Source organism: Phascolarctos cinereus, unplaced genomic scaffold (genome assembly GCF_003287225.1).
Source record: "Phascolarctos cinereus isolate Bilbo 61053 unplaced genomic scaffold, phaCin_HiC Scaffold_726;HRSCAF=1367, whole genome shotgun sequence".
Classification (NCBI taxonomy): Eukaryota; Metazoa; Chordata; class Mammalia; order Diprotodontia; family Phascolarctidae; genus Phascolarctos; species Phascolarctos cinereus.
In genome coordinates this window covers 34,853,576-36,007,008 of record NW_027556098.1, presented here as the reverse complement: position 1 = coordinate 36,007,008, position 1,153,433 = coordinate 34,853,576, and the positions used below count along the sequence as shown (strand labels likewise).

The following is a 1,153,433-nucleotide window of genomic DNA, read 5'->3' as shown; positions in this document are numbered from 1 at the left end:
GAGGAACGTCTAAGTATGAATGCCTGAGTGCAACGTGGTTGATTCCAGTGATAGATCTTAGGATGTGGCAGCAAAGGAGGCCCTTGTTCTTATCACTTCCTCCTCTTAAAGGCACCCAACGAGCCCCCTCCGTTCCATGTCTTAGAATCCGAAGCTGCCTTTGGAGCACAGTGAAGCTGCTGGCCCCTTTGTTATGGTGGCTGTTTAGTTGTTTCAGTAGTGTCTGACTCTTTGTGACCCCATTTGGGGTTTTCTTGGCAAAGATACTGGAGAGGTTTGCCTTTTCATTCTCCAGCTCATTTTACAGATGAGGAAATTGAGGTAAGCAGGGTTAAGGGACTTGCTCAGGGTCACACAGTTAGTGTCAGAGGCTGGATTTGAATTCAGGTTTTCCTGACTCCAGGCCCAGTGCTGTATCCACTGAGCCACCTAGCTGCCCACCAAAGGGATCCATGATACAGAAATTAGCTTTTAAAAACTTCTGCTTTAGAGATCTGATTCTATTATCCTATTGTTCCTAGGTAAGCTGGGTAGTGCAGTGCATAGAGTGCTGGGCCTCAAGTCAGGAAGACATAAGTTCTGATTTGAACTTAGACCCTTACAAGCTATGTGACCCTTGGCAAGTCACTTAACCTTGTTTGCCTTAGTTTCCTCAACTGTAAAATGGGGATAATAATAGTGTCTGTCTTCCAAGGTCATTATGAGGATCAGAGGAGATGATATTTGTAAAGGCTTAGCACAGTATCTGGCACACGATAGGGGCTTAATAAATGCTTGTTCCTTTACTGAGATGGTAGTTCCTGCTTCTTCTTGAAATTGCTCTTCTACCATGCTCTGTATCGGGCTCCTGTGTGGGGTACCTTCATCTCTTCCTCCCCTCCCTTTCCAGATCCCTTTCATGTATTGTCTTCAGGGATTATCTTTCTTCTTGCATCGGTATCCCCAGCACTTAACACAATGCTTGGCACATAGTAAGAGCTTTGTACCTAATTATTATTTGTATTTAATTATCTGTATGTGTGTTGTAGTCTTCTTAGTAGAAAATACGACAAGAATTTCTTCATTTTTTCAAACTGATTTTCTTTCTTTTCTTCCTTCCTTCCTACCTTCCTTTCTTTTCTTCCTTCCTTTCTTCCTTTCTCTTTCTTCGTTCTTGCTCTCTTTCTTTCTCTTTCTCTCTCTCTCTCTTTCTTTCTGTCTTTCTTTCTTTCTCTCTCTCTCTTTCTTTCTTTCTTTCTTTCTTGCTCTCTTTCTCTCTCTCTCTTTCTTTCTTTCTTTCTTTCTTTCTTTCTTTCTTTCTTTCTTTCTTTCTTTCTTTCTTTCTTTCTTTCTTTCTTTCCCTTCTCCTCCTTTCTCCCCTACAAGTTCCTCAAGTCTTTCCCCATTCCAATCCTTATCCTTGACTCAGCAGTCAAATTGATCTTCCTTAAACGTAGGCCACAACATGTCTTGTCCCTAGTCAAGAAACTGCAGTGGCTCCCTATTACCTCCAGGATCAAATATGAAATCCTGTTCGACTTTTCACAACCTGGCCTTCTCCTACCTTTCTAATCTTACACCTCACTCCTCCTCATGTACGCTGTGACCCAGGGACACTGACCTCTTTTCTGTTCCCCAGATACGATGCACCATCTCTTGGCTCTGTATTTTCACCAGCTGTCCCTCGTGCCTGAAACCCTCTTCCTCCTCATCTCTGGCTCTCTTCAAGTCTCAGCTAAAATCTCACCTTCTGCATGAAACCTTTTCCAGTCCTCCTCAATCTTAGTGCCTTCCCAATTCATTCTGTATATATCTTGTTTGTATAGAATCAATTTGCATATTTTCTCCCCATTAAAGTGAAGTTCATAAAACCAGGGACAGTTTGGCTTTTGCATGGCATCAAACATAGTGCATGGCACATAGTAGGCACTTAAAAAATGCCAATACTTATTGAACAAGTGACTGAGTTGGAATGGACATTAGCAGCAAGTCATCGCCGATTGGATGTGGCAGGGGAATGATAGGGAGAAGTTAATAATAATTCCAAAGTGGTAATCCTTGGAGGACTCAGAGGATAGGGGTACCTGTAGTGAGAATGGGAAAGCTGTGTTAATTTGTTTTATTTTTATTGAGGCAATCAGAGTTAAGTGACTTGTCCAGGGTCATACAGGTAGTAAACGTGAAGTATCGGAGGTCAGATTTGAACTCAGGTCCTCCTGACTCCAGGGCTGGTGCTCTATCCACTGCACCACCTAGCTGCCCACTAGTTTGTTTTATAAGGGAAGGTGGATGAATTTTATCTTTGACTGTAAATCTTCAATTTGTAAATCTACTACCCCTGGGAGGACAGGTAACTCCCCACTTAGAAATTTCTAGGTAATACACTTTGTAATCAAATTTATATTTCCCTAGCAACAACTTTAATGATAGAGGTTTTAGTATTGTAGTTCCTTTAACTCTTCTCCTGACTCAAACAACTTCAGAATGTCCAGTTCTCTTCTCTTTATATAGTCAATGCCCACCCACACAAGACCAAGCTCAAATTTGACTTCCTCATCAAGTTTCCTTTTAATAATATTTCAGGTGACAGTCAGAAAATATATTGTGGATGCCAAGCAGCTTCAAACTTGTAGCTGGTCACAGATATGTGATCAAGGCAGCAACTTGGAACAAAGAATTGAGGTTGAAGACAATGCCTCCAAAGAGCTTCCCTTGGAATTTTCTTTTCCTTTTCTTTTCCCCTTCCCCAAGGAGATCAAAAAGAATCTCAGGGTTAAGAAAATGTGGGAGAAAGGGCTCAGATCCTGAAGCCCTTAGTGGTTTGTTAACAGAGTAGCCCCCTGAAATGATTCTGAAAGGATGCAGTTTGGTAATCAGAAATTAAACAAGAGTTGCAGGGACTCTCTAACCCTAAGTTAGATAAAGTCTTGGGACAGAGACCTTTACCCTGGTTAGTAGAAAGAACCTTTAAAGACAGACTAAATATCTAGTTCACTGGTTGTTTTGTATCTAAAAAGCTTGGTCCTTGGAGGTGAAGTTGCTCTTCTTAGAGAAAAAAAGGCCTATCACATTCAAGCCTCTGAGAATGGACACCTTCTTAAAGGGAGAAGAACAATGAATGGCTTTTCCCTAGTCTGGTACTGGATTTTGATGACTGCCTCACCAAACAATCCGAAGTTTAAACCTCTGGGACATAAGCTAAAAGACATGTTGCCATAAGAAATGACAAAATGGATACTTTCATAGAATACTGAGAAGACCTCTATAAACTGATACAGAGTGAGGGATGAGAACAGAAGAACATTTTTTACAATGACAATAACATTATAAAGAAAAACAGCTTTGAAAGACTGCATTGATCAATACCCCAATAAACCATGGGTCCCAAAGATCAAAGATGAAACATGGCACTCTACTCCTGCCAGGGTTTATGGACTTAAAATGCAAAAGGAGACATACATTTCTGTATATGACTAAGGTGGGAATTTGTTTTACTTGACTATGAGTTTTTATAAGGAGAGTTTTCACTTTCATTATTTTTTTTTATTTGCTCAGTAGGGGAAAGGTAGAGGCACAGATTATAAAATGCTCACAAAAAAATGTATTTTTTTAATAAAAGATATATGGTAAAGCCTATTCTTCCTCTCATGGTAAAGGGTTGGCACTTCAGCTAAATACCTTACCTGAGACTGGAAGGATATAGAAACTCATAATCATTTACCCAGCAGAAAAGAACATAAACAACTGTAGGGCCAGCACTATCTGGCAGAGGCTATATAATCCATTCACCCCCAGAAGGCACCACATTCTTAATAAATCCTTGTTGACTGACTGACATGCCTCAGGAGACCAGTGGGAAACAGGTGGTTTGTCATCACGGGCAAATTAATGCGCCATTCTGGGCTTCGTTTTGCTCAATTTCAAAATGAAGGAGCTGAACTAACTGGTTTCTAAGGTCCCTCCCAACTTAAGTTTCTAGGAATCTGTGTAGTCCTCCTTCTAGGAATTTCTAGAAGGTCAGAATAAAATGTTTCGTTTCCTAAAAAGTTCTTGTAGGAACTTCTAGGGGCCATGTGACACAATTTAGTATGTAAATACACATTGTCTTGTTCTCTGTTTCACTGGGTAGACATTGGTTAGTTACTTGAGGACAAAGGCCATGTTTTCTGTTTCTATGCCAGCCATCAACAAGGTTCTCAAGGAACTAATGTTAGAGGATTTCATAGGGTCTTGCCAAGTATGAATTCTGTGATTTAGTAAATAGTTGATAAGTGATTGGTTTCCCATATTTTCACTTAAGGAAGTTGTGGCAATGAAATTCAGTGGCTTCAGTCAAGGGTACATGTAATTCAGTGGGAGAAGTGGGCTTTAAATGCAGAATCCCAATATCTCTGCTTTGTGATTTATTAAGTTTTTAGCAGGTCTCCAACTTTTTCCGTTGAGTTGAGGTTTAGGAAAAGGAGATTTAGGAAAGTTAATATTTATTTCTACCTGAGTCTTGCATCACAGTTGCCTCACAGGTCCAACATTTCCTGTTCTTTCCTTTTCTCAAATAAAATAAGTAAATGAATCATTGAGTACTTACTATGTGCAGAGAGTGTAAACAATATCCTCCATAGTGGATACAAATAATTCACATTTATATAACGTGTAAGATACGTGTGTGTGCACCCATTTGTATGTATGTTCATTTGGTTGTTGATATGTGTGGGAAGAATTAATAAACGACTCTGGAATCTGGCCCAACCCTCTCCAGGGGAAACTGCAGTTCCTGCCTTGAAGAAAGTAGGAGAAGTTTGGTTGTTGTGTTCTCCAATCTCTGAGAGGGTTTCTGGACTAGAATATAGAATATATAGCTGCTTCTCTAAATATTACTGGCCCAGGGGTACAACAGATTCAAAACAGAAAATATTGCTTCCCTGATCACTCTTCTCTAAAGGAAGGGGAATTATTTCAAATTTACCCCCACAGGCTTAACTTGTTCCCACCAAACACTAGATACACAAAAGATCATCACAAATAGTGAAGGTTAATAAAGCCATTTATTCAAGCAAATAGCAAACAGAAATCAAAGGTATATGGAGTAGAATACATCGGAAAATAAAAGTGAATAAGTTCTTCAGATGGGAGTGACATAAGATCTTAGCTCTACCAAGAGAGAGAGGCTCTGATATCATCCAAGGGGACATTTCAGAAGTCTCTGGGGAGACTAACTGGAAATCAGGGGCGTATTGAGGACCTGGCTTCCCTTATATGTTTGCAGTTTTCTAAGTCTGTCACTTTCCACATCTAGAGTTGATCTCCAAGAGATTCTGACACCAAGCATGTCCTCTCTTAAAGAAAGGATGTCTCTCCTTTCTGGTTCTCTTATGTTTGTTCCACCCCTCACACAGGTACAAGGCTCTGTGTAAGCATTCGCTCTACCAACTAGGACAGTCTCATGCAAAATGCTCCAAGCTTGGCTAGATACCCAGATTTCAAGAGTATCTCATACATTACTTAATTTTGTCTTCACAAATGATCCAACCATTTTGGAGAACAATTTGGAACTATGCCCAAAGGGCTACAAAAATGTGCATACCCTTTGATCCAGCAGTAGCACTTCTAGGACTATATCCCAAAGAGATCAAACAAATGGGAAAAGGACCCACATGTACAAAAATATGCATAGCAGCTCTTTTTGTGGGGGCAAAGAATTGGAAATTGAGAGGATGCCCATCAATTGGGCAATGGCTGAGCAAGTTGTGGTGTATGAATGTAATGGAATACTATTGCGCTATAAGAAATGATGAACAGGCTGACTTCAGAAAAACCTGGAAAGACTTATATGGTCTGATGCTGAGTGAAGTGAGCAGAACCAAGAGAATGTTGTACACAATAACAGCCACATTATGCAATGACTAATATTGTTAAACTGAACCTTTCTCAGCATTATGAGGATCTAAGACATCTCCAGAGGCCTCGGGATGGAAAATGCTGTCCACATCCAAAGAGAGAACTATGGAAGTGGAATTGCCATCACTTATTTTTACCTTCTGTTAAGTTTTGTTTCATCTTTCTGATGGTTCCTCCTATTGGTTTTAATTTTTACTTACAACTTCACTAATGTGAAAATATGTTTAATGGGTATGTAAATGTAAAGCCTATATCAGATTGTGTGCTGTCTTAGGAAGGGTGGGGGAGAGGAAGGGGGAGAAAAATTTTCAACTCAAAAGCATATGGAAGTGATTGTTGATAAATCAAAATAAGTTAATAAAATTTAAAAAAAAATTTGTCTTCACAGCAACCCTCTGAAGGAAGTGGTACCATCATTGTCACTTGGACTTGACCCAAGGCCTCCCCATTCCAAGTTATATATCTTTTTCTAATAATATATCATCTCTTAAAGAGGTATAAGACATATTTCCTGACCTCAAGGAATTTGCAATGTAGTCCCAGGCAAATAATTGATCACCCTTTTTCATTTTCCCTTAGGCATCATCTTCCATTCCTCCACATACTTCCTTTCCCTGTTATCTTTATAACTCCTCATTTTCTCACCATCAGTAGCATCCACATATATGGAAAAAGTGAAAAATGATTACCCCCTTGAGAAGTCATCAGTCATTTGGTACTTCCAACACAAAGTCAGGATTTGAGGCAGGTAACTACTCAGCATTAAAAAATACATGGAAGGAAGCAGTTTTTAATATTACTTTTTATAAATGTACATATTTTAATGTTTGAAAATTCTATTCTCCATAGCATATTAAGACATGTATTTTTTTTTTGAGTTTCTGCTGTTCCTCTAGCTAATCTTGCCCTATCTTGCCTCCATACATTTGATTAGGACATTCTCCATGCCTGGATATGTGACCATCTCATTCTTCCTTGTTGAAAGTTTTCCCTTTAAGACTAAGGTCAGGTACTACCTCCTCCCTGAAGCTTTCCCTGGTACCCCCAGGTCAATGCAATCTCCCTCTCTTCAAGTTCTCCTAGGGTATCTCTCCTTGGCCCCATCACATTCTAGGTTGTATCATTCTGCTTTGTTAGCATGTCATGCCTACTTCTTCCAACAGATTTGGAAACTCCTTGGGGTCAAGAAGCATCATTTTATATCACACAAAATAGTGCTTAATCAACATTATGGTCAGAACTCTTGGTGGGCAGTAACATAGGGAATATAATTTTCAGACTTTTCCAAAGGCTGACAAATGCCTTGCCTCTCGTGTTCCGGTGTGGATAGAAGCTTTTTCAGGTAAACTATTTCACTGCCTATCACAATAGCTTTACAGATGCATTTCTCAAGATTTACTCTTGGATGAACAGGCACTGAAAATACTTAAGCTATGGCCTAGTCATCCATCATAAGGCTAAATATACAGCAGCTGTAATTTATAACTTCTGACTGCACTGAACCCCCAAACTTGGAAGTCAACCAACTGAGCAGTCAGAGAAAGTAGGTGAAGAAGAAGTGAAGAGGATATGTATCCTAGAAGCCGCAGTGTGGTAGATATTTTTTTTTTTGGTAACTGTGATGGTTGTCATTGTTTTCATTCATTTGTGTGTTTTTGGAGAGAGGAATGGAGAATTAAGGCAGAATCAGGGACCAATAATACAAGTCAGCTCCAATCAGGTTTACCCATCAAGTATACAACAAATGGAGGAAACTGATAAAGGGAAGATTCACGGAAAGGTCCACAAAAATCCACATGCCTATTCCTCTGAGGAAGGGGAGGGAACAACATGGCAAATGGCAATTCTTGATAATGAGGCTATGCTGTTTTTTTGTTGTTTGTTTCAGTTGTGTCTGACTCTTTGTGACCCCATTTGGGGCAAAGAGACTTGAGGAAGATTTGAATTTCCTTCTCCAGCTCATTTTAAAGATGAGGAAATGGAGGCAAACAGAGTTAAGTGACTTGCCCAGGGCCACACAGCTAGTAAGTGTCTGAGGCTAGATTTGAACTCAGAAAGATGAGTCTTCCTGACTCCAGGCCTGGTGCTCTATCCACTGCACCACCTAGCTGCCCTATGTAGTTAAAACACCTTTGGTCAAAGAATTAATGAAATTTGGAGATACCTGCCCTAAGGATACAGTGTTTCAAGGTCCTAAAATTAAGACAATCAGCACTAAAGTGTATTCTAATCCCATTCCTGATCTGCTACCAACTAATCATTAAAGTGTGGCCCCTTTCTAGGCGTATTTTTCAAAAATGGACTTTCCAAGATAGGAAAGACTTTAGGATCCAGAGGAAGGAAGCCATACTGGTAGAATGACAGGCTGGGCAGTTGGCATTTTAGGGCATTCTGCCTGGTGTCACAGAATTAGAGAGTTTCAGATTTGGAGAAGATCCCAGCCGATATCAGAAAAAGGACTCCTCTCTACAACATATCAGAAGACTAGTCATCCAATCTTTTCCTGAAGACCTCTAACAAGGAGGAACCCACTTCCTTCCAATGCAGCTCGTTCCCCTTTTGCAAAGCTGCACTTGTTAGAACATTTAGCCTTACCTAAAATCAACATTTGTCTCTTTTCAATGTAATAACAATAATACCGGTAATAGCAAGCATTCACATAGCAGCTATAAATGCCAGGTATTGTACTAAGTGTTTTATAAATATTATCTCATTCGATCCTGATAGCAACCCTGTGAGGTAAGTACTATTATTATTCTCATTTTACAGTTGGGGAAACTGAGGCAGAGGCTAAGTGACTTTACCAAGGTCGCCTTCAACAAATCCTCCAATTTCATGACCTGGGGACCTTTGTCCATTTTGATTGTCTTCCTTTGTTTGCTGGCCAGTTGTTCCTTCAAAATATCCATGTAGGCACAGCCTCCTCATAATGCTATCTCTGACTTCTGAAAGCATTGGCAGCCCATCATAGACTACTAGACCCAGAAGACACCTTAGGGACTGACTAGCTCTACCCCCTTCATTTTACAAATGAGAAAATGAAGCTGGGGGGGGAAGGTGGGGGGAACTTGCCCAAGGTAACATAGCTAGTTAGTGGTGAAGCCTGGCCTTCTCATTTTCAGCCCAGAAACTGCTCGATTTTCAGGCTCTGTGGCAGATGGTGAAGATAATTTTTTTCAGGGGGAGGGGAGGGAAGGCCTCTGCTCATTGGTATGTCAAACCCTGACAACAGCAGTTAGAAAAGATCCTCTGCTTTGGCTGTGCGGCCCATCAGGCCCTGTTCTCGTCTGCCGTGGAGAGGTATAAAGCACTCTGCTGTATCTGATGGCCCCGGTTCTGTCAGAAATAACAGAGAAATATCCCCTGATTTGTGCCAAAAGCAGGAGGCAAGAGGCCTGTGCTGAAGGGGCTGTCTCTCTAAATGCAAAACCATTCTTCTTGTAGTTAACTCTCCACTCTCTGCAGTCATAGAAGAGAGCAGAGCCTCAATAATTCTTTACCACAGATTACCCTAAATAATTTATGTTGGGATTTAGAATACACTCCCTGACTTCTCTCCTCCTCCACTCCCTCCTCCCTTAGCATTACCTTCCTAATTATGTTTTGCTAAAATTGTTAGGAAAATTAGTTCAGATCCTTGAGCACACACCAAAAGGCATAGGAACGGGAGGTGGGGGGGAGGAGATAGGAGAACTGGGGAGAAGAGACTGGAAAATGGACTTGGGGGCAGAGGGAAATCCAGCTTGGCATTGCACATTGGCTCCTGGCGTGAATAAACCCATGTGATAATCTACCTCAAGATAATGACATCGCAGAAGCTCGCCTACCTCCTCCCAGGGCTGCAGAGAGTAGCAGGAGATAGTAAATTTACTGTGAAGTTCAAAGTCAGGATCACCTACCCATGAGGCATTGGTTCTAGAAATAACTGGCAGACGGTTATTCTCTCTGACTACCCACTTCTGCCACCCCCTCATTCCCATGCGTGGGAACTTCAGGTGGTGAGTGGCAGCAAACCCATGATGTGTGTGCAACGGCCCTTCCCTTGTAACACTTGGTGACTTGTCTTGCGTCCTTTTCATGAGGGAATGCTGCATGTTTCCAGTTAGGGCTTGTGGCTCTTCCATTGGCCCGTGTTGGCAAGGCAAGTAGGATTTCTCGGTGGTCTACACAAAGAAGTCTGCTGCTAGTACTATAAGGTCAGGGAAATCAGCCTTTGGGGCAGCTAAGTGGTTCGGTGGATACAGTGCCAGGCCTGAAGTCAGGAAGACTCATTTTCCTGGGTTCAAATCCAGCCTCAGACACTTATTAGCTGTGTAACCCTGGGCAAGTCACATAACCCTGTTTACCTCAGTTTTCCCATCTGTAAGATGAGCTGGAGAAGGAAATGGCAAACCGCTCCAGTATCTTGCCAAGAAAACTCCAAATGGGGTTATGAAGAGTTAGACATGACTGAAACAACTGAACAACAATTAGCCTTCATACTACAAATTGAGCTAACTCGATCTTAGCAAAACATGAACAGACTTGCATGAAATAATGAAGAGCAAAATGAGCAGAACCAAGAGAATATTGTATACAGTGACAGCAATGTTATTTTAAGAACAACCTTGAGCAAATAAGTCATTCTGGCTGTTATAAATACCCAAATTAACTACAAAGGAACATGTGAAGGAAAATGCTATCTGCATCCAGTGAGGGGAAAAAAACCCTGATAAATAGAAGTATGTATAGAATGATTTTATATAAATATACATATTTCTGTCTAATGTTAACCATCTCTAGGGTGGGAGGTGGGAAGGGAAGAAAAAAAGGAAAAAAGAAATTTACGTGATAACTTTATTATGTATTTAAAAGGAATAGTTGTAGATTTGCAGTTTGATGTGCAATCATCTTTCTTTATTATACCATGTTATGGAAATGCTTGTTTTATTCCATAAATTAAAAATAAAATAAATTAATTCATTAAAAACAAATTGAGCTAACTAGCACAGGTGGTATGGGGTAAAATTCATTGTTACTCTACTTGGATCCTATATTGGCGAGACTCTTCCTCCCCAACTTCCAACTAATTGTCACCAATGGGATAGACATACTGGCCTAACTGAGGCAGCAAGGCAACTCGAGGTAGAAATGGAAGGAAGCATATACCACAAAAGTCAAACCTCCCCCATCACCTTAACTACCACTGCCTGATATAACCCCGTAGAGATAGCCCAGGACCATAAACCCAAGACCCTTGGGAACAGCAGTGTTCTCCATACCACTGGCTCTGCTTTTAGCTGGGGCCCTGCAGCCATTGCATAGGGGAGAAATCACTGAGGAGAAAGGGTTACCTTCTTTGCCACCACCAACACTAACTGCTCAATTGCACTTTACCTTGAGCAGGGAACCCCAAGAACCTCTGGCCTCTTTTCCTCTATATGGGCAGCATTCCCTATATCAGAGCCACTAGGTCACAATTTATACCACCAGCAAAATTCCAAAGTTTGGCCCAGATTAAAATGTAATTGGGAACTATTCAATGAAAAACAAAATACAACACAAATAATGTTCATTCGTGGTTTTCTAAATCAATATGCAGTCCTCAGGGATCCATTTCTATTGGAGCTTAACACCACTGCCCTAGACCACCCATACTGTTTCCAGGCCAGCTTCTGGATCCAGAGACAAGCCCTGTGGAATTGTCCCCCTCTCTCCACCACTGTTTCTGTGGGTACTTCATCCATAGCTTATAAAGACCCAGAAGAAGACATTTTTGCCACCATAGTCCTTGGCATTGTCAGATGGTTCAACGTCAGATATGGATATGATTTTATCACTGGAAATGACATTAAAGAAGAGTCATTATCATCTGCTTTGCTATTGTACCCTAAAGACCAAGGGACCTTTCCATTTGACTTGTAGTTAAAATCTTTGTATGTATTCTTTCCTTCATTAGAATGGGAGTCCCTTGAGAGAAGGAACTGTCTTTTCTTTCTGTTTGTACCCCCAGTGCTTAGTACATAGCAAATGCTTAATAGATTATTCATTCATTCATTCATTCATTCATTCATTCATTCATTCATTCATTCATTCTTCCTGCCTCAGAGTGAGAAATGCCCTAGCAGTGGATCTAGGGGGAGGGAAGTAAAGAGATGGAAAGCTGACCAGCAACCCACATACACAAAATGACCACATTTTGACCAATCATTGGAGCCCACCAGGGTCTAGCTGAGAAGGATAAGATCATGGGATCACAGAACTAGAGCTGAGAGTGACTTTACAAGCCATCTAGTTCAATCCTCTCATTTGACATTTTGTGACAAGGTAGGCAGCTAAGTGGCACAGTGGATAGAGCACTGGCCTGGAAACCAGGAAGACTCAATTTCCTGAATTTAAATCTGGCCTCCTACTAGCTGTGTGACCCTGGGCAAGTCACTTAACCCTGTTTGCCTTAGTTTCCTCATCTGTAAAATGGGCTGGAGAAGGAAATGGCAAAACCACTTTAGTATCTTCAACAAGAAAACCTCAAATAGGGTCACTAAATGACTAAATGACTAAAAAACCAGAATACTCAAGTTTCAGTGATAGTGATTCTCATTTTTCACCTACCTTTGAAAGAACTGTAATTGGCCACACTTTCCCTCATATTCTGGACTCATTGGTCATGGTAAGGGAGTCAGAATCCTCCTTGCTCTCCATTGCCGTTTCTATATTCTCACTTTAGCCACCACCACCACTCAAACTCTCCTCTTTTGAGGTTCATGCTATCCAGATATATGGCCCAATAAAGATCATTATAGTCATAATCTACCTCCAGGACATTCTCCTTTCCTCAGTGAATTCAGTGTCTGGATAACAGTCTCTTCCACCCCAACTCTTGCCCTCACATTAGGGGACTTCAGCTTATATATTGATTTTTCCCTCATATACCCCAACTTTCCAATTTATCAGGCTACTTAGTTCACATGACCTCCTCCATCCCATCTCAGCTATACACAGAGATGGTCTTACCTTTGATCTTACCATCATCCTCAAGGATTCCACATCCATATTCATTAATTCCAAAGTTCTTCTCTCTGATCATAATCCTTTATCATTGAATTTTTCATTATGCTTTACAACCCCTAACCATATTCTTTGTCCTCATCTTGACATCCATTTGCCCCTCACCTCAATACTTTCCTCGGACATCACCCCTACTCTGGCTTTCCTCTCCTACTTTCCCTATCTCAAGCCCTTAGTTATCTAATTTAGTTCTACATAATTCTCTACTCTTAAAACCCTTACTCCCTTGTCATTTACCAATCATGTCTTGTTAAACCCCAACCCTTGATCATTCTTACTATCTGTCTCCTTCACTCTTATTCACATGCTGCTGAATAGAGCTGGAGGAAATCACAAAATAGTGCTGACTATATCCACTACAAATTTATATTATGTTATGTTAACTGAGCCCTTAATGCAGCAAGGAAATCATTTTACTCCTCCCTAATCAATTCATATTCCTACTTTCCATAGGAATTGTTCCAAACCTTCTCATTTCTCCACAAGCCTTGCATGGTTTTCTTCCCCCCCCCCACCACCCCCATCCCTTTCTGATGAGGACCTTGCCTCATATTTCCTTGAAAAAAACTGAAGCCAGTCAAGTGAGAGCTTCCTTTTTTCTCTTCCCCATCTCATATCCTTCAGACATTTTCCTCTACTCACATCTTTTCTTTTATTCTTGGCTTAGATGAGAGGTGGCCCTCTTCTTGCCAAAACCAACCTCTCTACATGTACCCTCGATCGCATACCTTTCTGTATTCTCTCTCTGTCTCTCTTTTTTGCCAGGCAATAGAGTTAAGTGACTTGCCCAGGGTCACACAGCTAGTTAAGTGTCAAGTGTCTGAGGCCAGATTTGAACTCAGGTCCTCCTGACTTCAGGGCTGGTGCTCTATCCACTCTGCCACCTAGCGGCCTCAACCTTTCTGTATTCTCCAGCAGATTGACCCCTCTGTCTTTCTAGTCTCTTTTCTTATTAGTTTTTTTTTCTGCCTAACTACTGACTACTTCCCTGATACCTACACACAAATCCAGGTCTCTTCCATATTTAAAAATACACTCACTTGATCCTACCATTTCTACTAGTTATTACCCCATATCTCTTCTCAACTAAACTCTTGGAGAAATCTATCTAAACCAGGTGCCTCCATCAACTCTCCTCGCTCTCTTCTAAACCCTCTGCATGTTGGCTTCTGACATCATCACTCAACTGAAACAACATGTTACCTCTCCAAAGTTACCAATGACCTCTTAATTGTCGAATCTAATGGCCTTTTTTCAATCCTCATCCTTCTTGACCAAAGGCTATGAACAGAGGCATGTTGAACATCCTATTTCCTTTTGGATTCCTCTTGAATTTGGAATTCCTCTTGAAGTTTCGGTGACTCTCCCAATTCTTCTTCTACTTGCCCAACTGCTTCTTCTCAGTCGCCTTTGCCAGTTCCTCTTTCATGTCTCACCCACTAACCATGCTCTTTCCTGGGCCCTCTCTTTTCCCTTTACACTATCTTGCCTGGTGATCTTGCTAGCTTTCAAGAGTTCAATTATCTTTATCTAGATAATTTCCAGATCTATGAATTTAGCTCTGATCTCCTGAACTAGAGTGCTGTACCACCAACAGCTCAGACTTGGTCCTGTTTGAGAACGAAGGATGAACAACAGACATCTCAAACCCAAGAGGTCCCAAACAGAACTCATTATCTTCCCCCACCCTAAACCCTCCCCTTTTCTGGACTTCCTTATTATTGGGGTGGGGGTAGGGGATGGAGAGAAACCACCATCCTCCCAGCTATCCGGTTTTACAACCTCAGCATCATTTTTCCTCTTCCCTCTTACTCACCCCACATATCTAATCCATTGCCACATCTTGTTATTTTTATGTTCACAACATTTCTCATATACATCCCCTTTTCTCCACTCAGGCAACCACTACCCTTGTTCAGGTCTCCATCACCTCTCACCTAGATTATTGCAATATTCTCCTAATTGGTTTCCTTGCCTCACATCTCACTGAATCCAATCCATCCCCCAATCAGCTGTCAAAGTCATTTTCCTGATGTATAGGTCTGACCATCTAGGTCACATAGGTCCTCCCTCTATCCAATAAACTCCAGTGACTCATGTTACTTTCAGGATCAAATATAAAGACCTTTGTCAGTTAAAGGTCTTTGTAACCAAACCCCTACCTTTCTAGTTTTCTTACATTTACTGCCTTCCACATACTCTGTGCTTGCTTTTCCTTTATATTATATACCATCTCCTATCTCTATAACTTTACACTGGCTGACTTCCATGCCTAGAAATCTCCCCTCCCCACTCCCCACCTCTACCCCTTCATTTCTCAGGTTTTCTTAGAGTTGAAGCTGAAACCCTACTATCTTTTGGATGCTTCTCCCAGTCCTCCCAGCTACTAATGTCTTTCCCTCTGAGATCACCTCTCATCTCCTTTGTATGTATATACACAATTTTATGTTGTATCATTTTTCAGTTGTGTCTAACTCATTGTAACCCCATTTGGAGTTTCCTTGGCAAAGATGCTGAAGTGGTTTGCCATTTCCTTTGCCAGATCCTTTTACAGTTGAGGAAACTGAGGCAATTTCCCCCAGTTTAGTTATTTTCCCGAGTAGATTGTGATCTCTTTGAGGACAAGGGCTGTGTTTTTGCCTTTGTATCTCCTGGTACTTAGCACAGGGCCTGACCTATAGGAAGTTCTTCATAAATGCTTTTTGTTTGATTGAGCCAAGAGAGAAAAGAGAACAGACCAGAATAACAGAAAACCCTAAAGGAAAAAGAGAAGGGGAGTTGGTATGACAAATTCATGAAATAATGTAATGGTGATATAGGGGGAAAAAAACGTCCAAATTCTCTTCAGCTCTCGTTTACTAGCTCCTGACATAAGTTTCAATCTTAGTCCCCAAATAGTAACTTCATGAAATAATCCCTTTGTTTATAAAATAAACTGATCATCAGCAGAAGGGGTCCTAGACTGGGGGTTGCTTGTGTGATTTGTAATGCCCATACCCTCCACAGGAGCACTGGGGATCATTACAAGGCTGATTGGGGGTTAAGGCAGGCTGAGGCAATGTTCCCTGCCCTTCACACCTGCTGCCAATTGTCATGCCCTACCTTTTACTTTGCACTCTTACTTCCTGCTATCTCATGCAAACTAGTTAAGAGAAGGGACAGGTTTTTGGCTTTGTCTTTCTTAATTGCAGTTTCTAGCATAGTGCCCATCACACAGTAGGCACTTAAGAAATTGTGGTGTTGGTTTTTTTGTTTTTGTTTTTTGAATTGGCATCCCCTAAGAATTGGGCTTTCCTGTATGGGCTAAAAATTAAGTCGGGGTCCCTAGAGAAAGGCAGAAATGATTTGCATAATTCAGGCCTTAGGGATCCTGTAGGCAATGTTTGTCCTTGCATATGCATCCCTGAGTTTGGAAGAACTATTCTTAAAATAATAAGTGAAATTATTCCCTTGTGTTTGCCAAAGCACCTATGACAATAAAATTGACTCAGCAGGGCTTTACGCACTAGGGTAGAGTTCAAGATGACCTCAGCCAAAACACAGAATGGCTCGGAGGGAAGCTAGAGTGTTCTCAAGCCACATCATTCAGGGCCTAAAGATTGTACCTCCCCTGCAACCTCATGCAATGGAGAATGATGAACTTGAAGTCATTAAGAACTGACTGTGCTACCATGGGTAAGTTGCTTAACCTCTCTGGGTCTCAGTTTATCCGTGTGTAAAGTAAGGGGTTTGAACTAGATGTCTTTTCCAGGTCTAAATCTATGAGCCTATTTGATTCTGCGATTTCTATGACATACTATGTATGTGTACATAGATGTGTAAAAGGAGGGAAATGGAGAACAGTCCACTTCTCATTGACTTAGAAACCATAATCACTGCAAGTGACAGATAGGAAGGAAGGAAGGAAGGAAGGAAGGAAGGAAGGAAGGAAGGAAGGAAGGAAGGAAGGAAGGAAGGCAGGAAGGAAGGATGGATTTATTGAGTGCCTACCATGTGCCAGGCACTGTGTTAAGTAATTTACAAACATTATCTCACTTGTTCATCACAACAACCCTGAGAGGTAGTTATCCCTATTTTATAGTTGAGGATAATGAGGCAGACAGTGGCTAAGGGACTTGTCCAGCTAGTAAGCATCTGAGATCAGATTTGAACTCCTGCTAGGCCAGGGGTACGGAACCTGTGACCTCGGGGCCACATGTGGCCTAGAGGAACAAATATGTAATTTGAGATGGGGGGAGGGGAACTCTTGCAGACTGACTAATCATCATGGAAACAACTGATCTGGATTAGCTGATCCTACCTTGTAAGCAATACCTTCCTCTAATGAGAACATAAAGGGTGGGACCTAAAAGGGATTTAACCACTCAGCTATGACCTTTATCCCAAATGGTTCGTTCTTCCCAACTGAGTAAGCATGTGAGCTTGAGGAATCCTAGGTACTCAGAATCTGATGGAACTCCAGCACCTCTGTTTTCAATTTTGGTAAGTACATTAAATAGTGCTTTTCCCTGAACCCAAAAAGAATCTGGTCACCATCACCTTCCATTATTTGTGCCCTTTCCCCGTCCCCGCATTATTATGTATTTATTCTACTTCTTTTGTATTTACCAATTGGTGTATAAGTTGTTTCTCTCTGTTAGAATGTAAGCACCTTGAGGTCAAGGACTGTTTCATTTTTCTCTTTCTGTCCCAGGCAGGGGACAGGGCCTGGCACATAATAGCCACTTTATTACTTGTTGTATGAATGAATGGATGAAGGGTAATTGTCCTGAACTGGTTCTGTCACTAATTTGCTTTGTGACTGGGCAAGTCACTTTGGGTTTTTGATGACTCATGACTTCTGCTCTCTGGACCTAATCGTCTATGGTCGTATTCATACAAAACAGAAGAGAATCTATATCACAGTTGAGGAAGAATCTGTTTAATATGTAAAGTATGCCACAAAACAAAATTTTATTTCCTTTCTGCATTACTCATTGCTGCCCTCACAGCTAAATAGGGCTAGTCAGAGTAAAAGGCCTAATATGATGTGGTTGGAATGACCCAACCTTTTTTATAATATCTCTGCCCATCTTCCTACTTTTTCTCGCTATACTGCCCCTACTCCTCCCACCCCAGGCTTCCTAAATGCCTAAAGTGTTCGTGTTAATTTAATCACTCCTCTGGATTAAGACATTGCCTTAGGTGACAGTTTAATCTCAATTTATTGTCAAAATATCAATATGTTACCTAGAAGAATGGACCATTAATACTTTATTTAGTATGTTTGTCATTTTAGCTGGATGACAACTTTTGAAGGCAGAAAGCAGGGTCTCAAGGGAATGGGAGGACCCAAAGGTGGATTAATTGTGTTGTGGCAGACCTTGAGAAGGGGAAGGGCAGTGGAAACAAATTAGCATTGCTCATTAGCAAGTGGTATAGTTCGATTTTGCCATGCAGAATCTGAGGAAGGAAAGATTTATTAAGGGTTCATCATTTGATCCTTAGAGGGCCTCAGTTTCTCTATCTGTAAAAAAAGAAAGTTGCACCATACACTCTCTAAGGTCATCTTCCAACCCTAACAGTTACTAACCCCTACAATCCAGGGGTTAGTAACCTTCTATGTGTGTGTGTGTGTGTGTGTGTGTGTGTGTGTGTGTGTGTGTGTGTGTCATAGCACCCTTTGGAGGTCTGGTGAAGCCTGTGGACCCCTTCTCAGAATGTTTTCAAATATAAAAAACCAAATTAATAGGATTACAAAGGAAATCAATTACATAAAAGTAGTTATCAAATAAAAAAACATATGTATATATACACATATATATGTGCACATCTATATTCACAGACAAATGTGTATACATACATCTGTGTATATACATACATGTGTATATATCTATATATCTATCTATATATATATAGATAGATATATACACACACATATGTATTCAGTTCATAAGCCTGAGGTTAACCCCTGTACCATATCTACATCTGGCGTAGGTGAAGTCCTATATTCTTCTAGGTATTTTGGACATTAATAGAGCCAGTAGTAAGCGTAGTAGACATCAAGATGGGGAAAGCTAGTATTGGTTGGGGAACCTGCAGCCTCAAAGCCACATGTGGCTGTCTAGGTTCTCAAGTGTAGCTCTTTGACTGAATCCAAACTTCTTGTTTGCCTGGAGGCCTCAGGTTCCCTTCCCTTGCATTAGGAGGTTTTGAGACAGCAGAGGTTTAGGGAGGCAGAGGTCAGCTTAGTGGCATCTTCTGATACAGCCACATCTTTGCCAGTGGCCCAACCTTCCATGCTGTTATTCCCCTGAAAGCACTACCTTAGGGTTGAGCCCCTCCTCACAGAGGGTTTCATAAAGCTACTATGCAGTGTGATTAATGACACAATAACTATTTATGCTTCTCTCAAGAGAAGAATTTATTGATTTACCAGCTGCATCCCATGAATTTTCTTTGTCTCCTAGGGAATAATTAACTGATGCTAGTATGATATCAGAAAATTGCTAATTACTGTGATGAGTTAACACACCCTGATTTGGAAAACTTGTGGAACTATAGTTAGTGATGGCAGAACAGGAAAGCATTTGACTTTGCTTTGCTACATTTGGGCTCCTAAGAGGAGTCAGGGGACACAGCTTGGCATCCTGCCTTGCCTGGGGCCACCATTTCAGACACTCATTTTTCACAGGGGACAAGATGAAGCTAGGCAGGAATGGATTAAAGAGGGTGTTGGAGCTAGTATAACTGGGTGTGCTTAAGTCAGCAGGAGCTAATGTAATTTAAGCCCTCTCTTGCTCCCTTCCCTTCTTCCTACCTCCCCAATTGCTTGGTTGGTTGATTGGAGAGCTAAGAAGGCTGTTTCAGGAAGGGCAAGGGAGATGAAGTAAAGAAGAAAAAGACAACAACAAAACTAGCGTGCCCCTATCTTCCCTCTCCTCCTTAAAATAGTCTTCCTGAATCTCAGGAGAAAAGGTATAGGTCCCCATGGCCTAAACCCTAATTCTCATCTCACCCTGGCACCTTCAGGTGGAATATCTTTTGTTTTCAAGTTTCTTTGGCCTTTGAGAGCCTATTGGAACTGCTAGAGGTGACTGACAGAGAAGGATTCAGTAGTACCTGCATTTAAATACATTTAAAATACAATTATTGGCCATTATTTAGAAATTGTCCTAATATGTAATTAAAAATATTAAATTTACACGTGACTCATATGTATGTGTGTGTGTGTGTGTGTGTGTGTGTGTGTGTATATATATATACACATATAATGCATTTAATTGTACAACATACATCATTTTTTATTCTTTTAGCTCTCTTTGAGGGAGCTTCCTCATTTGGGAATTTCTATACCAATGACATCATAGGCTCAGACCCTATCCTCTATCACTTCTAGCTTTATACTAATTCTGATCTTTGCTTTAACAAGTTGTTGGTCTTTCAATTTATAGATAATTGATTCAGGAAAGACTCCCACAAGTCATTTTCCATCTGTTAAAATGTAATCAATTTAATACTTTTTGTGATATACATTTTGGGTGCTTACCATGTAGAATACCCTCTGATTCTTTTCTCAAAAAAAAGGGAGAGAGAAAAATTTGGAACTCAAAATTTTATTAAAAAATGGTGTTGAAAACTATCTTCACATATAATTGGAAAAAATAAAATACTATTTACTAAAAAAAGTATTTATATTATATAGGCATGAGGTTTCTGTCTAGTCTACAGGGCTTTGACCTCTGTCATTCTATGTCTCTAAACCATATTTTCCAAATTATTTTTCAACATCCTTGCTTATCCCCACCTTTGCATTGAAGCCATTGAGTATCTAAGTATCATTTAAGTAAGTTATTTATGCCAAGAAAATGGAATATGGATAAAAGAAAGGACATATAATATATGCATTACATGTGTGTACACACATATATTATATGTCCTTTCTTTTATCCATATTCTGTACACACAAATGTGCAGAGAGATATTGCATTAAGTCCATACAGAAGTTAAACCAATATAAGAAAATGCTATGATGGGGAGATTAATAGAACCCAGAATGCACCTCATCACAGCAAACGCTTGATTTAGTTGCCAAATGGAAACAGAACAATCAACAACACAGATTTAAAATATTAACTCATCAGTAAAATTTTACCAATCATTTACTGCTGTTTTTTAAGTATGGCTGTGAGTCATAGAACACTGCTGTGTTCAAAAATTAAAAATCAATAAAACTCAGAGGGCGCATTGGAAACGTGTATGGTGGGTGGGAGAAGATTGCGACACATAAGAAAGGAAAACTGGAATAAAGGATGTCATCAGGAAAATGTTAAGAAAAAGTGCAAAATAAAAGAAGATGGGCTGGTCACATAGCAGGAGGGAGGGATAATCAGTGGTCGGTCCATGGGCCCCGCTGTTAACATTAGCTGTCTTCCCAAGAGAAAGCAAAGAAGACTGAAAAGATGAGTTGGGATGGATGGGTTTTGGTCTATGTCATTGTTAAAAACATGGTAGCAGAGACAAATGACATAGATCATTGTATTTGGAGTCAGAGTCTCTGGGGTCAGATCCTACCTCTTACTACACATTTGACCCTGGGCAAATGATTTAACTGCCTGGACCTCAGTTTTTTCATCTGGGAAATAATGGAATTGGACAAGATGGTCACTAAGCTTACTTCTAGCTCTTAACCAATGATCCACAGGTCTATTTGAGTATATCCAATTTAACAAGTGCCTATTATGTGTAAAGCAATATGTCAGGCACTGGGGATATAAAGACAAAATGAAAAATAATTTCTGTCTTCCAAAAGCTTATATTCTACTCCGGGGAGAGGACACAAAATGTATATTGATTAGTAAATAGAGATTGGGGAGAGAGAGAGAGAGAGAGAGAGAGAGAGAGAGAGAGAGAGAGAGAGAGAGAGAGAGAGAGAGAGAGAGAGAGAGAGACGAGAGAGAACGAGAGAGAGAACGAGAACAAACCAGAGGGACCAGGAAAGATTTCCCCTAAGAGGTGATGACTGAGCTGAGCCTCGAAGGAAGCTATTGAATCTAAGAGGTGGAGTTAAAGTTTAGATTTACCAGGATTAATCAATCAAGCATTTATTAAGCCCCTATCATGTACAAGGCGGGCAACTAGGTAGCACAATAGATAGAGCACAGTGCTTGGAATCAAAATATTAATCTTCATGAGTTCAAATTCAGCCTCAGACACTATGTGACCCTGGGCAAGCCATTTAACCCTGTTTACCTCAGTTTCCTCATTTGTAATATGAGCTGATTCTTTGCCAAGAAAGGCCGAAATGGGGTCATGAAAAGTTGGACACAACTGAATAATGACAGCAAATGTACCAGCCACTGTGTTAAGCTCTAGGTATGTAAGTGCAATCCCTACTCCCTAGGAGCTTAGAGGAGACAGGAATATACAAAGACTAAATAGAATAAATAAAGTAGTTAAATACAATAAATAGTTAGGGAGGATGCTAGGAGTGGAGAGGTTTAGAAAAGGTTTCATATAGAAGATGGCATTTGAGCTACATATGAAAGAAAGAGAAGAGTTCTATGAGGGAGGAGTTAGAGGAACAGAGAAGGCTAGTTTGGAGCTATTGGAGAGTATAGGAAGAGAAATGCCAAACAAGTATGGAAGGATAGGTTGGGGCAAGATTGTGAAGTGGTTTAAAAGGTAAATGGGAATATAGATTTGATTCTAGAACCAATAAAGAACATTGGAGTTTACTGTGTAGGAGAGTCGTGGGATCAAATCTGAGCTTAAGGAAAATCACTTTAGCAACAGTGTGGAAGTTCAACTGATGTGAAGGGATATTCATAGCAGGGAGACTAATTAGGATGCACCTAACTCTGTTGTTGGGTCATTTCAGTCGTTTCTGACTCTTCATGATACCATTTGTGGTCTTCTTCACAAAGGTACCAGAGTGGTTTGCCATTTCCTTCTCCAGCTCATTTTACAGATGAGGAAACTGAGGCAAACAGGGTTGAGTGACTTACCCAGGGTCACACAGCTAATAAGCGTCCAAGGCCAGATTTGAATTCATGAAGATGTCTTCCTAATTGTAGGCATGGTGTTCCACTAACTGCCTCTTGCAATAATCTAGTTGAAAGGAAATGAGGGCTCAAGCTAAAGTGGTAGCTTCGTGAATTGAGAGATGAGGTCAGATGCAATGAAATGTTGTGGAGGTAGAAATGGCAAATTTGTCAACTGATTGATTGTGGGTTGAGGCATTAAAGATAATGCCAAGTTTGTAAACCTGAGAAATGAGAAGAATGATGGTGCCTTCAACAGACTTAGGGAACTTTGGGAAGAGGGAAGAATACAGGGTAATCTTCTAGGAATCCTTTATAAAAACAATAGGTAAAATATTATTACTATTATTATTTATATATTGTGTATGATATAGCACATATATTTTATATAGTTTGGGGTCATTACTACCCTGTTAGTCTTTTTTTGTCTCTTCCCCTAGGAATATTTGAATTTACCTCATTTCTGGCTTTCCTCTAGGGCAGGTCTCTTTTAACTGGGTAACTGTGACCTTGTTTAAAATATTTTGATAATTTATTTCAATATAGTTTCCTTTGTAACCCCATGTAATTTATTTTTTGCATTTAAGAACAGCATTCTGAGAAAGGATCCATTGATTTCACCAGGCTGTCCATGACACCAGAGAGGTCTATGACATAAAAACATCAAGAACCCCTGCCCTAAGGGAACTCAAGTTAGCTCACCTGCAAACAAGTAAAACTACAAAATAAGCATTTTGGACATACAACATATTTAATACAACCACACAAGAACTTAAATGGGGTTTGTCTCTGAGGCTAGTATTGAATCAATAAGAATACTAGTCTTCTTTCTTTCCTGAGGGGCCAGTCCTTCCATCTCCAAATAGTAAGACTCCCAATACCATTAAGGAAAATCTTCGTTTCCCAGGTAGAATTGGAGAATTTTGGTGAATGAAGGCAGTGTCTGCATCTTGTTTCCTGGCCAGCTTCCATTGCAGTCTTGACTCCCGCTGCTCTGGCTTCCATTTGCCTCATATCCCTTTGTAACTCTGGTTTTGTCTTCTTCTGCCATTGCCACGCCAGCTACCATTTCCACTCATTTCTTCTCTCATGTGCTCATGCCTCTTTCTTGCTCCCAGAAATCCCAGCTCTCGTCCAATAACCGTCTGAACCTGTGACAGGAGAAAGGGAATTTTTTTTTCTCTCAGTACTATTCCTTGGCCCCATGGCATTATGGGAAGGGTGGTCTTCTGTCCTGTGTGCATATCTACTATATCAACTCGGACTGTATTTATCCTAAGTTCCTAGGACCTCAGTTTGTTTCGTAAATTCACAAAACCAAATCAGGCAGACAGTAACTCTTGCCATGTCCATCACCACCACAAATGAACTTGATGAACAGATTTTTAAATATTTGCCAGGTATATTGTCCTATGTGCAGTGAGTGGGTTTGTTGAACCAAACTGAATTGAGGGAAGGAGAAGAAGCCAAGAATATGAAAGTAATAGAAAGCTTACTTCTTTAAAACATCTGTTCCTTAGAGCCAGCTTTCTGGGCCTTCTGGTTTAGAGAAGTTGGGATGCTTAAAAAAAAGTATTTGCTGAGAAAGAATAAAGCACTTTGGTTACATTTCTAGCTAGCAAGGAGGCTTACAGGGCAAAGAGAGAATTAAGGAATTAATTATTAGTGTGATCTGTCACTTATTCAAAGTACACAGATGAAGTTGATGAAAAATGAATATTTTTTTGTCCATTTACTGCTAGAAGTCTGCAAAGCTGGGACATAGTTGTCTATTAAGACAGAATCTCTCTACCCCCACCTGGCACTGGCAAGGAGAATTTGAAACAATAGAACATTGTGACTTAATGCACTCGTGCCAAGATGCAGGCTCCGCAAACCTCTCCCCTGTGTCTGGCTTGGGTTAGGTGCCTTCTTGTCTGAAGAGCCCCTGGAAGTACAGAGATACCCTAGGGGTTAGAGTGTGAGGTGGGGATCTTGCCGGGTGGCAGACCTCCCTAAAGTGAACAAAACAAGATGGGAAAAGGGAACAGTGTCTTACTAATAGGCACATTTTGTCCATTCTGCTCAAAGGCCTGGGCGACTCTAAGAATTTGGGCTGCTTCCCCTCCTCTGACCCTGCTCACTCTTCAAGCCCTGGCAGTCCCTTTTACTTTCTCCTTCCTCTTTAGCCCTAGCTGGTGGCCTGCTCTGAGATGGATAACACATCGGTCCCTTGCTGCTCCATTTCTCAAAATGCTAAAGTCATTCATTGAGATGAGGTTGCGCTGAGAGGTCAGGAGAAGTGATGCTCCCAGCAGCTGGCTGAGGGCATTCTGCCCCATACCACGAATCAGGTAACTTCTCTGGATCTTTTATAGCTCTGACAATACAAAAGCCTATAAGAGACCATAGGTTTATAGTATTTAAAAGTAGAAAGAATTAGTCCAGGCCCCCTTTGTAACAAATGAGAAAATGAAGCCACACAGAACTGAAGCAATTTGTCCAAGGTCACAGGTGGATAGTTCAACCAGATCCCCATTAGAGTAAATAATGAATCCCTTGAAGTGGTCACATTATTCAATTTACATATTTCTATTAGGCTGGAACCAGTGACTATATTTTATATAATTATAAATTCAAATAGTGCAAATTCAAATAGATGCCACTACGTCAGGGGATTCATTATTGGCACTAATTGGGATGTAGCTGTGGAGTGAAGATTCAACTCTGACTCCAAATCCAATGTTCTCTCCATGAGACGATGGTCCTTTTTTTTTTTTTTTTTTTTTTTTTTTGGCTAAGCAGTGGGGTTAAGTGACTTGCCCAGGGTCACACAGCTAGTAACTGTGAAATGTCAAGGCCAGATTTGAACTCGGGTTCTCCTGATTGCAGGGCCAGTGCTCTATCCACTGCACCACCTCACTGCCCCCAACAGTGGTTTTTATTTCACCATATTGTTGTTCTTCAGTTGTTTCAGTCGTGTCTGACTCTTCATAACCCTATCTGGAGTTTTCTTAGCAAAGATAGTGGAGTAGTTTGCCATTTCCTTCTCCACCTCATTTTACAGATGAGGAAACTGAAGCAAAAAGGGGCAAATGACTTGTCCAGGGTCACACATTAAGTGACTGAAACCAGATTCAAATTTGCAAAGATGAGTCTTCCTAGCTTCAGCACTGGAACTCTATGCACTGTTTCACCTAACTTTTTTATTTAACACTGATATTCTACTTGATTTCCTTCCATTCCACAAATATTTATTAAATGTATGATATATACAATACATTGTGTTAGGTCTTGAGGGAAATATGAAGATTAAATAAGACATGGTCTCTGTCTTCATGATGGATCCTACAATCCAGCAATGGGTAGGATTCCGCACATCAATTAAAAAAAAATTTATTAAGAACCTACTATGTGCCAGGCTAAGGGGCAGCTAGATGGCAAGGTAGATTGAGAGCCAGGCCTGGAGTTAGGAAAACCTGAGTTCAAATCTGGCCTCAGACACTTACCAGCTATGTGACTCTTCATCTGTAAAATGATCTGGAGAAGGAAATGGTAAATCTACTGCAGTATCTTTGCCAAAAATACTTCTAATGAAGTCACAGAGTAGGATACTACTAATCAACTAAACAACAGCAAATTCCAGGCCTGGAGAACAGTACAAACAGATATACAAAAGTAATAGAGGTGGCTATGAGGCATGGTAAGCATATCAGTATGTCCAGAGTGTCAGATACATAGTGAATGATATAAGGCTGGGAAGATAACCACCTTGTAGAGCAATGGTGTCAAACTCACATTGAAATGCAAGCCACCAAACTGTACACTGCGCTGCATATTGACTTAGAAAACCACATATTAAAATTATGTATATCTAACGTATTTTTATTTCTTTTGTTAAATATTTCCTGATGATTTTAAAAATCTAATTCCATTACACTCTGCAGGCTAGGTCATGTGCTTGACAACTCCATTTTAGAGGACCTTGACTTGGTACAGTTCATAGAGAAGTGGACTTAGTCAGAAGACCTGAGTTCAAATTTTGCCTCAGACTTCAGACCTGTGTGACTTAGGACAAGTCATGTGGTGTTTCTGAGCCTCAGTTTCCTTATTTGTAATGTGATGATATTGGACTTGATGATTTCTAGGGCAGCTAGATGGCTCAGTGGATAGATTGCACCAGACCAGGAGTCAGGAAGACTCATTTCGCTGAGTTCAAATCCAGCTTCAGACACTTAATAGCTGTGTGACCCTGGGCAAGTCACTCCACCCTGTTTGCCTCAGTTTCCTCATCTATGAGCTGCAGAAGGAAATGGCAAATCAGTCCAATCTTTGCCAAAAAAAAAACCAAATAGGGTCACAAAGAGTCAGATGTGACTGAAATGACGGAACGACATCAATGATCCTCTAAATGTTGGGGTAAAGAATTTGTGGTTCATCTGGTTGGTGCGGGGTGGTTTTGTAGGGGTTTGAGCAGAGGAGTTATGTGATCAGATCTCTGTATATCTAGGAGTGGCACGAATAAGGATAAACTTGAGGAAGGTGTGGATAGGGGCAAGTATGAAGCTACGTTTATATTGAAGAGATAGTGAATTCCTCCCTCAGGAGGTTGAGTCCATGAAAGAGGTGCAAGGACCACCCTCGTACGTTGATGAGACACATGCTTGTTTGTGTGAGGTTATACGCCCTACTTTAGGGTGAGGAGAGAGAAGAGGAAAGGGAAGAAAAACCCCCAAACCAACTTCTCCCTTATGTAGAGCAGTGGGTAAAACATTGAAGCACTGGGTTTCAGTTTTCTATTCTTCAAGTGAAATAATCCAAATTTCTTTATCATCAAATTACATGCTTTTCAAAATCCCTCATTCCAACACTTTAATAATTTGCTTTTCTTCTCTGTAGCTTTCCATGGCCCCATTATGTTGTGGATCTGTAAAATGGGCTTAATACTTTTAGGTGGAGTGACTAGTCCGAGTAAGGTCTTTCCCTACTATATTGTTTTTACCTTTCTCAAATCCATCTTCTAAGAAACAGCATCATATCTCTCCTGGGACCTTACAAGGTGTCTCAAAAGTTTCAGTCCAGTTTTAAGCTTAGAACTGCACTAAAACTTTTGGGACATCCTACATACTGTCTAAGCATAGAAGATTGGAGACATCTACCCAATGTACTACATATATGTGTGTGTGTGTGTGTATACATATACACATACATGTGTGTGCATATATGCATATTTATCTATATATACTTATATACACACATGTATACATACATGTATGTGTGTGTGTGTATATATCTATCTATATCTATATAGATAGATAGATATGAGAATGATTTTTATTTTTGGAGGCTCACTGCATTTAGAGTTAAGGCCCCTAGATTTGAATCTTGGCTCTGCTATTTCTATGACATTATTAAAATCATGTGTTATCTCTGAGTTTTATTTCCCTCATTTGTAGGATTAAAGGAAGCTTAGGTGGAGTGGTGGATAGAGTACCTAGCCTGGAATCAGGAAGACCTGAGTTCAAACCTAGCTTTACACACTTACTCATTGAGTGACCCTGAGCAAGTCACTTAACTCTGGTTGTCTCAGTTTCCTGATCTGGGGGAGGAAATGGCAAACCACTCCAGTATCTTTGCCAAGAAAATTCCAAATGAGGTCACAAAGAATCAGACAGGACTGAACAACAACAACAACAAAGGATGAGGAGACTTATGCTGTGTAAGGATACCCTTCTGATGTCACATCCTATGATAGTAGGATAGGTTGGGACTGGGACTGGGATTGTGATTTTGTCGGTATAGGAAACTCCCCAATGAGGAGATGCCCTCTACCAATATAGATGAGCACCTTCCCTGAAACTCATAGTCCTAAAGATTAAGTGACTGTTGAGGGTAACAGAGCCAGTATGTGTCAAAGAACCCAAGTCTTCTTGGCTTTGAGGACAGCCATCCAGCTACTAGATCATGATAACTATAATTTTATATGTATTTATTCTTCCCCTTGTATAAGAAAGTTCCCAGCTTACAAACTGGTTGTGTTGCAAAAATTCGTTTATTAAGTTGGTTATTTGGAACTTGGAATGTGAGAACATTTTCCCACAAAATGAATGTTATAAATAGTGGTTACATTTCCAGGCTAGCCCCCTCCCCAAAACTTATTAATCCATAATGTAAGTGAAATATTGTACATTTGAAACAAAAGTAATAGAAAACTATTGTTGCAATACCAGCAACTAAACAAAAAAGAAAGACAATAAAATTAAATAAGGATAAGGATGATTTTTTCTCAATTTATTTTGAAAGCTTAGGAAAAATGGGTTTGATTAAAGGGGCATGAATAGGCAGTTGTAGACATATGTGGGGAATCTGAAGGGGATTTCTGGGTACTTTCAAGGGCTTTAGAAGTTTGTGACATTGTTTATTAGGTCTAATTTCACTTAAACTTACGGCTTTTATTTCCTTTGATACATGTCATCACTACCACAATCCTTTGCTCATTAGCCAGGACTAAAGTCATTTTGGGGTGTCCAAAAATGGAACGGAGAAAGAATAAGAAAGTGACATTTTTGAGGGTACTTAGTAAGAGTTGAAAGAGAACAGAAAGAAGAAAGGGGTTAAATTGTCTTTCTAAGGAAGTGATTGTCCAAGTTAGAATTAACTGAGATGTGAACAGTGAAAGACAGAAGAGAATGAGGAAGCATAGCTTGTATGCCATCCTCCCAAGGGGAAAGAAAAGAGACGATGAGAGAAGAAAGAGCTTTACAAACCAGTCATCCGGTGTTGTGTCCAACCCAGGATGTCTTGGATGCTGTCTGAAATGATCCAGATGTAAGGTTAAATTCAGGTGGGAAAGAGAGAGAAGTGTATCTAACTTCCATTTGTCTGTCTGGGATACTCATCAGTCAGGTGCTGAAAACTTTGTGATTATTTGTGTGTCCACCCTGCCCCCTCCCCAATAATGTGGTTATTCACTTGTCTGTAATCTCTTTTGTCTCTGTCAATGTTATTCCTTAGATTGTCAGCTTCCAGAGAGCAGAGCCCATATCAGTTAAATTGCTTTGAATGTCCTCTAATAGAGAGCAATGTGCAAATAGGCATTTAATAAATGCTTTATGATGATGTATCGCTGTCCCAGAGGGAAAATGCCAGGTATTCTGTACAATCCAGATTCTGTCCCTGAAACATTCTTTTATAGTCATGAGCCTCACAGGTAAAGAAGATTTATACGAAATGCACAGATGAATATAATAGATTTTGATTCATATTTCATAATATTTTCTACTACACTACTTGATCTCCCAGGCAGATTTATGAAAATACAGTATTTATTACATAATATCCATATTTTATTAAATCTGATTATATTAAGAATACAAGAGTCTTAAAGCAGCAGCATCTCAAGTCTCCATGGATTCTACTCTTGCCTGGGCTCCCAAGGCAGACGTGAACTTCCCCTGCCCTCCCCACCCTTGGTTTTGTCAACAACTTATTCTATGACCTTGGGAAAGTCATTTGCATCTGTCTAACTCTGTGATTGCCCTGAAAAGATGGTACTTGTCAATAGATAGAAGATTAATGATAGTGTTCATACAACTTTAGAGATACTATGCCACTGCTAGTTATCTGAAATCAAGTCGAGTCTTATTTGTTGTGCAGTCAGCCCTGCTCTTTTTTTTTTCCTTTTTAGGCAATTGGGGTTAAGTGACTTGCCCAGCTAGTAAATGTCAAGTGTTTGGTCTGAGATTGGATTTGAACTCAGGTCCTCCTGACTTCAGGGCCAGTGCTCTATCCACTGCACCATCTAGTTGCCCCTTGCCCTGTTCTTTTCTTAGGAATATCACAGAAGGAAACTTCTCTTCCAATGGAGGTTTCCTGCCATGTTCTGTTCCCCAGTGAACTCATATTTAGTTGGATACTTTAATATAGCTATGGTTTCCTCCAAAACTTAGTTGAGGAGTCATCGCTATGAGAAGTCATTACTGGTCTCCATAGCATGCTGTCCCTCCTCAAATGATCAACTTTCTTTTTGTGTGGCATCCCGGGGAGAATCTAAGCACCCCAAAAAGAGAAATTTAAAAAAAAAACCTATTATCTGCCTAGCCTCAGTGCCTAACACACAGTAGGCATTTGATAATGTTTGCTTGAATTAAATGGAACTGAATCTCATCCTGGTGGACACTCAATTCTACCTCTACCTGAGCACTTACTCATAACATAGCTCTTCTGACCAGAAACGAAATAGAATAGAGCATGTTCAACTTGTAGGCAGCTGGGGGTGGGGGGAACCTGTGGCCTTGAGGCCACATGTGACCCTCTAGGTCCTTAAGTGTGGCCCTTTGACTCAATCCAAACTCCACAGAACAGATGCCCTTAATAAAAAAATTTGTTCTATAAAACTTGGACTCAGTCAAAAGGCCACACTCAAGGACCTAGAAGGCCACATGTGGCCTTGAGGCTACAGGTTCCCCACCCTTGGTATAGTGGAAAGAACACTGGACTTTTAGTCAGAGGACTTGGGTTCAAATTCTACCTTTTCTCCTTACTAAGTGTGACTTTGAGCAAATCATGTAAACTTCTCTTTTGGCACCTCAGTTTCCTCATCTCTAAAACGAGAAGGGTCAGAAGTCCTGGGGCTCAAATTATATCTCTCTTATTTATGACCTTGGGAAGTCATTTAACCTGTCTAGGCCTCTGTTTCTTCACCTTCCGATTGAAGGGCTAGAGTTTGACTACCTTTAAGGCCTTTCCATCTCTAAATCTGTGAACTTCCAAGTCTGTGAAGTTTCTGCAGCATCCCTCCCCACCCCCCTACACACACCACACACACACACACACACACACACACACACACACACCACACACACACACATGCTGTACCCTTGGATAACAAGGATATCTTTCCTAACTAAAAGATATAAATGTAATGGCCACCAGTAGGATTAGGGACCAGCCAATTAGCACTTGATCTCTCTGTTGACATTTATTGGTTTGTTTGTTTAATGGAGAGGGGTTGGGTACACATTTATTTAACCTCTACATTTTTTTCTCATTAGGAGAGAAGTCCATCAAAATGATGCTTGAATCTAATTAAATTACGCATCTCTTCAGACTTTAGCTGGCTGCTTTGGGTTGGTGGGAGGCATGGGAACAGAGCAGGCTCAATTTTTGCGAAGGTGAGCCCGGGTAATCAGTCTCTTCTGCCTCTGGAGTTTGACCGCAGTAGGAAGGCTTTACTCCCTTCAGCCCCAAAATAGAAGCAGTGCCTGAACACTTAGATGTCATTGGTTCTATTTTTATTCAGCAATCTAGCAAAGATACACACCCACAGTGGCTGATTCTGACAGGGATGAGATATGGCTGCTTTTGACCCTCCATTCATGCTTATTTCTGGTTTCCCTGGAGGTGAAACATTCAACCCTATGCCATCATACCAAATGTCACCCAAACCAAACATTTCTGGGTAGAAAAGTATGAATAATGACCCAATCTTTGTGACTTTACAGTGTTAGGGCCTCTTACTCCTAGGGTGCAATCTCTGCTCTCCTGCTTTTTTGATCACTACTTTGGCTTTCTGGGATTTTAATGGGTGAAGAAACAAAGGGTTATCATTGGCTTCTACTTCTGAATCTTCACATCGAGGCTCTTGGATATTTTGATTGTCGGGGGGAGAAGCTAAAAGGGTACTGGACCAGCTTATGCTTCCCCTTGAAAATTATCATGAACAGCCTGCAGATGAGACTTGAGCTGCATGGCCTTGCAGATGTCTGCTATCACTTATGTACAAATAAGTCTATAGTGTCAGAGGCCTGGTACACTGAGGTTCCTTTCAGAATTCAAGAAAGGAAGAAAGAATAAATTAAAATAAATTAAGTGCTTTCTTAGTGTTGTCCTATACTGGGTTCTGGAGATATGAATAGAAAAACAAAACATTCCCTGCTCCCAAGGAGCTCACATCCTAATGGCTGGGTGGGTCAAGCAAAAGTGTGATAGTATACACGTAGGAATAACTATTATTTAACAAGAAAACATACAAACATTTAACCACCAAGCAACAAAGTGTCAAGTCTAATGCAAATATCTCTGCCTTTACTGAGGCAGGTTAGTAGTTCAGTGAATAGAGTGCTGGACTTGGAGTTAGGAAGACCTGAGTTCAAATCCTGTCTCAGACATTTATGTATGCCCAGTTGTATGATGCCAGGCAAAATTTTTGTTTGTCTCGGTTTCCCCAACTGTAAAATGGGAACAATAATAGCATCTACTTTCAGGGTTGTTGTGAGGAAAGTGCTTAGCACAGTGCCTGTCACATAGTAGGCCTTTTAGAGTGATTGTTGATTGTCTTCCATTCTTGTGCCTCATTTCCTTCTGTCTTCTAAATGAATTAGGCTTTATCCCCAAGTGGGGCAGAAAGCTTAGCATATATCCAAAGAAGTATTATCTTGAGATCAGTTGCAAGGATAAATGAGGTAGGTGGATCCTGTTAGCTTCATGGTTTGCCTTCTACATCCTGAAGATAAGCAGTCTGATACAGTATCTTATTTCTTTTCCATCTGAAATTTCATTTAAGAAACTGAACTCTCCAAATTAAAAAGCCCAAGTGAGAAAACTAAATAATGTGGGGATGAGAGAAAGACAGTGATTCTTGGGTTAGGATGGAATTTGGGATATGGGGTAAGAAGAAGCAGGAAAAAGGAACATGCATTCACCAGCTCTGGGAACTTTACAGAACAAAATTTTAAAACTGCAGTTTAAAACAAAATAAGCCCACAGAATATTAAAAAACAGAGATGTCCACAATCAAACTCACCAAGAAGAATTCAAAAGTTGGGCCTAATCATCCCATAGCTCATTCCCTGCTCTCAAGGAGCCCACATCCTAATGGCTGGGTGGGTCAAGCAAAAGTGTGATACACGTAGGAATAACTATTATTTAACAAGAAAACATACTATAGCTTTTTATTTCCTTTTAAAATAAATGTTTCAAAATAGCCCAAAGCAAAAAAAAATTCCCATTATGGTACATCACAATGTTCTTTCTCTTACTCAAAGATGAGTTTGGTTGCTTTCTGTCTCCTTGGAATAGGAGAAGAGTCTTTTGCCGTTATGAAATAGGTTTTCTTTGTGAAGTAGGTGATAGAGGCCAGATCTGTAGTCTTACTGGTATAAGGAACTCTGAAGTGAGGAAATCTCCTTTTGCCAATGCAGATTGGCACCTTCGATGTCATTTATGGTCTTTGAGTGGGATCTAGAGCATTGAAGGTTAAGTGACTTGCTCAGAGAAACACAGTTTATGTCAGAGTCTGAACCCGAATTCAAGTCTTCTTGGCTTTAAGGCCAGTTCTCTATCCACTTTAACCACTGTCTTGATTTTTTTCATAACAAAAGGGAATAATGTCTGACCTCCCCCAGTGTGTGACAAAGGAAAGCTGTGCATTCATAAAAAGAATGGGAGAAAAAAGTGGTGACTTCCCAGGTTCTAGTGATACTTGATGCAGGAATGAGCTACATCATTAGAGTACCCTGTTCCCTGACTCTGCAGGACACTGTTTTTCTCAACTAAAACAATGGTAGAAGGCCTAGGAATGAATGGAAGGCTAGCACATGTATGCCATGATAGTAAGGAAAAGATAGCACATCTCTGGGTGAAGGGTCTCATCAGAGGAACAGGCTGTGATAGAAGTGGTATGTATGGTCCAGCTCTGAGGTTAATACTGTGCCTACAGGCTGTGTAAGGTGTGATTGGTGGTGCATCCCAAACTTGATTCAATTCAATACAACTCAGTAAATACATATGTGGCACCTGCTATGTGTCAGATTGATTTTGTTCAGCTGGTCACCTCCACTACCCCAAATGCTACTGCTAATATTGCTGCTCTCAGTAGATGGTGTCATCTGCTGAGTGACTAACCCATACACGAGGTTCTTGTTGCTGTTATTTTTGTCAAAATCACACTCTGTGACCTGGAAGGTACAGAGAGGGGAGGGAGGAGGGAGGGAGGGAGGGAGAGGGAGAGGAGAGAGAGAGAGAGAGAGAGAGAGAGAGAGAGGGAGAGGGAGAGGGAGGAGGAGAGGGAGAGGGAGAGGAGAGGGAGAGGGAGAGGAGAGGGAGAGGGAGAGGGAGAGGAGAGGGAGAGAGGGAGAGAACCAACACAAACACAGTAACAGAGTATTTAGCCATCAAAGTTAGCCAATAAAGCTACCAAAAACTTCATACATATGTGATCTTGGGCAAGTCGCTCTCTGGGCCCCAGTTTATATATTCTGTTCTCTGGGCTATCATCTTCCCTCCCAACCTGCACTTAACAGATTGAGTTATTTAGAGGACAACTATAATAGGTCTGAGGTATTCAAATGGAGTCAGCATTCCTAAAATCTCATGAGCCCCTACCAGGGTGCTTACCTTTGATAATCAGGCACAATTAGCTCAAAGGAAAGGTTCTTGCTAAGATAGCATTGCATGAACATATGGCAATGTATGGCTTCAAAACTATCTATAAACTTAGAGTATGCTTGTCCATACCTACATACAGTTAGTGCCAGTGGGAAGAATGGGCATACACATAGAGTAAAACAGTAGAGGGTCACATAGTTAGCATCATGTCAAGATGACTTACTCCTTTGATGTTTCAGGGCCCTGATGTCCTTTATTTCTTTTTAAAATGTTTCAAAAGTATTTTTTCCTCAATTACAGGTAAAACAAATTTTAACTTTTTTAAAAAAAAATTTATTAATTTATTTTGATTTATCAACAATCCCTTCCATATGCTTTTGAGATGAAAATTTTTCTCCTCCCTCCTTCCCCCCACCTTCCCCAAGACGGCACACAATCTGATATAGGCTTTACATTTACATACCCATTAAACATATTTTCACATTAGTGAAGTTGTAAGTAAAAATTAAAACCAATAGGAGGAACCCTCAGAAAGAGGAAACAAAACTCAACAGAAGGTAAAAGTAAGTGATAGCAATTCAATTTCCACAGTTCTTTCTTTGGATGTGGACAGCATTTTCCATCCCGAGGCCTCTGGAGATGTCTTAGATCCTCATAATGCTGAGAAGGGTTCAGTTTAACAATCTTAGTCATTGCATAACGTGGCTGTTATTGTGTACAAAGTCCTCTTGGTTCTGCTCACTTCACTCAGCATCAGGCCATATAAGTCTTTCCAGGTTTTTATGAAGTCAGCCTGTTCATCATTTCTTATAGCACAATAGTATTCCATTACATTCATATACCACAACTTGCTCAGCCATTCCCCAATTGATGGGCATCCTCTCAATTTCCAATTCTTTGCCACCACAAAAAGAGCTGCTATGAATATTTTTGTACATGTGGGTCCTTTTCCCATTTGTTTGATCTCTTTGGGATATAGCCCTAGAAGTGCTATTGCTGGATCAAAGGGTATGCACATTTTTGTAGCCCTTTGGGCATAGTTCCAAATTGTTCTCCAAAATGGTTGGATCATTTCACAACTCCACCAACAATGTATTAGTGTTCCAATTTTCCCACATCTTCTCCAACATTTATCATTTTCCTGTTTTGTCATGTTGGCCAATCTGATAGGTGTGATGTGGTACCTCAGAGTTGTTTTGATTTGCATTTCTCTAATCAATAACGATTTAGAGCATTTTTTCATATGACTATAGATGGCTTTAATTTCTTCATCTGAGAACTGTCTGTTCATATCCTTTGACCATTTATCAATTGGGGAATGGCTTGTGTTCTTATAAATTTGTCTTAATTCTCTATATATTTTAGAAATGAGGCCTTTATCAGAGAGACTGGTTGTAAAAATTCTTTCCCAATTTTCTACCTTCCTTCTAATCTTAGTTGCATTGGCTTTGTTTGTGCAAAAACTTTTCAATTTAATGTAATCAAAATTATCCATTTTGCTTTTCATAATGTTCTCTATCTCCTGTTTGGTCATGAATTCTTCTGTTCTCCATAGATCTGATAGGTAAACTATTCCTTGTTCTCCCAGTTTACTTATGGTATCAGCCTTTTTATCTAAGTCATGAACCCATTTTGACTTTATTTTGGTATATGGTGTGAGATTTGGGTCTATGCCTAGTTTCTGCCATACTCTTTTCCAGTTTTCCCAGCAGTTTTTTTCAAAGAGTGGGTTCTTATCCCAGAAGGGGTCTTTGGGTTTATCAAATAATAGATTACTATAGTCATTGACTACTGTGTCTTGCATATTTAACCTATTCCACTGATCCACCTCCCTATTTCTTAGCCAGTACCAAGCAGTTTTGATGATTGCTGCTTTATAATACAATTTAAGATCTGGAATTGCTAGGCCACCTTCCCCTGCATTTCTTTTCATTAGTTCCTTTGATATTCTGGACCTTTTGTTTTTCCAAATGAATCTTGTTATTATTTTTTCTAACTCTATAAAATAATTTTTGGTAGTTTGATTGGTATGGCACTGAATAAGTAAATTAGCTTAGGTAGGATTGTCATTTTTATTATATTAGCTCGGCCTACCCATGAGCAACTGATGTTTTTCCAATTATTTAGATCTGATTTTATTTGTGTGAAAAGTGTTTTGTAATTGTGTTCATAGAGTTCCTGGGTTTGTTTCGGAGGTAGACTCCTAAATATTTTATAATGTCTACAGTAAGTTTAAATGGGATTTCTCTTTCTATCTCTTGCTGTTGGGCTTTGTTGGTAATATATAGAAATGCTGATGATTTATGTGGGTTTATTTTATAGCCTGCAACTTTGCTAAAGTTGTTTATTATTTCAAGTAGTTTTTTACTTGATTCTCTAGGATTCTCTAAGTATATCATCATGTCATCTGCAAAGAGTGATAGCTTTGTTTCTTCTTTGCCTATTCTAATGCCTTCAATTTCTTTTTCTTCTCTTATTGCTAAAGCTAAGGTTTCCAGTACAATATTGAATAACAGTGGTGATAATGGACATCCTTGTTTCACCCCGATCTTATTGGAAATGCTTCTAGCCTGTCCCCATTACATATAATGCTTGCTGAAGGTTTTAGATAATGCTATTTATTATTTTAAGGAAGACTCCATTTATACCTATGCTTTCTAGTGTTTTTAATAGGAATGGGTGTTGTATTTTATCAAAAGCTTTTTCTGCATCTATTGAGATGATCATGTGGTTTGTTGTTTTTGTTGATATGCTCAATGATGCTGATAGTTTTCCTAATATTGAACCAACCCTGCATTCCTGGTATAAATCCTACCTGGTCATAGTGTATTATTCTTGTGATAAGTTGCTGCAATCTACTTGCTAGTATTTTGTTTAAAATTTTTGCATCTATATTCATTAGAGAAATTGGTCTATAATTTTCTTTCTCTATTTTGACTCTTCCTGGTTTAGGTATCAACACCATATTTGTATCATAAAAAGAATTTGGTAAGACTCCTTCTTCACCTATTTTCCCAAATAGTCTATATAGTATTGGAATTAATTGTTCTTTAAATGTTTGATAGAATTGCATGTAAATCCATCTGGCCCTGGAGATTTTTTCCTAGGGAGTTCATCAATGGCTTGTTCAATTTCTTTTTCTGAGATGGGGTTATTTAAGTATTTTACTTCCTCTTGTTAATCTGGGCAATTTATATTTTTGTAAATATGTATCCATTTCACTAAGATTGTCAAATTTGTTGGCATATAGTTGGGCAAAATAATTCCTAATTATTGTTTTAATTTCCTCTTCCTTGGTGGTAGCTTCCCTTTTCATTCTTGATACTAGTAATTTGGTTTTCTTCTTCTTTTTTTTTTAATTAAATTAACCAAAGGTTTATCTATTTTATTGTTTTTTCATAAAACCAGCTCTTAGTTTTATTTATTAGTTCAATAGTTTTCTTAATTTCAATTTTATTAATTTTTCCTTTGGTTTTCAATATTTCTAATTTGGTGTTTAGTTGAGGATTTTTAATTTGTTCTTTTTCTAGTTTTTTTAGTTGTATGCCCAATTCATTAATCTCCTCTTTTCTATTTTATTTATGTAAGCATTTAGAGATATAAAACTTCCCCTAAGAACTGCTTTCGCTGCATCCCATAGGTTTTGGTATGTTGTCTCATTATTGTCATTCTCTTGAATGAAATTATTGATTGTTTCTATGATTTGTTGTTTGACCCAATCATTTTTTAGGATTAGATTATTTAGTTTCCAATTATTTTTTAGTCTATCTTTCCATGGCCCTTTATTACATATAATTTTTATTGCATCATGATCTGAAAAGGATGCATTTAATATTTCTGCCTTTCTGCATTGGATTGTGAGGTTTTTATGCCCTAGTACATGGTCAATTTTTGTGTATGTGCCATGTACTGCGAGAAAAAAGTATATTCCTTTCTATCCCCATTCAGTTTTCTCCAGAGGTCTATCATACCTAACTTTTCTAATGTTCTATTCACCTCCTTAACTTCTTTCTTGTTTATTTTGTGGTTAGACTTATCTAGTGAGAGGGGAGGTTCAGGTCCCCCACTAGTATAGTTTTGCTGTCTATTTCTTCCTGTAACTCCCTGAACTTCTCCTGTAAGAATTTGGATGCTATACCATTTGGTGCATATATGTTTAGTAATGATATTACTTCATTGTCTATGGTGCCTTTTAGCAGGATGTAGTTTCCTTCCTTATCTCTTTTGATTAGATCTATTTTTGCTTTTGCTTTGTCTGAGATCAGGATTGCTACCCCTGCTTTTTTTACTTCAGCTGAAGCATAATATATTCTGCTCCAGCCTTTTACCTTTACCCTGTATGTGTCACTCTTTTTCAAATGTGTTTCCTGTAAACAACATATTGTAGGATTATGGTTTTTAATCCATTCTGCAATCCATTTCCTTTTATGGGAGAGTTCATCCCATTCACATTCACAGTTATGATTACTATCTGTGTCTTTTTCTCCATCCTTTTCCCCCATTTATGCTTTTCTTTCTCCTTTTTCCTTTCCCCCTTCACTAGTGTTTTGCTTTTGACCACCGCCTCCTTCAGTCCCTTCCCTTTTATTATCCCTTTCCCTTTTCTTCCCCTTTAGTCTTACTGCTTCTTCCCCCCTTCTTTCCCTTTTCTTTCTCCTTCCCTTATAGGGCAAGTTAGATTTCTATACCTAACTGATTATATTATGCCCTTCTTGAGCCAAATCTGATGAGAGTAAGGTTCAAACAATGCTCCCCCCCTTCTTTCCCTCTGCTGTAATAGGATTTTGTGTCTTTTCCTGTAATGTAATTTACCCTTGTCTGCCTCCTCCTTTCTCAGTACATTTTCTAAGATCAGATTGATCCACTTATTTGGATCCATTTAACCCACTTGATTAGATTTTTTTTTATCATTACATCAAAGTCAACTAATATCCACCCTCTTTATGTATACTCCTTTAACAAGGTGTAATAACAATACAGTTCTCAAGGGTTGCAAGTCTCATATTCCCTTGTAGGGGTTTAAACAGCCCCCCCCTTATTAACAACATATTGTATCCTTCTGTCCCATTTACCTTTTTAAGTCCTTCTTGAGTCCTGTACTTGAAGATCAAATTTTTTGTTGAGCTCTGGTCTTTTTATCAGGAAAGTTTGGAAGTCTCCTATTTGTTGAATATCCACCTCCTCCCTTGAAAAATGATGCTCATTTTTGCTGGGTAATTGATCCTTGGCTGCATTCCAAGCTCCTTTGCCTTATGGAATATCATGTTCCACACCCTGTGGTCTTTTAATGTAGAAGCTGCAAGGTCCTGTGTAATCCTGACTGTGGTTCCATGATATTTAAATTGTTTCTTTCTGGCTGCTTGCAGCACCTTCTCTTTCATCTGGTAATTTTGGAATTTTGCTATTATATTCCTTGGCATTGTCAATTTGGGATCTCTTTCAGGTGGTGATGTGGATTCTTTCTATGGTTATTTTCCCTTCTGGTTCTAGGACTTCTGGGCAGTTTTCCTTTATGATTTCCTGAAAGATACTGTCTCTTTTTTTCATCATGATTTTCAGGTAGTCCAATAATTTTTAAATTGTCTCTCCTGAGTCGATTTTCCAGGTCGGTTGTTTTACTGATGAGGTATTTTACATTTTCATCTATTTTTTCATTTTTTTGTTTCTGTTTGACTGATTCTTGCTCTCTCATAGAGACATTAGTTTCCATTTGTCCAATTCTAGTTTTTAACAGATTGTTTTCTTCTGTTAGTTTTTGTACTTCCTTCTTCAACTGGCCAATTGTGTTTTTTAGGGACTTGTTTCTTCAGTATACTCTTCTGTTAGTTTTTGTCCTTCCTTCTTCAATTGGCCAATTGTGTTTTTTAGGGACTTGTTTTCTTCAGTGTTTTTTTTCCAATTGGCCAATTGTATTTTTGAAGGACTCTTCTACCTCTCTCATTTGACTATTAAAATCCTTCTTGAGCTCTTCTAAGAAGGCTTTTTGGGCTTCAGACCAGTTCATATTCCCTTTTGTTGTTGCAGATGTGGGTTTGTTGACAATGTTGTCCTCTTCAGAATTTCTGTCTTGATCTTCACTCTTCTCATAATATGAATCTATGGTACGTTTCTTTTTACTCATGGTGTTTCTTTATTCCCTGGCCTTTAAAGAGATTGAGCTCTCCTGCTGGGGAACAGAGGGTACTGACCCAAGCTTCTTGTGTTGGGAGCCTAGGTCTTGGTCACTGGCTTTGTGTGCTGGGGCCTCTTATGCTGGCAATTGGAGGCTGTAGGTTTCTGGCAGCTTACCTTGTGTTGGGCTGGAATCAGCAAGGCTGGAACTTTCAGGCAATTCTAGGTTGCCTGCTTTTCCTTTCCTTTAGCTTTCTTCAGCTCCTTTTAGATGGGTGCTGCAGGGTGTTTATCTGCCTGGGGCCCCTGCAGTGTTGTCTCCCTCTTTCTGCTAATGCACTGGGAGATTCCTTTGGGTAGAGTGCGAGGCACCTGGTGGTTTTCTGAGCTGGTTTCCGGTTCCCCCCCCTCACTGAGGCACTGGAGGTCCAGGTGTTGGTGTTTGCCTGCTGTATCACCTGGGCTTCAGTATTTCTTCACAATTGGAGGCTGCAGGGCTCTGACAGCTCACCTGGTGTTGGGTGGGAATCAGCAAGGCCGGGGCTTTAGGAAGCCTTTAGGCTGTTTTCTTCACCTCCTTTCAGATGAATGCAGCAGGGTACTTATCTGCCTGGGGCCCCTTGTAGTTCTGCTTCCCTTATTTTTGCTGAGGCACTGGGAGACCGGTTTGCTGGGCTGCTGCACTGCTGCTTCCCGTCTTTCTTCTAGTTCAGTGTTCCAGGGTTTTCTTCTGGGGTGATATTTTCTGGGTTTTCAGAGGTTGATAGGGTAGAGTGAGAACGACTACCTTTTCACTCCGCCATCTTGGCTTCTGGAAGCAGCTCCGAATTTTAACATTTATTTAAAAAAAATTTTAATTCTAAATTCCTTCCCTCTCTTCCTCCTCCCTGAGAAGTCAAACAATTTGATATAGATTATATATGTGTAGTCATGCAAAACATATTTCCATATTATCCATACTGCAAAAAAAAAACACACAGACCCAAAACCCCCCAGAAAAATAAAGTAAGAAAAGTATTGGTCAATCTGTATTTAAACTCTTTCAGTTCTGTCTCTAGAGGTGGTTAGCATTTTTCATCATAAATCCTTTGGGGTTGTCTTGGATCATTGTATTGCTGAGAATAGCTAAGTCATTCACAGTTGACTATCATGCCCCTGATGTTCTTTCTCTTCACACAATGGCCTCATCCTACTCCCTCTGGAGGAAGCATCTCTGCTATGCTTGGGCTTTCTGGTTCTGCTTCCAACTCGGCAAAGTATCTCATACTAGGTGATACAATGAGATAGCACAACCAACAGGATGGGGAGAGTAGAGAGAAATCCTCCTACTCCACCCCTCAATTAGTGAAGAACTATTTTCTTATAAGAGCCAAGTTCTTCCATAGCTGGCTCTCTTCTTGACTAACAGAGGTCACATTCCTCAGAAATGTCTCCTTCCTTGACTGATTCCCTAGGGAATATCTTTTGCTTTTTAACGGTCACTGGAGGAATGACTGACCCTTTGGTCAACCAATTGCTAGCAGCCTTATAATTGTATCAACTTAGATTGAATTCTTCATTCCTCATAAAGAAGTAACAAAGTGTGAACATTTTTTACACTTAATTTAATACTACATTGTCTCTGTCTTCTGTCCTTTAAATTCTATAATTTCATCAATGCCGTATTGTTTCTGTTACCCTAAGTTTTATAATTTTATCAAGTGAGTTCTGGGGAAATCAATTGATAAGGGGTTCCATGATCATCCCCTCCCTTCCCCATTATAGCAAAGTGAAGGATTGGGACTAAATGGTCTCTGGGTCCTTACATGTATGATCCAATGAAGATGAAGAACTAATAACTTTTTTAAACCAAGCATGGAGGGTAAGGAGAATTCTTTTGTACTTTGAAATGAGTATTCCATTTGTATTATAGCCTCATAGGTTAACTACATAACCATGTAATAAGTCTCTGTCCTACAGGAGAAAGTAAAAAGGTATAGGAAAATGTATCAAGTGATTAGAGACAGTGGAAAAACTTCTTCAAACAGTGAAAGAAGTGATTCAAGGAGGAAAGAAAGAAGATATAAAAAAGCAAAGGAGAATTCTTACCTATGTCAGAGGTTGGGAGATGGAAGGCTAGAATACAAAGAAAGGAAGAAGAAGAACCATAGAACACTTACAATAATAACAATAAACATCCAGCTCTTCCTCTTGAAAGGAGAGCTGGAACATCTCTCGAGGAAACAGATTCTTGTGCTCCAAAGAAGAATAATGCAGATCCACAGTTCCCATCAGGTCATCCATTAATGCCAAAGGTCATATAATGATGATCAGAAGAAGAAGTCATGCTGGGTTACTGAAGCAGCCATCTATCAACTTGACATAAAAAACAAAGAGGTCTGTTGTCTTCCTGGTGCGTGTATTTTGGATGTGATGGAGAGCTTCCTGAGGACTGCATAAGTTTGGGAAATGAACATCTGGGACTCAACATAGTTCAGTAGAAAAGGCACTGAACTTCAAAGTTGGAGGGCTTGGGCTCAGATCCTAGATTTGCCATTTGCTAGCTAACTCATTTTGAACTTTTTACCATTGGATACCATTCCCTTTCCCTCTGCTTTTCTTCTCTCTTTTGTGTGTTGTCTTCTCTCATTAGACTGTAAGCTGCTTGAGGGTAGAGAGGTTTTTTTCATATTTGTATCCTCAGCATTTAATACAGTGCTTGGCACACAGTAGGTGCTTAATAAATGTTTATTGACTATTGACTTCTAACTATTCAGCAGAATAGTTGAGCAGAATTTATTGTTTTGTTGTTTTTTTCCATTTATATTGTTATAGGCATTGCACATACATTATTTTCCTGGTTCTGCTTTTTTTCACTTTGCATCCATTGATGTAAGTCTTCCTTCTCTTCTCTGCATTCCTCAAATTAATCTTTTCTTACAATGGAAAATTAATATTCCATTCCATTCATGTACCATAACTTATTTAATCATTTTCCATTCAAATGGCTCTCTACTTCATTTCCACTTCTTTGGGGGCAACAAAAGTGCTGCTATACATATTTTGGTGTACTTCAAGCTTTTTTTTTTTTGATCACTGACTTCCTTTAGATATATACCTAGCTATGGAATCTCTGGGCCAAAGAGTATGGGGAAGGGAATAATATATAGTGCCTACCACATGCCAAGCACTTTACAAATATTAACTTATTTAATCCTCACAACAGCTCTGTAAGGTAGATACTTTATCATCTCCATTTTACTTTTGAAGAAAGTGAGGCAAACTGAGGTTAAGTGACTTGCCCAGGGTCAAATAGCTAGTTAGTGTCTTAAGCCAGATTTAAACTGAAAGTCTTCCTGATTCCAAGCCTGGTGTTCTAGCCACTGTACCACAAGCTATCTTCAAATAAATCATTGTCAGGAAAAATTTATTAAGCATCTACTATGTGCCAGGCATTGTGCTAAGCTCTGGGGATACAAATAAAAAAAGAAAAAGAAAAAAAAAAGAAAGTTCCTTCCTTCTGGGAGCTTACAATCTAAAAGGGGAAGACAAAACACCCAAAAAAATACCTTAAAAGGCAGGGGGAGGAGATACCCCACAGTGGTGGATGGTGGAAAAGTCAATCGAAGAAGTCCCAAGATAGTCAAACCAGGTGATAAATGAGAAGATGTCTGAGCCAAGGTCTTTCCTTAAATGGAGGTTTTGAGCTCATGGCCCCATCCTCCATTCAGATATATTAAATATGGGATATTTTTTGTCACTCTTTTACCCAATTCCAAATTAGCACATATTGGTAAGGGTATAGCTTACGAGTAATTAGAAGGGAAAGTAGTGATCACTAAAACTCACATGGCTTCACCAAGAATAGATTATACTAAACCAGTGATGTCAAACTCAAATAAAATGGATCCCAGTGACTGCCACGTTGACCTAGAAAACCACAAATCAAAGTTATATATGTTGTATTATATTTTTACTTTTTTGTTTTAACATTTCTCAATGACATTTTAATCTGGTCAAATGATATTCAAGTTTGATACCTGATTCCTAACCTGATTCCTTTTTTGACTGGGAAATACTACAAACTTAGACTTTAGCAAAACACTTGATGAAGTCTCTCATGAATAAGATGGAGAATTATGAGTCAGATGTTAGTACAATTAGGTGGATTTAGAGCTGGTTGAATGAATGACCAGATCCAAAGAGTAATAATTAATGGGTCTATGTTGACTTGAAGGAAAGTCTTTAGAGTAATCCACCAGGGACCTCTCCTTGGCCCAGTACTTTTGTTAGCATTTTTACAACGATTTTGAAGAAGATGTAGGTGCCATTTGATAATTTCACAAGGCTGGGTGATATCACTAAATCACTGGACGACAAAAGTCCAGATTCAAGATCACAGCAATCTAAAATATATGGGCTGAATGGAATAAGATGAACGGGCACATAATAAGCACTTTACAAGTATTACCTTATTCAGTCCTCACAATGACTCTGTAAGATTGGTGCTGTTATGATCCCCATTTTAGCTGGAGAAAGTGAGGCGGAGAGAAGTTAAGTGACTTGTCTAGGGTCACACAGTTAGGTATCTAAGGTCAGACTTGAACGTGGGTTTTCTTGACTTGTGGCCCAGCACCTATTCACTGTACTACCTAGGCATCTGCTAACATTATTTATAATTTTCATAAGTTATATTTATCAAATTTTATTCAATCCAACCCATCATTGTAGACTGTTGAGATCTTCTTGGATCTGGACTCTGTCATCCAGTGAGTTAGTGATATCGCCCAGCTTCGTGGAATGATCAACTTTGCACCGACTTTATTCCCCTTCTTCTTCATCTCTTTCTTCTCATTCTATACTTGGCTTAAAAACATAAGCTTCATAAATATAGAATGGAGAAGGCTTGGCTAGACAATAGTTTGCAGTAAAAAAAAAGTTCTAGGATTTTGTTGGATAGCAAAGAAGATGTGTCAATGGTGCAACAGAGCAACTAAAAAAGCTCTAGGGCTATCCTAGGCTTTCTTAAGAGAGATGTGTCCATGATAAGAAAGATAAAATCCCCTTATTCTTTGGGAGTGTTTGGACCACATTTGGATTACTGTATTCAATTCTGGGCACAAAATATTAGGAAAGACCTATACAGGGTGGAGCATATCCAGAGGAGAGCAACCAGGATAATGAGAATACTAAAGAATGCACCAAAAAGGGAGTGATGGCAGGTGCTGCAACCTAGGTAAGAGTCAAAGGAGATATATTTATCTTAAGAGTCTGAAGAGCTTTCATTTTAAAAAGGGGAAAGGATTGTGTTTGATGCCAAAGGCAGAATAGGAGCCACAGATGGCAGTTGTAGAGACGTTTTATTTTGCTATTTTGATAAATTTGTTAATCTTATCAATGTGAGTACTCCAATCAAAGATGCAAATGGCAACCCATATATGCCTACCTGTCCTATGCAATTTTTGTCCATGTCTTCCCATCAATCCTTTACTAGGCATCCATTCAATATTATGGTGACATTCTTCTACATCTCTCAATATTGAATGAAGAACAATGAAACATTTGAACAACCCAGTGGTTCTGCTTCATTCTCTCTATGTGACTAGCCCATCTCTTTTTCTGGTCATACATTTTTTTGATGACACTTGCTACTCTGCTTTTCCTGAGTAAGTCACCACTTGTAATGTGTTGTGGCTCTGTGGGTAACCCTCAGCTTGAAATCTTCAGACTATAGTATTGCATGAACTTCAGCTATGAAACTGGAAAAAGCATTAGGATTAAAAAGATTGGCTTTCATTTCAGGGAACAACTTGGGAGTTATAAAAAATTGTAGCTTCCCAAAGATAACCCAACTCAACTGTCTTCTTCTTGTTTAGCTCTGGGCCCAACTCATCATCCTTATTCAATGTCTGTCCAAGCTATATGACTATAGGACAAGCTCTAGGGGTTACCCATCCAAATGCACAGCATTGTTTGGATAGTAGACATTCTTCATTGACTTGATTTTATGTGGATGGATAGGTGAGCTAGCTATTGTGTGATTGCCAATCTCATTCATTAGGCTCTGTAATGTCTCCATACTTAACACAATCTACAGAAAGTCATTTGCAATGATTCACATCTGAAGGACTTCATCATCTCTAAGGAATCTCTCTTGCTTTCAGACTTCCTTTAGGACCGTCTCCACTGACACTGGTAAATACCTCTGGTGAATATGTGTCTTCAAGCTTTATGCTTCTCACAATGTTAATGGTTAGAGGGTTGCAAAAATAAAATAATCTCTGTTGTTACAACTTCAAGGAATCTTGCCTGATTCTGACATATGTTGGAGGAGACTTTTTACAATAAATGCTTTTTAAAATTCTCCCAGACGACAAGAGCAATATAATCTGGTAGGATTTGCAATTTTCAATTAATTATGTGACTAAAGAGGTGGTCAGCTGTAGACTCTTTGGCTAAAGCCTGCTTTTCCCCTTAACAAGGATGTTCTCAATTTGCATGTAGGGTGAAGTTGCTTAACATTTTTTGGATCATGGGCCCTTTGGCAGCCTGTGTACTCTTCAGAATAATGTTTTTAAATGCATAAAAATACAATACATAGGATTGCCCCCAAAAATCCATTTATATTGAAATGGTCATCAAAATATTTTTTAAAAAAAGTTTATGGACCCCAAATTAAGAACCCTTGGTATAGTACCTTCTTATAACAATTGTGTAGAGTTTAGAAAGTAGGCATGTGAATAGGTAGTTATTGACTTAATTGCATTTTTCCTCCTTTGGCAGTAATAAAGTTTGACCTTATTTTCTCCCCATACCTTTGATATCCTCCCCTCTTCCTAAATGATGAGTTAGCTTAGTTGGGAGTCTGACTAAGCTTTTTAAAAACAGTTTTTTCTCTTTACTGTTTCTTATTATATAGTTTGTAATCTTCCATCATATTTTCCTAATGAGTTTATATTTTGAACGGCTATGTCTCTCCAGTTGGCAAGGAGATGAAGGGTGTTGGCAGAAGCACTTTAGGGTTAACCATTAGAACTATCCCGAAGTGGAAGGACCTGCCTCAGGGGGAAGTAGCTGCCTCTTTTAAAGGTTTTGAAGCAGAGCCTGGATGGTGACTTCTCAGGCATGCTGTGGGAGAGATTCTCAGCCAGGGATAGACTGGATTAGCTGATCTGTGAGGTTCCTTCTAGCTCTCAGATTCCATGACTGTATTTCATGTTAACATATTTTTACATCATACCATTGTGGAATTGATCAATTCTAGGCACCAATTCAAAGTACTTTTTCTCATTTTCCCAAGCTCTTAAGTCAAAATCATTATTGTTTTAGATGTACTCTCAGACTTTGGCCTCTGCTAATAATCACAGTGACTTGAATTCCTTTTAGAGATAACTTTTGATGAATTTTTAGACAAACAGGTTGTTTCTAAGAAAAGTTAAATTTGTAGTCTCAGCATTTAGATTACTTAGATTGTTAATTATTATTATTAACAAATAATATGTTAATTATTAATAATTATTACAACAATTATTAATTGTTAATTATTAACAATTTTACACAATGCTTTGTAGTATCAGATGTTTTATACATCCTCACAACAACTCAATGAAGCAGGTAGTGTAAATATTATTATTCCCATTTTGCGTAAGAGGAAACTGTCTCAGAGGAGTTAAGTGACTTGTCCATACAGCTAGTAACCAATTCATGTGAGGATAGACACTGATGACAGGTAAAGGAACCAAGAGATTGATCTAGGGTTCCAAAATTTAGCATACTTTTTCTTGTTGTTAGTATTGTGCAGTTGTGTCCTATTCCATGTGACCCCATGGACATGTCCAAAGAAACTGGAGGGGTGTGCCATTTCCTTCTCCAGTTGTCCCCATTTTACAGATGAGGAACTGAGGCAAATAGGGGTTAAGTGACTTGCTCAGGGTCACAAAGCTCTTAAGTGTCTGAGGCCAGATTTGAACTCAGATCTTTCTGACTCCAGGTCTGGTATTCTATCCACTGTACCACCCATTCCATACTTTTTTAAAATCACTTTTCTCTTAATGCTAGAGAAGGAAAGTTTGTAGTTATGGTCTTTTAAAAACGAACACTAGTCCTTATTGACAAAGAAATATGGATGTCCAGTGACTAGGCACAGAGAGAGTCAGTGATTAACTAAAGTCACAGAGTAAGCGAGCAGCAGAAATGGGAAGTGCTGTCTATGACATTGATTGATTCCTATCTGGACTAGGACCAACAGGCCACAGTATTTCCTCTCTAAGGGCAGGGAGGTTTGCTACATGATATGAAGTAATAAATGATGTTACAGAGAAAGCACATCTCTTGCTTTTCAGAAACTGGAAACAATTTCCCCAACATGGCCACGATGCTGCAATCTATTTCCACATACACACAATGGGAGTTGTAAGAATTTGTTCAATCGACAGTAAAAGCTCTTTTCTTTACCTGGTGATGTCAGTTCCCAGACAGCCTGGTCCCTGTTGCTGATCTGAATAGTAATCAGATTCACATGTCTGCCATCTCTTTACAAGAACCCCGGACACTAATCATGTCCCTCGGGAGTGGCTGGAGCTTTGCAGAGGGTATCTATCTGCTAGGGCTGCAGAGCTCTCTCCATCCATTCTAATAGGCAGCAGGGTGTGATGAAAAGAATTTTTTAACTTGGCTGACAGTTTTATTTTAAAAAAAAAAAGCATTGGTTTCTGTTATCCGTGGTGGAGCTTTGGTCTTTTCTTTTTTTAAAAAGATTACTCAAGATTGTTTCTATAAAACCTTGGTTTAAAAAAAAATAGTCACCCTGGAAAATGGCTTAAAGGCTATTGATGTATAACTATGTACCACAGAAGATACCTGTCACAAACAACCTAACGTGGGGCTCTCGTACAAAAAGGAGAAACTGAATGAAGAAAAAGCCTCAGAAGCCTTACCTGTATCCTCAGACACTCAATTAAAGGAGTTTGATGACAATTTTTGGTCATGGGAGAGTGGGTCTAAAGCTGTGGAAAGTCCCTCCATTGATACCAATTGAAAAATCTCAATAATTCGTAGTCTTAGAGTGGTGGCTGAAGTCTTAGAGCAAATCTTTATGACAATATTAGAAAGTATGGTAGGGCACTAAAAGGTCAAGATCAGCCCGTAGTCCTATATCTGGTATGTGGAAGAGACAGGATCTCAACTCGGGCCTTCCTTGTGTGAAGTGGAACATTTTAATCCAGTATACCTCAGTACCTGGCTTGGAAATTATTAGAATTTATCACAAAAAAATGAAATAAAACTCTACCAATCAATGAAAAAGTATCTACTAAGAACTTATTGTATGCATATTCTAACACAGCACTAAGTTTTGTAAAGGATACTAGAGACGTATTCCTGAAAGAGGAGTTGATCAAGGGATTGATTCCCTTATCAATTTAATGAGTCCTACCATTAGCTTGATGAGATCACAGGGTATAGACTTTTGTCTAAAGGAAACCTTTCATCCAGGGTTCTTAATCTGGGATCCATGAATAGCTTCCAGAGGAGTTACAATTGTATGGGGGGAAAATATATTTTTATTTTCACTATATCTCTAATGAAAATTTAGTATTTCCTTCAATTATTTAAAAACCTAATTCTGAGTAGGAAACCATGGGCTTCACCAGAGGGCCAGAAGAGTCCATTATATAAAATAGGTTAAGAACCCCTGCCTTACATGAGGCAAGGCCTTGGCACCTTGCTGAAAGGACCCAGGAAACTCGTATGAGTGTTTTTCAATTAGTACCATTGCCTCCAAAATGACTAGTAACAGAGTCAGAGTTGGGGGTGGATTCTTGGTGGAAACCCCCCCTCCATCTCAATTCTTCAGTGGTGTATAAAAGTGACCCGAGACACAAGCTCAGTTCTTTCCATACTATTTATCTCTTTGGACTGGAGTAGAACGGAATGGACCTTTATTCTGGCAAGAGGGAGAGATGGGATTTTGCCCTAGTCTACCTAGGACAGTAATCACAACTTATAGCATGGAAGGATACAGTGATGATAGAATGTATAGCTTGAGAGGAGACTTCAGGGATGGTTTCCTAATGCCAACCTCTTTATGTAGAAAACAGGGGAAGCTGGAATTCCCTAGCAAATGAGATGCCACAATTTAAACTTCTAGCCACAAAAGGGAAGGAAGTTGTATTGAAGGCCTAATTTTATGAGTCCCTGACTTCAAGAGTCTGGGTTACCAGACCTTCAAGAGCGGGGGATGGCCAGCTACAGCCACAGGGCCAAATCTGGCCACAACCTGTTTTTTGTTCAACCCAGCTCTCGGGCCTTACAAAAACAGAGTGTGGACTGGATCTGGCCTTTGGGTACTGTTTACTGACCCCTCTTCTAGAAAAAAGATAGCATGATGCATGGAAAAAGAAGAGGATACTTCACAAAGTTCTTGATAAAGCATCCTATTTGGAGAGCAAAGGCAGAGACTTACTAGAATGGTATAGGTTGGATGGAAAAGGGATTGTTTGTTCAGTAGTTTTCAAAGTATGTACATTCTTGGGCAGGGGCACCTAAAGATATTACAAGTCTTGATGAAAAAGGAAGGTATTATAAATCTTGATGAAACTGTATAGGACTCTGTAGAAAAGAGGCTCACCAAAATAACCAAGGATTGCCCTGATAGCAACCTTAAGATCATTTGCCTTCCAAGGGAAACTGATGGCTACTTGATCGCTTTTTATTTTTGAGTTTGTTCGTAGATTCCTGTGAGTTTATAGAAAATCATGAATTTCTTATAGGATAAAATAAAGGTTGTCCCATTTCCAGTACCCTTATTGTATGCTGAGTGACTACATGGAATTTAAGATAATGGTACCCCCACATTTTTGTTCAGTTGTGTCTGGCTCTTTGTGACCCCATTTGGAGTTTTCTTGGCAGAGATGCTGGAGTGGTTTGCCTTTCCCTTTTGCAGCCCATTTTGCAGATGAGGAAACTGAGGCAAAAAGAGTTGAACAACTTGCCTAGGGTCACACAGCTAATAAGTGTCTGAGGCCAGATTTGAACTCGGGAAGATGAGTCTTTCTGACTCCAGGCCTAGTGCTTTGTCCACTGTGCCCCCTAGCTTCCCCTACTAACCTCACAGGACCCTGCTAAGTTTCTTAGAGAAACTTAAACCTGAGCTCTTCCTTTATCTTTGAGATTTCCTTGGAAATAAAACTTGGACTAAAACTCAGGGTGAGGGCAGCAAGTCAGAGAGAGAAAAAGATCCTTTTGGTGGTCAGTGTCCAAGATCTTATACAGGCTATGTAATCATGGAGTCCAACAGTGGAGGGAGTAGGCCATAGGCTATGCTCCTGCCCTGTCTAGTTGGAGAATGGAGGATAACCAAACACATGAGACAACTAACAAGAAAGTAAAGGGAACACTATAATTGAGGGTTCAACTGTGAAGTCAAAAAAGAGCTCACAAAAGGAGTAGATCATTGATGTCTGTTTGTTTTTGGTGAGGCAGTCAGGGTTAAGTGACTTGCCTAGGGTCACACAGCTAGTAAATGTCAAGTGTCTGAGGTCAGATTTGAACTTGGGTCCTCCTGACTTTTTAGGCCAGGGCTCTATCCACTGTGCACATAGCTGCCCCTTAGATCATTGATGTCTAAAGAGCTTGGGGAAGGCTTCAAGGACGAAGCAGGACAATCAAGAGAGGATATAAGAGTGAATAGGGTAAAAGTGGAAAAGAGCATTGGCTCTGGAATCAGAGGACCAGGGTCAGGGATGGGGAACCTTCAGCCTCAAGGCGTCACATGGGATTTGTTGTGTGAAATTTGGATTCAGTCAAAGCGACACACTTGAGACCCTAGAAGGCCATGTGACCTCAAGGCCGCAGGTTCGCCACCCCCACACCTGGCTTAGAGGCCTGCCTCTGAAGATTACTGCCTGTAAGCTTGAGCAAGTCACCAGTGTCCTCATCCGTAAAATGGTGACCTTGTACTAAATGGTCTTTGAGGTCACTTCTTCTAGCTGTAGTTCTATGATTCTACAAATTAGAAAGCAGTAACTCTGGCTGAAATACAGTATAATTCCCCAAATTTTCAATTTAGTTTAAGGGCCCTCAAAATCCTAGAGAAAGTAAAATCATATAAAAGTATATAAAAAACACAGAAATAATCCACTTCATTCTGTTTGTGGGTCATTGGCGCTTTTTCTTTTGCTGCCCGCATACCCTTTAGCTGCTGGTTAGTGAAATATTCACATCAATGTAAAAAAGGGCAGAGAATGGAGGTCAGATTCAAGCCAGTCAAATTGGGCAGCTGTTAGTAGCCTTGGTAAAAGGGATGGTATGAAAAGGTCCTATGGGGATAGTAGGGGAAACTAGGTGGTACAGTGAATAGAGCACTAGGCCTGGAGTCAGGAAGACTCGTCTTCCTGAGTTCACATCTGGCCTCAGACACTTACTAGCTGTGTGACCCTTGGAAATATCCTAACCCCTTTCCCCATGACTAGTTTTTTCCCCAGAAAGGCAGCAAAGCTGTCTCTAGGACTTGATTGGCTAGAAGGCCAGGCTCAAGCTAATTAATTCTTTGGACAAAGCTTCCACCATAGTGATGTAGCTTCCTGGACATCTAAGGCCATAAAAAGTCTCACCCATGTGGTGTCAAAGCCATTCAAACTTGGCAGATGTCTCAAGACTGTCCTGTTGACCAGGCACATTCCCCTATAGATAAACAGAAGGCTTGGTCTTCCCAAACTAAGTGATGCAGTATCCTTATTAAATATCCTTTTGAGATTATGACTAAGTAAACCTTATTTTGTTAACTGATAGATGACATAGGAGTGTCTCATTTTGGAAAGCTGAACTAACAGGGCACTAGCCTGAGTCAGGCCTACCCCTAACAGATGGGCTGTCAATTTTGTCTGCTATCCCTGTCACCCTTCGACAGAGTTAATTAAGATGAACAGTGCAGGCTGATGGCAGAGTAGTTTCCATTTCCAATCCTAAATCACAGCACCATAAAAATGCTGAGTGGGAAGGGACCTCAGAGGTCATCTAGTCGAAACCATAGCCAAACAATAACCCTGTGCCTTTACAATATCCCTGAAAGATGGTCTTCCTGCCTCTGTGTTGAAAAACAAAAACAAAAAAACATCTTCTGAAATGGAAAACCCACTGCCTCCTTTTTCAGAAAGCTATAATTGTTAGGAAATTTAAATGCAAATTATATTCAAATCAAGGTAGTTTTTCCATGACTTAGTTTCGTTGGTGAAATCAGAATGCTATTTTCTACCCCAAAGATGCTATTTTAGAGCATAGCAAAGAAAGGTTATGCTCTTTCAGTGTGTCCAGGGGCTAAGAGATTGATGAAGAGCTTGACGAGACTTGATCCCACTATATCATGGCAGACTGGAGTCCTGCAGTTTCTGTAGCGAACGTCAGACAATACGTGATGTCAGATTCAGTCCAAAGCAGACTAAAATTAGTGCATAGATAGCCTGGTAACTAACTGGTATTCTGTTTTGGTGTTTATATTATATAGTTATTATATGAGGAAAGTTAAGCATACAGGCTCAGCTCTTTGAAAGCTTGTAACCTAATTCTCTATTGAGTAGTATGTTTTTTTTTTTATAAATTAAGAATTGCTTTTTTTTCTGGTGAAGCTTTCAAGAAGGTAGCTTCCAAAAAAAAAATCCTCATCAATTGAAAAAAAAAAGGAATTCCATTGTATCATTTTATATAGCCATGTACACACCACTTTTAAGGAGTAAGGAATGGGAAAGGCCAGAGACCTATAGTCTATGGATAATCTTCAGGATGTCTATAGATTATGAATACTGTCTTCAAGCAAAGAATAAGAAGGCACTGGATATGCTGAGCACTTTCTAACAGTAAAAATCAAACTGATTATGTTTTAATGGACCAAAAAGAAAAGACTCACTATTGATGTGAATTAGTTGTCTGTACAGAGTCTGTATTACAGACTTGTTACAGTAAAGATCAAAATTAGTACAAAGTTAGAAGAAAGAATAGAAATAAGAAAAAAGATTGTGCAATTAAAGTAACTTTTTTTTTTGCTGTTTGGTGAGGCAATTTGGGTTAAGTGACTTGCTCAGGGTCACACAGCTAGTAAGTGTTAAGTGTCTGAGGCTGGATTTGAACTCAGATTCCCACCTAGCTGCCCCTAATTAAAGTAACTCTTACCAGTTAGTTAAATGTTATTGGTGCAAAAAAACAGACAACGATGGAGAAAGTCTGCTACAACATGAGGATGCTTGTTATAACAATTTCATACCAGAATTTAACCAATATAAATACATTACTATAACAAGGAGAGCAAAAGAATCTAAAAACTGCCAGAATTAGCAAACACGAATTACTTGCCAAGGGAGAGAGATGGAAACCAAGAACAACACAGGTTTAGCATATAAACTTGCTTGTAAAATCTTACAAAGGATTGATTGTAAGTAGCCCTGCCCTGCTAAAACAAGAGAAAAGTGGAGGTGAAACCCAGTGCAATGGGGAAAAATAGATAAATGCCCTCCGTACTTTCCTTGGTCTGTGTGACCTTCTGGTGGGCTATCAATGATCTGGCTCAGTGCCAAAGGACTTGGTACTTTGAGGTGACTCATCAGTCCCTTGATAGTTCTTTGGTCCCCCAGCTGACATAATAGCCAAAAGGTAGGAGGTGGGTGTGGAGAGTTGCCACAGCCAAGCTATGTGGGAGAGGTTTGGCCACTGAGGCAGGAAGAGTGGCCCACTCAATGGACATTAAAAGGAGAGACTCCCCTGTTTAGCACCAACCCCATCTTCTCTGTTTCTGGAATGGATGGCGTGTAACTCAACCCAGCCCATTATTTGGACCTCCCAAGGTAAAACCCAGGGAATATATGGACAAGAGTTACTCACATGATGGGTGGGTATGAATGAGTTGCTTCTTGCATAATTGGAAAGAATGTCCCCAAAGATGAGATCACAGCTCCATTTAAATGTGTCATGTGCTCACAGCTGTTCAGTTTGGGGGGGGGGCGTGGAAGAATCTGGAAGTCCTGGAGAGTATTAAAATATTGTAAAACTCTGGTTGGGTAAACCAGTGGTATCAAACTCAAACAGAAATGGATTAGTCACATATTGACATAGAAAACCACAAGTTTACATGATCTGTGTTGTATTTTTATTTATTTTGTTAACATTTCCCAGCTGCATTGTAATCTGGTTCAGCTTCCACTTGGGAATTCTGTGGGTCACATGTGGCCTCCCAGGTAACAAATCTAACACCTCTAGTGTAAACCAGAGGTTAATGTGGTAGTGCTGTAATGGTAAGTAGTAAATTAATTATGAATAAATAATTATTACTACCCCAATTTAATGTAATAATGATCATAATAACTAGCATTTATATAGTGCTTTAGGGTTTGCAAAACATTTTACAAATATTATCGCATTTGATCCTCACGGCAACCCTGGGGAGATAGGTACTATTAATTATCCTCATTTTATAGCTGAAAAAATTAAGGCAGATGGAAGTTAAATGACTTGTCCAGAATTCGAACTCAAATTTGAACTCAAATGTTCTTGACTACAGGTCCAATGCCCTATCCACTGTATGACAAATATGTCTAGAAGGAATTAGGAGGCATAAATTCTGGTCTCAAATCCACCACAAGCTAGCTTGAACCTTGGACAAGTTAGTTTTTTTTTTAAAGAGATTTTTTACTGATATCATTTGTTTTACATCACCTGGATTTTTCCCTGCATTTCTCTCTCTTCACTGCTAGAGGACCCATCCTCTATCATAATGAATTCTTAAAAAGAAAAAGAGGAAAAAGAGAAAGAAATTCATAAAACTTGATCAATACATAGAAAATATCTGATATTTTATGTAATATTCCTTATTCATAGATATCCCCCCCCACACACACATATATGCCCAGCTCTGCAAAGGAGGTGGGGGGAAGTGACTTATCTTTCTCTTTTGGACCAAGCGTGTTCTTAATAAATTCACAAAAACACAGTCTCAATTATTTTGTGGTTATTCTTTCCATTGACCTTGTTATAGTAATTATATAGATTGTTTTCCTGGTGGCCCTGCTTAGTTCACCTTGTATCAGTTCCCAAAAGTCTTTCCATGCTGCTCTGTATTATCCTGTTTGTAACTTCATTTACTTTTAAGTTTTTATTGCAATCTTTTTCTTTACATCATCACAGTTTTACCCAGTATTCTCCTTTTCCCAGAGAGCCACCCTAAATAGCAAACAGTATTTTTTAAGTCAAAGAAAAAAAAGCCAAAAACAAAAAAGAGGAAAATGTCAGCAAATCAATCAACACATTGAAAAAGACTGAAAACCTGTACAACATGTAACCTGTGGACCTCCCCACTCCTCAGAGGTGTTGAAGGGTCCCTCTCATATCTCTTTTTGAAATTTTTAAAAAATTTTATTTTGTGTGTGGTTGTTCTTTCTATCTACATTTTTGTAGCCATTGTATATTCAATTTTCTTGGCTCAGCTTACCCCATTTTCCATCCTTTCATGTAGCTCTTTCCATGCTTCTCTGTATTTGTCACGTTCATAATTTCTTATAACATAGTAACATTTCATCGCTTTGTGTAACACAATTTTTTTTGCTTTTCCATAATTGTTGGACATCTACTTTGTTTCTGTTTCTTTGCTGTCACATACACACACACACACACACACACACACACACACACACACGTTGCTAAAATGTTTTGGTCTGTATTAAGCCTTTCTTTTATTTATTGACCTCCTTGAGATAGATGCTTAGCAATGGAATCTTGGGGAGAAAGGGTGCAGATACTAACTGCAGTATTGCCTAATTTCAAGTCGATTTCCAGAATAGTTGTACCAATCCACAGTTCCACTGCTGCCTTGGTGTTCCTCTATTCCATAACCCCTCCAACATTGACTATTCCCATCTTTTGTCATCTCTAACAATTCGCTAGATGTAAGATGAAACCTCAGGGTTGTTTTGATTTGTATTTCTCTTACATTATTATTTGGAGCAGAGGTGTCAAACACAGGCCCAGTGCAGTTAACACTCCCCAGTGTAGCTGAGCCAAATTAAAATGTAATTGGAAAATATTTAACAAAATAACTAAAAATACAATGAGGTACAGATGGTATTACATTTTAAAACTAAGTGGCAAATGTGGAAATATGTTTTGTGTGACGTGATCTGTAGGGATCTTCGTATATGAATTTGTGGTTTCCACTTCTATTTGTGTTTAACATCACTGATTTGGAGCATTCTTGCATATAGTTGTTAATGGTTTGCAATTCTTATTTTGAGAACTGTTTTTTTTTCCCCATGCCTCTTGACCATTTACATATTAGGAAATAGCTTTTACTTTTTATATTTTTCTGTTAGCTTCTACATATTCTTGTATACTAAACTCTTATCAGAAATATGATACAAACATTTTTCCCATTCAGTTGCTACCTTGTGTGTCTTAGATGCATTAATTTTGTTTATGCAATTTTTATCAATTTCATATAATCAAAATTGCTTATTTTACCTTTTGTACTTTCCTTTAATCTTTGTTTGGTTAAAAATTAATCTCCTATTCATAACTGTTAAAGCTATATTAACTGCTTCTCCTCTAATTTTTTTTAATGGTATCATCTTTAATATTCAGGTCACCTATCTGCTTTGAATTTATTGTGGAACATGAAGTAAGAGTTTGTTTAAGACTGATTTCTGCCAGACTGCTTTCCACTTTTCCCAGTAGTTCTTACTAAATAGAAAGTTCCTTCTTAAGAAATTTATGTTTTAGGACTTACCAAACATTATTGAGCTACCTTATTTCTAATTCTCCCTTGTCTATTGATGTACTTTTTTATTTTTAACCAGTACCAAATTATAACCACTGCTTTTTTGTGTAACTATATATAGTTTTAGATATATATAGTATATAGTTTGACATATACATATACATATATCAAACTATATATAAAATATAATATACATATAAACTATATACAATTATATATACATATATGTTTGACATATACATATCAAATTATATATAGTTTCATAACTGCTGCTTATTGATATAGTTTATATGTATATATAGTTTGATATCAAACTATATATATAATTTGATAACTGCTGCTTTATTTATATAATTATACATAATTTGAGATATGGAAGTGCTATTCCCCTTTCATTACTGCCTTTTAATTTAGTCCCTTGATATCCTAGATCTTTTGTCTTATGAATGTCATTGTTATTTCTAGCTCTGTAATGTATTCTTTTGATAGTTTGGTTGGTATAGCATTAAAAATGTAAATTAACTTAGAGAGTATTGTCATTTTTATATATTGGCACTGCCTAGCCAGGAACACTGTTTATTCCTACAGCTATTTAAGCCCTTCACTATTTCTTTAAGGAGTTTTTGTAATTTGATCTAGCCAAGTATTGAGTATGCTTTGATAAACTGACTCCCAAAAATTGTATTCCTTTTGTAACTACTTTAAACAGAATTTCCTGGACAAATTGCTTCTAACTTCTCACAGATTTAACATCCTCATCTGTAAAATTAAGAAATATGATAGTACAAGGAAAATAAAACATCTTTCTGCATTGGAACCTTGAATCTCTTCTGAAAGTCTGCATCTATTATGGGCCTTTGCCTTTCTTCTGCCTAAGACTCCCTCTTTCTACCCTTTTCTGGAGCCTTTTGGAAATTTCTATATTGTCTTTTTGTATGACAGGGGCTCCCCCAGCAGTCTCTAACATTTCCATGCCTGTGATAACAGACATGAGAAAACAGTCATATATGCCTAAGTAAGATCCCATGAACCCTCAACCCCACCCCCCCATCACTAGATTGCCCTGATGAAGGACCCACATATCCATTTCATCAACTAGGAGTGATGTAAACTTGTCAGAAAACTGTATGTGCCAGATCTGAGGGTGGTCTCTTACAGGATGATCCCTCAGCCCCTTTTTTCCTCTTGCTGTGGCCTCAAGACCATTGCACTTATGTTCTGATGACTTCTCCCACCTCTTTAAGTGACTTGATATCTTGTCTGTTGATGTAATTTTCTAATTTTTAACCAGTACCAAATTATAACTGCTGCTTTATCTGTGTAATTATATATAGTTTGAGATATATATACATATATACACATATATACATACATATACACACACATATACATATTACACACACACACACACACACACACACACACACACACACATACAGATGTTAAATCTATAAGAACTTGCCCTTGGTATCCTTTGCCCTGAACCCTTTTCTCCTTGTTGTCATATCTACGCCCCCCCTCAACCTCCATCTTTGCTCCTAGGTTTTCATGCTAATCTCTATGTTTTCCATTGTGTGAGTTAAAACCTATTATAACATGGCTAATATGGAAATGTTTTGCATGACTGGACATGTATAATCTGTATCAAATTGCTTGTCTTCTCGAGGAAGAAGGAGAGGGAGGGAGAGAATTCAGAATTCAAAATTTTAAAAAATGAATGTTAATTTTTGTTTTCATGTAATTGAGAAAAATAAAAATGAAATGCAGGAAGAAAACCCTACTATAATAAAACATTTATTTACCTTTAAGCATTTCTGGCCTGTCTGACTTTTGTGAAAGAAAACCCAAATGGAGTTATATAAGGTTATATAAGAATGAAGGTCAGACTAGGTATTGTTGAAAATCCTTTCCAGTAGTATAATTTTATAATTTTTTAAATCCCAGCTCTGTCACCAAGTCACAAAACCTCTTTGGGTCTCAGCTTGGGGTACATTTTCCCACTATTTCATGAATCTAATAGTATCTTTCCTTTAGAACTTCAGGAAGTAGTGAGTTGAAATGGTAAGTCCATTGGCCTAGGAATCAGAAGACCAGGGTTTTAGTCCTAGCTTTGCCTCTAGTTAGCTGCATGCCCTTGGCCAAATCACTCCAGCCTGATGGACCTCAGTTTTTTCATCTGTGAAATGAGAGAACCAAGATAGCTTTAATTGTCAGCCTCTTCTAACCTTAGTTCTTGGGTCAATTTCAACTGAGAAGGGAGTTCCTTGGGGAGACAGTGTCAAACCTATATCTCAGAAATACTTTTTTATAGTGTAGGAAGCAATCAATCACTCCCTTAGTCTGATAACACCATTCTAGGAACAGGGAGACAGGATGCTGAGGTGGCATCTGATTAAGTGAAAAACTTGCTAAACTGGGAGTCTGAAGATGTGGATTAAAATCTTGATTCTTTCTCTTAACTATTTGTGTGACTTTGGGTAAGCCATTTAGTCTCTGGGCTTCCTTTTCTTTATCTATAAATTGAGAGGTTGTACTAGATGACCTCTAACATCCCTTCTAGCTGTCCATCTATGACCTTGCCTTATTTGAATATGGTGATTTGAATTTAAGTACTCTCATAAAATGAATTCCATTTGCTGACCCTGCATCTTTTCAAGCACAGTATTGAGCTTCTCACTCTAATACATTGTCATTGAGACCACTGGAGAACAATAGGGCAATAGGCAATGAAAAGTCACGAAATCAGACCTTTTGACAGAGCAATTCTGTTGCTATGACTTTCACCTAAAAGCATTATAAAAATGAAAAAGATGGGTATTTTTGGTATGATGATATTCCTAGCTGTTCTATTTGTAATAGCAAAAACAAAAACATCCATACACCACAATGGAAACAGCCTATAGATCCAATGATTAGATAATGTCTGGATAAATTACAGTATATAATTTATAAGGAAATATTAATTTCAGGCAGCTAGGCAGCACAGTGGATAGAGTACCAGGCCTGAAGTCAGGAAGATTCATTTTCCTGAGTTCAGATCTGGCCTCAGATACGAGCTGTGTGATCCTGGGCAAGTCACTTAACCCTGTTTGCCTCTGTTTCTTCATCTATAAAATGAGCTGGAGAAGGAAATGGCAAACCACTCCAGTATCTTTGCCAAGAAAACCTCAAATAGGGTCATGAAGAGTAACAATAAAGTTAGATAATTTACAATTTTTATAACTAATACTTTAATATTTATTATATAATTTATAAGGAAATATTGTAGTAGGAAGAAAAAATGGAGAGCAAGACGAAAGGAGGGAAAAAAGAATAGGAGATAGTGAAACTTGGTAGACCTAGACAGAACAGCGGTGTTTTCTTTGCTCATGGGTTATTTTAATTAATTTGTTTCTACTTTGTTAAATAGTAAGTTTTATAGAAGAGGTGACCCCTTATTTTGTTTATTGGCCTATTCATTTTTATTTATGGCATTTAAGTTTATAATGAACAATCAATAGAAAGAAATTGTCAGATTTTGAATAGGAAATGCTCAATATACACCATGTAATTCTATTCCCATAGTTCCATGAGTAGGAATGGCTTTACAAGTAAATGGAAGAGGTGACTGTTCATAAGGTACAATTTGAGGACTGTCAATCATGAAGCAGATTGTGTCAGACACTGTGCTAGGTACTGGGGATAAAAAGACAGAAATGAAACAATGCCTACCCTCAAGAAACTTACATTCTATCAGGCATGACAACATGTACATAAGTTTACAGTAATATATATTTACAAAACAAATATTTTGGATAGGGAATAAATTTTGGATACAGAATCAGGTAAAGTTTCATGCAGAAAGTGTTCCTTGAGCAGAGTTTTGAAGGAAACAAAGGATTTAAAAAATAAAGATGAGTTGGGAGTGAATTCTAGACATGGGAAACAGCCAGTACGAGAGTGAAGAAAATGGAAGAAACTGTGTTGTGTGTGAATAACAGAGAGAAGGTAAGTTTGGCTGGACTATGAAGTACACAAAGGGAGTAACGTATAACAAGGTTGGAAAAGGAAAGTTGGTGCTGAGTTGTGAAGAGTTTTAAAAACTAAACAGAGTAGTGGATATTTGACGTTAGATGCCAAAGGCAACCATTGGACTTTATGTAGTAGGAGAATGACATAGTCTGACCTGAACTTTTAAAAAATCATTTTGTGCAAAAGAAGTCATCCTATCAATGCCAGATTTCAAACAATATTACACAGTGGTAATCATCAATACAGTATGGTACTGGTTAAGAAATAGAGTGATAGATCAGTAGACTAGATTAGGTACACAATACATAGTAGTCAATGACTATAATAATATTATGTTTGATAAACCCAAAGATCCAAGTTTTGGGGGCAAGAACTCACTATTTGAAAAAAATCACTGGGAAAACTGGAAAGCAGGTTGGCAAAAGTTAAGCATAGACCATCTATCAAGATAAGGTCAAAATGGATACATGATTTAGACATAAAGGGTGATACCATAAGCAAATAAGTTTCTTGAGGGTAGGCATTGTTTCATTTTTGTATTTTTACCCCCTGTACATAGCATAGTACCTGACACAATCTGCTTGATGATTGACAGTCCTCAAATTGTACCTCATGAGTCAATTTACTTGTAAAGCCAGTCCCACTCACATTGGGGGAAAATGGAAAATTTTACTTGACAGATCTATGGATAAGGGAAGAATTGATGACCAAACAAGACATAGAGAGGATCACAGGAAGTGTAATGGATAATTTTGATTACACAAAATTAAAAAGAGTTGGCACAAACAAAACCATTATAGCCAAAATTAGAAGGGAAGCAGGAAACTGGGAAAGAATTTTATAGAAGTTTCTCTGATAAAAGGCCTCATTTCTCAAATATGTAGGCTATTGAGTCAAATTTATATAAATGAGAGCTATTCTCCAATTGATAATCAAAGGATATGAACAGGCAATTTGCAGAAGAAGAAGTCAAAGCTGTCAAAATGCTTTAAATTTCTGTTGATTAGAGAAATGCAAATTAAAACAACTTTGAGGTATCACCTCACATCTTCTAGATTGGCTAACATGACAGAAAAGGAAAATGAAAAATATTGGAGGGGATGTGGACAAATATAGACAATAAAACACTGTTGGTATAGTTGTGGACTGGTCCAACCATTCTGGAGAACATTTGGAACTATGCCCATAGGGCTATCAAACTGTGCATGGCTTTTGACTTAGCAATATCACTATGATAGTCTGCATCCCAAAGAGATCAGAGAAAAGAGAAAAAGGACCTGTATGTACAAATATATTTATAGTAACTCTTTTTGTGATGTCAAAGAGTTGGAGGGGATGTTCATAAATTGGGGAATGCCTGGGCAAGTTGTAGTATATGATTGTGATGGAATACTATTGTGCTATGAGAAATGACAAAGGGATATTTGCAGAATAACCTGGGAATATTTATATAATTGATGCAGAGGGAAATGAGCAGAAATAGGATATCATTGTGCACAGTAACAGCAATATTATGATGATCAACAATGAAAGATTTAGCTACTCTGATCAATTCAATGATCTAAGACAATTCAAAAAGACTCATGATGAAAAATGCTATATCTACTTCCAGGCATAGAACTGATGAACTCTAATTCAAATTAAAGCATTTTTTCATTTTATTTTTCTTGCTTTTTTCAACATGGCTAATATGCTTTTTTTAAATAATTTCACATGTGTAATTGATATCATATTTCTTGCCTTCCCAATGGATAGGGGAGGGACTGGAAGGAAAGAGAGAATTTGGGACTCAAAATTTTTTTAAAGAACATTTAAAATAAATAAATAACAACACCCCCCCCAAAAAAAAATTACTTTGGTATTTCTGTGGAGAGAAGAAAAATTTGAGACAGGGAGACCAATTAGGAGGTTATTATAGTGGTTCAGAGGAGAACTTGAGGGCTTGAACTGGGGTGATATCTAGGTGAGAAGAGAGAGGTGAGAGATCTCGTGGAGGTAGAAATGGCAAGATCTGGCAACTTATTGGACACGTAGGGTAAGGAAGTGATAGGATGATGCCAAAGATGATGCCAAAGTTGTGAACCTTGGTGAATGGAAAGATGATGGCGGTACCATTGATAGCAATAGGCACTTTCTAAAGTCAGGGGGAAGATGAAAGTTCTGTTTTAGACATGTTGAGTTTCAGATACTTACAGAATATCTAGTTTGACATGTCTAAAAGGTAGTTAGATATATATTTCACTGTAGAGCTGGATATGCAGATCTGGGAGTTATCTGCACAGAGATGATAATTAAACCCATGGGAGCTGAAGAGATCACTAAGAGAGCGCATAGCAAGACAATAGAAGGCCATGAAGAAGAAGCAACCCCCCCAAACCCCATATGATAGTTTTTCCCCCAGTAGAAAACCAACTGGAGGCCCCAAAGCCCAGAAATAGCATAGATTCAGAGACTGTCCTTTCCTTCACCCCAGCCTCCATCCCCTTGATCTCACCACACTCTTGACCCCTCTTTTCCACCTGGTTTCTGACTCCTGTTCCCATCACCTCCCTGCAACTCTGTTTTGTTCCAACCCTTACCCCCTTTCCAACCGTTACTTCCCTTCCATTGCTTCCCGAGGCCTAGTAGGCATTATTATCTAATGCTGCCAATTTTTCTCTCCTGGGCCTTTCTGTTGGTCCTAAAGCTGAACCTTCTTATGTATGCTGTTCCCCCTAATTAGAAGGCAAACCCTTATGAAATCAGGGGTGGTCTCTCTCTCTCTCTCTCTCTCTCTCTCTCTCTCTCTCTCTCATATTTGTATCCCCAGAGCTTGAAAAATAATAAACAATTAATAAATGCTTTCCCATTCTTTTTCAGTCCACAGGGCTACAAAATACCAACATTAGAGCTAAGGTTTTTCAGTCTCCAGGAGCATCTGCACAGACCCACTTAGGGAGGGAGAGCAGAGATTGCTTTTAAGACTCCTGTAAATTCTTCAGGGCCTTGCCCTCCCTACAATTGAAGTATTCCTAATAGGAACAGCAAGAATAGAATTTGAAGGTTTCCAAAATCCTTTCTCACAACCTACCTATGTGGTGGGTGTATTGCTGTCCCCATTTTGTGGAAGAGAAAAGTGAGGCTCATGTAGATCACATCAGATTGTAGGATGACAGATTTAATTCTGGAAGGGACCTCAGAGGTCACCTAGTCCAGCTCTCTTCATTTTACAGCTCAGGAAGGAGAAATCTAAAGAGAACAAGTGATTTATTTAAGGTCACACAGATAGAAAGCATCAGAGGTGGGATGTGAACCTATGTCCTTTGACTTTAAACCCAGTCCTCTTTCTACTGGTGAAATGATTTGCTCAGGATCAGGCAGGAGAAGACAGGAAGATGGAGCTTGCAGAGGGGGAAAAAAGGGGGCACGAAAACAATAGGAAAGTGAAGAGAATCCTTGGCTACTTCAAAATTTTGCTCAAGCTGTGGGTGAAACTATATCCTCTGAGAGATTAACCAGAAGAGTTTGTTAGAGTGTATTGTTATAAGATCTGCTTTTAGGGGTAAGATGAGGGGAAAGTCCTCCCGCCTCTCTGTAACTCCCCCATACTTCTGCACTGTTCTGTGCTCTCCCCAAACTACAGCAGTTTCCTGAACTAGCATCCCCTTGGGATTGAAGCAGGAGGGAGGCTGAAAGCAGGCGCAGGAAGGGGAAATGAAAATGACCTTGTACTGCCTACACCTGGGCTCAATCAATGGGCAGCATTGTGAAGGAAGAGGTCTCTTGGGGTGTTGGTTTGAAGCCAAGTTTTATTAGCTATTTGTTGTCAGTCATCCACTTGCCAGGCCTTACCCCTAAATGTTTATTTTTTTTTTAAATTTTGTTTGTATGACTTGCCCCTCTAGTAACTCATCTTTAAGCATGAGTACAAAATGACCCTTTGCCCATCCCCACACCTCATTCTGTTCTGTCAAGGGGCCTCCTCTTATTCACTAGACTATTGTCAAATGAAGGGTTTAGATCAAATGAGCTCCTCCAAGTGTTCTTAGAACTGGAAATCTTATGACCCCATGACAATTTCTTCTTTCAAATCTATTTGGTCCTTTCTCTGCTACTGCTAAGGTACAGAGAAATTCCCACCAAGTTCACCACAGTTTTGGTGGCGAGGAGGCTACAGAAGACATCGTAAGAATGCCTCCACATTCAGACAAGTCGCTGGCACTTTCCAAAAGAGCTTGTCAATCTCCTGTCGTTGTTAGGTTATGTCTGCTAGGCACATCCAGAGATCTAGGGGCTGTTTGTGGGACCCTTAGATTAGAGATCATAGAAAATCAGAGCTGGAAGGGATCTCAGGGATCATTTGGTCTAGCCCCTACCTCCTCCTTTTTAAATAGAAACTGGGGTCCAGAAACACAAACTACCCAAAGTCATACAGCTAATTAGTTGAAATGTTTGTTATAACCTTTTATCTTAGGTACATGATACAGCTTGGCATGTATCTTTTTGCAGATAAGTCAAGTGGTGCAGAGGCTAGAGTGATGGGCCTGGAGTCAGGAAGACTTCTCTTCCTGATTTCATATCTGGCCTCAGACACTTACTAGCTGTGTGACCCTGGGCAAGTCACTTAACCCTGTTTGCCTCAGTTTTCTCATTTGTAAAATGAGCTGGAGAAGGAAATGGTGTCTCTGCTCAGAAAACCACAAATAGGGTCACAAAGAGTTGGACACGACTGAAAAATGACCAGACAACAGCTTAGTATTTAGAAGTCACCTTCTGGTGCTGCTTACACTCTGCTCTATCACCCTCTTATCTCTTCCACTGCAGCCTTGGACTCTACCCCTGAGTGCATCAGATAAGTGAACTTCAGCTGTATCTTACCAAGAAAGGAGAAGGAAAGGGAATAAGCATTTATAGAGCACCTACCATGTGTCAGGTACTATGCTAAGCTCTTTTTACAATTATCTCATTTGAAACCCACAACAACCCTGATTAGTAGGCGCTATCATTAGCTCCATTTTATAGTAAAGGAAACTGAGGCAAAGAGCTATTAAGTGACTTCCCTAGGGTTACAGAGCTAGTAAGTCAGAAGCTGAATCTGAACTACTTCCATGGCATGTACCTTGACCACCTAAGGATGACTTGCAGATTGGTGAGTCACAGCTTCAGATAACTATATCTTGAGGATCCCTAGTCAGCCTGCTTTTTAGCTTTCTGCTTACTCTCCAGGCTACTTCCCCTCCACACTGGTACCCTGAGGTACCCTCTCTCCCTCCCCACCTCCAGCTTTGTAACTCCCTTTTATGAGTTGTCTTCTCTCATTAGACTGTAAGTTCCTTGTGGACAGGGACTATCTTGTTTTCATATCCACAATATTTATCATAGTTCCTGACACATAGCAAGCACTTAGTAAATCATTTCCACATGCCACTCTACAAATGCCTTGCTCCCCTTTTCAGCTCCCCTCTATGGGTTGTCTTTGTCCATTAAACTATAAGCTCTTTGAGGGTAGGGACTGTCTTGCTTACTTGCACTTGTATCCTCAGTGCTTAGCACTGGAATTTACTAAGCATGTAATAAATGCCATATCCATCCATCCATCCATCCATCTCCCTCTCCATCTGTGAAATTTATCCCCTAGGGTTACTTGTTGCTCAGTTACTTCAGTCATGTCCAACTCTTCATGACCCCATCTGGGGTTTTCTTGGCAGAGATACTGAAGTGGTGTGCCATTTCCTTCTCCAGCTCATTTTGCAGATAAAGAAGCTGAGGCAAACAGGGTTAATTGATTTGCCCAGAATCAATCACCCAGCTAGTGTCTGAGGTTGAATTTGAACTCAGATCTTCCTGACTCCAGGTCCAGTGCTTTATCTACTGTGCCGCCTAACTGCCCTTCTAGGGCTACTGCATCATTCTAGAGGGCACATGATTTGTAAGCCTATCTATTTGAGTAGCCTATCTGTTAAATATATTTGGGTGTTGCTAAGATTTAATGTCAATAATACAAATGCAATTCACTCAAGCGTATAGTCAACTCTCAATTATCCACACTTGGGATTATCCATTGGCATATTTTTTTTAAAATCCCAGATGCTTTTCCCTCCCATTCTCCAAGATGGAGATGGGCTCTCCTACTGCGTCAAGATGGCCTCTTTGACTATTAATGGATGTGATCATAGGCAATGCAAACTCAATTAACCCGAGCAAAGCATAATGAGGAAAGGAAACCTGAGGCAAATGCGTACTTGCTGCATTTCAGAGTGCAGTTTACCTACTTGTAAAAATGCTCATACTTGGCTTCTTAGAGGGTTGTTATGAGCATCCAAAAGCAACAAGATATGTAAAGTGCTTTGTAAACTATGCCGCACTATAGAAATGTCAGCTATCAGCTGTAGAATTGGAAAAAGAGGTGGACCATTCATTTAGCAAGAACAGGGGAAAATTGATGAATATACTGGGTGCTCTGTGCTTATCCATGTAATGCCAAAGATCCAGGCAAGGAATTTTTAACCTTTTCTGTGCCCTGGGGCAGTCTAGTAGAGTTTAAGAAACCCTTCTCAAAATCTTGTCTTTAAAAGCATAAAATAAAACCCATGGGAAGGAATGAAACCAATTGCATTGAAATACATATATATCCAAATAGTGTAAAAGCAAGTTCAAAGACCCCAGCTTAAGAACCCCTCATCTAGATGATGCCCCAAAGAAGACACAAAGAGTCTTACAGCATGAAAAGGGTGGGACTTGCAGTGTTCGAGGGAATACCCACATTGAAGAAATCATAGATGCATGCAAGTGTTGAAGTGTATATGTTCTCATGTCAATTTTTCTATAGAGATAGAGATATTTTCCCATTTATTTACAGAGAGACTGTTAAGTCTAACAATGGGATATTTAATTTCATTGGTATAGCAAATTCCCAGATGAATTCTCCACCAGTGGAAATTGCCATCTTCTCTAAAATGTAGTCTTTGAGAGCTGCTTAGAACACTGAAATGTTAAGTGGCTTGCCTGTGGTCACCTGGCTAGTATTATGTAACAGGCCAGGCTTGAACCTAGCTATTCCTGGCTCCAAGCCCAGATCTCTAAGCCATTATTCCACATGGTCTCCATTGTGTGTATGCATGCATGTATGCATGTTTAAATAAGTACGTACATACACGTCTATACACACAGATGTACATGTATATGTAGATACATCCCCAGGTATATGTGTATATAAGGGTGTGTATATATGCACATGTGTACATATGCATTATGCATGTGTACCACATATAGGCAGTGCACGTACATATTAATACATGCTATACATGCATATGTGCATCTTGTGTACTGTATATAGTCATGAATCATGTTTGTTTTATAGCATGTACCTGAATGTACACAGCATGTGTAACGCACATGTACGTGCACGCATATAGGCAGCATGCATGTGTGTATTTAATATGCATTTGTTGTGCATGTAGTCTATGTGCATGTGTGCACGTGCAAACACACATGCACCCCTATATGGCTTCTCTAATATAAAAAACTCATCTATAAAACGAACTGGAGAAAGACATAGTGAACCACCGCGGTACTTTTGTCAAGAAAGCCCCAAATGAGGTCACAAAGAGTCAGATGTGACTGAAAAATGACAGAACAGCAAAAGGTTAGAAAAGCACACCAGAGATTTAAACAAAGTCTTTTGCCTCTAACCCCCAACATGCTTTCCAATAGCCCCGTGTCCTCTTAAGGCACTTTGTTTCACAACTCGAACGGACTGATCGTGTAATACTGCATGTTATAGTCGTCTGTATTTGGATCTCCTTCCTCTGCTGGATTAAAGGCTCTGTTAGGGCCGGGGTAATATCTTAGCTAAATCATGTATATCCAACAACACCTGGCACAGTGCTCTGCACGGAAGGTGATGAACATGTTTGCTGAATGAATTCTGTGGAGTAGATTAGTAAGACTGATCTGATCCTGGCAAAGGGCACTCCTTTTAATATGGACATATCCCTTTATCATTTGCTGCGTGTTAAAATTCATCCCTTTGATTAAAAGCTACAGGATATATTATCAAGAAAAATGATTGCTTTGTAAGCACTTTCCTGCCACTGCATTTTTAGAGGGGTTGGCTTTTCAGTTATATTTTGAAACAAGGATCTGTTGTCTTATTTTCTTTTGAAGAACTAAATGCATACTGTATCCTGAAAACTTTGCTTTCTTTTGTATCCTCAACACTTGAACGCAGTCACAGAGCAGTAACTAGCAATTCTAGTGCCTGGGGCAAGCACCACTAAGCTCAACTAGGACCTATAGATGAGGAGGACAAGCAGAGAAACCTCTGGGAAAGATCTTTGACCTTGGGTGGGCCACAAGGACAAATGGTAGAAGAGACCCTGGCATACAATCTCATGGAATCAGGGGTAACAGAAACCTTGGGATATTAACCTCTATGGGTGTAATACCTCAAAGTTGTGAGGAGGTTGATGCCACAGGAACAGGGCAGGGGTGGGCAAGGCTGGGCAAGTCAGGAGTTCATCTGGAGTCTGGGGAAGAAAGCAGGCCATCTAGTAGCTGTCTGTTTAACTAATTATTTTATTAACTACATGGTAAATTCAGTTGTTGAGGAAGTAGAAGGATTGCCTTGCACCCTCTACATCACTGCACCCTTGAGCCCTACCCTAGTTAAGGGAATGCTCAGCAGGCAATCAAATAAATCTCTTAATAGAGGATTTAGAAATGGAATAGCCCTTTGAAGCTTATCTGCTCCCACCCTCTTCCTTTTACAGGTGAAGAAACAGAGGTTCAGAAATGTGTGATGAAATGATCTACCCAAGGTCACACAGGTTGTATCAAAACTGGGATTTGGATTCAGAGCTTCTGACTCCAGGATTCATTGCTCAGATTAAGTTGTTTTTGATGATGATGATTATAATGAAAGGCATTCATTCAACAATTAATTTCCCATTGTAATGCCTTATTAGACATTCTGGTAAACATGTTATGTGTAGCCTATAAGGTATTAATCAGATCTAGAATTTCTGAAAGATCTAAGGGCACTCGAGTGTGACATCTAAGAGAGCCCCAAACAGTTGACTTGGACCTTTGCTTCCCTGAATGAACTTCATGCTAATTAATGCATTTTTAAAAATTAATTTTTTAAATTATCAAGCATCTATACTTTTCTTTCTTCTATCCCCCTCCAAAAAAATAAAAATAAAAATCTTGTAACAAAGAAACATACTCAAGCAAAATAAACTCCTACATTGGCCATATCTAAAAATGTGTGCCTCCTGCATTTTAGTCCATCATCTCTTTGTCAAGACATAGGCAGCATGATTCATTATTGATCCTCTGGAAACATAGCTAATCCATTGCATTGATCAGAGTTCTTAAGTTTTTTATGATAATGCATTTTCTGCATTTCCCTTCACAAGCATGGGTGCCTCCATTTAAAATGCCATAACCTGACCAGCATGGTCAGGTGTAGTAACTAGCGTCAGAAATCAAGGAGACTTGGGCTCAAGTCCCACTTCTGATACTTTCTGGCAGTATGATCTGCACAATGATTCTCCATGCCTCAGATAACTCTAAAACTTTACATTGCAAAGCAGAGGATATTTTCCGTTGGTGCAATTCCCTATCAATGAAATCACAGATCCAGTAAAAAACAAACCTGGCTGGAGTTACTACTTAATTGCAGAATAAATTTCTCATCAAATCAGAAACAATATTTGACTTTTTTAAGAATAGGAAAAGCTTAATTTTGTAGTACTATATTTAAAATAAATTTCGGAAGTCACCATGTTGCTTTCACAAGGCTTTGCCTAAACATAATTAAGCTACTTTAGCTAAGATTCACACTTGAAAAGTGTGAATAACATAACTCATTCAACTCCACTTATAAAAAGAGGAAACATGAAAAGCTCATTACAGTTTCTCAGGCATTCATTCAACAATTAATCTCCAATTTTAACACCCCATTAGAACCTTTCCAGCTCTCTTCAGGAGCCATTCGTAAAATCAAGAGTTTATTATTACATTTGAGTAGGTTTGCTCTGACACCTTTTATGAAAGAAAAATTTCTCTCACTTAACTTCCAGACTTTTCTTCTCGCTCCTGGAATTTTGAGTGAATGAAAAGTGGTTTGAATGTAGTAATCTATAAAGACAGATATGGATGATTCAGACAGTTAAGCAAGGAGCCATAAGGGTAAGTCAAGGATGAGAAAATACAAAGACCTAGAAAGAAAAGTTAAAGGCGTCAGGATTTTTTAGGCTAAGCCAGAAAAGACTGAGGAATGATTTCTTTTTTTTTTTTTTGGTGAGGGCAATTGGGGTTAAGTGACTTGCCCAGAATCACACAGCTAGTGAGTGTTCTGTGTCTGAGATCAGAATTGAACTCAGGTCCTCCTGACTCCATGGTCGGTGCTCTATCCACTGCGCCACCTAGCTGCCCCATGATTTTTTAAAAAATAATTAATTCAGTAAACATTTCTAGTGTCAACTCTTCCAGTAACTGTATGAGTTATGTGAAGAGAGACAAGACAATCTCTGCCCTCCAGAAGTTTACAGTCTAGTAGGAGTGAGAAGGTAATTATACTAGAAAGCAGTATGTGATAAATACCATAAAACAGGTAGAATACAAACTTCAAGGGACATAGAGGTGGTTAGTTTGAAATTTGCTATACTATTTGAAAGGAGAGAGAATTACTTCTATGGTTGTGGTTGTTAAGCCCTTGTTCTTGAAGAGAACCAATGACATCAGGAGGGTGATGTCTTGCCTTTCAAGTGAATTGGATTCAAGTGAAACAAAGCTTCAAAAAGTTGTCTATGGAGATGCCTCCCAAATCTACCAATCAAGTCATGATCTCTCTCCTTAACTCCAATCCCTCATTATTTGTTAACTGCCTACAGGACATAACCATGAAATCTCCTGTCAGGATTTTAAATTCAACATGTAGGAAATTGAATTCACCATCTTCTCCCCACCCAAAAACAAAAACAAAAACAAAACCTATCTCTCCTCCATTCTTTCTTGGTTGAAGTCACCATGCTCCCACCTGAGCGCAAAAAGGATTCATCCTTGACTTTTCTTTATCCCTTATGCAATTATTATCTTTTGATCAAGGAAAAATATACATGTATATATGTATATGTGTATATATGTACTCATATACATACATACATGCATATATATGAAAAAGCTACAATGCTTTAAAGAGGCTGTATTTCAAAAGTCACAATAGCATCTATATATATATATTATATATATACATATATATATATATATTTGAAAAATAGTAATACATACAAGTAAAGATATTCTATAGAAGCTCTTTTTGCTTATTTATAGATTCAAAGACGCCTTACACCAGAAGTCTACAACCCACAGAATGAAAACCTCTATAGTACACAAAAAAGCACTGGTTGCCAGGAGTACATGCCTATAATCTCTGCTACTTAACAGGGAGGCTATTTGGGGAATCACTCAGGCCTGGGAGTTCTGAGCTGCGGTGTGCTAAGCAGCTAAGTCCTTCACCAATATAGTGAGACCTAGAGGGGTAAGACCCACTAGGCTGCTTAAGGAGGGGCAAACCAGCCCATGTTAGAAATGGAGGAGGTACCAATTAGCAGTGGTGAAGGACCCATGAGTGGTCACAGTACTTCCAATCTGTGTAGAGACTCAACGGGAAAATAAAAAGGATAAATGGTAGCTCTAGAGTAGGAAAATGTGGGTTCAAATCCCATCTAGGACATAATAGCTGTGTGACCTCTCTGGACCTCAGTTTGCTCATCTGTAAAATAAGGGTGTTGGGCTAGCTGAGCTCTGAGATCCTATCTGGCCCAAGTTCTATAATCACTGTGCTATGCCTTGCTTCTTTCTCTTATGATCCTGAATTGGTCATTGGGTGGGTGATTTTTTTTTCTTTTTCTTTGGGGAAGGGGACAATCATACTTTCAGATGCCTCTGAATTAATATGACATAGGGAGTGTCTGTCTCTGCCTGGTGCTAGGCTCACCTAAGTAACACAGGTGAGATAAGGTGAGTATACCTTGAATAGAGGCTAGGTAGAAAGTACCATGTTAGAGGTGAAGAATCATGAACACCACCTGGAAAATGAATAGAAGCCTTAGGTGAGACATAAAGTCTGGCAGTGCTTCCTCAGTGTCTGGCATCGTTTCTGGATTCTCCCTCTCTGATTAAGGGGGAAAAAAAAAGGACTTAAGTGTGAGAATTCTTCCCACTGCCTTCCCCTTCACCCCACCTCCTCCATTCTCCATTCATTCAAGGAAACTCTCCCTGAAGCACTATCGTTAATTTCCCTTGTTGCCAAAAGATAAATACAACCTTAAGACCTACAAGATGAAATTCAAATCACTTCAACAAGTATATATTGTGCACCCACTAATTCAAATGCCAATGACTTCAACAGTGGTGTGGGAAACTTTTCTCCCAGGCACTGCCCCTGAAGAAAGTGGTGAAAGCAATCTAATGGCAACAACCCAGTAGAAGTTAACTCTATCATTACATGTGCTCAGGTAAAAGCAGTCTCTTGAAAAGCATTTTCCCTGAGACTGTGCTCTGGGGAGAATGGGAATGGCCAGGGTTCTAGTGTGTGTATGTTTCTGTTCCACTGCATGGTAAGCTCCTGAGGAGAAAGGAACCAGGTCTTGGCTGTGTTTTTGTTTCTCCCACTGACCCTAGCACTATGCATTGTCCCTAATAGGAATCTAATGAGCAGATGTTCAATAGATGGATGGATGGGTGGGTGGATGGATGGATGAGGGCAGGGACAAGGGAAAAAAATCCTCTGCAGGTCTGCCTTCCAACTCTCTCCTACCTCCATTTGGACAAATAAATGAAATCAGAGAGAGTTAGCTCAGGGAGAGAGAATTTTTCAGCTCTCTAATCTGAAAACCCATCCTGACCTTAAGAGAGTAATTGCAGCTGCCTAAACAGGATTTCAGGGAGCTCCTCTGCCACCACAAAGCTCTCACCACCTTCCTGTTAAATTAAGAACAAAGCCTTTCATTACAAGTTAGAGGAGGCAGCATGTCATATGGAACCAACCCTAGCTGTAGATCAGAAGACCTGTTTCAGGTCCTGCTTCTGAAACTACCTGTGTGACCTTGAGCATAAGACTTAACTTCCCTGGGTCTCACTGGCTTCATTTGTAAAAGGAGAGGACTGAATTAAATGGCCTGAGAGTAGATCTGTGATCCTAGGCGATCCCTCAATGATAACAATTGAGATGTCTTTTCTAGGATTATAGATTCAGGGCTGGAATGGAACTTAGTGTCCATCTAGTCCAATTCCATCATTTCACAAAAAAATAAATTAAGCCCTAGGAAGATTAAGCAATATACCCAAGGTCAAATGGGCAATTAAGTATCAAAGTCAAGACTTGAACCTGGTAGTCTGAATCCAGAGCTAGAGCCCATTCCCTGTACTACTTTACCTCCTCTAATTCATCATTAGACCTGAAAACAGTGATCTAGATATAGTCTGACTAGGGCAGAGTACAGAGGAACTCTCACCTCCCTAGCCCCAGACACCATGGTTATCTTAATGTGGCTTAAAATCCCATTAGCTTTTTGGACTGCTAACCTATTGGTATCACACTGTTGGCCCATGTCGAGTTTTCAGTCAACCAATTCCCAGATCTTTTTCCATCTAGCAAGCCACTTTCTCTATATTGGACTAGTGAAGATGATATTTTTCAACCCAAGGAGAATTTTTTTTTCTCATAAAAGCTAGAGTTATGAAATGGATAAAGTGTTGGGAAATTAAGGTCAAGCCATTTTTCAGTCTGCTTCACAAATAAGCATGGTGCATGTTTAATAGGCCAGGGGAGAGGTTGTTTCTGCTCAGTTAGAAAAAGCAGAATTGCGTCATAAAGTTCAAATGTGGCGACCTTCCCAAGAAAAACCACAAAGTTGATTTTCCATTCAACCAGGTTTTCTTTTTCTGTGCCCCTTACCCTCCCCCTTCAGTAGGATTTCAGGGGGCTCCTCTATTCCCCCAAATAGCTCCTTTGTTCCATATCTCTTAAACTAAGGGGAATTTTATCCTTTTATTTTAAGGTTTGATTCCTATTGAAAGGTAAGCCTTGCTGTGGACTCTAAAAGAATTTTTGATCTTTTTCTTTACAACAGATTTTGCTAGAGAGAGAGTGAGTGTATTGGGCCCCAGGGAAAGAGCACAGAACAGAGGGTCCCAGGGCAATGAAGAAAGACTTTTCCTACTTTGTCTTTTTTCCAAGAGCGTGGATACTCTGTAGCCCATCAAAGAGAGCTGTTATTTCAGTTCAAATCAATAACTATATTGCCTATAAATGAATTTATGATAAATGCAGGATGAAGTTCCTACATATACTTGGAAATCATCAAGGAAATGGGGAAAGATCTAAGAAATAAGGAGATCTTTGTTGGCCCCTGAAATCACATGAAATAACAGTTGTCTAAGAGTATTCTTAGGTTAGATCCTGCAAAAGATACAAATTTAGATAAGATAGAACCCCTGTACTCATGTACCTTAGAGTTCAGTAGAGTTATAAGACAGCAAATACAGATAATAATAAAATTTTGTAATACATAATATAATAAGTATAATCATGGGGATGTGATACAATATTATGATATCTAGATTTGTAAACTCAGAGGGGAAAAAGATCTTTATCACCAGGGATCAGAGCAAGCTTCGTGGAGGAGGTATCATTTAGTTGGGACTTTAAAGGGACAATAAAATTTCAACAGAAAAACAAGGGAGAGGAGAACCTTCCAGGCAAAGGATATGGTAGAAAGAATTACAGAGAAAAGGGTATATTGAGGGGTCAGAGTGCAAGGTTGACTGGAGAATAGATGATATGGAAGGAAAAAATGTAGGATGAGGCTAGAAAGAGAGTACCAGATTTTGGACAATTTTGTCAGGCAATGGTGTTTGAACATAACCCAGTAGGGAGTAGGAAGCAGCTGAAGATTTCTATGCAGAGGACTGAGTCATGGAACTGGAAGGAAGATCAGTGATATGTAGGACAGATTGGGGGGAAGAGGGAGTTGGCCCTTCTCTCTTTCTTCAAACAAGATTCTCTTATTTAGTTTTGTCAAGGTGCTACTGCTACTCACCTATGAGACTATTAAGAAATAAATTTGTCTATTTTTTCTCAAATAGAGAAAAAAGTTAAATTGTATATATCTCAGATCCTTCAAAAGACAGTGGGGATACAATTTTTCTGCTCCACATTTCCAAGAAAAAAATAATTCTAAGCTTTATTTTTTTAGGTCAACTGGAGAATTTGGGGAAAGGGGAGATAAAAAAAAATCCCTTTGAAAAGCTTCATCAGAATGCCTGTGCACACTCATTGCTGGTCCTTCAGCTAGTATATTGGGTAAGAATTTGCTGTTCTAATTCAGACCCTAGATAACTCAGCCATGTTCTGACAAATGAATTACAGCCTGGCATAGCACTGGCCTTTGCTGGGGCTGGTTTTGACTGAATTAAGTTACAAATCCTGGGAGAGAAGCTAATGTCATTAGCAGTTTGTGCTGTTAGGGCAGAGTCAACGGAAATGCCGACTTACCTAATCGTACCTGTTGTTATGGTCTGAAAGTGGGTCAGAATGGGTTTTTTTCTTTCTCCTAGAATAAATACCGACTATATTTCCATATTAAACACTATATAGGTCATTGCTTCCCTAAGAGCTCAGTAGCTGAAAGAATCCATTCTGGGCACAAAGAGACAGCTGCCTTAGTCTCTCCTGAGTGAAAGGGTTGGAGATACACAGGAGGAAGGGAGAGAAGGAGCACGACTACTCTAAGGATATTCTCTGGTCAGATGCCTGCTAAGTAACACAGGAAATTAATCACATGGTCTTCACCTCCAGGAGGCCCCCATAACATGATGATTTTGACAACAGTGGAGAGAAGGGAAGGGCAAAAGAAGCTAACTCTGAGCCTGCTAACATCTTATTAATTAGTCTATTATTTGTGCGTGTCTGCTTCTTAGTTAAAACATTCAAATTGGGGAAAATCCTTTTTGAGAAGCAAACGGATAATGTCTTAAAAATATTCTATTGATATTCTTTTTATATTATCTTTATTTCCCAATATATTCCTCTCCCTTCTCCCTGAACCAGGCACAGTGATAGCAAAGAATAAAAAGAAAAAAAAGATAGTAGAGTCAAACTAATAAACAAATCAGTGAAGTCCAATGGGATATGCTCTATTATTTTCCCACAGTTTCCCACTTCTACAAAGAAGGGAGGGAAATACAGAGAGTGGTACTCAGGTGTAGTATCGTCTATCTTGGCGAAATATTTCTGAGAATTTTTGACTTATGCCTTTAAGAAAAAAGATGCCTCTCAGCACAAGGGAAAAAAATCCTCTTCCATTTAGAAGAGTCTGTGAATTCATAGTCAGGATTGCATAGTCAACAGAGAGCTGGCCTACTAGCCAGGAAGATCTGAATTTGTCTTGCCTCCATGGACAAGCTATTAACTTTTCAGTGTCCCTAGAAACTCTGCAAAGACTTCAGAGAAAATATGTTGATGGGCATTGGAAGAGAAAGTTTCTTATGGGGAACTCCCTATGCTAATGAAATTACAAATTTAGTTAAAAAAAAAGAATTCAGAGACTTACAGAATATCATCTGTAGATACAACCATCTAATCCAACTGTCTCATTTTACAGATGAAGAAACTGCATCCCAGGCAGGGGAAGTGATCTACCCCAGGTCACACAGTGAGTTAGAGGCAGAATCAAATATCCATCCACATTTCCTGACTCTTGACAAATGTTTACCGTGTGCAAGGAACTCTGCTAATTTGGGGGGATTTAAAGAAGAAATCATAGCAGCTGGTGGGGACCACATTGCACAGAGCTCTGGACCTGGAAGAAAGAAGATGAGTTCAAATCAGCCTCAGGCACTTATTACTGTGTGACTGGCAATCTTTGTCTGCCTCAGTTTCCTCAACTGTAAAATGGGGATAATAACAGCATCTACCACACAGGGTTGTTGTGAGGATTAAATCAGATAATATTTGTAAAGTGCTCAGCACAGGGCCTGACACATAATAGGCACTTTATTAATGCTTATTCCCATCTCTTTTCCTAATGCACGTTTCCTTGGGTAATTTACAGCCTAAGAGGGAAGAGATACGTGAATACAAATAAATATGGAACAAAGTAGGATGTGAAAAAGGCAAAGGAGGGTTCTAAATAAAGTGAATGCATATGAATGAGGTGGAAGAGATCACTACAAATGGGAGAAAGTGAGAGGGAAGGATCATTTGTTGTTCCTGAAGCCAACTTTATAATTCTCTACATCCAAAAATCCAGTCAATTTCACTTACTATAAATCTTGGGTGTCTCTAATGCCAAGACTGAAATGAATGCTATATTTACTGATCCTTTTGAAAATTGGGACCAAAATCTAGTTTTAAAAATGAGAGAGAGAGAGGAGGGATGAGAGGGAGGAAATAAGTATTTATATAGCACCTATATGTGTAGGTGCCAGACCTGTGCTAGGTACTTTTTACAAATATTATCCCATTTCATTCTCACAACAGCCCTGTGAGGTTAGGGGTTGTTATTATCTCCATTTACAGTTGAGGAAACTGAGGCTGACTTGCCCGAAGTCATGCAGCGAGTAAAAGTGAGGAAGTATCTGAGGTGGATTTGAACTTGGATCTTCTTGACTCCAGATCCAGATCTCTATTCATAGTGCCACCCATAGGATATAAACCTGAAACGAACTCTAGAAATCATTTAGTGCAACCCTTTCATTTATTAGTTGAAGAGACCAAGACCAGTAGAGGTTAAATGACTTGCTCAAGGTCACAGAGTTAGGACTGCCTTAGGCACTAATAGGTGTATCCTCTCTTTCTGGATGCCTTCAAACAAAAACTATGAATGACAACTTAGTGGAGATGTTGGGGGAATTACTGTTGGGTCTAGATTGAATTAAATTTCTTCAGAAGTCTTTTCCAACTCAGAGATTCTGTTATTCTCATTCTAAGTATTTATACTATGAAGTTTATGTCTTGGGAAGGTAAAGTCTTAAGAGCAGTTCCAGTTCATTCAATCATTCAAATGAAATCTCTTACAACTGTCTTCTGGAAGACGTCTTTGAATGGATCTCCCTTTGCAGAGCCCTGTTTCCTTTCTTTTGGATTTGGTTTTCACTTCAGTTCAATAAGCATTCATTAGGTTGTGACCCCAGTGTCAGAGACTCGTTCCTAGGCAGCTTTCTGATATTTCTTACCTCTGCATATTCACTGTGTGCAGGGATACAATATTTTTCGTTGCCTCCACCCCAAGAAGCTCAGAGGCCAACTACACGACATCATGGAAGTATTGTCATGCACTCCTCTGACAGACATACAGTTCACAAAATGCAAAGAAGAAAAGCTGTTTTTGCAGGTTGATGAACACAATGCAACTCATATTTGTTGTTGTTCAGTCATTTCTGTCATGTCTGGCTCTTTGTGACCCCATTTGGGGTTTTCTTGGCAATGATATAGGAATGGTTTGCCACTTCCTTCTCCAGCTCATTTTACAGATGAGGAGACTGAGGCAAACAGGGTTAAGTGACTTGCCCAAAATCACACAGCTAGTAAGTATCTGAAACCAGATTGGAACTCAAAAAGGTGAGTTTTCCTGACTCCAGGTCTCTATCCACTGTACTGCCTAGCCACCCACGACTCAGAATACATGAAAATATAAGAAAAATAATAATACCCACCAATGATCAAGTCCTCCCCAGAATCTGGTAGAACCTCAGTAAAGAGTCCATTACTCAAGTAGGATTCCCAGCAGTCATTGCCTCTAGTAATTTTTCAGCATATGTCTTCTCCTGAAGCCTCAGCTGCTCCCAGAACATGATACTGGTGCCCCTACCCATCGCCTTTCCTCCTGTAGATCTCTGAAGCTCCCAACCTTTGGCAAAAGCCCCTTTTCCCTTGTCATTACTCTGTTCAGAGTTGTCTGCAGCTCCTAGTAAAGAGCATAGATAGAGTCTGCCCCCTCTCGCCACTCTCCTTTTCCTGTTCTCCATATCTCCCAACAGGTCCGCAGGCATCGCTCTACCTTTGCCTGACAAAACACTTGGTTGCCACGGGCCCCATGCCAGTATGAAAGAGAAGACAATCCAGGGTTTCTCTGTCTGGGCAAGAGACATAGTTATTCCTGCATAAATCTCAATACAGTTCCAGATAAGGGAGATTTTGTTTTGGAGTCTCTCTCATTGCATCACAATTCCTGCCAACCTCTGGTTGCCAATGAGTCAAGAACACACCTTACTCTATTCATCTCCAAACCTACTCATATCTTTTAATACCAAATTGGAACAAGGTGACCCCAAAGCCTGTTTTCCCCAGGTACTTTGCCAGTGTATCTTATTCCTGAGTGAGCTCTTCCCACAGGTATAGAAACTTGAAAACAAAACAAAACAACACAAAAAAACTTTTCTATTTCAAAATCTTTATGAATCTTCCTAAGGAGCATCTGGGTAAGGTTATTCTAATTACCTGGGGCTGCATACTTACAGCAGAGGGGAGAGGCAAAGGAAGCAGTGCACTCCTAATGAATTACTACATGCCAGGGAAGTGGAGGAAAAAAGGAGAAAAAACCCAGTCCCCACTACATATACACTCAGCATGGCAGAGTGGAGGGTGAGCTAACCTCAGAGCCAGAAAGACCTGAGTTCAAGTCTTTTCTCTGACACCCAGATTGTGTGTCCCTGAGCTAATTGCTTAACCTCTAAGGGCTCTAGACAACTCTATTAGGCTGCAAGTTACAGAAAAGGGTAGAGGACTGGGTTAGTAGAGGGAGTTTGCTCATCTGGTAATTCCCAATACTATGTCCCATCCTCCCCTATCCTCCACTACATAATGTTTGTTTAACATATGTGTGTGTGTGTGTATGTATATATATATATACACACACACACATATATGCACATAATTTACTTATGTACATACGTATGTAGACATAAACATACATGTAAATATATACATACACACATATATTTGTTGTTGCTATTCAGTCATTTCAGTTGTGTCTGACTTTTTGTGACCCTATGTATCTGGACAGCTAGGTGGTGAAATGGATAGAGTACTGGGCCTGGAGTCGGGAAGATTCATCTTCCTGAGTTCAAATCTGGCCTCAAACACTAGCTGTGTGACCCTGGGCAGATCACTTCACCCTGTTCGCCTCAGTTTCCTCATCTGTAATAATAGGCAGAATTAGGGGAGGAATACTGCCAAATCTTGGGGAATGGCATGATCAAAGTTACAAAGATGGGAGAAGGTAAGGCAGAAATAGGAAAAGGTGAGTAGATTGGCTTAAACACACCATAAATGAAAGGGAGTGGTGTGAGATCAGGCTGGTAAGGTAGATTAGAGGCAGTCTGTGAAAGGCTTTGAATGCCAAGGGAAAACATTTGGTAGGCAATGGTAATCCAATGAAGCTTCTTGAGCAAGGGAATGACATGATCTGTATCTTTGCCGAAAAAAACCCAAAATGGAGTCATGGAGAGTCAGACACCACTGAAACAACAACAACAAATTATATATCTAAAATTTACTATTTAATAGGATATTTATCTACATAACCTAATTGAGGTAGGTATTCCTCATGGAACGTCTAAATGTAGAGATATGGCCCAAGGGTGGGATGGATAGATACCTCTGGAATCTGGACCCCCCTTCTTCCAAAGATGACTACAATTTCCACCTTGAGGGAAGTAGGAGGAGGGTCATGAATGTGTGCTTGCACCTTTACTCATCTATTTCCAAGAGGGATATAGAACTATAATTATATCTATATGCCTCTTCAAGTATCACCAGGTACAAGTCTAAATTCAGAAGGAAAGCCATTTTTCTGATTACTCTTAAGGGAGAAGAGTAGTCCTTAGCTTATATTCACCAGCATAGCTCTTTTCTTCCAGATGCTGGTTTTACTTCAAAAAAAAAAAAAAGCTTATCACAAAGAGCAAATAGCAAGTGAACTCATTTATCCAAGCAAACAGAAGCTGGAGAAGTTGTACAGCTCACAATGTACCAGAGAACATATGAGAAAGAATGAGCTCTGTAGCTGGGAATGAGATGAAATCTCACTTCAAACAAGGGAAGAAAGGACAGTCTCTCCCAGAGGGAGTGCCTTCAAACAGTCTTTAGAATTTCAAGCAAATTCAGGCACTTGATGGGGACCAACTTTCCATGCATGTCTGCTGTTTCCAGTATCTGCTGTTACCTTTTCCCCTGCTTCCACCCAATGACCTTTGTCTAGCTGTCTCCCTAAAGAAACTCTGGTACCAATCCAATAAATCTCTTAACAGGTCCAGAGTGTCAGGCTGAGCCTTCACTGCACCGATCAGGAGCCATATCTCGGAAATGTTTCCCAAACAGCACTTAGCTGACCCTCCCCTCCACTTGAGCGGGAACTGGGTTACATAGACACCAGACAAGGTATTAGGAATACAAAAATGAAATAAGGCACAGGCCCTGTCCATGAGGACCTTACACTCTACTAAGACAAATATACAAATAACTACCATGCAAATTATAATATGAGTGTAAAGAAAAGGTCCAAATGAGATGCCATGAGAAATTTAAAGAAGGGAAGATCACTTAACTGGGGAGGAAAGACTTGCTAGAGGAGGCAAAATCTGGGTAGTGCCTTAAAATGGGGGAACAATTTTAATAGGCAGAATTAGGGGAGGAATACTGCCAAATCTTGGGGAATGGCATGATCAAAGTTACAAAGATGGGAGAAGATAAGGCAGAAATAGGAAAAGGTGAGTAGATTGGCTTAAACACACCATAAATGAAGGGGAATGGTGTGAGATCAGGCTGGTAAGGCAGATTAGAGGCAGTCTGTGAAAGGCTTTGAATGCCAAGGGAAAACATTTGGTAGGCAATGGTAATCCAATGAAGCTTCTTGAGCAAGGGAATGACATGATCAAAGCAGCACCTTAGAAAAATGATGAAGGCAATGGTGTAAAGGATGGATTAGTGTAGGCAAGATCAGATTATCATGAAGGCATAGTAAAAATACTTATTTTTACCTTAATAGGAAACCTTTGGTCATAACTCTTGGTATGGTCAGAATTTAATATTACCACAATTACTTAAAAGTTCTTTTGAGTCCTTTATAACTGTTAATGCCTATTAAAAAAAGGAAGATTAGTTACTATCTTGTTCAAAGTGTCATAATCTCTTTTCCAATAAGAAATGATACTGGTGATTTCTACAATAAGGTTATAGCTCCAGTTAGGGAACTATTATAATTGTCTAGTTTTTACATGATAAAGGACTGCACCATGGTGTTTTGCAATAGGAATGAAAGTGTGAGACTGGACTCAAAAAATATTGAGACAATAAAATTGAGAGGACTTAGTAACTGATTGCTTCAAGAGATAAGAAGGAATTAAAGAAAACTCCAAGGTTTATAACTGGATAACTGGAAGTATTGTAGTGACAGAATCATAATCATGATTATAATGATAACTACTAGGATTTGTATAGACTATTTACAATAAATGTAAGTAAATTGGGAATAATGACGTATTATTTGAGTTTAGTAAAGGACCTATTGAGTATGAGTTATTGGTAGGGCAAACAGGCACAGATTAACTGGACAGAGGTCAGGGCTGAAGATAAAGATTTGGAAATCGTCAACGTAGAGGCGATGATTGGAACTCTGGGAGTAGGTAAGATCATCAGCAATATATAGAATGTAGAGGAGATGGGTGTTTTTAGGGATACCCATATTTAGCAGACAGGAAGAAGAGCTAGCAGTGGAGACAAAAAGAGGTAGATAGAAGAGGAGACACTCAGTAGGAGGAAAAGCATAAGAGATGTCTAGACTTGTAAACTCAGAGAGAACGGGAATGCTGCCTGAGACTTCTTTTTGTATAGTACAATGTAAAAAATGGCATGTAGACCTCATCAATGGTCTTGGGTCAGAGTGTGGCATTTGGGTTGAAATTCTTACTCCGTGCATGAAGGATGAGGACTTGGGTCCTCAAGTCTGCATCCTTTGAGCATAAATGATAAGAGAATTTGGAAGAGAAAGCTCATCAACAGCTACATTATTGCTTCAGCATGCCTCTTACCACATGGTTACGATACTCTTTATTTTCCACACTGTCATACTTTGCTGTTCTTGCTTCCCATAAGGACCAAAGCACTAAAGTCAACCCTTTTGTTTTTTTGAGAGATAAAGGGAATGCTAAGAAAGTTTGCATTGATTGTACACAAGCATTTCCATTCAAAATTGAAAATACTAGGGTCAGAGATTATTTGCAACTTCCAGATGCAATTATAAAAGGGGGTTGATTCTAATCCAAAAGGAGAAAAACCCTTTAGTAGAATATTAAACATTAATGTTACTTTATTATTAATGTATTTTAGCAGGAACTCAGGAAAGAACCGAAATTTTTTAACTGATCTGGTCGTGTATTTCTGATTCTGGCCACACAAAACAAGTAGGAATGAAATAAAGAACTCGAACATGGAAAAAGTCAATTTCAGTTTTATAATTTTTAAAATTATAACTATAATAAGAATATCTGACATTCATATGAGTTTGCAAAGTAGTTTATTATACATCACCTCATTTGATTTTTATACCAATCCTGTGAGAGAGTTGCAAATATTATTATCCCCATTTTACAGGGAAAACTGAGGCTTGGGAAAGATAAATGGCTTGTCCACGGTCACAACTGCTGATAAGTATCTGGGGTGGCATTTTAACTCAACTCTTTCTGACACCAAGCCTTACACTCTATCTATTACATCCTGCTGCCTGTGTATGTCTATTTCTACTTTTCAGGCCAAAGATATATACGCATCGCTGCCACCCTCTCTTAAAGAGACCAGTGCTCCGGAAAGGAGCCATATTTTCTAGCAGAACTAAAATGATGAATCTGCAGAGTAGGCGACCATCCCAGGATCATAGCAACAGAGGTTTTAGAGTTTGAGCAGAAGGAACCTCAGAGATTATGCAGCCTCAACTCTCTCATTTTATAGATTAAAAAAATGAGAATCAGGATGGGAAAGCAACTTATCTAAAGGCACAAAGCTAGGAAGTGGGAGAGCACAGATTTCAGTCCAGTTTTCTTGACTGAAGTTCCATTGTTCTTTATACAATGTTATTTTTAACCTTCATCATCATTCTCATTCTCATCTTCATTAAATAATAGACATTGAAGGTAAAGGCCCTGTGGGGTATACACAGGTGTAAGACATTGTCCTTTTGCCTCAAAGAATTTACAAAATAGTTGTAAAGACAAGATAGAAAAACATGAAAAAGATATTGGACAACACAAGGGCAGTACCAAAATATGGATACCAGTGCCATCTGAGGGCATGGGGAGACCTCCCTCCCTAGCAACAGTTCACTAAAATTTTACAATTAGAGTCTACTTCTTTAGGTTGTGGAATTGGACCCTATGAAAATGCAATTACTTATAATAGAGGCATACTTCAAGTTCTGTGTTTTCATCATGGTGTAGGTGCTATCCCTGACCCCCCAAAATTGGGGTCCCCCTGCAATGAATATCTCAACCTCTTCATGCCGTAACAGACATTTAATTTTTTTAAATTTAAATTTTTTTGGAAGCATCAAGGTTAAGTGACTTGTCCAGGGTCACAAACTTAGGAAATGTCTAAGGCCAGATTTGAACTCAGATCCTCCTGATTCCAGGCTTAGCGCTCTACCCGCTGCACCACATAGCTGCCCCTATAATAGGCATTTTAATGAGTTGCTGTGGACAAAAAAAAATCATGATCTAGTATCCTTCTCCCTCTTGGTAAGCTTCTTAAAACATAAGCTGGTGCCCAGTAGCAAACATACAGTTATGACTGGCCCATACTTGAAACCTTCCCAACTTGCCAAAAATGTAGTTCTCCCGATATGGCCTTTGACAATGTAGGGTTACCTCTTCACCACAACGAAGCATCAAGTAGGACTTTAGCTGAGGAGTAATATGTTAGTTATTTATATCTTACAGTGAATATGTCTATCGGATCCTTTTCCAATTTGGCAGCAAGCTGACAGCAGAGCTTAAAGTGATGAAAGAAAAAAGACATGAGAATCCTGGGATATAGGTGATGTGGGAGAATGGGGGGCTAAATGGGTAAGAAAGATCTCAGATTGGCTTCCAGGCTCTTGTTTGAGATGAGATGCTCATTCTAGAACAGGTGTTCTTAACTTTGATTGTGATATGGACTCCTTTGGCAGTCTGGTGAAACATATGGACCCCTTCTAAGAATAATGTTTTTAAACAGTTGAAGGAAAATGCTAAATTTCAGTTAGAGGTTAGTGAAAATAAAGATTCCATTTTTTCCCATCTAAATTTGTAGACACCTTAAAATTTATCAATTTAGGTTTTTGTTTGTTCAGTTATGTCTGACTCTTCATGACCTTATTTGGGGTTTTCTTGGCAAAGATACTGGAGTGGTTTGTCATTTCCTTCTCCAGCTCATTTCACAGATGAGGAAACCAAGGCAAAGAGAGTTAAGTGACTTGTCCAAGATTGCACAGCTAGTGAGTATCTGAGGCTAGATTTGAACTCAGGAAGGAGGAGTCTTCCTGAATTCAGGCACAGCACTCTATCCACTACACCACCTAGCTGCTCCTAATCCCCAGTAGTTTACTCATTTAAAAACTTTATTCTGAGAAAGAATCCATAGACTTCACCAGTGTGCCTAAAAGGTTTATGATACAAACACAGTCAAGAAACCCCTCTTCTAGGTAATCTTATGAGGGTACCATGGTCCATGAACTAATCTAGCTCATCCTAGGAGGATGCCATTAGCTCCCACGTGATCCCGAGGAGATGAAAAGACAAAGGCTGTCTTCATAGTTTTTTCAGTAGAAGTGTCGGAGTAGACATATGACTACTACATCATACTACTATTTATTCCCATTTTGGAGATAAACTTCCCATTGACCATTCAGTTATTTCAGGTCACCCAACTGAGCCACCAAAAAGTGAGAGCTCTTTTCTTTTTTTTTTCTTTTTCCAAGTAGATACCATCAGTCTTTCCCAAGAATTAACGTAACGTGTCAATAGCTATAGAGTAAGGGATAGCAACTAGCCCCTGTGATTTCATTCAAATTTCCATCTGAGGAAACTCCCTCTGTAAATGTATCTTGACACCTTCTCTGCAATTTATAGTCTTAAGAGAGTTGCCAAAGGTATTGAGAGAGTAAGTAGTTTGTCCAAGTTCAAAGAGACAGGACATTTCAGAAATGGGACTTGATCCCAAGTATTCCTGGCTTCTTGGCCAGCTCTCCCAAGGCTCCACAAGCTATGGAGGCAAACTACTCCAAGACAAAAGACTGAAAGCTTATAAAGAAGCTACCCAAGGAGAAGGAGCAAAGCTAGGCACAGGGTGAGGTTGGGGAGAACCTCAGTTGTGCTGTCCTCTCCTCCCAACCCAGAATCTCTGCTTCTGAAATCCACCCTGGCAACAAAGGGGCACAGTGGGTAGCACATTGGATCTGAACTCAGGAAGTCCTGGGTTTAAGTCATACCTCTGACACCTACATCTCTCTGACCTTGGGCCAGTCAAGTGGTTTTGTTCCCCCCAAGCCAAACTGTATCCAGCTTTGTTAAAGATAATTTTCATAACCAATCATGATAATTCAGGCAGAATATGGGCTACAATCAGCAACAGTACACAACCCCTTTCAAACTCCCCTTCTCCGTGGACTACCAAAAGCAAAGTCACTATGAACCCAATGAAGAATCTTTATTTTATACTTTAAACAGGGAAAGTTTAGAGGGAGGGTAAACACTTTCATGTTGAACCTATATTATTGAATAGCCCACCCTGACTTTGAGGAAACAAAATAAAAATTGCAGAATTATTAATTGGAAAAAATAAGAGGAACTGAGGCTTTTGGGGGGAGGCCATCTCAGGGCCATAATTGAAGTCCATATTGCCTGAAAGACTGGTCTCCAACACCATTGATTTGGGGATAGGGGAGAAGGGGAAATGGGGGGCAGGTCCTTATAGGCCCTTGGGTTTGGAGGAGTCAAATTATGGCAGACAAATCTCTGTTTGCTTCTGTTTCCTCATCTGCAAAATGGGAATAATAATAGCAAATATTATTGGATCAATGACATCATATTTGCAAAGCTCTTTGGACACCCTAAAATGCTATATAAATGCTAGTTGTTGTTATTGTTCTACTATGCTGCCCTAGCCAGAAATATACTGTGGATTAAAAACTATGAGCTGAAACAGAGGGTTTTCAGGAGGGCAGCAATCCAGTGCAGCTGCTGCTGCTGGCTGGCTGGGGAGTGCCTTGTCACCTCCTGATTAGACAGATCTACAAGTCATTAAGACAGATCTGGAGGCTGGCAGCAGGCAGAAAGCATGGGAGGTAAAGAGAATGTGAGAGCAAGGGAAAAGAAAGGTATTAGAAAAAGATCACTGTTTTTGGAAAGCAGGCTTATCTGGCAAGGAAAAAAGTAATGTCCAGATAAGAAGGATGGGAGGTGACAAAGCTCCCTTCCTTAGCAATGATGGGTGGGAAAGCAGTGTTTATTGATTTTCCCAGCGCCATGGACAATGCCTTGGGCTTAGTAGGTGCCTAGTACCTGGCACAGAGTAAGTATTCAATAAATGCTTATATATGACTGATATAACCATTAAAATTATCTTTTTTTCACTCCATTTTTGGGGGAGTTGCTTTTATGAGTAAATAGTAATCTACACATACAACCAAGTCATTTACATCTCCAGCTACTTGGATTCTAAAGTCCTCAAGGTCAGAGGCTATGTCCTAGGCCTTCATAACCCTCCCCTTCTCCCATCCTCACAGTGCCCAGGTGGGTGTTCTTCATACTCAGAGTGTTCCCTATATATTTGCTAATATGATTTGATTCGATGTGGTGGCCCTGTGCCTGCTCACTATCCCAAATAGCCAATTCACCTTGGAATGGATCTCACCCTGGGGTGTAACTCCATCAATGATGGAACATGCATCTAGCAAGGTGTCGCTGATTACTTTTAATGAAAGTCTTCATTCAATTTTAATGATAGTGTTTGCCAATGTAGCAGTATATTATAATAAGAGGCTCCTCCTACAAGACCACACTCAGGAAGTTATAGATCGGAGCTTTATAAAGCCTGTTCTGTTGAAAGAAAAGAATTTTCTTTAGCATGGTAGTACTGTTGGGAGGCAGCAAGTGTAATGGAAGAGACCTGGAAAGGAAGAAAGGAAACTTGGATTCTAAATCTAAGAATCCTTGAATTCCAAATCTGTTACTTAATAGCTATATGATCTTGGAATGATCTCTCAGGATGAGTTTTGTTATATGGTAGACAATGGGATTGAAGTAGAATGTTCTCTTAACTTACTGGCTAGATAGACTATTAGCTTGGCATTAGGAGACCTGGATTTGAGGTTGAGTTCTTCCACTTGCTTGCCAAATGAGTTGGGCAAATCACCCTCTTTGAGATTTAGTTCAAAGGGGATAATACATGAGCTATTTACCTCCCAAGGTGACTGTGGGGAAAGAGCTCTGTAAACTAGAAAACCCTATGCAATATCTTTATATCTTTTTTTATCGTAGAAAACTTTTACCAGTGGTTTTATTTACAGTGCCAACAATCCTTAAAGGGCAAGTCAGATAGCAAGAAAGTGAAAGTTTAAAGCTGGACAATAACGGGACAAACTGCTTTACAAATTAAAAAAAAGGAAAGCCAAAAGTGCCACTTTCCATATTGAACTCACACAGTTTTAGTTTTATTCAGACCAAAGTAAAAAAGACTTTTGATTATACTGATTAAAACAATCATAGGATTAGACTCTGGACTCAAAAAAAAACACTGCACATGCAATAGGAATGATCAGTACCCTGACACATGATATCTTTACTATCTAATCATGAGTTGAACCTTCTGACCAACTGTTATTCAAATCTAATTTAACACATTCAATCAAAAAATTCATTAAACAACTATTATGTACAAGATATCACCCTAGGACCTGGAGATAAAAAGATAAAAAATGAAACAGTATTTGCCTCAAGGAGCTTACATTCTATTGGGAGGGGAAGGGGATTTTTCCCATAATATTTGATAAATTCTACATCCATATGCTGATACAAGAATTCATATAGATATGTCCTTGAAACCAAGTTACTTGTTTCTCATGATTTTGTTGCATCACTCTCATTTCTCTTCCCAGTTTTTCCTCTACTTCCCTTACTTGCTTCTCAAAATCCCTTTTGAGCTCTTCCAAGGCCTGGGACTGATTCATATTTTTCTTGGAGGCTTTGGATATAGGAGCTTTGGCTTTGTTGTCTTCTTCTGGTTGTACGTTTTGATCTTTGTCACCAAAGAAAGATTCTATGGTCTGACTTTTTTGCACAGATTGCTCATGTTCCCAGCCAATTACTTGAGTTTTAAACTCTTTGTTAAGGTAAGAGTCTGCTTCCAATGTGGAGAACGTACTGTCGCAAGCTTCAAGGGTTTTGTGCAGCTGTTTTCAGAGATACTTCTAGGGACCTAAAATTTTCCATTCTTCCAAGGTGGTATGATCAAGGGCAAGGTGTTTACTCCTTTCCTGGCCTGTGCTCTGGTCTATAAGTGACCACAAGCACTCTTTTTCTGCCTTGGAACTGTGAGGAGGATTCTCTCTGCATCCACCGCCACAAGCTCCATCACCCAGTACTCCTCCTCACTCCAGGACCACCACCCAGAACTGCAACCCAGATCCAAGCACAGGCAAAGCAAGAGAATCCTGCTTCATCACCAGCAGAGATCCCTGCAATCCCCCACTTGATTCCCCCTGTGCCTGTGTACTGAGAGCTCTGGAAGCAACCACTGCCCTAGGGCTGCACTGGGACTGGGGCTGGGACCAAGCTTCTCTCTCACCAGGGTCACAGACTTTCTACTGACCCTCTCAGTTATCTTTGGTGTTTGTGGGTTGAGAAGTCTGGAAAATGCCACAAGCATGCCCATGATTCAGTCCCTGGAGGCCTGCTCCAGGTTTGCTGAGGCCTGGTCTTTGCCTATGTGGCCCACGCCGAATTGCGTTTCTCTCCCAACCTGGCATGATAGACCTTTCCAGTCAACCATCCAGGTCGTCTTGGGCTGGAAATTTGTTTCACCCTGTCTTTTTTGGGTTCTGCTATTCTAGAATTTGTTTAGAGCCAATTTTCACAGGTATTTGGAGGGGTTTGGGGGAGAGCTCAAGCAAGTCACTGCTTTTACTCCACCATTTTGACTCCACCCCTAAAACCAAGTTACTTGGATCATTCTCTTGGCCTCAATTTTATCATCTGTCAAATGGCAGGAATGACCCCTGGCCTGAGTCACTACAGCAGGTTTGCACAGTGGCTAGAGCATTTGGACTTGAGGTCTAGCAGAAATTAATTTAATTCCATATTTGACATTACGTATGTGACCCTGGGCAAAATCATTTACCCTCTCTGTGCTTCAGGTGAGTAACTAGTAGGCACTGAAAATGTAAACACAATGAACAAAATTTCAAGGAATTTACTTTACTATAGATACTGTCTACCCTCAAGCCTTTCTAGTTTCCTTTGAAGAGTTGTCTTTCTCCATTGGAATATAAGTTCCTTGAGAGTAAGGACTATTTTATTTGCTTGTATTTGTTTTCATTGCTTTTAGTTTATTGTCTGGGCAGTGCTTAATGTGTGCTTTATGAGCCTTAAGACCATAGTGAGTTAGGAGGATGTCTACCCCAAGCATAAGAAGACTTTCTCAGAGGAATAGGAGGATGAGAACAATTTGTTCCAATGTCCATGAAGGCAGCTGAAGCAGATGATTAGTCAGGCACAGAAGAGCCAAGATCATTACTTGTATCTGGGGCCATCAGGAATCATCTTGACTTTTGTCTTGCCACTGGACTTTTGATGAAGAGAGGAGTGAGAAGAGAGGAAGAGAGAGTGACTTTGTACAATTCTGCTTTACTTAAATCCAATTCATACTACATCACTCATGATGTCATTGGTCCTCAAAAACAATGATTAACAATAACAACAATCATCATGGAAGGAAGGAAGGAAGGAAGGAAGGAAGGAAGGTAGGAAGGAAGGAAGGAAGGAAGGAAAGAAGCATTTATTAAGCACCTACTAGGCACTAGGCAAATATTCTCTCATTTAATCCTCCTTGTCCTCATGCTCAGGACAGCTAAATGGCACAGTGGATAGAGGGCTGAGCCTGGAGTCAGGAAGACTTGAGTAACAATTACACAATAGTCTATAAGCAAGGGCATTTATTTACAGACTAGGGAATGTAGCATCTGGAAGGTACCAGAAGATCAGTACTGGGTTGAAGTAGAGCTAAAAAAAAAAAAAGCATGATGAGAATCTTAGGGTTAAAAGAGATTTCAGAGGTCAACTTATCCAGAATAGAAATCCCCATAACACATTCAAGCTTCTGCTTGAAGACCTCAAGTAATAGAGACTCTACCACCTCCTGGAAGAGCCCATTCATTTTTAGAAATCTCTAATTTTTAGAGCTTTCCTTAGAGGGACCCTCATTTTGTATCTCTGCAATTTTGCATTGAATTGGAACTATATAACTCCAAATCTTAAATTTGGAAGAATTGGCCTATTTGATTGAATAAAGATGTGATTGGCCTTGAGCTTTGGAGGGTGGCAGTGGTTTGGACCACATACTGTTTTCAGGCCCTCAAGGGGAATAATCAGGCAGCCATAATCTGGATGGCCCACAAGTCTTAATCACAGAGGAGTGTTGTTTATGATACATTTATGCAAATCTTGCTCTTGAAGGCTTTGTAAAATCTTTATAAAATTAAAAGTATAATTCAAAAGAGAATGGTAATATTGGCAGAGTAGGTTTAGAATGGAAAGATAATAGGCGAAAAATGAGAGACTGATCAATGGTGAAAAGTTTGATACAGCTGAGCCAAACGCTGCTTGGAACTTTCTTGTAGGGAAGCAGAGGTAGATATTGAATTCTTTCTAGGAGCTGGGCATTCAAAACAGATCAAAAGAATGTAAATATAGAGTTAAAAAGGTCTTTAGAAGTCAGTTCATTTAACCCTCTTACAGACAGGAAACTGAGACTCAGAGGCCAAGTAACTTATCCAAGGTCACACAGTGAGCAGTGGCATTTGAACCCAGATCATTAGACCCTTTTAACTTTTGTATATGTATTTTAAATATTTTACTGATACCTTTTATGCTTGTTTTTAAACATCACTTTGAAACTTTTCTTGAAACCGAGAAAAACTGTTACACAAATCCAATAAATAAAGTGACAACTTCTGACAGTACATACAAAAATCTGCCCCTGTAGCCCTATAGCTACCTACTAATCTAACAGGAGGAGGCAAGTATAGTTTATTATTCACTCTCCAGGACCAGGATGAGTGATCGCAATTAACCTGAGTTGCCTTCTAGTGTTATTTTCATTTACATGACTACAACCATTAGGTACATTGTTTTCCTGCTTCTGCAATCCAGGTTTCTTTCCACTACAGGGTGCGTATGTGTTTCTACTGCTCAATTGGAACTGAGCAAAATAGGTTCAGTGAGGGGAAATAACCAAGGATACATAGAGATTAGTACCTAGGGAATGAATGTTGGGAAGCTCATGAATGTAATTGTGGTTTGCCAGGAAGCTGAGAGGATCTCTTTGCCTTGGTGTACCCACCTGTGAAATGAGCATCTCATTGACCTTATTTCTAGGTAGGGAATGAAGATTGTTTAATCAATGTTTCTGTATGGTCCCTAGGTGATGTATGCTAAAGGGAGCCTAAAAGAGGCAAAACTCCTATCTGCCTGTTCTTCCTTTTTTCATTCTGTCTTATCCCCACTCACACAGTCCTTGAAGTAGCTTTGCCTATGGAGCATTATATTGCCAGAATCCACAGAACCTAGTCTGGGAATCCTAGGATAAAAGTGGGTTGCGGATATTTAGGCACAAAATAGAGAAAATTAAATTTATTTTCTTTTAAAATTATTTATTATGAATTTAATATTAAACACCTATACAACTAGTTAAATAGTCTTTACATTTACTTGCATGTAAATAACAACTTCAATGCATGAAATTTCATAACAACTTTTCAGTCACTCCCTTAAAGTTTTAATCAGTATTCTTTGCTCATTCATTCTTCTCTTTTGACACAGTCTTGTACATGTTCTCCATACTTCTGGCTCTGTTCTTTTCCCTTTAATTATATTAAATTTATTTTCATGCCCAAAATTGTGGCAAATAACATTGTTGATTCACCTATAATTTCATATTTCCAAGTGTAGAGGGGTGAAAGTCGATGGCATCAGTATTTCCTAATGAAATTCTCATTTATTTGCTTTGTGCAGAACACCAGGGTTTCATGGAACACAGTTTGGGAAATGCTATTCTAGAAACAGCCTTTTGATTGCAGCCATGTCATCTAAAATTCAGGGTCATTAGCATCGAAGCACTGTATATCACCAAGGAGGAGTCATTAGCCCTTAATCATGGCTTAGGATGCTCAGCCAATGTCTACAGTAGCTCTTCTTATGAAAGTATTCACTCATTACCAAAGCCCATCCTTTCGGTTAACTATTAGCAGACTGACAGGTTTCCCATTCTTTTCCTGGACAGATGATGGCATTGTAGCACTGCCATACAAAACAAAGAGTCATGGAGCACCTCGGCATGTCTGATTGGATTGTGCCATCCATGCTTCTGGGGCATGAGGTTTTGCATTTTGCTTTTCACGTCCTGAGTGAAACAGATGAGTGCTGTAATCATTGTATTTCCTAAAAGGGAGACATGAAATTCTTATATTTATAATAAAAAGTGTTAGCAATCTCATTGTAATTCAGGCTTGAACTGTTCACCCTGTGCACGTCCAGGAACTCATTCTCCAATACTAGATGCAATGATCTCTGGAGGGAAGTTTTCCATCTGTTCCCTTATGATGTTAAGCTGTTAGTGCTGTTCATTATTTATTACAGCTACTGGTTTATGTTAAGCTATGATTTTCTTTTTGTCTGGCATTAAGGATTCAATCGGGTTAGTGTAAAAATAGGGTTGGCACCAGCTTCTACAGGCTGATTTTTTTTTGAACAGGATGTTTTGGGAAGGTTTATAATCATTCCCAAACTGCTTTGATTCATAGCCAATAATTAATATTTACTTTGGCTGTTCACATTAATGTAACCTACTATCAGAGATGCCTTTGTGATGTGTGTGGCCAAAGACAGTAATAAGAAATACCACTACATGGATTTCACACACATGCATATTGATCCTGAATGTTTGCCCCCAGAGGTTTTCATGCAAAGTACATACATGACTACATAGTTATATCAATGTTCTCTCATTCATAGGGAAGCCTCACAGAGATTCAGTTTGGGGAGTGGGTTGTGTGTGTGTGGTGTGTATCTAAAAAAATTGCCAATGTATACTATTTCTTCCAGTCATTCCAGCATTCACTGGAATCTTCATGATGCTAGTGCTGTCAGTCTGAAGTAGCCTTGGAGCAGGGAGGTGAGTGGTGTGGCTAATCAGCAAATTAACTTTCCTTTTTCCCTGGCTAGGACTGGGCTGTTTTCAAAGAGGGTACATGGACTGAATAGCAATGGACATTCCCAAATGGATATGTTTTCATCTTTGGAAGGGTTCAGCCCTGCACCAGAAGGTGTATGGCACCATTCTGCTCTCTGTACTCATTGGAAATGACTGCCTCTCTTTGCAGAAGACAGACTACTTTGTGAGATTTCTCCTTTTGCTTACATGATGACTCTTGGTTCAAAAATCTAGCTGCCTTCATGCAGTGCCCCTTGGGGCTAATGGCATCTGCAGAGTAGGTATCGTGAAATAACCAGAAAGCCTCAGTCACTCAGTCAAACAGCAAACATCTTCTCAGTGCCCACTATACACCAGGCATTTTGCTAGCCACTAGGATGGTTTGAGGATGGTCATTTTATTGCTCGACAAACAACTTAGTCAATACAGCATCTTGTCTGTAGAATCATCCTAGGAGCTGGATTGGAGAGATTAGTATCTTTTGCATTACAATTAAAGTATCAATTTTCTCCATGAAACATTATCTAGATTATTCAGAGAAAGTGCAGTTAACAAGAAAGGCTATAAACTATATGCTACCAGATGAGATAGAAGAGAAAATTTTCTCAAGGTTATCAAACTCATTTTTGGTCTTTTGATATGATAGTTGTGGATAAACAGAGTTATCTTTCTTGTCCAACTGTTCTGCCTGTATCTAAATGGAGGTGTTCTTAAGATAGCATCTTGGTCCCATTCCACGTACACCATACTGACACACAATTAGTAATGCTTTATCAGTAATGGGAAATGATAACAACTGCTGCTGATGACTACTTTTAAGCTAAATTAAGGAAAATACCTTTAATCATAGTCACTCATGAAAGAAACTACAAATATTTGCCCAAAAACTCATCCAGTTTTGATGTTATTTATTTTCAAGTCAATTAACCAATTAAATTAATAAAAGGAATATTAATGATAGACAGGTGCTTCCAATATATCCTCCTCATCTGTTTTTTATTTGGATCATTTTGGGATTTCCTTTTCAATTTTATTTTTAATATAGAGGAACACATGGAAAATTGAACATTTGAGATTAATTTGAAGACCTGAAAGTAAAGGTCTTTAAATCTGCTTCCATCCCATGATTGGTCTATGTCCCTGAATGGCATGAAATGAGCCTATTAATTAGTACATGCTCCCACACAAAAAAGAGGCTTATTACAAATACAGTTTGGTAGTGTTGTAATTACAGATTGGTATAATGGAAAAGAGAACTGGATTTGGAGTTGAGAGTACCTGTCCCTTAACTACCTGTGTGACCTTAGATCACTTAAATCACTTAACCTCTCTGTGCCTCAGATTCCTTATCAGTAAAATGGGGATGATAGATTGTACACTAAGTAGCCTCTGAAATCCTTTTCAGCTCTAACCCTATGATCCCTTGAACAGTTTATCAATAACCACTTATGGCCATATTTCCAAAGACTATGTGCTACAAGGCAGAATCTGACATAAGGGATTTTTGCCCTAGTCCGTTCAAAGACATTGTCAGTTGCCTTTCCTTATAAGAAGAGCTGAAAGTTATGGGGGGGGGGAATCTTCAAATTCAAGGTACTAGCCAGAGCAATGATCTCTAAGCCTTCCTTTACTATATTTTTGGAATTTTCAGGGTTCCCGGACTAGGTCACATGGGATTCAAAGTATTAAATGTATCTATAAATGGCAGAGTTAGAACTCCAGGGGAGCTGTCTGTCATTCACAATAAAAAAAAATGACTCTTCTTTCACATGAGTATCTAGAGAGGCAACAATTGGGCATGATGTGATTTAATACGCAGTGGGGCTATGTACAATGAAGCTCAGGAGCCCTTATCTAAGGACACATTAGGATTTGAATTATTTGCATTATTTGAAAGCTCTTTAAAACCTTTGGGGAGAGAGAACTCAAGCCCTCCTTTAATTACTTTTAAAAAGGAATAATGGAGCAACTTTACTCCAAGAAGGAGACTCTTCAGTTCAAAGGGTATTGATCCAGCAGGCCTCAGAGCCATCTATGGTATTATTAGCCTAGTGACTTATGGTGTTCCTTCAATTGCTACAAGTGACCTTCACCACCACTCTTTCAGGCTTCAGAGAAGTGCCTCTGAAAACTTTCGGTTTCTTTTTTGTCTTAATGATGATCCTTTTTCAATGTGTGTGACCCTGGGCAAGTCACTTGGCCTTTTTGGGCCTTAGTTGCTTCATTTGGAAAATTAGGGGAATTACCTGCCTTACTTTGAAAACAGGAATAATAAGTAGTTTCTCAACCTACTTCACAGGCATGTTTTGAAAATAAAAAGAAGATAATATCTGTGAAAGTGCTTTGAAAAAGTTAAAAGCAATACACAAATACAAGGTATCATCATCATCATTATTCTTACTAACACTCAGGTCATTTTTCATTCCACCCTGGCCATAAACATTGGAGTAATTACTGAGTAAAGGGTTAGAAAATTTCTGTTGATGAAAGGAAATAATTTTTAGTTTCAGAAATAGCCAAGAAAAAAAAAAGGCATCCCTAACAACCAAGAACTGACTGGGAGGCAGAGGACATTTATAATCTCATAAACTTAAAACCAGCCAGAGGGTCTTTTATCAAATCTGAAACAAATGATTTGATTCGGGTCTATATATGCCAAGTTTCAACTAGCAGCCTGATTTAAAAAAAATTCCACAGAGTTATTGTAGCCCCCTGAAAGCTAGGGCTTATAATGGATATACTGACAAAACTTTATAGCCTCACTAAGTGACAATATAATGCGTCCTAGGTTCTATATCCTTTACTTAAAGCATTTCACAGCTATGGAGACTCATAAAATTCAGACCCTGGCAAATTATACTTAATTCTTAAGAAGACAATGCGCTTAGCACAGATCATCAATCTGTGAGATCAGACACAAGTGTCAGATTTTCCAGGCACATGGAACCACTGATCAGTAGTAAACAGGCTAATTTGACCCCAGGGGAGTAAAGGTGAATTAAATCCAAAGGGGAAAATGCCTTCTAGATTCTCAATCTCCTTTCATCCATTTTCCTCTTAGAGAATTTTGACTTCCTTTCTATCATCAGGCATTTACTCGATTTAAAAATCTTTTCTTTCCTTTTTTTTTTTTTTGTTCTGCTGCATCCTTCTCTTTTCACTTTGATAAGCCTCGATTTCAGGAATTAGAAATGTTTCAAAATTCCATTTTAAGCAGGGCGGGGGCAGGAATCAGACTCCATATAATCAGTGAAACCGTTCCGATTATTTGCAATCAACTTTCAACTTAATGCCTTACCACCCTAATGGAGGTTATTGTAAGTGATGATAAAATTGGCAGAGGGGAATTATTCTTAAGTGATGATAAAATTGGCATTACTAGGTGATGGAAACCTTTCACCCTTGGCTTCCTTTCTATCTCTGATCTAGTTGAATTTACCCTAATGAGAATACCTGAGGGGCCAAATCTCTGGGTGCTATAAGCCAGTAAGTGGAGATACTGTAACTTCTACCTGAGCAAGAGGAGGCATGTTGGCCCCATAACTCAGAGCTCAGAGAAAAGCAGGTAGGAGCAGGTGAGGTAAATATTGAAAAGACCTTTCATCCTGTTATTATTAGTCATCTGAGCAGGACTGCGGTCACTTCTGAGGGTTCTCTTTGTTTCTCTTCTACAGCTTTTCTCTTGTTGCCAAGATGCCAAGGCTTTTGTATCAGGCAGGGATCCTTAAATGGAATGATGATTCCTCAAGCAGGAGGAAAATGAAACGAGTCGTGTACACCATATAAATGAGGTGATGTCCTAGTAGCTGGGGGAGAGGGTACTTCTCTGAGCTGGTGACAAAGGCTGGTAACAACTGAGAAATTGCTGTCCTTATGCCAGCCAACTCTCTGACCCACGTCTTGTCCTAGTGCAACTCCTTTGTCTCCTTTTATTAACGCTTATTTGATAAACTGAAAGGGAAAATAAATAAATATGGATTTCTAAGTTGGTTATAACTGTCTCCAGCTTGTCTGCTAAAAGCATTGATGAAATCTCCATGTCAGCGTGAATGAGTGAAATGAGGCAGATGCGAAAGTGTTTCAAGGGTGAAATGAATAGAGAGCCACTCGAGATGTGTCCATCGGTTAGGTTTGGGTCTGCAACTTGTCTGCCACTTGGAATATAATAACCTTTGAAGGGAAAGTAAAAAAGGCCTATGTCTTTAGATATTTGAAGGGCTGTCATGTGAAAGAAGGAGTTGATTTAGTCTGTCCTCCGAGGGAGTACTAGGACCGTGGGTGGAAACAACAAAGAGAATTTTGATTTAGGGTAAGGCACATGTTAGCACTGTAAGGAAGGCAGGGCAGCTGGGATATAGTGGGGGAGCAGGGGTGGAAAGACCATAGATGGAGGTGTTAGCCCTGAGGAGCACACCAGTTTTGTCATACCTAGGCCACCTGTATCCAACACAGAAAGAAAGGAGAAGCAGGCAGCCACTGCTTTTGTTCGAGTCAGGTCCTTGTGATACTGCCTGTGTAGAACTTCATAGTTTCGGAGGCAGAAAAGAGAAAACAGATTAGACCAATGCAGCTTCCAAGTCGGGGTATTTCCTAGGTTGGCTTATAGTATTTTAGTGGGTGTTAACTGGCATGATGGAACTTGCTACCAAGCTGCCTGAGATCTGAGGCACAAAATACATCAAAAAGATTTTTTTTGGTGATGAATCTCTAAGACCCGTGTGAACTCTATTTTCTACACCTTCATTTCTTCCCTAGAGCCTGTCAGTGGGCCAGAGGTCAGGGGACTCTGACAGACAAGTCCAAAGGAAAGTGTGACCCTGTGAAGTAGTGATCTCTCCATCACCATAAGTATTCAAGGATAGGTTAGATAATCATTCATCAGGTTTGGGGATAAATCCTCCTAATCTTCTCCTCCCCACCCAACCTATTCAGTCTCCTATTTCCTCTAGTTCTGTTAAGAGCATCACCATTCTATTTGTGTCAATCAACTAGGTTTGAAAGATTAGTGTCATCCTCTTCCTCTTCCTCATTCCACCACATTCAGTCAATCGTCAGATCTTGTCAGCTCCGCCTTTGTATATTTCTCCAATGAATCCTTTTCATTTTCATTCCTACTGCTACCATCTTAGTCTGAGACCTCACTGTCTCTTGCTTGGAGTATTACAAAAGTGTTCTACCTGGACTCTCTGACTTTATTTTCTTTCCTACATCCTGTTGTCAGATCCATCTTCCTAATGCATGGCTCATTCATGTCACGGGACAGTTAGATAGTGCAGTGGAGAGAGCACCAGGCTTGGAATCAGAAAGATTTGTCTTCATGAGTTCAAATATGGGCTCAGAAACTTACTAGCTTCATGACACTTAATCCCATTTTCCTCAGTTTCCTTATCTGTAAAATGAGCTGGAGAAGGAAATGGCAAGCCACTCCAGTGTCTCTACCAAGAAAACTCCAAATAGGGGTCACAAAAAGTCAACTGAACAACAACGATCATGTCACTCCCTTGCTGAAGTATATTCAAAGGCTCCCCATTGCCTTCTGAACAATCCAAACTCTCTAGCTTGGAAATTCATAGAACCTTTTGGATCTGGCCCCAATTAATCTTCCTAGTCAGCTTTCACACTAACTTTGTTTATGCTCTCTATGTTCCACCCAAATCAATCTATTTGCCATTCCCTGAAAGTACCCAATAACTCACACATTTTCTCCAGTTCTTTCCATGTAGAATACTTTCCTCCATCTCCGCCTGTCAAAATCATTTTTCAAGACCAAGCTCCTTTCTCCAGATGGCCTTTTCTTGTCCTCCTCCCACCCTCTCAAAGCTGGAAGTGATCTCTTCCTCCTTTGAATTCCCATAGCAATTGGTTTGCATTATGGCATCAAGAAGGCCAGTGTGGCATACTAGACAGAGTTGTCCCTAAGCTAGGAAGACATAAATTCCAGCTAGGGCTTATAATAGGTACATTGACACATACTGGCTGTATCGCTCTGGGTAAGTCACTTTACCTGTCAGTGCTGTAGGTAACCCACTAAGACTATAAGTTACAAAGAAGGTGGTGCCTTGATAGAAAGTGTTTCCTACTCCTTAGGGATTCCCTATGCCAGTGAAATCTCAGGCCTAACCCTACCCCTCCTTCTTATGGTATCAACAAGATCTCATATTGTAGAGATTTGTGTGCGTGTCATATCTCAGATCTCAGTTCAAAATTAAACAAATATTTGTCAAGTGTCTATCGGATTGAGGGTACAGACTATGTCTTATCCATCTTTATTCTTATTCTTATACTCATTACTGTACCTTCTGGGTAGCAGACAGTCTACCCATTTTATTAATTTCTAACTAACTCCTTATAACCTACTCTAGTTCCAAACTACACCCCCATGCTGTGCCCCTGACCCACATGTTCTTTTGTTAAGATTTTTTAAAGTGTAATTTAATGGTAGCCAAAGGGCATCATCCTCTTTAATTTCAATCAATAAAGTGATATAATTTCAGTTATTTCTAACTTTAGTTTTTCTTAGACAATTTTATAGCCCTTGTTACGTTCTACAAATAAACTGTTGTTGTTGTTGAACCACTTCAGTCATGTCTGACTGGGGTGTTCTTGGCAAAGATGCTGGAGTGGTTTGCCTTTTCCTTCTCCAGCTCATTTAACAGATGAGGAATCTGAGGCAAACAGGGTTCAGTGACTTGGCCAGGGTCACACAGCTAGTAAGTGTCTGAGGCCAGATTTGAACTCAGGAAGATTAGTCTTCCTGATTCCAGGCCTGGCACTCTATCCACTGTGCCACTTAGCTGCCAAAAATAAACTAGAGCCGCATTAACAGCTTATTTTTACATTTTAATCTTAAAATAGGAATTAAAAAGCTGAAACAGCTTATAAATAAAATAATAGGATGATAAACCTGTTTTTCATTTTTAAGGTATAATAACTTTTAAAATCCTATGATAGCATAGAATTTAAAAATTTATGAACTACAAGGAAAGGTTCCTAAAGTTATGGCATCCAGGAATCCCGGAGGATTCCTGCTAATCTGTAACTGGGTAGGAGTATAGCTATCTCATGTCAAACAGATGTCTGTCTACTCTCTTCTAAAAAAATTTTAGTAAGGAAAGGAAAAAACTAGGGAAAAAACTCAGTGCAACATCTGGAATTCCTTTCCTTGGAGTTCTTTGAGATTTTGGAGAAGGGGATGGATTAGATGGCCTTTTGAGGTTTTTCCAAGTCCTATAATTCATTAGCATCAAGGAATGAAGTACTCCCTTGATCTTACACAGAGTCGACAGGCAAGATATATATTTCCTCCAGTAGTCTGAATTCATTTTTTTTCCTAGAAAAGCTATAGTAATTTAAGAATCTATGGAAAAAATGTCAAAGGCCACTTTGATAAGCATGGCAAATACAACTTGCTATGTAGTCCAGGGCAGTGATTTCCAATTTTAAGAGTTTATGGAGCTGTTTTGAATTTTTTTATTCCCAAGAGTCTTAAGTGTGGCACAATGGCCATGAACTAGGTGTAAGTTATGCTATATATATAGTTATAGATAGATATGTACACATACGTATGTGGGGGCATGTATAGATGCATATACACAGAATGGGGGCCATACATATTGTATGTCTATATACACACAGAATATGCATATTAAAATAATATGTACACAGGGTATGCATATTAAATCTGTATATATACACATGTGGGGTATGTGTATATATGTATATATGTAGACACACTGCAGTATGTGTATATGCATACATGCATGTATATACATATGCATATACATATGTTTGTATACTCACAATGATGACTTTTTATTTGTCAAAATACCTTTGGGATATCCTTGAGAACCATAGGGTTCTATGAGATATAGTTCAAAAAGCCCCTGGTCTGGTAAATGAAGATGTTGAAGAGAGTCAGAGATTTCTTTCCTCGTTCTGTCTGCTACTGGTTAAAAGAGAGGCTGAATGGCAAGAAAAAAGCCATAGTGTATAGTGGTAAAAACACTTAGGAAATTAGATAGCCCAGTGAATAGAGCTTTGGGCCCAGAGGGAGGAAGAGGAGGAGTTCAAATGAGTCCTCAGATACTTACTAGATGTGTGACCCTGGGCCAGTCACTTGAGCTCTGCCTCAGTTTCCTCCACTGTCATGTATTCTAATAATAGCACCTACCTCCTAGGGTCATTCTAAGGATCAAATGAGATATTTGTAACGTGCTTAGCACTGACACATAGTAGACATTTAATTGTTATTATTTAATTTAATTATATATTATTGTTATTTCTAGTAGACATTTAATAAATGCTTGTCCTCTTCCCCTTAGAAGCCTTGCCTCTGACATTTACTAATTTTCTAGCCCTAAGCAACTCATTCAACCTCTTTCAAGCTTAGTTAGCTCAACTTTAAAATAGGCATAATAATACCGGCTCCATGTATCTCACAGGATTGGTAACTATTTCAAAGTACCACGTAAACTATTATTAACTGCTGTTCTTCTCCCACCTCCTTTGGTGAGGCAATCAGGGTTAAGTGACTTGCCCAAGGTCACACAGCTAGTAAGTGTCAAGCGTCTGAGGTCAGATTTGAACTCAGGTCCTCCTGACTCCAGGTCCAGTGCTCAATCCACTGCGCCACCCAGCTGCCCCACTGCCCTCCTTTTAAGAAAGGTTTCAAGACTGCTAGTATTAATATACTTTTACATATGGTACCTGTATGACTAGAGAAGAACATGGGCTAGTAATATAGTGAGCTTGATATCAAGATCCTCTAAATAAGGTAACTGAAAGAATCAAAAGAAGTTGGTGTGGTAGGGAAGAAAGGTTTCTAGATCTAGAGTCAATGCAAACTTTAGTTCTGGTATTTACTATTACTTACAATTCCTCAGGCAAGACACTTCAGCCCTGTTCAGCCTCTGTTTCCTCATCTGTAAAATGGGTGGATTGGGCTAGATGACTTCTAGCTTTAAAATCTAGGTTACTATAACACCTTTTATGCAGAAGGTGGAATTACCTACAGAGGATTCGCAGAAGAAATGTAAGAATCAAAGGATGGGGAGATGAGAAGGAAACATTGTAATCTTACCAACTGAATGCTAAAGACAACAATTTCAAGTGTGTGAAACTTAAAACCAAATTCACTGCTAAAACTTTCTTCAATTGTATTTGAATCCATTTGCCTCAGTGTGCCTCATACGAGAAATTGCGGGGGGGGGGGGGGTTGTCTAAAATCCAGTTGATTTAATTGCATAGAAGGAGAGAAACACTTTCATGTTTTTAATGTGAGTTTCAGTTGTGTGTTGTTTTTTTAACCACATTTTAGGATAAATGCCATAACATAAAGATTTTTGGTATTAAGGAAGTGAAACTTCCCACCCTCCATCCACTCAGTGTTCTTTCTCTATTGGGCTTCAAAGAGTACTGAACCCTTATGTCCTAACTCTATTGCAAGTGCTTGATTGTTGGCTGTTAAGGTCAATTGCTTCACTCGGCCATTATTGCTTCACGTGTTTCTTAACGTGGCCTGTTGAGATGTGTTTTCATCAGCCTCTTTCTAGCTCTTTGTTTGACAGATGGTTTGGATGTGATAAATGAAAACTCAAGATGAAGAATTGTGCTGGTGAATAAAGATAAAAGATCATAAATTATTATTTCCACGACCAGCACAACTCTCTTAGCTGCACTAAAATCTGAGTATAGCCCCAAAGTATTTGTGTATTTAGGAACAGCATATGTTCTGATGCCACTTAATACATGTCACTTCCCTTTGGTTGATGATGGGGAAGTAAAAAAGGATTTTTTTAAAAATTGGAGGCAGTGAGGTCTTATGGAGTGAGAAACTGGGAGAAGGGGAATTGAGCTTCATGTCTCTTCTGACACATAATTATGCCTTTTAGCAAGGCAAGGCACAAGCATTTATTAAAAGCTTACTTTATACTGGCACCATGCTGTTTAGCCTTATTATTGATATAACTTTAGGCAAGAGATTTCATCCCTTTCGAGCCTGTTTCTTGAGCCTCTGAGCATCTGTAAAATGGATGGGTTGGACTAGCTCATTTCTAAGGTCGCTTTCCACTCTAAAGCCTTTTGCCTTTTTCATTTTCTTCAGTTGTAAATTAAGATGATAATACCTGTTCCTACTTTAATAGCAAGAATATGATGTGTGGATATCACCACAAAAATATTTAAATTAAGAAATTAGTGAGAATATATGGTATAATCTTTAAGAGCTCCTAAACCTTTTGGTTGAATATAGGTATGTGATAGAGGACCGTTATTGTATTTCGAGGATTCATATATTTATTCATTCAATGCATTTTTAAATTAATTGATTCCATATGCATAAAGCATGCATTTTGTAACATTAGCAAAGACATTTGATTTTATGCATATGTACATACATTACCCTACAAACTTAACACAATGAAATTAATAAGAAACATAAGATATATGTTAAATTTGATTATGGAAGAAAGCATTTCTTCTTAGTGATGGAGGGATAGGGATTTTATTTTTGAATCCATTTTTTTGGTCTCTAAAGCCTCTTTCATAGATTTTATGTTCATAGAGTAACCCTTAGTTGAGGAATAAAACTCCTGAAGGTGGTTTCAGTTGGAATAAAATTATGTTAAATTTTACCTCAAGTCATAACTGATGCAGAAAACTTCTGATTTTAACTTATACATCCATCCCTTCTACTTTGATCTTTTCATTTTGCATTTCTCTGAAGGTCTGAGACATTGTGCAGAACGATCTTGGTGTATTAGACTGGAAACAACACACCAATCATACATTTTGTTTTTGAAGAGAGTAAGGATTAGCTATCTACCATTAATATAGATTTTCTAACCTAATTCGAAGATCTATGCTGTTGCTAATGAGCAATGTTTTACTTTATACTCCATAATTTGGAATCTACCTTTCCTTCAACTGGCAAGAACTCAACAACTGATGGGAAACTGTCCTATGACTCTTCATATTTTTCTCCTCTTGAATCTGTTTCTTAAATTTAGCCATAACCTGTGTCTCTCTCTCAAAGCTGACTGCCACTTCTATGTCTGAAAGCTCGTCTTGATCCATTTCCCTTACAATTGGCTATTAAGAATTAAGACTAGTCATCTCTTTGGCTAGGTATTCTCCATTTTCTGATTCATAATGCTTAAAATAGTAATCTCAGACTATTTTGTTAATTTTTAATAGACTCTGTCTGAGCAACTTGATACTAATTCCTGATTGTAGCTGAACTGTTCAGACTACTTATCATTTAAAACCCTCAGTAAGGTCCTGAAGGCTTCCTGCCCCCCTACCCCATCTCATGGACTTTAGTTTTCTGATAATATAAATTCCACCTGATTGCTCACAATTGTATTTGGTTCACACTTGACCAATAATTGATTTTATTAAGAAGTGTCACTGACCCAACTTGTCATTAAATTAGAAAGCGTTTTCACCTATGCTATTTGTTTTTAGGAACATCTAGTTTTAAAGAATACTTAGTTTTTAATTAAAGAGTTTATTTCATGTGCAGATACTGAGCAAAAAAATAAAAAAAAGGATCTGGAGATTATACCAGTCCCTTCTTGTAGCTAAGCAGCTACAAGTAGCTAAGTAGATAGGGTACTGGGCTTGGAGTCAAGAAAGCCTGAGTTCACATCTGGCCTCAGAGACTTACTAGCTAGGCTATCCTGGATAAGTCAATTAACCTCTATCTGCCTCAGCTTCCTCAACTGTAAAATGGGGATAATAATATCACCTACCTTTCAGGGTTATTTTAAGGATCAACTGAGATATTTGTAAGCACTTAGCATGGCGCCTAGCACATAGTAAACACAATAAATACTTGTTTCCCCACCTTCCTTTGTACTTTGTACTTCTCATCTCTCATTCTATTAGCTGTACTGTAACTGGGTATGGACATATGGACTAAGCCAGGTTGAAGGTAACCAGTAAGCCTCAAACCCGTTGCTGAGTTAGGAGGATGTGTAGCCCGAACTGTGAAGACTTCCCCTAGCAGAATGGATGGATGAGATCAATTCATGTCAACAGCGATAAAGGCAGCTGAAGCAGGCACCATGGAGTGCTTAGAGATTGGTCAGAAATCAAAGTCTCCAAGGTCATTTGCTGCACCCCCAACCATTGCTAGTCAACTTGAATTTTGTCCTGCCACTGGTCTTTGATAACTGGAAGAGAGAGGGAGGCTGAGAACTTTGTGTAACTCTGCCTCATTTTAATCCAGTTCACATACAAGTCAAGACATCTCTCCATGGTGTCATAGCTCTTCTTGGAAAACAAAGGACTAACAACAATTTATAGTTTGCCTCTCCTTAACCTCCTCTTTTTCTTAATCCATATATTTAGGGAAAAAAGAGGTGAAACTTGCTTATTAAGTCAGGCTTCTCGCAATCTGACTTTTTTAAAAATAAAATTTTATGGATGTCTTTTTCTTTTACATAGCTTAAATTTCCTCTTGAATCCTGATCTTTTTTTCCCTTCCAGAGAATCCATCCAACAAAGACTTTTTTTTTTTGTCTAGGCAATGAGGTTAAGTGACTTGCCCAGGTCACACAGCTAGTAAGATTTGAACTCAGGTCCTCCTGACTCCAGGACTGGTGCTCTATCCATTACACCACCTAGGTGCCCCTAACAAAGATTTTTTTAAGTAAAAACAAAGAAAAAGAGAAAAAAATCACTCAAACCAATCAATACATTAAAGAAAATTTTTGACACAATATGCTATGTCCCTTCTTTGCAAGGTGTGGCTGGAGAGAAGGTGTCTTTTCATAGTGCTTCTTTGGCGCGAAGCTTGTTCTTTATAATTTTAATCATTCATTTCTTCATTATTTTCTGGCTATTCTTCCATTTATAATTTTGTAATCACGGTGTATATTGCTCTCTTGGCTCTGCTAACTTCATTTTGTATTAGTTCATGTAAGATTTCCCACACTTCTCTATGGTCATCCTTACCGCAAAATATTCCATTATGTTAACATACCAAAATCTGCTTATCCACTCTCAAGTTTGCAGACACCTATTCTATTTTCAGTTCCTTGCTACAAGAAATACTGCTATAAATATTTTGGTGTGTATGTAGTCTTTCTTTTTATCATTGACTTCCTCCCTAATATGCTTTTTAAATAGATAGTACATAGCCCCAAAGTCTATTTAAATATAGTTTCTTTCAGGGAAAATAAAAAGGTCTCCTGTACCTGAGGATTGAAAACATTTTCCAAATATCACAATTTTTGCTATCCTTCATAGTAAGCTCTAATTTAGCATTGATCTAGGCATAGTTGATACAGCAAGAAAACAATTAAATGAGCTCAGTTTGAATAGCTGATGGCAGTCTGTATGTGACAGTTCTCCCCCTGAGAGCAAGGTGGTTGTCCAAAAGAATGTAGGTCCAGAGATGTAAGTCAGGTTGGCCTGTGATAGAAGGCAGCAAATGCTTAACAGAGTTTGACCATTAGTGGGCTATTTTGGTCTTTCTGCTTCCTACTGGCATATTCGCATGAGAATACCATTCCTAATGTCACATATTCCCTGAATAAACCATTCAGTGAGATCTCTACCAGGGATATTTTATGAAAATGCCACATTTAAGGACTCTCAGCTCCATAAACTTTTATGGTGGAGCCAAAAAAAGCTTTGAATTGGGAAAGAGACTTATATTCAAGTCTAACCTCTAGATGTATGACTTTGAGCACATCACTTAACCTTTCTTGGCTTCAGCTTACTCATCTATAAAATGACAGAACTGGAAAGGATGACCTCTCTACCTCATCAGTTACAGATCTATGCAGCTTTGTGGTTTTCTCATCCATGCTGATATCTATAATGGGGGCAGGAGGTAGAAGGGTAGAAACACAAAACTATGGCACCCGAGATGGCCTTAACTGGCCTAAATTTAAAGCTCTTGAGGAGCAAAGACTATACTCTACATCAATGATGTCAAACTCAAATAGAAAGGGGCCATTGATGTGGACATACATAAGGATCCCATCAGACTGCATGTTTACTTTCTTTTAGAATGTAATATTGTCTATGCTTTATTGTATTCTTATTTATTTTGTTAAATATTTCCCAATTGCATTTTAATCTGGGTCAGGAGTGTTTGTGGGCCACAAGCTGATGGTGGTGGGTGTTTCTGACTAGTCTCTACTTCTTTTGTATCCAACCCAGCCTTAGCTCAGGGCAGCTCAGTGGTACAGTGGATAGAGTGCTGGGCCTGGAGTCAGGAAGACTAATCTTTCTGAGTTCAAATCTGGTCTCACACACCTAGTAGCTGTGTGACCCTGGGCAAAAACTCAATTCGGTTTGCCTCAGTTTCCTCAACTGCAAAGGAAATGGCAAACTGCTCCAATATCTTTGCCAAAGAAACCCCAAAATCAGGCGACAAAGAGTCGGGCGTGAATGAATGACTCAACGACAATAAGATGCACGATATGTTCTAGGAGAATAGAATTTGTATTTATATTTAAATGAATTTATTTATATTTAACTGAAATTAAACCCCTTCTGGTGGTCAGGATTCCCCAAATGCTCTTTCATTCCCTCTTGAGACAATATTGGGAGACCCATCTCCTAGTCTCATGTATCATGTACTTTTTTTTTTTTGGTGAGGTAATTGGAGTTAAGTGACTTGCCCAGAGTCACACAGCTAGTGAGTGTTATGTCTCTGAGGCTGGATTTGAACTCAGGTCCTCTTGACTCCAGGGTCAGTGCTCTATCCTCTGTGCCACCTAGCTGCCCCAATAGCATGCCCTCTTAATAATCTTCCTATGATCCTGGAGGCCACTTTTAAAGACCATGAAGAATACCTATAAGATCCCCATGACTCCTGGATAGCATGCTGTAGGGTTCAGGTTGAAGGTATACTTTAATAAAGTCATAGAATATTAATGTTGTAAAGAACTTTAATGCTCGATACTGTGGGTAAGTAGTCAAATCTTCTAAATACTATTGATCTAAATCAGGGTTGGGGAGCCTGCAGCGGGGCCACATGTGGCCTCAAGGCTGCAGTTTCTCCCTACTGTGCCACTATGTACCTAGTGAAGAAACCAGCAATATTAAATAACAATACCTATCACTTCATCCTTTTCAAAGCACTTTCACATTTCTCCCCAATGATCATCCATGACATAAATAATACCAGAATTATTACCTTCATTTTATGCATTAAGAAACTGAGTAACAAACTAGCCAAGTCTCCAGCACATTAGAAGCAGAAACAGGACTAGAATTTAGGTCTGGCATTTGTTTGGCGACTTGCAAACCTAATGAAAAGGGCTTTAAATTGAAAAGAAAGAGGGGGGGAAAAACTCACTAGGAATCTCCTCCAAAGTAAATACTATAAAGCATGGGTTCCTAACCTGGGGTCCATGAATTTTGTTGTTGTTGTTGTCCTTCTGGTAGGATTTTGGTAATCATTTCAATATAATTTGTTTCCTTTTTTAAAATCCTAGGAGGCTATTTTATTAATTTAAAAATATCATTACATGAAGGGGTCCATAGGCTGAAGCACACTGCCAAAGGAGACTCTGACCCAGAAAAGGTTAAGAATTCCTGCTACAGACAGTAGCTACAATGTAGAAAGAATAGCAGGTGAGACACCCAGAAGTTCATAGGAGACAAAATCCATGAAACCACCCATTAATAAAAACCCACTGCTTTAGACATCTATAAACAAATAGATATAATGTGGGTACTTTCACCTTACTTGCTAGTAAAGGGGAAAAGAGCTTCTAATGCAAGGAGATAAATTTAATCTCACAGGAATCACTGAAACTTGAGGGCATGAGATTTATGCCTGTAATGTGGCTCTGGAAGGGTATATTTTATTGAAAAGAAAAAAAAAGAATAGGTAAAAGTGTGTGGATGGGGGAAGGGGAAGGAGGAGTAGCATTGTATGTGAAGATAATAAGGGGAAATCCAGGATGGGGGGAGTGAAATGAAAAGTTTTGGGGATAAAGATCAATGGAGGTGAAAACAGAATTATTATTGACTTCAGAGTATAATATAGATTGCCTGGATAGAAAGTGGGAAGATATGAGGAGTTTGGAAACATTATAAACCAGGCACAGAGGTATAACTTATTACTGATAGGAGCTTCAATTATCCAGACATTTTCTGTTGGAGTGTTTGTTCTCTTCTCTCTCTCTCTCTCTCTCTCTCTCTCTCTCTCTCTCTCTCTCTCTCTCTCTCTCTCTCTCTCTGTCCCCCCCTCTCTCCTTCCCCCCTCTCTTTCTCCTCCCTCTCCTCCCCCCTCTCCCTCTTTCTCCTCCCTCTCTCCCTCTCCCTCTATCCCTCTCCTCTCCTCTTCCCCTCTTCTAAAAAAGCAAAAAATGTAATGCTTTCTTAACTTAACCTAATGATAATTTCTCCCTTCAAAAAATGGAAGAACCAGCCCAGGGAAATTGTGGACTTGATTCTCTCAAATAAAGGAAGAATTGATCACTAGGGGTGGAAATGATCAGAACCTTAGAACTAAATGACTATTTTAGAATTTGTGATAGAGGAGAGGAAAGCCAGGAATATAGTCTGAAGTGCATTGTAGATGTTGAGAGTTTTCAAAGACTTCAGAGGAAAGATAGGTAGGATGCCATGGAGTAAAAATTTACTGGGGAAGTCATTAGAGGTGGCATGGGACATTTTATAAGTGCAAAATGCTGAAGGTACAAGAGAAATAATACCAGTAAGGAGGAATAAGGGGAGCTGTCCAAAGGGATCAATGTGGTTGCATAGGGAACTTACCAACCAACTTTTTGGTTAAAAAATAATGAACTGAAGATAAGAGGAAGGGCAGGTAAATTGATACAAAACCATGGCACAATGTGGAAAGAATAGGGTCCAGAACGCTAACATTCATAGTAAACTGAAGCTGAGGAAGAAAGAAAAGGACCAAATATAGTTGTTATTTTTAGCTTTATTGTGGAAAAGAGGAAGATGAAATAAGGATTGGATGGGATGATGATGATGATGACTGAAGACCTAGAGAATGCTGACCTACTGAATTTATTTTGGACTAGATGACCTCTGAGGTGTCTTCCACCTCTCATATTCTATGAGGTGATAGTCAAGATAAGCAAGGAGACAATAAAAGGTCACTTCACTGTCCTGGCGAAGTTGTAGTTACCTGACCCAGAACTACCTCATTGGGTGCTGAAAACATCAGCAGATGTGATGGCTGAGCCATTTGCAGTGATTATTGAAAGACTGCAGAGACCTGGGAATATACCACAGGATCAGAAAAGGGTAAATGTCCCAGTTTTCATGAAAGGAAGGGAAGGGAGTTGGCACACTCCAGGCCAGTGGGTTTGACTTTGATTTGGAAGTTGCAAAGAGGAAAATGTAGGTTTGATATAAGGGGAAAAATATAGAACTGTCCAAAAGTAATTTAGACCGCCTCAGGAGGTAGTAGATTCCCTTCCCTTGGAGGTCTTTAAGCAAAGATTGGATAACTTTACTTGTTAGTTATGATGTGGGTGGCATTCTTTTTCATGTATGGACTGTACTAGATGGCCAATGGAGTTCTTTCCAATTATGAAATCCTGTGATTTCTCCAGAAGGAAGCTGGATTCTGAGGACTAGAAAAACCAGTGATGGTCCCAGAGAACAGAGAGTGAAACATGCCTCTTTCCTCTCAGCAGAGAGACAGGGACAACTAGGAAAGACTGTTGTACACATTGTCAGAAACAGTAACTGAATCAGTTATCTTTTGCTGAATAGTTTTTCTTTATTACAAAGGTGAGTTCAATTTGGGGAAGACAGAGAGAAATATCTTCAGAACTGGAAATACTGTTCTATAACAATAAAAGATACTGACAGACCTTATTTTTTCAATCTAAAAACAGGTCTTGCCAAGCTGACCTTATTTCCCTTTTGACAGAATTACTAAGCTGGTAGGTCAGGAGCATGCTATAGTTATAGTTTAACTAGATTTTAACAAAACATTTGATAAAGTCTCTCATGCTGTTCCTGCAGAAAAAGATGGAGAGACAGATGTCAAGTCTTACACTTGGGCTGGAAAAATCAACTTCACAAGTACAAGATGGGGGAGGTATGACTAGAGAGCATTTTTTTTAAAAAGATCTCAGAGTAGAAAATCAACTTCACAAGTACAAGATGGGGAAGTATGACTAGAGACCTTTTTTTTCTGAAAAAGATCTTAGGGTACCAGTGGACTCATGAGTAAGTTGTACAATATGGCATGAGAAAGGATCTTAAGCTGGTTAAGAAATGTATAATATCTGGGAATATGGAGATGATAGTCCCATTGTACTCTGCTCTTGTCAAATCACATCAGGCATTTTGCATTCAACTTCAAGTACCATATTTTAGGAAGGGCATCCTAACACAGGAGAGTATCCAGAAAAGGACAGCCAGGGTAATGAAGAGCTTCATGCAACATGAGTATTGGCTGAAAGAATTAAGGATATTTGTCCTGGAAAGAGATCTAGGGTAGACATGGTATCTGTGTTTAGTCAGTCATCAATGAATCGGTCAATAAGCATTTCTTTTTTTTTTAGTAGTAGTAATAATAATATTTAACCTTTATATAGTGATTTACCTAAATTGCAATGTAAGTGTTGGCTATTATTATACCATTTAAGTTTGCAATCTTAAATTGCTATACAAATGTTAGCTATTTTTATTTTAATAATATTTTTCAATAAGCATTTCAATATTGTTCTGCGACTCTTTAATTTTTTCTTAGTGTACTTTATTTTTTCCAATTACATGTAAAGATAGTGTTCAACATACATTTTTATAAAATTTTGAGTTCCAAATTTTCATCCCTGCCCCCCTCTCCCCTCTCTAAGACAGCAAGCAATCTGATATTGGTTATATTTGTACAATCATGTTAGACATATTTCCACTTTATTCATGTTGTGAAAGAAGAATCAGAACAAAAGGGAAAAACCATGAGAAAGAAAAAAAAAAAAAAAGTGAAAATAGTATGCTTTGATCTGCATTCAGACGCCATAGTTCTTTCTCTGGATGTGGTTAGCATTTTTCCATCATGAGTCTTTTGGAATTGTCTTGGATCTCAATAAGCATTTCTTTTTTTTTTTCTTTGGTGAGGCAATTGGGGTTAAGTGACTTGCCTAGGGTCACACAGCTAGTAAGTATCATGTGTCTGAGGCTGGATTTGAACTCAGGTCCTCCTGACTCTAAGGCCTGTGCTCTATCCACTGCACCACCTAGCTGCCCATTCAATAAGCATTTCTTAAGAATGTTCTTTGTGTCAGACACTTTGAAAAGTTCAGAGCTACAAAGACAATAATGAAACCATTCCTGTCCTCAAACAGCAAGCACCAGAAAGGCTGACGTGTGGCACAGGAAAGAGATGTATTCTAACTGGCTTACAAGACAGAACTGAAAGCAATGGGTACAAGTCACAAAGGAATAGATTTATACTTGAGATAAGGACAAACTAGCCTACAATTAGAGCTGTCCAAAAGCGAGATCTGTTGCCTCAGGAAACAGTGTATTTATCCTCACCAGAAGTCCTCAAGAAGTAGCTGAATGAGCACCAGCAGCCACATAAGAAGGAAGCATGGGGAAGCTATCCCTTCCCTTGCACCAAACCTTATTATCGAATACCCACCATGAGTTGGACACCAACACTTTGTTTAATGCTGGACCCTTCATCCCTACCTTTGCTTAAGGTAACCCATATCCCTACTCCACTCCAACCCTTGGGTCTACTATCCTCTTCCCAATAATCATTGGGGAGGGACCATCTGCCCTACCATTGCTCCCCAAGCTCCTGTTGTTTTACCTGCCAAATCCTAAGTCCTGACCTTTCCATCCACTGTGGAACTGTACCCCTTTTAATGTAGTCTCCTCAAATTACAGGGGGCTGTCTTACTTTTCTGTTTCTAGTCCCAAACTAGCAGATAGAGCTTAAAAATGCTTACCGAATCCATTATGTTCCATTCCACTTGACAAATACGTTGAAGAGAGTATTTTTTGCAGCTTATCACAGTACTAGATGGCCTCTGAGGTCCCATCCAACTCTGACATTTGGTGATGCTGTGACTCTTACTCTGACAGTCTTTCCATTGTATGACACTATTGTGTAGGGATATACATATTTTATCAGAGTTAATTTAATAAAGTCTTTTAAAATGTGCTTGACATTTACATGCATAACTGGTCAATTGCAGTCAATTTGAACATTTTTTTCACCTTCATAAAACTTAAAAAATTAGAAGGAGAAAAGAAGACTCCATGAAACTGTACCTAACTGACTGTGTAAAGTAATTGGGAAATTGAAATCAATCCATTTGTCTCCTCAAAACACTTTTCTATTACAATCCCTCAAAACCCATTTAAAGAAGTTTTGTTCTTTTTAAGACTAGGGTTCTTAACATGAACTTAAAAACAAATTTTAATATAGTTGCTTTCCCTTGTAATCCTATGTATTCCATCTAATGCATTTAAAAACGTTATTCCAAGAAAGTGTTGATAGGTTTCACAAAACTGCCAAAGTGTTCCATGATGCTAAAAGGTTAAGAACTCCTATTTTAAGGTTTTAAAAATATTTTTGCCTCCCTCAGCATGCTAAACCTGAGTCCCTTCAAAGCACATACATCTTGAATTGAAGCTGTGTCCAACTTAAGTGGTGATGTCTACACAGTGGTAAATATCTGAGTTTGGTCCAAAATCTGAATGTTTGTTGTGTAAATAAAGCATAGGATTATATATTTAGCATTGCAATATGGCTGGAAGAGGACTTGGGTTCAAATCCCACCTCTCCCACTTACTACGTTTAACACCTTGACAAGTCTCTTAATCTCTCTTGCCTTCTACTCTTCATCTGCAAAATAAGGGGAGTGGACTTCCTGGCCTCTATGGTCCCTTCAAATGATTTCAAATGAAATCCTATGATTTCAAGCTGGCAGGGATCTCAGAGATAATGTAGTTCAAATGAGATGACATATGAACAGAATTTTGAAAATCTTAAAGCACTATATAAATTTCAGCTATTATTATTGTTATTCAGTATTATTACTAAAAATAATAAAGATGAGGATATTGAGGTCCAAAATCAAATGAAAAGACCTGCTTGAAATCACACAGGTAATAAATAATGGAACTACAGAATCACAGAATTGGAGAGATGGAAAGGACCTCAATGGCCATCTAGCCACACACACACACACACACACACACACACACACACACACACACAGAAATCCCGGCTGTAACATACACCATCCAGCTCTTGCTTGAAGACCTCCAAAGAGGGCGACCCATTATGACTTGAGGGAAGTCATTCCACTTTTGGACAGCTCTAATTATTTGTCTTGGTTTGGCCTTCTGGGGACATACAAAACAAATCTGATCCTCCTACCACTATGATAGTTCTTCAAATACTTGAAGTTGGCTATTCCCAGAGTCTTCTTTTCTCTAGGCTAAATATGCTTAACTCCTTCCATTAAACCTCATATGTCCTGGACTCAAGGCACTTCACCTTTCTGGCTGCTCTCTGATTTGTCAATGTTCCTATTAAATCATGGTGCCCAGAATTGAGCACAGTACTCTAAATGAAGCTTGAGTAGGGTAGAGTATAGTGGAACCATCACCTCCTTCTTCCTAGAACTTATAACTCTCATAATGTAGCCCAAGACTGCATAACATTTTTAGCTTCCATATCACACTAATAACTCATATTGAGCTTGCAACCTGCTAAAACTCCTAGATCTTTTTCCAAATAACTCCTGTCCAACCATACTTTTTCTATGTTATAAAATGGTTTTTTGGTTTTTTGGTTTTGTTTTTGTGTTTTGTTTTTACCAAAGTATAAAACTTTAGGGGCAACTAGGTGATGTAGTGGAAAGAGCTCTGTGCGTGGAATCAGGGAGACTCATCTTTATGAGTTCAAATCCAGCCTCGGACACTTACTAGTTGTGTGACCCTGGGCAAGTCACTTAACAGTGTTTGCCTCCATTTCTTCATCTGTAAAATGAGCTAGAGAAGGAAATAGGAAACCACTCCAGCATCTTTCTCAAGAAAACCTCAAATGAGGTCATAAAGAGTTGGATCTAACTGAAATGATCGAATGACAATGATACTTTACATTTATCCCTGTTGAATTTCCTCTTATTAGTTTTAAGGTCAATGTTCTAGCCCAAAGGTTCCCAAATTGGGCAATAATGCCCTCTAGGGGGCACTGGAACAGTCCAGGAGGGAGTGATAGTAGCCTTGGGTGCAAATGGGGGACACTGAATAAAATTAGGGAGTAATGGAAGCATAAGAAAGAAGAAAAGAGAAGAAATTTTTAAAAAACTGTTTGCACATTTCATTTGTTGTGTAACAGAGGTAAAATCATAGTGATTATATTATTTTCCAAATAAACACACAAAATGTAAGTTATAATCAATCAGTGGTCAAGTCAGCAGACAGGTCTTAACAAGCAAGGTGTTGGCAGGCAAGCATGTCTCACATTGTGGGGAAGTCTAGCGTGCATCAGCAGGAATATGTATGTGTAATGACTTGTTTACAGTATGATACTATACAGTTACATAATGTAATATTACATCATCAAAATTTCAATGCAGGAAAAAACCCCACAAATTTACAATAAATTATTAAATTTAAAATGCTTGTTTTTTAAAACAAAGTTTATATTTTTTGAAATGATGCAAATTAAAAAAAAAAAACTGCCAAAGGGTTAAATAAAGTAGATTTCCAGGGGGGCATTGACTATTTTTTTGAAAGGGAGCATAGGCCAAATAAGTTTGGGAGCTCTGCTCTACCCTATCAGGATCCATTCCCTCATTCACTGTTAGCTATCCTTCCCAGTTTTATGACATCTATGCATTTAGTGTGCATACCATCTATACCTTTATCCAGACCACCAATAACACAGAGATCCCTGGGGTACTTCATTGAAGATCTCCTTCCATGTTGACATTGATTTATTAATAACTGACTACTCTTTGATTCTGGCTATTCAACCAGCTCTGAATCTATCTGATTATATTATTACCTAATGAGTCACTCTTCAACTTTTTTGCAAGAATAATATGACCTCTTCAGAACTTTGATTTGAATCCAGGTCTTTTGACTCCACTCTTTAAACTACCCAACTGCCATGAATTTGACACTAATTTTTAAAAACTTTTTCATGCAGATATTTTTGTATTTGTTGACAATTCATTTTTTTTTACTTTCCTAACAAAACTTCTCCAAAAAAAAAAATATATATATATATACATATATATAGTAGGAACTCCTGTATCTACTACTGCTTATTCTTATACAGTTTCACAGTTTTAACAATAATGTCCATATAGTTTTCTTTTAACCTGTCTTTACCTTCTCAAGGAATATTACAGTCATTCTACTTCCATTCAATTTCTTACATAGTATGAGTAGGAACTAAGTTATTCATGTCATCCCACCTACATATAAGCAAAGGAAAGGGTAAGACTACCTCCAGTTTAACTTTCTCTGTTCTAGCCCATAGGTTGTTTTTGTTTTGAACTGAGAACAGTAGAATTTTTTTTAAAGTTTGAGTTATAACTACATCTGAATTAGTCACACCTAAAATGGAATATACCATTCTTAAGAACTAAACACGGTTAATATCCTTAGCATGGCAAGAACATTTAGCAAGTTGTGAATTATATTCTTATTTAGATTTCTCTTCCCAAGGTCAATTGTTTAAATGGTCTTCTGACTTAATGACAATCGTTAGTAAATGAAATATTTGTGTCATGGTCCTTTTGACCTGTTATAACAAGGGTGGTACTACCTTTGTTTGGCACAGACTTGTGTACCTGAGAATAAAGAAGGGGCCAGAAAACTTTGCCAAGGCTGTAGCTTGAACTGACTGTATGACACATAGTCACTACTGCCCCATATTGAAATGCCTTAAGACCCTCAGCAGCTTGCAATAAGATCTACAGTATGAGATACTACTAAGGGACATAGAGGAACACAAATGCACATATGAATGAAAAGCACCCACATAAGGAGACTCACTTCTCTCTGATACAGGTCTCACCTTATTCTTTTCAAGTATAGACTAGCTAGAGTTGGAAAGATAGGTGGAAAGAAGTGCATGAATTTGCTAACGGTTCTTTTTTTATAGTGAGTGTTAGCTAGAATTCAAGCTTTAGAGACACAATATAAATTATCCATATTTTTCTGATTACTGTGTCAGCTTTCTTCTTCTGGTAAAGCCACAAAACAATAATGCCCATGACCCCAAGCCATAATTCTCTTGATGGTGTGTGGAGAGTAGGAAGGTGATAGGAAGTTCCAAGGTGGGTGGGCGCAAGCTAGAGAGGACTCGAATAAGAAGGAAAAAAAAAAGAGAATGGTGGATTTGTTTTATGTCTTAGTTCTAATACGTTTGACAAATTCACAATTCTCAAGTCTCTTTTCCTTTATTTCAATTGATATCCTGGCTCTTGCTTTGCTCTCGTTCTCTTCTGACAGCAGACTAACGTCCCTGCGGCTGTATGTAACTCATAAGCCCCAGGTTGGTCACTTCTTTATAACACTGCCACACGGTAGGAAAAAACACAGTAAATAAGTCCAGAACTGGGTCTGAATTAAAATGTTAACATTTGCCAAAAGCATTGACAGAGCAGGGGAAAGAATCTAATCCCGAATCAGAGAGCATAACCAAAGCTACTCAAACAGTAAGTAGTATCAATTCAACCACCTCTGCAGCAGACAGATTCACTCAATTTTTGTCTTCCATGGGCTTTTTTTTAGAATAAAGACCAGAATTGTTTCCTTCATCAAGAATGGGATTCCTATTTAACTACTAAATAGAACTGAAGTTACTCTCCCTAATAAATGAAATTTTATGTGCTACCGTTGCATTCTGTTTCTTTGTCTCAGCCATGGGCGGGGAAACTGTGACCTCAAAAGAGGCTACATGTGGCCCTCTAGGTCCTCAAGTGTGGCCCTTTAACTGAGTCCAAACTTTGCAGAACAAATCCCCTTAAAAGGATTTGTTTAGTCAAAAGGCCATACCCAAAGACCTAGAAGGTCTCATGTGGCCTCGAAGCCACAGGTTCCCCACCCCCGGCTTAATCAAAGAAACAGAAAGCAAGGGTAGCACATAAAATTTTATTTATTAGGGAGAGTAACTTTAGTTCTGTTTAGTAGCTAAGACTTAGACCCTCAGATGGAGAATCTAATTTCAGTGTTATAGCAGTTTACGTTCACGTGGAATGAGGTTGGTTGCATCCTTTTTCCATCTTTTCCCTTTTTGCCTAAATGTTCTTTATTCATTCCGTGGATGGATGTGGATGGATGGATGGATGGATGGATGGATGGATGGATGGATGGATGGATGGATGAATGGATGGATGGATGGACAAGACTGCACAAGATAGATAAGACTCCTTCCTAATGCTGCTGAGAGCAATATTTTCAACATTTATCTGGACTTTGGTCATAAGAGTCAATTTAACCATAAGTAGTCCTTTAGGATTAGAAGGAATGTAGAATAGGTAGACACAGTGGCAGGTTTGGTATTGGAAAGGCCTAGGGCCAAAGATGCTAACTACTGTGCCACCTAGCTGCCTTTCAGTGGAGAGAGTGTTAGGCTTAATGGTGGGAAGGCCTGTGATCAAACATTGCCTCAAGTTTATTAGCTCTGGGCATGTTGCTTAACCTCTCAGGGTCTCAGGCAATCCCCTAAGACTATAAATTATTGATAGGTTGGTGTGAAGGAAATTTCCATACCTTCAAAATCATCAGTCCTTAATTTAGATGGCTGGTATTCTCTGCCCATATTAAGTGGACTAGAAAACAATTAGAAGATGAATGGGGTAGAATGTAGGCAATTCCATGATTCTAAGTGCTATAGGTTCTAGAAAGACAGCTGTCTTCTCTTTGTGAAAAATGATTTCTCTTGGTGATTTGTATCTTGGAGACTCAGAGTTCCCAGCACCCCCACCCTTCTGTCCAAAGTTCTTCAGAAGGACATTTTTGATAGTGAGATTGCATTAAATCTTCTTATCTTGGACAACCTCCAACACAGGCCTAAATCCGTTTGATCCTATTCAGGTTTGGGTGGAGACAGATTCCCAAGACTGGGGGCCAGTGTATTTCCTCTGTTCCTATAGCGAAGCCCCTGTTGACTAGGATAGTGACCTAAGTCACTTACTCAAGACCTCATTTTAATATAACCCACCTCCCAGTGTTTTGACCAATCAGAGTTGATTGGCATCCCTTGGGAACACCTTCTCTTCGAAGGGTGCATAACCTGTACTCTCAAATCCCAAATCAAGCCAGTTCTGAACTGGCTCCCTTTGGGGGGGGTAGTTTTGGACTGAACTCCCATGCAATGCATGTCAAGCTAGTGTGAGAGAAATTAAACAATGGACACATGCACCCTATTTTCTTTTGTCTCTTTCTTAGAACAGATTCTGTAATTAATTGGAGTTCAACATCTTTCATCATCCGTACCTTCAAATGAAGCTCATTTGTGAGGATTAGCATTAGGAAAGAAAAGTTGTGTCCAGAATGCTCAGTACCAAGAGAGTATCAGTTTAGTGGGCATACTGTGTTTCCAGCACTGTATCATGTGCTGTGGGCAGCACAAAACACATATGAGTGAAGTAAAGTCTTCAAGTAGCTTATGTTCTAGTTGGAGATATGACTAACACACAAATACCAAGATAACATGATAGTATCAGTGTGTAATTAAGGGCAATCAGTGAGATATAAACAGAAGTATATACAGGTAAATGTTTAACTGACTCTCTGAAAAAACAATTATGGCAGGATATACTTTTGAATTCAATCTGTATTATTAACATTGTCTTCCTCACTTTCATAAATCTAAACAATCAACAAAACAACAAATCAAGTTCTAATCTGTAGCCTTTGTGGATTTCAGAGGTGCAAATTCTCATACTGAAAATTCTACACTTGGCTCTGGTTCAGCTGACTCTAGCACAGTCCTGGAGTATAAAACCGTAAATGAAATAGAATTTGAGAGAAGGGAAAGATCAGTGTGGTTTGGACATTCATGCAGGTGGAAGTGGTTTGGGGCCTTGAAGCACTGGTAGGATTTGTACAGATTTAGGGAATAGTCATTCCAGGGCATAAGAATGGTATGAGTCAGAAATTGTATTCAGTAATTTGGTTTGAGCTGGGAGCTGAGAATCAGAACTTGAGAGTTTCAGCCTTAGCATACCTTGCCTCTGACCAAATCAATTAATAAACAAGCACTTATTAAGCACCTATTATGTGCCAAGCATTGTGCTACCTACTGGGACTACAAAGACAAAATTGAAATAATCCTAGCCCTCAAAGAGCTTAGATTTTAATGGGAGGGATATGCAATATTTTGTACATATCATATACAAATTACATATATAATTATGTTGTACAAATATTTGTACATATTGTGTATACATATACATGCACACACACACACACACACACACACACACACACACACACACACACACAAGATATTGGAAGCAAGCCTGATCTCCAAGGTGGAAGGATGGGTAGAGAGTACTGGGAAGGCAATGGAGTCAAGTCTTCCTGCCTGCCTGCCTGTTTGCCTGCCTGATGGGGAAGGAAATACAAATTAGAGGTACCAAAGAGGGAATCTGACTGGGGCTAAGCCAGGGTCTTTTTCTGAGATTTGATCCATAGAGCAAGGGGGGGATTATTACAAAGGCCACCTGCCCAAAAGACCAGGTAAGGATCATTTCCCATTTCCCAGGTTAAGGTTGAGAAACCATATAACATACTACAAAATAAGAGGAATATCTGCAAAAGAGAAGACACTGATTTATTTCCCCTGAGGCTCCCTGAATGGCAACTGTCTTTTAAGCCTATTTCAGCCACCCAGAACTATGGAACTCAGAACTCAGTTGGTACTGATACTCCCTGGCATCTCTGCCCTTGACTGTGGTAGTATTGCTGGCTACCTTGTCCTATCTATGGGTATGTCACAGAAGAGTTAAGGAGAAAAGAGTACATGGAGAATAAATAAACTCTTAGGCTAATGCGTAATTAGGCTATATACTTTAAATCCTCCTTAAATTTGGACCTGCTGCACAATTTCTCTCAGTCCATTAAGCAGTACTTAATGGAATGGAAACCTCCTTCTCTTTCAGATTGAAGATTCCACCAGAGTTTGCCCAGCCAGTATATTTTTTTTAATTGTAAGTTAATCTTGGACTCTTAAGCAATTGTCTTCAGTGCAGTGCCAGGGTACGACATAATGGTATTCACTCATCAAAAATCAATGTGAACATTTATCTATGTGATCCTCCATAATCACCACATCTAAGTATCTAGGGTTATACAGCTACAAAGAACAGGGAGGTGGCTTTCAAATGCTTTTATTTAGTAATAAATGGTCCTAGTTGCTATAAACAAAGCATACTAAAAATTGCCAAACTGTCCCAAACCCAACCACACACATGCTTTTTCCTTTTCTCCATCTCCTGCTCTTTCTTTCAGTATATTCAAGCCAACAAGTGAGCATCAGTAAGCATCTTGTGTATGCACTTCCCAATTTTTGTTATATGACACAACTGATAGGCACATCTTTATTTCTCCTTACAATATGTATTCTTGTGTAATAATCTTCTTTTCATTTCCTAGAGTCTCTTCCAGCCAAATGATGATAAACACAATACAAACAGCACTTGCAGAGGAGATGGTCTTTTATTAGTGCTTAAAAAGGCCTTAATTTCCTTCCACACTGATCCTTGTAACTGGAAACCAGCTGATGGTTACAAGGGAGGCAAACAGATCAGAACAATGCGCCCTGGGTTTTAGAAAAAGGCTATGATTATAACAGGAAAATAATTATTCTGAGTGGTGATTCACTAGGGTTTAATTCCTCCCTATTTGTACTTTTGTTATAGTTTTAAGATAGGTTATGTTTAGGATTGAGTATTGCCTCTTTGAAAGGATTCAACTTTATTTCTAGAGACAGAGAGAAAAATAACTTAGTTTTGCCTTTATAACCTTCCTTTTGAGGAGCTGCAAGAATTTCAGATAAAAAATGTCTCACGGAGAGAAGGTATGGAAATGTTAGAAAATTATGCAGTTAAAATTTTCGTGATCATCACTTAGGATGATTTATTCAGCTATAACGACCAGGGTTCCTTGTTCTGGTACATTGGGCCTTTTATGCAAATAGAATTTTTGTGCAAATTATTCCAAATCCCAAGTTATTCATTTTTCAATCTTTTTTTTTTTAAAGCTCACTTTTAAGCAAGAATTGTATTCAAAAACATCCTGCTTCTATGCAAAACAGCCCACTCTGGTACATACAATTAGAGCTGCTTGCCTACCCCCATTCTGACTGACTTACTTTGTTGGTGCCACTGGAAATTAGCAACCATTAGGGCTTATTTCTGCAAATCTCTATGCCTGCCTCATCCCAGATGTTGCAGATCATTAACGGGTGCAAATTGAGGCTTCTTAGGAAATTAGCATACTTCAGCACTTGTCAGTTCACTCTGACTGTTGCCCAGTTTGATAGAATGAAAAGCAAGCAAGTGGTCTTTTCTCTGGCTCAGATGATTGAACTGTTGAATAAAATGAGACAGTGCACTGGGCTGAAACAGTAAGATCTTACCAAAGAGACTGGCATAAATATTCCACAGTCTCCAAAATCATTCAGGCTCAGGAAAAAGATTCTAGCAGGATGGCAAGAGTCCAACCGACGATGAAAGCAGAGGCAGAATGGAAAAGACCCTTGGAGGCCTTGCAATGGTGAGGTGAGAAAGACACTAACAATGCACCAATTATCATGAAAAAAATCAAAGGCTCTGGCTGGCAGAAATGGCATGGAATTTTTGAGTGACTGGGAAAATGAAAGGAAAAACCCAATGTGCATTGTCTAAAAGATGCATCCTTCGTAGTCACATTTGAGGGTGGCTCCCTGAGCAAGTTACCAATCAGTCCTTATGGGTAGTGCCCCCCTCCAAGCTTTTGCCCTGCTTCACTCCTAAGGCTATTTTGATCATAAGGCCAGTAACAGTCTTAAAATGTCACAAGACCTGGACAGCCTGACGTGAACAGTCACGGGCAGATGGTCAGGGTGTGGGAAATTCTGAAACTCTGGGAAGACAGAATCGTCCTGAAGGTCAATGTCTCTTAAACTCCTTGGTTGGGCTGGGGAAGCAAAGGATCCCATGGTCTCTACTTATTATTTGCTCCCGAGAACAAAGAGCATTGATATGAAAAACCCTTAACAGAATTGTTGGAAAGAATAAATAAGATTATGTTAAAAGAAAACTTGTTTGGGCTTTTGCCCCTTGGCAAAACTTAGGAAAAAGAGAATTAAAAGGAGTTTATTTAAAAAAAATGTCAAAGTAGCAGCACTTTGATGAGTTTATCACTAGAGATCAACAAGAGATTTAAGATGGAGCCAGCTTTGATTGATAACTTTCATGAGATAAAGGCAATCTAGACAGGTCCACATCAGCAAAAGGGGATGGGCCATTGCATCGCAGCTCCTCCCTAATTGCCAGTATGTGCTAGCTAGCAGGTAGGAAGTGACCTGGTACATGCTGGACAACAGGTAAAACAAAAGCTGCCGGCTGGGTGGCGCCTCCCCAGCACTGATTGTCAGGCAGAACTAAGTAAAACGGGGTCACTGAGGCAGCATAACTTTCAATAATTGTAAGGCCATAATTCTAAGGATTCAGCAGACCTCAGAGGTCATTTCTTCTATGTGGGACAGAGACCACTTACTCAAAAATATAAACAAAGACTTAGATACCTTGAAAGTAGAAAGGAGTTTATTGCTTTCTCATGAGGAAGGGTACCCCCTTAGTCGCCATTGTGGGCCAGGGGGGTACGAGTTCCTTACAGAAGTAAAGGCTTATTTGTACCCTAACTCGAGCTCCTCCTCCCTTACCCCCTTCCCCTTATCCCATTGGCTGGGCTTTGGTGGGGGGAGGGGCACAATCTTTTCACGGAAATCTAGAACAAAGGTAGTTACACAAGTTTGCCCAGAGACAAGAAATGACTGGAAGTTTTTGCAAGGGCAAACAGTTCAGGTTGGGGGCAGGGCTTATTCTTTCTGCTAAGCATTTAAAAAAAAAAACAGGGTCTGAGCAGGGGAGGGTTTTGAAAGCATTAAGAAATATTAACAAGAACCATTGATTCCCTGAGGAGGCTTCGCTTCTGAGAGATTCTCTCTCACAATTCCAACCCCTCTCCCCTCCCCCTCCCCGTTTTATAGATGACTTACTTGGAATCTAGGCAGATGAAATTAATTGCCCAAAGTCACACAGGTAGGAAGCATTAGAGATAGGATCTGACCTATAAGTCCTTTCATTTCAGCATCAGTGCTTTTTCCATTGGTCATCCAATGGATTTGCCTCCATAAAACTTTTCATGGGCAATAATTGTTATCATAAATAAACTATTAATTCATATGAAAAACAAAAATGTGGGTCCCATCCATCCCTAAAATAGTTAAAAGCTAGTGGTTAGCTAGGCAATACTCGTGTAGAAGTAAATTACGTTTTCCTACCAGGGGTGGGAACCTGCAGCCTCGAGACCACATGTGGCCCTCTAGGTCCTCAAGTGCAGCCCTTTGAATCCAAACTTCACAGAACGAATCCCCTTAATAAAAGTATTTGTTCTGTAAAACTTAGACTCAGTCAAAAGGCTGCACTTGAGGACCTAGAGGGCCACATGTAGCCCCGAGGCTGCAGGTTCCCCATCCCTGTAAGTATCATGATCGTATTCACTGTTTGAATGCATGAGTGGTTATGCTTTATCTCATTATGAATGTTATTGATAAAAGCTGACTCCATCTTGAATCCCTTGCTGATCTCTAATGATCAGCCTGTCATCAATGTATTTTTATTTTTATTTGCTTTTTTGTTTGTTTTTTTACCTCAACGTATTTTAATAAACTCTTTTAATTCTCCTTTTCCTGAGTTTTGCCTCATTAGTCAGGGCAAAAACCCGAACAAAGAATTTTCCTTTTAACACATTTATTACTGAGAATAGTTAAGATTTAGTGGTTGAGCCACACCTTTGTGTTTTTTCTTAAATATGTATACGTGTTTATAAAATATATTTTCTAAAATATATACATATGCATATGTACACACATGTTTTAAACACATATTCTTAAATACACACATAAATATAATATTACGTATGTATAATATACATGCAATGTTTGGTGTATATAATATGTATATATAAAGTATGATATGTAAATATCAATATACTAGAACCATTAACTGCTTTATTTTTATAAGCAACATAAAATACCCTAGTTAAGTAAAAAGGTAAAAGACTGAAAAATTTCTTAACAAATCCTTTCCACCCAGTTGCTATATGCCATTACCCACCAGTAGAGTAAATTTTGGACAGGAAAAGACTATTTATTGATGTTGGGTTATCCCCGAGGCAGCTGTATGTGTACAGTCAGACCACTGATTCATCAGCACTACCATCAGAATTAATTTTTAAAATTAATAATGAGAAAAAGATATGGTGTACACTTGAAACACCTGATTGCTGAACTATTTAAACAAGTAAATGTAAATTGTAAAATTGGGAAATGGACAACAGAAATGACATCAAAATAATTTTATCCTGAAGCTTAACCAACATAAATTAATTTCCATAACAAGGAGACCAAATGACCCCCGAAAGTACCTCAGTCAGCAAACATCTGACTTATTTGCCAAATGGAGAGAGATGGCTGCCAAAGTCAACACCAGATTAGAATATAAACTTGTTTATAAAATCTTGAGAAGGATGATGGATGATTATGAGCAGTATCATCTCATAAAGCAGAGAGAAGAAATGGAGCATAAAACTAGTTTAAGGAAAACTTGGCAAGATATCCAACTAGCAAAGTCATTCAAGAGCATTTAAGGATGAAAATGGAAGTCAGTCAATCAAAAAAGCATTTATTTAGCACCACTGTGCTAAGCACTGGAGATAACAAGAAAGGGCAAAAGACAGTCCCTGATCTCGTAGTGGCACATAGTCTAATAGGGGAGAAGACATGCAAACTACTATGTACAGACAGATTTATACTGGAGAAATTCTAGATAAGCAGCAGAGGGAAGGCATTAAGAAAGATCAGCAAAGGCTTTTTGTAGAAGTCAGATTTTAGCTGCGACTTCAAGGAAGCCAGGAAAGTGAGGAGGTAGAGATGAGGAAGCAGAAAATTCCAAGAATAAGGGAGAGCCAGTGAAAATGCCCAGAACAGCAAGGACAACAACAAAGAACTCAGGAAGGAGTAAGGTTTAAAAATACTGTAAAGGTAAAAGGGCATCCGATTATGAGGAGCTTTGAATGCCGGAGGATTTTATATTTGGTTCCGGATACAATAGAGAGCCTAGAGTTGATTGAATAAGAGGGGGGATATGGTCAGAAGATCAATAGGACTGTTTAGTGGAGGTTAGACTGAAGTAGGGGAAAGATTTGAGGAAAGCAGAACAACCATAATAATACAAGAATAATGCAATAGTCCAGGCATGAGATAATGAAGGGATGACAACGTCAAGAGAGAAGGGATATGTACAAGAGATGTTATAAAGATACACACTCTGTAGGCTTTGGCAATAAATTTGATATGAGAATTGAGAGTAAAGAGTTGAGGATGATGTCTAATTAATGAGGTGAGGGGGATGGTGGTATCCTAGATAGTTACAGGAAAGATAGGAAGAGGGGATGGTTGGGGGAAGGGGAATAACAAATTCAGTTTTACATTGTTGAATTTAAAATGTCTATAGAGTGTCCAATTTGAGATGCCTAATAAGCAACTGGAGATTTGAGACAAGAGGTCAACAAAGAAGTTAGGGCTGGAATTATCACCATTGAGATGATAATGTAGATACCTGGAACTGATAAGATCACCAAGTGACATAAAATAGAGGGTCCAGGACAGATCCTGAGGGATATCCATTAATGATGACAGGGATAAAGATTCAATAAAGGAGACTGAGAAGGAGTGGTTATATAGGTAGGAGAAGAACTAGGCTAGAAAAGAGTCACAAAAACTTGGAAAGTAGAGAGCATCAAAGTGATCGATCATATCAAATAGTGTTGAGATTCAATCAACATGAGAATTATTTGTCAATTGAGAGATTATTGGTAACTTTGGAGAGGGCAATTCTGATTGAATGATGAGGTCAGAAACCAGTTTTTAAAGAGTTGAGGAGAGTAAGAGAAAAGGAAGTGAAAGCTCTTATTACAAACGGCCTTCTCAAGGGGTTTAGCCACAAAGCGGAGGAGCTAGCTATAAGATGATAGCTGGAGGAAGGGGGACTGATTGGATCAAGAGAGCATTTTTTAAGGATGGGTAAAATATGAGCATGTTTGTAGGTAGCAGAGAAGCAGCCAGTAGATAGGGAAAGCTTGAAGATAAGTGAGAGAATGAGGACGCTAGAGGGGAAAACTGAGATCACTTGTAGAAAGATTGCATCAACAAGGAGAAGGGATCACCTCCTCATTTGAGACAAGATTGAAGGAAGAGGTAGTGGCAGAAAGCACCTGAGTCATGTGAGATGAGAAGGGTAGAAGAGGGAGATTTCAGTTTAAAAAAAAAAGGCCTCCATTTTCCTAGTGAAATATGAAACAAGGTTCTTAGCTGAGAGAGTAGGGGTAGGGGGAACCTCCCATAGGAGGTTTGAGGGATGAAAAGATTTGGAAAAGTCCCTGTGGTGAGTGGGACAGTGAGTCATTTAAGGAGGTGAGAAAAGATCAGAGATATGGAACTACTGCACTTGAACACTAACATCTTTTAGCGGAAGTAATAATAACACTTAAGAGAACAAAAATGAAAAAACAAAGATGAAGTACCCCTCCTATAGATATGAATTGAGGGCATCCTCACTGAGAGTACTGGTAGGAAACAAGTAGGCTTTCACAAACTATAATCAACAAAATGCCACCTTATAGGCTCTTTATAACAGAGGATCTTTATCCATATATCTAAATTGTTCAAAATTTCTTGGAAGATAAAAATAACATAAATACTCCTGCTCAGTAACCCTCTGAAAATAATCAGAGGCATAAAAGAGGAAGAAATATTCTTGCTGAAATTATCTACAATAGCAATAAAGGATATTCAGTCTGAGAAGGGATTCTTTATGGATAGTAAGGTCCCTTAGATGCTCCTGTTTTTTGGACTGCATTAAGCCCCAGAACATTTCAGATCCTCCTGGAAAAGATTTATAATAAAGGAGTTTAGCCTGTCCATCCACACCAAAAGGACAAAGTGGATGAAAAATATTTATTATCCAGATTTCAGCATGTATTTGGAGTGACAGTCTATACAGCTTTCCATCAGTATTTGTGTCTGGGACAAGCAGTACAACTGAACAATGAATTTGGCTCGGAGTTGAACAGGAGAAAAGTGTGCTACATAGAGTTTGAGAAATGTAAAAACTCTTTTATTGACCCCAAGCTTCCCATGAAAGCAGAGGCCCAGCTTTTTTAGTACCAACATTCTATTGATGTTACTATATGGCAGCGGTGAATGGTATATAATTGCCTCTGAAGAATTCAAAATGAATATCACAGAGGACAGTATAGAGGTACATGGTGGGCATGAAAAGATTGCAATATATAAGCAATGAAGAACAGGAATAAAAGATACCATATGAAAGGAATACAAGATGGATGTGACATATGGCAAGGTAGACATCCAGAATGCTCTACTGGTATCCCCTCAATGTCAAGGAAAATCAAGAAAGGTCTCCAATCCACTTTCCGAGACAAACTTATGGGAAGAAGTAGGAAAGAATCACTTAGGAGGGGCAGGTATTGATGAATTGCACTCTGTACTGTTAGAGGGAACAGATAAATCAAGATTACAGATGCATTTGAGAATAAGCCACTACACACACCAACAAACATTCAATATACACACTTACCCAAAATATATCTGCAGGTAAGTGTGTTTTGACTTGGAGGCTAAAACTGAGTACACAATCAGAATGGTTACATGTATCAACAAAAAGACGTGTAGTCTATTTTTCTTAACCTCATTACAAAATGTCTCTCTTGCAGTTGTCCATGACACCAATTCCTTGCATCAGTGAGCAACTGCAAATCAATCATTTAAATTAAGGAAATAACCATGAGTTATTCATCACATATTTAGAATTGACCTTGGTCTGGGGTTTTATGCAGTATTGCATAGTTTCCCATTATGACTCATAAAATAATACACTAAAATAAGAATTACCTCATCTTTTTCATCTAGCAAAGTAATTATAAATCAATTTTTTAAATTTTCAAAACTGCTAATTTTTTCATTTTCTAAAGTTATAGTACTTGACAAAAGCCTTTGAATAGGAACAGGTGGGATGTGCTGCTTTTAATTACAAATTAAATAGCCTCTTCCTATTTAAGCGTTTTAGTCCAACTTAAGGAAATATTTGCTATCCTTTATATTGAAAAATGCTGATATTTTCCTCTTACTTCCAACCTTCCCCAGAATCTTTTCACAATTCCTGGACCCATCTCTCTCAGTCTGCTGCCATGTTTTCCTAAAGAAAAGCTGTTTTCTAAAGAAAAGTCTCCTTAATGACTTCCTGATACTCCATAAGCAATAACTATTCTTTATTTGTTTCTACCAAAATTGTCCAGTAAGACCTTGTGCTCTCTCTCCTCCTTTTAACTCTGCACTGGTATGTGGCACCCAACCTGCTGATGAACCACTTTCTCCAGACTGCTCCAGACTAAGCCACTCACCCCTCCCACCTTGTAGATGATGTCTTCCTTTCATGACCTGACTTCTTAAAGGGACCAGTGTCTTTTCTTCTTTTGAACCACTTAAAATCGTCAAATGAAACAGAACATATTTTCAATGAAGTTATGTAGATTTCTTTGTAATCATTTTATGAATATTTGTCCATCAAAGAGGCTGTATGGCAATAGTAGATAGAACAAGTAGCTTGGAGTCAGGGAGATCTAGATTTGTCTTTTCTCTCACATATACTAGTTGCATGACTGTGGGCAAATCATTTAGCCTCTCAGTGCCCAGGGCAACTTCCTAACAACAACACTTTAACAATGCCAAGTCAGGCCGACAAGTATTTAATAGGCATCTACTATGTGCTAGGCAGGATAAAGTGGAAATGATCTTAGAGGGAAGGCACTAGAATTAAAAGGTAGAAATGTGGAAGGCCGGATTTTGGCTGCAATCCAAAGGAGGTAAGAAGATGGAGATGAGGAAGGAGAAGATACCAGAGATGAGGGGCAGCCAGCAAAAGTTCACAGAGTTGAGAGATAGAGTGTCTTCTGTGAGAAATGATAAGGAGACCAATATCGTTACCCACCTTGACATACACTTTTGAAACGGTAAGATAGACAACCTTGGATTTAGTATACAAAGTACCCATCCAATATTAAAATAATAAATGAATAATAAAACATAGAGTCTATCACCCAAGGACAGGTATAAAAAGACTGATACTTTGTCTCAAAAAAAAAGTAGAAGAGGACTGATAAATATTCTCTATGTACAGAAATGTTTCTGGACCAAATAGACACTGTTTCCCAAAGCAATAGTAAATCTGGCAATAAATAGGGACTACTGGGACTTAAACTTGGTTTACCTCTGGATGAAGCCTATGGAATGGCTGAGGTCCAGAATGGAACCAAAAGGTCCTCCGGGGGGTCCATACCTACATGAACCCAAACAAAAATGTGTGAACAAAGAAGTATTTAGCAAATGGTTATCATGCAGATTCGTGTACAAAAATGGAAGGATTTCTGATAAGAATAAAAGAAAGGATCACTTCTACCGGAAATTATGGAAAGGTCATCCTTAAGGAACCTGGGCTTATTGATTGATTGATGCCAATTTTGCAAGGAAATGTTACTATACAACCCAACACTGGCAAAAAAAAAATTTAGCACCTTCTCAGTACCTAGAAATATATGATCAAGTAGCCAGAAGTACACCAGAAGTTCATTTTCCTTCATAAACTACAAATGACATATCCCTGTATGACAAATACAAACCCCCAACATCCTTCAAGTTCAACAAATAAAGTGTACTAGATCTAGAGTATAATCACAGGCAAACATGTTTCTCACCATCACCTAGACACAACAATGCATATAATAGATGCCACCATACTGGATATTCATAATCTCCAAACTATGTGAAATGAAAAGCTTTCAAAATTAGAGATAGAGGAGAAGAAATCAAAACCATGTGAGGAGAGGGTAGAGCACCTATCATTCCTGCCATCTTCTGCACTTTCAAGGTGCTTACAGAAGATGAATTTCAGATACCAACCCTTTTTTCATTTACAAAAAGGCAATCATCTTTATCTATTCATGCATCAGTCTGATGAACATTAAACATTAAAGAATAGCCGGATATGACTTGACCCAGCACTGTTTTCATCTGAACTCCACTGAATATAAAATGATAATAAGAACAAAAATAATAATAGCCTATATATGTATATATATATATATATATGTGGTGTGTGTGTGTGTATACACATACACACACATATAGTGCTTTAGGATTTGTTAACACTTCCAATAAATTATTTCATTTGATCAATGTACAGTGGAGTGGAATGAGCACTCAACAGAGGGGAGACTGAGGTCACAGTCCAAGCTCTTCCTCCAATTACCTACATGACCCTGGACAAATCATTTAACATGTTTGGGTCTGATTCCTCATCTTTGAATTAAGGAGATTAGAATGGTTTTCTAAGGGTCACTTCCATAAATCTAAAATATTTCACTTTTATGCTAGGAATTTGGCCACATACCCTACTTTTCTCGCTATCTCCAACAAGTAACTGAATCTCCATGTTATCTTTAAATTCAGTGCCTTCCTACCTACCTGGGATAGTCCATTCTCTCCAATGGCTTCATTCATTGAACAAACATTTACTGAGCACTTGTATATAAACTGTCATATTTGTAGCTGTGTAAAATGCAGATATAAGTTCTTTAAAGACCCTAGGCCTTCATGAGATAGGTTTGAGCCTAGAGGCTGACCTGAGAGCATCATATTCTCTTGTTAGCTCACTTTGTCCCCTTTGCAGAGTTTGCTCTGGACAAATATCTGAAATAAATGTCTAGGTACCTCAAAATATAATACATGTAGGTAAAAAGAATCCCTAGCTCCTATACAAGCATTCAAGGTAATAATGATTATGCATGGAGAAGAATCGTGTTTATTTTAACCCATATAAAATGCAAGAGACTCAAAATGCTCCTAGAATCCCATTAACAGATATGGAATCATATAAAACACCCATATAGACCTTAAGCTCCCTTAGAAGAAATTTAATTTGGAGTTGCTGCTAAAGCAATATTTGGACCTTCTGGTTAGTCCCATTTTCTACTATGTTCTCCATAGTACCTCTAAGATTCACAACAGTCTGGGGGCTGCTTCAGCAACCACCTTCTCTTTGGATCTGTACTGTCTCAATAACTCACTATAATGGATGGGGGATATCAAGGTACAGATTTCTTTACCTCCTTTCGTATTATGACTTTGTTTTCTAAGCAGGATGCTACTCAGAAACTATGTGGATGACCTCTTCTTTCTCAAAGGCTAAAGACTGTTCAAGAGCGATACGACTTGTGTCTTCTCTCTAAAGAGTCAGAAGATCTCATTTAGAAAGTTTGGTCCCAAAAGGAATTCTCAGAATTGAGGTTACTCATGAGGCAATCCTCTGCATCAGTGCTGCTCAACAAAGCTCCCTTTTTTGAGTAGACAATTATGTTCTAGCATGACACTGCTTCAGAGCTCAAAAACTTCCCCTTACCTCACCCCCCAACTCTGGGGCTTAGGAACGTTGTGTTCTTCTCTCTATGGCCTAGTGGGCAGGAACATAGTTACTTCTGCCACATGCTTCTACAATCTATCACTGCCTTGGTTTCTGCCATTGCTTGGGTTGGGGAGATCTACTGTCAGGCACATTTTTTTCATGTAGCATGTAAACTCATGTCTGATTCAGTCATGCGCTTTTACCAGGACTCATCAGCAACTATTCATGGGGATAGGGTTAGGGGTAGTAGAAATGGTGTTTTGAGAAAACCAATATAAAAGGTAAATTCTTATTATAGTTAAATTTCCTGTTGAAAATGTGTTGAGTTTCTTAAGAGGGCCAGACTCATTTTTCCCACAGAATGTTTAAAATATAATTTGAAAATAACACAACTATTTATACACCATTACCCAATGGAGTATTTGGGAGGGAGTGACATTTGCAATAAACTAGATATGTGAACAATTACAAATTTTCAAGTATTATTGTCATAAAATCATTTGTACCAGAATTTTCCTTCTGACTCATACATATGGTCATCATAGTCCATACTCCCCAGATTCATACTTCTCAACTCAAGATTTACCATTAAAAAATACACCTCCCAGAAAGAGCAACTCAAAACAACTAAAAAATTCCACCTTGATTTGTTAAGACTTAGAGACCAAAGTGTCCTTGGGAAGTGATTATGAAATCTCTATTCCTGGAATATGAATCAAATAGACATGCTTGGATAAGCAGCTCAATCTTTAAAAAATGGTTAGGCTAAGCAGGCATGAGAGAAGTGCTTGGCTTTTCATTTGGATACCTACCTTGTTTATACATGTTTCCAGAAAAACTACGTAGCTGTTTGTTTTCTGCTGAAATAAACCAACTGCATGTTTCAAAAATGTGGAACACAGGCCCAAATATTAGAGCCTACTTAGAATGTCTTTTCCCTAACATCTCTGTCTCTCTCTGTCTTTGTATCTCCCTTTATCTCTGTCTTTGTTTCTCTGTCTCTGTTTTCTCTGTCTCTCTTTTTCTTTCTCTCTCTTTCCCCTCCCATCTCTCTTCCTTTTCTCTGTTTCTTCCTCTATACTTCCCCTCTCCCCCCATCCCTGCCTACTGACCAATCTTAGCAAAGGAAACCCATGTCCTGAGAATTATATCATTAAATAAACACTGTTGAAATCCATACAATACCATTGACACTTTAAGACTTGGGTTCAATGGCAAATTTTCCCTCTTGATGTGGAAATTTTGGTGGGATAACAGTGAAGACTGTCAGTATGATTGAAAAGAAGCCTAGCTGAAGCTAATGAGAATTGTGACTTGGCATCATTTTACAAGGTTACTTGACTACTTGTAGCCCAAATGAAATGTACTGTATTTACTAGTATGGAGAGAGAGTGAAAAGACCTTCTGAAATAATTCAAGTGTTTATATAGTTTCAACTGAAGCCTCAGGGAAAAAAAACTTACTTGCTAATATGATTTAGCTACTACATTTCCCAGAAAATAGAATTCTGCTTAGACCAAATTACCAGAAAAAGGTATTTGGCCTAATATTGTCCCAATTTGCTTTTATAATTCCAGATAGACTCAGTCTTTAGAAGACTGAATTATTATTATTATTTAGAAGATTGAATTATTCAAACTTAAAAACAAACAGATTGTAATTGCTATTTGAAAGGAAGTATATCTCAGCTACTCTGTTGTACATAGGAAAAGGGACCAGAAAGTATTGCTTTAGATAACACCAGAAGAGAAAGGAGCTGATGCTTTTTAAAAAAAAAATTAGAATTATGCTAAGTGAGATACATTGGGCAGTGAACATTCCTTTGGATATCTCCATCTTTTATTTATAAAAATGCCTTATTAGTATGGGGAGACCATGGAACCTTTAATGTCTTTGGTTCATGCTGTTCTAAACATCTGCATGTTGGAGGCACACAAGCCTTATAAGGCATACACATCTGCATGATTGCTTGTATGAGCTGATCCTCAAAATGCCAGAGTGTTTTCCAGCAACAAAATTGTTCTCCCTTTCCTAGATGATTCCATAAGTGATCTCAGAGATGATATCATTTCTATAATGTGAACCAGTGAAGTGATATATAGCCCAGTTTATACCCTACTCTATTCCCTCTCTTTTCATTGCAAATCTTCTGGTCAAAGAGAAGTACATGCTTTGGAGATCCACCAAAGGTTAAGACTTAACCTTAGTTAAGGTTAAGACTGAAGAAATAGGCCTCTGGTCTCAAAGAAACTTATGAGGTCTTCAGTGCCCATTGTTTGGACATTGTAGTATGCAACCCCTTAATGGTTTCTTTCAATTAAAACGCGAACACACATGCACACATAAAGGATATAGAGCCAGCCTTAGTCAGAAAGTCTTGGGTTGAATTCTCTCTCTCTCTCTCTCTCTCTCTCTCTCTCTCTCTCTCTCTCTCTCACACACACACACACACACACACACACACACACACACGCACACACACATTGCCTATGTGATTCTGGGCAAATCACATAGGTTCTCAGTACCATGAGCAACACTTTTAGACTGTAAGTTACAATGGAGGTGTCAATTTGCATTGGTAGAGGGAGTCTGCACAGTTGGAGCTTATCTTTAACAATACAATCACAGGTCTAGCCTTTCCTTGGGCAGCTAGGTGGTATAGAGAACAGAAGACTCATCTTCATGAGCTCTTATCTGGCCTCAGACACGTACTATCTGTGTGACCCTGGGCAAGTCTCTTACAATTGTTTACCTCAGTTTCCTCATATGAAAAATGAGACGGAGAAGGAAATGGCAAACCACATCAGCATCTTTCCCAAGAAGCACCAAATGGGGTCACAAAGAATCAGACACAACCGAAATAATTCAACAACAACAAAAAGCCGTTCCTTATCTTCTGTATGTGTCTGTCTCTCTCACTCTCACATTCTCTCTCTTCTCTTCCTTTTCTCCCTCCCTCCTTTTTTCTTTCCTTCCTCCCTCTTCCCTCTCCTTTCCCTTTTCCTCCCCTCTTTCCCTCTACCTATTGTCTTTATGACTCCACAGTTCTCTATTCAATAAGCTATGCTGCTTCTAATACATACCCGTGGCATATACAGTAAGGTGTGTATATGTATATTGTTGTAACTCACACATATAATTATAATGTGTATATGTGTATAAATACACACATTTCAATTTTCAAACTTACATGTAAAACCTCCCAGAACTGAGTCCTAATACATTATTTTTTAAGAAAACATGCTTAACATTCTGAATTACAAAGCTTTTACAATTGCAAATTTAAACAGAACCCTATTTAAAATTTGGATTAGTGATGATCAGCATTTACATTTACACGATGCTAATTTTTTTTTCGTGACAGAAGTGTACGAGGTCTTATCACTGTCCAGTTATTGTTCTGTCAGCAACTCATTTGTATGCAAATTCACTTGTATGCAACTTACTCCTTGGTAAATGGTACTAGCATGCAAGTGAGTTTCTCTGTAATTATGTTCATGTCTCTTTCTTCTCTATTTGCTACTGCCCATAAACATTATATTGCTGCGGCAGTGACTGCTGTATGTCATGTTCATGCATCGCAGCGAGGATCACGCGGCAATTTTTCTTGTGGATGATGGGCATGCTCTATAACATCATGTCACCTACCAAGAGTGTAAAAGCATCTTTTAAAACTGCATTTTCAAGGGCTCCCTTTTGGTGAATGCTTTCTGAATGGAGGCAGAAGCCTCCTTTTTGTATTGTCCCCCTTCTCTCATCTACTGCCAGCCACAGATATACATACACACACAAAGGTACACACACATAACACACATCTACTAACTAACTCCCTCACCCCGTGCTCTCCCAACAAATGCTACAAGGGAATCAGAGTGTTTCTTATCCTAGCAGACACAACAATGGGTGAGGCCTGAGATAATATTCAGATGGAAGGGCATTGTGCAGTCAAAGGCAAGACGGTCCTGGCCTTCACCTCAAGGAAATGGCATACACGTCTCTGAATTATAATCATATTTGCTATGTGAAAGCCTTCTCCTCCTATGCAGTCCTGGTCAGGGACAGCTCCAGAGAGTGAGTGAGGAAATACAAGCCGGCTCATCTCAAAGTTATCCGGATGATTCTTCCTGGAGAAATAGAAGCTTTCTATTAAAGCATTCTCCTTCCCCCTCAAATCTTCTGAGAACACTTTCTTTGGATCTTTCCTTAGCCCAGCTGTCCCCAATTAGCAACACTTGTTTAGACCCCAGGGCCAAGGCTGGAGTAAGTGATATTGATGGAAGGTCTATACCAGTTCTGAAGGCGCACGTCGTGTGCTGGTTCACTTGGATTTTTCTGAGGCCCATACCCCTGCCAGGCCATTTAATACTAAAAATATCCCTGCCGCCTCCATGAGTTGAAGATATCCTGAAAAGAATAGCATATTCCTTTTGCCCATTTGCAGTTACACTGATAATTGTAAATGGGTGCCAAACTCAGAATGGAAGACTCAGAGGGGACAGTTCAAGGAAGGCAAGTGTGTTGTAGCAAAGGCTTGTGGGGTATGGAGTAGAAGTACCATGATGACCGCCCCAGCTGGGAGGCCATTGCAGTAAGTCCTTGATTCATGGGGAAGGATATCTTGGCCCTTTATGCTAGTATTCTGGAAGGTCTGCTGGTGTGTGGTTTATAGGAAAATAGGAAGTTTCCTACACTCTAGGGTTCTTTGAGAGTATAGTGATGGTCAGTCTACTCTCTGTATGATTTGGGCTACCATTAGGACACACTGCAACTCAGCCTGAGGGCCTGAAGCTTTCCCATATCATAGTTACTGACTCTGGGAATTGTATTGGGAAAGGGGAAAAAAAACCCTGTGGGGGAAATCACAGTTAATATAAAAGAGAGTTGTCTTGGTGGACAATAGGACCAAATAATTTTTTTTTCTTTTTAGTGAGGCAATTGGGGTTAAGTGACTTGCTCAGGGTCACATAGTATGTATCAAGTGTCTGAGGCCAAATTTGAACTCAAGTCCTCCTGACTCCAATGCCAGAGCTCTATCCACTGCGCCACCCAGCTGCCCCAGGACCAATTATTTTTAACAGAATTCTGGATTAGGTGATTGGGCATCTTAGTCATTTGGATAGTAGGATGTACAACAAAAAATAGTACTTTAGGTTTCTGTTAATTTGTTACATCTTCCCATTAGATTATATCACTGTTCTATGATATACCACTGAAAGGCAGGTCTTTACCTGAAGGACTTTCAGTAAAGCAGTCCAAAGATATGTGGTAACCTAATGGGCCCTAATAGAAAGTTTGGGAAATGGAAATATTTGCTTGCAATGTTATCTTCTCCATTAGATTGTAAACTCCTGGAGGCCAGGGACTGTCTTTCCTCTCCTTTTGCACCCCCAGCACTTAGTAAACGGTTGTCATGGTAGAGCTAAGATGCTGCCCATAGATCTTAATTAGGAAAATGTACGCATGGGCAGATTTAAGAGTATAACCAAAAAAAAATTTTTTTAATTAAACAATTAAAAAAATAAGAGTATATCCAAATATAACTTGTCTTTGAGTATGGATGTTAGCCTTGCTTAAAAAGTGAATAATTAGTTCCACGTATTTGCATATCTGGGCAGCCAGGTGCCAAGCCTGGAGTCAAAAATACATACCTTCCTGAGTTCAAATCTGGCCTCAGACACATACTAGTTTAGTGACCTTGGACAAGTCATTTTACCCTGTTTGTTTTTTAGTTTCCTCATCTGTAAAATAATCTGGAGAAGAAAATGGCAAACTACTCCAGTATCTTTGCCAAGAAAACCCCAAATGGGGTCGTGAAGAGTTGAACATGACTGAATAACAACAAAATGTGCACAGCATACCTGCTATTGGTGGATGAACTCTAATAGTTGTAGTTGAGATCTAGTGGCAGCAGTGTTTATAGTACGTAGACTGGCTTATTGGAGTGACAATGACACCAGGTGACCCAATTCAGGTTTTGTGCAATGGAGCATCTTACGTAGTTTAGAGTATCCAGGAACATAGATGATAACTAAATTGAACTTACTGAAAAGTAAGACATAGTGGATTGGGCATGGATTGGGCTGCCATGGAGTCCAATGGCTTTGGTGGCAGGAAATTTCTTCCAGAAACTTCTATATTAGTGAACTTGTAGAAGAAGTACATACAAAGCTAGGACATGGAGGGGCATGATGGTGTAAGAGAGGACAGACCTCACTGCAATACTGAATTCGCAGTCTCTATGATGAATGTTTATGCAAATCTAGATGTGTTAAAATAGGAGTTAAGTTGAATACATTCTTTAGACCATTAAAGCCTCAGACACTAGCTGTGTGACCTTGGGCAAGTCACTTAATCTCTGCCTCAGCTTCCTCAACTATAAAATTGAGATAATAATAACATCTACCTCACAGAGTTATTGTGAGAATCAAATGAGCACTTAGCACAATGCCTGCACATCGTAGTCACTTAATAAATGCTTATTTATTTCCCTTCTTGTATCTATCAAAAAGCCTTGGAGACACTTAAAATCAATGAGGGGCAGTGCCAATCCTCTTATACTTATTCCTTTCTGCATACTCCAGAACCAAAGAACACTGGACTTCTTATTGTTCTGCACACACAATATTGATCTCTTGGCTTTGTACTTCTTTACTGGCTATTCCCCCCTGCCTAAAATGCTATCTTTCTAACCTCTGCCTCATGGCTTCCCAGGTTCTCTTCAAGACCCAGCTCAAACCCTACTCACTGCAAGAGTTCTTTCCTGGTTCCCCAACTCTCTACAAAGAAGGTGGTGATGATTTCAAGGCATGAAACCAAATGATAATGTGGCAATAGTGTCCAGTGAAGTCCTGGAATGGTTACAGATTTCTCACTGAGTCGACAGTCCCCTAGTACTGTACAGCCTCCTTCCTGTCTGGATCTACATAGAATCCCTGACAACCTGTTATGTCCTCAGTAATTCCATCCCCTCTTTCTTAAATTGATATTTTCAAAACTTGACAAATAGTTTAAGCTGTTGTAGGTATTATAGGATGATTTAACCAATTCGCATACTAGACAAGATCTCAGGTACAGATGAGATTGTCACTGAGATAAACCACCATCCTCTGGTCCAATAGCTTTTGAAATATCAAATTAATGAGACAGAAAATTCAGGGGTGTGCGAATAGTTTTTTTTTTCCTCAAGGAGCTTGTATTCTATCAAAGTAGTCTATATATACATGTGTATATGTACATTTCCATCAGGGGAGGCATAGGATATATAAATAATAAGTATATATGAGCTACACACAAAATTAATGCAAAGCAATTTTTTGAAAATGCTAGCTCCTAGGGAGGATTGAGAAATGGCTCGTGTAGAAAGCATCACTTGACCTGGGCTTTGGAGGAAATGAAGAAATGTATTCTAGGAAAGCTCCACCTGAGAAATGGAGTGTGTCGTCCCAGCCAACTGATCCTCCGTACTACTGTGGAAAGGAAAGAATTTATTATATTTGGGCTAAGTACATCGTAATCTTTCCCTACTAGGACCATCAAGAATTTTGTCTCCTAGTTAACTGGTCTGGATTGAAGTGGGTGTTGATCAGTTGTTTTGACTACCACCAGGTGGGAATGAGATCTCCAGGATATGAACCAACACTGAGTTCATAAAGTTCAGAGAAGGCCCCGAGTCCACCATCACCGGAACTTGAGATACTCAAGGACAAATCATTTTGATCTCAAAAGTCATAAAAATGTGGACTCTGGGATAAATGAGACATGATCAGCTTGGGAATGAGTGACAGGGAGAGAGGATTGGCTAACTTTGCAAGAATTGTGTTTTACCTTTGTATCCTTAGTGCTTAGGAAAGTGCCAGGCATATAGTAAGCCCTTAATAAAGTTGGTTGAATGACTGACTCAAGGTTGCCACGAGGTGGACTTGATATACCTGCGTTGCCAAATGCGCATATATTTGTACATCGGTCTGAAGCCATGTCTAGCCAAGCTATTTCAGCCCAGATGGGTATGGATTAAACTATCCACCATTTCAGGAATAGGTCACGTTATTTCCTAGAAGAGAAGACTCCAGCAGCTATCTGGGGCTAGGACTGCTGCCTGCTGCTGCTGCTGTTTGTGGGGTCAGATGATATTGTCACACACCATCAACAGATAAACACACACACAAAACAATCTTATACATGTATGATGTTGCATTGAAACGATCCCGTTTGTTCTTTCTTTCAGCACAATAGTATACCATTACATATGTATAATATACCATATACCATAATTTGTTCAATCATTCCCCAATTTATAGGCACCCCCTTAATTTTCCATTCTTTGCCACCAAGTGGGGAGGGAAGACACAGAGAGAAAATAAATGCTTGTTAAATTTTAAAAAATGTGTGGTGTTGGGCACAAGAAATATTTGATAAAAGAATATATACACAGCTCACTACAAACCATCACGCTATTGCAAAACCCTGTCTCTTCTCCCACACCTCTAAATTGCAGGAGGCATCATGACTTCAGGCCAGCACACCTAGGCATAGTTGGTGTCATCTCCAGTGAATATGAATATATTGGATCAGTAACCTCATCTTTATAGAGGGCATCTCCAAAGTGTCTGTGGGGTTTTAAGTTATTAAAGCTTAAAATAGCACTAAGACTTTGGGGGCACCCCATATTCTTAGTGCAGCGGTTTTTCGTGTATGTTAAAGCTAACGACCAAGTCTTCGCCAATCTCCAGAGCAAGGACAGACAGTTAGCAAAGTCATTCATTGTAATCCTGTTTATGCTTTTAGAATCAACAATTAAGTTGTTGAAGAAATACAGCATGGTGTAGCGGGAGTGTGGAGAACAAATAAACACTGGATTTGTTATCAAGAGACCTGGGTTTGAGTCCTAGTTCTGATCCTTGCTTAGCTGTATAATGGTCAGCAAGTTAAGGAATGTTTAAGCCTTGACTTCCCTAGCCGCAAGCTAGAGATAGGAGTGCCTCCAGAGTTGTTGTAGGGGAAAGTGCTTTGAAAAAACCAGGCCATTATATATAAATATGAGGTATTTTAAGGCAATTTTGCTTGAACAGAAGTAGTTGCTGACCTTGGCTGTATGATATAATGGTTACAGGTTATGCAAACACAAGTTGCTAAAGGCTGTAATCAAGGCTGAGACTAGTAGTTTAAAGGAAGCTATAGATATTAGCCCACAATCAGCCCACAATATGCAATGCTGCATAGCCATACAAATGGAAAACAGCCCTTCCTCAATGGACCATCTTTCACTCCCAGACTACCAAACTCAAAGGGAAATATATGTAAGTTGGAGAGGGGGATGCATGTGTGTGAATATACATGTGCACCTTAGGACTTATTTCTAGATGAGGAAATTGAGGCTCAGAGGGTCAAATTAATTTGCCCCTGACCACAGCCAACAAGTACCTGAGGCAGGATTTGAATCCAAGTCTTCTGACTCTAAGTGCACCACCCTATACATTGTACCCTACTGTCCTGAGAGTTGATTGTTCACAGGAACTCAAGGACAGGTACAAAGGAACTGAACATAGTGCTTGGCACATAGTAGGCACTTAGCAAATGTTCATCTAATGAACGTGCAAAATTCAAGGAGAAAAATGTATAGGAACAACATCATTGTCGCTCTTTACAGAATTGTAAAGGTAGAGAGGAGAATCAGAAGCGCCTATTATTGAAGGACATCTATCAGAGTTCAGAGTCCTTGTAATTTATTTTTTAAAATAAATTTGTTTTGCTATCTTTTGTTTTTATATCTCCTAAATTACTCCTATCCGTTTTCTTCCTCTTTTCAGTCATCCTATATAACAAAGAATTGTTTTAAAAAAAAAAAAAAAACCAAAACTGATCAATATATCAAAGAACTGAAAATATATGCAATGTTCTAACATTTGTGAATATTCCATGTCCTAGCTCTGGAAATGAGTGAAAAGATGTATCTGCTTGTCTCTTCTTTGGAAGCATGCTTGTTCTTTGTAATTTTGCAATATTCATTTTGATTATTTTATTAATGTTGTTCTTTTACATTATTGTAGTCATTGAATGTATTATTTTCTTTCCTCTACTTACTTCACTCTCCATCAGTTCACATAGATCTTTCCATGCTTCTCTGTATTTCATCATATCAGCACTTACAAATGCATGAGCATTGATTTTTACATTAGTTCATCAAAATCTTTATGGTTGATTACACATTGCTCATACACATTAGAATAAAATATATAGTATAATATTGTGTTCCATAACATAATATTGTGTTTAGTTATATATATTTGTATATAGACACAAATATCAATTGGCAAGTCAAAATATTTTTAATAAATACCTCCAGTGTTCAGAACTATGCATGTGTTAGGTGCCAGGGACAATATAAAGTTCAGGTAAGTTTTTTTTGCTGTTGTTCAATAGTGTCTGATTCTTCATGACCACATTTGGGGTTTTGTTGGCAAAGATACTGGAGTGGTTTGCCATTTTTTTCTCCAGCTCATTTTACAGAAGAGGAAACTGAGGCAAATAGTGTTAAGTGACTTGCCCAGGGTCACACAGCTAGTACATGTCTAAGGCCAGATTTGAACTCAGGAAGATGAGTCTTCCTGACTCTAAGCCCATCTGCTGTACTACCTAATTACTTCATCCATTCATACAGTTCAACCAATCAATTTAAATCTCTAAATTTCTAATTAATTTAAATATTTGTGACCTTCATGGATAATTGAGTGATCTCTCTTGGGTTTCTATCATTTATTTTATTTTACAATCATCTTGAACACACTCTACCCACTATGCCACCTAGTTATCCCAAAAAAGTTTAGAAAGAGGGTAAGACACCAACACAGGTGGGATTATCTAATAAGTGCATTGGAGAGTCACAAGATAAAACTCTAGGTGGTGTCTGGGAGTGGTCAGTTGGGTTTCATGGAGAAAGATTTAAAGGATATTGAGACCATGCTTAAAGGATATGTAAGAATTCAATAACCAAAAACAGGAAGAGAGGGGCAGCTAGGTGGCACAGTGGAAAGAGCTCTGGCCTTGGAGTCAGGAGGACCTGAGTTTAATCCTACCTCAGACCCTTGACATTTAGTAGCTGTGTGACCCTGGGCAGGTCACTTAACCCCAATTGCCTAAGTGGGTGGAAAAAAAAAACCAGGAAAAAAGGATATTCTTGGCAAAGAGAAGAGACTGATCAAAGGCACAGAAGAGAGTGCAGATCAGGTTCTAGGGGCAGAGAGTCTTGTAGTCTGGCTAGAGCATAAAGCAACTGGAAATGAGCTATAGACCAATCTCCAAAGGTAGAGAGGTACCAGATTGTAAAAGACCTTGAATACCTAAAATCTTATTTACTACGCTAGAAAAGCTCTAAATGTGTTTTACCGCTTTCTTTACATGATGAAAACAGAAAGAAGTGTGACATTACACTTAATAGAGATATGACTCTGAAAAACACTGAAATCCCTTTTTAGTTTAAAAAAAAAAACAAGTGGAATGAGGGAAAAATCACAAATGTCAAAGGTTCTCAATATTTTAAAATGTAGTTTTGCAAAAACATTTTTTTCATCATTTAGGAAAACAATAAAAGTGCAGACTTTCTTGCTATAAAATGCCACCATTTTCACATGATTAAAATACAAGCAGGTGTCTGTATACAAATATAAACCTATTAAAAAGCACCTAGCGCAAATATTCCTCTTTATAGCTTTTATAGGTACTAAAAAAGGGACTATAATGAATACAAGACAACTAGATTCCTGCAATAACTAATAAACATGACAATTTGATTTATAGCTGTTTCTCTGCTGTAGTCTGTTGACAGATTTTTCTTTATGGAAAAATTACCATGGTTTAAATCTGTATCATATGGCACTTAATTCAATCGACAATATGTTACCAATTAAATCCCGCTTAAACTATCATCAGCCAGCAGACCACGGAACATGTTAAATAGGATGACAATCAGATAACTAGTAAAATGCTTTGTGGCAGCATTCTAAGGGCCAGAGAGGAAAGGCAGAGACAATGAATAATGAACAGGAAAAGGCCAGACAGATCATGGCTTTCCCCACCTACTCTATCAGTGAAATGGTTTCAAGTTTATGCCTCACAATGTAAATGGATATGTACCATTATTTCTCCATATTCAGGCCTTTAACCCTCATTTCTCTCACCGTGGAATAGTCTAAAGTTTTACCTTTTCTGTGAAGGATATTGCTGTCTATGGCCATTAACAGGGTTGCTCTGCCCCTAGGAGAATTCTCTGGGGTCAGTAAGCTAGATGAATCAAGAAATTTGCTATGGTCCACAACATGGCCTTTTCTTTCATTGCTTCATAGAGATGTGTCCTCCATTGCATAGGGAAAAACTCGGCCTTGAAATCAGAAAATTTTTGTTCAGTTGTTTTTCCATAGTGTCCAATTCTTTGTGACCCCATTTGGGGTTTTGTTGGCAAACATGCTGGAGTGCTTTGCCATTTCCTTCTCTAGCTCATTTTGTAGATGAGGACACTGAGGCAAACAGGGTTAAGTGACTTGCCCAGGGTCACATAGCTAGTAAATGTCTGTGTCCAGATTTGAACTGAGGAAGATAAGTCTTCCTACCACCTAGCTGCCCAAGTGAAATCAGGAAGAGCAAGTTTCAGATTTTGCCTCAAACTAGTTCTAGGATCATAAACGAGCTTATCAACTTCTCAGTGTCCCAAGTAAATCCTTGAAATTATGACTTCCAAAGGAATTGCTACCCCACATTAGTTGAGGGAATTTTCGAAATGGATATTCCCTTCACCAGTGAAATCATAGGTATGAAGCAAAAATCAAATTAATACTGAGAGCATTAGAATATTGAAGTTAGAAGGTGCATTAGAGATCATTTCATCCACCTCCTTCATTTTACAGATAAGGAAGTCCTGTGTAGGCTTAGGAAGGTGAAGTGACTTTCCTGAGACTACATATCTAGTAAATGTCAGATCTGAAACTCAAACCTAGATCTTCTAACTCTCAAGTAGCAATTAGCTCTCTATCTTTTGCACTAATTCATTTTGGCAGCCACAGCACACTATTGGTCTGATTCTTTGACCTTTCAGGGGCAGAAGTTAGTTTGTCATAAACCAGGGTGTGTGTGTGTGTGTGTGTGTGTGTGTGTGTGTGTGTGTGTGTGTGTGTGTGTGTGTGTGTGTCTCCCAGGGAATTCTGCTAGGGAGGTCCTGAGCAACAACTCTCTGCCCCGTATAGCTCTAATAAGGGCCAGCCGGCTTCATACAATAAGCAAAGTGGACATTTACTTAAATGGTATGATTTTAGACAACTTAATCTATAATAATCCATTCCTTGCCCTCTCAATATATCTTCATACTCAAATTCTCCTCAGTCAGTCAACACTAGAGCATTTCTTTCCTTCTGTGATTAGTTTATCCAATTCCTTTCCTTAATTGCTAGGTGAAGCTAGAGAATACCATGTTGAGAATGCTGGGAGAGGCAAGAAAGGAAAAGGAGGAAAATAGCACAGAGAAGAAAGTTTGGAGTATGGAATAGAAATTTCATTTATTTCACGTGTAACACCTGGAGGGGGAACCTGCTAGCTTATTGCCTCTTCCAGTCTAACTGCTCCAGGTTCAAGGTCTCCTCTGGGTCCACATCTACATCTACTTAAAATCATATCGAATAATTCTTCATCAAGATGTTTATTTTTATTGGTTAAATGACATAATTAATTCCAAATGAAGACATTTAAAGAAATAGCATAGTAAGGAAAATGGCAATGATGAGCCTGGGGTATACTCTCCCACAGGTACATATACCCTCAGTGGGAAGAGTAGGCACTCTTGAAAACATGTCTAAAGGCCTACGTTTAGGGACCCCACGTGGCCAAGGCACACATAAAGAGTGGTACACAAATTTGAAACATATTTGGCCACAGCACACCTGTAGAGGGGCAATTCATACTTCTGACACTGAAGAACCATCACTTTCTTTTAGTGATGTCATCTGTTTTTTCCCCCAAATGTATTATTTATTTATTTTTTACATTCTTTTTTATTTTGTACAATTTTGAGTTCCAAATTCTCTTCCTCCTTCTAGGCCCTCCTCTATCCATTGAGAAAGCAAGCAGTGTAATATCAGTTATTCATATGAAATCATGAAAACATCTTTACATTTCAGCCATCTTGCAAAACAAAATCGAGAAAAGTAAAGGTAGTGAAAAAATGTACTTCAGTTTGCACTCAGACATCATCAATTCTTTCTCTGGAGATGGATAGCATTTTTAATTTTTTTAAAATGAATTTATGTAATAAAACAAGCATTTTCATAACACAATATAATGAAAAAGATGATTTCACATGAAACTACAAATTTACTATGGCCAACTTGCTATTCCTTTCAAATATACAACAAAATTATTATGTAAAATTCTTTTTTTTCTTTTTCCCCCCAGAGATGGCTTCCATTAGACAAAATGGACATATATATTTAAAATTGTTCTGTACATACTTTTATTAATCAGTTCTTTCTCTGGATGCATATAGTGTCTTTTTCATAGATTCTTTATGTGGATAGCATTTTTCATCATGAATTATTTGGAGGTATGGGCAGCTAGATGGTGCAGTGAATAGAGTACAGGGCCTGGAGTCAGGAATGTTCACCTTCCTGAGTTCAAATCTGGCCTCAGATATTTACTAGCTGTGTGACCCCGGGCAAATCACTTAAACCTGTTTGCCTTAGCTCCTCATCTATAAAATGAACTGGAAAAGAAAATGACAAACCACTCCAGTATCTTTGCCGAGTAAACACCAAAAGGAGTTACAGAGAGTCAGCATGACTTAAATGACCACACAGCAACCACTTTTAGAATTGACTTGGATTATTGTATTGATCAGATCTGATCACAGTTGATCATCTTTACAATGTTGCTGTAACTATGTACAATAACCTCCAGGCTCTGCTCACCTCATTCATGTAAGTCTTCCCAGGTTTTTCTGAAACCATACCCCTTGTCATTTCTTATACTGCAATAATATTCCATCACAATTAGGCATCACGACTTGTTCAGCCATTTCCCAATCAATGGGCATCTTGCAGTTTCCAATTTTTTCCCACCCCAAAAAGAGCTGGTATAAATATTTCTTTACATAAAGATCCTTTTCCTTTTTCCTTTATCTCCTTAGGATGAAGACCCAAAAGTGGTACTACTGGGTCAAAGGGTGTACAGTTTGATAGCCTTTTGGGCATAATTGCAAATTGCTCTCTAGAATGGTTGGATCAGTTCACAACTCCATCAACAGTACATTAGTGTCCCTATTTCTTCCACATCCCCTCCAACATTTGTCATTTTCCTTTTCTATTATATTAGCCAATAGCGATGCCATCTTGGTACTACTTTTTTTGCTCCTATTGCCCAGAGTTCAATCTCTGCCAAATGAGTAGCCTCTGTCAGGTGTGTGAGCATAGCTTCTCATCTCCTCATATTTACTGTCTACTGGTATCACATGGCCCTGATGAATGGTACTTCACCGGTTCCATGGTCACTGATGATGCCAGGTCTGGCTCCACTGCATGAGGTTGTGGAGTCTCTCTCTGCTTCAAGTTTCTGATTATAGCTGGCATCTTCAGTTAAAGTGCTATTTCTTCTCCCACAGGAAAAAGATAGGAAGAACACTGTCATATTTCTTTTAGTTTAAAACTCAAAAGATTAATTAAAAATTATTTTAGATAGGCCCTCTTTGAGCCTGTTTACCTGGCTAGTAAAAAGCTCTTAGATGCTTTTTTTTCCCCAAGTAAGGATGATCTGTCTCCTCAGAGCCTTGACTATAACAGGTGCTTCCTGTCCAAAAGGAGAGATCTTGTCCAGGAGCGTAGAACAACCAATAAGCTAAGTAGTACCTATAGGCATTCAGCCTCAATTTTCAGATCATCAGGGGCAATGTTTCTGCCTACACTCTGTCTGATTTAGGTTTAGAAAGTCATTTTAAGTTCCTACTTAATGGGAAGTGTTTTTTACTAATTCATGACCTCTTTTCATCCAAATGTCCCAAGCCATCACATAGAGCTATCATGATGAGGAACACCAACTGTATCCTGGTACCGCAAGGGGCCTCAGTTACAGTCTGGTACAGGATACTATTTTATAACTTCGGCTTCTGCCAACAACAATATACTTTCCGTGGAATGAAGCTTGAGTCCACAAAGCTCACTCCCTTACTCCTTGGTTTACATTATTTCTTTTAAAGCTTCATCACTCAAATGCTCCCACTGCCAGTCATCCAAGAATACTTGAGACAAAGAAGATTGGTTCAATGAAGCAAAGTCCACAAAATGATTTTTAAAATCCATCTCTTTGCATGCCATATGTAATTTTTTTTTACTGTGGTTGGTACCAGAACCAGGGTGCTAGCCAACAAAAGGGAGTGATGAATATTCCATTTTCCTGACTTTTCACCATGTTTTTTTTTCCTTGCCTGTTGCATAGGAGAAGATCATGCTTTAGGTGGAATATGAGATCAGAAGATATACTTGGGATAATAGTTCCTAACATTTGGTGTTGTTGTTGTTATCATCATCATCATCACCATCATCATCATCATCATCATCGTCATCATCATTATTATTATTTTACTGGACCTGTGGTTTCATTGGTATGAGGAACTCTCGGTGAGGAACCTCCCTCTGCCAATGTAAATTTACACAACCTAAATCTTAGGAAGTTGTCTGGGGGCACTAAGAAGTTGCATACCTTGTCCATAGTACCCAGACATTATGTGCCTGGGTTGGGACTTGAACCCATGTCTTCCTGATTCTCATAAGCTACACCATGCAGCCTCTCATTTGACTTAAAAGTGTAGAAAGTGGTACATCCAGCATGATCTCTTTAATTCCTGTGGTTTTCCCCTCTCTTTCATAAAAGGCCTCCTCTCTGAGGAAAAACTGCATTTAAATTTTGTCAATAATATTGGGTCGAAAAATCACAATCATTCAAGTGATTTGAGAGCTGAAAATGCACCTTGTAGCTTGCTGAGATTACCATTAGCTCAGTTTGGCTCAAAAAAAAATGAAGTACATCATTAGGGCCTGAATTGCACAGCATTAAGTAGGTTGCACTGTTTCAAAGAGTGGCCCTCTCCTTGATTCCATCTCTTTGTTTAAATACAGTATTGAAGCATTTAGTAACCCAGTGTCGGGAAATGTGTATCTATAAATGTTACATTGTGTGTTAACTTCCAGCTGTGAATCTTATCAGTCTTCATTACCCAACCTTTAATATTGTCTGTTCCAGATTATATGGTTGCATTTTAGGAGATGTTCAACAACCTTTGTTTAGAAATACAATGTGAGTAGTTAACCTGTGACTAGAAAATACCCTTCTGTCATCATCTCTGTCATTATTGGCTTAGGAGAGTTTTGCTGTATTATCTATCTATGCCATGGTTGCTCTATGAGACTATTTACGGTACACATATCAGTGTTGTGGCTGCTGTACAATAACCCTACCGTTTACCACCTGAAGCATTCACACCTAGACAAGGCACGTGCAGGTCACTTCACAAAACCAGGGGTCTCCTAACAGGGTTGTTGTCCCAGCATGTGTAACAGATAGAATACAGCAAGATTAATCTTCACCATCTGGCTCCAGCTTACTTTTCCAAGGTTACTTCCCATTCTTCTCACATTCCACCCTACAGATAAACTGTTCTACCTTCTATTCTTCATATATGACATTCCACCTTCCATTCCCGTGCCTTTGAACAGACTATCCCTTCTTCCTGAAATAGATTCCTCTTGCTGGAAATTTTCATCAAAGACAGAATATAGTTTCTTTTTGTTTCTGTCTCTTAGAATCCTTAGCTTGCTTTAGAAAAAAACCCAGATTTAAGTGCCTCTTCCTACAGAACGCCTTTTCTGATGCATCCCTTCCCCCCCAAATTGCTAGTGACCTCCCTTCTAAAGTGATTTTGCTTTACTTTGCATTTATTTGTTATTTATTATATAGGCAAATTTGTAGACTAGGATTTCATTCAGTATAGGAGCTCTTTCATTTGTATATTTTTAAAATCTCTCTTTTTAATAATATTTTATGTTCCCCCCAATTACATGTTAAAACAATTTTTTTTAATTTGGGTTTTTTAATGTTTTGAGTTTCAAACTAATCTCTATCTTTTTAATTAACATGCCAGGCACATTTAAGATTTGCAAACCTGTTTGAAATATTATCTCATTTTGTCCTCAAAACAAACCTGGGAGGGAGGTGCTTTTGTTATTCCCATTTTACAAATGAGGAAATTAAAGTAGACAGAGGTTAAGTGAGATACAAGGACAAAAATCAAACAATTATTTTAAATTTAAAAAAAGCTAAATAGTCCTTGTTCTGAAAAAGCTTGTGTTTTCATTGGAGAGCCACCATGCACATCCCTGGGCACATGGTAGGTGTTTAATAGATGCTTTCTGAATGAGTGAATGAGTCCAATACAGTTTTTAATGGGACTGGGACTATACCTCACAGAATTCATTGTGAACTAGTCTACCTCTTCATGGACAGCTATAAGTAAATTCAAGCTATAAACACTAGTTGTACAATGATTTTAGTGTGCAAGTTACTCCCTGGTATCAAGTTAGATCCTCTGGAAAGAGTGTTAATTCTCTTAGACTAGTGTACCATTTAGTGAATCACAATAGTAATTTCCTAAATGGCTTCAAGGAGCCTGAAAAAGTTAGCATTTTTCCCAAAGTGCTTGATTTCTATTCCCAGGGTAGTCAACTGCTTCCTGGAATGATCTGGTCAAATACTCAGGAACTATTTGCCTGTAATGTAGGCAGTTAACTATACAATTTGTTGTAGCACATTTGCCAGGAAAACTGCTAGGTAGGTGGTTTTGTGGCTTTGCCTAAATATCAAGTCTTTGAAGCATGAATAAAATGTTGAATTTGTGATGAAGAACCTGACATCAAACTTCTTGTTTATAGCAGGAAACAATCATGCAGTGTAATTGTGTTAGTTCCCAAAACATATGATGATATTTCTGGCATATTGGTTCGCAAGTCTGTACAAAACGCATGCACATACGTACACATACAGACACACAAAACGTTAGGGATTTTTATTTCAGAATCTGATCAGAATAGATGTTTTAGTGTATTAAATTTGATACTACTGCTATTTGTCAACGGTGATGAAATCGAGATATCTGAGAGTCAGAGATTACTGCCACAGCTTTGTTAACTGTGAACAAATTAAGAGTGCTGGTCTGAAGTCAGGAAGACCTGAATTCAAATTCAACCTTAAACACTTAACTAGCTGTGTGATCCTGAGCAAGTCACTTAATCTCTTTCTACTACAGTTTCCTCATCTATAAAATGGGAATGGTAATAGCACCTACCTCCCAGGGTTATTTTGAGGATAAAATGAGATATTTCAAAAGTTTTTGCAGACCTTAAAGCACTATATAAATGCTAGCAGCATTACCTAGCTATACCTTCCTCCTACAGAATGCCGTGTGGTACAATGTGGATAGAGTAGTGGCCCTACAGTCAGGAAGATCTGAGTTCAAATCCAGCCTCAGACACGTATTAGCCGTGTGAGCCTGGACAAGTCATTTAACCCCAATTGCCTAAACAGCAACAAAAAAGAATACCATGCATTTTGCTCTTGATGGAAGTTAATAAGCATAACATGACAAACTTCCTCTTGCTAGCAAAGAGATAGCAAACAACTAGATATTATTTATTCATTTCAGTCATATCCAACTCTTTGTGACCATAATTGGAGTTTCCTTGGAAAAGATACTGGAGTGGTTTGACATTTCTTTCTCCTGCTTATTTTATGGAACTGAGGTAAATAGGGTTAAGTGATTCACCCAGGGTCACACAGCTAGTAAGTATCTGAGGCTGGATTTGAACTCAGGTCTTCCTGACTCCAGGCCTGGCTCTCTATCCACTGTACCACTTACTGTTCCTCATAACCATTTACACCATTATCTCCATACATAAAATCTTTCTCTTTATTGTGTTTCAATTACAAATGTCCCAAGTAAGCTAGAATCACCACTGAGAAAAGAGAGAGAAAAATTCTTCATTTAGCTCCTTTCAATGGTCTCTTTATGATCTAACCAAGATCTAAACCAGTTGTAATTGCCAACTGGATACAGCACTTCCTTCAGGTTTCTCCTTTTCCTCTTCATTTAATTGATCCATTCAGTGTCATGTCAAGAGATTTCTCTTGAGAAAGGTTAAATAAAAGTAGATATGAGGTGACAAAATGCAGGCCTAGAAGCTGGCTTTGGAGTCAAAGTTCTGGGTTCAAGTTTTTCCTCTGATTCTTACAGTTGCACTGCCTATATGGCTTTGGGTAAGTCACTTAAACTTCCTACGCCTCAGCATCCTCATCCATAAAATAAGGTGGTTGGACTGAATGGAATTTGAGGTCCCTTGGATCTAGGATCCTATGAAACACGGTCACTGGTTCCAGATCCATTGCTAACATGCTATGTAATTCTTTTCATCCAATTTTCTTTTATTTTTTCATTTTTAATGTTTTATTTTTTCCCAATTACATGTAAAAAACAATTTTTGACAGTCATATTCTAAAATTTTGAATTCAAAATTCTCTCCCTCCCCCTTTCCTGAGAGACTAAATAATTTGATATAGATTATACATGTGCAATCATGCAAAACATATTTCCATATTAGTCATTTTGTGAGAGAAAACACAGACCAAACAAAAACAAAACAAAACAAGAAAAATAAAGTTTTTAAAAAGTATGTTTCAATTTGCACTCAGATTCCATTGGTTCTTTCTCTGGAAATGGATAGCACTTTTCATCATATGTCCTTCAGAATTATCTTGGATCACTGAATAGCTAAGTCATTCACAGCTGGTCATCATGCAGTAGGTACAATGTTCTCCTGGTTCTGCTCACTTTACTTTGTATCAGTTCACAGAAGTCTTTCTAGGTTTTTTTCTGAAAACATCCTGTTCATCATTTTTTTATGGCACAGTAATATCTCATTACAATCATATACCACAACTTGTTCAGTTATTCCCTAATTGATGGGCACCTCCTCAATTTCCAATTCTTTACCGCCACAAAAAGAGTTGCTTTAAATATTTCTACAAATAGATATTTTCCCTTATTTTTCTTGGATCTCTTGAGGATGAAGACCTAGTAGCTACCACCTAGTAATGGTATTCTAGGTCAAAGGGCATACACAGTTCTATAGCCCCTTAGCCATAGTTCCAAATTGCTCTCCCAAATGCTTAGAATGGTTTACAACACCACCAACAGTTCATTCGTGTCCCAATTTTCCCACAGCCCCTCTAACATTTATTATTTTCCTTTTCTGTCCCATTAGCCAGTCTTATAGGTATGAAATGGTACCTCAGTGTTGTTTTCATTTGCATTTCTCTAATCAATAGTGATTTAGATGCTCCATAATTTTTGAAAACTAAAGTAACCCCCTCAGAATTTCAGTTTCCTTATCTATAAAATAGAGATAATAACACCAGCTACTCTACAGAGTTGGGGATTTCATTTTGAAGGATTAGATCTATGATTTAATCGGTATAGTCAACTTCCTTTACCAACACAGCACCAGCTCTGCAACCTATATTCCTAGAAAGTTGAATGGTGCACTGAGTGACTTCCCTATGATGATCAAGCCAATGTGTCACAGGTAAGACTTGAACCCAGTTCTTCCTGACTCCCAAGTAGGGTCTCTATCCATTATACCGTAGTATCTCTGCAGGCACTATGAATACCAAATGAAATAATGTGTGTGAAAGCATTTTGAAAGCTATATAGTTCTATACCACATAAGAACTTGTATAATCCCTTCTTTACCTATTATTCCAAATAATTTATTTAATATTAGAATTAAATATTTGATAGAATTCACTTGTAAATCTATCTGGTCCTGGTGCTTTTCTCTTGGGAAGCTCATTTATGGCCTGCTCAATTTATTTTTCTAAAATCAGTCTATTTAGATATTCTATTTCCTTTTCTGCTCATTTAGGCAATTTTTTGGTAAATATTCTTCTATTTCACTTAAATTTTTAAATTTGTTAGCACATAACTGGGCAAAATAACTCCTTATAAATACTTTAATTCCATCTTTGTTGGTGAAGGGTGAAATGAGCAGAACCAAGAGAGCATTGTATACAGTAACAGTAATATTGTTTTAAGAATGACTTTGAGGAAATAAGTTATTTTGTCTATTATAAATAACCAAACCAACCATAAAGGACACATGAAGAAAGACATTATCTGCATCCAGGGAAAGAACTGATAAAAATAAATATGTATAGAATAATTTTACATATGTGTGTGTATATCACACACTCGTATACCTATTTGTGTCTAGTGGTAGCCATCTCTAAGGTGGGGAAGGGGAAGAAAAAAAGAAATGTACATGATAATTTTGTTATATATTTGAAAAGAATAGCAAGTTTTGTATAGTAGATTTGCAGTTTCAAGTATGATCATTTTTTGTAATTATAATTATATAATTTATACATAATATATAAAATATATAACATAATTATATTTTATAATAATAATTTATTATTATTGTTACTATGTTATGGAAATGCTCATTTTATTCCATAAATTAAAATTAAAAAAATTTTTTTTGAAGAACTCATATAATTCAGGAGAGCGTAAAAGGACTTCTTGAGCTTCAGGGAAATTCATTAGGTATTAAGTGGGGATGGCACAGTCTGAGGATAGGTATAATTATTATAGGATTAGTAGTTGTCCATCTTGTGGGAAATATTTCTAGTATATCCTGTAGGTGTTGGGAGAAAAAGTATTGTTTGAAAAGAGATGTTACAGCAATGGGACACTATAGGTGGTAGCCGAGGAATAATCAAGCCATATGGTGAAGTAGGCTGGTGGAAGATCACAGGCCAAATTGTGTGGTCAACAGTTGCCATAAAGAAAGGAAGGGTGTCCCCACCCAGACTAGATGTCAGTGCTCTAGAGAGAAGCCTACTTGGCAAGTGTTGTTTTCATCTCTCTAACTTTTATATTGGAACTTAAATTTTACAAAGTGCTTTACGTATGTTAGCTCATTTGAGCTTTTCGTCATTTTTGTTTTTATAGACTAATATGAAAATGGCCCATAAAATATGATAAAAACTTATGTCCTCAAATGCAGCATTTATTAAGATTGAAATCATCTTAGGAGTACAGATTGACAGCTGGAATGGACCTAAGAGGTCATTTAAGCCAACCCTTTTATTTTATAGATGAGGAAACAGATCCAAAAGAGGTTAAGTCACTCATCCAAGATCACACAGGTAGCAAGTGTTAGAGCTGTTTCCAAGGTTTGCTGAATAATGGTGACTATATGAGCAGCTATGAAGACAAAGTGACAAAGATGAGTTATTATTTTCACTAACTTTGGCTGTGGGAAGCTCAGATATGTGTAATGAGTATGAGTACTTTGGCTATACTTCCTATAGTTCGTACACCCTGTTAGAAAATAGGGGAGTGGTATGTAGACCTTCCTCTTGGAGCAATATAGGCTGTGTGGTATCAAAAGAAATGAGTGAGCCCTGGCAGTGTGGGAAATAGCCATGGCATCAGAGCTCAAGGGGACCTTAGAGACTGTCTAGGATCATTTCATTTCTTTAAGATTCTAGATCTAGAGCTGGAAGAGAGCTCAGAGACCACCTTGTCCAACCCATTCTCTTAACAAATAAGGCAGCGATTCTGGGATAAAAAATCACTATTTAACAAAAACTGCTGGGAAAACTGGAGAATAGTATGGCAGAAACTGGGCATAGACCAACATCTTACACCCCATACCAAGATAAAGTCAAAACGGGTATGTGATTTAGATATAAAGACTGATATGGAGATGGGAAGAATTTATGACCAAACAAGAGATAGAGAACATTATGAAATACAAAATGGATAATTTTGATTACATTAAATTGAAAAGTTTGGGCACAAACAAAGCCAATGTAACCAAGATTAGAAGGGAAGCAGAAAACTGGGAAAGAATTTTTACAACCAGTATCTCTGATAAAGGCCTCGTTTCTAAAACATATAGAGAACTGAGTTAAATTTATAAGAATACACGTCATTTCCCCAATTGATAAATGGTCAAAGCAGTTTTCAGAGGAAGAAATTAAAGCTATCTATAGTCATATGAAAAAAATGCTCTAAATCACTACTGATTAGAGAAATGCAAATCAAAATGATCACAGCTATCAGATTGGCTAACATGACAAAACAGGATCATGATAAATGTTGAGAAGATGTGGGAAAATTGGAACACTAATGCATTGTTGGTGGAGTTGTGAAATGATCCAACCATTCTGCAGAGCAATTTGGAACTATGCCCAAAGGGTTATAAAATTGTGCATATACAATTTCTAGGTCTGTATCCCAAAGAGATCATAAAAATGGGAAAAGGACCCACATGTACAAAAATATTTATAGCAGCTCATTTCATAGTGGCAAAGAATTGGAAATTGAGGGGATGCTCATCAATTGGGGAATGGCTGAACAAGTTGTGGTATATTAATATAATGGAATACTATTGTGCTATAAGAAATGATAAGCAGATTTCAGAAAAACCTGGAAAGGCTTATATGAACTGATGCTGAGTAAAAGGGGCAGAACCAGGAGAACATTATACACAGTAACAGCCATATTGCACAATGACTGACTTTGATGGACTTGGCTCTTCTCAGCAATGAAAGGATCTAAGACAATTCCAAAAGACTCCTGATGGAAAATGCTACCCATATCCAGAAAAAGAACCATGGAGTCTGAATGCAGATGGAAGCATACTATTTGCTCTCCTTTTCTTCTGTTGTTTTGCTTTATTGCTTCATTCTTGTAGTTCTTCCCATCAGTTCTAATTCTTCTTTATATCATGACTAATGGGAAATATGTTTAATATGAATGTATAAGTAGAGCCTATATCAGAAATGCATGACATCTTGGAGAGCGGGAAGGAGGGGGAAGGGAAGAAAATTTAAAACTCAAAATCTTATGGAAATGAATGTAGAAAATGAAAAATAAATAAGCTAATTTTTTTTGAAAGAAAAAAATAAGGCAGCTAAGGCCCAAAGAGATAATAGGTTACAGACCTAGGATTCGAATACAAGTCCCCTAACTCCAAATCCAGTGCTCCTTCCTACTTTTGTTGTCGTTCACTCATTTCAGTCATATCCAACTCTTCCTGACCCCATTTGGAGTTTTCTTGACAAAGATACTGGAGTAGTTTGCCATTTCCTTCTCTAGTTCATTTTACAGATGACTAAGACAAACAAAGTTAAGTGACTTGCCCAGGGTCACATAGCTAGTAAGTGTCTGAGCTGGATTTGAACTCAGGAAAATGAGTCTTCTTGACTCCAGACCTGGCACTGTATTCACTGCACCACCTAGTTTCCTGCTCTTTCCTATGTACCGTAATAAATCTGTGTCTGTAGCAATGACACCAAGTATCCTTGATTGGACTAAAACATATGTACATCAATAATCTAGATATTTAGAAAAGCTAATATGAATGTACTAATTTATAGATTATTTTGCTTTTCATGTTGATATATCAGTTACACTTATAAATCCTCCTTTGGTGCTTCCCTCATCATGTGCAGATGGCCCTGGGTTCTGAAAGACTATGCCCTAAGTTTGTAATCTCTGGAAGGTCTTAGCAAGATGGCAAGGTTTTGAGCAATACAAATGGACTGTGCATTGATTGCCTGGGGAACAGACCATGTGTGTTTAGAAAGGCTTATCTCCAGAAGTCTGGCCAACTGATGCTGTATCTTTTCCACAAAGGCTGTAAAGGTATAGAGAGGCTGAATTCTGTCTTTTTGGAGGTAGCACCCACACCAACAGAACTGCACATTACAGTAAGCACAGAAAGCCTCTAGAGACTCCTAGGGGTGACAAAATGATCTATACGATGGCAACATTTCTCATTCCTTTTTGGATGTATGAAATCATTTAACCTTAGCTGCTACCCTAGCAGCTCATTGAAGCAAATTTAAATGCATCAGCACTATTTTAATCTTACACGTTAAATAAGTTTAATTAATAAGTCCCTTCTTTCCCAGTAAGTCAACATGGTACCACCTTTTAAAGAACTTAAATAAATATGGAAGTGAAAATATTCAATTATTAGAACCAGAAATGAGAAAATGTAATTGTTTTGAAAAAAGCTTTTGTTCCCAAAAAATTCCCCAAGGACAACTACTGCTTCTTATCAAGAAAGATCACATATTTATATTTCTTTATTTCTTATGTTATAATTTTGAGTTTCTCAAGGGGGAAATAGTGTTACTAAAAGAAAAATAATTATGACAAGTGTTAAAGATTAGTGAGCCAGATTCCTCTAGTGTGTAAGCAACTCCCTGGGAGTAAGTTAAGTACTTTAGAAAGCTACATTAACTCTTATCATTGAGTAAATTACAGCTTCAGTTCACTAACGAGGACCCTAGTGGATTGGAAGAGTTAATACAGTTTCCCAAAACACCAGATTGACTCCCATGGTAGCTTTTATGCTCTCTGAGTATCTGGTTCATGCTTTGATCCACATCTATTTCTGTCTTCTCCAGAATGGGCCCTTCTCGAAGGCAGAAACCATGTCATTCAACTTATCACAGGGCATCTGGTTCAGCATCATACTCCTAAATGCCAAGCAAATACCAGTCCAGATTCTCAAATAAAATGGGCTTTGTCTCTGATTGGTACCCAAATGTCCTATACTTGTCTGCTGAACAGCGGTAGGACATTGCAGCAAACATGAAACCCTTGATTTCACTGGAAAGATCAACATGGGTGAGAGAATTCAGATCAGCGGACAATTAATTATCTTAGATTCTTACCTTGTCTCATTGTCTGTAGTTACACAAATAGGTAGGGGACATTTTTCTCTCTCCTTCCCATTGTTCTAAATGTTAGTGTTACCAGTTACAGAAAACCTGATTAGGAAGCCCAAAATGTCCGTGAGAAGACTTGTAGCCACAGGGTGATGTCAAAACCCAGGCCACACTGAAAATCTGTACCATCCCACCTTCTGTGTGGTTGTGGGACTCAGAAACCTTCTTGGCTTAAGAATGTTATCAATTTCAGAAATAGATATGGTTGTTATTAATGGAAATGACATTAAAGAAGATACCTTACCAGCTACTTTGCTGCTGCAACTTAAAGACCACTGGGCCTTTGGAGCAGAGATTGTCTTCTTTTTGTCTTCCTTTCTCCTAGCACTTACCACACTGCTCCATATATTGTAAGCACTTGTTGTTAAATTGTTTTTCAACTTGTCTTATTCTTCATAATCCCATTTAGAGTTCTTGGCAAAGATCCTGGAATGGTTTGTCATTTCCTCCTCCAGCTCATTTTACAAATGAGGAAATTTAGACAAACCTGGTTAAGTGACTTGCCCAGGGTCACACAGCTAATAAGTGTTTGAGGCTGGATTTGAACCCAGGAAGATGAGTCTTCCTGACTACAGGCCCAGTTCTCTATGCACTATGGTACCACCTAGCTGCTGGGACTGTCTTCTTTTTCTCTTTGTATCCTCAGCACTTACCACAATTCTTCACACATTGTAAATGCTTTTTCATTTCTTCATTCTTCATTGTAAACCAGTAAGTCAAATCTCACCTGAAAGTGATTCACATGGTATGACCAGCAATGATGCCCTGCAATGAAGCTAGCCTACCAACACTGAAAGAATGTTTGTAGAGGTGCTGTATAATGTTACCTGTCTGAACAGCATGGGGGGTGGACAGCAGGTACTTAAGCTAACACACATGAAAGGAAGTGGACAGCTCTGTGGATAGACAAAAGATGTGCTTTAACTAAAGACACCCAACACGACTTTAGATACTATTCTCTAACTAGGAACTCTGGGGAAATAATACACACATTACTTTGCAGCAAACAGACATGAAACTGTTCATATGGAAGAAAGGTTTTGGGTAGTTAAAGAATTGAGATTCAGAATTATAAACAAGGAAAGGCCTTGTAAAACCATAAGGCAAAAAAAGGCCTTATCTACATCGTTTGGAAAAGTATTGCTAATCATGTAATCTATATTTGCAGGAGCTTTCAATTATGAGAAGAACATGGTAGGATATAATGGCTAGAGTATTAAAATTAGGGACAGCAAGACCCGGGGTCAGATACCACCTCTGATGATTACTGGCTACACCAATATAGGCAAATCAGTTAATCAGTAAGCATTTACTAAACACTAAAGACGATTTCCTAAACATTAAAGAAAAAGCAAAACCAGACTCCTGTCCTCAAGAGGCTTACATTCTAATGGGGGAGAAAATATATACAGAGGTAGCCATAGAGGGGGAAGACTTGAGCACCTGAGAGGGAGGACCAGGAAAGGCTTTTTGTAGGATATAGTTGTGTTGCATCTCAAAGTAAGCCAGGGAGTCTACTTGGGGAAGATTAGGAGGGAAAGGAGTATTCTGGGCATTGGGAACAGCCAGTATAAAGGTATGGAGATGGGGATGGTGTGTGTGTGAGGAATAGCAAATAAGATGGTGTGGGCAGACTACAGAGTTTATGGAGGGGAGTAATCTATTTTTTTTCTTTTTTTAAAAATATAAATTTATTTATTTTTAGTTTTCAACATTCACTTCCACAAGTTTTTGAGTTCCAAATTTTCTCCCCATCTCCCCCCTCCCCCCACACCAAGATGGCATACATTCTGAATATCCCTTCCCCTAGTCTGTCTACTCTTCTATCTCTCCCTACTTCTCTTATCCCCTTCCCCTTCTATTTTCCTGTAGGTCAGGATAGACTTCTGTACCCCATTTCCTGTATTTCTTATTTCCCAGTAGCACGTGAAAACATTTTTTTAAACATATATTTTTAAAACTTTAGATTTCAAATTTTCTCTCTTCCTCCCTCCCCACCCACCCTCATTGAAAAGGCAAGCAACTCAATATAGGTTGTACATGTGCCGTTATGCAAAACACTTCCTTAGTAGACATGTTGTGAAAAACTAACTCTATTTCCCTTAATCCTATCCTGCCCTCCCATTTATTCTATTCTTTCTTTTGACCCTGTCCCTCCTCAGAAGTATTTACTTCTGATTACCCCCTTTCCCAATCTTCCCTCCTCTCTACCATGCCCCTGTTCTCTTGTCCCCTTCTCCCCCTATTTTCCTGTAGGGTAAGACAGATTTCCATACCCAATTGAATGTGTATGTTATTCCCTCCTTAAGCCAAATCCTATGAGAATAAGATTCACTCATTCCCTCTCACCTTCCCCATTTCCCCTCCACTGTAAGAGACTTTTCTTTTCTGTTTTTTTTGTGAGATAATTTACCCCATTCTACCTCTCCCTTTCTTCTTCTCTGAGTATAATCCTCTCTCATCCCTAATTTATTCTCCAGATATGACCCCTTAATCTTCAACTCACCCTGTGCCTCTATCTATCTATCTATCTATCTATCTATCTATCTACTATACATACTATATTAATTTTTTTCCTCCAACTACCCTAATACTGACAAAGGTCTCATGAGTTATAAATATCATCTTTCCATGCAGGAATGTAAACAGTTCAACTTAATAAGTCTCTTATGATTTCTCTTTCCTGTTTACCTCTTCATGTTCCACTTGAGTCCTGTATTTGAAAGTCAAATTTTCTATTCAGCTCTGGTCTTTTCATCAGAATGCTTGAAAGTCCTCTATTTCACTGAATGACCATTTTTTCCCCTGAAGGATTATACTCAGTTTTGCTGGGTAGGTGATTCTTGGTTGTAATCCTATCTCCTTTGGAATATTATATTCCATGCCCTGCGTCCTTTAATGTAGAAGCTGCTAAATCTTGTGTTATCCTGATTGTGTTTCCACAGTACTTGAATTGTTTCCTTCTGGCAGCTTGTAATATTTTCTCCTTGACCTGGGAACTCTGGAATTTGGCTATATATTCCTAGGAGTTTTCCTTTGGGGATCTCTTTCAGGAGGAGATCTGTGGATTCTTTCAATTTCTATTTTGCCCTCTGGTTCTAGGGCAGTTTTCCTTGATAATTTCTTGAAAGATGATGTCTAGGCTCTTTTTTTGATCATGGCTTTCAGATAGTCCAATAATTTTTAAATTCTCTCTCCTGGATCTATTTTCCAGGTCAGTTGTTTTTCCAATGAGATATTTCACATTGTTTTCTAATTTTTCATTCTTTTGGATTTGTTTTACAGTGTCTTGATTAAGTCACTAGCTTCCAATTGCTCTATTCTAATTTTTAAGGAAGTATTTTCTTCAGTAATCTTTTGGACTTCCTTTTCCATTTGGCCAATTTTTCTTTTTAGGGCATTTCTCCTCATTGGCTTTTTGGACCTCTTTTGCCATTTGGGTTAGGCTATTTTTTAAGGTGTTATTTTCTTCAGTATTTTTTTGGGTCTCCTTTAGCAAGCTGTTGACTTGTTTTTCATGATTTTCTTGCATCACTCTCATTTCTCTTCCCAGTTTTTCCTCTACTTCCCTTACTTGCTTCTCAAAATCCCTTTTGAGCTCTTCCAAGGCCTGGGACTGATTCATATTTTTCTTGGAGGCTTTGGATGTAGGAGCTTTGACTTTGTTGTCTTCTTCTGGTTGTATATTTTGATCTTCTTTTCACCAAAGTAAGATAATATGTCTGACTCTTTTTGCGCTGCTTGCTCATGATCCCAGCCAATTACTTGAGTTTTAAACTCTTTGTTAAGGTAAGAGTCTGCTTCCAATGTGGAGAATGTACTGTCCCAAGCTTCAGGGGTTTGTGCAGCTGTTTTCAGCTTGTAGGGACCTGTAAATTTTCAGTTCTTCCAAGGTGGTATGATAAGGGGAGGTGTTTACTCCTTTCCTGGCCTGTGACACAAGTATTCCTTTCTGTCCTGTAACTGTGAGGAGGGGTTCCTCTCCACAGCCACTACAAGCTCCACCACACCAGTGCTCCTCCTCACCCCAGCACCACCCCAGAACTGTGACCCAGATCCAACACGGGCAAAGCAAGAGATTCCTGCCTCAGCACTGGCAAAGAGATCCCTGCAATCCCTCTCTGATCAGCCACTGGATTCCCCCTCAGTCTGTGGGCGGGAAGCTCAGGAGGCAGCTGTGCCCCCCCCCCCAGGGCCATGCTCTTGGGGAATGGAGCTGAGACCCCCTTCCTCTCTCAGCACCGCAGAAACAGACTTTTCCCACTGACCTTCTAAGTTGTCTTTGGCATTGTGGATTGAGGAGTCTGGAAACCACAGCTGCCGAGATTCAGTCCTGTGAGGCCTGCTCCAGATTCACTGGCCTGAGCGTGCCATCGCATTGTGCTGGCTCCCAGCCCAGTGAGGTATACCTTTCTAATCAATCATCCAGGTTGTCTTGGGCTGGAAATTTGTTTCACTTTGTCTTTTTGTGGGTTCTGCTGCTTTAGAATTTGTTTAGAGCCATTTTTATGAGTATTTGGAGGGGTTTGGGGGAGAGCTCAAGCAAGTCACTGCTTTCACTCTGCCATCTTGGCTCCGCCCCCGGGAGTAATCTATTAAGAGACTAGAAACAATGGAAGGGCCTAGGTGGTATGGAGTTTTAAATGCCAAGCAGAAGAATTTATATTTGATCCTAGAAGTAATACAGAGACATTGGAGTTTGTTGAATAGGGGAATAAAATGATCAGACCTATGCTTTAGGAAAATACCTTGGGCAGCTGTGTAGAAGATGGATTGTAGTGAGGATAAACTTGAGGCAGGGAGTCCAGTTAGAAGAAGACTATTTGAAATAGTTGAGGCAAGAGGTAAAGAGGTCTAGATAATAGGTTGATGGCCAGATGAATGAAGTAAAGGGGCTGTATGCAAGAGATGTTGTGGAGAAAGAAATTTTAAGATTTGGCAATTGAATGGATATGTTGTGCATATAATCATCAGATAGAATGACTGGCAGAATCACCTTTAATCACATTTAAATTATTCTTCTCTCTCTGTCTCTCATTTTCTCTCTGCTACTCTCTCTCTCTCTCTCTCTCTCTCTCTCTCTCTCTCTCTCTCTCTCTCTCTCTCTCTCTCTCCCTCCTACTCTCCCTCGATCCCTCCTTCCCTCCTCCCCCCTTTGCCCCTCCCTCCCTTAATCCTCTGTCTCTGTTCCCTACCCCCCTTTCCAAATTGAATCCTCTAAGTTAAATGCTTGTATAATACAACTCCATTGTACTCCCTAACACATCTCTTCTTTAAGCTAATGAGCCTGAGTCACCAAGAAAAGGTTGAATTAAAATAAGTATTCTTTATTTACTATGATAGGAAAGTATATAGTTAAAGAGTTCTGTCAAAATAATTATAATTTAGAAAGTTTTTATTTTTAAGGAGTAAGTTTCAGGTAGCTGTGGAGTTCACTTTCTGTAGAACTCCTTATACCTAATTCATACAGCATCACTGTAACTTTGTTCTTTGGTGTTAGCACATAACTAATGGGCTTATTTGTCCACATATGATAGAACTAACTGATGTTTTAAAGTTTGCAGAATATTTTATGCAGATTATGTCATTTGAACCTCACAACAGCTCCATGAGGCAGATAATATGGGTATTTTTATGCCCATTTTACAGATGAGAAATTGCTGTCACCAAAGTTACCAATGTTCTTTTAATTGCCAAATCTAACGGCCAAATTCTCATTCTTCCTCACCTCTCTTCAGCATTTATTGCCATTGATAGTTTTCTTCTCCTAGATACCCTCTGCTATTTGGAATTCCATGGGTTTTCTCTCTTGATTCTCCTCCTATTTGTTTAACTGCTCCTTCTCAGTGTTTGCTGCCTCCTAACTGTAAGTAGTCCCCATAGCTTATGGTCTTTGTGAATGCATCACCTTCCATGAATTTAATTATCCTCTCCCCAGTATTGTGTAATATCAGAAATTCCTTTTTATCATACCCATGATCTTTTCCTCCTGCTTAGGCCAATATAAGTAATAAGAGGGACAGACTTATTCGGCCTTCCTAGCATACCTGATTAGGTAATTCTGTATTCCCTTTGACTTCCTCACCTACCGTTTTGATCCAAGGTAAACCAGAGAGAAATAGTTTTGTGGCTGAGATCACCTTCTAATATAATCACACATGATTCTGATGAATAGCTTAGCTAGGGGTTTTGAAAGAAATTTACATTCAATTGTTTCCATAGCAGTCAATCAATAAAAATATTTATTGTGCCTACTATCAACCGGGCACTGTGCTAAGCACTGGGGATACAAAATAATAATATTATAATAACAATCGGCAAAAGACAGTCCCTGTTTTCAAGGAGCTCACAGTCTAATTCCCAGATCTGGGAGATGGAATGTGTTGTTCAAAGAACAGCAAGGAAATCAGTATCACTGAACTTCAGTGTAAGTGTGTGGGTCAGGGTTGGGGGGTGGGTGGGCTGGCAGTAAGGTATAATAAGATTAAAAGGGGGAAGGCTTTTGAATACCAAATGGAGGATTTTATATTTGATCTAGAGGCAATAGGGATAAATATAGCAATTGTCTCAGATCTATCTGCTCTCTGTTACACACTGCCTTCCTTTATAGAGACACTAGTCTCTTTCCAGATACAACTGTTTAAATCTATTGTACTATATTCTGTACATGATTAAAAGGATTTTCAAGGACAGTTTTGACTATATACTGATTTAGAACCTAACTTTCCCTTGACCCAAGATGTATCATATGTATATACATATATACACACACATACATATGTACACGTATAGACACATACAAGCATACATATACATACATACATATGTATTTGGAGGGCTATCATAATGGCAGAAATTAAATTTGTTCTGTTTGGCCTCAAAGGCAGATATCTGGATGGCAGACATTAATAATAATAATAATAAATTACATAGCACCTTAAAGTTTTCAAAGCACTTTAGATAAATTATTTCATTTGACTCAAATGCTGTTGCTATTATTCTCTTCATTTTTACAAATGAGGAAAGTAAGACTGAGAAAAGCTAAGTGATTTGTCCAGGTTGACATAGCCAGTAAGTATATAAGGAAAGATTCTAACCCAGTTCTTCATGACTCTAAGGCTGTTATTCTATCCATTATGCCATGCTGATGATTTTAGCTCAGTGCGAAGAAAAATTTCTTAACCCACACTAGGAAGTAATGAATCCTTAATCAGAGAATATCTCTAAGCATAGGATGGATGGCCTCTTGTCAGAGATGTTGTAAAATTGATTCCTGATTCAGGTATGGGTTGGATTAGATGACTTCTGAGGTCATTTCCAATGTTGAGAATTTATTCTATTATGAATTCATTCATTTATTTATTTGTTTGTTTGTTTGTTTATTCTGTTACAAATTCTTAGAGGACACCAAATACAGTGATAGTCTCAGAGGCTATTTGGTGCATAAAATTATATGCCCCTACACCAATGGCCCACAGTATTGTGTATTTATTTCTTGTGTCTAATTTTTAAGGTTTTTCTCCTGTTTCTTCAACATCATTCAAATGGCTCTTTTTGCTACCAGTTGTTGTCACCTTCAATTTGTAGTTTTCAATATCTGTTTTCTAAGTTGGGAAACTATACAAACAAATTCTTTAGAATCATATGTCAAAAGTTAATAGATTTTAAGTGAGAGTCAGAGGACTCGTCTCTGGAGTAAAGCATATGTACTTCAATGTATGAGCTTTGTGAGAACTATTTTAGTTGCTAAGTGGACTTTTTTTCAAACTTAGTGTGATGGTTGAAGTTGGCAGAAATCTGGCTTCTAGAGAAGTAGGGTATTAATGTCCATATAGGTATTTCCCTATGGTAAACTTGCTTTTAAATTTTATGAAACCTAAGAAGACTTACATGGCAAGGTATTAGCATATCTCATTTCACACCATTGCTACTCACAGCATAAATGGTAAAAAGACCATAAGCTTAAAATAGTTTCAACTATGACCAAATAATGTTGATCAATGAGGAAGTCCCTATGAGGATCAGCCAGAAATTTGAATGCCCATAGAATGTTGACCCATAGCAATATCTAAAGATCAGAAGCAGTGGTCACACTGCATGCAGTAGAAAAAAACAATGTGAGAAATCTCTCAGTGGAATTGTATGGCAAATGAAGAGCATAGCAGAAGGGAAATAATGGCCAGATGAAAGCAGTAAATAGATTCTGGGTGGTTTGTATAGTAAGGATGATGGATAATAAACAATCCACCTCACTAACTCATTGAATCTTGAAAGATCAGTAACCATTGACCAGGAATCTAAGAACTTTGTAGTGTGAGCTGATGATCCAATTGTTTGAACACATCTGGAAATGATAAGCACAAATTTTTTTTTTCATTCTGGTTTTTGGAAGCTCTGTGCCCCACTGCAGCACTGATAGATCTGATTGTGAATTATGAATATGATTACTCCTATTGAATGGTTCTTCAAAAATTGCTTGCCATTTAAAGGGGTCCTGTGGTGAATCCTCTTATAAAAAATCTTTTTAATAATGCTAACAATTTCTTCCTTCCTTCCTCATTTCCTCTTCCTCCCTCCATCTCTTCCTCCTTCCTTCTCCCTCTCCTTCCCACTTTCTTCTCTTCCTCCTCCTTGTCCTCATCCTTCTTCTGATGCCACTGCTACTACTATTACTACTACTACTTCTATTAGTACTACTATACTATAGTATAGTACTATATTATAGTACTATACTATAGTATAGTACTATATTATAGTACTACAGCTATTACTATACTACTACTACTACTACTACTATTACTACTACTACTACTACTACTACTACTACTACTACTACTATATATTTTCTTCTACTTGATTTACTCAAAGTAGGACATACTTGCAGTTCAAACTTCCACATGGTTAATGGTTCATAGAATTTCAGAAATGGAAGGGACTTCTATGACAACGCAACATGGACTATTTGTTCCTGTCTACTTATGTAAGAAGTTATTCTCTCACACACCCACACCACTCCATTTTAAACAATCCACTCTCTGCTCTTAAAAACTGATATAATTACTTCATTCACACTCAGATGGTATTAATCAGAGGAGAATTAATCGTTCCAATGGAGCTACATGCTGGATAACCAAAGGGAATAATTTATCCCTGGATATGGTGGGAACATAGAATGGTAGGTGACTTCTTGAATTCTTTTCAGGATATTCTGAGAAAGCCATATTCTTTCTAAATCTTAGGACTCACTTTAGTTCTAAAGGTCTTAAAATTCTTACTGGTCCTTGTATTGATTGTTGTAATCTATGTTTTCACTGGCTGTTCTCATCATGAAAACAAATTTTGAGCACCTCAAAGTACCTCCAACATAGCTCAGAGTCATGCTGTTCTCCTTCCAAAGTCGTACTGGCCGCTGACCCTAAAACAGGCAGCCTAAACCTAGTAAGGTTTTTAATTTACTGCTTTTCTGCTCTGGGCCCCTCCTCTATGAGGTAAAAGGCCTTTTCATTCTCTACGCTTTAATTTTCTCATCTACAGAGTGGAAATACCCTATTTTATAAGAGTGTTGTGAGGAATAATAAAGAAAATGAATAAATGATTGGCTCAGACTGATGTGAAGTATCTAGCTGCTATGGTGACAGATGTTACATAAACATTAAATCGATTTTTAAAAATCTGATATTGTCAAAGCACTTTACCACTATTGTTTCAACCTTTTAAAACAACTTCCTATTGGGGTAGGCAGCAAATTTTATTAGCTTTATTAAACATATCCAAAGACTCAGGAAGTGACAGAGGCCAACAAACTTACCCAGATTCAGAAACACTACTACTGTTAAAGAAAGTGATAAAAAACACAAAACAACTGAAGTTTTAGTCATAGAGATAGAGAATCTCAGATCTGCAAGGGGAACTGAGGGGCAGGGACCATGTGGTCCAACTCCATTTTGTAGATCGATCAATTAATTAATTAATTAGTTAGATTAATTAATTAATAAACTGAGGCCTAGAAAATTGAAATGACTTGTCTAAGTCAGGACCTCAGACCCAGACCTTCTGATTCCCAATGTACTGCTCCTTTTATAATTGCATGCATTAAGTTCTTACCATGTTCAGAATATTGGGTTAAGTGCTGCAAAGTGAAGATGAGAGGAGGCTCTTACCCTCTTGGAGTTTGTGGTCGAGTAGAAAGATATGACACTAACACAGGTAATTATAGCACATGGATAATTTTAAGAGCTCCTTGATAAGCACATTTGAGTGTTGCAAAACAAAATTTTATGTGGGGTCAGATGGGGAAGGTCATCTCTGAGTGGGAGGTTCAGGGGAGGCACCTAGTCTACTAAAATGAACATGGAGGCCACTAGAAAAGTGTTCCTATTTAAGATTATAAGATCACTGTATTCTCTGACATTAATTTCCCTGAATTATGACAAAAGCTTATCATGTAAATCTCTACTTTTGCCATTAATTGGGCATCTGAAGTGATTTATATCACAATTGTGTGAATTCTCTCGTGGCATGGCCCTGATGAACAGGCCTAGAAAAGTGCTCTCTCTGACTTTCCTCCTGACTTTGGTGGTGGAGTTGGTCAGTAGAAGGATGATAGCACCAGATTCTGGGATGGGCCTAATGTATGCTCGATGGGATAAATTTTCCTTTATGTTGTAATAAACTCTATATTGTTGCCTAGAGAGTGACAGAAAGTGATGTAAAATTCATAAAAATATAACTGTCTGCACCAAGTATATAGAATTATGATAAGCATGGGTAAGAAGGTTACAGCTCAGGAATCACACTGAAATACCATTCTTTTTAACAGCTATTTTATTGATTTGTCACAAGGCTGTCTTTTTAATTAGGGAATAGAGGTACCACACTCCTGCATCTGTGCTTTCTCTTTCCCTTTGTGTCTCTTCCACCATGTGATAGGACTGGGGTTCCCTTGTTTCCTCTTAACAAGTATTGGCTTCCCTTAAAAAGAAGCAAAGCAGGGGAAGCTACGTGGTGCAGTGGACAGAGTACTGTCTGTGGAGTCAGGAGGACCTGAGTTCAAATCCGACCTCAGACATATAACACTCACTAGCTGTGCAACTCTGGGCAAGTCACTTAATCCCAATTGCCTTATATGAAAAAAAAAAAAAGGAAGCAAAATTGTTCCTGGGCTGTGGTTGATCCTGCCCCCAAAGCTTCCTGGTCGCCTAAGGGCATAAAAAGGACCCATGTGGATTCAATGCCCCTCTGACTTGGTGGTTATGTGAAGACCATTCCAGCTAACTATACACTGTCTTGCTGGCCAGACAAATTTTGATATGGAGACAAGGGGGTACATATTTAGAGAAGTGCCCCTACATCCTTTTTGTATGTGCTTGCTGGGTTAGGGAAACAGAAACCTCCTCTTGTTAACTATTCAATGACTGTTAAATGCCTCATTTCATCTTAACATTGAACCTGAACTAACAGGACGAAAGTGTTAAGCCTGCCCCTAACATCCCACTTTTTCTTTTCCACTGCAAGAAAAGTATCTTCCACTTTAAGGAGCTTCCTTGCCCCTGCCTGGCCGCTATATTTTCTTCTAAGTCAGAGGGGAAAAAAACCCACAAGCAGCAAGAAAGAATTCAAGTATCAAGGAGCCACCATCAGGATCACACATGATTTAGCAACTCACTACAAAGGAGCACAGAACTTGGAAGGCCTAGCATCAAGTCAACTTAACCAGCAAAACTGAGCATAAGCCTATTAGTGGGGGAAATGGGTCTTTAATGAAATGGAGGACTTCCAAGCATTCTAAGGCTGTGTGGAACTTTGGAGTTCAAATACAGGAGTTAGGAGAAACAAAAATATAAATACAAACAATCAGAGGGAACTAAAGGAATAGACAAGGATAAACTACTTATACTCTCACATGAAGAGATGATATAAATACACACACACATATATAAATATATGTATACATGTATATGTGTATGTATGTATGTATGTCACCTTTAAACCTCATCATCAGGAGTCACAGAGCAATTAGAGAAGGCCTAGGAGTGTTTCTGTTATATCTTGATTATCTTAAGAGAAGAACGGAAAGAGAAGGGAAGAATAATAAACTGGGGTGAGGGAGGAAGTTTGGGAAAATTACCTCACATAATCAGAGGGTACGAGTAGACATTCATACAAATATGGAGGAGCAGCTGACACTTGAAGTAACTCAGAATTAAGTGAAATATATTTTTTGCACCCAACCTATATGTGTGTGTTCATGCAATAGGGAAACAAGAGGGAAAGGGGGAAATGGGGAAGGGTGAATGGGAGAGGGATAGATTAAGGGAGGCATTAGTTTAAGCAAAATAAACTCTAACAAAGGATGTACAAAAATATTTGTAGCTCTTATTGAGGTGGCAAAGAATAGGAATATGATGGAGTACCCATAAATTGAAGACGGTTGAACAAGTTATTGTATATAAATGCAAAGGAATGCTATTGTGCTGTAAGAAGTAATGAAGGAGATGTTTTCAGAGAAATCCAGGGAAAATTGTGTGACTGATGCAGAGTGAGTGAACAGAACCAGAAGAATGATTTACACAATGACAACAATGTAGTAAATAAAAACAACTTTAAAAAAACTAGAAAATCTGATCAGAGTAAAAACTAAGTAAGATTCCAGAGGATAAATAATAAAATGTGCTACCTACTTCCTGATAAAGAAGTAAAGAATTCATACTGCAGAATGAGACATATTTTTTGGACTTGACTAATACAGAAATTTATTTTGCTTCATAATACATGTTTGTAACAGAGATTTTATTTTTCTTTTATTCTGTAGTGGGAGGGAGGCAGAGGTTGAGGTAGGAAAGAGATATGAATGTCTTTTGCTGACTGAAAAAAATCAAAATAAAATAAAAGAGGCCTAGTGCCAGAACACAGGAGAAAAATTCCACCCCAAAACAAACAAAACAGTGGATATTTCTGTGTTGTTATTTGTCCTGCTTTCAAAGACAGCCAAATCACAGGTGCTGCCTTGATTCATGAGTGAGTTGGATTTAAGTGAGGTAGAGTTACACAAAGTCATCAGACTCACTCTTTCTTCTAGACTCATCAAAGGCCAGTGATAAGACAAAAATCAAGATGACCACAGATGGCCTAGGATATACTGGATGACCTTGGCATCTTCAGCGTCTGACCATTCAGCCACTTTCATGGCCGTTGGAACAAATTGTTCTCATCCACCCAGAGAAAATCTTCCAATGCTTGGGTTTTGAGGCCCATCAGTTACCCTCCTCCTGGTTTAGCCTGTCTGCTGAAATGGTCTACTAGGGTGTGGCTACTGAGCATACTAGAGTTTCTTGGAGTCACAGGTGAGAGTTGAGTATCAGGTAGATACCAAAGGTGGGGGAGCAGCCCTGAAAAGGTTTCAGCAAGCCCTCACACCAGAGGGGCTAGTCCTCTTTGAATATGCCATCTCCTTGAGGAAGTGCCCGTTAGATGTCTCTAAACAAAATAATCCCGTAAAATTATTTTGGGACCTAACCAAATAAAAGAAGGACTCCTCTCATCAATTCTTTTTTTTTAAATAAATGTTTATATCCTTTTTAAATATCTTCTAAATTTCCCCCTGTATCCCTTTCCTTTTACTCCCCTCCCCGACAGAGTCATCCCTTATAATAATTTTTAAAAGAAAAAAAGAGAGAGAAATCAACAAGTCCAATCAATAAATTAACACAATCTGACCCTATTTACAATATAGTATTAGATACAAGGACTCCCTACCAACCAACCCCTCATCTTTGCGAAGGAGTGGAGGGCAAGGAGGGAAGTATCTTCTTTTATCTCTTCTTTAAGACCAAGCTTTTTCTTTGTAATTTTGCAACATTCATTTTCAGTTGTCATACCACTGTTGTTCCTTTCATTTAAATTGTATCTACATCTATACCTATATCCTTCTATATCTCTAAATCTATAACCATACAGTTATCTCTCTATAGGTTCTCTTCATTTTGCATCAGTTCATGTATGTCTTTCAAGGTTTTTCTTTCTCTTATAATTTCTTATAGTACAGTAATATTCTATTACATCCATGTACCATAATTTGTTTAGCCATCACCCAATCAATGGACATCTACTTTGTTTCTAGGTCTTTGCTGTTACAGAAAAATCTTGCTATAAATATTTTTGTGTATATGGAACTTTTTTGTCAGTAACCTTCTTGGGGTAAAATCCTAGAGTAGAATCTCTGGACCAAGCGGTATGGATATTTTAGATTCTTGATTTTCATAATTAAAGAGAGCTTTTTTAAATGGTTATACTAATTCATAGCTCTACCAATAACGCATTAAGTGACTTTCCACAATCACTCCAACATTGATCATTCTCCTCTTTTATCTTCTTTGCTGATTTTCTGGGTGTGGCGTAAAATGTTTGCATTGTGTTAATGTGCATTTCTCTTATTATTAGTGATTTCAAACATTTTCTCATATTGTCAGTGTTTTGCCATTCTTTTGAGAATTTTTTGTTTATATTCTTTGACTATCTATTGGGGAATGGCTTTTGGTCATATATTTCTTTTAGTTGTCTATACTGGATGCCAAAACCTTATCCAAGAAATTTGATATAAAAATTTTTCTCATTTTACTACTTTACATTGTATCCTAGATGCATTAATTTGTTTGCACAAAAGTTTTTAAAAATCAAATATTATTATCTTTTTTATTTTTATCTTCTTCAACTGCCTCTATCTTTTATTTAGTTAAGAATTGGTCTTCAAAGCATAGTTGTGGAAGGTATGTGATCTATTTCTCCTAATGTTTTTGTGGTATGATTATATAATATTCAGATTATGTATACATTTAGAATTTATTGTGGAATGTGGTACAAAATGTTGGTCTAAGCCTAATTTCTGCCAGACTGATGTCTAATTTAAGAGGGGCTTCCAAATAGCTTCTCTTAAGTTTCTAACATCTCTAAGAGGTAGGTAATGAAAGTATTTAGAAGCAGCATTTTAGAGATGAGAAACAGAGTTATAAAAGTTGAATGACTTGTCTGAGGCCACATAATTAGTAATTGGCAGAGCACAAAATTCAGGTTTTCTGCTGCCAAGTGCCCAGGAATCCTTCTATCTCCCCATGACAGGAAAACAGTCTAACAGAGTTGTTAAAAAATTGTAATGGGCTACTTTGTCAGATAGTAAGCTCCCTATTACTGAACTTGTTCAAGCAGAGGCTTAATAACAGTGTCAGGGAATTTATAACAAAGAATTTCTGTATTTCTAGGTTAGGCTACATGATCACTAAGGTTCCTATCATCTCTAAGATTTCATGATTCTGTCATACAGTTCAATACTGTTTTGGTTTTAGGCATTTTACATTTTCAAAACACTGAACTTAAGTACATTAATTAGTTGTTTTTCTTAACTCCCCATGGGGTAAGTCAGCTCTATACAGCTGTAATTAGTTTGTTGTTGGGGAAAGAATCAAGAATAAAGATCTGCACATTTTCTGTCTGGTGAGGGAAAGGGAGTCCCAAATCTTATTTCTTACCATTGTGATTTCTATTCTTAATACAAATTATTCTCAAGAAATGAAACCTTTCAATAGCCCTGTTAGGATGTAACATTAATTAACCATTCTAATAATGATCAGTGGAAAGTGGATAACCTAAAAGTTGACTATCAAAAAATAACCCTAACTAAATTAATTGCTCTTAAAGCAACAGGCATGAGATGCCTGTGTGTCAACAAGTAATGTGAGTGGGTGTGTGTGTGTGACATAAATTTTATGAGCCCTTCCCCAATCAAGTTCATAAGATTATAGAACATGGGCCTTCATCTAAGGGATACCTCCCATCAAGGTAAGCTTTGTGGAAAGGACATAGCAACAACTCTTGTTGGTTCCCAGTGACAAAGGCTGCCTCTAGGCTGATTGACAACTGAGAATCAAATGGTAGGGAATGTGGTTTGAAGAGTTGCCCCTCCCCACCATGGTCTATAAAGATAAGCTATGAAATGGCACTTGGCTGTGTCCTACACTTGTAGACTAGAGTGCAGTGAGGTCGTACCCTTACTTGAAGAAGACCATTACAGCTTGCACATGTTGAGCCTGGAAGAGAGTTCCTGGATTTCTAGTTCTTGGCCACCTTCTTCTGCCATTTTCTTTCCTTTTCTGAGTACAAGTTAAAAACTAGAGTTCATAGAAATTGAGTTTCCTAGACTTTAGGGTTACCTCCAAAGTTGGAGATTTCCTGAATTCTAGTGTTCAGATACTAGACTGCCCACAGGAAAAAAAAAATAACATTTCTTTAACAGTGTTCTCCTTAGATCAGGAAAAGGTGACCAACATGGCTCCTGCAGCTAGAGGACATATTATGGAGAAGAGTATCCTGCCAGCCCTTCATAATGAGTTTCTCAGACAGTGTATGTATATGAATAGAGTAGCCCCTTAATAAATCTAATAGTCTATTTAAGTGCTTTATGCTTCCATAGTTTTTCATGAGTCCTTTGTATCATATGCTTTTTCTTAAGTGAGTACAATAAAGACTGTCCCATAACTGATACCTATGTTGTACATTGAGTGTCTTTGAAGCAGCTAGGTGATGTAGTGGATAGATTGTTGGACTTAAGAGTCAGAAAAGCCCAAGTCCAAAACCTACCTCAGACACAGCTTCAGTTTCCTCATCTGTAAACTGGGGCTAATAATAACACCTACCTCACCAAGTTGTTCTGAGGGTCAAATGAGATAACATGTAAAGAAAGTGCTTTGCACTTAAAGTGCCATAAAAATACTAGTTATTGCTGTTGTTGTTGTTGTTGTTGTTGTTCTTCTTCTTCTTGTTATTATTATTATTATTATTATATTATTATTATTATTATTATTATTATTATTATAAGGTGAGGATCTTTTTACCAGTCTTTGGTGAAAAAAAGACAAGAACTACACCTAGCTTTATTTTGGAGATTTTCCTGGATCAACTCCAGGTGGTGGGGTGGACAATAAACCACAGAGAGGAGATGAACCTTTGTTCTGAGTTCCCAGCATCAGACCTGGTCTTTGTGGTTCAGAATCCTGGGTGGGTAAGTGGCAGTGGCAGGTGGCAGGTGGATGGAAGGGAGACTGGGCTATGCATCACACTTACTGTTCGATTTATTTGGGATTAGGATGGACTAAAAATGTAAGCTTACGTTCAGAGAACCATAAACACGGTTTTGAGCCATTTTTGTTACATTTTCTGTTTTTAGTATTATCACAGCAACAGCATAAAGATACTAAGTGCCATTTATGAGGACTCGTGAATGTGCCGTGTCTATGGCTGTAAAGAAAACAATTTAGCCATTAACACAGCCATCCTGTAACTCAACTTCCTAAATTTTCTCCTAAACCATTCTCCCCTCCCTTCTTTCCACTCTCACTATAGGTTTTGTTCTTGCTGAACTACTTTGTTTAGAACAATAATAAAAATGAATGAAACACAGGACTTTAAGGTTTGCAAAGCAATTTATATAAGCATCACCTTGTAAGATAGACACTTCAGAATTTTATTATCTCCATATTACAGATGAGGAAGTTGAGTCTTAGAGAAGTGACTTATCCTCCAGAACTCCCCATTCTAGAGTTAATGAACTTGCTTTCATCTTGGACTTTTTTCGCTTCTTAAATTCATGGAACCCTGGCTCCCCCAAGAAAACAGCATCTCTAGCTATCCTCTTTACTGGGTGTACCCTCTCTCATAACTAACTGCCCTTCCCTGCCATACATATCATGTTGGCTCAAGATGAGTGGGCAAACTGCTAGCTCTTTGCTACTACTTCCAGACTCAATTTCTACCACTAAACAACATTTCCTCCTTTAAAGTTCATTCCACCCAGATGTATTACCCTATGCACATCCACTGATCTGAGGATCAAATGAAATAATATAGAAAGTGCTTTGCAAAGCTTAAAGTGCTATCTATTAAGCGCAAAATCATTCTTTCTCCTTACCTAAAAAGTTCAGAACCTGACTTATAGTCTTCCTTACCTTCCTAACACCTATCCTTACACATGCATTGATGTCTTATCATATACCTTGGCTTTTCAATTAATCAGCCTCAATTCCTGTTAACTATATCCTCATTCACTCCTATCAGCTGCACATAAGCTGAGCTCCTACCTTTGCTCCCATTATTCCAAATTCCTCCATCTGATAATAGTCTCTTGTTATCTTATTGCTTCCTTGCCTCATCCCTTCCAAACCTACTCACTATAATCTCTCATCACTCTACCCTCTCCTTGCCTACACCCTAGCTCTAGACATATTTCCCTTCCTTCAAAATCTTGCTAATGTGTGTGTGTGTGTGTGTGTGTGTTGCACATGTAGGTTATGTGTGGCCACCTGGGTCTGTCTAGATGTGGCTTAGAGAGAGGCATGAATAGATATCTCTAAATTCTCCTCCATCTACCCTTCTCCCAGAAGGAGTGGAAGGGTGAGGCCAGAAGCTGGTCCCTCTGTTCTCCTCAGAGAAAAGGTGTCAGGCTAGAATTATATCTATCTTCCACAGCATTAGTCTAGAAGGCCAAGATCTCTCTTCTTGCAAGTTCTTGCTGACTCTGCCCCTCCTGTAGGTGTGGAGCATGAAGTAATCAATCTCTACCAATGAAGAGAATCATACACAAATGAACTTTGAACCTCAAATCACACTAAATTTAGCCAGTGCAACTTTCTGCTGTCCTGTCCCTTGCCCTTAAATCCCTTGCCCCTTCGTCCTATTTCCAGTCAAGACACATTCCTATATTATTCCCACAGTCTGTCCTTTCTGGTTCTGGAGGAAGTTATAGAACAATGCTAACTGGGTCCACCATGAACTTGTGTTATGAATATCAACTGGGCCCTAACTGCTAGGACTATGCCTCATATTCAAGTGAGAAAATTTGAAAATATCATGAACTCCTTCTTCTTCCTAATTCTACACCTCACATCATCACCCATTATCACATCTTCGAGAATGACCCCTAGTACTATTTTGCTTTGGGTCAGGAGGCCAAGCCCCACTCATTACTAGGGCTAGAGGATATTAGTGTTAGATTAGCCCGGTGCTTAGCATATAGTAGGCATTTAATAAATTCTAGTTGACAGATTGATTGACTGTTATGAACTCCTCTTATACTGCAGCCCAGCAGTAGGCCAGGAAATCCTTGATTAAGAATGAACCAAAGAAATAACCTGTAATAGGAAACTTTTCCTAGTCTAGTTTTATGAATGGCTCATTTTCTTCTCCTTGAATTTTCACATTCACCATGCATGTCTGTTTTCTGTTGTGACACTAGTCGAAAAATGTACCTGCCTTACATAAGTGTTTAATATACATAAGGAGAGGGGTAATGTCGTGCCATGAAAAGCATAACTGGGCATGCTATCAGAAGATCTGGATTTAAGTTTTGCCTTTTCCACATACTAGGCTCATTGAGGTAATAGGTTAGTGAGTTAACCCCTCTGAACTTGAGTTTCCTTGCTGAAAAATGGAGGTAACAATACCTATACTATCAGCCTTGGATAATATATCTATAAAACACTGTGTAACCATAAAGCAGTTAACAGGTTTTAACTGATTTATTGTTATATCACCAAAGGAGTCTATGGATGGAATTTTTATTATAACAAGCTCAAAATGTCACATCTGCTAAATCAGCCCTTTTTTTAAGGACTCCATAATTGGACAAATGCTTATTTCATTATATAAACAAGTCTGAGAGATCTTCTAATCATGTTTTAAAAATTAACTTTGGCCTATCTGACATTTGAATGACATGAAAAATCTGCACTCCCTTCATTAGAGATATAAGGTGTAACAGCTGGAAGGGACCTTAGAGACCATTTTATAAAATCCCCTATTTTGACAGATGAAGAAACTTAGGCCCAGAGAGCTGGAGGACACATAGTAAACATTAGGGGTAGAGCCAGTACTAGAACCTAGGGCTTCAAATCCCAGTCTAGTGAATAATCTTTCCTCTACGCTACACTGCCCCTTACCAAAAATCCCCTCAGTTGATAGAGGGTGTGTGTGTGTGTATGTGTGTGTGTGTGTGTGTGTGTGTGTGTGTGTGTGTGTATCTTTCCCCCTACCCTCATGAATCCCTTCACATGCATACAGTGGCTTTTGTAATGTTACTAAATGATAGAGAAAGGAAGAGGTTTGAAATAATTAAGAAGGCACCTGGGCTTTGTGAAACCCCCTAGCCATGCCATCCACTGGGAGTGAGGTGTAAGAAGCTGGTATTCCAGAAATAGGGAAAATGTTACCTGTCAAAGCAGTCAGTGACTCGCATGTTGAAGGTGCTCCATAAATATGAATTGATTGAAAAAAAAATCCTTTTTTTTGATACCTAAGACTTACGGAGGCATTAGTGAAGCTGGTTGGCTAGAGAAGCTGTCTGAGTATGCCACTGAAATGACTATGCCTGAACCATACCAAGATGATTCCCACAGCAGGAGCTGCCCCATTTTGTCTCTCCATTAGTAAGTCCTATAGACATTTGAGGGGTATATAACACCCAAACTTGGCCTTGGAACTGGCCTAACTTCCTAGGAAGCCACAGCACCACCCACCTAAACTGTCTGGGTAGGAGTGCAGGCAAGGGGAAGGCGGATACACAAGTTCTCCACCACAGGATACTATAAGAGAGCCCAAGGCAGAGATGGTCCCTATGCCCCATGTTTCCATGGAAACTTAGGAGGAGTGATGACAGCCAGCACAGCCACACCATCTGTTCTGGGCCTGGTGAATGATACAAAAAAAAGGCACACAGGGACACAGGATGTAACCATCCAGAGATACCTGTAGAGAGGAAAAGTCACGACAGCAGCCTTTTATGAGGGGATGTCTAGATGGGGTGGTACTGTCCTAGAGTCCCAGCCAAGATAGGCACATTTAAAATGTGAGTTTCAAACAGAGGATGGGGGAGTGAGGAGGTGGGGAGGAAGGACAGACTATCCTGCTTCCTTTAGATGCAGGAACAGCGCAGAAGAAACAGCCACTGGATGAAGAAGCAGCATGGAGTGAGGGGGTTAGACCAATACGGTTACAATAGTGGCAGAGGAAGGATGGGGAAGCAATATCTGGAGACACCCTAGCAAGAATGAGAGCCCAGGGCTTGCTTTTAGTGTTGGGCAAAATATTAGAATAGTCTTCCAGGGCCAGCTATTAAGCAATGTTTCCCAACCAGGATTAAAATGCACCCTTCCTCCCTCCCTTCCTTCCTTCCCTCCTTCCTTCCTTCCTTCCCTCCTTCCTTCCTTCCTTCCCTCCTTCCTTCCTTCCTTCCCTCCTTCCTTCCTTCCTTCTTTCCTTCCTTCCTTCCTTCCCTCCCTCCCTCCTTCCCTCCCTCCCTCTCCATTAGTAAGTCCTATAGACATTTGAACAGAAAGCTTCCTTCCTTCCTTCCTTCTTCCTTCCTTCCTTCCTTCCTTCCTCTTCCTTCCTTCCTTCCTCCCTCCTCCTTCCCTCCCTCCTTCCTTCCTTCCTTCTCCTTCCTTCCTTCCCTCCCTCCTTCCTTCCTTCCTTCCCTCCTTCCTCCTTTCCTCCCTCCCTCCTCCTTCCTTCCTTCCTTCCTTCCTTCCTTCCTTCCTTCCTTCCTTCCTTCCTTCCTTCCTTCCTTCCTTCCTTCCTTCCTTCCTTCCTTCCTTCCTTCCTCCCTCCCTCCCTTCCTTCCTCCATCCCTTCTCTCTCCCTCTCAGAGGAAAAAGCCCTTTAATAAGGGTCAGCAAACAGAGATGAAGGTAGCAGGGAGAGGTAGAGGTATAGTTAGGCAGAGAACCCCAGGGTCCTGCTTCATGGGCTCTTTCCTCAGGGATTATGTCCCTAAAGACAGACAGGGAATAGGCATTAGAGAGTACTTCCTCCATGCTGTAGTGAGAACAGTATTCTAGGAATCAGAAGTCATATACAGTCAGCTTTGTGGCTTGTCTGGGGGGCATGTTTTTCTTGCACCCCAAGGGGGTGAATTCATTGTAGAATTCCCTAATGATTTTCTCATAGCCCTAGATTTGGAGCCCAAGGGGTTACGTTGGGAGTGGATTTGAATATGTTATACAAAAATAAAAATAAACTGGGAAAGGTGCAAGTCAAAGGGCAACTCATTTTAACAGTAACTCATTTGTCAGCCCTGCCCTCCTATGTGCTATTAGTATACTTTGATTACTATCATGATGACTAAAAGCTACTATAAATTCAGCAACAATTTTAAATAATTTGTATTTTGTTAATCTCAACATCTACATAATTTGGAAAACAGCAAAATACATGTGTGAGACATTATTCAGCCTACAGAAGGTACGTCTGCTTATTTATTATGAGTCACACTGCATATTTTGTTGGAGCTAAATAAAGATTAAAACGACTATGGTGTGTGTGTTGTGTGTGTGTGTGTGTGTGTGTGTGTGTGTGTGTGTGTGTGTGTGTACACAGACATACAAGGAAGATAAGGAAACCTTGCAATAACTCTGCAGTCCTCTAGGGGTCCTTAGCCCACAGGTTGGGAATTAGTGCTACTGAGAAAGAATGACAGGCAGAGATCTTAGTTGGTCTTGAACAGGAAAGCATGATATAGTGACACTAAGTACTAGGACTTAGATCTGGGTTCAAAACCAGATTCTGCCACTTAATGGCCGTATGATCTTGAGGAAGTATTTCCTCATCTCCAACACAAGGATAATACCTACCTATCACACAGGATTATTGAGGAAAGTGTCACATACATATGTAGTATTATTATTAGATAACCTTATAATAAAGAATGATCTCCTATGGGGTTCACTCCTGCCATCATTATAAAATGCTAACTAGTTAAGCAGCATTTGGTTTTCTTTGATTTCCCTTTTTTTTTTTTTAGGCCCTAATCCAAAGAGCCAGACTTCTTTAGGACTGCTGAAATTCTGGATACTGTCTTTTTGTTCTTGATATATTTATTAGAAGACTTTTAGGGATCCAAGTTTGGGTTTTGGCAGGACATGCACAGTAGCAAAAAGAAAAGAAAAGGGAACGCTTTCCTCTAGATTAGTTGAGTTTATGTATCCTAATGCTTTCATATATACATATATATGTATATATGTGTATATGTATAGGTGTATATGTATATATATGTGTGTATAATATGTACATATATATGTATATACATATGATCTTTTAAGAAGTCCCTCCTTTCATCTCTTCTCCCTCCCAAAAAATACCAGAACTAGTAATTTAATTGAATCTAGTTCTGGTAGTTTGGTATAGTCAACTGAACCATATTATCTTTTCTGGGCCTGATGAAGGATGTTTAAAAAAAAAAGTACCAGTTCCAAAATCCAGAAAAATTCCTCCCACCAATTCCACTCTCTCCCTCTTACATACACTCTCACACAGACTCCTGAGTATTGGGATTATAGTGATGTTGTTTGGATCACTCCCAAGAGAGAAGTTTCCCAGGTCCCAAGATCTTCATTAGTCTGCACAAAGGCCAATATAGCACATCTATTTGGTGGAATTCACCAAAAAGATACAGTCACTAGCTGAAGGAATATTTGTGTAATAATTTGGGGAAAATTTACTCTTTTAGGTTGTGTTTTTTAACCTGTAGGAAGTCCTGACTTCCATTTTGCCTTTTATGAAGGATTTACATTTTTGGTCACTTAGATTCACCTCTCAATTTGTTGTATGTGCCCAGGGGCTTAAGGATAATGGGAATAGCTTAATAAGCCAGATAAATAAGAATAAGTAATAATAAAGATTATTCTGTAACTCTTCCTATTAACTTTTTTATATTTGATCTATAAAACTATTCAGTTAGACCTGTTCCATGGTATAGTAGTAAAAATGTATTCTATAACTGTGATCTTAGTTTCTTCAAAATTCCTCCACTTTCTCCAATAGATGATGTATATTCATACTTCAATGGATGAACATGTATTCATAGAATTAAAATGTTAATAGTAATTTATATGTCACATTGTAGTCTCAATCTGAAAATATTTGTCATTCTGGAAGAAATGTTTTTAAACATCCGTATCTAAATTGCTGGAGGCTCAAGTACACTCATATATTAAAATGAGAGACTATTTAAATTAAAATACATATCTACTTATTAGTCCATATTCTAATTTCAGAGAACTGATTCCAGAATATACTGTAATACCCATAAGCTGCTGAGACATCCCTTATAAAAAAAAAGGGGGGAGGGGTTTTTGGTTCATTTTTTTCCTCTGGGACCACTTATTTACTCTTCAGCCTGCATTAGAGGAGCAGATACCTATCTCCAGCATCAAGACATAGTATCAGAACTTGCAATAAACATGGTTCTGTTTGTTCTCATGCAGTCCTTTGTATAAACATATTTGGTGAGAAAGGAAAGGAATGTCAGATTTGTAAATGGGTTGAGACATTACTTACATTTGAGGCTTCCCAAATAGTCCTGATGGCTGTGCATTGGACAGTTTTAAAGTACTGAGAATATTCCCCCCGCCCTTTTTTAAGGCAGCAGAATTTAAGAGTTCTTTCATAGTTCTCTCTCTCTCTCTCTCTCTCTCTCTCTCTCTCTCTCTCTCTCTCTCTCTCTCTCTCTCTCTCTCTCTCTCTCCCCCCCCCTTTCCTGTCTTTCTCCTTTGTTCTCTGAGAGTACTGACTTGATGTCTCATGCATCTCACTTTTGCCTGTGTAAACATTTCAAAGGTTTATGCTAAAGAGATATTATGAAGACAGATTTATCTAAATGTATTATAGAGTAGACTGTGGTTTGGGACTGCTGCTTCTCACACCTGTATTTTCTCCTATATTAACATTCTCTGTTCTTTTTTAGCCTTGTTATTCTTTCAAACTAAGGGTGGAGATTTTAAAAGGTGTCTAGATTTTTAAGTTTTATAGTAACAGTTGAGCTTTCCTAAACATACTTTTTCCATATTTTGTAAATCTTACTTGTCTGAGGTTCAGTTAGTCCTCTCTCAACAGATTCCATCTTAATTTATCTTTTTTTCCCCCTTTGACTCATAGGAAGGTAGTTTGGTCTAGAGACCCAAGTTTTAGTCCAGCCTGTAACACTAACTAGTTCTATGATTTTTGTCTCATATTTCTCATCTGTAAAATGAGGGAGTTAAACTAGAAGATCCTTTCAGGTCTAAATCCTATATCTATCAGTTCTGGGAAAGAAATAATCACTTCAAAATTAAATGTGTGTGTATGTGGGGGAGGGAATGATAAAAAAAAAAAGATGAGAATCAACGTCTTTATAGAACTGTAATAATTGAGTCACTTTCTAAGCCAACCAAATCCAACCAAACTGGAAAAGATTTGTGTTATCAGGTAATGTCAAATAACATTCAGCATTTTATTGATCTTTTCATCTTCCAAATCTGTTATAGACATTAGCTCATTAATCTTTAAACCACCTTTCCTGAGGCTAGTGAGGTGTTAAGGATTACTTCCCAAGCTTGACCAATGGGAGGGACTATGGCAGAGAGGGATTATATAATTTTCATAAGGGTCTCCAGTTTATAAGGGTCCCATTTATTCTTGTTCAAGATAGAACAAGAGTACTCTATACCATTTAGGACATTTAGGAAAGGAGTTTTTGGAGTTTGATTGGTCAGGAAGATAAGACCTTCATTTGATGTCCACTCTTGATACTCATTTTAGATATCTGTTGTACCCACCACCCATATTAGGCAGTGTGGTACATTGATAAGAGCCTAGAACTTAAGTCACAGAACCTCATATGTGTGTCCGATACGTGTGACTCTACGGACCTCTGTTTCCTTATCTGTAAAATACAAGGATGTATAGATGTACTATCAGGTCCCTTTCAGCTCCAAATCTATGATTCTGTGACCCTCTCCTGTAAGGTATACGCATGGACCATCTGCAACCAAGAAGTGAACAGAGAACTCAGAAACAATCTTAATTTCTATATTCTACAGGAAAAGGTATTGTAACTGTGCCCTAGAAATGCATTCCTTAATATATTTCTGACTAAACAAACTCAAGGGGGTAAATGCCCTTTAATTTAGGCATGTAATAATGATCTGTCATTAAACTACTACTCCTTTCTATACTTGGCCACGTCATAGAAATGATTCTTGGTCCTCCAAAGCTATTCCAATAGAACAAAAGCTGTAGTAAGTACAACTAAGCTGGAAAGGTGTTGGCCTGCTGTGCCTTATTAGAGTACTTAGAGCCCAGACAAGTTTGGAGAGGTTTATCAAAAGAAGGTTGGCTACCAAGTGGTGGATAGTTTTGTTGTTTTTATTTATTTTTTATTTATTTATTTTTGTTTCTTTGCTTGCTATTGCAAATCATGAAGGTACAGGAGAAAGGAGGAGAGGGAAGATGGTTTCTAGGATCTTCCCAAAGAAGTTTATCTGCAACAATGAATCCATAAATCTATTGAAGTGCTAAAGAAGAATTATATTAATAGCAAACATGACTTTTAAACAAAAAGGCTGTCCTTTCATTCTTGCAAGAAACTGAATTTCTTATCATTAAACTTAATTATAATAATGTACTATTTCTTAAAGGAGTGTCGAATAAATCAGATAGAAATTAGGTGGTGCGAGCTTTACATCTGAAGGCAGATTTTTTTTTTTTTTTAGTTCTAACGAAAAAGGAAGAAAAAAAGACCTGGGAAAGGATGGTTCAAAGTATTGTACAATTCAGATGCCAGGCCTTCTACTAAAAAATAAATCACAGCTTTTGATCAAGTCCCCTTGGAAGTGATTTCCTTCCTCTCCTCATTTATTCACTTAACTTTATTAACTTGAGAAATTTTAAATGAGCTGTTTACATCGCTGCTGGAAAGCTTCACAAGTTAACCCTGATCTTTCCTTCAGGGTCAAGGGAATTTCCCCATCACTTCCTCCAGGTATGCAGAAGCGGTCAACCCTGCCTAAAAGGGGCTTCTCCCGAGGGTCAGATGAATTCTAAGAAAGGAAAAAAAGTGAGTAAAGACCAAGTCCGAGCTGGGAAAGGATGGGGGTGGGGATGGGCGGAAGAGGAAGAAATGGTGATGGAAGAGACTGGTTGGAAGGCATTCAAGGGCCCCCAGGAGTCCTTCGATGCCCTTTTTATTTTTCGCCCACTCACAAAAACACTCTGGCTACTCAATGGCAGAGAAAGAGTCAAGTGCAAAGAAAAATACAAGAAAGACGCCACAAATATGAAGTGTGGCCTGCTAGTACAGCCAGATACCTAAGAGCCTGACGGCGAGGGGGGGGGGGGGGAGGAAGAGAGCATGAGAGGGGGCGAGAGAGACAGAGGAGCAGCTGTTGGGTTTTTTTGCAGCGTGCACAGGGAGGGCGCCCGTCTCGAGTGAGTCACACACACATGCGCGCGCGCATACACACACACACACACACACAGACACACACACACACCTCTCAGAGGAGAAAAGGAAGGCTGGAGAGAGGCAGAGGACGGCAGCAGCAGCAGAGAGGAGAGCCGCCAGTGGGCGAGTGGCTGCGCTGGAGGGGGAGGGAGCTTGGGAGGAAGGGAGGAGGATAAAGCAGAGAAGGAGAGTGGGGGAGGAGGGCTCTCAAGAGTGAGTCTGGCGTGTGTGTGTGTGTGTGTGTGTGTGTGTGTGTGTGTGTGTGTCCGTCCGTGTCCGCCGCTGCTCTCTGGCTGCCTGCGTGCAGAGAAGGCAAGGGGGAGGTGAGGGGGAGACTGAGAGCCTGAGAAAGCCCCACAGCCACCCTCCTGGGAGGGGAAGCAGGGAGAGGAGAGGGGCGGGGAGGAGGGGAGCAAAGGGGGAGGAGGGAAGGAGGGAGGGAAGCAGCCAGGCAGAGGGGGCTTTTCTCTCCTCGGCGCAGTTAAGATGCACCTTGAACACACTGTTCTCATTGCAGCGCCCCAGCAGCTACAGAAGCAGCAGCCACAGCAGCAGAAGCAGCCTGGGTTGCAGCGGCGGCGGCAGCAGCAGCGGCAGCGCTGACACATCCCACCATGGACAGCTTCGACTTAGCCCTGCTTCAGGAATGGGACTTGGAGTCTCTGTGGTGAGTCCTGACACTCTCTGCCTTTGACAGGCAGCGGGAGGAGGGGAGGGGAGAACTGAAGGCTGCTCAGCTCCCTTCTGCAACTGCTCCTGCTGCACCTGAGGCACCGGGAAAGGGGCATGTCCGTGTCGATCACCGTGGGGTGGGGGAGATGTGAAGAGGTAGGGATTCGTCTGAGGGGCTGCTCTGCCCCCTTTCTTTTTGCTCCTCTGTTGTACCTCCCCCATCCTATGAATGCACCCTCTCAGCCACCTCCCCAGCTTCTCGTCTTCCTCCCCACTTCCCACTCTGGCCTCTTCAGCCCAAGGGGCCAATGGTCTGAGGAGCGAGGGGCGAAGCTCAGCCCGGAAGGGAAACGGAGGGGAAGAGAAGAGGGGAACCAGTTTCTAGAGCATGTCTTTGGTGCCTAGGGAAGCAACCCCTCGTCTTTCTTCCAACCCTTCTCCTCACCCCCTCCTCCCTCCTCTCACCTCTCACCCTCCCTCCCCCAACTAGTTCAGACCAGCCGCGTCCTGGAGTTGGTGCTGCGGAGCACTGTGCCCGTAGGATGCTTGGTTGCCCCCACCCCCTCCTCGCCTCTCATCATCCCTTCCGGACCTTGCTGGCTTCCTTCTTTCTCCTCCAGTACCCACCCACCTGAGAAGGAAAAGTGTGCAACCAAGAGAAGAGATGAGTGTCTTCAATGGGGGAATTCCAGAGACGTTGGTTTAGAGATGATTCCTTGAGGTTTATAATTCCTCTGGGCCCCCTCTCTTCATCCTTATGCCACCCATCAACTTCTGTTGTTCTGCTCCTCCTACTTCCCAATCCCAACCTAGTCCCCCCCCCATTTATCCCTTTATTCGATGCTTGCTGTTTGCAGTATGAAGATGGGGAGCCAGGGACAAATCTCCCCGTTCTGTTACATTGACTTCCCATAACGAGTAGCTGCTGTACGTAAAAAAGGCTGCTTAAAGCAGTTTAATTCTAGTTGCGGTTGTCTTAAAAATCCTATTGGCTGCTTCATCATCCCCCTCTATCCCCCCTCTCCGTCCCTTCACTATCTGTTAAATGTTTGGAACCATTCTCTTCAGGTAGTGAAATTACAGCCTGCACATTCCTGGAGGAACTTGTGTTATATTTAATATTTACGGGGACGAACATCTGCTGGAACAAGCATATTAACTACATTTTGTTGTTGTTGTTGTTGTTGTTGTTGTTGTTGTCATGCCTCTGGTAATTGCTTATTTGTGGAGCTGGACAGTTTCTTTTCTTTTTTCTTTTTCTGCTTCAGATCAGATAAGTGTTCACATGTCTTTAAAACTCAAGCGCTTTGCCTTTAGCACCCATTGTTTAAAAAATGTGAAACATGCTATTTTGGGTCCACTGGTATATAAATGCCACATATCATATTAGGATTGGATTCCTTGTCTACTCCTTTGGTATTTAGTGTTTCAGTGACTGTATTTTATATTTTCAATGACAGGTGTAGCCAAAAACCTGGACACAAAAGCCAATGTGCTACTGAACAGCTTCTATTAAAAGATTTCACGATTAGGGCAGCTTCCTGCTCATACTGTTGCCTCTTAAAAAACACACAAAGATGGGGCCTTAATGAAATAAAACTTTTATGCATTAAGTTGGGAACTTCAAAGAGTCAATAGACTATGACTATGAAACATGCTATTACTGTAGAACAGATACTAATTACCACGGGACTGCTCCTGGCTTCTCTACTTGAGGTTATTTCAGCTTTTCAGTTATATCACCTATTACTGCAGGAATTTATATCTTTGTCATGTTGGGTCTTGGAACAAATGCAGTATCTTTCCAGGTACAAATGTATTCTTAAAATGAGTTTAGTTCATTTTAAAGGGCAGTTTTCCAAGCAAGGACAATTATTTATTATTTCAGGGTATTTGGGATGCTGCTGTCCATTTGCTGACTGAAAATGAAACAGAAACAACTCTTTGGCTTCTATAAGGTAGTTAATCATTATTATGGATTAACGCCAAGACATTTATTATTTTTAAACAATGTAAAGAAGTGAAAAGAAAAACATTTTTTTAAAGTCCAGCCATATATGATCTGATTTTTTTTTAACCTTAAAAATAGATCAAGAGAAGCAACATGGCATAATGGAAAGAAAGATGGCCTTAAGGCTAGCTAGACCTGAGTTCAAGTCCCACTCCTTGACACACACTGACTAGTTGATCTTGTCCAAGTTATTTATTTAACTTCACGGTGCTTTGGGCAACATTCTAAGACTGTAAGTTGTAAAAAAAGTTATGACCTACACTGTTAGAGGGAATTTCATCATCTGGGAGATCCCTATACAGCTCTAGTCACTATTCCATGTGTTTGATATGATTGGAGCAGTATTTCTAGTTTTTCAAACCAGATACTGAATTCACATTTCACAAAAGTTAATAAGTTTGTGAATCAAGGTGTTTTTTTTAAAGGACCCTGCACTTGGAGAAGGGATTTCTACATTTTTCAGAAGTTAAACTAGAAGACTTCTCAGGTTTCTTCTGATATTGAGATTCTGTGAACTAGTATTAGAATAAATATTTCATGAAGTCTAGCTGTAATTCAGTTAAAATTATTCTGAGCTTTTGAATATTGTCTTCCATTAAAAAAACCCCCTAAACTCTCCAAACCATATATATACATATATGTACACATATACATATGTACACATATAATATATATGTGATATATGTAATATATATATACATACAAAAGCAAGTTTATGGCATTTATGGGGTTTAAAAATTTACAGACAGCCAAAGCAATTCTAGAATCATATTGGCAAATTTTAGTGTGATTAATAAAGTTATAATTTAGAAAACAAAAAGTTATACACTTGAAGGAAAATATTTCAGGTATAATTTTTCTTTGTCAGACAACATAAATCTAAAACCAGCATAGCGTGAGTTAAATAAAGGAAAAAAACTTTTTTCTTGATTACTTGGAAGAGGAAATCCCAATTTTTACATTTTTTTCCTAATAGAAAAATAGAATTAAAGTCAATCAAAATCCTTTTCTTAATTGGCAAGCATTTCTTTTTTTCCTCTTCCCACAAAACAAGTTGTGGTCTGTCAGGGATGCCTTGACATTGCATCTGATGTAGCATAGTGGAAGTTTGGTGGTCAAAGAACTATTTATACATGGATATCCCCGAATGGTTATGCTTAAAGCTGTGTTTAATGCAGGCAAAATGAAGAGTTTATTCCATTTGTTACTAGAAAAATTTGATAATTTAAGTAGACAGTCTGGACTAACTAAGCAAAACCTCTTTTGGATGCTAAATAGTAGTTTTTAAGCCTGAATTATTCAGATCACTGCCTCAACTTTTCACTTAAAATATATCATAAAAGTTGCATTGTGATCCCTAGTTTCATCTGTGACTCCACTTCTCATTTCTTAGCCCCTGTTTAAGAAAAGTAGATGGGGCAGATATCTGAGAATGGGCATCTTTCCATTTTCTGCCCCTGGTTCTGCTTTGATTATTTTTTCTGCACTATTGGGGGTAAAGGACCTCTCAGTCTTCCTATTCCACTCTAGTCTGATCTTGGTCCTAATCCTAACTTTCTAAAGCCTTTGCTACAATATTAGCTTTCACTTCTCTTCCCTTTGTAGAACATGCAGATGACAATATATACTCCCCACCAGGTTGGCAATATTCTCATTGTCTCTCTGAATGTGTAGCTCTATTAAATCAGCAGGTATTAAGGGCTTACTTTGAGCAGAGTGTTAGTGGTAGATATATGGCAGACACAAAAGCAAGACAGTCCTTGACTGCCCTCAAACAGCTCACATTCTAGAAATGGTAAAATCACAATTACCAATTAATTCGTGACAGAAATAATGTTATTGACACAGTATTTTCTATAATACATAAAGTATCTTTCAGTTAATAGCATGGTTTCAGCTTTTCCTTTCCAAAACAACATATTAAAAACTCTAATTTGGCCTCTGTTAATAAATTAGGCATATACACCTTAGTCATTAGGTAGAAAGTCATTATTGAAATGCAAAATAATAAATACATAAATAAAGATACTACAACTACCACTACCATCACCACCCCTACCACTATTGCCACTGCTGCTGCTGCTGCTGCTGCTACTGCTACTACTACTACTACTACTACTACTACTACTACTACTACTACTATTACTGCTACTTCATCTAGACCCTAAAGATATAAAACCTTCTTGTTGTCCAGAATTTAAAATTTTGCTATCGTTTATACCTTAGTCATTTATTATCTTGTTCTATCTGCCCTATTAGATCAGAAGCTCCTTGAGGGTAGTTTTGGTGTCCTATCTATCTTTGTGTCTCCAGAGCTTAGAACAGTGTCTTGTATACAGCAGATGTTGAATAGATGTTTATATGATCTGAATTTAATTGAACACAAGGCAATACTGATTCCATTTTACTCAAATACTTTCTGTGTTAACTTTTTTTTCCAAGATGAAAGCTTTCATAATTACAGTAAATGAAGTATTTAATATCCATCCTTTCTCTACTGTATCTACAGTCAGCACATATTGTGTGTGTAGGTGGGTGCTTACTAAAATGAAGATGATGGATATATTATTCGTGGTGAAGTGTTTCCTTCTGATGCTCCTGATTCTCTTGTGAAATGTAGAATATTGAGAATAAAGTTCTATTTGTATACCTCACTATAGAATAGAGATGATCTTGGATATGCTAAGGCTATCATTCTGAAAAAAGATTTAAAGGATGATCTCAGGAACAGTCTATAGTTCTGTCTTCTGAGGACCGGCTTAGCTAAGTATAGAGAGGCTAATCACTGGGTTGGCAGTGGAGTGATAAATTTCTCAGCCATGGCACTTCTCAAAAACCAGCTCCTACGTTATAAAGGGGTTGTACTCAATGTCAGTGGAAGCTGTACCTACAATGATGATATTATTTTTCTCTTAAATATTGAAGAAAAGTATTGTTAAAAGATAAAAATGTAATTTTGGGAAAGTTCATCTATAAACAAAAATAGATCAACAATTATATTTTAGATTTCTTGGCCTCAATAAAGTTCTTTGGGAAGAACATAGTTAAAATTACATTGAAATGAAAACTCTACCAAAAAAACCCCTAAGTAACCCTTCAAACTAGGTAGCAAGAATTTTCATATTTAATGGAATGATTCTTTGATAAAAATAATATTCACCCCCCAAAATTTTAAAATATTATGATGGTATCAAGGTCCTTGGTGACAAAAACAAAAAAAACATGAACTATGATTTAATAGCATTTTATGATAACATAATATTTCCTTGTCTTTAAAAATAAAAACTAAAAATCTATTTTGAGGATTGTCCATTCTCTTAAGCCTAGGAATTTAGAATTTGATTGCCTCTAGTCCTGACTCTGCTTTGTCTTAGGCACTTATTCACCATCGTGAATCACTTATGAAATGGGAGCAGTCATAATGATATTCCTCACAAAGTTGTGATGTTAAATAATATTATCAATTGCTCCATGAATGCTAAGCATAATACTTCTTCCCCTCAAAATCTTAATCCTTTAAAAACAAATATGAACACATAAAAAAGCCTTATTGGTAGACACATGGCCCATCCAATTCAGTGTTCCATCTCTGAGGATAGCCCAGTGACATTTTCTTTCAAATGGTGGTTTCCCTCTTCCAATGCAGGCCAGCACGTTCTCTGCAACTTGGAGTCTGAGAACATTACCTGCAACACTGACAGGTCATGTGAAATGGTATATGAACAGGCTATGAAAACATAGCCAGTATGGCTAAGAGGCAGGATTTGAACTCAGGTCTTCCTGCCTCCAAAGTGACTCTCAATAGATTAGGCTATACTGCCTCTTGTGTATATGCACATATATGCAGACTAATGCACCGCTATTTATGGTTGCACTACTAATACATGTAGGTATTTAATTATTAAATCATTTCTAACATTTTCCTGAAAATAAATAAACAATCATATTGAGTTATTTCATTTAGCGTCATGGATGTCATTAAATTACATCAAGCCAATCACTGTTTTGTTTCTATAGAAATTAATATATAGCCGATTGTGCCAGGATGGCATGAGAGGTCTGAAATCATGTCATCTGGAAGAGGGAATAGATTTGATTTGTGAATTTCTAGAAGGCAGAGCTAAGATAAGTAAGTGGAAGTTACAAGGACAGATTTCATCTCAATATAAGGAAGAACTTTCTAAGATTTAGAACTGTCCAAATATGGAATGAGCTGCTTGAGAATATAATGAACTCTATATCTCTAGAGGTATTCAAATAGAAGGTGGATAGCTATCTGAGTAATACTGTAGAAGTGGTTTCTGCAGTGTATTTGACAAAGTCAACACTAAGATCCCTTCTAACTCTAAATCCTTTGACTGTGTGTACTAATGGAGGATGACAGATTTTGGATAAAGCAAAATTCATTTATCTCATTCATTTTTATATTTTATGTCTTTCATATCTCAATGGTAAGGGGTAAATACATGTTTTTAATTCCTCCCCAATGGGTCTCATCATCATTAGCATTGGACAAGTAGTTGATTTGAAGAGACTCTGTTTCTCTGAGAGCAGTTCCCTATAATACCTCAGTTTTGTCTTCTTGTATGCCTGAAAGTAATTTGGAGTTATCTTTTATGTAGACATGATAATAATTTTCAAAAGTTCTACAGGAGACTCCTATGGGGGTATGAGAGTCTTAGGTAAATTGCTCTTGTCACACCTCAGCTGTTTTCCTATCTGTAGAGCATCAGAGAAGATTTGGCATCATCTCTCATTGAAATGCTAATTAGCTCTCCAGTAGTTTACTTAAAAAGTAGTCTTCTCTGCACAGGTTAATAAGCATCAACCTTGGGAAATCACAGATCTGCTTTTACTTTTTTAGATTTCACAGCTTATTTTTGAAATAAGGGTTTATTATCCTATGGAATTCTGAGGGTTTTTGCATGTTTGTGAAGGAATGACTTAGGTTTAAGATATTTATTTTGGAACCTTAGGTGTCATGTGTCAGTTTAAATAGCTGTCACCTGGGAGTGAAGGTACCTTTGACATTCAAAAGCTATTTGGAAATACTGGATTGTCTTCTCTGGGGATGCAGCCTAAGAATGAATTGTGGAAGAGTTGGGGGAGAGGGCAGGCGTGAAGGCTGGATTTTTATAGGAATAACATTAGCATTTCACAATGCCTGAAGGTTACATTTGGGTCCAGCATTTATTTTTATTATTCTGAGCCTTTCTGGCAAGTAAAATCCTGGTGTGAGTTTTACTTTGTTTTGTTTCTTGCTCTAATTGGGCCCAAGTGGGGACAATGTATGGTAGGAAATTAAAAACAATATAAAACAAAGACATCCCTGGGAAAAAATAAATTCAGGAATAAATGGGTTAACCATTATTCATACTATTTCAGTTGTTCCTATCTGCTCTTCACAGTTGTGATCCTCCAGCTACCACAGCAGCTTATCAGGGGATAAAATTGTGCTGTGGGCTACAGTTAGACTTTTCAACACTTTGGGGTTTGTCAGGGATCTCTTGGAATCTCTAACAGACACCCAAGTCCCAGGATAAGTTATTTTTCTCCCAGGGACTCTGGGGAACAATTCTTTACAGAATCACTGTACTACTGTCTTGGGACCAAGACTGGAAACTGGTTTTTCCCTAGTGTCCTGTTAGAAAGACAACCCTGCCCTCTCCCTGGAGCGTAGAACAAATGCCATCAGCCTTAGATGCCCCCATTATAGGTGCCAGATGCCACCTTCCACAATGATTACTCTGAATGGAGGTACACTAGGTTGGCAGACCTAGCTATAGAACTATTGGACAGATTCATTGAAAATTCCCTGTATCCTATTGTATCAGGAAAATATGGACAAAGGGGTATATTGTGTCAAGGAGGTGACACAGGAGGGAGTGATGGTGGTCTCTATTTTGCTTTGATATATGCTTTGGGATTTGGGTAAGGAGAGTTATGCGTTCACCATCCTAACTGGGTTTTGTTTAGACATGTTAAAAATCAGTTTTCAATTGTGAAGCATACCAAAGGACAGGAGGGCCATGAGTCTTAGAAACATACTGTGAAGTAATGGGGGGGTGGGGGTTTGGGGGGGAAGGGAATTCATTGGTGACTTGGATAAAGGCATAGATGGTATGCTTATCACATTTGCAGGTCACAGGAAGCTATGAGGGATAGATAACACAGTAAATGATAAAGTTGGGATTTCAAAAGATCTTGACAGGCTAGAACATTAAATTGTAGCTAATAACATTGAAATTTAATAGGGATAAATGTAAAATCTTATAGTTTAGTTCAGAAAAATCAACTTTACATGTTCAAAATTGTGGAAGTGTGCCTAGACAGTGGCTTGTCTGGGAAAAATAAAAGATCCAAGGCTTTTGGTTGACTGTAAGTTCACTACAAGGCAAAGTGAGATAAAGCATCTAAGAAAAATAATGCAATCATGAGCTGTTTTCATGGGAGCATATTGTCCAGGACTAGGGAGATGATAGAAATACTGTTCTCTTCCATGGTCAGTCAACATTCCAGTATCGTCGCCTTTTAGTGAGGACATTATAAACTGGGGAGCTTCCAGGGCAGGACAACCAAGCAGATGAAGGACTTTAAGTTTGTGGAATATCGGAACTCGTTGAAGGAGCTGAGAATATTTAGCATGGAGACAAAAATATTTAGGGGACCCATCTTAACTGTTCTCAAGCATTTGAAGCACTGTAACATGGAAGAAGGAATGGATTTGTTTTTGCTTGTCCCCAGAAGGCAAAACTGGTATCACCAGGGGAGGGGGGGAGTTTCTAAGAAGCAAATTTACTTTTGAGGTAAAGTTTTTGTTGTTGTTCAGTCATTTCAGTCACGTCCAAATCTTCGTGACCCCATTTGGGGTTTTCTTGGCAAAGATACTGGAGTGGTTTACCATTTCCTTCTCCAGCTCATTAAGTAAAATTCCTTTAAAATGAGAGCTATCCACAAGTGCCTTGGGAAGAAGTTTACCATTAGCAGTATGCTGATAAATGTTTAACAACTGGATCTCCAAAGGGGGAAAAATTATACTGCATGACATTTTAAAGTTTAATTGACATTATTAAATTTTCCTATTACTTTCTTAAGTCTAGACAATCAACAAAACAATAAATCAAGCCCTGATTGGTAGCATTTGCTGATTTCTGAGATATATATATATATATATATGCTCACACTGAAAATTTTATAATCTGCTTGGCATACGCCTAGAATTTAACCCTCATTAGACATTTTTGAGCAAAAGCTGGATGTTGATTTCTGTTTAGGTACAGGATAGGCTAGATGGGTCTGAGACCCCTTGTAACTCAGAGATTCTTTGAGTCTATGTTAGTTTGGGACTAATAATTTGCTTTGGATAATAAACATTTGAAAATTTAGAGCCAAGTGTGCTTCAAGTGGGAAGCAGAAGAAATAGGGAAGGACATAAGAGTAATAATGCTTGAGACAGAATTTAACCATCTTTCTTTAGGCAGTTGAGTATTTCTTCTGTATGGTTTGGCTCCCTCGCGAGTACTACTGTCATCAGAGCCCAATGGCAGTGATATTATCATGTACGATGATGCTGCAACATGTAGGTTGCCTGATTGATTGTATTTAACCATTTCTAATGCAATATTAACTTCCACTAATTTAGTCTACCCTTTGAATGTCAGGCTCTCATGGTCCTCAGTTGGAGCTCGGTTCTTAAAAAGGTTATAGGCCAGGCCTGTGGTGGAGGAGGCATTTATTTATTTATTGCCTCAATTTATAAAAGCACTGTTGATGCCCCTCCATGCACATTCAAGAAAATTCCATTTAGTGGGTTTTGAGAAATAATATGAATAATGACATAGTCAAATAATTTAGACAAAAACCTTATTAAAGACATAGGCTATCTGTCATCCTCTAAGGTCAACAGGTTTGTACTCTGATGGACCCTCAGGAGAAAAAAAAAACATAAGATAGGAAGGAGTCTTCTATGAAACTAAATAAATAATGTGAAAATTGTTATTACAGATCTGCATAAAAAGTCAGCTTTCAGAAGTCTAAGGTACTACTGAATGGCCATAAGAAAACAAAAACATTTATTAAACACTATGTGCTAGGCTTGGTGCTAAGCACTGGGAAGATAAATACAAGAAAAAAACATACTTATCCTCAAGAGGCTTACATTTTAATGAAAGAAGACCACACACAAAAGGGAGCAGAAAAGGGAGGTGCTGAAGGTACCTTCTTGTGGGTATGATATTGAAGTCCAGAAGGTAAGAAGCATAGATGGGAGGAGAATGAAAGTTGGCCAGGCTAGGCCCCTTTGCAAAACTGGCGCTGGAAATGGGAAGAACTCACCAATGTGAGAAAGGGGCTGGCATGATGGAAAGGTTTTCCATGGTGAGAATTCTGACTATAGGGATAGGTGGATGGATGCTGCAGGGTGAAGAAACCCTCGTTGCTAAGGGAGGTTCCAGGGGGACACTACAGTTGGAACGTAATATTAAACTCTGGAAACTCAGAAACACAGGGGGGAGAGCTTCAAGTAAGACTTATAATTAATTATCAATTTAGTAATTCTGAATTTTGGAATTAGGTACTTTCTGTTGTTGAGAAGAGAGACTTATAGTGATGCCCTGCTCTCTTCTTGCTTCATGTGACAGGTGAGAGCTACCTTGTCACTTCTTTGAAAGGTTGTGAGTGGTGAGTACTGCTAGCATGTCAACTCTCTTATAAAGGTCAATGCCTTTCCTAGTCCTTGATTCTGCATCAAAGAAGCAAGCCAAACTAGAGGCCCGGATCAGTGTAATGGCTCTATGGAGAGTGCTGGTGAGTAGCTAATGGATCCTTCCAATTCTGCCTTCACAGGTTCCTCACAGTGGCTAAAGCCTCTGTGGTGTGTAGTGGAACGAGACCCAGATTTTCAGTTTGATGAGAGAGGTTTAAATCTTCGTTCAGTCACATTCTACCTATGTGAACTTAGTCACTTAACCTCAGCTATAAAATGAAGGAGCATAATTAGATGACCTCTAAGGTTTCTTTTAGCTCTAAATGTTGTGACCTATAATCTCTTCCCATGAGTGCTGAACAGTCTTCTTGATTCACCATTTTGTGGTAGATAGGGAAGTTACCTATCTGATTCGGTGACTGGGTTAAGAGGCCCCAGGGTAAGCTGTCTTCCTGAGGAAATACACTGTAGCATCAAAACGAATGGGGAAAAAATCATCCTAATCTAATTTACATCCATACCAATGCCCTTTCCTTGTATTTTTATAGATCTGATATATGAAATCAAATTGTATAATCTGTTAGCTCATTTCCGTACCATGGTACAGCACATGAATATATGCATGTATAAGTGTATAAGGATGAAACATTTACCCTTAACTGCACTGACTGTGCTTAGGGAAGAATGAATAAAGTGCATGGACTACCTGGATAGTGCTGATCTGCTGTGGCTGGACTGCCGTTGAATTTTTTTTTTTTTGAGACCTCAGTGCAGCTATCATGAGCAGTGTCTACAGTGTCTCATATCAAAATTACATTTATGCTCCTGAAAATGCATTTTATGTTGCACAATGCTGACCTACCTATTAATGTCCAATTTCATTTTGAAGGGGGAACAAAAAGAGCTATTTTAATATAACACGTATTGCTTTTTTCCCCCCTTTTTAAGAACTAACCCTTTCAGATGATTTTTCTCCTAGGGTTTTTTTTTTAAACAAAGCAGATTCAAAATCTTGCAGTATGCACAGGGTAAATGGATTGGAGCTTTTGACTGGCAGGGGAGTTACCAGAACGCTAGCTTCCTTCCCAGCCCCCCTATTTATATTAAAGCCCCAAGGATGAGTTAAGATATTCAGAGTTTGAGGGAGTTAAAATTTACAATCTGGAAGAAAATGTATTACTCTTCCTTCTCATATCTGGATAGGAAATTAGGAGTGCAAACGAAGCTCCAAGTAAACTGGGGAGGTGGCACGATTATGGTTTTTTTTAAAACTCTCAACCACCTAGATGAACAAGTTGACACCCTAGAGCCCCAAAGTTTTATGTGTAATGATAAAACTCAGTATTGATGGTTCCAGACATTCTTAGTGACCCACAGTCCTCCAGATTTATAGGTCTGTGTATATATATATATATTCTTTTCCTGGGGAGATTTAGGAATGATTGGAAGAAAGATTGCTGGAATGGAGGGGTTGTAAACTGTACGCTGAGTTGGCATGCTTGCAATTGGAATAATGATTCTTATGAGGAATATATCAGACTTTGGAAACAGAGAAGTGGTAAACATCAGATATTAGGAAAGGAAATATAAACAAAAAGGACTAAGTAAATATTTGTTGAATGGATTAGTGAAGGGCCTAAACAGGGCCAACTCAGGATGAGCTTCTTTCTCACTGTCAGGAAATCAGTATCTAATGAAGATAAGTAAAATGACATTAATTCAGAACTAATCAGGACAAGGGAGGTTATTCTATTCAAATTAGTGAAAAATCTTAATGCTAGAATAATTTTTCTTTATTTAATTACTTTAAAGTGATGTGTGTGTGTGTGTGTGTGTGTGTGTGTGTGTGTATGTGTGTAGTATATATACAACTAACTATAAATTCTAGCCCTGACCTGGCCACTCAGTAGGTGTGTGACCTTGGGCAAGTCATTTGACCTTGGTCCTAGTTTGTCCAACTATAAAATGAGAGGTTGCCCGATATGATCCTAAACTTCCAGTGCTAAGATTTTGGTTTGTTTATCTATTTATCATCTATAGATCAATCATCTATCATTTATCTCTATTCTTTCTCTCAGTGGATGTCCATATCTCTCTCTACAGAGATATGTACATATATGTATCTATATGTACACTCATGCATAAATACATATATATTGTTCAGTTATTTCAGTCGTGCCCAACTCTTTGTGAACTCACACATACATATACACACATATATTTAAAAAAACTACATATAACTAATAAACAACTTTGCACCAACATATAAATGAGATGTTATTGGACCAAAAAATGTAACTTATAATAGGACCTTTATATGTATATATATATATATATATATATGTGTGTGTGTGTGTGTGTGTGTGTGTGTGTATATATATATATATATATATATATACATATATATATATAATTAAAATAAAAGCACTAGCCTTACAGTAAAAAAAAAAACCAACATTGATCTATAACCAATGGACGTGATGCCTTCAAACCTTTGTTCTCTCACTTACTACATGCAAGACTTTGGACAAAGCATTTAAATTCTATGGTCTCAGGCTCCTCATTTTTAAATGAAGGTTTTACCATATGGCCTCTGAGGTCCCTTCAAGCGCTGTACCTATGAGTCTATATTTATACTACTTAAAATAAAAAAAAACTTCTGAAGTCATTTAAAATTCCATACTCTGTCTCACTCATTGAAAATTTTGAATTATTAGAGTTCTAATTAATGAGACATCACTATGGCTGAAGTGAGTATGGCTTCCTGTCACATTTCAGTAGTGCTCGGTTTGTCAGTATTTAAAATCTAGAAAAAGCACACTATCTACATATTATTTTCTTTTAATTATTTGCATGGTTATAAAACCACATCATTGACAAGTTTTATGGATGAAGAAAATGGTAACAACTGTTCACCACAGCTGCTGAAATCTACCTCAACACCTGATTATAACTTTATTAATAACGATAATGACAGTATGGCAGTAAAAGAGTGGAAATAACATAGAGATAGAATCTGGATTTTTGTATAAGGTATTCCTCATACAGACTCCCTTAAGGTTTCTTTTCAGGGTTGTGCCTATAATAGGTATGGACCAGATGACCTCTGACATCTCTTCCAGGCCTATGATTTTATGATTCCATAAAGAGGGTTATTAATATAAAAGTTAACCATCTTTGAAGAAACGGTAAGAGGCAATGAACTTAATTTGTATCAGGAGGGAATTTAGGCAAAACAAAATGAAGAGCTTCTTGATTTAAGGGGTTGTGAGACATTGAAACAGGTAATGGAGAGAACTTACAGATTTTCTTCCTTTAGATATTACTAAGAATAAGATCAGCTTGGGGGGTAGTAAGTGCGTAGGGTTTGGATTCCAAAGACCTAGAATCATATCCTAGATCTGCCATGACCTTTGGATCTCAGTTTCCTTATCACCAAAAGGAGATTGGATCAGATGGCTAGCTCTAAAACTTGTAATTTTATAAAAACATAAGCTTTGCAGGGTGGATTAAAAAGTCTATCAACTTGATAAAATTATAACAATGATCATTCTCTGACTTAGAGAAGAATAAAACCACTGCCAGGGGTTGAATTTTCAACTTCGATTAAATTTCTTTTGACCTAATTTCTCTTAGGATTAGCCTAATTTTTTCTAGGCATTAGGCCTGTGCTAGTTTAATGAATGAAATAAGCATTTATTAACTTAGAGGGAGATAAACTGAGTAAGAGCTTCCTCCTGTTGAGAACATGGGCTATAGCATATTCTTCTTTGTATCTCCCATTGCAACTACCACCATATTTTGCACATACATGGTAGTCAATATCTTTTTGTTGATTCATTATTATTAGTGTATGAACACATATACTATACATCACTTCTATTTAGAATTAAATGGAGTATGGGAGGGCATTATATCCAAATTAGTAAGAAGTTTCAATAGTAGATTTAAAAAATCATATTCTGCTTATCGCACACACTAAGCTTTGCTGTTTGTGACTGTTAACAAGTCATGTGATATCTCTTAGATTTAGTTTCTTAAACTAAAAAAATGAGGTTGTTGGAATAAAGCATCTCAAGAATCCCTTATCTCTCTAAGACTCTATGATGTTATATAATTGTAAAATACATTTACACACATAACTAATGGAGAGAACCCTAGTAACCATGAGGGCAACTAATGATATTCTGCCAGGTGAATAGACCTTTTTACTACCCAGCAAAGCTAGTCTATCTTCTTCATACCACTGAAGAAAAAAGTCTCCACTTTTCAACTCTGTTTCAATGTCCCACCTAACCTCTTTAATGATGATAGTATTTATTTTGTTCTTCTGAATTTCTCATGATACAGATTTTCTCCCTGATTCCCCCTTTTGCCTCTCCTACCCACCCCCAAAGCACACAACCACAACCTCTCCCAACTCCCCCCACCAACCCAGTTTCCAACTCAGGCGAACTAAAGAACCAAGTCTTAAATGTCCTGGAGCTTTAGTTGACCCTAAGAAGTTTCTAAATTAATGCTTTATCTCTATGATAGCATTGCTAGTATTCATTGCCCTTGGTACTAAGGGGTCAGGTCTAGTCCTGCCTCATTGCTTCAGATGAATAAATGCTCTTTATTTCATTATGATCACGGCTTTGTTCAGTACCAGCATGTTTCCTCTTCAATTTCTTGACCTATGGTGACCCAGGCTTCTTATGAAGTCTGATGGATTATAGCATATGTTGTAAAAGCATGAGTTAAATGATTTTGACCTCCAGGCAAGTGGAGTGATGTACTCAGTTTTTATATAGACCAGATTTGGGTACTTCTTTTTCTGCTTCCCCCTCCTCTCATCTCTGCATTAATTACTAATATAGCTCATAAGATGACATGGTATCAAACTGCTCTCCTACGGGAAACCTGAAGCTAAGTAATTCTACTCATCTCAAATTAAATTGCCAAATCAACAAGCTCTAAAGGTTGTTTATGACATCTATCTGGTTTGCCTAATTGCAAAGAAATAAAAAATTACTAAGTGGACCAAATTTTAGGGGCACTGTTAATCAGTAACATTGCTTTAAATTAAAATGTAAATAATTTGCACAGTTATTTGCCCACTCTTCAATCCCAATTCTCTTAGTGGAAAGGCGTTACATTGGGAAGTGCCATATTATGAGTATATATATATATATATATATATATATTATATATATATATATATATATATATATAATATATATATATATATATATATATTATACTATAAAAGAAGTGTTCTTTCCTTTTGCTAATTTTTCTTTTTACTGCCTTCAATGGCCACTTTCTGACTCTGTATGACAGAGAGTCAATAAAAAGAAACTAGTGGAATGTTAACAGTGTAAATGACCAAACATCCATATAATAGGTGAAAATAAACAAAAGGGGAAAAAAAAAGAAAATCACTATAAATCAGCCTATGTGTTTAACTACCATTTTATTTCTGAGAAATTTCTTTTTATATTTAGGAAAAGAATATTGTACCTACTGTTCTCCATAATGAATGTTATGAAATGTTATTAGATGAAAGTCTTAGAAAACATTTAGCAAAATGGAATATGAATTTTTAAATATTGGCAGTCATGTAACACGAAAAGGAAATGCATATTTAACTATTAAGAAGCTATTCATTAAATAGTTTTTCATTGTGAACTTTTGTATTAGAAGTTATTTAACACATTTATTGGGTACCTACTCTGTACAAATTATCGTGGGGAACGCAAAACTGAATAAGACTTTATCAATCTTATATTCATGATCTAATAATTCATTACTATTCCTGCTCTCCCAATGAATTATGAATTAATTAAAAGTGTTTCTTGAGAAATATTGAGACAGAGTTGTGTGATTAAAAAAAGAACTAGTTAAAGTTTTATGGACTTTAACAAAAGCTTTATGTTCTCAAAGGCCAGTTTCAAACACTTTAATAAAAAATATAGGTGGGATCAAGACTGAGATTCCGGTAAGTATAAGTGATGATAAAACAAGCAAGAACGAGTAAAGGGCTTTTAGTGAAACCTCATATTTCAACAAAGCTGAAGCTAGAAATTCCTGTACCTTGGGGAAAAAGTACAAAATAGATTCTCAAATCAGTTAATTCTAGGTGGAGACCGAGCAGAGAACAGGATAGAGCCAGACCAGGAAAAAGAGTGTATCTGGGATATGGTTATGTTTGTGGAGAGGAAGCCATCTTGTCTTTTCCAGTTTTAGCTAACTATTTTTGTGAGCTCCACATGAAGCTCAGTTATTTCCATAATGCTGAAAGACAAGTGTTTTCAGACACTCTTTAAATTTTGGTGTCCTGAGACAAAGTCCTACCATCCCACCACCATGTAGGTTCTGCATTTCAGAGTCACTACTGTGCAGCATCACAAAAGCAGACCAGAACAAACTCACAGCCTGCCCTTGCCTTTGGTCCAACTTATTCCTCCTGAATTTTAAAATATGAGAAACCAGTGCATGTTTCCTTCTTCTTTTAAAATCTACAATCATTACACGTGGACATGTGCATCTTTGAAACTCACCATACAAGTTGAATGTTCAGGTATGTTTGGAGGAAGAAATACTAAGAGATATTTTTCCCTCTTAGTTAATTCTAATGAAATTGAGTAGGGTGACTAACTAACATTATGAAACACTTAATGGGATTTAAGACCTGTAGGAGACTGGGACAAAGTAAAAATATAAACCAGATAAATGGAAATGCAATCATGCTTTCTAGTTTGCATGAGGACATAAGCGGCAATATTTTGAACTAATTGCTACTGAGTAAAGTACTTTGAAGAAAACCCATTAGAAGAGAATTAAAACTTCAACAGATTAGCTCTTCTTTAATGGGCCTGTCTGAAGATCTTCTGATGCCTAGAAAATCTTTTCTAATTCCTATCACTCAACTTACTTGCCTAAAGAACCAACAGGATCTTTTCCTTACTTTTTTTCAGGGTGGCAGGTATGCCAGGAAACGTTTTTTCTCAAGTGAATAAAAAAAAAGATATTTTTAAAATCTGGGGGGGGGGGAAGATGCTCTGTTTTGCATTTCAACATCTCTAGGTGAGATTAAAATCACTTTCAGTGCTCTTAGTGATTCTGAATAGGAAGAGCAAGGTCTAATATGCTTCCTTAGGCCTATTAATTATTTACTTTATTGAAATACTGATCATGGACATTTTGACTTCATTTCTTTCCTACAGACTTTCTATTTCTCCTTTGTTTAGTTGTGATATGTAGTGATGAGGAAAATCATGAACAGTCAAAAGAGGAATAAAGGAATGAGTATTTCCTAGTTTAGCTTTAAGATTTCGTTTCTACAAACATCATGATCAAAGAGCTTCTAGAATCTCACAGATCATAATGAACAAAATTCAGTGTGCACTTCTGAAAGAAACCCAAGTTCAGAATCTCATACCTAGTGATTGGCTAAATATATTTAATTTGACATATACTCAAGAAATTTCCACTTGTAAAATTTTCTGTTGTGATATAGTCTTACTTTAGGTTTTATCTCTAGGTTCATGCCTTCCATTTTCCCTTCCAAAGAATGGTTTCCTATTAAGTAGTTTCAGAATCTAAGCATTAAATACATATCCTAAATATGAGTTTTAAAATCTCCTTTTAATAGATTATAATGGGGTAATACTTCTAATAGCTTTGAGCCTGTTACCTGGTTTATCATATAGTGATTCCAATAAATGGAATCCACTGTTTTATTCTGTTTAGCACTTACTACAGTAAAACTCTGTTAAGATTTTAAACTCACAATCCCTCTAAAACCTGCTGCTCTCTCCATCTCTTTCACTTCCATTAATCTTTCCTACCCTTAGTCACAAAGGCTTTATACTTTGGTGTTATCACTGACATTTTGCTTTCCCTCACCTTAGACGATCAATCAATTGCTATGCCTTATCATTTCTGCTCCTACATCATTTTTCATATTTCTTTCTTCACATATCACATATTCCTTCTCTTCAGTTCCCACTGCTAGCAATTATATCCCTCTTTGTCTTGTACGGTTCAGAAATTTAGTCCATTAACTCTTGCCTGGACAATTGTCTCCTCAATCAATCAATAAACATTTATTAAGAGCCTACTACATGCCAGGCACTGTGCTAAGCACTGGGATTATAAAAAGAGGCAAAAGGTAGTCCCTGCCTTCAGGAAGTTTATAATCTAATGGGAGGACAACATGCAAACATGTAAAAAACAAGCTATATACAGGGTAAATAGGAAATAATTAACAGGGAGAAGGCCCTGGAATTAAGAGGAGTTGCGGAAGGCTTCCTGTAGAAGGTATGATGTTTAGTTGGGACTTAAAGGAAGCTAGGAGGAGCATCTAGATGGTGCAGTGGATAGAGCTCCAACCTTGGAGTCAGGAGGACCTAGGTTCAAATCTGGCCTCAGACACTTGACTTGATGCTTACTAGCTGTGTGACCCTGGGCAAGTCACTTAACCCCTATTGCCTCATCAAAAAAGAAAAGTAAAAGGAAGCCAGGAAGGTCAGTAGTCAGGAGTGGAAAAGGCATAGGGGAGACCAGAGGGATAGAGTGGTTTATAGAACAGGCAGGAGGCCAGTGTCTCTAGATCAAAAAGTTCATGTTAAAGGTTAAAGCGTGAGAAGAGGGGCTAGGTTATGAAGGACTTTGAATGCCAAACAGAACATTTTATATTTATTCCTGGAGACAACAGGAAGCCACTGGAGTTTATTGAATGTGTGAGGGGGGAAGGATGACATGATTGGACCTGTGCTTTAGGAAAATCACGTTGGGGCTAAATGGAGAATGGATTGGAGTGGGGCGGGACATAAGGGTGGCAGACCCACCAACAGGCTATTGCAATAATCTAGGAGTGAGGGGATGATGGCTTGCACTAGAGTAGGAGTGAAGGAGAGAACAGGGACATATTTGAGAGATGTGGCAAAGGTGAAATTAGCAGGCTTTGGCAACACTTGGACATGGAGGGTGAGAGATAGTGAGGAAACCAGGACGACTCCTAGTTTGCAAGCCTGAGAGACTGGGAGGATGGTGTTACCCTCTATAGTAGGTTGGAGACTGACTCTAGAGGTCTTTTAGTGCCAGGCTAAGGACTTTGCTTTTTTTAATTTTCGTGGCAAGAGGGAACCAATGAGGATGTTTTTTAAGCAGAGGATGGTTAGATCTGTATGCCTGGAAAATTATTTTAGCACCTATTTAAAGGATGAACTAGAGAGCAGAAAGAATGAATGTTGACTCTTTGAACAGAGAGAGGGGGAAGGATTGAGTTATGTTGAGAGTAAATTTAATAAGATATCTAAACTGATTGGATAGAGAAGTGAGAGATGAACAGAAGAATGAAAGGTGACTTCGGGATTGCAGACCTGGGCACTGGGAGGATAGTTGTGCTCTCAACAAAAATATGCAAGGATGGAGGAGGAATGAGGTTTAGGGGAGGGGATGGCAGCCAGGGGAAAGGGTGAGAGTGAGTTCTGCTTTGGACATGTTAAGTTTGAGCTATGGTACCTCCATTTGAAGATATGTAGCAGGTAGTTGTTAGTGCAGGATTGGAGTTCAGCAGAGATATTAGGGTTGGGTATGTAGATTTGGGAGTTATCTTCATCAAGATGATAATTGAACCCCTAGGAGCAGATGAGATCACCAAGAAAGAGAGTGTGGGAGAGAAGGGGGCCCAGTATAAAGCCTTAGGGAACATATGCACTCTCAGTGGGAATTTAGTAAGTGTTTGTTGATTTCAATTAAGAAAGTTTTATCTACTTCATAATTCTTATGGAAGCACATTTTAAAAAATAAATTTTATTGATATCTTTTGTATTTACATAGTTTCATTTCCCAGGGTAGCCTTTCTTTTCCTAGCAGAAAACCTTACCTTTACGATGCAGAATAAAAAATAGGGGAAAAAACATTTTGCAAAACTCACCAATGTGTTGAAAAAGGCTGACATCATATGCACACTCAGAGTCTCCCATCTCTGCAAAGCAGAATGGGGAGGGTCCTTCTCATAGAGCTTCTATGGGGCCAACTTAGCCATTATAATTACAGCATTCACTTCAGATGGTTTTGATATGGATGCTCTTTCATTTACCTCATTGTCATTCATTGTGTACCCTGGTTTCCTTTTTCTACTTACTTTACTTTGCATCTATTCAGATAAGTCTTCCCATGCTTCTCTGTAAGTCATCATGTTCATATTTCCTACAGCATTGTAATATTCCATTGCATTAACATGCCTCAATTCGTTTACCTATCCTCTAATGCATGCATATCCAATTTGCTTCCAGTTCTTTGCTAATAAAGTAGACTTTGTGTAAAGGTTTTTGGAAACTTTTGAAGCTTTCTTAATGAATAAGCATCACAATAGCCCTCAATTCATAGCACTCCCCAGTCTTCCTATACACCCCTTAAAGTTGGGCTATACACCTTGAAGAAGTTTCTTGGTTCTTGCAAGCAAAGGATTATGATTTATGTAGCTATTTAAGAGAACTCTGAATCACAGAATTGTCATTATCCAACATCCTAGTTACAGACCGGGAATTCATAGCAGCTATAGTTCTTGGTATGTAGCACAACTCACTACCACTTCCTTCAATTTAATAAATATTTGTGGAGCACCTACTGTGTGCAGGGTAATATGTCAGCTGCTGTGAGGAACACAGAGAAATACAAAGATATGGCAAGTGGTCATACTGAACTGAAAATCTCATTGGAAAGCTAAGATCAACACTGATGGAATGAGTGTCTATAGCATAGGTTCTTAACTTGGGGCCCATAGACTCCCATTGGGTCTGTGGATGATTTCAGAGGGTCTGTGAACTTGGATGATTAGGGGGGAAATATCTTTATTTTCTTTAACTTTTGGCTTTCTTTGTGATACTATGTATTTTAAAACATTATTCTGAGAAGGGGTCCACCATTTTGAGGTGACTCAAAATAAGTTAAGAACCCTTGGTATATAGAACCTCAAAATGTTGGAGCTTCATGTCCTTGGGAAAGTCTCAATCTCAATCTTGTCGTTTGTAAAGTAAGAATGATCGTATTGGCACTATCCCAATTTACAGTGTTTTGAGGATCAAATGAAAGAATGTATATCCATTCTATCTATCTATCTATCTATCTATCTATCTATCTATCTATCTGTCTGTCTCTGTCTATCTATCTGTCTATCTACCTATCCATCTGTCTGTCCATCTATCCATCCAGCTATCTCTCTATCTACTTACCTACCTACCTGACTGTTGATCTGTCTGTCCATGTATCCATCCAGCTATCTATCCATCTACCTATCTATCTATCTGTCATTACATATATAATGATATCGTGACATATGATATCATTACATATATAATGATATCGTTACATATGATATCATTACATATGCCATAATGTTATGGCATAATTATATACCACTATTGGGAAAAATGATCAAATTCACAGACTATAGAATTTCTCCTTTCTCTTTTACTTAGTGTATTATAATGGGCAAGTTTTTTAGGCTTGCCTTGTTTTGGGTAGCTTCCTCTCTGTAAAATGGGCTTACTGGTGTTTATCTTTTTTCCTTGAGGCAGTAGTAAAACATAACTGCCAAAAGAAAAATTGGTGTGGAGTACTTTGTGAAACACAAAATGCCACGATGATGAAACATGTCATTTTTAAGGCAGGATTTTAGTACTAAATTGAACCACCTTTGTGTTTTAATGGCTTAAGAAATCAAGTACTTCTATTAAAATTACTATCATATAAAATGCATATCATACTGTACTCAAAGGAGATTTATAGATATTAATTGTAGCTTGAGTTCCACTGAAGGTCAACTACTAAATAATAAAATCATGACACAACAGCTCCTTATATTCTTTTTATAGCTTTAATGCAGCCCTTGCTATGGTGCTTTTGTTTTTTTTTCCCTCTCTTCTCTGCAATATTCAGATTATTAACAACAACAGCCTTAACATAACTGATGGCAATACAGTTTTTGCTGCTGTGGCAGGATCAAGGGATTTTTATATAGTCTTTTTGGCTAGATACCAAGAGCACAGTGATCAATCTCTCCTACTGCTGTTAAGCAGAGCACAATATTTTAGGGTAAACAGTTAAGCATTAGAAGGGCTCAGCCAGGCAGTAGAATTTTATCAGAAAGATATAGGTATATGTATATATATGTATGTATGCACACCTATACACACATGTGTATATGGATATGTGAACATATATATAATGTGTGTGCATGTACCATATATACACATTCACATATAAAGTATATGTGAAATTGTGAGAGTGCTATGCATTGGAAGTTTAGGGATCATTCGTTATAGAACTTCTCAAAAATGAAACACTTCCAGAAAAGGTTTCCTTTTCTTACTTCTGCTAAGATAAATTATACCTTTGGGATGCTGGCCTCAGGGACCCCAATTTTGAAAATCTGGAAGATATTCCTTCACCCTCTAGAGCAGATATCAAAGAATCCATGAGGTTAGTTATGCTCCTCCTTCAGTCCTTTTTCCTACAGAGAATATACTAAATCTCAATGCCCTCCGCCTGTTTTATTATCATTTTTTAAAAAAATTCTAGTGAGCATCTATATATCACTTCAAGGTTTGTTAAGCATGCAAAAAACTGCTATCTCATTTGATCCTCATAATAATCCTGGGAGGTGTTACTGCTATCTCCATTTTACATTTTACAGATAAAGAAACCAAAGCAGACGTTAAATGAATTACCCAGGACTGAGAAGTGTCTGAGGTTGGATTTGAACTCAGGTCTTCCCAACACCAGCTCCAGCTCTCTAACCACTGTGCCAAATAACTGCCTCTGTTCATTTGGAAGATGTCATAGGATTCTGTCATTTACTACCTAAATGACCTTGGGAAAATCACTTCGTTTCTCTAGTAATTAGTTGCCTCATCTGTAAAATAAGGGAGTTGGTCTCAGTGACCTCTAAGGTTTCTTCTAGCTCTAAATCTGTAATCCTAATTCTCCGAATTCTAGAGACTCCAATTTACGGGACAGAGAGATGTCGTAGTGGGATAATCAAAGCTTAAAAAAAAAATTGGACATTGTGTAACCCAGAGCAAGTCACTTAACCCCAACAGCCGTGTGTGTGTGTGTGTGTGTGTGTGTGTGTGTGTGTGTGAGAGAGAGAGAGAGAGAGAGAGAGAGAGAGAGAGAGAGAGAGAGAGAGAGAGAAGTTTTCATATACTCATAGAATAAAATCTCTTAAAGAAGCTTTTCAAGAGACCAGGTACTAAAAATTTCTTCCTGAGGAAAACTTACGAAGGAAAAAGACAATTAGGTAGTATTTAATGTACTGTTCTGGGAAATATTGCTAAGTGAGACTTCTTGAGGGAGTTTTACTGTATTTCAGTTTTCTTTGTTTTTCTTAAATATTTTCCTTATATCTCTAAGGTCTTTCTAGTTCTCAAATTCTATGGTTTAATGCCTTTATGTCTGTTCATCATTATCAGAGTACTCTCAGTCAACAGGAAATAAAAGGGATTAACTGTGCACAAGGATGTGCAAAGATTAATTTGAAGGGTACTGAATATCACATTACAAGTTGACCCAATTGCTTTCCTTTTTATGATAGTGGGACTATATTTCCATTTGTAGAATAGCTTTCCTAGAAAAGGGGACAACGATGGGATTGTAGCTGCAGAATGTTAAGAGACTGAGGAAGTCAGAATATAGTTATATCACCTAGGTGTCATAGTAGATAGAATGGAATTCAGGAATGTCAGGAAGACATGTTCAAATCTGGCCTCAGACACTAATTAGCTGTATGACACTGAGCAAGTCACTTAACTGTTATCTGCCTTATTTTCCTTATCTGTAAAATGAGGATAACAATGCTCCTTAAGGATTGTTGTGAGGATAAGAAAATTATTGAATTACACTAGCCTTTATAAACTATATCAGAACAAAGTAACATAAACTAAGCCCTGTGTACATTTAAGTAAAATTACTTCTCAGGCAGACCTATCACTTAAAATACTGAACTGAAAAACATATTGTTAAATTCTTTTTACATAACTGCAATTGGTTTTTTTAATCCCATGAGATCTCAGTATGTCCTTTGACTAAGATGCAGTCAACCTCTGCCTCTGGAGGTGATTGTTGAGAACCCTTGTTTTCCAGGGTTGTTTTGTATCCCTTGAGCAAATTATCAATAAATAATTCTGACTGAGTGAAAAAAAAATTGCTTTACAGGACTTAAAACACTACATACATATTCATTGCTCTGATGATGATGACAAGGAGGAGAAGGAGGAGGAGGAGGAGGAGGAAGAACTCCATCAAAGGAGAAAGGCAGTGATCACATTTCTTCTTTGTTCCAATAGTCTCCACTCAAGTCCCAGATAGAAAAACCTGCTGCAGTTGGTACCCAAACTCCTACGCTATAGTTGGAGAATAAGATTGAGCATCTCTATCAAAATTTGTCCTTATCTTTTACCCTCCCCTTATCACTTCCCGCTCTAGTCAAGTTAACCTATTTTTCTTTGATGATTCACCAGCTACAGCTTGTTGATGAAGCTGTAACTGGAATGATCAAGCCACTGGACTTCAATGATTCTGGAAGGGAGAATGAGGCTTATGCCTTTACATAGCTCTGCCTCACCTAAATCCAATTCCTGCACAAGTCAAGACATCAACAGTGATGTCATCGGTTCTCTTCAAAAATGAAGGATCGACAACAACATCAACAACAAGTGGGATAAAATCACTCGGTATTTCTCCCAGCATACCAGTTAAAGGGGCCTTCAACTGTATAGGAACAATAGCATTTTGCACTTAGATAGGAAGAAAAATGAGTGAAAATAGGAAAGTTCAAGATGGTAGGCTAGAAGGGAGCTTCTTCTCCATCCTCCTTTGCTCCCAACCCTCCTCTTCCAGTTGAGGTCTCTGGCATGTGATCTTGCATAATTAGTAGTTATATCTCTGCCTGCAGACCCTGTGTTTGCCAGATACTGAAATTGGTTCTTTCTCCTGCAGGAAACCAGCAAGAATCTGTGTTTTAAAGTCTTATTTCTAGTGCCTTGTTCCTGTTGTCTTTCTTCCTTACTTAGATTCTTATTTGAATGCCAGCTTCTGGCTACTTCTCTGATTTCAGTCTTTTCCTATGCCTGACTCTTTCAGAATGGTCTCAGCCTTCCCTTGACTTATAGCGGGTCCTGGCTTCCATTTTGTCTGTGTTTTGCTGCATCTGTGTGACTATGAAAAGTGGTCCTTTTTTAAGCATCAGAGAGCACTGCTTGGCCCTGTGATCTCTTAGGAGCACTGTGAGTAACACATCAAGTTTGTCGGATATGAGAATAATAACGTTAATAGCTAACATTCCTATACTGCTTGCTATATGCCAGGGACTGTGCTAAGCACTTTATAGTTATTGTCTGACTTCATCTTCACAACAACTCTGGAAGCTAGGAACAACTCCAGGTCCAACGGTCTATCCACTGCACCACCTAGCTGAAAAAAGAGCAGAATGATAGAGAAGGGAAAGTGAGCAGAGGGTTATTTGTTTACCACAAGGATTTGTAACCTGAGCTTTCTTAAAGAAAATTGATAATTGTATTTCAATATAATTGTTTTCCTTTGTAATCCTATGTAATTTATTGTATGGATTTGGAAACATCTTTCTGACCACTACTAGGTCTGTATCCCAAAGAGATCAAAGAAAAAGCAAAAAGGACCTATATGTACAAAATGTTTATAGCAGCTTTTTGTGTTGGCAAAGAATTAGAAATTGAGGGGATACCCATCAATTGGAGAATGGTTGAACAAGTTGTATTATGATGTGCTATAAGAAATGATGAGTAGGATGGTTTTAGAAAAACCTGGGAAGACTTATGAGAACTGATGAGCAGAACCAGGAGAACATTGTACACAGTAGCAGCAATTTTGTACCATGATCAACTGTGAGTGACTTGGCTATTCTGATCAATGCAATTATCTAACACACTTCTGAAGGACTTAAGATGTTATTGTTATTCACCTCCAGAGAGAGCTGTTGGAGTCCGAATGTAGATTGAAACATAATTTTTTCACTTATTTTTCTTGCTTTTTTTGCATCATGGCTAATATGGAAATATGTTTTGCTTGATTGCACACGGTCTCTTTAATGCTCTCCTGCCTACAAATGGAAAATGTAGCATGGAAACTTCTAGCATACTAAATGTGTCTATAGTTGCTATGGCAGCTAAATGAGTTAAAAACCAGAATGAATGCCTGATCCTCATCACCCATACATTTTTATTCCCCATGTTCTGTGTTCCTGAATTCCTAGTTTCTCTATATTCCTAGTCCCAAATCCAGAAGAATGTAAGTTGTGAGGACAGGCAAGTTTTCATTTTTATCTTTGTATGCCCAGAACCCAGCAGATTGCCTTGCATGTAAGTCCTTAATAAATGTTTATTGAATTAAATTGGATTGACCTCACTGTCAAATTCTTGAGTATTGACTTCTATAGCGTCCATTTCCCGCTTTACACATTGTTGTTAAACGGTTCTTGGACTGATTTGTCTTTGCTTTACCTTCTAGATAACTTGGTTGTCATCTACCTGTGATAATTAGCAATGCAGGTGACCAGATTCTCTGATTCAAATCCAAAGAGTTGTTATAGATCTCCACTACTGAATTAAATATCTTGAGTCTTCCCTTTTCCCTAAATCCAGCTTGTAGAAAACCTTAGCACAGTTTCTCATTGTTGTTATTTTTCAAAATTTACCCAGAGATGAGATGTTTTGTTGGTTTTTTTTTTTAACTTTAAAGAGATCTCATTTTACAGGTGCATCCTACATTCTATGGATAAGGAAAGAAGCAGACCCTTAATATTTACCTATTAAATGAGAGTATAGCTGAAAACTACAGTAAACTGCTCCTTTGATGGAGAATCTTAGAGTCAATCTTTTAAATATTTATACCTTGAAGTGTGTTTGTGATTATTTCTTGCCATTGTCCCTAAGGTGTTATATGTCTTTTCCCATTTTCCACTGGATAATGAGCTTCATAGATTTTCTTGTGTCTAGGTTATATATTTTAAGGTTGAATATGAGTCATCAGCTTAGGTTTCAGGAGAATCATTTTGAGCAAAAGTGGACTAAAAGCTTCATATGTGTCCCATGAAGCAAGCATGTAGAAAAATCAACAGTATTGATAATACAGTTAGAAATAATATTAAGTCCTTGTAAGGCCTAAAATGATATTAAAATGTAGAGACATAGGACAATTGGTCTAACAAATTAGCAATAGAAAAAAAAGTTTTCATGACAACAAATTAATTGGGGGTGAGGTTTGAGGGGGACGTTATGTTCTTTTGCCAATGACAGCGAATTCTGACTAGTATCTTTGTTTGAGTTGGCTGTCCTTAATTTAGGATATTACTTAAATTGTTCATGACATGATATAATGAATTAAAATGAATTGTGTAGCTGCAAAGGCAGGGGGGAGGAAGGATGAATAGCCTTCATTCCTTAATAGGGCCTGAATAATGTTAAGTATAGTAAAAACTCATGTCGTTGACATACGGACATCCAAGTTATATGGCACTTGGGCATCTAGCATTCTCACTTCTTCAGAATAGTCATAAACCCAGGGGGGAAATGAAGAAACAAGCATGGGGGCAGAAAGAAATGGAAGGGGTACCAAGGAGGTAGGAAGCAGATTCGGCGGCAAGGGAAAGGAGAAGAGATGGTCATAAGAGGAAATAGAAACACTCATGGTGGCATTTGGAGGCAATCTAAAGCACAGTACATTTTAGTATGGGGAATTTTCCACTATAGATTCACTAAAACGTCTTACTCTTCGTACATCTACAATAGAAGTATGGAATAGTAGAAGAAGAAAAAAAGGGCCAGATTTGATGTCAGATGACCTAGCTTTGAAACTCGACTCTGTTACTTACTACGTGCAACCTTGAAAAAATGTACTTCCCTAACGTGAACATCAATTTCACATCTGTACAATGAGAGAGTTGGGCTGCAAGGAATACTTAAGAGGTTTTTTTCCCAGCTCTGAATTCTATTAATGTTTATAAAAGCAATGCTGAAGCGTCATACTGTATTTACTAGGGCAGGGAAGTATGTGATACATTCAGAAAGATAGTCATCAAATGAGGGTTTAAATAAATTTCATATACAACTTTTTAATTTTGGTTGCCTGGAAAATCTATTTATTCATAACACTTCACTATTCTAGATAACTAATCTATTTCTCTGCTGTCTCAATCACTTCTAATATTCTGTATGTCTGTGATTCATATTCAGCCTGGGCTCTACTACAATCTTTGGTGATCTTTTTCTTTTCTACTCATGCTTGCCCAGTTACCTCCCCTCTTTTATTGGTATAGCTTATCTTGTTTCTTTTTCTCCCACTCATACTGAATTTGATGTTACAAGAATTAGATTCACATCTCAGCTTTGTTACATACTACCTGTCTGCTCTTGCTAAAATCATTGGCCCTCTGAGGGCCTCAGTTTGTATATCTATAAAATGAGGAAGGTGCCTTAGATGACCTCTAAAATCACAGAATAGGGTCAGATAGTGGTATAATGGATGGAGTGCTGAGCCTGGAGTCAGGAAGACTCATTTTTGTGATTTCAAATCTGGTCTTAGACACTTAATAGCTGGGTGACCCTGGACAAGTCACTTAACCTTGTTTGCCTCAGTTTCCTCATCTGTAAAATAAACTAGAGAAGGACATGGCAAATCACTCTGATACCTTTGCCAAGAAAACCCCAAATGGAGTCATGAAGAGTCAGGCATTATTGAACAACAACACCACCATAGAATAATCAGATCATAGGTTCAAGTTTCTAAGGAACCCAAGTCTTCTCATTTTGCAAATGAACTTGAGGCCCAGGGAGGTTCAATGACTTGCCCAAGGTCACAAAAGCAACAAGTGTCAAGGATGGGATTTGAACAGTTCCATTGACTCCAGAGCCAATTCGTTTGGGGTCATAAAAATTCTAAATCTAGGAGTTTATGGACAATTATTTTGTGAGCACTCACTATGATTAAAGTATTGTATTAGATTGCCTGGGGAATGTAGTATAAACTACAAGGAGATTACAATCCAGTTGGCTTTATAATATAGGTCAATCTTCCTCTTTAAATATACTACCTTTTACCTATGTAAAATTTCATTCTATGTGATGAGCCATTTCTCTAATTTATACTTTTTCTTGCCTTCTGATGTCTTCATCACCATCTAACATTTTATCCATAGATTTAAGTAGCAGACTATTGTATCATGGATATCAATGATAAAAATAGTAAATAATAATAAATAATGCCTTAGCCAGGAGAAACCTCTTTGGAATGATTCTAGATTTACTCTAACACATCACTGAGCCACAGTAACTATGATGATTCTTCACTAGGTCTAGATTTTTTTAATATAGGTTTCTATATAAGAGTTCTATATTTTAACAGTAGAAATTGGCTATTTGCTTCTCATGGATCATTGTAGGACTTATAACTGGATAAACCTGAAATTATTAATTTCCAGTATCTTCTACAAGTTTCACTGTTAGCATTGGCTTTACATTCAGTGCCTGTGGCAGGTACACTGTCTGAGACACGAACAGAGGCCAGCTCTTCCTGGGGCAGAGATAGGCTGGGCTAGAGACTTGGGCCAACTGAGACAAACAGACTTGAGCTAAATTCTCAGACCAATGGTTAGAGCCAGAGGTGCTCTATTCCAGTTAGAACAGACAAAAAATGCCTTCATTGTTGGTCCGTCAACTGAAGTTTTTCTCTTATGGGGACGATTGCTGAGATAGTAACAGATCATAGAGGAAATCAGAATGTATGTATGAGAAGAGAGGCTGTCAGCAAGGGCACAAACCTCGGTGCTGATTCAACTTTGAACTAGTTCTATGACTGTCAGCAGGTCAATTCACTTCTCTGGGATTTTTTCTCAATGTTGACAAAGAGGGCTAAATGATCATTAAAGTCTCTTCTAATCCTGGAATTCTTTTGGGCTATGTATTTGTTAAATACATATATGTATGTATGTATATGTATGTATGTATGTATGTATGTATATAAATATATATATGCACATCTTTTGTGTGTGTATATATACATGTATGTGTTCATTGTATGCACAAGGCATCCCAACAGTCTTAGTGCAGTTTTAAGTTTATTAGGATATATGTGTGTGAACATGCATACATACATATATACTTATACACACACAAACACACATATATGTATATATGTATATAGGGTGTCCCAAAAATTTTAGTGTAATTTAAAGCTTATGTGTGTACACATATGTGTATAAATGTACATGTGTACATATATGTCTATATATGACTCGTAAACACATCTCCACATATATTATATGTATACCACTTATGTATTTTTAATTATAGACCTTTGGGATACTCTCTCCATATATATGCATATATATGAGATCTCTCCTCACATCTATCTGCATATATTGATTATTACATCTCTCATATATATCTGTACTCTATGTTTCTTATATTATACATTTATAAGGTGCATGTATACCTACACATATATGTGCATGTACACATATATTTATTAAAAGAGGGGTTTTTTTTACAAGTCATTGCCTACCTTGTAGTAGTTTTCCATTAAAGACTCTTAGTCTTACAGGCTCAGATATTATCTCTACACAGGAGACTCTCAGCTCCAATTTCTCTCCTGAATTCCAATTCTACAATTTTCCTATTAGACATCACAAATCCAACATTCACAAAGCAGAACTCATTATCTTCCCCCCTGTTCTCTCTTTCTGTTGAGGGCACTACTGTCTTCCCATTCATTTTTGTTCTTCACCTCCAGCTATCCTTGAGTTTTCTCTCTTTCCTTCAACCCCCAAATCTACTTAGTTAGTAAGTGTTGTGGATCATATTTACATGACATCTCTTGTCCCCTTCTATTCACTTACCAAATTATTCTACGCCTTTGTTATTCCCTGCCTTAATTTGCTATAATAGCCCATTCAGTGCTCCTGTTTATAATCTCTCCTCTTCAAACCTCTCCTCTACATGGCTGACAAAAATAATGTCCCTGACCCACAGGTCTGATCATGTCACTGACGTGCTCAAAATCCTTGAGTGGTTGCCCCTTGCCTCTAGGTTAAATATATATACTCCTTAGCCAGGTTTCTAATTCACTCCATAATCTGGCTCCTACCTACCTTTCCAGCCTATTCCCTAGTACTCTGGTTCATGAACTCTGTTCCAGTCAAACTAAGCTAATAGCTATTCCTGGAATTCAGTGTTACAACTCCTTCCTCTGTGCATTTGCTATCTCTCATGTCTGGAATGCATTCCCTTCTCCCTGCTTGGAATACTTTTCTTCTTCAATGCTTACCTCATGTGAATCTCCCTTGTTCTGCTTCAACCAGTAAAGTGTAATTTCATTGAGTACAGGTACTGTTTTGTTTTCATCTTTGTATACCTTGCATGTAGCAGTTTTAATAAATACTTGTCAAATCATTTTTATATTGAGATGAAGTAGTGGGAGAAAAATCATAAGATATCAGTGTTGGAAGGGACTCCAGAGGTCATTGAATCCAACCTACAGATGAACAGAAATCCATTGTATAACATCTCTGCAAAGTCATCATATAGCTTTCAGTCAAGTCAATCAACATTTATTAAGCACCAGGTACTGTTCATTATTTATTCTTCAGTTGAAGAATTCTAGTGATGGAGAAATTCTTAATTTTTGAGGCAGCTCATTTCACTTTGTCTTAGCTCTATCTACTGGGGAAGTTTTCTTTATACCAAGCTAAAAGTTTCCTTTTTGCAACTTCTACTTACTATTCCTAGTTGGACCCACTGGGGCTAAATAGAAAAAGACTAATCCTTTCATATGGCAGCACTCTGAATACTTGGAAACAATTATTATGTCCTCCCTAAATCTTCATTCTCCAACTTAAAATCCCCAGTTGGCTTCAATCATCCTCTTTTGGCGTGATTTCATATCCTTTGACTGCCCTAGTCACATTCTTCCAGTTGGTTTTAGCTTTATCTTTTTTGCTTGTCAATACTCTTCATAAGATGTGGCACCTAGAATTGAGCACCATTTTTCATAAGTGCTCTGTTCCAGGGCATAGGACAACAGGACCTTCATGTCTCTCTTTTTTTGGATGCTAAACTTTTATTCAAGCAGTCTGATCAATCAATCAATCAAAATCATTTATTAAACCCAAGCTAGGCACTATAGATGCAAAGACAAAAACAGAAACAGTTTCTGTCTTCAAGAAACTTATATTATCTGGGGGTGGGGTAAGGATGGGGATTAGGACAGACAACATGTACTGTGTAAGTATATACAAAATATATGGGGGAGGGGATTAGGAAAGAGATGGCTATTGAGCTGTGCTTTGAAGGAAACGTACATATGTCAGTCTATACAAGAAGAATGCTAGATAATTTTATGGGGAAGATACTACTAGCAGATAAGGGAGATCAGGAAAGACCTTAATCTAAAATCATAGGCTCATAGGATCCAGAGCTGGAAGGAACCTAGAATCAGAGATTTTTGAGTTAGAAAGTACCTAAGGGACTGAGCCCAACCTCCCCTCTACCAACCCATTTTTACAGATGAAAAATCTGAGAAACAGAGAGATTAAGTTACTTACCTAAGATCCCACAGCAGGTAAATATCTCAGGTGGGATCTGTACCCAAGACTTCCTGACTCCAATTCTAGCACTCTATCCCTTGTTTCACGCTGCCAACTAGTCTAATACACCCATTTCACAGATGAAGAAGCTGAGGTCCAGGGTGATTATGTGACCTACCCAAAGTCACACAGGTTATAAATGACAGAGGCAGGATTTGATCTCAAGTCTTTTGACTTTACAGATACTCTTTTCATTATCTCTTTTTGGTTGATGCTATCTTGCTGATATTTATTGAGTTGCAGTCTTCTAAAACTTGTATTTTTTTGTGGGGCAATTGGGATTAAGTGACTTGCCCAAGGTCACACAGCAAGTAAGTATCAGGTTCTCCTGACTCCAGGACTAGTGCTTTATCCACTGAGCCACACTTCTACAATTTCTACAATACACTGCCCTACACTTCTACAATTTTTCACATGAAATGTTGCTGTATATCCATGCCTCTCATAGCATCTACTTATATGGTTGCTCTTTTTAAACCTAAATGTAGGATTTTACATTTATCTCTGTTATCCTTTATCTTCTTGGGCCTGACCCATGGTCCTAAGTGGTCAGAATTATGTTTCATCTCATTTCTGTCATTTAATGTATTAGCTATCCCTCCAAGCTATGGAGTATTTGCAAATTTAACACATTTGCTTTCTCTGGCTCCATCCAAGTTATTGATTAAAAAATGTTGAATTAAATAGGGCAAGAGACAAGTCCCCAGGCCCCAGTACTGAAAACATTCTTTCAAATTATATTCAATGAAACTAAATTTTACATTGGACTAAGCACCTGTTGTGGGCAAAGCAGCTTAAAGTCTAGTAGGCAGATAAATTGTAACACAGGTAATTATAAAAACACATCAATATGTGATGCATCAGAGAGGTGAAAAACAAAGTGTTAATATGAGATCTGAGGCCACTATGGACAGGAGGACAAAGTAAATGGTAGTAGCATTTCTTTTTATAGTCTTCCTTTCTCTGCTAGCCAAGACCCTAGATTAGATTAGATCAGGAGGGAGAAATAGCATATATAATGTTGATAGCATTGTATTGGCCCAGGAGACCACAGCTTCCTACCTTGAAAGAAATATTGCTAGCAGATTAAATCATTTTACCATTCATGAGGGACCTTCTGTTTCAGTGTTATAGGCAGCATCCAGACTCAGCTTCTCAGCCCTTAACAGGAGGCTTATTGAAAGGAAGAACAGAAGAAAATAGTGGGGGGAAAAGCTACTTAGTTAAGAGACCATTTTATCAACCAGAGTGAAGTCAACATCAAGGTCTTTTCAAGGAGAAGAGTAACATAGTGTATGTGCCCTGTTTCAGCTGAGCAGAGGCAAAGGCAAACAGCTTTTAAAGGCCAAAGTCACAGGTATTTTAAGCCCTGTTCCGTGGGGAATTTGGTGGGATATAGGTTTTAAATTCTCTAAAAGTATAGTGGCAAAGGGCAGCATTTGAGGCTTTGAAAACAGGTAACATTTATCTCTCCTCATGTGATGATTTTTTTAAGCACTGGGAAGTTATCAAATCCTCTTAAAGGAAAGAAATTCCCTAGGATAGAGACCTGTTCTGACATCGAGAGTGTTAATAGCTGCCTAGACAAAACCATGAAGCAGAGTATACATCTTATCTGTGAGGGTGGTATTTATAATTGTTGTGACATCAGAAAGGAGACTATCTGGGTTGAGCACTTTGTCAGACAGAGTTAACTTTTGTTTTCAACAAGGGACACATGAAGTCCGGGGCAGTTGATATATATTAATATAAAAATCAGAACCAACTTCCCACAGAACCTAGGAACTTCTCTTGCTCTTCTTCTGCCCAATTCATCATAACATGATCAGGATATCCCATGGCTTCAGAACATAACGTCTTTCTGGCCCATTTTGACTTTTTAGTTTTCTTTGCAAGATAGGTATTAGCGTTTATCTCCAAACTATTGGTAGTACATATGGGAGAGAAGATGTATGAGATGAAGAAGTATCTACTCAAAATAAAAGGAATGTAACAGGGGTTCTGTGCCCTCTGCAAGGAAGTGTGTTAGAGCCAACTATCTGATTGTTAAATTTCAGTGTGAACATTTGTACCTTGGAAATTGGAAAACGCTAAAATCAGGGCTTGGTTTTTTTTGTTAATCGCCTAGACTTAAGAAAGTGTTAACAATGCAGATAAAACCTAAAAAGTATGTAAAAACATTTTTTCTATAAACATTTACCAACACACCTCTGCCTCTTAGAATTAATTCAGAAGTCATTTTAAGCACAAACATGAGACCTTTCCTGAGCCTCCCAGATAGTAATTCCTTCCCCACCAAATTACCTTATATTTCTGTTTTATATACATATATATGTTGTTATTGTTTAGTTATTTCAGTCATATCTGATTCTTCATGACCTCATTTGGGATTTTCTTGGCAAAGATACTAGAGTGGTTTTTCATTTCCTTCTCCAGCTCATTTTACAGATGAGGAAACTGAGGCAAACAGTGTTAAGTGACTTAGCCCAGGGTCACACAGCTTGTAATATGTGTCTATATATTGTCTTCTTCAATAGAATATAAACTCCTTGAATACAGAGACAGCTTAATTTTTGTATTTACGTCTCTAGTGCCTAGCTTGGCATACAGTAGGTGATTAATAAGTGCTTTTCTTTGAATGTGTGTTCCAAGTCTTCAGGTCATCTCCTGACACTTAGAGGTTAATAATGTGAGAGGCCATGTGTTACAGTGGAAAGAGAAATTGTAGGATCACATCTCTAGAGCTATAATGGATCTTTGAGTCTATCAAGTATAACCCTCTTACTTTGCAAATGAGGAAAATGAAGCTTGCCCTTGTTAAGATTTGAACTTAGTCCTTTGACTCAAAGTTTAACGCTTTCGAGTATGCCATCTTGCTTCCCCAATGAACTTGACATCAATAGAGACTTGGCTTTGAATTTCACTTCTGACACTCACTAACTTCATTATCCTGGACAAGTCACAATCTCTTTGAGTGTCAGTTTCATTAAAGCCTTCATAGATGTCAACTGCCTTATTTGTATAGGACAGGAGTCTACTACTTCCCTCATAGCTCTAAAGGGGAAGATAGAGGACAAAGCTCTGTGGCTCCTGAGTTGTGCAAGTATTGATGATGATGAGAAAAAAAGGTACTATATTTGTTATCAATTTAGTCAGCATCAGATAAGAGTGTGTTTGGATGTTTGGCCAGAACCTGTATGGAGTAATTATTAATTATTTCACAAAGCTGTTCTAAGGAAAGCACTATGTAAGCATGAATTATTAGCCATATTTTTATTCTAAATAATTAGAATTATTGTAACTATTCTTTTTAAATTAATATGAAAAATGGAAACATATAAGGGCCATTGTATTTGCACAATATGCTGAAATTTCACTATTGGAAGGTTCCCCCAACACACATATACAATCATAGTAATTGCTGGGTGGTAGCTATATCTTTGGACTAGTATCTTTTGACTTTTTTCCAAGGAAAAAAAATAAATGATTCTTTAAGGGAAATTATTGAATGTTTTGTTTTAGCTTCCCACAACACATACAAGTATTCAAAATATGACCATGAAGAAAAGGAAATCAAACCTAAAAGCAAGGTCAGGTTCCAGAATACCCCCTCTAAAATAAACAAAAAACCCAAACAAAACAACATCCTCAGGGAGGGTAAAGTAAAACAATCCCCAATACTGATCGCAAGGTATTGGGGAAGGAATAAATATTTATTTAGCACCTACTATGTGTCCAATACTGTTTTATAGTTATCTTATTTGATGCTCACAACACTCCCTGTGAGGCAGGTGCTATTAGGGTCTCCAATTTACAGTTGAAGAAATAGAGGTGGATAGAGGTTGGGTGAATTACCCATGGTCATACAGTTATGAAGTGTCTAAGGCTGGATTTGAGCTCAAGTCTTCCTGAGTCCAGGGTCAATGCTTTATCCACTGAGCCACCTACCTACCCTTCCTGCAGAACAAAGAAACCAACAATCTCCAAGCAAATTAAAATCCTCAAAAGCATTAAGCAAAAGAATCTCCCAAAGTAATTGCTAAGTAGAATAGCAGAGAGAACAATGGATGTGGAGTCAAGAGTATTGGGGTCGGAGTATTGTAGCCATTTACTAGCAGTGTGATCTCCCACAAGTCTGGGAATCCCTCAGAACCTCAGATTCCTCCTATGTAAAGTGAGCTGGAAGTAGGTTTCCTCTAGCTCTGAAGCTATGATCCTTAGAACTATACCTGCCGCTTCTTTACGGGTTTTAAAGGAAAGAAAAATTGTGCTTTTTATTTGAATGAGGCAATGTTAATATCATCCATTGTATTTAACATGAGTTTTGTTGTTGATTAAAATTGTCTTCCTCCACATAGTTGTGGGTCATATGGGTCTTTCACTTGGCATAACTTCAAACAGTTATTGCCATATTTCTTGGTGCTCTTCATATTCATTATTCTTTAGTGCTCCATAATATTCTATTACATTCACATATAGCGATTTATTCAGCCATTCCTCAATCATGGCTCACATAGTTTGTTTGACTGCTTATTTCTAAAGATTCTACCCTCAGGGAAGGTCATAGGAAAGGATATTTTAATAAAGATTCTTTCAAATACTTTTGAGAAGGGAAACAAATAGCTTGGGCAAACTATCTTGTTCCTTTCTTGCCCTTAAAATGTTTTCTACTTGATTCTGAGGGTTTTATTAATAAAGAAAAATACCATATTCCATATAGGCATAATTGCTGTCCAAGCAGTTACTATGGTGTCTGGGAGGACACAAAAGGTGGGAGCCCTCTAGGGCTCATTGTGTGGTTATTTCTGGAAGCAGTGAGATGGAGTCAAAAGGTTTGCAAGATTTTGCTAAGGGTCCAGAATTTAAACTAATACCACTGCATAAGCATAATTCCCAATTTTCTGTACCCAGCTGTACCCACCAAAGGAAACTAAAATAAGCATGAATTATTAGCCATATTTTTATTCTAAATAATTAGAATTATTGTAACTATTCTTTTTAAATTAATATGAAAAATGGAAACATATAAGGGCCATTGTATTTGCACAATATGCTGAAATTTCACTATTGGAAGGTTCCCCCAACACACATATACAATCATAGTAATTGCTGGGTGGTAGCTATATCTTTGGACTAGTGTCTTTTGACACATTTATATAGCACTTTATAGTTAGTTCTCTAATACTTTACATAATACTTTATTTGATTTTGGGAATGACTCTGTGAGATAGGTAGTACAAGCATTATGACCTCTGTTTTAAAGAAGAAACTCTGGTGCTGAAAGGTTGGTTTGCCTAAAGTCCCAGAGCAAGTGATGGAGCTAGAACCCCAAACCAGATCTTCTGACTTCATGTTCAGTGTTCTTCCCACTACAATATACTGCTTATTCTAAAAAGTGGCAATAGATATCCCCTGGAATATGAAATTCTTGTCTATGTTCCAGTTAAAGAAGAAGTTGTATTCATAACTGCTCCTTGGATGATTACACAGTCTATTTATTGGATGGAATGAAGACCTTTATAAGGTCTTATTTTAAACATTTAATTAGCCCTGTTTCACCTGTCTGGGCTTCCAGCCACCTCTCCCTCCCCTTCTCCCTTCTAGCACACAAAGGTGGGCTTTCATTTGCTTCTTTACTAGTAGCAGTGGCTTTGTACATCTTAATTCTCAGTTCCTCAAGGTCATAGATCAAGTTATTAGACAGGCTAAATACAGGGCACACTCCTCAGTGTTAGATATCTAAAGGGTTCCTTGGCTTCTTATATTGCCCATCCTGAGGCAGGGTACCATATATCTAGTTGTAGTTCTGCTTTATACCATATTTTAGTGTGCAAAAAAACTCATTAATTTAGATCCTTGTAATTTAGAATCCAGAGAGGAGATGGATCTAAAGGTTAACTTTGCAGTCCATTTTTTAAAAGAGTTAAAGCAAGATAATAATGGAAACAAGATATTGGGGGTGTGCTGAAGCCTTTTTATAGAGAAAATTTCAAACGATTTAGAATAATAATAGCTGATATTTATACCAATTAGTTTGTATATGGTATCTCAGTGTGATAGCAACCATTTACAAAAGAACAATTGGTAGGCTAATTACAAATTGTTATTATCCCTGTTATAAGAATTTTAAAAAGTTCTTTGATAGTATAAATATTCTAATACTTCAGCGCATCTATAGTCTCACCAATGTGGGCATTCACTTCAGTGTTACAGATTACAAAGCATCCATGCCTACTGTTGGACTCTTAAATCCTTTATAAATGCAATGGAAGCAGCTTTGCATCATTGAAGGGAATACCCACATTGATGAGATCACATCACATCTGCCTCGGACACATATTGGGTTTGTGACCTTGGCAAGTCACTTAACTTCTTAATGCCCTTGGCAACTCCTTAAGACTATAATTTGCAAAGCATGGGTCAATTTATGCTGTTAGAGAGTTTCCTCACTCAGAATTTGTTTATACCAATGAATTCACAGGTCTGGTAATAAAATAAATGCAAGTCATTATGTTGTAATACAATTGGGGAAAGTTGATCAGGACACCCTAGTTAAGTCCAGTTTTATGGAATTGGAGGACTGATGAAGGATCCACCATGACTCTTGTGGTTCTTTAAAAAGCAAGCTGCACTCTCCAAGAAGAGAGGTGAAGCCACAAGTAGGTCTGAGAAGTATGAGCTTTGTGAGTGGCTATGGGGAGTTAAGTTGTGGAGAGGAATAGACTTAAAGATCCCAGATGCTCAAGAGGAGCTGTATGCAGATATCATGAAAAAGGAAAGGATATCAAGGCCCTGAAGTGCCAGAGGTATGAGTTTCCTGGACCACATGTTTACACTATTTGTGTGTTTCACTAATATACCTACTACTTCCACTGACATGTGCATTTTTGGAAGAATATGCTATAGTTTTTCAGGTGAATTGTTTCTTTATAATTGATCACACTAAGACATATCAGTAAATACCTTTGATTTGAGCTACCTGTCTCAACACTGACTGTTAAAGGTAAACACATCAGCAGGGCTCATGAGTTATAGTTTTAGTGTCACAGAGCTATACCCTGGGGAACCCAACCTGTATGTGGGGGGAGGGATAAGCTTGAGGGGACACTACAACAATATTATCAACCATAATAACTAAGCAGATTCTCTAGGGATTTCTGCTTCCTGGTGCTTTATTAAACCAGTCCAAGTTACTATATGTAGTAACCAGTAAGAGTGTAAAGTAATAAACAGGAAGGAACAATATAGCATTTCTTTGGAAAATATCTTTTTAATAATTACTATTTATGCATTTATTATAATTAGTCTAATTTTATTGTAGCACTATTTTTACATAGTGAAATATCAGTTATTACAGTTTCTGATGAGTCAGTACCTAGTTATTCAGTCCAGGTCTTTTTGCTGCTTCCCCTTGACCTTGCTGTAGGCCTTTTGGTGAGTTCACAACTCATTAGCTTCTCTGATAGAGAGGGAGAGAAGGTGAAATTCAAAGTAAAAAAAAAACCAAAAAACATTATCGCATGTAGCTTTGTCATAGGATTTAGAACTGGAAGGGGGTTTATAAATCACCTGGTCTATCTCCTTCATTTTGTAGGTGAGAAAACTGATCCCTACAGAGGGTAAAGTAAGTTTCCAAAGTTACACAGGTAGTAAATAGCAGACCTGGGATTCAGAACAACTTCTTATAACTCAAAATCCAGTGGTCTTTTGTACTGCACCATTCTTTTCAGCCAAGACAGGAGTTCAAACCTAACAGTTACATGGCATGTTTTGGATTATTGGACATATTACCCATATATTTACTGCTTTCCATTAAAAAGGACAGTTGAGATTTGACAGTATCATTCCTTCCTTTTGAGAAACAGTGTGGAATAGTAGATAAAGCATTGGACCTGGTTCAATTGGACCTGGTTCAAATGCCATCTCTGATACTTCTAACCTTGAGGGGGTACTAGAAAAATATTATTAGCCATAATAACTAAGCATATTCTCTAAGGATTTCTGCTTCTTAATGCTTTATTAAACTAGTTCAAGTTACTACATGTAGTAACTAGTAAGATTATGAAGTAATAAATAGGAAGAAGAATATCACACTTCTTTAAAATATTCTTTAATATATACTATTTATGCATTTACTCTAATTAGTCATTATGGAGTTAGAGTGGTGGTATAGTCTATTTTTCAAATATTAGGACCAATATCTTTACCTCTTTATGTTTCTTTATCTGCCCCTTGGTAGGGAAAAATGGAAGTTACACAGTGACTAAGTAGAGACCCAAATTCCCACTAGCAATCAGGAGCTACAAGGACAGCAGCAAGAAATTATTAAGTGCCTGTTGAGTGAAAAGCCCTGTGTACTGGGTCTATTTGCTGTTCCTCCCAAATGACACTCATCTCCCAATTCCTTGCCTTTTCATGGACTGTCTCCCATGCCTGGTAAACTACCCTTCCTCCCCTCTGACTCAGTTTCCCCAGCTTCTTTCAAGACTCAGCTCAAATTCTCCCTTCTGCAGAATGGCATGTGTGCGTGCGTGCGTGCGTGCGTGTGTGGGTGTGTGTGTGTGTATTAGCCTACCTTTGTATCTCTAGCATTTAATCCAGCTCCTGGCACCAGTTAAACCTTTAGTCAATGCCCTCTGAATGCTAAGGAAACAGAAACAAACAAACAAACAAAAAACAGCAGCACCCTACAGGGACCTTGCAATGGCTAATTCTGAAATGAATGTTGGACAGGGCACACTGGTAGGTCAGTTTCAACAGTCATGGGTAGTGTTCCATGGTATGAAATTTGATATTCTCTTTGGGGAGCTGTGTGGGGTCCAAGTTTACCAAAGTTTAGGGAAGATTATGGACCATCATAGGCCAGGTGAATTGCATGTAGATCTTAGAACATTTAAGAGTCATCCAGTTTGGAACTAGAGAGTTTTCTCTCATACACACCTGAGAGATCATTTAGTCTAACCCAATCATTCTACCTCTCTCCTTTCCCTTTTCTCCCTTCTCTCCCTTAGATAAGTAACAATCTCAAGATCATATAAGAATGTGTGTCAGAAGCAAGATTTAAACCTTGATCTTCTGGCCCTTAGTCCAGAACTTTTTTCCTCTTATGCCCTCATGTCAACCCTCACATAGCCTTCTGAAAAAAATATATTCTTTCCTCCTTATGTGTAGAACCAAGAAATGGTCTGGAGTATGTGGCATTGGAGTGAGATGAGAAAAAGGTTACAATTGTTGGAGCTAGGGATTAAGCTTTGGTAGCTTTGATAGAAGAAAAAGGGACAGAGTACAGCAGATTTCAGAATCCAGAAATAATAATATTAAAAGCAATAATAATTATCATAATAACTAGAATGTATGTAACACTTTAAGATACGCAAAGTGTTTTACAAATATTGATTCAATTATTGTCACAACAATCTTAGGAAGTAGGTGCTATTATTATTCCCACTTTAAAGATGAGGAAGCTGAGATAGATGGAGGTTAAGTGACTTGTCTGGAATCACACAGCTGTATCTGAGACCATATTTAAATCTACGTTTTCCTGACTCCAGGTCCAACAAGGACTCAAAGGTGATCAGGAGTCACCCTGCCTTGAGTTCAGGTTTAGAAATCAGGGATTTCTGGGGTCCAGAGGGTGCTAACCTCACCAGAAAGTTCACCAAGATGAGCAAGTTGCATGGCCCAAGGTCAAACATTTCACAACCTTAGTTTCCTCATTGGTAAAATGAGGAGTTTGGGTTAGATAACCTCTAATGTCCCTTCTAGTTCTAAATCTGTGGTCCTGTGATCCAATGAAAACTCTTCACGGTCCTTCTGTTGGGCCACACTTGGAAGCATCTTCATTTGTGATAGAATGTTTCCCAAGATGTCCTGCCGACAGTGTCTCTTATATCTGCGTGATTTTCTACTGTTTATCATTTAAAAATTAGCATTTTAACAATATTTAACTTTTCTTATCATATCAGTCTCATGTGTAAAGTAGAAATATTGAATCATCAGTAAATAAAACAAGTATTTATTAGGTACCTATTGTGTGTCAAACACTGTGCTGGGCACTGGATATACAAAAATAAGTCATTGTTTGCCCTCAAGAATCATGGAATTTTAGTGCTAAAAGGAATCTATAGATTATACTTGTTGGCTTAATAGGCAGACAAAAATCATTTATTAAGCCCTTCCTATATGCCAGGCACTGTGTTAAGCACTGGGATATAAATATGAGCAAAAAGAGAAAGTCCCTGCCTTCGAGGAGTTTACATTCTAACAGAGAAAGACAACGTATAAAAGGAGGTGAAAAGGAGGAGGAGGAGAAAATATACATATAGGTTCATGGTAGCAAAGTGGAGAATCAGAATGTGGGAGGAGAATGAAGCATGGCTGCCATAGAGCTATCCCCAAAATGGAGGCCCATTGAAGGAGCTCAAAAATGGGAGAAGGGCATGGTGGAAGGTAATTCCAGGTTGAGAAGGGCCTAGGTACTAAAGGACATCCCTGAATGAAGGCAGCTGTGGCATGATGGAAAAGTCCAGAGAAGCACAACCAGGAGGGGAAAATAGCTGGGTGAGGAAACAGCCCAGAGAGCACAGTATTCTGCATGTAGAATACAGTTAAGAAATGTTGAATTGAGTTGAATCTTGTGACTTGCTTAAGTCAAGCTCTTTAAGAGCTGAGTGAGAATTAGAACCCAGGACTTTGGTATCCCTCTGCTATCCCGCTTTCTATTATGCTGGGTAGCCTTCAGTTTTACTAGACTACCTTCTTGCTTTATTAATATTAAGCTATTTATGGAAAAATTTCATACTTAGGTATGACACTTATAGTTTGATTGGATAAAATAAATCTAATTTCCATGAAATGGAAATCAGAAAGCTTTTGACAATAGTCTTTGAATAATGACAGTAAGTACCCGTCTTTTAACTTCTAACCTGTGATATGTGAACTTGTCTTCATTTGAAAAAGAGGCGACTCTGTTCTTGATTTAGCTCTGCATTGTATTTTATTATAACAAAATGAGATACATTATTATACCTCTGGATGAATATGTTATAAGTGTGACATGTTTTATTATAAACAGTAGAAAAATGAGACTGGAGAAAAAAAGCCTCCATCCCCAAACCAAGATCAGGTTTAGTAAACAATTTTCCCAAAATTTTGATTTTAAAGCAGTACACTTTACTGGCAATGCCTTTTAAATATTGTTCCATTGACAGCTTCTTTCCTACTTAGAGACTGGAAATTAATTAGACAAATGGTTTTGTCGGTATCAGCGTAGGGAGAACTCAGTCACAAGCTAGAAGCCTGGCATTTTGTGTGGGATTGAGGTTAAAATGACAAAGAAGAAGAGATGGAAGGATAAGACAAGGGCAAGGCAAAGGCACTTTTGTTTGCCTCTCAGTCAGAATTTCCTGGTCATGAAGAAACTATCTGGCAGTCCCGTGTAGAAAATTTTAACATAACGAAATGGAGCAGGTCAATATTTGCACTGCCTATAGAGAATTCTTAGCATCCATGGGATTAACCCTGTCGTTACGAAGAAGAAACACAAAACTGAAGCTTGAGTATTGCTTTGGAAGCTTTCCTGTTTGTTATTAATGCCTCCTTCTCCTATTTCCCTGAAGATTGAATTTTTCCTGTAGGTTTTTTTCTCCCCCAGAACCCCAGCTTTATCAACAGAAAAAGAAAGAATGCCTATTTCAGAGAGTTCTTACTAATTCTGGTTCCCAAGGGTGACTTAATGGATATGGTATGGATAAATCCACATGACAATCCACTTTACACTATGGCACAGCTGGCATCCCACGCTCAGGGAGAGCTCGGGAACAAACCATCACAGAGATTGCATTGCTGCAGAGCTTAGGTCAGTCCACACTTCCATACGCTGTCCTGGAAATGACCCCCTCCTCTCTCTTTGCACTATTACTGGTAGTGGTGCCATACTTACTTGTGCCTCCTTTTGTAGTAGCTAAAGGTGATGGGGTTATTTAGAGGTCAGCTTGAGAGCACGCGCATTGGAGTTGGCAGAAAAGCATTCTCTTATAGTTAAAATTCAGGAGCTTTAGTCAGCCATCAAACTTCAAAACAAAAACCTCCGGTTTTCAGTGATCCTTGCTTGTTTGTGTTTAGTAACAGACATCTGAAGGCATAAAAATACATGATGAATGCTGTTTACTTGAGCAAGGCAGGATTCAAAATATCCGGTACCTGCAGATAACCACATCTGTTGTGCAGTATGTGCATAGAATAAATGCACATTGGGGATCTGGAACTTTCAATGAATACCTATAGGATAGAAGAAGAGGGCTCCCTGCAGAAAGAAAAGGAGAAAAAAAAAAAGAAAACAGTAACTATCCAACTTCTGAAAGAAGGTGCCTGCCCATTTACTTAATTGTTTAACACTGATCAGGCATCAGCCACATTTAGTATGTGTTCCTTCCTGGTCCCCGTTGAAAGGCCAGTTCTTTTGTCCAGATTTTACAAATGATGACATTAAGATATGATATATGAGGTCCCCTTGGTTTTATCACCTTTGGGTAAATATACAGACTGCAGTATCCCTATAAGTCACGGAAATATTGACCTACCCCATTTTTTTTATGCTAAAAAATTCTACACATGACTGCCAGATAGTTTTTTCATGCCCAGAAAATTGAAGAATTATATATGTATGTGTACATATGCATACATATGCGTACACATATAACCATATATATGTGTGTGTATATATATATATATATATATACACTTACAGTTTAGTTGGAGAAAATGAATCTAATTTCCATGAAATTCCATGTATGTATTTTATGTACAGAAGCATATTGCCTACCACAATATAACGTAAGCCTCTTGAGGGCAAGGACTGTCTTATTTCTGCATCATATCCCCAGTGTGAACCATAGTGCCTAGCTCTAGCTCAAAGTAAGTAGTTATTAAATTCTGTTGATTGATTTGTTAATTGAATTAAAAATGAGTATCACCCATAAGGTAATGGAGAGGCACATGATATAACCAGACTACAATACATAGTGAGTAAGGAACCGTAAAGAGGAATAGACTCAGAATAAGAATGGCACCAAAAAATGTATATTAGGAAAAGATGGGTCTGTCATGGAATTGAGGGATAATTGATGAACAGCTGGGATACTCCACTATTTTTCTTGTGATGTCAAGAGAAAGGAAAGCAAGTCCCCAATGTGTTGGGTGAACCACTTGTGCTAAACTCATGGGAAGACATGGATAAAATTTTTGCAGGATGGACTAGCATGTTTAATCTTGTAAGCTATATAAGTTTTAATCTGTATCACTAAAGGAATGATCTCGTATCAACGAGGTCACAGATCTATATGAATGGAAGTATTCCATTCCCAGAACATTTTGCCATGTTTGATATTTAGGCTATTGTTCTATCCTGCTTAGTCCATTTGGCTTTAAATCCTCTCGTCTCATCTCCACAGTTTCCATTCAAGGATAAACTGAGATGTTCTAAAAAATATATTTAAGTATTTTAACTTAAACTCAAAAACACATTTTCCATAGTAATTAATCAAAAGCACTCTGCTCATATATTATTATACCAGTGTTTGCTTTTAGAACAGAACAGCATTTTCAATCTCTTGCTTAGTCATTTGCATTTAAAAATTTTTTTTTTCCTAGTAGTAACCTTGCAGCTACTGAAAAACAGTAAAGGTAGGTTCCATTACAAGAAAAAAAATGAAGCTTACGAAACAGATAAGGGGAGATTTGTAATTATTTGTATTACAAAGGGATCCTTACTTTAGGTGTGGGGGAGGATTCCCATTGAGCTCTCAAAGTGTACTTGAGTGTTTGATTACGTGACTGAAGAAGGGAGAGAGATGAGGAAGACTGGCATAGAAACATAGAATCTTAGGATTGGTGGGGACCTTAGAGGTCATTTAATCCAGCTTCCTACCTAATGCAGGAATCCTCTCCTCAACATCCCTGACAGGGCCAATCCAGCTTCTGTTCGAACATTTCCAGTTATGGGGAATTCACTGTCTAATAGGGCAACCTTTTCTATTTCTAGAGAGCTGTAATTGCTAGAAAGGTCTTCTTTATGTTGAGGCAAAATCTATCTTCCTTTAATTTCTATCTGCTGGTCCTAATTCTGGCCTCAGGAGCTATAAAGAATAAGTTCCAGAGAGTTAGGAGCCCCTGCCAATTGAGATTAATCAGAAAGAGAGAAAATGAATCTCTAAAGGGATAATGTAGGTCAATGGGAAAATGTGATTTGGCTACCAATGTCCATTTACACAAAACTTTTCAGGAATGCATCTATGGTGCAAGTGAGATACAGCTGTATAATTGTTATATGAGTCCGGAATATAACTTTAAATGAGAGGCAGTGATTTTATCAGTCTTGGACATGCATAACCTGAAGCATAAAATTACTGCTCAAAAATGATATATCTCCTTGAAATGCTCAAATTTCTACTTAAAACAATTACAGCAATGGTGATTTCAAATCTGTTAGTCAGACATTTTTAATCTACAAAAGGTTAAGTATTTGACAGTTACTTGTTCTTACATACAGATTAGCTGCTTGAGGTTTAACCTTTTGATGTGCTTAAGCAACCACTCTTTAAAATTTATTGTATAAAATCACCCAAATAGAAACAGTCTAATCACTTGCAACTAAGAATATAGGAATCTCAGAGACAGTTTTTCACTTGATATAAATTGCTCCAATTACCTCTTTTCTTCCTTCCTGACTAGGGGTATTTTATACTCATGTTGCTTTAGTGGCTAGAGACGCCAGTTTGCAATTAGAGAATAGAAAAAGATTCTGAGGGATATGTGTAGAGCTTTCCATTTGCAAGGATATGAATATCAGAATATGATGATACTTCTACACAGAACACCTTACAGGATTTTAAGTGGTAGATGTGTGTGTGTGTGTGTGTGTGTGTGTGTGTGTGTGTGTGTGTGTGTTGAAGAGAGAGAAGTAGAAGAAAGAGGGTACTAGAATTTCCTTATGGCCTCTACCTTAGTAGGTAGAAACAGAACTGGGATGTTTCTAGAGAAAAGCTTATTTTTATTAGTTTTAAATTAAATAAAAGAACAATATTTTGATTCTTATTTACAGGTTTTCAAAAGAAATGTGCTAGATCTGTGATTTAATTGGTATAGGAATATACCAATGAGGGAACACCCTATACCACCTTTAGATCACCTTCTGTGTGATTTATTGTCTTTCAAGGTCTCCTGGAGGTACTGAGAGACTAAATGAATTGTCCAAGATCACTAAGTCAGTATGTGTCAGAAATGGGTTTTCAATTGAACCCACTTCTTCCTGATTCTGCTACCACAGCTCTTTCCACTATGTGACATTGCCTCATAGATAATACTGTCTTTAATTTTTAAAAGCTACTTTATGATGTCTAAATGCAAATTGAAGCATTTTTTTAACTTTATTTTTCTTGAGTTTTTTTTTCTTGTCTATTTTCTATCACAACATGATTATTATGGATATGCTTTGTGTGACTATACATATATAACCTATTGCTTGCCTTCTCATTGAGGGGGAAAGGGGAGGGAGGAAGGGAGAGAATTTGGAACTCAAAATTATAAAAAGGAATATTAAAATTGTTTTCATCTGTAACTGGGGAAAAATAAAACACTACATTAAGAAAAGGAAAAAGCTACTTTACATTCAATTAGGAATTTTAAAATAATGTTTGCATAGATAATATCACATTTTGATCTAACTAGCGCTGGATTAGAAATCATAAAATGTGGATTCTCACATGCTTACTGTGTGACCCTGGAAACGTCATTTAACCCTTATGAGCCTCAGTATTTTCATCCATAAAATGGATGAAGACAATTACTCCATTGCCTGCCTCGCTGGGCTTCTATTCACCTCATACTGATTCGGCCACATAGTGTGGTGGAAAGAATTGTCTGTGTAGAATCAGGATACTTTTGTCTGAATCCTTATATGACCACGGGCATTCACAGCCTGTGAGCCTTACAGGGATAATAATACTTAACTGATTTACAGCAAAGGTTGTGAGGAAAGCTCTTTGAAAACCTTAAAGTGTTTCATAGATATGAACTATTATTATGAGAGGTTGGACTCAATGATCCCTGTGATTTCTTTCAGCTCTCAACATTATGGTCCTTTGGTTATTTAGACACTGTAAACATTAAAGTTAGTATGACTGGTAACAGTAACAACAAACTGAATCTCAGCAAATTATGCTGTGTATTGAATAAAGAATGGAGGAAAAGTAAATGGTCGTGAAATGAAAATGTTTGCGATGCAGCAAAATATTTCTCCATAAGAAATGATGGATCCAGTATTAACCAGTAGTAGCTCATGTAGAGTAGAATGTAATTGTTTAATTTTAGAAGCCCAAAGTTTGAATTGAAGAGTCTCAGATAGAAAATTTTAGAGAAGGCACTATGGTATGGTGGATTGAGGTCTAGCCATAGGTCAGGAAGATCCAGATACAAGTTCTACCTTTTACATATACTAGCTGTGTGACTGTGGGGAAGTCATGTAACTTCCAAGAGCCCTCAGTGAACTCTCTAAAATCTTAAGCTTCAGATTAGTTGATGTTGTGCATTGGTGGGTAGAATTTCCACATGAAGAATCCTCTACTCTGATGAAATCACAGGTCAAGAAAAAAGGGACCCATCTCACTAAGCTCTCAGTTGACTTGGGTTTCTTTTCTATGACATCTTTAGCAGATGGTTATCTGGGCTCTATTTGAAAGCTTTCCTTGTCAGGAGAACCCTCTGCTTAACAAGGAAGCTCCTTCCTTTGTTGAAAAACTTTAAATTTTTGGAAGTTTATATATGAAATAAGGAAGAATCTAAGTAATAGTGTAGAATGCTCCTCATTAGGCAACTTAAAATCCTTCTAGGACTTAGTAGAAAAATCACATGAGGCACTTGGAGTTTAACTAATATGTCTAAGGTCACACAGTAAGTGTCAGAGCTTAGATTTGAACTCATCTTCCTTGGGTAGCTGGGTGGCTCAGTGGATAGAGCACTGCCCCTGGTCAAGAGGTCAAGTCAAGAGGACCCAAGTTCAAATCTGGCCTAAGACACTTACTAGCTGTGTGACCTTGGGCAAATCACTTAACCTCTATTTGCCTCAGTTTTCTCATCTCTAAAATGAGCTGGAGAAGGAAATGTCAAATCACTCTGGGTGTCTTTGCCAAGAAAACCCCAAATGGGGTCAGGAAGAGTCAGACATAACTGAAACAACTAGACAACAACACAGCTTCCAGATACCACACCCCAAATTCCATATACTTGCTGTTCTGCCTGCTTCTGGAAGCTTCTATCAAGTTGAAAGCTGTGTGTCACTGCCTTGAGGGGAGGAGCTGTCTTTCTTTTTGCTTGTATTTGTATCCCTGCCATAGTGCCTAGGATGTGCTAAGCATTTAATAAATACGTATTGACTTAACTTGACAATAATTTTACTTCTTCTTCCACAGGGCAAACCTTCAGAGAGTTTAAGATGGCTATCTTAGGATAACCCTACTTCAATATTTTCTTTTCCAGTTAACATACAAATTTTATTGTCTAATAGACTGTAACATACTAGTAAAATATTTAACAACTGGCTTTCCAAAATAAAAGGTACCCATGGAACACTTTTAAGTTAAATCTGCATTATTAACATTTCCCCCATAACTTTCATAAGTTTAAACAATCAGCAAAACAATAAATCACACCCTGATTTGTAGCATTTGCTGACATCTGAGATATAAACTCATATTGAAAATATAACAATGGGCTCTTACAAGCTGTTGAAGATGGCTCTAGCATACCTCTGCTTATAGGATACTAAAAGGGAAAGAATAAAAGGATAATTTACTATGTGCCTTAGTTGTTTTTTTTCCCCTCCATAGCATACTTTAATCCTTTACTCTACCCTACTCTCCCTGTCAAGTTCACCCCCTACACATTTTTTAAAGATTGGTTTTCTGTCTCTCACCCAGGCTTGATATGCATGGACCATTGATCCCACTACTGATCAGCACAGAAGCTCTGACCTGGCCCATTTCTGACCTGGGCCAGTTGGCCCCTCCTTAGGCAGCATGCCATATTGGTGTGTGACTTAGTATGGACACCCCATGAATTTAACCCTAGTGAAGTTCAGTACTCTCAAATTCAATTAATTCACTAGCCTCAATCTTCCCAGAAGCAAGGATTACAACGTATGAATCAACTACCTCAGCAATTCCCCTTTTTCTTGACTATTGATTTGCCTTCAAATCAGAGTTCCAGTATAAGATCTGTTGTGGACTAGAGATGTAGAGTCAGAAGACCAGGGTTCCAGTCCTGCCAAGTACCATGTTGACCTTGGACTTCCTTAAATATCCTTTGATGAGTAACTTTCAAGACTGATATAAGTATAAACCAGGCCACAGGTCAGGAGAATTCCTCTTAAATGCAAATGAGGAACTTCCCAAAAAAATGTGGTAGGTAGATCTGAGCAACCATCTTTAGTTCAGTGGATAACAGTTCATGATCTTGCTGACCTTGGCTGTACATCAAGGACAATCTTTACAAAAGAACAAACTGTTCCTGAACAGTCCCTCCACTGTATTATTAAAAACAAACATATTATTTTTTCTCCTGTATTGGACCCTTCAGTCTTTTGTGTTTAAACTTTTTCCTATCATGTTTGAACTATTTCTTCTGGAACAAACATTTATTATAGGCAGTGTAAATAACATCTGACATTCTGTTTGTGTTGACTTTTCTATGTCTCCTTTGGGCCATTATTTAGGGCAGAGCGAATGGGACTGGGAAATCAGAAGACAGTCTCAGACTCTATTCCCTACAGTGCCACTAACTGGATATCTGAGCTTAGGCGTCTTAAAGCTTTTCTTTGCCTCATTTTCCCTACATGGGCAATAGGGAAAAATCCATATCTTTGTGCTACAGAGACTGTCAAGGCAGCCTGGTATAGGGAAAAAGCACAAGGCTGAGAGGGAGGGGAGACATGGGGTCTGATCCTAGTTGCTTCTACTTAGTTGTATGACTTTGACTAAGACTCTTTAAACTCTCAGATTCTCAGCCCTCTCATCTATAAACATCATGGGGTCAAAGAAGATAATTTTGAATATTCATAGGATTATACATCTAGAGCTCATAGGAAGCAAACAAGTATTTATTAATTGCCTACTCTATGCTAGGCACTGTACTCAGTGGGTTACAAATATTATCTCATTTGATTCTCACGTAAGTGATATTGTTATCCCCATTTTACAGTTCAGGAAATGGAGGCAGACAGAAGTCGAGTGCCCAGGTTAGCACAGCTAATAAATGTTTTAGCTGGATTTGATCTTCCATCTTCCTGACTTCAGGGCCATTGCTCTATCTGCTGCACCATCCAACTGCTTCATATCAATCAATCAGCATTTATTAAAGCGCATACTATGTATCAGCCAAGTAAAGAAAGATATGTAAAAATACTAAACTACGTTTTTAAAGCTTCTCCAGGAAAATGTGTTATATGAAATGAATAGTATTGTTTTGAATTACTAATGACAATTATTATAAGTTCAATACCAACTGGTCATTGAAACATAGTGATTTCTTGCAGATCGACCCCATCTGTGTTTTTGTTTAGTTTTGTTTTGTTGAGGGCAGAATACTTTCAACAGGGTGGAATGAGGAGACCAAATCACAAGAAAATCTGAGCATGTTAGGGGGAAAATCTAAGTTGCAATAACATTCTCACTTTTTATCTTCACATAAGCTTGGAAGAGATGCTTTTTTGTTTGTTCTTTTTTTCTGCTCCATTTCTTTTTAGGAGTCAATTATAAGTGAAGAGCTCTCCCCAGTAGGACTGTCCAGCTGCTTCCTTGGAGGTAGATTGAACTGAAAGAAATAAACATTTTAGGTCTCACCGGGGAGGGCATAGGATTGTCTGTCTTGTCTTATGGAACAACAAGCCTTTTTCCGTTAAGAAAAAGTAGGAATAGATCTTACTTAAGCATGCTAGGTGAGTGGTGGAAAGTGAGTTCTGGTCATATCCAGAGGTAAATCAGTGGTCTGAATGGAAAGGAAAGTCAGTAAATTGTTACTGCTTGTGACCATAGATAGTACTCCCTGGAGGACAAAATGCTCTACTAGAGAAATAGCTTGGATTATTTTCATGGATTTACCAACCCTAATTCCTCTGTCCTTAATCTAACTACTTTGCTCCATTGTTTCTCAGTGTCTCCATCTTTAAAGTTAAAGGACCATGTTAGCATTTTTATCTCACATAGCATGCGGAGGTACTCTGGGGATTAGATGATTAGTATCTGTGAACTGCTTTAAAAATGAAATGGCAATTTAGAAGTAAAAAGTATTATTATTTTGTCTTCTTTTGGGATAGCTGCAAAAGACCTCCATATTTTCTCCTAAGTCATTTAAAGATGGAAGACAGAAAGTTTTAGTTTGCAGTGATATGAACCACGATATTCTTATGACCTACTTAACTTGTATCATCATGCAGTCATTTTAAATGAAGAAATAAATGGGACCTCAGTAGGCCTGCCAGCACTGTAATACTGTAGACCATTACAAACACATTAAAGTATAATAGATAATCTAGTAGCTGTAAGTCTACTATATGCCAATTAGAATATTTAACTCTGCAATAAAAGAAGAGTTAATAAAATACATCTAAGAAATTAAAAATAAAATTAGGAGTGGCATTTTGGCTTTTTTTTTCAGCTGTAGGAAACAGACTAGACTATGGAAACTAATTTAAATTTCCTTTCTGTATACTCACTCTCCACTGACATATTTTTTTCTTTTAGATATCTAAAGGCCTTTGGAGTATGTTTTTCTCCTTTTCTATCTCTCAGTTTGACTCAATTCCATTTTACTAGCTAATTTTGCTTGCAGATGAAATGTTGAAAATAAACAATAGTTTCTACACTGGAAAGATTGAACCACCATTCAAAGATTCTATGCTGTCTTTTTTGCACTTATGCTAATGGATTTATTTATTTATTTATTTTTGGTCATTTTCTCCCAAAAAATCACCATCCCCAAAAGATAGATTGTGGCCTTTTTCGATCCTGAATGAATTGTTAAGCAACATTGGGTACAAATCTGAGTCTTTATTGAATAAGATGTTATATAGGTATATAAAATTAACATGGTTGCTTCTTCTGGAATTTTACAACTTTGCACATGTCTTTATTTCTTTGACCTCTTAACTAGCATATTTTATCACTGATTTATAACTAAAGTCTAAGCTGTAATTCTATCTTAAAGTAAATTTTAAGATGAATTTCAGCTGTTTGCAGAATAATATGAAGTGAACATAATATGAAGTAAAGTTAATTTGTATCTTTTGACGTCCTTAATAATTCTCATATTCTAATTTTAGGCAGATATTTAAAATAGAGCAAACTTAGTTGGACAATAATGTATTTAGAAATTACTAATTGATGACTTTTTAAAAAAAATTAAAGATTCATAGACCTTTCGGAGACAGCAATTTTGAGTAGAAGAATAATGATACGATTATATAAGACCATAGATTCTGAATAAATTTTTTCTCCTTCATTTTCTTTCCAAAAATTATTTCAGCATGAATTCTAGAATTCATGTTTTAGCTATGGTTGTCAGTTGTGGAAAATATTATTTGGCTTAATAGTTTTAATTAAAATAAATATTTGCGTTTAAAGTAAAACAGTTTATGTTGCAACAAGATAACAGCTACATTTTATGCATCCTTTCTTTGCTGGATTTTCTTTTTACAGATAATGATCTTTCAGGCTGTATTCCATAAATATGCATGTCATGTTCAAGTTTCTATTTAAATGCATGCATGAGTAAGAAGCACTGAATTTGATTAACTTTATTAACAATAAATAATGAAGTGTACTGTTTTATGTTAACCCCTATTTTATTGTGTATCAGCCTTTAGACTTTTTACTATCTGGACAAGCAATCATTTATATCCTTTTAAAAAATATTTATGGCTTCCATGACTAATTGCTTCTTACATGACTTAGAGCCTTCTGCGTTGGTACCATTTGTTAAAACACAGCTAGAAGCAGGCAGAGCCGACTCATTTTTCAAAAATTTAGTGTCATTTTTATAGACAAATAACACTTGTAAATGATGGATAATAGCTAGCAGAATGCTGCATGGTATAAAATGTGCATGAATTATATTTTCTGGGAGGGAGAAGGTTAACTTCTCTATGAACTAATTGTAGAGCTTTATAGTAAATGCAAGGTGGTGTGTGCACATTATCAGCATGACTTAAACCAGCTGAAAAAGGGGTTTTCCTTCCCCTGAGTATTATTCATTATCTCATCCCCATTTCTGGCTGGCTGATGTAAAAAGGAGAGCAGCTAATGATAATGAATCTATGGGAATTGCGGCAGTGAGCACAGAGCAGATGTGCTGCACAACTCTGTTTGTTAATGCTTTGCACACTCGGAAGGGTGCACATAGAGGGTGGAAAACAAGCGGGTTAGGGGCATGCAGGGTTGTGCCCCCAAACAGATGCTCTCATAATTACAGCATGATGTTTTAGTTACTCTTAGCATTTCTGTTAGTGCAGGAGCAAGACGTGGGATTTTCTGAAGTCAACTGTGGCTCATGACCCTAAGGAAAAAAAAATAGAGGGAGACATTTTTAGCTTTGTGGCCTACAGGAAGGAGTGTGGTGGGGCCAGCTTGTACCAGCTCAAGCCAATTGTTAAATTTTCAGTGTGAGCATTTACACCTCAGACAGAAATCAGCAAAGTCTACAAATCAGGGCTTGATTTATTAGAGTATTTATTGTCTAGCTTTAAGAGAATAATGAAGATTAAACTTAACATGTGTTGTGAATACTGGCACACTTCAGTGCTATAGGATATCATTATCAAATACCAATCTTCATGTCATTGCAGAGAAGAACAAACTCACTCCCATCTTTCCCTAACTAAACCTAAATAGCTTTCGAGGTCATCCAGGAATTGGCCTAGTTTGGAGAATGAATTAACGAAAGACTCATGATTGCACAGTATCAAACCAACAGGTTCCTTGCACATAGTAGGCATTTAATTAATGTCTACAAGATTCAGTTCATTCTGTGCTAATTACCTCTCCCTATTCTGTCTCCCTCCACTACATGTGTTTAATTGAACGTCTTCCAGGATGGACATCCCATTTTGTCATTGTGTAACTGTGCTACCATCTCCCTGATGCCATCCCAGGCACAGAATATCATCAGGTATTCATTGGTCATCCAATAAATTTCAACTGAATGAATTAGTAATGTTTAGTTGCACAGTTCTTAACTTATTTATTGAATAAAGCAACATGTCAGAAATTTGGTGGGAAAGCCCAAGTTTTTGTTCTTTGGGGACTGGCTGGGTATTCATTACAGCCAAGCTTTCTTTGTCCTTTCTCAAAGGCACTTACAGGGCATAGATCCCAAACACTGAGTAGTATTCTTCCAGTAATGGCATCTGACTCCTTGGCTGACTCTTCAGACTCTTGGCAGCCTTGGGTTGGCCTCTGAATCCAAAACTAGCAAACTAGACCCCTGATGAGTTGTCTAAGTTGCCTTATCCGTCTGGTTTCCATTTTGCTGTGATTTGCCTTGGATCCAAAAGGAATAAGTACTTACCTTCTTGATTAGCAGGAGTTTCCTCTGTTTTGAATTGTAGATAAAGTAGAATTTGGAATCCACTCTTGGGAGAGTTGTCTCTTCACTTATATATTAATGCAGGGGTCCCAAATACATAAAAGGCATATTTGTTTAAAATTTATAATATTGGTCTTTTTTTTAACTGTTGCTATCTAAATCTTTATTTCTCTTAACAAGAGCTTATTAATCTAATTTTATATTTGTTTGAACCAAGAAACAAAGGGCTGCATAATATGTGGGCAGGCTGAGGCCTTAAGATCATGATTGTAACACACATATCTCTCATTAACACCACCTGGCTGTCCATTTGTTAAATGTGGCAGTCTGTGATGTATGAATCAAAATTATAGCTTCTCTGAGGTTCACAAAAAGCATGTTTCATATATAGGCAAATTAATTTCTTATAATGTCCTTCATGTAGATTATATATTTATTGTGTATGGGGTAGCCATGTTCATCTGACTTTCCATTAACCAAGATCCCTATTTAAGTATAGATAATCTGTTCTCTCAACTTATAATATGCACCATATATTTTTCTTCCACTTATGCAAATCTTTTTTTTCCTATAGAGACTTTGTGATTGTTTTAGATACTTTTTGGACAACTTGGTTTAGATTTTATGTATGAAAAGTACAAAATGTATCCCATGGAGAGAAGTATTATGGTATAGTAGATTGAGGACTATAGACATGGTGACACCTTCTTTCAACATTTAATAGCAGTGTGGCCATGGGCAAGTTGCTTGACCTGTGTTAACCTCAGTTTCTTTGTCTATAAAATGCAAATAGTAATATCTACCTGACCAGGTTATTGGGAGTTTCAGATAATAAAATATGTGTTAAAGCTTTGACAATCTTTAAGGTCTATATCAAAGTCAGCTATCATTGCTCGTGGACCCATCTATTAATTTGCTTTCCTGTCCTTATTTGAGTAATCCTTATGGCATTTTCTTCCTTGGAAGATAAACTTTTGTACTTTATTATATGGCTCAGATGAATGACTAGAGATAATCCTGAGAGAGAATGTTACTGTAGAAATTAATAGAGGGATGGTTCACCAGCAGGAGACACAGAGATCTCTCCTTCCCAGGAAAGAGAGAAATGCAGAGCCTGTGCTATATTTGAATTCCTTTCTGAAAACTCTAACCAATTATGTGTGCTAGGCCAGTGCAAGCTGGTCTCTGTAATAGAAGAGAAGGGATTGATGAATGGCTTCCTATACCACAGTTTATTAGCAAAAATGAAGGTTTGTTAGGCATCAGAAAGGGCAGGAAGGAATTAAAAGTGGAGGGAAGGAGAAAGGAAAGAGGATTTATTAATCACCTACTATATACCAGGCACTGCTCTAAAAATTTTATAAATGTTACCTCATTTGATCCTCACCACAGCCCTAGGAGGTAGGTCCTAGTAATATCCCAATTTTATAGTTGAGAAACAGAGGCAAAGTGGTTAAGTGACTTACCCAGAGTCACTCTGGAATTAAGTGTCTGAGACCATATCTGAACTCGGGTCTTCCTGACTGCAGGCTCAGTGCTCTATCTTTTGGCCCATCCAGCGAAAGAATGGAAATCAGAGAGAAAATTCCGTACTACTGAAGCTATAATATTTTTCCCCACAGAAAGTGAATTAGGACTTTTTGAAGATGAAGTACTGTCTTAGAACAGAATAACAGAGAGAATTCACCAGAGAAAGTAGATTTAAAAATACCATTACCAGCCCAAGGAAGACGAGTTGTGTCATGTTGGTTGGTGACTCTGTGCTAAGTAAAGGTTATGGAGGCAGTGGGGTGTAAAGTTGAATTAGTTAATCAAGAGAATCAAGATACATGCTGTCTTCCTTGAGTGTGTATTACAAAGAGCCTGCTAAGATTCATCAAATGTGACTGCCAGCTACTTCTGCATATGAAAAAGAAATATAGGATGATATAATCATGCCATAAGAAACTTGGGGGCACATGATCTATTGCTTTCATCACCGAGATATGATATTGTTGTGGGAGTGGCTTGTAAACCACTTAGATAGATGAAGAATATGGATACTGCTTTTGCAATATTGGTTCTAAAAGTGGCATGGGGTAAGGTATTGTGGTGATGGAGAATTTATCATTCTGCTAAGAGCAGAGCATCATCACTTATGAGAATTTCTCTCTCAGTAGATAGAGGGAGAAATGAAGAAAATTCCTACTTTGGACATAATTCTAACTGACAAGTAAGAAGTGATAAATAAAACTCACCCAAGAATCATTGAGTCATCAAATGTTAGAGCTGGAAGGTACCTTAAGATTATCTAGCCCAATTTTCTCAACTGACAGCTAGCAAACAGCCTGAGAGTAAGAAGATGAAACTTAATAGGGGTAAATATAAAGTCTTCCATTTAGGTTTAAAAAATCATCTGCACAAGTAAGGGGGAGAGGAAACTGTGCTGTCATTTATGTCCAGGGTGTCCTCTTTCCCCTTCTTTTCCGTGAAGCTATTTTTGATCTTCCTAGTTGGTAATGACATTTCAAGGGATCGTAGATATCAACTGGAAGGCTCTTCAGAAATTATAGTCCAACTCTAATTTTATAGATGAAAAAACTGAGCCCTAGAAACATTAAACGACTTGACCAATGTTATACAATTAGGAGTAGAGCCAGAATTCAATCCAAAGTCTTCTGATTCCAAACCTGTTGTTGCTGTTGTTGTCGTTTTCTTCCAGTCAACCAAACTGTCTTTCTCCCCCTTCACAGTTCATGTACCAATTTGTTTTATAGCTCCCTGATCTATTACTTTTGTTATTGTTTTCTGTGTGTGTCGTGTTGAATATTTTTAGTTGTTTCACAGTTGTGTCCAACTCTTCGTGACTCCATTTGGGGTTTTCAAAGATACAGGAGTGGTTTGAGAAAATGAGGCAAACAGGGTTAAGTGACTTGCGCAGGATCACACAGCTAGTGAGTGTCTGAGGCCAGATTTGAACTCAGGAAGAGGAGTCTTCCTAATTCTAGGCCTGGCACTCCTTTTACTGTGCCACCTAGCTGCTGTGCGTGTCATACCTTTCTTACCCCTTTACCAAATTGTAAGTTCCACAATGGCAGCAATCTTTTAAATTTAAATTTGTATACATTAGCTACATAATAAATGTTCAATTAAATTGCTGAACAGTAGATTGTGGGGAAAAAAATCTAACACCTGAAAATTTTAGTTGATTGCAAGCTCAAAACAAATACTATGAGGATCCAATTGTCAAAAAAGCTAATATAGTTTTAGGTTCTATTTACAGAAGCATAACATCTGTAGCAAAGGAAGTAACAGTTCCCCTCGACCCTGCATTACAGATGGGTTTACTTTTGGGTGCTACATTTTCAGAGAAATGTTGACAAACTGAAGGATGCCCAGTAGAAGGTAATTAGAATGGTGAAAAGTCAGAACAACAAAAATGATATAACTTTTCATATATTTGAAGTGTCATGTGGAAGAGAAATTGACTAATTCTGCTGTAAAATCGGTCTCAAGTTATTCTGCGTAGCTCTAGAGCATAGAACTAGTACAAAGAGACAGTTGTAGGAAGACAGAGCAAGATACAGAACTTTTAATGTTAAAGCTATGTATCATAAGCTGCCCTGTATTCTAGTGAGCTCCCCATCACTGGAGGTCACAGAATTCAGAGTTACAAGGGACCTTAGAGGTCATCGACTTCAATGCCTGAACAAAAATCCTCCCTATGACATCTCCAACAAATGATATCCAACTTCCCCTTAAAGATTTCTAGTGACTAAGGGGCGATTAGGTGGCGCAGTGGATAGAGCACCAGTCCTGAAGTCAGGAGGACCTGAGTTCAAATTTGGCCTCTGACCAAACACTTGACACTTACTAGCTGTGTGACCCTGGGCAAGTCACTTAACCCCAATTGCCTAAAAAAAAAAGATTTCTAGTGACTAGGAACCCAGTACCCCTTGTGGCTGCCCATTCCATTTTTGGTTGGCTCTTGTTGTTAGGGTATTCTTCACATCAAGCGTCTTAAACTATACCTACCACTCATTGATCCTAGTTATATCCTCTGGAGCTAAGTAGAAAAAATTGAATGCCTTTTCTGATGATAACCCTTCAAAGACAACTATCATTATCACCTCAAGCCTTCTCTAAGCCAAACATGACCAAATTATGCCAATGTAGCATAATCTCCAGTATACTTCTGGAATGCCCCAACTTTTCAATGTCCTTCATAAAATATGGTGCCCAGAATTGAACAAAATACTTCAGTTGAGGTCCTACCAAGGTAGAATAGAGCGAAACTATTATCTCCCTTGTTCAGGGATATTTTGTCTCTAAACATTCTAGAGCATCTTAGCTTTAAGGATACCATCTCGCTGTTGATCTATATTGAGCTTACAGCCCACTAAAACCCCATGTCTTGCCATCACTTATGCTGCACTTTTACATTGATCTTTTGAACCCAGGTATAGTAATTTATACTTGTCCTGATTAAATTATATCTTCTTCCATTTTTAAACCTTTCTGTGATACTTCACTTATTATAGAGGTGGCCTTTGACTCTCAAAAGCTATGCCAGTGGAGTATTAGCTAAAGTAGGTCCTAACAAAATTGATTGAGTTATCTATTTATCTATCTATCTACCTATCTATCTGTTTATATTTATTTATGTATTTATTCTAGTGCTGTGGATTATAGCCCCTTTCCTGAAAACTAAATGGTGTTCAAGAGTTGTTGTAGTTGAAAATTCATCACTTTGCAGCTAATTTGGTGATCAGCCTCTCTGAAATTAGAGAAGACTGGTCCTTGTATACCAGATGCACAATCTGCTAGCAGGCCAGTACTATATACATGTGTGTAAACATATTTATGATGAAATTTTTCATATTAATCTCATTGTTCATAGGACCATAAGATCTAGAGTTGGGAGGAGTCTGTGTCTGTCTTTAACAGCAGTTATGGCACTGGGGATGGGAGTGAGGGCCTGTGTGTCGGACTGACCAGTGATTCATAATGTAATTAGCCTTTTGTCATGGTACTAGGCTCAGGGCTAAAAAAATAAAGTGAAATGAAATACCCAGGGGCAGGAAAGTGGGATGATAGGCATAATGAGGGAGACATATACGCTGGTTAGTTGTGGTACGCTGGGCTTTCAGCAATTGCAAGAGGAGGAATAGATAAATGATGAATCTCCATAGAGGACTTCCGACTTGGCACATCCATTTTCCCAGAGGTTTGCACACTTTTACATTCACCTCTACACCAGGGTCACTTCTCGAGGCAGCAGAAAGTCTTGGGTTTGGAGAGTGAGGCAGAGGTGATTCTGACTCAGATGAACAAAGTTGGTTTTCCATCATTGTAACAGTCAAGGACACCCTATATCTTGGCTGCTGCTAGTGGTACTGTGAGGAGACCCAGACTCAATATCTATCTATCTGTCTGTTTGTCTGTCTGTCTGTCTATCTATCTATCTACCTGTCTATCTATCTATCTATTTATCTATCTATCTATCTATCTATCTATCTATCTATCTATCTATCTATCTATCTATCTACTACCTACCTGTCTATCTATCTATCTATCTATCTATCTATCTATCTATCTATCTATCTATCTATCTACCTACCTACCTGTCTATCTATCTATCTATCTATCTATCTATCTATCTACCCATCTATCTATGCATGGGGCATGAAAGTTTCTAGTTAATAGCAAGGCAGAAATCTTAGAGAAGAAAACAAGCAACACTGATTTATCTTGGATAGATGTAGATTGCTATATAAGTGAGACTTACGGCCTCTAGGTTCTGCGTCTTTTGGACTATCACAGAAGATTAGCACTCATCTAATCTAATCCTATGAATTTATAGATAAGGAAACTGAGGTTCAATGATATTAACTAACTTGTTCAAAGTCCCATGGGTAGTTAGTGGTAGAACTAGCCTGTTGAGATGTCTTTGAATCCTGATTTTAGCATCTAACATATTCCTCCCAGTTTCCTGTCATCTTCAGATATGATGAGTGTGCAGTCTATGTCCTCATCCACGTCACTGATAAATGTTTTGAAAAGCAAAGGCCAAAGACAAATCCGTAGGGTGCTCTAAATTGACATCAACCTGTTAATAGCAATTATTTGTGACTAATCATTTATTAATTTCTGAATCTCCCTAACTCTACTATTATCTAGCCTCATCTTTCCCTCTTGTTAGGTAATTTGTCAGTGAGGCAATCATTGGGATTCTTGCTTTGGGTGGAAAGTTAGACTAAGTGATTAAAGGCCTTTCTAACATTGAGATGCTATGATCAAATGAAATTTTAATTATAAATATTGTAATAGTATTAGAAATGTTCTTGGAAAGACAGTAAGTGGACAAGGAAAAATAGGAAGTAGTGTCATATAGTGAAAAGAGTACTGCCTCTCGAATCAGAGAACTTGGGTTCAAATCTCACCTATGATGCTTATTACTTATGTGACCTCAGGCAAATCTCTTAAGCTCCTTGGGCCTCAGTTTCATCATCTGTAAAATGAAAGAATAAATTAGATGACTTCTAAAGTTCATTCTTGTTCTGTGAACTATTAAGGGTAATGGTCGGGGATGCTTAGATTTCTGCTCTCAGTACATACAGAGCCATTAGAAGCTCATGGGTCATCAAATTCAATTCAGTTTATTCCTCTAATGAATATAGAATTAAAAGGTAGACCATTGCGCTGGAGGTGATGCGTATGAGAAGGCATATGAAACTATGTTCATCAAAGTGGAAAAGAGCCAAATAGCTGTTGCAATCCCTGAATCTTAATAAACCTTTTTGTGAAGAAGGGGGGAAGTGCATAACTTTAAGAAATGATGCTTCAGAAGTTTTTCAGATATTAAAGAATCTGAAGTATGTCAGTTTCTAGCAATTTTAGAAATTAGAGGATCCTTTTTTTAAAAAGCTTATGTGAATAGTAGAACTATATTGGCAAGGGGAATGGAATTAACTGAGGTCCAGAGAGGCTGCAGTATCAGATGAACCAAAGCAAGTGGCTATAACTTAAAAGCCCTAGAAACCCTATTCCTGAATTTTGGGCTTTTAATTTTATTCATAAACTCACCTTCCATTGTTCCAGATTCTTCCCAATTCTCACAGAATGCTTCCTTGCTATTAATCCTATAATGGGGTCAAGCAGATGAGAAAGAGGGGCCCATAAGGCAGGGTTTCGTGGTGGAATATTTAATTGGTTCATCTACACCAGAGGTGTCTGGTATTGGCAGCCCATTTGGCTAGAGGAACTGTAAGCTGGATACACAAAGGAGAGCACCAATTAGCATCCCTGTGGGGTGTTGCTCTTGAAGCATTTACACAATTGAAGAAGAAAATAATTTCAAGTCACTGTTACACTCAAATTTCTGATGTACCTTAAAATAGCATGCCTCTCCTAATGCCAAGAAGAGACTGACACTTAGAATAGTCAGATGTTTGTTGTTACAGTTAATTCTCAATTAACTGCAAATGACAAAATTCGAAGTACCATGCCAATAAGTACGTTTATACCCAGCAGGAATTCAGGTGCTGTGAACTTAAGGAATAATCCATCAAAAAGCATTTTTTAAGTCTCACTATGAGCCAGGTACTGTGTAGAGCACTGTGGATAGAAAGAGGAAGCAAAAATAATCCCCGCCCTCTAGGATCTTGCATTCTAATGGGAGAGTCAACATATAGAAATTAGTACATGTATGATAAATATGGAGTGTGTGTTAAGTCATTTTTCAGTCGTGTTCTACTCTCCGTGACCCTATTTGGGGTTTTCTTGGCAGAGATAGTGGAATGGTTTGCCATTTCTTTCTCCAGCTCAAATATGGAGTTGGTGGAAGGTAACTTTAGAGGGGAGGGCAGTAGCAATTGGAAGGACCAGGTAAGGCCTCCTGGAGGAGGTAGTTCATAAACAGCCTTGAAGGAAATCAGAGATTTGGGAGATTGAGAAGGAATGCATTTCAGGCATGGGCAGCAGTCAGTGCAAAGATATAGAGACAGGAGGAGTGTCGTGTGTGAGGGACCAGTAGACCAAGATGGCAGAACACAGGCTATGTATGTAAGAAGACTTGAAAAATATAAAGGGGCCAGCTTGGGAAGAGTTTCAAATGCTCAAGGGCTTTATTTTGATATTGGTGTTAAGAGAAAGCAAATTAGCTTTAAAATAAAACATAATTTAGCAAATGGAACAAATATGTGTATGTGCATATAAAATTCATAATAGTATTGAAAGTTATGTTGACTCAGTTCATTGTTCCCAGCCCTGTTTGTCAATCAGTGTTGGGGGAGGCATCACCCAATTCCCTCATATTGGTCACTAGCCAAGTCATACCTACCTGTGACCTCTGTACCCCTACCAGAAAATTATCACATTCTTGCTGCCTTGGGGAGGAACTGAGATACAAGGGCCCAACTTCTTTTGCTGAGATGGACCTCTCTGGATTGTCTTAAAGTTACTTGTAAAAGCTGGCCCCACCTTGAAACTATTGCTGCTCTTCAGCGATCAGCCCGTCAGCATGTTGTGACCTTGATGTACTTAGAACCAACTCCTTTTAATTCACTCTGTCATGAGTTTTACCTTGTTAATCAGGGTGAAAAGTCCAAATGAAGAATTTTCCTTTCAACAATAGAAATATATAATATAAAATTTACATATAATATATAGCAATCTATTATAAATTATAGATATAGAAATATATGTGTATGATCTTTTAATTATCCATTGTTTGAAATTATCTGAGCTACTGCTCCCTATTATTGTGGCAGAGAGATATAAAGTCCATTTTGTCCTAAGTATAATATTACAACGATGTTCAGTGGGTAGAGTGTTGGACCTGGAATCAGGAAAACTGAGGTTCAAATCCTGCCTTAGACTCTTGCTGGCTCTGTGACCCTTTGGGCAAGCCACTTAACTTCTCTCAGACTCAGTTTCTTCATCTGTCACACTGGGGTAATAGCACCAGCTCCACTGGGTTGTTGTGAGCATCAAATGAGATAAAAATGTAAAGTGTTTTGTAAGTCTTAAAGGGGCTATATAAATATAATATAAATGCTAGCTATGTTATCATCATTATTCTACACTTTATCTCATGCTACATAGGATCACAGATTTAGGGCAGGAAGGGATTTTAGGATCTTCTAATCCAAGCCTCTTATTTTGCAGATGAGTCATCTCAAACTCAGAGAGATTAAGTGATCACTCAGGTTGCCATTCAGTGTCAGTCAGACTCTGAACTCAGGTCCCCTTGTTCTAAATTCAGCACCATATGTCCTGGATCGTTTTCTAAAATATTTCAGCAACTTTTTAAAAAAAAGAATTTAAAAGTGAATTTCCATAGCTTCATAATTATAGCTAGTATACTAAAAATACATACTTTAAAAATCATATTACATTTGACGTACCATGGCATGTGGACAAATATTATACATGCTATGGAAGCAATAAAGGGTAGGTCTGGCAAAGAATCCTTCCTTTTTCCAACCTATATGTCATTACTTTTCCTGTCCCTTTGAGAAACATTTTGGTCATCAGGAATAGTTTTAGAAACTCCTTTTGTTTTTTTAAATAATATTTTATTTTTCCCCATTTCAGGTAAAAACAATTTTTAACAATTTTTTGAGTACTTTTACCCCTCTCCTCTCCCTGAGACAGTAAGCAATTTGATATAGGTTATACATTTGCAATCATAGTTGTGTTGTGAAAGAAAACATGGATCCCCCTCAAAAAAAAACATGAAAAAATAAAGGAAAGGAAAAATAATATGCTTCAATTTACATTCAGACTTCATCAGTTCTTTCTCTGTTATCGTGAGCCCTTTGGAATTGTCTTGGATCATTGCATTGCTGAGAATAGCTATGTCATTTGCAGTTAATCATTGTACAGTATTGCTGTTACTGTGTACAGTGTTCTCCTGGTTCTGGTCACTTCACTTTGCATCAGTTCATGTAAGTCTTTCCAGGTTTTAGAAACTCCTTTTAGTAGTACACTTTGATTTCAAGAGATACGTATTGATAAACTGATCCACTTAGGTCTCCTATGACCACTCAGCCTCGGTCCTGCTATTAGATGACCCCTGGAAGCCCAGTGTATTCGAGAACAATTCTTATGAATCTATTCTAGACTAGGATGGGCCTGGATGGGAGCAATTTAGTCAGATGTAGGAAGTGTGAAAGGCAGAAAAAGCCAGGTGTGGTGATAGGACAGGCCTATAATCCCTGTGGAAGGGAAGACTGAGGCTGGAGATCCAGAGTTCTGAGCTGCAGTGGGGCTAAGCCAATTGGTTTCTGTACTAAGTTTGGCTTTAACATAATGAGCCCTCAGGAACAGGATCACTAGGTTGTCAAAGAAGGGGCCAATCAGCCCTGGTAGAAGTAGAGCATTTCAAAACTCTCATGCTAATCACTATGGGGTCCAGATGGTAAATAGCCACTGCCCTTTTGGCCAGGATGAGATAAGGAGATCCAATCTGTCTGTCTGTCTGTCATATGTATGCATACACATACATATACATATATGTGTATATATACATGTGCATGCATACATTTTATATATGTATGCATGTGTGTCACACACACACACACACACACACACACACATAAATATTGCTTCTGGAGTCAGAGGACCTGGGCATAAAGGCTGCCTCTAACGTTTACTCTGATGTTACCTTGGGTAAGTCATCAATCTTCTGGGTCTCAGTTTCTTCTCCTGCAAAAAGAAGGGGGTGGACTGCTTGGCCTCTGAAATCATTTCAGGCTCTACATCTATGGTCCTATCTGTGCCCTGGCCCTTCTTCCTGTATTCATGGTGGGGGAAGAGACCTTAATGTTGGAGCTAGTGAGATTTCTCCCATTCTTCATCACCAATAACTAACCTCATTCATTTTTTAAGGACCCATAGGTTTTATTCAACAATAACACTGATCAATGCCTTCCCCTTCCACTAAAGCCCAAACAGTATGCAGTAAGAGGAAGAGAGTGTTAATCTTTCCCACATAAAATGGGCTACAGAACCAATATTTTAGGTTAAAAATGATAAAGACACCTTTATGACCTTGTGTTAGGGCATGACAAAACAGTTTAATTTACACGGAAACTGCACTGAATGTCATATGCACATGATGAAAAAAATGATTGAGTAAATATTTACAATACAGTAAAGCAAACTTAAAAAAAACCTTCCCCTACCCTCCAGGTTCAGGACTAATCATTTGATTTAAAATTCTTGGGATCATTTGAAAAATCTATTTAACTGCTTTGTTGAATACATCCAGGGTCTTGAGGATTCAGGGCCATGAGACGTATTGATTGCATTTAAGGGTCCATTACTTAGGTAAACCAAATAATGTAACTGATCTTGGCTTTAATTGATCATACCTCTCCCACAGTGTTGGAAAGATTGTAATCTAATTACCGTGGTTCCTTAGTAACTGGAGCTGGAATAGTTACTTTTGCTGAAACTTAACCAGGTTCGATAACCATGCCACATCTTGGCCTACCCCTTCTTTAAGAAACAGCCCCTCCCACTCCCAAACATTTGCATTATCATTGTTAATAGTTTCCTCACAATTCGGAAAGCAATTAGCTTCCACCCCAAGACTCCCTGGAAAGAGGAGGTAAGCACTCTTAACAGTGGGTTGAACCATGTAGGTTGCCTCATTTTAACTTTTGACAGCTTTGCATAAGGATGTGGGTAATTCTGGCTAATCTGCCTCACTTACAGCCTCTCTTGTTTCTCATAACACATATCTCCTCCCGCATTCTTTCATTTTCTAAAGGAAAGTTAGCTTTCCAAAATAGCAAGTGTATTGCCATGTCTTTGGGGGCCTGTAATTGAAAGAGGCTGTTCTAATACTTTGATGGACTTAGGTTAGGCCTTCTATAATGTTCTCCATTCACGGTAGTGTGTACTATACAAAGAGTGCATTAAAAATGTTTTTGTTCTGGTCTCTCCAGCAAGCTTGATGTCCTATTGATTGATTTCATCTGCTCTATTTAGATTTCCAGGTTTCTTTTCTATCATCCACTTAATTTCTTAGACTCTCATCCACACTACAGGAGGGAAAAAAAATGTACAAACAACAATGTGCATTACCACCTATTGACTAAAAATGGTACAATTTAGCTTATATAAAATGTGACTGTAATGCCATTTTCTCAGAGAGTAAAAGGTAGGCACCCCTATAAAGCAAAGTCAAACTTAATGTTAAAAAAAATTTTCACTATCTTTGTTTTCCCTGTATTTGAATTGTTTTCCTGTTGGCATCCCTAAATATGAGCCAGGTTACCTGAAAGCTGGGCCCATTCACTAGGGAGTGAAAACCGCAGCTTTTCTTTCTTGAATGAGGAATGGAGAAAAAGAAACCTGCATCTCACACAACCTTGCTTTCAAGGCTTCCTTCTGAGGAAATGTAGGCTTGCTGTTAATTCACATTAGTCAAACCACAACTGCGCAGCCACCTTGAACAGGCTGTCAGCATTGACTGCTGTATTTAAATTAGTGGAGGCTGTCAAACTGATCTGCATATGGCAGAATGGAGTGGTAATGTAAACTTGCTAATAGCTTGGGGGAATGAGGTGGGGTTTTGTATTTCAGGATTCCTGGGGATTTCTACTAGTTCTGGTAAAAAAAAATGCTACACTTATTGATGTGTGCTGAGTAAAACAAAATGTGTTTTCACTAGTAAAAATAACGTCACAGAATATACAGTAATCATCTTTTTTTTTTAAACACATAAAACGGATAAACATATACCACAAAGCAAGCAAGGCGACCATAATCAGGGTTAGTAGTATTTTATTTGTCGGTCCCTGAGCAAGTTTCTTGAGTGTTCTATGCCAAGAGTTTCCTTCTGGGGCCTACAAGCTGTGGGCAAGCAGGCGGCTGAAATCTATTTCACAGGAATATTTTGAGTAATGAGTTTGTGAGATGACTAAAAAGCCTTCTGCACTCAATGGTGCTGGTACTTAACAATACTAAAACACAGGCACCTTGCATTCAGACTCGCACACTAATTTGTTATTTACAAATCTGTATGGAAAGAATTGTATTTAGGCTATTTTTAATTGTTCAAGAGTCATGTGCCAATAACAGTATTTTTTTTTAATTCAATTGTATTATGTTCAATACAGGCAAAATTGCACAGGATGTATAAATGAGCTTTTTATTGAAAAATCACAAATATAACTTGATTTGTATATTTAAAAGATGGGTTTCTAATATAGAATTCAGGTTTGATCCTGAATGTCAATGTATAAAAAAATCTACACTAGCTTGGACCCAGATGAATAGGTTAAACACTTGTGTTGAATTTGTGTTTTTTCATTCTGAAGAATTTGTACACAGTGATTTAAATCTTATCTTTAAATCATTTTAATTAAAAATAAAATATAATTTTGATAATTTCTAATTATATTTTATAATTTTATTTTATATGTTATATTACACTTATATATTTATATGTTATATATAATTTTGATAATTTCAAATCATTATAAATTCCAAAACTAAAATTAAAAAAATACCAAGGTCATTGATGAAATGGTCTACATATATACAGCATTCTCCATGTAAAATATCACCTAAACAATTTATGGAAAATGGAAAGAATTCGACATCTTTTTAAAAGCAATATTCATTTGAGAAATTGCCCAAGATAAATGTGTCTTATTAATTAAATCATACACTTTTATAGTGCCATTACATATAAAACTAGACTAGGAGATAAATATAATTAAAGTAAACATGCCCTTCTAATTAGTAATTGTTTCTGCCATTTTAAGCAAATTTCAGAGTCACAGAGAGCTGCTCTAGTATAAGCCTAATAATGAAGATAGAGATAACAGGTGTAAATTAACACAATGGAAAACATTTACAGTGTAACATTCTAAATTAAAAATGACATTAACAAGTCTCATTTTCAAATTCTCTGTAATTAACATTTGTTCATCCCTGTGATGAACGGCACAGTACAATAGTCAATGTCTTTATTTATAGCCTATGATATTTGTCATGGTTTTATCTTTATTAAATTGTAAACAACAGAAACATGTTCATTCTTGAAATATATGTCATATGTCTGGAGCCTTAGACAGTTCTGACGAGAGGTAAAACAGAATATTTACTGTTGTGATTCCTGTAGGTAATATGCAGGTGTACCATCATTGTGGCTTTTGTAGACAGCGTATGGTTTGAAAAGAAATATTGAGAATGGCTTAAATGTGGCGATAGACAGGTACAATGGTAATAATATCCACTATGCAATAAAATATTTGCATTCCCTTGAGTCTGTCTCTTCAGTACATGTACTACATTATTAGTAAGTGCTTTGCAGTGATGTTTGTTTCTGAAAATAAATATCATTCAGAGGGCTTTATTTTATGATGTCAACTAGCAGAAGTCAAAAGGCCCGGGCAGTGCTAACAGAAAGACTTGGGCACACAAGGAAGAGCTTTGTGATTTAATTTGTCACAAAGGATATGATGTTTTGCACATTATGGGGATGGTGACAAGTACAGTGATGATTCAAAGCAGAGTTAGAGCTTTAGTACTCTTGTAAACTTGGACACGGATCTTTCCTTTGGTATTTAAACTGAAGATTTAAATCAGATGCGATGGATTTTTTTTAACTGTGAAAGGTGTACATCATGGATTAAAAGTTTTAATAACCTTTCCTCTTCAAAATTTTTTTATCTGTAATGACAGACTTGCTTACATGCTCCAGGGTTTATCTATGAGGCTGAAGATAGAGTAGGAAATATGGAATCCAATCAAAACACCAGAATTGTCTTGAGGTCATTTACCCAGTAAAACTTCATTAATATTTGTGTAATACCAAAATCTTCAGTTTGCTAACTGGAGAAGAAAAGCATAAAACATAGAGTATAAGACTTTTTTTATTTTTTCTTTTAAATATTAGACACATATTTGGGTAGTACAATTGAAAAGCTTGAGATTACCAAGTGTGATATATTTTGGAAATTTACAGAAGTGATATGGTAGTCACAAAATATTACAAGAAGCCTACTATGTGCAGAAAATTGAGTGGGATACCAGAACACTCTGTAATTCATACTAAAAATGTTCTACACACACATATACACACATACATACACCCTACTCCTCCAAGGTCTTTTTAGCCATAAATCATATCTTATGATCCAAGACCCTAACGTCTCATTATAGTGTCAGGTTGGTCTTGGATTCTTGAGAGCTATATTTTGAGAACACCAACTCTAGTCTCACCAGGCTAAAAAGATTTCACTTACAAGGCTAGAAACAGACCATATATGTTGGAGGTCATTGTGTGAAGTAGGTGTAGAAGAAGGAATTTGGAAGAAGAATCAGAACATGTGGATTCACATCCCTAGATGTTCCACTTCCATGACTTTCTTTGTTTGGGCCTTTTGTTTCCAGAAGAAGCTAGCACTCATTTTCATCTTTAAATCTGGTTCCATCTCCTTGTCTACTTGTACTTGTACGAAATAAGCATATTTATAGCCAGGTTCTATGGGTTGACTACTCAATGTAATCTGAACAGACACTCATTCCTCCTGATCTTTTTCATGTGGATGGATGAATTAATGGATATTTGGGTATATTGGTAGGTAAATAGGTAAGTAGGCAGGTAGATAGCCTGGAAGATTTGAATTTAAATTTTACCTCTGGCAAATACTATCTGTATGAAGTGGGTTAAGTTACTTGAACCTTTCAATGCCCTAGGCAACTTTCTAAGACCATAAATTACAAATGATTTGCCAATCTGCATCAGGAGAGGGAGTTTTCATACTGGGACACACACACACACACACACACACACACACTCTCTCTCTCTCTCTCTCTCTCTCTCTCTCTCTCTCTCTCTCTCTCTCTCTCTCTCTCTCTCTCTCCCTCTCTCTCTCTCTCTCTCAAATAAGAAAAAGATACTTCTGGCCCTCATGATACTTACAATCAAATGCCAGAAGAAAGTTCACAAAAGGAAGCTGAAAAGGGGAGGGCACCCAAGGGGTACCAGGTAGAGCCGTTGATGGAAAGCTGAGTTACCTGGAAAGCTCTGAATGTCCTGAGCCCTCCATAAAGAAGGCTTTGGGAGGAGTTTCATGGTAGAGCCAGAGCCCTCTAATTAAAGGGGAGAAGCAACCAGGGGAATTGAGAAGGTGTTGAGCATCAAAAACTGAGTCAATCAGCACAGTGATGAGATTTCAGGTAAAGTGAAATGAATCTTATAGTCTTAGAAAGTTACTTTCATTACAGAGAAGTTAAGTGACTTATCTGTAGTCCCTCCTTCCCCTAGGTATATACACATATTCCATAACTCTTTTATGTTTTACTAAAATACTCATAAAAGAGTTACTGTTTCATACTAAGAGAAATTCTGTTGTGAAATAATTCCCTGAAACACACTTAAGACCTAAAATAGTATGTTTGCTTTTGTCAAGATCTAATTAGTTAGAAATAATTTCTGAGCCTCCCCCTTGCTAAGGGAGGTGCTGTGCTGAGCACTTTACAATATTATCTCACTTGATCTTCACAATAAGTCTAGGTGCTATTATTATAATATCTCTTTTACAGATGGAGTAATTAAGGCAGATAGAAATTTAAGTGACTTGCCCAAGGTCATACAACTAGTGAGGCTAAATTTGAACTTGGGTCTTTCTGCCTCTAGGCCCAGCACTCAATTCACTGCCCCACATAGATACATACCTCTGGGGCTGGACACATTTTTCACCCACATTCCTTCAAAGGGTACTGACGCTTAATAAAAAGATCCTGGGCATAAGATTCTGTGAGACTTTGGTATAGCCTTTTCTGTTGTGGTCTTGAGCCATTCATGAATTTTTATTTAATTCAGGACAGGATAACATAGCGACCTAATGATTGGTCATATTTAAAGCTCCCTGAGGGACTTCTCTAATTTTTTTTTCTTAAATCCTGCTTTAAGAAATCCAGTTGTGACTGATCTTTGTCAGTCCCTTATTACTCAAATTGCATGTGACTGCAACCTGATGGCCACTTGTTCTGCCCCTGAAAAGCAGAGTAAGTTCATTGATTTGGGTGAAGTACTCACTCTTGAAGCATGACTCATGGTTTTGGAAAGTGGATGCCTCGGGTCAAATGCTCTGTAGCTCCTCACTGCTGAGCCTGTTGGTGTTATTTCATAGCCTGTCTGGTCACCTGGCTGAAATTCAAAGGATGATTGCATAAAGAGAATGGCCAGGGTCTCCCCATCAACAACCCCAACCCCTTAGCTGCCCTTACTTTTTTCTCTTAGACCTGTATTTCTCAGGGTTGTTGTTCCACTGGTTTATAGCTCTTCCTCTGAAAAGAAGTTGCTTTCTTAACATTTATCTTCCTTACCTCCATTTTGAATCAGCCTTTTCCCATTCATTCCCTTCTTCGTAGCATTGCACATTGGGCAGTGACAATAAAAGGTAACCACTGTATAAGGTAGACACGGCCTCTGAATTGCCTATTTATTTTTCAAACATTTCTAAAATATTATCGTTCAGTAGCTGAAAACATAAAAAACTACTCCATGAGCTCAGTCTCAGAGGGCAAGAAAAATCAAACAAAGAGCCAAATATCTAGAGCACTAGAGCCAGTGAACCAGCAAAGACAGGGCAATCTACTGGAAGAAAAAAAGATGAGAAATCAAATCTTTTCTTCTGTCACTTTGTCCTGACTGTTCCTGTTGTTGCTTCAACATAAGAAGCTGAGATCCTAATTGGTGCCATGGAACAACTGCGAAAAAATGTTTAGAAAAGTGAAGGTCTCAAAGGACTCTGAATGTCTTTACTTCTTGATGTTAGTGTATACATGCAAATAATACTGTCATCAGTCAACAGTTATTAGCTATCCTCTGAATTGAGAAGGGCTTTTTGGAGCACATAGTATAGTGAAAAGAATGTTGGAATAGCAATCAAAGGAGCTGAGTTTGAATCTAGTCTCTGACATTTACCATCTCTGTTTCTGTGGGTAACTCATGTAACTTCCCTGTGCCTCAGTTAACCTCATCTATAAAATGCAAATACTGTTTACCTCTATAGGGCAGGTAGGTGGTACCATGCGTAGAGGGCTGGGCCTGAAGACAGGAAGGCTAATCTTCCTGTGTTCAAATCTGGCTTCAGACACTTTATTAGCTGGGTGACTCCGGGCAATTCACTTAATCCTGTTTGCCTCAGTTTCCTGATCTGTAAAATAAGCCGGAGAAGGAAATGGTAAACCACTCCAATATCTTTGCCAAGAAAACCCGAAATGGAGTCGTGGAGAGTCGAACACCATTGAACAACAACAACAATTTACCTCTATGACTTAGTGCTATTGTAAATACCTTATAAATGCTACATCTTATCACTTGAGGGACTGACAGTTAATTGAGATGCTTCCCACCTAGTTTTAATGCTGGGTGCTAGAAGGCTGCATGCAGCCTTTTGAAAGTGTAAGGCAAAGATAATATCTGACTGCCAACCTGGTTCCTGAATAGATTGAATCCTAGCCCAGTAGCATATAAGAAGGAAACTGCTGAAGTTATATCTAATTATAAGAGACAGATATGCCCAGGTGTTGGCTGTCTAATTATGAAAGCACAGGGTACACTACTTTCTCACAATGCCTACCAGTGTTAAGAATGTTAAAAAAAAATCATTTTGGCAGTGGAATTTGACCTCAGAGGAATTCCAAGGCAGAGTTTTAACAGCTTTAGATCTGAAGTCTAGATTTTCTAAGGCAAAAAGAACACACTTTGAATCTGTTAAGTTTTAAGCCAAGTTATTGTTTGTATTCTTGCAAGATGTTTGTGAGAATGAATGCAAATATCAGGACTTTTTTTTAAACCTCATGATTAAGGAGGAAAAAAATCACAAACCTTATTGTTCTATAGAGGGGTACTATATTGTAACTACCATTCTTGAATGAAGTTAGGAGAAGAAAAGTATAGAATTATATTTCATTATGGAGATATATTGATAGAAAAAAATCTCCATTTTCTTTTTTCAGCATTCTGCTTTGTGAAGGTTCCCCCTCCCCAGCTATTTTTTCCCTCAAGTATGTTACATTTCTGTCAAAATAAAAATTTCAAGTATAGTGGAGCCGTTTCACATATTCCTCAATACCACATTTCCCTCATAATATTGTTCAGAGCTCAGCTTGCATGGCCCCAGCCCAAACCTTTCCAATTACTTTCCCTTCCCCATACCCCTCACCGTGTGGTAGTGACTATATATTTTCCTTGTACCTTCAAAAACCATTGTAACAAAGTTTTATTATCCACAGAATCAGCAGTTGCTGAGGAGATTGGTTAACAACATGAATCAGACATTACATTGGTCCACCTGCCTTCCCAGTTTTGGATGGAGACCACAGATTTTTTTTTTCCCCAAAGCCAAACTGATATTCTTTTGTAAGAAGCATCTGGCTCTTTGGCAAGCTCTGCAGGCAGTTAGTTATCTTGGTAGCTTGAGAGTTTCTTCTTCTATCACATGGTTCAGATATTGAAAGAGTTCCTGTCATTTTAATGTCACAGCTTCAGAGCATGAGGAATTCGAAGGAATTTAAATCTGTTTCTGCTTGCAGAGCAATTTCAAAACATTTATAATCTATGGGTCTTTGAGCCTTTACTTGTAGGGTTAAAAAAAGACATCTTCCTTAAATAAATTCACAAGTGATTTCTTTTTTAAAGATTTATTTTTGACACATTGTGGACATATTTAGGGATGGGAAAACAAATAAATGAGTCATACCAAAAAGGAAATTGCCATTGTAAAATATTGGCTATGAAGAAATGAGCACTCACCCCTTCAAACTGTTTTGGTTTAATAATTAAGGTGCTTTATTATGAAGAATTTAGCCTACCCTCCTCCAGCCATAATTTCTTGAACTCTGCCCCAATGCATTGTAGTTAGCATTCGGTTTCTCCATACTTGTTCAGTTCTGCTCACGACTGCCAAATCTCTGTTATATCATTCTGTTTGCTTTTTTGTCAGGTTGTCTATGCAGATGTTTCTCATTTCACAATAGGCTTCAGGAAGGCCTGGATGGGCTCTATAACTTGCTTTAGTCTGCTTCCAGCACAGTACTACATGCAGGTGTACTCAATAAATGTCACTTGATGATAGTGGTAATGGTAAAAATGGATTACATGCAAGCACATGTAGCATATGTATTACCTATGATGCAAATACCACAACTATATGCTCATGTAATAGCATGAAAAAAGCCTTTGTGTAAGATGTGTAAATGAGTTACACCTGTCTATGTTGCCAACAGTTTAATATTCATCCTTTGGAGGAGATAGGTACATTTTTTATTCATGTATGGGCATAAATTGTTCATTGGAGTAGGGAATGCCAATTTTAACTAAGGCTTCCTCCTAATTTTGATTGTGTATCCCTTGTGGCTACATGTCAAAATATGACAGATCAGCATAGGCCAACCTGGGTTTAATGAATAGGAAACCATGGAATTTATATGATTTGGGGGCATGTGGAGCTTTTTCTCATGCAGGCTCCAAGGATAAGTGGCACACAGGTTATTTGATTAATTGGGCAAGCATAAACTCTAACTTCAGCTGCCCTACCTGCCATCTAAAGCACAAAACATTGAAGATTAGTTGACTTGGAAGTCTGAAATTTAAATGATAGTATTTATTTTTACTGTAGCAGAATGTTTTCTTCAGCAATATACTAGAACTTAGATAAGTATTGATCATTCATGTTACATATACACACATGTATGTATATGTGTGTATATATTTACTCACTAGCTATGTGACTGTGGGCAAGCTACTTAACCTCTTCCTCAGTTTTCCCAACTGTAATATGGGAACAACAGCACTCACCTCCTACGGCTACTATAAGAATCAAATGAGATATTTGCTAAGTGTTTAGCACAGTGCCTTGCACATAGTAGGTGCTTAATTAAGTTCTTGTTTCCTTCCTCTGATTTAATTTAAAGTAATACTCAAAAAATAGTCATTTTTTACTTAAATGGAAAAAGTAACCTGAATATCAAATTTGCTTACTGCTTCCTGGTGAATGGTAAACCAACTTTACAACAAATGTTCTCTTTTGCTTTGGTGTCAGGAATTTGTATACTCTTCAAGCTTCACATCGGCACTACTGTGGACCTCCTAGAAATGTATTTCCCTTTAGCTCTGATATAGGTTGTAAATGAAAGGGAGGCATTAAAGAAGAAAGTCAGTTTGGAAAGACCCGCATAATAGAATTAAAGAATCTAAAAAAACTTGGAATATCCCCTCTCCCCTCATACCAAGAGTCATCATTTCCTGGTGTCCGTATCAAAGATGTCACTGAAAATCATTCTAATCTGCCCCCAAAACAAGGATTTGGACCCAACTTTAGAAATTATCTGTTACAATTATCTGTTATCTTTTCATCTTTATAGATGAGGAGTCTGAGGTTTCAACAATAAAGTGACTTGTCCAAAGTCACATGGGTAAATACCTGAGTCAGAATTTGAACAGAGGTCTTCTGAGTCCAAATCCAGTTATCCTTTTCACCTGCATCATTTTGCTGAGAGGACATTCATTTCTCTACAGGAAGGAGGAGAGCCTGATAATAAGTGCTCACTCCAGGGCTCCTGAGCTCTTGGATTTTACTCCCTCTATGATCACAAACCTATATCTCAAGGTATATTCTTCCTCTAGGGAATCCCTAACTCTGCCTTGAATGACAGGCTCTACCAGACTAGGTGAGCATAATCCCTACCTGTACAGGCAAATCCAAATGCTCAGTTATTCGGTGGGGTACTTTGCCTCTTGGTGAAAGATCCTTATGACTATCCTATCCACCACTCCTAGAAGCTTGGAATAAAAGGGGTGAATTATGTTATGAATAAATACATATATCACTTCTGCCATCCTGCTCCATTGAGAACCAATGAAGATTTGGTACACCACTTCTGAAAAAATCCCTAAACCTCCTTAAGATCATCCCATGTTCAGGAAAAATTGACATTTAAACCATGCCACAAACATGAGAACTAATTTGAGCCTTTGTGGTGTGTGTGTGTGCGTTTGTGAGAGAGAGATGATAGAGATATAGAAGTAGTTATTTCCTCAGATGGGGCTTAGTTTATTTTTGTCTTTCTTTTTATATTTCTACTCAGAAAAAATAAAATCTCCAAATGGAATGACTTAGCTGTAAGTATCTCATTAAAAATATTTTGTAGTAGTTTATCCAAATACCCATAGCCCAACAGCAGAGCCTATATTTTGCATTTTTAGAGTTTTATGGTTAACTGATGAACATTTTTCTTCCATGCCACGTATGAAAGCCTGCATAGTGAAATACCTGGTAGCAAAAGTCAACAGTGTTTTCTATTTTAGAGCATTGGCCTGGGTTAGCAAGTGTCAGTCAGGTGTGGATCACAGTTGCAGCTTTATTGTCTGCGAGTCAGAGGTGCTCAAGAAAGACTTAACCAATTTTCTTTTTATTAAATGGAAAACTTTCATTGGTCTTGAGGTATCTGTGTTTCAGGAACCACATACTATAAGGCAGCTGGCTAGGTGGTATAGTGAGTGGATAGATCAATGGACTTGTAGTCAAGAAGATATGAATCCAAATCCTTACTAGCTATGTGACACTGAGCAAGTTATTCAACCTCTCTCTGACTTAATTTTTTCACCTATAAAATGAGGACAATAATAGCACCTACCCTGCAGAATTGTTGTAAGGATAAAATGAGATAATGTTTGAAAAGCACTTTGCAAATCTTAAATTGCTATATAAATGATAGTTGTTTATTATTATTATTAAAAAATAAGTTTTGGCTCCTAGAAAGTACCATTAGACAAAGTGCATATGGAAGAAGGTTGAATCCTAAGGCATCAGGGAAATAACACTAATCCATTTTTTAAATCATAATTCTTAGAGCCATAGCTCTTTACTGATTCAGTGGGCACCTTAGTTAACAACTCACCTCTTGGAGAGAAAGAAATTGTTAATACGTTAGTTCAATTAGTGGAGGGCTCCATTTGAACAAAATGAAATGGCCACACTTCTGTGTTAGGAAATAGTTTAATTATACATGCTGACCCATAGGTAAAAGCCACCTTTTAGAAGAGTGTAACTCAAAGAAAAGTGAGGGCTTAACTATTGACCCAAGCACCCTCATGACACTTGCCTCTGTGTGCACTGTTTAGTCATCTTAGTAAATGACACCACAGGTGCATTCAAATTAAAGTTTGAGTTAATGATCTTAAAGATATCAATGGTCAGCACACAGGTGTATTGTTTATGCCTCAATGGAGTGGAACAATGCTGTATTGGCATTGATTGAGGATAAAAGGGAAGGAAATATCCCCATTTTTTGTGCCATGGTGATCCATAGTGTCTGCAGCTGGAGTGGACTCCTGGGAGCTAGAAAGGATCTGATTCCCTTTCCTGCTTATATGAGTGGATTCTTTACCTTTCAAAGGAAAAAAAGAGTGAGTACAGAGCTGGATTCTGGGACATGATGATACCTGTGGGTCTTAGTTCCTTCAGCAAAACAAAAGAGCACCTACATGCTGCAATTAATTTTGGAGACACTTAATATGTTGTACATAGTGAGCTAGTTTGGCCTCGCAGGAATGTTGGAATCTGGTTGGTAATTGGATCAATTTATTATGTTGCTTTGGGTTTATGATTTCTCCTGTTTGGGTTCTTTGTATGTATGGACCTCAGGTCAGTGACTACATGCTTAATTCCTTGGATGCTTGGTATATGAAACAAAATACACACTCACCTAAAAGCTTTGTTTTAAAGTAAACATTTGATACTGACTTTCTAATAAGTATGTTGAAATTATTAACTCACTAGAAAAGTTTACTGTTTCTTTCCATAAGAGAAAAGAAAAATAGATTTCATTTACATTGAAAGATAATAGTCCATCATCATCATTAGCTTTTTATGTTCTAAATTGATTAGGGAATTGATAGATTTGTTTTTAAATGATTATTCTAGGATTTGTGATAGGTCTGACCAATAACTCTGGGGACTTATTTTTAATTTTTATATCCAGTGTCTTTGTATGTACATAGTTACACCAATCTTTTAACACATTTATGCAGATGCGCTTTATGCACTATAGGAAAAATATTTTTTTAATACTTACTTTTTGCACTAAAGAAAATATATTTCTTTAGTTGCCTTGTTGATGAGAAAGTGCATGCCTTTTGAAAATAACAAGCAGCAAACTCCTGCTTAGTCAATGTTAGCATGTCAAGTTTCCTAGCTACTGGAATGACTTAAGTGATAACCGATTTTTGAATAAGTATTTGATATTGATTTTCTAGTCTGATTTAGAAAGTTACTATGTGCTTCCTAAATGAAATTGAATCTCAGTGATTGTATATTCTATGTAAGGGAGGTCATGAGTATTCCCTGAATAGCTAATCTGCTGTGGTGTAGTAGAGGATAAATGTTTAAGAGTCAGATGACCTCAGAGGAGTATTTGCCATATGCTGTGCTCTAAGGCTAAGCTACTGCAACACACTCTATTTGTTGTGTCAGTTCCATGATATGAAAATAATAGGTGACATATATGTACATATAGCTCTTTCAGGTTTGCAAAAAAACTTTACTATGTTATCACATTTGAGACTCACAACACCTCTGTGAAGTAGGTACTTAAGGCATTATCCTTTTTTTAATGGGAGGAAAAGAGGCTCAGAGTGTCTTATCATTGGTTATACAATTAATAAGTGTCAGAGCCAGGATATGAACCTGACTCCAGGACCAGGATATCATCTACTCCTTTACATTGCTTCTATAGTAAAAACAAAACAAAACAAAAAACCTTAGTATAAACAAAAGACTCTCACAGAATGTCTTTCTAAGCTTAGTGAAACATAATGTAATATAGCATTTACATTATTTTCTTGATTATCTCTATTAAACCTTGAGTCATTAGCCATAATTATAGTCAACAGGAAATGTTGATTTGTTTATAAAATATAGCCATTTTCATAAATTCATTTGATGGACTCAGCTAACACTGATAACGTCACACTATACTTTTCTTTCTCTTTTGAGCTGATATTTTTAACGACGTTGATAATGGCACACTATATTTTTGTCTCTTGAGCAGCTAGGTGGCACAGTGGATAGAGTGCTGGGTCTGGAGTCAGGAAAACCTGAGTTCAAATCTAGCTTCAGACACTAGTACTGTGTGACTTTAGGCAAGTCATTTAATCTCCGGTGCCTTAGTTCTCTCAACTATAAAATTAGGATAACAATAGCCTCTAGCTCTCAGGGTTGTTGTGAAGATTAAATGAGATAATATTGATAAAGTGCTTAGTATAGTGCCTGGCACACAGTAGGCACTATATAAATTTCGTATTCCTTCTTTCCACACAACCCCAAAGTAAAATATTACATAATGATAATGTTATGTGCTCTGTGTTTTATGAGTCAGTACTTTTAAGTATGAGCATTTCATTCTAGAATTAAATGCATTAATTTTCTTATTCATATTCATGTTTACGATCTGGAAATAAATCTTATATTAATATGTTGTGTGTGTATTTCCCCTCCTATCAACTCTTAGTTCACTAGAAATTTTTATAAACTTTTGGAAACCTACAGAAGATACAGCTCTGATTATGGATTATTGCAGCAGTAATTTAACATGTCAAATTTCATTTTAACTTCTAAGATACCATTAGATTCTTTTTGTTGAGCCAGTGACAAGTTTGCATGCATTCATTCTTATGATAAGCCTAGACTTCATCAGCTAGTAGACTAAGATTTAAAGAGTTTAATATAAATTGTCAAAAGACAATTTCTCATGGAGGGCCTTGTCATAATGTAATTTCAAAGACTTTCTAAGTTCTCTTCATTAAACATGTGGATGATATTTGCAGGGTTAGGGCTAGCCTATGAAGTAAAAGAGGCTGGGAAATATAATTCTCCTGCCATTATTTAAGATGATGACAGATTCACATCTTCTTTAATGGAATATTCTTGGGTCCTGCCCAAGAATAGGGCAGTGGACTAAATGGACACGCAGAGCCTTTCCTACTTCTGTAGTCATTCACCAAGCAAAACTTAAACTTCGAATTTGCCATATACTGTGCTCTAAGGCTGAGCTACTGTAACACACTCTATTTCAATTAAATAAATTGGAGAGTTTAATTGGAAAAATTTTCTCCTTTGGGTAGAATAGCTGTTTTGTCCATTTTTCTAATGTAATTATTCAAAGTGAAAGCTCCCTTTCTTCAGAATATTTCTCTAAGATACCTTCATAAATATTTCTTGGTTTTTTAGATTCCTTTAAAAAAGACAAAAAAGTCATTATTTCCAACAGAATGAAAAGAGTAGCTTTTAGGATATAAGCTTAGTGAGACTATTTTTTTAAATATTTTATAAACTCAGTGAGACTATTTTTTAATATTTTATAAAACTTAGCATCCTGAAGGTACTCTCTCAACTACCTACAGTCTAGTTAATTTTTGCTCCAGGTCTACGTGTCCTCTCTTTTAAGTTGTAAATTGGTCAAAGTTGGAGCATGTGATTGCTTAACTTGCCTTTTATGATATTCAGAACAGGGCATGGGAGAGTTTATCGTGTATGTTTTATGATAGAATAATCATAACAATCTTATTTTGATATGAAAAGAACAAAAGATGCTTTTAGAAGTGTTTCTGAATAAAAATAGCATAAAAATTTACCTGGCTATTTCTTAAAAGCTATATGTGAACAGCTTTACATGAGCGTCTGTATAAAATAATAAAGCTCTGAGTAAGAAAAAGACAGCACTATGGTTACCAAAGTACAGCTAAGTGCTCGTATTAATTGATTTTGAAAATATTGTAGTATAACTGTTGAAAAAGAGAAATAATCTGGGTTATCACAGATGTAGGTTATGCCAAGCAAAGAAGTATAATTCAAGGAAGCATTTAATATCAACATAGCACTGTATGAAGGCATTACAAAAGTTGAGGAACATTGGCTACTGGGAATGAAATCTACTAGATAGAAAACCTATATGACATTAGAAGGCTGATCAACAATAAGTAAATGTTAAATAAGATGTAGTCATTTCAAATGAGTGTTTCATGAACTGTATAAATAGTAACAATTAGATTTTAGTGTTTTAAGAAAATGTAATTATACTTAACATTAATGATAGGAAATGGTATTAATATTGCTCACAATCATTTCCCGAAGAATGTAAAATTCGGTCTTTCTCATGGAAAATCAGTCATTAGAAACATCTGCTTAAAATATCATGTGTTAGAACAAAGGAAAAAGAAGTCATATCCTGAAAAACAATTCGTTTTGATCCTCAAATATGTGCTTCATTGCCTACTAACTCAAAACTAAGCACCAAATGGTCTTTATCAGACAGCAGACAAGTTTGAATAGATGAATGATGTAAACCTAAGAAATCAATACCCCAAAGGGTTCCAGATGTCAACATGGAACTGGTTCATCTCATTAATATCTTGTGACTTGTGAAAGGGAATAAATACTATTGTTAGAAAAAAGTTGGAGCCTTTGGAATGTCCAAGAGTGCTGCTGGCTACTGTATGCTTAAGTAGTTTGGGGCTGGAATAACTCCCTGTGGTCATGGGATTCATGGCAGTTGTTAGCATTGTCCTTGGTCTAAATGCCTAAAAGCTATGCAGTTCCACCATAGGAAAGTGGTTTAGAAACAAGGCAAGCCCAGGTGATTTATTCTGGGTTGGTTACACATAGGAATAAACTGTCATGAAATACCTGGGAAGTCCAGGAACCAATCTAGTCATTTGAAGGTTCTCTAAACCAGGAACCACTTGTGTCCAAATTAAGATAGAATATTCTAAATACTCTTAATGATGCCATGAGGTATGTAGACCTAAAGTGCTTAAAGAGAATAATAACAATTTCCACATAGCTAATGCCAAGAGAAAAAATACCAAGCCAGTAAGGGATGTCCCTAAGAGAACACAGTTTCAATGTTATATAGTGAATCCCTGTATATGACTCTTCTTTTTAATTGCATCCTTGTGCCAAGACTGTGTCATGTATGAAAGCAAATGAATTGAGAGGTAGTTATCTAGAATATCCAATAGAAAAATATCACCTTTTCATGAAATGCCTAAATGACTGAAGTAAAGTGAGTTTCCTTGCTGAAATGATTGGGATGGCTGTCTTATATCTCCATTTTTCATCAGAGATAGCCTAAAGGAGAAGAACAGAAAGATAATTATGAAAGGGTTTTTTTTTATTCCACAAAGCATGGAGATTATGAGTATTTGATATGGTGATATAACAAATATTAAGTGTACATTAAAATTTCATTCATTGAGTTTTGTGGAACAGTATTATATCCAGGTGATTGTGGGCCATAGTTCAGCGTGTGATGATGCTACAGATGAATTACAGTTAATAATAAGCACTTATGATGTGCCGAGTACAAAATGTCCTATGGTGCCCTCGGTGGAAACAGTGTAATTACACAACTGTTCCATAGCTTGGGAATACAGACTTCAGCAGATCAAGCTTCTTGTACAGAAGTAAAATTATTTTGGACTAGTTATTTCCAGGTCTGACTAGGTGAGCAAAACTAGACTGGAATGGTGAGTATTTTAGTCACATTTAATGCATGTAATGATGGTAATAATAACAATAATACCTTACATTTTCATAGCACCTCAATGCTTTTCAATCCTTTTCACATTTGTTATCTCATTTGAGTCTCACAATAATCATGGGAGGTAGATAGGACTGGTATTTTTATGTCCATTTATAGTTGTGGAAACTGAGGCATGATAAAATTAACTGGTCCCTTGGTCACATAGTTAGTGATGGAGTCAGAACTAGAACTCTAACCTAGTTAAAAGTCTAATGCTTGTGCAATATGGAAGCAAGGAGTACTTAGAAGACCTAAGGTCATTGTGGAAGGAGATGCTACTGCCTATATTTAGTAGGAGACCTTTTGAGTTTGTGATTTATTCCTAGATCATCATGATGATCTTATTCTTATCACAGCAATTCATTATTTATACAGCCATCTAATACAAAGGTGTCAAACGCTCTGTGTGCAAAATGCTGGCCTGAACCAGATTGAAATGTAATTGAGAAGTGGTTAACAAAATAAATGTAAAAAACAATACAATATAACATTAATTTGTGGTTTTCAGAGTCAATATATTGCCTGAGTTTGACCCCACTGATCTAATGCCTTTCCCCTACAATGATTCTATGGGTCATTACAGTAACTTATATTAGGAAATTTGGATTTCTTATCTCTGTTTTTCTCTGTACCAGATTAAATATATGTGTACGTGTCTGTGTGTGTGTGTGTATGTGTGTGTGTGTGTGTGTGTGTGTGTGTGTGTGTATGTGCGTGTATGTGTGTATACGTACAGTAAGGCAAAGCTATTTCAATTTCTTTAGGCTGAATATTTCCAAATGAACCTGTCAGCTGTTTCTCCATCTTCTGGCTGGCAGCACATGACACTGCCATATTGAGAGAATCAAAGAATTCTCCCACTTAGGTCAGTGGTATCTTTAGTTGCTGTGTAGTGAAGGGAAAGGCGAGAGGTTAAATGAGAGAGGAAGCATCAGTGGTAAACTTAGCTGTTTCTGAGACTGGTATATATTTTCTGTAAGGTCCAGCAGGGAAGCACTTCCATCCAGGTGTATCAGAAATATAAGGCTGTGGTTCAAAAATCCAGAGGCTGAAATTAGAATCCCACAGAATGTGAATTCTCCTGTCAGACCGGCTGGCAAAAAGCAATGCAGATCACCATTCATTCATTTATTCATTTTGCAAATATTTATTCATTTTTTAAAAATCACTAGATTTATGATTTCAGCAGCATAAAAAACTCTCAGGGAGGAACTTCCTCTACCAATAGAGATTGTTTACAACTTATAATTTTAGAAGATGGCCTAAGGCACTGAGAGCTTGTGATTTGTCCAGGGTTATATGTATGTGCCAGAAGCAGATCCTGAACCCAGAATTTCTTATCTCCAAGGCCAGCTCTATAAACACCACAATATGCTGCCTCTTATTTGCTGAATATTTTATAAAATTCAGTATTTGTTACATGCATAATAACACTGTCTGCCCTAGGCACTCTCAAGTGCTAGTGTTTAGCATTCTGAACAGAAATGGGAGGTTTAGGCCATTTTTGGATATTTTTCAACTTGAAATCAAGAAGGCATCTGTTACACATGATTTGGTACCTGCAAGTATGCATGTGTGAGACAGAGAGAAATTGAAAATAAAAACATTTAGAAAACAAGAGGTGCTAGAATATATTCATAGCATCCTAGTTGTACTTTTATTGTACTTTTGATTAATTACCATCATGGGGGGTGTGTCCATATGTAATAATTATCAAATATCTGATGATATATGTCAGATTTCCCCATTTGAGTGAGGGCTGTGGATCTAGTATTGGGAGAGACCTGGGTTTGAACTGTACCTCTAGCTGTGTGACTATGAACAAATCACTTCTCTTCTCTGAGTTTCAGTCTTCTTACCTGTAAAATGAGGATCATAGTACTGATAGTATCTATTTCACAGGGTTGTGGTGAAGATCAAATAAGATAATATATGTAAATAAAGCTTTAATAAATTAAAACTTCATGAGCCTTTTGGCAAACCCTGTACATAGCATTTAATAACCCTAGTAGAAACACATTACACACATATGTCTTACAACACATATTATACACATTATTATTACTATTTACTATTATTGAAATTGGAAAGTAACAGGTATTATATTATCTGTAGAAATACTCACAGTTACCATTGTTATCCATCATCATTACTACTACAGAAAGAATTATAGAGGGATGCAATTTAATTACCTTTATTTTGTTTCTTCTGTTATCAAATTTAATTTACTGACAAGTTTTTAAAATATAAAATAAAAAAATGCCCTAAAAGCATACCCAGAATGAAGTAATTCATAGCTTTTGCAGAATGTAACACATTAAAAATACTTTTCCTTTCCTATTGTTAATTTTTTTAAAAAAAGTATCTGACTCAGTAGAAAAAAAATAAGCCTTTTAAGATTCTCCTCAAACAAGGTGTCTCCCACACATATGTGAAGAATGTCCAAAAATTTTATAATGGAGGCAACCATAGGGATAACTTTGTTCCTTGGCTATTTGGTATGTTAGGAGTATGAGATAGGGAGGGAGGGAAAAAGAGAGAAAAAGAGAGAGGTTTTGTGTGTGTGTGTGTGTGTGTGTGTGTGTATGTATGTTCTTGCGTGTATAATCTCTTCTTCAGTGAGTTTCAATTTCAAGTGAGGTATCAAATAGGGAGTCATATGATCACTAAATGGTTTGGCCTGTATCAGTAAGGAAGATGCCCTGCACAAAATCTAAATAGGAAAGGCATTGCCTCTCAATGATCAAATGCTTCTCTATAACATTGTGCTGATTGCATTGAGCCACCAAATGCTGCAGGATCTCCTTTTTGAGATCCATGATCCCTTGAAGATCAACTTAGTCACCAATTCTGGTAAAATAAAGTAGATGATGAATCCACATTGACCAGATATTGACATGTTAAGTTGGACAGGTAGCTCATGAGTTGTTTGAACAGGTCATGTGGGTGGGTGGTGAGGTGGATCCAAAATTGAATAGGAAAAACAGCTCAGTTCAGATCACATTTTTGATACTGTACAACTCTTTCAAGAATCTGGAACTGCGTCCTGCTACCAACACTTGCCTTTTTTAAAATGCTATTCATTATTTTGATGTTATATGACTATGGATCACGAAACACCATAAGCTTGACATAATCAAAATTGCAGGCCACCCAAATGGTGATGGGAAGGTGCCTAATGACTATAAGAAGGCCATAGCAGCTTATCAGTGATAACTTGTGCAAATGAAGTGATGTAAAAATATATCGTCAAGGACATATATAACTAGAAAATATGTTGTGCAGTGGTGGCAATAGTGAGAAGTAACAAATATTTTCATGGTATCCATGAAATATCAAAAGAATTAGAGGAAGTCTTCCAGTGCATGAAGTGGAAGATTTACAGAAAGGCATGGATAAAAATTACTGAGAATGGAAAACAATGGAGAGATTACTATCTGTATTGGTGGAGTATCCTCGCAGATGAGATCATGGATCATCTGAGAAGCTAAATAACTCTTCCATCCCTTCTGCAAGAAATCTTTCCCAGTCCTCTTAATTTCAGTGTCTTCCTTCTGAGATTCCCTTTAGTTTATTCTGTATATATCTTGCTTGTACATACCTGTTTGATGTTGACTCCCCATTAGGCTGTGACTTCCTTGAGGGTAGGAGATAAATTTTGCCTTCATTTGTATCCCCAGTGAGCACAGTGCCTGACCTCATTGTGTGTGTATGATAAGTATTATTTGACTGATTAATGCATCCTGATTTATCTTTTGCTTCCCAGTTCAAATGAAACTGCTAGTGATCATATATAACCCTTAGCTGCTCTTCTGGCTTTCACTGATTGGTCAATGATAAGTCCCAGGCCAAGCCTGGGTTTTGATGGCTCATAGTGAATGTAAATAGCAATTGTTTCTGTACTGGCCAGAAACTCTGAGGGTCTTCTCCCAGACTGAATCTTTAATGAAGGCAAACTAGGCCATCCTTTGCCTCAATTCTTACCTAGTCTTTGAGTCGCTGAATGGGTGTTGCCTCAGACTAACTGAGACCTGGGAAAGACTTTGGTTTGAGAAGGCCAAGGTTTCCCAGTGCATCTGGAGCCATCACCAGTCATCCTGACCTGTCTTGCCACTGGACTCAGATGACTCTGTAGGAGAGAGTGAGGCTGATGACTTTGCACAGCTCTGCCTTAAATCCAATTCACTTGCAAGTCAAAACATCACCCTCCTGATGTCATTGTTCTTCTTTGAGAACAAAGGATGAACAATACTGTCTTCTGTGCAGTATGGGGTTCAGATTACTGCTTCAGTTGAAAGTTTATGAGGCAGAGCCTCATCACTGACTGATAAAAGGCTTTACCAAGACTATTGCTTCATGGCCTCCCACCATTAAGAGAATGCTTAGGTCAACAGGGGCCCCACAGTAGGACCTCAATCATCAGAGAACATAGTTTTGACATCTATATCCTGAGTCAGGTTAAGCCCCTAGCTCTAGGAAAGACACATCGAACTCATGCTGAGGTAGGTGGAAGGACAGTTAATCTACATCTGTAAGAATGGATTTAAACTAGTTCCAAAGGTTTGCCATTCATTCAGTCAATAAACATTTAGGAACTACCTACTATGGACAGGTCACTGTGATAGATCCTGGGGCAGATACAAAGTTTGGATGTAAGACATGATCTCCTTGCCCTTTGAGAGAAAATGTGATACAAACACTGGATTTGTAGTCAAAAATATCTGACTTTAAATTTTATCTCTTGTCATTTATTAACTGTGTAACCTTGGGCAGGACAGCTAGGTTGTGAGGTGTATAGAGAGTCAGGCCTGGAGTCAGGAGGACCTGAGTTCAAATCCAGACTCATATACTAACTAACTGGGTAACCCTGGGCAGATCACTTAACTCTGTTTGCCTCAGTTTCCTCATCTGTAAAATGAGCTGGAGAAGGAAATGGTAAACTTCTCTAGTATCTTTGCCAAGAAAACCCCCAAAATGATGTCATGAAGAGTCAGACACAACTGAAAAATGACTAAACAACCACAACAACAACAACAACAACAACAAAATTGAAAAAATCCACTCAACCTCTCTGGGCTTCAGTTTCCTTATCTGTTAAATGAAAGTTGCCTTTCAGTTCTAAATCTATGATCTACTAGGAGTTAGGACACACACACACACACACTCACACACACACACACACACACACATATATATATAGGTAGATATAGATATAGATAGATAATATATTGCATATTATGTATTATTGCATTATATGTGTGCATATCATGTCATCTATTAGAAAAGGGCAAAGAAAAAGTGTGTGAAGCCCAAGACAAGGATATTCTATAGAAGAAATCTACCCCTTCATGCTAACCATGCATTTGCTCTTTTACAGCTGTATGGGTGGGTAGGCCAGAACTGCTATCTTGGGCCCTGCTGAAAGGTGGAGCAAACCAGTCGGAAGGCAGGTGCCTCTCAGAGCAGCTGCAACATTAAAATGGTCCACAATTCCCAGGGTGACCTGCTGTTCACTGGTACTGCAAGAGTTGGCCAAATTGCGAATGTTATCCATTGGCAGTGGCTACCCTGTGTCAGTGTTCTGAGTTATAAGTAAACACAAGTACAGTCGATGCAGGTTAACCAGGTACCGCTAAACTAGCATGGGACCTAATCTAGTACACAGAGGAGGATGGACCAAGGATATCCATGGTCTGCAGTAGTAAGTAGGTCATCACTATGGAGATGACAGTTGATGATAGAAGTTGCTGGATATTATACTTCTCAGAAATAATTATAGACTATATTTAAAGTGGGGGAATAAGATGCCCAGCCAACTTATTTTTCAACTCTTTGCTTGATCCATCCCCACATATTTCATGTAGGATTTTCTCTTCTTCAAATATTGAACACAGCTGACAAAACTCTTTGATTTATTTAATATAAATTCGGACCTGGAAGGGACCTCAGAGGTCATTTTCCTTTACAAATCCTAAGTATTTCATTTTATGCATTTAACAACATTATTCTGAGAATGGGTCCATAGGCTTCAGCAAAAACTTGTCAGAGGGGTTCTATTATGCAAAAAAGGTTAAGAACTCTAGATCTAATCCAAAAATTGCCCATTAGTCCTCACAAAAATCATGTGAGATAAATAGAGCAAGTTTCTTCACATTTTACAGATGGGGTAACTCAGGCCAGAGATGTTAAGATTTGCAATTGAAGGTTAACCTAAGACAAAATAGTGAAGTCAATAAGTTTGTTTTATTTGTAAACAATCCCTCACCTTTGCAGCTGCCTTCCCTTGCAGAGCTCAAAGTATTTTTGGGTTTAAATGCCAAAAGTCCAGGGGGATTAGGCCAGAATCAAAGGATACTAATCATTCCAAAGGATGAGGGTGCCAACCTTACAAGCTGGAGTAAAGACATATTCTCCACTCAGGTGCCATAAAGAACCATCACTATCAGTCTGAGAGGTAACAAAAAGATGTTGAAATGAAATACTGATTCTGAGTCAGTTTATCGAGGAATGTTCCAGAGGAAATAGCAGTGAGGTTTTATACATTGAAATCAACAGTATTCATTCACTTAGTAGTTTCATTTGTGATACTGGCTTTTAGCTGCATTTGTACACGTGATATGACCTTCTGTCTCATAGGGGGCATAAACCTTTCATTTTTCTTGACCTTCTTTCATGCAGCTATTCTTATTGCTATCCCTCTGGGTTCCCCATCATTCTGGGGCTTCACTTCCTGGCCTGGGACCTTAATGCTGCCTTCTTAGGTGTCCTACATGAGCTTGTACCTCTCCAATGGTTGATTTCCCTTCACCCCCTTAGTTACCAAGAACTTGCTATGCCCTTCACTGAAAATTACCGCTCTCCTAAATCTTATCCTTTCAGGAAAATATTTTTCAAGATGACAGCTTATTAATCTGATAAAAGAAAGTTCACAGAAGATGAGTGTATCAAGTTGGATTTATTTACTTAGAAGAGTGAAAAGGGAAGAACCCGGTTGAGAAAGTAGGGAGTAACCTTCCTTCTTCTCTCATCCAGCTACAATCCTTGTAGAAGTCCAGCATAGTCAAGCAAAACATTATGCACAGTCAAAAATGTATGTCTCATTCTGCACCTTGATTTCATCACCCCTCTGTCATGAAGAATGTAGAATGTTTCATCACCAACCCTTTGGATTCATGCTGATAATTGCACTGATTAGAATTCTTAAGTTATTCAAAGTTGTTTTTCTTTACAGTGGTATTAACTATATAAATTGCTCTTCTGGTTCTGCTCCCTTCACTTTGCCTCAGCCTTTTTTCTTATATATTTGAATCAGTTCCTTATATATTTTGAATATTGAATCTTTATCAGGAAACTTACTGCAATGTTAACTGTTTCTCTTCTAATTTTAGCTGCAGTGATTTTGTTTAACACTTAGTATTCTTGAAAGTAATGACTTTATAATAAAACCTGAATTCACAGGTGCAAATTCCAATTTTAAGCCTATATTCTTTAGCTTTCTTATTAGTCATCCAAAGTATCATATTGCTTTTGATTTGTCTTAGGTTGAAAAAAAAGTTTGCTCTTCAGGGTTAGGGCTAGGCTAGGGCTCTGTGACTCTGCCTCTTCCTCTGACACAAACTGATATTTATTCTTTTTGCTAGCTACAAACAGGGAGCCAGCATCACTGTTATGAACCTAGCAGCAGGACCACTCACTGCTGTAATATATGATAGACTTCAGTTCTTGGATGAGATGAACAGATGCACTTTGAGGTTTTTAAGGGGAGCTGAAGGATTCCTTTCAATGGGGCATCCTCTCCCCACTAGGCTATAGCTAATTCTAGAAATAGTTGTCTTATTAGATGAACAGATTGTGGGAACAAATGGGGCCAGTGAGGTGGCAGAGAGAGGTACAAAGCTTAACAGAGGCTTGAAGATAAGATAGAGGAGATGCCTAGTAGCCCATTGTGAAAAGGAAGGTTTGGATCAGGAATAACCAGCAGATGACATAGATCGGAAGCCACTGTTTCTACCTGTAGGGTATTTAGGTCTTCTCAGGTAAAGAGAGCCAGAGGACTGAAGGTAATTATAAGGCAGAGTAGTGGTGCTAGGGACCTCATTGCTAGGAAGAAATACTTTGGTTAAACTTGATGCCCAATGTATTATTTATTATCTGGGTCTTTGGTCGATTGAAAAAAAAAAGCCCTGATCTGGGAGTGTTCCTGGCAGCCACAATGAAACTTGGATGTCGGTAATAATGTATGTGGCTGCGACCACTGCCAACTAAAAGCTCCCTGGGAATGCTCAGGGCTGTGGGAGCTGCTACCAGTTCTAATACCTGGCATCAGATCAGGCTGGGATTTGTTATGGAACTTCCACCAGTCAGATGATGTGCCACCATAGGCAGCAAGATGGTCTATTCTAATGGATAGAGTGCTAGCTTAAGGTCACGTTGACACAAGTTAAAATTCAGCCTTCAAATCTTAACCCCTGTCTGCCTCAATTTATTCAACTGCAAATAGCACCTTCCTCCCAGGGTTATTATGAAGATCAAATGGCCAGGGAGAACTGGGAATACATGCAAATCAAGATGTGCCTGCGCATACATACATACGCATATGCGTAGATGGTAGTAGGACTGGATACTTTACTTGCTTGTAAAACAATTTGCCAAAAAATAATACTCAACATTCCTATTGGAGTGGTACAGCCTCTCAGAGCCAAAATGCTGTCACCTTTGACACAGGCACACCTGAAAAAATAGAGACTAGCTCAGAAGCTGTTATCAAGCACACGGCTTGTCTTTGACCCCATGACACAGATTCATCTCTGCCAGGAGCCCCTTAGTACTCTCTCTATATCTAAGACCTTGAGTAATTCATAGCATAGCTCAGTATATAGGGATTTATGCAACAAAGAGTTACTCAAAGGCATATGAGAATAGCCATTCAAGAATGACAACTCTTCCTCATGCCCTCTTCCACCTTCTAGTATTGGTTCACCATATAGAATTCTACCTTAGTTGACTGCTCCCTTTCCTTCCAAAACAAACAGCTTTGGAATAACAGTATAATGAGCTAGCCAGCCAAACATCAGTCCAGCTCTGCTTTTCCATGACTTTAGGAGTCAGTTGCAGCTAACCCTAGTGTTGGAGAGAACCTTATCCTGTACACAGAGCCATTGGCAGCAAACAGTTGCTGTCCTGCCACACCCACGGCTCTGTTATCTTGCCTTACTTTGTACATGACATCATCCCTCCCTACTCCCCCTAGAGGCCCATCCTCCTCCTTTGTTCCACTCCCTTCTGAAGGGTTAACCTGAAGTACTCTTCGGGAACCAAATTCATCAGGGAAAGAGTGGCGACATTCTTAGAGATTCTAAACCCAGTGTTGTGGGTTATACCCACCTTACAGAACATTATGGTTAGATGGTGGTAGATATGACCCAGTTTTTATTCATAACAAGGCAAGGGGCATCTTTTCTGTATGTATAATTTAATCCATCAGACTATTCCTGAATTCTATGATAATTGCTTTCTATTCTCTCTCTCTGTCTCACTCTCTGTCTCTGTCTCTGTCTCTGTCTCTCTCTCTCTCTGTATCTCTCTGTCTCACTCTGTCTTTGTCTGCCTCTGTCTCTGTCTCTCTCTCTCTCTCTCTCTCTCTCTCTGTCTGTCTCTCTCTCTCTCTCTCTCTCTCTCTCTCTCTCTCTCTCTCTCTCTCTCTCTCTCTCTCATCATTTTTACTGAAGCCCAGGTGACATTAGTGGTTCTAAGGAAGAAAAAGATTTTAGGAAAAATTCACAGTAAGAGCTAGCTAGCATTTTTATCGCATTTAATGATCTGCAAAGCATTTTACTTAGATAATTTAATATCCACATCAAACTTATGAGGTCAGTGCTATTATTATCCCAGTTTTATAGATGAGAAAATTGAGGCTAAGAGAGGTTTGGTGACTTATTCAAGGTCACACAGCAAGTATCTGAATTTCTGAGGCAGGATTTGGTCTCAGATCTTCCTGACTCCAAGTGTAGCATTCAACATGCTATGCTGGCTAGCTAGAAGAATATTAGACATCCTTTCAGGTAGACTTATAGTGCTCCAGGGCTTATGTAGGGTTCTATGCCTTGAGATTGTTGGTGCTATTCAGTTATTTTAGTCATATTCGACTCTTTGTGATCCCATGTGGAGTTTTCTTGGCAAAGATACTGGAGTGGTTTGCCATTTCCTTCTTTAGTTCATTTTACAGATAAGGAAACTGAAGCAACCAGGGTTAAATGACTTGCCCAGGGTATCTTGAGATACTTTTGCTAAAGCTTACATGCTTAGTCTGACCTTATTTGGGTGTCCATCATGGAATTCATGGGAAGTCAACTGATTTGGAATTTGAAACTTTCATGATACATGACATGATGCTTCATTACTGACCCTCCTTGTCACAATCATGCTTGTATGGTGGTTCTTAGTGGTTAAAACAAAGCTGAAGCAAGCTATATGAAAGATAAAGCATCTCAGTGTATCAGGAGTTTAAAACTGCTGGGAGCTCAAATTTAAAAACGGATACTGCAAAGTGAAAAATGAAATTTAACCAGGCATTTGGTGGAGAAAAAGCAATTTATTGGCTGTGAGATGAAAAGCTGCAATAAAGTAAACATCAATCTTGTCTTAGACATGTGTCATTGATTGATGTCTATTCTGTGCTGCTGCCTGAAGGTAACCCCTTTGAAAAAGCATAGTAGGTATTTTGTCCATGGATAGAGGCACAGATTTTTATACTACTGCTTTTTGAGACTCTGTTATCTCTTTATGTTCAATCAAAGAGAAAAATGGTAAATGAAAGTAATTGCTTCACCCCGTGGCACTGCTAGTTTGTAAAGAAAAAGATACTGTAAAAATCCTCAAATTAACTTCCGCTGCTTAAACTATAGGAAAAGTCTCCTTTGAAAAAAAGTGACTTGAAACACAGACTTGAATTTTAGTGAGTATGTTACCAGTTCATCAAAGCTCAACACTTTTTTTTTCTAAATGCACCAAAGGTTCAATTTTCCTTAAGAAAGTCATTTACCCTTGGAAATGCTGTTGTCTCTGTAACAGCTCACTAGAGTCCATTAACGTGAGAGATTTGAAACAGTCATAATTTACAAGTTGAAAAGGAACCCGGGACCAAGCTAGTGACCAGTAAAGAACCAATCTGTAACCTTTGAAATTAAAGCATTTTGTCAACAATTCTGTGACCTCTCATTGCTAGGGTCCTGCCATCTTTGACACTTGAACCTCTGAGAGAATAAAGCAGGAATCAGAAATTGCTATCAAGGACCTAGATGTTACTGAAGGCCAAATCATTATCTTGGAATTTTTTGGTGTATTCTCTACCTAAGACCTCAGGCAACTTGTAGCACAAACCAAATTCCTCATACCTTTACTGCTATTCCTTTGAAGAGGTCTCATAGGGCTCCCTTATTTACAATAAAATAAGCACAATACAATAAAATCAGATCTTACTGTGACCCCGGGCAAGTCACTCCACGCTGTTTGCCTCAGTTTTTTCATCTATGAAATGAGCTGGAGAAGGAAATGGCAAACCACTCCAGTATCTTTGCCAAGAAAATTCCCATATGGGGTCACAAAGAGTTAGACATGACTGATTGACAAAACAACGACACTACAAAAATAGCATGAGGATCTGCTTGGGAATGTCAGCTCAGAAGCTCTGGGTCTCCCTATCTTCCCTGTCCTCTTTAGATTGTCTTAGAATGGGAGAAAGGACGATGGCCTCATTAGGCTTTTGGCACCAGCTTCTATTTTGCTGGCTCCACGATGTAGCTGTCCTTCCTTTTAGATTTTGGTAACACAATGGCACTGGTGTATGCATTCTAGTTAAGAAACAGGACACTTTGCACTAGCTGTTATCTCTTATTCTAAGGAAACCTGTTACATAAGAATTGGTTTTACAGAATCAATAAAACTGGGAAATTAATTAATTTTATGAAGCCTCAGATTTGAAATTTTTATGCTGTGGTACATCATGCATTAGTTAGCTGTCACCTGCTGACAAAATTTAAGAGTGCTGCCCAGCTCTGTTTTACATAAATAATAAATAAATAAACTTAATAGTCTTGCTACACAGCTCTATTTTACATAAATGAGAAGCCCAACTCAAATACATGCCTTCACCACTGGGCAAGCAGAGATGTCTGGCAAATGTTAGATATATATTTGTGCAACATTGATATTGCTAATTAATGCCACTAAATCTGATGACTACTAACATTTAAAGTGTTTATTAACTATAGCCAAGTGTAGGGGTTGACAGGATAAATAGCTGCCTCTGGTGCAACTCAGAGAGGGGAAGAAAGAGGTACGACTTTCAAAATGCTTTTTTTTTAACCAATGCATTTTTTTTTATTGCCAGAAAATTTAATTCTCTCTGGGACATGGGTAATTATGTTGCAGTAACCCAAACATTAGCTCTGGAGTCAAAAGACCTAGGTTCAAATTTCACCTCATCTTCTATATATAATCATGGATAAGTCATTTAATTTCCCTAGGTCTTAGTTTCTTCCTATGCAAAATGAGGGAGTGGGCATGGATAGCCTCTGAGGTCCCTTCTGCGGTCCCTTAGCTCTGTGATATGTTAAGTGAACTGTACAAAAGTCCTATTCTATGCATCATTGTGGTATTGATTCTCAAAGACTATGCCAGCAAATTACAAACTCTAGCAGTTTCTCCCAATCTGGAAAGGCTCTGAGTGTGATATTCAGGACAGATTTTGTCTTTCTGAAACTGTAGCTAGGTAAATCAGAAATGGTCATTACCAGACCCTGTAGGGTATTTTAGGGTGCTGGGAGTGTGGCTATGGTGACCTGTGAAACAGAAAAAAATTACAAAATGGCCCTCACTTCCATGTGGTTACATTTTGCTTTTGTAGTAGTAATATTGAAATAGTCGAAAAGAAATCGGGATGGAAGAGTGGGAAGCATGCTGAATTTGGGGTGAGAGGGTCTTGTATTCTAATCTCAGCTTTGAGTGACCTTGGGTCACTTTTTGGCTTTAGTTTTTTATCTGTAAAATTAATGTCCCTTCTATTCTAAATATCCAGTGATACTAAGAGGCTGAGTGGAAGAGGATGTACAGTTGTGTGACTGTTTTCAAGTGTTAATTTAACTCTTCATACTCACAATGTGTTTTTCTTGTCGCTAATTAAAGAGTTCACACACCTGCACTCATATGAACTACATTCAAAATGATATTTTCATCATAAATAAAGCTAGAAAATGCAGAGACGTTACAATGGAGGGGAGAATGGCTCACAGATTTTCTCTGGAGGTGCAAATTAGGGAATTGGTGGAATTGATTTAATAAGCACTTAAGAAGACAATATGAAACATAGTATCCCTAGGTCATCTAATCTCCTAGTGCTTATGATAAGCAGGAGATAAGTGTGCCTTCTGTACCAGCCTTTGTTTCAATGGATGGAAATGTTTATTATTTGATAATTTTAATTAAATTAACTAATTTAATTAAACATTGATAAATATGTATTGATTGATTAGAGATGTAAAGAAAGTCGCTGAAGAACTTGGCAACTAAGTCAATGGATACTTTGAAAGTAATTTCCATGAAAAGATAGGCACAAGTGATGACAGTAATGTGTGTGTATATACATACATATATTGGCACACATAGACATATACACACACAATAATGTGTGTGTGTGTGTATATACATGTATATATATATGTGTGTATATATATGTGTGTGTGTATACATATATATACATACATATATATACATATATATGTATGTATATACATATATATACATACATATATATATACATATATATGTATATATACATATACATATATATGTATATATATATGAAAATGTAATTCAGGATCAAAAAAATGAAGGAATCTGAAGATTGATCACTCACTAGGCTGTATAGCAAGAACATTTTCTTCAAAAGGAAAATTAGGAGGCTTTAGAAATGCCAAGCACTGAAAATGGTGAAATTTACTGGCTTTGGAGAAAACTGGATACTGACACAAGTAAATTCAGAATAAGCTTTCTGTGTAGAGTCAAATCATTAACTCCATAGAGCAAAGTTCTAAATAAATGTAAAATTAGAAGAAAGGATAAAAAATGAGAAAAACACTATATGAAATTTTAGCTCCCTGTTTAAAAAAAAAGCTTTTTGCTTCAGAAATGTGAGGGGCGAAAAGCAGAAGTGAAAGAATTGGCTCTATTATGATTCCTTAGAGAAATTTTATGCAGAACAGCCCCCACAATAAGAAGGCTAACTCATGATTTCGTTGCCAAGAAAAAAAGATTGTAAGACCATAAATGTAGAGCTGGAAGGGAGATTTGAGGTCACCTTTATCTCCCTGTTTTACAGCTGAGAAAACTGGGGTGAGTGGCACTTTGACCAGGGTCACTCAGGTGGATCAGCATCAGGTTATTATTGATCAGTCTTTTATTAGTTGTGACCTCATTTGGGTTTTCTTGGGAAAGATACTGTTGTGGTTTGCCATTTCCTTCCACAGCTCATTTTATAAATGAGGAAACTGAGGCAAATAGGATGAAGTGACTTGCCTAGGCTCACACAGCTAATAAGTGTCTCAGGCTGGATTCAAAGTCAAAAATATGAGTCTTCCTGACTCCGGGCTTGGAGCTTTATCTGCTGCTCCACCTAGCTCAAATGTCAGGCCTCAAATTCTAAGTCCAAATCTCCTTCCACTTTAATAATACTACAATAATCAACAGTTATATAGAACTTTCAGGTTTTTAAAGCACTTTTACCTCACAATAACCTTATAATTTAGCTGCTGTTATTGTCCCCTTTTTACAAACGATTAAATAGGTCCAAAGACATGTCTATGGTAACAGGGCTACATCGAGTGTCTTGGCAGGATCTGAATTCAGGTCTGGATTACAAGTCCAACACTCTATTCACTTTATCACATAGCTGCAATTACGCCTCTGTAGAACCAGTCAACCAACAAACATTTATGAAGTGTAGACAAAGATACAAGTAAAATAGTTTATTCTCTCCAAGAGCTTACATTCTACCAGGGGAGACAACATTGAAATATCAGTCAGGTCAGAGTTTTCAGTGAAAATTCAAAGCCTCTGATGCATAGTTACCCACAGAGGGTATGAATTTCAATCCTATCAGAAAAATCCCAGGATCACAGAAAGTCAGAATTGGAAAAAAGCCTAGACTATTTTTCCCTTTTGTCATTATATCCTTAGAGCCTAATATAGTTGTTTAATAAATGTTGAACTAAACAGTAACAGATCTAACGTCTTTATTATTGCGCAAAGCACATGTTTTTCTGTCTTGGTGGACAAATTAGGACATCCTAGGATGTAAAGATCCTTAAATGCTCTTATAAATTACCTTAGAGAAAAGTAGAATTAGTACCCACTTTATTATTAAGAAAAGTGGCCAGAAATTAACAGCAATTCAGTAAAGCTGAGATTAGTAAATATAGTTTCCTTAGAGAAAGAAAAAAACAATTTTTTAAAAATATTGGGAACAACTTGAGCGGTATGGGTATATTAGAAAAAAAAAGTCTAGGGGTGATAATAGATAAAAAGCTGAGTTTCCATTAACTATTTAGTACTGTTATGTTTTAAACAAAGAGCTCAAATATTAATGTTAAAATGCATGAATAGAAGTTTCACCTAATTCTCCCAAAACACTCAATGAAATTTACATTCTTATAGGAATATGTCTCGTTATGAGCTGCATTTGAGGGAGTAAATTTGGAAAGGATTAAGAGGAATGGATGGATGGATGGATGAATGGATGGATGGATAGATGGATAGATGAAGATGTATATATTAAACATTTACTGTGTACCAAGCACTGTGCTAACTGTTGAGGATTCAAATAGAAAAGAGGATATAGTCCCTGCCCTCAAGGCATTTATACTCTAAAAGGAAGAGACAAAACAAATAGTAGAGGGGTGGCCAGCTAGGAAAATTTTGATTTTGAAAGTTACAGACATTGCACATAGAGCTGTAGGGGAGTAGATTGACATACATTTATTATTAACAACAATAACTAGCATTTATATAGCACTTTAAGGTCAGAAAAGCACTTTAGAAATATTGTCTCATTTTATCCTCACAACAACTCTGGGAGATACGTGTTATTACTAGCCTCAGGAGAAACTGAGGCAGACAGAGGTTAAGTGACTTGCCCAAGGTCACATAGGTAGTATCTGAGGTAGAATTTGAACTCGTCTTTCCAACTCCAAGTCCAGACTCTATCCCTTGTGCCACCTAGTTATATGTATGTATTTATAATTTCATGAATAAGTGAATGTATAAATACTTGTGTATATGCATATGTGGATATACATATATATATATGTATATATATATATATATTGAGATCACATATGATTGAATAAATTAGGATAGTGCACAAAAAAGGAAGGAATTGTTATTTTATGGAGTATAGTTAATAAAAGGTAAGGGAATTCAGAATCTATTCTGAGCTGAAATCCAAGCTTTGCTACTTGCAACCTGTGACCTTGGGCAAGTAATTTAATCTCTCTGGGACTTAGTTTTCTTGTTTGTAAAATTGGGAGGAAGTTGGAGTAGGTGATCTCTAAGTTTCCTTTCAGCTTTAAATTATTTTTAATCGAAAAACAGCATACAAATACACATACAAAAGAAGGCTAGGGTCATTTCATGTGCGGTAGAAGAACAAAGAAATGTCCTTCAATATATGAGGAATTGTTTTTAGGTTGCTATCCAGCTGTTTATCTCCACAAAATGTAGGGCAAAAGGAAATGGGCTTTGAGGAATTTAGGTTAGATACAAGGAAATGATTGTTGTCAGGAAACATCCCATCTCTGATTCACTTCTCCTTCTTGTCCTCATGGCTCAGCTTTCTACCTTCCTTTTTCCCAGCTCTCATTGCATGCTAAAGGGAGAATTTTCAAGTGCTCTTAGCTCCTCTTTTCACTAACTTAACAAAAAGATTACCAATCTAACATCATCCTCTTTAACAGTAATGAGATATTTTAATTAGTTTGACTTATTAAATTAAAAACAATTGTTACAGATTGAGAGCATTTGATTAAGTTTCTTTAATTACCCTGAATTGCTGATATTTCTCCTCCAGAAAGGAAGGGATGATGGGGAGTTTCTACTGCACAGTGTCTTGTCTCTTTCCACCCTTTACTTTCTCCCATGTCTGTGTGCCCTGTCATCACTTAATCTATTTATGCCTTGGAGAAGGAATTTTAAACCTTTTTTGTGTGTATTATGGGCCTGTTTGGCAGTTAGGTGGAGTTTATAGACTCCTTCTGAGAATATTTTTTTAAAAATAATCATTGAAGGAAACACTAAATTTTAGTTGGAGGTAAGTTAAAATAAAGATGTAATTTTTCCCCTACCCAAGTTTGTAGACCCTGGGAAAGAGGAGTCCATGAAGGCCATTTAAGAACCCCTAGCTAGGAGACACGTAAGTGATGTCCAAGGCTCCAAAAATATCCATATACCAAATTCTTATATTGCATCCAATAGCTTAGGCCAGCTCTAAGCCAAAATGTAAAGCAGGCAAAGTTGTAGTTCGGGTTTCCTTTTTTTACACCCTTTCCCCACTTGTGCTTGAACCTAGGCAAAGATGCCAGTTCACAGGTTATTTTTTTCTTTTAAGAATATTTATTTACCAATTATTAAGCATTTCCTTTTCTCCCTCCTATCTCATCTATCCTTCTATTAAGAAAAAAAAATCCTTTGTAAGAAATAAACATACTCAAGCAAAATAAACTCCCATAGTGTCCATGATCAAAAGTGTTTCTTATTCTTCATATCAGCCCATCATGTAGCACTCTTTATCGTTTAGAATCACAGTTGAGCATTGCTTTGATCATAGTTCTTCTTGTCTTTCAAAATTCTCTGTTTCTGCATTATTGAAATTATAGTACACATTGTTCTCCTGGTTCTTATCGCTTCCCTCTATACCAGTTCATACAAATCTAGATGAAACTAGCTCTTCATTTCTTATGGCACAATAATATACTATTATATTTATATACTATAATTTCAACTATTCCCAATTAATGAGCACCTCATAAATTACCAATTTTTTTTCTGCTTCAGGAAGAATTACTTAAATATTTTTATCCATGTAGGATCTTTTCCTCTTTCTTTTTTCTTTGGGTTGTAGTGCTATCTCTGGGTCAAAGGGTATGTACAACTTTTAGAGCATAGTCCCAAATTGCTTTTCCAAGTGGCTGAACCAGTTCACAGTTTTACCAACAGTGCATCAATGTGCCTGCAAGATTTGTTACTTTTCATTTTTGTCAGTTTTGCCAATCTGATGGATGTAAGCTTAGAGTTGCTTTAATTTGAATTTCTCTGATTATTAATATCTTGGAATATTTTTATATGGCTATCAGTAACTTGGACTTCTTCCTTCAGAACTGGTTAATTTTTTTAAAAAAGTTTTATTGATTGTGTTTTTAAAATCACTGTCTTTGTCCAATACTAACCCTTTCCCACAGTGGAATGCTCACTTGTAACATAGAAATAAATTTAATAAAAATTAACACATTGGCAATGTCTGAAAGCACATGCCTCATTTGACTCCTATAGCCTACCTATACCAAGAGAAAGGAAACTGTGTTTCATCATTAGTCCTTGGGAGTCAAGATTGGTTATTTAATTGATCGGATTTCTGATGTTGTTTACTTTTTTTTCCTTTTACATTGCTATGGTTACATTGTGTATTGTTTTCCAGATTCTGCTTACTCCACCTTGCATCAGCTCACACGACTCTTGCCAAGGCCTTCTGAAATTCTCTTATTCATCTTTTTCTTACATGTAATAATAGTCCCTTATGTTTATATGTTGCATTTTGTTCAGTGGTTCCCCAATTGATAGGCACCCCCTTTGTTTCTAACTTTTGGCTATCACAGTAGTATCTGATAGATCTTTCCCTCTATGACTTTCATGGAAATATATGTCCGGTAGGGAGGTTGCTGGATCAAAATATATGAAAAATTTGGTCCCTTGCAACTCCTCCAGTGTTGACTACTTCCATGGTTTTTTCACATTGGCTAATTTTCTACATACCTATCGATATATCAAGGTTGTTTTAATTTTCCTTCATCTTACTATTAGTGGTTCAGAGCATTATTTCATATGTTGTTGTTAATTTGAATTTCTTCTCTTGAAAACTGTTCATATCTTTTGAATCTTGGTTGGAATAGGTTGCTTTTCCTTAGCCAAGATAATCTAGATATTCTGGCAGAGAAGTTCAGCCATATACTATATACATGATATGCTATAGTCACTGAAGTATTCTATTTCTTCTTTTGGGAAAACCATCTCTTTTGATAGAGCATACAGCTTCAGAAGGAATGCACGTGGCTCAGTGAGAGAGAAGGAAAGAAAATTCCATCCCAGCAACCCCAGCAAATCAGTGGGGTGATATCTCACAGCCAGATCACTCTCTAATAGTCTGAGAAACAAAGAAGATGCCACTAAAAACGTTTGAGTCCTTTAGTGATGATACGACCATTATACTAGCCCTCTCGGTTTATATTTTGTACTAAATCCCTATTTATTTACTCATCTTTCTGTTGTGCTCCCCTCCTGCTACCATTTCTAAATTTACAAAAGAATGTCTTTTCTTAGGTTCTGAGGAATGAGACTGATTCTTGTCCTTTAGTGCCCCTGAAGTATAAGATAATAAAAGAAAATCAGAACAGCCAAGTCTTTATTCCCCCGAATCTCCTTGTAGTTCTCTCAGAGCTGGGAAACAACCTCTCTTTGTTTTTACCGTTTTCCTTCTGCTGAGGCACATGTTCCCTATTTATAAATAATGGCCTCTACAGATGTAGCATTAATGTTACAGCAACTAGGCTGGTAACTCATGTGCCAATTTAGAGATGAGCACAGTACCTTGAACAGTAGTATCCTCTCCATGCTACCTATTTAATAGCATATTTTTGGTGTTTAACCTCTTAGCCCAAGTTTCTTAATCTTTAAAATTAGCCCAGTCATACCTCCTATCTTCTCTCCCCCTTGCCTTTCTCCAAGGGATGTTGCGAGAATAATTAAGGAACATATGTGTGAAGTGCTTTGCACTCAGTGGAAGGAAGAAGCTATAAGATTCATAGATATTATTATTATTTAGTCTCATGCTGTCACCATATGATCAAGAATAAATTAATTTTGAAAGTGATAATTTCATGTTTAGATATCTTCTACTACTTACCTATTTGAATTATTTTGGCCTGCCTTCTGAAAGCCATTTTAATTTATAGATTCAATTAAAAAAATACAAAGAGAAATTATCTGAAATCTGTTTATGTCTTATGTTATGGCACATCTTAGATGTATTCTTTTGGGGACTTTAAGAAAATTATGAAGTTTTAAAAAGCTGATTTAAAAGGCTATTTTTTGCATGAGCTCTAAGCATCTGCAATAAATAAAAATGTAACAGTTGGCTGCCTCTCCCTTCCAAGCAAAATAAATAAATACATTTGGTGACATACGTTTGGGGAAATGTGATTCTTGTGATTTTCATGCAAATAGGGAGCAGCTTTACAACTGATAGAGATTGTGCCATCTGCTAGTAACACAGATACACAACTCTCAACTTGCAACACTTATGAAATTAATGTATATGAATGATGACATACCAGGAATCATGATTGTCTTCTGACTTGAGAAAATTATTATAAAGGATGCTGACCTAATTTATCAGCATGGAGGGAAGGGATTCCTTCCTGACAGAATTAAATATCATGTACTTTGAACAGTTTCGAAACAGGGTGGGAGAAGTGTACTCACCTTTAATAACGTATCTTGCAGGAGCAAAAATTATGATTATTTGAGTCAATAGTACCTGTCCTTCCTTTAAACTGAATGTGGGAAGAGCTCATGTACTCTTTGCAGATTAGATGCTACCTTCCTGGAAGTTACCTCTGAGAGGACAGATTTCCTCACAGAGGGGGGTCTGGGTATGGGTTAGGAGGCAAGAGTAGATGCTCTGAACAGATGAAATATATTCCACTTAGTTAAGTTATGAGAGGTAGCATGACAGAGTAGAGAGAGAGCTGGCTTCATAGTTGGGAAGGCATGAGTTCAAGTTCTGTTTGATACGTATAGGCTATGACCCTGGGAAGTCACTTAAACTGTCAGCACTCCCAGACATCTCTCCAAGACTATAAATTTCAAATCAGGTACAGATCCCAAGTGGTAAAATGGGTTTCATCAGACATTCCCTACACTAATAAAATCATAAGCTAGTTAAATGTGTTCATATATGTATATATATATATATATATATATATATATATATAAACATATGTACTTTTATATATAAAATATCTTCATATAATACATAGCATAATTTGATATATGTGCTCATATATAATATGTAAAATATGCATGTATATATGTGTGAATAGTTCTTGTGGGGTGAGAACATTAAAAAAGGAGATGTGAAATTATTTTAATTCATTTATTCTTCTATGAAAATGTGTACATCTGTCCTTTTTTTTTTAGACCATAACCTATAAGGAGGAAGGGGCTGGTTTCACCTCTGTGTTGTGAAGAGTTCTATATAGTGCTGATGACATAGTAGCGACATCATAAACACTAACTGATTTTACTTGAGTGATGGTAGGTGGTATATAATGGTCAATCTAATGTTGTTAACATTCCATTTATTTAACCAATAGGGGTAGATGCATTAAATTTCAGTCTAGGGTATTAGGAAGGGGCTTTGAGTGAAATTTTAATGCTTACCTTTGTCTTGTCAGATCACCACACATAAACTTTATAGAAATCAAATTTTAGGAAACATGATCCCCACCTAGAAATATAAACAGGCTAGGGAATAGGGTAGGATTGATCAAACAGTGCTTTCCCTTCCCTACTTGTAATTACTCGCGCCCCCTAAAATATACCCACCCCTGACCTATAAATTTCATTGTACTTTCTCCTCTATGTTCACTGTTTTCATTCTACTCTTTTTAGATGTCTGACTACTAGTGCTGACTCTAGACAAAACTGACCATGGAGTGACTGTGCTTTAAGTGTCTATTCTAAAGTCTCACTTTCCCTTTTTTTCTCTTTTGTCTCTCCTCAAGTCTCAGCTACAACCTCACCTTATGTAAGAATCCTTCCCCCATTCTCTTTAGTGTTAGTGTCTTCTTTCTGAGATGATCTCCAGTTTATCCTGCATATATTTTTTGTGTACATAGATTTTTACATGATGTCTCTTCCATTATATTGAGAGTTCTTTGAGGGCTGAGATTTTTTGTTGCCCTTTTTTTTTTTTTTTGGTTGGCCAGGGCTTAGCTTAGTGCCTAGCTCATAGTAGGTGCTTACTGACTTAATAGATGCTTGCTGATTTAATGGATTGGTCACCTCAGCCTCATCATAAAACGTATGAAGTCTATGGTACTGTGCTAGGTAATATGTTGAAATTGTTACATGATCCCAACTCCCTGCCCTCAGGAAGCTTATAGCCTTAAAGAGATAATATTGACAAGATTTCAAGGTCTTAACTCGTGCATAGACAAGATAACCACAGACATGATACAGCTTTGGAGATGCTACAAAGATATTTGACTTCATTCTAAAAAATAACTGCTACCTCCCCTTACTCCAGTCTCAAATTCACTAATTAGAAATTCATTCCTAGAGCTTATGATTTCTTATTCACTCTAATTCATTACTCTTCATTACCATACGTATAAACAAATATGTAAATATGTTAGCATGTACATGTATGTGTATATGCATATTTTATACATGTATACATACACATATGTATGTGTATAAATAATTCGTGTATGTATTCTCACTCTGTGAATTAGTTTGTCAGACTTCTTTTTATAGATAAAAGAATGGGTATGAAAACCTGAAGGAAGTTTAATTTGTATAACCAAGAGCTGTGTGTCTAGCTAATCTATTTAGTCACTAACATTAAGAAGGACCAAGAAGGGCTTCTTGAAGGAGATTGGATTTTAACTAAGACTTGAAGGAAACCAGGAGGTAGATTTGATGGAGCAGAGAAATACCAAGAATGGGAAAGAGCCAGTAAAAATGTACAGAGACTAGAGTTGCAAGGTCTTGAGCGAGGGTCATTAAGGAGGCCAGAGACACAGAATCACAGTATTTTGAAGGGAGGAAGATGTAGGAAAACTGCTAAGATAGGAAGGGGCCATATCATGAAGAACTTTAAAAGAGAGAGGATTTTACATTTGATCCTGGAGGCTAAAGGAACATTGGAGTTATTGAATAGAGAAACAAGAAGATCAGACCTGTGCTTTAGGAAGATCACTTTGATAAGCTGGGTGGAGGATGGACTGGAATGGCAAGAGACTTGAGGCCGGGAGACCAACCAGGAAGCTATGGCAATGATCCAGGTGTGAGGTGATGAGGACCTGCATCAGAACATTGGTAGTGTCAGAAGATAGAAAAGAGCATATATGGGAAATGTTTCAAAGATAGAATTTACAATTTTTGACAACAGATGGACTATGGGAGCTGAGAGTGAGGATTTGAAGATGGTGCCTAGGTTGTGAGCCTAGGGGACAAAGAGGATGGTGGCGCTCTTCATAGCAATAGGGAAGTCGGGAAGATGGACATTAACCTAATACTGCCAGGGATTGTAGGGCATGCTGTGAATTAAAAGATAAAATGAAATAGTTCCTTCCCTCGATGAATTTACATTCTACCAGGTAGTGATGGGGAACTTAATGTAGAACGTGAAATGCAAACTAGTTCCCTTCTTGAAGTGCTTAGGATCTCCTTGAAGTTAGCCCCTAAGAGGTTGTGGGACACATTAAGGATTTCTCTCTTATTAATACCCCTAAATCATACATATTCTTCCACAATTTGTGTTGGTCGTTGTTGTTGAGTTCTTTCAGTCGTGTCCAACTCTTAGTGACCCCATTTGGGGTTTTCTTGGCAAAGATAGTGAAATGGTTTACCATTTCCTTCTTCAGTTCATTTTATAGATGAGGAAACTGAGGTAAACAGGGTTAAGTGACTTGCCCAGGGTCACATAGTTAGTAAGTGTTTGAGGTTGGATTTGAATTCAGGTTTTCCTGACTCCAGATCTTGCCACCAAGCTGCACTCCGTAACATGTACCTACTTACTAAATACTATTTCAAGAAAATTATGTGCTGAGGAAAAGTGTAGGTTGTAGAAAATACAAATATCCCAAGTACAACTTGCTTTTCTTCTGTGACCCTGCAGTTGAATTTCTGAGGGGGGTGATTTAGACCCCATGCCTCATGCTGATCATTTTCCTGAGGGGTTATTCAGAGCATTTTTTGTAGGTGTGCTATTGGTTTTGGGGCTTATTTCACAGGAAGGTCACCGTCTGGACTCCCAAATCTAATGACTTTTAATAAATTACCAAAGACGTATTAAAATGCTAATAGTCTACCTCTTCAGGGCATTTTAACATTCCATAATCTTAAATTCAAATAAAATGGCCTCAGGCTTTCTAAGAGCTTTGCCTAAAGCATGTTGAAGGATTTGAACAGCTGATTTGAATTTTAGGTAACCAGACTAAGCTAAGGGTGTTTATTTATGACCCCTATTATTACATGAAAACACTTTTTATTTTACTAAAGAATAGAGTGTTAGGGAGCAGCTAGCTGGTGCAGTGGATAGAGCACCAGCCCTGGAGTCAGGAGGACCTGAGTTCAAATCCGACCTCAGGCACGTAACACTCACTAGCTGTGTGACTGTGGGCAAGTCACTTAACCCCAATTGCCTCACCAAAAAAAAAAAAAGGATACACTTTAGCTGAATAAAATAAAGTATGAACCATATTTTTCATCAGATAATTTCAATCAATAGCACTTGACAATACTGTTATTATTACATAACATGTATCACCAAAATGGTGAGATATTGCATTACATAGCATTATATATAACTTTTTTAAAGTATTTTAAATTCTATTATTTCAGTTGCTTAGTTGACCTCCATGGCCTGCTGTACTCAATAATTCAATTCCCAACTTCCAAGGCTAATTCCCCTTGACTACATGGTTGGAGTTCTCTGATGCCTAGGTCATAATCCTTGAAGGTGATTCCAGCCCTGACTCTACTTTTTCTCTCTGGTATGTGCAGTATCTCCTATTGAGATATATTGTGGTTCTACTGTAAAAACATCTTTGACAAATACACTGTTCTTTGGTAGAGTCCTGAGCCTGGAATCAGGAAGACCTGAGTTTGAAACCAACATGAGACAAGAGCTGTGTGACCTAGGGCAAGTCATTTAATCCTATTTGCCTCAGTTTCTTCATCTGTAAAATGAGCTAGAGAAGGAAATGGCAAACCACTCTAGTATCTCTGCCAAGAAAACCCCAGGTGGAGTCATGAAGAATTGGACATGACTAAAAATTACTGAACAAAAACCCCTTTATTTTGTAACTTAGGTAGTATCTTAAAGTGATGAAAAAGCTTCAAGTGGCTGCTCAGAATTCAATAAACCATTCATTTTCTAGGAGTCCATTGCTTATTTGGTATTACTTTGGTTGGCTCAATTGAGTATATTGAGGACTATTATTATTATTATTATTATTACTTCTGCTGCTGCTGCTGCTATTTCTTTCTTTATTTTTACTAAACTTGAAAGAAGTAGTGAGCCTACATCAACAAAACAATGTATTTCCTTCTTATGGATAGAACTGGGTCTTTTGTTTCCTCTATAACAAAGAAATGGAGAACTTCTTTAATTCTTTCTCTTGCCTAGAGTCTGGTTGCCTCGTATTTGTATTTTGGGAGAATAGTCATTAAATTTTCTTCTGCAAAAAAAGATCTAATTCTTTTTGTCTGATGGAATGACATAATTCAATTTCCTATCTCCCTCTTCATTGCCTGCACCCCCTCCCTCCCAACACATTTTTCATAGTTAGAGGAAGTGATGGTGTCAAATATATCACAAGGAAGAATTGATTCAGTAGTAGTTTGACGACTTGGCTGATTAACAGAGATCAGAAGAAGGAGCATAACTGTGGAAACCACTCCAGCATGTAGTTTTAACAGCTCTTTAGGGAGCTAGTTAATGAAAGAATCACTACAGAAACACAGCCATGGAAAAAAAAAAGGAGCATTCCCATATAACACTCTGAGGATATGTCATAAGTGGAAATATGCTCATAATTTCTATTTACACATAGCTGTAATTACCGTCTGCTTTAAGATTACTTTCAGTCTTCTCCTGTCAAAGTTGCTTAGACATTTCCTCTTTCACATTTCAGGCAGAGAAGTTCAGTACAGGCTACAGCTTGTCCCAAGTTTCTTTTTTCCTCCTCCCCCACTCCCCCTTGAAGAAATTTAATTATCTGTTCTCTGTGTGAAGAAAGCCCTAGTGTATCCAGGGACCTTGACTTCTACCGCCTGATTGGACTGGCGTTAATCTGATTCATGTTCTTGTTATCATTGCCATTTGTCTGGGAAGCAGACTTCTGCACTTGTATTAATGTTGGATTGTGCTTTGCCCTTTAAATTTGTGTGAGTTTGGTTTTTCTCTTTTCTCTCTTTGGATGCAGTGTCTATGAACCAGACAGAAATGTGTTACGGAGGAAAGAACGGGAAAGGAGGAATCAGGAAACTCAGCAGGATGATGGTGCATTTAGTACAAGTTACTCCCTCTTCAGTGAACCTTACAAGGTAGATATGTTTCAGCTGCTTCCTCTCTAGCTCCTTTTCCCACTGTCCCCACCCCCACTATGCCATACTCTAGTTATGGGAGAGAATGCTAAAATTTGAATATACTGCTCCCTGTGCAGTCCAAGGGAGACAACCCAGTCACCAGATGTTGATTTCAACCTCACCAGATGCTGACTTCTCCTTCACATATCTTCAGTGGCTATGCATACTTGGTAAAATATCAAATGTTTTTATATTAGAGCTTTGGTTGCTAAGGATTTTGGCAATGAGATAAATTGTTAGATGTCTAATTAGCTCCCCAGGTGAAGGTTGTGTTGCCCTAATCACTAAGCACTTAGCAAAAGTAGTTACATTTTTTTTTTAAAAGAGGTCGGGTTTATATTTTTTAAACATGCTCGGCTCATGCTTCCAGTCTGGGTACCTCTTTGGGCTAATAATGAAGAAACAATAGATGGATTATTTCTTATTTATACTAAATACCAGAAATCTAATCTGTCTTCCAAAACTAATTTTCTTCAGGAAATTTCACTGATATCAAGGGCTTCATGGAGCTTATAGAAAGCTCACGATGATAGGTTTCCTGTAACCTTAGCTCCAAATGCCTATTCAAACTATTATTTGGTTTCTCTTGCCTGTCACTCTGTTTCTGAAAAGAATAATTACACAGGGGGGAAAAAATAGAGATTGGAGAAGTTAAGAGGTCAACCTGAATTTTTGAGAAAGACTTCCAGTGGACTACAAAGAAACCAAAATTTGATCATGGAGATATTTAATCTGAATCACTTTGTGCAGTTGCAATAGTAAATTTTCTGGTTTCCAGGTAATATATTTTAACTGCAACATGATACCAGTGATAGATTTCTTCTTTATGTACTCCAAGGCTGTTTATAGCTTTTCCAGTGCAGGGTGGATTTAGAATGTTGACAAGTATCTTCAGAGACAATGAGGATCCTATCTTGATACCAGCCCTTAGCTCTCTTTTTTTAAAGGAGGAAGCTCTGCTTATTATAAAGTCTTCAATAAAGGCACACTATAATTCTTGTTTTGTTTTGTTTTCTTCTCTCTATTGTATTTATAGCATATTTGCTTTTTTCCCCTCCAGACTAACAAGGGGGATGAGCTCTCAAATCGAATCCAGAATACTTTAGGCAGTTATGATGAAATGAAAGACTTCTTGACTGACCGATCTAATCAGAGTCACCTTGTTGGAGTTCCCAAACCTGGGGTTCCACAGACCCCTATGAACAAAATAGATGAGCATTTCATTGCTGACTCAAGACCGCAACCCCAGCCTCCTATCTGCAGCACATCATCTTCCACACCAGCAGCTGTACCTGTGCAGCAGAGCAAGAGGGTCACCATGGGCTGGCAGAAAGTTGGGCATCCTACATCTGATGGCCAGCAGAGGGCAAGCAAACATGGGCATAGATTGCTTGATTCACACAATAGTGACTTCAAATCTGCTAACCAAAAAACCAGTAATGAGAAACCTAAACACTGTGTCTCAAGCCCCACATCCTCTTCCTCCTCCTCCTCTTCTTCCTCTTCTTCCTCCTCCAACTCAGCACAACCAGGACCTCCAAGGACCATGCTTGGAGACAGTGTCAGCAGGCAGCAGTCACGGTCCAAACAAAGCTGCAGTGTGGAAATGGGTCTCCAACCTCAAGAAAGGACATCTACCATGTCTGCCAAGCACAGCAGTGGTGGGCACTGTGTTCAGAACTTCCCTCCTTCTCTTGCTTCAAAACCAAGTCTAATCCAGCAGAAACCAACTGCTTACGTTCGGCCAATGGATGGCCAAGACCAGGCCCCTGATGAATCTCCTAAACTCAAGTCTTCAACAGACACTAGCGTACATTGTGCATCCTACCGAGGAGTACCCGTCAATAAAGCTGAATCATCCAGGACCAAGTCCAAGCTAGCAAAATTTAGCATTCCCAAACAGGGAGAGGTAAGTCACTTTTAAACATTATTTTCATGGAATTACTGAGTAAGTTCAAGATTCATGTGTGACCATTTGTCAGGCCCAAGGTTTCATTTCTAGTCCTCCTTTTTCTCTAATTCATGAATATGGATATTAATTCCATAGTGTGTGTGTGTGTGTGTGTGTTTAATATACTGACTCTCCTACTTATGTTATTTATAAAATATTCCCCTCTCTCTGTATATATGTATAGATATATACATATACAGGGAATCATTATATATGTGTGTATATGTGTATAATATACTGATTCTCCTATTTAAGTTATATGTAAAATAATCCCCTCTCTGTATATATGTGTACACACACACACACACACACACACACACACACATACACACACACATAGGGAATAATTTGTGATCTTTAAAAAAAAACTCAATTATGATCAGGACTTTTACTGTTTAAAGTGTGAGCCAAGGTGTCATGTCTGTGAGTTTTTATTGCTGTGGTGGTGACATGACTCCATTGTATCCAGGTGATATTTTGAAGAAAAAATTCTGTATTGTCTGACATACAATTAAGTATATTACATAGTGGAAATAAAAGCACTTGAACACAAATGATTGATGATTACTTTTGAATGTGTGAAAAGGTTATTTTTTAATGGATTAAATGTTTTTATCAGTTTAGGAAAAGTTCCTTAATGTCTGTCACAAAATGAAGCACATAATGATTTTGGAAAGGGGTTGTTTTAATAAGAATATCTTATAAATCATGAATATATAAATGCATCATATTTTCATTCAGTGTTTGGAATATTTAAGGCCTGGGTTCTTTGCTGTTAATCAGAATTTCTACTTGAACCCTCTGGTTCTCTCAGAAATAAACTTAGTGGTACAAAAGATAGTGGAGTCTTTAAGCTCAAGTACTCTTGGTTTGTACTTTTATTTCTGTGATAATTGTTTAATAATTTTATTACAAAGTGAAAGGGGCAAATAAATCTATTGACAAATTGAAGTGATATTTTATTTTAATACTTCATGTTTAAAGATAAATTAACAAGGGATTTGGATCTAAAGTGGGCTTTTTACAGTAGAGAAGCATTTTAAATGCATGTTTTAGAGAAGGTTACTATCACTTCTGTGTATTTTCTATATATAGTAGTAAGAACTGTGTATTATCTCAATTTTGTTTCCTCTTCAGTGCCTAGCATATTGTTTTATACACAGTAGAGTTGAATTTCTCAAATGAGTGACTGAAGAAGCATGAACACACACCCATATATGTATTTATATAAATCTATGTATATGTACATGTATTTATGTTTATATGTATGGGTGTGTATATGCACATACATACATATATATACACACATATTGGAGAAAGTGAGTGAGAAAGAGAGAGAGATATCTTGTACAGGGTATCCAAATCTCAGTACAGTTTTAAATAATCAAATATATGTTTAATATAATTAAATAGACATATTTGAATCCCAGGTCTTCACTTACTAGCTATTTGACCCTAGGCAAATCATTTAACCTCTCTGGGCCTCAGTTTCCTTACTTTGGAAGGTTATGTCTTCCAGCTCTAACAGTCTATGAGTCTGAGATAGACAAGGCATATAGCTTCTGGTTTTATTGATGCTCGTCTCTAAAATAAAAGCTCAGAATAGACAATTCAGCAGGGTCATTGAGAAACGTAATTCCCCAAATGCTAAATACAAAATTGACTCAAAAAGACTTTTAAGAAATCAATTTAACAATCAGATGAAATGAAATAAATGTCTTATGATTGAGCTGTCCTAGTTGAATATATGAAAATAATGACTCAAATTTTTAAAAAATCAAACATTTTTAGAAATTCCATAGATTAACCGAAGATAAAGCTAATATTCTCAGAGAAGCCTTCAAAAAAAGAACTTCATGTTTCTCAAATTTCTATAAAAGACACAATTTTTAAAAAGCAATAACTGAAAAAGTTTGTGAATTTTGGGGTTAGTAGTTGGCAATGCTGTCATCTGTATCTTTACTTCTTTATATGAGGATAACTTTTTTTCAAAAGAGATCTCCAATCTCTTTGATTTAAGAAACCACACAGGAAATACCCTACAAAATTATAGTCAAACTAATTCACATATATTTATATCGGCCCTGCATGGTTTAAGTATTTATTTATAGCATTTTAGCAAGGGGCTAAAACAGATGGGTTTTTATCTCATTAGGCTCTTTGATTTCATGGTCATCACCATCAGTTACCATTAAAGATAAAGCATTTTTACTGGCTAATTGGAATAGAATGTACCTTTGAATGTCTGGCAATGCTACACTAGGACTAACTTTAGTCATCAAGAGGGGAAAATATCCTGAAATGGAGAGATCCACACAGGGAAAAACATCCTATTCAGAGCCACTTCTTCTTCTCCCTCCTTCTCCCTCCTTCTTTTCAAGTTAGTAGAGTAGGGGACAGTTAGGTGGCACAGTGGGTAGAGCACCAGCCCTGCAGTTAGGAGGACCTGAGTTCCAATTTGACCTCAGACACTTGACACTTACTAGCTGTGTGACCCTGGGCAAGTCACATAATCCCACTGCCTAGCCAAAACAAACAAACAAAAAAAAAACAGAAAAGTTAGTAGAGTGGAATAGGACAGCAATATCACTTAGTCTAAACAAGTGAAAGAGTATAACAATAAGGGAATACTTCCTTCTCTACCTTCTCATTCCCACCTTTACCAAATATTTGATCATGTTATCTAAAGCTTGAAATTACTTTAGACATCATCTAGTCTACACTTCTCATTTTATAAAGCAATTAACCAATCCATCAATATTCATTACAAATGAGGAAAATGAGGCCCATAGAGCGAAGGGACTTGCTCACGTTCGTATAGGTAGTAATCAACTAATCTGGGATTCAAACAACACAGGTTTTTGAACTCTAAACCAATCACTCATAAACATTTATTAAATGGCAACTGTACCAGGCACTGTACTAAGCACTGGGGATTAAAAAAAAAGTTAAAAGTCAGTCCCTGTTGTCAAGGAGTTCACCTTCTAATGGGAGAGACACCATGTAGACAACCATGTACAGTCAAGCTACATATGGCATATAGTTGAAATAATCAGCAGAGGCAGGGCACTAGAATTAAGGGAGATTAGGAATGGCTTCCTATAGAAGGTAGGATTTTAGCTGGAATTTTAGGGAAGCCAAGGGGCAGAGAGAAGAGAAGGGAGAGAATCTCTGGCAGATCAGACAGTGAAAATATCTGGAGTGAGGAGATGGAGTTTTGAAGAAATTTGAAGAAAAACAAGGCCAATGTCACTATCATGGAGTAGATGGAAGAGTATAAGGTATTAGAAGATTGGAAGGGCATGGGGGGGGCAGGTTATAAGACACTTTGAATGTCAAGCAGAGGATTTTATATTTGATCTTGGAGGTGATGGAGCGGTCCTGGAGTTTGTTGAGTGGTAGGAAAGGGATGACATGATCAGACTTGCGTGTTAAGAAGATCTCTTTGACACCTGAATTGAGGATAGACTGAAGTGGGGAGTGACTTCTGTCACCCGAACTCATTCTTCCATACCACTTTGTTTTATTGAATTCAATCTATGAGTGAAGTGAGTGGATTGAAAAATAGTGAAATGGAAAGTTGTTCATAGTCAACACTGATGTGGAAGTTGGGGCCTATTTATGATAAAATTTTGTCTTTGTTTTAAACAAATTGTGAGATTAGCCAAAGACCTTAAAAGCACAGTTCTATGAGGCATGTAAGAGAGAGATAGAATTAGGATCTTGTCCTCGTGATGGAAAATGCTATCCACAAAAAAGAAAAGAACTATGGAGTTTGAATGCAGATTGAAGCATACTATTGGCTATTTTTTTTCCTCTGTTGTGTTTTGTTTCCTCTTTCTGGTGGTTCCTCTTATTGGTTCTAATTCTTACTTACAACATCACTAATGTGAAAATATGTTTAATAGGAATGTATATGTATAGCCTATATCAGATTGTACACCATGTAGGGGAGGGAGGTGGGGAAGGAGGGAGAGAAAAATTTAAAACTCAAAAACTTATGGAAGTGATTGTTGATAATTCAAAATAAATTAATAAGAAAAGAATTAGATGTTATAAAAATTGTCTGTTTTAATTGAAGATCTATTCATAATGAGAAAATAACCTTTCTTAAGTATTAGTACAATGCTATGAATGTGATCTGTAACATTACTTCTACTTTCCCCATCTCACAAAGTGTAGTTTTTTGTTTTTGTTTTTGTTTTTTACAAACCTTTAAGAGGAGCTCAAGATTATCAGTTGCAGGTGCATTATTAAATATTTCCAATTCTTTCCATGAAATCCCAGACTATGACACAGAAGATAATTAAGGTCATCAGTGAATAAGTATAGCTCAGAGCATATATTTACTTTTAAAGCAAGTATAATGGTTTCATGTGGCAAAAAAGTAATTTTCAGGATACGAACACTTCCTTAGGTTGCAACTTTGTTAAAATATGTGTGTATGCGTGTGTGTGTCTGTGTATGTGTGTGTGTGTGTATGTGTGTGTGTGTGTGTGTGTGTGTGTGTGATCATTAGTTCTGACATCAATTACTTCTGAATTGTATGGTAAGGGTTATTGTTGCCTGACCTTACAGAGGAAATTAATTTTGAGGGAACTGCTATGATTTGAATACCCTTATCCAAGAGGTCAGTAGTTCAACTTGAAATAGACATGAGGCTTCCTATGATGCTGCTACTATGCATCTTCATAGTGTAATGCTTTTGAAAGTGTTCTTTAAAATTATTCACCAAGACTATATTTACATGATGCCAAAACAACTGGTCAATTCAGTGGAAAAAAATCAGGTGACTTGACCATGATGTGGTACAGACACAAATGAAACTAACAAATATTTGCTGAATATTTGCTATGTGCAAGGTACTGTGCTAGTGCTTTGGGAGATACAAACAGATATAAAACATAGCCTTGCCCTCAAGATGCTTATACTTGAATTGAAGAAATTAAATACTAAAGCAGAATTAGAAAGTTTTAAATTTTGTTTCCTGTAAATTAATTTTAAGGTTAAATTAATTTAAAAACAAACCTAAATGTCTTCTATATCTAAGTACCTACCCTTTTGTGATAGTCTCTAGTAGAATATATTCTATAAATATGTGTATTAAAATTTGAAAATTTGTTAACACTTTTTGTCTGGCCTGGCACTTCCTGAATCCATTCTTTGCAGTATATTCCACATCTGTTACTATGGTGAATTATTTGTTATTATTCATTCTTCAATAATAGCGTAATTAGTATAGAAAAATTCCCTGAAATTTTATTTGGAATTTAAAATCATCTAGGGACTTCCTTAACTTATGCACCTGCCTATTTGCTAGTTTTTTCCCAAGCTCTTTTTCTCTCTTTTTTTCATTTAATGAAAGACATATTTTCTGTATCGTAGTAAAGGTCTTTTTTTTTTCTTGAGCCCTACCCTTCATTAAAATAAATTTTCCCTGGAGTTTCATTTGGAAAGGGGGCCACTTTTAGATTTGAGGCAAGGATCTTAATGAATGGCAGAAGTATATCAAACTTTATTTCCAAATGGAATAATTTTTTTTTAGTTTATGTATTAGTCCCTTTGAGCTCATAAGGTAATTCAGCATCCAGTGTTCCAATTATTAATAGAATCCAGACATTAAGGACTGCTGCATAGTAAAGTTATAGCATTGTTAATAAAATGATATTTTTAGTCCTGGAAAACCACTTTGGATTAGACTAGTATTTTGGTAGAATATTTCTATTATGTGTATTTTATTCTAGGTGTGGGAAAGCCAAAAAAGTATAAAAGGACCATGAATAAGTCAAATAATGCAAAACAATTTGGAATAAAATATGTGTCTTATCCCTCTACTCATATGAATCATATCCCTGAAAAGGCATCTGTACACTTGAATTTTTTATTTTTTTTAACTTAGGCTAGTTGTGGTGAAACAAATTTGCATGGGAAATATTACAGTCTCATCAAGGTTATTCCAGAACATCTGAATTACACCACAATAACCCAGAGTTTCTGTTTCATGTTATTTTAATTAATTGAAATGACTTAAAAACTGCCACAACTGAAAGCTTCTGGTAACTAGAGATTGGATGTTTTTTGAAGCCAGTTAATATAACCTTGATCGTATTAGCAACTTCTACGAAAGTGACAACCCACATTTTAGTTTAAGTATGGTTATAAATTCAGATTTTTAATTCGATAATTCATCCAAGAGACCAAAACACTGTGGGGTTGGGGGAGGGGGCAGTCAAAATTAATTAGCTAAAGTCAATCATTCTAAAATATGTATTCTCTGACATAGGTGTAAATATCTTTAGGAGGCATGAGTTTGAGGCATCTTAAAATTGTCATTTATTCTGTGAAAGTACAGAAGACGCAGGTAGCATTGTGGTTCTACCAAATAGCTTCTTAGAAAAGCAATTAACTGAAGGTTTTTGGTGTGTGTGTGTGTGTGTGTGTGTGTGTGTGTGTGTGTGTGTGTGTGTGTAAAGAAAAGTTCACAAAAGATAAATAATGTAGGCGTCTGATTTCCTGTCACTCTTGGTTACCTTTGTATGAAAATGGATCGTTTCCAAATTAAAGCAGGCACCAGCCTGTCGAGGGAAAAAAGGCATCTGTAGAGCAATGTGTACGTTACATATTCATGCAATTCTAAATTTCTTAATTATATTTGAGATGTGTTACGTTTTCATATACTGAAATATGGTGGCACCTTATTGTTTAGTGATGAAATGACAGTGTGAAGCATGCTCTTGGGCTCAGGTTACCCATCTGGCACAACAGTCTTTTCCCCACTAATCTCCCCTCCCCCAAAACTGCCTAAGTATTACATAGATACAGTTCTGTGTAGCTGTTCAGTAATGCTAATCATTGAAAATAATATAGGACAGAAGTTGTCTGGTGCAGTAGGGAAAACAAACATTGGATTTGGAAGCAAGGTACCTGGCTTCAAATTCACACTGTTGCCACTACCTGTGTTATCTTGGCCAAGTCAGTCAGCTTCTCTTAGCCTCAGTTTCTTCATCAGTAAAATGAAGGGTTTGTAATAGTTGATTTATAAGGGCCTTTCTAGCTTTAAATTTAATCCCCTGACATGTTACTTAGGATTATCAGGAAAATATTGGCATTTCAGAGACATGATACTGGAGAGAGACAGACAGACACAGACAGACAGAAAGAGACAGAGACTTAGAGAGAGACACACACACATAACAGACAGGGTAATGTTCAGATAAAGCGAAGACTAACAAAAATGGGAAAATTCAGCCTCAGGTTCTCTTCTACATTGCTGACCCCTGGTCTTTCCTGTTGTTGGAAACTGTTGTTTCCTTTATTTGTAACAGGTGGGTCATAATGAAGCTTGTCAAAGGGGGAAAGTTTTCATTTTTATTTGTTCTTTTATGTTCAGCCAGCATTTGTTTAAAAGATAATGTGCTTTCAAAGAACTTAAAATAACCTTAGGTTTCCATAACCCTTCTTTGAAGGTGTCAGGAAAGTACATTATAATGTGCCCTGTTGTGTCATGTTGTTATTTCTACGCCTCCTTTCCCCCTCCAGACTCTTTAAAATTCATACCATAAAACCAAGTTTTTCAGCAGAGTAGGTGGGAAACTACTAATTAAGATAGAGGTACTTGGGGGAGGAGCAGTGGGGGAAGTTATATGAAATTTTTACTTTATCCCTGAATGTTTTCTTATTTCTCATAAAACTTGCTCCCCTGGTTCTATTGTAACAGGTTATACATTTTATTTGTACTTATACTACAACTATATGTGCTTATAGTGTCCTCTATGTCCAATCCAAGCACTAATAACCTTATTACATCTATGTTCAAATTTAACTGTATGATCCAGAGTCTTCCCAGGCTGTTTGTTACCCCTTCATAGTTTCATGCTGCTGGTTAATGTGGTAAAAACATGTGAAGATTTCCAGACACAAAATTAGAACCACCTCTAACAAAAACAAGTATACAGGGGATAATAAAGAATTAATGGAATTCTGAAAGAAAATGTGTATAGAAGAACCACTGTACCTGTGTGTTTAAAAAGAGTGAAACCTTTGAGAAGACTGATTGGACCTGAATGCAGAACAGAGTAATCACTCTTGTATATTTATTGCTTAGTTGCCTTAAGGGATTGGGATTACCACCTCTTGCATCAAAGTTGCTCCTTGTAAAGCATTATAAAATTGTGTGTGTGTGTGTGTGTGTGTGTGTGCGCACGCGCACGTGTATAAATACGTATGTACACATAAATGATTTTCCTAGCGAAGGCATATAGTAGAACATATGTGCCCTCAATTTCCAATTACATAAGATATCAGAATAGAGGCTTAGGGAAAAAAATTATAAAATTTTAAGTAATAAGTCTTTGGAATGGCTCATTCAAGCATACCTCACTGAAGCCACAGGGTATTAAATAGCTTTAAAAAGAAATATTTTCAGTCTAATTGAGTCACTTTGCAGCATGTTTTCGTCCTACTCTTCATAATACTTTTAACATTAGATTTTAAGTGGAATCCACCTGGTAGTGCTTATTAAGATTATATTCAATTGGACATGTGAAAAATACTCAGGTTAGGCACTAGAATGGAATATGTAATTAATATTAGGAGCCAACCTCTCACTCATGTACCCACCTTCCAAATGACTTACCATTGATCCTTGACAGGGTCCCAAGTACATAATCATCTTTTAGTCTTCTTGTTAACTGTGATCAGATAGTTCACAATTATCTCTTGGGGCAACTTCAACTAATTCTCTACCCTATCTGACGTAAATAGCCCTTACAGGACATGGACCTTGAGGTGTAGTGAAGGAGTCTGAGAAAGTGGAGGAATGCTGGAAATGGATCAGGAAGAAAAGGCGACCTAATGTCGTGGTGGAAAGATCACTATTGATTTGGAGTCAGAAAACCTATTTTTGAAGCCCCCTGGTTCTACCACTTATTACTGACAGCTAGGCAAACCAAAAGATCTTCAGACTTCCACTTCCTCATCTATAAAATAAGGGAGTTGTACTAAATGCCTGATAAAGTCCTTCTAGGGATAAAAGAATAGTTATGATCCTAAAAAAGAACTAGAACTTATAATCCTAAAGTCCTACTGCTCTTTTAATTTCTGTGCTACCCACCCAGCAATCCATTCCTCCTGTCTTGTGTGAACAGAGAAGCAAATACATTTCACGAATAATTTACAATTAGTTTTTTCTTTTTTTTTAATTCATTATATACTTTATTTTATTCTGAACTTAAGAAATAAAACAAGCATTTCCACAACATATTAGAATAGAAAAAAAATGATTGTGTATGAAACTACCAATCTATTATGTACAACTTGCTATTCCTTTTAAATATATAATAAAGTTATTACGTAGCATTCCTTTTTCCTTACTTTTGTAGGAAGAAAAAGAAATTATATTCAATGATGTATACAAATGCAACATGTATAATATCAAACACGTATGCTTTGCCCTAGGGGGGAAAAAAACAGATGAAAGTCAGTGGGTTGAAAAGGAATTCTAGGCAATTCACTTCTTCCCTCCTTCATTTTGTTTGGAATACATCTCTCTTTTCTAAGCTTAGTGACAAAGATTATAGTAGAATGGGGAGTGGGGGAAGAACCATTGATAAATGTAGGTGAAATCAATGCAAATTTTAGAGACTGAATAGATTTTTGCAGGCCTGATGATTTTCAAAATCTTTTTGCAATGTTTAAATCATTTAAAATATTACAGTGTCATAGATTTTCTGAAAGACAATTCGATTATAATTGTTATTTTCTCGGTCTCCAGGGGCAGCTTGGTATAGTAGCTACAGAACCAGTGTCAAAGGCAAGAAAACCTGAATTCAAAAACTGCCTCTAATGCATTCTAGCTTATGCAACCCTGGACAAGTCATGTAATTTGTTAGTTCTCTAGGCCAGAGGTGTCAAACACATGGCTGCCGCAACTCCCCAGTGGGGCCCGAATCAGATTAAAATGTAACTGTGAAACTTACAGCAAAATAAACAAAAATACGATAGAACACAAATAATGTTAATAAACAGTTAGTTGGTGCAATGGACAGAGTGCCAGAAATGAAGTCAGTAAGACTCATCTTCCTGAGTATAAATCTGCCCTCAGATACTTACTAGCTGTGTGACCCTGGGCAAGTCACTTACCCTATTTGCCTCAGTTTCCTCATGTGTAAAATGAGCTGGAGAAGGAAATGGCGAACCACTTCATTATCTTTGCCAAGATCAAATTGGGTCACATGCATGCATGAAAAATGACTTAACAACAACAAATATATTGCAAAGAAAGTGCTGGCCTACATCAGTATAGGGAGTTTCCTCACTAGAAGTTCCTTATAGCAATCAAATCACAGATCTAATCTTATCCCTGTTGAATCTATTATGCTAACTGTCTCAGCATCCCGAATGAACAATACTTTCAGTGGAAAGTACTCTGTGTGCTTTTGGTGATTGTGTTTTGTCATGTTTCCTATTCCAGTTATCCATGGTTATTAATAATTTCACAGCCTAATCAAAAATTATCTTTAGAAGCTGTTGTACTTTTACAAACCGTGTGCTTACACAATACTGTGTTATTCTAAATACGTATCCTTCAAAAATGTCTGATATACTATACTGGGGCTCACTTATCTCTTCCTATTTATTACAGTAAGTATGTGGGCTTTGTTAACACCGCAACCACCTGGTAAAGTCGTTATTTTAGTCAACAACTATTTGTCTACACAAATCGAGCCACCACATACTTCCCTGAAGTAAGCACATATTTTTTTTCCACTTATTACATAAATTTTGTCAGCTTATCTAAAGTTTAGTGCCTGTACTTAATACCTTTTGTCAATTAGATCTTCATTGATAAGAACCTTTAAGTCTTTAAATACTTCACCATTTTGTACAGTACTGCATAGAGTGTCAGGATACTTCCAGGTAGACACAAAAGTGAGGAAAACACTTCTTTAGAGTTTTGAGTTTGTAAAATTCTTGTATGAGATTTATGGTCTCTCTAAAATCAGAGAATCTGCATGTTGTTAAGTGGAAGATGCTTCTTATCTTAGCCAATAGTGTGGATTTACTCATAGAACTCTGATATAAAATTTGGGTTACCTCAATGGAAATGAACAAGAGATGATCTTTTGACCCAGAAGATTACATTTTTTTGTGTTGGTATTCACGATTGCAGAAAGATGTGCTGTTCAACAGACAGACTTTTTTCTTTCTTTCTTTTGCTTCATGCTTGAATTTTTGAAAACATGAAACATTCATGAATCTGAAACTGGTGTTGAGAAAAATCACTATTCTTGTCAATTAATAATTATACTATGTGCTATGTCCTGGGAGTCCCTAGTCAAAAATGAAAATGCCTCTGCCCTCAAGGAGCTTATGTTTTGTCAGAGAGTCATGTAAACTTATGAATATGCCTGTTTTGTATGAGAGATGGAATTGTGAATATCTGGGGGGTTTTTTTTAGTTTGTTTGTTTTTTGGCTAGGCAATGGGGTTAAGTGACTTGCCCAGGGTCACACAGCTGGTGGTATGTTATGTGTCTGAGGCTGGATTTGAACTCAGGGTCCTCCTGAATCTAGAGCTGGTACTCTATCCACTGCACCACCTAGTTGCCCTGCAATTGTGAATATCTGGACATAGAATCATAAGTTCATAGATTAAGAACTGGAAGTGACGTTAGATAGTAATGAGTCCAACCCCCTTATTTTTTACACAAGGAAACGAAGGCAAATTGATTTATTCCAGGTCAGGGTTTGAATATAAGGTTCCCTGATTCCAAATCCATCATTCTTTCCACTACCTTAGACAAAAGACAGATTTGTATGTCTTTATTTTCAAGTGATTGTTTTAAAGTCATCATTGTATTACTTTTACAGTGATTTACCCATGTCTCAACTTCTCTTTTGGCCTTTTAAAAAAAATTAGGCACATCACATTTATTTTTCTGTCTATTCACCAACTTATTAATTTAGAGCATAAGTTACTATTTTCGTGATCCTGAAGTGTTTCTTAACAAGGAGGCCAATGCAAATTTGGTAAAGAATTAGATAAACATACTTTATAATAAGATAAGGGTAAGTCAACAATTCCCTAATTTTTTGAACCAATAGCATCTTATTATCTGAGTTCATGATGTCATTCTCCCCCCAATAAGAAGTATATCCATTCAGCAAATATTTATTGAGCTCCTATTAGATATGAGTCACTGAGGTAGGGATGTGTGAGGAACAGGGAGTGGAGCAGTTTAGATGGAGTATAAATAGAGAATTAATGTTCTGAACAGAACATGGTTATTGTAGTAACCTGGTTTTCTGATCTCTTGAGATTTGAAGGTACAATTGGATGAATAATTAATTAGGGAGATCAAAAATCTGAGGGAAAATGAAAAAAGGAAGTATCTTCTTCCCAAGGGCATATAAAATTATTCTAATCAGGAGAAAAATCCAATATGAATTTAGAAAAAAGACTGTAAAATCTGACAAATGATTAAATTATGCTGTAACCAAAAAAAAAAGGTTATGAAAGTTTAGCATAAAATAAATGCCTTGTTGGTAGAATTGTTTTCAAACTCAGACCTGTGGGAGCGTGTGTGTGTGTGTGTGTGTGTGTGTGTGTGTGTGTGTGCGCGCGCGCGAGTGTGTTTGCACATGCGCTCACTTGCATCTATATCTATATCTAAATATAGATCTATGTATCTTTATGTAAATATAGATATATCTATCTACATAAATATAAATAAACATACATATATGAGTAGGGTCTAAGTGCAACATATAAAAATCTGAGATTCTAAACTTAAATGGAATAAATTTCAGAGGACTAGATTTTTTTAAAAATTTAAATAATAAGCTTTGATACCTTTTGTTTTCACGTCATAGCTGTTTTAGGATATAGTCTCCTCCCCTCTAATACCTTTGATCCATCAAAAAAAGAAAAACAGCTGAGCAAAACCAACCAACGTAGGAATCACATCTGATAATATAAACATTTCATATCCCTATTATCCCATACCAAAAGGAGGAAGATATGATTTCTCATCTCTTCTCTGACATCGACACTAGTCTTTATAATTCAGGGTAATGAATTATAATGATTGTTATCTTTAGTCCAAACTAGCTTCTGCTCCTCCAGTACTGCCTAATTCCATTAATAATTCCATCATTCTACTAGTCTCTTACAATCGCAACTTTGGAGCCATTCTTGATTCTCATCTGTCCCTTCTTGCTACCATCTCTTACACTGCTTCCACCCTGGTAGAAGCCCTCTTACACCATCCACAAAACATTTAATAAGCTCCCTCTGTGGCAGCTCTGGCACAAAGATTAGAGATCTGACTTCAGAGCCAAGAAGACCTAGATTCTGATCTGCTTCTGCTACATACTGGCTATGTGGACCTAAATTTCCAGTCTCCCTTTTCTCCTCTAGTTAGATCTATTGTTCTGGTAAAAATAATATATCTACTTATTGTTCCTCAAATAAGCAATGCTCATTTGTTCACTCTTTGATCACACCATTTTTCATACCCAGAATGCCTTGGCCCTTCCTTTCCACTTGTCTAAACTCTTCCTTCAACTCCCAGCTTAAGTCTTGCCTCTTCCTCAAAGCCTTCTCCAATCACCAATGGTCTTTCTCTTCTCTAAATTCTCATAGCATTCACTGGCAATGTTACCCATGGGAACTTAGCACATGCTCCTTTGTTATGTTCATACTCTGTCTCCCCAACCTGCTCCTTGAAGACATGGGCTCATGTCTTATATCTTTTAGATTCCCAGTATCTAGCATCAGAGTTGTTACTAGGGTCAGGTGAGTGAGGCTTTTTCCCAGCTTACTGAAATTTGGAAGATGATAATAGGCGTTGTAGTTTTTTCAACATGTGGAAATGATCGGAATTGGCATCTAGTTAGCAACAAAAATAAGTTAAAATAGGACACTACCAGATGATTACACTCCAAGTGAGTGCCTCTCTGGCCCAGTCCTGTACTACCCTACCAAAGTAGCCATCATAGCAGAAGTTGCCATATTGTATCATGGGGTCTCTGCTTCCACACCTCTCGCACTTCCCCCTGAACCAAATTGAGAGTACATTTGGCTACCATAAGTTTAAAAAAAATTCTACTTATGATATAGTAGATTTTTTTTTCTTTTATGAAGATGTAAAAATGCTTGACTTCCTTTAAATTTTATATAGCTTTAAACTATTAAAATAAGACTAATGAGCCTAGCAGATGCCTTGGTTGTTTCGCCAAGCTATAGGATAGGTGACAAGATTACTCAGTTGCATTGTGTGAACTTAGTTATATACTCTATTAATTTCTCAAAATTTGTAATAATGACAATATAGAGGGCTGGACTTAAATTTTACATTTTTATCATTGTGTTACTAAAGCTGTAAGTAGGGTTTTACATAAAGTAGCAGGAAAAAATACTGGTTGAATTGAGTTGAATGGTATTGTGATTTACAAGGTGCTTTTATGTTGATCATTAATTTGATTCTCACAACATCCCAGGCAAGAAAATTGAGGCCCTGAGAAGTTAAATTACTTATCTAAGGTCATACATAGCACTACTATGAGGCAATCAGGACCTGAACCCCAACCTTTAGACTTCGTATCCAAGGTTCTTTTCCCTATAACATTTTTTTCTCTTTGGAAGAGGCTTTTAGAGTCTATAGTTATACTCCTGAGGTGCCCAAGTATGTAGCAAGCTTAGATTGTGCCTTCTGGGATATACACAGTGGCTACATAAAGTGGGGATAGCTCACAAAACTTGGAGGCAAAAAGGCAAAGTGTGGGAATAAAAGGAAGGAACTATTGCCATTGTTGGGTCAGATTGGATGTTTCTATGGTTTAGGAATATAAGGGCAGAGTTATTTAGGGTCTCCTTATACAACTGTATGGTTGGATAATTAATGTGGAGGACCTTCTGAATAAGCTATGCTGATAACCTCCAAATGACACTTCCGTTCACAAAAAACCAGGGCTAAGTAGAGGAAGGATCCATGAATTGGTGATCGTGGGTCCTAGTTTTTAGGTCTTGAGTTTACTACTCATTTGTTATGTGGCAGTTCTGTTATGCCCTTCAGTTTAACCTTGGGTGTCTGAGAAATGGGTGGCTTTATACTTTTCTTCCCTGGCTCTCAGCAATATTATAAGGATAAATGACATCTGCATGCAATAATTTGAATTCTTAGAAGAATGGATCTCAGTGTATTTTTTATGCATTTTCAGCAGTTGTTCAAGGATCAAAAAAGACCTTCTGATGTACTCTAGTTCATCATCATAGTTTGGTAATTGCCCCCCAAATCAATGACAGATACAAAGCACAGGAATTTGATTGAACTAAGTATAAATATAGCCAGTAATGTAGGCCATTCTTACTCAGTATGAAAATGTCTTTGGATAATAAGTGGATTCCTATCTAAATTCATGAGTTCTTTTATGACATTTTGGGTTAAGTCTGAAATAGATTAATCTTTTTCTGATAAAGTTTCATAAGCTGTGATTTCTCTGGTGACCACATTTAATTGGATATTAAATAAAGTGCTTATCTTTACACCAACAGGTTTTATAGCTGGATTTTCCCTCTGAACTGTATTTTACAGATTAAATAACCAGGAGGAGTCAAAAAATAAAATAAGTTGTTGATTAGACCATGATCTGGTAAGATTAGAAATTAGAATACACCCAGTTGTGCGTGTTTTTCAAATGTAAAAAAATCAAAATTTAGGCTTAAGCCTAAAGAATATGGGGAAGTCAAGTTATCTTAAATATGCTTGTTCCAGTCAAAAATAAATTTGCATGGCTTTTCCTTAAGTGTATCCCCTCCTTCCCCAAGCTACAGAAATTGGAACAGCTTCTACTAAGTGGAAAAGTTCCATTTACAACCACAAAAGCTGAAACATTTTGTGATAAAGTCCTGGCGGTTTTAGTTAAAAAGTGAGACTTTTTTTTTTTAATACTTTGAATCATAATAAGAAACAACACAAAATATCACTTTCTAACTTGGCCATTTTTCCTTCAGTACAGGAAATCAGATGACATACTCTTCACAGTCTAATAGCAAATATTAATATAATCTGTTATTTCAGCACGTAGAGTAATACAGAAATGATACCCTTACTTCCTAGTGAAAACAAAGAAACAGAAAAAATCCCTCTGAAATAACTGATTCTGAAAGTGGGTACAATGAAAAGAGTAATGGATTTGGGGTCAGAGATCCTTGATTCAAAAACAGCTCTGCCATTTACCACTTGTTTGACCTTGGGCAAATCACTTTGGGGCAGCTAGGTGGTGCAGTGAATAGTGCACCAAGCCTAGAGTCAAATCTGGCCTCAGACACTTAATAGCTGTGTGACCCTGGGCAAGTCACTTAACTCTGTCTCAGTTTCCTCATCTATGAGCTGAAAGTTTCCCTTGATTACTTCAGCCTGCATGATAGTCATGCCACTGGCATAGCCCATTTTGGTTCTTAATTATATACTGTCTTAAACCGTTATGTAAATGTAGATCTAACCTTCTTAACCAAAACACAAATTTCTAGAGATCAGAGACTAGGAGAGGGGAGGAGAGGTGGGGCACTAATTGCATTGACATGGAGAACTCAGAGATGAGATAACTCTCATTACCAGTTGTAGGTCACCATCTTCCTTGTAACCTTTAGTCTTAAAGAATTGCACAGAACACTGAGAAATTAAGTGACTTGACCATGGGCACATAGCCTATATGAGTCAGAGGTAGATTTTGAACCCAAGCTTCCTGGCTTCAAGGCCACAGAGAGCTGGAATTGAAACATAGGCCTTCTGATCTCAGATTTAGCCTGCTTGTTGTATAGGATCCTTATTTCTTTTCTATTACTCTAATACTACCACTGCAGAAGCAAAATGGAGCCACACAGGACCATGGGCCATTTGGTAATTTTTTCTGTTTCACATTAATCCCACTTCCTTCTCCCACCTCCCCCCTAAGGAAAAAAAAATCACCTACAGTATCTGGAAATGAGCCTCTTTGTATTTAACTAGCCTAAGCCACAGACAGAAAACAAAATCTGTCACCAGAAACATACTTAAAGCCATTCCAGATTGGGAGAAACTGCCTGAGCCTGTACTCTGCTGGTGCAGTATTTGAGAACTGATACCACAACAAGGCTTCTGTGCAAATGAAATGAGAAGACAATAGTTTCCTTCAAATATTTTAGATGATGCCATGTGGGAGAGGAAGTAAGCTCACATTTTGTGTTGTTCTAGAAAACTAAAGCAAGGGATGAAAGTTAGAGGGAGAAAGAATTTGACTTAATAGAATGATGAATTTTCTAATATTTGAGGTTGTGCAACAATGGAAAAGTATCTCTTGCAAAGGTGTGAAGTTCCTATTGTTAGAAGTATCCGGACCATGGCTGGAGAACCACCTTTCAGCAATACTGTAGAAGGGATTTTTAAATCGGACTAGATGATCACTTGGGTTCAAATTCTAAGATTTTTTTGTGAATATGAGATTTATTTAATGAGAGGCAGCATGGTGCAAGAGAGAGTGCGGTTGCCCTGCAGTCACAAGACATATGGTTTTAAAGGGAAAAAATGTATCTATTTAGGAATAATGAGACCTTTTGTGAGCTAATACCTCCTAGATATTGGTCTTATTGACCACTTTGCTATAGGACATAGGCCAGTTCAGTAAGTATGCCATTAAGTAGGAGGAATAAATTATTTTCCAATGAGACTCTAGAGCTTAAATAGCTCATATGGCTGTACGGTTAAGAAGAGCAACATCCAGCAGATAGAAATGGTATCTCATCTTTCTAATTTAAATTTTTTGTAAGCTTGTAAATGCAGTAAACTACTCTCTTGATATCAGTGAACAATCTTATTATTAGAATAAATAATTTGTTTTCGTTTGGCCCTTATATGCATTTGTAATGAGAAAAAGAAAATGAAACACTGAATTTTAAACATGCCCAGATCTTTATTCTATAGAATAGACTGGTCTAGATCATGTATAAATATGACTCTGATGGATTATAAATGGTAGATGGACTTCTTAAGTTCTTTTACACTCCTGTGATCCTGTGATTCTTTTCATTTTATTTCTCATTAGACTAAGTTAATGATATCTTAACCAGCTGTGTGACCTTGAAAAAGACATGAGCTTTCTCTGAGCCTCAGTCTCCTCATTTGTTACAATGAGGAGATTGGGCTAAGTGAACTTTAAAGTCCTTTCCAGAATGAACATTTTGAGAGATGGTAACACTAAATACCAATGTCTGATGTTTCAAGATTACGTAAAACTTTGTATGAGTTCACAGAGCTGTAGCTAGGGCAACATGACTGGCACTTTGCTCTGGAGCAAAGAGAATATAAAAAATTTATACCATTTGAGCTCTTCGTCTGCCTTGCTTCTATCTCCAGGCTGTGACCTCACAGTTTTCCATAATTCTCATCCTACCTACCCATCCCCCACCCCCAGGTTTATTTGCAGGCATGTTTAGTATTGCTTGTGGTAGGCATGGTTTAATGATGTTTCCCCTACAGTATGAAAATAGCTAATTATGACTCTTGGTTTTAGTACCTTGATCTATTCAGTTTATGTTTTTAAGAATCAGGGCTTATTTTTAAAATGGTGAAGAACTGTTTTTCCAAAATTTATTTATTTTTAACATTATCTTTTTAAAATTTCAAGTTCTGGGGGCGCAATGGATAGAGCACTGGCCCTGGATTCAGGAGGACCTGAGTTCAAATGCAGCCTCAGATGCATAACACTTACTAGCTGTGTGACCCTGGGCAAGTCACTTAACCCCATTGCCTAGCCAAAAAAAACCCAAAACAAACAAAAATCCCCTAAAATTTCAAGTTCTAAATTCTTTCCCTCTCTCTCCCATTGAGAAGGCAAGAAATGTGATATTAATTATACATGTGAAATCATGCAAAATATATTTCCATATTAGCCATTTTGAAAAAAAAGCAAGAAAAGGAAAATAAAAATTATTCTTCAATCTGCACTCAAATTCCATCAGTTTTCTCCTACGAGACACCATTTTTAATCATAAATCCTTCAGAATTGTCTTGGATCATTTTGACCAGAAAAGCTAAATCATTCACAGTTGATCATCATACAATATTGCTGTTACAGTGTGCAATGTTCTCCTGCTCACTTCTTCTGCTCATTTCTTTTGCATCAATTTATGTAAGTCTTTCCAAGTTTTTTCCGAAACTATCCTGGTTGTCATTTTTTATAGCACGATAGTATTCCATCATAATCATATACCACAACTTGTTCAGCTGTTCTCCAATTGATGGGCATCCTCTCAATTTCTAATTCTTTTTCACCACAAAAAAAGGCTTGTAAACATTTTTGTACATATAGGTTCTTTTCCTTTTTCTTTAATTTCTTTGGGATACAGACATACTAGTGCTATTACTGGGTCAAAGTATGCACAGTTTTATAGCCCTTTGAGTATAGTTACAAATTGTTCTCCAGAATGGTTGAATCAGTTTGTGACTCCACCAACAGTGCCTTAGTGTTCCAATTTTTCTACAGCTCTTCCATTATTTATCATTTTCCTTTTCTGTCATGGCTGTGAGGTGGTACCTCAGAGTTGTTTTAATTTGCTTTTCTCTAATCAGTAATGATTTAGAGCATTTTCTCATACAATATAGCTTTGATATTCTTGAAACTGCCTGTTCATATCCTTTGACCATTTATCAATTGAGGAATGACTCACATTTTTATAAATTTGACTCAGTACCCTACATATTTGAGAAATGAGGTCTTTATCAGGGAAACTTTTTGCAAAATTTTTTCCCAGTTTCCTGTTTTCCTTTTAACCTTGGCTGCATTGATTTTGTGTGCAGAACTATTAACAGTGCTGTATACTGACTTTAAGGCAGCTTGGTAGTAGAGTGGATAGAGCTCCAGACCTAAAGTCAGGAAGACTCCTCTTTCTGAGTTAAAATCTGGCCTCAGTTCTTTATTAACTGTGTGACCCTGGGCAAGTCACTTAACCCTGTTTGCCTCAGTCCCTCATATGTAAAATGAGCTGGAGAAGGAAATGGCAAACCATTCGAGTATCTTTGCCAAAAAAAAAAAAACCCAAATGGGGTCACAAAGAGTCAGACAGAACTGAAGAAAAAATTACTTAACATACTGATTTTTATATCCTATTCATTTGTCTAATAGCATAGGAATATATTTTCATATGAGGAACTTTACACTCTTCAAAAGTAAGCATAATTGTCCTCACTTTGCTTTTGAGAAGACAGACTCAAGTTATAATTCTCACTTTAGGTCATACAACTACTGAATAACTTAAGCTCCAGCTCCTACTTCATTTTTTTTCACCTCCAGATAACCAATCTGAATTAATTTTTAGATGTCAAATCAACATGCTTTTATTGAGCATCACCATGTGCATAGTCCTTCACTGAGTACTGGGGACATAAAGAAAGGGGAAGAAAAAATTAACAGTCCCTTTTCTCAAAGTGAGAACATCTAATGTGAGAGGTAACATGCAAATAACTAGGTGTAAAAAAGATATGTACAGGATTATTGGAGATAATCACTAGTCTTAAGTGCAATGAGGAAAGGATACTTGCAGAAGGTAAGACTTTAGCCAAGACTTGAAGGAAGTCAGTAGACAAAGATGAAGAGGGAAAACATTCCATGCATGGGGGACAGTCAATGTAAATTCCCAGAGTCAGGAGAAGGAGTATTTTGTGGGACGAACAGCTGGTGTCCCTGTATTGTAGAATACATAGAGAGGTATGTAATAGGGGAAAGCCTGCAGAGTTTTGTTTTGTTTTTTTAATAAGAAGGATGACATGGCCAGACCTGCACTTCAAAAAGATCACTTTGGCTGCTGAGTGGAGGATAAGCTCTAGTAGGAAGGGATTTGATTCAGGGAAATCAACTAGAAGGCTATTGTAAATAGTCCAGGCATGATGTGATTAGAGCCGATATTAGGGTGGTGGCAAGTCAGGGTGAAAAGAGGGCATGTACAAGAGATGTGGTGAAGGTAGAAATGACAGAACTTGGTAAGAGATTGGCAGTAAAAGAGACTGAGGAGTTGAAGATGACACCTAGGTTGCAAAATGGGGTGACTGGGAGAAAAGTGTTATTCTGGGAGGATGGTAGAGTGATGTCTATGGGATATCTAATTCAAGATGCCCAGTTGGCAGATGAAGATGTAAGGCTGGAAGTCAAGAGAAAGGTTAGAACTAAATAAATATATCTGAATATGGGGGAATCACAAGCATAAGACTATGTGGAGAATCTGTGTTGCCAGGTATGGAAATAATCTACAGAAGAATTTTGAAATATTAGAAAAGAAAAAATCCCCTGAAATCCCTAAATAAACAAAAGACATAAAGAATGCATACAACCAGGCACTATAATTTCAAAGGTCTGTGTACGTTGTTAATTCCAGTAGAAGTCTAAAGTAAATTAAGTAAGCCTCATCCCTACCCTAAATCTCTATAGCATGTGTTTACATGATTGGGAATTCTGGGGAAGCATCTAAAATAACACTGACAGTCGTTTCAGGTGTCAACCCTGGCAATTAATTGAATATGATATCCACAATCCTCCCTTATTTTGAATTGTGGTGGGGGTGGTAAGGGATTTCCCTCATAAATGTGGACCCTACACAGTTTAATACAAAGGGTGTAGTTAAGTGGTTGTTCCTTTTTCTTTTTTAACACATAAATTACATGGAGAAGTCAAGATCTTAGAAGAAAATTTCAGTCTGTGCATCTATACTCAAGTCAATGAACAGGCATAAAGGAAGAGGTCAAAGAGGCAGCCCTCTAAGGGCAAAGAAAGCCCCTTTATGCCTCTGACCCCAGGTTCATGGGTTTACGGTCTCCATTTGAGGAGGGCAGCTGTGAAACCACTTAAGATAAAGTGGTGGTCTAGGTGATTATGCTTGTACCCATTACCTTATTAGTACACCCAAGATCTTACAAGGGTGTAAGAGTACAGGAAACTCTTAGGGGGACACTGAGTTTAACATCATCATCCACTAATTTATGAAGTTTACCTCTCCCCTTAGTCTATTCAAGCTGTTTATAGAATAACTTTAGGTTCTGAAAGTGCAGCTCTTATTTAAAAACTGCACTATTTGGCTTCCTGGTAAAACATTACAGTACTATCTTGTATAATTATATAACAGGAGAGGGTATGGGTTTTTGTCTCTCCAGTAACAAATGGGAAACGCTGCTTACAATCGAAAATAAATACTTCGTTAGCTTTAGGAGATAGAATATTTTTCATCTGCTACATTTGTGTTCAAGTACTTCTAATCTTTGAGTCTTTATTAGAGGTAGACTGCTTTCTCCTTAGAGAGAGAGAAAAGTGCCAGTAATGGTAGAACAACTTGGAAATAAACTTTACTTGAAATTACTGATTTAAAATTAGTTCTTTGCTTCAGATGATATTAGGGGAAAATGTAGCACACAATAAATATTCATTTAGCATTCATGGCCTTATTGTGGTAATTGGTACAATTTCAAAAGACGAAATGGTCCTTCTTAGAATATTATAATTTGAATTTACATTAAAATAATTAGCTTGTTTTGCCACTAAGTAAGACCTTGTGAATGGGTGAAGCTTATTGATGAGTAAAATTCTCTTATTAGGTGACATAAAGCTTTCTAATTGGGAGATGGGGTAACTCATATAAAATGTGGCAAAATAATGAGACTAATTTTTGGTTTGAATTATTCAGTCACCCTTGTAGATGTCTTAGCTGTCTTAACCTATTTTTTAATATTTTATAATTTCATTTGTTTTATTTCTCTGTTTAACATAAGAAAGATTTACCTTTTTAAGAGTCACATGATATCCCTCTTATTTGTATATACCATGTGATATTTTTAAAATCTGGATAAAACAAATAGTGAAAAATTTGGCAAATTTTATGAGGAAAAAGGAATTGATACTACATTTTTATTATTTGAAGAAGGACATATACATATCCCTGCATTCCTATTCTAAATATTTAAAGGGAAAAGGTATTCAGTGGGATGCTGGAGTCAATTCCATTGTAAAACTTCATGATAGAAATATAGTTTCTTGGGAATTGATATTTCATCCTATTTTAGATAGTCAATGATCTTGACGAAGTGAAGGGCACCCTTTACTACACACGTACACGAAAGGGGGGAAAACAACCCTGCAATTGTTTCATATTAAAATGAGAATATTTTAAAACAAAAATGCAAATTTGCTTTGGTTACTCACTGCAAAATTTTAAGTATGTAAATGTAGCACATCTGTGTATTTGTTTTGTTGCAGACATAACCAGCAAGAGTTTAGTGATGAAATCTGTTCTTAATTATGATAGCAGCTGTTGGAGTAGTAGCCATTTTTTTTTTTTCCTGATGTGAAGTTGCCTGATTTACTCATTTTTGTCTGCATTTGTCAGGGCTGCCAGTGCAGAGAGGGAACTCTTTGTGAGTGGTTGCAATTTGTTTTCTGTATGAGAGCCAGTGCAAATTGACTAAATCTGCACAGCAGGGTAGTTTTATCTTTCCTCCTTGTGCATTGCAAGCTGCTATACCTCTGCTCTAGCACGAGAGACCTATAAAACCACCAAACAAATGAGGGAGTTGTTAAGTGTTCTGGCAAGTACCTTCGGTAGCAGTTCATGTAAATTAACTATGTCCTTCTGATCAGAAAAAAATAAAACACCAAAAAACGAGTGAGTTGGACCTTATAGAACTGGAACAGATGGTATTAGCAGACTATTTTGTTTTAAAGTTTATAGATTTATTAATGCTCCTCATTTTCAGTTCTAGCTATTTTTCCATCCATCTGAAAAGTTACTAAAGCTGAGAGTCACTATGTATTGCAAAGCTGACCTTTCTTTTCACTTCATCTTCCATCCTTATGAGTCAACTTAGAAATGTTTGGTTTTTTTTTTTACATCAAAATAGGATACTCTATATTATTTTTCTAAGGAGATTTCATATTGTAGTGAAGAGTGATGGGCTTTGAATTGATTTGGAAATGGAAGTTTAAAAACTAGGAAAGACTTATATTCCATATTTAATTTATAAATTCCTTGGGCACCTTTTAAAAATATTTAAAATGTAATGAATTTTTCATATAAAGTGATCTATGCTTAGTTTTATTTAAATTTGAGTTCTTCAGCTCCCAAATCATGTAGTATGTGGCCATGTCCACCTTTTTCCTTTTGTGATTTTTGGCTAAAAAACAATGAGTTTGGTGTTCTTACTCATGTTCTTAAAGGCAATTGACATTGTATCATGAAAGAAAAATAACCAAAGGAAAAATAAAAAGCCGGAATCTTCAACATATTGAATTTTTTATGCTTCAAACAAATCTGGAAACAAAAGCACTATTTATTCTTTGTCTTATTTTATTATTTATAAGTTAAAAATCAGAATAGATTTTATCCATGACTTTCTGTCTTTTGAGGATTATGCCACTGTTAAATTTTACAATAGCCTCTGTCCAAAAAGTAGTATATGATAGGTATGTGTTGGGGGAACTGATATACATGTAATATTATGTATGTATGTATATATGTGTGTGTGTATATATATATATATATATATATATATATATATGTGTGTGTGTGTGTGTGTTTGTGTGTATAGTATTATCTACATGTGTATTGTGTACTTCAAAACTTCAAGGACTTATAGTGTCTGTGGTTTGCATATGCTCTTCACCCATGAAGATTATTGTGGCTAGAAAAAAAAAATTCCTTGAAGGCCACATTCTGATGATGATCCATTTCTCATTTTAACTAGTTTAATCATTGAGTGACAAACAGGGAATCCCATGCTGCATATGCAAGTGAAGCTTTTCCTCCAGAAATTGTGCTGTGCAAGTATAGTCTTTGAGAACCCAGGGTCACTTCCAAGTCACAATAAGGCACACGGTAGGATTTTAGTTAGCTGTATGTGTGTGTATAATATGTATGTATGTATATACATATCTGTATTTTAAGTTAGCCAAAGGCACATGCTTGTGCATGTGCACACATATACGTATATGTAACCAAAACACATGTGTATATATGTATATGTTTATAAACAAATATAGCTAACAGAAATATACACACATGTAGGTACACTTATAGTACATACATATGTACATATGTACATGAATGTGAAGTCACTTGAACTATATCTATTTATATAAAAAGAGCAATTAAAATTAATTTGATTTTTAAAATTTATGATATTTCTTAAAGACCTATATACTGTTGTGAAACCTGAGATGAAAATAATTGCTCTAAATTCTTGGAAACAAACTGCTTCCCTGATAGTAGTATGTACTACTTTTATGTATTAAATAAGTTTAGATCTAGGTAGTACAAATATCTAAATAATTTAATCTCCAGAATTTCTGTTTTCTAAGGAATTCAATGAAAACTAATTCTCTCCCTCCCCCAATCTGAGTTATTAGTTCTGCTCTTTAGACCTAATGGATGCATTGAAATAAAAAAACAAACCAAAACAAACCTGAAATTTTTCCCAACTATAAAAAGAGATGTTAGACTAGATGACCTTTAAGACCTTTTCCAACTTTAAATTATGACCCTATGATCTTCCCTTTCATACAAACAAAAAGATCCCAAATTCTTGAATATAGAATGAAATACTTTTGTGTCTGAAAAGATCTGATTCACTATGACACATATATTAAGATTTTAAGTGATGATAATCACAGCAAATAACTGTGAGAATTGAACAAAAATACGATTACACAATGGTGTGTTTAATTCAGAAAAAAAATAGCAGCAGTGTGATGCTTTTGTACTCACATATATCTATATATATATGCAATATGCTCTTACAGATTCCAAGAAATTAGAGACAGAATAAACCTGTTGGTAATATAGTGCCTTTATTCAAGTCTGGCTTAAAATAATTCGGGTATTAAACTGGGAAACAGCATACACACACACACACACACACACGCACACACATTTTCAAACAATCTATTTCTAGGTCTGTCTATAGTATGTGAACTTGGCCTGTGAAATATCATTGTGTGTATATGTATGCATGCAGATGATGGCTAGACAGACAGAGAGATGGATGAATGGGTGGATGGATGGATGGATGGATATCTCACTCCCGACAATGAGATGACAAAGAAGTCATGGAATCATTCTTCAAAGAAATCACTGTTTCTTAATATCTGTATTCTTATAGACCAAATTTAAGTAAATGGACTAAATTACCACTGTTGTACCTTTAATTTCTTAGAACTTGTGACACTGTTTTCCCCTTTACTACTGATGTTCGTTTTTTCTTATCAATAAAGTGATGATTCAGTGAGTGTTTTTGTTGTTTTAATACTTCTGTGTCAGGGTTTGGTGATTAAGCTTAAGTCTGGTTTAAGCTTAGAAATCATGTCATGCATTTCTAACCTGTCATAGGCTCTATGTGGGCCTAATGACATCAGTAATTCTATAAAACAGAACTGTAACTAGGAATTTTTATACCTAGGACAAGCACCACACACTGTGGCTGGGTCAAGAGGTGTCCCAAGGGAGGTAAGGCCCTCTAACAGGGACTCAGGCACTGCCCCACTTGCCCTACCTTGTCTCCCACCTCAAGGACCCTTTATTTTCTGCAGGCCAGACCTGAGGAGAGTAGATAGGAAAGGTCTGTGAATAACAGGGTTTGAGTAATCATTATCATCTTTACTGGACATATATATATTATTGTCCTATGCCTAGCAAAGTGTGAACCTAATATTCTAAGGCAAAGACTGTTGCTGCTCTAAAGAAGTTTATAGTCATCCTTGACCTGTTTGGGTAAGTGAATTTGGTCGATGAAACATGCCATTGTTTTCCTCTACTATGAAACTCTCTCTGTTGGTTCAAAGTTGTTATTATTTGCTCTTTCTAGTTAACCTCTCTGACCCTCAGTTTCCTCATCTATAAAATGGGGAAGCAGCTTGGCAGTGTGGTGGACAGAATATTGAAACTAGAGTCAAGAAGACACGAGTTCAAACTTTATCCCAGGCACTTACTAGCTATGTAACACTGGGGAGTCACTTAGCCTGTTCTAGCCTCAATTTCCTCATCTTTAAAATGGGGAAAATAGTAACACTACCATCCAAGATTGTTATGAGAATCAAATATATTTTTGTCAAGTGTTCTGCAAACCTTAAGGTACTATATAAATGCTAGTTATGTGGTGTTGTTATTATTATGATTAATCATTAGGGTCATATAGGGTAAAGCTCTTTGCAAACATTAAAACTTACACAAATGTGAGTTAATGTCTTTTCCTTTGATTTTTTCCCCATTTTCTTCTACTTGTTTCCTTGTTTTTTTTTTCTTAATGCCATTTTATGAGATATTCAGTGTTTGAGTTTTCTATATTTGTATGTGTCTGTGTAAGTGTAAACTAACCATCATGTTGCAAACCAGTGAAACAAGGTAGGCTAATGAAGACATGTCATCAGGAGCTCTCACACCAGAGTAAAATTCAAAAATTCAAGTAACTTGATGAGTGTTTGTGGTTATAGAGACTTGACCGCATTTAGCTGTTGTGTTTATGCTCTTCTAGTCTATTTAGTATGGGTACAGTGTCTGTTGCCTTAGCACTCTGTACCGAATTTCCTGAACAACAAACTTGTGGTCCGATGTGATCCTTGATTGCCTATGTATGACTCTCACTAGTTTCAGAGGGAGATCTGTGCTTGTACAACATCTTCATTGTAACTCTTTGGGGCACTGAGCGACTTGTTAGCTAAAGGTTAATCACCAGAGCCCGGGACTGTAGCCAAGCAGAAAGGCACCTGAAATCGCTTGCATTTATGGCCTTCCTTTGGCTCACAGTGAAAAAGAGTTATTTTTAATAATAAGTTGGCACCATTTTTTCCCTAAGTTAGTTCAGAGAGAAGGTAACTATTTACCATTTCCCTGAACTAACATAGCCAATTGTACTTTATTTATGGTACCTTTAGGTTTTATCTTGATTTGTAATTAATTGTGTACACGCCATACTTGTTCCTACTAGATTGTCAATTTCATAATGAATTTTTTATTCGTCTTTGCGTGCTTCATAGTACCAACCTAGTCCAGTGCCTTGCACTTAGTAATCATTCAGTAAAGTCTTTTTTGGATGAATGAAGGAAATTGTGACATGATTAGGCAGATTATATGAGAATTAGGGTAGGCAAGAAATTACATTTACTGAGGTTTATTTCAAGGGAGAGAGGCAATGTGGTATAGTTCATAGAGGGCTGGAGTCAGGAAGACCTGGGTTAAGTTCTGTCTCTGACACATAGAAATGTTATTTACTTCTCAGTACCCAAAATACCGTAGATTACAGATGAATGAAGGATTGTGTCAATGGAGAAAATGTCCATGCCATGAATTTCCCATGTCAATGAAATCACAGGTCTGCTACCTTCCAGTGAAAATATGTAAATATATAAAATGACCCATGCATTCCCCGTATAATATCCAAGGCTACAATCTGCTTAAAACCAAAGACTAAACATCACAGTTCTCTACAAAGAGATAGGGATAGATTTTTTTTAAGTTGACTGCAAAACGAGGTTCGGATCAGAAGAGAACATTTGTAATCTGTCCTTAAGATGAATTAGCATAGTCATTGTGGAGCCAGGGAAAGGAATTTCCAGAAATCTGACCCTTCCTAAGAAAACAACCGTCTGTTCCTTAGAGGACTGAAAATACATTGCATATTAGAAAATAGGTTTCCTTATATTTCTCTGGGTTATTCAGGTATAATTGCTTCCAATGATGATCTCCTAACAGCACCCACTTCTAATTTCCAACCTAATGCACAGCCAGTGTTATGTGAGTACATGGCAAAAGTAGAGGAGAGGAAAATATTGACATCGTGTCTTTGATGGCTCATCATGTGTCTTCTGTCCTGGCACTAAAGCCAAGCATGCCAGACAGCCCTGGAGGCTGAAATAAGGTTGCTGAGCAGCCGGGGAAAAGCAAACAGCAAAATATTTATTTCCTGAATGGATGTTACAATTATGAATAGAGCAAAAACTCTATTAGCTTAAGTCAAGCAATAGCTAAGGCTGAATAGCATGATATAACAGTAATGATGCTATAAACCCGAGGACATTGTCATGTATTTTTGCATTTTAAAAAAAATTAGCTAGCAACTTATACTTAATTAAGGGCACATAATTATGGTGAGTAGCACTCTTTAAAACCACAGATGGTAAGACATATAGACAATAAGGTACTCAAAAGTGTTTGCTTATCTACATTGCACATACTTTATATAAAATGTAAGTTCTTGGGTGATCATTTGCTTCTGAACTGTGCTAGGAGAAAGAAAATATTAAATGCTGAAAGTGGACAAGACCATGTAGTGGTTTCAGAAGAAGAATGTAGACAATAGAATGTAGGAAAAAAAGTGACCCCTCCCTCATGCCTTCCCTAAAGGACCTCAGAAGTCTTTTTTGCCTCTAGAGCATACATATAAACATACCTAAATCCTTTTTTATAATAATAACAATAATAATAGCATTTACATAGCACTTTAGGGTTTGCAGAGTGCTTTACAATTATCTTCTCATTTTATCCTCTTAACAACCCTGTGAGGTAGGAGCTATTATTATTCCCATTTTACAGATGAGGAAACTGAGGTAAACAAAAGTTAAGTGACTTGCTCAGGGTCACACAGCTAAATAGATATCAGAGATAGGATTTGAACTCAAGTCTTCTTGACTCTAAATCCAATACTCTTTGCACCACACCATCTTGCACCTTCCCCTATGCTTAGAATGTGAATATCCTTACTCTACATTCAATAGGTGTAATGTCTCATAATCTAAGTAATATTATGATCTGCAAACCATCTATTCAGTTAGGAAGGAAAGAAAGCATTTATTAAGTATTTATACTACCTACTAGATGCTACACTAAGCGTTTTAGAAATATTATCTCAATCAATCCTCCCAACAACCTTGGGAAGTAGCTGTTACTGTTATTCATATTTTACAGATGAGTAAATTGAGGCAGAGAGGAGATTGAGGTTAAGTGACTTGCCCAGAGTCACATAACTTAGAAGTGTCTGAGGCTAGATTTGAACTCTAGTGTTCCTGACTCCAGGCCCTTTGTTCAATCCACTGTATCAACCAGTAGTCTTATCGGGGAGGCAGATTCAGGGAAGCAGATGCTTCCTCTGATCCCTCTCTACCTTATGCCCCAGGAATATTTTTGTTAGGGATCCCCCTTTAAACAGAAATTTTCTCTTTTCCCTGAGTCTTATCCCAATATGGACCTACATTCAAATGTATTTGTCAGACTTCCCTCTAGAAAAGGCCCAACTTGGGGACCATTCTTCATCATATTCTACCTCTACTTAGCGGTTTGTAACCTGGGGTCCATGAACTTTTAACAACATATTTTGACAATTGTATTTAAGTAGAATTGGTTTCTTTTCTAATCCTATGTATTTTATTTTGTGCTTTTAAAAACATTATTCTGAAAAGGGGTCCATAGACTTTACCAGATGCCCAAAGGGTCCATGACACAAATGAAAAGGTTAAGAAATGCTATTCTAGAAATATTTCATCCAATGCCACTCCCTTGACATCTAGAGCACCTGCCCCAGGGGACTTCATGGTATTTCCAGTAACTTAGTTTATACCTGATACACATTTTAGGGCAGGTATGTCTTTATTTTATAGATCATCCTTTAAAAAGAGGTATGTGCACATCTAAAACCCTTTTTCTTGCATTCCAGAGAGTGTCACCTTCTTAATACTAGCAATTTGAGTACATTTTTGCTTGCTGCTTATCTTAAGCTAATGTGGTTATAGTCTGAAACAAGTTAATAGCAGTTAAGAAATTGACTATGTTTTGTTTCCACATCTATTCCTAAGGGTAATTATTTGTTTGTATAGAGGTTCTGACTTAATATCAGGCATTAATAATGGAAACTGCCTTTGAATTTTACAGCTATGTCTGAGTTTCACAAATCCTGCATTTTTTAAGAGATAGTCAGGCATAGGAAACATAAGAATTACCAGAATAATTTTAAGCTCATCACCTGTACAACTCAATATTCAGTTTCTGGTAGTAAGAGAGAAGGATATAGTATGGACAGGTAGAGTATAGACAGGTAGAGTTTAGAGGATCATAGATCTAGAATTGGAAGGGGTATTATAGGTCATCTAAGTCAGCCTGGTGGCGCAGAAGGATTAAATGACTCACTTGTTCAAGGTCACACAGATTTTGTAATACGCAGCAGAGCTGGGATTTCAACTCACATCTCATGACTCCAAATTCAGTGGGCCAACTCAATATTCTTTCCACTGTACCATACTGCCTCTCTTTGATTTCAGCCATAGAGATTAATTTTATACCCCAAGCATCCCAATTTCCTGTAATAACCCTTTTTGGATCTGTTATTCTTAATAAATTAAAATATATAGGATTATAAAAGTTAACCATAATTGGTTCACACACACACACACACACACACACATAAAGTGTAATTACTGAAAAACAACTATCAAAATAGTTTTCAAAATAAATTAACTTGAGGCAGCTAGGTGGCACAGTGGATAGAGCACCAGCCCTGGAGTCAAGAGGATCTGAGTTCAAATCTGGCTTCAGACACTTGACACTTACTAGCTGTGTGATCCAGGGCAAGTCATTAACCCCAATCCCTAGCCAAGAAATAAAATAAAATAAAATAAAATCATTTACCTCAGGTTAAGAAATTCTTGCAAAGGATGCTTCCATATTTTAATATGCCAAAATTTGGTAAAGTCATCTGGGTTCATTATTTTACCTATCATTATTTAAATCACATTTATACCTTCTCCATCCTCATTCCTTCTTCAGTCTTTCCATCTTTGATTTGTATTTCTTTGTATATATTGTGCATGTACATATATATGTATGTGTTGTCTCCCCTCAATGGAGAGGAGCTCATTAAGGGGAGCAAGCTCATTAAGGACAAGAACTATTTGGTTCTTCATTGCCCCAGAACCTAGGACAGTTCCTAGAACATAATAGGAGTTTGACAAATGCTTATTGATTGTTTGATAGATCCTTAGGATAAAAGCTTCTTACTTTTTAATCTGTCCTCATACTGTAGCTTCTTGATCTCCTTGATCATTGTATTGCTTTGCTCTGGATTTTTTGCAGTCCATTCTTGTCTTTCTGTGTTGTGATAGCTGAAGTGGTACGCAGTATTGCAGGCATGGGCAAACTAGCATTTCAGACATGAGCAGAGTAATGTTCAGTGTTTCTGTTTCCAGAACATTTCCTGATGATGCCCAGAATCTTGCTGGCCTTTGTGGCTGAAGCAGCACATCAAGCTAATGTTTTCAGGGAATAGTCTGTAATGATGCCTGCTTTCATATGCTGACACCTCTAAAATAAACATAAAGTCTTTGTTTAGTGAATAATTAATCTTGATGTTACCAGAATTTGTAGAATCATATTCATTAATTTACTAAATGTTTTTTCCTTTCAGAGGATATTAGCCTATGTTGGCACTTTAGCCATTAAACAAGTGTATTGTATATGTTTGTGTATGGGTATGCATACACACACAATGTCAGGATGGTCACTCTATTTTGGCAGAATTCAACTTGGTGTTTTCCTAAACTTAGGATTTAAGCATCTGTCACATTATCCTAGTGCATAATTTTGTAATGATTTTTCAAATTTTACCCCCAATGGGAAAATAACATACTTACGAAGAATCAGTGTAGTAAAGGGAAAAGAACAGTGATCCTAGCAACAGGGGATGTGTGTTCAAATTGTATCTCAGGTTCTTCCTACTCGTGTGACCTTGGAGAAGTTACTCAGCCTTTCTCTGTCTCCCATTGACAAGTGGAGAGTATTAGAATAGAATCTCTGATATCTCTTTTAATTCTATATCTATGTGCCTATGAACATTTGTCCGCATATCCCAGAATCCTTTCTTTCCACATCAAGCCTCTCTGTTTGTACCAGTTTTTCCTAACCTTTAAACATTTCAATGAGAGTGTCACTGAATTTGTAAGATGTGAACATAAACAAGAGAGAGGAAGGCAGAAGCAAAGTAGTTGAAGAAGAGCAGGAGAGTTTCGCTTCCAACCTTGTAAGATTATCCCCTCAAGGACCCTATTAGGGTTTCATGTAGAACTTTGAAGTAGTTGGGGGTCAGAAATGAGAACCAAAGATACAGACAAATATTTCGGTCCTGAGCTTGGAAGGGGAATGAGCCACTGCCACAGAGGACTGGGAGGAGAGAAAAGCACAGACTGGCAATGATCTGCAGACTGTTGGTTTAGAAACATAATACAAGACTACTTCTACAAAGAGAAAAAAGAACATTTGGAAAAAGTTAAGTAACACTAAACGTAATTGACATTCACATAGTTCCTTTTACAACTTTAATTAACCTATCTCACCTGGAAGTATGCAAATTATTTTTTCGTTTTTATTGATGGAGTTAAGTGGACAAAGTTGTTCAATGTGACTATGGTAGTTACTGCTTAGCTCAAGGTAGGCATCAAAGAGTACCAGACTATTATTTTGGTGCTCCCATCAGTCATAAGTAGTAGAGTGAGGAATTAAATGAACTATTTTACTTCAAGGTACCCAACTTTTCCAAAAAGTGGGCATTACTATTCATTTCCCTTTATGACATCTCCCTGCATTACTCCCCCACCCCAAAAATAGTGGGGCAAGGATAACAGGGGTGTGAAAGTTTCTGATAGTGAAGCTATTGAATAAGACTCCCAGCATAGAAAGGGATCTGACAGCAAAAGATGCTTGTGAGATTGATTTTGTAAGATTTTAAGATCTGCTGGCTGATTATAATCAAACTACTGGAGAAGCCTACTCTACAGACTTCCTAGTCTGATGTTCCTGCTACTACTAAGTTACTCACACCCTTAGATTATAGCTGGAAAGTGAACATCGGATGTAAAATAATCTGCCTGATCTACAAGGAGAGGGGTATTTCAAGAAGAATCCTAGATCTGGAATCAGAAGACCATGGTTCATTTCCAGCCTCTGATGGTTATTACCTATGTTACCTCACCCAAGGTCAAGTAACTCGATCCTCAGTTTCTTCCTCTATAAAATGAGAGGGTTGTACTCAATGACCTTCCAGGCTTTTCCCCCTGTTAAAAAATCTGTGGCTGGATAAATGGTCTTGATAATTCTTTCTGGTGTTTAAAACCCATTTTATAAGGTTGTTTGTTTATATCTAACCTAGTTTCTATAAATTTCAGTTCTGAGACCTAGATTCAAATTGCACCTATAACAGTTGGGACCATTTTTTACAGATAAAATTTTTAGCTGTAGAATTTAGATAATAATATGTAATACATTATAACAAAAATAATATAACTTTACAGAGTTGTGAAGGGCAAAGGAAATAATGTAAAGTGTTCTCTAAACTTTAAAGTTCTAGATAAATGTCATTGCTACTATTATTATTATTACTGTTATCTTCATCATCATCAGCATCATCATCATCGTCATCATCATCATTTCCTAAGTATAGGTTTGCCAGATTTTTATTGAGAATACTGCATATACTTGATCCCCATGAAGCTGACCCTGAGACGTTTCCCCAGGATGACTCATTCCAGTTCCATTTACTTTTCCTCCTGGACTTTTGAAGAAAAAGCTAGCAATAGAAAATTCAAATCAACTTAATATATGTCTTTTCCTTTTTTGAAAAAGAAAAATGAAATCCTTTTAGTGACAATAGCCAGCCATTACTTCTCCCAGACTGGGAGCTTCGTATCAGTGAAACTCAAATTCCCTGAAATGAAGAAGGAAGTTACTTATTCAGTTTTCAATGCTATATCATCATATTCTTTCCCTCCTCACTGAGAATCAGTTTCTATTTTTTTTTAAAGTTGGTCATGGAGAATTGCTGTAGGTACTTAAAGGCAGTTTTCTAAGCTAAAGAGAGTTTTGAAATGCTTTTTAAAAGTCCAAGAATTTAAGCTAAGAATTTTGTGTTTTTAGTGAAATACCAACTGCAGCTATGTAGAATTCCCTTGGCTCATAACATATGATAACAGGAAAAAATAACATAAAATCAGTGTTTGCATCACCATGGATTCTATCACAAAAAATATTTAGTGTTTTATTAAAAGGAGGAGAAAAGTTAATTTTGGTAGGGGCTGTAATCTTGCAGGAGTATAACTATCTGATGATGATGATGATGATGATGACGATGACGAGGACAACGACTATCCCTAATTCTAAGATGACCCCTGGAATCATGAGGGAGGGAGTAGTCATATCCTCACTGGGAATTACTCTGCCAGTTTAAGTGTCAGTTAAAGGTTGGATGCTACATGGAGAATCATCGAATCTAAGAATTGATAAGAACCCTAATTTGATCACTATTATATGTATCAATTCTTCTACAATTTCCTTCATAAGTTATCTTTTAGTTGTTGTTTGGTCTTCTCCACTGATACACTGTCAACCTTATAAGGAAGATCATTTCATTTTTATTTTACTGATACATTTTCTTCTCTATTAGGAACTTACCAGCAATAAACATGAACTGTTCACTATTATAAGAACAGAAAAGGTTGCACATGAAACTATAAACTTCTGTTACAGTCTATTTTTCAAGTGTATATTAAATTTGACATGGTAGTAATAAATTGCTTGCTTATGTCCCCTTCTGAATTTTCTTTTGACCTCTTCTGTGCATTTAAAAAATATTTCATTCATGTTCTTTTCTTTGTATTCTTCATTTTTGTAATATTATTATGACCCATCAACTCACTGCTCCCCAAATAGAATCATATCTTTGTAATGAATAAGTATTATTGAGGAAAACAAATCAACATATTAGGTATATATGCAAATTTATTTCTCATTCTCCACTCCTAGCCCATTGCTTCTATCAAGAGGTGAGAAACAGGCTTAATCATCACACTTTTATTGTACTATTACATTTTAATGTAATTATTGCTAGGGTTGTCTCACTTATTTTGAGTGAAAATCTGTTCCCCTACAATTTGTATCTGTTTGTATTAATAATAATCTTATGTAACAATATTAACTCATATTTATATAGTGTTTTGATTTATAAAGTACTTTCCAAAAATCTTATGAGGTAGATAATTCTTCCCTCTTAGGAGAAGCAAAACAAGTATAATCCTTCCAACACAAGACAGCCCTTAAAATACTCATGTTTCCTATACATCTTCTCTTTTCCAAGCTAAACTTCACCAGGCACTTGTTTGATTTCTCTCTTAAAGTGGTTTCATGTTCCCTTACCATAATAGTAGCTGTCCTCAACATCTGTTCCAGCTTGCTAATATCCCTCCAAAATGCCTCCCTTATAACTAAACACAGTATTCTATAGATCATTTGCCCATTCTGTCACCTCTTTTAATTAACAATAGTAATAATAATAATAGTTAGGATTTATATGATGCTTTAATGTTTGCAAAGTCATTTGATTCTATTTGATCCTCACAATATCTCTATAAGATACTATTATTATTCCCATTTTATAGATGAGAAAACTAAGACTAAGAAATATTAAGTGACTTGTCCAGGGTCAAACAGCTAGTAAATATCCAAAGCCAGATTTGAACTCTGATCTTTCTGACTCTGCCTTCTACTCTACACACTGCACCATCTTCATCCGTTATGAAGTTTAAGATCACTTTAGTTTTGTTTAGTTTAGTTTGTTGACTCATATTGAACATTAATTAAAACCTTCAAGACTTTTTCACATGAATTTCATTTAGATTCATCTGCTATGCCAAGCTGACTCTTATAAAGGCATTGCTAAGCCCACAGTAATTCATTAGTTTAAAAAAATCACACATTCAAATGGTAATGTCATTTTCCTTCATGATAAGAAACAATGATGTGTGAAAAACCAAATTTGGTCATTATGGTTTATATTTATACTATGATTTAACATTTACAGTGTGCTTTCTAACAATCCAGTGAGATAGGTAGTATGTGCATTATCCCCTCTATTTTTTAGATAGGAAAATGAGATTCAATGACTTGTCATATCACAAAGCTAAGAAGTTTTGGACATGTGACTTGAACTCAAGTCTTTGTATTCTGAATATCCTGTGCTCTTTCCATTGTGCCACTTTAAGGATTAATTCACTGCTGGCTTCTTTTAAATGACACGCTTTCATCACATGCTACTTTATTTGATTTTTAAGCTGTTTATTGATAGCTTTTGTTTTTATGTCACTTTAATTTCCAGATATATTTTTCCCTCTCCAATACAGCAAGGCATCCCTTATAACAACCAAAAGAAAAAAGAGAGAGAGAGAGGGGAAAAACTTTGCTCAGCAACCAAGTCTGATAGTATTTTCAATATTCCTTGCTCACAATAGTCCTACACTTCTGCAAAGAAGGCAGGTACATTTTCTCATCTTTTCTTTAGGACCCAACTTGATTATTAAAATTACATAGTATTCAGTTTCATTTTCTGTTGTTGCTCTTTGCATTTACACTGTAGTAGTTATTGTATGTAATGTTTTCCTGGTTCTACTTACCTTACTTGGCATCAATTCATATATCTTCTCATTCTTTGTATTTTTCATATTCATGATTTCTGCCATTGTAGGTATTTTCCACTATATCCATGTGCCACAATTTATTTAGCCATTCCTCAATCAACAGACATCTACTTTGTTTCTGGTTCTTTGCTACTATAAAAAGAGCTGCGATAAATATTTTGATACCTATGGATATATGCCCATTAGTGGAGTTCTCTGGGTCAAAGGACAGGATTCAATTTTTTAAAAGTTAATTCATGATTACCTTTTCAGGAACACACATTTCACAAAGTAAGATGCACTTACAAATATTTCAATGAGGAAACTTTCCTGTATTTAACTTCAATTTTTCTCAAGCTTCTATAGTTTCCTCTTCATGTGAAGTCATCTATAACAATATATCAGCAGATGTCTCTTTTGTCCAGTCATTTTGTTTTCCCATTTTGTCTGATTTTTTTTTGTTCTTCCTTCTGCTACCATGTTAAGATCTGAAGTGAAAGGTCAACAATTCAGTAAATATAGGACACTAATACACTGTTAGTGTAACTGTGAACTGAGCCAACCATTTTGGAGAGCAATCTGGAATTATACCCAAAGAGTTACAGAACTGTGTATGTCTTTTGATCCAGCAATATCACTATTAAGTCTGTTTCCCGGGTGATCAGGGAAAAGGAAAAGAACCTATATGTTCTAAAATATTTATAGCAGTTCTCTTTGTGGTGGCAAAGAACTGGAAATCAAGGGGATGCCCATCAATTGGGGAATGGCTAAACAAGTAGTGGTATATGGTTGTGATGGAATACTACTGGGCTATAAGAAATAATGAGCAAGTTGACTTTAGAAAAACAGAAAAGCTTGCCTGAAACAATGAAGAATGAAATGAGCAGAACCAAGAGAACATTGTATACAATAATAGTAATACTGTTTGAAGAATAACTGTGAACAGCTAAATTGTTCTGAGTATTATAAATATTCAAATCAACTACAAAGGACCTATGAAGGAAGATACTATCCACCTCCAGAGAAAGAAGTGATATATGGAAATATGCATAATATGATACATATATAATACATACGTATATATGTATATGCATATGTGTTTCTATATGTGTATATGTGTACATATGTAATATATACACATGTATATGCATGTGTGTGTGTCAAATTGTGGATTCTCTAGTGCAAGGTGGGGAGGGAGGGAGAGAGACAGTTTGCAATTTAAAATGTAACAAAAAAATTAAATTTTAAAAAACTGTTCAGTAAGTATGCTTAGGTTTACTGCATGCATGCATACACAAAAGCATATTCTCCTGCAAGTACAGCAGTGCCTTTCACCGTCCCATGCCTGTCTGTAGATGTAAGAGAAGAGCTAAACCTGGAATGAAGATGCCTTAACCACAGACTCATCAATATGATTCCCAGGGTCAAGGACTACATATGCTTTTTCAAGATTCTTATTATAACTATTGATCCTATTACTTTAATCACAGGTGATTTCCTGCAAGTAAGTGAAAAGGCTTACTGTTCTCTCCACGCTAAGTACTAGGGATCAGGGCACAAATTTCCGATTCATTCTTCAGTCACTACCTTGGATTGCAACCTGATGGTGCTTCTCTCCGGTGTCACCCTGCCACCCTGCCACATGGTGATGAGTTTCTCACATTGTTATTTGACTTGGCAACATGATGAATATTTTACATGTGTCACAACACTGCCATGCAAATATATTGGTATTCACTGTGGGTACTCAAAGGGAGGGTTGGGTGAGGAGACTGGATTCAAATGAGATCTCATTAATTAGTCTTTTAATTCTACAATACAATGACAAATGTCAGCTTTTAATTTGTTTCCTACAAAATCAAACCTTATCCTCAGAAAGAAACTGATCACTAGTTACTAAATACATAATAATCAACCTTCTTTATCTCTATTCGTTGGTCAGAGGGACAAAAGCTTGGCAGGCTGGGTTGAGTACATGTTTTGTACATTTAACAACAGCTGGTAGGTTGTTTTTGATCTACAGCTCAGAAATGACAGCATGGACATGTGGAAGTGTGCCTTTTATTATGATGTTTAGCTTCCTTTCTGAGATTATTTGGTCATAGATTCTGTGGTTGTACTGTCAAAATTGTTGAACAATGTGCTTACTTTTGTGCTTAAGTACACTTATTGATAAGCATACAGCTGTTAAAATAGATTGGTTTCAATCTGTTTCAACTGAGTCACCAGGGACCAACTAATTGACTGTTTCCTGAAGTCTAGGATACAGTAAAATGAAAGTAATCAGACAGTTTTAATCAGATGGCAGTTCAAAGGAATTACTTAATTTTTTTAATTCCCCAAAACATTTTAATTAATGGTTTTTAAAAATCAAGGGGTAAGAAAAAGTATAGATGAGAAAGATAACTTTTATGGAGAAGTTAACTTTAGCTGTTTATATTAACATTATTTTAATGTGTACAACATGTAACCTTTCCAGCATGCTCCTCTTCTTCCTTCACTCGTAACTCTGAAAATTATAGTCAAAGTTAAATTTCTTCAAGAGTGATGTTTAAATGTAGATCAGAAATAGGGCTTTATATATGAATGAATATTTCTGCTGGCTTAGATATCTCTGATGCTCTGATTACATTCTTAATGCAATTTTTTAAATGCCTCATTATTTCCCTGTCTCTAGAAGAAGAGTTCTCAACAGACATGTTCTGTCCCTATCCCTCAATAAGTCCCAATGCAAGAGTTATGTCATAACCACTTTAAAATGAAATGGAGCCAAGCAGATGAATATAACAAGAGATATGGAAGCTTAGTATGCTATGCTAGCCTCATAGCTGCAGCAATAATTTCTCCAAAAGGCTCCCAAATAGATTAATCTACTTGGAAAAAAACAAACAAATAAGAATCATACATAGGCAATTAAGAAAGTACAAAATGTTTTTTGGGTTTGGTTATTTTTTACATTCTGTACCTTCTCTCACCATCCTCCTACCAGTGACCTGGGTAGAGTCCAGTTGGTAGAGTGCAATAATAAATCTTAACATATTATTCCACTTCCTTCTTTGGTTTCTAGTGGATGCAGAATAGTCTTTTGTTATTTGAATTTCTTTTCCTCCATATATGAAAGTCTTTCTCTTGGTTACTTGCAGAATTTTTTGTTTGTTAGTAGAATTGTTTACTTTAATCACAGCCTTGGAGTTTGCGATACAGTTTTTTTCTTAGAAGCAATCTATGGATTTTTATGACTGGTACTTTGTTTTCTGTATTCAGACATTCTGGGCAGTTTCCTTTTATTATTTCTTACATGTAGTGTCCAGGTTTTTTGATTCATTGTGTTCTTCATTCTTAAGTTGTCCCTACTTATCCTGTCTTCAAGATCAACATATTTTGCTTTTATGGCAATCATGTTTTCTTTAAACATTATTACTTTTTGGTTCTCTCCTGTTCTTCTAGATTGTCCTCCACTTCTGTGTCTTTGCATTCCTAATCACTTATTCTCTCTTTTGTTTCTTTAGTGACTTATATTTGTGGTTTTAAGTTTTTCTGTTTTGCCAAATATTTCTGTTGTGTAGGCCATACATTTTGCTTTCACAGTTCTTATTTTTATTTTAAACCATTCAGGAATAGTCTACTATGGTTCCATGTTCATCTGGCTCATTAGATATTGATTCATTTTCCTTTGTTTTACAATATTTGTTCATAGATATCTGGAATCTTCTAGCTGATCTGAAGGCCAAATTCCCTTCTATTGTATTTTCCCTGTTGGTTTATCTACTTATACTCAAGGTCTTTAACTGAATTTTCTTTCTCCAGAGATCTTTAGTAATTAGTCTTTTTTTCCCCCTTCTGTGTCCCAATTGCTCACTTTCCCACTCCTCCGTCTTTGATTCTGGTTTCTATGGGTATCTGGATCCTAAAGCTTTCTTTACTTCTTTCCACACTGGGCAATTCATGTTTCACTCAGTCTCTGTCCCAAGTGAATTCAAGGAGTGTGAGGAGAAACAGAACTGGCCCCAGCTAGATGCTGGGCTTCTTACTTCAGGTTTGATGGAGCACCACCCAGCCATATACACTAATGTCCTGCCGCAGTTCCCATTTTTCCCTCAGTTTGGGGGCTGAGCTCTGATGTAGTACAGAGTGCTGCCACTCTCTTTTACTAACCAGAGCAAGTTTCTGCCTTTTAGTTTTCCATATTCCTTAAGAGTTTTGTTGCAAGCCTGTGGGTAGGCTTGGATAGTCCAGCCTGAGCATGATAAGCAGTGGGTGAGGGCTACTGAGTGAACACATTACATCTTAGGGATTAGCCTTCTCTCTTATTCATTGGGGTTTTACATCTTCAGTGTTCTTCTTGACGTCCTGGATCGTAGAGGCAGATGAAATTACTTTATCTCTTGTTCATCACTCTTATTTTGGAAAGGTTTGGGTGATTGTGAGAAAGTGTCCAGAATTACTAGAGAAAGTGACTAAATGACCATCATATTAGTTATATGACTCAACCTTCAGTAATATTTCAGTGGTACTTCTTGTATTTAGGATGGCAGGATTTCCTCCACACAGATTTAGAAGTATTAAATTCAGGAAAATTGAGATGTGTTTAAAACGGTTTTTTTTTCAACCACCATGTACTTAAAACAAAACCATAATTAATAAATAATGTAATAATTGCTGCTCTCAGGCTGGGAAAGAAAATTATTTTCAAGGTATAGTTTATTTAAATGAATGTAGGAGAGAAAAAAGAAGCCTCTCTTCATCTTGAAAAAAACAAAACAAAATGAGTAATGAGGAACTACCTCTCAACCCTACTACTACTACAGAAATATGCTTTTAGAGTGGTAAGATCACAGTGTGGATGAACTTTCAAGCTATATTTTGTTCTGCTAACAATAAGATTTGATATATCAGTGAGGGTTAAGGGCCACTAGAGAATGGTATAAAAAACTAAGCTTACAGCAGCAAATAATCAATATATGGCAGTTAAAGGCCATGAGAATACAAATATTTTAAAGGTGCACAAGGTAAATTGAAAATGGCTTCAAAAATTATGTTATAAAGTAAGGTTTTATATCAATCACTATCCAGATAATAAGAATTGAAATGTACTTTCATGATATGTCAGCTTATGGACCATACTGTTGTGATAGAAAGACAGGTCAAGGAAGAGGTCCAATCAATCAACAGTATTTATTAAGCACCTTTTATAATCAGACACAGGGGATATATGCACATAGAATGAAATAATCTCTACTTGCAATTAATGGGGGAGCCAAGAAGTACATATAAAAGTACATACATCATAAATATAAAGTTAATAGATACAAAGTAGTTAAATAAAATACAGTTTGGTAATGAAGTGCTCTGGCACTTGGGGAAAAGGCTTTATGTAGAAAATGGTCCTCAAGCTGCATCTTAAAGGGAAGAGAGGAAATCTGAGGTGAAGTTGAAGAAGGAAAACATTACACATGTGGGGGGGCAGTAAAAAGCACAGAAATGGGAGCTGAAGTGCTGTGAGTCAGGAACAGAAAGATCAGTTTAGCTAGATTGCAGAGTATGCAAGGGGGAGTAATGTCCAATGAAGCTATAAAGATAGAGGCCAGGTTGTGTAGGGTTTTAAAAGTTAAATAGAGTAGTTTATATTTATTTGTAAAGACAAATAGGAAGCCACTGGAATTGATTGACTAGGAAAGTTATGTGGGATCATCAGCTGTTTGTAGGATGAACTGGAGTGAGGAGAGACTTAAGGAAAGTAGATCAATTAGGAGGCAGTTGCAGTAATATAGGTGGGAGATGACAAGAGTTCAAATTAAGCTAGTGCCTGTCTGAATAGAGAAGGGGTCAGATGGTAGAGATGTGAAGTAGACATAGCAAAAGTTGGCAAGTGTTTCGATGTATGGGATACGGGAGGGTGAGGAGTCTAGGATAATGCCCATGAAATTCTGGAAGGATGGTGGCCTCTTAGAAAGAAATAAGGAAGTGTAGAAGAAGGGCATGTTTAGAGAGAAAGATAGATGGGTTCAGTTTCAGAAACCTTGAGTTTAAGATATCCAATAGACAATTAGTGATACAGGGTTGAAGCTGTGGGAAAAGACTGAGGCTGGATATTTTGATCTGAAAGTCATATGCATAGAAATGATAGTTAAACCTATGGAATGAAAGAGTTTGCTGAAAGATAGTAGATTGAGCAGATGAGATGGCCCGGGACAGAACCTTGTGGAACACCCACAGTTAGGTGGTATGATATGAATAATGAGCAAATGCGATTAAGAATGAGTAGTCAGACAGGAAGAAGGCAACCTAAGGGAGCAATGTCATAAAATATCAGAGAAGAAAGAGTACACAGGAATAGTCTTTGAATATGAGCAGATATTCTCTGCCTGGCTCTAAGTCAACACTTGTAGGGAGGAGACCATTTCCAGCCTTATGTGTATGAGTAGTTGGCACGGTACACTGACATCTATCCAGTTGGCTGAAGTGGGGGCTGGTCCCCCAAACCTCCACATGTTAGTGTGGAAAAAGACAAGGAATATCTATGTATGCTACATTGTTAAATAAAATTGTAAGTGAAAATATCACATATATACACATGGCAGTTGTCATAGATAGATATGTCTATATAAATAGTCATTGGTATGCTAACTCCCACACTACATCCCTTGAAGTAAAGGACTAATACCTAGAATGTTGCTATGCTATGATACAGAAAATATATAGAAATTTTATAGTTAATTTATAATTTCTATTCTCCAGTACCAAAAATGTATAGGAATATCACAGGAGATTGTTTGTTGGACTTCCAAACATATCTGAATGACTATTTGAGGTCATGGGGTTATTCAGGTCCAAACTGGTGTGGGTGACTGAGGGTGGGTAGAGTATTGGGAATGGACAATCTCTGGAGAGATCAGCAATGACTACGCATAGTTCTCAGTCCAAACTGAGATTCCCAGAATTCAGAGTTGTTCTAGAGTAGTGTGGTTAGGCAGAGTTGGCTCAACCAGTATTGTTCCATCAGTCCTCTGGCTTCTTCTGAGTCAAGGTTTCCCTTCTAATAAGCTATAGCTTTACATAGGTTTCACTATCTCCAATTCAAACCTGCATGCTGAGACTGTCTGGCAGGCTCTGGGTCTACACAATAGAATAATCTTCGTTTAAAAAAAAATAGGATAACCTTTTATGTAGCTTGGGTCCTGAAAAATTGAAACTGGGTGTATTGTATAAATAATGTGTTTACATGTTGTCTCTCCCATCAGAATGGCACGCTCCAGAGCAGAAACTGTTTTGTAACTGTTGTTGCTGCTGCTGCTGTTGTTTTATCTTTTGTGGCATTCCCAATGCTTAGTCTGGCATATAGTAAGCTCTTAATAAATTCTTGATGCCTTAATTGATTTAACATTCTCTTCTATCCTATGCATACCTAACATACAACCATTGACTCTTAAGCTAGGATTTGAGGTGCTCTCTGAGTCACACCCAATCATTGCTATATTAAATTAGGAATGCCTAGTGGATTGATTATGACCTGAAAAAAATCACCATCTGGCCCTTTGCTGAGAGGGTCTAGTGACCATTGAGGGGGTGGCTCTAGGCTGTGTTAATGGATTTAGGTTTTTTCTCACCATTACAAAATCACAGATACATCAGAATTTTGAAGTTTAGTGTAAGTGAATTGGACAGTAGAAATCAATCCAAATCTTTTTTCTTCTGCCATGAATTTGACTTCACAAAACAATTCCAAATGAATCCTGCTGAGTTGTAGTCTCCAACCATTCCAACTGTTATATTGACTTATAATATTTATTTGTTGGTTGAGCTTTGTATCTTCCTCCTGACTACCTAATGCAAATCCTTTAACCTAGAATAGTCCCTAATGTCCATCTTGGGTATAAATTATGCACTGTTGAGAATTAGATTCAATTCATCATTGATTAGCATATGTATATTTAACATTTAGTTATGCAATATGGAAGGTGGGAAAGAAACATAACATATAGTCCCTGATCTCATAGAGTCTAGAATTATGTGGGATCTCATCAACCTATGTCAAACTCCTCATTTTACAGCAAAGGAAACTTAGACCCAAGGAGGTTAAGTGATTTTGCCTCAATTCACACAAGAAGTAAATCTGAGAGGCAAAATTTGAACTAGTATTTTCTAACTTCAGAACCAGTGTCTTTCCCATTGTACCGCATTACCTCTGAGACCACATGCCTTTAATGACCTTAAGCTATAGTTGGACAGAAAAGAATTGTATATATTTGGAGTAGTCCAGAGCTTAGCATAGTGCCTGGCAAATAACAGGCACTTAATAAATGCTTGTTGACTTGACTAGTGGGTTCACATTGCAGCATGGTAGGATAGGTTAACTATAAAGGTAAGAGGACTTTGGTCCTTAACTTATAGGCAATAGGGAACCATTGAGTATTTATGCACAGATGAAAGACATAAAGTGTTTTTAGGAAGATTAATCCTGTAGCAATAGGGCAAATAAGAAGAGGAAAACACTGGGAAAAGTTAGATCAGTTAAGGAGCTATTACAATAATCTAACCATTAGTAGGGAGGGCCCTAGTGGGGAAAGAAAAGAATGCATATTTATGAATAATTTCTTAGGAAGAAACAGGACTTCCTTGTTGATAAGATTTGGGAGTAAAGTCAAAGATGACTTCAAGGTTTTGAGCCTGAATGACTGACACCATGTACTTTTACTGGTTGTACCACTAACAAAATTATGGACTACAGGAAGGATGCCTGTTTATAAGATGAATAAAAATAATAATACCTTACATTTCACATGTACTTTATTAAATGTTCTCTAGAATTCTATAAAATAACAGTGGGAGATATTAATTATAAAGAAAATTAGTTTTGGAGAGGTTGACATCCAAATTCACATAGTAAATGGAACTGAGGCAAAAGCTCAGACTTTTTAAAAATGAATTTATTTTTAGTTTTTGACATTCTCTTCCACAAGACTTTGAGTTTCAAATTTTCTCCCCATCTCTCCCCTCCACCCGCCCCAAGACAGTGTATACCCCTTCCGCCAATCTGCTCTCCCTTCTGTCACCCCCCTTTCTCTTAAAAGCTCAGATCTTCTGACATCTAATCATGAAGCAACAGGAGATATAAAACTACAGAGTTAGTCCATCAACATTTTTAACTGCCTACTACATGCTAATCATTCAGGATGCAAAGAAAAGTAAAGTCCCTGAACTCAAGGAATTTACAGTCTAATGTGGGAGAAACATGCAAACAACTATGTACAAATACGTTTTATACAGGATAAATTGGAAAAAATCAACATAGGAAGGCACTAAAAGTAAAGGGGATTGAGAAAGACATGAGTGAGAGGTCAAGACTAGAGATATACATTTGGAATTCATCTGTATAAAAGTGACAAGTTGAGGTTATGAAAATGGATCACACAGAAAATAGAGATTCAATAACTGAGTCTTGGGTAAAATCAATAGATTGGGAAGAATGGGATTCGGTGAAAGAAACAGAAGGAGATATTAGAAAGATAAGAGATAAAATCAGGATCCTGATAATGTCAGAGCTAAGGGAGAAGAGTGTTCATTTTTTCAATTATTTTTTAGTTTTCAACATTTACTTCCATAAGATTTTGAGTTTTAAATTTTCTCCCCCTCCTATTCCTCTCCCCTGCCTAAAACACAGTGTGCAATCTGATATAGGCTCTACTTTTATATTCATATTAAGCATATTTTCCCATTCATCATGATGTAAAGAACAATTAGAACTAATGGGAGGAACTACAAGAATGAAGCAATAAAAAAAAAAAGGAAAAGGAGAGCAAATAGTATGCTTCCATTTGCATTCAGACTCCATAGTTCTTTCTCTGGATGTGGATAGCAAGTGTTTATAGAAGGAATTTGTGATCAGTGTCAACAAGAGGTTATAGAGAATGAAGATCAAGAAAAGATCTTTGGATTTAGCAGCAAGGAAGTATTTGTGACTTTTGTGACAACAGTATGAAGAGATTGGTAAGAACAGAGGTTGTTTATAAGGGAAATGGAGGCAATAGGTATAGACCTATTTTACCACTGAAAGAAAAGGAAAAAATAGAATAATATTTCAAGGAGACAACAAGGTCAAACAGAAGCTCTTTAAAAGCAGAGGACTCTATATATATTTAATGGAAAAGGGAAATGGTTCGATGGAAAAGAAGAGACTAAAGGTTCTGGAGAAGGAGGTTATAAGTACAGGAGCTTAGATACTGAAAGAGTGGGGAAGTGATTGTACCTATGTGTGGGTAGAGGCCTTAGCCTTGGAAAGGAAAAAGTACATTTCCTTTTGTTTGATATGGTATGAAATATTATACTAGAATTATAATTCATTCTCATTTATGGATTTTAAAAGGACCATGAGTTCTATTTTTTGATAACACTTGCCCTTTTCTCCCATCCTAACCCCTATCAGAAAATTATATTCCCTCTCACATAGCAGATCCACAGTTTGCATCCTGTTATGCCATATTTTGTTTTTCTTCATGTGGTGTTTGGAAATGAGTACAAAGAGAATTGTTAGAAAGCTGAAATGGATAACATCTGTAAAATGTTTTGCGCTTCTTAGAGAAAACATACAAATGCATGACACTATTGTGCAAATTCCATGTGAATATTGCCAAAGATTATAATAAATGGATCTTCATGTTTAGAAATCTTGAGTTTATTTCTTTCCATCTCTAGTTTTTCAGTATCTCTCTCATTCTCTAGGATTTTTCTAAAGCACAGCCCTGATCATGTCATCCTTGTCCCTCCACCTCTAAATTCAGTAAACTCTAATGGCTCCCTATCCCTATCTCTAGGATCAAATATAAAATCCTCTGTTTGATATTCAAAGCTTTTCATAACCTGACCCTCCATTACCTTTCCAGTCTTCCTATACCCTCCATGTACTGACACTGGCCTCCTTACTATTATGAGATTCCATTTCCCAACTCTGATCATTTTCACTGGCTCTTCCCCATGCCTAGAATTCTCTCCCTTCTCATCTCCACATCCTGACTTTCCTTTATACCTTCAATCCTAGCTGTAACTGTGCCTTCTGAAAGAAATCTTTCCCCATCTCCCTTAATGCTAGAGTCATTCCTCTTTTGCTCACCTCCAATTTTATCCTGAATCTATCTTGTTTGTATATAATTATTTGCATGTTGTGAACTGTAAGACTGCAAACTCTTTGAGAGTAAAGACTACCTTTTACCTTTCTTTGTATCTCCAGTGCTTAGCATAGTGACTAGCAGATAGTAGCATGTGCTTAATCAATACTTATTGACCAACTGACTGACTGATTTGTTGTGAGAAGTATCTGTCAACTTTTAAAATTAAGTCTTCTGGCTCCGAGAAAAATGGGCCATACTTCCTAGATGCTGCTGCTGCTTCTACTAAAATCCATCTTCCATACACAAAGATGATGCTACTAATGATTCATGTTCAGGCTGAGTTGAATGGGCATAGTTTTTCAACCAATTAGTAAATATAATCCAAGGTGAATTCAAGGTCATGGTTTACAGCAAAGGAAATTAAATTTGGTGTCAATTCACAAAGGCATGGTAGTGAGTCAGGATGTGTTACAAGCTTGTGATCAAACACTAATGAAAAGTCATGGATGGAAGGGAGGTCTTGCAAAAGATTCCAGCTTCTCACATACTGCAAGGACTTTCACCCAAACAAAAAGGGGAGGAACAAAAATCATGCAGGTGACCCTTGTGTCTCCTTCTATTCAGCACACGTTGTGCATATGTGGGTGATTCTGGTCATTTAAGTTTGATTTTTGTAGATCACACTGTTACTGCCATTGGGACAGTGAGGTGGTGCTTGGAAACATGAAGACTCATCTTACTGAGTTCAAAACCTACCCCTAACACTTACTGGCTATGTGACCCTCAGCAGGTTACTTAACTCTGTTTGCCTCAGTTCCTCATCTGTAAAAATGAGCTGGAGAAGGAAATGGCAAAACCAGTCTAGTATCTTTGCCAAGAAAACCCCAAATGGGGTCATGAAGAGCAGCACACAACTGAAAAATGGCTAAACAATAACAATCTGATGCTTACTTACCTGAATGACCTTGGTCAAAGTGTCACTTGCTCAAGTTTTCTCAGCCGTAAAACAGGAAGATAAAGAGTAACCACAACAATTATTTTTACTCCATTCTTTTCCATTTGATTCTGTTCTTAAATCTATAGTCTCACCCCCTTGCCTTACTAAGTTCAAGTACATATTTGCCTACATAGGGTATTATTAGTGCCGGATGCAATACCGCTAAGTTCCCATTTTCTTATACCTCTTGTTAGTATAAGGACAACAATGATAGAATTTATAAGGTGCTTTAAGGTTTGTAACAAATTTTACAAATATCATCTCACTTGATCCTCCAAACAACCCTGAGTGGTAGTTTATTAGTTTTGTCCTTGTATCCCCAGAATGTAGCATAGCACTTAAATCCATGCTGATTGAGCAATCTGTGGTAAACTACATTTTATCCAGCCATTTTTAATTGTTTTCAATTTTCTTCTGCAACAAAAACAGTGTTGTTAGGAGTACTTTGGCAGATGAGAAAACCGTGCAGAAAGGTTAAATGAGTTGCACTCTTTCCCTTTGAAAAGGAAAGACAGGCGGCAACACATGCCAAACAAGTCAAGCCCCCGCCACCACCTTGACCGTCATGTCCCTTCATACTGTGACAGAGATGGGGTCCAAGACTCTGACCCAAGAGTTTTAGGAATAGCAATGCTTCCAGCCCAGTGCCCTCAGCTATCATCCAGTGATGCCACCCCTGCCCACATGCTGCCTGGCAACTGTTCCTGCAGGTGCTATAGCCACTGTTATTGAAGGCACAGAAACGAAAGGTTCTGACACTATTAGATGGTTCAACATCAGAAATGGATATGATTTTATCAGTGGAAATAACATTAAGGGAGAGGCATTGCCATCTGTTTTGCTACAGCACCCCAAGGACCATGAGACCTTTGCAAATAACTTGCTCTGAAAGCTTCCATATGGGAAGTCTCCTTCCTTAGAACGTGAGCTTCTTGAGGGTAGGGACCATCTTATTTTCTGTTTGTATCCCCAGCACATAGCACTATGCTTTGCACATAGGAAGTAACTAATTGACGTGTTTTTCATTCATTCATTCAAATGGTTAAAGCATATTATATAACTAAGAAACTTTCTTTTTATTGAATAAGTTTTATTGATGCCACTTGTTTTTATATCACAGTTATTACCTGAGTAAATTGCACCCCACCTGGGGAGGGAGATATTAACATGTTCTTTTCAGATAGGAAAACAGTTAAGCAAAAATAACCAATATGCTATTTCTGACCAGGGATACAACATACTGTCTCTATTATTTCCTGCCTCTCTGTTGATAAGTGGGGGGTATATTTCGTAGTATGTTGCCTGGGACCAGTATTGGTTTTTATAGTTACTCAGAGTTTGCCTCCCTTTTAATGATATTTTCATTAAATGATTTTCACTATCCTGTAGATTATACTTTAAGTCCCCATTTTATTCTGCATCAATTACATATATATATTTATATACATACACACATTTATCTGTGCTTGCTTCAATGAAGTTCTCATAGTTATGATTATATTTGGCATAATAATATTCTATTATATTAACATATTTTGAATATATATATATACATATATATATACACACACACACATATGTATGTATACACACAAGAATATACTTATGCACATGTTGTTTTTCCTTATAGAATGTAAACTGCTTGAGGTCAGGGACTGTTTCAGTTTTGTCCTTGTATCCTCAGAATGTAGCCTAGCACCTAACACATAGTAGACACTTAACAAAGTCATGCTAATTGAGCAATCTTTGATAAACTACGTTTTATTCAGCCATTTTAAGTTGTTTTTAATTCTCTTCTACAACAAAAACAGTACTGTTAGGAATACTTTGACACCTACTGACTTTTTGGTTCTATCGTTGACTTTCTTGGTGGTATATGCCCATTCAAGTGGGATCACTAAGTCAGATAACATGAATAGAGAGCTACATTAATTATCACAAAGGCATATGGGGATGAGGGGGAAACGCCAATGGAGAACAGATAAGGTAACGGAAGAGTGGTGGGAAAACACCATCAGAAAAAGACCTCCTAACTAAAAGCTGTCATGGATTACTTACTAAAAATATGTTCTAACAAACAAATCCCCTCTAGGGTATTTATCACTTTGTTGCTCACTTCAAGTCTTATCCATTACTGGAATATGATGAGGACATTCATCCTACCTTGTTTCTAGAGATAACTACATGCCAAATTGTTGGATTCCAAGTTATGCCAGAGCAGAAATGTCAACTAAATTTTCTTTAGAGAAATTATTTTTTAAATGATAAGTCAACTAAATGGGTGGGGATGAAGGATGGCTCCTTTTAATTGCACACATTTGAAACACCCTGCCTGGGGCTGAACATTCAAGGTAGGCATTTCTGATTCTGAAAGTGTTTATGGTTTAAGAATAGCAAGAAATTGTGAGAAATCTCTTGGAATAGGAATGGAATGAAGAAAACATGTAGTCGCAGAGGAGTTTTCAGAAGAGGAGACTAGAAAAGCCCCATGAGTAAAAAATTTAATTGTGGATGTATGAGAAAAGTCAGTTCCCTTTTCACAGAAGCCTGGGGTTAGAAAGGGCATCGAGTTCTGCCTTGCCTCCACAGTTGATAAACAGTCAGAGGATATGAACAGGCAGTTTCCAGATGAAGAAATCAAAGATATATATAGGCATATGAAGAAGTGCTCTAAATCATTTTTGGTCAAATAAATGCAAATTAAAACAACTCTGAAGGACCACCTCTCACCTATCAGATTGGCTAATATGACAAAAAAGGAAAATGATAACTGTTGAAGAGGTTGTGGGAAAACTGGGACACTGATGTATTGTTGATGGAGTTGTGAACTAATCTAACCATTCTGGGGAGCAATTTGGAACTGTGTCCAAAGGGCAATTGATCCACCAGTACCACTACTAGGTCAAAGAGATCATAAAAAAGTGAAATGGAGCTACATGTGCAAAAATATTTATAGCAGCCTTTTTCATAGTGGCAAAAAAATTGGAAATTTAGGGGATGCCCATTAACTGCAGAATGTCTGAACAAGCTGTAGAATATAAATGTAATGTAATACTGTTGTGCAATAAGAAATGGTGAAAAGGCAGACTTCAGAAAAACCTGGAAAGACTGGTACAAACTGATGCAAAGTGAAATGAGCAGAACCAGGAAAGCATTGTACACAGTATCATCAGCATTATGTGATCAACTCTGAATGATTCAGCTCTTCTCAGCAACACAATGATCCAAGACAAGTACAGAGGACTCATGAAGGAAAATGCTATCTATATCCAGATAAAAAACTGATGGACTCTGAATGCAGATTGAAGCATATTTTTTCACTTACTTTATTCTTTCTCGGTTTTTTTCTTTTGATCTATTTATTCTTTCATAACTGTGACTAATATGGAAATATTTTTACATGATAGAAATCTATAAACTATATCAAACTGCCTATCATTTTCAGAAGAGGGGACAGGAGGGGAGGGAGAAAAATTTGAACTCAAAATCTTGTAAAAAGGAATGCTAAAAATTTTCTTGATATGTAACTGGGGAAAAATCAAATACTATTAAATGGTTTTTTTTAAAGTTCCAACTCTTTCCCTGTATCATGACTGTGATCAAACTGTATTTTTTAAAAAAGCATCTAATCTTTTGTTTAAAAAAAAAAGAGGCTAGACAGCATTCCTTTGGGAAAGCATTTCCATTGAATATCTGATAATTTTTATAGTTAAGTATAGGTGTGTTTTAAGGCCTTCTAAAGTGATCTGATCTACAGACTTAGTTATCAAGTCACATTACTGACATACATAGTAATGGATAACATCTCTGCCCACAGGCAATGAAGTGGTATAGTGGATAGAACACTGAACCTAGAGTCAGGAAGACCTAAGTTCAAATCCAGCTTCAGACACTTAGCAGTTGGATGACAGTGGGCAAATCATTTAACTGCAGACAGCCTCACTTTCCTCAGTTGTAAAATGGGGATAATAATAACACCTACTTCCCAGGATTGTGATGAAGATCAAATGAAATAATATCGTAAAGGGCTGAGCACAGTGCCTGGCACATAGTAGGTACTTAATAAATACTTGTTGCCTCCCTTTAGGGCCAGCCTGCACAACCTGCAGCCTGCCAAAGGATTTCCTCCCCATTTTCCTCTATATTACTTCTGTATTTTTTGCAGGCCACCTGAAATCCTTTGGTGGGCTGCAGGTTGTACAGACCTGCTCCAGGGTTATTCTTGTACATTTCCACTCTACCTCTATAAACATAACCATTACCTGGAGCCTTTCCCAAATGTTTAATCATTTCACTTGCTTTTCACTTGAGTGGCTTTTAAATTCTCTATATCATGTCCTTATTTCAACTCAAGGAAGCAAAAATCTAGGTTAGAGCTCAGTGTGGAGAATTACCATAGATTATCTCATGACTGCTACATGCTAAACTCTTATTTATACATTCCATTATAAAGTGGGCATTTTAAAGTTCAAGGTTCAGTGCTGGTTCACATTTATCTTGCAACTCGCTACCACTACCAAATATTTTAAATACTGATCTGACCCTCTCTTTCATCACTGTAGATTTTTTTTCTTGCCCTAGTCAATTACATTATTTTTATTTTCATTGACTTAATTATTATAGATTTATATTGATATCTTTTGTTTTCGCATTACCTAAATTTCTCCCTGTATCCTTCTCCTTCCCAGATGATACAATTTATTATAACAAATACTTTTTTAAAAAATAAAAGACAAAAAATGAAGAGAAAAATCTAGCAAAATCAATCAATACATTTGCACATGCAAAGTTCCATGTCTTTGGATCTCCCACTTCTGCAAAGCAGAGTTGCATATATTGTGTATGCTGTTTTCTGTTTACTTTTCATTAGTTCACACAAGTCTTTCATGCTTTTCTGTATCCACTATCTTCATGTTTTCTTACAGTACAGTAATATTCTGTTGTATTAATGTACCACAATTTGCTTAGCTATTTCACAATGGTTGGGCATCCCATTGATGAAATTCAGATTCTAGTTTTCTAATGTATGAACATTTTATTTCTATTATACTTGCCCAGGGGAATTCAACATCCTTACCTACCCACAATCTCTACTACCAGAACAGAGAAGTCCCTTATCTCACTGCAAAGGCACAAGGAAATATGTTCTAATGTACCAGTTCATAACATGGAACATATTTTTCCAAGCAAATAATATTAGCTTCATTTTTGTTGTTTTTGTTTCAATCATGTTCAACTCTTTGTGACCCCATTTGGGGTTTACTTGGCAAAGATACTGGAGTAGTTTGCTATATCCTTCTCCAGCTCATTTTATAGATGAGGAAACTGAGGCAAAGAGGGGTTAGATGACTTGCACACGGTCATAACTCTGGGAAGTATCTGAGGCCAGATTTGAACCCAGGAAGATGAATATTCTTGACTCCAGGCCTGGCATTCTATCCACTGCACCACTACCGCACTTCAAATACTAGCTTCTATAAGACTTCTACTATTATTAGTTTAATTATATAATAAAGAAGCTTTTATGGCCTAGCCTGAAAACCCAGCCACCATTTGTCACATTGATTCATTGAAAAAATTCTTTCCTAAGTGCTGAGCAGCCAATTCACAAATAAACTTTTAAAATACTTCATATTTGTGGTTCATGATTCAGAGTGTTCCAGAATCTCTGAGTCAGAAAGGACCTCAGAGATCACCTATACAATTAGGTGACATAGTGGGTAGACATAGTGGGTAGACATGGAGTTACACTACCTACTAGCTGTGTGACCCTAGACAAGTCATTTGACCTCTGTCTACTTCAGCTTCCTCATCTGTAAAATGGAGATCCTAATAAAAATACCTGCCTCCCAGGTTTGTTGTGAGGACGAGATAACATTTGTAAAGTGCTTTGCATGTTTTAAAGTGATATGTAAGTGCTAGTGATTATTATTATTATTAGTCCAACATGTAGCTGAATATGAAACCTCTAGAATGTCCCTGATAGGTAGTCTTCCTAGGTACAATCTACTCCAAGTAATTCAGTAATGTTTTCATTTTTGATAAAATGCTGCATTAAAGAGCCATGAGTTAAGAGGAATTGCACACATCAAGATGCCAATTATGGGGAAAGTTCTATGCTAAGTACTCTGATGGATATAGTGATATAAGGCCTATTTCTCACCCGTAAATAGTTTAATATCTAATCGGAGAGGCAAAGCATAAATACATAAAAATATAAATAACCATTGGATATGTAAGTGAGTCTGTGATTCTGTTGATGTGGGGAATTTATTCCAATGGTGCAGGTCACAACCCATCTACACCTTCCAATGGTCACATCTTGTAAGTCCTCCACAGAGGTTCTGCTCAATACATTAGAGGCCATCCCTTTAGTTCTTTGAGGATTCTGTGGGAAATAGTACAGCCCCCAGGCCAGCAGAGATCATTTCCCATTGTCATTATGTGAAAGGCCCATCTCCTTTTCCAATTATAACTTTCCTGGATGTTACCTTTTACAACACAATTAAACATACCACAGCCTGACAATACGTGAATATACAAAACCGTAATTAATATGAGCTAAACGATAGCACAACAGAACAAAACAAGATGTCATGAGGCAGTCCCTAATTAATTGCTAAATGAATGTTTTAGATAATAAGTGTTATGAGTGTCAGGAAGGCGAGATCAATATGTTTCCCAGTCTGACACTGAACTATTAATAACGACTTTTTGGAAAGGAGCCTCCAGCTACTTTTGCTGCTGATAATAGTGTGGACCATGATGGGCCATAATTTCCTAGCTTCTTCTAAAAGAAAACCAAATCTATCCTGCAGGTTCCAACTTTATCAGAGGTTTTCTGTCAGCATTAACAGTTTCTCAGATTCATAGGTTCATTGGCTTATAGATTTACAGCTAGAATGGACCTTAGAGTTTATTAAATTCAACTATTTTATTTTCCAGTTATGGAAACTGAGGCCCAGAGAAGTTAAGCCTCGAGTCACTTAATTACTGTCTAACATAGGATTCCAACCCAGGTTTTTCTGATTCCAAATCCAACACTCCGTTATTTCTTGATGTCTCTTATATTCACTCAGTCCTCTTGAAAATACTGATTGCAGAAATAGAAAGCAACATAGAAAAACAGCTGATTCCTTGTAAGACTGTCTTCAAAATCTTCCATTACCTGCTTCAACTTGGGCTCCTTATTCATAAGGGTGTCACTAAGGGAGGTGGAAAGAAGGGTTGTGATATGTCAAAAGAAGGTTGTAGGGAAAGCTTTTATGGAAAGGCTTTTTAAAATGCCTATGATATCTGAAGCAAAGTCCTACCACCAGAGGAGAAGGTGACAGGCTCAGTATGATTTCCAGTTTAGCAAGCAGGTGGAACACCATGTGGAAAGGCATGTGACTGCAGTTCAAGCCAGAACTCCAAAGCTCTGTGTAAATGGGTCACAGATTTGGCAGAGAAGCAAGAAAGCTCACAGGAAAATAGCACAGCAGTAGAAGAAAAGCAAGTAGAAGAAGCTGGAGAACAGGGCCTGGCATGATACTATTAGAGAGCTCAAAAGGAAGCCACGAACAGAGCCAAGCAAAGGTTATATGACACACTGTTTGTGTCCCTAAACAATCCATTGATTCTGGTTCTTTGGGGCCAGAACCTCACCTTCTCCAACATCTCGTTCCTATTCTGCACATTGCTTTGGGGAATGATGATGAGACAGGGAGCAGGAGAATCTAGAAAAGGGTATATTTAAAAATCTTTATAGGGTGATGTGCAGGACAAACTAAACTCCAGTAGGGGAAGAAATGTTTGGGGTGAAAGGGAGAAAGAATAGCATTTTGCTAATAAAATGCAGCATCCTAGCAGGCTATTTGTGTGCCAACCCATCTGGTGCTGGTGGTTTTCTCTGTAAATATAAAGCATAATTGTAAACAGAAATATCAAATGAAGTCTCAGAGAAACCATTTTCCTTATAATAACCCAAAAAAAGTGTAAAATTATATATGACCTTGTACTTCCTTGAGGTATTTTCTTCTATCTTGTATCTAAAATGGTAGTTAACAGCCTTTAAAAATTGTAAGAAAAGAATATGTTTAAGAATGAAGGGAAGGTTGGCAGTGTGAATATGGGTTGCTTAAATATGAGAAAATGAGTACTACTGTGAGTTGGAAAAACAGAAAACTGTGACACATAGAATTTCAGAATCTATTTACAGTCTCAACTTGTGATTATCTGTACTAACGGAGGAGAATTACCTATAGTAAGTGTCATGAGTAATCCCAAAGAATAGATAATCCAAAAATCAAACTTATTTGATTTGAATGTGTATTTATGTTTTTTTAAAAGTCAGTTTACCTTCTAAATGTTTTGCTATGGATAATATAAAATCATTTTATTCTGCTGTCTGAACACACAGCTCTGATGGTAAAGAGAGTCCAGAAGTATGGTAGACAATAGGAAAAAACCAACTTTTATTAAAAAATATTTTGCAGACCACTCCCAAGCAGATAAGCAAGGGCTTTTGCAAAATGTAACATTTATAAAATAAAAATGTAAGGACAACTGAATTAAGAAAAATTTTATGGCAGCTTTTAGAAGAAAATTAGTTTCAAAAATGCTCACAGATTTGTTCATTTGAACACCAGATATTGGAGGAGCTTGCCTGTTTCTTTTGGCATTACTACAAAACAGACTTGAAACCCAGGACCCTGGGTGGAGTTTATGTGCTTCAATTTCCCCATGTAAAAAATGGAGCATGATACTAACATGAGGACTATCATGGCAAAGTAGTGAGAGAGCTGACCTCAAAGCCAGAAATACCTGAGTTTAAGTCCTGACTCTGACAAGTACTGGCCAAGAGCCCTTGGACAAGTCACTTAAACTTCTTGCATACAGGGACAGGTACCATACCATTTTGTGTTTATCTCTCCATCTTTCTGTGCTCTACACAGCTGTCTATGTCTATCAGTTGCAGATAAAATGCAGGTTTGAATTGTTAAAGGAAGTTCCTTATTGGGAGCTCCCTGAATCAATGAAATCACAGGTCTAGGACTTACCCTGATCCCTGATATTAGCATAATAAAGGTTATAGAAAATGATCAAAACTTTTCTTTGCTTGGCATGGATTCAGGCAATTGTTCTGTGTCTTTCCTCACCTTCACTGCTAAACAATTAGTTTATACTTCTTGCCTCTGCTTTCTTTCTGTCTCCTAACTCCTTGATCTTTTGCAGTTTGGTGTCCAGACCCTTGGTTTATGTATGTATATGTTTTGCTTAATACACTATACATTATAGTTTATAAGCTTCTTGCATACAGGGACAAGTACCATTCCATTTTGTGTTTATCTCTCTGTCTCTGTCTCCCTCTCTCTCTTTTTCTGATGTGTGTGTGTGTCTCTACACACACACACACACACACACACACACACACACACACACACACACACGCACACATGCATACACGTGCGTGCACTTTAAAAGACAAATCAAAACCCTAAAGGCTATGAAATTATACTGACCCAGCTTGGCCTGGGAGAAGAAATGAGAAAAGATATCCTGCCAGATGTGGTGGTAAATATTAGTAATCACAGCTATTGATGAGACTTAGCCTAGTGGATCTTTTCAGCTCAGGAGAGCTGAACACTCAGGAGTGTAGATGGATTGGTTGTCCATACTAAGTGCAACATTAATATGGCAAACCTTGGGACAAGAGCGTTACTGGATTGCTTAAAGGAGGGGAAAATTGTCCCATGTCAGATTTGTAGCAGATCAAAACACCTGGGCTGATCAGAATAGGATCAGAAATGTGAGTGGTAGTTCCAGTAATTCCAGTCTGAGTGAGATAAGAAAGGAAGAAGGGAGAGAGAGAAGGAAGGGAGGGAGGGAGGAGGAAGGAAGGGAAAGGAAGGAAAGGAAAAAAGAAAGGAAGGAGGAAAGGAAAGGAGAAGGAGGGAGAGAAAAGAAAGATGAGGGACTATGGGTATGGAATGAGGCAGTATAATCTGACGGAAAGAACACTGGCTCTAGAGTCTGGATTCAAATCCTGTCTTCAGAAGGAATACTTGGGCAAGTCACTATACATATCTGGGCCTCAGTTTCCTCATCTGTAAAATGAAGCAGCTAGATTAGATAGCCTCTAAAGTCCCTTCCAACTCTAGATCTATGATGTTATGAGCATAATGAGATAATTTATTTTTTGGGCTTTGCTGATCTGCTACTTTTTTCTCTTTCTTTTTTTTTCTTTATTACAAGGAATGGCTTGCTGAGGAGGGAGAGAATACATTAGGAAATCAATGTCATATAAAAATAAAAGATATCAATAAAAAGTTTTAAAATGTTTGTTGAATTGCAAAATCATCGAAGTTTGTTGACAAATATGTGACAGAATACTGTTAAAAGTATTTTACCAGCAGTGCTTGATGAAATGAACATTATGGATATGGATTTTTAAAATGAAAAAATACATCTGCTCATTATAATCATAAAATCTAAGTGGTATGAATTTTAGGTGTCATGTAGGATAAACTCCAATCCAATGTAAGATCTCTTTTATAATAGCCCTGATAGATATTGTAGGTGCTTATCTTTATTCTAATTGAATAATTCTACTAGAAGGGACCTCACAGACTTACAAGGTAGTTCATTCCATCTTTGGAACCACTCTAGTTATTAAAATCTTTCCTCCTTATAACTTTCATCTATTGGTCTTATTCCAGTACTTCCAGAGCTAAAAGAATGCCTATTTTCTTTTCCTTATAATGTCCATTCCCATTTTTGGGTTTTTTTTTTAATTTTTTTTTAGCCATTCCCATTTTTGAAAGAGCTCCCCAGGACTTCTTTTTTCCAGGTTTAACATTCCCAGTTCTCTAAGTCTAAACCATTCCTAATATAACAGGGCAATAGATCTCAGCAGTGTGAATACTGAGGTACAGAGTACCCCTTAACCAGTGCAGACCCCCAGGCATCCACTCCACCTCATTCAGTGCAGTTCTCTAAGTCTTCGCATAAATCCTCTATAGGAGAATATACCCAACAATGTGAAGGCTGTTGGTGTGTGGTTCTTTTAAGATTTTGTGGATCTTAATGCAATGCAACCCCTGACTGATCTAATATCTCATAGTTTTGCTATGTTAATCAATAAACATTTATTAAGTGCCTGCATGTGCCAGGTACTGTGCTAAGCTCTGGGGATATATATGTGTGTGTGTGTGTGTGTGTGTGTGTGTATGAATGAAAAAATAAATTCTCTGCCCTCAAGGAACTTGATCAGATGGGGAAAGACGGCACTCAAAAGGAAGCAGGAAAGTCAGAAGCAGAGTACTGATGCGGGGGCGTGGTAGAAAATTCAGGCAAGTCCCAAAGTTCAGCCAGGTGAGAATTAAGATGTTCTGAGCTGAGTTCCCTCCTTAAATGGAGCTTTTAGAGTTCATAGCTCCACCTTCCAACTGAAGGGACAGAAAGTGGGTGCTGAGGTAGAGTACCAAAGCTGATGGGTTCTTGCAGGATAATGAGATTTTCCCAATAATGAGCTTCTGAGGATGTGGTAGGTGACTGACTCATCTCCTTTTCTGGTCATATATTTCCTTTGATAATATTTTTGTGACACTTCAGACCTGGCAATCACTATTAGTCATAGGCTACAATGCACTTACACCCAACATGAATCTTTCTGTTACTCTTTATATTCTCTGCTATGGTGATTCTTATGAGATTGTATATTTCTAGTGTCTCACTCTGGCATTCAGGTGACCCTAGATTCTTAAAGGCTGTGGGGTACAAGCTTTATCTGGCTGGTTCTCTCCTGCTGAAAAGGTTTCTGATATATACCTGGTGAAAGACTGTGCCTGTGTCTAAAGACCAGCCCAGCTGAGTACAAAGAAGCTCTTCACTAGAAGGTTGGATCCTGGGTGAGGCTTTTTTTTTTTTGCTGTAGCAACCTAGTTGTCACTATTCCAATTAAAATGTGATGCCCAGGACTAGGCATAATAGTCTAGCTGTGGGCAGATTAGTGCAGAGTACAATGGAATTATCACCACCCTATCTGGGCATAATATTTTTATTTATTTAGATGAGTCCCATTTATTTGGAGGTTGGTCAAATTAAGTCAAATCACCAAACATTTAGTTAGCACCTACTACATGCCAATCCTTAGGCTGGGTACTGTTAATCAAGAAGCCCCTACCAGCCACAGCTGCCATCTATAATTTGTATTGTCTTTTGACAGGGCTGTTACTATGCCTCCTGGCTTGTCGTCTTCTCCTGTGAATGTATGTACAGCTGTATCTTTGAAAGACTGACTTGCCTCTCTCACTTCAGATGCAGAAAATACATCAAACAATAACAGGAACTTCCTTTTCTTCCCAGATCCTAAGTGGATTTCCCTCTGAAAATGATTTAATGTGCAGACTTTATCTCCCACAAATCTTGGCAGCCTGACAGTTTGTTTCTTTATTGCCAGTAATGTGCTATTTTATCTGAAAGATCTTTATAACCTGAAATGGCCCAGTTGGTCCTTTTAAAACTTCAAACCATCTTCGGAAGGAACACTGCTTTTTGAACACTCCGTGGAGGCTGACAGATTGGGGGGGGGGGTTTCTATGAGTTGATGCTATTGCTTTTTCACTGTTAAAAAAAAAAGAAATAAAACAAGTTATTCTATCCTTTGCATCTCTTTCCCTTTCCCACCTCCTTCCCCACTCAATGTGCACATATGGCTACATTTTCTCATTTGGCATCCTATTGAGGTAATTTTAAGTAGCGTGGCAAACCAATTAGTGTCTTTTGATTTTAATCGGTTTCTGAACAAAACCCCAAGGTTTGAAGAGTCACTCCCCTACAAGGGTCTGATGAATTATTTTCAAACATTTATAGACTTTTCCTAAAAGTGATCTTTCTTAAATATGCCACACTTAATGAAATAGAAGAGTGATTACTTCTTAAAGATGATACAGGAACCCAGATATCTATAAAGATTTCTTGATGAAATAGTTTCTTCCCCCCACCTTAGATACAATAAATCATAACTTTACAGGTAGGAGTAATGATTACAGGAAGTAACTTATTTTATACTTAGCCTCAGTTTTAGATTCTGGTTCCCATGCTTGTAGGGCTTACATTTCAAACTGAGCCAAAGTTGGTAGTGGACCATTATAATGTTTCTTTCATAATTACCAATTTCCTGTTCTGTTTCCTGCTCATCTCACAAAACCTCACTACCATAACTTCTCTGGGGAACTCCTCTATGGTAACACTATGGAGCAATATACGAATAAACATGCACATGGAACATTTCAGCAATTTCCTTAAGTAGTAATATTGAATTGTTCAAAATGGGGAGATTTAAGGAAATTTGCCTAATAAATCTTGTGTTAAAGTAAAATAAAGACATTTCTAATTTGGGATGATTGTAATGTCTTATTGCTAGGTAAAGAAGCAATATGGTGTAGTGGATAGAGACCTAGCTTCAGAGTTAGGAAGAGCTGGGTTCAGGATGGCCAAAAAGACTGTTAAGAAACAGTGTGTTCAACTGTCTCTTAGCACATGCTGTCTTTGTAACCCTGAGCAAGTCAATTAACTTCTAAGTGTCCCAAGAAACTCTCTAAGATTATAAATAACATAGAAGATACCAATATTCGTTGGTAAAGAAATTTTCCTCTTTGGAGTCCCTAAATCGAATGGGATCATAGATCTACTCTCTAACTTATCCTCTGTTCCCCTCATTATCAATTAACCTGTTTAAGTTATTACAAGGAACTGTGATTCCATCTGAGTAGACACTCCATTCACCAATATAGATCACAATTCTTCTAATGATGTGACTGTAGGGAAAATTAGAAATAGCTATAGAAATATTATTTTAATGCAGATATATAAAGAGCCTTCATTATCAATAGAACTCTCTTTCAAATTTGGATTGAGATACCCTGTAGATCATATCAGATTCTGCATAGCACGATTATGATTCCTCTCAGAACCTTGGTAGATAAAACACAAGGCAGTAGAAAGAATATTGGACTAGGAAGAAGGTGTTGTTCAGTCATGTCTGACTTTTTGTAACCCCATTTAGGGTTGGGGTTTTTTTTTTGGCAGTGGTTTACCATTTCCTTTTTCAGCTCATTTTACTGATGAAGAAACTGAGGCAGACAGGGTTAAGTGACTTGCCCAGGGTCACACAACTAGGAAGTGTCTGAGGCCAGATTTGAACTCAGGTATTCCTGACTCCAGGCCCAGCTCTCTATCAACTGTGCCACCTAGCTGCCCAGGAAAGAGGTAGGTGACCTGGTTTCTAGTCTTGCCTCTGCCTCCTAATTAGCTATGTAACCTGAGGCATGTTTCTTTTCCTTTTTGTAAAATGATCTCTAAGGTTCTTTCAGGTCTGCATTTCTTTGATAATTCAGTGGTATGTTATAGTTTGCCATTAAAGTAGAGGTTAATCTTCTTTCCCCTCTTAGTTCAGATGTATGTTGGGACTAACCTTAACTGGCTGAGAACCCACCGTTAAATTTTCAGTGGTAGCATTTACACCTCAGAAATCAGCAATTGTTACAAATCAAGGCTTGATGTATTGTTTTGCTATTTGTCTCTAGACTTTTAAAAGTGTTAGTAATGGAGAATAAGCTTAAAAGTATTTGTGCATACATCACCTTCCTTCATTCCCGGGCCATCCCAGTTGTTAAACATTTATCTGCATACCCCTTTTCTGGCTCTATAAATATTGCTTGATACTAGCTGTGTGACCCTGGGCAAGTCACTTAACCATATTGCCTGGCCATTAAATAAATAAATGAATAAATAAATAAATGAATGAATGAGTGAATGAATGAATATTGCTTGAGCTCAGCAGGAATGTAGCAGAAGGTTCAGACAACAAAGTCATCACCAGACTGGAGGCCAGGTAACTATGATAATAATGACAGTAACTGGAATTTATATGGTGCCTTCAGATTTGCAAAGTGCTTTATATACATGATCTCATTTGAGCCTCACAACACCCCTAACACCGTTGGGATAAAGAAGTTCCATGTAAAGAGTGGATGCTTTGTTGCTATTCCTATCCTTTTCTGAGTCTCCCTGTCTCCAATATGGATTTATTACTTAATGATTTCAATAAATGTAGTTTCATATTTCCTTTTATTAAATGCTTCCACAATAAATTAAAAAATAAAATTGTAAAGTGCTACAGTGGAAAGAATATGAAATTTAGAGTACAGAGACAGAGGACCTGAATACAAATTCTGGCTCTTGTTAGTTACTGCCAAGTAATAACTTGGACAAGTCACCTGATATCTCTGGGTCTTAGTTTCCTCACCTGTAAAATGAAGGAGTTGAACCAGATGACTTCTAAGGTCCCTTCTCGTTCTAAATCTATGATCTTAAGATTTGAAGAAGCTCAGTTTCTACATGAGGGTTCCTTCCCTATGACATTCATTTATCTTTATATGACTTTAAGAAATAAGTTCATAAGGGAAAAAAATCAAATATTTTATAAACATTTGATTTTATTTTTAAAAAACAGTGTGATCCCACTGACTTAACAATAGAAGATACTAGATGCTGACCAATGGTTAATTTCATTAAAGTGCCGTATCATATTATTCACCAATGTAATTATGTGGCTTGGTTTATCATGGTTTTTTTTTCCCCTACCTTTTCTCCTAGCCAAGGTGTATAAATGGTATGAGAGTCAGTTTGATTTACTCTTCCCACATGTCATTGACTTTATGGTAGTATTTACTGGGAAGGTGCTGAATAGTACTAAGGACTTATTTGGAGACAATTCTCTATCAGACTGTTTTGAATTCACAATACTAAAGAGTCACAGAAGAACCTTAACAGTTGTCTATAAATTTAATAGCTGCATAGCAATTATTATGTCTACAGGAAAGAATACTATGTGTGTGTGTGTATGTGTGTATGTATATATGTGTGTGTGTGTGTGTGTATGTGTGTGTGTGTGTGTGTGTATGTATATATATATATTTTTTTTATCACCCTTAGGCTTCTTTTTTTAATAGGAGTACTATGTTTTGTACAAGTCAATTATTTTTGATAGTTGCTGTAATTAATGTTTAATTATATTTTATTAGTCTCATTTTTGTTCAACTACCTTGGAACTAATCCAAGCATTTCCAAATACTGTGCTTACAATGTTTTCTACACATGGATCCTTATCTTGTGAAAATTTGTATACAGATTCAGTATTTTATTTGTTTTTTGATCAATGCATATGAAAAAAATCACATAAAATCATCTTCTTTATGCTCCAGTGGAAAAAATAGGCTTTGCTGTTTTTGAATTAAATTCTGAAGATGGGAAAACATCTAAATCATGCACTAAATTTTAGTTATTAGATTATCAAGTTGGTCTTAAGGTGATTTCTAACTCTCCCATATTTCAATTTTATATATTATTGTCTTTCACATATAAAGGTATTGCTAATGATGTACGATATTATCCATAGACCATATTCTTTGGGGTGTTTTCCAGGAGCGTTATTGGATTTGTGCCAAATGTAGATTTGTGCTGGATATAGATATTTCTGTGGCTGCAAAACACAGCAAAGCTAATTGGCCCATTAGGGATCAAAGCCACAACCTTGGTCACATCACTCTAGTGTCTTAACCAACTGAGCTAACTAGCAATAGACTTGCTCTGTTTGCTGATCACATCTTATGGTTCCCCATTGATGCATTACAACCATTTTTTAGTGAGATGACCTTCTTACCATCTGCACATTCGCTTAATAGATGTGTAATCCAGAGGAATGTTTCTTGGATGAAGGATTGTTATCTGAATAAAGTTTAAAAAATAATTTGGAAGTGGTTGATCATGTAAGCTAAAGCTATGGAACTCTCAATAGCCTTTTAGTGACAATGGAAGCCTAGTTTCGTACTCTACATATTTACCATTATCCCACTTTCCTCTTTTTTCCCTAGTCACTTTTTTTTCTAGCCTCACTAATCCTATTTTCCAACATTATCAATCAATATCTACTTGATATTTATCCTCTCCTGGGGCTACTTCATTACTTCAAGAACCTGTAATTTCTTCACCGTGGGCACACCCCTCTACTGATAATATCCCACTGTCCTCAAAATTCATCACCATAAGACCAACCTAGTGATTGTTATTGTTGTTCAGTCCATTTTTCACTTGTATTGGACTCTTTGCAACCCAATTTGGGGTTTTCTTGGCAAAGAAACTGGAGTGGTTTGCCACTTCCTTCTCCAGCCTATTAACTGAGCAAACAGGGGTAAGTGACTTGCCCAGGATCACACAGCTAATAAGTTCTAAAGTCAGCTTTGAACTCAGGAAGATGAGTCTTCTTGATTCCAGTCCTGGCACTCTATCCAGTATGCCACTCTTTTCCAAACCTAACAGTCTGGTCCTTTGTACATAGACATATTCATCACTGGGCCCATACTTGAAGTCTAGAGTTAGTAGTTTCCCTACCACAGCTGCCGTTCTATTGGTCTAGATTCCAAGAAATCAACATGACCTCCAGGGCACAATGAGTCATTGTTGTAGGATAAATATGTAAATAAAGGGAGTTGTGTTTACAGCATGAGGTAATGAAATCAATGGTGGGGATCTGGAATCAAAAGGCCTAGATTTGAAACCCAGATCTGTTACTTCAATTCAGTTCATTTCTCTGGGTCTCAGGTCATCACCTGTAGATTTGAAGGGATCCCTAATGTCCCTTCTAACTCTAAATTAGATGAAATGGAATGGAATAAGCATTTATTAAGTGACTACTATGTACCAGGCAATGTGCTAAGTAGTTACGAATATTATCACATTTGATTCTCATAATAACCCAGGAAAGGTAGGTGCTATTATTATCCTCAATTTACAATTGAGGAAACAAAGAGCTTAAGTGACTTAGCCAGGGTCACAGAGCTAGTAAGTTTCTGAGGTTGGATTTGAATTCAGATGTTCCTGACTCCAAGATCATTGATCTTTTCACTGGGCCTCTTAGTTACCTCTAAATCCTCTGGTTTCTCTCAATGCCTTCAATCTCTCTAACTGTTCATTTAAGTTTGCCTCAATATTTCCAAGGCCTTCTTTCTTATGATTACTTATGAAAGACTTAGTTTAATTCAGTGGTCAGTGACTGATTTTGGGCACCACCAAAGGCCCACCAAGGTCAGTAGGTTCTGTCTTCTTAACCTGAATCTATAAGGTTTGTGAGCATAGATTAAATTAATTGGGCAAGAATTGTCTTTAGGCTCAGAATCTTGGAGCTGCCAGGAACCATAGAGATGACCTATTCTAGTCCCCTTTAGTTTATGGAAGAAGGACACTGAAGATTAGAAAGGAGGCTTCAATTGATAGAAGTCACCCATATTTAGTGGACAAAGCCTAGGTCTCTGGATTCTCATGCTAGTAAGAATTAGTTATAAAACTCCTCCTTGACCCTCTATTTAAGAAGAGGGCCTAGATCAGATACCTTATAATGTCCCTCCTGGCTGCAAGACATCTTTTCCCTTCTCTCCCACTTACGACTTCTTTTTTAGGTCTTGTCTTCCTCTACATTGTGAACTGTGTTAGATAAAGGGCAGGGTCTGTCTTTTACCTTTCTTTATACCCCCCAGTGCTTAACACATCGTCTGGAACATAGCAGGTGCTTAATAAACGTTTGCTGACTTTTGACTATAAAGGAGCACTTGTTAATATCTTCATTTGTTTTCTAGGTGTAATTATACGCACATATTTGTCACATGCAATATCAAAGTAGTTATTTTGTTTACCAGAACAATAATTGTAAAAGAAGAATAGCAGAAGAGGAATTTATCTCAGGATCATTTCTATCTGAACTTCATGGAAAAAAGATGAGAAAGATGTAATAACAATAGCAACTCACATTCATGAAGTGTCTTAAAGTTTGCGGATTTATATACATTATCTCATTTGATCCCAGGAGAACACAGAAGTTGAGCTTTTATGACCTAGAGTCATTCCTTTTTTCATTTCTGAAGCAAATATACTAAATTAACCTTATTTTCACTCTTCAGGTAGCTCCTCTGTGAAGGCTAACCTTGCTCACAGATAGAATGGTATGAACACCAATGAAGCATCATTTCATGACTCCAAAATAGCATCCCTGAGAGTTTGTCACAGTATGCAGAATTCCTGCCCTCATTTCTCTTTCCTAAATCTCAAAAGACTTCCTTTAGAAAGGAAATATACTTTTTAGGCAAAGATACATACAATGAATAACATAGTAAATCATCAGCAGCGTCGCAGAAATAAGTTTATCATATAAGCTAGCCTAGTCGCCTAGCTAGGTTCTGCAAAAAGTAGAAACAAACAGAGAAGTGTTGATTGGTGCTAACTAAAACGTCAGGCAGTGAATGCGAGGGCAGGGTGGGCTGCCTCTTGGATATGGACTCTGGACTGCACAGTGAACACAGTGGGCTCCTAGGAGGTGGGGAGGGAACTACTGAAAATAAGGGACAGTATAAAATTATTTTTTCCATATTTAATTAGACAATTGTATGCTGGATTGCACTGTGCTTTTGTTGTTTGTTATGATTACTCTTGTACCTTCAGTCAGTCAGCAAGCATCTATAAAACATCTAATATGTCCTAGGCACTGTGCTAAGCATTGGGAATGTGAAGGCAAGTAGAACACAAGATAGTTTCTACCCATCATGTTAGAGAAAGTTCAGAATTCAGCGTGGAAAAGAATGAAGATATGGCTGGCCTAGGCAACCTTCTACAATCAGAAGGAGAAGCCATAGGGAGAGAAGGTACTTCCAGTGTGTGAATTCCAGGAATGGAGTGAACTTCCAGCATCAAAAGAGTTTTCCGAGGCATGGTGGAGGAAGTCTGGAATGCAGGCTGGGAAGGATGCCTGCCAACCTCCAGATAGAGAGTAAATTCCTTGATGGGGGAAGACTTTGACTTATATTTCTCTTACCAAGGGACCTACCACCCTGTAGGTTCTCAAAAAATATGTTAATTGATGGATGAATGTAGTGAAAACCCTGATTCTCCTGTAAAGTTAAACATCTGTAGCCTGTAGAATTACCTACGTGGCTCAGAGGATACTATATGGGTTTGGGGTCAGGAAGACCTCATTTTAAATACTGCCGCAAACACTTAGTGACTGTGTGACATTAGATAAGTGGACAAGGTACTTGTCTCTTTGCCTCCATTTCTTCAATTGTAGAATAGGGATAATAATAGTCCAGGGCTGTTGTGAAAATCAAATGAGATAATATTTGTCAAGTGCTTAGCACATTGCATGGTACATGTTAGGTGCTATATAAATGTTGGCTATTGTTACTTTGTGTTATTACTGAGTTGAAAGTATATACTGTCAGGATGTTGGCATTGTATTATATATGCGTAAAATTAAGATAATGATACCTTCCCAGCATCCTAGGTGATAGGTGGTATTAATATTGTTACAAATGGAACATAGTGATTTTGGAATGTTGTGAAACCTTTTCCCATATGACCACACAGCTAAATTTACACCTCATTTTCAGAAGAGAAGAATTAGACTCAGCATGTATATTCTTTCTCTTTCTCTCACTGTTCTTCCACATTTACAATGTACTCATTTCTATTTGTTTGTTTTATATTTGACAGGTAGTAACATATTAACAACACAACGACAATCTGGTATCCTGACCTCAAAGAGTAGAAATACCTGACTAAGAAAGGAATGGAAAAATAATCTGTTTAATTGTGCTGTTATACTTTCTTCATGATTAATCATGTAATTGTTTGACCAATTTGAATTGATGCCTTTGCACATATAATTACAAGTTAGCTAAAGTCACTTCATCAGTAATGCTTTGTTGTCCATTTCATGCAAATCAAATTACTTGGAGAGATTTGATCTTTAAATTTCTTTGCTCTATCTAGAAAAATAATGACAGGGGAAGAGTTTTTTGAAGTACTCAGGAACTCAAAGAGTCTCATTACATTGTACTGTGTGGTAATTTGGAGAAAAATGAATGAGGCATTCTGTGCCTTTTATTGATTTTTTAAAATATAAACTGTCAGGTTAAAATGATGTAGAAATGAAAGTTAGGTACTTCATACTTCATATTTTCACTCATCTACCAGAAAAAAAGTTAAATTTCAGCCTCAATATAGTCTTTCCCCTACTTCTAGATCAATTTATTCAATTGACAAATATTAAGCATCTATTATGCACAAGGCAATGGGTAAGATGCTGGTCATGCAAAGATTAAGTGAGACAAAGTCTGTTAAGGAAGATACAGAATATATACACAGAGAAAAGACTATAATAGGAGACAAAAATATTATTTAAGGTAGTACAAAGGATGGGGCAGCTAGGTGGCATTGTGGATAGAGTACCAGGCCTGAAGTCAGGAAGACTTAAGTTCAAATCAGGCCTCCGACTTACTAAATATGTGACCCTGGGCAAATTTGCCCCTGTTTCCTCATCTGTAAAATGAGCTGGAGAAAGAAACGGCCAATCATTCCAGCATCTTTGCCAAGAAAACCCCAAGAGGGCTCATGGAAAGTTAGACATGACTGAAAAATGACTCAGTGACAGTGCAAAGGATAGATCCATAGGCTGTATCCAATACATAAAATCTCATAAAAGACATGTATGACCAGAGACAAAAATAGGCCATTCTTCACACAGCAAGAAAGGAAACCATAGATGAACAAGTCAAGAGATGCACTGGTTTCCATGACACTTTAAAAAGAAGGCTTCCAATGTATTGGGTAGATATTCTATTGAGGATTTATGGATGCATATGGCAGTTACACAGAAAGAGAAGGTATGAGTTGTATTTTTGTACTGGTAGAAGGACTGACCACATAAATGAGATCATAGTTCCATAAAGTATTAAACTGTGCCCAACGAGAGAAAGAGAGAGTAAGTGAGTGTATTCTTCTCTTAAAATAGAGATGACTGGAAATTTTCCAAAGGATTTCCAAAGAAGTGTCAAATAAAATGAAAATAGCTCTGTTTAGGTGATTGTAGAATTTTGATGTACCCGAATGTTTCTGATTATGGAACATTCCAGTTTGTAATAAAATAAAAATATTTAAGCAGTTGACTTTTGTTAATTTACTGAAACAGGAGCTAGAAATAACATAAAAGAAAATTCTGGCAGTCCTGTAATTATAAACACTTACTGTTATTACACAAGGTAGAGGAGGATAGGCTTAGGAAATCTAAGGTCAAATCTTGCTTCAGACACTTAATAACGCTGTGATAATTCAGTTAACCTCTTCAAGCCTCAGTTTCCCCATTTGTAAAATGAAGGTGACAATATAGGCAGTACCTACTCCAAAGTTAATAGTGCCAAGTAAATGCATTACTTTATTTGTAATGAAATTCTTCAATACTTTCATATGTTAAGAATATCATAGGGGTTAGACTCTAAGTCTTTAGTGTTGTATGATACTTTAGGGATCATCTAAACTAACCTTACCATTCTGTAGATTAGAAAACTGAAATTGAGAAAGGTTGAGCAACTTTTTCAAGGTTACACGTTTACTACATATTTCATTAGTAGCAGTAGGCATTGTAGCACCATCTCTTGTATGCAACTCCAGCTGTTAGTGCCTTTTTTGCTAAAATTATCTTGTATCCATTTATATCTCACAAATGCACATATATTACCTCTCTGACTAGACTACAAGGTCCTTAGAAGCAGGGACTGTTTTATTTTTGGTTTTGTGTCTCAATCACCTCTCACAGTCTCTGGAACATAGTTAGCACTTAGTGAATGGTTGATTGATTGAAGGAAGGGAGCTAGACGTTCTCAAAGACAGAGGTGAGGAGGAAGTACGTTCCAGACATGGGAGACAATCCATGCAAAGGCATGGGAATGGGAGATAGAATGGCACGTGTGACTTGGGACAGCAAATATACCAGTCTGCAGGGCCATAGAGTGCATAAAACTGGGAGAAGGGTTATACTTAATGAGTCTGGAAAGGTAGATTGGAGATGCATTGCAAAAGATTTTGAAAGCATAACTGAGGAGTTTTGTGTTTGATACTAGAGACAATATACAGCCACTGCAGCTTCCTGAGCAGAGGAATAACCTGGAATGGGTCTTCTTCATACGGTCTCTTTTGCTGTCCTCACCCGAAGGGGCTGTGCTACATTATTTTCTTATTCAGTAACCAATTTCAGATTTGAGCTCTGCTCCTGGGGTCATCTACAGTTTCACTATTCTGCCCTTTGACTGTGAGCAATATAGGGGTCCAATGGGGCTAGGACATTTTATAATTTAATTTTAATCCCTCCCCTAACTTCTTATATATTCACTGAGCCAGGGGACTTTCATCAACCCTTTTTTATTCTGCCTTGTACTTTGTTCAGAAAGAGAGACATTGATCAGGCAAAAAAAGAATTAAGGAATTCCTACTTGTTTTCTGACCTAGTACCTCTTTTAAAGGAATACCTAAGCCAGTGGGTCATCCTAATCTATATCTTGACGCTGGACCCGGATGGCTCCAGAGGAGAGAGTGAGGCTGGTGACTTTGCAGAGCCCTCCCTCACTTCAATCCAATTCACTTGCAAGTCCTGACATCACCTTCCTGATGTCATGGTCCTCGTCAAGAACGAAGGACAAACAACAACCTACCCCAATAATCCTGCTCCTTTTTGCATCTTACACAGGCAGAAAAGAGATTGATGAAACAAGTGACTTCAGATAAAGGACTGACTGTGTGGGAATGAATGAATAGTTCAAAAAATTATTAAGCTTTTACTGTGTTCTATTCAGTGTGCTAAGTGCTGAGGATGCAAATAGAAAGAAAGATCTTCCTGTCTGTAAGAACTTCATACTCCAACTGGAGGAGATAACACATATAGAAAAGTACAGCTTCAGGGCAGATGGAAAGCCTCAAAGCTCCTACTGTGTGTAGATCCAATTACCCTTCTAGATAAAGTCAAGATTCTATGATTTCAAATAAAATTAAAATTGTGGAAGACGGGCATGCCATGATTCTTCTGGCATATTTTCAGATTATGCTTTTTGAAAAACTTGAATGATGTTAAGACTTTTTGTAAATTGAATACCTCTGATTTTTATTCTCAGCTGTCTTCCTATGAAGACTAAATAATTCACTGTGAGATAGTTATGTTGTTTCCAAAAGCTTCTTCCAGCTATTTGATGGACTAAACATTTTCTTTATCACAAGAAGTATAACCACTATGCTTTATTCTCCAAAATTGTATCTTTTAAGTATGAATTTGTCAGTCTTACATAGAGGGCAATTCTTCAGGCTGTTTGAGTTGAAAGTGGGAGGTCTATTTGAGGTTAACAAAATAGCCTTCAAGGATCTAATAAAGGCATCTAGCCTCCCTTGTTCTGGACAAGACCCATCTGTTGGTCTACCTCCTTATCCTAATGCATTGTTCCCCCATAAAACAAGAAGAAATTAAAAAGGAGGTAAGACATAAAAATCTTACGTAGTAAAAAGTGGCAGCACCAACAGAAGTCTAACATTCAGGAAAAAAGAATGGTGTCCTAGGCCAATTTATGAAGTAGAACTTCATGTAGATTCAAAAGCTCATTACCTCCAGACAAATATTCTTTACCTCGGATTAGAGGTAACCCTAGATTAAATAAATATTCTTTACCTCAGATTGGAGGTAACACTAGATTAGATAAATATTCTTTACCTCAGATTAGAGTTCAGCCCTAGAACAGAGGGCTCTGAATTTGATGCCTGGCATAGGATGAGAAATCAGTTCAAGTCATTCTGCAACCCCACCTTTCAGAAATAATGAATAAAAAAAAACCCATGGGCCTTCATTAATTCAAATTAATGTGGAAAGGAAGATCAGTCTGAATGAGTGAAAAGTTTAAATTATCAAATATTGTTAAAGAAATTCAGTGTTATTGCTTTTAAGCACATAGAACAACTTGAATTAAATTAGCAGAATATTACCATGTTAGAAGTCCTTCAGTAATCTGCTTTAATGAATAGATAAAATCATATTTAATTCAAGGACTCTCCAGAGCCAGATGGGGTCATAGAGTCAGAACTGTAGGAGAACTCAGAGGTTATTTGGTCTGATTTGCTCATTTTCCAGATGAGGAAAATAAGTGCAAGAAAGGTTAAATAACTTGCCCACAGATAATCACATAGATAATATGAAGCAGAGCTGGGATTTGAATCCAGGTCTTCTGACTCCAAAATACAGTTGATTTTAACACTGCATCAGCATGTCTTCCTAATTAACTTACAATTCTTTATATATAAGGATTTTGCTAAGGTGCTTGGAAATACTTTGTTCTCTTAAGTGGGTCAGATGTGCCTACTCTACTATCTTGTTTCTGCCATTATTTTACTATTTTTTTTTTGGTCTGTACTTGTTAAATCTATTTGTCTGTGATGTTCATAGTGAGGAAACTCCTTCCATTGATGTACATTTCCAATTGCTTTGCAATTTATGCTTGTGGAATTGTCTGGGTATTCTGAGAGGTTAAGTGATTTGCCTAGGGCCATATAGCCAATATGTAACAGAGGTGGAATTTAGGGCCATATCTTTCTAACTGGGATGGACACCTCTATTCATTACCTCCCCCTATGTGGCTTCTTAGTGGTTAGTCTACTTTAAAACCTCATTATAGAGAATAATCTAAAGGCAAACATTACCCTACCTCTCTCTTATCCAAAGATTCACATGCCACCAAATGCTGGATTTGAATTCACATGGCCTGGCTTCAAATCCCAACTCTGCTCTTTAGCATCTATATGACTTGGGCACATCATTTAACTTTTCTGGGTCTCAGTATTTTTGTTCATAAAGTGAAAGGGTTGAACTAAGATGACTTTTGAAGTTCCCCTCTAGCTCTACATCTATGAATTCCTTAGCTGCTAGTGTTTTCTCTGTCCTCAGTGAATCAACAATCATTTGTGAAGTCAGCTCTGAGGTAGGATTTAAACTCAGACCTGACACTCTACTGTACCACCTGGCTAGTCTTGGATTGTTTCCAAGAAAGACAACTTTAATCTACTCTCTTCTTTATATTTATCTAAAAGCACTAGCTTGTTTGTATTCAAAACCAAGATCTTAACCACTCCCGAATCAAGACCTAAACCTGGTACAAAGATAAGATATGTTCTAATATACAGTCAAACCTTTCAAACAGCCAAAAGCAAGTAACAATTTTACATGTGTAAGACTGCTAACAATTCACTTTCTTCCTGCCTTGACTCCATGAGGGAAGGAAGGTACGCTAACAAAAAGTATGTGTGGAGTGATAAATTTTTGATACTTATTAACAAGGCTGTCATTACATTCTTTGCACATTAGTGAGTGATGAACAGAGTGGAAATTAGGCTCAGAAGCCTCCCTCAGTCGTTTGTTATTCTCTGGGGTTAAGATTAACTGCTCTTTCCATCTCATTAAAGACTCTTCTGAAGATTGCTTCAGTTGGTTTATACTTTATTAAGTATAAATTCATGTGTGAATCCATTGTTCTTCCTGGGGGAGGTTTGTGTAAGGTCCTAAAGGCAGGGAAATAGACAAGTTGACCTTTTAAGGTCTCTTCTAACCGTGTGCTTCTGTAGTTTTGTATATGGAAACTCTATGTTTCTCATTCACCTTCAGGTACACATGGGTAATTGTTGAGATCTCATTAGCAACTTTGCTACATTGGGTCAAGAATGACTTGTATTGACTTGATTTCATTTGATGTTAATGTTACTCCAAACATCTCAGTTGAAAGATATATGGAGATACCTGTTGGGAATATAAAATATATGAGTTTGTGTGGAGGTATGCATAGTCATTATCATAATTTAATTCATTTATCATGACCTCAAGGAGGGGGTCGATAAAGGAGAAATACCACTTTAGGCAGTATTTCCTCTTTTTTTTTTCCAGAGTCAGTTATGGGCAAGCTTGGGGTAGGTGAATAAAAGAACAGACTGTTCCCAAAGCATGTTCCTAATCCACTACCTTTATGAAAATGAGGAAGGCTATTAAGAGTGAAGTAAAGAAGAAAAGGAATAACTTGGTTCACTAGTAAGCATCATGCCAAAGTTGAGCAGTGGAACTGGGTGAGGTGCTGAGCATACAGAAATGAAAATCAACACAGTCCTTTTCTATTGAGAGCTTACAATCTAAGAGATGTAATGGCCTCATCCACTATAATAGGGTTTCTGAGTTAGTATAATAAGCATCAAGGAAAAGCTGGAATAATCTCTTTTATCCCAACAATAGATACAAGTAATGATCTTTTTAGGAGAAGCTCAGAATTTGAAGGTGCTTTCAAATAAAAAAAAATTGATATTAGTGTTCCTACTCAGAGATATACATATAGCACTCATGATTTAGATAGATATATGTTTCATATTTAAAATTTTTAACTTGATTGATTACATTTTTTAAAAATTAGTTCAATAAATACCTAGGCAGGTCTTTGCCTCTGTTTAAATTAGAGTAAAATAAGTAGTCTTTTAAAATGTTATTTTATTTTTATTGATGTCTTTTGTCATTATATTTGTTTCCAAAGAGATCCATCTACCTATCCCACACTGTAAACCATCCCTTGTAACAAAGATTTAAAAAAGAAAGAAGGGGGGGAAAGCAGCTCAGCAAAATTAATCCTTGATCTGTGTTCAACTATGCACAATATTCCACACTTATAGTCTCCTACTTCTACAGTGAAAGGAGGGAGAGCCATTTTCTCAACTCTTTGCTGTGGCCGAACTTGAATCATTTTAATTCCACAGTGTAGTGTCATTTCATTGTTGTTGTTTTTCCATTTATATTATTTTAATTTTGGCTCATATTTTCCTTCATATATATTAGGTAATTACTGAGTACAAATGTATAAAAGTACTAGTAATATAATAGATAATACATATAAAGAACTTTAATTTTGTAATAAAAAAAACCAATAACCAGCATTCACAAAATGGCACATATGATATTCTCTCTCTCTCTCTCTCTCTCTCTCTCTCTCTCTCTCTCTCTCTCTCTCTCTCTCTCTCTCTCTCTCTTTCTCACACACACACACACACACACACACCTCTCCCTCTATTCAATAATGTGACCTCCAAGATCAAATATAAGAATCTTGTTTGACATTCAAAGCCCTTTACAACTTGGTCCTCTCCTGCTTTTCTAGTCTTCTTATATTTTATTCCCCAACACATACTCTGGCCTCCTTGAAGTTCCTTGTACAAGATACGATATTGCCTGATTCCAGACACTTTCTCTGTCTGACTCCCATACCTAGAATTCCCTCCCTCTTTATTTCCAACTCCTGGCTTTTCTGGGTCTCTTCAAGTCCCACCTTCTCCAGGAAGCCTTTCTTGATCTCCCTTACCCCCTTACTGCTAGTGCCTTCCCTTTGTTGAGATCTCTCCTTCTCCCCCTCTACCTTTTTTCCCCTCATCCCCCCCTTCATATGTGTGTGTGTGTGTGTGTGTGTGTGTGTGTGTGTGCCTTTATTTGTATCCCCAGGGGCTAGCAAAGTTCTGAGTAAATGCTTAATAAAAGCTTATTGATTAATTGACTAATCAACAACCCAACTGATTCACTCAGACTTTGGAAGATAAAGAGGAAAAAGACAATATAAGCCATATTAAAGAATAATATAATGCACAAAAAGCATGAGAGCCATATAGCCAAAGTCTTAATTCAACCTAAAAGACTGCCTAAACAAAACTGGAAATGGAGACTATGAAGGAAATTGGTATTCTATCTTCAGATCAAAATACAGTAACAATTTGAAACATAAAATGGGAAAATCAACAGAAGACTATATTCAACTGTATCCTGATTTCATGATTAATATGGACTATAAAATATGAGCAAAAGACAGCAGATGAGAAATTTATTATTCCTAGTTCAATTCCTCTTAATGAAGAGCATTAAATTAGAATTAAGTAATAATTACACAATTATTGAATTTAATAAATCTGTTTAAGGATGTTAAAATGAGGAAAAGTTTACACATTGATATACTAGGATTTATTTTTCTGGAAGTTTAGGGGGAAGTCTAAGTTTTAAAACTAGGGTTTTTTTTTCTCCTTTTGGTGACATTTTAGGAAATACATTGTCACTAAGACATGTAATTTCATGACTAGTTCAGCTGGTTGGCCCTTGTCTTCAAGATAGTGACCATTCTTCCCTGAGAACATAGGTATATGAAGTAAAGGTAAAGCTAGAAGACAGTTTGACCCTATACTCTTGACCATAATTTCATCTCCAATCCTCCTAAAAAGTATTATTTATTTTTATGTAATTTGGGTGTTGCATAAACCTAAAAGGGAGACTTAGAACTTATTGAATAATAATAGCTAGCATTGATGTGGTACTTTATGTTCTGTCAGGCATGTTACATTTTACATATGTTATCTCATTTGGTACTCACAGCAGCACTGTGAGGTAGGTGCTATCATCATAAAGCCCATCTACATTCAAGTGGAAGTCACACATGGCTCAACTTGGAGATCTTTCACTATTAAAATGTACCAAGGGCTTTGTCCTTGGATTTGTGCCATTTAATGCAGATAGAGGGCTCAGGAATAGAGTACTTGATCTGTAGTCAGTGAGATTTGAGCTTAAATTTGGCCTCAGAAACTTACTAGACTAGTGGGGCAAGTCACTTAACCTCTGTCTGCCACCATTTCTTAATGTATTAAAAATGACAATAAAGGGTTTTTCTGAGGATCAAATGTTATATTTTTAAAGCATTTTACAAACCATAAAGCTCTATATAAATGCTAGCAATTACTTGGGTGAACTCAAACAAAACATGTTCATGAAATCTACAGATGACACAAAAATGAAAGGAAGAGTTAAAACATGGGATCCTCAAGCCAGGATGCAAAAAGTTCTCCACAGGCTAGAATGATACTAGAGAAGTAAAAAGCTACTAGAGTTCTCTGCTGGCTAGAATAAGTTTGATGTTATTAGACTTAAAAGAGAACCGAGTATAAAATCATACTCTTAGGTTTTAAAAAATCAACTTCACAAATATAAGGTGGGAGATTGGGGTTTTAAAATGGATTTCAAGCTCAAACTAAGTCAATATTATCATGTGGAAGCCAAAACATTTCATCAGTGTTGAAGAGCAGCAATAAAGAAATGGTGTCCAGAACACAGAAGGTGATAGGTCTGCTGTGCTTTGCTCTGATCAGACTACATCTGGAATATTGTTTTCGGCTCTGGGTAACATTTTAGAACGCACATTGATAAGTTGGAGAGAATCAAAAGGAAGAACAAGCGGGATGGTGAGGATGAGTTATAGGAACCGAAGGTATTCAGAATTGTAGTGGGCCTCTAATGGCTGTCTTTATTTATTTTAAGGGTTGGCCTGTGGAAGAGGTATTCAACATGTTCTTTTTGACCCCATATCAAGAAATAGGAGCAACAGGTAGAAAATGAGGCAGAAAGATCTATCTAACAATTAAAGCTACTGCAAAATGGAATAGATTGCCCTGGAAGTTAGTGCCACCCACCCACATGTGTTGGAAATATTATTAAGAGACTGACCTAAATAACCACTAGAATAGATTCTGTCATTATTTAGTCAACCAATAGACCTTGACAACTTATGCTGCTATTCTAATGGTTAGCTTCTACCAACCTATTCTTTCTTGAGCCTTCCAAAATTCCTTTCAAATACCTTTAAGAGTGCCCACCCCACAGGCCGAGCTAATATAATAAAAATGACAATCCTGCCTAAGCTAATTTACTTATTCAGTGCCATACCAATCAAACTACCAAAAAATTATTTTATAGAATTAGAAAAAATGATAACAAGATTCATTTGGAAGAACAAAAGGTCCAGAATATCAAAGGAACTAATGAAAAGAAATGCAGGGGAAGGTGGCCTAGCAATTCCAGATCTTAAATTGTATTATAAAGCAGCAATCATCAAAACTGCTTGGTACTGGCTAAGAAATAGAGTGGTGGATCAGTGAATAGGTTAAATATGCAAGACACAGTAGTCAATGACTATAGTAATCTATTATTTGATAAACCCAAAGACCCCAGCTTCTGGGACAAGAACCCACTCTTTGAAAAAAACTGCTGGGAAAACTGGAAAAGAATATGGCAGAAACTAGGCATAGACCCAAATCTCACACCATATACCAAAATAAAGTCAAAATGGGTTCATGATTTAGATATAAAGGCTGATACTATAAGCAAACTGGGAGAACAAGGAATAGTTTACCTATCAGATCTATGGAGAACAGAAGAATTCATGACCAAACAGGAGATAGAGAACATTACGAAAAGCAAAATAGATAATTTTGATTACATTAAATTGAAAAGTTTTTGCACAAACAAAGCCAATGCAACTAAGATTAGAAGGAAGGTAGAAAATTGGGAAAGAATTTTTACAACAGTCTCTCTGATAAGGCCTCATTTCTAAAATATAAGAGAATTAAGACAAATTTATAAGACTATAAGCCATTCCCCAATTCACAAATGGTCAAAGGATATGAACAGACAGTTCTCAGATGAAGAAATTAAAGCCATCTATAGTCATATGAAAAAATGCTCTAAATCGTTATTGATTAGAGAAATGCAAATCAAAACAACTCTGAGGTACCACATCACACCTATCAGATTGACCAACATGACAAAACAGGAAAATGATAAATGCTGGAGAAGATGTGGGAAAATTGGAACACTAATGCATTGTTGGTGGAGTTGTGAAATGATCCAACCATTTTGGAGAACAATTTGGAAGTATGCCCAAAGGGCTATAAAAATGTGTATACCCTTTGACCCAGCAATAGCACTTCTAGGGATATATCCCAAAGAGATCATACAAATGGGAAAAGGACCCGCATGTACAAAAATATTCATAGCAGCTCTTTTTGTGGTGGCAAAGAATTGGAAATTGGGAGGATGCCCATCAATTGGGGAGTGGCTGAGCAAGTTGTGGTATATGAACGTAATGGAATACTATTGTGCTATAAGAAATGATGAACAGGCTGACTTCAGGAAATCCTGGAAAGACTTATATGGTCTGATGCTGAGTGAAGTGAGCAAACCAAGAGAACTTTGTACACAATAACAGCCATGTTTTGTGATGACTAATATTGATAAACTTAACCCTTCTCAGCAATACGAGGATCCAAGACATCCCCGGAGGCCTCATGATGGAAAATGCTATCCACATCCAAAGAAAGAACTATGGAAGTTGAATCACTATCATTTTTTTTTCTCTTCTGTTGAGTTTTGTTTCCTCTTTCTAGTGGTTCCTCCTATTGGTTTTAATTTTTACTTACAACTTCACTAATGTGAAAATATGTTTAATAGGAATGTAAATGTAAAAAAAAAAAAGAGTGCCCACCCCAAGGGACAGCCAGGTGGTATAGTGGTTAGAGCATGGTCCCTGAAGTCAGGAGGACCTGAGTTCAAATCCTGCCCTGGACCAAACACTTGACACTTACTAGCTGTGTGACCCTGGGCAAGTCACTTAACCCCAATTGCCTAAAAAAAAAAAAAAAAAGAGTGCCCACCCCAGGGAAAGTCTGTTCTTATATATAGTAAAAGGTAGATAGGATCATATGAACTAGTTGACCCATAAAATGGTGTAGTTTCCTAAATTGTAAGCTCCGTGATGGCAGGGACTAAACATTTTTGCTAAACTTTATAAATTTCCCTAATGCTTCAGCAGTCAACTAGCATGTATTAATTAAGCATTTGCTATATACTAGTCACTGTGCTAAACATTGAAAAAACAAAGAAAGTAAGAAAACATAGTCTCTGCCCTCAAGAAACTCACATTTTAATAGCAGAGACAGCAGAAAACAGCTATGTAAATAGAAATATGTACAGTGTAAATGGGAGGTAATCTCGGAGGGAAGGCACCAGCATGGGAGGGTGGGGGAAGATCAGGTTGGTCCTTTTGCTGAAGATATGGGACTTGAGTTGAATCTTAAAGGAAACCAGGAAGCAAAAGTGAGGAGGAAGACCATTCAAGACAGGAGGAGTTGTGGGGAATGCACAGAGTCAAAAGATTAAGTATGGTGTTCTTATGACACCAAGAAGGCCAGTGTTGCTGGATGGTTGAGTATATGGCAGTGAGTGATTTGCACATTAATAAATATTTGCATAAGTATGTATGAAAGAATGAATGGATGAATGAATGATGGCATACGAATTACAGGTTTCCTGGACAGTTTTTTTGATGAATAAGCCATTTTTTCCTTTCTTACCGTCCCCTTTAAGAGAAGGGGTTGCTGAATTTTCCAGCTACAAGATTTAAACTCTAGCCAAATTTGTTCACCCTAACTATTTTAGAAGTCCTTATATACTGCATTATTGTTTTCTGTGGGCCCCAAAGACACTCACTGGGGATGAGACTGGGAGAATTCCTGTCAGGCATCTGGTTTCTATTAAAGTAATAACACTGGGATTTCCATTTGTCCCTTCTCTTCCCTGTTATTCGTTGCCAAAGACTCTCCCTTTTCAGGCCCATTCCCATTACTTACTATCACAGAGACACTACCTCTGGGTCCCAGGCTTGGTTTTCTTGGCTTACTATCAACATCAGCAGTTATCATGGCCAGCAGAGACTTGTCCTAAAAAACAACAACAAAATCATAGAACAGACTTTAAATTCTATGTTTATTAGTCTTATATCCCTTTTTTAGTGTTGAGGAGACTAATTTACCATCACCACTATTTGATAAGTGTTAACAAACACTTTCAAAGTATCTTTATAATGGATTCTTGGAGTAGGAAGAAAAAAAAAAAGCCCTAGATATTAAAGCATGCGAGGCAAGAGAGACACAGATAAAAGCAAATCAGGCCTGTTCTCTTGACTCTGCCCCTTGATTTGTTACCTTACACAAACTTATTTTCCTTTTCTGTGCCCCCTCTGTAAGATCAGAAAAGAGCTACTCACCTTGGAGGCATATTGCCGTAATTAATTTATGCAGAGCACTGTTAAGGTCACAGATGAAAGATTGTAAAAAGTATTAAGTGTAATGTCACATAAATACATAGAAGAACCAGTGGATGTGTTTGCTAATTTAAGATTATAGCATAAATCATTTACTACTTCAGATATATATTATATATTTTGGGATAAACATTATTGAGAAAGCTCAGATCTGAGTGTTTATCAAGGAGGATTCTCCCAGCCCCCTCTGCACCCAATTAGCTTTTAGTTCCACACACTTCAGCCCATCTAACTATAATCTTAATACCATAAGCCCCACCAGGACAGTATGGTTATCATTAAGAGAGAATTAAATATAAAGCCTTTATGTGCCCTTACAACCTTAGAATGGAATTATCCCAGTAGAAACCTGATAATATTGTCATTGGCAAAGTAATCCTTATTAGTGCCATAAACAGATAATGAGAGAAATTAAAGGTTTTTTCTTTTTTTTTTTAGCTTAAAATGCTTCATTAACTAAACAAAAGCAGCCATAATATCAAATGTTTCAGGGAGCTTAGTTTTAACAAAAATAACCATACTTATTCCTGTGTAAAGCTGAGAAATTGAATAAGAACATTTGGTTGTACTTTAATGTATTACAGCATTTCCAAAATTCTGCACAGAAATTAGGCTTTCATCTCGGGTAGATTTTTCTTTCTTATTGCAGTTGTTAAAACTTCCCTTTAGATAGAATATCATCTTAAACTGAAACTAAGGTCTGCAAAAAGTGACTTGTAGGCTATTATGCAAAACTATGGTAATTTATGTAGTGATTTTCTTTGGTTTAGGAGGGTGGGCCTATTAAAAGCCTTTTTTTGCTACATCAGAGAACTTTTTATACTGCTTTGATTGTGCCTATATACCCCCAGATTAAAATGTGGTGCAGTGGAAAGATGGTCTTTAAGACAGGAGAAAACTGAGCTCAAATCATAGTTCTGATGCTTACTAACTGTATGATATTGGGTAAGTCTCTTCACTTCTTTGGCACTCAGTTTCTTCATCCATAAAATGGAGGTAATGCCTTACTTCACACAGTTGTTTTGATAAAAACACTTGGTAAACTTGAAAATGCTAGCACAGCAGATGGAGTATTGGAGTTGTAGTCAGGGGATCCTGCCTCCTAATTCTACCTCAGACACTTACTGGCTAGGTGACAAATTGTTTAACCTCTCTCAGACTCAGTTTCATCATCTGAAAAATAGGGATAATAGCATCTACCTCACAGACTTGTTGTAAAGATCAAATGAGATAACAGATTAGAAGTTACTTAAACTTGTTTTTATTTAATGTTTTCATTCATTTTTCCCCATGGTAACATAATATCTAGGAACAAATTAAGCACTTCTGTCTGAAGTCTTACCTAATTTTAAAAAAGTGAAACACAAGTCAGGATCCGTCAGGGAAGCAGCTAAGCAATCCCCCAAACTGAATAAGTGACTACCTACATTTCCATTCTTTCTTCAGCATGGGGGGGGGGGGGAAGTAATCTTTTCCTTCTCAGTTTTACCAGAAGATAAAAGAACAGAGTCAATGCAGAAGTAATGCCTGTACAACTTTAAATAATAAAGCAAGGGGCAGCTAGGTGACATAGTGGATACAGCCCTGGAATGAGGAGGACCTGAGCTCAAATCCAGCCTCAGGCACATAACCCTTACTAGCTGTGTGACTATGGGCAAGTCACTTAACCCAATTGCCTCACCAAAAAAAAAAATTAATAATAATAATAATGATGATGATGATAAAACAAAAGTCCAGATGACTTGTGTCTCTTCTTTATTACTTTTAAAAAATAAAATGAATTTTATTTATATCTTTTGTTTATCTAGTACATTCCCCACTGTACTCTTTCTCCCCCTCCATCTTGAAAATCCGCATCCCTTATAATGAAAAAAAACCCATAAACCATGTTCAACTAAATTAACCAGCATATTTTAAAAGTCTGATATTACGTACAGTTGCTCTACACCCACAATCTCCCATCTCTGCCAAGAATTGAGGGGAAGTGTTTTCCAAAATCGCCTTTCAGGGATCAAACTCATTCATTATAATTTTGCACCATTCAGTTTTGATTTTGTTGCTGCTCTTGTTTTTCTTTCTGTCTGCATGGCTGTAGTCTTGTTTCATTGTTTTCCTAGTTCGGGTTACTTCACTTTGATTTAATTCATATAATTTTTCCACAATCTTCTGCATTCATTGTTTCTTACAGCACAGTAATATTCCATTACAGTCATGTAAAAGAGTTTCTATAGCCAATCAGTAATGTTTGCTCTTCTTCTAGTTCCTTGTCACAACAAAAAAGTCCTGCTATAAATATTTTGGCATATATTGGACTTTTCTTTTTGCCATTGACCTCCTAGATATATATGCCCAGATCACTCAGCACTTGTGACTTTTTGAAGGTTTGGAGGATAGTAGGCTGGGTATTATTCACAGAGTCACTTAAGGCATTAGAGTTTTACAGCCAACCGGGCATAAGGAAGAGTGCTTCTCCCCATTCTACCTCACATGGCTGGATAACATCAAGACCAACCACGTGTTGCTGGTGAGGGGAAAGACATAGATGAAGTGTACCAATGAAGTGTCAGCAGCGTGAGGAGATCCCAGTATGGGCCCTTAGACACAAGCCTACAGATCATTTTGTCCCTGCCAGCAGCATGGATGCTGTTGGAGATGGGGATAAGATGCTGAGTGGATGCTTTAAAGATTAGCATTTTCCAGTCCTTTTGAATTGACATTCATCAGGAGTTTACTTTTTTAAGACTTTTTTTTTCCTTGTGGATTCAGCTATGATTGGAGTGGGGTAAGCAGTGGCTTTGAAATCAGAGAACTGGGTTTCAAATTCTACCTCACATGTTTATTGCTTGGGTGACCTGGGGAATTAGTTTCCTTAACTGTGAAGTGAAAAGGTTGGAGAAGATGGCCTCTGAGATCAATTCTAGCTCAAGACCTGTGATATTATTATGCTCTACATCTTCTACATAATTACTCTTTTGTGGCATTTTCATGATTTCCCTGGTAGGATAGCTGATGTTTTGTTGAGCTAGAGAACTGGGAGAGTACAAACAGACGAGGTATGAAGGCACAGGAAACTGATATTCAGGGAGGGGAAGAAGAAGCATATAAAAATAAAAGAGAAACTTAGAAAGTCATGCCACTATGGAAAAAAATATCTAGTCTGCCATCTTGTTGATCCCATGACCCAAAAATTCTGTTATCTTTTTCATTTAAACTCCTTTTTGTCTAACATAATAACATGTCAATTGAACCTAGGATCTCATCAATATGGTATTGCCTCCATATTTATATGGCACTAAAAAGTTTGAATATTTTTGTCCCCATATTACAGAAAAAGAAATTGAGAACCAGAGAGTTAAAGTGATCTATTCATGTCATGAAGCTTGTAAGTGGCAGAGCTTAGATTTGAATAAAAAGGCTGTAGTTCAGCACTCATTCCACTAAAATGCTTCTACTATTAAAATGTACTGCTTGGGACTTAGATTTCTTGTTTTTTAAGTCATTTCTACAAAGAATCCCTTCACATCATCCTAAATTTCCCAGTCTTCCTTTTGTTTTTATATGTTTCTTCTTCCTGGTTTGGATATCAGTTTTGCTATCCTCTTCCCACTGCAATGTGGGCTATCTCCAGTCATCCTGATATCTAGTCACTGGACCACTGGAGGAGAAAGTGACTCCCTCCCTATCAAAGTCTATTGCAAGTCATGTCATCATCTCCCTAATGTCATGGTCCTGAAGGACAAAGCATACAACCACACACAAGGTACCTTGTCCCCCTCTTGGTTATACATGCTCTTCCACGTCCTCAATCACAAGCATCAGCTCTCGTAGGAAAAAGATATTATTTATTGAACTCCTTATCTCATACTTGCTATGGTACAACTTTCCTGTTTCATATTACTTCCAGCCAGTTTTTACTGACATTTTCTGATGTTATGGAGCTATTCAAAAGCTCTCCACTAAACACTGATTTAGGTTTTCTTAAGTGGCATGATTGGAGAATATATCCTTGATAAAGACTGGATTCCAGTTCTTTCCTTGAGTAAAGGAAGACAATTCTTTATACTTGTATTTAACTTTCTATTCCAGAGACTGGTTGTATATTTAACTAAGGGATTTGGCTTTGATGAGGGCTATTAGTACTTGAAAGTGTGTTTACATTTCCATAAGTGTGTTTACACTTCACACGTCTCTTTCTCCCCCCCCCACTTTTTTTTAACCTTGAAGCCAGGTTCCCCAAACAAGCTGGATTTGCTAATTATTCCTTCCTTTCTGTGGACTTGAGAGTTTTATGTAGGACCAAACTCCTTTGAAATGATTGATTGACCCATTTTCCAAGTCTTCTGGGCTAAAAGTTGCATTCAGGCCAAAACTGTTTGCTTAAGCATAGTCCTTGAAGTTGTATTTCCTTTTGTCTGTACTGGAATGTACGTGGACTTGGCAGTGAGAGGCAATGTCTTTATTCTGTAATCCTTCTGGCAGTTTCTGAGGAAGCCTCTCTGGAACACAGCTGGCTTCCCTGTCCCTTTAGTTGCCGGGTGGTCAGATTAGGATAACACCCATAATCAAAGCTGTGCAGGCATTGCAGCTCAGCACATGAAACTGTCAGTAAATGATCCTCTAGATTTCCCCAGGACTCCTACCCAGAGGGCATCGCAACACCAACTGCAGCAGATGAGGGATTAGCAGATCCTCAGCTGACTGAGTTCCCTCTCTAATCTTTCCACACCAGCAAAGATAGATTCCCCAATTAATACCTAGCTAACAGCTAAATCTATCTCTCCCAGGGATGTAGTCTCAGAGGACAAAAAGAAATTTCTTCTCAGTGCTCCCACGAGCTCCATGAAAAACCAGAGTGTAGCTTTACGATGGCGCACCAATTATTTTCTCTTTGCATCCCTATCAGGTCATTGCTGCCGCAAACATTTGCATGAAGAATCAATAACATAAGTCCAGAGGCTAGCCAAGGAGCAGCAGAAAACACCCTTCTTTATCTTTGGTGCAAACACACACACACACACACACACACACATACACACACATACACACACACAAATAAAAATAAATAATAATAAAATGTAGAGTCTCAATTTACATCAGCTTTTTCCTAAATAGTGTAATTATTGGGACCCAATTATTGGGACCCAATGGCTGAGATTTCTTCATTAGAATGACTGACTTGGGGGCAGGTAGGTGCCGCAGTAGATAGAGCACCAGTCCTGGAGTCAGGAGGACCTGAGTTCAAATCCAGCCTCAGACACATAATACGTCCTAGCTGTGTGACTCTGAGCAAGTCACTTAACCCCAATTGCCTCACTAAAAAAAAAAAAAAGAAGAAGAAGAATGACTGGCTTGTTTAAATACCTGAGTTAGCAAAACTCTCCAATCTTAAATATGCTAACATGATGAGAATATGACATCTGTGGGTGATTTCGTAGGATTTATGGTTCAAGACACACACTTCCTTTAAAGCCTCAATGAATGAATAACATTTATTAAGAACTTGCTGTGTGCTAACAACTGTTCTAAGTCCTGGGCATATAAATAGAAAAAATGAGATAGCCCCTTCTCTCAAGGAATTTATGCTCTAATTGGGAGAGACAATGCAAAATAGAAAGTTCAGTTGCAAGCAGAGTGGGAAGCCCTGAAGTCTTAACGGAGCAATGATGTGGCATCTGGCAAGGAGCAGGAATCCTTAGGTTGTTTCAGTAGGTCAGATACCAGTGTCAGGGATCTGGAGGGCAAAGAGGCAAGGCAGATGGTAAGCCCTGGTCACCTACCATCTCACTAGAAGGAATGGAGTTGATGACTTCCACCCAATCTGAATAGTGAGCAGTCAAGTAGTCCTTGTGGGTGTTAGGAGGTGTGAGCCTGGAGAAGACAATGAGGGAGGAAGGGAAGAAAGGGCACCCCTAATGATAGTGAGTCCTTTCTTTTCCCAGCAGTGCTGAATGGATTCTGGGTGGCCCAGTGGGAAAGGACTAAGAGAAGGAAAGGAGGAAAATTATTAATTGATTTATTATTTTAGGGATCCATTTTTATAGCCAAAGGACCTGGGTTCAAATCTTGACCCTGATACTACCTGTATGATCTTTGGAAGGTCACTTAACTAATAACAGTAGTTGGTGCTATGTAATGAATCAGCAGAAGGCACCTAGGTGTTGCTGTTAGGGCCTTTTGATCCTATGATATGTCAATCTCAGACAAGTTCCAGATATCCACAGTTAAGACCAGCAGAACACCAAAAGGTGCTGATCATTTTGAGATGATGCGGACATGTTAATTTATCAGTTCTGCCAACAACTTTGAGATGATTTGGATGTGTTAATGAACTAACCCAAAGGTAGACACAGATAAGAGTTAGTCTATTCTCTCAAAAACTCTATAAAAATGAAACTCAACCTTGCCCCCTCAACACTCTCCACCTCCATTGGGTCCATGTTGCCTAGTGCACCCAACTCTAATCTATGATTACATGAGTGATACTCTCTGCCTCTCCCCCTCCTCATCGTCTTCCTCATGTCACCTGCCTTCCTTCACCACTCCATCCCCTGTCCCCTATAGCATCTGCATTTTACCACTTGTCTCTGTACCTTCTGTGCTTTTTTTGCCCCTACACTCTCTGTACCTAATTAAAATGTGATTGCCACCCCATTTCCCCCTACCAGTAATGTTCTTTCCTGGTGAGCACCCAAAAAACATGCCTACCCTGATTTCATAAATTATCAATCACCTATTCTAGTACCCTTGCTTTTACAAAAGAAGAAACAGAAACCATTAAATCACTAAGTCCTAGGTTCAAATCTTGCCTCTGATACAGACTGGTTGTATGACCCTAGGCAAGTCACCTAACTTATCAATGCCCAGACAAGTGTCTAATACTATGAGGGGCTAAGCAGGTACTAACCTGAAGTGATTAATGGAATTTTCTTACTGAGACTTCCCTGTAACAGTGAAATCATAGGTGTGCTCTAAAAACAGAATAAGATAAAGGACATAGGACCCAAAAGGTCCTATAAATAAAGTAATACAAAAAAATCAATTTCAGTGGGCATAGATCATGAGAGGCTTCATGAAAGAGGAAGAAATTAAGTTGATGAGATTCAATAGAATGAAATGAAGCTAAGTTCTTTGACTCCAAATCCATCCCTCTTTCTCCCAGACCACATTGACTGATAGTCTTATTAAGCTGAAGGACAAGGCTACAATGGGAAAGTGTCAAATGTGGAGGAGAGGGCCTAGAATTCTAGACAAAGGAGGCCAACTTCATTCAGTAGGCAGATGGAAGCCATTGAAGGGTTGTGAGCTACAGAGTAACATGAACAAATTAGAGCATAAGGAAAATTAACCTGGAAATACTGTATAGATTGGGTGGTGATTAGGGTCTAAACTCAGAGAGTGACAGTAGGGACAGAAAAGAAGAAAATGATACAAACGCAAATTTAAAAAAAAAAATTGGCCACCAAGGTTTTCCCACTGGCAGTATGGAAAGTGGGTCAGAAAACATTCTTTCTGTGTTTTGTGAGTGCATATACAACTGTGTCACTTTGAGAGAGGCAGAATAACACAGTGAAGAAACAACATGAGAACTGGAGTGAAAGGACCTAGGTTCAGATTCTAGCATGGCCTCTTACTAAGCCATATGACCTTGGCTGTCTCACTTAACTTCTCTACTCCTCTTCTTTAAAGTGTTGGGGTTGGGCTCAATGGCCTTAGTGCCACTTTCAGCTCTACATCTATGATTTTTGTTCGCGATAAAGGGAAGGCAACGTGACCTTAGTATATAGAATTCTGTCCTCAGAGTCACATGCTGGCTCAGGGACCCAGGGCAAATCATTTTACCTCTCAGCACCCCCAGGCAACTCGAATACTATAAATTGCAAAGAAAGTGCCATTTTATATTTGTAGAGGAAGTTCATCATGGGAAGGTCCCTAACCCCAGTGAAACCATAAGTCTGATAAAAGGAATTTGAAAAGTTAGAAATATATAGTACACTGTGTAACACATTCATCCTTCAATCTTGAAAATGCCCCCACTGAGACAAGTTGGTGACAAGCATCAAATCATAGCTTGGGAAATCAGAATTGATGTAGATCTAGAGAAGAGAGCCTTTTGAGCAGGATTATCATTAAAGGAAATAGCTACTCAAGAGAGTGAATTCTACCCTACTTTGTTATTAACTAGCTGTAAGACTTTGGGAAAACTACTTAAATTCTCTGGTCCTCAGTTTGCTTATCACATAATGGACCAGATGATCTCTTAGCTCTCTTCCAAGTCTACCCATTCTATGATTCCAAAGTATTATAGAGAAATAGTTGCCTTTTTTTTTCTTTCTTTAAACAGATCACTTCAGTACAGATCTGTTTCACTAATTGCTTCTTCTAGCAACTCTGTTGTTTGGAAAGTACTTCCATTCATCTCTCCTAATTCCCTCTTGATCCGATTTAAGCCCAGTTTAGCCCCTTTCTACCTTTCCAGTCTTTTTACACTTTTTTATATTTTTTTACACCCAACAGAGGTACTTTTAGGTCCAGTTAACCCTGTCCTCCTGGCTGTTCCACAGACAAGATACTCCTCTTGACTCTAGGAATTCTCTCTGGCTGTACCCCTTGCCTAGAATACTCTCCCTTCTCTGCTCCAACTCCCTGGCTTCTTTTAAGTCCCAACTAAAATCCCACTTCTTACAGGAAGCCTTCCTCAACCCCTATTAATTCCAGTGCTTCCCTCTGTAAATTACTTCCTATTTGTCCTGTATACAGCTTGCTTTGTCCATATTTGTTTACATGTTGTGGATTGGTTGGGGGAGTTTCCTTATTGGAAGTTTCTTATAACGATGAAGTCACAAATTTGATTTAGAAAATCTTTAGGGGCATCTCAGCATCACAGTCATTAAAAGGGAAACTGAGGTTACTGATTTAACTAGTTGATATAGAAGTTTAGTAGTGTGGTATATCAAATCATTTAACCTCTCTGACACTCTTTTTTCCTTATGTATAAAATGGGAATAAAAATATTTGCAATGCCTACTTCCTAGGTTTGTTTAAAAAAACCTTTTGTAAATTGTAAAGTGCTAAATAAACATGAGCTATAATTATCAAGGTCTAAAGCTTTGGCTTTGACTGTCCATTCCATCTTGCTTTTGCCTGGTAATATAAATCTTATTTTATTATGTGCTTATTTATTTATTATCTGACAAGCAAATTCAGTTTGCTCTTCTGTAAAATTAATGCATTGCAACTTCTAGATACATACTTAGCATCCATAAAAAGACCTAATTGGAACTATATATATGTTAGTAGATGCTGTATGTTATGCTAAACAACAAAGTGGAAAAGTTGAATGGCAAATGAAATTGACTAGGGGTGGGGGTCATCTATAGGGTTGTATTTTAATTATTTGCTGCTTTCCTCACAACTATTACTACTGCTACAACATTTATTAAGTGCCTCCATGTTCAAATTACTAAAGTAAGTTCTGAGTTAGAGTTACACCAACCTTGGGCCAGGTGCAGAAGTAGGATAGAACAGCAAGAAAAGAAAATGATAATACTAGAGGAGGGGCTTGTTGACATGGAGGAAAGCCACCAAGAATGTCTGGAAGGAGCAATTGTTTAGTTGTTTAAATCTTTGATATGCTTAATAAGTACTGTGAGGTTTTGTGTACTATTATGTAGTTGTAGCCAAGTGGTCTTGTGTGAAAGGTGTTACTTCAACAAAGACGTCAACTTTGACCTCTCGTTGCTTCTGGCTCATTTCTTCTTTAAGGTTTTCTCTGGGTTCAAAAAAAGTCTGGAGCATTAATAGGTCCTGGAATATTATTTGAATTCCAGAAATTCTCAGATCAGGTGACTTTCACCTCTGCCTGAGCTTAAAACTACTACTTCTCCTGTTTGTATGAGCTTCTCTTCTCTCAGTTCCAAACGGCATACTTGTTGGGTTGGACTAAAATTACTGTCAATAGCCATACACTTTGATAGCAATTGCAGATAGTATAAAAACATAAACAAGGACTAAAATAAAGCAAAGAAAATGGGAATATGAATTGTAACAGTGGGATTGAATTTTCTTTCCTTCCCTCACCCAGGTCGCTCTCCACAAAAAGGGAGAGGTAGAATGGGGTAAATTGTCTCACATAAAAGAAGCAAGAAAAAGCTTTTATAGTAGAGGGGGAAGATGGGGGAGGGGGAGGGGGAGTGAGTGAACATTACTCTCATCAGAACTGGCTAAAAGAGAGAATAACATACACACTCAATTGGGTATAAAATCTATCTTACCCTACAGGAAAGTAGGAGGGGAAGGGGATTTAAAAAAAAAGTGGAATGGGAAATGAAGTGGTCAGGCAGGTAAAGGAAACTTCCCCCACTGTGGCTTTTAGGGAAGTAGAGTAGGGGTGGGGTGGGAAGGAGCTGTGGATTAGACATCACCAGCCACGATCTGTGGGTTTGTTTTAATCTGCATTCTGCTCCATTCTCCTGGGAACTTCTTTTCTCTATCTACCTCCTCTTATATGCGTCAGGGTTTCAGATGCACTTGCTTTTCATCACAGAAGTTTCCCAGTCTTCCAATGCCCTAAAGGCTCAGAAGAAGTATAGCAAACCAGGGTAGTTTATAGTCTGGGTTTCTTCTTTGGAAGGAAGTTCTTTTCAAGATCACAAAAACTTCCTAACTTGGGGGACTCTGGGTAATGTCTGTACTACCCCAGCTTTCCCAGTCTGCTATGTCTTTGAGGTAGTGTCCCTGGAACTAGATTGTGACTTTGTACCCTGATATATGAAATTATGCATACTTTTCTTCTGGGACAAAGAGAAAAATCTTCCAACAAGTACAATATGTGTATCTGGGGTAGGGGTCAGAGTTTGCCTGAAGTGGGAAAGGAATGAGGGCAAGAACAAATCAACCCAGGGAACAAACTAATCAAATTAAAGAGAGGGAGAGGTACACTATCATTACAGTTGATTCTATAATAATGGAGACTGATCCTAGAATTACAGTATTCTAGAAGCTAATTTACCTTTTTGAGATCATAATCAAGATTATAAAATTGTTTTAAAAAAAACAAACAAAAACAAAGCCCTCCTTGTGACTTTAAAAAGCTCCTTCCCGAGGAATTGAACGTCTAAATCTAAAAGTCTAGTGATCACAATGCCAGTGCAAGTAAAAGCTTAGGCAAGTTACTAAATCATACTCTGATCTGCACTGAGCACCATTATAAATGTGTTTTTTGTAATGTGCACCTCTTGGCTCTCATTAAAGCCTCATAGAAATGATACACGGTGCATGAAAACCATAGATTGGAAAATAAATACATTTGAGCTTGTGTTTTTGGGCTAGTTCCCTGGTTCCCAGTGGTAAACTTAGCCCATTAATGGCTGATCCTTTAAAGAAATATAAAAGCCCTTAGGCTAGTCTTGTATTGCAATGCATCTGCATAGCAGCTACAAGTATTAATCAAAGCTTTGGAGCTAAAGCAGCAGATTGCCCTTGATTGGAAGAGTCTGTCCCTGATTGCAGGAGTTTAGCCTTTTTGTATGTTGACAGGATAATCTCTCCTACCAGAAATCACCTTCTCATGTCTTTTCCAAAACAAATTCTGCATGTATTCCAAATGTCAAAAGGAATGATTTGATTTCCTTCTGTACTTGGCCACTACTAAGACAGGACCACCAAAAAACCCAAAATAAAACAAAACACCCTAGCACTGCCAAATTCAAATCAAATGATCCTTACTCTGGAGGGAATGTAGGCTCTCTTGCTATGATAATTTGAGTACCATTTCACCACCATGGCCACCACAGAAATGTTCGGTGAAGGGAGGAGTAGTTCATCCTAGGTCTAAATTCTTGGAGGCCTGATGGTTGTCATTTCCATTCCAATTGTGCCTTTTTTCAAGCAATAAGAAATGTGTCAATCTCACAGAATAAATATTCAAATTTTATCTTTGCTAAAACATAGGGATTAAAAGTAAGATTTAGGTGGTCCTGTAAACCTAATCTTCAAATGTTAAACTCACTTAGCTGTGAATTAGGGCTTGGAGAAAGCTCAGGGAGATGTCAGATTGGGGGAAATTTAGCCCTAGGAATGAATTGGGGAACAAGAACAAGGTTTCCTTTGCTGTAGCCCAAAGATGTAATCCTTTTTGTCATGAAGTCCTTTGGAAATCTGGTAAAATCTATGGACCCTTTCTCAGAATACTGCTTTTAAAAATTCAAAGTTGGAGAAAATGATAAATTTCAGTTAGAGGTTAGGAAAAATAAGGGTGTAATTTTTTTTTCCCATCCAAATTCATGAACGCCCTGAAATCCATCCATAGACTCCTTTATCTTAACTTCTCAGACAGATTGACTGATGTCAGCAAATCACATAATCCGCTTTATGAAATTCAAATTCTAGATATTCTCTGAATTTTATCCTGTCTCTCCTTGCCCCTGTGTCTTCCTTTCCCTCCCCATTGTTTATATCAAGCCACAATTCTAAATGATAATCATTCTTAATTAAAGGACCAACACTTTGAAATTATTTCACCTTCTTCTTTTGCCCAGGGATATTATTTCATTTTTTCTGGTTTTACCTTTTGGCACGAAGATGATATTTGGGTCAAGATTTTTGAATCTTCTGTTTAATTTACTAAAATAGAAAACTTCATTTAAATGAAGATACAGCAGTTTAGTGTGGTCCTTCAGGATGTGGTATGCTTGAAGAAGGAATTTTGCTGTAAGAAGATACTCTTTTTAGCAGAGTTGCATTTTCTAATGAGTAATATGAGAAGTAACAGGAGACAAATATCAAGGAAACATTAAGGACAGGATAAAAATAATTTTTAAAAAAACTAGCCATGTTCTTAATATACAATGAAGGGTTGCATCATTTTATTACCTTGTCACTGGGTCTTCATAATGATTTAGTTAGTTTTGATTTTGTACCATAATTAGTTGTGTACTTTCTTGGGATCATGAGTTTTGACACTATATTTGATAGGTTATTTCTTTGATTTTAACCAAAACACATAGGATTGTTTTTCTTGACAGGAAGCTTTGGTAAATAAGAAGTGAAGTGGTCAAGGGAAGACTAATACAGTGTAATACACTTAGCCAGGAATATTAAGGAGTGATTACACAAATCCAATAGCTAAAAAAGTGTTGGAAGTGCCAATATTAGGGGTTTGGGGGAAAATGATAGCTCCCTGAGCATCCACAGTGTACATGATAGATTAAATTTTTAAAATTTTAGGATATTTCTCTGCTGACAAAACTGAGACAGGGATTATCTTTTACCTTTCTTTGTATCCCCAGCACTTTGCAAAGTTCCTGGAACATAAGAGGCACTTATATGCTTGTTGACTGACTGAAAATATAGCACCTTGACATTTGTGAAGAACTTTATTTTTAAGCTGTAGGGTTTAGAGAGTAGTCCTAAACTTTGCTACTCAGAGATTATTCTGGGCAGTCGCCTTTAGAAATTGAAGATAACTGGGCAGCTAGGTGGCATAATGGATAGAGCACTGGCCCTAGAGTCAGGAGGACCTGAGTTCAAATCTGACCTCAGACACTTGACACTAGCTGTGTGCCCCAATTGCCTCACAAAATAAATGAATAAAATAAAAAAAGATATTGAAGATAACCCTCCTGCTGATAATATTAAAATATATATATCTATCTCTCTATGTGTCTTTGTCACTATCTCTGTATGTAAGTATGGTCAAGAAGACTTACCTCCAATGTTTTTCCACACATAGCCTATCTTTTCTTAGGAGGCCTGGCTGCTATTTGTGGTTCTTTTTCTTCTTTATGGAAGTTACCACTACTTCAGTGAAAATATAGCACCTCTTGCTGTTTTCTCAGTTGGCTTGTTACATGCCAAAATTAGCTTGTTTGGTCATCCTTTTCAGGGTTTCAACCTTTTGAGAATTCATGAGAAGATTCCAGAAATAGAGGTTTCTGAGTACATGGAGAAATTGTCCTAGAATAACATGATGGCAATAGCCCCTACGTATACTCTGTGCTTCTTCAGACTAAAGGAGCTGGTGGTGTTTAGCAAAGAGAAGACTTAGAGGGGATGTGGTAACTGTCTTCAAGTATTTGAAAGGGTGTCAAATGAAAGAGGCATTAGACTTGTTCTGCTTGGCCCCAAAGGGTAAAACTCAAAGCAATGGGTGGAAGTTGCAGACGGCTAGATTTTAGTTCCATGTAAAGAAAATTTTCCTGCTAATTAGAGCTAGCCAAAGGTACAATTGCCTACAGAAGGAGGTCATTGTTGTTTAGTCATTTCCAGTTATTTCTGACTTTTCAGGACCCCATTTGGGGTTTTCTTGGCAAGGGACACTGGAAGGGTTTGCCATTTCCTTCTCTAGCTCATTTTATAGATGAGGAAACTGAGGCAAACAGGGTTAAGTGACTTGCTAAGGGTCACACAGCTAGTAAGTCTTCCTCCCACTCCAGATCCAGTACTCTGTCCACTGTACCACCTTGCTGCCCCAAAAGGTAGTAAGTTTCCTCATAATTGGAAGTCTCATGCTGCAAAGGAGATTCCTATTTAGGTAATGATAAGACACTCCATCCCTTGGCTCTGGTCATTTGCTCTGATCGTCCTGCCTTCCTGGGATACTTTCCCACCTCATCTCTGCCTTCTGATTTCCATAACCTTTTTCAAGTTCCAGCTAAAATCCCACCTTCTTTAAGAAGTCTTTCCCACCCCCTCTTAATTCTTCCCTCTGCAAATTATTTCCTATTTCTCCTGTAAATAGCTCCTTTGTACATATTTGTTTACTTGTTGTCTCCCTGATTAGATTATGAAAGCTCTTTGAGGGCAGGGACTGTCTTTTGCCCCTTTTTGTATTCCTAGTGCCTGGCACATAGTAAGCCCTTAATAAATGCTTATTGACTGATTGACAGGTTTAACACTAATTATATCAGTCAGTCAATAAATAATTGTTTGGTGAAGTAATAAGTGAATGATATTCCTACCGTTGTTGATAGACCCAGAATTTCACTAGGCTGCCTTCATGAAAAATGTGAGAAAGAAACAGTGACATCTGCTCTGATGACTGTCACCAGCTCCACTACCAATTTTGCAACCTATAATAGGATCATAAGCTCATAGATTTACAGATGAAAGGGACCTTAGAGGTCATCTACTTCAACCCCCTCATTTTACAGATGAAGAACCAGAAGACCTTGGAGGTTAAATGACTTTCCAAGATCACACAGATTGTAATCGGCCAAGCTCAGATTCAAACTGAGGTTCTCTACCTCTGAATCCATTACTTTTCCCACAGCAAAGAGACCTCACCCCTGAAATACTTGTCCTTTTGAAAGTTGAGGGTGGTTGGTTGTACAGTGCCATTAGTATTCAGGGCATGCCACTAAGGTCTTTTTTTCCACTTTAAATCTATGATCCCCTCTCCTTCTTTACCCAAAGGTCTCTATAGCTCATGTAAAATATGGCAACTCTACTGATATTTCCCAACTATTAGAAGGCAGTCTGGATAATTTTATGGGCTGAACATGGTGGTTTTGTTCTTCTCATCCTTCTTCTTCGGGTCATGATCCTGAATTAGGAACTATTTAAAGCTGTGATTAAATTTAGCAAGTAAATACAAGACTTAATATTATTTGTTGGTCACTCGTTTTATATAAAATGCCTGGTATGATTAAAATTCTCATAGGCTATAGCTGTAACTACAGTACTTGGGCCAATGTGCTCTCAGGGGATGAAGATGATACAAGAAATATATTGTTCTTTCTCACCATAACAGATCAAACTCTGTTTATAATATAACATGTGCTACTTTTGCTGCATCAAAAGACACCCAAAGTCCATGATACGCAATGATATTAGATGTCACTGGAGCTTTTCACCAACTAAGAGATACCTTCAGGACAGGAGGCCCTTGGCTGAAGTGACCTGATGGCAAATATGGATGTGGGCTTTCTATGTAAGCAGCATGAGCCATCCATCAGTTCTCAATAGCAAGGAATGGGTTATCAGGATCAAATGCTGTAGCTTAGGTAAACATTAAATCTTGACCCTTCACAAAAGGATAATAGAGTACCTTAACACCAGGGTTATGTAGCAAAGCAGGAAAAGATGTGAAATGTTTTAACAATGTTAAACAAAGACTGTTGTAAACAGTTGGATTACATTGGGTCCTCTGGACTACTCAAGATTTAAATGAATTGGGCTTGGTACAGAATGGGAGGAAAATATGCAGAAGCACAAGAGGGATATTGGTTTAGCCCAGTCAATCACTGGCTCCTACCTGGGAACAATGACACCATTTGTGTTCTGGGTTTTCATCGTACATTTCTTGTCAAGGAGTAAGCTGACTCAGACTGACTTAGCTGGAGAAATTAATAACAAGAGACCTCAAAGCAGGGCTGTGTGCCAGTAGTGTGACTGGATTCTCTAGGAAGACACTTTTTATCTTTAACTCTTATGTCAGTGAGTTACAAGCAAGTTCCCTCTTGATATTAACAAACAAAAACCTATTTGCTTTATTTGTAAAAGTACAATTAGGGGAGCCTGTGGTGTGAAGACGACCTATGAATATCTGCTTTTACCTATGAATATCGATGAGAATTTAGGAAATTTGTGTTCAAGAGAGGCTTCTAAGCTTTCTGTGCTGCATATTAAAAAGACCTACAGCACTAAGCTATTTACCTTCAAAGCTGAAGTTTTCATTAAGCTATTTGGCCTTAAACAGCAATTTTCTTACTCCTATTAGTGTTTCAGTCACACCATCTGATAGCTTTACACAGTCTGAAATGTGAGCACAGACCCTCACGGTCCCTGTGATCTCTCAATAATAGCCAATTTATCCATTTCACTGCCTCCTAGTTATTGGTGTGACACTTAGTATTTCTCCGGGTTAAAGCACAGGGTGGGCTCTTGTGGCTGGAATTGTCACTGACTCATTTAGTAACCTTTGGAAAATTACTTAATTGCTGTCCTATTTCTAGAACTCTAGTTTTGAGATCAGAATGGGGGTAATATTTGCTGCCTGTCTAGATCACTGACGATATAGTGAGGACTGGAAAGGTAAAGAGCCCATAGCCTTTTCTCACGCTTGCATTTCAGTTAACCAAACAGGTTGAAATAGCCATTATACAGCCACGTGAATTAGTGCATGCCTAGGTCTGAATGAAACCAAGGGGTGGAAATGCCATGCAGTGAATGAACCGTACCTTGCTTTTCTAATACTCCTTTGTTAGGATCTCATAGGAATTTACATTTGTACCTTGACTACATACTTCTCTTAGGAGTTGTTGAATCTCTAAAACAATATGAGGAAAAGAAGCAAGATCAGATTGGCTAAGAAGGATTGGAGAGAAGCATTAGGTTTTACTAATCCAGCAAGCATTTATTAAGTTCCTACTATGTGCTAGGGTTAGGCACTGGGCTTCATGCTGTAGGGTTTTTTGTTGGGTTTTTTGTTTTTTTGGTAGACAAAAAAGATACGGTACTTTCAAGGAGCTTACCTTCTACTGGAAGGAAACAACATGCACACAAATCTTTACAACATATATACAAAGTAATTTCTGGGGAGGATAGGCATTAACAACTGGGGAGATCAGGAAAGGTCTCCTGTAGGAACTGGTGCTGAACCTGAGCCTTATATAGCTATAGAGATTCTGAGAGGTAGAGAGGAGGAGAGAACCTTCCAGGCAGAGGTGACAGCCCACTCATAAAAGCAGAAAATGGAATGTCGTGTACAGAGAACAGCAATGAGGCTAATTTGCTTGGAATATGGTGCGAGCAAAGAGAATTAATGTGTAATCAATCTAGAAATGTAAGTCGGACTTAAAGAGAGTTCATATTTGATCTCAGAGGCATAGAGGAAGCCTTTGGAATTTCCTAAGCACGGAAGTGACATGATCACGTTGGTGTTTAACCAACTATGAGTTTTGCAGTTGTATGACGGATGGATTGGAGAGGGAAAAGACTGGAGAAGAGATTAATTAGGATGATTTTCTAGTAATTCATGTGAAAGGTGATGAGAGCCTTAACTAGCATTTTGATCATGTGAGTGATGGATAGAAAAAAAATATTTTGGGAGGAGAATCAAAAGATTTGCAACAGGTTGGATATGGGGAGTCAATCCCTGGAAAACACTGGAGCCCCTTCCCTGTTCTGATTAGTAATTTTGAATCATTGCCTGCCCTAAGGTAAACTGGAAATCACTGCTGTGGCCAGCAGTTTCTAACTGCCCCTGTTCCCAGACAGTGATAGCTCCAGGGATGCTTCTGCAATCCCTCCCTTTCTGCAGTTTGGCTGTTCTGCTGACCCTTCATATCTCCTCATTTTGGAGCTGGGTCAGCTGCCAGCCTCTGTTGGCTAGAAGCAGCCTAAACCAATCCTGTGGTTTTTCCAGGAAGGTGCTAGCACCCTGCAATAAATAACTTGTGACCCACCCACTGTTCCATGGTTCTGTCCTTCTGAGTGATTATAGCTTATGTTTGTAACTCCCCTCACTGTACTTCCCTGTCTGAGTAAGACAGTGCATTGTTCCAGATTGTAATTACTTGACCCTGAATTAATATCTTACTTTATTCATTGATCACCTTGTTAATCTGAGTTTTGTGCAGGTATGACAGGGTTAGGTAAGGGAAAGTGGAGAGCCAAGGTTGTGAACCTGGAAGACTGAAAGGGTAGCAGTATCTTCAGCAAGGAAGAGGAGTGGGTTAGAGGCACTTGTGTAAAAAAATGAAATATAAAAACTAAATTTTAAAAAATCTAGCTTCAAGGTTCTATAATGATGATGATGGTGATGATGATAACTTGTATTTATATAGAGCTTTAAGGTTAACTAATGTCTTTGCAAACATTATCTCATTTTGTCCTCACACCAACCTGGAGAGGTAAGGACTATTATTATCCTGATTTTACTGATGAGGAAACCGAGGAAGTGAGAAATTAAATGACTTGTCTGGATCCCACAGCTAGTAAGTGTCTAGGGGAGCAGGAGGCATTTGAAATCAGGTCTTTCTGATGCCATGTCCACTGCACCACCTAGCTGCTTGGTTATGAATTAATTTTCTTAAATGAATACTGTTCAGATCTTATACAAGATGTTCAGTAATAGCCAAAATAAATAGTATTCAGGAGCCGTATATAGTAGCTGTATATAATGCCACAACATAAAGTGGCAGTCACTACATTATGCAGTTCCATTAGAGTGTAAGCTCCTTGCAAACAAACATCTACCACACTGCCCTGCCAAAATAGGGGCTAAATAACCATTCATTGATTCAAACTGAAGTTCCTAATTCACTGTAGGGGGATCTTATTACACATTAAGGACTAATGACACAATATCCTGGCAGTTCAGTGTCTTCCAGACAATACACTTAAGTCACGCTCTTCTAAGTGCCAATGTTTGCCCTATTTTTCTATCTCCTAATGTTCCCTGACTTTTAACACTTCTTTCTCTACCCTTTCACTGGTAATGTCAGGGATGTGAGCACCAGCTTGGGTCAGATGGTCTTAGCAAGGGTGGACTTGGTGGACGCACAAAGGATATACACCCTTGGATACTTGTCCTGTATTCAGAGATAGTGGTTCTAGTGCCAGACATCAGTTCCAGAACATAAATCCCATGATCAGCATCTTTACTATCTGGTTATGAAGGATTATTCATTCACCTTTCAAAATCTCTTTTCTTGGAGGAGGTTGCATTTTCTGGCAATGGCAAAGAATACATCTTGTAGGAAAATGCCACTAGAAGGTTTGGCAAGTTAGGGACAGTTTTTCTGTGCCAATGTAATAGTAAACATTAAGTTATCAGTGTAAGCAAGAGGAAAGCAATCAGTTAAATCAATAAATAAACCCTAAGCACAAGCATTCAATGCTGTGACCCTAATTAGAATGCCCTTTTTAAACTACATGAACCATAAGATAATTAAAATGAAAGAAATTTAGCATTTGTGGCTGTATGGTTTTGCTCTTTGCAGGCTCTAATTCTGGAACATAGCACATGACAAACTCAGCAACCTTATGACATTGCTATTTCTGCTGGATCAATGTTGGAAGTTGTAGTGGAAAATAAAGCTCTTAGAACTTGTAGGTATTACCAAAGATCAAGCAAGACTCGTGGCAATGGCAAAAATTGATTAAGTAATGGATATGGAACCTCAGAAGCTGAGTTCCCACGTTCATGGAAGTGAAAACCCTCTTATGTAGTTGTGTGGTTTTTTCCTTCATTCTCAAAGAGAACCGTGACATCAGGGAGATGATGACATGACTTGCATTGAATTGGATTTAAGTGCGGGAAGGCTGTGCACAGTCACCAGCCTCACTTTCTCCTCAGGAGCCATCTGGGTCCAGTGGCCAGATATAGATCAGAACTACAGGAGATGGCCCAGTGAAAAATCTGGTATTTGAAAAAAGATGGGGGGGGGGAAGGGAGCTAACCAGTGCTGGAGGCGGCTCTTATGCCATCATTCTTACTTTAAGATCAACCTTGAGATGAGATGAGGCATCCATTCATCTTTGGACAAATAGAAGAAGAGGTTTACTTTGCCATAATAAGGGTATGCCCCAAGGATACAGTGGCATTTCTCTGGATACAGCTCCCCTCATCGCCATATGGACATGTGACTGATCTTCAGGGCAAGGAAATGGGCAATGACACGGTGACTTAACTGGTCTTCAGAAATGCACCAAGCCTGTGAGGCCTAGACTCCAGTGGCTGGGACTTAAATGACCAAGAAACTATCAGGAAAGCTAGGACCAATGAGGGTCCCCTGGGAAGCTTTGATTTCTTTTAGGTAAAGCCTCTCCATGTTGTAGGTGGGAAGAAAGAAGCTATAATAGGGAAACACTGATCCTATCTCAACCAGTACAAAGGTATTATCTCTATATCCTCTGTTTCTTTTTTTCCCTAACAGAAACTGAATCTGCTGATATTGAAGTAATTATGGACAAAAAGAAAAACATCTTGTATGAAGAGCTTACTGTCGATTAAGCTGAGACATAACAGAATACATGAAAAGGATAGAAGTAGTATCTTCTTTGAAATATCTCCTACATCTGTTCCCTTTATCTCCCACTGCTACCCCAACCTTATCATCCCACAAGTGGGATTAAAGCAAATTTCCTGAATGGCCTCCTCACTTCCAATGCCTCCCTACCTCTCCCTACCTTCCTTAGTATGGTGTAGAAAGAAAAGTGAAGTAGGAATCATAAGATTGGATTCCAATCCCAGCTCCAATATTCAATAGCTATGTGGCCTTAAGCAAGACTTTTTTGGCCCTCAGTTTTCTATTCTGCAAGATGAAAGGGTTAAACTAGATGATATCCAAGGTTCTTCTTTAGCTCGAAATCTTATAATTCTTCATATCTTCAAGACTTATCTACTTGTTCATCTGTAAAATGAATGAATAGATGGATTCAAAGCTTAATGTCAGCCTTAAAATTAATAGAATCGTAAACTTTTAGACTTGGCAGGGACTTGAGAGGTCATCTAATCCACACCCTGCTGAAATCATAAATCCTGTATACAATATCCCCAACAAGTTGCCATCTGGGCTTTTATTGAAGACTGGTAGGAGTCATTGGGAAATTCATCCCCTACCATTACTGCTTCTCTACTCCAATGCAACCCTTCTATTTTTAGATAGCTCTGATTGTCTGGAACTTTTTCCCCATGCTGATCAGAAATCTGCCTTTTTGTAACTTCCATTTATTTGTGTTTACTTCTGACTTCTAAGTGGAACATGTCTGATCCCTCTTCCACATGGTTGTTGTTCAAATATTTGAAAATTGCTTTGTTGGTGTTCAGTTATGGGTTCAGTTATGTTTGACTCTTTGTGGCCCCGTTTGGGGTTTTCTTGGCAAAGAAACTAGAGCAATTTGCCGTTTCTTTCTCCAGCTCATTTTATAGATGAGGAAACTGAGGCAAGCATGGTTAAGTGACTTGTCCAGGATCACATAGCTAGTAAGTGTCTGAGGCTAGATTTAAACTCACAAACATGAGTCTTCATGACTTCAGGCCCAGCACTCTATCCATTGCACCACTGGTTGGACTACAGGATACATAAATGGGAATAATATTAAAAAGTCTAGACAGGTAAATTGGAGCCAGATTGTGAAAGGCTTCAAAAACTAATCATCAGAGTTTGTTTTTGATAGTAGAGAAAAGAGGAAGCCACTGGCACTTCTTGGGCAGTGCATGGTCAGATCTGTGCTTTAGAAATGTAAATTTGACATTTGTGTATTTTATATGGATTAGAGAGGAGAAGAAAATAGAAGCAAAGAGACCAATTCGAAGCCTACTGAAATAGTACAGATGAGAAGAAATGAGGACTAAAATTAGAAGGGTGTCTATGTGAGTGGAGAGAAGGGAATGGATGTGAAAAATATTTTGAGTAGAATTGACAACAGTTACCAACGATTGTATATAGGAAGTGAAGTAGAGTAAGGAGTTAAAAATTACTTTGAGGTTGGGAACCTGGGTGACTAGAAGTATAATCATATTTTTGACAGAAATAGGGAAGTTAGGAGGAATGATAGATTTGGAGAAGAAAGAGAATAAGTTTTGTTTTGTACATGTTGTTTTTGAGGTGCCCATAATCTATCTAAGTGGAAATGTGCAGTAGAAAGTTGGTATTACAGAACTGAAGCTCAGGAGACAGTTGGGATAGATCTATAGATCCAGGAATCATTTGCATCTTATAGAGGAAAAATGACTTTCCAAGAGTTAGTTAATGTGCCCTAACTATCTAATGACTTTCCACTCTACCATATTGTCTCTTGGACTCAAACCTCTCTGTAATTTGCCATCGTACCACTTTTCCAAACTTATCTGCTACCCTCTGCTTCACCCAGGCCAACCTCTTCATTGTTCCCTAAAATGTTAGTTGCTTCTTACTCTAAGCTTTGCTAATGCTACCCACACCCATACACATCTTGCCTCCAAATGTTATCTATCTTCCTTCATGAGGCCTTCCCTCCTTACTGCCTCACTCATTTTGGCATTTTTTAGAATTATAGATTTATTTCTGGAAAGCACATCAGAAGCCACTGATTCCAGAGACTGAGCCCTGGAGAAGGTAGACCCAGTATCAAATGGCTAGGAAGTTTCTAAGACATTATTGGAATACCAACCTCCCAGACTCCAAATTCAGAACTCTATCCTCTGTACCATGTAGCTGCTTCATCAATTATTTGCCTCCATTCTTTGTTATTTAACTGTTTGCATATGTGTCTTCTCTCCCTTATAAGCTCCTGGAGGGCAGAGATTGTGACATATGTTTGGGGGGAGTAGAGATGTGTTTCCACCAACCCCTAATGCAGAGTTAGGCACAAAATAAGCCACTTAGTAATGCAGGGCTTGTTTGCTTGTTGAATAACCAGGTAGAGAAATTCAAATAGAAAATAGCAATAATACTTCTCCATATATCACTTTACAAATTCCTTTCACTTACATTACCTCTTTTGATCTAATAATAACTCTCCAAAGTGTGCTTTATTATCCTCATTTTTTATTGAACAATATTTTATTTTTTCCCAATTACTTGTAAAAACAATATTAACATTCATTTTCTTAAAACTTTGAGTTCCAAATTCTCTGCCTCCCTTTCTTCCATGCCCCCTCCCTGAGACAGGAAGCAATTTGATATAGGTTCTATGTGTGTGATCATGCAAAACATATTTCCATATTAGTCGTGCTGGGAAAGAAAACACAGATCAAAAAAAAAAACACAAAAAATAAAGTGAAAAATACTATGCTTCTATCACATTCAGACTCCATCAGTTCTTTGTCTAGAGGCTGATGTCATTTTTCTCGAGCCCTTTGGAATTGTCTTAGATCATTGTATTGCTGAGAATAGCTAAGTCATTCACAGTTGATTATTGGACAATATTGCTATTACTATGTACAATGTTCCCTGGCTCTACTCACTTCATGTTGCATCAGTTTATGTAAGTCTTTTCCAGGTTTTTCTGAAATCCTCCTGCTTGTCATTTCTTATATGACAATAGTATTCCATTACTTCTTTTCATTTTTAAGAATTGGAAACCAAAGTTTGGTCATTTTCGCTCACTATGGAACTGGGACTAGAATTCTGGTCACTGGACTCTGGTCCCAGGTCTTTTCTACTTGTTATGCTGCCACTCCAAGGTACAAATAAGTTCATTGACAAAAGTCTGAGTCAAATCACTATCTAACTTTTCTCAGAATATATAATGCTTTAAGGTGTACAGAGTAGTTTACATATGTAATCTTATTTGATTCTCTCAACAACTATGCAAGGCAGGTACTATTATTATCCCTGTTTTATGGGATAACAAAAAGCATAGGGAGTTGTGACTTTACCAGGGTCATGCAGATAGTAACAACTAGAAGCTAGGTAGTACCCTCTCCACCACTAGAGTACAAAAAGGAACATGTTAGTGTGTCAGAAAGAGTTAAACAAAAACACAGCTTTGATTTCCTCTTTGTGGAACACATTTATCGAAACAGGAAGTTGAATTTATTTCCTTTTGATGTGAAAAATAACTATAGAAAAATTCTGCTTAGATGACTTCACCATACAGTTCAGTATATGTGTTTCAAGTACTCCTGAATTTTCAATTTCATTTTGTATTCTGCCTTTTATGGCCAGATTTGTTGGACTTAATGAGACTTGCCCAACTAGAATCAAAAGATCCCAATGGTCTTTGGCAAATAGTTCTTTTTTGCAGAAATACAACTTAGCCCTTAAGTTAGAGGAACTTTTAATTGTGGCCCTTGAGAATACTTGGGGAATGTGTGTTCAATAAGGAACTTGCTGGTTTTTAAGCCTGGAGCTTGTTTCTTTCTAGCTGCTCCATATGTGTTTCAGCATTGGAAGCTTATATCTATAAATTGCCAATCTGCACACTTGTGAGCATCTCAGATTTTGTTTAGACTAAAGTTAATGCACAGCACATTATCAGCATTGTATCTGTAAAAACAATCCATTGACTCCCTAGGGCGCCATTTTACTTTTAGCAACTTAGAGCTTGGTCTAATAGAGATGGCAGCTGGGAGGAGGTCTGCATCCCTGTAGATAAAGGTTGGAGAGAACTCAGACCTGTCTTGCTTATGACTTTCCCTCTATTATAATTTTAAAAATGGAATTCAGATTCTACGATGCTGCCTGGGAAGAAACCTGTGTTATTTGTTTAAAATATGCCTATTTTAGTTTTGTGTTTTTGAAAGGAGGAATTGGGTTTGTCTCCTTTAAGAAGATAAAATGTAAAACACAGAAATCATTTTGTGTGAATGAGGGAATCACATATGGAACAGTCTTAGACACCATATTTAGAAAAGCTCTCTAGAAAGTAATTCAGTAATGACCTTGACATAGAGAAATAGAACCTTTAGTAGTCACAAAGTAATAGAGAGGTGTAAAGGAGGTAATTAACACCTTCCTTGAAAAGACACCAGCAGCCTAGAAGAGACTAGGATCTGTGAAAAGGTCCTGGGGCAGCCCTGGAGGTGAGAAAGATAATGAGCTTCTTCTGGGTATGCACCAAACCAAATGTTTAGGTAAATGTAGTCTACTAGGAGACGCTTAGTTTATGTTAGAGTTCTATGATCACCTTGCTCTAACCAGGATTTTCAAACTGGGGTCTAATCTGAGAACTTAATTTTTTTTAATAATTATTTCAATATAATGGTTTCCTTTGTAAACTTATATATTTCATTTTATGTGTTCAAAATGTTATTATGAAAAACGAATCATAGGCTTCATAAGATTACCAAAGGAATCTATAATACACACGAAAAAAGATTAACTTGGTATGTTAGATCCAGATTGGTATGTTAAAAGATCTTGTCTGTATGTTATATTGCTTGTTAAGAGAAAGTACAAGTTGATCAGTACAAGGACAATTTTCGTAACAATGATCTAGATTCTTGCTGAAAAAGGAAAGCTAAGACAGATGATGTGCTATTGCCCTGGGTCTCACTTGGTTATTGTGAGGAAAGTGCATTATAATCATTAAAGCTGAACTATGTTTTTCATTTTTTCCATTCTCCATAACTGAAGAAGACCTGGCTGTTTGCACTAAACAGGCACTGCCCTTCATCTTGTGGCAGTTATCTGAAGTGAAGCCAGAGTAGCTAATTTATTCAAATAGGGGCTAGCCTTGTATTCTGTCACCTATTTCAGTAATGAAAAAGTTAAACTTGCTGAGAAAAAATCTATTTGTGTGTTCAAGACAATTGTAAAATAAAATAAATGGTAGAAATGCAAATAAGATCACGCAGTTATCCATGAAGGCTACAAATATGTAAATTAATTGGAAACTGAGATATTTTAATTGATTAATTCAACTGTATGAATTGATGTAGCAATTAGGTAAAGTGGATAGAGCGCCAGGCCTGGAGTCAGGAAGACTCATCTTCCTGAATTCAAACCTGGCTTCAGACACTTACTGGCTGTGTGACCCTGTGTGACATTTAACCATGTTTACCTCAGTTTCCTTATCTGTAAAATGACCTAGAGAAGGAAATGGCAAACTGTTCCAATATCATTGCCAAGAAAACCCCAAATGGGTTCACAAAGACTCAAACAAGACTAAAACTGAAGAACAACAAAAATTATATTTAAGAGGGAAATATTAATAATGGTTTTCTGACATTTTTCATCCACTTTCTATATGAGATTGTAATGAAGGGAATTTATTTTAAAGTAAGAGCTTTTCAATTCAATGATAATTTCTCATCATAGAGACAACCTAGCATAGCAAATAGAGTATGAGACTTGGAGTTAGGAAGACCTGGTTCAAACCCCACCTCTGACACTAGCTATGTGACTCTGAGCAAGTCACTTAACATCTAAGGACTCTCTGAGACATAAGTCATTAATAGGTCATGATCCATGTTGGAAGTTCCCACACCAGAAACTCCCTGTACAGATTATTCCCATTTATAGTAATAGTGAGAAAGCATATTTATATATAGCTACATATATCTCGAGTGATATAATTCAGAGTGTTAATGTCCAGACCTTTCAGGACAGCACAACTGAATGTTGTAAAGTTGCCAGGTCCCAGCACTCTAAGCACACAAATCCCATTGACCTGCGGTGACAGTTCTCAGTATCCTTTGATCTCCTTTTTGATGTTTGATCCCAGACTCTAGTTCCTCAGTAACATTTCTTGAATCTCTCTCTCTCTCTCTCTCTCTCTCTCTCTCTCTCTCTCTTCTACTCCCTTCCCCTGGGAGTATTTTCAGAGGCTAATGAACAGTGAGATCCCAGACTTCCTGTTTACTTCCAACATGAACCAGAAATTATGGTTTATTTTGTACACACTAACTTTTGGTTCCAATTAAATTCATTCTAATTTAACAAGTATTTATTGAGCTTAGGGATGGAGTGGGGGGGGTAGAAGGAAGAAAAAATATTTAGGAAGCTGAGAAGCTTGATTGATAAATATCAAAGACCAGTACAAACAAAATAAAGTGTTATGGGATTTTTAGATGCCTAATACCTTTTCCCGTTGCCTTATCCCTGAGGCTCTCTCCTAACACCAAGGTCCAGGATCATTTTGAGTCCCTCTAAATGTCTTTGGTTTATTGGCTTTCACTTAGGGTGGAAAGCTGGGAATGTGGATATCTAGGTCCTCTGAAAAGTCCTCTGAAAAGTAGTCAGGCAGCCTTAGGAGAGGTTTTCAAAAGAAAAAGTATATGCCCCCAACCTCACAGGAACATAAGCAACTTTCTATTGGAACTCCGCCTCCCCACAGTCCATGAAACTTAAAATTTTAGGTGGGACTACCAGCCAGGAGAAAGGACCCATCATATGTGAGCTCATAAAGAGTCAAAATTATGAATACCATAGATACTCTGCCTCTCAATCTAAATTCCCACTGGGCTCTGGCTTCTCTATAGGGATCTGTACAGGCTATATAACTAGTAGCATCAGAGACATAACTTAGGTTGGACGACTGATGCTTTTTCCCCAGGATGGAAAATTTAAAGTGTGGAGATATGACCATACTGAGGTCACTTCCTGTCATGTCCTACCCATTACTACTCTTCCCCTATGGCAGAACTGGCTGTTTTGTCCTTAGAGCATGCTTTTCTGCCCCAGGTATTTGGTGCCAAGAGTTTGTAACCATCATCTTACAAATGCTTCCACAGCTGCCCCATGTTGTTTTCCTAGAATTCTGCACCCTGGGTGATCTTATGCCAGGCTTTGCCCAAGGTACCAGAAATTTTTATCTGTAGCTCTCTATTATATTGTCCTAGATGGAACCCCAACAAGGAAGAAGGACTCAGGGTTCAGTTTTCCATGTCAAGACTCTGCCTTGTTGCTTATTGGCTGACCCCTCCCTCAGATTCCTGATTCTTTGCAGTTACTCTTCTTTTCCTGATTGCTACCTTGTTTGGCAGTTCCCCGACAGTTTGTTCTTAGATGCTGTAACTGTCCTCAGTTCAGCTTTGCTGTTTGGGTTTTCTACTTATATTACTTTTCCTCCCCTGTGTAATAGCCCTTTCCGGGGTTAGAATGCCTTTGCTGTATTTAGGACTTTGTGACTTTTCGCTAGGGTTGCATGTCCAGATGCTGAAGCAGCTGCAATATCCTCATAGGCTCATAAATCTAGCACCGGAAGGAATCTCCAGAGGTCACGTAGTCCACCCGCACATTTTAGAGGTGAAGAAACTGATATAAAATAACTTGTCCATGGTCATACAGGTAGTAATTAACAGAACTGGGACTGGAACTCGAATCCAGTGACCACAAATGTAGAACTCTTTCCATAGCACCACCTGCTCATGTTTGGATAGCATCTGTATTTTCTACTTTGGGTTGGTTCATGATGACCACTAACCTCCTCTCTCCTCCAGTGCCTGGACAACTTACCTTCCCCTTGATCAGTAATTCCCACTGAGTCTTGATTCCATGTAGGGCTCCTTTTTTTCCTCTCCTTATTTGCTGTCTCATTTTTTTGTCTTCCTCTGTAGTAGCTTTACCCGATGATGCGAATTTCTCTGAGAGTGCCAGTGGTATATAGTGTAGCCAGTCGATTCCAGCAGGAGTGCTTGTGATTCATCAGGAGGAAGGGCAACCCTGTCTCAACAACAAATATTCATGTCCCTGATATACTGTGTCTCATATTTTTTCTGAGAACTGTTGACAGAAGTAATTTATGTAGTGTTTTACTGAGAAAGTGATATTCTGCACTAATGGTTTAAAGTGGATGCAATATTAATATTTTCATCCAAGCAAGTTCATAAGGCATAGTGTCTTGTTTGTAAATAGCAGTCATTTAATACATGTTTTATTGAATGAAATGAAGGTTGAAAATATTGTTGCGATTGTTGTCGAATAGCTTCAGCCATGTCTGACTCTTTGTAACCTCATTTGGAGTTTTCTTGGTAGAGATATTGGAATGGTTTGCCATTTCCTTCTTTAGCTCATTTTATAGATGAGGAAACTGAGGAAACTGGGTTAAGTGACTTGCCCAGGGTCGTACAGCTAGTAAGTGAACTGAGGAAGATAAGTCTTCCTGACGCTGGGTCATTTAGAGCACTTTACAAATGTGAAGACTTCTCCCTTCCTTACTCCCTCCCTTAGCTATGGAACCCTTCTTTGCCTCCTTAGAATCCCTGCCTTTAAGACTTCTCTCAAGCTCCATCTCCTTTGGAGGTCTTTCCTAGTCCCTTCAGCTGCTAACACCTCCCCCTCTAAATTTACCTTCTACCCTTCCATCTATCCTGTCTTTATCTGGTGTGTGTTAATATCTGTGTGTATACAGTCGTCTTGGTGCAATAGAGAAAGCACTGGACCTAGACAACCTTCTTTAACATATGAAAAGTGAAATAACATTTCATCTAATTAAATTTTTCAAATTAATTTAAAAGATAAAAATTACTTCATGATATAATTGAAATTTTTCTGAAAGCTTCCAAAATAATATATTTTCAAAAGGCCCAACCTTTTGACTTCTAAGATACAGAGCTTGTAATTATTGGATATAATATGAGGCAATCCAGAAAAAGATAAATCGCATTTTATTTACTATTATCATTACTAATCATAATAAGTAGCATGGCTCTAAGGTTTGCCCAGCTTTTTTCCAAATATCATATCATTTTATCTTCACAACAACCCTAGGTGGTAGGTACTATTATTATCTTTATTTTACAATTGAGGAAACTGAAGCAAACAGACTTAGTGACTTGCCTAGGGCCACACAGCTAGTCTAGTGTGTGAGGGCAGGTTGGAACTCGGGTCTTTCTGATTCCAGGTCTACTGAGTCATTTTTAAAAAAAAATAGTAGGAGACAATAGTGTGGTTTGAAGAAACAGTAAATTACTTATTCCCATTGGACAGCTCAACGACACTGAAAGAGAAAAGCTTTTATCAGAATTGATTGTATACCAGCGCATTATGACCACAGTCATGCAGAGCATACTAGGGTTTTTTTTTCTACTGAGAGTTTTTATTTCTGTAATATTTTCATGTAATAGTCCAAACAATAAATACAATAATAGAATTTCTTTGTGCTCTTTGTGTGGTGAGATAATGCAGTTTCCTTGTCAGATAGCAAACAACTTTCATCATTTATTCTTACTATTAGGTAATGTTGTATCTTGTGTAGGCATGTAAATTAGGCTATCAAGAACCAAAGCTGTGATTAATAAGTATAGGCATTTACCCCTTCATAGTAATAGCACAGTACACTGGAAATTCCAAGGACATTGCATTCTGGTCCTTCAGACTTGGGAAATCTTGCAGCTTGTTTAACTGTCAGTCAATAAGTATTTATTCCACTTTTGTTCGGTGCCCATCATAGGACTAGAAAGGCTAGCTGGAAAGCTAAAGTAATACGGATGAAACACTTAACGAACAGGGAAAGATAATTTACAATGAATAAAGTGTCAAAGTGTGTGTCTCTGGGTCTGAGAACAATAGGAGCTCAGAGAAAGTGCAGATTAATAGAGAAGGCAGTAATAATAATAATGGCTTGCATTTATGTAACCCGAGATGTATACATATAAAGGCTATAGAAGTAAGGCTGGAGCGATGCCTTGAAAAATGAGTAGGTTTGGAATAATCCAAGAGAAATGGGCATTCTTAGAAGGAAACAAGTCAGTGACAGGAACTTGTTCACCTTCTGAAAGACTTCAGTGGAATTTCTGCATCTTCTAAGAATTCACGAAGTCACAGACTTTGTGAAATGTCTGTTGGACTGAATTAAATAGAATTGACAATTCACGGTCATACATTCTCCTGCTGATGGTTTGCCACGTATTCTCATGGGGAATTCTGATTTTGGTAGGAACTCTCCCATAATGTCTTACTTGATAAATCCCTGTGGTGACCAAAATTGATGGCCTGTAGGGGAAACAGCTGCTGTAGAGGGATCTTTAGGCTCCAGTGAGGGATTCCCACTGGGCAAGCAGCCCATTGCCGTTTGGATGGGAAAGTGATGCTTTGTTTTGTGCTTCCTAAAAGTATTATTGGCAAATGTGGTTTTCCAAGAAGGGAGCTACCAGGAGTTTCTTCCATATCTGTGGCTTTTCTATAAGTCCCTTCCACTGCTAATATACTTCTTTTTGTTCACCCTGTACATAATTCTCTCCTCCGTCTTCTCCTTTTTAGGAGTCAGAGGAACTGAGTTCAAATCTATCACCCTGATACTTACAATTTTTATGTCCTTAGGCAAGTTACTTTATTTTTTTTTTCTGGGCTTCAGTTTCCTTATTTTTAAAGTAAAGGAATCAGACTAATGATAAATGCTTCCTGTTCAGGTCTAATTTTCTACAAAGACCATTAAATCAGTTTCCTCTTCCTTCATTCTTTCTCATAGTATCAGAGATTAATATTTTTCCAGTGTTAACAGATTTTTGTTGTTGTTTAGTCATGTCTGACTCTTCATGACCCTATTTGAGGTTTTCTTGGCAAAGATACTGGAGTGGTTTACTGTTTCCTTCTCCAGTTCGTTTTCAAGATGCAGAAACTGAGGCAAACAGGGTTAAGTGACTTGCCCAGGGTCGCATAGTCAGTAAGTGTCTGAGGCTGAATTTGAACTCAGGAGATCCTGACTTCAGTCAGGCCAGGTACTTTATACTCTCTACCACCTAGCTGCCATATTAGGGGTTTGGTTTTTCATTGTGTTGTTCAGTTGTGTCCAATTCTTTGTGACCCAATTTGGGATTTTCTTTGCAAGGATACTGGAGTGATTTGTCATTTATTTCTCCAGCTCATTTTACAGATGAGGAAACTGAGGCAAACAAGGTTAAATAATTTGCCCAGGGTCACATGGCTAGTAAGTGTCTAAAACCATATTTGAAGTCATGAAGATGAATCTCCCTGTCTTTAGGCCCATCACTCTCTCCACTGAGCCACCTAGCTGCCCTATGAATTTTTACTGACTTTCTAATTTGGCTCTGTCCAATTTTTAATATGTTTTTGTTGTTGTTTTTGTTGTTGTTGTTTAGTTGTTTCAGTCATGTTCAACTCTTTGTGACCCCATTTAGGGTTTTCTTGGCAAAGATACTGGAGTGTTTTGCCATTTAACATGCTAGATGCCAGTATTTCTCTTCACATTAATTTAATAGCAACATTTACTTTATAAGTGAATGAACTCATAAGAGGCAGTTGGAAGAAGTGGAAACAGAATTGGGTCTGGTATCAAGAGACTTTGCTTCAAATCTTGCCTCAGGATCTTGTCATCTGTGTAATTATGGACATATCATCCAATTGCTCAAGCCTCGGTTTCCTCATCTGAATAATAGAAATAATCTTTTACTATCTACCTCAAGAGATGGTTATTAAGAAAGGGCTATATAAATATTAAAGCTCTATATAAACATTAGTTATGATTATTATAAAGAAGCACTGAATTGATCAAAACTATGCCTAATACAAGCAATGCTAAGAGCTAATATTTGCAAAGCAGTTTACATAGCAGTCAATAATCATTGACTAAATGCCTTTAAAAAAAGGAATTAGGGCTCAAAAAGCTTAAACGTGTGGCCAAAAGTTACGCAGCTAGTGTCCAAACTGGAATTTAACACTAGGTTCTCTTACTCCAAATTCAGCATGCTTTGAACTAGAACATTCTATGCTCTGCGTGTGTAGGTCTTCTTCCATGTGTTAACTACAATAGGAGCTCTCATCAGGGAATCTGAGGGGCCATGTTACCCAAGTCCTGCCTTCCACCCTCCCTCCCCCCCATATAGTACCTTAACAGAATGAAGTCATGGAAAGCTTCATCATACCCTTAGATGAAGGCTGCATATGCCTTGTGTGAAGTTCATTCTCTTCAGTATCAGTCTGACTGGCTCAAGTCAGCTTCCCAGTTCCTTAATTCCTACAGATAAACGGGCAGAATGCGCTTTGCTGGACTACTTCTAAATGAGTGGATGCTTGGCAGAGTTACACACACAAGTCCTGAAACAAGTGGGCTCTCATGACATCGTAAGGGGGGATCTCCTCATTACATGTTCCTTCCTGCACCAGCTTTCCTTCCCATGAAACCTTTATTGTGCAAGCTGGGGCACAAAGCTCTCTAAACCCCATGCACACTTGTCAGCAGATAATGCCAAAAAAAGCAGATGCTAGCTAGCAGGAAGCTAATCAAACTATACCCTGTCACACAGCCTTTGCAAGCTTTACCAGTTCCATACCTTCTCATTGCTGATTCCTATGGGCTTTGGACCCCAGCTTAGATTGTTGGTTCCTGACTGAGCCTTGTATTACTTCTTGGGAAGCATCCATTTGGTCTGCCTGTGCTTCTCCAGATTGATCTCCCTGGTAATGACATAATTTGAACTAAACCAAACTCATGCTATCCCCCAAGGCAGCTCATGGGAAGACACCCCACCAGTTGCAGCCTCAGAGTTCCAGGCAGCAGTAATCTGTCTTAGCTGGGCTGTTAAACATCTGTGTAAAGGAGCAGGAAGGTATTTCCCTGCTGTCAGTTGTGACATGTTTGTGTCAGCCATGACATGTTTGTCATGCCACAAGATCATTTTACAGGTGAGATCCTATTTTATCAGGCTATTTCTGATACTTTCTGAAACCAGGGATCCTTGGGCAGGGTACCAAATAGTCCTGACTGAGACGGAATCCCATGGACCATGTAGTGAGTTTTAATATCTGTCCCTCAGAGCTCAGGCTTAAGGTTGCCTTAGCATCTTTCTTTTCTAAGTGAAATAACACGCATCTTCACATATAACAAATTCAGTCAATGTACTTTTGTTCCCATACGTTGTTTAATTTTTGTTGTAGACATCCACATGCCTACATATGTCTACATTTTGCTCATAAGTATTTCTCTGCTTTATTTCAATGAGATTGTGGGCCCGTTAGTATCAGGGGGAACTTGTTATCCTCACTATGGTTTATACACACACACACAACACACACACACACACACACACACACACACAAGTACTTAATATGCCACCATTTGTTTTTATGAGTGCCTTTAAAATGTCAGTTGGTGATTTGATTTGATTCAGTTCAACATTTATTAAGTGTCCTAGCACAGTGCACAAGGCAATAGTGACTCCAAATTCAGGGGCCTGAATCCTTTTAGAGATGTCTCCTGGAGTTATCAGTAGCTTTCGTGCTTGTCCACCGTATCTGTAGCTGTCAATGCAGGCCAGGTCATCCCCACTCTTCTGCCTGGCTGCACAGAATCAGAGTTGCATACCTGAGAGTACATGTGATAACTTCTCCAAGGACACTCAGGTGAAGAGGACACAGATTAGAGCTAGGAACCTGCATGTTGTTTTCCATCTTACAGCTCCCATGATCAGGTTCCCTGTCATCCCTATCTCAGCCCCAAACTGAGCAATGGATGATTAGGGAGTAAGCAAGAGGTGGTAATAGACAGGGGCAGGGCTTAGGAGAAATTTACACTGAGATTGTGTTCATGGGTAAGTGATGAAAATGGAGGTGGGCACCTTTCTTCCATCTCCTACTCACTATACAACCTCTCTCAGCTAGAGACTATGGGTCTTCTTTTCATTTTGTAATACTTTTCGTTTCTCCCTTCCTATCTTAGAGTTGATTGTCTTTTTAGGTATTGAACAAAAACATAAAGGCAATACTAGGGTACCTAGTGAAGAATTATGCTTCTGCTTTTTCTCCTTCTTCCTCTGCTTCTCTTCAAAGCCATGAGGTCCAGCTCCCTCTCTTCCAGAGGAGAACATTCGTATATAAAACCTTTTGGTTTTATTCTCTTTGAAACTGAACACATCCTCCCTCAGACCAGGATATCATCAATAACTGATACAGAAATGATGACTTAAGGATTAGTTTTCCCTAGATTATATTATTGGGGAATAGAACCCTACGAGATTTTGGGTCTCCTTAGATTTATGGTAGCTTGATTGGATGTGTATTCCCATATTTCTTTTAAAACCCTTGTGATTTCTGCTCCTAAGTGCTCATTTGTTGAGAAATGTGGCTACACTTACTTGGGTTAAAAATATGACCTTTTAAAAGCTCTGTGTACTTGGAAGGCACCCTAAAGAAGAAAAATCTTCATAACCAGTGGTGCAGAGAAGTTATTTATTGGGTCTTAATGGGAACATACAGCACAGTTATAAATTTGAGGACATGTTGTAACAAGTTATGTGGTATTTGGAAGCAAACGTGCCAACTCTGTGACTTTTTGCTAATAATTTGTACTGATGCAAATTGCAAAGTGACATTTATGAACTGTGTTTGTCATCAAGCATAAAACTTTAGTTAGATGTAGAAATATTGATCCTCAGTTTCATGGGCAAATACTTTTTCACAGGTCATCCTAGGTTTTTGCCCTGAGCCTTTAATAATTCCAGGTTCTCAAGTTAATAAATAGAGAGACCTTAAATTTTATAGGCTAATCACTTTTAAGAAATGAAAATTGACCCTACTGTATTAAAGTTAGCCTTCTCTACAACCTTTGAAATTAAAAAAAATTGTTTATTTCATTCATCACTTATTTACTTCCACTCAGCAAGATACCCTAGGTTTCTGAAGCTGTCAATAAACATTGATTATTGTCCAAGTCACAGATGGGAACAAGAGACCAAGGGCTTACTTACTTGTTTAATTTAGGCACTTCTTCCCCAGGCTATTTCATTGTGCTTATACATGTGATTAAAATGTTATTTTCCTAATGAATCATTAGGGAAGCTATCCTTTGAGATACAAATTGGAATATGAACATATCGATTTATCTATATATCAATTTATAAATATATCAATTTATATCTCAAAGGGCAGTTTCCCTAATAATTCATTAGGAAAAATATTGTGTTATATATTTTATCATATATACATATTATATATATATATATACATATATAAAAATAAATATTTATACATTTTAAATAAACTTAATGCTTTTGAATCTCCAGTCCTTCTTGGAACTTCCAATCAGGACTTCAGTTTGGAATAGAAGTTGCTGTCACTTCTTTATGGTTCACATCTTATAGTTATATGAGATTTGAGTTTGGCTTCTGTAAGGCAGTTCTCTGTAATGTAAAGTGAATTAACATTAGAAACATTTAGTTAGACAATGGCAGCTGTTGCTGGTTACTAAGGCTTATTTTGTTAAAGTTGTATTTTTGAAAGTAGCACACAACACCTGCATTTCCAATATGCTCCGCAATTCCAGGGTTGATCAATAAAATTCTGTATGACTTAAATAAGTCACCTGTAATACATAGCTGCGGCTCTTTAAATCTTGAAACTACCCTTCAAATGCCCAGTTTAAAATTGTAGAGGAATAGAGAAACCAGCAATCCTTGTTTGGATCATGCTGTCTTTAGAGTCTCTTTATGTATCTAAATTTCAAAACTGGTACAGAGTGCAATATTTCTGGTAGACAGTTGAATAATTCAGAATTTATGATTGTTTTACTACATAAAGATTTTACAACAGGGAATGTGCCTTAATAGATTATCTCAACCTAGATTTTCTCATATGTAAAATGAAGGGTGGGAATATTAATAGTCCCAAAGAAGTAAGCAAATGTACCTCCCTCTGTTTTTTGGAGAGGTGAGGGACTTTGATTATGGATGTTGCATATACTCTCAGACACAATGTGTCTTTTGTGGGGGAGGGGTTATCTGAGAGGGGTATGTATGTGACAAGGGGGAAGAGAGAAGAGAATATATGGAAGTGGTTATGATGCAAAAATAAGACATCAATAAGGCTTGAAAAACAAAATGAGGGGGTTGAACTGGAAGATCTTTAAAGTTCCTTCCAGCTTAAAAGAATATGCCACTTGAGATAAGAATTATTTGTATCCCCAGGGCCTACCACAGTGCCTTATACTTATTGGATGCTTGATAAATGTTTTTTGAACTGAACTGAATATTATTCTGAAATACATTTTGCTTTCTTGGGTTTAAGGGTTTGGAATGGCCTGGATTTTTATTCTACTATAGTTTTCCCATTCATCAGATGGATATGATAGTGACTTAAATGAAGAAATTCCCTCATAGGGAATTCTGAAAGTTAATTTACTAATGTTTGTAGAGTGAGAAGAGGAAAAAAATGCATTTTTATTGCATGAGTTTTATGCATGAGTTTTATGTATCTTTGTCCAGTGTAGAAATTGGGACTGGCCCTGTGATTTTGTTGGTAGAAGAAATTCCTAGATGAGAAATTTCTATGAATAGGCTTTGATATCTTCTCTGCAGAACACTGAAAGGTTAACAGGAGTGTGCCTGGTGTAACATGGTCAATGTGTCAAAGATGGGACTTGAGCTGAGGTCTTCCTTGTCTATCCACTATAACAGGGAAGGGAAGGGAATAAGCATTTATATAGCACCTACTACATGCTGGGTACTGTGCAAGAATTTTACAAATATTATGTCATTTGATCTTCAAAACAATCCTTTGCAGCAGGTGTTATTATTCCCATTTTATAGCTGAGTAAACTGAGGCAAACAGAGGAGCAGTGAATTATTGACAGTCACCCAGCTAGTAAAAATATCTGAGTCTGGTTTAAACGCAGGCTTCCTGATGTGTCTTTCTTCTTATCCATTATGATGTTGACTAAATGTTGCTCCCCTCCCATGGAATGTGATAGGCTCTATGCTGCCTTGGCTGGTATGCTCAACACTGTAACTATTTGCTGGTTCTGCTCAATTCCCTGAGTCTTCCAGCTTCAAGGGTAATCTGATCACAGATTTCAGCTTCAGTGGGGTGCGTACCAATTTCCTGACCCTAACAGTCGTGGCCATTCTTAACCCAAGTTGTGATGAAAAGTATAAAAGTTTAAATGCCTTCTAAATTTCAAGAAAAAGTAAGATCTGTCCAATAATCTTCAGTTTCAAGTAAACATTATTGCATTTCTCTTTTTCTCCTTCTCAGATCATACCAAATTTTCCATAATCTCATTTTGTTAAATATATACAATATAAGATATATTAGTTTTTCATATATATGACATACACACATGTACACACTCATTTATATATTTCTATGTGGAAACATAAAAGATAGTATTAATAGTTGAAAGGAATTGAGACATAATAGCCACATACAAAACCGCATATGTGCTTGCTGCCATGCTCTCTATAACACAGGCCAATTTGCTGTCAAAGGCAAGGTTGTCAAGAGAACTGGCAAAATAAATGGGCTAATATGCACCACCACAGGAAATCCACACCCAGGCAGCACTGAGTCAACCATAAGGGTGGGAAGTCAATAGGGCTATTACACAGCATGCACAAATAGAAATCATATTTTGGGTCTTACTTGGTCTTTGTGTTGAGACTTTCTTTGGAGATTTTGATTGTCCTCAGAGTAACCTCATCAGGAAGCAAATGACAAATGTTAGCCTCACATAGTAAATGAAGAAATGGAAGCAGTTAACTTCAATTAAGTGACTCACCCAGCCTCTCATCCTTAGAGAAAGCCTGAGCTCCTTATTTTGTGGCCTTTTGAGCAATGTGCTATAAAATATAACATGCCTTACCTAGTGAGTCTACCTCTACCTTCAGTTACACTAGGGCAAGATTCTTCTACAATATATCCTAACATATTAAACAGGTATTTTTTGTTAGTCTCTGGGGAAAAGTAAACAAAAGAACATTAATAAATACATAACAACCCAAGCTCAATAAATAAATAAAGGAGGGTTATTTGTCATTGCCTGGATAGAAACTTGTTTATTCCCAGTGCTAGCATTAAGAATTATGTGTCTCAAAATAGGTCATTTTAATTCAATTAATATTTATCAAGCACCCCCTGGTGCATGTCAGGGTACTAGTTCCTAGACACTCTTCAAGTCAATTCAGTACTCTGGAGAATTCATTATTTAAAATTTCAGGTTGTAACTCAGGTTGGACACAAAAATAACACTACTTAACGTGCTTATCAGTGGCATGAATGATAGGATATAAAGGATGTTTATGAAATATGCAAATGACCTCAACCAGTTGGGTGGGGACTGGGAACTGAGGGGAAAGACTTGGACTATTCATCACTTTAAAAGAGGATTCATTCAAAATTACCAGTGGCAAATAGGATAGATGGAGAGAGAGTAACTTCAGTGAAAACAAGTGTTAGAGAATGTCTGTTTTAAAAACAAAATAAAACAGAACAAGCTGTTTACAATGCAGAAACAATGTAACTACAAAGCTTAAGAAAGAAATATAGTAGAGTGTAGAACTTGTAGAAAAAGTCAGAAGATTTGGAATTGAGTCCTGATTTTGCTACTTCATATCTGTGTACTCTTGGGCAAGTCATTTCACTTTAAAATTCAAACCTCATTTTAAAAATGACATTACCTTCTGATCAAACCTGTTGGTAAACTCCATTTTCAGGGCAGCTAGGTGGCACAGTGGATAGACCATGGGCCCTGGATTCAAAAGTAACTGAGTTCAAATCTGGCCTCAGATGCCTAACACTAACTAGCGGTGTGACCCTGGGCAAGTCATTTAACCCCATTGCCTAGCCAAAAACAAAAAGACTCCATTTTCTAATTAGGCTGTCCCTCAGAAAGCTAATACAGACTTTTAGAAGCCTTTCCAACTTGGTATAGAATCTGCAAAAGCCCAGGGTCATCCTCATGTTGTGATGAGTCATTGGTATAAGACTATAATGGAGATTCACATGAAATAAGAATAATAATATTTATACCCTTACCTAGCTCAAAGGGTTTTTATTAGGAAAGTACTTTCTAGACCTTAAAGTGCCATATAAAGATGAGATATTATTTCTATATGGTGAAGATTGACTTAAGAAGTCAACAATTTATTAAGCATTTACCATGTGCCAGGAACTGTGTTAATCTCTATTGAAGGAGGATTGGGGGGGAGGGGAGGGTGAAACAGTGCCTTCTGGGTAATGCCAAATATATACTGAGTAGGTAGAAGGTAATCTGAGATGAGCTGTCCTGAAGGAAGTCAGGAATACTAAGATGATAAGATGAGGAGGAAAAGCAATCTAGATCAGACATGGAGGACAGTATAGCATGGAAAGAGAAGAGGATCAAATTCAGAACGACGGGCAATGCCCTGGGTTAGAGCTAGTGATCAGGGATGAAAAACTGAAAAAGGAGACTGAGGAGGAGTGGTCAGACAAAGAGGAAAAGAACCAGGAGGGAGCAATATCATCTAGTAAACCTAGAAAGGAAAAAATATCCAGGAGGAGAAGGTGGTCAATAGTGAAGGTGCTACAAAGAGATCAAGAATTATCAGAATTTAGAAAAGGCAGTTCATTAGAATTTTCAACTAAGGACAATTTCAATTGGATGATTAGGATGGAAGCAGATTGAGGAAAGTTTAGAAGAGAGAGAGAGGAAACGAAGTTGAGGCCCCAAGGAAAGAAAGCTTTCTCAAGTTTAGCTGAGAAGAGAACAATGATAGTTGGAATGGTAAGATAAATGAAGATTTTTTTTTAGAATGGGGAAGATATTGGCATTTTTGTAGGTAACAGGGGAGGAAGCAATAAATGAGAGTGGGGGTGATAGTAGAGGCAATCTGCTGGAGAAGACAGAAGAGGTTGGGAACAAGGGAGTATGTAGAGTGACTGACCTTAAAAGAGAAAGGGCTGCCTCTTCATCTGAGACCAGGAGACTTTATTATGTAAGATATCTGAGTGATGTGAGGTGAGTCAGGGGGAGAAAGGGAAGTCTTGGTGAATGGTAGAAATTTTATTGACAAAATATCAGATGAGGTCTTCAGCTAAAACGGTAGGATCTGGGGATACCATGGAAGACTTGGAAAGAAATAAGAAGGCTTGGAATAGCTACTGTGGAGATGGGGATAATGAATTTATAAGGGAGGAATAGAAAGCTTGCCTTTCTGCAGTAAGGATCTAGTTGAGATTAGATAACATAAATTTGTAGTGGATGCAGTCAGTGTAGTTTCCTGATTTCCTTCAGCTCTATTCAACATTATATGATTAAGAATGAAGAAGACAGATACTGGTAGCTACAATCCATAGTTGAGGTTTGGCAAGGCATGATTGGTGACAGGTTCGCGGGTGAAGAGTAGAGGGTATTGTAGAATGGAAGTAATTCACCAAAGGGTCAAGAAAGAGCATGTAGCAAATGCAGGTGACGTCCTGAGAAAGAAGAGATGGATTAAGGTAAAGGAGGTACCTGTTAGAACAGTGAGCCATTTCAAGGGGTAGTAGGGCATAATGAAATATGGAATGCTAAAAGATTATGATTGGGCAGCTAGGTGGTACAATGGATAGAGTGCTGGGCCTGGAGTCACAAAGATTCATGTTTGTGAATTCAAATCTGGCTTCAGACACTTACTAGCTATGTGATCCTGGACAAGTCACTTAACCCTGTTTGCCTCAGTTTCCTCATGTGTAAAATGAGCTGGAGAAGGAAATGGCAAACCATTCCAATATCTTTGCCAAGAAAATCCAAATGGGATCATGAAGAGTCATGATTGAAATGACTGAACAACAACAAAAAGCTTATTATTAGATAAAGGAATCTGTGAATTTATGAATAAGGAGATAGAAAGCTTGTGGGTGATGATAAGATCAAAATATGATCATCTCTGTATGTGAGCGAGGTGGAGTAGGCAAGTGCTGGAGCCAGCTCAAGTCACCTGGAGCCAGTTGTTAAATTTCGAGTATGAGCATTTGCACATCAGAAGTCAGCAAATGCTACAAAACAAGGCTCGATTTATTGTTTTGGTAACTGTCTGGACTTTAGAAAGTAGAGGCGAAAATGTTAATAATGCAGATTCAGTTTAAAAATGGGTTGTGGTTTTTCCCTCAAAAGCCTGTTATTAAACATTTGCCAGCACACCCCTGGGATTAGGTCATAAGAATTGAGGAAATTGAAGAACCAGGTACTTAGAAACAAGAATAACAGAAAAAGATAAGAACTAAAGAGGTCAAGAGGAGGTTAAGCAAGGTAGTGTAGTGAACCAGGTCCTGAATATAAACTATGGGTATAGGGAGGAAGCTAGCACAGGAATCATAATAAAAGTAATTATCCTCAACGTTGCTGAGACCTTTATTGCAGAATAATAACTAATTTTCAGTGCCACATTATAAGAATACAATTAGAAAGGTCCTTAGGAGAGAGAACAAAGAAAGAATTACAGGACTAGAAAACATGACCTATTAACGATGGAAATTTGACTTATTTAGCCTAAAGAAGAGAAGACTGGATGTTTAAACTAGCATTTCTGTAGAATAATAAATTTCTTTATATTTGAGACAAAACTACCAGTAAGTTAAGCAAAAGTTTGTTAATTTGGAAAATCAACCCTTCAGAAAGCAACAGACCTACAAATTAGACCTTGACTTATTGTTTTTCTAGGTTTCTAGATTTTCTAGATTTCTAAATTTCTAGACTTAAGAAAATGGTGGAGAAAATGTTAATAGTACAGATTAAACTTAAAAGTATGTCAGGCACCCGTATTCCCCCCAGAGAGCTGATTGTTAAACATTTATCAGCAGCATCATGGTAACCATTAGTTTTTTGTTCTGTTCCATATGATCTGTTAAGTATATAATTGTATTTACATTGCAACAAGAGAAAATTAGGTTGAAGTAAGAAGTTTTGGGCCAAAAATGTTGTTAGATTCTGGATTAGATGCCATTGTTGGGAACAATGGCATTTTTTTTTGTTGTTTCCTATAGATAATTAAAAGGGTATTCTAAGGTATCTGAAAAAAGGGAAGTTAGCAAAGGCTTGGGGGGAAAAATCAGGCTTTATTATTACACACACACACACACACACACACACACACACACACACTCCTCTTCCCAAATCCAATAAAAGAATATCACTAACTACCAACCAATGTGATTGCCTATTAATCTGTATAAATGTTTTTCCTGAGAATATTTTACATACATACATGCATACGATATTACGTACATACACACATACATACAATATTACATACATACAATGAGGACATTTTGGATGTATAAAGAAAAATGAATTGGTGGGCTTTCATAAATGATATTCTCTAATAGGCTACATCATTACATTCATGCGATTGACTAAAAGATTTAGAGAATACAAGATCTCACTGTGCTTATTGTTTATTGACCACAAAATAGCATATAATTTGATAGAGGAAAATGTCAATGTAATACTTAATATGCTGTGCCTCTATCATGGACCTCCACATTCATTCTCTGACCACAGCCTGCTCTCTCATTGGCCATCTAGGTTCCCAGAAAAGTCTGATAACCACATGACTTCATTCAAACTCTGTAAAAACTATAGTAGTAGACCTGTTGTGAGGGAATATACCTCTCTACTCACAATTATAGCTATTGAGCCCCCACTAATGTGTTTCCTTTTACACAAACTCAGTCATTTTAATGAAACATTAGATCTTTAACATAACCGTTTATTTAATAAGGCAAAAGCTGTAATAAAATTAAAGCATAATAGGTGCTCATAAAATACAAATGCAGTAACAATATATCCCATTTTGCACATGCACCAGCAATATACTGTCCCAATAATGTCCTCAGTATCTGTGGGTGAGAATAGGAACATACTTACAAAAACTTGTCAGGAAAGCTGATGACCAAGGAAAATTAATGTACCCAGCGTAACTCACAACTATAAGATTATGAACTTCAAGGTCCTTTTCTGTCTCAGGAAATGAACATAAAATTTCCTTGATGAATATGGTTTTTGTTTTGAACAGATGACTTCACTGCTAAGCTGATACATACTGTGCTTAACTAACCCTTCATTAGGCATGATATCTCAGCCAAACTACTTAATTAGTTGGGTGACATCTCTGATTCTCTGCTTCTAAGCTGTTCCTTTGCTCAGTTAGACTTATTCCTCAATAATAACTTTGTTTCCATCATTTCTAGTTTTAGCCTTAGCTGATACCTTTAATTCAAATAGTCATTGTGCTATACCCTACTAGGTAGGTGATGATCTTTATCCCAAGGCAAATGCCTGTGCAACTATTCTTTGTGAGATTCTTCATCTCCTTTACCTCCTACTGACAACAGATGACAATGTAGAGAAGTATCATCTATCTTTGTCTCTTCTCTTCCTCTCAGTAGAAAATCCTGATACAGAGCGGAATATATTCCTTGCACGCCTTATTCTTTAACAGAAAGTTAAAAATAGAAAGTGTGGTATATTCTTTCTATCCCTTCTCACCTTCATGTGATAGTAAAGACCATTCCAGCTCTTCTTGACCAACTAGTTGGTCAGGCTACAAGGGATAGTACTGGAAGAGAGTTGCCTTCTTTCTATAACACAGTTCTGAAGTGTCCTTTTGCCTTTGTCTTCCTTATCTTTCTGGGTTCAGTCTCTGGGTCTTTTGTGTGAATGATTCCACCTTTACTTATATTTAGGAGCCATATTCTCATTTTCTTTACCATTGCTGTCTTAGAACTCTGAGTCAAACTTAACTCCGGCAACTGCATCTCTTAAAAATCATAGTAGTCTGTGCTCCCCGAGACAAGTAAACTTTTAAGACTTAATTCGGGCTTACTTCAAACTAATTTTCTCAGAAGCAAACATAGGTCTCAGAAAAGTGAACTACTGCATTTAAAGGGCCACTCTCATTCTCATTCATTTTTATTCAAAAAATTAAAATTCTCCTCCAACAAAGGGTCTCCTCTTCACATGTCAAAACCATAGAAGATTCTTTAAAATGGAAATACATTTGGTCAGTAGTCCTCTGACTACTGATACAAAGTGATGCACAAAACATAAAGGAACATATTTGTAGAAGGTATTTACCACCATCATGGAGAATGTCTAGCACAGAGTGCATATTAAAAAGTATTTCTTATAGATTATGAAGTCTTCCAAATGCCTCTATTCATGGAAGACATTGTACTGATTATATAAAATCACAAAACATTGCATAGTATCTTACGTGAGACCCGTAGTGACCCAAAAAACCTTGGCCTAACTGACCCGTCAGTACACATGGGTAGTCTTTATGAATGGACAATGATCTGGTTATCATAATTAAGTAAGAGGAAGGGTGTGAACTGGCTTTGGGAAAACTGTGTAGTATTTTAATGACTCAAAGCTATTCACTAAAGTAAAAGTCCATCTTTTTGAACAGTTTTCCTCCATTGATGCTGTGTGACTGTGAATCGTGGAATATCACAGAGTGCAACGAATTAGGGTTGAAAAATTAGTTACTCAGAAGGCAACAGAGAGGTGCATTATGGGTGTGAGAAGGCTGCAATATGTGACCAATGAAGAATTGCACCAGAGAAATGTTACAAAGTATGTGATCAGAGAGCTGTGTCACTGGAAAAGCAAGAGGACTAGTCATGTAGCCAGAATGAGAAATAACTGATAGCATGTGGGTTCCATTTGTGTCCACAAAGTGTCCACATTTGTGTGTTCCATTTGTATATATACAGTGTCAAGAGATCTAGAGGAAAGCTGGGGACATGAAGGGTGGACTCCCTGTGGAGAATCTATGTGAGTACATGGACATGAGTTACATAGAATAAGAAAGCATGGATGGGTTTCAGTCTGTATTGCTACTGGATACAATCATATGTTCATCCACGTACTTAACTAAGCAATTTAAGTACATTTCATGCTGTATTATGTACAGTCTTGATTGAATTGAAAGACCTCATTAGATTCCTCTAGTTGCTTCTATTTTCGAATTACAATATAATCTCTGCTTGAAAGTCATAAGCAATTGTTTCCTTTAAGAGCAACAAATATATGTGTGTTTGTATATATATGCAATTGTATATTAATATACATATATAATATTACATATACATATATACACAAACATATATACACACATACATATACACACACACATACATGAGGAAATCAAGGGACTTTTACCTTTGCATGTTGCTTTGTGGAAGGCACTTAGTATATTTGAAGATGACTGAAAAATAACTGTACTGGCATCCAGAAAAAGGTCAGATTATTGTGGCTCTGGGACCTCTCAGGCTTTCCATTCCTCTTGTGTCTCCAGCCACACATTAAAACTAGGCAGGCCTAGTTTTAATATTCTTTCATTGTGCAGAGTAAAGTTTATCAGCTCATTTATCAAATTAAGGGAATAAAAAACTACTGAATTAGAATGACTTTCCAATGGAAGTGGAGTGCATGATACATGATAACATCTGTATGAATACCAAATGAATTCATTATGATCAGTGCTGCTAGCGTGAATACCAACTGAATTCTTAATGACTGGACTCTTAAAATAATGTATTACTTAAAATGTGAGAAAGTGGAGTGCTTAATTTTTCAGTTGGTTTATTACAGTCCTTAACAAGCAGAGTTGCCAGTAAGTAGATAGCTAAGTGAAAATCATGAAAATCTATGACAATTTTTAAAATATAAAATTGAAACAAAAAGGCTTGTTTTATTGTTGGCACAGATGCACTAAAATTTATGTAGTACCTCTGTTTGTGAATCTGCTGTGATGAATAAGTACAACAGAACAATAAAATGATGTGATTTTGCCCTTAGATTTCATAATAATTAGTAACAGATTATACTAAAAGAAATTGTCTGTAACTGATGATAAAATGGTTAAATTGTCATAAAAATTACTTCATATGTATGCATGGTAGGTGTATGCAGGTACATTGGAAAGAGAGAAGCCTAAAGTATGAACAAGAAGCAGATTATACATTTTTCTCCATAGATATTTATACATGCAAGGTCACAGTGACTGAAAACGCTCTAATAGTCCTCAGTGGAGGATGTCCCTTTAAACAGTGCGTAGTTGGTTCAGCAGGAATTTGGGCAAGTATCCAGTGGCTCAGGGTTGGAACCTTGCAGATCTTGAGGGCAGAAACAGCAGTAAACTATTGGCCTGCTGCCTCTGTTGCTCATTCTCTCTCTAATTGCACACAGCGATATGCAGATGCTATGCAAAGGAGTAAACAGCAGAGTCCCACCTCTAATATACTGTGCTATCTTATGACGCCTTAGTAAAATAGGAGTAGCAACACTTAGAGGTTGCTGAAACATGGAAATTGTGCTGACCTAGCTGATAGGATGAAGGCGAGTGAGAAGGGAGGAAAGTAGCCAGCCAGAAGAAGAGCACCTCAGGACAAAGTGGGTGGGCAGGCCCCAGCAGCAGAAGTGGGAGGAAATAAGCAAGGAGGTTGGGGGGAGGTTGTAGCAAAGAAATGTTCGTTTGGTATTAACCCAGGAGGAAACTGAACAGAACGGTATTGTAGGCACAGGCAAGGTGGGAAGGAAAATCTTTGAAAAAAAGAAAGGGAGAACATGAGGAGAAAGAAAACACTTGCAAATAAATCCCAAAAAGACTTTGTTTAAATTCGAATAACCTAAAATTATCATAAAGTGAGAAGAATTTAGAGGTGGGGTGGGTATTTTCTTGATTGGGACCTTCCTTTTGTCTTTGAGAAATTATTTCAATAAAGAGGAGTGTAATGCTAGGAGAGACAGAAAAAAAAGGTGAAGTTGATGAATGAAGAGACAAAACAGTGTAGGAAAATGTCAGTATCATCATTACTTGTACTGAAAATATGTCAGCAAACATAAAGCCATCTTTTAATTAGCAACAGTGCAGTAATTGCTGAAATAGAGGATTGTAGCTAAGTAAAGGCAGTAATAGCATCACAGAGCCTGGCATTGCTATTAACACGTGTTTGCCTATCTCACAACAAAATATTGAGGCAAGAGTAAAAGCGAATTAATGCAAAATCAAATGTAAATACCATAGGCCTCAAGCCAGAAAACATTCTCAAATTAGACTTTTTTCTAGCACCCTAAATTCAGCCAACTAGAATTCATTCAAATACTATCCTTTTTGTTGTTATTTAATCAATTAGTCATGTCCAACTCTTTGTGACCCCCTTTGGGGTTTTCTTGGCAGACAGTGGAGTGGTTTGCCATTTTCTTCTCCAGCTCATTTTACAGATGAGGAATTGAGGCAAACAGGGTTAAGTGACTTACCCAGGGTCACATGGGTAGTAAGTGCCTGAGGTCAGATTTGAGCTTAGGTTCCCCTGACTGCAGGACCAGCATTCTCTCTACTAGCTGCTCCACAAGTACTATCCTATATAAACTATAGACATGATAGAATTGTACTATATGGAATAATATGCATGTTATTTTATAATATTAGAAAATAGCATCATTACATTAAAGATCAGTGCTATAAGGCGTCTTAGGGTTCATGTAGTGAGTGGTCCAATCCTTTCATCTTCCAGAGGAATCCACTGCGACTAGAATGATGAAGTGACTTTTCTATAGTTACTCAGACAGTAAACCGCAGAGATGTGATTCAAACACAAGTCCTCTGAAAGCCATTAATCTTTTTGCTGTGTTACACTGCCCGTGGTTTTCATTATTTTCTAGAAGCATGAATTTATTTATGTCCTCTTAGACTGCATTCTTATCATATAGGGAAAACACAGATTTGTTTCAGGTGTGATAGACTCATGTCACATGTGCCACAAGATCGAGGATCATGAAAATTTGAACCTCTTTCCCCAGTGATACTGTTGGGAATTGGGTTGTAGTGGAATGGGCTCTGGTCTTTATAAGAAGATCTGTAAGAAGATCTCAACTTAGAAACTTTCTATTGTGTGATATTAGGCAAGTATCAGCAACTTATCTGAGACTCAGTTTCCTCATCTATAAATGGGGATAAAACTACTTATTCTGACTACCTCACAGAATTATTATGAGAAATGTGCTTTGTAATCCTAAAAACACTATCACTAATATGAATAATGATGGTGTGTATGGAAGCAGACTAGGATCTAGCGTCAGAATTGGTTTGAATCCCACCTCTGCTGCTTACTACTCATGGTACCTCTCTGGACCTCTTTTTGCATAACTGTAGTATGAGCGGATTGGCCTTAATTATTTGCAGTATCCCATTCATTTCACAATATGTGATCCTGTGATGATGGAGCTCTCAGAGATGATATCCCTAAGCTATTTTTATTATTATTATTATTTTTAGGCAATTGGGGTTAAATGACTTGCCCAGAGTCACACAGCTGTCAAGTGTTTGGTTTGGATCCAGATTTGAACTCAGGTCCTCCTGACTTCAGGGCCGATGCTCTACCCACTGCGCTACCTAGCTGCCCCTACCCTGAGCTATTTTGCAATCAAATCACTGGTTACAGAGAAATATTTCTATCAAGAGAAATAGAAAAGTTTTCAAATAAAGAATGTGATTAGTTATTAGCAAAGAAGGTAAATGAAATTATTGGTAGAGACCTATCTAGTTGAATTACTGAAAAAAGTTTTCTTGAACCTTCCCTTCCGTTAGTGAATTCTGGTCCTTTTCTGTGAGAGCACAGTGAATCTGCAACAGTTAGAGTTGGGTAGAAAAGAATATTTGCATATTATCAAGTTCAAAGCCATATTGAGATTTGTGATTGACAGTAGTATCATCTGGTTATTTAGTAGCATCAACAGTATAAAGAGGATAAGTTTTAGGTTTAGATTTATACCACTAAGAAATTTTTACAAAGTAGAACTCATTATTTTTCCTCCCAAGCAGCCACCCTTCTTCCAAACTTCAAACTTTTCCATTTCTATTGAGATCACCAGATTTCCAATCCCCCAGGTTCACGATCTTGACATTTATCCCTGACTCTTAGTTCTGACTCACTAAATATATCCAAAGAGTCACCAGTTCTGTCATTTCTCCATAGCATTTTTTCAGTAATCACATGGCCACCACCTTAGGTCAAGCCGTCATCATGTCTCTATTGTAGTAGGCTCCTGTTTGGTTTCCTGCCTTATCTCTCTCACCATTCCAATTCATCCTTCACAGTTACCAAAGTTGATTTCCTTTAGTGTAGGTCTGATCATATTATTCTCCAATGCTAACAACTTACTCTCGCCTCTAGGACAAAAAATAAGCTCCTCTGTTTGACTTTGAAAGGCCTTTATAATCTGGCTCCATCTTACTTCCCAGGCTTGCTTATACTACTCCCCTTCCTGTACTTTGTAGTCTAGACAAATCGCCTTCTTTCTAACCTTCACATATGACACCTCATTTCCCATCCTTGTGTTTTACATTGGTTGCCTTCCATTTCTAGAATGCATGCCCACCTCTCCTCAACTTTGTAGCATCCTTTGAGAGTCAGCCAAGTCTCCACCTTCTCTGTGAAGCTTTTCCTGATTGCCCCTACCTACTAGTCTCCTTCCTCCCAAAACTACCTTATATTTATTATATATATAATTATATGGATGGGTAGGTGGCACAGTGCAGAGAGCACTCCACCTGGAGTCAAATACTGCCTTAGATACTAGCTGTGTGACCCTGGGCAAGTCACTTAACTGCTACCTGGCCTCCCCTTTTCCTTGTCTGTAAAATGGGTATGATAATAGCACCTACCTTCTGCGGTGGTTGTGAGAGTAAAATGAGATACTTATCATGTGCTTTGCAAACCTTAAAGCACTACACAAATGCTAGCTATTATGTTTTTGCTGTTGTTGCTGTCTCCTCCAATAGAATGTAAGCACTTTGAAGGCAGGAACTATTTTATTATTGTCTTTGTGTCCTGTAACTAGTATAGTTCTTGGGACATAGTAGGTGCTTAATAAATGCTTGTTTATTGATCCCATGATGTGTATTCAGTCGTGTTAAAAGGTCTCATTATTTATGAGAAATCTGGTATATATTATAAGCTAAAAGTAAAATTCTGGGGAAAATACATTTTAAACAATGACAGACATGCATATATCATAATTTTCCATGAAAATTTTGTATAGAATGTACATCTGATGCAGCCAAAATGAAATGGCAGATCAGTCATTTGAATTCTCATCTAAAAAAAATCTTCCAACTTTTTCATGAGTCTAAGATATGATGAAAATCTATCTAAGAGGTTCATATGTTGAGGCTGTTTAAGTATTTGGGCTCTTATGTAACAGAAATATGGGAAGATATTGACATGAACAGGAGTTACACAGGATAGGTAGGCTATGATTTGCATCACTGCATGGGACACCCAACTTAATGAGATCCCAAATCCATTTGAGTATGTAATAAAGAAGTTTAGCACCATGACTAGCACGCCCTTCCAAGGACACACAATATTTTAAGAATGTCTCTCTCATATGAAGTTATACACATACACACACACACACACACACACACACACACACACACATACATACATATATACTGATACTGTAAGTAAAGGTACTTGAAAGCAGATGTAAAAAATGTTATACATTCAAAATGATTTTTTTTCCACTGCGGTCTTGGAATAGACCTTAGTCAAGTCAAGTCAATCAAATCGATAAGCATTTATTAAGTGTCTACTCTGTGCCATAAATTATTCTAAGTGCTGGAGTTACAAAGAACGGCAAAAAGCAGCCCCTGCTCTCAAGAAACTGACAATCTAATGGTGACCTTAGATTAATAGTCATTTTGGATGAATTCACTTCATCTGTGTATTTCAATTTCTCACTCTGTAAAAGAAATGGTATTTATTTCACTCCATATTCATGGCAATTTATCACTAATTGTAAGAATAAGTTTATTATAACCTCTAAAAATCTATAAGGCAGTAATTTTTAGTATGCATATATCTATAAATTTGTTCCATTTTATTTTATGACTGTACATTTTGAATACACACTCATTTATTGCCTTATTCAAAGAACACTTTGATAAAGATGCTTTATGGGGACACAAAATACCCTCACATTGTCGTATGATATTATCATTATGTGGTATTACAATAATAAAATAATATCTCTGTTGTGATACCTTTTAAACTTGCATTCAAGTGTGTAAATACAGGCATACATATATATCCCTTTTTGAAAAAGTCAAAGTCTCAAGAAATGACTTCATTTTCCAATTAAAGGGGCCGGCATTTTGGATGTACAAAAGTCAGTAAATATTACAAAATAAGAAAGGATTAGGTAAAGTATAAGCAGTGAGTTGCAAGCACAGTGTAAAGCAGGTCCCCCCAAACCCAAAGGGATTATGAGTCATCAGGAAGAAGCAGAGGAGAAAAAAATTCCCAAAGAGAGCCTCGTAAGAGATCTGGCTTATCTAATTTATTGTATTGCCATAAAATCAGGTAGTCATATTTTAGCAAATTTATGGCTGAATTGCTGACACAAAAAAACCTTATTTTTCCAGATGTCAGGGATTGACTACCCCCAAAGGGCAATCAGGCATTACCCAGTGGTCTTTGAGCGAACCTTCACTCTTTGCCCTTTGAGTGATGAGGAGAAAGATGGAAAAGAAAAAGGAACAGCAGTGGCCTCTTGCCTCTGTAAACTTGGTCTAGTGACCTCAGGATCATGGGAATTTGCCAGGCTAGTTTTATGAAGGTTGGATATGGAAAGAGTTAAGGAGCCTTAACTATAGTCTGTGGCTCTTACTCCTTCCCTGCTTTCTTCTGCCCCTCCTTGAAGCAGGATTATTTTACTGACTAGCATAATTGTCTTGCCAGAATCCTTGTTCCCACATTATGCAAATAGTTTTAGTCAACATTTTTGAGTGTTTACGGTGGTTCAGCACCCAGAAAGACTTTTTTAAAAATAATTTTTATAATATCTTTAGGCTTATTAAATTATAGTCTTTGCCCCATATACCTCTACTCCCTAAATCTCATGTGCAACAACAACAAATGTCAAACAGAATTAGCCAGTATAGCAATTATGTCTGTGCCTGCCACATTCAGCATTTCTGATCATCTGACTTTTATATTCATTATTGCTCATTTTGTTCATTCTGAATTTAGTTGGGTTTTTTTATGTTATTTTAATTTACATTATTATCATCATTGGGAAGGAAGCATTTATTAAATTCCTGCTGTGTGCCAGGCACTGTGCTAAGCCCTTTACAAATATTATCTCACTTGATCTTCACAACAACCTTATTAGGGAGGTGCAATTGTAATCCTCATTTTACAGTTGAAGAAAATGAGGCAGGCAGAGGTTAAGTGACTTGCCTGGGGCCACTCACATAATAAGGCTAGTCTGAGGTCAGATTTGAACTCAGGTTTTCCTGACTCCAGGACCCAACCGTTATCTATTTGCCTAAATGCCAATTTGTATATATCGTGTATTGTCTGGTTCTGTTTATATTGTCTTGTGTCAACCCACAGATGGTTTCCCACGCTTCTTATTCCTCCTGTCCATAATTTGTTATAATGCAATAGTACCCAATTTCAATGTACATCGTAATTTGTTCAGCTGTTCTCAATCAATAGGCACCCACTTTGTTTCAATTTTTTCTACTTCAGAAATATGGTGCTATGAATATTTTGTATATAAGCACATATATGTGTGTGTATGTGTGTATGTGTTTGTATTCACACACATACATTTTGTCTTTGACTGCTTTGGGCTATATAACCAGGAGCGGAACTATTAGGACAGAAGGTTCTAGAAATTTACTTTTTTTAGCTGATTCACCTCCTATTGTTCTAACAGTTCCCACAAAGGCCCTGATGGGGGTAACTAAAGGCGGAAATGAAGGAAATCAGGAAACTGGGGCCTTAAAACTGTTTTATGTAAGGAAAGAAGTAACTGGAGACTATTGGAAAATTTAGTGAAAGAAGGGACTAATTTGGTAGGATCCTAGATGGTTAAGGAGGAAGGATATCAGGAAACGGGATTTACTGATACTGTCAGAGCTACAGAGATGGAAAAGAAACTCTTAAAAGTTTTGTAGCCCTTTGAGAGGGTGTGTATACCAAGTTGCCAGAATTTAGAGATTTCTTTCTTCCCAGTTTCTATTGCTTTTTTTCTTCCCTGTGTGCATAATAATTTGACTGGTTTGTTACCTTACTGAAAGTGTAGTATCATATTCCTGTTTGTGATCCATCATCACAACTGTATTTCATTTAGTGGTTACATTGTCTTTAGACACCTGCAATAAAAACCTTTTTGCAACGATAATTTCTCACAGTAAGTATAGCATCTTCACACTTCTGCCCTTATATCAAAACCTTGCCTAGGTTTTGTATCCCATTATAGCTACACTGTAGCTAGGATCTTCATGTTCTTACATTGAAATCTTTATATGATCATCATGATTCAGTTAAGTGGTTTTTGCTGTAGCCTGATTTAACAATAAAGCTATAAAAAGCCACTTCAGAAGAGGCAACAGTACTGGTTTTCAAATCCCAAATATCCCCGCAGCTTCCAAATGCACTTTTGGAATATCAAAAATCTACCTTAGGGACCATAGCAATTACTTGCAAATCAAACAAAAGAAGTTATTTCCTATTACATCTCAATTCCCCATGGACTTGACGTTATTGCACCTATTTTCCTTGGTCTTATGGGTCAAAATTGTGTTCGAGTCCCCATGAGTATACAGAGTCAAGGAAAGATATTGTCCTGTATTAGTAATTATTATTAGAGCTCCCAAAATGTTAAGCCAATTTTGAAGCTTTCAGAGAGGAGAATGTAAGGTCTCTTTTCCCTCAAAATCTCTACGTCAGCAGTATTTCTTTCATGATAACATTTATTTATCAAAGTTTATGCTACTTTGACTTTTTATAAAATAACAGTGAAGATAAATGGATCGATTGACCCCAAGAGCAGTTTATTTATCCCTTTAGTCACACTTCAGTGGCAAAATCAATATTCTTCTGAAATATCTGATATTACAGTGGTTCCAGTAAATACTGACATTCCTGAGCTATGTGCAAAGGGAACTAAAATTTATTATCAACTTAGATTTTTTAGTACCTCTATTGATTTTCCTGGAGATGCTTGTGAATTTTTATTTATCTATAGCTAAGCAAGTGACCTTTGTTTCAGGAAAACTGCAGTCTAAACCTGCCAAGATGGGGGAGGGGTCTGTTTGCAGGTCCGTGTGTGTTTTTGTGTGCAGGAGGGAGGAAAAAAGAGAAGGAAATTGACATTGCCCATAAAGAGGGTTTCGCCAGTGGTTGGTATATTCATTTCCCTCCATGCCTGGCATCATATGTTCTTTTTATAAGCTAAGATATAGAGTTACAGAGCCTATGTGATCAAGTCCCCCAAGTATATAGGAAGAATCCACCACTGAAGACTTGTCTTAAATCTATCTCCTTGGCACATTCGAGGATAGTGCCTTGTTGAAGTGGCCAACAGTAGAGTCTCTACTGTGAAAGTAGATTAAGGTAAATCAAGTAGAAGAGCAGGGAAGAATCTAAGTAATTAAAGTAATGATGAGAGTGAAGAGTGGATTTAAGAGAACCAAGGTGGAAGGAGAGAAGTTGACCTTGACATGGAGATTTTGAGGGAAAAGAGACCATACATTCTCCTCTCTGAAGCCTTCTTTTCATGGAAATGCAGAATGAATGAGGAGCTATTGAGGGAAGATGTATGAGTGATGTGAGTTGAGGAGGAGAGAAAAAGAGGGAGTTCTTGGCAAATGCCCTCAATTCTTTTTTGGATGAAGGGTGAGGTGAGGTCCTCAGCTAAGGTAGGGAAAGGAATGTATCAAAATTGATGAACGATGAGACAGTTTGGAGGGCATCAGTGAAAGTCTAATTTCTGTTAGATAATATATATTATGTATATATATATATAATATTTATAAAATATATTTAATTTAAAATATATATTTATATAAATAGATAATGTATATTTAGTGGACCCTAGTAATCATAGTTTCCTGATTTCCTTCAGCTTTTTTCAATAGTACTTGAATAAGAGGCAAAGAGTGAGAACGGTCCATTGTTGGGGTTTGGCAAAGGTCCACTCCTTGACATGAGAATGGATCAAGAGATTTGAAAGTAGATGAAAATGGAGCATTTAATTGGTTCACCAACAGGACAAGATAGAGAAGGAAGTGGAACATAGTCAATGAAGGGATAGTAGCCTGGAAAAGAATTGAAAGGTGGAGGTTATATTGAAGACAAAAACTAGAGTTGGTGATCATAACACATAGGGAAAGATGGAATGATAAAAGATAATGATCAGAAACATGGACTTCAGAGTTAATGAACATGAAAGTGGGATGCTTATGGGTAACGGCAAGATAAATGGCGTGACCAGTTCTGTGTGAAGCTGAGATAGAGTGGAGGATGTCATGGGAATTGAGTAGATAGAGGAACTGGGAAGGATATTTGATGGAGCTTCAGTATGTATGTTGAAGTATATAGTGTGAAAGCAGGAGTTGGGATGGAGAAAGACTGTGAACCAATCACTGAGCTCATGAGTAAAGAAAGAGAATATGCAGGGGGTGGGGAGGAGGCATTGATAAATAAACAGCTAGCAGTATCTAAATTTGGATAAAGTTCACTCAAAGAAGGAAGGTTGCTGAGTGATAGCAGAAAAAGTAGATTTTGGAAGTCTCGTTGGGGAGCAAGGAATATTCTGACTCCCACAATGACCAGGAAGTTGGGGCATAAGAGAAAGTGGGAAACTAATAGATAACTGAGTAGGCAAGGTGTGGGAACAGATGATGAAGGACCAAATGAATTGCACTGAATTTTTAGATTTCTCATTTTGACTGGGCAGAAACAATTCATTGTTTGTATGTGTGTTTGACTGACCATATTTCACATAACTAAAACAATTAAAAATATTTCTCCTTCCATTATTAAAATAATCTTATATTTTCAGAAATTATAACTTTGTAATTTTAGTTAAAGTAACTAAAATATTTGTTATATAGGCATTTGAGGGTGTAGTTTGTGTCCTACTAATACAGGGTTGAATAACTACAGCTCAAATATCCACAAATGACTTTTTGAATTCCTCTCCCAATGACTTCATAGATATTTGTTTCATTTACCCTGGGAAATAAATCATCTAAGTTTCAAAAAACGAAATGATGGTTTAGTTATTTTAGTGTTTTGGTACTTTGATAGTTCCACAGAAGCATCCAAAAAACTAAATAATGGTTTGTTTGTTTTATTTTCTAAAACTAAATGAAACAAACACTTGTGAAATCATTGGGAGAGAAATTCAACAGATTAATCATGAATATTTAAGGAATATGAAGTAAGCAAATGAAATAACCAAGCCATCATTTAATTTTTGAGATAGCTTCAAAATATGTCTAGGGGGGGAAATAAATCTTTTAAATGTCTGGTATGTACTTTCTGAAAAATGAAGCCTATGTCTATCTCTAAACAGTAAAGAATGTGTGTTCCAGTTCTATCAGAAAACCAAAATGTACCTTTTTTAAGGGGAAAAAAAGATCCACTGAATCCTCCTGACTAGTAATTTAAATAATGTTGATTTACTAATCTACTTTATTTCTGAGCATCACTTCTGAGAGGTTCTTAGGTAAAACTTTGTAGATGTTGCCAGACACTAAAAACAAAGAAGCTTCTCCTATAGTCAGATAAGGTTACAGGAGGATCAGGAACTCGGGAATGAATGAATGAATAAGCAGTTATAATGTGCTTAAAGTGTTCTAACTGCTGTGGATAGAAATGTTGTTTCTCTATAGAGCAAATACTTCTACGTTTCAATAATTAGGTGCTGGGACAGGGTAACTTATGAGGGGAAAAATTCTGAATATTTCTGGTTTTGCCTGGAAGTTCCTTGGGTTAGAAATAATGTCCAAAACTAAGGCAGTAATGTCTAATACACTTTATTTCAGATAATATAGGTTGGACACTATTTATATAATAGATTAACTTAATCTTCACCCTTCTTTCTGATTATTAATAAATTTTTAAAAGGCAGAGCTTTCCAGCTTTTCTACTTTCAGATGGTTTTCCAATTTAGAATAAATTCTTTCTACAAATATAGAAAGAGAAAGTTACTATTGATCTAAATTTATGAGGAGCTTCTACCAATTTATTCCTGATGCTTTTTATCATTGGTACTGTGGTGATTTCTACATACGTGTATCACAGATGATTCTTATTTCATAGTTGAGAATTGACCCTGGCATTATAAACCTGCTCATAAAATTTTTTAAATGAGTTACAAGAACATCTTGCCTTAAATACTACATAGAGTTTCTGTACTTAAATACTACATAGAGTCTTTGTTAATATAGTTTTGCTTTAGTGTGTCTAAAATTAAAATCTATATTTTTTACAAAAAATGTGGCTCAAAATACCCTAAATGATTTAAATAGTAAAAAAAATTTCCAACTTTAAAAAATTAGTGACATTTATCTTTAGTGCTCAAAAGCTTCTACTTGGTAGTATATGGTCTAGAGAGGAAGGGTTCTTTGCCTGCATTTGTGAATTTGTTTTTTAATATTCTGATAACTATATTTCAATGTAATTGGTCTCCTTTGCAATCCTATGTATTTTATTTTGTGCATTTAAAATGTTATTTTGATAAGGGGTCTGTAAGTTTCACCAGACTTCCAAAGGGGGGCAATGACACAAAAAAAGTTAAGAACACTTGGTTTAGGTGCCAAGTCTCTCCTGAAATAACTTCACTCTTTTATGGTCCCACCATTTTTTTTGCCTTTATTTTTTTTGGTGAGGCAATAGGAGTTAAGTGACTTGCCCAGGGTCACACAGCTAGTAAGTGTCATGTGTTTGAGACCAGATTTGAACTTGAGTCCTCCTGACTCCAAGGCCAGCTCTATGTACTGTGCTATCTAGCTGCCCCAGTCCCACCATTTTTACAGTTGCTTTTGACTCATGTTCACATCCAGTTGCCATGTCCTGTTGATATTACCTCCACGATACCTCTCCTATTTGTCCTTCTTCTCTTCAGTCACTGGCTCTTCAGGTCTTCATTACATTTTGGCTGGACTATAGTAGTGCCATTCAAATTGGCGTCTGTGCCCCTAGTCTCTCCTGTGCCAAACAATCTTGATGTTCAGAGTTGTCAATGTTCAAGCCCTCAATGATGTTATATCACCTGTGAGACAGAATGCGATGTTCAGTGATTTCGGTTGTGTTTGGCTCTTCATGACCCCATTTGGGTTTTCTTAGCAAAGATACTGGAGTGGTTTGACATTTCCTTCTTCAGGTCATTTTGCAGATGAGATAACTGACTTATCTAGTAGGGTCTCACAGCTAATAAGTACCTGAGGCCGCACTTGAACTCATGAAGATGGGTCTTCCTAACTCCAAGTCTAGCACTCTATCCCCTGTCCACCTAGCTGGCCCGTGAGACAGAATACAAACACTTTTTTCTGACATTTAATGCCGTCTGAAATCTGAATCCAACTTACCTTTCCAGCTTAATTTAATATTACTGCTCTTTACTCATGCTAGAACTAGAGTATCCACACTAGATAATTCCATTATTTCAACCTGCCATCTTCTGGTACTCAGGCATTTCCTCCATGACTACAATGGATGTCTTTGTTCCCTCTGCACATTAAACTACTGTTCTTTCTTCCACGGGGTCTTCCTTGATGCCCCCAGCTGAAAATGCTCCCTTTCCTCAAGCTTTCATAGAAATTTGTCCTGGATCTTTCCTTTGCTAGTCAGTCGATAAGAACTTATTAAGTGTTTACTATGTGCAGGTTAACTGTGTTAAGCTCTAGGGATACAGAGGAAGGTAAAAACAGTCAAGCCCTCAAGGAGTTCACATTCTAATTGTTACACAAAAACAAATAACTAGATATATGCAACATATGCACAGAACATGTTATTCTGTTTTATGCTTATCTGTGTGCTTGTCAGAGCCCTTATAATAGAATCTAAGTTCCTCAGTGGTACAGAATGTCATTTTTCATCTTTGTATTTCCAGCACCTACCACAATGCCTTGTACTTAGTAAGCACTCAGTGAATGTTTGTTTGCTGAATGAGTGAATGGAAGACTGAATGTCATTGAAATGACTTTCCACATGGTAACTCTGATTCTGGCATGCTTAATGATCTATAATGAGTTAATTTTAGTCATTTATCTGCTGTCAACTTTAACAGGGTCGATGGTGAGGCCACAATGTTCACCCTTTGTCTTTGCCTTTGGCCCTTAGGCATTTTAAATGCTGTTGAATTCCAGAGAGAAGGAAATAAGTGGAAATTACTGGCATCACTTCTTGTACTGAAGGGATATAGGCAGTAGGATGTGAAGCATGACTGGAGGCCACGATATTTAAAGTGTCCAGAGGATGCTAGTGTCCCTCACATCCTCTTTCCTACCCAATTTTAAAATTATGGGTGATAGCACTCTTTTATACCAATTCTCCCAAACTGCTGAATCAATAGGCTTCAAATGAGAAGCAAAATGATTCCTTTAACTAAAAAAGGCTTGAGATTCTTGGCTAAGGGAATTGAGATTACTAGCTTCCAGATTTCTTCCCAGCAGCAAAGCAGTGGCATCTACCATTATCTTTTTCTGCACAGCTCTGAAAACCCCACACAAATGCCACAATGATAATAACTATTGTTATTGCTAGTAATAATTATTGATTCTGCCTTCACAGTAACTATGGTAATAACTAAGTTATTACTAGTAATAACTCAGTAATAAACTCACATTTATAAAGCACTTTACATGCTTTCTATACAACAATCCTGTGAAATAGGTAATATTCGTATTATAATCCTCACTTTATATGTAAAGAAACAGACTTAATGAGGTGAAATGATCTGCCCAGGGTCACACAGCTAGTAAGTATCACAGCTAGAACTCAAATCCAGGCCACTGAAATGCAAATAATCTGACCACTATGCTAAGCTGCATCAAAGATGGTTTCTACAAGCAGAATTGTGGCTCAGATTTGACCTGTTTTCTCCTTGCTCCAAGAGTCAACATTGATGCACAAGAAAGAGAGAGAAGAAAACAGGCCTGAAGGAGGTTTTATGTCGAATCAAACAGAGTAAATTAATCTCCAGGCACCATTAATCAAAGAATACAGAGAAGGGGGAAAGAAAACAAAGTAAATACTAGAGGAAGAAAATATTTGTGTTTTTTTTTCCTTAGAAGATAATTTTATCAAAATAAGATTACACTCACAAGCTTCTACTTTCTTATTATCTACATTTACTTTGATTTAACCCCTGATGCTACAACTCTTCTGAAATTCCTCTTTCCAAGATCTGTCATCATCCTTTACCTTTCTCTACATGTAGCCATGGTGAATACTTCCTCTGAATGCTTTCTCCTCCCTTGGCTTTTGTGAATCTGCTCTTCCCTGATTTTCCTACCTCCCTGAAACACGACTGTTCGATATATTTTACCTGTTCGTTGTCATTCTTCTGTTCTCCAAAAAGTGAATGTTTCCTAGGGCTCCCTTGTTTGGCTTCTTCTTTCTTTCTCTTCCTTGGTCATCTTTTCTAATTGCATAGCTTCAGATGTTACCTCTATTCATAATGACTACATAGTAGATGCTTAGAAAATGCTTATTGACTGACTGGCTTGAGAGACTGTAGAAACAAATGACAATAAGCACTTATTACCAATAAGTAGCGAGAGGCACCTAGGGGCTTCAGTGGATAGAATGCCATGCCTGGAAGCAGGAAGACTCATTTTCATGAGTTCAAATCTGGCCTCAGACACTTACTAGCTGTGAGATGCTGGGCAAGTCACTTAACCCTCTCTGCCTCAGTTTCCACATCTGTCAAATGAGCTGGAGAAGGAAAGGATAAACCACTCTAGTATCTTTGCCAAGCAAACCCTAAATGGGGTCATGAAGAGTTGGACACATATGAAACAACTAAACAACATATGACTAGAAGATACATTATATATATATATATGTGTGTGTGTGTGTATATACACACACACACACACACACACATATACACATGTATATGGATGCATATTTGTGTACACATGTGTATGCATACACATGTGCACATATTATACTGAATTAAGACTTTTGGAACACTGTATATAACATAGCCACAGTTTTCCCAGAATTCCAATACTACATCCCTAGCAGCCTACTGGAGCTTCATGTATATATGTCTTGCTGATACTTCAAACTCAATATGTCCGAAAGTAAAGTCATATTCATGCCAAAACTTACCTTTCTTAATTTCTTCTTGTCTACTCATGAGAATAGTATACCATTATTCTCCAAGTTGTTCACACTTGAAAAAGCAGTCATCTTTGATTCATTCTTCTCTCTAATTCTCCTTAGCCTATCAATTCCAGGTCCTAGTGATTGTACCTTCACATCTCTCTCAGTCTGCCACCTGCTTTCCTCTCTCCCCCAAACTCTACACTTACCACATTACTTCAGATCCTCATCACCTTTCACCTGGACAATTATCAGATGTTCCCTGATGTTATTGAATACCAACGTGCATGGGATATTGCTTTGGGTGTCATAAAGAGGTAAATCTAAAACTCCAAGTTCTTGTTTTCCAGAAGTTTATATTCTAGTTATTTATTGAGCTGCATAAGAATTCAGCTATTTTCCATTAGATCATGCTGCTTTCATTCTATGTTGCCTAGATCCAGCTTCTTATAAGTATTAACAATATCTGTCCCCTAACCCAGCCTTTCATTCTGAGAATGTAAATGATGTTGTAGATCTGAAGGGGTGATGAAATATTAGCAGCCATACCAGATTAGATCTCCAAAGAAAAATAGGAAGTAATAGATAAATAATTTAAATCTTGCTTGTAGGGTTAACAAAACCTGTTGTCAAAACAATCTTGTCAGGCAAAAAGGCAGCAACCAAATACTTCAAGCAGATGACAGTAAAAAAAAGAATCAAAGCAGACAGAAGAAAAAATTGGCTTAAGAGAAAAACCCCCAAAGAATTCAGATCTCAGGATTTTAAGCACACACCGGGGTTTTTGATTCCATCAATAAGAATTTCAGTCACTGAAGCTAAGAAGGTAGTTCTAGAAATAAAGGAGGAATGAGTGGTATAGAAGGAAAATGGAATTTTTAAAATGTTAAATAATTTCTTAGTTATGGAAATATGTTTTACATGATTGCATATGTATGTATGTATATATGTATTGTGTATGTGTATATATATACACATATATATACATTTATATCCACACATATATAAAATTGCTTATGGTCATAGGGAAGAGGGAGAGGAAGGAGGAAGGAAGAAAAATTTGGAACTCAAAATCTTATAAAAATGAACATTAAAATTGTCTTTACATATAATTGGGAAAAATTAAATACTATTTAAAAAAAGAAATCCTGAAAAAATAATTTCTTAGTTAAGGACTTTTTTTTCCATTGAAATATTTTTTAAAAATACTCTAAAACTTAATCAGCCAAGATCCACTTTCTCACCCTCCCACCTCAACTCCCTCCCCAACTGAGAATATTAAAAAACCATAATTAAGGACAACTGAACAAATGTTAATAACTAACGTTTATATAGTGCTTACTATGTGTCAGGTACTGTGCTAAGTACTGTACGGTTTGATCTCATTAATAGCCATAACAAGCACAGATTTATATATGTAGAATTAAACTGCAGAATTTATATGCTATAGAATTATAATTGTAACAATTGTAGATTGTAGACTGGGGTTCCCCTGCATTTCTGATACAAGCTTAGGGGTGCATAGAATTGGGCCGGGTGTCTCAAACATACTCCAAGGCAAGCATTTAGGCCACTTGCTTCAGGATACATCTTGCTCCTTTTCTGGGCACATCTATAGATCCAAGTGACCCCCAATCCTACATTTTCCTCTAAAAATTATCTTGCATCTTGATGTGTATTGATCAACCATGTTCGGGGATAAAACAAGGACTCTTTGTTGAACTTGATCAAGAATCCTAAAATTTGTGACTAAAAGACCTATTGTCACTTTATTGAAGTCCAAAGGGGGTGACCCAGAAAAGGAAATGCTAACGGTGGGCCAGAATGAAGCTCTCCTCTTAGATGGCCCATTTTATTATTTTTAATATACTCCTGCCTCTGTGCTTTGTTTTGAACCATCTAAGAGACCAAGACAGTAAGGAGATGTTTATTAAAAAATTAAAATGCAAGAAAATAGCCTATGTAATCTATGAAAGTTAAAGAGATTAATCCAAAGTCTTTATGCTATCTCTTAAATTTAAAAGGTCCTGTAGGTAAGGGATGGTACCTATGGATCTCCTGTGGAGGTAACAGAGTGCATTTAGTTCTTAAAATTGAATCCTTTGCATAATTCACATCTTTTTTTTTAGTGATTTTGACAGACTTTCTGAGAAATCAAATGATGTGTCTGTCTACTTGTTTTTCTCTATCTTTTTGTGATGTATATATTCTGCTTTTAACAAAAAGCAACAACAAAATAAGGACTTTTGATAATGGAAAATACCTTCAGAGGGATAACCTCTGCCCATTTCCACATTTTAAGCCTATTCTTCCAAACATCTGCCTATTTGACAGAGATAAAAATTCTTAAGCTATGCAACACTCGGGGGGGGGGTCCCACCTAGAGTGCAGGATTAAAATATGAGCCTATGCAGAACTACAAATTAGGCCCTGTTCATCCTATTTTTAAAATGATATATTTTAAATGTTCTTTGCATTTTTTCTTTTTCTTTTAACTTATGGAAGAAAACAAGCATTTCCATAGCATAGTACAATAAGAAAGATGATTGCATATGAAACTCCAGATCCACCATGTACAACTTGCTATTCCTTCTAAATATACAACAAAGCTATCATGTAAATTTCTTTTTTCTTTTTTTTCTTTTCTCCTCCCTCCCCCCTCACCACCCTGCCCTAGAGATGGCTACCATCATAATTTGGAAGGGTGTAGAAGCCTTCTGAACATGTAGAGAGGTGAGAAAACTGGGGGAGAGGGTGGCCCTCTTCATCTTTGGCATTCTCCCTTCCTTTCTTGGTGTTCATCATTCTCAATCCAGGCAGGGACTTTTCTTCAGCTTCACAATGTTACCAACCCTCTGATAGCCTAGGCTCTCTCACTAGGGTGTTCAATACAGGTCTTCCCTCCCAGTGCCCTTGCTCTGGGTTTATCTCCTCCCTTTCAAATCCTCAAGGAGTCTGATCTAAGCTGAAAAGCAATATGACAATTAATTCATAGTCAAATGTTAATGATAACTAATAGCTTAATGTGTTATCCTTCCAAGAACATTTATGTTTTAACCAGGACTGATGACTTATTACACGTATTATTATTATTATCAGTTGTAGTAATAATAATAATAACTCATGTTTACACAGTGCTTTGCTTGCAAAGTGTTTCCTCACTTCAGCTCAATAAAATAGTGTAGGAAGCCTGCACTATAACCCTCCCAAGTACCACAGGAATGAGATTAAAATGTAATTTTGGGAACATTTAGCAAAATAAATATAAATGTGATAGAACATAGATAATGTTAATATGTTGTTTTCTAAGTTAGTATGCAGCCCACAGGGATCTTGTTTCTACTTGAATTTGACAACACTGAGGTATAGGGAATGTGGGGATTATCATCCTCATTTTATACAAATAAGAAATTGAGGCTCAGAGATACGCTACCCTTCAGGCACTCACAGAGCTAGTAGGTTTCAAAGGCTTAAATGCTTATAATCAGCCCCATAGAAAGTCAGTGGTGGAGATAATTGAGGGCACAGGAACATTTATACTGCCCCTCAATCATATCATAAATGTGTCATGGTTCTGTGTATACCTGGCCCTATTTCTTCCAAAACGCCTTTGCAGGAATTACCCAAGTAATGATGGATTTTACTGCTTTTTGAGGCAAATGGATGGCTTAGGAGATAAAGTGCTGGCCTTGAAGTCAGGAAAACTTTAGTTTGAATTCTTTTTCAGATACTAGCTGTGTGGCCCTGGGCAAATTACTAACCTCTCTCAGTCTCAGTTTCCTTATCTGTAAGATGTAGATAATAATAGTATCTACCTCGTAGAGTTGTTATAAAGATAATATAACGTGACATAATAGAATGCAGTGGTATCAAACAGATAAAAATGGGGACCACTAAATTCCTGCAGGCCACATGTCGACTTAGGACACCATGTATTACCATTATCTGTGTTTTATTGTATTCTCATTTATTTTGTTAAACATTTCCAGGTTAAATTTTATCTAGTTTGACTGGTAGGAGTATTGTGGGTCACATGCGGCTGTGTATTTTGACATCTGTGAAGTAAAGTACTTTTCAGACCTTAGTGCTATATAAATATAGTGCTGTAAAGTGCTACATAAGTGCCTGCTATTATTATTGTTGTTGTTACCATTATTTTGAATGAAGGATTATTTTTTTTCAAACTTAAATTTTGCCTTGCCGTATTGCTATAGATCAGCTTCAACTCAAGTCCTAGGCAGGAGCTTTATTAGGACCTAGAAGTGACCCTATTGTGTCTGTCTCTCCTTTATTTTTTTATTTTTAATTTTGTTTATATTTTAATTAGTGTTTTATTTAATCTTAATAAAAACCAAATAAAAGAGATATTTCTACATGCATAGGAAAACATAAAATGAGGATCATACAAAAAACTGCAAATCTCTTATGTACAGCTTGCTTTCTTTGCTAATTGTTCAAGTTCAGCCTGTAGCTTTCAAAACCATTCTGCTTCTCTGTGGTTCTTTCTGGTTTCTTCTCTGGCTTTTTTTTTTTGAGGTGACTCAGTGATCCCATTTTCCTTTTTTAATTTTTTTGCTACTCTATCCCTGTCCCCACTGACCAGAGGGTCATTGGCAAAAATAAAAGATCAAAGAAGCAAATGAGGTAACATATAAAATGTTTTGCTAACTAATAATAATCATCATTATTAATGATAAGAGAAAAAGAAAAGAAAAACAAAGCACTTTTTAAAACAAGTATGCATAGTTAAGGAAAACACATTGCCATATGGGCTATGTGACCCTGGTTTCTCACAGTCTAAAGAAGCACACCTTGTAAAAGGTTCTAACAAGCTGAAAAGACTCTTAGCACAGTGCCTGGCACGTAGTAAGCACTTACTTAATAAATGCTCTTTACCAACAGTCATGGTCCAGAACTAGCCTAGGGTCATTTAGAGATACTCATCAACAGTTCACAAAAGTCTTTAGCCGCAACAAAGTATAAGGAACATCACCTAAGGCATGGAGGAGTTGGAATGTCATCAGCAAAGGACAATTTCCACAGCTGAGATAAGTGATCTGTGAAGTAAGATACTTCAGATCAAAGTAGGTTTTTGCCACCAGATCTTGGGTAGCCTTGAGATCACTTTCTCTTCTTTGGCTATTGTAAGCCAGCATTGCTAGTCTTGATTATGCTTTCTCGGTTCCTAAGGCCAATCTAAACCAAATAGGCCTTATCCCACTCTGAATCTATTCTCTTATTGTGATAGCTTGTCATTCTTTGAAGAATATCAAGGTAGTGAAAAAACTCACCTACCATAATTTTCCAGGTTCAGTCCAGGGTTTTGTGGAGTTTGAACTGTTTTGGGAATTATCACTGAAGCTCTGAGTAGGTAGTAACTTAAAGGTTATTTGAGGAAGAGTCTGGAAACCTGAGTACTTTGAACCATAAAAGCTTAAATTGCTTTTCTAACACAAATTATAGTAGGTACCTTGAGTAATTTTGAAGCCTATCAGTTTCTTTCAAAAATCCAGTGTGAGTTAATACTGTATTATGAACAAAGAAGAAAATGAATTGCTATATCACTGCTTTCATTTCTAGCTAATCTGACTCTCTTCCCTTTTTTTGAAACCTAAAAATGAATTTTAAAAGGTTTAAGGGCATGAGGTTGTATCGTTGTTTTATAACAGTAAAATTAATTCTTTCATAAAGCATTCAAAACTAATGAAGATTGACGGTCCTGTTTTCTTTCTATAATGATGTGTACTGAGTTGAAAATGAAGATGTTGGAGGATAAAAAATGGTGCTGTGACTGCTATTGATTAGCTGTCTTGTTTGCTTCATTGTTCAGCCCTCATTGGCCTCTTGGGCAGAGGGACACCCAAGAATAACATTGCTGACATTTCCCCGAAAAGAGGCAATGCTTTTGAAAGTGACAGCTGCATACTTTTTTTTTATAAAAATTCATTTTTGATGTGCAAATGCCCTAGTCTTTTTGGAAGGATTGCTGATGGATTAGACTAGACAAAGGAGAAAGATTTCTTTAGGATACCTTAGGTCAGATGTCCATCAGAAGTACTGACAAGTAATAATTATTATATGCTGGGGATTTTCAAAGGAAGAGCTATTTTATGCACACACGAAAAAGCTAGTGAACAAGAATAGGAATGATTTAAAATACATTTATCTGCAGATAAATGTGTGATTTAATCTGACCAATTTGTTTAGCTGGTACCAAAAACTCACAGTCCTGTAACTATCATATCCTTAATATGTACACAGTGTTGTTCAGAAAATAAATTTTTAAATGGCTTGAAGCTGTTAAAGGTTAAAAATCTGTACGTTTTTCTCCTAGTGTTAATATTTTTTGTGTAGTTATAAAGTCCTATACACTGGAAATAACATATAATGTTTGGGAGATTCCATGTTATGGGTGAAGCCACTTTATCTATTTAGTTATTTCAGAAGCTAAAGCTCTCAGGATGAGACTTAATAGAAAATAATATTGTAATAAGGTTCTGGTGTATATAATTTTCATATTAAGTCCTTTATGTGTGTGTGTGTGTGTGTGTGTGTGTGATAAGAAGTGATACAGTTAACAACTGAGGGCATTTTATTCTGCACCTGGTCGTCTTCCAAATCTCTCAGGTCTTTGCTTCTCAGATGGATATAATCAGTACCTACATACACACACGCATCTGTGTGTATACATGTGTATGCATATATATGCACATACACATTTCCATATATATTTACACACACACGCACACACACACACACACACATATAGAGACATATAGATATTTCCTTTCTAGGTTTTGAAGCAATAAGATGCTTATTCTACCATTAGTTTGAATTGCCTAAGGTGACAGCCCTAAATATTATGTTAATTCTCTTGCAGTGTTTTCAGTGCTAAGCTTGATTGTGTATGACAGTGTTTCATGGTTAATGCCATAATAGTTACCGGATTTGATTAAAGCTAATAAATGCAAACAACTATCTTAAAATTATGGTGTTTGGCTTACACATACACATATACACATACACCTACACCTACACAAACTCACAAGAAATCCAACTGTGAGGAAATTCTAATTTAATCTTTAATTCAACCTGTTCTTCCTAATTTATTTTATCTATCTTACATAGGCAAGACAGTTGATAATAGTCATCTGTTTCTGTGGATGAACCTGGAAAAGAAACTTTAAAAAAATTGTGTACCCATAAATAATCTTTAAGGAAGCCATCGGTACTCCTCATTGTTTTTGTTTTGAATCTTAGACAATAGTTTATTAGAGTTTTGTCACATTGAATATCACTTGAAATATTCAGTTGAACCAGTTACCTGCAGCCTCCTTCCACATATCTTTGAGCAGTGAAACCAAGCTTTCTGGTGCCCTTGTCAATTTGGGGAGGCGGGAGAAAGAGGGGAGATGGAATATGGCCAGTCAGGTGTAACCAATTTTTGCATATATTCTTTTCAAACAAACAGGAAGATCTAGGTATTAAGGTTGGCTCAACAGCTTTCCCAGAATGACTCATCCATCCCATTTCTGATTAAGGAATGATCAATTATTTTCAGTGCTAAGATTCCAAAAAAATTAAGAGGAGCTGGTAGTCACTAGAAGGTGAATTTGTTATTTCATTAAAGACAGGAAGATTATATGACAATACAAATATACATATTTTTAGAGCCTAAGTTCTCTTCTATTAGAAACCCATCTTTAAAGTCAAATTGCAAATTAATCTGATAAAGCCTTTTTTCATTAATATTGTTGTTCACATGCCATAGCAATAGTAAATGAATCAAATGCTATCATGATCCTTCTTAGCACCTGTCAGTTTGATGTAATAGATAACCCATAAAACTTGCTTTTACTTTATTGTTACTAACATTTCAGTTTGGCTAATATAATTTCTTAAATGAAATATTATATATGGCTTTAGCACCACCTAACAGCCCCAAAGGACAATCAGGCAATTGGTGACCAGTGAGGGAACATGAACCTTTTACATTTTTCCAGGATGAAGAACACAATAATAGCCTGGTACCTCTGTTTATTAGTTGTCAAGATGTCATGAGAATTTGGCCATTATGTTGTGGAAGTCTTCTGACCCTGAATGCTCTTCTCTTTTTTCAAGTGAAATTCCTAATCAATGAACTAGCTATATCTATTTTAAGTTAAGACTGGGGGGGTGATCTCAGGGTATAAATGTATTGGGGGAAAGGGTTCAATGACAGGAGTCAGACCAATGATTTCAAAATATGTGGGAAGTAATGATAAGTCTAGTTTGAATGAAACGGAGCATCAGGCATTGAGGTTATGTTGATTTCTTTGGAAAGGGGAAGTTACTGGAGTACAAGGTCCTTGAAATAGGCGTTGTTTCATTGCTTGTATTTGTGTCCCCAGCACATAGTAGGTGCTTAACAAATGCTGATTGATTAACATGCCTCATCTTAATCAATGTTAATCAAAAGTAAGGAATATAAATAGGATAGTCACCATTCTTTCTCTGAATGTCATAGCACCCATGTTTTACTCCATCAGAAGGTTATATAGGGGCAGAGAGGTGGTGCAGTGATTAGAGCACTGGCCCTGGATTCAGGAGGACCTGAGTTCAAATCTGGCCACAGATATAACACTTACTAGCTGTGTGACCCTGGGCAAGTCACTTAACCCCACTGCCTAGCCAAAAAAAAAATTATATAAATCATATGTTGAGGGTAGTAAGAAAGCACAGCTTTAGAAAGAGTATTCTATATCTTACATGTTCCTGAGTATACTTGTGTAGCACTAGACAAGAGGTGTCAATCTCATGACTATGTGTTGCTGTCTCCACATGTGGCTCGAACCAGTTAAAATGCGATTGGCAAATATTTAACAAAATAAATCAAAATACAAGAAAACATAGTTAACATTACACTTAAAAAATAAGTCAACGTGCAGCCACAGGGATCTTAATAAAAGTCTCATTTATATTTGAGTTTGAAACCACTGCATTACTAGATATGAGCCCAATCAGCCCTGTACAACAATCAAGGTGACTTGATTGTCATCACACCTGGTACTTGACAGAGCTAACCCTGTAAGCATTAAAATGTGTAACTATTTAAGCAGAGACCAGACAATGGGGGCAGGGCAGGGGGGTGGAGAGAATAAGCAGCAGGGATTCCTGTTCAGATATTGTTTGGACTAGATGATCTTTGAGGTTCCTTCCAGTTCTGAATTTCTGTGATTGGCAAGACCCCTGCAAAGATCCAGCATGATTATTCAAGCAATCTGCCACAAATTTTAGTCCATATCAGTAGATTCTATGGGTTCTAATGCCATTACTATCCCTAAGTTATCCTGGAATCATGAACAGAATTGTTGTAAATGTCTTCTACCCCACCTTCACTCTCACCCTCAGCCCTATCTCTGATAAAATGATGCACTGAGTACAAACAATATACTTTGGATTTTAAACTTCTTCTGGTGAAAATCCTATCCTTAAAATGAAGGAAATGTCTCTGCCAAGACAACACCTGAAAAAATAATGAATTTAAAGATATTTAAGTACTTACTGTATTTAATGCACTTTACTAGATATTAGCGATACAATGAAATATATGATACAGTCTTTGCAGTCAAGGAATATACTGTCTCATCAGGAAGAAAAGTCACATATAGATGAAAAGTGAAATAACACTCGAAAGTTATCCATGTTGTGCCAAGTTAGTGGTACTGATAGTACGTGCTATAGATATTTTAAAAGAGGAAGATCAGGAAAGATTCACAGAGAAGGTAGTAGGATTTGAGTTGAACCTTGGAAGATGGGTAAGATTTGAATGATGAGAGAGGAAAGAGACTTCTATGCAAGAGAGATGCCATGTGCAAAGCCTAAAAAAAGGGAATGAATATGATGTATGCATGGGGTAGTAAATAAGATAACAGTAAGGAGAGTTCTATTAACATATTTAAAGTTAACTAAGTATTTTGACATATGTTTTTATGTTTGATCCTAAAAACAGCCTTGTGAAGTAGGCAAGGAAAATATATTTATTATCTCCTTGACAAATAAAGAGACTGAGGCTCAGAAATGTTGATTTTCTTATTGTCACATGACTGGAAAGTAACAGAGATACAACTAAAATCTAGCTTGTCTCACGTTTTAGGCCCAGGTGTACTCGCCACCATACTAGAGATAAAATTAGAAAGATATGGGGGCCATGTCATGGAAGGCCTTGAATTCCATGATGAATAGTTGTTTTTTTTTCTGAAAGTTTTGAACAAACAAATGACATCAGCTTGTAGTAAAATTATTCTGGTAGTGGTGTATAGGATGGATAGCCTTTAAGAGAGATTTTTAAACAGAGTTTCAACAGCATAAAAAAAAAGGTGTAGAGGTGAGAATGTGTGTACTGTGTATAAAAGTGAAAAACCTAGCTGGAGGAAATAATTCATCTTGGAAAGTAGTGGGAGAATCTACTTCTGAATAAATATCTGGCCTTAATCATACATTGCTCTCCTCTGTTTGCTGATATGTATCATCTTCATAATTAAATGTGGTAAAATGTATTAGATCTTGCTTTAAGCCAACCCGACATGTAAAAATCTAGAATAAATTTAAAAATAAATAAATTTTTAAAAGGTGAAGCAAAACTGACTTTACAAAAGTGTTTTTCAGTTTTCCAAAGGATTTAATACTGGATTTCTTTGTACAGTAAGCTCTCTTAACATAGTTATAATATGATTGCATTTGTATGAAGTGTTTCAGCAACACATCTGTTTGTAAAGTGAGATGCATTAGAGCTTTTGTCTAGCCCTGAGTTCCAATTTTAATATTGGTGAACTCATTAAATGAAAATCATTAATATATGGTAGCTCTTTGATCTATGTGAACTAGGAATGCTGAAATCACTTTCTATATAGACTATCTCACCTACAGTGGAAAAAACGAACTTCAGATCCTCTTGTAGCATGACTAAAACTTTATTCTTGAGGTTTTAAACCGTCTTTGGTCATAGACTCCTTTAACAATTTGATAAGGCCTGTGGATCACTTCCAAGAATAATGATGTTTTCAAATGTACAAAATAAAATGCATAAAATTTCAAAGGAAAACAATTATAATGAAATAGTATCAAAAAAAATTTTGGGAAAAGTAATTTGCTGGACATCAGGTTACAAACACTTGCCTTAGTGAAGGGACACTCCCCCCACCCTTGCAATTTGGTAATTAAAATATTTAAAAGAAGGCTCGTTTCAAACAGACAGCTGAGGAAGTATATAAATACAAACATGTTCTTAAAAATAAATTCAATCCCTTGCTAACTCAGTAGATAGACCATGGTAAGGAGTTGTATATGTTATATTTTAGAAAGTTCTAATGTAAAACAGAGGGGGTTAGAAAGAAGCCACCTTGTGGATGTGAATAGGAATACTAGGAAAAAAAGAAGGATATATTTTTCTTCCTTCTTGAAAAGGTTTTCTGCCCCCCAAAAGAAAAAGGATTCTTTTGAAATGTGGTTGTTCTCTTCCAAATGAAATTGAAGGGTCACTCCAAAGATTAATGATTCTGAGATGTTAATTCAGCAGAGAATTTATTTTTAAAGGCTGAGATTTATTCTGCACCAGAGGATTCAAGAGTTCAGCTGAGGGACTAATGAAGCATGTATTTTATTTTGCACAGTTCCTAGTGGTGCTGTCAGTCATTTGACATGGGACCTATTCTCTGGAATTTTAGATCTGGTTAAAAGACTATAAATTCAGACTGTGAGATCTTCCTTCATTGGAGATTTTCTCAGAAAACCTTTAGGGGGTTGCTTATTTCTTTTATACTTGAAAGGTTTTATGTGGGACCGTTTCAAATTTTTTGCAAAGGTCCCATACTGGTATGGATTCTTATCAATTATTAACATATTGCAAAGGTTAAAATTCACCTTTGGCACAGTAGGACCCCAAAACCACTCTGGATAATACATTGTTTTCCTTGTCCAGGGTCTGAAATGAAGCCATACTTCTATATGTTAACTTGTTCCCTTTCCAGTCCCTGAGGAAGACATCAGCTTCCTTGCGGAAATCTTTGTCTCTCTTTTTTTTTCCCCTTAAAGCAAAAATATGAGTTTAACAATAATACATCATGTTACCCTCTCAGTAGTAAAGAATTCTTTCAACATTTCTCATTTCAACAAATTCTCTCCTACCCCCCAACTTTACTTTTCCTTTTGCAGGGTTCCTTTTGCACCATACATTGGTATCTCCATCTCTCTAGTCATCAAGAATTCGGTCCTAAAATAAATGCCATTGGTTTGGGCTCAGGATGCTCAACTTCTTAAAGGATTAATTTTCTTACTGCAATGGGTCTTACCATATAATGTAGTTATAAATGAATTATATGCATCTTTGATTTTCTGCCCATATGTGTGCATGTGGAAACACACCATGGGGGCACATGCATGCACATATGCGCATGCACACACACACATCAGAAACACAGCATGACTAAATGAAATGTGCAAAATTCACAATGAGGTGTCATTAATCATTGCATGTTCTGCCATCAGCCAAACATGCAAAGCAAGACACCTGTCATCCAGAGGTGGCCCAGAATACCATGTACTGCTGTATTTGCACCATTGATGCTTCTCAAATTTAATTGCACCAATGGATCAGTCATTGTCTCCCCTGGGTTTGTGTCTAGAGTCAGGTCAGCAGTTGGTCTTAAGCCATCTCAGGAACTCAGGCAACGAAACATCACTTCCCAACTTGTTTCTTGTACAGCCACCCCTCTAGGGTATTCCTGCCACATTATGACCTCATAAAAAGCTAATGTCACCAAAATACCTAGATTTCTTAATGATAATTTATTCTTCAGATTGGAGCTTTAAATCTCACAGTGTCACCAGGCAAACTTTACTGTAGCAATCAGTTATTTGTATCTTCATTGTTTATATTTGTGTGTGTGTGTATGTGTGTGTGCGTGTAAGTGTGTGTGTGGTGTATTTGTATGATGATTTACAACAGCGGTAGGCAAGGAATCTGAGAGAAAAAGAGAGAACAAGGCAAGTAAGGACCAATCACACCAAAATGAGACATGATTTGCTGCTATTTTCCTTTACTGTTGTATTTTTTCTGGGTTGACTCCAGAGAAGCTCTGCTCCTAGCTTCTCTTGTTGTCATGTGCGTGCTCATGCATAAATTCAGGTCAAGTACAAACACCTGATTTCTCTATTCATGGTAAGAATAGGTAATGTTGTTATCAATACATAACAAGAAATCTCAACTAATTTGGCTCACGACCTTATTCTTTTATCATTAATGGTTGAAATGGTGTTTGCTTAGCTGTTAATACATTCAGTTCAGTAAATTAGAGCTGTTTGAAATTTCCACTAATCCTTTTCTATTGAGGGTTTCCCTGGACTAAATAACTCCCGAGTAAAACAAAAAAGCACATGCATACACAGGTTTCTGAGATTTTCTGGATCAAATATAATTTACAGGGTGTAACATTTTAAAATGAGATTTTTTTCCCTTGAAATTGCAGTACCAAAAGTGCCAGAGAATGAGTAAACACTGTTTACTGAAAATATGCATTGCATGAACCTGCCCCATAAAGTGTTCAAGTACTAGGGGCTCCTTTTTTTTTCTTCAATGAAAGAATGAACCAATATATAAGAATAAAAGTAGAAAAATGGTTTAACACCCAGCACAAAGATGTTTTTCGAATGAATCAGTCTTTGCTATTTAATTTACATTTTGAGGGCTCATTAGGATGATGAATGACATTGCTGGAGAATAAAACATACTTCCTGAACAAAAGAAAATCTCTGTAGCCTAATAACATTTTATGCCAGCACTTACATTTGTCAGAAGTGGATGCTATTTATCCCTATGATTATTTAAAAATCATTTTTATCGTCCTTTGTGCTGTGTCCTCTTCTGGGAATTTTAATTCAGAGTTTGACACCTACTTATTAACTTCCGTGAAGTATGGAGTACAAAGGCTTATACTATATAAAGAATTCTAAACAGCCATGTTTATATTGCCTGCAGCTGTACACAAATTAGCTCAGTTTGGATTCATTTTGATCAGAAATAGAAAGCCTATTGGAATAGCATGTAACCTTTACTTCTACCATAAAGTAAAGTGTTCTGTGCTGATTGCTTGTGAACTGAGTATGACTAGCAAAGTAGAGTCGTGAGAAAGGGAATTTGTAGGGATTGGGTTTCAACACTTAGTAGCAAACTTACTACTTATTTCCTCACTGTTGATTCCAAACAATTCTCCACTATCATTGCCTACACATTGATTTCCATTCTCCCCACTCCACAGTCCTTGTCAAACCTGTATCCCCACTCCCATACCCCCAACATTCTAGCAGATTGCTTCTTCCTGGGCCATCTGTTTCCCTGACTGCATATTGGCATACTCACTCAGTGGGCTACATTTCCCCATCTTTTGAAAGACAGTGGTGGTCCTCCATGCCGAATGATTCAGACTATAAGACTCATGGGTTTGCCTTGCACAGTGGGGATGGAGACACTTCCCACATAGCTCAGCCACGTGATCTGACTACCTAACCTGGAATACACTCATTTATACCACGCAATCTTCTTTTCCCCACCACAGTTTCCACCCTCACCTTGAGAGCCAACTGATTGCGCTTGTGACTCACCCTGGAGGTTTTCTCAAAGGGCAAACTTCTGTTTGGTCCCTCTAGAGAGGAAAAACAGTCCTGACAATGAATGAATCACAGGCATCAGAGTGAAAGATGTCACAGAGAGGCACCTCAGCAGCCCCCAGAGCACAGTTGTGCTTTCAGTGGGAGCATGTAAAACCAGATGACATGTGGCTTTATTCCATTCATTTTAATGTGATGCGCAAGTGTTTGATCTTAATTTCATTCCTTTTGCTAGAGTCATTTCTGCTTCCTTATGGTGATCTTTACTACCCAGCAGGATGAGAATAAAACAGCCAGAAACACAGCAGCCAGAGTGATTTTTTTTTACAGTAAAATCCTGACACCAATTTTAACTCTCACTTATCAAACGCCTTTGATGCCAATAATTTGAATTGATAGTCTACTGTGGAATCCAGTTTTGAGTTATTGGTCTGGCTTCGTTAGAAATTTAATGAACAGATAATCATATTGTTGTTGTCATTAGCATTAAAACAACATGAATAAATTACACTATTTCTGTTTCATTCTGAACTTTCATGTTTTAATGAAAGCTGCATTGATAATTGCTAAAACTAAGATGAATCATTGCTGTTAAAATACACAGCTACATATACATGCCTTATAAGGTAGTTCTCCTAGGAAAGAGTAATAGAATAGCATTCTAAAACTTAAAAGTTAGCAGGTATTTTTGTGATCAGGATTTCAATTTTTAGAGAAATGATAGTTTTACTTGCACCTTTGACAAGACCATCACAGCATGTGAGCATGTGTATGCTGTGTATATATTGTCATTGTGCACGTGGGTTTCTATGTCTCTCACTTTTATTGTCCAGTCACTTTTCAGTCATGTCCAGCTCTTTGGCACCCCATTTGGGTTTTTCTTAGCAAAGATACTGCAGTGGTTTTCCATTTTCTTCTCCAGCTCATTTTACAGATAAGAAACTGAGGCAAACAGGGTTAAGTGAATTACCCAAGGTAACAGTGTTTGAGGTTATATTTGAACTCAGGAAAATGAGTCTTCCTGACTCCAGGCCCGCACTCTATCCACCATGCCACCTAGCTGCCCTCACTTTTATGTCCTCATTTTTTTTTTTTGCTTGTGCTCAAATAACACTATCTCTCATTAATAAATCAAAATTTCAGTGTTTGCCTAGAAGACCTCCAAAGTAACATTGATCTGTTTTTGAAGGGATATTGGAATATTTTAGAACAGTTTCATGAGTACTACTGAAAATATTTTCTCTTTCAAGAAATATGAAACCATAGATGCTAATATTACCTTTTGCATGATGAGTGAATAGCTAGGCCACAATATTATAGCCAATTACTTTTTAGGAAAGTATCCAAAATTGCATTGCTGGCTTCAATCAAAACCACTTTTTCCTCTTTTTTTTCCCCCTACTTCCTCTCCCACTGCTTTCTTGGAGAAATATTGAACAGATGTTTACATTTCCAGAAAAGATAGAGAATTCTAGGAAGTTACCAGTTTTTCTATAGCAGTTCATTGCTTTGAACCTCTTTTATACATTAATCGTGTTTTGATTTGTTATAGTGTCTGTGTCTTATCTCTCCAGCTAGACTATTAACTCCACAAAGACAAGGACCATGTCTCACCCATCTTTGCATCCCCATGTAGTACAGTGCCTTGCATAAAAGAAATATTTAATAAATATTTGTTAAACTAAATTATTGTTCACTAAATTTTTGAACATTTGGTAAGGTTACACACTGAGTGCAGAAGATAAAAGCTCAGATCTTACAATTATACAAAGTAGGAAATAGATCAAAATGCCAACAAAAGAACTGGTTTTTAAAAATCTTTCGTGAAAATCTGCTAGAATAATTACAGACAGCATTGGGAATTAGTCAAAAAATGTTCACATAAATAATGTGTATTGTATTTAAAGAGTAGGATCTGGAAAAACATGATTTTAGAATTATCATTGCCTATTTTATTATCCCCATCATTATGACTGGCCCTGATGTTTCCTTCAGTCCCATGAGGCAAAATTTTATTGCTTCCTCCCAGCAGGTGGGTTGATCCTGTCCATGACTGCAGCCCATATGCACAAATCTCCCATTCATTTTCAGATTAATATCTTCTTCAGAAAGAGGAGTCTAATTCTGTGACTGTGAAACTATCAAGTTTTTTTGAAACACAATTCAAATTTAGTCCAGGTAAATAAATGTTTTTTTTTATTTTTAAACTCACTCTTAACCTCTCAGCTGTTATCAAAGATATATTTTTATTCTGAAAGCCAAGATTCTTTGGTCTCAGGACTTTACAACTTATTCATCCATATACCTTTTTACTTGGGATACTTTAAATGCCCAAACCTGCCATTCCGTCATAACTATCTTTTTTGGAAGATGGTTTTGAAACCACATCTTGTGGGCCATTGATCATACAGATGTGGTTCATTTAGAATGTGTCATCCATTCTTTTTGAGATTTAATCTAAAACTTGTTTTTATAGTCTCATGGAACTTTGGAGCTGAATAGAACATGTTGCCAGTTCAGTAAATAACCAAGCATTTATTAAACGGTGACTGTGTGCCAAGTGCTAGAGGACAAAACTTGAGATACCCTTTACCTTCAAGGAATTTACATTCTATCACAGAGTGACTGCGTGTGTTTGTGTGTGTGTGTAAGTAAATGTGGTGGCTTTGGAGGAGAAGGCTTGTGGAGAACAGGACAGACTTTACGTTAGAAGGTGATGCTTGAGCTGACTCTTAAAAGCTCTTACAGATTCTAAGAAGCAGAGGTGAGGAGGGAATGAATTTCAGGCAGGAGGGTGACATCAAGGCCTAGGGACAGGCAGCACAGTATATTGTATGAGGAGCGGTAAGAAGGCCAGTTTGGCTTAGATCCCCTAAAATACCAACAGCAAGAATTTTCCCCTCATTGCCCTCCCCCTAAACCTCAATTAGTTTAAATTAAAATACCGGGATGGTGGTTGAATATCTTGAAATTTTAGTTAAATTCAGAAGGGACTTGAGATCAACAAGTCCATCATAAATGCTAAGACCACTAATTGATTGCCCCTAGCTATTAATGACCTGAATTTTTTCCCCTCTCTTTCTGAGAAGATAAGTTCTGAAAAGGTAGGAGGACAAAAGAAAAGAAAGCCAGGTTAGAGCTATTTCTAGGCAAAGCCCTTGTCGTGAAGCATTTCACTAGTGGAAATTCATCCTGGGGAATTATCTTCCTGGGTGAGATCACACTAATGTCTGTGATGCACTGATTCCCTCTCCACATCTCTACATCAAGCTGAACTCAAATAAAGGCAGAAAAAGAGCTGTCATGATGATTATCATCGGCATCACATAACAATAACAGCTAGCATTTATATAAGGGCAGCTAGGGGCATAGTGGATAGAGCACTGGCCCTGGAGTCAGTAAGACTCATCTTCCTGAGTTCAAATCCAGCCTCAAACACTTGCTAGCTGTGTGACCCTGGGCAGGTTACTTCACTCTGTCTGCCTCAGTTTCCTCATCTGTAAAAATGAGATGGAGAAGGAAATGGCAAACCACTCCAGTACCTTTGCCAAGAAAAACCCAAATACTGAAAGGAATGAACAACGAGCATTTATGTAACTTTAGGCTTGCAAAGTATTTTATGTATATTATCTCACAACAGCCCAGTGAAGTAGGCACTACTATTTATTATCTCCATTTTATAGATGAAGAAACTGAAGCTGGGAGAGATAAATAACTTGCCCAGGGTCACAGAGCTAGGAAAAGACAGAGGAAGGATTTGAATTTCAGTATTCCTGATTTCAGGTCTGGCACTCTAACCACTGTACTACCCAGCAAACTTCCCCCCCCCCGAATCATCTTCTTTGTCTGAGATTGCCTTGTCTTATCTATTTGCTCACATGGAAAGTAAATTTAGTAAATGGTCATTTCACTGAGGCAGGGCTGGGTTTTGTTTGTTTCTTATCCCAAGGGTGTAGCATAGTTCTTCCTTATACATAGCAGGTATTTAATTTATTTTGAGGGCTCCACCATACTCCCATTTACCCTGGCTTGCAATCTCAATGTCAACTTTGACCCTACATGTTCATTTATCCCATGTATCCAATCCACTCCCAAGTTTTGTCACTTCTACCTTCACTAAATCCCTTAGATGCAATATCTTCTCTCTACTTATACAACTACAACCTTAGATGGCATTAGCCTTCTAAATGGTCTTCTTGCCTCAAATTTGTCCCCACTCCAATTCATCAGTTACCAAAGTTATTTTTTCTAAATGGTAGTACTAAACATGTCACTTCCCCATTTCCTATTATCGTGGTATTCAGATTTAAAGTTTCTTTGGTGTTTGAAACTAGCCCCCTTCTACTTTTCCAGCCTTCTTATCTTACCCTTCTAAATTCATGCTATATTCCAGACCTTATTAATGTTCCTCCAGTACTGCCTTCTATCTCCAAGCCTTTGTACTACAATAATGTGCCCTATTACCTACACTTTTCAGTTTAAATTTAGTTTAGTTTCTTTAATTTCCTTCAAGACTCAGCTTGAATCCTCTATATTTAGGGAGCCTTCCCCAATCCTCTTAATTGCTAATACCTTCTGGTCTCACTCAGTGCCTTCCACTGACTCTGTGTACGTCTTGTATCCACTTAGTTGTTTATGTGTTTTCTTTCCCATTAGAATATGCACTCCTTAAGGGAAAGAGCTTTTGCCTTTTTTTTAATATATATATTCCTGGTCTTCGCACACTATTGACTTGATATTGAAAGAATTTCAATAACAACTGACCTATTTTCTCATCTTCATAAGGTCATTAGGACAATGAGCTACACATGTGCCAAGGGTAGCCTTGGTGAAAATATGAGAAAGGAGTAGGCAGGCTTTCGCAAATATTTCTCTGCAATAGAGTACATATTTACAGTCACACAGTTGACTGAACTATAAAAAAAATACTAGATCCTGCTGTGTTTATTATATGTTGCTTATTTAGCATATATACCCAAGCATGACCCAGAAGAATAAGTTCCCTTTTCCTCTTTTGTCTCCTTGACAAGATGGAAATTCTTCTTGCCTTGAGTTCTCATTGATAATATGATGGAGCCTTTCTTCTGGCAGTGACTTCAGTTTACAACTAGTTCACACATCAGAGTTACAGCCTTAGATTTGGTTTATCCAAGTGAGATTAGACAAAAAAACTTAAGAGAAGTGGTTGGACAGAACTAAGGATAAACTCGGTTTCCTGGAGAGAGCCCCATCCACGCATCTAGTCCGTAAAGGCAGCCATGTGTGTTAAGGGACTGGTGCCAGATGGAAAAATAGGAAAAGCACAGAGTAGGCTTCCTAATGGAGTAGATGCCAGTATTTCTAGAGAATGCTTCCTGTGGTAGAGATATAGGAGGAAAAAATGCACATATGACCATCCTTAAAAGAAAGAAACAATGACAGCAAAACAGACCCAGTAGCAAGGAGGGAACAAAGATGCCCTCACTGAAAGTAGAGGTACTGGACCATGAAGAAGAGCTACAAAGCATGTTCAGGACATACTAGGTTCTCCAGATCGTGGTCTGCCTGGCCCCCCAGGAAAGAAACATCGAAGGCCTGGAGAAGGGATAACCTGGCCCTGTCTCTACTCTGGTACTGTTAACCCTGAGGCTAACTTATAAACAAAGACTTGTAAAGTCTTTGGGGAAGGTAGGACCCCTAAGAGAAAAGAGTTTTCCTTGTATGTCAGGATTCGGGGAGGGAAACCCTTTCTGTAATTGTTTTGATGGGTTAAATAGGGATTTCCTATATTTAGGTCTTATTAACCTGAATGTTTGCAGGGGATTTTTTTTCTTTTGGGAGAAGACCTATACATGAATTAGGTTCTGATAGTCTTTGGCATTAATCCTGGTTGGTAATACACACCATGGAATTACTTAGCTGAAAAACCTTCAAAGCGGAACTGAATCCATGTAGGTTGGAATTGTGGTCTGAGCCAGGGGTTACAGTTAGAAAAAAATCTTTTTCCTTGGTAGGGCAAATCTAGCTATAAAGGTTCTCTTCCTACAAGACGTCTTTCATGCTTGTGTTGAGATCACATAAAATTCCAGGATGAATGCAACCATCAAGATAACTTTGTTTAGTGGTCCTTTCATCATTCATGTTGAGGTAGGCATAAAATAGGGAGATTTATCCTCACCAAAGGCGTTTACTATTAACATGAAAAATGACCTCTGAATCTTCTTCTAAAAAGAAGAACCTATAGATGGTGAAGGCCTTCATATGTTCCTGTTTATAAAGGACCCTGTGCTAGTTGCATCAAGTCCCTGCACATTACAGTGCTTCTTCAATGAGGTCTGTGTTTACTTGAGACTGGCCAGCAATCCATACAGGAAAAACTAAATGGATGAAAAATGCCTATAGTTTATAGGTTTGTTCATAGGCATTATGAACAGGCAATATAATTCATATTGTTCATAGGCATATTGTTTATGATATGGGGTCAAATTACATTATATTTAACACTATAATGGCAAGCCATTGCATTAATATATCACTACATATATCTGGGATACATACTGCAGATAGACAGTGACTTGGGACTCTATTTGAGTAGGACTGAGAGAGAAGGGTATATTGCATTTGGGAATGCTTGTAGGATTGGATTAGATTGTGCACAGTGCTATTCCCTGGGATAAAAACCTATCTTTTAACACAAATATTCTTCCAGAAATTTTCTATGGTTGTGATTTTGGAACATTACAATCTTTGAAAAACCATATTTTATGACTGGCCCCAAAGACAGTTTGAAGGTCATTTTGTTCTCCGTGGTAGAGAAAAGAAAGGCAGGAATTGAGCAATTCCATCTTCTCTCTAGCATCAATCATCATCCTATCTATATCAAGCAGAGCCTTTCCTTGATCTTATTTTAAGCATCTTCCCTTTTTTCCCCTCATCTGAATCAATTGGGTCTATGCCATCAGAATTTCATTTTTAGAGCTATAGTAACCAGAGAGCCATGTGGTCTCTCTGTAAAGGTTTCTTGGCAAGAGAGTGAGTTTTTAGCTATGTGTTATAGAAAGGAAAGTGTGCAGGTTGGCAGCAAAGGCTAGAAGGACATTACAGGTTGAGGTGATAGGAATATCACTCCAGGAGATAAAGAAAGCAGAATAACTCCTAAGGAAAGATGAGGTGGTATTAAGGTGGAGCCCTCTGGCGTGGTAGTCATGGAGCAGACAAGGTAGCTCTGGATCTGGATCAGAGGAGAAACTAAAGGCTTCCCTGGGTGTTAACTCAGAGGTAATACATATCACCTCATCGTTGGAACATTCAGCACACCCTACTCTAGTCCATGATTTGAACCTGTCTTCAGGGACCAGAGGACACAGTTCATGCAGGGTGGACAGGGTTTGGTTGCAAGCAGGTTTGCTGCAGAAAAATTTAAATGAGGAATGACTTAGAGCCAGCTTGTGGGATGCTGCATACAATTGTTAGAGCATTACATTCTGAAGCAGGATTTTGTAGTAGAGGACAATCAATGAACAGGAAGTTTTTAATCAGTTGCGAGCACTGTGCTAGGGTTACAAAGCCAAAAACAAAACAGTCTTTGTCCTCAGGTGGCATACATTATCAGAGAAAACAACAGGTACATATATGAATAGATATAAAATACATGAAAATTACGTACAAGTAATTTTACTGTAGGGTTAGCATGAGAAGATAGAGGGTCATGAAGGGCTTTGCTTAGGTAATGACGCTTGAGCTGATCTTTAAAGGAAGGTTGAAAATCTTAGTGATTAGCTAATTCAAACCTCTATTTTACAGATGTGGAAACTGAGACTGAAGGAGCTTAAGTGAATTCCAAATTCCAATGCTCTTTCTACTACAACACACTGAGAACAGTCCTTGATTTGTCTATACCATCCCCATTGAGAATAAACTAATGCCTCTTTGCTATTTTCCCTCCGCTCTTCTAAATCTCCTCTATCATGATTCTAATGTCTTGAAACCTCAAGAATTCTCCATTCTGAAATATTCTATACACTCTGAGCTTCTCCTTCTCTTCCTCAGAACTTCCGCACCAAAATCAAGTGCCCTTCCCCCAAATCACCTCTTTCTCACCAGGATTCAGCCTCCCTCAGGGTACCACCTGTCAAATTCCCCTCTTGCCTGCCCTGCTATCTCCCCTTCTGGCCCTACATTGAATTTCAATAGGTTTCAGCCAATGTTGAATATATTTTAGATGCGGTGCCCTCTCTGTGAACTATGGGAGACATGATTAGCAGATACAATTAGCTGCTGTAGGGTAAAAAAAAAAATCAGCCAAATCAAAAGAACTAGATCCTAATCTCTGTACGATTGGTTATTATTATTGGGAATGTTGGTTTCAGTGATCCACGTATTCTAAAGAAGGATGAGAGAGTAGAAATGGGTAGGAAGGATGAAAAGAGAAGAATATTTTTCCTACAAGGAGAAAAAACAACAGCACACTTTCAAAAGCTGTGAAAGCATTCTCTAAATCGTATAGATCCCATCTGTGCATTTTTTCAATGACATGTTTCAAGTACACAAGCTGTAGTCAAAGGGCATTTAAGAATACACATACACACACAAATGTAAAGAAAGGATGTGGGTGTTAATGAGAGGGCACCAGACTGGCAGCTGTGGGAGAAAGAAACTCTCTCCTTGTCTCTCCCATCCTGTTCCTCGCTGCCCCAAGGGGCACCATTAGCACTCTATCACTTCTCTCAAGAAATAGGACATCAAGGAGATTTCATCCTGATTGCCAAATACCCCAGTGAATGCCTAGGATCATATCTACCCACATCCTTATTTCCAGAGTCTCAGTTTGTTCTGACGCACAACAGCTGTGCTCAGAACTCTTGTGAAATTGATGGAATATATAGCAAATTGCTTTTTCTCCATTTGTTTGAGGTGGTGATGGGGGAAAGAGGCAGACAAGAGGAAATAGGCTTAAAAATTAAACATTCAGAAAAGGATCCTGGCACTGAGATGTAAGACTCCAGCATGTGTTAATTACCAAGAGAGGTTGTGAAGTCACCTTCTGTGGAAATTATTAAGAAAAAGAATGGCTCCCTTCCTGGAATGGTTAGAGTACAGTCCCAAAGAGGAAGGAGGGGAACAGATTAGAGGAACTGCTCAAGGACCCTTACAGCTCTGTGAGTCTATGAAGTGACTCTGGGATTGTTGATGCAGTAATCAGTTGTCTGAAAGGGACTTAAACTCACTCTCCATAAACCATTCTGAGAATGATCCAACCTCTCCCCAACTTCAGCACCAGACACTACTTCTGTATAATGCGATGGAACTCCTGGCTCAGACTTGGGCATGGATACCTCCAAATGAGTGTTAGCCACCTTTGTAAATGTCTCTGGTTGTCAGTCAAGATCATATATTTTCCACCAAATATGTGATTCTAGGGAACAAATATTCCATATGATATTATAGAAGCTGAGAAAGCCCAGCTAGATAAGAGCCTCTGGCTTTTACAAGATGTGTGACCCTGGGCAAATGACTTATCCTCTTTGATCCTTTTTCATCTTCTGTAAAATGAATGAGTTGGTCAAGATGGCCTTTGAGTTCTTTTCCATCTCTCAATCTGTGATCTATGCTCAACAATCTGTGATCTAGAAGTCAAACGACTTCTACAATTACACAGCTAGTTGGTAGTAGACTCATGGCTTAGAACCTAGTTCTCATGTCAAATTGCTTCTGAAGACTAGTTAAATGAGTAATAAGTGGGTCTTGACCTTTTATTTAATTTGGAGGGCAGATTTTTTTTATGTTAGAAAACATCAAAATACTATCTTGTAAACTTGTTATCCATAGCTCTTTTTCATAAATCCAGTCACTTTATCTTTGTAGATCACAATCCAAATTTGAAGACCTATTGATCTATTTAAAGTGTCAGTTTTTCAGAAACATCCACTAAATACACAAGTTTTGCGAGAAATTTTTTGTCACAAAATGAATTTACTTCATCCTTATTATCATCACCAAGAAAAATGGCAATTTCTTGTTAGCTCAGTTACCCTTCAAAGTGCTGAAACTTGAGCACTTCACTTATATTTTATGCCATATGTAATTGTCAATGAAGAAGCAGTATATCTGAAATTCACAAAGGGATGTGTTTTAACAGGTGCTCATAGACCTGTGCTTTATTTTGGCATAGATTAAGCTCCATCATTGCAGAGACCAATACAATTCTTCTACATTTTATATTTTTCACTTTTAAAAAATCCTTCAATTATAGTCAAAATTTCTCATGATGTGGCATTGATATGAATAGTTTGCAAAGTAACAAGTCTTTCCTATCAATTTGATCCAATCAGTATTACATATATATATATATATAATATAAATATATGAAATATATATGTTGCTTCATTCACTTGCAATATAAAATAGGAAGATTTTACTTTCTCAACTAATTAACTGTGAAGCCATATGAACAGTTCTTCCCATTGTATTTTCTGCAAGTATAAAGCTGCTTTACACATGATTCACCAAGCATCATTTTTTACTATATTAATAGCTGCAGGTAGCATCAATATTTGTCTTATCAAATGAGGCTTTTTACACTTAGCAATTCCATAAAAAGTCTTTTATGATGCAAGTTAGTCCTATCAATGTCACTGATACTTTTAATGTATCATTTCACTTTATTAGATTTCATACCAAAGTATTCTTACAAAGCAAAGAATAGTCAGTCTTTCTTTTCCAACATTAAAACTACTTGTGAATTGCAGTGATAAACATAGTGGATTGCATTTTCTGCATTTGGGCTTTTTATTTTGTGTTTCTGTATTTCTACCACTAAAACTGTTTGTATTGCCATGCTTATACTGTTTTCAGCTGCTTCAGAAGTTTACCTCTTTGTACTAATTAAAAATCACAAAAATAAATTATTTCACTTTTTAAAATTATATAGTGGCATTATAAAGTTAAGAAAAGCTTAATTGTTGAAATTTTTTTAACAATTATCTATAACTATTCTCTTGTTGTAGAGAATAGTTATTAGCCAGCTTAGTATGCTGTATTTATAGTACTTTTAACTTTCACGCAAAGATTGTTTAGCTTTAGTTTACTCATTGTATGTTCACATGCAGCAATCAGCGCAGTAACACAACTCATGTCTGTTATGAGCCTACACCTACTTCAGTGACACCACTTAAACTGTACCAGTTATAAGGTGTGTATATATCTGTATATATGCATGTATATATATGCATTTATATACGTATTTTGTACATTTTTATATATATCTATATATCTATATCATTGCCTCCTTCACTGTCATTTGAACAAAGGTGCATCAATTTTTTACTTTTGCTAGTTTAAAATTGCACTTTGTTTTCATGAAAAAAAGTGGGTATTCAGGATTGTGCTAAAAAAAATCCAACCGTTTTGCACATTGCTTTCTGCTTCCCACCTAAAGTCTCATTCTCCTGCCTGAGAGGCAGTGCCCCATAGTTTGAAAACCTCTGGCTTAATTTAAGACTAATCTTTTATTGTTACTTTCAAATGCCCATAGTGATCTCTCTCCTGATCTATTTCTTTTTTTTCCTAAGTGTGTGCATATATTTTATTCTTTATTTATTTTTAAATGCTATTTTATTTTTCCCCAATCACATGTAAAAATGATTTTAACATTCTTTTTTTGTTTTGTGTTCCCTCCCTCTCCCCCCTCCCTGAGACAGTAAACAATTTGCTATAGGTTATACATATGTAATCATGTAAAATATTATTTCCATATTAGTCATTTTGTGAAAGAAAAAAAGGAAGGAAAGAGGAAAAAAGGAAGAAAGAGAAAAAGAAGGAAAGAAAGGGAGAGAAAAAATAATATGCTTTAGTCTGTATTCAGATGCCATCAATTCTTTCTCTGGAGGCAGATAGCATTTTTTTTAATCATGAGTCCTTTGGGATTGACTTGAAGCATTATATTGCCAAGAATAGTTAAGTCATTCACAGTTGATCATCTTTCAGAATTGCCATTATTATGCACAATGTTCTTCCAGTTCTGCTCACTTCACTCTGTATCAGTTCATATAAATCTTTCCAGGTTTTTCTGAAAGCATCCTGTTCATCATTTCTTATAGCACAATGGTATTCCATTATAATCATATACCCCAACTGATTCAGCCATTCCCCAATTGACAGATATCCCCTCAATTTCCAGTTCTTTGCCACCACAAAAAGAGCTTCTGTAAACATTTTTGTACAAAGAGGTCCTCCCTCCCCTCTCCTTCCCCCATTTTTTAATCTCTTTGGGATACAGACCTAATACTTTTATTGCTGGATCAAAGAATATGCACAATTTTATAGCCCTTTGGGTATAGTTGAAATCGTTCTCCAGAATGGTGAATGGTTGGATCTCTTGATCCATTTCATTGCTTTGAACATGGGTACTTAATAAATATTTTTAATTGAATTATTTTTCTGATTCCTTTACAATCAGAGTTTTTGAAAGCATTAACAACTAGTCTCTGACCTGAAATCAATATATATATATATAGTACAACTGTCCTGTTCTGGATAAATTTTTCAACGCATTGTTAGGAAGTATTGACTTTGTTGCATAATACATTCCTTACACTAAAGCACATGCTTGATAGTTACACTTGATAGCTAAACTTTGGGAAACTGTAACTTTTAAACTTCTTGACTTTAGTAATTAAAACTTTTTTTTTAACTTGACACTGCAAAACCATTCATTTCATTCTTAATTTCCTAGTTACGTTCCCACACCATTAGGCCCAGGTAAATGTTTCCCAGGTTACTATTCATTATGATTTTTTCCTTTGCTGCTGACAACAGAAACCTAACTTAATTATTGACTTGACATGATGTAAAGCATTTGATACAGTACCCTTTGTGTTTTGAGGCTTTTGCTTTCAAAGGTCATGTTTTCCATGTACAGCTAAAAAGAACAGTAGGACCAGCAGATCTTTCTGGTAATACACAGATTTTCCTTAAACTATTTCCAAGGTCTGCTTACTGTCTGCTGTTTGCCTTGCAGGTTTTCTAAATCCAAGATCCAAGTGAGCCATCTAATCACTTAATTTCTGCTGTTGTTTCACCTAGAATTTCACAGCTATGTTTCATTTAAAGTTGTGATTCAGTGAGCTTTAAAAGCATTTCTTTTGCCCACCCATCTTGTTATATTCACCTCCATTCAAATCACCATAGAGCATCTGTTTAACTATCTAGCTGTCACCCATCTTCCACATGTTTTCTGCAAAGCCGTCTTCCAGCTAAAGTTGCCCCAGTATTAGCAGATCGTCTGTATTCCAGGACCTCTATGTTGATAATGCTTATTTGCCACTTAATGTTGAATTTTGTTTTGGAATGCTACTGGTAAAAGTGAAAAAGAAGCCAGAAGTGGCCTCTGGGGCAAGTCCAAATTTCTAGCAACAAAGAAGCCAGTACTCTACCATTAAATCCCTGTCTTCCTGTAGATTCACCTGGAATTGATATTCTCTCTCTCTCTCTCTCTGTCTGTCTCTCTCTCTCTCTCCCTCTCTTCCCTTCTCCCTCTTTCTCTCTCTCCCATCCCCCTCTCTGCTTCTCAATCTCTCGCTCTCTCCCCTTCTTCCCTCTCAATCCTTCTTCCCTCTCCTCCTTCTCATTCTCATTCCCCTAAGACATATTAGCACCGTAGTCTACTTTTCAACTCTTTGATTAGTCATTAGCACGAGCCTATGGTACAGTGCAGTAGAATTTCAGTGACAGCTTTCAGTTATATTTTCTGAATGAAACTCTTTGTCTTGCATTTCCCTGGTGCTGGCTAATGCATAACCTTGGTCTTCCCGAGGCTTATTGTCAGTCCATAATGTTGTGCACACTCAGCAGAATGGTCCATAATTTCTTGCATGTGTGTTTTGAGAGTGCAGTCATCAGCATACAGCATTTCCTGAATGCCTATCTTAAGGACCTTTCAGGATGTTTGTAGCCTATTATCTTGAAAGAGTTTCCCAGAGGACTGCAAGTAGAGTATTATTACACCAGCTTCCAGCTTCCAGGACCCTTTTTTTTTTTGTCCTGAAGCCCAGCAACATAAAATAGATTGAATAAAATGGAATCTATAATGGAACCCTGTTTTACTCCACTGGTAATGGGGAATGTGTTTGTGAGGACATTGGAATCTGGCATAATTGGTCTTATCATCATGGAGGAGGCTTTACTGTCTTAGCAAGCTTTTCTAAGCAGTCAGACTTTCTGAGGAGCTTTCAGAGCTCAGGGCCATCCATGCTATTATTACTTCATAAAGTCAGCAGACACAGAATAAAATCTTACTATTGTTCTGTCTCTTGTGTGTGCCCTGTTTTCTGTTTTATGAGACAGGCACTATGTGACATATTTCAGGTAGAACCTGCACCTGTTCTTCAAAAGCACATTTTTATTTTTCAGCTTGTTATCATTGTGATGTAGGACAGTGCAGAATATAAGTTCCTTGAGGGCAAGAGTCATTTCCTTTTTCTCTAGCGCAGTGCCTGGTATATAGTAAGTGGTTAATAAATCATTGTTGATTGGTTGACAATGGTCAGCTGTTGCGCATAGCTGTGACATAATAGTGAAGTGTTAACAGTGTAACAATAATCATCTCTTTCACTTTTATCTTGAAGATTATGATGCTTGCAGTAGACGTTTGGGGTAGGAAGATGACTTATCACCTTCATTTTTGTTGTGGTAGAACCATGAGTTCTGAAAATGTTTCTTATCTTTTTTTTTCTTCTGTTATTTTAAAATCTGAGAGGGTGCTACAACAGTAAAATAGTAGCAACATCTTTCCAGCATAATGGATTTCAAATTAAAGTTTTTTCAGGAAGAAGGCACAATTTTTCCATCTCCTTTTTTTTCTTCTTAGTACACTATCAGGATATTAACTATAACTAATCTTATCTACCTGCCATTTCCTTGTCTGTGAGAGATGTATACAGAACTGAATTACAATCCTGAATTCTTACAACATGGTACAATATTACACTCCATAGAGGTCCCACTAATTTGCAATTCCATTAGCATTGTATGAGTACTTCTATTTTCCTGCAACCTTGCGAGATTTGAGCTTTGTCATTTTGCTAACCCTAAGGCACAAGAAAAAATATTATTTTTACTCTGAATGTCCCAAAATAGATGAAACAAAACCCCATAACGAATGGCAAAATCCTCACAAAAGTTCACACTTTTATTTTTCCTCAAACTGCGTCATTACCTTCTAAAATAAATGGGCACATTGAATGAATAATATAATCTTTATCTGGCATAGTGAACAGACATCTATAACAATAGGTTTGAATTTATACTGTGTCATTGTCTCTTTTGGAGAAATAGTTGTGGAGAAATTTTATTAATTCACATTTTAAATTATTTTATTTCAATAGAAGTAATTTTAGTATTATCTGCCTTAGAAATAAACCATGTAGCAAGTCAGTAGGAATGACTTTGTCAGTATAACTCATAGCTTAAGTCTTACTGGAACATACAGTTGCCACCCAATATATTTGCCATAATTTTATTTTTAATAAATTGGAAAGAGAAAACATTTATATGGTCATTGACACCTACGAGATTTAAACTCAGAAGAATAAGTTGAATAGGATTTTAATTTGTTTCTTCACAGTCTCAATATGGCCTTTCTATGATGCTATGTTTTTCAGGATGCTGACATGTTGAATGTCTAGTTTTGTAGGAAGAAAATTCTTGTGTTTTAGTAAAATATTAATGAATCTTTATGTATATGTTCATTCTATTTTTATTCATCCTGTCTTACTGACATTGACTCCCAAAACAACTATGTCAACAAGGGTCTCAATGGTATCTACCTAAGTTTTTCCATTTTAATGCTGATAGATGTGCATATAATATGATAGATTTCAAGTCCAACATAATAGGAACCAACAAAACTCATTGCTATCAGTCATTCAAATAGCTAAAAAGTAATCATTGAGAATTTTCTATTTGGGGAATGTAAAAATGGTTCTTGTACTCAAGAGTTCACATTTTCTTTTGGAGATGAAACTAGCATGTGCACCTCGTCAATCAGTATTCATTAAATTATCACTCATTAAACATTTACTTTATGTCAGACATAGTGCTAAGTGCTGTGGATATAACTGTTAGAGGGGGTGCTTCATAATTCACAACCCCAATTTTTAGACTTTTATTTATTTATTTATTTATTTGGATTTAATTTCAGATTCTCATTCTCTTCTTCCCACTTCCTCCACCTACCCTAGTTGAGAAAGTAAAACACAAAACTCCTGTTACAAACATGTATAATCAAGCAAAACAAATTCCCACATTTGTCATGCCTACCCCCAAAAAAAACATTTCAGTCTCTACTCTGAGCCTATCACCTCTTTATCAGGAGGTAGGTAGCATGTTTTATCTTGAATCCTTTGGAGTTATAGTTGGTTTTTATGCTAAAAAGAGTTCCTAAGTCTTTCAAAGTTGTTTGTCTTTATAGTATTGTTGTTACTATATAAATTGTTTTCCTGGTTCTGCTTACTTCACTTTGCATCAGTTCATATGAGTTTTTTTTATAGCACAGTAGTATTCCATCACATACACACCACACACACACACACACACACACACACACACACACACACATATATATAGATATAGATATAGATATAGATATAGATATAGATATAGATATATAGATAGATAGATAGATAGATAGATATACTATAACTTTTTTAGCCATTACTCAATTGATGGGTACTCTCCCTCAGTTTCTAATTCTTCACCACCGCAAAAAAAAGCTCCTATAAATATTTCTGTTAATAGGAGGTCCTTTTTCAAAAATCTCTTTAGAAGTATATACCTAGTAGTGGTATTCCTGAATCAAAGGGTTCCTACAGTTTAGTAGCTTTGGGGGCATAGTTCAAAATTCCTTCCCAGCATGGCTTTACTGGTTCATAACTCCCCTATCATGCATCAATGTACGAGTTTTCCCACAGCCCATCCAACATTTGTCATTTTCCTTTTTTCTCAACTTTGCCAATCTGATAGGTGAGAGATGGAACCTCGGAGTTGTTTTTATTTTGTATTTCTCCAATAATAGTGATTTAGAATCTTTTTCATATGGCTATTGATTACGAGGATTTTTTCGTCTGAAAGCTGTCAAGTTTTTGGCCATATACTTTGGCCACTTATCAAGTGTGGAATAGCTCTGATTCATGTAAAGTTAGCTAATTTCCCTGTACAGTTAGAAATACATTCATTATCAGAGAAACTTGTTGCATTTTTTCTCTAATTATCTGTTTCTCTGTAATTTTAGCAGCATTGGTTTTTTTGTGTAAAAACTTTTAAATTTTATATAATCAAAATTGTCCATTTTACCTTCTATTATCTTCTCTCTGCCTCTTTTTGTCTCTCTGTATCTCTCTGCCTTGCTATCTCCGTCACGATCTCTGTCTCTGTCTCTTTCCACCACCCAACTTTGATGATGAACTTTTCCCTTATCCCCACAGTTCCTACAAGTAATTTCTTCCTTGCTCCTCTAATTTGTTTATGGTATTACCCTTTATGCCTAAGCCATGTACCCATTTGGAGCTTGTCTTGGTATAAGATATGAGATGTTGGTATATACTGACTTTTTGCCAGACTGCTTTCCAGTTTTCCCAACAGTAGCACCATTAATGTGGTACTATTAACAGTAAAATAGAAGCTGACCAGGAAGACTAAAGAAAACCTTCCAGATACTCTCTACCTCCACTTGTAAAGTCCACATGTAATTTTTTTAAGTCTCTCTAATTTGTCTGGTCAATTCATCCACATTTGAAGGACAATTATGGTTATGCTCAAAATTTAATTATTAGTTTTCTACTTTGAAATGTTGATGGATCCATGATTTAATCAATGCTATCTTTACTCTCCACCAATGAAGATTATAATCCATTCAAAACTTATTATCCAGTGTGATTCTAGAGAACATCCTTCTATAAATCCTCCATGGAAGCTTTAGCCAAGATTCTAGAGACCTTCAAGTTCCTCTACTATGTCACAACAGTCATTGCCCACCCAGGTCAAGTTGTCTATCTGTTGTCCTTTGATCTCAATAGCCAGCAGATTCACAGTGAGCTATTATCAGGGTTTCTTTTTTAATTAGCAGAAATTATATAGCTTTAAGATTATATGAACAGAAAAAGTACTATGAATTTTCATGAGTAGAAATACTCATAAAATACTCATAAAACTGACTGTAGGCTCAAATTTTAGATTGCTCTACTACTATACAATGATGCTGAGTTAGAAGTGTTAAACAAGACTGTGGAAGCTGCAAGATTAAACCAGGAAGTAAAATGGGTATGGTATCTATTCACCAGAGAGGTTTTAGATCAGCATAAGGATTTTAGATAGGAAAAATAACTGTTTCTCAGAACAGTTTTAGAATCCATAAGGAAAGGAAATGTAATAAGCTTGGGCCTGGATAGTGAGTAAAAAACATTCTAGAAATATCTTTGTATTCTATTCCATAAAAATCAGAACAACACAGATGAGCCAAGACTCTGGTGAACTATGGAAAATGAAAACGATTTATCACTTAGTTTCTCAGTTTTCAAAAAGGGAATAATGGTAAGATGAAAGTATTAGGAAAAATAAAGTAAATAGAAAAATAAAGAATCTACAAGCAGTGTGTAGACTTTTTAAGAACACTATGCAAAGCACCAAAAAAGGCCATATTTTAATCCAACCTCAGACTCGCTATGTGATCCTAGACAAGTCACTTAATCTTTCTTTACCTCAGTTTTCTCATCTATAAAATGAGATACTAATAACACATGCGTCCCAGGTTATAGGAAGATGAAATATGTAAATGCTAGTTATTATTGTTAATTATTAAAGGAAGATGTCTATGAGATAACTTGATATAATTGGAAAGGACACTAGATTCCAAGTCAGAGGAATTGTATTTATCCTGGCTCTTCTACTTACTCCTTATGCAACCTCAGGCAAGTTATTTTATATTTCTGAGCCTCAGTTTCCTCAACTATAAAATTAGCAGACTACTTCTAAAACTATGATCTTATGATCTCTAAGATTCTTTCCAATTCATAATCCTATGATCCTACACAAACACCATAATTCAGTCATTTGCAAATTAATTGGTGCAAAAAAAAATATTATTATTGGGAAACACATCAAAGACGAAAAAGATTATCCAAGTGTGGGGAATAGGGTATTCTACAAAGTATGGCAGGTCAGGTGTGTGAATGAGAAATTAGGCACACCATAAAAGAATTTTGTCAAAACCTCAAAAGGAATTTCAAAGCTAATAATAAGATACTCTTTAAATATATAAAAGGCAAGACTCTAACTAGAGAGCCAGTGGGGCTACTTGGTAATCAGAGTGCAAAAGGTAGATTCAAGAATAAAAAGATGATAAAAGAGAAATTAAATTAATTCTTTGCCTCAGTCATTAATGAGGAATTTTGGCCAATTCCCATTCCCAAGTTCTTTCAAAACAAACAGGTTAGGAGTCCTGTTTTTCATAGTAGTAAATACACACAATCTTCTAGAACCATTGTGCAAAGGAGATGTAGATGAATTACCAGGACTTGTGGTGTTTACCTCCTGAGGATTTGGAAGGCAGTCAAGAAAGAAATTGGAAAACTGTTGGCCAAAGTATATAACTTGTCATTACAAACGGCAACTGAGTAGAAAGGCCAGGTGGGTAACTAATGAACTCTATTATTCAGGTTCTAGAGAGAACTCAAGGAACCAAACTGTGTCCTGCTTACAGGCTGTACTGGAATTTGTAACAAAGAAGAGTATTACTCAACATGTAAGCAAACAGATCACTGAGGGAAAGGCAGGAGTATGCTGCATCCAGCTTGAACTGGTTGGATTTTCAGTGCAGACATTGGCATATCAGAAATAGGCAAATGCAACTTCTCAGGGCCTATTTAGTGATTTGTTGATTATTTGGACTTAAGAAAGTAATGGAGAAAATGGTAATAATGCCAATAAAATTTAAAAGTATGTAGTGAGTGAATTTTACTTTTTGGAGAACCAGTTAATAGTTTACCCAGCATACCCTGGGGAAAGTCAATATGGTTTCTGTAGGGGAAAGCATGGCTACCTAGTCAATGTAATACAGTTCTTTAAGGAGGTAAATATACCTGTGGAGAAAGGGGAACAGAGCATGTGAGTTATTGTGACTTTCAGAAAACCTTTGAAAAATTTCTCCACCAAAGGCTATTAAAAAGATTGAATCATCACAAGATTGGGGTTGGGATATATGGTAATTGACAGAATTGTCTTGGTGTCAGGAAACAAAGTGTGGGAATAAGTAACATTTCTCTGAATGAAAAAATATGAATACTGAAACAAAACTCAACAAAACCCTAGGAGAATCCAAAAGAGTTAGCATGTTTATAAGTGATCAGAAAATGATTCCGGTTTTGGTGACTACTCTTAAGTCAAGGGTAAATTGTAAAAAGCTTTCCAGAGGCTGGTCAAGTGGTCAGAAAAATGGCAAATTAACTTCAATAATATGCACAGGTATAAAATAATGAAGAAAAATTATACAAGCTAGTTACAATGGAACTTAAAACAGCCAAAAGGAAATGCTCACAAATATGGTAAAGTATGAAACTTATCTCAAAAGACCCAAGGATATTAATATTTAGAGCTAGAAAGAACCATAGAGGTTGTGTAGTCCAGTTCTTCACTTTACAGGAGAGGAAACTGAGACCCAGAGTGATGAGGTAATTTCTCTAAAGTTATACAGGTACTAAGTAGCAGAGACAGGTTTCAAACCAAGGTCCTTTGTCTCTAAATCTTGACAAAGCCTAAAAAGTATAAATAAGTTAAAAAGGAATTTGAATAAATGAATGGATGAAGGACCCATAACTTTGTAAGTGAAGTTAGTGCTATTTGCTGTTGTTCAATCATGTCCTACCCAGGAGACCCTATGGACTTTGTCCATGAGGGGTTTTGGCAAAGATACTGGAGTGACTTGCCACTTACTTCTCCAGAGTGTCCCCACTTTAAAGATGAGGAGCTTAGGCAAATGGAAGTTAAGTGACTTGCCCAGCAAAACACAACTAGTAAGCGTGCGAGGCTGGATTTAAGTTCAGATCTTCCTTACTCCAGGCCAGGTGCTCTATCCACTGTAACACCTAACTGCCCCAGTGATGTTGGTAACATGTCCTAAATCTCTGGGTCTTGAGTTTGTCTTAGGGAAGAAAACCCCATGCCTTTACACAGTCTGAAAGCCAGGCGCAGAGATGGGATACTGATTATGATTTAGTATGGGAATTCTAAATCTTATGCTATTTTCTACATAATAGTAGCAATATTTTACATTTCTGCATAGTAATGAGCAAGGACTAAGGGCACATAGCACATTTGTCTTGGTTTCTTTCCACGATGGACTTTTAAAAGAATGCCATTTAATGATCTGCAAACTCTTAGCCCTGGAAAGCTCACACAGTGTGATGAGAAAAGCTTCCATTTAATGTACAACAATGAAGTGGTTGTATTACACATTTTCCAAAACAAGATAGTACAGAATCATCTGATAATCAACATAATTATTTTAGGATTAAAAATTATTCAGTCTTATAAACCAATTGTGACAATTGATGACAATTAATGCAAATGAATCAAGTATACCATTGTGTTCTGATCACTATTATGCCTACAGAGAAGCATAGAGATAGGAGCAGTTCGCAAATGAACACTCAAACACAGATACCTAATAGGATTATGCATTAATTTAATGCTAAAGAGTATCCATTCCAAAGATGGTTGTATTTTGAAAAATAAATTCAGCTTGAAGAATCTTATTCAAACCTGCGTACCTGTACATACAAACAAAAAATCAAACCCCAGAACCACAGTTAGGTTTAGCAGCTGATGTCTATTGTCAGGAAGGCCTGACTTTAAATCCAGCCTCAGGCACTTACTGGGTAAGTCACAGAAACCTCTGTTTGCCTCAGTTTCCCTAGCTGTAAAATGGGGATAATAATAACACCTACCTACCAATGAGGATCAAATGAGGTGATATCTGTAAAGCGCTTAGCACATAGAAGGCATTATGTGAATTATTAACTATTATTATTTCTTACTACAAATAAGAGTTCTATGTGTCACCTGTGACTCTTAAGTAAGGACTTCAGAATTGACCCCTGATAATTATACAAGCAAATGGAAAACTTAGACACGCATACCTTTTCAGAGGGAATTGGCCTAAAGCTTCTTCCTTCTTTTCATTTTCTCCTCCCTGAAAAACTCCATTCAGAGTTTTCAGAATCCTTTAGTGTCTCTCTCTCCCTCCCTCCCTCTCTCTCCCTCCCTCCCTCTCTCCTCTCTCCCTCCTCTCTCTCCTCTCTCCCTCCCTTCCTCTCTCCTCTCTCCCTCCCTCCCTTTCCCCCTCTCTCCCTCCCTCTGTTTCTCCCTCCCTCCCTCCCTCCCTTCCCCCTCCCAAGTATAATCTATAGGAGATGGTACCAATATTAAGGCAAATTCATCTTCTGTTTTGATTCTTAAACAAAATCTCATAATTCTGATATTAAGGCAGAGTCTGTATGATGCAAATATTTTCCTGGGCAAGTAGTCCCCAACAGGCTATGTTCCAGAAATTTGTACGTTAAGTTAGTTGTTGAGAACACAGAACACATTTTCCCACTAAAATAAGTTATCCATGGTAGATGTATTCCCAGGCCAGCCCACAAAAGCCTATTTAATGCATAATGTGCTTGAAGCATTGTAGTAATTGTATTCTTCCAACTATATGTGGTAACATTTTATGATATCATTTTTCTGGGAAGAATAATTTTGAGTTCTACCTCAAGATGGTAGAAACTACTTTGTACTGACAGCAGAAATAGGATCAGTGGGCTGAAGTTACAGCGAAGGAGATTTAGGTTTAATTTAAGAACTTCTTAACATTTACAATACCGGTTCTTAACCTGGGGTCCACGAACTTATTTGGTTTGTTGATATTTTAAACAGAATTTCAGTATAATTGGTTTCCTTTGTAATCCTTTAAATTTTATTTTATGCATTTGAAAACACTATTCTGAGAAGAGGTCTATACCAGGGGGTGGGGAAGCTGTGGCCTTCTAAGTCCTCAAGTGAGGCTTTGATTGAATCCAAACAGTCTGGGTTCCGTCAAAGGGCTGCAGTTGAGGACCTAGAGAGACACATGTGGCCTTGAGGCCACAGCTTCCACACCTGTGATATATAGGTGTCACCAGACTTCCAGAGGAGTGTATGTTAAAAAAAAAAAAAGATCAAGAACCCATGAATTAGAATCTAAAGGAGCTGTCTCAGGAACTAGTGAGACTCTGGTCATCTCTAGTTTTGATTTTTAAACAAAATCTCACTGGAGCAAGGACTAAGGGCACATAGCACATTTGTCTTGGTTTCTTTCCACGACAGACTTTTAAAAGAATGCCATTTAATGATCTGCAAACTCTTAGCACTGGAAAGCTCACACAGTGTAATGAGAAAAGCTTCCTTTTAATGTACAACAATGAAATGGTTGTATTACACATTTTCCAAAAACAAGATAGTACAGAATCATCTGATACTCAACACAATTACCTCACTGGAGACCCTCCTGAGTGGGCAAGATAACCATTTATTTGGTGCGTTGCAAAGGAAATTCTTTCTTAGATATGGATTGGCATAGAAGGCCACCAAATTTTCCATCAACTAAGATTCTGCTGCTGTGTGAAATCTTTCACTTCCCTGGGAAGTGAGTTGGGCAAGAAAGGGAACAGGTGGTTGGGGAAACCATGCATTGTCAGAAGCAACGATGGCCACTTCCACAAATCTCCAGGGAATATAGATAAATTACATTGAACAGACAGGGAAGGAAAGGCTGAAAGTTTTTTTTAGCAACTGCTTATATCAAAGTAGGACAGAACATGATGTTATGGAAATGGTTGTTGTTGTTTAGTCGATTAGTTATGTCTGATTCTTCATGACTCCATTTGGGGTTTTCTTGGCAAAGATACTGGAGAGGTTTGCCATTTCCTTCTCCAGATCGTTTTATAGATGAGGAAACTGATGCACACAGGGTTAAGTGACTTACCCAGGGTCACACAGCTAGGAAGTGTCTGAGGCCACATTTGAACTCAGATCCTCCAAACTCCATGCCCAGCTCTCTATCCACTGTGCCATCTGCCTCATGGAAATGGTACTGGATTTGAAGTGTCAGAAGACCCGGGCTTGAATGCTGAGTCTTTCACTTACTACCTTGCAACCTTAAGCAAGTTGCTTAATCACTATCTGCCTGGGTTTCTTTTGCTATAAGATAAAAGTGTTGAACTGGGTGACTAAGATCCCTTCTGGCTCTAAATCTACAATTCTATCCTACTATAAATCTACTTCCTAGGCCAATCACTTGCAATGTTTCTAGATTAAAGAACAAAAGTCAGTTGGGGGAGGGAAATACAAATGAAAGGAGGGTATAACTCTGTTGACCCTGGATTACATACTTCCTAGGCTGTGTATTGATTTGCTTTGCTAGATAGTTTGTAAACTGGAGTTTCAATGTCATAGCATTGTTTGAGCTAAGATTTTTTTTTCTCCCTTTCTATTCTTCAGCTACATAATTTTTAAAAAGTTTGTTAAAGACCAGTCAAGATAGAAACTACTCCTTTTCAATCAGAAGGTGAAAACATTAGGTAGAATTATTTTCTTTTTTTTCTTTTTAGGCAGTTGGGGTTAAGTGACCCAGGGTCACACAGCTAGTAGGTGTCAAGTGTTTGGTCTGAGGCTGGATTTGAGCTCAGGTCCTCCTGACTTCAGGGTTGGTGCTCTCTCCACTGCACCACATAGCTGCCCCTAGAATTATTTTCAAATAAGAGTTTGACAAAAATGTTTTTATAGTGCAAAACAGTTCCCTCATTTAAAACTTAACATTGTGCCGCATATATTTATAGTCTTGTGGACACAACCATAGACCCCTGCAGTTAATTTTCAGAAATCAAGGAGTCCCACAGAAATTTTCTTCTTTCCACAGTATGTTGGACCAGACTATATTTATAATAATACGTATATCCCTAAATTAAGAGAACTCAAGATAACTTGTTTCAGCAGATGTAGAGGGGAAAATGGTGTATAATTTGTAATCAAAGGATTTAGAGCTGGAAGATATTTTAGAGAAAATGGAGTCCAACCTCCTCATTTTCCAGAGAGTAAAGTAAGGCCCAAAGTCATATGGCTAGTAAGTAAGAGAATTAGTGTTTGAACTCAGGCTTTTGTGACTCCAAATCCAGTTTCCTTTCCTTATGCTACATTATCTCATTCATAGATCTGTACTTTACTGCTGGATGGTAGTAAAGAAGAGCCCTGAGTAGACACCTCCCCCTAGTCCCTGTGCAGAGTGGCGATACACAGGTGTGGGACATTGCATATAATGTCAGATTTCACTCCATGTATTAATCTGAATTGCTCATTTCTATTTTTCTAATTTTTCTTAAAAATATACTTTGATATATGGGATGACTCATATGGGAGACTGGAGGGAAAGTGACACAGAGGGAAACTCAGGTTGTGTAAAAACAAAAGATATCTATTAATAAAGTTTATTTAAATTTTTTAATTGACATCTCTTTGAGGTCATCAACTCCAACCTTCTTATTTTACACATGGGGAAACTAAGGCCCAAAAAACTAAAGCAACTTGTCCAGGTAGTAAGTGACAAAGCCAGAATTTGAGCCCAAGTACTCTGACCAAAAATCCAGCAATCATTATGCTTTAGGTTCATCTTGTTTTATTTATCACATTTTAGAAACAAAGTCCTTAGTGATATAAAGGAAAAAGCAACATACATATATATCACCTGCTAGCTATAAATCTGTTCATAGCAATTATAATATATGACTAGCTGTGGACGGTCGTATCAGTTTTTATCTTCATAACTTATTCAGTTTTTCTGATCAATAAGCATTTATTGAGTACCTACTGTGTGCAGCCCATGACACTGGAAAGTTGCTGTTGAGTCAAACATGTAGTTTTATAAAAATTAGCTGTAATTAATTTTAAACACTTCAAAGCCCTCCATTACTTAATGCCTCTATATTTTATAAATAATCTTAGTTGGTTTATGAGGTGAATTATGAGCCAGTAATAGAATCAATATACCTCAGGTAGCTTTTCATTTTTAAAAGTTGAAATATTGATCAAAACCTCTCAGTTATATTGCTAGGCTCAAACAAATACCACACTAGATAAACACTATATAATCAGCTAGCAAGAGTATCTTTCCACAGATACTGGGAGGTCTACTCCAAATGAAGCATTTATCCTAGAAAGTATTTATTCTAGTAACCTGTTTTCTTGATAATGTGATTGTTCATAACATGACTTAGAACTAGGCAAATTCTGGCTTTTTGTTTGTTTTTTTACTTATAGGTTTCTTTTTCTTTTCCCCCTATTCAATTAAGCCCATAATTTGGTTGTTCATATAAGAAAAAGAGACAAATTTGAGATCTTTGCTTTTGCCATCTTAGGGAGTTGAGCTTTTTTCTGATATCAATATTGTTGTTGTTTGTCCTCCTAGAAGAGGACAATGACATCAGGAAGGTGATGCCATGACATGCAAATGATTTAGATTTAAGCTAGGGAGAGCTGTGCAAAGTCACCAGCCTTGCTTTCTCCTCCAGAGCCATCTGAGTCCAATGGCAAGATACTGATGAGGACAACTGGAGATGGCCCTAGATGTAATGGTAGATCTTGGCCTTTTTATGCTAAGGTCTTTAACAGGTCTCAGTCTAACTGAAACAATGCCCACTTAGTGATTAAGGCTAAGTAAGAAATGAGGCAGAGAATGGCCTCTTTACTTGGTAAAAAAAAAAGCCATCTAGGAGGAGAAAACCCTTTGGGTTTCTGCCCCAAACAGAAACAATTGTTATTTACATTCACTCTGAGGCAATCTGCGCCCAAACGATGACCAAGTGGGTCTTGGCTTGGGACTTATTATTGGCCAATCAATGAGAACCAGAATGATTTGGGTTTAAGGCACAATCCTTAAAATAAAAGGTTTCAGAGATCAAAATTTACATTCCTTTGGGCAGAATACCCAAAGGTAAGGGTATGATACCCCATGTGGACAGAGGGAGAGGAAGGAGAAAAGGGAAGGAAAGGGGAAAGGGAAAAAAGAAAAGGGAAAAGACAAAAGAAAGAAAAGGAGAGGAGAGAAAAGGGAAAAGGAAGGAGCTGTGTTGTTCAATTAGAAGTGGCCAGTTGGGTCCTCAATGGGGCAGTAGTAATACAATTTTACAGATCAGGAAACTGTGCCTCATAGTGCCTTGAGTGACTTGTCCATGGTCACACCAACAAGCTTCAGAGCTGGCATTATAATCCACATCATGGCTCCAAATGTTTTCTTTCCACTATGCTACATAGACTCTGCTACTTAATTTTCTACCACATTTAAGCAGCTGCTTAATTCATTTACCATCCCTCACTTTTTTCATGGCCATCTTCATGTCTTTCTTTAGTTCATCCTTCCTCATCAGCAACTTGGCCAATGGTACAGATGGGGGCCATCTCTGAATTGAGGAATGCTGCCTATTGGCTGGATAAAGCAAAGCAGGGGCCAGCAGTCCCCATTCTGCCCGTTACCTACCTGAAATATAGTGCTAATTTCACTATTTTATTGGTACTCTAAATATCCAGCAGTTTTCCTCCCCTAAATTTCTTCTTGGGCAGCTGCGTGAGTCTCCAGTACACTGCAGTGATTGCAGAAAACCCTGGAAATGGCCGTAGGATTCAGTATCCTTTCCTTAACTGGCTTTCTTTCTTCCAGCTGTTTGGTATAAGTCTCTATGATTTGTTCATGGGAAGAGATGAAGCTGCCTGATTTCCAGGCACGATTGTTCCCACAAAGGGCAGAGCTCTTCCCTTTGACACCCTTGAGTGTCTCTCTCCCCAAGGGTCTTGTATGAAAGAACCAAGGTAGCAGAAGTAGGAAGGCTCAAAAAAAAAAAGTGGCTGCTGTAAGCTGAGGACTTAGAAAATAGCTGTTTAAGTCACTCCTAACGAGGGTTTCATTAGCACCTGGATGACTATAAAGGTCATTTATATTACTTTGATCCTACTCTTTTGAAAGATACTTCCTCTTCCCTTCCAGCAAATTATTTCTTTGTCTTTCAGAACATAAGTCAAAACCTTTTCAGGATAACTGAGAAAGGCAAGGAATTTTCGAGGATTCTTCACAAACATGTTTTATTACTTATCCATATACAGTCATCTCTTGCTTACATTTATTAATGGAAGCACAGAAAGGCATAGATAATCCAAAAACCATATTCAGCATTGAAATACATTTTTAATATATTTTAAAATAGCTATATCTATTGTTCCTATATTTCTTTTTTTAATAAAAAAAAAAGCTTTGACTCCAAAGAAAATAGCTTCATTTCTCCACTCAGGCCTTCTTTCTGTGTTCTCATTTGGAAATAAATTGTTTATTATTCAATGTGAAGCAAGTCACCAGATTAAGAACTATACTTTTTCAGGCCCTCCTTAGTGTTGGGATGGTGTTTAAGGCAAGTCAAAAAGCCAAATCAACAAGTATTTTTAAGTGTTTACTATATGCCAGGGACTATGTTAAGTGCTGGGGGTACAAATAAAATCATAAAGAAAAATAATCCCTGCCTACAAGGTGCTTACATTCTAATGGAGGATATTAACACATAGGTAGCGCAGTGGATAGAGCACCAGTCCTGGAATCAAGAGGACCTGAGTTCAAATCTGACCTCAGATATATAACACTAACTAGCTGTGTGACTCTGGGCAAGTCACTTAACCTCAATTGCCTCACACACACAAAAAAAGTATGGTGGCATGCTTAGTTGGAATGGTGAGTGCTTAGTTTTCAGGGACTTCTGACAAGCAAACTACATGCAAATTAATATGCAAAAGAAAAGAGAAATATCAACACATCTAGAAATTAAGCAGGGAAGGTCCTGTTTATAGGAGAGGTTTATCTCCCTCCTGCAACAAAGCAAGTATTTAAGCACAATTTTATGTTTTGAGACAATATATCACCCAACACATACATATTGCTTACCTACCATGTAGTGCAGGCACTGAGGAGGGATAAGTTTAAAACACCTGAAGGAGCTTGTAGTCCAATAAGAGAGAAGACACATAAACACATAAAAAAGTTAAATACAAGAGCTAAATAGCCATGTAATACAACAATACAGGAGATGTTCCCAAAGACTGAGTAATTAATTTCCAGATAAGTGGTACAGATTGTAAATGGTCTGGTTCAAAGGAGAATGAGATCACTGTGAATCAATAAGCTTGAAAGCATAGCTTGCTTCAATAGCCTATATATTCTCACCTAGTAAAACTAACATTATTATCGTCTTAGAACACAGTCAGGAGCTAGAATGATCTCTTTTCCTAAAATCACATTCTCCAAATTCCTCCTCTATCCTCATTACCCAACCTCATCCCTGAGATACGTTCAAAGGGGTTAAATGATTGCTGTGATTTCAGATTTAATTAGAAGGGCTTGAAACTTCAAGGTATTCAATAGGAAGAAAGGTAGTCAAATGAGGAAAGGAAACACATTTATAGAAACAGTTAAGTTGAAGTAGAAAATGCATAGCAGAGGTATTTCTTTTTTACCTGATGGAGGGCCATATGCTTGCTGAATATGTTGACTCTGGTTTTAAGGTTCTTGGGTATTTTAAACTTGACACTTTATTTTTTTTAATGATTTCAAACATCATTTCTTTCAGAGCTTTCCCCCAGTATTGCTGTAATATTGGACAGATGGTACAGCAGCATTTCACATTTGCATTTTGCTATACTGCCATATTATTTGTAAAATCTCTTTGCAAAAACCAGTGATTCCTTTTCTACCTTTGCAGAAATGGTTTCTGTGAAGCTGTTTAAGAGATTTTTTTTTCCTGGTGTCTTTGGGATTATATAGACATTTTGATTATATGCCATAGCTCTTTTAAATTTTATGTTGTGTTACATATTAATTTTTTTCTGGTGACTATATGCTGTCCTTTTAATCATCCCATTCATCTAAAAGACTTAAAAGTATCTTCATTATAGCCTGATGATATAGGGAGGTGGTAGGACTATTACTTTCATTTTACAGATAGGAAAACAGAGGAATTGAAATGTTAAATGACTTTTGCAAAGTGACAGTGAACAGCAAGAGACAGCATTTAAGTTTCAGAAACCCTAGATCAATTTTCTTACATAATATCATTCTCTAAAGTGATTTTACTTTCATATTACTTGGGTCAGTTTTCAAGAGAATTTTTCTATAAGCAATCTTTGGAAATGTGTTTCTTCCTCTGAATTAAAAAACAATTACTTCTTGAACACTGAATGCATTGGCCCTTGGGAAGTATGTGTGTGTACATATATGTGTAATATAGATATACACAGATACATGCTTGTATCTGTGTATATCCATATATGCATACATACACATACAGGTACACACACATATATGCACACATACATATGTATATGTAGGAGATAATGGGATTACACTGCTAGCATAAGGGTTTTTGTGTTGCTGTTGTTGATGTTCAATAAGTTTAGAAGAAATTAGAAATAGGAGAGATGCCCCTCCCCCCAAAAAAAGCTGCATGTAGGTATTCTTTTTAAAGGGAACCATATGCATGGGAAAATAAGCTTACAAAGATTACTACTTCATTCTTTTTATTGGTGGCATCTTTTAAGACAAGTCTGTTAGGAGACTTAGTTCACTCAAAAGATTGCTAAATATGTCATCACATAGCCTGTTTAACTGCTAAATAGCTAGTTTTGATTATCTTCAGTTTATATGGACTGGTTTCTGTCCCCTTTCCAGTGGCCTAAGATGTTTTAATGACTTCAGATGAATTCCTTATAGACTATCTAAACCATAGTCCTATGCAAAGAAGAGGTGAAAAAATCAGTTTGTGTGTATGAAGAGATATAAATGGTGATATTGTTGATATTGTAATGAAGATTATTTGCATTCCTGATCATATCAATGACTTTCCCCAATCAACTTGATGAGGTTTGAGGACAAGACTTTGTTTGGAGGCATCTAAGGCACAGATCTCCATGGAGTGTGGGTACCCCCAATGGAATCTTATCAAGAAGACACAGAGAACTCCAAGAGGATTAGCTGGATGAGATTCAGAAGGATGGATTCTTATTGGCAGAGTTGCTCTTCTCTGTAGTCTCTGAAAGCAAGATGACAGAGCAGCTGGCATTCTCTTCTGGACTGTCTTTTCACCTTCAGAAAACAGACAGGCACATAATGGAATGAACTAGTGTAGGGAGAAGGGAAGAAGAGGCAGAGGAAAATCTGTGTCCTTGTGCATTCTCCTTCCCCCAGGAATCTTGTGGTAGGCACGTACTGGAGTTACAAGTGCTTGCTCGTGGTTTCTGAGCACAATTCAGAGCGCAGTTTCTGAGAACAGACAGTCTCATCTCAATAGGCAGTTTAGCAGCTGAGGCATTGATCAATTTCTTACAAGAGCACATGGCCAGGTGTAGTACTTGCTTGCATACAGCCTGAAGGTACCAAACAATTCCTGAATTCCAACCTTCTTCGCAGAGAAAAGGTGATTTTAAATTTCCTAGGCAGTATAATCCAGGAATCTATTCCTTTATCCAGAAAAAGGAGATTTCCTGGACAGCAATAACTTTTGGAAATGGCTTTTGAGTAAACCTAGGTTCAAGAGTCGCCAAGACTGAGATCCTTCAACTTTGGGAGTTTGAGGATCAGATTTCCAGAGGGAAGGGATTTCTGATACTTATTCCTTTGTGGATGAAGAAGATCATTCACAGTTTCTGAATAACATCCTATGTAGACAGCAAAGCCAGTGAGTTACTTTGACAGCTTAGGTGCAGTGGAATAGGGATTGCTTTTTCAGTAGCTCCAAAATATGTGTACCTTTTGGGAAGAGTCTAAATCATCTCGTGTTACTCTAAGACTTGATGAGACTGTATAGGACTCTGCTTGAAAGAGGGACTCACTATCATTTCAAGGAGTTGCCCTAATATCAACTCAAAGGATAGTTTCAAAGGCATAGGAGAGAAATAGCTGGGGGAACTTATGGGCTATTTGAGTGTCACATGATTTTTGCATCAGTCTCCTATGAGTACTGTGTGTCTTTTTCATTTTCTATTGGGTGAAATAAATACTGTTCTGGACCAAGTATGCATTTGGTAGAATGAGTGCCTATATGGAAAGTAGACACCTTATTATCTATCATTGGGGAAAGCTAAAGATCAGCGATATATTACATGTATATTAGATTTTACTGGCGTTAACACCCGGTGTAGACAGTGTGCCAAAGAGAAAAAAATGGACGTCTGGGCACAATCCTTAGGAAACAAGATGTATGAGCCTATGTGAGGCTAAAGTCCTGGAGAGTCCTGAATGTGAGTTAAAGTATTCTCACTGTCTGTTAGCTCAAAGTTTAGTACTTCACTCAGATAACAATAGTCGGAGATCACACACTTTGTATGTGTGCAAACATTTGGGAAAGCTTGTTCCTTAGAAACCTCCATAGAAAGTTATCATTTATGCAGAAAGAGCACAGAACTTCATCTTTGTTTAATGAAAACCTCAATTTCTAAAGTGGAGGAAAAGCGAAAAACTACAAGGGAACTTTCACATCTTGGGCAAATTTAGATTTGTATCGGCAGATTTAGATTTTCCACTTTGTAGCACTGGATTTTGCAACTGGCTTTTGAAATAAGGGCCTGACTTATAGGTTGCCCAAGCTAATCACAGGGAAGTAATTGACAATAATTAGGTCAAGATATGAAAAATTATAGAAGATGAACTCCAACCTAAAGCCAGGAATGGAAGAGGAAAATGTGTTTTAGGATTCCCTCCAGTTGCTTAACACACTGTAGGCTGGTTATTCATTGTAATAGCAGGCAGTATGCTGAGATTGGAGACATGACCTGCAATTTTTAAAAATAATGTTAATATATCTTCATTTTTATATAATTTTATTTAATAAATTTTATAGATCTTTATGTTTTTATATTACCTAAACTTCCCCTTGTGGCCCCTCCCTTAAACCCCTCACAGAGAGATATCCTATATAACAAATATTTTAAGGAGGGGAAAAAAGACAGAAAGAAGGCATACATCAAAAAAAAATCTGAAAATGTATGCAATACACATGGAACTCGGTAAAGAAGCAGGAGAAGGAGTCTGCTCATGTCTTCTCTTTGGGCTTGTTCTTGAGTTGTGGTTTTGTTGTTGTTTGTTTTTGGTTCGGTGAATTTTGAAGTTAAAGTTGATATCTTGGCTGCAGGTGAAAGGCCATGAAACAGGAAAGAGTAGGAATGGCCTCTTGTTTGGGAGCTGAATCTTGAAGGAAGCCAGGAGACAGAGAAGAGGAAGGAGAGCATTCTAGGCATGGGAAAGGCCTCAGAGTAGGTGGAATGTCACACGTGAGGGAAAGCAACAGAAGGCTTGAAAGCTAGAAAGGGGCCAGGCTATAAAGAGCTTTAAAAGCCAAACAGAGGATTTTGTAGTTGATCTTGGAGGTCATTGGGAACCCTTGTAGTTTAGTGAGTAGGAGAGTGATATGCACTTTTGCTTTTGGAAGACCGCTTTGGCAGCTAAGAGGATGGACTGGAGTGGATAGTGACTTGAGGCAGGACGACCAAGCAGAAGGCTATTGAAATAAATTCAGCCATGAGGCAATGAGGTCCTACGTCAGGGTATTGACTATGTGAGTAAAGATAAGGGTATATGTAAGAGAGATTGTAAAGGTAGAAGGTAGAAGTGACAGAATTTGGCAATACATTGAATATTTGAGGTGACTATATGTGAGGAATTAAGGTTGACATCTAGATGGTAAGGCTAGATGATGGGAGATGGTAGTGCCCTCAACAGAAATAAGGAAGCTCAGAAGACAGAAGGATTTGGGGTAGGGGAATACATTCTGTTTTGGACATCTTAAGTTTAACATATCTATGGGACAGCTAGTTTGAGATGTCCAATAGGCAACTGATGATGTGAAACTGAAGGTTAAGAGAGAGATTAGGACTAGATTAATTCATCTGGGAATCGTCTGCATAGAGCTGATAATTGGATAATAGTAATGGGAGCTCATGAAGTCACCCAGCAAAAATCAGAGAAAGAAGAGAAAACAACCAAGAACAGACCTAAGGCACACTCATGGTTAATTGATAACACTTGAATTAAGATCCAGCAAAAGAGATTGAGAAGAGCAGTCAGATAGGAGAAGAACCAGGAGAAAACAGTGTCATGAAAATCTAAAGTGGAGAGAATATGTAGGAGAAGAGGATAATCAACAATAGCAAAGGTTGCAAAAAGATCAAAAAGGATGAGGATTGAAGGGGGAAATACCAATAGATATGGCAATTAAGAGATCATTGGTAACTTTGGACAGAACGGTTTCAGTTGGATGATGAGATTGGAAGCCAGACTGAAGAAAATTTAGAAGACAGTAGGAGAGGAAGTAGAGCCACTAATTGTAGACTGTATCTCAAATACATTATCCATCAGGGGAAAGAGAGACATAGAATGAAAGCTAGCAAGGATGGTTGCATCAAGGTAAGGTTTAAGGAAAGTATAGAACTGTGCATATTTCTAGGCAGCAGGGAAGTAGCCAGTAGTCATAGAGAGATTGATGATTAGTGAGAGAATAGGGATGATGGGGCGGGGGGTAGTCTGCCAGAAAAGAAGGGATGGAATGGGATCAAGGGTGCATGTAGAGGGGTTTTTCTTGGCAAGAAGAAGGCCCACTTCATTATAGAGATAGGGATAAAGGGAGTGAACTGTATCTCTAAGGACCCTTAGAGTTCTAAATCCTGTGATAAATTATAGTCTGTAGGCTATAACCTTGCCTCCCTATCTACCAATTCAAAGTTCTGCCTATTTAACAAGGAATGTTTATGAAGAGTTTCAGAGACCTCTAAGATTGCACAACATATTGTACTTAGCTTTCATTTTTGCTAAATTTTCTAAATATGTAGGAGTTACCTAATTGCTTAATATCAAGTACTTAGATTTCTTTGAGGATTACTTGTAAATAACTCTGCTTTTTCAACTGTGCAATGTACTCATGGAAACTGAGTCTTAAAGTAGACTGTAAAGAATAACTGTACATAAAGTTTCTTCAGGGTCAGCTGCAACAACTGATGGACGTCAAGGTAAGGACAGAGAGAAGTAAATGGCATGTGAAGCAACAAAAAATAGGCATTGCTGGTACTCAGATGATTTTGGTCTAAATTGGGAAAGGTCAAAGGTCCTCATTTTCCTTTTTTCATATGGGCAAATGTGGATTACCCTCCACTTCTCCCTCCAACCCCCATACCCTTTCCTTTGCAATGGAACTAAAGATCTGCTGATTATATCATTAAAAATTGGGAAAGGACCTTTTCTAATGCTTTTTGTCTGGCTGCTCCAAATTTCTAAGTAAACCACTTGCTTTAGCAATGTTTTTACAGGATTATAATTGGTGCAGAAAGGTGACTTTATTCATTTGTGTTTGGGGAAAACAGAAATCATGAAAGTCAATAGCTGGAAATTGACCATTACCAATTTAGGCTAGGATTAGAAGTCAAAATTCAGGTAAGCCACAACCATCAATTTTCCTACAATTCTGATGAATATCACAGCCCCTTCAGTAATGAAAAACTTCCCAATTTTCAGTTTGCAGTATTGGTTATAGTTTATTTTCTAATGTAAGACATCATGCTGTTAGATGGTTAAATGTATAATAAATGCTGCAAGAGTATGACTTCCACAAATTATGGGTTTAACCCTTTGTTTTTTGTAACCTGTAACCACATTAACCTTCAGCTCCATGGGAATGAATACTAATTATCATTATGAACAGTTCTTCTCATTATGTTCTCATTTATGGTATTTTTTATGGCTTGTTAATTGCAAGCATGCAAAACAGAAATGTTTGAATCTAAATAATGTAAACAGGGATGTAATTGATTTTCATGTTGAATAGTTTTATTGATTTATTGTTAATTAAAATCTCTCAAATCTCTGCCCAATTAATCCATTTAAAGTATTGGATATTAGAGTAGCAGTTGCTCTTTTTTTATAGTTTAAATTTGGTACTTTTGTAATATTCTTTCACTATATCTTTTAAAAGTTTGTCATATAAACAAATAATGCATGTATGTTCCTATTATATTAAAATATGGTATATAAATTTACCATTACATTTACAAATGAAGGGAATGTTTAGGTATGTCAAAAAGGCTGACCTCCTAAAATCTTAGAGTTCAAGGATATTTTAGTGTTTATAATAGTCTAACCTGTCTCTCAAAGCAGAAATCATTCCAACATCCTAGATAGATTTAGCCTCAGTTTGTTTTTTGTTTTTTTACATTTTAAGTAAATTTTTAATTGCTTCTACAGTCATTGCATTTATTAATCCAATAAAAAAAAAAGTACCTGCTATGTTCAATATACTGTTACTTTAGGCCAGATTAGCCTTTTCCTAAAAAAGTGGCTGAGGATCTGAATATCCTTTTGTATAAAGCAAGAAAGAGTTGATGGGAACTGGATGACTTTGTAGTACAGTGTATATTTTTCATTTAAGCTATTGTTATTTTTCCCTTAGGCCTTTAAGCTATGAGCCAGATAGAAAATAACTTCAGCTAATTTGTATTCATCCTTTTTTAACCTGATTTGAGTGTTCCTATTCATATTTTATCATAAAATGATCATTTTTCCTTTAAATAGTCTTGCTGCATTCTTAAATGTGATATTATTATAGCCTACAGCCATTTTTTCCCCCAAAAGAACAAAGCCCTAATTTTATAATAAAAGTCTATGGGAAATAAGGATTCAAAATGCTGAGAATTTGCTTGGTTCTATATAGCAAGGTAGTCCTATTATTGAATGTTATCAGCCAATTGCCTCTTCACAGCAGGCAGCATTAGACAGAGCAAAAATGGCTACCCATATGGACAGATTCTAGATCATGCTAGAATGGTGAAAGCCTTGGGAAGGCCGTGTCACTGCTGTGTGATCCAAGCAAATAGCAGCACTTCAAGCATTTCTTTATATATGGAGTACCATCCACAAGATATTGGGGAAAATTGTAGTTGGGTAATTGAATACTATTGAGACGCCTTGGTATCATTGGTATAGGGCCCTAGTCCAAGGATGTATCTCCATCCCTGGAAGGCCTTTTCTTGTTAGTTTTTTAGGTCCTTTACTTCTTATAACTAGAGGGAAGTGTCATTCATTTACATCTTTGAGGAAAGTTCAAACTGTCTCTATTTCTTTCTTTCAACTTCCCCTAGAAAAGTTATCTTAGGTCATTCCAGTGCCTAGCATGGAGCTGAGCCCATTTTTTTCCCCTTGATTACATGCTTGTGATTTCATCAATGTAGGAAATTCCAGATGTGGAAACTCACTCTCCATACTGCTTAATAAACATATATTATGCAATTATATGATTCCAGAGGACTGGTGATGAAGCTTGCTATCCACCTGCTAACAGAAAAGTGATTGCCTCAGGGTGCAGATTAAAACACACTTTTTTAGATATGGCCAATGCAGGAATCTATTTTGCTTGATTTGATTTGCCTCTAAATCAGAAAGGCCTGGGTTGAAGTCTCACCTCTGACACATAATGGCTTTGTGATTCTAGCCAAATCACTTTCAGTATGCACCTCAGGAAAATCTCTTAAATTTTTAATTACAGAGCAGGTTGCATCAATAGAGGAAATCTCCTCATTCAGAGTTTCCTATGCCAATGAAAGTACTAAGTTTAGAGCCAAAAAGACTTGGGTTTGAATCTTGACTCTTATCTCTTAATACCTATGTGATCTAGGCCAAGTCATTTAAAAGTTATTTAACCTTTCCATACCTGAATTTCTTCATATATAAAATGAGAGGGTTAGACTATACCACTTTTAAATTTTCTTCCATCACTAAATCAAATTAAATTAATTAATCAGAGAGAAGAGAATGGGTAAGTAGCATTTTTGCTTCCCTATATCCTACTAATAATTTCTAAATCCAACCCTACAGCCACACTGGTGAAATTAAGTATATTGCAGTTGACAGAATTCACAATTTAACAAAACTTGACTATGGCCTTGTAGTTAGATATTTTTTTTAAAATCTCTAAGTCTGAGAAATCCTTATCAGCCCACTGAAGTGTCTATAAGTTCCTCACTCATATTTACTAAAGCCATCCTCTCCTCCATTGCAGTCACACCTCTCTGCTCCAGCTGGTTCCCAGCTAGAGAATTGCAAGCATTTATTTATAGCATATCCCCTCATATTTCCCCTACAGACACAGATTTCTCAGCAAATCTAACAAAAGTGTAATATTAAGCCAAAATCAAGTGTATCCAATTTCCTTTAGGTCTGTTGCTCAATATCTTTTAAGCTCTTAACACTTGCTCATTTTCATGGTTCCTTAAGTAGCACAGACACATCACTGAACTTCGCCTGGGGGAACCATGAGATGTAATGGAAAGAGTATTGGATTGGAATCAGAAGACCTGGGTTCTAGTTTAGGCTCTACCACCAACCTACTGTGTGACTTTAGGCCAATGTTTTAACCCTTTGGTCCCTAAGTTCCTTCATCTCTAAAATTAAGATAGTAATGCCTGCCTCTGGTTTTATTGGTTAGGTGGTTGAAATGATCAAATGGGGTGATATTTGTGAAAATATGTCAAAAATGAAGTACCTTTAACATGCAATGATGTAAATGAAGTAACATTAAAATGCAATTTCTCTCATACCTATTTTAAACATATTCCTCAGATAAAATCTATATAATCTGATATCACTAGCAGCAGCAACAGCAGCAACACTGATACCACTTTGACCTCGTATAGTAATAGTCTTCAAGTATAACTGATTGAATACTAATTGTCTGCCTGATGGTATGGCACCACAAGTGAACAGTTTTCTTTAAAAATATTTGATGTTTAGTTTCTTAATTATATTATCTGTTTCTCCTCCAACATAGATGATTTGGGTTTTGGCCTCAGACTTTCATTAATTCAAAAGAAAAGGAAAGATAATCAAGTTTTCTTCCCCCAAATGATAGATAATTTTTTTTTCCCAGGAACATTACTCACCATGAATAAAAATACCTAGAAAAAGAGGACGTTATAGACAAATAACGAGTTTAAGACTCGACCTTCTAAATTGCTGCATTACTAGACTTTTTTATACCCTACCTAAAAAGTTCCCTCTTTGATTTCTCCTCCATTAGTTTCTTTCCAGATATTTCAATTGTATTTTCTGTTGAGAGCACATTTGTTTCTCTTCCTGAAACTCACAGAATCACAGTCACAGAGTTGGAAGGGAACTTGGAGGCTATCTAGTCCAAAATATACCAATCTATCTCCTGTATAGCATCCCTGCCAAATGGTCATTATACTCAAAAAAATTCAGGAAAGGGCAAACAACTATTTCCTATGGGATCTCATTCCAATTTGGATAGCCCTAATTATTAGGATTTTTCTCTTACCTAGAGCCTAAATCTGCCTTTCTACAACTTCCAATTAGTCCCTAGTTCAGCCCTGTGGAGCCAAGGAGAACAATTCTAATACTTCTTCCTGTGAAAACCCTTCAGACATTTAGAAACATTTGTATCATCCCTAAATCTTCTCTAGACTAAGCTCCTTAAATTCCTTCACTTGACCTTTTTATGGCATGATTTCAAGGTCCTTCACCATCCGGGGCATTCTACTCTTGATGTTCCCCTTGTTATTAATATTCTTCCTAAAATATGATGCCCAGAACAGAACACACTACTTCAGATTTAGCCTAACCAGGACAATGTTCAATGAGGTTATCACCACCTTCATTTTAAATACCAGGATTCTCTTAAGGCAGCCTAAGGTTGCATTAGGGTCCCCTTTGCCTTTTTTATTATATTATATTATATTATGTCATATTATATTATATTATATTATATTATATTATATTATATTATATTATATTATATTATATTATATTATATTATATTATATTATATTATACTAGTGATTCATATTGAACTTGTATTATTCTAAGACCCCTAGATAAATTTTCACATGAACTAGCCAAGCCTCCCCCATTTCATCTTGTAAAGTTTTCAAACCTAGGTGTAGGACTTTATTAAATTTTATCTTCTTTGATTTAGACCATCATTCTATCCCATTGAGATTGATCCTCTTGGATCTTACCTTCACTGTGTTAGCTATCTCTCCTAGCTTTCTTCCTTGTAATAATAAGCATGCTCTTATCCAACTCATTGATTTAAAAAAATTAAATAGGACAAGTCCAAGGACAGATCTGGGGAGGTGGAGGCAGTAGGGGTAATTATACTATGTAACTCCATTGACAGGCATCCATTAATGACTATTCTTTGGATCTTATTATTTTATTATTCAACCAGTTCTAAATAAACCTACTCTTATCATATTATCCATATCTCTTCATCTTGTCCAGAAATACAGCATGATGGACTTGTAAAATTCTTTTCTAAAGTCTAGGAAAGTTGTGCCTGCAGCATTTATCTAATCTACCAATATAACAGCCTTGTTTAAAAAAAAAACAGTAAATGAGGTTAATCAGGCATGACCTGTTTTTGATGAAGTAGCTTCAAGAACACCGTTTCCAAAGGTTCCCATGTACACCTACTTCCAAAGGACATGTGTTGGGGCAGCTAGGTGGTATAGTGGATGGAGCACCAGCCCTGGATTCAGGAGGATCTGAGTTCAAATCTGGCCTCAGACACTTGACACTTAACTAGCTGTGTGACTCTGGGCAAGTCACTTAACCTCCATTGCCTAGCAAAAAACAACAACAATAACAAAAAACAAACAAACAGGCAAAAAAACAAAGGACATATGTCTGTTAGATAAATTAGGAGAGATCCTGTCCCTTTGTTTTCACAAGCTTGCTGTTCTTATTTATTGGGTTTCTCATAGTATTTTTATACTCAAATATTTATAATCTTTTCAGCCTTATTACTCAACTTGTATTCTTAGCTTCTTAGGATAGTGCCAATGAGAATATTATGCTAAATACCTAAGTGGCTTTCTTAATAACAACTCACATTTCTGTTGTCCTCTAATGGGTAACTAACACTTTCTGTACAACAATTCTGTGAGGTATTATTATCATTTGAGATATGAAGCAAGTGAGGCACAAAAAAGAATATGTCACTTCTCCAAGGTCATAAAGCTATTTGCTATTAGATCAGGTCCCTGATGACCCTTTTCAAATAACCATTGGTAGAAATCTTTACTCAGAAGGTATAGGCATTTAACTTCCTTGAATCCAGATTGTGTCTTGAATTTCCTTCCCGCCAGGAGCAAAGTTTAAATTTCAGTTTACCAAGCAAAACTGTGAACAGAATTTTCCTTTCACAGCCTTTTCTCTTCTTTTCTGTCAATACTACCCTCCTCTTTCTCCACCCCTCACCCCTTTTCCTCACCTTGCCTTATTTCTACTCAGCTAGTCTTATCAGCCTCACACTGAGCGGCCAACTTCTACTATGCTAGGATTCCTTCTGCCTAGCCTCAACATTCCTATGACCAATTCCAGGTCCAGAATTTTAAGTCCTCTGAAGGGAATGCTTAAATGGAATTAGCATTTTTAGGTGCTATGAGCCTATACACCAATTTATAGTGGCTTTTGTCTCTTAAAACTTACAGATTTGTAAATTACTGTTAGCATATGCATTTTTCTATCCCTCCTACTCATCTTTCCCCTAGCTTTTAATTTCAAAAGCATTGTTGGAGGAACTGCTTTTTCTTTTAATGACTAAAAGTGAAATTTCATTGCCATTGTGTGTGTGTGTGTGTGTGTGTGTGTGTGTGTGTGTGTGTGTGTGTGTAGAATGCTCACTTTTTTCTATAACAAATTCTATTTGGAATGCAAGATATTTTGAGTAGGCATATGCTAAATAGGATGGCAGTTCTACTAAATAGGGTGCCTTTGGAGAAGGGCTCTTGTTCAGAAATCCATCATTAATCTGCATTCATAGTCCATCAGTAACCTGGAGAGAAACAGTATTTATAAGGAGGACTGCAAAGTTTAGCAATGAGAAGTGATTTTTATTACCTTGATGGCTGTCATGATAGCACTAAGAAATATTTTGTTTTCGTTAGAATCTAAGGGATATAGTCTCCTATTACACAGATTCAGCAGGATTTTATAACACCATCCTTTTTTCTAAGGAGGGTACAAGGGAAAATTTTGTTTGTGTTTGGGGGAGCACATCGTAGGAAGGTTACAGCTCTTGTTTCAGTGTGCTAGCATATAGCCTTGTCACTCTTAAAGTAACAGATGCCTTTTGGGAGGGGGTTGGGGGCAGAGGGAGATGATTCTCTGCTTCATCTTTATTCATTTCTCAATCACTAGAAGTACGCTTGCAGCAATAGCCTCTGGGTTTGTAGACAGAATAAAAGATTTGGTAGCTAATTAGATGATTGGTCCCAATGCTGATTCCATCAAAATGTTTGTTGTCAAGCAGTGCTTTCTTTATTAGGTAGTAAGCATAGGCCTACCTCCCTAAACAACTCACACCTTTACCTTCCCCACTCCCCAGTTTTCACATTTGAACATTGTAAAGAAAGTATCCCAGAGGATAACCTACTGCATAGAATAGAGGCCCTGGACCACAGCATCTAAACATAATCTGTGGTTGATTTCTCTTCTTGAAGACAATCATCTTGAAGTGACTGACCCTTTAAGATGAATATGGTAATTGCAAATCAAAATCCGAGGTGCTGTCAAGAGTCTTTCAGATAAAAATCATGACATAGATAGAATGTGCAACAATACTTCCAAAAGTGAGCTTGTGAGCTAGATTTAAGAAATGGATATTATTGTTTTTGGTAATTATTCCAAATATTTAATGATGTTTTGTTGCCAATTTTCTACATAACGTCCTCATTGATTCAAATATCGATCATATCAATGTTTTTCATTCTTCATTGATTAAAAATGTAGGAGCCTTAATTTGTATTTCTTGGTCTTAATATTTTGGTCAATATCATAAGGCTGTTAAGAGGTATATAAGGTAATTTTGTAAATTAAAGTTCATTGTAAAATGTTGCATAGAATACTAGCTATTCTTTTTTTTTGGTGAGGCAGTTGGGGTTAAGTGACTTGCCCAGTGTAACACAGCTAGTAAGTGTCAAGTGTCTGAGGTCAGATTTGAACTCCAGTCCTCCTAACTCCAAGGCCAGAGCTCTACCCACTGTGCCACTTAGCTGCTACCAGAATGCCAACCATTAAGATTCTGATTCTTATTATTATTCTTGGAACTTTGCACACTCCTGTTACACCTTACTGGGAAGTGTTTTTTCTCTAACTCCCTTATAATATCCTTGAAAGCCAAGATGCATTTTGTACCTCTCTCCAGATCTACAGTTGTCAAGGACAGTGTTTTTCATATTGTAAGAACTGTATTATTAGTAGATTAATCACTATGAAGGAGCAGCCGGGTGGCACAGTGGATAAAGCCTCAGTCTTGGAGTCAGGATGACTCATCCTCCTGAGTTCAAATCTCGCCTCAGTTACTTACTAGCTGTGTGACCCTGGGCAAGTCACTTAACCCTGTTTACTTCAGTTTCTTCATCTGGGCTGCAGAAGGAAACGTCAAACTACTCTAGTATCTTTGCGAAGAAAACCCCAAATAGAGGTCACAAAGAGCCAGATGTAACTGAAAAACAACTGAATAACAATGACAATCGCTATGAAATAGCATTCAGTTGAAATGATGAACTTAATCATCTCTTGAACCTTTTAATACAAACTAATGGGATCTACAGAATAACTAACAGATTTTCCTGTTTAAGTAAACAATAAAAAATAGTTTTATGAAAAGGATGTATTTCTGGAAGATAAAGTGCTATTTTAGATGCTGCAGTGAGTTTTTGTATGTTATGCAGCATTTCAGTTAGGCCTGAATATCTTAAGCACTATTACTTTTTACTGACTTAGCCAGTGTATTTCAAATACAAAAATGGGTTGGTCAGAATGTACATTTTGTCCAGTTATACAGTGGGAATGACTGTCATTTAGTATGGAGTACAAAATTCTCAGCCTTACATTTAATGCCCTCCACAATCTGGCTCCCATCTGTCTTAACAGTATTATTTCATTGTACTCCTCTTCACATACTCACTATTCCAGTCAAACTGACTTGCTAGACATTCCATCTTTTGCCCCCAGACCTTTGTACAAATGGTCCTTCCATATCTGGCATATACCTTCACTTTACAGAATTCCTATTTTCCTTCAAAATTCAAGTGCCATATCCTTCTCAAGCAATTTCCTGATTACCCCCACACCCTAGTTATTAATACTTTCTACCTCTTGAAATTGCTTTATATATACTTTGTATTTTTATACTTAAATACATACTATATTTCCTAGTGGAATAGAAAATCTGTGAGGGCAGAGACAGAGAGATTATTTTATTTTTTTTGTTTGTGCAGCTAGGTGGCAAGTGGATATAGAACTGAGCCTGGACTCAGGAAGACTCATCTTCCTGAGTTCAAAACTGGTCTCAGATACTTACAAGCTAAGTGACCCTGGACAAGTCACTTAACCCTGTTTGCTAGTGTTTCCTCATCTGTAAAATGAACCAGTCCTGAAGTCATGAGTACCTGAGTTCAAATCCGGCCTCAGACCAAACACTTGACACTTACTAGCTGTGTGACCCTGGGCAAGTCACTTAACCCCAATTGCCTAACCAAAAAAACAGGATAAAATAGCAAATGGCACTCCATTATCTTTGTCAAGAAAACAAGAGGAGTTACGTGAAAAAAAAAAGGCATGAAATTTGAAATTAGATTGACAGGTCTTTAGGCTGGTGAAAAAATTGACCTAATTAGAGTGAAGGAAATATTTTGGAGAGTACTGAGAAATAAGTCTGGGTATGTAGGGTGGGGCCAGGCAGAAAATTTCAGTTCAGTGTGCTAGAAATTAAGGGGCCATTGGGAAATTTTTTTAGTAGGGAAGTTACATGGGGAAAGTGATATTTAAACTTGAGTAAGTTTACTTAAGTAAGGCTAGCCTGCTAGTGTTGAGCACAATGGATCAGAGGGGAGACAGCCTACATACAGTCAAGTTGGAGCCCTGGGGACAAGAGCTTATGATTACATATCTCCCCTTTTTGAACAGTGTGCTTATCTTGCCAAGGTTGGCAGAAGGAGACAATGGAAAAGGGTGATGTGGGGTAGAGGAGTGGGGTTAAGGTGCTTGTGGTCTGAAAAAATAGGTATATGATCATTGTTTTGGAGCAACGAACTGAGACGTAAAACATTCATAACCTTGGGAAACTCACTTAATTTGTTTGTGCCTCTGTTTCCTTATAAAATGAGAATAATAATGATTGTTCCTTGCCTTCCTCAGAGAGGTTTTGAGGTTTAGTGGGGAAAATAATTAAAAAGAAAATGCCTCAAGAGCTCTTTTTAGCGCCTGCAAACAAACAAAAGTGTTGTGGCACTCGGCAATGTTATTATTTTATTTTATTACGAACTTCAGCCTTGAAAAGTGACTGATCAAGTAAAGAGTTAAGGTTCTGTAGTAAGTAAAATGTGTGCCTCTTCAGCTTTGGTGGAATGACATTCCGTTTCCCAAGGATTCGCTGGAGTCTGTACTTCTTGAGCCTTGCATCTTGTAGGGGCTCTATGCTTGGCAAGGTAATTAGCACCTTGTGCTTTCTGTGATGTGCTGCTCCTGGCTATTTCTTCAGCTACAGTTACCCAGAGCTCAGATTCTTCTATTTTTTCTGGCAGAATGTGAGCTGGGGTGTATTTACTTGGCAGGGTTTTGGGAGGACAGCTCTGTGAGAGAAGGTGGTGATGGGCAGTGCTTCTGAGGAGCAGAATGAGCTGGAGTAGCTAGCTTTTAATTGAAAGTTCTTTGGAGTTTCCATGAGGTGAGACTGTTATGACAGATTTCAGAATGTAATGATAGGCAAATGAGTTGGGTTCATCAAAGTCAGTATAAATACTACTCAGTAACTTGGCATGAAATAACAACACAAAAAGAAGGAAAAAAACATGCAAAACACAACAGTGTAATTAAAATTTACATTCTGCAGATCTTAAGAAAGTAAAATTTTGTTGTGGAAAAATATGCGCCCTGACGCTTTTTACCCCTGGATGTACATCATATGTAAGTTTTGAATCATTTTAGAAAACACTGAAATTATGGATCTAGGGGCAGCTGAGCATTCAAATATAAGTACAGGATTTGACTGCAATAGAACAGCAACATGAAGAAGCAACCAGGAAGGTGAATAATCCTTCCAGTCCCATCCTAAATCTGTGCTATGAAGAGCTTGGATTTAGGAAAAGATGAATTCTATCTCCTCCTAACTTCTAAGGGTCTACATCCATCCCTGTACTCTTTAGGGGCTTTTCCTCTCTCCCCTACCTTCTACCTCTAAGGCATCAGGAGCTAATTCAAATCTGAAGACCATTCTGCTGTACCCTGGCTGTGCACATGTAATTTCAAACCTGAGCCTGGCTTTCAGAGCACTCTGACCCTGGCTGAGTTCTGGAATCTTTTCAGAATAGGAGAGGGAAGGGAGGAGGGGATGAAGGGTAAGACCCTGAAAGAAGATGGATTGGTCGCTATCCAGATCCTACAAATGTTTTCTTTTCTGGAAAAGCACCATGGACCTCACCCCAAAACAAAATCTTTCCCCAACCCCCAAATATCAGAAGCAGTGCTGGGCACATTGCTACTGGAGCCTAACTCCCTTGCTGAATTGGAACAATGGAAAACAAATGGGTGTGGGTAGGAGGAAATCACAAAAGGAACTTGCCATTTATATAAATCACATCAAGTGTAATTAAACTGTGGCATTCAAGAAGGAACTTAGCTTTATGAAGTCAAATCCCAAAGTTTAATTTAAAGAGGCTTTTTAGTTCAGCACTGTCTCCTAGGCAAATCCACAATGAGAATTTGTTCACATTATCTTTGATGAAATCAACGTGATTTTTAGAAAACAGTCAGTCTTCTTTTTAATGGGTAATTTCTGATTAGCTTAAGCAGCTTGTCACCCAGTGGGTAAATTGGGAATAGGAGCAGGTTAAGGGCAGGGTGATACTATAGGAGGGGTTGGACCACTTATTGTCAAAGAATCATAGGATTTAAAGCTTCTCTAGAGATCACTTATTTCAAGTCCATCGTTTTGTGGACGAGGGAACTGAGGGTTCTAAAAAGATTAAATGACTTGCCTACATCACACAGTAAGTAGCAAAGCTAGGATCCAAACACAGGCTATTTGACACCAAATCCATTACCCCGTGATGACTCTATGCATTGAGGAATGGATGCTGCCCTCATGTAGCTGCTCATAAAGTTTATTTACTGGGATTTAGATCCTCAAACCAGAATAAATTGTCATACTTTACTCTTAAGCTTGTGAGGTATGTGAATTATAAAGTGCCAGATTAATGATATAGCCTGGACCAACCTTAATAAAAATTCCCTCCTGAGAATTTTTACCAGAACCCCAACAGTACCAGAACCCTGGCTTCCTGATGCTGTTGGGGTATGATTGTTATTGTTCAGTCATTTTTTCAGTCATGTTTGACTCTTCATGACCCAATCTGGGGTTTTCTTGTGAAATATACTGGAGTGGTTTGCCATTTCCTTCTCCAGCTCATTTTACAGACGAACCAGGGTAAATAAGGTTAAGTGACTTGGGGATTTGACAAGGTGGGATTTGAACTCAGGAAGATGAATCTTCCTGACTCTAGGCCTGGCACTCTATCCACTGCACCACCTATCACTGTTAGGGTAACTTTCCATCAAAAAGTATACTTTTGACCTCCTCTAAATGCATCTCCTTTTACCAGATCAATCCAAATGACAAATACTTAAAATCAAAAGGCATGTACTGAAACAATATCAAGGTAATTACAAAGAATTGAGTGAAGTATTCAACAGTTCCAAATGATTGCTTAGTCTTCTACATCTCTTGGTTCTTCTACATCACTTTGGTTCCCAACTGACTCCTCAGTCTTTTAAACAACAGGAGCCCTCCCCATTCTTGGAACACTGCTAGAGAAACTCACCACAAAAGACTTGCAAGTGTTGATTTAATAGACTAGTAACTAAAGAACCCAGTAGAGATTGCTGTTTACTTCTGTTGGTTCAACAGTTACATGCTAGGGTGTGCTAAGGTCTCTTGTTGCTACTGTTTCTGCTGCCTGAGTTAGGGCAAGCACAGTCTGTACACAGCTGCCATATTTCCAAATCTCTCTTGTCTCTGTGCCAGCTCTGAACTGCTGTCTCTATTATAAGACTCCCCAGTCATGTAAGGATTCTGCAAGGATTCCTACCCAAAGTCCATTAATAGGCTTATGGAAAATGTAGTTCAATGAATTTCTTTCAGGCTTTTTGTTAGCCCTAAGCCTTGTGGGAATATATCATCTGTCTACAATCCCCTTCTACAGTGGTGTTACTGAAGGTTGGCCTATAAAGTAGCAGAGGGTCCTAATGTGGCTTTGTATTACATTATTTTTCAAATATTATATTTGTATTATATTTCCACAGAAATACCTAGTTAACTTTGGTTGGGGCTATGAGAAATTTGAAGATTTCAGAAGATTCCTGGCCTGAGAGATGGGAACTTAATTTGGTGCCAGGCACTAAAACTAAAGTAAAATTTGAAGAGACAAACAAAAGCAGGGGTGTGTATAAGGAACTTTGAGTTTGAATTAAACTATTTATACCTTTTGATCTCGACATGCTTTCTCAGGGCCAGGCAGTTCCATTGTGTCTATGAATTGTTAGCACCTTGCCTTCTATGATGAATAAATTTCAATGAGGAAACTAGAATGGGGTGATTTCTACAGAGCTAATGTTCTTTTTCAGTCATAACTTACTAAGTGGCCTATAATGGGATAGACTTTACTTTAAAGTTTCCAGACTCTACTCAGAAAAAGCAATGGCAGGGAAATGCCTTAGGTTCATGAATGGATATGTCGTTGTTCTAAAACAAAGGTTGGCTAGGCATGTGAATATATTTTGATGGTATACACTTGGATCTTAATCCTAAATGTTATGGTGGTGGTTTCTTTATTGGTACTATATCTCAACCCAGGTTTCCACTAATAAAAAATTACTATAAGGGAACTTGGAGATCATTTAGTCCAGTTCCTTCATTTTACAGATGAAGAAACTGAAGGCTAGAAATGTGAAGTGGCTTGCCTTAGGGAACACAGATTTTAAGTAGCAGAGCCAGTATCCTAACTCAGACCATCTGACAGCAGATCCTATGTTCTGTTCTACCCCAGATTTTTACTGTGACATGCTATTAAAATGTTTTTTGGGAAAAGATAATTTTAAAAACTTGACTTACATCAGATTCATATTCATGAAAGCTGATAAAATAATGTCATTTTAGAACAAAGGGCAAATTACAGAACCAATTGGACTTTTATTATGGGGCTATTTGTGAATGGGTCTCTGTGTCATCTTCTCACATAAATGATAACATAATCACAGAATTCTGGAATTGTAAATGACCTTAGGGGTCATCTAGCCTAGCCTACTAGAATAAGTATACATCTGTCAGGACTGAATGTTTAAATTTCTATATTCAGAAATTATTGTGTATGGTAATAAAGTAGGGAGAGGAGGAAGCTTTATTGCTTATTTCAGTACTTCAGAGATTCATTGTGAGGATGCCTTTCATTGATGCAGATAACAATCCCTTGGTGCTTTAATAGGTAGAGGATAGGGACTTGAATCTATGATTTCAATGATACAGGAAACTCCCTGATAAAGAAACTCCCTCAACTGATGCAGGTCAGCACCTTTGCTGTGATTTATAGAGAATTGCCTAGGACGCTAAAGAGTTAAATGACCTGTCCAGAATCATAGAAATAATGTCTGGCAGAGGTGGGGTTTGAACCCAGGACTTCATAGACCACTTCTCTACCCCGCACATGCATTGCTATGACATAAAAAGTCTTCACTCAGTGACTAACCTGATGATCATTTAGCCAGGAATGTTCTCTGTTAAGAAATGCATGGTTCTTTTGTTTTTTTTTTCCCCAGTGTGACAGTCTGGGAACCCTCCATTTCATCTTAAGACGTCAAGTCAAATGTTAGTGGGACGTTATTGTGCCTCCTTTAGATATTAAGATTTTAAATTAGGTTAGAAAGGAAATAAAAATGATGAAGAAAACTCGAGTCAATCTTATCTATTCCCCTTCCCCAGCACTTGTCTATCCCTCTCCCATTTCTGTGCCTTTGTTCGTTCTATTCTTTTATGCCTAGAATAGATTCCTTCCTCATCTCTATCTGCTGAAGTCCTTTTCTTTCTATGGGTCTTTCACCCAGCATAGGAGGATACCCTCCTTTGGTCAGGTCCCAGCAGAAGTAGCACCCATAGCACTCCCATTGAACAGGGGAGGGCAGGGGCAGCACAGTTCTACAGCAACCTTCTGCATAGGAAACAATTAGGCCTCAACATTAGCAGCTCAATAACTCTTAGTTCTGCAATTATTATCTGTACCAGAATAGAAAAAACTGTCTTGACACTGACTTCGGCAGAGCAGACGGTAATCAGAGTTGCAAGCCTCAGGGACAATGAGCACGGATATGGGCCCAGTGGTACTGACGTAGGGCAGCAAGCACAGACATGGACCACAGTTGCAGCAGATTGGTGGAGGGGGCTTTGAGCACAGACATGGACTACCTTGGTAGCAGATTGAGGAGGCAGCAGACACAGATGTGGACCACATTGGCAGTAGAGATTGAGAGGAGGGAGCCAGTAGAGAAATGAGCTACTGGGTAGCTCCAGACAGGTTCCAATAGCAGTGCCAGAAGAGTGGGCACTGGCATGTACAGCAGCAAAAGGCAAGTCCACTGTAGCCCATTGTTTACTATAATACAAAGTGATTGTCTCCTCAACACTGCTGCCGGTATAACACCCAAGAATAATTGTACAACTCTTCCCCAAGAAGGGTGCTTTGCTGGAGCTATATTCAAGTCATACTTACTACCTGTGGGTGGCCCCTAAAACTCTTTTCTGGGCCCTCTTCTCCCCCTGTAGTATTTTGCTTGTGATCACATCAGCTCCTATGTATTGAATTATCATCTGTCTATAAATGGTTCTCAGATGTATTTATCCAACCTTAACTTCTCTCCTGACCTGTATACAGTCTTGTTTCTCCATCTGATTTTCTATTGGACATCTCAAACTAGATGTCCTGTATTCATCTCAAATTCAACATATCCAAAAACTGAACGTGTTATCCTTTTCCCCAAACCTTCTCCTCTCTTCCTAACTTCACTGTCACTGTCAAGGATACCACCAGTTACCCAGGCTTGCAATCTAGATGTCATCCTAGATCAGGTTTATTCTAGTAAATGTTTAACAACAGCTCTCTGGGCAAGTGGGGTAGGTAAGAATGCATGAATGACACACTTTTAAGTTTACTCTCCATTATTAACATTTTCTCCATCACTTTCTTAGATCTAGACAATCAACACAGCAATAAACCAAGCCCCCGATTTATAGCCTTTTCAGATATAAATGCTTACATTAAAAAATTTAACGATCGGCTCTAGCTAGATGGCTCAACCACACTCTTGTACCTTGACTCTTCACTCTTACTTCAATACTCAATGTCTTGTATGTTCTGTCATAACACTTCTTGTTATTTGCCCCCTTTCCCATCTGACATTGGCCCTACCATACTGCAAACCCTCATCACCTCCATTCAGCTGCCAAAGTTACCTTCCTAAAACATAGTTCTGCCCATGTCATCCTTTATTCAATAAATTCCCAATTGTTCTCTATTACCTCCAGGATCAAATATAAAATTCTCTGTTTGGCTTTTAAAATCTTTCAAAACCTGGTCCCTTTCAACCTTTCCAGTCTTTTTATACTTTACTTGTCTCTGTTTATTCTACCAGTGACACTGGCCTCCTTGCTATTCCTCAAAAAAAAAAAAATTACCTATTTCCTTACTGGGGTGCCCCTAGTCTCGTGCCTAGAATTCTGTCTCTCATAATCTCCAGCTTCTGGCTTCTTGTAAGCCTCAATTAATTTTCACCTTCTGCAAGAAGTCCTCCTTGATATGCTAGTTCCTTTCCTCTGAATTTATCTCCAATTTATCCAATATTTGTTATTTGTACATAGTTTGCATGTTGAGTTGCCTAGTAAATTCTAAGGTCCTCGAGGATGGCCTATTTTTGCCTTTCTTTGTATCCCCAGTGCTTAGCACAGTGCCTGGCATATAGTAGGTGCTTCATAAATGTTTATTGACATGACTTAAAGGCCCAACTCAGCCACTTCTTACTCCATTCATTTCCGCACAATCCCAACTAAAACTGATCTCTCAAATTTCAAACAGCACATTTCTTGGATTTTTGCTTTCCTTTGTATCATAGTTATCTGTATGCATGTCATTCCCTACCCCCACCCTCAGATTGTAAGCTCTTTGAAGTCAAAGGCTGTCTCATTTTTTTTTGTTCCTGTCACCTCACACATAGTAGGCACTTAATAAGAGTATGCTGAATTGAAATGAATTAAGAGTCATATTCTGGGATGCTCTGGACCACAAATATAGAGGACTGAGGTTTGCACATACCCTTAATGTCATGGCTAGTAGTCTAGAACTTCACTGAAACTCAAAAATTATGCTTTCACAGCACTACTGCTTGGCACTGGACATCTAGCAAACATCCATCCATTAGCACTTCAAGAGCTATAAATGTTTCCAAGTGTTTCACACGGAGCACAAACCAGCACATGCGGCAACCAGCACGCTTTTCTCCTTGAAATCACTTCAGCACAAGACAAAAGGAATTAAGGCTGAAGTACTTCTCTCCTTTTTAAATTCCTGTGGTTTCCATGGAAAGGACATCACCAGGGTAATGTAATTTCTGAGAACTGTGTTTTCCAAGGAAGAATAGCACTGCTCCACAACTGAAGTCAATTATGCTTTCCTTCTGAATTCTAATGCTCAGCAAGTTACAAAAAGTTGTAGCAAACATTGTCCCTCTATGTTGGTCATCTTACCTGTTAAAAAAAAAAGTGTAGTAATTTATTTCAATTAAGCAAATATTCACTAACACCTAGTATGCATAAGGTACTGAAGTACATACTAGGGAGATAAAAGTAAATAATTGATACAGTCTCCAAGGAGTTTACAGTATACTTAGAAAGATATGATATGAATATATATATATATATATGTATATATATATATATATATTAGGTATGATAGGAGGGAGAATGTGATAAGTGTTAAGAAAAATTTCAAATGAAATTCTTTTAGTAGTTGACGGAGGGAAAGCTATCACTTTCAGCTAGGGTGAGCTTCATTGAGTTGGCCTTCAAGAAAATAAAGGATCTCAGCAGGAAATGAAGAGAATATGTTCCATGGATAGGAGATGACATGAGCAAAAACATGGAAGTAGGAGAAGGCAAGACAGGAAGGAGGGACAGAAGAAAGTTCTATTTTGACTATTCTATAACCTGCATGAAGAGGAGTAATAAAAGATATGGATGAAAGGGTAGATTGAAAGAGAGATTGTGGTAAGTCTTTAAAATTTATTGATTTTTTTTGTTTTTATATTACTTTCATTTCCAAATATTCCTCCATCTATCCCAATCCAGTGAGCCATCTCATAACAAAAAAAAAATGAAGGGGTGAAAAGGCAGTTCAGCAAAACTAACCAATTCTGATAATATATGCAATGTTTCACACTCAGTCTCACACTGCTACAAAGAAGAGAGGGAGATGTGTTCTTCATGAACAAGGTTGGTCATTATAATTATTCAGTGTTCAGTTTCAGTTTTTGTTCTTTACAATAGTATTGTTGTAATCATTATATATGTTGTTTTCCTGGCTCTGCTTACTTCACTTTGCATCAGTTTATGCAAATCTTCCTGTGTTTTTCTGTAGTCTTCATAATTTCTCAATAGTATGATAATATTACACTGTGTTCATTTATTGCAATGAGAGTGGGAAGGAGGAAGATGGATTGAGAGATGTTGTGGAATTAGAATTCCTAGGCATTGAAAATGATTGGATGTGGCAAGTATGGAAGAGGGAAGAATAAGAGATTCTGACTCCTAATTTAGGAGCCCAAGTGACTGGAAGGAAGATGGTGCCATAAATGGAAACACAGACATTAGGGGAAGGGATGGATTTTGGAGAAAAGGTGAGAAATTCACTTGTAGACATGTTGAGTTTGAGGTGCTAATATAAGTGGAGATATCCAAAAAGATCTGGGAGACCTTAGGGAGATAATGAAAGATAAAGATTTGAGATTCATTCCTACAGAGGTGATAGGTGAAACCAAAAGAATGAATATTTTCAAAGGAAGGACAGTAGAAAAGAGAAGGAAACAAGGGTAGATTCTTTAGTTATATTCATTTTCAAAGGGCAAAGGGAAATCAAGAAACCAGTGATTGATCAGAGAGATAGATGAAAAATCATAGGAGTGTAGTATCATGGAAGCAAAAGGAGGAAGGGTTTTTAAGATGGAGAGAAGGGTTAACAAACTTTGAGAATTATTCCTAGTAGTGAGCTTTCATGTAAGCTTTTGGGGCTTTACTGTGACTATGAGTATTGTATGTACTTTGAGATGAAGATGGATATGTAAAAATGAGAGCTGACCATTATGTAATGTTTTAAGCTCCAAGAAGTAATTCTACATATCACACAGTTGGTCAACAAGCATGAAAATTGAGAGGTGCATGGTAAGTATGAGCAGGCTATATACCACAAAAGCGTTGCCGTCTAAATCACTGGAGAAAACTTCCATAATGAAAAAATTATAGGTCCATTTGAGTATCTGAGTATCTCATTTGATTCTCACAGCATCATGACTTGTATGAGAAGTCATGCAAATTTTATTATCCCCAATTTATAAATGAAGAAACTCAGACTAAGATAAAAGTATGATTGTGATTACATTATGTTGAAAAGCTTTTGCATGAACAAAATCAATACAACTAGAAGAATGGAAAAAGTAGACTGATTTTTAAAAATCATTACATCAAATATCTCTGAGAAGCCTTATATCCAAGATAAAAAGGGAACTAATGCAAATATAGAAGATCTGCTCCATAGTAGCATTACATAGATGAAGAAAGTGATGTAAAGTGATTTGTCAAAAGTCACACAGGTAGTAGAGCCAGAATTCTAACCCAGGTGTTTTATAGTTCACTATAAAGGAACACTCTTTCCTCAGTACCGTGCTGCCTCCCTATGAAAATGCATATCTAAACAACCCTAAACTTTCACCTCACACCCAACAAATTGGCAAAAATGACAAAAGAGGAAAATAGCCAATGTTAGAAGGACTTCAAAAAGATTGTCACATTAATACACTGTTGGTGGAACTGTAAGTTGGCCCAACCATTCAGGAAAGTAATTTGGGAAAGAAAGGAAGAAAGAAAGATGACTAAATCTCCCCTTCAATACAGACATCTCACTGTAAGACATATATCTTAAGGAGATTAATAACAGAAAGAAAGATGCCATATAATGCCAAAATTTCATAGCAACACTTTTTGTATTAGCAGAGATTTGGAAATAGTATTACCTATTTATTAGAGAATAGCTAAACAATGGGGTATTGCTTTTAAAAATGAATATGAAAAATTCAGAGAAGCATGGGAAGAAATATGAACTGATTGACATAGAAAGAAGTAAACAAAACCAGGAAAACAATATGTCTATGACAACAATGACGTAACTAGAAAGAACAACTACACTAAACATTATATAAGATAGTGACCAAGCTTGGTCCCAAAGAAGAGATAAGAAAATTCGCTTCCCTCCCTTCTTTCCAGAGGTAGAGGACTGTGGATGTGGAACATTGACTATACTCATTAGACTTGGTTAATGTATTGGTTAGTTTCACTCTCTATTCTTTTCTCTTTCTTTTATAATGCTTATTATAAGGAATGGCTCACAGTATAGGGTAGGTATGAGGAAACCTCTCTGGAAATAAAGGTGTCATAAAGACAAAAGATAATTTTTATTTAAAAAAAATTTAAGATTCAGGGGGCAGCTAGGTGGTGCAGTGGATAGAGCACCAGCCCTGAAGTCAGGAGGACCTGAGTTCAAATCCGACCTCAGACCAAACACTTGACACTTACTAGCTGCGTGACCCGGGGCAAGTCACTTAACCCCAATTGCCTAAAAAAAAAACCCAAAAAAACCCTTAAGATTCAGAAAGATTAAGTGAACTACAGAAGATAAGACAACTAATAAGTGAGGAATTCAACCCAGGTCGACTAACATCTAAGTCCCATGCATATCCCAATACAACATAGTATTTAGCTCTCTAGAAAGTTCATTAAAAATGCCATTTTAAAAGAAAATACATCTTAGAGAATCAACTAGGCTTATGTTGTACTGATATAATACTGTTGAAGTTGCAGTTGAGAAGGTGTGATACAATAGAAATAGCACTGGATTGCACTCAAAAGACATGGGCTTGAGCCTGAGCTCGGAAGTTTACTAATTGGGTGACCTTCATCAGGTCATTTTCCTTATATGTAAAAATAGGAATAATAATACTTCTCCTGCCTACCTCATAGGGCTATTTTTTGGCAAATTTCTTTGTAAACTGAAAGGTACAAGGTTAATTCCATTTACTACCCATACCTTACCTCAGTGTGTCTCAGTTTTGTCCCCTGTAAAATTAGGGAGTTAGTTATAAAAGCTTATGGTTTTTGTTATTGATATTTTATTGTTTTCACATGTGGCAGCTATAGTCTTCAGATGTTGCCCGAAGACAACGAGTGCTTACTCCTCGAAAACTGAGTTAGAACCTAAGCCAGACCTAAAAAGCTACATGGTCAGAAAATGCATGCTAGGGCATGAAGAGAATTAGGAGACCAGTGCTAAGCCAATTCTAAGTGGCTTTTGGCCTATTCAGCTGTGACAGTAAAAACAAAGGCCATAATAGGAACCAAAAGAGCCTGACATCCAAAAGAGTAATTAGGTAGAGGCTCAAGGCAGAAGGTGCAGCAATGGAAGGGGCTCCAAAAGTATAACACAAATTCCCCAATTTCCTACGTTTAGGAGATCATGCCAGAGAGAGATTTGTATACCCCTAATATCATAATTCTGTAAGTTGAAAATTTATTTCATTTCTGTTCATCGGGGGCCTGTCTTTAATATCTCACTCTGTCTCTGTCTGACTGCCCTTCCTAAGAACATTTGGTGTGTCTGGCTTACAGTTATATTTTCCTTTGCTTTCAGGACAGTGGATCAGGCGATAACAGCTGTGTTGAAGAAATATTACGGGTAGGAACTTTTTAAAATCCCATCTATCATATTGTTGGGCATATAATCTAAATGGGAACTAAGTAGGAACTACCAGACTCATGATATCTTCCATAGTCCCTATCCTTAACCCCTTAATGTAAAAAAAAAAAGTATATTTTATTATTATCTATAGAAATCATTTTAGTTATCTAGATAATGTTTTCTGTTATAAAACTTCTGGAAGGAAACCAGTTGAGCTACAGGATGACATGGTTTCTTGGCAAAAACAAAGATGACCGCTACTAAATTGATTAGCAAGAAGATAGGATAGAATTGTAAATGAAAATATATATTGTTGTTCACATTTGGATGCTTCCATTTTTCACACCAATATTTAAAATCATTCTTTAATGATCTATACCTTTCAAGTGAGGCAAGAGTTGACTTGCTATTTTTTCTCCTAAACTTAATTAGAATTGGTAGCACTCCAGTGAAAAGGTGGTGTTCAGTGTCTGATAAATTATTTTCATATTGTTTTGCATATCATTATTATCCTTATTACTGTTTGTATTTCAGAACTCTTCATCACAGTCACCTTTATTTTGTGTTCACTGTGTGAAACAGTTTCACACTCAGATTGGTCTAGGTTAGGATATGTTTCCATATTGAGTGTTTCCTTAAGTAGACCAACTTATACTCAGGGTGTCATCTACCACCCATATTCTTCACTCATATTTTCTTCTTCAGAGTAGTAACCTAATAATTTGCATTTCTCAGAAAGCTTATATTTTACTGGGCAAAACACCAAGACAAATTAGACCAGATGGTATGGCAAATCCCAGCAGGAGAAAAAAACCCTTCATTTTAATATGTTTCTATCTTTTGGACATCGTACACACTTTTTCTAGAATTGTTATTGAATTATAGTAATATAGTTATTTGGTTTAGAATTCTACATTAGTAATCATGCTGTTCCCAAAGGCAGGTTTCTTTCTTGCATATATTGTCAAATAATCATATGTCTTTCAAAGAGGCCAAATACTTTATTTAAGATTGATCTGTTGAGCGTCTTGTGATTTTTTTCCTGGCAGTTTAACTTAGAAAACATTTGTCAAAAGCAGGCAGGTCCTCCCCTCCCTGCCTTTTCTGGTGTTGAAATGTGTGTTAAATTATTTCATCTTTTCCATTCAAATGTTTGTTTCAGATTAAATTCAACCAACTAATTCATCAATAAATATTTATTGAATACCTATTAGGTGCCCTAATGCAGCATCCTAACTTGAGTTTCTCTCTCTCTCTCTCTCTCTCTCTCTCTCTCTCTCTCTCTCTCTCTCTCTCTCTCTCTCTCTCTCTCTCTCTCTCTCTTTCTCTCTCCTTCCTTCCTCTCTCTCTCTCTCTCTCTCTCTCTCTCTCTCTCTCTCTCTCTCTCTCTCTCTCTCTCTCTCTCTCTCTCTCTCTCTCTCTGTCTCTCTTTTCAGTGCATGTGTATCTTTGGGGACTAGAATATTCATAGATATTGTTAATGGGGCAAATAGCCTTATTTTGGTGCATCATGGTGTTTGTGCATGATACATAAAGTGCCATGAGAGATTAATTCTTACCTTACCTTCAAATCAAAAAAAATTTAAGTACACTTCCTTCTTGTTTTCCCCCCCCCTTTTTTTTCCTGTAAAACCTGATGGTGTGGTGGGAAATGGTCATTTCATCTTTTTCTTCCATGTTTCACTTTTTCAGTAATACATATGCCCAAAGCACATTATTTACTTAAAATAAAGCAAATACAGCATAAGATATTAAAGTCATACTGTTCTGAAAGAGTGCATTCTCGTGCTCCTCAGTCACTGTCCACAGTACTGAACTTCAACTTTCGCAGTCTCACGTATAGTGCCATACCTGGGTACCACCATAGCTATGCCGGTGCTTCCAACATTGCCATAGGGTCTGTGAGGGGGATTGAGTACAGAAAAGAAGAAAGTCTTGGATAGAATTAAAGAACAGATTTGCAAGAGCCTCCTAAATTAAAATTTTGTCAGGTGATAATATGATTATGTAATAATAACACAGTTATTATACATATATATACATTATAAATATATACTATACACATTATACATATATACATTATACATAAATAGATATAGATGTCTGTCTATATCTATAAAACACTGGTTAACACAGTTTTTTTTTCTGTAACACTTCAGATGGCAATATGCTATAGAAGCCCAGGAGCAGCCAGAAGCCAGGGTAGTAATAATAGTAAGCTAGACTTTCTTTTACCTTCTCGTCATTTCTCGGTGATGGGGTGGGTGATGTGTCTGAACAGAGTAAGTGCCACCATCTAAATGAAAGTGACAATTGACCCAAGAAATTGCATGTGTGTGACTGTGACACTCTTACCTAGGCTTGTGTTCTGAAATATTAAGATTATCAAATAAATTCAACCTCTTATAATCTACTCAATTCAACAAACCTTTATTAAGGGCATATGCAAGGCACCATACTAGCCAGTAGATGAAGTACAAAGACAAAAATACCATAGCCCTATCCTTCAAGGGCTTACTTTCTGTTGGAAATTCTAAAAAGTGTTTTCTTTGCCAGATTTCCTTTTAATGAGATTGAGAATTTTACTTAGCTTTAATTTGGTACTTTTCCTTCCTTCCTTCCTTTCTTCTAACTATTTTGCAGACTGTCAATGCAGTTGTCATTCACAGCCTGATCCCAGTACTCATCAGCAGAGAAGCTTTAATCTACTTCATTTTTCTGACCTGCACCAGTTCACCTCAGAGCAGTTGGGTGGCATTCTGTTCCCATGGGCTCACCATAATAGTACCAGTCTTAGTGTGGACACATTATCAAACTTTAGTCCTTCTATATATAGCTCAGAACACCTGACCTTAAGCAGTCCTCCAGCCTCAGCCTCCCTAGTAGCAGAGACTACAGGTGTGTGCAACCACACTCAGCCAGTGCCTTGTTTTTCCTGTTATTCATTCTGTATATGTGACCAGTGCTATGAAACTTATAGTGAATATCACCCTGTATATTCTTGCATTTCTGTCACTGGGACTGTTACTCTATAAGTTATGGGCTTATTTTTATGAGGGTAGGTCTAGATCATATAGATAATTTTTAAAAAAGAAAAAGGTTTCAGTTCATAGTTTCCACTCATTTTTTTTCTGGATCCACTATGTAACCATAAATCAATCAAAGGAGACTACACTTTGTCAATGGGTCACTGCTCATTAATAGAATAATTGTGGTAATTGTGCTGTCCAGGCTTATGCTTCCTCTTTCATGATATCTAAGAGCCAGATGGGTGCCTCTGGGCACATGAACATGCGAATTTGATAACTAAAGTTATCGACCCTTTGCTTGACTTTTTTCCATCTCTCTCCTTTTTGCTGACGTGATTGCCTTAGAGTCATTTGAATCTAACAGTATGTTCTAAAGCATAATGATTTTATATTCCTACTCTGTGTATTTTAATCATGGGACCTAATAAATCTGTGTGTTATTGCAAAATTCACTTAACCAAGGGAGAAATTATATCTGAGCTCTGAGAAGATAGGAGATCAGGTCTTGAAGCCCTTATGGCTGACATATGTTTGCAACAGACAGTCTTCCAAGTTATACAATTTTTCATCCTTAAAGGTTCCAGTGCTGTAATACTTAGGTGCTTTCTGTTGCATTATCCATTAACGTAGAATGGCATTAACATTTGTTCAGCAAATAAAATCTGTTTAGAGTTTAATGGGTTTCTGCAGCACTAGAATCCGGGATGCATAAGTTTCAGCGAAGACAGTTTTAGATGGCAATTACAAAGTCAGACTGAGGGGCACAATCCATACAATACAGTATACAATCATGATAAAGACCAAGATATGAGCATAACTAAAGGGCTGGATAATAGAGATTCTGGAGAGTATTTCAATGACAACATGGAAAGAGATACCAGTGGTGATGGGTAAATCCCTTTCACTTCTTCTGACCATCTAGGTGGCACTGAACCATTTTAATGGATTACCTTCTTCTTAACCTGATAAAAAGTAATTTCCTTGAGAGCAAGGATTTTCCATTTTTCTCTTTATATTCCCAGAGCCCATTATAGTGTCTAGCCCATAGTAGACTCAATAAATACCTACTGATTCATTGATTAGCGATCTCTCTTGCCAAATACTGTTGATTTTCTCACCCTACTACCTTTCAGGGTTGTCCCCACCTCTCCATTCATACTGCCAATACCATAATTCATCTTATTTCACCATTTCATCTGGACTAATTTACACTAGATTCCTAACTAATCTCCCTGTCTTCACTTTTCCCCTTCTCGAAACCATCCTGTGTATAAATACTATGTTGACCAATTTTACAGTAACAGATCTGACCATGATATTCCCTGCTGAAAAACCTTTGCTCACTCTCTATTCTCTGTATCTTCTTTTAGGTTCTAGTCCTTCATTTCCTACTACATGCTAGGGACCTCCATCTTGATGCTTTGTTACCATCCCAAACTTAACCTGCCTAAAGTTAAACCTTCTCCACAAAGCCAGCTCCTTCTCTTGATCTTTCTGACTCTCTCAATGTTCTCTTTCCTTTGCTCAATCATACAATCTCACATCTTCCTGAGTTCAGATCTGGCCTCAGATATTTACTGGCTGTGTGACCCTGGGCAAGTCATTTAACCCTGTTTCCTCAGTTTCATTATCTGTAAAATGAACTGGATAAGGAAATGGCAAACCACTCCAGTATCTTTGCCAAGTAAACTCCAGATGGGGTCACAAAGAGTCAGACAAGACTGAAAACAACTGAACACCACCACCACCACCCTCACAGCCTTCTAATGATCTTTGACTGTTTCCCTATTGATCCCCATATCCTATGTGTTTCTTCTTTTACAATGTTTCTCACATTCATCATTTCCCCTGCCACCACCAATCCAAGCCCTGACCCTTATTACGAGACTCTCTTAACTGGCCTTCCTGCACCACATCTCTTTTCTTTCTATTCAGTCCTGCATACCATGGCCAGATGGATCTTCCTAAAGCATTACTTTCAGCATGCCACAGTCTGGTTCCAAACTACTGCTGCAGTCATTACTCTCTGATTACTCCTTAATATGAACCCTCTGCCCTAGCCAAACCAATCTCATTGTCCCTAGAGCAGTTCTGTCCTCATGTCTTTGCTCATGGCATTCCTTTTAAATGCAATAAGTGCCCATTCTGGGTATGGGAATCTGTTCCAGTTCAAGCCTCACTTTCTCCATAAAATTTTTCAAAAGTATCCCAAGCCCACAGCTTGCTCCTCTGTACTTTTGTACTACTTAACTACTATATTCTTCTTCATACACTCAAACTGGTCTTACTGTTTATCATACATGAAACTCCCTGTCCCGTCTCTATGCCTTTTCACTGTCAGTCTCCCATGTCTGGAATGTGCTTTCCCTCTTCTCTGACTCTTAGAATCCCTAGTTTCTTTCAGGATATACCTCAAGCACGACATTGATAAAGCCTTTCCTGATCCCCAAAGTGACTTGTTTCTTCCCCTCAAAAATCCCCTTCTATTTATTTTATGTAAAGCTAGATATTCTCCTCACCAAATTGGCTCTTATCATGTGCTGCCTTATATTGTTAGTTTTGTTTTTAATATATTTATCCCATTCTTCCTGCAATCTAGATTATAATCCTGTTAAGTTCAAATACCATCTATCCCCTCTTGTGAATTCCCCCATCACACTTAGCTCAGTACCCTGTACTTAGTTATCATTCATACAGCAAGAAGGGACCTTGGAATCATCTAGTTCAATCACCTCATTTTGTAGAGAGGTTAAGTGATTGGTCCAAGGTCATAGGTTGTAAGTAGCAGGATTTAAACACAGGTCCTCTAACTCCAAATTCAGCGTGGGCAGTAAATAACCATTTATTTCTGATCTGTCCTTTGTGTTGTGAGGTGTTATCTTATTTCAAAAAGAGGAAATGAGTAGAACTGAGAGGGGACTTATTCTGGGTGCCAGACCACAGTCAGGCTGGAGTTTCTTTGACTGGTTCACAGTCCCCTGTAAATTCATTTGTTTTACACAGCATTGCTTCCATTAGGGAAGAAGAGCACCAGCCAAATGGCAAAATCAATCCTGGTATAAATATAGTGAAGCAGCCATACTACACCTCATTATTAGTGTAAGTAAAATAAACACTCAAAGTAAAGCTAAAATAAAGGCCAAGAGAAACATCTGAAAAGGATATATGCTAGCAAGCCTACGTGTTGGTAGAAAAGAGCACCATACTAGTAGTCAGAAAAATCAGAGTTCTCATCTTGACCATAATAATTACTAATTAGTTACCTTGAACAAATCATGTCACCTCTCTAGAGCTCAGTTTCAGTATCTGTAAAATAATGGGATTGGACTTGGTGACCTTTAAGCTCTAACATTTTATGATTACATATAAAGGTAAGGAATGCTAACATGTTTGTGAACAGATTATGTGACTTCACAGGGCAGTGTGATTATTAAATAAAATGCATTAATCCTTCCCTCTCTTTTTTTTTATAGTGGGTATGTCTAGAAATGAATAGGAGATAGATGATCCTTAAGACTATTTCCATCTCTAAATCCTATGATTTCCGCACCATGGGCTCCATTTAGTCTTCTTAGGTTTATTAATATCAGTTGAGCCCACCATTTTGGCTGTGATTGGCTAGTAGGGGCACTTTGCAGCCTCAGAAAACATGGACTAAGAACCTAACATATATATTGCAGAGGCAACTGTGGTGTAATGCACAGAGACATGGCCATGGAATCAGGAAAACTCAGGTTTAAACCTCACCTCTGACACAGACAGACTCTAACCCTAAGCAAGTCATTTACCCTCTCAATGCCCCAGATTATTTTCTAAGATTACAAATTACTGAAGAGGTACTGATTGGTAGAGGGAGTGTTGAAATCTTCCCCTGCATAGATAAAGTCAAATATCTGATCACTTTCCCCTGTGCCCCCAATGTGCATTGCAATGTGCTGGACTATGAATGGAAAACAAAATAAATAAAATATGATCATGGTCTATTAAAGGTTACCAAAAAAAGTGATATTAAAAATAAATGTGATTCAAACTTGAATATATCAAGCACATTAGAGCACTGTGAGATAATATGAGAGATAAGTGCCAGAAGGATTAAGGGTAGGATCAGGGGAAGGGAAAGAGAATAAGCATTTATATAGTATTTATTATATAGTATATACATATAATATATATAGTAATATATATCATATATACTATATATGGTAATATATAGTATGTAGTATATTTATATTATATTTATTTAGTATATTTTACATAATGTTTATATATTATATAATTATATTTATATTATATTATGTATTTATATATATAGCTACTGTGTGCCAGGCATTGTGCTAAGCACTTTACAAATATTATTTCATTTGATCTTTACAACAATCCTGCAAGGATAGGTACTGTTATCACCCCCATTTTACTGTTGAGAAAACTGAGGCAAAAAAAAGTTGTGATTTGCCCAGGTCACATAGCAGTGTCTGAAGCAGGACTTGAACTCAGTTTTTCCTAACTCTAGGTCCAGAGTTTTAACCACTGAACCGCCTAGCCAGGAAGTTTTCACTGAAGGGGTAGGCTTAAAAGGATAAGGGTAAGGAGAGGGCGAATGACTTGCTTAGGGTTAGAGTCTGTCTGTGTTAGAGGTAAGACTTAAGCCTGGGTTCTCCTGACTCCAAGGCCATCTCTCTGTTACAACACATTACACCTCAGATACCTCTGCAATACATATGTTGGGTTCTTTATCCATGTTTTCTGAGGCTGCAAGGTGTACCTATTAGCCAGTCACAGCCAAAATGGTGGAACCAAATGATGTTAGCAAACCTAAGAAGGTTTAATGATGCCCACAGTGGGGAAATCATAAGATTTAGAGATGGAAACACTCTTAAGGATCATCTATATCAACCAGCAGTGATGTGCATTGAAGTATGAGGAGTAATATGAGCAAAGGTGTGGTGAAGGGCAGCACATTATAGGATATGTTCAGAGGATAGAAATTATCTCATTTTTCTGAAGCAATAAAGTACATGGAAGGAGCAACGTGAGACCAAACTTAAGAGATTCTGCTAAATTTCATTCCTCCTAAACTTTGGCATGACAAGAATCTCCTTGAGCTCCGTTGCAGGCTAGGGTAGGATGAGGGAGATCCACAATCTATTCTAGTATACACTCACTTTGGTGTATGGGCCAGCATTGAGCTATGGTCTGGGGCACAGATTAGTTTGAAAGACATGCCTATGGACACTAGCTACTTTTTTTCCATGATATATGCCATTTGGCAACAGTGGCAAGTTCCAGAATTATTTGGGACAGAGGATAAGTTGACCCGATATATACAAGTTCTGTGAGAATAAAGTTTCTCAGTGAATAAAGAGTAGGCTTTTAATTTTTGAATAAGTATCTTTTCCTTGTGAGCTGTTACCAATTAGCCCTGGCAGTGTTAGATTCCCCACACTGGAAATCTTTAAGCACAGGTTTTATGACCATTTGTTGGCAATGTTTTAAAGGAGATTCCTGATCAGTTATGGTTTATATTATATGACCTCTGAGATGACCTTCAAGCAATGAGATTTGGTAACTCTGATGCTATGATTCTGTGAGTGTGCCATGGGTACACAAGTGAAAAATAACAAAAATGGGAGAAAAATTACATGGCAGTGGTGATGTTCTTCTGATTAATGATGCTATTGGGTCCATCATTACTGTGATATTGGTAAAAGTAAAGGAGGCCAGAAAATATTTTGTGGGCTAAATGAAAGGCTTCCTTCCAGGCTCTTTCAAAGGATCATATTCACAATTTCTTCTGGGTATACTTTAAAATTGGCTGTGTTGACATAATTTTAGGGCATTAAACATACTCAAGATTTATTTTATCTGTGGTTCTAGCCTTGTAAAGTGTATCAACAATAACAACAAAAAGAAATGAAATGATTGAAAATGAACCGGAGAGGTGGTTTTCCTTAGTGCCTTAATACACATGCTATGCATGTGGTCGGCACTTAATGAAATGCTTGTTGGGTGAATGAATGAAAGTTCAAATGCGGAGGAGGCACTATTTATACAGAATAATACCTTTCAATAAAAGAACCTTCACATCTGTGATTAGAGTATGCATGATTTAACATAATACATGTCATCAGCGTGTTTCATTATGGTTTTCACAGCATTCGCCTAGGGTTTTTTTTTTTCTTACTCTAAATTTGAATGCGTCTTAGTTTTCATGAAACCAAGAGCATGGCAGCATCCCCTTAAGCCAAGTCAAGAATTGTAGGGTAGGTACATATTTAACATTTCTGTTGTGTTTTGCTATCTTGATTTCCTATTCATTGGTGTGTGTTGTTTTTATTCTTGATGTGAGAGATGTAGTGGCAAAGTGGAAAGGACCCTGGATTTGGAATCAAAAGACCCCAGATTCAAGTTTTTTCCCTTTTCTATATGTGTGACCATGGAAGAGTCACTTTCCTTCTTGAGCCTTGATGTCCTTATCTGTGTAGTGGAGAAATGAAAGCTGATTTTTATAGTGCTTTAAAGATTTCAAAAACACTTTATGTGTGCTATTTTATGTGATCCTTACAACAGCGCTAATGAAGAAGCTCTGACTTATAAAGGTCAAGGGACTTGCTCAATACCACATAGTTAGTAAGTGTCACAAGCCCACATATCTACTAACAACAGGTCCAGCATTCTTTAAAATATATACTGCCTGCTTCCAAAAATAACATGTATAAAATATTCAAAAATGAGAGCATGTCATTATTCAGAGGATTACAAGAACCTTGGATCTAGACCTTTTAATGGTTTTTTTGAACTTTGCACCATTTCAAAAAAATATAAAATATATTTTTTAAAATGACACATCTTAAAATTTAATAATTTATTGTAAGTTTGTGGTGCTTTCCTGTATTGAAATTTTGATGATACAATACTGTGTCATGTTACCATCTAGTATAGTATTATAAACAAGGCATTACACACACATATGCCTGCTGATGCATGCTGGACTTCCCAGCAATGTGTGACATACTCATCTGCCAACACTTGCTTGTTAAGACCTGTCAGTGGACTTGACCAATGATCAGTTATAACCTACATTTTCTGTGTTTATTTGGAAAATAATGTAATCACTATGACTTTAATTCTGTTACACAACAGATTAAATATGTATGGATGGTTTTTCAAAATTTTCTAATCTTCTCTTCTTTCCTTATGCTTCTACCACCTCCTTATTTTTATTCAATGCCTCCCAGTTACACCTGAGGCTACTACTACTCCCGCCTGAATCATTCCAGCACCCCCAAGGAGTGGTATCACCCATGTTGGGAACCTATGACTAGAGTTAGAAGGGACCTGAGACAGTATATTGTACAACCCCCTCATTTTACATATGAGGAAATTGAGACATGGTGAGTCTAAGAAACCTACCTAAGATCATATAAGCATTAAGGGGCAGAACTGTGATACTAATGTTCCCTCCACTGTTACAAACTGCAACCTGTACATGTTTGCTGATCTTACTTGACTCATAAATGTCATCCCATAAGTTTGTCACAAGTGGTTCAAACAACCAACCCACCCACCCAATCTTCCTCACTTTCTTTTGATATCACAAGGATATCAGTGGAGCACTGGCTTGATTATCTTTCCAACTCTTACTACACGTCCATCCCCTTTTCTTTTTCCAATCACCTATTGATTTGATTACATTATTTTATTCTGTTTCATAATTCATGATTCTTTATTTGTTATGTGATATAGTCTCCTCACAATCACTGTGTTCCCCTCCTTTGTATTCTAAAAGATACTACATTTTTAGTTCTTCACAGACTATAATGTTCTGTGATACATAGCCATACAACAACATAAGTATTGAAAATGTGGGCCTTTTTTTCAGGGAGAACTTTGGGATCATTCAAGGGGCTTTGAAATTTACCAAATATAATTCAAAACTCTCTTTTCTTCCTTTCTAATTTTGGGCCCAACTCATTGTCCATTTGTAGCACCTGTCTTATGTATGTACGTATGTATATCATGTGTGTGTGTGTGTGTGTATGTGTTCTATAAGTTATCCAGATCTGACATATAGTTAGTTGAATAAGAGGCTCATGGATCTCATGGAAGTTTAGGCCAAACTCTTTGAAATGCCTATGGTTCTTATCCAGGAGATTCTGCAGTATTTTTAAGCTTGATGTTATGTGCAAAAGAACTTACCTTTCATGACATAGGGCTTTTCATTTTGCTATGTAATATCAAATATTATCCATATATATGTATATATTTATGTGTGTATATATACTATTTAATGTTTATCCATAATTAACTATAAACTGAACACATGCAGTTTCTCATTACCTTAAAAAACTTAACATATATCAGAACTAGAAATTGTTGCTGGTATTGATATTCTTTAACTACATTAATAAAGATTTATTTGGAACACTGAGAAACACACAGACATTAATATGTGTTTGAGTAACATGATTACCCCAAAATCTAAAGGTCAATAAAATTCTACTTATTTTCAAACATACCAGGGATGTTCTCCTTGATAATTTTAATTGTAAAAGCAGTCTGCTTATTAGAGCATTTACAACTCTTACTCCTGGAGAATATTTCAAGAAAACTTAAACCTTTTGTATCTGCTACTTGTATTTTCACTGTCTTTCATGAGACAGAGCTTTTCATTTTGATAGATAATGAATAAAATGCACAAGTTTAAGGAATCAAGGTAATGAATTTGTAAGGTTATTTTGTTAATTATCATGTTACTGCTTGTTGAATCTAGGCCCTGTGAATCAGTCCTAGTATGATCTGCCTAAAGCTGTTCTAGCAGCATTTCTTACACATCCTGCCAAAGAGGACTACACAGGGACAGCTTTGGGGTGAAAATGTATTTATAATACTGAAAATAACATCAAAAAATTCCCTTTAACTTCTACAAATTGCAGGGTGCTAAATTACAATGATTTACTGCAAATTGCTATGGCACATGAACAGAAAAGTTTAGAGTAATTCTCATTTTACAAAATGACAATTTTCTGAGGAAATATATGGAATTGAAGGCATAAAGACACTAAAAAGTTAGAATACTTGATAATAATCACTTATTTCAAAAAGATTGTTTACCTGTGGTGCTGATAACCACTTAGAATTGCAGAACTAAAGGCTTTTAACAATCTAATTTTCTTTTTTTTTGCCATTAAATTTTATATGATGTTTTGCTGGTTCAAGTACATTTGATTTACTTGTATATTATTCATCTGCTTCTGAATTCACTCAGCACAATGAAATTTGGTTTAGGTTTTAAGCAAAGCAAAAAGAGGTTTGAATGTTCACTTCCATTAACTTTAAAGATTGGGAACATTTTCACATACTTTTTAATGTCTTCTATTTAAAAGCCCATGATTCTAGGAATATTGTGAATAGAGAGGGTACAGCCAGGCCCTTTAACCTTACAAATTCAACTCTTTTTGAGTCTTCAGTATCTTCCAGAGATCATCTCTTGACTAGCACAATTTTTTTTTAGCCTGCTTTTACTTTGAGAATAACAGATTAGAAGAAGTCATGAGAGGGGCAGTGGATAGAGCTCCAGCCTTGGAGTCAAGAGGCCCTGAGTTCAAATCTGGCCTCAGGCATTTTATACTTACTACCTGTGTGACCCTGGGCAAGTCACTTAACCCTGACTGCCTCACCAAAAAGCAAAAAGCAAAAAAAAATCATCAATCCTTTGGCCACTTTTATAGTCGGCCTAAATACTGGCCTAGGACATATTTAAGTCCATGAGCTACAAAAGCATTGGTTTATTTTGTTTTAGTTTAATAAATGAAGCTAGGACTCCACACACATACACACACACACACACACACACACACACACACACACACAAATGTAACAAACGGACCTATTTGTGTATATTAGTGGAGGGTTAAGGCAAAAGGGGCAGACCTACTACCCCCCATAATTATATTTTCCTAATTTTCCTGTGAAAGATGGTGGCTTTAAACAGTAGTCATTCATTGAAGCTTCAAGTTCATTTTAGCATTTTGAATGTATGTGTAAACACACAATGTACCTTTAATTTTGTCCTGTGCTACAGGCAAAGGCCTAGACATCCTTACTTACAGATCACTTTATACTTCATATGCACATTAAAGTACCTTGTGTTCCCTTATTTCTGGCCAAATTTCCGGGCCAAAAATCTCCTGAGACCAATAACGTCTATCATCCCTGTCCTGCTATTATAAGATCTTCTCTTAATATTGGTGCCTTGCCCCTGTGGATTATTTCCAGTTTATCTTGTATATTTCTTGCTTATACATAGTTGTTTGCACTGGTTTGTATGTCCCTGAGAGTTAGAAATGACTTGTACCTTTCTTTATCTTCCCAATACTTAGCAAATTTACATAGTAGTAATGCTTGGTAGACGGTTAATAAATGCTCAATGCTCGTTAACTGAATGATCTGGAGCTACTCGGGCAGGCTCAAGTATGGATTATGGCATTATAGATTTAAAGTTTGAAGAGATTTCAGAGGCCATATAGTCCATTCTCTTCCCAACCCACCTCCTCTCCCTTCATTTTACAGTGAGGAAACTGATGCCGAAGGGCATTAAATGACTTAACCATAGGAAATTATAAAATTACTTTCAAGGAAATACTGTAACACAATTTGCCACACCAGTTAATATGACATCATTCAATGCTCACATTGACAGTCAGTTTCTGAATAATTTTGCCTTACCATTGAATAACACTGCATTATTTGACTTAAAAGATGTTGTTTGACCAGTTCTCCTGATATGCTTTTGAGCTTCCATATAACACATTATGTTTGCGAAAGAGACCACACTTTAAAAAAATTAATGAGCCTTTTAAGTCTTTTAAAGTTCCATGAAATTGTTTGCAATGACAGAAAGCACATAACCCTTAAAATCCTCCAGAGCTGCTTCTCTGCAAAGCAACCTGCAAATAAGAATCCAGAAGCCTCAAAGGATTGTGCTTCAAACAAGGCAGTCATCCAAAATCACTATTGCAAACGACCAGAGGGTACAGAGGAAAAACAGCCTCACTGGAGATGATCAGATTGCAGGTAGAAATTAGATGGCAACAGTTCTCTAAAGACAGTGAGATTTAAAAAAAAAAAAACCTCTACTCTGCAATACAAAATGCACATTTGTCATTTGGCCTCTTGTAGTTTCCATTTCCTTGGTTTGTTTCCCCCTGCCCCTGAGAAGTCAGTCACTGGGGAGTGGGGGAGGGAGACAGAAGGCAAGGAGTGAAAAATCAAGCTTTATTTTTTGGCAGTTTTGCATATACACATATATTATACATCATCTGTGTTGTTTGTTTTATGTGACATTGAGAGACCACTGTGATCTGAAGAAAAAAAAAAGCCATGTGAATAAACTCTTAAATATTAAAAATAGGAGATTATGGTGACTGGAGTCATCCACTAACACCAGCAGCAGCCGAGGGTTGTGGAGATGATTAATCACCTCAGCACAAAAGGAGAGAAAAGGAGATTTGTTAAGAATAAGCAGGGGGCAGAATGTCAACTCTGGGGGGTGAAACAATTGTCCATTTAATAATGCGTTTTTTAAAAGAGTGTACCACATCAAAAGCAAAACACACAGCTGTAAGAAAATGAAATGAGAAAGCATTAGGCAAAATATTTGTCTCAGTGGACAAATGTTTAGGAAATTGTATTAGCAAGCACTTTGGCTTGACTCTTTGAAAAATCACCATTTTTCCTGGTAGTGAAAGGTCCGTGATCACATGTTATTGTTCAGTCATTTCAGTCATGTCTAGCTCTTCATGACCCTATTTGGGGTTTTCCTGGCAAAAAATGTTAGAGTGGTTTGCCATTTCTTCTCCAGCTCATTTGACAGATGAGGAAACTGAGGCAGACAGGGTTAAGTGACTTGCCCAGGGCCATACAGCTAATAGGAGTCCGAGGCCAGAATTGACTATGCATTTGCATGAGACAATATGCAAAGTCTGTCCTAGCTTTTTGGAATACTAATCAAGGTAACTTAAGAATCATGTGGCAACTAGGATGCTCAGTGGATAGCACACTGGATAGAGCATTGGACCTAGAGTCAGGAAGTCTTGAATTCAAATTCAACCTCAAACACTTACTAGATGTTTACCCCTAGGCGAGTTACTTAATTGCTATCTTCCTCAGTTTCCTCAATCTGTAAAATATAACAAGATTGTGAGGATCAAATGCAATATTTGTAAAGTGCTTAACAGAGTGCTTAGAACCTAGTAAATGTTATATAAATACTAGCTATCATAGCTATTATTATTATGGTAACTGAGACTTCATTTCTTGCACCATTCATTAAACACCAGTGGTATGCCACGCTGGCCATCTCTACTATACTCTACTAATTAAGAGTATTTTAGTAGACTACTAAGAAATATGCTACTTTTCTTGCAAAAATCTGGAGAACTTCCTAAATTTCCCAGAAATTACTTTACTAATGAAAGTATTGTAGGAGAGTACTAAAAAAAAAAACAAAAACCCCCCTACTTTTCTTGTAAAAACCTAGAGGCCCTCCTGTATTTCCCAGAAATTACTTTTGCACCGAGCACACAGACAGAATCCACCTTTTCTTGAGCTTTTCCACCTTTCTCCCACACCATTTTCTTCCTTTTTCATGAATTTATCCTCTTTTCTTCTTTTCCTCCCTCCCAGGAGCCTATTTCTTTTCTTCCTATCCAACAATGTCTTTTCCTCTCTCTCTCTCTCTCTCTCTTTCTCTCTCTCTCTCTCTCTCTCTCTCTCTCTCTCTCTCTCTCTCTCTCTCTCTCTCTCTCTCTCTCTCCCTCTCTCTCTCTCTCTCTCTCTCTCTCTCTCTCTCTCTCTCACACACACACACACACACACACACACACACACACACACACACACACACACACACACACACAGAGTTTTCTGATACCATAACCAGTACTTCCTATCTTTTCTGGGGTTTGGAGCGAGGGGAGAGAAGGGAAGTAGAGGAGTAGGTTTATCATTTCCTGTCATTTTATCATCCCTGTACTCTCTCATGCCATTCCTTGTGTCTATCCTTTCCTTCTAGACCAAGAATTCTTAACTTGGGGTCTGTGAACTTATTTTTAAAAATATTTTGATAACTGCATTTCCACATAATTTATTTTCTTTGCCATGCTACATGTTTTATGCATTTCAAAAACATAATTCTGAAAAGTCCATAGGCTTGCCTTGCTAGACTGACAAAGGGGCCATGATACAAAAATGATTAAAAACCTTCATTCTTGCCCAAACCACAGTACCAAGTTCACTTTGTCCATGCTACCTTTCTAGCCAGCTCTATTCAGCTTAGGTCACCCTGCAGTCTCATCAGTACTTTGTCTTTTTTCAACTGTAATTAGTTGTGTTCCTTTGTAATTTTCTTGTGTTTGTCCTATTTTATCCATTGATCTGTAAGATCCTTGAGGGCAAGGACTTTGTTGATTAGTTTATCAGAAATTATCCTACTATCTATAAAACAGAAGACTAAGATGCTGCCAAGTAACTGTCTCCCTTGTTCACTTGTCAATTTTATATAACAAATGTTTATGAGATTTTTTTTTTGCTTTTTTCTTTGGATTTTGACCTTGGAATGATAGCCTATGCCTACTCTTAGATTAGCGGTTTCCCCTCATAGTATAAACAACATGAAAAGCACCTGAAATTACCATTTAAAGACAAATTCAGTTAAGGGAAGGAGGAATCAGAGACCTCAATACACTAGTCTCATTGACAAATATCCCAGGACTCAGGCCTTTGCTCCCTGGAGTAAAGCTCTAGTAACCCCACCATAATTCTGACTTGGTCCACACTGCTTTCTACTCTTCTTCCTTGACAGGTTATCTCAGGCAAACACATACAGGGGGGAAAATCTATTGCAATGTGAGAAATTTAGGAGTAGAAATTATACGCACCTAGGAAAATAATAGCTACTCAATTTAATTATAAGGTTCATCTTGGTTTGACCCTGAGGCTGGATATGCAGTTGCAACATCACCCTAAATTGAACTGGGCTATTTCTCTTAATCCACTCCACGGAGCTAGATCTTTTTCTGACTACATTTCAGGAATAACCTCCAAGTTCAAGTAGAAACTAATTTCAGTTCAGTCTAATAAGCATTTTTGAAGTGCTAACAATAATAATAATAATAATAATAATAATAATAATAATAATAGGCACTGTGCTTAGTGCTGAAGGTATAATGGTGAGGAAGAAAAAAAAAACACTCCTTACCCTCAAGAAATCTGAAAAATTTGTTCTTTTCCTGGCCGTCACTAGACACTTACTGTATTGCTGGATTCTAGGACCAGGATTTTTTAAAACCTTCCTCTATACACACAATCCATATCTATTTTTACAAACTGCTATCTTGATTCAGTCCCTTCTTGACCTCCCTTTAAGCCTTTTAAAATACCTGTGAACACTTTTTCCCCTCCTTGGCTAGGGTCACACTCCCTGTCCCTGACCTTTCTCTACCTCTAGTTTCTACCATTGTCTTTCTTTCTCCATCTCATCTGCTGAAAGAGCGCTTCTGTGTCTAACCATCAATTTTTAGCTACAGAACAACTATATTTACTTTAAGACAGTGGTTTTTAAGTTTTTTTGTGTGTCATAGACCCCCTTTGGCAGCCCAGTGAAGCCTATAGATTCATAATGCTTTTAAAAACCTAAAATAAAATGCATAGGACTACAAAGGAAACCAAATACACTGAAATATAATTATCCAGATATTGAAAATAAACTGAGTTTATGGATCTGAGGTTAAGAACCCCTGCCTAAAGATCTTTTGTTGTTGGAACAAGCTGCATTTAGGATGACCATGTAACAGGAAACAAGGATTATGCTAGCCTGGTACATACTGGCTAATAAATTCTGTCAACTGACTGATAAGTTTACAAAAGAAAAGAATTTCAATTTCTGAAAGGGTGCTTAGTCTGGATAACTGGAGACAAAAGAATAAATCTGATTTGCTATTTGTTACTACTACATTTTAGCTGAGTCAACTTGGTGTCATTAAGGGGAGTAGTTTATGTATAATTTTCATTTTCCCAAACATGACAGGAATTAGAGTTTGATGAAAACGTTGACAGTATTTAGGATTCAGGGCAGCTTTACTTTAGCTGATTTAGGAAGTATTCATTCACTATAAAGTCTAATATAATGAATATTGTGCTGGAAGAAAAAAACCCCTTTTTTCCACATAGGTAACTTCTACTGCCAGCCAAGCCTATGCAGATGCACATTCTTAAGGGTTCAGAATTTTATGGGAAGCATAGTGGGCTCTACACGTTGGGGGCCACAATGAGTACTCCAGTCAGAAACATTTTGGGAACTAAACCAATTTCTACATTTATCAGACTGAAATAAATATTTCATTTCCATTCGTTAGAGGCATACCTCACTTTAAAGAGCTCCCATGACACAAATAACTCAAACTTTTAAAATAGATGGCTATGATTCTCATTGCTCAAAGATTCTTTGCTTTAAAGAAGGTTTAAAATAGAGTTCTTAGTAAGCTTCCTTAATTCATTTAAGCACAGATTTATAGAACATTGGTGTAGAGGTAGGAGGGGAGAGTTGTGGTTGGAGTAGAGTTAGAAATGTAGAGATGAATGATCAGGAACCAATAGGAATTGAAGGTAAATATATTCAGTTGACTTGAATATAAAAAACTTTTGAATAATATGTCTCTGAAACAATACAGTGTTCAAGTTAATTGAACATTGTGATTCACTTGCCAAAAATATGATTCATATATAGTATGTGTGTTATGAAAAACAAGATAGGCCTATACTTCTAATGGGTGCAAAAGGAGGGGTAAAGAATACCTGTGTGGGGAATATTGGGTCATTGGAAGCTTGAAAATTTGTTGTCTCACTAGACATCTTTATCTTCTTTTACTTTTGGTGCCTCTTCCCAATGCTTATAAACCTAAATTCAAATCTAAAGGTAATGCATGCTTTTGTTTTTATGGTTGTGTTGTTAAACCATATATGCCCCTAAACACCTCCACCTAAAATTTTCCCTATGTACCCTAAAGATGATTTTAGATAATGTTGGAAAAGAGAATTTTACACTTTATAATAAGGTCTGCTCTGCTATATTTCTAAGAATTTACTTTAAATTGTTCAATATTGGATTTTTAAAATTCTGTACATCCAAATCTTGGGAGTGGATTCTTGTCCAGGTATAACTAAGTGGCCTCTTAGGTCCCTTCCAACTCTGAGATGCTCTGATTTCAAATCATTTCAATATTTCAAAATAAAGTGAATTGAATCATATTTGTAGATTACTTGGAATACCTACCTCACCTTCTCCTGATCTTTATTCCCAAATCATCTAAACTTTTGGACTTAAGTATAATTTTTAAAAATCTTGTTTTTACCAAACATGTAATTGAAAAAGCTAGCACACATATATTGAGCTCTAGAATAACTGTGAAAAAAAACTAAATACAGCATTAAAATTTTGTGTTTGTTATTGTTGAGGGTTTTTTTAAGGGCCTTCAACAGTAGCACTAACTCACCATGGCAAAAATCCATTCAGCAATGAATTAAAATCATCAATCAATCAAGGTTCAAGTGCAGGAAATTCCCAGGGCTTAGAATGGTTTAGGAAGAAGGCCCCTATAGAATCCTGATGGGACATTAGTGAAAAGTGTGAAGAAAATACTGCCTTAAGTTCATTGATGTGTTGCCATTTTCAACAGCTTCAAACCTAAATGGTTCCAAAATATAGCAATTGAATAAAAACAAACAAACAACAAAGACAACAAAAAACAGATATAGGTGATCTTGAAGGATAGAGGAATTTAAATTGAGTCCCTCTGATTTTCTAGTCACTTCTTAGATACAGAAGAAAGTTTAGCCTGGTGAAATATTTTTCTTTTTTTTCCTATGGTTCCCCCCTTTATTCTCCTTGAATTTTGTGGATCTTGGTTCTTGAGTACAGCACAGGTGAAATAGTTGAATCGAAATTTACATAAAGACAAGAATTCACGACCTGGCTGTTCTAAGGCAGGACCTGGCTTTTTAATTTTGAAAGGATCCAGGTTGGAGGGTAGAACTGAACATGATTGAAGCAAGGTCACCTTTAATGTATATAAATGTTTCCTCTTCTTGCTTCCCAGTACTACTTAATGTTTTACATACAGTTTGATATTCATTTGGTTTTGAGAAGAAACCAGTACACCAGTGTACTAAATAAAAGATATTTGTATTGTAAATAAGGACACCACTATGTCATAGAAATATAGATAATGATGATGCGGTATAACCTTTAGAGATGGCTGACCATAAACTTCTACATCTTCCCCATCACTCTTTTCTCCTCCCCAGAAATACCCCTCCTCTAAAAGATTGCCTCACTAGATACATAAACACAGATCCCTAGACACATCTCTGGAATTTTCAGTTTCAATGTTTAGTACTAGTGTTAGTGTTATCACTCATCATGAAAATATTGAAGAATGATCATGTAAAAAAGGCCCAGATCTTTTTTTAGTGCTACTATTTCTTGATTATCTTTCTGGAGGTCAAGCCCTTCATTTTGACACTTAATGAATAAAATGCCCACGTTGCAGGAAATGGGATAATGAATTGTGAAAAGACATAATCAGCAATGACTAAATAATTAAGGGAATTGAAATGCAGAGTCATCTGGGAATGCATTAATAATAACACGATTTGTTCCATATGCTAAAGAATTCTGTCTGTTTTTAGAAAATCAGTCATCACACATGCTCTATGGCAAAAAAAAAATTAATGTAGACTAATAGGAACTGTAATTAGATGTTCTGCTTTTAAACAGCTGAATAAAAGATGAAATCATATAGAAAATATATTTAGATACAAGCCAGAAAGTAAACTGATTATTATTCATAGTGCTGTTAATAGGAACTGTAATTTATGCATCTAGTGGGAATCATGTTAGGCAATTAGGAAAGAGAGTCACACTTGACTTCCCTTTATAATTTACATTTTTATATTTTTTATATTATACAAATGACTGCTTTTCTCCTTATCTTTTATCCATATAACCATCTAGAGTCACACCTTGACAGAGTATACAGTGAATGAAAAACATGGAGCCAGAAGGGTGATCTTTCCTTAGAGGATGTGAGATTTCCACATTCATCTTTATAATACAGCTCAGCCTATCACATGGTCTGCTATCAGTCATAATTAGGAAGTGGGAGGAGGGGGAGAGGAATAAGTATGCATATAACCCTATGTGCCAGGTACTGTGCAAAGCACTTTACAAATATTACTTCATTTGATCTTAATAACCTTGCTGAGGTAGGTCCTGTTATCATCCCCATTTTACAGTTGAGGAAATTGAGGCAGTCAGGGGTTAAGTAGTAATTCTCAGAGGTCAAATTTGAACTCAGATCTTCCTGACTTCAGGACCAGATTTTTATTCACTATACCACATAGCTGCCTAGTGAATGTAGCATGTGACTTTTCAAGTTAACTTTTTACCTCCAGATGTTCCCACTGAGGGCTGGGCTAACCTCCATTATCTACTTTGGGAAAGCTGGGGGTAAGAAGAGGAGGAGGATAAGGGAAAAGATTTTGTTGGAAGACGTGACGCATTTAGTTCATATGTCAGATATATGTGTCAAACTCAGAGAGCTAAATGTACATCTATTGGGCCAGACATAGGGATAATTAGCCTTTTTTTTGTAGGTGGGAAGACTGAGGCAAAAACCTATGATACTGGGACAGCTAGGTGGTGCAGTGGATAGAGCACCGGCCCTGGAGTCAGGAGGACCTAAGTTCAAATCCGGCCTCAGACACTTGACACTTACTAGCTGTGTGACCCTGGGCAAGTCACTTACCCCCAGTTGCCTCACTAAAAAAAAAAAAAGTCTTTGATATTAGGAGTGGACAATCCCCCTTCCGGCCTCAAAAATGAACATATCATGGAGTTTCTTGACCCAAGACTTTAGAATAAATGGAAGAAACAGAATAACTTTCAGAGAGCCATTGAAAGAAAAAGGAAAAAAAAGCAACTATGTTTTTGAATAAAGACCAAAACATATATATCCGAATACATACCCACAGAAGAAGGCAAAAATTGCTACAAGTGTATGTTTTTATTAATACAAAATTGAAACATAAAACAAGGTATCCATTTTAACTGGAGACATGAACTGAACATGTTATGTTGTCCTTCAACTGTATTGTGATTTGCCCTGTATAATGCCACTCAGCAGGTTCTCTTGCTGACGTAGACAGTGTGGCCTAGAAGACAAAGCCCTGGGCTGACAGAAAACACTGATTTCCCTCATTGGCTAGATGAGAGGTTCACTTGTGTTCTTTGTTATACTTCTGAACTCCCAATGTTCATTGGTAAAATGGAAATGAGAGAGTATCACTTCTGATCTGTACTGTACATGCATTATCATCATCATAATAGTGATACTACTACTAATAATAATACTTTCCATTTAAATGATGCTTTAAAGTTTGCAAAGCACATGCAACATCTTATTTGAGTCTCATAACCATCCTGCTATTATTCATAGCCCCATTTTACAGGTGAGAAAACTGAGGTTCAGAGAAATTAAATTAATTTCCTAGCAACACAAACCCAGAAAGTATCCAAGGCAGGTTTTCAAACCAGGTCTTCCTGACTCCAAGCACAGCAATCTGTCCATTATGCCACGTACTTTGATATTAGATTAAACTGGCCTTCAGAGGATAGATAGACGGTTCATTCATTGCCAGGACCCCACTTGAAGCTTTTCCAGTTTGTTTGTAGCTTCTCAAACTTGGGTTCCACCAGTATAGCCTTTAGATATCCAGGAGTCCTTTCATGATATTGCAACACATTTGAGTAGGACCTGGGTGGCATTTGTTATTCCTGTATACCAGTGTCATTCTTTCCTTTGTTAGAGTTAGTATTTGGATTTGTATGTTGTCTCCCCCTCAAATGGAAAATTCCTGAAGTTGGGGGCCTTGTGTTCTATCTATGATGCCACAGAGAACAGGACTTAAAACTTTATAGGAGATGAACAGATGCGACCAATAGGTAAATAACTGCATAAATTGACACATGCATGCAGAACAATTTGGCCAATTAGCAGTTAAGGAGTTTGAAATACTGGATGGAAAGTTCCTGAGAGCCAGACATGGACAGACCTAATTCGTCAGATGTTTTGGGCACCCAACAGTCTCTATTTCTGCCTAATCTGTCCAAGTATTTGAATTAATTCTTTGCTATATACCTTGCCTGGCTAAGAAATAAGTTCACTGTTTCTTACCCTGTGGCCACTCCATATAATACTTGTTGACTGATTGACAGTGTAAGGCATTGTAATTGTTTTCTAGATGAGGATAACGAAAGCTAGGTGAGGCCATAAAGGCTAGGGTAAGGTCTGGTGGCTTGACCCAGGAGAATGCTGGGAGGGAATGGAGTAGTCTTCATTTCAAATTCTCTTCTCTTACTCATAGATAATACATCCTATCTCAGAGAATATTTGCTTCAAATAATACCTAATAGGCCTTTCTATACCACGTGCCTGTAATCTCTATCAGGCTAGGTCTTGCAAACACACTTATATTAAATTATCCCCAGAAGGGCCTCAGTTGAGTAACTGACTGGTCAGCCTGTCTACGCATTTTAGAGAAGATGGAATTTAGAGCCCCTTTGGTTTCCCATTTGGTCCTTTCTCATAAAAAGGTAATTGATTAAAATAATTTAATTCAGGGCCTACCAGACAGAGCACTACACTAGGCACAGAAGGAATATTAGAAGAAAAAAAAAACAAAAAAGACCATAATCCCAGTTCCAAAAACCCTGCACTCTCTTCCATGAATCTAATCCTCCAGAAGTAATCCTGTCAGAAATAAGCTCTCCCTTAGAAACTGTACTCTCTCCTAGTACTATATTTTGCCCTCTATTATTTATTTATAACATTCTATTTATGTTATAATTATCTGTGTATGTATTTTACCTGCCACTCAAATAAGTTGTATGCTCCTTGAAGACAGGGACAATACATCACTCATCTTTGTATGTCTCTCAATGCCTAGCACAATGCATTACACAAAGGAGCACTCAAACAATGTTTATTGAAGGAAGAAATGAATGAATAAAAGAAAATTTGGGAGATTGGGAAAACACATAAGAAAAAATATATAGCCTGCAAAATACTTGCAGATAAGTTCAAACTAAGATCTTTAAACCAGGAAGGAAGGAATATAGAATTTTGTCATGTCACAGTTTCATCCAGGAAAAGATCTTTACTCTCAAGAGACTTCCCTGCATCAAAAAGTCACCTGATTGAGTGCATCTCATTTTTTCTGCCAGGAATTAATCTAAAAACTAAGCGCTAGTTGTCATAGCCCCTAGCCCATCCCATAAAATCACCACCTATCTGGGGACTCCAGCCTTCTGAAGAAAGTACAGATGGGAGACATCATGCCATAGGGATAAGATCAGTTGGGCTTTGAGTCAAGAGACCTAGGTTCAGATCCAACCTCTGGCACTTTACTAGCCAAATAATTAGCAATTAGTAGCTGCTCGAAGAGTGCCTTTATTGTCAGGTAATAAAGCAGAAAGACCACAGAAGAATCTAGGTTTGAATCTATGCTCTACTTACTGCTACAGATTTTAAATAAGTCACTTCTCAGCCCCTCAGTTTCTACATCTGTAAAATGGGAATTATAACCCTTGTACTAGTTACCTGTACAGAGTCCCATCAGAGCTAAATGAGATAATGTATGTGAAAGTGCTGTGCAAATGCATATGATTGTTGTCATCATAATTTGTTGTTATTAAGGTTTAGCAGCTCCTGACGTTACTGTTTCCCTAGCTTCTCCTCTGCCAATTTCTTCAGCTACACTAATCACTTCCTCAACAGCTATCTGCTTGTTACTCTCCTCACCTGCTTAACCTTCACTTCCATTCCCCAAGGATGCTGGAAGGCTTCTTGCCTTCTAGAAAATTCTTTCATCTTCTAAAAGGATTTTTTTTAAATCACCTAGAAGAACATCAGTACTGCATGCTAATTGCTTTGATCAGATGTCTCCATTTTGCTTTAAAATGAATAAAATCTCATCCTGCGACCACCCCTACCCCACCCCCCCTCTCCTACATGCATTCCAAGGGTTTGATTACCTTTCCTATCTATATCAAATGCTTCTACACAGGGAGCAAGCCTGTGAGCTTAAAATGGAAACCAAAAAAACCCTCCCTTTACTGTGGCCTGCTGCATCACAAAGTAATCATTAAATAAATTCAATGTTTTAATGCACTAAGAAAAACACATGATTGTTTAACAGAGTATATTACGGAAGAAGAAAGCATTAATAGTGTCTATAGAGTTCTAGTTGAGAAAAGTACATTATGGAGTTGCCATGGCAGGGGGCTGTTTTCATATGTGAATGAAGTTACTGGCATTGTACATCATTTTTATATCTTGTTGCTAGGCAACATATCATAGTGCGGTTATTGAAAAGGTGTCTGCTTTCTCATTACAAAAAAAGAAGCTTCTTAATTCTGTTAAATTAGGCCTGTTATTGATTCTGTAGTTCTTCCTGGGTATATTGATTGAGGTTTCATCCATTAGTTGGAGAGTGGGGGGGAGGGTGGGGGAAGAAAGATAAAGGGGGGGAGGGGGAGCAACAGGTTTTTATGAACTGAGTTTGGGTTTCTAACCTAGAACACATGCATTAGTGCTAATCATTAGTTTTCTGGTTCATCACCATTTGTTTTCATACATAGAGAGAGATGTAGAGTTTTCTCCTCTGGGATCAGAAATCAGAATAATTGTAGTGGCAATTGTAGTGGTAAGATGTGAGCAGTGACAAACAACTTCATTCCCCACAAATGAATCTCTCTGGTCCACCCCTATCTCATTCCCCTCCTCCAGAATTTTCCTTTTCTCTTCTTCCTCCCGTGAATGATATCAATCCAGCTTCTATTCTCCACCCTCCCCTATTTCCTAGCCTTCAGTCATACCAAAAAAATTAAACTTTGGTTAGTGGGGGGGGGGGGAAGTAGAAGAGAATGAAGAATATGGTTTTTTTTTTAACTTTCCTGCCCTACCCAACCTCCCAAAAATTGGGACATAGGCCAAGTTTGACATCCAGGATCTATCCTTTGGACAATTGTCTTCCTTCCATTTTGGTGGCCCTTCTTCCACTCAGAGATGAGCCTAGGAGTAGACAAGATGGGTGGCCACCTAGTGTGGCCTACATATCATAACCAACTAAGGAAACTCTTTAATATTACATTTTATAAGTTCATATTTTTTAATGTCAGGACACTCTGTTCTCCATAGCACATATGTATTTGTTTTTGTGATAAGTCAAGTCTAGAGGAAACATGGTACAGTGGGAAAAGCCCAGGCTCTGGAGTCAGAGGACCTGGGTTCAAATACTGCCTCTGTCACTTTCTTCAGCCTCTGGGCCTCAGTTTCCCCATTTGTAAAATGAGGAAGTTGTGGTAGATAGCTTCTGTTTCAGCCAAGTAGAGGGTCAGGATTTAATGAGATTGAGTCAACAAGGCAGATAACAAAGTTTGGGGGGGAGGGGTTGGTTTTGTTTCATTTTGTTCTTTGTTAGAGATTCAGCAAGAATATATTGCAAAGATATATAATATACTGATGAACTCAGGTCCTCCAGTTCCCAATTGTAACAACTAGGAGTGAGGAATCCATCAGGTCAAAAGAGTTGTACCATCTTCTCAGCCTGACTTTGATGGGGTTTGTTACATCATCAAAAGCACGCCTTACTGCATTTAGTCAGTTAGGGTTCTATTTGTCACCTAATTTGAAACCTGAGCAGACTTGTGGAGTAGTTTTTCAGTCATGTCCAGCTCTTTGTAACCCTATTTGGGGTTTTTTGGCAGAGGTACTGGAGTGGTTTGCCATTTCCTTCTCCAACTCATTTGACAGATGAGGGAACCGAGGCAAACAGTGTTAAGTGACTTCCCCAGGGTCACACAGCTAGGAAGTGTCTGAGGTTAGATTGAATTCAGGAAGATGAATCTTCCTGAGTCCGGTCCTGGCACTGTATCCACTGTGCCACCTCGCTTCTCCTTAAGCTGACGACTTGTCTCTAAAGAAGGGTTTATGGTGCCCCTTCTATGATCATTCTAGATCTCTGTGAAGGGCCTCATGGTGCCGCCACCATGAATTCCTAACTGTGCCACACAGACCCAAGGCCTTCTACAGCTTCAAAGGCCCTTCCAACTCTAAATATCTAATCCTTTCCTCCTATTAGTTAGACACATGCACACACATGTGTGCACACTGTTTTATTTGAGTTTCTTTGTATTCCCAGTGCTTAGCATCATGCCTGGTATATAGTTGGCACTTAATAGATGCTTGTTGACTGAGAGGCTGAAAAAGGACACATTCAGATGTAGCTTTTTCATATTTACTACATCATCAATCCCCACAACTACCCTATGAAGTAGCTAGTGCAAATATTATTATGATCTCCATTTTTAGAGTTGAGAAAATGGGCCCAGAGAGTTTAAGTAACTGGTTTTAGATCTTGGAGTTATTAAATGTCAGAGCAAGGCCTCATGCCTAAGTTCTGTTACTCCAAATCCAGTGCTTTTGTCATTATGCTCAGCCAGCAAATTCAGATTTCAGTTCAAGTAGAATGTAAGCTTTTAAGGTAAGGACTGTTTCAGTGGGGATTTTTTGTGTATTTGTTTTCTTTTTTTTTTAATCAAATCAAATTTAATTTCATGACAGTTTAGTGTTATCCTCCTATATATTAGTTATATTTTAAATCTGACCTTCTGGAGATGATGTCCCTGCCTTTTTTTTTTTTATCCAAGGTAATAAAGCCAGATGTGAATTTTGCAGGCCAATAATCTCATCATAATAGACAAGGAACTATTTTCAGGTAGATCAGTCTCTTATTATACAATATAAGCAGCCACTTCCCTCATCTAAACATAGGTCTTTTCCAATCCTTTGCCACTATTCCCCAACTAAGGCCATATATAGAAATGTATTCCTAAAAATAGTTATGGAATGTATAAGATGGTGAGAGAAGGGAAACCACTTTGTTTTCATTTTTCCAGTGTCACCTGTTGGCCAAGCTGCTAGTCAATGTCAGCTATTGTTGGCTATTATATTTTTTAGTGTTTATGATTTTCCTTTAGAATAGGAGTTCTTGACCTAGGGTCTGTGAACTTGTTTTCTAAAAAATATTTTGGTCACTGTATTTCAATATAATTGATTTCCTTTATAAGCCAGTGTATTTTATTTTATGCACTTAAAATTCTGAGAAGGGATCCATAGACTTTAACAGACTGCCAGAGGGGTCCATGACACACACACATTTTTAGTTTAGGAACCCCTTTTTTAGAGTCTAAATTCCTTAAGGTCAAAGATCTTGTCTCATAGAGTTGTTTTCAGAACCCAGTATAATGCTTGGAGCTAAACAGGCAAGTTTACATGGCAAGTGAGTCGTAGCTATTTTGAATATTTTTACCTTTCACTGTACATACTGCAGATGAGTTCAGTAAATCTGGTTCCCATAGAGGAGCTTTGTAAACCAAAAACACCTGCCGGGTAAAGGTTTTTCAAGCTTGTCATAACTAGCACTTACTTGGAAGTCAATCTTTCAACATGGGCTGTCAATATCAACAGGGAAACTTTTAATGTGCATGTGTAAGTTGGAAAAGAAATTAATTCAGACCTCATGTAAAGTTAATTAAAAGCCACCTTTCCTCCCCATACACACAGTTCAATTCAATAAACATTTTTTAAACCGCTGGGGGAGATAACAAAGTTAAGACAATACGTAGTTTACACCCTCATGAAGCTTAGAGTCAAATATACTTTTAGATACATTTTAATAATATCAAAATATACTTATTTCTAGTTTTTAAAAACTTTGAAAGCATTTACTGTATCACATAGCATAATAGATTTACTAGTTTTTTAAATCATGATTGTTTTAGCCAGCCTAAGTGGAGAACTTTTAAAGTTGCCTACCATACATGCATAATTCATTTTTTTCAAGAATTTTCATAACTTTTTTAACCTGGTAATTACATGTTTTAATTATGTAATTACACATTCTAATTATGTAGTTAAATCCAATTACAGTAATTATGTAATTATATGATAATTGATACATAATACACATGTAAAAACCTGCACACGCGTGTATTTAACAAAGAAAACAGAATAATTCTAAAGGAAGTGGTTATGGGAAGAGCAACAGAAATGATTAAGGAGTTAGAAGGTTTGGTTTAGCAAAAATGAAGGAACTTGGCCAATTAGTGGCTAATAGCTGGACCCAATATACAATTACAAGCACCAAAGGCACAGTCTTTAGCACTTATGTGTTCATAGTGTCTGTTGAATTTTCTGAATCTACTTTTAGCACTAGAGTTGTAAAGCCAGGCCCCAAGAGTAAGATTAAGAGTGTTATTGGTAGTGCAATTAGATGTGAAAAGTAAAAGTCAATAAATTGGTGAATATTTTTGAACCAACCTTCTTATACCTGGTGGATTTTCCTGACAAGAACAGAATATTAGTAGTTCTATTCTTCAAATCGAATGACCATCCAGATGGGTCTGGGCATAACTGTGGCAGTTTGAGAGTGTAGAACTACCTCACTTGGAAGATGCTGTTAAATTTTAATCATATTTCAAAGATTTTGTGGATCAACCCTTGCTTCTCCTACTAATGTTACTGTATTGATCTTCCTTCATTTTCCCTTCATTTCCCTATGGCATAGTAGATAGAGAACTGGGCTAATAATCTGGAAGAGCTGGGTTCATGTCTTGCCTCTGACACATAATCTCATAGTGGCCTTAATCTCTTAGTGTCCTCAGGCAATTTTCTAAGAAGATAAATTAGCAGAGCTGGTGATGAGGGTGTTCCTCCCTGGGAATTCCTGATGCCAGTGATACCACAGATTTACTCAGGTGGTCAAAAAAACAAACAAACAAACAAACAAACAAACAAAAAAAAAATATATATATATATATATACACATGTATATACATACACAAATATATATATCTATATAGATATAGATATAGATATAGATATAGATATAGATATAGATATAGATATAGATATAGATATCAAATGATACCTTCTTCCTAATCCACTGAAGATTATTGGCTCCTTCTCTGCTGCCTTCAAACATTCCCAGTTTTCCCCTCTTTTTAAAAACTCCCCATTTGATCTTGTGATTTCCTGCTAGGATCATCCTTCCTAGTTAACTTCCTTTAAAAAGCCATCTATAGTCATGCCTTCACATCTTTTCCTATCACTATCTTCTAAACCTTCTGCAATTAGTTTTTGACCTCATCATTCAACTGATACTTCCTTCTCCAAAATTTCTTATGATCTCTTAATTACCAACTCTAATGACCTTTTTTTCAACTCCAGCATTTGACATTATTGGTCAAAACTTTCTCTTCTGATATACTCCCTCCTCTGTAACTTTCTGTAACTTCTCTCTTGATTTTTCTATAGCATTTTCTCGTTCTTCTTTTCTGAATCTTCATGGAGGACAAATAGTACTTCCAAACCTCAAACTATATTATAAAGTAGCAATCATCAAAATTATTTGGTACTGGTTAAAAGATAGAAGAGTATATTAAAAACAGATTAGATAAAGAAGAATCCAAAATAATTGAACTCATTAACCCAATGTCCAATTAATTCAAAAACCTAAATTGGGAAAGAACTCCCTATTTGATAAAAATTACTGGGAAAGCTGAAAAGCAGCCTGGCAGACCACAACAAAAAAAAAAGGAAACAATACCAAAATGTTAGAGATCATACCATAAAAAATTAGAAGAGAAGATTATATGGATATGATCGTAATTACGAGTAATAAATGAATTTTTAACCAAACAAGGAATAGAGACCATCATAAAAGATAAAATAGATAATTTTGATTGCTTTTGCATAAACAAAATTAACACATATAGGAGAAGAGAATCAGTCAAATGGAAGAAAAATCTTTGTATCAGATATTTCTCTTAAGGATTTAATAACCAAGATTTGTAGATAAATAACAGAAATATATGAGACTAAAATGATTCTCCAATTCATATGTGGCAAAATGATATAAACAAACAATTGTCAAAAAGAAAATTGTAAACTATTAACAATCATATGGAAGATTGTTCCAAATCACTCGTAAGAGAAAGTCAAATCAAATTAAAGCTGAGGTTTTACTTCATATCCAAAAATTGGCAAGGATGGTAAAATATAAGAATGATGTTAGTGAGAATGTGGAAAGCAAGTACACCAAGCATCATTAATTAGATCTGGGACTTGGGAGAACCATACTGGAACATAATTTGGAATTATAAAAATAAAGTAACTAAAAAGTCCATTCACTTTGATCTAAGGATTCCACTGTTAGGTATATATACTGAAGAAGGTCATAGACAAAAAAGAAAGTTTCCATCCACACCAAAATATTTGTAGTAGCACTTTTTTTTGTGATAGCAAAGAAATGGAAACAGTGTGGATGCCCATCAATTAGAAAATTGCAAAACTTTATAATACATCAATGTAATGGAATATTAGTGTGCTGTAAGAAATTATGAATATGATGAATACAGAAAAACATGGAAAAGACATATGAAATGATGTAAGCAGAGCTAGGAGAACAAAATACACTAGCAATTTTCAAAGCATGGTCTGGAGACCCTTATGGGTCTCTAAGACCTCTTCAGGGGGTCTTTGAGGTCAATAATACCAATACATTTTAATTTCCAATATGCTAAGTATCAGTATAAGCCATATAAACCAAAGTTCTCTGGGGTCTACAACAATTTTAAGAATATTAAAGGGTCCTGAGACCAAAAAAGTTGACACCTACTATATTCACAATAAAGACAACCATGTAAATGGAAAGAACAACCACTAAACAATTGAAAATGAACATTGCGAAATTACAAAGACCAATTTAGGCTCCAAAGAAGAGGTATGAGGAGACAGCTACCCCAATTCCTTTGCAGATATAGTGATCCATGAGCGTGGACATTTCATGAAGATTGAAGACAAATGAGCAAATGTTTAAGACAGAACATTCATTAACATTTCCAATAAATTCCTTTTAAACTATAGTGGCCAACTTCAATAGATGAGTCATTGACTGAAAGCTTGAAATATGGAGTTTTGTGTTTGTGAAGATAAATTTACAAACAAAGAATGAATGAATGAATTATTAAAATAAGCATTTTCTAAAGGGGAAAGAGGGAAAAGAGAAGCCCCATGTAGAAACTTTTAAACTGATTATGAAGGAATTATAGTTACACAGAGTCTATGCAGAGATTGGTGACAACAGGTATGAGGCACACATGATATAGAAAAATTGTAGTGCAAAAAGAAAAATCATCTGTAATTTAGTCCTCTTTCATTCCATCAAGTCTTAACCCAATAACAGAAACAATTCAACAGCATTCATTAAGCACTTATCAATGCAAGGCATGGTACTAGCTAGGCTTTGGCAGGAAATAAAATTTAAGATTAAGACACAGTCCCTTCATGGAATTTACAGTCTAATGGGGGAAGGGTGACACATGAATAACTATAATGCAAAATCATTCCTATTAAGTGTGTTAGGAAAGCACAAAGTAAGGTTCTGAAGAGTAAGAATTAATTTAAATCCTGGGTGGGGAGGGAAGAGATCCCAGAGGAGGTACCCTTTGAGTTAGGCTTTGAAAGGCAGGTAGGAATATAATAAGTAGAGAGAGGTGGAAGAAGACATTTCAGGGGAAAGGGAACTAAAAAAAAGTAAAAGTAAAAAAGTACGGGTCATGTAAACGGTGGATAGGGAATTGGTCTGAAGTTTAGAATACACAGTGGGAAATAGGGCAAGATGAGGCTAGAAAGGTAGGAGAAGGTACTAATTTATGGAAGGTCTTGAATTTCAGACGTCAGAGTCTGAACTCGACTCAGTACTCAAGAGGGAGCAATCAAAGGATTTAAGAGGAGAAATGATATAGCCATATTTATACATAAAGAAGGTGAGTCTGACAGCAGTGTGAAAATTTGAATTGCAGAGGAAACTAAACCTAGCTTAAGAAACCATTTTTGCATGGGTAATAAGATAACAGTAATTAACAATTTAAATAGTGTTTTAAAATTTGTTTATGTTCTCTTATTTGGGATGCATAACAGCCCTGTAAGGTAGGCATTACAGTATCATTATTATCATTTTACAGATGAGGAAACTGAGGCTCATAGAGTTTGTATGACTTGATTGTGGTCACACAGCTTGTATCTGAGGTGAGATTTGAGCCCAGTCTTGGAGTCTTCCTGACTTCCAAGTCTAGCACTCTAGCACTATACCATTTTGTCTCTCATATGGAAGAGGGTCTCTACTGAGTTCTTTAAATAGAATAAAGTCTGTGTATCTAAGGTGGTCACAACACTGCCTTTGACTATGGCAATCTGGTCATTTCAGTCCTATTAATTATATAAAACTAACCTGTTAATAGCAAGTTTCCACATAATTGATTGATTCAACCTTACAATGACCTTAACTGGATGTTAAAATTGATGGGTGGTCCAGCTGTTTGGGAATCGTTACATGACCTTGGGTCCTGTCTACATAGGGTCAGTGATAAGGTTCTTATAGAAATTACCACCAGCAAGATGTACCAGAATAAACATTTCAGGAACACCACAGCTGCCAGAGTTCTGCCTCCATGACATTTTAATTTAGCAGCTCAGAATTTTACTTCTGTGGTAGTCTCAGCTATTTGGGGGAAGGTCCTGCATGTCAAAGGTGATTGGTATAAATCTACTACCCATATCTTCCCTTACCAGTCAAGGTCAAAAGTGTATCTTGAGAAGTGCCAAATGCAAATATCCTTCATGCTACAGTTTTGTAAGTCTGGCACTACATTTATGCCAGGGGTCTGGGTGAAAAGGATAGATAAGCATTTATATAGTACCTACAATGTGCAGGCACTGTGCTAAGTGCTTTATAAATATCATCTCATATGAGCCTTACAACAGTCCTAGGAGGTAGGTGCTATTATTATCCCCATTTTACCATTGAGGAAACTGAGGCAAACAGAGGTTAAGTGACTTGCCTAGGATCACACAGCTAGGAAGTGTCTGAGGCCATATTTGAACTCAAATTTTATGATTTTGTAAACTGAAAGTTTACAGTTATTCATGTGTCACCCTCCCCCCATTAGCATACCATGGCATGGAGGCCCATTAGAAAACCTGTGCACGCCTGCGCGCGCGTGCACACACACACACACACACACACACACACACACAGAGGCTATTGTGTCTAGACTAATGCAGTATATTTTATTTGGAATGATTCTGTAATTGATAGTCATTTGATCTTGGTCAAATCACTTAACCTGTCTAAGTATCAGTTTTCCCATCTGTAAAGTACCTATACTCCCTATCTGCAGGACTGTTATAAGATACTTCAATATTTCAAGGATGTGTGGTTTTACCAGTGTGAGTAATAAAATATATCCATGGTACCTCCGTGTATATAGACTGCAACCCTTCCTTTTCTTGGTCAATGGTCTTTGTGAACTGGTGTAGCCAAACAATCAGAAAGTTAAGAAATTTTGCTCCTCAGGCAAGTGCCATAAGCCATGCTTGCGACAGTCATCATGAAGCACCTCCCAGTGGTGGAATTGTAGTATGAGACCATTGTTTAAGAAGTTAGAATGTGTGGGATGTAGAAGGGAATTTAATCCCATCCCACTGTAGAGTAGTTTCCTTTGGTAAAATTATTTTTTCTTGCTTACTCTGTGCTATTGTAATTTCTACCTGCTGAAAGTCTGCAAATGTTTTTAGCATCCTATAAATTTGAGACCTTGGGCAAAAGCCCCAGTTACTCCACCTTAGTTATGATTTAGCAAACAATTCATCATTCTCTGAGGCAGCTAGATGGCAGTGTTAGAGCCTGGAGTTGTGAAGGCTTGGGTTCAAATCCATTCTCAGACATCTACAAGCTGTGTGACCCTGAGCAAGCCTCTTAATCACCGTCTGTCCCAGTTTCCTCAGTTCTAAAAATGGAGATGATAGTATCTACCTGCCAGGGTTGTTACAAGGATCAAATGAGATTTTGTAATGTTATTAGCAAAATGCCTTGTATGTAACAGGAACTTAATAAATGTTTGTTCCTTTCCCTCCTTGGTCTCTTCCCTTCCTATGTCTAATCTAGTGATGACCTTCTCTAAACTCGCAGAGATTAGTCTTGGACCAGAAAAATAAAGTCTCTCTGGGTGAGCCTGAATTCAAACCCTTACCAGCTTTATGAACCTGCCAGACCTTGTGCTGAACTGGCATAGGCTTCAAGAATCCATAGTCACCCCTATATCACAATGGAGTTCTGGAATATTTTAGTAGATGGTCATATGAGATACTATTTTTAAAATAACTTTGCAAATTTTATAGTGTTGTATAAATGCAAATAATTATTGTTAATTTTTTTTTAATTTGGGGTGCCTGGATCTGATTTGCATAAGATTTAGGGAACTTCCAGTGTGTGAATTCCCTCCACTGTTGCAAATTAGCAACTTTTCTGTGATTTTGAAAGCTGCCTAGGGTTGCTTAGAGTTTGAGACTTGCTTATGGCTACACAAGTAAACTTGTGTTAGAGAATTCAAGTACTTGAATTCACACAGTCCTGACTTTAAGGCTAGTCCTCTATCCACATACTCTCTCTAGTTATTGTTATTATTATTCTATAAGTTACTTTGAATTGAGCAGACCAAATCTTTCTCTCCTGTATGATTTGGCTGTGCTCACATAAATCTAATGTTAGCCTTTTTTTTTTAAGTTCAGAGCTCTTCACATTTTTTTAAAATTAATTTATTTTGAATTATCAACAATCATTCCTGTAAGCCAAGACAGCGCACAATCTGATACAGGCTATACATATACATTCCTATTAAACGTATTTTCACATTAGTGATGTTGTAAGTAAGAATTAGAACCAACAGGAGGAACCACCAGAAAGAGGAAACAAAACACAACAGAAGAAAAAAAATAGCAAATAGTATGCTTTCATCTGCATTCAAATTCCATAGTTCTTTCTTTGGATGTAGATAGCATTTTCCATCATGAGGCCTTTGGAGATGTCTTAGATCCTTGTATTGCTGGGAAGGGTTAAGTTTATCAGTATTAGTCATTGCACAATGTAGCTGTTGTTGCATACAATGTTCTCCTGGTTCTGCTCACTTCACTCAGCATCAGTCTATGCAAGTCTTTCCAGGTTTTTCTGAAGTCCACCTGTTCATTGTTTCTTATAGCACAATAGTATTCCATTACATTCACATACCACAATTTGTTCAGCCATTCTTCAACTGATGGTCATCTCCTCAATTTCCAGTTCTTTGCCACCACACAAAGAGCTGCTATAAATATTTTTGTATATGTGAGTCCTTTTCCCATTTGTATGATCTCTCTGGGATATAGCCCTAGGTTAGTCTTTTTTAAATGTATTTTTTAAAAAGATTTGGTGAGGACCAGAGGCAATTCAATTGTCTCTTCTCAAAATTCTCATGTTACTTATTTCTACAGAAATCTAAATTTCAAAGAAAAATGTTCTTAAAATTTGAAAAATAAATAAGTTCATCTCACATATATCATTTCACTAACATGGAGCAAAAGGACTAGGAAGTCACAAGAATTTCGCATCTATTCTCTTTTCTGGTTAAGCTTAGTCAATTAGAAGACAAGCTTCTTGGAGAGTGAAGGTAGGACTCCCACCTATGTTATGGACGTGTTTCAAGACAGCAGGAATACATCTATCTAGTACATTGAACAATTGACCAACATTAAATGATCCTCAGTCATAACAGAGCAATGGAATTCTATAGTCACTTAATAGGTGTTGGCAGTAAAAGGCTAAAAGCAATCACATTCCTCCTTAAAAGGAACTTTTTTAATCTTTGAATGCAGGCAGATTCCCAAAACTCAGAGCTTAGAACCCAACTCTCAAGGGTTTCCATTTTAGTACATTTTATTCAAAGATCCCCAAACATTTATTAACTTCTCAGACTGATGTAATGAATTTTTAAATAGGCCCATTGTGTTTAGGTGTTCGAAAGCATATGGTAGGTTTATTAACAATTTCTTTTCTAAGTCTCTTAAATTTTTACACGAATACTTAGAGTTGCTGAGCTTGCCTTGCACTTTCAGCATATCCAAGGGTTCTTAATTTAGCATATACAGGCAGGTAAGAAGGTTCAAGATTCCAATGTTTCTGTCATGTTTTTTACTTACCTTGTCTGTGCTGTATATGCTTTTTTTGGATAAGAAGCATTATCTTATAGTATTTTCTAAGGCAAGACTCAGAATGCTTGAGTAGTCATTTTGTTAGTAGAATTTATCACAGGCAAGGGAGTTTCAGATGAGAATGTATGCATTTCCTGATGAGCAATCATTTTCCATTTATTTTTATTTGAGCCTCCACTAAGGATCTAATTTTAGATATTATTACCAGGGTCCATGGAACTGTGATTTTGACTTGATCCATACTCCCTTCGTTGTTGAAATTAGTTGAATGATGTTCTAATTTGCTTTAAAATGCAAAGAAGATCATTTTGTAGTTATCTTTTAATTTGCAGAGTTGGTATTTCTGCCAGTGATGTTTATTTTTCCTGACAAGAGCTGAAAGCATGGGTGAAGGACTTAAATGAAGCCATTTCTTCCTCAGGGAAAAAGTAGCTGTGTCCTTGAATGGTAACTTCTGCCAACCTTTTCATGACTTTGTCCATCTGAATTCTTAGCTCTGTTTGTGAGTGCTACCAAAGCAAGAAAGGACAAATAATATTGTCCCAAAGAAACATTCTGCATGACATCTGTTTGATGGTTGCGTAACAAGACGAACCTTGTGAAATTTCAGAAATTCAGCAATAATCTTTACTGCTGTCACATTCCCAATTTTTCTGGACTATCTATGTGAATAGCAGACAGTAGCAACTTTGTTCCTTAAACTTCTGGAAAGTGATTAAAAACTTGGCCCAACTCATGCTCCAGCTAGCATCTATCGACAGGGACAGCTAGGGATGTAGTCAGAGGAGAGCAACCATCTCAGAAAGCCAAAAGGTACCCTGAACACCCCCAACTTTTCTCATTCATGAATTTACCTCAGTTATTCTTGAAGCCAGAAGATGGAGAGTCTAAGCATGCTAGGATGGCTATAGACAGAGGAATAGGATAAGGATTTAAAGGGTTCTGATTCCTATTTGCACTATTTTAACTCAGCCTCTGTAGAGGGATGGATGAATATCTTTGTTTTTATGTTTGTTTCATCTTATTATTGCTGTCATTTTGAGACTGAGTCTCTATTTGGCCCAGGCTGTAAGTGCAGTAGACCCTAAAAGGCCTGATCTGCTACTGACTGGTGTGGAAGTTTTGACCTACTCTGTTTATGACCTGGTCCTGTTCTCCTATTCTTAGGTAGCGTGGTGCCTACCCCACCCCCCAACACACACCCTAGGGGCTCAACCATATTGGTACCAGACAGTGCAGATACCCACTTGACTTTAGCTCTCCTGGATCTCACAATGCCTGGACTCTCCACCTGCCTGGGCCTCCTCCTTTTTTTTTTTTTTATGAGGCAATTAGGGTTAAGTGACTTGCCCAGGGTCACACAGCTAGTAAGCTTCAAGTGTCTGAAGCCATATTTAAATTGAGGTCCTCTTGACTCCAGGGCCTGTACTCTGTCTACTGCACCACCTAGCTGCCCTTGGGCCTCTTCCTTAACAGGGATTATACCAGGGGTGGGGAACTTGTGGCCTTCTAGGTCCTTGGGTATGGCCTTTTGACTGAGTCCAAGTTTTACAGAACAAATCCTTTTATTAAGGGGATTTGTTCTATGAAATTTGGATTCAGTCAAAGGGCCTCACTTGAGGATCTACAGGGCCACATGTGGCCTCAAAGCGACAGGTTCCCCACTCCTGGTATACATTCATACCACCAAACCAGCAGGCTACCTTTGTTAAACCATTTGGGGTAACCATTCTCATGTAGATCAGAACTATACAAAATGAGGAATAGAACAATTTGCCAAGATAAGTTTTGGGAACAGGAATTTATTACCTCAGTACTATGGCCCCCAAACACCAACCCACAGAGTTACATTTTCATGAAAATTAAATAAAATTTCAAGCTGTTGATCAGGGGGTATGATCATATCTTAAATGTTGGAGTCTCAAGGTAATGTGTTACCAGTGGAAAGTGGTCTACAGGTGATAGATATTGAGCTGGTCATTTTTAACAATAGTTAATGTCCTTAATGCTTTCTCATGGAGCAGCTCACCAACCCCTGAATTAAAGAGCTGAATTTACTATCAGTTTGCTAATTATGACACAGCAAACATGGCAGGCTTTGGTCAGAAGATGGTGTGAGCCAGCACACAGCCCTTGACTCCTATTGCCAAGTGTGATTTAAAGCAAAATCTTTGAGAGAAGTATAACTGCCTGAATTACTACTCTTTTATATGTTTTTAAATGAGAATGTAAAGGCCAAGGGCATTTTTTCCCATTTAATACCATTAAATCCATCATTAAATCTCTCACTGAACACTGCCTGAATTTAATGATGCCCTCAAGTAGTGATACCGGTGCTTGACTGTGTTAATATTGTTGTATATAGAGATACAATAAATAATGCTTAGCTCAGATAGTATTAGGAGCATTACTGGGCATATCAATAAAAATGGCTGTCCTAATGAGACCAAGTGTCAGAAACAGATGGCACTTTGTGAATCCAGCCACTGGGGCTAAAATATGGTTAAGAACAAGGATCTATGGCGTACTGAATCTATCCCTCTCTGAAATCATCCAGACTCCTCAAAATGTTTTACTGTGCCTTGGCATAAAAGGATTAATTTGAAGATACGGGGTTTTTTTCCCCTCTTTTATCATCTCACTTTATAACACCATGGTTTAAAAACGACAAACTGCTTTTCAGGATCTGTCACACTTCCGCTGGCTCCTACTTGCCTGACAATTGGGCTGAATTATGGCTGAAAAATAAGAGATGTTTAGTCGTCTGCTGCCTCATACCAGTACTGAGCAATAGTCACCCTTTCATTGTGCATGCCTGAGGAGGAACAGAATGTTCCATGCTTTTTAATTTTTTTTTTTTGCAAGAATGCTTGACGTTTTGGAAGTAGAACTGTCTTTAATCAAATCACGTCATTTTATGACCTCCACTTAGCTCCTGTGCTTTCTAAAGTACATGTGATACATGTACAAGCTGAACAGAACAGAAAAACTTCAGAACAGGTAAATTTGAAAAAGTTTCAAGTTGATATTTGCCTCATACTTAGATCCTTAATACTTCCTCCACTGGTGGAAGGGATACTCCCAAATCCATCAACAGTAAATAAGTGGGGAATACTAAAGCAGAGGACAATTCCATACCTTCTGATTCTGTTCAATTCTTATCAAAAAGGATTCATTTAGCACCTTCCATATGCCAGACACTGGAAAAATAAAATCATTACTGCCTCTGCCCCCAAGGCACTTACACTCCATCAGGGTAAATAACATATACGTATATAAGTAAATTAAAAAAAATGTAAGTTAAATAAAAAATAATAATTTAGAGTCAGAGGTGGGACCCGAGCAGGTTTAGGGATCAAGAAAAGCTTCATATAGGAGGTAGTCCTTGAACTGAGCTTTGAAGGAAGGTGGGGGTTCTGTGAGGCAAAAGTGAAGAGGAATGCATTCATGGGGGAAATCCAGCGCAAAAGCGTGTTAAAGGCAAATGGAATTTTGTGTTCGAGAAGCAGCAAGTAGACTAGTGTATGAAGGTGGTACTTCACAAAAAGCTCAGAAGGTCAGACTAGAGTCAAATTCTAAAGGCTTTTACATACCAAAGAGAGCCATTCTGTACCTATCTATACATGTCTCTTTTGTAGCTTCTTTTTGTACTGTGCCCATCTCCTATATATTATCCTCACCACATGATGGGTCTACATCCTTTTCTGTCCTTGGTAGTATCATTTCCACCCTTTCTCACATCCAGGCCAAGATGTTGCTGCCTATTTGCACCTACCATTGTAGGTCTTTCCTTTGTCCTTTAATTATTTATGATTCTTCTGAGATCATGGTATTCTATCATTCACAGCTATAGAATATCACCAATAGAATCTCAGTGGTAAAGAGATAGGCACTTGCAGCAGCCAGAAGTTATTTGTCTCACAGAGACACCAGCCCCCATCATCCCCCCCTCAAACTTCCTTCTAATATCTTTATCCTTATCCTGATTATCTTGAGTGTATAGGACCTGAAAAGTTGGAGAAATTTCAGGTCTTCACATTCCGGTCATGTAAAGCAATGGCTTAGGAAAAATCCTCCATTTATCAGTGTTTTCAGAATTTCCATTTTAAGAACCTCCAGAAACATAAACTGAAAAACAATTATTTAAATAGACCTTTAAGAACCTCTGAAGAGGTTCAGTTATTTAAAAAAAAAATCAGAAAAAAGAATGAGAAAGGGAATAAGGTCTCCCATCCTCAGTTTCCCATCCTCAGTAGTTGTGACCTTTATAAGTAATTTTAAAGATTTGAATATAATTCTTGATCCAGCTTTGTCCTTTTAAAGGCACATTGCGTCCGCTGCTCTATCATCATTCTGAATTTAGAAATGGCCTCCTAATTCCTGAATGTGACACTGAGGTAGTGATATATAATTTCATTACTTGGAGACTCCATTAATGTAATTCTCTATTTTACTGTCTTCCTATTATAGTGGTCTGCATAGATTAAAACTTGGAATGAGTCAGCCAGGGTTTTTATTAGGCACAGACAAACCAATTCAGGGCTGCACTGCAGTAACTTTGAAGTCACTCTTCCCCTGACCTGCTGAACTCCTGCCTTAGCTTAACTGTAGGGAGGTAGCCGTGCAAAAGGGCCTTTTCAACCTCATTAGTATGCATGGTGCTAAACAAGGGACAAATGATATAATAGTAACATGTAATCCAGTTCTGAGAGCCAGTAATTTCCATTCCTATTGCAACCCAGAAATGTTGTAGGCCAGAGAAGGGGACGTTCTGAATACGTGTTGTCAGGAAAGCAAGATTCTACACTGGAAGGCTCTTTATTAGGGCTTTGTACACTTTAAAACTTAAATGACTTAAGCTACAAAAGATAATAGAAAAACTCTCTAAGGGGTGAGGGATGGGGGGACCTAATGCAAACATATTAAACTTTTTGAGCACTATGTTATATGATTGTAGACCATGTGCTTATAGGTGACAAAACAAAATAGCAATGATAGAAGTGATGTCTTATGCTTAGCAAAACTGAAGTCCATGCCAGTTAGAAGAAGAGAATTTTTGTATTTACTGTTTTTAGATAACATATCATGGCAACAAGCTGTTATTAAGGTAGAAAGTTGTTTGTTTGTTTTAACTACACAAGGCCTTTATGAACCTAGATTAAAGGATAAAGAACTAAACCCCTCTTCATTCAGCTTTACATAATTTGGTCTCTGAACCTGCTGTATTCTCTTGTCCTCTGATTAAACTCCATCATAATTACTGGTAGGCCAGGGTTTGGGCCACCTCCTGCCTGTACGTATTTCCCATCCTAGTTGCCTGATTCACAGTGGTTAAGGAACTTAATTTCTCTGGGCACACCTTTTAAAGAGTTCTAGAATGTCTATCTCATGCTCCAGACTGATTTCCAAAATAGCCTGGTCTTAAAGTTATATTTGGGGTGACTTATAAAAAGGTCCTGCAGCCTGGACCTTGGAAATCTACTTAAAGATAGAAACTGTTTTCTAATCCCCAGGCAAGTCTCTAATTCATTTAGACCAACGATATTGAGCCTTTTTTTTTTTTTGCATCATGGACCCCACACACACACCTTGGCAATCTGGTGTAGCCTTTGAATCCTTTTTCAGAATAATGTTTTTAAATGCACAACGTAAATACCTAGAATTACAATTGCATTGAAATGTAGTTATCAAAATGGTTTTTTTTAAATGTTCACAGACCATGGGTTAAGAGCCCTTGAATTTTTAGACTGAGTTCTGAGGGCCTTCGATTGAACTCAGACTCCCCAGACTATATCAAAACAACCTGAGGGGTTTTAGAATACAGCAAAGCACTTTCAAATCCTCCAGATGAGGGCCAGCTCAGTTTCCAAAGAAGTTGCTTAATGGGAGCACAGTAGATCCTTGGGCCTACCCTATGGCAACAGCTGTAGCCAACCTGGGCCTTAGGGATAGGAGCCAGAGTTTCCTGGGCTGTAACCTTCCTTCCAGATTCCACTAGGATGAGGATTATAATTAATTCACTTCAGAAAAATAAAAGAGGGGAAGGGAAGAAATTAAAAGGACAATACTCAGCTGTCCTATCTCTGGCTCATAGGAACTATTGATCTCTCTGCTGTGGCAGTGGTTCTGGGTCATATAACTATAGAAATGACCCAGACTGAGTCAGACTGAGTAGGAAGTGGGAGGATTCTATTCTGAAATGAACGTGATATAAAAACAAAAAGACGTAAATAAAAAATAAGAAGAAATTTAAAGAACAATAAAAAATGACCCAAATGCTAGACACAGTATATTGTTTTGTATTGCCAAAATAATAGTTTTCTGAGTAGACATTACATGGACAAAAGAGGTAACGAAGCTGAAATAGCCAGAAATCAGTGCTGAACACCAAAGAGCTCTTCAGTACTTGTTAACTGATGGGGTCAAAATGTATTTCAGTGTACTCTGTGGAGGATTTCTTGGAGGCTCACTATGTTTGTGTCCACAGGTAATAGGGTAGAATTCCATGGATCAGGATATTCTTAGACCTTTGCTTTTCGACCTTGGGGTGGTCATCAGAAGCTTTCTATCTTCAGAATCTTCCTGCTATATGAAAGCACTGTGTCACATAACATTGTCAAGTAGGACATAGATTTTGTGAAGTCTGCTATACAAAGCTAGCTAATTTTCTGTGATAGATTTCAATTAAGATATTTGCTTGAAGAGAGAATATATTTTTTTATTGGTTCCCAAATTTTCGTGAGTGCTGAGAACAATGTGGTTTAAAGCAATCCTCAGATGATTAATTTCTTCATTTTTCTTAATTCCTAGTATTTTATACTATCTTTTGCCTGCATATCTGTGCTTTTGTGAGATAAACACAAGTTAAGCCTTCTTAGATTAGATTAATGTATTTGTACTTGACTACAGCATTGCTGTAAGAGTTTCCAGTAACAAACTGTCCTCAAATCAGAAAGATTTCTATTGATGGCTGCCATTTGCAATCTCTGACTTGAACATTGGCTGCAAGAGGAACCCAAGTTTAGCCTTGAGAGGTAGTACAAGCAATTAGAATGGCACTATTGTAGAACAAATGAGCCCAAATCAAACCTTCCTACAGAATCTGAAAAGGGAGAGGGAGAAACATGGAAGATTTCTTCCCTTTTGTGTAACAGACATATTAAATGCCTATTTAGTATAGTGCACTACCCTGTGAGGGATACAGATAAGAAAAAGCCATTGCCCCTGTCCTCAAAGAGCTTAGAATCTAGTAGGGTTGTATACTTCCACTTTCCTAAATTTGAAGGGAAAGAATTGAGGTAAATGTCTTCGGGTTCAGTGTATGGTTTGTTACCATTTTCAAGCTGGATAAATGGTGATGCTAATACTCTTTCTCTTTAAAAACTTAAATGTCAGAATTTGCTTATTGTTTATTTTCCTTCCATGATTCATGGATTTCATCCAAGATTCTGTTCTTGCCAGAAGGACTCAGATAAATTAGAATGCTAAGTGGTTAAATTGAAGTTCCAAGGAACTATAAATTTAATTTTCTTTTTTCCTCATTAGGCACTCTCAAACTATAGGAACTTGACTAAAACAGAAAAAAAAAGAAAGAAACTTTTTGGATACTTAAAATGAATTGTCTGGAAAATATGCAAACTTAAGAAAACAGACAGATCTTTTTGCATAATCTTGGGCCAAAGCAAGCATAAGTGTCTTTTTGCTGTTGCATTTCTAAATATCATTAGTTTAAAATATTTTGCTCCTTTTGTTTTGTTTTGATTCATTGTATCTTGAGAAATCTCCCTCAGTGCATTCCTCTCTAATTACAGTATGTATCTCTACATGAGAATTTTTGACCATCTTTCCCATTGATATTGCCCTGAGCTCACTTGCCAACTCCTCTTGGTCAGACTCTCCATTGGCTTCCCTAGGCACAGGCTGAGTCCCAGGGACCTGGCCGATTGATGTTACAGTAGAAATAAAGCACAGGAGAATCAGAATGAGAGGCTTTTGAGCTGAGGTGAGGGATGTGAGTCTCTTGAAGACCAGTGTTGTAGATCAAGGTTAAAAATGTTTAAAGGATGGTTTCAAACAGCATACCACCAAAATCATTTGCAGGTTCAGTAGCCAGCCCCCTTAGAATGCAGAGGTACAAAGGTTAGACTTTAGGAAGTTTACCTGTTAAGTCTTCAGTGGCTGACTTTTAGAACATCTTAAAAATTCTAACATACTAACTGTGACCTTTTCTTTACTGAACTCTTCTTTTTCTTCCTGTCCTGCTGGCAGAATTGATGCTTAAAAAAAAAAAAAAGTAATAGCATGAAAAGGGAGTCCTGTTTCTTTATTTTGTAATGTTGAACAGCACTTACAGATGTTTTGGCTAAAGGTCTCTGGGTAAAAGCCGACATTAAGCCTTTTCAGTGCACTCTGTTTGTAATTATTACAATGTGAATACCCTAAATCCGGGAGTAAGGCTGTGTCTATGTATACAAAGGAAAATTGAAAATTGAGTCAATCATCTGAATAATTTAAAGGAGGAAAATACCTACTTCTCTGCAAATACCTGTATGTTTCAGGCATGTGTTTTAATCTTTACATCCTGAAACATCTGGATAATCATTTCTCTGCTTCATTTTACTTGTTGTATAGACATTGCCATGGTAAAGCTTTGCATAGGTTTAAATGTAATGTAACATGAATATGTGCAATTCATTCAACATTTTCCCACATGAAGCATTAAATAAAACTTCTCACATTCTCTATTCCCATTCCCTAGAAAGCAATACTACGTTTCAGAATTTCTCTCAATTGTAGGGAGTCCCTTCTGCTTTTGCCCCATTCAGTTATTCCTGTAACCAATAAAAAAGCCTTTTCTAATGCAACATCAATGAATTATGCTTCTTTCTGTTATTCTAGTCAACATAAATAGACTAATTCTTCAGTGGAAATCAAGATTTCTGAATTCTAGTCTTGAGCAAGGTGTGTTTCTTTTTATTTATTTTTGTCGAAAATACATATTTGGTATAATTGAAGATAGAAACATGGTGTAATGAAAGAAGCAATGAACTAGGAAGAGCCGGGGACCTCAATTCTAGTCCCAGTTCCATCATTTACCTGGCATATGACCTTGGGTAAATCATTAAAATCTTTTGGGTCACTATGGTAAAATGGGGATGATATTATCGGTCCTACCTATTTCACCTGGTTCTTAAAAGAGGATCAAAAGAGATACAGATATAAATTAAATCCCTTCAACTTCTAAATGTATGATCCTTGGATGCTATTATTACAGGTTATCATGCAGATGTTATGGGATGTAGTTCATAGAAACACAGATTTTAGAGTTGGGAGGTGCCTGTGAGGTCATCTAATTCATCCCTTTCATTTTACAGTTGAGGAAACTGAGGCCCATAGTAGTTAATAACAATTTTGTTATTTTTATCATCGTTGTTCAGTCATGCCTGACTCTCCATGACCCCATTTTGAGTTTTTCTTGGCAAAAATACTAAAATGGTTTGCCATTTACATTTTTACAGATGAGGAACTGAGGCAAATGGGGTTAAGTGACTTGCGTAGGGTCACATAACTAGTAAGTGTCTAAAGCCAGATTTGAGCTGATGAAGATGAATCTTCCTGATTCCAAGGCCGGTGCTTTATCTACTGTGCCACCTAGCTAGCCCTTATACTTAATAACAATAGTTATTATTATAACTAATAGCAGTAGCATTTATATTTACATTAGCATATACATTTACAATGCTATCTCATTATATATTTGTGGCAACCCAGTGAGGTAGATGCTATTATTATCCCCAGTTTACACTTGAGGAAACCAAAGTTGAAAGAGGTTAAATGGCTTCCTTGGGTTACATAGCCAGTAAGTGTCAGAGGCAAGATTTAAAATCAGGCCTTCCTGACTCCAAGTCTAATACTCTATCCACTACACCAGGCCCTGGCATCCCCAGTGCCACTGAACCATATTAAAATGTAATTGAGAAATAGTTAACAAATAAATAAAAATATAATACAACATAGATAATGTTCATTTATGGTTTTCTAAGTCACAGTCTAGTTGTTTCTATTTGAGTTTGGCATCACCTAGCTCCCCTAGATTAGGTACATTTCAGGTCACTCAGAGAACCAGGGGTAGAGTTTTTATTTAACTACATTGTTAAAAGTCACCTTTTCCAAAGTCCTACTTCTAGGCTTCATCATACTACAGAAGTAGTCCTAGGTTATCAAAGGCTAAAGTTCTGGAAGGGCCTACTAAGCTTTGGCTACATGTCCAAGGACAGATTGTGTGTCTTGAGTCCAAGGCCTGTGATTGCTAAATCTGGAGAAGCCGGAAGACACTAGGGGGATGACCGAAGCAACTCATTAAATCATCTCCATGGTGAGGTTTCATCTGAATTGGTGGAGCTAGGACACACATCAATGAAATCCTCAATCCCCAAAGTATTTATGTAGCACTGAAGGGATTTCAGGCCCTGAGCTAGAAGAGTCTTAGGTATATCCTTGTTTTGTTTTGTCTTGTTTTTGAAGGGTTGGGGCCAGGTTAAGGGAAGCATAGAAGGAAATGCCTAGAGGCCTTTTTTTTTTCCTCCCTAGGAAAGGCCTAGAGGAGCTGGGGGGTCCATGGAGAAATGGAGGGAAGAAGGAATCTGTTCTCGTTTTGACTCTGAGTTTAAAGCAAAGGTCCTTAACCCTTTTTGGGTCATTGACATCTTTGGCAGCTTAGTGAGGACTATGGACTCCTTCTCAGAATAATTTTTTTAATACAAAAAATAAAATGCATAGGATTAAAAAGAAACCAATCATATGTAAATACAGTTATTAAAAATTAAAAAAAAAAACAAGTTCATAGGCCCCAGGTTAAGAAAACCCTGCTTTAAAGTAACAAAGAGAGCTAGAAGCTTTTTGGTGAATGCCAGCTCACCCTGACTGCAGCTGCTTAAGTAAAGTATGGAGCCTGGGTCACAGCGATCTTTTATCGGAATTGTGTTCAATGCATTCACTTAGCCTTCCCGGTGCTTTTAAGATCCAATTGGATTATTATCTGATTGGTAATGAAAAGACAGGAAGGGGCCTTTGTCTCTATGAGAATGCATCTAGGCGTTAGACAAGGGAAATGGCATTTTAAAAATAAAGAGGCCACTCCAGTCTTTCTCTCCAAAGACACAGAGCATTCCCTTACCATATGAATTACCATATAACTAAGGAATGACTTTCTACATTCTTCCCTTTTTTTTTTGTCACTAGCACCCAGTTTCCATGACTCTTTTAAACGGCCAGACTCTTTCCAGAAAACTACCTCTTTTTAGATCAATGTTTTGTTTCACAAGTAAGGAAACAATAATGTATTTAAAATATACATTCAAGTCACCAAATAAATAGAGTAGGCCATATGCAGACAGAGGAGGAATTGCAAAAGGAAGGATTGACTACCTGGCGCCCATGTCTTCCTTCTGTTCCCTATTCTTTCCCTTCCAAATCATCTCTCCTACCTGCTATCAAGGAAATGCCTGAAATATAATTAACAAAGGTGGGGAAAAATTCTTCATACATGAAGCATCAAGGTAGCACAGTAGGTAGAGTGCTGGACTTGGAATTAAGAAGGCCTGAGTTCACATTTGACATCAGACACTAGCTGTCTGACCATGGTCAAGTCAATTAATAGCTGTCTACCTCAGTTTCCCTAAAGGTAAAATGGGAATAATAAAACAGTACTTACTTCCCAGGCTTGTGGGAATCAAATGAGATGACATTTGTAAAGCACTTAGCACAGTGCTTCCTTCATTCCATAATTAGAGATAATCTTAATAAGCAAACATTCCTAGAGGAGGTTACAGGTTAACAAATTCGAATAAAAGGAAAAATGATCAAGAACAAATTTTGGTGAAAAGAAAAGGGGAGGAAGGCAGTAGCAACCCTGAAGAGGCTAAGTATTCAAAAAAGAGAGAAAGATGGAGGGAGGGAGGGAGAGAGAGAGAGAGAGAGAGAGAGAGAGAGAGAGAGAGAGAGAGAGAGAGAAAGAGAGAGAGAGAGAGAAAGAGAAAGAGAGTGTCTAGACTCATTACATATAAACATTAGCAACTTTCTCATTTCATAATTCTGTGGGTTTTTTACCGACTGCCTTTAAAAACAGCAGTAATTCCAGAGAACAGAACATGACTCTACTGAAAAGAACCTTAGAAATTATCTAGTTTGTCCTATCATTTTATAGATAAGGAAACTGAGGCTCAGAGAAATAATTGACTTACACATAATCTTAGCTTCTCTAAACATTCCCATTACATCTACCTAAAAACAACAACAACCACCCGTTCTAGTCATTTGCATACCATTAAACCTGAACTTGGGTGGATGCCAACCCACTGAACATTCTTCACGTGTAGTACTTTACCAGTTGAGCATCCTATGTCATTTGTCATGGAACTATTCCGAGAACATCTGTCACCGCTTGGAATATATTTTCTCACAGTACTTAACTTTTAGCTACTGTTGCTATCAGATGTGTAGCTTATATATTCCAAGATACATATTAGTACTGTATTAGTGAACAAACATCAGTTTGCTTATGAAGATCTGAATTGAAAATGTGCTTGCATCTTAGAATCATCACTAACAGACTTCTTAATTGAGTTGCCAATACCGTCAATAGCATCGTTCACTGTTGTTTTATAAATGAGCATATTTTCCTCTGTTGCTTATTCTACCCATTACAGATTCAAGATGCTCTTTCACTAGGACATTATGCTTTTCCGAAAGCAGCCATTCCAGAAACATTCCATGAGAAACTATTTCATTTGACAAAATTCCTTCTATTGATTTGCTCCTCAATGACTGAACTCTTTATTACCAATAACTTTAATTATGTCAACTATTCATTCTGAAATTATTCGTATTGTTTTTTGGCTTTCCCCTCAAAAGCCCCTGATAGAGAGAAACAAGAGTTTGACATTTGCCTCTGAGAATTCTTATTATGTGGCATTCAGTGCTGTAAAAGCAGAGACTGCTTTCTTCATGTTTCTTGAATGTGTGTTTATATATGCATATATACATATGGATATAACTAGGTAGCCCAGTGGATAGAACACTGGACCTGGAATTAGAAAGACCTGAGTTAAAATCCAGCCTCCGTCACTCACTATCTGTATAACCCTGGGCAAGTCATTTAATCTCTTAGTCACTTAGCCTCAGTTTCCTCAACTGTAAAATGGGGAAAGGGGGAGTGATGGTATTTACCTCCCAGGGTTGTTATGAGATCAAATAATATAATCATCCTTAAGTGCTTAGAAGAGAAAGAGAAATATATATATGTATATATGTGTGTATATATATATGTGTGTGTGTGTGTGTGTGTGTGTGTATATATATATATATGTATATGATGGAATATGTTCTTGCTTTGACTCTACTCTGATAGAAGTATAAGAGTTTAAAGCAAGGTCCTTTTTGGGTCATTGGCTTGTTTGGTGAGGCCTATGGACCCCTTTTCAGGATAATATTTTTTAACACAGAAAATAAAATGCATAGGATTGAAAGGAAGCCAATTATATGTAAATACTGTTATTGAAAATAAAAAAACAAATTCACAGGCACCAGGTTAAGAAAACTGTCTTAATGTAACAAAGAAGAGATATAAATGCAAATTAATTATATATAGATGCAAATATTAATTATATAATTATTATTAATGTATTAACAATACATTGTGTAGTGTTTATATATGTATAAATACATTCAACTAACATGAATGTAGATATGTACATACATATACACATATATGCAGCATTTGGAGCTCCTCTTACCCACAGACCCCTAGAAAACTATCCCAAATTATAGATACTTTGTGAGTCAGAATCCTCTACAAACCATAAGTCATGATCTCCCACTGACCCGTTTACTCTTACCAGTCAGCCAGAGGGTACACCTAGTTCAAAGTAAAGGCATTTAATGAAATAGCATAGTCATAAAAGTAACAACAGAACATTCCCCCATAAACCTTGAGCTCCATCTCCTAAATACACACATCCTCAGTGGGAAAAGTGAGCCTACAAAGAACTTACTCCTGGGGCCTCCACATGTGGAAAACATGTGTAGCCAGAGGATCTGCGGGATAACCCACACCTCTGTTGCTATAGAGGCTGCCTGTTTTCTGATGTACCACACTACTTTCTGCCAGGTTGGCTTCCTCCCATATGCAGCTTGTCTGTGCTCCCTGCCAGGTGTGATATCTTGGCTATTCCTTTCCGTGAGAATCATGTCTCCACTACTCTATACTTGGCATGGTATCTGTATTCTAGGTGGTCTTCACCTGGAAGGCAGCTAAGTGAGAGCACAGGCCTGGAGTTAGGAATTTCTGAGTTCAAATCCAGCTTCAGACATTTACTAGCTTTGTGACCCTGGGCAAGTCACATAAGCGTTGTCTGCCTCAGTTTCCTCAGCTGTAAAATGGGGATAATAATAACTCACAGAGTTGTTGTAAGTCTTAAATGAGATCAATTGAGATAATATTTATGAAGTGCTTAGCACAGTGTCTGCACATAGAATGCACTTATCCTCCCACCGGGCCTCAGCTAAATTCTTCTGCTGAGGTTCTATCTCAGGCCTGCACAATCTGCGGCCCGCCAAAGGATTTTGGGTGGCCTGTGAAAAATGTTGAGGATGTTTTTCTCGACATTTTTCATGAGGGTGAGAAAACTGCTTTAACCTCCCTCCTTATATATCTCTGTTTTTATAAAATACAAGCAAAAGGATGTTTGGAAGAGGATAAAAAAAAACCAATTGGTGATTTTTGTATCATTTCTCCCAGCAACAAATCACAGCCTGGTCTCTATTTAATATCTCTATGTAGGTGTGCATGTGATATACACACATACATATATTGTATGTATGTATTGCATGTGTATATATAGTATATGTAATGTATACTAATGCATACTAAGATACAGATGTATAGATATAGATATATTTGCATATACGATATACAAATATACCTACTGGATGATCCAAAAGCCTTTAGTGTAGTTTCAAGCTTTAATACTTCAGATCTTCCTGACTCTGGGACCAGCATTCTACCTATTACATCATACATATGTGTTTATATATGTGCAATAAATAATATATACAAATGAACATACATATGGATATAGATTGTGCATGTATGTATATGTATGTGCATGTACACATGTGTGAGAATATATTTGTGCATATATACAGATACCATACAGGGTGTCCCAAAAGTCTTACAGTAGTTTGAAGTTTAAATAGCTTAAGAATTTTAATAGATTAGATTAAGACTGCATGAAATTTTTTGGTATGCTTTACATGGCATGTGAATACATATATATATATATATATATATATATTGTGTGTGTGTATGTCACAAACCTGTATTTAAGTTTATATATATGTATATATTGTGTTTGTGTGTGTATGTGTGTGTGTGTGTGTGTGTGCATGTGCGTGTATTGCACAGTAGATAGACTGCTGAACTTAGCGTCAGGAAGACCTGAGTTTGAATCTTGCCTCATTAACTGGCTTGTGTGACACTAGGCAAGTTGCTAAACCTCACTGTTTGTCCCCTTATCTGTAAAATGCACATAGTAACAGCACTTACTTTTTCAGTGTTACAAGTATCAAATAATATAGATAAAATGTTTTACAAATCTTAGAGCATTATATAAATGTTAGTTGCTACTATTATTACTGTTATGTTATTAACATACATATACCATATATAGAAACCAATGAGGACCATTGCTAGGGTCACATGGAATCAGGACCAGCAACACTGTGTTCCCTCTCTTTTCCTTTTCTTCACCCCCAACATGATTGTATAGTGAAATCTAGTAAATGTACACCATGTATAGCCTTGAAGGGGCAAAAATGTCACAAAAAAATAACATGGAGTGAGAGATGCTTTTGTGGAAAGGGGAGGGGGGAGAAGGACAATTGCCAGTCAGCCTGCCCCAGTGAGTTGCCTTGATGATGAAGGATCTCATTGTGTATATATGAGCATCTCAGGTATTTTCTGGATTAAGCTGGCAGAACCACCTCCATCTCCCTCCCCCACCTTCTCCACCCCAGTTATTGTTGCCACCAAGGATTGCTACATAGCTCCAACTGCCTAATCACTGAAACCATGATCACCCCAGGGATGGCTCTGCCCGCAATCTCTCAAGCCTGAAATAAACTTACTGAAATCTGTCTTTATTATATGCTAACCATACATACCAAGACCTTGTTTCTCTACTGGATAAGTATTGTGTTTTATATTCCATCCTGATGATGGATAGTAGATTTCCCATGAAAAGCCAAATTTTTCATTTTGAATGATTGAATAGGATATAAAGCCTCGTAATTTGAATGTAGCTAATTCATAACTGGTGGTTATTTGAACTCTCCTCAATTTAGAAAGTGGATTATATTTCCTGATAGAGTGAAAGAGACAGTTCACTTGCAAGGCTTTCACTGCATTTGCAAAGGAGGCATGCATAGAGCCGAGCCAGGTCTGCCACCAGCCCCTGGGGGAATATTCCTATTGGCCCTTGCCCTATACCTACCCTCTTTGCACTTCTTTGCAACAAAAAAAAGGAAAGAGCCCTCAGGATCCCCTGTGCTTCTGGGCTGTGTTTAGAGGCAGTGGAACTAGTTGACCAGTCCTGAGAAGACTGGTTCCACCTTCCACTGTCTGCTCACAGCAGATGCCTGTTTACCCTTTCTTAGGGCAGCTGTCTCTATGGGAAAACTAGATAAACCTCCTCACTTTGTCTGGGGCTCTATGATGAATCCCATTTTCTGGGGAGGAGCAGCCCCAAGAAGAAGCACGTTGGGTCAAGTAGTAGATGTCCCTTCATTTAGTTATTTATTATATGAAGTACACAAGTTGATGAGATCATGGATCCAATGATGAATTAGAAGTATTATTTCCAATTTCAGATAGTTAATGTCTGATGCTACTATGTGTGTGTGTGTGTGTGTGTGTGTGTGTGTGTGTGTGTGTGTGTGTAGTTATATACATATGTATGCTCATGAGGTACTCAATGTTTGTTTCATTGAATTAGTTCCTTTTGGGGGATTTATTTTATGTTGTTCAATATAATAAGCATTTGCTGAGCATCTATTATTTGTACAGATTTATTCTCATAGTGTATGGATATACATCTCAAGTCTAGTTAAAGAAAGACCAAGTCTTCACTTGTTCTATGGTGTAGACACACACACACACACACACACACACACACACACACACACTATGTGCAGAAGCCAATGATGGATATATGCCAAGGGTCACATGGTATTAGGACAAATAACACTATGTCCTCTCTATCTTATTATTCTTTTTAATTTTCAGTAATTTAGCTGGTACTTTCTCACAATGACTTGCCATACTTTAGCATCTTGGCTTTTCTCCCCCTTCCTCAAAGTCCAAACCATTTTTTTCTTTTTTAAAGCTATTGTTTTCTTTGAAAAGAGAATGCCATGGGTCATTAAGATTAAGGCTCCTTCTTAACTGTTTATGATTTTTAAAACTCTTCTTTTTAATATTTACCTTTTCTGACCTGTAACATTGATAAGCTGTATTACACAATTAGCACCTAATTATATACCATTTAACTTTTCTCATTGGTTCATGTGCCTTAGTCTTGTCTCAAGAGTGCACATAGAAGTTCCTTGAAAAAAGATATTTATTCTATCCCATGGAATATAATCAGCTCTTTAAGGGCAAGCATTTCATGTGCCTTTGTTTTCCTAGAATCTTACCCAAAGGAAGTGATAAATGTTCTTGATTGATTAATATATTTCATTTCTACTCTCTATTGTTGTATTGGTGTACATTATAGATGCCCAGCAAATTCATGTTGATTCACCTTTGTGAACTCTAATGGCACTTTAAATCTCCCATACCCTTCCAGTAATTGCTTTGAAGTTCTCTCATCCTAGTGGCCTTCTCCCTCTGAAATAGCCATCTACCCTTTTGGCTCCCTTTTCCCATTTGTGAGTTTCTCCCAAAACCTCCATTTTGAAGAAAATCCCAGGCCAATTCCTCTCCAACCTCTGCTTCTGCCTCCACACTTTGCCACCATGTTTCCTTGCGGATACTTTCCCTCTGCTTCTCAACACCCTTTTGTGTTTTGTCTTTCTCCATTAAAATGTAAGCTTTTTGAGAGCCAAGACTGTCATTCTTTTTGCTTGAAATTGTACTCATAGTACTTACCACAGTGCTTAGAACGTAGTAATATCTTCATAATGCTCGTTGACTTGGCCAACTTTGTATCATAGTTATTCATGCATCATTTTATCTCCCCTACAAGACTGAAATCTCCTCAAGACCAGGAATCTGTACCTTATCATTCTCTGTATGGCCAACAGCGTCTGTTCTCTGTACGGCCAACAGAGCCTCTTACACTTAGTACACTTACGAGGTACTCAATTAATGTTTGTTTCATTGAATTGGTTCCCTTTGGGGAATTTATTTTGTAATAGTTCAAAACAAGAAGTATTTATTAAGCATCTATTGTTTGTACAGGTCTATTCTCATAGTATAAAGATGAGCATCTCAAGTCTAGTTAAAGACCAAGTTTGTTTCTTTTTTGGTTAGGCAATGGGGTTAAGTGACTTGCCCAGGGTCACACAGCTAGTAAGTGTCAAATGTCTAAGGCCGGATTTGAACTCAGGTCCTCCTGATTCCAGGGCTATTCACTGCACCATCTAGTTGCCCCTAAGACCAAGTTTTCTCTTGTTCTATGGTCTAAGGAAGGCTGCAGTTAGGAGTACTATATATACATGCATATACACACACATATACATATATACACATACATACACATATATGCATATACATATATACACATGCATATACATATATACACATACATATACATATATACACATACATATGTGTGTATGTGTGTATATATGTGTATATAGATATATATAGATATATATATATATAGATTAGATAGATAGATAGATATATAAGCACTATATGCACATGCATCTTTTAGCCTCTACCAATTAATGCAGTACTAATTTTATGTTGCCTGGTATTATTCTCTACTGTCTAATGTGTCTTAGTCATGTCTCCTCAACTAGACTATGAACTTTGCAAAGACTTTGTTTTATATTTCTTTTTATCCCCAGCAGTGCTTTGAACATGGTAGTGCTTTTTAATTGATAGGTTTATCTCCCCTTGAAACTGATACCCATCACTACTACCACCATCCCTCAAAAAAAAGAGAGCTAAAAAGGGAAAGAGTTTTAGGTAAGAAAGTGTTACCAGGAAATGCTACATTTCAGTTAGAAGGTAGTGAAATAAAGATGTAATTTTCTTTCCCAATCAAAATTCACAGACCCTTTGAAATGTGTCTATGGACAGCAAGGAGTCTGTGGACCCCTGGCTAAGAACTCCTGGTCTCATGTAATCTTCTCATCTTAAAAATGAGCAAACTGATCACCCAAAGAGGTAAAGAGGATTACTTAAAGTTCTTCTTATCTTCATGCCCTGCTTTTCCTGTGTGCTCTGGCCATTTTTGGGTCCTGCCCTTACCTTCCCCCCTAAACTTCATAGAAGGAGAAGAAAGTGAAGAGCCAGGGAAATAAACCATATGTCACTAGGAAGAACCAGGGCTATGGATAGCTGGAGGCTTAGTATTACTAGGATAATAACAATAATAATAACAATAACTCACATTTATGTAGTGCTTTAAGGTTGACAAAAGTGCTTTCTCCACAATAACCCTGTGGTACATGTGGTACAAGAGAAGTGAGGAGGGGAAGGAGGAGTAGGCACTCTGCATGAAGTCTTGGGTGTGGAGGACCTAAAATCAGGGGGAACATGACTTCTCAACCTGAAGATGCCTAAAAGGTCTGGACATAATGATAATAATAACTGTAATGAATAATAATAGCTAGGATTTAAATAGTATTTTACAAATATTATCTCATTTAGTTCTCATGAAAACCCTGGGAGATAGGTCCTATTATTATGCTCATTTTACAGATGAAGAAACTGAGAAAGACAGAAGTTAAGTGACTTGTCCAGCATCCCACAGCTAGTAAGTTTTTGAGGCTGGATTTGAACTCAGGATTTCCTAATTCTAGACCCAATGCTCTATCCACCGGGCCACGTAGTTGCCTCTAAAATGTTTGAACCTAGGCCTTTGACTCCAAATCCAGTGCTATATATCTGCCATGCCACACTGAATTTAGCCTCCCCTTCAAACTGTACCAGGCCCCAAAAACTCATGGTAGAACTCCGTTGTTGTTGCTGTTCAGTTGTTTCAGTTGTGTCCAACTCTTTGTGACCCCCGTTGAGGTTTTCTTGGTTACTGGAGTTGTTTGCTACCTCCTTCTCTAGATCATTTGACAGATGAGGAAACTGAGGCAAACAGGGCCACATAGCTAGTAAGTGTCTGAGACCAGATTTGAACTCAAGAAGCTCAGTCTTCCTCACTCTAGGCCTGGCACTATGGCGCCACCTAGCTGTCTTACAATCCTGTTAGCAGTATAAAAGTGGTGTAACTGGGGTAAAATACCAAAAAATGGTTGCTGAATATCTCCATCAGGGTCATGAAACCTTCTCATAATTGCCTTGGGAAGTAGCCCAATTCTGGAATCAGGCTGGAAATAGCCATCTCTCTCCTAAAAAGCTTCATTTTGACACTGAAACATCCCCCCACGCTTTATGCTCATTAGTAACCTTTCCCAAAGAGGAACCATAGGGAATGAATATCCCTTCAAACCTGTCATCTTATTTCTGGACTATTAGAGTAGTCGCGGAAACAGCTCTCCCTCCCATCGGTCATTTCCTCCTTCACTCTGTTCTACACACTGCTGCCAAATTTAATCTTCCTAAAATGCTGCTTTTTTTTCATGCTGCTCCCATATTTGAAAAAAGTCTTCATTGATTCCCCATTGCCGACAGGAAACATTCAGCCTCTTCAATAAGTTGTTCAAGGACCTGCAGGATCTGTCCCTATTCCTACTTCTTCAGTCTTTTTTTCTGCTTCTCCAGCCAGGTTGGTTTCATGAACAGATCCTGTGCCCTCTCATCTTGCAGCCTTTCTGCTTGCCTTCAGTGGAATTCCTGGTCATCTAAATCCCGCTCTTCTTTCAAAAGAGTGCTTCTTGCTCCTTATCTGACCACTCTAGCCCACAGTTACTACTTCCTCCTTCTCTAGCCCTCATCATCATACCATTTATTTGGTTGGCACTAGTTCATCACTGTGTACACTTTTATTGTTTTGGTCTGTTCACTTCACAATTCATATTGGCACCTCCTCTTTTACTTTTTTTTTTTTAATGGGGTTAAGTGACTTGCTGGGGGTCACACAGCTAGTAAGTGTCAAATGGTTGGTCTGAGGTCAGATTTGAACTTGGGTCCTCCTGACTTCAGGGCCAGTGCTCTATCCACTGCACCACCTAACTGCCCCTCTCACTTACAGTCTTGAAGGCTTGCCTGGGGCATTGGAAGGTGAAAAAACTTGCCCAGGGCCATACATTGTTTTAAATTTTCATTTCTTCTATTTTTAGTTTTTGGAATAAAACAAGCATTTCCATAATATAATATAAAAAGATGATTGCATATGAAACTGCAAATATATTATACACAACTTGCTGTCCCTTTTAAATATATAATAAAGATATCATATAAGTTTCTCTTTTTTTCCCTTTTTTTTTACGTGCATCAGAGGAAGAACTCGAATCCCAATCTTCTTACCTTTCTGATTCCTTCAATGGTCCTTCATAGATAAAGCATTTATTAAGTTCTTACTATGTGATAGACACTAAAATCTGCGGATACAAATACAAGTAATCAAGATGCCCTTACCACCAAGGCACTTACATTCTTATGGAGAGGGCAACTAGATGGTGCAGTGGATAGAGTCTTCCTAAGTTCAAATCTGACCTCAAATACTTACTAGCTGTATGAACCTGGGCAAGTCATCCAACTTTGTTCACCTCAGTTTGCTCACCTGTCAAACAAGCTGAAGTAGGAAATGGCAAACCATTACAGTATCTTTGCCAAGAAAACCCCAAATAGGGTCATGAAGAGTCGGACAAGAATGAAAAAGACTGAACAACACCACAAACAGGAGAGTTAGGAAGGGGGAATGGTGTGGGGAGAGTAAAAAGAGTCCAGTGGTGAGGAAAGTACAGCATGGTTGGAGTCCTTAAAATATTGATCCTAGGGTAAAGAGTCACAAACCATGGACAGAGATTTGGTCTTAGAGTCAGGAAGACCTCTGTTCAAATCCTACTTCTCATAGTACTGGCTGTGTGACCCTGGGCAAGTCACCTAATCTTTCAGTGCACCAGACAACTCTGATACCATAAATTTTGGAAAAGGTATCAATCTGAGTCCCCTAAATTAATTAAATCACAGTTAGCCAGAAATCTGGTTTATTTAAAAGGGGGGAAAAAAACAGAAATCTAGCTTGATTACACACATATATATGTACACACCCATATGTGTTTGATACATGGATGTGTATATAGATATAGAAGTTATTTCACGGATTGTCTTTAAATAGATCTAGATAGATATAGAATAGGGACCATGACTTGCCTAATGATTATAACAACTCACATTTATATAGCACTTTAAGGTTTTGTAAGGTTTTCCCCACAGTGTCATGGCCTATACCTTAACTTGTGAACTAAATAAATTTGAGGATGATTTAATTCAAGAAACATTTCTTAAACTCTTACCATGTGCAGCATACTATGCAAGACACCCAAGCTATAAAGATACAAAGCAATACAGCTACCCCCTCCCCCCCCCGCCCCGCTCCTTCAGGACCTTCCAGCCTGGTATTGGGCAAAGGCATGTGGACAAATAGCTGTAACATGAGCTAGCCTATGGCTAGTGCAAAAGGAGAGTTGAACAAAGAGAAATGAAATGATTAGGAAGGAGAGATCACTTCTAACTGGATGGTTCTGGGCAGGCTTCATGACCAGTCTCTGGAATTGTGCTGGAGCATAATATCAGGCCCCAGAATGAGTCATTTACTGTGCCAGGCGAGAATAAGAGTGCGTTTTAGTGATATTTTGTGGTTACACCAGCAACCCTTCATCTGTGATATTGGAACCACCATTGGAATGGTTGAAATAGTTTTCTGCCTTGTGCCAGTCCTAGCTCTGTGTTATAATTAGGAAGTTGGCTTATTTGAAATATAGTCTCACAGGTGCAGCATTTGTCCTCGACAGGTGATTATGTTTTGATTTTTATTATCACTTCTAAAACAGGATCCTTCTGTCCAAAAGTGAGGGAAGTGATTTTAGAACATAAAACATGTTCTGCCACAAATGAGATATTAGTGTAAAAATGCTTAAATGTTGCTAAATATTTACCCAGTACAGGGTTTCTACCTTCTGCCAACCTGAAGCATTTTCTTGGCAAGTATGCCGAGTTGGGAACTTTGGAAATCTTTGTGCACTGCTCCTCTAACTACATAAATACAACCATCTGTCTCTGCTAGGTAAACAGCTTGACCCTTGTTCCTTTTGCTCATTCTTTTTATCCTTTGTTTTAAATCCTTGAAACTTGTCCAAGATAATCCTGACTCTGCTGTTGGTCCCTTGTTAGTAGCCAAAATAACACACTTCTGAAAAACTCCAGAAATATCTGGTGCATTCACTCTTTTCCACCATTATTTGAAACCCTTCAGAGAACTGAACTCTTAAATACCCCACACCCTCTTTACAAGAGAGAGGTAGGTGACATTTTGAGTTGCCAATTGTACCAGCCCTCCTACTGTTATGTTGTGTTGTGTTGTGTTGCGACTCTTCTTTACCACCTCAGCCTCTTTTAAAGTATGGATTTTTTTTTGCATGTACAATTTTATAGAATAACACAACTTTCTAAAGCAAGTGTAAGTCATAGAATTAAAATGTTGGAAAGTACCTTAAACAATAACAATTATTTATGAGACATCTAATTCATGGCAAATGCTATACTAGGTTTTGGGAATAACAAAGTTTGGGTACAGGTTGTGAAGAGCTTTAAAAACCAAACAGAGGAATTTGTATTTAATCTTCAAGGCAATAGAGAACCATTGGAATTTATATGGTATATAACCCAACCTGTATTTTCAGAAAATCTCTTTAGCAACTATGTGGAAGAAGATGGATTGGTGAGGGGAGAAACTTGAGGCAGGGATACTAATTAAGAAGGAGAGAAGTTATGAGGGACTAAACTAGAATGGTGGCCGTGTGAGTAGAGAAAAGGGGACAGATTTGAAAGATGTTGTGGAGGTAGAAGCAAGATTTAGCAACATTTTATATTTGGATTGATTGAGACTGAGGAGTTAAGGATAACTCCATGCTTGAAAACAGGTGACAGGGAATGTGGTAGTGTCCTTGAAAGAAAAAAAAAAAGGGGTCATTTAATCCAATCTCTTTTTTAATTTTATTTTTTATTTTGACCCTAAATACCAACAAAAAATTTATTTCCATACATGCAGCAGAACAAAAAACCCTAAGCCCAGCACTTTTAAAGGTTATTAAGTCTAACTTCTCACCAAAGCACAAATCCTTTCTTCAAGAATTCTTTATTAGATATCTTTTTTAGGCTCAACATGATAAAAGAATTCTGAAGTGGTTTAAAAAGTATTTGTGGTCCCTCAGAGCACTGAACGAGCTTACAGTCTAGTTGAGTGATTTGAAAGGGATTTTTGTTGTTTAGTCATTTTCAGTCACACCTGAGTCTTTGTGACCTCATTTGGGGTGTTCTTGGCAAACATACTGGAGTGGTTTGCCATTTCCTTCTCCAGCTCATTTTACAGAGGAGGAAATTGAGGCAAACAGTGAGTTGCCTAGGGTCACATAGCTAGTAAGTGTCTGAGGCCAGACTTTCCTGACTCCAGGCCTAGTACTCTATCCACTGCACCAAAATATTTTAAAGAAATTAAGTGTTTTTCTTAGAAGAGAGAAAAGCAGACGAAGGAACCTATTGAGATAGCCATTAAATATTTAAAGCATCTCATGTGGGAAAAGGACTAGCTGCATCCTGACTGCTACAAAAAGGAAGAACCAGTATGTTTTAGGGAGGCATATTTTGGTTCAATATGAACAAGAATAGCTTAATAATTAGAACTACTCCCAAGTGAAATTGGGTGCCTTAATCAACCAACAAGCATTTATTAAGCTTCTGTAGTGTCAGGCACTATGCTAAGTACTGGGTATACGTAGGCAAAAATGAAGCAATTTCTACCCTCAAGGAACATACATTCTAACAAGAAATAATAAGTTTTCCATCAGTAGAGGCACTCAAGAAAAGACCAAATAACAAAGTCTATCACCAGTCTCATTCCCAAAGTCTTTCTAGGCTAATAGGACCTAAGTTAATAGGATTTAAACTACACTGGCATAGCTTTGAAAAACACAAGGCCATAGCCACATTCTGGTGAGGCATTAAAGGAGGATTTAAACAAAGGAGAAGTTAGTGATGAGCTTGTATAAATAAAGCAGGTACAGATTATGAAGTGTCTTAAATGTTAGAACAAGAAGTCTGAATTTAATTTGATTGACAACGATTGTCTACCAGATTCCAAAGATTCTTAATCAGGGAAGTGGCATGATAGAAGAGGTGTTTTTAGAAGATCAATTTGGCAGCAAAAGTTATAACCTTTCTTAGAGAACTAGATACAATCTCTCTCACTTTCTTATACTCAATTCCACTTAAAGATAGCTACCTCCCTCAAAGCTGATGATATTATTAGCCACTAATAATTGCACTTTGGGTAAGCTCATTCAACCAGTTGTGAATCCAACTAACTGTGTTATCATCTAGCCCAAATTTTCAATCTTGTTCAAAAAAGATGGGCTAAGAGACTTTTTAAAAGGTTTTTCTCAGAGTCAGATAAACTATATTTACAGCATTTCCCTAATCTAACAATCTAGTAACCCTGTCCAAGAAAGGAAATTATGTTAGTTTGGCATGACTTAGTCTTAATGAAGCCATTCTGGTTCTTAGAGATCATGTTTCCTCTTCTAGGCATTCTCAAACTGTCCCTTTTAATGATATATCCTAGAGATTTGCCAGGAACCAGAGATTTAAAGATGGAAGAGATCTCAAAGGTCAGGTAGCCTTGATACATAAGGACAGAGAGAGCTATGTGTAGAGAGGGGCCATTTGTGGCAGTGGGCTGCTGTGTGTGGTTCGAAAAGACAGAATAGATAGACATCTCTGGCCTTTTCTTCTTCTACTGTTCTCCAAGGGAGGCTTTCATTTCTGCCAGGAGAAGAAGCAAAAAATTATAACTAGAAGTCACCACTCTGCCCTCCTCAGAAAGAGGGGTGCTGGGCTAGAAGTATGTATCTGCTTCCTTAAATATTGTTAATCTAAGGGATATGATCAAGTTTCATCTAACTTTTGATCACTTTGTCATTTCTGAGGGGAAGGAGGACCCCAAGCTCTGTTTCCAAGGCTTGATTCTTTTCCCACCAAATGCCGTTTTCACAATGAATACACAGAGAAAAAAGCAAACCCATTTATTCAAATCATAGCAAAACAGAAATCAGAGAAGGTATACATAGGAGACTATATACTAGACAATACAGAGTGAAGGAGCTGAGTGAGAAACTCAGCATAACCAAGAGAAAGAGTGGTCGCATCCAAGGAGAAATTCCCTGAAATCTCTAGAGTAGCAATCTGGGAATAGGGATATGACAGAAACTGCTGGCTCCTCTCATGCCTTCCCAGAGTCCTTTCCTTTAGGACCCAAAAGTAGAGTTGGCCTCTTTCGTCTTCTCTCATGAAGCTGGAAGCCGAGATCTCCCAAATGATGAATCCCAAAAGGGTAACCAATGAGAAACTTCTTACCAACTCTGCCCACCCATTATACAGGCCGGGATCTTCATCTTTACCAATAAGGAAAAAGTCCAATGCTAATGGCCTTGGGACAGGAGTTACACATACAAAAAGAAACTGAGGCTTTGAGAAGTAAAGAGATTTGTTCTGATAGCCGCTGTTCTCCACAGTCTTTCAGATATCATTCACAGTGGCTCAGCAATCGCCCACCCAATGATTTGTTCTAAACTTGTGTTTGTTCTAAACTAGACTCAGGCTAGAGGCAACAGAATGATAGGAGCTACCTGATACTTAAAGTTCATCAGGTACCTCTCTCTGTAGTGGTGGTCTGATTATAATCGCTTCAACTCCAGCCTGCAATTAGGGCCTCATTCTGCTCTTCTGGATCCCGACTCCTACTACGTCTCTGCTCAGCAGCCTATACAATGTGACTCTCATCTCTGTTGATCTAATACTGTTTGGTATCTGGACTTTGACTCATGTCATGACTGGCATCTGGTTCCAAGAAGAGTTTGATCCTAGATTGATCCAATTGCTGCCCTAGGGAAGACCTATTCTTCCCGTACAAACCTGACCTTGGCACAACAAATACATGAATGTCTTTTATTCTTTCCATTTTGAAATGTAAACGTTTATTATTGCTTCTGCCTTAAAAATGTAAAATTATTAGCTGTGTGACCCTGGGCAAGTCACTTAACCCCAATTGCCTAAAAAAAAAGAAAAAGAAAAAAATATAAAATTATTTACAAAAGTATGATTAACATGATGGAAATCCAGTCTTTCCTTACAAACACACATATATATGTAATATGAATCTATGTATCAATTATACCTAAAATGGAATTTTAGCTTATGTTGCTGATAAGAAAGAATAATTAGTATAAAACCATAATTGGGTTTCTGTTTGTACTTCTTCTAGCTAATTATTGAAATAGCATGTTTATTCATTAAAAGCTTATTTCTTGAGCATTTCCTACATGTAAATATTGTCAGACATTAAGAAGTATACAAAATTGTAGCATACATGATCTCTGCTTTCAATGACCTTACAATCTAATAGGGTAACAAAACTAATAACTACAATACAAGATAGTGTATGTATATTCAGCCAGTTGAGTGACATAGTTCTGCTAATAAAGTTCCTCTTACCTTCAACATGGTAGAGGTAACATGATGTTGGAATTAGAGGACCTAAGATCAAATCATAGATCTGCATTTGTTATCTGTGTAACTTGGGGCAAGTTGCTTTATTTCCAAAGCCCTTTACATGATGTCTCACTCTCTCTTCCTTTTCCTTAATCTGTGTCAAACAGATGGCCTTTCTCTGTGTCAAGGCCATACCCTCTACATGTGTTCTTGATCCTATCTCCTATCCTATCCTCAGCAGATTCATCCTTAATCATTCCTTTTCCCTCTTTTAAAATTTTCAACCCCTCCCTATTTACTGCTTCTTTCATTCCCTATTGCCTTCAAACACATCCAAGACTCCCGTAGCCTTAGATAACCTTCACTTGAACCTAACATCCCCAGAAGCTATCATCCTATGTGTTGTCTCTCTTTATCACTGAAATTCCTTGGGAAAAGCTGTCTACACTTGCTTCCTCCACTCCTTTCTTCTTATTTACACATTGGCCCTTTGCATGCTGGCTTCCAACCTTGTTACCCAATTAAAACTGCTATCACTGAGGTTACCAATGATCTCTTAATCGCAAAATCTGTCAATCTTTTTTCAATTTTTATCCTTCTTGAGCAATCTACTACTTTTCATACTGTTGACTATGCCTTTCTTTGTAGATGTTCCTCTTCTCTCTGAGTTTTATATGAGATTACTCTTTTTCGGTTCTCCTACATATTTAATGACACCTTAATTTCCTTTGCCAGATGGTCATTTCTACCACATCCCTTAACTGTGGTTGTTCTTCAAGGTTCTACCCTAAGCCTACTTCTCTATTCACCCTATTCTCTCTCTCTCTCTCTCTCTCTCTCTCTCTCTCTCTCTCTCTCTCTCTCTCTCTCTCTCTCTCTCTCTCTCTCTCTCTCTCTCCCCTCTCCCTCTCTCTCTCTGTCTCCCTCTGTTTCTCCTCTTCCTCCCTCTCTGTAACCTCATCAGCCCCTACAGAGTTGACTATCATCTCTATGAAAATGACTTACAGAGCTATATATCCAGTCCTTGTTTCTCTCCTGAGCTTCAGTCCCTCATCACCAATTGCCTCTTTCGATCCAGATATCCTGGAAACATTTCAAACTCTACACGTGCAAAACTGAACTCATCATCCTTCCCACCCAAACTCTTCCCTCTTCCAAACTTTGCTATTTCTTTCAAAGGCACTGTCATCCTTTTAGTCTCCCAGGTTCATAATCTAAGAATTATCTTTGACTCCTCACTCTCCCTCATATTCAGTCAGTTGCCAAATATTGCCATTTCTACCTTCAAAACATCTCTTGCCTCTGAGACCTTCTCTCTTCTTGTACAGCTCAGTACTTTTATCACTTCTCACCTAAATTATTGCAATAGCTTCCTAATTAGGCTTCCTGCTTCAAGTCTCTCACCACTTCAGCCTATCCTCCACACAACTGCCAAATAATTTTTCTTAAGCTCATGGGACTCCCCCATTCAATTAACTCCAGCATCTCCCAGTTGCCTCCAGGATAAAATATAAACTCCTCTGTTTAACTTTTAAAGCTCTTCACAACTTGGCCCCACCTATATTTCTAGCTTCATTAGCTACCACTTCCTCTCCTGAATTTTGTGATCCAAACTGGCCTTCTCTCTGTTCCTCACATACAAAACTCGGTCGCCCATTTCTTCGCCTTTGTGCTATCCATCCCCCATACCTGAAATGTATTTCCTCTTCCCATCACCCTCACAGAGTCCTTGCATTACTTTAAGATGCAGCTTAAGCACCATCTTCTAAATCAGTGGTGTCCTATTCAAATAGAAATGGGACCACTAAACCATACATAAGGATCCTCGTGGGTTGTATATTGACCTGGAAAAACACATGGTACATTATCTATGTTCTATTGCATTTTCATTTATTTTGTTAAATATTTCCCAATTGCATTTTTATCTGATTAGGTGAGAGGGACAGTGGAGAGTGTTGCAGAAGCACTACGTATTTTGATACTTCTGTTCTGCATGAAGCCTTTCCTGATTCTTTCCCCCACCTACTGCCATCCCTCCTAAACTACTTTGTATATATTTTATTTTATTCATTTTGCATTTATGCTGTGTGTGTGTGCATATGTGTGTGTGTGCTTCTTTCATTCCCTATTAGGATATAAATTCTTTACAAGAAGGAATTATCTCATTCTTTGTACTTATATCTCTAGTGTTGCCAGTGCCTAGCACTGTGTCTGGTGTGTTGTAGGCATTTTTTAAGATACTTGATTGATTGATCCAGAGTTAGAGGACCTGGGTTCAAATTCTGCCTGTAATACTTATTACCTGTTTGAACTCAGTTTCCTCATCTCTAAAATAAGGAGATTGGGCTAGGTGGCTTCTGAGATCCCTTCCAGCTCTAAAACAATAGTTCTATGATCTGTCCAGAACAAGCATACTGTTTCTTTCATAAGAGAGATTTGAAGATAGTCATCATGCTGTTCCCTAAGTATCGTTAGCTCCAGAAGTTGTAGTTAGGCTGCTTGACACCCATCACAAACACGGAGGAGATTTGGGATGACTTTGGGGAAGCAGGGACTGCAAGTCTAAACGTATTCACAAATTTTACTTCTTACTCTTTCTCAGCCCCTCCCCTAGGGCTATAACCAAACTGGGGTATTGCCTCATTTGCTCCATCTGGAAGTCCCCTCCTTCTTCTTTCCTCTCTTTCTCCTTCCCTCTTATTTACATTTTCATTTTGCTGTAATGCTGTCAGGGATCCTCTCTCGTTAAGTCACATAGAAACATCTGTCTTTCACATGAAGCTGTTCATTATGATTGTAGGCATCTGCTCCAAAGAGGCTAGCACAGTAGTTGGCTGCCTCCCACACCTGGACCAATGCTCTCCTCACCTCTGTCTCTTAGTTTTCCTGGCTTTGTTCAAGATTCAGCTCAAATCCCATCTTCTGCAGGTGGTCTTTCCAGGTCCTGCCAACTACCAGTGCCTCCAATATTTCCCTCTGAAATTACCTTCCATCTTCTCTGTATGTATCTTGTAAGTTCTTAACTATTTTCATATTTGTCACTGCCGATGAGATGTGAGCTAGTCAAGAGCAAGGACTATTTTTATCTTTCTTTATATCTCTAGCACTTAGCTGGAGCTGGCATACAGTAAGTGCTTAATAAATGCTTGTTGAGTGACTGACTGATAGAACTGCTACCCAAGTAAGAATGATGTCTGTCTAAACATTTACAATGCAAATATGGAAACTGTTGGTTTATCCCTTCAGTTCTCTAACTCTTCCTTCTTAACTTCTCCTGGAAGCTCTCTTCAGTGCTTCCTAATTTCCTAAATGTCTTTTCTTTCTTTCCTCTGTTAAAGACAGATATAGCCATTAAGTTAAGGATCTCAGCCTTTTTAATCATCATTAATTTTGTGTCCTCCTCATTTATCACTGGGTCTTTGTTCTCTTCAAATATATTTTCCCCAGGGACAAAATTCATTCTCATTTTGGTTTTGCTGCCATTTCTTTTGGCTAAAAATGTATATTATTCTAATTTAACACCCTCTTCTTTCTTCCTTCTATACTAGTTCTTTCCTTGTAAATCTCTGAGCCTCCCAATCTTAAATCCATGCCTTCTTTTTCAACAGAATGCAACCATTTGTTTTATTTGAAGTGGGGGAAGGTGTTTGGTTGGATTTCAATTATGTTGTTTCTAGGACATGGCATTCTAAATATATATATACATATATATATATATATATGTATATATATATATATATATATATGTATGTATGTATATATATATATATGTGTGTGTGTGTGTGTGCCAGATTCAACTTACAAGTATTTGGATTATTTCAATAGACATTTCCTCTTCAATGCAAAGTCGTCTGTCTTTGAAGATAATGTTATAAGACTCATAATCATTCTCGTGGAGCCTAGACAGCTAAAACACTTTAAAGGATCTAAGTGATATACAGTGTTTTCTACCTTCTCATACACATGAGGACAGCCTTTTAAGAGTAGGTAAAGACAATTACACAGGGATGGGCATCTTGGTGAGTCTTCCTTTTTTTCTTTTTAAGGACTTATTGTGAGGGAATTTGCTAGAGAATTTGCTAGGAATGAAATCATAGAAATGTCACATTGTTGATATGTCGAGCTTGCATTCCATTAAAAATTTGCAATCTTTTTCAAAACAATTGCAATCTAGCCACACCATATCCATCTTGTATTTGTGAAATTGATGTTGAGGGAACATAACTTCATACACACACACACACACACACACACACACACACACACACACACACATACGTGTGTGTGTGCGTGTATATAGTGCGGAAGGCAAAATGGAACTTGTCCTATCACTCTGTTCTTCTCTTATGTGCTTCTCAGGTTATATTTTGCATTTTACTTATTTCTGTGTGTATCTTCTTACTCAACCAAACTATAAGCCCCATGAAGTCAGTAACTGGTATCTTAATATTTAGCTTTGTTTTTTCCAACACAGTGCTCTACACATAGTGGGAAATTAATCAGTGTTTGTTGAACTGAATTAAATGATCGAGGCCATTTAGAACCTAAAACCAGGTTTTATGGAAAAAGCTAATGGTTTTGATTTCATGGCAGTGGTCACTTCTTAGAAATTGATTCCAGATACCCAGCTAAATCAGAGGAGGTCCTTGATCTAACTGCTCACAGAATGGTTTAGAAGCAAAGGGAGTTGGGGACACAAATTATTGTTTAATAAGCATGCTTTTATTATAGCCTCTATTTGACTGTAAATAATTAACCAGTTAAACATTAAATAATTAACTCTGTGAAATAGATTAAAGAGTAAGCAAAGTAAATGTGCTCTCTCATTTTGATCTCCTTCCCTTACTGAAGCCTTAGGAAGATGCCAGTACCCACAATAGCCAAGATACTCATGTCTTGGTCTAATCCACATTTCCTGATTCTTGTTTTGGCATGGGGGAGGGTGACCAAAGCAAAGAGATGCCAAGTAAGCTAGAAATAGAGCTATAGCTGTGGTGTAATGAAAAGATCTCTTGGTAATAGAAAGATCTACATTGATAGCAAGGAAACTTAACTAGTAGGCTGTCCTTGTATGTATGAGAAGGCAGAAAGCACTGTAACTCCAGGCCTCAGTTTCCTCAAATGTCACATGAGTGATTTCATCTAGAAGAAAATCAGTGTATAAAGTCATACTTCTCTAAATGATGGAGAAGGATATGGCAAACTACTCCAATATTCTTGCTGAGAAAACCCCATAGACAATATGGTCCACAGGGTCATGAAGAGTCAGACACGACTGAATAACAACACCAACAAAGTCATCATTGATCCTCATATTCTGTGAACCTTCTATAGCAGATTGAATAGTTCACAAGTCTGCTGCCTGTCCTTTTTGCTATACTCAGCACCCTAGCCAGGCTTCCCTTCCCTAACATCTATCCCCAAAAGTTCTATTCCCTTACCTAGGAAAGAGTCTCTGGATATTACAAACTTGAGTCATTATAAGGATTAGATGTTGTCTACAGAGCTGCTAGGAAGTCACGTATCTGGCCTAACATAGTGCTAGCTTCAAAGTATTGTGTAAGCCAAGATTAAGCTGCCAAAGGAGTAATTGATTACAGTGACCATTTTGAGCAAACATCTGAAATTTGGTTCTCTTCTTATAAATGTAATCTGCTTCATCTGCTTCTAATTCAGAAATGGTATAGAAATGGACAAGTCCAAAATTCAGAATGTGGAAAGATCTTTTAAATTATAATTGCCTTTTTTTTTATGAAAGGCAACTTTTCCAAACAGTTCTTAAAGTAGACATTCTTTGAGAACACTGCTGCTTTTTTTTAGGAATACACAATAGAATCAATCTTCGTGTCCTTCTGTGGGTCTTTCCTCTGCCAATAATTATCTGTCAGTTTCTTAATGTGAAAAAGATGGACTTGAAATAGATAATAAGAATAAGGTCTCCCCAATTAGGCTGTAAACTCTTTGAGTACAGGGACTATATTTTTTGGCAAGGAGAGGGGATTTCTTTGTAACTCCAGCACTTAGAACAGTGCCTGGTATATAATAAATACATAATAATTGTTTGTTTGTTGATTAGCTATAATAATTATTATTACTTACATTTATGGTATCCTGTAAGGTTTATAAGTTGCTTTCCTCACTTCAATCATAACAGATAAGAAGTATGAATATTTTATCTCCATTTTATAGATGAGGAAATTGAGGTTCTAAAACAGTCAGTGGCTTTCTTGGGGGTCAGTCAACTAATGCAAAATTTTAAGGCTCCTTCCCATTCTAAATGTCAATGATGATGAATTATGACTGGCTAACAGAGCAGGTTTCCTTGCTCTCAATTCCTTTGTTAACTTCTCATCTTCTGTATTGATCTTCGCTGCCTGCAGCCCAGCATGGATCTAGCTTATCCGCCAAGAAAGGTCATCTAGATTAAGATAATGATCTTAATTAAATATAAATATATAAATATATAAATAATAGCTAACATTTATATAGTGATTGTTATGTTCTAGAGACTGTGCTATGTGCTTTATACAAATATTATTTGATCCTCACAACAACTCTGGGAAGTAGGTACTATGATTATCTCTATTTTACAGTTAAGGAAACTGAGGCAAACAGAATTAAGTGATTTACCCAGGCTAGTAAGTGCCAGAGACCAGATTTTAACTCAGGTCTTCCTGATTCTAGACCTGACACTCTATCCACTGAACCACCTATCTTCTGTCCTGAAAGAATGAAAGCTTAGAAATTGGGTGGTAACAACATGACTAATGTGGAAATGTGTTTACATGATTGCACATGTATAACCTATAGCAAATTGCTTGCTGTCTTAGGGAAAGGAAATGGGAGGGAGAGAGGGAGAAAAAAGTGTGAAACTCAAAATATTATAAAAAATGAATGTTGAATACTATCTTTACGTGTAATTAGAAAAAAATATATTATTTACAAATAATAAATAGGAAGCTTTTGTTAAAAAAAAAAAGACATTAAGTGATAGGAGAAGATGTATCAAAGGAGGAGGAGAATGGATCTCCTTACTTCCCTAACAAGGAACCACTAGCAGGGAGGAATGAAGAGGAAACTGAGTGGGTTCCCAGCTTTTCCCCCAAGTCTTCCTAATGGGTGATTTTATGATTTTGTTCAAATATCCGGAACACTAGACCCACTCCTTTTCAAATATAATTTGAAAACTCATCATGATTCCAGAATTAAATGATTTTTGGATCATCCTAGGCCCTAGTCCTTACCATTACTATAGGTAATTGAAAGTCATCTGTATGTACAAACAGGGACTTGAACAGCGTGTGTGTTGTGGTCCCTCTGATTTTACAAGGGCCATTAAATTCATGAAGCTATTTTGTGCAATCAACATCAAAACCTGGTTCCTCTATTATAAGCATGAACATTCTGAGAATTCAACATTCATTACTTCCATTGATGTGGATTTTACTACTTTAAAAAAAATTTTATGCAATGTTCACTTCAAAGAAAATACCCCCAAAGTAACATAGCATTACAATTATAGCATGTTAGACAGAATAATAAAATGCAAATTGAGAGAAACCAGGTAAGACTGAAAAAAATGGATGTTAGAAAATATCATCCCTGTAGATTCTAAGTAAATAAGCTGGACAAGGAGCTCATGACTTGAAACACAAAGGAAAAAGAAAAACAAATAGTTTCCCGCCCCCCCTTCCTTTTTTTTTTTAAGGAAAAAAAGCATACAACAAAATAAAGAGCAGAACTGTGGAACAGAAATGATCCTGAAAACTTGAAGTGAAAGGCTCTGACATGGCAAAAGAAAAGGAATCTTTGTCTCTAATCAATGGTCTTATCCTTTCTATGGGTTGAGGTCTCATTGTCAGCTCAAGTAACAGAGGTCAGAGGACAGAGGTATCCTGTGGCATAAGAATGATTTCTTTACAACAAAATAGCAGACGCCTTACTCTCTGAAGGTAACAATGAAAGACCAGATGCCACGTGGCCTGAGCCCTTTGACAAATGAAAGCCAAAAGTACCAAAGGGCATGCCTCAGAAGTGTGATATAGGAGACCGAGGCCACCATCAACATTTCCATCCTAAAGGCTCAGGGTTGCATTTACCAGTGTTACCCTTCCATAAACTAATGAGGTCACCTAGTTATCTAATACAAAACTCTCTCCTTTGTTGCCTGAGGCTGTTGCCTGGCATTTAAAACAGCTTCCAGGATTCCTATTGATTTTGATCCATATGGGGCACCCCACCAACTTATGCCATTCATGATTAATCTTATTGAATATGTTTGGGAATCAAGAAAGAGGGACGGGGATGGGGGAGAGAGAGAGAGACAGACAGACAGAGAGAGAGAGAGAGAGGGAGAGAGAGAGAATAAGTTAAGAAGCTTTAGCAATGCAACAAATTAAATTAAGAGATGTACCCATCTAAGATAATGTCCCATTCGGGATTTTGTGTGTGACCTTGAGCAGCATTGCCAGGAAGAATCAGCGCACTTACTGCTATTCCCTCTATTTTGAGGCAATGTACAATTTATTTCCCTGGATTTCCAGTTAAAGAAACAAGATTGTATTAGGTTTCTTGGTCACCATCTTTTTTTTTTTTATTTTGTTATTGGTGTTTGCTTGTTTATTTGTATCTGTTTTCCTGGCAGCTGTAAATTGAATTTCTGACACCTTAGATGCCTAAGCTCTACTTTTGGTGCCCAGAGCGGACTGATGGAGAGAAGAAAAGGCATTTCTTTTACCTTAGCAGTAACTGATTTTACAGAAGTTTTCTCTAATAGCAGTGACTATATATCATGTTCCCCAGGGAAGGGGGGTGTGGTAACAAAGAAGAATTGGCATGAAGGTTCTGGGACCAAGATCATCAGTTTGGCTGACTTCATGAGAGGATATTTTAGTTCAAGTTTCATTAGAGTAGAACATCCTAGACCTGATGTGTTTAACCTTTTTTTCTATGTTGGACTATTTTGGCAGTCTGCAGAAGCCTATTGACTCCTTCTCAGAAAAGAGACAAATAAAATACCTAGGATCACAAAGGAGATAAATTATATCAAAAATAGTCATCAAAATATTCAATAATCAAGTTCACAAAGCCCAGGTGAAAAATCCCCTGTACTAGAGGGATCTCAAAGGTACCATAGTGAAGTAGACCCACAGGTCAAGTCAAGTCAACACACATTTATTAAGCACCTACGTAGCAGTACATAGTCCCACCTATTATGGGGCAGCTAGGTGGCTCAGTAGATGGGGTCCTGGCCCTGGAGCCAAGAAGACTCATCTTCATGAATTCAAATCTGGCCTTAGACACTTCCTAACTGTGTGACCATGGGCAAGTCATTTAACCCTGTCTGCCTCAGTTTCCCAAACTGTGAAAGGATCTGGAGAAGGAAATAGCAAACCACTCTACTATCTTTGCTAAGAAAACCCCAAATGGAGTAAAAAAGAGTTGAATACAACTGAACAACAACAACCATGTTCCAGGCACCAAGATAAGAACTGGGAATAGAAAGAAAGGCAAAAAAAAAAAAGAAAAGGTACCTGCTCTCAAGAAACTTACAGTCTAATGGAGGTGGCGGGCAGAGAGAAAGCATTCCAACAACTAGGTAAATTATCTACTTGGTAGTAAAACTGAGTCTCCTGTGGTTGTTTGTGTGTTTTCTCCCCTGTTAGAATGTGAGCTCCTTAAAGGCAGATACTATGGTTTGGCTTTTTTACTGCTTTTGTATCCCTAGAAATTAGCATACTGCCTGGCATATAGTTGCAGCAAATAGTTGCGTGTTAACTGACTGACTTAACTGAGATCAATCCAAGAGCTTCCCAGGGGATTCTGGTGTCTGTCTTCCCCAAGTGACCCATGTAGCCACCTTCATGCATCTATCCCCATACCCCTGGATGCTGACACTAGCCCTCCCTCTCTAATGTGAGGAAGAGGGATCGGGAGCAGGACAGAGCCTGTACATGTCTGTCAAGGCTGGTTTGTAATGATTATGTCTGTTCAACTCAATTTTCAAGGACAGGCTGACTCATTTATTGTGTTATCAGTCCACCATAATTTTATTTCCCACCAATAAATCACAGAATTTCCCCTAATTTTTTCATCTTATTCATTTAAAAGTTTTCATCAATTCAGTCTTCTAGAAAGTGCTCCACATCACAGACAGAGGCCTTCTGAAGTGCCATTCTCCTTCACCACATTTAGTGCCATTGTAGTTCCCAGCATTTAAAATATGTACAGTGTAATAAAAATTACTATGTTCTGTTGGTGGTGGCACTTATCTGATAAGAGTGTCATAACATGAATAAAATGTGTGAAAGAACTGAAAAGCTGAGTGATGATTCTGGTATTGAAACTGCAAACCAGATGATGCTCTAGTCTGCAACACCTACCACCACATTCCAAAATACATTGTGCTGTGTTACATTTTTAGTCATGAATGACAGGATTTGTCTGGTGTTATGGGTAGGAAAGGAATAAGCTGCTGATCTTACCGAGTTCTGGAGTTTGCTGTGGTCATTCACCAACCACAAAGGTACAATAAGTTCTTCCCCTCAGAGAGTCCTCGGTGGATAATAAGTTAAAAATTTTCATGGGAGAAAGAGTTTGGAAATAATGACAGCAAAGATTATTATATAATTATATAATACAGTTATTATATAGTTGTACAATGTTTTCCCATGTCCATTGTATCTCTAGTTTCTGTGACCTCATGATATGGGTAGGTCCGGTATCATTAGTATAGTATAGAATAGGCAAGTATTAGTATAGTATTAGTATAGTATAGGCAAGGAAATTAAGACAGAAAGAAGTTAGATGACTTACCAAAGCAATTCAAGACTGACTTTAATCAATCAGCTTATGCTCATAATAATATCTCACTTTTATATAGTATTTAAGGTTTACAAAAATGCTTTCCCTCACAAATGCCCTGTGAGGTAAGTAATGTAATTATTATTGTCCCCACTTTATAGATAAATAAACTGAGGCTCAGAAAGTTAAGTGATCGCTAATAAATATTAGAGCCTTGCATTTGACCCAGGTTTCTTGAATCCAATTTCAGGTGTCTTTCTACTATTGCAGACTAGCTCTCTTTCTTAAACAAACATAAACTTTTTCTAGATACTGTTGAAGACACAAAGACACCCTCTATGCTCAAGCAGCTTACAAGCTAGGTGGCATTGATACGAAATTTAAGCATAAAAAGATATCCAACAATACAATATAGGATGTGACACCTGCCAAATGAATGGTACAGATGAATGATAGAAGAGCATTGTAAAAACTAGGTGATTAGGGAAGTGATTGTAGGCTGGCATTTGAACTGATTTCGAAAGTCAGCAGTGTGTGTGTGTGTGTGTGTGTGTGTGTGTGTGTGAGAGAGACAGAGAGAGAGAGAGAGAGAGAGAGAGAGAGAGAATGAGACAGACAGACAGACAGACAGAGGGAGTGAGGGAGACAGAGAGAGAGAGAGAATTTTAGATCAAGAACACAGTGAGACTGGGGCTAGATTGAGGAAGATCTTGAATGTCTGAGGAATTTGATTAGCCTGAATGTAACAGGGAGCCAGTGAAGAGTTTAGAGTGGACATAACAGTTTAATAAATGTTGGATTGGATCAAAATTGTGTTTTGTAGATTAGTCTGGTGGTTAATTTAAAAAAAATTGGAGTCGAAGACTACAAGTGAGAAAACTTCATATGTCATTAAAAGAAAAATAAACTCTTCAGATTTCAAATTTTTCATTGAATATGTTTTAAAATATGGTTTTTAAAATATTTTGCCCATACATATGGCATGGGAAATATTTACTTCCTCAATTTCAGACCAAAGTGAATTTTATATTTCCTATCTCCCTTATCCAAGAACTATCTTCTGTTCTGAGAGGACATATTCCTTCATCTCTGCAGTTGCTATTGTTTTTCCATATATATCCAGAGCCTGGCAAATTCAGATTCCATTATGGTAACTAGGTAGTCTTCTTCAATGTATTATTTAAAGCTAAACCTGGATTCCTATCCCAATTTTCATATTTACTTCCTGTGTAATTTTGGACAAGTTACTTTTTTAAAATTTATTTTATTTTTAATTCATGGAATAAAACAAGAATTTCCATAATATAGTACAATAAAAAGGTGGTTGTACATGAAACTGCACATCTACTATGCACAACTTGCTATTCCTTTCAAATGCATAACAAAAGTATCATGTATGTTTCTTTTTTTTCTTCCCTCCCATCCACCCTAGAGATGGCTACCATATATACCTGTGTGGGGGGGGGGTGTGGGTGTGTGTAAAATTATTGTATGCATACTTCTGTTTATCAGTTCTTTCTCTGGATGCAGATAGCATCTTTCTTCATATGTCCTTTATAGTTAATTTGGGTATTCATAATAGTCAAACTAATTTATTCACTCAAAGTCATTCTTAAAACAATATTGCTGTTACTGTACATAAAGTTCTCTTAGTTCTGCTCATTTTACTCTTCATTATTTCATGCTAGTCTTTCCATGTTTTTCTAAAGTCATTGAGCTCATCATTTCTTATAGCACAGTAGTATTCCATCACAATTACATTCCAGCCTTTCCCCAATTGATGGGCATACCTACAATTTCCAGTTCTTTGCTACCACAAAGAGAGCTGCTATAAACATTTTAGAATATATAGGGCTTTTTTCCCTAATCATTTTTGGACATAGACCAAGTAGTACTATTTCTGGGTCAAAGAGCATAGGTAGTTTAATAATTATTTGGGCACAGTTCCAGATTGCTCTCCAAAATGGTTGGATCAGTTCACAATTCCACCAACAATTAACTAGTGTCCCAATTTTTCCACATCCCCTCCAATCTGATAAGTGTAAAATGATATCTCAAAATTGTTTTAATTTGTATTTCTCTAATCAATAATGATTTAGAGTATTTTTATATGACCATGAATTGTTTTGATTTCTTCACTGGAAAACTGCCTGTTCATATCCTTTGACCTTTTGTCAATTGGGGAATGACTCATATTCTTATAGATTTGAAAAGTTCTTTATGTATAGATAAGTTATTTTTAACTGTTCAGTATATAAAATGAGGGGGTTGGGGTAGATGGCCTCTAAGATTTCTTATAGTTCCTTCTCTAATGATTTGAAAAGTACTCAGCAAAAGATATATTGTTTGTAATTAATTGACTTAGTTCTCTCCACCTGCCATGAAAAATCATCACCAACCCACATATCTAGGACCCAAAATAAATTCTGGTGTGGTAGATTAACTTTAACTTCAGCCTGGAACAAAACTTGAACAAGAGGTTCCCTTTTCCTTGATTTTTATAGGAATCTGTGTTGATGGAAACCATCGTTATGGTCATAATTAACATTCTCTTATTCCATTCTTGTGATAGAAGAAGGCACCCATTCACTGGAAGCTACTAAAAATATTCCCTGGAATGCCAGGTAACTGATTGGGTAAGCGAATTCTGTGGGACTATTGTCAGGTAGCCATGGCTACTTCAAAGAATCTGTAATGATGAACTAGAACACTGACTAACCCCATGGCAGGGACATTTAAAATGTGAAGAGCTATGAGCCCAGCCACTTAGGCTATATTAAAAGTTTACTTATATTCCAAGTTTAAATCCCCATGGTGTACAGGAGAGGCCCTTTTAAACAACTATTCCTTTCTGCAAGGGGCTATATGGCCTAGTCCTGTGGCTAAGAAATTTAAATCTCTCAAGAAACCAAACTCATAGTTGAAGATCCTTGAAGCCTTTGAGTTCTGGGGTGAGATCCTGATACTCTCTAAAAGTGAGAAGGAAGATCGGGCGGGGGGAAGCCATGTAGGTAGGAAAACAGACAGGAGAATTTGTAGAATGGGACGGGAGGTGACTTGGTTCTAGAGTCACTGACTTTGAAAATTCTTTTTCTATACAAGTCTTTGCCCATTGGTAGAGAAGATAATCAACAGCCATAAGGAGAGAGGAGTGGCAGCAAAGATGTGAAATTTTGTGAGTCAAAAAAACTTTTTGCCAGTCTGATAGATTTTGAAAGCAGTAACTTAGCTTTCTTTTAGACTGAGGCATGATGAAAAAGTTACACATAAATCAATCAAATACTCACATATCAAGCTCCATTAAAGTCCTACTCTTAATTCTTCATTCTAGCATGGAGGTAATCTTGAGTTCTCAAATTCTATGTCTAGAGAATGCAGGATCAGGCAGGTCCTATTAAGCTGGAAAATATTCTAACTTTAAACTTGAAGGTGGCAGACTTTATCTACTCTAGGGCTTCTTAAACTTTTTCCACTCACAACCCCTTCAGTGTTTCTTAAACTGTGGGTCACGACTCCATATCAGGGAAGTTCATAACCAGAGGATAGACTTCCAGATGACAAGATTTTGGGGGGCACAGCATTTCGGGTTCCAATAAAAGGTGAACAAAATTAGTATTTGTGGGAGGAAGTATAACCTTGTCAATGAAATCAAAGGTCCCTGAGGTAGCAAAATGTTTGACTGAATTCTTGAGATACTAAAGTCTTATAACCACTCTGCATTCTTGTCCTCCTTAAATGTAAATTAAGGAGTATGGACTGGATGATCTCTAAGGCTCCTTCTAGCTCCAAAGTCCATAATTCTCTCATTATAATTTCAGATGTTTTCTGATGGAAAAAAAAATTGACACTCTCACTCCAAACAATCAAAATCACAGTAAAGAATGCCAACGATCTCTTTAAGGACTATTCTCTTTTGGGTCAGTATACAGGCTACATGTACTTAATTCTCCTGTACAACCCCTGCAGGAAAAGTTAACCTAATGGACAATCAATCCACATGGCTATTGCACCTTCATTACAAGCAGACATATATTAAAATACACCATGTTGTTAATTCTTATTTTCATGGGCATTCTCTTTGACCTGAATGTTTAAGCATCCACATAAGCAAGGCTATTCCTCCAGGTATTCTCTCATTAACTGAAAGAGCCACACAGAAGCATTTAATCTCATAAAATGGAGCCAGAGCTAGTGAACTACATTGCATTGACATTTCGGTGTTATTGTCTCTTTAAAAAATCCCCTAACCCTTACTTTGCCTACTGTTTTAATCTTTAATGACTGTCATAATAAACTGCAGATCTGTTAAATATCTTTTTATTTGATATTGTCTGTTACCAGTAGATATTAATCAAAGCAAAGGTCTGAACATGTTTGGGAATTTTTCCCCATTTAAAGTGATCCAGGACTAAGTTCAGCCTTCTTTGCCTCCAGTCAGGAAGAACAAAATGTACCCATGCAAGGCATTCAGATACAGAGAAGAAATCATTGCCAATAATTTATGCTAAAATAATAATCACAACAGAGGAAGAGTGACATAGAAGGCTGATATAACAACAATAATAATAGTGATAATATGTTACATTTATACACTATAGCGCTTTCAGTTTTACAATGCACTTTACATATGTTTTCTAATTTGATCCTCACAACAACCCCATGAGATAGGTGCTCTTATTATTTCCACTTTACAGATGACAAAACTGAGGCTGAAGGAGGTTAAGTGACTTATCCTGTGTCATGTAGCTCCTATTAGACCAGGGGTCAAACTCAGGTCTCCCTGATTCCAAGTCTAATCCTCTTTCCACTGTACCAATTTTTCATATTCTCCTTTTGACACCTGCAGTAGGTATATATCTATACTCTTTGTGTATGTACTGATGACTTGATATCTAAACGCACCATATAAATTTGGTTGCCCCTATGACTTTGGATCCACTAGGTTCACAGTTATAAGTATGAGGCCAAACTTTGATAGTAAAATAGACAGTTGAATGCTTGATTTTTAGGTGAGGAAGACTCGAAGAGCTGAGGAGAAGAGGGAGTGTATGGAGGAATGAAAACAACTAAGGAAGAAGTGAAAGGAGTGATATAGAGAAGGGCAGAATAAAAGGAAACTTTGAAGGATAAGACATGGAGGTAGCCATGTTTTTAGAACAATATATCCACACTTATGTTCCACTTTCATGTCTCATCCTGGCACAGAAATAATCAGGGATTCTGAAAAGTTCTGGCTGGTCTTACTAAACAGAATAGGCTTTGAGTCTGAGCCTGAGGTCAGACTCTAGATCTCTTTGGGCTCACACCAGCCAAGCTAAATACAGAGAGATTCATCACCATATTCACTATAGGTTGCTAATTTTTTTGGCATTAGCATTTCTTAAAAACAATCTAGGAAGTCATAGCAGAAAGAGAAATTGAAGAAAGCATAAATGAAAAAAGTCAGTGGGGTGGAGGTGGGAGGAAGCCTGATCCAGGGGGATTTACAAGTAAATTCCATCAAATATTTAAAGATCAAATAACTTCTGTCTTAGAAACAATTTGCAAAATTAGTAATTAGTAGGCACCTCATCACATTCCTTCTATGAGACAGGTTTGGTCCTGGTATACAAATCAGGGAGAGATGCAACGGACAATGAAAACTATAGATCAGTGTCATGAAATGGATATAGATGGGAAAATATTAAATAGAACATTTATGAAATGTTTACTATATGTAAAGAATTGTACAGTACAGATGCTTGGTACAAAGTATATCAAAGGAATAGAAAACACTTCTGTCTTCAAGAAATAGTTGGTACTACTGGGATGGGAGTCAGGCAATCTCATTTTGAATCCCAGATCTGCTGCTAAGAGTTGAACTGTATACTTGCCTTCAATTTTTTCATCTGTAAAACGACAGGGTTGAACCATATCATGTCCAATACTTCTTCTAGCTCTAAAACACTATGAACTATCTATAGACCATGGTCCTTTTGTTTAATAGAAATATTCAGTAGTAAATATGGTTAATGTATATTGTTCAGTAGAAAAATGCCATAATAAATATTGTTCATTTATATTATTTAATAGAAATATTCATTGACAAACATTAATTTATATTCATATTTAGTTGCTATAACATTGAAAATTATAAATAATCAATATGGTACTTTTAAAAGTCATAAACCTACATCTCTTCCATGGCATTTAATGTATTTGATATTTTCTTCCCTGAAATACTAGTGCTTATTATGAGGGAAAAAGAAATAGTCTTCTGTTACTCAATCCTGATGAATTGAAACTTGTCTCTTCTCATTTTCCCATGGTGATCTCATCTACTTCTGTTTTAATTATCACCTCTATGCAGATGATTCCTAAATATCTATGTCTAGCTCCAACCTCAGCCCTCAATTTGTATCTCCAGTCACCCAGTCTTGAAAACTTAGTCATCTTTGACCACTTGCCTCCCTAACTTCCTCGTATCCAGTCAACTGTTGAAGTTCTGTGTATATCTACATAATATGTGATACAATATCTCCACTGTCTCGGATCCAGCTTTCCCTCTTCCTCTTCTTTCCAGTCTCATTCTGACCACCCTAATTGAGATCCTCACCAAGTTGTCTTGGTTATTTTAGTGGCTTCCTAACTGATCTCCATGGCTCCAATCCAGCCTCCTCATTGCCACCAGAGTAATCTTACAGTGATTTACTCTTTCTTAAACCTGCATTAGTTCTTCATTGCCTACTGAAAAATAACCAACCTTCTTAACCTGACATTAACAGTCGTCCACAATCTACTTCAAATTTCCTTTTCTAACCTCATTTCACATTACTCCCCATCATCTTATTCTGGACTATTTAACATTTCCATTGAATTTTGTTTTCCCTTCCCACCTTTTGTCATACTGTCTCCTAATGATTGCAACGAAATATGCCTACATCTCTGCCTGTAGAAATCCTTATCTTCCTTCCAGGTCCAGCTCAGGCACCACTTCCTTCCCTACCCAACAAGTGATTCTCTACCCCACTTTGAATCTCTAATACTATTCTCTGCTGTACAGGAAGGTCCCGATTAGTACAGATAATGAGTCGTCTGAAGTGTTTAAATCATTCAGATTCACACTACATATTTTCATTGGCCTGGACCAAACGACTTTATTTTATATAATTGTAATAATAATTAAAATTATTAATTTTAATACATGCAAACACTTCAAAGGATTCATCATTCACACTCTTCAGGACCTAGATGTCTTCTTATCCATACTTTAGCCTATTTTATGGTTACTTGTACATGCTTCTTACCTCTTACTAGTCATAAACTTCTGGAGGGTAAAATGTTTATCTTCCATCTTTGTGTCAGCTAGCATACTGCCTTGCAGAAAGCATATGCTTAATAAAACTGTTGAATTGTAAGCACACTTCTCGTCTCCCCCAAGCAGGGAGGTAAGGACATCTCTTTGGCTAAATAAAGAGGATGTCTCTACCTTAAAAGGGATCAGCTGTTGCTTTTGTGTGTGTTCAGATCTGGAAATGAAAGACACAAAGTAGGATTCACAATCTCAGTGGTAAACTCTCTAGCTTATGCTAAGCCAGAAGTATATTCTAAATTATTGGGAGTTGTACTAAAACTCTGGTACTATGACACAAAAAATGAAATTATCTTCAGCCTCCTTGTAATCTCACAAGTGCAATTGTCTTGCCTTTCTACATACAGTATTTATATTGATAAACTGAGAGGCTTAATGTGAGCATCTTATCATAAAACCAAACATCTCCTCTATCACTCCAACATATTTACAAAACAAAACTAATTAAATCAAGTAAAACTGTCTCTTACATTCTTTGACATAACATGTATGCATTATTGGAATGTAGTCTTACAGAACTATTGCAGTCCATAAAACTTGCCCTACCATATTCTTTCTTCTCCCATAGGCTCAATTCAGGTGAGACTGAGAAAGGATTTCTGTTCTAATAAAGATAAGAGTGTCCTTCATGCATGTGCTTTAGTCTGAGCTTGGATATTGTCATTGTTTTATTAGAGAAATGGAGCACATAGGTGGATTAGGAAATTCAAGGGATTGATAATGACAGAAAAGAGATTTGTAAGGTTACTCTGTTTTTGAAAGGAAGCAAAGGAAATGTAACATCCTTTTTTTTCCCCAGGTCAACATGAAAACTGTTTATATAAGTCTTTTATAAGTCGACTGTTAAATATTTCCCATGTCACAATATTGTGCTTTGTTTTACCTTCTCAGGAGATGACCCATTCTTGGCCTCCACCTCTTTCTGCTATTCACACACCTGGTAAATTAGAACCAAGCAAGTTTTCATTTCCAAATAAGGTGAGACTTTACATAATTCAGAAGTCATATGCAATATATCACTGAGTGCTATATTTTTATGCTCTAATCTTTGCTATTTCTATATAGGTAGTAGTATCTATTCTTAAATAATATCACAGGCATACATTTATCCACACCAAAACTGTAAAACTTGAAGCCTTATTTATTATGTGAAATTTGCTGGTACTGGTGCAAAATATTATGAGTACTATTATTGTTAGCAAATCTAACAGCATAATTAATAGTTATTCAAATAATTACTAATTACTAATCTCAAATAATGGCTAATAATAGCTAGTTTTTCTATAGTGCTTTAAAGTTTGCAAAGTACTTTACAATTATTATCTTATTTGATCCCCACAACAACCCTGTGAGGTAGGGGCTTGTTATTATCCCCGTCTTACAGATGAGGAAACTGAGGCTGAGAGAGTTTTAACTCACTTGCCCAGGGTCACATGCTTAGTCAGTATGTGAGGCCACGTTTGAACTTGAGTCTTCCTTATTCCAGTCCCAATTCTCTATTTACTGTACCACCAGCTGCCTGCCATATGTTTATATGAATATTGCTTTCAAAGTCACATTCGTAGGAAAATTTTAACACGCTTTTATTTTCTGATTTCTTTGTTTCTATTTTCTGCATGAACTTTGCACTAATTTTAGGGTTTTCATTTTTGTATATGTGTTGTGTTTGTGTATATACATCCACACACGTAATTGAAAAAGACGGTGTTGTACAGTAGATAGGTGACCAGTGTTGAAGTTAGGAAAAGTTGGTTTCATGTTCTCTTTTCTGATATATATTAGCCATGTGTGTGTGTGGGGGAGAGAGGCAGAGAGAGAGAGAGAGAGAGAGAGAGAGAGAGAGAGAGAGAGAGAGAGAGAGACAGAGAGAGAGACAGAGAGAGAGAGACAGAGAGAGAGAGAGAGAGACAGAGAGAGATAGAGAGAGAGAGAGAGAGAAGAGAGAGAGAGAGAGAGAGAGAGAGAGCGCTTCCTGACCAATACACATCAGTTATTTGTCATCTATAGTTTTAAAGATTTGCCCAAGGGTCCTGAGAAGTTAAGTGACTTGGCCACAACTAGTCAAGGTAGAGTCAAGACTTGAAATCTGGTCTTTTTGATCCCAAAGCCAGCTCCTTCTTTGGAATATCATAAAAAGATATGTACAGAATTAATTTTTTTGTTGCTTTTAACATTTTGCTTGACTTTTTCAGACTTTTTTATGCTCTAAGTCTGATTTAAGACTTTAATAAGGGCTTTTGTTTAGTTATTTCATTTCTGCTCAAGAAAGAAGAAATCTGTTTCATTGGGTTTCCACCATCCCCTCTAGCTTCCCCTCTGAGAGGGGTAGCTAGGTGGCCCCAGTGGATTGAGTGCAGAGCCCGGAGTCAGGATGACCTGAGTTCAAATCCAGCCTTAGACACTAACCGTGTGAGCCTGAGCAAGTCACTTAATCCCTATCTGAGACAGAGAGAGACAGAGAGAGGATATTTTTGTGGCTTTCAAAAAGATTTGTATTTTATTGAAGGAAAGCTGCAGAAAAAAGTCCACAAAATTAATTTTAAAGTTTTTCATGAAAGAATCAGAACCATGAGTAATTTTTATATATATTTTATATGATTATTTCTCATTATTATAACCATTAACACAGGTATTCTAATCAGTTGTCAAAACCTAATATAACCCAGAAAATTTAAAGATAAAAAGGTACTTTATTATTGTTATAATAATACCACTATATACAGTAGATCTGGCTATGTCCATATTATAGCAAATGGAGCTTTCAGAGCCAAATAAAATGGATCATGCAGTTTGAATCTTAATTGAATTGTACCAATAAAACATTTGATTCAACTGTATTGTTGACACTACTCTTTCTTAATGAGGTTTTTTTTTAAGTTCAATTGATTGATTGGTATTCACTCAGAGGATGTAAAACTGTCTTCCTACCTTGGCCTTTCACCCCTGCTCTCCAAGGAATTGGCTGGAATGTTGGCAGATGGACAAAGCGTCCAGTGAACAGAGCAATTCCTAGAGAGTATAGTGAATTGGGGTGAATATTCCTATTACTGAACTCTTAAGGAGCCGGGATTGGTGTAGGAAATGAGCTTAATGGTTGTGGGAGGGCAAAAGAGAGTGTTATAGGATGATATCTAGGACTGGGGCTAGCTGGCTAGCAGCAACCTTATACACACACACACATGCTATATAGTGAACTTTTCTGATGCCACCATATCACTGCCTAGGCAATATAATAATAGTGGTTAGCATTTCTGTAGCATTTTGGACTTTGCAAAGCATTTTACTTGTGTTATCTCATTTGATCTTTAACCCTAATCAATGATCCTGAGAATTAGATGCATTATTCCTGTTATACAGGTAAGGAAACTGAGGTTAACTTGGCCAGGGTTACACAGCTAGTATAAGTCTGAAGCAGGCTGTGAACTCAGGTGTTCCTGAATCCAAGTCCAATACTCTATACATTGAGCCATCCAGCTGCTGTCCCTGTCTCATGCAAGGCCTGAAGTTCTGAAGCTATCTCATACCAAAAGACAAATCAAAACCCACTGGCCTGTTTGACCTTTTCAAGTAGGGGACCCTAAGGCATGGGAAGAACTGGGAGTCTTCTTGTAGTATAGGCTGAGGTCTTTCAGGACCAGATAACATGGGCCCAGGGCCATAGCAAAAATATCAAAACAGAATCAATAAAGAACAATAGTTAAAAGGTAGGTAGGTAGATAGATAGATAGACAGACAGACAGACAGAGTGAGGGATGTCACCCTTCACTGGCCAATGGAAGCATAGCAGTGAGGTACCAGAACTGGGATAGGAAGAGCAATCTGAGACCAAAGCAAGGGTCAGCAAGACTGGAAATAATCAGATAGAAGGAAAGATGCGAGGTTGTTAAGAGATTTCCAAAATATATCACGTTCAGTGAACTGAGATTCCCTGTGAGCTTTTAAAGTTGGGCTCTGTGAAATTAACCCCAGCCCCCTATGAGAAAACTCCAGTTCACCTTGCACAGCCTCTGGAATGAGAGGCAGCTGTGTTAGGGACAAAAGCAGGAACATCCACTTATTGGTGTAATAAGTTGTTTTTATGACATAAGATTTTTAAAAATCTCATTTAGGTCTCAAGAAACATTAAGTGGATATGATTAAGTACCAGGCTGAAACTGCGACATGTGAAGGGCATCACCTGTTGTCTGTCAATCACTAAACATTTATTAAGTACCTGCTATGTGCCAGGCACTGTACTAAGTACTGAGGATACAGAAAAAAGGTAAAATACCATCCCTGCCCTCAAAGAAGTTCACAGTCTAATGGGAAGATAACATGCAAAAAGCTATGTAGAAACAAGCCAAATGGAGAATGAGCTGAAGGTGTGAGATAATGAGAGCCTGAACTAGATTGGTTGCAGTATCAGAGGAGAGAAGGGGATGTATATGAGAGATGTTACAAAGGTAAATAGGCAGGACGTGGTAACGGATGGTGGGTGAGAGAGAGTGAAGAGTGAAGAGTAAAGAATGACAACTAGGTTGTGGGTCTTGGTGACTGGGAGATTAGTGTTGCCCTCAACAATAATAGGGAAATTTGGAAGGAAGGAATTTTTGAGGGGAAATATAATAAGTTCAATTTGAGACATATTGAGTTTAAGATGTCTGTAGAACATCATCCACTTAAAGATGGCCAATAGGCAATTTGAGATGTGAGAATGGAAGTCTGTAGAGAGTTTAGAGCTGAATAAGTAAATTTGACAATTTTCAGCATAGAGGTAGATGATTGAATCCATGGGAGCTGATTTGAGATCACTAAGTGAAATAGAGGGAGAAGAGAAAGGGTCCTAGGACAGAGCCCCATGGAACATTTTAGAGACACAGATGAAGAACAAAGGAGATTGAGAACAGGAATTCAGATAGGTTGGAGGAGAACCAGGAAGAAAGAATGTGGCCCCAAGAGTACAATGAAAACCTAGATGAAAGAGATTATCAAGAAGAAAAGAGTGATCAACAGTATCAAAAACTAAAGAGGGGTCAAGAAGGATGAGTGTTGAGAAAAGGTCGTTAAATTTGGCCATTAAGAGAGCCCTAGTAACTTTGGAGAGAGCAGTTTCTATTGAAAGATGAAGTTGGAAGCCCGACTAAAGAGTTAAGAAGAGAGCAAAAGAAAAGGAAGTGGAGGCACCTACTGTAAAGAGTCTTCTCAAGGTATTTAGTCACAAAAGGAAGGAGAGATAGTGAGGATGGACAGAGCAACTGAAGCTGTTTGGAGTGGGAAGACATGTTTGTGTGCAGTAAGAAAACAGCCAGTAGACAAGAAGAGATTGAAGATGAGTGAGGGAATAGAAATGATAGGGGAATCTGCTGGAGAAGAGACAGTAGAGTGGGATCACTTGTGTATTTAGCAGAGTTTGCCTTGGCAAGGGAAAGGGCAACCTCATCATGTGAGATAAGAGTGAAGGCAGAGATAGTGACAGAAAGCATCTAGTAGTGTCCCCCAAACTCCTGCCTCATTACTTAGCTTTTCAACGTGCTCTGTCTCTCTATCTGGTGTCCCACTAGTACAAAATTCCTGCACGTAGAAGTGGTGTAGAATGAGAGAGCTTTCATTTTAAATGAGGAAATCAGATTTCAATGAGGCATCTTCCAGACTGCTGAGGGGATTTCAGTGGTGTTGTTTCTCCCTGCCTCTCTCTCCTTTTGCTCGTAGAGAAAACTAAATGTGTTTTTTATCAAAGTGTAGTAACGCTTCACATTTTCTCTAAGGCTCCTCCCTTCCAAGGAGTTTGTAGAATGTGCTGCTAATTCATCCCTTACAAATAGAGTATGACCATCATTAATTTTCACACATAATGCACTTCTTTTAACCTGTATTTCAACTAATTAGTATCCTGACAGCTTGAGACTTGCAATTTATTAATTAGGCCATTAAAGTTTCAAAGGCTATCACTATTGTACTATATGGGAGCTGGAATCAGTGAAGAAATTAGAGGGGCATCGTGTGCACATAGGCAGATAAACAATGAAATAAAACGTACATTAAGATTAAGGGGGTTGTTTGAAGTCTCAAGGAAAGTCAATTTAATGGTGCATTTTCTGCATGCCAGGTGCTACTAAATACGTCAGGTAAGTAGTTCCAAGTACTTCCCCATTATGTCTATGTGTTGAGGGACATAATATACGGTACAGACAGTGGCTACTGAACTTTGATTTTCTGTTCCCTGTGGGGCTAATTTGGATTCTCAAATTCATTGGAAGGACACCGACAGACTTTTCTGCCTCATTCTTCAGACCTCAAAAGTAATTGGATTTGGTAAAGAAAAGATAGGACATTTTTGAATGGGCTGCCATTATCAGGTGTTCAAACCATGAGAGGAGAGAATGTTCTTTTCTTTTTTTCCTTTTTTCCTTCATTTCTGTAGCAGCCTCCTAAGTTTTGAAATGCAAATAAAGAACTCAAATTATAGAACTCATTTCTCTTCTCAGAAAACCAGTGTCCAAACCTAATGTCATTTTCACAAGCATATTTTCACAATATTTCTCGAAGAGCAACAAGGTCCAAGTCTGGTGGAATCACACCCGGTCTGAAATTATTTTTGCCAATTGATTTTTTAAAAAGCATTACACAGAGGAATTCAAGCATCACTACTGAAATGAAAGTCCTGTTGCCTTTCTTTCTCTTTCTGCATTAGAGAGAATGAAAGAGAGCACTTGGAAAAGAAAGGGCTTCAAGGTTGGAGAGCTTATTATTAAAACACGCTATTTAGGGTGTCTAACATGCTTCAAAAAAAAAAATAAGTATTTGACCTAAAACCCTATTTGCCATGGCATTACCTGAGAGTGAACATTTTAATTGACTTTGCTAAAAATCAATTCAATTTATTTTTAGTTGCTAAAAAATTGGAAGGTGTGTGTGTGTGTGTGTGTGTGTGTGTGTGTGTGTGTGTGTGTTGTGTGTGTGTGAGTATGAATACCAGGTGATTTTCTTTTCCTCCTATAATGATCATTACCTGAGTCTGAAGGACTGTGTAGGATACCTTCCCTTACTGCAGAGTCCGGAGGGAGCCAGCTTTTTCCATATAAGTAAACCAGTATAAACACAAAGGATGAGTGAACAGGCATCAAATGATTCCAAAGAAGGCAAGTTTATAAGAGAAAAAGAAATCCAATGAAACAACGACAAAAATTCTCTGCCTTTAGTAGTCCACTCAACCTCTATGCCTATGGCCCTCCATCAGTGACATGTAGCTCTAGAAACTAGTTTTTGCTATAAGTTCTCAGAGTTTTTCTAGAAGTGTTGTTTTTTCTGGGTCTTGACCAGTATCTGTAAGCCCTGGTCAAAAGCATGACAGATTTGGCATGAGCGATACCTCCTGTTTTATATGCCATCGATCATCAGTTTTAGAACATGGGGAGGAGGAGCACTTCAAACAGGTGATTGGACCTCTGGGGTTGAATAAGTAAAAGAATAAATTGCAGGTTGTAGATCAGCTTCTTTGTAACCATAAGTGATGATGATCTTTATAAATCCAAACTATGTTATTAATAAAAAGATGGTCATTTGGCTGTCTCTTTTAGACCAAAGTCTCTTCATGGCTGTGGCCTCACAGTGTATATGTCCTTCAACGAGAAGGTGCTCCTGAGGGGTGCCAATCAACTCTGATTGGTTAACACAGTGGGAGGTGGGCTCATTAAAATGAGCCTCTTAGGGTACACTTAGATCACCCAAATCTTGTTCAATAGAGACATCAATTTCCATATTACTTGTTAACACAAAAGAGAGGATCAACACTTCCCCAGACCTGTCTGAGCAAACATAGGGAGCAGCAATATACCCATTAACCGAAACTTAGAATTTCTTTTACTATCTGTTAAGATCTTATCCTGGGTAAATCTTTCATACTAGTTGATTTCTGAATGAGGGAGTAGAAAAGTGAAAAAACCTTGGTCTTGATTCAATAATTAGTTATTAAATATAAGAAAGAAATGTTAATTTCTCATACTGTTGGTATTCTGTCCCAGTATCAATGTAATAGTGATCTGGCAAACATAAAAAAGCAAGTTACAAACTGTTCACATATCATTATTGATCAGAACAACACCAAATTATATAATCTGACTGTCCCAGGAGTATCTTTTATGGATAACTTTATATCTAAAAACAGGTAAACCCACAGAAGCCATCATTGGAATACTCTTAGTTGTTGACCCATTGGTGAACAGAGATCCTAGGAAAGGACCTGCCATACAGGCCAGACTATATTGACCCAGGCTTAGGAGCCCTTCTGTATGGTCTGTCTGGATAAGTGAAGTGCTCATTAGGTAGACTTAGAGACTCTTTAAAATTCTGCCCTATAACATATTGTCTTGGTGTCTACCTAGAATGTTGTTTTTTTTCTGCAAGTCATCCACTTATTCATGCTGAATAATTTGGAGCCCACAAGTCTTTTTACTCTCAAAACTCTATCAGTATTTAGCTCAGAAGGGTACAGTGGAAAGAGCACTGACCTCTCATATTAACTGCTTGGGACTTCAGGTAAGTCATTTAAAGTCCTTCCCGTTTAACCTTTTAACCTCAGTTTCCTCATCTGTAAAATGAAGTGATTAGACTAGCTGATGTTCCTTTTAAGCTCTAGATCTGTGGTCCTATGGTCCATGGTTTCTTCATAGGAGATACTGTATGTAAAGCATTTTGCAAACCTTTTTTAAAAAAAAAACCTTTTGTTTATTTTATTTTTAATTTATGAAATAAAATAAACATTTCCATAACATAGTAAAATTTAAAAGAAAAAAAGATGTTTGTACATGAAACTGCAAATCTATCATGTACAACTTGCTATTCTTTTAAATACAGAATACAGTTATCATGTAAATGTCTTTTTCCCCCTTTTTTCTTCCTTCCCCCCCAGATATATGGCTACCATTAGACACAAATAAGTGTGTATGTAAAATACATATATATGTAAAGTCATTTTGTAAATCTCAAAGTGCTATTATAAATGATAGTTATTATCATCATAACTATAATCAGTAATATAAACATTATCATCCTGTGTACTCCCTCCAATGATGCAAATTACAAGCCTTTCACAATTATGGAAATTTTATGGTTAAAAAAAAATCACCTAGTAGCTAGAATTCTGATGATTGGTCTTTGAATAACAAAGAGAATCTGTCATCAGATCCATACTCAGAGTCTTTGATAAGTTCTGCCCAAGTTATTATAGTCTTCAATAACCCAAGATCATCTCCATATTGGAGTAAGTTGTTGGAGTACGACTTGGGCAGAAGGTAATGGCATTATTGTTATTGTATTTCTAGTGCCTAACACAATACCTGCTGCAATATGCAAAGTTCTTTTTAATACATTGAATGATTGAGTTATGACAGTGAAGTTCAGCACAAAGGGAATGCCCTTGTGAAGCCTTTTAAAATGTGATTGAATTTATATTTTCTCTTCCTCTTGTTCTCTATATTTCTTCCCCATATAAAATTATTTTCCTGGTGGATATTTCATAACAGTGTTACTGAGTGTAACTAAAAATATGGTAAAAATATTAAAACAAATATAACAAACCAGCAGAAAGCAAAGAACCTTGGCCACATTAACTCAATCTCTCACAAAAAGCTTTCAAAAAGGAAAAATAAAAGATTTAATGTTATGCCTTCTGTCCTTTTAGACAGTCCATATGATTGCTATAGCTTGAATCAAAACTATGATTCTTTAAATCTAGCATCCATAGTATCCAGGGACCAGGGAAAAAATATATCTCCTCAGACAAATTTGTATATTTTGCATTGTCAGAAAATTACGTGTAGGTAATCTAACCTAGCTACTTTTTTGTCTTAGTTGTCATTAAAATTAGTACCAAACATGCAATCCATTTTTTATCCCCTCAACTCTGATGTCTGAGATTCTGTACTCCTCTCCTCCTGTGAACTACCTATATTCTGTTTTGTCCTTATGTGAGCTATCCTGAGCCTCAAATCTTTTCTGAAGTAGGAGGAATACTGTGATTTTCAATCTATACTGCAAATTATGCACCAGGTAAAAATGCAATTCAGTACTATGGAATAGTGAATGTTGGCCAAGGATTCTTGGTTCAATTCTCATCTCTATTTCCTCAAACTTCCTGAGTGATTTTGGCTACAATTTACCTAACCATTCTTTGCTTCCATTTTCTCCTCATGTGAAATAAAAGTGATAACAGAATGGAAGCTCCTTGAGAGCAGAGATTTGGGGAAGGGAGATGTTTGGCTTGGTACCCTGAACACTTAGCATAGTACTTAGAACATAATTGGTGCTTTACAAATCCTTGTTGAGTAATTGACAATGTTCCCTCATTTCACAGACATTTTGATGGAAATTTGTTGTTTTATACATGTAAAGTTTTTGCTGTTTAGTATGCAGTTATCACCTCATAATAATCATTTTTCACATAAATAACATCAAATCTGTTTTTCATATTCAAAAGCTGAAAAAAGCTCATATTCAGATACAAAAGCTCTGAATTATTTAGGATGCAAAAGAAGAAAACTAATCCTCTTGGGACACTTATTTCTGAATAATCTACTTGTGAACATTTCTTTGTTAGAAATGTGTTCCTTGTTTCTCACAGTTTTCTATTGCAACATTTCATTGGGGTGGGGGTGGGGGGTCTTTTTATTTTTGTGTTCTGCCTTATAAAGTTAGTATTAGTTAGCATTTAGTTTCAGGATCATGATAGAGTCTGTGGTTTCTCTTTAACTAATGGACACAATTATCCTAGTATCATAGGATTTAGAGCTGAAAGGCACCTTAACCATCCAGTTCTACTCCCTCATTTTGTAGGGGAAGAAACTAAGGCTCAGTGTAATGTGAAATGACTGGCCCAAGGTCACATCTGTAGTAAGAAGTGGAACTAAGCTTTGAGTCTAGATTCTTTGACTCAAAAACAGTGCTCTTTCCACTACACCATACTACCTCATCACCCATCATTACATATAGTATTTGTTTATTAAACATCCAGGTATGTCATACTGTACTGGTTGTAAAATAAAGCAATCTAATTTTCCATCTTCTGGTATCATAGACTCTTAAAATGTCAATTTATGTAGATTTTGGTCCCATCTCCCCTACTTATTTGGACCTAATATAAGTCAAATCTCATCCCCCTAATCTAGAGTAAGGGTAGTAAAAATTTCCAATAACACAGCCTGTAAAGTGGATATTAATCCTGTTCTATAAAACCAGTCTAAAATAGTGAATCTACCATATTTTTAATGCTGGTTCTGTTTTCAGTGTCTTTTTCATACCTGTCATTACTTATTCCTATTCTCATTTTCCCTGATGTGTTAGATTAAGTGTACATCTTCATGAGCAGGAGGGAAGGGAATTCTCAAGTCAAACAAGATCAGCAGTATAATTTACTTTTAATGCAAATTCAGTCTCTAGATATGAGGGAAAAGCAGATTTCTTTTCTATGTATCAGAAATCTTATAGAAGAGGATATTCACTGTCTCAAACACAAAGGCACCAGAATTGGTAGCCTTCCTGCCTCACCTTCAAAAATGAGGTGGAGGCAGTATGGTGCACTGTCTCTGGAGTTAAAAGACATAGGTTAAAATCCCACCTCAGGATTCTTTGTTCCCTTGACTATAAAATCAGGGAGTTAGACAAGATGTCCTCTGAGGTCCCTTCTGGCTCCCTCTCTATGATATCATGAACCATTTGTCTGCATTCTGAAGGAAGGCAAGGTGCAAGTTAAGGAAGTTGGAAGGGAGAAAGTGACCATCGATAGTAGAAAGAAGTGGTCCAAAATGTTTTTCTAGAGCACCTGCATACTAGGCACTTTCATATAAAACTTTACTGTAGTAGTTTGCAGTAAATGATTAGCTTCTCAATGATACACCATATATCTCTTGTTCAGACTGAGTTTGCTTTTTACAACAAATTAATTTTTCCCTTTTTTTGTCATTTTAGGACTCTCAGCATGTATCCACTGGACACAACAATCCAAGTAAGGACAGTCTTTCATTACAGATGAATTGGGGGAAGTGGAAGAAATGGGGAGGTTCAGTAGTCATGGGGGGAAGCTGGAACATGACCTGTTGGGAAATAGGAGAGTTCCTGATTATACACACAACAAAGAAGAAACCTATAAAACAGATGAGAAAACAAAATTAAGAGAGAACAAGGCTAAACAATATTGGCTGCTGATCCTTGGTTCTTGAACCCAAAACTTAGTGTCCAGTGTTGTTTTGCTCAAGTAGAGAATCAGATTTAGGGATGACCTTGAAACTCTCTTTTATCTTTGTCCAGAGGAAGGAAGGCTAGGGTATACAAGTGCTATTTTTCATAATGCTGTTTCTCTGAAGTTGGAAAGAGCAGCTTGCTTCATTAAAGTTGATCCCTAGTATATGTGGGAAGACAACAAATTTTAAAGGGCAAATAATTGGTTTCCTAAATTAAAAGAAAGTGGGTGGGGAAAGAAAGCCAATCAAGGGGCCCCGAGCTAAATTGCTGTAAAACTCCCAAGAGGCTACTCTAAAGAAAAACAGCACCTTGCTGGGCATGTACCATACAGTCTTCCAAAAATAGACTGACATCAATTGGGTGGAGGAGGAGCCATACTGCAGTTAGTGACTAGTAAAACATTTAGGCTTTGTCGTCAAAGAAAGGATGGAATCATTCTGTGAAGCTCTGTTTTAATTCTCTCTCCTGGCACCCCTGATTGGTATTAATGTTGTCCTGTGTATTAAAAATGCATGACCTACCCAGTTCATGTCATTAAAGCATACCAACAAAGGCTGTATTTTGTTAGTTTCATGACCAGTCAGCCAGCTGAGAGCACCACTTGCCAATTACAAAGCTGTGTTTGAAGATGAAAAACACTCTGAGCCAGAAGATGTGGCTTTGAAATTGAGTGCTCACCCACTGGGTGTGGGGGGAAGACATCCAGGGGGAGAGTGTTAGGATGCTGCAGGCTGTTAATGCACAGTGCAGAATTTTGCTAGAGAAAGGTCAGTATGGGAAGATAATGCTGTGAGAATGAATACAGCAATGTCACTTAATTATCCTGCCATCAGCTGGGATTTACTGTGAGCCAGGGTACAAAGCTAGAAGTAAAAGGCCAAAGCACTAGAATTCTGAGGGAAAATAATAAATTCAGTAATGAATAGAGGAAACTAGAAGGAAAGACATTTATTTTTATAAGACCCTTCAACACTTACAAAAGCTAAGCATAGAATGCCAATGACCGGAAATTACCAAGGAGTTACTATTGTTTTGTTAGTGGTATCCCTCCATTTGATTCTAAACATTTCATGCTATGAGAGGGATTTATCAGAATAATAAGTGCACAAAACCTCTAATTGCCTTCATCTTGAAGTTGTCAAGGAGGAGAGGGAGGAAGAAGGAGGACATTTAAAAAAAATATACCATGGGTTAGGGACTGGAAGGGTGATTTCACTGTACAGGGAACTGGAAGGTGAGGAAACCTCCCTCTACAAATTCAAGTTAGCAGTTCCTTAGCAACCTACAGTCTTAAAAGAATTGATTAGAGCTGTGGTGTCAAACTAGAATAGAAAGAATTCCTGTTGGCTCCATATTGACTTATTGTTGTTGTTCAGCGATGTCCCACTCTTCATGACCTCTTTTTGGGGGTTTTCTTGGCAGAGATATTGGAGTGGTTTGCCATTTCCCTCTCCAGTGGATTAAGGCAAACAGAAGTTAAATGATTTGCCCAGAATTACATGGCTAATGAGTTTCTCATGCCGTATTTGAACTCAGGTCTTCCTGACTCCAAGCCCAGCACTCTATCCACTAAGCCATCTAACTGTTGCTTCTTGAATATTGACTTCAAAAACCACAAATTAACATTATCTATGTTGTATTACATTTTTATTTATATGTTATATATTTTATTTATTATCTAACATTTCCTAATTACATTTTAATCTGGTTCCTTCCCCAATCACTGGCAGCTTGTATTTGAATTTGCTATCACTGGGTCTAGAGTACTTAGAAGACTTTCCCAGGATCACACAGCCAGTATGTGTCAGGGGCAGGAATTCAGCCAAGGTCTTCCTGACTGACTATCCAGTGCTCTACTCTGCCTCTCAAATATACTATAATGTGATTAAATCATTATCCAGAAATGGTGCATTACAAATCTTGATTCTTCAGGCATGCCACCTTTTTCCTGGTGACATTTCATGCTACTAATGCTCTTGGCTACAAAGGTAAGATATGCAAAGGAAGACTACACTCCTCATATGATACTAATGTTTCTATGACGTTTTAAGCAGAGACTAAAAATTCATAGAATTCATGTCAGTCAAGCTAAGCAAGCACATCCAAGAAACAAAGTACTTAAACAATGTCCATTATTATTCTCACCATTTTTTTAGATAGACACATATAGCTCTAACAAATTAATTGCACCATTTTCTAAAAGTCTGATTCTATTGATGGCATTGATCACATCACTGATCACATTGAAACTATATGACAAGGTACCTACATGAAATTTTTAGGATTCTCAATTTTAATAAAGCAAAAAGGTTTTAAATGCAGCATGTTCACCGACGAATACAAAAAAGAGATGTACAAAATAAATACAAAATTATATTGAGTAGACTGGGGACAACTGGGGACTCAGGAAAGGATTCTTGTAAGAGGAACTAGCCCTTAATCTGAGCCTTTAAGGGAGCTAAAGATTTCTGGGAGGCAGAAAGGAGAGCTGAGATGAGTCCAGGCATGGGGTACAGCTTGTGCAAAGATGCAGAAGCAACAGATAATAATGCTGTGTATGAGAAACACCAAATAGGCAAGTTTAATAAGAACAAAATGTGTGAGGGGGAGTAATGTGGAATCAGCCTGGAAAAATACATTGGAACCAAACTGGAAAAGGCTTTAAATGCTGAACACAGGAGTTTAAACTTATTCTACAAGTAACTGAGAGCCACTAAGGCTTCTTGGGCAGGAGAATGACATGGTTAGCCCTGGCCATTGGGAATATCAGTTTCGCAGCCGTGTTGCTGATGGGTTGGAGATGAAGGAGAACAGAGTCATTAAGTAAGAGGCTATTGCAATAATCCATTTGAGAGATGATGAAGGCCTGAACTGTGTAAGCGGAGAGAATGGGATAGATGTGAGAGGTGTTAGGGAAGGACAATTGACATGTGTCAGTGTGGTGAATTATTTACATAGAACTAAATTTGATTTAATAAGTCAAGGTGAAAATTTAAGAAAAAGGTTGGCCTGTTATTTGGTAAAGCATCAAGCAATTTAAATATTAAAATGGTTAGTGGACCTCTATATAAATAAATCTTCATATACTAAAACTTTGTTTCTTATGCTGTTACTAATAGAGCAGAATTCAGTAAACAGTAAACCTGTCTTAGAGGCTTTTCGACAGTGTCAGTGTATTATGTCTGATAATGATCATGAATGCCGGGTCTGATAGCAGTGACAAAAAAGTAAAATTTAGTAAACTATTTGAACTAGATTAATATTACTGTGTGTCAGGGTCACACAGGAAAGAACTAAAACTCTACTTCAAGTTAATTAAATGATCAGCCATTATTGTTGTTGTTGTTCATCCTTCAGTCTCAAAGAGATCCAATGAAATCACAAGGGTGATGACTGGACTTGCAGGTGAATTGGATTTGAATGAGGCAGAGCTGTGCAAAGTCATCAGCCTCATTCCTTCCTCCAGAGTCATCACAGTTCAATGGCAAGACTGAGGTCAAGACAACTGGGCTGGCCATTAGGCTATTCTCTATTTCTGCCATTTCTATCTTCATCTCATGTAATTAACTGCTTTACTTCCAATAGAGAGTCTCCTTTGCTTGTCCTATCCACAACATTATAATCCTATAACATTGGGTTCCATAGTAATAAGGCATAGACATCAAAAGTGGCAAATATTTATTGAGTACCTACCATAGATAAAGTCAATACTGGAAATACAAAGATGGAGCTATGAATCTGGAAAACATTCGATCCTAATTCTGTCCAATTTGTTTTTAACCATTCCTCCTTGTAGTGGAATATAAATATTTAAAACTATAATTTCAGAATTTTTAATGATGGGCACACAAGTTACCATGAAATAAAGTCAGTGACAGTGTTTGTTGTCAATGCTATGACCATATTGTGTCCAGTCACATGGCCAGGTCTGCTATGACACAATCCAGTTTGGTGGCTTTTGATAGAGAGAGTCCATTTACTGGATTGAAAATTCCCAACTCAGAAAACTCCAGCACCAATTACTTTCCACCACTCCATTCCATCCCACTCCCCCAACCCCACCAACTTGAAGATTGATAAAGAAGACTTGATCCTTAAAAACTCACATTTTTAAACACATGAAATTAACTCCAAAAATTGCATCATTTATAGTTTTTAAGATACAGGAGTATTTTGCATTCTCTGCTCACTTAAAGTATGTGAACAGCCATCATATCTGTCCATCATCCTGCACTTAATTTCCCTAGAAAGGTTCGTGCATTTTCAATACTGAAGCTGCTGAAGGCCCTTACTCTCCAGTTTTTCATAAATGTCTTGTCTGGCTTGGTTGTATCCCTCCCCTCTGCCAAAGCCTTTTCTGTTGTCTCTGTTGCTACAACAGTGAGCACTGCTAAGAGAATTGATAATCAGTTGCAGCTTGTCCCTGATTTGGCTGAAGCCAGCCAGCCACTCAGACCTCAGATCCCACATGTAATCAGATCAGGGATCCCTCCACCTGTGGGTTCCTTAGCAGCCTTATTGCTTGAGGTAAAATATATTTATTAGAGCAACAGAAATATTGTATTAGCTTTTGTTATTGAGTTCTTGTTTTCTGACACAAGGTGTTTGAAAATGTATGATACTGCCTTGCATTCCCAGGCCTGTTTGTTGTGGGTTGCATTTAATTGCCTGTGTGAGGTGTACTTAGTGACAAGCCATAAAGGGAAAGTTGGGGGAGGGGAGAGAAATTAACCAGCTTCCTGAAATTGAAGGGAGAAGGGTAGAGGGGGAAGATTCTGCTTTGAGAAAAAATTATACTTCAAATCAGTTATGCTTTACTTAAAGTAATTATAGCTACCTGTACAAGGAGCATGTGCAGGGATTGCGGTTGCTGATGCTGACAACCGTGCCTGGGATTGGTTTGTTTTTCCTGACCTGGAGTTAATTAACTGGACCTCTGCAAGTCCTCCCTAAACTAAATAACTACATCACAAACCTAAACCAGGGAACAAAACTTCCAATCAAAGTGTGAGCTCAAAAACAAATTTACTAATTTGTTACTGCTGCTACTGCTCCTGCCTGGGTGAAGACTCTGGGACTATTCACATGTGGTCACCAGGGAAATTCCAACAACTGGCTTTGCCTGATTTTTTTTTCTCTTTCCTTACCAGGGTTATTATACAGTAAAAAAAAAAAAACTAATTGAAAAAAAATACACTGGATCTGAAGTCTGAGTTCACTACTTTTACTAATTTTGTGACTTTAGAGAAGTCCAATAACCCCTCTGGGCCTCAGCTGTCTCTTTGTATAAAATAAGAAGGTTGGATGCAATGACCTCTAAGGAAATTGCCAGCCCTAAATCTATGATACTGAAGTCTGTAATCCTATGATGTAATTTCCTGGTGGGTTTTTTTTTTGGGGGGGGGAATCGTAGAGAATTAGGAGAGGAAGGGGCATTTTGTTGACATACAGATCAACTACAGGAAGCTGATTTCTGAGATAGATTTAGAAATTATGCTTGTTACAAACTTTTTTTTTTTTTGCTGCCAGAGAAAGAAAGGGAAGGGCAAAGTTTTGTGGGACGAAGTTTTGAACTAACCAGGTAGCTTCATAAATTAGCCCTCCATCACTGGATTTTAACTTCATAACAGGTTGTGTGTGGGGGGGGAGGTAATATGGCAAATGTATTACAGTATTTTATCGCATAATTTAGTTGTTGAATCCTATAATCGAGATTAAGCTTTAGAATTCAGGCCACCAACTACTAATGTTGACATAGTGTAAGTGTGTGTGAGCCCAGTGAAGAAGACAACACCTAAATCAAGGACCTAAAAAGGGAGGATGTGTATTTACTGAATTTACACCTGTGCCAAGACGGTAGACAACCAGCATGTTTAAGTGATGGCAAACAATTAACATCCCTACTGTTGATTTTTAAATTGGCCATTATAACACTGTGAATGAAGAGTGACAAAGAGTGAGAAAAACAAGAGGGATCACTGTGTCCAGGAAACAATATGGCTGCAGCAGTCAGGGAAAGGGAATAGCAGAAATTTTTTGCTTTGCTGAGAATCCTTTCTCCTAGGAAGGAAAACCAGCATTATGTATCTGGCTCTGATCCCTTTGTATAGTTTTGCTTCTATCACTGCATTGCTTAGGGCACTGCCAGCACCACACACATTCAGTGGAAACTGCTTACCTAATCAGTCCCCTCCTGAGGTTGCTTCCATTCTTGGAATGGAGCTGATAAAGGCTAGTAAATGACAATATATTTGGAATGGTACAGAACTGGGCTTTTTTCCCTCCCCCTTCCCCAAACAATAGATTAAGACCTACCAGTAAATCTTAAACCTTAAGGGATGGATTTTCAAGACATTTGCCACCATTATACTCCCTCTCTGCCACACCTTTTTCCCTATGATTTTTCAGGCTTGCCAGTGAGAAGTAAAATGTGGTTAGTGGAATGGCCTCCCTTGTCCACCACACCCCACCTTCTCTTGCCTGTCGACTTCTCTCTCTGCATTGTACCCCACAATTTAACCTCAAGCTTTCAGGAAATAAGTAGTACCCTCGAGCGCGCATGCACACACACACACACACACACACACACACACACACACACACACACACACACACACACGACTGGGAACTCCTAGCCCTTGGAATACAACAAAGTACTTGGTATCAGAAGAATGAAGGTCCAGAATCAGCTTCTTTGCTACTTCATTATAAAGCTTTAAGCAAAAATGAACCAGAGTTATCTGTGTTCCATAGTTTTCCCATCCATAAAGTGAGGGTAATAATGCAAAAAGAAAAAATTTTTAAGCTGACCAAAATACTCATGGAATATAAGGCATTCTGTTTAATTGAGAATTCTGATTTATCTCCAATTAATCAGAAACCCTTTTTATTTCAGCCCTTTCTAATTATATTAGTTCCTTTTATTGCCTCTTGGTCATCACTATAAAGATCAATTCTCACTGTACATTTCTATGGATACAACCATAGAAAGTGACAGAGATCAAGCTGAATGACTGCTGAGCTCAGCACATAACCTGAAATTTGGGTTGAATATTTTGGTTTCATTTGGTTTTACTAAATTCTGATAATAACTTGTTTAATTTGCCTTTTTCTTATGAAAGTTGAGTACTGCCCAAAAAAATCTCCATTTAACAGACTGTTCTGCTTGGTAGGTATCTAGTTAATAATGGTTTTGATATATTTGTAACCTTCATTAAATGTTTGGTGCAAATTGTGGTAGAACTTTGAAAATGTTCTTTTAATTCCTTGGAATTAAGTTGTGTGCAACAAACTTTTCTCAAACTGTAACATTAGGCGTTCTTATTTTATCTTAAATATATAGAAATAGCTAAACCAAAAGCCCAATTTATTCATTTATAACAAAAGGGTATATAAAGATTGTTCATCTTATATCTCAAAGCAATTGGCAGCCTTGAAGGAATGTGACTCGCAGACAGCCGAGGAGGTACATGATCACAATACTCACCTCTCAAGTGATCTATCTCTAAGGGAGAAACCATATAACAGTTTTCAGGGGCATACTGCAAACATTTGGTGTTAAGTAGCTAAATATTACATTATACCTATCACAAAAGGAATTTGCCTTTAAACTATCCAAAGTGAAATGGATATAGGCCCCATGGTTAAAAACCCTCTACTTCCATAAACCAAACCAAGCCAAATCTTTAATGACTACAGACCACAGAAACGTTTCTTTAATGAGCCTCTCAGATGGTCAGGAAGGCTTTCTGGTTTCCATCTCATTCTCCATTTACATAGGACTTCCAAAAACATTTTGACAGGGGTCTGGATGGGAAATTGCTACATCGGGGAGGTATGACATGTGGCAAGACCTTAGTGTTCCCTTCACTTCTCCGGGGTAGGTATTGATCCAACTTGACCCAGTTTAAGTTGTGCTTCCAAATGGGATCAAAGCAAAAGGTGCATTGGTGGTTGAATATTAATAGAATTTAGTTCTTTAGGTTTACAATAAAATGAAGTGGAAGATTCTCTCTGTAAGATAGGCATACTTTGGCACTGTCTCCTGCATTGACCCCCTAGTTGTTTGTAAATAGCACTTTAGTACCTACTTATAAATCTTTGCTTGGGCAATTGGATAGCATAGAAGAAATTATTTTGCAAATCCGGCTCTCAGACTGTAAAAGATGTTTAAAAAGCCTCCTGCTGCACATTTTGCAATATTGTTAATAGGAGCATGAGAATGTGTTTTATCTCTCTCAAATCTCGAAGACTGTTATACTCATGTATTCTTTGTATTTTTCCCCTGCTTCTTTTCTTAAGAGAAAGGTGATGCTGAGCCAAAGAGTCCGGACAATGGTACATCAAATACTTCGTAAGTTGATTTCATGTTTTAATCCAAGATAACTGTTCTTTAATCTGCTTTGTGAGAGAGAATAGTGGGACTACTTTTTTTTTAAACAGAAGGAAGCTTGTGGTTCTCCCTTGTGATAATGTCCTTCTTTAAAACGTTTTTCAAAGTGCAGATGCATATTCAGTTCGTTAGGATCATTAGCATGAATGGTCTTGAGATCGAGGAATGGTCCTCTACTGAACCATGCAAATATAATGGGATTTTTGAGGTGGGGGAGGGGAGGTGTGGAAGTGACAGAGAGAGAGAGAGAGAGTGTGTGAGTGTGAGAGAGAGAATGTGTGTGTGTGTGTGTGTGTGTGTGTGTGTGTGTGTGTGTTGGAGGCTGCACAAAGCATTTGAAAGATTAACTCTTTCGAATTAGTCGATCGTAACATAAAGACTGTCTTCACAATTGTGCAAGTTTGTCATATTCACTAAAAGATACCATATTAAACACATCTGTGATGTAATTTTAGAAGACTGCAGTGTGTAACTTTACCCACCTTTGAATTGCTTGAAATCCAATTATAGGTTATGTCTGATCTCTCAAGATTTTGTTGGTGTTTTTGAGTTAATAAAAGCCATCATGAAATAAACTAGGGAAAGACCCACTTGTAAAAGACTTGGGTTTCACATTCCATCTTTTCATTTTTTTTCTCTCATCCTACAAAGGCTCTAAGGATATCTCTTTTACTGGTAGTTTTTTACATTAAGCTGATGGACTTGGAATTAAAAAAAAATAATCTCAGGGTTAAGAAATGAACTCACCTTAGTTTTGCATGAATCAGTAACACAGTTGTCTCAGAAAAGTCATTTTTTTTAATTCCACTGGAGGAATGAAGAATGTTTCCTCCTGATAGGGAAGATTTGTGGGTTTGAGATTGTAATGCCCATAATATATGACCTATGCCTCATATTGTTTTAAATTTAAAGAGCTGTTTTATGTGAGCATGACAAGAAGTCAGTTTGTTTCATGTCCACAAGTCATCACACACAAAAAGAAGTCCAGTCAAGAGAAAGCATTTACTGAGGGGTTTTCTTTGTGGAAAATCTCTATTTCTGAAATTCCAGAAAAATATCCTTTAGCATAAACTAAGAAATGGCTTTTCTAGATTTGTGTAGATTTCATGAAAGACAGAGTTTAATTTATTAGATTGTTTTGCATACATATTGTATATACATTCATTTATCTTCATCATTTATATGTATAAATATGCATATGCATATTTCAAACCTAAATGATAATGCTGCCCTGGTTTCTGATCCTATGATATCTGTGAGTGGTTAATAGTGTACTTTGGTCTAAAATGGTTCAAATAATGGCCATCTTTTTAAAATGGCATTGCAACAACAGCTAGAAGGAGAAGCCTTTTAATGCCATCTGGAGGGATTTTGGAGAATTGAAAAAGATGGAACTTTCTTTAAAATTCAGCTAATGCTCAGTAATATGTGAGCTTTAAATAAACACTTATGATAGAGTATAAACTATTTGGAATTCCGTTTCTAGCCCATACCGATTGTGAAAAACAATAATTTTAAAAATATGCATTTTTGTCTTGGGGGCAAGAAAAGTGACAGCAATACTCGCCTTTATGAAATACATTGGGGAAAACCCTAGGATTTTACATTCAAAAACCATTCTGAAAACCACATTCAGTGTAGGATGGGTTTTGCTAATAGTGGTTTGGGTATGACTAAAGAAATCTTTCCTTATGAATTTCTAAAAAGGCCATTCCCTCAAAACAAAAATTGGTTTCCATAACTCAATATCCTTACCTACAATTTATGTAAAAAAATAATAATAAATTGTCTTAGGAATTACTTTCAAGCCCTATGGAGGAGTTTAAGGATATTGTGGGGATGAACTTGAAGCTTGGCTCCATTCTCAGTTATTGGAACAAAATCACCCCTCAGTCAGTTGCTTTATCCAACTTTGCCTAGATACTGAAAGATAGGTAGAGGAATTGTAGACTGAAGCTTCTTAAAATCCCTTTAGTGATGATGTCACACTGGTGTGAGGGCAGCAGCAAATTACAAGTGCAGAACAATGACCGGAGGCTATGAAAGCAAATGCAAGGCTTGAGGAATTTGGTGGGTCTCAGGAGAAAGAACCAAGTAGGTCAATGGAGATAAGGGTAAGCAGTGGGATAGAACCTTAGGAGGCGGACTGGAACCAGTATGATACATGTGTCTAAGGACAAGGTAAAGTGGGAGCTCTAAAGTCCAGGTGAACGGTCACAATACAGGAAATGTGCAGACGTTGAAGTGGCCAGGCAGGGAGATCAAAGTAGTTTACAAGAACAAATTCAAGTCACTAGGAAAAGACCTTGATCACTAAGGTAACTTCTGCCTCAGGCTTCAAATTTTTATAAAATGTCTCCCTGTGTGGCCAGTCTGTGGTAATCAAGGAACTGGGACTACCTGGTTGAGGCAGAAGACATCTAAAAAGAGAAAGAATCCATTTCTGGCAGACAGAGTCTAATAGATTGTCATCATACCAGCAGAATTCTAGGTAAACAAGCCTTCTCTTGGCATTTGAAAGATTTCCCTTATTTTATGAAGGGCAGGATTTGGCAGGGTGATTGTCTATTGTTATGCTAATCTACCCATTGGCGCTCACTCCACTTCCCGTAAGTATTATTCTGTATGTTAACTGCTGCATTTCACAGGACTCCCAAATGACTACTATATTATTAAGTTTACAGATAATACTAAATTAGGATGGTACTAAAATCTTTTAAAATGTGTAGAGAAACCGTTAAGACAAACAATTACCTCTAATCATCACAATGACCAACCATGATTTCAGAGGACTCATGATGAAACATTCCGCCTAATAGAGAGGTGATGGACTCAGAGAACAAATTAAGGCTTTAAAAAAAAAAACAAAACATGGTTAATAAAGGAGTTTGTTTTCTGTCCTCAAGCCTTCCATACCACAGATCCCTCCCACCTTCTCAGCTTAGTACCTCATACTTTGCTAAAAATTCACCTAGACTTCTTGCTTCCCCTCTTCTTCATCTGACATCACTCTAGTCTTAGATGAACGGGTGGCCCTTTTACTTGCCAAGCCATCCTCTCTACATGGACCCTTGATTCCATCCTTTCCCATCACTTCCAACAGATTGTCCCCTCTATAATGCATGCTCAGTAGTTAATCTTCATTTTCTCCTTGTCTACTGGTTACTTCTCTGCTGTATACAAACATGTCCAATTGCCTTCATCCTTAAAAAAAGAAACAACAGCACCCAAAAAAAAAACTATCTAGATCTTACTATGCAGGTCAGTTATCATCATATTTCTCCTCCCCTTCTGAGCAAAACTGCTAAGGAAAAAATCATCTACACTCACTTTCTGTCCTCTCACAGTCTTTTAAACCCTTTGTAATCTGCCTTCGAACCTCATCACTGAACTAAAATTGTTCTTTCCAAAGTTTCCAGTTTCATTTAATTGCCAAATCTGACAGACTTTTCTTAGTCATTCTTATTGACCTCCCTGTAGCAATTAATACTGTTGACTTCCTTTTTCACCTAGATAACTCTCTCCTTTCCGGATTTTCATGACTCTGCTCTCTCTTGGTTCTCCTCCTAGCTTTCTGACCATTTCTTCTCCTAGATCCTCATCAATAGTTTGCCCACTAACTGCAGGTGTTCCCCAAGACTCTGTCCTAAGCATTAGTCTCTTTTCTCTCAATACTCTCTTACTCTGTGATTTTATTACCTCTCATGGATCACTGAATCATAGAGTTAGAACTGGAAGAGATCTTAGGGGCCATCAGGTCCAATTTCTTCATTTCACAGATAAGGAAACTGAGGTACAGAAAGGTTAAGTGATTTGCCTAAGGTCACACAACTATTATGTGTCTGAGATGGGATTTGAACTCAGGCTTTTCTGACACCATACTCAGTATTCAAGCCATATAGATTCCTTTACCATTTCTATACTGATGATTCCCAGTTGTCTCTGTCTGTCTCTGTCTCTTTTTTTCTCTCTTTCTCTCTGTCTCTCTTTTTCGCTGTCTGTCTATATATCTATCTAATTACGGTTCTAGTTTCTCTCCCAAACTCTAGTCTCACATTACCATTGACATCTCAAATTTAACATGTCCAACATAGAACTCATTATCTTTTTGTCAAAACTCACCACTCTTTCAAACTTGCCTATTAATATCGAGGGCATGACCACCCTTCTAGTTACCCAGGTTTATAACTTGAGTGTTATTCTTGACTTCCAATATTTACTCACATGCCACCCATCCAGAGAGTTGCCAAATTGTATCATTTCTTTCTAGATAATATTTCTTGCATATGCTCCCTCCTCTTCAATCACAAAACCATCACTCTACCATGTTTACTAGAGCCTTCTCATTGAACTTCTTGTGTCAAGTTTCTTCCAATTTCTCCTCCAACTACATGCCAAAATTATTTTCTTAAAATGTAGGTCTGACCATATCATCCCTTTGTTGAACAACTCAAACAGCTCCCTGTTGCTTCCAGGATCAAATATAAATTCTTTTGTTTGGCATTTGAAGCTCTTAACAACCTATCTTTCTAGTCTTGTAACACACTACTGTTCTCATTGAACACTCATTGGTCCAGCCAAACTGTCCTTGTTGCTGTTTTTCATGCTTCTGCTAGTGCCTTCCCCTGTAAGGCTTACCTTCCAACTACTCTGTACATGTGTAGTAGTAGTAGTAGTAGTAGTAGTAGTAATATTTGTAGTAGTAGTATATACCAATTTATGTACATGATGCTTCTCCCATTAGAATGAAAATTTCTTAAGGGCAGAAACTGGTTTTGCTTTCTCTTAATATCCCCAACACTTAGCACATAACACAAGATTTGATGTTTTCCATGTCCAATGTTCACTGACTCTCTTTCTGAAGAAAGTTTACATAATAAGCAGGTGTGGGGCTTCTGTATAGTCTATAAACCTTTGGAACTTATCATTTTTTATTCCAAAGACATGTTTCCAATGTACTTTTTGCTGTCTTTTGCATAGAGGCCCCTGAGTATTAAAGGATATATTGATTTAATTTAGAGGATCATATTGTAGTTCTTTGTATTTACCTTCTCATTCTCTGCAACAGATGTTGTCCCATAGGATGCTTTATGGAAGTCTTTTTGCAAATACTTAACATGAGCATTGAAAACTGAGATGACCGAGTGTTGTTTCCTAAAGCCTTTGAATACACAGGAAAACCAACGCTGTCAACTCCTTTATTTGGTTCTCCAGGGAGAAACTCTGAGACATCTTTGTTTTAAGTTACAACTACCTTTATCTTTTGGTTTCAGTTCAGCAATTCATTTCAGGTGCTCATTTAATTGATTCCATTTATACTGAAAATGTTAAGATTGTTATGGCCAAATTCCTCCAGTGATGTGTCAACTTGTTGGTCATTGAATAAGTATCTCACACTTAGAGCAACTACATTTTTGTTCATGTTAAAGATGGTTTAAAAATTGTATGACTCCTAGCACCTTCTCGACCCTTTTTCTACCATTGTGTCACCATCACTACAGAAGCTAAAAGGGGCTACGTGAAATCATTTTGTATGTTTCTTTATTTCATGCGTTGCCATTGCCAAAGAATTCACCACCGAATAGCCAGACTACTAGTGATGATCCCCTCCTTACTAAATTAGGCTGGCTCTCAAAAAAAAAAAAAACAGACATAGGCTGGTGTTGCAACCATGTGCTAATACATATTCCTTGAATGAATGAATGGAAAAGCATTTGTTAAGTGTTTGCAGCGTGCCCAGCACTATGCTGAGCACCGGGAATGTGAACAGAAAATCAAGACAGTCCCTGCTCTTAAGGAGTTCACATTTTGACTGGGGGAGACAATGCCTGTATAAGAGTGCAGCCTGAGAGTGGAGATAAAGGTGTTCCTTATGGTTCCACATCAGGGTGTGAATAGCAAGGCTCAAGGATCCTTCAGCTGCATTGGCAAGTCAAATGGCAATTCCTGAGGGCTTGGCAATGTAGTAGCAAAGCAGATGGTAAGGCCTAGTGGTTTTTAAGGCAGAGTAGCAAAGGCAGATAGTATAGTGTGGACCGCCACTGGACATCTTACCAGAGAAACTTCAGTTGATGATTCCATGTGCCCAAGTGGTACGAGGGGCTGTATCCACCCCTCAGGGACTTGGGGGAAAAGGGGAGGGAACTTGATGAGGCCAGCCTAATATCTTTGGGAAGTAGAGAATGGTCCCAAGAGTTATAGTGGAATGGAGGTTCTGGGTTCCTTCCTGGAGGTAAGGAGGACGAATGAAGAGATCAGCATCCAGATGAAAAGGGGGCAATTAAAGGGGGCATTGGTGGAATGGTTAGGGAACAAGGAATCCCTGCAGTGCCTACTGATGGTAGAGAGGTTAAGGTAAGGGAATAGAAGCACCTGCTCCAACTTGGTCTTCCCTTTAAAAAAAATAAAAGCCTACTTTGGAAGTCACTTGCTTTTAGAATCATACAATCTGATAGCTAGAACAGAACTAAGGGATCTTCTAATCTTCCCTTTCTAAATCTGACTAAATCAAATTCTTCTAATGTAATACCCACCAGAGCAGGAATCCCTTCTATAATGTCCCTGACAAGTGGTCATCAAGTGCTTTCTTAAATATATCCATTGACAAGAAAAACTTACAACTTCATGAGGAAACCAACTTCATTTTAGATATAGCTATTAAAAATGCTTTCCTTCTACTGAGAACAAGTGTTACTTATACAGACTTCCTTTCAGTTATGTATTTCTTTGTATGTGCTTTGCATATGGTAGGTACTCAATAAATGTTGACAGAAACACAGAATCCCATAGGCCGATTGGTCCAGACCACAACTGATCCAAATCTCTTCTACTACAGTCCCAACAATAGGTCTTTATTTGAAGACCTCCAAAGAGGAGTAACCCACTGCATCTTGAAGCAACCTGTTCCACTCTTGGATGGCTCAAATTATAAGATTTTTCTCTTTCATTAAACATTTAATCATACATTAAATATGTTACCTTACTTCTACTCTTAATTCCTTTTCCATATGACAATCCTACAAATACTTGGACAACTATCATGTACTATCTAAGCCTTCTTTTCTCCAGATTATATATCCTCAGTTATTTCAACCGATCCTTATATGACACCTATGATTTCCCCTAAAATTTGGGCTGCTAAGTAGTATAGCAGATAACATGCTACATCCTGCCTCAGCTATGTGAAAATTGAGCAAGCCATTTAATTTCTGCCTGCCTCAGTTTCCTCATCTGTAAAACGAGGATAATTGCACCTACCTCACAGGGTCATTGTGAGGATCAAATGAGGTAATCTTTGTAAACATCTTTGCAGGCCTTAAAGCTTTAGCTATTAGCTAAAATGTGGTGCTCAGAACCAAACACTGTACTTTAGATTTGGTCTAAACCTAGCCAAGTGTAACATAACTGTTACCTCTTCTATGATCTATGCCTCTTTTACTATAACCTAGGACAGTATTAGCTTTTTAAAGTGCTATGTCAAGTTGCTATCTAATTTTCAGCATGCAGTTCACTAAAATTCCCAGATAATTTTCACAGGAACTGTTCTCTAGTCACACTTAAGCCATCTTGTAACTGTGAAATTGATTCTTTGAACCCAAGTGTTGAACTTAACATTTCTACTTATTAAATCTTATCCCATCTGTTTCAGCTCATTGTTCCTGCTTTCCAATATGTTTATAGATCTTGTCATCCAATATATTATCTAGCCTTCCTAGGTTCTTGTCATCTATAGCATCATCTAAATAATTGATAAAGATGTCCAATAGCATAAAACCAAAGTTAGGGCATTCTTCTCCAAGTAGACATTGCCTCATTAATGGCTGCATTTTGGGTATGGTCATTCAACCAATTCCATATCCATCTGATTATGATATCATGTACTCCTTGTTCTGCTACTCTATTTACAAATGTAGCAGGAGACACTTTGTCAAATGCTTTGCTGAATTAGAAGGATACTATGTAATATTTTTTTTAAAGTATTATCTATCACAATGGCATTACTGTTGGCATTCAGTGATTCCTGCTTTCCTTTCTAAATGTCCACACAAATTATCCCCTTAATAATGTGTTCTAGAATTTTGCAGGAATGGAAGTCAAGTTTATAGTCTATGGTTTGCAGGCTCTACCCTCATCCTTTTTTTTCTAATTGGAAAGGTATGTTTTACTCTCCAGTCTTTCAGTACCTCTCCCATTCTCTACAATCTTGCTTAAAGCACAAACCTGACTATATCACTCCCTCCCAAAAATCCCCTTTAATAACTCCAGTGGCTCCATATCACCTCCAGGATCAAATGTAAAATCCCATTTGGCATCAAAGCCCTTCATAATCTGGTTCCTTCCCACCTTTCCAGTCTTCTTATTCCTTACTCTCTAACGTATAATCTGTGATCCAGTTACACTGGCCTCATCACTGTTCCTCACACACCATACTCCATCCCTCCCTGCATTTTTATTGGCTGTTCCCCATGCCTGTAATTCTCTCCCTCCTCCTCTCCATCACTCGGCTTCCCTGGCTTTCTTCAAGTTCCAACGAAAATCCCAACATACACTTTGTAATGTTGCTGCCTTCCCTCTGTTGATTAAATACAATTTTTCCTCTATCTATCTTGTTTCGTGTAGTTGTTTGCATGTCATCTTCTCAATTAGACTGAGCTCCTTGAGTACAGGGGTGGGTTTTTGCCTTTCTCTGTATCCCCCAAACTTAGCACAGTTCCTAGCACATGGAAGGCACATTTAATATATGCCATTGACTAACTGATTGACTGACTAGTAAGATCACTGACAACTCAGCCATCCTATCTACCAGCTCTTTCCATACTCTTAGATGCACTTAATATGAGCCTGGTGACTTGAACTCATTGATGGTGGCCAGATGTTGCCTGACCATCTCCTCCCTTATCTTGCTATAATTTTGTTCTCTCCTTCCCAATCCAAAGATCATTCCTCTTTGAAGAGAAAACAGAAGAAAAATAAGAGTTGAGTAGTTTGGTGTCCTCACTGACATCCATTTTTATCATCTCATGGACTCCAAGCAGTGGCCTCATCCTCCAACACAGCAACAACAACAACAACAAAAAACCAAGTTTTCTGTTGTTCTTATCATTCCTTGCCAGAGAGTGCAATAGGTTTTTGACTAAAGGACATGCCGCACTTTCTCTATATATCTTTTATAACATTCTCTTCAAACTGCTGTGATGAAACTATATAAAGACCAAAACAGGATGGAATATGTTAAGCACACATTTTTCACATTTTCATTCATAAATACTAAACCTTGGCATCAGCTGGACTTAGGCTTTCTGTTCTACTAAATATAGTTAGGTTTCAAGCCCTCAGAGGATGGATGGTGGGTGCTTGTCAGCCAAATTCTTTCCTCTGAGTCACCAGCTCCCTTTCCCACTATCCCTATCCCACTTTACAAAGCTGATGCTTTCCATAGTTGGGGAACAAGGTGTCTCCCAAAACTGCTTGTACTGCAATCCATGGATAAAGAATGGGATAAAAGAGACAATTAAGGAAGAATTCTTCCTCTATCCAAATGTATATGTTCCTAGCTTATCTGTAATTGCTCTTGATACATCCCTATGATGTTTTCAAAAGAACTGTGTCTCAGAGAGCCAGTGAGGAAAAAAAAAAGAAAAAGAAAGGAAAAGAAAAGCATGATTTCAGATAATGAATGAGGTTAGTGTTTCTGTAGAGTGATGGAGGTCTTGAAAATAGCAGAGACTGAAGTCTGGTATTTATCCACAAACCAAGGAGCTGGCAAAAGTGAAATGTTGGCTTCACTGTCCTGTTCCACCTGTTTACCTCAACCCTGACTTGGAAACTGAACCTTCTGATGGTGTCAGAGTTTATTTCAGTAAATCAGCTCATACAGTCCCCACAAAAGCATGTAGAATATTTTAACCACTATTTCCAAAGTTCAAGTAACAAAGAATCCCATCCTAGTCTTTGCCTCCTAAATAATCCCTAAACATATAGAAACAGAGGTACATACTGTAGGGACATAGAGGGAAGGGTAGATGGTGGACAAATGTAATATACATACACACATCCCTTTTAACTCAGAAGTGCCTTAATTCAAGTGTTTTAAGAACTGGGTTATCATAAGGCTAGCTTTAAAACTTCCAAGTTGATCCTGGGATTATAAAACCAGAGCTATATAATAACTCAGATGTAATATTACTGGGACCTATAGGATATATGTGTGTATACATACATATGTGCATACATATATACATATACTCACATGTGTGTATATATAATGCATGTGTACACATGTTACATATGTATGTATTCACAGTACATAATCAGGCAGTAGCAAAATATTAAATTATCTAGAAACATTTAGCGTTTGCATATCTTAGTCTTTACCGTGGTCAAGACTGGGAGATGGGGGATCTGCAAAAGCTTCAGGTGGAAAGGGTCACTTGAACTGTGATTTAAAGAAAGCTAAGAATTATTTGAGGTGGAGATGAAAAAAGAGTGCATTCTAGACATAGGAAATGGCTTACGCAAAGACTTCCAGGCAGGACGTGAAATATCATGCATGAAGACCAGCTAGCAGGACAGTTTGATTAGAACATACTTTGCATAAAGGATAGTAATATGAAATTAGACTGTCTAGATAGATGGGAGCCAGAATGCAGAGGGCTTTAAATTGTAGGCTGTAGAATTTGTATTTTATCCTAGAGGAAATAGGGAGTCATTAAGGACTTTTGAGAACCAGTTGTAACTGATTCAACAACTATACTAAAAGAGTTCACACTTGAATAGGGGAGTGAGATGGTCAGATCAGAGTTTTAAGAATATTGATTTTTTTAAACAAAACAAAAAGCATATTGATTTTTTCATATGTGTGAAAAATTACCTGAAAACAGGAGATAATGGATGTAAGGAGACCAATTCAGGTTCTGTTGCAATAGCCTAAGCCCACCTCATCTCTCAGTTGGGCTAGATGCTGTGTGAATGGAGAGTAGGGACCAAATGCTAGCAATGCAATAGAAATACAGAGAGTTGTTAACTTGTCTATCATGCAATAAACAGAATATATTTCTTTAAGGGCATTTGAATTCTGTTACTTTTGTTTGCATGCTAATACTTATCTCTAGTAGCATATTATTGACTAATTTACACTTGCTTTCTTCTCTACCCAGTAGCTCCTCAGCTTCTTATGATATGGCTTCAGTTCTTATTACTCTACTGGAAGAGATCTTTCCAAAGTCATTAATAACTTCCTTATCAATAAACATAGTGGCCTTTCCCCCCCTATTTTTAGCGTTGTTGACCTCCTGTAGCATTGACAATGGTTTCCAACTCCTCCTTGATATTCTCTCCTCCCTTGGCTCCCATGTTACTCTAGTCTCATAGTTGCCCTACATTTCTAACCACCCTTATTATTTCCTTTGCTGGCTCCTTATCCTCTTCATCACATTTCAATATGGATGTCCTCAAAGATTTTCATTTTGCTTCTTTTCTCTGCTCTGTCTATACTTTCTCCCACAGTGATCTCATCCACTTTTAATAACTTCAATTGTCATCTCTGCGCAGATGATTCCCAAATCTCACCCCTCATGTCTCCCCGGAGCATAAGTTCTGTATTTCACACTGCCTGCCATGTATTTCCACCTATATGTGCCAAACACGGAATGTCCAAAACAGAACTCTTTTCTTCCTCCACGAACTCTTCCTTCTCCAGTCTTTTCTATTCTTGTGGATGACATCACTATCCTTCTAGTCACCTAGGCTTATTCCCTCACAGGCATCTTTGACTCTTCCATTTTCTTTACCTTCTGACATTCAATTAGCTACAAATCTTACCAACTCTACTCTGGCAATATATATCTTTCATCTTTCTACTTCCATTGCAAATACCCTAATTCAGGCCCTTATTCCCCCTCTCCTGTATTTTTGTAACAACCTCCTAACTAACATTACCACTTCTATTCTCTCCCTTCCTGATTCTTCCTTTACACTACGCCCTAAAGAATTTTCCTAACCTCCTGCTATGATCATCATTTTTTATTCAGAAACTCTCAGTAGATTCCCTTTGCATAGATATTCAGGTATAAACTATTAATCTTGTCATTCAAGGCCTTGCATAATGTCATTCCAAACCACCTTTGTGGTCTCATTTCGTACTGTTCTCCTTTATGTTCTCAATGTTCTTGCCAAGTTGGTTACCATTCTTTATCTCCTTTACTCTTCCATTACTTTGCCTTTACTCATACCATCCTCCAGAGAGTACCTAAAATAATTTTCATTAAATAAATCATTAAATAACTTTCCCTACCCCAACCCAGCCCAACACAACACAAACACAAATATTTCTTTCTGTTGAAGTCCTTTCCTTTCTTCAAAGTCCACCTCACTGACATTACTTTCTACCCTCAATGTAAATGTAAGCTCTTCCTTCCTATATTTTTTCATAATGTTTTGCTTGAAGCTTTTCACAGATCTCTTCTTCCTTGGATACTACTTATTTCTTACATACCATTTCCCCCTCTACTTAGAGTTCCCTCAGAACAGTATCATGCCATAAGGTCATTAATTTGGGCTTTGAGAAGATCTCAGAGATCATCTAATCCAACCCCATTTTTTTGTTTGTTTTTTGTTTTTTGTTTCAACCTCATTTTATAGATAAGGAAACTGAGACTTGGAGAGATGAATTGTCTAAGGACAAACATATAGTAAGAGGCAGAGCCAGGATTTGAACCCAGGTCATCTGACTGGAAATCTAGGGTTCTTTCCAATGCACCATAATCTGGCCTTGAATATTTTTGCATGTATGATTAAGCAGATGGATTGGGATCAGGGTAAGCATTAGGAGCCAGCATGACAGAATAAGTCATGTCAAATTAAACTCATTTTATTTGAGGGTATTTTTATAGGGATATTAGACTGTTACATCAAGGAAATGTTGCAGGCATAGTTCAGCTTTGTTGTTGTTGTTCAGTTGTTTGCAACTCTTTGTGTCCCCATTTTGGGGTTTTTTTGGCAAATATGTTGGAATAGTTTGCCATTTCCTTCTCCAGCTCATTTTATAGAAGAGGAAACTGAGGTAAACAGGGTAAAGGGTCACACAGCTATGAAGTATCTGAGGCCAGTTTTGGGCTCACAAAGATGAGTCTTTCTGACTCACGTCAGACACTGTATGCACTATGGCACCACCTAGCTGCTCCATAACTCAGCTGGATTTCAGTAATGCAATTTCTTGTGTCTCATGCAAGAGACATCCTCAGAGGTCAAGAATATGGTCTAATTAACAGTTCAGTTAGGTGAATTTCTAACAGATTCAGCACCTGTACTCAAAGAGCTCTGATTTGAACTGGAGTCAAAAAATCTTATTCAAATCCTGGATTTGCCACATACTTCCTATATGATCTTGGACAAGTTCCTTAACCTTTCAGGGCCTCAGTTTCCTCTTTTGTAAAGTGAGGGAGTTGGATTAGTTGGACTCTAGAGGCCTTTTTAGCTCTAAATCCATGACCTTATGATCCCATAATGCCATAGTGTCAAACTCAAATAGCAATAGATTCCTGCTGCTGTATATTGACTTAGAAAATCACAAATTAACATTATATATGTATTCATATTATTTTGTTAATCATTTCCCAATTACATTTTTCATCTGGTTCTGCACTATTGAGTCCCCTCTGCTATCATGAACCCATGGGAAACTGGAGGGTGGGGGAGAGGGGATATTTAGTGGCATGTTATAAGGTTTTCTCAACTTTGATCTCTTCAGGCCTTTAATGACTGACCTGGATGAAGTCATGGAAGATGTCTTGCAGATGACACAAAGTTTGGAGGAGTGGCTAATACACTGCCAGTCAAAAAAGATCTTAAGATTGTAGTGTCTAGTTTTGAAAGTTATGTCAGAGGCCACTTAGTCCATCCTGTACCCTTCATTTTGTGTTGTCATTTTTCAGTTGTTTCTGACTCTCCATGACTCCATTTGGGGTTTTCTTGGCAGAGATACTAGAGTGGTTTTGCCATTTCCCTCTCCAGCTCATTTTACAAATGAGAAACTGATGCAAACAAGGTTAAGTGACTTGCCCAGGGTCACACAGCTTGTAAGTGTTTAAGGCCAGATTTGAGCTCAGAGAAATCTTCCTGACTCCAGGTCAGGTACTCTATCCACTGTGCCCTGTAGCTGCCCCCTCTTCATTCTATAGGTAAGGAAACTGAGCCTAGGGAGGTTAAGAGATTTGTCTAAGGTCCAGGGTCACCCAAGTATTAATTATGAAAGGCAGAATTCCTACCCAGGTTCTATCACTCCAAAGCCTGACATTCCAAAACAATGGACAAAAACCATGAAGCTGACAAAGAATGAAAAGGGAAATCCTTAGGTTAAGTTCAAAAAAATCAGCTACACAAGTACAGGATAGGAGAAAACTAGCTTAGTTCATTAGTGAAAAAACAAGATTAGGAGTTTTAGTTCATTGAAAGTTCAGTATGAATGTGACATAGATACTAAGAAACGAGTTAGAAAACATGAGTTCAAATCCTGACTCTCCCAGGTGAACAATTCACCTAACCTGGCTAAGCTCCAGCTTCCTTGTCTCTAAAATGAAGGGATCAGATTACAGGGGAAGCAGCTGTGGCATTGTGCAGGGGTTCCCGTTTAGTGGTAGGGAGCTTGGGACAGTGGAGCAAAGCTGTTAGCATGAAAAATTCTCTAATAGCACCTGAATAATAAATAATTGCAAATCATTATGCATAGTAAGTTACTCTGGGAGATCACAACACCTTTTGTTATTGTCCTGGTTGAAAAGGGTTCAAGGAACAAAAAACCAAATTACTGGTGTAGCGGAGAAAGTCCTGGCTTCTCTTCTGCCTTTTAGAATCCTGATTGTCTGCCATCTCCTACAGAGAGCCTTTTCCTACCCCTCCTCTTTGTTGGTGTATTCTCCCCTCCCCCCCGAAAATTATATTGTATTTATTTGTTTAAATAGTCCATTTCCCCAATAGAATGTAAGCTCCCTGAGGACAAGAACTATTTTCCATTTTTTCTCTCTATCCTTGCACATTGTTGGTACTTTTAAAATGTTGGGTTAAATTAAGTTAAATCAAGTGGCCTGGTAGTGTTGGGGAATGTGAGGGTGGAGGAGAATTATTTAAATGCCTTTAAAAACTGTTCCACATTGATTTTTTTAAAGAAAAATGATTAATCGAAAATGAGATTCTTAAGTGATTTGTTACTCGGTTAAGATTCCTTGTTGCCTGGGTGACTGGTTTTCTAAAGTCTATATTCTGGGTGAATGCTGGGTGAAATCTGAAACCGTGGACTGCCCAGGAGAGTTTTGGTGGATATATAGTTTATATAGTATCAAGCTATGATATACTGTGTAAAAATAGGCATTTAATACAACTTGTTTTATCCCCTCAGTTTTGCTCAGACAAAAACTGTAGTCAAATTGAGTAGACAAATTATATGTTAAAACAACAACAACAACATGAAAAATGACAGGAATCCAGAATGAGCTCTGGCTTTTCAACTCCGAATGATGATTGTAAACTGATTCCTTTGCTGTCCCCTTTCCTCTCCACTGCCCACCCTCCAAACCCTAAGCACACTGTAGGTCAAGCTAGACGTCAACCTGGTTCAGTGCAGAAACAATCGTTTAAAAAAGGATAAAGGGGAGAGGAGGAAAGAGGAAGGGAGAGAAAGACAGGAAGGGAGGGGGAGAGAGAGAGAGAGAGAGAGGGAGAGAAAGACAGGAAGGAGAGGGAGAGAGAGAGAGAGAGAGAGAGAGAGAGAGAGAGAGAGAGAGAGAGAGAGAGAGAGAGAGAGAGAGAGAGAGAGAGAGAGAGAAAGAGATACACAGAATTTTGGCAAAATGCCAAGTAAAATAACTAACATTTTGTAAGGAAGAAATCCTAAGACTGAGGTCATAGGATGGAAAAAGTCTGTTTCACAGACTCTTTAGCCTGAATGTTAGCCAGGTTTTTTAAAAATCCAGGCATCCTATTAACATCTGAACACTAAAGCTCATCCAGGAATGGAAAGATTTCGGGATCTGAAGAACCCTTAGTTTTCAGCTTTGTTGGAATACTGATTGTTTTTAATTGCAAGGAAGTACTTTTTCGGTGGAATCCTTGGTCTCTTTTAACAGCAAAGAAAGCTGAAGAATTTCATCTGTGACTACCAAGAATCTCTCAAAGCTTCATGGATAACTTTTTTGTTTGTTTGTTTTGCTTTGAAACACAGAGAGATATCAGATACCTGAAGGAGAGATGAATTTACCACTGCGTAGCAAATCTTAAGAGTTGTGCCTGGAATAGTGAGAGTAGATTTTTTTTTTGCTTTAAAAATATTTAACTGACAATTTCAAGACAGATTAATTTTTTTTTATCTCTAACCAGGCAAATTACTATAAGCAAGCTTCTTGCCTTAATCCTTGGACTTGGATTTGACACACACACTGCTATAGGAGATAATTTTTTAACTGTGGATAGGGGTAAACCTTTGGATTTGTTAGGATGTTATTACAAGCAAGTTTACTAGTTTTTGACTTGCTTAGCCACAGCTGGAGCCAGCCTTCTTCGGGGTAAGACCATTTCCATGTTGCTATTACACCTTCAGTATTTTAAGAGTAGGATTATTGCATATTTTGTGAATGTGGCCTTGGAGGGTTTTATTGTCTGTTTAGTATGCAAACTTGCACTTCCCAAAAGTGCCGAGGAATTGACAGTTTCAGTATGTGCTGGTAAACCTAGAGACCCAGGCAGATGACACATCTAAGACTATTAGAGGCAGGAAAAGAATCAGGCCATCATTTTAGATGAAAGGAAATTTTTATTTCTTTGAGAGCCATTTAAAGGATTGCATTTACAGTTTCTACAAAAGTCAAACAACTATATGCCAGGCTCTTCTTTTGTTGATATCGCTGCTGCTGTTGCTTAAGAAAAAAAAAATCAACCTAATGGTGCATGGACTTTCACTAACAAAATCAATTATGAATCTGTCAGGCATCATTTCTCTTTTGAAATACTAAATTATGCCACTGTCAGTGACTTTTCCATCATCATCATATTCTTTCCAGTATGCTGAGCCCTGTCATTTGTTTTCAGGGATGTTATGGACTAATCTCAGATAAACACAAATAAAATTCCTGACCTTCTTTAAAGATACATCATGGGAAAGAACTTCAAAATATACCAAAGCTTTTCAGTTAACCAAAAGTCTTCATTGCATTTTAAAGAGAGTGGTTATTCCCACATATCCAATTATTTGAGTGGCTTTTATATAAATTATCATAGGGTTTATTATACGGTTTAGTCAGAAATTAGGAGGAGCCATTTGAACCAGAGGCCATGCATGGTGCAAAGGAAATACTCAACTATCACTTGTGAAAGTGAGACAGTAACTATGGCAAATCTAATTATAGTCCTAAAATGATTTATTCCAAAAACATGCGAATGCATTATCTTTTCCTTTTTTTAAAATTAAAATTTTCTTTAGAAACTTTATATTAAACATCAGTACAACTATACTTAGTAACTAGTTATGTTTAAATTAATTGTAAAGTATTTATTTGCAAAGAATTTCATCATAAGGTTTTTTTTCTATCAGCATTCTTTGACCATTATCATTTACTTTTCTTCATATGATAACTAATAGGTTAATTTTCAATGGGATAACATAATAATTATTTACATTTTAATTGTACTTTATGGTTACAAAGTACTTCATATGTGTTATCTCATTTGATCCTCAAAATAATTCTGTGAGATTAAAAAATCAAACTGACTTTCAAAAAGGTTAAATGACTTACCCAAAGTCACAGCGTGATTATGATGGCACAGAGGCAGAATTCACACTCAGATCTCCTGATTCCAATTTCTCTCTGTCATCCAAGGCATTTTTGCAAGTAATTTTAAAGCTTCTGGATTCCCCTAGAGAAAATTTGGGAAAAGATTAGCCAATTAAGTACCATTTTTGAGCATATCTCATCCTCTGAGTCCCTCCTTTTTACTTCAAAATTTCTCTATGTCTTCACCCATGCTTTAATCATCCCTTAAAATCTCAAAAAAGGTGTCTCTTCATGTTCCCAAGGCTAATCCCTCCACCTGTGCCCTTAATCTCAACCTCATTCTCTTCTAAGCAGGGACCATGACCCATCAATTATCTCCTCTCTCACACCGATCCTTATTTTCTTCCTGTCTACAAATTCTTCCTCTCATATCCTACAAACAAGATATCTCTACCCTAAAAATTTTAAAATAAACAGCTGCACCTTCAGTCCTACCTCCGCTCTCTCAAGCTACCATCTTGTCTTCCCTTTCTTTTGCCACCAAGCTTTACAAAAGAGTATTCTAAATTTGTTATCTCCACTGTCTCATCACATATTTATTCTCTAATTCTTTGGAATCTGATTTCTTTTCCCAGTCTACAGAAATTTGTTTTAGAGGCTACCTATTATCTTCTAATTTCCAAATCCCATAACTTGTTATTAGTCCTCACCCTTCTCAACTGTGGCACATCATTTAACACACATGACTGTTCCCTCCTTCTTGAAACAGTCTTCTCCCTTGGCTTTCATGACACTATATTCTCCTGGTTCTCTCCTCTCAACTAACTTGGGACTCACTTTCTATCTTCTTTAGGGTTCTTCTTCCTCCTCCAGCCCCCTAAACATGAGCATTCATTAATGTCCTCTCCTTAATACTCATCTTTTCCCTGTATTCTTTTAGTGTTCTCATCCACTACCACAGTTTCAATTATCACCTCCATGTTGAGGTCCCTAGATCTATATCTCTAACCCTCCCCTCTTTCCTGAGGTCCAGATTTGTTTTCATAACTGCCTGCTGGACATTTCCACTGGTACCTCAATAAAAGTGTGTGAAAAATTAAACTCATCATGTGCACTTCCCCCCCACACACACACACACACACTTTAATCGCCATAAACCTGTTTGCTCTTCCTGGTTTCTGTATCTCTGTCAATGGGAATTTATTCTCACAGTGATCTAGGCCTCAAACCGCAGTTGCTTATGGGAGTCTTCTCTTTCGCCTAGAAACTATTCATTTTGCCTAAATAATATTTCTCATAATATTTCCTTTTTATTCCTACTACCACCACTTAGTTCTTCTCTAGCATCTTTCTCTTTCTCTCCACTCATGTAACCACCACCCTGTGTCAGGTTTTCATCATTCTCCTAGATGCTTGCAATTGCCTCCTCATTGTTCTTTTTACCTCATGGCTCTCTGTGTAATATTTGAAGTCCTTTCCTCAGCCTGTGTTTAGCCTATTTTTTTTTACCTTTGCTAACCATTACTTCTTACCACATACACACACTGCAGTCTAGCCAAACTGACCTTGCTATTCCTCATGTACTCTACTCCATCTCTTGCCCCCATTCTTTGTCCTAACTATCCTTCAAGTCTGGCATTCATTCCCTCTAAATCTCCATTTATTGGGTTCAGTACAAATGTCAAGTTCTTAGGAGGACTTTCTTGTCTCCCCAGAACTGCTAGCACCTTCCCTCCCCTCCAAACCATCTTGTACCTATTTTTAAATATATGTCTTGTATGTTCTTATTTTTATACCCTTTGTCTCCCCCAACTAGACTATAAGTTCCCTAAGGGCAAGAACTGCTTTAATTTTTGTCTTCTGTCCCCAACACCTAGTACACTGCTTGGCACCACAGAAGCCTACCAATGAACCAATTCTAATTCCAACTTGTCTTTTTTCTAAACTGCCTTATACACTGCTAATGGATTAATCTATCCAAAGCACATTTTTGTGTTATCATAGGATTATAAATTTAGATGTGAAAATTAACTCAAAAGTCATCTAATCCAATTCCCTCATTTTACAAATGAGGAAATTAAGACCCAGACATATTAATGACTTGCTCAGAGTTACAGAACTAGTAAGGATCTGAGATGAGATTCAAACCCAGGTCTTCCTGTCTTAAAAACCCAGCACTTAATAACTGTACCATACCACTGCCATATCATTACTCCTAATCAAAAGTGTTCATTGTTGGGACAGCTAGGTGGCCCAGTGGATAGAGCTTTGGCCTTGCAGTCAGGAGGACCTGTGTTCAAATATGGCCTCAGACTCTTGACACTTACTAGCTGTGTGACTCTGGGCAAGTCACTTAACCCGGATTGCCTGAGCAACAAAAAAAGTGTTCATTGTGCACATAATAATGTATAGACTCTAAGCTTAGTGTTATAATACCCTGTCAAACCAATTAGCTTGTTTTAAGGCTAGGGAGTAATATAATGTCCCTATAGTCCACTTGGTTCTCCCTTTTTTGGCTTTAGGGAATTTCTTTTTGGTGAAAGGTTTTGAGTTCAATCACAGTTGCTCTGAGCCCCTAGTTAGCAAAACTCCTAAAACCTAGACAGAGATTGGGCCCACCACCTAACTGTACACTTATATCTATCTCTAGTTAATACCTGGCCTCTTTATGGTTGAAGCAAAATTTAGTTTACTGGACACATTTGGATAATGGAGCCGCAGGTTGTATTATTGTCTGTGTATAGACAGAAGTGGGAAGAAACTAATCATATCTTGAGACTTCTTATTGCCTGAAGAGCCAGTGATTTTTTTGATATTTCCATTTTTTGTCACTATTCAGTCCTCCCTTTCTTCAAAGATTTGGTGGAAATATTATGTTTGTGTCACCTCATTAATCCATCCACTCACAATCTGTTCTCTCCTTCCCTTCCCTCCCTCATCAAATAGCTTCTTCCTTTATTCAAACTCATAACCCAGTCTTTCACACAATGGCTTTGATTGATTCAAGTTGGTGTTCAAACTCTGTTCTGATTGTTGATTCAGTCAAAAAATGCCCCCCGACTAGTTAGAGCATAGAGCCAACTGGAGTGTCTACAGTCCCTCTCTTTACATTAGCCTACCATGATATGCCCGCAAACTACCTTCCAAACCTCATCTTCCACTACTGTCCTGTATATACATTATTCTTTGGCCTACTAGACTACTTGTCTTTCTTGAAAGATGTTTTGTACTTTTTCCATATACCTTTGTTCAGGATGATCTTTACTGCTGAAAGGCTTATCTCCATTTCTTAGAATTGTTCCCACCCACCAAGCCCCAGCTTAAATGTCACTTCCTCTGTGAAGCATTCTCTGATACCCCTAATTGGTAGTGATCTCTCTTCACCAAACTCTAATAACATATTGTTTATCTCTTTCTCAATGTCGTTGTCACGTTTTATCATATATTGGACAATTAGGTGGTGCAGTGGATAGAGTACCTGGCCTGGAGTCAGGAGGACCTGAGTTCAAATGTTGCCTCAGACACTGACAAGTTATATGACCCTGGGCAAGTCACTTCATCTTGTTTGCCTCAGTTTCCTCATCTGCCAAATAAACTGGAGAAGGAAATGGCATACCACTCCAGTATCTTTGCCAAGAGAACCCCAAATGGAGTCACAAAGAGTCATACCCAACTGAACAAGAATAACAACAACAACATATACCAGATACAATGCTAAGTGCTGGGAACACAAGGAAAAGCAAAGGATAGTCTCTGGCCCTCAAGGAACTCAGAATCTAATCTGTGGATTGAGGAAGGGTTGCCACTTAGTTCCCAGCAGGGTGAGTGTGGGAGAGAGGGGGGGAAAAAAACCAACCACGAAAATGTAGGAAATTTCCTGCTTCTACACCCTGCTAATACTTCCTATCGAGGTGCAGGTGGAGAGTACTATTTGTTTTCCTCTTGGCAGTATAAGCCTGACCTTTGTTGAAAGCAACAGTAGGCCTGACTGTTGCCTTAAGCCTAGTCTCCTGAAACATGAAGTTGAGCCGCTATCCATTCAAAGGTTGTAGGTAACCTGTTAGCCAACTATAGTACTGTCTGCCTCACAAACCATGGCTATGGGATGCAGAGTTGGAATTTTTAGGGGCTTATTATTATTAATAGTGGTCATTGTCATATTTAATTATTATTACCTATGGCACCTTTAGAAAAAAGTAATGGTCTCCAAAGGCTGACACATGCCTAATTTTTAAAAGAATAAATGTAATATCTAATGAGAAAACTAAACTTTTAATAATTGGAACAGCACAATTCTCCAGAGCCCACAGTCATTTTGCAGTGCACTTCAGTCATTAATTATGTAAACAGAGAGCCATTAGGTGCTAGAGAAGTTAAGCACTTTTCCTCCTGCTTCCAATAGGCATTTACAGAGCCTGTATTTCTCAAGCTACAAGACCAGGTCCCCTTCAGTGTGCCATTCTTCATCTGTATCCTAAGTTAAGGATGTACTAGAGTGCCTAATGAATGTTAAAGACTTTCCCCCCTTCTTTTTCTGTCTTCCCATTGCCAAGCTTCTCATCAGCCAGCTTGCTGAGGTAGCTGCAAGTGGAGTCTTGACTGAATGTTATACAGCTGAGTTAATTCCTGGGTGGCATTTTGGCATTGGGGAAGCTGCCAGTCAGTATTATGTTGTCTGTTTACCCTGAGCACAGGTGTGAAACGATCTAAGGAGGTTTCCGATGTGTGAGAACACACTGCTGTACTGACTCAGGCTGTTGAAGATACCATGTGTGTGTCTCACAGTTACTCTAAGGGTAGTACTGAGCCGTGCTTTCACTGAGACCAGGCTAAGTTGTTGAAAGACTGTCTTGGGCAGTTCGAATCCTCCCCTTCCCCTTGGTCCCTTCTTCTTCTTGGTGAAAACCCTCCCTGCATTGTCTTCATGCTGCCCACTACATACCTGCATTTATCAACCATATCCCAGACTCTGGATTTCAAAACACTCCTAATCATTCCTCTTTCTCTCCTTTTCCCTTTAGAATTTACCTGCTTTGTGCTGTATTCTCTAATAAGGGCCCCCCACTAGGTGATTTGCTAATCTGATAAATGAATTTTACCTAAAGTGTTAATGGCTCATAAAGGCTTAATATGTTTCACAAGTGCATTTTAACAAACCTCTTCACTGTATTAAACCCCAAGGGGTAAATAATGTAGGCATTTCAAGCACCAATATATGGCCTGTTGGGGAGAGATATTTGGAGGCAACGCATCTTTCAGCACTCCTCAGATTACGTGAAATGGGGGAGGGCAGAGCTTAGAGCCTTTTGCATAAATCTGGCCCTGACTAAAACATTAGAAGAATTCCTCGCGAAAATCAACACTCCTGTATACCTACTAGTCAGCATAAAGATCTTAGGTGTCTTCTAGATTCCCCTGGAAACGGATAGGAATTTTCATAGGAATATTTTTCCTCTTTCAGAACTCTTCAGCTCTCAACCAGATCATTATTGTCTTGTCTACCCACACTGGTCTTTTTAAAGTGACCAGTTGCCTGGGAGTATGTCTTTGCTCCCTGGTCACAACAGCATGTTTCTTTTAGGAGGAGGAAGCAAAGGTGTTGAGTATGCAAGTTCCTCATGGAGAAGACAGAATTTCATTACTGGAGACTTGAGGTCTCTATATCACCAAAAATTGTTCTTGCCAAGGAGTTAACTAAGGTCATGTAGGTTTAGAAAAAAGACATGAGATATAATCCCACAGAAAAGTGACTTCCACATTCCCACTCTGAGCAATCAGGGAACAGATCATTTTCACATCAGGAAATTCGGTGTTGATGTTAGATGAGTTTTGTTTAGGTAAGCAATATGATCGCTCTTCTTACATTGCTGCCACACCCCAGGTGACTCGGTGGTCCAGTGATTTGGATTAGGCCAAAATAAACAACAGACTACTCATCAGAAACTGGTGGAAACATGAGGTGTAAAGGGCCTCCAGCTGGAGAGGTATATTCATGAAGCTCTGCTCTTGCCTAGATTTTTAATTTTCATTTGCTCAGGCAAGCCTCATGAAATATAAATAGTTTCAGTGGAGACTATGTAAATGAATAAAAGGTAAAGAGTTTCTTCACTTAAATGTTTTATTCATTGACACACCACATGGTGCTCATGCCTTTCAACAAGATCTGTCACTTTGCTTTTTGAATTGCCATTCAAGTTGGGAAAGTCATGAGAACTTTCAAAATCGATTTGTAGGATTTTGGTGCTTCACACTTTCTGATGAGATGATCCACTTTTCATGCTTGCAAGTGTTCTCTTTATTAAGTAGTTTGTTGTTGGGGGGGGTTTTCTGCAGAAATGTTCATACCAAAAGGGAGAAACAAAAAAAAAAAAAACAGAAAAGGAAGACAGTATATTTTAGTAGTGCCTAATATAAACGAAAACCTAGATAGAAATGAAAAGGACATACACATTATGTAGTCTAACACTTTTATTTTACAAATGAAGACAGACAGGTGATTTGCCCAAAAGTCAGATAAATTAGGGGCAGAGTCAGGAGGCAAATCCAGCAGGCTACCTAGCACACAGTTTAGTGCCTTGCCCAGTATGTCACATTGCTTTGCATAGTCTGTGCTTCTTTGCAGTGTTATCACTTTGATTCTACATGTGCATATTACTAGTTAACTTTAAAAAAATCAATTACGTTTTAAGTCATCCATTGTCAAGTTGCTAGGAAGATGTGGAAAGTTTGAACCATGTCATTCCACATGTCATGCTTTAAGTAAGACCCAGTTTGAATCTGAAAAGTGCCCATTAGCCTTTTAGAGCACAGTTTCTTAACCTGGGGTCTGCTATTGTTATTTTTAAAAATATTTTAATAACTGTATTTCAATATAATAGTTTTCCTTTATAATCCTATAAGTATTTATTTTTTATGTCTAAAAACATTATTCTGAGAAGGGTTGCATAGGCTTGGCCAGAGTGACAAAGGATTCCATGACAGAAAAGAGGTTAAGAATCCCTGTCTTAAAGTAATTTTTATCTTTTCAGAAAACATCTAACCCCACTTCATGGTGACCCTGGTAAATTGCTAGGAAAACATTTGAAGGATCAAGTGCTGAAATGGATGGAAGTTATTGGCTGTACCTAATATTGATTTAAAAGTTTTCCACTGTCTCAGTATCAAGGGCTAGTCCTTCAAGTGCCAAAATCCTGAGTGAGTCAGCATTCTTGGACTACTTTAGATAAAAAGTAGTGAGCCAAGATCAACACCCTCAGAGTTGTCACTCGGTAGAATTTCCAAATCCTGCACCTCTTATGACAATAACAATGCATCCTAATCCTGGGCAACCCAAGGAATGAATGAGTAATGTGCTGGATCAGCTTTAGACAGCTCTCATGTTTGTAGTGATGTCCATTGTGTTCCAAGTATTGTATCACTGGTAGTGTGTAAAGATGTGAAACTGTCCTAGGGAAAAGGAAGAAAGTTTCAAAAACTCCAATGAGCTGGTGAAACAGTAGTCCACACATAGGGATAAGAAGTCTCTGGCTGAAGAGAATTGCTTTGAGGGAACATTTATTTAAGTCTAGGAACAGCATAGCATTCTACCTAATCCCAAATTTAGAATCTACTCAAAATTTCATTTAAATAGCCTGTCACTTATCTAGGTTGATTTTAAATTAAAAAAAAAACAGGGAAATCATATTACATCATAGGAGAGACCTTACCTTTTTTAATGACCTTACAATGAAGAAGGTATATATATTGGGAGAAGGCAAAACTTATATTTCTATTGTACTTTAAATCTGTTATCTCATTTTATCATCACAGTAACCCTGTAACGTAGGTAGGGTAGATATTAGTATTTCCACATTACAGGTGAGGAAACTGTGGCACAGAATTAAACATCATAGAGCTGATATGTGAATCAGGACCAGAAGTCAGGTCCTCTGACTTCCAAACTTTGTACTTCCCTATAAAACTGTCTAAACATGAAAATGTTATCTGCAAACTAGCATTTAGTTTGGCCCATTATTTACTCACTGCCACTACCACCACCCCTACAACTAGGAGGAGTAGGAGGAGAAGGAGTAACCATAATAATAATATTTCACTTACATAGCACTTTAAAACAGTTAATCACCTGTGGCCTTACTTGAAGTTAGAGATCTTCCTTATTTCAAACAAAGGTTTAGGCTTTACAATAGAAATAGAAACAAAACTCTAATTTACAGATTTGTTGATCTTTCTAAATGCCATTTAATCTTTAGCCATTTTTTAAAAATACACTTCTCTGTTTATATTCCCAGGATTTAAGTATTGTCCTGCTTATGTGCAGGTAAAAAGATATACAATGGCTGATAAGCTCCACCACTCAGAAAATGATAGATGGATAAAATGTAGGAGTACCATATAACCATCCCTGCAGGATGCCTAGTTGCATAGAGCTATAAGGCAAGACCTGACTCAGTGGGTGGCAGTATTTCACATGGAGTTGAGAATCCTCAGATCTTCAGGAAACCAGAACAGAATGCCTGTGAAATTCCTTGTTTTCTCTTACTGCTACTTACGGAGAGCTAGATGAATTCTCTCTTCTAGCTGAAGCCTTTTGGATGAAAGAGTAGTCAAGTTTATGGAGAAAGATACCGCCATTTAGATTTCTAAGTAAAGAGAGCTTTCTTCATTTCGTGGGGAAGGTGGGAGGCAGAGGGAGTAACAAAATAGCCTTCCTTAGTGAACCTCACTAAGGTAACATCCTATCCATAAGCAGTTACTGAGGACTCATTGTACAATGAAGCTTACAATGTGTCTTATTTAATCAAACTTTTTGGCCTCTGAAAACCAAGAAGGAAGAAAAGGGGAGCCAAGGATACAGTGTAAGCTTGATTGTTCTCCTTCTTAGAGAATAATGAATGCATACCTAGCTGCATAAGATAAAAGAATCCTTCACTGGTTGTACATTTGACAAATACAAAGTATGCAGATCTTAAATAATGATAGTATAAAAATAAACAGAGTTAAAATTTCACCTTGCTCTGTGGGGATGTTAAGAATTTTAGTTCCCTGCGGTGAGATTTCTGCATGTAAATCATCTGCGCTTCAGTATAATAATATGTCATAATGTGAACATTCAGGAGTTTGAAGAAAATGGAGATGTGTAAATGTAACTCCTTCCTGTTCTTCCAAGCAGCTCTGGTTTTTATGTGATATTATTTCAAATTGACTTTGCAGTCAATTCATGTGAGAATTTTACTCTCCTTCCCCCAAAAAAGAAAAAAGATATATTTCGTGGGCAATTAGCTATTGTTTGAGGCTCTTGGGTAGTAAGAGTGATAACTGCTGTCACTAGGAGGGTGATAACAGAAGACTGGAGAGCCCAGCAATGTTTTCTTGGTCCAGTAAACAGCCTGTTGGGGGTAGTTTTCCAATAAGTAGTTTTTCACAGATTCTGGAGAGTTATTTGGGTAGCATAAAATTGTCTGTGATTGAGCCACTTTATTTCTATGACCACTTTATTTCAACTGCTTCATCAGTGATCTTATTTTATAGTATTAAAGTGCTCATATGCACCCAAGAACACTTAGAACAATGCATGACAAATAAAGGCACCTGTCTCTTACCAATAAAAAAAGAAGTAGATGTAATATTATGTCTTTAGTTTGGGCAATATTTTATTTGTTAAGTTTCTGGGAACTAACACATTCTTTTAAAGATGAAAAGAAAAATTTGTATCTATTATGAGAGCTGTGTGTGATATGGGTAGTGTGTTGGTGAATTCAGTGTAGCAGAAAAAGTCATGAACTTGAAATCAAAAAATCTGGATTCAAGCCCTGACCCTTTTGTTTACTATCTGTGTGGCTTTGGACAAGTCAGTCCCATCTCTGAGCCTTTTTTTCCTCATTTGCAGCAGTCAATACTAAAAATATCTGTCCTACCAACCTCATAAAGTTACCACAGTAATCAAATGAGGTAACATGTAAAAAGCACTATATAAATGTTAGGCCAAAGGGCTATAGGATCAGAGACTTAAAGTTAGAAAAGACTTGTCTAACTCATTCCACCCATTGAAGAAGTTGAGATCCAGAGAGTGTAATGTAATGGCTACCTAAAACAGAGATGTAGTGGAGGAACCAATGATCTGAAATCCTCTTCTCACTTGCAAATAAGAGTATATTTCTTGGTCTGTCTCCCAACATCTTCCTAAAAAGGACTACTGATATTTAAAATATTTAATAGAAAATCCATTCAGTAATCCTTCACTTAATGAAACCCTTGAATACTATAAACGTCTGAAGGCTTATAGATTGTTCCATAGCCCAAAGGACCAAACACTGCCTCAGGAGTTAGGAAATCAATTGTTTGATCAACAAACATGTATCGAATAGCTATCATGTACATGCTATCTATCATGCAAGGTGCCTTAGGAAATACAGTATTGTGGCCCATTCAAATTGACACCTCATTTGGAGAGAAAAGGCTAAATACACACAATAGGGGGAAAAAGTGCTAATTGGTCTGATACTGGAAACAATAGAAGTTCTGAAAAGGGGCAGAGAGTTGGACTATGTGAAAACAGAGGTTTCCTGGAGACTTCTTGTTGTTCAGTCATTTCAGTCATGTCTGACTCTTCGTGACCCCATTTAAGATTTTCTTGGCAAAGATACTGGAGAGATTTGCTTTTTTCTTCTCTAGCTCATTTTACAGATGAGGAAACTGAGACAAACAGGGTGAGTGACTTGCCCAGGGTCATACAGCTAGTATCCAAAGCCAGATTTCAACTTGAGAAGATGAGTCTTCCTGACTTCACGTCTGGTGCTCTATCCACTGAGCTACCTAGCTGCCCTTCCTAGAGAAGGGAAGCCTTAAAATGGACCCTGAAGGATAGGTAGGATTTGTAAGGTGTTGATATAGTGGAAAGAGCCCTAGATTGAAGAGTCAGAAAACTTGGGTTTAAGTTTTACTACTTATTATCATGTGGTCTTGGGAAACTCTCTTAACCTCTCCTAAGCCTTGGTTTCCTCAGCTGTAAAATGAGAGGTTTAGACTTAAATAACTTCTAAGCTCTCTTCCAATGATGCTCAGAAAGAAGAAAGGAAACCAGAAGCTTGACACTTATCTCCCTGATTCACTTGTGTGATCTAAAGATGCTTGTCTTCTAACTCTCACAAATTCTCCAGACATTTAATAGGATCTATGTTAGCTGCCTTGGCTAGTAAACCCTAAGTGTGCTCACTATTGGAGCTAGAATGAGAAAAAGGAAAACATTTCTCTAAAGTCAATATTCTTCTGAAGTGCCCTGATTCTTCTGACACTGGGGGTAGGACTTGCAAGCGGGCTGAGAATGAACAAATCTGATGGTTCAAGTTAAAGCTTCCTTACCTGAGAGCAAAGGAAAACTATGGTCAAGAAGTTTCCATACAGGTAGGGAAGAGAAGCATTTAGGATATGGATTATGGAGCTAGGACAGGTGAAAAAGCAGTGTTTATATGGAGTGAAGCAGGTCAGAACCAGAATTAAGATCAAAGTCCAAGAAGCAAGCAAAGAAATGTGATCCAGGTCAAAGTTGAGGAAACTCAAGATAAAAAAAGAAGATACAGGGATATGAAAAATGAGAAATTTCCTACACCTGACATTTTTCAGTAACATGTGTTAACATTAACATATGGCCAGTCCCACCCTCTACTTTCTTCTCAATTTGCTACAAATACACAGTTCCTGCCATCCCCATCCTTATTGCTCTCCATGACAACAGCTAGATCTAGGTGGTTATGGACAAGAAATAAATTTGTGTAGTGGTAAGAACGATGATTTATCATCCGATGACTAGGCTTAAATCCCAGCCCTTTCTATGTGTATAGCCTTGGGCATGTCATTCTATACCTTTTGGGGATTCAGGTTCTTCATCTGTAGAATGAGGGGGTTTAATTAAATGATTTCTAAGGCTCCCTTCCAGATATAAACCTTCTATGTGGTCTACATCTCTTCCTCTCCTACCCCAGGCATCAATGACAGCTGCTGTGGCTTTTTATTTTGATTCTTGTGTCAAAATCAGGGGAAAAAATGATTTGGGAGCCTTTCTAGAATCTAGAATGTTGTTCAGTTGTTTTTCAGTCACGTCTGACTCTTCATGGCCACATCTAGGGGTTTTTTTTTTAACAAAGATACTGGCATGGTTTGCCATTTCCTTCTCCAACTCATTTTACAGATGAGGAAACTGAGGCAAACAGGGTACAGTGATTTGTACAGGATCACACAGCTAGTAAGTGTCTAAGCCAGATTTGAACTCACAAAGATGAGTCTTCCTGACTCCAGGCATGGCACTCTATGCGCTGTGGCTCCACCTAGCTGCCCAGAATCCAGAGAGTCACAGTCCTTAATAGTTTACCAAAGTCCTCACTTATTCAGACTTCATTGTTGTCACCAAATCTTTTACTTCAGTCATTAGATTTCTAGTCATCTGTAGAACCAGATAATAACTAGGTGGTAGCCCCCTCAAATCAATCAGAAGTCAAAGAGTCCTAGAATATTCAAACTGGAAAAGACTACAGATAACAGCTTGTCCAACGCCCTCATTTTTCAGATGAAGAAATTCAGACCCAGAAAAGCTAAGAGGCTTACCCAAAGCAGTTCACCAAGTGAGTGGTAGAGCAAGGATTATAACCTAGGTCTCCCAACCTCCAGTCCAATATCCCTCCCACAACACCATGTGACTCCCACATCAGTCATTTTCTGAATTGTAGCTGTGTAGCTTAAAAGTCATTTCTCACGTAGGTCCTATCAGTCACTTTAAGGAAGTGTACGGAACATTATTGCAGCTAATGTCTCAGAAATGTAACTTTTTTTACAAGTTGCCAGGGCAGTATTGCCAACATACCCAGATGCTTTCCAGAGTAAATTTTCACAGCTGGGCTAAAAAGCTAAACTAAACCAAAAACAAGGCCTTATACAGGAAGTGCTGATGTAGCCTTGTGAAATGTGAGAAAAAGCTCTTACTCTTGCTGGCATGAGAGGTGAGAACACTTGGTTCGGGGAAAGCAGGAAAGGCTCATTTTTAACTACTGGAGGTATATTAGTGTTTGATTTCTTCTTGTGAAAGGGTGGGCTGGATAACTCCATCGAGTCATTGGGTATAAAATAGGACATGGTAGCAATTCTCTTGGGGACATTCCAAAAGGGCAGCTAGGAGGCACAGTGGATAGAGTACTAAGCCTGGAGTGAGGAAGACTCATCTTCCTGAGTTCAGATCTAGCCTCAGACACTTAATAGATGTGTGACCCTGAGCAAGTCACTTAACCCTGTTGGCCTCAGCTTCCTCATCAGTAAAATGAGCTGGAGAAGAAAATGGCAAACTACTCCAGTACCTTTGCCAAGAAACACCCAAAAGGAACCATGAAGAGTCGGACAGGACTGAACTACAACAATCAAAAAAAAAAAGGTGAGGATTTGGAAGTAAAATTCCACATGTAAATTCCATATTTGGAAGCTAAATTCCATATCTAAATTCTATATTTAGAAAATAAATTCCATATTTGTTCTGAAACATGCATATGTTATTATCAAATACTGCATGTCATGGGATCATAAATTTAAAAAAGCTTAGAAGTCATCTAGTTCTACCCTCCCCTTCTTTCTCTTGTTTTACTGATGAGTAAACACCGCAGGACACAGAATCTCAGAGCTGGTAAGAACTTCAAAGTCCATCTAGTCCAACCTGTACCTGAATAAAAAGTCCTTTTTCCAATGATCCAACTTAATTAAACTTCCTTTTACAGATTATGAAAATAGCATGGCATAACAGAGTGAACTTGGAATCAGGAGACCTGGCTTTGAATCCCAGTCTTGACTTTTGATAGCTCTGAGGCCATGGCCAAGGGTCACTTCACCTTACCTGAACTTCTGTTTCCTCAGTTGTAAAGGACAGTTAATAATTCTTGTGCTGCCCTATCTCATAAGGTTGTCATGAGAAAGCCTTTTGTATAGTACTTAAAGTACTATAGAAATGTGAGTTTGTTACTATTCCCCCCCCACACACACACACCCCAGGTAACTAAGGCTAAGTGCTACCCTCGTCTATATGTCTCTGCTCCCTACTCTAGGTGTGACTGGAGCCAAATGGGTTGTTCTAAAGTCAAAATTTTGACCCCATGGAAACAAAATCCATCCAAAGAGGATTTTATTCTATTAACCTCTCTGGATGACTCTTATTCTTCCTTAATTCTTCAGCTTGTAAAGGTCTGAACAACATTTCCTAGAGCAAGGGTTCTTAACCTGGGGTCCACTAACTTTTTTTTTTGGTGAGGAAATTGAGGTTAAGTGACTTGCCCAGAGTCACACAGCTAGTAAGTGTTATGTGCCTGAGACCGCACTTGAACTCAGGTCCTCCTGACTCCAGGGCCGGTGCTCTCTATCCACTGCACCACCTGGCTGCCTCCAATAACTTATTTTTTAAAAAATATTTTGGTAGCTGCATTTCAATATAGGATGTCCCAAAAGTCTTTTTAGCTTTAATGATCCTATGTATTTTATATTTTGTATTTACAAGTACATAAAATATCATTTCAAATCCTTTGTAATCCTGTATTTTTTTTATAACTTTGAAAACATTATTTTGAGAAGTGATCCATAGACTTCACCTGGCAGCCAAAGGGATCTATGACATACAAAAAAGCTTAAGAATCCTTACTTTGAAGGAATGAGAACCATGTCTTTATATGGAGAAGATGTGTTTTTTTAGACTGCCTTGACTTGGAAATAATGATAGATTTGGGTGAAAATAAAATAAGTGTTTTCATTGCTTTTCCTGTTTACCAAACTGGATAAAAATAAGGTAAGAAATATCCCTTGCTTTTACTTAGAATCCTTTAAAAAAAATGTAATGACAGACTTACTTTTCCTCAAAAGGAGGAAGCACACCAAGACATAAAGGAGCTCTCAGCGTCATGGAGTAAAAATAAATGTGGCTAGGAGAAGAACAATAGAAGTTCCTCCGTGATCACAGAACTGATGATGCCTCTATGACACAAAAATTGCCATTTTGAACGGAACATGCAAAATCTGCAATACACGCTCAAACTTTAATTCACCTGAGCCTAAAAGGGCATGGCGTTCTTCTCAATGGGAAGAATTTCAGGCTGTGAGCTAGGCTATAACTAGGAATCTTTGCACATAGGGCAAGAGACAAAATAGGAACCCTCTGTCCCAGTTTGGGGGAGGTACATTGGCATGGGAGCAGGGAGAGCTCCTCTCTATGGATCATCTAGTTATTAACTAGATATTAATGAATCCAAACTTCACAGAACAAATCCCCTTAATAAAAGGATTGGTTTTGTGAAACTTGGACTCAGTCAAAAGGCCATACCCAAGGACCTAGATGGCTACATGTGGCCTCAAGGCTGCAGGTTCCCCACCCCTGATTCCAATCCAGTCCCACGAAACAAATATTTATTAAATACCTACAGTGTGCAAAACACTGTAGTAAGTGCTGGGGTTACAAAGACAAAACAAAAAGTAGTCCCTGCCCTCATGAAGCTTACATCCCACCTGAAAGATTCAACATGTAAATAGATAAACATTACACATATGACTTGAGGAGGGAGAGAGTACTAATAACTGAGAAAGATGAGGAAAGGTTTCCTATAAGAGATGGCACATAGGCTGATTCATGAATGCCAGGGATTCTGTAAGGTCTCTGCTTCCTTTTCCATCTCTCATTTATCAAGCCTTTATAGCCTCAGTTCCTGCCTTACTACTCAACTCAACCTGCATTTTCAGCATGGTGGACAGCCTATGTTAAGGCATAAAGGTAAGACATGGAATGCTGACTTCAGGTAACAATGAGTAGAACAGTTTGTCTGGAATATAAATTCCATAATGGAAAGTAATGTGAAAGAAGTCTGGAAAAAGTAAACTTTATGTTTCAAAGGAGAGGAGAGAGAGAAGGAAGGAGAAAGAGAATGAGTAAGGGAGGGAAAGAAGAAAGAAAAAGAAAGAAAGAGGAAAGGGAAGGGAAAAGGAGGAGGAGGAGGAGGAGGAGGAGGAGGAGGAGGAGGAGGAGGAGGAGGAGAGGAAAAAGGAAGAGGAGATAAATGGATGGATGGATTGGCATCAGATTGTAGAGGGCTTTAAATTCCAAACTGAAGAATGTGAACTTTCTCCTAGAGGCAATAGGAAGCCATTGAATGTTGTTGAGTGGAGAAGTAACATGGTCAGACTTGTGTTTTAAGAAGATTAAGAAGATTATTTTGGCAAGCTATATGGTGAATGGATTAAAAATTAGAGGGACTAGAAGCCAGAGATCTAATTAGAAGGCAGCAATCCAAGCAAGAAGTAAAATGAATCATCAGCTAGGCTAATGGTTGCATGGATGAAAAGAAGATCAATAATGAAAGGAGGGAAAGTGAACAAGATTTGACAATTGATCACATGAGAAGTAGGAGGGAAGCAAAAGAGTTGAAGATGACTCTGAAGTTACAAAGAGATGACTAGAAGAATGGTGGTCTTCTCAGCAGAACAGAGAAGTTTGGAGGAGGGGTGGGTACAAATGAATTCCATTTTGGATATGTTGAGGTGAAGATAAGAGTTGTGGATAGTGAGACAGCCTCAGAGTCAGGAATACCTGTATTCAAGACTTGTCTGTGACACATGCTGGCTATGGGACTGATACTGGACCTATCTTACTGCTGTCCCTGGCATCTCTCTATGACCGTAAGTTGGGAAAAAGTTGCCAGCCTGCATTGCTAAAAGGTATTTCCTCACCAGGGGCTCCCTAAACTGATGAAATCATAGGTCTCACACACACACACACACACACACACACACACACACACACACACACACACACACACGGTGATATCAAGATGCTCAATAGGCAGGTGATGATGCACCTAGAGCTCAGAAAAGAGATTAGGCAGAATATGTAGATCTGGAAGTCATCTAAAGAAATTCTAATAGAATGCCTGATTGATGATGAGATTATTGAAAGAAAAGACATAAAGAAAGAAAATAAGGGATCCCGGCACAGAACCTTAGGAGTTGGCTGTGGTTAAGGTGTGGGACCTAGATGATAAGCTATCAATAAGCAAATAAAAAGGAATGCTTAGACATGCAGGACAAAACCAAAAGAGCAGGTCCAAGAAAGTTGAGAGGAAGAAAGTATCCGGTAGGTGAGTGTGATCAAGAGTGTTCAAAGCTGGAGAGGGGTCAAGAAGGATAGGTAAAGGCCAAGAAAAGGCTGTGAGATGCTAGCAGTTCAGCTTTCTGCTGGGCTCTGACATCTGTCTAGTTTATTTTCTTCTACTACAAACATTGTTGTGAGCCATTTCCATTCCAGGTATACTACTAGGATGCTAATAGAAGGTCCAAATCTTCTGACCTTTCAAAGTTCACAGGGCAAAGGGACGTGGAGACAGAGTCTCTCCCCCTCATCCTCCAAAGCAATTCTCAGGGACTTGGCTGAAGATGCTCTACCATAAGGCTAGCCTACTCTTGGGACACCAGATTCCAAACTAGCTTCTTATTTTGATCTAAGCCCCATAGGACATAACCAACTCTTCAGCCATTCCCATTGGACTCCTCTTATGTTTATATCTATATTATACTCTTGATTGATTGCTTCAGTATAGGTCTGGGCTTTGTATCCACCTTGCTCATCCCTATCTAAAAGTGATCTCAACTCTGGAAGCTTCCTCAAGGAGTTTGCAGAAAATTGGCAAGAAAACAAATACATGTGAATGATAGTATGCACTACAAAATAGTATTCATTTAACCTCTCTAGATCTCAGTTTACTCATATGTAAAATCATAGAATTATATTAAATTATTTCTCAAGTCTAATTATTATAAGAGTAAATGAAGTCTGTTATGAAGTGAGGGTCAGGGGGAGCTGAAGGGGCCAGATGACACCAGAAATGAAGACAGCGCCTCTTCTATCATCTCAGTCAGAAGGCCATTGTCTAGGAAAATGACGGTGAGGAACTGCAACCCAGATCAGCATGTTGCTCCCTTATTCTTTGGGACTATGTTCTGCCAGGGAAGAAGTTAATGGTCCTCTCTGGGCATGAACAGGATGGGAAAGCTTCAGAACAGAGAGTAAAGACATGGGTCTGTTCCAGACCAAGGGTGTATGTGAGGATAACCAGGCAGCCACACCCTGTCTTGTATTTTAACAGCACTTTCCTAACCTTATTTGACCTGTCCTCTCCCTCTCCTTTCCTCCAACCCTTCTGCAATCTGCGGGCTCTTAAATTTGACTGTTAGTTTGTCGGTACTTCCCAGATTTCTTCTGAATGTTCAGAAAGAAGAAAGTTTAAAAGAAAACTGAAACAAAGGGAGAGAACCCATAAGACGGGCTAGACTGGCAGATTGGTGCAAGCTTTTTCTTAAGGCCTCATACATATTATATTCTATTAGATAAGTATATAGCCTTTGTTCTTCCCAAAGCCTTTAGCATTAAATCTTTTTACCAAAAGGAGACCTCCCTCAGAATGAATTTCTACATTTTCTCCAACAGTACCCTTATTGTGGGCATTTTCCCGTTAAATTAATTTTTCTCCTATTCAAATCAAATAACCACATAAGTTCGCTGTGTGCTCTGCTGAGCTTGTCCAACCACTACAGTGTCTTTTTACTGACAGGAGGTATAATCACTTGCATTGTCCAGAGGATTGTTTACTTAAGGGAGTGATAAATACCTTTTGAGACTTTGCTGGAGGTTCTCCCAGTTGTATAGCCCTGTTATTATTGCTGATGGAATTTATTTTCCAGACTTATTAAAAATGAAGCACGTGGCAATCTACTTAATCCCATTTATAACCCAGTTAAAATTGACTGAAGTTACAACTATAAGGGATGAAACTGAAGAATTTAATGGCTTTCCAGGAAACAGCAGGACAAGATGTTGTAAGAAACACTGAAAGATTTCATTTCTAGTTGAGTATACCAAGAATGTAACTGTAATAAAGCCTGGTTTTCTGATTTTATCTATATTGTTTTCCAAAGGAAAACTTGGGAGAAGTTTTTATAGTGCTTTTACTAAAAATTTTCATTAATTATCAGAATTCATGATATTTGAGCATATCCATAAATGTCATGGTTATAAAATTAACTTGGGGACTGTGATATTGGAGTCCAAATGCTGTGATTCTACTATTCACTGAGAAAAACAGTGCATAAGAGAATCCAATTTTTTTGTCTCTTTATTGCAGTTACATCCTTGAATGCTCGCAGGATAATCTGATTTTTTGTAAACTCATTTTTCTATCCACTGCTTCTCCTTGTTTTTTGATCACAATACAACTCATAATCTTCTGTTGCACTTCTTCAAAAGATGTTACAAAGGAGTTTATACACAAATTGGGTGTTTCCCTTGTGCTTGACAAGGAGATGAAATGTTTGCTGGCTAGGGTAGTTTCTAGCCTCTTTCAGTCTCCTTGTTGTGGTGATGGCTTACGTTGGTTCAGTTTCTATAGGAAATCATCACTGTGTCAATGTTTTAGCTTTTATCCATCTTTTCATTTTTCTTTTATGTCAGTGGTTTAATTAAACAGGTCCAGATGGAGCTATTTTAAATTATGTATCATATTCTTTCATTTTTATCCCTTCAAATTTGATGTTGATTTTTATCTTTGTTTTAATAAACTAAAAGTCTTATAGTACATTTATAATTAGGGCACTGACATATATCAAAACACCAACTACATAGAGTTGTTTGAGTGGCTGTTCTGTGGAGTGCAGAGGAAGAAAGGAAACATAATAAATAACATCTGTTTTTATCTGAGTTTTTTCCATCAACGTGGTTAAAAGTGAGGTTGAATTAAAAGCAAAAACTTTTTTGAAGAATTTGAGTTAGTAATTGCCAAAAAAAGTTTAGAATAAGTGTAAAACTGGAAGAGAGGGTTGAGCAGAATGTTTCTCTTAAACAGTTTACTATGATAGGCATATATTATAAATGAGAAAAGAATTAACATTAAACAAACATATTAGGGTATAGATGAGGGTTTTGAGCAAGAGTTCTTAACCTTTTTTGAATCATGGACCTCTTTGCCAGCTTGGTAAAGCCTATGACCCCTTCTCTAATGTTTGTAAATGCATTAGAAACAATATATAAGATTATAAAGGAAAGCAATAATATGGAAATACAGTTATTGAAATATTTTTAAAATAAGTTCACTGGCCCCATATTAAGAATCCATGAGGAATTAGAAAATGGAGAAAGCAATAATCCCGGAGCCCCTGCCTGGATAGAAGTTAACCATGCTCTGCCAAGAAAACCCCATGGACAGTGCGGTCCATGGGGTTGCAAAGAGTTGTACACTACTAAACAACACCAACAAGTCACTCTTCAGCTTATTAGTGCAGTATTCTACATGTCTGACTGGGGCAGAACACAGAGGTCTATCATTCCTTGTTCCTAGAAACTTTATGCCTCTCTTAATTGAGCCCAAAATCACATTAGCTTTTTGGGCTCCTATGCCATACTATTAACTCATATTGAACTTTCTATTCCCCAAAGCCCCTAGATCTTAGTTCTGTTCTTTGGGCCTAAGCAAAACAAGTCTAATCATTTTTACCTAGGACACACCATCAGGTCATAAAGGAAACTGTAATTCTCCATCTTGTCTTCTCATTTCCAGGTTAAATGTTCCCATAGTCTTCCATCAATAACTTCCAACTTCCAGCCCTTGGCCATCCTGTTTACCCGCCTGTGGACACATTCCAGTTTGTTAATGTGATTCCTAAAACATGATGTCCTGAGATGAACACTGTACTCCGGGCAGAGTACAGTCAGACTATCACCCCCATGTTCCTGGATATGCTGACTCTTTTGATGAAGTTTAGAATTGAATTAGCTTTTGTTTTAGATACTCTGTCCCTATGTTGATTCATATTAGACTTATAGTCCACTAGACCACTCAGACATTCTTCACAGTAACTGCTGCCTTTCCAGACCTCTCCATCTTATACTGGGATATTTTAATACAAACATTGGAGTTGGCATTTATCCCTATAAATTTTATCTTGTCTGATGCAGATTATTCTAGCCTTTTGTGATCTTTTTTGTTCCTGAGCCTATCATCCCATCCATGTCTCCCAACTTTGTACCATCTGCAAATCTGATAAGCTTCTATATTCTCATTTTAAGTCATTGATAAATATTTTATCTGCAAAGGGCCCAGCCCAGATTTCTGGGGCATTCAACTACAGACTTCCCTCCAAACTGTCACCAATGTGCTAATTTCTACTCCTTGGGTTCAGTTCTTCAACCTGTCCCCAAAACGTGTAACTGCCCTATAATCTAGCCCATGTCTCTGCATTCTATCTCCATAACGATAGGATGAGAGAATCTGGTCAGATGTTTTGCTGAAATCCAAATATATGGATTGACAGTATCCCTTTCATCTTTTAGTCTAGTAAACCTGTCAAAAAAAAAAAAAAGGAAATGACGTTATTCTGCCATGACCTGTTATTGATGAAGCCAGACTAGCTCTTAGAAATTACCACTTCCCTTTCTAAGTGCTCATAAACCATCCCTTTAATAATATGTTCTAGAATTTGGCCAGAAATAGAAGTCAAGTTCACTAGTTTATAGTTTACAGATTACATTCTCTTCACTTTTATGAAAATTAAGACAATATTTCCCCTTCTGTAGTCCTATAACGTGTTGTGTCCTCCCTGATTTTTCAAAGATGCTTTAAAAATGGCTCAACAATCATATATGCTATGTTTTAGTGTTTTGATATAGTTGGTACAGACCTAGTAACTTGAATCTTCTGAGAACAGTTAGATTCTCTATAGCAATCTACTCATTGTCTTTTCAACAACTACCTGTTAACCTTACATTATCCTTTGTCTATTCAAAGATCATTCTCCTTGGAAGAAAAAAAAAGGATTAAAATGAGAGTTAAGTATATTTCTAACTTCTCTCTGTCATTGGTTTTCATACTCTTTTCCAACCCAAGGAGCAGTTCTATCCTTTCTTCAATCTTCCTTTTACCCCCAACACCGCTACATAATCTCTTTCTGTTCCCCTTAGTGTTCATCATTAGTCTTAGCTCATTTGGAGTTTTAGCACTTTTGACACTATTCTTAAAGGACCATGCCATTCTTTTGTATTCATCTTTAGTTTTCTGACCTTATTTCATCTTCTGTATGTTTCTTTTTAGTTTTCTGATGAGTTCCTTGTGCTTCTACTTTGGAAGCACATCGCATTGGAATAATTTCTGCCAGTGTTTTCAGAATTTCGTCCTTGAGAACTTTCCATCCTATTTGGACCAACTTTACTTGGAAGATGTTAGGTCATTGGATTCTACATTTCCTTTCTCTGAATCCTATGACGTTCTGTATCTGTATACGTCAAACTATAGCTGGCTTTCCTCTCTTCTTTCACAAATTCAAAGATAAAATGGTCACTTGACCCCAAAGTTCCTCCCATATCATCTTCAGCCACCAGTTACTTCTTATGGGTTAAAGTCAGGTTTAAAATAACAGTTCTCATTACTTCTTCAATCTCTTGAAGAATGAAATTAAGAGGGGCAGCTAGGTGGTGCAGTGGATAGAGCACCGGCCGTAAAGTCAGGAGGACCTGAGTTCAAATCCGGCCTCAGACCAAACACTTGACACTTTCTAGCTGTGTGACCCTGGGCAAGTCACTTAACCCCAATTGTCAAAAAAAAAAAAAAAGAATGACATTAACATTCAGGTAAGTCAAGAGTCTGGATAGTTTGACACCCTCCATCACTACTATATTATGCCTCTGTGTCTGAGTTCTTTTATCTGTTTTCTGAAATTCTTATATGTTTTCTCCTGTCCAGGTGGTCTATTGCATATATCCATAACATCATTTCTAGTTTTCCATACATTGATCATCACCCAAATGTTCTCTATCATGCTTCTCCCCAGCCTTTCTCAGCTTCCTAGATTTCTTCATGTGAATATATATTCTTAGCATGCAGTGTTACTCTACCACCATGTTTATCTCTTCTGTTCCTTTTAGATAAGGCATGTAGTAACACAGTCATAGTCCTACTTCATTGGCCTTCCCACCTCATATTATTATAGGGTTTTTTGCATTTTGTATCTGTTTTTGTTTTTTGTAAAATATATTTATTATTGACACTTACTAGCTGTGTGACTTTGGGCAAGTCACTTAACCTCAATTGCCTTACTAAAAAGCAATGTATACAGATATGTATATATTAATTTGTTTTGTGTTATTCTTTTTTTCTTGTTTACAAAATATGTTTATTATTGATACTGAGTGAAGTATGGTTGACAGTATTCAAGGTAACGGAAAGTATATATGTATATATATATATATATATATATATATATATATATATATATATTTCAAAAGTTGTTTTTATGTGGACAAGAGGACCATCTATCATTTATAATCATGGGCATTATTCCGGCAAAAGGGGAACTTGTTGGTTTTTTTTTCCTTTTCCTGGTTACGTGATCACCGTAATAAATTAGAAACAAAAATCTCTCTTATATCAAAGGAGAATACAAAGACAAAGTCAGCATTCTGCATAGCCCAGACAATTTAGTTCAGCAGTGGCATTTTAGGTTTACAAAGTGTTTTGCAAGGTATCCTACACACCATTGCCAGATTAATCTTCCTAAAGTACAGTGATCACATTACTCCTTTAATCAAAAACTCTAAGTGGCTCCCAATTGCCCACTGAAAAAACTATCCAAACTTCTTAGCATTTGAAGTCCTCTACAGAGGTCGCCTACCTTTCCAGCTTCCCCCTTTGTATACTCTTTCATCAAGCAAAATTGGACTATTTACTATTTCTGAAAAAGAATCCAGTTTTCAACATCCATCCTTACACTCAGGTTATTCCCTCTAAGATCCCCTTCCACTACCCTCCCTAATACTGTACCTATTGAAATCCAACCTATTCTTCAAATCCCAGGTCAGAAGACATCTTCTCTATAAAGTCTTATTTCCCCAACTGGATGTGATCTTTCCTCCGTTGTGTCCCTACAGCACTTTGTAGATCTCTATGGTATTCTGCGGGTATTGGGCAGTTGGGCGGCACAGTGGATGAAGTGCCAGGCCTACAGTCAGAAAGACTCATCTTCCTGGGTTCAAATCCAGCCTCAGACATGCGCTAGCTGTGTGACCCTGGGCAAGTCACTTCACCCTGTTTGCCTCAGTTTCCTCATTGTAAAATAAGTTGGATAAGGAAATGGCAAACCACTCCAATATCTTTGCCAAGAAAACCTCAAATGGGTCATGAAGAGTTGCACACAACTGAACAACAATAAATGTTATTCTGCTTTATCCTGGAGTTATTCCATATTTGTTTTATCTCCTTTACAATAGTGGGGGCCACTGAACCATAATACAGATCTTGCAGACCCCATATTGACTTGGAAAACCACATATTAATAATATATATGTTTTATTGCATTTTAATTTATTTTGTTATATTTTAATCTGGTTCAAGCTACACTTGGAAGTGTTTTAGGCCCCACGTGGCCCATGGGCAGCATCTCTGACACCTCATCTCTACAGCACTGTGGTTTCCTTAAGAACAGAATTATTTTATTCATCATTGTGTCACCCCACAGCACCTGTAATCAGACTCTAGACCTGTTGGTATCTATCTCTACATGCCTTCCTTTTTTCCCTCGTTCCTGTTTCCCAGCTTGCCTGACTGCCATTTCCACTTTGTCCCAACCTAGAAAAGAAAAATTGAAAAGGCAAATTGTTTGGCTGCTAATTCAGTTCAGCAAGCCTGCTGTGGGTTAGCACCAGACTAGGTTCTAGGAACACAAAGACAGAAATGCAAGTCCCTGATTTTAAGTTTACATTCTGTTGAGGAAAATAATTATACCCAAACAAGTCAATATAGGAATATATACTGAAATACAAATTAAATTCAATGGCAGACGTGGAAGAGGGGCATGTCTTAACAAATGGGAAAATCAGGAAGGGCCTCTTGTAGAAGGAGGTGACACTGGACCCAAGTCTTGAAGGGGGCTAGAGATTCTACAGAGTAGAGGTATGGAGAAGACATTCTTGGCATGGGAGACAGTTTATGCAAAAGCACAGAGATGGGAAATAAAATATTGTATACAGGGAAGAGCCAGTAGCCTAGTTTGGCTGGAACGCAGGGGTAGGAATGTTTACTTAGCCTGGAAAGATAGGCTGGAGGCAGATTTTGAAGGGCTTTTTAAAAATACCAAACACAGAAATTTTAATTCTAGAAGCAATATGCAACCACTGAAGTTTCTTGAGCAGGGAAATAACATGGTGAGACTTTTGTTTGAGAAATATCTATTTGACAGCTGTATGGTATATGCAGGGTTGTGGGTGCTAGGGCCAGCTGGAACCCTTCCAGCCTATTGCTAGATTTTCAGTGTGAGCATCTACACTTTTTGAAATCAGCTACAAATCAGGGCCTTGGTTTATTGTTTTGTTGATTGTCTAGACTTGAAAAAATAATGGAAAAATGTTAATAATTAAGAAAGATTAAATTGAAAAGTGTTTTCTGTACAGAAAGGGTTTTTTTTCTTTAAAGAGCTGGTTGTTAAACATTTACCAGCACACCACTGGGTACATGAATTTGGTAAGGGGAGATCTTGAGGGACCTGAGAGTAATTAGGAGGCTATGTTGTTGTAATCCAGCTAAGAGATTACAACGACCTGACAGGGTGATTGTGGGGTGGGTGGAGAAGAGGGAATGTATGTGAGGTGCTGTGTCAGTAGAATTGACAAAACTGGGCCACTGATTGGTGACAGAAAAATTGTTAGTATAATGACAGAAATTGTTAATTCCAAATGTAATATGGACTGCCACTCCCGTAGTGATCCTAGTAGTGTCCAAATTTCAGTAACATCTTTATGTTCCTACTCTTAAGATTTTTTATTATTAAATTTTATTTTTAATTTATGGAATAAAATAAGCATTTCCATAACATAGTATAATAAAAATATGATTGCACATGAAACTACAAATCTGCTATGTGCAACTTGCTATTCCTTTCAAGTATACAACAAAATTATCATGTAGATTTCTTTGTTTTTCTTCTCTTTTCTCTCCCCTGTCCCATTGGACACAAATAGGTATACACACACACACACATGTGTGTGTGTGTGTGTGTGTGTGTGTGTGTGTGTGTAAAATTTTATATATATATATATATATATGTATATGTATATATACATATATATATAACATTCTATACATACTTCCATTTATCAGTTCTTTCTCTGGATTCTTAATTAGGTTGAGTTGAACCACACCCTAAGTCCCCCACCCAGAGATTTTTACCTTGTAAAGGAACCTAGCTTAAGCTGGATCTCAGCTTCCAATGTCCTTGCTCCCTTCAGTTGGGATTCATGCCATGAAAGGCAAAACAGCCAAAATGAAGTGGTTTTCTTTGCCCAGATTCCCAAGGGCCACTGGGGTCTTGTGACTAGGCCTTGCTACCCCATACAGCCTCCTCCCCCTCTCCTCTTAAAGGTGTAAGAAGCTGTTGCATGGGTCTTGGAGTTGGGAAATCCATTGTGTTCTGCACTTGTGGGACATTCCCTGGATGACAGTTTTGCTACCCTGTTATCTTCATTAAAGACACTTTATTCTTCAACTCATAGTGTTGATTTATGGCAGGATTTGACATTAGATATAGGAGATAAGGGAGAGGGAAGAGTAATTCATGACTGCTCCATTGGGAACCTGAACAACTAGAAGAATGGTGATGCTCTGCACAGACGTAAGGAAATTAGGAGGATGTGTGGGTTTAGAGAAAAAGATGGCTTCTCTTTTGAACGTGTAAAGTTAGAGGTCTCTGTGTGGGAGACATGCAGAGAAAGCTGTCCAGCAACAGCCATATTCAAGTTCTGGAGAGAATTTTTATCTAAGCGTACATAGATTTGAGTCATCTGTATAATTATGATGGCTGAACCTATGGTAGCTGATGAGATGACTAAGGAAATGAAAGCTAATTTGATAAGAAAAAGAGAGGGCTAACAAATAGGAGAAGAGGGGGGTGTCAAGGAAGGCTTCACCAGAGCTGAGCCTAGACAGAAGATCTAGATACTAAAAGAAGGAAGTGAGTGCTTTGTAGGGATGCAGGATACTCTGGCCTGTGAGAATGCCCTGGAAACACTGCAGATTTGCATGGTAATGGAGGGAAGGAAAGGGGAGACTAAGGGGCTTCAAAGTCTCCCATTTCCTCCCCCCCCCCAGGTGTATGGGGACTGATTACCCTAACGGACTAGATTGGAAGGGGCTTTTCTGAACCTCTTCACAATCCTCCTTAGGTCTTAGGACTACATTTACCAGGATTCTTGCCTGCTTAGGACTACTCTTTCTTTATATCAGAATAAATTAGTAAAGTATGCTGCTGCCTTAGACTAGGATATTTCCACCATTTTCACAGAGGCAATTTAGGCATCTTGCTGTCTGGAAGATGGGAGACAGATTAGATGGTCTCTCAATTCTGTGAATGTCGGACAAAAGCCAAACTTGCCTGGTTTAATTAAAGAGCCTAGCTCTAGAGTCAGAGGCCCTGGGTTCAAATGTCACCTCACTACTTGTCTGACTTTGGGCAAGTCATTTAACCTCCCTAGGGCTCAGTTTCCTTTTCTGGAAAATAAGGTAGTTGCACTAGAAAGCCTTTCCATTTTCTTCTAATTCTATTTTGTTGTTGTCTGATCGTTTTTTCAGTCATGTCTGACTCTTTGTGACCCCATTTGGGGTTTTCTTGACAAAGATACTAGAGTGGTTTGCTATTTCCTTCTCCAGCTTGTTTTAGAGATGAGGAGACTGAACTCCATATCTGTGATTAATCAGTAGTTGTCAAAGCCCATGGGTTACAATTGGCAGTGCTTCTACTTTTTGCAATAGCAGAACTCTACTTCTAAATAAAAACTCTGACAGAACCATTGCAGGAAAAGCCTTTTAATAGTTTTTAAGTGTCTACCATTTTTCTTAGCCTGGACCTATGATTCATTGGTGTGGGAAACTTCCTTAACTAATATGTGTCAGACACAGTCCATAATTTAGCATTTTAGAGAGTTTCATGAACCATTGATAGGTTAAATGACTTACCCATGTTGAAATAGCCATGATGTTTTAGAGGCAAGACTTGAAGCCAGGTCTTTCTGATTCCAGTGCAATTCTATCTACTATGTCATACTACTTCTCAAGTGCATGTTATAAATACTACTAACTAGCTAAAGGCTAATTATTTCTAAATCATTTTAGACCATTTTTGCTGAATTTAACAGAATTATAAAAAATTTAGTCATAAGGATGTGAATGCTATCAATATATGTTTTATAATTGTCAACAATATTGGATGCAAGAGCTGCCTCGAAGTCAAAAAGATTTGAGTTCAAATTTTATCTCTTATATACTGACTGTATAACCCTAGTAAGTCACTGAACTTCTCAAATACAAAAAACACAACTCTGTGAGACTATAAATTTAAGAAATGTCAATTTGCAATGGTGGAGGGAGTTTCTACAGATCTGGATCAAAACAAATAAACAAACCATAAATACAAATACTTACCTTGTAAGATGCTTCTAAACAATTTTCATTTTCACTTTTATTTTTAGAATCCAATGTGAGAAAGAGGATTGTTTCAGTCCCTACATTTTCATTTTTAAAACTCAAGAGATTGGTTCTTAAATTTACAGTATTTTGTTTGTAAATACCTTTTTAATTTTTTCAGATTTCTGAAATTAGAAAAAAATAACATATTCAACCTGGAAATAAACCCACATTTGAGATAGCTATAATCATATGTATTTCCATTGGTTCTCTTTGGGGGAATTTGGTACCTGAACAAAGTTTGTGGGTGTTTCTTTCTACATCAAAATCATGGTGGGTTCTTTTAACACATTTTCTTGCCTCTTCAAGTTAATAGATTCTACCTAGTTATCCATAATGAGTGTAGATAAGAGAATATTTAAAACCAAAAGAATATAACCATCAATGACTTCAAAGTAAAACACACAGGTCTCCAGTGTGTGTGTTTGTACCCCATTACATCTCTTTTCTTTGAAGAACCCCTTAAACTGTTTTGTAGAATTCCAAGCTTTTGCACAGTATAAAACCACACATAGAACAGAAGTCAAAAGGCCCAGGTGAGGAAAAATTTCTCCTCCACCAGTGCCTGAAATTTCTGCTATAAATGGCAGCATGAGTAGATTGAGAGCTGGTCTTAGAGTCAGAAAGAATTGTGTTCCCGAATCTCGATGGCATACTGGCTGTGTGACCCATGGGCAAATAACTTAACTTCTCAGTGTCCCCAAACAACTCTAATATGACTATAAGATTCAGAAACTGTTGCTGCATTGGTAAAGGAAATTCCTACTATTAAGATCTGTTTTATTTTATTTTTCCTTAAGACCTTATTTCACCTAACAGAAAATGCAGGGGCTATTCAGCTACTTGTCATGCTCTTTTTTTTTAATTAATTAATTTAGTTTTAGTTTTCAACATTCACTTCCACAAGCTTTTGGATTTTACATTTTCTTCCCCTCCCTCCCTACCTCTCTTCCCAAGACAGCATGCAATCTGATGTAGGCTGTACATATACATTCCTATTAAACATATTTTCACATTAGTCATGTTGTAAAGAAGAATTAGAACCAATAGGAGAAACCACAAAAAGAAGAAACAAAACAAAACAGAAGTAAAAAAAGAGAGAGAGAGAGAGAGAGAGCAAATAGTACACTTGGATCTGCATTCAAACTCCATAGTTCTTTCTCTGGATGTGGATAGCATTTTCCATCATGAGAGTCATGCTCCATTTGCTTGGGCAACTGTTTGTCATCTCCCATTCTAGGAGTTCACTGTACCATTGCTGTTTTTGACACGGGCATGTAACAGGCATAGCCCACTTGAGCTAAGAACTCTAGAGCCTGAGATCCATCAGCCTCAGCTTCTTCAGGAGTTGAAATTATAGGCTTGCACCACCACAACCAGCTCCTTATGACCTTTGTAAGGAAAACGTAGGGAAAAAAAAAGAAAAAATTGTAAAAAAAGAAAAATCTGGGAAGGCAAGAAGACAAGACAGAGAGACAGAGAGGGAGGGAGGAAGGAACCTAAGCATGATAATACATAGAAGGAGCATTTCAGAGCTGGAAAATATCTTAGAAGTCAGCTTGTCTTCATCATGCAGAATGTGTTCATTCTATATAGAAAATGTATATAAGATAGAATCAAGGTCACATAACTAAGGATGAATATGAATAAGGTTCTGTAAGAAAAGTATCAGGAGTACAAAACCTAAAGTTAGTGATGAGCATTACAGATAACAGAAAGGGCTGATTTAGTTACGTTGGGGCAAGTGGAAGATCAGTCAAGAAGTGATGGAATTATTGTTTGGGATGGATAAGATTATGAAAACAGATGGCAGAGAGAAAGCTGAGATACTCATGCCACTTTTGCTTTACTTTTGTTTCCTGACAAGGAAATAAGTCCAGAAAAGGTGAAGTGACTTGTCTATAGCTGCCTAATGCATTAGCACATCTGACTAGCTTATTAGCATCCATTGTCACCTAAGAGCTGAGCACTAAGTTAATAGTCCACAGGAAGATTCACTTTGATGAATGAGAAATACTGCCCAGGTCCAGACGCAGAACCACACATATGGGTGGGGCAAGATAGCCAGGGAACAGCCTAAGGGCAAAGACACCTGAGAGTACCTCCTCCACAATTTTGCCTATAACCAACCCTCAAGGTAATTCAGCTTCTAAGCCCTCAAGTAACAATTTCAAAATTGGTCTTTGTTAAAAATATGAAAAACCCTCCCTTTTTTTTGATGCTTTTCCCCCCTGACCCTAGGCAATGAATGACACTCTTTAAGCATTATCTATGTCTACAGTTATGATTTTGATAAATTTCCCTGATTTTCTTTAAGTTCTAACTTTAAATGTCATTTGAAATATCATTCTGCAGTCAGAATCATGTGCTTTAGCTCAGACTTTTTCCACAGGAATTATGGGTTTTTTTACACTGAGATTTCTTTTTGCCACATGAAGGTCAAACAGATGAATATATAAAGAGGCAGAGAGGCTAGTCTAGCCTTCTGTTTGGGGAGACTGGCTGCTAGGTTGTGCAACATTAGATTACTTCACCTAAGGCAAAATATACACCCAATCAGAAACCATGGGGAAACATTAAAGCATTTGGCTCATTGAGGAATGACTTTGAATAGTGCTGCTGACAGTATTTCCAGGCAGGTAAATGGAACAGTTCTTTTCAATAGATGTGGCTGATTTCAGTTTATTATGAGGCCTGCTTTTGTATTACGTATTGCTTTGGGCACAGAATTTCTAAGGGGCATTTAACTGCTGGGTACAGGTACACATTGGCTGAGTGACCAGGCTTTCCATTGTAAAAGCCAGTTAGCTGCTCATAACTGAAAACGGAATTAAAATATTAATCCAAATTTCCACCCTTCTCCCCTACATATGTACTCTAAAAAGGAATATGTGGAAGGTGATGAGAATTGGTCTCAGTTTATATCAGATCATTATTTTTAGGAGAGTAGTATTATCTGATTTAGGCACACTGCTGTCCTGGATTAGTTTTATAATGAAAAATTCTCAAAGTATCATAGATAATATGTAAAGTACTACAAAGGTAGTAACATTAGAGCTGAATTCATGGAAATGCCTTGGTTTGGGGATCATGTAGAAATCCCCCCAGTTCAATGAATACCTAATAGGATGCTTTTTTATATGAGACATGGCCATAAAGAAGTTTCTTCTTCTTTACATTTAAATGATAGGCTTATTATTTTCAAAGCATAGAGCACTGGGGGATTAGGAGAAAAGCTTCAATTTATTCACAGCTTGCCCAAAGTTCTGGGGAAATGTGGCTTCAATGACTAAACTACTTGGGAGAATGAGAATGGTATCAGGAATTCTGTCCTGGTCAGGTTATGACTTCATTAATTATCCAAATCCATTGTCATTGGCTATTTAACATGCTGGTATGGATCAAGATGGCCACTTCAGTCAACTTCCCAGTATAAAAGGATTTGTAAATCCCCTAAGAAGTCTCAGGTTGGGAGGCTGGGTATGGCACAAATAAGAGGACAAACTCTTTTTTGTCTTTAAATTTAGTCTGGGTGAAAGCAGCTAGACAGGTAAGGTGGGAGAAGCCATCACTCTTGAAACATAGGTATAATTGTGACTAGGAGTGTAGTAGGACTATAGGATGTGGAACCCTCATGAGAGCTCTGTGTCCTGTTTTGGACCTTCTCTTTGGAAAGGGGTGCAAAAAAACTTCAAAAAAGTTCAAAATAATGCTACAGAGTAAATGATGGAGAGTAAAACCCTATGGTGAAAGTAGATTCTACCCTATCTCCTTCCTTATGATGGGCATCCAAGTCATTCTCTAAACTTATTTAATGTCTTTGACCCTAAGTTTAGTCTTTCCATTATCCCTTTCCTGCCAATAGTAGTATTGTATGACTAGGAAAGGGAAGCATTTCTATAGCACCTACTATGTGCTAGGCACTTTGCTAAGAGCTTTCCAAATATCTCACTTGATCATCACAACAACCCTTTAAAGTATGAGTCAGAGAACACTATGAATATGAAGAATTCAAAATTAGAAATTTCAGAATTAGAAAGCAATGGAGAGGAGCCTGGTGTGTGGGAGCAGGATGCAACATAATAATAAGGAACTTTGAAGGAAATTACCTGAGTAAGTAATGTCATCAAAGAAATGTATAATTGAAAAAGAAGATAGGTTGCTCAGATGGTGAGGGGGAGGTATAATCAATGGACAATTAGTGTGCTACCGTCAGTATCCTTCCACTGTCAAGAGATAATGTGAGGAATCCCCTGCAGTGAATTTATGGGAAAATTTGGACAAGAATCTCACACAATGGGCAGTTATGAATGGGCTATGACCTACATTGTTGGAATTACAGTAATTAGATCACAGTTCCATTTGCGTATTTGAGGATCCCTTTTCACACTTTGATCTCAGGGTTCCCCAATCTCCTCTACTCTGGTTACCTCCATCTCCTTTAGCTATGTACCGGCACAGTAATCTGAACATCCAAGGAAAATGTACCTTCCATGAGATCTACTATGTGAACTCTAAAAATTTACCCTCTGGCCATAGAATCCTATCTCTCCAGCTCTCCTACTCCCTGATCTAAACTAGTCCTATTTGTAACCCTCATTACAACTTCGAATCTTTCACCTTCTTCTGTTCTACCAGTCTGTCTTCCCTGCTCAGGTCTGCCTCCATACCTACTCCCAACCACCTGGTCAGTCACTTCAGCAATTTACTAGTCACTACATCAGAATTTCACAACTCTCCACACACACAGCTTTCTACCATTCTGAACCCACACTTACAGCAAAATCTAACCTTTTGATTTTTTGAGAAGCTGTAGGTCAATACAGATATCAGAAATAATGCCTATATTCACTAAAAATAATCTGCCTATGATGTAAGAGTATTCATCTACTTAGCACTCTGCTCCTTGTAAGGATACACCTTAAATAAGGGAATCTCCTTCCTATTGGAGCAATGAGCTTCTCAAAGGTGACTGGACACTGATATTCCCCTTATTACAAAATCTGATATTCTTTTCTCAGTCCTCATCCTTTTTATTTCTCAACAGCTTTGAGTCCATTAATTAGTCCCTCCTTCTGGATATACCAAAACTTAAAACTTGCTTAACTTCTGCAACACCATTTAGTCTAGGTTCTCTACCTACCTCTTTCCCACCCATTCCTTCTCTTTCTCCTTCACCAGCCCCTCAAGGTCTTGTCTTCAGTCTCTTCTCCCTTAACAATCTAATTTACTCCCATGATTTCAAATATTGTATCCATCCAGCTATAGCTGCATTAGAAGTACCTCAAACTCAACATACCAAACCCACACTTATTATTTTTCCCTCAACACATATTCTTCCATATGGCTTCCCTATTTCAGTCAATAGCACCATCCATTCATTCAGTTTCCCATGTTTGAAACCTTATTGTTATCTTTGATTTATCTCTCTCTGTGTCTCTAATTTCCCAAATCCAGCTGATAAGCAGCCAACTCATGGCAATTTTTGCCTTAGCAGTATTGCTTACAAACATCATCTATAATCTATTCCCTCTGCTGTTGTCCAAATACAAGTTCTCATTATTACCACCTGCACTATTGTAGCCTCACTGATTCTCCTGCTTTGACTTTGTATCCACTACCAACCATCTTTGAGCCACTGCCAAATTAATCTTTCTTTTGTACAAATATGATTATGCTATTCCTCTACTCAACAGCCTTTGATAACAATTATCTACCAAGTAAAGTCCCCTCACCCTGGCATTCAAGGCCCTCCAAAACCCAGTACCATCCTACCTTTTCATCCTATTCTCATGTTATTTCTCTTCACATGTTGCTATTCTGTAGCCAAACAATTGGGCAAATACCTAAGAAGGATTATAGGATTTCCTTCTCCAGATATCTTTGAATCCAAACAGAGCCTCATTTGTCTGGGAAGTCTTGTTGTGTTCTTATCTGAAGGCAGAGAAATGAACTAGATTATTTCCACATCATAATTATGAATTCTGCAAAGAATAATAAAGATCCCTTGATTGGCTAATTGGCCTAATCATAAATGCGTTCTTGAACGGCAGCTGTGGCCTATCAAGCACACACATGTGTGTGTTTTGGTTAAAGTCTCTGAACTGGCTAATTTCCATCATTATTCAGTACATTAGTAGGATTATACCTATATTAGGTCTTCTTCCTCAAACCAATTGTTTATTAAGTGTAAGTAAATTTACTATCCTAATTAGGGCCTCTTACCACATCAAAAGAATTTTAAAACACACACATACAACACAACAATAACTAACCAGCTTAAAACTAAGAAAAGTGGCCCCACCAATTAGCAATAGGAACGAGAGTAAACATGAGTACAGTTTATCACTTTCTAGGTTCAAGATGTATTCAGTTTAGATGTGAGGGTGGCAGCCAGCAGTTAAACAGGTTGCAAACACAAACTGCTGATGATAGGTAGTTACTAGCTACATCAGCCTACGCATACCCTTTCAAATAGACATCTAAGAGTAAAATCTGGATTGTAATGCAACCTAAATTTTAAAATAAGAAGGATGTCACAAGATTCATGTAGGGAAACATTCTACCCAATGGAAAATCTACTCTTAGTGTCTAACGATCAATAAATAGGGTTCTTTTACATTGTTTTACCTCTCAGCTGCTATACTCATTCATTCTTGAAAACCAAATTTTTCAACACCAAAGTACATCAAGTTCAGAAACTGATTTTCCAGAAGTTATTATAACTTTTAAAATATTGAATTGAATTATTATTTTTTAATCTCAGAAGAGAGAATATCTTAATCAAAAAGAGTCTTAAAGCATAGCTTGGATGTTGATAGAAGGATTAATGAAACAGGGCTCTTTACTATGAGTGGGTTCTTGGGTGAGAGAGATGGAGAAAGGTGATTTTAAAGTCTAATATTTTCAGAGACTACCTAATCATAGTCAGCTTTGCATCAAAATGGAAAAGATAAATTTTCAGTTTCCTAATATTATTAATTGTCTGTGTCACTTACATCTTACTGTGTTTAGAGTCCTGGGAGAGATAAGAAAAGGGTGCTAAACGTTCTTCTTTTCTTAAACAAACAGTTCCCTTAGAGGCCACCCAGTTCCTTTCATTGGATTGGCAACAAAAAGAACTAACAGATTTAAGTTTTTCTAAAAAATCTAAGACAAGAAGTTTCTTACTTTACATAAGATTTGCCTCACCCAACAAAAATAACAAAAGAGAAATCAGAGGACCAAGTTTAAAAAAATGGACCATGTTCTGCCTTAAATGATTGGTCAGTCATTTATGAAACTGTAAATTTCAATGAAGTTTTCTTTAGGATATAATGCAGTCCCAGGGTGTTGTCCTGAGTTTATCTCCCCCATTTGAGGTTTTTAACCTCTGGTACTTGTTGGTGTCTAATATCTCCTTGTATCAAGTTTGCAGTCTAATCAAAAGCTCTCAAGTTTCTATGATATATTACAGATTTATCATAGTAATAAATAAGATCATCATAATAAATAACTCATCATAATAAAAATGAAAACTGAATCTGGAGTTACCTCTGAGATTGATTCTTGGTTCTGTTATTTACCTGTGTGACTTTGGGCAAATCACTTAGTATGTCTAGGACTTGGTTTCCTTTCCTGTAAAATGAAAGACTGGATTAGACCAAAGATTGCTAAAGTTTATTTCTAAGCCATGTAATCCACAAACATCTGTGAAGTACCTACTTCAGCTAGGCGACAGAGTGTTAGGGCTAGAGTCAAGAATTCATGAGTTCAAATCTAGCCTAGACATATACTAACTGTATGACCCTGGGCAGGTCCCTTAACCTTCTCAGACACAGTTCTGTGTACTATAAATGGGGATAATAATAGCACCTACCACCCAAGGTTGTTGTGAGGATCAAATGAGAAGATATTTGTTAAGCTCTCAGCATAGTGTTTGGTCCATAATAAACACATAATAAATATTTTTCTTTCTTTCCAGTTGTGTGCCAGGTACCATGCTAAGTTTAGACTATACAAATACAAAGAATGAAACAATCTCTAATCTCAAGGAGAATGCTTGGAGTCAGGAAGACATGAGTTTGAATTCTACCTCAGATACTAGCTATATGAGCCCTGGAAGTGATGGTTACCTCTCTCAGCTTTAATTTCCTTATCTGTTAAATGGGAATAATAGCACCTGCCCCCCTCCTTACAGTGTTGTTACATTAATTCCTCCTCCTTCAAGTAGCAGGTATTCCTGTAATTCATAGGAATGCCCAGTGATCTGAAAAAGCTTGGGAAAGATTGTCCCATATTAGGGCAAGAAGTTAATATTGAAATGGCTGAGTGGTGAATAAAAGCAAGGTACACCTGAATTTCTCTTTTCCAAAGGTATTTCTAAAAAGACTCCAGAATACTCATACATCCTCACAGTTTCACCAAAGTTTGGAAGAGCAGTTATTGAGTCCTTAACCCTGTTTGCCTCAATTTCCTCATCTGTAAAAGGAGCTGGAGAAGGAAATGACAAACCACTCTAGTATATCTGCCAAGAAAACCCCAAATGGGGTCACAAAGAGTAGGACACAACTGAACAACCATAGCAACTTGAGATTTAACTAAAAATACATACAAACACAAAGAGCCGGACATGACTGAAACAATTGAACAACACCAACAAAAGAGGAGGGAAAGAATCAAGTAAGAAGTTATAAATAAGTCATCCAGAATTTTAGCTCTTCATTTCCTTCCACTGGCTGGTGAATGACTAGTTCTGAAGTTTTGGCACGCTTCCTGAAGGATGAATATTTCAGATATGAATCTAGCACTAAGGAAGGAGCCTATTTTTAAAAACTGATCATTTATACGTTCTCTCTCGGGTTGGAGTCCTCTTTCTCAGTCTAAGTGTTTTGTGTATGGTTCTTAGGGAAGAAAAAAGAGCCTTAGATGCTTAACAGAGATGGGAAATAACACATCAGGAAGTCAAGTAAATAAACATTTATTAAGTACCTACTACGTCTTTTAACTACTTTCCACATGGCAATTCTTGTACCTCTAAGGAAGGTATAACCCAAGGGGTAGCAACATTTTTCTAAATGATTTGTCAAGAAATCATTCATTGATGGCTTCAAGGCAGGAGCTATGGCATCCTTCTCTAGCAGTAGATGGAGGGCAGTTAGAGGCTATGTGCAGAGCTATAACTATGGATGTTTGCTCCTGGGACAAGTAACATGGAAAGGGCCCCTGGAGAGGGGACAGCACCCTAGATAACAAGAGGCTACTTCTAGGGATGCTTCTCCTAGGGAAATGTTGTTCCTGGTTAATAGGCATCTAGGTGGAGCAGTGGGTAGAATGTTAGACCTGGAGTCGGGAAGACCTGAGTTCAAATTAAGCCTCAGATACTCCCTAGCTGTGTGTCTGTGGTCAAGTCACTTAACCTCTGTTTGCCTCACTTTCCTCAACTATAAAATGGAGATAGTAATAATAGCACCTACCTCACAGGATTGTTGTGAAAATGAAATGAGACAATATCTGTAAAGCCCCCAGCACAGTGCCCAACATATATAGGTACTATATAAACGTGTATTTACTTCTCCCCACTTCCTATTTTAACTAGTTATTCTTACTGACTAAATGCTAAGATCAATTGCTTCTTCATACATGGAATCCAAAAAGGCTGATTTACTGGGGGATGATGGGAAGGGTGAAGAAGTGACACACACCCCTCCCCCCAATAGCAAATGGACATGCAGCAAGTAAGGAGGTTAAAAAAGAGCTTGAAATCATTCTCCCTCTTCTTCCCCCAAAAAAGTCCTCAATATCTCATCATTGATATGGATCCTTAGGGATCGTTTAGTCCGACACTTTCTTTTACAGTGAATGAAAGTTGGACCATAGAGAACAGAAGTGACTTAGCCATGGTTATAGGAGAAGGGTTGTTCAACACTTAATAAAATTGTGGCTGAGCTGAGTTGGAATAAAATCAAGTTAATTAGCATTCATTAAGCATTCATTGTGCTCCAGGCACTGTGATAAATGCTGGGGACACAAACATAAGTTAAAAAAGACAGTCTTTGTCCTGAAAGACAGCTTACAACGGGGAACGACAATACGTAAAAGGGAAGTGAAAAGTAGTTGGTGGGAAGAAGGATGGAAAAGGCACACTTGAGGGGGACATGATGGTGAAGACCAGAGAGTCAGAAGCAGAGCCAGGAGAGCGATGCAGAATGGCTGGCGTGGGCTGGCCATTCCTCAAGATGGAAGCCTTGGGAGGGAGCCTTCTCTTGATAATGGGGGAGGAGGGCTGCAAAGGGAGAGGATGTTCCAGGGTGAGAAAGCTGTAGGGGGTGGGGGAACATTCAGAATGAGAAGGCAGCTGAGGCATGGGGGTGAAATTTGAAGCATCAGAAGCAGAGGAGGGAAACTTAGAATAGACCTTAGAAACTGTTCACCCCCCTCATTTTCTAGAAGGGCAAGCAGAAGCCCAGAGGTAATGTCAGAGCAGGAACCAGAAACCAGATATCTGATTCCCAGTCCAATTATTTTTTAGCCAAAGCTTGTTGGGTACATGGCCCTGCACAATTTCACCAATAAGGATAAGCAGTTGAATAGGGTGGAGAGAGTCCCTTATTCTTTCCCAAGTGCCCTCTAGCCCCAAGATCGCCCACCCTCTAGCCCAACATCACCCTCCAGCGAGATAAGTGGGCTAAGACTACCCCTGGTCTCTGCCAGAGTGGAGTGGGACACAGTTGACAAACAGTTCTAACCTCTACTACGTCGACCTGCCCTAATGCTTTGTGTACCTCAGGAGATTCTTGCCACTGAACATGTTTTTTTTTTTCCCATTTGGAGACAAGCTTCCCTCCTCCAGGACAAGGCAGAGGCCATAACTAGGCCATTCCCTTTATACTTTCTCATATCCTATCACCAGGCTTTAGAATTTCCTTTTTCAGTAGCAGAGAACAAGTGTTTTTAATACCCCTCTAAAAGCCCCCATCCTGGGACAAAGCCTCCTTTACCCCATCATCCTAGTTCTAGCTCTGGCTACATGGATTTGGAATTTTATCCTTAGTCACTCTGACACAACAAGTCAGGTAAACATCAGGAATTCCTTTCCCAAGCCTCAGTTTCCTAGCATTGGAGGACCTAGGCTTTTCTTCTTCAAACAAGTATCAGATCCCTCTCCATCACCCTCGATTTCAGGCCACTAAAAATCACCTTCCAGGCCATCTTTGGCCAGTGTGAAACAGAGGAATGACTCCATAGTATAGTAGCCCTTCAGAGACACATTGTTACATGAAAGCCAGTAGCAGACCCCTTCCCTCCTGGCCTGCCTGCTGTAATTCATAGCTCACTTCTTCATTTCCCTAACTTACCACAAGGGTTAGAAATTCACCTTTTCAAGTGCTAATCATATGGAGAAATGTTTTGCTATTACTTTGAGAGATGGTCTTTTCTTTCAAAGAGGAGTCCAAAGAATTTAGCCAGTTGAATTTTTTTTTTACCATAACATTGAAATAGTTCTAATGTTAAATCTATCGAGGGGAGGAGCACCTTTCCTTTTAGGAAGCTTGCTACTGACTTAAATTGTTAATTCCATTACTATACAATAATGTGTCTCAAGCATCTCTTCTGTAGTTAATTCTCTAGATGATAAATACTGTGCATTCTAGTAGGGCACAAAATACATTAATACTTCACAGCCTCATTTTTCTGACCTACTCGACTTATTGTGCCAATTAGCTTGCATCGTGCTTTTGTAAGTCTATCTTCATAGTTGAGTTCAAGAGCAAAGTGTTCTTTCGAAGGAGCATTGAAGTAGCACGCGGAAACAGTTTTTGAGAGGCCGTTTACTTCTGGTAGTGCACTGAACGATGCCTAGACAACTTGCTAAAAAGCTCCAATGAAGCCCTGGCAAATGGCTCTTTTGATCTGTTTGCTAATCTCTTATCTGTCATCTACTGACTATATTTCTGGCTCCTGTTAGGAAGGGGCCAGGGAAATTGTGATTATAGTCCTTTAACATATCTAAATGCTTTGGGCCATGTGGTTGTGAGTCACTTCTCACCGGGTAAGAAATATGCTAGGTAATGCCTAGATTCATTTGCCTGATTTAGGACAGAAGGAGGATGTACTTATCAGTACCCAAACACAGCTGAAATTGGGTGGTGAGGAGCTCGTGACATCCTCTACTGGGACTGGCATTTCCAAGATGGAGAAGGTCTTGGCATGAGAAGTGATTAGTGCCTTATTCCAAGTTTGGGAAAGACCCATCAGGATTAAGAGGTCTTAAAGGACAGGAGACTGGACACAAAAACTGCTAGTGACATACTATTTGAAATTTGTAAGGGAAGTTTACCATGAAGTAGGCAGTGTAATATAGAGAAAAGAGCACTGGGTCTAAAATCAAAGGGCCTGGATTCAAATCCTATCTCTAATGTTTGGGCAAGCGTGACCTCAGGTGAGTCATTTAACATCCCTGGGCCTCAGTTTCTTCATCTGTCAAATTAGGAATTTGGACTAGATGAAGTCTTGGCTCTAATACTTCCCAACTCTGGCTGTAGGCAAGTTTCTTAACTTGTTTGAGATTCAGTTCCCCTTTCTGCAGAATGAAAATAATAATGCCTCCTCCACAAGATTGTGGTAAGGCTCAAATAAGATAATGCATGTGTGATGCTTTATAGAGAACTATACACATGTGAGATATTTCTTATTATCATGAACTGAATTTCAGAAGGCAGAAGTAAGAGCTATCAGTGGAAATTGCAGAAGTGAAGTTAGACTTGAACAAGGAAAACTTCCAAATCATTAAAGCTATGTAAAAATGGGCTGGGTTCTCATAGCTGGTGTCAAGTTTGTTCTTGTTGGAGGTCTTTGAGCAGTGGCTAGATGACCACTTGTAGAGTACATTACGGTAGGGATTCCTTTTTAGGTACGGGTTGGACAAGATGACTACTGATGGCTTTCAACTCTAAAATATTGTGATTATCTTTTTCTGTTTCTGTCAATTCATTTCTCCTATCCCCATCCACCTTTGGAATAACTATGACAACCCATTTGTCTGCTAAATAAGGAAAGGTACTAGAGAAGGGTGGGATGAGTTTTGTAGTATGTGAAGCAGATGAGGAAATTGAGTCCCAGATAAATGAAGAGCCTTGCCCAAGGTCACATTAGTAGTAAATAGAAAACATAGGTCCTCTGATTCTTAAGGCAGAGATTTGTCCATGCTACCTCTCAAGGTGGAAGTAAAGGAAGAGAAGAAAGGAGAAGGAAGAAATACTGATATTGACAGTGTTATCATTCCTCATCACCAGTGTATCGCAGGTTGGCAGAATCCCTCTTTGGACTATAGAGAACAGGTAGAATAAACAAACTCTGTTGTGGGAAAAGGGAGAGAGTCAGAGTCAAAGGAGTAGAGTTGTTCAGTTGTGTCCAAGTGTTTGTGACCACAGCCCGCCAGGCCCTTCTATCCTCTGCTATCTCTCAGAGTCTGTCCAAGTTCATGTTCATTCCTTCCATGACACCATCTCTCCATCTCATCCTCTGCCATCCCCTTCTCCTTTTGCCTTCAGTCTTTCCCAATATGAGGGTCTTTTGCAATGAGTCCTGTCTTTAAGTACTAGGTGAGAATTCAGGTCATGATGATGGTGAAAGAGGAGCCAAGAAATATACTGACTTTCCAGATGTTAACTTCAGCATAAACTCATTTTATCAGGATTGTATCAGTACTTCACATGGTTGATGGAATACACAGCTCATTTCCTGGTTTTCAATTTGAATGCAAAGTCTTAGGCTGCCTGAGACCATATGCCTCTAATTCAGAGTTCCTTTGAAAAATCCAAGCCAAATTTTCCTTTTTGACTATTGGTTTAAGCCAGGCCTCCCTCCAAGTACTCTCAGGAAGCAGAGGTAGCTGTCTACCATGGTCCCTTTGGGACTTGTCAGAGAGAAACATTAGCCAGAAAGTCAGGAGGACCACATGGTGAGAGCAGCCGGGACCCCCTGAGGAATGAAAAGCATGAGTGTATTCTGTTGGCTGTCTATGTTCAAAATCCTTACAGACATAAAGCTTGCAAAGTTGTTCCTCAAGAGTGACCAGAATGGCCCTGATTATCTCATTTTCTTTTCCTAATAAAGGAAGTTAGATGAATAACAGTATTCGAGAAGAATGCTACATTTTAGAGTTAGAGATTTTATAAGCTGGAAATGTTATTTAATACTAACTCTTGTACAAAAATGTGCATGTGACATGGTGCCTGCTCTCTGGGCACTTATAGTCTAGATAGCATAAGAAGCAGCTGGTGTATTGGAAAGAGCATTAGATTTAGTCAGAGAACCAAGTTTAAACCTAGGCTCTTCTATTATCTGTATGACCTTGGGCAAGTCTCTGGGTCCCCTGGGCCCTCATCTTTAAAATAAGATAGTTGGGCTAGATGAGATAGTTAAGTGGCATAGCAGATGGATCACTAGACTTGGAGTTGGGAAGACCTGCATTCAAATCCTGCTTCAGATACAAATAAGCTATGTGGCCCTGGGCAAGTCACTTACTCTCTCTCATCTACAAAATCGACCACAAAATGGGAGTGATCCTAGAACCTACTTCATGGGGTTGTTTCGAGAATCATATGAGATAATACTATAAAGTGCTTTGTCAACCTTAAAGTACTATATAAATACTAGTTTTTATAATTATTATTTCTAAGATGTCTTCAAGCTCTAAATCCTATGAGAAACATAACACATTAATATACTGCATAAATCCTCTTTTTGATAGTTGCTTTCTATGGTTAGTTTATTTTTATTTTTCCTGCATTTTTTTTCTAGTTTGGTTATACCTGATATGGACACTAGGACCCAAAGACCCATAGACCATTGGGACGGTAACAGGCCTAAGAAATCATTGAGTGTAGCCCACTTTCATTCTGCAAGTGGGAAAACTGAGGCCAAAGAAGTAAAATAGCATACCCAAGATTATACAACTATGAAGAACTTTAAAAATTATAGGAGTTCAGAACTATTTTTGGGAAACAGGGTCATGAAAAGTTTTTTTCAATAAGGAACCAATGTTATATAAGTGGAATATGCATGAACAATGGATTTAATGAATTGGGGGAGAGGAGGAGAGGGGTCAGAAATAAAAGATCAGAGGCTCTAGAATAAGAAGGTAACTCAAAGGCCTCTAGTTTAATCTCCTCACCTTGTTATTTAGTCATTTTTCAGTCATGTTTGACTCTTTCTGACCCTATTTGGGGTTTTCTTGGCAAAGATAATGGAAGTGGTTTGCCATTTCTTTCTTCAGCTCATTTGACAGATGAGGAAACTGAGGTAAACAAGGTTAAGTGACTTCTCCAGGGTCACACTGCTAGTATGAATCTGAGGCCAGATTTGAATTCAGGTCTTCCTGACTCCTGGACAGCTAGATGACACAGTGGATAGAGCACTGGGTTTAGAATCAGGAAGACTCATCTTCATGAGTTCAAATCTGGCTTTACTCACTTATAGTTGTGTGACCCTGAGCAAGTCACTTAACCCTGTTTGTCTCAGTTTCTCATCTGTAAAGAAGGAAATGGCAACCCCAGATGAAATCAGGAAGAGCTGGACACAACTGAAATGACTGAACTAAGACAACAACTTCTTGACTCTAGATCCAGTGCTCCATCCACTGTGCTACCTAGCTTAGAAAAGAGGACGCAGGTAATAAATATCAGAGATGGAATTTGAATCAGGTCCTCTGACTCCAGAGTCATACATAGCTTTTTCCACTGGGAGCTATTACAATTGAAAAATTTGTTGATATATAAAATTCCAGTAAATATCTCAAAAATCTGATTCGTGGCTACCTTCAACCTTGAAATCCATGCTTTGCTTGCTCAGACTGCCCCTCTTAATGTGATATTATGTAATCTCAATTTTATCCACCTCCAAATTATTCACATCTGGTTTTAAAATTTTTTTTCTCATATTTGAATACAGCGTGACTGATAGTCTGAGACTATTCAACAAGTTGTTATCACAACTCCAATGCCATGTTTTAAAAGGCAGTTGTTGAGCTAGGAGAGGGCATCTTGAACCTCTTTGCCAGCTTGGCCTTGGCTAGAACTAAAGCAAGGAGAATAAGGAGAGTGTCTTGGATTCAATAACAGCATTGCTTGGACTTCTTTTGCCACTGACTTTTTTCTCGGTTTTCTCTGGTTTTTTCTCAGTTCCTCCTTTTTCCCTTCCAGCACTGAAAACCATAACCCTGTTGTTGTTGTTTCCGTTTCCATTTCCTTTACCTTCAAGTGGCTTAGACTGTATGGATGAATAGCATTTTTCAAAAGAATCAGAGACAATCATTAGAAAATAATTGTTAAGTAGGCAAAGTTTGGTATTTCTCATTTGTAACACTCTTCCCTGATTTCAGGCATCCTCCCCCAGGTACTAGGTGCCTACTATCCTCATGTTATCTAGGTTCCAACATTCCCCAGTTGCAGTGTCCCACCCAGGTATTCTTTCTCTAGGTAGCATCTCAAACTGTAGCCTTTTCCTTCATCCACCTTTACCTGCCCTTTAAGCATTCAGAGACATGTGATTGTGCTAGGATCAAGCACAGATTCACCAAGATAAATTATTGCAAACTAACTTGATATCCTTTTTTGATAAGTATTACTAGTACATGGTAAAGCAAATTAATTCTATGGATATAATACATCTTGATTTTATCAGAGTATTTACAAAGACTCTCATAATATACTTGTGAGCAAAATAAAAAAGATATAGGCTAAATAATAATACCAAAATTAAGTAGATTTATGGCAGGTTGAATAACTATATCCAAAGAGTATTAATTAATGGATCAGTGCCAACCTGGAATATAATTTTTAGTGATGTGCCTTAGGGCCTGCTATCTACTATGTACTACTTAAAATTACTTGAATGTAGCTGTAGAAATTATACTTATCAGATCTGTAAATGACACAAAACTAGGAAGAATAATTGAAAATTTGGTGACAGAGTCAAAACTCAAAAATATATGGTCAAAACTAATGATGAAAATTAGAAATAAATGGAAAGTCTTCCACTGAGGTTCAAAAATTCAATAAATTAAATTCGACAAATATTTATTATATAGCAATTGTGCAGAGAGCACTGTTTGGAACTAGGGAAGCTGTAAAATTTGGGTAAGATACTGTCTCCTGCTGTCATTATAACTTATAGACTAGTCGGGAGAGGAGACATACACAGAAAACACAATCCTTGCTAAGTGCACAATAGACATCCAAACAAAGTGCTATATTTTTTTTAAATGATCACTCCAAGCACAGGATGTAAGAGAACTATGTTAATGGTAACAAAATTTTTTTAATGACTTAAGAGTTTAGTTGATTGAAAGTTCAGTGTGAGTCAATAGTGTAATGTAGCTATCCAAGGAAAGCTAATGTAATCTTAGACCAAGTCAATAGAAGTTTTATGTCTTGAATGGAGAAGGCAAGAATCCCCTTGTAGTCTGTTCTTGTCAGGCTACATCAAAAGTATTGTGCTCAGTTCTGGACAACGTGTTCCCAGAAGAACAGTGACAAGATAGCATTTTCCTAGGTAAGTAGCAAAATCTAGGCTGAAGGATTTTCAGATCAAATCACACAAGTGAAGAAACTATAGGTGTTAGGAATGTAAAAGAAAAAAATATTGATGTAGTAGTCACTGCCTTCAAATATTTGAAGGGCTGCTGTTTGAAATTCAGTTTAGCTAATACCAACCAAGTACCAATATCATTGTACAGATGGGGTATTCAAAGATAAAAATGAGAAGTCATCCAAAGGGTTTACATTTTACTTTATTGTAATTGTCATTTGTATCATGATAGAAGATTTTTGAATGGAGAGAGTGACATTGTCATATCTGTGTCTTGGGAAGATTATTTTGGCTGCATGGAGGATATCTTAGAGATGAGAGGGATACCAACTAGGAGGCTATTCAAATGATCCAAGGAAGATGTTATGAACTAGGGTGATGGATGTGTGAGTGAAGAGAAAGGGATAGATTCCAGAGACATTATAGAGACAGAATAGACAAAACTTGGCAATGGATTGAAGGAGGAAGAATGAGGAAAAGGCAAGAATCCAAAATGGTTCCGAGGTTATGAACTTGAATGACTGGGAAGGATGGTAGTCCTCTTAAAAATAGAGATGCTGAAAGGAAGTTTGGGAGGAAATAATAGAGTGCTTCATTTAGAACATGTTGAGTCAGAGATGCTAGTGAGATACCCAAGTGGACATATATGTCCAGCAGAGTTAGACATATATTATCACCCGCCCTCTCTGGAAGACAGAAGTAGATTCAGTGAGAGAAAATTACAGAAAAGCAGATTTTAGAATAGTATAAGTAACAATTTTCAAATAATCACCTGTCCAAAAATATAATAGGTTACTATCTAGTTGTTTAAGTACCTGTCTGGAATGTTATGGAAAAGATTCCTGTACAGGGCTGTGCTCCACCCCTGCCCCACCTCACCACTCCCCATTTGCCTTCAGGTGATGGCCAGATAAACTACATTAAAACATGTTGCAAAATGAAGTGAACTTTAAAAGATAAAAGATTTATATTTAAGGCCTCCAAATAGCAAAAAATTCTGGCACAATCCTATTAATTAAAAATCACTGTTCTGTGAAATGCCTAACATTACATTTTTAATTAGATGATGTTACTGTTTGGAATACCTATTTAAGATATAGATAAGCAATAGAAGCAGTTGGCCATCTGTTATTGGTAGGTAGTTGAGGTAATGAGAATAACAAATTGGACCAGTGCACCAAGACATGGGCTAGCCAATATGACTGTATAGCTGCATGTAATGTGAATGTTCCCAGAACATGCAGGCCTAGAATACTTGCTGGCAGTAATCAGAACACAGGAAGTGAATGCTTCATGTTACCTGAAGCTCAATTTTAGATATAACTAAAGCTGTGGAAGATTATTTCTGCTACTTACAGAACACAGATTTTTTGAGAACAATACTATGAGACCTCTATGGGCCTCAGTTTCCTCTCCTCTAAAATGAGGTGGAAGTGGAGGTGTCCTGGAGCTACCTTGTAACTGGTTCAAGAGTCAATTGTTAAATTTTCAATGTGAGCATTTAACCTCCAAAGTTGGGAAACATTACAAACCAGGGCTATATTTATTGTTTTGTTAATTGTCTAGAGTGAAGAAAGCAATGGGGGAAATGCTGATAATGCAGATTAAATTTAAAATTGGGTTATGATTACCTTCCCCTTATTCCCTCAAGAGCTGGTTGTTAAACATTTATCATCACATGACTGGTAGAAGGGTTGAAGTGATGAACTAGATGACATCTGAGGTTCCCCCTAGCTCTAAATGTGTGAGCTATTTCTGCATTTTAAAGATGCTGTAGATTTCTTTGTGTTTCATAAAATGTTTATATCATATATAATATAAGTTCCATCTTTTCCCTGATTAAAAAACTATATCCAGAGAAAATACTGTAGCTAAATGTTGAACCTGCAAGTGTTGATGATAAAGTCCTTCTTTCTCTGGTAAAGGTACTGGTATATGGTGCTTTCAAACAAGATATTTTGATCCACTTTGGGTGCTACATATCAGAACATGAATGTCCTTGAAGAGATGATAAATATTAAAATTGTAATTTTGAGAGTGTATGGATAATGTGTGTGTGAGAGAGAGAGAGAGACAGAAAGAGACAGAGAGAGAGATTCTGAAAGACAGCTTCCCCCACTATAGTTGGTAGCTATAATAAAAAAAAAATTTAGTGATAGTGGTGAGGAAGTTTCTAAATTTGGAGGCAGCTGTGGTACAGTGTAAGAGCATTAGTGTACTCTGTGGTCAGGTCCAGATTCAGTCCCACAGTTTGCCATTCAGATACTGGGGCTTCCACCCCAGATACCTGGAAGTTTGGATTGAATCTTGATTGGACTACTTAGGACCTGTGTAACAATGGGCAAGTTGTTTAGCCTCTCTGGGCCTAATTTTCCTCACCTGTGCCACAAGGAGTTTGTACTAGATGTCTTTTAAGATCCCTTCCAGTTCTGACTTCTCTGGTCCTATAGACTTTTAGTTTCAATAAAAAGGAAAGCCATGTAAGTTGTTTGGTCATTTTTCAGTCATGTCAGACTCTTTGTGACCCCATTTGAGGTTTTCTTGACAAAGATCCTGGAGTGCTTTGCTATTTTCCTCTCCAGCTCATTTGACAAATGAGGAAACTAAAGCAAACAGGGTTAAGGGACTTGCCTAGGTCACCCAACTAGTAACTGTCTAAGGCTGAATTTGAACTCAGGAATATGACTCCAAGCCCCATAGTCTATTCATTGCGCCACCTAGCTGAGGTAAGTAGTACTTGGCAATTCAAAGGAAGCTTATATTTGGCTCTCTATTTCTGAATTACTTGGAATTGTTTAAAAAGAAAGAAAAGAAAAAAATCAAAGGAAATCTTTTCTTCTGTAAAAAGAGGGAGATTGAACAAGGTGATCTCTAAAGGCCCTTCTGGCGCTGCAATTCTGTGATGCTATGACTCTGATGAGATCCTGGAAGGCCTTTTCAGCCTGCGTGAAGACTCTAGGCCATTCAGCATGTGGCTTTTAAGTCTTTTTATCCTTCTCCACCTTGTGTTCAGGAAGCATGTTATAACATGCTAGGGACAATAATTTTAAGAAACTGTTGTCTAACACGGTTCCCAAGTGGAGCATGGACGGGGTCTCAATCACTTAATTGCATTAAAAGATACCCTGTTTGAGTCCTTTAAGTGTGGCAGTTCTCAATTATCTAGTTCAGACTCCACTGTGAAGTCATAATTAGGCACTAAAAGCTAACTGGATTACCACAGAGAGCTCTCCTGACAGCTGTTTAACAGCTCATCAGGTGTTAAGGCCATAAATTACACCTTTCCCTGTACCTCTTCTTTCTGGCCTTAATTCACAAAGTTATATTTTACTGTCCTTTCATCATCAGGCAGTCAGGTTCACTTAAGGGACTCCTAAATTTGGAGCCAACAATTGATTCCCTAAAGGGGCCTTCACTGTGAAGGAAGAAGTGGGTATGACTTTCTTAGGTGCTTATTTTTTTAGTCTTTATGTGAGAAAATACGATTAAAACCACTGACAGCAAAAGTAACAGCCATCTAGTTAACCTTGCTGTAATTATGAAACCAGAAGTATAGTCCTTCTCCCAAGTTTGTGAGAAGCTTTGTTGAGGAATCTCAGGATGGGAATTCAGACACTAAAGGTCAAACTCAGTTGCAGGCTGATGGGGCCTTTTAAGGACCAATGGGGAAAAGGTAGTGAAGATGCTGGTATCAGGTACCTGATACCAAACAGAAAAACAGTAGAGGAACACTGAACAAACTTTGCTTCCCAATTTTACCTGGGCTGGGCCCTGATGGCTATGAGGAAGTCTTGTTTCAAATCCTGTTTTTACAGACTTCATGAAACCTCAAACAAACCCATGTTGAAATGAGGTGTGCAGGGAAGCTGCTAGAAGACAGCTTAAAAACATATAGACCAACTTTCTTACTTTATAGAGAAGTAAATTGAGGCTACACAGGTAAAATAACCTGTTCCGTGACCCATAGCTAGTTTTTGGCAGAGCCAGCAATAGAATCCAGGTTTCTCTTCCACCATGACACTCTTGGTCGCCATCCCTAGCAATTCAACGTCTTCTTCCTCTCCCTCAGAAATAATTATCTGATGAGATTACCTACCTACTCATATTCCTAAAACTTTTTTTCTCAAAAACAAATAGAATTAAGAGCAAATTAACAATAAATGTTCTTGGAAATCTGAGCCTCTATTCTGCTTGCCAAATGGATACTCAGTGGTATTTGGCAGATTTTGGTCGTTATTATTGTAGAATTTGGGAGGGCAAGCATAGTGTTTCAAATAAAAAGCAAGTCTCAGAGTCAGAATCACCTGGGTTTAAGTACCATCTTTGATACATGTAACTCTGATACTTGTAAGCTGTATAACCCGGGGCAAGTCACCCAACCTTTTAGGGACCTGGGTAACTTTCTAATACTATAAAATTGCAAAGAAGGTGCTGATCTGCATTGGGAGAAATTTCTCATTGGTATTTATTATTGTTATTATTATTCAAAATAATAATAATAACTAGCATTTATATAGCATCCACTGTGTCAGGTACTGTGCTAAGCACTTTACAAATCTTATCTCATTTGATTCTCACAACCCTGTTAAGTAGGTCTCATTATCACCATTTTACAGATGAGGAAAGTGAAGCAAAGAGCTGTCAAGTGACTTGTACAGGGTCACACAGCTAGTAAGTGACTGAAGCCAGATTTGAACCATTTACCTACACCAATGAAATCATTGTTGTTCAGTTGTTCAGTGGTATTGGACTCTTTGTGACCCAATAGACCACAGCAAGCCAATACTGTCCATGGGATTTTCTTGGAAAAGATATTGGAGTGATTTGCCATTTTCTTCTCCAGTGAATTAAGGCAAATAGAGGTTAAGCGACTTGCCTGGAGTCCCACAGCTCGTAAATACCTGAAGCTGAATTCAGGTCTTTCTGACTGCAGGCCCAGAACTCTATTCTCCTAAGCCACCTAGCCACCCCAGTAAAATTATTAGTCCGGTCAAAAATAAAAGAATTGTGAACCTCAGGATTCTTCTCTTTTCTACCTAAATAATGTTCAATTTGACAAACGTTTATTAAATATCTATTATATGGAAGGCTCTGTGGTAGATGCTGAGGATGTAAAAATTAAAAACTGACATGGTCCTTTCCATGAAAGAACTTATAGCCTATAGAGTACTGTGATATGTACACAGACAAATATAATCAAAGGTAAGATGTGGCCAGAGCAAAGGACAGAGCCAAAGTGTGCTAGGAAAATCTGAGAAGGGAGAGATGTTCCATTTAATTCAACAGTCCATCCCACAACGGCCACACTCATGCAAGGGGATATGAGTCTGAATTTAGGGTATTGACAAGGAAATGGAAAGGGTAAGTCGGTTAGGAAAACTGCAGAGGAAAAAACAACATGACTGAACAACAGATTGGCTATATAGAGTTAGTAGAAATGAAAATAAAAGACTACTTCTACGTTTGAGCTGGTTTGGGGTGACTGGAAGGATATGTGCCATTAACATAAATAGGGGAAGGGAGGTAGCTCAAGAAAACAATGATGAGCTTGGTTTTGAACATGTTGAATTTGTAAGGCCAATGAGGTATTCAGGTAGAAATATCTAGCACTTAAGCAATAATTAGTAAAGGACATCCACTTTGCCTGGGAGTGAGGCACAGTACGAAAGGGGGATCTGTGGGACAAAAGTCACCTGAGGGAAGAGCCTAGACCGGAAACCTTGGAAGGTTTGATTGGATGAGCAATACAGAGAAAGGAGAGAGAGTAGATATTTATAGGGGTCATTAATCAGAGAATAAGGATCTAGAATAGACAGAAAGAGAGGATGGACAATGGAGAGAATGAGAGAAATCCTTTTTGGAAATGAATGCAAAAAAATGAAATTTAAAAACACTAATGGACAGGACTGCTTCAAAGGGAGGAAAGGAAGGAATATCTACTTGACTGAGAGGGAAAAGATATGGGAGGGAATTATATAACCAGATAAAAGTAGGCAAGAAAAAAAATTAATAAACAAAATCCCAGAGGGAAAGAGGTAACAAACAAGAGGAAGGGATCAGGCGTGGCAGGAAGAGAGCTGGTGAGAATAAGACCACCTTAAAAATATTAAAGCAAATTAATTAACATAATACTGTGCCTGCAGTAGAAGAGGGAGAAAAATCATAATTTGAAAAAAAATTCAATATTAGAGACAGATAGACCAAAATATAACCCTAACTTAGAACTTTAAATGTGAATATATTAAACAATCAAATAAAACAAAAAAAGAGTGACAGATTGGATAAGAAAACAAAACTCTAAAATCTGTTGCTTACATGAAACACATTTAAAAAACAAAGACATTACTCAGTGAATCCAAAAAAAGCAGGAGCTGCAATCATGCTGACAAATCAAAAGCATTCAAAAAATTAAAAGGGATAAGTGAAGAAACTATTATGCTGAAAGAAATAATAGGCAACAAACCAATATTAGTAATAATATATGCTTCAAATGCCCAAGTCCAAAAAGGAAACATCTCAGCTGTAACAATTCATAGACAGTAACACAATAGTAACAAGAGATTTCAATATTCCTCTCTCAGTTTGGGATAGGCCTAACAGAAAGATAAACAAAAGAGAAAATATGGAACTGAACAAATTGATGTAGAAAGTAGAACTAAAAGATTTATGATGTCTTCTAAATGGGACAGCAAAAGAATATACATATTTCTTAGCACCACATGGAACTTTTACAAAAATTGGCCACATGCTAGGGCACAGAGATACTGCAAACAAATGTAAAAAGATAGAAATAGTTAATCCTTTACAGATCATAACACAATAAAAAGTCATTCGTTCAGGGACCATAAACAAAAGATACAGACACAAATGAAGACTTAACAACGAAATCCTAAATAATGAATGAGTCAAAGAACAAATCATAGAAATGATAACTATGTAAAAGAAAATTATAATGATAAAACAACATGTCAAAATTTCTGGGATGCAGCTAAAGTAGTCCTTGGGAAAAATCATATCCTTACAAACAAACATTAACAAAACTTAAAAAAGAACTGGATATGTATTTTTTAAAATTGGAAAACCAAAAAATATACCTAAAATAAACACAAGAGAACATTAAAAATTAGAGAAGAAATAAATAATTTGAAAACACTAAAACCATAAATGATAAACAAAACTAAAAGTTGGTTCTTTGAAAAGACAAAATTGATAACTCATAGCTAAACAGATTAAAAAAGAAGAGAACAGAAGATCAAATCAACAAAAACAGTAAATGAGCTAGTGAAATCATAGCAAAACCAGAAGAAATAAAAAGAATAATCAGAACATATCCGGCATAGTCATATGCCAATGAAACTGAGATCACAAAAGAAATAGAGGAATATTTGCAAAAAAATATAAAATGCCCAAATTATCAGAGGACCAGATGGAGATCTTAAACAACCTAATCTCAGGAATAGATGTATCTGTAAAGGAACTACCAAAGAAAAAAACTCCTGGTCCTGGTAGATTCACAGGAGAATTCTATCAAACTTTTAAAGTATAGTCAGCACCCATAATTCACAAATTATTCTTAAAAATTGAGAAATAAAGCACTCTACAATCTTTTTATGAGACACACATAGTCCTAATACCTAAACAAAGGTTTTAAACTGAAAGAAAACTATAGACCAGTATCATTAATGAACATTGACTCAATTTTAAACAAAATCCTGTCAAATAGACTACAGCTATTTATCCAAGAAATCATCATTATGACCAAGTGGATTTATACCACGGATACAAGATGATTCAATGTTAGGAAACAATCAACATAATTAATCATAGTAAAACCAAAACATCCAAAACTAATGATCATCTCAATAGTCACAGAAAAAGTCTTTGACATATTATAAATATAGGCATAGAGGGACCTTTTTTTTTAAAAATCATAACAAGCATCTATCTAAAACCAAAAGCAAATATCACATACACTGGGTATACGCTACAATCTTTTCCAATAAACACAGCAGTGAAACACAAGGATATCCACTCCATCCAATATCATTTGATATAGTTCTGGAAATGCCAACAACATCAATGAAATGAGAAAAAGAAATTAAAGGCATAAAGATAGGTAAAGAGGAGATCAACCTTTCCCTATTTGCGGATGATATGGTGGTTTGCTTGCAAAATCCAGGAGAGCCAACAAAGATACTGAAACAGTTCAAAGCTTCAGCAAAGTTGCAGGCTATAAAATAAATCCCTAAAAGCCAACAGAATTTTTATAAAAATGATAACAAAACACAAGAAATAGTTATAGAAAGGGAAATCCCATTCCAAATAACTACAAAACATATAAAATATCTGGGGATCAATCTCCCAAAGCATGCAAAAAACTCATATAGATTCAATTACAAAGTGCTCCTTAAAGAAATAAAAAATAACTTAAATAATTGAAGGAACATTCAGTGCTCCTAAGTAAGCTGTGCCAATATAAAAATGACAACACTACAAAAATTAATGTGTACTTTTAATACCATACCAATCAAATTACCATGGGGATATTTTATAGAACTTTATGAAATAATAACAAAGTGCATTTGGAAAAACAAAATATCTAGAATATCAGGGGAAATTATGAAAAGAAGTAGGGACAGAGGTAGAGTAGCACTTCCAGAACTCAAAATATATTTTAAAGCAGCAGTCATCAAAACCATGTGGTATTGCTTAAAGAACAGAAGATCAATGGAACAGACTAAATAAGGAAAATCAGAAACAACAGAACTCAATAATTCATTATTTAAGTGGAAAACATAAATTACCTAGGAAACAACTCTTTAGTTGATTAAAAATGCTGGGGAAATGGGAAAGCAATCTGTTAGAAATTGGGCTTTCGACAACCATCCAACACTATATTCCACAATACATTCTAATACGACCTTAATTTTAAAGATCATATTATTTTAGAAGAGAAATAGATCGTATATTTCTCATAGCTGTGGGTAAGAGATGTATCCTTAACCAAATTAGAAATAAAGGCAATTGCAAAAGATAAAATAAATAATTTTGATTACTTGAAACTGAAAAGTGTATGCACAAACAAAATTAATGCACCTAGAATAAGAAGGGAAGTGATTGAATAGGGCAGGGCTTCTTAAACTTTATCATTGGTATTGCATGGCCTGAGGGTATGCATAGTGCAAAGTGTTCATGATTTCTGTTCAGAATCAAGGCTACAGTGAAGTTGCAGGATGCAACACAGGCAAGCCCTGCCAGAAACACATTAGATTCAATATGTATTTGATTTTTAATTAATTTTTGGTTGTTGTAAATTCAGAAACCTTTTACTGTTGCCAAATTTTTCATGACTCTATGTGGGGTCATGACCTGCAGTTTAGAAGCACTGGAATAGGGGGGAAAAAATTTGTAGCAAATTTCTTTATAAGGATTTGGTGTCTAAGATATATAATCAATTAATAAATGAATAAAAGACTAATTGCTATTTCTCAATAGATAACTATTCAGTCAAAGGATATAAACAAACAGTTCTCAAATGAAGAAGCTACAAAATATTCACAACCACATGAAAAATCACTAATCATGAGAGAAATGCAAATCAAAACAACCCTAGAGTTTCACTTTACACTCTACAAATTGGCAAAAATGACCCAAAAAATGGCAACAGCCCATTCTGGAGGAGTTGTGGAAGAATAGGCACACTAGCATATCTCTCCTCGGAGACATAAAAAGCAATGAACAAGTATATGGGACTTTGCTCCAGGATGCCAACACTCAGGTTTTACCATCCCAAATCCTTCCTCTTCAATCCTCTCCTAGGCTGAGCCATTAGTCCTAGGGTCCCATTGCTGTGGTTACCCTCTCCCAAGGCCTGCCTTTAACCCAGTCCCTTTGGGAACATGAACTGGACACTGAAAGACAAATGATAGACTCAATGGTTACAGGTGCTCACACAAACCAACAGAATTTGCTCCAGGCATAAGAATTCTTATTGACATTGACTTCCCCACCCCCTCTCATCTTAATTAAAAAAACAAAAACAAGCCTAGTGTGTGATATATCCCCTTTACATTTCTATAGAGATACAGCATCACAGTACTGTGTATTTGGCAGACAGCTAGCCTCAGAGTCAGGAAGACCCAGTTTCAGGTCTTGCCTCTGACATATAATGGCTGTGGGGCCTCAATCATCTTTCTGAGACTCTGATTCCCAGAGCAAGTGCTGATGTGCATTAGTAGAGGGAATTTGCTCATCAGCAGTTTCCTGTACCAATTAGAACTTCAGGTCTGCTTCACCCTTAACCCCCCAAAAGTTTCTATAACTCAGGCTTCTCTCTCCATCCTAGTGTGATTTAGAGACTAGATACTGCTAATGGAAATCACTACTGAATCACAAGTGAACAGAACGACCTATCTGTAATTGACTGTGCCATTTCGGGCAAGTATCTTCACCTCTTTGGATTTTAATTCCCTTATCTCTAAAATAAGAGAGTTGTACTAGATTGTTCTATAAGATACCTTGTGACTCTGACATGCTTTGAGTCCACTTCCTGCTATCTTGGTTAAGGAGGGACTGACTGCATTCTCAGTTGCTCCCACAACTGCCCTCAATTCCTGGGAATTTCCTGTCATGGGTGTTTCCTAGCCCTGTTGACAGACACGTAGGTCTGATTCTAACAGTATGACTGGGCTGCACGTCCTTTGTGAATATGTGTGTTCTTCCCCAGGTTGTCAGTGGGCCTGAAAGACATGCACGGTTAATCACCTGGAGATTAAACTCCTTAGCCACCCCCTTGTGTGATTTAGGCACAGTGACAGGAAGGTGGTTTGAAATGATTACCTGTCTTCCATACACTCATTTACCCACTGAGGGGACCACCCATACTTCAGGACACAGAATTCTTACAATGCTGTGCCTTCCTGAGACAAAAAAAATTGCAATTGCTGTTTTCTCAGCAGGAAGAAAAAGGGAGAAAACATTGCTCTGCTTTTCTGGTTTTTGTTACCAAAATGGCATTTTGGTAACTGGAGAACACTCAGATGAGAGTGTTTGAGAGACTGCTAGGTGGCTTAGTGAATAAAGCACTGGGCTTGGAGTCAGGAAGACCTGAATTCAAATCCAGCCTCAAACACTTACTAAGCTGGCAAGTCACTTCACCCTTGTTTCCCTCAATTTACTCATCTATTAAAAAGTGAGGCTGATGATAGCACCTAACTCCCAGGGTTGGGCAGCTAGATGGCAAATTGGGTGAGTACCAGGTCTAGAGTCAGGAAGACTCATCTTCCTGAATTCAGATCTGGCTTCAGGCACTTAATAGCTATGTGACTGTGGGCAAGTCACTTAGTCCTGTTTGCCTCAGTTTCCTTACCTGTAAAATGAGCTGGAGAAGGAAATGGCAAACCACTCCAATATCTCTGCCAAGAAAATCCCAAATGGAGTCACAAAGAGTCAGACATGACAGAAACAACTGAACAACGACACCACCTAGGGTTTATTATGACGGATAAAATGAGGGGATGCTTGTAAACTGCTCTTTAAACCTTAAAGTGCTACATAAATGTCAGTTGTCCTGTTGTCATTATTATTATTCATTTGCTGAAGGACACACAGCTAGGTTAGATCTAAAGAATTAGAATTTAAGCCTTCTGATTCCCTATTCAAAATAAGGAATGGTATGGATTGAAAATCACTTCCAAAATATTTTTTTATAGATTCATGGATGGTAGAACCATAACGGGCTCTTAAGAAAAAACTCAGCACATTCTTTAGATATAATCTTAACCTTTTGATGTTGACGTCAGGGAGAACAACCCTGGCATTCCAGAATATGACCTAGTACATGGCAGTTCTTACAAGAATATAATTTTGTTATAGCATTCATCAATCAATAAACATATATTAAGTACCTACTGTATGCCAAGTACTAGAGATATAAAAAAGAGGTTAAAAACAGTCCCTTCCTTTAAGGAGTTTACAAATCTAATAGGGGAGAGAAGCAAACAAATATATGTATACAAAACAAGCTATGTACAAGATCAGAAATATCCCCTAAAGTTTAGGTTTTAGCCTTATGGCTAAAAAGTTGGGTGCTAAGATCTTAATTAGAATACTTTAGGAGAATATAAAAATCATGACTGATTTTTTTTAATAGCTGAATTAACATGTCCACAAGAGTACTGTCCTCTTCAAAATAGTTAGCTAAGAAAACTATAAATTTATTCCCAGGATCATGTAAAACATTTGTGGTAGCTTACAAATTAGGTTTATTTCTATGTATGTATGTTAAAGGGAAATAATGTTCAATTAATCCATCATGTTTCATATGTACACACAAAGTCCATAAAATTGTCATAATTACTTTCTTGATTTTCATTTTAAGTGATAACTTAAAGTTTACTTGACTTTATTGGCCCAGAATAGAGAGACAGAGATGAGCCAAAACAATGGGTAAATAACCTGTCCCGTGGAGATGGCATTGCCATCTCCAAGGCAGATTAATTCCTTGTGTTTTCTCTGGGATTCAACCTTTCATCTGTTGCAGGGCAAATGTTGTGATTAATAATAGCAAGAAACCATTTATGTATCCAAACAGTCATAAAAAATGTTAACATAGTAGTTCACGTGACTGATTTTTCACCATATGTACTGGAACTTTCACATCCATGTGAGTATTATCCTCTTCAATGTAGTTACCTTAGGAAAACTACACTTACTCCGATGATGCTACCTACCATTGCTTAAAATATTTTTGGAGTTTAAAGAATTGCCTTCAAGTAAATTTATCTGAATATTCCCAATGGTGATATATTCCCACCTTTTGTGGTTGTATTTTATTTTTTAGAAAAACAGAAATTTATTTAGATCTAAGTCCAATAAATAAAGCTGAGGTGGAAGGTTGAATTGGGTAACCTTTTAGGCCAAAAAAAATAGTGTACATGAGTTAATGAGTCTGTTGAATTACAAGCCTTGTGCAGATTATAAACTGTCTCTGAAAAACAAATTTGCTCAAAGAACCATCGCAAAAGGATTCTACTCCTAGCCAGCAGAAGGTGTATATGGACTCCTTTACATAGGACAGCATACAGGTGCATGAATTGTGGCATATTTACCTGAAAATAAGTCATATTACTTTTATAGGCACACCAACTTCCCTATAAAATAAAGGTAAAAGTGCTGTCTGAGAGACCCCTCAAAAGAGGGTACATATGGTTTGTTTACAGAAATAGAGGAAAGAATGCTTTAGTCATATTCCTGCCAAGGTTAATTTTCTTGTTCATTTTCTCTCATTGTGAGAATTAATGGTCATGAAGTAGGAGTCTGCTGTCTGCAAAGTGCTTAGGAGGAAAGGGACTTAAGAAAACAAGCAAACATAAAAGTCAGCATATTAAATAAGTGGCCTCATTATTGAATGTCTATAGAAATAAAAATGTCATTCTGGTGCTAAAATATTATAAGTCAACTAAACACCTTTTTTTTCCTCCCTTTCTTCCAGAATGCTAGAAGATGACCTTAAGTTAAGTAGTGACGAAGAAGAGAATGAGCAGGTGAGCTGTTTATTTTTTATTCTTCCCTTTGTAAACAAAGATGATGCTACTAGCCTGGTGTCAGTAATACATATGTTCTGAGCTGCTTCTGGGATGGTAGACGGACTCTTTCACTCAGTTCCCAGTAGGACCAACAACATTCATTTACAAAACAAGGGACTGGGGACTGGGAGTCTAACCTATGACCACGAAAATGAGTTTCTCCTCTGCAGTGCTAAGTGTCCTCAGAGGGATCGGATCCATGGCCTTGATTTCATTAGCACTGCACCCTGAACTAACCAGCCAAGCTTACAGAATCTTTACTAATGCAACATGTAAGCGGTAACGTATTAAATATTAAGGATTCTTATACCGACATCATTAATATTTAGAGGAAGCATAGTAGAGGTTAGCTAAACTGTCGAATTGAATAATAGATTCACATATTTAGTGGCAGGTTATTCATCTTCACTGAGAGATTTGCTTGAAACATTCTTCACTGATTTTGATTTATCCCCTCAAGGCATCAATTGGTGGTTTACAAATACTGTTAATATGAGTCAGTTAAGAGAAAAAAAGATTGCATTTAATTAATGGATCTTCAACTGAAGAGCACTGGATTTAGAAACAGATGAACTGGGTTCCAATTCCATCTGTGCCACTTACTACAAACGTGAATTTGGGCAAGATGAGAGGGTTAAACTAGATGACCTCCAAGGTTTTTTCTAGCTTGAAATCTCAGATTCCTGAGATAATCCTGTCTATTTTTTGAAATTAGTTTTTTTTGGTATTTCATTTATTTTGTATTTTGTAGTAGCAAAATACTAAAAACAAAATCTCTAAGCCTTTGGGATTTTTTTCTCCATCAGCTATATTAAAGTTTCAACAACAGCAAAAAGAATGTAATAGACATGAAAACATTTCAGTGTCTTCTTCATAAAATATTTTTACATGTAATTGAGTACTGACACAATACAGTAGAGTTTGAAATAATGTGTTTTATACAAAGATAGCGTGAAATGCCACAAAATGATTAGATTGTCTAGACACACAAATTCAAGTAATATATAGATGTAAGGGTGGACAGAGCTAAAATTAAAGATAAGAGAGTTTCAAGAAAATTCAGAAACTAATTGTAAGGTTTATAAAAATAGATTTTGGTTGCTTTATAAGAGAAGTTAAGATGCCAAAGATGATAGGGGAAATATGAGACTGGATATGAGATGAAATTTGACAAGTCAGGAAATGATTTTGGCACATACAGATAATTCCAAATGATGGAAGATAGCAGGAAAAGGGATGTGTAATAACAGAGGAATAAGGCATTTAAGAATACAGGACATTTTAAAAAGAAAAAGTTTTCCTGCCCTAACTTTTAAGTTTGAATTCACTACAAGCTGACAGAAATCTGAATTTGTTTTTTTAAGTTGTTATATATACATATTAATATGTTATATATATGATATATTTAGATTATATGTTTGTTATATTTCATAAATTTGGTTTTATTTTGTGTCCAAAAGCAACAAGAACAATATTTCATAGGATATTTTGTCACTGTGCGTTGTAGTGATTGTATTCAGCATTTCCTTTCTTTAAATAGAAGTAACTTCCTCTGTTTCTTTCATCTGCCTTAATTCAACAATCCTAAGAGATTATCAAGTATCTAGGTAGTTCAGTGGATAAAGTGCTGGGCCTGGGTCAGGAAGGCTCATCTTCCTGAGTTCAAATCTGGCCTCAGACACTACATATGTGACCCTGGGTAAGTCACTTAACCCTATTTGCCTCCATTTCCTCATCTGTAAAATGAGCTAAAGAAAATGGCAAACCACCACAGTATCTTTGCCAAGAAAATGCCAAAGGGGATCACAAAGAATCAGACATGACTAAAACAACTGAACAACAACAAAAGATATTGTCTCAGGATAATTTTAGTGGAAACACCCATTGTTCAGAAATGTTCCAATAGGATGTGCCATGCAACATAATACCCTTACAAAACAAGTGTGAGGACCTGAATCTGATTTCTACTTTTTTAATTAAATGTCTGAATTCAGCGAATGACAGGATTCCTTTGGCTTCCTCTTCAAGGAAAGAAACTCTGGATTCAGCAGTATCATATGTATAAAGTTACCTGCCACAGCATGTAGAGCAGGACTTCCTAAACTTTTTCCACTCTTGATCCCTTTTTACTTTTTGACAGTGTTTGTTGGCATTTTGACAGTTTTGTGGGTGTCATGTGACCTGAGGGCACTCGCAGTGCAAAGTGCTAATGCTTTGTGTTCAGAACCAAGGCTGCAGTGAAGTTGTGGGATGCAACATGTGCAAGCACTGTCATAAACACCTCAGGTTCATTAGACATTTGATTTTGAATTAATTTTTGGTAATTGTACATTCAGGGACCTTTTACTATTGCCAGATTGTAAGTGCTGGAGAGGACTATTGCCAATGAATTAATTCACCATCATTTGTCGACCAACATCACCTTAGGAAAGTGATGAGCCTCCCATACTTAGTGAGGCTGGTCCTTGGAAAGCAGATATAGTCTGTTACTAGGAAAGAATATGGTAGAATCTGACATAGTTTGCACTCAACTGGCATAGCCTTTGAAAACACAAGGTCACCATTTACATTACAATGAGGCATTGGAGTCTATGGGAAACCTCTACAGCAATACTGTTTTATATTTTTTAATTGAATATTCTCAATGGATATTAAAAGGAAACATATATGGTCATCAGTCTTTTATGGAACCTTTTTACTTCTGTGATAACAATGACAGAGTGGTAGAAAAGTGGACAGAGAGTGCTAATACAACATTAGTTTTAGACCTTTTGACTAAATCCAAACTTCACAGAACAAATCCCCTTAATAAAAGGATTTGTTCTGTAAAACTTGGACTCAGTCAAAAGCCTACCCTCAAGGACCTAGAAGGTCACAGGTTCCCCACCCCTGACATAGACCATAGGATTATAGATTTAGAGATCCAAGGAATCTTCAGTCATCAAGTCTGTACCTTCTCATTTTATAGATGAGGAAACTGAGGCCTGGAGAGTTGAAGTGACTGGCTTATGGTTACACAGCTAGGGGGAGGTGAATTTGAGCCCAGGTCTTCTTGGTTCCCAGTCCCAGCCTTCTATGTGTCTTTCATGAAAAGTCCCTGGAGTGGATTCTTTCAGGGCATAAGACAATTAGCACAGTTTTATCCACCAACGGGAATATCTAGAGAACTTCATCATCTTAAAAGAATTCTTCGTCTTTTGGACTTCGCATAGGACACTCTGCGTGGCATTGGAAAACACCTTTAACAAACATGTCTCCTTTCTCATAATTTATTTGATACTGATAATTGGAAGATCACTGACACAAGTCCGATCAGTGGTTACATTTACTGGGCATCTTGTGTGAGCTAGTAATAACATATTACTAATGTTATGGTAATTATTAAGGAGGGAACTTGACATAGTGAATATGGGCTGGTCTTGAAGCTAGGAACACCTGGGTTCTAGTTCTGCTTCTGACATATACTAGCTATATGACCCTGAATAGTAGTGTTATAGACAACTCTGTCAGACTATACAATGTAGAAAAGGTCAGGCATTGGGAGGAGTTTCTTCACCTGGAAGTTCCCCATCTCAATGAAATCATAGTTCCAACCCCCATCTTTATCCCAGTTATAATAATGGCTTTTTATATAATATAAGCCAGTCATTATTGGCTTCTTATTCTCTTCTTATTCTTGTTCTTAGCTGTCCAAAGTGATAGACTGCCATAAGAGAAAGGAAAGAATTCAGAAGACATAGGACAGCAGAAATCTATGAGGTGAAGAAAACAAGGAGAGGAATGGATCATTTTTTTAAAAATCTTTTTTTTTTCTGAAATGATGAGCTCTTGCCTCTTAAGCCAGGGAAAGCTCAAGAAGTCATACCCAGAGAAAGTATCCAGATGAAATTACTTTGGCTGAGACATGAGGAGAGGAACACATGATTAAGACTCAAAAAGGAGCAGCCAAGATAATGTCAACTGTGGACAGTGTTTCAGAGATGACAAATATGTGGGCTTAGGAACTAAGAAAAGGTAAAAGGAACAGGGAGCAGACTTGAATGCTTCTGTGTGTGTCTACAGCTTGCAGTAATTACATTATCCACACATATTAGGCGGTCTTTTAATTTTAATTATATAACTGCATTTTTCTCTTCTAATGAGCATAGTTTATTCATTTAAACTGACAATTTTAATTTTACAGGCAGCGATCATAGGATATAATCTGCAGAGGGAAATTTTCCCGTTGGCATAATTTACTCCACACACATTGAAGAAAAGTTACCTTTTAATCCCCAATCAATATTTGAAGAGCACCCAATTAATTTAATAGATAGCTAGGTAGTTAACATAAATCTGCAAGTTAAAGAGCCAATTCTTTTTGATTTATAATGCATAAAGTAATAATTTCCTCATTCAAGTCTCTCAAAAAGTGTTTGAAGCTTTGTTGCTTCAAAATGACAAGGTGGTAGGTAAGATAGGTTTGAACACTGAATCATGATGCTTACTGCTTTTTTGGGAGGTTCCCTCCATTATGGAATGGGACCAGAAACATTCTCGTTCCAATTCTCTGCTCTTTGCTGAAGAGGTCACTGGATAACTTAAATCAGCTTGGAGTGTAATATTAAAAGCAGGTTGCCAATTGCAATGTGAATGGCTCATTCCACACACACCCCCACACCTCTTCATCCTTTTATAATATGACAATTGCATAACAGAAAGCAGAGCTTTAAAAAAAAAAAGTCTTCTGAAATCAGTGTGCCATGCATGTCAATCAGTGATCAAATAAATTAGGTGACTGGTACTAATACATGGAATAATAATCTCGCATATTTTTGCAACCCGACTCTGCTTCCCTGGGTGCATTTTTCATCTCAGGATCAGGTTGGTTGCTGCTGAACTTCTGTGGCTGTGAAAATTTATTACCCACAGAGTCAATCTGCAATCAGTCTGCCAAGTCTGGATAAATAGAGTCATTGTGCTTGTCTGGAATATGTAGCCAAAGTTCATCCAGTCAGCTTGACTTTCACATCCCATGGGGTTCATAAAAGCCAACACCCTGGTATGTGCTCTCGAATTCTGCCAAAATTTTGTAGAATTATATAAACAGGAGTTAAAGAAGCAATCAGGACCTGGTTTGAGGGACAAGGTTCCAAAATCAAATTTTGCTTGCATCAGAAATGAATTTTTTTAATCATTTTGATGCGTAGTCAAGTGAATCACCCCTAAGCAAGAATTACTCAAAATGCTTTGCAATTAAATATCATATGTTCAGTGCATCCTGTTTTGATGAATTAATCATCAACTTTTTTAATTGAATAATTTTAAACATGAAAACTACTTAAAGGAACATTTAAAGTGGTTTTTAAATAGGAGCAGCTACCCACTTTAGGAACTATTAAAAATAAGTAGATACTTTGAATATTAAGCCATAGGACAGAATAAAAAGAGAAAGAAAAAAGAGCCACCTTGGGTATTTTTCCCTTTGTTTTCCATTTAAATTTTGCATTAAATATCCAGGTGGAATGTATTCCTGCATTGGCTTCTTTTTAACACAGGATCGTTGATGAAAGTTTAGTAGTTGAAAACTACTGTCTAGCAGATCTTTGTCAACTCTGTGAATGAAGTAATCATACATTTAGGCAGTCAATCACAATCAATGCAGCTCCAAATCTCCCCAGCAGGAAATCTTTTGTTTTTAACAATCCTAATGCTCAGCTGAATAAATTTGTTTTACACTCACCAGAGGTGAAAGGCAGACATAGTTATAGGATCACAGCTCTGGAAACTGAGAAGACCCCAGAAGCCATTTAGTCTAACCGTTTCATTTAACAAGTGAGGGAACTGAGGCCCAGGAAAGCTAAATCACTTACTTGATCAAGGCCACATGGGTAGAAAGTGGCAGAACCAGGATTAGAATATGAGTCCTGTTATTTGAATCTAGTGTTCTTTCCTCTGTACAATGCTGACCTTCTACCACACTGCAATGTTTATTTTGCTTTTCTGCATGTTCTTACTGTAAGATGATACAACTTTGGGACTAGGGAGATGCTTCGAAAATATAATTTACTTCTTTGTTTTTAAAATGCTAAATCTAGTTTTAAAATTTACAGTAACATCAAATCAACTTAAGTGCAAAAAGTTCCCAAATCATTTTTCAAAAACGTGAGCTCTTGTATTCCTTGAATGGACTTGGTATCTTCTGCTGATAGTCATTCATCCATCCAAAAAGCTATGGGGAAAATAGAAATTTTAGATAATGATTCAGGGAAGAGGTACCATTTGAGTTGCACCTTAGATAAAGGTAGATCAAGCATTTATTAAGCTCTTACTGGGGACTAAAGGATAGGTAAAAATTCAATAGAGGAAGGAGGAGAAAGAGAATATTCTAGGTATAGGGAATAGTGTGAGCCCCAAAGCACAGAGGCGGGAGAGTGTGTTCATGAAATCAGAGAATAGTTCTGCTTGGCTTCAGCATAGAATGTATTGGGGTGGAGGAGCAGGAGGAAAGAAGGGTGGAAAGGTGAGATAATACAAAATTGTAGAAAATTTTTATTGTCAGGTAAAGGAGTTTGAGGGCAGCTAAGTGGTGCAGTGGATAGAATGCCATGCCTGGATTCAGGAAGACTCATCTTTGTAAGTTCAAATCTGGCCTCAGCCCTTACTAGCTGTGTGACCCTGGGCAAGTCACTTCACCCTGTTTGCCTCAGTTTCCTTATCTGTAAAATGAGCTGGAGAAGGAAATGGCAAACCACTCCAGTATCTTTGCCAAGAAAACCCCAAATGCGATCACAAAGAATTGTTCAAAACTGAAACAACTGAACAACAAAAGAATTTGAATTCAGGACTCATTAAGGAATTGTTCAAGTTTTTGAACAGGGAAGTGACATAACCAAGCCACTGCATAAGAAAAAATATTCTGGCAGTGACATGAAGGACAGATTGAAGCAGGGAAAGGGAGAGTAAATGCAAGAAGACCTGTTTAGAGGATAGTGTAGCAGTCCAGGAAGGAAGTAGTGAAGGCTTTCACTATGGTGGTGATGTCAGTGGGAACAGAAAGGAGGAAACAAAGGTGGAATGATTGGAGCTTTGTAATTGACTGGCTGTTAAAGGTATAGGAGAGGAAGGAGATAAATACTGCCCCAAAGTTATAAACAGAATAGATAGGGGAAGAGAATAGATGGGGAAGGAAACAAGCATTTATGAAGTGTCTAGTATATGTTAGGCCCTGTGGTAGAGGTTTTACAAATATCTCATTTGACAGGATAAATGGCAGGGCCACAGACAGAACAATGATGTCAGAAGGAAGAAAGAAAATAAATTGGGTTTTGGCTAGTTGAGGTAGGAGTGGAACATTCAGATAGAAAACTCTCATAAGCAAGTAGAAAACTGGATCTGGAACTCAGAACAGAAGTCAGAGCTAGAGATACAGATTTGGAAGTCCTCTACATAGAATTGGTAGTTGAATCAATTGGAGTAGATTAGGCTACTATGGAAAGAGTGTAGAATGAGAATAAAGACAAATCCTTGAGGATTAGAATGTAATAGATGGCCATTGACAGACCATTTTTAATGGAATCATGGGGCAGACACCTGATTCTAAGCATGTGAGGAGGGAGAGGTAGTGAGGAAGTGGAGATGTCTGGTTATAGTCAATATATTCAAGTTTAGGAATGAAAAAAAGATGGTATGATAGTTAAGTCTTGTGTATCAGTCAAGTGAAGTCTCTTTTAGAATGAAGAATACCTGAAGAAATGATTGGATTGGAAGAGATTAAAGATGCAAAGGACAGAGGGGGCAAAAAAAATTGGAGTTGATACTAGAGAAGATGAAAGGGAATAAGACCAAGGATGTAGGTGAGGGGTTTATCCTGGTGGAAAGTTGAAATACCTCTTTTGTGAACAGAAGGAAGATGGAGATTTATGAATGGTGATTCTGAGAACTTTTGAGGAATGAAGGAAGTGAATTGAGAGCATTAATGTTGGATTACCTCTACCTAAAAATCCAACCCTTTTCCTAACTCCCTTAAGAAGTTCCTCAATAAATATATTGAGGGCACTAGGCTACTTGCAATCATGCATATTTGCCATGAGCTCCTTCCTCTTTTTTACAGTACTATCTACTGGTACTTCCCATGCTGCCTACAAACACACCCAAGTCTGCCCCATCCTAAAAAAAATAATAATAAAAGTTGCTAGCCCTATAATTTCCTCAAATTAACATCCTGTATCTCTTCTTCCTTTATTAGTCAAATGCTTAGAAAAAGCTGTTTACATTTAGTGCCTCCATTTCCTCTCCTCTCATTTATCAACCCTATCCATTCTGACTTCCAGCTTCTTCACTCTACTAAAACTTCTCTCTTCAAAGTTGCCAATGATCTCCCAATTACCAGATTTGATAACCTTTTTTTTAAGTCCTTAACCTTCTTGACCTTTCTACAGAACTTTATACTGCTGACCACACTGACTTTTTGGATACTTTTTCCTCTCTAGGTTTTCATGGCATTGCTCTCTCTTAGCTTTCCTATCAGTTTGATTATTCCTTCTCTGACTTCTTTGCTGGCCCCTCATCCATATCTTCTAACTGTAATTGTACCCCATGGCTCTGTCCTGGATTTCTCTTTTCCCTATTTCCCTCTCTTGTCCATCTTTTTTCTTCTCTCTCTGTCTGTCTGTCTCTGTCTCTGTCTGTCTGTCTGTCTCTCTCTCTCTCTCTTTTACCCTCCCTTTCTGTGTAACCTCATTAGCTCTCACAGCATTAATCACTGTCTTTTCAGATGATTCCCAAATTTGTATATCAATCGTTAGTCTTTCCAATCAATCAAGCACTTACTATATTCCGGACACTAAATGCTGGGAATACAAATACAAAGAATGAAACAATCCTTCTGTACTCCCATTCCATATCAGCAATTGCCTGTTGCTCATTTCAAGTCAGATGACCCAAAGGCATTTCAAACTCAACATCTGTCCAAAATAGAACTCATTACTTTCACACACACATATACACCAAACCATCCCTCTTTATAACCTCCCCACTGTCAAAGATGCTACCATCATTCAAGTCACCCAAGTTTTGCAATCTTGATGTCATTCTCAACTCCTCACTCACCTTTACCCCATATATACAATCCCTTGTCAAATTCTTGTCATTTTTATCTCTATATCTCTTGCATCTATCTCCTTTCCAATCACACAATCACAGCCCTAGTTCATTCCCTCTTCACCTTACACCTGAAGGAACTATTGCAGTAGCCTCCTACTTGAGCTTCCTGCCTCAGGTTTCACCCTCTCCAATCTATCCTCCATATAGCTTCCCAAGAGATTTCCATAAACTGCAAGTCTCACCATGTCATTTCCCTATTCAGTAAACTCCAGTGATTCACTATAACCTCTTCAAACAAATATAAATTCCTCTGTTTTCTGGCCCTTGCTTACCTTCCAGTCTTATCACACATCACTTCCCTTCACCTATTCTAGGTCCAATCCATGGGTCCAAATCATTCCTCATACGTAGCACTCCTTTCCTATTTTTTGCCTTTGTACTGACCATCTACCATGCCTGAAAAATGCTAACCTCTCACCTCCTACTCTTGGATTCTCTAGTTTCATTCAAGATTCAGTTTAAGCACCACCTACTACATGAAAGCTTTCCTTATCCCTCCCAACAGTCAGTGCCCTGTCTTCCAAAATACCTCATATTTAACTACTTTGAATTCATTTGTGTTTAGTCTCATATTTATTCTGTCTATACTCATGTATGCACTTATTATCTCCCTCATTAGAATGTAAACTGCTTAAGAGTAGGGATTGTTTCATTTTTCATATTTGTATGCCCACTGGAACATGGTAGATGATTAATAAATGCCTGTTGACTGATAATATGTATAGTAACATATGTGGATAGGTATATGTACATGTTATATATATATGTATGTGTGTGTGTATGTATATACATTTGTATTTCTGATTTCATCAGTGTAGGGAACTTTCAATATGGAAATCCCTTTGACTATATGTACTTGTGAAGACTTTCCTTTAGATCCTTGACATTGTGATCAGTGTGAGTATTGCCCAAAAAGAGCTTTATTGTGGGAAGTCCATTCCTTGTAAGGTATCTGTTTAGTCTGTATTGAACAAAAAGCAAAAGAATCTTTTTTTCTCCTAGAATTTTGGCTTGGGGATCCAGAATTTAAACTTTCAACATTGGCTTTATATCACTTTCTGATCCTCAAGATTGAAGTTCTAAAGCTGAAAGGTCTTGGCAAGATATTACACATTGTTACTTGTAAAAATGTACTGTCCTTCTCCCAAAAGCAAATATATTAAAAAAAATTCTTGGGAACATGAAGTACAAAAGAGAATCAAGCCCATAATTAGTGGGAATTGAGTTTGGTGAGCATGTTTTTAAAAGAGAACAAAGTGGTTATGTTAAGATTTTTTTTTAATTACAGCAAGTTGGCCAGTAATGCCACATGTTTAACACAGCTTGTTTAAAGGTAGAATCCCAGGATGATTGAGTTAGAAGCGACCTGGGAAGACATCTCATCCAACTCATACCTGAACAAGAATCCCCTCTCTCAAAAAATGATTATCCAGTCTTCAACTGAAGATCTCCAATGATAGGGAATCTATTAACTCCTGAGACAAGCCATTACCCTTTGAAGTAGTTCTTATTATAGGATTTTAAATTTAAAGATGGAAGGGACCTTTAGGGGCATCTAATACAACCTCTTCATTTCACAAAGGAAGAAATTGGCTTTCAGAAAGATGAAGTGACTTGTCTAAGGTCCTACAGTTAGGTAAGAGAAGAGCATAAATTCAAACCAAGTCAGAAGACTCTGACTCCAAACATAACCTTCTTTCCACCACGCATTCAAGAGATATGTTGTTATTTTGACCAACCCCACCAGCCCCGGCTCACTCTTTCTCATTTCCACTCCCCACCTTGGCAGTGTCATCTTACATAGCCATTAAGTTGAAGAAAATTATTTTCAAAGGTTAGGGCCAGGTGAGCTATCATTAGTTTGTCCTCTGACTATGTTTCAAGACCTATGAAACCAATGGTTAGGAAAATTTTCCTTGCGTTAAGTTGAAATCTACCTCTGTTCAACTTTCACCCATTTATTTCTAGGTGCTCTAAGGCCAAGACAGATTCTTTGTGCAAAAAAAAAAAAAAAGAAGAAGAAAAAGAAAAAACCCATTCACCCAACCTATAATAGGGGTGCGACAGTAAAGTCCACCAGGCTCCCTGCAGGCCCTTTGACTAGCATGCAGATAGAGTTAAGGCAAAGGAAAAAGACCAGATGGAGCACCTAGAGTTTATTCCTTGCTTTATTGTGCAGATTTTCCAGCTAAAAGAACCCGGGTCCTCTTTTGTTTACCTCTACCCAACCTTCAAGTTCTCTCTACATATACATATTTCTATATGTGCACAAAAATCTTCTCTTTCCGCTCTTTATCTTGAATTCTGAGATACATAATTACTTCCTCCCCAGGCTCCAAACATTTCTACTTCAACAGTCAGTTCCCCTTTTTTAGTAAGTATTACATTCAGAATAACAGTTCACTTTTTTGATTCCTCCACAATAAAAAGAATGTAATTTTCACTAAAGCCAAGTCAAGAATTTATCAGTTGCTTCACTTTTAGCTAACAGAAAGTTCCAACAGATGCTTCATCACTACTGGGTCATGCCTCTTTGCCAGGTTTGTGATCTATTTCTAGAAATCATCCATTTCCCGATAATGACCAATTAATCCATAATATACTTCTACTACATTATCACTTCTGTTCATGCCCTCCGTTAATCTTCACCCAAATGTACAACATACAATTTGTAGATTTTCTCACATGACTGTATCATCTTTTTTGCCTTTTTTTTTAGTGAGGCAATCGGGGTTAAGTGATTTGCCCAGGGTCACACAGCTAGTTAAGTGTCATGTACCTGAGGCTGGATTTGAACTCAGGTCCTCCCGACTCCAAGTCTGGAGCTCTATCTACTGTGCCACCTAGCTACCCCTTACTGTATCATCTCGATACACATTTGTACTTTTCCCTACCATGTTCCTTTTAAATAGATTGTGCCCTTTGATTATCATATTCTAGTTTTGTCACATTCTAACAAAGGTTGGTAATACCTATAATTTACCTCCATGAGTTACAGCTCTAATTTATTTTGTTTGTTATGCTCAGCGTTTTTTGTAAAAATAACTAAGGCTAGAGGGTTTTTTCTTACTAGCTGTGTGACCCTGGGCCAAGTCACTTAACCCTGTTTGCTTCAGCTTCCTCATCTATAAAATGAGTTGGAAATGGCAAACCACTCCAGTATCTTTGCCAAGAAAACCTCAAATGGAGTCACAAGGTGTCAGACACCATTAAAATGACTGAGGTTTCATTTTGTCTTATGAATTGTTGGGCTTTTCCATTGATATTCTTTATCCTCTATTAGTCTCTGAGATTCTGGCTGAGCCCTAAGTAGAAAATGTTATACCTTGGTCAAATTTAGTTGAAGGGAACAGGGGACAGTGGCAATATAGAGGACATTATAACCCTAGATATAATCATGCCCAGAAAATCCAACCTTTGCCTAAGAAGTGATATTGTGGTAGAAGTATATTAAGGACTAGTTGATCAAAATTGGAAATGGATGATAATATAAGAGTCTTGACAGGAGATGGGGAAAAAAGGTGAGCCCTGGGAGAGGAGTACCAGGGCCTAAGGACAGCAGCCGGACCATTTTAGAACAAAAAGCCATAAGAATGATAGTTACTGTGGAGAGGAAATATCCCCTTTGTAGGAAGTGTAATCTCCCCCCACCCAGATTTTGGTGTCTTAGAACAAAGCCACAGTCACCCCACATAATTATGAATTTGCTCAGGCTTAATGCATGTGGGTAGCTGTATCCTTCGCATGTTGATTTCAATTTAAAGCCCTCTTGACAAGATCCTCAAGTCTCCTGGCAAATATATTTTGTCACCCTTCATTTGATAAGATCTTCCCATGGCCATCATTTTTGAATATGAAAACCTGATCCAAGTTGTATTCTCGAACACCATCTCTTAACCTCACTATTTTATATATTTTTGTCTTTCTTCTGAAGCTCCTATCTTTCAACAGATAAAACATCACCCATATTCCCTTACAGTCTTTAGTTTCTTGTCTGGAAATTTATCGTCCCTAGCAAATCTTTCCAGGTTCTTTCTGGCAATATCATTTGGCCTACATGAATCACTAGAAAGTGGGTAGTGATCATCAGATTTGACAAGTCTCAAGAGATTCTCCATTTCATCCCAGGTACATACTTTAAGAAGACAATATACCCTCCCAATTATTTATGTCCGGTCTGCATCTGTGGAGGTCAGTTCCTCTCCAGCAGGAAGCCAACAACCAACATGACCCCTTTCTTTCTCTAAACAATATGGAATGTCGTGTTCCTTTGGTAGCATAGGTGAATCCCTGTCATTCCACAGAGCCCAATAAGCTGCTTCTCTCCCAGAGGTCCAACTCTAATTCCAAGGGAAGAGTTTGAAATATTCAATGGTCCTTCTTTCTGTTGCATGCTTCTACCCTTTGAGCTCCCAACACTATTTCCCTCTGTTTCTTCTAATTCTTTTTCCTCCTTGTTTTTCCCTTAAATGATTTCTTTAAGTCTTTCAAGGAACATTTCATTTTATCTGGTGAGCTAAAAAATAGAACGTCATTTGTTATGATCATAGGATCGTGAATTTTGAGTGGAAAGGGATACTGATGGCCATCTAGTTCAATCCTCTCATTTTACGGATATGGAAACTGAGACCCAGAGAAGTTGTTACTTACCCAGCCTCACACAGGTTGTAAGTGAAGATGTTAAATGTAGGTCCTCTGACTAGAAACCTGGCACTCTTTCTAATATGCTGCCTTCAGTCCTTTCACCTTCTTCCTTATTGGTGAAACAAACCTGTTTTATGAATATGTATGTAACATATGCCACTCACCTCTGGATCCACACAGATTAGGGCTCCAGTGGGGAAGGAAGGATTACTATGATCTATCTCAGCTGACTCTTGTCCCCATCCAGTTTCCTAGAAATTTCTAAGATCCTCTAAATTTAGTTTCTTCTTTACTAATAAAGCATACATACCTTGACACTATAAAATATCTACATATGCTAGACAAAAATCATAAAAATCACACAATCATTGTAAAAATGCACATTCCCAAATGAGCACAGTACTCCTTTTTGTTTCCTCCCCAGGTTATTTGGGAAATAACCTTTACATTTCAGCGTGAGAAGGACTGCTTACACCTTCAGTACTATCAGCCTTGGAACTGGCCTTTCCAGCTTTGGAAACTACTACCAACCTCTATTTTCACCGCTTCTACTTGTCTTTTTGCTGTTGACAACTGTCATTCAGCGTGCTTCAGATTGCCTGAAGGACTGGATACTGCCCTAGCAATCTTGCAGGCCTCTTCTCAAGGTCTTGACTGTGTCAGGAGATCTTCTCTTTCTCCTCTGCTCCCCAGGGATCCTGTCTGAGAGCAACATGAAAGTTACACTACCATTTGTCTCACTCAGGTTTCTGGTTTCTAAGATAGCCAGCTGGTGGGAAAAAAAACCTCCTTTTAAACTTCCAACTTTGCAAAACTGTCCTTGTATCAATTAGAGTCTTTGTCATGGTCACACAGCTCTGTGCTCTGTGGAATATGTCATTGTACACCAGTCCAATCAGGCCCATCTCTGTGACCCATAGCTTCAAAGGAAAAAGAATCCTCTTCTCACTGACTATGTGTCTATACATTGGATTTACATCCTCTCTTCACACTCTGGTTAAAAAAAAAAAAGCCTGCACTCCCTACAAATGCATCAGGTACACATGTATAGCTGTAGGAATTTAACATTAAACATGCACTGATTTGCATATAGTATAGTCCTAGTAATTATTATAAATATATACACCACAAACAGGTACAGTTTATGAGATCAAAATTATAGCTGCATGCTATAATGCAAACAAATGCAGAAACATCTAGTATCGTCTGTTGAGGTTTCATGCAAAATTATCAGTTATCAATTGTCAACATCTATACTCCCAGTTTCCATTCATCTTGTGAGGGAATTTATATCCATAAGCCCATTAATCTACCGTTCCAATCTGGCTCTGTGAATGGTCTGAGCTGAGTAGCACTGTTCCATCAACAAGTGCCTTGTATTTTAGGGTGTCCTAAATCCCCTCAAGGTATCTGGAGCTGGAATATTAGGAAATAAAAGCATAGTCTATGGTTTCAGTCTTCAAGCCACGTTCAGGCAGACTTCCCTCTTAGGTAATGGTCATCTTGAAAAGCTTTTGGGATCCCCCAGAGGGTGATTTTCCTCTTCTGGATCTTAATCTGAATTTTCTTCTTACAGGCCGTTATCTGTACCAACACTTGAGCTTTCTTCTCTTCATTTGTCCCAGAACTCCTGAGTTCCCAGTCACCCCAGCAAAACTTCTTTTTGAAACTCCATTTTCCCAGGAGACTTTTCATACCCATCAGTCCTCATCTCTATCATATAGCTCTCCAGGCCTATCCACCATGGGAAAATTGTTCTCTTCCCATCAGCTGTGCCTCAGCTATGCATAGTTATGACTTAGTTCTGGCTGAAGCACATGGCGCAGGTCACTGAAATATTCTCCTTGCCCTTCACATTTGCTTAAACTGAGATCCTCAATCCCCTGTTGCTCCTGCTGCTAACGTTCAAGGCTAACTGCAATATAAATATATTACCTATGTATATATGTATATATATATATATATATATATATATGTATATATATATATATGTGTGTGTGTGTATGTGTGTGTGTGTGCTTCTGCATGTGCATGCTCATGTATATAATTATATACACATATGTATATGTGTGTATATATAGATCTCTATTATGAATGTATGTGTTTGAGGAGGGGGGTTCCCTCTGTTATTTGGCTTTTGTGGTGGACATTCTCCATGACGATGGCCTGTACCAATATGTCTCCATGTTTTATTCCTTGCTTGATGATCTGACAGCCATTGAACAAAGTTTTCTCATTTTTTACATCTTTAAAGCACTCTTTCATGATTTTATATATGTGGGAGATATGTATATATGTGTGTATGTTATATGTACACATACACATATGTACATGTATGTGTGTGTGCGCATGTGTGTGGAGGAGAACCTCTAAAGCAGCATTTGCTCTACCAAATCTGATGCTTTTTAGAGTCAACAATCATCAACAACAATACACAAAAAATACAGTGGAATACTTTATTCCTGTATCTTCCAGGAAATTGTGTGACTATAATTATGTGGTCCACTGTAAATACTGTCTGCAAAAACCTGCCTGTTTGTTAGTTGTAATTTGTATTAGCAATGAAAAATTGAGAGACAGAGAGAGATGTCTGGAAAAGGAAGTAGGTTAGTCACGTATGAGGAGTAAGGCAGAGCTGTGCTCCACTGGTATGTAAGCAATGTCAGGAAATCTAGAGGAAGACCTTTTATGTAATTAGACTCCTTGTGTAATTTATGAGAAGTGCACAGGATGAGGATGGATGAGTTGTGATTTTTTCCTTTTGGAGGGAATACCTCCTTGGATGAGATCATAGGTCCTTAAAGTGTGAAGTCAGCATGAGCGTGTATATACATATATGTGTAGTGTTTGTGTGTGTGTGTGTATACAGGAATGTGCTGGTAAATATTTAACAACCAGCCTTGGGGTGGGGGAGGGGGGAGCCCTGCACACGTTTAAGTTTAATCTGCATAGCTGACATTTTCTCCACCAAGAGAAAATTATATGCCCAGGGTCAACCAGCTAGAAAACATCTGAGGTGGAATTTAAACACAGATCTTTCTGACTCCAAGTCCAGTATTCTGGTTATCGTATTGACTAAGAGCACTCTGAAAGCTCTCCCGGTGATTTGTCATCATCAACTAGCCACCTAACAAGCTGAACCACTAGAGGTCTTCTCTGTAATTACCGAATAAGCGCTTGGAGATTCCTTGGACCTCTCTGAGCTTCAGGACCCCCACCTCATTCTGTCCTTGCGCTCCAGAATCCATGAACTTGCTCTCCGTTTTGTCCTGTCTCAATTACAACAAAAGCCTTTAATTTCCTCATTGACTTCCCTTCAACAACACATCGCAGGTTGTGATACTTCAAGTAATTTTGGTAGCTCATTTAGTACACAGTGAAACCTGAATCTCTGCCGATTAGGTTCCCAGGCACTAGACGCATTGCAATGAAGAAAGGAAAGAGGAGATGTAATTTCTCGAGAATGAGAACCTGAAAAGGATTACTGTTGGCAGAGAACCTGGTTTGGCTCGCATCCACTTGGGGTACAACTCTATGAATGATTAATGAACTCAGGGCAGATCAGTGAAGTATTCTTTTAAATGTATCCATAACCCATTTTGCTTAGGGTAAAGTAATGGAGAAGTTTGGATAGGGTGTGGAGATGAAAGGGGGGAGATCTGGGAAGAGAGAAAATTGGTTCCCTGTAATCTATGGCTCTTGAGCAAGTGAAATTGGGCTATTCATCTAATTTATTGTGAGTAGTTTTTCAAGCTTCACTTCATGAGTCACCTAAGTAATTTTTTCTTTGCTATTTCATACCCTGTAGTAAAGTTTAAATCCAATGTTTATTTATTTCATTACTTTCCAACAGTAAAATGAAATAATGTACAGAAACCAAAGGAGATATTTTTTTTACCAGTCATAAATTCTACAGGTCTTTGGGCATGGTTTGTGGTCTCAAATTTTAATCTAAAGCTATAATCCTTATTAAAAAATCACACACCTAGCACAGTCCCTTATTTCAAGAAATTATATAGAACATTTAACATATTCTCACCTCTTTCCTTGATGGATGCTGAGTTGTCCTCAGTAAAGCTTTTAATGATGTGAAATAAAATGCAAATTAAATAGCACAATCAAAATCAGACTATTAAAAATAGTGGAGCAAGCAATAGATGGTACTAAGTACCACCCTGTTGCTTAAGTTTTTACATAAACGTCTCTGTCGTAGGAAGACAATACCATTTTGTGAATGGTACCATTTTGTCCCCATTACTAAACTGAAAGAGAGCTTTCCCAAACCACTATCTAAACATCACCACACTCTTTTTTGGGGGGAGGATATAAAGGGGGAAAGAGGTGAGCAGCAGAAATTAAAATCTAAAAATTAACCATAATGAAAATATTTTTAAGTATTTTAAATAGTTTAAAAACATGAAAATATATTTTCTTTCTTTGAAGAGAGATGGAAGGTGTTGCATTAAACCCTGATGATTGGCCTTTTGGGTTTTTTAATTTACACAGTGGGAGACCTTGGAAATGTTTGTATGAAAGACCCCATCCACACTAATCTCTGATTGTAGAAATTTCTTCTGATTCTCATAAGACTACAGTGACTTTCACTAAAGCTATCTGCTATAAAAAGCAGATCAAAAACTAGCCTAGAAGAATAAACTCAACACTGAACTGGGAACCAAGAGACCTGGGTTCCATTTCTTGCTCTGCTACTAATTATTTTTTAGGCAAGTCACGTAACCCCAGTTTCCTTAGCTCTAACATGGGGCAGGGGTAGGAGTAGGGGAGTTGAATTAGACAAACTCTTAGGTCCCTTCCAGCTCTATTAATCCAGTCTAATTCCAAAATCCTTTTAGAAGTCAGTTTGATACTCTATGAATGGCTTATGATAAATGCTTCTTAAGTGATCCTTTACCATTTTTTAACCCTGTGTTAAGGGTCAATGAATATAGGAGAAAGATGGTATCTTGGGAACTTAGCTAGTTGTTGTTTTGCTTGTTTGCTTTTAAAATGCACTAATAGCACTGATATGAACCTAAAAACACAGTTTCTCAGGGAAAGCCAGAAATCAATGCTAGAAATCACTATTCGACTTTTGGTCACAGCTTTCATTCTCAATGTTAGGTAAAACAGGATGTACTAATTCTTAGAGGTCAGGTAGAGTTACAAGATCATGATAATAAGACGCTCACTTTTCTTTTGGGGAGCTCAGAGCCCTTTGCATGTCTTCATCAAGGACTTCCCAATGATAGCGAGCCAAGCTTTTTTTCAAGTTTGGCTCCCAAAACCTGTTGGGTTCCATAAATCCCTTTAGATGGGGAATCTGGAATATGTAATGTTTATATGTTGAACACTTGCTGTCTTCAGTGAAAATACTATAGCATACTTTCTTACAAAAAAAAAAGATGAGAATAACAAAGAGGGAAAGGCCTGATTTTAAAATGAAGAGTGAGAAAAATGTGTTTCAATATTTCAGTAAATCTGTGATCTCTTCAATGTGGGTACTTTCTCCAGTGATGCAGATCATAACCCATATGTGCCTGTCAAACAACAAGCATTTATGAAGCCCCTCCTGTGTGTCAGCCATTGTGCTAAGCTTTGGCAATACAAAGGAAGACATACTCTACGTGGGGTTTTCTTGGCAAAGAGTGGTTTGCTACTTCCTTCTCTGGTGAATTAAGGCAGAGGTTAAGTAACTTGCCCAGGGTCACACAGCTAGTGAGTGTCTGAGGTCACATTTGAATTCAGGTCTTCCTCACTCCAGGCCCAGGGCTCTGGCGTCTCAGCTCTGTGCTCTTGCATGCGCTATTATTCCTTTCCAGCCTCTCTTCTCAGTACCTCTACATCTTTCAACACTTATGTTCCTCCAGGATACATTCCTTCTTGGATCCCAACCAACTCTGTTTACCTCTATTGCCCCTGTATTCTTTCACAGATATGTACCCAGTGGGCATTATGTTAATCTCTTCTTATTGACATAGTACCTTGTAAATATATTCAAAAGTCTTTTCTTTTCCTGACTTCCCAACTAGATGCCAATCTCTCTAAGGTCAAGGACTATCTCCCCTATTTCTTTGGTACCCACATTGCCTAGTAAAAGACGGTGCACCCAGTGGGTATTCAAAAATATTGCATGGATTGATTTGATTAACTTGACTAAGAAAAAGGGTCCTAACAGGCAGAGGGCATTGGCTATGGAAAATATTATCATGTCTGTAAAAAAAAATTTTTTTAAGTGACAATTATGCTCTTTAGATGTTTGCATTCTGAAGATTCCACGCTTGCCAACTCTATCAGTATCAAGGAAGTAACATACAGGAATATTTTAGATGCTCCCCAATTATTTATGTTTACCAGCCTATGTATTACCAGCTGTGGTTTGTGTAACTGACCAAGTAAAGCACAACAAACCTGCCAAGTAAAACACATCACATTTTCTTTATATCTTGGACTCTTCTAAAGTCAATCTTGACCTTCAAACATCTTTCCACCTCCTAAGAATTACACTAGAGTTAGAAGCAATAGAATAGATGAGATAGTCTGTTATTTTCTCCCTACCCTAATCCCAACCACCATAAGAAGTTGAATGCAGAAGAATATAAACTGTTCAGAGGAAGAGGAGGTATGCAGAAAAGTTGGGCAGAGTTTAATGAAGGAAGAGAGATCCCTTCCCATAACTCTGACTGCTTGGTGGGTGGTGGGGGATACAGGGAGGTGTTTTAAAAAAAAAAAAAAAGGCAAAGTAGACACTCTTCTTACAGGTGAAAATACTGGAACGTGGGGAAAGGGATCAGAGTAAAAGGAGAACTTTTGTCCTTGTTTGATATCCTTAGACTTGCTGAAAATTACCTAAATAAGAGTTCTTACTCCCTGAAATACCACGTCTGCCTTGTGACAATTCTCTTGTGTGATGGGGTACATCACGGAGTCTCGCATTTATTCATCTGGAATGTTCATTTCATGAAACACTGTCTGCTACTTGGTAGTCTGAAATTTGGCCACATGACAAAAATGTGTGTAACACGTTTTTTTCTTAAGTGTTGATTGAGTACATAATTTAAAAGTCAGAATATAAAATAAACATCTCTGCCCTTTCTTCCAGCAGGCCGCACAGAGATCTGCTCTCCGCGTTCTGTCTGACAGGTACATTTTGTCATTTTTATGAACTATAAATTGCTTTATGAAACGTTGAGCCCTATTTATTGTGGCATATAATTCATAATCGGATTTTTGTCCCCAAAGTATCTGTGAACTGGGATGTTAAACACTTTGCATGCTTGGATTTGTCATGCATGTGTGGCGTTTATTACTGCAAAAATCACAGTCTTGTTGTATTTCATAGAGAGTGTGCAGAATCCCTTGTTGTGCTATGAGACAAGAGATAAGAAACTTAGTGGGGAAAGCATGAGTGATACAGTAAATTGTGAGCTTCAGAGTCTGTGCAAATCTAAGCTTATTTTTTAGCAGTAAGTACTTCATTTATTTTGAAATGTTTTCTCCTGACTTTCTCCAAATCCTTTCACTGGAAGTTATCTTTTTTTGATGAGGTTCTCTGTTGAAATGCTTTATGCACAAAACCCAACAATTCATGCTCTCCTGTTCCCCATTTCTTGTTTCCCTTGCGCTGTTTAATTTTTTCTCACTTATATGACCGAATAAGACATATAAATATAATAAATAAACATGGTTAAGCTGTATTTGGCACCAGAGTTTGCCTTAAAGACTATAAAAGACAGTTAAACTGGGGGATGTAAAGTAGCTTCCTGAAATAGGCCTTCTTCCCCTCCCCCACCCCATTTTGACGCAGCAGGAGGGAATTTTTGTTGGTGTCTGGAAGTTAAAGACCTAGCAGGTTCCACAAGTGAGGTACTATGTCATACACTGGCACAAGAGATTTTCCCCCCATGTTCTCCTGGCAGCCACCTAAACCTTGTCTGGCTCACCCTCACACCCTCTATAGAAGCCTGTGATGTGTTCCACCCCCACCCCTGCGTTCAGTTCTCCAGTCCCACTCTTTTCTTAGAGTGAGCAGTAATTGACTCTGTAAACCAGCTCAGTCCAGTGCTTCTCCAGAGCAAAATCTGTCACTTAGGCTGAATTATTTGTTGTGCATGGGTGAAAAGCATTCTCCACGGGTGGTAGACTGAGACCACCAAACTTATCCCACCTCAGTTTTATAAACATCATATTTTTTTTATTTCACTCAAAAACCCTTCATTTTGACAAACTATATACACTCCGGATGCTGCGAGGTTAGCTGCCATGGAAATCTCTCAGAAAGGCTTTTTAGAAATTTGGCAGTTAACAAACAAATTGTGGAGGGTTTTGTTGCTTGAAAAGAAAAGGAAGTTGGCGGTCTGAACACGTTTGTTGTATCTATTTTTCTCTCTATTATCTTTTTAAAAATACTATTTTCTAAACCCTAACATTTTTCTTATTTAATAAATTACCTCCTTCACAAAACATATAGAGGTAAAAAGTTCGGTATAAAACACAAAGTCATTATGGCCTTTGATGGACTTCAGCTAGACTTATTTTTAAGATGACACCAAATCCCTTTGAAGATATGATTGCAAGCACGGAAAGCACTCATCCAGCAATATAACTGATAAAATTCTAGTATTCACTTCCAAAAGATAAGACACTTTGTGTACAGAAAGTTTTGGGAGACACTGAACTATCAGTGATGCTAACTTTCGCCATTTTCTATCTCACTCAAATGAGCTAAAATTCTTACTTGACTGGTTAGTTATTGCTTTATTGTACGACCATTCTGTTCAAAGCACTGCACTAAACATGGGAAAGAAAAACATATTTCCCAAACCAGAAACAAATGCATTTTAGCGAGCAAATATAAGGATGACTGATTAAACATATCGATCTCGTAGGACAAAGGGAACGGGAAAAAAATGAGAATATTTATAAAACAGATTTAGCTTTTCAAAACGCAACGTGCCATTCTCATACATAACTATATATTAGGGCTTTTTTACCTTGTGTTCAACAATTTATAACCAAATAGTATCTATCTAAAGTGTCTAAAAGTATTCCATGCCTTCTCTTTCGAATTATGTGAACTCTAGTCACAAAGAGATTTCATAATGATTTGTTGACTTTGTAATGTGATCCTAATAATACAATAAAAAGCTGCTCGCTCTGGTCTATTTTGCTGACCAGTTCCATGGGCTTTGTGGATGTTTCAGGGCCAAAGGAGCAATCACTATAAGTGAGAAGCATTTGTAATCATTTGGAGATATAGAAAGAACTCATTAACTCAAAATGCAAGGATTTAAAGAAAGCAGGCTTTGAATTAATTGGGTTCAGATTTTCCAATATTTTTTATTAATGAATTTTAGGCCATCTAAGTCAGGTGGGGAATATAGCTATCTCAATTTGCATATGCTTTCAGATAAACTTGTATTATTGTAGATTGAGAAGTGCCACACAAGGTCATATTTCTGTTCTTTCCAGTCCAGTGTTATATCTCAAACAGTGAATGATATGTTGTCAATTTGTAAAGAATCATGAATGCCCTCTAATAGTATCATACTCAAATGATTAGCATCTTTTAATAAGCTCTATTATTGAACAGCTGAACAATAATTCATTAATTTATCTAAACCTTACTTCAGTCTATTTATTTTCTGCCTCTGCCACCTGTCGAAGTCTACTAGATGGTAAATGCCATAAGGACAGGGACTATCTTAACTAAATTTCCTGTCTTTCCAGTTGCCTGGCATAGGGCTGTGCCCTAAGTGGGTGCTTAATAAATGTTGCTGTTAATTTCAATGGACTTCAATTCATTTGAGGAATTGGATTGTTATTTTTGTGGTTTTAGTCATAGCTGACTCCCTGTGCCTCCATTTGAGGTTTTCTTGGCAAAAATGCTGGAGTAGTTTGCTATTTCCTTCTCCAACTCATTTGACAGATGAGGAACCGAGGCAAACAGGGTTAAGTGACTTGCCTAGGGTCACACAGCTAGTAAGTGTCTGAGGCCAGATTTGAACTCCTAAAGATGGGTCTTCCTGATTCCAAACCCAGTGCTCTATCCATTGCACAAAGGGATTGGATTATATAATCTCAAAGACCCCTTCTAAATCTAAATCCTCTGATCCTAGAAATTAACAAATTCCATAAACTCGCCACCTGCTGTATAAAATGAGACTACTGTATTTCTAGTCTTCTAGGATTTGGTGAACAAATTCATGTCCCTCAGGATTTTATAGACAAGTTATATCCTCTCACAGATTTTATCTTTTCACATTCTAAAGTTCTAGTTTAGGGTGTCCACACACATCAACCCTTACACACACACCTTCAGTTATTTTAGTTTTTCATTTATTTACCTTCTCCAACTTCATAATGGAAGAACAGTAGTTGACATTGCCTACAGCATTCCAGATGTGGCTGTTGTTTGTCCTTCATTCTCAAAGAGGACCATGAAATCAGGGAGGTGATGCCATGAGTTGCAAGGGAATTGGATTTAAGTGAGGGAAGCTGTGCAAAGTCACCAGCCTCACTCTCTCCTCTGAAGCCATTGGGCCCAGTGGCAAGATATAGATCAGGATGATTGGAGATGGCCCTGGATGCAGTGGGAGAACTTGGCCTTTTCTTTCCCAGGTCTCAGTTTGTCTGAGGCAACACCCATTTAGTGATTAAGGCTAGGTAAGAAGAAATGAGCCAATGACCTCTTTTACCTAGTCAAAAAAATTAGTCCGGGAGGGAAAAGACCCTTGGAGTTTCTGGCCAAAACAGAAGCAATTACTATTTGCACTCACTCTGAGCCATCAGAGTCCAAACAATGACTAAAAGAGGCTTCAGCTAGGACCTATTGTTAAGCATTCAGTGAGAGTGAGAACCAGAATGATTTGGGTTTAAAGCATAGTCTTTGAAAAAGAAATCTAGGCTGTAAACCCCAAGATATCTTATGAGGTTTCAGCAATCAAAATTTACATTCCTTTGGGAGGAACACTGGCAGATAAGGGTGTGATACCCTATGTGGACAGAGGGAGAGGAGGAAAAGAAGGAAGGAAGGAGGGAAGGAAGGAAGGAAGGAAGGAAGGAAGGAAGGAAGGAAGGAAGGAAGGAAGGAAGGAAGGAAGGAAGGAAGGAAGGAAGGAAGGAAGGAAGGAAGGAAGGAAAGAGCTGCATTGCCCAACTGGAACTGGCCAGTTGGGTCTCCAGTGGAGCAGCTCTTACAACTCGAAGGTTGTTTGTCCTTCATTCTCAAAAAGGACCCTGACATCAGGGAGGTGATGTCATGACTTGCAAGTGAATTGGATTTAAGTGAGGGAGGGCTGTGAAAAGTCACCAGCCTCACTTTCTCCTCCCGAACCATCTGGGTCCAGTGGCCACATATAGATCAGGACAACTGGAGGTGTGGGCATGCTATAAGGCTAGCTCATGGTGGTAAAAAGGTCACTGAATTTGAAGTCAGAAGATCAAAATTTGAATCTCTCTGCTTGGTCACTTACTATCTGTACAGCAAGTTGTTTCATTTCTCCATAGCCCTGCTTCCTAAACAGTAAAATGAAGATGATAATACCTTCATTACTTTCCTCAAAGGGTTCTTGTGTAATTTATTGTGGGAAAACGGTGGGGAGAGGGGGGAGGGGGGGAGGTTGTCCCCTCCAGGTCCTCTCTCCGCTGTGAGCTCCATTAGAACAGAGACTTTTTGCTGCTGTTGTTGTTTTTGCTTTTCTTCATGTCCCCAGTGCTTAGCACAGAACCTGGCACATGGTAAGGGCTTAATAAATTCCAGCATTTATAATATGCTTTACATACATCATATCAGTAGAACTTCACAAAATGACAGTCAACAAGCATCTATTAAGCTCCTACTATATACCACTCTGATCTAAGTGCTGAGGACACAAAGGTTAAAACAAAACACTCTGCCCTAGAGGCTAATATTTTATTTCAAATGTTCTTCTCTATGAAGCCCAGCATCCTGTAGTCTCTTAGGGACATCGATAATCATGATCTTACATGACAGAAAGTAACTACTTACATTAATTTTTCCCAGTGAAAAAGGAAATTCCCAGAATTTCCCAGAAAAGACTCATAGATAGGACTTTATGAGATAGGCTACAAGCAGAAATTCTGGTATTTCCTTTCCTGAAAATAGGTAGCCACATCTCATGTCTCTGAAATAGTTCTGATACCTAGCCATCAGGGAGGAATTGGCCAGGTGTCATCTTAAAATTCTTCCTAGCTGTGTTTTACCAAAATTGCTTCATTTATTTGTTGCTTTGGTTTTATTGGAACAACCAGTAATTTGACTGTTAGAACAGTATCCTTTCAATGTCAGTGAGGGTATAGTGATTAAAACCAAAGCTTAATGGATTAAAACTGGGGAAACCATTAGCCAAAATCCTGCCTGTGGATTTAGCCCCTTCCCCAGAAAGCCTTTTCCTCTCTTTGGTTCCATTTGAGCTTTGGGTTCAGTCTGTGTCTTAGCAACAATCATACAAGGCATATTCGAGGTCAGAACTGAAAAAATGCTGGCAAGGCAGTGTGAGAAATCGGGCGTCTGAGCGCTCACTCTGCCTATTTGTCATGTCAGTAATGCAGCTCAGTAAAGGAGAGGTTGAGCATGGTGGTGTGGGCCATCTAGAATCAGGATGGCCATCAGTGTATTTTTCTCCCACTGACTATTAACAGTTTTTCATCAGTTGGTCTTGGATAGATCTCTTTAATGACATGCAATTAAGATGGCTGGCATGCCAATATTCTTTGCTCAACTCCACAAATGCCCTTAATAAAGAAAAGAGTGAGAATGAGAAGGGAAAAACAAAAATTTTCGAAAGGAAAATGTCAATTAAAAGAAATCCTGTGTATGAAAAAAGAAACACCAATCTGATATCTCCTTTCTTGTATTATAGCCATGCTTCTAGTGTATATTTACTTTGAATGGGAATTTATGAGAGGCAGAGGGTCTCTAGATCTATGAATTCATCGTTGTGTGGAAACTGTCTCCACTGATACAGATCCCTCCACAACTTTTCTGCAACTTGAAGTCTTAGAGAGTTTGCCTGGGGACTCAGAAATGAAGTAATTTGCCATGGCTCACCCCAGCACAATATGTCCCATCTTCCTGATTCTAGTTGGGATCCTCTCATCCACTACTATTTGCTGCTATGGAGTTAACACAACAGGCAGAAATTCAATATTTTTTGAAATTAATTGAAGTAAAACAAATTGAAATGAAATTAATTTTTAAGTGGAGTATATCTGCATGCTTGCATGAGCTCAGTTGGTGACGTATGTATGTCTTTAGTACTATAGACAGACATTGGGGATGAGAAGAGAACTAGAGTTGCTAGAAAAAAAAAAGCAAAATGCTTTTAGGAAGAACATATATGTGTGTAGCATATGAAGTGCCTCCACATATGGCTGATCTTCCTTCATGTGTAGTAAATGGGAGATAAGTGATCAAAAAAAGTATTCACATGATTTATCAAGCTGAGCAGAGAAGCAAGAGGTCAATCCTGAAATCTAGGGAAGGAGAGCAATAGGAAATTGCTGGGACTAAGAAGTTAATCATACACTTGGACTGCTTCCATCTGTTTCTGAAAGAAAGGGCAGAGCAAGTAAGGATGCTTTATAGCAACAGATCAGTAATTAGTATGTTCTGTGAAATATAAGCATTATTTGCAATAACTTGGAATTTATATTTAATATATTTTTAAAATTTGTATTATAGATTTTTATATATTTATTTTATTATATTATATATTAATATATTGTATATATTTACATAAATATAGATTTATATTTTTTAAAAGGTAGCATAATTCCAATGAATACATCACTTTGGGCAGGAAATAGGAAATATTGGGGGTAAGGACAGAGAATGTATTATTATAAATAAATAAGAAAAGCCAACATGAAAGCAGTTGTTAATCTGATGGCACTCAAAGGGCATGAATGGCCATGTGGTTAAATTGTGCATATAATGGTCTTCTGAAATATCAGCTCACAATTCCAGAAATGGCTACACTTTTATGAGCCACAGAGATAAATCATTAGGCTATAACCTGTCTGTCCATCTGGCAGTGTCTCAGGTCCAAGATCCACTTAACTTGAATACCCCTCCACTGCTGTTCACTATGAATCCATAGGTAATATGGCAACTGAATGCTGAGCTGTCTGGGATTTCGTAAGCACATTTTATCATCTAGTTTTGATCTTTTATCAAATCTATTTCAGATAATCTCAGACCTTCAATTCCTTGTGGAAAGGAAGTGTAGAATACATGAAAATTGAAGGGTTTTAACCTGTATGCCATTTACAGTATCCAAAATGGTCCAAATTGAGAAAAAGAGTGAAACCTACTTCCAATGAATGGTGATAGATAAGGCTTAACACAGCAGAGACAGGTTTCTTTAGGGCCGCATCTATCTTTATGAGGTTATACCTTGAACTAGCTTCAATTAAGATCAAAGGAGAGAGTAAGAAATGGGATTGAGAGTGATGCCTTCACTTCTTTTCAGACCTACTAGCAAATAAGTGTAATTTTCTGGTTAATATTTTAGTAATTTATTGGCATCTCAGTGAAGAAAGTCAGAGTCGTAATACACTCTTAACATGATGATAATTATGAAGATGGGGATGAAAACTAGCTCTTTAAGGTCCTCAAAAATGCTTTACAAATATCTCACAACAATACTGGGAGGTAGGTGTTGTTCTCATCCCCATTTTACAGGTGAGAAATCTGAGATGCACAGAGATTAAGTGGCTTGCTCAGTGTCACATAGCTAGTAAAAGTTTAAAAAAAGCTGAATTTTAATTCAGGTCTTGCTGACCTGAACTATCCACTGCACTGACTAGCTTTCTGTATAAAGTCAAGAGCAGTGCCTTTCAGGAGTAAATAAAATTGCTAGGCACCCCTTTAGGGGACCAAAAAAGGTGAATATCTTGGTTTTGAAAAGCCCTGGATTCTCTAGCCTTTAATGTGGCACTTTCCCTAATACTGTTCTTGAGGGGAATCTATGCCCACAGATTGGCTAAGTGAGACTGCTTTGTAACAAAGTCCTTTTATTAACTCAGAAACTATGCCAACTTGGATAAAGTCCAGAACAGACCCACTGTCTGCCAAATGCTGCTCTCCAATAAATAGTGTTATTTAGTTTGTTACTAGTAATGGTGATCATCCTAACTGAAAAGGGACAGCGGAGTCATGAAAAGTGTTAATTCAGTATGCCCTCATAGACTTAGCCACAGGAGTTACCAGAGAACTCATGTCTGCTTGACAGAAAGTGCTGCTAAATCTATTATGCGAGGGATCTTGCCTACAGCTATGTTGGTGTTTCTTCTGTGGTTTGTGGGAAACTCAATGGCCTAAGGAACCTTAACAAACTAGAACTCCATAAAGGAGGATAACTGGAATGGTAAAAGATCTAGAAACCATGTCAAATGCAGAATAGTTGAAGTAATTGAGAATTTTTGTTGTTGTTGTTGTGGAAAGAGAAGGCTAAGAGCAAGCAAAACATTTCAAATATTAAAAATAAATATTTCAAGATTAATAAATAATAATTAATCATGTCATTATGTTAATTGAATCCATAAATAATAAATTGCATTATTTGTAATTGTGTTAATAAGTAATTATTAATTTAATTAATAGTTATTAATTAGTGTTAATAAACATTTCAAATTTAAAAAACTATCACGTAGACTTATTCTGTATTGCTACAGAGAGCAAAACTAAGTAGACCAACATGCCAAAGTTAGAAGGAAGCAGATTTTAGCTTGATATAAGAAACTTCTAACAACTAAAACTGTCCAACAATGAAACAAGCTACCTCTCAGGTAGTAAGTTTCCTGGCACTGGGAATATTCAAGCAGAGGCAGAGATTTAGAAGAAATTCCTGCACTGGATGATAGATAAGATTGGATAACCTTTAACTTTACTTCCAACTCTTTACCTTCTATGAGATCTGATTCTTGAGAGGCATTCAATGAATTTGTCCCGATATTTGAATTATTCTCACACAAACTGAAAAATAATTATTACGTGACAACAGTTCTGAATTAGTACTGGTCTAATATGAACCCAGAGGGCAGCTAGATGGCACAGGGCATGGAGCATTGGGCTTGGAACCAGGAAGACACATCTTCAGGAATTCAAATCCTGCCTCAGACACTTATCAGTAACCCTGGACAAGTCATTTAACCCTGTTTACCTCAGTTTCTCATCTGTAAAATGAGCTGGAGACGGAAATGGCAAACTATTCCAATATTTTGCCAAGAAAACCTCAAATGGGGTCATGAAGAGTCAGACACGACTGAAACGACTCAAAAAGCACAAAATATGAACCCTACAGGAAAAAAATAAAGTGGTTCTATTACTGGATAAATCATACTTTTTTTCTGGCTTTATATCAGAAACAGAGAACAGACAGGCTCTCACTTTCTTGCTTAGAGATCTCATAATTCTAAATTGAACCTCCACAGGAAAAGTATATTAAACCTTAAACATTTTATTCTTACGGTTCGCAAGTTCCCTGTCTCATTTTCCTTCACCCCCATATCCAGTCAGACCCCAAATCCTACTAGTCCTTCCTTATTGCTCCACATCACCCTAGTCCAGGACGCTAATAACTTCATAGTAGGATTATTTTTTATAACCTTCTCATCCGATCTTCCCATTTCCACTCTCTCCATCATTCAGTCCATCTTGCACATGCAGCTGTAAGGATAACTTTTCTCCCACTACTGGTGGTTTGAGGAAAATCACCAGTTTCATCACATCATCCTCTGCACAAGAACTTCTACTGTTGTCACTCACTACTCCATCTAAATTCCTCAACTCCAGATCCTCCATCAATGGTACTTCTCACTCCATATTTACTGTGTGCCATCTGTCAATACTCACAGGCTCAGCCCCTCTTCCCCAGTTAGACCACTCTCATCCTCACCCACAGAAGGCTTATGAAATCCTCTCACTCTGTGCAATCATCAGTAGTGCCTGCTCTGGTGCCCTGGCTTGGAATGCCCTCCTATCTCATCCCCCGTCTATAATCACTGCTGCTGTCATGAAATGGCTGTCCCTGACCTGACTTTGTGTTCTGTCAACCTTTTTTAGAACAGTGTGTATATGATCACACATTTGCCTTTTGTATCCTATTGTTCCATGTGATTGTGTCATTTCTTCCTAACTAGATTGACACAAGCCTATTTTTCCTAATTCTTTTGCATCTCCTTTGGCACCCAGTATAGTGCTTTTTAAATAACTGTTTGCTTTTTTAAAAAAATGCCCTGCTAAAAGTGTTTAAAGAAATGCTGACTTATTCCACTGATCAATGACATACATATAGATTACATGGGCATATTTATTATGTATGAGAGCTTACAACGAACAATAAAACATTTCAAATATTTGACAAACTGTCATGTATAAGAGAGACTAGGCTTATTCTGTATTGCTTCAGAGAGCACAACGAAGACCCACATGCGAAAGTTAGGAAATACAAGAGAAGTTGAAAAAAGAAGTGGGAAGAAATGACACAATCCCATAAAGCAAGGAGAGGACAAAAGCCTAATATGAAAATATATGTATATATTTCATCCTAAAGCATTGATCATTGTTGCAAATCAGTGGTCCCTTACACTTTCAGCAGGATTTTTTTTAAAGCAAATATCTATTTTAAAAGCATTTACTGAACACCTGTGCTAGATGCCAAATATAGAGACATATCTAAAACTTTTAAAGTGTAATATTAGTTAAATTAAAGCTTATTAATTAATTAATTAAAGCTTAATATTAAAACTATGAAAGCTTCAACTTTAATATGCATGTCATCCCAAAAATCTTAGTGCAGTTTTAAGCTATGAAAGCTTCAATTTTAATATACAGTCATCCCAAGAGTCTTAGCATAGTTTTGAGCTTTTAAAGTTTAAAGCAGCACGAAAGCTTCTGAGCCATCCTGTATTTGGGTCTGGACCTGTAATTTCATCTGTCTGGACGCTGAAACTCCCAATGTGGAAATTCTTGCCACTGATGCAGATCAGCCACTTAGAGTCTTAAAGGTTCTAAGCCTGGCAAATCACTTGCCTATAGTCACACAGCTGCACCCACCTCTGTTTCTAGATTTACCAAGGTTTTCCTATATGCAGTCATTTTTAAAAGTAGCTAATATCAGTCCTATGAAGTTCTGTCTCATTTATGTCTTACCAGCTATACCACTGGCCATCAAGAGAAAGAAATAATAACAATTATTATTATTAGAGTTGACAATTTTATAGCATTTTATGATTTACAAAGTACTTTATATAAATTATTTCATTTGAATTTCACAACAACTATGTGAGTTAAATATAGAAAGTATTATCCTGATTTTACAGATGAAGAAACTGGGCCTCACAGAAATGGCTTGACCATAGTGACATAGCCAGTAAGTTTCTGAGGTTCTCCTATCCAGTACTCGTGTTCATTACCAGCCAGTTTATTGGCAATAATGTGGAGCTTATTTTATGGGAACATGATTATAGAAATACAAACTCCCTCAGATTCATTGTTTTCTGAAATGCCAATAACATTATCATCTGCTATTTAAACTGTATATAGGATTTATGTTTTGGGGTACCTTAAGGGAAGAAAAAAACCACATTGATTTGTAGTTACCATTCATAGGATTTTGCCACTGGCAGTATGGACACCAAAGTTTTAAGAGATGGTTAAAAGGAAAATGCTGATTTACGTCACTGACCTACACTAGAATCTTTTCTCAATTCTGAAGGCTTGTTCTAAATTCTGGGAGGGAAAAGATAAAGGAAGGGAATAAACATTTATTAAGTACCTGCTAAGTGCCAGGCACCGTGCTAGGCACTTTACAAATACAATCTCATTTTGGGTAGGCTTAGTTCTATAGTAAGGGCAACAAGGTGGTGCAGTAAATAGAATGCTGGGCCTGGAGTCAAGAAGACTCATACTCATGAGCTCAAATCTGGCCTTAAACACTTACTAGCTATGTAACCCTGGGCAAGTCACTTAACCCTGTTTGCCTCAGTTTCCTCATCTATAAAATGAGCTGGAAATGAAAATGGCAAACCACTCCAGTCTCTCTGCCAAGAAATGGGGTCACAAAGATTCAGACACAATGAACAATCCTATACTGTAGAATAGTGGTATCAAATGCAGAAATAGGCCACTAATAGGCCATACATAAGGATCCCTGTGTATTAACTTAAAAAGCCAAATGTTAACATTATCTATGTTTTATTGTATTTTGTTTATTTTATTAAAAATCTACCAATTATATTTTAATCTGGTTCCTCCCCAGTTGAGCAAATTTGATATGTCTGGTATAGAAATCTTTCTTTCCTTCCATACCTCCCAGACATATGGAAGGGATATCTCATTTGGAAGGTTTTTTTTATGTTCCTCCTGATTTTCTCCCATATGCCAGGGACTGTGAGTTCCTTGGTCACAGAGGGGAGATAAATTTCCTTTCAACTCCTTCCTGTATTCTCTGCTCTGAGAAATGTTTATACCCATTAATCACTGAAATAGGCAGGCTACTGGCCCAGCAACCACAGCCCCATTTGCCTCCACTCCTATCTCTCACCCTTTCAGCACTTCCAAAAAATGAGCACAAAAGTGTATAAAAAAGGACCAATGGCCTCCTCTCCTTACCCCTCAGCTAAATCTCCAGGAGGCACATCCAGAAAGACCACTACCACCCACAATCACCTGGGAACCCCGAATTCTGCCGCTTGTAATCTCTCTGGTGATTAAATAAACCTGTTCTCCATTTCATGGCTTGGAATTCTTAGGCATTACCTTCCAAGTTAATGTTCAAAGGAACTGAAACATTTTCATGTTACAAAAACAATGCTTAGGCTTTTTCCAAAACATGATAGGCTTATCAGGGGGTTATTTGTAGTCTTTTTTCAATGTAGTGTCCATTTGTTGGTACTGTTTTCTAACAATTATTTATCTCACTGATCAAATGAGATAACATGTAAAGTGCTCTGCAAACCTTAAAGCAAAATATAAATGCTAGATCTTATTATGGGACATATCCTTGCCCAGCCTGTTTCTATAGTTTCTTAAAACATGAATTTAGGCAGCCATGGCATAATAGAAAAGTATTTTAATATCTCTATGATCATCATGCAGAGTGATCCACCACTGTCAGTGCCCACAACAAAGTATTTCCCTAGCCCAGGTACCTGTTCGTCTTCCTTTAGGTATACATACAATACCCTCTGAGGTGTAGGAAAATAGAGAGGCTGCTGCAAAGATTTGATAAAGTGAATATATATTGCAACCCTTTCCTTTTTGTTGGCATAATAAAGCATAACCCTGAATATAAGCAAATGCAAGCCATCAAGTCCAAAAATCAGCGTCTTTTTTCATACCTCCTAGTACTCATTTACACAGTAGAACCAAATGACTCCAGAGAAGCCATTGAGCTCTACTAGGTAAATAATACATATTTTAAAAGGTCCCAAACAGATATTTTACACAACAGAAGATAGTAGCTCTGAAAAGGGTATTAGAGTCTTCTGAGTAAATAAATAACACATTCTATAAAATCTCTAATTGCCCTTTGAGATATTTTAGGAGACTTAGGATTATGTAGATTAACAATCACTTACTATCTGGTCTGTGAGATATACACATGAAGTGATTGTTTGGTGAAAATTCAGTTAAAGAACAATTCTTTCCTTGTTTGACATGTTCAACTATCGATGGCTATGGAAATTATTGTGAATGTACATGAACTCACAGAATGACCTAAACTCCATATATAAGGGAAGCCAATGCAGTGTAGTGAATGAAGGGTCAAGCCTTGGCATCTGAAAGACCTGGGTTCAGATTGTGCCTCTGGCACATACCAATGTATGGCAATGGGCAAATCACTTAATTCTCAGTGCCTCAGGCAGTGCTTTAAAAGTATAAATTACAGACTAGTTGCTGATGTATATCATGAATTCCCCAAACCACTGAAATCACAGATCTAGACCAAAACAAAAGACACATAAAAAACCTCTATTTATTCTGTGTGTGTGTGTGTGTGTGTGTGTGTGTGTGTGTGTGTGTGTGTGTGGTACCTGTGCTTATGTGCTAAGAATGTTCAGAGTGGTCAGGTATTTCTTTTTTCTAAGTGTAGTAACTAGGAAATAACTACATCTCTCCCTAGGGGTTGGTGTATTTGAATTCTGGCCAGGAGAATCCTCTCTGCCCAATGACTATCATTATCATTGTTACCATGATCACTTTTGTTGTAATTATGTGTGCTTTGAATTGTTTCTGCATTAGTGGTGATGGCTGTGTGCTAATCCAATTTACTCTGTCTGGAGTGGCCTCTCTTGTGACTCAGGTCATGCCTTTGTGAAGTGATTGGCTGTGGTTATGGGTACAGTTTGTGGCAAAAGAATGGAGCAAAGCTAAGCATCCTTGGCCTCATTAGCACTGTTTGCTTTAATGACTAAGTTAACCATTCTCACTAGCCTGCCAATTCAGGACAAAGCATCAAAATATGAGACTAAACCACATTTCCCTGGAGTTAGAATGAATCCTCCCCTACCTGTCTAGAAATAAGAATCATTGAACCATGCTTTTATGTTGCTAGTTTTAACCCTGAGTTTTCCTTCCCTATTGTTCACATTTATTCTGATTCAATAGCTAAAGAAAAATTTTAAATTATAGACTATTTTTAACAAGTATTTGTTACCACACTGTACTCTCTTTATGCCAGAGTTTGTATTCCAATACAATCCAACCCAGTCTGAAGAGCATTTTGTGAGAGCCTTTATGTGCAAAGCACTGTTTTAAGACTTGGGTGTATAAAAACAAAATAGAGACCAGTTCCTCCCTTCATGGAGTCTACATTTGATTGAGGAATCCCTTCTTTACAACATGTAAATGCATAAATATACTTTAAGGAGAGACAGTGAACAACTTTTCTAAAACAAAGATGGAAACTCTAAATGATGTGTGGTATTTGTTCCTTTTTTGTTTTTAATTTACAACAGAACTCTTTGCATTAGCCATCTCCAAACTATAACATGGATGGATTTCGGTACTTTCCCCCCTCAACATCCCCTAAAAAAATTCTTTCTGAAGAAGAATCATAGGTGTTCCTCTTCTCACAATCAGTTGACTGACTTAATTGGATTGACTAGCCAAGTACTGAGTGTGCTAATTACTCACTGGTTCAATGAAAATGGCCAAACAGTTTGTACATGGACACATAATCCATCTCCCCTTTTCCCATTTTACAAATTTGGTTACCCTATTCTCACTCAGGTCTGAAAGGAGTTCAGATGGGCCTAAAGGAAACTCAACTAAAGGAGATTACTAATTTTAAAAAGAAACAAAAAATGCATTCCTAGTGCCTTAGCATTGTATTTTTTTCACCCAACAGAGACTACTTCCTTCAAATGTATGACCCCTACTTATGTCTTTTAAGCATAAGAAGGGGCCAAAAGAGGGAGGAAAATTGCACCAAGCCAATGGGTTTTTTAAGCCTAAAAACTTGACCTCTTTGGTCACATGTTTACTTAAACTGATAATCTACATGTAGAGTGGAATAAATATTTGCCATCTTAGTTTTTCTGAGCTTTCTGTTAGCCTCTGCCTGGGTGGCTAATTAGACCTATAAATGTAGGTTATTATTTTGTATTTTATTATAATGTTTTATTTTATAATTATATTAAGTTTTGTGTTATATATTTTAGACTTAACTTTTTGTATATATTATATTCCCTTCTTTTGTTGTCTATACTTAGAATAGAAGCAGGGAATTTGAAACTTGCTTTATTTTTTTGTCCTTTCATTCCCAGTGCCTAACAAAGTTTCTGGTACATAACAGGGTATATAATTGTTGGAACCTAGCAAAAGGAAGTGACTTGACCACAGTCGTAAATACAGCTAGCTAGAAAGTGGTAGTGCAGCTGCTGATCAAATTTAGGTCTTTTGACTGTCAAGTACTCAACACTAGGTCTTCTCAGTAAAGTCCTTAATGCCCCTTTAGCAGATAGACTCCTGCCTCATTTTTCAGTATTTTCATCCCAATTATCCTTATAGTCCAGCCAGTCTTTCCTATTCCCAATCCACCTGGTGTCTAATGAAAGTATCTCATCCTATTCCTCTTTACTTCTCACCTTTCTTCTCCCCACCTTCCCTCTCTGACACCACAATATAAATTTACCTACATTAGAGCTAATTCTGACTCTACCTCTTGACTTCTGACCTCCATGGCTTCCTTTAAGTCCCAACTAAAATGTCACCTTCTACAAAAAGCCTTCCCTCTGTTGATTATTTCCTATGTATCCTGTATATGGCATATTGGTGTTGTTCTGCAGTCGTTTTCAGTCACGTCTGTCTCTTTGTGACCCCACTTGGGGTCTTCCTGGCAAAGATTCTGGAGTGGCTTGCCATTTCCTTCTCCAATTCATTTGACAGATGAGGAAACTAAGGCAAAAAGGATTAAGTGATTTGCCTAGTGTCACACAACTAGTGTCTGAAACCCAGTGCTCTATCCACTTCACCACCTAGCTGCCCCATATATAGCTTGCTTTGTATATATTTGCATGTTGTCTTCCCCATTAAGGGCAAGGACTGTCTTTTGCCTCTTTTTGTATCCTCAGTTCCTGGCTCATAGTAAGGACTTACTAAATGTTTATTGATTGATTGATAGCTGCAATTATCAGAACTTGAAGGATAGGATCTTCATTATTCCCTGGAAGATCTTCCCCTTCATGTTGCCTACCAGTGATTCAATCCTTCAAGTATCCTTCCAGAAATAGACTTCAGTAAGTGTGTCAGTGACACTTGGCTCTTAGCTGTTTAGTTGCTCCGTTTGAGAGCCAAATGAGCTCACCTCCTCCTGTTGAAAGGTTAATGTGCCCTGCAAAGCTGGAGCAAACTAACCTTCTACCTACCCCCTTCCAACTAATTTTTCTATGGTGTTGGCATTCATGCAAATGAATGACTAATAAGGATGAGCCATTGTGCCCTAACCTTTCTCCCACACAGATCTATGAATGCCTCTCAGCCTTACCCTACTAAGTGCCTGATCCATCTTCTGTCTGTCTTCATGTACAACCAATTGCTTATTCAGTTGAATTGGCCACTATTAGACTTTTGTACCGTTTTTAGTCCCTTTTGTTTCCCCAGAGGGCAGTCAACAAAGGCTTTAAATTTTGATCCTTGTATCTGGGTAATGAAATGAGTTTACCAGCTATACCACCCCACCCCACGAGCTGAAATTCCTTTGATTTCTGCCCCCACAGAGCTATGATAGGTTTGTATTATATATACACAGAACAGACTCTTGTCATTAAACTTTTTTTCTCTTTCTTTTTGTTCCTTTTTTTTTTTGGCGAGGCAATTGGGCAATAAAGTGACTTGCCCAGGTTCACACAACTAGTAAGTGTCAAGTGTCTGGTCTGAGGCTGGATTTGAATTCAGGTCTTCCTGACTCCAGGGCCAATGCTCTACCTACTGTGCCAACTAGCTGCCCTGTTTTTGTTTCTTCTACCCACTACTCATCTCTTCTCATAGCCTGAAGTAACAGTGACTTTCAAGGATGTGGCGAGAGATCCCTGTTTGCCTTAAGTTCCTGCTTCGTTTCAAGTACCAGTCAGCAAGCTAGTCTCAAAAAGACTGTATGTTCCATCCTTTGTCCTTCTGGAGAGACAACAGCTAACCCTCAGGCATTATCATTCCTATATCGGTGCTGGTTATCTTGTGTGGCACTTATTACTTGTGTGACTTAGGCAAATTGCTTTACCTCTCTGGGCCTCAGATTCCTCACTTGTAAAATAAAAGGTTGCACAAGACAGCCTCCAAGATCCCTTCCACCTCCAAGTTGATCATTCTGATAGATCAAGGCTGACTGAAGCCAGAAAAAGGTGGTTGGTTTTTTCTCCCCGCATGGCTATTGCAATCTCCTGGTATCCCTACCTCAAGTCTTCCCCCATTCCAATCCAACTTCCTCCAGCTGTCGGATTGATCCACTAAAACCTAAGTCTGACCATGTCATCTACCAATTCAATAAACCCCAGTGGCTCCCTATTACCTTCGGGATCAGATATAAAATCTTCTGTTTGGCTTGTAAAGCCCTCCGTGACCTGGCATCTTTCTACTTTCCAGTCTTCTTATATACCCTATGCCCCACCCCACCCCCATATCCATGTACTCTGGGATCCAGTGACACAGAATTCTTCTGTCTTCCTGTTCAAAGCATAATACTTCATCTTCCTATTCAAAGTATTTTCACTAGCTGTACCCCATGCCTGGAACTCTGTCCCTTGTCATTTCTGCCTCCTAGCTTGCCTGGCTTCTTAGCTAAAATCCCATCTTCTACTAGACACCTTTCCCAGTCTTTCCTCATCTTAGTGCCTTTCCTCTGAGATTATTTCCAATTTACCCTATATGTAATCTATATGTACATAGTTAATTGCATGTTGTTTCCTTGGACTGAGAGATACCTGAGATCAGGGACTGTCTTTTCCCTTTCTTTATATCCCTAGCACTTAGCTCAGTATCTAGTATATAACAGGTGCTTAATAAATGTTAGTTGACTGACTGACTGGCTAGATGAATATGCCCATGGTGTTCTGGTGTCCCCACCTCTGCCTGTATAACATTTGTATGAACAAAATTGAATTGGCCTTCCTTCTCTAGTGCATTCCAGGTTTATAGTCATAAAGGTCAGCAGAAATATGCTTTAAATTCTAACAACAGAGTGTAAAGGGGTTGCTGATTTTTGTCTGCCCTTTGTCAGTCTGTTATTTTCCCTTAATTGAATCGAGACCTCTTTGTTCTGCTCTCCAATTAAACTTCTAAATGTGAATAAAACATATCAACAGAGGGTCAGCAATGTTTGACTTCTGACAAGGACTGTCTTTGCTGGATATAACTCATGATATATTTGACCTATGCCCTGAAAAGTTGGGTAATTTTCTTTTTGATCATTATCCTGTACACTATCAAATGTTCACCATTTCAAAATCCAGGATAGCCATTTAGAATGGTAAAAAATGCTTTCCCTTTGAAGAAATAAGTAGCTATTTGTCACAAGGTTTGTCAATATTTCTTCCTTCCTGCATGACTTATGATCTAAGCACAAATAAACATGGTTCTTACAAAGCCAAGCATAAGACAAAACCCAACACTACACACTTATCTTCACCTTTCCTCCAGCTATTCCAAGTTGCATTTCTTGGTCTCCTTTTACTACAATACCACTCTTTTTGCATAAATCTGGTCTAATTCAAAAGGTATTTTAAGTGCTATGTTTCAAGACACTGGGGTAAAGGCCAGGAATTATCCTCAATAAGTTTACATTGTATTGGGAGTGAGGGAAGAAGGGAGGAGGCTGGATACAACATATAAACAGATAAGAAAATACATAATTATTTGGAGAGGAAGAGGGAAGCCCATTAGGGCATAAAGGTGAGGAAGAAGAGTCCTCCAGACAGTGGGAGCTGGAGTGGAGCCTGTGCAAATGCATAGAATTAGGAAGTGGAGTTCAGGGAATGGCAAGCAGCCAGGTTTGTCTGGATTATAGACTGCATAGGGAAAAGGGGAAGGTGATATGCAGGAAGCCTGGAAAAGTAGACTGGGGCCATGTTGTCAAAGGCTTTAAATGCCAAACCTAAACTGAAGGATTTGTATTTTATAGAGAAAGCCTTCTTAAGTAGGAGCCTAAGACTGTCAGATTTTGCCTTCCTCTAGACCACTGGCACTTCTGGGATTCCATCCTACCCAATACCATCCCAACTACACATAGATGTGAAGATATCCATCCAGTGAGTTCTTGCTTCCATCCATCCTTGGTTCTATCTAAGGAAGCAGATTTTGAAATCCTTAAACATGGGCTTTCAAGTCTTCTTTTCGTTGTCTGTACTTAAAACAGAAGCAGACAGAGAATTTGAAAAGTGCACTAGTGCTATTTAAACATCTTGTTGTGATTAGGAGAGTAAACCTGCATTATTTCCCAAGAATTATGTTTCATGGTGTTTTTTTTCTTCCAGCTGGAACAGTATTAACTACTCATTAACATGCCAAAATGAGGGCCAAGTTTTGCTCTCACAGCCACACCAACAAATCCAGGTTCCATAGTTCTTAACAAGATGAAATCTACCGTCACGTCTTTTCTTGGGGCAATAAGCAATGACAGACAACAGGGCTACCAAAGATGACTTGACATGACTGACTTGCCCCAGGAGTCACTTGGAATGAAGTTGGGGTAAAGGAGATCTTACAAAATAATCCCTGGGCACCTATAGCTTCATTACTGATCAAGATAATGAGGCTGACCTCAATTAACAAGTCCTTTAGGAAGAAAGCCCCCTTTGTAATGAAGTTGGCCTTGTTTTTCTTTTTTTAAAAAATTGCAAGTAAGAAAGGAGAAATTGGGGGAGGGGGTGAGAGGAAGAAGACTTTGAAATCACAGAGCACATTAGGCTATCCTTACAGGTAAATCTGATTTAGCCTATTTTTTAATTTTTTTTTCAATTATCAGGCATTTATTTTTTTCTCCTCCCTACCTTTCCTCCCCGCAAAGGAAAACAAAATCCTTGTAACAAATAGGCATAATCAAGCAAAACAAATTCCCACACTGGACCTGTTGAAAAATGCTTGTCTCATTCTACCTATTATTCCCTCACCTCTCTTTATCATCAGTCCTCTGGAGTCGTGGTTAATCATTTCATTGACCAGAGTTCTTAAATATTTAAAAATTGTTTGTTTTTGTAATGTTAGTTATAGTACAAATTATTAGCCCTTTTAAAGTGATTTTATAGAATGGGGTCCCTTAGGATTATTAATCCAGGTTAGGTGAAGGCAGGCCTATACCCAGGGAGCTGCTAGGAATAGCAGATCACATTTGCAGGCTTCTTTCCCTAGCACAGATCAGCCCAGTAAGTCTCCAGATCCTCCCTTACTATAGCTTTTTAGTGTTTGCCTGAGCCCTTTCCCCTATACACACACACACACACACACACACACACACACACACACACACACACACACACACACACACCTTAACCCTTCAGTCGAACACAAGACTCCCAGGTGGAAAACAAGACATATTTTATGTCTCCTGGAATATTTGACATTGCTTTCATTAGTATTATGATTTGTATGGTGTAGCTCCCTTTTCTGACATCCTGGAATGCATCCCTGTGCCTCCTATATTATTTCTACCTCTGGTAACAAAATTTTGTAATAAGAAAGTATGTTTGGAGAATACTGAACAGAAAAACAGAACAACAGAGCAGCCTTCATCTGGCTTAGGTATCTGTCTGTCTATCTAGTAGTCATCCAATTGAAACTTCATCACCAAGGGGCATTTACCTGTTTTCATTTTCTAGTACTTCCTAGTGATAGAAGATTTTCACTATTTAAAAGATAGTCAACCAGCATTTATTAAGCACCTACATGCACTGTGTTAAACACTGGGGATACAAAGAAAGGCAAAAGACAGTCCCTGATCACAAGGAGCTTCCCATCTAATGGAGAGACAACATACAGAAGGAAGTTAGGGAAATCAGGAGCCAAATATGAGGAGTGAGAACATTCCCAGCATGGGAGGCTGCCAATGGAAACACTTCAAGGAGAAATATGGAATGTCTTATACAAGGAAGCAAGTGTCACTGGATTATAGAGTTACACACATTATACAGGACTAAGTAAGATGTAGGAAGACAAAAAAGGTAAGAGGAGGTCCGGTTATGAAGGGCTTCGAGTGTCAAACAGGGTATTAAGTTTAAGTCTGGAGATGATGGCCACTGGAATTTATTGAATGGGAATGAGGAGGGTGACATATTAGGACCTGTGTATTAAGATCATTTTGACAGCTGAGTAGAGGATTGACCGGGGTGGGGAAAGACTTGAAGCAAGAAGACCAACCAGCAGGCTAGTACAGTAGTTCAGATGTGAAGTGATGAGGGCCTGCACCAGGATGGTGGTAGTGTCAGAGTAACAATAGGTGTTACAAATGTAAAAGTCAGCATGATTTGACAAAAGTCTGGATATAGCAGTGAGAGAGAGAGGGAGTAGTCATGGATGACATTTAGGTTGTGGGCCTGAGTGACTGGGAGGTTGGTGATACTCTCAGTAGTAATAGGGAAGCTCTGAAGAAGAAGGCAGTGTTTGGGGGGAAAGAAAATGAATTGCATTTTGGACACACTTAATTTAATATTGTCTATGAGACATCTAGTTTGAAATGTCCAGTAGGCAGTTGAAGATGTGAGTCCAGAGGTTAGGAGATGAGCTAGTGCTAGAAAAGCAGATATGGGAATCATCAGCATAGAAATGATAATGGAATCCTCAGGAGCTGATGAGGTCATCAAGAGAAATAATAATGTAATGACAGAAAAGAAGAGGGCTTGGGACAGAGCCCATCACCAGAAAAGTGCCTAGACTGGAACCTGACTGTCTGTGGTATGATATTACTCTAAGAAGAATTTGCCTCATGAGCGAAAAAGAAAATATAGCATAAAGGAAAAGAATTGTTCCCTAAAGGAATTTTATCACTTTTGCTTTTATTTGGCATGGGAGTGGAGGAAAGACCCTGTAATAAGGAGTCATTATGATGCAATTTGCAACACGAAATGAAGTTAAGGGGCCCCTCAGATGTGGGGGCTTGAGGGCAACTAACTGTCTTTTTTGCTACTGTGTCAACTGTGATTGAGCTCTGAGCATAGAATTAAACTGTGGCAAGGAAGAGGCATCTGGCAAAATGGAGTCTCCATTTGTAGATATTGCTGTCGTCACTAAAGCTCCAGGAGGAGAGGGAATATCCTTACTAAGTGCAACATGATTAGCAAAACCTTTTTTCTTTTCCTAAAATAGCATCTTTCAATATGCTATTGTCCAACTGTAATAGGATGCAACATAGGATTGCCAGAGCTCAGCTAGTTTGGATATGCTAAAGGGTCTTCAGTAAATTCATTCTGTACACCTGGGCTGAAAAGTAATTTGGCATTTTTTCTTTTTATAGAAGTCCTATTTGACTCACGTGGTAACTCTGGGATTCTAAATTGGATGGCATATGTTTCGGGTGCTGAGACGTAAACAGGTTTTATTTCATTGGGAAATAGTTGCATAAAGACATCTCACAGCTGGTCTGAAGCTCTAAATGACAGTATTTTAACCTTGAAGTTTGTAGCTTTGTAATTAACCAGGAAGATAGTTTATTCTTCTTTGTTTTCGTCTTCTTCTATCACCATGTCTGTTTATTACATTGCTTTAATATATGGCTTTCCTAACCTGAAGCCTGACTTACTAGGTCTTCCAAACTGTCAGATCTGTGATTAATTATAATTAATTTTCTCACTTGTCATTTTGTCTAGAATATTATTGCCTAACCTTGAAGAGTACAAAGATGCTCTGCAAAATTTCAAGCAGTATAGTAGCCTAGACATTGTTTCACTGCAGATGCTGTTTGTCAGGCATCACTTTTCTGCTTCAAGTCATTATAATATCATCTTTTTTTTTTAATTCGTGACAGAGAAATGCATTAGAAAATGTGTCTTAATCAAAAGGCCAATAGGGTATCCATTTGCTAAAGAATTGCTCCTAAATAAAAACCATCTTACGGAAATCCCAATAGCTTTTAGGGGAGGGGGCAGGATTTGTATATGAAATGTCATATTAAATAGGTCTAACCCAACCAAGCATACTTTCAGGGGACTTTGGAGGAACCCAAACTTCTGTTTTTGAGGTTGGAAATAGGGGTAAGTGTTGAGGGAGCAGTAGTGAACTGCCTCCTCTGTAAACTCTGCCTATAAATGTGAGATCCTGCGAGTGCAATGATCTTCTGTTCAGTTGCATTCATGTGAAGTGCAGATTGACTCCTTTGTGTTTAGTTCTCCATCCTAGGGAGAACATTAAAGAAGAATTATATAAGACATAGTCCCTGTCCACATGAAGTGTACAATTTTCTCTGCTAGTGTTGTGTATTATAATAATAACAACAACAACAATAATAATAACCGGCATTTATACAGCACTCAAAGGTTTTTGGATTTTGCAACTATTGTCTCCTTTTATCCTTAAAAACAGCTCCGGGGACGTAAGGGCTATTCTTGTCCCCTTTTTGCAAATGAGGAAACTGGGGCAAACAGAGATTAAGTGACTTGCCCAGGGTCACACAGCTAGTGTGTGAAACCAGATCTTAACTCATCTTCCTGACTCCAGTCCCAGCACTCTACCACACCACCTAGCTGCCGCCTTAGCAATATTTTTTGAAACGGGTTTCTTCCTTCATTGGTATTGAATTCAAATAAGAAACAGATCCTTGCAGGGCTCTGTACACATTTCTAACATGGATTTTGTTTTTCTGGCTTGCTCAATTAGTATGGGGAGGGGACACAGAGAGAATGACAGAGTAGGTTAAGAGGATGTGAATTTGAAAATAAAATTTAACTTAAGTTTAAAAATATATATATATATTTTAACAAACCAGGGATCCAATTTCACTTCTGGTACTTACTAACCCTCTGGCCATAGGCAAGACACTTACTTTCTCTTGGTCTCAGTTTCTCCTTCTGTAAAATGAAGATTATACCTGTAGTATACCTCAGAGGGCAGTTAGGAAGCTCAAATGAGATAATCTGTATAAAGTATGATACATACAATAAGGCACCTAGGTGGTACAGTGGATTGAGCACTGTGCCTGAAGTTAGGAAGACTCATCTTCTGAGTTAAAATCTGATCTCCAACACTAGCTGTGTGACTCTGGGAATGTTAATTAACCCTGTTTGCCTCGGTTTCCTCATCTGTAAAATGAACCAGAGAAGGAAATGGCAAACTACTCTAGAATCTTTGCCAAGAAAACCCCAGTGGGGTCATGAAGAGTCAGACACAACTAATCAACTAAAAAACAAGTTAATACATATTATAAAAATGTTAGAAAATCATAAATTAATGTTATCTATGGTGTATTATATTTTTATTTGTTCTGTTAAACATTTCCAAATTGCAATTTAATCTAGTTCAGCAGCTCTAAGGAGTTTTGCTGATTACACATGTAGATGAGTTTGACACCACTGTCTTACATCTTTTTAGAAAATGTGAATACACCTGATTTCCTTTATTTTCCTCCCAGTTCAAGCATTGGGATAAATTGTCCTAGTTCCAGTTGAAATGGTGTACAAAATATGGCCCTTCATCCTCTATTTGCCTTAAACCCAAATCACTCTGGCTCTCATTGATTGGCCAACAATAGGTCCCAGTCCAAGGTTCACTTGGTCGTTGTTTGGACCCTGATGGCTCAGAATGAGTGTAAAAAGCAATTGGTTCTGTTTTGGCAAGAAAACCTGAGGGCCTGTCCCTCCCAGATTGATTTTTTTAACTAGGTAAAAGAGGCCATTCTCTGCCTCATTTCTTACCTAACCTTGATCACTGAATGAGCATTGCCTCAGTCAGACTGAGACCTGGGAAAGACATTAACTTCAAAAGGCCAGGATCTCCCACTTCCTCCAGGGCCATCTTCAGTCTTCCTGAACTATATCTTGCCAATGGACCGAGATGGCTCTGAAGGAGAAAGTGGGGCTGGTAACTTCGCACAGCCCTCAGTCACTTAAATCCAATTCCCTTGCTGCAACTCATGGCATCCCCTCCCTGATGGGGATGCCCCTAAGGACAAGGGGCAGCTAGGTGGCACCGTGGATAGAGCTCCAGCCTTGGAAACAGGAGGACCTGAGTTCAAATGCAGCCTCAGAATCATAACACTTACTAGCTGTGTGACTCTGGGCAAGTCACTTAACCCCAATTGCCCCCACACACACACACACAAAGAACTAAGGACAAAAACAACAGCCTGTGAATGTGTATAAGTGTAAGGGTGGGTGTGTATGTGGGTGTGGGTGTGTATTGCCTCGATGGATTTTATTTGGCAAGTGGCAGGGAAGTGGTTTGGTTGTTTGTGTGTGCCCAGGAAGCTGCTTTGCAGAAATGCTCCCTCCACCCCTCACTGTGCTCTCTTCCCTCTAACCTTGTGTGTGCTTATGGAAAATATCAGCCTTCCATTTTTTATGAAGCTTGGACTGCTGCTTCAGAATTTCACTGACCCTTTGGAGCTGTTTCTAATTTATGCTTTGCTGAATTACTTGCGCTGAGGAAACTGTCTGTTTTAATAAAGTGAAAGCTTCACCCAGCTGCCACTGATGAGAACTCCTGATCTGTTTCCGGTGCCTCACTGACAAGGCCAAAGAGAAATTTTCCCCTTGACCTCTGATAACAGCAGGTGATCAATAGCTGGGGTATCACCTGCAAGCACATAGCTGTCAGACTACCAGGCTCTCATTAACAAGGCTTGGAGGGGGGTGAGGTGGGAGGAGAGGTTGGTTCCGACAGTTCCTTTCTGGCTCTCTTTCCAAAGCGGCATGCTCCTTGGTTATCACATTGTATTAATTATTCATCACCTAACTTTTTTTCCAACTGTAATTAATGTGATAAGTTACACAGTGGTACTGGTAGTAAATATTATAATATAAAAGCAATTACTGAAGTGGCAATTTTAATTCAAAATTATTTTAATTACAAGAGACTCCTACTTATTTAAAATCCTGGCTCCACAGAGCCTCCTTAAGCTTCCAGAATTGTCACCACCTAAGTAATATAGAAACAGTCTGCAAAATGTTTCCTCAGTAACCTCTGATTTAGTGAGCAGTTAGGGGAATCCAGGAAAGTAGATAGGTAGGGTTGGACTATCTCCAAAGTAATTAGCCATTTCCCCAACAGTCTATGGGGTTACCTGTACTTTTTGTATTTTTGGAAGGAGACAAGAGGAGGTTGAAGAGGCATGCAACCCTTACTGGCAGAAGAACTGGGATGTTGATGCCATGGGGCATCTCATGATGCCAAACTGGGGTGTAAGTCTCAGTTAAATTTTAGAGTTAAAAAACCTACTGAAGAATAGGATTTAGAGTTGGAAAAGACCTTAGACATCATTTAGTCTAGGCCTCATTTTGCAGGTGAAGAAAGAAGAGAGAAATTAACTAATTTGCTCAAAGTCACATAGGGGAGTAGCAGTACCAGAATTCAAAGGCGGATCTTTGGACTTTTCATTTGTTAAATGGCACCCAAGAGGCCTGGCCAAATGCATTCTAGTCTGAAAACATCTAATCTACATATGAAGACCAATTTGAACACCTAGCATCATCTGACCTATAATGTTGGCGTCTTTAACCTCTCCTCTCCCACCCCCAGACCTATCCCGCAAACAGTCTACATGTACGGGCATCCACCACTCACTTTTCCTTTCTTGGAAAAGGAAACATCACGTTCATTTGGGAAAAGGGTAGATCAATTGAAAGGAATACCCCGAGGCCTATGCCTTTTTCTTGGCATTGCTGGCACAGGGACAAGTGAATGGGATATATTTCAGTTAAGAAACAAGCAATCGGGATACAGAGGTCTGACTTCTTCCCAGGGCCGTGTAGCACTGGGACTATTCAAATCTACTGAGAAAGCTACATCAAAATATGTCCTAGTTGAATGCTGAGGTTTTTATGGAAATGTCATCTGATTCTAGTGATGTTTTCCTTCTAGTAGGCGGCTCATTTCATGGGGGCAAGGATTGATCACACACCGTGTGACAGTGCAGCCAGGGAGCCACAGAACCCAGACATATTGGCACCACACTCAGGATTAATAAAGCAAATAAAATTATACTGACCACATTCTAGTTTATTCCACTTCCTCTCTCCCCATTTTTTTCTCCCTCCCTTTCTTTCCCTTTCTCCCCCTCCCTACTGCTGCCTCTTTTTTTTCCTTTGCTCCATGTGTCCATAAACCAACTTTTCCACTTTCAATGATCCACAAAGTACAGATGCCCTATTCTGAACAATCATCCCTTTAAATAAAATGTCATTCTTATAATTGCCCATCATGGATTCGGCACATTCTCACCTGCTGCAGTGAAATGTCATTTTTTCAAATCTTAAATATCCGCAGAGATTCCTCTGTTTACTTTTCGGGGTGCATCAGAACTGGCATGATGCCTCAGTGGAGCACAGCTCAAAGAGATGATGTGACCATCAACAGCTGACAGAATCCCAGCCTTGCTGTCTCAGGCCAATACACACCCAACCTGGTGATTGTTGCATTGAAGTACAATGAGAGTGCTCCATTGTCCTCTCCTTGACAAAAATGACTGTTTTAAATTACTTATGTACACCTCTTAACTTAGATTCCAGCTTTACAACTCAATAGGAAATCTCTCAATCCTCACCAGTTTCTTAGGGCACCTTTCACTATGACCCCCAAACCTTTGGACAAGGGAATTATCTTCTTAGTATGTATTATCAAAGAGAAATAATAAATCACATGTAATACTTTGAGGTTTGCAAAACACCTTTCTTAAAACAATGTTTCAACTTGTATGGACTGATGCTGAGTGAGCAGAACCAGGAGAATGTTGTACAGAGGAACGGCCATGTTGCTCAATGACTAACTTTGATAGAATTAGCTGTCCTCAGCAATTCAAGGATCTAAGACGTCTTCAAAAGTCTCATGATGGAAAATGCTATCCACATCCAAAGAAAAAACTATGGCGTTTGAATGCAGATCGAAGCATACTATTTGCTATTTTTTTCTTCTGTTTTATTTCCTTTTCTTGTGGTTCCTCCTATTGATTCTAATTCTTCCTTACAACATGACTGATGTGAAAATATGTTTAATAGGAATGTATATGTAAGGCCTAAAAAAAAACCAAAACAATGCTTCAGACAATGGCAAGTAGGTATTCAGTCCCCCTTTTTCCAGGAGAAGCAGCTAAGAAAATATAGAGGCTGTCAATTAGTCAACAAGCATTTATTAAGTGCCATGTGCCAGGCACTGTACTAAAGTCCCTGTCCTCAAGGAGCTTATATTCCATAGTCACAAATTACAGAGCAGAATTTGAACTTGGGTCTTCTGACTCCCAGCCCAGCACCCTTTCTACTTCTTGCTTCTCACTATTTCCTGACACATGACCTCTAGCCCCTGGAGGGTCCTTAATTGTCCCAGTGTTCCATGCTTTTTCTCACCTTTAATGCCTTTCCTTCTCTTTTCTGTGAATGTAAAACCTATACATCTTTCAGTTCATCTCCAGTCCTAATTCCTTGTTAAATTCTTTTTCTCACATGTGAAATATGATTCTAGAGGCCTGAAAAATGTTATGCTCCTCTCAAAATGCAAAATCTATATAGAACTAATTTAATCAAACTGGAGCTCTGGATTGGAGGGAAGAACAGGGTTCACAATGCAGCTAAAATTAGAAAAGAAGCAGGTAAATGGGAGGAAAAAAAATTTGCAAAGAAATTTCTCTGGTAAAGGTCTCATTTCTAAGATGTATAGGGAACTGATTCAAATTTTTTAAGAATGAAAGCCATTCCTTAATTGACACATAGTTAAAGAATATGAATAGGCAATTTTCAGAGAAAGAAATCCAAGCTATCAATAGCTGTATGGAAAAAAAATACTCTAAATTACTAATAGAGAAATTCAAATTAAAACAACTCTGGAGTTTCACTTCATACCCATCAGATTGGTAAAGTTGAAAAAAAAAAAAGGAAAATAGCAAATGCTGGAGGGGTTGTGGGGAAATAGGTACATTAATGCGCTGGGGTGGAGCTGTGAATTGACCTAACCATTCTGGAAAGCAGTTTGGACAACTATGCCCAAAAAGCTATGAAATCCTGCATACATTTGTAACCCATTGATATCACTACTAGTTCTATGCCCCAAAGAGGTCAAGAAAGAGGAAAAGGACACATATGCACAATATATTTATAGCACTTCTTTTTGTGGTGGTAAAAAAATTGAAGTTGTGAAGGTACCCATCAATTGGGAAATAGCTGAACAAGCTATGATGTATATATGTGACAGAATATTATTGCACTATGAGAAATGATGGAAGCTTCAGAGAACCATGGAAAGACTTGTACAAACTGATACAGAATAAAGTGAGCAGAATCAGGAGAACAATTTATACAATAACAGCAATATTGTAAAGACATTCAATTTTGAAACACATAGGAACCCTATCAACATAATTCCAGAGGACTCAAGGTGAAACATATTATTAATCTGGGTGATAAGAGAGTTGATGAACTCAGATTACAAACTGAGACTTTTTTTCTGGACACAGCCAATGGACATGGCTTTGGCCATAGATGATTGTAACATGGGTTTAGTTTTTCTGGCTTTCTCAATTAATATGGGAAGGGGGCACAAGAGTAAGAGGGGGCAGGTGAAAGGAAAAGGATGTGGATTCACAGATAAAATAAAATTTAATTTAAAAAAAATGTTTAAAGACCAGAGTTCAAATTCCACTAGTTCTCTGGCCATGGTCAAGGAGTTTACATTCTCTTGGTGTCATTTTTTTCCCTTCGTAAAATGAGGACAATATCTAGATGCATTATATCACATAGGGCTGTTGTGAAGCTCAAAGGAGATAATCTATATAAAGCATATTGCAAACTTAAAGCACTAAGTGTCTACTATTAGATGTAGTAGTAGTGGTGGTGGTGGTAATGGTGTTTGATTCCTTACCCTCTATTACCCTAACTCTCAGACTACTCCAGCCCTACTCTGAACTCTACAATTGAGAGCTTAATTACACACTGTCCTTTGTTGTTGTTCACCCAGCAACATTATAAACTCCTTGAGGCCAGGGATGATGTCTTATGCTTTTTGTGTCTCGTGGTACCTAGCACAGCTGAGCACAATAGTTAGTATTTAGTATTTAGAAAATTCTTACAAGTTGTTGTAAGTAAATCTTAATTAGCCTTAAAACTAAACTCTTGGTTCCAACTGATGCAGTTACCATTAATCAGATGTTCTCTTTGGCTCTTTCCTGAACCCTTTCCTTATACAAAGAATAGAATTATTCAGTAAGCTTTCAATTGTGGTTAAAAAGATGGAAGGTAATAACTAAAACAGAGAACATGGCAAAGGCTTAACTGTTGTACAATGAAGCTACAACATAGTTTAGGAGGGGCCACATGGTGTAGCAGAAAGAATACTGGATTTAGAGTCAGGAGGGACCTGGGTTTGAATACTGGCTCTAGTAGTTACTTCTTGTATGACCTTGGACAAATTACTTTATCTCTCTACACCTAAGTTTCTTAATCTGTTTAATCACTAAGTAACATTACAAGGCACTGAGGAGTCCCATTGCTACTCTAATGTTTTGTGTCTATCTTGTTGGAATGGAAGTGCTAGGGAAGTTCCTGAGTCTGTGACCCTCGCTCTAGCGCTCTCGCTCTCTCATATACCACTGGGGTAGGGGGAGGTGTAGCTTTGTGAATTTACTCAAAGAAAATAAGCTCTGAGCCCCCATCCTTTTCTAGTCCTGTGACTGTGACATAAGAAAATTGGTTCTTCTTGGAAGCAAACACACATAGTTACATACTGCTACATAGCTCTGTTTTCACTCAGCATAGAATAAATAAACAAATAGTACAGAATAACTAACACACACAGAAAGCACCTACCTAAGAAAGGATCACACAGCTACAAACCACCACTTTCCTAGTCCCCAGATGTTCCCCAAATATAGGATTAATCTGGACCCAGGAGTTCTAAGAAATGTACAGAATGAGTTTGTTTCAGAGTGGCAAAAGAGAGTAGATGACACAGTTTTTCCAAGTTCTGTTCCAGCTGTCTGGCTCTGGCAAGGACCTCCAATCTTATCTTACCGCAACTAGCCTATCAAGGAATAGGATGAATGTACTTACTTAGTAGTCAGCTTGAAAGATCAGCCGTATAGTTATGGTTAGATGACCTTGCAAAAGCTCCACTGCTCTATACAGGAGGGTGGGAGAAGAAAGATAGATACTACATCAATAAAATGGGGTTAATAATATTGGAAATCCCTTTCTCAAAAGAGTTGTGGTGAGGAAAGTACTTCACAAACCTTAAAATACCTCCTGAATATGAATTATTATTTGGAGAAAAGGCAGAATAACAAAACACCAGGCAATTCATTTTTAGGTGAAACAGTAGGTAATCTGTATCTCTCATGTTTCTTTCCCCTTCCTACTGCCTACATTATCCTCAACTACAAAATGAGAAGGTTGAAATAAGGATCTCTAAGATAGCTTTCAGCTCTTAAATTCTCTGATTCTATTCGTTCTTCCCACTGATCATTAGCACGTCTATCAGAATCTGAGAAGCAGAACAAAAAAAAAAAAGAAAGAAAAAATTCAAGTCACTGTAGCAACTCCTTAGCCATTCTGCTATAGAGTATGTTTGGGCTTGAGTGATCAAATGGGGAGTGGGTTTTAAAAAAAAAAACACCACTATTATCTATAGATTCCATTTATCTGTTCTTTTGTTTTTATTTTGTTTTTTTTAGGCAATTGAGATTAAGTGACTTGCCCAGGGTCACACAGTTAGTAAGGGTCAAGTGTTTGGTCAGAGGCCAGATTTAAACTCAGGTCCTCCTGACTTCAGGGCCGGTGCTCTATCCACTGCACCACCTAGATGCCCCTGTTCTTTTGTCCTAAATGGTGTCAGCAGTGAAAAGTTTACCATGAAGTGTCACAGAATATGATCACTGCAAGGCAATCATTCCAATTGACAGGAGACTAAGGTTTGTCACAGAAGAGCAGATACTTGTCTTGTGCTGAATTTGCAGGACATATCTTCACCATTAAGTTCTCCTCTTTGATGTACTCTAGGATTTAGCTCTAGAACAATGCAAGGCCCACTTGTGGAATAAAGACACTCAGAATGAGCTTCTTCTTTCTGCCTTTCACAGAGGTACAGCGCGCGCACACACACACACACACACACACACACACACACACCCCCAGACCACTATTGCTGACCTCTTACAAACATCCCAAAGCTTTCCCTGGTCTTTTAAGATCATAGGATCACATTTCTGGAATGGATATCCAAAGTCATATAGCTCAACATCCTCATTTTACAAATGAAGAAACTGAGGCACAGAGGAATTAAATGACTTGCCCAAGGTCACATGGGCAGTAAATAGAGCCAGGATTTTAACTTGGGTTCTCTGACTAGAAATTTGGCAGCTGTGCACCACACTACCAATCAATGAAACATTTATTAAAAATCTACTATGTGCCAGGAACTGTCTTAAGGGCTGGAGACACAAAAAGAGGCAAATGACGGTCCCTGCCCTCAAGAAGCTTACAATCTAATGGGGGAGGTGGACGATATACAAACAAATATAAACAAAGTGAGCTAGATAAAGGATAAATAGGAAATAATTAATTGAAAGAAGGCACTTGAATTGAGAAAGGTTGGAGAAGGCTTCCTACAGAAGATAGGACTTTAGTTGGGATTTAAGGAAAACCAGGGAGGTCACTGGTTGGAGCAGAGGAAAGAGAGCATTCCAGGCATGGGGGGCAGCCAGAGAAAATGCCCAGAGCTGGAGTGTCCTGTTCTTGTTTTCGGAACAGCCAAGAGGCCACTGTCACTGGATCTGAGAGTATGTGCCAGGGGTTAAGGTAGAAGAAAAATGGAAAGGTAGAAGGGGGCTAGGTTATGAAGGGCTTTGCATGCCAAACACAGCGTTTTGCATTTGCTTTCGGAGGCAACAAGAAGCCACTGGAGTTTATTGAGGAGGGGAATGACATTATCGGAACTGTGTTTTAGGAAAATCACTGTAGTGGCTGAATGGAGGATGAATTGGAGTAGGGAAAGACTTAAGGCAGGCAGGCTATTGCAATAGTCGAGGTATGAAGTGATAAGAGCCTGCATCAGAGTGGTGGCAGTGTCAGAGAAGAGAAGGGGGTGTATTCAAGAGATGTTGCAAAGTTGAAAGCAACAGACCTTGGTAGCAGGTTGGATATGAGGGGACACTGAGAGATAATGAGGAATCCAAGATAACTCTGAGGCTGCCAGGATGGGGGACTGGGAGAATGGTGTTGCCCTCTTACAATAAAAGGGAAGGTAGGTGGGGTTAGGGAGGAAAGGTAACGAGCTCTACCTCTCTGCTCCCATGCCCTGCCACACATGACATCATGAACTTCACACAAAATGACCTGGTTTGACAACTGCACACCGGGACTGCTCAAAGCACAAACCTGGCCTAAATACTCCCTCTTCCTGGAACTGTCTGCTAAAGTGGACCCTTGAAACTCATCTCCGGGGGCAGCTAGGTGGCACAGTGGATAGAGCACAGGCCCTGGATTCAGGAGGACCTGAGTTCAAATCTGGCCTCAGACATGTAACACTTACTAGCTGTGTGACCCTGGGCAAGTCACTTAACCCCATTGCCTAAAACAACAAAAAAAAAAAAAGAAAGAAAGAAAAGAAAAAAAGAAACTCATCTCCATTACATGACCTAGGCTGTGTTCCTTTGCCCCAGCATCCATTGCCAGCATGAAGTCTACCAGAATTCCACCTACTACATATGTCAAGGATCTCAATTGCATAAGCTTCAGCAAAACTATATCCTCACAGCTACACTGCATCAGGTTTTCAGGTTTATACAAACTCAGGAACAGCACCTCCTGCTGAATTACCTGTATAATTCCCTAAGTGTTTTCCTCTAGAATTTCCCTGCCAAAGGAAGAAACCCAACTTAATTCATAATAGCTAACAAGATCACAGCTTGATCTACTCTGGCCACAGCTCTGTGTCTCAGAAACTATAATTCAGTTTCCATTAGAAATCCCTTTAGCTCATCTTCCTTGTGTCTTGTATTCCTTGGTGAGATGCAAATTAAACACCACATGCTGCTGATATTCAGCTATGTACTTTATTTGCTTTAAACACAAGAGAGAATGGGATTTTGCTTATTCAGACAGAGATGATATTAGGAGGAAAACTCCCAGGAGTCAGAAATGATCCCAAGCTAAGATCTGAGAGCTGCCTTATCTCTCCAACCCTCCCTTAGGCGTTCACGTTGCCCATTTTCAAGACCATCACTATATTGTGCTTTGTACTAAGCCAGCCAGATTCATGGAAAGGGAGAAGGAAAAATGTCTGTGTGTAAGCACAAGTTAGGACAGACAAATAAAGTCTGTAAGGAGCATTTTTGAAAAAGTATGTTATGGCTGCTCCACATTTGGAATGGCCCATATCACTTAGGCATAAACATCCAGGAGTCAAATTTTACAGGTGAAGTATGGGGAAATACCAAGAATGAGAAAGTATAGTGGGAGAAGAGAGGTGCTTACAGCTTTGAAAAACAAGAGAAATTTCACTAGGCAAGACTGTCAAAACTTCTACTGAAGCCACAAGAAAGAACCGATTATTTGTACCAGTTGCTAGGGGGAAATGTCTTCCTTTATAGATTGCGCAGAAGTCAGATCTGGATTCTCTTAGTTCCCCTGCTAACTATGTGATCTTGAGTAAATTACTTTAGTTCCCTATGTCTCAATTTCCTTCATTCCTTTGCTACTCTGTCTCACTTGGTTACTATTCCATTTCTCCTCCTCTTCACTTCCAAACTCCTGAAAATGTTGTCTACACCAAGCACCACTACTTCCTCACCAGGCATTCTTTCTTGAACCCCTTGAATTCTAACTTCCAAGTAAAATTTAACATCTTTTTAATCTTCAGAAACCTTGCATAATATGGTACTACCATATTTTTCCAACATTCTGGTCCAGTCAAACTTGACCATTATCAGCCCCCCAAAATGTCTTCTATTTTCTAACTTTTGTGCATTTACTCTGACCTTGTGACTGGGAAAATATTTCTTTCTCTTCTTTCTTTTAAAAAACATCTTTTAAAAAACAAAGCCTTCACTGTTACTCTTACCTCTCCCTCTACTCAACCTCCCCTCAGTAATAACCTTTCCCCCTTAGAGTTCACAAAACATATTGTTTTCTACCTTTCTACTACTTACTCTGGTCTGTTTTAGATACTAATATGTGTGTGTTAGTCTTCTAGACTGTAAGCTTCATGAGGACAAGGACTTTGTCATCTGCATTTTTCCTTTTTTCCAGTAAATAGCATAGTATAATTGAATCTGTAAAATAAAATTTAATAACAGCAATGATGGCAATTATAAAATACCCATCTTTCCTACTTCACAAGATTTTTATGAGATTAAGTTATATAATGGATTTTAAAATGCTTTGCAAAGCTAAGTGTTACATGCAACGTAAGGAATCATTACTATTACCAATAATATTGTCACTAATAAATAGTTTACTCCAACCTACCCCTTCTTGGAGGTGGGAGGTCCATAGGTGTTACACATTGCACATGTTTTTAAATTTTTTCAACACACAGAAATTCTAGAGAAAAACATTTAGGGAAATTACGCAGGTAATTCAGCAGGAGGTGCTGTTCCTAAGTTTGTATAAACCTGAAAACCTGATGCAGTGTAGCTGTGAGGATATAGTTTTGCAGAAGCTTATGGAATTGAGATCCTTGACATATGTAGTAGGTGGAATTCTGCTAGACTTCATACTAGCAATGGATGCTGGGGCAAAGGAACACAGCCTAGGTCATCATTTGTGCTGACTTTTTTTTCCTTACTGAAAAATACTCTTTGTCATGTGGGATGGTATTTGGGGAAAGGGAAGGAATACATAGGATACTATAATAATGAAAAAAAGAAAATATCAATAAATATATGTGAAAATAAATAGTTCAGATGAAATTCTACTGCATCAAGGATTTTTGAACTCAATAAAGAGCAAAATTTTAAGGATGAACCATCTAGAGTCACCTGAAGAATAAATCTGGCCAATGGCAGCTTGCTGGCACAGTGGATAGACCACCGGCTCTGGAGTCAGGACAACCCGAGTTCACATCCGGCCTCAGACCAGACACTTGACACTTACTAGCTGTGTGACTCTGGGCAAGTCACTTAACCCAAATTGCCTCGCCAAAAAATAAATAAATAAATAAATAAAAATAGTAAAGAAGTATTTAGATAAATTGATGGATGATGAAATCATAATGGAAGACATAGATTTAAAGCTAGATAAGACCTTAGAAGTCACTGAATCCAATTGCTTCCCTTTTTTTTTAAAGAATGAGTAACCTGAAGCCTAGGAAATTAAGTAACTTGGAGGGAGGGAGACAGAGGGAAAGAGAGAAAGGGTGAGGAAGAGGGAAAAGAGAGGGGGAAGAAGAGGGACAGAGACAGAGACAAAGGATTTGAACCCAGGTCTTCCTGAGTCCAATGTCTACTTTCTACCCAGCTACACCATGCTACTTGAAGAACTTTGCAAATTCAAAGTCTACTGGAGCTTCACTATATGGTGTCCCATCATACTATGGAATCTAGTATTGTGGGGGTCCGTGGTGGATATTCCTAATACATACCTGTTCGTGGATTTATAAGACCACTTTGTAGCATGGGATCATAGATGTAGAGATAGAAGGGACCCCAGAAGCTCATCTAGTCCAACCTCCTCATTTTTCAGATAAGGATACTGAGACCCAAGGAGTCTAAGAAAATTGCCCAGGGTTATATTAATAGTAGATGTCAAAGCCAGGACTTGAACCCCGGCCCTCTGACCCTAGAGTCAGTGCTTTTTTAAAGTTATTCTAATAAACTTGCTTCCCTTTGCGTCAAGCAGGCTCATGTAGCATTTATTTTTGACATCCCAGTATCCCTGGAGATCTCGAAACACCCTCACAAGCACTTCTTTTGCTACCCCAGAGAGACGATGCGTTACTAGGACCTTCCTAGTGTGAAGGCAGTTATATTAACAGAAGGTGGGTTCTTTTCTGATCTGAACAAAAGAGCAGACTGTCTTGGCCTTGGTGTAGAACCTATCAGACTAAGAGTTAACCAGCTCAGGTCCTCAGAGATGAGGCTCCCTGCTCCCATCAGGCAGATGCAAGGTCAATGACAAACATGCCAAGGAAGTCAGAGTTGCTTTATTTTTCTTGTGAGCAGGTCAAATAAAACACTGCTGATGCTCCATTTATCTGGGGCGACAAGCAAACACTTGGCAGCCGTGGAGAGCATACATTGGAATCTGGCACAGCTGTCAGCCTGCTGACTAATCACTTCATCCCCAAGTTAATGCAGCACCAGGTTTCAAGCACCCTTTCATCTTGCAGAGCCAGGCCTGCCACACTCTGACCGAGGAAGCCATTAATACCTGGATTACCTTCCCTTTATTTCATTTTTGCAGACCCTCCCAGCAGGAGAGCAGTTACACCAGTGGGTTCATCTAGTTTTTTGTCATTTGGATACTGCCTTGAGATAGAGACAGACACGAAGACAAAGAAGACAGACAGAGACAGAAAAGTGACAGAAGAGAGAGGAGGGGGCAGAGGGAGACAGACAGACTCAAAAGTGTTCTGCTTTGGAGATTATTTTTATTTTGTGATTTTTTTTTATACTTTGGCATCACTGAGGGAAACCATGTACCATGCACCTGCATGGAGGACTGGCGTGGTTTTGGTCAGCAGTGGGCACACAGAGCTTACACAGGCTACTTAAGCAACTTTCAAGGACAGTGTTAAAATAGAGGTGGAGTCTCTCTATGAACTCCGGTTCCTGGCAGTGATACTTTATTAGCTGTACTGAGCAGAGGTGGCATGCCTAAGCTAATGCACTCTTTTCACGGAAGCATTATATATTGTGACAGGCCAAACAACCTCCAGGGCTCTCACCCATCATGACTCCCATTTCAGATCTCATCCATTACGTGAATGAGGTATGAAAACATTTCTCTGTTTCCCAAAGATATTAATAGACTCATGGGAACAGTTCCATCTCCAGGAAGAGAACAGAGGGATCCAACCCATTTAACGACCTCAGTTCAGGACTGACAGCGATGGCAGGGGTTGTTATCTGTTTTGGCTTTTCAAAAAAACAAATTCTCAAACTCAATAGCGGCTGTTTTAGAAACAGGGATGCCAGAAAGACAATTCTTAAAGTAAAAAAAGTCACACACTCGGATGTAAAATAGATGATTGTTATCTTATTCACCGTGACTGGCAATGAGTCAAGAACCTACCTGAAGAACTATTCTGAGCAAAATCAGAGATTATTTTGGCAGCTCCCAGATAGTTGGAGATTTCTTCCTTTGTTCTTTCATTCATGAAGGGCCCATCTCCATGTGCCCCATATGAGATACTGTTCAACTAAAATGATACTGTTCAAATAAAACATCAGTCTATATGACATCCAGAGCTCAAAAAAACAGATTTAGAGGTAATTTCTTCTCTATAAAACCAGTGAAGCCTGTGTACCCACATCCAGAAAAGGTTAAGAAGTTAGGCTAACTACTTCACTCCAGTGGCAGGGCAGGGGAGGGAAAATTTTACAATCTGTACCTTCATCTAGTAGGCAAGAAGATATATATTGAGAGATATAGATATATACACATACATATATATAAAATATATATCCATACAGCTATATAAATACAATGTATTTGTAATACATAAAATTATATATTTATATAGTATATATGGTATATATTTATGTATATATACATATAGACATGTCTTGTATGTGTGTATATATGTACATATATACACATATGTATAGTTCGAAAGTTCATGAGCCCAAGAAGGCTTTAGCACAAGTTGTACATATTCCCTGTGGTGGTGAATAAGCCAACTCCCTGAGTCTAAAGAAGGCAGAAATTATAAGTCAAATAGGTACATGAGCTTGAGAATAAATTATTTATTGACATTCAGCATGCTACAAAACTGAAACACAGGAAACAACTTAAGCCCTACCAGGTAGAGCTGACCATTTCAAGTGTCTGACAGTGATTGAGCATTTGGAGGTCTAAAGTTGTTTAAAAGTGTTTAATTCCCACATAGGACACTTCTTCCTTGCACTGTTAAGAGTATGCAAATGCACCAAATGGATTAAGGAGAATTAGTAGATTCTTATGTCTGTAATGGCTAAATTTTAAGATATCCTAGGAGCATGAGATGAAATATAAGCCATGCTTCATCTCTAAGTTTGGAGTTTTCTCTGTTAAAAAAAAAATCGTTTTTCTGCCAGATGTAGCATATTCTGCTTTCTTGTGACCTCCCCTTGGGGTACAAGGTATTTTCAGGACATTGGGGATCTATGTTGCCCAAGGCTTCTTTAAGGTCCAATTCTCTTTCCACTCTGGTTCACCCTTAACTCCAAAGTAAATGAGGTACGTTCTCTTACTTCTTCCCCTTACTGTTGACCTATTGCCAGTTTACCTCCTCTGGGCCTCTGGGCTTCCCTTTTTATTGCTAAAGATATCAGCTTCCCCACAGGGGTTAATGCTAGGGGTAGAAATTGGTTCCCAACGATGCAGGAAGTGAATATTAATTTTTAGAAATATCAACTTTTATGTATAGTAGCACTTTTACATTTTACCTACTTCTTAGGGTTGGTAGCTTTAAAAAAAAAGACTTTTTTACATAATGGACTTTTTGCATTACTTTTACATAATTAAGTCCTGGTTTTGTCAGAAGATCCAGTTGATGAACATGCCAACTCTTGGCAGTGCTTTCCTAGGAAACATTAAGTGTAGCCAAATACTCTGCTTTAGTAACAATAACTTTACTTCTATATGGTACATCTCACGTGTAATTTCCTCTCTAGATTCTTTCTTTTCTTTTTTAAAGTTTTAAAATTTATTTTAAACTTAAATACAAAATAAGAAAAGAAAAAAACATTGCCATGTACACAGCAGAATGAAAGGATTCAATATAAAGCAATAAATTTCCATTTCAAGAAAACCTATATAATAAATTCTACACATTGTTTTCAAAGCTGTCCAGCTTCCTCGTAGGTTTTCTTTTGTTCTCTGCTGTGTACTTTTTAACCTAATTTTTTCCCCTCCTCCTCACCCTGAAGACTACAATTAAAGCCTACACACACACACACGCACACACACACACACACACACACACTAAATACATATATACATACACATATATAGATATCTATAAACATACACATAGATACACATATACACCCATACACATGTATGTAAGACCGTAATATGCTATCTACATCTCTGAAGGTGGATAGCATCTTCCTACATACATGCAAGTCTTTCCATGTTTTTCCAAATCAACCAGTTCATCATTTCCTATACCACAGCAATATTCTAACTTCATCACATTCTATCTGAGAGATTGTCCATGAAAGTTTTTAGTTTTTTTCCCAATTTTCTGCAATCCTTCCATTCTTGGTTGCATAGGTTTTATTTATATAAGAACATTTTAATTTAAAATAATCAAAATTATCCATTTTACATTTCAACAATGCTAATGCTCTCATCTTATAATATGGTTTAAGGTCTGATACTACTGAATCTATTTCCTTCCCATCTTCCCCTCACCCCCCAGTTTCTTTGAAGTTCCTGACCTTTTGTCCTTCTGAATGAACTGTTACTATTTTTTCTAACTCAGTAAGATTTTTTTTAGTATTTTTATTTGAATGGCATTATATAAATAGATTAGTTAGGCAAAATTGTAATTTTTTATTATATTGGCTTTACCTATCTATGAACAATAAATATCATTCAATTATTTATATCTAACTTTATTTATATAAAAGTGTTTTATGTTAATAATTGTGTATTTCCTGTGTCTGTTTTGGCAGATACACTCTCAGATATTTAATAATGTCTAGTTATTTTTAATGGTATAAAACAATATTGAATAATGTGACTGACATAGTATAGTTTCTCTATTTTTCTCTTTTGATTAAATCTATTTTAGCTTTAATTTTGTCTGAGATCATGATCAGTATCCCTGCTTTTTTTTTTTACATATTAAATTCTACTTCTGACCTCAGGAGTATGTATCTCTCATTTTTTGTAGCATTTCCTGAAAGCAACGTATTGTTGAATTCAAATTTTTAAACTGCTTTCATTTTCCATTTTATGGGTAAATTTATCCCATTCACATTCTAATTACTTGTATATTTTCCTCCTTCCTATTTTTCCTCACTATCCTTCTCACCCTATTCCTATCCCTCCTCATTCCTTTGCTTTAGTTCTACCTGCTACCTTGCCCTCCTATTCCTTAACCTTCCCTCCCCTTATCCTCTCCCTTCTCCCTATCCTCTTATCCCCTTTTTTCTTTCTGAATTTAGAAGACTTTTGTATTTTTTTAGATATATATGGTGGTCCCTCTTTAACCCATTCTCAATGAGAGTAAGGTTTTCACACTATCCACCTTCCACCCTACTAGCATCTTCTGTATCATTTTTTCCCCTTTTTTGCCTCATTTATGTGAGATAATTGTTCCTTTTTCTCTCTCCCAAACATTTTTATTTTTTTAGAATCACCCTATAGTATTCATCCTAGCCCAAGTCTCTCTTTCAAACTACCTAAATAAAAATGACAGTCATAAAAAAACTAATAAAATTTTCATATATAAGAATTAAAAAATTTGACCTTATTGAGTCTGTTATAATTGGTCCTTAATGTTTACTTTATATTTCTCCTGGATATTATATGTCAAATTTTCCCTTAAGTTCTGCTGTTTTTGTCACAAACACCTGAAAGTCTTTCAGCTCATTAAATATTCATTTTTTTTTTTCATTTGGGATTATATTTTGTGGGGTAAGTTACCTTTGGTGTTAACCCCAGCTCTTTTGCTCCATAAAATGTAGTATTCTAAGACCTATGGTCTTTCAATGTAGCAGCTGTTAAGTCTTGTGTAATCCTTATTGTAGCTTCATGATATTTAAATTGGTTTTTTCTTGTTGCTTCCAATATTGTCTCCTTAATCTGGGAGCTTTGAAACTTGGCTGTTCCTGTAAGTTTTCCTCCTGGGATCCCTTTCAGGTGATGATAGGTGGATTTTTTTATTTCTGCTTTGCCTTCTTGTTCTAGAACTTAAGGGTAATTTTCCTTGATAATTTCTTGTAATAATGTATCAAGATTCTTTTTTAATCATACTTTTCAGGAAGTCTGACTATTCTTATATTATTTCTCTTCAATCTGTTCTCCAGATCAGTTGTTTTCTGATGAGATGTTTCACATTCTCTTCTATTTTTTCATTCTTTTGATTTTATTTTATTATTTCTTTGTGTCTTAGAACATCATTAGCTTCCTTTTGCCCAGTTCTAGTTTTCAAGGAATTATTTTCTTCCTTAAGTTTTTGCCTCTCCAGATTCTTTATCGGCTACGTTTTCTTTCTGCTTTGTCTTGCATTCTAATTATTTTGTCTTTATCTTTCCCTTGTATCCCTCGTGCCTAGCACAGTGCCTGGTACCTAGTAGTCACCCCTTTAATCAATTAACTCCAGTAGTTCAGAATCAAATATAAAATCTTCTGTTTGTCTTTCAAAGTACATCATAATTTGACCCCTTCCTACCTTTCCAGTCTTCTTACACTTTACTCTCTTCTATATACTGTGTTCTAATGAGACTAGCTTCCTTGACTTCCATCTCTTGACCCTGGGCATTTTCACTGGCTGTCCCCCCACACCTGGAATTCTCTGTCTCCTTGCTTCCCTGGCTTCATTCATATTCCAGTTAAAATCTCATCTTTTGAAAGAAACTCTTCCTGATCCTTCTTGTTGCTAATGATTTCCCTCTAACAATGTTTTCAACTTGTCCTTTCTGTTATCTTGTTTGTACATAATTGTTTGTATGTTACCTCCGCCATAGGACTGTGAGTTCCTTGGGATCCAGAACCTTTTTGTGGGGGGGGGGGGTTGTTTTGTTTTGTTTTTACCTTTCTTTGTATCTCCAGCACTTAGCACAGTACCTGGCACATAGCAGGATCTCAATAAATGCTTATTGTCTTGACTTAATAAAGGTATATTAGATTAAAATTTTAACCCAAACAAGGTATGCTAAGTATCAGTTCTATACTTGTAAAGGAAAATGCAAAGACACACAAGAAACAGTACTACAGGGAAAAGATACAGGATATATCTGTTCATTTTCCTGAAAGGAAAAGCCAACATATAAAAATAATAAGAAAATGATAAAATAGGCCAAAAGAAGTGTAGCTATTTAATACCACCAGTTATGAGATTTCAGTTATCACACCTTTCACAGAAGGTATGATAATATCTGAGTGAATTGTCCTGGGCCTCAATTTCTTTACCTGCAAAATGGAGACATTGGATTATATGTTCTCAAAGGGCCCTTTGAGCTTTGACATTCTATGATTCCCAGCCTTTTGCTCAAATAAATAAAATATATTTTTTTAAATCATTCAGTCTGTATTCAGCTATGAAAATTCAGAGAATATTGGCATGTGTTGTCTCCTTTCATGGTCATCCCTAATGAAATCTCCAGTCCTTTCCTCTGGATTTGCCTTCTTTACTCCCACTATTGCACTGCATTTTTTGGATGTAGATCTGAAATAGTGCAGTTAGTGACTTGGAATGTTTGATTATTTGCAGCCCTGGCTTCCCTTGGTATTTCCTCACTGTCATTTCCATCCTGGGACATTTTGGACTAGCATTCCACTCTTTTTTTTCCCTCTTGTTTGGGCTATGAAGGGATTCGGCTTTATGTCATCATGTAGCTGGAATCTTCTTCATATACAGTTTAAATAAATTTATCCAGACATTTTTAGCAATGCTCACTGAAAATAGAAATCTCTTTCTTGCCAGCATTCTCACAATTCTTAAATTTCAGGCCTTTTTTGGCTTTCTAATTATTTTGTGTATCTCTCAGGCTGTATTAATTTGGTATAGTTCCGTAGTGTGTCATTGGGATTTTTTACGTGTTTTTTTCTTCATCCTTTGGGTAATCTCTTCCAAAGGATCAATATAATTGAAGGAAGGAAGCAGCATAGTAGAACACAAGACTTAAGAGTCAGAAGACCTGGGTAGCTAGGTGACACAGTAGATAGAGCACTGGCCCTGGAGTCAGGAGGACCTGAGTTCAAATCTGGCCCCAGACCAAACACTTGACACTTACTAGCTGAGTGACCCTGGGCAAGTCACTTAACTCCGATTGCCTAATAAATAAATAAAAATTTTTTAAAAGACTTACAGGGAATTCCTCTAATATTCTGGAGGCCTTCCTCTGTTATTGGGTTTTTTTAATAACCAAAATAGTATGAAACTTAAATAAGAATGTGTGCATACTATATTTTGTAATATAAAACACTATACTGATGTAAACTATGTATCACCAGCCTCTTTTCATGGTTGGTATGTAAGATTTTTTTTTTCAAAGACCACTGACACCAGGGCTATAGGTAGAATTAGGGAATCTAGGAAAATTTTGGGAGGTACAATGATATTAACTCTCTTTTTTTAAGCACACAACTCACAACAGTAAAGAAGGTAAATTCTATGGAAAATAAACAGAATAATAAATTATATATATATATATATGCAAAATAAATAAAATTAAAAAATAAAACAGAAAATAAAACTCTTTTTGAACTCTCTGATGAGCAACTCACTTCCAATGATTGATCTAAATCCTAGCCACTTGAAGTATCAAATATGTAGGCTTTTCTCTTGCTTTAGATTGTGGCAGATGACCTTGAATGATGTTTTTAATTGCCCCTAGCAGGGAGTCCTAGGTCCAGGAAAGATCCAAAAAACTTCAGTTGAGGTTTCCATAGTTGGGTTTGGTTTTCACCAAAGGCAAAAGTGTTAAAGGTTCACCCTGGCTAATGGAAGACAGTTATTCCTACAGGGCAACCCAGCTCAGTAATATAGTACCAAACCAGAGACTTCCTCTTACTGTCATTCCTTTGTCCACCTATCTTGTTGGCCTTCAGCCATGGAAAAGATTGGTCCCTGGTTAGTCTACTACTTTAGCAGAGTTCCCATCACAAGCTCTAGATTCAGATATGGTGACCACAAGCCTTGATTCCTTTCCTGATTGAACACTCTCCATTAGTTTAGAAGCTTGTGAAACACCAGATTTCTCCCTAATTAGCTTTCTTAAACATTATTCAAATCAATCAAGAATGTCAACAGTTTTAGCTAGTTACTGACCCCACCTAAGGTGCAAGAGACTGTACTTCTCTATCTTCTAGCATGTATTTCCCTAGGCAAGCTCTACTCAGTGGGATAAGGGAAGGGGATAAGATACCAGTACCCCTACATTTATATTTCTCTTTGGCAGGAGTTCAGTTTTCAGGCTGTTTCCAATTTATCTTTTACTAAAGTCGGTACTTGGGCCACTTTTCAAGTCTTGCAACATAAATTTTTCAGTTCCGTAAACCTCTTAAATTTTTACCTGATGGTGAGTATGGTTAAAAACAACAACAACAACAATTAAAATAAAAAACATTGTTTCTCTCATCCATTGTTTTCCCATAGGGGAAAGTGAAAGGAAGGTAGTAAGCACTTATAGAGTGCCTACTATGGGCCACATACTGTGCTAAATGCTTTATAAATATCTCATTTGATAGTCTTTCCATTTTACCAGTTATGATCTATGTCTCAGTATACCTTCTTATATAGCTCCTAATCCATTATGTGAATTCAGACTCCTCCATTTAATATTAGTCCGGTAGGAATGGCTGAATCAGCAGGTAGAGCTTATTGAAATTTTAGAGGATTTAAACCCCTGATCTTTAGCTCCATGTTCTCAAAGGAGTTAACATATGTAAAGTCCTTGGCAAACCTTAAAGCGTTATTTAATTTAGAGGAAGCTAGGTGGCCCAGTATATGGAGCACTAGATTTGGAATCAAGACCTGAGTTCAAATGTGACCTCAGACATTTACAAGTCATTTAACCTCTGTCTGCCTTAGTTTCCTGAGCTCTAAAAAAAGGGGGGGAATTAATAACAGCACCTACCTTCCAGGGTTGTTGTGAAGATGAAATCAGATATTTGTAAAATCCTTTTCAAGCTTTAAAACACTACACAAATTCTAGTTATTATTATTGTTGACCTTGATCTTTGATCTCTGAGTTAGTACACAGTTGCAGCACCTCAAATTTTCTTCCACACTCCTTTATAAGGTAAACACTAGATTTCGTAAGAAGACTTGAGTTTGAATACTTACTAAGAAGTTATTAGTTCATTTTTCTCACCTACAGAATGGGAATAATAACATGTAGAAGATGCATGTTCTTGTGTCTCCTCAATAAAGTTAAGCCCTTATAAGATTAACCCCTTGTCAAGGTTAACACCTTATCAATAAGGTAAACATGAATAAGACCTTTATTCAGACAGGGATGGTATCAATCTGATAAGGTAGAAACTTGCCTTTTCCTTTTAACACTGTGTTTGAGAAAGATTGATTAAGTCATGGCTAGATATAAACCTGTGCTATATACAATACTATAATGGGTGTTTTGCTAGCCTGAATATATGAGAACTGAGGGCCTTTTACCTTTTTCTATTTTTTTTTTTGGTGGACACCTAATTGGCAGTCAAATTCGGATACTCTAGGGAAAACCCTTGGTAGAGGCATAAACCAAAGAGTAATTTATGAAACTGAACCAAGACTACGTAAACCTAGAGTTTCACTTCTAGACTGTGGGTTACATTTGTGGGCTTATCCAGTATGTTTTTCAATTGTTGTTGTTCCAAGACATGGTCTACCAGCATTAATAGCCTTGTGCTAGCAGGTAGTAGGTTACATCTCCACAATTTGCAGGGTTTTGTGAAGAAAATATTTTGTAACTTGTAAATGTGAGCTTTTAATATTTAAGAAAGAAGATGCTAAGCCTGAAGAAATCATGTAATACAGTTTGAAATAACATTAGCCTTTTAGGCTGAAGAACTGATAACATTCTTCTTCTGTCCTCTGTTGGGTGTATCACATCAATCATCAAACATTTGAAAGAACCTACAATATGCTAGGCACCATGTTAGATGCTAGGGATGACCCATAAAATAAATAAATAAATAAATCTCCTTTATATAACTGAGTTGCTTGCTTACTTCCAGTGCACAAGAAGTGATTCTTTTTCCCATTAAAATCAGTTCTCAGTGAAATAGTCAAGTTGTCCTTACTAAACTATAGAAAGGCAGGGTTTGGGTTTTATTTTGTTTTTTTGAGAATGAGCACTTTCAGTTGTCACGTTGATTACTTGACCTGGGAATCAGGTTATACGAAGGCAGCCAGAGCAATAACAAATTATTTTGACATCCAGTGGCCCAGTAGATAAGAGTGCTGGGCCTGGAGTCAAGAAGACCTGAGTTCAAATTTGGCTTCAGACATTTAGCTGTGGGAGCCTGGGTAAGTCCACAACCTCTGTTTGCTTCAGTTTCCTCAACTGTAAAATGTGTAAAATAAATAGTACCATCAAACTCACAGGGTTGCTATGAGATAATATTTATAAAAAAAAAACATTTAGCACAGTGCCTGAAAGTACTACATAAAAATACATATTCTTCTTCCTATCCATGGAAAGCTTCAGAAAATATCCCAAGGGCAAGCACCACTTAGTGTGATGGAGAGGCTACAGTGCATGATCCTATTTAGGTAGAGAGACAGAAATCCAGGAATGCAGGCCCCTCTAGGTAAAGACCCTAGAATATTGCAAGGCCCTGCTGGGGGAGGTAATACTTAGTAGGCAGAGTGGCCATAGAAGACCTCATCTGGGATATGGCTACTAGGGAGGAATGAAAACATCTGGTAGCTTGACATAGTTTAACTAAGTATTCTTGCTAATTAGATGCTAGGTTCCATTATTTCTAAACTGATGAGGAATATATAGATGCTATCAGCACCATCTAGGTTTCAGGACCCTGATAAAAAAAAAATTCTCTCTACCCTGAATATATATCTCAACAGGGGACTAAGATTCCCCATGATTCTTATCTTTGTGTCTAGAAGTTTCTGCTTCTCTTGAATTAAAGCATCCCCTCTCTAATGAGGCTTTCACACTTGCCTGGTGATAGGGCATCAGTGACAAGCTTTTTTAAGTTTACAGCTAAGGTGTCAAAATCCCTGAGACTATAGAAAAAACAAGAATACTTTTATTGCTACCCACCCATCTCTTTTAAGAAGAACACATAGTATTTGGATGAATTTTGTTTTGCCAGGGCTTCAGGGGTAAGCTTTTACTATTTTCATTTCCCGCCATGTAAATGTAGTCTGATACTTAAATAACATTGATAAAAGTGGGGGGGGGGGGAGCAAGAGAGAGAGAGAGGGAGAGAGGAAGAGGGAGAGAGAGAGAGAAAGGGAGAGAGGAAAGGAGGAGGGAGGAAGAGGAAGAAGAATAATGTTGTTGGGGTACTGATAGTCAATAAATCAACAAGTGTTTATGGAATATTCACAGAGCATATAGTCAGAAGAAACTGTAGCTTTGTGTAATACATGTGGAATTCCCACTCGATTTAGGCACTGTTGGCATTCCAGCATTTTATAGAATACTGAATAGACGAAAAGCCTTGTCTCCAAATAGCTTTCTAACTAAAATATCAAGATGATCTTTTACTATTTATGCAGGGGTCCAAAATGAGTTAGGCTGCAGGCAGTTCATTTCAAAAAGGTGTGACCCCTCATTCACAGTAGCTTACACTCTGAGGCTATGTTCTTTGAAGATCCATGTTCAGACTGAGCCTGGGCCAGATTCCCAAAAAGACTAGTCTGGCAGCTAAAGAAGGGACATGATGAGCACACAGTTTAGATTAAAATTGGAACTCCCTCAAGCATCAGAGTACTTAGTCAAACAACTCACAAAACCAGTAAAATATTTCTTGAAACCAAAACACAGAAAGCAAACAAACCATCCAAGAGAGAATGTGCGTAAATTGTAGCAGAAGGAATTTAAGCTACATGTAAAGAAGTGTTCCCTGGCGGTCAAGATTGTTGGTTCTGGAAACTGCTTTCCCAGAGATCGGTTAGCAGTTAAAAAGAGACTTTAAATCCTTAAGAGTTATCTTGGTATTGTGGAAAGAGCGCTGGTCTTAGAGGCAGACATTTCTGGGTCTGAGACTTGGCTTTGATACTTACCAGCTTTATAACTCCAGGCAAGTAGTCATTTAATCTCTATAAGCCTCAGTTTCCTTATCTGCAACAGGCAGATAATATTTGCAGTACAATACCCCAGGGTTGTTGTGAGCAAAGTGATTTGTAAACCCTAAAAGTCCTGGATAAATGTGAGCTAGCATTATTTAGGAAAGCTTTAGAAGTAATTCTGGCTAAAGAATTTTTCTACCACGAGTCCATCATTGTGGTCATCAATAAAAATTTTATTGAGAGTCTTCAAGGTTCAGGGCACAAACCTGGGTACTATTCAAGTTGCAAAAAATGTTACACATCTTTTTAGTTTCATAGGAATTTGTAACTCTGTGTCAACATGACACAGAAATAATTGACTCATGCTGTTATTTCACTCAATTAAAAAAAAAAAGATTGGTCAAACCAATTCTTTGGCATCTTATATACAAAGCAATCATCTGATTGCATTTTTTTTCACTTTTCAATTTATAATTTAATTGTTGGGTACACATACTTTAAAGTACCCTGTCCTGAAGGGCTTTTTTTTTAATCTTCTTGATTCTGTAGCTAGGAATCCCTTGTGGCTTAGTGAATTTCTTTTTGTTTCTCACTGTATAAAGACTAAGGTTACTGTTGTCCTCATCAGCTAACTGGGTCATGCCAGTCATCCTCCAGGACAGCCTCCCTGCTGGACTTGAACCTGCTCAGTTCATGTAATGGTGACAATGATAATAGTACTTGGTATTTCAATTGCATTCTATTCAGGTGAATTATGAAAAAGGTCCCTCAAATTTCTTTCTTCTTTTTTAATATATTTTTTTTAAAGCAAGCCAGTTTGTCCATGTAGATAAACTTCCTAACTTGAGGAATTAATTTTTGGCAACATATATTTCACATTTTAGATTCTGCCCACCTGGCATCAAATGGTGCTATTACTATGAGATAGTGGCAATAAAAGTAAGGAAATATATTGACTGCCTAATGCATGTCTTGCTGAAAACTTAAAGTATAGTTTTTTAAATCTAGTAAGTCACCCTGGGAGTGGCAGTATCTTACTGAATATACAAAGCATGAATGTACTAATAACTAGCACCATATGTTCTTTTTTTTTTAACTTAAAGCAGTTTGAATGCACTAGTCAATGATCAAAGCCAATATTCATTATCCAGAACCAGTTGAGGTGCTCCTTATTCATCTTGATTTGCCAGTTTTCAGCAACTACATTTCCAAAGTGTGGAAGAGAGACATGCCTCTTCCCTCCGTATCCCTTGAAACTGGGAAGCATTTTTGCCATGTGGCTTTTTCATTGTGGTGGGGACTACTGGCAGAACTCTTAACATGGATTCCAGATGTTCCTGCAGAGTGTAACAATTCTTTTATGACTCCAGCAATAGTAGCCATTTCTATTTAGCTAACAGGGAAGATCGATTTTTAGGTCAGGAGAGAAGAAAGATATATTATAGTCCTTTTATCCTCAAACTTCCCTTACCCTCTGTCTAGAAATTCTGGATTCCTCACTCACCACCAGACACAAATGATGGCCTGGAAATGAAATCATAGCAGCTAGGGAAAAGCATAAATGTACAGATGTTTTCTGATGTTAAAGAAGCTTGTCAGGCACCAGGTATTGACAGTTGCATTTTTGGGAAAGAATCAGAACCATGAAGGCACTCTCAAATGCTGGTTTCCCTTAACCCTTGCGTTAGAAAATTCATCTCTGTTTTCAAATTCTCTATAAGCTGTTTTCTTCCCTTGTCCTTTTGAGAAAAACAAGACTCTGTTGCTTTAATAACATTCTGATCTGAGATTTATGAATGACTGTTTTTATCTGTTTGGTGGGTCACCATGGCCCAAGAATCCATCTCTACTAAGTCAGCTTTCTGGTGATGAGTCTCTCCATGCATAGCTAGGCTGGCTGGTACTGAGAGAGTAGATTGTACCCTATTCTCTTTGTCTGCATGACCCTACTCAGAGCTTTTCCAGTCTGTAATTCATTGATACTGCCTTCAGAAGTCCAGAGGCACCTCTGTGATGCAGTGAAGGGTGCAGCAGAGATTTGTGGAAATGATAGGTGTCTGTCCTGGTGAAAAATGTCTGCTTCAAAAAGCAAGCTAAAAAAGAGGCCTTTACTTAAAGCAGAGATAGGAAAACAATACACACGCTGACAACAACAATGTAAATGAAAAAGAACAACCACCACAAAAGAATCAAAACTGGATGTTATTAAATTATAAAGAAAAAAATTGGCCCCAAAGATGAGAAATGAGAACACACCTTCCACTACTCCTCTGTAGAGGTTGGGGTCCACAGGTGTGGAACTCTGCATTTGACATTAGACTTTTTTTGATTCATTCACATATTTAAATGAATTTTTTTAACTTCCTCCTTTTCTTTCCCTTTACAAATTCTTTCTAATAAGGGATAGGACTCTGGGAACAGGGAAGAGAAGAGATTAAAAAGGGAAATTTGGGCAATCTATAGAACCAAAAGCTAACAACAAAAATTATTTTTTAAAAGTTTTTTATTTAGTCCAATATGTCATGCACTTTGAACCATAATGTGGATAATTTCCAATTAGCTGGCTATTTATTAACATACAATCCCATACCAGCAACAAGCCACAAGTAAATAGCAAACAGGAGTTTTGCTGACCAAATGACTCTGTGTGTTCCAGGAACTATTGTTTTCTCAGTTTTTAAACTAGTTTTCAAATACACACATTCATTTCTTATTCAATTCAATTAATAAAGGACCTTGAAGATGTCAAATATTTTGTGAGTGCTGAGTGGGTTTTTTTGGCAGGAAAAAAATCTTTGCTTGGGTGTATGTTATTTGAATTTTTATGGTTAATTACCTTTGGAAAGAGTAAATTTTTCCTGTTGTCTTTGAGTACATGATTATGCTGTGGCAAATTTGAGTGTGAATGTGAACATCAAGTATGAATTTTAAAATGCTATTCCTGTAAACTGCTGCATTGGGGTTGAATTTTAAAGGTCTGGAATCTAAAAATGTGCATGCAGTAGGCCTCAGTGCTTCAATAAGGATGCAAAAGAAGCTCATTGTTTGTAGTGGGGACCCTGCTTGTGTGAGGACAGCAGCATCAGACTGAGTGTAGGCAGGAAGATGGGAGGAGACAGGGCTATATAACATGGGTTGGCCCCAGCTTCGAAGAAAACTCAGACATAAAGCAGAGTAAAGAACACGCCAGTTTTTCTAACCACTTTGTTTTTCCTAATCCCTGCTGTGTCTCTGCTTCTCCTTAGCGACAATAATGAAGTAATCAGCAATCATTTCTACACTTTTGGGGGGACATTTCAAGCATTGTTTTTCTCTTCCAGACTTTGAAATGCACCTGAAAAGTCATCCCCCGTGCATCAGCACAACAGAAACGGGCAATTAAAAAAAAAAGTTTCTTCCCTACTAAAATTGACACACATGTAACCAGTGCCCGAATATTAGAGGCATAGACTTCCTGGCCCAGTTTTTTTTTTTTTTTTGTCAAGACGGATTCTACTAACCCTGATTTTTTTTTTTCTTAAGTCCCAATTCCAGATTGTAGGTATGCACATAGCTATGACTGGAGAGCCTTAACAAAAAAAGAACTCGGAGCCGGGTGATGTTTTTGTGTTTGTTTATGTTGTTCTCTTTTCCTCCTCGGTGGGGTTGTCCGTGGGGCTGGCAGCGCGGTGGTTCAGCAGCAGGCCAATAGCGGACCCTCCGGCCCCTCCAGCAAGGGGTCGAGCAGCGGCAGCTCCAGCAGCAGCAGCAGCAGCTCCAGCGACTCGGAAAGCAGCTCCGGCTCGGACTCGGAGAGCGAAAGCAGCTCCAGTGGGAGTGAAGGCAGCAAGCCTTCTCACTACTCCAGCCCAGAGGTAAGGCCTCCCCCCAGTCTTCCCACAGCTCCCGGCTGGTCCCCTCCCTCTGCTTTGGTTCTCCTCTCACCTAAGTGTTTCCATAAGGCCAGACCCTGTCTCTTTCCTCCCCAAGTCGTCCCAGACCCTCCATCCAGGCTTGGCCCTAATGAAAGGAGCTATCCTAGGCCAAATCCCCTCATTAGGAAAAGGACTTTATTTCTCAGTTAGGCAAGCATTGTTTTCAATCACTTTCCCTACTCTTCCCCCATCCCCACTGTTGTCCTGAGGAAAGGGCCTGCATTTGAAGCATGAGGACTGTTGCTCTTTGTCCCTGGGATATCCATCCTGGCTTTCTCTTGTTGCCAGGTATTCAGGGAACCCAGCAGATGAAGGATAACCTATGGATCGAGTCACACTAGGGGTCAACTGAGGCAATAACTAGATAGGAAAGCTCATGGCCTGATAAGTGTGACCATATATAAATCACAGAGAAAGGGGGTTTTATGGATTAGACATGGCTATGGCCTCACCTTTTTGCAGTTTGTCACGGGTTAGGAAGACAGAGACAGCTATAAATATTAACAAAAAAACAAAAAACAAAATAAAACCCCACATTTTCTTAGTTGTGTTTTCTTTGTGAAGATATAAAAAGAAAAATTAGCATCAACCTACAAATAATAATAAAACCTTTTATTGCCATGATGAGTATCTTTGGAGAAGATCTAGGTGCCTCATATAATGACATTATAAAGCTCCAATAAAAATCATTGCAATTCCTATGTTAAAGTGGAAAGAGAAAAACCAACTAGTAATTCAGTGTGAATATTATTGGGGGAGGGCTGAGAACAAATTTCTAGAGTCATGGGACTCTGCAGATAGACTTTGATGTCTAAAGAAGCAATAAAAAGCGAAACTCTACCTTAGTGTAGAAACATGAAATTTGTATGAGTTACATAGTTTCATTTCTAAGATTTTTTTTTTTAACTCCAAAGCTACCTACACCACTTTGGGGATCAAATTTCTAAATAGGCCCATGAAATTGGACCAACAATTGATAACTATGTTAATGTGGTTGAAGTTCTAACCACCTACTATGTAACACTTAGTTAGCTTAGAGGCCATCTAGTGCAACCCCTCACTTACACAAGAGGAAACTGAGACTTGGAGATGTTAAGAGACTTGATTACGGTCACACAGGTAGTATCAGAAGGAGAACTTGAACACAGGACTTCAGACTCCAAAGTCAATACTCTTTTTACTGTGCCACCCTAACCTCACCCACCCACCCCCGTCTCATTTTATGCCCACTTTTATAGTCACAGTTGCCAGGTAAGCTTAGTTAAAATGTGTCTATTTGATGTGTCATTTAAAAGTGGTTTTAGCATTTAGAGAACATTAGAAGCACTCCTTAAGCTCTTTTAGGTGTTCTGGGAGCACCTCTGGGAGCTGCTACTAGGGGATTAGTGGTGTCTTAGGGTAGTATAGGCACTACAATTAGATTTACTAAAGTCATGGATAATTGAGAAAAAATAAGGATTCCCCTCCACTTAGTGCACTTGACTTTGCTTTTCCTAAAGTAAGACTATTACTGTTTATTGAGATATGGCAAGGAAAGTAAATCTTAGAGGAAAGATCTTTGAAACAGATACATCATCTGTTGTTCCTCATTTCTCAGCTCCTTCTATTAACATTGGCTTTTTAGATAATCTCTTACATAAGTGGTTACTCAGGCCATTTTCACTGCTTCTAGCTGGCCCCTTCTTTTCCAGCTATCTTCAGCTCCTCCTTAGATGACATGTTCTCAAGTGGCTCTTCATTTCTTTAGACATGAGCACCTTTCCAATAGTCTGGTTCTGAGCTGTGATAGAAAGAGCAATGGCTATGGAATCAGAGGACTTGTACTGCCTCTCCTGCTTATTTCCTGCGTGACTTTGGAGCAAAACCTTTAGCCTCTCCCAGTTTTTTCATCTGTATAATAAGAAGACTGGACTCTAGGTGATGATCTTTAAGCCATCCAGCTCTAAGTGACTCTAGGAAGATAAAAGATAAAACATGGTCCTTGACCTTGAGCAGCCTATAACCTCATGGATTTAGGGGTGGGGGCAGAAATACACAAACAATGATGTTATAAATGATGCTATCCATACCCTAAGAGAAGTATAAACAAGGTTCTATATGGGGTCTAAAAGAGGGAGAAATTAGATACAGTTGAGGAAATTAGGGATGCTTTCATAAAGGTGATGGCATTTGAGAGGGGCCTTGAAGGCATGTAATATCACTCCCCAGCTGTTTTTAATTCCTCACTCAGGGCCACTCCAGTCACCTAAAGAATGAGAAAAACCCTACATGTTAAAGGAGCTATATACCATTATTATTCCTGCACAATCTGAAATAAAACAAAAACACACAAGGGGAGTTAACGGAGTTCTTCACAGCCTGCTTACAGGGAATAGAACAGACAGCAGGCCTCCAAAGATTAAACAGAAATGTTTTATGTCATAATTTTAGAGGAAAAAAACCAAAGTTTAGTGATAAGAAATGGGTCCATGTCCTGGTAAAAAAAAAAAGTATTAGACACTTTGTGAAATGCATAATGTCCAGGACCTTTCAGTTTTCTGATAAAATTTTAATCTCATACCTCCTGAAATTAGACTGAAAACTTAGCTAAGAAGAGCACAGTTACCATTCTCTTTAAAGTATGTTCTTTCCAAATGTCATTGAGGTAATTACAAAGATTTCAGCTCTCTTGTACATTTCCTCCAGCAACGATGTGGGGTCAATTAACAGAGCATGATTCAAAGAAGCTCCTGACTAAGGAGCTGGATTACAAGTCTCTTTAAAAAAAGATCCCCAAGAGTTAAAGGTACCTGAAGCCAGTTTCCTTTCCTAATAATTTACTCACCTATGAGTAAAAATCTAAGAGTATAAAATTCAGGAACAGCAACATATTAATAATACTCTATCATTTTATAATCTCATTTCTAGTAAATAATGTATAGGTTTGACTAAAAATAAACATTTCTTCTTAGCACACTAGCCTACCCCACCTAAAAAAAAATAATAAATGTACTCTTCCTGTACAGGTGGAATCAATTTATACAAGTTTTTCCCACAAGGAAAAAAAAATGTGGGTGTATTTATTCATTTATATGTCCAAAAGTTATGCTCGTAGACCCAGGGCTGGAAAGAAACTTGGAGGTCATCTAGTCTAGCCACCTGATTTTGTAGATGAAGAAACTGAAGCCCAAGGAAGTTTAATAAGTTTTCACTCAATCAACCAAGCATTTATTAAGTGGCTTCTATGAGAGTCATTGTGGTATAGCTGGCCGTGGAACAGAAAAAACTGAGTTCTTTGACAGAGACTGGCCATGTTGTCCTGAGCAAGTCACTGAACGCTCATTGTTATAGGCAACTCTCAGACTCTAAATTGCTCAGATGTTGATCTGTATTGATAGAATGATTTCACTCATCCAGGAGCTCCTTATCAAATGAAATCATAGGTCCAGTCCTTAAGGCAAGAACTATGCACATAAATTACCTAATTTGACCAAAGTCACACGAATAGTCCATGACAGAGCTGGGATTCAAACCCTGGTGTTCTTATCCCAAATCTAGTGCTCTTTTCATTACAAGATGTAGAGAACATCAGTTTGAGAAGAATTTAGTATTACCTTACAGTATACTCCCCAACAATGCTAAGTATGCATCTCCCTTCTTTACCATAAAGGATGTGATCATAATGTAATGAAACTTGTTTTCATGAAATCACTCTTTATAATCACTGTAGTTACTTCATAGTTTCACCATCAATTCTACTGTGGCTATACAGGTGTTCTGGGGATGAAGTTGCTCCAATTAATGTCAATCAATCAACCAAACACATATTAGGCAATTACTAAGTTCCTGGCATTGGGCTAGACACTGGAAATACAAGCATCATTAGTTATATTTAGCAAGATCCTACTGTAATAATAATAACAATTCCTTTCTACAGTGCTCTAAGTCATGAAACTGCATCAAAATATCATTTGCCCAATCGTCCATTCATAACATCTTATAGAATGTGGTTTCTATGTAACAAACTGCTCCCTAAAGTCATCTTGCCTAACCCTAAACCAGTTAATGGCACTAAACTGATTATACTTTAGAGATGCAAATCAAATCCCCATAACTAACTTAGATCCTAGGGTTGTGTCTTTTTGTACTGCTTTGAAATGTAATTGTTGAGGATGCCATTTCTATCACTGGTAACATCCCAAAGCACAAGAAAAAGAAAAGGATTCATACCCTGAGGTACCGGCATTTATCTCAGTTTACCTGTTTGGAAAAACCCTCTGGACTTGCCTCTTTTTTTTTATGAGTTATTTATAGCTTGAGTTGTTGAAAGCCATTTTATTTTACTGAAACCACCATAGCAAAATGATGTTATGTCCTTGAACTAACATGAAAGAGTCATTGAGCCTCATTTTTCCATAACTGGTGAGTCATCCCATCCGCTTAGTTGCTTCAAGACTCAGTTTTTGGAATTACCTTTAGCCTCCTTCCCATTATCTTATACATCCTCATGTAACTGCTCTCTAGAATATGAAAAAAAGATGTTTTTTCATTCCTATGCCATCTTTTTTTTTTTTTGGTACACACAAAGTTCTATATCACCGTATGATTCACTAGAGGGTCCCATATAAAAAGTAATAGGGATTCATTAAGTTTCCTCTACCTAAAAAGCATTAGGTACTATAGAAGCTATAATACGAGCAGGCAGCATTGCACTTGGTGAGTTTACAATCTCTTTGAGTGATGGCATAAATAGCTAGAGAACAAAACCAAGGCAACACAATAGTTAAGCACTTGGCATTTCAGGACTAGTTTAAATAAAGGTTAAGGTAACTCAAAGTTAGCTACAGAATCACTGTGGAAGACATGGAGTCAAGGGAAGATATCATCTAAGAGCTGACTCTTAAGTCGGAACTTAAAGAATCACAGAATTTGGATTAATAAGACTGAAGGTGGAATTCGTGCCAGGCTAGAAGAATAGATTAACTTGGTACAGGGCTAGTGAAAATGCCCTTAGCAGAGTGACTATGCAGGTCAAATCAATTCAATGCAAAGCTGTTTTGAGCAGTTAGCTAGAGGTTTTAGAAGATAGAAAAGGGGTAGAATATGTAGTACTACCCTTGAAAAGCTTCCAATCTTGATAGAAATGAAATAGAGAACACAAAAGATGACACAATAAGGTGCTAAATAGTTGTTTCTACCTACGTGCCAAGGTGATTGAAGGAGGCTGAGTGGTGTATTTCCCTAAAGTAAGATTACTATCAATTCCAATATATATCTGACATTCTCAAAGGACTAACATTGCCTAAATTGGAGTGCAATGAGAGAGAGAACAGTGTGGGGATAGTTGACGGAAGGTCTTGAATGCCAGCCTGAGAAATCTGAATTGTATTTGGTAGGCAATTTAGGGATCCCATTAGGTTCTTGAGCAAGAAATGGTGTGATGAAAATGGTGTATTGGGAAGATTTCTCTGCTAGTATTGTGTAGGATGAAGGAATCTAAATCAGTCAGTGGCCCTATAAGAAAATGATTAAATTCTACCCCACTTTCTATTCACTGTTTTACTGTTTCCTTAGGAATTTCTGCTTGTGACAGGGTTCTGGCTATAGCCCAGATGTATGTATGTGCTTTCTTTGCCTAATGATATGAGGGAGCAAAAGCACAGACTTTAAAGTAGAAATTGAAGAAGTGCCACTATTCAAAGTAGTGGGGCTAGCCACTGCAAATCCTGTTCATTGTCAAAAATTACTGTGGTCCCAAACTTTTTTTTAAAACTTTTCATGGCACTCTTTATATGTTCCAGCATTTTTATTTTAAAGGCAGAAAACTTCATGCCTAAAATGGCCAGTGATTTGCCAAAGTGAAAAAAAAGTGGTAAGGCCAGTTTTAGATTTCACAAAAATATTAAGTCCTACTAAATTAGCTTTCAGCTAACTTCTGTTTATTGAGGAGCTTCTAGAGGCAACTGCTTTGCAAACCATTGCATACTGCATTTCATTCATTTTGATTACTCACCATTGCTTTATATACTTTGGTAGGCAGCTGGGTAGTGCAGTGGATAGAACACAAAGTCTGGAGTCAAGGAAGAGTTTGAATCCAGTCTCAGTTACTTCCTCAGCGTGGGACCCTGGGTAAGGCACTTAACCTATCTGATCAGTTGCCTTATCTGCAAAATGGTGATCATAATAGTCTCTAATAGAACATAATAACACCTTCCCAGGATTGTTGAGAGGATCAAATGAGATTATATTTATAAAGCGCTTTGTAAATATTAAAGTGCTATATTAACTTTTGGCTTTATCATTATTATTACATTAATAAAGGGCAAATCTTGGTAGAATTCACTTGACCATTTCTCTTTTGGGGCATTTTCTTTTAATCTGGAGAAGTGAAAATATTTCACATACATTCTTTCACAGAAAGACTGACTGGAATAGCAATATGTGTCAATGCCCTTATTTTCTGTGATGATGATGGATGTTAGAGGGCTCTAACCCCACTAGAAATGACTATTTCCTACCTAAGTGTCCCTAGTTAGTACATACGTTCCCAGGAAGAATCTCTGTCACTGCTTCCACTGCCTTCATTGCTTTCTACAATATGGGAATTTAAAGGGATTGAAGATGGATTTCAGGCTGACAGAGCAAAGTACAAGCACCAGTCCCTTTTGAAACATACTGAATACAACCTTAGCAACCTAGTAATTTCTCTGAAGTTAATGCTTCTACTATGAGATGACTATACCCTGTCTTCCCAAATAAGCAGTCTTTTTTGCTACATGTACTTGGGGACGGCCCTTTCGCTTTGGTTCTTCACCTTTTACCAAATCTTTACTGCCATACACTTCAATTTAGAAAATATCTCTTTCTATTCCTCACACAATCTACTTCTCCCCAACTTAATACCATCACAACACATTAAGGAACTCATATCAACAGAGTCCTAAAATTAGGTTTGAGAATGGAAATGCCTTAGAACAGAGGCAGATTCTGGGATAGGTTAACCTTTTAATTCTCAAAAACTGACAAGGAGGGAGAAAAAAAATTACCCATCTTCCCCACCCCCATCTAGGTGTTCAAAGAGGACTATTAAAATATACATGAAGCAGAAATGTCTTTTATGACTTCATATGTATAATGAATACCCTATTTCTTGTCTTCCCAATGAGTAGGGGAGTGAGAGAATAATAAATAATTAAAATATAATATAAATAAATAAAATAAATAATAAATTATGATGTTTATGTTATAATGAAAAATAAATATATTTTTTTAAAATATCCATTAAGGAGCATATTAATAGTTCTTGAAGGAGATTAGGAAGAAGCAAGATGCCATTTCACTTTTTAGGACAGCAAGTCCATTTGAGCAGTCAAGTATGTGGCAATGTATAACATCATCCTCCCTTCTTTCTCCTGCTGAGTGATGATACACAAATCTTGCTCCCTATCTGCTTCAAACACTACTCATTACTCTTCCTTCACACACCCAGAGGAATCAGTCAAAAAATCCAAACCACCAGGCCCCCTCCTTAAGTTTCATAAAAGATGTTTTGTGGTGGGTTTTTTGTTTGTTTATTTGTTCTGATTTTTAGCCAGAACAAGCTTCTTCCAACAAGTGGCAGCTGGATAAATGGCTCAACAAAGTGAATCCCCATAAGCCTCCACTCCTGAACCAAAATGAGAGCCACGGGTCAGAGGGCAGCCAGTACTACAACCGGGGAAAGGATGAAGTGCAGGAGTGCGGAAAATTAAGCACCCTCTGCCAGACAGGCCTCAGAGAGAAGGAGATCAAGACCGCCTGCAAAGAGGAGCAGAGGCCTAGGACTGCTAACAAGGCCCCTGGGACTAAAGGGGTGAAGCAAAAATCGCCTCCCGCCACTGCGCCTGCGCCTCCCGCAGCCGCAGCCGCCCCCACAGCGCCCCCTGCCGCCCCGGCCGTTGTCCCCGCTGCTCTGAGCTCAGGGCCCGTGGGGGCCGCCCCAGTTGCTTCGGAGGGTGCAGGCGCGCCGCCCCCGCCCCGGAGGTCGGCCTGCAAGAAGCCCCAGAGGAGGACTACGACGACGACGACGACTACGACGACGACGACAACGACGACAACGGAGAGGGCCTCGGCAAGCGAGGGCGCCAGCTGCCACCGGCCTGCGGCCGAGGAGCTGGCGGCCAGCGAGGTGCTCGTGGAGAGCCCGGCCCCCGAGCCCCCCAAGCCCAGGCCGTGTGGCGGTGGCGCCAGGACGGGCCACCGAAAAGAGCTGCGCTCGTGCTCGGCCGCGGCGGCAGCGGCGGCTGCGGCCTGCGAGAAGCGCCGCACGCGGGGCCTGAGCAAGACGGCCCCCAAGTCCAAGGAGTTCATTGAAACTGAGTCGTCGTCCTCGTCTTCGTCCTCGTCGTCCTCGTCCGACTCGGAGCCGGAATCGGAGCAGGAGGACTGTCCGGGCCCCAAACCCACAGCGGGGGGCCCGGCGCCCTCGTCGGCCTCGGCGGGGGGCGACCAGCGGCTCCGGGAGGGCGGCCCCGGGAACGGAGGCAGCAACAACGGCAACAAGGCCGTGGGCTCCATCAACGCCAGGACCTCGAGCGACGCCGCCAAGGAGCTCGAGGAGCAGTTCTACACCCTGGTGCCCTTTGGCCGCAACGAGCTGCTCTCCCCGCTCAAGGACAGCGACGAGGTCAAGGCCCTCTGGGTCAAAATCGATCTGGCCCTCTTGTCCCGGATCCCAGAGCCCTCGCCCCCCCAGGAGGCCGCCCTGGCTGCCCCCGGGGCCAAAGAGACAGAGCCCGGCCTGCAGAATGCAGCCCCGGACCTGCCGCCCGCCGAGAAGGGATTGCCGAAGTCTAAGCGGAAACGCAAGGTAGGCTTCCCGGGCGTGGCCGCGACTGCCCCTCTAGGCCTGGTCAGCTTGTTTAAGGCCTACAAAGCAAGGGTTTGAGGACGGGGCAACCCTGGGTCACTAGTGGTCAGTTCAGCTCAGTCAGCATTTATTAAGTGCCAGGCTAAGCACTGGGGATGCAAAAAGAGGCAAAAGACTGTCTCTGCTCTCAAGGAGCTTACAACCCAATGGGGGAGACAACCTGCAAAGAAATATATTGTATATATTATTAGTAGTAATATATAATTATATATAATATACATAAATATTATATATAATGTAACATATGTTAATATTAGTGAGCTGTGTACAAGATAAATAGGAACTCATTAACAGAGGGAGGGCACTGGAAGGGGTTGGGGAAGGCTTCCTGTAGAAAAGTGAGATTTTAGTTGGGACTTAAGCCAGGGAGGTCATTATTTGGAAAGGAGGGAAAACCTTTCTGGGTATGGGTGAGAGCCAGAGAAATTTCCCAGAGTTACAAAGGGTCTTGAATGCCAAACAGTATTGCTTCTGGAGGCAGCAGGAAGCCACTGGAGTTGGGATGGGGAAGTAGTATGACATGATCAGAGCTTCACTTTAGGAAAATTGCTTTAGAGGCTGAATGAAGGATGGTTTGGAGTGGGAAGAGACTTGAGGCAAGCTGATCCCCTCCTAGGCTATTATTACCACAGTCCAGTTGTGAGTTAATGAGGCCGGCACCAGAGTAGTAGTGTCAGAGGAGAGAAGGGGGCCTGTTGGAGAAATGTTACAGAGATGAAATTGACAGGCCTTGGCAACAGGTTGGATGGGAAGGGGGGGGCAGGAGCAAGAGATAGCGAGGAATCCAGGATGACTTTCAGGTTGTAAGCCTGGGGTACTGAGAGGATAGTGTTAGCCTCTGAAATAATAGAAAAGGGGAAGAGAAGTAGGGTTTAGGGGAAAGGAGTTTAAGACACCTAAGCAGATCTAAAATGTCTCCTGCCCAGTAGACATCTTAAATTCAATATGATAGATGCATGCAATCAATAAATAATTATTTGGCCTCTGCTATATGCAGGACCCTGTGCTAGGGTAGACTCTTTGTAGAATACAGAGATGTATAAGGCTTAATAGGTATAATATTTGTCTACTGGAAGCTTGTACAAGTGTCCTTGGGAAAATGGCTTCCTGTAGAAGCCACAAAAGTAACTGGTAGCAGGCAGAAGGTAAGTGCTCTAAAAATGGGCAAGACCCAAAAAGTTCTACAGGTATTCTGGGGATAGAGAAAACATCTCTGGCTGGATGGTGATCTGGGAAAGTACACAGGTGAAGGGAGATTTGAACTAGGCCTTAGATGATAGGTAGAATTTTGATGCAGAGAAGGACAGTCCAGAAGGGAAAGGTGGAGGTAGGGATCCCCAAGAACAAAGGCAAAGCAGCAAGAAGGTTCAGGTGATGATAAGAAGCAAACTTGTTTGAGAATGATCAGAGGATTTCTCTAGGGATGAGGGGCAAATTGTGAAAGATACAGAATACCAGGCAATGGAATTTGGACTTTATGCTATAGGAAATGGGAATTGGAAATTTTGAGCAGAGGAGAGGCAAAAACCAAGAATTTTGAAGAGAGTTTATCAGCCCCCATACATGAGCTAACAATGGGAGAAACACCAGTAAAAATGCTGACGTCCTTTGGCAGCGATCAAAATTCAGGACAAGCTATTTAAATGATAACCATTTAAATTATTAATGAGAATTTAGCCTTCTTAGATTTTTATAGCATCTTATAGCTTTCAAAGCACTTTCACAAACATCTTTTGGAGGCCTAGGTAGTTGGACGTTAAGGGCATTAGATGGAGAATCAGGAATCCTAGGTTCTAGTTGTATATTGGACACTAGCTCACCATACTCAGCTACTTTTTGTTTTGGAAAAAGCATTTCTCATTATCTGACCCAATTTCTCCATTTGTAAAATGAGGATAAAACTCCAGAGATGATATATGTGAAAATGATTTGACAATAAGAATATAACATAAATGTAAGGAGTTACAATTAACATTCATTCTCCTGCTGTGAGAGCTTGACTTAGCCATTTCAGATTCACTGAGCCAAAGGAGAAGTAACAGCCATGGTTCAGTTTTTAGCCAAACATTGATGTGTACACTATCCCATCATTCAAATGCTGAGTGATTACTTCAGTAACTTCAACCAAGCTCTTCCAATAACCCCTTGAGAATCTATTGAATAATGCCTTACTGACCACTGTAGATGAGTTTATTGAGAGCAACTTGTCTCTTCCCCAATTCTAAGCAAAACTTATTTTTAAAACTCACCCCCCCACCCCAAATAGTGCTTATCTATCTCAGACTTGCAAAAACACCAAAAATTACCTTATAACACATCTTACAGTAGAGTGCAATTGGACCCTATGAGGTTTGATATGTAAAATATTTGCTTACTGAAATACTCCCCCCCACAATACTCTGTCATAATATGACCTCACAGTTCCTTGTGGCATGATGGATAATGTTATTATGAAATTCCACTGTATCATGTAGTAATCATCAGATTCATACATATTTTCTTTGGCCCTTAAATTTCCATTGGCCTTCTCATACTTTTACAATTGCTACTGGCTTCCATATTAATAGGCTAAGTGAACAGAAACCTCTACCTAAACTAGACATGCTCAGAGTTTCCTTCTGCAAACACAGATTCCCACATAAATAAAACAGAATGAAAATAAAAAAGACAGGACAGGACTTAACCCTTCTTTGGCCTGCTTCCTTAATATTCATTAGGCCATTACTAATTTCTTTTAGGCCCTGAGCACATGGGCCAGTGTTTATTTTCATGGCCTGTTTTCAGAAACATTGAAAGTCTCCAGGGAAGGAGATGCAGCAACCTCTGTAAGTGACCCAGTCCATTATCTCATAACTCTCCTAGAATCCTAGGATATACAGATGTATTCAGTGAACCTCGCAGGCCTCGCTGCATTGAAAAGACTTTAACTTTAGGTAACTATTGAGTACCATAAAGTTGTAACTCTCAGGAGTCCTCCATATCCTCCTCCTCCTCTCTCTCCATGCTCCACATCTTCAAATTCCATACCTTCTGAGGGCAAACCGAGGACAAGACTGAAAGAAAAGCTTTCTGACTAGGAGGGTGGTTTAACACTAAAAGTAAGGGAGGTTATTCGTGCTTCCCAGGATGTCTTTGAGGTCAGGCATTTCAAACTGCTTGAGAGAAGTCTTATCACAGGGGTGGCATGATTGGACAAAGAGACTTTTGAAGAAATAAATGAATGTGGGACTCCTTTCTGAGGAGCCCTTTCTAAGCTCCCTTTACCTTTACCAGAGATACTGGGGACACTTGAATAAATACTTATTGAATTCAATTGAAATAGGGAAGATGGAAGCAAAATTGGCTCCAGAGTGTGATGGGGGTGGGTAAATAGGTCCCCATTCCCCTGAAGTGAAAAGGCTTGCAGAGAATAAGATGCAGGTTGCATTTTACCACTAAACTAGGAAAAAAATACCAATACTCTTAATGTCCTAAGTCCAATACAGAGATTCCTTTAGGGAAGGAGTTCAAGTCACACTTCTTCTCCCCAGACTCCTAGAGGTGAGATGAGCACCATGAGTAACCATAGGACATATTGCTAGGAGACACTAGGAGTTCAGAAACATTTGGGGGCAGAGATGAAGTGGATGCTTGAGGAAACATAGGTTTACATGCTGTGCTTTTCTTCTTAATTTAAAGTACTTTTTTATTTGGTTAATTTATAAGATTACATGCAATGTATGGCTGATATAGAGTATTCCTTGTATGATCTAATGTAATAATCAATAAAATTGAGTACTGGAGAGATGAAGGAAACACTTTTCAGGGAGTCCTTTACTAGGCATTATGGAGCCATAAGACACTGAGCACATTATGAGTCCCTATAAAATGTTTGGGATTGGGAGAGTAGTAGGATGGGCTCCTAAAGATTCTGAGTCATACAGCACTGTAGCCATTGTGCCAGGTGGTGGCAATCAAGGAATCTATGAGTAGGTCCCCCTAGACTAATATTTTTGCCTGAGCAAACAGGGAACAACTGTGACAGGGGCCGTGGGAATACATTGACAGCTAGATAGATAGAAGTTAGAGACTCTGTCCTAAATGAGGTAGCCCAATCCCTGGTAAATAGTGGATGTGGGATAATTTCACTTCCCAGGTGATATGTACACTTGACCTGCAGCTGGCATAAGGCTGACAGTGCTGTAACACACAGCCAGACACTTTGCAGTAAATTCTGTTATGTGTTATCCTGATGTCACAGAGAAATGGAATTTTGTTTAGCACAACCTACATTGTACTCCAGTGACTCCATACCTTTCTAAAGGAAATAAGTGTCTTTTAAGCACAATTGTTGAACTACCCACCAAACCTGAAATCTTCCATTTCTCCAAACCCATCATTTCCGGATAGGTTAATATTCTTAAGGATCTCCAGCATAGTAACAGTTAACTGAATTTAAAGGACCGAAAACACTAACTACAGTTAGTCTTTGATTTAAATTCATAGAAGTAATAAGTTTCAGAAGAAAGTTCTCAAATTGTCAGTGACCTAACCCTCCTAAACCCAGAGGGCACACAGTTGTTCTGACATTGTCTGCTTCAGTCCCCAGATATGCCAGAGCAAGTTAGATTGACATTTCTATCTTAATTAAGAATTGGCCTTCTTTTGGAGGATTTAAATACTGGCCCAGGATGCTAGCAGAAAAGACATCCTCCTTCAAAACATTCTCTTTAGTACTTTGATCATGGAGTTGTCATTTTTCTCTTAATAAAACAGAATCTCATCTTAGTTGAGTGGAAGGTTACTGTGGAAATACACTAGTAGGGGCGAGTGTAACAAACAGGCTGCCTTAACGAACATGAATGAAGCAAGAGTATGGAGTAATTTAGGGGCTTCTTCACTGGGGTCTGCGACCATGAGTTATTTTCTGTTGTCTTTAAAAAAGATGATCCTTTTTAACTTTTATCTTCATGTAGTGTGAAAATGAGGAGGAATTTAGGGAGATCAAGAAGACTCAGGGAGAGAAAGAGTGTTCCTCACGACTGACTACATTGGCCAGCAGTACTTCATCGACAAGCCATTGCCACTTGAACACCAACAGGTATGTGTTTTCCTTTTGAGGCTGAAGTTGAGCCACCAGGGATAACAACTGTTTAAAAAGACACCCCTACCCACCCGTTGAAAGAAGTGGAAGTTTTGTGGATATGATATGTTGAACATATTCTCAGACTGTTCGGTGTATTGATCAGTGTATTGATTTTGCTGGTATTTTTCCACTTCTTTTAACATAGTATTTGTTATGTAGGAGTTTCCTTCCTTCCTTTTTTTCCCCTCAATCCCTCCTCTCCCTCTGTCCATGTAGAGAATCATACCCTTATCTGCGGGTGCTCTGCCCAAAAGAATATAAATTTTGATCGCTGAAACCTAGCAAGATATTTACAGGCTAGATTTCTTTTTTATGGACCTTGTCTTAAACCTGAATCACTCTGGCTGTCATTGATTGGCAAACAGTAGGTCCCATCCCAAGCCTCACTTGGTTACTGTTTGGATTCTGGTGTCTCACAGAGAGAGTGTAGATAGCAGTTGTTTCTGTTTTGGCCAAAAAACCCTGAAGATCTTCCCTTTCTAGATTGATTTCTCCCCCTCACCCATCCCAGTTAGGTAAAAGAGGCCATTCTTTGCCTCATTTTTCCTAGCTTTAATTACCGAATGGGTGTTGCTTCAGTTGGACTGAGACCTGGGAAAGGCCAAGGCCTCCCACTACATCGAGGGCCACCTCCAGTCATCCTAATCTGGATCTTGCCACTGCATCCAAATGGCTCCAGAGGAGAGGGTGAGGTTGATGACTTTACACAGCCCTCCCTCACTTCAGTCCAACTCACTTGCAAGTCATGACATCACCTTCCCGATGGTCCTCTTTGAGAACGAAGGACAAATAACAACCTGTTATGTGGGATGACTCTCAGAGAGAGAGAGAATGGAAAGTGATACTGGGAGAACTTTTGGTGATGTGAAAAAAAACTCAAGATAGCAGTTTTTAAAAATGTTAATGTAAAGTTAAATTTTAAAAAACTGTCGAAAAACTGTATGTCATATCATGGCCAGGCCAGGTTCTTAATGGATAGACTCAGGTTGGAATTCTAAATCTACCTGGAGTTGAATCACAGAGTTGTAGTTAGGTGAGGGATGCTATTTGTCTAGAGTGACAGTGTACCATACTAGTGCATGGCTGCTCTCTCTGTGATGAAGGGATAATTATTTTGACCAAATGGAATTAGTTTGGGACATACAATTTTGTGTCATTCATAAAGCTTCAGATCTCCCCACCCCCTCAGCTCTAATATGCCAGTAATTAATTTTTTTAACCATTTTAACCATTTAAATAATTGTGATTACATAACATACACACCATATAGCAATTACTCCCAAAACTTAGGTAAAGGAGGATCATATATGACCCAATGGGATAGTAATGTCTTCTGTATGTGAAGATGGAGGCCAGGAAGGGAATTATAGTAGCAGAGTGAGAAACAGTTGTTTGCCTTTCTCATTTTTATTTTAGAGCATTTGGAAATGGCCTCAAGGTTCCAGTTATAGAATGGAGAGAAGACCTGGAAGATGTAAAGGAAAGAACATTAGCTTAGAGTTAAAGTTTAGATTAAGAAAGTCTTTTGATTAATCGAAGCACATGGAGAGAGGGTAGATCAAAGGAGTTTGTCAAGAATGTTGACTTAATGAATTTGGGCTGGGAGGGTAAAAGTAGAGCACCTGGGTAAGTTCAGAACAATCAAACCCCAACTATTCATTGAACTCTTGTCTGAGACACACTGGAAGGATAGGATGCATGGAAACAGGATAAAGGGTAGCTAGGTGGCAGAGTGGATAGAGGCAGGGCTTGGAGTCAGGAAGACTCATCTTCCTAAGTTGAGATTTGGTCTTAGACACTTAACTGGCTGTGTGACTTTGGGCACTTAACCTGTTTTCCTCAATTTCCTCATCTGTAAAATGAAGGAAATGCAAACCACTCTGTATCTTTGCCAAGGTCATGAAGAGTCAGATACAAGTGAAAATAACTGAATGATAAGCAGGATAAGTGGCAGCAGAGGGATGCCAAAGTACACAGGAATCGGGAAGAATTAAGTTTAAATCTGGCCTCAGACACTTAACTAGCTGTGTGACCCTGGGCAAGTCCCTTAACCTCTGTCTGCCTCATTTCCCTCATCTGTAAAATGGGGGTAAATAGTGGCACCCACCTCTCAGGGTTGTTGTAAGGATAAAGTGAGATGATATTGTGTAAAGCACTTTGCAGACCTTTAAAGAGCTATATCAGTGTTAGCTGCAGAGCTATAGATAGGCCCTAATGCCACAACACACACGCCCATATGCATCAACAGTGTGAATACCAGCTGAGTGACCTGTGATCAGAGCCATATTTTGTCTCGTTGGCTTTATCTGAGGCTAATGTTTTCTGGGATCCTCCTAGTTGTTTTCAGAAAAGAGTGTTGAGAAGGGGGAGATATCAGGGTATAAAAAAATGGGCAGTGGAGTCAGAGGACCTGGGTTCTAATCCTATCTCAGTCACTTACTACCTGTGTAACTTTTAACTTTCCTGGGCCTCATTTTCCTCAACTATAAAATGAGAGAGGTTATGCTAGCTCTACTTCAGAGATCCCTTCCAGCTCTAGATCTATGAGCCTGTGAAATCAGGATTAGTTACTGCATTGAAAGGCATAGAAATATATGATCCCCAGAGTGACCTAGGGTACAGGGAAGGTATGAGTTCCTGAAATAGATAGCACATAATGAGTTTGAAGTTCTTGCCTACAGATAATGAAGTCCTTTGGGACCTTTAGTAATACTCGCTTCTTTCCTTGGATGGGGTCTAGGGTAGACTTGTATTATACTACATTGCATCCTACTGAGACTAGTATTCTAGGGGTGTCCCAGATTATGTACAGCAGATATGATAGAAGTTCTTGCCCACTTAGAAATACCAAAACTTGGGAAAATTTTTTGTGCTAGTATTAAAGGACTCTTCGGTCTCCCTGACTGTGTGTAGGAGAATTTTTTTAAGGGAGATTAATGTTCACCACAACACATAAAAATGTAAACTGAAAGGTTAGAAAAAGATGGAAAGCAGTCTTAAAACTTGAAGAGGAAATTGGAGAGGGAGGGAGGGTGGGGGAAGCACACACACATTGCCATAAAGCTTTTTTCAGGAACAAGATTGAAATTTCTAGATAGGGCTGAGAACTGGGCACACTAGACTTGCCCTCGTATTAGCATATATTTAGCTCATGACGTCCCAGGTGAATGCTTCTTGGACCCTGTTTCCCTGAGTATAACTGAAAAGGAAATTGCAATAATGGCTATTTTTTGAAAGTGGTTATCATCAGGGAAATCCTTTTTCAAGACTGTAGATATAGAAGCTAGCTTAGCTTAAGTACTTCCATTTTGAAAACTGTCCTTCATTAGGCTTTATACTGCCTCGGTGGTTGACATTTATATAGCACTTTAAGCTTTGCAAAGCATTTTACATATATCAACTCATTTGATCTTCACGATAACTCTGAGAGGTGGGTGCTGTTATTATCCCTATTTTACATGTGAGGAAATTGAGGCAGACAGGTTAAGCAGTTTTCCCAGGGCCAAATAGCTAGTGTCTGAGGCTAGATTTGAACTGAAGTCTTCCTAACTTAAAGTCCAGCATTCTATCTAATGTGCCACCTAGCTCCCTCAACCTAAGTAACCTAGTGGCCATTAAGTGAAACATGCTCTTCTCTCCCCCTTAGTTCATCAGTTGCAAGATGACCCAGTTTTGGTACCCCTAGAAAATCTGAACCACAGTTGTAATTCTGTTACTTATTGTCCCCACATAGGATATTTCTGTTCCCCTTTTTTGCTCATATGTAACACAGGATGCTTTGAGCAGCTTTCCAGAAACTATTGCCCAAAATCAATTTATCTACTAATTTTTTATCAATCTCATCTGCCAACCAGGGAAGGAGTCTTTATTCCACAACAGCATGTACAAAGTAAACCCTACCCTCTTACTCTACTTCAAAGCACATTTCCAAATGTCCTTGAAACTGCAGAACTAGTTTAAGCCAGCTCTCTAAATATGAAAAGTATCTCCACCTTCCCTACACTGCCTCCCTCTTCCCCAGTTGCTTCATTTAGGAGAGAAATATGTATTCCTGAGAATGGTAAATGAGTAGGCTAGTAGGTAACCCTGGACTTTCAGACTGGGATTTTCCATTATAGTTTGTAGAATGCCATAGAACCTGTGTTCATAGTTCATGATGTATTTAGACTCTACTTTCCCAGATACGGCTTCAGAATAAAATGCACTCTTTCTTAAGGGTCCCTCTGGGATTATGGTAACTATTATTGCTAACTAATTCTGAGACTAAGCCACCTGTAGAAATATCAACCTACTTATTCCACAGCTAGGAGTCCTAGCCTAGAAATCTAAGAGTACCTACTCTCCTCTTGTCCTGACCATCGCTAACAGCAGACATTTCTCCTTTTTCCTTCATCCAAGCAGCTGGCATTAGGGAGGCAACTGTAAGGAAGATGTTGCTTCCAACATTAAGGAAGTTGGTTTGAAACTTGAAAGTAGTCTGTTCAGGGTTCCAAGGATATTTTAGAAATTTGCTCTAAAACTGAAGTTGTGAGCCAGATTTTCTTGTTGTGACCTACGCTTGCTTAGGATAACCACTTTTTTGAGGCAGTCATTCCTAATTACCTGGAAATTCTCCATACTATTCCTAGAATTTCCTTACTGTATAATCTGTTTGTCCCATCAACCCAGCTATATCTCTAACACGTGTATTGCTGCCTGTGATTTATGTACTAACTTCCAAAATTCTGAGATCTGTTATAAAATATTTATACAATAGAACTTTCTTTTCATCTTTAACAGAAATGTTATAAGAACAAATGGCAAAGTAGACAGGAAGATACTTTGAGTTCTAAAGCGACAGTTCTTTATAAATCTGAGGTACTATTATTATTCCTGTTAATTTTTATTAGTATGATAAAGCACACTTTATGAGGCAGTGAGCAAGAGTATATCTTTTGTCCTTAGAGTAAGCTCTGCACAAATGAACAGAGTGGTTTTATAGGCAGAGTAAAGAGCTAGAAGACAGAAGTTCTAGCTTTTAGTCACGTCTGTCCCTTTACTGGATTCTGATTCAATGGATGCCCAGATAAGCCATAGACAAAATGACTGAGAGTGGTAGCTTTTATGCCTCACAGAGTATTTTGGAACTTAATTTGCCTCATTTTTAAATGAGAGTTTTATTTGTCATAATTTTTGGTAAAACTTATTTTTGAAATTACCCTGGAATAAGATGTTTTAATATCAGGATTACTATTACTTGCATACTACTCATCTTTTGTGGGTATAAAAGGATAAATATTTATAAACTATTTTGAAGTCTTCAGGTGAAAAGTGCCCAATAAGTATTATCACTGTTATTATTATCATTATTAGAGATAGACTTTTAGGCTAACTCCAGGTTTGCCATTTATCCTCCGTGGCAGAGGAAACCATGATCTAAATTTGCAAATGAACTTTTGGTCCTAATACCATAAAATCGTTTCCAGGAATAATAATTCCTACTAAACTTCTCCCTGCCAGCAGGTCTTAAATTGGAGGTTTTGGTAATATATAAAACATTTACCTTCTTCAGTGCCGGCTTTGTGACATTCCATTACTGTAATTTCCTTTTCCAGCTTGGCAATACCAATAAATAAAAATGAGAAAATGCTTCGGTCACCCATTTCACCCCTCTCAGATGTGTCAAAACACAAATACTCCAATGATGATTTAACTTCTTCCAGTAGACCTAATGGCAGCAGTCTGTTCACTTCCATCTCCTCCAGCAAAAAACATAAGACGGAGAATCAGTTGCAGCCCCATGCTGGAGACCTTGCTGTAAGTTTTTATGTTGTCATTTCCTAATTAAAACATTCACATGCAAACCTGGAATTTCTCCCTCTCCCACACACCTTCCCACCCCTCCCCAACCCTATCCCTATTGCCAACAAAGCATTAAAATGCTGACTTGCTGCTTTACAAGAGATCCGGAGTAAAAGAGTTACCTCTCATCCCTCCCATTTGGGGGTCTTGAAGGGCTCAAGAAGATGAAAAAATAAAAACTATTTGCAAGCCTCTTTTGCTCTTTAAAAATAATTTCCCACAGCTTTTAGTTTCAATTCTCAAAAGAAAACAACTAAAAATAATACATCCATTGGTGACAATGTAAAATAGCAGTTGGAAACAAGTCTTTGCTCAGAAAGTTCCCCGGGGTGGGATCACATAGGGCAGTAGGTGTCTCAGAAACCTGCCCTTGAGGTCTGCCAGTGCCTTCTTATCTACTCTCTTATTGATCAGTGTAGAGCACAGAATGGCAGCACTGCCACAGCACCCTTTTATTTTATGGAGAGAGCCCCACTGGTGAATGGAATCCCTCCAGTGAGAAGAGAAATTTGACAGTAGATGGTTCTTCTCTGTGATGCCTAACAATAGTATAACTTCCGGACACAGTCCTCCTGACAAAGTTTTCCCAGCCATATTTCTTTTCAGTCATCATTGCTGCTCTTGAAAATTAGCAGGAGTTCCACATGTGACAGAAATGTGGTAGCCCTTTATAAGGGGCTTAATAATAATGAAGGGATGAGAAAAAGGAAAAAAAAGCAGTGGCCTAATAAATATATATTACTTTAACCTATTAACTGATGATAAATAAAACCGTCCAGGAACCTAAAACTTATTGCCATTGTCAGGAAACTTGGCCTTGCAATTTTCATTTAGTAGCTATCCTGGCTAAACCTGAATCTCAATCCAAGTTCTCTAGAAAAAACAACTTGGGAGGGAAATGAAATAAGAAGCTGCCAAAATAAATCTCAAGGGGGAAAAACACCTCACCATCTCATAGGACCTTTGTGTAGCCATAAAATCACAAAAAAAAAAAATTGGGGGAGTTTTTAGGTAAAGTAAATGATTATTACATCATCCACAGAGATAATTTTGTCTCCCCTTTGCCTATCCTTAATTACTTAAATCATTTTTCTTCCCTTATTGTTATAGGTAACATTTATGACATTTTGTGAAATAATAGGAGGAATTTTGAACATCTTTTTTTATTCCTGACAGATTTTCTTCAGTACAAACAATTGTAGCTTTTAGTTTTAGAGAAATGTTTTTTATATTAAGTAAAGGTTAGAATTGTAGTATTATAGATTTAAATATTAGGAATAATTTTTAATCAGTGCACTTTTAAGGATCTTTAATATAAATGAATAAATTACTTGATTTTTTTTTTTTTAGGCATTTGGGGTTAAGTGACTTGCCCAGGGTCACACAGCTAGTAAGTGTCAAGTGTCTGGTCTGAGACCATATTTGAGCTCAGGTTCTCCTGACTCCAGGGCCGGTGCTGTATCTACTGCGCCACCTAGCTGCTCCCCCCACTTGATTTTTTAAAAAAGAATTTTCAGTTTTACAAATTGTAGAGTCAGATTTTCTGGGTTCCATTCCTTCCTGTGCCCAGTAGAATTTAACCTTCCCATTTTTCATATGAAATAGGTACATGTTTGAAGATATAATTCTGTATCTATAAACCCTACAAAATTATTTTAATTGTTTCAAAGGAAACCATTTGAATTCCAAAATGGAAGATAGTTATGTTATAATCTGCTCTCCCCAGTGAAGGTACTTAATTTCTTTCTTCTTTTTTCCTTCCACAAAGCAGCAATGCCCCATTTTTTTTATTCTCAAAACAAAACAAAACAAACTACCAACACTGTAGTGATTATCTTTGGGTTTTTTCTGCATATCGCCTTGAAATTCCAATCTTCCAAAAACAGTTTATGGAAACTGGTGTTTGTGACCTGAAAGGACAATGTAGTCATAGCTATTCCTTGAAACAAAGAAAGAGCAAATTAAGTTATGATTTACAGTACAAAAAAATCTGTTCAAGTTTGTGTTAATTTTTCAGTTAAATAGCTGATTTCTTAAATATTTCTATATTGCTCATTATCTAGAAAACAGTGCACAACAGCTCAGAAAACATTCTCTTCTATAATAAACCACGACCCCAGACAGAACCATGGTCACCATTATCCAATGGGCACAGAGACTGCAGGAGACAAAAGCTCATCTTTGATGATATGTGAGTATGGGTTTTTTTGTTACTATTTTGAGGATGGATGGATACATAGATAAGCACTTATGTATGCCAGACACTGTACAAAGCATTGAGAATTTCAGTACAAGCAGACATGATAGTCCTTGTACTCAGTAGACTTAGATTCTGACAGGGAAAGACATCACATGAAAGGGAGCTGGAAATAAAGGAAATGTCTGAGACATCATACACACGCTGGCATGGAATGGAGGTAGCCAGAGAGGAACAAGATGAAACAAAAGTTCACCTATCAGAACTCCTAGAGTTTTAGGTTCCAGTGGAAAGATGAGGATGCTGTCCAGAATGCAGGTGATATGGTTTGGAACTTATGACTAGGATATGAGGTAGAGGTTTTTTGAGACAAAATTTAACTTATAGTCATTTTGCTTCAGAGCTGTAACTAACAATTTCACTGTTCAAAGCAAGCAATACAAAACATACCCATAGGTTAAGTTTGTAATTCATGATCTGAAAATAGTACAAGAAGTAATTAAGACAAATTTAGTTGAGCAGTAAGGGGAATTAATTACTACGGTGGCTTACAGATTGGTTTTATTAACATTTCCAGTGATCTGGTGGCTTTTGTATTTTAACTAATTATTCTTTCCATTTAGGTGCTAAATTCCTCAGTTAGTTCTAAAAGAGTTCACGTGTGTCAAATTTTTGCTTAAATTTCACTGCCCTGGAGCAAAGGCCCAATTGCCTCACTCTATGGCTCTAGTTTCCCCTAACTTATGGTGTGGTCAGGTTCTTACATGTGGCTTAGTGAGTTAAGTGCTTAAGCTTATAAAGTAAATTGAGTCCTGGATTCTAAATGCCTTTTTAAAGAACTTACTCTAGTAGAAGTATGTAGCTTCTTCATTTCAAATCATAGGTTTTTGAAGTTGATGTGCTATAACTACATAGAATCAGCTGAACTCTTGGAACAGTTGGGGCCGTTTTGCTCTAGAATATTTGGTCAGTATATGCACATATATTTACAATAGCAATGACAGATTTCTCAGCACCTGAATATTGGACTTGGGGTAGATTTATATTACTGTAGTTGTGTTTAATTTTCAAACTCTAGCCAGCAGAGAATAGGAGTGATTTGCTAATGGAAGCCCCATCCTCCTTCCCAATACTATACTTTACCTATAGTATAGATGGTATTTGAAGTGGAGGAAAAAAGAGGATTGGGGTGATTTGAGTAAAAATGCTCTTGCTATACTTGCCCCAACCAAAACTTACTCTGCCCACCTTCAGTCCTGTGTTAATCCATTTCTGCTATCCAGGAAAGAGAAAAAGACTAAAAGCAGGAGAGACTGAGTAAAAGTATCATTCTGAGATGCTTTTGAGCCACTTGAGAGGTGGCAAAAAAAAAAAGTTGCAGAATAACATTCTGTTGTTCCCTTCTTACACTCCCTTACCTCTACCGCAGATCTGAGTATAGAGATTGTCAGTGATTTTTAAGAGGTATATGAGTAGCAGACTTCACTTATTTAACTGAACTTTGGAAAAATTTAGGACCTAATGAAGGACAAGGGAAATTTTAGATTAAAAATCAATTTTTTTTTAAAAAATTGAATTAGTTTGAAATAGATTAGACTTGAGACAAAAAGGTAGCCCACAGCAGGGGGTTGGGGGTGGTATTGTTTTCTTCTCTCTGCTGATGCAGCAAACCCTATTGGATCTAATTTCCCTGTATTCTTCCAGGCAGCACACCAACTTCTCTTTTCTCCCTAATCACCTCCAAAGGCTCCCACTAAACAGTGAGAGGGGGTGTTAATGAAACCTTTGGGAAGCGTGATAGCATTCTGTGCTTTAAGGGTATAAGGAAGGAGAAGCTGGTTGGTCTCCAGTATTAAAGAAGGAAATTACCAATCTTATACACAAACTTTAAGCATTAGGGAGGAAAAAAGAATATAGGACAGAATTGTATTTAAGGACAGCATAGAAACTTATGTTAAGAATCTATGACTTTTCTTCCTCAGCCTCAAAATGCAATGTGGCCAAACAGAAGCTAGACTAGAAATCGTTTCAGTGTTTTGCTCCAAGTTTATCACTCCTGGAGATACTTCTTGTGTCTCTGTTTCTTCACCATGCTTTTTTGTTAGCTAATTATACTTGGTCAAGCACAGAGTTATCCACATGCTAAGGTGATTCAACTTAAAAAACTGCATGCGCATAAATTTGAGTGCTGGATGTAAAGAATGCATTAAGTATGTGCTGGAAACTAAAATGCAGAGATATGTCCAAAATGTGTATAAATGAAAACTGAGTCAGAAGCAGCAACAATAAAATAGTTTTGCCTCAACCTGCTGCTCTTGGACTACTTATAAGAAGAAATGTCTTCCTTCTGCTGTCCCTGGAACTAATACAACTTTGCCACTGTCTGTATCAACTAAGAGACTTTTATCACTTGTTCTTCCCATTAGCAATACATATGATTTCCCTGGCAGACTTCTACAATAAAACTGCTTCCTCTTTTATGGAGATAGAAACAATAAAAATTTCTAAAACCTCTTACGCATATAAGACATGGGTAGATTGCATGTTTCAATTGCCATGTGCCCCACAGTTATTTGAAATTCATAAAAATAAGATAAATATGCAACTCAGAAAAAAAAAAGGCAACTTCTCTACTGAATTGGGAAAGTCAGAAAATACCCAGCAAAATTTAAGAGCAAAAGTAAATGCTACCTTTTCTTTTTAGCTAATTAATGTTAATATATTAACTGTGTATACTTTAAAACTGATTTTGCTCCTGGATCTGTTGTATACACAAAGTATAAGAAATTAAAAGTAATTTAGGATTGGACTTCTGTAATTCTGTGCTTGAAAATAAAATTTCTTGACCAAGAATCAGGCATATTATCCAAGTTCTCCATTATTACACATGGCAATTGGGATTGTCTACCCTTTGTCCCCAAGCTCTCAACAGGTAAAGCAAAAGTTTGAATGAATGTTTTCAATCTCCTCTTCTTCAGCTTTTTACCCAGTTGACAGATTAGAATCTCATATCTGTTTCTTCCCTACTTTGACCTCCCTTTGACATAGGTGCTAATGAGCAGTGAATTGACCCAAGGGAGGTATCAGAAGAAGGGAAGAGAAGAAGCAAAAGGCTAGTTTAATTCAAAACTGGATAATTAGTATATGAAAATTGCAGGTTGTCTAAAATCCAATATGACAGCTTATAGTGAGCCAGTAGGTAACAGGACAATGTAAGTAATAGGTTTTATAGTGACATTTATTTTTTGATCTTCATTGGGCTGCCACTTTAAAAACAAAACTAGTTTTATTATAATATAATAGAAAAGTTAATTGATGAGAGATATAATCAAGGTCCCCTGAGAAATTTTTCTAGCATTTTTCCCCTTCTACTTCTATTGAATGTAAGGAACCAACGGTAGTACAAGCTTAAATTCTGAGCCTTTAAGACTAAGTTTCAAAAAAGCCCCTTTTTCTTTGTCAGTTACTAAATAAACATGTCTTTAATGTCCCAATTGGGCAATTTTTATACCTTCGTGATTCAGAAGTTGTACATGTGGCAGGCAGAACCAGATTGAGCAAACATTTTGGGGGGGGAAAAATGTTATCCAGGTCAGCTTGTTCTTCATAAATTGCAGACCCAGAGTGTCAGGCTGACTTGTGCTTTCTTCAGCACTTTGCATCTTCACCATTTGGCAGCCAGAGGTGTTGCTGGTGTGATAACAAACTTAGTTAGAATTCAGTAAAAAAAAGAAAAATTAACTAGTGGCAGCATTTGGTTCAAATTGATCCCCATTCACTGTTGGATCTCATTAATCCCCAAAAGCCACGAGCTATAATAAATCCAGGATTGTAATTATTGACAAGAGAATTATTGAGCTGAAGAGAGAAATACCACATGGCAGAGGCTTCAATACAGAAGTCCTGAACAGACCTAAGTGGCAAAATCACTTGGCTGGAAAATAAACCAGCAAGTTCCCGCCAGCCATATTGCCACTGTTGGGAAGACAGTGGTCCCCAAGTGCCAGGTCTGCCTGCTGCTACTCCTGAAGAATGTGCTGTCTCGTGCCCATATTTCACATTAGTCAATCATGAAAGCTGCATTCAGCCAAACCACCAAATATCCCGTCTGTTCAAGTCGAAGTGCTAACATGTAGTGAAGCTACCTAAAGTTCACAATTATAAGAGAAGGTTCCCCTCAAAAATAATTTCAAGAAGGCCTTGGCATGTCAAATGTAGGTGGGAAGAAGTAAGAGGGACCAGATATTTCAGATGTAACCATGGTCAGCAGTATGCTTATAATAGTGCTTTGATTTTATGGAAGTGGGAAAGATCTCTTTGCCCTTCAATGAATGGTTGAATGTCTCAGCATGAGTTGGCTACCAGACAGCATCTGAAATTCTTTCCTAAGCTGTATCTTCCTGAGGTTGCTGTGGTCATCTTTCACCCAAAGACACCTCCTTTCCTCAAAACATTTGGTGATTTCAAACAGTAGAATTATAGGATCATTGATTTTAGAGCTAGGAGGGACCTCAGAGATGATCGAAGCCAGGGTTTCTTAATCTTTGTGTGTGTCAAAAACCCTCTTGGCAGTCGACTTAAGCCTCTAGAATCCTTCTTAGAATAATCTTTTTAAATGCATATAATAAAATACATAGAGTTAGAAAGGAAACCAAGTGTACTGAAATAGAGTTATCAGAATGTTTTTAAAACAAGTCAGAGACCCCAAGTTAAGAATCCCTTATTTAGTCCAACCCCTTGCTTTTACAGATTTAAAAAAAAAACTGATGGCCATAAAGGTATGGTCCCTTGTTTGAAGTCATAGACCTATGACAAAGCCAAGATTTGACCTACAAATCTAGTGCTCTATTTACTGCTCATGCTTGAGTTTACCTTATTTTCTCACAAGCTGTTAGTAGGGCTTTATTAATCTAAATATAGAACTCATGCATATTTTGAGCTGTGAGACCCTTCTCTCCTCACCGAGTACATTTCATAGTCCCTTCTCTTTGAACCAAAAAGAATATTAGATCTGAAAAGAAAGAATGATGATAAAATAATAGTTAACATTTATATACAAGCTTTATATACAAGATTCAGAACCTCATTTGATCCTCATAACAACTCTGTGAGTAGATGCTATTACTATCCCCATTTTACAAGGAAGAAAACTGAGACCAAGTTTGTCCAGAGTAACACAGCTAGTGTTTTAAGCAAGTCTTTCTGAATCTAGGCACTCCCCCAAGCTAATTAGAGTTTTTGCCACCTCTCAAATCATAGTAAGGGTTTTCTGGTATTTTAAGTTCCACACCCAGAGAAAAACAATGAGCAAATTGATAATATTCCACTTAGAAAGTTGCTTTTGATTGAATGACAAAAATCTGCCAGTTTTAGCTTGTGCATCCTGCAAAACATGTGCATGTTGGCCACAAGAGATACAGTTGTCTGCAGGGGCATATGGCCTGTAAGAAACACAATGAATAATCACCAGAGCTGCGCTGCTGGGAAGCAAGCTTTCAGGGACTTTGCTGCCCAAGCCAACATCAAGGTCATGGAAACAAAAGTTGCATTGGTGTCCTTGCTGGCTGAATGCATTCCAGTCTTTAATCAGGAATGGCCCACATATTTATCATACAGAACAAGGGCTAGTACTTGATGTTAGCAGACTTCCCTCTCAAGCACCAACTTTCTTAAAATGGGATTTGTGAGACATGAGTTTATGTGTTAAAAGATAATTACTAAACTCCTTAGGTTTTTCTTCACCCAGAACCTGACCCAGGCCTTTTGGGCACCTCAGAATATTTGGCCTTTACCAACCAATAAAATAATAATTTGAAGACCAGACAATTAATTTATGTTTAATGTTATACTCCAGTTGCCTTATTTGGATCTCAAATCCCCTGAGAAAATTATCCAGATTTCTGCCGTGCTGGGGAACCTGTTTGTTCAAACACATTGAGCTCATCACTGCCAGTTTTCACAAAACACTATGGCTATGCCTGGGGGCGGCATTTAACATAGGTAGGAATTATAGAAAGAAGTCTGCCAGCCGCTCAGTGGGAGACCATTCAGCTCTGTCTCAACCATAAGAAAGAATAGAAAGCTGAGTTGCTTTAATACTCAAGTGCCAGAAGAAATATTGGGGGCGACTAAAAAGCATGCTGATTTTTAGAACCAAGGTCATATGTTGGGGGGAGGAAGAGAGAAAAAGAAAAGAAAACATTACATTTGAACAAAGTCCTCAAGCTGCTATTGTTGCATTGAGTTCTTGGACAAAAAGGTTTAAATGACTAAGCTTTGGCTTTTATAATGCTTTGGAAATCCCATCTTAGAAAAACACAAAATATGTACTTGGCTACATTTATGTTTAATTGAACTTTTATTAGGTTTGTTAATGTATCACCATAAAATATTGTCACTGTGAGAAACAGTATAGAAAGGATATGTTATGTAAATGAAATAGAAAACTCTCTAGGTTTGCCATATAAAAGACAAAAGATTAGATGAAAAATCTGTTTGAATGCAGAGAAAATTAAATTTTGTGTTAGTACCTATGCTATATTGTATTCAGTGACTGCCACAGTAGTGACTTAAAAATGAAACTGATTATTTTTCTACAAATCCTTGTTAGTTGCTGCCTGATCTGTTGTATCATTCTATAAATGACTGTTTCTCGAGTCTGGAAGAATTCACAATGATTTTTATAGTAACGTGATAGAGAATCAGAAATCCCCTAAAATGGGAAAATGGACAGATGGTCAGGCTCAGTTCCTATAGGACTTAGATGATGTGCTGTTCTTCAGGCACAAGAATGATGGTAGTGCCACTGACATGCCCATCACTGTGTCTCTTGTAGAACATCTTTCATCTGGTGTTCTTAAGCCATTTTTGCAGCTGCATTTGGCCCTTGTGATATTTCCAGGATATCTGGGAATTAACAAAAAAATCATCTGTGGTACTACCTTGTAATTTGTAACTTTCAGTATCTTAATAATTACATTTCTGCATATTAAAACACTGAGTTCAACATAATTATGGATAACGATTATCAGGAAGGAAGAGATTATCATAGAAAAAAATTGGTTTAAAAAAAAGATTTAAAAAACTTTACAGAAGAGGGTTGTGCAAAAAAACCCACTTTAATGAAAATGGAGTACGTTTAAAATTACATTCTATTCATGACAAGTTGTTCAGAAGGAGGCAAGAGAAACATGATTAACCTCATACTGGAATGTGGAACAAATAATGAAATAGAGATTTTTTCCTCTATTTTTTGAAGTTGCCATGGAGACCTTCTCTGGCTCATTGGCCAGGATACTGAACCTTTCCCAAAGCCACCATAGCTCTGTTAGCTCATCAGAAATTCAATTCAACAAGTATTTATTTATTCAGTGCTCACACATCCCTTAAGTGCTGTCAGGGATACCAAAGAAGAATACAGTATGGCCCCTCCCCTCCAGGAGCTTTTAATCTTCCTTGTCAGACAATACTTACATGCACTAAACCACTTGAGAACAATAACAAAGCATACCAAAATGTGTGGTATAGATCAGTGGTATCAAACTCAAATAGAATTGGGGCCATTAAACCACATATAAGGATCTCTGCAGACCCATAGTGACTTAGAAAACCACATATTAATGATATCTGTGTTCTATTGTATTTTTATTTATTTTGTTAAATATTTCCCATTACATTTTAATCTAGTTCCTGAGGTACTGGGGAGTGTTAAAGGCCTTCGGTCCCTGGGCCTTTTGTTTGATGTCTCTGGTATAGATGATGTTATGAGAAGTCAGAAAGGGAAGAGATCAGTGCGGCCAGATTTGCAGATAAAATAGTAATGGAGCTTGAAGTGAAATTCGTATTATGGAGACATCATGGAACAGTAGAAAGGACATGGGCTCTGCAGGAAGAGAAACTGGTTGCATCCTAGTTTTGCCACTTACTACCTGTGTGACCTTAGGCAAATCATTTTACTTCCCTAGATCTCAGTTTTCCCCGTCTGTAAAATGGGGGGGTTGGAGGTCTCTTCCAGATCTAGATCTATGTTCCTATAATGATGAGTACTTAGGACAGTACTTTGCATGTTTATGGTTTTTTTATTGGACTTGTGAGTTCATTGGTATATGGGCCTCCCAGAGAACACTTCCCCTACCAGTGTAAATAAGTACCTCTTCCAAAACCTGTAGTCTCAGAGACTTTTCAGGGACACTGAGTGGTTCCATGGTTTGCCCAGAGTAACTTAACTAATAGGGATCAGAAGAAAGACTTGAACTCTTTTAACTGACTCCATATCTACTGGCCATTCTTCCTTTAAAGTAAAGGGAAAACTACGTAAGTGTTTTTAGTTGAAAATTGAACTGAAGTGAAATGATGTTCTAGGGGGTAGGAATGACATTAATAAAATTATGAAGGCAGAAAGTTGGCGTGTTCCAAAGATAGTAGGAAGATTAGCTCAACTGGAACAAAAGCTAGATGTGTGTAAATGTATAGTGGTAACAATGTTTTGATAGCTAAGATTAAATGTCAGGATGAAGAGCTTGTGTTTGATCCCATAAACACTATGGAGCCATTATAAGTTTTTGAGTAGAGAAAGGCTTAATGCATGAGTATGCTAATAACATTATTCTGTATGTTCTGGGACAGTAGTCAGGGTGAACTAAAGGGGGCGAAACTGGAGGTGGGTACCTCCAGTAAGGGGTGATGTAGATCTCTGCTAGGGTAATGACAACTCAAATGGAAAGCTATTTAGAAGGAAGAGTCAACGGACTTACTCTAAAATTTTGGATTAAGAGAGGGGAAGAGTCAAAAAGGACTGCAAGATTTACAGCCTGGTAGAAGAGTAGTACCAGTGACTGAATGTGGGAACTTCAGAAGGGAAATGATGAGCCAAAGGTGATGACAAGTTCACTTTTAACTGTTTTTGAACAGAACATTTTGCAGCTTATCACCCCGAAAATTGTACTCTTCTTAACACCCAATATGACAAAGAAAGAAAGAAAGAAAGAAAGAGAGAGAGAGAGAGAGAGAGAGAGAAAGAGAGAAAGAGAGAGAAGAGAGAAAGAGAGAAAGAAAGAAGAAAGAAAGAAAGAAAGAAAGAAAGAAAGAAAGAAAGAAAGAAAGAAAGAAAGAAAGAAAGAAAGAAAGAAAGAAAGAAAGAAAGAGAGAGAAACAACACTTATACTAGGTGGCAAAGCAATCTATTGGAACATAACCTGTGGAGACCTAGATTTCTATTTAGGCTTCAGTGATAATTTCCTATGTGACTTGGGACAAATCATTTATTATCTCTCTCTCTTTTTTTTTTTTTGGCAAAGCAGTTGGGGTTAAGTTACTTACCCAGAGTCACATAGCTAGTAAGTGTTATGTGTCTGAGGCCGGATTTGAACTCAGGTCTTCCTGACTCCAATATTCACTGCCTGCCCCTAGTAATCTAATCTTTCTCAAGATTTTTTGACCTGATAAATACACAATAGCAGTGCTTACAATATGGTTTCCTTTTCTAAACATTTGTAAAAATAGCATTTTGACTTCTGTTAGAAGATAGTTGCTAAATAATTGCGAAGATAATAATCCTATGACCTCAAATATTAAAATAAGCTAATGTATGTGTTAGACACTAAAATCATTTGTAGTTCAAAACAAGCATTTTTCTCCTAAGCTGGGCAGTTTCTTATTAATAGCACTATTTAGTGCATATTGAAATGGAATGGCATTCTAACTCATCATGCATCCATGGGTTTTGATTCATGTTAGACACTCACCAATGGACTGAGTGTACTTAAATAAGAAAAACCACAAGCCACTCTATAATGCCAAATACTATACTAATTGTATCTAAAGTAGGGAGGAAAAAGAAAATATGTTTGAGCATGTATCTCTGTATCTATACACACACATATATACATACATACATACATACATACATACATACCTCACATTCCAATGCAACAAGCACTAAATGGTTCTTATGTGCCAGATATGGCTCTAGGGATATAAAGATAAGATGAAAAATGGCCTCTGCCTTCAAAGAGCTTACATTCAGCTTGGTAGATAAAGCATGTAAACAAATAAGGATATACATGATTATTTAAGCAAGGGGAAAAGCATTAACAACTGATTAGACTAAACTTTTAAAAAGTAATGTTCCAGTGATTGTCTCTTAATGCAACCTATGCCAGGAGATAGTTGACTCAAGGCCACTGTGCAAAATCAGATTGGGACTTGGATGTATTATCTTTAGATATAGCCAGTTGACTCCCAGCAGAGCCTATGTTGGCCAGGGTTATTGCTTTTAATAATGCACGTCTGCTGTTAATGTTTACCAGCTAGCTAATCAGAACTCCAGAGAATACATGCCGTGTTTGCATTGTTACAAGGTAGACATCATTTTACAATTAACTTCATTACGAATGGAATATAATCACATTATATAATGTTCCAAAATAATTGTATGTATAGAAATGTAGTTTCTATTGTAAGGGTAAAGGAAAGCACATGTTTTCATTTGGATATGTAAATAAATACACTTGCCCATACACATGCACACAATTATTGCAAGACATCTTTACAGCCTTTAGATTGAAAAAGGATGGTTCATGTTTAAATACTGTGTGAAAACTTGTTTTCTTAGGTGTACTTTTAGACAAGATTCACAAATCAGAGCTATCAGAGTTATCTAGAGACTTCATTGCATTGTTTGTAAATGCAAATTATCAGCCTATATTTGCTGCTTTGAATGACTAATTTAAAAGAATGAAAATAACAATAAATGCTGTACTACATATAGGTAGTAATTTGAAAATGCAGTTTTTAATATATGTGCAGCTGGTTTGTATAAAGGGAAAAAATACCTTTTTAAAAATCTTATACTTCAGAAATAATAAAATGTAGTGTCATTCTTTCTTGGTAGGCCACGCAGTGCAGATTATTTTATGCAAGAAGCCAAACGGATGAAACATAAAGCAGACGCTATGGTAAGGCTATTTTCTTTCCAGATAACGTTCTTCTGAATTATTTTTGTACTGAAACTTCATCATCAGTGCAATATAGCTAGGGTAATTATAAAATCTATTACAAGGATGGCTGGGTTTGTTAAATTAAGAAATGTTTATATAATCAAGTGCTCATAGCCCAATAAACTATGACTTCAGCCAATAATGTCTGACTGGGAGAGAGCCCTGTATAAATGAATATTTCAGTTTGTTCCTAAGGCTTAATTAGTAACTACTGCCAACAGAGCAGTAGGTAGTAGAATTTTTTTTTTCTTTTAAAAAAATTTTTAATCAAAATGTGCGTTTTTTTGTATTGTCATAAGGCAATAGGGTTTAGAGCTGTATGGGATCTTAAAGGTTATCTAGCCCAGTTGTTTCATTTTAGAGATGAGAAATGGATGGACAAATAAAGGGACATTAAAACATTCCTGATGAATGAAGACCAGAGTTAAATTGAATCTTTGAGATGCAAACACAAAATCAAGAGAAACCCCTAGAAAGGCCAACACATAGGAGCAACTGAAAGAGACTGTAAGATGAGGAAGTGTTTACATCCTAAGAGAGGGAAGAAACAATTGTCCCTTCTGAACCTTAGTGTTTTATAGAACAAAGTAAGACCAACAGAGACATCTAGGAATGGTTTTGGTCTGCTTTGATGATCTTCAGATAAGATAAAGAAAGAGGAGAAGAAAGGGGTTATATTACAGAAGGGAGGAACTTAATATTTTACATAATTCAGGTGTATGAGAAAAAAACTTTATGAAAGTGGAGAAAGGTTTCAAGGAAATAGGTATCACATGAATCTCACTTTCATCTGAACCAAGCAGAGTTAAGAACACATGCATGTATGTGCACATGCACACGCGCACGCGCACACACATACACTTACTCTCTCTCTTTCTAACACACTAAGAGTTTGGTGTAGAAGAACATCAGACTAAACAGAAACAAGAGGGAACAAGGAAAAGGAAGTAGGGTCTAAGAGGAAGGGTAGAATAAAGGAAGGATTAATCATAAGCAAAACAAACCATCATTAGAGTAAAGATACTAGAAGGATTAAAGGTAAAGAAAAAAGAGAATAAAAATCTATGATGTGAGTCTGGGTAAGCAGAAGAAAAAAGGAGTAGCAAACAACAAAAAATTCAGAGGATAGAGTGGAGGGAAATACACAGTTACGAATCATTACCATGAACATGAATTGAGTGAACTCATAAAACAGAAATGGATAACAAAATGGATTAGAAAACCGAATACAATAGAAAGTTGTTTATGAGAACTTGAAATAAAGATTCACATAGAGTTAAAATAGGGGGCTGGAGAGGAATGCATTATACTTCAATGAGTTTTTGTACCTCCTTTTCCATTTGGCCATTTCTACATTTTTTTTTCTTTTTTGCTTTTTTTGATGAGGCAGTTAGGGTTAAGTGACTTGCCTAGGGTCACACAGCTAGTAAGTATCAAGTGTCTGAAGCCAGATTTGACCTTGGGTCCTCCTGACTCCAAGGCTGGAGCTCTGTCCATTGCGCCACCTAGCTGTCCCTCCAGTTCTGCTTTTTAAGGACTTGTTTTCTCCAGTGGACTTTTTTTTCCATTTGGCCAATTGTATTGTTTTAAGGACTTATTTTCCGCAGTTAATTTTTGTCCTTCCTTTTCCAAGTTATTGACTCTGTCTTGCACACTTCTCATTTCTGTTCCCAGTTTTTCTTTTGCCTCTCTTATTTGACATTTAAAATCCTTCTTGAGCTCCTCCAAGAAGGCTTTTTGGCCTTGAGACCAGTTCGTATTCCCCTTTGATGTTTCAGATGCAGGTATATTGACAGTGTTGTCCTCTTCTGAATTTGTGCCTTGATCTTCTCTGTTCCCATAATAACATTCTGAGGTCATTGTCCGTTTCTGCTTTTTGCTCATGGTGTTTGCCTGTTTCTTGACTTTTTTTTATGCATCCTCTCCTGCTGGAGGGCAGGGGGCACTTACCCAAGCTTCTTGTCTGAGGAGCCCAGGAACTGGTCACTGGCTTTGTGTGCTAGGGCCTCAGGTGCTAGCAGTGGGAGGCTGTAGAGTTTCGGCTGCCAACCTGGTACTGGTCTAGGGTCAGCAATACTGGAGCTTTTGGGGTGTAGGTGGGGAGTCTGGCCCCTGGGGGATGCCTGCTTAACCAGGCCTTGCACTCCTTTCTTTGGCTCCTGTTCACCCAGGCCTTGCACAGGGATGTTTCGCTGGTGGAGGATGTCTATCAGCCTGGAGCTTTGCCTTCTGGAGTTGTACTTCCCAGAGTTGCTCTGAGAGGCACCAGGTGATTTGGCTGCTGGAGAATGCCATCGCACATGGTAGTTTTCTAAGCTGGTATCTACCTGTTCCTTTGCCTGTACTGAGGCACTCAGGGAGTACTGGTGTTGGCACTTGCCGGCTACACCACCCTGGGTCTCAAGATCTCACCCAGTATGCTGAGGTCAGGCTTGCTGCCAGCTTACTGGGATGCCGCCCATCTTCCCCAAGAGTGAGAGAGGCTTTTCTCATTAATCCCCCAAGCTTTCTGGGCTACAAGACTGCTGCACCCCATCTTTCTGCTGGCTCAGCTGTTCCAGGGTTTTTCCTGGAGTGATGTTTTCTGGGCTTTCAGAAGTCAATAAGGGAGGATGAGAGCAACTTACTTCTTAACTCCACCATCTTAGCCCCTGGAAGTGGAACTATACTTCAGGTAGGCTTTAAAAAGCAGGAGTAACAATCATAATCTCAGGGGCAGCTAGGTGGTGCAGTGGATAGAGCACTGGCCCTGGAGTCAAGAGGACCTGAGTTCAAATCTGGCCTCAGACACATAATACTCACTAGCTATGTGACTCTGGGCAACTCACTTAACCCCATCTGTTTCACACACACACAAAAAAGAATCATGATCTCAGATAGGGCAACAGAAAAAATAGACGTGAATGAAAGAGACAAAACAAGGAAATTACCTTTTGCCTAAAGATACCAGAGGCAATGGATTAATACCAATACTTTAATATATATATATATATATATATATATATATATGTATGTATGTATATATATGCACCAAATGGCAAACCAAATACTTAAATGTTAATCAGTTTACAGAGAGAAATATAAATAATTATTGGGGACAATTAATACCTCTTCCAGACTTAGACAAATCAAGCAAAATGACCAACCAGAAAAGAGTCAAGGATCTAAATGGGATTTTACAAAAGTAAGATATGAAAGCTCTGTGGTGATTACTGAATTAGAATAAAAAGGAGTATACGTGTTTCTCATCCATGCATGGCACTTTTGTAAAAATTTACCAGATATTGGGGCATAAAAACTTCACAATCAAATGCAGAAATACACAATTACTGAACATATCTTTTATTGACCAAAATGCAATAAAAGTCATATTCGATAAAGGGTCTTGGAAGAAAGGATCAGAAATTAATTGGAAACTGAATAACAATTCTAAGGAATTTGTAGGTCAAAATAACAACGTAAAGAAAAATGAAACAATAAGACAACATATCAAAATTTGGGGCATTTATCTAAAGGAGTTCTCGGGGTAAAGTTTATGAGACTGATCACATTACTCATTAAAAAAGAAATATCAGACTTGGATATGTAACTTAAAAAACTAGAGAACCAACAAATTTTAAAATCCAGATTGCACATCAGAAGATAAATTCTGAAAATCAAAGAAAATATTCACAGTATTAAAAGCAAAAAAAATTGATAAATAGAAAGGAAGCTGTTTTTAACAAAAATAGTTATTATGATTTTAAAAGAAAACCAGTTTACCAGTATCAGAATCACAACATGTGAAGAAATAACAGAAATTATTTAGAAACCACTTTGCCCAATTATATGCAAATAAAATTAAGTTTAAACGAATGAGGTGAATATTTACAAAAATATAAAATAGTACTAAAAATAGAGAATTTAAATAATATAATCACAGAAAGAAAAATTGAATCACAAATGAATTCCCAAAGAAAAAAAGACTTAAGACCAGCTAGACTCAGTTGATTTTACCAACCATTGAAAGAACAATTACTCTAATATAAATGATTTTCAAGAACAGGGAAAAAATGGTATTCTAGCAAGTACCTTCTATGATACAAATATGGTCATTCCTAAACCAGGAAGAGTCAAGATAGGGGGGAAAACTATAGCCCAGTATCTCTAGCGAATATCAAAACAAAAAAATTAAGTAAAATATTAGCAAAGAAGTCACTGTAATAACATGATAAATACTGTACTTTATGATTAGGTAAAATTTATGCCAGGAATGCAAAGTTTGCTCAATGTTAGTAAAACTAGTAATGACGGACTACATTTACAATGAAAAGAACAAAAATTAAAATCATATCAATAGATTAAGAAAAAGCTTTTGACAAAATTCAACACCCATTTCCTAAAAAAAAGAAAAGAAAAACACTAAACATCTGGGAATAAATGGACCTTACCCTTAATGTGGTAAATGTTTTCTTAATACTTAATGTTTACTTTAATGTTACTTAATGTTTACTTAAAGCCAAAAGCAATTTTATATGTATGGGGGTATTATATTATTATATGCATTGAATATGTATCGTATGTACTGAAGATAAACTAGATGCCTTTGCAGTTAGATCAGGAGTAAAGCAAAGATGTTCATGACCACCATTATTATTTATCATAGTGCTAGAAATTCTAGCTTTAGCAATTAGAGGCAAGAAAAAAACAAAAATATAAGCACAGGCAAAAAGAAAGCAAAATTATCACTTTTTTCAGAAGATGTGATAGTCTACATAGACAACCAGAGTCAACTAAAAAGGAAGACAGAAAACAAGCATTTATTAAGCACTTATTTTTTGCCAGGCACTGCACAGCATACTCATTAATTGAAACAGTTAACTTCATCACAGTAATAGGATATAAAGTAAGTCCACAAAAAGAATCAGCCTTCCTGTATATTACCAACAAATCCTAGAAGAAGGAGATAGAAAAAATCCATTAAAAACAACTACAGAATATATAAAATACTTAGGAATCCACCTACAAAAGAAACATACAGAAAGAATATGAATACAACACAAAATATTCTTTAAAGAAACAAAAATGTAAGTGGGGAAGTATTAACTGCTCATGATTGGGCCATGCTGGTAAAACAAGTACCAAAATGTATTTATTCAATGCCAAACTAATGAAACAATCAAAGAATTACTTTAGAGAGCCAGAAACAATAATAACAATTCCTTCGGAAGAACAAAAGATCAAGAATATCTAGGGAAATAGTGGGGAAAAGTTGGAAGGAAGGAGACTTAGCTGTACCAGATCTCAAACTATCCTACAAAGCAGTAATCATACAAACTATTTGGTGCTAGCTTAAAAAAAAAAAAAGATTAGGTATGTGATATACAAGAAAAAAAAAATCAAACAGTGAAACAGTGACCCAAAGACCATTACTACTTTGGTACAGACTTATTATTTGAAGAAAAAATTGCTAGAAAAACTGGAAAGCAATCTGACAGAATTTTAGCTTAGACCAAGGTCCCATCCCATACCATATTCCACAATAAGCTGCAAATAGTGTATGACCTCAACATAAAAGGTGACATCATAAATGAATTAGAGGAGTATGGAAGAAAATAATATTTTGCAGCTGTCAATAGGGAAGAGGTTCATAATCAGACAAAAGAAAGAGAATATCTTAGAAGATAAAATGGATAATTTTTGTTACAGAAAATTAAAGGTTTTGTACAAACAAAATAAATGTGTTCAAATTAGAAGGGGAAAAATCTCTAGCAGATTTCTCTGATAAAGGACTGATCTTCAAGATATATAAAGAAACTGATTCAAGACTATAAGAATGAGAGGTGTTCAGCAATTAACAAACGGTCAAAGGATATGAAAAAGCAGTTTTCTAAGAAAGAAATCAAAGCTATCAATATCCATATATGAAAAAATGCTCCAATTAAAGAAATGCATATTAAAATAACTCTGAAGTTCCACCTCACACCTATTAGATCAGCAAAAATGACCAAAAAAAAATAGCAATATTTGTAGACACTGGCAGAAAACAGGCACACTGTTATACACTTGGTAGAGCTGTAAATTGGCCTAGTCAGTCTATAAAGCAATTTGGAACCTTGCCCGCAAAGTCTCTAAACTCTGCAAAACCTTTGAACAGATGATTATATCTCCACCCATCTCCTCTGTGATCTTGTTCTATCAATCATCTCTCACAGAGTCACAGTAAAAGCTAATACATCTTAAGTTCAAATCCTGCTTCAGCTATTTAATGTGCTTGTGACTGAGAAAGTCATTCAGTTTACTGTGCCTTTAGCCTTTCTGGCCTTTGGTTTCCCCAGAATGGAAGTGTTACACTCTACAGTTGCACTCTCTGACCGCTGAGGTCACTTCCAGATCTAAATAGATCATCCCATGATCCCATCTTCCTATAAAATCATGCTTCCCTATCCTAAAGAACCCCTTTGCCTCCTTGAACTCACTCTTCACTTACCTCTATGGCCAGACTTCCAGGAAGAACCAGTCTATCCTCATTGCCTCCACTAACTCACCTTCTCCCTGTCTTCTTTTGACTTCTACAGAATTTGATTCTGTTGGCTACTTTCTCTTTCATTTCCTCACCTTTGGTTTCTCTTATGCTCTCTAATTGTTGTTTTCTTTTTATCTGATGTTCTTCTGTCTCCTTTGTTGCCTCATCCTTTTTCTCTGACCCCTTTATTACTTTCTCTTCTCTGCTCTTCCTTGGTGATCTCATCCACTTCTGTGGATTCATTTATCACCTTCCAAATTCCCAAATCTGTATCTTCTCTACCAACTTTTTCCTAGAGCTCACTGTGTATGTATCTCCCCAAACACATGCTTTTCACAAAAGTTCTTCAAGAGCAGGGTCTGGGGAGCAGCTAGGTGGAGCAGTGGATAGACCTGTGGCCTTAGAGTCAGGAGGACCGATTTCAAATCCAGTCTTAGATACATGACACTTACTAGCTGTGTGACCCTGGGCAAGTCACTTAACCCCAATTGCCACAACAACAACAAAAAAAAGCAGGGTCTATATCATATCAACCTTTATCTCTAAGGACCTAGGAAAAAAGCATCTGGAATGAATGAATGAAAAATCATTTATCAAGTGCTTACTGTATGACATGCACAGAGTTACTAATTAAAAGATAGTACACTCCCTACCCTCAAGGAGCTTATACTCTTAATAGGGAAAGACAACACATATTAGACAATGAGGAGTGTTTTGGTTTGGCAAGTGACATACTTGGCACATGGAGCCCTAGGGGAGTTGAGTGACCTCCCTTCCCAGTAGCAATGTCAAAATAGATTTGATTATGATTCCCAGAGGAAGAGGTGGAAATCAGGGTTGCAAGAAATAGAATAAAAGGGTCTTGGTACAGCAGATGGTAAGAGGCCTAAATGGAATGGGAAGCATGGCAAAGGCCAGCTAGATTTAGTAGGTTGTCTTGCACATATTAGATGCTTAATAAATCTTTGTTGAATTGAATTTGCTGTTGTTGAATTATGAATACTAAATAATTACTACCTGTTATATGCGTGAGGTACAACTCTGCATATAACCACTTGCTCATGTAACTAAAGCCAGTCACAATTTATGGAACATCTGTAGCAAAGAATGTTGTTTGAATTCATTTTACCACACATAATATTTATTTTACATATGCACCGTATGGATTATGCTGCCTGAGTGGTGAGAGTAAGCTGGTAAATTTTGTGCACTCTCCTATAGAACTGGATTTTGATGAATAGTAAGACTCAATTAAAAAGCCTAAAATATGACGATTTTTATTTGTATTGAGTTTGGTTTGAAGGGCTTACGTAGTGCCAAGATTTACCCCATTTATTAGTAGTTTTGTTTTGTGTTAGACTCTCACCTTGAATTTAGTGTTGCTTTCTCTCAGCCTCATTAACAAGACTTTTGAAACTCATAGGCGAGGTATCTCAATAAAGCGCATAAAATACTGTGAGAATGTTGGTTTTATAACTGTTCTTAAGGGAGACTATGTTTTTATTCTCTGCTTAGGTGGAAAAATTTGGAAAAGCTTTGAATTATGCTGAAGCAGCCTTGTCATTTATTGAGTGTGGAAATGCAATGGAGCAAGGCCCAATGGAATCTAAATCTCCCTATACAATGTACTCAGAAACAGTAGAACTCATCAGGTAAGGAATTAGAAAGCAATAATCACTCACCTGTATTTCTTATTTGATTGTGTGTGAGATACAAACACAAACCACTAGCCCTGTAACATCAGCCACACTGCAAAAAATAATGTTCTGTCCAAAAAATAACTCTTGATGGGTGCTAATGGTAACTACTGGGATTGAATAACTTGGAAGGGGCACAAATGGCAACAGGGATATGCTATAATTCATCTCTGAATGACTACCATTGGTAGACCCTGAGCGGAGTCATAGGAAAGGGTAGTAACCACTATTGCCCTGTTCCTAAGTATATACATCCATAACATCACATCTTACTGTCATAATGTGCTCATATCATTTCAGCACAGGAATCTCAGTGAAACCCCAGAATTTGAATTTCCTCTCTTTTATGTCCCCTACACCTCTAGCCAGAGTTGAGATACAGTGAGAAGATGGAACAGTTATCCTCCTTTGAATCAATCCATAGTCTAGCTGTACAATCATTATTCTTTTTCTAATGGTAACACTAAAAGATGTTTTGTGAAAAAGCATGTTATCCTTCATGATTTTTTATGTCAAAAGATGTAGCCTTAACTTTTCCTTTATGATTTTTAGTAGACCTCTATCAGTTAATTGATTAAAACTCTTGAATCTTCTTAATGTTTTTTGTCCTGTAATGACCAATTGTTCATAACCCAGTGTTTAAAGTACTACTTCATTGAAATTAGTGCCTTCTAACACACTAGCAACTTTCTAAAATTTAGCGAAAAGTTCAAATTCACTCTGTCAGTGTTATTTGTGATTTAACACTGATCATATCCCTATTTTTAGTCTCCATCTTTCTATATTCAAGATTCCTAATCATTTTAGAGTAATGGGCCTTTTAGCACTACAGAGGACCTTAGAAGGCCCCTAATCCAACTCTCTCACTTCACAGGTGAGGAAACAGAAGCCCGCATAGGTTATATGACTCAGTAGTCACACTGCTGGTAAATGGCAAGACTGAGACTAGTGTTCTTCCCACTACAGCATACCTTGGAAGCCATAATCTCTCTAATATACATTGACATAGAGGGGAAGTACTGTTATCAACTATATTTATATACTATATTCTATAAATACTTTTAGCCTTCATAATTGTCATTTCAGTATCAGAATACATAATCTTCAAAGACTATAGTTGTGTGAGATGGTATCACTTAGCTTTCAAAAAAAGTTAAATATGTCTAATAACCTAAGCACAGTGTTGATTTAGTGACTCCAGACCGTCCTGCTGCTTCAGTAGCACAATGTTGCCAAGATAATATGACAATAAAGCAGAACAGCAGAATGAAGTTCTCAAAATTAAAATAATTTTCAGGAATAAACTCTCATTCTAGAATTCTTTACGTTCCTTGCTGGAACTGTGGCCAGTATCACATGCATGGTATAATGAATAATTCATCATCATCATCATCATAGCAATAGCTAACATTTATATAACAGTATAAAGTTTGCAGACTGCTTTATATATATTATCTGACTTCATCCTCACAACAGATCTGTGAAGTAGGTGCTATTATTGTCCTCATCTTACAGATGGAGGAGGAAAGTAAGGCTGAGAAAAAATTAAATGATTTGCTCAGGGTCACAAAGCTGATCAAGCATCTGAGGCAGAATTTGAAGTCGGGTCTTGCTTACTTCAGGTCCAGCATTCTATCCACCTAACTGCCTAATTAAAGCCATTATCTAGATCAGGCTTGCACATGTTAGGGCCTGTGGCCGCTTACAGCCCACTTGCAGCACACCAAAGGATTTCCTCTACATACAAAGGATGGTTTCCTCTACATTTTCCTCTGAAATCCTTTGGTGTGCCACAAGCAGCCTGAGGCAGCCTCAAGTTGTGCCTGACCTAGATAATCCAGACTACAACACCAATTTCACTTTAAATATCTAGGCAACACAAATTTTAAAAAACTGACTTTAATGATATAGACAGGGAGTGTAATTCTTTCCTTCAAGTTTCTCAATAAATGTGGAAGTAGCTTGAAAGTTCTCTCAAAAAGTCTGCATGTTAATTGGATGTTTTATTGAGAAAAAATGAATAACCATGATTAGAGCAGCAAATGGAAGGACAGGCCATAAAAGCCAGCAGCTTCTCTTAGCAAACATCTGTAGAAGCAAAATATAGATTAAAATGCACCCAAGACATTTATACTGCTGTCAAAGTAAGAGCTCCAAACAAAGAAAAAAGAGGAAATCCAAACATTTATGTAAGTGTAAAAGATGAGGCTTCTCTTGGATGCAAGCCTGGAAGTACTGAGCACTGCCTCAGTCTTCAGTCAAGCTACCAAGCAGTTAAGCTGTCAATCAAAATTTGTAGCAATGGATATGTTACTGTTTACGTGGCTTTTTCTTGAAATAGCACTCCTAGCTATTGGTAGTATTTGAATTTGTATTATTAAAGAACAGAAAGTGGCTCGATGGACATAAAAATCATTCTTTTGTAGTCATCATAATGTAATGCCTGTTGATAATGGAGCCACCTCAGCCAGCTCGTAAGAAAGCAGTGGCAAACACTATGTATTACTCAAACACAAAGCATATTCTACAGTTTACATGGGATGATTATGTTTATTTCTTTTACTTTTTTTTAAAGGTATGCTATGAGACTAAAAACTCACTCAGGCCCAAATGCCACTCCAGAGGACAAACAATTAGCTGCATTGTGGTAGGTATATCATGATTCATTTGAAATCTCCAAACCTGTCAGTGGCTTTCTTTTAAACTGGTGCTAGAAACACAAGAAGAGGGTGCTTTCTGTCATGTTTCCTGACCCAAGAAAGTAGATCTTGCCTTGGAGGCTAGGGGATTCCTAGAAGCCATTCAAACTGCGATCCTTGAATGACTTACAAATGGCCTGAATTCTGCAGGTATGCCTGAGCAATTCATAATGATTGGTAGTTGACAGGTCAGGTTTAGTACATCAAGGTAATTAGTTTTTCAGCATTTGATGGGTCTGGATTTTTAATGACTTGTATACTAACCATGCCAATGTCCGTGTAATTTCTTTTGTGTTTAACATTTTAGGTGCAATCATAATAACTCATCTGCTGTTTTACATGTAGGATTAATGTAGCAGAACCAAGATACTGCTTTAAATTAAAGCTCATATTTGTACCAAAGTGAAGATCAGGTTCATTACATTTTTTTAAAAATGTATTGTAAATACAAAAACTAATAAAGTTTGAAAAGATTAATAAACTTTAAAAGGATGAAAAATAGTTAAACATTTAAAACGAGGGAGGAAATCTTAGAGAAAACTTTTAGCCCTTAACAAGGTAAAACAAAAGGAATTAACAAAGAAAATGTACTTGTTTGTGTTCCCTTTCAGTCCTCCCTGAAGTTGTTATACCTCTAATTCTGTTCTCCTTTTTCATTTTTTTTACATATCTATAATCAATGTGTATATACAAGTCTGGTTCTGCTCATTTAGTACTACATCATCTCATGTAAGTTTCTCCCTATGTGCTTTATACTTTTTGCGGTACTATAATATTCCTTTATGTTCTTATCGGATTACAGATACAGGGCTAGAAGGAACACACAGGCCACCTAGTCGAACCCACTCATGCTGCCTCTCCCCCTTGTCCTCTTCTCTTGCTCTCTTGAGATACACACACACACACACACATACGTGTGTGTGGGTATATATACTTATGTGTACATATACGTATGTATGTACACACATATGTATTCTTTAAAGTTCAGTAGATATTTTATCTCAGTGATGTGAGTACTCCATTACTCCCTGAGCGTCTTTTGTTCATCTTCCACAGATGGTTTCCTCAGTGTGCTGAGGGCCTTTCTCCAGGTCTCTAGATTTTGGGTAGATAACAGTAAAGCAAATGGCATGCCTCTTGTTTATCCCTCACTGTCACCCATTTATTCCTATCTGACCACCTTGTTTTCCAGTCTCACATCTGTACAGCTACTCATTGGTAATATGTTGGTGCCTACCACTTAACTCTCTGTTGCCTTTTGGGGACCCCACAACTTTAATTACTAAGAGACTGACATTCCATGACCAGCAGCCATATAGCATCACCAGAATACAACTATTTTTTTTTTAAAAAGTCCTTGTTTCAGCAAGAAATTTGAGGGATTTAAAAACACCATATAATTTCCCAAAATCAGTACAATCATTCTTCTCCTCCTGTTTGTCTCTGGGCCCAGAGCATTGGACATTCACAATATCTGTTTAAGTTACATATCTGAAAAGAACAGATTTATGAATTGTCTATCTAAATATTTCATAAGCATTGTTCATTCCCTTGATTTTTCATATGTCTGCATCATGATCGCTTTTCATTCAATTGAGTATTCATGTGGATAAATAGACCAAACCCTTCTGAGTGATTATTGATCTCATTTAGGAGGCTTTACATGATTCAGAGGTTTGATATGATAAATATATCACTCACAAACAGGCATACCTGGAGGACCTCATCATCTTAGAATGAAAACTCCTCTCAAGTAGTGATAGTTTTCATTCTTTGTATTTGTATTTGCAGTGCCAAGCACAGTGTCTGACACATAATTGACTGATCTATAGGGAATCCCTCTTGCATATATACTCTGTAGAGGACATGTGTCACGACAGTGGCAGACACCTTTGGGAGGCATGTTTCTTTGTTTTACACTTTGCTTGATCTCCGTCTTATTGTTATATCTTTTAATGAATCCTATATGATTTTGATATATGCATAGGAGACATTGTTAGAGGAGAGCCTTGAAGGAGGCATTTTGATCTACTGAAACAATATTTTGAAGTCAACAAACAATAAGGGGGGGGGTTGTATTATGCACATCTTTTAGTCTTTTATGGGACTGTGAAGATAAGGTCTTCTATAGAATATCATTTGCAAAAGTCTGATTATTCCCTTATCAAACCTTCATTAAACATAATCTCAATATAAGTAATTATTCTCATAAAGGTTTTGTGGACATCAAAAGCTGGCATATTAGACATTATTGAGATTTTCTTGATCACTTTTTGTTTTGTTTTTGAACTGGACTTCTGGTCACTGGTAAGGGGAATGCTCTCCAACGATACAAATCAGCACTTTCTCTGCAGCCTATAGTTTTACAGTTGCTATAGGTATTGAGATACTGTGTGACTTGCCAAAGGTTACATAGCCTGTGTATTTGACTCCAAGGCTAGCCCTCTATCCAAGTCACCTTTTTATATAAAGTCCAAGATCTTTTCCAAGCTTTGTTATTTTCTCTTCTTGATTAACTTCATAAGTGATTCCTCAGTATCCTTAAAATTAAATTGCAGACAGCATAGATCTCCTTTGTATAGGCTAATCCAACTGTTCTTTCCATCTGTATTCTTTAATGCCATTTCTACTTGCTCACATATAGTACATTGAGAATTGATATTAGAGTTTAAAGATGGTGGCTCCTCTCTCATTAATAGAGGAAGTAATTTGTTATAAAAATCTTTACAGATATTTTTCAGTTTTCCATTTATTTATTGCCCCTTTCAGTTTCATCCTTTAACATATAAGAATGATTTGGCTTCCTTAGGTCTGTCGCCAAATTTTCTGTAAACCTATTTTTTGCTCCTGCTGTTTCTCTTTTTTTTTTTTATGGAATGAAGCTATCCATAATCTTGCACTAGCCTTCACGATAATATTTTTAATTTTTTTAATTAATAAGCATTTATTTTCTTTTCCTCTCACCCTTCCCCACAGTGAAAATTTTTAAAAATTTAAAAATTTTTAAAAAAGGAAAAAACAAGACTTTTAGGATAGATAGGATAGATGAGCCAGATTCCCACATTAGCCATTTCTCAGAAATGTATGCCTCATTCTGAGTCTTTGAGTCCATCACGTGTCAGGAGGTGAGTGGCATGCTTCATCATTAGTCCACTTGAATTGGGTTGTTGGTCATTTCCAGGGCTCTTACAGATAGGTTTATATTCTAAATCAGTTGGCTTTTTATCTCTCTACCTAGCAAGATCAGTTATTTACTGGGTGACGTACTTTGTAGACGTATTTGGCCTCCTTATTGTAGCACTTGATTTATATTGCTTAAGTTTCATTAGGAAATTATAATAGTCTGTGTTGATGCTTATTATTTTCTGTGTTTCTTATTTCTTGGCATCAGTAACTTATTTGAATAGGTCACATAGAAGATGCCCCACTCGTATCTGAGGTCTTCTCCTTTATTAAAATATTTTCTTCCAAATTGATATTTACAGCATCAAATCTAATTTGATACTAATAAAATCAGAAATCCAACTGTAGATAGAAAACTAATTCAGAAATAACTCCTATGTCTGTAACCAATCATTTCCTGTCTGTTAAAAATGTATTCAATTTTTTATAATAATAGTTGGTGCTCTCCATGTCTAATACCTCCCTATTCTCCTCTTGAAGAAAATATTCCTCAGACATTGTCTAAGAATACTTCTTTACAATCTACAAGCCTTTGTCCTTTCTCTTCCCTTACTCCTGAACCACATTTTACTACCTTCTTTTTGTTTGCTAGCTTCCCTTATATCTACTTCTACATATTAAAGTGTATGTTGGTTTAGTTTGGAGGATGTCATCAAATGTTTCAGAGATTTTCACTATTTCTTCATTTTTCACAGCAGATGTTGACATATAACCTACAGCTATTTTCATGGTAATCTTTTTACAACTATTTATAGTAAGCATTTTAATCAAAATGATCAAATGTCCCATGAAATTATGTTTATTGTTGCATTTAGTTGCACAATAAAACCAGTTCCACCAACTCTATTGTTTATGCCTTTACAAGAAAAATCTGTGAAACATTTTTCTGTTTAGCTGCAACTTCCTTTTGTCTTCTGGTTTTGTTTATAGAGAGAATATCAAGACTGATAGGATTCATTTCCTCCAACAGTATGTCCATTCATTGGTCACTAGATAAAGAGCTTACATTTTAGGGTGGCAGTGGCTAACCTAAAAATAGTCTGGAACTTTGGTGATTCTTGGCATCTTCTGCCACTCTGCCACCATCATGACTAGACTTGCCAGAAGGACCCATTTTGTATTTTTCTTTGTTGCATAGGTTGCCATGGGCAAAAAAAATTAATTGCCAAGTGACTAGCTTAGCATGATGGGCCTCTCTGTCCCTAGTCTGGCCCTTGGAAAGCAGATTCAGTCTATTGCCAAGACCGTACTGAAAACCTTTCCAGAATAGTAAAAACCTGCCAGAGTTTTTGCTCTGTTGGCGTAGTCTTCAAAAACTCAGGCACTCCTGCTCACCACAACAAAGTGGCAGACTAGGGCTTTATGGAGTGAATAAATTAATGTGAAATAATTTATTCAGTCATTTTCCAGTTGTTGGACATACAGGTTGTTTTCAATTTTTTCCTATTCTAATAGGGCATATGTGAATGTCATTAAAGGTATAGACCCTCTTTATGATGTTCTTAGGATAAAGTCATAACAGGACAATTGTTAAGTTATGTTATGCTCAATTTTGTGACTCATTGCATACTGCCATTTTGCCAAAATGTTTGTCTGTAGCCGTCTATAGCCCTATCAGCTCTGTAGAATGCCATTTCCCCACAGCACTGCCAACTTTGTGTTGTTGGGGTTTTTTTGCTTTTTACAATTTTAGAGAGGGTGAAGTAGGATTTTTCTGGTTATCAGGAAATCTGAACATTTTTTCTTGTGGTTAATACTTTATAATTCCTCTTCATAAATTGTCTAATTTGTATCCTTTGACCAGTGCACCATTGAGGACTATATTAATGCTTGTAGAACTGTGGATCCATTCTTTATGAATTCTTTTTCACACCTTTCTCTGAGATACTTACTACAAGTATTTTCCCCAATCTGCTTATTTTCCCAATTTACTTATTCTTCATTAATTTAGACATACTGCTTTTTGTTGTTCAAAGTCCTTTTATTGTTGCATAATAAGATTCATTTGTCTTGTCTTTAATGATTTCTTCTATTTAGGTTCAACACATTTTGATAGTGAAATGATTTATTTTAAAAATGTTCACTAATATTCACCCTTAGTTTCCTTATTTGTAAGTTAAGGGAGTTGGTTTAAATGATCTCTAAGGTTTATTTCCAGCTCTAAAGTCCTATGTTTCTTTGTAGTGATATAACCATTGAACTAATACATTAGTTATTAATAATAATGATAAATCCTATGATCCTATGTAACAGATTACCGTCCCACTCATATGATTGCTATTAGCGGTGATAATAAAATCATACAGTCCTTTGTAGGGACTTAGTGCACAAATATGATCGCTATTAACAACAATGATAATGATGGTAACAATGATTCTTCCATCCTAACTTCACAGGGCATGTCACTTCAGATTCCTAAGTCATATTTAGGAGAAATTCCTAAGGAACCAAAATTATTCCATACTTTTTATAAACTTCAAAGTAATTTCCGCTGGCAGGTAGCTTATATGTACCATTTGTGGCCTACAAATCGAGGAAGCAGGCCACAAAATAAAAAGATCTGCGACTCTTTATGGACTGAGGGATCTCTAATATGTTCATGCAGGAAGATATTTCTGAATTGTGAATCTGATTGCCGAGATTTGCCTATAAATCTATACAACAATATATGATTGTGCTGTACTTGGTGTGCCAGTTAACACTAGAGCCACTTGATTTATAAAAATATAAAGAGAAAACAAACTAGATGTTGGGAGACAGGCACCAAAGAAAGTGCATGTTTCAGAGGAAAAAGCTGCTTATGTTCTTTTCCAGCTTTATGTAAACTCCTCCTAATTTTAATAAGAGTACTAGATTAATCATAAAGTGAGGAAAGAAGATTTGAAAGAAGGGGTTTTTTTCAGCAGAGCAGACTGAAAATCAGCCGGGCACCTAAGCCTGTGTTACAATGAGAAACGCGGGCATAAATTTCCTTGCATTGCTTAGTATTCAGGAGTTTGGTCCTCCTAGCCTGTAGCCTTCAACTCACTTCTTACAGGGAGATACTGACCTCTAGTGGTGTAAAAGGAAAACTGAGAGGCAATGGAAAGTCCCATTAGTCACACTCCCTAAAAAAGGGCTGTGAAGCTGATGAATGTATTTGTGATTTCAGTATCGTATTGAGCAATCGCACTGTAGATGTTTTCAAATTTAGATTTTTTTCTAAATGGTACATTTGACTTGGTGTTTCAGAACCTCAGTCTATAACTAATAAGTGCCTTGAAACAACTGAAATGTTTGAAGATGCTTTTCTAGTTTTGTCTGAGATTTAATGACCACTCTCAAGAAACTGATTTTCTCTTTTTGGGCTATAGTTATCGCTGTCTGGCTCTCCTGTATTGGCGGATGTTTCGACTCAAAAGGGACCATGCTGTAAAGTATTCAAAAGCACTTATTGACTATTTCAAGGTATTATCTTGCTTTGTAAATTGCTTGTAACTTTACCATGGATTTAGAAATATAGTATATTCAATATACTGTATATTGTTTAAAGACCCTGTTGAGGATAAATGTGATTAGATTGACAGAATCCATTGCTTTCAAGCAAATGACAATGTATTCCCTCAGTGTATGTATGAAACCAGTTTACCACAATCACAGAGTTTTAGGACTGAGGAGGCCTTGGAGAAGCCATCTAACATATTTTCTTATTTCAGGATGTTCCATACCTTCTCTCCCTATGATAACCAGTAGTATTCCTTAAACCCTCAAGAGAAAGAATACACCTAATAATCCCTGAATAACTCATTCTAGTATTTAGCCATCCTATCAGGACATTGTTACGTATAGCTAATTCAGGACTTCTTCTGCCCTTTAACCATATTTTCTCTTGTTTTCTCCTCAGTTTAGATAGAGGAAAGCTCACCATTCTCTGTAGCATAATCCTCTGCCATTTTTTACCTGTGTGATCTTGAGCAAATCATTTCATTCCTCTGTGCTTCAGTTTCCTTTCAAATGAGTGAGTTGGTCTAAATGAGCTTCAAGGCCCCTCCTTGCTCTAAAGCTATGATCCTGTGATCTTTCACATACTATGGCAACTGTTCCATTGTCTAGTTTCATTCATATCAGAGAACCCTATTGACTCATGTAGAGGCAACTCTTTAAGTCTCCTGTGAGAACAAAAAAAATGAAATATCCCACCTCCTAATCTTTCTCAGAGAGGACTCTTCAATCAATGAGGACTCCTCAAGACAGGTCAACGTTAGACAAGCAAGGTAGCTGGCGTGGAGGTAGAGCAGACTGCAGACTGTGTTCCTCAAGATACATATGGCAGTCCCAGCCAGGGACTCGCCGATCAGCACACACACCTCAGGAAGTTTAGGAGTCAGTTGTCATCCTCACTTCCCAGAAAGCCTGTTTTCTAGCTTCAGTAGGTAATTTTCTCATGCATGTCCTGGAGACCATGTGAACCAAATAGAAACAGTTGTATTCCTAGCTGGAAAAAAAAAAGATATTCTTTGCAGCTATCTTCTTGATAGCATTCAGCTGAATAGTTTATCCAAAATAGAGTAGAGAGTGTTCTGAGCCATGGTCAACTAAATATCATTTGTCTCAAATGAGAGGAGTACTGGAACCTACACAATATGTGTGTGGTCTTATTTTTGACTTTTGGAACAGGGGGTCAAAGTCACAAATGTGGTACATGTTTTGAATTTTGGTACCTAATAGGAAACTCTGAAAAGAGTAACCCTATTATTAAAGGGAAGAGTTCAGGTTTTTATGGTTAAATGTAAGCCCTGAGCATAATGAATAATTTCCCGGGGGCAGCTAGGTGGCGCAGTGGATAGAGCACCAGCCCTGGAGTCAAGAGGACCTGGTTTCAAATCTGGCCTCAGACGCATAGTACTTACTAGCTGTGTGGCCCTGCGCAAGTCACTTAACCCCATTGCCTAGCCAAAAAACAAACATAGAAAATTTCCCTGATGTATGATGACAGATTGTCTTTTTATTTGTCCATTGTCTCCAATCTGTCTTTAAGAATAAGTACAGAATAAGTACCATATTGAACATAAGACATGATTCTTCTCCTTTGGAAATGTATAATACAAAGCAGGTATTTACAATTAGAGATTATTGAAACATTGACTAAAATTCAGTAATCATAAAACCTTTGGGTAAAAATGATAGTATGGTGGAAAGAAATTCAGTTTCCTGATGCAAAGCTAACACTAAAAGATGATCTTTCTGTCCATACTCACTTCCCTTTAAAGCATGGGGCTTCAGTTTTTAGGATAGCTAGGAAGAATTAGGCATTTTCTTTCCTGCTTACCATCCTCCTTCATCTATTTCTGGTACCATGGAACTCTTCTGCTTAGGTTTATTACAGCCAAAGTATACTTTTAATAGCCTATATTGGGTGCCTAAATTTTAATAACTAGGAGAGAAAAACAAAGCAGATATATCCATTAATGCTAGATTAAGAAAAATGTCACTCTTGATTCTAGGAAAAAAAGTAATAGTGGCTCATCTATTAGGAGTTTTTTTCCCCTCATAAAAATAGCTTCATTTTTCTTAGTAAATGGTACAGTGTATAATTCTGTACTTGCATTTATATGGTACCTATTGCCATAGTCCCTCAGATTTCTAACAGATTATTTCGTGTAACTTTGAATAACACTACTCACATGAAGTAAAAATTCAGTCTCCATTTCATTAAGTGCTTCTGTGATACCTATTCTATACTTAGCTTTCCCTGATTTGCTAAATCAAAGCAACACTTCTCTCTGCAAAACCAAGATGATGCCTGTGCTTTGGACTCCAAAGAGGAAAAGTTCACATTGGCATCACAAAAACCATTTCCCCTCATAACAGTCCTACAGATTAACACCCAAGAAAGCATTATTAGTTGTAAAGTGTGTGTGTGTGTATGAAAAATATGTATATATATACACATATATTTAGGCATAGTAAAGTGTATGTGTGTGTGTGTGTGTGTGTGTAAATTTATTTATTTATTTATTTATTTATTTATTTAGGGATTGTCCATTTTACAACTTTTACTGGTAAATGCAAAACTTCTTTTCAATTTCTGGATATAAATGTTTGGCTTATGTAATGTGGTCTTCTTACCATATTAAAAAAAATCTAATTGCCCTATCTTTTAGGGAAGCATATTCAATAATGTGCTTCCAGAGTGAATGTAAAGCATATTCTTTATTCTTCTTTTTTTTTTAGTTCTTTTCTATCTCCGATTTCAATTTATTTTATTCTCTAAGTTTGCAAGGATGTGTTCTCCTGCTTCTCTCTTAAGAAAATTGAACCCTGAGTAAATCCACTTCTTGCCTCCACAGAATTCATCTAAAGCTGCCCAGGCCCCATCTCCATGGGGTGCCAGTGGAAAGTAAGTTGACTTTACTGACTGGAAACTAATTCTGCATGATCCTATGAAACTGCTTGTTAACATTCAAGTGCACCCAAGTATTGTCCTACATACTCCACCCCACACTTATCTCTCTTCAGTATTTTGCTTTCCAATCTTCTCTTGTGCAGGAGCACAGGAACTCCATCCCCCATGTCTCCCAGCCCTTCTCCAGTCAGCTCGGTGGGATCTCAGGGGAGTCTCTCAAGCACTAGCACCCCTTCGCCATCATCCATAATTAGCATTCCACATAGGATCCATCAGATGGCAGCCAACCATGTCAGCATCACCAACAGCATTCTGCACAGCTATGACTACTGGGAGATGGCAGACAACCTTGCCAAGGAGAATAGAGGTATGCAATATCAAAACGAAAAGAGGTGTAGTTGATTTATTGGTATGATATAAAGTTTAGCTGTCACAGTGCATTGTAAAGAATGCTAGAATGGGAGTCACAGGATTAGGGTTTGATTCCCAGCCTACCACCCACCACTTACTAGCATTAGAAAAAGCAGTGGAATTGTAGTTACAAGACCTGGCTAGAAGTCTCAGACCATCACCTGCCCTTGGTCAAGTCTCTTTTATCTCTGTGGTTCTTCATTGTTCTCATCTATAAAATGAGGATGATAATACATGCAAAATGACCCGTTTGTAAGAAAAGTACTTTGGAAACTTTAAGGCTCTATTGAAATGTCAGCTTTAGAGCCCTAGGGCAGTGTCAGCTATCATGATGATGATGAAGAACTTCAACATTAAGATGCTCACTGTGATAAGTTCCTGGACATAAAAACTCACGTGTCTATAGGGCCTTGAATGTTCAAAAGGGATTTCCTCACAGTAACCTTCTGATGTACGCAATAAGTATTATCCCCATATTACAAATGAGGAAACTAAGATTCAGAAATGCTAAATGACTTCCCAATAAATAGTAAATATTAGAGCCAAGATACAAATTCAGATCTCCAGAATGCTAGCCATTATACCATATTACCAGTGGAAAGTTTTTGTTGAAAGATTTTACTTCCTAATTGCCATTGTTTTTCTCAATCAAATTTGTTGTGTATCTAGTATGAAGAAAGTACTATGTATAGTTTCTGATGGGGTATATACAAAGAAGTAATAGTATCTGACATTAAGGAGTTTCCAGACTTAGAGGGAAGACAATATTAAGCAGCATACGTTAAGTAGCAAATGAATAATGTCCCAGACAACAAGTTCTTTGTGAGTTCAGAACAGAACTGGGGAATGGTGTGGTCATATGCGGCTTTATGGCTTCATGAAGGAGCTGGAATTTGAACTGGGCCTTGAAGGATCAGAAAATAAGGGCCAGTGATCTCTTTACATGTGGGAAAGCATTGTGAGATGAGATAAAGAGTTGAAAATCTTTTTAAAATTCTTGAGAAATAGTGAGTTACCATGGTTTCTGAAGGGATTCACATAGGGTAACAGTAGGAGATAAAGTTGGAGCCAGATTTGAGGAAATCATAGGATTTTAACATCGGAAGTGACTAAGAAGTGTTCTAACCTAAGGCAGCATCCCCCAGCAGTAGTCACTCACTCTCCATTTAAGCATTTCTAGTGGCAGGAAAAGCACTAACTTCTGCAGTAAGCCCATTCTAGTTTTGGACAGTTCTAATTTTTTTATATACTGGACACAAAAAATCTTACGTTGTTTCCAGTTCTGCCCTCTGCAGCTATGCTTTTGTGTAACTGTAGCTAATCTCCCTTCCACATGGACAGCTCTTTAAATATTTGAAAACAATCATAGCCTCCTCTATATCTTTTTTTCTCTAGGTTCAGTATCTCCTGCTCATTCAATTGTTTCTCAAGTGTTGGGGGTTCTAGACCCTTGTAGCACCCTGGTCGCTCTGCTATGGACACTCCAGTTTATCAGTGTCCCTCTTAAAATAAGTCACCTAGCCAAAACCGTACATAGTTCATCAAGGTGACCAATGTGCCACCAATAAATAGCACCTCCTATAATATAACTAAGCAGAAACAGCATAGTAATCTGGTGATGTTGGCAGCTAGGTGGTACAATGCATAGAACTTTTGACCTGGGTTAAGGAAGACCTGAGTTCAGTTAATAGCTCTATGACCCTGTACAAGTCACTTCTGCCACAGTTTTCTTAACTTTAAAGTGTAAATAATAATGGCATCTACCTCCCAGGGTGGTTGTGAGGATAAAATGAGATAATATTTGTGAAGTGCTTTACAAAAAACCTAAAGCAAAATAAATGCTAGTTATTATCGTTGTTATCATTACTATTGTTGTGTTGTCACAGGAGTCCTGCAGTCAGGAGAGAATTCAACTCCACAGTGACTCACTGTGACAGATAATATAATCCAGTATTTTCTACATACCTGTCTCACAAAGATGTGATGGAGAATTCAAGAAATGTCAGTAAATTGCTTTTACACCCCTACAGAGAAAAGAGTATTTATAATATTTGTGACATAAAATGAATGCCAGATCCATAGTTATACTCAAAGATTATATATATGTATGTATATGTTTGTATTTTTTAAAATTCCAACTTTGCTTAGCACCATTGGGCAGACTTCTTCGACATCAAATTAAAGGGGCATTCTGGCTGTGACCTAAGAAAAGAGTCAATTCCTACCTCCATTTTCCTGCCCCCTATCTGCAACCCCACTAGGAGCTGCTAAAATATAAAAATAAAATAAATGTGGCAGGTACCTTCCTTGCTCAAGCACTGAGTAAAGAAAATCAATTCAGAAATGACAAGGTTATTCCACAGCAAAGGAGAAAAGTCAGCTTCTCAACGGCATTCTATCATTATCCAGGGAGGTGATTATTCCCATAGCTTTATGGTTGCAGCAGAGCAAGGAGAGGTCCTGATGCCTGAGCTGTTGTATACCCAGTACATGCAAGGCATAAGAATAGGGAATGCTCACCACTTCAGTGACAAAGCTCAGATGAGGTATTTTATATCAGAAAGTCATTTCACCATCACTTCTGGAAATGGTTCTTGCTCTTCATAGAAACCGTCTTAACTTGAAATTCCAGTTCCTGCTCCTGTCTTCTTGTGTCCATCTCAGCTGTTAGAATTGCCATTTCCAAGCACCTTGATTCATGGCCTAGCCTTGTCTTGGATTTACAGTGATGCTTTGAAACCTGTATTTCTTTTACTAGATTGGCGGGGGAAGGGAAGGAAGACGTTTCACCCCAGGCCAACTGATTATCTTAGTCAGCATCTTATGTAGTACAAACTGCCTGTAACAGACAGTGTTCAAAAGCCAGTGCATTATTAACATTTTATCAATCACTTTCTTAAATCTAGACAATTAGCCACACAATAAATCAAGCCTGGATTTGTAGCTGTTTGCTGAGTTCTGTGGTGAAAATGTGCACCCTGAAAACTTAACAACTGGCTCCGGTTCATACTGACCCCAGCAATACCCTTGCACCTCTCTAAAGCTGGCTGAAGCACCTCATGACTTTCTGTAGGCTAGTGGATATGGAACAAGGAAGGCATGAAGACCCTGAGGCATCTAAGCCCTGTGATCATGCATCCAGTGTCACTGTGAGAGCTCTTCCTTCACAGGCGCTACTGCCCTCTGCACTCCAACTCTGTTCACTCTAATCCCTGCCAGTTTGACAGGTAAAGACAAAAACTACTAAGTGTGGCAGGAGCAGCTCACAGGTAAAGCCCCACATATGTCATGGAAGCACCACCTTGAGGACATTGAGCATCCCATCATCCCGACACTATAAGTATGTAAAACATCTTTGGAATGCTTGGGCAGTTCAATCAACATTAAATCCATTGGGCACTATTTTCTCTTAATTCGTTTTCACCATCACCTCCATTCCTGGCCATCACAATATGCGGGCAAACATGCTTTTACAGAAAACAGAATTTGGGTACCAAGTGTATCCGATCGTCAGGGCCTCCCACAAACTCTCTTGCCAGGTGTACCTGAACAGATCAGGCAGCACTAGGATCAGGGACTGGTTGCTTATATTCTGTCCTAAATGTCCACTTTCTAGGCCAGCTTAACACCTGTAGCTGAATAAAGGTCAATCTCTGATGTATTCCTATACTTTGATCACTCATGTATCCTCCTCAATAAGCAGGATTCCACCTTTGCCACAGTGGCTCATCATAAGGCTACTAGGCCCTGTTGTATATCTTACGTACAGTCACCTTTGACTTTTGATAGAAATTATTCTGATGAAACACCTTCAGGCATGTCTAGTCTTGTAAATTATGTACTCTGGCCAGTGACTTCAGTGGCAGGGGGAGGGCAGGGTTGGTAGGTTTGTTGCAAACCCTGCCAATTCTCTTCTTTCTCTGGGTGATGGTAACACTGGATTTTATCTATCCTCACTCAAGAAATACAATCCCAGGGGAAGCTAGGTGGTGCAGTGGATAGAGCACCAGCCCTGGATTCAGGAAGGTCTGAGTTCAAATCTGGCCTCAGACACTTGACACTTACTAGCTGTGTGACTCTGGGCAAGTCACTTCACCCTATTGCCTCGCAAAAAAAAAAAAAGAGAAAACAAAAAGAAAAGAAATACAATCCTGTTTTGTTAGTGGTAGACTCTTTGGCCAACATGGCTTAATTTCTCCCCCAAAGTGAACATCCCATTACAACTGAGGCTACCAACCTGTTCCTGAAAGAAATTGACTAGTTCCACAGCCTTCCCTCTCACCTCACTCTGTGTCAGTTCTGGATTGTACTTTTGTTTGCCCCCAGTTAAAGATTCACCTTTCCATGATACTATTCCTTAATTTGACATGAATAACAGATCTGTGAACAATTTCTTAGATGGCAATACCTCCTGTAGAATAACTACAAATAGCTCTATTTCCCACCTCAGATTTTTTGTGACAGTAATTTGGTCCATTCATTTCTTCCTTCATTCAAGAACGTACCCTTTTTTGCAAACTATGATTTACATCTTCAAGTTTGCCTGAAACTCCTCACACATACTACAGTCCCTGTCTTTAATAACTACCTGAGAGAGCCAGAGGCTGGTACAGTAGAGTGGCTTATAAACAGAGTGGCTTCCAGCAACATTATCTCACCATTCCATGGCCTCAGGGGCCAGGGAGATGTTTAGGGTAAGGCTGATGACCTTCCCACTGCTTCGCAGATGTATTGGAGGAAAGAGAGGGAGATGCCAGCATCTAGCCCAGCATAATAGAAAGGACAAGGTAAGAAATATCACCCCAATTAAAGAAGGGCAGAGACATAAAAAAGCAAAGGGTAGCAGTTACATTTCTGTGCTGGTATGCTGCCACATCTCTATGGAGACCTACCTGGTTTTAGATCCTCTCTCTGACTCCTGGCTTCCCAGTTCCAACTCTGCCCTTCGGATTTGATGTACCCAAGAATTCCAGATCCTGACTCATCCTGACTTTTGATTTACACTTGTATTTTAGTTTAGACCTCATCCCTTTTTCCCCATGAGGGGGCTCTAATCTCTTTCTTGCATTGGGTGCCCTATGGGAGATTCAACAATTATCACTCCTTAGAATAATGATGATAACAGTAATACTATCAACTAGCATTTATATAGCGCTTTAAGGTTTGCAAAGGGCTATACATGTTATTTCATTTGATCCTTACAGCAACCCTGGGAGGTAGTATTATTATCCTCATTTTACAGATGAGGAAACTGAGGTAGAGAGGAGTGAAATAACTCGTCCAAGGTAACACAGCTAGTAAGTATCTAAGGAGTTGAACTCAGGGCTTCTGGACTGTAAGCCAAATACTTGTACCACCTAGGTACCTTGCTTAAGGGACTGAAGGAAAATGATAGATGAAAACTGTTTGGTGTATCAGGAGAGTTAAAGGTCATGACAGTATCATTAGGGTGTTTTTCCTACCTACATAAAAGCTACCTAACGGCCTTCACGTCTAACTTTGCCTTACTAGTATTTGTATTTTTATTAAATGATACAGCATCAGTTTTGACATGCTAGCTAAAAAAGTCAAAAGTAATATGTGGGCTGCATTAATAGAAGCATGATAAACAGAACAAGGGAGATTATAGCCTCATTGCCTTCTGACTTTTGTCACCTGTTAAGTTCCACATTTTAGGAAAGCCATTTATAAACTAGAGTATGTACAAACTAGGAGAGAGTTTGGAAATTGGAAAACACAGCATGTGAAGATTAATCAAAGGAGGGGCAGCTGTGGATAGAGTGGATAGAGCACTAGCCCTGAAGTCAGGAGGACGTGAGTTCAGATTCAGCCTCAGACCAAACACTTGTCACTTACTAGCTGTGTGACCCTGGGGCAAGTCACTTAACCCCAATTGCCTAAAAAAAAAAGATTAATCAAAGAACTGCGGAAACAAAAACTTAGGGTTTAGGATAACTTCTGTTGCATATTTGAAGGATTGTCCTGTGGAAGAGATATTATTAGCTTTATTTTGCTTGTTCCCAGAATAGTATCTGCAGAAAAATTGCAGATACACAGATTTCGGCTTAATAGAAAGAACAACTTCTTGACAATGAAGAGTTGTCCAAAAGTCAAATGAGCTGCCTCAGTAATTAGTGAATTCCTTACAAGTGGAAGTCAGGTGGTAGCTGGATGACTACTCGTCAAGGGCATGGCAGGGAAGGTGTCTGTTCAGTTTATGGATTGTACTAGATGACGTCTCAGATCCCTTCCAATTCTGGAATTCTGTAAGGGTGAAACTTTTTCCCAAATAAGGGTCTACTTAAGTCTCTGTTTTTGTTCTTTAAAGGTTATTCTTATTGCAAAGGATATTTTCTTGGGTTAAGAAAGAGAAGCTGAAGGAGCAAGACATCAGCCTCCCAAAGAAATACCCAATATCAGAAGGTGTCTTCAGTGGCACACCGAGGCAGAGAAAATGAAAATTTAAATAGGGATACTATCACAGCCATCTTCCGCCAACCATGAGTCCAAGGATGAGGGCAATCCCACCTCTTCCTGCTGTGCTCCCATCCCTGGTTCAGCTGTGGTCACTCTCCTGCCTGCGTGGTCCTTTTCCTCCATTCTCAGAAGTTGACTGGGTAACCATTTAAAAACATGGTACCAACACCAACGACACAAAAGTATTATGAGAAACATTGCTACTTCCTTAGACCACATGTTCAAAAGAGCACAAAACAATCAAACACCAACCAGGGCACAGACTGAGAGATTAGAGTGCTGGAAAATCTCATTTACTTTGTTTGATCCAGAAACGTCTCATGTTATGATTTGTAGGCCTTCTAGATAATCTATTAATGTGGAATCCTTTAATCTCTTCTCTTCCATTCCCCTTTTTCCAGCTTTCCATCTTTTTTTCCTTTTCCTGATATTTGTGGTTGTAACATGAATGGAACAGAATCCTTGATGAACAGAATCCTTGATGAACAGAAGCCATGAGTGATTTTTTTTCCCCAAGTTGTTCTGTGTGATTTCATTCACAGATGTGACTGGATTCCCTTTTAATAATGACTATTTCTTTTCCCTAGAGTTCTTTAATGATCTGGATTTGCTGATGGGGCCCGTCACCCTGCATAGCAGTATGGAACACCTAGTTCAGTACTCCCAGCAAGGACTGCATTGGCTGCGAAATAGTGTTCACTCGTCATAGTGATTGCGTGCCATTTAGCCGGACTGTGTAATAATCTCCTATGGACTGTTCAATTATTCTGGACACTGTGCTACCGAAATTCTCAGTCACAGCATTTATCCAAATGAAGGTGAATATTTCTTCAGCATCGAACAATGATATTTTTCTAGGGCGTGTGTGTGTGTGTGTGTGTGGGTGTGTGTATTTGTAAGTGTGGGTGTGTGTATTTGTAAGTGTGGGTGTGTCTGAGGTTGTCTGTGTATATTTGTAAAATATATCCAGCTCTTCAGAATTCATCTTCTCCTCCTGTAGTCTCCATAACGTTAGGATAGGCAGAAGTGATCAGAGGTATCTGATTAGGGATGATGCACACATACATACATACATACATACATACACACACACACACACACACACACACACACACACACACACACACACACACACACACACACACACCCATTTGCTTTCTATTTCAATATTATACCTTGGATTCTTAGAAAATTCAGCCAAAATCTCATGGGTTAGTTAATCAAGTGCAATAAAGCACATTAAAAGCTTGACTGCCAGTTTAGATGCTCCTAGAACATACGTTATTGATCTTTTTTTTCAGTCTTAATATACTATCTTCCCCCTAACTTGCAGATTGGTGTGAGTTGATGAGTAATTGAAAAATGGAGTTGAATGTGTTATTTTTTGTGCAGGAAGTTTCAGTGGATTTCATGTTACCTTAATTATTGCTCTTTTCTATTAAAACTTCACCTGTCTTTCAGCCTTATTATCACCTAAAAAATACAACAGTAAGCAAAAGAGATTTTTCCTAATTACCTTCCTCTTCCTTTCCCTGCCCCCCCCCCAATTAGAGTGGTAGCAATGGCACTGAAATGAACAAAAGAAAAAAAATCCAACGGTTTGGAACCTAAATGGATATTAAAAACAGGTAGCAAAGTTTTGCAGCTGAAAAGCAGAATTCATTTACACAGGTGACATCAGACACACATATACATGCATTTTCAATTCTGTCTCTTTTATAATGGCCATATGGAGCAATGTCTTATCTAACTGCCAGAAATTTAAAGTCTTTTCCATGATAGCTTTCTTGCAAATGTAGGCCAAATCGAGACATAACCTAGACTGTCTCCTTACCAAAAGTCTGGGTTTGCTGCTTATCATGCTAAGAACCATTTACTATAATAATTCCATATAATCCTCTCACTCTTCTTGCATAATCCACTAGTGCAAGGCTTTAATATTTCTTGATTTGGGAAACATTTCCAGTCACTGTTGACAAGCTGCCTTTTATTGAGGAGAGGACTGAGGGGTGGTATTAATCCTGCAACAAAAACTACGGTTTTGTTTGGGTCAACAGAGATCAATGCCTATTTGTATCATCTGTAGTAAGTCATGTGCATACTTCCCTTTGCCATCAGTGCTTTTCTGTTTATTGTTAGCTTTATGTTCACTCTTTTGACATCTTTTATTATTTTCAGTTTTCATTGGAAATACAGCCTTAATCAGATTTTGTCACTTCTAATTTGAGCTTTGGAGTTGAGAAAATGTCCCAGGGGAAAAAAAAACCTTTGGGTCATAAAAAATAGCCATATCTTTCCAAAGCCTAACATGTCCAAACTCTGTGTATGTGTATGTGTATACACATATAAACATATACATATATGTGTGTTTATACATGTATGTATTTTATATCTGTATAACGTATCCTACTAATTAGCACCATTGCATACATATCAGTTCACCCTAAGGAAGGGATATGATACAGTATGTTGCTTAAACTATTTCAAGGCAGTAGAGCTAAAAGGGATTTGGAAGAGATGTTGATGTACACCCAGCCTCTAGGTACTGATGTTCTCATTCCTTTGGCTGTGGCATGTTTCCCACTTTTCAGCCTGATATTTACTTGGAAAGTCAAGTCCACCAAAATTCCTTAGCTCTATTTACTGGTTTCAAGTTGTGTGAATGCTAGAGCTGTCTTGGTAATGATTTTGAAGTTAATTCGGAAGTTTGTGCCTCAGTAAGTGAGGGGCTTATTACCAAACTTTTCTTGGGCTTTTGTCTCAGGTTGTTTGGGTTATATTAACTCAGTATTATTTTTTTCAATGTTCATTTCACCTTTGTGCTGCATAAGATTTTCTTTATCGGTACCTTTGACCTATTGGCACATCTCTACAATTTTCTCCTCTTTTGGAAACTTTAGTTGCATATGTAGAATTTAGAGTCACACATTTTTTTTTAATCCTTATGAATTCTGAAGAAAGGTTAGACCGCTCTCATACAGAGTGTTCCATAGAGATGCTTTGCAATTCAGGATAACTGAATACTCTTCTATGATGCTGTAACATAACTTGCATCACAGATATCTCTGCTAAGTCTTTTTAAGTTATGTACGTTTTGTTTTGTTTCTGGTAAACCCCCAATCTAATCATGAAACGGAATTAAATGAGGGAGTATACTTAGACTAATTATGTTAACAACATTTTGGTTGGTGACTTGGAAATCATTATTTCAAATAAGGCTTTTAACAGTGGGTCATTTTGGTGATGATCAGAGTAGATGATTCTATCACAGGTGTTTGTTTCCTGTGCCCTGAATGGTGAGGCAAGAGCATCTGTTTCATTTGGAAACAGAAGAACTGTGACAAAAGAAAATTTTAGTGACTGGTCTCTTGACTGCTGTTTTTTGTAAAAGTCATTCCTATCCTATCCTTTTTCATTCTTTTAATTTTCTATATATCTTTGCATTTGACCTCTTTTTAATTTTGAAGACAAATTCTGTTCTCAGGAACCAAATATGGGCTTGATTGAGGTCAAGCCCTCTACAACTTTAATAAGAGTTTGTCCTTAATCACAATGGTAGAATTACCTTCAAATGGGATTAATCCAAACGTACCCAACGCCAAAATCTGGCATTTGTTATACATTCCTTATGAAATATGTTGATTAGATATGCCTTCGCAAATAAGACTCGTGTAGAATTATGCAAAGAGAGAGAGATTTGGTTAAAAGAAACATACTTCTTAATATCATAGATAGGAACTCAGTCCCACAAAATGAAGGAGATGGAATAAAAAAAAAGTTGAAGTGCTTTCAAATTCTTTACCACATGTAAGCACATGAAATGCAATACAAGGAAACTTTCTGCACTAAAAATCAATTATCATATTTATAACAATTATATATGCATTGCATCATGATGTGTACATTTCTGGCACTTCATACATAATATACAGTTTGTATAAATGAATACATTTAAATATATGTATACAATACAGCTAAACCATAAAAATGTAGTCAGCCTGAAGGATATTACTAGTGCCTAAATATTGAGTACATGTCACTGGATGTTCATTTCACCTTGGAAGTGCAGTAATTGTTACAAAACTAATTAGTGCAGCTAATCATAATTTAAGATTACATCTTTGAAACTGTGCAGTAGTATTTATGTATAATATATATGAAGTATATATACACATGTATACATGTATATTTTTAAATAACATTTTTCCACAGTTTTCACAGTTTTTTCCAGAGCTACTGTTAAAAAAAATCTATATTACACAAAAAAAAGCAGAATTTTTTTTTCCTAAGGAAGTAGACACTCTGCACACCCAGTTAACATTGTGGTTTATCTGTTTCTAGATACCCAAGAGACTTTAGCAGTCACCAGCCTTAATGCATGTACAGAATATTCTTGTGATTTATCTGTTTTTTTTTTTAATCCTCATGAAATTGGAATTTATAAACATGTCTGCCTTTCTGAGGTTGCAGATGTTACATTAAGCGATTTATGCTGTAAAATGGGAGAAGTTGAATTGTAAGTAAAGAAAATCAACTGAATTCCATAAATTTTTATAAGAAAAATTCAAAATTGAAATTTTTTCAAATCAATATCTTTCATTCATGAAGCATCCTTTTTATGCATATTTTTATTGAATACCCACTAGATAATTAGCATAATATGCCTAATTCTTGATGCAAAGATATATATTCTCTTCATGAATTCTACCATTCCTTCCTTATGCTGCCCCTCCAAGCCTTCTACAGGCCCACTAAACATACGCACACACATACAATATAGACACATGCGTAATTCACCAGAGAACTGTCCAAAAGAAACAAAAGGCCTCCAAAATGCATGTTAACATGTGTATTTTTGAGTCTGATGTAGATTGATTTATCCCTGAAGTACTAGCTAGTTATCTCATGTTAGTGCTGAAACGAGGTGTCTGAGCTCATCTTAAGCTGAAGGAGCAATTGACTTGACTTGCAGTGTGCCATTTTCCAACTTCTGGCACCATTGTACTTGTGCTAGCCTTTAAAAAAAAAACTGAATGTGAACTTTTAATTGAAGAAAATGCAGGTATTAGAACAGTGACTTGGCATGCTATGTCCTCCTGTGTAGGAAAAAGAACTTTAAAAAAAATTACCTCTTAAGGCTCTCCCTTCAGAAACCTCTCTTTCTACCTTTGTCCATTTCAACAGAGTTATTTCAAGCCCTTTCACTTTTTGTCCTGCCATACTTCTTTGAGCTGTTCACAAATATCTGGCCAAAAAGTAGCAGTGGATGACTTTCCGAGGTTACATTCAGCTAGTTAGATTGGTTCAGTTAATTCCTCAGCAGGACCCTGGGCGCACTGACCATGAAGGACTGGGTCATTCTCCGAAAGAGAAAGAAGAGAATACTTTGCATTCTTTGCACTAGAGATCTTCCAATGAGGAGGTATTCTTCGGAGATAATGTGTCCTTTGGACAGTGGTCTTTCCCACCTTGGATTAAACTTGATTGAGGGCTAAACTCCAACAGAATCACTTTTTGTTTTGCAGCGCTTCCATTTTAACTGAAACTTGGAACCAGTGGAGATTCACAAAACGTTAAAAGAAAAGTGAAAACCAGTAATAAATAAAACTGAATTTCAAATTTGGGGTCAGTTCTTCTATTTTCTCATGTGCCCATTTCTAAGAAACAGTAGCTTTTAAATCTTAATAAATTGTTCTGGCTAATGGCATAGGAATCATTTAGGCTTCTGATTCATTTTCCCCTTTGTCCATACTGAAATATTCTGCTGTCAGATAGACTACACTTGTTTGTTTGACATAAGGAAAATTATAAAAACTACCCTCTCTAACTAATTGCATGTGACCATGGTTCATTTTTATAATTAATTGATACCGTTAGTCCACTGAGGGGAGAGGTACAGTGTTGATGGGATGCAGAGGGATTTAACATCACAGCTCTCACTCACACTAATGGGAATCAAGGGATTAAATCCCCATGTATTAAGTTGACAATTTACCTCTTACAGCCAATTTTAAGATGCATTGATCTGAGGAATGAATGCAAGACAGTAATTATTAGTGAGCACTGGGCCCAGCTGTAGTGTTTAATTGTCAGTAAGTATTGATGAGGTCTAAAAAACTAAATAATAGCCTGTTTATTTTATATGGCAAAAAATCATTTTTGTTTCTAGAGATGATTCTAAACTTTGGAAGTTTTGTAGACCTTGATAGAAAATGTAAGGTTTTTAGTTTCTTTATTATTCCTTACCAACTGTGTGACCCTGGACAAGTTACACACAACGTCTCAGTGCTTCAGTTTCCTCATTTGTAAAATTAGAGGGTTAAACACTGGATTCTAAAATCCCTTTCACCATTATATCAGTAATCATTAATTTTTTTTTCAGTTTTCCATAAGGTAAAAATTGCTGTTTTCCCCTGGAATGGGGAACGTTCTGGATACTCAAAACTAAGCAAACTAGGAAGAAAAGGGAAAAAAAATGATATCCAGAGATGTGCCTCTGGAGACTATCTTTCTGGATTGTGTTTTATTCACTGTGGCTAAAGATAATTTAGCTTTTAAAGAAATTCTTTGTATCCTTTTTGTCATCTTACCCCAGCAGTATACAAATCACTACAAAGCCAGGGCATGGCTCTGTAAGTTATGATGGCAATAATCCTATGCATAAACACTCCCCCCCCCCCGAGTCTTTAGTTAGAGAAACTATTGTAGCATCACCAAAGTCTTCACAAATACACAGAGGCATATTTGTGTAGTAAAATATAAATATTAACTCTTCAGCAATTTGCATACTATTTAATAATTCCTTGCAATTTCTAGAGTAGTAAGCTCAGACCAAATGTCCTTATCTGTGACCCGCATTGTTCCTTTGTCTTTTTCCCCCCATGCAGTACTCAAGACGTAACAGATTCAGCATGTTGACTTTTCAGTAGGGCAGAGTTAAATCACGGTGGGCCACCGAGGAAGCAAAATTGTAGTGCATAAGTGGAAGAAGTGTAACCCCTAATCCCAGCCCTGCTACTGCTCTGTTGTATGTGGCCTTGAGCAAAGCTGCTTCTCCATACCTCAGTTTCTCCCTTGGTAAATGAGGTTCCCAACACCACCTACCTACCTCACTGAGACAACATGTGAATCAAAGGTTTGTTCATGTACTTTGAGATCCCAAGTTACCAAGTGCTCAGGAGGTATTAATGCAGTTACTATGGCAGCAGCACTCATAAAGAATATTCAGTACATCTGCAAACTCCCATATTCAAACCTGTGGGAATCACGAGATTTAAAAACCATACTCCTTACTGATAACCTTTTAAGAAAAATTCCCAGCCTCAACTTCAATGCAGAAAGCTAGAAACTGAGGGTGACTAGAATAATCTTATACTGGAGAGAAGGGAAATACAGGCTCCCAAGGCTGGGAAATTTTCCCTCTGGACAGTAGGTAAAGGAGATAGATGTTACCTTTGTTGCTACCCTGTTTCTAGCCATGTGCAGAGTACTAATTAGCAAACAAGAGTGTGTGTACTCTCTTTGCCAGGTGTATCAGGGTTGCTAAGTAACTTATGGTTGGTGACTTAGTCTCCACCCTCCTGTGACCCATACTTATTTTTCATTGTTTGGCCTTGGGAAATATGAGATCATCTTGCTGAAAAGAGGAAGAATCTTCCTCAACTTACTACTTCCCACCACCTCCCCACAAGTAGGAAAATAAACCACTGAAAATCTTGCTTCAGACATTTGCAGTAGGGTCTAAGTGGTTGCTGCTGAGCCTAATCTCAGAATGGGCACTGTTTTCATACTCATTTAGTAATGTGAACCTTTTCTGATCTTTCTCCCTATAGCCTTTAACACTATGGGACTGAATAAGAACAATAAGATTCACATACCTTTTTTTCCTTCTGAGGGCAAAATGCGTCTGAAAATCTGCTGCAAGGGCTTGGTCTGAGGGTAAGATCTACAAGCGTAGGGTTTGGGTCTGTCCTAAGCTTAGGAAAAGAAAAACCTTTCTTATTATAAAGATAAAAATAATTTCCAGTAGACTAAGAGGGGCCCCTTCAGATGGTCAGGTTAATTATGGACCAATCATTTGTCAATACAAGGTGAAGAAAAAAGTGTATTATACTAGGTTTGTCCAGGCCATCAGATGCTTAGCATATTTATACAGTACCAAATATCTGGATGAAAACTAGAACATGCAGGTCATCACTGGGGATTTTGTGTCATGGAAATTGGTTACATAAATGATAAAATGAAATTTTCATCTAATATTGGGTGTCATTTAGATACAACATCAGTCCAGTTGCCAATTGTCTGTATACCCTTGGCCTTGGAGCTTACCAAGAAACTTAATAAACTAATGACTGTGAATATCAGAACTTCCCCTTTTGGTGCCACTAGGAATAACTTTGTCAGCCATCTCTCTCCTGAGGCCACTGAAAATGTCCATGGATGTAATCTCCTACAAAAACTCTGCCTAATTAAGTAAACCCGGAGACAAAGTGAAGCTTTTGGGGGGTTAATCCACACTCCTGGCAAGTGCGTATGGTGGCTATTTGAATGAGATTCTCCAATATGATTGCACTAGCTGCATTAAAACCCATCATAATAAAGTGTAACTGCTAATAACGTGGGTTTCATTACTCACAGCATCTTTTTTTCTGCTACCAGAGCATTAGTAAACATTTCTTCCTACAGTAACTCTCAGTAGTTGCAGGAAGCTTTCAGGGGTAGGTGTTGGATTTGCTCATCTGTAGGATCAAGTTGTTGAAATCCTATTTAATTTGCATCACCTCATGAAGGAACATAAAAATTCCATAGTTATGTCAATATTTATTCATAGAGCAGGCAATAGTAACATAACACAAAGATATCAAGGTTCATGTTCTGGCCTTCTGGGTTTCATCAAATTCCATCCAATTCCTTACCATTACATAGCATTTCACATTCTTGGCTTTCTGGAAGCCACTGGCCACTAAGGAACTCAACTCATTTCCAACTAGATTTTTCCAGTGATCCAGACTTTAGTCTCTACAATACCAAATTATAGACTCTTCACTTGCCCCTTACTTACAGGAATTGGTCATAGTGATTGTAGAATTGAATGATTTTTTTAAAATGGGACTATTCTGTACAGTAATTTATGCTGTAAAAAATGTACATATTATCATTGTAGCACTGATGAATGATTTGAAGTGCTGTATTTATTAGGTCAGTTGCCATTTTCATTTTGTCTGTTCATCCTATATTAAGATAACTTAATTTTATTTTTGTTACATGAGATTCATTTAGGGGCTATTTGTTATTGCATTTGGACCCTATAACAAAGACAGCTCAGAATTTATGTTGATACACAGTGGCTATTTTAATTGAAATAGGTGTGATGATTTCACTATGCATCAGAATGGGAAATTATATTACTAATGATGGTCAAAATCATATGCTTTCATCCAAGTACTTCAGTTAATACGAGCAAAGTGATTACTAGATGCCATGAATGCAGACCAGTGACTTTGATGAGGTTCACTCTTTTATTTCCTTCTCAGAACTCGTGAACTGTTCATTCTAAAGGAAATGACAGTCGATACATAGTAAACAAGTCCAGTCATTTCCTCATGACTTGTTCTTCCTCCCTGGACTTCTTCCTAGAAGTTTGGAATGCAAGGACCTGTAGGGCTTGAACTTGGTGGTTGTTCATATCTGCCTAATTCAGCATAAACGTGAAATCCTCTTTTTTTCTTCTCCTTCTCTCCTTTCAGTAAAAGGGCAGAAAATAAATTTGGTGTCTATACACAGCTGTATTTGTCTCATTCTAAACAAACAGAACCCCCAAAGCCAAGTGCATATGTTCCAATGGCAGAAGCTTTAGAAGGGGTGGGAAGCCTATCTATTATTAATGATTTGTTTCTGGGTTTTATGTATTTTGTCTGATTTTAAAGTTCACATGTACAAAGATAATGGAATCATGGACAACTTGTTTTACTGTTTGGAGATTTTGCTGTTTCTATAATTCATACAAAACCCATGTAGCACAGTTTCTGGAATGGTAAAACATCTTACTGTAATGTAACAGAATGAGCCTTAAGGATTTGTAAGAATAAGCACTTTTATATTAAAAAGTAAATATTAATTCATCAGTAAGATTACTTTTTTAATGTGACAATAAACCATAAAATCAACATCTTTCTGTCTCAAGTATGTGTCATCTATTTCTTATTTTAAATACTTGAGTGTGGAGTGCTGTCATTTCTTTAGACTTTGTGGTTTGGAAGTGTCTTTGTAATCCTCAAACCACAAAGTAACCTCTTCTCTCTGCCCCCTACTCCCTACCAAAGTTTAAAAACGCCTAGATACTTTTTGAATGAACATCAGTATTTTAAATGTAAGGAACTAAAAATGAGTGGGTGTGAAAGATCAAATGACTGTGTAAAATCCTTTGTAAACCTTAAAAATTATCTGAATGTAAGCTATTATTATGGTTCTGATAAAAAAAAAATGCCTTTGATGCTTAGAGATTTGCCAGTAGATGTCTTTTGGTGTATCTGCCATAACGGGCAGTAATCTAGAATCGCCTCTGGCAGCCAGGCCAGAAGTCATCTCTCTCTGGAGCTCACCATCTTTCCTCTCTTCAGTTTGTGGTGGGATTCTGCTAAACTAAAGATAGGGTGATGTACTTCAAAAGCACCTGCCTTCTAGTCTCTGCTCTACCATCCAACTGTGTGAGCCTCAGTGTTCTCATTATATCAAAAGAGGATGTGGTACTGAATAATCGCTGGGACCCCTTCCAATTCTAAGTCTTTAGGTCTCTTTTCCTTTTAGGAAGAAAAAAAAATAATGCAATCGTGACAGAATCTGAAATAATTTTGCTAAAAGTAGTTTTAAAAATATCAACCGTCAACTGTTTGTGCTCCTTGGATTTGATCGTTCTGTATTAATGAATTTTCTTCAGACATCTAAGCTTTTTTTTTTTAAAAAAAAGAGTAACGTTTAATTGCATTGCTCAGTGGCACCCTAAAACAAGCAGAGTGAATGTTTACGTCTTCCACATCATTTAACTTTAATCTCTGCCAGTTTAGCAACCTTGCCCGCCAAAAAGTAAAGCCATACCAATGTTCCCAGGTTGATTAGGTCATGTTCATGTTGGATTTCTAGATAGAGTTATCTAATCGAGTTACACTATGCAAAAGTTACTCCGCCTGAAAGTTATAAAGAAAAGTGAAAATGTTTTATGTAGGTTATTGCCTTTTATATTTTTCCGCATTTTACAACTTAGGGGCAGCTAGGTGGCACAGTGGATAGAGCACCGGTCCTGGAGTCAGGAGGACCTGAGTTCAAATCCGGCCTCAGACACCTACCACTTACTAGCTGTGTGACCCTGGGCAAGTCACTTAACCCCATTGCCTAACCAAAAAACAAAACAAAAAACAAACATTTTACAACTTTATATTTCTGGCCTCAGTAAATTTTCCATGTTGCTTATATATTTTGGTTTCTAAAATTGGCCTTCTATTCCTACAATTTTGACTTTTTTTTTAGAAATTTAGGTAAACATGTGCTATAAAATTTGTCCTAACTTCTGTGCAACAAAAATCCCTAAGATGGGAATCCCTACACAAAGCATTTTTAAAGACTTAATTTTAAAGATGCCTCCTAATTGATTGTCCAAACATCAAGAAGAAAACTGTAACAATTTGACCCTCTGTTCAAAGACTTACACAAACCGACATAAATAAAAGTAAAAGCATAACCAGGAGAATAGTTTACATGATGACTACAGTAACGTAAAGGACAACAACATTTAAAGATTTTAGTGTCCATCTGGGTCTTTAGCAGACTGATGGTGAAGCCATCAGCCTCTCAGCAAAGAGGTGGGACCATAGGTGTGAAATACATTTTCTGAGATGAATGACGTGTTGACTTGTTTTGGTTGAATTTGCTACAAGAGACAGGTCCATGTTGGTGGGGGAAGAGGAGTAGACTTTGGGAACCAGCAGTGACGTAACAAAAGAAAATGTCATCAATAAAACATTTTAAAAGAAACAAAAACAAAAAAGATTCCATTACTTGTCTGGGATGAGAAAATCTATGAAGCAATAGAAATTTAATAGGTGAAAGAAACCCTATAAATCAACTAGTCCAACCACTTTTTTTTGTAAATTGGGAAACTGAGACTAAGAGAAGTGAAATAACACATCCAAGTGCACACACCTATTTAATGGCAAAGTTGGGCCTGGAACCCAGACCCTTGAGTTGCCGCAGTAGCCATTTGGTTGCATACTGTGCTTGAAATATGCTGTGTTATTTATTATTGTTGACTGTAGCCCAGTGTCTCCCTGACTTCACAAATTGTCTCCCTTTCTGCCCCATGCCAGTTACTTTGAGTTAAATAGCCTCTAGACAATATTTCTAAAAGACATCCTTACTCAAGTTAATAAACATCTTCAATGAAGAGGACCTACCCTTTTAGAGATCCCTCAGGAAATGTTTGGGCTGGGATTATACCACAATGGAAGGATATTTATCATAAGGCATCTCCCTTATTCTGACTCTAACTTGATCTCCATTGCTTTTTCCAACTGGAAAACCAGAAATGATTAACTAATACTCTTACAATTTGAGTAACATCTTCAGCAACTGTCTTGTATGATTTAACTAGGTGAGTTACTGTTTGCAAATTGGGCATTCTGAGGAAATTTTGAGGTTATAGCATCATAGATTTAAAGCTGGGAAGGATTCTTAAGTAGAGGCTAGTTAGTCCAAATTCGTTTTTCAGGAGAAACTGAGTTCAGAGATGGAATTATTTGAGACTATTCACCAAGAACTCTGGGCAGAATTCAGTTAACTGTTTGGTTTGAATCCGATTTATCTAACATGGCAACCAGGCTTCTCCCCTTTTCTTCATCTGAAAATTGTTGACAAGTGACCCTTCTCCTTGCCAAGGCCAACCCCACTACTTGTGCTCCTGATCCTATCCCCTCAAATCATACTCTCTCACTTTTTCTCTCATCTTTAATTTCTTCATCTCCTGCTTGGTTCCTTACTACCTACAATTAGGGCCAAGTGTCCCCTATCCTTAAAAAAAAAAAAAAAATCGCACCAAATCATACTATCCCTTCAACTATCCTTTAACTCTTCTTTTTCACGCAAGAAAAAGCTGCCTTCATTTCTTCCATTTCTCTTCTAATTCACTCCTTAGCCCTTTATGATGTGACTTTTGACATCAATACTAAACTGAAACTGGTCTGAGAAAAGTTACCAACAATCCCTTAATTGCCTCATCTGATGGGTTGTTCTTCAGTGTTCATCCATTATAACAACAACTATGATAATAATGACAGCTAACATTTATGTAGCGCTTGCAATGGGCCAGGCACTGTGCTAAGCACTTTACAATTATTATCTCATTTGATCCTCACAATAAACTTAGCTGTTATTATCCCCAATATGCAGATGAGAAAACCTTGCCTAGTGTCACACAGCTAGTAAGTGTCCAAGGGTGAATATGAACTCGGATCTTCCTGACTCCAGGCCTGGAGCTCTATCCACAGGGCCACCTAGCTGCAATTTCAGCCATATCTGACACCGAGTATCACTCTTTTCTCCTGAATTCTCATATTCTTTCTCTCCCCCTCCCTTCCTCTAGATTTTCATGACATTATTCTCTCCTGGTTCTCCTCCTACCTGTCTGACCTCTCCTCCTTATTCTTCTTTGCTGGCTTATCTATATCACACCTGCAGTAGGTGTTCCCAAGTCTCTATCCCGGACCATCTTCTCTTTATCTATATTCTGTCTTTTTTTCTATCTTTATATTCTTTTCCAATGGCTTCATTCATGGATTAAATTACCTCTATGTAGATGATTTATAGATCGACATATCCACTCCAATCTCACCCATCCCTGAGCTTCAGTCTAACGTTACCATCTTTCTACTGGATATTTTTTTTAAATGAGACAATGGAGGTTAAGTGACTTGCCAAGAGTCACGCAGCTACTGCGTATTATGTGTCTGAGGCCGAATTTGAAGTCGGGTCCTCCCGACTCCAGGGCCGGTGCTCTATTCACTGCGCCCCCTAGCTGCCACTCTACTAGACATTTTAAACCAGGTGTTCTAGAGACATCCCAGACTCCAAATACTTCTAGCCTCCCTTTTGGGGATATTCACTCAAACTGTACTCACAGTCTTAGCTGGCTCACCAAAGGTGACTGACTGCCTTCCAGTTCCCTGCAGGCCTTCATGCCTAAAAATGTAGCTCATATGCTTCGAATAATGCTCCCATTAACAACCAGCCCGTAGACAAAAAAGCTTTTAGCAAAGGACTTCAGTAAAATGGCATAAGTGTTGTTCAGTTGTGTCCAGCTCCCATATGGGATCTTCTTGAAAAAGATGGAGTGGTTTGTTGTTTTCTCCTGCAGCTCATTTTACAGAGGCACACAGGGTTAAGTGACTTGCCCAAGGTCACACAGCTAGTAAGTATCCAAGGTTGAATTTTAACTTAGGAAGATGAGTCTTCCTGACCTCAGGCCTTGCACTCTATCCACTGTGCCACCTAGTCGGCCCCAGGTGTAGTAAGTACAGGTGGCATTAACCATTCCCTCTATAAACTCATGTGTGCTCTCCCCAAAACACAGCATAGGTAGAATGGGCTCAAACTTGGCCTGCTATGATAGTGAGGCCAACCTGTAGGACATTCTTGTGGCAGTATCACCAATCTTTTGTTATCATTACTCAGTCGTTTCAGTCACATCTGACTCTTCATGACCCTATTTGGGGTTTGCTTGGCAAAGATCCTAGAGTGGTTTGCCATTTCCTACTCAAGCTCATTTGACAGATGAAGAAATTGAGGCAAACAAGGTGAAGAGACTCACTCAGGGTCATACAGCTAGTTAAGTGTCTGAGGCTAGATTTGAACTCAGGTCTTCCTGACTCCAGACAAAAAATTAAGTTAATATGCCAAGAGTTCCCTCTTTTCCCCTCCTCATATCACTGACATCTCCCCCCATTATCTCCTCCTTTACTACCATCTAAGATGAAGGGGTGATCTCCTTCCTAAAGTTAACCCCTATACTTGCACCCTTGATCTCATCTCCTCCCATCATCTTCAACAGATTACCGGCTATGTCTTTCTTGTCTTCAATCTCACCCATCTACTGCTCTTTTCTATGTCCATTCCCTGCCTATGCCCCTCCAATGCTTGGAAAACTCTCACTTAATCCTGCCATCCCCACTAGCTATAATCCTTTATCTCTCGTCTCCTTGTCTAAACTCCTTTGGAAAGGCATCCACATTTGGCACCCTTCTACTTTTTCTCCACCCACTCTCTTCTAATAGCCTGGTTTCCAAAATCATCATTCAACTAAAACTCCTCTCTCCAAAGTTACGAATGATCTCTTATTTGCCAAATTTAATGGCCTTTTTCCCCCAATCATCATCTTCTCGACCTCTTTAAACCTTTGCCACTGATAATCACCCTTTTCTACAATCAGTAGTCAAATCTTGTCCTTTCTACCTTCTCTGTATCCTTGTATATATCCCGTTCTCTCAACTCACATAGCCAACACCCTATGGGTGGAGAACCTGTGGTCTTGAGGCCACATGTCTTGAAGGCACCGCTTTTGTCTTACATTTTATCCCCAGCACTTAGCTCAATCCCTGGCAAATTGTAAATGCCTAATAAATTAACAGACTGACTAAATACTTCATTCTCCTACTTAACTTTAGTAGCCCTCTATGGCTTTGGGGCAGCTAGGTGGTACAGTAGATAGAGTACCAGGCCTGGAGTCAGGAAGACTCATCTTCCTGAATTCAAATCTGCCCTCAGACACTTACTAGCTGTGTCACCCTGGGTTCAACCCTGTTTGTCTCAGTTTCCTCATCTGTCAAATGAGCAGAGAAGGAAACAGCAAACCACTCCAGGACCTTTGCCAAGAAAACCTCAAATGGGGGTCATGAAGAGCTGGACACAATTCAAAAATGATTGAATAAGGGGCAGCTAGGTGGTGCAGTGGATAGAGCACCGGCCTTGAAATCAGGAGGACCTGAGTTCAAATCCAGCCTCAGACCAAACACTTGACACTCACTAGCTGTGTGACCCTGGGCAAGTCACTTAACCCCAATTGCCTAAAAACAAAACAAAACAAAAATGACTGAATAACAAAAATTGCTTCTAGAATAAAATTTAAACTCCTCTGTTTAGCCTCTAATGCCCTTCACAACCTGATCCCAACCTATCATTTCAATCTCATTATATATTATTCCCCATCCTACATTCTATGATACAGCTAACCTGCTCTTCTCTGTGTTCTTCACACAAGCCACTCTATCACCTGTCCCCAGGTGTCCACTAGCTGTCCCCCTTGCTGAGAATGCACTCCATCCTTACCTCTACCTCACAGAATCCCTCTCTTTACGAAAACACTTAAGCACCATCTTAAACGTGCTTTTTTGTTTATTGAGCACTCTGTACTCGGTATTTCAGCAAGCTCAAGTAGTTTTCCAAGTACAAAGAATTAAACAATGCCTCCTTTCAATGAGTTTACATTTTCTAATGAAGGAGACAAGTACATTTTACACAAGTAAAATGTTTACAACATATTGTAATATTAATTACAATTATATTAATTGTACAATTATACAATTAATTACAAATTGGTACAATGTACCAATAATACAATTAATTACAATTATATTATTAATACACAAATATGGAATAGTTAAATCCAAGGCACTAGTATTTGAGGCTATCAGTGAGAGCTTCATGCAGAAGATGGTGCCTGAGCTTCATCTTAAAGAAAGTTACTCTTTGAAGAAGAGTTAGGGAGGGAGTGCATTCCAGGAATAGGAGAGAGCAAGTACAAAGGCACAGAGATAGGAGGTGGAATTTTGTGTGTTACTCCTTGATGGTGCTACTACAGGCAGGCCTACGAACAATATGGGATGTAAACACCCCCACAACAGCACACCTAGGGCATCACGCCTCACCTAGATGAATGAGACACCCTACTGTTCTCTGTTTACTCACTCACCCAGCCTGCTTTCACACTGGTTCCCACAGACAGACCACAACCACATGGTTATATTCAAAATCTCTCAGGTTTTTAGGAGTTATTTCACCCAACCTTATGCCAGTAAAACTGGGATCTAAATGAAGTAGATGAATATTTTCAAAAATATAAATTTCCCAGATTAACAATAACGAATAGAATACTTAAATAACTCTGTCTTAGAAAAAAAGAAATTGAAGGGGCAGCTAGGTGGCACTGGGCCTTGGAATCAGGAGGACCTGAGTTCAAATCTGGCCTCAGACCAAACACTTGACACTTGCTAGCTGTGTGACCCTGGGCAAGTCATTTAACCCCAATTGCCTTAAAAAAAAAGAAAAGAAAAGAAAGAAAGAAATTGAACAAGGCTTAAATGAACTCCCAAAGAGGGTGGCAGGAACCGGCACCAGATTGATGTATAAGCGAATTCAACCAAATATTGAAAGAAAAAAAATAACTCCAACATAAACTCTCTAAAAAAATAAGTAAAGAAGGGGTCCTGCCAAGTTCCTGGATTTATTCTAGGAATGCACGGCTGGTTAGGAAAGGTATAAGTGTAGTTGACCATATTAATAACAAAAACAACGTATCATTATTTCAATAGATGCAACAACAAAAAAGCTTTTGACAAACACAATACCTAGTCCTGTTTAAACACACACATACACACGTAAGCAAAGAAACAGAGCTTTCCTTAAAATAAGTAGCATCTATCTAAAACCAAGAACCAGCATCATCTGTAGTGGAGATAATCTAAAAACCTTTCCAAAAAGATCAGGGGTGAAACAAGGAAGTCCATTATCACCATTACTAGTCAATATTGTATTAGAAATGCTAGCTATAGAAATGAGAAAAGGAAATTAAAGGAATAAATCTAGACAAAGAAGAAAAAAAAACTATCACTTTTTGCAGATGGTTTTCTTAGAAGACCTTAGAGAGTCAACTAAAAAACTACCAAAACAATTAACAATTTCAGCAAAGTTGCAGGACATAAAATAAATCCACACAAATCACCTAACGTTTCTGCATAGTGCTGAAAAAAAAAAAAAGCCCAGAACAGATAGGAAGAGAAATTACATTTAAAATAACTACAGGCAGCATAAGATACTTAGGAGTCTACCTGCCAAGGCACAAACAGGAACTATATTAACAGAATTATAAAACATTATTGATACAAATAAAGGCAGATCTAAATAATTGGAGAAATAGTAATTGTTCACAGGAAGGCCAAGCCAATATAATAAAAATGACAATACTGACTAAATTTATTCATTCACTGCCATACCAAACAACCAAGTTTATAAAACTAGAAAAAATATTAACAAAATTCAACTGGAGAAACAAAAAAGATCAAATGGAAATATCAAATATCAATGGAATCAATGAAAAAAATTAAGCGTAGCTAATCTCGAACTATATTGCAAAGTCATAATTGTCAAAACAATTTGGTACTGGTTAAGAAATAGAAAAGTTGATCAAAGAAATAAATAATAGATACACAATATCCAGAAACAAATGAGCAAAGTAACCTAGTGTTTCATAAACCTAAAGATCACAGCTATCAATGTAAGAACTCACTATTCAGCAAAAACTGTTAAGAAAACTGGAAAAGTCTGGCCAAAACTAGATGGAGACCAACATCTCACACCATATGCCAAGATAAGCTTCAAATGGGTATGCAACCGAGACATTAAAGATGATATCATAAGCAAATTAATGGAGCAAGGAAGAAATTTCCTGTCAGATCTATGGATAGGGAAAGAGTTCATGACCAAACAAGAGGCAAAGAGGTTCACAGGAGGTAAAATGGCCAATTCTGATTGCATAAAATGAAAAAGTTCTTGCACAAACAAAACCAAAGTAGCTAAAATTAGAAGAGAACCAAGAAATTGGGAAAAAATGTTTGCAGCAAGTTTCTCTAATAAAGATCTCACTTCTAAAATATACAGGGAACTGAGCCAAATTTAAAGATTCAGTTTAAGAGCTGTCTTATTTAAGAATAAAAGCTGTTCACCAATTGATAAATGCTCAAAGAATATGAACAGGCAGTTTTTGGAGGAAGAAATCCAAGCTATCAATAATGGCTTGGATATGATATGAAAATGAAAATATGAAAATTTTCCATATGAAAAATGCTCTAAATCACTAATAATTAGAGAAATACACATTAAAGCAACTGTGAAGTACCACCTTATACCCATCAGATGGGCAAAGTTGACACAAAAGGAAATGACAAACGCAGGAGGGGCTGTGGGAAAACAGATTCTTTTATGTAGCTATGAACTAGTCCAATCATCCTGGAAAGTAATCTAGAACTATGCCCAAGATGATATTAAATTGTGCATGCCCTTTGACCCAGAGATACCACTACTTTGTCTATACCCCCAAAGAGTTCAGAGAAAGTGGAAAATAACCCTTACGTACAAAAATATTTATAGCAGTTTTATGTGCGTGTGATAGCAAAGAATTGTGAACTAAGGGGATGCTTATCAAGAATGGCTGATCAAGCTATAATATATGAATTGATGAAATACTATTGTACTATAAGAAATAATGAAGGGGATGCTTCCAGGGAAACCTGGGAAGATTTGCATGAACTGATGCAGACTGAAGTGAGCAAAACCAGGAAAACAATTTATATAATAATGACGATGTCGTAAGGACGATGGAGTGTGAAAGACTTATGAACGCTGATCAACGCAATGACCAGCCGCGATTCCAAAGGACTTGTGGTAAAACATGCTATCCATCTCCAGAAAGAGAACTGATAGACTGAAGAGTACAAACTGGAGCATATATTCTTTTCCTTCTTTCTACCTTTTTTTTGTTTGTTTGTTTTTTGGACGTGACTAATGTGGGAATTTGTTTCATATGATGATATATATTTGTAATGGACTTTATTTTTCTTCTCTTCACAATAGTTAAGGACAGGAATAGGAAATTTGGAACCGAAAATAAAATTTTAATTTTAAAAGAATTTCTCATTGCTTGTAAATATACTTAATTCTTCCCAACAGACACATGGTTTTATGGCATCCCTGATCCATAACATGTTATCTCCTTGCAGAAGTTTTCATTTGGGGAGTGGGGGTACTAGTTGCAAAGGCAATGCTATGTCAAGCGCTGGAGATACAAATAGAACCAAGTGAGACAGTCCCTGACCTCAAGGAGTTTGTTCCAATGGCAGAAGACAACATTGAAAGGGAAAATGCAGATATTGTGAAACAGTATTTTTTCCTTACTTTTAGCAAGCACAATTCTGTTGCTTTCCTTGAAATGATCCAAGCATCAACATGCCATTCTTCAGCACACAGATAATTGCCCAAGCCTCTGATTTACTGTTTGACAAAAGCGAACTCATTATCTTTCTTCCCCCACAGGCCCTCCCCTCTTCCTAACTTTCCTGTTTTTGCATTCTCCCAGTCACTCAGGCTTAGCACCTAGATGTCATACTCAACTCCTCAGTCTCTCTGGTCCTCTTCCCCATATCCAATCTGTTTCTAAGTGCCATCAATTCTACCTTTGTAATATCCCTCAAATACACCCTCATCTCTCTTCTGACACTGCCACTCACTCTGGTGCAGGCCTCCATCACTTTCATGCTCGGAATATTGAAATAGTCCTCTGTGAGGTTCCCCTGACTCAAGTCTCTCCCTGTTCCAGTTCATTGTCCACTCAGCTATCAAAATGATCTTCCTAAAGTGCAGGGCTGGCCCCTATTCAATCATGCCAAGTGACTCCCTATCACCTCCAGGTTCAAATATAAAATTATCTGACTTTGAAAGCCCTTCAAAACCTGCCTCCCTCCTACCTTTCCCATCTTTTTACGTCTTCCTCCCTTTCCACATACTCTGAGATCTAGTGGCACTATTCTCTTTCCTGTTCCTCAGAGAAGACATTCCATATCTCCAGACTTCCAGGTATTACCCATGCCTAGAACTCAGTTCCCTCTATCTCTGACTCATAGCTTCTCTCAAGTCCCAGTAAAAATTCCACCTTCTACAAGAAGCCTTTCACAATTTCCTTAATGCTGGTTCCTTTCTTCTGTTGATTATTCCCAATTTATCCGGTATGTCTATCATTTGTACATAACCATTTGCACGCTGTCTCCCCCATTAGACTCCGAGCTCCTTGAGAGTAGGAATTATTTTTCGTCTTTTTTTTCTATCCCCAGTTCTAGGCACATAGTAAATGCTTAAGACTTGTTGAGCTACTGTCTGATTGTTTCCTCTTGGTTAACAAGCCGCTATGAATTATATTTCTAACTTTGATTAAAATAGAAATTAACTACTACTCCTTCAGTCTACCATATTTTTAATTCAGAAAGGATAAAAATGTCGACATGTTTATGTACTATGTAGAAGGATTTTTGCAATTGATACAGGATTGGTATGGAATTATAGAAGCTCAGAATTAGAAAAGACCTTGAATTGGTCCAAGAAGTCTCCAGGGGGAGATGGGAGCAGCTAGTCTTTCTTGTAACAGGTTCTCTTCACTCCAGATACATTCCTCTCTCCTGCCCTGTTCCTTTTCTTACTCAGGAGGTATTTCACTGGCCAATTCCTGGTGCTTCCCTACTTGTGACATTAGAGGCAGAAAATCAAATCAGAAGGACTTAAGCCAAACCCACTATCCCTACAAACCCCCTGTCATCAAGCTGCCCTTGTGCATAACAAAAGAACCGGGTGCTCTATCCATCATTCTGAGAGTAGTCAAAAGAACTTGGCATAACATAGATACACACCAGGTGCACCCAGCTGCCTCTCCCAGCACCATTTTAAACTCCTTTCTTTCTCCCACCCAGGCCCAAAGATCATCGAGTTTGAGGCCTGCTCATCATCTATTTCTCTATACCCCCTTCCTTTCCCCATGCCGCTTTCAAAGTGTCAGCTGATGCTCTGTTTGGGGGGATCACTTGCAGTTCTACTTGTGTTCTTCTCTTCTTTCCCCTACCTTCCCCTCTGTGTTCCCATACCTGGGCTCTCCCTTAAGCCTCTTCTGTGTGAATTAATAAAGGACTCTGCTTTTAGCATCACTGACTAGACTAAATCTTCAGTGTGTTTTAGTTACAGTAATAATAGCTAGCATTTATTTGATGCTTGAAGATTACAAGGGGCTGTACACGTGTTCTCTCACAACAATTCTGAGGTAGGTGCTTTTACTATCCCCATTTTACAGATAAGAAAATTGAGGCCAATTCAGGTTTACCTACCCCATTAGGTTCTACTCCCACAAAATTACAATTGTCTTAGGCTGGGCCAGACTCAGGCCTGGTTCCCTGGTACTTTAGGTTCAATATTAAAACAAAATGAAACAGTGGTAGGTTATTTAACAGAGAACAAGAGGAAATTTGGTCCATCATAGCAGAAGGAGAGACATTAAGAACACCTTGCATTTGAGTCAGCTCCACAAAATTACCCATTGCCATCTACCAACCGATCATCAGAGCCCCCCTCCAACCCCCCTCCCCCCAGAGCTTCTCATGGAATCTTGGTACCATGGTAAAATTACATCAACAATCTATCTCCTGAGCCAAACCAAGTCTCAAGGAAGGTCTCAATATCTTTTAAGGAAAAGTACCCTAATTTTCATGGGAAGAAAGGTTAAGATATTACTTCTAACACACTTCATTCCTTGGTGGTAACATCCTGAAGGTCTTCTAGAGGCTCTTCCACCACTTAAATTATGTAATTTGAGGATGTTACTGGTCAACCCCAAGTTCTCATATTCAAACAGCCCTAAAGGACGGAGACAAAAATGAAAAGAGGAATGTGACAAAAACAAAACAATACAATGATTCCCAGAAGTAGCAACTACAAGTCCTCGGAAGGACCGAGTCCAAGGTCCGAATAATTAAGTCCGTGTGGAGAATAATGCCAAATCTTTGCAGTTCATAGTAAGTAATTCAATGTGAAAAAAGTTACCATAAACCAGAGAAACACCAGAACATCAAGCCTACTGATGGAATGCTAACAAAGCTGCCCCCAGCCCCAGTATTCTAACTTCCTTATGGGCCCCACTGAACAGCAGGCACGTCCCGATTTGACCACACCATCTGGCTTTAACCACGCCACAGGCCTCCAGACTCAATAGAGCCACTGCCCCCAGATCCAATTCACATATCTGAACAGGTGTGTCCTAGTACTCAGCCACAATCACACCATCCATTTAGCCCAAGACAGGACCGTGATCCCTAGCTCTCAATACAGGGGAGAGGGAACTAGGCACTGGATCTTCTCCAGAGTGTCCCCACCTTGAGTGGCAGGTTCAAAGCTCCTACTGTCGTAGAAGTTTTTAAGGGGTGGACGTAGAAGTGAAGTTTATTTGAGTGAAAGTTTAAAATATTCTTAAGATCCTTCACCCTGTGGTCCCAGCTCTGACTGGGCTAAGGCTACAGTGAAAAGTTAGAATGGCTAAAAACGTCTTAGCAGATTCTGTTAACTCCTCTCATCCCAGATTAGATTAAGAAAAGAGAGTGCTGGAGAATGGTAGGGAATTTCAGTCACCCTCCCGCACCTGGTGAAAGGAAGGAGGGGGGAGATGAATCAGCTACAGCGGCAGCCTCACTGGCAATGGCCCTGGGCCCCTGGGCACCCTGAAGCTGGCCCCTCTAGGCAAGCAGCCTCAGTCTCAGCAGTATCTGCAACCATGTACAAGTAAGAAGCCCACCAGCCTCCGCACTTGGTAAGCCCAACCTCCTATCAATAATTTTTATATGTGATGATTTGGAAATACAATTAACGTCATCTGAAATTTACTGTTTGTGTTATTATTGTATTTCTAAATTGTATTTGTAAAATTCTCTTATATTGTAAAATTTGAGTGACCATTGTGAGCCAGAAATGGTGTTAGATAAAACCATCTTTAATCTGAATTTTGTTAAAACTAAAAGACAGTGGAAAAAATTGTTTAAAAACAGTTATGTTATTTTATTAAGCCCTGCTAACCCAGTCTTAGGGCTAAAAAAAAAAAATTGGCTCTCACTTATGAAAATTGTAAGATTTTTAAAATTTACTTTATTTTTAATTTATGGAATAAAGCAATCATTTCCATAACATAGTATGATTAAAAAAAAGGTAATTGCACATGAAACTGCACATCCATTATGTACAACCTGCTATTCCTTTTAAATATATAATTATCATGTACATTTCTTTAATTTTAATTAATTTACTTATTTTTATTTTTAATTTTCAATAATCACTTCCATAAGCTTTTGAGTTTTAAATTTTCTCCCCTTCCCTTCTCACCTCCCTCCCCAATATGGGCTGCAGTCTGATATAGGCTCTCCATATACATTCCTATTAAACATATTTTGACATTAGTCATGCTGTAAAGAATAGGAGGAACCACAAGAAATAAGAAATGAAACAAAACAAAACAGAAGGGAAAAAAAGGAGGAAATAGTATGCTTCCATCTGCATTCAAACTCCATAGTTCTTTCTCTGGATTGGATAACATTTTCCATCATGAGACTTTTGGACATGTCTTAGATGCTTGCATTGCTAAGAAGAGCTAAAGTCTATCAATATTAGTCATCATACAACGTGGCTGTTACTGTGTACAACATTCTCCTGGTTCTGCTCACTACAATCAACCTCAGTTCATGCAAGTCTTTCCAGGTTTCTCTGAAGTTTGCCTGCTCGTCATTTCTGATAGCACAATAGTATTCCATTACATTCATATACCACAACTTGTTCAGCCATTCCCCAATTGATGGGCATTGCCTAAATTTCCAATTCTTTGCCACAAAAAGAACTGCTAAAAATAATTTTGCACATGTGGGTCCTTTTCCCATTTGTATGATTTCTTTGGAATTCAGCCCTAGAAGTGCTATTGCTGGGTCAAAGGGTATGTACATTTTTATAGCCCTCTGGGCAGGGTTCCAAATTGCTCTCCAAAATGTTTGGATCAGTTCACAACTCCACCAACAATGCATTAATGTTCCAGTTTTCCCACATCTTCTCCAACAAACAATTGTAAGATTGTTAACTAAATTATTTGCTGTTATTGTTATAATGTTAAAACCTAAAATTGATCCTACAGCAGCTCTGATAGTAGATGGAATGGATACCCCTGTTCCCCCTCCCTAAGGAAGATGGCCAACATTGCCTCTGACACAGAGCTATAGGGGGTGACTGGAGGCCCCATGTGCCAGCTACCACACACTGAGATCCTAAAAATAAAATATGGGAACCAAAAAAAAAAAATCCTGGCAAGGAAAAAAAATCAGTAAGGGCAAAACAAATTAAATTAAGATTTAAAATAGGGGACTTTCCACACAGAAAGTATGTGGTTTTCATCAGTCCAGAGGAAGAAAATCATAGGGTAGACAGACAGCCCCTTCTCTGGGGTTCCTGCTGATTCCCCTTATTTTGTAAATTTGCTAGATCCCTGGAAACCATCTGGTGGGCGAGGCCATCAGCCCCAGGAAAAAAAGCTTGTTTGGGTTATGGAGTTCCTAAACAATAAATTTGGATTGCTCAGAATTTGCAAGCTGATATATAATACAGAAATGTTTTCAATAATGATTTGTCTTTATACCAGGATAAATTTAAACTTGAGACAGAAAAAAAAAGTGAAAATGTTAAGTGAAATTACTTACATATGTAAGTTCTGGTAAATTTTTATTGCTTATTGCAACTCCATAAGAGTAAAAATTATTGTGTCTAGCCCTAAACTGTGATTGGCGAGAGTTGCCATTTGAGGTAAAAAACTGATTTTATTTTGAGTTTTAATTTAGGTATAATTGTCTGCATTAAATCAGTATTTGAGAGAAATGCCACAAGCTTCTCAGAGGGAATGTGATCCTGAGTTACATGTGGAGATTTGCTTCTGGGAAAAGCTGATAAGACGATCTTGGCATCAGCCCAAGGTGAGATCCTCCTGGCTCAGTTTCCCCATTGTGTTCCTTTGAAAAGAATGTTTCCCACCTGGCTGCATGTGAGGTGGAATTGATTTTCTAAATTCAAACAGAACTAAGGATGTTTTACCTCGTCATATTTAGCCTAATTATGTCTTTTCTTTTTCCTTTTACAGCAAATTTCTATAATCAGAGCAAGTGGTCAGTAAAAGATACAAGCATAATGCAAATATGTGAGATCTTACTGTTTTCAATCTGAATGTGTAGTCATTTCATATCCCAAACAACTGAGTAAATTAGTATACTTAGGCTTGTCATCTGCCTGCCTGCATAGTCAAGTGAAAGATTAAATCCCTGGAATAGATCATTCTCTTTGAACGATATGGGAATAATTAGACAAAGGAAAAAGAAGTTTGTGAAACAAAGATTGAAATACAATGTTAATCATTATCCCATAGAATAAGGCTGGAATACATCTGAGCTACTATAATAAAATGTGTGCTTAAGATCTGAGCTATTCTGCCTAAAATTATATCCCTTTAATAAATGGGTATTAGGTCTTGTCTTCTGCCTGTTACACACTCACTCTCTCTCTCTCTCTCTCTCTCTAAATATATATATACACACACATATATATACATATATACGTGTGTGTATATATGAGTGTATATATATATGTGTGTATATATATATATATATATATATATATATATATATATTTGTGTATACACACACACACATATCTGTATGAAATAAGGTCCTTAAATATTCCAAAATAATGTAATAGTATTTGGATATTGGTACAACTGATTGAGGGACCTAGCTGTTACTCCATTAATTACTGAAACTAAATCAGAAATATCTTCAGTTTGGTTTGGGAAAGAGAATTTCAGTGCAATCATTTTTCTTAAAGGAACAAACATGCGTTATTATAAACAACTTATTGATATGCACTGTTTTGGAATTAATTACTTAAAGCATGCTCCTAAGTATTATAATTGGAGTAAAGCTAGCCTCTTATAAGCAAATTTATTTGTATAATTATTGAACCCAGGGGTGGAAAGCTTCTATCTGCAAAAGTGTTGTTACTGATATTTCCTTACTAGCATCTGATCTTCCTAAAGGAATTGGAGTCAGAGCAGAAAATTTTGGGAAAGTAACAAGATCAGATAATCCTGAATGTCAAATGTAGATGATTCTAATGGGGGGGCGGCTCTTGGTTTCTTTCTCTTTATATTTGGGCCCTGCATATTGAACTTGCCTATCAGGTTTGTGTCTTCCAGCTACATGCCATTCACCTACAGTTGGTAGCAAACAGTGGATACCAGCCCATAACCACCCACCATCCCCTGGATGTGGCCTATGCTTGGCTCCAGTCAGCCTCCTCCTCAGGATGCATTAAGACAGCTCCATGCCCCTTTTCAGCCTGAAGGGGCTACACAAACGGATCCCTTTTCCAAAATGAATTTGGGCCTCAGCTCTTTGAGGGAGAAATGATGGAATCCTAATAAAGCTGCTCCCAGCCCCAATAATCTAACTTCCTTATGGGTGCCACTGAACAGCAGGCATGCCCTGATTTGACCACACAATCTGGCTTTAATCACACCGCAGGCCTCCAGACTCGATACTGCCACTGCCCCAGATCCAATTCGTATATTTGAACAGGTGTGTTCTTGTACCCAGCCACAATCACATTTAGCCCAAGACAGAACCACAATAACCAACTGTCTTGACCAGACAATTCCACAATAGCTAGCCAATCAGAAGGCAGCATGACCAGGCTGTTTGACCACCAAACCATAGAAGGGACCCGTCCCCTATTACCTAATCCCTTAACAAACCCCTCCTGCCTTTTTGATACTCATAATTTCTGTTGTGTAATCAGCATCATTATGCTATAAATTTGCTTGGAACCAGGAAAACTCATGTTTATGAGTTCAAATCCTGTCTCAGACACTAGCTATGTGACCTGGACAACTCACTTAATCTTATTTGCCTCAGTTTCTCATCTATAAAATGACCTAGAGAAGAAAAAGGCAAACCACTCCAGTATCTTTGCCAAGAAAACCCCCAAATGGGGCCATAAAGGGTTGGACGCAACTGAAACAACTCAACAGCAGCATTTCTGCTGAGCTTGAGGAAATACTCCAGGGGCTCTGTGCTCTTCCGAGGTCCTTTACAATTCACAGTTCAGGAGTAACGGTAGAAACTTTAAAAACTGAAATAGCACCCCTCCCTGGCCTCTGCTGATTAAATGGGGCATAAATGGCACATTTGGCTATATAGTTCTGGATTTAGCATCATCCTTTCAAGCACCTCCTCCCAATGGCTTACACCAAAGAATCACAACAAAAATCTGTGACAAAATTGTGTTCTCATTCCCAAATAACAAATTAAAAAACAAATGAGCTTCAAACAAGTTTGTTGGGGGTTTTTTTGAGGGGGGGAGCTAGTACATTGTTAGATAAACCTAAAATTCCAAAGATCTGCCTTGGTTTACATTCTCTTACTGTAGGCATCCTTCATGCCACCCTTCAATGGCTTGGCAACGTCCATATACAATTATAAGATCCAGGACCACCTGTTCAGCTGCTTTGTTTCCCAAAAAGTCATTCAAAACCACAAACATTTTACACAAATATGATTCTCTTAAAGCAGGTAAGTTTCTTCTTTCAGGGGACTACCTCCCTGCACCCTCTCCCTCCCCACCACAAGCAAATTGGGTGATAAGATCACTAGTCATACAAAGACATCCTGTCCCAGGAAGGACTAAGTACAATTCTTCCAAATTTGTCCCTAAGGAGGAGAATAGCTCTTTCTCCTTCCTCCAAAATGTAATCTCTCCAAGCTCCTTTGAAAGTAAACTGAATTCTGAAGAGATTCTGTACTGGAAGTTGGAGGAGGCTACGATTACCAGGCTGGAAAGCCTAACAAAGCCAAAGAACCTAAAACATACTTTACAAATTATCTTCCAGTACATTTCTTAAGGACACAGATCGTACTCACATTTTTCTCTTTGTGTAGTTTACTCTGGAATCTCCCAGGAGTGAAGAGGCTTACCTTTCCAGAAGTAACCACCATTGCTCGAGGCTTCCCCAAAAGCACCACCATAAGCAGGAAGGCTAAATCCAGGCTCACCTTCCTCAATACTGCCCTTTCCCCCCTTCAATGAGCTCATTATGGTCCAAGGCTACAATGTCAGCTGTTCTCCATCAGGCCTGACTCGGGTAAGTGCCCTGGGAGTTTCGGGTCAGTATTAGAACAAAATGAGATACTCATGGGTCATTAAACAGTTTTTTTTTTAACTTAGCTGTAGCAGGAGAAGGGGATTCAACAAAGATAGACATTAAGGACACACTGAGTTGATTCAGCTGAGCAAATTTCCTTTCCCTGAGTTCATCATGATGAACTTCCTTCCCCCAGCTCCTCTCTGCTTTGCCATGAGCAAGTGAAATCAACATTCTGAGTCTCAACTGGAGTCACACTCAAACGCAAACTAGGCCATTAAACCAGATTTTGGGATCCCTGCAGGCCAAATATTGACTTAGAAAACCACAGATTAATATTATCTATGTTCCATTGTATTTTTATTTACTTTGTTACATATTTCCTGATTACATATTAATCAGGCAGCACTTCTGCTCTAGTCCCCTAACCAACCAAGTCTAAAGGAAATCCTCAAGGCCTTTGAAGGAAAAAACTAACCTAATTTGCCTGGGAGTAAGACTTCCGCCATTGTTCCTACGGCAGAGGCCATTGCACTGGTAGAAAGCACAGAGTTTGTCTGCTTTGGCAACTGTTTTAGAGGAAAGGTGAAGTGTCAAAGATGAACAGCTCTGTTCTGCTAATTTCATTTTTGTTGTTCAGTCGTGATCCCATTTGGGGTTTTCTTGGCAAAGATACTGGAGTGGTTTGCCATTTCCTTTGGCAGCTCATTTTACTGATGAGGAAACTGAGGCAAACAGGGTTAGATGACTTGCCCACGGTCACACAGCTAATGACCAGATTTGAGCCCAGGAAAATGAATCTTCTATCTACTCCTGCTACCTAGCTGAACTAATTTCATTACCTTCTTTGAAACAGTCGTCAGTACATATGAGGGCTCCAGGCCCCATCTATATTTCCTAACTGCATTTCTAAAGGCTCATTGCTAAATATGTACAAAAGGACATCAGGCAGCTGGTGTAGTGGAAAGGAAACAGAAGGAAGAGTCGAGAGACAAGGGTTCTAGTAAAGACTGCCATAGATTAGCTGTGTGGCCTTGCCCAGGTCTCTTCTTTTCTCTGGGCCTCAACTTCCCTATCTGTAAAATATGGTTGTTACTTGTTTTATCCTCAGTGACCATATAGATGTACACATACACACATCTGTTTATATGTAGCCCATTCTGGCTCATGGGCAATTTCCTTAAGCCTCCCTCCTGTTCTGCAAGGCTGACGTCAGAATGAAGGTAGTCACTGGAATTGGCAGACATGTAGCAGCAGTGTGTGTGTGTGTGTGTGTGTGTGTGTGGTGTGTGTGTGTGTGTGTGTGTGTGTGTGCGTGCATGATACAGATGAGAATGAGGACTTTTCCTCATCACTATTTTCTCACTGTGTATCACTGTTTCATTCTCCATCAGAATGTCACTCCTTGTCTATTGGACCTATTTGCACACTCCAGGGCCCAGTTCTTTGCCTGGAAAATTCTCCTTGGGCAAGGAGGCCTGTTGTGCATCTCTGCCTTACTGAAGACAGCTTTGCCCTCTATTTCTGGGTGTTGGAGGTTTTGAGGGCTGGGCCTGCTTCATTTTGTCTTTGTTTCCCTAGTGCTTAGGGACAGTGCTTAATAAATACTTAATGAATAGGGTTGGGGTTTGCTTGCAGCTAGTGCCTACTTCCCTTCAAGTTGACTTTGGAGTACTGACAGAACATCGTGGTCCAAAAACTCTACCCTAGAAATCCCTTTGAGATGAAGCGAGAGAGAGAGATTTTTGGAGGGTGGGTTAAGGTAGGGATATCAAGTCTCTTCAGGGTCAAAAGAAGAGTCCTATAGATGATGCAGGTGGACCCTGGAGTCAGGAAAAGCTAAGTTCAAATATAGTCTCAGACACTCACTAGCTGTGTAACCCTAGGCAAGTCATTCAATCCTGTTTGCCTCAGTTTCCTCATCTGTAAAATGAGCTGGAGAAGGAAATGGCAAACCATTCTAGCATCCTTGCCAAGAAAAGCTCCAAAAGGTGTCATGAAAGAGTCGGACACTACTGAAAAACAACTGAACAAAAAAAAAAATCTGTCAAGTACTTCAAAAGGAGTGTACAACTTTGGGATGTCAGCTGTTGCGACATCTGGCATTCACAGGGAAACAAGAGACCTTGAATGGGTTGTCCCGGAAACCTGGTTTCAGATCTCAACTCTACCACATATGGACAAGGTGCAACTATTTATTTAATTTTCCCCTCTGCAAGTTAAGAGGATGGAACGGAATGATTGCCAATGTCCCTTCCAGCACTGAAATTCTGTGTTCAGTTAAGGGAAGTACAATGCTCCCTGCAGGTGGGCACACCTCCTAGCCTCAGTTCAGCTAAAGGCATACACCTGTTTTGAGCTAACTGCGCCTTTTGAAATGGCGCCTCAAAGTCATATAAGCCCGTTTAAAACAGATCCAGCAGCTCCATGAGGAGGGATAAAGACTGGTTGGGGAAGCTTCATTTTCAGGTGTGCATAACCCCAGGAAAGTTCCATAATCTCTCTGAGATATCGCTTCCCTAGCTAGAAAATGAACAGGCAGAGAGAAATTGGTGTTTTAGCTTTTCCGCCTCAGTCCTGCTCCCTGTTGTGTGTCTGTGGAGAGAGAGAGGGAGGGAGAGTAATTTAATTTAGAGTTTACACTCAATCAGATAGTTTACTGAGACCTCAGGAATGCTTACCAAAAGTACACAGTCAAGTTTTGATTAGCCCCACATGGACTGTCCGCAGTTGAGCTTCTAATCCTCCACTGGCCTCTTCCTCCTCCCACTCAGCCCTTCTGTACAGCTGCTCTGCTCCAGCCCCTTACCCCTCTCCCCAAGGCCTCTCAGTTGGTGTATTCTCAGAGAGACTAAACTAATGTTTTTATTAGCCTGAGCAAAACGTAATGAGAAAGGTAAGTCTACTGCCTCTCCTTCACGACCCACCACATCAGTCACAACCCATTCTAATTTAATTCAACAAATAATTTCATAAGTTTCTGTCTACTCTGTACAAGTTCCTTCTCTCCCTCCCTCTCCCCCCTCCCCCTCCCCCTCTCTCCTTCCTTCCCTTTCTCTCCCCTCCTCTACCTCTGCCCTCCCTCTCCCTCCCTCCCTCTGTCTCTCTGCCTCCATCTGTGTCTGTCTCACTTTCTCTCTCTCTCTCTCTCTTCTCTCTCTCTCTCTCTCTCTCTCTCTCTCTCTCTCTCTCTCACTCTCTCACTCTCTCATACACCTTTCCAGGGAAGCCTGATAAGGACAAAAATGAAGCAATACTGTTTAAACGATCTTTCCATTATCTTTGTTTTGGCTTAACCTGTCTCCCCTTTGAGGCCCTCTCAGGTACCTTCCCAGAGGATGGGAAATGAAGCAAGAGATTCTTTTTACTGTTCTTGTCACTTAACATTGTCAGACAACAGGTGGTCTGGCCTGTGAGAACAAGTCTTTGAAGCATGTGCAGATATCCCCAGCCTGGTATCAGTCCAATCAACCATATGGATGACCCAAGGATTTGCACTTTGTGATGGTAAAAAGTCTTCCAAATGGCTTCAGAACCAGAAAAACTTATAACTCAGGGGTTGTTTACTGGGAACAAAAGGGACAGCCCACCACCCTATGCTGTGGCTGTGATTAGGCTGAACTACTTAAAGTTGGTCCCAAAAGTCAGGTGGGAGAGGGGCATCAGCCTTGTCTCCCACTCAGAACTGGGGGGCTCTGAGCACATGGCCATGTCAATTTGTATTTATTTTTTCCTGATCTTAGGTGAGTAAGTCAGTCAATTTATTAAGCATCTACTATATGCCAGGTATTCCCTGGCATTCCCCTATTAGATTGTAAGGTCCTTGAGGGCAGGGGCTGTCTTTCTTTTTTTTTATTTTATTAATTTATTTTGATTTATCAACAATCACTTCCATATGCTTTTGAGTTGAAAATTTTTCTCCCCTCTTCCTCCCCCCCACCCTCCCCAAGATGGCGCACAATCTGACATAGGCTTTACATTTACACACCCATGAAACATATTTTCACATTAGTGAAGTTGTAAGTAAAAATTAAAACCAATAGGAGGAACCATCAGAAAGATGAAACAAAACTCAACAGAAGGTAAAAATAAGTGATAGCGATTCAACTTCCATAGTTCTTTCTTTGGATGTGGACAGCATGTTCCATCCTGAGGCCTCTGGAGACGTCCCAGATCCTTGCAATGCTGAGAAGAGTTCAGTTTAACAACATTAGTCATCGTATAACGTGGCTGTTATTGTGTACAAAGTCCTCTTGGTTCTGCTCACTTCACGCAGCATCAGACCATATAAGTCTTTCCAGGTTTTTCAGAAGTCAGCCTGTTCATCATTTCTTATAGCACAATACTGTTCCATTACATTCATATACCACAACTTGCTCAGCCATTCCCCAGTTGATGGGCATCCTCTCAATTTCCAATTCTTTGAGGGGCTGTCTTTCTTCTTTTGTGTTTGTGCACACTCTGAAAGACAGCCCCTCCCCTCAAGGACCTTACAATCTAACAGGTGAAGACAGTACACAAAAGGAAACTGAGAGATAGGAGGGTAAGGTACCTACCTGATGACTATAATGAAGCCCAAAGAATGAGGAATGAGTGTTCCAAAATGGAAACATCCAGGCAATCTTGTGAGTTCAGGAGATCCAGAGTTCCCATCAGAGGTAGCCTCCTAAATAGTAGTAGCTCATGGCAGCGGAAGTAGTTACATGTGGAAAAACAGTCCCCAGAGGACAGCATCAGTTTCAAGGACTGTGATGACTCGTTTGGTAGAAGGAAGTGCTATCTATGGACCCCAGAAAGGCACACAAAGAACTACCCCTAAGGAGAACTTCATGGGAATGCCATGAAGGGAGAAAAAGACTTCCAGGGCCAAGAATGAAAGTTAATCTTTTGTTGTATGTCCTTTACTAGTACTCCAAGTACTCCCCCACCATGGAAATTAATGTGCATCGGTGGGAGAGTACATCCTAGGGTTAAGAGTGTTTTGTCCAAACTGTTCTTACTACACCATCTTAGTAAGTACTTCTAAAAGCAAATTGAGGTCTGACTGATTGATATTATTAAGAAGCACATCAATAGGGACTCATGGGCAACAGTACTAGAGATAACACCTACTGATAGTACCAGCAATTTGCTAGGAACCCAGCCAACTGGTGAGAATAGGGGCTGGGAAGTAGCCCCCGAAGAATTCTATAACATGATCTAGATCCTAGATTGAGGCAGCTAGGTGGCTCAGTGGGATAGAACACTGGGCCTGGAGTCAGGAAGACCTGAATTCAAATCTAGCCTCAGACACTCACTAGCTATGTGACCCTAAGCAAGTCACTTAATCTCTGTTTACCTTAATCCACTGGGGAAGGAAATGGCAAACCACACTAGTATCTTTGCCAAGAAAACCACATAGGGTTGGACACATCTCAATAAAAAACAACGTATTATGATTTTATACTCATTGTGTCCTGATATCATATATATGAGATTTTTTATTGGACTTGTGATTTCATTAGTATAAAGAATTTTTACATGAAGATTCCTTCTACAAATGCCAGTCAGGGGCTGTTCTGCAATTTATATACTCTTTATTGACTCTAGATCACTGAGAGCATAAAGGCTTGCCCAGGTCACAAAGCCAGACTGTCTCAGAAGCAAGACTTGAACCCAAGTCTTCCTGACTGTTAAAGTGATTTTCTTTCCACGCATACACCATACTCTCAAATGAGATTTAAGTGTAAGTAACGAGACTGATGTGTTAAACAAATATACCTGAACTTGCCTATCCAAACCAATGTGATTCTTTTCAAAGTAGTTACTCTGGAAAGCTATACACTTATTTCCTTAATGTTGTCATTGTTCAAAAACACTTTTAGAACTAATTTTGGGAACTGCCTTCCTCTATTTTTTTTCAAAATGTTGCATTTCCATTATATTCATATCTTCTGTCTGCTAGATTGTTGGCAATTCTGTCAAATTGTTAGGAGATACCCTGTTTTCCAGAGCTAAGACCCAGCAAGCAAGCTGTACCCTGAGCTTGGCATAACAACAATCCTTTGCTCTCACCTTCTGGATTCTCTCACCCTCTGGCAAAATCACGTAATTATTGTATTGCTTTGACCAGCAATGGTGTTCTCTGAGCTCAAGTTCTGGTCATGAAGCCCTGCTATGAATCAAACTTGTCTCGTTTTTGCTGTTACCCGACATTGTCAGGGGTACAGCTCACTGCGTAGCTGCTATTGATATAAGTATTGACATCTCCCCACACTGCCTTGGGTCCCTCCAACTAGAGTCGGGGCTCCAGCACGTGGGTCCTTGCTTGCGAGCCATTTCCCTCACTTCGAAATTAAACTTCTGTTTGATTCCCGACTCTCCTATCTCTAGCCTGCTCTGTTTAGCTTCAGCCACCCACAGGTTAGAGGCCAGTTCCATGCAATTGACAGTGCTAAATTTGTATTATGTTAAGGACTTATGATTTCCTTTGTATTGGAACTATAGCAATAAGAGAGTGGTCTTAGGCTTGAGAAGTGAAATGACTTTCCCATAGTCACACGGCTAGTAACTATCACAAATGGGTTTTGAATCTGGATCTGATACCTAAGCCAGCGTTCTATCCTGTACAATACACTGCCTCTCTAAATTTGTATTAAATTGAGAAGATTGTCAGGGGAGAATTAAAAAAACAAACTTGAAAATAATCTTAAAATAACCAAGCCAGTTTTTGTGACTATCCTCCCAAATTAATTACCTGTGAAGAACCCCCCCACACACACTTTGGTCCCTCAGCTACCCCAGGTTCTATATATTCTGTTGGTCATAATCTTCCCCCAACTATAGCTCCTGAATCTTTACGGATATGTTTTACTCATACACTCAGTTATATATCTCATGAACTTATTAATAAAGATACTCCAGTTAAATAACAATATAAATAAAATAACAGATAGAACTTTTCCCCTATAAATTTTATCTCATTCCTATTAACACAAGCACATCGAGTGAGAAGAATAGACTTATAAGAATTGCATGGATCATCTACTCATCAGCAATACATATGGCTAGGCCACCTTTATTAAGGAATGTGTATGCAGGGAAAATGTTTAACCAGGGCCCAAGCTCATGTATTTATTTGATGCTGCAAAGCTACTGATGCCTTTTACTGATGTCATTGTGTTGCTCTTTGATGGACCTGTACCCTGCCAGGCATTTCTCCCAACTGGGCATCTCAGATATTTCCTGACAGACATCACATCTCTGCTCCCATTGGTACAGGACTTTTTCCTTATTGGTGGAGATGAAGGTCTTGTCCTGCAAAGGGGCAAGGCAGAATTGGTGGCTACAGAGCTCCAGACTTCACCAGTCTCCTTTGGGACTCTTCAAAGGCCAGTCCCCTTAGGGATCCTTCAAGACCAGTCAGAGCCCTTTTGAGATTCTTTACACACCAGCCCCTTTTGGGACTCATCAAGCTTTAAGTCATGTCACTTTGTCTTCCAGCTTTGAGAGACAAGAAGGAAGAGGCCACCCCCACTTCAGTTTGCTGAAGGAAAGAAAAAAGACTCTGGGAAGACGTGTAATGAGATGACGGTCTCCATCCCCAGCTGGCTATGCTAGAGACTATAAGGAATTTCCCCTTGGGTAAGATCCAGGACTGTCTCTTGATTGAGCTGTTATCTCACTCCCAAGGGTGGAGCTCCTTCATTCTGTATTGTCTGGCATATATCCTCCTGCGTATACCTTCTCTGATTTCTGTCTTCCTATGATTTGGATAAATGAGTTTTCTTTGCCATTCTCTATGTATGTTCATTGTGCAACTGGTATAAGGGATCAAGCCTTGGCTATCGAACTTGGAGGTGTCCCTTTCTCCCAATGAGGACAAAGTGATCAGAAGTTAGCTCGAAACAGATCATAACTCCTAGTCTAGTAATACTGAAGGGAGAAGATAGATATAATTCCAGCCCAGTTGCCCAGCCTCAACTTCCTTCTTCCGTCCTTGGCAGGAATTAAAGTCTTCCTTGGAGAAGGGTGGAGGGAGAAGCAGCTAGAGATGTCTATTCTGCTTCCCTTTGAACTACACCATGACAATCCTCTCCTTACACATAGGCCTCTCCATACTTGGGGTCTGTCCCTGTACTTGGGGCCCTCTTCTTCATTACACAGGATTTACCCTGGCTCAGTTAAATCTCCCCAGGGCTCTGCTTACTCAAATGGAAAAGGGATTGAATGATACCATGTTTAGGAAATTTTTAACCTCTCCCAAACAGGCCCCCTGTTCTATGCAAATAGCAACATCTGGGCTGCCCAGAGAATTCTGAAACTCTATTGACCTTTGTCCCACTTCTCCCCAGCAGCATGGCACAGTTAGTACTCTCTACACCTGGAAATCCATATTTATCACTTATGAACCATAAATCATTCTTTTGAGGAGGTGGGTTTGTAGTAGAACAAGCTTTGGACTTGAAGACAGTAGAATAAGCTTTGGACAAGTGGGTTCAAATCCAAATTCTAATATTTATTACTTGTGTGACCACAGCAAATCACTCAGCCTCTCTTTGACCTTCTGTTTACTCATTTTTAAATGGGAACAATAATACTTCCGCAACCTACCTCCTGTCTCACTGTAAGGTGACAACATAGTAGATAGAGTTCCATTTCTGGAGGCAGGAAAACTTAAATCATACCTCTGATGCATGCTAGCTCTGTGACATTGCTTAACATCTCTGAACTTCGAGTAAACTTCAAAGATTATGTTACAGAAGGCTGCAATTTGTCTCATGGGTCAATGAAGAAAGCATTAAGTATTATACATATTGATTATTATTACCTTACATAAGAGTTATATTTACAAAGATACTCTGAAATATTTTTCACATTATATTTTGCATGGTGCCGATTTCCATACTTCTATTTTAAAAATGGAAAATGTTTATACCTAGGTATAGGAGGAATTAAGATAGCTTTCACTGTCTCACTATATTTGTACATATGTACAAGGGGTATATGAAGAGTTCAGGAGGACTAGTACCTTTGGTGTGAAGGTTTGCTGAGCCCTTTTCAGGGTTGCTCATCCACCTTTGGTGTCCACCTGATTCACCCACCTCTCACCTGTGGCTCCAAGAAGCTGTAGCAAGCATGGCAGCTGCACCTGGTAAACTGTGTTGGCAGATGGGCTGAACCCGGTTGAGGGTAACCAGTAGGCTTCAAACCTGTCTGTGAGCTAGGGAGATGTCTACTCTGAGCATGGGCAGACTTTCCCTGGCAGAATGGGCGGATGAGAACAATTTGTTCCAATGGCCATGAAGGTGGCTGAAGCAGGCGCTATGGAATGCTTAGAGGTTAGTCAGTCTTTGAAGATCCCAAGGTCATCCACTGTGTCCTGGGTCATCACCAGTCATCTTGACATTTGTCCTGCCGCTAGACTTCGATGACTGTGGAAGAGAAAGTGAGGCTGATGACTTTGTGTACCTCTGCCTCACTTAAATCCAATTCATACACAAGTCAAGACATTACCCATGATATAGTTGGTCTTCTTTTGAAACGACGGACAAACAACAATACTTGTACATATATACATACATATCTATATGACAAGTAGGTGGTGCAGTGGATAAAGAGCCAGGCCAAGAGTCGGGAAGACCTGAGTTCAAATCTGGCCTCAGATACTTCCTAGCTGTGTGACCCTGGGCAAGTCACTTAGCCCTATTTGCCTCAGTTTCCTCGTTTGTAAAATGCGCTGAAGAAGGAAAGGGCAAACCACTGTAGTATCTCTGCCAAGAAAACTCCAAATGGGGGTCACCAAGAGTTGGACACTACCGAAACAACTAAACAACAACAAATCTGTATCTATATCTAAATATATATGTATATAGGGATACTGGTTTGAAAGAATGAATGGAGCTCTCTTCCAGTGTTGTGCAATATCCCTACCTGAACCAACTATGAAACCTGAAACTAATGGAAGTTCTGCTATAGAAAAGACATTTTGTTTGCCTGTTGTCCCTATGAACATTATTCTGTTATGCTTATTTGTCACTGAGCTGATTTTCTCTAACCCTAAAAAAATATGACAGATTATTTGGAATTAGACAAGAGTCTGATTCTGGCATCACACATATTTAACCAACATACACATGAGCTTTCCTAGTGAATTTTTTTTTTATTGGAAAACTGTTAACCAGGACACTCAGACTAAATTGAAAATTTATGCTGCTATTCAGTGGTTTGAGTTTTGTCTGATTCTTCATGACCCCAGTTGGGGTTCTCTTGGCAAAAACACTGTGGTGGTTTGCCATTTCCTTCTCTGGCTCATTTTACGAAAGAGGAAACTGAGGTAAATAGGGTTAAGTGACTTGCCCAGGGTCACACAGCTAGTAAACGTCTAAGGCCAGATTTGAACTCAGGAAGATGAGTCTTCCTGACTCTAGGTCTGGTACTCCATCCAACATGCCACCTAGTTGCCCCACAGTTGTTTTTTTTTAATTGGGAAGAATTAAATTAACTATTAAATTAGGAATTCTTCCTAGTTTTTATTAGGAAGAATTAAACAATGCAAAGGTCTAGTCCTGGTTCCTGCTCATCTACCCTGACTCACTAGTAGTGAGCAGGGAGTGACAATCCTCCTTTTTCTCCATTGCCATTTACAGATTCTCCTATTCCCACTAAGTAAACTCTCCTCCTCTGAGGTTCTTTCAATACAAATTTATCATCCAATCAAGATACTAGTTGTTGTTAGCTACCCATTCCCAGGATACTCTCCTTATTTCCTCAATGAGTTCAGTGCCTGGCTCACAATCTTTCCACCCTCTTGCCTTGCCTTTCTCTTGACCTCAGACTAGGGGACTTTGATATTGATATTGATGCTCCCTCAAACACCCTAAACTTTCAGTTCCTCAATCTACTCAATTCCCACGATCCCCCTCCACCCCATCTAAGCTACACACAGCAGTGGTCACAGCCTTGATCTTGCCATCACCCACCCAAGTTCCATTTCCATGTTCATGAACTCTGAAATTCTTTTATTTGATTAGTCTCTTATCATTCTGTCTTTCCCTCTGCTTTGCAACCCTTAACTCTATTCACCATCTTCAATGTGACCTCTACCCCTCAGTTCTTCCCCAGGCTACTACATGAACTACACTCCTTTCTTCCCTATCGCAGTTCCTTGATGAATCAGTTCAACTCATTTTTCCCTATCAAAATCGAATAAAGACAATATCTGTATATGTTTGCAACAGAGATTTTGTTTTGCTTTCTCTTCTTCAAAAAAAAATTTAGTATTTTATTTTCCCCAGTTACATGTAAAAACAATTTTTAACATTTGTTTTTAAAACTCTGATTTCCAAATCCTTTCCCTACTTCTTGTTTTGCTTTCTCAGTGTAGCCAAGAGAGAGGTAAAAAGGAAAGAATATATACCTGAAAGTAAAATAAAATTGAATTTAAAAAAGCATTTTCGACTCGTACAAAGAGATTAGAAGTCTCTTTTTTCCTACTTTTGCAAATAGTTTATGTAATAATAAAATTAATTTTTTCATTAAATGCTTTGTAGAATTTACTTCTAAACCCATCTGGTGCTAGAATTTTTTCTTTGGGATTTTCCTTTTGGCTTGTTCAATTTCTTCTTCTGATATTGAGTTATTTAAATATTTTATTTTCTTTTGTTAATATAGGTATTTATTTTTTATAAACATTCATCTACTTCCTATAAGTTATTAGACTTATTTATTATGTTGTTGGGGGGAAATGGTTTCTGATAATTCCCTTTATTTCCTTTTCAGCTGTTGTGAATTCTCCTTTTTCATTTTTGATGCAAACAATTTGACTTTCATCTCTCTTATTTATCAGATAAACCATTTGTTAATTTTACTTGTTTTTTATTGGGGGAAAAAAAACCCTCAAGTTTTACTTACCAATTTAGTGCTAAGGCAGGAAGAGCTGAGTTCAAATTTGGCACAAATACTTGCTAGCTGTATGACTCTGGATAAATCACTTAACCTCTGTTGTCTCAGTTAATAACAGCTCCTACCTCACAGGGTTATTGTGAGGATCAAATGAGATAATATTTGTAAAAGTGTTTACCACAGTGCCTAGCACATAGTAGGTGATATATATGTGTATATAAAAGCTTATTCCCTTTCCTTTCCCCCTCCCCTTCTCTTTCCTTTCGATGGGTTTTTCCTCTTCAATTTTATTAATCTCTTCTCTGTTTTTCAAAATTTCTATGTTATTCTTTAGTTGGTTTGGGTTTTTTTTTTTATTTGTTGCTCTAGGTTTTTTAGCTGCATGCCCAATTCATTGATTTATTCTTTCTCTTTTTGGTTGCTAAAAGTGTTTAGAGATATAAAATTTCCCTAAGAACTTCTTTAGCTGCATCCCATTAAGTTTTGGTATATTGTCTCATTACGGTGATTTTCTTTGATAAAATTTTCTATTGTTTCTATAATTTGCTCTTTGACCCACCAGTTCTTTAGAATGAAGTTACTTAGTCTCCAAGTAATTTGAATTCCTTCTTCAAAGGTCCTTTACTGAACATAATTTTATTGCCTTGCAATTTGTAAATAATGTGTGTAGTAGTTCTGATTTTCCACATTTGAGGGGCAGGTGGGATAAGGTCTTTATGCCCCAATACATGGTTAGTTTGTTTTGAGGTACTATACACAGCTGAGAAGTATATAAATTCATCCAGGTCATTCTCATTAACTGTGGATGTCACCCAAGGGTCTATCCTTAGCCTTCTCTTTTCTCTCTACCTATTCTCTTGTTAATTTCACCAGCTTTCATGGTTTCAACTATCATCTCTATGTACATGATTCTCAGATTTATTTGTCCAGTCCTAACCTCTCTCCTGACCTTCTTTTTCACATCTCCCACTACCTCCTGGACCTCACATGGACATCTCAAGCTCACAATGTTTGAAGAAAAATTCATTATCTTTCTTCACCTTCTTTGCAATCTTCCCTATTATTATCTAGAACACTACCATCCTTCCAGTCACCCAGCCTGGCAACCTTGGTTTTTACCTCTTTCTTTATCCTCATCCCATACGTCTAATCCATCATCAAGTCTTTTTTTGTTTTGTTTTGTTTTTGTCAGGCGATGGGGTTAAGTGACTTGTCCAGGGACACCATCACTAAATCTTATAGTTTCTACCTCCATGATATATCTTTTATATGTTCCCTTCTTTCCCCTCCACAGCTACCATGCTTGTGCCCCTCATTACCTCACTTCTAGGCTATTTCAATGGCCTGATGGTTGGTCCTCTGCCTCAGGTCAGCTGCCAAAGTGATCCTTCAAAAGTGCAAGTCTCATCCCCTCCTCAGTTACTAAGTTACCCTCATTACCTGCAGAATCAAATATAAAATCCACCACTTAGCTTTTAAATCCCTTAACAACCTGGCCTCTTCATACCTTTCTTATACTTTACTTCCCTCTGCAGACTCTATGATCCAGGACCCTGTCCTTCTTGTTCTTTGTCAACATTTTCACTGGCTCTCCCCCAGTGAAATCCCAGTCTGGAATGCCCTTCCTCTTCACCTCCCCATCCTGGCTTCTCTTGTTTCCTTCAAGATTCAGTCCAAATCCCTCCTTCTGCAAGAAAAAACTTTTGAAAGAAACCTTTTCCAGTCTCTCTGAAACTATCTTCCATCTAGTCTGGGTCTCTCTGGTATGTACATAGTTGCTTGCATGTTTGCTCCTTGCTCGAATGTAAGCTCCTTGAAGGCAGAGATCATGTTTCTGCCTTTCATTGCATCTCCCCCCACCCCCACCCCCCAGTGCTTGGTATCTGGTACATAGTAAGCACTTACTTCAAAAGAACTGGCTTATCGATGATGATGATGATGATGATGATAATGCAAATTCTCTAGTTTTTGTTAGAAGGATCTAAACAATGCAAAAGTCATTTGGGACTTTTTACAATCGCTTTTGTTAAGTCTTTAAGATGCTGAGTTATGTTTCTGACCTAACAAACCAGCTCTCTTCAAGATCTGAAGATAGATCTTGATGGCCTTAAAAATCTACAGCATGAATATAAGGATCTAAGACATCTCCAAAGGGCTCATGGTGAAAAATGCTATCCACATTCAAAGAAAGAACTATGGAGTTTGAATGCAGATTGAAGCATGCTATTTGCTATTTTTTTCACCTGTTGTGTTTTGTTTCCTCTTTCTGGTGGTTCCTCCTATTGGTTCTAATTCTTACTTACAATATCACTGATGTAAAAATATGTTTAATAAGAATGTATACGTATAGCCTATATCAGATTGCTTGCCGTCTTAGAAAGGGAGGTGAGAGGGAGGGGGAGAAAAATTTAAAACTCAAAAGCTTATGAAAGTGATTGTTGATAATTCAAAATAAATTAATTTTTAAAAATCTACAGCATGAAGTTGGAATGAGACTTCAAATAGTTCACCAAGTCTCTATTTGCCTAAGTAAAAAAGTAGCAATGCTAAATACAAACTTCCCTTGGTTCAAATTCTCAGATCTAGACGCTGGGCCTTTAAAGCCAGAGAACAGTTGGAAGTGGGTAGGGAAGGGGGTGCAGATTTTGAATCCTGCCACTAATGCAGGATGGTTCATGCAGCAGATGAAGATAAGGAAAAGAGGATTCCCTCCTGCCCTGCCCTTCCCCCCCTCCTCTATTCCTTCTCTCCCCTTAACTGGGATCAGAATAAGATCTAGGTAAAATGAAGCATCACGTGAATTTTTTTTTTCCTTTGGCTTTCCTCCCCTGTGAGTAATCTTTTCTCCCTTATCAGCATCCCCCTGGTATCTAGAGTTTTATTGCTGCCCTAGAGGAAAAAAACAAAAAAACTAACTCACACTAAGATGTTAAGAGATGTTATGAGTTACCTTCTCTCCTTCTCCCGTAAGAGAACTAAAATGACTGGAAAGGTTTCTGCAGAAGGTGGCTGAGCTAAGTCTTAAAGGAAGGATGGAGAAACATTCCAGGCCCCAGGAAGAGCCAGTTAAAGCATTGCCCTCATCCAGCATATTTATTTCAAACACAAATATTCCTAGAAAGGGATAACACAAAAAATCACTAACACCTTAGTGTGAAAATATTTGTCAGATGCATTTCTTCCTCACAGGAAGGATCAACATCCATTCGGGGCTTGAGGTCTTTGGGAAGAAGGGGAAGAGAGGACTGAAAGAGGAAGAAAGGCAGAGAAAGAGAAGGATTAGGCGCCCAAACCAAATGACCTCCAAGGCACATTTTTGCTGAGTGTAACCCTGATCTAGTAGTACTTAGCTTTTTGGGGTTTGGGGGTTTGGGTTTCTTTTTTGCCTTTTGGTGAGGTAATCGGGGTCACACAGCTAGTAAGTATCACGTGTCTGAGGTCAGATTTGAACTCAGATCCTTCTGACTCCAAGGCCAGAGCCCTATCCACTGCACCACCAGCTGCCCCTAGTAGTACTTAATTGTATGGAATGTGTTTGCCCACAAGATCCAATCCTGAAAATGGAAACTCTGGTCTCTGTGTAAACACTGAAACTCCTAGGCATTGCTGGGACATCCTTATTTATATTTCTAGAAGCCAAATGAAAACTTTTCATTGAGCTAAATTAACTGCTTTAAAAATTAAAGGTGTTTATTTTGGATCTGAAGCTATAATTTATCGGAGTGCTGTGTTGTGTTCCATAGGTCCTGTTCTTCTCTTGGCGTAAATTATACTCCTAGTGAACACATGAATGCACATGTATATTCCTATAGGGATTTGGAGAATTCATTAACTATTATTTGTGAAGTACTTTGGATATGAAAGGTTCTTATAAAGGCAATCTATTATTAGTAGGACCTTCAATTTATAAATCATCTTGAATGGAATTTCTTGTCTTTTTTCCACTTTGCCATGAAATTGATTATTTTTAAAAGCTGCCATCACCGATGGCCAGCATGTAGTCCAGCATAAATGCAGAAAACAGGAAAATGGGTTATCGTTGCAATATTTACAATTTATTATCTGCATTACAGTATATGAGAGATGGCATGGTGCCATGGAGAGAATTCTCTACCAGCTGAAAGTCTAGTCCTAGCTCTGCCACTAACAAGCTATGTGACTTTGGGTGAATAAATTCATTCCTTTAGATTCAGTTTCTTCCTCAGTAAAATGAAGCGGTTGATTAGATGATCCCTATGATTACTTCCAACTAAAAGTGCATGCATTTTGTCATTGGTGCTAGGAGATCCTTAGAATGTGAATTTAGCACAGCCCCCAAGACACATACCATTAAATCAGTTCTTGGATCCACTCAGGCTTCAATTTTCTGTGTGACCACCTATCCTAAGTTGATAGAGATTCAAAAAAATCTTCAGATGCTATAATATTTTCCCCAGTTTTATTTTCATTTGCACTGACTAGTGGTAATTCTTCCTGCTTCTAGTCCTGGTCATATCTCCTTTCCCTGACTGTTTTGACTTTGTCTCAGGAAAAACAAAGGTCTGCTTACAGCCACACATAATTCCCAGCTTCCCCCGGGAGAGATTCCCTGGAGAGACTTAGAAAACCTAATAAGGAAAGGCCCAGTTCATGAAATTTCCTTTAGGAATGCTGTCTCATTTATTTCAGATCCATGGGGATTTCCTTAATGCTGTAACATGTGGTCCAAAGCTCATTTTAATGTCTGACAGAACCTATAAAGTCATGAAAACGATATCCTATTTTGAGGGTGAACTTTATCATACCCACTTAATTTTAGCTTCAAGTGATCTGATAGGCCCAGAAAGTTTGCCACCTTCCCTAAAGTGAGTCCAAATGCATACCCTCAATCTTTTCATTTGTTGTACTGACATTTCAAATCTGTCTTCATCAAAAAGAATCATTTTAAAGGTTCCTAATTTTAGTCTGAGAGCCTCCAAATAATTGGATATGTATAAAAATTCCATTTCTAGTATTTAAGAGCTATAGGCTAGTAACACCTCCCCAAAGACCACCAGGCATGCTTAGTGATGAGGGGTAAGAAAGTGGCAGACTCCCACTACTTTCATATGTTGCTATTAAAGAGAAACATGCTAAGAGTATGACTCAACAGAAGTAATGGCTGGGGAGCAAAGATTTCAACCTAAGAATCTCTAAATCATTCTGTAACTCCCGTGAACCACCCTTGCCATCAAAAGGCTTTATTTTGCTATGCTAGATTCAGTTGGTTAACTAGAATTTATTAAGCATTTGCTGTATACCAAGCACTATCTAAACACTGGAAGTACAAAGAAAGACAAACAATAGTTCCTTCTTTCAAGGAGCACAGAGTCTAATGGAGGAGGCAACCTGCAAACAAACATGTATAAACAAGATAAATACAGGCTAAATAAGAGATAATCAATAGAGGGAAAGCATTAAAGAGGATCAGGAAAAGGTGCTTTCAGAAAGTGGGATTTTAGCTGAGACTTGAAGGAAGTGAGAGAAGCTAGGAGATGCAGAAGGAGAGAGAGTGAGGGACAGAGACATGGGGGACAGCCAGTGAAAATTCTTGGAGATGAGGGAATGGAACAGTAAATAGTCCAGTATCACTAGATCAAAGTGACATTGGAGGACATGGAGGTAGAGAGGCAGTATAAGTTATAAAAAGTTATGGAGGACTTTATAAGTCAAAGAGTTTTATGTGATTTAGGGGTGCTGGGAACCCCAAAATGTCAGGGTACAAGGTGGTGTCCCCTGGAATGAATTCACACACTCAAACCATCTTCTAGTCAAGTGGCAAAATTTATTGCAACACTTATAGAAGTAGGCAAAGTTCGTAGGGAACCTGCAAGCTAATGAGGAGGATGCTAATACTTATATAGAAAAGGGACAGGGGAAAGAAGGCCAAGTATGATATTTAGGTGATCTGGGGTGGGATTAGGGAGTGGTCAGTATATACAAGTAGCCTGGGTGCTGGGCTGTTGGAATGTATGGAAAAATTCAGGGAGTCAACAGAGATAGCTTTGTTGAAGGGCCAGCATAGTTCTATTCCAGGCACCAGAGACAGAGTCCTTGGGCCAGGCACTTTTGTGCCTTTATTTGAGGAATTACAAGGTCAACTCTGTGTGTGCCTGTTAACAAGGAGAGAATTTTCTCACAGGGGCCTACTGAGATTCTGGATTGCTTCTAGAGACTTGGTCTTTGCCTTTTGGGGTCAAGGTCCCAACCCACCATCAGTTTTGGTACAGAGAAAAACATGCCAGAATTAGAGTTGAAAGTCTTGGTTTCCATTCCCTATAGGGATGGAAGTCTATCTCAGATTGTATCCTTTTGTATGTGATGGGAAGGCTGAGAATTATTATTCTGTTGTTTGATTTTCTCTGTCACTTTGTTATTATTTCCCAATTTAAAATTTTGTTCCTTGATTTATGACTCCTGTTTGGTCTCCTGGGAGAGAATGTACTGAATGGGTGCTGAAGCCATATTTGCATAATTATGATTAGCCAAACCGCCCCACACTGAACCTAAGGTAGCAGAGTATTCCAGAATGAAGATCCCTGTTTTAAGCATCAAATACAATTTGTGATGTAAATTGAAAAGTTACCCCCAAAAGGAACTATCTGAGGTCTGGGGATAAGGTTGTTATGTATGAAGTTATGTAAAGGAAGTCTTCCTGGAGACTATGGCATTTGAGTTACACTTTAAAAAAAAATTTATTAATTTATTTTGATTTATCACAATCACTTCCATATGCTTTTGAGTTGAAAATTTTTCTCCCCCTTCTTCCCCCCCACCCTCCCCAAGACAGCACACAGTCTGATATAGGCTTTACATTTACATACCCATGAAACATATTTTCACATTAGTGAAGTTGTAAGCAAAAATTAAAACCAATAGGAGGAACCATCAGAAAGATGAAACAAAACTCAACAGAAGGTAAAAATAAGTGATAGCGATTGGACTTCCATAGTTCTTTCTTTGGATGTGGACAGCATTTTCCATCCCGAGGCCTCTGGAGATGTCTTAGATCCTTGTAATGTTGAGAAGGGTTCAGTTTAGCAGTATTAGTCATTGCATAACGTGGCCGTTATTGTGTACAGAGTCCTCTTGGTTCTTTGAGTTACACTTTAAAGAAAAGGTAGAAATTAAATGGGAAAAGTGGAATAGGGTGAGCATTATAGACATCAGAAACAGTTTAAGCAAAGTCCCAAAGGCATGAAAACACAGTGCATTTACAGGGTCAAAATTGTCAAGTTTAGCTTGAGCCTAGAGTGCATGGAAGGGAATTTTATATATGTCTGGAAAACTAAACTCGCATCAGATTATGCTCAGAAGAAGAACTTGAACATTAATTTAATAACCAACGAAGTCCTGGAAATTTTTTGAGCAGGGAAGCGTAATCACCAGACCTATGCATAAAAAATATTATTCTGACAGGAATATGTAAGATAAATTGGGTGGGATAAGGAGGAAATAGTGGAAGTATGAAGGAGGTGAATTTCAGTAGTCAAGGTATGTAGTAACGAGAGCTTGAACTAAAGTAGCAACAATGGAAAGAGAAGGGAGGAAATGGATAGGGGAGATTTGAAGAGATAGAACTGTTGGATGAGGGAGAAAGAAAGTTAAACATCAGGGAGTCTAAGAATCTCAAAGTTAAAAATCAGAGGAAGGCACCTAGGCCAAACCATACCTGTATAAGAGTTACTTCTATAACATCCTGACAAGTGGTCATCCAGTGTCTAAAGCCTACAGTTAAGGGAGGAAACCCATTCCCTTCTTTTCCTCCTTCCCTATCTTTTCAATCTCACTTTAGGACAAATTTGATTGTTACGATTTTTTTCCTTTCTCCAAGTCCACACCTTCTGCCCAATATTAGTCATACCCTCTGAGAACTAGCTCACCAAGGCTCATACTTCTTCCACAAAAGAATCTGTTGACATCATCAATACAGACATTCCTTACCACACAGATTGCATCCCAACCACACTTCCTCATTGTCTAACAATTCTTACCTATATTGTTTCACAAATCCCCAAAATGAAGTCTATCCAATGTGCTGGAGAGCAAACAGGCTGTCTATTACTTGTCCCTTGCTCTCAAACATGACCTGTTACCTCCTTTTCTATTTAACCAGCTCGTTGATAATATTCATTATCCCACTTCTCCTGTACAATTCTTTTGTTCCTTTCAAATTTTTTAAAAATTAATTTATTTTTATTTACCAACAATTACTTCCATAAGCTTTTGAGTTTTAAATTTTCCTCCCCCTCCCCACCTCCTTCTCTAAATCGCGTGCAATCTGATATAAGCTATACATATACATTCCTTTTAAACACATTTTCACATTAATGATCTTGTAAGTAAGAATTAGAACCAATAGGAGGAACTACCAGAAAGAGGAAACAAAACACAACACAAGAAAAAAAAATAGCAAATAGTATGCTTCGATCTACATTCAAACTCCATAGTTTTTTCTTTGGATGTGGATAGCATTTTCCATCATGAGGCCTTTGGAGATGTCTTAGATCCTTGTATTGCTGAGAATGGTTATGTCTATCAATATTAGTCATCCAACGTGGCTGTTACTGTGTACAACATTCTCCTGGTTCTGCTCACTTCACTCAGCATCAGACCATACAAGTCTTTCCAGGTTTTTCTGAAGTCTGCCTGTTCATCGTTTCTTATAGCACAATAGTATTCGTTCCTGTACAATTCTTAGGCTTGTCAAATCATACAAATAGAACTAGCAAGGACCCAAGGGGTCATTTAACCCAATCCTTTCACTTTTTAGATAAAGAAACTGAGGTTATGAGAGATTTAGGGTCTTGCCCAGGGTCATATGGTGACCATCTAAGTACCAGAGCTTGGATTCATCCTCAGGTCATGTGACTCCAAATTTAGCATTCTTTCCAGCGCACCATGTGCCCTGTCTTTGCCCTTTGGGTAGCTTACAACTTTAATTCTTTGGAGACTGTAGGATGCTATGATTCAGAAGAATATTGATATTAAAAAGATGGACCTTTATTCAGGGAAAAGCTTGAGGGTCTTAAAAAAAAATTGTACCATTTCCCAAAGAAGATATAGCTCACTCTCTGTTTCCTAATAAATTTCAAACATAATTCTTTGTCCACTTGAAATATCTGTCCAAAATGTACATGCTGCTGTAAGGCTTTATAGGTTACCCAGCTTCATAGGTTTTCCATTCAAGCGTATAACATAATCTGTACAAAAGTACAATTTTCATCCACTTTATTTTTCTATTGTGGATCGTTAGGTCAAGCACTTTTGAAAAATTATAGATCTCACTTGGGAGACTTTTTAAGATGTTACAAGCTTAATGTAATTATCAAGTCATCCACAGACAGGATCCTCTGGATTACATTACATTTAGCAGGAATGCCTCTTTCATTTGGATTCTGAATTGGATAAGCTCCAGGTCAGTGTAAACACCTTTGGCAGGCACAAATCTTCCTGTTTTATGGCTTGCTTGATATTAAAAATCAGACATTTGTTGAACATAATTATCTCAGCTGTAATCTATTTCAAGGAATTTTGCATGAGTATATGGATGAGCAACTCCTTGTTGAAGGAAGAACCTCAATAAACAATAAGCACAGTAGTATTTTCTATTTTCTGGACCATTTAACCAATTGCATAACCATAAAGATGTGATCCGCTATAGAACATTATTCATGAAAGTCTGTCTATTTCCCTTCCATAACTTTATCAAGGAAGCCCTTGATACATGTGCTTGACAAGCTTATTTTTTAAAATTTATATTGCTCCCCAGTAAATTTTATCTTATTAGACTTGGCCCATTGTTATAACCCATTGAGATATTTTTGGAGTCCGACTTTGCTGTATGTCCTTGATTTCATAGGCATATAGCTGGCATATTGTTGAAACTTAATAAATGCTTCTTGATTGATTGACATGTTCTCATAAAAATCTTATAGAGACATAAAAGTAAACATACATATGCAATATTCTCTTGATCAAATTTTCTTTATTTCATGGTTTACCCAAGGCCAAAGAATTCATCTCTACTTGATAACACTTCCACATGACAGCCCTTCAAATACTTGGCCCCAGACATGTTCTAGTTTGTCCAAATCTGTTCTAAAATGTGGTAAGAGCTCTTTTATGTGAGTGTAAAGTAGGTCATTGAGGGATATCTTTAGGTACCTCTTTGCTCTTTCTTTGATGTCTTTCAGTCATGTCTGACTCTTCATGACTTCATTATGGAGTTTTCTTGGCAAAGATACTGGAGTAGTATGCCATTTCCTTCTTCAGGGGATTAAGACAAACAGGGTTAAGTGATTTGCTCAGGGTCATATAGCTAGTGTCTAAGGCCAGATTTGAACTCAGGTCTTCCTGACTCCAGGCACAGAGCCAAATAAGTCTTGCCCATTAAGATCATCTGAGTAAAAATGTCCCATAGGCATTTGGAGACACAGATCTGGAGATCCAAGGATAGATCAAGATTTCATACGTAGATGTGGGACTCAACAGCATAGGGGCTTGGTAGTGGTAATGATTTCTGTTATTTTGTTGATTCTACTTTCATACTGAAAAAGAAAGACCTCAACTTCCTAAGAAGTAGTGGTTGACGCATCAGAAATGAATGAATTTGCCTAGGGAGTGAATATAGTGAGAAAAGAGAAGAGAACTAGCTAAGGACTGGCCTTTGAAGAACTCACACATTAAAAAAGTTGAGGAAAGATTGAGAATCCAGCAAAGAAAACAGAGGAAGAGTTGGAGAAGTAGAGGGGAGAAGAGAGTGTGGTAACTCTGAAGCCAAGGCAGAAGAAAGAAGATAGTTGGAGATGGTGTCCCACAGTGCCAGAAGCTACAGAGGGGCCAAAGGGTTTGAAGACTGAAAAGGGCCATTGTCTTTAGAAATTAGAAAGTCGTTGGTGATCTTAGACAAATTTTACTAGGATGCTAAAGGACAGAAGCCTGATTGCAATAGGTGGAGAAGAAAGTAAATAATGAGGAGTGATGGTATCTGCTACACAAAAATAAAATTTAAAAAAGGCAGTGAAAGGGAGAAGTAAAAGTGAATGGGAGAACAGTTGCTGGATGGGATAGAAAAGGTCAGGGAAGGCTTCTTTAGGTTGTGGAAGACCTGAGAATTTTCCGGGCAAATGTGATGAAACTTCAGAAATTTTGCTGGTTCAAGGATTTTGAGGGGGAAAATTAAGTAGAATTTGTATCTCCACTGCCAGTATACTGTTAGCTAATATTGTAGGGTACTTACTGTGTTTGGAAGAACATTTGTATAGAACAAATTAGGACACAAATAAGTAAGCATTTGTACATTAATGAGCAAAAGGGAACATTGTTTAGTATGGCTTGTTTAGGTGAAAGACCTTTCCCTCAAACTTTTTGAAAATTTGATTGTATTTTTCACATGATGTTAAGTATGCAATTATATATGCAATTGGCCATGGCTCTTTTCAAGAAGCATTAAACAAGAAGAGGACCACATTTTTCCCTTCAGTGCTCACATACCTCTTAAAATGATGTCAGTAAGAGAAATACAAATATTTGTGAGATTTTTTTTTGTTTTTTTTTTCATCTATGGGCTTTGTAATTTTTGTTGTAAAAATCTTTTTTTGCATGAAAAATTGCACCTTTAATCTGAGCTATGTAATTTAATCTAATTCAATAGACATTTATTAAATGCATACTGTATATAAGACACTACACTAAAAGCGAAAAATATAGAGTCAATAATGAAAGTCCCTGTCCTTAGGATCTTATATTCTATTGGATAGATAGAACAGCAACCCAAGTATAGAAGACAAGATACATACAAATCCATCAATCAATCAATCGATATGCATTTATTAAGTGCCTATTATATGCCTGACACTGTTCTAGGCTCCTGGTATACAAATAAAGACTTCAGAATTCAGTAAAAATAAAATAATTCTTGTTCACATGGGGCTTATATTTTAGTGGAGAGATTCTAAGTACTATATGGACAAGTGCAAAATAAATATTAAAAAGTAAAAAGTAGTTAAATATAAGGTAGTTTGAGAGAGAGGGTAGTAGCAGTTGAGGAGATCAGGAAAGGTTTCATGCAACCAAGTGGCACAGTAGATAGAGTGCTGGGCCTGGAGTTGGAAAGACATGAGTTCAAATGTAGCCTCATATGTGTAACTCTGGCCAACTCACCTAACCTCTGTCTGCCTCAGTTCTCTCAACTGTAAAATACAGATCATAACAAGACTTATTTCCCAGAGTTTTTTTTTAAGGATCAGACGAGATAATATTTGTTAAAAGCTTAGCACAGGGGCAGGTAGGTGGTACAGTTGATAGAGCACCGGCCTTGGAGTCAGGAGGACCTGAGTTCAAATCCAGCCTCAGTCACTTGACACTTACTAGCTGCACGACCTTGGGCAAGTCACCTAACCCTATTGCCTACAAAAAAAAACCCCAAAAAACTTAGCACAGTGCTTGGAACACAGTAAGTGCTTAATAAATGCTTCTTTCTCTTATAAGGTGGTACTTAAACTTTGGTTGAGCACCTAGGTGGCAGAGTAGATGGAGTGCCAGGTCTGAAGTCAGGAAGACTCATCTTCCTGAGTTCAAATCTGTTGTTGTTGTTGTTGTTTTTGTTTGCTTTTGGTTTTGCTAGGCAATGGGGTCAAGTGACTTGCCCAAGGTCACAGAGCTAGTAAGTGTTACGTGTCTGAGGCCACATTTGAACTCAGGTCCTCCTGAATCCCGGGCCGGTGCTTTATCCACTGCGCCACCTAGCTGCCCCCCCTGAGTTCAAATCTGGACCCAGACACTTATAAACTGTGTGACCCTGGGCAAGATACTCAACCCTGTTTGCCTCAGTTCCTCATCTATAAATTGAGGTGGAGAAGAAATGGCAAAACCTTTGCAGTATCTTTGCTAAGAAAACCTCAAAGAGGGTCACAAAGAATCATATACAACTGAAATTACTTATCAACAAAAACAACAAACTTTATCTTTTTTTCTACTTATACATGCATATTAAACATATTTTCACATTAGTCATGATGTAAAGAAGAATTAGAACTAATGGGAGGAACCATGAGAAAGAAAACACAAAACAAAACAACAAAAGAAAAGGAGAGCAAATAGTATGCTTCCATCTGCATTCAGACTCCACAGTTCTTTCTCTGGGTGTGGATAGCATTTTCAATCATGAGTCTTTTGGAGTTGTCTTAGAGCCTTGCATTGCTGAGAAGAGCTAAGTCTATCAAAGTTGGTTACTGCACAACGTGGCTGTTATTGTTTACAATGTTCTCCTGGTTCTGCTCACTTCAGTCAGCATCAGTTCATATAGGTCTTTCCAGGTTTTTCAGAAGTCTGCCTGCTCATCATTTCCAATAGCACAATAGTATTCCATTACATTCATGTACCACAACTTGTTCAGCCATTCCCCAATTAATGGGCATCCCCTGAATTTCCAGTTCTTTGCTACCATGAAAAGAGATGCTATAAATAATTTTTGTACATGTGGGTCCTTTTCCATTTTTTATGATCTCTTTGGTCTATAGACCTAGAAGTGCTATTGCTAGGTCAAAGGGTATGCACAGTTTTATAGCCTTTTGGGCATACAAGCTTTGTCTTGATGGAAGAGATGGATTTTGTGAGAGTTAGGTGAGAAGAGAGTCAGTCAGAAACATTTATTTAGCACTTCTATATTCGAGGTGCATTCCAGGAATGGGGGATAGTCAATGGAAAGGTACCCGACAGGAAATGAAGTATCATGTGTGAGGCCAGTTTGTCTGGTTCACACTGGGTGGAGGAGGGTAGTAATGTCAAATGAGATCCTAAAGACATTTTGTGGCCAGATTGCAAAGGGCTTTAAAAGCTAAACAGAGAAATTTATATTTCATTCTAGAGGCCGTAAGAAACCACTGGAGCTGATTGAATAGGCCAGTGACATAGTCAGCTGCATTTAATGAACAACACTTTCACAGCATTGGGTAGGATGGTCTGCAGTGGAAAGAGACTTGAGAGAGGGGGAGTCAGTTAAAAGAATGTTGAAATAATTTACGTGAGAGGAGTAGAAAGAAGAGAATGGATGAAAGGGATATTGTGAAGGTAGAAATGGCAAGATTTGACAACTGATTGGCTATGTGGAATAAGGGGGAGTAAAGGGTTGAGGTTATGAACCTGGAAGCCTGTAAGTATAGTGTACGTTCAACCTAAATAGGGATATTTGGAAGAGAGGTGGGCTTGGGGGAAAAAGATAATGAATTCTGTTTTGAACACGTTGAATTGAAGATCTCTCTGGAACATACAGTTTGAAATGGCTAATAGGCAACTGGAGATGCAGAACTGAAGCTCAGAGGAGAGACTGGGGTTAGATATATGGATCTGGGAGTCACCAGCATATAGAATCTGTACTATAGATGATAATTAAATATATGAGAGCTAATGAGGTTACCAAGAGGGCCTGACAGACCCTTGGGGTGTACCCACAATCCAGAAGTGTGATATGGGTGATGAGCTAGCAAAGGAAGTAGATTCAGATAAGCAGTCAGATAAATAAGGAGAGAGTAATGTCACAAAACCCAGAGAAAAGAAAGTATCCGGGGAGGGGTGGTCAAAAATGTCAACTATAGTAAATAGGTTGAGAAAGATGAAGACTGACAAAAGACCATTAGATATCCCAATTGAGAGATCGTTGGAAACTTTGGAGAGAGCAGATGAATGATTATGTTGGAAGACAGACTGCAGAGGCTTGAGGACTGAATGAAAGAAGCAGAGACAGCAAGTTTAGATAGTTTTTGCAAGGAATTTGCAAAACAGAAGTGGAGGAAGGTAAAAGGATGATTGTTTGAGGGGATGGTATTTTAAGGTTGGAGGAGAGTTGGGCTTGTTTCAAAGGAACAACCTATAGATATAGGGAGAACTTTAAGAGGGGATAAGAAGAAAGGAGAATATAGAATCAGTAAGGACATATCAATCAATTGATCAATCCACAAACATTTAATAAACTCTTACAATGTACAAGGCACTATGCTAGGTGCTGAAGATACAAGTATAAGGAATGAAATAATCCATGAATAAAGTATTCCATTTTCTCCTTTAAAAAATAAGGTTTGATAGACATTCAGCAGATTCCCTGATGAAAAAATATATCTCTTACTACCTGTAGAAATCCCTAACATCCTACCATCATTTCTATGGGCTTAAAGGACTTTGAGTATTTAAGAATGATCCTTTCAAATGGTGAATTAACAGCAAGGCATTATTTATTGTCTAACACCTTAAAGGGATTAGTTGTCTGTTAGCTGAAGGCAAAATAGGCCTCAGGAGTTGGGAAAGGGTACTAAAGAAGAGGTTAGAAAATTCCACAAAGTTCACTTATTTAATTTAACCCTTTACATGAAATAAGCAGTGGTCTATCAATTGGTAGAGTATATTAATTGTAGAAATAACTATATTCTCCTATATCTTAATTCTGCCTTTATTTTTTCCATTAAATCCACATATACTTTCTTTTTCCAGAAAAGGAAATGAACACTGGAAGCAGCATGGTACAGTGGGAAAGGCACTGACTCAGAAGTCTGAGGATTTAGGTTCAAACATCACCTCTCAGGGCTACCTGTGAGAGCTGGGATAAGCAATTTAATTTCCCTGAATCTCAGCTTCCTTGTTGGTAAAATGATGGAAGTAACTTTCAGCTCTAGATCTACGATCCTGTGGTCTCTTCTGGAACATTTGCCACATAGCTTAATTCCAGTCAGTAGGAAGTTGTGACTAGGAAACCTCTCCCTGATAAGGGCAGACTGTGGGTAAAGAACAATGATCTTCCCTGCTTTGCATACCACTTGTCCTGGTTCAATTTATTTGCATGCCAAGCCATAAAAGATCTTGGAAATTTTTAATCCTAAATCAGATAACAATCTGGGACAAGGTCCAGACGCAATGGTTACCAAAAAATTTTCTGTCTGGGTTTTGTTAACAGGGTGTAAAGACTCACAACTTTTGGCAAGATTAAAGAACTGTCAGCCTGCCCTTTTCAGGAAGAGGTTTTCTAGGGAAGATTTTGAACGTAGCTTCTCTGACTCCTGACTCAGAGCTCTTTCCAGTGTACCATGTTGCCTCATTCTAGTTTTGTCCCTGAATGTCCACAAGATGATATGGCTTATTTGGTTCTCTTGTCAAACTTTCCATAAATTTATTTTTCTCTCTACTGCTTCTCCTTGTTTTGTAAGGTGATATTGTTCATAATCTTCTATGAATCTCCTTTGTAAAATGTTACAAACAAGTTTACGTTTTGAAAGTAGTTTCTCCCTATTCAATAAAGTCAAGTGTTTTAAGTCTTAAGTCGTTTGTAAGCAGTTTCAGTTTCCTTTTTGTGGTGATTTACACTGTTTATATTTCATTACACCATAGTGATTATCAGTGTTGATATCTATTTTTTTTCCCAATTTTTGTCCATTTCCAATTTTTCAGTGTGGCCATGTTGAAGTTGTTCAATTGCATACCCGAGCATGTCATCTTTATTCTTTCTTTGTGATTTGATTTTTGATCTAATTAATCAGTGGTATGATTATACAGACAGCTGATTCAGAAATTGCCCCCATACTAACAACCAGTCCTTTCCTTTCTATTAAAATGCCATCTGTTAAAATGTAAGCAATTTCACTTTTTGTAATTATATTAGTGCTATGCCCAGTGCCTCCAGATTTTATTCTTGAAGGCATTAATGATATATAGGCTTGAGGTATATGTATTGTCTATAAGCCTTTGGCCACTCTTGCTTATTATTCCTAAACCGTATTTTCACTTTCCTCCCCATGTCCACCTTTGCAATGAAATCACTGAATATTAAAGAATATATTGATTTGATTTGTAAGGTCTTATTAGTTTCTTCATAGAATTTCTCTACCTTCTCATCCTCTACAACAGATGTTCTCATATGGGTTGCAACTATCTTCATGAGGGTTTCATTTCACGAGTTCTGTCAAACAAGATATTTAAGTGTTCATGAAATTGTGTTTCTTATTGTCTTTGACTGCACCTTAAAACACATTCTGCAGTCTCCTTTATTATCCTCTCCAGAGAGAACCTTTAAGTCATCCTTTCATCCAGTTGCAACTTCTTTTTGCCTTCTAGTTTCACTAATTATCAAGAATGTCAAGATGCATATGATTTAGCTTCTCTGATAGTATATTCATTCATTGGTCACTGGGAAAAGATCTTTTTTTAAAATTTATTTAATATTTTGTTTTTCCCAATTACATGTAAAAATAATTTTTAACATTTGTTTTTTAAATTTTTGAGTTCAAATTCTCTCCCTCTCCCTTATCTTCCCCCTCATTGAGAAGGTAAATAATTTGATATAGATTATACATGTGTAGTTATGCAAAACATATTTCTATATATTAGCCATGTTGTGAAAGAAGAGACAGACCAAAAAGAAACTCCCAAGAAAAATAAAGAAAGCAAAACAAAAAAAGTATTCTTCCATCTGCATTCATTCTCTATTAGTTCTTTCTCTGGAGATGGATAGCATTTTTCATTCTAAGTCCTTCAGAATTGTCTTGGATCATTGTATTGCTGAGAATAGTTGATCAGCGTACAGTATTGCTATTACTCTGTACAGTGTTGTGGTTCTGCTCACTTCACTTTGCATCAGTTCATGTATATCTTTTCAAGTTTTTCTGAAACTATCCTGCTTGTCATTCCTTATAGTACATTAGTATTCTATCACAATCATATACCACAACTTGTTCAGCCATTCCCCAATTGATAGGCATTCCCTGAGTGGACAAGGACCTTACATTTAGAGTATCGATAGCTAAGCTAATATTGCCAGATAGGCAAAAATCTATCTTACTCTAGCATCCTCTCCCCCTTTCCTGCCACTCAGCTACAGCCGTAATAACAATTTTGTAAATTTTTTTTTGTTTTGTGAGTGACTATGGACATCATCATTCAGTGAGGAGCTTCTAAGTGCTTAGCTAGGCAGAACTCTTCCACCATTAAAATATAAGCTCCTTGAAGGTAGATCTTTCTTTCTGCTTGTATTTGAATTGTCAGTGCTTATCACAGTGCCTGGCACATAGTAAGTGCTTAATAAAAGCTTGTCCATGCGACCTGACTTGCTGAGACCTTACTTCAAGCCTTGCCAGCCTGGTAGAAGAAACTTTAGCCCTTCTCACATTGCCTTTGAGAAACCAGAGTCACACCATAATGAGGCATCAGAGTAGGACTCAATGAAGACTGCCTAATGCACTTTCCATATAATGTGTATTGTAATTATACATGTTTTTGTATCTTATTTCTTTACTAGATTGTACCTCCATGAGAATAAAGAATAGATTTTATCTAAACAATGTATCTCCTCATCACTTAATACCATGCTCTATAGACAGTAGGCACTTATTAAATGTTTATTGAAAGAATAAATGAATGAATGGGATTCTGTCAATACCTGAACGAATTGTTAGGATTGTACTAAAGCTGATGATTCAATGAGTTTATTTGTTGTCTTTTAAAAGAATCTTCAAAGCTCGACTCTAATAAGTGCCCTTGCATTTAACACACATCGCTTGATTTGCTCTTTGCTCTCAGACTAATTCATTTATTCTCTCTGCACCAAACTGCATTTGCCATCTGCTAGTTCAATCAATTAAGTGATCTAAATCCTTTTGAATGTGGCTGCATTGTTCCTCCTCATTTGCTCTGCCTGGCCCAAATCCTCCCATCAGAGCTGCAGAGGCAGACCTCATACATATACCTTGAATTGGAATATTTCTGAGACAGAAAACATATACTTAGATAACCTGCAGGAGTTTCTTATATTCATTTATTCTGTGACACTAGAGGCCATGAAACAGCCATGATAATAAGGGCTGGACTATATCTAGCCCCTAAACGACATCACCGTGAGCAAAAAAGAAATCAGGCAGAGAGTATAAAGAAAACCAGGCATTAGGCCAAAAAGAAATACAGTCTTCATCTCCTCCTTACCCTCCTTTTATTTGGCTTGTTCTTAGCCCAGGTGTATAAGGAATCAAACATGCTGAGGGAGCCCTTCTAAATGCCCTGATTTGGTTGGACATCTTAGAGTAGTGATCTGCTACAAGGCATTGATTACCTTTGACTGAGATTTTTAGGTGTCTGGGCATAGCTGGTCTACAGTTTATACCCTTAGGAAGATTTTAGCTGGTATATGATAGTTTGAAATTCTCAATCAAGGGCTCCCAGAATCAATCCATTTCTATATCTGTAGACCTCCCCAAATGTTAGGATCTTCAGTATAATTTGAAGAAGAATGACCCTAGGGCAGCTGCAGACTTTCCAAGTGTGCCCTGAACCCCAACAGATCTTTGGGAAACAAAACCACTCCAGCATCTTTGCCAAGAAAACTCCAAATAGAGTCACAAAGAGTTAGACACAATTGAACAACAATTACATGAGCCCTTTCCTAATTCTTTCCACTGCTAGTGCTTCCTTTGTTCATTCACATCACCTTGTATTTCTTTTTCATTTATTTTGTATATGCTTATATGTGTATTTGTGATTGATTGACCTGTGTCAAAGAAATAATGAGGCTAATATGACTTTAGGAGAGGGCTTGTGTTAAAGGCAGTGGAAGTTAAGCTCTCAAGGAAAAAAATGTGTTGGTAGAATGTTTAATGCTAGCCTAGAGAATGTGGAATTGGTTTGGGAACCAATAAGGAGGCATTGTAGCCATCATGAGAAAGTTCTTAATAAAAACAAAGTTTTAGAGAGACTGTTTTGCAGTCACTGTATAGGTAGAATTGGAGTGGAGATACTCTGAGAGACAGAGGCTCCACTAATTAGGAAGCTACTGTAGTATAGTCCAAGAGAGAGACAAATCCTTAGAACAGCCTAGTGGCAGTTGGGATGAAGAGGAAGGAGTGAGTGTTATCCCACAACAGATTTTCATAAGCCTAGTTTAATACTGGTAGGTATTTCAGTATCATTTTTTCCCAGATAACACTTCTTTACTTACTGGAATTTTTACTCACATTGTCATTGTTTCACATGAAGGATAATTTTGTATAAGGTTCATTTATAGCATTAGTTATTTGCTAAACACTCATCACAGAATATTATCTCTGAGGCTCTCTGGTGCTGCAGGAAGCTGAGGTGCATTTGTGCATTTATAATCATTTCTACTACTCTCTCCTTATAATTCACCCTCTTCAATATCCTCTGTTTTCCCTAGTGATCAAAAGTACCTACCAGGTAAGTATTTTTCTCTTTCTTTATGACTGATGAAACTGCCATTTTAGAACCTAGTCATTTCTCATCCAGACTGTATTCTCCACATCTTTTTCTTATGGGACTAAATATGTTATCTCTTGTTGTGTTTGGAGTCTGTGATTATGGAAGCTGCTTATATTATTGAACCTCTTGATTTAAAAAAATCTTTTGCTGATTAAATTCATGCAGTGATTAATTCTGCTTGTCCTTCATAATTCCCTTATTCTTATTCCAGTCTCCACATACCTTTAAAAATCAAAACAATGTTTCTTTGCTCTTTGTCTTCCTTCCCCCACGCATAGCTCTCTTTGGCTCACGTGGCATTCCAAATTTTTACTAAATTAATTTCATTCTTACTTTACATGAATGTGTTTGAAATAACTACCTACTGCTTCTAGGAGATGATAGGATCGCAGATTTAGAACTATACAGGACCTGTGAGACCATTTAGTTCAGACCTTCATTTTACATGTAACTAGTATGTGGGAGAGCTACCACAACATAATACTTCATATCTCTCACAAAGGGCATGTGAATGTTTGCTCTTTGAGCTAGCTTGCTTCCAACTTACCTTCACACTAGCAGGTCTAGATTCATAGAGAAGGACCACCACTCAAATTATCTCAGGATCCTGTTGCAGGGCACCTTATCTCCACTCACCACTTAATAGCCCCCACTGATTCATTTTCATTTTCGTAAACCAGCCACTCACTCTTAGATCTTAAATATAACTATTTATGTAGCAATAAAGCAAAACAAATAATATCATAGGCCCTTGTATATTAAGGCGAATGCAATAGTAAGTAGTAAATTGATTACAATCCACTCATAAAATTGTATTACACTCTCCCACCAATGCACTCAGTATCCTTGGGGACAAATGGTCATACACTTACAGAAACCTACTAAGGAGGCATGTGAGTGGGGAAAACCCATGTTTTCACAGCTCTGCAATTGTCAACTTTGTTGTTATCTTTCTGTCTCAGAAACTATACATTCCTTGAGAAACACAGTTTTTGTGATGAACAAATGCTTCCATTGCTAAGTTTAGTTAATCCGTACTGTACTTGACTAATACCTCAGTAGGCATGCTGTCTCAGCTAAATTACCTGATCTGCTGGTGACTTTTCTGATTCTCTATTTCCAAACTGTTTTTTAGCTCACCTGGACTTATTCTTCAACAGCAATTATACTATCCATCACTTCTAGCTTCAAGCTTAGATGATGCAATTCTGAAACCTATCATTTCACCTCTTGCTTTTGCCTCTAATCTTTCCGGGTTCCCACTTTAGATCCTTTTTTGGGAACAATCCTCCCTTAGCTTATTATTAATTATAAAATTTTCATCTTCTATCTATAAGATGAATTAAATTGGTTCCATAATCAGAAAACAGTTCTGCTGTCCATATCTCTCCAGTGTACTGTATATTGTCACATTCAAATGGAAAAAAAACAACCCAACTGATTCAGACCTCTGTCAAAGGAACCATCTCTGTTAAAACTCTAAGAAAAGCAGACTGAATAAACTCAACCACAAATTGTTCCATGTCAAATGGCAGAAACTTAAAGGGACGGTACCTTACATCTGAGGAAGCTGAGGCCCCAAAAGATTAAGTGACTTGTGCAAGGTCATACTGATATGTATCAGAACCAGGATTTAAACCCACGTTTTCTCACTTCCAATCTATCATTTGTTCTGCTCTACCATCCTGCTCTCCATTCCAACTAATTTTATTTCCTTATTTATTTTTTGCTACTTTAGTGGATTTGTGATCATTTTTATATGAGTACTTCTTCCCACAATGAAGCTTGAACTCATCTTTGCCTTCTCACCCTGTCTGACTTGTCCATGTCTTATCATATATTTCTACTAGCTATCATGCAAGGTTCTAGGAGCCTTCTTCTAGATTTCTTGATAATATGCAGGGACCAGTAGAGCACAAAAATTAACTGTCCATTATTTCTCCCCTTTTCTACATGACCAGACTATCTCCTTTTCCATTTGATGATATCCTATATACTGTTTTTGGTGTGCATTTCCTCACTGATCATAACATTTCTGCCTATCCACTCCTTGCTCATCTTTCTTCAAAATACAGCTCAAGGCCTGCCTCCTACATGAGATCTGATCCCCGAAAGTTCTCAGCACTCTCTGCCTCTTTAATTACTTTGCGTTTACTTAGTTGTGTCTACACGGTATCCTCCCGATAGAGTGTAAGCTCCTTGAGAGCAGAGATGTCCTTGTTTTGTTTTGTTTTAATTCATTCCTCATATCCCCAGCTCCTAGCACCGTGTAGGGTGTGGTGTTTGTTCAATTGAACTGAATTAAATCCATGCCCATCATGCTCCTCTTCATTGCCCCTCAGGGGACTTAAATTTAATTCTTCAGAGATTGAGATATTTCATGACTAAAATGAATTCAGCTGACTTGAATTATCTAAGGTTTGTGACACTCAGTGGTTCTTCCTATGACATTATATGGTAGATCTCTTATTGTTTTGGGTGTCATTTATTTTTTTTTGACTACCACCAAGATAATTCATTATTGTTGACATTTATATTTTAATATTTCCCTCCCTTCATTTGTATTGAACCCCCTCCCCCCAGAAGGTCATGTAGTAATCTCCTAAAGTGCACTCCAGCTTCATTTCCAATTCTGTGTCTTCAAAGTTGCTTAATATTATAGTGGGCAGATAAAATTTCTAAGCTTCATTTTCAGCTCCACTATTGATTTGGTATTTCACTTTGGAAATATGCCCTACCTAATAGGCACCTCATACCATCTGAAACTGTACTACAGCAGTTACTTATGGACACCATAACAACGATAGCAATAATAATGATCAACATTTACACGGTACTTAAAAGTTTGCAAAATGCTTTATATACCTTATTTTACTGGAGACTCACAAAAACCCTGTGTGGTAGGCAACTCAGGTATTATAACCCCCGTTTCTACAGATGAAATAAGTGCTCACGGTCACATAGCTAGTAAATGTCAGGGATGGAATTTTAACCTAGGTTGTCCTGACTTCAAGTGAATACTCATTCCCCTATGGCATGCCACATTTCTTCAGCTAAGGCATTCTAAATATCACATTAATACATATATGGAATTATTTTGGGCTTTACAGTTGAAGGATGGAGAACATTTTTTTTTCTTGGTTTAGTTTTGTTTTCTAAGGATTCTGGATTTTCTTTCTTCTCATGCCAGCCAAGGCCCTACTTCCCAGGTCCTCTCTGAGACAGGATTGGCCTAACCAGAAGGCCATCTAGTACTTTACTACTGGTTTATAGGAGTTCATAAAATCATACAATCTCAGAATTGGAAGGAACTTCAGAAGTCATCTTGTCCAAACTGGACCTGAGACATGAATCCCCTAACATCCTTATTGTGTGTGTGTGTGTGTGTGTGTGTGTGCGCGCCTTGTTTTTCTTATTGTTGCTATTGCCTGAAGGCTTTTAGTGAGGAGTGACCTCCTAAAAAAGCCATTCCCATTTAACTCTCTGGAAAACCTTAATTGTTGGGAATTTTTCCTCATATCGAACTGAGATCTTCCTCCTTGTAGCCTATTAGTTTTAATTCTGCCTTCCAGTGCCAAGTGGAACAAGCCTAATCCTTCTTTTACATAATTTCACAGGAATTATTCAGTAAGAAATACTGGCTAGCTTGTTGAGCTATGCCTACCTAAATCCTTCCTCAAAATGTCTTCAGGATATTCCCAAATTCCCAGAAGCTTCATCATCAGAAATCTTCCTTTTATAAAGCCCCACCGTATTTCAATGTCATGGAAATTTGGGTGGCCTTGAGGGCATAAGCAATCTGACTGTGCTCAACCCTTTCAAAAACAAAAAGATTTACAGAACTAGAAGACAGACTTGCTTAGCCTATCCTCCGAATTCTTGTAAGGTCAGCATGGTTTGACTTCATGAATACTGCAAAAGGAGGATTTTAACTACAGAAAATTGACTATTGAGGAAATGATATAACATCCAAAGTGTTAATACAGTATTGAGCCATTACTTCAACTGAAGCTGTTGGCCAATTTTTCAGTTGAGTTATGTTTAAAACAATAGCTCAAATGTTTATGATGCTATATGTTTAAAAAGAATATATCCATACTCATTCAAATTCTGGAAGCATTACTTATCTCCTGAGTGACCTTGGACAAGTCATTGAACAGTCTCTTAGCCTCTATTATAAAATGAAAGGGTTGGATTGATGACTTCTAAATCCTTGTCAGCTCTAAATTTATGATTCTCCTCTCATCTCAACCTTCAGGTAATTAATTTGCTTTTAAATGTAAATTCTTTTCTTTTTTCCTCTTTATATTTTTAAACTCAAGGACTATATAGATAAAACATATTTTATATGTAGAAATATGTGTATGCATAATATACACACATGTGTACACACACACACTACACATATACACATATATATGCATATTAAAATCTTTGAATTGGATAATGGTGATCTCAAAACATAAACTCATGTCATATAAATGAACTCATGTTATACTGGCAATAATCAACTCTTATTTTCCCTGTAATATCACTGGGATATTATTTGCGCAATTTTATGTAATAATAATGTTTAATAAAAATAATACTTATCTTTGCAGAGTTAATTCCTTCCTTTTCTTTTCCCTCAAAGTCCTTTGCAATATAAAGCCTTGAAAGTGCTATCTAAAGTAAAATTTCAGTACCTTAATTTTATTGGGCAGCTAGCTGGGGTAGCTAGATGGCACAGTGGATAGAGTGCTGGGCTTGGAGCCAGGAAGACCTGAGTTCAAATCTGACCTCAGCCATTTACTAGCAGTGTGACCCTGCCCATGTCATTTAACCCTATTTGCCTCAGTTTCCTCATCTGTAAAATAAACTGGAGAAGGAAATGGCAAACCACCTCAGTATCTTTGCCAAGAAAACCCCAAAACAGGATCATGGAGAATCAGAAATGACTAAACAACAACCATTTCATTGACCAGAAATTTGAGAGGTTTTTCCATTTAAGAACATAAAAAGGGAGTATGAGAACTGGATTCTCAATTCAGTAATCTATGATGACTGATCTTCTGTTCAGACTTTGGTGACATGGCTAATTCTTTAGTAACACTTTATTTAATCTGAAGATTCTTATCTGGCAAATCCCATTCTCCAGATTACAGCCAAGAACCACAAAGGAAACTTAACAGCAAACAAAATTGAAGTGACTAGATCCAATCAGGAACAGTCATAAATTTTCCTTAAAGGGCAGCACCTCAGGTCTAATTCAATCCAATAAACACTTATTAACTACCTTCTGTTTATAAGGTTCTCAATTAGCCCTGACTGGCTCAGAATGAATATAACTAATAATTATTTCTGTTTTGGCCAGAAATCCTGAGGGTCTTCTCCTTCCAGATTTTTTTTTTAAGAAGCCATTCTTTGCCTCATTTTATTAAGCCTTAATCACTGAATGGGCACTGCCTCAGTCAAACTGAGACCTGTAAGGCCTTAGCTTAAAAAGGCCACGGTCTCCCACTGCATCCTGGGCCATCTCCAGTTGTCCTGATGAATATCTGGACACTGGACGCAGATGGCTCTGGAGGAGAAAGTGAGGCTGGTGACTTTGTGAAGCTGTCTCACTTAAATCCAATTCACTTGCACGTCATGGCATCACCTCCTTGATGTCGTGGTCGCTCTTTGAAAACGAAGGACAAACATCTGTAGCAAGCAGCAGCATCAATTAGTCTATTTAAATACAGTTCTAAGCCACAGTTAGGTGGCATAGTGGATAGAGTGCTAGGCTTGGAATCAGGAAGTCTTGAGTTAAAATAGGACCTGAGACATTTACCAGCTGAGTGACCCTGGGCCAGTCATTTAACCCCTGCCTCAGTCTCCTCAACTATGAAATGGGGATAATAATAGCACCTATCTCCAATGGTTGTTCTGAAAATTAAATGAGGTAATACTTGTGAAGCACCAGGCACGTATAAATGTTTGTTTCTTTCCTTCCTTTCCCAATCCATAGAGAATTAGAAAACCAAGGAGGAACTGGAATTTTTTTTGGAAAAGCTAACAAATTAGTAGCAATGACCAACAGTTATCTGTAATCAAGGAGAATCAGAAAGTTACAGAAAACAACCTCCCAACAACAACAACAACCTAAAAATCATAGCAATTTGAGGCCATTAAATGAAGGGACAAAGAATCATTATATTACAGTATCCCTTGGGGGATTAACACTGTATTACAGCACAGGTATAATAAAATTGACATCCATAAAGGACCTGAATCATCAAGTTCAAGTTTAATACAATCTGCTTCAGTAGACAATGAAACAGTTTAGAAAGATTTCCATTAAAAATGGTTTAAAAATAGGCCTATGTGTAAATATTTTATTGCCTATAGGTTGGATAAATATTGTATTTGGTAGACATATATCTACTAAAACTATGACTCTCTGAATCTCTTGCATTGATTTGCATATATGATATAGAAAGACTGTAATCTACTGGACTGTGAATACCATGAGGGGAAGGACAATGTCTTTTCTAAACTTTGTTATTTCCCCCCAAACAACTTAATCAAAGATCAGATTAGAATTATACTCTGTCTAGTGACACTGGACCAATCACTTAACCTCTGTGCCTTAACTCATTATAATATATCTTTCTTATTTACCACTCTAGATTTGAATGTGATACCAGTTTCTCATAAAGCATTATATATGTTCATCTGAACCCTTTACACATGGTCTTAACACTATTGTGTCAAACACATACGATGCTTTAGCTTCATGTTTTTATTTTTTTATTTTTATTACTTAATAGATTTGATGTGGATATTAATAAGGTAAACCTACAGCAGATAAAAATCTGAGGAAAGTGAAAGTCTCTGGACCCCTGGAGTATAACAAAGACTGGTTATGAAAGGAGGAAAGTAGGTAACTTGGCAAAGATGAAATAGAAAGTTGTTTTAAAAAGTGTGTAGATAACCTTAAAAAAAAAAATTCAAAATTGGGAGAATGAAACAAAAAAGCTTTGCAAGACTTCTGCTTAGACCAGGTACTAGGAGTTTACATACAAATATTCTCTCTCAATGTCCTTTTTTCTCATTATGTTTCACCTTCTTTCCCTGTCCTTCTGTCTCTCACTATTTCCTTCTTTTGCTATAGAAAGTAGACAAATAGCAGATTGAGATAAAATTATTTTTTCTTACTAGCCAAGGGCAAGTAGCTATAAAGTTTGTATAAGTTTGATATAAAGATAAAAGCATATTTCCATGAGAGTGTTGTTAAAATGTGTTAGCATAGTACTTTAGCTTTTCCTGCTTGAAAAAATAGGGGGAAATTTTTTTGATTAGAACATAGGAGAAAGGGAAAAGACATTTGAAACATAATGTTACATTTCTTATATAGTTATATAAGGTTGTAATTCAATTTTGAAAATAAGTTTTTGCTATTTCCTGTTTATGTCCTTGTGTTACCCTCTGTGTCTAGTTGCTAGCCTGTCACAATTAAACCATTTGTTTTAAGTTATGATGTCTCAGAAAAGACGCATCCTGAACTTGCCATTTTTGCAAAGAGAATGCTGGCACTGAAGTGTATGTATGCATGATGGTGCTTAAAGTGGTAAAAACAAAGTGCTAGAGAAAGGGACTGTCAGAGATTTTAATTATTTTGCCCTTCTTGCTTATTTCCTCTAAGAAAGAAAGTGGTGTTGGCCCAATTCTTAATTTACAAAGCAAAACAAAAAAAAATCTATTGTCCTCAAAAGACTTTCAGATTAAGTGTGAGATGGCTGGAAAGGGAAAGGATTTGTTTAAGCGTTCCTCTCCATATGTCATATTGGTGGTGAATAGGGTTAATACCATAAAGGCTGTATTTAACAGCAAAAATGTAACCTTATGCCACCCAGAACATAGTACCTTATTGTGGAAAAAGTCAGTCTTTGGAGAATAATCTTGACTCCTCCAGCCCCATTATAATTGCATTTAAGTATATGTAAAGTATGAACATTAATGTTTCTTTTTTTAAAAAATTATTTTTGAGGAAAAGATTTTCTGGTCTCTTCCCTAGCTCTGCCTTTGGGCTGAATGACTTGGGAACAGATTTAGAAATACTCCATTCCAGGAGCCCCAGGACCACAAGGCAGGCATTGGTGTGAATGGTGTGCTGTACTTACGATGGTGTTTGTCCTCGAATCCAGTGGCGCAGCTTCATCTGCCTTTACTCTTATATGGGTGCTGCTTCCCCAGCTCCATAGTAACCATGACATTAGGGAAATTTCAGTTAATGTGAGTCCCTTTCACCACTAGATGTCACTGTAAATCAACGGCATTTAGGTGGGATCTCAGACATACTATACATACACATGATACATACATATATTGTACATATTTATAATATATGACATGATGCAGGCACACTGCATGTAGTATTAAATATAATTATATGCAGTGTTGGATACATGCAAATATATGCATATATACTCATCTCCACGCCATGTATAGATATACACTGTGTAAAGACATATAGATATGTATATTTGTGTATATGTTAAGAAATGTGTGCATACACACATGTATATCCACGTGTGTATATATGTGCATTTATACGTGTATACAAACGTGCATATACATGTGTGTGGAAATGGGTTTAGAAAAACCTTCCATAGGTTTAATAACAAGGTCACCAGCTGTAGGACTACAATCTGAGCATTGATTTATTTATTTTATATATCTTATCACTTTGTGATCCGTTCCCGCTCTGCCTTCGGGCCCCCACATACGTATACACACGTATTTCCTTAGACAGTTGCAGTTTAAGCATGGATTGTCCCTGCCCTCCTAGCTCCGCAGGAAGAGCCTCCCGCGGGTAGCCGGCAGCAGCGCTGCTGGGGAGCCCCCGCCGGGACAGCCGTGGGTCGTGTGGGCGATCCCCGCAATGCAGCACTGCTAGATGTGACCAGACTGATTTCACGTGAGTGCAGAGCTCTGGGCTCTCTCCCGGTAGCGTTCGTCTCCTCCATCAGAGGCTGCTGGGGCGGCTCACAAAGACACGTCGGTTTTGCCCTGGGAGTCCCGGGGGGGGGTAGGGGTGGGGTGGGAGGCAGGGCGCGGGCAAGGATCCTTCCGGGGGTGGGGGGAGCACGCGCCCGTTGGATGCAATGCAGACTAGTCCGCAGCCTGAGTGAGGGGGGGTAGCAGAAGGAGGCACGAACAGCTCAGGTTTTGACTGCACTGCAGAGACCTTCCCTCCCCGCCCCTTCCCCCAGCAAGCCCCTCTGCGGGTCCAACGCAAACGATTTTTTTTTTTTTCTGCTAGCGCAGAGAGCGAGGCGGGTTAAGGCCCTGCTACTGGAGCCCCGCAGCCCGGGTAGTACCTCGGTGTCGCGGCGGGCGCTCACGTCGGTGGGCGAGGCCTCTGCGCAGCCGCGTCCCTGCCATTGGATGCCGGGGCTGCCGCTTCTGAGGCGGAGGCGGGGACGCGGCGCTCACCTCCCTTCTCTCCCCACTCCTCCCCCTCCGTTGCCTGATTCCCTCCCCCCAGTCTCTCCCTCCGCCTCCTCCGCGAGCTAGACGGTCACGTGCCCACGGAGGGAAAAGCCACCTCCGGTCGGCGGCGGCTGCAGCTACGAGAGTGGGAGACAGAGGGAGGAAGCGGGAGGAGGGAGCGGAGGGAAGGGGCAGGGGTCTTTCTTGGTGCCGCGCACGGCTCCCGTCGTTAGGGGTCGCCCTGCGAAGGGGTGCGAGACGTGTGCGCGTGGGTGTACGTGTGTGTGTAGCTGTGGGAGTGGGTCACGCTCGGAGCCCGCGCGCCGCCGGAGGAGGAGCCCGGAGAGCGAGGCAGGCAGGAGCGCGCGAGCCCGCCAAGGCCCGCCCGGGATGGAGGACGCGGCGCGAGCGATGTGACTCTCCCCACCCCGCCCCCAACCTCCCTCCCCTTCTCCTCCTCTTCCTCCTTCCCTCCCTCCCTCCCCCCTTCCCATCCCGGCCCCGGCCGAAGGGACCCAGCGGCGGTGGCGGCAGCCGAGGAGACGGAGCCGGAGCCGGTGAGGGAGGAGGCGGCCGCTGTGACCGGGCATGGTGGTCTGGGGCAGAGCGAAAGGTGAGACACCCCCTGCGGCCCCTCGCTAGGGCCACAGGCCGGGAGGAGGGGCAGGGGACGCGGATCGGGAGGGACCCCCGGGGCCGCGGCGGCGGCTTACTCCCCCTCCCACCCGACCCGCGAGGGACCTGATCACTGGCGGCGCCGCGGCCATGCCCGCGGGGGAGGGGAGGGAAACGGGCTATTCCCGGAGCCGCCGACGGAGAGCCCGGGTGGGTAGGGGAGGGGTGCGGGTTCTCCCCCCGCCGCAGCCCCCCCCCTCATGTCCTGGGGGTCGAGGGGAGCCGAGGAGGAGGCGGCTTTTCCGCGCACACGCAGGCAGCTGCCGGGTTATGTAACGAGTGACCTCGCCCCCTCCCCCACCCCTAGGAGGGGGGGACGTGGGCTCCCTTTGCACCCGCCTACTTTGCTTTCTAGCCTCACCTGCTTTGCCCTGAAATAGACCATTCGGGGTCAGGGGCTGTCCCACCCTCCAACCCCGTCACTGGAGACCCGCAGCGGCCCGTCTCCTCCTCCAGCACCACAGACACCACATGATGGCTGTACCCCGCCTAGGCACCCTCACCCCCACTGGTTTCCCCTCCCCTTCACAGCGCTGCAGCCAGCCCCTTCCAAAGCATTGACCCCCACCCCTTGTATCACCTCACTACGTTTGCACTTCCCCCTGGACGATATTTCCTTTCCTTGAACATAACCTGCATTCAGACTTAAGCCTGGCATCCTCGGTTGTCATACTTGTATGCATTCATATCACTGGAAATTCACGCGCCTTCACTAACCCATGCACGACATCCTGCACCTATGCCTCTCACCTTCCTGGCCCCAAGAAACACTCGAGTGCGTTTCTGAAGGCTCCTACTGGAAATTTTTTCTTTTATCTGTACCCTTTATATGATGGGTGGCTCATTCAAATTATTTTTCCCCTAGGTGCTTATAGAAATGCAAACCCTTTTCATGACCTTACATACATGCTATTAAATTCTTCCAGGCCTTGTATGCCTAGAAATGGATAATATCTTCTCCCATTTAATACCACATCATGCCACAGATGGTGCTAGCAAAGAAATGTAACCTTGTTATTCTCAACTCCTCATTCTCACATGCCTTTCTTTACATAACCAGCCATTATCAGACCTTGCCTGTTATGTGTCCCACAAATCATACACCTGACCCTCTACTAGCACACCTACCACCTTAGCTCAGACCCTTATCAGTTCTTACCTAAATATTCTTTTTATAGTTATTCTGTGTATGCTTATATGTGTATTTGTTTCTCCATTAGAATGTAAGTTCCTTGTGAGTAGGGATTGTTTGAGTCTTACTATTTGTGTCCCTAGCTCTGTGCCCGGCACATAATAGGTACTTTATAAATACCTGTTGATTGAATTGAGCTCATACCAACATTTAACTTTTATCAAAATTCTGCAAATGTTGATATTTCTCTGCTGACTGTGACCTTCTTTCTCTCCAATGTCTACTTCCTGTGGTGTATCCCTATAATGCCTAATCTCTCCTTCCATGTAGGAGAGGTTCCTTATAGATGCAATTAGTAACTCAAATAGGCACATTCCTGAACCATTTTAATGGGGCATTACAGTTTTTGTGTAAACTACCTAACTTTGAGAAAAACTCATTTCCTCTATCACTTACTAGATGATGTCCGTCATCCTTTCCAGCTGTAAGTCTGTGATCAGATCATAACCTTGTTCTTTGGTGTGTACACAGGGAGACTGCATTGCACCTTTTAGGGCTGTGGTTTGCAACCTTGGCATTGTGATATCCTGGGTTATCTTTAAATAATTCAAAGAGGGCTGTTCCCTAATCTAATTTCCTTGGAAGCCAGTGCTGATGATAGTTGCCCAATCTTCTTCACAGACTATAAGGGTAAAATGATGTAAAATGAAGAAGCTTTAAAAATACCACCCATAAAAGGTTTTTATTGGTGTTATATGGCATTCTTTTAATGGGTTCCAGAACTTTCATATTACAGATGGCTGAAATCCCCCCCTTCCCCTCGAAGTGTTTTCCCCTATAAGATCATATGTCATCTACTCTGTATTTTTTAAGTATTGACTTAGGATTTACTGTTTACATTGCCTCCCATTAGAATGTAACCTCCTTGAGGGCAGATAGGTGCTCAATAAATGCTTTTTTGATTGAATCCTGCAAATATAGCCTACTGATACCAATAGTAATCTTCCTAAGATGCTGTTTTTTTAGTTTCTTACCTTAAAAAAAATCTGTGGTTCTCTCTTTCCTTTAGGGTAAAATCTATGTTCCTTAGCTTGGCATTTAAGGCCTTTGAAATGTTGTTGTTTCATATCTATTGCTTTAATTATCTACCTTTAGCTCTCCTATAGAAAACCTTTACTCTAATATCTGGTCCTGAGACACATCACGGTAAAGAACAGTTATCACTGGATGTGAAGCAGGGACACCTGGACTTCCCTCTGGCCTTGATTACTTAATGCTTGAGCTTCACTTTCTTTCACCTTTCTAAACTGCCCTCATCACTGATCCTCAGCTTGAGGTGCTATTAGCCTTATAGATCTTTCTGATTCTGGAATACGTTGCCATTGAATTGAGAAGCATTTAAGTATCAGTTATGCATGAAGAACTGTGTTAGAAGGTGGGGTATAAAGACAAAAACAAAATAATCCCTACCTCCCATATAATATGTAATGCTTATTTATACCTGGTCATGTATATTAAAAGGCAGTATGGTCTAAAGAAGAGAATAAGCTAGTCTAGGAACCAAGAAGGCCTGGGTTCAAGTTCCACTCTTGGGCAAGTTACTTAAATTCTCAGGGTCTTAGACATTTCTTTAACTACTTAGATAAGATGTCCACCTGCACTAGTATTTTCTCATTAGGTAGTTCCTTTATACCAGTGAAATAACAGATTCAGTCCCAGTCCCATATATAGCAACAGTACTTTGAAAAGAAAAAGGCTTTCTGAGCCTAAGTTCTTCTTTATTATGGTTTAAGTGTTGACTGGACATGGGGATTTATTTAGGTTTTTAAAAGTCTTTAAATTTGTTTTTAGCTACTATTATGACCAAATTAGGAGGAAGAAAAATGTTAATAATAACAGCTAATAGAGCACCTACTATGCTGTGCTTAGCAGTTGGCAGTTATCGTCTTATTTTATCCTCACAACCTGTGAGATAGGTTCTGTTATTTTCATCCCAATTTTACAGATGTTGTGTTTGTTCGTTTTCAAAGAGGACCATGACATCAGGGAGGGGATGACAAGACTTGCAATTGACCTTGATTTGAGTTAGGGAGGGCTGTGCAAAGTCATCAGCCTCATGTTCATCAGGACAACTGGAGATGGCTCAGGATGCATTGGGAGACCCTGGCCCTTTTAAGCTAAGGTCTTTCTTTTCAGGTTCTCACTTTGAGTGTGGTAAAGCTCATTCAGTGAATAGAAGTGAGTCAAAGGATGGCCGCTTTATTTAAAAAATAGACTTCTAACTGGTCGGGGAACCTCAGGATTGCTGGCCAAAAGAGAAACAGTTAACTATTTACATTCACCTTCTCCTCCCTCTCACTTTACAGATGTGCAAACTTGTCCAGGGTCATATAGCTAGCTGAGTGATTGAGGCCGGATTTGAATTCAGGTTCCTGACTTCAGGCCTAGCTCTATCTACTGAGCCACCAAGCTGCCAATAATTTTTTTAAACAACACTTTTTTGAAATCAAATAATACAATACAACTTTTTTTTTCTTTTTAAGGGCCTGTTTACTTATATTCAAAGTATCATAAAGTAAATAATAACTTATCACAGGCTTCTTCAAGTACTTTGGAGTGATGTAAATATATGATTCAGGTGCACTTGGGGTTTATACTTTTGTTTTCTTATATTCTGCCATATAGAGGAACATCCAGTTTGCAATTATTTCAGTATGATGTTGCACAAGGTAGACTATTAGAAATATTACAGTGTGTTACAGATGACAATGGTTTTTAACTACATATATGATTAAGGTTATAAAGTATACATCATTTTGCATATGAGAAAATGGGTACTGAAATTTAATGACTTTTCTGTAGTCTCACAGCTAATAGTATTAGTGGAATTGAATTTTGACCCCAACTATCTAAATTCCCAAGTCCAGATTTCTTTCCCTTAAATAATACAAATTACTGAAATGGGCAACGAGGGAGAAGCAAATAATGACGTAAATAACTTTCTATTGACGACAAAATGCTTTGAATTTGAGGTGTACTAGTGTTAAAGAGTAGGGTCCTGCCTCTGTGGTGCACTTGTTAGTAGTAAAATTTTTTTTTTTTTTGTGGAAGTGTTTTACCATTTCAAGCCTTAATCTGAACTCTAAACAAACAAAACAGTAAGCACTGATTTTGCTCTCCCTCGTCAATTTACTTTGCTTTTCTGCATAGTGTTTGCAATGAAATTAAACATAATTTCCCCTGTTATTTCCTCTTCCATTTTTTCTTTTCCATTTTTCTTTTAAGATCATCAGAAATATAACAGAACTACTCCCAGGTCTGGTGTCTGTTCGAATCTGTATGACCCTTGTGACAGTAGGGATCAGAGGGGACACATATATCATTTCCACATATTAGAATTTAACTTTATCCTTGTTTAGGCCTTTCCGTTGTTCATTTGTGTTTACCTTTTCATGTTTCACTTAACTCCTGAATTGGAACTTCAAAATTTCTACAAAGCTCTGGTCTTTTCATAAGGCATTTTTAGAAATCCTCTATTTCGTTAAAAATCTATTTTTTCCCCATGCAGTATTATACTCAGTCTTGCTGGATAAGTTATTCTTGGCTATAAGCCTATATGTATCTTTTGTATTTTGAATATCATATGTCAAGCTTCCTGCTTCTTTGTAGTGATGGCTGCTGAATCATTTGTGATCCTGATTGTGGTTCCTTGATGCTTGAGTTCTTTCTTTCTGGCTGCTTGCTGTATTTTTTCTTTGACCTGGAAGCTCTGAATTTTGGCTATGATATTCCTGGAAGTTTTCAATTTGGGGTTTCTTTCAGTAGGTAATTAGTGGATTCTATTTCCACTTTGCCCTGTGGTTCTAAGAGATATGAGCAGTTTTCTTGGAAGATTTCTTGAAATATGGTGCCAGGGCTCTGTGTGGTGGTGTTGATGTAGTGAACCAGTTCTCAAATTTTTTCTCCTCTCCTTATATCCTGATCAGTTGTTATTGCTATGAGATATTTTATATTTTCTTCTATTTTTTTCTAGTCTTTTGACTTTGTTTTAATATTTCTTGTCTCATGGAGTCATTAGCTTCTATTTGGTTCATTCTAATTTTCCAGGAATTTGTTGCTTAGGCAAAGTTTTGTTTGTCTTGTGCCAAATTGTTAATTCCCTTCCCAGTTGTTTCTTCCATAGCTCTTACTTCTTTTCCAATGTTTTCTGCTAGTGAACTCATTACATTTATTAAACAGTTAAACCTCTCTTTTTTTTTTTTTTTGGACTCTTGCTTTGTCTCTCCTGGGAATTCTTGTTGAATTGTGCCCAATCTGTGTCTTTCTTTGAAGTGTTGTTTGTTGATGTTTTAGAACCATTTGTCTTACTACGTCAACTCTGCAGAATGCTGGAGATACAGCTAGAAAAAGCAATAGTACCTGTTCTCAAGGAGCTCACTTTCTAAGGAGGAAGATAACACATATGGATACAACTAGAGAAGGCAAAAATAGTACCTGTTTTCAGGCAGATAATGCGTATGGGAGGTTCAGCTATAGAGCAGATGGAAAGGCCTGGTGGTCCTTAGGGTACAACTGAATGGGCAAAGGGTCAGATTCTAGTGGTCTGGAGGGCTGCTTGATGTCAGTAACATAATTGTTGTTGTGAATTTTTTCACTTTAGTTCAAATTATAACTATTTGGGCTTCTAGTTAGTAGTTATGTACCTGAGACATTTATATCCACTAAAAAAATCTAGCTTTTCTAGTTATCACTTAAAGACCATATAAATGTCATTTGAAATTAGTGGATATTGCTTCCCTACAAGTAAAATTTTTTTCTAGTTATCAGTTAAAGGCCATATAAATGCCTCAGGAAATCATTAGATACTGCCTAACTACGGGTGTCAAGTGTGTAGGTTGAGGAGTAAGATACAAAAACGCTTAATTGAATTTAGCTCCTTCTAGCGGGTATTGGCATTTCACCTGCATGTCAAATTTTTGAAAAGATAGTCTAGGAAATATAGAAAAATGGGATAATTTTGTAGAGAAGTAGGAAAATAATTTTACAAAAACTATTTTGGTCTTATATGATTTTTGTTTATATTCATTGGTATTAGGGTTTTTGAGCAAAGAGATTCCTTGAGTAGAAGTAATTTATGTTAAATCTAGAATATAATGTTTTGGCCATATCTACTATATTTTGTAAGATTTCAGAATCTCAAGGAACCTCAGAAGCCATCTTAGTCTAATTCACAGTTGAACAATACCTAATAAATGGCCATCTGACCTGTACTTGAACATTTATAGTTTGGGAGAACCAGTTGCCTCCCAAGGCAGTCCATTCTACTTTGGAGTTAATTTGCCTGTTCATTCTCTGCCCATTGCTCTTATTTCTGCCATGTGCAACTAAGCAGAGTAAGTCCTCCTCTACCATCTAACAGTCTTTCAAATACTTGTAAATCATCTGTCATAGCAAACCTTACCCTCTGCCTTCCCACTTTCAATATAAAACATACCCAGTTTGTTTGATTAATCCTCATGGCATGATCTCAAGGCTCTTTTCCATCCTGAGTTCCTTTTTGTAGAGCTCTCCAGCTTATTAGAGTGTTTACTTAAAATGTGCTGCCTAGTGCTAAAAAGGATATGGGGGGACAATTATGCATTTCTTAATGTAGTCTAAAAATATCTTGGTTTTTCTGACTGTTATATCACACATAATGAACTTTCAATCTACTAAAACCTTCAGATCTTTTCCCAGACAGATTATTGCCTAGTCATGTCTCCTTCATCTTGTTCTTATGAAACACGTACTGAACCCAAATAATTTTATGTATCCCTATTTAAATTATACCTTTTTAGTTTCAGCTCAACTTTATATAGCTTGTTAGGTCTTTTTGGACCCTGATTCTATTATCCATTTTGTTAGCTTTGCGTCATCTACAAATTTGGTCAAAATGCCATTTTTGTCTTTATCCAAGATATTAGTTAAACAACATTGGGCTATGCATAGATCTTTGAGTGCTACCAGAAATTTCCTTTTAAGTTGATATTGAATTGCTAATGACTACTCTTTAGATCAAGTAGTTCGACCATTTCTGAATCTGTTTAACTCTACGTTGTCCCTATCCCTCCATTTTATCCACCAGGATACCTTGAAAAACTTTGCTATAAAGTGAATTGCTTTTAAATTTTTTGCTGTCCTGTATTATTGGAAATCAAGATCTACTACATTATTTGGCTAGTATAATTGAATGTCATTGTATATCTAATCAATTTTGATTATTTTGTTTTAATGGTGAGAAGTGTTGGAGATTCTGTTTATTTTACAAAGGTTGTTGCAAATGGAATTAGCGCTTCTGTAGCTCACTTAACCAGATGAGGATAGGCTTTTCTCAAGGAACACTAGAATTCTCCAAGACTTTTTGAGTTAAACTCCAATTGTTGTCTTTTTTTTCAATCCTAAATTCACTAAGTTAAGCTAGGTCAACATGTTTGATACAGTTTATATCAGGAAGAAAAGCATTGTGAATCCCTGTTTGAACTGTAATAATATCGAGTTAGAAATAATTTTTGATTTCTGAAATATTTCTAGTTAGAGGATTTCTCTTTTTACAGAAACAGACAGAATTATGTATCAACTCTAACTTGGTTAGAGTTTCTTCTGCCTTTGGAAGTTTTCAAGAATGTCAGGCTCTACTCTTCTTCTTCCACATTGGCAGACTTCAGGACCTTGGATTGAAAGGTTTATCTTATTCGTGTAGTTAAAAATGTCTGCCAAGTAAGCCAATCATTGAATAAAATCCTTTCTTTTAAAGTGTTCCAAGAGTGAGTCTTATTTTTCTTTTTTTTTTTAAAAAAAGAACCTTTTCCTTTTAGTTTGAATAGGTGCTTTAATAAAACTTGTCATCTTTTTTTTTTTTTTGGAAAGGTGATGGGGTTAAGTGACTTGCCCAGGGTCACAGAGCTAGTTAAACTTGTCATCTTGAAAGCCAGAAAACTTCTGTGTGGTAGAGAGACACTATATTTTGGTCCCATTTCTTGAAAAAAATCTTTTTTTTTTAAGGCAGTTGGGGTTAAGTGACTTGCTCAGGGTCACACAGCTAGTAAGTGTCAAGTGTTTGGTATGAGGCCAGATTTGAACTCAGGTGCTCCTGACTTCAGGGCCGGTGCTCTATCCACTGCGCCACCTAACTGCCCCGAAAAAACCTTTAAAGAAATGGAATGATTGAGACACCTGCTTATGATAAAGTTGGTGATTTTTATGGCTGTTGATAAAGTTTTTCAGGGTTGTTGGAACAGTCTGTGGCCAGTACATGTCTGTGTAAAAAGCACTGTGTGACGACTAAGTAAGGAGCTTCCTTTTACACTAAAGTAAACCAGATGTATTAAAAAAACATCATAGGAATGCAAAGTGAAGTTGTCAGAACTAGGAAAATATTTTACACAGTAAAAGCAGTATTGTAATGATAGTCAACTGTGAAAGATTTAGTTACTCTGATCAGTACAATGATCCATGACAATTCCAAAAGACTCATGATGAAAAATATTCACTTGCAGAGGGAGAACTGATGAACTCTTGAGTACAGATTGAAACATTTTTTTCTTTTATTTTTCAGCTTTTTTTTTTGACGTGGCTAATATGAACATATGTTTTGCATGATGTATGATGGGTATCATATTTCTTGCCTTCTCTGGGAGGGGGATAAAATGAGGAAGAGAATTTGAAGCTGAAATTTTTTTTAAGTGAAATAACCTCAGAGGCAAAAAAAAATTGTTAATGGTTCCCTATTACCTCTAGGATTAAACATAAACTCTCAAACCTTTCCAGTCTGGGGAAGGGGGAGTGGAGTGGGACAAACAACATAGGAGTTCTTTCTGTTTAAAGCGTTTGAAACTTTTCTTTCCAGTCAAAGTCTTGCTTGGCAAAAATTTTTTACCATATTCAAAATGTTAATGGCCTTTGTAATTTCCAGAAGGGATTGTCAAAATAAAAATTTTTCTTGGATGGCATCAGCATGTACTTAGTGATCAAAGATAAGGAACTGGCTTCATTGAGAGATGTCTGTAGTTTCATCTGGTTGCATGCTGAATAGGAATGGCATGGTTGCTGGTTTCTTCAGTGACCTGCTTCAAAAGTCTAAAAAAATTATCTATTATTCTAGAATGTATCACATCATTTGACAAAAGTTCTCCTTGCATTTTAAAATTCTTGTTTCACCCGCACAAACCTGTTTTAACGATTTCCAGTGTGCCTCAGTTTACTCATGACTCTGCAATACTGTGGAAGCTTTTGTTTGGAATTGTAGTTAAACACCTTTATAGACTATGCCAAGAAAAGGTTTTTGTGAAATAGCAATTCCAAATTTTGGGAGTATCTAAGTTTTTTTGAATTGAGGTTTCTTTGCAGAAAAAAACCCTACATCTCTACATGTATTTTCAGGAAACACATATGACATACTCTTTCAGTTTTGCTAGCTTCCTGCTATGTTTATAAAACATTTGTGTCCTGTCGTACAAAATAACGCAAATGAAAACATGATAGTTTCTTTAATCATACTTCCTTTTCTTTGATTATTTTAACATCAGTTGGGGCTATGGAAATAACAAAATGCGGCAGAAATAAAATACTTGAATTCAATTGATATGTTTTGAAATTCAGTATTCTGTATAATTTTAAGTAATTTGATAAATCAGCATAAAATTATTTGTATGTCAACTAAAGTATACACTATTTAAGAAATTTGCATAAGTAAAATAAATCAGGTTTTGCAGTTTATACAAAGTTCTAGTATTTTATGACTTTATACCCTTCAATGTACACAAATTATAGCAGTAGCTCAAGAACTGTCCTTCCTGGAATTTGGCTATTGTTGTGTGTGGACTTATGTGGCTTTATGTGCCTTCTTAGAAATAATGGTTCTCCCTTCTAATATTTTTTGTAGTTTTATTTTTTTTGACCTTCATAGAATTTTTAAAAACTTTTTTTGATTTTAAATTATCTCCCTTGCTCTAGCCCTTTCCCTACCCATTGAGAAAGCAAGGAATATGATACCTATTATGCATGTAGGTCGTGCAAAATATTTTCATATTAGCCATGTTGAAAAAAAAAGAGGTAGAAAAATGAAGTGGAAAGCAATATGCTTCAGTCTTCACAGATGGATCAGTTATCTTTCTGCAGGCAGATAGTATTTTTCATCATTAATCCTTTGAAATTTTCTTGGATCATTGCATTGATCAGAGAAGCTGAGTCTTTAACATTTGATCATTGTTACAGTATTGCTCCTATTGTGTACAATGATCACCTGATTCTGCTTATTTCACTCTGCATCAGTTCATATAGGTCTTTGAACATTTTTCTAAAACCATCCCTCTTATTGTTTCTTAGAGCACAGTAGTATTCAGTCACATTCATATAATGCCAAAACTTGTTGAGCCATTTCCCACCTGATGAGCATTCCTTCAATTTTCAATTCTTTGCCACTACAGAAGGAGCTGCTATAAATATTTTGTACATAGGGGTCCTTTTCCTTTTTCTTTTTCTTTGATCTCTTTGAGATATAGATCTAGTGGTGTTGCTGGGTCAAAGGATATGCACAGTTTTATAGCCCTTGGGGAATAGTTCCAAATTATTTTCCAAATTGTTGGACCAGTTTGCAACTCCAACAACAATGCATAAGTGTCCCTATTTTCCCCAACCACTCCCATCATTTGTGATTTTCCTTTTCTGTCATGTTAGCCAATAGGTGTGAGGTGGTATTTCAGAGTTGTTTTAATTTACATTTCTGTAATAGTGATTTAGAGCATTTTTTTCATATGATTTGATAGCTTTGATTTCACAGTTAATTTTTAAAATGTGAGGTATTTTCATGAAATAATAAGACACAAATACCACTTGTACAACATATTATGTTTGCATGCCTTTACTTCATAATGCAGACATTGTACACAAAAGGAATGTAAGGGAAAAAACAAGTAAATGAAAGAATATTCTGTCTGTTGATAAACATTTAAGTTCCAGGCACTGTGCTAATCTCTTTTCTTAATATTATTACCTAGTCACAGAACTTATAACTTACACAGAACTATGCATAAACCGTTGCACTGAACAATCTAATAGCAATAAGAAATTATGCCTGATAACACACTTGAATAGTTATCTCAGTCATCAAGGGTTTTTGAACTTGCCTGATCTATACTTGTAGCCCTTGTTTTCTGTTTGTATTACAAAAGGCCATGTCACCTTATGAAAAGCTAAGAATTATGATTTGAACTGCCCAATTTTGCAAAACTTTAACAATGAAAATAACTAACTTCCAGCTCAGTTTTTGAAAAGGTGTAGTGGGATTCTAAAATGTGTATTCTTTAATGTTTACATTCAGAAGTCTCTGTATGATAGTCAGATCTGATATTTTTCTTGCAAGTTTCTGTTGAATTTATGTTGTTTTAAATTACTCTCCTATTGTTGTTTATGTCTTTGTGGTTTGCCTCGCTTTTCTTTAAGGATATGGCTATTCTGCCTTTTGGTACACATACATTTTAATAGTAGTATTTTTATTATCATTTATAGGGCCGTTAAGTATACTGTTAGTTATTTGTTTCTCTTGAAGATAGCAGTTACACTGGATTTTGAAGATTGAGTAAGTTCTCCATAAGCACTAAGCACATTACAGGACGAGCTAAAACATTGATTAAGGGTTTGCTAACATTATGTTGGTCACTGGGGGATACAAATATAAGCAAACAAGATAGCCTCTGCCCTGAAGGAGTTACATTCTGGTGAGAGAAGACACATAAAGGGGAACTCGAAAAGGTTCAGAAAGGATGTGTACTGCAGCATGGGGTGGAGATGGTTAGGAAGTATCATAGAAACCTGATTCTCAGCAAGCAAGAATACAAGGTTGTGGTGGAAGGAAGTGAGGATAGTGACTGGAGTGTAGGCAGCATAAAGAAGAGATGTGGCATAGAGACCTGGTTCTTGCCAAGCCCAGTGTATATAAGAAAAGCTCCACCTCTGATATTTAGCTATGAGCCTGAACAAGTTAACTAACCTCTCTGAGCCTTATAAGATCATAAGGTTATGGATTTAGATCTGGAAAGAATTTTTCAGGCAATCACATCCAAACCACTTATTTTATAAATGAGCAAACAGATTCATAAAGATGGAATTGTCAAGGGTATTACACAGCAGGTGTCTGAGGCAGGATGTGAACCCTTGCCTTATTGATTTTAAGTTCAGTGTCCTATCCACTACACCAGAGATGTCAAACACATAGCCCTTGAATGTGGCTCAGGACTGTCTCATGAGTGTGGGCTGAACAAAGATTAGAAAATAATTAGGGAATATTTAACAAAATAAAATATAAGTGATATTAATGTGATTTTCTCAGTCATCATTTGCCCACCGAAATCCTTGTGTATGGTCTACTGGCCTTTTCTATTTGAGTTTGACACCACTGTACTATACCATACTGTCTCTCATCTCTTAAATGGGGATAATATAATGCTTACCTCATAGGATTGTTGAGAATCGGATGGGACCATATATATAAAACATCTTCCAGACCTTAAATTTTCATAAATATTTGGCTTTTAATCATCTTAACTGTTATTCTTTAATACCATTAACTGCATAGTGTCAAACAAGATCAGTTTAGTGGGAAGTACTTTGATGGAGGTAATTTCTTTGTTGGTGCAGATCGCAATTCTTCTCATCCTTTGCAATGCTTGTCTCTGTCTTTTTGTAAATAATTAGTTTAGGATCTGCTCAAATGCTCATGGCCTTCCTTTGGTTCTTTTAATAACTTATGGCTTATCAATACAAATACTTTAAAACTGTACATCTATTATCTCTCACTCTTGCCCAAGTGACCAGCCTTTCTTTTCTGGTTATACTTGTCTTTTAGTACACAAGTTCCCATTTTAACAGGCTTCAGCCAGCAGTATGCTAGTGAATGTTTAAATACACATGGCACACTTAAAGTTTAATCTGCATTATTAACATTTCCTCCTTTGCTTGCTTAAATCTAGACAGTCAACAAAACTAATCAAACCTTGATTGTAACATTTGCATGTTTCAGAAATATAAATGCTCACAGTGAATATTTAGCAATAGGCTTTGGGAACTGGTTTGAGCTCACTTTAACATCTCTGGTGTCAGCCCTGGTTATTAGATCCACTGGTATGCTTCTTGGGTTACCTGAAATTCTAATAAAGACCACTGTTCTAGCATTGTAATTATAATAATAGTTAAATGTTAGGAATTAAAGGATGAGCTTGTGCAGCATCTTGAAACCATTGAAAGCCCTGGAGTTTCCCAAATGTAATCCAGTATAATCTATTCAATCCTATGCCCAGGTCATTGTCCATTGGCAGTGACCATCCAAGCAAGATAAATATGATGATCTAGCTCACTGGGCTTCTTATCCAGTTGCATGCCATAATCCTGGCAATATTCATTCTTCATCCATTTTTTTTAACGGAGTTGAATGCTAGACATCTCTTTTGAGTAACTGTAGATCTCACTGAAGGGCGTCCTTTATTGGTGTAGGGCCCACTATATTGAGTAATATGTCATCCACAAAAATCTAGTGAATTGGTCTGTTGGTAGGGAATCTTTTTTTTTTTAACCTTGGATTTTTAAAAAAGTTTTAATATTTTTTTTCTAATTACATGTAAAAACAATTTTTGACCTTCATTTTTTTACAATTTTGAGTTCCAGATTATCTCCCACATTCCTCCCGTTAGTTACACATGTTCACTCATGCAAAGCATTTCCATATTAGTCATGTCGTGAAAGGAAGAAGACAAAAAAAAAAGAAAAATAAAGTTTAAAAAAAACCAGTATGCTTCAATCTGCATTCAGATTCTATCAGTTCTTTCTCTGGAAGTGGATAGCATTTTTCATCCTAAGTCCTTCAGAATTGTATTAGATCTTTGTATTGCTGAGAATAGCTAAGTCATTCACAGTTGATCATCATACAGTATTGCTGTTACTGTATACAATGTTCTGTGGTTCTGCTCCCTTCACTTTATATCAATTCATGTAATAGACCTTGATCCCTTTTCACAATAAGGTTTTTAAATGCATGAAACAAAATGTAGGATTGCAAAGGAAACCAATTATAATACAATTATAAAAAATATTTTAAACCAAGCTCATGGAATGAGGAACTCATCTCAAACTTTATTGAAAAAATAGAAGCCTTATGTTGTCCCTTTGTCTGTTACCCTTTGACATCATCCCGCATTCTTGAGTCTTTTACTCTAGTCTTTGAAGAAGGACTTCTCAGCACGGCCAGCCACTTTTTATAAGTATCTTCAGTCTCATTCTTTCTTGTCTTCTCTATCAAATTGCCCTAGCAGTCATCCTTTTGTCTCTCTAATCTTGAACTCTCCTTATCCCTTTCTTCTTACCAACACACTCAGTTTCTCCTTTCCTTAAAAACCTGTATTTGACCATATCATCCTTTCTGCTTACCTCCATTTCACAAATTCAGGGAGTAAGGGAAAGAAGTTATACTCTCCTTGCTTCTATTTCATTTCTTCATTCTTCTTGCCTCTTTGCATTCTGGTTTTCTGCTTCATCACTCAGCCGAAACTACTCTTTCCAAAGTTATCAGTGATTGCTTTATTGCCGTATCTGATGGCTTTTTCTTAGTCTTCATCTATTTTGTTCTTTTTGCAGCTTTCTATTCTCTTTCTTTCTTGGTGACTACATCAGATTCCTTGGGTTGAATATCGTCTATGTGCATATGACTCTCAGATCCATATAGTCAGCCTTAAGTTTTTCTCTTGATCTAATTCCATGTCACCAACTGCTTATTGAACTTTTTGAACTGAATGTCATAGGCATCTTAAGCTTAGAATATCCAAAACAACTCATCACTTTCATCCTCCTGCTACCCCAGAGAGAACCCTAACTTTATTTCCATTGAGGATACCACCATCCTTTTTGTCACAGGTTTGCTATCTTTGAAGAATCCTTGAATCCACTTTCCTTCACCCCTATCTACTCTGTTCCCAAGTCTTGTTGATTCTCTCTCTAATCTTCCTCCAATCAGTCTTTTTTTTCTCTCTATTCATACCATAGCCACATTAGTTAAGGGTCTCTTCACCTCTCATCTAGACTCCATGGCAATTGTTTCCTGATTGGTCTCTTTACTTCACATCTCTTCCTGCTCCAGTCCATCCTTTACACAAGCTGCTAGAATTATTTTCTTAAACCACAAGTTTGATTATGTCCTTCTTCCTACTTAATAAACCCCTTTGGCTTTCCTGGAGTCAAATATAAACTCTTCTGTTTGGCACTTGAAACCCTTCACGGTTTATCTCTAGGCTGCCTTTCCAGCCACAATATGACATGTGAAGTAAAGAGATACACTTCAGCTAAATGGCCTTTTTTTCCTCACACATGACATTCCACGCCCCATTTCTTTGCCTTTGCGGAGACTGCCCAAGCTCCACTCATCAAATCTCTAGTTTCCTTTAAAACTTAGCTCAATTATCTCATTAATAATATGTGTGAAGCACTTAGCGCAGTGCCTGGCATATAGTAGATGCTGTATAAATGCTTATAACTTTTCCTACTGCTTATTTCCTTCCCTTTCCCTTCAAGTGCCACTTTTTACATGAGGCCTTACCCACTACCTCTACCCTCAGTTGCTAGAGTCTTCTCTTAAAAAATTACTTCATATTCTGTCTATATAAATGTTGTCTCAGCTGATAGAATGTGAATTCTTTGACAGCAAGAGTGGTCTAATTTTGTCTTATCCCCAGCAGCTTGCATAGTAGATGCTTGATTACACTTGTTGATTGATTTTTTTGTTGGGTTTTTTTTTTCACTGAATATTGTGACTTTATTGATGCTATACAGCATAGGAATCTCTTCTCCTCTACTATGGAAGTGCCTTGGGGCAAAAATTGTCTGTGGCGCATGAGGTTCCGAGTATAGGGAAATAGGTTAAGGATCTCTGCTCCCCAGTGGTGATACTCCTATTTTGGTTGGGGATGCAGATCCATGGCTTTCCACTTTATTCTTTGGAGGCTCTGTAGACCGTGAAGTCTTCTACATAGCTATAACCATACTCATTGTTATATCGATAAATGTGCTTGACAGCATGGTTATTGAGGGCAATACTAGTAACAGCATCAGAAGTAGAAGAGTGAGTGTTGCTGTTAAAGGCATAGGATACAATCTGGTCCTCTGTGTAGTTCAAGATGTTTTTCAAGGGTCCTTCTGATGCTTGCTTAGCTACTTACTTAGTATCATCATATTTGCTAGGTTTTTCCAGGCTGCAGGTCAGGTTCACGACAGATAAGTTGGGAGTAGGAATATGGACAGCCATGTCTGTGAATTTCCCATTCAGTTTAAGGATAACCTTGCCCACACCCTTAGCAGCACCAATGGAAATAGGATTGACGTTTCTCTGGGTAGCAGATTATGGTCATGAGTCCTTCCACAGTGCCAAAGTTGTCATGTTTGGCTGGGGGTGGGGTGAGGGCAAGCAATTTATAGCATAGGAGGTGTTACTGACAATCTTTAGGGAATTATCTTATTTCTGCTGGTTTACTCCCATCACAAACATAGGGGCATCAGCAGAAGGGACAAAGATAATGACACCCTTAACTCCATTCGAGTGAGCCTCGGCTTTTGTAGAAGTAGACACCAGTGGACCCTGCTACATGCTCAGCTTGAGTAGCTCCCCATTTAATATTGATAGGATCCCCATTTATATTGTTGAGATCATGGTCCTGAAGATAGTAATGGCTTTTGCATTGGTCAGCAGCTTTCCAGTCTCAGCATTAATAGTGCCCTTGAGCTTGCTAGGGGTCGACTCATACTGGAACATGTAAACCACATATTTGAGATGAATGACAGGGTCATTGATGGCTACATCCTCCACTGTGGTGAATGCAGTCCTGGTCATATGGCCAAATTCAGTGGCTCCAACTTTTACCATTTTGTCTTAGAGATGCAGTTGCTGCAGCAAGATCCTGGCACTGAGCTTGGAATAAGAGCTGAGAGCCTTGATTGATTGATAGCTCTAGTGAAGAACTTCTCTATAAGTTGAGAAGTTAAGTAACTTTCTGAGGGTCACACTGCTAGTATATGTTAAAGGTGGTACTCAAACCCAAATCCTCTGCCTCCAAGGCTAGCTTTCTATCACACTATGTCATGCAGCCTGTATAAATTACATAGATCTTTTTAAGGTTTCAAAGTGTTTACAAGTACACTTACACCTTTTTTTTTTTTAAGCAGATGAGGACATTCAGACTGAGGTCTGAGACCCATAGCTGCACTAAGCTAGTTCTTTCCTCAAGTTTCTATTAAGACCTTTTTAAACTGTATTTTGATTACATGGGAAGGATTTAAATCATAATGTAATGGAAAAAGCGCTGCATTTGGAATTAGAAGAATTGAAAAAACTGGATTTGAGTCCAGTTTCCCAACTGTGTGACCTAAGGAAGATCACTTGACCTTACTATTCTCAGTTTTCTCATTCATAAAATAAGGCACTTATTTTATGAATTAAATTATTTCTGAGGTCTTTTCCATCTCTAACATTTCTTTAATTCCTATATAACTAAGAATCCCCTGTTAACACTGTTTCACTTAAAAAGTCTTGTTTTCACAGAATAGAATTACAGTTGTCCCTTCTACATTGCAACTTTCCCCGTCACAGTTTGGCTATATTGCAGGTCAGCATAAGAAATTAAAATTAACTAGGGATTTTTTTGGTAGTTTTGTAGAAGCTGCAGAATGCACTTGAAGGCCAGAAAAACACAGTTTAGAAACTCAGAAATGCATAAAATATATGTGTAGTATTGTATAATATCAATATATTTTATCTTTTAATACCATAATACTTCAGACTTCTTCTCTGGTACAAAGGGAGGGCCAAAAAATTTTACTAATTTGCCTTTACAAATTACAAAGTCCTTTACAAATTTTTCTAGGCACCATGCCCCTAACCCCTACCATGTGGAAGGGATAACTGTACGGGTATATCTTTACTGTATTGTATTATTTAGACATTAAGTATTTTTTCTTTTAAATTCCACACTCCCACCCCCCAAGGATTACTTAGAACAGATGATAGCAAAATGTGAAAAGTAGCAAGTAATATAAATTGCAAGACTAGGGAATGTTCAAAGCTAAAGTGGAAAAATCCATTTTCTTGTAAGGTACACAAATAGAGCCTTACATAAAATAAGCTTTCAGTGAATATGTGTTGAATGGATGGATGGTCTATTATTTTTTTTTTCAATGATAGAAGATGTAGCATAAAAACTTTTATTTTTATTAAAAATAAAAAAGGGGAACAAAAAAGTTTCAATGTACTTAACAGATCCTGAAGTTGAAGGGTTTACAAAATTCAGGTAAAAAGAAGAAAAGTTAGACTAGACTAGGGATCAGTAATGAGCTGAATAAATCAATAACACCAATGGGGTTTTTAAAAAATATTTTTTGCCCAATTGCATGTAAAAACTATTTGTTTAACATTTTTTTTAAATTTTGAGTTCCATATGCCCTCCCCTCCTCACTTGCCTTTCCTTTCCCTGAGACAGTAAGCAGTTTGATGTTATAAGTGTGCAGTCATGCAAAACTTATTTCCCCATTAGTCATATTGTGAAAGAAGCAACAGATTAAAAGAAAGAAAAAAAAACAGAAAAAATAGTATGCTTTGATCTGCATTCAGATTCTATCAGTTCTCTGTGGAGGTGGATAGCATTTTTCGTTATGAATCCTTTGGAATTGTCTTGGATCATTGTATTGCTGAGAATAGCTAAATTCATTTGCAATTGATCATCATACTGTATTCTACTGTACAGTATCATGTACAGTGTTTTCCTGGTTCTGTTCACTTCACTCTACATTAATTCATGTAAGTCTTTCCAGGTTTTTCTGAAGGCATCCTGCTTGTCATTTCTTACAGCACAATAATATCGAATTACAATCATAAACCACAAAATTGTCAGCAATCTCCCAATTGATGGAAATCCCCTCAATTTCTAATTCTTTGCCACCACAAAAAGAGCTGCTGTTAATAGTCTTTCTGTTCATAAATCTTTTTCCATTTTTTTTTCTGTTTGGAGTACAGACCTGGTAGTGGTATTGCTGGGTCAAAGGATATGCAGTTTTATAGTCCTTTGGGCGTAGTTCCAAATTGCTCTCCGAAATGATTGGATCAGTTCACAACTCCACCAGAAGTGAATTAGTGTCCCAATTTCCCCACATCCCGTCTAACATTTGTTATTTTCCTTTCTTGTCATATTAGCTAATCTAATAGGTGTGAGGTGGTACCTCAGAGTTGTTTTCACTTGCATTTCTCTAATCAATAGTGATTTAGAGCGTTTTTTTCATGAGTATAGATAGCTTTGATTTCTTCATCTGAAAACTGCCTGTTCATATCCTTTGACCATTTTTCAATTGGGAAATGATTTATATAGTCTTAAAAATTTGACTCAGTTCTCTATATATTTGAGAAATGAGACCTTTATCAGAGACATTTGCAGTAAAATTTCCCAGTTTTCTGCTTTCCTTCTAATCTTGGCTTCACTGGTGTTGTTTGTGCAAAACCTTTTTAATTTATTAATACGATAAAAATTAACCATTTTATATCTTGTTATGCTTTATCACTTGTTTGTTCATAAATTCTTCCCTTATCCAAAGATCTTGCAGGTGAACTATTTTGTACTCCCTCAGTTTGTTTATGGTGTCACCCTTTATGTCTAAATCATGTACCCATTTTGACCTAATTTATTTTGGGCTATTGTGTAAGATGTTGGTCTAAACCTAGTTTCTTTATGTGAAACTGATGCAGTTTTCCCGCCAGTTTTTGTCAAATAATGAGTTCTTATTCCAAAATCTTGGATTTTTTGAGTTTATCAAAAACTAGATTAATATGGTCATTTATTCCGGTGTATTGTTTACCTACTGTATTCCACTGATCCACCATTCTTATTTCTTAGCCAGTACCGGATTGTTTTGATTACCACTTTATAATGCAGTTTGAGATCTGGTATGTCTGTAACTCATTTCACTTTTAAGAATTTGGATGCTGTTAACATTTGGTGCATTTATGTTTAGTATTGATTTCTCCATTGTCTGTGGTACCTTTTAGCAAGATATAATTTTCTTCTATATATCTCTTTTAATTAAACCTACTTTTGCTTTGTCTGAGATCATGATTGCTACTCCTGTCCCTTATTTTTACACTGTGTGTGTGTGTCTTTTTCAAGTATATTTCTTTTAAACAACATTATCGGATTCTGGTTTTTAATCCACTCTGCTATCAGCTTCTATTTCATGGGTGAGTTCATCCCGTTCAGATTCACAGTTATGATTCCTAACTGTGTATTTCCCTCCATCCTATTTTCCCCTACTTATCTTCTATCTTTCTTTCCTTTTACTCTCTTTGCTCAAAAGTCTGTTTTGCTTCTGACGACTGCCTCTCTCAATCTGGCCATCCTTCTATCATATCCTCCTCCTTCTTCTCTTGTCCCCCTCCCCTCTACTTCCTAGTAGAGCAAGATAGATTTCTATACCCAACTCTGTGTATGTATTATTCCCTTTTAGAGCCAGTTACAATAAAGTAAGGCTCAAATGTTGTTACCCCCTCCCCCAGTCTTCCCCTCTAATGTAAAAGCTCTTCCTTTCACATCTCTTTTATATGAGATAATTTACCTCATTGTACCTCTCTCTCCCCCCTTCTCCCAGTGCATCCCTCTTTATCATCTCTTAATTTTGTTTTTTAAAAATCATCCCATTATAGTAAATTAATACCCATCCCCCCACCCTCTGTCTATGTATACTCCTAACTGTCCTAATGATAATGAAGTTCTTAGGAATTACAACTATCATCTTCTCATGTAGGAATTTAAACAGATTAACCTTATTGAATCTTTCATGTTTACCTTTTTTTGCTTCTCTTGAGTCTTGTATTTGAAGGCAAATTTTATATTCAACTCTGGTCTTTTCATCAGGAATGCTTGAAAGTCTTCCATTTCTTTGAATGTCACTTTTTCTTCTGAAGTTTTGCTGGATTGGTTATGCTTAGTTGTAATCCTGCTTCCTTTGCTATACTGTTTTCAGAGCTATCTCTGTGAGTCTGTAAGTTTTCAGTTCTTCCAAGGCAGTGTGATCTAAGGAGATGTGTGGTCACTGCTCTCCTGGCCTGTGCTTTGGACTGTGAGCAACCTGCAAGCGCTCTTCTCTGCCCTGGAACTGTGACCACGGCTCCTGCACACCCCTGTGGCCGCAAGTGCTAGTGATCTAGTGCTCTTCCTCTTTCTGGGACTGTGATAGACTCCTGCACTCAGTGCCAGCAAAGGATTCCCTGTAATCTCCTTCTGAACAGATGTCAAGTTCCCTTCTGTGAGTTGACAGCTCCCAAAGCTGCTGCTGTTGGTGATGAACTATCTTTAAGATCTGGTGCCAGTGCTCTGACATGGTCTGGACTGGGCTATAGGTCTGGCCACCACCATGCTGAGACAGATCTTTCTTGCCAATCTCCTGGGTGTCCTGGGCTGGAAAAATATTTCACCCCAGCCTTTTTTTAATTCTGCCACTCCAGAATTAGATTTGAGACATTATTTTAAAGGTGTTTGGAGGGGAATATGGGAGAGCTCAGGCGAGTCCCTACTTTCAGTCTGCCATCTTGGCTCTGCCACCTGACCTCTTTCAAAAGAAGAGGAATGTAAGTGTGTATTGGTGTCCCACTTTGGGGGTAGGATCTGTGATTTTATTGGTATTGAGGAAACTATCTCTATCAATGTGGATCTTTACCTGCTCTTTAACTTAATTCTCCAAGTGCTTGATTAATAATACTTCATGCAAAGGATTTTTTAAAATATTTTATTTCCATATGAAAATATTTTATTTTTCTCATCACTTCTTGTTTTTGTCACTCTTATTAATCTTCTAACTGATTTTCCCATACTATAAATTTTGCTGCAATCCACTGAAACTATGAATACGATTCTAGGCTACATTCAATAAGTAATTGTTATGAATGAATGAGAGAGATCCATTATTTGTAGGGAAAGAAGTCCTGTATTTGGACTAATAGAATAGATACATAGCCTCACATTCTCAGAATTGAAAAGTACCTCAGAGACTATCTAGTCTAGCCAAATCCTGAGCAAGAATATCTTATACAACATGTCTGATACATAGTCATCTAGTTTTATTTGTTAGATGTCTAGACAAAGCCTGGTACCTTCCCAGGCAGCCCGTTTGACTTTTGGATAGCTCTAATTTGGAAGTTAGTAAATTTTTTTCGTTAAAGCAAATCCAGATGCTGTTTGCAATTTCCCATTACTACAGAAATCTAATTGTACTGCTTTGTAATCTTCTTTCAAATATTTGAATACTCTTATGATCACTTTCTTCCCACCCCCTAAGTTTTTGCTTCTTCAGGTTAAGCATTCCACTTGCCTTCATCTGATTCTCATGTTTGTGACCTGGTCTTGATTTTTATTCTTTATCATCCTGATGACCTTCACCTAGATGGTCTGTAGTTTATCAGTGTCCTTCCAGAGACATAATACCCCATACTGAGCAATATCAGATCTGGTCTGACCAGAGCAAAATACAGTTCCCTAATCTTGGATACTTGTTCTTAATGAAAGCTAAGTCAATCAGTCAGCCAATCAAAAAGCACTTATTAAGCATGATTGAGCTCCTGCCTCTCTACATTGAAACCTCTCTGCCTCTGTGGGCCCCTACTTCCAGTTGGTAAGTTCCTGCCCAGTGCTTTCACTTGAGAGAGTGCCCAGGAACACTGTGCTCCCCTTTGAACCTGGCTCTACGCCTCCTGACTTTTACATCTTGAATTTTTCATCTAACCCTGGCATGGTACCTTCTCCATTCCATTTCTGTGTTGCCTTCCCCCATTAGAATGTAAGCTCCTTGAGTGTTGGGGTATTTGCTAGTATTTGTATTCCTAGTGTTTAGCATATTGCCTGGCACAAAGTTAAGTGCTGAATAAATTCTCTCTAATCTAACACCAACTATGTGCTAGTTCCTGTGCTCAACGTTGAATATACAAATACAAACAAAAAGAAGGGTGTTGGGGAAATAGAGATAAATATGAAAGAATCCCTTCTCTCAAGGAGTTTGTGTCCTTTGGAAAGAGAGGGGGCAGAAGACAAACAAGCACAACAGAAATTGATACAAAGTATGAACTTTAAGAAGAGGTATTTGGGGGGGCAACACTTGTAGGGTGATTAGGAAAGATTTCCTTTGAGGTGAATTATGAAGGAAACACAAGGTTTTCTAAAGGACTCAGATGAGGAAGATGGGCAGAAGGAAAGAGGAACAGCCAGGCGAGAAAGGAGATGAAGTGTCGGGCAAAAGGAATATTAAGAAGGTCAGTTTGATTAGACCAGAACAGGAAAGGGAGTTATAATATGATATGACAAGATTGGAATGGTAGGTTAGGGTCAGACAGTTTTAAAGATTTCCATAATTCCTCAGCAGTCACTTTTACCTATTCTTTTAATACCCTGGGATAATTCATTTGGGTTTGTTGACTTGAATCTATCAAGCACATCTAGGTACTACTTGCTGTCTCCTGATCTTGAATATCAGCTTTCTGTTAGCCATTTAATATGTGTACCATAGGCTGTGCCAACTCACCTTTTCTACTAATGCCCATGTACATACACATATCTTGTATGTATTATATATTACAGCAATGTTTTTAAAACTGATTAGTATCTAAGCAGCATTTCTCCAGAACCCTTTCTTCTCTGTAGACTATGGGTTTTTAACTAACCAGGGATCTGTGAGTGGTGGTGTTGTTTTTTAATAATATTTTAATAATTGTTTCAATATAATTGGCTTGCCTTGTAATCCTTCTTATTTTATGCATCTGAAAACATTCTTCTAAAGTGTTTCACTGGAGAACATAGGATAGGTATGGTCTGTAAGCTCTTTTTCTCAGTTATGAAGTGAAGTGTGTAATGTAAACATATCACCTTATTTGAGAAGTTATTTGACAATAGAATATATGGTAAGACATTTTTATTCTTGTGAATCTGGCTACTTTTATCTAAAATGTTGGGTTTTGGAAAATTTGCTGTTTAAGGACAAACTAGAATGTCTTAGCCAAAGAGTTGGCAGTATTTTATACATGGCATATCAAACATTTACTCTCTCATGGGTGGAGTTGGCAGCAAATTCTTGAAGAAGCATCTGCTGTCCTTTTCTATTTAAAAAAAAAAGATAAATGTTTTTTTAAAATCACAGTTATTTCTAGGTTCTTTCGCCCCACACCACACCTATTGAATTCTCCATTGTAACAAAGGAAAATAGGCAAGTTAGTTGAGGAATGGCTGAATAAATTGTGATATATGAATATGATAGAGGGCTGTTGTGCTGTAAGAAGTAGAAAATAGATGATTTCAAAAAAGACGTGGGAAAGACTTAGGAACCGATGTAGAGTAAAGTAAGCAGAACCAGAAGACTAGATTATACTATAACATCAGTATTATAAGAATGAACAATCTTGAGGACTTCTATAAATTGGTGAAGAATGAAATGAACATTTCCTTCTTAGGAAGGAAAAAACCAACAAAACAAAACCAAAATCCTCCTCTAAATGGACATAGCCCATTTAGAATTTTGTTATTACCAAGTGTCATGAGAAGACTTGGCATTTCTTCCTCAGCATTTGCTAAAGCAAATTTTGAAAGTTCACATTACACAATTATATATTAAGTACCTACTGTGTTCCAGGAACTGTGCCAAATGCTGAAGATATAAAGAATGAAACAATCCCCACTAGTAAGAGGCTTATATTCTAACGAGGGAGACAATAAATACAAATAATCATTTAAGCTTAAGGCTTAAACTGCACCAAGACTTATACATAGTAAAAATATAAAGTTAATAAATGTAAATATAAAAAGTAGTTATATACAGGAGAGTTTAGGAGGAAAGGCAGAAGCAGTTGGCCTAGTACTTCCCAATTTTTCCTCCACTTCTCTTATTTGATTTTCAGAATCCTTTTTGAGCTCTTCCACGAACTGAGACCAATTCATATTTTTCTCGGAGGTTTTGGGTGTAGGAACTTTGGCTTTGTTTTCATCTTCTGAGTGTGTTTTGATCTTCCCTGTCACCATAGTAATTTTCTATGGTCAGAATTTTTTTCTGTTGTTTGCTTATTTTCCCAGCTTGCTTCTTGACTTTTAACTCTTTGTAGGGCTCTCTTCCAGGGTGGAGGACACACTGTCCCATGCTTCAGGGGTTTTGTGCAGCTGTTTTCAGAGATACTTCCAGGGACCTATGTTTTCACTTCTTCCAAGGTGGTATGATCTAAGAGAGGTGGAGGAAAAATTGGGAAGGAAAATGAGAGTGATGCAAGAAAATCATGAAAAAAGAGTCAATAGCTTTGATAAAGGACATACCAAAAAATACTGAAGAAAATAACACCTTAAAAAACAGATTAGGCCAAATGGTAAAAGAAGTCTAAAAAGCCACTGAGGAGAAGAATGCCTTAAAAAGCTGAATTGGCCAGATGGGAAAAGAGGAACAAAAATTCACTGAAGAAAAAAAACTCCTTAAAAAGTAGAATTGGCCAAATGGAAAGGGAGGTACAAAAGCTTACTGAAGAACAATAATTACCTAAAAAGTAGAATTGACCAAATGGAAGATAATGACTTTATGAGAAACAAGAAACAATTTAAAAAAAGAATGAAAAAATATATCTCATTGGAAAAACTGACCTGGAAAATAGGTCTAGGAGAGATAATTTTAAAATTATTGGACTACTTGAAAGCCATGATTAAAAAAAAACAACAACCTGTAGACATCTTTCAAGAAATTGTCACAGAAAACTGCCCTGATATTCTAGAACCAGAGGATAAAATAGAAGTTGAAAGAACACTCCAATGACCACCTGAAAGAGATCCCAAAAGGAAAACTCCCAGGAATATTTTAGCCAAATTCCAGAGCTCCCAGGTCAAGGAGAAAATATTGCAAGCAGCCAGAAAGAAACAGTTCAAGTATCATTGGAGCCATAGTCAGGATAACACAAGATTTAGCAGCTTCTAAATTAAAGGATTGGAAAACTTGGACTATGATATTCCGGAGAGCAAAGAGCTAGGATTACAACCAAGAATCATCTACCCAGCAAAATTGAATATAATCCTTCAGGGGAAAAAAAATGGACATTCATTGAAATGGAAGACTTTCAAGCATTTTTTTTAAGGCAGTTGGGGTTAAGTGACTTGCCCAGGGTCACACAGCTAGTGTCAGGTGCTTGGTCTGAGGTCGGATTTGAACTCGGGTCCTCCTGACTTCAGGGTCGGTGCTCTATCCACTGCACCACCTAGCTGCCCCATTCAAGCATTCTTGATGAAAAGACCAGAGCTGAATAGAAAATTTGGCTTCCCAAGAGAAGACTCAAGAGAAGCCTAACAAGATAAATAGGAAAGGGAAATCATAAGGGACTTAATAAGGTTAAACTGTTTACCTTCAATGATACATGTAACTCACAAGCACTTTTTCATTAATAAGGCAGTTAAAAGGAGTGTATGTATGTGTGTGTGTGTGTGTGTGTATAAGGAGCACGTGTGTGAATTGAATATGAGGGGATAAAAAGTTAAAAAAATAAAATTAAGGGGTAAGAGAGGAATGTGCTAGGAGAAAGGGAAAGGGAGAGGTAGAACGGACTAAATTATCTCACATAAAGAGAAAGCTTTTATAGTGGAGGGAAAGAAAGGAGAGGTGAGAAGTGAGTGAAACTTGCTCTCCTCAGAATTTGGTCCTATAGGGAATAATTATTATACACACTCAATTGGATATAGAAATCTATATTGCCCTATAGAAAAGTAGGAGGGGAACAGGATAACAGAAAGGGGGGGTGGGGGTGATAGAAGGGAGAGGAGATTAGTAGGCAGAAGCAAAACACATTTGAGGAGGAACAGGATAAAAGGAAAGAAAGAATAGAATAAATGGGGTGGGGGCGGGATTGGAAATAGTTTGGAGGGAAATATAGTTAGTAGTAACTGGGAAAAAAAATTTTGAAGCAAGTTTCTGTGAAAAAGGACTCATTTCTGAAACATAAAGAACTGAGTCAAATTTATAAAAGAGCCATTCCACAACTGATAAATGATCAAATGTTATGAATAGTTTTCAAAGATATATATAGCCATATTTTTAAAAATTGCTCTAACTCACTATTGATTGGAGAAATGCAAATTAAAACAATTCTGAGATACTATGTCATACCTATTAGATTGGTTAATAGAACAGAAAAGAAAAATGACAAATATTGGAGGGGATGTGGGGAAAAAACGAGACACTAATGCACTGTTGGTGGGGTTGTGAACTGATTCAACCATTTTTTTAAGAAAAAATTTTGAATTTTATTTTTGTGTTTTTAACATGTGTTATTAAAACTTTGGGTTCCAAATTTTCTTCCTCCCTCCCCACCCAGCCTCATTGAAAAGGCAAGCATCTCCATACAGGTTATAGATGTGTAGTCATGCAAAACACTTCCATAGGAGTCATGTTGTGAAAAACTAAGTATATTTCCCTTCATCCTCTCCTACCCCTCATTTATTCTACTCTCTCTTTTGACCCTGTCCCTCCTCAGAAGTGTTTGCTTCTGATTATCCCTTCCCCAATCTGCCCTCCCCTCTGTCAACCCCCTGCTCTCTTGTCCCCTTCTCCCCTTATTTTCTGTAGGGTAAGATAGATTTCCATACCCCATTGTGTATATTATTCCCTCCTTAAGCCAAATCCTATGAGAACAAGATTCCATCTCACCTTCCCCCATTTCTCCTTCATTGTAAAACCTTTTTTTGTTTGTTTCATGTGAGATAATTTACCCCATTCTACCTCTACCTTTCTCCTTCTCCCAGTATAATCCTCTCTCAGCCCTTAATTTTATTTTCCAGATATCACACCTTCATCTTCAGCTCACCCTGTGCCCTCTCTCTCTCTCTCTCTCTATATATATATATATATACATATAATTTTTACCCTCCAACTACCCTAATACTGACAAAGGTCACATGAGTTACAAATATCATCTTTCCATGCAGGAATGTAAACAGTTCAGCCTCAATAAGTCTTACGATTTCTCTTTCCTGTTTACCTCTTCCATGTTTCACTTGAGTCTTATATTTGAAGTCAGATTTTCTATTCAGCTCTGGTCTTTTCCTCGGGAATGCTTGAAAGTCTCCTATTTCGCTGTGATTCAACCATTTTGGAGAGCAATTTGGAACTATGCCCAAGGGGCTATAAAACCACATATAACCTTTAACTTAGTAATACCACTATTAGGTCTGTATGCCAAAAGGGAGAAAAAAAAAACAAAAAGGAAAAGGACCTATATTTATAGCAGCTCTTTTCTGGTGGCAAAGAATTGGAAATTGAAGGGATACCCATCAATTGGGGAATGGCTGAGCAAATTGTGGTATGTAAGTATGATGGCATACAATTGTGCTATTAAGAAATGATGAGCAGGCAGCTAGATGGCGCAGTGGATAGAGCACCGGCCCAGAAGTCAGGAGTACCTGAGTTCAAATCCAGTCTCAGACCAAACATTTGACACTTACTAGCTGTGTGACCTTCGGCAAGTCACTTAACCCCAATTGCCTTAAAAAAAAAAAAGATGAGCAGGATGCTCTAAACAAAAAACAAAACAAAAGAATAAAATACACCATCACCTGATAGTCTGTTTAAAAAAAGTGTTAATAAAGTGTTTACCATCCATATGTAAAAATTCCTTAGAAGATAGAACAACAGAAATAATCTTGTTCAGCAGTTTTCTGATGATGGTCAGGCAAGCCATAAAACAGGAATGTGATGCAAGCCAAAAGTATTTGCCATTGTGATAAAAGAGATTCAGTGCAGGCTTCCAAGTTAAAAGGGTATTCCATTTGCATGGTGATATACTTCATGTACTGCTTTTTTGAGAATGACATTGTGCTGATTGCATCCAGCCTAAAAATACTGCTTAGCCTCCTGGAAGGGATCTGTTGTTACTCAAAAAAAAAAAAAAAAAGGCCTTACCATTCATGCAACAAGGATGAAGCAAGTCTGTTGCCACCTTTCCTGGTGGCTCCTTAATCTTAGTATCTTCCCTCTCCAACTATACCAGTCATACAGGGAGAGAGAGAGAGAGAGAGAGAGAGAGAGTGTGTGTATTTGTGTGTATTTGTGTGTTGTCTCTCTTACTGGACGGTTAGCTCCTTGAAAACAATGACTGTCTTGCCTTTCTTTGTATACCTAGTTCTTTACCACAGTGCTTAATTAATTTACCCCATTAATTAAGCATAGATGCTTAATATTAGTTGACTGAATGAAGTTATACAGTGTGAAATGAACAGAACCAAAAAGCAAATACAATATCTAACTTATATTCAATAACATCACCATTATGAAAGTGAACAGTTCTGAAGGATGAAATTAACAACATTAATGCCTTTAGGATAAGAACGGAAGCTGTCAAAACATCCTCTGTGTGTCATGTCTGAGTATGTAGACACATCTATGACCAAAAGTCATTCCCAATAGATGAGTAATCTAAGGATGTAAACAAAATTCTCCAAAAAATAAAAAAGAATAGCAAACTACTAACCATAGGAAAAATGGCCCCAACTCACTAATAATAAGAAAAATACAAATCAAAATAACACTGAGGTTTCCCTCTACATTTAGCAAATTGGCAAATGTGACATAAGATGGAAATTCTGAAGAGGCTGTGGAAACAACTAGGTATACCACCACGCTAATGGTAGAGCTGTGATTTAATACAACCAACCATATGGGAAACCAGTTTGGAATTATGTAAATAAAATGACTAAAGTATCTGACCTAGACAATCTGTTCCTAGGTCTATACAACAAGGAAGGTCAGTGATAAAAAGAAGGTCCCCATATATATCAAACTACTTATAGCAGCACTTTTTGGGGTAACAAAGAACTAGAAACAAAATAAATATCCATTAGCTGGAGAATACTAAAGAAATTATAGTACGTGGAATATTACTGTGATATAATGATGAATACAAGGAAGTGTGGAAAGACTTACATGAACTGATAGACTGACATAAGCAGAGCGAAGAAAACTACATAATTACTACAACAATATAAATGGAAAGAACAACCACAAAACAAAATAATTCAAAGTGAAATTTCAAAACTAGAAAGCACCAACAGCAAGTCTTCAAAGAAGAGATGAGAAGTCACCTCTTTCCACTCCATTGCAGAAATGAGAAGATCCATGGATGTGGAACACTGCATACATTTTCAGATTTTTTTTTTGATGTACTGATTGTCTTTTTTATTGGAATGAAGAGAGATTTCAGGCAGAGAGACCATCTAAAAGCTCGGGCCTGTACCAAAGTAGTGGCAGTGTCAGAGAGGAGAAGAGGGCATATGTGAGAATTGTTATGAAGATGGAAATGACAAGATTTGACAACTGATTGAATATGGGGGGATGAGAGAGAGTAAGGATTGAGAATGACACCTAGGTCATGAGCCTGAATTACCCAGAGGACAGTGGGGTCCTTGACAGTAACAGGGACGTTAAAGTTTGTGAGAAAAGAGAATGAGTTCGATTTTGGACATGTTTGATATCTATGGTACATCCATTTCGAGAGGTCTAAAAAGCAGCTAGAAGTGTGAATTTGGAGATTAGGAGGACATTAGGGCTGGACAAATAGATCTGAGGGTCTTCTGTATGACGATAATAACACAGATGATCATTGACATCCTGGGACCTAGGGAAAGAAGGGCCAAGGACATGGAGATTTGGAGGATACCTATCTTAATGTGTGTGACCTGGATGATGACCCAGCAAAGGAGACAAAGAGTGGTTATACAGGTAGGAAAAGAACCAGGGGAGAGTGTTGTCACAAAAACTTAGGGAAAACACAGAGATGGACAGTGTTAAAGGCTGCAAAGTGTCTAGAAGGATGAAGATTGAAAAGAGGACATTGTATTTGGCAATTAAGAGATCATTGGTAACTATGTACAGAGCAGTTTTGTTTGAATACTGAGGTCAGAAGTTAGAATGCAATGAGTTAAGAAGAGTGTGAGAGGAAAGGAAGTGGATGGAGGCAGGCACCTGTTGTTCATGGTCTTTTTAAGGTGTTCAGCCACATAAAGAGAAGATACAGGACCGTAACTAGTGAGGATGAATAAGTCTTTCCAGGTTCCTCTTTCCTCATTTCTTACAATATAGTACTATTCTATTCCACTAATAATAATAATAATAGTAGCTAACATTTATAAAGCCCCGACTATGTGCCATGCACTGTGTGTAAATATTATCTCATCTGGTCCTCGCAGTAACCCAAGGAGATCGGTGCTATTATTATCTCAGATGAGGAATCTGAGGCAGAGAGAGGTTAAGTGACTTGCCCAGAGCCACAGCTAATAAGTGTGAGGGCTGACTGTGAACTTGGGTCTTCTTGACAGCCCAGTATCTATCCACTGCACCACTGCCATCATTTGTTCCTTCAGCTGAGTGAGCATCCCCTTAGTTTCCAGTTCTTTACCTCTATGTAAGGAATGCTGTTATATGTTACTCTGATTTTTATTGATTTGTCTTCTGTGCTTATCTTTTGGCTCTCTAAATTTTTAAATGCAAATTCAGCTCATTAATTCCCTTTACTTTGCTTACTGTATAGTTTTAAAGATAGAATTTTTCCTCTTGAGGGTCGCTTTAGCTGTATCCCAGAAATTTTGGTATGGTATTTGGTCCATAATTATTGTTTCTGGGATTTGAATTTGTCTTTAGTTTATGCTCCCTGACCTGATAACTGTTTTATTGTCTTATGGTACATATGTGTTTATTATTTCTACCTTTTTATATGTCTTTTCAATATCCCTCTACCCTAATATATAGTAATTTTTTGTGAAAAGTACCATAAGGCATTGAGAAATATGTAAACAATATTCATTAGCAGTTCCTAGAAGATGCCGTAAGTTTTTTTTAGCTCAAGTTTTTATAGCATTTTAGTTCTATCTTTTTCTTGATAATTTGGCCAACTCCAAAAGGAGGGATGTTAACATCTCCTGTTATTATTTCTTCTTGTAAGTAAATTAATTTTTCTTCTTATTAAATTAGATTCATTGGTTTTGGAGACATATAAGTTTAATATACTGAGTTGTTGTCTGTGGTTCCTTTCAGTGTAATGTAATTCCCTTGTATATCTATATTGTGAGTTTTTGTTTTTCCTTTATCTGATAGTATGATTATAACTCTGGCTTTTTTTCTTTCACTTAATGCATATCAAATTTTGTTCTAGCACTCATTTTATTCTTTGTATGTCTTTGATTTTTAGTTTCTTGTAAGCAAGATTGTGAGGTTTCATTTTTCTTATCCTGTCACTTTCATTTTAGTGGATTAAGTTAGTTTGGTTTACATTTTTCTACATTTGTGTCTCTAATATTCTTTTATGAATTAGGATTTCTGTCTTTGGTTCTTCATTTTTTAAGGAATTACTCTCTCTTTTCAGTTAATTTTTGTTTAATATATCTTAAGGCTACCCTATCTTATAGGTTCTCTTCCTCTCACCTTCCAGATCCTCTTCCCTCCAGTTTGGCATTCCTTTCTTTAGGTTTGAAGTTTTATTTATTCCTTTTTCTTTCTTCCTTTCATTCAGTCATCTAATTTTTCCTCTCTTTTTCTCCCAATGAACTAATTAATTAAAGTCTCTGTTCGTTCTTCCCCTTCAACTTTGCTTGTTTGTTAGGGCTTCTCCCCCCCCCCCATTTTCTTTGCTTTTTTTTTTACTCATTTAAATTAATTTATTTTTAGTTTTCTACTTTCATTTTCATAAACTTTTGAATTTTAAATTTTCTCCGTCTTCCTCCTCTCTCCTCAAGACAGTGTGCAATCTGATATAAGCTCTACCTATACATTTGTATTAAACATATTTTATTTTTTGGGCAGTTGGGAGTTAAATGACCTATCCAGGGTCACACAGCTAGTAAGTGTCAGATGTTTGGTCTGAGGCCGTATTTGAGCTCAGGTCCTCCTGACTTCAGGGCTGGTGCTCTATCCACTGTGCCACCTAGCTGCCCCTATTAAACATATTTTCACATTAGTCATGTTGTAAAGAAGAATTAGAACCAATTGGAGGAACCACGAGAAACAGAAACAAAACCCCCAAAAAAGGGAGAGAGCAAATATTTTGCTTTGATCTGTATTCTAACTCCATAGTTCTTTTTCTGGATGTGGATAGCATTTTCCATCATGAGTCTTTTGGAGTTGTCTCAGATTCTTCTATTGCTGAGAAGAGCTAAGTCTACCAAAGTTGGTTACTGCACAGTGTGGCTGTTAGCGGTGTATCATGTTCTCTTGGTTCTGCTCACTTCAGTCAGCATCCATTCAGTCCTTTCAGGTTTTTTTCTGAAGTCTGCCTGCTCATCATTTGTTATAACACAGTAGTATTCAATTATATTTATATACCACAACTTGTTCCCCCATTTCTTAATTGATGGGCATCCTTTAAAATTTCCAATTCTTTGCCACCACAACAACAGCTGCTATAAATATTTTTGTACATATAGGTCCTTTTCCCATTTCTGTGATCTCTTTGGGATACAGCCCTAGAAGTGCTGTTGCTGGGACAAAGTTTTATAGCCCTTTGAGCATTGTTCCAAATTGCTCTCCAGAATGGTTAGATCAGTTCACAACTCCACCAACAATGCATTAGTGTTCCAATTTTCCCACATCTTCTCCAACATTTATCATTTTCCTGTTTTGTCATGTTAGCCAATATGATAGTTGTGGTGTGGTTACCCTAAGAGTTGTTTTGATTTGCATTTCCTCTAATCAATAGTGATTTAGAGCATTTTTATATGATGATAGATGTCTTTAGTTTCTATATCTGAAAACTGCCTATTCATATCTTTTGACCATTTATCAGTTGGGGAATGACTTGTATCTTATAAATTTGATTCAGTTCTCTGTATTTTAGATATGAGGCCTTTATTAGAGGTACTGGTTGTAAAAATTCCTTCCCAGTTTTGTGCTTCCCTCCTCATCTTGGTTGCATTGGTTTTGTGCAAAAACTTTTCAATTTAATGTAATCAAAATTGTCTATTTCGCATTTCATGATGTTCTCTATCTCTTATTTGGTTATAAATTTTCCATTCTCCATGAATTTGACAGGTAAACTATTCCTTGCTCTCCCAGTTTGCTTTTGCTTTTCTCTAAAAAGGATTCTTTTACCTGCTCCTATTTTGCTTTTCTTTGCTTTTGATGATCTTTACACTTAATTATATATTCTCTGGTGTCTATGTTCCTCGTAGAATCAAAGCTTCTGAAAGGCCCATTTTGAGTTCCTGCTTTTAAACAATTAAAAAATATTTATTGCCATGTACGTTTTGTCTCTTTTCCCCCTTTTTTGTTAAGTCATCTCACTCATTTTCTTGTAGCCCCTTTTCATGCTGAGGGGTTACTGAAGTTATTTTCTATGTATTGTTTACTTTGATGTTTAGGACGCATAATGTCTTCCCTCTGTCTACTTTTTTGTACCCTTTCATTTTCTAGTTTGGTCCCACAAAATACATTGGTTCACCAAAGATTGGGCTTTGATTTTTACCATAAGGTGCTTCAGGCGGAGTCCTCCATCATCACCTTTTCTGTTTCTTTAAGTTTCACTTTCATCTTTATTCTATTATGTGCTTTTAGGAAGAATTTTCTTAATGGTCCTTTTTTGTTATTTTTCTCAACCCCATGGGTGTCTCTCTAGTTTTATTTTCCCTTTCTTTGAAATAGTATAGAGATGGAGTCATTCCTTTTGTTTCTTATGTTTTCCTTGGTAGTTGTATTTATTTTCTTTTTCCTATGTCTCTGCTATTTGATATGTTTATATAAATCATAATCTGCTCATATCTTTTTGTAGGAAAGTTTCATGTGCCTCTTACTGAGCAGTCTTTTTGTTTCATGGATGATAAAGCTCACGTTTGTAGGGGATGTCATTTTGAGTTGCATCTTGAGCTTCCTTTGCTTTTCAAACTATATCATTCTGTTCCCTTATGTGGTTTCGAGTGGATGCAGAGTAGTTGGGTTTTACTTTATTTCCTTTCCTTTATGTTGACGATCTTTTCCTGGTTGCTTACACAATTCTTGTTTATTATTGAAATGATTAAATTTAACCATGTATCTTGAAGCTTGCAGTACAGGATCCCTCCCCTAACCCCGGAAGTCAGTTATTGATTCTTTCAAATGGTGATTTGTTTTTTCTTTTCATAATTTCTGGACAGTTTTCTTGTATTATTTCTTACATTGTGGTGTTTATGTTTTCTCTGGGATTCCTGTAATCTTTAAGTTGTCTCTAGGCATCAGTGTATTTTTCTTGTATATAGATTATATTTTTTAACTTTGTTTTTTTCTTCTCTTCCAGATGGTACTTCCCTCAATATATTTTTGTATTGCCATTCATATGTTCTCTCTTTTGCTTCTTTGGAGAGACTTGCTCCTGTGGATTTATGTTTTTCTATTCTATTAATTATTTTTGTTTTGCAGACCATAAATTCTGCCATTTGTGTCTTTTTAACTTGTTTCAAAATTCAGATTTTTCTTTGAACCATTTTAGAATATCATGCTGTGGTCCCATGATCTCTTGGGAATCCATAGAGTCCTTTGTCTCATCAGCTGTTGATTTAATTTCTTTTGTCTTCAAGTATTTATTTAGAGAAGTTTGTGGTCTTTTATATGGTTTTCCCTATTGACTATGGTGCTTTAATTTAGTTTTCATTAGCAGATCTTTGGTAGTTTTCATCCCACCTCCCCTAATATTATCATCTACCCATTTTGATCTTGTCTTGGTATAGAGCATGAGATTTTGGTCTATGCCTAGTTTCTACTTGACTACTTAACAGGTTGTTTGTTTTTTTAATTAAACCTATTTTCTCATTAGTCACGTTGTAAAGAAGAATTAGAACCAATGGGAGAAACCATGAGAAAGAAGAGATTAAAAAAAGAGAAAGCAAATAATGTGCTTCAATCTGCATTCAGATTCCATATTTCTTTTTCTGGATATCGACAGCATTTTCCATCATGAGTCTTTTGGAGTTTTCTTAGATCCTTGCATTAGAAGAGCTAAGTCTATCAAAGTTAGTCATCACACAATGTGGCTGTTACTTTGTACAGTGTTCTCCTAGTTCTGCTCACTTCAGTCAGCATCAGTTCATATAAGTCCTTCAAGGTTTTCTGAAGTCTGCCTGCTCATCATTTCTTAAAGCACAATAGTTTTCCATTACATGCATATACCACAGCTTGTTCAACCATTCCCCAACTGATGGGCATTCCCTCAACTTCCAATTCTTTACCACCACAAAAAGAGCTGCTATAAATATTTTTGTACATGTGGGTCCTTTTCCCATTTCTGTGATCTCTTTGGGATATAGACCTACAAGTGGTGCCCTTTGGGCATACTTAAGTTTCCTTAGTAGTTTTTGTTGAATGGTGAGTTCTTGTCCCAGTTTATTTTTCACTTTAGCTCCTGTATATTGTATATCTAAACTGTTCTTCTGATCAACTTTTCTATTTCTTTCCAAATTCTTTTGATGATTATAGCTTTATAGTATAGTTTGAGATCTGATACTGCTAGGCCCTTTTCCTTTTCATTTTTTCTTTGATTCTTTTCATATTCTTGACCTTTTGTTAGTCTAAATGAATTTTTTTTTAGCTCTGTAAAGTAGTCCTTTTGTAGTTTGATTGGAATGACACTGAATAAACACATTAATAATTTAGATATATCATTTTAATTTTTATTGACTTAGCCTATCTTAGCCTATGCATGAACAACTAATATTTCTCCAGTTGTTTAGGTGTGTATTTGTGTGAAAAGTGTTTGTAATTGTGTTCATATGGTTCTCTACGTGTCTTGGCATGTAGACTCTCAAGTATTTTTCATAATCCATAGTGTTTTTTTTAAATGGAATTTCTCTTTTTATCTCTTCCTCCTGGATTTTGGTGGTAATATATAGAAATGCAGATGATTTGTATGGGTTTATTTTATATCCTACAACTTTGCTGATTTTAATTGCTTTAGTAAGTTTTTTATTTGACTGTAGGGCTCCCTAAGTGAACCATCATATCATCTGCAAAAAGTGATAGCTTTTTGCCTATGTTTATTTCTTTAATTTCCTTTTCCTGATTTCTTGTGATTGCTAGCATTTCTAGTACAATGTTGAATACTAATGGTGATAATAGACATCCTTGTCTCAAAAACCCTCATCTTTTTGGAAAGGCTTCTATTTTAGAAGTTTTAAACAGATACTGATCATTTTAAGGAAAATTCCATTTATTCCTCTGCTTTCTAATGTATTTGTTTGTTTTAACAGTAATGGGTATATTATTTTGTCGTAGTTTTCTTTATATTGAATTGGCTCTTTGTTCCTGGCATAAACTTAGCCAGTTTATATTATATAATCTTTGTGACATTTTGCTGTTATCTCTTTGCTAGTATTTTATTTAAGTTTTTCATCAATATTTACTAAGGCAGTTGGTCTGTAGTTTTCTTTCTGTTTTGACTCCCTGGTTTAGGTATCAAGATCATGTTTATGTCACAGCAGAAATTTGGTAGAACCCCTTCTTTACTTGTTTTTCAGATAGTTTATGTAGTATTGGAATTTGTTGTTGTTGTTCAGTTGTGTCTGACTCTCCATGATGCCATTTGGGGTTTTCTTGGCAAGGGTACAGGAGTAGTTTGCCATTTCCTCCTTCAGCTTACTTTACAGATGAGGACTTGTGAGGTAAATAAAATTAAGTGACTTGCCCGAGATCATACAGCTAGTAAGTGTTTGAGGTCAGGTTTGAAGATGAGTCTTCCTGGTTCCCAGCCTGGTGATTTATCTACTGGGCCACCTAGCTGCCCTAGTATTGGAATTAATTGTTATTTAAACATTTGGTCAGATTTGCTTGTAAATCCTTCTGTTCCAGGTGTCTTCTTCTCTCCCCCCCCCATTAATTTGTAGCTTTTTAAATATCTTTTTCTAAGGAAGTTATTTATATTTTTTATTTCCTGTTCTTTTAATCTTCTGAGAAAGGATTAGGAGTTAGGATTTCACCACGGAACAAGGGGATTCTGAGAAGGACTTCTAAGATCTTGTGGATAGTCCCTCAACCAATCAGAAAGTGCCCCAAACATTCTGCAAACACCTAGTTCCTTAAGAAAGAGCCCTGGAGGGTAAACTTGTTGCAATCTGTCAGGGTCAAGGACAGGGCAAAGGCTTTTCTTCACTGCACTTGCTTAATAAGTTTATTGAATATTAACTGACACACCCTGAGGGCGGAGATAGCTGCCATTTTTGAACATTGGATACATGAACTAACAGGACAAGGAGGAATAAGGTTCAGGAAGAGTGTAACTCTGATGATCTTGTCCAATCCTGGGCTTGGGTGGGTGGAGTATGGATCTTCCTAACCATTTAAAAGTTGATTCTACCGCTGTACCAGCACGCACATGCTACTAGAGTGAGGTGTGCCCGTGTGCCTGCTTCTCACCCGAAGTGTAATAAAGGCTTTCCTTCACTCACTCCTGTAGTAAATTTTTGTTTCAGATTTTTCTAACAATCTGAATAATTTATGTTTTTGAAAATATTTGTCCATTTCATTTAGATTGCCAGTTTTATTGTTACAGCAGGCAAAATAATTGCTTAGACAATGTTTGAATTTTGGGAACTTAGACTTACTAGTGTGAAAACAAGTTAGGTGATTTAAGCCAAACACAGGAAAGTGGGGTGTCTCATTTACTTATGTGCGGATGTGAGGCCCTAAGTGTTACATTTTGGCAGTTTATATGTCCTGTTGTCTGTAGGCTCACCTGTAGCACTATGTTAATTTGTTACATTCAAAAAATTCCATCTAAAATCATTGTTTTCCCTATATTGAGTTGCTTGCCTTTTCATTGAGGGTGGGTGGGGAGGGAGGAAGGGAGAAAATTTGGAACTCAAAGTTTTAAAAACACATGTTTTAAAAAAAATGTTTTCACATGCAACTGGGAAATAAATACAGGAAATGGGGTACAGAAGTCTATCCTGCTCTACAGGAAAATAGAAGGGGAAGGGGATAAGAGAAGGGAGGGGGGAGAGATAGAAGACAAGGCAGACCAGGGAAAGGGGGGTAGGGTATTCAGAATGCATGCCATCTTGTGGTGGGGGGAGGGGGAAGAAATTTGGACCTCAAAAATTTGTGGAAGTGAATATTGGAAACTAAAAATAAATAAATTTATATTAAAATAAAATAAATAAAATCATTGTTTTCTCAGTTTCTTGAACTTTATGTATCATTGTAGTTGCTCTTTATGGTCAGGTTCTTTTTTTGTTTGCTCTTTCTTCCAAACTACTAATTGATTTTGGACTTTATGTTAATGTTGGGCTCTGCATATTTCTTGGTGGAGGAGGGGTATCTAGTTTGTGGTTCTGTCCCTTTTTGTCCTCCTGCTATTTTCGCATCTCAGTTTTGGGGACATGGAACTTTTCAGTGCTCCCAAAGAAATATGATCTGGGAGGGGAGGGTGGGAGTCTGCCTTCCTGGTCTGAACTCTGTAAGTTTGTGACCCAGGTCCTTTGTCTTATTTGTAGTTGAGTTTCAGTAGCCTATTGAAGGACTTAGTCACAGTTAGCCCAGTAGGAAGTTCTGTAATTCTAGTGACTGACTATTGACTCCCCTTTGGTCTGAGATTTCTGCCTTGGTTATTCTGTCTTATTACTGCTGGCTTATATGCTGGACTAAAGGCTAAAACTCAGTTCCCACTGCTTTCCTCCTGGGCTCAGTCACAGCTGTATTTTAGAACTTGTTCTTTGGTTGGTACTAAGCTAGGACTTTGCTTTTGACCACTACTCTCCACCTTGGATCTGTGGAACTGGATAATGGGTGCTGGCTACCAAATGTCATCCATTCCTGAACCTGATGCTAGTTCAGGGATCCCCTGGGAACTCTTTCTGCCTCTCTACTTCCTGCCCTGGTGTTCTTTCTTAGTCCTAGGCGCTGGAATGCTCCTCATCCCTGTTGCTGTTACCTCTAGGAGTAGCCCACCTTGGCTCCATTATCAGTACTTTTTTTTTCCTGTTTGTCTCCCTAAGCTGCCCTAGGCTGGAAAAATGACTCGTGACTTTTTCATGCTTTTCTGATCACAGTTTAGTCTCAGGTGTTTTCATGAAGGAAGTCTGCTGGGTGAGTTAGGCAGAAAGTCTTCTTGTAGGTAGTAAGTGCTTACAGAATGTTTTCTGATTGTTAACCATTGTTGGAAGATATTGGTCCAAACTTAATTTTTGCCCCAAAGCTTTCTAGTTCTTAACAGTAATTCTTGTCAAATATGGAGTTCTTTTCTATATCATTTATGTTTTGGGATTCATTGAACACTGAGTTACTTGATTCAGTTATTTCTTATTCTTTGTGTAGTTTATTCTCTTAATCTACTTATAATTTTTTAGCTGATACCAAGCAATTACTGCTTTATTTTGTTTTTTTGTTTTTGTATTTTTGGTGAGGCAATCAGGGTTAAATGACTTGCCCAGGGTCAAACACCTAGGAAGTGTTAAGTGTTTGATCTGAGGCTGGATTTGAACTCAGGTCCACCCGACTCCAAGGACGAAGCTTAATCATAAACTGCACCATCTAGCTGCCCCTCAATTACTGTTTTATAATATAGTTTGAGTCCTAAAGTGCCGTTCACCTCTTATTCTTATATTTTTCATTATTTTTCTGATATTCTAGATTTTTTGTTCCTACAAATTAGTTTTGTAATAATTTTGTCTAGTTTTTTAAAATATACTTTTGTTCATAACACCAAGTCCATAATTTCTCTTTGGTAGTGTTGTCCTTTTTATTTGTGTGGCTTGGCCATGATCACTGAATAAATAATCTTTCAGTTATTTTAAGTTGTTTTGTTCTTTTTAGGGAATATTTCATAATTGTGTCTGTATACATATTTTTAATGTCTCTTGATCTCCTTAGTGACTACATTTTTCCCCCCTAAGGTTCTTAACCTGGGGTCTATAAACTTGCTTTGGAAAATATTTTGATAACTTAATTATTTTACTCTTAAGCCCATATAGCTTATTTTATGCCTTTAAAAACATTATTCTGACATGGGGTCTATAGGAGAAAGGTTAAGAAATCTTTGTTTTATGTCTTTTGGAATGAGAATTTGAATTCTCTTTCTTTTATTCCCTCCTGGATTTTATTATTGCTATATCCAAGCTTTCTTTAAAATGGCTTTGTCTTCCATTGATTCTCTTTGCTTTGTGAGATATGATCTATCATCTTTCTTCATAAGATTTTTACAAATGAGTGTATATTCCAACACAGTATTGTCTTTGGTATCCATTTCTCTTGGTTTTACAAGTTCAATGTTTAGTAACATGTTTTGTGGACACTTTTGGTTTCCTTTTTGGGACAATTTGTATTGGTTAAACTTCTGGATAGGATTATAGGTGGTGTCAGTGTTGTTTCTCTTCATTTTCTATTTTTGGGTTTTAGTTCTGGGTCAAGTTGTTTCAGTTGTTTACCACATCTTTCTTCTTATTTGTGTGTGTGTGTGTATTAACTAATTCAGACTTTAACACTTACGAGTTGATGGTTAGGGATTATAATTTCCTGCCTCATCCTGACTCAGGCATCAATAACATACTAATAACAAGTCTTTTCCTGTCTGTTAAATTATAAACTGCATCATTCCTTATACTGTTTAATTCTTTTCTTGAAGAAAATGTTCATGATAATAGAGGTTATGAGGCACATATGTAATCTATAAGACCTTGGACACTCTCCTTATTTATGAACTATACTTTTTCATTTTTCTCTATCCTCACTTTTTTCCACCTTCGATTTAAGTTTCCAAGTAGTAAAATTTATACTGATTAAATGGTTCTCAACAGGGTCTTTATAGAATTTCTCTTAGTAACATCATTAGCAACTAATTTTGACATAAAAGATGCAGTTATGTTTAAGGTACTAATTTTTATCAGTAGTTCAATATGTGTTGCCCAAATATTCCATGAAATAATGGTTTTTGTTGCTTCTGAGCACATGATAAAATCCAGTCCTTTGCCTTGCCAAGGGGATCTGATGAACTATGTTTTTGTTTAGCTGCAACACAGTTCAGTTCCTCTAGCAAATATCTTCACTTATTGGATAAAAATCTTATATTTAGAGCCCACTAGTCATATTTAGGAGCAGCTAGGTGGCATAGTGGATAGAGTGCCAAGCCTAGAGTCAGGAAGACTCATCTTTATGAGTTCATATCTGGCATCAAACACTTACTGGCTGTGGGACCCTGGGCAAGTCATTTAACCCTGTTTGCTTCAGTTTCCTCATCTGTAAAATGAGCAAGAGAAGGAAATGGCAAACCATTCCAGTATCTCTGCCAAGAAAACCCTAAATGGGGTCACAAAGAGTTGGACACGACTAAAAATGACTAAACAATAACAAAAGTCATATTAAAGTTTATTGGTGAACTAAAACTTTATATTTCTTAAAACCATTGTTACCATTACAGTAGAAGTGGAAAAGAGCCTTAATGAATAACTAAAAACCATTTACAATGTTCATTTCTTGAGTTGGTTGCCTTAACCAAAAAAATTCATCACACTAGACTACTGGTGATTTCCCTCTTTATAGTTAGCTATTATAGATTGGTCCTTGGAATATAGACGTGATATGTTACTTAGTCATAACTTCATACCTAAAACCTTTCCAACATTGTTTAACCTGAAGAATACATCCCACTGCAGCCAGCCTTTGAAACCCCAGGGTTATTTATCTTCACACCATGATGAGGAAGGCATCAGAGTAGGACTTTATGGAAGAATGACAGATTGACAATGTTCCACTGGTACCTTTGCCAGTATCAAAATAAAGTGGGAAAGAATCTGGCATGTTATATGTGCCCCTGTGGCGAATTTATGGTAAGATGAACTTACAGGAAGATTGGACAAGAGCATGATTGAGTTGGGCTCTGTATTGTTGAAGGGAACTCCCAAACTGATGAGATCGCAGATCCATTTTGTCACCCCAGTGAAGTAGGAGGTTACTCTGTTGTAACTATAGGTGTGTTTGAGGGATTAGGGAGTGAAGGAATTAGTTTGAACAGTTGTGGATAGGATATTCCCTATTTCCTTGGCTTTTACGATACTGCTTTCTCCTGGTTCTCCTTTTTGTCTGACATTTTCTTAAGGTCTTTTGCTGGTTCAACTTTTATTTCCTATATTTAGATATCTCCCAAGCCCTTATTTGTCTCCTTTGCTGCCAGCCAACTTCACTACCACTCACCCATTGCTGACCAAATGTCAATGAAGGACAAGTGAACCCAAGAGCCCTGCCCTAGAATATTGGCCTTGCTTCTAGTCTTCCTTAGGCAAAGCAAACCTTGAGGAAAAGGGGCCCCACCAATTTTACCACCACCTCCACCTCCACCGCCACCTGACCAACAGCTGTCCTCAGGGCAGACAAGTCAACCTAAATGAAGTAGCAGAGCAAATATTGGACTGGTCAAACCACTTCCACTACCATGTCTCTTTAGATTCTGGTGAAGACAGCTTAGGACCCTGATCAGAAGCCTAGAAATAGCAATACCATATAGACTACCAATCCAGAAACTGACATGGTCTTAATAATGGAAATGACATTAAAGAAGATGTATTGCCATTTGCTTTTCCACTGCATTGTAAGTGATCATGAGACCTTTCCATCTATCTGACTTTCAACTGAAACCTCTTATAAGTCTTCTTTCTCTCATTACAATGTGAGATCTTTGAAAGCAGAGACAGTCTTTCTTTCTGTGTCTCTGACACCTAGTACTCTACTTTACACACAGGAAGTGCTTTTTAAATGCTTCTTCATTTATTCATTCATAGGAAGTAAATTAAAATAAAATGATTGTGAAGCATCAATAAATTAGTGTATTTATAACATATGTATGCCCATCTCCATAGATATTACATATTGTGTATTTCATATATGTATAATACGTATGTTTATCTCAGCAGATAACGAATATGTATATGCATATATGTATATGCACACACATATTGGCATGGATGCACATAACGGTTTTTAGGCATCTTGAAAGTTACCAAATTCTGTTGATTTGTATCATTAACATTACATTAGCTTGAATTTATATAGTGCTTTAGATCTTACAAAATACTTCTTTTATAGGCAAAAAAACAGGCACAGGGAGATTAATTGACCTATGTGAAGAGAGAAAGATATGTTAAGTTGATTATTAAGTATTTATTAAACTTACTGCTTACTAGCACTGAGTTAGGTACTGGAAGATACAAATACAAAGAATGAAACAATCCATATTTGCAATGAGCTTACATATAAAGTACATATAAAAATGAGAATAAATATTAAGTTAATAAATACGCATACATACAAAAAATAATTAAATGCAAGGTACTTTGTGAAGGAGAGTATTAGTAGTTGCTGGGGATCAGGAAAGAGTTCATGCAGTACATGATGCCTGAAGAAGAGAAGTATTCTATAAAGCAGAGGTAAAGAGGAAATATATTCCAGATACAGTACATGAAGTGAAAGAACAAGAAGGTGGATGGGGGAAGGTTGTAAGTTAGGAATGAGGAAGAGGCCAGTTTGACGGTATGACCAAGTGCAAGAGGGAGAGTAATGAATGTGTAATCAGGCTGGAAAGTGAGCCCTGGGGTTGTAGAGGCCTTATACCTATGTATACAGTACTTCTAAGTGTTTGGCCAAAGCAGTTGCAGGGATAGCTTGAGGATGATAGACTTGTTGCTGGAAGGAACATTAGATGTATTTTAATTTTACATCATTTTACATTTTACAAGTTTATGATTAAGAAAACTTAGGCTTAGTGATTTGCCCAGGGCCACCACAGGGCAGAATCCAGATTTAAATCCAACTCTTACTGATTTCGGATTCAACACTGTTATCATTGCATCACACTGCTTGTAATATTTTTCATTGAGTCCCTGAAAATATTATTTTAGGTCTGTAGTGAGATAAACTTCTTTCTGTTTAGCTTAGTGGAGAAATGAGGTGTTAACATTTATTAGTATATTTTGGTTAACTGAAAATTTGACATGCAACATGGGAACTATTGATTTTGAAAGAATAAGAATACATTAAAATTATCACTAAACTACTAAACAATTTAATTTTTGATTCAGGAGACACTTTAGGGGTCTTGTCATATCTTAGGGTTTTATTATGTGCGTCATTTATTATATAGTACTGTAGACTGAAGGGACAAGATACTGGGTAAAATGAGTTACTGACTTTTTCACTACCTAACTTGGGTCATTTAAAAATATTTCTATTCTTAGTTTTCTCTCATAAAAGTAAAATTTATAATGTACAATTTTTAAGGATTTTCCAGTTACTTGAATTCTGATTGAACGTTTACTATATCCGAAAACCTATGTGACTGACATGAGGCCTAAAGTAAAACATCTTCTGTTGCTTGGTGTTTAAGGAACTAATGTCCACAAGTCTTCAGATGAATACAGTGAACTTAACACTTTAATGTTTCATTTTAATCTTTTCCTTCAGCCTTGATAAAATTCGTATCTGAAAAATTAACAATTTATGTTAAATCTGTTTTTTATTATCTATTTAATTAAGACTATATTTGTTAGAATAGGTCTGTGGACTTTAGGTTTGTGTGAGGACAATAATTGTGTAGCCAAGGAGCTTGTATTTTATCTTGGAAGCAGTAAAGAGACATTAAAATTTCTTAATCATGAGAGTGTCATGACAAAACTTGTACTTAAGCAATTATGTGGAAGATAGATTGGAGAAGAGGGAGTGTGGTAGCAGAGAGACCTGTTAGCAGATTATTAAATCTAGATGAGAAATGTTAAGGGCGTGAAGTAGAGTAGTGGCCTGTGAGTAGAGGAACAGATGAAAGATTTTATGGAAATAAAATCTTCAAATCTTGACAACTGACATGAATGGGGCTATGGATGTGTAAAGAAAGAGTTGAAGAGCATGACTGGTTGTGGACCTGAGTGACTAGAACAGGCTGCACAACCTGGGGCCTGCCAAAGGATTTTGGGCGGCTTGTAAAAAATGTAATGTAAAGGGTCCTCTATATTTTTTAGGGGCAAGGCCCCAGGTTGTGCAGGCCTGGACTAGAAGAATACTGATATCCTCAAAAGAAATAAGGGAATTTGGAAGAGGAGGGAATTGGGTTTGAGATGCCACTGAGCTATTTAGGTGGTGGTGTCCAGTAAGTAGTTGCTGTGGGGGGGATTGGAGAATAGGAGTGAGATTAATTCTCGATTATATAGATTTTTGGAGTAATTTGCCTAGAAGTGATAATTGTGCTTATGAAATCCCCAAGACTAGGTATAGAAAAGAGGGCCAGGGGCAGAGCTTTGAGGAATACTCCAAGTCTTAAGGGACAGAATGAAATTCAAAACATTTGAAAAGAACTAGGGTCAGAGGAAATGTGTTTATAGTTTTATTGTGTTCCACTTAGTTTGTTTTCCTTCTGTTTAAGGTATGCCATTCAGTCAGAATTTCTCAGAAGTCACTCCATAGGTTCATTTGCTTTGAGCACTGAAGAAAATACATGGGAAGAGCATTGGATTTAGATTTAAAAATACTGGAAACTATATGGATGTTGGCAGATTACGAGTTTTCTAAGCCTTAGTTTCCTTATCTGTAAAATTAGGATAATACTAATTAGTATTACCTACTTTCCAAAATTGTTATGAAGAAATCAATTTGTAAGCTGTAAAGTGATATATAATGAATAGTTCCACAATGACTTTTAGTAAACATAGGTTACTATCCTATGTTCATATGTATTCATGTTACTTGAAGAAAATTCTCTTAAGTGGGGTTTTCAATGGTATTTTAAGCTGGATGGAGGAGATGGTGAGGGAGAAATTCTTTTGAAACATCATACTTAATAATTGCATGTTTAACCTCCTTGAATCAAAATTTAGTGATTTTTGCTTTATGCTATCTGCTTGTGAGCATTAGTGAAATATTAGTAAAAATGGTGAAGAATATTGCCAAATTAACCTTAATTCTTTTCTTTTCTTATGCAGAAGCTCCAGTATGAGGCGAGGTGGATGGAGGAAACGAACTGAAAATGATGGCTGGGGGAAATGGGTGTGTTTAAGTACAATTTATTTTTGTAACTACTTTTAAACTATTTTACTTTGTTCCTGAGTTTCTAAGACTTTTGTTCTTAACCAAGAGTAAATTCTTTGAAAGATCTAAAGTAAAAGACTTAATTGCTTTTTGTAATGCTGCTAAGCCTTGTCAGAAAAAAGTTGGGAAATGGAGTCATAAAATTCTTGTAAAGCCATTCTGAATATAGAGTATAATGAGCTTGATTTTCCCCAATAACTAAGTTCATCACAAATCATACAGTGAACTATCTTTAGGGGATGCATGAGTACGAAGGTTAGGGTCTTTGCTGTAGTTTGGCCTAGAGCTAATCCTATAATGTTAGGTAGAGCTTTTGCATCTTCTTTACTTTTTCCTCAGGTCCTTCCTCAGCCCTTTATAACTCAGGCAGTGTTCTGAAATTATCCTTTCTCTTCCATTAAAATAATCTCACAGTTCTATAATTTCAACTCAGTTTGATTAAAACTCATTCATACTTTCCTATTGCTTTCCTAAAGGGGCTTTTGCATTTTAAAAAAGGACAGTTCCTAACCTGAATGAAGCTAATTGGTGAATTTAGGGTTGTGTCGATTTTAGATAATGTGGTCAGGGTTTTTTTGTTTGTTTTATTTTTCATTTTTTTCTAGTAAAGGTAGAATTTTTTTGGTGGGGGAGGGAGGAGAATTAGAAGGTCTGGATCTGTGGTTTTATTAGTATAGGGATCTCCTGTTGTAGAAATTCCATTCAAGTGCATTTGACAATAACTTTTAGTTACCTGGGGATACTGACAAGTTAAATGACCTGCTTATAGTTGCCAGGATATCTTGAAAGCGAGATCTGAACCCAGGTCTTCTTTATACCAAACTTCCATATACCAGTACTCTATTGCACTACATTTACAGCTCTCTCTCTCTTTGTTAATGATATAAATAGCAATACTTGGTGCTTCATATGATAAAGGTATGTTTCATAATTTAAAACTTTTTTGTGTTCACTGAAAAGTTAGCTTTCATTAAATCTAACTTCATTTTTTATGTGGTCCGTTAAAATATATATTGAGTAAAATGTTCCATTTTTCCCAGAAGTGGCAACAACTTGTATAATTTTTTTTTACTAGAAGAATAAAATTTCTCTTTGAAGATTCTTGACTATCAACATCGAATAACCTTAATGTCAAGGCTATTACAATGAACAGAAATTTAGTCTTCCTCTCCTCCCCCATTGGAAATAAAAAGGAAAAACAAAATGCACATGACATGTCTCATGATTACTTTTAAAGAATGAAAGCTCAAGTCTCAATGTCTAGTGTGGCTAAAGCATTTGTTATAAGTTACTAGCTAGCATGATTTTATAATTTATATTTTGTAGTTAGGAAAAGACAAAGTATGTTCCAGTAGAAAGGTTAAGTCTCTTCTTAATCATGTAACGCAGTGATTAGCACTGTACCTTGCATATATGAGGTGTTCATTAGATCTTTATTGTTTGGAATTTGATAGGGTGTTTATGGACAGAATCTGGAAATACTAGAATTTAGAAAGCACTCTTTCGAAGCTTGAAAGAGAATGCGTCTTTTATAGAGCAGTTAGTCAACTTAGGAAACTCTAGGTAATAGTCGAAAAATAGGTTCGGAAAAAGTTTAGGTAAATTCATAAATATTGGCTCAGTAACTGGTTATTGAGGGAAGCAAGGGATCTTTGTAGATTCATCTCGTTTGATATCGACTTAATTGCATAGTCATGCCATCCTACAAAACATACTTTATTTATAACATGAGAGACAGAAAACTGGTTGGGTTAAATCATGAGTTTAAACAGTATGACCTTATGATACTGATGTTGTGTTTGCTGTGATACTGATATGAAATGAAGGGCATTCTTTTGGGAATATTCCAAATGGGCAGCTAGGTGGCTTAGTGGATAGAGTGATGGGCCTGGAGTCAGTACAGATTTGTACAAACGAATACAAATTTGGACTCAGACGCTTAATAGTGGTGTGACCCTGGGCACTCAACCCTGTTTGCCTCAGTTTCCTCATCTCTAAAATGAGCTGGAGAAGGAAATGGCAAACCACACTAGTATCTTTGCCAAGAAAACCCCAAATAGAAGAGTTAGGCATGATGGAAACAACTGAACAAAAAAATATGAAATGAATTTATTATGGTCTCATTACTTGGGTAAAAGAGACACCACTCATCTGAAATTCCACCTTCTGTTTGTTCTTCTGAGGTGATAGGGTCATTACTTTAAAGTTCCCAGCATAAAAGGAACTGGTTTGTAGTTGGAGGTCCCCAGCTTCTGAGAACCAGAAGCATTAGATACCTTATAATTTTTCTGCCCATTGTTCCTAGTTTTGTTCTTTAGGGTCAAGAAAAAAGAAGTCTAAACCCTTTTCTTTCTGATATCCTTTCCAATGCTGAAAACACCTATCATCTTGTTCTTCCTAACCCCCCACCTCTCCTCCAATCTACTCTTAGGTGGAATGCCTCAAATGCTACAGCTGGTCTTATTATGGCACAAATGTCACAATACCTGCTGCCCTTCTCTGAATACTCGTCACGTTATAGATGCTTTTGCTGAATTTGCAGAATTGAACTCCAGATTTCAGCAAGGGCAAATATAATAGGTCAATAACTTCCTTATTCCTGGAAGTGCCCATATAGTAAGCACTTTAAAAAAGCTTTTTGCCTACCTAGCAGCTAGATTTCTTGATTCAGTCTAAGTTGGCATAAAGTTCTTGAGTGCCCTGTCATATTCTTGGCTCATATTGAAGTCACAGCCCAGTAAATACTCCCAGATCTTTTCTAGATGGAAGCATCATGGCACAGGGGGAACGCACCTAGATTTTTGGAGTCAGAGGGCCTAGGTTCAAATACTGCATTTGGCATTTACTGTGTTTGTGACCTTGACCATGTGTGAAATGACCTCTCTGGACCCCAGTTTTCTGATATGAAAAAAGAAGGGAGTTAGTTTGGATTATCCCTCAGGTCCCCTCCTGCTCTAGAGTACTATTGATGATGGTGGATCAGATCTTCTCCATTTTATACTTATAAAGTCAATTTCCTGAACTAAGTGCGTACCTTTATATTTATCCCTATTACATTCCTCCTTATATTCAGCCCATTGTTCTAACCTGCCAATATCTTTTCTAATCCTTATGGCTATCCACTGTTAGCTATCCTTCCTTTATTTTTGTCATGTGTAAATTTTATAGGCATACGTAGAGCCTGTATTGATAAGGTTATATAGCACAAGGTCAAGTTAACTGAAATGGAGTTATTCTAGCAGAGGATCACTTCCAAGCTGACATAGAAATATTAATGACTACTCTTTGGGTCTGGCTGTTGAACCAATTGAGAACCTTTATTGTGTTATATTCATTTCTTTCCATTTTTTCCACAAGAATAGTATGAGATTTTATCAAAAGCTTTGCTAAAATCTAGGTAAACTATGTCTTTAGCATTTCACTGATTTATTATTAATTTAGTAACCTTACCAAAAAAGGAAAATAAAACTGAACTCCTGATAAATCATGCTGGCTCTTTGTGTTCACTGCTTTTTTTTTCTAGATATTTATTAATTCCTTTAATAACATGTTTTAAATTTTGCTTGTAGGCTTATGGTTTTCAAACTGTTCTCTTGAAAAGTTTGACAAGATTTGCTCTTCTGTCTCCCTGTGGTATTTTTCTTGTTTTCCATGATCTGTTAGGCACCCAGGTAGCACAAGGGATAGAAGGTTGGACTCGAAGTCAGGAAGATACAGTTCAATCAGTAAATATTTATTAAGTGCCTGTTATATGCCAGGCAAAGCTTACTGTAGAAGATTTTCGGCATTTCAGTTGGGACTTAAAGGAAGCTGGGAGGTCAAAAGTCAAAGGTGGGAAAACATTTCAAGTATGAGGGACAGCCAGAATTCCTGACTCGGATATTTATTAGCTATGTAACCCTGAACAAGTCACTTTACCTTTTTCATCCTCAGTTTCTTCATCTATAAAATGGAAATAATACTAGCAGCTACTTCATAGGATTGTTGTGAGGATCAAATGAGATAATATGTGAAGTATTTTGTAAACCTTTGTAACACTGCATAAACACTAGCTATTATTATCAAGCTATCATTTTAAAAATCAGTGACAGTAGCTCAGTGACTACATCTGCCAATTATATAGTTACTGATATTTTGGACCAAGTGACCTGAACTCATCAATATGCCCTCTTATTATTTCCTTATTTATTTTGGTTATCCACTCTCCACTGACCCTATTTGTTCACTCCTTTTTATTCTAAAATTGTCTCCTTTTTCCTAATGAGAATTGTTTCTCTTACTGATATTTGTGTTTTCAGAATTTCATTCTTAAAAGCTTCCTTTCAGCCCTCTGCTGACTTCCCCTGTAGAATTTTAGTCAGTGAGAATCTTTTTCTGAACCCTTTGCAATCTGCTCATCTAAAGTCTAGGGTGCATGTTATATATTATCCTCAGTTTTCCCTGAGGGTAAAATCTTCTTCACAAATTGTAAGATGAAGTGGTCACTCCTCTACCAAGGTTTCCTGTCACTTCCACAGAAGAAATACATTTTTCTAGGCTACTGATAACCAGTTTGACAATAGCAATTCCTTCTTGTTCTTCCACCTTTTTAAGACGTATTATCATTAAGGAAAGTCAAGAAATTATTTCCTCTGCTTTTAGCAGAGCAGATGGCTCCATAGTTGAAGTCACCATAACTGCTATATCACGTCTAAACTCATTAACTATTACCACATTCTGTACAGGTGATATGTATTTAGTACAGGTGAGAAATAAGTTTCTGCTCACAATGAAATTTCCATAAATGTTTTCTAGCCCTTTTCTCCCTTCTTTCTTGAATTTCCTCACCAGATTACATTCTCATCATGCCTGTAATTCCTTCTCCCTCTCAGAAATCTTTGACTTTTTTTTTCTAGGCTCAGCTTGGGTTATAACTTCTACCTGAGACCTTTCTTTATCCTTCCAGTTCTCTCTCCCTCAGTTTATCTTCTGTTATTATTTGTGAAGAAGAAATGTGCATTCTTATCCTTTAGAATATAAATTTCCTTGAAGGCAGGATCTGGGCACTGCTTTTTCTTTAGTCTTTATACTTCCAATATTTTCTATAGTGCCTTGCATGTGTAGTAATCAAAATCTAACAGTTTTTTGTTAAGTGGAAAAATAGACCTTTAAATTTCCAAATAGTTTAAGGTCTGGCACTGAATCTTGGGATAATACTCTATTTTATTAACATATATACTTACATATGTACATGTCTAGATGCATAGACATATAGACATATGCATATATGTGCTTATAACATACACATTTTTGTAAACTGAGATTGATTTTTAATATTTGTTTTACTCCCTACTCCAAATAAGAATACAATTTTTTCCCCAGAGTAGTCTCTCAAAAGTATAATTGTAATATATTTTATGTAATTTGTGAATATGTTGAAAAATGAAATAAAAATAATTTTTGAAAAATACACCTTTTCAGTATATTAGGAAAGTTTATTTTGTCAGGCATTCCAGTGGTAGACCTATTTTTAAGGAAAAGTTACATTGATACCTTTTGGTTTTTTATGTAATTTTTGTGTTCCTTTTTGAAACCAATTGACTGTTCTTATATGCTTGGGTCACTAGCAGAAAACTGTTTTCCCTTTTTATATAATTTTATTTTTAAGAAAGAGGCAAGAAAAGAAAACCTAATATATTTGTAAGTAATTACTGAAATTTCTTCTTTCCAATTCTAGGGTGGGTACATGGCTGCGAAGGTCCAGAAACTGGAGGAGCAGTTCCGATCAGATGCTGCTTTGCAGAAGGATGGAACACCATCTACGATTTTTAGTGGAGTTGCTATCTATGTCAATGGCTACACAGGTTGTGTATTTTTTTTAATAGCTAACCTGTGTTAGCGTTGCTGGGGTACATTGAATAAAATGGAACATTTAATATAGAATTTAATCTTCAACTATTTTTAATTTAATGAGAAATGCCTAATTTTAGATTTTGTTTGCATTAATTTAGTACCAAATTCTTTATCAAACTGTATATTCTTTGGTTTTAGTTGAAAATTTGAAATAAAATATGTTGCTTAAGAATTAATTATTTTGCTTGTTTGGCAAAAGTTGATTAAAATTAAGGTTTGTAATGAAGCAATTATTATTCCAGTTATTCACTGGTTTTTAATTTAGTCCAGGAATGTTAATTTGAAAATAGTCATTTATATTGTTCACTCAAATGGACTCTTTCATTTTAATGAGTGAAATAGCATCTGTTTTATTTGAAATTAATTTCTCATCTTTTCAGTTGCAGAAAAGAATTATATCTCTCTAATTCTACATCACTAATCCTTTCACACTAGTTTTTGTATATATGTGTAACTTTAGGCCCATTTCCTCAAGTGTTAGAATGGAGGCAGTATTACCACTTTTTAACTTTCTAGTGTTACGTAAAATGAGGAGCACTAGAACAAGGGGTTTGTGTTAGATGATGTATTAAAATCTTTTACACCTGTAAAACTCCATGTTCCTATAGAATTTTACATAAGTAATTATGGTGAACTTTCTGGGAATGTGTAGTACTTAGTTGGAACAGATTTCTATGATTATCAGAAGTTACATTCCTTTCCATTTCTTAGAAATGGAAGTCTGGGTGGTCAGCCTTTTGTGTAATGAATTAGTGAGTGAAAATAAATGCTTTGAACCTAGTTAAAAGAAGGCCAAATTTTGATTATATGAAATTTAAAAGTTTTGGCACAAAAAAACCAGTGCAACCAAAAGTATAAGGAAAGCAGAAAACTGGGGAATAAATTTTGCAACAAGTATCTCTGATAAAGGTCTCATTCTCAAATATATAAAGAACTGAGTCAAATTTATAAAAATACACGTCATTCCCCAGTTGATAAATGGTCAAAGGATATGAACAGGCAGTTTTTAGACAAAGAAATCAAAGCTGTCTATAGCCATATGAAAAAATGCCCTAAATCACTGTTGATCAGAGAAATGCAAATTAAAACAACTCTGAGGGACCATCTCATATCTATCAGATTGGCTAATTTGACAAAAAAAGGAAAATGATGGATATTGGAAGGGATGTGGGAAAACTGGGACACTAATGCACTGTTGGTGGAGCTGTGAGCTGATCCAGCCATTCTGAAGAGCAGTTTGGAACTATGCCCAAAGGGCTTTAACTATGCATACCCTTTGATCCAGCAATACCACTGCTAGGTCTGCATCCCAAAGACATGCAAAAAAAAGGGAAAAGGACCCATTTGTACAAAAAATATTTATAGCAGTTCTTTTTATGGAGGCTAAGAATTGGAAATCAAAAGGGTGCCCATCAGTTGGGGAATGGCTAAACATGCTGTGGAATATTATTGTGCTATAAGAAATGACAAGTAGGATGATTTCAGAAAAAGCTGGGAAGATGTACATGAACTGATGCATAGTGAAGTGAACAGAACCAGGAGAACATTGTACATAACAACAGCAGTCTTGTTTGATGAACTGTGAATGACTTAGCTATTCTCAGCAATACAGTGATCCAAGACAATCCCAAAGGACTAGTGATGAAGCATACTGTCTGCTTCCAGAGAAAGAACTGATATTCATTGAATACAAACTGAAGCGTGCTATTTTTCACTCTTTTTTTTCTTTTATCTGAGTTTTCTTGTACAAAATGACTAATATGGAAATGTTTTACATAATTGTACACATATAACTATGTCTAATTGTTTACCGTCTCAGGCAGGGACAGAGGATTAGAAATTGGAACTCAAAACTTTAAATAAAAATGTTTAAAAATTGAAAGAAAAAAAAGTCCAGAACGATGAGGCACATGCAGTCCTCATCTTTTAATGGAAGTTGGAGTACATGGAGACTGGATTTCTTCATCTTACCCAAGCTGAAAGCACAGAGGCCACTCATGGGCCAGATTCTACTATGACATGACACTGAAGCTTTGACCTGCTCTGTTTTTGAACTGGGCCATTTTAACCCTCCTTGGACAGCCTGGTACTTTCTTCTCTATTCCATTCCAGGGACTTACCATATTGGTGCTGGATTTAGTGGAAATATCCAGTCGGGTTTTTATCCCTATGCAATCACACCATCATCTTTTAATTCTTTGCTTATTCGTTCATATATTTTTATTAATCATTGAGCTTAGGTGCTGACATAGTTCCTACCTTCAGGGCATTTATAATCTATTTGTTTATCCAGTGACACATGGGAACTTTCATTTGGAAATAAACACAGAAGCAGGCTTGGAGCTGTTCTCTCAATTGAAATAAATCATAGTAGACAGGTTCTGATTGTAATAGTTCTCATTGTTGCTTGTTACATAGTGGTCCAGCAAACTCTTCTTAGGGAGGGAGTATTCTCTGCTAGTGGAAATACATGCATCTTTCTACGTTCGCATTCTCCAGAGAAGGAATTGCCTATTAACGTGCAAGGATCTGTCCTTGCAGAAGGGACTGGTTATTAACTGAACCTGTCTTTTGTCAGGCTGGTGGATCTTTATAGTAAAAGGCTTCAATAACTTGTTGCAGTGCATTCTAATCCACTCAACCTTTCTTCTGTTGACTCTCCTCTGTGACTTTTTTCAGAAGACAAAATAATGCTAAAGGCCATTATAGTGTGTCTCCTCTCTCCTTGAAATGGAGACGTGAGAGGTCCTGTTCTGTCTTTATTCTCAGATGAAAATCTTTCAGGTCTCTATTCTTGGGCAGAAAGAATATTAATAAATTGTTTTGTGCTCCTAGCCACTTCAGGCCACTCTTGGGTCTCTTTGTCCTTGAGTTTCTGCTTTTTTGTTATGTTGTAAGGGAGGAAGTCTTGGTCCTGATCTTGGACCTTGGACATGGTCTCCCATTGAGCTGGTAAAGGAAAAGGATAAAACAGAATTAATAAGGAGTTGCTTATTTAGAATTAGGAAGGGGATAGTAAGAAAGTGCCTAGCTGCTCTGAGTGAGTGTGGATCATCTGTCTAGCTGATCTCAAACTCAGCAGGTTTAAAACAACTAATTATGAGATCTTCCTCTCTCCCCGCTTTTGATATTCTTTTGAGGACACCACCGTTCTTTTAGTCATCCCAGGTTTCATATCTCAGTCATTTGAAGTTCTTCACTGTCTTTTGCTTCCTATCTCCCATCAGCCAGTTACCAAGTTGTAGATTTAATTTTTTTAGTGTGTCCTGCATCTCCTTCTTTTTGCTTACATTGCAGCCACTCTAGTTCAGGGTAGTTCTGTCCTTTCCAGTTAAAAGAGAGCATGCTCCTCCCCTCTCTTTTTAAACCCATCTCAGTGAGAGATCACTTCTCTCATATGAAGTAAGAACCTAAGCAAAGAATTGGAAACTGAGGGGATGCCTATCAATTGAGGAATGTCTGAACAATTGTGGTGTATGAATGTAATGGAATATTGTTCTGTAAGAAATGATGAGCAGGCAGATTTCAGAAAAACCTAGAAAGACTTTTGTGCGTTGTGGTAAAGCCATATTTGAAAAATAACTTTCATGGTTTCGTTTTGATTTTGGAAGAAACTTCTGTAGGTTGAATTTTGGAGGGCTCTTAGAAGCTGGCAACAAAAATCTCTGCAAGGTTTGTTTAAATCCTGCTGATGGGAGTGTAAATGTGAGCAGAACCAGGAGAACGCCATACACGGTAACAGCCATGTTGTGCGATGACCGACTTTGGTAGACTTAGCTCTTCTCAGCAGTGCAATGATCTAAAACAATTCCAAAAGACTCATAATGGAAAATGCTATCCATATCCAGAGAAAGAACTATGGATTCTGAATGCAGATCAAAGCATACTCTGCTTTTTGTTTTTTCTTTCTTGTTGTTTTCCCCTTTTGTTCTGATTCTTCATTCACAACATGACTAATGTGGAGATATGTTATCTTAAAAAAGTGAATGTTGAAAACTAAAAATTTTTTTTTTTACTGAAGGAGTAAGAACCTAGATCACGGTGGTTCTGGTGTAAGCGAAAGCATAGCGTGAAAGGAGGTGTTGTCACTCTTGTCTGGGCTGTTGCATTTTACAGTCAAACCAAACCGGCCTACATGTTGTTACCTGTACGCATTTTATCTCCCATCTTAACGTCTTTGCCTAGGCTGTGCCTTAGTGGAATGCTTTCCCTCCTCAACTCTAGAACTTGTAATCCCTAGATAACAATTCTTTCCCTTAATATGCTTAGCTTCTGTAGGAGGCCTTTTTTGATTGTCCCCCTCCATGTGTGTACACACACACACTCTCTCTCTCTCTCTCTCTCTCTCTCTCTCTCTCTCTCTCTCTCTCTCTCTCTCTCTCTCTTTACTTATATGTACATGTATCATTTCAATAGCGTGTAAGCACATTTAGGGCAGGGACTATTTTGTTTTTGTAACCTCAATGTCTTGTACAGTGCTAGGGAGGTATTTAGTATTTAATAAAATGCTTGCTGATGCATTGATCTTTAAGTACTGAAAGATTTGGCAAATGCAGATTTGTGGGCCACTGTTAGTGTCCTTGCAAAATTGTGGAGAAGAGTAGATATGTGGCAGTATTGGGGGAGGGCAAACATTGCCTCTGATATTCAACAATATTCACTGTTTATGTACAGTGAATATTACCAGAACAAAGTAACAAGCAAGTAATAGGACCTAAAAAAAGCATTTCATTCCTACCTCCTATGTAATGTACTATATTTATACTCGAGGAGAGGGAAACCCAGATAGATAAATAAAAGAGCTTCTGACTTTAGGGAGGTGGCAGTCTAGAAGAGAAAGGGAGTTAAAGATAACTTTAATGCAAAGTAGAATGTGAAAGTCGTGTGTTAAATATTACTCTTCATTGGAAGGAGAGATTACTTCCGCCTGGAATGATCAGATAGGCCTCTTATGGAAGAGCTCGCATTTAAGCTGGTCCTGGAAGGATACATAGAAATTGGATAGATGGAGCTGTGGTAGAAAGCCATTTTAATTTGGAGAAGATAACTAATGTAAACATAGGTACTAAGATGTGAAAGGCTAGGATGTTGTGGTCAGGACATGAACAGAGAATAAGAATAGAAAGGACTTAAATCTAGTCGAAAGACCAGAACTTAGCAGCAACTTAAATATACAGATACTTTTTGAAGATATTAAAGTTCTGAAGAGAGTTTTCTTCTTTTCTTCCCATTAGAATATTAGCACTATAGCATCATGTTTTTTGTTGTTCACATTCAGTTGTATGTGACTCTGCATAACACCTGGACGTTGTCCATGGGCTTTTCTTGGCAAAGATACTGGAGTGGTTTGCTATTTTCTTTTCCATTGTGTCCCCATTTTTTAAATGAGGAACTGTGGCAAGTAGAGGTTAAGTGAGTTTCCCAGAGTCACACAGCTAGTATGTGTCTGAGGCCAAATTTGAGCTCAAATCTTCCTGACTCCAGGCTCAGTGCTCTATCTACTTCACCACCTAGCTGCCCAACTCCATTTGCTCATATAAATTTACTTTTCAAGGTTTCTCATGAGTCTTTGAAAGTTTTTTCATAAAATGCTTGGTATAGATCCTTTTGTCTTTTATGTTGCTATCTAGTCCTGATAGATCTGGGAAATTTCCATTTATGATTTTTTGAAATATAGTGTCCAGGCTTTTAAAAAAAGATCATATTCTAATATCACACTGTCTGGTGGAGTCATTGATTTCTATTTGATGTAATTTTCAGGGAGTACATTTCTTGAGTAAAGTTTGCCACTTTGTCTTTTATGCTCCTTATTCTCTTTTGAGTTCTTTCCTACAGAGCTTTTATTTTACTTATCTCTTGCTTCTTTTCTTCCAGGTGTTCATGTGGTATTTGTGGAAAATCCATTTTTCCCCTTACAGGTGTTATGTAGCTACTTATTCCTTTTTGAGGATCTCTAAATTTGCATCATTTTTTGATACTGGCAGTTTTCTTTTATTTAAATTGAGCCTTTGTTCCAGGATCAAGCTCCATGCCCTGCTGTGCTTTCGTGTGTGGTATTTTGCTCTGTTTATCTTAACCTGGGTCATCTTGGCTTTTGGGTTCACCTCTGCCTCTCAGAATTTAAGCTCTCCTGGATATCCTTTGAACCTCTTAGTTCAGAGCACTGAATCTTCTTGGAACTTTCTAACTTCTCAAGAAAGGGGCAGGTTGGTGGCGCAGTGGATAGAGCACTGGCCCTGAAGTCAGGAGTACCGGCCTCAGACCAAACACTTGACACTTACTAGCTGTGTGACCCTGGGCAAGTCACTTAACCCCAATTGCCTTTAAAAAAAAAAAAAGAGAGAATTAAGGACTCAGCACTTTAAGGCCTGAGGTTTCCCAGTCTCCATGGTATGTATAGCACCATACTATTCTGGTCACTGGGCTTCTTTCTGAACATTTTGGGCCCTTCTGAGTATCGTGAGGATTTTTCAGGAAGTCTTTTCCTCTTGCTTTCTCTGGACATAGAGTCTTACAGCCCACACATGTCTTTAGCTCATTTCTGGTTGCACTGGTCTGGGAAATTATTGTGCACTGTTGCTGACTTCGCTGATGTACCCCTTTCCTATTTCCCTTAGGCTTCTGAAAGAACTTTTTTGCAGTTCAGGGACAGAAGAAGCATTTACTCTTGCTTCTCTTTTTTTTTTCTTCTTAATTTAAGCATTTAAGATTTCATTTAAGTTCAACATATCCAAAACTGAACTTATTGTCTTTTCCTCCCATGCCTAACTTCCTAACTTCTGTACTGCTGTCAAGGACATCATCATTTACTAATTTTCAAAACCTAGATGTCATACTCCTCGCCCTCTTTACAAAAATGAGACGCCTAGTACTGTTGTGTATAACTTCTCAGTCATGGGAAGATGGTGCTTTTATTATCCCAAACTGAGAGATAGAGATTAAGTGACTTGTACAGGGTTACACAGCTGGTATGTATCTTTTAAAAAATATTTATCTATTTGTTTTTAGTTTTCAGCATTCACTTTTGTAAGATTTTGAATTTTAAGCTTTTCCCCCTTCCCTCCCCCTCCATTTCCCAAGATGGCATGGAATCCAATATAGTCTGTACATGTATAATCACCTTAAATATATATTCCCACATTAGTCATGTTGTGATAGAAGAATCAGAAACAAAGGGAAAAACCATGAGAAAGAACAACAAACAAAAAAAGAGAAAATAGTATGCTTCGATCTGCATTCAGACTCCATAGTTCTTTCTCTGAAGGTGGATGGCATTTTCCATCATGAGTCTTTTGGAATTGTTTTAGATACTTGCAATGCTGATAAGAGCTAAGTATATCAAAGTAAGTATATCAAAGCCACATCTCACAGTGTGGCTGTTACTGTGTATAATGTTCTCCTGATTCTGCTTGCTTTACTAAGCATCAGTTCATGCAGGTCTTTCCAGGCTTTTCTGAAGTCTGCTTGCTCATCGTTTCTTATGGAGCAATAGTATTCCATTACATTTATATACCACAACTTGTTCAGCCATTCCCCAATTAATGGGCATCCAATTCTTTGCCACCACAAAAAGAGCTGCTGTAAATATTTTTGTACATGTGAGTCCTTTTTCTCTTCATCCTTTTTTTTTGGGGGGGGTGAGAGGCAGTTGGGGTTAAGTGACTTGCCCAGAGTCACACAATTAGGAAGTATTATGTGTCTGAGGCCCGATTTGAAGTCAGGTCCTCCTGACTCCAGGGCCAGTGCTCTATCCACTGCGCCACCTAGCTGCCCTCTTTTTCCCCTTTATCTTAAGGCCATATTTGAATTCAGGTCTTCTTGGAATCTAGTCTATTGCTTTATACACTGCCTGTCTCTTTAAGGAATATCAATGTGAGTATTAGTATTTTTATTGAATGTTGGTATTGATCTATTATGCTGTATGAGTCATTCAAGTCTTTATTTCAGTCATTATAATTTTATACTTTTCCTATATTACAGTTTTACCTTCAAATATTTAGCTTTTGTTGCTATTGTAAAACATTTTGTAAAAAAATATTGTCTTGATCTTTTGCATTAAAAAAACCAAATCATCTTTGTGAGTAAACCTGGCAACCTGCAACTTTCCTAACTTCATTGTCTCTGCTACTTTTTTAGTTGAAATCATATATTCTAGATATACCATAATGTTATCTGCAAATGATGATTATAGAATTGTAAACTTAGAGCCTGAAGGATCGTAAGATTTGGAGCTGGCAGGGACTTAAGTTATCAATTGTCCAACTCTCTCATTTTGTTGAAGAGGAAACTGAGGACCAGAGAGGTTAAGCCACTTGCACGTGGTCATACTGATAGCAAAGCTGGAGAGATAAATTCAGATGCTCTAAATACAAATCAAGCACTCTTTCCATTACACCATGATACCTTAGAAGCCAGACCAACCACTCATTTTGTAAATGAGAAAACCGAAACTTAGGGAGTGATTTGTCCCAAATCAGATAGTAGTAAATGTCAGAGGCAACATTTGAGCCCAGGTCTACTTTTACTTTTCATTTTCAAGTTTAGATGATATTTAAGATTCTTTGCAGTTTTGAATTCTTAATTCCAATCATCAGAAGCAACAGAAAAGTGTTGTGGCTTTTCTGCTGGAGAGTTTTCAAAGAACCTTTCTTTAGGACAATGATATCAACCAATGCTTAAACATAGAGTCACTTAGGTTCAGCTAGGGCCTACCTATAGGCCAATCATTGTACTTTATAATCCCGTAATGTAGATAATCATTCTGATGAAGACAAAGCATAAACTCCATTTTTCAAATCCATTTCTTCCAAATAGAATGAAGTTGAGCAATCCAGCAAACATTTTTAGTATTTATTATGTTTAAGGCATTGTGATAAGCCCTAAGATAGTTAGAAATCAGGTAACCTACTCTCAACCATCTAGGAAATTAGTGGAAAAAATAGTTGCTTCATAGGGCAGATTGTGATGAATGCAAAGGAAAATCTAGACTATAAGATAATTGAATAGGGTGTGACACTTAATTGGAAAATGAAGTGGAATAGGATCAGCATTGGATCTTAAATGAAAGGACCTAAGCAGTCAATGATAGAGTGGAATCTATTCCAATATTGTGGATCACATGAACCAAAAGGATGGGTAGGATGAAAGTGGACCTGCTGTCATTAATTTATCAGTTGACGTGGAGTCTAGTTTTCCTAGGACATTTGGGTATTCATTGGACAACTGGGAATTAGTGAGATTTTGAGTAGAAGAGATGATATCACGCACACGTGCACACGCGCGCGCACACACCCACACCCACACTCCCCCATATAGTTCTTGACAGCTTGCAAGGTAATTTCCTTAAAATAATGTTATGAGACAAATAATGTAAAATGTTGATTTTATGATGAGGAAATTGAGTCTGAGAGGTTATATAATTAGCTCATAATCACACAGCTAGTAATCATTGGAGCCCAGATTTAAACCATCTTCTACTCTAACAAATCCTTTCATTTCCCATCACTGCCTCAAATGATTGTTGTCATTGTTGTTTGTCCTTCATTCTTGAAGAGGACCATGGCATGGTGTCATTACTTGGATTTAAGTGAGGGACAGCTGTGCGTAGTCATAGTTTTAGGAAGATTATAGAGGGAATAGGAAGGATGGAAGCCCCAAATTGCATTTCTTCTTATTTGTATTGTTTGACGGGAAAAGTAGCATTAATGTGTAACCAAACATTAGACCATAGAATGCATAAAGCACAACTAGAAGATCAGGTGTTATAGGACTTGGGTTCTAGTTCTAGCTCTTTTGCTAACTCTCTAAGTGACCTTGGGCTAGATCACTTTGCCTTAACTGAGCCTTATATTTCTAAATCATTATCAAGGTGAGAGTTGGACTCAGATGGTCTCTGAAGATGTTTTCATCTGTGAGTTATCAAATTCATAGTAAGCTGTTAACTCTAACTTTTGTTTGTGAATTTCTTTTTATTCATTTACTAATGAGTTTTGAGCAACTTCTGCTTTTTTGAGTGCTACTAGGATTTTTCATTGTCTAAAACATTGACCTATTGAGTTGGTTAGAAATTCTTCACAGGCAAATTTGTTAGGGTCCTAATTTTTGAAATAATAATCTATATCAATGTGTTTAGTTTATTCACTTTGAATGTGCTACACTAAGAAGAATGAAACAGTTTTGAGAAAAGTTGCTACATCATTAATAACGGTTCTTTGCTGTGGCAAGTTATCACATGGTAGAAATTACTTTGTTTTGGTTGGACTTTGCTCATGCATTCTACTTTACCTCTGATGTCTTCAATCTTGCCTTAGCCTTTTTTATGGTAGCCTGAATGAAAGCTTTTATTGAAACTCGTTACATAGCTCTGTGTGTGTGTGTGTGTGTGTGTGTGTGTGTGTGTATGTGTATGTAAGTGTGTATATATATATATATATATATGGTTTTTTTGGTTAATTTTACAGATCCTTCTGCTGAGGAATTGAGGAAACTGATGATGTTACATGGAGGCCAGTACCATGTATATTATTCCAGATCCAAAACAACACATATTATTGCCACAAATCTTACTAATGCCAAAATAAAAGAATTAAAAGGCGAAAAAGTCATTCGACCTGAATGGATTGTGGAGAGGTAAGCTAAATAAAATTCTTCTTATGCAATTTGAGTCTTGCACTGTATAGTTTGGAAAACAACTCATCACCTCCAAATATGTGTGTTATTACTTTGTTACAGATTTGGAAACACTGGTAATTGAATAGTTTTTTTAAACTGGAATTGCAGTCATTATGGGACCATGGTTATCTTGCACGTTTTAATAAGAAAACCAGTGTATGTTACTTTAAAGTACGTAGATTACTTGAGATTGAAATATAAAAGCTTCTTGTATAGATATTTTAATTTATAAATGTAGATTAAATACTCTTTCATAATAAATGGATAAAATATCCTTTACAGGATAATTAATTTTTGGCATCCTGTGGCTGACAGGAAACTCTTTCCCTCTTGTCTGATAAGTGATTTTCTGATATTATACAAATATACCTGGAACGTTGGTGGTGATGTTCTGTCTTTATTTATGGTCTCCCCTGGAAGTAGAAGTTTTGAGTTCTTCCAACCTTTTGAGGTTTAAGATCTCTTTGATTTTAAGAACACACGGTATAAAATAATCAAAATATACTTCAGAATGGGTTTAAACATGGCAACAGAAATCGTGCTTCCCATCAACTGTAATTTGTTATTTGATGTCGATCCTCTATTTTCATCCCAGGTGATTTTATTCCCAAAGAGAAAGACATGTTTTTTTATTTCATTGACATTCTAAATCATATCTAACTTTTGCCATTTGAGCAATTATTACCTTTGGTTCTTATTAGGTTGTCTCCCTACAGCAGTTCTAAAACTATTCACAAACTCCAGGACCTAGAGACCAAACAGATATATAATACTAGCTTCTTTTAAAAAAAAATACAAAGGAGGTATGGGTGGCCTGAGGAGGGGTGGGGCTGCTCTAGGGGCTCCATGTGGACGCAGGGTAGAGCACTCAGGTGGAATGGGGGTGGGGGTGTACACAGTGGCAGAGTTTCAGCAGCTCCAGGTGCAGGAGGTGGTGTATACCATGGTGAAAGGGCTGGAGCAGGAGGATGTGTGCAAAATGCAAGGTACCATGTTCTGGTGCAGTGCCAGCTGCTGTGAGGATACCCAGGCCTCCATGCAGCAGGTTCATTAGTACCTTGAAATCTGCCCTGCGCCCTTGTCCCAGGCCCAGGCACTTGTGACCAGTGAACTGGAGAAATTCCAGGATCTCCTGACTCTATGTGCCATGCACTGCAATGACAGAAGACTTCATGGATGCCAGGAGCAAGGAGCAGCAGGTGAAAAGGCAGCTAGAATCCTCTGTGACCAAATGTGTTGATGTCCACATGCACCTCATTCCCACCATGACCAAGAATATGAAAGATTCCCTGGCATGTATTGCAAAATAGAGTCATTGCAAGTAGTCATCTGGGGTGGGAAAATGGGTCCACTTATAAAAATGTATGGAAATTTTTACCTATCAGTGAAAATTTACGAATGAAGAAATTGAGCAAGTTTAAAGAATACCTTTATGGGAATTTCGCATCTGCTTCTGTACTCTGTTGGTTCCATTATATATTTTAGGTAATAGGTGAAGAAATGGTAGAAACTGGTGCTCAGATCTGGATTGGAGGTAGCACAAAGGGCTAATAGTACCCAGGCTCATCCCTTCAGTTATGATGACCCCTGTTCTATTTGTTGGAGCCCTTAACAGGCTTTCAGCTGGTTCAGAAGTATTCCGTTCCTAGAAGCTGGAATAACCCTTTGGGTTTATAGGTATTAGTAATTCTCCCCAACCTATGTCATCTAGTATGAATCCCTGAGGCAGCCATCCACTTTTGTTTGGTGCCAACTTGATCAAATCTGAGTAAGCCATGAGTAGACCACAGACCATAAAGCAACAGCCATGAGTTCACTACTGATTGGAAAAGAGAAACACAGTTGTGCTTTTCTCCCCAGTACAAGAACCTGGCATTCAGAGGGGAGTCTGGGAAAAGAGGGTTGCTTGGATTAGAGCACTTACGCCAGCTTTCAGCTGGGACACCAAGCAAGGTGGAAAATCTCCCAGCAGGCATGTGAAGCTCTGGTTCCTTCACATTGGCTTTTCTAAGACTGCTGCCCACGTTACCTTTTTTTGCCCTTCTGAAAGGTACTATAGAGGCAAGACTTCGGTTAAAGTGTTTTTTGAGACTATCATGAAACGATTTTGAGTTAAGGCCAAAGAAAGCCTCTTTTTGCTGCAGAACAATCTTAAGCCTCTTAATGAAATAGTAGCTGACTGGTGTGGGGGAAAATTAGTTTTCCCCAAAGCAGAAGAAAATGTGACATCTGACCCTAGTCCTGCCCATTTGCCTTCTTCAGCAGAAACAGCTTGTTGAGAGGACCCTCTTAAGACAAGAAAGGGTCGGCAGCTAGGTGGTGCAGTGGATAGAGCACTGGCCAGAGCACTGGCCCTGGATTCAGGAGGACCTGAGTTCAAATGCTACCTCAGACACATAACACTTAACAGCTGTGTGACCCTGGGCAAGAGTAACTCCATTGCCTAGCAAAAAACAAAAAAGACAGGAAAGAGTGGGAAGACAGATTAAAACTTCTGGAACATTAGCAGGTTGCAAGGGAGAGCTTTTTTCTACCCCAGAGTACAGGAGGCAGCTAGTACCAATTATCCAGTTATTGCTGTTGGTTAAAACTTTGAGCGTCATGTTAGTACCAGGCATTGTGTTAGAAAAGATCTTGTTCTCTTTATACCAACTTCTTACTGGATGCAGTTAACATAGCCTTCCTGTTCAGTGTTTCAAGGCTTTGTCACATTTTCCTAATGGTTTGATTAAAAAATAGTTAGATTTTTTTGACTTCAAAAAAAATGCAAAGTATTATAAACCTATAGAAAAGGGGAAGATGGCTGTACACATTCACAACATACATTTGTCCCTTCTTAATCTCTTTGCATTTTGGTAGTTTGTTTCAGAATTCAGTTCAGTGTTTATGTGTGAGGGAATTATGGAGAGATATAGGAGGGAGATAGGGATATTGTGCCAGAAAGGTTGATGCTTGCTAATGGAACAAGTTTGGCGAGTAGTTCAGATCTTTGACTATCAAATGAGGTTCTTTTTTTATAATCTGTGAAAGGATTCTTTGTTATGCTATTATTTTTTTAAAATGTTTTAATTTTTAAAAAAATTAAAATTATCAGCAATCACTCCCATAAGCTTTTGAGTTCTAAATTTTTCTCCCCCTCCCTCCCCACCTTTCTCCCCAAGATGGCTTGCAATCTGATATAGGCTATACATATACATTCCTATTAAACATTTTCACATTAGTGATGTTGTAAGTAAGAATTAGAACCAATAGGAGGAACCACCAGAAAGATGAAACAAAACACAATAGGAGAAAAAAAAATGCTATTATTTTTTCTAGAGAAAACATTATTACTATAGGTTAGTTCTTTGGCAGTAGGAAATAGGCTTTGGAGTGGTAATTATTGCCATAATGGGATTTTTACTTGTACCTTGCTTTTGTGAAGTTGTCCTAAATCTGGTTGTACTTGACTGAATAAATTCATTGATGATAAATAATGGGAATAAAAATAACAATAAGGTAGAATTCTGTAGTACTTTAAAGTTTGCCAAGCAAATATGATCTCATTTAATCCTCACAACAATCCTGAGAGGTAGGTGCTGTTATTCCTGTCTCACAGATGGAGGAAACAGAGGCGAGTAGAAGTTAAATGATTTCTGGGTCAAGTTAAGTTAAGCTCTGGGTCACACAGCTAAGAAGTGTCTGGGGCAAATTTGATCTCAGGACTTTGTTTCCAGGCCTAGCACTCTATCCACTGTGGCACCTAGTTACTATAGAATTGTCATGAATATAGATTTGTATTGGTAGAAATTTGCTAGATAAATAAAACAAGAATTAAATCTTGTCAGGATAGAAGACAGTAAGAGTTTGAGGTGTTTCTGAATAATAGCGCTTAAATTCATTCATTCATTTATTTATTTATTTTGGGGGAGGCGCAGTCAGGTTAAATGACTTGCCCAGGGTCACACAGCTAGGAAGTATCAAGTGTCTTGAGGCTGGATCTGAACTCAGGTGCTCCTGATTCCAGGGCTGGTACTCTTTCCACTATGCCACCTAGTCGCCCCTAAATAATTTTTTAATAAATCAGAGTATATCTTAATTTTACTAGGAAAACTTCTGTTCTGGTAAATTATTTTTGTGAAGAATTTCTTAGTAATTAGCTCACTTATCTTTTCTATTAATTTTAATGTGCTGAATTTTCGTAAAGTAGAGGACTTTCTAAAAGTCCTTCTAAACAGAAAGTAATCCCAGGAGAATTTTTTTTTTGAGGGAACTATTTGTAAAGATTATTTCTCAGATGCTCTTGTCTAGAAATAAAATTTGTCAAGAATGGTGGTCAGTATGAGTGGTGTATTACTCTTCTGACTTCAAGTTAATAACAATTCCTTGTAACTATCATACACTAATTTTAAACCTTTTTTTTTAAGCATACCATCTCAGAAGCCTTCTGCTTTGTGTTACAGTAGAAAACATCTCTAGTATCTGATTTATTTCAGGGGAAATAATAAATAGGGTAGAAGGATGATAAATATGACTTAAAGGAATACTTTACATTTCACCCAACTCACAAGATATAGTTTCAAAATGCCTCTTCTGCCCCTTGTTTCATAAACCACGAAAAGGGTAGCCTGGATGTAAGGCTCTGCACAAGTCTTCACCTCTGTTCCATTGTTTGGTGGAAGAAAACAAATGATATGTGATTGTTGATAAGACAGCAATAAGAAGCGTTTGCAAAGGGAATTACAGGAAATGAATGACTTGATTTTAGGGTGATTGTATTAAATGAATATTTAATTTTACAACTAACACCCATGTTGTAATCTGGAATCTTAAATGAAATAAATTTTTTTGCTTGGAACATGTGTTTGGATTGTTGGAAAGTCATTGAAATTATACATTTCTTATGGGGGCCCATTTTTAATTCATGTTAGTGTGAATATTTGGTTATCTTCAACTTTGAAATGGATCAAAAGTTGAAAAAAAACCAGAGGGGCAGCTAGGTGGCACAGTGGATAGAGTACCAGCCCTGAAGTCAGGAGGGCCTGGGTTCAAATCCAGCCTCAGACCAAATACTTGACAATTACTAGCTGTGTGACCCTGGGCAAGTCACTTAACCCCAATTGCCTTAAAACAAAAAGAGAGAGAGAATTAAATCTGGTCAGGATAGATGACAATAAGAGTTTGAAGTGTTTCTGAATAATAGTGTTTAGATTTTTTTTTTTGGTCTCTGCAACTCCTTATGATGTGTTATTTATTTTGTTTTCTGTTTTTATTTTCTAGTTTTTTTTTTAAGAGATGGACAGTGAAAACTTGTAAGGAAAATTAGTTGACTGCAATTTGAAAAAAGTGAGGCCCCACAGTTTTTTTCTGGAAACACTTCATGATGTGGTATTTGAGGAAGGGGAAGTGTTTGTTTTCTTTCACTATTCACTTTATTCTCCTTTTCAGACATGGTACTGAAACTATAATGATTGAAATCCTCTAAGTCACTGGCACAATTCTTACTCAGAATTTTTTCATCCCACTTTGTAAATTCTCTTTTCAAATCATCATAATTTTAAAGTAAAATAAGTTGTATTTTTGTATGTGTTGCTCATCACCTCTTAAAGTGTTATGGTAAGACTTTACAAGTCTGAAACTCAAAAAATAGAGGAAGAAGTGTGGCATGATAAGTGAATGATGATAAAATGCCTCTAAGATTTTATGAAATACATTTTTTGCCAAATATAATGGACTGTAACTTTTTCTTTCTTTTATTTCAGCATTAAAGCTGGCCGTCTCCTGTCATACATTCCATATCAACTCTATACCAAGCAGTCCAGTGTTCAGAAAAGTCTCAACTTTAATCCCATATGCAAGCCTGAGGATCCCATGCCAGGTCCAAGCAATATAGCGATAGAGCTCAACAACAGGGTGTAAGTATTTCTGAGCTGGCAATATTGCACAAAGCTAGTGGTCTGCCAGCAGTAGCATATGGTTTTGTTTCCTCAAGTGTACTACAGGTATAGTGCTAACTGTTCAAAGTAATCAAATGGAAACATATTGGAATCTTGATACTTTTATGAGTTAGCAATTTTAAAGTATTATGGTGAAAGATTAATATCAGGTATGGCATAGCCAAATTTTTTTTGTTTACATTGTACTTTCATAGAATACAAATCAAGATAATAATGAAAGTTTTCTTAAGTCAGTTGTGAAGGGTAAAATTTCAAATTTAATTATTATATAGACTTAAGTTTTGCATAGAAATTTGGTTAGTACCACTTAAAGAAAAACAGACATTCATAATTTAAAAAAATATACATTGTTGCTCTTGGTCTCCCAGTTTAACTTATAATTGCACTAATCTTGGGTAAATTGGTTATTGCATTTAATTGGTTTGCTGCTTCAACTTGTATTCAGGTGGCTAATTATTATCAACCTCTTTCACATGTATTAAGTTAAATTGCTTTCTTTGGGAGATTGGCTATATTTTTCCTAAAGACCAGGAATCTAATTAAAGGTGGAAAGTCTAATAACATTGCTTCATCTCCTGTAATATTTTTTGTTGTTACAGTTTGTTCTTATATTTTTGGATTTTCCTCATTGTAATGGGAAATAGAATTCATGCTTTTTATCAGTTTGCCTTATAGATTTCCTAGTAACATAAAAAAGTTTATAAGCTATGAGAATGCAATAATTATTATGACTAAAACCAACATTTCTTTTCACTGTACCCAAAATGCTAAAAAGTGGAAGCATTTTAATCAATGCGAACTTGATGTTAAATATAGGTTATCTGTAAATATAGATCTTAACTACGTTTTGTGACATTGTGGAAATTTAAGAAAAGTTGCTTAATTGGTAGTTAAATTCTTAATATATTTGTATCACTTCCCAATTTTAAAAAAATCTTTAGGAAAGCTACCATGAAAACAACCATTTTCCTAGCCCCTTTCTAGCTCTGTGACTTAAGGTTGTCATTCAACCCTTTTGGTCCTTTGCTCCTTAATCAGTAAATGAGAGAGGTGGGCTAGATCAGCCTAAGGTCCCTTCTCGCTCTTGCATTCTGTGAAGGTCTGTGCAGCGTTTCATAAGCTGGCTCAGCCGACACAATACCTGGTTGAGTGGCAGTGCCAGCAATGCAATTCCAGATCTCTCTCCCTTTGTCCCTTTACAGAAGGGTAAGGGTAAGGGTGTGTGTGTGTGTGTGTGTGTGTGTGTGTGTGTGTGTGTGTGTGTGTGTGTGTGTGCGCGTGCATGTTTTGCAGATGCTGAGAAATTAATATTAAATTATACTATATGGTATGTTATACCAAATGCCAAGGCCCATAATTTGGAATTTTGTTCAGCCATGACAAGACTTCATAGTGTTTCTTGATTTAAACCAGGATCATAGGCTTAGAGCTGCTGGTTTAGAGATGGAGAGAATTGCAGGGGTCATCAAATCCAACCCCCTCATTTGACGTACACATGAGTAAATCAAGGTTCAGAGAAGGAAAGTGATCTAGTCAAGGCCATGCAAGTGGCCAGCAGCGTTTAAATTGGGCTGAGGGTCTCTGCTTCCAAAACCAACACTCTTCCTTCTCCTCCTCTAGACTGCCTTTTCTCAAAAAAAAAGGAGTTTATAAACTTGCTAAGGAACAGGTGAGAGAGGTACATGGAGAAATAAAATACAGATTAAAGTATAGGTCTGTGAGAGACATGTAGAATGTTATGAGATTAGATAAGCAATCAGTAGAGAGTTCAGCAAAAACCTCACAGAAGAGATGACTATCTGTCCTGAATACTGAAATATCAGCCCAAAAAATGAGAGGGGAGGGCACTTGAGGTTTAGGAATTCTGCTCCAAGACAGTTCTTTTATCTCTCTTCTCTTCTCCCCTCACAAAGCCACCACCACCCTTCTCTTGTCTCTTCTTGATTGGACACATTCAGCAGCCTGCTGATTGGTCTTCTTCCACCTCCATCCTCTTCTCTGATCTGTCTTAACCTGGCTGCCAAATACATGTTTCTAAAGCATGGTACCCTGGAACCTCACCATTCCCCTCCCTGTTCAAGAAGCTCCACTACTTCCATCCATATCGCCACTAGGATACATTCCTTCGGAATTTAAAGCTCTTTATTATGTGGTACCAAATCTATTTTTCCAGACTTACTTCCTGTTATTCCCTCACCTTCAGTGCAGTCTACTTTCTAGTTGAACTAGCCTTCTTGCTGTTTTTAGTTACCTGACATTGCATTTCCTTTTGCACGTTTAGGATGAATATTTTTCTTCCTTAACTCTTGCCCCATAAAGTCTCCAGCTTTTTTCACCTGGCTTTCATTAGAGTAAATTTCCTTGAAAGCTGTGTTAATAACACAAAATTTCTTTGCTTACCTGCTACTTATTCCTTGCAAAAAATTATTTTCATTTTATCAGAAGGAATAAAATAACTTGTTTATTTACAAAAAAGTTTCATATCTATGTTATCCTTTAAGGTTTACAAAGTGCTTTTCTTAATATAAACCATTTGAGGTTGGTCATGCTATCATTATTATCCCCATTTTACAGGTAGGGAAACTGAGGCTTAGAGAAGCTGAGTGATTTTTCCAGGGTCACTCCATCACTAGTGCTCAAGAAGTTATAGTGGTTTGTATCAATAAGAAAAAAATATGGAGTAATTGTCACATTAAGTGGTATTTTCTGTTTCCATTTTAGAAATCAGATAATCAAGAAGTATGAGACAGAAAATGAGATCAAAGTCAATGGAATGAACAGTTGGAATGAAGAAGATACAAGTGATGATTTTACGCTTATGGAGCTGGAGCAGATTTTTCCCGGGAAAAAACAAAATGGAATTCAGCATCCCCGAGACACCACTGCCATTCTCAATGGACATACTCTCAGCTCTAATGGTGCCTTAAAGACTAAGGATTGCTTGGTGCCCTCGGGCAACAGTGTTGCAGACAGGCTTTCTCCAGGCCCTTTGTCTGAGGAGAAGACTGAAAAAGGCAACATTGATTTTAGAGACTGCACAATGCAGCAGTTGCATCAAAGCAACAGAAACATAGACATTTTGTGGAATCCACACAGGACTATGAGTAATTCATTCTCATCGTCATCTTTGCACAGTCATACTAAAATAAATGGTGCTCACCACTCCACTGTTCAGGGGCCTTCAAGCACAAAAAGCACTTCTTCAGTACCTGCTATTAGCAAGGCAACTTCCTCAGCGCTGTCCAAACCTTCGGACTGCAATTTTATTTCAGACTTTTATTCTCATTCAAGACTGCATCACATATCAATGTGGAAGTGTGAATTGACTGAGTTTGTTAACACCTTGCAGAGACAAAGTAGTGGTGTCTTTCCAGGAAGGGAAAAATTAAAAAAAATGAAAGCAAGCAGGTCTGCCCTTATAATAACTGATGCAGGTAGATACTTGTTGAAGATATCTTTTTTTCTTAAAGCATAGTGTTTGATAATTTGTTCTCATTTTGAAGCTGTGATATCATACCTGATTAAGGGAAAATATACAGGATCAATAGGTTACATAATTCATGGTAGAAATAATTAAGAGTATAAAAAGCCTTATCAATTGTTAAAATAGGCTTTTTAATTTTAATGTAATATAAAACACAGAAATACAGAAGTTTCCTGGTAATTGTAACAGATCTAAGTGGTTGAATTCTGAGAAGTCACTTATGTATGAATTTGTTGAATGAGTTTTAAGTTCTGGTCTGCGTAAAACGTGGCATGTATACTCCAAGTTGTGTGAGAATGAAGTTGATTCTATATAAAAACAATGTAAATTTCTAGGCCTGAAAGTTAGAATCTGAATGGATTTGTAGAAACTTGGCAGAAAATTGGTTTGACATATAGCACTTTTTAAAAAGGTACTTAGATCTATAGTGAACTTTTGAGAATTAACATTTTTTCAGTTATAAATGGAATAGGTAAATTCTTTATTATTCTCATTTTACTTTTTCCTTAATGTTTATATTCCATAGACCAAAAGTTGTGCCATTAACTACAAATTATAGAAAGGTAACGATAAAGACAAAGGGTTTTGGAAAAATTCATCCTATCTTATGTCCTGTTAAAGGACACTATTTGGTTTTAGTCAACTGAGCTGCTTTTAATTTCTTTTTCTAATCACTTTCCCCTGCCTTTTTCTCCCTTACTCTACTTAAACCACATGCTTTTGTTATTTGTGAAATAGATTCTCATTTTGCCTTGGTTTCTTTAACTGTCACTTAAATTTGAAAGATTAAGGAGAATATTATAATTTAGTTCTATGATTAAAAAAACATAGGAAATTGGCACTTTTCTACTTTGTCTGGATAGGTTTTATGGGTTGCCATGGTTAAAAACATCACCCTGTGGCCCTCCTGCTGGTGATGAACCTCCCTTATATAAGACTTTTAGCTTGATAAAGTCTGTGTTTTTGGCCCACCTTCCCCACCCTCCCAACTCCTGACAAATCATCGGATAATCCAAGTTCACCTCCATGCCTTGATGAAGTGTCAGATTAGGACCTAATAATGTTTATGCTTCATACACTGAAGTATTAGTTGGTAATTATTTCTTGATATATTGAACCTCATACGATGGCATGTATTATAAACAAAATTTTATGTCTTTTTAAAAAAAATACCAATTTGTGAATGTTTAATATGTAGGTATCTGTCATAATAGTGACCTAATATAGAGAATTTCATTATTGTGAATTTTAAGTATTTTCTCTCTCTAGATAGACATGTAGTTGTACTGGATTAGCTATAAAAAGCACAGCCTTCGAAATGCTATGAGAAGTAATTCTAAACTGTAGTCTGCAGCTGATTTTTTAAAATTTTTGTTTTGCTTTCAATGATCCAGATCGCTTGAAGAAACTAGATATGATTCCTTATTCCCAGGAGTTCACTCAGTAAAGTTTTATTTGTATTTATTTTACTTGTTTTTACCTGTCGTATTTCCATTTAGAAGGGTATCAGAAAGCTAGAACAATTTGCTCTGGCAAACGAGAAGCTGCAGAGTTAAATGGAGTTGAGACAGATGTAAGGAACTGGAGGCCATGGCCCCCCTTTTTCATAGTTTTGTTTGAAGTTGTTTCTTAAGGACTGCATATCTGAGGTACATAAGGAAGTTAATGTGGAAAAATACATTCCTTACAGAATTTCTGCAGACATTTTTTAGAAGTATATTCAAGTCATGAGAAATATGTTCATAGTATTATGGAGAAGTTTTTTTTTTAATTGTCTTATGCTTGTGACCTTAACGTGGAAACATATCCCTATGGATAGTCATAAAATTTTCAAAATAAATAAGGGTTTTTTATTGCATTAATAGGTGACAGGTTTTTTTAAAATAAAATTTTATAATGTGAGTTAAGAAAATACAAGATTTTGAAATAGAGATTGTACTAAAAAGAAATACTTTTTTTCCCCTCATGTTGGCATCTAACTTACTTTTTAAGCTAAAACAGAGTCTGGAGTGATTTCTTTGGCATAAGGAATTCTTGAATGAACTCTCTACTAAAGTAGGTTGGCACCTTCTCTGCAACTTATGGTCTTAAAGAATTGCCTATAGCCCTGAGACGTTTAGTGACTTCCCCAGAGTCACATCACCAGTATATGTCCGAGGTCTTGAAGCTAGCTCTTCCTTCCCCTGGGGCTAGCATACTTATCTACTATGCCTCTGCTGGCTCATTATTTTTGATGAATAAAAAGTTTAGTTGAGACTTTAATTTTTGAGGCCATAGAATTTTTCCCTGTGAGTCTTGAAATTTCAGGCTTCTTTTATTTAATAGATAGGTTTTTTGAAACTGTGAAATTCGATTTCAATATTTTTTTCTTTGATTACAGGCAACATGTCTGTATTGAATCCATCCAGACATCAGAGCTGTATAATGCATGTTGATATGGATTGCTTCTTTGTGTCAGTGGGTATCCGAAATAGACCAGATCTCAAAGGTAAGTATTCTTGGTTCACTCATTATTAAAAATACTTGAACAGTGAGATAATAATTTTTAATTGTATGTTTCCTCTGACTTCCTTCTGCCAGTATCTTACCTCCTAACTTTAGGTTTCTATGTATCGTGCAGTGGAACAGGAGATTAGTCACACACCTTTTCTCTATTACAGAAAAGGAGATGATGGAAATTTGTGGATTTTACTTGTCAGATCTCTTAGCCAGGGTTTAAGGCAGAATAAGACCTGCTTCTGCACTTGAACGTGTTTGATGTTAATTATTACATTATTGATAATTTATTCATAGGAAGAGATCTCAGTATGAGGAGGTACAGTCTGTATTCAAGAAGAGTCCCATATTGGATTAATACAATATCATTGAAACCTAGAAAATGATATTCGGAGTATAGATAGTCTACTTAGGCTTTCAAATAGTGAAATGAAATTATTAATTTATGGATCAGATTTTGTTATAACAGATTAATGAGTAGTCTAGCCTTCATAGAATTTTGTAGTAGATAAGAGACTTTTTGCAGCCTTTGTTTTACAGGATTTGACTTTAGTATACTTCGAACTCTTAGGTTTTTCTTTTTTGAAAAAAATTAACAAGCATTAATGTCCTCTTTCTTCCCTCCAACCCAAAAAAAAAAAAGACATAAAACTCTTATAACAAACATGTGTAGTTAAGGAAAACACATATCCATATTGGCCATATTAAAAAATGTGACCGTTCATATTTAGTCCATCATCTCTCTGTCAAGGAAGATAGGTAGCTTTCTTCATTATCGGTCATCTGATATTTGCCTTCATCAAAGTTATTAAGTCTTTGAAAATTGTTTGTTTTTACAGTGTCAATACAGTATGTTATTTTCCTAGTTTCGCTCATTTTACTCTGTATCAGGTCATACAGGTCTTTCCAGGTTTCTCAGAAACCATTCCTTTCATTAGCACAGTAGTATTATATTGCATTCATAATATATTTAGACTTTTTTTTGGTGGAAACTTGGAGTTCTTAATTTCAGCTGTGAACCTTAGAACAGTTTGGGAAGAATTAATATTTAGCTTTTTGTTCTGATAGAATCATACACTGTGTGTTGCTAGGACTAGATATTTTGTGTTTGCCAATAGTTGCTGCTCTAAAGATGCTATTGTAGGCATTCATCTCACCCATCATGGGCAGTACCCATTTTAGCGCTATCAAGAAAATCTGAAATGTTAAAGAGCTGAAGTTGGCTCATAAATAAAGTTTTGGTGTGCCATTTCATATAAAATATTTAGTGAATGTTCCACACTGCTGTTTAAGAATATTGTGATTATCTCTTTTCAGTACTTAAAAGACAAAGTGGTACATAAAAATAATTTTATAACTACCGTGAAACATAATCATTTCCATATATTGGTTACATTGGGGATCAAAACATGATACCTCTGAATATAGTAATTATATAATGCACTCCCTTTAGCATAAAACAGAAGCTGTCTGTCAGATGTTATCCTTTTCTTGTGATTTGTTCCTTTCATCATATCAGGCTCTATTGCATATGGAATTTTAATTTCTAAAAGAATTCTTGTTAAATCTTGGTTTTGCCAGTGACTTGCTGTTTTCTGCATCCAGGCTCATTGGGAGCAGTTGTTTCATTCCTTTTATTTGTAACACATAGCACGGTGTCTAGCACACAGTAGTCACTTAATAAATATTTGTTGATTTAGATAAACAAAACTTGAGTGTGCTATTTTAAAATACCTCTATATGTTTTTACTTTAGCATATTTAAACATTTAAAGAAAATTTTCATAGTTGATAAATAATTAAATCTTTTTCATCTCCAGGAAAGCCAGTAGCTGTTACAAGTAACAGAGGTTCAGGAAGGGCACCCTTACGCCCTGGAGCTAACCCCCAGCTGGAATGGCAGTATTACCAGAATAAAATACTGAAAGGCAAAGCAGGTACAGATAATAAGCCTACTTTGAAGTTACTGTGCTGCTGCTGAAGAATTATGTTTTTGTTGACGTTGTTTTGGTTGAAATGTAAGATCAGAGTTAAGGACAATTACGTTTTGTATTCAGATGACTTATTATCAGGTCTGACATTTAAGAACAAAGTAGTATTTGACTTAAAAATATGTGAGTAGCCTGTGCGTAATATTTATCAGAGGTGATAGTATATTAACTTGTGAATTTTTATTTCTCTGAAAAGTGAAGAATATTTTAAAAGAATTAATTTGCTTTAACACAGCATGAAAAATATTTAGTTTTGCAAAAATGACTTTTTTTAAAAAGTTTGTAACATAAGTTGTTTGATTCATTATATCACAGAAAAAGATTAAAAAAATAGTTTGAAGTTGCTAAAAGTATTTGCCAAAGAAATGAAAGCGTAGTTTAAAATATTAATTTTTTTAGAGTTAGTCTTATGCTTGTCCAGGGGTATGAATTTTCTCCCCATGCAATTAAAAGTACTAGCATCATGGATTAGGGTAACCATCATAACTGTCATTTTTGAAATTATTTCCTATGGCAAATGTGAATAATATTTTCCTGTTGTAGAATGGAAATGTAATATAACCAAGTGGCCAGTGTTAAGTGCTTTGTGACTTTTTAGTTGTAGATATTAATGCACCAGATATTTTTAAAAAGGTATTCTTTTTATTTTTTTCTTTATAAATGAAGTTTCTGTCAAAGAGCTAATTTGTAAACACATTTAGCAGTAAGTGTAGGCTTTTTACCTGGTATGTGGAAAATCTCTGTATTTGCTTTTGGCTTTGTGTGCCTTTCTGATTAATATTTATAGTGTGTTTAGAAATTAGATTAATTATGAGCTTAAGTTTCTATGAAGGGAATAGGTTATACACTTTTTTCTTAGTTTTTTGGCCTCGTTGCTTTTTAGGAGTAAAAGTTTGAATTCATTTTGAAAACTAAGCAGATAATCTTAAGGAGACAAATGGGAAAGTAGGTGAATAACTGGAACAGCTATATGCTTTTTGTTGATGGTAGTCATCTTTGGATGTTTCATAAAAATACTAGGGAATGTATTTATTCATGTATTTTCTATGTCTTATAAGTGTTTAAAATTGATCTCTATATTTAAGAGTGTAATTATCTTGTCAGGCAGAATGATTCTAGGAATGTTTTTGGATTTGTGCTGAATAGATTGTTGTGCTGTGATATTTAATTATTTGGATTGTTTCTTAATTGTTGGTACTATGACTGGAGTTTTTCTCTAATGGTGTAGTTTTTCTCTGGTATTTGGTACAAGAGGAGGAAGCTTTTTTGATTCTCTTTGGTATTTCGTATGAGGGGAGAGAGCTATTTTAGAAATCTGGAAAAGTGGACAGAAGTAAATGTAGTTTAAAGGAAAAAATGGATATTGAAATAGCATCTCTTCTATTATTTGTGTATAAGATTACCTGTATGGGTAATCTTCACTGCTGGCTCAAGTGCACCTTTCTTATTTCAGGATGTCTCTGTCTAGAGCTTTATAATCGGTATATACATCTTCAGTGAGAAGCCAAGAGCTAGTTCTCTCTTTTCTTTCCTTCCTCAGCTTACAGCTTAACTATGCAGTTTTCTGAAAAGGCAGTGGTTTTCTGGCTATCTTTATAAAGGTAGCTGAAGTTTTGTTATCACTCTTTAGAGGACTTTAAAATTCACTTTCCCCTTCCCTTAAAACGCATAGAATCCAAAAAAAGTTACACTATACTTATCATCTGAAAGTTAGCATAGATTGTTCCTTAACAGGGAATGTAGAATGTCATTTAGTATTTATTCATGACTTGTTAAAGATCAAATTTTTTTAGACAACCCTACCACTAAGAACCTGAATGTAAACTCCCATGTATGCCATAACTGGATATTACTCATTTTAAGGCATAGTGATCATAACAAATTCGTTTTTTGTGTGTTGTTATACACAAAATGAATAGTCTGTTCCTTATTGCAAGATTCTATTACAAGTAAACCAAAACATAGAACACTTACTTCATTTGTCCAGTGCCTCATATTCCTCTCTCCAGTTTTCTGATCTTTGTCCTGAAGCTTATTATTAAATACAATATCATCAAATTTTAAAAAGTACTTTTAGAAAAATAGATTTAGAATTAAATGTCTCCAACTGTCTACAAACTTTTTAAAAAATCCTATTTCCACCTTCTGGACTATTTGCTGGTCACAATATTAGGGAAGATAGCATCTTGGATTCTTTGTATAAAAACTTCCAACTTCTTATTAGCCACATTGAAACTCTTTGTCTAACAATATTACTATCAATTTTCATCTATGCCTTCACTTTGAAGCAGCTTCCTGAATGATATGCAGAAGTATCACTTTCACATTGATGGCCTTGATGTTCTGAATCAGTTTAAAGTTCATGGTTGGGGCCTTTTACTTCTCCCAGGATTCCCAAGATGCAGATGTTTCCCACCCCCTCAGCATCTTCAGTTTTCATTCTAAAAGAGCAACAGTTTTTAAACATCGTATTAGTCACAGATTTATTCTCAGCGATTTCTTTTTCACAGACTTGGGTCCTGGCCTCTGATTTCTCCAACCGTTCCTCCACATTCACCATGTGCCCGTCTAGTTTGTCAAGTTTTGATGAGCAGTTCTCTACCTTGCCCTCCAGTGAGGACAGTGTGTCCCTGCATTGCCCTGAATTTCACATGAAGCAACTCTATCAGCTCATGGAGGGATCCACTCTGCTGCGATGTGGAAAAGGTCAGCGAGCCCAGTGAAGATAAACAAGATGGCACTGCATCTCAGGCCAGGGCGTGGGAATGCATGGACCAAAGAAATTGTTCTTCTCATTCTTTACTTTGGGCATGATTTTTCTCTAATTTGAAATTTCAAGTGTCTTTGGGTATTTAGTGAGGCTTCCAAATATAAAAATGATTTTTAACAAACAAATTTTTAGGGACATAAATTAGTAAGAACACTTTTGAAAAGCAACTGGTCACCCCTTTAGTCTCTGTTCACAAGTTGCAATACTTTTTGGGCTTAGTGGTTCCCCTCTGTTGACCTGATAGTTTTGTATTTCTTATAAAATTTCAGCTTAGGATCATAGAATATTGGAGCTGTTCTTTAGTTTCAAGATCCTTCAGAAACTTTGAACATTTTGCCCTGTAAGAGATTGCCATGTAAAAGATAACACATTGGAAGAGTATAGCATATGTTAGTGTAGCGTACATGAGATCATAGCTCAAATTCTATAGTATTTGCTCCTTCTTAAACAGGTTCAAGAATTGCATTGAGATTTGGAAAATGAAAGGTTGATTGGAGTTTATTCTTTGTATGTTTGTATGTCTTTGTGTGTGTTTGTATTCAGTAAATACTTGAAATTGGTGTAGTGAGTTGTGGGGAGAGTAGTCACTGTACTCAGAGTAGTTGTTGAATGTCACTAAGCCATGTATTTTGTCAGGTTCTTTAGGGCTGGCTAGTTTTTCATGTAACATAAAATTTGTGAATTAAACAGCAAAAATAGTTCATTTGTAAGTTGTAGTGATCTCAAAATAGAATTTAAGGAATTAGCAGATGTGATGTCTTTAGGTCTTGTTTTACCATCTAATGTTATATTTGTTTATAGTAGCATAGATGTGGTGGAGAATGTGTTTTGTAGAATGTGCAATGTGTTTTTTTCACAGCAGGCATTTCTTGAAACCTAATAATAGCATCCTGAGAGACCTATAACTGAAGCTGTTTTCTCTACTGTCTATTTCTGAATTACTAGTGAATCTGAAGGTTGTAAAGGAAGTAAAGTGGCAAGCAGCCAGGAGGCTCTAGAGTTTCTCCTTTTCTGTAGTTTTGTGTGTATGTATACATGTGTGTGTGTGTGTGTGCGCGCGCTCATGCGTGTGTGTATGTATTCCTTTTTTTTTTGTTTTGCTCTTGCTATTTAGTGAATATTGCATTTGGTTTTTAGATCAAGGGGTAATTGGTGAATTTGTAGCCCATTAGCCAAAATCTACCAGTGTGTACTCTGAACATCTAGTATTCCTTTGACCCTTGAATGTTGTTTATTGAACATGAATGGTTAACTGCCACAGATATACTTGAAGTGTGTTATTTTAGCTGATACTTTATTGTGATATTTAATGGAGTATGATCAGGGGTGGAGGGAGGTACTAAAAAAATCTGATAATTTTTAGCACATATTATATCAAAAGGGTAATATTTATTAATTATGTTGTTATTTTACTTTAATTACTAGGAAACATACTTTAGGAAATTTATCGTTTCCATGGCTTAAAACTTTATGACCTTTACAGGAGAACTCCTTTTTAAAGAAATGTATACAGATGGTTTCACTTCCTGATCTCTGGCCATATGTGTTGATCTCCAGAGATTGTGCTAATGGAGGAATATTTATTTTGTAAAAAGCCTCAGTGGCTCATGAAGGTCTCTATAATAAATGGATACTTCTCTTTTGTATAATAATGACCTATTTTTACTTAATTGTAGGTTAAGATAGACAAATAATAATGGAGCACTGTATTTTTCCTTATTTATAGTGATGTAGCTCCCAGTGGTTGGAGTTGCAATTTCATTTGTTATATATTGTTGAATGAAAGAAATGGAAAACATCTTTTTGAACTAAAATTAAGCTTTTCTTACCTATAATTATAACAGTATATTACTTTCAAAGCAGATAGAGTTCCTGATGTACCAGATTCATCACTGTTGGAAAATCAGGATTCTGCACAGACAAATGGAATTGACTCTGTTTTGTCCAAGGCTGAAATTGCATCTTGTAGTTATGAAGCCAGGTACGTGGAAGTGGGGTGTGATGTAGACTGTATGAAAAAGTGGATTTATGAAGATGATGATGTATTCAACATTATGTTAATTCTGATGCACACTGGCCTTGGGACCTCAACACCTCCCTTCATCCCTCAATGGCTGGGGCAGTTTTCTAAGACTAGAACATTTCAGAAAAGGATCTGCTCTGTCTTGGTGGACATTTCTCACTGGGGATTTCTACATTGTTAAAGTTTCAGATCCCTCCTCCCCTGGCCAAAAAATAAAAAAGTATATTCAGCCTTGCCAGTTATTCTGTATGTTATAAAAGTTATATTTAAGCAAATTGTCATAGGCATAACTGGAAAGGGAATGTGTTCTTTTGTCTCTTTTTCTGAGTCCATCCTAAACCTCTGCCCACTGGAAACATGGAAGTAGAGAATAGTAGAATAACCTCCTTGTTTGAAGGATAAACCAAATCTTGTTTGAAGGAGAAATGAGATATTTGTAAAGCACTTTAGAAACCTTGAAGGGCATATTTGAATGCTAACTGTTGTCAGAGAATCTGATAATCTTAGAAAAAAGTGTTTTTTTTCCCTTTTGGACAAAAATTAGATATGGTGTAATGCAGACCTGAATTCACATCATGCCCCTCACTTTTTGAATTCTTTTTTTTTTTTTTTGGCTGGGCAATGGGGTTAAGTGACTTGCCCAGGGTCACACAGCTAGTAATTGTCAGGTGTCCGAGGTCAGATTTGAACTCAGATCCTCTTGACTTCAGGGCCAGTGCTATATCCACTGTGCCACCTAGCTGCCCTGCCACTCACTTTCTAGCTATGGATCTTTGGACAAGTCACAGAACATCACTCTATAGTCAGAAAACTTGGGTTCAAATCTCACCTAGATGCAAGCTCTTATGATCCTCTCTGAACTTCACTTACATCATCTATAAAATAAGGAAAAAACCAGCATAGAGCTGCAGTATTATTCTGTGAAAAGAGTGCTGTGTTTGCAGTGAGAAATTTTGCTGTGTTTTTTATGCCACGCTATCAAATAAGATATATTTGTAAAATACTTCAGAAATCACGAAATGGTCCTGGATTCAGCAAAGCTATGCCGGCTGTGGGCACGCTCTGACAGGTTATCCTGTAATGCTAAGACTTTGCACATGGTCCTGGCAACTAACTATATGTTTCCTTTCTGGCCCAACTTAATTAAGTAGAGAGGCTCATCACTAGTAGACTGGTTATTTGGTGGTGAATTCTTTGTCCACAGCAGCTATTGATGCAATGAATAGAACAAAATGGCACTTAATCGTATGTAGCTACCCTTCCACTTTTGCAGTGATAAAACCAGAACATGCTGAGAATCACATAGATTTTAGGTCATCTGTAAATGCAAGTTATTTGTCAGTGACCAGCAAGTAGATGAACTTCTGGAGCAACTGAACTATATCAGTCTTGACATTCTTAACTATAAATGAAGCCAGAAGACAAAAGGAACTTGCAGATAAATGGAAAAGTAATCCACAGGTTCTCTTTGCTCAGTCAAGGAAAGAAGTTGGTAGAGTTGTTTTTATAGTATATCCTCAGGCAACAATAAACATCTTTTAATTGGTGCTTAGTCTTTGCATTACAGTGGTCATGATGAATATTTGAAAAAAGACCATCATGAGGAAAATTACAGCTCATTTACCAACCTCTGATATAGAGTATAAGGAGGTAGAGAAAACTTAGTAAGACACCCACAATTTATATCAATGCATACTTTAATTCTCGATGTCTTTATTGCAGTGGTTCTCATACTTTTTAGTCCCAGGATCTCTTTACACTCCTAAAAATTATTCAAGATTCTTACCACCAAAGCTACATCTATCAATATTTACTTATTAGAACTTAAAATATTTTAGTATTATTATGAAACTAGTTTTTACCTCACAGACCTGCCTACTTATACCCATGGGTCCCCTGACCATACTTTAAGAATTGCTGATTTAATGTAAGTAAAGGTGGGCATTCTGAAGATTGTGAAATTTATGTTGGAAAATGATCAGGAATTAGAAATGAGAAGGACCAAGAATTTATAGTATATACAAAATGCTAATACGTGTCTAAATCACACCTGGGTGGCACAGTGTGTGCACAGCATGAAGGCAGAAACACTTATCTTTCTGAGTTCAAAACTGGCCTTAGTTACTTACTAGCTGTGTAACCCAAAGCAAGTCACTTAAACCTGTTTGCCTCTATTTCCTCATTTGTAAAATGAGCTGGAGAAGGAAATGGCAAATCACTCCATTATCTTTTCCAAGAAAACCCCAAATGGGGTCATGAAGAGTTGGAAACAACTGAACAACATCAAAATATCTTATCTTGCATAATTTTTTATGATTATGGATGGCAGACACTGGACCTAATAAAAACACCAAAAAAAGAGAAAAAAATTGGCTATAATCTAATTAGAAGTAACTGATTACCAGTTTGAGTCATTTATGTATCAGTTGTCTATGTATAGACTGACATAGAGAAGTTAAAACTCAATACCAAACTAGAAGAATACAAATCAAAAGTAAGTTATATAATTGAGCTAATTCCAACCTGAACTTTGTAAATAAGCCATTGATACTAAGAAATGGGAACTATATAAAAATAACAGACTATGACAAATAATATCAACATTTCTTAAGCAAAATTAACTGATATAAATCAATTGCCACTATAAGGAGACCAAAAGATCCTAGAAACGTACTCAGATTACTCTTGTTGGACGAAGATGACAAGCAGGGACAATACTTTTATAGTGTAAACTCATTTGTAAAATACCGTGGAGGAGAACAGAGGTCAATTTTGAGTAGTATTGCCTCAGAAAACAACCAGTGGAGATGAATACAAGTCTATAAAAAAGCTTGGAAATAGATCATAAGATCATAGATTTAAAGGTAAAAGGGATCTTTGAGCCCATATAGTAGACTGTAGACCCCTCTCTTTTTACCGAAGGGAAAACTGAGGCTTAAAGTGGATGAGTGACTTGTCCAGTTAAGCCAAATTTTGCTAAGGGCATATGGAGGGAAAGAGGATCTAGAACAACTTTAGAAAAAAAGATAAAGTAATTGAAAAAATTCTGTAAAAATTTTTCCAGTAAGTCTTTTTCTCTATCAGTGACTATAAAGCCATCACATTAGAACTCTTAATATTAAAAATCGCATGCACCAAGGTGGAAAGAGCAGCTGAACTGATCAAAGTGCATGCGGAGGAGGGTAATGTCAGAAGTAACATAATTGTGAGGGCATTGATGGTCTGATGCTCAAGATAACAGGAAAAGATGATACGAAAATACTGGAACAACATCACAGACCTATTATCACCCATAAAAGGTGATCTCTACAAAATTCACATCTCTACAAAATCTCTGAGATTATTGTATATGTATATAGGCTTCCTTTATGAAGAAAAGAACAGACTGACATTTTACAAAACAATATCATACTTAGCAGATGACTATACAATGACAAAATTGATAGGATCAGGAAATCCAAAATGTCACTGTAATGTCCATGATTTTAAAAGCATTTGATGTAATAATGTAAAATAATGCAAATAAAGGTTCTTCAAGATGTTTCCCATGAGTATTTTAAAAAATCAAACAAGATTCCTTGAAAGGGATAGCATCAAAGGTAATTTTGTTTGCATATTATCTGATTTTTTATATCTAATGAGACATAAAGCACTGAGGTGAATACTCGTCACATTTTTGCAGATAACTTTATGCTCATTGAATAAAACACTGAAACATGTAAATAAAGCCTCCTACATGAATTTGTGATCATTCAAATAGTTTGACCTAACTGTCCACCCAGGAAAAATCAAGAGGATAGAGGATACCTGTTGTCCAAACTATGACATGCAGTTATATGAATAATCCTACAAAGATGGTCTACATACATCTACAAAGATATATGTGTATCTGAGCTGGACACTGTGAAATGAACTGGTCACATAAATTGAATAGGAATAGGAGGAAGTCTGGATTGCCTTTTGGAAATTGTATGATGCTCTTAATGAATCCAGTTTCTTCTGCCTGAAGGTTGTTGTTCAGTTGTTTCAGTTGTGTTCAACTCATTATGACCCGTTTAGGGTTTTCTTGGCATAGATACTGGAATGGCCATTTCTCTTTCCTTGCCATTTCCTTCTCCAACTTATAGATGAGGAAACTGAGGCAAAGTGGTTTAAGTAACTTGCCCAGGGTCAGATAACTAGTAAGCATCTGAGGTCAGATTTGAATTTAGGAAGATGTCTTCCTGACTTCAGTCCTGATATTCTATTTGCTCTACCACCTAGCTGCCTAAAGCTTAGGTTAAATGAAATGTTTAATATCAATGTGCTCTTTTTTCGTGTGTGTATAGTTACAAGTTATGGAATGCCATAATTTATCCTGTCCTATACCACCCTCCTTACCCCCCAAAATGTTGCAGGTCACCTAGATGGCAATGGAGATAGATGTAGTGGGAGCACATTAGTATATTAGCAGTGAAAAATTGTTCAGAAGAAACAGTATAAAACAGAGGTATCAAACATGGAGCCTGCAGACCTTATGTGGCCCACAATACTCCTGTGTGGTGCCTGAACCAGATTAAAATGTAATTGGGGAATTCTTAATAAAATGAATAAAAACACAGTAAAACATAATATTTAAATGGCTTTCTCAGTTTATAATTCAGTCTGTCAGGGTCTCTATATGTGGTTTAGTGGCCCTCATTTCCACTTGAATTTGATACCACTGGTGTCAATATCATTAGATAAATAATACTGACAGTATATATAGAGGCTTAAAATATGCAAAATGCTTAATGTACATTTTCTCATTTCTCTTTACAAAGATCCTCTGAGGTAGGCATTCTGTGGATATTATCCCTATTTTATTGATAAGGAAACAGCTTTGGAGAAAGGCAGATAATCATCCAGGCTGGTCAGTATCAGACAGGTTTTGAATGCAGGTCTTCAGATTCATTTTTCTCTGTGCCAGACTATTTAAAGGACAGATAAGCAAGTCATCCTTAACTTCTAATCCCCCCTAACCCACATGTCTAATATGTTGCCAGAATTTGTCAGCTCTTCTTTCACAACCTCTCTCATGTGCATTGTCTCCTCTTCTGCACTCACCCTCCCTGCGGTAGGCCCTTATTTCTTCTTTCTTAGACTATTACAGTAGTCTTCTGGTTGGTCTACCTTCCTGATATCTTTCCTGTACATCCCCACACATACAGCCACTACCTGGTGCAGGTTTTTATCACTTCACAGCTATAATGTATAATAACCTTCTAGTTGGTCTACTTGCTTCTGATCTCTCTCTTCTTATCAGTACATCTCCTAGTCAGCAACCAAAGTTATTTTCTTAAAATGCAAGTATGATCGTGTTACTGGGCTGCTCAATAAACTATACTGACTCCCTATTACATCGAAGATCAAATGTAAAAATCTTCCATTTGGCTTTTATGGTATTTCACAGTTTGGCCCATTCCTAGCTTTCTGGTCTGATTTTACCTTTTATTCCCTCCCACAACCTTAAAGATCTTGGGACACTGGGTCTGTATATAACAGTCCTCCAAACTCCATGAGTTTTCATTGACTTGCCCTGTGAAGAGCTTGAAATGCTCTCCCATAGCTCCATCTCCTGTTTCTCTGTATTCCTCTAAGATTTAGCTCGAGATCCACCTGCTATAAGAAGTCTTTTCTGGCACCACCCCTTGCCTTCCATTAACACTGTTTATATCTTGTATTGGTGTAGTTGTACCCCTGTCACTCCCACTCTTTGCCTTTCACTGCTTTAGCACAGTGCTCTGTACATGGTAAGCACTTAATATGCTTGACCAACTGGTATCCACACAGTGTGGAGGGATCTAGAAAACATCTTCAGTATGTCACGTGGACTTTGTTTGGAGGATTTATATGGGGACATGGACAAGAGTTACACAGGCTAAGGAAGAATGGATAAGTTGTCATCTGCTGTTTTGAAGCAAAGATGCACATCAGTGGAACAGTAGCGTTCACTGTCTCCAATCCTTTTGAAGCAGGAATTGAGGAAACCAAGGATCCTTCCTTCTTGGTACAGTTTTAGCAAAAAGAGAATGCTCTCATACTCTATAACTGCTGCAGGAATTCCTGTTATATACTTCCATTATCAAGGGGCAAGTAAGTGGTGCAGTGGAAACAGCACTGGGCTTAGAATCAGAAAGACACTCATCTTCCTGAGCTTAAATCTGGCCTCAGATACTTACTAGTTTTGTGACTGTGGGAAAGTCACTTAATCCTATTTGCCTCAGTTCCTTATCTGTAAAGTGAGCTGGGAAAAGAAAGGGCAAACCACTCCAGTGTCTTTGCCAAGAAAAAACCAAAAGGGGTCATGAAGAGTTGGACATGACTGAAACAAATGAACAACTACTACTATTAGTTAGCTCTAAATAGGAGTGGAAGAGTATTTCCTTTGAGAGAGCAGTAAATAATAATTTAGCAGTAATGCTAAAGTCCTTAGTTAATCTGGCCTCCCCCCATACCTTTCCATTGCTAGTATCTTTTGACATTGGTGATGGCTTTTAACAATCCTAACATTATCCACTCCAGTCTTTAGTCTTCATTTCATATCTTTGTTTGGTGCCTTTGATTTCAGTCAGAGTCCATAGTTGTCAACCTGGGCTCCAGCTTGTTTCTTAAAAACTATAAATAGTGGGATGATAACATGTTAGTTGCAAAGATTACATAATAAGCCATTGAAATGTGTGGTGGAATGCTAGGAATATTGTGCTTGGAGTTAGGAATTAGCTGCCAAGGTTTGAATAATGAGTTTGACATTTAGTAGCTTTGTGATCACTTTAACCCAGCTGAACCTCAGTTTCTTTGTCTGTACAATAGGAATAATATCTGTTCTATTTCTCTAACAGTTTTGTGAGGAACCTATGAGATAGAGCATATGTAAAGTACTGTGCCAGTTTCAGTGATTAGCTGAGATAAAACAATTATGTGAAAATCAATTAGCTTCAATAACCACTAAAGTACCACCACACTTTGCAACTGTTCTTAATACTGAAAAAAGTCAGAAGGAGAAAGCAATTCATCAAATTTAATAGAATAATCATTTTTTCAATTCTCAGTGTTGAATAATGAGCAGACTTATTGTGTGGGCTCTAGGAGACCATTAAGAAGGTTTTACCTGAGAGATTAATTCCACTTTTAAGGAGTGCCATCTTGAAATGTCATGCAGAGTGGTAAAAGTAGGAAGCAGAGAAAAGGAAAATATGTATCTAACTTACATGTCTATCTATCTATCTAATTCAAACCAGAAGATGAGTAGTTACTGTTCTGGATATGGAGACAGAAAGACCCGAGTTCAAAATCATGCCTCAGACACTAGAAATGTGGCCCTAGTCGAGTCACTTAACCTCCCTTGTGCCTCAGTTTCCTCATCTTCAAAATGAGAATAATAAGCACGTACCTCTGGATTCTTTTGAGGACCAATGAGACAATGTAAAGTACTTTACAAGGGCTGCTATTAGTTTGTATCTTTCATTTCTATCAGTGAATAGTAAGTAATGAATAAGTCTTATTGCCCTTTATCTCTTTAGAATCTGTTGTCATTTTCAGTCATTTCCAACTCTTTGTGACCCCATTTGGGGTTTTCTTGGCAAAGATACTGGAGTTGTTTGCCATTTCTTTCTCCAGCTTATTTTACAGATGAAGAAACTAAGGCAAACAGGGTGAAGACTTGCCCAGGGTCACCCAGCTAGTGAGTGTCTGATGCTAGATTTGAACTCTGATCTTCCTGAGTCCAGACCTGGTGCTGTATCCACTGTGCCACCTAGCTACTCTCAAAAATTATCTCAGGCTTAAGCCACATAATAAAAAGTACCCCTCTCTAAAATGAAGGATTTGGATTTGTTGGCTTCTAAGTTCCCTTCCAGCCCTGAATCTCTGATTTCTAAGTGTCTTTTCTTTCCCACACTTTTGGAACATTGGATTGCTGCCTTTGGTTTGGATTAAATACCTCTCTTCTATTTAATTTAGTGGTTTATTTGTTCACCTGTTTGGCCTAACATCTTATTTATTGAGGAAATACATTGTGTATGAAATACTCTTTAAATATACCTGAAAATCAACTAGTTTTTTTCCTCCCAGTATAAGTTATGTACAATACCAGGAATGTGTTTTCCTTGTAATTGTCTTTATGAAAAAGGAATTCTCCACATTTATAGAGTCCTTTAGGAGATTGTGACTATCCCTTTTGGTGCTTCTCCTTCCCCCTTCACCATCCCTCCACCAAAAAATATATATATATTTTTCTCACTTCAAATGACATTTTTGTTTCACTTATCTTATTGCTACCCAATGGCTTTTCAGGTTTCTTTAACTTAATTTTGGTGTCCAGTGGTCCTGTAGTCTTCATTGTGTTGTTGCATTTGCATTCAAATGACTATAGCTATACATATATGAATTAGATATGTGTACAAATCCAAGAATATATTAATTATTTTAATATTTTATACACCTTGTCATTTGAAGGAATCCTGTGGCAACTGCTTTTTATGAAGTGAGTTTTCATCCCTGTAATTTCTTTGTTTCTGTAATATTTCCAATTTATCTGGCATCAGTAGAGAATGAGTTGTTTGACATAACTGAATTTTCCAAATAACAGTTATATTAACATGTCTGATATGAATATAAAGGCAAGAGGCTATTATCTAGTGCGTTCTATAAATAATTTAGTATAGTGAACAAAATTTAATCTTAAAGATTTGGAATCAAATTGTAGATTAATTTTTCACCATCTTTGCTGGGACTTATACTACTATCATTGTTCCCGTCCCTTCTAGGTCTTTTCTCTGAAAATTTGCTGTTTTAAATTCATCTGAATAAATCAAGCTGTTTACTAAATTACATATAAAGTAAAATTCTTTTGAGTTCTGAGTGATCTGAAGTTTCTAGAAGGTCTCTGGTTGTCAATTCATATCTTTTTCTTGAAATAGTAAACTGGATGTGGACTTCAATGTTTATTGACTGGGTTAGTGACTTTAACTATGAATATATATGTATGTTAACTTTTAATTATATTTATATATGAATATGTAACATTTTGAAATACTGTGTTCCTATCTGTAACTTTTTTTGGATCCCTACAAATTGATATAATGATGATTTTGTTCATTATGTACAATTTCATATTTATTTTTTTTTCTGACAAATGGTCCAAATACAGAAGAAGTATATAATGCAACATTTAGGCATATAGTAGAATTTTAAATTGCTATTTTCATTTGGGTCTCAAAAAATCCTGGATCACCTGGAGTGATGCTTTTATCACATACAATATAATCACAGTAGAGTTGCTACTAGAGTCTGGAATTGGTCAATTGTGAATTAGGTGGTTGAGTATGTTTTATCTCTTTGTCATAAACCCTTGTTTTGTATAGTTTCTTAATCTTTGGAGATGGTAAATGTTGGCTGGGGGGATTCTTTGATAATAAATTCCTACTTTTTGGTTTTGATATTAACAGTGTATGGTATGTTAGTATCTCTGAGCCTCAATGGAACCAGCCCTTCTCCCTTATAAAATTAAAAAAATCTCAAACCAGTTGCCAAATGTCTTATCTTGCAATGTTTATGAGTTTTTATTTTATACTTGTAGTACCTTCAACAGATCCATATGATTTTATAATTTAAAAATTTAAAGAATAGGATAAAATTTTTAGATGCTGTTAGTGTGGGAATTTGTCTTGTTTGCCAATATATATTTGTTGTAATTTTTTTACTTTATTATTTTCTGATTTAGGTGGGAATGGGAGGAAGGGAAGGTTAAGTATAAGGTAGCAAAAAAAATTTTTTTTAATGGGCGAGGTCATTGAAACATTTTTTAAAAGATGAACAGAAGAGAAAATAAAGTCAAAAAAAGAATCAAAGGATAGCAGGGCAACTTTGAAAGTTATATCTCTAGTACTCTTTCCTGTTCTACTTTGTATTGTAAATGCCCATTTTATTTGTTGTTTAAAATCCAAATTTTTTAAAATGTAAAAAATAAACACCCAGTCATTCGGAATTGTTAGTTGTTTTTTAAATACTTAATTTTGACTACTTAGAGTACATATATTAAAATTCTAAATTACTGGCATAAGGAAAATTTCAAAGGCATTTTTGAGATTTTTATTTTGAATTAAGAAATATTTAACATAATGGATTTTTGTACTTTCGTTTTTTTCTTCAGACAAGTTGGCATAAAAAATGGAATGTTTTTTGGTCAAGCCAAACAACTATGTCCAAATCTTCAAGCTGTTCCTTATGATTTCCATGCATACAAAGAAGTTGCCCGGACAATGTATGAAACATTAGCAAGGTAATGTGTAAAGTGTAATTTTATTTTTAGATGTTTGTGTTTCATCTTTTAATATTGACTATGACCTAGCTTAAATCAGAAGCAGTTCTTCTATCCCATCCTACCTAGAGTTTTCTGAATGTTTGACTTGTTAAGGAATAAAAAGATATAAATGCAATATATTATATGTGTAAATAGAATGTAATTATGTGTATTATAAATGTAAATAGAATGTAACATGTATTATAAATTTAAATATAATGTAAAAATGTAATAACATTTTTGAGCTATAAATGAATCAGCTATGGATGACAGCAATTTGAAATAATTTGAATTTATGTTTAGTAAATTTCTACTGATTTAAGTGAATTTTGAAATTCATTTTTCGTACTTTGATTTTCAAATGAAACTTAAAGGTCATTCAAATGTATTTGACCACCAAATGCTAAAATCCTTTTTCAATATCCCTAGCAAATAGTCATCCAGTCTCTACTTTAGTAATTCTTTTTAAATGTCACTGAATTCATTTCTTCACCAGACAGTTATTAAGCAACTATTATGTGCCAGGTTTTATGCTAGGTCCTTGAGATATTAATAAAAACAATGAAATTTTTTTTCTTAAGGAGCTTACATTTTAATGGGACAGAAATCACAGAATAAATATGAGTATGTATTGAGGATGTTAGCAGTGGAAGAGGATTGGGAAATATAGAAGGTTTTTCTTGAGTTGAGTCTTGATGGAAGCTAAGTTCTGGAAGAAATGCATTCTAGGCGTGGGGACCCCACCAGTGCAAAGGAACACGGTCAAGAAATGAAGAGTCATGTTTGAGGAACAGAAAAGTTACTGATTTTGCTGGTTTGTAGACTATGAATACATTTGAAAGCAACAGGAAGAACTTTGCCTGTCTAACTTTGGACCACTACTTTTAGAATCCTACCTTCTGATGTGAAATGAATCTCAGTTACTCCTGAGATGAGATTTACGTGATAATTCTTTGGGAAATTTGTTTCTGTATTTTTATTAGGAAATATTAAAGATTTTTAAAATACAGTATGACTTTTCAAGATTCAAACCATCATTATTCAGAGGCATACTGACTAAAGGCAGTGAAAAAAGGAATTTGTGAATATTGTCTTAGAGTCATCAGGGAGGAGAAGTGGTCAGTAATTTGTCCCCTATTCTCCTTTTTCTTTTTACTTCAATTCCTAGTAGAGAACAGGCAAAAATCATTTTTTTAAATTAAATATTGCATTCTGTGTTTTCACATTTCTTTTATTTATGTTTGGTTATACCTAACTCACTCAAAACCCTTGGGCTGTTCATATTCGTTTATATGGCTTCAAGTCTATGCTCCATATGCAAAAACTTTGGAGTGATTTTTTTAAATCACTGTTAACAAACTGGAATTTAAAGAAATTGTTTCAAAATTTAAGAGAAAATTATTTTGAAAATCAATTATAATAGCATACAAGGATTCTACAAATTAGATTCTCCTGTTAAAAATATTTAGAATGATAACATTTCTTAGTATTTTAAACTTCTAAGACAAAAAAAAATTGGAAGAATTAACCAAAAAAGACTTTATTTGCAACATATTATTTCTGACAAATGGTGAGCTGTTTCTGATGACTTACTCCTTTTTACTTTGTGTTGCTAGCTATACTCATAACATTGAAGCTGTCAGTTGTGATGAAGCACTAGTAGATATCACTGAAATCCTTGCAGAGACCAGACTTACTCCTGATGAATTTGCAAATGCAATCCGAACTGAAATCAAAGACCAGACTAAATGTGCTGCTTCTGTTGGGATGGGTTAGTATGTTATATAACTTATTTTTAGATAGCATATTTGGGAACATTCCTTCTTGTTACTTCAGTCCACTAATATCATCTTGTCTTTTTCAAATAAATTGCTTTTGGCTGTCTGTACTTGCAATGTTGTTGGATTTATTTCTTTCCCAAATAAATTAAAACTTTACATGTATCTGTATTAGATTTGTCTAGATATTCCAGCCTGTCCAAAAAAATTTTTTTAATCCATGTTCTTTTATTTTATGTGTTGGCTTTTCTACCTAGCTTTTTGTCATTTTCAGATTTGATAAAAATTATATCATGACTTTATCTAAGTCATTGATAATCATGTTAAAGAACACAGGGCTAAGTACAGTTGACACCAAACTATTAATAATCACTGTTTGCTTTTGGTCATTCATCTGGTTCCAAATCTACCTAATCAAACTATAGTGTAGTCCATATGTCTCTTGGTTTATCACATTCCACATAAGTTTGTGTAACCTGAAATATCTTACTAGAAATTCTTTCAACTCTCTAAACAAAAAAATTGCCTATTTTGACATTTGCTACTAGCAGTCAGGATTCCTGAATTTCATTGAATCCAGGTGATGGGAATTTTTCTTTCTTATACATTATTTATTACCAGAACAACATAATGCAGCTAGAACATGCTAAACATACTGAATGGAGTAAAATTTTCTAATAATTTGTTTTGCTGCCCCTCTCCAGTGGCTCACAACTTGGTATAATTTTAAGTAATAATGATTGTTGATGTCTGTATGCCACGTTACAATTTGCAAGATGCTTCTTATAGACATTATCACACTACAGTCCTGAGATAGGTATTGCAAACATCCTCATTGTACAAACTTAAGGAAATGAGACATTGCATGGTCTATCCATGGTCAGAGGGGGGATTCTCACCCAGGTCTTTCCTGATAAGCTCAGCTGTCAGTATTTGGTAATAATAATTAAACTGGTTGGGTATGAGGGCACATGTCTGTGATCCCTGCTGCTAATGAAGCTGAGACTAGTGGATCCTTTGAGGTTGGGATTTTGAACAACATTGGTACTAAAGCTGATCAGATGGATGCAGTAGGTCTAGCACCAAATATGGTCAACCCCCAGGAAGAAGGAGTCCAGTAGGCTGCCAGAGGAGGAGCAAATTGGCTCAGGGTCAAAACTTATCCATAAGTGGCTGTTGCACTGGGCAAAATAGGGAGACCAACTTTTCCCCCTCCCCTTACTCCACCTAAATAAATTAGTGATGATGATGGTGATGATGATAATAATCAAAAAATTGTGTATGAAATATAGCATCAAAATCTAATTGGATCTTGGCTGATGAAATCTAGGATTCAACACTCCTGATAGTTTTCAGTGTTCTTAACAATCAGGTATTTATTAAGTCACTTTTCTAGTCGCCTGTAGGGGACTGTGGGAGAAAAGAGGAAAATTTGTAGTGGATTTTTGTAAAGCTGATAATCATGCTTTTTGACTCTATAGGTTCCAATATTCTGCTGGCCAGAATGGCAACAAGGAAAGCCAAACCAGATGGACAATATCACTTAAAGCCAGAGGAAGTGGATGATTTTATCAGAGGACAACTAGTTACTAGTCTGCCAGGTATATTCAAGTATTTTTTGCATTTTTTTCCTTTTCCAATGCAAATGCTATTTTAATCATTGAATTTTGAGGTCGGGAGCTGTGTTGTTTTTGGAATATACCTTATAGTCTTTTGAACATACATACCTTACAGATTATCTTGAATTTTTATAATAAACACCATTTGATTTTTTTGTATATTATTGTATTTTAGAGTTTTAATAATACATATTGTCATCTGAAATTTCTGTCAAATGATGATATCAAGGCTGTGAGCTAAAATCTAAGATCTCATTTGAAAAGGAGAATGATATGCTAAGTGGACATTGAATCGTTAGTACCTGTTCTTTTGTGTCTGTGTAAATCTTATTTAGTTATTTTATGCACAGCTCTTCATCTTTTCCCTAAAAATAGTATGAAATATTTTATGTGTTGCTGAAATCTAGCTAAACTGTGTCTTCTGTATTTTCATGACCTCACAGTTGTAGTGACCTTGTTTTTGTGTTTTTAAAAAAAGAATATGGCTGAACTGAAATGACTTGTGTCCTATCTTAAGGAATCTGGGAAACATTACTAAGGGTTATTAATACCTAGGCAAGAAACTGAAGACTTTAGAAGGACAGATTTTATTTTCCTCCCCACTGTAATTGGAAGGCCTGGGTCTCGGAAGAGAGAGTGAGCGTTTACTTGGGAACTGATCACCTTCAGATGGTATCTAAGGAAGCAGTTTTGGCTTTCTGACCACAGCTTAAAATATAGGAAAATAATGGGCCCTTTTACCGGGGGATGGATACCAAACAACTGATAAAGTCGTATTTGCCTGAAGTCTTGCAAATCTAAACAAAAGATCTTTAAAAAATAAGGGGTGAGGGTAGACTCTACTCATGCCCAGTGTCTAAAAAAGGAGTCAGCAATAAGGTATATCTGACTTCAGATATCTAAATATAAATGCACAAAATGTGCTTAACTGTCAGGCTTCAAAGTAAATCATAAGTGAAAGAGGCAGATTTGATGTCATAATTATTAATGAGACTTGATTGATAAAACTTATGCCTGTGCCATCTCTCATCAAGGATGTATCTCTCCAAAGGGACCAGCATGGTTAAGAAAGGGTGGGGGATGAGTTAGCAGTGCGTACTAAGAAGAGAGATAAGTCTGTGTAGAATCCAGGCACTAGAGATGGGAAACAAAGTGAAGAGCAAAATAGAATCAGTATTTTTCACTGGAGCATATTATACAGCTTAAGAAATCTTTGTAAGCATCGCTGCGTGCCACGCTGAGGCTGTGCATTCAAAGAAAGAGGCTGTCCCTACTTGGAAGAAGCTTACATTCTAATAGTGAAGTAATGAGCACACGTATAAATATATATAGGATATAAAGGGAATAAATATACACACATATACACAGAAATATAAGGCAGTTTGGAAGGAAGGACACTAGCAGTTGGGAATCAGGAAAGGCTTAGTGCTGGTGATAGTGCTTATGGCACGTCTTTAAGGAACAAAAGAAAGCGTAAAGCAGAGGTAATAAGGGAACCCATTCCAGACAGCCAGTGCAAAGGTATAGAGATAGGAGATGTTCTGTTATATTTGAGGAAAAGAGAGAAGGCCAATTTGGCAAGATCACAAAGTGTGAAAAGGGAAGTTGCGTCCAGTGAGACTGTCAAGACAGGTTGGGAGCAGATTCTGTGGCGCTTTAAATTCTGCGCAGGCTCTCTGGTAAGTTCTTGGTACATTTATAGTGTAAAGATAATTGTTCCTAAATCTCTTGTGATATTTGGTCCCAACTTAAATGTATCTAGTAAAGTATCTGTGAATTTGCTATAAGGAAAGATTCCTTTGTCATACTACCAGAAAATGTGGAGAATCTTGGTCTTCAACTTGTTGGTCTTATTTTGTGAATCAGCATAAAATCCTTACTTTCGAATTGTTAAAGTCATGTATTATGTTATTTAAATTGGGAGAGAGAAAAATTACTACCTAGCTAGGGGAGATTTTTTAAATACCTTTTTTCGGGTAATTAATAGCACATATTTGGAAGGTTTCTAACTACCCATTTGGATGTATCATCTTGTTCAGCAGATTTACAGACTAATATTTTAAGATTTTATAGTCCTTAAAAACAAGTATTTTAACCCAGATCACCAAAATCTTTTTTAATCCAAAAGATAAGTTAGACGTATAATTTAATACTTCTCTACTTTAGCTCTCCACTTAAAATATTTGTTTACAAGGATTTTCTGTCACATTTTATATTTATAAAAATTGCATTTGGGTAAATGAGATTCTAAAAATACCAGTTGTGCTTATTTATAGTGATTTTCTTTAAATAATTTCATTTCACTGTCTTATTAAAATTGTATTTATACTTCTTCTCCTAGGTGTTGGTCGAACAATGGAATCCAAATTAGCATCTTTGGGAATTAAAACTTGTGGGGACTTGCAATATATAACCATGTCAAAACTACAGAAAGAATTTGGCCCAGAGACAGGGCAGATGCTTTATAGGTTCTGCCGGGGTTTGGATGATAGACCAGTTCGAACAGAAAAAGAAAGAAAATCTGTCTCAGCTGAGATCAACTATGGAATAAGGTTTACCCAGGTACCATTCATTTGACAAGGCCATTGATTTATAGTGTTATATGTATCTTTTATATTTATACCCTATATTACTAGATAAACTGGTAGCCTCTTAAGAGTAGGGACTGTGCCTTTGAATGCCTAGCATCTATACTGCTTTGCCCAGTGCTGTAGCTCAATTTTCCTTCATACAAGAAAGTCTAAAATCTTCCTGTCTTTCTCTGGGACTCGATTTTTGAATAGTAAGTCATTAAGCAAAGTTCCTTCATTTGACAGGTAGGGAAATTGAGCTTTGTGGAAGTTAAGTAACTTGCCTGCAGTCACGCACATAGTAAGTTAGATGCTGCTGTTTCATGACTCACAGCCAGCCATCAAGGCTTTCACCTTTCTTTAGGCTCAAACAACAAATAAACATTTATTAAGCGTCTACTTTGTGTTAGGTACTGTGCTAAATTCTGGAGAGACAAAGTGAAATAGTTCTTGCCCTCAGGAGCTTACATTTCTAAGAAGATAAATATGTACATAAAGGTGTGCATGCGTGCGCGCGCGCGCACACACACACACACACACACACAAGGATAGCCAGCTAAAAACAGTGGAGATGGGAGATGGAATGTCCCACATGAGGAACAGCAAGTATCTCAATAGGATGAGACTATAAGAAGACTTGGAAGTTTAAAAAGGGTGGAGTTGTGAGGAACCTTAAACACCAAACAGAAGAGCTGTTATTTGATCTTGGAGGTGAAAGAGAGCCATGGAACATAGCTGAATGGGTGGTAAGAAGTAATTAGGCTTTTGGTTTTGGAAAGTTGCTTTAGCACCTATATTGAAGTTGTATTGGAGAGTGGAGGAGATGAGGCCAATTTGGAGGCTGTTATTCATCGTTGGAGGCAGAGTCAAGATAGGAGAGTGAGAGGAAGCATTTTTGCTTAACCCAGTCAGCATACCTTCTCCACAACAATAAAGAAAACAGTAGACTGAATTCTGAATGGGAAAAACCAAGAAAAAGTCATAGTCATTTTTCCAGCACTTGGAGAGCTTAGGGAGACAGAGAGTTCTGCAGATACTAGGGGCAAGGGTCTGGCCAGAACTGAGGCATTCCAGCCCCCAGGAAAAGAATATGAGGGTCAAGACCAAACACCAGGGGTAGGATCCATTGGAGGAGATTCTCCAGGGTATCCCTGAACTAATGCTGGTGCAGGGTTCTAGCTGGCAGTTCTGTCTCCCATTGTCTACTTCCAAGTTACAGATTCAGGGTGGAGAGGAGCAGTCATTAAGGAGCCATGGGCTCACCCCAACTGTGTCCTAAGTAAGAAATAAGTTTGAGAAACATAACAGTGTGGCTCTAATTATAGGAACAGAGCAGCAGGGACTCAATTCTGGCCTTTAGCTAAACCACCAAAAGGGGGCCAGCAGTTTAGATACTCCAAACCTGCAGAGTCTCCTAGTTGGCTAATAGTAACTGAGTCCAACTTCAGTTTACTGAAACTCAATCACACATAAACCAACACTCCCAAACCTGGAACAGGAACCTGCAGAGCTCAGACCAGAAGGGCAGTGAACAGACCTTTCCTGTATCATTCTAGTTTGGGAGCACTGAAAACTTGCACTTGAAAACCCAGACTGAATTGTGAAAGCAACAGAAGAAAGGACAGAAGTTCCATACATTCCCCCATCTGCTGCCCAAGAAGTAAGCAGAGCACAACACTAACATAAATTCCAAAGTCAAGAAGTAGTCTGGATGAATCCTTTAAAAAAAAAAAAAGGACCATAAAGAGCCACTATTGCCATGAAGTTCCAGATACAAATATAGAAGACATTGACTAGAAAACAACAAGATAACAAAAGGCCTCCAAGGAAAATGAGCATTGGACATAAGCCCAACAAAAATTCCTGAAATAATTAAAAATGATTTATAGAAGTGACTTTAAAAACCAAACAGTAGCATTAAATGAAAGATAAAAAAGAGAACAGCTTGATAGAAGAAATATAAAACATTACTAAAAAAAAATCCTTGAAAATTAGAATTGGTCAAATGGAAGGTAATGACTCTATGGGAAATCAAGAAACAATAAAACAATGTCAAAATTCTGAAAAAAACAGGAAAAAAATGGAAATGTCTCATAGGAAAAACAACTGGCCTATAAAAGAAATGGAGGGGACAGAATTTTAAAATCATTAGACTACCTGGAAGTCATGAACAGAAACTATTTCAAGAAATCTGAAAATTTTTTGAAATCTGAAGTAAAAGAAAATGACCAGGTATCTTAGAACCCAGAGGGCAAGCTAGAAATTGAAAGCATCCACCAGTTACCTCCTGAAAAACTACCAAATGAAAACTACCAGAAATATTACAACCAAAGTCCAGAGTTCCCAGGTCAAGGAGAAAATACTGCAGGCAGCCAGAAAGAATTCAAGTACAAAGTAGCCATGGTCAGAATCACACAATCTTCAGCAGCCATGATGGTAATGGAAAAGAGAGCTTGGACTATGGTATTCCAGAAGGCAAAGGAATTAGGCTTACAACCAAAGATAACCTACTCAACTTGAGTGTAATCCTACAGTGTAAGAAAGGATTTTTAATAAAATAGAAGACTTTCATGCATTCCTGATGAAAAGACTAGAATTGAATAGAAAAGTTGACATTCAAGAGAAACATAAGGAGGTAAATATGGGTGATAAGTCTTAAAGGCATAAACAAGATTACTGTTTCTATTCTTACATCAAGAAATAATAGTTTGTAGCATCTCAGAACTTTATCGTCAACAGGGTGAAGGACGATTTAGGTGTGATTCTGTTACATTTTGATGACCTCAAAAGAGGAATGGAAATGCACTAGGAAAAGGGAAAAGAGAAGAAAAATGGGGGAAATCATCTCATATAAATGGAGAGCACAAAGAAGAGTTTATGCAACAGAGGGGGCAGTGGGAGGGAGCAGACAACACTTGAACTTCACTCTTTATCTGAACTGATTAAAGGCGGGAAGAATACATATACAGAGGCAGTTGAGTACAGAAATTCATCTTATCACTAGGGAAGTAGAAAGAAAAAGAGCTGGGGAGGGGAAGGAACATGGTTGGTGAATAAGAGAGAAGATAGATGAAGGGTGGCAGAAGTCAGAAGCAAAATACTGCGAAAGAGAGACAAGGCAAAAAAAAATTAGAAGGAAAAGTATAAGTGAATAGGATGGAGGGAAAAACTGTTAATAACCATAAATATGAATGGGATGAATTTAACCACAAAATAGGGAAGATAGCAGAGTAAATTAGAAACGGGAATCTAATAAAATGTGCTTTACAAGAAGCATACTTCAAACAGAAAAATACACAGACTGAAAATAAGAAGCTGGAGCAGAATGTATTCAACTGAAATTTAAAAAAAAATGAGATAGCAATCTTGACCTCAAATGAAGCAAAATTTAAAATAAACCTAATTACAGAAGATAAACAAAAAAGACTGCTATATGCTGCTATAGACAATGAACTAGTATCAGTAGCGAATATTTATGCACCAAATAGTGTAGCATCTAAATTCTTCAAGGATATGAAAAATGAGTTACAAGAGCAAATAGTAAGCTATAATAGTGGGGGAATCACACTCTCTCCGACCTAGATAAATCTAACCAAAAAACAAACAAGAAAGAAGTTAAGGAGATGAATAGAATTTTAGAAAAATTAGATATGATAAACTTCTGCGGAGTGTTGAAGGGGAATTGACAAAATTTGAAAAAGTTCACAAACATGCAGAAATATTAAGTGCGTCCTTTTCTGATCACAGTTGTAATAAAAATAACATTTAATAAATGATCTTTGAAGCATGGATTAAAAACTAATTGGAACTAAATAAATTCTGAGGAATGGGTCAAAGAATAAGTCATAGAAAATCAGTTTTATTAAAGGTAATGACAACAGTGAGACAACATAGCAGAATTTTGGATGGAGCCAACTAAGTACGTAAGGGAAATTTTATATCTCTAAACTCTTTCGTCCATAACAGAGTAGATCAGTGAGTTGGATATAGCACTGAAAAAAACAAAAGGCAAACAAATTTAAGACTTCCCAATAAACATCAAAATGGAAATCTTGAAAATCAAAAGACATTAACAAAATTCAAAATAAAATTCAAAATAAAGCCATTGAATTAATAAATAAAACTAGGACAGATTTCAAAAAACCAATGTAACAGATAAGCCATTGGCTATTTTGATTTTTGAGAAAGAAGCAAACTAAAGTAACAATATTAAACGTGAAAAGGGTGAATTCACAACCAGTAAGAAATAAGTGCAGTTGCCTAAGGATATTCCACCAAACAGATAATATAAATGAAATGGATGAATAGTCAAAAAGATTTAAATTATCCAGATTAATAGAACAAGAAATAGAATACTTAACAAGCCATAAGTGAAGTCCCACAGAAAAAAATATAACACCAGGCAGATTTACAAGTGAATTTTAACAAACATTTAAAGAACAATTAATTCCAATGCCATATAAACTGTTTCAAAAACTATTTAAAGCAGGGATCCTACCACATTCCTTCTGTGGCATAAGTATGGGCTTGATAGTTAAACAGGAAGATAATAGAAAGAAAACTATAGACCAATTTCCATGATGAATATTGATGCAAAACTTTAAATTAAAATTAGCAAAGACACTATAGCAATGTACCACAAAGATCATGCACTATACACTGTGACAAGACTGGATTTATAACAAGAATGCAGGGCTCATTCAATATTAGGAAAACTAAATATAATTGACCATATTAACAACACATGCAAAAAACTTTTGACAAAATCAACACCCAGCAAAAAAAAAAAAATCAACACCCAGTACTGTTAAAAATACTAGAAAGCACAGGAATAAATGGAGGTTTACTTAAAATAAATAGTATCTATCCAAATCAAGAGCCAGTATCATCTGTAATTAGGATAAGCCTTTTCTGTAAGATCCAGGAGTGTGAAGCAAGGGTGTCCATAATCGCTATTACTGCATAATAATTTAAAGAAATACTGGCTGTAGTAATAAAGCAGTTAAAAAAAAAGAGTAAGCCTAGGAGAAATGGAAACAAATTATCACTTTTTACAGATGCTACGATGGATTATATTGGTTTTTGGGTTTTTTTTTTTTTTAGGCAATTGGGGTTAAGTGACTTGCCCAGAGTCACACAGCTAGTAAGTGTCAAGTGTTTGGTCTGAGGCCAGATTTGAACTGGGGTCCTCCTGACTTAAGGGCCGGCGCTCTATCCACTGCGCCACCTAGCTGCCCTTTACAATGGATTATAGAGCTAAAAAATTAATAACAAAACTTACCTGAAGAAACAAAAAGGTCACAAATATCAAGGGAGTCAGCAAAAAAAATTTAGAAGGAAAGGTGCCTGCCTAACAGTATCAGTTCTCAAATTGTAGTAACAAGGATGTTATCATCAAATGAATTTAGTTTTTGGTAAGAAATAGAAAGGTTGATCATCAGGACAGATAAGACGTGGAATGTGTAGAAGCAAATGAGAGCGGTAACCTTTTGTTGTTGTTGCTGCTGCTGCTCAGTTGTTTCATTTGTGTCCAACTTTTTGTGACCCTCATTTGAAGTTTTCTTAGCAAAGACACAGGAGTGTTTTGCTGTTTCCTTCTTCATCTCATCTGATAGATAAGGAACTAAGGCAAACAGGAGCAAGTGACTTGCCCAAGGGCCACACCGCTAGTAAGTGTCTGAAGACTGGATTTGAACTCACAAAGATGAGTCTTCCAAAGTCTAGGCCTGGCACGCTATTCACTATACCACGTAGATGCTCCTTGATAAACCTATCCATATGAGATATTTTGACAAGAACTCACTGTTCAACAAAAATTATATGAAAACTAGAAAAGTTGCCTGGCAGAAACCTAGGTATAGGACCTGTGTCTCACACCATGCGCTAAAATAAGCTCAGAATGATTTAGACATAAATGTTGATATAACAAATTAGTAGAACAGAAGAAATTACTTCTCAGATCTATGGATAAAGGAATATTTCATAATCAAACGAGAGAGATTCACAAGAGGTAAAATGGATAATTTGATTACATAAAATTTTTAAAATTTTGTATAAAACCAATATGGCTAAAATTAAAAGAAAAGTAGGAAACTGGAAAAAATATCTTTGCAGCAAGTTTCTCTGATAAAAGGTTTCATGTCTAAGATATACAGGGAGGGGCAGCGAGGTGACTCAGTGGATAGAGCACTGGCCCTGAAGTCAGGAGGACCTGAGTTCAAATCCGGCCTCAAAACCAAACACTTGACACTTACTAGCTGTGTGACCCTGGGCAAGTCACTTAACCCCAATTGCCTTAAAAAAAAGATACATAGGGAACTGAGTCAAATTTGCGAGAAAAAAGAACCCTCCAGTTGACAAATGGTGAAAGAATTATTAAATAGGCATTTTTCAGAGGAAGAATTCAAAACTTTCAGTAGCCATATGAAAAAAAAATGCTCTAGATCGCTAATAATTAGAGAAATACAGATTAAAACACTGAGTACCACTTCACACTTATCAAATTTGCAAAGATGCTGAAAGGTCTGTGAGAAAATAGGTACACTGATGTACTCTTGCTGTTCTCTGAACTAGTCCAATCATTCTGAAATGAAATTTAGAGCTATGCACAGAAGGCTTATTAAACTGTGGATACCACGTAAACCAGCACTACAGCTACTAGGTCTATACTCCAAAGAGATCAAAGAAAGAATAAAAATACCTATATACAAAAATATTTATAAAAGCTCTTTTTGTGGGGGCAAAGAATTGGAAACTAAAGGGATGCTCATCAATTGTAGAATGGCTGAACAAGTTATGATGGAATGTGATGGAATACTATTGTGCTGAAAGACATAATGAAGCGAATAGTTTTAGAGTCCTGGGAAGACTTGTATGGAACCGATGCAAAGTGAAAGGAGCCAAACCAGGAGAACAATTATACAGTAAAAGCGATTTTATACACATAATCAACTTGGAAAGACTTTGGAACTCTGATCAACACTGTGGCCTGCCACAATTCCAGAGGATTTGTGAGGAAACATGCTATCCACCTCCACATAAAGAAATTTCAAATCCAGTGCAGATTGAAGCATATTTTCTCCTCTTTTTCTTTTTGGGCATGGCTTATGTGGGAATTTATTTTGCATAACAATACATATTGGTAATGGGTTTAATTTTTTTCTTGTTTTCTCAAGGGATAGGAAACAGGGAGGAGATAATTGGAAGTAAAAATAAAATTCATTCAAAAAAAACAGTAATAGTCCATCATTCAGACTTGTAGAACCAGAACAATAGTCCAATTTCTTACGAAGTTTCTAACCCATAATTTCTTAAATTACAAGTATATACCAGGGTTATAGTATATAACTAAAATATAAGATTTTGCCAGTATTTTGAGGCATCAGTCCAAAGTTTTTGTTTAAGTGGCTAGTTTTCCTTCTTTCGACTAAAGATCTTTATAGAAATTATTCCACTTCAGTCTCCACTGTCATCTCAGAAAAATCAGTGTATAGTGCTTCTGAGAATCCAAGCTTTGAGTATGAAAAAAGTATGATTTTTTAAAATATAAATAGTTAAAAGACCTGGCTATGTTGATAATTTTAAAGGCTTGCATTTATATTAAATTCAGCAAATGTTTATTAACGACTGTAAGTCCAGATGACACATGGTCTCTGCCTTCATAGGGACCAAGGGAGAGATTGGCTATATATTGTAAATAACTATAACGTGTAGAGCTTTATATTTGCAAAGCATTTCTGTCACAGCAAGTCTAAGAAGGCAGTAGGATAATGTCCATCCTTTTCAGATAAACAAAGTGAAACTCAAAAACATTAAGTGATTTGCTGAAAGTTTTTCTGTTACTAAGTAGCAGACCTAGAATTAAATCCAAGTCTTTTGATTCCAAGATCTGATTCTGAGCACCATGCTGTCCACATACAAATAAAAGTTTTAATTACCTCTCCTACTTACCTCTGCTATTGAGAAAGTAGTGGCATAAGTAGGGCAGCTAGGATAGAATGCTGGGGGCTGCAAGTCAGAAAGACTCATCTTCTTAAGTTCAAATCCAGCCTCAGACACTTCATAGCTGTGTGACTCCGGGCCAGTCACTTGACTCTGTTTGCCTCAGTTTCCTCATCTGTTAAATGACCTAAAGAACAAAATGGCAAACTACTCCAGTATCTTTGTGAAGAAAACCCCAAATAGTATGAAGCATTAGACACAACCAAAACAAGTGAAAAAGAGTGGCATAAGTAATTTTTAAAATTGGACTTTGGAATGTATATTTGAATATGAAAGTGCTTCATGTTCTATGAATTCTGTGTGCATCTGAAGTTTGATGACCTGAAAAGCTTATGTCATACCCCACTCTCAGAACTCTGTTTGTCATGATGGAAGAGAGAAAGCCTTATCTTCTAGACTCTTGCAAAGCATTAGCAATAGGTGAATTCATGTGGACATTTTCCTCAAAATGAGGAAAGATGTTTCAGCAACACACAGGAATGTGAAATAGGTAAAAGAGTAAATTTGTCAATCTAGAACTTCACATTTTACATAATGATGAGAATTGTCAAGTAATAATTTTAGGTAGTTGAAAGTAGATTGTCATGAATAAGCAAACCCCAAAAAGAAGAAAAAACTTCCCTTATGAGTAATAATTTTCCTTTTTAGTCAGTTGTGAAGGGGTGTGTACACACACACACAATTTTAAGTACGATAGATATCTTTATTATTTTAAGCAACAAAAAATTTAATGTCAGCCAGTAGAAATTTGGTATTTCAGGTAAGAATTTTGGTTTCTTTTCCCTTAGCCAAAGGAAGCAGAAGCTTTTCTTCTGAGTCTTTCAGAAGAGATTCAGCGAAGACTCGAAGCTGCTGGCATGAAGGGTAAACGACTAACTCTGAAAATTATGGTCCGGAAGGCGGGGGCTCCTATAGAAACAGCCAAGTTTGGGGGCCATGGAATTTGTGACAATGTTGCCAGGTAGGTCTCTTAAAAAAAAATCATGATTATTTAAAAACAGTGTTACTGATAGTAAACAATGAAGAGAGGATTCATGAAGCTTTTTAAAAGTCTGAAAAAACCAAACACACACCTGAATATTTATTGTTACTGGCTTACATGTCACTTTATAAGCAGTCCTTAATTTGCTTAACACTTTAGCCAAATACATTCACTTAAGTGAATTCAGTTGGCTTTCTGATCTGTTCTGCCTAGGTTTCTTCTAGCATCCAGCTTAGCCCCAGCCTTTCTTTAGAGGTTCGTAAGCTCGTTAGCAGAGAAGAAAAGGAGACAGAAAGCAGGAGACCCGGGGACAATTTTATATTACCATTTAGTAATATGATTGATTTGTGTATGTTGATGGAGAATTAAGTAAAAGTTTGAGAAGTGTTTGGAACAAGATGATAAGTATTTTGTATAACACTCATGTTGACTATAGAAATTCTAGTATGTTTCAGAAAATCTTTATAGACCTATTGTAAATAAAGCAGAAAGCTATAAAAAGCTAATGAAAAGGGAAGAAAAAAGTTTTCTGCTGTTCATTCCAATGAATACTTAAGGCAACTCATAGGACTTGTGGTAGAGATGGAAGCAATTTGAATTTTATGTACCCTTGTGCACATTGCTTGTCTGTCCTCTTTCAATCTAGAGTTTTTTGATATAGTAAGTATTAACAACAAATGAACTCAAAATAAGAGAAAAAGGAGATCTCGACAATTAGTAAGGTAAATAATATGGAAATCAAAAAAGACTAGAAATGATAACAAAAACTAAACTGTTCGAAATTAGAAATACAATAAATATATTAAAAACAATTAAACTTACATGATAAATCAATTTAGAAAAAGCTTTTAAAAAAGCACATTTAAAAGTCAAAAACCATAGTTATGTTAAGGCCATTTTTCATTTGGGAAAAAAAGTATAAATTTTGAAACAACAAGCTAGTGTCGTTTACTGTGGGGAAAGATTAGATGCTTTCTCGGTCAATACACAAGTAAAGTGAGAATGCCTCTCTCCCCACCATTATTAGTGTAATTCTCAAAATGGCTAGTCATAATAATAAATCAGAAGAAATAAACTAAAAATCATGAGCATAAAGGAAAAAGAAACATTTACCTATTCATAGATAACAGATGGTTTACTTAGAAAATCCCAGAGAATCATCAGGAAACTGAGAGAAACAATTAATAGCTTCAATAAAATAGAAATAAATAAAATGAAATACAAGATAAATCCAAAAAATTGTCTCATGACAGTAAAAAAACAAGAAAAAATAATAGAGAAATATTCAAAATAACTACAACATGCACAAAATATCTGGGAGTCACTCTACACACTATGTTTGTATATAAGTATTGATATGTATGTGTGTGCATACATATGTGTACTTATAAAATTACAAAGTATTCTTTAAAGAAATAACATTTAACCATAATTGGATGGACATTGATTGTCATTGCTTGAGTCATACCAGTATGATAAAAATTATGATACTATCTAAATTAATGTGATTTAAAGCTATATCCATTAAACTACCAAGGGATACTTTTATAGAGACCAAATAATAAAATTCATTTGGAAGGTATGGGTCTCCAATCTCTAGGGAAATAATGAAAAAGATAGAAAGGAACAGGGAGTTGTGTTTTATGTTGCAAATTTTAAATAATCAGTAATCTATCAGAACTTTTTTTGGTGCTGATTAACTAAAAGTTGCTCAGTGGAACAGGCTGGATAAATAAGAACAATCCAATTAAATAACCTGCTCAAGAAAACCCATAAATACAAAGTAAATCCCTATTTAATAAGGACTGGTAGGAATACTGGAAAGCACTTTGGCAGAAATTAGATTTGGAACCACACTCACATTATATACCACGATAAGCTCAAGGTGATTGTGTAACCCCAAATAGAAAAAATGACACCATAGAAATAGTCAAAAGAGAACATAGCCAGGTACTTTCTATAATTGTGGTTAGGGTGAGAATTCTTAACTAAACAAGGGATGGTAGATATCCAAAGGGCAAAATATATCATCAGTTATATGAATTGAAAACTTGCATGAACAAAAATCAGTGCCATCAGAATAATAAAGGAAACTGTTGGTTGAGGGGAAAAAATATTTGCAAGATACCTCTCTGATAAGGGTCTAATAGTCAGCATATCTAAGAAATTAACACAAATATACAAAATCAGGAGCCGTTCCCTAGTGTATAAGTAGCAAAAAGAAATGAATTAAAGTAACCATATGAAAGAATGTTGCAAATCATCAGTAATAATAAAAATGCCAGTCAGAACAACTCTGAGGTTTTACCTCCCTTTCAGGAAATTGGCAAAGATAACAAGATTGGAATATTTAGTGTTGGAAATCTTACAGAAAGATAGCATTGTAATCAGTAAAAATCACAGTGAGACAGTGTCACTGTTAGTGAAGTTTTAAATTGGTCCAACAATTATAGGAAGCTCTTAGAAGTTATACTCAGAAATTGACTGAAGCTTTCTTGCCCTTTGTCCCAGAGGCCTCACTGCTGAACCCCAAGGAGTTCAAGAATGAAAGGTCTCATATATACCAAAATATTAGTAGCAATACTTTTTATGGTATCAAAGAATTGGGAGTGAAGGGGGACATACGTGATTGTTAAAAAACAGTTAAAGAAATTATATTACCTGATTGCAATAAAATACTACTGGGCTGTTAAAAAACAATGAATTTGAAGGATACAGAGAAACATAGGAAGACATAAATTCTGAACAGTGAAGTAAGCAGAACCAATAAAACAATACACACAGTGACTAGCAGTATAAACTATGGATACTGGGAAGATGGCGTTGGTATTGTGTGTGGAAAGACCCCATTGACTCTGGGGTCAGAAAACCCGAATTCCAAACCTACCTTTGACTCTTAGCATCAATGTGACCTTGGTCACTTAATCTCACTCAGCCTCAGTTTTACCTATACAATGACAGTTGGCCTAGGTAACTTTTGAGATCCCTTCCAGCTCTGGATCTCTGATCTCTGAACAATAAAATGAAAGTGAATGTTCAGTAGGTCTTAATTAACCAAGCTTGTCCCTAGAGAATAGTTGAAAAAATTCACCTCCTTTAATTGCAGACGGGGTACCATAAGTATGGAATATTGCACATACTGTCAGACAAAGTCAATATGTTCATTGCTTCACTGAATTGTTTTTTTTCCCGTATCTTTTTTTCCCTTTTTTCCACAAATTTTAATATAAATTTATTTATTTTTAGTTTTCAATATTCACTTCCACTAGTTTTTGAGTTCCAAATTTCTCACCCTTCCCCCCACCCCAAGATGGCATGCATTCTGAATACCCCTTCCCCTGGTCTGCCTTCTCTTCTGTCTCTCCCCCCTCCCTTCTCTTATCCCCTTCCCCTTCTATTTTCCTGTAGAGCAGAATAGACTTCTGTACCCCATGTCCTGTATTTCTTATTTCCCAGTTGCGTGTGAAAACATTTTTTTAAAACATGTGTTTTTAAAACTTTGAGTTCCAAATTTTCTCCCTTCCTCCCTCCCCACCCACCTTCATTGAAAAGGCAAGCAACTCAATATAGGTTATACATGTGTAGTTATGCAAAACACTTCCATAGTAGTCGTGTTGTGAAAAACTAACTCTGTTTCCGTTAATCCTATCCTGCCCTCCCATTTATTCTATTCTTTCTTTTGACCCTGTCCCTCCTCAGAAGTATTTGCTTTTGATTACCCTCTTTCCCAATCTGCCCTCCTCTCTATCACCCCCCTGCTCTCTTGTCCCCTTCTCCCCCCTATTTTCCTGTAGGGTAAGACAGATTTCCATACCCAATTGAATGTGTGTGTTATTCCCTCCTTAAGCCAAATCCTATGAGAATAAGATTCACTTATTCCCTCTCACCTTCCCCTGTTTCCCCTCCACTGTGAGAGACTTTTCTTTTCTGGGTTTTTTTTTTTGTGAGATAATTTACCCCATTCTACCTCTCCCTTTTTTTCTCCGAGTATCATCCTCTCTCATCCCTTAGTTTTATTCTCCAGATATGACCCCTTAATCTTCAACTCACCCTGTGCCCTCTATCTATGTATGTATACATACATACAGTTTTTTTTCCTTCAACTACCCTAATACTGACAAAGTTCTCATGAGTTACAAATATCATCTTTCCATGCAGGAATGTAAACAGTTCAATCTTAATAAGTCTCTTATGATTTCTCTTTCCTGTTTACCTCTTCATGTTCCACTTGAGTCCTGTATTTGAAAGTCAGATTTTCTGTTTAACTCTGGTCTTTTCATCAGGAATGCTTGAAAGTCCTCTATTTCACTGAATGACCATTTTTTCCCCTGAAGGATTATACTCAGTTTTGCTGGGTAGGTGATTCTTGGTTGTAATCCTATCTCCTTTGCCCTCCGGAATATTATATTCCATGCCCTGTGGTCCTTTAATATAGAAGCTGCTAAATCTTGTGTTATCCTGATTGTGTTTCCACAGTACTTGAATTGTTTCCTTCTGGCAGCTTTTTTCCTGTATCTTTTTAAATTAAAAGATAGTTTACTGGGTAGAGACCGAGAGAAGGATAATCAAAAAATCATTGATTCAAAAGTCAATGCAATGTAACAAGAAAAGGCATCACTAAACATTTTTTTAAAATAAAAGCACTGGGGGCAGTTAGGTGGCGCAGTGGATAGAGCACCAGCCCGGAAGTCAGGAGCACCTGAGTTCAAATCCGGCGTCAGACCAGACACTTGACACTTACTAGCTGTGTGACCCTGGGCAAATCACAGCCCCAATTGCCTAAAAACAAAGCAAAACAAAACAAAAAAATAATAAATAATAAAAGCACTGATATAAATAGGGGTGGAGCTAAGAAGGTGGAGTAAAGGCAGGGACTCGCCTGAGCTCTCCCCTAAACCCCTCCAAATACCTTTAGAAAAATTACTCTAAACAAATCCTAGAACAGCAAAACCCACAAAAAAGATGGAGTGAAACAAATTTCCAGCCCAAGACAACTTGGAGTGTTGGCAGGAAAAGTCTGTTTTCCCAGGGTAAGAGAGGATCAGTCCACAGCAAACCTGGAGCAGGCTTCTGGGTGACTGAATCACAGGCAGCAGTGGCAGTTTCCAGAACTCTCAGCCCACAGACACCAAAGACAACTTAGAAGGTCAGCATGAAAGGTCTGTTGCACCTGGGTGACAGCGGAGTACAGTCCAGTGCAGGCTGTGCTAACATAAACCCAGCCCCAGGAAACTAGGAACAGGCCTTTGGAGTGACTGGATCAGCAGGGGCAGAGGCAGCAACTGCTCCCAGAGCTCTCAGCCCACAGACCATAACGGGGTTGAGCAGCTGGTCAGAAGATCACAGGGGTCTTTTTGCTAGCACTGAGGCAGAACTCTGTTGCTGTGCCCATACTTGGATCTGGGTTGCAGTCCTGAGTGGCAGTCCCAGGGCAAGGAGGAGCACTAGCACACCACAGCTTGTGACCACAATGGAGGGGGGACCCTCGTCACAGTGCTAAGACAGAAAAGAGTGCTTGTGGTCGCCAGGAGAAGAGTAAACATCTCTCCTTAGATCATACTACTACTACCTTTGAAAAACTGAAAACTTACAGGTCCCCAGAAGTATTTCTGAAAACAGCTGTACAAAACCCTTAAAACTTAGGACAGTGCATCTTCCACTCTGGAAGAAGAGCCCTTCTTTAAAAAGAGAGTTAAAAGTCAAGTAATAGGCTGGGAAAATGAGCAAACGATAGAAAAAAACTCATGACTATAGAAAGTTACTGTGGTGACAAGGAAAATCAAAACACTTGGAAGACAAAAACAAAGTCAAAATTCCTACGTCCAAAGCCCCCAAGAAAAATATGGTCTCAGGCTGTGGAAGAGCTCAGAAAGGATTTTGAAAACCTAGTAAGAGAGGTAGAGGAAAAATTGTGAAGATAAATGAGAATGATGCAAGAAAATCATAAAAAACGAGTCAGCAGCTTGGTAAAGGAGATACAAGAAAAAATACTGATGAAAATAACACCTTCATAAGAACTTGCTATTTAACAGAAACTGCTGGGAAAACTGGAAAATAGTATGGCAGACACAGGCCAACATCTTACACTGTATACCAGGATAGTCAAAATGGGTACATGATTTAGATATGAAGACTGATACTGTTAGCAGAGTGGGAGAGCAAGGAATAGTTTACTGTCAGATTTATGGAGAACAGAAGAATTTATGACCAAGCAAGTGTTAGAAGACATTATGAAATGCAAAATGGATAATTGTGGTTACATTAAATTGAGAAGTTTTTGTACAAACAAAGCCAATGCATCCAAGATTAGGAGAAAAGCATAAAATTGGGAAAGAATTTTTACAACTAGTGTTTCTGATAAGGGCCTCATTTCTAAAGATATATAGAGAACTGAGTCGACTTTATCAGAATACAAGTCATTCCCCAGTTGATAAATGGTTAAAGGATATGAACAGGCAGTTTTCAGATGAAATTAAAGCTGTCTATGGTCATATGAAAAAATGCTCTAAATCACTATTGATTAGAGAAATGCAAATCAAAACAACTCTGAGGTACCACATCATACCTATCAGATTGGCTAACATGACAAAACAGGAAAATGATAAATATTGGAGAAGATGTGAGAAAATTGGGGCACTAATGCATTGTTGGTGGAGTTGTGAACTGATCCAACCAATTTTTAAATTTTTTTAATTTTAAATTTTTTTTGGTTTTTGGTGAGGCAGTCAAGGTTAAGTAACTTGCCCAGGGTCACACAGCTAGTAAGCGTTAAGTGTCTGAGGCTGGATTTGAGCTCAGGTCCTCCTGACTCCAAGGCAAGAGCTCTATTCACTGTGCCACCTAGCTGCCCCCGATCCAACCATTCTGGAGAGCAATTTGGAACTCTGTCCAAAGGGTCATAAAACTGCATACCCTTTGACCTAGCAATATCACTTCTAGATCTGTATTCCAGAAAGATCATAAAAAGGGAAAAGGACCCACATGTGCAAAGATATTTATAGCAGCCCTTTTTGTGGTGGCAAAGAATTGGAAATTGAGGGGATTTACATCAATTGGGGAATGGCTGAATAAGTTGTGGTATATGAATGTAATGGAATACTATTGTGCTGTAAGAAATGATGAGCAGGCAGACTTCAGAAAAACCTGGAAAGACCTATATGAACTGATGCAGAGTGAAATAAGCAGAATCAGGAGAACATAGTACACAGTAACAGCCACAGTGTATGATGACCGACTTTGATAGACTTAGCTCTTCTCAGCAATGTAAGGATCTAAGAAACAACAAAAGACTCACAGTGGAAAATGCTGTCCATACCCAAAAAAAGGACCATGGAGTCTGAATGCTTATGGAAATATAGTATTTGCTCTCCTTTTGTTTTGTTTCTTCTTTCTCCTGGTTACTCCCATTAGTTCTGATTCTTCTTTATATTATGACTAATGTGAAAATATATTTAATGTGAATGTGTAAGTAGAACCTATATCAGATTGCACGTCATCTTGGGGAGGGGGAGAAAATTTAAAGTTCAAAATCTTATGGAAGTGAATATTGAAAACTAAAAATAAATTATTAAAAAGAAAACATGGAAGAAAAAGGAATAACATCTTTAAAAACCTGTTACATTGTTTTTTATGAAAATTACAGTGCCTTTTCCCAAAACACAATACTGCCATGTGTGAGAGGACTCCTTTTTATATATAGTTCTGTTACCTTTTGTTTTTATATCACTCATTTCCCAGTAATACCTTCTCTCCACCTCCCCTACTGAGTGAGACTTCCCTTGTAACAAATTGGGGTGAAGGATTTGTGAAACGAATCAAAAGCACGTGCAGCATTACACATAAGTCTTCCACCTTTCCCATGAAAGAGAGATGCTAAATTCCTTTTCTCTTTACAGGGCCATGATTGGCCTTTATAATTACGCGGCATTTAGTAGCAGAGTGAATCACGTTTTCCTGGTTCTGCTTCTGTCTGCATTATTCATATAAATCTTCTCCTTGGTTCTCTGCATTCATCATACTCTTTGTTTCTTCTAACACAGTAATATTCCATTGCGTTCATACAGCAGTTTGTTTAGCCATCTTACAATCTGTGGGTATGCTTTCCTTCCAGTCTTGGTTAACACAAAGAATGTTGTTATGAGTCTTGTTTACATGATACTTTTCTTTTTCCCTCAGCATCTTAGGAGCATATGCCCAGATGTCAGATTTTGAAATCTTGGGCTAGAAAAGTAAAAACTAAAGAAGATATTAACTAAGAATAAATAGGATCTGGAACTGTGGCTTGACACAGATGCACGATAGGTTATGGTCCAGGAATGAAATCTATTTAGATTAAAAATATTTTTCTGAGATTCTTGTGAATCTCTTACATAATAACTTAAACTCAACATGGATAGGGAAGGAAAAAACAGCTCAGTCAGCAGAAGGATCAGTAAAATTCACAGGAGAGTCAAGAAGAGAGTCAAGATTTTAGATCTTTAAACATAAATGTACAAAGAAAGGGTAAGAAAAATCAGGATAAACTGGAGATTTTAATGCGAAAAAAATTTGACAGGAACTATGAGAGAATTTGTAGGATTTGACTTGTACTTGGCATAAGAATAGAGAAGGGCATATGTACTTAGTAAAAAGGAAAGAACAGAATGAATTAAAGGGGCAAGTGAGGAAGTCTGTGAAATGAAGAGGAATCAAGCTGGAGAGTGAGGATCAGCAAGGAACAGTGGAGGGAGAAATAGAAACAATGTTTTAGTGATCATATAATACCTGTCCACTTGGCCAGAGGGCTAAAACGGATGATGAATCCAGGAAACATTGCAAATTTGAGATAGATGCAGGCTATAGTAGAAATTGGTGCATCAAATGTATGGGCATCTGCTTTCATTTTCCCTGGCAGAAGAAGGATAGCTAATGAATCTTTGACTTTCCTTAGTAAAAATTAATTTTCAAAAGGTAAAATAAGGCACACATGGAACCACTATTCTGGTTCTGATTCTGACTAAGAAAGAAGTGATTGCTGTATTAGAAACTCTGTCGATCTTGCTAGGGTGGTGGGAGAGACTGACCATTGCAGTTAGTGGGCTAGTTGTCCCAAGAAGGCACACAGTGCCTCTACTTCCTTTCCTCTTTTCTAAAACTCCTGCAATTTGGTTTCTATCATCAATCAACCAACTTTTCTCCAGAGTTAGCAACAGTCTCCCAGTTGCCAACTCTAATAGTTTTAGTTCTCATTATCCTTGACCTCTCTGCAGTATTTGATGCTACTGAGCACCTTATGAATTTAGATCATCCCTCCTCTAGTTTTTAATGGTAATGCTTTCTCGCTTCGATTCATCATCATTTCACACCCACCAACTGTGAATGTACTCGATTTTTTTGTCCTAGGCTCTCTCCTCTTTTCCCTCTATATTGTTTCTTAGTGATTTCATCAAGCCTTATGGGTTCACTTAGAAGCTTAATGTAGATGACTCCCTGGTCTATATTTCCAGCCTTACTTTTGCTCTTGAGCTCCATTCCCACGCATCTAACTGCCATTTCCAAATGAGTGACGCTGGAGACATCTCAAACTCAACATGTCCGAATCAGAATTCATTGATCCTCATCTGTCTCCCTCTCACCCCTAATGCTGCACCCCTCTTCCAGACTTCTGTATTACTGTCAAGGGCACCATTGGCCTTCCAGTAACCCAGGTACATAACCTTGGTGTTGGCCTAGATTTTTTTCAGCCTTACTGCTTTCCTTCCTACACTCTGCGATACAACCTTCTTGATGTATCTCACACATGACACTTTTTCACCTGTCCTTACATGTCTGTCCTTCCGGCCTGGAATGCTTTCCTTCCTCACACTTTTCGGAATTCTTGGTTTCCTTCAGGTCTCTGTGAAAAGACTGTCCTGACTACTCCTGCAGCAAGTGTACTATCTCCCAAAACTACCTTGCATTCATTTGGTATATATTATTTATAGACTTTTAATGCATGTATCTCCTACGTGAGGTAAGAACCTTACATAGGGCTAGTATTGGTACATATTTGTCTTTGTCTTCCAGATGCTTAGTGCCTGACAAATAGCAAGAGCCTCAAAAATAAATTAATTTATTGATTGAGTAGGTTCACCCCGGCTGAATGGAATGATAACTTATGGACGATTGAAGACATTATTATGAAGCTTTTATTTTTTTTTAAGAGAATGAAATTTAGGTCAGAAAGGGCTTGGTCTAGTCTAATAAAATGAAATTTAGTATAAAGATAACATTCTGCTTTTCATTTCAAAGAAATCAACTTCATTAGTATAAGGAGGCATGGCTGGACAAGTAGTTTTTACAAATGCTGTAAGCACTTTAGTGGACTACAAACACACCCGGTCAGCATTGTGACATGGCTGCCAAAAACACTAATTCCTGGACTGTTGTGTTTGTTTCTGGTTACCACGTTGTAGGAAAGATGTTGACAAGTTGCAGAGGATATGAAAGAAACCAACCAGGGTGGTAAGATGACTCAAAACCAAGCCATGTTAGGAAGGAATTGAGTTATGTCTGGAGAAAACAAGATTTAGAAGGCTTGTGAATAAGTGGGCTTATGTTTGTTTGTTTTTTGTTTTTGGCTAGGCAATGGGGTTAAGTGACTTGCCCAGGGTCACACAGCTAGTAAGTGTTATGTGTCTGAGGCTGGATTTGAACTCGGGTCCTCTTGAATCCAGGGCCAGTGCTCTATCTACTGCGCCGCCTAGGTACCCCATAAGTGGGCTTATGACTATATCCCACATCTATATGGGATATTGCAGTAACAACTTTCTCACTATTCTTTCTGCCTCTCTTTACATTTCTATCATTAACTCTAAGTAATCTTTATAAATTTGTATATCAAGGTATAGCACTTTGTTTAAAGTAGCTTACATGAAGCTTTTTTTTAACTATTCCTTGCTCTATATAAGGTGCCTATGAAGTACAACAGAACAATTATTATTCATCCAACCCTATAGGAGAGTCAGAGTGATGCAGCAGAAGGAGCACTCAGCATGGGATTGGTGAAGCTGATGCTCTGTATCTCCTGTTTACTCATGGGCAAATCACTATGAATTCAGATCATCCCTTCTCTAGTTTTTCCTCTCTGGCCTTCAGTTTCTCAATTATAACATCAGGGGGTTGAAATAAGAGACCTCCAGGGTTCCTTCCAGCTGTGATCTTTGGAACTTGTTTGAGACATAACAGATAAAAATTTAATAATGTGTATATTCAACTAGAGTTCCTTAATATCCAGGAATATAAATATTAAGAATTATGATTGATAGTATCTAACTATATTCCAGGCTGTGAAAGGTGGCAGAAATATTATATACTAATGCAGCCATGGCATGCAATGTCATGCCCATACTAGTGAGTATTTCACTGGAAATTATTAGGACAGAATTCAGAAGTTTCTTTTTGGATTCTGATTGTACCTCTCAATGTTCATAAAGAGCTGAATTTTGTGGTTGGCTATCTTCTTCCAGAGTAGGCTTCAAATAGACAAGTAGTTATTTAACATACTGCCATATGTTAGCATACATATATTTCCATTCATAGTCAGCAGTGAATAAAATCTTAGTGTTTATATAATATAGTGTTTATGACATACAGTATATCTAGATCTGGCCAAATCTATTAAATAGTAAAACACCTATTTCTCAACATTAGCCAGATGTCATTAAGTGGCTTTTTGTCATTTATATGAGCCAACTTACCAAAACCATATTCAGTGTTAGTCATTTTTAGACTAGAATCATAAGATAGTTTTTCTACATTTGTATGTGCAAATTAATTAACATTATTGTTATGATTGCCAGAATCTTTCCAGTTGCTCACATCATCATTATAATTCCATCACCTATTGAGAACTATATATTGAAATTCAATAATTCATTATCTTTGTGAATTACTTAGGTAAGATTTTTACTACTGCAGAATGCAAAGAAAATGATTCATGCTACCAAATAAATATGTAATGACATAATCTTTTAATTTTTTTTCTTAAAAAAATTTGTTCTTTATAGGACTGTCACACTTGACCAGCCCACAGATAGTGCAAAAATAATTGGAAAAGCTACATTAAATATGTTTCATACAATGAAATTGAACATATCAGATATGAGAGGGGTAAGTAAATAAAATTTTAAGGCTTCTGGTTTCACTCTATAATGTTTTCTCTTTTTTCATCTGACTTATCTATATTATCAGTAAGACAATACATGTATTAATTTATTCAACAATTTATACGTCCCTGGGCCTGGTTTTTCCCCTCTTTTCATGTTGCTAAAATTATGTGAAAACTCTTACAATTTCTGAGGCTGGAAATCTTGCCCTAACCTAAATAAAGGAGACAAAATAAAAGAATATACTCAGTACAAGATAGTAAATACCTTTATTTCTCAAAGGTGTCAAATTTAGCCTACTTATTAGTGTGCCTAAAAAAGCAACAGTAATTTGGAGTCATATCAAATCTTGCTTCTAAGGTTGAAAAGTGTATGTGTGTGGTATATATATGTGTTCTTCAGTTATTCTTACCCTTTGAAATTGGTGAGGTCTACAAGAGGGGAAAATTCTGTATCTGTATTCAGAGGATCTAGATTCAGAGCCCATTTCTCATACTTACTTTTTATCTCTAGTCATAGCACCAATCAAAAGGTACTCTTCCTTACACTTAATGAGATTTTTAATAAATGTGTGTTAATTTGAATTTATTTTCCCTGGGCTTCAGTTTCCTGAACCAGAAAATGATTGGACCAGGTAACCTATTTCAAGGTTCTCTTCCACCACTAAATACTAAATCCTTCAGGGAAACATACCAGACATACCTTTAAGTGATCTAAGTTTTGTGAGCTTCCTCTGCTCACTTAATAAGAACCACTTTTAACCTTCCCTGGGAAGGGTACTCTGTAAAAAAGGCTTTATAACATTGTGAGCAAGCACATATGAAAACTTGGTGTGGGCATTTATTTAGCTTTACTTTCAGCATATAGGAGTGATCAGTTGACTTTTTTATTTGGAAGTTAATATGCTTCTCTGCTTTCATTGGGAAAAGAATGTTTTGAGGGAAATAAGCATCACACCAGCAATATATATTATGTACTTTATGGGCCAGATAGCCCAAAAAAAGGCTTACAAACATCATTTTTTCTCCGAAATAGGGCAGCATGGGGTGGGGATGGAATTTGTTGTTCAGTCATGTCCAGCTTTCATGGCCCCATTTGGATTTTTCTTGACAAAGATACTGGGATTGGTTTGCGATTTCCTTCTTCAGCTCATTTTACAAATGAGGAAACTTAGAAAAACAGTGTAAAGTAACTTGCCCAGGGTCACACAGTAAGTGTCTGAGGACAAATTTGAACTCATGAAGATGGGTCTTCCTGGTTCCAGGCCTGGCACTCTATCTAGTGCACCACCTAGCTGCCCAGGGTGGGGAGTGGGGATTGGAATAGCTGCTGTCGGACCTTTTATCAGTTCCATGTGGGTACCCTAGTTTACCTGCCCTCATACTTGTACCCCTTTACTAGACTGAGGTTTGTATTAGAAAAATTCCTTTATTGTTTGTCTTAGTATTAGTATTAGTAGCAAGTAATTTGTTTAGAAGTTCAGTCAATTGTAGTGTTAGAAGAATGGAATTTTCTGGATAATCAAAAAAATCTTTATGGGTTCAATTTTTATCTTTGAAAAATGTTTAAAAAAAAGGAAAAATGTTTACAAAATCTCTTAGTTTATTATAACATCCTAAACATAATTAAGTCTTTCATTGTCATGTCAGTTATAATTTTTTAAACACAGCAGTAGATGCTAGAGATTTGGCTGAATGTCCAGGAATCCCAAGATGTTTCATGGAAAGTTTAAATCTATATAAGCTTTTTTTCTTATGATTTGTCTTTTTCCCAAAAAGTGGAATGAATCAACTGAGGGTTTTGCTTAATTAATCGAGTTTTGGTTTATCAGAAGTTTGTTATAGTTCTTTAGATGTTTTCAGTATCTGACATTTTTGGAAGTTTTATGCTGTAGCTTTCAAAACTTATGCTTTTATTCTGCTTCTAGGTTGGAATTCAAGTCAATCAGTTGGTTCCTATCAATAAAACCTCTTCAGGGTGCTCCACCCATCCATCCATGCAGTCTAGCCGTTTGCCAGGTGGATCACATTCTGTCATTGATCTTTTCCAAGTACAAAAAGCTAAGAAATCTACTGAAGAAGAGCGTAAGGAAAGTGAGTAGATCATGAAAATTGTTTTTTTTTATTTCTTATTTATTTTGTGAGGCAGTTGGGGTTAAGTGACTTGCCCAGAGTCACACAGCTAGTGAGTGTTATGTGTCTGAGGCCGGATTTGAACTCAGGTCCCCCTGACTCCAGGGCCAGTGCTCTATCCACTGCGCCACCTAGCTGCACCTGGTTTTTTTTAAATTAATGATGGCACTAACTTTCCTTTGTAAAATGAATGAATTCAGTTGGAAATTATTCTGACCAGAAGGTAGAAGAAGAGGATAATTGCATAGGTAACTAAGACGAGTGATTAGAAAATAATTTGAATTTGGTATATACACTGGCTTGGAGGAGGTGTTCCTTTTTTCCTAGTCTTTTATTGAGGCTGCAGAATGGCAAGGAATGTGTGGATTCAAAACCAGTCCTAATTGAGAATTTGAACTAATTAACTTTCATGTGCACTTACTGAAGCCTTTTCTTCAGGAGGGACTTCATGATAAAGGGGAAATCTTTATCAAAAAAATTTTCTATTATAAGTTGGAAGTAGAATAATCACTTTGAAAAGATTCTATTCTGTAATCCTGATTTGCTGTAGAAAAGATAAAATGGAAATTGTTGGGAATTTTTTTGTCTTTTTTTTAGTTAAATCATGTTTTTTAAATAAAAATTGAAAACAATCATAATAATCATAAATCATAAAAATGTTTTTACTCACCTATATTTCTCAATTTGTAACTTCACCCACACCTCTCAGTTATAACAAAGAAAAAAAACTAAAAAGTAGTGGAAACAATTTAACATACCAACTAATATCACATGCTGTATTCTGTTTTCATTCCCACTGGCAGAGTAAGGAGGCAAGTATATTCTTGTACCTCCTTGAAGCCAAGTTTTATTATCATTATCATATAGCATTGACCTTAGGGTTTTTTGTTGATATTCTTAACATTTATATTGTCATTATATAGTTTTCCCACTTCTGCTTACTTTACTTTGTATCAGTTCATGTTTCCCATCATGCTTCTCTGTAATCTTCATTTCTTACAACATAGTAATATTTCATTGAATTTGTGTACCACAATTTGTTTAGCCTTTCCCCAATCCAAGGGCATTTTTACAGTTCTTAGCTATTAGAGAAAAGGCTATTTGTGTATATGGGACTTTTTTCATTGACCTGCTTGGAGTATACATCTAGTAGTGCAATTTCTATATCAAAGGGTGAGATTTTACAAGACATTCATGAAGTTAGTAGTAAATATTAACTTAATTCCTTAATCAACTCTTATTTTTGTAATTTTAGTATTTGTGGCTGCAATGGATCTTGAAATATCATCTGCCGCTCGAACTTGCACTTTTCTGCCATCTTGTACCACACATCTGGCATCTAGCATCAGTCCAGCTGTTAGTAAAACTGAGCCTTCAGTAAAATGGAATGGGCTCCACTCTCCTGTTAGTGTCAAATCCAGACTTAACCTAAGTATAGAAGTACCATCACCTTCCCAGGTAGGTTTCTGCCTTCAAATAGAATTTACTTATGAATTCCAGACCATTTTCAGTGTCTGTGTTTGCATGTGTGAGACAGCAGACAGGGGTGTGTCTTTCCATCCTTCTGTGAAGGTGAGGAATGATATCATGATGCTGCATTCCAATAAGCATTGTGTGATTGGTAACCAATGCTAAATGTTGCTGTCTGCAACTACCTTTTCTCTCCTTGGCTATGGTAATCACATCTTCACTTCAGTAACTTGGTTGTTGGTAGTGAATTTTTAAAAAAAATCTTTTAAGTTGCAAAGTTTGAAGACATTTCATGTTTGTTAAATCCTAAGAAATGACTTGGGTATGTTCTATGTTATTAAAACAGCCTTTTCTTGGCTGAAAACATGAAGAAATGCAGTTGTGCTGTGTGAATAAGTTTTAGGGTATTCAGCTATGAACCTGTCCTCCCTACATAAGAGCACACCCCAGAACTTTTGTGACAGTAATGGGATGAGCTTACCTAACTTGCATACTTATCTCCCAATGAATGAAAGAAGTCAGTGCTAAGAGGTTCCTTTCTGTGGCCCTTGGGATGACAGGAAAAAGAAAAGTGAGACTTAAAAAAACCACTGCTTCCGAGCACATAGCAACTGCTTAATAAAAATGTTAATTGTTGCCTCATTTGCTGCTTCTAGAACCAGGAAAATTATCAGAACCAGAAAACAATGCTAGTTTGAATGATTGCGAAGACAAAAGAGCTCACTTAGGATTATTGCTATTTTATAGCTAGATCAGTCGGTTTTAGAAGCACTTCCATCTGATCTTCGACAACAAGTAGAGCAGATTTGTGCCATTCAGCAAGGAGAAACACATGGCGACAAAAAGAAGGAACCAGTAAATGGTTGTAGCACTGGAATTTTGCCACAACCAGTTGGAACAGTTTTGTTACAAATACCAGATCTTCAAGAATCAAATAGTGACACTGGAGTCAATGTTATAGCCCTACCAGCATTTTCACAGGTAAGGCAAACCAAATTAATTAAATGTGCTTGTGTTTTATCTAACTACAACTTCATTCACTTCTTAAAGCCTCTTGACCCTCTGTCATTAGGTCTCTTGTTCCTTAACCTGGCCTGTGCCATTTTATTCCCTGACACTGTTCCTTGGTTTTGCTGTTGTAGAAAAGAACATTAAATCAATTTCCTTGTTTCCCTATGTTTTTTTTATCCTAAAAACTTTTCTTTGTAAATATTTCAAGGAAACACATATATGCATATATATGCCTAGTAACAGCAGTGTAGTAGGTTACAAAGAGTAACAAAGGGTATGTATGCAGTTTCCTGGCTTATAAGGCATCTACATTTCTTTCCTGTTTTTGTTCATCTAGCAATTTTAACTGATGAGGTACGAGGTACCTTGGAGTTCTACTGTGCTCCATTACTGATTACTACAATTTTTTTCATATGGTTCTTGATAAAGAGCCTCCATACAATTGAATTCTGTATCTTGAGTATGAGACTTTTATCAGAGAAACTTGCAATTCCCTCCCACCCCAGCCAATCATCATGCATCCCCCCCCATCTCAGTTACATTGGCTTTATTTAACAGAATTGTCTGTTTTTACTTTATATTGTATCGCTTATTTGGTCATGAAATCTTATCTATAGATCTACAAAGTTAATTTCTTCCCTGTACCTAATGATGTGTCCTTTTATTTTGTATTTGTCATCTAGCCATTTTGAGTTCCCTTGAGAAAGCTGTCCAGTTTTCCCAGCAATTAGTGTCCAGTAGTGAGTCCGGTGGCCTTTGGGTTTAATGAACGCTGCTATTTTGTTCATTTTCTTCTGCATTCTGTGTACTTGATCTTTTCCACTGATTGAAGGCATTTATTAATTGGTGGAAGTACAGTAATGCTTTTTTGGTGTCCTAGAAAGTTATTAAAGCATGGGAATCAGACTTGCTGCTAAATATCAAGGGTTTTTAATACATTGAATTTTTGTATAACCTTGCCCATTTATTGTTCATTAGGTGGACCCTGAGGTGTTTGCTGCGCTTCCTGCTGAACTTCAAGAGGAGCTGAAAGCTGCATATGATCAAAGACAAAGGCAATTCGAGAACTCCGCATACCAGCAACCAGCCAACTCATTGGGTAAGCTTGGGGACAGTGAAATGGCCCATCAAAGGTTAGGTCTTCCCTGCACACATGAACATCCTCCACTCCATTGTATGTCACAATGTGGCCAGCTTTCCTGTTTTGAATCTTTCCAAGCTTAGTTAGCCAGTCTTAGATCCTTAAAAAATGCCAGGGCCATGAGTTATGTGGAGGTAGGTAGGGTGTATTAATGAAGGTACTGAAAATTATTAGATTTTAAGGCCTTTTTTTGGGTGGGGGTTTTATTCTTTTTTGGTTTGTTTTTCAGTATCAAAGAATCCTTTATTACAACTAAAACAAACAGTAGTAAAAGATAAGAAGAAAAGCAGGAAGAAAACAGCCAGTCCCATGAAAAAGGTCCAGAGTACTTTGAACAACAAGCTGCTCAGTAGTCCAGCTAAAACACTGGTAGCACCTACTGGAAGTCCACAGAAGCGGATAGATGGCTTTTTGAAACAAGAGGGTCCAGCTTCTAATGCACAGGTTAAGATTGTGCTGCAACTTTTCTTCTTCTTGGGACACTGTTTCCTTTAATTGTTGATGACAAAACAGTTTTTAAGATTTTGCTTTGTAATTGGTAGCTGACATCACGTTAAATTCTTCCTCAACAGGCTGAGCCAAGTTCATCCACTTCAGTTAGGTCAGGCCCTTCTTTGCCATCGGAACTGGGAGGCTCCTTTAGACAACCAGCACCCAATCTAGCTGGTGCTGTTGAATTTAATGATGTGAAGACCTTGCTCAAAGAATGGATTACCACTATATCAGGTAGTCTTAGAACTTGTCAGTCCATACCTTTTTCAAAAGAAATGTTTCATGTTTGTAAAACTGTGCTTTACCTTAAAGGTAATCATTGAATGTTAAAATTATCAATTATAGTCTTCCTTTTTCTTAATTAATTATTCCAAACTCACTGGGGAACAGTAATTTGTGGAGAGGTTGATTCAGGATAAATCAAGACAAAAATCTGTGAAGAACAAAGCAAAACATCTGATCTTATCCCTGATTCATTTTGGGGGGGGGGGGGGGAGGAGTGGTGAGGCAGTCAGGATTAAGTGAATCACCCAACTCAGGTCCTCCTGACTCACTGATTGGGATCTTTTAGAAAAGCCCTGAAGAGAGGTTGGAAGACATTTTGCCTCTTGACTTTTTTTTTTATCCCCAACAGATCCAATGGAAGAAGACATCCTGCAAGTTGTAAAATACTGTACTGACCTAATAGAAGAAAAGGATCTAGAAAAACTGGATCTGGTTATAAAGTACATGAAAAGGTAATGTGACATTGTACCTGTTCTCAACTGGGGATAGAAGCATCCTAATTAGCATTTTGGGTTGTTGGGTTTGTTTTTTTTTAAGTGACAAGTTAAGCAGAAAGTTCTATGCCTGTTGAGGGTTTATGACTCTTGTCAGATTCATATTTGAACATTTTTAAATTTCTGTGTCTGATGGGAAAAACCATTAACTGACATTTATAACATTTCCTTAAATTGTGAAGTTAGACAACAAAACTGTAGTATTAGCAGTGTTAGTATTAGCTTCTGTGTCACCAGGAGGAATCAAATTTTTTTTAATCATTATATACTGCAGATATTCTGAAACATTGCATATGTTCATCACTACTTCAAAAAAGATTCCCCACACTATTATTAATTATATCAGATTAATTTTTAAAAATATTTTGATAATCATCTGGAAAAACATTTCACACGTTTAAAAGAAGTATTGTGAAAAGGGCTACCTAACACAAGGTAGGTTAAGGTTCTGACACTAGGTTGCCTGCTGGCTTTTATAGTAGTGAAAAATTGATTATTAAAAATCTCCAAGTACCACATAGTCCCCCTAAATGGTAAATTTTGACTAGTGAAAAAGGCTTCCGCGTAAAAATGATGCTGAATGGCCAAACATTTCCCCACCTTTAAAGGCTTTCCATCATTTCTCAGAATAGGCATATATTTTATTTAGATAGATAGATACAGATATATAATCTCTTAAGAATAAGTAATGAGACCTTCTTTTGTGTGTGTGTATATATATATATATATATACATATATATATATACATATATATATATATATACATATATACGTATATATACATATATACGTATATATATACATATATATGTATATATATACGTATATATGTATATATATATACATATATATATACATATATATATACATATATACGTATATATATACATATATACGTATATATATATATGTATATATATGTCTCATTACTTATTCTTAAGTAACTTATTCCAAGTCAGAAAATCCAATTTGTATTATTTTGTGCTGATTCTTAACCTTCCTGAAGTGTAGGTATTTTGCTACTGAAAACAATAATTTGAGGATTAATATTTTTTTTCCGCTTACTTCCTCCCAATCCCTACCCCCCCTCATTTCAGGTTAATGCAGCAGTCTGTGGAATCAGTTTGGAATATGGCATTTGACTTTATTCTTGACAATGTTCAGGTGGTTTTACAACAAACTTATGGAAGCACATTAAAAGTTACCTAAACTTGTAATAAGGAGCTTGGTGAGAGAGAGCCTGGAGCTCTCTACTACTAGCTGTGCCATAAGTGCTTGTGAGGTATTTGCAAAGTGCATGATAGTAATGCTCTGAGTTTTTATAATTTTGAATTTCTTTTTAAACGGAAGTGTTTTGTACATTTCTTTTCAAAAAGTGCCAAATTTGTCAGTATTGCATGTAAATAATTGTGTCGATTCTTTTACTGTAGCATAGACTCTATTTACAAAATGTTTGTTTATAAAGTTTTATGGATTTTTACAGTGAAGTGTTTACAGCTGTTTAATAAAGAACTGTATGTATATTTTGTATTGACTTTTATTTTGCGACTCTTTAAATGTCTGCCCCTCCTTATTGTTCTCTTAGGCCAGGAGCTCTCACATCATACACTTAAAATAACTCTGCTTAGATTTCCCCCCTTTACCTACCTACTAAGTAGCATTATTTATTTTTTAAGGTTAGTTGACTCTTCACTAAACAATAGGGCAAGATAAACTGTACCTTTAATTCTGACAATGTATGTTACAACTGGCCCAGTCTGGAACATGGAGAAAGTTTATTGTGAGCATCTCTTCGGATTTGTCTTAATGTGTGGTAAAAACTTCTTCCCATAGACTTTCATAGACCAATCCACACTGAATCTACCAAATCCCTATGATTCATGATTTAATTTATATATGGCATGTAAACATATATCTCCTGCTCTAAAGCCTTCATGTTGTCATTCTCGGTCTTTCTGTTCCCTCAAAGTGCTATGTGGTCACTATTTTCCCAGATTACTAGGCAATCTACATTTAAACTATTATAGGCTTCCTTTTCTAACTTGGATAGATAGGTAATGGGTGAAGTAAGTAGATATAAAAGATACTCTGCACCCTGATTCACCTGTTCCCAGCCTATTAAAAAAACAGCTTACAATTCAAGATATTATGTCATGAGATCAGCTATGTGTATGTGTGTGTGTGTATATATATAAAGTGTCACTCTTCCTTTTTAAATTAAAATTGTCTGTGCAAAAATAAATATCCATATAACTGAATTCAAAAACATCCTATAATCCAAAAACGGTTTACGATCAGAAACAATGGTAATGGGGTTCCCCCCCCTTTTGGGGATTTTTGTTGATTCTAATCTATGAAGAGCTTATTTGTGGCATAATTGTGTTCAAGCATATATCACACTTGACAATAAGAAAACATTATCACCCATCTTATTCAGCCTTCAGACTGCCCCTTCACACACTGGATCCAACCTGTCTCAACATAAATCACAACACAGATTTGAGCAGAGTGGCCCCTCTCTCACACGTGCTACAAAAACAAAATAGCTCTGGCCAAATTACTCCAATCGTAATCCTCATTTAGGAAAAACTCTACCTTCCAAGGCAGCAGCTTAAAACAGCTTGTTTAATATAATAGTAGTTCAGAAGTGTTAGATCTGCATGGTCCAAATGTCCAATATGCACCTGGACTCCATTTCTCTGATACTTTTGCCAACTGATCCAAAAATGGATCAATGATAATCAACATGCTGAAAAAATAAAGAGTTCCTGTCTGAACTCACTCTGATCCTATGTCTGTCTTGCTGGGGGAACATGTCTACAATATACTCTAATTTCTGAAAAACAAAATGCACAATACAGGAAAAATATGTTAAAGAAAATCTCTGTATAAAAATGACTGCTGCTAGATTTTAAGAAACTTGCTGATGCTAGTACAAGGTATCGCAGTGTCATCTATGAGCCTTTGTCCTTAGAGGGATACTTGCAGTGAGAAGATGACAACTAATACCAACTTTGAAGCAAGAATAGTCTGTGCTGACATTGAAGCCTAACAGAATTTGACGGTCAATGTCCATTCCCTTTATTTGTGGCTCTGTATTGTAATAATTACAGTTTATGTTGACTTCCATGGACTGTACAAGCAATAAAAGGCAGCCAGCTATGCTTTACATCATTGTTTCACACAAAGCAAATACAGAAATATCATATTACCTAATTTTCTATTTTAAAAAATTTCTATAGGCACAAAGCAGAATGCTGGAAAATCACCGAGGAAAGAATATGCATAAATAAAGAAGTATTTCTTACATCAAAAAAGTCCAAGAATCACAAAGTCTGCAGAAGCTTGGTTAATCAAATACTGCAGTACTGATTTAATCAGTATAAAATTGAAAGAGCTTTAGTTCTGTAATAAAAATTCAAATTTGGGATAGGGCAAACTTTAAACAGTAGCCAGTAAAGAAGGGAAGGGAAAGGTAGTGGGACAGGTGAACAGGCACATTGGAAGTGTGGGGACATGTAAATTGACCACTGTCAAACCAGTGTAAGTTTCTTGGTTTCTCATGGAAAACATTTTATCCACCTATTTTTTCCTTCCAAACTTAAGTCCATCGAAGTCCAACACATTGTTTCTCAATTGTTTTTTGTTTTTGCTTGGTTTTCTTGGTGACAATACAACAGAATAGTAAGTTTACTACTTTTCCTGCCCACTGTGGAAAAATTAGATGATTTCAAATACTTTCTTCAGCTCCACAATAAGTTGCCAGTCACTCTTCTGCATTTCATCTCTGAACCAATCCTTCAATGCATCAATGGACTGTCGACTGATCTGCAATGCACCCAGCATATAGAGTTAAAGCCATGTAGAAAACCACTTATACCTTTCTTAATGACTGAAATGTCAATAGATTGTTTATTTTAAAAAGTCTCCACTAGTCCTTACCAAATTGTTAAAACAAAATGTCTGAACTGATGCAGTATATTCTACCCAAGTAAGAGACAGATTGAGCACATTAAGAGATCCTATCTTCTGATAATCATACAAGCCTGGAATTTTTGTTGGCTAACAACTTCTTTGATTATGGAATCACTAGTGGGGCAAAATCACTCATATGCCACTGCAAAAATATGGAAAAGAATGTGTCAGACTCATAATCCAATAAACTTTTTCCTTCAGTATTAACGTCTTTGGTTTGACGGGTGTGTGTGTGTGTGTGTGTGTGTGTGTGTGTGTGTGTGTGTGTGTGTGTGTGTCTTGTATATATACACATATACACACATAATCTTGCATACACACATATTTATATTTTATTTACTATTTGAGGTGTACACATAGGCCCCATAAAACCACCATTAAAATTAAAGGGAGAAATTACTTGTATTATGAGTCTCATTTGTACTATGGTCTCATTTTAATACTAATACAAGACAAACTTTTTTAAATGGTCAAGAAATACATTTAATTAATTTGATTTTAAATGGCAACTTTCTTTTACCACCTTAGGGCTTTCTGCACTCATTCACATAAACAAAGCTTGAAATTTGTCTGAAAAGAGAGCTGGGGCACTAATGTAGGTATCTGTGACAAGTGACAGCTTAGTCCAGGGCCTCCTGACTCTAAGCTCAGACTGCGTACCCCCCAAGCTGCCAGATTACAATAGTTTACGTAGTCTTAAGAATCTAAAAACATGGATAGAGCACTGGCCCTGAAATTAGGAGGACCTGAGTTCAAATCTGACCTCAGACCAAACACCTGACACTTACTAGCTGTGTGACCCTGGGCAAGTCACTTAACCCCAACTGCCTAAAAATAAAAAAAATTTAAAAAAAATCTAAAAACAATCTGAGAAGAGGTCAATAGGTGGGATGCACGAAACAAACAAAAAGGTCCCGTATGTTGGGCAGAAAAGCTGTGCATAGTTTATAGAAGGATATGAACAAGAATTACAAAGAATTAAAGGACAGGTTATAACACACACACTATCTGGAATACTCACACCAATGAATTCCAATTCCCAAGGCTAAACCATTTAAAGCTAAACAAGCATAGATACTCCAGAATGTGGATCTTAACGTTTTTGTTTTTGTTTTTAAAAAGTGGGTAACACTTTCATAACCAGAGTTACTGGTGGCTGTTTATGTGTAGCCAATAACAGTTTTGGAGAGAAGCACAATAAGGGAATTAAATACTAGCCTTTACAATCAGAAAACCTATTGACCTCAGGCCATCCAATTTTGTAAATGAGTGAACTTACTTAAAGTTACATAGGTAATAATCATCAGAGGCAGGATCTGAACACAGGACTCTTCCCACCATACCATGTACATATTAGTCCTGGTTCTAATACTTGTTAGAAAATGGGCAAAATACAACGTCCCTAAGCTTCAACTTCACCAACAGAATACATAAGTAGTACCTGCACTACGTGCCACCTTACAGAATGCTTCCCACAGTCCTTTTCAGATTTAAAAGCAAGCTTGTTGCTTGATGTGCCAATTACTATGGGTAAAGTACTTACCTTGCTAACAAGAATGTCTGTAGCTTCAAAATGTCTTCCATACATTTTGGGAGATTCTCCAGGAATAGGCTCTATTTTGACACAGACTTCTTGGCCCTTTTTTGCAATATCTACTTGTTTATGGTTTACTTCAATACTTGTAACTATTCCAATCTCAACAAACTGCAAAATAAGAGATACCGCTACAATGTGCATGAAATAACTGCATGTTTATCATTGTTATCCCAGCTGAATATGCTACTTCCCAATATATTATTTTCCATGACCTAGAAAGTAAATACCTCTGAGAAATGGAATTTAATCTATAACCACAACCATTTCCCTACTGTCATCTGTCAATACAATCGAAAGATCACTGTAGGAGGCAAAATTCACGAGGTCCTTACCTGTAACTTGAAGCAAGAGATAAATCAGTGCTAGAAAAGATTTTAAAGATTATCTGTCCAAAGCTTTTAATGGACAGATGAGGAATTACTCTCTCATGTTTAAATTGTTGGACTTGAATTGAACCTTCTTAAATGGCAAGAGAACAGCTGGTCATTTACAAAACAAAATGCATGAAGAAGGGGGATTTGTTCCCCAAAAATCACCAAATAAAATCCTGTATTCATTTCACTAAGTCCAAGTGTGTGTGGGGAGCGCGCGGCGCATGCACACAAGGCGGGCACCAAGAAATCCCTGGAAAATTCTGATCATAAGGCCATGTTCCCTTATTTTCACTTGACGACTGCTCTTCTGTAAGCCAACAACCCTTAGTAAAGATTTCTACCACCCTTAATGTAAATGAGAAGTTACAATCTAGTGAGCCCTGAACCAGTAAGAATAAATATGGATGATGCCATATATAAATATGGACTTTTGTTGTTGTTCCACCATTCTAAATGCATTAACACTTAAATGACTCAATGAATTAAAGAAAGAATTCCCGCCCTACATTGCACCAAACAGACTTCAACTGGCAAAGGCTGAAAAATTTGTTACTTGCTACATTTATAAATAATCAAATAAACACTTCAGGGAGAGGTGGTATCAAGTCGTAACGGATTTGATAATGCTGATACTTAGCATTAATTAGCAATGAGGAGGGCAAACTAGATGGGGGAGCGAACAGAGCACTGGGCCTGGAGTCAGGAAGACATCTTCAAATCCAGCCCCTGACACTAGCTGTGTGACTTTAACCCTGTTTGCCTCAGTTTCCTCATCTGTAAAATGAGTTGGAGGAAGAAATGGCAAACCACTCCAGTATCCAATTTGCCCCCCCTCCAAAACAAAACAACCCAAAATGGGTTCGTGGAAAGTCAGACACAACTGAAATGGTTAAACAACAAGGAATGAAGAAAAGAAAGAAGAAAATATTTAAATTAGACCCATCACTGGTTAATGATCAAATTCTGGTCATCAGAACATGCGCGTCATGATTAGTTACAGTAAAAAAGTATCACACACGACTCAAAAGTGGCTTCTGAATTCTGACAGAATACACACAAAAGTAAAATTGCTTTTACTACCTCCTTTTAAAAACATTGAGCAGATTCATTTATTTTGTCATTACTTACAACTCAAAAAGCAAATAACTGAAATAACTCCATGCATTAAACTAAGCACTGCGCTGACATACAAAAGAAAAATAAATTTTGGATTTAAACCAGATTTGGCAAATATACTTAACAGTTCACCTTAAACATATTTTGGGGTGAAGTCAATTTATATGTACAAAATAGTTTTTATTTATTTTAGTTGTCACAGAAACCTTGCAACATGAGATTAAAAAAGTAAAGACAGAAAGCTTAAAAACCAGACCCTCATTTAACTTTCTTCTCCTTGAAGAACTCTGAACTAAATATGCAAGTCCATCTCTATCTAAATTTTACTTTTTACTGCTACTGCTGATAGTTCTCATTTATTACACAGAAGAAAAGATTTACAAATATCAACTTGTCTTCTTTTTGCTTAAATAAGACTTCTCATAAAAAAACAAACAAGTTGAAAGAATATGACTGATACTTACATTTTTACTAGGTACACACATGGGCGTGCCTTGTTTCACTTGACCTGCTTCAACAATTACACCCATCACTATTGGATCTCGTGAATTGAAAATAAATTGGGGGAGTATTTTCATTTTACAGGGAAACACTGCAATATGTCTAAACAGAGAAAGAACAAGAAGATTTTAAGCTGGTACCTTAGTTCACTCTCCAAAACAGATACTGAAAGGCACAATTTGAAGTTCTTGTGAATAATAAAATGTAAAAGCAGAAGAAATACTGTTCCTTGGTTCCTAACTCCAGTGCCCAGCCTAGATCACAATGAAACTAGAACACTGCACTCTGAGGGCTAAGGCCCTCCAGTGGAATGGTTCCCCAGCAGTCCCACATTAAACTATTACTGAAGAGCAGGGGGGACAGTCACACTGACATACATGTCAAACGGCCCAATTGTATGACTCACTTTGGACATTCCAATTCCATCATTTTCTCTCCACATCCCTCTTGCCCAAAGGTCCTTTAACATCAGATTTGAAGCTTCTACTTAGGAGGTCATGAAGCTATGAGCCCTCTATTTTGCCACATGGATGTGTCTTTCGCATTTCATGGAAGACTCTATTGGATAGGACTCTTGTCCAAATTTAGAAACTGCCCTTTCAATGGTTGGTAGCTATTTCATGTATGTCAAACTAGAACTTTAAAAAGCTAAATACTGGAAATGGCTCCACAGTCGCCAAATGTATGTTATGAGTGATACAAAAACTTGTCTCTACAGCGTCCTGGTATGAAACATTAAACTTTACTACCCAGTAACAATCATTAACTTACTTGAATTCTTCTTGCTTCTGTTTCTTATAGTCTTGCCTATATTTCGTAAAAGCATCAAACAAATGGTAAATAATTTCTGCACTAAAAATCCGGACTCCTAAACTATCAGCCATTTCCTGAGCATCACGTTCAATCCTCACATCAAAAGCCAAAATTACTGCATATCTGCAATTAAAAGAAATCAACCATAAAGACATTTCAATACAAAACTAAGAATATGTCAAAGTGAGCCTTTCCAGAAGACAGGTAAAAGTAACAGGAAAGAGAGCTAAAGGTCATTTTAAAAACAGAACTAAATAAATGTTTAAAAAAAATTAATAACAAAAATCACTCACTGAGGATCATGTTCCAACATCACTGAAGCCTTCATAACATCTTTTTTATGAACAGGGCCTATGTTAATTCCAGCATACTATTAAAAAAAGGGGGGGGGAGAAAATTTAGAAGATTAGTTTATCATCTGAGATATCATTAATAGCGCTGCCATTGAACATTATTTTTTGGACCATATTAAGTTAGTGAACAAGCATTTATAGGTACTGTGCTAAGGACTGGAAATACATAGGAAAGCAAAAGAAAGTTTCCGCTCTCGTGAAGCTCACAGTGTAAAGGGAGAATGCCCACAAGTAAAAAAGCACCAAAAACAAGAAGGTTACAAATAAGATAGATACAGGACAAATTGGAGATAATCAACAGAGGGAAGAGCTAAGGCTTCTTGCAGAAGCTGAGATTTTAGCTTAGACTGGACAGAAGATGGGAAAGTGAGGAAGTAGAGATGAAGCAGAGCTCCAGACAGGGGAGACAACCAGGAAAAATGCTCAGAATTGGGCAACAGAGTGCTGAATGCAAGGAAGACTAGTGTCACTGGATTACTGAATACCTGGAAGAGGTAAAAGGTATAAAAAGACTAGAAAGTTAAGAAGGGAGAAGGTAATAAAAAGTTCTGAAGGGCAAAAAGATGATTTATATTTGATCGTGCAGGCAATAAGGCACCTTTGGAGTTGGGATCACTTCGATAGCTCAGTGGACAATACACAGGAGCAGGAAGGGACTGGATCCAAGGACTATCAGCACAGTCCAGGCATGAGGTGAGGAGGTCACGCACCATGGAGGCGAGCTTCACAGGAGAGGAGGGCGTGTGTGTGAGAGATGCTGCAAAGGTAGAACTGACAGGACTGGGCAAATGATTGGCTATGGGAGACAAAGGAATAAAGAACCAAGGGTGACACCTCGGTGTTGGGCACTCAAAGTAACGCGGTGGACGGTAATTACATCTACAGTAATACACAAGTTAGAAAGAGAGGAGGTCATAAAGGGTTCTATTTAGAACAGGATGAATTTAAGATGTTGACTGGACATCTAGCTGAAGATGTCCAATATTCAGTCTGAGAAGTGAGAATGGAGGCCAGGGGCTAGGTCAGGGTGGACAAATCATTAAGAATCATCTGCAAGGAGATGGCAGTTGAAAACTGAGGAGCTGATGAGAGGAGGAGAGAGCACTTGGGGACACCCAAGGTTAACAGGTATGACCTGAAGAAGATCCAGCTCAGAGACTGAGAAGGAAGAGTCAGCCAGAGAAGAGAACCAGGAAAGAGCAGTGTCACAGGGTCTGGAGAAAACAGTACCGACAAGAAAAGGGAAGCGGAGTGCCAGAGGCTGCAGAGGCCAAGAAGAGTAAGAACTGAGAAAAGGTGATTAGTAGCTAACAGTTTCACTTGAATTGAGTGCAGAAGTCCAACTTCAGAGTTTTGAAAGGAGTGAGAAGCACTACTGCAGATAGGAAATGGAGGCACTGAGTGTAGACAGCTTTCTCTATGAGTCTAGCCACAAAAGGACATGAGGCATATGACCACAGCTGTCAGAGACAGATGAAATGAGGAGGTTTTGAGGATGGGGAGATCTAGGCATGTTTATAGGCAAGAAAGAAGCAGTCAGAAGACAGAAATAGTGTAATACATACATGAAACAGGGATGACAGAGGGCCCAATGCAAGATGGAACGCAATCATGTGCAGATAGAGGGGTTAGCTGTGGCAAGAAGCACCACCCCCTTCCTGTAAGACAGGGGTGAAGGAGAAAAGTGGCAGAAGGCATCTTGATGTGAAATGAGGCTGGATGGAGAAAAGAGAGCTCTAAGCCCAAAGCCTCATTTTCAGTAAAATGTGAGGCTAGGCTCTCAGCTGAGGGGCTTGGAGTTTTAAGGAGGGATGGATGTATGGTCTGAAACAGCCCCTGAGGAGAGTGGGATGGCAAGTTGAGGAGGGACTGCCTTGGACCAGCTGAGGTTATGCAACACAGATCTGTAGCGAAGCCAGGTAGCAGGTTCGTGATTTTCTTAGGCTTACTTCAGCAGGACATGTGAAAGAATAAAGGAAGAAGGCAGTGGGAATTCCACAAGGCTGAGGATTTGGCAGGGCAAGATCTTTGGTTGAACACCGGAGCAAGGGATTTAAAAGGAGAAAGAGAGCAGGGCGATGCATTCAGGGGTCAAGAGGGCGAGGGGAAGAGGGCACAGCCAGCAGAAAGGTGATGGCTGGGCAAAGAACGGAAGAGTTTGGAGATCACAGTGAGGGGGACAAATGAGTCTTAGGCACAGGGAGAAGTAGAAAGAGCAGATTATGATAAGATAAAAGAACTTCAGAATTCGTGAACATAGAAATGGTGCATTTGTGGGCAACTGCAAGATCAAGCGTGTAACCCTCATTGTCTGCAGGGTAAAGAAGCAGGTCATGGAAATGAATAAGGGGAGGAATGGAAAGCTCGTGTGCTTGAGGGAGTATCTGTCTACCTGTATGCTCAAGTCCCCCAGCAGGAGCACAGGCTACAGGGAGGAAGACTGTGAGCCAGGCACTGAACTCAGAGAGGAAGGGGATGTCTCAGAGGCCTGCACTCCTCCACAATCTTGACAGGGTGATAAATAAAGACGGAACGAAACTCGGAGAAGAGAGCATACAATGGAGAACAAAGAATAACAACTCCTCAACCATGTCTGGGATTTGGAGGTTTTGAGTCAAAGTACAACCAGGGCTGGAGAAGAGAACCAGGGAAGCTATGTCAGAAGGAAGCTAGAGCTTTATGAGTGTAATAAGGAGAAGGAGCAAGAAGGACAAAAAGACTCAGAATGAAATCTAGTTTCTTAAATTATAGAAACTGGCATCCCAGAGGGCACAGGGTAAGGTCTGGGTAGCTTAAAAGTAGGAGATTAGGTTGAAGAGGATGGGAATTAAGTAGTGGTCAGCAATGGGAGCCCAAGATTCAGAATCCTGAGGATGGGAAAAGTAAGACAGAAGTATATCAGTCATTGACAAACAAGTCATTTAATTAACATTAAGTTGGGCATTGTTACTTACTGGCACTTCTGAAGTTTTTAAAAATTCAAGTAATGCCTCTAAAGAGCCCAACGTGGAAGCCTGCACATAGACACCTTTTTCTTCTAATTTGATAGCATTTAATGTTTGTTTTAATTCATGAATCAGCTCATCCTTGAAAAGAAAACATAAAAACGAGGCTCAAATGATCTCTCTCCCAATAAAATAACAATATAAACAAAATAACAACCAAACAAATCCATTTTGTCATATATCTCTACTCCTCTAGGTTGAGTATTCCTTACTGGAGATTACTAACAAAGCTCTAAAAGATTTACTGTGTGGCAGAAAATAGTACGGCTTAAGGGTCACTATCATCTATACATGAAGCTTCCTGTCTGTAAAATGGAGATTCTAATTGCCCTACCTGTTTGAGGCACAGTTGATTCAAAAAGGAGACTGCAACTATGAAGGTATATTATTATAATTAACCCTCCCGCATATAAAAAAGTTCAGAAATATAGGAAATCTTTCAATTTCAGCTACTCCTTGAGCTATGTCTCTGAGGAAACAACAAAAATGTTATGTGAAGAAGAAATTTTAATTTGTAAATGACTGAGATATTTAAAAAGCACCAACAGCTAGAAATATTTAAATTCTTTCTTAAGAGGCCATAACTGTATTCTTTGTTACAATTACATGTGTTTAACTACAAAAAAAAATTTTTTTTAATTCTTACTTTGAGAACTGGGACTTCATCCTCTTTATGAGCCACTAGCAGTGGCAAACCCGCTAATGTTTTCTCCAAGTCTTTTCCAAGAATCTTTACACCTTGAGCAGCTTCTACTTCTTTATGTTTCTCATATTGGTTCTGAAGAGACAAAATAAAAAGTGTAAAATATTAACATTAAGATTCTACTACAATCTCCCTCCCCGCTCCTTCTTTAAAGCAGCAAGAGAGTCTTATAAGGAACCTATGATGGCAGATCTCAACAGTGACATTTCTAAAGGTAAAAGAGCAAAGTCACAGTCTTTGGAACCATCCAACCTTACATACCTTCACTCGCAGTTCCTTCATGGGAGGAGGTAACAGAAGACCTCTAATCTGGGTTACAATAGGACCTTCCACTCCAGGAACAATAATTGTATCTCCTTCCTTTAGACGCCCATTTATCAATATTACATCTATTGTGGTACCCATGCCAGGAAGTGCTTTAACCTAGAAAAGATACATTATTTAAGTGAATGAGCTACATGCCACTATTTAACTTGTACATTAAAATTACAAAGAGGAAAACACAATGATACGAAATCCCCATCAGACAGGTCTTTTGGGAAGCAAAAGAATTTCTAAAATGCTATTTACCTCCATAACCTGAGCTCTCAGTTCCTCACACTGTGCCAGTCTCTTGCTCAGCATAGTCTGAGTTAATTCAACAAGAAGTGCAATCAGACTTCCCATGCCATCTCCAGTATGAGCCGAGGTAGGAACCAAGGAAACAAAAGTACGAGGATCCTTATTCTCATAGAACAAAGCAGCATTCAGGCCCTGGTGAGTAAAAGGCAAAAGCAAAATCACTGAGAAAATGCCGGACTCTGTGTGTGTGTGTGTGTGTGTGTGTGTGTGTGTGTGTGTGTGTGTGTGTGTGTACGCGTGGGTAGCGGGGGGAATAAAAATATTTAAAAACCGAGAAAAAGAATAGACTATCTAGAAACCGACAAATGATATCTGCAAACACTGAGTCACAACCCCATCACTATTTGCTCAAAAAGCTCACTTGAAGAGCAATGCTAAGTTATATACAAGGAACTTAGATGGCCTCCTTTCCATCTCAATTCAAGTTTCCAAAATTAAAAAAAGCTTACAAAGGGCGCAATGATGGCTATTGGATGCACCTCCATGAAACTGGCCAGAAAAGGGAATTAAGAAAACAAAAATGCTATTTCATTTATATATCAGAAAAAACAGTAAAAGAAAAATGTTTTTATGGCATTTCATTGCCTTATTTGAAGAAAGAGGAGCTAACCTGCTGTGCAAACTCCACAATGATGGCCTTTGCCCGCTCCTCAAACTCATCCTTGGTGTTCTTCTTCTGCTTTTTTAAAGTTGCCGCCACATCCGAATCTGGGCTCTTTTTCCAGTCATACAATCGATCAATCTAGAAAAGTTTCATCACTAATAACATTTCTAACATTTTTGCTGAGAAACACAACATATGCAATTCATGTAACGATTAAGTATCTAATATGATCAAGTCTGGGCCTCCTCATGGGTCTGGTGGGCACTACTGCTTTCTGACCACTGCCTAGCCAACATCAGAATGAGGTGGTTGCTGGTGGTGATGACAGTCAACCACAATTCCTTGGGGATGACCCTGTCTGTACTAGGTCTGACTAGCACTGTTAACTGGTTAGTGGAGGGATAAAAAGACTGATGCTAAAAGTATGTGTAAGAACTATGCTAAGGACTGCAGATACAAGGATGTAAAATTATATAATTCCTGCTTTCAACAAGCTTACAATCTACTAGGGGCTTTAAAACACGTAACAGGACGAAAGACAGAATGGCAGTGGAACATGACTATGCTGTAAGAAATGATCAATGTGATGAACAGAGAAACATGGAAAGATTTACACAAACTAATGCAAAGTGAAATACAAGAGCCAAGAAAACAATATACACAATGCCTACACCAAAATAAATGGAAATACACACACACACACACACACACACACACACAAACACACACATATTCTCTCTCACGAAAAATGAAAGCTGTAAAATTAAGAAGCACAGTTCAAAGACTTAAGAGAAGACCCCCCCATTCCACTTTTATGCAGAGGTGAGAGGTCAACAAGATCTGTACACTGAAGACATTTTCAGATTTTTTTTTGATGTAGCTTAGTTATACGGGCTTTTTTTCTTCTTTTTCCTTTTTTAAAACATCTTTTTAATATGCATTATATATTTGTTATTTGTTATATAGGATAGCTCATTGGAAGGGGACACTGGAAGAATTATGGTAATGATGTTTAAAAAACAAGACATCAATTTAAGCTTATTAAAAAAAGATCAGTAGCAGTACAGGAGCATATCCAGAAAATGACCATGACATCCTCCAAGTACTGCATTAGATGACATAATATCAAAGTGATTTAATGTTATACACTAGCACCTGTTTAACAACGCACTTTATAACTTCCCATCCTGACTTACCATAAACCATGAAACTAATAACCTCCTCCATATCTCTATGGCCCAGGGACCCCTGATTGGAGATGGTAGAGAGTGAAAATCTAAGAGCTCCTCCTACATCCCTGATTTAAGGAGGCCAACCAGTGCAGTTACCTCATTATATCATACCCAACTGTAGGTCTTCCTGTATCCTTTCCTCCCCACCTCCCAACTTTTAATGTGCTGTCCTCCCCTCATTACACTGTAAGGTCCTACTATCTATCCCTAGTGCTTAGTATAAAGTTTACTGACAGATTGATCACATTTAGATTTATCATTCTCGAAGTATTTGGTGTGCTAAAATATTAACTTATCAATTACATTGATTATAAGTTCCTCTGGTGCAGAGATCATATTATATTCCTTCAACACGTCTATAGCACAGTCCTAAGCAAAGAGTAGGTACTTACTACTTGTAGAATTGGCTATATAAACTTGGGCAATTGTTGTTGACTCATTCCAGTCATGTCCAACTCCTTGTGACCTCATTTGGGGTTTTCTTAGCAAAGATACTAGAACGCTTTGCTATTTCTTTCTCCAGCTCACTTCACAGATGAGGAAACTGAGGCAAACAGGGTTAAGTGATTTGCCCAGGGTCACAGTGCTAATAAGTGTCTGAGGTCAGATTTGAACTGAGTTCTTCCTGATTCCAGACCTGGAACCCTATCCACTGTACCACGTAGCTGACCCAGATTTGGGCAAACAAAAGATCAAATCCTGTCTTCAACTTAATTACACAGAGTAAAATGCCTAGTAACTTATAAGTGTAGGTGCTGAACGTGAAACTTCTAGAGCAACATTATTATAAATAAATGTCACTGAATTGGGGATAGAGACTTCATATTATGAAGATGGTAAAATCTCTTAATACAGTGAGCTACATTCAAGAGGCCACAAGTCCCTGGGGAAACATACAGACTAAAAAAATTAAAATAAAAAATGAACAAGCAAGAGTAAAGCATAAAACATAACCTTCAGATATAACCCTTTCCTCTTAATTCCTTCTCCTGTTTAAAGCTAAGAAACAGCAAGATTCAAACACAATCATGTCTTAACAAGATTGGCAATGGTAATAAAACTGACACTTAAAAGAAATGAAGTCACTTCAAGCACCATTATACAAACACACACATATACCAACACACTTTTTAATTTTCATATGTAACAACTTTTCACGTGCCCTTAGATTCTGAACCAAAAGTATTTACAGAGTTTGAGAACAATAACTATAACTGCAACTAATTTTACTACACAACTACATTACAAACCTTGATGTACATGTTCCTGCTCGCTCACTCGCTCTCTCTCTCTCTCACACATGCACACACGCACTTTCTTAAGAGACAGCTTACCTTATTGAGTGCTACAATGAAGGGACATTTTTTAGATTTCAGTAGGTTGATAGATTCAATTGTCTGTGGCTCCAAACCATGCATGATATCAACAACTAAAATGGCAATATCACAAAGTGAGCTCCCTCTGTTCCTAAGATTACTATTAAAAAAGGAGGGGGAAAAAAGGTATATATAAGAAGATGAAACAGAGACTCCCAAACTTAACTCAGATTGCAGGATCATCTATCTAAAGCTGGAAAAGACCTTAAGGCCATGTGACTTAAATGTTTCCTTTTATAAAGAAGGAATCTGACACTCAGAGAAATTAACCAACTTGCCCAAAATCACAGCAGTGGAGCCAGGACTGAAACACAAATCCTGACTTCAAACTCAGTGCTCTTTTTCACTGCTTCAGAATTCTTTTAACCCTCTCAGTATAATCAATATTAACAGAACTAAGTGGAAAATGTGGTACAAACATGACAGTAACCTTAATGTGTGATTATCTGATCAAAATGAGATGAACAATACACTATGTCAGTGAATCAGACCTAAAGTAAATTCTTTTGATATCTCCACCAGTTTCACCAACAGACTTCAAAGAATATAAACAAAAGACTAGAGGAGTGCACTATCTGATTCTTGGGCTGAGCATTAGCAGCTACTGCCCTGAGGCCACAGTCATATCTACTTTCCATACAATAAAAGTGATTGATATTCCCAATTAAAGTAGAAAAAAAAGTTCACACCACTAACATTATTATTTCCTATATCAATTTGTATGCATACATTCAATTCAGAAAACCTGTAAACACAACAGTACATCACAAATTAACAAAAGTCAAATTGACCATAGATGGGAAATTATTTAACACATTTGAAGAAAACAGCTGAAGAGAACTTCACTTTAGAGTAAAAACTGAGGTTTTTTAAGTTTGTTCTTACCTGAAAGATTCGTGGCCTGGTGTATCAATTATAAGCATCCCAGGAATCTTTATGTTCTCTCTGTCAAACTAACATTAGGAAATAAGACAAAACAAATATACAAGAAGCACAAACACAATACTTCAAAAAGCTAGACCCTCACTGAAAGCAACCCATCAATTTATATGCTAGCTACATTGCTTTCAACACTAAGAGAACCCAAATGTTCAGTCCTTCTTTTTCTGTTTAATTTGCTCTAAAATAAAATAGGTGATTAAATAATTAGCAAACCCCAGCATTTATCTGTGACATATAGAACTGAATAGGTAAGATGTGCACGTGCACACACACAATGTAACAGAAATACTCAACTCTGAAAAACCTTTTGTTAAATATACCATAAAAGGTTCAGTTACTTTGTAACTAGAACTTATAAAAGAGTGAAACCTAAGTTCTATTATGCCTTTTTAAATAGCTAAATCATCAAAGGGGGCAATCAAGCAGTTTGAAATTTATATAGTCCAATTTCGAAGAGATTCTAAAATTCTGGCTACACGCTCCAAGCCACACATATCAACCTCAAATTTGACAAATTAAAGAAAATATCTGAGCCTATGCTATTTATACAGTACAACAATATTTGGTTTTCCTTATAAGTAGGTATATAAACAAACTGCAATCAAAAGATCACATTATCCACTGCTATGAACAGTTTTCAAGCTATGGAAAATTCATTTAGCATATATGTTGCAAATTCAAATATTTTCAATTTAAGATATTTACAAAAATGCCTCAAAAGGTATACAAATTTCCTTGATTACATAAGGAAGTCAGGCTAGATTAATTCTAACTTAATGTGAATTGTGGAACATAATTGCATCTAAACACTTACATTTACATTTTTTTAAATATGGAGAATATAGCATATACACTATTTGATACATAAAAATGAAACTCAGAATTTCAGATCAAATCTAGAAAGCACTATCTACATTCTGAAGACTACAATCTAAACTACAAAGTGCCCCCCCCATACTTACGTTCTTCACCATCTTTGTCTGTTCATTAATAGCTTCAAGGGGAACATTAGTGGCTCCTATTTGCTGAGTAATACCACCTGCTTCACCATCTTGTACATGAGTATGACGGAGCTAGGAGAAAATGATAAATACAAAGAAGCATTCAAAAACTAAAGAAAAAAAGAAAAATAATGCAACATGAGGAACATTTTTAAACAATTTTAATTCTTAATTATTTCTAAGAATAATTCATTTACATTTTTAACAATGTATGTAAACAATAGTAGTCTAGAAATGAAGCGACAAAATTAACCCACTAAAAAATTAAAAGCATAGTTCGTAAACTATTTTCTTACCTTATCTAAAATTTTAGTCTTTCCTGTATCTACATGTCCTAGTACACAGATAACAGGGGCTCTTAATTTTTCTGTATTTACATTTTTGCTATTTTCAAGTCTCCGTTTCTAAGACAGAAAGAAATAAAATTAAATATTTCAATTTAATTTAACAAAACATATTACGTATAAGGCACCATGCTGGGTACTGGGTTACAAAGATAGCTTTGAAATACAGTTTGCCCTTAAAGACTTATAATCTGAAAGAGAAAAACAGATGTGCACAAAAAATTGAAGACATGAGCGCCCCCAAATCATACGAGGGAAAATGAGATACGTAAGAGAGAGGTCCAGGAAAAATGCCATGAAAAGTTTAAGAAAAGTCAGCTTTTACTCTTGTAGAGGGATAGCAGAAATTGGAGGAAAAGGTCTGTAGAGGTTTGATGAAGAAATAGCAAGTAGAGCAAACCCTGAAGGAAAGGAAAGACCTAAGTTAAAACCTTCACCACTATTCAATTTTTAGCCAGGTAAGACTCTGAAGAATACCTGGCCTAAAACTTTATCAGGAAGGGAGGAAACTGCCAAGAGAAATTAAGGGACTTTGCTAAGACCAAACAGCTTGTTTTTGTTTTTTTTGTTTTTGTGAGGCAATGGGGTGAACTGACTTGCCCAGGGTCACACAACTAGTAAGTGTATGTGTCTGAGGTCACATTTGAGCTCAGGTCTTCCTGAATCCAGGGCCCGTGCTCTATTCACTGCACCATCTAGCTGCCCCAGACCATTCAGCTTGTGACAGTACTGGTACCAGAATCTAAATCTCCACCCAAATACTACAGATAAAAATTTGCATCACAGATTGCATTTTTTCAGATTCTGAACCATTACTGCAGTCTCCTTGCAGAATGTTAACTGTGTTTGTCGTATATCGGGGTGTGTGTACATGTGTGTGTGTGCATGTAGCAACAAACCTTCAGTAATAAGGTTCTAGAAAGGTTTCCTTTGTGAGGCGGTCCAAAGGAAGAATCTAAGAGACTCAAGGGAAATCCTCCTCTATCTGTCTGACCACTCCTCAATCTCCTTTCTTGGCCCTCTTCTCTTCTCCCTCTACACGCTTCACTTAGTGATCTCACCAGCTCCCAAAGATTTAATTATCATTTTTATGCTGACGATTCTCAAATTTACTTATTCAGCCCTAACCTCTCTGCAGACCTGGATCCAGTCTTGTATCTTCGCCTGTCTCGTGGACAACCCAAACTAGATGTCCTGCACACATATTAAATCTAAACGTCTCTAAAACTAAATATGCCTCCCTCTAAATCTTCCCCCCGTTCCAAATTTCCCTATTGCTATGAGGGCCACCACAATCCTCCCAGGCGGACAAACTTAAAACCTAGGTGTCATCCTCTACTTGTTGCTCTCTCTGACTAACTACATCCAATCTGCTTCCAAGGCCTAGCGATTTTACCTTGGGAACATCTCTGTCTCTCACACTGCCCCCATCCTGCAGCAAGACATCATTATCTCACGCCTGGACCATGGCAATAGGCTGCTAATAATAAAGTGGCCTGCCAGCCACAAATCTCTTCCTACTATAGTCCATGTTCCGTTCAGTCACTAAAGGGATTTTCCTGAAGTTGCAATCTCACCTTATTGCCTCCATATTCAATAAACTCCAGGGAACTATCACATACATGATGAAAAACAAAACAGTGTATCTAGCATTCAAAGCCCTTCCTAACCTAGGCCCCCTACCTTTCCAGTCTTTTTACACCTTATCACTGCCCCCACACTCCGCACTTTTCAATCCAGTGACACTGGCCTTCTTCCTTGTTGTTCCATTAACAGGATACTCCATTTCCCTACTGTGCACGTTTTCTCTGGCTGTTCTTTAAATATGGAATGTTTTCCCTCATCTCTCCTTCTTTATTGGCTTCTCTGACTTCCTTCAAGTTTCAGCTAAAATCCTACCTTCTGAAACAGGAAGCCTTTCCTAATTCCTATGAATTCTGGTGGATCCCTCTATTAATTACTTCCCATTTATCCTGTTCATAGTTTGACTGTATTTATTAGCATATTGACTCTCCCATTAGACTGTGACATCCTTGAGGAGAAGGACTGACGTCTTCTGCCTTTCTTCAGCACTTACAACAGTTCCTGGCACATAACAGGCAATTAAGAAATGCTTACCAAATAACTCAAGTAACTCCAAGTAATTTTTTAGAATGTTTGGACCAATTCACCAACTCCATCGATATATACCTAATTACAGTGTATTAAGTGTGGCTATCTTCAAGCAGGACGACCAGCATTGCCTATTAACATCCTATCATCTTTATCAATTTCTTAAGTATAAAGTGAAACCTCAGAGTTAAAACTCTGATCTGTATTTCTGTCAGAAAGTCCAAAAACTGTTATTAGCAATTGATAGTAAGGTTCTTAATGGTTAACAGTATTCAGTTCTTCTGATGGGAACTATTCATTCTGATCTTCGGTTCATCCATTGGAAAATGGCTCTTTGTCTCACATCCCTCTACACATCCTGGATACCAAGCCTTTATTGACAGCTATATGATGTACAGTTTTTTCCTTAAACTGGTATCTTCCCTCCTTACATGAGCTGCAATAATTTTGATTTTGGTAGTACAAAAGATTTTCAGTTTCATAAAATCAACATTACGGGCCTTTGGGGGGACTGCCTCTATCACTTGTTTGATTATGAATTATTTTCTCTAGCCACAGTTATGAAAGCTACTTCGGCAGGTTCTTTTCTAAAAATTATTTTTTACAACTTTCCAGCTATAGGTCAAGGGTCAGCCTCATCTATTCACTGGTATGGTGTGTATTTTTGCCTCTTGGTTTTACTTCAGACAAAATAACCTTATTATGTACAGATTCTGTACAACCTACACATCTTTTCTTAATTCAAAATTTACCTTAGACCTAGCCTTTTCATCCTGTTGGGTAGTTTAAGCCAAAGTATAAAACACGTAGCCTACACATTGCAGCCTGCAATATTTCCAAGTGTAGCCTAAATCAAAATGGGAAGTAGTTAACAAAATAAATAAAAATACAAAACACTGTTAAATATGTAGTTTTCTAAGTCAATACGCACCTGTAAGGATCCTTATGTACAGTGCAGCAGCCCTCATTTCTACTTAAGTCATTATTTGGATGGCCTTTTTGCCACGAAAAGAAATGCTTAGCTGTTCAGTGTGCAAACAATTATGCTACAACATCAGAGAAGCGAAGCGCATGGCACCCCTTGTGACCCCGTAGAAGTGTTTAAGATTTCTGAGTGCCACTCAGCAGCCTTTGGCCCCCTTTGTTTTGTCCTCTGAGACCAAGGCTTTGTTTTCTTCTAATACATTCTTCTCTAATGAAATCCTCTTATAGAAAGAAATGTAAGGTTCTCATTTCACTGCTTCCTCCTTTCTCTGAAACATCAAGCTTATAACCCTTTTCTGTACAGCAAAATCTGAGAACATAAATTACTTGGGGAGAATGTGTCTATTTGACAAGAACTGTAGGCAAAACCAGAAAGCTATTTGGCAGTAATTAAGGTTAAACCAACATCTTACTCCATCTTCCATAATAACTTCAAAATGGATAGTTAACCAAGTCCTAGGCCTCACACCATCAATGCAAAGATAGGGAAGTTAAGTAATTCCAAGAAAAAAAAATGTTTTTAATGTAAGCATACTACTTTGAAATAAAGAAGCAGTAAGTCATGACTTCTGGATGATTTTTCTATGGAAAAACCCTCCAATGGCTTTCATTAGAAGTCCTATAGAGTACTTATGTTTTCCAACATGAGGTTCCAGAGGATAACCTGCTGTCAAGCATATGTCATATGGTGTATAAGTTCTACAGAAAGCATCATTAAGATAAGGAACATCTGAAAAATGCTGATGGCTATCGGGGAGCCAGTAAAGATTAGTATGCTTACGTTATCTGGACATGTCTGTACAGTCACTCTGCAAACCTGACAAACAGGTAATTAAAGGGTCCGCTATACAACCATTATACATACGTTACTCATACAAGATCATTAGTCAGCAAGTGCTTCTTATGTAGCACTACCTGCAAAGAGCTAGAGGAAATATGAAGACAGAAAGCAACAGGTGTCAGACAAGTCAAATCACTACCGCTACATTTGCTACTATTTCCTCTCAAACCCTGATGGAAAGTTCTAGGAGAAAAAGAGAAATGGGGAGACTAAGGAGAGGGAGGGAGGAAAAGAAAGGACAAAGAACAAGAAAGAGAGAGAGAGAGAGAGAGAGAGAGAGAGAGAGAGAGAGAGAGAGAGAGAGAGAGAGAGGAAGAGAGCAAAAAGAGAGAAAGAGACACTGGCAAAGCTGCAGAAATCATAAGGCATATGGTCCATTCTAAAGGGAATAATCCATTCGCCCAGTTCTGGAGAAAAGTAAACTTTCATCTAAAGTTCAGAGACTTAGTTGAGAAAGACACTAAAATAAAACACCTCAGTGTGGGTTAAGGAGGGAAACAAGATGACCACGATCACAACCAGATAACACGATAAGGATCAGTCTGGAGAAGAAGGGTGATACTGCAGCTGTATTTCTCATCAATGAAGGGTAACCATGTGGAAAAGGGACTAGACTTATGTTGTAAGTTCCAGACAGTAGAACACAAAATAACGTGTTACGTAAACACAGGTACAGGGACTTGCTATAATATCAAATTGCTCTTAGCTGTTTGCATGATATAAATATATTGGAGAAAGGTGGTCCACAAATGCCCTTTCCTGCAAGGATACCATCACCTCTCCCACCCTTCCTTTAAATATCAGACAACAAATATAAATCCACAAATAATACTTACAGAACCAAACACTGCTAAGAAGCATGCTTTCAGAATACTTTTGGATTATCAATTACAGTTAAGGATGAAATTTTTTAAAACCTTGAAACAGTAATGCCAGATTTGGGGGGTGGGGTGGAAGGGAGAGACACAGTCCTGCTCCCCTAACAAAGTCAAAATACTTAACAGTTAAAAGAGGTCATCAGCAGTAACTGATCAGCCTCAAATATGTGATGTTTCAACATAGCTGGGAAGAAGGCAAAGTCCCGTAAAAAAGGATAATACCAAATATATAAAGTCACCTGGTTCTGAAAGTGTGCAGAAAACAAGAACTCTAAGTAATGAAAGAAAATTCATCCTCCTTTACCAAAAGAAGGAGCAGTATGCACGCCCTTCTGAGCAGAAGCGGGGACACAGAGAGCGAGGAGGGGTGAATATGAGAGAGACTATACCTCAATTCTCCTCTTTGCTTTATCATAGGCCCGCTCTTCTTTAGTTCGGTCATCATCTGAGTCATATTCAGACTCAGAGCTGAGTTCTTTACTTTGTTTTTTGTCTATTGATGGCTTGCCAGTATCTTTTTCATCTGAAACCTTTTCTTCTTCATCATCACCTTCACTTCCACCACTTTCTCCTTCATCTTCCTCATCCTCACTCTCTTCCTCCTCCTCTTCCTCTTCTTCTTCCTCCTCTTCCTCTTCTTCTTCAGGGTTTTCTTTTACTTCAATATGCACAGTGTTTCTTTCTGTCAAGAAAATATTTTGGCCATTTAAAAAAAGGTGGTTTAGAAATACTTAGTCCCTAATGAAAAGGTAATTTCATTATCCAAAAATAAAATAATACATCCAGAACTAATAAGGCATATATATCAATGTTAAATGTTAGATGGTGTAGAAATAATTTGGTGCCAAATTACAAGTTAGGAAACCTATATGGCTTATCAATCTGAAAATGCAGGATCCAGAGGAATGGGATGAAATACAGCTAAGGCAAAGAGGCCACCTAAAAAGCTGGCAATCTAACCATTCTTTTCCCCCTGATCTCTCAAGGCAACTTCAAAGGGGGATAGGAAAGGGAAAGATAAATTCCTGAGCCTTCATTTAAATGCCAAATTCTGTTTTCCTAATTTGCCCATTCTTTCACATCTCTGATCTATTTCTCATCCCCAATTTCACCCTCAAGACCTCTAACCAGTACCATAGCATCTTTCAAAAAAACCAATAAACCTGCTCCTTAACAGGTTTTCATGCACTAGAGGGATTAGCTGTGCTAATCACAGTGTTTAATCACAGACAGCAAAACTAGGATCAACAGAAAAGGTCATAAAGAAGAAAATTTAGGATTTAAGATAAATTCCCCAACAAGGAAGAAGGAATTCTGTTTCAGCAGAAGTCTAACAAGAGGGCCACAAAGTTCCCTTTTTTAATTCTGAAATTCTGTGACACTATGAACCCCGCTCAAAACTCATCAGGTTCCTGGCCCCAGGCCACCATCAGTGAAATGACTTGGAGTTCTGAAAGTCCTTTCCTAGCAAGGGAGGAGACAGCCAAGAACCCATGAGAGGCCCTGGCAAACTGGCAGGCAAAGCATTATGTACTCTACTGTAGTACATGCAGATTTTAGGCTCAACAGGCTTTCATGGACTGGGCTGAGAACAAGTTAGATGAAGCTAGGAAACATCAGCAACAGCTTTAATATATGTTCCAACATAAAGCAGAAAAGTGGTATTTTAGGAAAAATTTTGGACTGTATTTTCAGTAAACGACTTACTGCCAACAAACGCATATGTACACATGCATGCATACACACAAATAAAAAACTATTTATCTAAGCCTAGAAACACGCACTTTAAAAACCTACCTTTCTCTCTTTCTTCATCACTAGCCATTGCTTCCCAATCATCCAACCCAGTATCTTCACTTTCTTCTTCTTCTTCTTCTGTAAATTAAAGATTAATCAAATATGCAGAAACTTAATCATACGAAGTTTTTAACACAATTAAAATTTTGTTCTATAGAAAATAAAAATAAAGTGAAACACATAAGCAACTTTGGAAAATATCTACAAAGCAGAAACTGTTTACTATTTACCTTTAATAAAAATCCCAAATTTTCTCCAATTAAGATATTCTGCATTTTTGCACAGGCATTCCATATTCAAAGTGTAAACAACAATAATTAAATCTCAACTGGACAGCTAAGTGGTGAAGTAGATAAAGTGTTGGGCCTGGAGTCAGGAAGACACAGCATTCCTAAGTCAAATCTGGCTCGGCTCTTACTAGCTGTGTGACCCTGGGCAAGTCACTTAACTCTTGGCCTCAGTTTCCACATCTGGAAAATGAGCTGGAGAAGGAAATGGCAAATGACTTCAGTATTTTTGCCAAGTAAACACCAAATGAGGTCATGAAGAGTTGGACACAACCAATAAAAGAACTGAACAAAAAAATCTCAACTATTAGAACTGTGAATTCTGTGCCATCAAGTATCACATACGAATTCACTGAGTTTCCATTTGAAGGAATTCTAGAACTTAATGTAGACTTTCTTTTTAATTCCTGAACTCATACAAAAAGATTTTATTATTAGGATTACAAATTTAGAACCAGAGGGTCCAAGCCCCTTACCTTCCTGTTAAGGAAGATGAAACCTAGAGAAGATGAAGACTAATTTGCACAAAATCACTGGGATTTAAACCCAAGTCCACTGACCCCAAATTCAGAACTTTCCCCAGTGATGTACTGCTAGGTCAGTTAATTATGCCCTATTCTCAACAAAACTTAGTGAAGATAAGTAAAGTGCTTTTCAGCTAAGATACGAAGATGGATGTGGATGTGGGTAAGATATGGAATTGTGTGTTCTTCATTATGAATCTTAAGAATTTGTGTATACCCTTTTCCTCTCTACTCAGATCAAAAGTACATATTAGGCATATGTAAGTTTGCAAAAAGGTAAAATATTTTTATCTGCAACTTCTCAAAAATGGTTATATGTTAAATTATACATTTTAAACATTTTTCCCATTTAGGGGGCTGGATGCATTAAAATAGTAGGACTCTTGCAAATTCTCTTCTGAAAAAGTTCAAAATTCCTTTTAAAGCTGTAGTTAATTTGGCTTCAAAATTATTTCCATGGTTTTTAAATTAGAATTTCATGTCTTCTAGTTACCTGCCCCCCACCTTCCCCATGATTTCAGGCTTCCAAAAAAAAAGGAAAAAAAATCAACAGATGAATCTGAATGCCTACCATTACCAGTGTAGTGTAACTGGGAGAAAAAAGGTATACAGAAAAGCAGGAAAAAAGAAACGTAAAAGGTCTACTTGTTTTTTTAAACAAGGATGGAACAAAGTGTTATGGAATGTCTGTCCTCTTCATTCAAGAGTGAGATCCCCCCAGCTGTCTTTCACTCATGCTACTGACCTGGTTCCACAAGAGGCAGGGACTCTTCTTTTTCTGGAATAGCTTGTTCTGTAACTTCTACTGGAACACTCACATCTATTGTTTCTAATGAAAACAGGAAATAAAATAAATACTTACTTACTGAAAAAGCTACTAAGGTACAAGGTTATTTCCATCACTTCTCTTACAACTTGAAAACTATTGCTAAATATAGAGTAAAAAAGGAAAAAGCACCAGAATTCTAATGACAAAATAAACATATTCAATATATTCCTATTCAAACTTTTTCTTCTTAAGATATAATCTATAAAACTTGAGGTTGGAAAAGGGACAAAGGATGAGAAATTTTAACTTTTGTACTTTCAGCTTCTAATGACACACAAGACAACTTATTTTGGAATACTACAGTTAACTAGATCATACTAAAAAGAGGATACAGAATCAACAAAAAAAAGATAATGCGTTGGTTGGTGACAATGATGGGAAATTGGCAAGAATTAGAGAAAGTATTACTTTTTTTTTTTTTAAAGCAGTAGAAGTCTAATAGCTGAAAGTCACAATAGAATTTGTGTCTGACTTCAGATGAGGCCAAGAAATTGAAGGTGAACAAAACTTTTAAGGCTAGAATCTAGGTAGAATGCTAACCTTCTTTATTTTCTTGTTGTGGCTGTGGTTTTTTCCTCTTTTTATCTTCATATATTGGCCTCTTCTTTGGCAAAGAATCTTTAGATGGCACTTCAACACCTAAAAGGGTAAAAGACAAAAAAGATTAAATAACAGCTGTCTCACATAGATAAAATCTTTTTTTTTTCAGAGCTTTCTATCCTTTTTCATTCTTTAGCATATAATTCTATATGTTAAACTTTCCCAATATTTTGGGGGGAAGGGGAGAGATTCTATTTTATGGCAATAACAAAAGAAAAAGAGAAATGAGGAACAAAGAAAGGGAAAGGTGAGAGAAATTTAAAAAAAAAAAAGGTCAACTTATGACTCTGAAGCCATACCAAAAACCTGTTGACCCAGAATGGAAGTAAAAGTATTGTCTTCACTGTGACTACTAAAGTCTATGGAAAACATAACAGCCCCCAGCCCCAAGCTTATCACCACAAACTCCAAATATGGACAAAGTAGGGAACCCAAAACAAAGCTCAACTGAGAGAGTCCTGAGACTTCGGCCAAAACTAGATAATTATGACCAAACCCAGATCTTCTCCATCTTAAAACAATATGGTTCAAATAAAATCAAAAGGAGAGGAAAGATACAATAAAGAAAAAAGAAGAAAGAAACCTTTACAAAAAGAGAAAAAAATAGTTTTAATATTAATGTATAGCTAGAGCTTATATCAAATTGCACACTGTTGTGGAGTGGGGAAATGGGAGAGACGGAGAAAATCTGGAATTCAAAATTTTATGGAAGGGAATGTTGAAAACTAAAAATAAATAAACAATTTTTTTAAAAAAAGAAGGAAGAAAAGAAAAAAGCCCACAGAAAACAAATAAAATAGGTAAAATCTCCACAACAAAAGGACCACACCAAGAAATATACTTCCAGAGTAGTTTAGAATCTCAGTAAGAGATATGAAGGAAAACTTGGAAATAACACAAACTCTAAAATTAGACAAGCACGAAAATTAAAAGAGTAGATGACATAATGGAAAATCTCAACAAAACAGTAGACTCCCAGAAGAGAGTGACTCAAGCAAATAAAATGCAGAGATGGAAGAGAGTAAAATTTAATGATAAGACTGGAAGATCTCAGCTCTCTAGAAAAACAAGATGTGGCACTTAAGAGTCTAGTAAGACGGTGAGTTGTTACTCAGAAAACACAAAAATTCTAGAAAAACACTCAAGAAAATTGTCAAAAAATTTTAAACAGAGGGGGCAGAGTACAAATTAACAGTCTCAGGTTCAGATGAAGAACACCAATTTTATTTAACTCTCTTCAAAATTGTAGACATCAAGCGTCAAGGCTTCAATCAAGATAGTCCCTTTCAAGAAGACTGGAGGATGCCATTTACATGTTTACAAGCACCAATTTAAATAACCTAAGACTATTTAATGAGGCTAAGAATTAAAACAATTACATCTTCCAAAAAGCAAAGGAAAACAGCCCATACGCCCCATGACTATCCTGTAAATTTGTGAAAAGATGATGAAGAAAAAACTAGGTGGAACCCCTGGCATGCTAATTGATCTGTTCAAATTTAAACAAGGAAATATAGAATTGAATGTAACTAAAGGATAACTCAATATTAACATGACGTAAGAAATTTACACGAGTAACTTTTGTTATAAGGATTATTAAAAAGAAAAATAACAACCAAAGAGTAGACATGAGGAAAAATCCCTTGAAAGGGATCAATAAAATCATCCCGAGCACTGAATGTAATTTTTCTTTTAAATCAGATACCACGTGAGGAAAAAGGATAGGAGTAATTTCTAAACCAGATTCTTATCTAAAATAAGGAAAAAACAAATGCAAAAAATTAAAGGAAAAAATTGTATGTATAAAAACAGAATCCCTGGACCTGTCTTTGGTATGAGCAGAGGTTGAATGGTTGAGATTGATTTGTTATAAAATAAAATAAAAGATACTATTTATGAAGTTTATGATGTGAGAAGGAATAAGATTGAGCTCTATATTAGAACAAACTGTATAAGTAGCTTGCATTGAGAACTGAAAAATATAATAATAGGATCTAATGGAGAAAAAACCAAATATAAGAATTCTATCATAAATGTTAATGGGTCAAATTCACCAATAAAAAGAATGAACTGCAGAAGGGTATAAAAATCCCAAACCCCCAAATCCATTGTTTATAATTAAGACATATAAAGTACAGATGAAAGCATATGGATTTAATTTAAAGGCTGGAACAAACGCTATTATGCAACATAAATTTTGAAAAGCAAGAGTTGTAATAATGATTCACGATAAGGCAATTAGCCACATAGATAAAACACTGAGAGACTGGTTGAAAAACTATGTGGTGATCAAAGGCACCAAAGATAATGAAAAGTAACCATTAAATATATAAGCATCAAATGGTACAGCAATTAAGTTCTTAGCAGAAAAGCAAACTTCAATAAAAAAAAGTCATAGAAAAATAAGATACTAATTTTAGACCACCTTAGCATTTCTATGCCAGTCTCCACAAATCCAGAAGGAAGATAAAGAAGCAACTTATAAACCTGAGAAAATTTTGGAAAGACAGATTTTAGAGAGACAAAGATTTGAATAGCAACCCTAGACAAGATACATATGTACGTATATTTGTCAGTTTCAAGAGACTAAGAAAAACTGATCACATGCTAGAGAACAAATTATCTCAAATAAAAGCAGAAACCATAAATACTTTACAAACCATAATCTACTTAATCCATAATTTTAGTGATTTGTATATTCCTTCCAAGACTGCAGATTGCAATCGTACATATCTGCTCAGCTTGTATGACTGCTATCTATCTGTGCTCATAAGTGTGCCACACAGGGTCTACTCATACGCTAAATTACTTTGTCATGTGTTCAACTTCAATCCTCTAAAGAGTGTTGCATTCAGTCATACTGTACTACCAAAAGAATACTGGTTTAAAAAGACAGGCCTTTCGCTGCTATCATTATTGGCTTGGTATCATTAAAAGAACTTTGCAGTTTCTCAGAGGCAACTCAATCTTCTCTTTCTTCAATTCTGAGCTAAATTGTTCACTGTCCATTTGGAGTGTTTTCCCAGGATTTTTATATACACAAACTGAAACAAGGAATTTGTGGAAGATTTTATGTGGAAAGATAGGAAACAAAAGGTCTCTCGGTTTCTGCTGAGTGGTAATATAGCTGGAATACAGCCAATATAACTATCACACCTGAGCCAACTCCTGGCTTAAATCTGGCTGACAAGCTGACACTCCTTAATTGCTTGGAGACCAAAGGATTTTCTAAGACTTACATCAAGGAGTGATCTACACATAAAGAACCATCCTAATTAGATTCTTCTAAGTCTTTATCTGGTTGGAACCAGTGATGCTAGAAGGATTAGCTCTACTAGAACTTCCCACTGTTAGGTGTGTGGTATCCAGGAAGACTAGCACCTTTCCTGTGAGGGCTTGCTAAGCCCTTTTCAGGGATGCTTATCACCTTTTGTGTCAATCTCATTCACTCTACCTGTGGTTCCAAGAAGCTTCACCATGCACAGTGACTAACATCCTGGATAAACCTTCTTGGCAGATAACCTAAACCAGACTGAGGGTAACCAACGGTCCTCAAACCTGTCAGTGAGTCAAAAGGATGTGTACCCTAAGCATGTGAAGAATTCCCCCGGCATAACACGCAGATGAAAACAATTTGTTCCAATGGCCAAGAAGGCGGCTGAATTGCGTGCCCGGAGCATAAGATGCAGCACAAGAACAGCACAACTTGGGGTAGAGCCAAGATGGTGGAGTAAAAGCAGTGACTTGTTTCAGCTCTCCCCCAAACCCCTCCAAATACCTGTAAAAATGGCTCTAAACAAATTCTAGAGCAGCAAAACCCACAAAAAGACAGTGAAACAGATTTCCAGCCCAAGACAACCGGGATGGCTGATTAGAAAGGTCTGTGGCGCCGGACTGGGAGAGCAACGCAGTTTGGTGGGCACTCAAGCAAAACAGGCCTCAGCGAACCTGCAGCAGGCTTCAGAGAACTGATGGGCAGCTGTGGCGGTTTCCAGACTTCTCAACCCATGAACACCAAAGACAACCTAGAAGGTCAGTAGGAAAAGTCTGTGACTGCAGTGAGAGAGAACCTCAGTCCCAGCCTCACTCCTGGCTTCAGCCCCAGGGTGGCGGCTGCTTCTGGAGCTTCCAGCCCACAGACCGAGGGGGAATCCAGTCACTGATCAGAGGGGGATTGCATGGATCTCTTTGCCAGTGCTGAGGCAGGAATCTCTTGCTTTGCCCGTGCTTGGACCTGGGTCACAGTTCTGGGTGGTGGTCCTGGGGCGAGGAGGAGCGCTGGCAGGGTGGAGCTTGTAGCAGCTGTGGAGAGGAAACCTTCCTCACAGGTACAGGACAGAAAGGAGTGTTTGTGGTCACTAAGAGACCAGAGCACAGGTCAGGAAAAGAGTAAACACCTCACTCCTTATCATAGCACCTTGCAAGAACTGAAAATTTACAGGTCCCTACAAGTATCTCTGAGAACAGCTGTACAAACCCCCGAAGCTTGGGACAGCATATTCTCCACATTGGAAGCAGACTCTTACCTTAACAAAGAGTAATTGGCCAGGATCATGAGCAAGCAGCGCAAAAAGAGTCAGACTATATTATCTTACTTTGGTGACAAAGAAGATCAAAATATACAACTAGAAGAAGACAACAAAGTCAAAGCTCCTACATCCAAAGCCTCCAAGAAAAATATGAATCAGTCCCAGGCCTTGGAAGAGCTCAAAAGGGATTTTAAGAAGCAAGTAAAAGAAGTAGAGGAAAAACTGGGAAGAGAAATGAGAGTGATACAAGAAAATCATGAAAAACAAGTCAACAGCTTGCTAAAGGAGACCCAAAAATATACCGAAGAAAATAACACCTTAAAATATAGCCTAACCCAAATGGCAAAAGAGGTCCAAAAAGCCAATGAGGAGAAGAATGCCCTAAAAAGAAAAATTGGCCAAATGGAAAAGGAAGTCCAGAAGCTTACTGAAGAAAATACTTCCTTAAAAATTAGAATAGAACAATTGGAAGAGTGACTTTATGAGAAATCAAGACACTGTAAAACAAATCCAAAAGAATGAAAAATAGAAACAATGTGAAATATCTCATTGGAAAAACAACTGACCTGGAAAATAGATCCAGGAGAGAGAATTTAAAAATTATTGGACTATCTGAAAGCCATGATCAAAAAAAGAGCCTAGACATCATCTTTCAAGAAATTATCAAGGAAAACTGCCCTGATATTTAGAACCAGAGGGCAAAAAGAAATTGAAAGAATCCACATCTCCTCCTGAAAGAGATCCCCAAAGGAAAACTCCTAGGAATATTGTAGCCAAATTCCAGAGTTCCCAGGTCAAGGAGAAAATATTGCAAGCAGCCAGAAAGAAACAATTCAAGTATGTGGAAACACAATCAGGATAACACAAGATTTAGCAGCTTCTACATTAAGGACCAGAGGGCATGGAATATAATATTCCAAGGGCAAAGGAGATAGGATTACAACCAAGAATCACCTACCCAGCAAAACTGAGTATAATCCTTCAGGGGAAAAAATGGTCATTCAGTGAAATAGAGGACTTTCAAGCATTCTTGATGAAAAGACCAGAGCTGAAAGAAAATTTGACTTTCAAATACAAGATTCAAGAGAAGCATGAAGAGGTAAACAGAAAAGAGAAATCATAAGAGACTTATTAAGGCTGAACTGTTTACATTCCTGCATAGAAAGATGATATTTGTAACTCATGAGACCTCTGTCAGTATTAGGGTAGTTGGAGGGAGAAAAAATTATATGTATAGATAGATTGATAGATACAGGGCACAGGGTGAGTTGAAAATGAATGGGTGATATCTAGAGAATAAAATTAAGGGGTGAGAGAGGATTATACTGGGAGAAGGAGAAAGGGAGAGGTAGAATGGGGTAAATTATTTCACATAAAACAAACAAGAAAAGGCTTTTACTGTGGAGGTGAAGTGGGGGAGGGTGAGAGGGAATAAGTGAATCTTATTCTCATCAGATCTGGCTTAAGGAGAGAATAACATACACATTCAAGTAGATGTGGAAAGCTATCTTACCCTACAGAAAAATAGGGCGGAAGGGGACAAGGGAGTTGGGGGAGATGACACAGGGGAGGGCAGACTGGGGGAGGTGGTAATCAGAAGCAAACACTTCTGAGGAGGGACAGGGTCAAAAGAGAAAATAGAATAAAGGGGCGGGGGGAGGGGATGGGAGGGTGGGACAGGATGAAGGGAAATATAGCTAGTTTTCCACAGCATCACTACTATGGCAGTGTTTTGCAAGACTACACAAGTATAACCTGTATTGAGTTGCTTGCTTTCTAAATGAGGGTGGGTGGGGAGGGAGGAAGGGAGAAAATTTGGAACCCCAAGTTTTAAAAACAAATGTTAAAAAATTGTTTTCACATGTAACTGGGACATAAGATTTACAGGCAATGGGGTATAGAAATCTATCCTGCCCTACAGGAAAACAGAAGAGGAAGTGGATAAGAGAAGGAGGGTTGGGGAAGATAGAAGGGAGGACAGATTAGGGGAAAGGGTATTCAGAACGCAGGCTGTCTTGGAGTTGGAGGAGGGACGAGATGGGCAGAAAAATCTGCAACTCAAAATCTTGTGGAAGTGAATGCCGAAAACCAAAACTAAATAAATTAATGAATCTTTAAAAAAAAAAAACAGCCCAACTTTAGGCCTATCTTCTTTTTGCCTAGTATGCTTCTTCCTGTTGTGCTGTTCCCATGACTTTAAGCATCTGAAAATTTCTGCAGGCATAATGGGTACAAGAAAACAACTTGTTCCAATGGCCAGGAAAGTGGCTAAAGTTAGGTGCCTTCAGCACAACAACAGCACAACTTTAGGTGTATTTTCTTTTTGCCTAGTATATTCTGCTTCTCCCTGCTGTGTTGTTCCCATGATTTGGAACCCAGTCCCTCTATGAACTACAAGGTTGTACATCCAACTACCTGTCAGTTTGGACACTGGTCTTTCTTCATCTACTGGGTTAGACAATGACAGCAAACTTTAGAATAACTATGGATCTCATCTGGAAAGCTCTACAAAGTACTGAAGCTTGATGCAAGAACAACAATGTCATACAAACAAGAACATCTGGAGGACAAATGCACAGCTGGGGGATCCTTTTTTGACTTATATGTCTGTTGTAGACTCCTGCATGACAGTGAGAAACACTTTTGGTGATTACATGTCTCCACTTTAATGCATCTCATCATAGTAAAGATATATCTTTCAAGCAACCTTGTATCACTTTGACACAGTCATGAACAACACCGCTGTTAAAGAGTTTTAAAAGCAAGGTTTTGCTCTACTGAATCAGTTTTCTTTTTCTTTTTTTTAAGAGTCAGCAAACAAGATATTGGAATCTTAGATTTTCTACAACTTTCATTCAATAGTGTAATGGTCAAGATATGGTCTACTATGAAATATCAGCTCTGAAAGCCTGTCTGTTAACTCCCAATAACTTCATCAAAGATCCAACTATTTAGTAAAATTTTTTGACACAAACAGGAATGAAAATGTGTATCGATCAGTAGTTAACTGATATTCATTCAGTCACCTTTTCAAGATTTTCCCTGCATACTTGTTATACTCTCCCTTCCTCCAGACACCTTGAGAATCAATTCCTCATCACACATAAAAACACTTACTAGCTGTGTAACCCTGGGCAAATCACTTAACCCCATTGCCTAGCCAAAAAAAAAAAAAAGAGAGACACAGAGAGAAAATCAATTCTTCAAAGTTGAAGTTACCCCCAACACAGACTACATCTGTATAAATTTGACCTAAATTTGACTCAAGATCCCATGCTTTTTCCCAAGGTATCACACTGTAACCAGGATAGTTTCACTCAAAGCTTTCTTAAAACTTGTATTGCTTTTGCACTGCGCCTTGTTATTTCACGAAGTGATACTGCTCCTAATTTTTTACCAGGCTCCATAAGATTTTATAAATGAGTTTACATTCTTATCATCCCCTTGGAGGTTATGTGTCCCACCAGTAAGTATAGCAAGTGTTTCCTGACTAAGGCCAATTTTTGAGGTTCTTTTTGGTCTTCATTTAATAAGTAATTTTTCAAAATTTAACAAACTTCATGAAACTGTTATAATTGACATCCATGTCCTTTCTTCCATTTCCATTTTTTGGGACATTAAAAACTTGGTAATAAAAGTTCAAGGTGAAACTCTGTTCATTGTATACTGTATTTTTCTTATATTTATTCTTTCTTCTAGGTTTGTTTTGTTTTGTTATCTTAGTTCTAAAACAAATTAGAGGTATGAACATGAAGACAACTGCTCCAGAAATGGCTGACAAATCAGTAATGAGGCATTTCTTATTAAAATACAATTAATTTCATCTCTTGTGATATTATTTGACATTCATATCTAGCACCCTCTATTTTTTTGAAGATGATATTCATTAAGTATAACTGTTGGGCTTCTATAATCTCTGACTCTGGCCTCTCCCAATGATTGTTCTTAAACCACATTTTACAATATTTTTTATTGTTCCCACTGAGAATCAAGTCATTGCCTTTAAGAGGAAAACAGATATGGCATGAAATATTAGTATATTCGAATGTAATGAAAGAAAAAAATTAAGATAATTTTTTTAAAATCACAGAAATAAACTACTAAACTTCCCTTGTCCTCTATCATTATCAACGGGCCAGTAACTAGGAAAGCAAGAGTAAAACAGTAAGATTATAATGAAAATTTTGAATGACAAATGGTATTAAATAAGCCAAAAGATTCTTGTATGTTCATAGTTTTCAGTAACAAGGATTCTGTTTGCAAATTTTAAATGCACTTTTCTCACCTAAAGAAAGCAAACTGATGGGTCTAGTTAAATTACAGACAGTAAACATTACCAGTGTCAAATATGACCTATAAACAGGAAAGCATGGAAAAAAAGCTGTCAAGTAATTCAAAAGTTACCTTCTTTGAAGTGTGGAAGGTTAATAAGGAGTCAGAGCTTTAAATATTTCTTTCAAATTGAGATGGAAACAAAGTCAGTGACCACTATTTGGAGAAAGGCTGAACAGATGACATTGTATTAATTTAATGGACTATCATTTGCTCTAAAGAAGCAACAACGTGAGGAAACTGGAGAAACACAGGAAGACTTAACTGAACTGATGATACATAACAAAGAAAATCAAGCCAATGTATAAAGTCACATAAATGACAACACTAAAAGGTATCTGATCTTGACTGCTAAGGATAAAATATGAATCATATTCTTTCTGCAGAGAATTTGGAAGACTGAAGGTGTAAACTATACCTATAATGTCAGACTGTGACTATCAGGGTTGGAGACTTTAATACTTTAAAAAAGGCAACAGTGAAAACAAATTTTGAAGCCTCCTCCCTTTTCTCTTTAATGACCCTTTTTAAAATTCCTGGTGCACTTACATATTAAGTATAAATCAAATAAATCTTTTATTTACACTCTGCATCTACTGCACAGATTCCTATGGTACAGTGGAACAATCACTGTTTTGAGTGCAAGCTTGGTTACTCAGAATCTCCAGGACAGTAAGGAAGCTACTTTCCCTCTCTAAGGCTTCAGTTTCTTCTTCTGCACTGGAATTCACCTCAACCTCCATTCTCATTAGCATAAGCCATACTCACTCTTTAAAACCCAAGTAAAACATATTCTTCACTCCATGATGAAACCTTGCCTGCTTCCTACATGTCTTGGTAGAAGACCTTTCCCTTGCCTCACACAGCATACTGTTTGGCAATTCTATAGTACACCGATGTCATTCTGTGCAATTTAGGGTTCTATATGTTGTATTCCTTACAAAAGGATAAGGATCATCTCAGATAAATCTGATACACCTGGAAATTAACAACAGTCTAAACACTGCAGGCACTTAATAAAACGCTGAATTGAAAAAAAATTCTCTAGTATGCCATTTTAGTATATTTTACCTTCCAAAAGTAACCTTGTAAGCTCCTTCAAGATAGCAACTGTATTTTGTTCCACCATATCCTCCATAGCACAGAACAGGATAGTGTAAAGATATATTCTTAATGAAATACTTGGTAAATGAAGGGAATAGGAACTCAATGAGAAATTTAATACTTTGTTTGCTTTCAATCATCAATTCAGCTTCGTAATACTTTTGACATCTAATCATTTTTTGGATAGTAGTCTGGAATAGAAGTGTTATTCAAAGGAATAACATGACTACCACCATCATTACTTTTTTAGTGTTTGGAATTTTTCAAAGTGTTTTCAGGAACATTATCTTTTTCAAACCCCAAACCACATCTAAACATCTTCGCAGGATTCACCAGCTGAGCTGGGTGTATGCTATTACTTACCCTGAGCTTGGAGAAGTTTAAGAGTAGCCTCAGCTCTAGCTCTGGCTTCTCTCTGGGATTTCGTTAAAAGCTTGCCTTCCTTTTTCAATCGTTCTTTTCTTTCTTTTTCTTTTTGCTTCCTTCTTTCTCTCTTTTCTTGCTCTAATCGTTCCTACAACAAATGATGCAAGAGAAGTATAGATATCAAAAAAATAATAAAAGAATCCTGGTCTAAAATCAGAAAACTCTGTGCTTCCATCCTGGATAACACTGATCATAGAGTTGTCAGGTCACTCAACAAGAGGTCCTCTTTTCTCATTGGCAAAATGTTGAAAGTTGGGTAAGATTACCTCTAAGATCCTTCCCAGTTCTAAATGTCCTATGAAAGCATAAGAATCTGCCATTAAATCATATTTAAACATAGTCAAAACATACTGGTATAAACCAGAAATAGTTTAAACTCAGCATGACAGAGCTAACCCAACCTTCTCATTTTACAGATGAAGGAACCAAAGATCCAAGAGGCAAAGTTATTCCATAGGATCACCATCAGCACTAAACAACTTCTATGACTAGCATTTTATAGACAGCCTTTAAATTCTGAAAATCGCTTTTCACACAACATCTCATTTGAGTCTCACAACAAACATGCTAAGCCCCATAAAACACATGGCAAGAGAGACTTTGAGATTATAGTGTGTGTGTGTGTGTGTGAGAGAGAGAGAGAGAGAGGAGAGAGAGAGAGAGAGAGAGGGAGGGAGGGAGAGGGAGGGGGAGAGAGAGAGAGAGAGAGACAGAGAGAGAGTGTGTTGCTAAGGATGTAGAAAGGTGGAATTGGGCTTTCCTAAACACAAGTCCTGCTTTCTATCCAGTGTATTAGATTTCTATGAGTCATGGTTAAACCCATTTTCTGACTGCAAATCCAGTGTGGTCCTTCTCACAGGAGTGACCTAATAACATGTGAAAACATTCTGAACTAAACTATTTTAAAGCACACACATAAATATTCATAAGCAAAGATTTTAAAATGTGAAAAAACTATCAAATGGCAACCATTTGCTTTAATATAAACACTTTTTATGTTAACTTCCACAGAGGAGGGGAGACAGGACATATTTCTTGATTGTATCAGCCATGAAGTTTTAAGTCATTAAGTCAACTATGAAAATTGTCATAAAATCTTTAAAGACAGTATAAATTTAAGAGATGTTCTTTGAGTAAGAAAAATAGGTATTAAGAAATCATATAAAATCCAAATTAATTACTTCACTAAGAGTTAAAGAAACAAGACTTAAGTGACTACACACACCTCTTCCTTACGCTTGGCTTCTAACTCTTCAAGTCGTCGGATGCGTTCCTCCTCTTCTCTCTTCTGTCTTTCTTCTTCTTCTTTAAGCTTAGCAAGGGCTTCCTGCATAGCTTTAACAGTGGCTTTGCTAGGACCTTTTTTCTTTTCTTTCTCCTCCTTTTCTCCTTTCTTTTTTTTTTCTTATCTTTCTTCTTTTTGTCACTTTCATTATCATCAGCTAACAGAAAAGAGAAAAAGAGCTGTTAATTCCAACAGAAACTCTAAACATAAATTCCAAATGCCTTTCTTGTTTACTAGTGAAAATAAAATTAGTTGCCTTCAAATATGTAAATTTATAGCACACATTCACTGTTTTCCCTTCAACATTTAATGTACTACCCAGTCAAAGTGAAAAAAATAATTTTTGGAAATAAACTCTGAATATTTTATTTTTAAATAAGCTATCTGTTCAAAATTTTTTCAAAGCAGCTTATTTTATAAATGCCAAAAAACAAACAAAAAATATTCAGGAGAAACCTAAATGGCCAAAAACAGAAGACTAAATTGTGGAACATTCATGTAATGACATACAATCAAATTAAGACTGAGAAATATATGGTAAAGAAATCAGCAAACTTCTTTGTGAAATAAGGCAAAGCAATAAAGCAAAAATAAAAACAGAGTATGCACCAACAACAATCATACAAAAGGAAAAGTTAATTAGAAAAGAACCAATATACAAAGAATCCTAATGGAGACTCAGAATGAATGAAAAGTTGTGATATTTTGCACACTGAAATTGGCTTAAACTGTTACTAAGTCAAATTTAGTTACAGCAATATTCAATATTATGGTTTTAATGTCATTAAGAATGTAACGATAATTTATACCTAATGGTCATAAATTTTTTTTAGATTTTAAAAACTTTAAAACTATCAGTAGATAGCATAAAGTATTATTGAGAGAGAGAATGGGAGGGGGAGGGGGACGACGACTTGGGGTTTCCGGGGAGGGAAGAGCATGTGCTTCTAAGTTGGCTCCCTAGAAGAGCATCAAAAAGCCTATATTCTCCTCTGAATTTCCCGCTCAGGGGACTTTCCCAGCTGTTTGAGTCTAAGGAAGTTACAACCTCACTGAGCCTCCATTCCTCATCTGTAAAATAGAAATGCTAATAATCCTCACCATACCTACCTTACAGATTGGTGTGGGGAAAGTGTTTTATAAATCTCAAAGCACTTACCAAATAAAAGGTCAAAAGATAACAAACAGGAAATTCTCAAAGTAAAAAAACAAAAAACAAAAAACAAGCTATCTATGGACAGATAAAAAAATGTTCCCACTGATAATTAGAGGAATGCAAATTAAAACAATTCTGAGGTTCTACCTCACATCTGATATGGACAAATTCTGGAGAAAAAAAAAAGGCAAATATTGAAGGGATTACAAGAAAACAGACCCAGTGGCAGAGCTATGAACTGCTATAGCTGTTATATAAAGCAATATGAAATGATGCCCAAAAAGTTACTCACCTGTGCTTATCCCGTGACCTTGCCATATTACCAGCCTATACCCTATAACTATATAGTCCCAACCCTAAAAAGATGGGGGGGAAAAAAAAGATCCTAGATATATGAAAACCCAGCAGCTCTTTTGTAGTGGCAAAGAACTAGAAACTGGAGGAGGGACAGCTTAACAAATTGTGGCATATGGATATAATGACTGTGCTGGAAAAATAATGAGAGTTTCAGAGAAACTAAAGACCTGTATGAACTGATGCAGAGTGAAACAAACAGAACCATGAGAATAATTTACACTAAAATAACATCATGAGATTCACCTTTTTGGACACAGACAATATAGGAATTGTTCACTATGAACATTTGTTACGAGGCTTTTTTTTTCTTTTCCAGTGTGGGGGAAAGGTAGGAAGAAAAAAATGCTTGCTAGGTGAAAAAAATAAAATATAATTACCAAAAGAAGCAGCACATTTTTTAGCTTATGCTCCCAATAATAAACTTAAGTGACCATTAGATAAATCTATAAACTCAAGATTAGACACTTTAAACAATCATCAATATACAACCAAATACTCAACAGAACAAACCAAGAATGAGGGTTTCCTGTTAAAGAAAAAAAAATTTTTAAGGCTATTTGCAAATAACTGGTCCAACCAGAGAATTATCTGTGTATATAAATTACTAGTAAAATCAAAATCTGTATGAAATACACACAAAATACCAACTGTACTTTTCTTTCTTTCCTAAAATCACCAACCTTCTGTAGTTGTGAGAGTATCTCCCTTTTCTTCTGAGGTAGGAGCTGCTCTAGCATCAAGATCCACTCTGGATTTTAAAGCATCTTCCTCTGGTTTCTTCTGAGTTTCTTTCTGCTTTGTTTGTTCTTTTTTACCACTTTCAGACTCTTCTTTTTCTTTCAATTTTCTCAATTTTGCCTTTTCTTCATCTCTCTTTTTTCGTTCTCGCTCTTTTTTTTCTGCTTTCTTTTGTGCCACTGTTTTTATTTTGAAAGAAGAGTCATCATCTTCATTCCCACTTTCAACATGAAGAGCTGATTTGGTTTTTTGATTCCTTTTCTGTGCTTTTCTAGACTGAGAGAAATCATCAGAGTCATCACCACTCCCACATGATGAATCTGCTCTGGTCCAGGCTTTACCTTTTTTAATATTCTCTTCATCCTCTTCTGAACCATCTGCTTTTTTATTTGATTTCTGAGTTTTTCCTTTATCTTTCTTAGAAAGTTTATCAAAATTATCATCTTCACTTCCAGAAAGCGGTTCTATTTTTGTTCTGGAGGTCTTTCTTGATTTTGACTCTTTCTCCTCTGCTTCTTCACTATCATCATCCAAACTTTGTTTTTTGCCCTTCTGCCCTTTCTTTTTTCTTTCTTGCTTAGAAGCACTGAATTCTTCATTGTTTTCTGCTGCCTAGAAATTAGTAGATTAGCACATCAGTGATTATCTTAAAACAACAACCTAAAACATACACTACAAGGCAAGGCTACCAGTAATACTGAAATAATTTTCATGCCAAATTCCTTTTTGAATGGAAGTAAATGAAACATGGATCTATGAATAATGTCTTCAAATGAGCACCAAGTAGCCAGACTCAATTCCAGGAACAATACAACTCTCAGAAGAGCTTGACGAGAGCTACCACCATCAACAGGTCAGGTTTATCTGCTTCCCGTAGGGGGAATTCCTATAAAGGCCAAGAAAACAAAATACAACAAGCAAAAGAAATACAACCATATATACCCTAAAGATTTTGTTTGGTTTCTCCCCAGAAACTGACCACCGTACAAAAAAGGAAAAGCCCTACCTGAATTTTCACATTTATAAAACTAACAAGCATAGTAATTTTATAAGCAACAAGTTTTAATTAATAAAATTTTATGATCTTCAACTAATCACATATCACTTTAGTTCTAAGGTAGGGGGATTCTTAACCTGGAGTCCACAAATTTGGTTTATAAAAATATTTTTAAAGGTATCTCAACATAATTTGTTTCCATTATAATACTATGTATTTTACACATTTAAAAACATTATTTTCAAGAGTCCACAGGTTTCATCAGATTGCCAAAGAGGTACACAACACACAAAAAAGTTAAGAACATTTGTTTGAAGGGAAAAGACTTTTTTTTAAAAGAAAAGTGCATGTACACAAAGATCATTTTACTTCTGTGTTTTTTTCTCTCATAGAGAACGTGAGAAATAACAACAGAAGCAGTTTCAGAGTGTGAGCTCTCTGAGAAGAACACCTGTTTTTTCTTTCTTTGTGTCCTCAGTGCTTAGCACTTAGTAAGTGCTTAAATGTTTACTGACTTGACAGGAGAAGATTTGTATAATCTGATGCAAAGTGAAGTGAATAAACCAGGAAAACAACTTAAGAGAGTTATGATGATATAAAGAAAATAACTTTGGACTCAAGGTACAAGAATGAGACATAATTTTTACACATGGCAAACTAGATCTGTTTCATTTAACTACATTCATTTCTTACAAGGAACATGCTTTTTTCATCAAGACTTGGAGAGGGAAGCTAGCTCTAATGTTGCACAATGCACCAGAACCCCCCCCACCCACCCAAAAAAAAGCAAACTGGGTCACTGAAAGATTTGCTTAAATGCAAAGAGAATATAAGTTTAAAAAAAAAATAACAGACAAGAAGGGCAACTCTGAAAATTACATAATGAATTTAATTTACTTCTTTGTAAAAAGCAAGTTGAATATAATAAATTCATAGTTTTATATATAATTCTCTTTTCTCTATTCTACTTTTGAAAATTTTCATCTCTTTTTTGTCTGAAAAATTCAGAAAAATTTTTTTTCCTTTCTTTTTCTTTTTACAAAACAACAATTTGCAGACTGGGTACTACAGAACTAAAATGCATTAAAGACAACTGAAATCCAAGAAAGACAAAGCAAGAGAAAACTTAATTAGCCATAATGAGTTCAAATCGCCTGGCCCAGAAAAACTATACCCAGGGTTATTGAAAGAGCTAGCTAGAAGAAGTGATTGTTGAATGACTAACAGTGTCCTTTGTAAAATCTTGTAGAGTGTGAATGACACATCAAGACTGAAGAAGGGTCAAGAATATCAAGGGAAATAATGAAAATAAATGTGAAGGAAGGTAGCCTAGCTGTAGTAGATCTCAAACTGGATCATAAAACAGTAATCACCAAAACAATCTGGTACTAACCCAGAAATAAAGTAGTGAATCAGTGGAATAGAATAAGTACACAATGCATAGTAGTAAATGACCATAATAATCTATTGTTTGATAAACCCAAAGACCCAAACTTTTGGGACAAGAACTCACTATTTGACAAAAGCTACTGGGAAAACTGGAAAACAGTTTGGCAGAAACTAGGTATAGATCAGCATCTTATACTGTATAACAAGATAAGGTCAAAATGGGCACATAACTTGGAAATAACAAGAAAAAAATTAGGGCAAGGAATGGTTTACCTGTCAGATCTATGGAAAGGAAAAATGTGTAAGCAAACAAAAGATAGAGGGCATTATGAGATGTAAAATGGATGATTCTGATTATATTACATTAAAAAGGTTTTGCACAAGCGCAACCAATGCAACCAAGATTAGAAAGAAAGCAGAAAGCTGGTAAACAATTTTTTATAGCAAGTTTCTCTGACAAAGGTCTCCACTTCTCACACAGAGATCTGAGCCAAATTTATGTGAACACAAATCATTCCACAAATGAATTAAATGGTCAAAGTTTTATAAAAACAGGTAGTTTTCAGAAGAAGAAAGCAAAGCTCTCCATAGTCATATGAAAAAATCCTCTAAATCGTTATTGATTAGAGAAATGCAAATTAAAACAACTCTGAGGTATCATCTCTCACTTATCAGTTTGCTAACATGACAGAAAAGAAAAATTATCAGTGTTGGAGGGGATGTGGGAAAATTGGGACAATAATGCAGTTGGTGAAGTTGAGAACTGATCCAACTATTCTGGGGAGCAATTTAAAACTATGCCCAAAAGGCTATAAAACTATGTGTACTCAGCAATATCACTACTAGGTCTATATCCCAAAGAGATAAAATAAATAAATGAATGAATGAATGAAAAAGAAACTACAGTTATCCCACACTGCAACTTTCTCCATTGCAGCTTTGATATATAGTGAGTCAAGGTAAGAAATTAAATGGGAATTTTGGGAGAGTTTTGAGGAAGCCACAGGCTATACATGAAGGCCAGCAGACAACACAGAAAAAACTCAGAAACTCCGAAATGCATAAAATATACATATAGTATTGTATAATATCAACACAAATTTTACAAAAAGGTACTGTACACATGCCATAAAAGAAAAAGAAAATTCAGACTTCTTCTCTGGTTATGAGAGAAGGACCAAAAATTTTTATATGGATTTTCCAGATCCCTGGGGCTAACCTCCATGATGTGGAAGGGATAACTGTATCTGTGCAAAACTATTTACAGCAGCTCTTTTTGTGGTGGCAAAGAACTGGAAATTGAGAGGATGCCCATCAACTGGGGAATAGCTGAGCAAGTTGTGGTATATGAATGTAATGGAATACTATTGTGCTATAAAAAACGACGAACAGGCTGACTTCAGAAAAACCTGGAAAGACTTGTGTGGTCTGACGCTGAGTGAAGTGAGCAGATCCAAGAGGACTTTGTACACAATAACAGCCACGTTGTGCAATGACTAATATTGATAAACTTAACCCTTCCCAGCAATACAAGGGTCTAAGACATCTCCAGAGGCCTCGTGATGGAAAATGCCATCCACATCCAAAGAAAGAACTATGGAAGTTGAACTGCTATTTTTTTCTTTTCTGTTGAGTTTTGTTTCCTCTTTCTGGTGCTTCCTCCTACTGGTTCTAATTTTTACTTACAACATCATTAATGTGAAAATATGTTTAATAGGCATGTATATGTATAGCCTATATCAGATTGTGCGCCATCTTGGGGAGGGGTGGTGGGGAGGGGTGGTAGGGAGGAAGGTGGAGAAAAATTTTTAACTCATAAGTATATGGAAGTGATTGTTGATAAATCAAAGTAAAAAAAAAGCGTGCTTCAATCTGTATTCAAACACCATCAGTTCTTTCTCCAGGGATGGATAGCATTTTTCATCACAAGTCCTTCAGAGCAATGCAGTGATCCAAGACAAGTCATTCACAGCTGATCATCTTTGGTATATGACTGTAATGCAATACTATTGTGCTATATGAAATGATAAGCAGGATGATTTCAGAAAAGCCTGGATTGACACAAACTGATGCAAAGTGAAGTGAACAGAACCAGGAATAACATCGTACACAGTAACAGCAATATTGTACAATGATCAACTGTGAATGACCTAGCTATTCTCAGCAACACAATCATCTAAGACAATTTCAAAGGTCTGGCAATGAAAAATGCTATCGACAACCAGAGAAAGAACTGATGGAGTCTGAATGCAGATTTAAGTATATTATTTTTCACTTTCTTTTCTAGTCTGTCTTCTTTAACAACATGACTAATATGGAAATGTTTTGCTTAATTGCACATGTAAAACCATTATCAAAGTGCTTACCATCTCAGGGAGGGGAGAGAGAGTAAGAGAATTTTGGAACTCAAAATGTTTAAAAAATCAATGTTAAAAATTATCTTTACATGTCATTTGGGGACAAATTAAACTATCATTAAAAAAAAAGACTGAAGGGCAAACAACAACAACAAAAAAAAGAGTGTGTGAATTCTATAAAATATAAGCTAATGGCATGACTCTGAATAGTTCTAGAATACATTATTAAAGGAATGGAGTGCAGTCATCATGAAGATCCAGAATGGCTTCATTAAGAGCAAGTCATATAAAACCCAGACCAAATATATTTCCTTTTTTGACAAGAATTTATTTGATTGGTAAAAGAAAGGAATTTTGTAAATACAACCCTCTAGGATTTCAGTTAACACACTTCAAGTTTCTCATGCTATATTTCTGGACAAGATGAAAATAAAAGCTGGAACACAGTACAGTTAGCAAGATTGGGGAATTCAGTGACTGAGCTCAACTACTATAATAGATCAGAGTGGGGGGGGGAGCGGGAGTTTTAGATTTTAGTGCAATTCGACATTTTAATCAGTAATTCAGACAAAGGCAGACTCGGAAAACATCAATTTACAGATGACTCAAATCTGACAACAGCTAACATGTTAGATGACAGCCCCGTAATCCAACCCATAATTGGATAGGAATCCCCTCTACAATATCGCCAGAAAATGGATAACCAGACTTTGTACCAATGACCACCATTACTGGAGAAGTCATGCATTCATAAGACAGCCAATTCAAACTATAGAAAGTTTTGCTCAGAAACTTTTCTTCAAATCAAGCCAATCAGTCTCTAAACAGTGTTTCTACCATCCTACTCCTATCCTTTTATGGCAAGCAGAATAAGTCTATTCTGTCTCTATTCTCACATATCAGTGCAACAATGATCATATATCTTTTATCTTTAATTAATCATTAGTGAAACCCTAAATTTTTTTAGTGTTGATTTACTATTTTCATCGTCTCACAAACTGTCTGGACCTATTCTTTAAACATGCTTCTGCTGGGAATTTCCCCAGTTGGCTGCCTTTTTAAATCATGGTTTATGTTCAAGAAAAATGTCTTGTCTTTTTTATATAATTGGGGTAAGTTCTACCCGATAAAGTTTTTCTTAAAAACTTAACACATAGGCTGGAATTAGGACCTCAAAATGCAAGAACAATGTACTTTAAATCCTAATTTGAGTATAAGAAATCAATTTACAACAAGCAGATTTTGGGGGAGATTTGGCTAGTTCATGTGAAAAAGATTTGGGGATCATGACAAACACAGAAATATGTTTAACATGATTGTACATGTATAACCTGTATCAGATTACTTGCTGTTGTGGGGAGGGAGGAGAAAAGTGAGAAAAATTTCAAACTCAAAATCTTACAGAAACAAATGACGAAAAAGATCTGGGGATTTTAGTGAAGGAAAAAAAAGTTAACAACATCTTAGTAAGGTTTTAGCCTCACTGCATTAGTAAAATGCAAAATGTGCAGAACGTGCTGGCCAAACCATACCTAGATCAGTAGTTATTTACTTATTATCTGTGACCTTGGTTTTAAAAAATATTTTGATAACTATGCCAAAGTAATTGGTTTCCTTGGTAATCCAAATTTTAATATAAATATTTAGTGTTTCACATTATCAAGTTGTTGGGGGTTTTTTCCCCAAAAAAATGCTTATAAACAAAAAACCCAAAACAATTAATTTCATAAGTGGTCCAACTGGAGAGAACCAAGTTGAGGTCAACTCTGCAAATGTATTCAATGCATTTAAAATTTTTATACTAAGAAAGAGTCCAAAGGTTTCACCAGACCTCCAAAAGGGAATCTGTGTAGTGCAGAGGGTGGTTATCCATTTTCTGGCAATATTGTAGAGAGGATTCCTGTCCAATTATGGGTTGGATTATGTGACTGTCATCTAACATGTTAGCTATAGTCAGATTTGAGTCATCTGTAAACTGATGTTTTCCAAATCTGCCTTTGTCTGAATTACTGATTAAAATGTTGAATAGCACTAAAATCTTAAACTACCACTTCTCCCCACTCTGATCAATTAATAGTAGTTGGGCTCAATCACTCAATTCCCAAACATAACATCAAAAAGTTTAAAAACTCCCATCTAATCTAGACAGAGTATCATGTTTACTTCTAAGGACTTTTTGGACGAATATTTCACAAACTGGAGCACAACCAAGAGTATACCTAGGAAGGGGAGGACACTGTAAAATATGCCATAGAAGAACTACTGAAGAAACTGGTGATATTTGGGGACATCATAATTGTCATCAAGTGTTTAAAAGGCTGCACTATAGAAGAGAGACTAAACTGATCATTCCTACACAAAAGAACAGATGAACTTTAAGAATAAGTTGCAAAGAGGTAGAAGGTATATATTAAGTCATATTTGCCCCAAAATAAAACAGACTGATTTGGAAAGTTGTATGTTCTCCATAACTTAAAAGTCTTACAAAGATTTCTGGTATCCTTTTCCACACTGATATTGTGAAACAGACAGATGAATAGATATGTAATAAAATTTGTCCCATGTGAAAAGCCATACACAAGTTTCTTCAAAATATGTAAGAAGGCATGGACTGAAAGGCCTATCCACCAAGAAATATATCCAATAAATAAATAAATGATTAGGTAATTAAATATTTAAATAAATAAATGAGTGATAAATTAATGAGTATGCCTGATTTCAAGAACCTGGAGGGGAATGTGTAACTTAGGACAAAAACTCAGTGAGTTTAATTGCTGAATTTGAGATACTGAACTAAAGTAAGCGAATCTTCATTAATTTTAATAATTATATGTAATGTAAATAAATTAGCTTAAAGCAGTTTGTGTCTCCTAATAAAAATAAACACAAGTTAGTGAAATTTATCTTAAAATAATAATTGTAAATTTTATTCAGTGGCTTGTAGCTATTTAGAGGCATGAAGTAAGCACTTGCCAACTAGAGTAGGCAAGAAGAATAAACAAGTCTTTCACCTTTACTGCAGTAGTTTCTCGGTCAATCTTGACTCCCTGTGCTTCTAAAGACAACTCTTCAAGCTCTTTCATGATATCATCCTCACTAGAAACCAAAACAAATTTTGAAAAGCTACATTAATAAGTGAATCAAATATAAACACACCAGAAATTACATTAAAAAAAGTACATGCTTACTCAAAATCTTGTTTCTTCTTATCCTTTTTCTTTTTACCCTTTGACTTCTGAGGTTCTTGTTCCTTGGCAGCACCAGCTCCCTCTATTTCTGCAGCCAAGGCTTCAAGATCAATATCATCCTTGGCACTTTAACAAAAACAAAGCAGATCTAAATGTTAATAAAGCATGAGCTAATTTAGCATTTCCTTACATCAGAGAAATTTCTAATTGAATAAAAAGCTAATAAGTACTCAAAACAGTCGAGAGAAAATGACAAAATAAAATAATTTGAAACAAATAAGGAAGGGGTAGAGAAGATGAAAGGAGAAAGATGGTTAGCCAAATAATGAACTCTGAGAAAGAAGGGAGAATGGGACTAAAACACAATAGCCACCATTTTAATAGGGTGAAAATTTGGTGTCATAATCTAGCTTGGAAAGGCCACGTCAGGCATTAAAGCCTAGCATGAACAAACCAAGGCACCGAAGCAAGGAAACCAGAAATTGAATTTAATGAACAAGTTAGATCAGTTCAACTTAAGCAAAGAATTCCTGTCAGAAATTCATTAAAGTGTTAGACAAAATAGAAAACATAAATTACTTGGGAAAGAATTCCCTATCTGATTAAAAAAGACACTTCTGGGAAAACTGGGAAAAACTGGTAAGATGTTGATCTAAGACTAATTTTTGCTAGACTAGAAAGCAGTGTAGCAAAAATTAGTCTTAGATCAATACCTTATATCATATTCCAAAATAAATTCTAAATAGATGTGACCTAAATTATTACAAAAAAATAATCAACTTTTATTACTTAAAACTGAAAGGCTTCTGCAAAACAAAATCTACCTAGAATAAGGGGAACAACTGAATAGGGGAAACGTTTGTACCAAATTTCTGTGATAAAGATCTGGTATCAAAGACACATAAACAACAAACATAAACACACATACATGTGTGTACACATAAGCACATGACCTAAAGCAATTTCCTAATATATAAATATTGTTGTTCAATTGTGTCTGATTCTTTATGATCCTGTGCCCCACACTGTCCATGAAGCTTTCTTGGCAAGGATATCGGAGTGGTTTACTATTTTCTTCTCCAGGGGATCCTTCTGTCAAGCAGAGTTAAGTGACTTGCCCAGGGTCACAGCTAGGAAGTGTCTGAAGCCACACCTGAACCCTGGTCTTTCTGACTTCAGGCCCAGTGCTCTATTCATTGAGCCACCAGTTGCATCAATACATAAATACAGAAACAGTCAAAGGCTATGAACAAATAGTTTCTGATTCATCTGGTCACAGACTGACATTCTGAGGCACCCCAGTGTCAGTAAAATCACAAAACTATGATCACTGCCGTCACAAAATGAAACAATATTAAAATTATTGCCTGTCAAGTAATTCAGACACTTTTGTAACTTCAACTAACCTTGATATAAGTTTGATTTAAGTTCTTAATCACTCCTGTATTTACTAATATATAGTTTTTACCCCACTTCTTCCACTATCAAAAAATTGTTCTTTCACATTAATTGGCTAAGTAGGTACTATAGTCACAGACATTCCCACAGAAAAAGTACTAAAAAAGAAAGTATGGAGGTCTTTGATAGAGAAAGGAGAGATCTAGATCCCCAATGGTTACAGATATGAAGGTTCTTCAGAAATATGGGACCCTAGAATTAAATACTTGATGTGACTAATAATGTGGAAGCATATGTTGTCGGGTTTTTTAAAACCTCCTTTTTCATCAGGAGTCAAGATGGTAGAGGGAATGGAAACATTTCTGCCTAACTCTCCCAACACACCTCCACAACCACCTAGAACCAAACTCTAATTAGCAAAGCCAAGAAAAAGTCGGTCGTTTTTCCAGCCCAATGCAGCTTAGGAAGACATAGAAAGAAGTCAGAGGACACTGGGGTTAGGACTGGCCAGAAATTTAACAGCAGTGGAAGCAGTAGAGACACTAGAAACATAACAGCAGAGACACTAGAAACATTCCAGAATCCAATGAAAGAAAAGAGCCAGATAGAATACCTGGAAAAGATCAAAGAAGACCCTTAAACCAGACAGAGCTGAGGGCAGGAACAGGTGCCATCTGCTAGGTCTATCACACTACCTATATCCAGGATAGAGAAAAGCTGCCTCCACTGGACATGCAGGGGTCCTTAACCTGAGCATGGAGTACAAAAGAAATTCCAGAAATTAGCACTGTGGCTCTGAGACCAGGAGCAGAGCTGCAACTCTGTTCTAACCTTTAACTCAGAACATAAACCTGCAGTGGACAGGGAGCCTTCCAGTGCCCAGAACAGATAGGGAACCAGGATAGTCAGTTAACAAAGCAGAAAGAGATCCCAGGGGATATCTGAACTAGTACTAGAAACAGGAATGGGTGTCAATCGGCAGCTCTGTCACTCATTAACCAGTTCTGGATCACAGATATCTATTATTACCATTACTATTCAATATTGTGCTGGAGGAATAAGCATAGGCAGTAAGGAAACAAAACTATCACTGTCTACACGTATATTTTACTTAAAGAATTCTAGAGAATCACCTAAAAAATTAATCAAAACAACTTCAGCAAAGTTGTAGGGCACAAAATAAAACCACATAGATCATCAGCATTTCTGCATATTCCAACAAAATCAGAATGAGACAGAAAAAGAAATTCCATTTAAAATAATTAAAGAAACTATAAAACACTTGGGAGTCTACCTGTCATGAAATTCAGAGGAACTCTATCAACACAATTACAAAAAAAAAAAATTACAAAGATTTACTTTGCCAAAACAAAAAGATCTAAATAAGTGGAGATACAGTAATTATTCATGGGTAGGCCAAGCTAGCAAAATGAAAATATTACTACCTAAATTAATTTATTCAGTGCCATAAAGAGCTAGAAAAAAATTACAAGATTGGGGCAGCTAGGTGGCGCAGTGGATAGAGCACTGGCCTTGAAGTCAGGAGGACCTGAGTTCAAATCCAGTCTCAGAACAAACACTTGTCACTTACTAGCTGTGTGACCCTGGGCAAGTCACTTAACCCCAACTGCCTTTAAAAAAATTTTTTTTTAAATTACAAGATTATATGAAGGAACAAAACTTCAAAAATATCAAAGGAATCAATTTTTTAAAAAAAGGAAGGGGGATGAGTAGTACTAGATTTCAAACTATACTACAAAACTGTAATCATCAAAACAATTTGGCACTGTGTAAGAAAGAGTGATTAAACAGTGGGAAAGATACGGTATACAATATATACAAGGAAATAAGCACAGTAACCTAGTGTTTAATAAATTCCAAGACCTTACCTACTGAGCCAAAAACTATGTGGCAAAAACTGCTGGGAAAACTGGAAAGCAGTTTGGCAGAAACTAGGCATAGACCAACAGCTCAAATTGTTGGGCAAAATAAGCTTATAATGGGTACATTTATGTATAAATAGAAGACCATGGAAGAAATTACTTCTCAGATCTTGGCTAGAAGAATTCATGATCAGACCTTAAAATGGTTAATTTTGATTACATTAAAAAAGTTTTGCACAAAAAAAAAAGCACCAGTGTGGCCAAAATGAGAAGCAGGAAACTGGGGAGAAAATCTTTGCAGCAGGTTTCTCAGATGATGGTCTTGTTTCTAAAATATACAGGGGAACAGAGACAAATTTATCTGAGCCCAATTTATAAAAACAAAAGTAATTCCCCAAGTGATAAATAGTGGAGCTGTGAACTAGCCTAACTATTCCGAGAAACAATTTGTTAAAATGTCCCAAGAGCTATTAAACTATATATTTTTGGGCCACAGATGCTGCTACTAGGTCTACATCCTGAAGAGACCAAAGCAAGAGGAAAAGGTCTTATGTAGCAGCTTTTTTTTGGTAGCAGCAAAGAATCAGAAACTAAGAAGACACACATAAATTACGAAATGCCTGAACAAGTTATGGTATGGGAATGGGATGGAATACTACTGTGCTGTAAGAAATGATGATGGGGATGGTTTCAGAAAAACCTGGAAAGATATTTGTATGCACTGAGCCAGAACAATTTATACTGTAACAGCAATACTGTAAAGATAATCAACCCTGAAAGACTCAGTAACTGATAAACACAATGACCAACCACAATTGCAAAAGATTCATGATGAAATACACTTTCTACCTCTGGATAGAGAACTGATGGACTCAAGTGCAGACTGAAGTATATTATATTTCTTTCTCCTACCACCCACCTTTTTTTCTTTGGGGGAGGGCAAGGGGAACAGGGGATTGCTATTCCAGAAACGTTTTATATGTGTATGTAGTGAGTTTTATTTTCCTTCCTTTTTTTTTTTTTTTTTTGGTGAGGCAATTGGGGTTAAGCTAGGAAGTATTATGTGTCTGAGGTCGGATTTGAACTCAGGTTCTCCTGACTCCAGGGCAGGTGCTCTACCCACTGTGCCACCTACCTTCCTTCTTTCTTAATGTATGGGGGGACCCCCCAAGGGAGAGAATTTGGAACAGAAAATGAAAATGAATCTAAAAAAATTAAAACCTTTTTAGTTTCTTTAGAAATACTAAATATAAGGCAAAAGAAGAGAGATGGCAGTTACCAGAAGAGAATAGAGGCCAAAGGGAAAGAGCAAATGTGAAGTCTTCATTACCTTTAGCTCCACAAGCAGACAGCAATTATTTTATCCAAGGCCTCTAAGCTACTCAAGAGCTCAAACTTACATAGGATTTTAGACAAAGAGCTGATGTGGCCCATCACCTATATAGGCAATGGGGGAGTTTGAAACACTGAAAGCAGGGTATTCTCTGAATTACCTAATAAAAGCAAGGGCAAGGACCCACAAAACAACTCTAAGTGCACCACAGCAATCAAATGTCTGAGAAGCCGTAAACGCCTATTCTGTGTGTCAGGTAAGCCTTACTACGTACACATCCTGGGTGCTGGGGCTATACAACTCAAGCAAACGCTCACCACCTCACATTGAGAAATGGTTTTTCAGAAGCAGAGTCAAGATGTCAAGATGGTAGAATAGCAAGAAGTACATCCTAGCTCTCCCACAAAACTTCTTCCACAATGAACCAGAAAACACCAGATCAAATTCTAATTGGGAAACCCACGAAAAACAGTGCGTTATTCTTTGACCCATGGCTGATTTGGAGACAGAAAAGTCTGTGGAAACTGGGAATAGGGTCTGAGTAGAAAGCCTGCTCTATGCATATTCCAGCACCTAGCAAGTGAAAGAGAGCTGAGGATGGACACCAGGGCAGGAAGCAGTAGTGCAGGAAGAGATTCTAGGGGACCCTTCCTTAAGAAAAAGTCTCATCTGGCAGTTCTGTGTCCCAGTATAACTGATGGGATGATATGCACTTTGGGTGGCAAAGAGGAACTATCACTAGTGAGCCCTAAGCTATGTAATAAGCAAGAATCAAATTCAAAAGCAAACAGTAGTGGTATGGCTCTGACCCCAGGATTATACCAGGGACTTGTTTCTAATCTCTAACCTAGGAAAAAGCCTTCAGGAAAACAAGCAAGGAAGGAGTTAGTTCCAGACCAAAGGAGAGCCTGAATAGTCATTGTCATCCTAAACCTTCCAGCAGGCTAACACTGACTGAGTCCAACAGCAATCTACTGAACCAATCAGAAACAAACCAAAAGATACAAAGCTGGATGAGAAAAGAGCCCATCACTAACCATAAAGTCCAAAATCATGAAGCAGGCCAGTAGAATGAGCAAACAGAAAAAGAAACCCACCATAAAGAGCTATAATGGTGACAGGGAAGCTCAAGGAACAATTTCACAAGAAAATGACAGCAAAATATCCAAAGCCTCAAAGAAAAATACTGCTTGGACAAAAATCAAACCAGAATTTCTAGTAGAGTCAGGTTTTTTTTTTTAAAAGAACTAAAAAATTATTTTAAAAGCCAAATGACAGTGGTAGAGAAAGCAACGAGAAAAGAAATGAGAACTAAGGGAGAAAATATAAAAAAATAATTAATACCTTGGAAACAGTACAAAATCTTACCCAAGAAAATAACTAAGAAAATTAGAATTGACCAAATAGAAGTTAGTGACTCTATACGACATCAATAAATATTAAAATATCTAAAAAAATTATAAGAAAATTTAAGGAATCTATAAGCAAAAACTGACCTAGAAAACAGATCAACTTCCTGAAAGCTATAACCAAAAAAAGCCTAGACATATTTCAAGAAATAAAAGGAAATTGCAAAAACCTCTTAGAACCAGTGGACAAAAAAGAAACTGAAGAAATCAGCTGGTTATATCCTGAAAGAAATCCCCAAATTAAAACTCCCAGAAATATAACAAGCAAAACCTGGTATTTCTAAGTCAAAGAAACAATACTGTAAGCAGCCAGAAAAAAAAAAAAAGGACTGAGGAGCTAGTTAGAATCACAAAAGTTCTAGCAGCCACAACTATAAAGAGTGGAGAGCTTGAAATGATATTGCAGAAGGCAAAAAATCTAAGCTTCCAAACCAGAATAACTTATCCAACAAAACTGAGTATAAACCACAAGGGGGAAAAAATGATCATTAGACATTTTTAAGCTTTCTTGATGAAAAAAAACCAGACCTGAGTAGAAAATATGACAAAATTTTTAGAACACAAGAGTCAAAGCTTAAAAAGATAAACAAGAACATGAAATAAACAAGGTCAAATTACTTACATTTAACTATGAGATGATATATGTATCCTTATAACTATCATCAAGAGTCAGAAATGGGGTCTAATTACAGAGAAGACAAGAGTGATTGTATTATGCTTTAATTTAATTCTATTGTGTTTTAATCTTAAAAGAATAAAAAAGGTGGGGAAGAATATACTAGGAGAACAGGAAAAAAAGAACAGGGAAAATTATTTCACATAAATACATGAAGTATGAAAGTAGAAGTCCTTATGAGGAACAGAGAATGGGGGGAGTAGTTAAGACCAGAACCTCATTTTCATCTGAACTAATTAAAGGAGGGAAGAATACATATGTACACAGCTGAGTAAAGAAATACATTCACCTGACAAGGAAACTGGAGGGAAATGAGTTAAGGGAAAAGTTGGGAATAAGAGTAAAAGTAGACTGAGAGATTAGTTAGAAGCAAAACAAAACAAAGAGAAGAAAAAGTATAAGCAAATAGAACAGAGAGAAATAGACAATTAGTAATCATAATTGTGAAGATGAAGGAGATGAACTCACTCATAAAACAAGTGAAGAGCAGAAGAAACGAAAGACCAGAATCCAACAATGTTTACAAAGAAATTCCCCTGAAATAGGAAGATCCATATAAAGGGCTAGAGAAAAATCAATTAAGCTTCAGCTTAAATAAAAAAGGGAAGGGTAGTAATCGTGATTTTGAGCAAAGCAAAAATAGACCTAATTTAAGGAGATAAAACAAGGAAAACCACATTTTGTTAAAAGCACCATAGACAAAAGAATTATTATCAGTACTGAAAATCTATGCACCAAATAGCACAACTTCTAAATTCTTAAAGGAGGAAATAGACAACAAAACTATAATAGTGCAGGACCTCAATTTACCTTACCTAGATAAATCTAACCAAAAATTAACAAAAAGAAACAAGCCAAATATAATTTTCGAAAAATTAGATATGACAGACCTCTGGAACATACTAAATGAGAACAACTACTTCTTGGCTGTGCATGGCACCTTCAAAAAATAACCATGTACTAGAGCATTAAAACTGCACACATACAAAAAAGCTAAAACGCTAAATGCATCTTTTACCAACCATAATGTAATAAAAATTATATCTGAACAAGGGCCTTTGAAGCAAAGATTAAGAAAAACTAAACATCTTAACTTAAAGAATAAGAGGATAAAAGAACAAAGCATAGAAACAAACAGTTCCATAAAGATAATGAAAACAATGAGACAACAGACCAAAAATTTAGAGATGAAGATAAGTATTATTTCCCTTCCTCCAAAACGTTAAAAGGACTTGAAGAAGGCCACAGGTGTATTGAGAAAACACAGCCATATCACACAGGAATAGAACATATGGAAGGGTTACAATCTGCATTAGGGCAAATAACATATACATGAGTGAAATCATATTTACAAAGCATTCTCACAGTGTGCAAATGTGCTGCTTGAGGGACAGTACAATGCAAGTAAAAAAAATTAAGCTGGTTTAAATGCCCAGAAAATTTAATCTCAATCTCTCTGTCTCTCTCTCCCCAACAGAAAAGAGATCCTTAGATGTCTGTGTAATATGTATATTATTGATCAATATGTTGCATGGAGTTTTACAAAGTTTTCCAAAAATATTATTTCAAATAAATAATCTGTTTAGTAAGGAGAGTGGAATATCTATTTTATGTTACCAGCTCTGGAGAGGTAAAAGGTCTACTGTGTCTGACACTCATCTAACTGTAGATGAACTTCCATAATTTCATAACAACCATAAATTTAATGAGGTAGATAGCTGGCAAATAGGAGTTGTATTTTTTTAAAGGCCAGAACTAGGGAAGTAGCAATGAAAATGTTGAGAGAACTGATACGAGATGTTAGTTACTAGGTACAATCAACTAGGCTTAGCAAATGATTAGAGGCAAAAGGTAGGGAAAAGATGGGGATCAAATTAAGATATGATAAAGTAGAAAATGAGATCGCTTACAAATAATATTTACCAGTTTTCAACAACATTCTAATATATATCACAGTACAAAACTTTACAAATAACGGCTTTTATAATTTTCCCAGCATCATTCTCCAAATTTAAATATTAGTCTCATTTAAAATTTTATAACGAGGGACATTATCAGACACAGGAACTTTTAATTTTGGTGTCTAAGATCACAAAGAAAAACTGGTATCAGAAAATAACGAATGAAGGAGTTTCTCTAAGTCTCTCTGGGATAGTTTCATCAATTTTACCTAGCTTTTGAAAAACTCTTGAAGCTGTGTGGAATGCTGTATATTACTTTAATGGCTGGTTTTTGCTAAACTATTTCTCTTTGTTTCTTTGTTACAATACAAGGTTTCAGTGACAGGGGAGGATGTACATTGTGAAAAGACTTGAAATAAACAATCAACTTTAAACAAAATTCTCAGGGAAAGGAGAGGAATAAACAAATATAAATCCAAGATACTAACAAAAATATCATCCCATGCAATAATTATAACATGTTTATCTTTAGAACAGCAGGAAACGTAAAATTTAATAGTAGGTACACATACAGGCACAAGATGATAAACTTAGATTTCTTCAGAAACTTCACCATTATAGGGAGCAGAATTTAAGAATACCTCAAAGGACTAAGCTACATCAGTTGATGCAGTACATATACATTTTTATCTGTACAGCAAACAAAATACAGAATGAAAACTTTTTATTACAAATTAAAATCATATCAGCTTATAATTTTTTTGTACTTAAAGTACATTTACAAAGATAGGAGGAAAATACTTACCAAATATTTATTTCCTTGTAACAATTTATTTACAAATCACATTTTGCATATTTTTGGGTCAGGCACTTGCCACATAGAGGTTTTTTTTGCAAATGAACCCTCCATCTGTCGTCCTGTTCCCTAATTTGTAGTATAAGTGAGGCACTTTTTGGCCAGAGGAGCATCCATGTATTCAACTATGGTTGCTATGACTTCTGAGTTATAACTTAGACTGCCTAGTAACCTTCTCACTCACCTTTTGGATATACAGTATTCTCAAAGGCTGTTTGAATTACAAATTTTTTACATATTATCCAATAGATGAGGGCCAGATCTAGAACATTACAGAAAACACGCACAGGCCATTTCCTACTTACTGCTTTCACAGAGTAACACCTTGTCATTTGGTGAAGACCATCCTCTCTTACCTTATTTTTGTATAAAAGAGTAGTAGGTTTATTCTCCAACTGAATCTGAATGAAGAGTACTCAACTGGTTCTCCTACACTAATATGAAATCAGTATCACTCTACACTTCTCTAAAGATTTCAATAGAGTACCAGCCCTGGATTCAGGAAGACCTGAGTTCAAATCTGAACTCAGACACTTGATACTTACTAGTTGTGTGACCCTGGGCAAGTCACTTTACCCCACTGCCTTGCCAGAAAAACAAAAAAAGGGATTTCAAAACCAGATTCTCATGTGGACGCCTATATGTCTTCACTACTTTCACAAGTTCTCTACAGTTTCTGAAAAATACTTTTGCAAATTTTCTAGTCTCTGGTGAACAACCCCAACTTACAGAACCTTTGCTTAAATCTCAAGAAAAGATCACGTGATGTAAAATAATTGCCACAGGTTTTATCACGGCCTTCGCTGAACAGTGTTTTTGAATTTTGACACCAGTGTAGGCACACTGGTGTCACTGCTTCTAGTACTGTCTTTCCCAAATAAGGAATTTGGTTGAACTAGTATTTTTTTCAATGCCTGGTGACAACCATAACTTCAGGCCAAATTTGTCTGGCTTGACACATAATGAATAAATAACACAGTGTGCCTTTTTTTCCCATCTTTTTTTCTTTATTACTTTTTTCCAAAATTATCCTATACCTCCCCCACTCATTGAAAAAGCAATGATATCAATTTTACATGTGAAGTCATACAAACAAAAAAAACCAAGAAACATAAAATGAAAAGTACAGCATGTCTTTCAAGACAGTAATTGCTTATTGACCATCAAATACATCAAGAATAAATGCCTTCTAACAATTTTCAATAAAAAGATTCCAAAGTGAGGATGCTGGACAAAACTTGTCCTGAAATAAATTTTACTTCCTTTCAGTTGTCAAGTGAAATCAAAGGTACGTTATATGTAGGAATCAATTTTATGGCATAATTTTATAGAACAAAGGACACCCTTGGGAGCTATTCCATATAGTTTTTATGGGATATTTCACACATTACAATAAGACCGCTAAACTTTTCTAATTCTAATTTCTAATTCTAGAACTTTTTTAAATTTACTGCATGCACCTCAACATTTGCAGATTTGGAATCTACGATCCCTGACTCATTAAATAAAATTAGAAGGAAAAAACCACAGAACTTTTCTTGATGACATAGGTTGCAGAACATGTAGTAAAGCATTTAGCTGTTACAAGCATATTTACTCTGCTTGAAAAGGAGTAGCCCATTGCCAAGAAGAACCATCTTTACCTTTCAGACATTATGGCTCTTATCTCTTTTTGCCACGTACTTGGGTCCAATGACAACTTCTATTCTCATTACCTTTTCAGACTGTCAGCTATAGGAGGAACTTAAGTGATTGTCACTGGAATCAGATGAATACTTTTTCTTGGTTTCACACACTGCAACTATGGCAGTTATGTCATAAAATCCACTATCTTAAAGTTTACCATGTGGGATGAGTTATATGGGATATTTCTTATTAGTTCTAAAATCTCTTCATCAGTTTATCAGTAAGGATATACGCACAGCTATTTTATTGTGAAAACCAAATTATAAACTCTTAAAATTTGAAAAATTAGGAAAAAAAAATTAGTATAATAGTAGAAACCACATGCAAAGGTAATTCAAAGATTTTATAAACATTTGACAAATTCTCTTGATGCTCCAAGAGGGAAAAGACCAATATGAACAAAGAAATGACCCAAGAGAAAATAAGCATAGGTGCAATTCATCATATTCATAATAAAAAATGCAAAATGCTTAAGCACATGTGTCATTTGACATATCTGGTCCTTATAGGTAGAACTACATGTTTTATTTCTTTCATTATTTTAAAAGTCTTTAGAATGCTAAGGAATGTTAACAAAGATATAAAAAAAGTCATGGGAGAATACAGCCAAGACAAAGAAATAGCAGGAAAAAGTATAATATAGCAAAGAGTACTAGAGCATAGGGAGAAGCTGTGTACCTGATCAAGAAGGGGTCTTAGATGCAATGCAAAAAGGCCTAAATGTGTACAGTGTTCTAGAAACAGGTACTTAATGGCAGCTCTTTCACTCACTACCCAGGTCCAGTTCAAAGATCCACGATGAACTAAGGAGAGGACTCAAGCCCAGAGGTAGTTCAGGGTAAGGAAAGGTTGCAGGTCCTAAGCAGTGCTAAGCAGTGTAGAGACGGGAGTAAGTTCAAAAGTAAGCAGTAGCAGTTTGACTCAGATTCTGGGAGCAAAATGTGGTCTCAGTTCCACTTTTCAGACCAATTTGAAGCCTACAGAGAACTGACCCAGGGCAGGAATCTCAGACCAAAGGGATTCCTATAGGAAAGCCACTGAACCAGTAGAGCTTCCCAGCTGGCTAATAAGGGGTAAGTCCAGCAGCAGTTCACTATTACTTAGAGCCAAACTCATGTCAGGAACTTGGAGGAGGGGTAAGTGATCAGACATTGTCTTAGATCAGTCAACTTTGAGAACAATGACAGCTTTCAGGTCACCAGCCTGAGCTGATGCTGAGATTCTAGAATAAACACTAAATATTTCTAAAATGCAGCAATAAGAACTCCAGAAGCACAAAAGCCAAGCCCTAATATCAGGGCCAAAGCCAGAAAAAGCAAGCTGGGAAAAAGAGAAAACAAAAAAAGAATTCTACCATAAGAGATATTATACTGACAGGGACACTCAAGATACAGACACAGGAAATGAAAATTACTCCAAAACATCTACAGGCAAAGCCTCAAAGAAAAACATAGTTTGGGCACTAATGCAATTAAAATTCCTCGAAGAGATGAAGCAAGAGTTTAAAAATCATATGGGAGTAATAGAAGAAAAAAACTGTAAAAGAAAGGAGAGTTATGGAAAATTAGAAAGACAACTAACAGCTTGGAACAAGAGATACAAAGTCTTTTCCAAGCAACAAACTCCCTAAAAAATTAGAACAGACCAAAAAGAAGCTAATGATTCCATAAGACAATAAGAAATATTAAAAGAAGGGGCAGTTAAGTGGCACAGTGGAGTCAAGAGGACCTGAGTTCAAATCCAGCCTCTTGCACTTGACACCAGCCTCCCCCAAAAATTTTTTTAAAAATCAAAAGTGATCAGATTGAGTAGAAAAAATTTTAAGAATCATTGAACTACCTCAAAGCCATGACTGAAAAGAATCTAGACATCATATATCAAGATATAAAACTGCCCAGATCTCTAAGAACCAGTATAAGAAAAGTATAAACAGAAAGAATCCATTGGTCCCTCCTGAAACAAATTCCCAAATGAAAAATCCCAAGAATATTACAGCCCAAATCTAGAACTTCCTGTTAGAAAAATAGAAAAAGTACAAGCAACCAGAAAGAAAAATTCAAGTGCCAAAGAGCCAGTCAGAATCACATGTGATTTAGCAGTCACCACGACAGAGAGTTGAAATACAAGTTATATATACAAATATATAGCCGCAGATAACTTACCCAGAAAAACTGGGTGGAATCCTAAAACATGAAAAATAGATCTTTAATGAAATAAATGACTTCCTAACATTCCTGATAAAAAGACCAGAGCTGTACAGAAGCCTTCAAACACAGGAGTTAAGAGAAACCTAAAAATATAGACACAAATGAACAATGGCAAAGAACAAACAAGGATAAACTGCTTACACTGTAATATGGAGAGATGATACATGTATCTCCTCCGAACCTCATCATCATCAGGGGGCAAAGGAAGTCTAATTAGAGCAACAGTCTGGCTGTGGTTCTGTTATATGTTGAAGATCTTAAAAGAAGAATGGAATGAAGAATACAAAGGGTGGGAAAATTATCTTACAAAATGAAAGTAGAGGTGAGAAAGTAAAAGTTAATACAATCAAGGAAGAAGGATGGGGAAGGAAGTGAAACTTTACCTTCACTCTCATCTCAACTGGTCAAAGAAGTTATAAAAATACAGAGTAGGTTACAGAAATACACTGCACTTATCAGAGAAATAGGGGAAAAAAAGAAGGAAAAAAGGAATTAGAGGAAGAGCAGATTAAGGGAAGGATTAATTCTAAGCAAAACAAACACTAAGAATGTACAAAAATGTCTACCGCTCTTTTTGAGGTGGCAAAGAATGGGAATCTGAAAAAGTGCTCATAAAATGGGAAATGGCAGAACAAGTCATGGCATATAAATGTGATAGAACACTAGCTGTGTTGTAAGAAATGATGAAATATTAAGATAGAGTACAGAAGTGACAATGGGGAGTAAGCTCCCTCTCTGGAAGCACCGAATCAAGGGGGTATAATAGTGATGGTGCAATTAGTATTTAAAAGTATGATCAGAAATGGAGTGCCATGAAGAGGAGGCAGTTGTCTATGGTGCCAGATGATAGGACCATAAATGAAATTTGGTCTAAATTGAAGTAAAGTATTTAAGTTATGGAGTTGGAGTTTCAAAGGGTACAATGAATGGGCTGGGTATATCTAAAGTTTGATTTAGAGGAATAAAGTTGAAGTAGTGGGGAAGAGACATTGGGCAGAAGGACATGTGGAAAGGAATGGTTTACTCTTAGGTAATTAGGGATTTGGTATCATTTAGTTAAAAATAGCAATGGAGGATAGGAACTTAATAATCACTGGCGAATGAATTCAGACAGAATATAAGTTGATGGGAACATCTCTGTTAATGAATGCAAATTAGCAAAATGTTCTAAACATGGTCACTGTTGCATTGTGATTTGTCCTTCAGGTCCAGTGAGGTCTTAAAAAAAAAAAGAAAGAAAAAAAAAGAAAAAAAGAAAAAATGAAAGTGATGGTTTCAGAAAAACTTGTACGAACTGATACCAAGTGATCAGAATCAGAACAATTTATACAACAACAACACTGTAAAGACAAATAACTTTGAAAGACCTAGGAATTCTGATCAGTGAGTACAATAACCACTGATTATTGATTCCACAGGACTAAGGATAAAATATTACCTATCTCCTGACAGAGGCAAAAGACTGAATGCAAAATGATGATGAGGTGTGTATACACCCATATATACATATATACACATGTATATACTCACGTACATGCATATATTCTTTTCCTTTGGACATAGCCAATGCAGAAATTTGTTTTACTGCCTATACCTGTTTGTAATGAGGGTTTTGTTTTTCTTTTGTTTTCAACCAGGAAGGAGAGATGCCAGATTTAACATTTAAAAATTTATTAAGTATGAAGTAGAAATACCTAAGCCTTTTGAATTTTCAAGTATCTAAAAATAATTTTGTATGAACTGACATAGCTGGTCTTTCTAGTGTTAATGCAATAATAATTCTTTTAAAGACTTAAACTTCACACTCCGGATTAATTTTTTTATGCAGATGGACAAAAATTTCTCACATTTCAACTGATATGCCACTTTGCTCCCCTATACACAGTAAGCCATCCCTTGCAACAAAATCTGAAAAAGTTAAAAAAAAAAGAACCAACAAAACTAAGCAATGTTTTAATCAAATCCAACAGTATATGCAATGTTCCACACTCATAGACCCCCTACCTCCAAAGAATGGAAGACGCTGCATTTTCTCATTTCTTGAGGATAAGCTTGGTCATTATAATTATGCATTGTTCAGCAAGTCTCAATTTTCAAACAAGTAATTCAAAATGAAGTGTGTAAAACAAAATATAAAAGTCTTCTGAAAAAATTAAATGTGCAAATAATTTAAGTTTAAGGATGTGCCTTTTTAGACTTTGGCAATTTTGCTAATTAAAAGAGATAAAGAGAAACACAAGATGTGGCTATTTAATACATTAAGAAGACACTGCCCAGAGACAATGCACTTAGCACTTACCAAGAGTAGTCTGACTTCAGTGTTTTGTTTTGCATTCAAACTCTAGCAAGTCTGATGGGCCAGCCCAGTTATTTAAATGCCAAACATACGTTTGCCTAAAAGACTATTTTATGTAGTACTCACACAAGACAAGCACTCACAGGGAGGTCAGAAGAAGCAATACCAGGACACTCTCACAGTACCTCTGAAGAACTCGGGAATCAATTGTGAGAAATGGGAGACCCAGTGTAATGTGCCCCCAAAGAAGATACTGTGCTCTATGAGCAAAGCAGAATGACTGTAGCCCAAAAGAAACATGAGATGCGTCAATTTAGAGACATCTCCACTCCAAATGTTCAAATGGACTAGTTGTGATACAGTCACCAGTGATAGAGTCTTTCAAGCTCATATAGGTCTGATCAGCCACAGTGAGACACTGCACTGACCTCAACATAGTGATGTCATTTTGGTTCAACAACACAGAACAACAACCACCTGTAGCTGCTCCTCTGCAAATAACGAACAACTCTGGAATAACTAGGCAACCCTAAATCCCAGAACTGACAAATGTGTATGGCTCAGCTCTCAGAGATGAAGATTTGATAATATACCGATTAACTGCCATAAACTAGAAGGTTTCTCCTTAAGGAGACCCAGCCCTGGAACAGGAAGACCTCAGAGCGGTGTAGAAGAAGGAAATACCTCTCTGCACTGGCATCTGTTGCCTGAGAAGTATAAGCTCCAAAACCCAAACAAGGGATCAGAACCATAGAAGTTCCTGCAAATCCCAAGCTAAGGCATCACTTCCTACCTTTTCAGTCTTCTTACTCCCCCCACCACATACCCTTAGATCTATTAATAGTAGTTTCCTTGCCATTAAATACCATATCCTGACTCTCCCCCCAGGTCTGGAATTTTCTCCCTCATTTTTTGCCTCTTGGCTTCCCTTAGATCCCAGCTAAAATGCCACATTCTTCAAGAAGCCCTTTTGCTAGTGCCTTCTTTTTAAAATTAGTTCTAATTTTATGCATCTATGTATAAACACACACGCGCGCGCGCGCGCGCGTGTGTGTGTGTGTGTGTGTGTGTGTGTGTGTGTGTGTGTGTGTGTGTGTGTGTCTATATCTAGTCTCTCTCATTAGACTGAGTTTCTATGAGAACAGGGACTAATTTTCTGGACTTTCTTTGTATCCCTAAACACTTAATACATTTCTAGACACACTGTAGGCCCTTAATAAATAGCTGACATAACCTCATACAAAGAAAGTACATAACCTCATCTGATCCCCCCAAATAACCCAGAGAAGTAAGCAACATAGGTATTATCATTTAACATATGAAGAGACTGAAGTTTATAGCAATTAAGTGACTTGCATATGATCACATGGTTACTAAATACTGGGGCAGTACTGAACCTGTCTCCTTTGACTCTAAATTCACCATCTTCACCACTAAACTAGTCTGACTGACAAATATTTACTGAATGACAACAACATACAAATAGCATGCCAGGGATTGTATTTGCTAGACAGTATCTGTTTCTGATATGTTCAATCTTTCTATATTCATCTATACCATCAATTGACAAGTTTTGTCCACCCCACATCCACAACACTTCAGATCATTCCACTCGCTTCTCACATTTAAATTCAGATCCTAATTACCTCTCACTAAAACTATAACAATAGCCTTCTGATGGGACTTATCCTGCCTCTCTCTGGAATCTCCTTTACAAATCTATCTTCCACACAGTAGCCTTATTGATATTCCTATAAAGCAGAGGTCCCACAAAGTTACTCTCCAGCTAGAGAGGCATTTGCCTGCAGCACAAAATACAAATTCCTAAACACTTCAAAATCACTTCTTTCTGAATAGCTTTCACATTGCTCCCACTCACAAATTCTATATTCAAGATAAACTGTTTCCACACACAATATTTCATCTCTTGTGTCCCTGCCTGTGCTTGGAATTCACTCTTCTCTCACTTCCACCTCTCCTGAATGTCCTGTTCAGCTCCTACAAGAGGTTTTCCCCCTAATTACTATAGTGTTTAATGCTTCCTCCCTTGCTACCAAGAAAAAAAAAACTTTGCATTTTATAAACATTTTGTACTTTACTTAACTATGTACGTGTTGTTTACCTACAATAAAATGAAAGCTTCCTGAAGAAAGGGGCTGGTTTTGACTTGTTCTTCCCTATACCAAGTACAGTATCTGGGCTATAGAAGGCACTTAAAAGGGGCAGCTAGGTGGTGCAGTGAATAGAGCACCTGCTCTGGAGTCTGGAGGACCTGAGTTCAAATCCGGCCTCAGACACATAATACTGTCCTAACTGTGTGAGTTAAGTAACTTGCCAGTTACTTAACCCCAATTGCCTCACTAAAAAAAAAGGCACTTAATAAATGCTTGTTAAAGTGAACTTAAGATAGGTAAAAAGGCATACACATACACACATGCATGTCACTGATTATGACAAAATGAACTTAAAACTAAACATTTTTGCTGAACCAAATCAAACCAAATCCTTAAGTACTACATTTTATTAGACCTTCCAACTATATACACTTTAAAAATACTGTAACTTTAATTTCACCTTAATATAGATTTAATAGAAATGTCTTTAGTTTCCAATTTTTTTCTTTCAGCATACAGACTGCTGACACAATTATGAACTAAAAATAAGTGAATATGCTAATTGTGTAATTACATTTTCCAAACCATAGCAAGCTAGGAAATGCTAAAAATTAATGTTCTCACCCTAAAAATACCCTGTGTACTTACTCTACATGCCTCAGAAATACAATAAATAAGACAGTTCCCAATTATCCATATTTATGGAGAATAGTGCTACAAAATAGTGTTACAGTATATAACTCTTGAATGTGTCAATGGGGGGGGCATGTCTTAGGGTTTCAACAAAGCCAACCCCCTACCATTTGTGTTCTACTTCCCATCTCCTGTATCTCTGACCTCTCTCTATTAATTATTTGGCCTCTCTAATTAATCCTCAAACTCTTATTGGCTCCCATCACAACTCCTTAGCCCAAAAATGTTCTCAGGTCTCCTTTGTCCTAACAATTGCTTTCAACCGGCTCTCTCCTCCAGTTTATGTCTAAGCCTCCAGAAAAAGTTATCTTTCACTATACTTTACAACCCATTCATCCCTATGCAATCTCAATTCCAAAATCACCAATTAACTGTAACTGTAAAAGGAAAACTCACTTCTTTTTACTCATCTGGCACAAATCTTCCAGAGGCAAATTTATTATCTATACAAAGCAGGTTGCTCAGAGGGAGAGAAATCTGAAGGGTAGAGTTTTCCTTGCAAATTAAAAATATGATATAAGGCATTTCTATTTCTGATTTATAATGGTCAGGGCAAATTCCAAAGAAAGATTAAAACAAAAGTACACATTTCAATTTTAAGGCCTGTGTCATCAAACACAATAACAGAAATGCTAATGTTAGAGGGTGAGGGGGAGCAATTTTAACACCCTATGAGATGTCACTGAAAAAAACAAGGTCAGAGTCAAATCCCTCAGTCTAGCCCAGGACTAAACGAAGAACACGTCTCCTCTGGTTAATAAAAAGACATTACATTTTTAACCTTCTCCCCTCTATGGCAGAGAGGTTTTTAACCTGCGCTCCAAATAACTCTCCTCCCTACCCCCATCCTAAGGTCCATAAAATTGAATGGAGGGAAAAAACTAAATCTTTTCTTCCCCAATATAATTTGTTTTCTTTGTAATCCTATGTATTTTGTTTTATGTATTTAAAAATATTATTCTGAGGAGGGGTCCTTAGCTGTATCACCACACTGCCAAAGAGGTCCATGATATTAAAAAAAAGGTTAAGAACTGTCTTAGAGACTTGCCTAGAACAGTCAAACTCAGACAGACACAGATACCTGCTGGCCACCTTTTGATTTAGAAAACTACAAGTTAATATTATCTATGCTGTATTTTATTTATTTTGTTAAACACTTCCAAACTACATTTTAATCTGGTTCCCACACTCTGAAATTTTTGAGTTTGACACCTCTGGCCTAGAACAAACACTGAGAGTTTGAGTGACTTGCCCAGAGTCACAAAACGAGGATTTGTTACAGGCAGGACTTTGAAGTAAGGTCTTCCTGACCAAATGGTCACCATAAACAATTCAAAAGTATCTTGATTTTCAGCCAGATCTCTCCCAGAACTTGATTTTTCTTCTAATACAAAAAACTGATTAGTTTCTTGACGAGGAAAAAAAAAATCAGATGACAGTTTCCTTGGAATTTTGATCAAATACACAAAATTTTTTAAATTTAGACCAGACCAAGAACTTTTAGAAGAGGCCACTTTCCTAATATATATTAATATTTCAGAAGACAAAGAGGGCTTAGTGCTTTATATTCAGACTACTAACATTGCTTTCTCCCAACCTCTTAATTGACAAATCCAAAATGAATGGCCTTTTCTCAGAACTTAACCTCCCCAACTTTCCTTCAACACTTGACACTAACAACCCAATCCTTGACATTCTCCCTCCTCTCTGCCCTTTTGTTCTTTCCTTGTTTACTTTGCTAGCTCACCACTAATTTTCACCTAAATAAAGATGTCTCCTACAGCAGTCCTCAGCCCTCTTCTCTTCATTCCCTACACCTTCTCCCTTAGCAACTCATGGCCTCCATTATCAACACTACACAGACGTCTCCAAAATTTACATATCGTATCCCACAATCTTAGTTCCCCAGAAATCTAGTGGCCTGTTGGACATCTCCATCTGTATGTTCCAGTGGCACCCCAAACTCCTTTGATTTTCGTAACAACCCTGGGAGGTATTATCATCCCAATTTTACAGTGGATGAAATTGAGGCAAACAGAAGTTAAGTGATGTCCAGGGTCACAAGTCTACTACATGTCTGATTCCACATTTGAACTCAGATCTTCCTAACTACAGGCCCAGTATTCGATTCACTGTGCCATCTAATTACCTTATTTATGGAATCCCTTTTTGTTACTGAGTCATTTTTCAATCATGTCTGACTTTTTGTGATCCTGTTTGGGGTTTTCTGAAGCGGTTTGCCATTTCTTTCTCCATCTCATTTTACAAATGAAGAAACTGAGGCAAACAGGATTAAGTGATTTGCACAGGGTCGCTCTGATAGTAAAAGTCTGAGACCTGGATTTGGATTCTCGAAGATGAGTCCTCCTGATTCCAGGGCTGGCCCATCTCCCAACTGCCCTGGCTTCCTCCAAATTGTAATTGAAGTCTCACCCTCTACAGGAAGATTTCCAGATTCCCACTCCTCAGCAGCCAATACCCTAACAAAATTAGCTGACAAAGACCTGGTCTTACGGTCAGGAAATTTTGAAGTCAAATTCTCAGACATTTACTAGCTGTGTGACCCTGGGCAAGTCAACCTATCTGCCTCAGTTTCCTCATTTGTAAAAATGGGGATAATAGCACCTACCTCCCAGAGTGTTTGCCAGAATGAGGTATTTATAAAATGCTTTGCAAACCTTAAAACACTATACAAATACGAAATATCATTTTGCAATCAATTTTCCAGATATGTGTTATTTTCCTCCAAATAGAACGCAAAATCTCCTTGAAGATTAGCCTGTTCTGGCTTTTTATCTTTGGATTCTTACTGCCTCACTCACAAAAGGCGGGCTTATTGAATGTATGGCAACCCTGTTACTAAGGCTTAAAACTTTAGAATCAGCTTTTTACTCTTAACTCTCCATCACTTATCACAAATCCAACGAGTTATTTAGAACAGATACATCTTGTTACAAGTACAGGTATCTTTTGGTTTTCTCCTCCTAATGTCCTCACAGCTCCCTCCCAGGTGTCCTTCCATATATCCTTACCTCACCTTGTTAGCCACAATCTTGTGCCATTTAGTTTTAAACTTGAAGCAATTATGCTATCATCCATCTGGGTAAAAAACAGTAAAAGAAATCCAATGACAACTATTTTATATCAATTTAATCAAATAGAAGTTAATACTCAGGGGCTTGGTGAAGAATAGCAGAATGTCTACTAATTTCTGTTTACTTGCTTAAAATCTCATTTTAAAAAAAATAACCAAAGGTTATTTTTTTAAAGTATTCTTAGGTGGGGGCAGCTAGGTGGCACAGTGGAGAGAGCACTGGCCCTGGATTCAGGAAGACCTGAGTTCAAATCCAACCTCAGACACATAACACTTACTAGCTGTGTGACCCTGGGCAAGTCACTTAATCCCACTGACCAGCCAAAATTAAATAAATAAATAAATGTTTTTGGTTTTGTTTTTGTGTATTCTTAGGAAGTTGCCATCCAAGGTCTCCAACAGGTCTAAATTCTAAGAATGTTTTCAAGTGCATTTTCTAAATTTCTAAATTTTAAGCTATTGAAGAAGTTGGATGACAACTCTTCTATCACTGCATAGTTGTTAGTAGAGTGCTGTGAACATAGCCCACTTCTTAAATGTCATTTTTAATATATCTTTTATTTTTACAACACCATTTGCCTCTTCCTACCAACTAAGTAGTCCCTCCACATAGTAAGAGTTCCTCATAGGAATAAAGATTTCTTTACAAAATAAAGGGGGAAAGAGAAACAATTGAACAAAACTAATTATATACAATATCCCATACCCACTGCCCTCCACTCTGCAAAGCTGAGGACTCTTGGGGCCAAGCTTGTTCACTGCAATTACGACCCCATGGATAGTGCTAACCAAATTTTTAAAAGGGGGTGGAAGCAAACTTGAGTTGAAAAACATCAGTCTGAAGAGGTTAACTTTAATATCACGAAGGTTTATCAGTGTAAGCCAACCCTGCGCTCACCTTAAGCAGACCACTTAAGACTGAACCTTTCTCTCACTCATAGATATAACCCAGGTCTCCTCCTCCTCTTGCTCCTCTTCCTCTGTCCACATGAGAAGTCATACCCTCACATGTGAGTGCTCTTTCCAAAGGAATGAATTTTGATCCCTTATACTTTGCAAAGTATCTTGGGGTTGGGTGGCTAGATTTTTTCTCCTACTTATTTATTATATCATTGGGTTTTGTTTTTGTTTTTTAAAACTGGGACAATTAAATTAACTCTTTTGTCTCATCCTAGTTTTCATTTATGATTTCTTACAATATAAGCTCTGAAAAACCAAGGTTTGATAATACCCATTGGGATTCAAATGGAGCTACCGGACTAGGCCTTTACACCCAAATCACTCTGGCTTTCACTGATTGGCCAACAATAGGCCCCAGCCCTAGCCTCACTTGCTCATTGTTTGGGCTGAGTGTAAATACAATTATTTCTGTTCTGGCCAGAAACTGTTAGGGTTGTTCCCCTCCCTGACAGATTCTTTCATAAAGGCAAAGTAGGCAATCTTTTACCTCAATTTCCTAGCCTTTAACTACTGAATAGGTATTGCCTCAGACAAACTGAGACCCTTTTTAGCTTAAAAAGACCAAGGTCTCCCACCGCATCTGGGGTCATTGACAGTGGTCCTGACCTATGTCTTGCCCCTGGACCCTGATGACTCTAGAGAAGAGAAAGGGATGGATGACTTTGCACAGTGCTGCCTCCCTTAAATCGAAATCAAGACATCAAGGCATCACCCTCCTGATGTCCACTGGTTCTCTTTGAGAATGAAAGACTAGCAACAACAAAATAACCAACAAGACCCGGATACCTGGAAAAACTAATGCCAAAACCATTTCATAGAGAAATTACCACGTCACCCCCACATCTTATACTAGTTGTACTTGTGAAGTCGATTTACAACTTGTAAAACTTTACACTGAACCTTAATTTCAATTTATTGTATCCAGCCTAACATTCTAACTTCTTGAGATCTTTTTCTATCCTAGCCTCTACCTTATTAATTTCCAAGCTTTGCATCATTTATAAATTTAATGAGTATTCCAACTGTGCCATTAGCCAAGTCACTGATATGTCACAGATCAGAGCTGAGATGCCTGCAGCATTAAAGATCATGCAAATGACACCAACCTATTAATGACTATGATCCAAGTCAGCCTACTCAACCAGTTCCAAACCCACTTAAACTGTACTATCATCTAGCCCACCTCTCTCCACCTCATCTACAGGGTTATTAACATGATCCACTTGGTCAGACGCTATACAAAAATGTAGACTATCTTTAGCTGTCCTCTGATTTACCCACAAGCTTAATAACTTTCAAAAAAGGAAATGAGGTTATTCTGGAAGAACCAGTTCTGGATAAAGCCATTCCATCTTTGTTATTACCACACTTCCTTTTGTAGATGTTTACTTGTCATGCCTTTAACAATATTTTCTATAACTTTACCAGAAATCAAAGTCAAGCTCGCTTGCCTATAGTCTGTATACTCCCCTACCTTTTTTGAAATTTAGAACATTTGCCCTTCTCCAATCCTGGATAAACACTCCCATTCTTCATCAGCTTTCAAAGATGATTTACTGGTTCAACCACCATTTCTTTCAAGTCAACCATCAACTTACATTCTTCCTAGACTCTCTACTTATTCTCTTGAGTTTCAACTCCTTAATAGTCAATTTTTGTTGTCCTTTCCACTCCAAAGAGTATCATTCTTGGCAGAGAAAACTGAAAGAAAATAAGCTGAATAGTTCGGCTTCCTCTCTATCACCCATAATAAATGTACCATCTACTTCAGCAGAAGTCCCAAATCTGTATCCTTATTCTTCCAATGGATTAAAAAAAAACAAACTAACCCTTTCTGCTGCTTTAGCAGTCAAAATACTCAGTTCATTCTGAGCTCTTATTGCCATACCACAATGCTTAGAAGGTAATACCATATTTTTCTATTCATTCTCTATTACTTGACCTTACTGCCAACCTCTGTACATCTTTTTGTAATCTAAGTTGGTTGAGAAATGGGCAATAATTTCATTCCCCCTTCGTTTTCAGCTTAATTGGATTAGATATTTATTAGGCCTTGTTAGGTACATTCATCTCTGGCCAAGAGCCTAGCTTTCCTACATGTAAAGCCACAATCTAGAAAACCAAATCCCATTCTCAGACACCATCTAATTAAACATTTGTTCACTTCCCACATCTGCTTTCTTTTAAAGATCTTTGTTTCAACTGATAGCAGTAATGAAAATGCCACCTGTGCCCCTAAAGTCTTCATTTCTTGCCCAGGGTTTCAAAATCCTATGCAGTGCTAGATTGCTTATATAACAGCCAGAATCAATTCTGGATTCCTTTTGGCAGGTATCATCTGTGCCCACTAGAATCATCAGAAGTACACAGTATTCATCACATTTAGTTAAGTCACAGAACTGCTCTGTCACGTCCTGGATATATGCACCAGGAAAAAAATGAACTTCCCTATAGTTGTCAACAACTAGCTGCCTCAGTACCACTAAGTATTAAGTCATCAACCATCATCAAATGTATCTCTTCTTCCTCTGATCCTTACTAGATGGCCTTTGCCTTTCCCCCAATGGCAAACAGTTGTTTTCCTTCTCAGAGGATCTGGATATCACTTTTTTTAACAAGAGCTCAATACCTATTACTTGGCTCAGGGCCGAGAATCAGTTTTCTTCCATTCCTCTTCTGTGTCCACTCATCCATGATCCCCCAACTCCTGACAAAAGTCAGGATTTCCTTTCTGCCTAATCAGATCCCTCTTTCGTTGTTTTTACATTGAAGCCCTTCTTTCATTTTTTAAAAAGGAACATACCATTTGCAGAGACAACCTGAAGAGGGAACAGGCATTCTTTAGGTCCTTTTACATTCTCTTCTAAGAGGAAATCAAACATGTACTATGCATATATATACAGTTACCTGGCCATCACAGAAATATTTCATACTCTTTGCAAGTCAAACCAAAATTCACCTTCCCACCATACTTGTTGAAACTGAGATCTTCAGTCCTGTTCTGGCCAGCAGGTCTTTCAAAAAGAAAGACTGGCCACTCCCTCAAGGCAACTTTCTCCTACTTCCTATAAAAGATCTTACTGAGGTAGGGACATTGGAATCTAGACCGGAATCAAAAACTTCCCCTAACTATCCAAAATGCTTAGGCCTATTAATTGGATTAACATTGTTTTCCAAAGTGTGGCTTTTACTTCTCCAAATTTTAATAGCAGAGAAGGAAAGGCAGCAGAAGAGTCACTAAGGTATAATGTACATGAGGTTGGGCTAGTTAGGAGGGCCATAAAAACAGGCAAAGCAAACAATGGATTCAGCATAGCAAAAACTTCAGAGGATGGCCAAAGGAATGAAAAGAGTAGGGGAAAAAGGAAGAGGAACTGAATAAGGATGACAAAGATATTATTCCCACAGATAGGAATCTACTCTGCAGTGAGTCAAATGCACCTTGAGAAGCAAATAAAGGTATTGTTTGCAAAATTTTGTTACAGGCAACTGAAACAGATCCAAGTGCCACAAATGTCTCAAGTATCCTTATGCTCTTATTCTAGGGTTAATTTTCTATGTCAAACCCTTTCTCAGTTCTTCATCCTTCTTGACCTATTTCTGTTAACGGTACTACCATCCTTCCAGTAACTCAGGTTCACAACCTCACAGTCACCCTCAACTTTTCACTCTCCTTTACTCCTTCATATCCCATTAGTTAGCAAGTCCTGTCTTCCACTGCAACAACATTCACTCATCTGTCCCCTTCTCTCCAATCAGTGTACCATCCTATTTTAGGCTCTCAATAATTTTCATCTGGCCTCCTGGAATAGCCTCCTAACTGTTGCTCTTCAACGTTCTCCCCTCTCCAGGTCACTATACACACTAATGTAATATCCCTAAAGGACCAACAGATCTGTTCTCAAAGTTTCACAGCAAGTCCCTATTCCTTGAGTTATACGCATTCCTCTTTTCAGTATTTAAATCTCTCAAATATCTGACATGTGCTTACCGTTTCAGGTTTATTATACATTATTCCCCTTCAAAAACCCTAAGTTCCAGCCAAAATGGCCTACAAGCTGGTTCTTTATACATTCCTTTTCCTGTCTCCATTTTTTGCAGAGGCTATTCTCCATTCTAAGAATGCATTCCCTCTTCCCTCAGTCTCTTAAGAGTCCCCACCTTACAAGCTAAACTCAATTGATACCTCCAATATGAGGTCCTTTCTAATCCTCCAGTTGTGAGCACCCCTTGATAAATTACTTTGCTTTTTTATTTACTTTGTATTTAGTTATATGTGTACATATTGTTTCCCACAAATATTATGTAAGTTCTTTAAAAACAGGTATGGGGGCAGGTAGGTGGCAAAGTGGATAGAGCACGGGCCCTGGATTCAGGAAAACCTGAGATCAAATATGGCCTCAGACACATAACACTTACTAGCTATGTGACCCTGGGCAAGTCACTTAACCCCATTGCCTAACCAAAAAACCCCCCCAAAAAACAGATATGAGTTTTTTCTTTGTATCCCTAGTGCACAGCACAGTGCTTCGAATTAGGTATTTAATACTTATTGAGAGATTTTCCTTTTTTTTATTCACAAGGGTAAAGTAGCTTAGAACGGCCCAACAGCACATTACTAGCACACCTAAGCGGGTCAAACCACCAACACAGAGAATAGGTCAAATAAAGATATAATTATGAGCTCAACTCCATAGATTACACAAAAATGATGACTGACCACACACAGGCAATAAACCAGAGCTTTCTACATTCTTTCTACTTAGCCACCACCTAAGTTGTCAACAGGCAGGTCAAACCAACCATAAAGCATTCAGGGCCAAGCAGAAAGGATAAAGCAGTGTCCTATCTTACCAAGCTTCAAAGTAAAGCAACTTCTAAATAAGACTTTTTGTTATCTGTACACAAATTAAATTATTTCTATGTGTAACTAACTCTGCCTTACTCATTTTTATAGAACTTTTGAGGCACAATTTTAAAATTAAATACCCTAAGGCAAAATAAACTAATGAACCTTAAGAAAATCAACTACTGGGGCAGCTAGGTGGCACAGTGGATAGAGCACCAGCCCTGGAGTCAGGAGGACCTGAGTTCAAATCGGGCCTCAGACATAACACTCACTAGCTGTATGACCCTGGGCAAGTCACTTAACCCCATTGCCTAACCAAAAAAAAACCCAAAACAAAAAAAAATCAACTACTATTAATTAAGCAATGAATACTCACTTTATTATTACAGTAAAATGAAATTCAGATTGTGAGAAGGCACAGGCGGAATATTAAAAGCTGAGATAAGCCAGTTTTCCTGTGCATGATTGCAGATTGTAAAAAGTACAACAAAATAAGAAGGTATGTGTAAGGAAAAAATAGCGGAAATCACTCTAACACGTAACAACTCCAGAAAGATAAGTTTGATTAGTTTCCTTGTAAGACCTATTCAGACACTACCTAGCTAAGTAATGAGGCACACTGAACTTTGGTCTGTAAGTCTCATTAAGAAAATAGAATCCTACACTTAATTATGCTGAACATCAAAGGGTCCTGGATCAACTACAAAGATATTTGTGGCACTGCCAAAATATGAGTAAGTAAAATATGATACTCTTTCTAGGGGCTCAAAAGCAGGATGATTATTTACTGCCAGTGTGATGTCATTAAACCTTTCTGGGAGTGAATTGTGAATAAATCTGAATAACAGAGAAGGGAAGAAGCCAAGGGAATCAAGACAGGATCGTCTCAGTTTCTTCATCTACAAGACCTGAGGGTCCAGTCTATTCTAAATCTATGACCTACTAAGCCTAAGATTCCATTTGATAACTAATAAGTATCTAATCAAAGTACAGTACAATTCTCTCCTGCCAGAAACTCGGTCTTTAAAGATTTTAAAAGATTTAAATGTTTTAAGAGGAATTATTAAATGGGGAATCTGCACTGTGGATTAGAAACCTACAAGAAAAAAGCATACTCTCATGCAGAGAAGTGAACTCATTTTGGGACAGGCCTAAGCCTTCCAAATTCTCTCTCCAAAAAGTCTGCATTCCATTCATATGTGAAGCACTTAAATATCCTAGCACTAAGCTGTATGTAAACACAAAGAGCAAAGGGAATAGACTCATCAGTGGCTAAAGTTTGCAATATTTTTCAATCATACCACCACCAGTAAGTTCTTTTAACAGGAATTAAAAGATAAATATAATACTAAAAGTTTAACAGATTGAGAATCAAAAGAAAAAAACCACTAATCATAGTAAGCATTTCTTCTGTCCTAGTTTTATAATAGGACATCTTTCTTTACTATTAATATTTCTTTTACTGTTCCCATTATTGTTGTTATGGTGGTATCTGAAATTATGTTCTAATCCCTTTGTAAATGATATTTCCAACTGGGAAGAAAGGAAAACTTCCACAGAACATGTCAGAGACCCAGACCTCGCTATTTTAAACTAATCTAAGTATCACATGGAAGTATTTATTAGACATAGGTAAATACAGCCTGTCTCTCATTGTAGAGCTACACATACCCCAAACCTTGTCAGTATATATTACTAAAAGTTCTCTTTTTATTGTCTATTCCTTCAAATTGGTAGAATTCTGGACAGTGGTTTTTTTTTTGCATTTCATGACTTGAGAATGGAATCTATTCTCTAAACTAAATACCCTCTTATAGTTCAAAGTTGGAAACCAGAAGGCAGGACTGCCATCACTTTGATATCACTATACATGGTTTTCCTAATCTATTTTTCTTTTAAATACAGGCCAGATCTCTAGACCCTGAATTCAAAATCCTAAGGTACAGAAGCCCAAACTTCTATGGATTTCTGATAATTAACATTCATGGTTACTTGATTATTTACTTCTATCACTTCAATACTATTTATCAGATTTCAGGTCACAAAACTTTTCTAAAGACATCAAAGCTTATATCTTGAACGTAGCAATATGTGAAAGTCAGTAGTCTCATTAATTAACCTCTTTTCCATATGCTAACTCAAGTTCACAAGGAATTTCATGACAAGGATTTTTCCAGTGCATTTTCCAGGGGCAAAAAGAAAACTAAGACCTAGCTTTCCTTTTCAACACCTGGAAGGGTTGGTTGCTGCATTAGTGGAAGACACTACTTACTTACTTACTCACTACAAGAAAGGGAAATAATAGTCCCTACAGAGAATACAGTGACCTCTCAAGGTGGCACCATGTATGGTACAAACATTACCAAAACCTCATACTAACTACAGAACCTCCTTTTCCTATCAAAAACCAAACTCTTAAAAGAGCTGTTATCAAGAAACAATCTCTTCATTCCGTCCTTCTCTTAACTCCTTTTTGAAGGGGCATTTAAGAAGCAATGAAACCAAGAAAAAGGCTGGTTCCAGAAGGAAAATTAGAAACCGTAACAAGCTGGATAATCAGACTATGAATAAGTGCGATCTGTGTGCATCTAAACCAGATAAGAGAAATAACATATGTGTGATCAACTCTTTAACAAGCGAGCGTGACCTACAGGCTGGAGAAACACTAAAAAACTTGACTGCAAGATGCAAATTCAGGAAGGCAGCGGTGTAGAAGAGGAGGATCAAATTTCCCTCCTTCTTACAAGTATAAAGTAGAGAACTACAGGTACAACAGAGAAAGAAAGGAAGGGGCTCATCCAGAAGCTGGCATCTTTTTTCCTAAGGGGATGCCTTCCCTGGCCCTTGTGGCCACTCAGCCCTACAATTTATTAGAGTCTCCCCGGGCTTCCGTGACCTTGCTCACCCCAGCCCAGCGGGCCCCAGACTCTCCACCCCACCCCCTAGGAATGGCCTCGAGCCCTTCCCCACTCCCTCGCACTCCCCTCAACGACAGGGGCTCAGTGCCCTGTACCCCTCGCGCGGGGCCGGGCTCCCTCCAGCCTCCCAAGTCCCCACTTCCCTCCGCCCCGCCCCCACCCCCACCCCGGTCCCGGACAGTACGAATTAGGGTTTAGTGGAAGACCTGGGGGTGGAGACTGACCCCGGGGCGGGAAAGGGAAGATCCGGCCCTCCCCTCCGGCCAGGCCAGCCGGTCCGCCCCAGCACATGGTGACTTAACTTTGGCGTCCCCCCGCCTGCCACCCCAGTTGACCCCAGGAGGCCCCTTTCCCCCGCCCCGGCCGTACTTCCTCCCCCGCGAGCCGGCGGGTGGTCGGGGGCTCGTGACCTCCCTCCCCTCCCCTCCCCAAAGCGAGACTCGTCCGCGCAGACCCCGCGCGCCCCCACTGAGCCGCCGCCGCCGCTACCTGTCCTCATTCTTGTTCTTCTGCTTCTTCCCCATCCCGTGACAATGGCTTTCGCGACTCCAGTACCTTCGCTCAGCCCCTTACTGACCCACAGCCCCCCAGCTGGTCCGGCTCTCTGTCCTTCCGCCGCCGCCGCCGCTTCTCGGACCCGGCTCACCACAGACCCGAACACGGGACACGGCACATATGGTATGAACTTGCACAGCGCAGGCGCATCGCCCCCGCCACCCTGGCGTGGGGACGCAGGCGTCTCATAGAGTTCTGCGTTTAAGGTAGAGCGTCCCCAGACTCCAGCGGGTGACGCTGAGTGAGGAGAGCGCTCCCTATCTTTGGGAATCAGAAGTGCAGGGTCCCGAGTGCCTGGCGGAGAACCTTCTACTACCGAAGCTCGTAAGAAGCTTTTAATCTTTTGCTTTACTGTTCTGTGATGAAGTTCACTTCTCCCAAGTCAGTCCAGCCAGTGCTGGAAAGCAAACTTCTGAACGGCTGTTACATCATTTGGAACAGAAGGAGAACTTCTGCGATCCATTTGGTCTTCATTCCACTGTTTAACATCTATAATTTTGTAATTGTGACCAAGTTCGACGTACCTATGGGGGAGCCGAAATTGGACACTCTCCACAAGGATACATGGCGCTATTCAATAAATAAAACAAGGGCATACTGAGTTTGTCCTCGCTTCGTAAAACGAGTTTCAATCCTCTCATTAAAAGAGAAAAAGTTGGATTTTTAAAAATCCTATGATTCTTATATGCTGTCTCAATTCTCATCTGGAAAAATAAAACCAGAAAATATGTTCAAGGAGATATATTTTACTTTTGCTATGTAGTTTACCATAGAACATTCATTGAAGGACTGGGGGGAAAGATTCAACCAAGCAAATGGGCAACACCCCCATCCTCAAAAATACAATTCCCAAGATGCATTGCTCCTCACGTCGCACCTCTAAGGTGCTGTATTGGAATTCTTTGGTCCGGAAGAGAGTCAAGAACCTTGGGCTTTTGCACTTTCCGTAGAAAAACCCAGGCAAGGCAATTCCGCCTATCTTCTGAGAAACCCAGAAGCCAAAGGGAGACGAGAGTACGCAGGCGAGCGGGAGAGCGCATGCGCCGGGGACGCTCACTTTCTCTCTCCTTCAGCGGCAGTCGGTTCGCGTCGAACGTGGAAAACAGCCAATGAGGGCTTAGTGTGTGCAAGTGGCTGGTGCCCACCCGCCACCGCCACCGCCGCCGCTGCTGTAGTAGAGCCAGAAGTAGCAGTGACCTTCCGCCAAGTGTTCGGCACTTCACGGGGGAGGGGGCGGGAACCGCAGCAATCGCCTTGATTTCAGGTGAGGTGAGCCCTGAGGCGAGAAAGCTAAGTTGGCGATGTCGGTAGGGCGACCGTAGCACGCCATGGGGAACGAAGAGCAGGGTGGGGAGCGGGGAGGGGAGGTGGGGGGGGGACGAAAGACGAGCGGGGTAGGCCTATGGGGGGAGGGGACGACGCCTCCAGGGCGCAATTGCGGACTGGGCCACGCATGCGTCTTTAATGGCTTTGAAGCCAGGGTGGGGGGAGATGGGGAGCTTGCCCTCACTTCAGCGACCGTTTTCCCATTTTGTGGGGTGGCCGGGAGAGGTGGGAATGGAGAAGGTGGAAGCGAGGTCTCGGAGGGGAACTCGAGGCTTCGTGGCTGTTTTTGAAGAACTCAGGCTTGCCCGTTCCCCAAAACAACCCCCACAGATGGGAAGTAAAGAAGGTTGTGTGAGGACACGGCTAATCCTTCGCCTTGTGTCTCCCCCCCCAAAAAAAAAACGGGCCACAGGAATTAGCGATTAAAGCTGGAAGGAAAGCAGAATTGGAGATGATCATAATGGAAGATGGGTAGGGAACTAACGGGACTGTGCGGTTTTTCATTTTCTTGATAGTTAACAGACCCGCCTCGAAGCTACTGTTACTAGATTTTAAACTGGCACACAGGGGCACTTGTTGACGGCCCAGTGACATGCAATCACGAATCGTGGTTGTGTAGTGGCTAACCTAGTCAACACGGAAGATGATTCCAAGGCTGTATTTCTCTATAAATGTTTTGTATTGTAGACAGCTGTTCCGCACCAGTGTGTCTGAGTCAGGGAAGTTTTGTTTAATTCAGACATTTATTAAGCACTTCCCGTGCGCCTGTCGATGAGGATACAAAGACTAAGACTTGGGGAAGGGGCCTTAGGAAAAGCTTCCTAGAGGAGGTAAGCACTTGATCTGGGCCTTGAAGGGAACTATTTCAGCCGAGATGATGATAGTGGGTACTTAAAGGCATGAAGGATGGAGGGAAGAGAAAGCAAAATGAGATAACAGAGTTTGGCTGGAACATAGATTGTTCCATTGTTCATTAAGGGAAACAGTGTGAAAGGAGTGCCAAAATCAGGAATCTTTATTTTAACCTTAGCAATGAGGACAACATTGTATGAAGAACATTGGAGTAGGATGCAGAAAACCTGAATTTGAATCCTGACTCTGCCACTAACTCCCTTTGTGCTTGTTCAGCCTTTTATGGTTTAGGGTTTTCTCATCTACAAAATGAGAATGTTGGACTGGATCACTAAATCATCTCTAAGTTTCTTTTTCACTCCAGATTTGATGTTGTGATCCTGAGGTTTTGGAGCAGGGGAATGACATAGTCAGACCTGTACATTAGGAAGATTACCTTGCAGCAGTTTGCAAGATCACTCAGAAAGGGAATAAATAGACTAAAAGTCAAGGAGAGACGAAGTAGGAGGATGTTAAAATAATCCAAGCAAAAATAATGAGGACCTGTGGTGGTAATGGGAGTAGAAAGAAAGGAATAGATGAGGAATTAGAAAGGTGAAATCGACAGGGTTTTGCAACTGATTGGACATGATGGATGAAAGAGAGGGAAGAATCAAAGATAATGCCAAAAATTTGAACCTGAGTGACACATTATAAAGATTCCTTTTTTGTCTTTCAGCAAATGCTTCCCTTTTACATGGAGCCTAAAACACTGAATTATGCCATGTAATGAATTCTGTTGTAAAATATACAGCACCAATAATGCTTATGCTGCAGATTATTATCATAGAGAATGTTTATTCGACAGACTGTGTCCTATAGCTCTTTTTTATTTACATTTATTAGCCAGTAGAATGTAAACTTCATGAAGAAAGGAACTATTTCCTTTTTCTGTTTGTATCCCTGGGCCTAGAAACCACATAGCAGGTGCTTAAATGTTAATTGACTTGAAACTTCCTTTATAAAAAGTATTGAGTCTTAGTGAAGTACATAAATGTAAGCTCCCACTCTGACAAAAGTCCTCTACCTGTCAATGCCCCATGGCTTAAAGGTAAGGCAAGTAGATTTCAGGCTCTGGAAAGCTTTCAGTTAGCAACAACAGACTATTTGTCTGTCATCCTTGAACTAGCCTAGCTGATTTCAGAAACTGATCACAAGATTGGCTGAAGGGGGATGAACTTTTCAGCTAGGGCGATTTTAAATTGAAAACCATCTACCAAGTTGTGGAGGGATTGTGGTTTGTTTTGGTGGCAGTTGTGCCCATGTTAATGAAATCATGCCTCCTTGGATTATTATTGTTGTATCTTAGACAATTCATCACATATAATTTTAACATTCAGGCCTCAGTTATTTCAGTAACTGTGCTTCCCCAACCCCTAGATTGTGAATTCCATAAGAGAAAAGACCATGTCTTATCTAACATTTCCCCAGTATTTCCTCCAGGGCCTATAGCACAGTAGTCTACATTTATAGTAGGCATTTAATAAGTATGTCTTAGTTTTATCACAGAAAAAGAATCTGAATCAAAAACAACTCTTTTTCTAATTGTCTTACTTTCCACGAGTGCATACTTAAGCCCTAGGAAAGGAAACAACTAGTCAAAATCACTGTGTCAGTTAGCTGTAGGCTGTTACTTGCTGACATTATGGAGAATGTAAGAAAACATGGTTTCATGTTAGCAACATTTTAATTGTGTATTTTTATTTCCCTACTTGTAAGGAGCGAATAATTCAGTCAAAAAAATGGAAGCTCATACGTCTGTTGACATGTTTGCAAAAGTCCTGGAGAATCAGTTGCTTCAGACAACCAGTATTGTGGAACAGCAGCTGGACTCTGAGATTCAAAAACTGGATCAGATGGATGAGGATGATTTGGAGCGCCTCAAAGAAAAGAGACTTGAAGCACTAAAGAAAGCACAACAGCAGAAACAAGTAACCTAGCTGCACTGGTTTCTGAAATTACTAAACAGTATGGTCCAAGTACCTTATACTACTGCAGTAGTTGCTGTCAGGCCTCACTTTTAGGAGTTGATAAATTAATGTGTCCTTGCCGTTGTTTAAAATTTGTATAAAGCAAGTATTTTTAGCTTAATCAATGTAATAATCTGAATACAGTTGCGCTTTTTTTTTAAATGAGGTCTCCAGATTAAGAACACTTTGTGTTCTCATTTGGTTAAAAAAGACAATGAAATCTAAGCAGAATAATAAACTAAGTGTCAAAAGACCTAAATTCCATGCATGCTTGCATTAATCTTATTGTAATTTAGCCTGCCAGCCTATAAAATGGTGGTGTTAATTATTGAAACTTTTTTAGAAGGAATATTTTTTGATGAAAAGAATGGCTGTGAAGTAGTTTGAGAGCTGTAGAGGAAAGATTTTCAATTATTCCCTGTATAAAGTTTGTCTAAAGCAAAATGCCCAAAGGGATGAGTTCTCTTTATATAAAAATAAACTAGAGGACCCCACCCCCACCCCCTAAGAAGAGGTGTAGAGGTAAGAAGTATGATTGATAGCTGGCAGCATCTCTGTCCTCTTTCTGCCTGGGAGATGGGAAGACAGAAAACTCTAGGAGGTAGGTGTGAGTGTGAGTAAATATGTGTTGGGAACTGAAAGAGCTGTACTCAAATATACTTTAAGCAATCGAATCAGTGTCATAGAGCTGAGACATCAGTTGAATGTTTCTTAAAATTCTATAAGTTGATTTTTTTTATAGTAAGAAAAAAATTTTTTTTCCAGTAAAACAAATGAGAACTACTTTACAAATTCTTATTGGTTTTTAGTTTATTGGTACTCCTAACACTAATTTTTCTGTACAGACACAGCAAAGGAGATAAATATGTAAAGAATTCTTTTGTAAAGGGAAAATTCCTCATAATGAGAAAACTATGCCCTAATTTTTTTGTTTTAAGTTCACATTTTTTAAAATAGACTTTTTTTAACAGCAAGGTATATATGTGCAGTATTTTGCAGCCTAAGCTGCTTTTCCTTTTACAGCACTGATAGATAAAGAGTAGTAAGGCAGTGCTTTAGGGATTTGAGGGTTAAAGGAGCACAGTATTAGGATTTATTGAAAATACGTGTTCAGTTGGAATATCGCATACATAAACTCTTTTGAAGAACATAGAATTAAATGTGAAATTTTGCTAATGGAATGAAAGAGGAAAATACTTATAGATATGATATATAGGTTGATACTCAGACTTTCAGTGCCCTAATAATTCAAGATAAGATAGGTCAGATTGGTGTTTTTCATTTTCTTAGTAACTGTTCAAATAATTTTTGTTCAGAAACTAATTAGGATGGATATTGGGCCCATTGCATTGTTAGGACAAAAAGCTGTTTGCAGAAATATCTAAATTTATTTTATGGAGCAATTGAATCTTACTTTTGAAAGCTTTATTACAGATTAATGAAAGTAAAATTAAAGTGTGTCTTATGAGGAAATAGAGAAGAATAGTGGTAATTTTACAAGGGTAAAGACTATTTGGGGAGAGCTGTGCAGATAGTATCCTCATTCAGCCGCCTGTTTTGGGTAAGAAATAGGAGAAAAATCAAGATATTTTCAGGGAAAGAAGTAATAATACATGCTACGCAAGACTCACTGCTTAACCAACTAAGTGATTAGGAGGGAAGCCAGCTAAATTTTGGGAGCAAATGCAAAATGGTTAAAAGGAAAGGAGTTTGGAAGGGAGGTGACTTGGTAGTTGGAATAGGTGGTACCAGTAATTGGAGGGAATATTCTGTAGAGTAGTGATGTCAAAATCAAATAGAAATGGATTCCTGTTGCTGCATATTGCCTTAGAAAATCACAAATTAACATGATCAGTGGTGTATCATATTTTTATTTATTTTGTTAAACATTTCCCAATTACATTTTAATTGAAGGAAGAAAATAATGTATAATCATGTTGAAAAATAAACTGAGGAACAGATTATAACAGTCTTTAAGAGCCTCTGTGGCACCCATTCAAAGATCTCTTCTTTTAACCCAGTCCTTTGGACATATGAGACTTCACACTTGTTTCCATCTTTTAGTTTGCTGTGTAATTCTTGGAAGGAGCAATAGTTTTCACCCTCAATAATTTTCCCTTTTCAGCCTTTTAAAAAAAACATGTCATGCTCTTAAACTTAAAAGAGAATAATAATTAAAGGAAACTAATTTTTAACAGATTATAAATCACTAGATTACTATTAAGCTCCAGTTGTCAGCAGTGTAATATTTTACAAAGGACATACTTAATAAATCAACTTTTATTAAGATAAAGGTTTTTAGACATCCTATATGTAACTACTCTCCAGAAAAATCAAATAGTATTTTAACCTCATAGTGTTTCTTGCCAGTAAGAACTATGCAAATAAAACTCTCTCTCTCTCTCTCTCTCTCTCTCTCTCTCTCTCTCTCTCTCTCTCTCTCTTTCTCTCTTTCTCTTTCTCTCTTTCTTTCTTTTTCTTCTCCCTGCTGAAAAACTAAACAGAAGAGTTTATATTTATTGGATCCTAGAATCGATAGGGAGCCACTCTAATTTATTGAGTGACATAGTTAGATATGTGCTTAAGGAAAAGAATTAATGGAGTGGAGAAAGACTTGAGGCAGGGAGACTAATTAGGAGGCTATTAAAATAATCTAGTCGAGAGCTGATAAAAGACTGAACTAAAGTGGTGACTATGAATGGAAAGACGGGGTTGGAAGTGAGAGATGTTGTGATGGTAGCATCATCAAGATTGGGCAACTTATTGGTAATGTAGGGTGAGAGAAAGCAAAGCAAAAGAAAGCCTCAGTGATAATGCCAAGTTATGAACCTGGGAGACTGAAAGAATGGTGGCTCCTTCACCAGAAATAGGGAAGTTTGAAAGAGGTGGTTTTTGGTGACAAGATCAATTCTGTCTTGACATGTTGAGTTTGAGATGTCTCAGGGACATTGGGTTTGATGTGTCTAACAGGCAGTTGGTGATGTGGGACTGAAGCTGGAGAGAAACTGGGGCTAATGAAGAAATTTGTCAATCTTTTACATAGAGATGATAACTAAACCCGTAAGAATCCAGGTTAGAGCCTTAGAGAGCACCTATAGTTAGGGACTATAATATGGATGATGAGCCAGTGAAGGAGACAAGAAAGGACTGGTCAGACAGGTAGAAGATCCAGAAGACAGTGTCTTGTAAAAGCAAAGGGGAGAGAATATCTGGGAGGAGGGAGTAGTCAGCAGCATCAAATGCAGCAAGAGAGTTCAAGAAGGTTGAAAGCTGATAAAAGATCTTCATGTTTGCCATTCACTGACCATTGGTAGCTTGAAAGAAAGTCATTTCAATAGAATGATGAGGCCAAGATAGACTGCAGAGGATTGAGAACTTAGTAAGAGAAGAGTAAGGTGAGAGCAGTGTTTGTAGACAGCTTTTTCTAGGCTAGTTTGACTGAGAAAAGAAGGAGAGAAATATAGGGCAGTAGTTTGAGGGGATCTAGTGAAAGTTTTTTTGAGGGTGGATAGAGACTTGGGCATGTTTGAAGGGAGTAGTGAAAGAACCAATTGATAAGGAGAAAAGCTGAAAATTAGGGAGAGGGGATGATAGAGGGTTTAGTCTGCTGGAGAAGATGGGAATCAAGGAAGCGTATAAAAGCTTTGCCTTAGCAAAAGAAGCAGGTTGAGTATGTAAAACGGCTAAGGGGGCCAGCTAGGGGCACAGTGGATAGAGCACTGACCCTGGATTCAGGAGGAACTGAGTTCAAATGTGGCCTCAGACACATAATAACACTTTCTAGCTGTGTAACCCTGGACAAGTCATTTAACCCCATTGCCTAGCCAAAAAAAAACTGCTAAGGGCAGCAGTTGGATTTTATCTGCCAAGAATGAAAATTTAAAAGAACTTAGTGTTTCTTAAATATGTTCACAGAGTCTCAACTTTCATTTGATAAGAAATAGTCACACTGCTCATATCTGTCAGTTTACCTATTTTGGTAGGGAAAAAATATTCCTAAGTACTACTTGCTGTTCAGTGAGGCTAAAAGAAAGAACTGTGTGATTCTGTTCATCATTTTTATCAGCAACTTGGGTAACATGGAAGTCTATTATAACTAACAAGGACACTTATTATGTTTGCAAATGACACAACTGAAGGGGAAGAGTAGCACATATACTGGATAACAATTAGTATTCCAAAAGAACTTAATAGAATCTAACTGTGGGACAAAACTGACAAAAACGAAATTAATAGAGATAAATGTAAAAGTCAGAATACCAGTTGTTAAGTACAGAATGAACAAAACCTAGACAATAAACAGTCCACATGGAGAAAAACACCTAGTTATGTTAATTGATTTAGAATGAGCCAACAGTATGATGGGGTTGCCAAGAAAAAGAAATGCAATCTTACGCTGAATTACTAGAGTATAGTGTCTAGACTAAGGGAAGTACTATGCTGTTGTGGTTCAGACCACATCTGTAATACTGTGGTCAGTTTTGGATGCCACATTTTGGTAAAAACATTGATAAACTGGAGTGTATTTTTAAGGAGGACAACCAGATTTGTGAATGGTGTAGACAAAATGTCATGAAGAATGAGCCAAGGAACCAGGGACATTTAGCCTGCAAAAAACAGATTTGAGGGGCGAGAATATAATGGTTTTATCTAGATATTTGAAAATCTGTCATATGGAAGAGATGCTTGACTTGTTCTCTGTAGATCCAAAGGGCAGACCAATGTCTAGATGAAAATTAAAAGCAGATTTCAACTAAGGATAAGGAGGAATGTTTGCCTAACAGAGCTGTGCAGTTCAAAGATGGTATGGGATGCTGTAATCAGTAGTGAAGGCCTTACCCCAGAAATCATGGAGATCATAGAAGACCATCTAATCTAGTCCAATCCTCTCATCTTATAGAGGAGGGAACTGAGGCCAAAAGAGATTAATTAATTTGCCGAGAGTCACATAGTAAAGCAACAGAGGTGAGTTTTGAACCCAGGTTCTCTAATTCCGGAGTCATCGTTCTTTCCCCTGCGCTAATAACATTTGATCACAAACTAAAGTACATCAAGAATAATGTGGAGGGAAGCATTTGGTAGGTCGGAGTTTAGATTATTTAGCCTCTAAGATTCATTCCAACCCTGATTTGTGTAGCTTGTCCACCTCTCCTCCTTCCTGGGAGCTTGTACAAGTAGTATGATACCTGATTCCCTGACATTTATCAAAGACAAATAGAAATTCCCCTCTTCCCACACAATTATTTTCACAAATGTAATTAAACAAATAGAATTTAGCCTTATATAATTAACTTTTGTTTATAGAATTTTAAGGGAACTTTGTGTTCCTAAACGGAACACAACAGAACAGAGGTATTAGTGGTCGGTGTCTAGCTCAAACACCTGTCTGTAAATTAACATGTTGAAAGTTTTCAGAAGGCTTCTTTTAAAACCTTATGTTAAGTATACCATGTAATTTTCAGAGCATTATTAAATCAAAATGATTACCTTAGACATGTTATGACTAATTAGTATATTTAAGGATAAGCTGCACCAAATAGGAAAAGAGAGAGAAAATACAAATTATTTTCTCAAAATAAAAAGCATAAAAGGCATATAATTTGATTTTCAATGTAGTTCTACAAATGTCTTTTAATTTTCTGCTAGGCATGGTAAAACATAAAGATAAAATATCACACAGACCCTGACCCCAAGGGCCTTACATTCTACCATTATGTCCTAGGAGGATGCACTAATAAAACTTGTAAAAAAAATACAATACAAGGTATAGGACGAAGATCTAGATAAGTTGTTCTATGAGAATTTAAGGATAGAAAACAATTTTAGTTGCAGAATAGTGAGGACAGGTAAGAATATACAGAGAAGGAAGTACCTGAGCTAACCCTTGCAGAAAGAATGAATTCTGAAAGAAATGAGGTAAGTTGTTCTTGGCATGGGAAGAGAAGTATTTATAGCGCTTACTGTGTACCAGGTACTGTGTTAAGCATCTTTTACAAATATTTCATTTTATCCTCATGTCAACCCTTTGCTGTTATTATCTCCATTTTACAGTTGAGGAAACTGAGGCAAACAAAGGTTAAACGACTTGCCCAGGTTCACACAGCTAGAAATTGTCTGAGGCTAGATTTGAACTCTTGAGAAATAGCCAAAACTAATCACATGGGTGGGCAATGGCATTCTGAGTTTAGGGAATAAGCTAGTGGCCCTGCTTAGCTAGAATGTAGAGTTTGTGAAGGGGAGTAGTATGAAATGAAGCTGGAAAGGTAAGTTGGAGAGACTTTTAAATATCATATTGGGACAATTATATTTTATGATCTGGATAGGTAGTCACTGAAGATTATTAAGCAGGGGAGAAACATGGTGAAACCTCTGCCTTAGGAACACATGTGAAGTATAGTTTGGAGAAGGGCAAATTGAGTAAGGTTTGTAACAGTATTTTAAGCAAGAGATATGAACCAAATCAAGGTGGTAACATAAGTAGAATGAAGGGGACAAATGCAAAAAAGATCTTGTAGAGGTAAGAACAGGATTCAGCAAATGCTTAGATCATAATAACTGACATTCATATAATGTTTCAAAAGTTACAAGCAAATTTATATGTATTAACTAAAGTAATATTCACAAAAAAACATATGAGGTAGATACTACAGGTATTCCCTTTTTACAAATGAAGAAATTGAGACTAAGAGAAGTTAGTGACTTGACTTTAGTCACATAGCTAGTAAATATCAAAAGTAGTACTTGAACCCTGAAGTTTATCACTTTTCCACTACAACATGCTTAACTCTATGGATACACTAAGGAGAAGAATCAAAGATTACTGCACAGTTTCAGATTTGAGTGACCTGAGAAGATGGTGATGTAGTCAACAAAAAAGAATTAGCAGGGGAAAATGATGATTCTGTTTTGGTCATGTTGGGTTTGAGATGTGAATAGGACCATGTGGAGATTTGTTAGAGATGGAGGACCAGGTAGTAGGAGAAGTAGAGGAGAGATCAGGAATGGCAGTTGAGATTTTGGAGTCATGTGGATGAAAGTGACCATTGAAAACATGGGGATGAATGAGATTGCCATGGAAATCATCATGGAGTGAGAAGGAAAGGGCTGAGAACAGAGCTAGGGGCATAACCAGCCACATGTAGAGAAGAGATAGTTGTTGAGCATTAAAAAGTACTCAGAATAACCGACAGGTGAGAAAACTGGGAGCATAGTACAAGGAGGATAAGGACTGCGTCAGGAAAAATTTACCTGAAGGAGCAGGTTTGAAATCATTAACAACTTTTGAGAGAGCAATTTCAATAGGGAGATTGGGTTGAAAATCAAATAGCAAGGAGTTGAAGTGATTGAGGAAGTGGAATCAGTGAGTAGGAGGTTTTAATTATTTTCAAGTTAATCAGTCTAAAACTTATTTGCTGCAAATTATTTTAGTGACTAAAATAAAAATTATTTTACATGCTTACCCAGATACTTGATTAACATCCCTACCTACTGAAAAAGAAATTTCAAGTGTCATTATTTCCTTTCTTTCCAACTTAGGAATGGCTTTCAAAAGACATGGTGAATACAGAGAAATTCCTAGTGAGAGAGAGTTTTTTCAGGAAGTCAAGGAAAGTAAAAAAGTGGTTTGCCATTTCTACAGAGATTCCACATTCAGGTAACTGAACTGATATCTGGTGAAGGGATTTTATAATGTTAGAAAAATATAATAAATAGAATGTTTAAAGGAACTTAGGAAAATTGAACAGGTTGCCTACTTTTAAAAGGTTAATTTTAGAACTTAACATTCAAAGTTGTAATGTTACAGAAAAAATGAGCCTTCCTATAGAAATTATTTACATTTCTTGAATTGTTTTAGTCACTTCTAATAGTAACTCTTAGACATGTGCTGTACAGTTTAAAACTTTTGTCAAAGGAAAAAATAATTGCCTTCCTTGCCTAAAGTCTTTATAATAGTTAAGTTTCACTAGCCTGTTCTTTAGTGAAATTGTGTTCTTGTGATATTCTTGTGGGACCTTTGTAAGTCAGGGACCTATCTAGAAGGCAGAGATAGGACAGCTTTTTAGAAGGCTTTGTCAAGTGGTTGTGTATTTACTTCCTCCTAAAGAAGGGGGAGGGTGGTACCAATATTGGAAGGGAAAGATGTTGGCTACCTGCTTGTTAGACCCTCCTCCCACCTTCAAAAAAGTCACTGAAGTGTGAACCTCCAAGTTAAGTCAAGACACATAATTGAAGACATGACAGGGACTCGAAGTTATTATAGCATTTTGAGCTAGATCCCCCCCTCCCCCAAAGCCATTTTTCTATGAAGTCCATTTTTAGTTTGCAGACATTTTCTTAGGAAAATAAAATAAACATCAGCCTTATCGACTAACACCTTAATTATCAGTTGACACTTTAGCAGGATTAGTTGAGAAATGAATAAATAAATGAAAAAGTATTTAAGTGGTTCCTGTATGCCAGTCATTGCAAGAAATAGAGGGGGCATCTGGGATCAGGAAGGGACTTGGGAAGAGAGAAAGGGTGAGATAATCCAAGAAGTAGAAAGATATCCAAGGCAAATTTGCCTCACCCTAGCTGTCTATTTAAAATCATTTCTCACTTGGCATTCACGCAATAGATAGCCAACTCCAGTCTATACCTTATAATTTTCCTTAGTAAACCTAAAAATATCTGAATGTACAAAGCAAATACTAGAAGATATTTTCCAAGGGAAATCTTTTAAATAGCTTCCCCTAGTGCATTTTAAATGACTGCTTGGATGCTTTCTTTCAAGATACTGTTTCTTCATTTAAGAGATTTTTATTTTTGCACACTTGTACACACACACACACATCCTCTCTCTGTATTCAAGTTAAAATAGTATCCTCAAGGTTAACACTTATTCTTGTTTTTATCTCCCTGTTATTTGTCATTCACCATAATTCTTACACCTAAAATGCTTGACAGATACGTGAAGACACAAAAGTGAGGTGGTGAAAATAACCAAAACCTTTTTCTGGACCACAGATGACCTCCATGCCACTGATTAAGCCTCAAGAACATTGGGACTTAAATAATTCACAGAGTACTTAACTGGGTACAAAAACTAGCGTGTAGGCATTTGCTGTCCTTCCACAGGGGTACGAGTGTTTCAATCAGGAAAAGTAATGTATTGACCATTTTAAAACAAATAGTCGGATTCTTTTTAAAGAACATGTTTCTTGATAGGCACCTGTATTTCCAGTTACTTCTTAGATTGAGAATAATACTTTGGCAATGACAAGGTCACCTCACTTAATGCTTCTTTTTTTCTTGGTATACTTTCAACCCAGAATAGTCAGATCTCATGAGATAATAACTATAAAGCCCTTAGCACAGTGTCTGGAACATGGTAAGCACTATATAAATGTTAGCTGCTGTTATTGTTGTTATCATCATTAATCTTCGTCATTTCAATTAACAATCAAGGGCCTACTGTGGAGAAACGTTGTCAGATCCTTTTGACAGTGGACAGAGCTAAAATGGTCTTGCTTATTTAATTAAAGATATTGATTACCACTGACTATCATGATGTCACATGGAGGGTTTTTTTTAAGTTTTCTTTCATTGGCACCATTTTTTCCTTTGGAATTTCTCAAATGGGGTGCTAAATGTTTATGATTCTCTCTTTCCTGCCCCTCCCTTTTCAAATTCAATGCTTATGAAACTCCATTTAGAAAAAGTGTTAATGAGATACAGTCTGGTTTTGCTTGGCCCAGTTAACGTGCCACAGTAGCATAGCAGTAATTGATTGAAGAATATCATAAGGGAAAGTCTGATTTCCTACCGCAAAAACAGCTTATAAGATAAAAATAAAATGGGTTCTAATAAAATCTCACGTTCTGCAACCACTATTGCTAAATCTCCTTTATAGCAAAAGTATCTAGTCTGTTTGATTTTTTAATTTTCATTTGTGTTTGGCTTTACAGATGTAAAATTCTAGATAAACATTTGGCAGTATTGTCCAAGAAACATTTGGAGACCAAATTCCTGAAGCTAAATGTGGAAAAAGCACCTTTCCTATGTGAAAGACTGCGTATCAAAGTTATTCCCACCCTCGCTCTGGTGAAAGATGGAAAAACACAAGATTATGTAGTAGGTTTTACTGATCTAGGGAATACAGATGACTTTACCACAGAAACTTTAGAATGGAGACTCGGTTGTTCTGATATTCTTAATTACAGGTAACTTTTTTAAATGGCACATATTTGCTTTTATTTATGTTTTTGGTTGCTGTTTTTAGATTGCATTTTGTAATTTAGGATTATTTGGACAGAGCAAAAATAGGGCTTCAGTCAAGTTTGTAAGAATACAAATCTTTCTAAAAGAAAAGTATATTTTGTAAAACTAAACTTAACAAAGTAAGTGAAGCAGAAGAATGCCTAAACATTCATGCAGATAGATTAATTAAGCCAAAGTGATATTTACAGATAAAATTAAATTTTGGAGCACTCTTAATTTTGACACTTTTAGACTTAAGTATCATTCCCTGGAATGGTATATTCTCAGATTGAAGATAAACATATTTGTGCAATCCAAAATTGACTTTAATCATTATCATCAGTGAAAAATAAGAGAATCTGCTTCTTCAAGAAAAATATTTTATTACAAATCATTAGCTGTATAACTTTACCTGTTGAACCCAAAATTTATGCAGTCTTCATCTTCTGTAATATGCATTCTGAGAAAATATAATGAGCTTTCTAATTCCCGATTTATTTCTAAACTAACTTCAAAAACAGCTTTGAGACACCCTCTTCTCCAAACAAAAATAGCTTATCTCTTTGTACAAGTCATAACATGTCATATCATCCTTTGAGTCCCTTACCTGGTCTACAAGAACAGCAAAAGGTAAAATGATTGGAATTATGATGTCACGCCTTATTTTCCTTGCCGCTCCTTGAGGAGCTAAGTTCCTGATGAATACCTGCTTCATAAGTTAGAAAACTATATCATTTCTTCTTCTTCATCACACAAGATAGTTTATGTTCTTTTTTTTTCTAGTTTTTAGTTTTTTGTTTCCCTCCCAGATTTCTTCTAGATATTCCCAAAGCCATTTCTACAATGAAAATAGATTGGGAAAACTTTTAATGTTTAATTTAATGATTAAATGTTCCTGTTCTGTAGAGTCAAAACCAGAAGAGTAAGTTTAAAAAAAAAAAGATTAAAATAGCTTTGCTTGTATTTATTTTTTCCCTGGATATCTTCCTGGACTGTTAACTGTTTCAAGTTAAGGAAACTGAGGTACCATAGTGGTTTGTTGATCCTCCATAGAGTTTGGTTTGGGGGTTTTTTTTGGGGGGGGGACAGTTTATCAAGGGAAATTATGTAAGGAGCAGCATTGTACTGGGTTAACTTCCAGGAAAAAAAACAAAGATCAAGTATGTCTAATACTGACAGCCATCACATAATCTTACTTTTTTCTTAGATTGTCTAACAAGGTGACCAATAACATTTTTACAGATAGTTATTAATGAGAAAACAAAAAGGAGACAAGATTATTTTCCTTTTTAAAAAAAGGGTTAATTTCAGTTTACCATGTGCTAGGATTCATTTAATTTCACAGTTCTTAAGAAAGCTGCCAGTACTAGAGTTCTTTAAGTTCTCAGAAATGTTTTGTTTGTTTTTAAATAATTTTGGATAGGTTAGTAACCTGTGGTAAATAAATAGAACAATATTGAAATTAAGGAAAGGAGATACCTAATACAACTGTCCAAAGGCATACTAGGCAAGTGTGTCCTCAGTATTTGGGTTACTACTTCCTAAAAGATAGTGAGATAACATGTACAGAAGAGCATAAATTCTTTCTTGCCATTGTGAGATCATTTGGTATAATAATGTAGAAAGTATGTCATTTTACCTGCTCATTTTGTATAAACTTAAAAATTATTGTGCATTCAGTTTCCTAATGGGATAAAGGAAAAAAATTTGTATTTTCTTTCTTACAGTTTTCAATTCATACTTACTCTACAACTATATTTAATTGCTTAGCTTTATAGATATGTATTTACCAGTACAGTGACATCTGTTGTATAAAGTGCAAAACACAGTGGTTTTTAAATATCATTGCATTATTACCCAGCAATCCCATTCTCAAAACACAGTATAAAACCATAAACATTAAAACTGTTAAATTATGAGTCTATAACAAAGATGTTAATCCTGCCTCCTGGTCCCCATGTTATTGAAGAAATTCCACTGTACTTTGTGAATTTTACTAAAGGTGGAATTGTTCCAGTTTTTTGAACAACTCATATCTTATGATAATTCTCATATCTTTAAATATCTTTTCATATTTCTTTGATTTTTAGTGGAAATTTGATGGAGCCACCATTTCAAAACCAAAAGAAATTTGGAACCAACTTCACAAAACTGGAAAAGAAAACCATCCGAGGAAAAATATATGATTCTGACTCTGATGATGACTAGAGCTCTGCTATAAATCTTTGTAAATCATCTTTTGTTTCTGCATACTTCAATTCTAGGAATGTTTTCTAAAGCCTATTATTTTCAGTACATTTGAACATGATGCTCATTTTCTATACAGTTTTATACAACTGAATCATGGAAGACATCTTAAATATTTTCTGTTTGGAGGTCATTTTTAGGTTGAAGAGAATATCTGAGCTCTTCTGAATTAATAGTAGAAAGTGACTGAATTCTTTCTATTTCTAGGATTAAGATTTATTTCCAAATGTGTTTTCTGTAATCTCCATCTAAATGTGTTGATACCATTCACTTACTGATTTCAAAAATAGCATCACAGGGAACTATTCCAGGAGTAGCTTTTAAACAGCATTCTTTTCTTTGTAGAACCATATTCTGTGGCATTGACTAGAGTCACCACTTTGCACTCTTCATTTATAAAGGGTTTTTCACTTCTGGGATGTTCCAAATCAGCTGTCTAAAAACTGCCTGTTTACCAACCTTCAACACCATGGTACAGTTGGGTTTGACTGATGATAAGTCAGCCATTCCAGACTATGAAAATATTGCCTTATTCAAAAGATTAGATTTTACAATTCTTGCTTCCTTTTGTATTTTTTGAGACAATTAAAAAGTGATAAGGTTATTTGGTAATCAGCAAATTAGAAAAAAAAAAGCTTGGCAAGAACATGCTACAGTGAAGGAGCAGTCAATGGGATTCCCCTCAAGAAATGAAACCCTTGAACAGCCTCCTTCACTCCTTTGATCCCTTTCCCCAGAGCACTAGTAGAACTACACCTGGCCTGAATTTGAAGAGACACAGGCGGCAGTGAAGGGCTGTGCCTGGGGCAGCCCTGCAATACAGGATAGGCTCATAAATTTTAAGGGTCACTAGGTCATCCAGTCCTAAATCCCCATTTGATAGATGAAAAAACAAAAGTACAAGCGACTTGCTGCAGGGTTACATAGTATGTGAGAGGTGAGATTTGAAACCATATCCTCTGATTTCCAATCCAGTGCTCTTTCTACTGCCTCTCAAGAAAATACCTTACATCAGTTCTTTGACATCTCTTAACATCATTGGTTGGGACTTTTATTTGACCTCAGCAAGAAAAATAAAATAATCTGAATGATAGTGTTTAGTGTCTTGGTTTTTAACATCTTTTTAGAGCAATACATTGCCTTTCTCAAAGGGGCTTTTGGGAACCAGGCACTAACTTTCCTGTAGTTCAGGCACTCAGTCATCCTGTAGGATTGTAGATTGAGTAGGTTGTTGACAGGTTTTCAGGAAACAACTCTGAACAAGTCCAGATCTGCCCCTGGAACTCAGCCTGACACTTTTAATGAACACCTGAGATTACCCCATCATACTACAGATCTCTGCCCTGTCCTGAGAGACAGGTTCTCATTTAAGCCCACTGATGCTGTAGCCACACGTTTTTCCCTCTACTAATTAATGGGAAATAAATTGAGTTTTAAAAAGGAAAAATACTTGAAGAGTATTGTTATTTGTACCTGAATAAAGGCTTTTGTTGATTTCTACAGAGCCAGCTTGTTTAAAGGAAGTATTAGGAAAAAAATTTTACAGAAATATGTAGGGCAGTGAATATAAAATGGCTTTTACATGAACACATCTGCAGTGTTTCAGGTTTCCCTTACGACCAAACTACTCTTGCCTTAACTCAGTCTGTTTTAAACTACATGGTTTTCCCTCATAAACATGTTTAGTTGCTTTTTCATTCCTGTTTTAGAATTATACAACTCTTCTGTCATTGAGCTATAGATGTGTCTCAATCCTTTTCCCAGTAATTCAAAGAACATTTTATCCTTTGGTTTTATTTCAAACAAAACCCATTTAGGAATGCCTTACTCTACATTTTGTTAGCTCTGGTGCTATAATGTGATTTGTGCCATTATCTTTGGGTTGCCTTTTTTTCTTTGGGTTTGTTTTTTTTTTTTGGGGGGGGGGTTGGCCAGAAAAGTATTTGGATATCTAAGGAGGAAAAATACTCCAAACACCAAAAAAAAAAAAAAAAAAACCAAGCACATGGTTACAAATGGAGCCTTGTGATTTTAAAGCTCCTAAAAGCACAGTCCCGGACTAGCTGCCAAAGTCCTGCTTTTTCTTTTATAAACCCCAGCTCCTTTTCTATCGTGGTCACCACTCATTTTTCCACCTGAGTTCTTGTCCACCAAAATATTCCAGCAGAAGAGGATGCAGATCTCTAATTTTGTTCTCCCATACTCTGCAGTCTGAAATAAGCACATGACCCTAGTCAGACTCTGCAAAAGTTTTTACTGCTAGTAGATCATTTTTTATCAGAACTTCAGATTTCTTCCTATTGGAAACTCCCTCCACTGATGAAATGAGATATTTGTAAAGCACCTAGCACAGTGCCTGGCACGTAATAGGTGCTTAATAAATGCTTTTTCCTTCCCCCCCCCTTTCCTATAATGCATAGTAGCAGTTGGTCTGTAGTTTATAGTCTTCATCAGAAGAGACTATGTGACTATAGCTAGGATGTGTTAACATTGTGATTAAGGCTGACCCCTAGCTTTTTGTCATGCTGCCTCCCATAAAGTTTCATTATGTTCCCAATAGTTTTTGGAGTGCTCTATGTCCAGATTCCTTTAGTATGAGTCATGGGAGGAGTAGTTAGATACACAGAAATTCTGCTCATAGCTGAGTCTTCAGAAATGAATTTCCTGTACATCGAGCCATCCTTGTACTTGCCAGCATTAGGTGGGGATTAGGGAAGTGTGAATAACTTCAATTTTAATAGAGGTTTAGATAGTAAGGAAAGATTAGTTAAAGATCAAATGTCATCGAGTTAGAAGTGATCATAAAAATGCAGATGTTCTAGAGCGATAAGGATAGAGGAGCAAGGCGGATGGACAAATCTGTTTGAGATTTTAATGTGCGTAAAGTGTGACTGTCCATTATGTTCATAAGATCCTAAGTTTAGAGCTAGCAGAGACCTTGGCAGTTAGTGCATAAATTAACCCCTTTTCTCAGTCCTCGGCCTTCTTGGCAGCATGTGACACTTGAGCGCTCTCTCACCGCACACACTCTTCTCTCGGTTCTCTTGCCTGTCTGACTGTGGCTCAGTCTGTTGCTGCCTTATCTTCTGTATTATGTCCCCATTGCTCTATCTCAGACTCTCTTCTACTTTATTGCTTAGAAAGTGACCTCATCAGCTCCCATGGGTTGAACTATATCTGTATGAATGATGTTCGTATCTATATGTCCAGCCATGGTCTCTCAGCTAAGCTAGAGGCAGACATCTCCATCTGCCTGTTGGACATTTCAAACAGGATGTCCTATAGGCATCTCAAATTCACCGTGTCTGAGACCAAACTAGTTCTTTCCTCACCCAAGCCATCTTTCTCTAAATTCCCTCTTTCTGTGTACCACCATGCTCCCAATCAGTGAGGATTACAACTTCCATGTTATCCCTGACCTCCCTCCCTCACCCTGTATATCCAGTCAGTTGCCAAATCTTAGCAGTTTAATCTTGACATTTCTTATTTTCTCTTTTCTACTCTACTGAGCACCACATTAGTCTAGGCCTCCTTCACCTCTTCCCTAGACTACTGCAATAGCACTTCATTGCCTTTGCCTAAACTTCTTCCCCTTTCTAATCTGTCTTCCGCCAAAAGCCACCAAAGTGATTTTCCTCCAGCTCTGTTCTGAGTTACTCCCATACTGGATAAAATGAATGGCACGCTGTTACCTTTAGATGTTTAAATATCTTCATTTGGTATTTCAATATCTTCACAACCCACCTTCCCAGCCTTATAGCTGTTGTACTTGCTTCTTGGGGCTATTGTTTGGGACCAGATGAAATCCTACAGGCTACAGTTCAGCCAGACTGCCCCTCTTGCTGTACCCCACACATGCCGTCCATCTGCTATCTCCAGCCTCACCTTTGGCTGGCTGGCTATCTGCTTGAAATGTACTTCCAAACTGATCAAGCACCACCCTCAACATAAAGTGTTTCCTAATGTTCCCCCCCCCCACCGCCTGCCCCCTCAGCTACTAATGCTCTCCCTCCAAAAAATTTACCTCATTTATTTTATATGTGTTATGTGTACACTTAGTTATATACATGTCTCCTCTAATAGACTGTAAGCTCCTCGAGGGCAGGGACTTTTACTTTTGACTTTGTATTCTCAATGCCTAGCATAGTGTCTAACAACATGGTAGGTGCTTAATAAATGCATATTGTTTGATCAGGCCTCAGTTTCCTAAATTAAATAAATGGGAGTGGGAGGGAGATTAGACCTGAACATATATAAGGTCTCTCATCTGGAAATCCTATGATACTCCCTTGAACTTCAGGCTGTCCTGGCCTTGGTATTACCTCCTTTGTCCTTCCCACAGTTCTTAGAATTCCTCTTCTCTGACTTACTTAGTTATACTAAAGTACACACACATTTGGTAAGGTTAATTCCACTTTTTTTGGTACAGCCGATCTTCACCTATTTCATACGATTGTGGTGAGATTCAAATGAGATAATGTAGTATATGAAACTTCGTAAACTTTGCAGCCATATGTTAACATCAGTTACTAATCTCCATTGTTCTGTGCTAGCATCTGGTCCTAGTTCTAGAAGACATGTGGTTTCAATGACAAGTATCATCATCCCCTGGATCTTAATGTGCTTTGTATCAGCTTCCTCCAAGACTTAGCATTTAAAAATTCAAGCCCTGTTGAATAAGTAGTATTTCCACTCTGTGGGTGGCAGCTCATTTGCAGAGGAGATGATTCATTATCTTGAGCCCTGCAAGTGATGTGCTTTTTCTTGGTCCAGAAAACCACTTTCTTAGCTTTTCTTTAATGATTCACAGTTCTTCTGCCTTCCACTTCTACTCCCATGTGAGTTTTTTAGAATCTAATGAGATTTTTCAAAAGAAAAAATACATAATATGGTAACAACAATTTCCACCAGAATTCTGTATAGTTCTCATGAAATTGCATCTATCTGTGTTCAAACTGTCAGTAGTCTGTTCCTCTGCGGGGCATTTTATGGGAATAGTTAAAAGAACTCTGGATTAGGGGTCAGGAGAAATGGTTGGAGGAGATGATCTCTGATCGTTTCCAGCTTTAAACCTATGACTACCTTGTCCTGGTCTGAATTCTAGTTCCAACTTTAACACTAACAAGATTGTAACCTTGGGCAAGTCCCTTAAATCTCTTTAGGCCCCAGGCTCCTCATTTGTGAAAAAAAAAACCAAAAAAAACCAAGGGATTGATTGAACTAGATAACTTCCCAAAAGTGTCCATTTCTAAAATTCTATGATTTTTTAAATGCCTGTATTAAAAGATTTCATTGTTCTACATCAGAGGGGCTATTTCTGAATGTATCTTCTGCCACTTTTAGAATAGTTTTTCACTTAGGAATTTAAAAAGTAGCATGGTAAATATCATTGGATTGAGTCTAAAAAGGGGGAAGATGGGAATAGAGACTGGGTCTGTGATTTTGTTGGTATGGGGAACTCAGATGAGCAGGTTGGCATCTTTCCTACAATCTATAGTCTTGGAGAACTGCATAGGACACTAAAAAGTTAAGTCTCCACTAATGAGAAATGACTGTTACAGGTATACAAGATTTAATGGGTGGAATTCAGTTACTGATGTCAAAGATGAGAACAGAAAAAGAATAGCCATTACTATTTCTGCTTTTCTATCCTTTACTCATACCTAAACCTAGGAATTCATGTTTGGATTCTCAAAAAGAACTGTGATCCCATTAATTTGGGAGTTCCCTCCTCAATGCAGCTTGCAACCCATTCATGACCACCCATCCTGTGAGATTCTTGTTAATATCCTGGGGGGAGGAAGTCTATTCAATATGCAGTAGAAGGTTTTCCTCAGTTTCTCCCAACATATCTAAAGTAACACCCTTCCAGTCCCTCCATCAGCCCTCGTTTTTGTCACATGGACAGCTCATCATCCCCTCCACTGGTTAGGATGCATAACTTGAATATAGCAGCTTTTGTTTCATTATAATAAAATAACTGCATAACAACCCTCAGCACTGACATATCCCACTTGATCTTATCCATAGCTCCACCCCTAGGTAGTACAATAGCTATTACCTCCCTCATCTTACATATTTTATTGACTCAGTAAACAAGGTATCAGTGGTGGGATTCAAACCCCACTCTTCTTGAGTCCCGTGCCGGGTGTGGGGGTGGGGTGAATTTCCATTACGCAGTGCTGCCGTTTATCAGCTAAACACCCTCATTTTTATCTTGATACAAGACAAATAAAGGAAGCTATTTTTCTCTTACTCTCAGAACTCTCAGAAACATCAGAACAGAAATGTATTTCTGCTTAAGACTTTGGTAAAGATGAGATTTAATTTCCAGTATATGGTACCTTCAAAGGAAAAACTTAACAGCCAGTATATTATGAGTTAATATGCCTATTCGAAAGATGCTGTACTGATCTGTGTGTAATATTTTTCTTTATGAATGTCTCTAATAATCATCAAGGAAGTGATGTTGGTGATGGGGACTTATTTTTTAATAATAATTCAGATTTATATGGTTTTATGGTTTATAAAGTAGCTTTATCCCCAGTAAGAAAGTAACTTGACTAAGTTCACCTGACTTGTAAGAACAAAAGGACTTGAATTCAGATTCAGGAGAAACTGAAGGCCTTTTTGGTTGTTTAGATGTTTTTCAGTCACATCCAGCTATGAGACCCCTTTTGGGGTTTTCCTGGCAAAGGTACTGGAGTGGTTTGCTATTTCCTTCTCCAGTTCATTTTACAGATAAGGAAACTGAGGCAAACAGGGTGAAGTGACTTACCCAGGGTCACACAGCTTAGTAAGTGTCTGAGGCCAGATTTGAACTCAGGAAGAGAAGTATTCCTGACTTCAGGCCTGGCACTCTATATTCTAGGCACTACCTAGCTGCCTTTAACCCATGTCTATCCTAAAATAACTTCTCCTAGGTAGGTAGATATGCCCTTACCTCCTTGAACTGAGGAAGGAATCCTCCAAGGGTATTTTATTTTTCAGTAGGTTTAACACTTTTAGGCTGCAAAATGGTTCTATTCATAGAAGCCGTCAGGGATCTTAGAAATCATAGGATCGTCTAGACTGCCCATCACCACCACCACCCTGCCCTGTGCCATTTTGCAGATGAGAAATATGAAGCCCAGAGAAGTTGTGACTTGTTCAAGGCACTTCTTAGACAGGCTGTAAGTAGCAGGTGGTGTTTTATGATTCAGTGACTAGGAACCTAATTAAGCATTATCTAAGAGGCAACCAGCACTAGCTCCTCCCAGATTTGCGTTGGGAAATAATTTCTGGTAAATGTGCCCCATGTGGCTTGAGGCCCCACCCCAGTGTGAAACTGAGTCCCTCTGAGGTTCTAGCAACCTTAGATACTCCTGTTATTACTCTGATAACAGAAACCTGAGCAAATAACTGCATAGAATCAGCAAGGATATTTAACTGGAATAGAAAAGAAAACAAAAACCTTAAATGCATTGTCAGAATAATGGCACCCAAATGACAGCCAGTACCTTTTTCAGATGAGGTCGATTGAAAGAATTCAAGGGACTTGCCCAGGGTCACACAGCTAGTAAATATCTGAGGGATTCTAACTCAGATCTTTCTACCTTCAAATCCCACTTAGGGAAGGGGAATGATGTATAAGGGATCCTGGAAAGGGAATTTGGGGCCAGGTTGTGAAGGGCTTTAAAAGCCAAACAGATGAGTTTATATTTGATCCTAGAAGCAATAGGGAATGACTGGAGTTTATTGAACAGAGATTGTAATAGTGAGATCCATACTTTTGAAATATCACTTTGATTTTTTTGAAAAATCCACTTCTACTTGGAGTGGAGGTGGAGGGAATTGAGTCTTTGTATCCTTGACATCTAAAAGGATGCCATGTACAAGGGAAGTAGGGAAGAGAATAAGCATTTATATAGCACCAACTATGTTCCCAGCACTGTGCTAAGTGGTTTTAAAAAATATTTCTTTTGATCCCCACAACAGCTCTTCGAGGTAGATGCTATTATTATCCCTATTTTACACTTGAGGAAACTGGGACAGACAGAGTTTAAATGCCTTATTCACAGTCACACAGCTAGTAAGTATCCGAGGTTTAATTTGAACTCAGGTCTTCCTCATTCCTCATTCCAGGCCCAGTTGTTCTATTCTTTGTGTGTTAGATTGAATTGAGTGAGTTTTATAAACATCCGTCTTGGTAAACAATTTGTGGTTCATCAAAAATCCTGGAATTCAGCAGTACTAAATGGAGTAAAATCCTTTTCATTGTCTAGTTTTTTGGTCAGTTCTAATAACAAGCTACTGTATGAATTTCACCCATATTTGTTTATGAATTCCTACCTCTCCTTCCACTTGTGCCCAGAAGGAGCACCTCTCTTCTCATCCAGGACTATCCCCTTTCCTGATGCCCCAGAGAGATGCCTCAGTTCTACCAGACACATGGATTATTGCAGACAATGACTTGGACAGCCCAGGCTTTTAGGATCTATGACCTGTGTTCAAAAGTGCCCACCATTCCCTACATCCCAGCCCAGAGAGAAAACTTTGAGGAAGAAATGAGTTGATGAGACCTTTGGCAGTCAAAACCAATTTTTATCCCTTGAATTCCTTTCCTGGAATTCTCATGCCTCATTTTCCCCCCTTGCCATTGGACTAGTCCTTTGGGTCTCATTTTTACCCCTTCTCTACCTTGAATGTCTCCCCAAACTCTTCAGTATTTTAATAAATATGTGTTCTGGGTTTGTTTGTTTTTTCTTAATGTAACAGAATGTAACCCAAAACAACCGAATCATAATTGACCAATTAGGTACTTTTTAGAATCTTAAAGGATGGTTTCTATTATAGCACAATCTTGTGTGATGGTGAAAGAGAGCTACAGAAATAATTAAGAAAATGGTTTAATGCATGTTGGTGGAGCTGTGACTTCATACAAGCATTCTGGAAAGCAGTTTGGAATTATGCAAATAAAGTGGCTAAAATGTTAATATCCTTTGATCCAGAGATTCCATAACTAGGTACATATGCCAAAGAAGTCATTGACAAAAAATATTGACAGTATATAGGTCAAAATATTTATAGCACCCCTATTTATGGTAGCAAAGAACTGGAAAGGAAGTAAATGCTTATCATTTGGGGAATGAATAAAAAAATTATGATACATGAATACAATGGAATATTACTTTATATAAGAAGCAACAAATATGGTGAGTACAAAGAAGCATCAAAAGACTTACATGAGCTGATGAAAAGTGAAGTAAGCAGGGCCAGGAAAATAGTATATAAACAGTGACTATAACAATATAAATGAGAAGAACAATCATGACAAAGTGATCAAAACTTCCATTTGAGAAAGCTTCCATGCAAGCCATGCTCACCTCTCACCTGGCTCAACATCTGACTCTTCAGAAGTATAGTTTTCCATATTGCCTAAGGAGCGTAATTTCACTCCTTTCCTTTTTAGCTCCCTTTTTTATGTTCTCTTCCCTCATTAGAATTTAAGTTACTTGAAGGCAGGGGTTGTCCTTTTTTTTTTTCCCACTTATGTTAATATTACCAGGCATTTAGAACAACGCCTTGCATGTGTTTAATTTCTAATCTAACCAAAACTGAAAGTTGAATCATAAAGAACAAACTTTGTCCCAAAGAACAGATCTGAGAAGACCTATTCCTTTGCAAATGTGGAATTTCACAGGTGTGGAACACTGAATACTTTTTTCAATGTTTTAATCAGCTTTACTGATTTTTCTCTTTTTAAAAAATTATTTGTTATAAGGAATAATTGTCCAAGAGGGAGTAGGGATGTATATAGGATGGAAATCTAGGCAATGGAAAAACGAGGTATCAATTAAAATCTATTTTTTTAATTGGCCTGAAAGAAGAGATATGAGTAGATATCTCCCCCCACTCCTTTATAGAACTTGGGGTTCACAAATGTGGAACATTACATATAATGTCATATTTTTTCAATATATCGATGAATTTTCCTGAATTTTTTCTCTCTTTTTAAAAAAATTCTTTTTTTATGATATAAAAATAGGTATTCATTGACAGGTACTGCTACGAATCAAACTTATCAACATGCTGAGAGACCTTTTAATACCCAGTTTATTATATGCTCTGAGCACGGCCTCATGGTACACAAAATCAATGGGCCCCAAGTAACTTTTTTTTTAAGGCAATTGGGGTTAAGTGACTTGCCCAGGGTCACACAGCTAGTAAGAGTCAAGTGTTTGGTCTGAGGCTGGACTTGAACTCAGGTCCTCCTGACTTCAGGGCCAGTGCTCTATCCACTGCGCTACCTAGTGCCCCCCCCAGTAACATTTTGAAGAATCTTTAGTTACATCAGCAAGAACGACAAAATTGGAATTTTACAGAAGATAAAGGGGAGAGTTAAGATTCACACATCAAAGAACCAATAGTAGAAGGGGAAGATTTAAATTAAATCAATGTCAATATCAGGTAAAATAACAATTCGATCAGCAAATCCTATTTGAACTGGATTTTAACTGGAATTTGTACATAGACAGAATAAGAACTAACCAGATAGTACCAGGTCAAAAGTTAGATGTCTCAGCTAAAATTAATTGGGGTAATAAAGCTGAGCCAGAAATTCTTCTAACATCAACCAGAGCTGAATTTTTGATATCTCAGCTAATTTCAAAAAGGCTTCAGCTAGTTACATGATCTGATATCTCAGGCAAAATGGCGGCAATACTAAAATTCTCTTATGAGAGGAAAGATGAATCTCTGAGAGGTATTAAAGGAAGGAATATAGGAGAAAATCTAAACCATGTAAAAACATGAATTTTCCTTTTTTTTTTACAATCTCTGGAGCCTGTGTCCTTATGAAAATTACAGAGATAAAAATTGCAGGGCACAGATGTCTCAACCCTATTGCTATAACAATTGACTCATGTCTCACACTGAAGGCTGCTTTTCTGAGGAGGATGACATCACTGTCTTCCTCTGGAGGCCCAAGCCTAGCGCGTCTGAGGCAACCTGTTCAGAATAGCATAGAAACAAAAGGTTTCCTTTTAGTGAACCTTTTTCACAAAAGATAGGAAGTTTCCTGCAGTTCAATGACCACCACATACCACACGCCAGTCAGTTTAGAGGGACTGTTTCTTAGCTGTGTTGCACTGGTTACAAGTGTACTTAAGAGCTCATAAATAGTGATACTGTTGGGATTCCCGGGCACCCCAAAATGTTGGGGTGCACCAGAATGACGAGTATCTTGAATGAATTCACTCCAACTGTCTCCAAGTTAATAAAGGCATTTACTGGGGTGACATACCCAGCAGGCCCTGCTCCCCATGGGAGACAGAGCTCCACGGCCATGCTCCCTATGGAAAGCAGAGCACTTCGCCAGGTTAGGGGTCTGGTTTAAATACAGTTTGATAGGATGGGGGCAGGGGCAGGTTACCAGTTTAAGAAAATGAGAAGAAGGAACAGGAGAAGAGGAGGGTTAGTATTGCTCCAGAATGTCACATAGTCCATACAGATAAGCAAAGGGAACAGGAAAGGGGGAAGGGGAGTGCTGCTTTGGAATGTCTGGAACGTCAGGTAGTGTCTGGGTGCATACAGATAAGCCTACTCTGGGGGGCTTCAATGCACAGTCTTCTTGATCACTTTTCTGGCTGGTCACATCCTGCATTTCATCTCACATCTCATATCCTGCATCCTGCTTGCTCCATTTGCCTGGAACACCTGTCTGCCTCATCAATACTTGATGGTAAATACCACATCCATGAAGCAGCAAACACCTCCAAAAATGCTTCTGCACATTAAAATATTTCTTAAGACTCAACAGACATATTGAGTGTGTATTACATTCACAGGGGATCAGGGAATGAAAAACAACATAGTCACTGCCTTCTTAGAGGATTGTTATTAAAACACTCAAAGAACATATAATGATGGTCTCATAAAGGCCAGTCCTAGTAAAGGCCCTGCCCCACCTGGCTTTGTAAAAAAATCTGAGATGAAAGAATGCAAGAATTATAGGTCAGCCTGTGGGTCATTCATTGAGGCCAAGCTGATGTGGTTTTCCATAGCCAGTCCTAAAGCCAATTGCTCACATTCTTGACTGCCCACATATGTCCATACTAATTCTGACAATTAGCTGACCCTTCAGTGTCTAAGACAATTGAGATTAGTAAACTGAAATTTCTGGGCTTGACCAACAGGTCAGGGTTTCAAGCCCATTCAGGTTATTTCAACCTTAACCATTGGGGGGGGGGCTAGGATGTGGCTTTTGGGTTGTTTGTTAGTTTTCCCAATAATATTGTGTAATTTCCAAGTGGGAAGGGCACTTTTCCCTTGAATTCCCAGAGGCAACAACTATGGTTTCACAATAGAACTTTTCAAGATAAGGAATAGGCAGTTTAGCATGTTTCTTCAAGATTGGTAAGCAAAACAATAGGTTTGTATGTACATGTGTATGAATGTGTTGCCCTTTGTCACTGAGAAAGATGCCAGGAATAATAATAATAATAATAATAATAATAATAATAATAATAATAATAACAATAACTAGCACTTATGTAGTACTGTAAGTTTTGCTAAAGTATAGTAACTTGCCCAGGGTCACACAGCTACTAAGTATCTGAGGTAAGATTCAAACTCAAGTCTCTCTCAGAATACAGTTTGCCCAGCAAGAATGAATGATGCTCTTTGCTCTGCCTTGTACCACATTGCCCTCACTTTCCCAGTCCACATGTGGCCTCGAGGTTCCTCACTTCTGGATTAGGGTGTAGTACATAGGAAAGAGTTAAATAAGACAGTTTAGAAAGAGAAAAATCAGAGAGGACAGTAATGAGAGGAAGGTCAAGCATAGCACTGAAGATCTGGGAAAGAAAGTTTTTACTATCAAAGTTCAACATGGGCAATGGATATGGTTTTTATCAATGGAAGTTATATTAAAGAAGATGCATTGCCATCTTGTTTTTCTATTTGTATCCCAACATTTAACAGAGTTTTTGGTACATAAATGCTTTTTCATTCATTCATTCACTCACATAAAGAGGCTCATGTCCCTGCCTTCCTGGGATAAGAGTTGAGTTTAGGATGAGCTATGTGGAACTACAGAGAAGTTTCTTTATATACTCTCCGAAGAGGAGAATGGATTGTCTATAGAAATAGACCCTCCTGTATCCAGTCCCCTTTCTGCATCTGAGCCCAATCTCTTACGTCTTGATGACTGAAGATGATGGTGTAACTTCTCTCTCATTCATCCACACTTCAGCATCTTCCACACACAGATAAAGAAAAGTGTAGGCATTTAATGGGAGTAGGAGGTAGGGCAGAGAATAGTGGGTTGGTTGGGTAATCATTTCTGGGTTTCATAGTGCATTCTTTTTTTTTTTTGAGGGGAGGAGGGAGATAGAGAGATTGAAAGAGAGTGAGAGAAAAGAGAAAGAATATATGGCAATTGAAGAAATTATTCCAAAAAAAAGAAAAATGAGAGACACCAAATAAAGTCAGTCATAAAGTAGTAGGCAATGGGTAGAATAAGAAAGAAATGCAATAAAAATTTCAAACATTTTTGAACTTCCAAAATTTGGGGAATTAAGTTTGTTTTAAGACATCCTTTGTTTTGAGGGCAATATCACTGGCCAGATTCACTTCAAAAATGTTTATTTTGTCAATATTGATTATTAGGGTAGCTTGAGGTTGCTTGAATTAGGTATGCTAGGAGAAACCAGTTCCTAACTCCAGATAAAACAATAAATTATGATGAAAAAGAGTTTACAGTTATTCAGAGTGATCAAACTCCTATGCCATATTAGCATCAGCAAGGAGTTAGATGAATATACTTCTCAGTCAGGTATGTGTGGGGTAGAATGAAAGTCCCAAGACTTTATTTCCTGACCTTTTTATTAAGCCTACAAAATTTTGATTATCTAGAAATTTTGTCGTGTGGTTTAAGTTCAAAAATGATTACAATTTAGGCACGTGAAGGTAATTGCCCTTCACAGGACTCTTCTTTCCATTCACAAAGAGCAAATGGAAGCTGACATCCTAAATGGAAACAGTAGACGTTGAAATGTGCAGAATCAACAGGGTTCTCATCAGGCCAGCCAAAGTCTTAATTCCCCCCATGCCATCACTCCCTATCTCATAAAATAAAAAGTACACTTTACACAATACCAAATATCCTCAGTCTTAGCTTTCCTAATGCTGTAATGAATACCCTCATTACTAAACATATCATTACACAGAGAGAACTCGGATGCTGGCATGAAACTCTGAAGCATTTCCAGTTCTGAGAATGTGATGTTCCCAGTACAATGCTTCTACTGAGGAAAAAAAAAGCCGCAGAGTAGAGTGTAAATTTGCCTAGGAGAAGTGGAGAGGAAAGCAAACAAAGAGAGAATTGAGCGGTAAGGTAGGAAAAAACAAATTGTTTGCTCTGGTTATCTTTCAGTACAACTCTTTAGGGTCTTTTGATGACTTTCCATTATACTACAGACTAAAAGTATAGGATCTCTTTGGGCCATCCCCCATAATTCACACTCACAGGTTGGGTTTCCAAGAGGACAATTGCTCCAGGTTCAAGGTACTCAGTGGATCCATATTCCTAAAATTATGGCTAAGGAGTCCCCACTGATGTGTTTACTGTTCAGTAGAAAGCCAGAGGACACAATTATCTTAGAGAAAAGACATTTAATGGAGTAGCATATTAAGATTTACATTATAGCATTCCCCCCAAAACCTAGAACACACTTCTGCAAATGTGTGTGTATACATATACACACACACATATATATATATATGTATATATATATATATATATATACATACACACATATACATGTACATATATAAGTAAAGCATCCATAAAGAGAATGAAAAAATCATGTATAAGGATCCCCTCTTCAACATGGAGAATACAATGTGGGAGCTCAATTTCTATATACTTGCAAATTCTCAGCAAGACAAAATCCAAACAAGCTTTTTGGAAAGTTTATACATTAAAACAATAATGAACAATTGCCAAATTATTTTAGCGGCAACAAATTATGAAAAGTTGCTTGACGTAACTGATACAAAAAGTTCACCAATTTGAAACTTGAAACAAACCCATTACCAATCAGGTAACTTCAATTTTGTTAAATGCATTTCCAAATTACTTTCACACAGAGAATCAACATCTCGTCATTAACAGTTAAAACTACAACTTTAAAAGAAAGTGCTTACCCAAGTTCAGAGGCCAGCTTCTTTACCTCGAGCAGGATGTGCTGAACCTGGGTGATGCTTCCAGGTAAAAAGTTGTCCTAGGGCCCAAGGCCATTGATAGTGGGGGCCCATGCTGTAGCTGCTGCCCCTCCTCCCTCCTTCCTTTCCCCAGGTGGGGGAGGGCAAAATCAAAGGTGAGGGGGGAAAGGGTGAAACTCTCTTCTCCTATGAGACTCAAGGGAAGCAAGTGGGAGAAAGGAGTGACCAGGGTTACAAAGAGGTATTTGAAAACTCCTTAATCACAAAATCTGCAGAATCTGCTAATATGTTTTTGCTGTTCTAACTTTTCCCGTAACCTCCATGAAGGAGGATTCAGGGGTGTAGAAGGAAGGGAGTAAGTAAGCTTCAGGGAACCAAAAATCAACTGCAGTTTTCCCCACTTCCCTAGCACCAAGAGAATTGACAGAACTGGGAATACGCTTCCGATAGGGCGTCAGTCCTTGTCCTCTACGCTGCGGAAGGTGTACCCAGGTCCATGGCCTTGAACTGAACCAGTGGACTGAGAGTGTCAGGCAGTTTCTCCATACGGGCCACCAAAATGTTGAAGTTTAGGGGTACAGGGGTGCTGGGACCCCAAAATCACAATATGTGGGTCCTTCCCAAAAGAATTTAACCCAAGCCTTCTTTCAGCCAAAGACAAGATTTATTAGAATATCCATCATATTTGGGAAGACTTTTAAGGAGTCTGAACATTAGTGAGCTGTTGGCTAGATTATAAGAGTCTGAACAGTGGCTAGACTGTAAGAATCTGAGCCCTGAACTTGTTTTATTTACGTAATAAATAAATATTTATTATATAATCAAATCTTGGTGACTGTTCAAAATATCCATCCATGCCATGACTATTTTTTATTCTTATGAAGAAGCCTATTTAACTGTTTATACTCATGTTTTTGTTGTATTTTTAATTGTGCAGAACAATAACTCCTTTTTAAAAATCAGGTTACATTTGTAGTCAGGGGAGAGGATCAGTCCTTTCCGTTCTAAATGAGAAACTTAAAGGTAGCTGGAAACCAGAGTGCAATTATATTCAGTTCTACTCAACAAACATTTATTAAATACTTATTATCATCAATGGGCTGGATATGGGAGATGAAAAAAAAAGCCACAAACAGTTTTGGGCCTCAAGGAGCTTACAATCTAATGGAAGATACAATAGGTAGGATACAAAGATAAATATGATAAAGTCAAAGGAGAAATTCAGACAAAGGGCTATGAGACAATTTGAGAGAGATCCCCTTCCTCTTGGATGATTACAGAGGAGGCAGTGTCTGAGCTCAGACCTGACAAGAGATATAACACAAATGTGGAGTGTGTGATCCAGGTTAACTGGAACACAGAATGCATGAAGGAGAGAAACATAAAATAAGATAGGAAAAGTGCATTAAAGTCAGATTATAGAGGGCCTTCAATGCCAAGCTAATGAATTTGTATTTTATCCAGGAGGTAGTAATCAGCAGCTGCATGTTTTTGAGCAAGGGAATGTCATGGTAAGATTGGGAAGATTACTATGACAGCTGTGTAAAAGATATATTGGAAAATGAAGAGATTGGAGGCATTTGTCTTCTCGTTAAAAAGCAATCCAAGGGGAAAGTCTTCTAGAATGTGAAGGAAGATAATGGAAAAAAGTAGAAATGAAAAGAGCATAGCTTTGGCACAAATCGAACTGTAACATAAAGCAGTAATCAATGCTTTTTGGAAGGCATTTAGTACTCAGATTAAGTATCAAAAAGATGCTGAAGTATTTAACATTCACTGGGGTAAATGCTGAAGATGACATGATGGCCTCAAACAGCCCAGCAAAAGTGGCCTGAGTTTTCACCCTCCCTCTCTCTCTCTCTCTCTCTCTCTCTCTCTCTCTCTCTCTCTCTCTCTCTCTCTGTCTCATTTTAACACAGCACAGTATCCTAATTGATAACAGTTGGTAGTAACAAGGCACTCAAAATTTCTACTTAGCACTTATGCCATAAATGAGATATTTCCTAGTTTATAAGCAGAAAGTAAAGTAAACTAATTTGTTAATGTCTAAATAAAAATCATATATATTATATATAATTTCAAAGTATCTTAAGTGTGATATTTCTGATTTTTAAAATTATCTATGTGTGACATCTAGCCATTCTTCCTACATTCCCTAGTGATGCATTATAGGTGAATGCATGCAGGGTAACAAAGGAATTAAAATGTGACTTGCTCAGTCCCTTCTAACTGATAGAAAATCACCTTTCTAAATTTACTTTATGTTCAATGGTCTCCAGCCTTTTTCAGTCATGTACCCCTTTCATCAAAACATTTTGAACCGATGCCACCAATACATGTGCTTTCGAAGTGATATATCTATGTTATCTCATTTGATCTTCAAGGCAACCCTCTGATGCAGATGCTGTTACTACCTATTTTTTTGACAGATGAGGAAACTGAGGCAGGTTAATCAATTTACCCAGGATCACACAGTTAGTAAGTGTCTGAGGCAGGATTTGAACTCAGGTCTCTAAATTCAACATTCTATCTATTCCACCACTCACCTGTCCCAGGTGCCCAGATCTGTAAATGGTTTTATGGCAAACTTTCTTCTCCATCAACGACAACCATATTAGCACTTTTGTTGTGTAGTCAAAGTTTGCTTGCTCTATGAGGAAGTAGAAATTACATTAAACAAAATGAAGATGGAAAAAGCAGCCTGACTACACTAAGTACACATAGAAGAGTTCCTTTA

At 37.6% G+C, this 1,153,433-nt stretch overlaps 4 protein-coding genes and 2 pseudogenes across 10 annotated transcripts; 4 read left to right on the top strand and 2 right to left on the bottom strand.

Moving 5' to 3' along the window:
• The first annotated feature begins 191,813 nt into the window (after window positions 1-191,813).
• Window positions 191,814-850,563, top strand: AFF3 (ALF transcription elongation factor 3). Of its 4 annotated transcripts, none has more exons than XM_020992852.2 (22): window positions 191,814-191,922; window positions 192,117-192,266; window positions 304,420-304,540; window positions 305,643-306,491; window positions 524,054-524,098; window positions 608,390-608,476; window positions 619,439-619,475; window positions 628,013-628,064; window positions 705,479-705,530; window positions 726,460-726,500; window positions 779,744-779,933; window positions 787,564-788,820; window positions 793,836-793,960; window positions 799,600-799,801; window positions 801,910-802,037; window positions 812,935-812,998; window positions 821,061-821,197; window positions 823,818-823,889; window positions 830,478-830,571; window positions 833,454-833,503; window positions 833,653-833,876; window positions 840,985-850,563. In XM_020992852.2, the coding sequence occupies exons 2-22, from the start codon at window positions 192,214-192,216 to the stop codon at window positions 841,104-841,106; spliced, it is 4,002 nt and encodes a 1,333-aa protein (XP_020848511.1). In that variant the 5' UTR covers window positions 191,814-191,922; window positions 192,117-192,213; the 3' UTR covers window positions 841,107-850,563. The 4 variants fall into 4 exon arrangements, 3 of the variants coding, with proteins under 3 accessions (XP_020848511.1, XP_020848513.1, XP_078002505.1); XR_013482795.1 differs by lacking the exon at window positions 191,814-191,922 and having other exon boundaries at window positions 192,047-192,266; window positions 840,985-841,215; window positions 845,923-850,563; XM_020992854.2 differs by lacking the exon at window positions 191,814-191,922 and having other exon boundaries at window positions 192,047-192,266; window positions 726,463-726,500.
• A 60,678-nt stretch (window positions 850,564-911,241) lies between these two features.
• On the top strand, window positions 911,242-1,040,244 carry REV1 (REV1 DNA directed polymerase). Of its 4 annotated transcripts, none has more exons than XM_020992844.2 (23): window positions 911,242-911,730; window positions 958,932-958,995; window positions 964,754-964,880; window positions 975,390-975,558; window positions 981,342-981,494; window positions 984,258-984,970; window positions 987,401-987,508; window positions 989,336-989,452; window positions 994,140-994,257; window positions 1,004,471-1,004,599; window positions 1,006,237-1,006,391; window positions 1,007,880-1,007,999; window positions 1,010,359-1,010,579; window positions 1,019,377-1,019,549; window positions 1,031,597-1,031,699; window positions 1,033,623-1,033,788; window positions 1,035,083-1,035,285; window positions 1,036,045-1,036,278; window positions 1,037,287-1,037,407; window positions 1,037,679-1,037,893; window positions 1,038,022-1,038,175; window positions 1,038,576-1,038,678; window positions 1,039,819-1,040,244. In XM_020992844.2, the coding sequence occupies exons 2-23, from the start codon at window positions 958,942-958,944 to the stop codon at window positions 1,039,928-1,039,930; spliced, it is 3,768 nt and encodes a 1,255-aa protein (XP_020848503.1). In that variant the 5' UTR covers window positions 911,242-911,730; window positions 958,932-958,941; the 3' UTR covers window positions 1,039,931-1,040,244. The 4 variants fall into 4 exon arrangements, with proteins under 4 accessions (XP_020848503.1, XP_020848502.1, XP_020848505.1 ...); XM_020992843.2 differs by having other exon boundaries at window positions 994,137-994,257; XM_020992846.1 differs by lacking the exons at window positions 911,242-911,730; window positions 958,932-958,995; window positions 964,754-964,880; ... (2 more) ...; window positions 984,258-984,970; window positions 987,401-987,508 and adding an exon at window positions 992,017-992,212 and having other exon boundaries at window positions 989,363-989,452.
• On the bottom strand, window positions 927,932-928,861 carry LOC110212800 (glyceraldehyde-3-phosphate dehydrogenase pseudogene; annotated as a pseudogene).
• On the top strand, window positions 976,555-977,580 carry LOC144454272 (protein FAM136A pseudogene; annotated as a pseudogene).
• EIF5B (eukaryotic translation initiation factor 5B) lies at window positions 1,039,845-1,118,985 on the bottom strand. Its single transcript, XM_020992848.2, is given in 25 exon segments — window positions 1,039,845-1,042,549; window positions 1,044,240-1,044,401; window positions 1,046,248-1,046,386; window positions 1,047,056-1,047,220; window positions 1,047,391-1,047,467; window positions 1,050,405-1,050,536; window positions 1,051,102-1,051,233; window positions 1,051,420-1,051,581; window positions 1,051,729-1,051,911; window positions 1,052,390-1,052,521; window positions 1,054,950-1,055,091; window positions 1,055,877-1,055,944; window positions 1,056,896-1,057,006; window positions 1,057,231-1,057,338; window positions 1,062,483-1,062,775; window positions 1,063,891-1,063,968; window positions 1,065,447-1,065,530; window positions 1,066,071-1,066,169; window positions 1,076,459-1,076,609; window positions 1,077,747-1,077,923; window positions 1,077,926-1,077,963; window positions 1,080,000-1,080,669; window positions 1,087,812-1,087,896; window positions 1,087,989-1,088,114; window positions 1,118,751-1,118,985. Coding segments are annotated over 25 exon segments (3,657 nt in total). The 5' UTR covers window positions 1,118,786-1,118,985; the 3' UTR covers window positions 1,039,845-1,042,441.
• Window positions 1,118,986-1,119,728: 743 nt separating this feature from the next.
• TXNDC9 (thioredoxin domain containing 9) lies at window positions 1,119,729-1,139,680 on the top strand. Its single transcript, XM_078146378.1, is given in 7 exon segments — window positions 1,119,729-1,120,080; window positions 1,120,830-1,120,972; window positions 1,122,753-1,122,964; window positions 1,130,540-1,130,552; window positions 1,130,555-1,130,657; window positions 1,132,951-1,133,205; window positions 1,135,333-1,139,680. Coding segments are annotated over 5 exon segments (678 nt in total). The 5' UTR covers window positions 1,119,729-1,120,080; window positions 1,120,830-1,120,972; window positions 1,122,753-1,122,775; the 3' UTR covers window positions 1,135,451-1,139,680.
• The last annotated feature ends 13,753 nt before the right edge of the window (window positions 1,139,681-1,153,433 follow it).

What these genes read in the sequence shown, in the direction of transcription:
- REV1 (XM_020992843.2), top strand. Translation starts at nt 958,942, where the DNA reads ATGAGGCGAGGTGGATGGAGGAAACGAACTGAAAATGATGGCTGGGGG. An exon ending in ATGATGGCTGGGGGAAATGG is followed by an intron (nt 958,996 to 964,753) that starts GTGTGTTTAAGT and finishes TTCCAATTCTAG; the next exon opens with GGTGGGTACATGGCTGCGAA. An exon ending in GTCCAGCTTCTAATGCACAG is followed by an intron (nt 1,037,894 to 1,038,021) that starts GTTAAGATTGTG and finishes CTTCCTCAACAG; the next exon opens with GCTGAGCCAAGTTCATCCAC.
- AFF3 (XM_020992852.2), top strand. Translation starts at nt 192,214, where the DNA reads ATGGACAGCTTCGACTTAGCCCTGCTTCAGGAATGGGACTTGGAGTCT. An exon ending in AGTCTAAGCGGAAACGCAAG is followed by an intron (nt 788,821 to 793,835) that starts GTAGGCTTCCCG and finishes ATCTTCATGTAG; the next exon opens with TGTGAAAATGAGGAGGAATT. An exon ending in TGCCACTTGAACACCAACAG is followed by an intron (nt 793,961 to 799,599) that starts GTATGTGTTTTC and finishes TTCCTTTTCCAG; the next exon opens with CTTGGCAATACCAATAAATA.